Source organism: Budorcas taxicolor, chromosome 10 (genome assembly GCF_023091745.1).
Source record: "Budorcas taxicolor isolate Tak-1 chromosome 10, Takin1.1, whole genome shotgun sequence".
In the NCBI taxonomy this organism is placed as follows: Eukaryota; Metazoa; Chordata; class Mammalia; order Artiodactyla; family Bovidae; genus Budorcas; species Budorcas taxicolor.
This window is the reverse complement of record NC_068919.1, coordinates 47181854-48335286: the sequence shown is the minus strand read 5'-3', so window position 1 is coordinate 48335286 and position 1153433 is coordinate 47181854. Positions and strand designations below refer to the sequence as shown.

At 41.7% G+C, this 1153433-nt stretch overlaps 3 protein-coding genes across 4 annotated transcripts; all 3 read right to left on the bottom strand.

The window, feature by feature from the left end:
* Positions 1-133237: 133237 nt before the first annotated feature.
* ANXA2 (annexin A2) lies at positions 133238-177677 on the bottom strand. Its single transcript, XM_052646397.1, has 13 exons — positions 177594-177677; positions 166535-166593; positions 163230-163329; positions 147873-147967; positions 144561-144674; positions 141355-141445; positions 140364-140443; positions 138982-139041; positions 137211-137304; positions 136449-136544; positions 135943-136001; positions 134570-134692; positions 133238-133602 (listed from the first exon to the last, which is right to left on the bottom strand). Exons 2-13 carry the CDS (start codon positions 166580-166582, stop codon positions 133543-133545), a joined length of 1020 nt encoding a protein of 339 aa, XP_052502357.1. The 5' UTR covers positions 166583-166593; positions 177594-177677; the 3' UTR covers positions 133238-133542.
* A 32611-nt stretch (positions 177678-210288) lies between these two features.
* On the bottom strand, positions 210289-273619 carry ICE2 (interactor of little elongation complex ELL subunit 2). The gene is made up of 15 exons (XM_052647108.1): positions 273579-273619; positions 270572-270676; positions 264760-265021; positions 263738-263857; positions 251916-252053; positions 251190-251306; positions 250851-251010; positions 249721-249902; positions 239844-240843; positions 238963-239138; positions 233729-233858; positions 217014-217098; positions 215491-215541; positions 212141-212399; positions 210289-210411 (listed from the first exon to the last, which is right to left on the bottom strand). The coding sequence occupies exons 1-15, from the start codon at positions 273617-273619 to the stop codon at positions 210289-210291; spliced, it is 2949 nt and encodes a 982-aa protein (XP_052503068.1).
* Positions 273620-279454: 5835 nt separating this feature from the next.
* Positions 279455-1085997, bottom strand: RORA (RAR related orphan receptor A). 2 transcript variants are annotated; one of them, XM_052646480.1, is made up of 13 exons: positions 1085832-1085997; positions 919414-919467; positions 479212-479241; positions 327521-327606; positions 306021-306162; positions 302703-303098; positions 296130-296251; positions 294413-294545; positions 293450-293557; positions 291836-291946; positions 290783-290895; positions 288992-289152; positions 279455-279491 (listed from the first exon to the last, which is right to left on the bottom strand). In XM_052646480.1, exons 1-13 carry the CDS (start codon positions 1085995-1085997, stop codon positions 279455-279457), a joined length of 1659 nt encoding a protein of 552 aa, XP_052502440.1. The 2 variants fall into 2 exon arrangements, with proteins under 2 accessions (XP_052502440.1, XP_052502441.1); XM_052646481.1 differs by lacking the exons at positions 279455-279491; positions 479212-479241; positions 919414-919467; positions 1085832-1085997 and adding an exon at positions 389970-390056 and having other exon boundaries at positions 288800-289152.
* Between the last annotated feature and the right edge of the window lie 67436 nt (positions 1085998-1153433).

Genomic DNA, 1153433 nt, shown 5'->3' with positions numbered 1-1153433 from the left:
TCCCTATATCTCTCTATTATGTCTCATTTTGGGCCATGGTTCTTAAGTAAAACAGTGCCCATAACTTACCAGGAAGTCAGTCACAGGCTGGCTGACTTCTTACAACATCTGTGCAGATAAATGATACCATGCCTGGCTCAAACTAGATGTTCATAAGTTTTATTGAAAAGAAATGAAATCGATCCAATGAAAACCTATCATTGGACATAGGCATGAACAATTTTCATTTAATATTTCACAAACCTACACATTATCCCATAATGTCCTCACAAAAGTCTATGCCGTTTTACTTCTTTTCTTTGGAAAGGTCTCTTACCAGGATGCCTTACTACAGAGGCAGTGGTACAGTGATTCTGTAGAGGGTGATCCAACGACCAAGAGACTGACAATCACTGCTAAGGGACTTACAAGATTTAGAAGAATGATTCCTGATTATCCTCACAATCACAAGGAGCAGGACTGGGGGACACTTGAAACAGTAGATAACTCAAAAATATTCCATAGACCACTAGGATTTTAGAGCCAGAAGACACTGGCCCAGAAAGGTGAAGGGATTTACCTGAGGTCACACAGCCAATTAACAGCAGCCTGATTCTTAATTCCTAGATCTGTATTCTTTTCACTATCCCATGCTGCCTGCTCATTTTGTGTGAAAATATTAATAAAATATAACTAGAAACTTGATGGTCTATGAGTCAAAGATGTGTAAAAGATGGTAAACCAGCCTCAAAAATCCTAATGTTTAGTCCTATTTTGATGTTTGCTTGTTGGATGGCCACTTAATGTTTTTGAATTTCAACATTCCTGTTGGTCATAGCTGTAAACCCAGCAGCTCTATCCATGAGGCTGGATGCTTCCTCTTCCACAGCAGCTTCCCCTCTGCTCAGAAATCTGTGTCTCCAAGCCCTGTCTTCACCTCAACCTACAACCTCCTTTTCCTTCTTTCCTTTCATAAGCAAATAACCCAAAAGAATCTACACTCACAGCCCCTACATGCTCTGGGTCAAAGGTGGCCCCACCAGTTCTTAGCTGTGCAACTTGGGGCAAGTCACTTAACCTCTCCATGGCTTGGTTTCCTTCTGTGTAAAACAGAACTATTAATAGTTCCTACAACCAGGTTACTGCAATGTTTAAATGAGATAACTGAGACAAAGCATATAAGCATTCACTCAACAAATAGTTATCCATTGCCTGTTCCAGGAGGGATTCCCAGTAGAGGGGCTAGAGCACTGACCCAGAATAAATGAGTTCTCATCTCCGCAAGGCTTCAGAATTTCACTTTTGGGAGTTGTTCTGCACCTCCTCAACTCCTGTTTGGATGTTTACAATAAGGCCCGTTACTTTCTTTTTAAACATTCATTTAAAAATTATTGCAGCATCTTTGGCTGCATCAGGTCTTAAGATGCTGCATGTGGGATCTTCACTGTGGCACACGGTCTTAGTTGCTCCACAGCATGCGGGATCTTATTTTCCCAATCAGGGATCAAACCCTCATCCCCTGCATTGGAAGGGTGGGTTCTTAACTACTGGACCACCAGGGAAGCCCCAGGCCCTTTACTTTCAAGTAAATAGAGTGTGCCTCTTTGCTTTAGAATTTAATGAAACTACAGTGGATTCTTAAACAACATGAGTGTGAATTCTATGGGTCTACTTATATGTGGATGTTTTCCTAAAGTAAATATTACAGACTACACAATCTATGGTTGGTTGAATCCATGGATGCTGAACAGGCAGGTATGGAGGAACCTTATGTATGGAGAACCAGAGGGCTGGCTGTAAATTACACATGGATTTTTGACTACCCAGAGATTTAGTGCCCTTCACCCTGACCTTGTTCAAGGATCAACTGTACTGTAAAAACTGTTAAAAATTCAACACAAATATAGGCATTTTATTAGTACTCCTCAAGTTTAAGCACAGATCTGGCAACCCAATCCCAATATTGTCTTTCCTTCTTTGGGATGCTGGAATCTATAGTAAATTAGAATCTTCCCCAGGTATCTGAATAACAAACCAAGTAAAAATTATACTACTTTCTATTCGAGTCCCCAGGCCACAAATGTGCAAATCGGTTCGAACTGAAGTCTCCCTCAATGAGATTTTCTTAATGCTCTTTGGAATCTGTCTCCTCATGCTGACTTGGCCCCACTCTGTGCTATATTACCCTCGTGAGGCCAGAAGCTCCTGGAAGGCAAGGTGTGTATCTGGTTCACAGTCTCCCTCTCCCTGACACTCGCTCTGACGCAGAGCAGGCCTGTGCAACTAGGTCTTGGTGACCAGGCACTAGGAGCAGTGTAAGGCCTGAGCCCTCAGAGGGCAGTGTATGGTGATGGCCAGCTCTCTGCTACACTCACCACATTCTCCTTTTCGGCCCATCCGTGTGCCTTATAAGTAAATAGAAAATGCTAACCTTAGCATATTCAAAAGAACGTTTTAGCATGCAGCAATTAGGTTATCTCCCGGTTATTTATTTCTTCAGCTTGTTATTAGCTCTGCGCAGAATATTATTCTAATTATGTCAGCCCAATCAGCAGTATTGCATGTCCAGGCTCATTTCCATTAGTTTGAGCTTTGTCTTTCACACTGTGATACTAATTCAATGAGACATCAAACATTTAAATCGACCCGGGATGCCGAGGTCAGGCAGTTTTGCCCTTCCACTCTATTAGCACTCGGGTGTAATTGTGTTTGTCACTCCCCACATGACGGATAGCATCAGGGTGACCATCGGAGCACAAATGAGCAATGTGCTAATATATTATTTTGTTCTATAATACCAATATGTGTTTATTCAGTGCTGGTGCTGGCCAACTTGAAACGGTCACTTTAATACAGCCTCATCAAATGCTGCTATTCCCAGTGAAGTATTTGGAACATTTGCTAGATTTTCAATGGGACCAAAGTAAGGAAAATAAAAATGGTTGCCAGGAAAAGGAACCATGAAGGTCTCAAAAGCCTCTAACAGCACCAGTGAGGACTTGGAAATCATAAAAACTGAAGGTACAATGCAACTTTCTTTCTCCTCAAAGCGCTTTGCAAAAGTCTTCCATTCTGTGGTAAACAATTTAAAAATCAAGGTGCAGCCTATGGTATCTGAACAAACACAAACTAGTGGGCACTGTTGATTTTCATGACTCTGTTTTTGACAGTGAGGAAAATGGAGGAAATCAATAAGCCGTGAAAAGAAAAGTTTTGGGCAGTCTGTTAGTGTGCTTTTGTTTCCATGACAGGTAGATATCTGACAACAAACTCTGTCCCTGAGACCTCAATGAACCCCATCTGTGCTCTTGCCTGTTATTTACTCTCGTCATTAGGAGACTTAAATTTCAATATTAGTATAACATAGTGTCACCCAGAGAGATACAATTTTGATCCCTGGGTGGGGAAGATCCCCTGGAGAAGGAAATGGCAACCCACTCGAGAATTCTTGCCTGGGAAATCCCATGGACAGAGGAGCCTGGTGGGCTACAGTCCATGGGGTTGCAGAGAGTCAGACACAACTCAGCGACTAAAACAACAACTAACTGTTACCCATAGCCTTAGTTTATTATTCCACATTTTAACATCTCAAAAAGTAACTAGGGAAACTGGTTTGCCAAGAAAGCCAAGTCAATACAGCATACTGCCTGATCAGGAGGTACTGTGAATTCCAAGAGGAATTCTATTACTGGGTCTCAATGCCCTTTCACAATCACCATAGGGAAGACTTTGTCATTCTCACAGTGTAAATGAAGAACTTAAGGAACGTCCCAGGTGACCCACTGGTTAAGTCTTTGCCTTCCAATGCAGGGGGTGTGGGTTCAATCTCTAGTCAGGGAGCCAAGAACCCACACACCTTGTAGCCAAAAATCCAAACCATAAAACAGAAGCAATGTTGTAACAAATTCAATAAAGACTTTAAAATAGTCCACATCAAAAAAAAAAAAAAAAAAAAAATTTAACCCTGGAGAAGTTGGTGTCTAAGCTCAAGATCCCATAGCTTGTCAATGACAATGCCAGAGCCGGGTCTGGGTTTTTAGATCCCTGTATGGTAATAACCAGTTCTAAAACCCCCAGCTGTCTGCCCCCATCTCTCAACTGCAGGCCAGAAGTTCAGGTCAGCCCTGCTCTGGTGACATCCCTTATCCAGGCTCTGCTTCAATCTTGGCTCCACACACAGTCCATGTAGCCTGGGCTTGGCTCTTTGCCCAGGTGGACTTATCTATCTTCTCCAAATCATAAACTTCTTAAACTAATGCTTGCATGTGCAAAGATCTGCACTGAAAGAATGGAAGAGGATAAATCATCCCTAACCTCTACTGATAGGTTCAATGAATTACACCAATATATGTTAATTGAAAATTTGCTCTTTATAAATATAGATAAAGCTAAAAAAGATAGAATTAAGTACTTTTTTAAGGTGTTTTTTTTTTTTAACTCACCACTGCTTTAAGTGACCCTTCGATGTCTTTTTGTTCTATTGATTCTACCATTTTAAGTGTAGATGCATCTTTTAATTTACTCTAAGGAATTAGCTGATAATCACCCATTTTCTGTTTTGGTCTCAGTTTTGCATGGCAGAATTGCCTCTAAGGTAGATATCATCCAATTTTAAGATACAAAGTTTTAATAACTGGTCCCATATGAGGGAAAATGGAACTTTTAATTTTATTACTGAAATTCGATGAGGAAACTGAAAGCAAACTCACAAAAAAGAATTTGATGCTATTACTAGTCAACAGTTTGGATTCAAAAGAATGGGAGGAGCTTCATGTGGTTTAACAAATTTTCCCACAATAATTCTGCACGTTGATACCTGCATACTGAAAGGAGCACATTAAACTTTTGTTCTCAAAAGATGGAAGTTGAGCAGAAATGCAAGCAGAAATAAGAGACCAACTCCAAGGTGAAGGTCAGCTCCCTGAGATATGGACACAGAACCTTTGAGTTCACAGCACTTTGGAAAGGTGACAGGAGCAGTAAATAAACCATTGGATTAGATGAGAGGTCAGCAACCTTTTAAAAGGGGTGCGCTAAAGAGCTGACCCTTTCTTTCTGGCATGCTACTTCCTTATGGACCATGTATTCGGTCCATAAGGGAGTAGCCAATGACCAGCCAATGATCAGCTCTGCGGCTGACCCTCCAGGCTACTGGTGGTCTAGCCATCCATGTGCATGTCAGAGAGCTTGGTTTAACTGTCACCTCGGGCAGTGATCGGTCAGGCTCCCTTGTACCAACGTGGAGACGCGTGGTACAGAGGGGAAAATTCATCACACCAGCTTCCAACATACTTCTGATGACAAAGAAAGTACTAGAAGCATAAGATAGTAGATATGATAATAAAATAATTCATAAGATAGTTCTTTACCAAAAGAAAGTGGGGAAAGGCTAATAGACCAGAACATGAGAAAAATTAGTGATCATATCCTATGCTTTCTTCCCCTCCTATCAAAAAGAAATCAGACAAGGGAAATAATTGGACAAGTTTTCTCATGGGGGGAGGGTGGTACATGAAAATCATAGACTAGGAAATAAAGAAAAAAAGAAACCACAGTCAACATAAAATGCAAAAGTAGCCACTTATTTATGCACTCCTTCCATTTATAAAAGATATGTTTCAGCCTCTGGCTGCATGTACATAATAATTAGCGGTAATGAATATAAATGATACTCACAACTCAACCTGTTTACAGAGTCCCCACCCACACCCCTCTCCATATTATTCAGGGAAGAACTGGGTTTGGAAATGAGATATATGCTGTGTTTTGGAGCTTGACGATGACTCAGATGTTATCAAAACTGAGGACAAGGAAATCAACTAGCAATTAACATGGCATGAAAAAGCCAAATTCAAAGAATTTGGCACTTGGAGTCCTAGGCACTGTCACAAAGGAGGACTCTCTTTCTCTGCAGATATTTGTCCAGAGAATAACACAATTATTCCTGCATAGCCCAGCACCTGAGAGATGCTGAGGGCAGAAATTCAAGGAGCAACTGTAACAGCAGAAGAGGTCTGACAAAAAGAACACAGAACATTAAAACAAAAAAAAGAAGAAAAGAATGACACCTTCTTAGTTTACTGGGACACTGCCCTCTGAGAACAGAAATAAACTACAAAGCTGTTTGCATTTATATGTCAAACTGAAGAAACTTTCCTAAAGTTTGCTTTTTAGTCATTCTTGACTATCTGTAACATATTAAGAGATGAGAGTGTAAAACTAAGCTAAGAAGAACTGAAATGGATGTCCTTCCTTTAAAGTTCACTCTCAAAGCTCACTGTATTCCAATAACTACTGGACTTACATGCTACCCTTATTTATTCTTCCAAACAAGAAAGGACATCTGGTTTCCTAACTGAGAGGATATTTGAAGCCAGAAATTCATAGGTATAAGATGTTAATAGTAACAGCACAAAGACAAAGGCAAGAAGTAATATATAAAATGCTAGGGACCAAGTGTTAGTCATTCAGTCGTGTCTGGCTCTTTGCAACCCCATGGACTGTGGCCCTCTGGGCTCCTCTGTCCATGAAATTCTCCAGGCAAGAATACTTGTGTGAGTAGTCATTCCCTTCTCCAGGGGATCTTTCTGACCCAGGGATCGAACCCGGGTTTCCTGCACAGCAGGCATGTTCTTTACCATCTGAGCTACCAGGGAAGCTGGAGACTAAAAAATCCCAGAAAATCAGATATAAAATCTCTTGAAAATAATATCCAACGACTATTTAGTGTGAAGGAACACATCTTCATAAAACTCAATAAATATACCTGAGAATTTTACAGTACAAAAATGGGCTGGACTAGAAATGGAAAGATTACTGATGTTCGGTATGTTTTGTTTAGTAAGAAACAAAGAATGCCACACATTTTAGGAAAGGTTTGTATCCTCAGTTACATACACAAAACAAAGTTTGAGGGTTTAAAAAGGCCAGCCTTGGGTTTCCCTGGCAGTCCAGTAGTTAAGAATCTGCCTTGCAATGCAGGGGACACCAGTTCAATCCCTGGTCTGGGAAGGTCCCACATGCCACGGGAGAACTAAGCCTGTGTACCACAACTACTGAAGCCCTCGTGCCCTAGAGTCTGTGCTTGGCAACATGAGCAGAAATGGCAGCAAGGGGACTGGGCACCGCAACTAGAGAATAGCCTCTACTCGCTGCCACTACAGAAAGCCCACGTGCAGCAATGAAGACTCAGTGCAGCCACAGATAAATATTAAAAAATCAAATAAAAAGGCCAGCCTCAGGTATTTAGAAAATTCATTTACAGAACACCTCATTTTCCTGTGGGCCCAGGAACCAATGCTTAGTGCTCTGACACTCCTGACATAACTTTCCTCGCTGTTGGATGCACTTGCTCTGTCTGAGGATCTTACGGTCTAGGACATTTCACAAGTGGAAGGGCCCTGAGAGATCAGCAGTCTCAGCGACTGAGAAAACAAAACAGGGTAAGACGGGGACCTCCCAAAGTCATGCAACAACACAGGAGCAGAGGTGGAACCAAGGATCCAAGACTCCAGGGGTTTCTATGAAATAAAGTACAATGTACAAAGACAGCTACAAATTCGGGCACTTCAAGCTTACTGCCTTCCTAGCTTTACCTTCTGAAGGAGAGAGAGAAATCACAAGAATGGGCAAGAAGTACCTGGGGCATCCGGGCATGTCAATAACAAGAGGAAGCTGAGCTCACGTCACTTGTTAGATCCTAAAGCCCAAACCTTCTCACTTGCCCTTGCTCTTTTCTGTCTCTAAACCTGTGCTTCAAACTTGCCTCATCCAGGAGGCCCACCAGGCTAGTCTCTCCTATTCAAAACTCTTCCCAGCATCACAATCCTTCCACTGACCAGCCATGCGATAGCTGCCTGATGACCTAGGGCTCCATTTCTCCCTCTAAAAGATAGGATTGCTAAGATCTACTTCCTAGGGTGGTTGTGGGTTTCAGGGGAGATAATTTTTTAAAGGGCCCAGCACAACATCTGACAAATAATAACATGATAAGTAAGTGCTCAGTTAAAGAAAGATGTTAGTCCTTTATCTTGTCCATTATCACAAGAGAAAATAAATCTTCACAGCCAAGTTGTTGGGTGACTCCCTCTGGGAGACTTTAGCACATTCTATTTAGTTTTTTCCTTTTGTTTTTAATTTTTATTGCAGTATAGTTGCTTACTATGTGAACAGCCAACTCATTGGAAAAGACCTTGATGCTGGGAAAGATTGAAGGCAAAAGAAAAGGGCGGCAGTGGATGAGATGGTTGAACAGCAACACCAACACAATGGGCATGAATTCGGGCAAACTCTGGGAGCTAGTGAAGGACAGGGAAGCCTGGCATGCTGCAATAAATGGGGTTGCAAGAGTCGGACATGACTAAGCAACTGAACAACAAATAGTTGCTTACAATGTTGTGTTAGTTTCTACTGTTTCAGCAAAGCAAATCAGCTATATGAATACACATAGCTCCTCTTTTTTGGATTTCCTTCCCCTTTAGGTCACCACAGAGCACTAAGTAGAGTTCCCTGTGCTATACAGTAGGTTCTCATTAGCTACTGATTTTACACATGTTGTTATTCAGTATTTATACATGTTGTTCAGTATTTTGTACAGAGTAGTATATATGTCCAGAGAAGGCAATGGCACCCCACTCCAGTACTCTTGCCTGGAAAATCCCATGGACAGAGGAGCCTGTTAGGCTGCAGACCATGGGGTCACTAAGAGTCAGACATGACTGAGCGACTTCACTTTCACTTTTCACTTTCATGCGTTGGAAAAGGAAATGACAACCCACTCCAGTGTTCTTGCCTGGAGAATCCCAGGGACGGGGCAGCCCGGTAGGCTGCTGTCTATGGGGTCGCACAGAGTCGGACATGACTGAAGCAACATAGCATAGCAGTATATATGTCAATCCCAATCTCCCAATTCATCCCAGCCTCCTTCTCCCTTGATATCCATTCATTTGCTCTCTAGATCTGTCTCTGTTTCTGCTTTGTAAATAAGATAATCTATACCAATTTTTTCAGATTGTACATATATACATTAATAGGCAATATGTTTTCTCTAACTTACTTCACTCTATACGACAGTCTCTAGGTCCATCCACCATCTCTACAGATGACCCAATTACTTTCCTTTTTATGGCGGAGTAATATTTAGTTTTGTTATTCTGGTGTCTCTCTGATCTGACCCCCCCATGAGTTCCTGGAGACCAGAGGTCATCTATGCAGGTGTCTTTGCATGTGGGTTGAATTGAAGTCTTCTCTTCTCTTGCCTCTCTTCTCTCACTTGATTGCAATCATTTCCAGAACAGGGATTCTGTTATGTTGTTGTTGTTGTTGTTGTTGTTGTTGTTTTTTCCACGAATATGGTTAGCACAAGTTGGCTCCCTGGCACTGACTATGCCAAGCTGATAAATAGTAACTAAGTTTAAGGGTTGTTAGAATCGTTTACGAGGCAATTTCATATACAGAAATTCACTTAATCCTCACAATTACCTTAGAAGGCAAGCAGGACTTTTATAATCCCCATTTTAGATAAGAGAAGAAAACGGAGGTTCAGGTAGGTAAAGTGACCCGCCTCTCACCTTCAGTGGGGCTGACACACTTTTGGGATCAGGAGCAACCTTGCCTGGCTTGGCAGTTTTCAAAAAAAGGGTATTAACCCTTCCTCTAGATGAGCTTTAACACATATAACTGCTCCTGTGCAGTATCTATCCAACAAGGAGTCCCTAAACACACTTCCCTACAATTTCAGCATCTCCCCACAGCAACTCATTTTTACCTTATCAACCATCGATCGAAGAAAGGTTAGCAAACTACAACCAAATCTGACCTACAACTAGTTTTCAGATGGTCTACAAGTTAAGGATTTTAAAGGGTTATAAAAAAACTAAACAAAAACAAACAAGAAAATGCAACAGAGATGTATGAGGTCTACAAAGCCTGAAATATTTACTATCTAACTTGTTTAAAAAAAGGTTTGCTGGCCTCTGAATCAAACTGTGGTTCTCTTTGGCAGTCTGAACACTTAAGAGTTCGACCTATGGCCCTTCTCCAGCAATAGAATAGGACTTCATGCAATGTCTTTTGGGAACCTCACTCTGATTCCCATTTTGCTCTCAAAGGAAGTATCTGATGTGATTCTTTCAATGCTTAAAAAAAATTAAGACCACCACTGGTAATTCTAAAACACAAACCATTAAACTCATTGGTTCCTTTACCACCAAGTAATAACGTACAATAGACACCCCTGGTGTTGTCCCTGGTCACTTTACCTACCTGAGCATCCTTGGGCATTAATCACATCCCATGATTCATTCTTAAGGGAGCTTCAAAACGTCCTGCCTAATGTTACTGTTCACTATTTTTAAGACTTATTTTAGTCCTTTATCTTATACCATAATAATCACTTTGGAAAATGAGCAAATACTTTCAGGAACAAGGATTTAAGGACTACAGCTTGAATAACTTCCTTAGAATCTCACGGGTAGTTCAGAGCCTGTTTGACCCAGTTCACTTCATTTTACATTTGGGGTTTCTGTTGCTATCCCTAAAAATCAAGAAGGTTTTTAAATGGAAACAAGGACCAAACCCTGTTGGTTAGTGACCCTCCCCAGCTGCAGCCCACTCTTTAGGAGCAGCTATACTGAAACAGCCTCCCGGGCTTTCTCTTAGAGGGTCAGCCCTGGTAACTGCAGTTCCGCCTTCTCGGATTCAACCAACTGTGGACTGAATCCGCAGGTGCAGAACGTGGTTCCGGAGGTCCATTATATTCCATCATCTTCCACAGTGGACCTGAGATCCGCGGATTTTGTTATCCAGGGAGGGTTCCTGGAAGCAGTTCTCTGTGGATACTGAGGGATGACTGCTCACACTGAGGCACACACTCCAGCTTTCCCCTCCCTGTTGGGACTCCAGCTACTCACCCTTCCAAAGGAAGAAAAGTGGGACAAAAACCCATTCCCAGCTACATGGATGTGGGACCTGGTGGTTGGGTTTGGGTTCTCTCATCACTCACCAGCTATAAGACCTTGAATCAGTCACGTACCCTCTCTGACTCTGCATCCTTACCTAGAGGATTAGAGGGGTCACCCCTGACTTATCCTCCTAGTGCTGTCATGAACTGCATAGGTGAGACTGGATGACAAAGCGTTTAGTCCACTAACATTTCGAAAGCCTGTACAACCATAAGAGCCGGTTATCAGAGCAACAGCCATTCTGCAACCGGTCTAAGATGCTTGGAGCTGGAGTAATCAGTCTTCTCAGCACACTTGCCATCAGAATTTGGACATGTGGATTTTTCAGGGGAAAGAGATAAGAGTTTTGCTTTCTCCTTTACTTCATCTCTAAACCACATGGGTCTCCAAGGTCTCAAAGGCCTTTTTATTTAAGGAAAAGACAGAAGACAATGCACAAACCCCAAAGGCTACAAATGACCACCCACGCCTCCAAGCAGAATCTTTGATTTTAAAAAAAAATGACAGGAAGTCCTGCCAGCAGGGAAGTCCCTAATAGTCCAGGGGTTAAGAATCTACCTTCCAGTGCAGGGGATGTGAGTTTGATCCCTGGTCAGGGAACTAAGATCCCAACTAAACCTGTGTGCTGCCACTACTGAGCCCATGTGCTCTAGAGTCCACATGCCATAATGAAGACCTAGAACAGACAAAGTTTTTTAAAATTTAACTAAAACAAACTTTAAAAAAATATATGGCAAGAGTATCCTTGTCCATACTGTCAATTAGATGAGACAAAGTGATACCAACTCCATGCTGACTGAGTCCAGGGACCATCCAGAAGAAACTTACATATTATCAACTTCAAATTTCTGTGACTATGTCCTGCACATAGATACTCTCACATGAAATGAACATATTATTTGTGTGTTTTATACCTCTCTGCCCTCACCTCAGCAACTAAGCTCCTGTGTAGTGCATCTATTCACTTGAGAACATGTCTTTCATTTGACAGATCAAAAAATTAAGCATCTATTTTTCCTCCTATCTCAAACCAGCCATTGCCTCTATGGAGCATTGATGCCACTCCTTGAAAGTGCTGGTCCTTTTGAGTAGTTTTCACCTTGGGACTAAACATCTTTCACCTTCAGACTTGGTCATAATGTAGGCTGGTCCAGAAGAAATGGGTAAGGCCAAGGGGCCGCCATCATTTGCAAGCGGAGGAGGTTGTCTGGCATCATTTTAGCACTGCTGGAAAAGTTAAAAGGAAGTTGCTAGCTACCAACGAGGGTTGCTCTACGGGGCCCATGCACTCTTGCTTTTGTGCAAGCCCCACCTTTCTCATGGGGCTTCCCAGGTGGCTTGGTGGTAAAGAATCCACTTGCAGTGCAGATGAAGTTTCAGTCCCTGGGTTGGGAAGATATCATGGAAAAGGAAATGGCAACCTGCTCCAGTATTCTTGCCTGGGAAATCCCATGGACAGAAGAGCCTGAAGGGCTACAGTCTATGGGGTCATAAGAGTGGCACAGGACTTGGCAAATAAACAACAACCACCTCTCTCACATGATACCAAATACCCTGCCTTCCGTAATTTAAGGAAATGTGTGTAAAACTCTTTGCAATTAATGGGTAAACATGTTTCAGTTTGTAAAATCTTCAACATTAATTATTATAAATTTCATAGTTTCACATTTTTCATTCAATAATTCCTTTCCAGAATTCCAACATTTTATTAAGTTCTTGCAAATTTCAAAGCCCCCAGCTTTGTGTTTATGGATCCAATGGTTTAATGGTCCTGTTGTCAACTCTCACTGCTTAGGCTGTAAGAGAAGATTTTGAAAGAGGAGTCGGGGTAGGAAGGTATGAGGGAAGACCAGAGTTCCTGGAGCAGAAGGGCACAGGACCAAAACACTCAGATTTTTCACAGTGTATGCTGCTCCTTCCTATTCTCCCAGGACTAAATGTGCCACCAAACACTGGGGGAAAACTTGTGTTTAAAGTTGCTCCATTTCTCAGTACTGATCTAGAGTATCCCATAAATCTTCCCAAATTTGGCAACATGATGTACCAATACTGGAAAGAGAACTATGCTAAGAGCTATGGCTCCCGGCTAAGGATCCAGACCTAGATGCACCTCCTGGCTCCATGACCCCCAGCATTACAGACTTCCTGCACCTCACTCATCCATAAAGAGGGGTCAGTGCCATCAATCAGCCTTAGCACTGTTATAAGCATGAAATGTTATGAGTTAAATGAAAGTTCTTTGTAAACTGTAAAGTGCTATAAAATGCAAAAGAATATTGCTATTAAGTTCTCCTGGCTAGTCATGTGATAATTCACAGGACACACAGTTTGTAAGGAGATTATGTGTATACCCAGGGTTCCTCATGGTTCTTTGTGGAGATAATTTCCAACTTCTTGGTGAAACTAACAGGAATTCCCTGGAGGTCCAGTGGTTAGGATTCTGTGCTTTCATTGCCAAGAGCTCCAGTTTGATACCTCGTGAGGTAACTAAGATCATATAGGCCTCCTGGGGTAGCCAAAAAAAAAGTATGTGGGGTCGGGAGGGATGAAACTAGTGGCATAAGAAGTCTTCAAACATGAGATGTAGGAAACTGACCTAGACTAAAAGGTGGAAGTATCCTAACGTTCAATCAAGCACCTACATTCTGCATGCATAAACACATATTCTATTTCGTTTCTTTTGGTTTAAGGAACTCCGAGAATTTACTCATGCCTACCTCTGGAAAAGAAAGGTTAATGGTTGGAACTCTTGACTGTGAAACTGTCAGGAAGTCAACGACATGCATTTTATTTAGTCTGTATATAAAAACTTGTGCTATACTACAACTATGTTGCATAGCTCACTTCTGTTTATTCCCCAGGAGTTTTGTTTGTTGGGGGCGTTTCATTTTGTTTTGCCAAAGAGCTCCTGAAAAGTGACAGAACATTCTCACAGAAGGCTGAAAACTGGTACCAGTTTATCCGACCTGGGTGGGTTTTAAACTAAATTTAGGTAGGAAAAGGGAATAACAAAAAAATATCCAAAGAAAATCAACTTAAGGAGCTCCCAGTGGTTAAAGCTGAAACAATTTGGGCAACAAAGTAGGCAAATTAGTAGTGAATTATAACACCAGAGTATAAGATAAATATCCTTGAGTCCATACTGATATAAATAAATATCTGAATAAGTAAAAATATTTGGGAGAATAGACGAATCTACTGAGCAGAAGAATTTCAAGTAATTTATGTAGATAGGTGCCACAGCCTCAGGAGGTGGAGCCTAACTCTCCTCCCTTCCAGTGTGAGTCATGCACAGGGACTTCCTACCAGAGATGACAGTACGGAAAGGGGCAGAGGGTTGAGTGTCAACTTTGCAGTGGAAAAACCAGACAAACTACCTCGGCCAAGTGATCAAGGTGAACACCAGCAGTAGTAAGTCATGTTGCTTGTATGTAGCCTCCATTTACTATAATGAGAATGGGATCAAGTGCACTTGATCCCTGTGGTCTTCCTCCCAAAACCTACAACCCTAGTCCAGTAAGGACAAAGTATCAGACAAATCTCAATAGAGAGACATTTTATAAAATTCCTGACCAGTACTCTTCAAAACTGTCAAACAGAAAAACAGGGAGAGCCTAAAAACTGTCACAGTGAAAAGGAGATTAAGGAAGCATGACTACTAAATGTAGTATGATATTCTGGATGGGATCTGAACACAGAAAAATACATTAGGAAAGAACTGAGGAAACCTGAATAAAGTATGGGCATGCTTACCAAGGATTCCTATTGTTCAGCTAGACTATCAATAGTGGTTCATTAATTGGAACAAATGTGCTATCTTAAAGTAAGATGTTAATAACAGAGGAAACTAGATATAGATATACAGAAAGTTCCTATGCTAGCTCTTTAATTTTTTCATAAGTTTCAAAATGTTCTAAAAAAAAGTTAATCTTTCAAAAAGATAAAAAAACTATCCCTCCATTCAATCAGCAAATATTTAAATGCCTACAATATGCCAATAACTGTTAGACAGAGTTCTTACTCTGATGAAGTTTATGTTCTAGTAGGAGAAGGCATCACAAATAATAAAGTAAATTCATAATATCAAATCCAAAGATTAATTTTAAGCCATGGAACAAAATGAGAACATCTCAAAGACGCATGTGGTGCATTAGAACTTGCAAAATGCTTACAGATTTTTAAGGCTCTATTTGTCATTACACAGCAAAAGCTTCTGTTTTTGGCCTTATCTAGGTTATCAAACAGATGGCTTGTAAAATTTTATTTTAAAAATTTTGTGTTTATTAAGAATCAGCAAGTGGGGACTTCCCTGGTGGTCCAATGGTTAAGACTCTGCACTTCTAATGCAGGGATATGGGTTCAATTCCTGGTTGGGTAGCTAAGATTCTACATGCCTTGTGGCAAAAACAAACAAACAAACAAACATAAAACAAACAATATTTCAACAAATTTAATAGATTTCAAAACTGGCCCATATTAAAAAAAAAAGAATCAGCAAGTGTTCTCCGCAAAGAATGCAAAATCACACATTTCCTTCAATAATTTGGATGAACAGAAAGTAAGATTTTCATAATTTTATGTAATAAATGACAACACAAATCCAAAGGGATCTTGACAGGGTAAAACTATGTAGTAATACCAAGGGTAAAATTTAACAAATATTTGGTTGCAAAATTTGCACTCATGTCCAAACATTTCAATTGCACAAATAAAAGATCAAGGATCAAAGTGAGTGGCATTTTCCCAGAGCAAAGACTCAGAACTTTGGTTGACCATAGCCTTGATTGGGTTCAATGTGGTTAATACCACTTTAATCCAAACTGATAGGAATTAGTGTACAGGTCAAAGGAGCTAGTAACCCTACTTATCTCTGTTGTTGTCAGGCCACACCTGGAGGTTCTTCACCATTTGTAACCACCAAGTTCTTAAAGGAATATTGACAAATTGGTGTACACAGAGGAATATGAAAGAACAGTAAAGACTCTGGTAACAAGTAGCTTACATGAGTAAATAGTTCAAGAGTAAGAAATATTTACCATAAGAGGCTAAACAAAGATGTATTAGAAGGTGGATATTTTCTGGCTATAAAATAGTAAAAAAAAAAAAAAAAGTTTGTCGCACAGTCATGTCCAACTCTTTGGGACCCCATGGACTGCAGCCGTCCAGGCTCCTCTGTCTCTGGAATTCTCCAGGCAAGAATACTAGAGTGGGTTGCCATTTCCTTCTCCAGGGGATCTTCCTGACTCAGGGATCAAATCCAGTTCTCCAAAATAGTAAAGAAGTTGATAAAACCTCTCCCCAGAAAACAATGATAAAGCTGGACAAAATTGTCCAAAAAAAAAAAAAAAACAGCAACCATATCAGGACTCTAGAAATTGATCAAATCCAAACAACAAATTGGGAAGAGTTTCATCATGAAAAGGTGCTGAAACAATGGAAATGTGTGGTATTCTTACCTGGGGTGGTCCTTATCCCTTCCATCCCACAGCTCAGTCAGTATGTACTATAATTTTATCAGGACATAGCTACTCAAGAAAACCAGCAGATTACTGTTAGCAAGTGAGGTTCAAGTGGTGAGTGAATATGAGAGGGAAAATAGAAAACCCACTCAAAGAAAGGAACAGGGAATTTCAGTATCTCTTAGAGTCTGAGATTATGGTCCTAGGTAGGAAATGCAGCAACCACAAAAAGAACCAGAAATTTAGTGGGAAGATACTTGACTAGTTTCCCACAGAACCCTGACTGATTACCTGATTATCTTCATGCACAGGGAAGACAAAACAAGGCCTGAGAACAAGTAAAAACTGAGGTTAATCTGAAAACAACATGAACATTCCATGTGCTTTCCAATGGACACAGAGATCAACTGGCAAAGAGTGGAAGTCTTGTGTTTGTGCAAAGTTTCTGGCCAATTATTGATTAACTAATAACATACACAGGCCCCTAGGAAACCTCTAGGTGACCAGGTTGAAAAATAAAAACAACTGAAAAATCAGAGCACAGATATCAGTGGTAGCACATCACAGGGCACACAGATTCCACAGATTAAGCCCAAGAAAGTTACTTTAAAAAAAGAAAAGAATTTTTGGTTTCCACTGCTACATGTAGTAGAGAAGGAAATGGCACCCCACTCCAGTACTCTTGCCTGGAAAATCCAATGGATGGAGGAGCCTGGTAGGAACACAGAGTGGAACACAACTGAGCGACTGAACTGAACTGAACTGATACCAATGTGTCGTGCTCAACTTGCAACAAAAATGTACAAGTCATGTTAAGAGGCCAGGGAAAAAAATGGTCTGATGAGACAAAGCAAAATCACGACTATTCTAAGCTTTGACACTGACACTGGAAATAAGCTAAGGGATCAAACGAAAAAATGGACAACATGCAAGAGCAGATGAGTAATATAAGCAAAGAGGTGGTAATTCCAAGAAAAAATCAGGGACTTCTCTGGTGGTCCAGTGGATGATATGCCATACTTCCAATGTGGGGGAGGGGGGTGGGTTCAATCCCTGGTCAAGGAACTAAGATCAGACATCCAGTGTGGTGTGGATAAAAAATTAAAAAGAAAAAAGAATCAAAAGGAAGTGCTAGAGAGCAAAAACACTTTAAAAGACATTAAGAATGCTTTTGATAACCTCATCAATAGACTGAGTATGGTTTAGAAAAACAGTGATCTTGAAAATACATCCATAGGAATATCCCAAACTGAAAAGGAAAAATAAAATTTAAAATAAAAGGAATAGAATATCCAGTAACTGTGGGACAACTGCAAAAGGTGTAACATACATGTAATAAAAATGCAGAAGGAAAAGAAAGGACAGAAAAGATATCTGAAATAATAATGGCAGCGTAGTGTGTGTATACATGCTAAGTCACTTCAGTCATGTCTGACCCTGTGACCCCATGGACTGTAGCCTGCCAGGCTCCTCTGGGATTCTTCAGGCAAGAATACTGTAGCGGCTTGTCATGCCCTCCTTCAGGGGATCTTCCTGACTCAGGGATGGAACCCACATCTCCTGTGGCTCCTGCACTGCAGGCAGATTCTTTACTGCTGAGCCACCAGGAAAGCCCCAATAAAGGCAGAGAATATTCCAAAATTCATTACAGATACCAATCCACATACCCAGAAAGCTCAGAGAATACCAAGTATATTAAATACCAAAATCTATGCTGAGGACTATCACATTGAAATTGCAGAAAACCATAGTCAAACATGAAATCGTGAAAGCAGTAAAGAGAGAAATCACTTTAGAGGTGTACATATAGAGGAACAGGAATAAGAATTACACTGAACTTTTCTTTAGGAGCCACACAAGTGAGAAAAGATTAGAGTGAAATATATAAAGTGTTAAAGGAAAAATGCATCAATCTAGAGTTCTGTATCTTGTTAAATTATCCTTCATGGTAAAGCAGAAATAAAGGCTTTATCGAGGAAAAAAAAAGGTGGGGGTGGAATTTGTTGTCAGATCCATTATTTAATTGGAGACTTCACCTTGTCTCAATAATAGACAAGTGATCCTTCATGTAGAAAATAAGTAAGGATATTGCTGAACTGAACAGCACCATCAATATAAACTGACACTCATAGAATTCTTCACTCTAAAGCAGCAGAATATATATCCTTAATCTAACTTGGCATAACACCCCAAACAGATTCCATTTTGGTTAATATAATACAATGAATGGATTTAAAAGAATAGAAATCTTAAAATATGATCTTAGACCACAGAGTAAAGTGTGAAATGTCAGTCACTCAGTTCTGTCTGACTCTTTGCGACCCCATGGACTATAGCAGAACAGGCTTCTCTGTCTATGGAATTCTCCAAGCAAGAATACTGGAGTGGGTTGCAGTGCCCTTCTCCAAGGGATCTTCCCAACCCAGGGATCAACCCTGGGTCTCCCACGTTGCAGGCAGATTCTTTACCATCTGAGCCACCAGGGAAGCCCCTTAGACCTCGATGGAATTAAACTAAAAATCAGTAATAGAATATTACACAACCCACTTCTAAATAATACATGGGTCAAAGAATATATTTTTCAAAATTTTAAGAAAACTAAATGAAAAGGAAGATACAAGTTACTGAAATTTGTGAGATACAGAGAAAGCACAGTCTGGAGGGAAACTGATAGCATCAAATGCATATACTGGAAAAGAGGAAAAGCTCTATAATCAACAACCCACACTTCCATCTTAAGGGAAACAGAAAGAGAAAAGCACCATCAGCCTAAAGCAAGCCAAAGAAAAATACAGTTAAAACTAGAGTAAACACCAATGAAACTGAAAATATGAAATCAATACAGAAAATAAAACTAAGAGCAGTTTCTTTGAAGAGATCAACAAAATCAATAAACCCCTAGCAAGGCTAATCATGAAAAAAAGAGAAGAAAAAATTATACTTTATCAGAAATGAAAGATGGGCCATCTCTACTGATCCCACAGACATCAAAAACATAGTAAAGGTATATTATTAACAGTTCCATGATAAACTTGATAACCTAGACAAAATGAGTTCATTTCTTGAAAGACATAATCTGCCAAAACTTACATAAGAAGTAATAGATGGTTCTATTTCTAACTTTGAATAAATAATCAATAATCTTCTAAAGAGGAAGCATAAGGCCTAGGTAGGTTCACTCATGAATACTATCAAACATTTAAGGAAGAAATGACATCAATCCTCTGCAGTCTCTTTCAGAGGATAAAAGCAGAAATAATATTTCCTAACTCATTCTATGAGGCCAGTATTATCCTAATACCAAAACCAGACAAAGACATTTCAAGAAAACTAGTGACCAGTATCTCTAATGAACAGATGTAAAAATCCTCAACAAAATGTTAGGAAATGAAATCTAACAAATACATAAAAAGAATTGTACACCATGAGCAAGCTGGATTTAATCCCAGGTATGCAAGACTGGTTCAACATTCAAAAATAATTAATGTAATCCATCACATCAAGAGATTAAAAAAAAAATCACAGGATTATATCAACCCATGCAGAAAAAGCACTGATAAAATCTGATATCCATTCACAATAAAAACTCTCAATAAACTAGGAATAGATGATAACTTTCTCAATTTGATAAAGAATATCTATATCAACGACTTGATGGACATGAGTTTGAGCAAGCTCCGGGAGTTGGTGATGGATGGGGAAGCCTGATGTGCTGCAGTTTATGGGGTTGCAAAGAGTCAGACCCTACTGAGTGACTGAACTAAACTGATCTACAAAAAAAACTACAGCTAATATTATACTGTATAGTGAGGAAGTAAAAACTTTCCCACTAAAATCAGGTACAAAGCAAGAATGCGCCCTCTGAAATGAGAACCACCATAGGATTTAGCAATTCCACTTTTGGGTATTTATCCAAAGAAAATAAAAACATTAACATGAAAAGATATATGCACACCATGTTCATTATATCATTACTTACAATAGCCAAGAAATTTAAGTGTCCACAGATGTGATATATGTGATCGAATACTGACCAGACCAAAGTCACCGAATCTGTCTGACACTTTGTGACCCCATGGACTGCAGCCTGCCAGGCTCCTCTACCCATGAAATTCTCCAGGCAAAAATACTGAAGTATCTTTGATGAAGAAGTATTCCTTCTCTAGGAATATTATTCAGCCTTAGAAAATAAGAAAACTTTGTTGTTTGCAACAACATGAATGGACCGTGAGGGCATCTTGCTAAGTGAAATAAGTCAGACAGAAAGACAAACGCTGTATCATCTCACTTACATGCAGAAGCTAAACAACAAACAAATTCAAAATAAAAAAGCATGAATTAATGGAAACAGAGAACAAATTAGCAATTACCAGAGGTGGGGGTGAGGAGTGGGTGAAATGGAAGAAGGAGGTTAAAAAGTACAGACTCCCAGCTATAAAATAAGCAAGTTATAGGATGTAATGTATAGCATGGTGATTAGAGTTAAGAATATTGTGATGTATATTTGAAAGTTGCTAATAGAGTAAATCTTGAATATTTTCATCACAAGAAAAAAATTTTGTAAATCAGCAGGACAAATGAAAATTAGATTTATTGTGGTAAAATCTGGGGGTAGAATTTGAAATTAAAAACAATACCATTTACATTAGCATGTAAATAATTACTTATAAATCTAACAAAATATGTAGAAGATCTGAGGAAAATTATAAAATCTCTGATGAATGAAATCAAAGAACTAAACAGAAAGATATTTTATATTCATGGATAAGAAAATTCTATATTATCAATATGTCAGCTCTTCCAAAATTGTTTTATAGACAAGGCAAACCAAATTAAAATCCCAGAAAGTTATTTTATGGATCTCAACAAACTCATCCTAAAGTTTATATGGAGAGGCAAAAGATCCAAAACAGTCAACGCAATATTAAAGAAGAACAAAGCTGGAGGAGTGGCACAACAACTTCAGACTTACTATGAAGCCAAATGGCAATCCACTCCAGTGCTACTGCCTGGAAAATCCCATGGACAGAGGAGCCTGATAGGTTACAGTCCATGGGGTCGCAAAGAGTCGAACACGACTGAGCGACTTTACTTTCACAGTAGTCAAGACATTGTAGAACTGAAAAAGAATAAACAAACAGATCAATAGAACAAAAAGCCCAGAAATAAATCCCTATAATATAGTTAATTGATTTTTGACAAAGGAGCCAAAGCAAGACAAAGTTACAAAGATGGCCTCTTCAATAATGGTGTTAGAACAATTGAATATCCACACACACAAAAGTGAATAGATACAGGATATATATCCTCCACAAAAATGACTCAAAGTGGATCACAGACCTAAATGTAAAGTGCAAAATGATTAAGACTCCTAGAAGTTAACATGAGTTAGATGACCTTGGTATGGCAATGACTTTCAAGTTAGTATATCAAAAGCATCATCCAAGAAAGGAATAATTGATGAGCTGGACTTCATTTTAAAAACTTCAGCTCTATGAAAGACAATGTCATGAGAATTAGGAAACAAGCCTCACATGGGAAGAAATATTTCCCAAAGACATATCTGATAAAGAACTATTATTTAAAATATACAAAGAACTCTTAAAACTCACTCATAAGGAAACAAACAACCTAGTTTTTATTTTTTTATTTATTTTATTTATTTTTTTTAATTTTAAAATCTTTAATTCTTACATGTGTTCCCAAACATGAACCCCCCTCCCACCTCCCTCCCCATAACATCTCTGTGGGTCATCCCCATGTACCAGCCCCAAGCATGTTGTATCCTGCGTCAGACATAGACTGGCGATTCAATTCTTACATGATAGTATACATGATAGAATGCCATTCTCCCAAATCATCCCACCCTCTCCCTCTCCCTCTGAGTCCAAAAGTCCATTATACACAGCTGTGTCTTTTTTCCTGTCTTGCATACAGGGTCGTCATTGCCATCTTTCTAAATTCCATATATATGTGTTAGTATACTGTATTGGTGTTTTTCTTTCTGGCTTACTTCACTCTGTATAATCGGCTCCAGTTTCATCCATCTCATCAGAACTGAATCAAATGGATTCTTTTTAATGGCTGAGTAATACTCCATTGTGTATATGTACCACAGCTTTCTTATCCATTCATCTGCTGATGGACATCTAGGTTCAAACAACCTAGTTTTTAAAATGAGACCAAACTCTTCACATCTCACCAAAGAAGATACATAGGCAGCAAAAAAGCATACGAAAAGATAGTCCATAGCATATGTCATCAAGGAAATGCAGATTAAAACAATGGATACCACTACATACTTATTAGAATGACCAAAATCCAGAACACTAACAATATCAAATGTTGGTGAGGTTGTGGAACAAGAATTCTCTTTCATCACTGGTAGGAATACAAAATGGTGCAGCCACTTCAGAAGACAGCCTGGTGGTTTTGTTACAAAGTTATATACTCTTACCATATGATCCAGCATTTTCATTTTTTTGGTGTTTACACAAAGGATTTGAAAATTTTTATCCACTCAAGAAATCTACACACTGATGGTTATAGAAGCTTTATTCATAATTGCCAAACCGTAGAAGCAACTAATATACCTTTTAGAAAGTGAATGGATAAACTGTGCTATATTCATACAACAAATATTATTCAGAGATAAAAAAGAAATAAGTTATTAAGCCATGAAAAGACACAGGATCCTTAATTACAAATAACTAATTGAAAGAAGCCAATCTAAAACCGATGCTTTTGAAGTGTGGTGTTGGAGAAGACTCTTGAGAGACCCTTGGACTGCAAGCAGATCCAACCAGTCCATCCTAAAGGAGATCAGTGCTGAATATTCATTGGAAGGACTGATGCTGAAGCTGAAACTCCAATACTTTGGCCACCTGATATGAAGAACTGACTCAATGGAAAAGACCCTGATGCTGGGAAGGATTGCAGGCAGGAGGAGAAGGAGACGACAGAGGATGAGATAGTTGGATGGCATCACTGACTTGATGGACACGAGTTTGAGCAAGCTCCAGGAGTTGGTGATGGACAGGGAAGCCTGGTGTGCTGCAGTCCATGGGGCTGCAAAGAGTTGGACATGACTGAGCAACTGAACTGAACTGTATAATTTCAAGTATATGAGATTCTAGAATAGGCAAAACTACAGAGACAGTAAAAAGATCAGTTGTTGCCAGAGTCTGGAGAGAAGAACAGATGAATAGGTGGAACACAGTAAACTTTTAGGGCAGTGGAAATGCACTATATGATACTACAATGATGAATACATGTCAATATATATTTATCTAAACCTTTGGAATGTACAATACTAAGTTATTGTTTAGTTGCTAAGTTGTGTGAGACTCTTTTGTGACCCCATGGACTGTAGCCCACCAAGCTCCTCTGCCCATGGGATTTCCCAGCCAAGAATGCTGGAGGGGCGGGGGGGGGGGGGGGGGCTTTCCTTCTCCAGGGAACCTTGCCAACTTAGGAATTGAACCTGTGTCTCCTGCAATGCAGGTGGATTCTTTACCAGTGAACCACCAGGGAAGCCCCACCAAGAGTGACCCTTAATATAAACTGTGGGCTTACAGTGATGATGTGTCAATGTAGGTTGATCAACTGTAACAAATGTATCACTCTGGTAGGGGATGTTGATAATGTGGGAAGCTATACGTGTGAAGGGATAGTGAGTTTGTGAGAAATCTCTGTAACTTCCTCTTAGTTTTGCTGGGAACCTAAAGTGTTCTAAAAGAGTAAAGACCAAAATTATATTAAAAATGAGACGAGATAAGATCAAATAAAAATCAGTGGTTGTCAGGGGTTTGGCAGAAGGGGCGGGAGAATGAATAGGCAAAGCTTTGAGCACTTTTATGGTAGAGAAAATTCCATGTGAAACTAATGTGGATACATCTATATGTCAAAACTCACAGAACATACTACATAAAAACTGAAACTTGGGCTTCCCTGGTGGTCCAGTATCCTTGGTCCAGGAAGATCCCCCATGTCATGGGGCCAAGCCTGCACACCTAGAGCCCAGGCAACGAGAAGCCCATGTACACAACTAGAGAGGAGCTGTTGCCACAATTAAAGAAAAGCCTGCATGCAGCAATGAAGACACAGCACAGCTATAAATAAAAATAAAGTATTTTTTAAAAAAGGAATGAGCCTTTTGGTAAAGGATAGACAATAGTTAAGGCCTTACAAAGAGCTGTGAAAAGAAGAGAAGTGGAAAGCAAAGAAGAAAAGGAAAGATATACCCATTTGAACACAGAGTTCCAAAGAATAGCAAGGAGAGATAAGAAAGTCTTCCTCAGTGATCAATGCAAAGAAATAGAGGAAAACAACAGAATGGGAAAGACTAGAGATCTCTTCAAGAAAATTAGAGATACCAAGGGAACATTTCATGCAAAGATGGGCTCAATAAAGGGACAGAAATGGTATGGACCTAATAGAAGCAGAACAAATTAAGAAGAAGTGGCAAGAATACACAGAAGAACTGTACAAAACAGATCTTTATGACCCAGATAATCACGATGGTGTGATCACTCACATTCACCTAGAGCCAGACATCCTGGAATGTGAAGTCAAGTGGGCTTCAGGATGCATCACTATGAACAAAACTACTGGAGGTGATGGAATTCCAGTTAAGCTATTTCACATCCTGAAAGATGATGCTGTGAAAGTGCTGCATTCAATATGTCAGCAAATATGGAAAACTCAGCAGTGGCCACAGGACTGGAAAAGGTCAGTTTTCATTCCAATCCCAAAGAAAGGCAATGCCAAAGAATGCTCAAACTACTGCACAATTGTACTCATCTCACATGCTAGTAAAGTAATGCTCAAAATTCTCCAAGCCAGGCTTCACCAATACGCGAAGCGTGAACTTCCAGATGTTCAAGCTGGTTTTAGAAAAGGCAGAGGAACCAGAGATCAAATTGCCAACATCCACTGAATCACGGAAAAAGCAAGAGAGTTTCAGAAAAACATCTATTTCTGCTTTATTGACTATACCAAAGCCTTTGACTGTGTGGATCACAATAAACTGTGGAAAATTCTGAAAGAGATGGACATACCAGACCACCTGATCTGCCTCTTGGGAAAACTGTATGCAGGTCAGGAAGCAACAGTTAGAACTAGACATGGAACAACAGACTGGTTCCAAATAGGAAAAGGAGTACGTCAAGGCAGTATATTGTCACCCTGCTTATTTAACTTATATGCAGAGTACATCATGAGAAACACTGGGCTGGAGGAAGTACAAGCTGGAATCAAGATTGCCAGGAGAAATATCAATAGCCTCAGATATGCAGATGACCCCACCCTTATGGCAGAAAGTGAGGAAGAACTAAAGAGCCTCTTGATGAAAGTGAAAGAGGAGAGTGAAAAAGCTGGCTTAAAGCTCAACATTCAGAAAATGAAGATCATGGCCTCCGGTCACATCACACCATGGCAAATAGATGGGGAAACAGTGGAAACAGTGTCAGACTTTATCTTTTTGGGCTCCAAAATCACTGCAGATGGTGACTGAAGCCATGAAATTAAAAGACGTTTACTCCTTGGAAGAAAAGTTATGACCAACCTAGATAGCATATTCAAAAGCAGAGACATTACTTTGCCAACAAAGGTCCATCTAGTCAAGGATATGGTTTTTCCAGTGGTCATGTATGGATGTGAGAGTTGGACTGTGAAGAAGGCTGAGCGCCAAAGAATTGATGCTTTTGAAATGTGGTGTTGGAGAAGACTCTTGAGAGTCCCTTGGACTGCAAGGAGATCTAACCAGTCCATCCTGAAGGAGATCAGTCCTGAGTGTTCATTGGAAGGACTGATGTTGAAGCTGAAACTCCAATACTTTGGCCACCTGATGTGAAGAGCTGACTCATTGGAAAAGACCCTGATGCTGGGAAGGATTGAGGGCAGAAGGAGACAGGGAAGACAGAGGATGAGATGGCATCACTGAATCAATGGACATGGGTTTGGGTGAACTCCGGGAGTTGGTGATGGACAGGGAGGCCTGGCATGCTGTGGTTCATGGGGTCACAAAGAGTCGGACACGACTGAGCGACAACTGAATAATAATATATAAATATTGGTTCATAATTGTCACAAATATATCCCACTAAAGGCAAGATGTTGATAGAACAGAAAATTGGGTGGGTTGGAGGAGTATATAGAATGCTGTTTATTTATTATGTAAACCTAAAATTGTAAGTCAAAAGTATATTTTTAAAAAACATTGAAACATCCCTACACATACACACAGGAATGGCTGCGATCTGTCCCCTGCCCTCCCAAAAAACAGGCATTACCAGGTGTTGGTGAGGATGTATAGAAACTAAAATTTGAATACTACTGGAAACAGTAGTATTAATGGAATAGTCACTCTAGAAAACATTTTGGAAGTTTAAGGGTAAATCCAGATTTACCATACAACCCAACAATTCCACTCCTAGAAATCTACGCAAAAGAAATTAAAATGTAAGTCTACACAATGACTTATGCATGAATATTCATAGCAGCATTATTTATAACAGACCCAAACTGCAAAACTGCAAACGTCCTTCAAATGGCAAACTGGTAAACAAAATGTGGTATATCCATACAATGGAATGGACAAATGGAATCCATAAAACGGAATGAATCAGTGATTTGTGCTACAATATGCATAAACCTCAAAAACATTATCCTAAGTGGGATGTGTTAGACATGAAGAACTGTATAATATATGATTCCATTTATTTTTACATTTCAGGAAAAGAAATCATAGAGCAGGAAAGTAGATCCATGGTTGCCTGGGGCTGGAAGTGGCAGAGGTGGAAGTGGGGAGTGACAGCAAGGAAATTTATAGAGGTAAATGAAATACTCTAAACCGGAATTGTAGCTATGATCACACAACTTCTTTAATTCACCAGAGCCATTAAATTGTACACTTATAATAGGTGAGTCTTATGGATATAAATTATACCTCAAAAAAGCTATTAAAAAGTATTTATAGTTTTCTGGTGGAAAAGAAAATAAAATCATTCCATATTGTTCAAACAGTCAAAATGAAATTTCATAGAAAATAATTCTAGGGAGTTCAGTTCAGTTGCTCAGTCGTGTCTGACTCTTTGCGACCCCATGAATCGCAGCACACCAGGCCTCCCTGTCCATCACCATCTCCCAGAGTTCACTCCAATATGTAGAAGTACATACACTGGTAATCAGAGTTCCTCACCAGGAATAATTATGATTCTAAAGCAAGAGCATTAATACTGTTCATTGGCCAAACCAAGAGACCCCTTCTTTTATCAAAAGAACCTAAACTTTAACTAGCTGGATATTCTGTGATTTGTATCTGAATAAATTTTAATGGATAAACCTAATTTTCAGCAGAAGGAGTCTGAAAGAACTGAATAACTTTTTGCCAGGGAAGGCGTGAAATATTCTTACTAGAGTGAAGGGATGACAGTAACGGTTGGATTAAAAAACAATTTAAGCATCCATTTCGAAAACCACCTGCATATAGGTATTCTATAAAGGGAAAAAAGCAATTGTCATCTGCTGGGGTCCAGTCCCAGTGGATCCAGGGTAATTCGAAGCGGGGATGGAGTCAGCGTCCTAGGAATTAATTGCTTAATTAAAAATAGAGGGAGATTAGAAAGAAATAGTGTAATAGGAAAATTAGTGGAGAAAAAGAGGCTGAATAACTTGGTTTACATGGGATACCAATGAAGCTTCGAGACAAGAAGCTTGCACCACCTACATAGGCCACCGGCGCCCACTTGAATATCAGAGGGTACCCCACCCTGGGCTCCCTCTCGTGTGGAACTTAAAAGCCAGGGCAAAATTAGCAGGCTTGGCGAGCACCCATGCTCCAGATGGGAATTCAGCCAGAAAAACGGAGCACAAGAAAGAACGGCACGGGGGAATCAGTCTTTCCAGAAACTGATCCGATTTCTTTATTTTTAGGTTTGCTTATATACCTTTTGTTACACATAGAGACAAATGGAAATTTTAAAGTCACGCAGGGGTCAGCAGTCCTGACCTTTATCAAAATCAGGTGCTTCATATAAATGTATACAAAAAGGTCTTAGAGGTTTTACATCATCTTCTGACCATGAGGCCTGCTGACATTTTATGATCCTTTCTTTTCTGATAACGGTCAGTCAACCAAAAAACTTATTTTCCCGGGGTGATTTTTCTTAAACCAGGCACCACCCTCCGAAGGTACCAGATAAAGTTGCATTCCTATAGGGTGAGGGTGTAGTGGGTTACAACTAAGAAAGGAATTTACTTAGCCTAAGGTTAACATGATTAATCTAAAGGTTAATACTTATTTCTCCTATATGCTTGTTGTATATTCATTAACATGTATAAGGGCAGGGGATTTAGCAGCAAACATTGGCCCAATAAATGAAAAACCCTTCACCAATATAATTCCTAATCAACCCACTATACTAATAATTTCTAACTTCCTAAAAGAATCTGCCTTTAGTAAGTCTAAAACATCTCATGCCTCTCATGGTCGGGAGGCTGTAAACAACCACATGTGGCTGGATGAACCTGTACAGGCAGACTAGATAAACTTCAGAGGAGTTTGTAAGTTGAAACACTCTTGTCACACCCAGGAATTTTTATTAACTGGAGCTGTAGGTTAACTCCTTCTCCGAGAGAGGTAATGGGGGAGAGCCCCCCATAAAGTCAGAGGTGTAGGTGAGAGCATAAAACAGCAAAGTAGACAGACTCTGGTTTGGGGGGTAGATGCTCAGGAACAGGGGGTTTCCTGAGGCTGGACCCCGCCTTTGCGTATGCCGAAGCCTCCTTCCTCATGACCTTTGCCATGGGCAGAGTTCCTCATGCTGGCCCCCGGCAGTCATCATGAAAATATAGATATAGATCCATATAAATATAGATACAGAAAGATATATCTATTTATAGATATAGATAAAGAAAGATATAGATCGTTCCCTAGGAGAACTTGAAGAGCAAAATAGGAGACTACTTTTTTGTTTCGTTTTGTTTTTTTGTATTTTTTTATCTTTATTTTTTAACATCAAAAACATTTTCTATTGGGGTATAGCTGAGTAACAATGTTGTGATAGTCTCAGGTGAACAGTGAAGGGACTCAGCTATACATCTACGTGTATCCATTCTCCCTCAAACCCCTCTCCCATCAGGCTGGCACATAACATTGAGCAGAGTCCCATGTGCTATACAATAGGTTTTTATTGGTTATCCATTTTAAATATAGCAGTGTGTACATGACCTTTCCAAAGTTCATAACTATCCCTTCCCCCTGGCAACTCTGAGTTCCTTTTCTAAGGCTGTGAGTCTCTTTCTGTTTTGCAAGTAAGTTCATTTGTATCATTTCTTTTTAGATTCCACATACAAGGGATATCACATGATATTAGTAAGAGACTACTTTTACTAGGAGATGCAAGGCACACAAAAGTTTCAGATTTGTCCTCTGTCTTTAAAACGCTGGAAAGGCAATCTTTAGAGAAGCAGGTGAACACACCTGAAGCAATTAGCAGATACCAGACATTGTACAATGAAACTGTAGATTGTAGGGTATAAATATAATTAAATTCTGTAGAAGCCAAATCACAGGCAGCTTTAAGATCCACGAGGATTAAAATATGCTGGTGATACCATACAATTGACTTAACTGTCCATACTCAAAACAAGTTATTTTGAACCAGGTATTAAGTAGTCTTTTGCAGGCTTCTGACACCAACATGCTGTTAGATAATATTCATCAAGTGGTTTCACAGGAACAAGAGAAATTACTGCTTTCAAAAGAAGTCATTTAAAACAGGCTCCCCAAGAACATTTCTGGATGTGCAAATTCACATTGGATTATTTCTTGAATTTTCCTTATCTCTAAAATCTGCATATGAGATACAGCAGTGAAAGTTTTGATAGATCAGTGCAACTCAAGCACTGCTATCATGACAGTCATCACAATTGGATTTTTTTTCTTTATATTTTTTCCATCTTCAGTCTTGCCTTCTGTTACTCTGGGATTTTTCTGAATGGCATCAACACAAAGACCTGTGTTATTTCAACACTGTATGGAAAAGCCTCCAAGCAAAGGAATTTTTTGGTGCTTCAGACGGTAAAGAGGAGAACTGGGTTTGATCCCTGAGTCAGAAAGATCCCCTGGAGAAGGAAATGGCAACCCACTCCAGTATTCTTGCCTGGAAAATCCCATGGATGGAGGAGCCTGGCAGGCTGCAGTTCAGGGTGTTGCAAAGAGTCGGACACAACTGAGTGACTTCCCTGTTCCTTTTTTAGTAGAATTAAAGTCCTTTAACATATGCACTGGTCGGAGAAGGCAATGGCACCCCACTCCAGTACTATTGCCTGGAAAATCCCATGGGCGGAGGAACCTGGTGGGCTGCCATCTATGGGGTCACACAGAGTCGGACACGACTGAAGCAACAGCAGCAGCAGCAACGTATGCACTGGTAGGGTTAATGAATCATCTGCTTTAAATACATTCTCATTTGAAGCTGACTCTAGTAATCAGTTGTGTGAATTGTTTTTCCAAGAGTTGTCACCCACTCTCTCTTCCCCAACTTGTTCCATCTCTTCTCCTCCCTCTATCCATTAATGAACTTAATTTCAAGAGGTCTGAAGAGGCAATAGGTACATGGACTCCAGGAGATAACTGGTTCCCTGGCAAAGCTGACTAGCTCTTTTGGCACTGAACTCACAATCTTTGCTCCTTTAATATCACGACCACTCATTGAGAGCTGAGAGGACCCATCTTCCCAACAACTAATAGATGACCTGCTGAGAATTCACCTACCACAAACTCCATCAATGGCAGATCTGGTGTCTAAATTCGCAGACAACTTTTACCTGCTGATAGAGAGTTTTTGAAATGGGAGCCCCTCTAATAGAATAAAAACATCTCAAACACAACACTTCTCTTGACCCTGAGTAATTACATAACAGCTATTTGTTGTGAAAATTTACAAAAATTCATCTCCATTGCTTTGTTCATTCTACTTCTAAATAGTACACACTGACTTACCTCATTATTCCCCATACCCAAACCTCACTTTCTAGCAAACAAACCAGCTTTTGGTGCCCTGTGCAAAGGAATAATTCCCAAGTGCACTTAAAGAACTAAAACTAGTAACTGCCAATAAATATTTTTAATTTTTTTCCTCTAGAGCAAATATGCTATAGTATATTTTTAATCTGTTATTTTCTCTGATATCCTTCTGAAAGTTGCTCCATTTTAAAAATTTTCTCAGCTTAAATTTTCAACTAAATGGAATAAGTAACTGATAGAGTTCTGTTCTGCCTTCACTTTCTATGGTATTTCTTCCAAAGTTGTTTATTGCCATTCTGACTTCTAAACTGGTTTTATAATTATGCCACACATTCCTATCACAATGAACTTCCTTGCCTTTAAAATGTGTATATCAGAATTTAAACGCTGGTCACCACGACATTTGTGGATTTACTTGCCTCTACTAGTACTGGGTATCAGCTCATATAATACTTTCAATTTATTTCTCTTTCAGAGAAAAAGCCTAATAGAGTTAGTGAACAGCATTAATAGCCTAGGATCAAAATGACCCAAGAATGAAAGGAGTCTTTTTTTTTTGCTTTATGTTAAAATCACAAATTTAACGTAGGATGATTTGGAAGTGGAGGCAAATGTAACTTCTTTGTTTCATCTATATTTGATGTTTTCCTTCACAAGTTCTTATCCGCTGTTAAGTGAGAAAGAAAGAGCTAAATATTTGAATTTAAAGCTCGGTCTGATCTGATTATTTCTTCAGTCTTTTTAGAAAATGTTCTACCTGTCAGATAGCATTTCCCTCTTACTATTTCTCTCTTGTGAAATAATTGGTGCTTTTGAGATGTGGTGCTGGAGAAGACTCTCAAGAGCCCCTTGGACAGCAAGGACAGCAAACCTGTCAATCCTAAAGGAAATCAGTCCTGAACATTCACTGGAGGGACTGATGCTGAAGCTCCAATACTCTGGCCACCTGATGCAAACAGCCAACTCAGTGGAAAAGACCCTGATGCTGGGGAAAATTGAGGGCAGGAGGAGAAGGGGATAACAGAGGATGAGATGGTTGGATGGCATCACTGACTCAATGGACATGAGTTTGAGCAAACTCTGGGAGACGGTAAAGGACAGGGAAGCCTGCTGTGCTGCAGTCCATGGGGTCACAAGTTGGACACAACTTAGCGACTGAACAACAATTTCTTTCTCAAGAGAACATTCTGGGTTTCTGGGCAGGATGGTGTCTACATATGCTGGTGAATGAGAGACAAACGGACCCCTTGGGCATGTGCTGGCTGACACCTGAGGGTCTCCAGGACAATGTCCAGCTGGTGTGTGTCTAACCAGCCTCAAAGCTGGAATTGCCCATTCTCTTGGTTTGGCCAATACTTTCTGTCACGGCAAGACTGGCTATCTGCTCTGTAGCCCCAAAGACAAAGGCACGTTGCCCTTTCAGGGTAAGCATCTCAGGCAGGTCCCTAGCCACTTCTCCTTGTCATGCCATATGCCCAAATTTATTTCATGGGGCTGCACCCTAAGTTAATGAGGGAAAGTCTGGAAGATGATACCATCCCAGAGTCTTCAAGGGGAGTTAGATAGGACAGATGAAGTTGAAAGAATCCCTTAGGCTTCAATGTTATACTCACTCATATAACATATGTGCAAATGCTCTGGCTCTTGATATTCTGGACATATCAGCCCTCACTCCTCTGGCTTCATAATTTGACTACTGTTAGTTCCCTTTTGCATGTTCATGCTTGCTCTTACTTGGCCTCAGCACATACTCTAAAGTACAATTTCTAGTGCTTTTGCCCTTGAACCACTCTTTCCTCACCAAAAAATCTTAGGTATGAGGACTCAAAAATACACATAAGGATAGACTGACTAATACATAATAGAGTCTCATTCATTTGTGATGAGCTTCCCTAAGGAATATTTTAAAAGAAATTCCACTTTTATAATTTTCTCACAATATCCATAATAACTCACAGGAAGCTAATTATATCATTCAATAAGCTTTAGGGAACAATATAGGGAAAAGAAAATAATTATTTTTAAGTACTATATTATTCTTTTGTAAGTGAAAAGTTATTTAATGTGCTTGGGAATACTTAAAACTGTTTTAGTCACTCATATAGCATTCATAGAGCCTAACTTTCACTTGCAATCTTTATATTCATTATCATAGAAGTGAAGTTTGTTCTCTTCAAAGGAAACTACAGATAGGCCATAACATCTAGTTTTAATCACATTACAAATGACTAAAGGAAAATTATTGAAATCTTCACATTACAAATCGAATGCAAACTGATGTCAAAGTGGAAATGTACACACACATATTGTTTAATAAAGAATGCTGAAAAATAATGAAAGGAATGATTTTCTAAAATCATGTAATTTTCTTGAACTTGAGACAAAGCTCCTGACTCAGAATGCCTAGGCCAGCCTGGAAGTTCTTACCCTGCCAATATCCTGCCTAGCTTTCCAAAAGTGATGGCCTTATTATTCAACTAAAAAATAAAAGATCCATTGCCTAGAACACGACATCCACTTAAGTTCTGTTTTAATATGCTGCTATAATATCTTAAAACATCTTATTAACAGACTAACCTAAACAAGATCAACCAGCAAAACCATTGTTTTCAAAGTTTTGGGAAACACGGTCCATTCCAGATTACCAGTTTTATTCCTCCAATGGAAAATTAGGCAGGCACATTGAAGTCTGGCCTCTGGGACTACAAGACAAGACCAAGGATCACATCCTTCTCAGACAACCAGCGTAAAAATTTTACAAAGCACTTTTAAAATAAGCAGACTAAATTTATCATGAGAAAAATACAGGAAAACTTCAATTAAGCATGCAAAGTGAAAGTCGCTCAGTCGTGTCCAATTCTTTGCGACCCCATGGACTGCAGCTTGCCAGGTTCCTCTGTCCATGGGATTCTCCAGGCAAGAATACTGGAGTGGATTACCATGCCCTCCTCCAGTGGATCTTTCTGACTCAGGGATCAAACCTGCATCTCTTATGTTTCTCCTGGATTGGCAGGTGGGTTCTTTACCACTAGAGCCGCCTGGGAAGCTAGATAACTAAGTGCTTTGTAAATAAGTTGTCCTTAGACATCCAGGACTACAGGATCAATTAAATCAATTACAGTTCAGCCACACAATAAAATACACAGGAATAATTAAAAATCATGTTCCAGAATTTTAACTGACAATGGAAGTATTGTTATATAAAATCTTCACATATGAAAAGGTCATTAAAAAAAAAGCAGGATCAACTTCTTTGTGTGTGTTTTTAAAAACATATATAGAGACTAGAAAACCAGACTATATAGACATCAAAAGACTAGGAAAGTTTATTTTACATGATATGGTTTTTTTTTCTCCTTTTCATTTATCTCAGTTTTCTAAATATTATGCAATAAATGTTCATTATTTTAACGTTAGAAAACATAATGATAGGAAAGTAATTAAGCTACTTAATTATATTTCCTAGTTAACTGAAACGTAGGCAAAAGAACTTTGGAATGGTTCAAGAATTTTCATCCATATCCTGGTTACTGTCAACAAAACCCTATGATCTAAGGATATTCAGTGGGGCTTCCCTGATGGCTCAGTAATGAAGAATCTGCCTGCCAAAGCAGGAGACAGAGGTTCGATTCCTGATCCGGGAAGACCATGCACGCCTCATAGCAGCTAAGCTGGTGCACCACAACTTGCGAGCCTGTGTTCCAGAGCCCGGGAGCCTCAATTAGCTAGTGAAGCCTGCCCACCCTAAAGCCTGTGTTCCACAACAAGAGAAGCCACAACAACAAGCCCTCTCACTGCACCTAGAGAGTGGCCCCAGCTTGCTGCAACTGGAGAAAACCCACGTAGCAACAAAGACACAGGACAGCCAAAAATAAATAATTATATTCTATGAAATCAGTCAGCCAATCCTGATGTCTGTGATATCCAAAGGAGTTAAGTCTTAAGTTTTTACTTTCATTCAGTTATTACACCACTAAGCTGATAAAGAACTTGGTAGAAATTCAAAACAAGTGAACACAATTATACCTTACTTTCTTAATTAAGCATTTCATAGGAACTACAGCTTATGAAGATAAACATCACTCATCATATCCAGAGAAAGAGTTTAATATTCACCAGTTCAAGCATTATAGTTTAGAATGGTATTTAGCAACTAAATTCCTATTTCTTGTTTACATGGTATCTGTCTCAAAAGCTAAATGCAACACAAATTCCAAAGAGTTTAGTTCTTTGAGATTCTTGTTGCAATCCTGTTATAATTTAATGCCTTTTTTGTTTTTGGCCATTTCAAATGTGCAAGTTCTATTTAAGTTCTTATACCCCCTTCTAGATTTTTAAAAATGCATAGTCATTTACTTTTTTGAATAGGTTATAATATTCAGGTGGCTTGGAGAAGGCAACGGCACCCCACTCCAGTAACTCTTGCCTGGAGAATCCCACGGACAGAGGAGTCGCTGCAGTCAACGGGGTCGCTAAGAGTCGGACATGACTGAATGAGTTCACTTTCACTTTTCACTTTCATGCATTGGAGAAGGAAATGGCAACCCACTCCAGTTTTCTTGCCTGGAGAATCCCAGGGACGGTGGAGCCTGATGGGCTGCCATCTATGGGGTCGCACAGAGTCGGACACGACTGAAGCGACTTAGCAGCAGCAGCAGCAGCAGCAGCAGCAAACATCAAAAAGTAGAAGCTCCCCTCCCATCCACATACCTATCTACACAGTTCTCACCCTCCTTCGACAGTCCTCATTATTAGCTTCTGGTTTATCCTTCTAAAGATTTTTTTAAATGTATATTCAAGCATAGTATATGATTCTATGTATCTTATTTTCCCCAAAATATTATATTGCTATTCACCTTCTTTTTATTACTTAACAATGTACCTTTGAGATCTTTCCAAAATCAGCCTAGAAAGAACATCCACATTCTTTTCATAGTTGCACTGTTTTTTGTATGAATATGCCATAGGTTATTAAACAATCCCCAACTGATAGGCTGCTGGGTTGCTTCCAATTTTTTGATAATGCTGTGATAAACTATCTTGTGTCCATAAATCATTACATAAATGCTCAAGTATTACTGCAAAGTAAAATGTTGAATTGCCTGGCCAACATAATATGGTACCTAACTTCTAGCTTCTGCCAAACTGGTTAAAAATAATATCTCAGTATATTTTTGATAGACTTTTCTTATTATGTATAACATTGAGCATCTTTTCATGTATTTAGGGATTCTGTTTGCTTCCGTTTTAGGTCCACTCGTCAATAAATGTTTTCTTATTGAAATTGAAGGAACTCTATAAACATTAAGGAAGTTCAACGTCTGCAGCATGAGCTTAAAATCTTTTTCCCAATTTGCCATCTTTCTTTTGATTTTGCTTATCATGATTTTTGCCATGAATATGAACATACAGATATGAATATTAATACATACACACAAATGTGGTAATCTTTTCCTTTAAGGCTTCTAGATTTTGTTATAGTTTACAAAACCTTTCTTCCTTATTCTGAGATATAATTTTTTGTGCCTTCTTTAATTTAATGGGTTCATTTATTGATATCAAAATTTCTATGCATTTGGATTTTTCTTGGTTAACAGTGTGAAGTATGGATCCAGTTTTAATTCTTCCAGAGGCTACACTACTGTCTCATCAATAGTTTTTGAATAGGTTATTTCTTACTAATTTGCATTGCCACCTTTCACATATCAAAACTGTATATATTTTGAGATCTATTTCAGGATTTTCTAGTCTATCCCATTGTCCTGACTACACGTACTAATAACATTAATTTAAAACTAACTAAGAGTCTATAACACACATTGACATCTGGAATATCTAGTCTCACTAATTTTTGCTCTTTACAAAGGTTTTCTGGCTGTTTTTAGGGGAAAAAAATTACCTGATTCTGAAAAAAAATGAAAATCTCTTTTGATATTTTTGAGGCACCATGTTAAATTTATAAATTAACTGACATCTCTATAATGTTGAGTCTGTTTAGCCAAGAATAGGATATGCCTTTTCCCATTTTTTTCAATTACTTTAAGTCCTTCAGGAATGATTTAAAGTTTTTTTCATATAAGGCTTTATTGCTAGATTTATTCCTAAGTATGTTATCTTTGGGACTGGTAATTGCAGATGTGTGTTTTCCTTCCTTTTATGTACTGATTGTTCTTTGTATATATGAAAACTAGTCATTTCTGTTCATTTTATACCCTATTATCTTACTAAATTCTCTGCTTTCTTCTAGACTCTGTTTTTTCTTATAGGATTTTTAAGTATACAACAATGGCAGCTGCCAAGAGAAATAAGGTTTGCTCCTCTGTAATTTTATTTATTTGAAGATGTTGAAGAGTAGTATCTCCAGCCTCCAACACAATGTTAACTACACTACATCTTTCTCTTATTCCTAACAGTAATAAGTGAGGAAAAAGTCTACAGTCTCCCCATTAAAAATAATACTTGTTTCAAAGAAAAACATGATTCTGAATTAGGGGGTTTGGGGTTATCCTCCTTGGGAAGAGGGTGAGCCAATTCTCTATGTGTCAGGGAGAGTGACCAGATTATTTGATGAAAAGAAACTTCCATTTCATTCTGGCACATAGAAGGCTATGTTTCCTAGAGCCCTTGCTTTTAGAAAAGATATGTGGCTTCTTCTGACCAATTGTTATCACCTTTGAGCCAAAAAAACACAAGAGAATGTGTAAGATTTCTATGTGCTTATTATTTCCTTCGATGGCAATTGAAGAAAGCATGAGTTTCAGATGATGCACCCACACAAATGCCATGCCTCCGACACCCTCACCCCATGTGGCTTGTAAAGAAGAGGTTCCTTCTTACAAGCAACCAATGTTGCACATACACTTTCAAAAGAAATAAACCTTGTCTTGTTTTTTTAAAAAAATGTAACAATAATTCTTGTTATTTTATCTCAGCCCTCTCAGTTTGAGAGCTGAAACAAAAATATTTCTCTCAAAGAAATATATTATTTTACTGTGGATTTTCTATCAAGGATAAATGTTGAGTTTTTAAAAAGTTCCTTAGATTTACCAATATTATAAATTATGATCAGATTTTCTAATATTCAAATGTGTGTTTCTGAAATAAAACCCCACATGATTTGTACTTTTAATGTGTTTCTGGATTATGCTTGTGAACATTTTATTTAGAATTTTAAGGTCTATAATCATAAGTGAGATTGGCCTGTAATTTTCTTTTTTGTCTAATTCCTTTTGGGTTTTGGTATCAGTTTTTATACTTGCTTCCTACAGAGATGTTGGAGACTTTCTTCCTTGTTTGATGTGCTGGAACAACTGAATTATCTTTAAAGTGATCTGATCTTTAATGGCATCCTGGAATTTCTCTGTGAAACCATCAGGTCTTAGTATTTTGGGGACTGGTTCTTGGTCAATTTCCTCTGTTTGTACAATGGAGCTGTTTCGAGTGCCAATATCCTCTGGAGTCTAGTTGATAAACTATTAATTTGCAAAGTAAACTATTAAATTTAGAATTGTTTCTTATAATTATCCCAGTTTTTTTCTTTTCTATAAATTCCCCTATTGTTCCCTAGTTTTCATATTTGCACTCTCTCCCTTTTTTACTGAGTAAATCAGCAAATAGTTTATCTTGCCAAAGCTTTTGGATTTATTATTTCTACTACATTCATTATTTTCTGTTTGTATTCTTTCCTTTATTCTCTCAATGTATTTCTCTTTTTATAACTTTTAAATTGGATGCTTATATCATGATTTCTATTTTTTTAGTGTGTGTATACACGTACACATACAAACATATACACATATACATATATAAATTTTCCAAGGGTTACTTTAGTTACATCCCATAGTTTCTGATATGTAGTATTTATATGATCATTTTCTAGCATCCTGTCATTTGAGTTTATCCTTTTTATTTGACTCAGTTCTGGCTTATTAGAGAGTTTAATTACAAGAGGATACACAACAATTTTTTTCTGTTATTCTAATCCTCCACGTTAGTCTTCATTATACTGTTAAATATATTCAGTGCTTACCTCCAGTCCTTTCGCTGGTATTAACTTAGTCGTAGTTAGTTGAAATGTGTTTTCTAGCAATTTCCACAGGAAGGACTCCTGATACTGCTGCACCAAGTCATACTGGAGCCTGGGGCAAAAGAAAAATCAGTAGTAATGATCCTGTTTTCCTTTTAAAGTTCTGATACTTTATTTAACATAGTTTTTTTCTTTATTTAGTTTAACATTGCATCAAATATTATTGTTGATTATTGAACTTTCTGGTACTCTCTAATTCAGTGCCCAAAGCACTCAATATTCCTTGGGTTCTGTAGGTTCGTGTTTCTTACTTGAAGAATACTTTGACTGACTCACTCTCTCCTTGAGGAACTTCCAGGTTGCTAGTCATTTATAATTTTCTAAAAGATATTGTAGAGAGACTTCCCTGGTTTTCCAGGGGTTAAGACTTCATGCTGCCAGTGCAGGAGGGGGCATGGGTTCAATCCCTGGTCAGGGAACTAAGATCCCACATGCCATACGGCATGGCCAAAAGATTAAAAAGTAAATAATTTATTAAAAGTGTTTTAATTTAAAAAAAAAATGCTGTGGCAGCCAATTTTTTTTTTCATTTGTTTTTTAACTTTTTGTAACAATTCTTTATCTTCAAAATCTAACAACTTTTCCAGAATCTGTGTTGGTGTTGAACATTCTGGGTCACATTTCCTTGGCACACAGTATGACCATTAAATATGGAGATTTGAGTCTTTTTCTTTTTTGAACTGTATTTTAAAATATTGTTTTGTACCATTTTTGGTTTTCTTCTTTGGATATTCTACTTACGTGCTTATTGGATCTCCCTTGTATATCTTCTAATTTTTAAATTCTTTGATTTCTACTTTACTGTGTTCCCTTTTCTTATTTTTATCTTTTAAATCCCTAGCAATATTTTCCACATTGCTTGTTACTTCTTCCAGTTTTGTCTTTATTTCTGTGCTAGTTTATTTTTTCCTTCTACTTCTTTCCTGATTTCCACCAGTTTGTTTCTTTTTTTCCTCCTATCTTAAGACTTCTTTTTCAAATACAGTACTGCACTTCCACCTGGTGGGACTTGTTAGAAGAAGTGATTGCTTACCGAGTTTTTGTTGTTGTTTTGATTTCAAAATGTTTATCCATAATTCTTATCTGCTTCATGACAACATCTCTGGGGAGTAACGATCATCTGCTAATCCATTTTGCTGCACCTTTTCTTCCTTTTTCTTATAGTTTCTCTTTACAGACATTGTTATAGGTTCTTTTTTATTACTTATTATTGATAATAATAGAGGATTGAAAATTTTTTATCTGATGAGGTTAAAACAAAGGGAATTTGGACTTAAAACTACGAGGTACAATTTCTGGTGGATCTATAATTCACGAGATAGCAAGATCACATGGAACAGACATTCTTCCCAGCCTTACTCGGCTTAGCTTTGAGGACCCTGGCAGCCAGGCAGTCAGCCCCAGGCAGAGCCTGGACAGTTCTATACAGTCTTAACAGCCAGAAGCAGACTTACACATACTGACACCAGGGGTTCCTCACTAAAGGCTCAATCTAATCATTTCGAAACACAGTTGTGGTTATCAAGTCCACCCACAGGCTCCAACATTCCAAACCAATCTTTAGTGCCTATGTTAGTCTGCCCAGTATGTCATAACAAAATACCATACACTGAGCAGCTTAAACAACAGACTTTTTAAAGCCTATTTTCCCCACACTTCTGGAAGCTAAAACTCCCTAATCAAGGTGCAAGATAATTCAGTTTCTGGTGCAGGCTCTCTTCCTGGCTTTCAGACAGCTACCACCTTGCTCTGGGCTCACATGGCCTTTCCTCAGCACACATGCATGGAGACAGAAGGAAAGTGAGATATCTGGTATCACAATTTTAAGGACACTAAGCCTGCTGGGTCAGGGCTCCACCGTTATGGCCTCATTTAACCTTCATTACTTTTTCATAGGCCCCGATCTCCAAATACAGTGACTTGGAGAGTTAGGGCTTCAACCCATGAATGGGGGGAGGGGAGACACATAAACATTTAGTTCATAATAGTTCCCCAAACGTTGTCAAAAAAAATTTAACTCTATCTAAAAAGCCTCTTGATGAAAGTAAAAGTGCAGAGTGAAAAAGTTGGCTTAAAGCTCAACATTCAGAAAACGAAGATCATGGCATCCGGTCCCATCGCTTCATGGCAAATAGATGGGGAAACAGTAGACAGTGTCAGACTTTATTTTGGGGTGCTCCAAAATCACTGCAGATGGTGACTGCAGCCATGAAATTAAAAGATGCTTACTCCTTGGAAGAAAAGTTATGACCAACCTAGATAGCATATTCAAAAGCAGAGATATTACTTTGCCAACTAAGGTCCGTCTAGTCAAGGCTATGGTTTTTCCAGTGGTCATGTATGGATGTGAAAGTTGGACTATGAAGAAAGCTGAGCACCAAAGAATTGATGCTTTTGAACTGTGGTGTTGGAGAAGACTCCTGAGAGTCCCTTGGACTGCAAGGAGATCCAACCAGTCCATTCTGAAGGAGATCAGCCCTGGGATTTCTTTGGAAGGAATGACGCTAAAGCTGAAACTCCAGTACTCTGGCCACCTCATGAGAAGAGTTGACTCATTGGAAAAGACTCTGATGCTGGGAGGGATTGGGGGCAGGAGGAGAAGGGGACGACCGAGGATGAGATGGCTGGATGGCATCACCGACTGGATGGACGTGAGTCTGAGTGAACTCCGGGAGTTGGTGATGGACAGGGAGGCCTGGCGTGCTGCGATTCATGGGGTCGCAAAGAGTTGGACACGACTGAGCAACTGAACTGAACTGAACTGGACTAATGGAGTTTCATTATACAGATGGTGATTCCCAACCATCATCTCTTCCTTTCTTATTTGACTGTTTCACCTCTCAGTGTGCTTAGTGAGTCTCCAAACTGGAGGGTAACTAAGTGGGAAAAGACTTCCTGTTTCAAAAACAGTCTATTTAGTTCCATTGGGTCTAGAGTTAATGGACCTGATGTTGCCTTCATGGACAGTGCTATACCCTTTTTCAGAGGTTTAAGTCTGTTGAAGTCTTGTAAAACTGGTAGAGATGGAGAACTGAACACCACTGATTTAACTTTCTCTTTTCAGTGAATATAAAAGTGAGTGAAGTCGGTCAGTTGTGTCTGACCCTTTGCGACCCCGTGGACTGTAGCCTACCAGGCTCCTCTGTCCATGGGATTTTCCAGGCAAGAGTACTGGAGTGGGTTGCCATTTCCTTCTCCAGGGGATCTTCCCAACCCAGGGATCACACCCAGGTCTCCGGCATTGCATGCAGACGCTTTACTGTCTGAGCCACCAGAGAAGCCCTATAAATGTGCTCTATTATAATGCACTATTCTAAAATATCTATTAATTGGTATAAGAAATATGCATATATCTATATACCCTGTGTAAAAACTGTGTCTCCTCTGTTGAGGTACAAACTCATCACTCCCTAATAATTCTTCATCAACAGAGGCTGATGACAGCTTCATAATAGAACGGGTGAGCATTGCAAAAAAAAAAACCAGGGTGGGATATCTATATGCCTCTCCATCAGCAAAGTCACCCCTTCAAGGTACCCTCACCTCTACTTTTGTGGATTCTTTGACTCCCTCCCATCTGTCTGTAGGGCCCAGAAGGAAACTCTGATTCTTCAGCAAAACCAGCTCTTAGCAGTGGGTTTATGTGAGATATGTTGTCCCTTTGTTTGCTGCTGACAAGCGTAAAGAACCACTTTCACTGCTGATAATAATGGTTAATTTATCACATCCAGTGGAGGCTGACCTCTGGGTGTCCCAGCCCCTCCATCACCTTCACACCTGCTCAAGCTAATTGTTCGAGCCAAGTGTAAATGAAAATCAACTGGGCTAATAATGAATGGAGCCCATTACTCGCAACAGCACATTGCTTTACGAAGGTTTATCAAGAAACATTATAACCAGTCCCCTGGTCACAGTTCCCTGTTTCATAGATGAGAAAAAGCAAGCAAACAAGAAGGGACTTGCCCATGAAAACAAGCACAGTGACTGGAAACAACATCTGATTTTACCTCCCAGAGCTCTAGGATAGTCACCCCTGCATTTTACCAAAATTCACTCATATATAAACAGAAAAAGGATTAAGATATTTCTCGAAATGTTCTTGTCATCTGTTTGTATAAGCAAATGAGATCATTACCAGATATGAAGACTCTAATTAATATGCTAATCTCGTTCCTCCATCACAACCATTTTTAAGGCGGTTATCTCCATGGCTTCTCCAGTCACTACCACCTGCCCTAGAACTGCCTTGCCATTACCTTCTGAAAGCACAGACCCAGCTCCAAAATGTTAGAAATGAAAAAATGAGAACTCCCATTAAAGGGAACTGTGTCAAAAGAAACTCAGAGATCTTTACTTGACCTACTTCATTGAGCAAGAAACAGTTACTGAACTCCCAAACCAAAGGTAGTTAAGTTCTTAGCTCTCAGTAATATTCATAACAGCTCAGGTGATGAATAAGGACATTGTTTTCTCTTGTATCTTTCACCAGAAACTGTTTTTTTTTAAACTGCATAAGCTTACTTGCTTGTAGCTGCTTTAGCTAGGAAGCTGTAAGGTCCTGCTGACATGAGGACTACTTAACCTTTATTTGAGGCCAAAGTCAGCATTTCAGGGAAATCAGGGCATTTTACACTTTGGTTATGTGATTATGAATGTTTGGACTAGGGGTATATTCAAACTGTGGTTTCCATTTTAATTGCCTTTTGACAACTGAGTATCTTCAAGAGGCAGATATTACAGCACCAGGAATTGTCAACTGTATTTGAAGAAACAGCTTGATGGAGTGCAAGAAACAGCTTCCAGTCCCCAAGGTAAGGGGTTGATATATTTTGGGAATGTTTTAAAGTTTTTTCATCTTGTACTTTATCTGTTCATTTTTAATGCCACTTATAAGCAGTTGCATACTAGCAAAGTAATGCTGAAAATTCTCCAACCTAGGTTGCAACAATACATGAACTGAGAACTCCCAGATGTTCAAGCTGGATTTAGAAAAGGCAGAAGAACCAGATATCAAATTGTCAACATCCATTCAATCATAGAAAAATGAAGAGAATTCCAGAAAAACTCTACTTCTGCTTCACTGACTATACTAAAGCCTTTGATTGTGTGGATCACAAAAAACTGGAAAATTCTTCAAGAAATGGGAATACAGACCACATGACCTGCCTCCTGAGAAACCTGTATGCAGGTCAAGGACAAACAGTTAGAACTGGACGTGGAACAATGGACTGGTTCTAAATTAGGAAAGGAGTACGTCAAGGCTGTATACTGTCACTCTGCTTATTAGATTTATATGCAGAGTACAGCACGTGAAATGCCAGGCTGGATGAAGCACAAGCTGGAATCAAGACTGCTGGGAAAAGTATCAATAACCTCAGATACCCAGATGACACCACCCTTATGGCAAAAAGCGAAGATGAACTAAAGAATCTCTTGATGAAAGTCAAAGAGGAGAGTGAAAAAGCTGGCTAAAAACTCAACATTCAAAAACAAAGATCATGGCATGTGGTCCCATCACTTCATGGAAATAGATGGGGAAACAATGAAAACATTGAAAGATATTTTCTTGGACTCCAAATCACTGCAGATGGTGGCTGCAGCCATTAAATTAAAAGATGCTTGCTCCTTGGAAATAAAATGATGACGAACCTAGACAGCATACTAAAAAAGCAGAGACATTACTTTGCCAACAAAGGTCCATTTAGTCAAGGCTATGGTTTTTCCAGTGGCTATGGTTTTTCCAGTGTATGGATGTGAGAGTTGGACTATTAAGAAAGCTAAGTGCCAAAGAATTGATGCTTTTGAACTGCAGTGTTGGAGAAGACTCTTGAGAGTCCCTTGATCTCTTGGATCTCCCTACAAGGAGATCCAACCAGTCAATACTAAGGGAAATCAGTCCTAAATGTACACTGGAAGGCCTGATGCTGAAGCTGAAGCTCCAATACTTTGGCCAGCTGATGTGAAGAACTGACTCAACAGAAAAGACCCTAATGCTGGGCAAGATTGAAGGCAGGAGGAGAAGGGGATGACAGAGAATGAGATGGTTGGCTGGCATCACCAACTCAATGGACATGAGTTTGAACAAGCTCCGGGAGTTGGTAATGGATAGGGAAGCCTGGCATGCTGCAGTCCATGGGGTCGCAAAGAGTCAGACACTACTGAGTAACTGAACTGATAAGCAGTCGACTTCCCCCCTTCAAGCCATAAATCAGAAGGAATATGCATCCCACAGTAAATTCAGCCATAGACATAATACCTTTAATCCCACACGTCTGAGTAACATTTTTACGAACTTCTACCAAGTGATTCTCTGCACTTCCAAACATATCAGACCTCAAGATCAGCAGCTTGAGATCAATTGGGGCCAAATACCAAACCAATCTGTTTTAGATTTGAATCGATCATTCATAGGATGCAAATAACCCCCTTACAATTTGACCAAGTGGAATTGATTTCCCATAATCTTGATTCTTGTCCAACTTTCCAGAAGACTACTCTTAAACCTGGCTGAAGACCCAGGGCTTTGCACTTACAAGACCTATACTTGTCATCTGCTTAAATATGGGCACCTTCCTTCCAGGTTTTGTATCTCACGGACAGATATAAAAGAGAGATGTACTCATCAGGGGCTTCTGTGTTATCTGCTAAATAGCCTTCAGTTTGAGGGACACCATTCCAAATTTATACAGCACAGCTTCTGCCTGTAATGTGACAGGCCAGGGAGGTAAGCATACACTGCCCTCAATAGCAGTATCCAGAGATTCCAGAGGAACAAGGTATGAACTGTTGTTCAGGCTGGGGGAAGGAGGCGGGGAAGAGAGGGAAATTTCCATGGTCAAATGAGATGGGACAAGACTGGGTTTAAGGGACGGGGGAGCCTGGTGGGCTGCTGTCTATGGGGTCGCACAGAGTCAGACACGACTGAAGCAACTTAGAAGCAGCAGCAGCAGCAGGAGTCCTTTTATTAAGGCAGAATTTCTTAAGTCTAAAAAACATTATCAGCCTTTTAATTTCTATGAATACAGAATCCTTGCTTCAGAACACTAGTAAACATCATATATAACATTAGTATTCAACAGGACACCAGATGGAAACACTATTCTAAAAGGCCCTGCCCTATAAAAGATCCAATATACTACTCTACCAGGGAAGAACAATGAACAAATCTATCTATTCACACTAAAAGTGAGGGGTAGGGGCTTCCCTGGTGGCTCAGTGGCGAAGAATCTGCCTGCCAATGCAGGAGTTTGATCCCTAATCTGAGAAGATTCCACACGCCTTGGAGCAACGAAGCACATGCACCCCAACTACTGAGCCTGCAACCTAGAGCCCTCAAGCCCCAACGACCAGCTCGTGCACTGCAGCAACTGAAGCCTGCATGCCCTAGAGCCTGTGTTCTGCAACAAGAGAAGCCACCGCATGAGAGGTCTGAGCACCACAACTGGAGAGTATCCCCCACACATCACAACTAGAGAAAAGCCCACAGCAATGGGGACCCAGCACAGCCAAAACTAAATGAATAATACAAACAAACATACACAAACACTGAGGCGCAAAACCTGTACTACCTTCATTTACAAACTGATGTGAATGAGTTTTTCGATTTTGGATTGTTCAGGTACTGTTGCAATAAGGCTGCAGAGCAAACGATCTCCAAACCTCGCTCACATATAACAACCAACATTTACTTCTCGTTAATGCATCTCTGAATGGGGTAGAACCACTTGGCTTCAAGCAGTAGGTCAAACGCAGGTGTTTATCAGCCATTTCTCACTCAGGAATCCAGTCTAAAAAGCAGTAGCTACTGTGGGTGTGCTTTTCTTGTGGGATAAAAAATTGCTGTCAGACATCTGCCAAATGTCATAAGCCTCAGTTCAGAACTGGTACACTATCACTTTTACTGTGTTTCATCAGCCAAAGCAAGTCGAATGGCTAAGCTCAACATCAACAGGACAGGGAAATACTGTACCCACAGCAAAGCCACACCAAAACCAGGCAAAGCCAGGCAAGGGCTGGGAGGGAGGCACCATGGTGGGCCAACAATATCTACCACACTGACCATAAATTCAAATCCAAAGTGTAACCATGTGTGGGAACAACCATACTTCTATTTTCTTCAAACACAAATGACCCGTTTAGTAATAATCGAAATATACTAATGGTTAGACTTGGCCATAGGAATATAGACTCCATTTCTATTCTTCATTCTTCTTCCTGCCCTGTACAAGGTAGTATTTAGTGTTTCTAATCCAGGGGAGTTGCATGTTAGGGCATTTTCCAGTTGATTCCTCAGTATGTATTTTGAATACCAACACCACAATCAGCCTTTTATGTAAGAACAGTGACACATCTTGTACATAGCATAACAAATGACCACCAACTAATAGCTTAAGACACATGTTGGTTATGTCCATGCACAGCTTAGCAGGGCCTCTGCAAGGCTGTGATCCGGGCCTGGGTCCTCCTCTGCAAGCTTGGCTGGGAAAACATCCAGGGTCATTCAGGTTGTTGGCAGCACTCATGTGCTTGTAGTCATAGGACTCATGGCATCTAGCTTCTTCAAAGCTGGCAAAGAGGGCAAGACCTTAGAGCAATTTTGCTAGCAATTCTGCTAGCAAGACAGAGCTTTATGTAACGTAATATAATCCCAGGAGTGATAGCCCATTACCTTACCATACTCTATTGTTTATGCACAAAGGGTAGGGATTAATACTAAGGCGTAAACACTAGGATGTAGCACTTACGGGGACTACCTTCAAGTACATCCCTTGCAATAAGAAACCTAAAAAATATATTATTTGTGACTTACTCTAGCCCAGCTTTGCCCAGCTTTTCTCAGTGGAGAGTCCTTCTCCATCATGTTCTAGAATTGCATCTACTTAGATGAACCCACGTGCACTGGGCAGTTCTATTTCACTTTGTATTTTAAGATCTTTTCAGGGTAGGAAACTAGCCGATGCTATTCAATCACTGAGTGTAGTCAGTGTCATTAACACCTGAATGGCCAAGAAATCATTCCAGCCAGAAAAGACCCAAGTACCAACTATTAGACTGTCATGATTTATGTTTGTGCCTGATGTAACAGACATAAGTCAACTGCTTATACATGGAAACGTAGCCATTGCCTCATAAGAACTACTGAGTATGACTCATGCTGTGCCTACCCACAGCCAAAGCCGTCAGTCAATTCCAAAGGTATAAACGTCAATTAAATAAATGGTTTGGCAGCCTAAATATTTAATAACTGGATGATGACTGGAATTTTCACTTTTCATTCAGTCACACAGACGTGGTTTCGGTAAAAGAAATAACTGAAGTTTAGGGTAGTTTTCCTTTTCCTAAAAGTCATCCATCCCCAAACATATGCTGAATGCCTACCATGTTCTAGGTACTTTGCCTACTGTTGGGAATACAGAGATAGAAGACTAAAATTGTGTTTCGAAGGAAATCTATTCTTCACACCGTTTCTCGTTTAACTTCATGTTACCTACCCTGCAAATAAGCAATTTTCTCAGAAGCCATCAGTACCCAGGGGCCTTCCCCACTGCTCCTTTTCAAATATTTCTTATTGTTCAGAAAACCCTAATAATTAACCAAAAATCACTTTGCTGTGGCAAAACCTCAATACCTATACATCTCACTGGCTCTGAAGAGTAACTGGAATGAGATTACTCCCTCTGTTGACAGAAATTTTGTATTTATTAAAATTCTGAATGATGGAAAAATCCATATGATGAAAATTTATTACTATGATGCCCATTATAATACGCCAGGATAAGAATATTTTGCGTTCCTACCATATATAAAATAAACAACAAAGATTACTGTATAGCAGAGGATATTGTATTCAGTATCTTGTAATCATCTTTAATGGAAAAGAATCTGAAAAAACATATATGTAAAAATGAATCACTTTGCTATACACTGGAAACTAATACAAAACTGCAAATTAACTATACTTCAATAACAATAAAAAAGAAAGACTGCTTTGTTCTACAAACACTTGAGAGCTAAAGATCACTTGTAACAAACCAAGCAAATGCTTCAATGTGTGATAAACAGGAAATGCCACATGGAGAGGGACAATCTCAGACTACTTAGCCCCTTCTTTCCCTATACTTTTTCTGCAAGTAATTTTATATATTCCCATGGCTTTTATGTACTAAATCTTCAGAGGGAAAACAGATAACTTACTTTAATAATCATTTATCATAAGCGTGGGATGGGGGGGATGGTGAAACTCTTGACAAATACCAAGGACTCCTCTGTTCTTAAAGCCCCTTTATTCTCAAGGACTCCTTTATTCTAATGTAATAGCTCCTGAAAAACTTCCCTTTTCAAGGATACTTTTTTCAAATACAATCAATAATCTACAATCAACTTTGTGATCTCTTTGGAAACCAGGACCCTTTTGACTTTGGAGTTTTAAAGATAAAATGCATAGCTGGATTCCTACAGGCCAAATATTTAATTTTTTTAAATTTCTGGCTTATGAATCAGATTACTAATATGGTGGTGTTTGATAGGTAATAGAAAGTCAAAATATAGTTTTTCAAATTATTAGTTTTAGAATTCCAGAGACGAAATGCGTTTTAAAGCACATCTGGAAATGATACGCTGGAAATGAGCTTCAAGGCACATCCACCCAGAGCTTGGGTCTCTTAAGCAACATCTGTAACAAGTGGTTGTCAGCCCTTGTTCCAACAGCCCCAGCAATGGGGAGCTCTCTACCTTTGGACCAGAGATCATTCTGTCTTCCCAAACCACTTTAAAAATATTTTCCTTGTTCTGAGTCAGTTCTTCTATAGCTTTAATCCTTGATCTTAGTTATAGTCCTTTGAGTCTCATTGGACAAATATAATCCCTTCCTATAACAGTCCTCAAAATATGTGAAATCCCCTACCATATCCTCAACACTCCATTCTAAAGATGCTTTGCTCCTTGAATGATTCCTCATAGAACTTATTTTTGGTTCTGTCACTGTCCTGCTATCTAATCTTTGGGTCAGATGATTTTAACCAGGATTTTGTAAGAACCACAGCCATTCTTTTGATCAATAAGAAAAGAAAGGGTGAGCAGCTGTAGCAACTGCACCCAGAATTAAGGATAACACTTTATATATTATTCTGTGCCATGGACCAGGAAGAAACTAAAAATACCCAGGTGAGTATTTTGCTTCTGTGAATGTGATAAACCACATGATCCATAGTAGATTAAAGGTTGAGAACCATCATTTTAAATGCACCCCAGTTTATTTATTCTTTGAAAAGTGTAGCAGCTGAAATGTAATACAAAAACCCAGAAGTGGGTTAGCTAGGACAATGCAGACTGGTTCACTGAACAAAATATTGCTCCCCTTCCTACTCCTCCTTGTCTCTCAGGAGTCACCTGAAATCTTAACTCTTATGTGAAACATTAGTTCAGTTCAGTTCAGCCACTCAGTTGTATCTGACTCTTGGCAACCACCATGGACTGCAGCACGCCAGGCTTCCCTGTCCATCACCAACTCCCAGAGCTTGCTCAAACTCACGTCCATTGAGTCGGTGATGCCATCCAGCCACCTCATCCTCTGTCGTCCCCCTCTCCTCCTGCCTTTGATCTTTCCCAGCATCAGGGTCTTTTCCAAGGAGTCAGTTATTCGCATCAGGTGGCCAAAGTATTGGAGTTTCAGCTTCAGAATCAGTCCTTCCTATGAATATTCAGGACTGATTTCCTTTAGGAATGACTGGTTTGATCTCCTTGTAGTCTACGGGACTCTCAAGAGTTTTCTCCAACACGACAGTTCAAAAGCATCAATTCTTCAGAACTCAGCTTTTTTTATAGTCCAAATCTCACATCCATACATGACTACTGAAAAAAATAATAGCTTTGACTAGATGGACTTATGTTGGCAAAGTAGTGTCTATGCTTTTTAACATGCAGTCTAGATTGGTCATAGCTTTTCTTCCAAGGAGCAAGCATCTTTTAATTTTATGGCTGCAGTCACTATCTGTAGTGATTTTGGAGCCCCCCAAAGTAAAGTCTGTTACTATTTCCATTGTTTCCCTATCTATTTGCCATGAAGTGATGGGACAGGCTGCCATGATCTTCGTTTTTTGAATGTTGAGTTTTAAGCTAGCTCTTTCACGCTCCTCTTTCACTTTCATCAAGAGGCTCCTTAGTTCTTCTTCACTTTCTGCCATAAGGGTGGTGTCATCTGCATATCTGGGTTATTGATATTTCTCCCAACAATCTTGATTCCAACTTGTGCTTCATCCAGCATGGCATTTTGTATGATGTACTCTGCATAGAAGTTAATAACCAGGCTGACAATATACAGCCTCGACATACTTCTTTCTCAGTTTGGACCCAGTCTGTTGTTCCATGTCGAGTTTTAACTATTGCTTCTTGACCTGCATACAGATTTCTCAGGTGGCAGGTCAGGTGGTCTGGTATTCCCATCTCTTGAAGAATTTTCCACTGTTTATTGTGATCTACACAGTCAAAAGCTTTGGTATAATCAGTAAAGCAGAAGTAGGTGTTTTTCTAGTACTCTCTTGCTTTTTCAATGTTGGCAATTTGATCTCTGGTTCCTCTGCCTTTTCTAAATCCAGCTTGAACATGTGAAAGTTCATGGTTCACGTACTATTGAGCCTAGCTTGGAGAATTTTGAGCATTACTTCGCTAACATGTGAGATGAACACAGCTGTGCAGTAGTTTGAACATTTTTTGGCATTGCCCTTCTTTGGGATTGGAATGAAAACTGGCCTTTTCCAGTCCTGTGGTCATTGCTAAGTTTTCCAAATTTGCTGGCATACTGAGTACAGCACTTTAACAATATCATCTTTTAGGATTTGAAATAGCTCAGCTGGAATTCTATCACCTCCACTAGCTTTGTTGGTAGTGATGCTTCCTAAGGCCCACTTGACTTCACATTCCAGGATGTCTGGCTCTAGGTGAGTAATTACACCATCGTGATTATCTCGTTCATGAAAATCTTTTTTGCACAGTTCTTCTGTGTATTCTTGCCACCTCTTCTTAATATCTTCTGCTTCTGTTAGGGCCATACCATTTCTGTCCTTTATCGTGCCCATCTTTGCATGCAATGTTCCCTTGGTATCTCTAATTTTCTTGAAGAGATCTGTAGTCTTTCCCATTCTTTTGTTTGCTTCTATTTCTTTGCATTGCTCACTGAGGAAGGCTTTTTTTTTTTTATCTCTCCTTGCTATTCTTTGGAACTCTGCATTCAAATGGGTATATCTTCACTTTTCTCCTTTGCCTTTAGCTTCTCTTCTTTTTACAGCTATCTGTAAGGCCTCCTCAGACAGCCATTTTCCCTTTTTGCATTTCTTTTTCTTGGGGATGGTTTTGATCACTGTCTCCTGTACAATGTCATGAACCTCCATCCATTGTTCTTCAGGCACTCTGTCTATCAGATCTAATCCCTTGACTCTATTTGTCATTTCTGCTGTATAATTGTAAGGGATTTGATTTAGGTCATACCTGAATGGTCTAGTGGTTTTCCCTACTTTCTTCAATTTAAGTCTGAATTTGGCAATAAGGAGTTCATGATCTGAGCCACAGTCAGCTCCCAGTCTTGTTTTTGCTGATTGTACAGAGCTTCTCCATCTCTGGCTGCAAAGAAAATAATCAATCTGATTTCGGTGTTGACTATCTGGTGATGTCCATCTGCAGAGTCATCTCGTGTGTTGTTGGAAGAGGGTGTTTGCTATGACCAGTGCATTCTCTTGGCAAAACTCTGTTAAACTTTGCCCTGTACTCCAAGGTCAAATTTGCCAGTTACTCCAGGTATCTCTTGACTTCCTACTTTTGCATTCCAGTCCCTATAATGAAAAGAACATCTTTTTTTGGTGTTAGTTCTAGAAGGTCTTGTAGGTCTTCATAGAACCATTCAACTTCAGCTTCTTCAGCATTACTGGTTGGGGCATAGACTTGGATTGCTGTGGTACTGAATTACTTGCCTTGGAAATGAACAGAAACCATTCTGTCATTTTTGAGATTGCACCCAAGTACTGCATTTTGGACTCTTTTGTTGACTATGAGGGCTACTCCATTTCTTCTAAGGGATTCTTGCCCACAATAATAGATATAATGGTCATCTGAATTAAATTCACCCATTCCAGTCCATTTTAGTTCACTGATTCCTAAAATGTTGACGTTCACTCGTCAGCTCCTGTTTGACCACTTCTAATTTACCATGATTCATGGACATAACATTCCAGGTTCCTACACAATATTGTTCTTGATAGCATTGGACTTTACTTCCATCACCGGTCATATCCACAACTTGGTGTTGTTTTTGCTTTGGCTCTGTCTCTTCGTTCTTTCTGGAGCTATCTGTCCACTCTTCTCCAGTAGCCTATTGGGCACCTACCAATCTGGGGAGTTCATCTTTCAGTGTCATATCTTTTGGGCTTTTTATACTGTTCATGGGGCTCTCAAGGCAAGAATACTGAAGTGGTTTGCCATTCCCTTCTCCAGTGGACCTCATTTTGTCAGAACTCTCCACCATGACGGTGGCCCTACACAGCATGGCTCATAGTTTCACTGAGTTAGACAAGGCTGTGGTCCATGTGATCAGCTTGATTAGTTTTTCTGTGATTGTGGTATTCATTCTGTCTGCCCTCTGACACATAAGGATAAGAGGGTTATGGAAGCTTCCTGTTGGTAGAGACTGACTGTGGGGGAAAGTGGGTCTTGTTCTGATGGGTAGGGCCATGCTCAGTAAATCTTTAATCCAATTCCTCCCAACCTTTCCAGAGTTCGCCTTCCTAAGGACTAACATGGGTGTTCTTCTACTTCACCAGGCAGCTCTGAATTTTTTTTTTTTAATTTTTATTTTTACTTTATTTTACTTTACAATACTGTATTGGTTTTGCCGTACATTGACATGAATCCACCACGGGTGTACATGCGATCCCAAACATGAACCCCCGTCCCACCTCCCTCCCCACAACATCCCTCTGGGTCATCCCCGTGCACCAGCCCCAAGCATGCTGTATCCTGCATCGAACATAGACTGGTGATTCGATTCTTACATGATAGTATACATGTTTCAATGCCATTCTCCCAAATCATCCCACCCTCTCCCTCTCCCTCTGAGTCCAAAAGTCCGCTATACACATCTGTGTCTTTTTTGCTGTCTTGCATACAGGGTCATCATTGCCATCTTTCTAAATTCCACATATATGTGTTAGTATACTGTATTGGTGTTTTTCTTTCTGGCTTACTTCACTCTGTATGATCGGCTCCAGTTTCATCCATCTCAACAGAACTGATTCAAATGTATTCTTTTTAATGGCTGAGTAATACTCCATCGTGTATATGTACCACAGCTTTCTTATCCATTCATCTGCTGATGGACATCTAGGTTGTTATCCACACACATATGGACACCTTATCTTTGACAAAGGAGGCAAGAATATACAATGGAGTAAAGACAATCTCTTTAACAGGTGGTGCTGGGAAAACTGGTCAACCACTAGTAAAAGAATGAATTTCTTAACATAGTATTTGGCAATGTTAATTGATTGCCTTTCTTTTAGTCTGCTCTAAACTGTGCTCAAAACACTGAGGTGCTAAGCTCCAAATACAGGATATATCCAGAATTACGGGCCCAAGAGAGAAGATTTTACTGTAAGAAACTGAAATAAGAGTCAACATAATATTATTGCATTGGCCATCTGGGGAAATCATCCTAGGATGTTACCCACAGTTATGGATAACTTGTGATGTAAGACTTAAGGTGCCAACCCAAAATGTTCTCTGCAACGAATCAATCCAAATAATAGCTATCATCAGATGATCAACAAACTTGCTACATGCATTACCTTAAGAAATGTAATGACAAATGCTTCTAGTTTACAGTAAAATTGTCCACGAGATTGGAGCTCTAATTCTAGATAATGCCAACTTCTATGACAGACAAGTCCTTGGATGGGAGAAGGGCAATTCATCAAGTCATCACTCAAGGATCTTCAGTTCCTTGCCACAAACCTGGGACTCATGGAGCAACCTTATCACGTGCAGCACAATCTTCTGAGTACATAAACACAACGGAGAGTCTGCTAGCCACACTCTCCCACCGCAAATTAATACATCAACACTCCAGTTTGCACATCAGTCTCTTGGGGCCTTTGTACATATGAATTGATTCCTTAGCCTAATCCCCTCTGGGAAAACAAACTGAATTCTGTTCTTGAAAAGCTGAGCTATACAATCTATGCTATCCAGACTCCCACACTGGCAGTGACTCTAAATGCCCTGGAACCCCTAAAGATAATACCTATGTATTGGTGCCTCACCAACCATGTAGGAGGGGAGTAACTTTCAGCTCCTTTACACCCCACCAGACCCTCCTCTGCACTACTTACCAACTCTGCTCCCTCCAAGCAAGGAGGAGTTACTGCTCTGGTCAGATTTATTTTTTTTTTTTTTTCTGGTCAGATTTAGACATCTGACAGGCCACTGACAAGACAGGGTGGTCCTTAGCAGCCTGACTGACCTCTTTACCCCCTTCCCCTAGTCACCTGGCTCTCAGGTATGGCCTTCATCTCTCTATCTCCTTTGAGATAGGAGTACAACTGGGATGACAAACCTGATCACTTTCTACTCTGTGCCCACAGGCTCAACGGAATACCCAGTTTCAATGCTCAACTTAGTGATAAGATAGGTTTGAATGGAATAGGATATATCTTTTGACCTTAAGAACAAGTCACCTTTCTCTTTCTAACTTTTATCAGAGAACTCTAGCAAAACCCCATCCCTTTAAACCCTAAAAATTTGCCAACTGGTTTCATTTATGTTAGCCTAATTTTCCCAAAGAGAATATAATCTCCCTGAAAATGTGGCTGATTTCTGGGTTCTTCCTGTACTTTTTTTCCTTTCATCGTGCCCAGCACTAAATATTTGTTCACTGAGGCCATTTAACCTTCACTTGGTATAGATATATTTATTTTTATCTCAAGCCTCTGATCTTTTCTCACTAGCCCAAATCAGTCATCATAGTTGGGTTCTTGGTGCCAATGCAATTATAACACAAATTCAACTTGAACTGGAATTGTGGGACAGGACTAATTACAAGGTGATCCTTGAAGTGACTCAAAGTATAGTTATACTAAGAGGTCCTAACAAAAATTAACAAAAAATTTTAAATTCTTACAGAAAAGGCACAGCTCCCCTAAAATTCATTTGAACAGTCTAATTTGAAAAACATTGATGACTACACAGAGTACATCAGGGATGATGAATGCCAGTAATGGATAAAGAGGTATCAGATATCCACACCCTCAAAATACACACACTACTTGAACTTCAAGGACAAAAGTGAATTAACATTCATGAGGAAGAAAGAGACAGCCAGTTTAGAGAGAGAACTCTCTAGGGCAACAAAGGACACCCAGGGAGGAAGGGGCTGTGGAATGAGTTGCGACATAGGAATTGACATATATACACTATCGATACTATGCATAACACAGACAACCAATGAGAACCTACTGTATAGCTCAGGGAACACCACTCAGTGCTCTGTGGTGACCTGAACGGGAAGGAAATCCAAAAAAGGGAGGACATGTGCAAACGTATAGCTGATTCACTTTGCTGTACAGTAGAAACTAACACAACACTGTAAAGCAATTATACTCCAATCAAAATTAATAAAAACTAAAAAGAATATTGATAAACACAAAAAGCTATGACAAATCTAGACAGCGTATTGCAAAGTAGATACATTACTTTGCTGACAAAGGTCCATCTAGTCAAAGCGATGGATTTTCCAGTAGTCGTGTATAGATGTGAAAGTTGGACCATAAAGAAGACTGAGTGTCAAAGAATTGATGCTTTTGAACTGTGGTGCTGGAGAAGACTCTTGAGAGTCCCCTGGACTACAGGGAGATTAAACCAGTCATTCCTAAAGGAAATCAGTCCTGAATATTCATTGGAAGAACTGATGCTGAAGCTGAAGCACCAATACTTTGGCCACCTGATGCAAAGATCCGACTCATTAGAAATGACCCTGATGCTGGGAAAGATTAAAGGCAGGAGGAGAAGGGGACGACAGAAGGCAAGATGGTTGGATGGCATCACCGACTCAATGGACATGAGTTTGAGCAAGCTCTGGGAGACGGTGAAGGACAGGGAAGCCTGGTGTGCTGCAGTCCATGGGGTTGACAAGAGTCGGACACAACTCAGCAACAAACAACAAAATACAAAAACAAAACAAAACAAAGGAGACCCAAGTCAGACCTCCTGCCATGGTTTCCTAAAGCTTCCCAATTCTTGCCTGGGTCACGAGCCTGACACAGCTGGGTGTGTGGTCAGGGAGCAGGCTCTGCAGTGGCACTGCCCATATTCCAGTCCCAGCTCCACACCACCAGCTGTGGCTTGGGAAACTTGCTGGACTTCTTCAGCCTCCCTCTCCCCATCTGTAGTACTGGGATTACAATGGCTTACTTATGTACATGACACACAGCATGCAGCTAATCATCCTGGGGCCTTGACTCTTAATAACTTTCCAGAGCCGTTCTTCAGACCTCCCTATCTACAGAGAAGAGGATTCCTCCTCCGGCTTAGGCTAACCCTTTCATCTTTGCCTGGGACTCCACCATCCTTCCCCCACTTTGGAGAGGCACTCAGCTGGTTATCTCTTCCCTGTCTGCTACACACATCCACTTAGCATCCCAGTGCCCTCTTTCACCTTAAAATCTCCACCAACACAATATCCCTCTGCAAACACTTTCCTACATCTATCTTGTTCTTCAGAGAAACTAATAGAAAAAGTGATAGGGTAATTTTTTTCAAAGGCCAATTTATAACAGGGTTATAAACCCTATACCTATCCTCTGCTCATTTCTCCACTCTGGCAGCCTAGAGACTGACCCACACTCCACTGAAATTGCTCTCCACAGGCTGACAGTGCTTCCCAGACGCCAGATCCAATGGACATGTGTCACGGACAGTTATGTGCTGGATAGCAATATTAGACTATACTGAGCCCTCTCTCCTGATGTTTTGTTCCCTAGGGTTTCATGATACTACAGTCTCCTTATTTTCTTCCCACCTCCTTAATCACTTTTTCTCTACTTGTCCCCTAAACACTGATATTTTTCAGGGCTCAAAATTCGACTTTCTTCTCATCTGTCTGCTTGCATGCCGATTTCATTGCCTTCCTAGATGAGTTTATGATCCAGAATTTACAGCTCCAGCCCTGGTTTCTCTCCTATATTCCAGTTTGCCACTTCTCAGCCAAATGCCTGTGTATCTTCATTTGAATGTCCTACAAACATCTGAAATTCCACATACGTGAAACTAAACACCTACATTTCCTTCCGAAATCTGCTGCTACTCTTGTCTTCCCTACACCCATATCTGACAAATCAAAAATGCACTTCTGCATTTGGAAATGTGAGTTTTTTGAACCTTAAGCATACACATGTATATACACACATCAAAAATTTAGCACGATTACTCCAAAGTGTTTGAAGTGTTTTTAAAGGGCCTAGAAAAGGAAGGAATCCTATCCCCCTCTTCCTCTACCTGAAAGCAGACTCAGTTCCTTTTCAATGAGATTTACCTTTCTATCTTTAACACTCATCCCCAGATATCATCTCCTCCAAGAAGGCTTCCCTGAGCCCCTGAGAGCACCATACACAGCTCTCCTCCATGACCCCCTATTTCAACCATTGCACTGTTGAATATCTTAGTAACTTTCTATCATCACCACCAGTTAACAGAGCTTTCTCCCTCACCAGGATCTGAGCTATTGTTTTACTAATATGTATCTTTGTAATCCCAGTGCATGACATAAACAAGTGCTCAATGACTTTGGCAGAATGACTGCATGGCAAATACTAAAAAGCTGGATGAAGCAGGAGAGTCCACGATTGAAATTAGAGGCTGAGCATTTCACTTCAGATTCTGTGACTCACTGTGTGACCTTGGCAAGTCCTCTTATCTCTGAGCCTGGGTTTTTATGTCTTTTAAGGAAACTGGAACAACAACAGTATCACCTTCTTCCCAGGGTTACTGAGACAATTAAATGAGATGAAGTCCATAACATTTCTTAGCAGGTTCTGTAATATTTGGGGGAATCTATTGGGTCAGTGAATAGAAGGCAACAGAGCAGTGAGAAGACAGAGGAAATTTACAAAGTTCCACTCATGTGATATAAACTCCAGTTTCCTGTCTCCTCCATTTTGAAAAGGAAAACTGAGTCAGGATAACAAAGATAATCCAAAGGATCGTTGGCTAACAATGTGATCAGGTGGGAGGAGGCACTGAATAGATAGGAATGGAACACTGGTGCCTTGTGGTGCTTGAGCTTTCTCAGGAGGTGAGGAGAAGGGCCAAAGACCTAGAGCACTAGAATATGTTTTCTCCCCGAAAAAGATCACAGTGCTATACCTAACCCAAATGGAATTAAAATGGTTAAAGTCACAAAGCAGCTCAGCATTCATTAGGGATTCGGGCACAGGCGATGCTCAAGCACTAATATTAACTATGGTTCTTAGCCTTTGGAGTTGGCGAGATGAACCCAGCTTCCTGCAGACCAAACACTTATGCTAATTGAGGAGAAACTTTCTGAAAAAAAAAAAAAAGAAAAAAAGGCAGCCAAATCTAAGAGACCTGTCAACGCCAGGGTCATCAGTGAAGTGATAACCAGCAAAGAGCTGAAATCAAAGGCTGCATCTGCCTCCCTGTGCACATTCTGTTCAGTGGGAGCCCACGGTGGTCACAGCTCCTTTAACAATATTTATAATGAAGGAACGACGTCGGAGATGTCAACCTTGATTATTCATAAAGCGTCCTCCTGCTCAGATCCACCCCGGGGCTAACAGTAAAAGTACCTGATTCCCAATTCTCAAACACAAAAGCATACAGAGCTTGAAAGAGGAGCTGACTAATAAAGTTTGCATATCCCTAAGAAAAAGAGCATACAAGGAAGAAGAAAAGGAATGGCAAGATTAAACAAAAACAGTAAGCTTGGATGGGAAATGATAAAAATTTTAAAAGGCAAGAACTTAAATCTATTTTCCTCTTTTTTTCCTAACGTCCTTGTTCATTTACATTTCAGTATAAGCCAGTCGGAGGAAACAGCTGTTTCATCTCCCGACTAGAACGCTGAGGTGCTTTGAACACTTACTGTGGGAGCATAATGTTGCTAAACTCTATTCTGGAGAGGAGTCTAGTGGCTTTAAACTGTGAGGAGAGGCAGAGAGAGGCCTTCATCTCTGGTTCTATTAGACAAGGAGGCCTCAGAGCAGAGGCTTTGAGGACTTACTGAGGTGGTCTATGTAGGGTGAAGAGTCCCAGGCCAGCTCTGGAGTTTATACCCACCTTCTCCAGCCCCCTAGAGCTCTATGACCTAGTTACTTATTCTTTCTCAGTTTCCTCATTTGTAAGATGGGAAGAATAATACCACCTCCTCCTAGGGCTGCTGAGAATATTTAATAAATGAGGAAAAGAAAACCCAGAGCTGGGATGATGAAAAAGTTAAAGCGTTAGTCTCTCAATTGTGTCTGACTCTTTGCGACCCCATGGACTGTAGTCCCCCAGTCTCCTCTGTCCACAGAAGGCTCCAGGAAAGAATGCTGGAGTGGGTAGCCATTCCCTTTCTCCAGGGGATCCTCCCAAACCAGGGACTGAACCTGGGTCTCCTGCATTACAGATTCTTTACTGTCTGAGCCACCAGGGAAGCTGGGATGATAGTCAGCACTTAATACTACTTGGGCTTCCCTTGTAGCTTAGTCGGTAAAGAATCTGCCTGCAGTGCAGGAGACCCAGGTCCTATCCCTAGTTGGGAAGATTCCCTGGAGAAGGAAATGGCAACCCATTCCAGTATCCTTGCCTGGAAAATCTTATGGACAGAGGAGCCTGGTGGGCTGCAGTCCATGGGGTCACAAAGAGTTGGGCACAACTGAGCGACCAACACTTATTAATGCCACTTACTTGCTGTTATTATCAATCCCGAGAAGTCTGGTCAAGTAGAAATTGAATTGTTTGCTTTTGGAGTTGATTTTAATAGAACTAGGGTTTGAGCTTATGGAATAACATGTTGACTGTCAAATATCCTAACGCTTCTCTCCTGGGCACACTCTGGACCAGATTCCTGGTTCCCTATGGTTAGGACTTCCCTGGTGGCTCAGACGGTAAAGCGTCTTGCTTACAATGCGGGAGACCCAGGTTCGAGCCCTGGGTCGGGAAGATCCTCTGGAGAAGGAAATGGCACCCCACTCCAGTACTCTTGCCTGGAAAATCCCATGGACAGAGGAGCATGGTGGGCTACAGTCCGCGGGGTCACAAAGAGTCGGACATGACTGAGCAACTTCACTTTCACTTTCACTTATGGTTGGGTAGGGTCGTGTGACTAGTTCTGGCAAATAATGGTGAGAAGAAATACCATGTATCACTTTTAGGCCAGAGCTTTAATCGGCAGTGTAAAACCTGCCAGAACTCTCTTGCTGTAAATGGACCATTCCATCAACCTGTTCCAGGGTTTATAAATCTCTTGAATTTTAGCTGATTTAATATCTTTTCTCATTTTTGGAAACCCTTAGTCAGTAGCTATTCAAGTATTGGTTCTGCCTCTCTATCTCTATTGCATGTGACCACAAAAGACATGTACAGGGTGTTCTTGCAGCAAATGTTCACAATAGTTAAAAATGAGAAGCAACATCAAAATTCATCCATAAGGGGATCACTAAACTGAATTATATCCCTCCAGTGAAATATTACATAGTAGTTAAAATGTGAACCAACCATACAGAAATAAATATGTACAATTCACAAAAATCTCATAAGAATAAAGTATTTTTTAATATATAAAAATGCTACACGTATTTAGAGGCACATAAAAATGTAGTTAAAGGTATAAAAGTATGCATGCGTGTATGCTCAGTTGCTTCAGTTGTGTCCAACTCTGTGACCCTGTGGACTGTAGCCCTCTGGGCTCCACCATCCACGGGATTCTCCAAGCAAGAACACTGGAGTGGCTTGCCATGTCCTCCTCCGGGGGATTGTCCTGACCCAGGAATCGAATCCACACATCACCTGCATTGTAGGCAGATTCTTTACTGCTGAGCTACTGGGGAAGCCAATATAAAAGTAGACATGAGAATTATAAATAGAAAATCAGAATAGACGTGGCTTCTGAAGGAAGAAAAAGTCTTACAATCAGAGGTTATTAACTCTAAATATAACATCTTATTACCTAAAAAAAGAAAAATATGAAGCATATATCACAAAAGATTATTATAACTGTGTATGTTTGAAATTTTTCAAAATTTTTAAACAAACATGACCAAAGGAACATATAAAGATACATGCCAAGGCATGTTCTGCTAAATAACAGAGTCATTCCTGAACACATTTAAAAGGTACCTATTATTTCGGTCCAGTCTCTGCAGAGATCCAAAACTACAATAGGTTAGACAAGTCCTAAGTTTCTCTTCTGTGATCATAGTCTAGGAGTTGGTCATCCAGGACTGGCAGCACAGTTCTGCCATCTTCAACCCCATGTTTCCATAACAAGATAGACTGATGCTCCACCATCCCCATCACATCTACAGAAGAGCCAAGGGGAGAGCAAGAAAATGTCAAGGAGACTACACTTCATTCCTTTTAAGGTTATAACATGAAATTGCTGCACATAGTCCCTTCTCATATCATATTTGTGAGAACTTTACTGCATGGCCACATCTTGTAAGGGAACGTGACAAATGTGCTCTCTGGCTGGGAAACCACACAAGCAGCTAAACTTCGCGGTTCTATTGAAAAGCTCATTCCGATTCATCCATCACATCTTGTGGAAATACCCCAAAGAACTTTTTGGCCAACCCAATATTACCAAAGGAAGAATTAAAGAATGGATACAGCTGAACCACTAGCTACCTCTGCCATAGGATAGATTAGTTGGAACTATGACAGAGGTACAGCAGGAACATTTACAAAGGGGAAACTTGTCCTTCTGTCTTTATCTTGGGATCCAACCTCACAAATAGTCCCTGCTCATCTTTCATTTCCAGAGATGCCTAGCTCTAGTCTTACTCAGCTGTCCTGCATCCCATAAGCCCCTTCCAAGAGCAAGACACTCTATGAGGTGCTAGAAGTTCAAAGATGGAATGACATGGACCCTGCCTACACCATAGTCAGCAATAAAATGGTAGTATCGGTTTAATCTGAGCATTGGGGTGGATCTATGAGCCAGCCAAAAGAGCCTCTGAAGACTTCTCTGTAAAGTCTCTCCAGGCTTCACAGAGCATGTGGTCCCGGAATTGAGGCTTGCAGTTTGCGAAGGAAGCTCTCAGGGAGATAAGGTTCTGACCAGAGAGAATATATATGGAAAGAGAAGGGGAAGCATAACATGTACAAGAAAACAAAGATGTTCAGTGTGATGTAAATTAATAACACAGTGGGCCAAGAAGGAAGCTGGTAGCTTGCATGAGGTCAGATCATGGGCAGTCATTCACATGGAGGCATTCAGATTTTATCCTGCATATACAGAGGTAACCAGTAACAAATTGTGAACCAAGGAAGGGACAATGTCATAATAGGTGTGTTAGATCACTCTGAAAGTAACATGGAAGATGGATCAGGAGGGAAAGAGAACTATTAATAGGAAAAAAAGGCAGGGGTTGACAGTTTGGAGGATGGGGAAAGATGAGTTCAAATTGTACCTTGTTTGCTTTGAGGTCCCCAAAGGACAACCAGTTTGAGATGGCTGGTAAATATGGTGTTAGATACACGTGAAGCTCTGGAGAGTTCTGGTTTCCACAGTCTGTTACTCCTTGAGTTTGCGGTTTCTGGGACAGATAGGCTGCTTTTCAGCTTCAGCACTCATTTCTGCTTCTCATTTCACAGGCTGGTCTTCCATTCCATGGCAGTTGAAAACTCATGTTCCCCTACTCCCCAGTGAACTGGCCCCCATTAAACTGTACTGCTGGTGGCACAGGCTGGAAATTCAAATCTGGCTGAACATCTTACTAATGGAGTGATGTCAGCTTGAAGGGGCACCTCTGGGGTGAGCACCTGGCTTTGCATTTGGCCCTGTCGTGTTGAGCAGCTTTATCAGACAAGATGGAGGCAGACAAAGCATCATCAACCCATTTCCAATGACACCAAGACATTAGAGGCAAATTTGTGGATGTCAGGCGGACAGTTCAGGGAAAACTAAATATGCTAAAATCAACAAGATAAACTAGAATGGGGAAACATGGAAAGCTTGTCAAATTAATGAATTGCAAAAGTAAACTTGTGGGGAAATTCTGCTAAAGGTGTTTGCTACCCAGAATACTTAAGTCTTCTAAAGGATGCTGGAAAGTGTTATCCAGAGCATAGCAACCACCATTTCTCAGGGTCAATCAGCAAAACAAACCTGAATCTATTTTCCAGGGAGATGGCTTCCACTTTAAATAAATAGGTGAGCAGTGATCTCTGTTAATCACTGTTCTATTCTACAAGTATTCCCATTCACTCACTCTAGATTTTCTGGACACACAGCTCCATTTCTATAAATATCTTTCTAGAAATGCTATTTCATAATTACCTGTTCACCTATGTATTTTTATAAGTACTAAGCAAGACTTGAGGCAGCTTCCAGACTGTCATCTGACCAAGCTTATCTGTATTAAATAGGCCCTTGACTAATGTTCACAAGCCCACCGTACTTCTCTCTCAAACTTTCATCGCCATCGTAGTTCATTAAGTCAATAAGTTTCAATGTTGTAAGCTCCCTGACTGATTCATTAGTCTGTCTCCAGTGCCTCATGCAGAGCTGGCCCATAGTAGGCACAGAATAAATATGTATAGAAAGAGTGAATAAATAAAAGAAAAAGTAAATGACTGACACCCAACAGGATTCATAACCTGACCCTCCTATACTGTTGGTGGTAAAGTAAATTGGTACAGCTACTATGGAGAACAGTTTGGAGGTTCCTCAAGAATCTAAAACTTGAGTTGCCATATGATCCTGCAATTCCACTGTGGGGCATGTATCTGGAGAAAACTAATTTGAAAAGATATATGCACCCCAACATCCATAGCAACACTATTTACAATAGCCAAGACATGGAAGCAACCTAAACATCTATCCATAGAAGAATGGATAAGGAAGATATGGTAGGGATTTCCCTGGAGGTCCAGTGGTTAAGACTCTGTGGTTCCACTGCAGGGGGTGTGGGTTTGATCTCTGGTCAGGAAACTAAGATCCTGTAACGTGAGGTGCAGCCAAAAAATAAAATAAAATTTAAAAGATGCAGTAACTATATGCAATGAAATATTACTCAGCCATAAAAAAGAATGGAATAATGCCCTTTCCAGCAACATGGATGGACCTAGAGATCGTCATACAAGTGAAGTGAAGTCAGAAGAAAGTGAAGTCAGAGACAAATATCATATGATACCTCTTATATGCAGAATCTAAAAAAATATATACAAATGAACTTATTTATAAACAGAAATAGGGTCACAGATATAGAAAACATCTACAAAGATGAAAGGTAGGGAGGAGCGATAAATTGGGAGTTTGAAATTGACAGATATATATTAGTATATTTAAAATAACCAACAAGGACCTACTGTATAGCAGAGGTAACTCTATTCAATATTCTGTGAGAATATAAATGGGAAAAGAATTTGAAAAGGACAGATACATGTATGACAATCATTTTGCTGTACATCTGAAACTAACGCAACACTGTAAATCAACTGCAGTCCAATATAAAATAAAACTGCAAAGTTATCATTACCAAAGAGGGAAAGGGGGTGAGGAAAGATAAATCAGGAGTTTGGGATTAACACACACACACTACTAGATATAAAATACAGATTGCCAACAAGGACCTAGTATATAGCACAGGGGACTGTACTCGGTACCTTGTAGTTACCAATAGCGGAGATCGATCTGAGGGGCTTCTCTGGTGGTCCAGTGGCTAAGACTCTGCATTCCCAATGCAGGCGGCCTAGGTTTGATTCCCAGTCAGGGAACTAGAACCTGCATGCCTCAACTAGGACCCAATGCAGTCAATTAAATAAATATTTTTTAAAAAGAACCTGAAAAAGAATAAATATATACATACACCGATATATTCAATTTGTGGTATACCTGAAATGAATACAACACTGTAAAACAACTATACATCAATAAAAAAATTTTTAAAGATTCATAATCTATTTTAGTAACACAAGATAGTGTCAAAGCTCTATTTTGTGCAACTATTTCATGATGGGAGAATAAATTCTTTTAATCAATTTTTTTTAAACTAATTATTCGTCATTACTCATGTCCATATTGTCAGCTATTTCCACTTAAATAAACCATATACCTCTAGACACCAGCAACAGAGGACTTGTCTGAGAGAGAAAAGTAGCAAAGAATATATAATATTGTCACCTGCTCTCCTGCACTATAAATTCTGCTTGTATAAAGTAGATGCTCCAGAAGAGAAAGTCAGTCCCTCCTTTGCTCACATTCATGTTCATTTTTTAGCTAGAAAAAAATAATTGTTGAAATTCCAAGCAAAAGCCCTTATGCATAAGGCATGAATAAAAGACTATTTGCTATACAAGAGCTGATTTGGCTATGAACAGGAGAAAGGTAGAAAGAGAGAGAGAGTTCAGAGGTAATTCAAAGAATGCCGACAGAATGTAAGTGAAGCTAATCACGTCAATTCTCTTTGAATGGCTCCTGCCCTTTCTTATTACAGATTCCATGTGCAGCTGGTGACGTGGCTCTGCTCCACACTCAACTTATAGCCATCAAAAATTCTCTCTGCAGAACTTCCATGGAGGATTCCGTCTGGTGTAAGTGAGACACGTTTCATTTTTACCGTGGCCTAATTAAGGTGTTCCCGTCCACACTGGCTCCATAAACTGTACCATAAAAAGCTGCTATTTACAAATTTTGCAAGCAAGCAATGGATTCCACTACCTTACAAGGAGCAAAATGCCATTTAAAAAGTGTGTCATGGAAGAGCATCGAACAGGTTGTCAGCAAACCACTTTACCCATCGTTCGGTAAAGACCAACCCAGATTCCTGACTGCCTGGATGCTGGAACTTCTCCACCAGGTAGCTCAAATTGTTAATTTTAAAATGCCCAAATTTTAGCTATCCTCACCTCTATTCCAAAGACCCAAGAAGTAGTTTTAGAAGATGACCAGTTCCTCCCATACCAACAGACACAGGAAGTGAGGGAGCCATTTTTCACCCTCGAAAGGATTAGCTCATTAACTGAGGATCCAAAGCTCCAGGTAACATCCAACGTCAAGTGAGTAATCCCAGCTACTGCCACTCCTGGTGACATAAAGTGACATTTCACAAAAAGTGTTTTACTGCTTAATGTTATGCTCCTTTAAGCATCTGGAGGTTATGATCACCCTATAAAGTGAAAGTCAAGTCTCTCAGTCATGTCCAACTCTTTGCAACCCTATGGACTGTAGCCCGCCAAACTCCTCCGTCCATGGGATGACCACCTTATATCATAGTTTTATTTTAATTCATTTCACAGCTGGGTCATCCTCATTTTTAATATGTGGAAAAACAGACCCTTAAATATAGGTTTCATAAACAAACTTTTCATTCCAAAGACTCTCCCTTTTTTTTCTCTCAACTTCTTTGTACCAGGAAAGGTTGCTTGCTTGTTTTGTTTTTTAACCTGTGTTATCAAGTAGAAACAGTATTCCCAAGCAGACAGGCAGCAGGTAAAGTAGGCCAGTCTTCCTCCCCTTTTTATATGGCTCATGGGCTTATCAAGCAAGAATACTAGGGTGGTTTGCCATTCTCTCCTCCAGGGGACCACGTTTTGTCAGAACTCTGCACTGTGATCTGTCTCTCTTGGGTGGCCCTGCATGGCATGGCTCATAGCTTCAATGAGTTACGCAAGCCCCTTCACCATGACAAGGCAGTGATCCATGAAGGGGAAAGACTGAAGGCAAAGGAGGAGAGGGCAGCAGAGGATGAGATGATTGAACAGCATCACCAACTCAAGTAGACATGAGCCTGGGCAAACTCTGGGAAACAGTGAAGGACAGGGAGGCCTGCAGTCCACAGGTTGCGAAGAGCTGGACACAGCTTAATAACTGAGTAACAGCTTCTTCCCCTGTGTGAGTGCTATAGAGCAGAGGTATCTGCTTTACCAATAGGGCAGATTTGAATATCCATACCCACTCAGGACAGAAAAAGGATACAGGTCTCATTTTTCTGTAAGTACACGTCAGAAAGCAATCCAAAATTAGGCAACTGTGCAACCATTCTTGTGACCACTCAAAAATAAAGCACCATTCACAACCCAAATGGGAGACTTTTTCTTTCCTAAAGAAACACATGATGTGAACATTTTAAATACCCTAACAAACATTCAGGCAGGCTTGTAGAAACATTAGCCTACTCACTAAAACATTTGGGCTGTCATATATAAATTTCATGCCCCTTCTATGGAAATGACCATTCAGAAGGCCAAAAAAAAAAAAAAAAGCTGAGGGTTACATTGGCCAAATTCTTTGGTTGCCAGCTTTAAAGTTTTTCCTTCCTGTGAAAGGCATTCATACATTTAAAGGACTCTGTCCACTGTCCCCCACCTCTTGTATTTTGTCAACAGCAACAACCTAAGAAATGAAATGTATGGAGCCCCACACATTACCTCCTCCAAATTCATTGCTTCAACCATCTATCAATCATGCAGTGCTTCTCACTACTGAAGATTTCAAATACTTCTTAACTATGGCTTCCATTCCGTGCCTGCATGCTCAGTCTCTAAGTCGTGTCCAACTCTTTGCGACCCCGTGGACTCTAGCTCGCCAGACTCCTCTGTTCCTGAGTTTCCCAGGCAAGAATACCAGAGTGGGTTGCCATTCCCTTCTCCAGGGAATCTTTTTCCAACCCAGGCATTGAACCTCTGTCTCCTGTGTTGGCAGGCAGATTTTTTACCATTGAGCTACCTGGGAAGCCCTTCCAAACCACAACTGTACCTAAATCAAAGATAAGGCATATTGGAACTGAGAAGAAAGTAAGAAATTTAGATTCTTTTTTCCCTCTCCAATGGCCAGGACACTTGAAGGATGTCCTTTTACATTTTTAATCCCAGTTCTCTAGAAGCAAAATGTGTAAGTATTCATAGCATAAAACAAAGGGAATCAAAAGAATAATTTCATGCCACAACTGTTATTATGAGTGATAAAATGGCTAGTTAGAAGGCAATTCAGACTTTAACCACTTTTGAAAACAGATGGTTCTAAATGTGACTAATTTTCCTCAACATTTAACAGCAACATCAGAAATTAAACATGTTACAGAAAGCATTAAGGTTCGGTCCCACTCCTGTTTTTATCAGTGTTGTCTGATAGGGAAATCATGCCACATTAACGTATTTACATTAATTGAGGGAGGAAACTTGAAGAAAGACAAGAATTAGCTATTCACTGCATACTCCAAAGGGAAGGCTGGCTTCTTCTTTCCCATTTTAAACCAAACAATTGCTGGTTTCCCTTTTGGCCAAGAAAGTTGATGGATCCAGTTCAGGTTTTAAAAAAAAAATTCCCTTAGCTAGAATCCTGATGCATTCCCAGGAGCTATAGTATATTTCCGCCTCAGACAAATAAGAATATCCTATTTGTAAATGTCTTTGTCTATCAAATAGTAAGAGGGCTTGAAGCAGCAATCCCAACTCTAATCCTGGTTTTGTCTGAACCTACAGCAAACAGTCAAGGAAGAATGCAGATTTATTCACTCCTCCTGGTGGCTTCCCCGGGGGCTCAGATGGTAAAGAATCTGCCTGCAATGCAGGAGACACAGGTTTGATCCCTGGGTTGGGAAGATCCCCTGGCGAAGAGAATATTCTTGCCTGGAGAATTCATTCCATGGACAGAGGAGCCTGGTGGGCTACAGTCTATGGGGTTGCAAAGATTTGGACACAACTGAGTGACTAACACTTTCACTTTCACCTGGTGGTTTGCAAAGGCACGGTTCAAACTCCAAGCTTTGACATGCGTTGACTGTATTGACTTTCCTCAACTAGCCAACTTCAGTGAAAATTGTTTCCCCGAGCCCTCTGTGTTCATATATGACTTAGATGATATAAACATGTGAAGTGTTTGTAAAGGCTTCTTCTGAAATCCTGCACTCTAAAGATGTGATCATCATTAGTATCTCCTGTCCTTCCTTTTCAAGGATGCACTTAAAACAATTTATGAAGAAGTACAGATATGGATGTTATGTTTGAATCTCAAAAGATCAACCTCAAAATAAGCAGGGGGACAAAGTGTCACCTACCATTCCCAACAAAGGCAGAGGGACAGCAAAAGTCCTGAGACAGGACTTTTGAATGAGGGTGAGGAAGGGAACGGGGAGCCTGGTGAGCTCAAAGTCTTAGGGTCCTTTAGTCTGAGAAGGAGAATGAAAAGAGGGATGACCAAGGATGACCAAAGTCTTTAAAGTCATTAGGAAGAGAGAAAGCATCAATGAGAGCTTGTTCACACAGCTAGAATAGACTTGGGGGGACTTCCCTCGTGGTCCAGTGGTGAAGAATATGCCTTGCAAAGCAGGGAACACAGGTTTGATCCTTGGTTGGGGAACTAGGATCCTACATGCTGCAGAGCAATTAAGCCCAAGCATCATGACTACTGAGCCTGCACCCCACAACTCGAGAGTTTATGCACTGCAGCTAAAGATGATGTGCGGAAGATCCCACAGCTGCAACTAGACCCAACACAGCCAGATAAATAAGAACTAGGGAAAGGCTGGGTCCTGAAGAGAGGGGCAGTTTTGACATCGCAAACAGAAGCATTTAGGATAAAACAGTGCTTTCCACAGTAAATCGATGTAAACAAATAACTTCCTCCAGCCTCCTCCCTTTTTGCAATGATTAAATGAACTAGTATCTGTAAAGCTCTAGAAGAGTATACATGTTAAGTGACCATGACCACTTATTATCAACATCATCACCATCAATTCCTTCTACCAAATTACAAGATCCTTAGAGACTGGGTTGTATCATTCACATTTTAATTCCTGCACAGTGCCCTGCACACAGAACATGTGTCTGCTGGCCAACATTAAACAACCAGCTAGGGGGTAAACTGATGTGGAGTGATGACCAGTTTCATGGTATAATACCCCCATCAGGATAAAGTTCAAGCAACCAAGATGATGTCATTGAAAATGGTATTGGGAAGAGATGCACGTCATCCTTTCTTGGGGGCTATAAAAGCTGCTCCAGTCCATGACTGGATTCATTTAGTAAATAATCACAGAACTGAAAATGGGCCAAACCTTAAATGATTTTATACGATGGCCAGCAGAGAGCCAGGTACATGACTGTTAGGAGTAGAAGCATCCATTCACCGTCACCTGTACTCTTAGTAAAATAATCAGGTTTTTCTCCCAACCAAGAATTTGACCTCTTCATCACTCATTATGTCACTATGACCAAGGAATTCTACTTGTAACTTTAGCAGAAAACCTTGTCATAACAGGATATATGGGAGCTGTATGTGCCCATAAACAAAAACTATGTGCTACGGTATTTACTGTCACCAATAAAATGTATACTATGGGTTAATAAACCAGGAACAAATGAAATGAATATGAGTCACTCAAGAGAAAAAAACCACAAAGCATTAGAACAGTTAGTCAATTCTCAGTTAATACAATCTCTTCTTGTGAAGAAGCCTTCCTTCTACACAGACTCAAGGCCCTGTTGTCCTTGAATGGTCCACATCAACTCCCTCTTGATCTACTCATAGTCCAGTCCCACACTAGGTCCCTCCCAGGGCACGCTGCCTCAGCCACTTGGGCACGGGAGCAGGTCACCCTGGGGGTTTTGTCTCCCTGCCTTTCACTGAGCTCTCCCTAACCTTTTCTGAAGGTGCTCAGAAACAGAAATATACTTTGAACTGCTTTTCTGCTTAGCAAAATTAGTCTCTGAAATCTCTGCCTGAAATACGTTTTCTTTTCCCACTCTTTTAAAATGAGGCCCAGCTTAAAGATTCTGAACTTAGCAGGTAACTACATTGGATCTCCTGCTAAGTGAATTAATTGGTGGAGAGACTTCATTGATCACTGGTTGATCAATATGTCAGTCACAGAGCTGGTGATAAGATGAGGGTAGGATGCATGGGTATTAAGACAAATATAATATGTTTTCTGACTTTAACAAGCATGCCACCCAGTAGCAGAGCTAAACATATAAAACTCTAATATTTTATTTTAAGTAGATAATTTCAATATAATATGATACAACAGAGAAACACATGGGCAGTAGGTGCTGTAGGAACTAAAAGGAAGTCACTAAACCCAGTCTATGAGTTGGATGGAGTCACAGGAGGCTTCCTATATAGATGAGCCTGACCCTGAGTTTTTGCTTGTTTCTTTTTTAATGCAGGATTTATCAAGGTAGCATTTATACACAGTAAAAATTATATTTTTAGGTATACAATTTTATGAATTTTAACAAATGCACATGGGTACACAGCCATTAGAGCGATCAAGAGATAGAATATTTCCATCCCCTTAAAATGTTCCCTTAAACTCTGTTGTGGTCAAACTCTTTCCTCCATATTCAGCCACTGGCAATCCCTGATATGATTTCTATGCCTATAGTTCTGCCTTTTTCAGAATGTCCTCCAATAAAGGGAATCATAGAGTACGTAGCTCTTTGTGTCTAGCCTTTTTTATTCATCATAAATGCTTTTGAGATTTGTCCATGATGTTGTACACATCAGTAATTTGTTCCTTTCTATCACTGAGTAATATTCCATTGTATGCAAGTGTCCCAGTTTGTTTATCCGTACATCAGTTGAGGGACTTTTGGGCTGTTTTCATTTTGGGCAATTATAAATAATGCTGCTACAAACAAAAATAAGATGAAATGAGCCCGAGCTTTGGTTGCTTGCATCTGCGAGGAAGAACACTATTTTTGTTCTCATTTCTGTTTCAAACTGCTCAGTCTTTCTTGGTGTATCTCCATCAGTCTCCACTTGACTTCTCTCAGTCTCTGAGTGAGTGTGAATTTCTGCGTGTCTATTTAATCAGAGTGCTTCTTCGGCATGAGAGGTAACTTACAATGAAAAGCTGCTCTCAGTTAATGCCTCACTAACTGAACTCTTTCCTTTCTTTAAGAAAAAGTCTTCACACTTCAGGCAGAAATCGTCATACTCTGCCAGTACATCATGTATCTCTTACCTCCAGACATCTCTGTCTGAATGTTTTTCCCTCCCAGTCCCAGTTATAATGGTCCATACCTCTCTTCTCCTTAAAGAAGACACACAGCTTTTCCAGGTCCAATAAACAGATAACCAAGACTCAAAAAAAAAAAAAAAAAAAAAAATTCATCCACCTAACCAAGTACAATAAAATATAAAAGGGATTCGGATCACAGGCATCCATAAAGGACTATGTATTTGATTTCATTGAGTTTATTGTTCTAATACCAGGTGACATTCATCAGTGGATCAGTCTACAAATTATTAAATCTCATCAAAGAAGATTCCACACTCTTGCTTTCCTTGGCAGAAATAAATCCCTTGTTTAAAATATGTGTAGAGACAAATTAATTCTTTTCCCTCTACATAATTCCTGCCAAAGAGAGCTCTGTCAAAACATATACCATGCAGATGCTTAAAAAATAGTGTCTTATTTTTAATAGTCATTAAAAGCAGTTTTAAATTCATGAACTCTGGAGTCTGCACCCAAGTAGGAGGGATAATGGAACCAACTTATGAAGAGGGCTTGACAAAGGAGGCTCAAGGTTGACCAAAACATGTAATTTGGGAATCCCTGTTTAGGAAAACATAACAAGGGCTTCCCTGGTGGTCCAGTGGTTAAGAATCCACCTGGCAATGCAGGGGACATAGCTTCAGTTCCTAGTTGGGGAAGATCCCACATGCTGCAGGGCAACTAAGCCTGCGGGCTGCAACTACTGAGCCCATGTGGCTAGAGCCCATGATCTGCAACGAGAGAGGCCACCACAGTGAGAAGCCTGCACACTGCAACTGCAGTGTAGCCCCGGCTTGCTTCAGCTAGAGAAAGCCTGAGTGTAGCAATCACCGACTCGATGGACGTGAGCAAGCTCTGGGAGTTGGTGACAGACAGGGAAGCCTGGTGTGCTGCAGTCCATGGCCGACTGAACGACTGAACTGAACTGAGTGTAGCAATGAAGCCAAAAATAAAAAGAATAAACACATCTTTAAAAAACAACAATAATGGATATAAAATTAGGTATAAAAGAAAATCTTTACTTAACATGGGTATGTGCAAAGTGAGGAGTCCTGAAAATTAAATTTCATAAGCTTCATGGTAAACTACCTCCCATCTAGGTTTTCCTGAGTCCCTACCAGTACTTTCTACACGTTAAACCCATTACAGAGGGATGCCTACTTAATCATCACCCCAGCCTTCTGAGAAATGCACTATTTCTAGCTTTGCTGCAAACTGAAGAGACCAAGGTTTTAAAAGGTTCAGAAACTTGTCCAAGGTCACAGTGCCATAGAGGACAGAGTTAGCACCTAACTCCAGCACGCTATGGTTGGCCAGAACACAATGTGGCCTCCTAAGACCGAAAGATTATGCAGAAGTCTTCTACGTTTCTCAGCATGAGTTTATTTTCCTTCCATCCTAACTTTCCCAAGGAAAAAGAGGCACGAACATAAGAGTGTTTAAAGTGCACGTAAATCTGGACCTTGCAGTTGCACAGAAGCGACTCCATCATTAGGTCTTACATTTTCATCCCCAACTGCTCCAACTCAATCCTCCCGAACACAATGAGCCCCTTCATCAGTCATGGCCAAATGGGTTTCGAGTGGATGAAAGTTATCGCTGCTGGTTGTGGGGTTCTCCAAATCACTAAATTCAGATCATTTCGAATGTCAAACTGGCACTTAACAGGCAACAGCTGAGAATCTGACTTGATTTTATTTTCGAGTAAAATCCTTTCCGAGCTAAGGTATTATACGATAATTCCTCACATTACCTAGAAGTGTCATCAAATAGAAAATAAAGATATTCTTCACCTCCTTAAGTAATTCAGAAACATTGGAGATGATCCTTCTAATGCGTAAAGCTCAGGAATAAAGTTGCTCACTTTCAATGGGAGCATTAACTTCCTTAGGACCCAGAAGCTATCGGGTGCAGTGAAATAGGTAATTTAACAAATGGACCCTAAGAGGCAGAAAGAGCTAAGTATCTAATGTATCCACTACCAAATGTCATTTAAAACTGAAATTAAAGCCATAAAGACCTGTGTAAGCATGAATTAAGCTAATCAAGAGTGTTTACCAAACATACTGTACTTCACACACAATATACACATACACACAGAGCCTTGCTATAGCAACAGCACTGCTATGTTCCAACCAAAAAGAGAGAGCTTTACAGATCTGTCAATGCCATCCCTATTTTCAAAGCAATTTAAGAACAGTTTACTTGCTTAACAATTAAGAACCGTTTGCTGTCCGCATGCATGGGTGCTCAGCTGTGTTTGACTCTTTGGAACCTCATGGACTGTAACCCACCAGGCTCCTCTGTCTATGGGATTTTCCAGGCCAGAATACTGGAGTGGGTAGCCATTCCCTTCTCCAGGAGGTCTTCCCAACCCAGGGAATAAACTCGTGTCTCCTGTATCTACTGCATTAACAGGCAGATTCTTTACCACTGAACCACCTGGGAAGCCCTTTGCTATCAGTAATGGAGGGGAAAGAAAAGGGAGGAAAGCGCTGTGTTCCTAAATTCTGGCTGGCATACTAAGAAAAATTATCCAGATGAACTGAATGGCCTACTGTTTCTGCCATCTCTTTTCTGTAACACACTCTGGTCTAAAGATGTGCCCCCTATAACAGTGTGGGGCACCAAGGACAAGTCTGAAAGGACTAAATAAGCAGGAACCTAAAGTCAGGATCCTGTAAGCTTGTTTGAACTGAAGGGGCCCAAATGCAGCATAATCTCAGAGTCACATCACTCGCCACGGAGTTGAGTCTGGTATGGAGCGGAGCTATTTTGAGCCTCATACAAAGTTAAAGTTATTATTTTTTCAAGAATCCAAAAGATCTCCTTGGAGGTCACTTGAACGCTCTGAGCATCACTTTTTTCTTTTTTTCCTTCAAATATTTATTGAACATCATGTCCCAGGCACTGAGGTAGGGGCTCTATGTAGATAGTCATTCATCTATGATTATCTTGTTCATTCTTTTGACCCCAGGACAGAGCATGGTACCTGGCACATAGCAGGTGGCTCAAAAATAGCACCATCATCATTATCACTCTTGTGAACTGTGGAAGCATTCAAAGGTGATACAGAGGTCAACGTTTCTCAGAGGTGCACTCCTATCAGGCTCATGGAAGCCCTAAGTCCTGAGTGAGTGAATGAGTGAGTGAGTGAGTGAGTGTGTGTTTATTAGTCACTGAGTCATTTCCAACTCTGTAATCCCATGGACTGTAGCCTGCTAGGCTCCTCTGTCATGGGCTTATCCAGGTAAGAATACCGGAGTGGGTAGCCATTCCCTTCTCCAGGAGATCTAAGAAGTCCTGATTCTAACAGCTGTCAACTACTCAGGGGATGGCTTAGCAGGAGTAGGACACAATGAATGACCTCATCAGGGCACTCTTTGTCACAATTCTCCACACAAGTCACAGAAACGTTACTGTGAGGCTAAAGTGAGTTGTTACTGATTAGAAAAAAATGATTCTTGTGTTCGTCATCAGAAATCTACAGTATGACTTTTTAAGGAAGGCCTGTGTATTACACACTAATGGCTTCTAAGTCAAACTACAAAAGGAGATTTAATTAAAAATATGACAATTTTACCATGGCATCTCTGAGTGACCCTCTATGCCATGCTCTGCTTTAGACAATTTATATTCATCCACTCACTTAAATCTCATCACTTCCTCTTGTGGTGGTATTGGCTCTGTGCCCCACTTTATAGGTAGAGACGCTAAACAGACTACTAGGAAAATGAGCAGGGGGACCAGGCCATATGTTCAGGAAGAAGCCCTTATGCAAGTAAGGCAGAAATCTAGGCAAAATCCTGAGAGGGTCCCTGGGGTGAGGAGGTAGAGAATTTGGTGAGCTAAAAATCAGTGAGCTCTTTAGCTTGGAAAGAAAGAATGAAAGGGGAAATGATCAAAGGCTATAAAATCATGAAGAGTAAGGAGACCATACACATGGGTTTGTTCACAAAATGAAAGACTGGAGATGGAAAATATGAGAAGTGAAGACAGATAATGGATTGGATGTAATCACCTAAGAGAAAATCACTAAAGAGAAAAAGATGAAGGGCAAAGTCAAGATTGAGGGCGAGATTGGACGGCAAAGTCCGTCCAAAGGAAGACGAATGTCTGCTAGACTCACTTTTACTGCCTCTCTACTAGGCTTCTAGCTTCATGCTAAGCTCTTTCCTAATGAGTGCATTTGATCCTAATAACAACCCCTCCAGGGAGAATGTCAAGTTGTCTCGCAGCTGCTCAAATGCTTGGTCAATTAAATTCTGCGCTAGGGACTGCATTCCGCCAGAATAGCTAGGTTATTTTCAAGTTTTCATGACGTCTCTAAATCTGTTGCTCTTGGTCACTCATCTTTGTGTTTATCTATTTCTCTGTTCCCATTTCACTCTAATTGAATTTGGAGTAACTCTGCTATTTGAACAACTATGCTCTCACAAACTCCTTGTTCTCCTTCCTAACGAATGCCCCATCAGTCTCTTTATCTGTTATAGACTGAATGTATGACTCCTCCTCAAACTGCTAGGTTGTAACTCCTCCATCCTATGTGATAGTATTAGGAAGTGAGGCTTCTGGGAGGTAATTAGGATTAGAGGAGGTCAGGAGGGAGGGGCCCTCATGAATGGGATTAGTGCCCTTTTCAGAGTTAGGAGATAGGGGACATCCCTAGCAGTCCAGTGGTTAAGACTTCACCTTCCAGTAAAAGGGGTATGTGATTGAGAAGCTAAGATCCTATATGCCTCGTAGCCAAAAAACAAAAACATAAAACAGAAGCAATATTGTACTAAAACAAAAATCTCAAAAACAGAGAAAGCTTGCTTCCTTCTTGGCTCTCTACCATGTAAGGATTCAACAACAAATCATCAGCCTGCAACCTGGAAAAGGGCCTCACCAGAACCCAATCGTTCTGGTGTACTATGATCCTGGACTTACAACCTCCAAACTGTGAGGAATACATTTCTTTTGCATATAAGCCACTTCATCAATAGTATCTTTGTTACGGTAGCAACCCAAACTGACTAGGACATCGTTGTGCAGAAACCTAGGGTTTCTTGAAAAAAAAAGAAAAAAAAATCAAGCAAAGAAAGCTGTTTTTGTGGGTCCAATAGCAAAATGTAATGTAGACATAGCCAAAAGAAGTCTTTGAGAGCTAGAATAATAAAATGCAGGTTTTCAAAAAGATGGTATTCAGCTGTGATAAACATAACTGTTTTGACTTTAGTTGAAAGAAACGTAGATGTATATAGGTTTATCCTGTTAAAAAAGAAAAACAGAGATTTGGTTAACAATAAACCTAATATATGGGCTTCCCTGGTGGCTCAGTGGGTAAAGAATTCACTTGCAATGCAGGAGGCCCCGGTATATTCCCTGGGTTGGGAAGATCCCCTGAATAAGGAAATGGCAACCCACTCCAGTATTCTTGCCTGGAGAATCCCCACGGACGAAGGAGCCTGGCAGGCTACAGTCCATGGGGTCGCAAAGAGTTGGACGTGACTTGGCAACTAAACCACCACCATCACCACCACTCCCAGTTTGTATCACCAATTTAATGTAACTTCCACAGAAGATAACATGACTTGGGCCTCAGTGATAGCTGCTGTGCACAAATCAGAATATACAACACAGGGGCTTCCTTGGTCGCCCAGTGGTTAAGACTGTCCTTCCACAGCAGGGGGCTTGGGTTTGATCCCTGGTTGGGGAACTAAGAACCCGAACAGTATAAAACAAGAAAAGAATCCTCCCACTCCCACCCTCGACAAGAATACTGCTTTCGCTTCTAGAAGCTATGGCTAGAACAGCTATAATTTGTTCAAGGCAAGTGATCACGACAGTGAATTTCAAGCCCTGTCATATGAGGAATGACTCCAGTTAATGGGAATACTTAGCTGCAAATATTGAAAGGAAGACCAGGGATCAAGGAGAGAAAATAATTGTTTTCAATTATGCAAAGGGCTCCCATGTGGAGAATTGGTTTGTGTTGGTTCGTGTTATACAACTTCAAGAGGCAGAACAAGAACCAATAATAGCAATGATAAAAGCAGTTACCTTTTATTGGGTTCTTCCTCTGTGTCAGATACTACACTATATTATATATATAAGGACATTATATTCATTACCCTATTTAATTGTCACAACAATCTTGATGTTAATAAGTGGCAGTTACCAAGAAACAGATATAAAACCAACACAGAATAATATTCTAACAATTAGTCACCAGAGATGAAATAGGATATGTTGAAAGACACCAGTGTCTATCTTGTCACTGCCTATGACTGATTATGTGCTGGAAAACCCTAGGTGAGAGGATGCTGTCGAGAGAATTCGAGCAGCAGATGGGGAGCTGGGTGAGGTCCCACAAGTCCCTTCTAGTACTTGCTGGAATAAAAAAGATATAAACAAGGAAGGCCTAATAGAGGCTTCTGAATGGATGAAAACAGAGGAACATGAAACAGACTTGAAGGAAAAACTGAAACTTATTTCAAGGAAATTGAGAGGTCATTAATATAAATCAAGACATCTTCAGTAACAGAACAAAGTCTCCTCTCTACCGGGTGGTTTCTCTCTGGTCTCCTGCAGTGGCAAAGGCGATTGGGCCACGTGCACCCTTCCAATTTTGTGGAGAAAGTGCAGGTGACATGCTGGCTTCTCTGGATCCTTTTAGGATTTGATAGCTGCCAGATTCTAGAATCCAGCAGAAGTCTCCAAACTCCCATGGTTTCTAACCACCTCAGGATGCTATTCCCCTCATGGCTATGATAACTACAATTGTGTGCCTGCCAAAACAGCCTTGTGTACTCTGAAAGGCCTTGGACAATCCAAAAACCTGCCAGCAGCAAAGAAAACTATGGGGAAGCGAGTAAATTGAAATTCTTCAAAACAGTACTGGGAGTATTTCAGATATTTAGAACAAGATGTGTGATGGCATTCGATTTTAGAAACCATATCCAAAGCCCATCTTCACTTTTCTTCCTGCCTCTCGTGTGCTCTTTGCCTAAAGGAGCAGTTGGATCTTCTATCTAAGATGTGTTTCCTACAAGGATGGGAGAGAGAAGGGAATGAAGGGCACGTGAGAAAGCAGAGAGCAGCACGGAGGTGAAGGAGAAAGAGAAGAGGAATGAAAGGCACATTTGCAGGCCGATGCAAAGAGTGGGCTTGTGCCCCCTTAAAGATAGTAAGGGACTAACGGAATGATTATAGCTGAACTGTAAGAATGGGGGAGCCAAGTCTACACGAAGCAGCTCAAGATACAAACGGAAGACACAGATGTCAGCTGCCACCAAACACTGCTTCCTGGGACTTCTCTGGCAGTCCAGGGGTTAAAACTCTACTCTTTCCAAGCAGGGGGTGCACGTTCCACCCCTGGTCAGGGAACTAATCCCACATGCCGTGCAGCCTAAAAAATATTTAAACAAACCAAAAACCATTGCTTCCTGCCTTTTACCTCAGAAACAAGGAGGAGAGTCGATACCAAAAGTTAATATCAAGGACTTCCCTGGTGATCCAGAGGTTGAGAATCTGCCTGCCAATGCAGGGGACGCTGGTTCAATCCCTGGTGTGGGAAGATCCCACATGCCATGAGGCAACTCAGTCCATGTGCCCCAACTACTGAAGCCCATACACCCTAGAGCCCATGCTCCACAACAAGAGAGGCCAGCACAATGAGAAGTCCACATATCATGACTAGAAGGTAGCCCCTACTCACTACAACAAGGGAAAACCCGAGTGCAGCAACGAAGACCCAGTGCAGCCCCCAAAAAAAGTTAACATCAAAAAGCCTTTGAGACCCAATTTTTCACCAAATATTGAGCCAGTGTCCCAGTACATCAGCTACCATCTCTTCACTGGGAAATGCACTGTCCTGGCCTATAGTTTTGTCCCAGGAGGGCAGTATACCCATTTGCTAAATGATGTTTCTAGAAGAAACTCTTGCTCTTGAGTAGCAACAAGAGATTCACAGAAATTCAACTCCAGCAAGAACCCTCTCAAAGCCATTTTTCCTAGTTCCCCTGAACAAAGCAGGTTTTTCCCTCCACTTAAACAACAACAATTTATTTTACTTTGATAGGTCCTCCTAAATAATGGTTTCATCATTAAACATCTGGCTTCTTCCTAGCAGATTAGGCCTCCAATGAGGAAAGTGTGTTTATAATTTTAATTTGAAACACAGCATATTAATATGCTGATTCTCATAATGTTTGCCTTAACCTGTTTGGAGAAATTATGACTACAAATATCTTGTACACAACACCTCTAACTACCAGCTTGTATAAACAACATAAGAGCCGGAGCGCCTCATCCAGACGATTGGAACCACTTCAGAGGCGATCATGATTAGTGCTTTGGCTGGAAGCCACATTTTACACATAAACTCAGCATCTGTCTCTGAGATGCTGTCCTGGGCTGACAGACCCACCTCCACTGTTACTAATAAGCACATTCAAGAGAACCAGATGGTCTGACGGGAAGAATCTGCCTTTTCCTGAGCTAGGCACACTGGAGGGAGGGTGTCCAAGGGAGGCTCTGAGTCCTATTTCCTCAGGCTCCAGGTCCCTGAGATGCTGTGAGCAAACAGTCTCCACTAAAAAAGAATGTAAATGAGGGTGCTATTCATTATTTACGGCTGGCACCTTGCCATCCCCTCCTCCTCTGGGTGACGGCTGCCCGTAGGAACAGGGAAAGCATCTGATGAGAGCTGGGCAACCCTGGAGGCGTCGAGTCACTGCAAAGCAGTTTCTTTTCTTCTGCCGAGGATCCTGCAGGCTCAGCATTTCTGGCCCACAGAACAGCTGAGCTTTTCACTTCCTTCCTAACAAAGCACTGGAGTTCTCTGGCCTCCACGTTTGTTCCAAGGGTGTTTGTTTACAATCCAACCCAGAAAAGCAGCCTTGCTGCTCTATTCTCTTTCCAGAGCTAAGGTTCTTTCCCCTAAGCCTGGGTTCAAGGAAATAGAAAAACCATCGGTCTACACAGGAGAGGTACTCGCAAGCAAGTTCAAGACTCAACTGGCTAGAAGTTGCATCAAGAGAATGGCTCCTTCCTTTTGAGTGAGTGTCTACAGACCTTAAGCTATGATACTTATATATTTCACACATGTACATCATCTTTTGTGAATTGATTTCAAGCAACATGAGAGTATGGAACACGCTTTATACTTACTCTTAATTTCTCCAAAGTACCAACCAACCAGTGTCCAGAAGATCACTGTTAGACCCTTAAACATGGTTTTTAACTCTTCAGTGAATGTTGTGACTGAATACAAAATGTTTAACTTTATATTTTGAATTGAATCAAATTTATTTCCATATACATTTCAAAATCGAAAAGCTCTTGTTGCTGGGGTTGACACAGACCAGCTCTGTGTGTTGACTGCCAAACATCAGATTCTTTTCCATCCCATCTGACAGTTTTTTCCTTTCAAAGATATAACCCCAACTGTTCAGGAAAAAATTAAACAGAGAGTAATGGACATAACTGTATGCTTTCTTTTTGAACATGGAAAAATTTTCTTGCCTAAGGATATAAAAGATGCTGGCTGATAGTACTAGTCCAGATCCTTTGAGGCAAATGACAAAATCCCAACTCTATTCTTATCAAGGGGGTAGGGATGTGTTGGCTTCTGAATTCAAACTATAAAAAGGGCACGGATGGAGCTACACTCAGGGTTGGGTGGATACAAGGACACAGAGTTCTCCCCTCCCTCTCTTCCTCCTCCCCACCCCACATCTCTGTATGGGCCTGCATACTTGCTTCACTTTCTGTATACAACTGACCCCACACATTGGAGATATGGCCACAGGCAACCCAGGCTTATATCCCTCTAGCCACACAAACAAGACTGCAAAAAAAAAGGATTGTTTCTCTCCATCAGTCCAGTGAGAAGAGGGAAGGATCTGGTTGGCCTCAGGTGAATCAGGTTCCCATTCCTGGGCCAGTCACGTGGCTAGAGGAAGAATAAATGAGATCGGCTCTGACTCTGTCGTGTGTCCACCTCTTACCCAGGAGAGAGAACCAGCAAGCACCCACCAATGACCGGTGAGGAAATACATACACTTTTCAAAGATAAGGAGTGTTGCTGCAAGGAGAAGGCAGGAAAAGAGTCTGGACCAACTCAATGTTCTCTAGGTTACTTCGCTGTTGTTTAGTTCACTGAGTCATGCTCAACTCTTTTGCGACTCCATGGACTGACAAAATGTGGTCCGCTGGAGAAGGCAATGGCAAACCCCTTCATTATTCTTGCCTTGAGAACCCCATGAACAGGATGAAAAGGCAAAAAGATAAGGCACTGAAAGATGAACTCCCCAGGGTGGTAGGTGCCCAATAGGCCACTGGAGAAGAGTGGAGAAATAGCTCCAGAAAGAATGAAGAGACAGAGCCAAAGCAAAAACAACGCCAAGTTATGGATGTGACTGGTGATGGAAATAAGTCTGATGATGTAAAGAACAATACTGCATAGGAACCTGGAATGTTAGGTCCATGAATCAAGGTAAATTAGAAGTGGTCAAACAGGAGATGGCAAGAGTGAACATCAACATTTTAGGAATCAGTGAACTAAAATGGACTGGAATGGGCGAATTTAATTCAGATGACCATTATATCTACTACTGTGGGCTAAAATCCCTTAGAAGAAATGGAGTAGCCCTCATAGTCAACAAGAGAGTCTGAAATGCAGTATTTGGGTACAATCTCAAAAATGACAGAATGATCTCTGTTCATTTCCAAGGCAAACCATTCAACATCACAGTAATCCAAGTCTATGCCCCAATCACTAATGCCGAAGAAGCTGAAGTTGAATGGTTCTATGAAGACCTACAAGACATTCTAGAACACCAAAAAAAGATATCCTTTTTATCACAGAAGACTGGAATGCAAAGTAGGAAGTCAAGAGACACCTGGAGTAACAGGCAAATTTGGCCTTGGAATACAAAATGAAGCACAGCAAACAGAATGCACTGGTCATAGCAAACACCCTCTTCCAACAACGCAAGAGACAACTCTACACACGGACATCACCAGATGGTCAATACCGAAATCAGACTGATTATATTCTCTGCAGCCAAAGATGGAGAGGCTCTATACAGTCAGCAAAAACAAGACCGAGAGCTGACGGTGGCTGGACTCCTTATTGCCAAATTCAGACTTAAACTGAAGAAAGTAGGGGAAACCACTAGGCTATTCAGGAGTGACCTAAACCAAATCTCCTACAATTATACAATGGAAGTGACAAATAGATTCAAGGGATTAGATCTGATAGAGTGCCTGAAGAACTATGGACAAAGGTTCAAAACACTGTAAAGAGGCTGTGATCAAAACCATCCTCAAGAGAAAGAAATTCAAAAAGGCAAAATGGTTGTCTGAGGAGGCCTCACAAATAGCTGAGAAAAGAAGAGAAGTAAAAGGCAAAGGAGAAAAGGAAAAAATAAATCCATCTGAATGCAGAGTTCCAAAGAATTGCAAGGAGAGATAAGAAAGCCTTCTTCAGTGGCCAATGCAAAGAAATAGAGGAAAACAAAAGAATGGGAAAGACTAGAGATATCCTCAAGAAAATCAGAGATACCAAGGGAACATTTCATGCAAAGATGGGCACAATAAAGGATGGAAACAGTATGGACCTAACGGAAGCAGAAGATATTAAGAAGAGGTGGCATGGATACACAAAAGTACTACATTAAAAAGATATTCATGACCCAGATAACCACAATGGGGTTATCATCTAGAGCCTAGAGCCAGACACTCTGGAGTGCGGAGTCAAGTGAGCCTTAGGAAGCATACGCATTGTGATGAACAAAGTGGAAGTGACGGAATTCCAGCTGACCTATTTCAAATCCTAAAAGATGATGCTGGGAAAGTGCTGTACTCAGTATGCCAGCAAATTTGGAAAACTCAGCAGTGAGGACTGGAAAAGGTCAGTTTTCATTCCAATCCTAAAGAAAGGCAATGCCAAAGAATGTCCAAAGCACTGCACGATTGCACTCATCTCACACACTAGCAAAGCAATACTGAAAATTCTCCAAGCTAGGCTTCAAAATTCTTCAAGCTTGGTTCAACTATGTGAACTGAGAACTTTCAGATATTCAAGCTGGATTTAGAAAAGGCAAAGGAACCAGAGATCAAATTGCCAACATCTGTGGAATCATTAAAAAAGAAACAGAATTCCAGAAAAACATCTACTTCTACTTCATTGACTATGCTAAAGCCTTTGACTGTGTGGATCACAAGAAACTGTGGAACATTCTTAAAGAGTTTGGAATAACAGACCACCTTACCTGCCTCCTGCGAAACCTACATGCATGTCAAGAAGCAACAGTTAGAACCAGACATAGAATAAGAGACTGGTTTAAAACTGGGAAAGGAGTATGTCAAGGCTGTATATTGTCACCCTGCTTATTTAACTTATATGCAGAGTACATCATGCGAAATGCCAGGCTGGATGAAGCACAAGCTGGAATCAAGACTGCTGGGAGAAATATCAATAACCTCAGATATGCAGATACCACCACCCCTATGGCAGAAAGCAAAGAGTAACCAAAGAGCCTCTTGATGAAAGTGAAAGAAGAGAGTGAAAAAGCTGGCTTAAAACTCAACATTCAAAAAACGAAGATCATGGTATCTGTTCCCATCACTTCATGGAAATAGATGGGGAAATAATGGGAACCGTAACAGACTTTATTTTTTTGGGCTCCCAAATCCCTGCAGATGGTGACTGCCACCATGAAATTAAAAGATGCTTTCTCTTTGGAAGAAAAGCTATGACAAACCTAGACAGCATATTAAAAAGCAGAGACGTTACTTTGCCAACAAAGGTCCATCTAGTCAAAGCTACAGGACTTCGTTTTTCAGTAGTCATGTATGGATGTACCAGTTGGACCATAAAGAAAGCTGAGTGCCCAAGAATTGATGCTTTTGAACTGTGGTAATGGTGAGAGAAGACTCTTGTGAGTCCCTTGGACTGTAAGGAGATCAAACTTGTCAATCCTAAAGGAAATCAGTCCTGAATGTTCATTGGAAGGCCTGATGCTAAAGCTGAAGCTCCAATCCTTTGTCCACCTGATGCAAATAACTGACTCACTGGAAAAGACTCTGATGCTGGGCAAGAGGATGAGATTGTTGAATGGCATCACCAAGTCAAGAAACATGAGTTTGAGCTAGCTCTGGGAGTTGGTGATGGACAAGGAAGCCTGGTGTGTTGCAGTTCATGGGGTTGCAAAGAGTCAGACATGACTGAGTGAACTGATCTGAACTGGACTCCCATGGACCCACCAGGCTCTTCTGTCCATGGGGTTTCCCAGGCAAGAATACTGAAATGGGTTGCCATTTCCTTCCCCATGGGATCTTCCCGACCCAGGGATGGGACCTACATCTCCAGCCCTGGAAGGTAGATTCTTTACTGTTGAGCCAGCAGAGAAGCCCTGTCTCTCTTACAACATGGTGTTGGGGGGAGGGAATTATGCAACACATGTTTTTATTATTTTATGTCAGATGTTTTTGCTTCAAATAAGTTTACTTCTACAACTTTGGAGAGTGAAGACAAGGATTTGACTGTTGATAATATTTTTGATCTTTGCCCTAACAATTTTTGAGAAATTCAGAAATTCTGCCATCCCACACCTCATTTCTAATATCTGACAGCTGTTGTTTTTGTTTTAATTAAAATCCGATGTGGTAGGAGTTTTAGAAGGCACATAGTTCTACAAGGGGTGGTTATGGAAAATAATTGTTCTCCTATAACCTCCCCTCCATACCAGTAAAGCATCTTTACTAATTGAGTATTTACCTCCATAACTTTAATAGCAAGTATAAGCTTTTTCCTTTGGCAATTTTAGTTGTAAGTATTACTTATTGGGACTTCCCTGGGGTCCAGTGGTTAAGAATCTGCCTTGCAATGCAGGGGACTTGGATTCGATGCCTGGTCAGGAAACTAAGATCCCACATGCCGTGTGGCAACTAAGCTCATGTGCCACAAGTAGAGAGTCCTTATGGCTACAACAAACGATCCTGCATGCTGCAACTAAGATCCAACTCAAATAAGTATTTTTTTAAGTATTACCTATTGATTTTCCCTATTAAAAATAAATATTTCACTTTTTCTCTGCCCCAGCTCCTCAACACACACACACACACACAGAGGCATACTTCCAAATTCTCTGTGCCCAAACCTATTTTTATCATACTTTTGGTCTGCTCATTATCCATTTTTACATTATGATTATGTAAATGCTATTCTACTACTGAACCATGAAGTCTATTATAATTTTACTTCTTTCTTGTACAACTTTCTATTTTCTCTAGTTTTGCTTAGTTTGCTGGTTTGCTTAGCTTCTTAGGAATTCTCACTACTATTATCATCAGACTCTCCCCTGATGACCCAACTTTCCTTTCAGTTCAGTCAAACACTACCATTTTATTTTTGGAATTCTCTCTTCCTGGACCTTCTGATCAGCTTCAGTCTTCTGGTTGCTCTTTTGCTCTGTTACACAGATTCATCCAGGAGTCTCCTTCAAACATCATCCTAAAAATTTTCTTCACCTCTCACTTAGGTTGAATTATTTTTTTCCTCACTATCTGTATCTTCATCATCATTTGTTTATTTCTTTGTCTTGACAAATACTTCTTCCAGTTGCCTTATGAGAAAAATTTACAGGAGAGGCAAAATATTGTGGCCTCACATGTCTAAGAACCATGCATTTCTTTATTTAATTGGTACACTTCACTGACAGTTTAGCCGGGTATAGAGCCCTATGTTAGAGATGCGGACTTTAAAGCAGAGCACATACAGAGCCTAAAGTGACTGGGTTCCTGATTCTTTGACTATAGTCTTCCCCCTGTCCTTTGAAAGCTTTTAGGGCCATTATGACCCCAGTATTTAGAAATATTTTCAGGATGTGCCTTGGCAGGAATCTATTTTCATCTATTTGGCTAGATACTTGATGGATCTTTCCATGCTGAAAACTTTAGGTCTAAGTTCTTTTTATCCTGAAACCTCCAGCCCTTGAATTATTTATTGGATATCTTCCCTCATTTTCATTCACTCAGTTCTCAATTTCAGGAATCTCTATATTCAGATGTTCAAGCTCCTCATCTCATCTAGTGCTCTTATCCTCTTTTCTACTGTTTTATGCTTTCTCGTCCTCTTATTCTGGCTTCTACAAAATTTCCACAATCTTATTTTCCAAATCTTATATTAAGCTTAGGACTTGCATCATAATTTTTTCCAAGACCATTTTAGTTTCTATTCTTATGATTTTCCATTTATTACGACATTTATTCTTGCTTTGCGAACGTAAAATCATCTCTTAACTGATTCTTCCTGAAATCGCCTCAATTTTTTTTTTTTTTTTTTTTTTTTGCCTAAGAGTCTTTCATTTTAGGGAGAAGCAATTCTCAGATGCCTGGTTGATCCTTCACTGTCTGATCACATTTACGATTACATCACTAAAACACTTATGGAAGCTTTGAGTATGTAGGTTAGATTTTCAGCTCTGGCTTACTGTTTCCTTGGGAAGTCTCCAACATTAATATTTTTAGATCTTTTCTCATAGCCTAGTCAGACTGTTCAGATACTAAATTCCCAATCTCATTCATGAAGTAGAAACTGGCTGCTAGCTTAACAGGAATCAAACGGAAAAAAAAAAAAAACAAGTTCTCAAATTCAGGAAATTCTCCCTATTTCTATATGGTATCCCTACCCTCTTAAATACTTTATGTACCTTAGTTCAAAGAAAAAACTTTAAAACTTTCTGTTGTGTTGGGGGGGTGCAATATTTACCTGTTCTTGGTTGGGGAGGGAACAGATGATTTAACCTGCATTCCCAGGTGCTAGTGGTAAAGAACTTGCCTGCCAATGCAAGAGACATAAGAGACATGGGTTTGGTCCCTGGGTTGTGATGATCCCCTGGAGGAGGGCATGGCAATCCACTCCAGTATTCTTGCTTGGAGAAACCCATGGACAGAGGAGCCTGGTGCACTACTGTCCATAGGGTTGCAAGGAGTCGGACATGACTGAAGTGACTTGTAACATATATAGCACATGCATGTCCAATATAGGAGCTACTCGTTAGCGGCCAGACATCTTGGAATGTGAAGTCAAGTGGGCCTTAGAAAGCATCACTATGAACAAAGCTAGTGGAGGTGATGGAATTCCAATTGAGCTGTTTCAAATCCTGAAAGACGATGCTGTGGAAGTGCTGCACTCAGTATGCCAGCAAATTTGGAAAACTCAGCAGTGGTCACAGGACTGGAAAAGGTCAGTTTTCATTCCAATCCCAAGGAAAGGCAATGCCAAAGAATGTTTAAACTACTGCACAATTGCACTCATCTCACATGCTAGGAAAGTAATGCTCAAAATTCTCCAAGCCAGGCTTCAGCAATACGTGAACCGTGAATTCCCTGACGTTCAAGCTGGTTTTAGAAGAGGCAGAGGAACCAGAGATCAAATTGCCAACATCGGCTGGATCATGGAAAAAGCAAGAGAGTTCCAGAAAAACATCTATTTCTGCTTTATCGACTATGCCAAAGCCTTTGACTGTGTGGATCACAATAAACTGTGGAAAATTCTGAAAGAGATGGGCATACCAGACCACCTGACCTGCCTCTTGAGAAATCTGTATGCAGGTCAGGAAGCAACAGTTAGAACTGGACATGGAACAACAGACTGGTTCCAAATAGGAAAAGGAGTACGTCAAGGCTGTATATTGTCACCCTGCTTATTTAACTTCTATGCAGAGTACATCATGAGAAACGCTGGGCTGGAAGAAACACAAGCTGGAATCAAGATTGCTGGGAGAAATATCAATAACCTCAGATATGCAGATAACACCACCCTTATGGCAGAAAGTGAAGAGGAGCTAAAAAGCCTCTTGATGAAAGTGAAAGAGGAGAGTGAAAAAGTTGGCTTAAAGCTCAACATTCAGAAAACGAAGATCATGACATCTGGTCCCATCACTTCATGGGAAATAGATGGGGAAACAGTGGAAACAGTGTCAGACTTTATTTTTTGGGGCTCCAGAATCACTGCAGATGGTGACTGCAGCCATGAAATTAAAAGACGCTTACTTCTTGGAAGAAAAGTTATGACCAACCTAGATAGCATATTCAAAAGCAGAGACATTACTTTGCCGACTAAGGTCCGTCTAGTCAAGGCTATGGTTTTTCCTGTGGTCATGTATGGATGTGAGAGTTAGACTGTGAAGAAAGCTGAGTGCCGAAGAATTGATGCTTTTGAACTGTGGTGTTGGAGAAGACTCTTGAGAGTCCCTTGGACTGCAAGGAGATCCAACCAGTCCATTCTGAAGGAGATCAGCCCTCGGATTTCTTTGGAAGGAATGACGCTAAAGCTGAAACTCCAGTACTTTGGCCACCTCATGCGAAGAGTTGACTCATTGGAAAAAACTCTGATGCTGGGAGGGATTGGGGGCAGGAGGAGAAGGGGATGACCGAGGATGAGATGGCTGGATGGCATCACGGACTCGATGGACATGAGTCTGAGTGAACTCCGGGAGATGGTGATGAACAGGGAGGCCTAGCGTGCTGCGATTCATGGGGTCGCAAAGAATCGGACACGACTGAGCGACTGAACTGAACTGAGCCACTGAAGCTATGTAAGTTTAAAATAATTTAAATTAAGCAAAATGTAAAATTTGGTTCCTCAGTTGCACTAGTCACATTCCAAGCACTCATTAACCACATGTGACTAGTGGCTGTTCTATTGCATAGCACAGATAGAGAATACTGCAGAAAGTTCCCTGGGCCAGCACTGCTCTAATTGTTCTGAAATACACTTTTGGACCAATCCTCATGTTTCAGTCCTATATTCCAGAGATATCTGGTATCCCCAATTCCTGAGCCCACTGGAAGTTCTGAGGTACAAATCTGGTTGAGTTTTTGGCTTTTCCTATCAGATTGGTAACTCCATACAGACAGTGATCTTGGTTTTGTTCACTGATAAGTCAAAGGGCCATGAAGAGGGCCTAGCACAAAGTAGATACTCCATAATGCTTATGGAAGGCTGAGTAAATATTTTGCCTCACAGTAGACTTAGGCTTCAGAGTTCTCAGATCTGCTAAGTCAATTAACTGCTCATCCTCCCTGCTTTCTAGTTTCTAAAATGTCATTGTTAAGCTCTCCACTTCCACTCTGCTACTCTCTACGTCTCATTCCTGCTATGTTGGAGGAGTGTCAGGAGGGAACAGGGATACATGTTTATACTCAATCACCATTTTAAACCCCAAGTGCATTTCTAAATTAAAGGAAAGGAAAAATAAATTTAGGATACCAACTTTTTAAAGGAAAAGATGTAGTTTTTCCTAGGGGGAAAAAAAAAACTGAAACAAATACCAGAGAGGCCCACAAAGATGGGAATTATACTATACTCAAAAGAAGAAAAGACTGATAGTAGTCTTAAGAATAAAGTCAACCCATGGTGTAGAAAAGTTGTTTATGGTTTTCTTACATGATGATGATGTAATAATGCTTATTATAGAGTGTTCACAGGACAGCATACTTCACGAGTCAAAGCACACTCCACCACAGAAGGAGGCAGTCAGCTAAGCAGCTTCCAACACAGCTATGGTGCACAAACAGGTTGAGGTTTGCTAAGAGTCATGTAACCTAGACCAAGAATTGGAAACTAATGACCCAAAGAACCAGGGATGGCCTAGGATCCATATGGCTGGAGTGTCAGCAGCAGTGTACTTTCAAAGATCAGTCTGCAGCCTAACTAGAAGGACAGTGTCTGGCTGCATAGCTAGCCAAATCTATTCTCAGATCCTAAATCTTTTTTTAAAAATTGCAATAAAAAGTTTAATTTCAGATACTGAGTTCACCATTTATAAATACACTAAAACATAGTCAATGCTAATTCAGATTAATAATAGGTACAGTATTTTAACAAAACAACTTCTCTAAAAGGTCATAGGCAAACCAGTGACCTGTTTCACCCAGAATATTTAACTGATTTGAAATAAGAAAATGAACTCTTTTCTAGATTTTGAGGCAAAAACTCTGAAGACATACTATTGTTAAAACAAACAAACAAATGACTGATTCTCCATTTCGATGTCCTTAGGGTCCTGAAATACCCCCACTGACAACTGAACTTTTCCTATCATAGAAAAGAAAATCTCCCCTATTATTAAAAAAAAAAAATCTAAGCGCCTAATCCAATGTCCTTTAAATCGATGCTTTTGGTTTAAAAAGAGCAAGATGAGTTTCTGTAACTAGCAAGTAAGAACCCAGACTGCCAAGAATTCATATCCCCCATGTTAGGAACCTCTAGTTTAAACAGAGAATAGTGTATGAAGTAAATAACCCAACATTTTTTAAAAGAAGAGTAAGAGATTCCTGGGGTTCTGAATGTTCCATTTTCTACCCAATATAAAAAAACAATTTGGAAAAAAAAAGGGTACTTGCATAACTTCAAGATGTCTTCCAAAATATTTATTACTGTCTGGTTGTTATATAGCTCTACAAACTCTGATACACCTCATTCTTCTCCTTAGTGTGGGCCGGACTTGCTGACTACAGTCTAGGGTATAGAAAGGGCAAAAGCACCTCTGGAGTAGAGAAACCTGGTGGACGTGACCTGGCACAGAGATCAACGTTTACATGGCCGGCGATGGGCCCTGTGACAGCGCGGTGCACCCCCACGATGGCAGAGCACACTGCCACTTCTATGGCATTTCTCCCCAAAAGCCAGAACTCAGTCTCATGATGACAAAAATCACACAGACCCAAACTGAGGTAACTTCTACAAAATGCCTAAACAGAAAAACAGAAGGACTCAGAAACTGTCATATTGGAGAAGACACGACAACTAGATGCACGTGGTGTCCCGGATGGGATGCTGGCTAGAAAAAGAACACTGGTAGAAAAGTGGTGACATCAGAATAAAGTCTAATTTAGTCAATAGTACCATATCATACCAATGTTAATTTTTTAGTTTTGGTAAGCATATCACGGTTAAAAAAAAGACAATCAATTTTTAAATAAGGCTTGGATAAGAGAAAGGATCCCTAAAATATTGCTTTCCAGAGAGGTATTTATTTCAAGGAACACGATTAAACTCATGCTTTATCCAAATTTATGACCTGCCTTTGAACAGAGCTAAAGCAGTGCTTTGTTACACAGAAAGCCTCTCTGTCTCTCTCTGTGTAGCACTGGAAATTTGTGGTCTTTCACATCCATTCTAGAAGCATTAGTCTCTCCTCTGTCAAAGATCTTTATACTCTAAGTTGCAGAAGATGCACTGACGAAAATCTCACATTTTAAGTCAGGTTAGCTCCCAAGATCTAGCCCCACAGCAATATGGAATAAAATTATTTTAAAAGAGTAACTGAGACCAATTTTGTTCTGAAGGTTTCAAACAGGCCTTCTAAGAATCCTCTTTAAAGCTGTGTAAAGACATTATAATTATATTACTTCTATCTCTATTATTATTAAAATACACCATTCTATACCAAGCCAACAGGCCTACCCTGTAGGCTGAAGCTGGGCTGGAAAATGCGCTTGCTTTGACTTTATTTCCCAGAGCTATTAATAGACAAAGGGTGTGACCTACCTTACTGCTCTCCTTTCAATCAGTGGGTATAGTGAGCAACTCTACTTGGCCATTCACTGTCTTAGGTACTAGGGATACAAGATTAAAAAGACACAGTCCCTGGTACACTTATTTTGGCAAATGTTTGAAAAAACCTGGCAAAGGTTCAACTTCCTGAATATTCCATCCAGGTGTTCTGCTGCCAGCTACATCTACCCTGTTACCAAACCTGCTTGTTCACCAGACGATATGGGCAATTATGTTTCCAAGTTTTGAAATGATGAACGAGTCATCAACAATAGATTCAGTAAATAAAATATAAGGGCTCCTTGTTCAAAAATGAAGAAATTGAAGACAGCACACAGGGACAGAAAGATTATAGATCAGGAGTCAATGAGATTTCTCAGCTCACTACCAAAGTTTCAGAGCTCAAAAGTATCACCACCATTACGAAACACAGTTTTGGAAGTCCTAGCCATAATAATCAGAGGAGAAATAAAAGGAATCCAAATTGGAAAAGAAGAAGTAAAACTGTCACTGTTTGCAGATAAAACAGTACTATACATAGAAAATCCTAAAGATGTCACCAGGAAACTAATGGGGCTAATCAATGAATTTGTAAAGTTGTAGGATACAAAATAATACTGTCACTGAACTACACTGCTAAATCTGGTTAAAATAATATGTTTTATAGAATTGACTTGTACCACAATTGAAAAAAACACAAACATTTAAAAAGAAGTATCGGTTAATAGAAGGAACTTCCCCAAACTTGCTTTCTTCCATCATGAATAACAGGAAAGTCCATCTAGGATTTAGTAAATTAGGTTCAAATTCCCATTCAGCTCTCACTGGCTGTGTGTCTTCAAGCAAATAACTAAACCTCTGTGAGAGGCTAATGTGGTAATGGAAAAGTAAAATTTTTAAGAAGCACTAGGCTTCAGAAAACTGGTGGCCAAGTCAGAGCTGAGCCTTATGCAAATGAGTTTATAGCACATAGCTCATAGAATTGCTGGAGGGGGTGGGTAACAGGAGCAAAGGCTATGTCCCTACCTATCCCTCAAAACAGAGGGGGTCAAACCAGGAGGTCCGTCAATACCCCTTCTTGATCCATGTTTAGTCAATGATCCTTTGCAGAGAAAGAGCTAATACACCACCTACTCATGTTGAGTGTCTAGCAGGCGAAAGCACCCCAGCTTCAAGGGCAGTGGGGGGGCACCCCAACCAGCCACACAGTTTCCTCCACTTAGAGGAGCCCACACAGGGGTTAAGGTCCTGTGGCCACTGTCTTCCATTTCTTCATTTTTGAACAAGGATCCCTGCATTGTCATTTTGCACTGAGTCCTGCAAATCATGCCGCAGGCCTGATACCCAACACTGTGCTTGGTGTCCAGGACACAGAAATAAAACAGTCCAGTACTCTCAGGGAACACCAAGTAAGTATATTACCTGGGAAGCAAATTCTACATAACAAACAGGACATTCAAGGAAAGATATTAATGTGCCCTTTTATTCCCTAGCCTGATGATAGATAGAAAGCTCTGAAGATTAAAGTACTTACTTATCCTTAGGACAGCTTCTAGTTTGTTTGCTCATGAAACACACACAAGCACCCCTATAGACTCACCTAGCCACACCCTTGTGAGATGAGCTGTCTTCCTGGACACTTACAGCTCCCTGAGGAATGTCCATCTGGACACGCCAGGGACAGCTAAGTGCCTGAAGCTGTGGTTCTTAAAGTGTAATCCCCAGTCCAGGAGCTTCTTGGAGATGTTAATTCTCAAGTTCAGCCCCAGACCTACTGAAAAGCTCTGGGTGTAGGCCCAGAAATCTGGATTTTAACAATCCTGCAGGTGATACTGATGCAGAGGCTAGTTTCAGAACCTCTAGCCTAGATGACGGGCTTCCCAGGTGGCTCAGCGGTAAAGAGTCCACCTGCCATTGCAAGTAGACACGGGTTCAGTCCCTGGGTTGGGAAGATGCCCTGGAGAAGGAAATTGCAACCCACTTCAGTATTCTTGCCTGGGAAATCTCATGGACAAAGGAGCCTGGTGAGCTACAGTTCATGGGGTCACAAAAGAGTCGGCCATAGCTTGGCAACTAAAGAACAAAGCCTAGATGATCAAATTTAAACACTTAATCACTTTGAAGTATGTTTGTTATCATTCCTTTTTTTTTTTTCCCGCTGGGGAGGGTGTGTTGGGGGAATTGATGGAGGGTCAGGTTCTTCCCAACATCCCCCTTCTCACCCTGCAATACCACAATCACCAGCAATTCCCAAAGCTTCCGATCTCTTTGTGTGTTTCCCACAAAATTCAATTTAACTTGCACACTGTGTTTTTGCCTGTTCATTCAGGACACAATGCAGCCCCTGGTTCCTTGTGAACAAACATCCCACTAGAACATGTCAAGTACCTGATTCATTTAGACTTATCCCACTTGCTTAATGTGTGCAACAGAAGCCTCCGTGATATTCTTGATCTTAACAGCTGAGTTAATGCCCCGGGAACAAAGGGGCCTGGTGTTTGGGTGAGCTCCTATGGGACTGGCCGCCACAAAGAGAAGCTTGTTGAATGCACACACAAAAAAGAGAAGAGATAGGTGTCAGAGACTAGATCTTTATGACCCTCTGATTATGCTATCAGTTAAGTCATAAATCCATCCCCTGACTAACAAAATACTATTTTACTTCCTTTCACTCCATATTTTATCTTTTATAGCCAATAAAACATAAAAACCTTACAAAGGTTATGTTCTCATCAATTTTTGCACTAAATGACAATAAATTAAGTGGCAGTTATTGCAGTTGCAACACAGGCATCAGCCTGAAACTTTCTGGAAAGACAATCCTCCCTTCCCACTGGTGGAGTTCAGAGCTGCCAGTCAAAGACGCAGCCATTAAAATGAAATGTTAATGGCATTGCCATTCTATTTCTTTAAGTAATTAGATCATGCTGAGCCTTTACTCACGTTTCTTCAAAATCTGCTCTGGACACAGACTTAGAAAACAAACTGCAGGGGAAAGGACAGTTAGGGAATTTGGGATGGACATGTACACAAGGCTATATTCGAAATGGATAACCAACAAGCACCCATTATAGAGCTCATGGAACTCTACTCAATGCTCTGTATGCTATGTGCCAGCCTGGATGGGAGGGGGCTTTGGGGGTGAATGGATACATGTATGAGTATGGCTGAGTCCCTCTGCTGTTCACCTGAAACTACCAGAACATTGTTAATCAGCTATACTTCATTACAAAATAAAAAGTTTAAAGTTTAGGAGAAAAAAATCTGCTCTGGAGGCCAATAAATAAAAAAGAATATGAAAACACGAAACCTTAAATATTTGTCAGATATAAAAAATAGCTACAGAACTACTTTGAGTCCAATATCTTCCAGTTCTCACTGTAATACGGTGGCCCAAAGTGCCACAACACTGAATGGTTCCCAATGCATAAACTCTAAATACACGTTTCATTTATATAAAAATCACTTAACTAGCGTTTCTCCAAAGTTCCATGCCATGAGTCAGTACCAAGCACTTAGAATAAGCCCTGGTGCACAGCAAGGGCTCAACATTAGCTCCCACTCTTATTTGTTATTGTTGTTACTGTAGCTGTTACTGTGAGATTATGTGCTATTATAGATTACATGCTATTATGCGCTAAGAATATGAAGTGAAAAGCAAAACAGACGTGGCTCTCCTGTTCTCATGAAGCTCATGGGCTAGCAGCAGAGACAGATACCAAAAAATAATCTTCAATAAGTGTAAGTTAAAAACTGAACAATTAAAATGTAACCCATGGGGGATCCAAACTAAGAAAAGCCCAGAGTAGTTCTGTATCATTTTATGATTCTGAAACCTCTCGGATACTTACTTTCAACCAAATCATGACACCTCCCCAGATGTTTCCAAAGCCTTCCGTACTACTATGCAAATTTCAAATATAAAACAGCCCCCAAAATTGCAAACAAATATTCATATTTTATTACTGTACCATTCAACATCAGAAACACTGTACTAATTTTGTAGATAAGAACTGATTTTTTTAATACTGTTAACATTTCCAAATACAGGAACTGAGATATCCCAAGAAACAAGCCTGTGTTCAGATATATTAAGCGAATCGTCCATGAATTTTCTTAGAACTTTATCTGTTCAAATTAATTGGTTTAAGTATGCATACCACTTTCTTGAACATTATAACTATTTCTAAATAATATAAATTACTTGATTAAAAACTTTTGTATTCAACTTTTTAAAATTATAAAATGGGTTTTCCAGTGACTTCACTTAGAGCCAAGAGCAAGAAAAAGAAATTCTTGACCACAGAATGTGGAGGCCCATTCTTAAATAGAATCTGTTTCACAGGGAGAACTGCGGAAATTCAGGGAGGCCCACTGGGACTGTCACTCAGAAAAGTACTAGAGTTGGGGGGAATCCTGAGAGCATCCCCCAAAATTCTTTATAGCCCTGCAGGAGGGCCTGGGCTCTGGATCCAGACCCCCATGTGGATTCTGGCTCCACCTCTCCGTGTCGGAACTTAGGGCTAGTAGCTTAACCTTGCTCAGTCTCAGCCTCCTGCTCTGGAGAATGGGTACTCACTTCATAAGGAAGCAACTGGAATAGCTCGGGGAATGGATGCAAATGCTTCTTAGCATGATGCTGAAACACAGTGAGTGCTTCTCCACAACCATTCAAGCCTCTCCAAACTCTGTTTCCCAATGAGACAAGACCCAAAGTCACAATTACAATAAAACACAAACTGGGACCCTGAATGCACTTTCCACTTCCCATGTACTTGTTCTTGAATGTCATAGTCCCACCCTAGGATCCGCACAGGGCCCCCAGGGGAGCTACCACCCCATGGAGCAGATGGCAGGTAGGTGTCCTCTGAGCCAGTCTTTAGAGACCTCTACAGCCTGACCTCTGGGCTTCCCTGGCAGCACAGTGGTCAAGAATCCACCTGCCAATGCAAGAGACATGGGTTTGATCTCTGGGTCAGGAACATCCCCTAGAGCAGGACATGGCAATCCACTCCAGTATTCTTGCCTGGGAAATTCCATGGATAGAGGAAACTTGTGGGCTATAGTCCATGGGGTCACAAAGAGTCACACATGACTTAGCGACTAAATAGCCTGACCTCCTGATATGTTCAGCCCTGGCCCACATCTCATGGGGCAACTTATTACCAAAGTGGAGACTGCAGCTAAACCAGTAGGTCAAGCAAAACTCTCCCCTCCAGAGTTACTTCATCACACATATTACCTAGATACATAGCAATCAACTCCTGTGTGCTAAGAACATTAGTCCCATAACACACTCAGGAAAGGAGCCTCCCTGGTGGTCCAGGGGTTAAGAATCCACCTGTGAGTGCAGGGGACATGGGTTCAATCCCTGGTCCAGGTAGATTCTACATGCTGTGGGGCAACTAAGCCTGAACACCACAACTACTGATCCTGTGCTCTAGAGCCCTTGCTCCACAACAAGAAAAGTCACTGAAATAAGCCCGTGCATCACAACTAGAAAGTAGCCCCCGCTCACCACAACTACAGAAAGGCTGTGCACAGCAACGAAGACCCAGGGTAGTAATAAATAAATAAATAATTTTTTTAAAGACACCCAGGAAGGAAAAGTCTTTAGACTGTGGCCCTAAACCCTTTCCTCCATCCATTTAAAACACACTTACTACTGTATGCTTTGTGTCACACTTCATGCTAGACTCTAGATATAAGAATGCCAAAGATTCAGTCCTGTCATCAAGGCCTTCACAATCTTGGAGGAAGAAGATGCTTAACAGACAATTTTAATGTGATGTTGTCATTATAGTGGAAAAAGCTACACGCAAGATATCAAAATGTTTTTCTGTTTGGAATTTGGTCTGGGAAGTAAGGTATTTAAGACCTAAGTTTTTTAAAAAACTCTTTCAAAATGACTATAATACCAACGTTGGTTAACTGATTAATACACATCAATTGTAAAAGACCCATGCAATGAAGACAAGCAAAAAGGAAAACATAACTTATAATCTGACTGTCTGAAATAACTACTGTTAACATTTAGCTGCATGGCCTTCTAGGTTTTAAAATATTGATAGATATCGATTACTAAACAAGATATGAGATCATTTTATGCAGAGCATGGTAACCTGGGATTTTCACTTTTCCACAAACATATATAACATATTTCTGGGGCAGTGAATGCTCCCCTAGTTTATCATTTTAAGTGATTACACAGAATTCCACTATAAGTTTCATCATTTCTTTCACTGTCTTCTACTGTTTGATATTTAGACCACTTCCAGCTTTTTTTGGCTATAATAAACATTATGACGTTCTTGTTCACACATCCTTTCAAAGCCAGATTACTTCTCCAGAATAACCTCCTTGAGAGTTGAATTGGATCAAAGGGTAAGCATGGTTTTAAACTGACACAAATGAGCCTATCTATGAAGCAGAAACAAACTCACAGACAGAGCAACAGATTTGTGGTTGCTGAGAGGGAGGATGGATGGGGGAGGGATGGAGTGGGAGTTTGGGATCAGCAGGTGCAAACTATTACACATTGAATGGATGGACAAGATCCCACTGTATAGCACAGGGAACTATATTCAATATCATGATAACCCATAATAGAAATTATGAAAAAAATGTATACATATGTATCTCTGAGTCACTCCGCTGTATAGAAGAAATTCACACAACATTTTAAATCAACTATATTTCAATTAAAATTTTTTTTAATTAAAAGGGTTCAGCATATTTTTTAAGACATTGATACCTATCACCAAATTGCCCTACAGAAAAGCTGTACCATTAAATATCACCATTTCCCCATGTTCGATTTAGAGCGTCGTTCTTCATACTCTTTGCATTTCATAGTTTTATTTTTTTAAGATTATTTTATGTAGACCATTTTAAAAGTTTTAATTGAATTTGTTGTTAATACAACAGTGCATCCTTTTTAGGTTTTGTTTTTTGGCCCTGAGGCATGTGGGATCTTAGCTCCCAAACCAGGAATCGAACCGGCACTGGAAGGCAAAGTCTTAAACACTGGACTGCCAGGGAAGTCCCCATATTTTTAAATTTTAATGTACCCACCTTAGGTAAAAATGTTGCTTATAAGAGCATCTTTCTCAGAGGCAACTATGACATTTGTTCAAGTTAGGCAGCTGTGAGCTGCCCAATCATCCCAGTTTGAGTTTGGGGCCTCAGCACTTCTCAAACTTCACCATGCACAGAAGTCACCTGGGACCTTGTTGCAATGTGGGTTCTGAGTCAGTAGGTCTGGGGTGGAGACTGAGGTGCTGCCTGTCTAACAAGCGCCAGGTGATGCCAAGCTTCTGGTCCATGAGCTCTACTTCAAGGAGCAAGGAGCACAGTTCTCTTATCTCAAGGCCCCTCCCAGCCCCTAAAAGATGCCCTCAGCTCCCCAGCATCTTCCTTCTCAAAAGTGCCCAGCAGGCCTGAAATTCCTCTACCACTCACTCCTACTCCTCGTGCGGTCTTAAACAATTCACGGAAGGCTTCCCTGATGGCTCAGTGGCAAAGAATCTGCCTACCGGTGCAGAAGACATGGGTTCCATCCGTGGTCCGGGAAGCTCCCACATGCCTTGAAGCAACTAACCCATGTGCCACAATGACTGAGCCTGCGCTCTAGAGCCCACGGGCCACAACTCCTGAAGCCCGTGCACCCTAGAGACCGTGCTCCACAAGAGCAGCCGCTGCAGTGAGAAATCCGTGCACCGTAAGTAGAGAGTAGCCCCCATTCACCACAGCTACAGAAAAGGCAGCACAGCAGTGAAGTTCCAGCAAAGTCAAAAACATATTATAAAAAACAACACCAACAATTCACCGAGCATCAAAGGGCCTCAGTTTACCCATCCATGAAATGAAAAGCACGGAGTATCTGGTCATGAAGCTCCTTCTTACCTCCCTGCACAAAGGGAGGTCTCCCTGCACAAAGGGAGGTCTCCCTGCACAAAGAGAACGAGGTGTACCCTGGGACGGTCTGAGTATCTGCTTCCTGTCAGCTCACAGGCCGCACTCGGAAGGAGGCCAAGGGAGGGGATGACACTCCAGCAGCTGGCGACAGCCACAGCCCAAGGAGAAAGTACCCCTGAAAGGGGACAGTCTTCTCCAAATACCTCTCTCCTGGGGAGTCTCCAGACGTAATCACGTACACCTCTGTTCTCTTCCCAAAAAGAAGAGATTTAACAAGAACCTAAGGCTAATTTGCTCATTAAAGGGACAAAGAGGGGAAGGAGGGAGACTGTCAGAAATACTGCATCTGTAAATATCTCACCAAAGAGCCTCGGAAGGCAGCTCTGGGCAAAGGGAGTCCAGCATCCTCGAGGACTCTTCAGTCGTGGCTACTCCCCTTTTGTTCTGTTTTACCTCTAGCTTTTCTGCAGCAACACCTAAAGGTAGGCAGAAACAGAAAGAGACCCTCAGCACCCGTGCTGGTGGAAGTGGTTATTTAAACAGATGTTGGACCTACAGATATATTTTCTGCTTTGCCAATAGCATGAAAATGTGGCTGTTCTTAGTCTGTGGGAGGCTTCCCAGGCAGCTCAGAGATAAAGAATCTGCCTGCCAGCGAATGCAGGAGGTGCAGATTCGATCCCTGGGTCAGGAAGATCCCCGGGAGAAGGACATGACAACCACTCCAGTACTCTTGCCTAGAAAATTCCATGAGCGGAGAAGCCTGGCAGGTTATAGTCCATGGGAGTCATAAAAAGCCGGACATGACTGAAGTGACTTAGCACGCACATACACTTTTTCTGTGGGAACGTCAGACGTGTATTGTCCACCCTCAAAGAAGACACGGTCGCGTGCCCCAGTTCAATTAATTTATTGAATAAGACCATGAACAGGGCCCTAGTTCAATTTAGTTATCAAATAAGGCCGTGAAAGATTGTCTCCTTAAATTCTCTTGTCTTTGGAAAGACTGAACCAGGATGATTTCTTATTGGTAATAGAAATCTCTCTTCCTCAAAAGATACTTTCCCCACCTCTTTCTATTTACTGGCAGGAAGTTTAACAAGTTCATGAAATTTTTTTTCTCACATTCATTTCCTTTATCTTCCTTTGAACAACTCTTAAGTATTTGGTAAGTGATCTTTTTTAAAAAAGTACCCATGTCCTCTGCCATTCTCTTCTGGGGATGGCATCCCTTTCTTACCAGGGTCTCCCACAAAACTGGGAGGCTTTTGTGGCTTAAATTAGGCCTGAATTAGGTATGATGGTCAACTCTACCGAATATCAATAAACACAAATACATCAGCATCTTCCACTGTAAATGCTGGTGCTGCTGGCATAACTCACTTCCACTCTGCAAGCCCAGAGTCCTCCTCTGGAGCTGTTCACCATCCCCTGCTTGCCCATGTTGAGGTGGAGCCCTGGCCAGGATGCATTGCTCTGAAGACCAACAGCCTTAATTCCTCCCAATCATTCTGCAGCTTGTCAGCAGGACCCAAGCAATAAAAAGATCAATAAGAAAACAAATCCCCCCAATTAGGTCCTACTTGATCTTAAACCCACAGCATCCAAGATTTCAGCTACATAATGCGGACTCTGGACAAGGGCAACAGACTTTTCTTAAGAAGATAAATTAGACGAGCACACAGAAGAAAGAAAACATGCAACTAACTGCTAAAATATCTGAGAGCCTTCACCGTGGTTGGTGAGCTAAGCAAAGGGTGATGGTTTCCTTCCCCATTTCCTTCAGTTTTTTATTCTCTACTGTCCCTTCTCCCTCCAACAAATGTTTTGCTTTCAACAAATAAGAATCTGAAAAAGAATAAATATGATTATATGAATAACTGAGAAAGAATAGATATGTGTATATGAGTAACTGAATCACTTTTCTGTACACCTGAAATTAACACAACACTGTAAATCAAATGTACTCCGATTTAAAAAAAAAAAATCTCAGTAGAGTGCTTGGAATGAAGTAAATGCTCAAATATACTTTTTTTTTTCAGGTACTACTTGATCAGAGATGCCTTTCTTTCTCTTGTACACTGGTGTTTTGTTTTCCACACTGAAATAGGTACCCTAAAGACGGCAAATGCAAGTCCTAGGAGTCGCCTTGCTACACGCCATCAGCTGCGATCATATCAAGATGAATATATTGTCAGGAACCTGTAGGTAGCATTTCATTTACCCCACTCCCTCCCCTAAGACAGGCTCAGCCAGGGATTAGATTATTATGCAAGCTTTCTGGACCCACTCCAAATGTAGATTGCAACTACAATTTGAAGGGAAACTTATAAAAGGTGATAGGAAATAAACCTTCTACAGAACACTTTCTATAAAAAAAAAAATTAACCTTTTCAAAGTTTAATTCCATTCTATGTACCCATAAATAGACCAGCTTACAGGAACTAAAAGCTAATCCTATAGTAATAACACAAAGCTTGATATCTCATTCCACACGATCATTAATACTGCTTTAAACATCACAAGAAATCTCTTCGACTTCTTAAGCTTTGTAATTCATTTCTGTACACCAATTCAAGAAACCTCATTAGTTTAGGTGGCCTTTTTGTGGTACATCTGAGGCACGCAAATATTTGAGATTTTTACCTTAGGTCAGAGATTAAGAAAAAATTAACTTTTCATTTTCAGGAAGGATTTATAAAAGTGAAGAAAAAAACACTTTTGACAGTAATGTGTTTATGTCATCTAGTTCGAAAATAAAACAGGCTACACAGATCATCGGAAGTAAAAACTGAAAGGAAAAAAGGAGAAAGCTTTATATAAATGATAGAGGTATTTCTTAAGAAAGAAAAAAATCTGGTTACCTCTTCACCATTTTCTCCCATAACCCAGTTTCCATATTCCAAATGAGTGTAAGATGGGAGAGCTTTGATTTGGGAGAGGAAAAAAATCCTTTGAACACTGATTGACACGCGATTTTTGCAATTATTTTACCTAGATTTAACTCCCTCTTCTCAACTCTCTAATCATTTGATTGACTGAGATGCTGTGTCCATTGAGCCGGTTTACAATTATCCTTAAACCAGCGAAACTTCAAAGACTGTTCAATAGGTATTTTCCGTTCTTCATTAGAACTCGTAAATGTATAACCTGCACGTAAACAAGTCACTCTGCCTAATTAAATGGAATCTCTTCGTCTCTATTAAAAATTTAGAAGTGCTGCCTGAGTATAAACATGTCATCTGAGAAGGGGGCAGGGAGCACTCCTGTAACATCCGTGCATAACCAACTGAATCGCTTGTAAGCAAAGGCACGTTAATAATAGCAGAGATGCACATAAATTTTTCTAATTATTTTACTATCAAGAAAGATTGTTTTAAGGTAAAGGATATTCATTTTTGGGAGTTACCCCCTTAAATATTATCTAAATAATGATATTTCTAGGGAAATGTAGTCTGGGTGCTTTAAATTTAATTCAGAGATTATCACATAGCCTTTCCCCTACTTTCTTCTTCAAGCATCTGTGTCCTGGAAGAAATAATGGTGTTTTTCTCTAATATTTGTATTTAGCTTAGAGAATGAGTTGTTTGTTCTGTTTGTTTGTTGTTTTTTTTTAAACCATATATCTAGAGCTAGAATTCTTAGGAAGATAATCCCTAAAAGCTGTTTCAGAAATGCAAATGTTCCTCAAGTGTTTTGAGTTTGTATTGTTTGGCCTGTTGAAGAAAGCAACGGTTTTTAAACTCTGCCTTTTTTGGGAAAATTGATGTAGGAATTATAAAGCACCTCTAGCTAAACAAGCAGTTGAACTTGTGCTTCGAATTCATTTCCCAGGTTCCCAACATCCTTTTAAAAAAAAAATCTGTTCATAAAGTTTGAAACAATATTTGTGACATTGAGCTTTATGTCAGAAGACCAGGCAGAAATGGTAGCGTGTAAATGTTTGAGGAGGCAGATGTAGATTTCTGAGCTGTGAGGTGTTTTGTTAGCGCACCCTCTTGTGGTCAAATATTGGCAACACACTTTCTGTTCCACATTTTTTTAAAGAACAAGTTCAGCAATTCACATAGTATAATTCTGACAAAAAATAAGCTGTAAGTCAGAGTTGAACTTTCTAGTCTTTTATTCGGTTTTGGACCCTTTCCTGTTCTCCAAAAACAACTTATAATGCATTCACTCAAGAGAACAGGAAAACGTATGAGAGTTCCTAAATGTACGAGATCGCTTAACACATATGTGCACAAGTTACACATAGTATTCTTAGTGATCTGGGAAGAGAGAAATTCTTCTACATAAAATGACACCCATCCCAAAATGTCCTTCAGCTGGCCGTGGAAGGGATGGCTTCTTTCCCAGCATCCACATCCCTGGCAGATACCTATCTATAGCATGAGGTTGACATAACGGCTGTAGGCCAGGTGGATGATGTCACCCATCACTGCCTGAAATGTCTTAAAATGCTGTGATACAGACTGAACTCATCTGCAAGGAGAATATATATCCCCAGCGGACCAGGGGCCCAGCTGCCTCAGTCCTTTAGTAGATGTAAGTGTAGCTTTTTTGTTATATCTGCTCCAAAAGAGCTATAGGTATTCAAATGAATGAAAAAATAGTGAATGAAGTAATTATATTCAGGTAGTTCCATAATTTGTTAAATATGTAAACTATAAACCATTAAAAAAAACTAACATCATGGCACCTAGTCCCATCACTTCATAGCAAATAGAACAAGAAAAAGTAAAAACAGTGATAGATTTTATTTTCTTGGGCTCCAAAATCACTGTAGATGGTGACTGTAACCATGAAATTAAAAGACACTTGCTCCTTGGAAGGAAAGCTATGAAAAACTAGACAGCATATTAAAAAGCAGAGATACTACTTTTCCAACAAAGGTCCATATAGTCAAAGCTATGGTTTTTCCAGCAGTCATGTATGGATATGAGAGTTGGACCATAAAGAAGACTGAGTGCCAAAGAATTGATTCTTTCAAACTGTAGTGCTGGAGAAGACTCTTGAGAGCCCTTTGGACTGCAAGGAGATCAAACTAGTCAATCCTAAAGGGAATAACCCTGAATATTCATTGAAAGGACTGATGGTGAAGCTGAAGCTCCAATACTTTGGCCACTTGACGTGACAAGCAGACTCACTGGAAAAGACCCTGATGCTGGGAAAGATTTGAAGGCAAAAGGAGAAGGGGGTGGCAGAGGATGATATGGTTAGATAGCATTGACTAAATGGACATAAATTTGAGCAAACTCCCAGAGATAATGGATGACAGGGGAGCCTGGCATGCTGTAGTCCGTGGGCTCACAAAGAGTTGGACACGACTTAGCAACTGACCAACAACAAACCACTTCTATGGTTTCAGAATGTTCTACCTAGAAGCTTCACTGAAAATCAGGATCTTTATAATAAATCCTGCCTTTGACCAGAAAACCTGTGGTTAAGAAGCATTGAGAAATGAGACCTTCTCTTTCATACTATGGATTTTAGATCTGGAGGGGAGCCTGGAGATTATAAATTGCAAATTTGTCTTATCACAGGTTAAAAAATAAATAAATAAAAGCCCATTGAGGTATAGGGATATGTCCAAGGTCTCCTGGTAAAAAGCAGCAAGCCCAGGACTAGAAGGCCATCTCCCAGGTATATAACTAGCATGGCCCATTCTCCTTGCAAAGAGCATCCTGGCACCCAATTCCCTGTGGAGGCCTGGGGTCCACAATCTAGCTCAGTGGTCCCTGAACTGCTACTAAAACTACTTTTCTGCTAACGAGTGGTCATCTTTGTTCTCTCCTCACCTTAAGAAATAAATGATATTCTTCCTTTGTGTTTAGTCTTTGTTAGTTTGATTAGTATGTGTCTTGGCATGTTTCTCCTTGGGTTTATCCTATATGTGACTCTTTGTGTCTCTTGGACTTGATTGACTATTTCTACGTTGGAGAAATTTTCAACTATAATCTCTTCAAAAATTTTCTCATACCCTTTCTTTTTCTCTTTTTCTTCTGGGACCCCTATAATTCGAATGTTGGTATGTTTGATATTGTCCCAGAGGTCTCTGAGACTATCCTCAGTTCTTTCCATTCTTTTTACTTTATTCTGCTCTTCAAAAGTCTTTTTCACCATTTTATCTTCCAGCTCACTGATTCGTTCTTATACTTCGGATTCTCTGCTGTTGATTCCTTCTAGAGCATTTGTAATTTCAGTAATTGTGTTGTTTGTCTCTGTATGTTTATTCTTTAATTCTTCTAGGTCTTTGTTAATTGATTCTTGCATTTTCTCCATTTTGTTTTCAAGGTTTTTGATCATCTTTACTATCATTATTCTGAATTCTTTTTCAGGTAGTTTGCCTATTTCTTCATTTATTTGGACTTCTGTGTTTCTAGTTTGTTCCTTCATTTGTGTGGTATTTCTCTGACTTTTCATTATTCTCTTTTTTTAACTTATTGTGTTTGAGGTCTTCTTTTCCCAGGCTTCAAGGCTGAATTCTTTCTTGCTTTTGGTTTCTGCCCTCCTAAGGTTGGCCCAGTGGTGTGTTTAAGCTTCGTACAGGGTGAGATCTGTGCTGAGTTTTTGCTTGTTTGTCTGCCTTTCCTCTGGTGATAATCAGACAAGTAATCCTGTCTGCTGGTGATTGGGTTTATATTTTTGTTTTGTTTGTTGTTTAGATGAGGTGTCCTGCAGAGGGTGCTACTGGTGGTTGGGTGATGCTGGGTCTTGTGTTCAAGTGGTTTCCTTTGTGTAGTTGTCACTATTTGATACCCCCTAAGCTTAGTTATCTGGTAGTCTAGGGTTGTGGTACATATTCACAATGGAATATTACTCAGCCATAAAAAGGAACACATTTGAGTCAGTTCTGATGAGGTGGATGAACCTAGAACCTATTATACAGAGTGAAGTGAGTCAGAAAGAGAAAGATATATATTGTATTCTAATTCACATATACAGAATCTAGAAAAATGGTACTGAAGAATTTATTTACAGGGCAGCAATGGAGAAACAAACATAGAGAATAGACTTATGGACGTGGGGAGAAGGGGAGGAGAGGGTGAGATGTATGGAAAGAGTAACATGGAAACTTACATTACCATATGTAAAATAGATAGCCAATGGGAATTTGCTGTGTGGCTCAGGAAACTCAAACAGGGGCTCTGTGTCAACCTAGAGGGGTGGGATGGGGAGGGAGATTCAAAAGGAAGGGGATATATGTATGCCTATGGCTGATTCATATTGAGGTTTGACGGAAAACAAAATTCTGTAAAGCAATTATCCTTCAATAAAAAAAATTTAAAAAAAGAAACAAATGACAACCATATTCTTCAAAACAAGACTAGCTGCCATTGCAAACCACAGCCAAACTCAATACAACAGTGAATACAACATCCTCCCCAGAAATGTCCAGAATTCCCAGTCCATTTGGGGTCATGGACTGTGGGGGCTTCCCTCATAGCTCAGTTGGTATAGAATCTGCCTGTTGTGCAGGAGACCTGGGTTTGATCCTTGAGTTGGGAAGATGCCCTGGAGAAGGGAATGGCAACCCACCCCAGTACTCTTGCCTAGAGAATTCCATGGACAGAGAAGCCTGGCAGGCTACAGTCCATGGGGTCACAAAGAGTCATACTGTGGAGCTCATAAGCCAAACTTTTTATACAAAAATGGAATTAGAGTACATAAGTGAACCAGTAATGTGCCATTTTTATTATAAACGCCAGTGTTAATACTCCTCCATACTGACTTTATAGGATATTGGTCATTCGTGAAAATAAAAGCCCACAGGATGACTCACCATAAGTAAAAGAACTGAAGGGGGCATCATCAGTTGCCCCCAACTGATGACACATTACATGCAGATGTGTACACAGCAGAGAGGTTCTCTGAGGTTGACGGAAATCCACCAAGATCTGATGTGGCTGTGGTCATAACAGAGATGCCCACAAGATGGCACTCTTCTTTACCTTTAATTCATAAGCCAAAAAGAGGCATTTTTCCACAGTCTAACAATAAATGGGATATGTAGGTAACTCCATATAGTATCATGTTCAATGTTGTAACATGCATCACAGTTATGAAAATCTGCCCGTCACCTCATTGAGGTTGAGGTTTGTGTTAATGGAAGATGGAAAGGCCTGGAAAGATGGGTGTTGGTGCTCTGAGGAAATGGCAGGCCTTGGGGAAAGGGTGTGTGTGTGGCGGGGGTGCGTATGGCTGTGTGTGGGGGTGGGGGTGTGCGCCTGTGTCTGTGTGTGTTTCTCTGTGGGGGGGTGTGTACCACATGGTTCCATATTTTTCCTAAAAGGTGAGTTCTGTCTTCAGTTCAGTTCAGTTGCTCAGTCGTGTCTGACTCTTTGCGACCCCATGAATCACAGCACTCCAGGCCTCCCTGTCCATCACCATCTCCCGGAGTTTACTCAGACTCACGTCCATCGAGTCAGTGATGCCATCCAGCCATCTCATCCTCTGTCGTCCCCTTCTCCTCCTGCCCCCAATCCCTCCCGGCATCAGAGTCTTTTCCAATGAGTCAAGTCTTCTCATGAGGTGGCCAAAGTACTGGAGTTTCAGCTTCAGCATCATTCCCTCCAAAGAAATCCCAGGGTTGAACTCCTTCAGAATGGACTGGTTGGATCTCCTTGCAGTCTAAGGGACCCTCAAGAGTCTTCTCTAACACCACAGTTCAAAAGCATCAATTCTTTGGTGCTCAGCCTTCTTCACAGTCCAACTCTCACATCCATACATGACCACAGGAAAAACCATAGCCTTGACTAGACGGACCTTAGTCGGCAAAGTATACACTATCTAGGTTGGTCATAACTTTTCTTCCAAGGAGTAAGCGTCTTTTAATTTCATGGCTGCAATCACCATCTGCAGTGATTTTGGAGCCCAAAAAAATAAAGTCTGACACTGTTTCTACTGTTTCCCCATCTATTTCCCATGAAGTGATGGGACCAGATGCCATGATCTTCAAGTATGTTAATTAGATAGACTGCCTACTGTCTTAAGAGTTTTCTGTCTTCAAGGGCACAAGAGGCTCTCCAACTACTGCACCTTGCTCCACAAAGTCCCCTCTGAAGAAGCTCTTCCATCTTGGTCACATGCACACACAGAGCACTCCGTCTCCTGTGCTGGGAGTGCGGGACCTACCAAGTTCTCTTTAGTAGGTGGAAGATAACATCTGACTTGGCAGGAAGATGGACAAAGGAAAATAATAGACGGACATTATCAGAAGGCCTCAGTGACCAGGCCAGAGCTCTCAAAGCTCACTTTCACAGCACTCCAGTTCCACAAACTAGACAGAAATGTGTTGCAAAAAAAAAAAAAAAAAAAAGCTGGCTTTTAAACAAAAGGTCCTGGAACAACTGAATGTCCACACACAAGATGGACCCTAGGCACAGACCTGGCATGCTGCAGCCCACGGAGCTGCAGAATCGGACATGACTTAGTGACTGAACAACAAAGCATAGACCTTACTCTTTACACAAAAATTAACTCAGTAGATCGTAGGCCCCAAAATAAAATGGAAAAATACAAAATCTTCTTAAACATGGAAGAAAATCTACATGCCTGTGGATTTGGTGATGAGTTTTTAAATACCAATAGCACAGTCGATGAAAAGAAAAATTAATTGGACTTCATCAAACTTAAAATTTCTGCTCAATGAGACACACTGTTAAGAAAATGAAAAGCTAAGCCACAGACTAGAAGAAAATATTTGTAGAACACGTACCTGACAAAGGGCTAATATCCAAAATATGAAAGAACTCTTAAAAGTCAATGATTTAAAATAAAAAATTAAAAGGAGTAAAAAATCTGAGCAGACACCTCACCAAAGAAGATACAGATGGCAAACAAGCATATGAAAGGTGCTCAATCAGTTTGGATCAGTTCAGTTGCTCAGTAGTGTCCGACCCTTTGTGACACGAAGGACTGCAGCACACCAGGCTTCCCTGTCCATCACCAACTCCTAGAGTTTACTCAGACTCATCTCCATTGAGTCCATGATGCCATCCAACCATCTCATCCTCTGTTGTCCCCTTCTCCTCCCGCCTTCAATCTTTCCCAGCATCAGAGTCTTTTCCAATGAGTCAACTCTTCGCATGAGGTGGCCAAAGTATTGGAGTTTCAGCTTCAGCATCAGTCCTTCCAATGAACACCCAGGACTGACCTCCTTTAGAATGGACTGGTTGGATCTCCTTGCAGTCCAAGGGACTCTCCAGAGTTTTCTCCAACACCACAGTTCAAAAGCATCAATTCTTTGGCGCTCAATACTACTGGTCATTAGGGGTTTGCAAGTGAAAACTACAATGAGATACCATTACAAGACGATTAGAATGACGATATCAAAAAAAAAACAAACCGACAATACCAAATGCTGGCAAGAATGCAGGATGCGGGAATACTCTCTCAGTACTGATGGAAACACAAAACAGCACAGCCACTGTGAAAGACATTTTGCTAGTTCCTCACAAGACTAAACACAGTCTTACTACCTGACTCAGCAATTGTATTCCTAAGAATTGTGTTCCAAGATGGCATCATCGATTCGATGGCCACTGTCAAAAGCTGGAAGTAACCAACATGTCCCTTAATAGATGAAAGGATAAATAAACTGTTCTACCTCCAGACAATGAAGCATTCCTCATTTGATAAAAACAAACAAGCAATCAAGTCATTGAAAAATATGGATTTATCTTAAGTGCATATCACTAAATGAAAGAAGTCAGTTTGGGAGAGCTGCCTACTATATGGTACCACATATATAATGTTCAGGACAGGAAAAATGTAAACCTGGTAAACATCACTGGCTGCCAGGAGTTGAGGGGGAAGTGAGGTTGAGAAGGTGACGTGCAGGGGATTTGGGCGGCGGGGGGAGATAATTCCGTGTGATATTGTAAAGCAGATGCAAACTAGGGGAAAAATATTATTTAGAAGATTACAGAATGGAACAAAAAGTATGATAACCCAACTGTCAGGACCACAAATCAAGACAAATTGGAAGTGGCCAAACAGGAGATGGCAAGAGTGAACGTCAACATTTTAGGAATCAGCAAAATAAAATGGACCAGAATGGGTGAATTTAACTCAGATGACCATCATATCTACTACTGTGGGCAAGAATCCCTTTGAGGAAATGGAATAGCCATCATAGTCAACAAGAGAGTCCAAAATGCAATACTTGGATGCAGTCTCAAAAATGACAGAATGATCTCCGTTCGTTTCCAAGGCAAACCATTCAATATCACGGTAATCCAAGTCTATATCCTGACCAGTAACGCTGAAGAAGCTGAAGCTGAGTGGTTCTATGAAGACCTACAAGACCTTTTAGAACTAACACTCAAAAAAGATGTCCTTTTCATTATAGGGGACTGGAATGCAAAAGTAGCAAGTCGAGAAACACCTGGAGTAACAGGCAAATTTGGCCTTGGAATGCGGAATGAAGCAGGGCAAAGACTAATAGAGTTTTGCCAAGAGAAAGCACTGGTCAGAGCAAACACCCTCTTTCAACAACACAAGAGAAGACTCATGGACATCACCAGATGGTCAACACCAAAATCAGATTGATTATATTCTCTGCAGCCAGAGATGGAGAAGCTCTATACAGTCAACAAAAACAAGACCAGGAGCTGACTGTGGCTCCGATCATGAACTCCTTATTGCCAAATTCAGACTTAAATTGAAGAAAGTAGGGAAAACCACTAAACCATTCAGTTATGACCTAAATCAAATCTCTTACAATTATACAGTGGAAGTGAGAAACAGATTTAAGGGACTAGATTTGATAGATAGAGTGCATGATGAACTATGGACGGAGGTTCGTGACATTGTACAGGAGACAGGGATCAAGACCATCCCCAAGAAAAAGAAATGCAAAAAAGCAAAATGGCTGTCTGAGGAGGCCTTACAAATAGCTGTGAAAAGAAGTGAAGTGAAAAGCAAAGGACAAAAGGAAAGATATATTCATTTGAATGCAGAGTTCCAAAAGAATAGCAAGGAGAGATAAGAAAGCCTTCCTCAGTGATCAGTGCAAAGAAATAGAGGAAAACAACAGAATGGGAAAGACTAGAGATCTCTTCAAGAAAATTTGAGATACCAAGGGAACATTTCATGCAAAGATGGGCTCAATAAAGGACAGTAATGGTATGAATCTAACAGAAGCTGAAGATATTAAGAAGAGGTGGCATAAATACACAAAAGAACTATACAAAAAAGATCTTCATGACCCAGATAATCACGATGGTGTGATCACTCACCTAGACCCAGACATCCTGGAATGTGAAGTCAAATGGGCCTTAGGAAGCATCACTATGAACAAAGCTGGTGGAGGTGATGGAATTCCAGCTGAGCTATTTCAAATCCTAAAAGATGATGCTGTGAAAGTGCTGCACTCAATATGCCAGCAAATGTGGAAAACTCAGCAGTGGCCACAGGACTGGAAAAGGTCAGTTTTCATTCCAATCCCGAAGAAAGGCAATGCCAAAGAATGCTCAAAGTAAAGTCGCTCAGTCGTGTCCAACTTTGCAGCCCCATAGACTGTAGCCTACCAGGCTTCTCTGTCCATGGGATTTTCCGGGCAATAGTACTAGAGTGGATTGCCATTTCCTTCTCCAGGGCATCTTCCCAAACCAGGGCTTGAACCCAGGTCTCCTGCATTGTAGACAGACGCTTTACCATCTGAGCCACCAGGGAAGTCCTAAGAATGCTCAAACTACCACACAATTGCACTCATCTCACATGCTAGTAAAGTAATGCTCAAAATTTTCCAAGCCAGGCTTCAACAGTAAGTGAACTGTGAAATTCCAGATGTTTAAGCTGGTTTTAGAAAAGGCAGAGGAACCAGAGATGGAATTACCAATATTTGCTGGATCATCACAAAACAAGAGAGTTCCAGAAAAACATCTATTTCTGCTTTTTTGACTGTGTGGATCACCAGTGGAACTGTGGAAATTCTTAAAGAGATGGGAATATCAGACCATCTGACCAGCCTCTTGAGAAATCTGTATGCACATCAAGAAGCAGCAGTTAGAACTGGACATGGAACAACAGACTGGTTCCAAATAGAAAAAGGAGTAAGTCAAGGCTGTATATTGTCACCCTGCTTATTTAACTTCTATGCAGAGTACATCATGAGAAACGCTGGGCTGGAAGAAACACAAGCTGGAATCAAGATTGCTGGGAGAAATATCAATAACCTCAGATATGCAGATGACACCACCCTCATGGCAGAAAGTGAAGAACTAAAAGAGCCTCTTGATGAAAGTAAAAGAGGAGAGTGAAAAAGTTGGCTTAAAGCTCAACACTCAGAAAACTAAGATCATGGCATCTGGTCCCATCACTTCATGGGAAATAGATGGGCAAACAGTGGAAACAGTGGCTGACTTTATTTTGGGGGGCTCCAAGATCACTGCAGATGGTGACTACAGCCATGAAATTAAAAGACGCTTACTCCTTGGAAGAAAAGTTATGACCAATCTAGATGGCATATTCAAAAGCAGAGACATTACTTAGCCAACAAAGGTCCATCTAGTCAAGGCTATGTTTTTTCCAGTAGTCAGGTATGGATGTGAAAGTTGGACTATAAAGAAAGCTGAGCACCAAAGAATTGATGCTTTTGAACTGTGGTGGTAGAGAAGACTCTTGAGAGTCCCTTGGACTGCAAGGAGATCCAACCAGTCCATCCTAAAGGAGGTCAGTCCTGAATATTCATTGGAAGGACTGATGTTGAAGTTGAAACTCCAATACTTTGGCCACCTGATGCAAAGAGCTGACTCATTTGAAAAGACCCTGATGCTGGGAAAAATTGAAGGCGGGAGGAGAAGGGGATGACAGAGGATGAGATGGTTGGATGGCATCACCGCCTCAATAGAGAGGAGTTTGAGTAAACACTAGGAGTTGGTGATGGACAGGGCAGCCTGGAGTGCTGCAGTCCTTGAGGTCACAAAGAGTCAGACACGACTGAGTGACTGATCTGAACTGAACCCAACTGTATCACAAATGTATGAAACAACTTTATTAAACAGGCCAGTGGGGGCTGGGGGGGAATAATGCTAATCCTGGTAACTCTGAAAATGAGTAGAATCTGTAACAGCAAAGGAAACAGGAACTTCACAGAGCATTGTACTCTAGTCAATAAAGACTTTTCCTTGGGGATACGGGTTAATAATTCTGATATCTATACACATATACTGGAATTGAACAACTAAGTTAAAAGATGGCAGATGGCAGGAGCCAGATTTCTCATTGTTGGAGTGTGAATTTACAGATAAAGAAGGGGAGACGGCTAGAATGAGCCATGCAGTGGTGGACTGGAGCTGGTGATATTAGTATGCACTCATACTTAGCTTAATACACATGCAGATGGTTACAGACAGAAAATTATAGGCTTGTGTACATACAGAGATAGGGCTTCCCTCACAGCTCAGTTGGTAAAGAATGTGTCTGCAGTGCAGGAGACCCCAGTTTGATTCCTGGGTCAGGAAGATCCCCTGGAGAAGGGAAAGGGTACCCACTCCAGTATTCTTGGGCTTCCCTTGTGGCTCAGCTGGTAAAAGAATCCACCTGCAATGTGGGAGACCTGGGTTCCATCCCTGGGTTGGGAAGATCCCCTGGAGAAGGGAACGGCTACCCACTTCAGTATTCTGGCCTGGAGAATTCCATGGACTGTATAGTCCATGGGGTCACAAAGAGTCAGACATGACTGAGCCACTTTCACATATACACAGATTAGTACACACACATGTATTTCCTTGCTCTTTCAGCTGAGAGGACCTAGAAGCAATGCCATCCCCACAGCAGTGAGCATCCCTAATGCCCAGATCCTGGTTTCTAATACTATTCTCCATGAAAGGAACCAGGGCTGCTTGGAGAAGCAGTAGATTCAAGGACTGGAGCAGGAAATATACAAGATGAGTTTGGAACATATTGTAGCTGCAAGAAATAAAGAACTGCTCAAAAAATTGATGTGTCATAGGAACACAGTGTTATGGGAAACACTGACTGAGTCATCAGCATGAGTTATTTTATGACAGGAAGCTCTGGTAAGGAACACAGAATTAACAAGCCACCACCAACCAGAAGAATCCAGGTCAAAAGTCAAAAGGCACCTCCCAGAATCCTTCTTGCTGGCATCCACCTTCGCTGAGCAATGCATGCACCATGAGGAAGGACCCCGAGTCAGAGAGCCTGGCCAAACACAGCCCCCAAACCAACCCCATGACCATAAAACCCGACTGTGAGCCATGTGGCAGAGCAGTCCTCCTTGGTTCCCTTACTCTCTGTTCTCGGCCCAGGTGCCCCTCCCCAATAAAGCCTCTTGCTTTGTCAGCACATGTGCTGAATATGCTGAATTCTCCTTAGACAATTCACCTCTGAGTGTTAGAAAAGAGCCTCCTTTCAGGCCCCAGAAGGGGTCCCCTTTCCTGCAACAATAGGAGTCAACTGGAAGAGCTCCTAATGGCCAAAATGGGAACAATTAGAGCAAGAAAATTAAGTAGCGTTGGATTACAACCTAAAACATGAAATAAATATCCATGAGGCCATACTGATATAAACTACTGATTAAATAAATAAAAAGGGAAAGGAGACAAATCCACTCTGCAGAATTCCAAATAACTTATACAGATACTCCATCCTCAAGGAGATGGCACGTGAGCCCACGCTTCTTAAGTCACCTCCTTCCACAGAGGACAGCATGGAAACAAGAGGAAGGAGTAAGACAGACAGCCTAAGACAGGTGATCAACACTGACAGCTAAGTGATGTTACAGTGATGGGAGGACCTTTGGTGCAAGATGAGGAAGATGGCATCTTACCTCTGTAGCCTTCCTTCAAAAGTATACTAATCTAATCATGAGGAGAACATCGGACAAATTCCAACTGAGGAACATTCTACACAATATCTGACCAGCAATCCTCAAAGCTGCCAAAGTTACCCAAAGCAAGAAAAGTTTGAGTAACTACCATATAAAGGAGCCTGAGAAGACACTACTACATATCATATCATGGGTGGGATCAGGAAACAGGAAAAGGACATAAGGGAAGACTGAATAAATGATGGATTTAAATTACTAACAAAATATCAATGTTGGTTTATTCATTGTAACAAACAAATTACACTCTCCTGTTTTTAAAAAGGGAACACTGGATGTGGGAATACGGGTACTCTTTTACTATCTTCACAGTAATTTTGTAAATCTTAAACTATGCTAAGATTAAAAGCTTGCTATAAGAAGTGTTAACAGTCTTTTCCCATTTCACACACATGCACACACACAAAATTAATGAACAGATTTTTCTTCCATTTTTATTAAAATTCTGCTACAGAGGCAGTGGATGAGTTAATTACCAACTCGGTTGGAGTAAGAGAGTAAGAGATTGGGGTTCCACTTCCTACTGGCCGTAAGATTTTGGGAAAGTCTACCTTGCTGAGCCTCAGTTCTCTCATCAGTCAAATGGGCTCATGATACCTATTTCCAGGCATGCTGGAGGAATTAAACATCATAATCTATGTTAAACACATAACACAGCACTTGACAGAGAGTAAGCTCAAGAGATTGCTGCTGTTACAAGCTAGCCAGTGTGGACTGATTGATAAACGTCTTGGTAGTAACAGATTTCAACAGAAAAACTCAGAACGTATAAAATCTCTATACTGGGTTCCTTATTGTGAAGGAAGGAACGACAGTTTTTCTCTTAACCCATCAAGCATCAACATCAGTTCCCAAAAAATATTCAATAGGTGCTTCAGGTTTAAGCAATACAGTCTAATTCATAGGGAGCCAACCTCTATGGGAGAGATACGGGGTTTTTTTTTTTCCTCTAATCAGCTCAGTCTGTCTCCTGGGCTCAGCCCATACTAAACGGGTCTTTAGTCTCTGGCGCTGTGGGTGCAGCCTGAAAAAGGTGCTTCCTCACCATTCCCTGTGCCTTCTTTTTCCTGCCTCTCCTCTTGCTTCTTCACTCCCTCTTCTCCCCAAACCTCCCTCCCATGCCTATCTGCAGAGACCCATCTCTGCTTCACGGTCAAGTCCAGAGACTAAAACCCTACACCCAGGAGTGACTCACGCCCACTAGCAAGCCTCCTTATATGCTACGAAACTCAGCGGGGACATTTATAAACCTCTCATAACAATGTGGGGAAATGCTTATGTTTTATGTTCTCATATTTAGTGAAGGCAGGTCCCCAAACCTAATATACATTGTGTTCTCTAATATCTTTAAACATACATGGGGATTAAAGGGGAAAAAAAGCTCTACTAGACCTAAATGTTAACAATGGTTTTCACTGGATACCTGTTACTTTTACATGTTTTTCTTCATAATTTAAAAAATATTTTTCATGTTCTCTACATCATGTTACTATTATAGTCAGGAAAAAACCTTAAAGCTGTGGAGCCCACTGTAACAATTGCTTCTATTTGTCTAGAACAGAAAGGTTACTTTTTAGGTTATGCTGTATATGTGACAGTCAAGTTGATTTTATATGATAAAACTGTTTTAAAAAAAGAAAGAAAAAGAAGAAGCTCACAGGGGAGTTTCATTGTAAAAGACCTCCTTCTACTCCTTGGTCCTAGCATGGCAGGCTTCAGGACAGGAGGAGAGAACGGTTCAGGAAGAGCCACTTCCTGAACATATACACTTCATTTCCTAGAGATATTTTACACGCATATTTGTGAGGCATGGAAACTCTACATACATGATTATATAGTTCCCTGTCCATAAACCTACTTCTCATTTATATAACACATTCTGTGATGTCCCCAGAAGGGACTCCTAGGGGCTTGGCCCCAGGAACAAGAGTGAAGGCACTGCCTGGAGGTAAGACTCACCAGGCTGGTTTAACACATCCATCTGAAACAGACACCACACACTGCGGGCTTCTGGCCTTCTCCGTGTTTCCTGATCTTGTGGGACCAAAACGCCCCTGAATCTAGGCAGCCTGCTAGTCCCTACGGTTTTTACGATTATCTTTAACTTCAGCCATCTGACTTCAGCAGCAGACCTGGATCTAGACACGGGCTACCCACTGGGCACCCCCAAATCTGTATTCTTTGCTGGGGCGGTGGTAGAAAATGACTGATTGATTATTTAACTCACCTCTGAAAGGGAGCCCTCATAAACCTTTGATAACTAAGCCAAAGCTTCATCCTAAAATATAGCTGACCCTTGAGCAAGGCAGGTTCGAATGGCCGTTTGAACTGTGCTTACTGGTAGGTTTTTTCCAACATAAATAGTACCTGTGTTTTACTATATAGATGTTTAATTAAGTGTAGGAGAAAGTCTGCATTCAATTAGAGATCACACTATGCGGGATCCAAAGAACTAGGGCTTGAATATGGGAAAAAATGAAGGCAGGAGGAGAAGGGGACAGCATGAGATGGCTGGACAGCATCATCGACTCAATGGACATGAGTCTGAGCAAACTCCGAGAGACCGTGAAAGGGAAGCCTGGCGTTCAGCAGGCAGTCCACGGGGTCACAAAGAGTCGACTGAACAACAACGACGGTTTGAATTCTGATTCTATCTAAATTCTTTAAGCTTCCAGCTCTTAGGTGAATCGTGTACCAATTCCTTTGTTTTCAAGGCAGAGATAGAGCATGAGGGAGTTCCATTCCATGGGAGGTCAGCGCCCCTAACCCGCGCGTGGTTCAAGGGTCAAATGACCTATCTTACCTGGCTGTTACAGTTAAACGTCTTGAATTAAATTTCCAGTCAACGCTGCCTACTGAGTTATCCTCAGGCCCAGAGCAAAACTTCCCCGCCAGGCTGCTGGGATGGCGAGCAGCCCATAGGCCGCCGAGGGTGCAGGACTAAGAAGAGTTGTGATGAGTCTCACCTGCGAGAGGGCAGCCGTAGGCACTTGCACGTGGCGTGGGCGGAGCCACTCGCACCCTCACCCCCACCCGACTCCTTGGCAACCTGGGGCGTGCTCCGCTCGCTCCCCGCCCACCTCTCCGCTTCAGGCCCCGGCCCAGCGCTCTAGGCGAGGTTGCCTAGGGGACCGAGGGGCGCGTCCCGCCCACCTAGCTTCTCCTGCACCTGCCCACCCGCCAGCAAGTGTGGTTCGTCCAGGGGAAGATAGGATGCTTTCTGCTTGGAATATCTTAAGGGTTGCGTGGCTGTAAAACGCATTTCACCAGAGAAGACTGAAGCCAGAGCGCGCTCATCAGCCAGTGTGGGAAACCAGTGCTCAAGAGCAGCTATGGTGCTGATGTTGAGCTAAACATCAGCTAAGGACCACGGCAGCTCAGATACAGTCCTGTTCCTCCACCTCCTGTTCCTCCTACCAAGCCCTCCAGGGCCAGTTCCTCACCACCTGCGCCTGATCACGCCCTGCTGAGTGTCTGGTGTGGGCCTCTCAGGCCTGCATGGCCCACCTGCACTACAGATGGATTCCGGGTGGGACAGACCCATGTGGCTGATATTCGCTCCTGCTTCCAAGAAGCAACAGGCTTCATTGGGTCTGAGAAAAGGGAGGCAAGGGCCTGCCCCCGTCCATTGTAAGGCAGGGATCTGGCATTAGCCAGCCCTCTGCATTGCTCACTTCTTGGAGACCAGCAGTTCCACCTGAAGGAGGCCTTTGATCACAGTAACAGAGAAGAACTGCAGTCTCCCCCAAAGTTGGCTTCCTGGGCCAGCCCTGCAGTGTGAACCTGAGACCCTGCATCCCACGACCTTCTCCCGGCTCACTGCTGCCTGGAGGACACAGCCAGCTCTTCATGTAAAGCCCATGTGCAGACACTGAGCCCTGATGCATGGGGTTTCTACTGCACATTCCCTACCCCACCCAGTGGGCACCAGTGCCCGCCTCCTGGACAGTCCCAGAGCTCAGCAGGAGCCTCATGGCCACAGCCCCATCCCGCTAAAAATGGGATGGGGAACCAGCCCAGCCCCAAGAGTAGCTGTGGTTGATTTTTAAACTGATGGACATTTCATCCCTGTGCAGTACTGAACACCTCACTGTACAGGCTGCCCCAGTGGGAGACAGTGGCCACCAGGCTTGCAAACGTCAAACTGACTTAGAGATTAGGATCTCAGAGCGAAGAAAGATCAAGTCGTTTCAAGAGTACAGCCTGTGCTGACCGACCGCTGTTCTTCCAGAGCCCCTGCCCTTTCAGGATTGCCCATTCCTTGAAGCTCAAATTTTGCCTTTCCATTTCAAGTACAAGGCAATAAATACTTGTATTCACATGGGAGAGAGCAGTTGCTAGACCAGGAGAAAAGACAGTTACAAAGCCAACTGATTTTGCAGGAAGCATGATTTCCACCTTATTTTATTAACTTTGGTTGTCTCGATCTCTGTCGCTTCAGGGTGTAAGCTGATTACCATCTAGTCAGGAAAGCAACCTGCAGGGTTTGCAGGGACATGATCTACAATCTGATTGGAGCCCTGGGTTTGTAGGAACACGATATACAAGCTGATTGGAGTCCTTTAGGCCCAGGAGAGGCAGGTTCTCTTAAGGGGGAGGGCTCTGGGGTGAAAGGAGGAAGCAAATAGTGTCTTCCCGGAAGAGCTGGGCCATGTGAGACTGAGTGGGATAGTGCTAAGTGGAAGACAAAGCTGGTGAAATACTCCATGCTCAGGCCAGCAAAGGCCTGGATTTCTATGTGCAGATTTGGAGGTCTTGGCCAAGGGAATAAACAAAGGATAAAGAGACTAGGAATAAGGCTGATGTGCATTCTCTGCATCTGTTCATATTAGAAACGATGCAGAAAGCTCACATTAAAATAGAACTGGCAGTTATTTCACTGAAGAGCTGAGAAGTTTTGATTCCACCTCCTCCTCTGTCTCATCTATGCTCTGAAATAATTTTCTATGGTTTGTTTTCCCAGCAATTTGGAATACACTATCCAGAGAGCATCCATCATCTTCCTTTTCTTGCTTGAAGACTCTAAACGGAACCCCTAACTTATGCTCCTCAAAGCACAAAGTTAGATCTAAATCATGGAGCTCTGAAGTATCTGGAATACTTAGGATTTACACGGAACGAATATTGTAAATTATAAAATTTCAAAAGGGAAAGAAGCCAGGAAGTAAACATAAAAAGATTCCCTTCCAGCGATTCATCCTGGCATGTGGGCTGTCCTGGTGACTGAGGGAAGAAATGGTATAGAATCAGAGCAAGACTGGGAAATAGATTTTACCATTAGGCAGGGCCTCATTCCCCCATTCACTACACCAGCCACTAAGCTGTTCCCAGATAGAACCAGTACTATGGTGGGCAAGTTTTTAATTCCCTGCAAACATCCAGGCTCCCCCATCAGAGGTCAGGACACTCCAGGCGCTGTGTGGAGGCTGGTACTGTTCCTCATCTCTGAACCCAGCTGTCCCAGGGCCAGGCTACTTGCTAAAGGCTAGTTGCTTCTTCCTTTACTCCAGAACCCTTCCCTTGAAGACAATCCGGTATACATCTTCTTGAACGGGACTTTGGAAACTCAAAAGCTGCCTAACTCTTCCATGAAGCAAGAGGAGCCTGACTTTTACTGCCTGAACCTCGGTCCTCCCTTTTCAGGATGGGGAAGGAAACCTGCCTCTTGCTCTTTCCTGATGAACTTACTGCCAAGGAAACAAGAGCTCATTCTCAAAAGGTTGTCCTGCCAAACTGTTAACACTGTGATTAGTTCTAGTTGGAGTTCCAGTTGATTCAGATTTTCTCCTTTATACTTTTCTGTAGTTTTGAACTTCCTGTAGTGATTCTGTTGTCTTCTTCCTGTACGTCAGGAAAAAAGTACAAAAATAATAAAATTACTGTTTTAAGGATCGTTGTTGTTCATTTGCTAAGTTGTATCCAACTCTTTGTGACCCCATGGACTGCAGCACTCCAGACTCCCCTATCCTTCACTATCTTCTGGATTTTGCTCAAACTCATGTCCACTGAGTTGGTGATGCCATCCAACTATCTCATCCCCCACCTCCCTCTTCTCCTTTTGCCTTCATTCTTTCCCAGCATCAGGGCCTTTCCCACTGAGTTGGCTCTTTGCATCAGGTGGCTAGTGTATTGGAATTTCAGTTTCAGCATCAGTCCTTCCAGTGAATATTCAGGGTTGATTTGCTCTAAGATTGACTGGTTTGATCTCCTTGCAGTCCTAGGGACTCTCCAGAGTCTTTTCCAGCACCACAATTCAAAGGCTTTCAGGACTACCTCTTACAAAACCCTTCCAGATGTTTTATCCCAGGTGAGAATCAGCTACTGTGGACCACCAAGTATCTTACCTGCGGCTCCATCCTAGCCTTTATCGCTCTATATGGTCAGCACTGCCTTGTTCTTCCAATTCTCAGTGATTAGTTTAGTCACCAGCATATAGTAGGCTTTCTACTGAGTATGTTAATAAGTCAATAAATGAATAAGTGAATGACTGACAGATCCTGTATTACCTGCTCAACTCTGGAGTTTAAAATGTTTCCTAGTCATAGATGAGTTCATATCTATTAGTCATAGATGAGTTCACATCTATTAGTCATAGATGAGTTCACATCTATCTATTAGTTTATATTAGGACAAAGGTGATCCTTTAAGACCAAGATGGTTTTCCCACACTCAGGAATCCAAGAAATATGGCAGTCTTGCTGATATAGAAACCTAAAACTTGTTTGAAATATTTGTGTATTCCTGATCCAAACTCCTTGCTAATCCTGGTATTAATTAATCTTTCAAAATTATTAATTATCTTTAATAATTAATTAATCATACTTGGAAGTATGATAGCCTTGGGCTCTAATGGCTAGGAAAGTTCTCATTGTCCTTACCTACTACTTAAAAAGGACAGTCACCTCCACAGCCGGGTTCCATTGACATAACATCTTTTATGGTTTGTTTCTTATTAATAGAAAACTGATGGTTCTATTACCAAACAACAAGGGTTGCAGGGAAGGGCTAGTGACCATTCTAAATACTCAGCCCACTTCTCTATTGTGATTTCAGGGGTTTAAGAATGCTCTCTTGAACCCCAGCCATTCTCCATTTCTTCACTAACTCCTTGATACGGGAACAAAGCCTTCATTCCAAGATAAAGCCTACCCTATAAACTTACCTCCAAGAAAGAGACATGGCTAACAACGCTGTCAAGATTTCAGCAGCATCCCACAGACCCTGAAAGGAGAGAGAGGCCCTGCAGAGACCAAGCAGGGGAGTTTGGAAGACTTAAGTCTACCCTTAATCAGTCCCAGTTTTGCCCAGAGCTTACCTAGCTTTCAGACTAGACATAGGCTATCTAATGGTAGAATCCTTGGGTTGGGATTTCTCTAAAGCCTATATAACATGGCTTCTGGTTCGCTCTTCCTTTACCCTATACTGTGGAGAACAAGACTGAACAGGATGATTAGGGACGCAGAGCTGGTAACAGCACAAATGCAAAAGAGGACTTGCAAAGGGGGAAGTGTGTTTTTTTTCTGTTTTAAGAAACCTGCTGACATAGGGAATGCTCCCATTTTTCTGCAGAAATGCTGCCTTCAGTGGACAAAATTCAGCCACAATCAAGCTAATTGAATGCACAAATGTAATATTTTTCCTGGGCACCTCCAATTTAATGCTTGATGAAATCGTGTCTTTCGCATATATTTACAAAAGCTTTTCTTCATCCAGAAATGTCTGTTAAAATTGCTTATAGATGCTGAGATAGCAAATCACTCTTCTAATGTAATGAGATAAGTCATCTCTATAAACTTTGCTTGCTCAAATGTACTCGCATAAAAGAAATCAGGCTACAGGCTTTTTTCAATAAATAGAATGAACAACTGGAACTTGATGGCTATAGCATGTTCTGCCTCATTGCTAAGAGATGTTTAAAATTGCTCCCTCTCTCTCTCTTGAGCAGCGCAGTTTTCATTTTGGTAGTTGATGGAAAAAGGAGGTCAGATAAACTGATGTGGATAAGAAGCCAAAGCTGTTTGTCAAAATGTGGGGAGAGGCCTGGGATTGGAGTCATTTTAAAAACTAAAAATTGATTTAAAAGATTTCTGTCCTCAAATCATTTTTCTTGCTAAATGTAGCCATTTTGTAAGCCTGGTTTCCTCTGCTCCAGCTATCTTTACCAATAATTTATGCCAAGGGAATTTCACCTACTGGGAAGAATTGTATGTACAATCATTGGTGCATATCCCAGGAAGACAGGTCCGAAGATCAGAGTCCATGGTAAAGATGGGGCCTTGAGAGCTTTAGCCATCTGTTTCTCAAGATTTGTCCTCCTACTCTAATCTGGAAGCCAACAATGTGACACAAAGGTTTAGTAGGCCATCTCACACACCCCCAGGGTCACCATATAGGGCTGTTATGTACGGCTGCTCAGGCTATGCACTGTGTAACTCCGAGGGGACATACCATTCACATAGGCTGCAATGTGAAGGGTGTCATCTGGAGCTGTGCAATGTAACAGTCCTGTCCAGGGCCACCATGCAGGTCAGGAGAGAAAAAATATCATATCTTCTCAGTCATAGTTTAATTAGTTTAATAAGTTTTTAAATCATAGTTTAATAAGTTCCCATGGCTACACTGCATGAATTTATCTTTAACTTCTCTAAGAATACAATCAGAGTTCTTATTATCAGCTGCTAAAGTATGAAAGCCTGCCTGGTGCCCTCTTCCTTCTCTTTACAAAGTGAAATTGGGAGAAAAGTCAAATCCCCAGATGGTTCTTTACTTCAAGAAACGGTTTGGACAGTGGACTGTGGAGGACACTCTGAAATCCAGAATATGAGACTGAATTCCATGTGCCGTTTCTGTTGGTTTTGGAAAACACTAGGCAGCCACTGGTCCATTCGGGGAGCCAGCAGGCAGCGTCTGGAATGGTTCTCTGGGGGCCTTCCTTTTGCCAGTCTGTCTTTTGCATTTCTGTTCACACCTGCTGGGGGGTCTAGACCAGCCAGGCCAGGGGCCGGGAGCGCCTGCCCAGCCCTGCCTTCTCCCTCCACTTTTCTGTCTGCTGGTGAAACGCACTGTGTGATGGGAAGAAACAAAGCCTAAATACTGCTCAGCCCCCTCCCTTCTGAGGTCAACACCAGAATGTGGGGGAAGCAGAAAGTCTCCACTTCGTAGGCAGTTCTGTGAACTCTGCCCTCAAGCACATGAAAAAGTCTATTTTGGGATGAGAGGAATCAAATCTAATATGCATAGGAGGAGACATTTGAGAAAAACCCCTATTTTTAGCCGAATTTGCATTATTAATTTTTTTTTTAAATAGAAGGATAATTGCTTTACGGAAGAAGGCAATGGCACCCCACTCCAGTACTCTATGCCTGGAAAATCATATGGATGGAGGAACCTGATAGGCTGTAGTCCATGGGGTCGCTAAGAGTCGGATACGACTGATTGACTTCACTTTCACCTTTCACCTTCACTTTTCACTTTCATGCATTGGAGAAGGAAATGGCAACCCATCCCAGTGTTCTTGTCTGGAGAATCCCAGGGACGGGGGAGCCTGGTGGGCTGCCGTCTATGGGGTCACACAGAGTCGGACACGACTGAAGTGACTTAGCAGCAACTGCTTTACAGAATTTTGTTTTCTGTCAAACCTCAACATGAATCAGCCATAGGTATACATATATCCCCTCCCTTTTGAACCTCCTTTCCATCTCCCACCCCGTCCCACCCCTCTAGGTTGATACAGAGCCTGTTTGAGTTTCCTGAGCCATACAGCAAATTCCTGTTGGCTATCTATTTTATATATGGTAATGTAAGTTTCCATGTTACTCTTTCTATACATCTCACCCTCTCCTCCCCTCTCCCCATGTCCATAAGTCTATTTTCTATGTCTGTTTCTCCACGGTTGCCCTGTAAATAAATTCTTCAGTACCATCTTTCTAGATTCCGTATATATATGTTAGAATACGATATTTATCTTTCTCTTTCTGACTCACTTCACTGTAGAATAGGTTCTAGGTTCATCTACCTCATCAGAACTGACTCAAATGCATTCCTTCTTATGGCTGAATAAGAGTTGACTCATTGGAAAAGACTCTGATGCTGGGAGGGATTGGGGGCAGGAGGAGAAGGGGACGACAGAGGATGAGATGGCTGGATGGCATCACGGACTCGATGGACATGAGTTTGAGTGAACTCCAGGAGTTGGTGATGGACAGGGTGGCCTGGTTTGCTGCAATTCATGGGGTTGCAAAGAGTCAGACACGACTGAGTTACTGAACTGAATATTCCATTATGTATATGTACCACAACTTCTTTATCCATTTATCTGTTGATGGACATCTAGGTTGCTGCCATGTTCTAGCTATTGTAAACAGTGCTGCAATAAACATTGGGATACATGTGTCTTTTTCAGTTTTGGTTTCCTTAGGGTATATGCCTAGGAATTTGCATTTTCTCCATTTTGTTTTCAAAGTTTTTGATCATCTTTACTATCATTATTCTGAATTATTTTTCAGGTAGTTTGCCTATTTCCTCTTCATTTATTTGGAGTTCTGTGTTTCTAGTTTGTTCCTTCATTTGTGTAGTATTTCTCTGCCTTTTCATTATTCTGTTTTTAACTTATTGTATTTGAGGTCTCCTTTTCCCAGGCTTCAAGGTTGAATTCTTTCTTCCTTTTGGTTTCTGCCCTCCTAAGGTTGGTCCAGTGGTTTGTTTAAGCTTCGTATAGGGTGAGATTTGTGCTGAATTTGTGTTTGTTCATTTGTTTTTCCTCTGATGGGCAAGGCTGAGTGAGGTGGTAATCCTATCTGCTGATGATTGGGTTTGTATTTTTGTTTGTCTTGCACAGGGTGCTACTGGTGGTTGGGTGATGCTGGTTTTGTATTGAAGTGGTTTCCTTTGTGTGAGTTCTCACTATTTGATTCTCCCTAGGGTTAGTTCTCTGGTAATCTAGGGTCTTGGAGTCAGTGCTCCCACTCCAAAGGCTCAGGGGTTTATCTCTGGTTAGGAACGAAGATTTCACAAGTGGTTTGTTACGGAATTAAGTGAGATTAAAACAAATATCCAAAAACAAGAAACCAAAGATGAACCCCAGAATAATGGCAGTTCCAAAATCAGGCAAATAATAATTAAAATAATGGAATATACACATATACACCCATGCTGCTGCTGCTGCTAAGTCGCTTAAGTCGTGTCCGACTCTGTGCAACCCCATAGACGGCAGCCCACCAGACTCCCCCGTCCCTGGGATTCTCCAGGCAAGAACGCTGGAGTGGGTTGCCATTTCCTTCTCCAATGCATGAAAGTGAAAAGTGAGAGTGAAGTCGCTCAGTCGTGTCCGACTCTTGGCCACCCCATGGACTGCAGCCTACCAGGCTCCTCCGTCCATGGGATTTTCCAGGCAAGAGTACTGGAGTGGGGTGCTATCACCTTCTCCGATACACCCATGAGCAAAGTCAAAACAGTCCAACAAAAATAGAGTACAGTAGATTGACCTGGAAAACAAAGAAAATCAAAAATTATATTTACCAGTTAAGAATGAAACTAATTAAAGCACAAACTGGAAAACAAAACTAAAGCAAGGTGCCAAGTGGGGAATAAAGCAATGAAAGCAAAACTAACAAATATGTTGAGAAGAAAGAAAAGAAAGAAAGAATAGATAGATATGCAAAGTTAAATAGAGGTGGATGAAGATTTTCATACACGAAAGATTAACTGCAAGGGGAAAAGAACAGTAGGAAAGGCAAACAAAGAAATAAATGTAGAAAAAATATAATAGGTTTAAAAATTAAGAATTAAAATTATTAAAAAGAGAAAAGAAAAAAATGGAAGAAGAAAGAAAAAAAGGAAAAGGAAAACTCTACAGAACTGCCAAAACCCAATGTAGAGGCAGAGGTTTATAACAACAATAAAAAAATGTGACTGAGGGGAAAAACAAACTCAAAAGCTTAACTGGATTTCATACTGCCAATAAAATCAACAAGTACAACACAGGGGGGAAAAATCCGAAAGATTCTACAGAACAAGTCAAAAAATAATAAATAATAAATGTTTTTACCGAGTCACTGCTGTCAAGAGTCCTTTCCCACACCAGGAGTCACAGTCCACCTTTCCTCCCTAGGATGTCCTCCAACACTGCTGATCTCTGGACCCGCTGTGGGGGCAACTCTAATCTGGCCCTGTTCCTGTGTGTTCTTGCCTTCAATGTCCACAGTTATCAGCACTAGTGCATTTTCTTTTGTGGGAGCTTTCAATGGCTTTTTATATATTCCAAAGACACATAGGCTGTCTAGTTGACCGTGTGATTTTAATCAGCAGCTTGTACAGCTGGTGGGAAGGTTTTCAGTCTTCTTCCTTAGCCACACTGCCCCCGAGTTTCAACTGTGGTTTAATTTCCTCCACTGCATGTGGGTTGTCCACTGGGGTGTGCTTCTGCGGCTGCCCTGGAGGACTTGGGTTTGTCCCTGTGGGGGCCAGGTGTGGAGGTGGTGCAGCTGCTTGGGTCGCAGGGGATCTGGCAGCACCAGGTACTCCGGGGGGTTGGTGACTAGGGCAGCAGGAAATATATGCTCTCGAAGGGTATGGCAACCAGTATTGACCAATACGCTCCAGTATTCTTGCCTGGAGAACCCCTCTCCCTGACAGAGAAGCCTGGCAGGCCACAGTCTACAGTGTTGCAGAGTCGGCCACATTCAAAGCAACCCTGCGTGCATAGACGGAAGACTTTTTTTGCCTGTGGCAGCTGGGCCCCAGTAAGAGTTGAGCGTGAAAGCGGTGCAGCTGCTTGGTTTATGGGGACCCTGGGGGCGCCAACTGTGCAGGGACATGGACTGCCTTCGGCACAGGAGTTATGGGCCTATCAGAGTCTTTGTTCCAGCCTCTTATAGCTGGCAATCAGGCCTCTTTGGCCAGTCTTTCTCCGCAGCTCTGCCTGTTCAGGCACTTAAAGGGTTCCCTTGCCTGGGGTCCTTCTCTGTTGTTTGGTGCCTCAGGCACATAGAGGAGCCCCCTGGCTGGGATCCTACTGTGGATCAGAGCAGCAGGCACTTAAAGGGGCACCCTGGGTGGGGTCCTACTCTGTAGTTTAGTGCCTCAGGCACTTGCTGGGCCAGCCTCTCCATTGTTCAGCTGCCTACTTTGGCCTGTGTGTGGAGAGAGGCTATGGTGATGGCTCCACCCCCTATGCTGGACTCAGTGGTATCGCCTTGCTTCCATGGCTGCTGGGCTTTCCTCCACAGGCATCTCCCCCAACAATCTCTTCCCTCACATCCCCCCGATCTGTCTTTTCACAGTCAACAAGCAGCCCTCACCCTGGGATTGCTCCACAATCCCTCAACTCCAGCTCCTAGCCGCTGCACCTTCTAGGGGACCAGCGTTCCTGTCTGGGGTATACATGGCTGCGGCAAGGACTGTCTGACTCTCATTCCATTTAGGGTGGCACAGATCAGTTGTTTCACTCTCAGCCTTAAACGTTTTTCCTCTGCCTCTGACAATTGCCCTGATGTGGGGATCGGACCCCTGCTTCAGTTCCCCAACTCATCGAGAGCAGGTCCAGTCCCACTAACACTCCTGTTTTTCCCCCCTGGTTCCTTCATCCTACCAAGGGATGTGGTTCTATATATTCTTTTCCACTGGTCAGGTACTCCTGTTCACTCTCAAGTGGTGTTCTGCATGCATTTCAGTGTCTGAAGGTGTATCCCCGATGTATCCATGGAGAGATGCACTCCAGGTCCACCTACTCCTCTGCCATCTTGTTCTCCCCGCTAACTTGCATTTTAAAGAGTATCTCATTGGATTTACAGGCACTTCAAGGGCCACTTAGGGACTCAAAGAGTTATGTTCCATCTGAGTTTCTACCTAAAGTTTGCCAAAGGTCAAAATAGCAAATCAGTCAGCTCACAGATGTCGCATCATGTACTTAATATGGTGTTGTTTTCACCAGATCTGAAGGCTGAAAAGTGGGGCAGAGGTTCTCCAGATTCCCCTCTGTGTCCAACCAGCCCATTTCACACCTGCATTTCCATTACTGCCTAGACCCTGCAGGCCACCAAGTGCATTGGACATTAGCCAGAAGTCAAGAATTAGCAACTGCCAGAGCATCCTCTACAAACAGGAAATGTAAGAATTTAGGGATAGTTATCAACACTGCCCCAGCCCTACCCCCAGCTGAGGGGAGATACCTGTATGAGCAAGCTGTCTGCAAGGTCCTGGGCTAAGAAGCCTAAGAACAGCGTCTTCACCTGGCGAATGGAGACAGATACATCAATACACATACCTGTTTAGCTTGCAGCCTAGCCAATCCATGGAAGGAAGGACCAGAGACCACGTGACTCTAGGAAGGCACCTGGCTGGCTGGGAGGAGAGTAAGAGGGAGACGTAATTCTCACTGCACTGACCCTTTGTGCCTTTTGAAATGTGAACCAGGTGTAAGGATCAGCTCTCCTCCATGATCAAGACCATGTGAAGTGTGTGGAGAGCTTCCTGCCAGCTGTAACACTCTCCCTTAGATTTCAGGGTGAGGTTGAAATGTTTCTTTCTCTGGGTCATCCTTCTCAATCCTCCCAGGCAAAACCGCTTTCTTCTCGGTGCACCTGTCCACTTGTATTACACTTCCTGGACAAGAATGCTGTAGCCTGACTCACTGACATGTGAGCCCTCAAGGTTGGGACAGGATGGTGTTTATTCCTCTGACTCTTATGGGAATATATGCAGTATTTGCTGGACACACCATCCCACCCCTTTTCCCAGTTTGAGGCCCCTGCAGATGCTGGTTTTCACCTGTATAAAGATGAGCAGAGATGAAGGGGTCATTCTGGGATTTCCCCCAAAGAAACTTCTCTGTTTATCCCTTGGGTAAACAGAAATGCCTAATACAATCTTCTGTTTATAATGAAAGGTGCACCCAATCCACTTTTGATACGCCTCCTGTGCTGTTCCAATACACTAGGTGCTAACCACATATGGACACTGATTATTTGAAATGTCAATAGCATGACTGAGGAATTAACATTTTAAATTATTTCATTTAAATAAACATAAATGTAAACAGCCACATCTGGATAGTAGCTACCATATTGGACAGCTCCTTTCAAGAGCTTTCTTCCTCGAGGGGACAGCCTTACCAGCTGAACAAGACAACCCTGAAGCATGTCTTGATTTTGAAACAATTAATTGAGAGCAAGGTCCACAAGTACCTGTTCCTACAGTAAAAATTCAGTTTATTCATCTGTTTATGACACAGTACTCGAGAGGCAAAGTGTTTCACATCATAGATTTCACTTCCAAATCCTTGGAATGTTCATTTCTTTGGCTATAAAGAGGGACTAGCCAGGAACGCCAGGTAATGCATAGGAAACTAAACTAACAAAAGAGCGGGTGGGGTGGGCAGCGCTAATGTCATCCTCCCAGGGATGGGCACAGGGGGCTGTTAGCCGCAAGCTGACTGTGGAAAACTGTTAGCTGGAGCACGGAGCAGCTGTCCTGGATGCTTGGGCCCTCGCAGGGGTTCAGTCATCCCCACCACACAGGTACAGCAGCGCTTTCTGGTAGTCGCCCTTGGTGTCTTGCTACAAATGGCCGAGAAAAAAAGAAATTCTAGGTCAGGAGACAGATCCAAATTCTGCAGGAACAGAGAAGCAGGCCCACGGCACATGGAGGCCCTGTGGGACCTGCCCAGATGCCCCCACCCCATCAGAGGATCCTCAGAGAATGGTCCAGGGGGATTACTGCCACAAGCGTAGAAAACGGGGGGTTCTGGGGATTAACATGGTACGTGAGCTGAGGACAGAACCTGGTCTGCTCCTCTTGCACTGAGGTCCTGCAGATACCACCCTCTTTCTCCCCAGTCTGCACCCTTCCAGAGAAGACACATGAGGCCCCTTGTGGGCGTGGGAAGAAGCTGATAGATTAAGGAAATAATTACTTAGAGTCTAAATGCCCCAGAATTTTAAACATATGCCCTATGAAACCTAGTTGTAGTGAACTCAGCTCTGAATTCATCCCTGGTGACCACTGACATGCCTTTGACATTTTCAGGATCTTTCAGAAAAAGGGGTTTGCAACATACGTCTGAACTAAACACAGCAGGAGGGACCACAGTGACTGCAATCAGTGCTTATAAAAGCATGCTCCATTCCTCCAAAACAGGGACAGGCTAAACGTGGGGAAGAGACGGGGGTTCTGAGTGAGGAAATGTTGCCCAGGCTTATCACAGAGGAGTTTTAAGAAATGCAAATATAATAAAATGCAGTTTAAATTAACTGAAGTCTTTTCAGGATGTTAGCAAGTTTTATAGGATCACTGTCATAAACACCAACTATCACTGTAGAATAAGTGTGGGAAATATAAAATATTTGCCTGATTCTTTAACTTTTCAGGACATGTTGTAATAGCACTTTGAGAATAAACCCCTGATATTTGATGAGTAGCATCTCTTCCCTGGGGAGTTAGGAAACAGAAAACCACCATTTTGCCATTGTTCTGACAGACACCCGCCTGAGACCCCCAGCCTTCTGATGGCCAGGTGGGGCTTACCTGAATGTAGTAGTACAGGGACTTGCCGTACTTTTTCTTGAATTCAGATCTAATTTTCAACATGTCCACTTCACTGCGCGAGACCATGATTCTAATCAGGACCTTGTCGCGAGTGCCCTTGCCCTGAAAATCAAATTCACACTCTAAGATACAATTCACTGACAATGTTAATCATTAAAAAGGAGTCTAGCGGGGACTTGGTGATCCAGTGGGTAAGACGCCAAGTTCCTAACTCAGGGGGCAGGGGTTCAATCCCTGATTGGGGAACTAAGATCCTGCCTGCTGCACAGAAAAAAAAAAATATATATAGTAATAAAAAAGTCTAGTCGGTTCTCTTGCACATAGAACTGACCTAGGTTCTTGATGCTGCCCTAAGAGATTACAATGATAACAGTGAAACTGCTCCCTAAAGAACAATGAGCATCTCGGAATTCCAAACACACCGGTGGCACAGACCCCTCCACACCATGCATTTAACAAACGTGAACTGAGCACTAACTACTGCAAGGCTCAGAGTTAAAGCATGCGAGTTCACCCATGTAACACAAAGCTCCTGGCTCTTGGGGGCTCGGGGAGCACACGTAACCACGTTCACCACAGCTCTGTGCCATCATGAATGGTACAAACAATAAGGACCACTGAGATTACTTCCAGAACCTTACACCAGAGAACAGGTCAAATGTGACATGGAACCTAAGGGGAACGGGAAGAGAGGCCGTGTGGGTAAGAGGGTGGCCCAGGAAGAGGCGGCAAGGGCTCGGAAGCCGGGAAGCATGAGGCACACGTGACAAGTGGGAAAGGGGATGGGACTGTGGGAAGAGATGGCCACTGAAGGGAGAACTGCAGGGCTGGCTTTGGACTCATACAGACCCAAGTTCAAGTCCGGCTACGCCACCTCAAGCAAGCCGAAAGCTTCCAAGCTCCATTCTCCTCCTCTAGAAAGAAGATGGCCACACAAGCCCCATAGGTCTTTCAGTAATGATTTACGATGAGGTCAGCCACACAATGCCTACGGCACAGTGGTTGCTCAATAGCCTCTCCCTTCCTTGCCTATCCTCACTCTGGGGCACTAGCGGGGAAGCACTGAGAAAGCTGAGCAGGAATCTAATGTGATCACCATCTGGCATTTTCCGTCCCATGGCACTTTGTTTTCTGCCTGTCCACAAAAATGCACTGAAGTAGCTGGGAGAAGCCGAAGACTGAGAACCAACGGACTGCAGCTTCCCTCTGACAGGTGCAAGCACAGCTGACCAGTGTGGCCACCTAGACATGAGGTCTCTCCCGCCATCCGTTAGTTACGGAGACTTAGTTTGGGCCACAAAGAAAGGAAAGCCTAGTGTGGAAACATGGGCCTCTCGGTAGGCTGCTCTTACCTTCATGGAGTCATACAGTCTGTCAGCGAAATACAGGGGCTTGTTCTGAATGCACTGGACTGCGGGGAGGAGAAAAGGGTCAGCAAATGGGCTGCACAATGGGAAATGCTCAGGGAAAACAGGGGATGCTCCAAAGCCCCGAGTGCTTTCAAATCAGGGGAGTCTGACAGCCATAGAAACTGACGCATATATGTGTGTTGCCCCCAAGGACAGAGCCCTTTCCCTGGTTATCTTGTTCTGCCTGGGCAGCTCTCCATCCTACCAACATAACCCCGTCTTCAGTCCCACATCTTAAATTCATACGGTGAAGATTATGAAACTACCTACAACACGTAAAGAAGTCACACGTCCCAAAGCCACCTGAATTATCAGGGTGGTCATTTGTTACTTCTCTGCTTCAGCACAGTGGACTGAAAGCTGATGTCCACTAGGATGGGGCAGTGGTGGGGGCGGGGTGTGTGTGTGTGTGTGTGTGTGTGTGTGTGTGTGTGTGTGCACTTGCTTACCCAGATTCAGAAAGGCATTTTCCAGGTCTCCTTTGACCTCCTTCTTGATGCTCTCCAGCATGTCATAAGGGCTGTAGCTCTTGTACCTTTCAAATACTAAAGAAAAGCAACAAACAATTATTGTAACAGCCACTAAGAGAGCTGTCAATGGTCACCCACAGAGTTACACATCACACACACACGGATGATCACAGCATTCTGGGGGTTAGGGACTGCCTTGTGAACCAGGGCCAACACTGTACCAGTTGCCCTGGGGCAGCCCTCCCATGCATCTGTCCTGAATGGCACAGCCCAGGGCGTGTATTTTGACCATCTTCATCTCTATAGAGTGGAACCCATTTTATCTAAGCTACTAGAACCAGTATGTAGCACCCAGCCAAGTCCATTATTTCAAAAAATGTGGCAAGAGAAAATGACACCTATTTTATCTAAGCTACTAGAACCAGTATGTAGCACCCAGCCAAGTCCATTATTTCAAAAAATGTGGCAAGAGAAAATGACCTAGACAAGAAGAGGCAGCCCACCAAACAGGCACCAAACATGGAAAATATTTAGGGGAAAAAAAAAAGCATCCAAAATGGGAGAGAAGGTTGAATGGATTTGGCGAGGAAAAATGCGTGAGATCACAGGGTACAGAGTGGAGAATGAACTCTGTTCTGGCAGACCCGAGCCCCAACACAGACACCCGCTGGCAATGACCCGTCTGGGAGGGCCCTTCATTCGGGCCCCGGGACTCTAAGACCTCCCCAGAGCAGCACCCACCTTTCTGGAGGTGGCACACGCTCCGCTCGGTCATGATGCTGATCCACTTGGGAACATCAGTTCCTTTCCTCTTCACACCAGCATCATAGAGATCCTATGAGCACAACCAGCCAGGAAAGTTAACCCCACAATCCAGAGAGCAAGGTCATTAAAAACACATCACACACACACAAAAAAAGAAAAAATCTATGCTTTCAAAATGCCAAATGAGAGAGGATGGCACGGCAGGCACAGGAAAAATGTGCTATTTTCTTGATCAGTGTCAAAGTCTTGCTTAAGAGCAGTCTTCCTGAGGCACGGACACGCAGTATGAGACTAGGTTGTTTGTGAGGCGGATGCTGAACCAGTCTTCCCTGAACGCTGAGGGAAGAACCAAGAGCTTCTACTCATCTACAGAAGGATAAGCCAATGCTCACTAGTGCCTCCAGCTCGCCTCCATGTGGCCCTTCCATCTACTGAAGACAGCTGCAGGTCAGGTGCCCACCCTGGGCTTCTTAGAGACTGAGAAAATGATGTAGCTGGGAAAAAAAGCTGCTTCAACCACATTCTCAGTTTCTAGAAAATTTAGGGGCTACAAGTAATGCTAAGAATGTCAAGGAAGGCGGGAGAAAGGCTTACGCAGGAGCCAATACTCATTGAGTGACTGTCCACTATCTGGGCGCTGCAAAGCCTAACTTCCATTTCTTTATTAAAAAGCTTTTTCTACCTTCTGCTAAAAGTGCTGTGTGAAATATACTGAATTTTAAAACGAAAATGAATTAAAATTAACCTTGTTCTTCAGCTCCTCTGAAATACACTGAGACATCTGTCGACCCTCTGGGAAAGGCAGGCAGTTCACAGTGATCTGAATCAGCTTCCCAACTAGCTCTCAGTGATTATGGGACGAGAAGCAGCAGGAGTTCCATTTGGCCAGAAAGGAAGGAAGGACTTCTGCCTCCCTCGTCTTCTCCCCCACCACCCGGGGCAGTGGGCTTCCCCGTCCCTGGCCACGCCTCTACCACCTCCTTCCACTGCTGTGTGTTGTATACTGTATTAGGGTTCATTTGCAGCAACTGCACACCAGTGTGCACAGCTGTAGCACACCCTGCGGAAACTGGTTCCTCCATACAAGCAAAGCTTGAACGAGCAAATGTGAGTCAGCTGCTGATCCTGGAACTAACACCAGCATTAGAAGGTTGTAAAACTATGGCTCCCAGAAAGTGCAAATGAAGCCCACAGGTTCTTTGACGTTTCTCACTCCCAAACATGGAGCCCACCTCCTCTCCTGCTGTCTGGAGGCTGGACCTAGGGACTTGCCTCTGATGAACAGAGTGTGGCAGAAGTGACAGTGTGGGGCTCTTGAGGTCACATCCTAAATGGCACCTGGCTTCCTTCTGACGCTGTCTCTCTCAGATCACTCCCTCTGGGAGAGCCTGCTGTCACACTCTGGGAACACTCAGACAGCCCCTTAGCGAGGCCCACGTGGAAAGGCACTAAGCCTCCTGTCAACAGTCACGTGGGTGGGTCATCCGGGCAGCCTCCTGACACAGTCAGGCCCTCAGAGGATGCAGCCCTGGTCAACAATTTGTCTGCAACCTCATGAGAAGCCCTGAGCCAGAACCACCCAGCCAAGCCACTTCCCAGGGCCTGACCCACAGACACCGAGGGGTAATACACGCTTGTGGTTCTAAGCCACTGAGTTTCGACGTAATTTGTTACGCAGGACAGATGACTACAAAGACTATCCAGAGACTAGGAAACAAAACACCAAACCAAGAAGCTTGGCACTGACCCTGGCATCCTGGTCTATCAGTTCATAATCAATGACAGAGCCATCCTCTGCTCTCCGACCCTGAAAGAAAAAAAAGAGAGAAAGAACATCAAATGTATATCTTTGTACATTTTAAAACTGAAAATGTTGATTTCTCCCCAACTCATGTAAGCCACTATTTACTGAATAGACACCCTCTGAAAATTATTCTTCACTTAAAAGTCTAGGCAAGACCAAGGATTGCTACAATAATTGAGGCAGTGAAGTGGGGGGCTGTACCCTCTGTGGTACCCATTCTTGGGCTAAGCACCTTACAGAATCCACCCTCTGTCCACCCCCCGAAAAGGTAATGATATTTAAATTCCTTCCCTCAGAAAGCAGACAATCCAGAAGGAGAAATAAGGATGGGATAAATGGTAAAGCCAAGTATCTGTGGCTCTAAGCAGATGTGAAATGCAAAAGAAGAGAGAAATCCGTCAAGTAGTATCATCAGCAAAGTCTATGGACAACGCGGTACAGCTGAGGTAAACCCAAAGGATGTGTCAGATGAGGGTGGTACAAGGGAATGGGAGAAACCCCCTCCACGCAAGAGGAAAGTCTCAGAGGAGTGAGGTGAGCAGGGGGAAAGCCTGGGGAGGAAGACTAAGGGAGGGCCAGGGTTCAGAGGATGCCTGAGGCAGTTGAGGGTTTGTATGTGATACAGCAGAAATGAGTTTCGATCAGGGTATGAGTAAAACGGTACAAGTGGATTTCAAAATGATGGGTAGGTGACCAGACTCAGGGCAGGTGGTAGAGAAGGGAGCTGGGGAAGGCGGAATGGAGGTGTAGGTGGCCAGGACGGAGTGTGCCCACTTGTCTTCAGGGTTCCTGGATGAAATTCCTCTTCCCTTGCAGCGCTCAGAGTCATTAAAGTGCACATGGGTCAGAACTCAGACTTAGAAGGGAAGTGCCTTTCAGCTACATTAATGTGTTAACCTTGGCAAACAAGCAAAGACCTTCTCCCCAGGCAAACCACTACCTGGGCAAACCATCCCTTAAGAAATTATAACAGGTGAAAGAAACAAGAGGGTCACTTCCCACTGGGTCCTATGTGACAACATAGAGAGGCAAAATGACTTGCCCCAAGTCACAAGGCTGGAACAGAAATCCAGGCCAGGAGCCAAGAGCTGCCTCTTCCTCCTCTGGCCCCAAAGTCCACCTGACCATATGGTTTTGCAGGATAAGAAATCCTATTATACAAAAATGACAACTCTGCAGTTGACAGTGTAAACCCACTGTCAAAATACAGCTGGAATTTCTGATGCAGGCCCAGAGGACTGAGTTAATTCGCTCCCAAGTATAAAATGAGGTATGCAACTTGCTTTGGGAGGAAGCAAGGACAAAGAAACGAGCCGGAAACTAACCTTTGCGAGGGCGACCATCAGCTTGCGGAAGTCACCAGATGTGTCGGAAACAATGTCCTTCTCCAGATCGGTCTTGTACACTTGGAAAACAACACATCTGGTTTAACACCTCCTGCCTATGCAGCCAGCCACCCTACCCATCCTCTGCCCACTAAGCCTCTGAAAAGCAGAAATCTGTGGCAGCGTGGATGTACCCCTAAAAATGAGGGTGGATTCTCAAGAAGGAATTTTACCCTCATAAAATCAGAACTAGTATTATTATATTATTATCAGTGACAAGCAATACACAGAGAAGGATCAGACAGGGAATCCTCAAGCTCGCCTTTGATTAGGGACCTCCTGTCTAGCTCAAATACTATTTCCCAAACTTCTTCATTATACTTATTTAGAACATCAAAAAATTTGGAGGACTACACACACACACACACAATTGTGCTTTATATCCACTGATTGAGAAAATGCACAACGGCAAAAAACTATTAAGAATTAAAGGGTACTTTTGAATGAATTTGTATTTTCCTACTCAACACCTATGTTGAAATGAAGTACCGCACACCAGGCACGCTGCATCACTCACTCCACCTCTGGCCTCCTCTACTGCTTGGTACACATGGTTCTGCTGTCTCTTGAAACAATGACCCACAGTCAAGTCTGGTAATCGCCTCAGCAGACACTGGACAGCACTCAGTACATGAAATCCACGGGGGATACTTTCTACTTCTCCCCATCAGATCTCTTTTGTTTCATAGTCTCTGCTTTCCCTCCCGTATATCCTTCTGAACTAGTTCTAGGGGGATGCAGTCACAAAGCTCAGGCCATCAGGAGATGGAGGAGAGTGACCTGGTCACAGCAAACCCCTGGACAGTCCAGATGGCAGGTATTTCTACACATGGAATCCAGGGATCCTATCCTGAACACCAGACCAGGGGGCCAGGATAGTGGTCCCAGACACAAGGTGGAGTGGATGCACCATGGGCCTGGGGCTACTCACTTTCCTTGTAGACTCTGTTGATCTCCTGCAGCTCCTGGTTGGTCCTTGAGCAGATGATCTCAATGAGAGAGTCCTCATCAGTCCCCAGCCCCTGGGAACCGGGCAGCACAGACATTAGCAGGGAAACCCCTCCCGGCCACTAGCCCACTTCTCTGAACTCAATCAGGTAAACTGCACGCACGAGTTCAGTCTACAGTGCGCCCCTTTCTGCATTCCTCCTGAGGGATCTGTACTGAGTCCTTAGCACAAGGTAATGTTATATTCTATTCCTTTAAAAAAAAAAAGCTTTACTAGAATAAAGGACAGTTTAACTGGCATTTTTTTTAGCTCAACTATATATATATACACATACACACACACACACATATATATATTTCCCCACTATATATAAACATATAGTTAAATGGGAAGAGACAGTAATGGAATACACCAACATGTTAGAATACAGCCCTTTTTGACGATGGGTTTATAAAATGAATAACTTCATCTTCTCTTTGTTTCTTTATTTTTCAACTCCTCTAATAATCAGCCATTATTTTCATAGATAAGAAATCATTTACTTTATTACACAATTCTGCTCATTAATTTAAAATAAAGGAATATAGAGATTTTGAGCTGTTTGTTGGCAGCCAGCATTGTTAGATTGAAATAAGTCTTTTACGAGGGAAAGGTATAGATAAGATAAAATTTTTAGCTTTACCTCTTTGAAATGTAAAACTGGCTTAATGTTAAAAATTTCATTCTTGTACTTCCATTTTTGCTTGATTACTATGCACTCTTCAGGCATTTTAGAGAAGCAAAAGGAAATAATGAAGCGCCAAATAAACCTAGACACCAACACTTTATTAAGGAATGAGAATTTGATGGGTGATGTATTCAAGTTTAATATATACACTTTTGAGCTGGCGTGCCAGATAGCTTGAAAGGACTCAATGAAACATGTATTTCAAAGCTGGCTTCATGATCAAAGTCAAGATTTAATAATCAGGATTCTCTAATACTCATCTTTCCGAATATGGAAATATCACTTTGAACTAAGCAGAATTACCACTGTTTAAAATGTAAATCAATTATAAGGTGTTAATACAATAAGAAACTTACTTATCCACATGAGAAGTGTGTCAGCTATTAATTAAACTTATTAGAGTTTATGTGCCCCTGAAAAAGTAGTTTGTATAATATGAGCTAAGCCTCAGGTTAATAGTTAATTCTGAATTTTATTCCTCAATCTAATCTATGAGCCAAAGCCTCTTCTCCCAGAGTTTTTAATCATGATATGTAGAGGTGCTTGCAAAACCAAAATTCCTTCCCTTAGCAAAAGGTCTACACAACATTCTATATAAATATTATACAGAGACTACCAAGCATCTTCACATATTTTAAGGGGCAGTTTGTCAATCTCGAGGATGTAAACATAGTCTAAAAAATAACTCATGCATTGGAAGAAATGTTATTTCTTAACATTGTTGAAATGTAAAATAGCTACAGTAACATAGATTTGTTTTCTTGCATCACTGATATGCCCATTTTAACACAGGAAAATTCTGAGTGTTTTTTCTCTATATTTAAAAGTGACCTTGGCAATTTCAAACTTGGCCCAAGCTCTCCACAGACTGTCCACGGTTCCCATCACAAGGGCAATGTCTACTGTACCATATGGCAGATATTGCCAGTGGTATTGCCAGAAGTCAAAACAGATTTTTTTTTAAGCATTGTTCAGTTAATGTCACTCGGAGCTTTATGGATTTCAGAAGGGTACTCAGCTGTGATAGCTAATGGACGAGCTGGCCCAAGGTCAAAGATCCAGCAGTCAAAGCACGTTTCATTGGACCCAGTTACAGAGATTACAATGGTGATGGACAGCTCTCACAGGTCTGTTTCAGGTCACTAATACCTAATAACAGATACAAGTAAAATCGCACAAATCATAACTAAACGAATTCTTGAAGAAAATAAGGTAGATTGATCTGAAGTGATGATGGTGAGAAGAAACTCAGGAGAGGCTGGTTCATCCACGGCTCCAAAGGTCCCAAGACTGAGTGTTTTCAGTGTTCTTTTTATCACGCAGGATCTTTAAGTGTTGTTGACATCTTATCATTCTTAATTATACCTTCCCTCCAACATAGTCTACTTAGATAACTCAGAGCCAGTCTGCTCAAATAAACTGAGCACAGCTTAGGCTTAAGCTGGAAAACTGATTTCAGAGCAAATAGCAGCCCTGAGCTATCAACTTCTGGGCCCTGGAAATGCCTGGCTAGGAACCTGCCTCCCTTTCGAAGTGTTCTGTGGGAGAAGCGATGACAACTGAACTGTAACATCAGCTAGTGACAGGCTTACAGGTCTGTCTCTCCGTTAATTCAGAAATGGTGGCATCACAGAAAACACGCTCGGACTTAGAATGAAACATCAGAACTGCAGCTTCTGCCTCTATACTGAGGCTTTACCCAGCTTTACCAGCAGAGGGCAGTGACACATTATTCAAAGTGTCACAGGCACCTTAGGAACGGATTCTATGCTTTACTGTAACACGCGTTTATGTTTCTGTATCTATTACATTTATGTAACACTTGATGTTTTAGGTACACATAAAATACAGGGGCACTTGCAACCTGGAATTTTTACTATCTACTTTAATCTTAAAATCCATGTTCAAAATAACTGCAAAAATACAAACAACACTCAGTAATAATGTGCTTTGAAAACATAGGAACCATTCACTATCTGAAATCACACTTAATATCCACTGATATTCTGATTTTGCCCGAAATCTGAATCAAACAATGGGACCAGCAAGGAGAAGGTCAGAAGAAGAAACAACCAAAAGAGCATCAGCAGATTTCTGTTAAGCTTCACTTAACAAAAGCTATGAGTTTTACTTCTGCCTTAATGTCATAACAAATCTTTTTTAAGGAGGAAGTGTAATCAAGGAAGTAGTTTTTCCAAATGGTATTCCAATTGCCCAGGTGCCAAGCAGTAGCAGCTGGTAACTGACTTCTCTGCATCATGAAATTTCTTTACAGTCTTAAAAAAAGTAATTGAAATATTTTTGGTACAAATCCTGAGACTTAAAGCTTCAGTTCATTCCCCCAAAATGACTCCAAATGAGAATTCAACAAAACTGAAAATCACCTAATTATACTCAGAAAGCTGTAATTCACAAATATTAATGGCAGATTTGACAGAGATTGCATTTTACACATGTTTACCTTCATGGACGCTTTCAGCTCAGAAGCATCATACTGAGCAGGTGTTTTCAAAAGGCCCAAAATCACTGTCTCCAGGTGGCCAGACAAGGCTGACTTCAGTGCTGATGCAAGTTCCTTCAGAGAAACAGGCGAGAACATGGAAAAGTTGGTTAGTAACTGATAGTTCCTTTAAAACTAGTAAGACAAAAATAGAGGCCTGTGTTTGTAAAGCAGGTTGTGATTCTTTGACAACTCTGGGGTGTTGGGTCAAAGTATTCTTCAACTGTATTCCCTTTGGCCAGACCCAAAGGTCAGAAACTGGAAGATCAGACCTTGCTCTGATAAAATCCAAGCTGATTTTGCCTTCTCCCCCATAAATAAAATGAAACCAGAGCAGCCCACAAAGCCTCAAAAAGCTATGAGTGAATGCCTTTCACAACTTGCTTACACTCACCCGTGATTCAGTCTACAGAGGGCAGGGCCCTTTCCAGGGTCAAGGGCCTTGCTAAGAAGGAGGTGGTCAGAGTGGGGAGCTGCCAAGGGAAGCAGAGCCCTCAAGGCCTGTTGATAACTTCCTGTAAAAGACTTTGTGCAACTATGCCAGAGGTGGTTCCAGAAAGTCTCCAGTTGAAACCAGAGGCCACCACGTGGCTGGAAGTAGGTCATGAAGTTTTCCTATGCAAAACACTTCACCTATTGAGAGAAACTCTGTTTTCCATGCCAAGTTGGAACGGTGTTGACAGAGGTAGTGAGGATAAAGTCCCCCCATTCACTCCTTAACTTCCCCATTGTGTACTGTTTCTTGAAGGTTCCACTGTCACCATAAAAAATCCACTGACTGATTTCAAGTCAGAGGCCTGAGTCAGCAACACATATGCAGACATATCCCAATTCAATGTGGCTTTTACAGATGCTTCCTCAGGGATTATACTTCCTACAAACCATGAGCACTGAGTGATGGCTGAACTCTCTTGTTACAATAATTTTTCTTCTTTCTTTTCACTTTTTCCCTCTTCTTCTGTCCCTTTTTTCTTCCTCCCCTGCTCTCCAGCAGCACCCATGGCATCTGTGATGTTTAGCCTCTAGAGGTGTGTGCAGGCTTTAGGGGGTGATGTACAGCCTGCTTCAGAGAATCTTCTCAAATCATTCACAAACGTTGCGAACTGAGATGGGTCTTAGAGATAGTCTGGACCAACTCTTTCATCACCTACTTTCTCCGGCTTCCCCAAGTCCTAGTAACACCTAGCACTTAGGAGGGGACTTTCAAAGCTACTCCTTCCAATTATAGCACCAATTTTCCAACTTGGAACTTTGAGGTTAGGTAATTCCAAATTTAGTCTACCCTTGACACTTCCCTCCATCCATTCTCTGTTCAGATTTTAAATAGCATCTGGGCACCTACTGACTTCTTCCACATCTATAATAAACTTCTCATGGGGGGTCAACTTCCTGCTTCTCACACTGTTAAGCACAGGGCTTTGCACTCTGCAGAAACTCCAGATATGTTTGACAAATAAAATACGACCATTCCTTATACAGAGAAACCTGGCATCTGCTTGAACATGAAAGAAACATTAAAATCAATCCTCTGTCCCAGCACCTGTCTACTTGTACTAGCTGTGCCCATGCTTGCCTCTTACCCAGGCAGCCTTGGTCCCTATTGTTAAAGACTCTACAATACAAGGCTTTTCCCATTATTATGTAAACAATAAGGTTCTGCTTTGAGGATTTCCTTCAGAAAGTATCTCAAGGGACTTCCCTGATGGTCCAGTGGTTAAGACTCCATGCTCCCAATGCAGGGGGCACAGGTTCGGGGAACTAAGATCCCACATGCCGCACAGTGTGGGCAAAATAAAACAAAAATAAGTGTGCAGAAAGTTATCTTAAGTATTTTATGTATCTCACTTTAAAATATAACAACTTTCCTTAGTCTGACGGACATCAAGAATCAGTAGGACAGTGAGCTGACCCCAGCCCACAGCAAAGCCTGTGAGGTCACCAAATCCAGCATGATTCTGCAGTATCTTCCCTCCAGCAGGGTATGCAAGAGCTTGGTTCTCCATCTATCTCATCTGAAATTGAGATCCAGGCTTCTATGATTCAATGTACACTCGTGTGTCCACACCCAGCTATGTTCGAAGACCACGCCCTGTAAGTGACAGCTGAAGGAGCAACTGCAGGCATTTTGTCCAAAGAGGTAGGTCTTCAGCTCCAACAGAACTCAGTTCTACCAGCTCATAGATCCTTTTGGGAAAGTAGAGAATAAACACTCCCTTCCATGCCTCACTACAGTAGGTTAGTAAAAGTCTAGCTGGAAGAAGAGCTTTATTGCATATGAGAGGAAAGAAACCACATGCTTTCCTATTTATGTCCTTCCCAACTGTTTGAGAGGTTGGGCTTGGGCTTGACCTACAACTCCCTGGACCCTGGGGGTCATGCCACTCCAAGTGTAGAAACATCTTTTCTAGAATCCTTCCAGCTTACCTCCACTGTGCTTACTATCTTTTCTAGAACCGTTTCAGCTCACCTCCACTGTGACTATGAGTGAAAACTATAAAACGGAAGCTGCGGGAAGCCACGCTTACGGCACCATCCAAGAATAAATCAAACACCTTTAATAGCAATAAGTTAAAAATAAAGCAGCTTGTTCTTAAAAATAAAATTTCCTAACACTGTGAAAAAATAAAGGATGAACAAGTGCTGGGCTGATCCTTAACCACTAGTGGACAAGCAAGTGAAAAAAACCAGAGAAGACCCTTTCAGCAATGGCAGCATGGCATGTTGAAGATGGCCTGGAGACCAAATAAACTACACTAACTAAACCCTGGTGGTTCCAGAGGTCTTAAGAACGCAAGTGAATTTTTTTTTTTTTTTTTTTTACTTTAACGAGAAGTGCATGTCAGGATCAATACTCAACAGAGGTTAGTGTCCTAAGATTAAATTAAAAACGTTTTATCAAGAGCCAACAGAACTCATGAAGATGAAATGAGTGGTTACATTGAAATGAGAGAAGCACATGCCCAGCACAAAGTAAGCATTCAGTAAATGATACCTGGTGCTGTTGTTCCCCAGCCTTTCTATTTCTATTTCCAGAACTGCTGCCTCTACATGCTCTGGCTTAGAAGAGGTTGTGGTCTTTATGAATGACCTCCAAGCACCCCACGGGCCACACATGTGTGAGCTGTGACTCTTACAAGGATGGAAGGGGGAAACCTTGGATCCCCTAGGGTTCCAGAAGGCGCTTGCTGGTAAGAGAATTCATGAAACGAAAAACTAATGGCTGAGGACCTGAAATTCAACAAGCAGTGCCCTATAGTCCTGAGCCTGCTGTACCTTCTTGGTCCTTCTCTGGTAGGCAAAGGCAATATCCTGTCTCTGTTCATTGCTGCGGTTGGTCAGGATGTTGACGATGGTGACCTCATCCACACCTATGAAGATACAAGTTGTGAAGAGTTACTCAACCATATACTCTAGTCCTTTGGGTTTACAAAGAAAGGTTTAAGCATTTTTTTTTCAACCTGATAAACTGAAATACCAAGACATTAAGATTTGTTCTCTTTCTTTTTGTCAGCACCCTCAACCCAACATGTACATCCTTTTTTTTTTTTTCCTTACAGCCTGAAACCTCAAGGCCAATTGAACCTCCAAAATATCCATATTAAAAAAAAAACTATTTTATTCATAAATTGCTTTCTGGAACCAACAGTAGGAGGTGCATTTGTGAGCTTCGGCAGTCAAATGAACAACAAAGATTTAGAGGGATTTTAAATGAAGGTCCCGAATTGCCATTTAACTGGGGATTTAACAGACAGTAACTGTAACCTGAATTAATAGAGACAATTATTTATATTTATTGCAGGATTACAGCTATATAAGCAGCTAGGTATAATTTCTATAATTATAGAAACTGTCATGACAAATGAGTCAGATTTAATATGGCAGTTGTATTTTAATAGCATAATTGATTAATACAATCCTACTTACCGAAGACTAAATTGTTTTGTAAGCAAAATAAAAGTTCCACTGCTTTTAATCTTCAATAGGCAATTTTAATAATCAATTTTATAACTTTATTAAAAAGAGTAAGTGTTTTAATCTAAATTAAATCTAAATTGGGAGCTTTGAAGTGCCACGAAAATATTTTAGTACCTATTTTAATTGGAACATGTGTATTTACAAAGATAAGCAATGCCTTCTGGTATCTGAAAGTTTCCAATTTTACATCAGAAATACTCCTAACATGCCATTTAACTGAAGAAAGCACAATTTTAAAAATTCAGAAAGTGAAAGGTCTCTCTCCTGACTGATAATGAACTTTGTTTAATAAAAGGAAGAGCCTTTGCCATAATAGGATAGGTAATTTCTGAGTGCGAGAGAGCAGAGTGGTTAAGCCTACAGGGTCATATATGAATTGCAAAAAGCCTGGCCTAAAGGAAATCAAGAGTTGCCAAAGTCGTAACTGTCATGCTCTGAGGCAGAGGTCAAGAGCAGACTGACAGAGAAGATACTCTAAACTCTCAAGTGCGTTAGAAAGATGAAAAGCAGAAAGTTAGAATTTCTGGGTATAAAAATAAATAAGATTTATTTTTGTATTTATATACTCATTTCTAAGTGATTTTATACCAATGTTAGGGCTTCCCAGGTGGCTCAGCAATAAGAATCTGCCTGCCAATACAGGAGACATGGGTCCTATTCCCGTGTCAGGAAGATGCCCTGGAGAAGGAAATGGCAACCCACTCTGGTATTCCTGCCTGGGAAATCCCAAGGACAGAGGAGCCTGGGGGGCTATAGTCCATGGGGTGGCAAAAGTTGGGATGCAACTTAGCAACTAAACAGTATACCAATGTTAGTCAGTTACCTTAACTGCATTTATGCCTTTAGCCAGTGGCAATGTAGATACCCAACTGCTGAATATGACATTATTTCAAAGATGCTTATTTCAGCACTGCATATAATAAATAAACAGCGAAATATCTAATAACTGATTAAATAAATGTTTCTGTTCATATAGTGGGGTACTATATAGACATTTTAAATGATGGTATTAACTGACATGAAAAAATGTTCACAATATACTGTTAAGGAAAAAAAATGGGTTGCAAAACAGTATGCCCAATCTAACCTGATTGTTTTTAAAATGAATGCTCATATGTAAGAAAATACAAAAACCTCTTTATACCAAAAATAATTTTTTTTTAAATTTCTATTACAGTATAGCTGATTTACAGTGTTATATTAGTTTATACCAAAATTTTAATAGTGATCATCTGAGTGGTAGGATTATAGATAATTCCAAGTTTTCGTCCTTTCAATTATCTAGAGTTTCCAAATTCACCATGATGAGCATCAAAAGGGTATTTTGAAAAAATATATACACTGGGAATGGCATATAACCACTGATTTAGAGTCAACTAGTGATTTCATCTCAAGAGACTCCTAGTGTGGTTCTAAATACTTTGGTTAGAATAAAACATGATATGCATGATAGTCAGGAACTGTATCTGTATCATTCTCTTTGGTTTCTCAAACATCCTAATGCAAACCATCTTATGTAACCTTCACAACAACAATGTGGCAGGGTGGCTATTTCTCTTCCTAGTTTATAGGTGGGAAGCTGAAGCTGAAGCTGCTGTTACCCATGGAGACATCTGCCCTCCTGGGGTCCCAGTCTCTACACCAGCATGAAAAGGGATCTGAACCATGACCTCCAGATCTGCTTCCACAAAACACTAACACATAAAATTGAACTTGAACGTACATTTAGTCTCAATTAGGTCCAAGCCTAATAGATTTCTTCACAGACTCATTAACGCTTTGGGGACTACTTTAGGGTATGTCTGGGCACATGGGTAGGCATGGCTACCCACACAAGTGTGTTCACAGGTGCTCTCTCTCTCTCTCTCTCTCTCAATAGTCTATACCTCTAACTTTATATTAGAAAAAATGCTTGTTTATAAATGTCTTTTTATTTGACACTTAACTTTCTTACCCAAATCTGAAAATGCTGGGAAATAACAAAATACAATTATATCCTCTAACCTGTAATATTTTCTGAAACCAATTGGGGTTGCTGACCTAAATGTAGGCCAAGAATACTGACCCATAAAAAAGTATTCTTCCCTAGAAACAAATACACAGTTGTGTTTGTGTCAGAATAGGTCCTGAGCCCACCTGAATGACAGTCACGTGAAGCTCTTATTAAAAACACAGCACCCTGGGCCCCATCCTGAGATCTGATTAAAGACGCTTGGGGACATGGGACCTGGGAAGCACCATTTCAACCAGCTCCCTGGTATTCTTTTAGAATCACCACTAGAGGTGGAAAAGCACGGGTAGGGACTGGAAAGGCTGCTGGCAATGTGTCTGTGTATATTAAATTGCTTCTACAAACTGCTTCATACCATTTCTGTCCTTTATTGCCCATCTTTGCATGAGATATTCCCTTGGGATCTCTTAATTTTCTTGAAGAGATCTCTAATCTTTCCTGTTCTATTGTTTTCCTCTATTTCTTTGCATTGACCGATGAGGAAGGCTTTCTTATCTCTCCTTGCTGTTCTTTGGAACTCTGCATTCAAATGCGTATACCTATCCTTTTCTCCTTTGCTTTTCACTTCTCTTCTTTTCACAGCTATTTGTAAGGCTTCCTCAGATAGTCGTTTTGCTTTTTTGCATTTCTTTTTCTTGGTGATGGTCTCAATCCCTGTCTCTTGTACAATGTCACTAACCTCCATCCAGAGTTCATCAGGCACTCCGTCTTTCAAATCTAGTCCCTTAAATCTATTTCTCACTTCCACTGTATAATCATAAGGGATTTGATTTAGGTCATACCTGAATGGTCTAGTTGTTTTCCCTACTTTCTTCAATTTAAGTCTGAATTTGGCAATAAGGAGTTCATGATCTGAGCCACAGTCAGCTCTCGGTCTTGTTTTCTCTGACTGTATAAAGCTTCTCCATCTTTGGCTGCAAAGAATATAACCAATCTGATTTTGGTGTTGACCATCTGGTGATGTCCATGTGTAGAGTCTTCTCTTGTGTTGCTGGAAGAGGGTGTTTGCTATGACCAGTGCGTTCTCTTGGCAAAACTCTTATTAGTCTTTGCCCTGCTTCATTCTGTACTCCAAGGCCAAACTTGCCTATTACTCCAGGTGTTTCTTGACTTCCTACTTTTGCATTCCAGTCCCCTATAATGAAAAGGACATCTTTTGGGGGTATTAGTTCTAGAAGGTCTTGTTCAATTTCAGCTTCTTCAGCATTACTGGTTGGGGCATAGACTTGGATTACCGTGATATTGAATGGTTTGCCTTGGAGACGAACAGAGATCATTCTGTCACTTTTGAGATTGTATCCAAGTACTGCATTTTAGACTCTTTTGTTAACTATGAGGGCTATTCCACTTTTTCTAAGGGATTCTTGTCCACAGTAGTAGACATAATTAAATTTGAGTTAAATTTGCCCATTCTAGTCTATTTTGGTTCGCTGATTCCTAAAATGTCGATGTTCACTCTTGCCATCTACTGTTTGACCACTTCTAATTTGCCTTGAATTATGGACCTAACATTCCAGGTTCCTATGCAATATTGCTCTATACAGCATCAGACCTTGCTTCCATTACCAGTCACACCCACAAATGGGTGTTGTTTTTGCATATCAATAACCTCAGATATGCAGATGACACCACCCTTATGACAGAAAGTGAAGAGGAACTATAGAGCTTCTTGATGAAAGTGAAAGAGGAGAGTGAAAAAGTTGGCTTAAAGCTCAACACTCAGAAAACTAAGATCATGGCATCTGGTCCCATCACTTCATAGCAAATAGATGGGGAAACAGTGCAAACAGTGACAGACTTTAATTCTTTGGGCTCCAAACTCACTGCAGATGGTGACTGCAGCCATAAAATTAAAAGACACTTACTCCTTGGAAGAAAAGTTATGACCAACCTAGACAACATATTAGAAAGCAGAGACATTACTTTGCCAACAAAGGTCCATCTAGTCAAGGCTATGGTTTTTCCAGTACTCATGTATGGATGTGAGAGTTGGACTATAAAAAAAGCTGAGTGCCGAAGAATTGATGCTTTTGAACTGTGGTGTTGGAGAAGACTCTTGAGAGTCCCCTGGATTGCAAGGAGATCCAACTAGTCCATCCTAAAGGAAATCAGTCCTGAATATTAATTGGAAGGACTGATGTTGAAGCTGAAACTCCAATACTTTGGCCACCTGATGAGAAGAACTAACTCATTGGAAAAGACCCTGATACTGGGAAAGATTGAAGGCAGGAGGTGAAGGGGATGACAGAGGATGAGATGGTTGGATGGCATCACCAACTCAATGGACATGAGTTTGAGTAAACTCTGGGAGTTGGTGATGGACAGGGAGGCCTGGTGTGCTGCAGTCCATGGGGTCACAAAGAGTCTGACACGACTGAGCAACTGAACTGAACTGAACTGACTGAACTGACCAACTGCTTCTGTGAGGTGCAGGGTCAGCTACAATCTTAGGGAAAGAAATTCTTACCTTTGTTCAAAACCCAGGTAAGAAATAACACCTGAAGAAAGTTCACTCCACAAACTTCAGTGCAGTCCCATGCTCTTGAGCAATGAAACTTCTCTTAGCAATCAAACAATGAAACTTTCTGTTCACAGCAGCTTAGTGTTTAGCCAACAGTCAGAATCCAATCCAATTATTGGAACTCCCCATAAAGAGCCTGGGTGGTTAACCTGAATCTCATCTGGGAGGCAGCAACGGCTATAGTCTGAAGGCATCTCAGTGTATTTTACCTAAATTACTCATCACGCAACCAGCCTGCTGTGATGCAGTATCCAGCACGCTGGGACCCCTGACCAGTGAAGGATCTGATACATTACACAAATGCTAATACCAGCAACTACAGAGACAAGTAAAAACTGTCTACTAGTAGAAGCCCCTCCTCCTCCTGAGAGCTTCACCTACATCAGCTGTTTCTCCCCTACCTCTGTCTTCAAGTTTCAAATCGAACTAGAAAGAGGAAAAAAAAATCACTGGGCCTAGAATCAATGGTTGAGTCAAAGCCACTTAAGGCATATCCTATGTTGGAACAGCAGAATGCACACATCTGCCAGTGGGATTTAACCATCTTATCTTCAGAACACCGCTGCTTCCTCTCAACCTGCTATCATAATTGGTGAGACGGTAATTCCTGCGGAAAATGGTGCAGTCCAGGTTGAAGCTGCAAGGGTCATCCGGTGACTCATCACTTCTGCCCAGGATGCAGCTGAAGGATGATGGCCGAACACTCAGCTACCTATGTCAGCACAATCACCGTCAAAAAATACACAGCGAGTACCAGCACTCCAGGAAACCGCTACACTGAACAAAGTTAATCCCGGCGTGGGTGCCTCTGCCACTCTGGATCTGTACTCTCTGCTCTTTTGTGCCCGTGTGAAGGGAAGTGTTTGCCAAGAGAAGAAGCCCAGCTTGAAAATAAACTGTGTGAGTGAAGCAAAAGCATAAAGAAAACAACAAACTGGAATAATGCCTCCTTCCTCTTCCCATTCTTCCTGTGTTGGATATGGACAGTCACAAAGTAATGTGAGCAAAGCCTCACCCTGGGAAAAAGTGACACGGATGGGCGATCCCACAGAATGTGGGTGCAAACACAGTAAATTCTGGGATTCAGACAGATTTTTTTAAATGTTTTTTTCAATTTAGTTTTTATTTTATATTGGAATATAGGTGATTTACAATGTTGTGTTAGTTTCGGTGTATAGCAAAGTGATTCAGTTATACATGTACATCTATCTACTCTTTTTCAGATTCCTTCCCCATATAGATTACAGAACACTGAATTTGAGTTCCCTGTGCTATACAGTAGGCCCTTCTTGGTTATCTATTTTATGTATAGTAGTGTGCATATGTTCATCCTAGCCTCCTAATTTATCACTCCCTCCAACCTTTCTTCTTTGCTAACTATAAGTTTATTTTTGAAATCTGTTAAGTCTGTTTTGCAAATAAATTCATTTGTATCATACTTTTAGATTCCACATATAAGTGACATCATATGATATTTGTCCTTCTCTGACTTACTTTACTTGGTATGATAATCTCTAGGTCCATCAATGATGCCACAAACGGCATTATTTAATTCTTTATTATGGCTGAATAATATCTTATCATATATGTGTACCACATCTATTTCATCCAGTCCTCTGCCAATGGACATCAAATGTCTTTTCAGCACCAACAGAAGTTAAAATTTCCAAGACTGGTGAGGATCTAAGACACACATTTATTTGGCCCCTGAGAGAAAACAGCACAGAAGTTTTTAAGCATTTACTCCTTGAATGAAGATGGCTGGCCAATCTTCTCAGCTAACTATAAAAACAGTCCACTCTGAGCTAGGGCATCTGGAAAATCAGTCTCTGATCTAAGTGGCAGTCACCTGAAGCCACAGTTCTGACAAGTGATACTACAGGAAGGCACCGTTGACAGCAGGGTTCTCGTAGAAAACTCCGGGGTCGCGGGTCTCTTAAACCATCCATCATAGTTTTAAAACAAAGAACTCCTGCAGTCTAAAATAATGGCTGAATCCAAACCCACAAAATGGGCCTCCTGGAGTCTCCTCCTCTCTGTGGGTGGAAACCCCAGGCCTGCTCCACATGTGGCATTCCACGGAAAATGTGTATCCTTACTGACCATGGCAAGGAACCAAGAGGCCACTCTGAACAGGATGCTGACTCACATCTGGCAAGACACACTGGTTGCACAGAGAAAATAGATTTCATTCTGCTTGATAAAGGACTCAGGAGGCCCTCAGGGCAGGGCTGACTGGTTAGAAAATAAAGGAAAACTGCCCAGATCTGCTCCTTATCTAGATCAGAGGAAAAGCCAGGACTTGGCTTAGATTACTGGGCATATCAGTATCAAACCTCGGAAACCACCTTTGCAATAAGGTCACTGGGAGAGGAAGGCCATGGACCCATGGGTTTTATTAAAACAGTATCAACTATTCACTGAATACCCACAATGTGCCAGACATTTTACGAGGTACTTTGTACAAACAAGTCCCTATCACAATTGTCACCACGTCTGTGTGTGAGGGTTGTTATGGTCACCTCCACTGTACCTGGTGGGGAAACCAATGCTCACAAGGCAAGGGCTCACCCAAGGTCACACAAGTAAGTCACTTGCAGAGCTGGGATTCAAGTCAGGATTAAAGACCTGCACTGGGCTATTCTGCTTCCAGTTAGAGAAAACTAACCAAACTAAAACATGAGGCAAGAGGAAGGGAACATGTCCTCTGAGCGCGGCCAACTGCCCTCCAAGACTGTTTCTCCAGGGCTCGCTCTCACTCGACTGGCTACTCACCACTGATTATAGCACAGGCTCTATGGGTTAGGTATTCACTTGTAGATTTTGGTCCAGTAGAAAGGATAGTTTCGAAGATTATGGCTTCAGTGCTCTCAAATTCATGAATGGTCTCGTATCCAGCCCAGTAAACTTCTTCTAACATTCTTTTCTCGGTGCTTATAAACAACCAGCCTCTCAAATTTCCTTTGAACCAGCCCTATCTCAATGAATTAATGTTTGACATGTATTTATCCTATATCACAAGAGTATCCTGTATACTCTTATGAGTCATATTTGTACCTTTCTGAAATTATACTTTGGTGCTTTTTTACACGACACTCCTCCATCTTGTTCCTAAAAAGCATCTGAGACAGTAATGCGTCAATTTGTCTACAGAACTGGACTTACTATTCAGAACATACAAATGTACAACCATCAGATAATCTTTAGATAACATTTGCCACCCAGTAACAATGCACAGCCACTGATGAGATAACCCCACTGAGGTTTTTTTAAGAGAAAGAGCTAGAAGACCCTCTTCTGAAAATAGCCATTCATAACTCGGCAGGAACCTAAAGTGCCAACAAGAGTGATTTTAGGGACAGGGAAGCACGTGCATGTACACACACACATACACACGCACACCACTGCCCAAAGTATCCTTCCTACCATCTGACACGGTGCTACCTGGCCTGATTCAGAGAAAGCACAGTTTAGCTAACTACCTCTAAGAAGAAGGTTCGGCCGAGAAATTAAATTTCTTCTATTTCCATTCTGCTCTGGTCTCACCTCAGCTGAGTCCCTTAGAAAGGATTTAAGCGTCATCTCTTTGGTAATCCCACTGGATTCTTTACTAATCTAGAACCCTGTCGGCCTTCTGTGCATAATCACATTTCTGTGATACTACAGGACCAGCAGAAAAATACAAGGGCCACTGCTCAAGATCCAAATCAAATAAAACTGCAAATGAAGGATCGTGCATAAAATGCAGGCAGCAATTTGTGCCCTGTCGCTCTATCAGCCTCCTGAGTCACAAAGTAAAACATCTGAGCAGATGCAAGAGAAACTGCAACACTCACCCTGAACTCAGCTGACAGAGAAGTTACTATTTATTGCCCCAGCACTGCAGACACCAGATAGGAATGTGGTGACTTCCATGGTCCCTGGGTGTCACTGGTATTTGATTTCCTCAATGGACAAGAGGTAATGGTTTTTTACAAAAGAAAGAACTGAGGGGCAGGCAACAACAGCCAATGCCTACGGTGAGAAAGGCACGAGGGACTCCTTTACCCAGGTTTCACAGGCTCCTTAGCTTGAGTGTGCCATCTACGTACCTGAGTAGACAATGATCCTCTTGAAAATCAGAAAATCTGTGCCCGCAATAAAGGTGCCTATGACTCAGCACTGGTCACTCTGTTTCCAGCAGTGCTGTGAGATGAGAACTCAGTCTAGAGTAAACTTGAACACAAAGAGAAAGTCTTCAATGGGAAGGTTGTGTTCCCTTCTGTTCAACTTCCAGGATGGTGAGAAGGCCCTGGGCTACATGAGTCACAAAGGCCTTTCCCACAAGCGGGTTCGCACTCAAACTTGGGGGTTCTTGGTTTGGGCTCCCAACTCCAAAGCCCCTCCCAGAGGAGAGAAGCTACTTTTCCCAGCCAATCTGCCTCCCAGCATCTTCAAGAAAATACATTCCAAATTGCTGTCTCAACTGAATGAATATACCTACAGGTATGCAGGTGAAACGCAAAACACACATCCTGGCTTGCTTCCCACTGCCATGGGATGTTAGTCTTCTAGCCAAGCTTGAAAACTTAAGCAGTTCCATTTTAAAAGTATAAGAGAAAAAAAAGTGCAAAAACTTGCAGCATTTATGCTTCTATACTTGTGCTAATAAGAAGTGGGGGAAAAACACCCGCTATTGCAACCCTTCCGGAGAACACAAATACAGCTAAAATCAAAACTGGCAATAATAATAGGGCAACTCATTACCCTCCCCTTCCAGAGAAAGAGAGACCAAAGCTGTACCAATTTATTGGCACTTACTCTTAACTCTCGGGTTGTGCTGCTTCTAATTACAATCTATTTTATGGAGTCTAGATTCATCCTTTTCTAATTTAGCTGACTTTCCTTTCTAGTTATTTGGACCCATATGGTAAACCACTCACAGCTGTGTTGTACACTCCACAGTATATATTTAACCCAAGGCCAATCTAGACCAAGAGACTCCTACAGATTTAAGTCTCAGCAACCTCTTGTTAATTAAGCAATATTACTACTTTTGCATGGCTTTATTCAGCTTCTAACTAGACATTAATTGAGGTAAGTAATTGCAGAGTCTACCTCAAGCCAGAACATACACAAAACAATCATGCATTTGGTTGAGGTGAGATACACGGCATACTGAGACCCCTTAAAACCGGAAACAAAGCAGACTTCCAAGGCATGAGCTAAATTCACTTTGGAAAAAGGGATCAAGCCTCACGAGGGGACTGTTAATCCTTTGTGGATATGGTCCGGATTCCGGATCTGTCTTTTGCTGCCTTATCTTGCCAGCCACATGTCCACACTCACCTTTAAGCTCTCGTATCTGTGTACATTTTCACTACTATTCAGGTTAACTATGTACCTTCTCACACGATCCCAGTGGCCTGGGTGTTAGAAAAGGTTAATGAAATGAAGCCCTCACCCTCAATGAACTCACATTCTGGTAGGAGGAGACAAATCCGTAGATAAATAACTTTAACACAATGTGCCAAGAGCTATAAATGAGATGAAAAGTATTATGAGACACAGTCAAGGAATAATTGATTCTGCCTTCCTGCTAAGAGAAAGCTTAGAGAAGAGGCTGTGCATTGGCTCAAGTCAAGAGATGAGTGAGGGGACTTCACTGTTGGTCTAGTAGTTAAGACTCCACGCTTCAAATCAGGGGGTGGTGGCGAGGAAGGTTCAATTCCTTGTTGGGAAACTAAGATCCCACATGCCATGTGGCATGGCCAAAAAATGTTTGCCAAAAGAGAGAGAGAGGGATAAGTGGGAACTGCCCAGATGTTAGAAGTGGGATAACACTCCCACTAGAGGAGGGCTGCACACTCCTGAGAGATCAAAGGCTCTGTGAGGGGCATGAAATAGCCTGGAGATGAGGCTAAGCAGAGAATCTGTCACGGATGACGCAGGAGGCTCTTTAGAAATAAAGACAGATGCCCTCGCAGCCCAGATGAGAGATTTTAAGGGCAAAGGGGAAGGGAGGGATGAGAGCTACTTTGAGGCCTTCTGACCAGTCTATGCAGCACCAACCTACAGATCTCAGCCAGGTCTGCCCCTCCTCACCCTCCCCACTGCAGGCTTGCCCCAGGTCACAATTCTCGTGTTTAACAGAAGTGAGAAACCCTCAGCCACAGGTGACTTGCTCACAGCCCTTCTTCCTTAGAGCACTCAGAAGACAGCACAGTCAATGTACGTTAGGCAGCACAAGTAATGCCCAGCATGCTCTACATTCGGCACACGCACAAACACGTATGCACGCACACCTGGGCTACACCATCTGAGAGGGAGGCCACTGAGAGTCACCTTGTCCTGGTCCTTTGGCTTTTGTTTGTATCAGCATTTGAGGTTTACCCTTTGTTTCCTTTGATATCAAGGAAGCACCAATTAATTTGCATTGTGTTCTGGAAAAGGGTTTGAGGTGGAAGCTGGGTAAGGCGTGGCACAAGCTTCTTAATTACACTTAAAGTGAAAGGCACTCTAAAAGGGAAGGTAAGATCTTAATTAGCTCGTTTTTTAAAAAAGAAAGTAGTGTTAATATCTAAAAAGATCAGGAAGAAGGAGAAAAAAAACAAAAAGGGATGTGATTTTCTCAACTATAGCTGATCCTTGAACAACTCAGGGATTTAGGGTGCTGACCCTCCCCATAGTGGAAAATCCACATATAACTTATAGTCAACCCTCCACATAAGTGATTTCATACCCATGCATCTAACCAACCTCTGATTGTGTAGTACTTAATATTGAAAACTATCCATGTAAGTGTAGTTCAAACCCATGTTGTTCAGGAGTCAACTGTAATAACTTCATTTGTTTTTAATTTGGTTTATTGCTTCCCGTTACAAAGGTAATATATGTCATCATAGAGAATTTGGAAAATACAGAATATATTGAGTTATATATATACATATACACACACAGAGAATAATGCCTTATTTTTCCTTTCTGACATAAAAAATTGTTGTGGTGTGATCACACTGTATACACTATTCTGGGGAGAGAGAGCTTAACCATGAGTCTTGTGAGAGCTTAGTTCCCTGACCAGGGGTTGAACTCAAGCCCCTGAAGTGGAAGCATGGAATCCTAACCATTGGACCACCAGGGAATTCCCTGTATATACTATTTTATGTCCATTTTTTATGCAATTGACAAATCTAAGGTAAAATTTATGTCAAAGTGAGTGTTCCAAAATTGATTGCAAAGATGGTTGCACAAGTCTGTGAATATTCTAGTAAAAAAACAAACATTGAATTGTACATTTTCTATAGGTAAATTGTATGGGATGTGAATTTTATCTCAATAGCAATGTAAAACAACTGTTTATAAACTTTACTTTTCATATTGTGGTGACATTCAACAGATATTCTATGTAATATAAAGAGAGCTATCATAATTTACTAAGTCACTCTTCAGCTAGAAGAGAGGCCTGGGTTTTGTCACCATCATGACCAATACTGACAATAACAACTTTGCCAGAACACTGAGCTCTGTATGGGTATCACAGTCTATCCTCTCAAGAGTATCCTAGAAGAATTCAAAGTTCTAAATACACCAATAATCTAGAAACTATTTTAAAGGGTCAACAGATTTAAGAAAATTCAGTTACTCTTTAAAACCACTAGGCACCAAAAATAAGTAAATAAAAAGCAGTCCTAAGTGGGACTCACTGGGCGTTAAGTCTGGGAAAGAAGACGACAAGGGACGAAAAGCTGGACCTACAAATATGACATATATCTGATATCTCTAGAATCACAGACAGAAAATGTTCTCATGCCTGACCACAGCTTATGGCAAAGTAAGAAGTCTGGTCCTGCCAAGTGGGTGGCATAACATTAGGGTGCGTGAGAACACAGCCCTGGGGCTGGACTGAGTCACATTCAAATCCCAGTCTGAACCACAGTCAAGAGACCTGGAGCATGTTAGTCCTAAATTGTGTCCTCCATATATTGGGGATGATAGCACCTAGTATGAGAGGATTAATCTGAAGTTCACCTAGGAATAATGTTCCTGAAGTGCCTGGTGCCATGCCAGCTCATAATAAGCAGCACTCAATAAGGAGCTCCTGCAACCCTGATAATGGTGATGTCAGCTGCATTTGACCAAACCAGAATGTAGGAATCCAAATCTTAGCTCTCCAGACTTTTCTGCTTAGAAACTTGAGTATTTTTCTACTAACTCAGAAAGGGCCTGAAGGTATTTTTATTACCCTGGGAGTTTCAGCTGTTACCAGAGTTCACTTGCGCAATCTTTACATTCCAGTGCGCTAAAAGCTTTCTCATGCAGGGATAAAAGCAGCCTTTGTCTCAAGCTTGTAAAAGGCACCATCTTTGTCAAATGAGTGAGCTGTTAAACTTCCACTGTATCTCTACAATGGCTTGTTGGGAAACCCTAGGAATATAGGCACATCCAAATAGCGAGACGGGGTGAGTTTACAGGAGAGCGGACTGCGTATGTGTGTTAAGGTAACATACTCTGAGTTGTCTACATGGCAGGCACCACGCTACGTGCTTCATACTTCACAACAACCCCGTGAGGTGGAAACTTTTATTAGCTCCCCCTTTATAGTAAGGAAGTTCAGGCTTAGGAAGCTAAATGTTTTCCCAGAGTCTGCAGTTAGTAAATTAGTGGCAGAGCTAAGATTTGAAGCCACACACACACATGTTCTCATCCACCAGGTTCCAAGTAGAACTGACTGCAGGGAGATAAGACCTGCAGATTTTAGTTTCACTTCCTGATTAGTGACTTCCTGACTCCCCAGGCTGGCCTTTGACAAGTATGGTCATTTAAAAGCACCAAAAGAGATGGCTTTTTCAAGGTTAGTTAGTTGTCCAGGCCAGATGTGCCCATGGTGTCCTCATGGAAACTAAGGCTGCTTTGAGGCTGATGATGCAAGCCTATGTCGCATCAGAACCAGAGGACCTAAAGGATCTTTCTGTATTCCTTGTTATCCTTGGAAACACAGTATCCAGTTTCTCCAAGGGTTTTAGGAAAGATGACTATGCAATTTATCCTGCAAAATACGACAGTTCTGAGGGTGCAAGGGGGCACAATCAGTAAATATGCAGGCATAACGGGGATATACGGTCATCCCAGTTTTAGGCCCCCCAGGTTACCCTGACTGAGGTCCCCAGTCTGCAGTGACCTGTATGTGAACTGTTGGGGTGTGTCAACAAGCAAAAACACTCCATTATCCTAATGTCCTGTGGCTCATCAACAGGGGATGAACCAGCAGTCAGAATAACTGCTGGATCACATCTGTGTCTCACAAGCTTTGCATGTAAAGAAGTGCTTTGTCCAAAGGTGGGGAAGAGTGTGGTGAATCACAAGCATCACCACAATCATCACAGTGTTTCCAGAGATCCAGGGATGGAGCCACCCCAGAGGTACATGCTTCATCAACAGAAGCCTCAAAGTCTGGTCACAGGCTTTTGTAGACACAGAAAACAGCATGATGACCTGAACAGGTCCTTGCTCAACTCTACCTGCAAAATGCTTTATCTGCTTTATTTCAGAATGGAAGCTGTTATGCCTCCTGGTCCTCTCTTACTCATCCTGGAACTCTAGGAAATACAGTCATCCCGAAAGCTCTTTAAATCTGAGCTCCAGGCCCAAGGAGTGACATAACTTGTGGAGTTAAAAAAAAAAAAAACACCTGGATTTTTTGCTCATTAGATCAATCTAAGAGCAAAGCAGCAAAATGTACCCAGATATTTTCCAACAAAAGTGATGAAAGTCAAGGGGACTCAGGACCAAAAAGAGGCCCTTAGGGATCACCATGACCAATTTCTTCCTTACAGAAGGGGTATTGAGGCCTCTGAGCCCAAAGCACACACCCAGGGCATCAGGCCTCCTGGCCCTGAAATATAAGCTTATTTCCATGTCACTATGCCATTTGGTTAATTTCTCACGCTTTAAATCTTCTTCTCTCCAAGGGGAGGAGGGAGGGAGGAAGCTGGAAGGAAGAAGGGAAGGATGGGATGGGGTAGGTTTGGATCACTTCATTAAAGCTCGATGACAATTTCAAATGACCAGTGTATGAAGATGAAAGACAGAGACTAATAACATTTTGGTGAGAGTCTGACAAGAGGATAAACATATGGCTTACCTTTGGTCTTGATGGCTGTTTCAATGTTCAGAGCATCCCGCTCAGCATCAAAGTTAGTGTACGCTTTGACTGACCCGTATGCACTTGGAGGTGTGGAGTGCTGAGGTTAAAAGACAAACACACTGAAGTCATACACATTTAAAATCCTTTTTTTGAAATGTCAGTTACTAAAATTTTTTCTCCTATTGTTTTGTTTTTTAGCAATTTACATCATTCTTAGGCCACGGAACTTGTAAGTATTAACAGGCCATCACACATAAGATATAAAACTTCCTTGTTTCCAATGAGAATTCTTCAAAGGCTCGACTAAGAATTTGATATATCTATTTTTACTTTTCATCCTAATTTTTTTGCAAGCTCAAAGTGGACAACGCAAAACTTGAAACCACCTGCTTCTCTGGGGAAGGCTTTGAAGAGCACAAAACCGGGCTGGCAGCAATTTGAAACAAGCTGGAAATGTGGAAACGCCTGAATGACAAGTGTGTTTTGCCAAGTTTTTGCTACAGGCATATGAATTTCCACTGGGCCTGTATCAATGTTCCTTAAAAAGCAAACGCAGAGTGCCTGTCTGCTTGTCTCTATCAGATAAGGAGGCGTGCGGGAGGTGTCTTCCTCCTACCCCTACTTTGGCCACAGCCATGGCACCAAGGTGGTCAGGCCACATGGCCCACATCCCCTACATACTGGCCGACTTCCGCCTCTTTTCTCTCCTCTCTCTACCCTCCCTTCTGCTGTCTTTTTTTTTTTTTTTTAACTTTTTACTTTATATTGGGTGTATAGCCAAGTAACAATGTTATGATAGTTGCAGGTGCACAGCAAAGCGACTCAGCCATACATGACACGCATCCACTCTCCTCCAAATTCCCCTCCTATCCAGGCTCACTGAGTATAGACTCTATGCCACATAACATTGAGCAGAGCTCCCAATATATACATATTTCTCCAGACAAGATAATACAGATGGCCAAGAGGCACATGAAAAGATGTTCAACATTGCTAATTATTAGAGAAATACAAATCAAAACTCCAGTGAGATGTCACTTCACACCAGTCAGAATGGCCATCATCATAAAACCCCTCTGCTGTCTTTCACACAATCCCTTCCACCAACTACTCTTCCTAGAATTGTGTTTTTCCATCTTTTAAACCATGCACTCACTCTTGCTTTCCAGTGTTTTTCAAAGCCCTGGAAAACTGTTCTTGATCCTGTTCTTGATCTGAGGGACCCACTCTAGACTGAGGTAATAGCACAGTTTTACATCAGTTCTCCTTTCCAAAGTGTTAACTTTTCTCCTTTGAAATGCTCTTACAGCTTTATTCCCCCTTGCTATCCAGTCCGAAAGCAAAGGACAGGCTAAACAGCACTGACAATATCCACCACCTTCAGCATCAAGGCTCCCCCATCCTACCTCCCCCTAGAACATACTTCCCATCATACATGACTTTGTCATGGCTCGGCTTCTGGAAAGAGTAAGAGACTGAGTCCCCTGACTCACCTTTCCCCCACACATCATGTTACAAGGCGTCCCAGCACTTATTACTAATAGCAGTGAGGCTGCACAGGTAAGCAACTAAGATGCCATCCTTTCAAATGTCGCCCAAGACAAAACCACAAATCTAAGCTCCTGTGGACAGAATATTTCAAACTAACTTGTGATCATCTTAGCTAAACAGTAAATCCAGTTAATATATATAACTGAAACCCAGTGGATTATCAAGGTGTTTTTCATTATAATTTCACTAAACTTTCCAGTAATTAACTCAATGGAAATAGCACACACAATCAAGAAAAGGTAAGGACAGAGTATTATTCTGAAATACTGACTAGATATATTAGACTGGCTACAAAATAAGTAAAGAAATCTATGGGAACACATGTTCTTATTTATTAACAGTTCCAACCATTGTTTACAAAGGCAAGCAGTCTAGTCATTGAGCCATATGGCATGTGGCTTCATATAGCAGGTGCTATGTCATCTCATCTCAAAAACAACAGTGAGTAGGGAAAAGTTTTGCATACTTTGTATCTCTGGAAATAAAATTAAATGGGCAATTGAAGCAATCACCTGTAAAATTCATTTATTCGAAAATCAAATTAAGAAGGCAAAAGTAATGTTTCTCTTCCCTCAACGTACTGGAGAATACATGACATTTTCTGTTGCAGTTCCATCTCTGCACACCAAGAAACACATCATACCTGAGGAACTTCAAAGGCCACATGAAAAGCCCTCTTATGAAACCTGATACTAAAAACGAATTCATGATCTACTCCATTAAGAAAAAAATTATTTAGCTCTTAGACTTGTCTGGACCTCAATGTGCCACTTGTATGGTTGCCAGCAACAGTATGCACAAGGTCCAAGAGGAAAGAGGAAAACGAGGTAGGCTATATACGGCATACAATTTGTGCTTGCACCAGTGACATCATCAAAACATTTTATTGGTAAGCACCAGGGACGGAGGATTCTGTTCCTCATGACCCAGGCTGCTGTCGACCCACTTGAGTGCTCTGTATTTTAATTTCAGTGACAGCATATTTTGAAATATCTGTAACATATGTCTATAGACCAGTGTCACTGCTGAGTTTCTGTAAAAGCCAGTTCTGCCAAGATGACCTGGAAGATGTATGGTATTACTAGGTAATTTACACATTCACAACTTTATATTCTAATTTATTCTAAAAGTATTTGCAATGACTTATAATTCTGCATATAGCTTTCAAAATTTTTGACTGTAAAACAAACAAACAAAAACAAACAAATGCATCAGAATGTCTAGGTTCCTGTGAAAGACAAATACAATTCTGAGCTCCCTGGTAGCCAAAGCAAAAAAGGCATCATGATGAATTAGAATATAGAATACTTTCATTATTCAGTTTAAAAAAATTCTAGTGGTTTTCGAGAAGAGCTTTTCCAAAACATGCAAGATCATTTTCAACATGGCTGCAGTTTGATGCAGCCATTAATAAAAATCTGAGGGCGTGATGCTAAAAGTTCTGTGTCATCATAACAAGTATTATCATTGGCATGTTAAGTACATAGGAAGATAAAGTTCCAGGCACATCAATGTCACTAGTGTATGCCCAATTTTGATCTGACACCAAAACAGTTTCTGGAGCCATAATATTTCTTTCAAACTGAACTACCAGGAACAGCTAAAGTAATGGGGAAGACAGGAACCAAGAGGGGAACGAGTATCTTAATTCTGTCCTCATTTTTTTTAGATGGACAAGGAAAAGAAGGGGCATAGTTACCCAGAGATGCCCAACTCTCAAAAATTACACAAAATGAAAATGATATACTTACATCACCCTCCAAACTGAGCTTGCACAGAATTTCATGAACGGTAGACATTTTGAAAGAAGCTGGAAAAAAAGTACAACAAAAAGTCCTTATTACGAAGAGATTCCCTTCCCCTGAAGCACAGTAATTCATTATACTAATCTCTACTTCTTGGACCATTTCACCTGGTGATATTAGAGTAATATTTGCAAACAGATGCAATTCTCATCTTGTGACTCAGAAAGTTAAAGCTGAGAGATGGTTTGCATTGTTTGGGATGGACTACAGAACTAGCTAGTTTTGTTCCTGCTCTGCTCAAAGAGAACTTGAAATGACTGACTTGTAAATACAAATATCAAAATGCTTCCCAACAGCAGTGTAACTTGTCTAAACAGGATAAGACTGAATCTTTTGGTTCTCCTAAAAAACAGTAATCTTGTCAAACTAGCCATTACTTCAGTATTTTTCAGTAATATATTGAAAAGGGTCTGAAAACTATGGATGTGAACTGAAATCAACAGCATTTTCATGATGGCTCATTCCTAAATAGAGCCCTTTATTACTATCCCTAATTATTCTCTTAGCTCACCAATGATAAGAGGTATTAGAAGATATTGAACTGTTGATGAGAAAGACAATGGACATATCTTCTGATGTTAACTCATCCTATGAAAGAGTAATAATCCTTGTATTTAAGATTCAAAATGGCTGAAATGATGTCATCTTCCAGTTAATACACTTAACCGGGCAGTGATACCACAGCCTAATGAATTGGCTTTCCAGCTCTGCAATCACCGTTCTCGGAATTGATGCACCAACCCCTGCCAAAAAAAGTGCTCAACTGGCAGGAAATTTACCTCAGCTGAGACAAGACAGGTCATTCAGCAGCAGCCTCCCCAAAACAAAGAAAATAGAGCAGAGCTGTGTCCTCAAACAGTGGAAATGACCTCTGAATTACAGCAACTCCTGTTTTGCTCTTTTATTATGATGTTTTTATATATTTGCACCAGGTCCTAGTCATGGTGTGTGGGATCTCCGATCCTGAGGAATGCAGGATCTTCAGCTGCAGCATGTGAGATCTAGTTCACTGAACAGGGAGAGAACCTGGGCTCCCTGCATCGCCAGTACAGAGTCTTAGCCACTGGACCACCCAGGAAGTCCCTGCTCTTTGTGCTTAATGTTCTTTGATCAAGGAAATAGTGCCCATGCAATTCAGCTTTCTGTTTTCTTCCAACAGTTTGCTTAGTTTACATGTTTTCATACAACTGGCTTGGAGGGACTATTTTGACACAGACATTTTCTCACTTATTAGAAGGCTCTGGACTAGGCAGATTCCAGGCTCTGTGGGGAGTGAGCTATAAGAATGTAAGAGAAGAGGATTTGCCTTTATTTGTGGTTATGGAAATATTTCTGCAAGACTTTCACAATAAACTCTGTTCTACACCAACTCTTCTCTCTCGACTGATGCTTATAGAAACGTTTTAAGCATGGCAAAAAAGAAAGTCACAGCTATTCCAACCCCTCCATTCCCACAACTCTCAGACACCATCATACACACTCCCAATCCCTGCAATATACCCCACCACTGGGATATAATCCTAATTTGTAAAGTTGTCCTCCATAAATAAACTGTGGTACATCCAGATAATGTAATATTATTCAGCACTAAAAAGAAATGAGCTATCAAGTCGTGAACAGACACAGAGGTAACAAATGCATATTACTAAGTGAAAACATCAGTGTGAAAAGGCTACATATTGTATGATTCCAATTATATTACATTCATGAAAAGGCACAACCATGGAGACAGTAAGAGGCTCAGAGGTTGCCAGGGATTAGAGGGTAAGGAGGGAGGGAAGAACTGACGGAGCATAGAAGATTTTTAGTGCTGTGATACAGTGGATACATATTATTATACATCTGTGAAAACCCATAGAATTTATAACACCAAGAGTGAAGCCTAATACAAACTATGGGATTTGAGTGATAATGATGTGTCAATGTAGGTCCAGCAATTAAAACAAATGCACTGCTCTGGTGGGGGATCTTGAGAGTTAGGAGGCTGTGTGTGTAGAGGGGGTGCTGGAAATACATACAAACTCTGTACTTTGCACTCAATTTTTCTGTGAACCTATAACAGCCCTCAAAAGTCTACTTTCTTTAAGAGTAGCCAGACTGTCCAAGGGCTTCCCATGTAGCTCAGTTTGGTAAAGAATCTGCCTGCAATGCGGGAGACCTGAGTTCAATCCCTGGGTTGGGAAGACCCCCTGGAGTAGGAAAATGAATACCCACTCCAGTATTTTTGCCTGGAGAATCCCTATAAACAGAGGAGCCTGGTGTGCTGCAGTCCATGGGGTTGCAAAGAGTCGGACACGACAAGTGACTAAACACAGCACTCAGCACAGACTGTCCAATATACTAGCCACCAGCCACGTGGCGACCAGACAGCCACTGGCTATCAAACATTGAAAGGTCCTCAGTCCAAACTGAGATGTGCTTAAGTAAGTGTAACGTAGACACCAGATTTGGAAGACTTAGTGTGAGAAGGAGAATGTAAAATCTAATAATTCCCAACTTCACCCAGGGCCAAGAACATTTTATAGGGTCACCTCAGTATCCTGCTGAGATTCACCAAAGCGGAGGTAGACTCCCTAGGACATGGACCCCCTGGCCTTGACTCTCACTCATGGGGCTCAGTAAGAACTGGACTAGGTCTGCAGTGAGGGATAAACTGTTATCCTCTGCCTTGTGGAATTCTAGGCCTCATTGTAAGCAGCTAAGAAATAAAAATGCCAAAACAAAAAGACGACCAGTAAATCAGAACTGTTTCTGGATGGATTTATTAGACCAGGCACTTCACATCAGTTCTGATATTTAGGAATCCGCAGCCACAGAGGCAGGTGAGGTTCTGCCAGGTAGTTCTTTCCAGCTGCCTTTCCAGCTCTGAGCACCAGCCTGGGAGACAGGTCTCACCATGCCCTAGATGGATCCCTTGGTGCTGTACCACAGAACCTGTGATTCAATAATCCTTCTCACGCCCACAACACACTGACACAGAAAATCAGATTTTAAAAAGCCCACAGATTTCCCTTCCCAGTAACTATCCACAGTCGTACTGCTCTTTCAGCAACTCAGTGGCTCTTTCACGCCACTATCAACCACATTCCTCTATTTTATCTTGTCACAACAGTTCAATATCCACCCTTCTGTGATGTTCTCTTACTCCAGCTCCATCCAGCCCTCTATCTATTCCCTAGCAAAAGCGGACTTGAGGGAATTCCCTGGTGGTCCAATAGTTACTTAAGAACCCACCTTTCAATGCAGCAGTTGTGGGTTCAATCCCTGGTCAGGGAACTAAGATCCTGCACGTCAGGGGGCATCTAAGCACACACACCACAACTAGGGAAGTCCACATGCTGCGACTACTGAAGCCTGCACGCCACAGGGAAGAATGGGCACAGCCCCCTCCAAAAGAAGAAACAGCAAAGGGACTTGAGCCGAACTGCCCCTTGCTTCCCCTCAAACACACCGTAACTGCTTTAATCCACAGCATCTTGACTCGTGTCTCCCGTCCCACTGTCTTCCCTTTCTCTTCTCCTAGTTACAGACTCTGCCCGTTTCTCAGGTCACTAGCACTTTGGCATATGCTTCAACAGAGTGGCTGCGGCCTCCTCCCCGCAACACTGTCTCCCACCTTTTGGTATCAGGAACACTTTCTGATGCCACTCAACTTACTTGCTGTGAAACAGTATCCTGAGTTCCTGCCATGCGTCACATATTCAAATGGCAACTACATAGTACAATTCAACAAAACAGTCATCTGCTGGACAGAGTCCCAGTTCCCCAACAGATTTAAGAAGGCTCTTCACACTGTAGGTGCTAAAGAAACTTTCAGAAACAGTGAATTGATATTTTTGCATAATTAACATTGATATGTTACTATTTACAAGCATTCTGCAGAAAAAGAATATCACAATAACCAAAAAACAAGATCCATGAAGCTTGCCATTTCTCCATGCAACAGTCTTCTGCATCCATATAAATACTTCCTACTTCATGCAAGCTTAATGGCAAAGACATTTTCACCTTAGAAATAAACATGGTCCTAGTTCTTCACTATGGCCAATCCATTTATTTCTTCACCATATCCTGGTCTCCTCACTACATCCAAGATCCTGGCAATGCAAAGTCATTTTGCAGATGACTAATTAATCTCCAGAAGAAACAGTCGGCTTTGCCACTCATAATATTTGTTAAAACATTAGCGTAATATAGTGCATTTGATTAATGAAAAGATGTCAGGGTGCGGCTACCCTTGAAAGTGGAAAGAGAAAGTCTTGGCAGGGCTACTGTAGGTTACAAACACTGGTGACACCCAGGAAATCAATCAACAAGCCCCTACACACACACACACACACACACACACACACACACACACACACACACACACATACTCTCTCTCTCTCTCTCTCTCAGCCTGCCCCTCATTAAAAGCTGAGACACACACACACAAAACTATGTAACACCGACTCCACTTCTGCAGGACCTTCCCTCTCTCTTCCTTTCTCGGCCCAGGAAGACAAGACCAGGTCACCCAGCTAATGATGAAGGGAGGCAGGGGCCCAGGTCCAGGTCCTCAGACTCAAGGGCCCTTTCAACTTCACCACAGTGGATCTTCATTCCAAGAGGTTAAAAGAGAAGAGAAAGATAAAAGCATGCATGAGCTTGGCTAAATACCTGAGAGGTGACATACTGACTAGTTTGTGAAGGGCAGTCACTCACTCTGGAAGGCTCAAGCCAGAACAACAGGGGAAAGTCGGAGGAGATGAGACGCGAGTGAGTGTTCCGGGGGTGTGAAGATATAAGGCCAGGTTTAAAACCAGCCACGTCTAATGTGGTGGCATGTGGGGGCCTGAGAGGTAAGTTTCTTGATGGTGCATATTTAAGTGTGGCTGTGGAAAGGGATTTGACCCCAATACTCACAGTATCCATTCACAGTATTTGCTCTGGAGGCTGAATTTTCTTACTGAAACAATAGCTCTGCCTTGGTGTACCTACTGTTAGGACAGTAACTGTCCATACCATCGGGGACAATTCCACCCCTACTGACCACTCAGCACAATGAAAAATTCCTAAGCCCATTATAAGCAGAATCACCACTTCTTTTCTGGCAGATCTCTCTATGGAACATGAAAATGCCATCACTCATTCCAACACTGCAACCTCACCCAGATCTCCAACTGGTTTCAACTTGCAGGAAAGAAAAAAACAAAAATCAGCAAATTCAATCTGTTGATGAGTACCTCCACATAACAGAGAAGGGCTGGGTGACTAGACAAGACTGTTAAAATTACCTTTATCAGGTAAAGTTTTTTAAGAAAATAACCAGAGGGGTACAAGGAGACTGACTGAAAGAGCCACACCCATTTCAAACTGGCTTGAAATAACTCACCACTGGGGAGGGAACTCAGACACCCCACACTAATGAAGGGAACAGACAGTTTCCTCTGGCCTCAAAAATATTAATAAATGAGGCTGTTAATTGCCTGACTACCAAAGATTTTAGAGTGCAAAGCTAGACATTAAAGAAAGCTGTGCAGCTGCTGGAAAACAGGCACCTTACATCGAACATAAAGACTATCTTAAGGATAAATTAAGGGTTTATCTTAAAAAAAAAAGATTATACTGTACTTCAGTGCTTCACTTTCACAACATAGTTATAAGCCGTACAAGTAAAACAGCCTTAAACTCTCCCCTAACCCCCACCCAGTAAAAAGTAAAACAAAGCTTGCAAAAAAGGTGGAAAACAAACAATAAGTAAACCAGGAGTTAGTACTTCAAACAATAAAAACAAGTTCTACTGATATGAATTATGAAGAACCAGATCCAGAAAGCCCAAATAGCAATTTGTACAAACAAACAAAAACACACTGCAACAGGCTCATCTGCACAGCAGAACCTGAGTATAACCCAGCAGTTTCGTGGTCACACCCACTTTTAAAATGTGGAGTGTTGATGTGTTACCGCAAAACACATCCCTAGCAACCATGATGAATCAATCAGGAACTGGATGATACAAAGGATTTTTAAAACCAAAAAAAATGGGTGAGGGTGTGGGGGTGGAGGGCTGGGATTCCCCACCAGGCCCTTGTTTGCAGTCCTGTGTCTACAGGACCAGACTGAAATTTTAAATCAAAAGCAAGGAAAAAAAAAAAAAAAATGCATGAGTCAGGGGGAAGAGGTGGAGTTCCCACTGTACTCCACTCTCCAACCCTTCCCCAAACCATTTTTATTTAACAGAACCTTTCTGAAGGCACCCAGTTTTCCCCTTGGTTTTTATGGTCTTGATTAATGTCTGAGTCACAAGCGCAAGTCATTCCCGAGAAATCCTGGAATTCTGCCCAGTGGCCTTGCTCAAACAGAGCAGGATGGACACAGCAGAACTTGCTCTGGCCTGTCCCTTTTGCTGCCTGATCTGAATCAATATTTGTTTGCTAACTTCAGACACAATGTAGCCGCGAGCTCTCAGAGCCTCTCAGTCAATCTTCTGATGCAGGGTTAGAGTAGGTGGAAAGAGACACGCAGAATGATGTCACTTGGCTCCAAGCACTCTCAGGGTTGAGAAATCAAGGTCTTCACATCTACAACTCAATTTCAGTGTTTTATGGCCCACATATTACATTTCCAGTGGGGCCCTGCTGCTTACAGTAAAAAGTCTACACAGCATTCAAGATTTTCCACACTCTGGACTCCACATACTTTTCCTTAAATAGCACACACACACACTCACACACACACACACACACACTCAGCACCAAAGTCAGATTGGACTGGTAATTCTCCAAACACACTCAGTGCTATTCCGTGACCTCCATGTCTGGGTTTTTCAAGTCCCCGGTACTGGGAATGCTCAGTGTGGATCAGCTGACATCCTCATGCAACTTCAGGGTACAAAAACTACTGTTAACTTTCTCCTGCACCTCTCCCTGCTCCGGGTTCCTGTCTCTCTTGGCGTGTCTGTGAAGTATCAGAGCTGAGAGTATAAAGTCAGTCTTCCACTCTGTTCGCCCCCAGGGTTTCCATCTTACTCACTGCCATTTCCCTACAGGTCTGAGCATGAGTGCTCAGCACACTGGAGATAGTCACTGACATTTTGGTATGTTTTACACACACTGGCTCTTTCCACATTTTGTCCTTTTCTCCTTCTTTTCCAATACACTCTCCTTTCTCAATTTTCTTTCTCTTCCTCAGACTGAATATCTCATATGCAGTTCTAGTTCCACACACAAAGAGCTGGAGGCGTCAATTCCCAGCCTCTATTCACATCTTTGTAATGTCCAATAGATCCATTCAGGGGACAGACTCTTTCTCGTGATCTGCAGCTCTTCCCAACTCCCACAGCCCCTCATTTATACCTCATTTAGGCCCCCTGTGTCCTAGCTCTGTCCACAGGACAATGTGGAAAAGTAACCTCCATCTGCCATGGCAAGCAAAGTGGGAAAGGAGGCAGGAGGGAGTAAGGGTTTGCAAGTGGCCTTGGGACTGATTTCCTCCGAGCTGGGAGCTGGGTGTGGCAGGGAGACAAAGGGCAGGGCGTCCATGTGGCAGACACTCCCTTGACTCAGAACTTTCGCACCAAGCCTGGGAGGATAACTCAGACCACTTGTATGCTACTGACTTCTCTCTGACAAGACTGAACTAAGATGGTTTAAAAACCTTCAGGCTGTACCCTATGAGAGAGCTTTGGAGGTCATCTCAGTGGACCCACTGAGAAGGGCAAGCCTGGGCACCTCCTGACCCCTTCTGCTGACCTGCTCCCCAGCTAAGTAGATGGGGACCTCATCTGGCAACTGGAGGAGGAAAAAGAGACCTGACAGTGAATGAGCTGGGTAGGGGGGAATCTTTTATTTGGAGACTGCTGTCCTCTGATGTAGCCTACAATGAGAATAGGGTATGGCACCAAGGGAGAAAAAAAAAGGAGGTGGATTCCAGTACGCAAAAAAAAAAAAAAAAAGAGTATTCCATTTCTGTTCTTACAGTCAAATCCAGAAGGCAGGTTAAGTCATGATATCCTGCAACAACACTTTGCCTAGCAGGTTAAACATGAAGCTCAAGTCTGTGGAACAGCTGGATTAAAGGGGAAATGAGCCCCAATCAAGTTCGGAAGCTAATATTAATTTGGGAAAACGTAAAGTTCACAATCAATTACTGCCTATACAATTCACTCATTTTTGTTTTTCTCCTCACTAGATTTAAAACCTAAAGAGCAGAGTGGTGCTTTTTTTTCGGGGGTGGGGTGGGGTGTTCTGTTTTGTTCACTGCTATATCCCTAAGTGCTTATACTAGCAAGTAGAATATGAAGTGAAAATGAAGTGTTAGTTGCTCAGTCATGTCCTACTCTTTGCGACCCCATGTACTGTAGCCCACCAGGCTCCTCTGTCCATGGGATTCTTCAGGCAAGAATAGTGGAGTGGGTTGCCATTTCCTTCTCCAGGGGATCTTCCTGACCTAGGGATTGAACCCAGTTCTCCTGCATTGCAGGCAGAGTCTTTACCATCTGAGCCACCAGGGAACATAGTAGATGGAACATCTGAGTGGAACATAGTAGACGCTTAATAAATACTGTTGAATAAAGAGATGTTTAAGGCAGCCCAGGAGAGCCTGGGATGTTCATCTGGCACACCCACCCTCAGTTCATAAGAAATGCCTCAGCAGGCCCACAGCCCCACACAAAGGAAGGACAAAGGCCAGATTCTAGGCCCATCGGTGCAGGAAGAGCCTACAAACCCCAAAATCAATAACAATGTAGGAGGATATCTACCTTGCCAGGAAAAATACTTAAATTAGAAATCAGTCAGGAAACTAACGGCCACGACTGTAGACATATCAATTGATACAGTATTTTTAATAGCTCAAAGACAGAGGATGTTAAATATTGACACCCCAGTCCCAAACCAAGTTCATGATCAAAGCCAGTGAGTCAGCAGTATTTCCTGGGCGTTTACAACAGGCAAGCCATTTGGCACTACAGGAAATCACAAAATCCAGGCAGTCCTCCAATCATAAAACTCCAACTAAAAAAATTTAGTTTGATGGTCGCACCCTTCCATGGCAGATGCAATTTATTTCTGGGGAAAGCCTTGACTTAAGCTTTGAGATAACAGATGGAGTTAGAAGGGAGGAGAGTTCCACAGGCAGCAGTCTTAACACCCCAGACCAGTAAGGACACTGAACCTGGCCTCATGTGAGATCTTCCTTCACACTGCCTGGGTATTATGTGGTCCTCTGATTCCATGGCCTCAAATGTTATAAATTAAAATGCTTAGGTTCAAAAAGGTGCCTCGCTATTTTTGAAATAACACAACTCCCCTGAGTTGCTAAGGATTTTAGGACCACCAACCTTCCTAATACTGAATATTAACAAATACGGATTCAATCTGCTACTCTCCAGCTGGGTATAGTAAGTACAGTGAAGGAGGAGGAATGGGAGGAATGCATCAGAACTGGATAAGCATGGTCGGGCTTTTGCAATATGTCAGGGAGGAGGATCTCCAAGAAGGCAAGAGGAATACAGAGAAAAGTAGAGATAGTGATAAGGACATAATTACAATTACAATAATGTGATCAAGGCCAGCATTAAAACTAAGAAGACTTCCAGTAAAATATTTCAGTGATTTTTTTTTCTTACCTACACATCTTGCCTCCCACTTCCCACCACTCTGAACCCCCAAGCTGGGCCTGTACATCAGTACTTTCTATGGAAGTGCCTTTTACAACATTGCTTCAGTGCGACAGTGCCTTCTACATTCCAAATGACCAAGGTCCAGACAGGCACAATATGGTACATTTTGGATAGAACCTATCAAAAGTCAGTAGGAGCTCAAGGGTCCAGAACCCTGGACTCCATGACCTTATGGTTCTGGATAAAGACCCAGTAAGTCCCTATGAGGGTACTGCTCTTTTATACACAAATTGAGAATACCTTCCAATAGCTTTAAAATGGCAAACCTTAATACAAAAAGAATGATACTGCTTTGGTATGACACAATGCTTTCAGGGTGCTCTACAAATTTATTTTTGAATGAACAGGTTTTGGAACCTTTGATAATAACCCTCAGGGGCAATTCTTAAACCACTTTCATCCATAAGGAAACAGATGCCCACTTCCCACCGTCTTAACCGCGCCTTGATGGAAAACAGCCCTCCACGCCAGGCGCTAGGGCCGATCTCACAGAGCTACAGGGAGAGGCCTAGGGGGCCACGCCCTGTTCTGTACCCTCTGCCTTTGACTCATTGAAGCATCAGCGCCAGTCGGTCAGTGACAACTCTACCCACAGAACCACGGGGAACACTTCCTTCCTGAAGCAAAAGTGGTCAGGCAAATTGGAAACTCTTCAGATACACGGAAATCAGAAATGCTCTCCTACAGGATAATCTAGACAAAGGAGAAGGAGCTGAGGTTCTTCCGTTCTGTTCTGTTCTATAGGGGCAGGAGGTCGCTGCTAAAAACCCCTACCCCTTATCATCCGTCCGGTTGCTTCCCTCTTGCTGGTTGGCACAAGTTCCACAAATGCACATTTGTTTCAAGTCAAGTTAACTTGCAACAGTTGGGGATCCCTTTCTAGATGGCCGTAAGGCTCGTGTTCAATGTAGAGGGTGGCCGCACCCTCCGCTCTCCTCCCGACCCGGGGCTCCTAGGGTGGCCACACCCAGCCCCCCCCCCGCATCGCCTGGCGCGTCTGGAATGTGGGGCCTCCCTCTGGCCCCCTCCCCGGCGCCACCTCTTATGGCTTCCTACGTGCACTCGGGAGGGATGCCCAAACCCTCCTTCTGCCTTGCACCCCCCCATGCCGCAGCACACCCGGCGCCCCTCACTCCTGTCCAAAGCTCCTCGCCACTAGGCAACCTCCCCGCCGAGCCCCCAGTGCAGACGATCCCTCCGGCCATCTCCCGGGTCCCGTCGCCAGAGCTTCTCTTTGCAAGGCTGACTCCTCTGCCTCTCTGCACCGCGCCCCCACCCCCACCCCGCCCCCGCTAGCTCGGCGGCCTCGGGCTGCAGCGGATGGGCGGGCGTCCCGCTTACCTGGGCTGGGCGCAGTGCGCTTTGAGCGTCCCCAGAATCTGAACAGAGCCGGCTGGCCTGGGTGGGGCTTTTATAGTCACCACATCCTCGCGGTGCACTAGAGGCCCGCCCCGCCCCGCCTTCCCTTGCCCCTTCCCCTGCTAGCACCCGGACTTGGGGGTGACTCACCCTTCCCGCCCCGCGCGCCCGCCAGGGCCGCCTCGCCCTGGAACATTCCCTGGGCCGCGCCAGTGGGAGTGGCCCCGCGCCCACTGCCGTACCCTCCGGTAGAGCGCTGCTGAGACTTCCCCGAGGCCTATTAGCGGCCTCTTTTTCCTCCCTTTCTCTGCTTCTCCAGCGCCACGTCGAGTTCTCAGCCCTGCCTCAGGTTCATATCAGTACAGTTGCAAGACTTTAGTCGACTATGAGGTTGGTTAAGTCATTTTTTTTTAAGGCTTTCGATGCAATGGAAGGAAGAATAGTTCCAAGAAACATAAATCGTGATTCCCCTGAGCTGGGCCGTTGGCGTCCAGCCCCCGGTTACCGTCTGAAAAACATATTAGCTTAACCTCTGACCGGCCATTCCCGGGAGGAGCGCTGGGAGGGGGGTGTTCCGCAGTGTCCTGGCTGGCAAAGGATTCCTCCGCCTTGGGGCGCGTTGGTACACAGGAAGCCACTGTGGCTGTTGGTTAGGGGGTGGGAGGCCGAAGCCAGGAGCAAGATCCCACCCTCCAGCCCGGGGAGGCGCCCTTTTCCCAAACCTCCCGAGACGCCGGGCCTCCCGCGTGTCGGGCAGCTGTGCATGTCCTCCTGGCAGGCAGTCCCAGGCTGGGTGGGACCAGTGGCTTTGAACCTTGAGTTCCAACAAAGAAGTTCCTCCCTTCCTTCTTTCCTAACTGGCTTTTTTTTTTTCCCCCCCTCTCAACCTCAGCTCCCTGGCTTGGTTTTGCTATTTCTCGCTTTTTTTTTTTTTTTTTTCATTCTCTGCTTCTATGAACCACCGTGGCAATAAGCACGCAAATGTGATTGTGAAAATACTGTACTCACACCTCAAAGTAGCCGGAAAGTTTTGCTAAGAATCCCAAAAATCTCGCTCTGCACCTCTGAATTCTTTCCTTTCACACACGTCACGTAGCTCTTTCACCTGATGCTTCTATAGAGTTTTAATCTGTCTCGCTTAACGTCTGTTTTTACTTTCTAGTTGAGCGTCATTTCATTCCTGGGAATTAAGAAATGGCGAGGCCAAGAAATCATTGCCAAGCTCACAGTCAAGTCCAGACCACAAATGGGGTCTCTAAACACTCAGCCCAGAGCTCACTGTTACCCGTTTCTTCCACTCATAATGTAACATGATAGACACCGTCAGAAGGACAAATAGAAAATAAAGCAATTCTGTTGATACAATCTCTGATTTACATTTGTGTTCAGTTGCTAAGTCGTGTCTGCCTCTTTACCACCCCACCAACTGTAGTCCACCAGGCTCCTCTGTTAATGGGATTTTTAAGCAAGAATACTGGAGTGGGTTGCCATTTTCTTCTCCAGGGGTTCTTCCCCACCCAAAGATCAAACCTGCCTCTCCTTAATTGGCAGGCGGATTCTTTACCACTGAGCCATCAGGGAAGCCCATTTACCTTTCAGTTCAGCTCAGTTCAGTCCCTCAGTCGTATCCGACTCTTTGCTACCCCATGAATCACAGCATGCCAGGCCTCCCTGTCCATCACCAACTCCCGGAGTTTACCCAAACTCATGTCCATCGAGTCAGTGATGCTTTCCAGCCATCTCATCCTCTGTCGTCCCCTTCTCCTGCCCCCAATCTTTCCCAGCATCAGGGTCTTTTCAAATGGAGTCAACTCTTCGCATGAGGTGGCCAAAGTATTGGGAGTTTCAGCTTCAGCATCAGTCCTTCCAATCAACACCCAGGACTGGTCTGCTTTAGGATGGATTGGTTGGATCTCCTTGCAGTCCAAGGGACTCTCAAGAGTCTTCTCCAACACCACAGTTCAAAAGCATCAATTCTTCGGCACTCAGCCTTCTTCACAGTGCAACTCTCACATCCATACATGACCACTGGAAAAACCATAGCCTTGACTAGATGGACCTTTGTTGGCAAAGTAATGTCTCTGCTTTTAAATATGCTATCTAGGTTGGTAGTAACTTTCCCTCCAAGGAGTAAGTGTCTTTTAATATCATGGCTGCAATCACCATCTGCAGTGATTATGGAGCCCCCCAAAATAAAGTCTGACACTGTTTTCACTGTTTCTGCATCTATTTCCCATGAAGTGATGGGACCAGATTCCATGATCTTAGTTTTCTGAGTGTTGAGCTTTAAGCCAACTTTTTCACTCTCCTCTTATAGCTCCTCAATTCAGGCTGAAAGCTTTACAACCAGAAATTGTGTTTTTCTGCCTACTCCCTGAATATTTTGGAACAGAAGGAGAACATAGACTGACAATAATGGTGGGCTGGATCCTGTCTCCCTTCTGTTCTCCCGGCTGGTTGCACAGCCTCTGATTCCCAGTTGTGCTGTGATAGGCACTCTACAGAAGATAAGATTTAATTCAGATCATGTGGAATACCTAGGAGCCAAGTATCCACAAGAATGCTTTTGCTTATCTAGGGCATCTAGCAAATCCAAACATACAGATCTGTTAAATAGCCAGAGTCAGCTTCATACTACAGAACTTCACACTGGTGTTTTCATAAGAGGAAGCTGTTGCAGGTCATGGATTGCTCTTTCTGAGGAATGTGGGGCCAGTTCTGCCAGTTGAAATGAGTCTTTGAAACTCTGTGCAAAGATCCTTTTTTCTTTCTTTTCCCCCCATGGTTGGAAGAATGTTTACAACAACAAATCTCAGATTATGTCTCTGCTGCTGTGCATTCTGTTCTCCAAAGCCTTGACTTTATTTTGTTCACGCTTCATCTGCTGTACCTCAGCACTACTAATTGTGCCTAGCTAGCTCCAGTACTCTTGCCTGGAAAATCCCATGGACGGAGAAGCCTGGTAGGCTGCAGTCCATGGGGTCACTGAGTCGGACATGACTGAGTGACTTCACTTTCCCTTTTCACTTTCATGCATTGGAGAAGGAAATGGCAACCCACTCCAGTATTCTTGCCTGGAGAATCCCAGGGACGGGGGTGCCTGGTGGGCTGCCGTCTATGGGATCACACAGAGTTGAACACAAATGACGTGACTTAGCAGCAGCAGCAGCAGTGACAGGCCGGAGAAGGCAGTGGCACCCCACTCCAGTACTCTTGCCTGGAAAATTCCATAGGTGGAGGAGCCTGGTAGGCTTCAGTCCGTGGGGTCGCTAAGAGTCAGACACGACTAAGCGGCTTCACTTTCACTTTTCACTTTCCTGCATTGGAGAAAGAAATGGCAACCCACTCCAGTGTTCTTGCCTGGAGAATCCCAGGGACGGGGGTGCCTGGTGGGCTGCCGACTATGGGATCACACAGAGTTGAACACAAATGACGTGACTTAGCAGCAGCAGCAGCAGTGACAGGCCGGAGAAGGCAGTGGCACCCCACTCCAGTACTCTTGCCTGGAAAATTCCATAGGTGGAGGAGCCTGGTAGGCTTCAGTCCGTGGGGTCGCTAAGAGTCAGACACGACTAAGCGGCTTCACTTTCACTTTTCACTTTCCTGCATTGGAGAAAGAAATGGCAACCCACTCCAGTGTTCTTGCCTGGAGAATCCCAGGGACGGGGTAGCCTGGTGGGCTGCAGGCTATGGGGTCACACAGAGTCAGACACGACTGAAGCAACCTAGCAGCTGCAGCAGCAGCAGCAGCAGCAGTGGTAGGCACTCACTAAAACTTAGCAAACAATAGAATTATTCACCCAATAATAGAATGTTAGAGCAGAGAGGGGCCTTAACAGGCTACTTATCCAGTCCTTGATTTTTATAGATGTAGAAACTGGAGCCCAAATAAAGTCTCCTGCCCAGTCCAGAGATGGAAAAATGCACTCAAGTTACTTACTGCAGTTTAACAAATTACCACCAAAACTTAGTGGTTCAAACATAAATAAAACCATTTACTCATGATTTTGCAATGTGGACAGGACTCAGGGGACAGCTAGTCTCTTCTCAGTAATGTTGGGTGGGGCTGCTCAACTGGGGTTGCAGGATGGAAAGGCATTTCACTCATTTGTCTGGTGCCTCCACTGGGGTTGCTGGAATGCCTGGGAGCAGGCTGGATCTCTTTGTCCTTTGGACTGTCATCTGCCAGGTCCTCCTCTACACCAGGATAGTAAGGGCAGCCGGCTCTCAACAAGCAAAAGCTGGAGCTGCCAGGCCTCTTAGCTTGTGGGCTACCCTAAAACAGGCTGGATTGGTTTTGTGGGCTGTAGTTTGCAGAGCTTCACTTTAATCTGTCATCTGATCGGTCTTTGGCTTTGCCTTCTGGCCTCTTGATTCCATTCTCTGAGATGTCTTTCCTTTTCCTTAAGAATGGTCCATATTTGTTCCAGAGTAGTTCTCTCAATCTGCGTCATGTTAGTAGAGACTCGAATCCCCAGAAACTTCTTTTCCTTTTTGAACTGTTTCTGTGTCCAATCTGGCAGTCCTTTCATTAATATAATTATCTTTAAAATTCTGTGGGCTTTCTATACATCTTATTGAGGTTCCTTCCATGCTCCAAAATTTATATCCGATGGAATTTTTCTCAAAACTTTTGAGGAATTTCTGTAAATTTTAATGAGGCTTAATATCCAAATGTTCCAAAATTCACATTGATTATTCATATTGATTATCCTTTCTAAAAAAGATCGCTCTGAGTTTGTCAAGCTGGAACAATGCACTTAAGATTCTCAGAAGCCCTGAGATGGCCTTCAAAGTACCACATTAAATCTTTCTGGAATCTTAAAAATAAATAAAAGGGACTTTTCTGGTGGTGCAGTGGATGGGAATCTGCCTGCCAATGCAGGGAATCTGGGTTCCATCCCTGGTCTGGGAAGGTCCTTCATGCCTGGAGCAGCTAAGCCTGTGCACCATAACTCCTTAGCTTGCACTCTAGAGCCTCTGAGCCGCAACTACTGAGCCTGCAAACCACAAGTACTGAAGCCTGTGCTGTGCAACAGGAAAAGCCACTGCAAGGAAGCCCCCACTTGTCACAACTAGGGAAAGACTGTGCAAAGCAACAAAGATCCAGTGAAGTAAAAAATAAATAAAATTTTTTGAAAAAAAATTAAAAAAAAAAAAAAGATTTTGCAACCACACATGATTTGATCTTTATCCTGGGGCCATTTCTTATTTTCCAAATCTTTCTTCGGCTAGAATTCTGCTTCAGAACCAAACGTATGTTTACTTAGTACTTTTTTTTCTTTTTTACTTTATCATACACAGCTAAAAGAAGACCACTGGCATTTTCAGCATTCTGCCTGGAAATCTCCTTGGCTAGATTCATAAGTTCATTAGGCAGATTTTCTATCACTTGTGTTACCACAGGCAACAGTAACATTAAACATTCTGCCAACACATAACCTGGGCTGCCTTTTTTCCAATCTTCCATGGCAATTTCCTTACCACTTTTCCAAGCTCCAGTAACAGTCTTCTCTCTAGTTACTGTCTGGAAGTAAAGTCCATGTCACACATTTTAGGTTTTTCCTACAGCAACACTTCATGTCCACATTCTAATTTCTGTTTCAGTCTCCTGTTACTAGGAAATAAGCCCACTTCCAAATATCAGAAACTTAGAACAGCAACAAATGTATTTGTTCCAATTCTCTGAAGGGCAGAGTTCATGGAATCAGCTCATCTCTGGTCTATTTAGTGTTGTTTGCTGCTACTAAGTCACTTCAGTCCTGTCTGACTCTGTGCAACCCCACAGACGGCAGCCCACCAGGCCCCCCCGTCCCTGGGATTCTCCAGGCAAGAACACTGGAGTGGGTGGCCATTTCCTTCTCCAATGCATGAAAGTGAAAAGTGAAAGGGAAGTCGCTCAGTCGTGTCTGACCCTTAGCATGGACTGCAGCCTATCAGGCTCCTCCATCCATGGGATTTTCCAGGCAAGAATACTGGAGTTGTTTAGAGAGACTCAAATGAAGCTGGAAGATCCATAAGGGCCTCCCTCCAGCAGAGTAGTTATTGACCTTCAAAGGAGTGAAAGTGGAAGCTACCAGGCCCAGAAGTGAAACAGTGGCACTTTCCTGCACCCCATTGATCAAGGGAAGTGATATAACCCAGATTCAAGGTAAGGGGAAATAATTTCCACCTTTTCATAAAGGGAGTGATATATGTTTCAGTTGAGTTCAGTTCAGTCGCTCAGTCGTGTCCGACTCTTTGCGACCCCATGAATCACAGCACGCCAGGCCTCCCTGTCCATCACCAACTCCCGGAGTTCACTCAGACTCGTGTCCATCGAGTCCGTGATGTCATCCAGCCATCTCATCCTCGGTCGCCCTCTTCTCCTCCTGCCCCCAATCCCTCCCAGCATCAGAGTCTTTTCCAATGAGTCAACTCTTCACATGAGGTGGCCAAAGTACTGGAGCTTCAGCTTTAGCATCATTCCTTCCAAAGAAATCCCAGGGCTGATCTCCTTCAGAATGGACTGGTTGGATCTCCTTGCAGTCCAAAGGACTCTCAAGAGTCTTCTCCAACACCACAGTTCAAAAGCATAAATTCTTTGGCACTCAGCTTTCTTCACAGTCCAACTCTCACATCCATACATGACCACAGGACAAACCATAGCCTTGACTAGATGGACCTTAGTCGGCAAAGTATGCTATCTAGGTGGGTCATAACTTTTCTTCCAAGGAGTAAGCGTCTTTTAATTTCATGGCTGCAATCACCATCTGCAGTGATTTTGGAGCCCAAAAAAATAAAGTCTGACACTGTTTCCACTGTTTTTCCATCTATTTCACATGGAGTGATGGGACCAGATGCCATGATCTTCGTTTTCTGAATGTTGAGCTTTAAGCCAACTTTTTCACTCTCCTCTTTCACTTTCATCAAGAGGCCCTTTAGTTCCTCTTCACTTTCTGCCATAAGGGTGGTGTCATCTGCATATCTGAGGTGATTGATCTTTCTCCCAGCAATCTTGATTCCAGCTTGTGCTTCTTCCAGTCCAGCGTTTCTCATGATGTACTCTCCATATAAGTTAAATAAGCAGGGTGACAATATACAGTCTTGACGTACTCCTTTTCCTATTTGGAACCAGTCTGTTGTTCCATGTCCAGTTCTAACTGTTGCTTCCTGACCTGCATACAGATTTCTCAAGAGGCAGGTCAGGTGGTCTGGTATTCCCATCTCTTTCAGAATTTTCCACAGTTTATTGTGATCCACAGAGTCAAAGGCTTTGGCATAGTCAATAAAGCAGAAATAGATGTTTTTTTTGGAACTCTCTTGCTTTTTCCATGATCTAGCAGATGTTGGCAATTTGATCTCTGGTTCCTCTGCCTTTTCTAAAACCAGCATGAACATCAGGAAGTTCACGGTTCACGTATTGCTGAAGCCTGTCTTGGAGAATTTTGAGCATTACTTTACTAGTGTGTGAGATGAGTGCAATTGTGCGGTAGTTTGAGCATTCTTTGGCATTGCCTTTCTTTGGGATTGGAATGAAAACTGACCTTTTCCAGTCCTGTGGCCACTGCTGAGTTTTCCAAATTTGCTGGCATATTGAGTGCAGCACTTTCACAGCATCATCTTTCAGGATTTGAAATAGCTCCACTGGATGAGTGAAAGAAATTGTTGGCAACCACTTTTGCACACAATCCACCACAATCCTTAAACTAGTAAGTGGCAGAACTAAATCCACTGCTTTTTCCATCACACCGTCTCTCTCACACACCACCACTGCTTCAGTAAGAAGCAGGCTGTCTCTCAGTCCTGTACATCATATGGTTTAGAGTTTCACTAACCATAAAGCTGTTCTTACCTTGAAACTTGTTATACACAATCAGTATATAATAATGTATTATATTTGAAGACATGGCCAGAAGAGGAAAAAACACCTATTTGGAAAACCTGATATCCAGAATATCAGAATATTCAGATATCAGATATATCAGATATCAGAGTTCTAGAAAGAAAAATAGGGAAAATGAAGGGGAGAACATCACCAAAACATAACTGAGGACAATTTTCTAGAACTGAAGGCTATGAGGCTTTAGACTGGAAAAACCACAAGTAATGGAAAAACAAACCCAAGATACATTATCGTGAAATTTCAGAACACTGAGCGGGGCCAGGGGAAAGATCCTAAAAGATTTCAGAGAGATTTAAAAAACAACTCATTTATGAAGGGTAAGAAAGAAAACTGGCATGATACTCAAGACTCAGATCTTAGTTTCCAAATACTATTCCCAGTAAATAAACCAGTTCTTAAAGCAATGGCTGGATCCAGAGGTAGAACACAGAAAATCTGTGGTGAGCTTTGTGCTAAATGACACAAGAGACAATTTACAGGAGCTCTCACTGGTTAAAACTGAGGGTAATTTGAGGATCATATTGAATAGTGATAGGAACTGATGATACACATTGAATAATCTAGTAGTAAAATAGAAAATACAGGAGTGGACAGGAGAAGTTCTTAATTAGATAAGAATGCTAACTTATAAATGTATCAGGAAAGATAAATACAAAAAAAAATCATTATTATGCAACTAGAATTCCATACCCAGGCACACTATAAATCAAGAATGGACTTCCCTGCTGGCACAGTGGATAAGAATCCACCTGCCAATGTAGGCAACATAAGTTAGATCCCTGGTGTAGGAAGATTACAAATGTGATGGAACAACTAAGCCCATGTACCACAGCTACTGAAGCCCATGTGCCTGGAGTCCATGCTCACAACAAGAGAAGCTACTGCAATGAGAAGTCTGAGCACCGCAACAAAGAGTAGCTCCAGCTCACCACAACTAAGAAAGCGTGCACACAGCAACAAAGACCTAGCATAACCAAAAATACATAAATTAATTTTTAAAAGAATGTTTCATCATTAACACTTTTCAAAAATATTGTTTATGCCTCTGTGCCCTGTGTTAATTTCCTAAGACTGCCGTGAACAAACTGCAACAACCTGGTGGCTTAAAAGAACAGAAAAGTATTCTCTTACAGTTCTTGAAGCCAGAAGTATGAAACTGAGGTACCCGCAGGGCCACACTCCCTCCAGAGGCTCTAGAGCAGAACTCTTGTCTCTTGTGGCTCCAGTCATTCCATGTGGCTGCATACTCTAATCTCTTCCTCCAACTTCTCAAGGCCCTCTTCTCTGTTCCCGTGTCTTCTGCTCTTCTGTCTTTCAGAAGAACACTTCTCACTGGATTTAGGATCAATCTAGATTCAGTTCAGTTCAGTCGCTCAGTCATGTCCTACTCTTTGCCACCCTATGGACTGCAGCATGCCAGGCCTCCCCATCCATCACCAACTCCCAGAGTTTACTCAAACTCATGTCCATTGAGTTGGTGATGTCCTTCAACCACCTCATCCTCTGTCGTCCCCTTCTCTTTCTACCTTCAATCTTTCCCAGCATCAGGGTCTTTTCCAATGAGTCAGCTCTTTGCATCGGGTGACCGAAGTATTGGAGTTTCAGCTTCAACATCAGTCCTTCCAGTGAACATTCAGGACTGATTTCCTTCAGCATGGACTGGTTGGATCTCCTTGCAGTCCAAGGGACTCTCAAGAGTCTTCTCCAACACCACAGTTCAAAAGCATCAATTCTTCGGTACTCAGCTTTCTTTATAGTTCAACTCTCACATCCATGCATGACCCCTGGAAAAACCATAGCCTTGACTAGATGGACTGTTGTTGGCAAAGTAATGTCTCTGCTTTTTAATATGCTGTCTAGATAACTGAGGATAATCTTTCTTCACATCTGTAACTTATCTTCAGATCTGTAACTTAATTATATCTGCAAAGACTCTTTTTTCCCAACAAGGAAATATTCACAGATTCTAAGACTGAGGATGTAGACATAGCTTTAGGGCACCACCATTCATCCCACTATACACCCTAATCTCAGGAGACTTGCGAATGGTGTACTTCACCAAAACAAGAGAATAAAGCAAAATTACGAAGCAGTGGATTCAGAAAACAAGGGAGTCAATGCAAAAATAAGTGAGCAGAATTCCCAGAATGATGGGGAGGAGAGAACTTGGAATGAGAGCTGTGCAGCAGGCATTCAGGGCAACCAGTGTAGCTTGGAGAAGGGGACTAATGGCTCTAGCACACGTGCCTTGGAAACAGTAGGAGGAAGCAATTACCACAGGGGTTTTAAGTTACTGGGAAGAAATTAACAGCTCCATTGGACAGCTTTGGAATGACTTCGTGAGCATGATAAGGAAAACTATCAATGAAAAGCTCTGGGAAAACAAAAACTTGCTGCAGCATGCTATAAACTGAATGTTTATATCCCACCCATGATTCATATCTTGAAATCTAACCCTCTACATGAGGGTATTTAGAAATGGGGCTTTTGGAAAGTGAATAGGTCATGAAAGCAGAACACTCATATGAGATTAGTACTTTTATAAAAGAGCCCAGGGAATTCCCTGTTGGTCCAGTGGTTAGGACTCTGTGTTGTTACTGCTGAGGGCCTGGGTTCAAAATCCCAGCTCAGGAAACTAAAATCCCAAAAGCCACGTGGGTCCTCATCAGATCTTGATCTTGGACTTATCCATCTCCAGAGCTATGAGAAATTTGTGGCAGTTTGCTGTGATAGCCTACATGGACTAAGACACACATATTAGATTCTCCAAAGACGACCCATCCCAGATGCTCCTCCAGAATTCTACCACTTTTCCCTCAAGAGGAGGAGGATATGCCCAGTTCCCTTGAATCTCATGACCTGTTGTGAATTATCTGACCAACAGAACACAGCATAAGTCATGCTGTGTGCCTTCTGAGGCTAGATCATAATTGCATTTCTGCTTTGTTTACTTGGGACATTTGCCTTGGAATCCAGTCACCATTCTGTGAGGAAGCGCAAGCAGCCTATGGAGAGGTTCCAACGTCTACGGCTGACAGCCAGTACCAACCTGACATAAAGCCATCTTAAAAGTGGGCCATGCCAGAAGCAGGGCACTCAAAAGCTGGGGCTCCGGAACAACCCAGAGGGACGGGGTGGGGAGGGAAGGAGATGGGGGGACACATGTTCACCCATGGCTGATTCATGTCAATGTATGGCAAAAACCATCAATTATCCCCCAATTAAATTAATTTTTTTTTTTAAAGCGGACCATGCCAACTGAAGTTGAGTAGAGGTAAGCCTCTTCCACCAAGTTCTGTCCAAACTGCAAATGAGTAAGCAAAACAAATGACTGTTTTAAGAAACTAAATTTGGAGGTGGTTAGTTATTAATATACAGCCAAAAAGAGTTGCAGTGAGAAGATAATGAAAACATAACACATTATGTTATGCTCAGGTTATGTTTCTGTAATTGCAACTCTATAAACAACATTAGAGAAAAATAATGTAATCATTTGTGTGTATATCATAGGTAAGGATTAAAATATCTGTTTTCATTAAAACATAATAAATGCTACTTAAAACTGAAAAATTAAGAAACAGTGGAATGTTATTCAGAAATAAATTGGTGAAACTCCACAAGAAATAGCTGCAAGTGCTGAAAATATTTGGCTTCTTGGAGCAGAAATTTTGAGTACTGTGGATGAGGGTGAGTAATTGCTCTGTGTGTGTGTGTGTGTGTGTGTGTGTGTGTGTGTGCTGTCACAGAAGATCCAAATTCCTGACTTCATTCTGATTATTTTCTTTAGCAACCCTTTTCTTTAAAGTGGACAGCAATATACTCAGCTAAAAGATTGCAATTTTCAGCTTCAAGAAAATCTCCTTAAAAAGAAAACAGCAGTTGACATGGGGTTTTGGTTTGTTTGGTCTGGTTAGTAACTTTTACCCTGAAATCCCCTTTCTTCCCTACTTCCTTTGCCTAATACTTGCTGTGATGTCTGGAGCTCTTGCAGTTACTGTGGGCGCTGAGAAAAACTGGAAGATGAAAACTAGGCACAAAGGATGGAGAACAAAAAACTTGAGCATGAAAACGAAAGCATAGGGCAAAACATCAAGAGGAGACTGTTTTCCTGATGATTGTTAAGCCATGAGTTCAATCCTGGACTGCTTTCCTCCAGATTTCTTTTACATGAAAGAAAAAAATTAATTTGTACCTTAAAGTACTTACATTCAGTCTCTGTTACTAACATATAAGCTGAACACTAACTTATATAGAATTATATAGAATTCTTGTGTAAATATGTGCCTTGTGCAACTATTCTCTTGTATAACTTAGCTGAAGATAAAAATTAGAAGAGGAGGGAAGATGAAAGGAAGAGGGAGAGAGGGAAGGAAGGAAAAGGGAAGGAAAGAAAGAGGAGAATCAGAGCGAATGAGTCAGTGAACAAGAATGGGGCTTGGAGTGAACCCAGTCCTGGGGTCTTGTTCTGTCTGCTTCTTTGACAACCTCAGTTTTCTCACTTGTGATACTGCAAGACAAATGTAAAGATTAGACAAAGTACTAAAAAGTGCCTAATGTATTGTACTGTTGCAAAAAAAAAAAGGTGGGGGGGGAGGTGGTATTTCACTGGCTTTTTGAGTTCTTCCAGCATCTAGCCCTGTTGAATTCATGGTAAGTCTTCAAGAAACTCGTGTTGAATTAAGGTGCTTTCAGTGTGGACAAACCACAATTTGTTCTGAGATATTTTTCAGGGAAATGTATGCCTCTTTTTCCCAGTTGTAACATATACTTTTGGTCTCAGCTCATTCTATACAAGGCATCCAGAAAAGCTTTCTAAGAAATAGTTCTGATTACATGACCCCTCTCTGGAAATCCTTCTTGCTCCCCCACATCTTTCCCTTCACTCCCACTTTGCACCCCTGCCAATCACACTCATGCCTCCACAGGCCTTTCTTCAGACTGTTTCCCTGCCCTTTCCCACTCTCCTCGAGAGTGAGTTTCTTTTCCCTCAAGCCTCAGAGCAAGTATTTTCTCATGAAGGAAAACCTTTCCCAAGCCCTTCAGGTAGATCTGGCTGTAATCTGTTTCTCTTGATATTTTTGCGTCCCTCTCCTCTCTCAGTTATCACTTTGTATTGTTATTCTTTTATTTGTTGGTCTCTGCAACTAGCCGGGAGCTCCTTGAGGACAGGTTTTTGGTTGTGCTGACATTGTCTTTACCCAGTACCTGCTGTTATTGTATTTCTCTCCACAAACACATTACTTTGTCCTATTCAAACTTAAACATATCTGTTAAATATTAATGGGCTGTTAGTATCCAGAGAGGCTGGAAATGGCTGAAATAGGAATTCTTAAATGTTATCAGTGAGAAGGCAATTTAGGAGTATCTATCAATATTAAAATTGTTCACACTAGGGAATTCCCTTGTGGCCCAGGGGGCGCGGGTCTGATTCCTGGTCAGGGAATTAAGATCCAACATGTGCTGTGGCCAAAAATACATAAAATTTTTAAAATTAAAAAAAAAAAAAAGTCGTGGGGGCCCAGTGGTTAAGACTCTGCCTTGCAACGCAGGGGACACAGATTCATTCCCTGATCAGAAACTAAGATCCCACCTGCCACAGAGCCACTGAGCTCGCACACCACCACTTAAGAGTCTGCACGCAGCAACGAAAGATCCCGCAAGAAGCAATGAAGACCCCACATGCCACAACCAAGACCCGACGCAGCCAAATAAACAAATAAAATATTTTTTAAAATGTTCATACCCTTTGACTGAGTGATTTTGCTGCAAGAAAGCTATCCTGAAAAGGGTGTGTCATATATGATCACAACATGTGTGTGTAAGGATTTTTATTGTAGCGTTAAAAGACTGATACACCCTAAATGCTTATCAGTGAGGCTAAATTAAAATTATAAAATATCTGTATTATCAACTGAAGCTGGAACAGATCAATATGGACAGTTTTCAAAAATATAGAGTAGGGACTTCCCTGGTGGCCCTACTCTAGGCTAAAGCTAGCCTACTCGGTGGTTAAAGCTCCCTGCTCCCATTGCTGGGGGCCTGGGTTCAATCCCTAGTCAGGGAACTAGATCCTGCTTGCAGAAGCAAAGATCAAAGATCCTGCATGCCTCAACTAAGATACGGTGCAGCCAAATAAATAAAATTTTTTTTTAATTTAAAAAATATAGAGTAAAACAAGAGAAAGCAGAATGTCAGTGTAGCCTGTGTCTTGTTGGCATGCTAAGTTACAATACTAATATATAAAACATTATAAAAACAGATTTGGCTATAAACACCCACCCTATCGTGATGATTCTTACATTAAATTGCTGAGATATTGGGATGCTTCCTGAGCCATCATAGTAGCATCTTAGTTCTTACCTCAGCACATTTTGCTGCATGTTTATGGTTTGGCAAGTCAGAGGATAAATATTTCAAATTCTCCCAGCCTGTATCATTCCTTCAAGCAGTATTTTCCACAGAATGTTGCACAACATATATACAAGCATTTAGCTGCCAAGTGTCTGGAATGATCTTAATTCTATAATAAAAAAGGTATCTTTTAGTCATAAGAGTTTGCTCAAAATAGTATTCTTCATAAAATAAAATGTTTAGTGAGTATAAAAACACATAGAGATAGCTACACCTTGAACATTTTCATCTTTATTAAATATCTACTGGATACTTTTTTGAGTGTTTTGACTATTTTTAAACTTTAAAGACCTTATGATTTGTGAGTTAAAAAGTAAATTAGATTAATAATACTAATTTTGAGTATTTATATTAATAGTTATATATGTACATTTATATATTTACATATGTGTGTAAGTGTATATATATATTGGAAGGATATACACCAAGCTGATACTGGCTAGCTCTTGGGAAAGAAGAAAATTGGTGTATATGTGTAAAGGATAATGCTCACCTTTTATTTTATATACTTCTTTATATTACTTGATTTTTGTTAATAATGAATATATGTTACTTCTTTACATAGAAAAAAATAAATATAGCTAGTGAAAAGAGGGCTTCCTTCTTTAAAGGAAGATTAAGATTATGACACATTAAGATTATGATAGTCTGTGCCAGGCTTCGGGGAAAACTTCCATCTTCTTGATGGTATTTTTCAAATATATTCAAGAAAATACAATTAAAAAACAATAGAGTAAAAGTTATATCACAGCACCCTCTGTGAAAAACTCAATCTGTGAGAAAACCATCTAGTAAAATTTCATTTGATTTTGATTCTTCTGATCATAATTTATGATAATACAACCTATGCAGGGCCAATGCTTACATAGTTCATATACTATACAGAAATAAAAAGGTTTGCTAAACAAATTGATATAATAAATAAGATATATTGTGGCATAAGGTTTGTGGAAGGGTAGAGTAGACTTCTTTATTCAGATAACCTTTGTCTTACTTGTAGTACTTTATCTCAGGGCACCATGACTGCTTATGTATCAAGCTGTACCATCAGACTGGGAGCTCCCTATTCATCTTTGCACCTCCAGCACCTGATCCAGTGTGGGCACATGACAGGCTCGCCATCTTACAAGGTCTGACTTTGCCGGACTCTTCTCTATTGCTGAAAGTGAAAGTGAAGTCGCTCAGTTGTGTCTGACTCTTTGCGACCCCATGGACTGTAGTCTACCAGGCTCCTCTGTCCATGGGATTTTCCAGGCAATAGTACTGGAGTGGATTGCCATTTCCTTCTCCAGGGGATCCTCCCGACCCAGGGGTCGAACCCGGGTCTCCCACATTGTAGACAGACGCTTTACAGTCTGAGCCACCAGGGAAGTCTCTACTGCTGAGTCCTGTGCTAACCATCATCAACCTCAGGAGGAAGAGGTTCTGGTCCTAGTTCTGATCCTGAGTTTACTTGAACAAATCATCCAGTATCTATGATTCTGTTTCTTACCTGGAAAACAAAATGAGGCACTTTGACTAGAAAATCTTCAAATTCTCTTTTAACTCTAAAACTCAATCTTTAATACGCAAATGTAACTGATTTAGGCACATTAAAGTATATAAGCACATGGATGTTACTAAACAGAAATAGGTCTTATCTATTCATTAAAACAGACCCAATAGGATTTCTAAATGGAAATATTTTGAACAACAAAATTACATCTCTTTACAAAGAGATCAATAGCTCATTTTTTATCGAATACAATTGGCCACCTTCTTTCTCTGCATTTCATTTTTGTCCAAATTAGGAAAGTGTACCCCTTGTGCAACTGAATATATTCACATAAAGTTGTTTTAATTCAGATCTTTGAGTCATGGGACCCCAGCATGTTTTTCATCCCTAAGTTACTCAAATGTAAAGCTGTGACTGAGAAACATCAATTTAAAGTGAAATAAAGCTGTTGGGATATTATCAAAATAAAATGAACTAACAGGCCAACTGTTGAATCTCTCTCATGTTGCAAAGGACTTTAGATTTTTAATAACCTGAACCTGTGATAATATACTTAGGTAACTAAGTATGGGACATTACACTGGGCATATTCAGATGCTATCAGCACTGATAAGGTTCAGAGTCCTCCCCATTTTGTAAGGGGACACTGGCAAACAGCAAGCAGTAGGAAGCTGATTTTGCAACCCAAGAGGCCAAAGCTGGTGCAGGGATGCTATCGAAGGATGTTGGAAGCTAGGAGAGAACTAAGCAGGGTATCAAGGGAAGAGCTAAGGACATTATGATCTTCTAAAAATTTCAAAGGACAAAAAGCAAAGATGAAATCAAGGTTATGTAGCTGGAACAACACAGAAGCAAACAGAAGGAGAGAAGGAGCCTGGCAGACGAGCTCCAGGTGAGCTGAAGTGGCGTCTTGCCACACTTGCCTCTGTGGCCCACGGATGTGTGATACCTGGTGGTCAGGCTTGGTTGATGTGAAGAGCAGACATAGACGCTGAATCATCTCTCCCACTGCTTCAACCAACAATGCAAAAAAAGAAGACAAAAAGGAGAGGAGAGGAAGAAGATGACGGCAGAGAAGAGCACTGTGAGGGAGAATACTGTGACACAGGGGAAACGGCTGACAGTCGGCACTCCTGACCTTGGCACACCTGCCACCACTCACCAGCTCCACCTGAGTCTCTGCACCTGGGAACTAGGCATTTTAGCCCGGATCTTCAGTGAGGCTCTCACTAGCTCTTAAATTTGTAAGACCTAGTTAAAAATACTCCAGTACTCTGACCTGGAAAATCCCATGGACGCAGGGGCCTGGTGGGCTGCAGTCCATGGGGTCGCTAGGAGTCGGAGACGACTGAGCGACTTCACTTTCACTTTTCACTTTCATGCATTGCAGAAGGAAATGGCAACCCACTCCAGTGTTCTTGCCTGGAGAATCCCAGGGATGGGGGAGCCTGGTGGGCTGCTGTCTATGGGGTCGCACAGAGTCGGACATGACTGAAGCGACTTAGCAGCAGCAGCAGCAGTTAAAAACAGAGTTTAAAATTCTTTAAGACTCCATTAAAACAATCAGTGAAAGATTCATAATCTGACTTTATTACTCAAGCAGCAGGATTTTAGTTTGACTCCTTAACACTTTGGCAACTGGTTGTCCATGGGCCCTTGATAAGAATTCCTGATTGCTTTCTAACAGGGTGGATCTCAGGACTGTGTTAGAAGCAAAAGGCAAACAGATGGGTGGGCTGCTCTAAACAGCTCTAGTTGCACTTTTTTTCCTTTTCTTTTTTCAAATGAGAAGTTAGTCTTCCCCAAATCCCAATGCTCCACTCCCTAATTTGGAGATGAACCAGATGATTTCACTGGTCTTTCCCTTCTCTGGTTTCTGTGACTCATCAACTATAGCAACCAGGGTGGGGTTAAAATAAACAATGCTAATGCTCAGGTTATGCTGTAGCTCAAAAGGAAGGAATCTGAGAAAAACTGTTAGGATAGTCAAAGAATGAAAAAATATAGGACTCATAATACTCCTAACTCATTCATCTTTCCCAGGAGGTCATCCTATATCCAGTGCCCCTATTTTTCCTCTTTAATTAACAGCTACATGAATGTTTTGTTTATTGATGTGTATATTTTTCTATGAAAACTGGTAAAATGGTTAATGTAGTACAGAGAGAAGCCTACTTGATTTTGATCACACTCACATCCCCGAAAAAGCTCCAGAATCTATCTGACTATAGAAATCAAGGCAAATTCATTTCATTTAACCAACATGAAGTATCCACTATATGCCAGGTACTAACTAGGGCAAGATTGTATATAGCAGATGCATGACAGGAAAAAACACAATAACTCCAATTTCAAGATCTGGTGGAGGTAAACGAATAATTGTAATTTCACAAATGTATCAGAAATGAAATCAAAGTGCTAGGGAAGCCCAGGAGCAGTTAACCTTAGAGAAAGGAAGTGAGATAGTCCCTCTTGACCAATGCATTCAAGGTTACTCATAGCTATTAATATTTGAAGTCATTGTGAAATCATAAAAGAGGAAATGTAACATATACCAAAGTATTCCATATCCATGTGAAGGATCATAGTAGAGAGACATAGCTGTTAATTCTTAAAAAAATCATTCCATTACAAAAAAAGGTACAGAGGATTAGTCACTGGAGAAGGTGTGTCTACTTATTTAATGCCACTATTGTGAAAACTGTGGAAATATTTTTGAAAATTCTTCACTTAAGTATTTCCCTCAGAGCCCAAGGCAAATCCTGGTCACTTGAGAGAAGTTTTCAGGAACAGCTAAAGGTCACTTTGAGACAAGGCTCATGACTCAGAGAGTAAAGGAGAGCAGAAGATACTGCCAACAGGGATTAAAAATGCATGAAGGGGTGATCAGGTCCTTGTTTGATCACATTGTTCAATGGATGAGTAGTATCTTTGTTTTTTTTTCTAGTTTTAAGGAAATTGATTGTTCTGATATGAGGTCTGAAGTCAGCCCAATGAGGTTTTCAGAGTTTTTGAGATACTAAATATTCGCAGTTATGTAATGCTATTTAAAAGTGGTTTCTTTCTTTTTTTTGGTGAAAATGTCCAAAAATATAGTGGACTGAAATGGAATCTTCAATAATGACATAAATGAGGATTGAGGTATTTATATACCAACAAAAATTCTCAAAAACCCAATACTCCCACAGGCAAGGGAATGGTCAGGTTTGCTGCAGTTTCCAGTGAATGACATCAGCTTCCTGTAAGTCTCCATCAAAATGAACTCAGTTAATACTGTTAATTTCTTTTCCCTTCCAGAGCCTGTGGTATTCATGTGGGCATTCTGGAGAGCTGCAGCAAACTTAAGACGGAAATTCAGACAGCTGAAGAGGAAAAGGATAAGGCACAGAGTTAGTGGATAGAGATCAGCCCAGAGACCTCCACCAGTCAGTCCTTACAAAGGCTGACCACTCACCTGGAGCTGCAATTATTCATCCTTCATAAACAGAGATCATTTCTCAGAATTGTTAACATTGCTTCTGTTAGTCTTTAGACAAAGTGGTCTGTTTATAAGTCAGGAACATTTAAAAAAGTCATTCACCTTGTATTGTTAAAAAAAAACACGAAGTCTGCACACACTCGATACTAAACTGAAAAGGAATGGAGAGGAGATGGAGGCATAGCCTGAGACCCACATGGGTTTTTAACTGGCTAAGCTCAATTTTCTCTTTCAAGGCTGTAGTAGCCATTTAAAATATTTAAACATTAACACAAATATCACACAAACATTAAAACGTTCTGGGGAGGAGGTCATGCCATTACTCACCCAAATGCTCAAGTCTCTGAGGGAGGGCAACTTGGGTTTCAGCTTGGGCTCAGCTGCTGGGCTCACTTTTTCTTTTTTGCTTTTCTAGATGCCAGAGTCCAAGCACTAAAAGGTAAGGAGAGTCCAGCGAGATAAAAGTAACATTTAAAGAGTTAACCATTCTTTTTTAAGTGACCTTCTTGGGAGGATACCAACTCCCCCCGCCCCCCGCCCCGATTTAGAATCCACTTCCAAATGATACAACTGGAATTTAATTCCCCAAAGGACAACTTTTGCAAAGGAACCTTTATCCCATGTAGCAGAGCTTTGAGCTCTAGAGGAAGGAGAGCCATCTGACTTACCTTGCATGAGGATCTGTAGTACTGATTACCACCAGTTGTGATGTGTCCAACTCCAGTAGACTTCAGATCTGCATTGTCTATATCACTGGCTTGGCCACATCGTTACATATGTGGTGGCAGGCGTATTTGGTAGTGCAGAAACAAAGGTGAACAGACTGCCAGTAAGACTGATCACTATAGCCTCAAGTTTAGGCTGAAAAAACAGCCTTCCTTGATTTCTCTGCCCTCAGATTGCCCTACTTTCCATTCTGCCTCCCAATCTAGCTGACATGTTTCAGCCAGTTTTCCACTATAGAAGTTTAACCACGTGGCCCACCTCTACTGCCACCCTCATTCAAAAGCTTTTGATTATTCCCCATCTCAAGACAATGGCTTCTGTCTCTAAGAAGGCACGTGGGGCTTTTTATTGACAACTGCTCCCCAGCACACTTTCTTAGGTATATTTTGGTTCCTTCCCCATAAATACCCATGGCCAGGTCGTAGGCACCCTGGAAGGTCTGCCATTCCAACAAGTGGTGCATGTTTCTACCTCTGTAGCATGGATTTTACTGTCCCTCAGCTTGAAATTTCCCTTCCCATCTGACAAACTCCTTTCAAACTTCAGCTCAAATGATACCTCTCATTGATGTGATCTGACACTACTTCACGTTTATACAGTGACTTACAGTTTAAAAACAACTTTTATATACATATATATGTATTATTTATTGGAAGACCACTAGAGCCTGTAGAATATGATGGGAAGGCATAAAATTCTGGATTTCACAGATGAAAAGACACAGGCTCAAAAGGGGAGAGATACTGCCTTAGCAAACGGTACAGCTGAGACTCACTCAGTGCTCTCTGCTTCCCACTCATCGCTTGCTTCTTCCAACAAACTCTGGACTGGTTACTTCTAAGATGCAGCTTCTCAGACCTCTCCAGGTTACAGCTGACAATTCCCCAACTGCTGGATGTGAATTAACTTTAGCAGGGGCTCCTGAGAGGTGGAAGGCTTGGCTGACAGCAAACTCAGCACTCCCTGATATGTAAAATGACATTTTGGCCTTAGGCACTTAGCAAGTTACACAGTCCTTGCTCCTTAGGAGTAAAAGTTTTCAGGCACTAGAGTGTAGCATTAAAAAAAAGCCAAAATGAATTAGGAACTGACCTACTACTTTATTAGCTTCCCAACATGCAAACATACAGAGACATTCAAGCCTGATGCACTGTGATTTCAGTCTCCCTTATCCTCTTCCTGAACTCAAAATAACTCATTGTGCAATTCTATGGGGCTGCATGTTGGAACTGGACAGAGATTGCTTCCCGCTGCCCACTGTGGCACTTGGGAAACTATAATTTGCATCACTTTTGGTGGGGCAGAGAGCAGATATACTTGGGAAATGTATTCTATTATTCATTTTTCACATTAGTAAAACTGCTGTTTGCATGTTGTTGGAACCCAAGACTAGTTAAAAATAAAAAACAAAATCCATAAAATACATTCCGTTTCTTATTTGTATAGAAATTGTTTACTTTCTCATTCAATTAAACAAAGATTGTAATCACTTTATTTTGGATTCATTTCTCACTTTCAGTTGCAAACTTCAGGAGTAAATTTAAATATTGTCTCATGGAAGATTATGCAGCCAGTAAGACTGTTCCTGGACACAACATGCTATTTATTCAGAGTCTCATCTAACAGGTTAAAATAAAAAAAACCTTACAGTTTAGTGTCTGCAGTCTAAGTTCGGTAGAAGTTTGTTGAAAGGCCTGTTTGCAGAGTGGGGAGGAATTGAGTTTACTTGACGTTGGAGAACATCCCTGCAGCTGGAGTGGCTTCCAGAGTTGTGTGAAAGAGTAGGTTTCTTTTCAGCATGCCAGTGACTTGTACATGGGTGGACACGGGTATCTCTTTGATAAGCTTTTTTTTTCTGTCACAGAAAGAATCACAGGTTATATATTCATGGGCAAACAAGCTTTGGGTGCTAGAAATAAAGTTTTTAAGAGGTTTTAAATACTATATCTTCCAGCTATTAAATCTAACCTGAATTTGAACTTACCTTGTTGCTCTTGAATGAGATATAGTAACATTAAATGAGTTAGTATTATAAAACTGTATCCAAAACATGGAACTTCAGTCTTTTTTGAGACGTGATTGGTATCAGTTCACTTCACTCACTCAGTCGTGTCCGACTCTTTGCAACCCCATGAATTGCAGCACGCCAGGCCTCCCTGTCCATCACCAAATCCCGGAGTTCACTCAGAGTCACGTCCATCAAGTCAGTGATGCCATCCAGCCATCTCATCCTCGGTCGTCCCCTTCTCCTCCTGCCCCCAATCCCTCCCAGCATCAAAGTCTTCTCCAGTGAGTCAACTCTTTACATGAGGTGGCCAAAGTACTGGAGTTTCAGCTTTAGCATCATTCCTTCCAAAGAAATCCCAGGGTTGATCTCCTTCAGAATGGACTGGTTGGATCTCCTTGCAGTCCCAGGGACTCTCGAGAGTTTTCTCCAACACCACAGTTCAAAAGTATCAATTCTTCGGCACTCAGCCTTCTTCACAGTCCAACTCTCACATCCATACATGACTACTGGAAAAACCATAGCCTTGACTAGACGGACCTTAGTCGGCCAAGTAATGTCTCTGCTTTAGAATATGCTATCTAGGTTGGTCATAACTTTTCTTCCAAGGAGTAAGCGTCTTTTAATTTCATGGCTGCAATCACCATCTGCAGTGATTTTGGAGCCCAAAAAAATAAACTCTGACACTGTTTCCCCATCTATTTCCCATAGAGTGATGGGACTGGATGCCATGATCTTCGTTTTCTGAATGTTGAGCTTTAAGCCAACTTTTTCACTCTCCTCTTTCACTTTCATCAAGAGGCCCTTTAGTTCCTCTTCACTTTCTGCCATAAGGGTGGTGTCATCTGCTTATCTGAGGTGATTGGTATTTCTCCCAGCAATCTTGATTCCAGCTTGTGTTTCTTCCAGTCCAGTGTTTCTCCCAGTCCAGCGTTTCTCATGATGTACTCTGCATAGAAGTTAAATAAGCAGGGTGACAATATACAGCCTTGATGTACTCCTTTTCCTATTTGGAACCAGTCTGTTGTTCCATTTCCAGTTCTAACTGTTGCTTCATGGCCTGCATACAGATTTCTCAAGAGGCAGGTTAGGTGGTCTGGTATTCCCATCTTTTTCAGGATTTTCCACAGTTTATTGTGATCCACACAGTCAAAGGCTTTGGCATAGTCAATAAAGCAGAAATAGATGTTTTTTTGGAACTCTCTTGCTTTTTCCATGATCCAGTGGATGTAAGGCCTTTAATAAATATGAATTTTTATTTTTATTCAAAAAAATTTTTAAAAAATTGTTCTTTTGGGGGGGGGTTTGAGGGGGGGGGGGGGCTCATGGGATCTTAGTTTCACAACCAGAGATTGAACTCTGGCTCTCAGCAGTGAAAGTGTAGAGTTCTAACCTCTGGTCTGCCAGGGAATTCCCTAAATACAAGTTTTTAAACTTCTTTTCTTGCACAGGGTTCATAGCTGCCCATAGACTTGCCCTTGTGAGTAAAGGATCTAAGACTGAGTTACAGACAATTTAGCTGGTAGCTCACACGGTAAAGCGTCTGTCTGCAATGCAGGAGACCTGGGTTCAGTCCTTGGGTTGGGAAGATCCCCTGGAGAAGGAAATGGCAGCCCACTCCAGTAGTCTTGCCTGGAAAATCCCATGGACAGAGGAGCCTGGTAGGCTACTGTCCAAGGGGTCGCAAAGAGTCAGATACGACTGAGTGACTTCACTTTAGCTACATGCTGGAATATGGGGAGGCTCTTATCAGCACAACTTAGTAGGTGTCGATGGTACATCTGGAGGCTTGGCTAGTCCTGAGTTTGGTCTTAGGTTAGACATACATGTATACAAATGTAATTGTTGCCTCCAAGGAGCATCTGTTTAAGGACTTTTACAAAATACTTGAAAGAGAATAATGTAGGTAAACAGCTGAAATTCATAATCTGTGGTATTATAATAGGCAGAGTAGGAATTTAAAGCAGAAAAATTTTGTTTTTAGGGTGTTCAACTGTAAGGAATTTTCATGTCTGGGACTCTCAAAACATGAGCCCCTAATTCCTTTACCCCTGCCATTTCATTTAGGCACTTCTATTGCCTGATTGATTATTAAATCTAATTAGTCTTTTCCCCTCAGTCTTCATCCTTCTTGACCTTCCTATAATACCTGACACTGGAACAATACATTTTTCATAAACTTTCTCTAAATAATCCCAAATTTATAAAGAAGCTGTAGAAATAGTACATATAGCTCCTATACACCTTTCATCAAGACTTCCCTGTTAACCTTTCTCTGCTCAAGTCCCTCCAATTTGAGGCTAAGTTTGTAGACATGATGTCTCATTACCATATTATACTTCAGTGTCTATTTCCTAAGTACAGGTCATGCTCTGACATAACCACATCAAAGGAAATGAACAAAGATACAACAGTCCTCCAGTGTTCTCTTTCTTTCACGATCATGACATTTTTTAAGATTACTGACCAATTACTTTACAGACTATGCCTTTGGGTTTCCCTGGTATTTCCTTATAATTTATGTATATTTGGCAAGAACATACCACAAAAATGTGTTTTAGGTGCACACCTAGAAACACACATTGCTGATTTTTCTCATTACTGGTGATACCAACTTTAAGCACTTGGTTAAAAGTTTCTGCAAGGTTTAAGCATTAAGTAAACTAATAAGCATGTTATGCTTATTATTAGTATCTGGCAGTGAGATTCTTTATGATTACTCAAATATTCTCATCTGCTATCAAGTTTTCACCCATTGCATTTAGCACTTTGATGGTTTTTAGCTTATTATTGTAATGATTGCAAATTGGTGAGCTAATTCCATCATTCTCTCTAGTATATTGACATTCTACTACAGAATATTCCCTTTTGCCCCATCTTTAATTCATTCATATAAGTGTGAACTTGTGGACTACTATTTTACTCAAAGGATTTCAATGTTACTATCATTAATTCCTGCTCAAATGTCACCAGACCTGGGGACTCCTTTAAGCTAGCTCCTGTGTTCTCTTGACATGGAACCATCATTCTGTGAGCACATCCACATGCTGATGTTCCAGGTTCATCTTCTTTTAATAATTTTATTTATTTATTTTTGGCTGTGTTGTCTTCATTGCTGCATGGGGTTTCTCTAGTTGTGGCGAGCGGGAGCTACTCTCTAGTTGTAGTACACAGGCTTCTCTCATGGAACAGGGGCTCTAGGGTGTCTGGACTTCAGTAGTTGCAGCAAGTGGGCTCTGCAGTTGCAGTTCTTGGGCTTTAGAGTGCAGGCTCAACAGTGGTGGTGCAGTATGTAGAGTCTCCTGTATTGGTAGGCAGGCTCTTCAACTACTCAACCACCAGGGAAGCCCTCCAGGTTCATTTTATAGTTTCCCTTCCCCATTCTCAGAACTAGTAATTTCTCCAAGGAGCATTAGTTTCTTTTAGTGATGAATGGGACTTAGAAGGTCTGGATACTGGTGCTAGGTATGTTCATTACTACCAGAGTGCTATTGCTTCTAGACCCTATCAGCAGAATTAGGCAGTATGGATGCATACGTACACACATATCTATTTCACCATCTATTAAGTACCATGAATTCATTTCCAATTCCAAATCAATACCACAGGGTTTTTCCCATTATTCTCGGTGTATTTGCTTGCTCAATTAATTTGGTATATAACCAAACTCCCAGCCACTTGACCCAAAAAAAGGGGGAAGTGGAGGAAAGAAAAGAAAAAAGGCCACCTTGGTTCCAGACATGTCCCAGTTTCTTAGTGTATCAACCCAAAGGTGGGCCCCTAACTTTCCTGTTTCTCTCTCCTAAGTTGCAGACCCACATCTTCAGTCAATAGGTTCTGTAGGATACTGCCAACATTTGGTTGAAAACATAACTGGTTGTCTTTTCACCCCATCCATATTCTCCCTCTAATATTTTCATAATACAAAATATGGTATCTCCCAGTTTGCCCAAATTCATGTCCATTGAGTCAGTGAGGCTATCTCACCATCCTACTCTCCTTTCTGAATAAACCATTATATTTTAACTCTTACAAATGATATCATCTTGCTCAAGAAGCCTTCAATATCTCTTTACTTTATAAATTTATTATTATTTTGGCCATGCTGCATAGCTTGTGGGATCTTAGTACTGCCCCTAGCAGTGAAGGTGTAGAGTTCTAACCACTGGACTGGTAGGGAATTCCCTCTTCATTGCTTTTAGAATCAAATCAAACTATCTGGGAATAATCATCAATCCCTTCCACTACCATCTCATCCTCTGATGTCCTCTTGCTTTGCCTTCAATCTTTCCCAGCATCAGGGCCTTTTCCAATGAGTTGGCTCTATGTGAGGTGGCTAAAGTGTTGGAGCTTCAGCATCAGTTCTTCCAGTGAATATTATTTAGGGTTGATTTCCTTTAGGATTGACTGGTTTGATCTCTTTGCTGTCCAAGGGACCCTCAAGAATCTTCTCCAATATCACAATTTCAAGGCATCAATTCTTTGGCATTCAGCCTTTTTTATGGTCCAACTCTCACATCCATATATGACTACTGGAAAAACCATAGCTTTGACTATAGGGACTTTTATCATCCTTTACCCTCATGCTTATTAAATGAGCATATTAGCTACTTCCTAAAATCAGTTCATGAAAATTTCTCTCATGCTCTAATGCTTTGCTTCCTCTTTATCCACATTAGTATTTTACTTGTTTTTCAAACATAGCTTAAAGGTCATTCCTACCATGAGTTTGCCTTACTTCTAATTATCCCCTTGTCTTACTCCTGTCACTATTGTGCTACTTGAATATCCTTCTCTGTATTACAGCTAATTGTGTATACTTATCTCCCCAACTAGGTTAGGAAATTCCCTTAAGGCAGAAACCAGTATTATCATTAAATCTCAAGAGACTGGTATAATACAACCAAATGATGCTCAAATCTGGACTATCAATTAAAGAGGACAAAGTTTTGACAGGTGTTAATCAATGCAAGAAGATATAGCTTTACATGGTAAAAACATATAGGTAGGGACAAGAAAGGCTAATCTGTGTTGGTAAAGCTGGGATGGAGCAGATGTTGCCTTAATGCAGGGTTTGGGAGAGATCTGAGACCCATGGCAATGGTGTGTCACTGCCATACTGGAGTGTGCTTCTTAAAGTTAACATGCACACTCTCTCCTGTGTTGTATACTTTTGAGTAAGCACAACTTGGGATAGGGAATATGAAAAGATTAACTTTTCCCCTCTAAGAAATGCACATTTTTCAAGAAAGGGGAAAGAGTGATTCAACTCACTAATCACAGAGTCTTTCGGTGTCTTCACTGTCAAAACAGCAATTAAGTCACATTCATACTCCCTCTTCCCAGCCCCAATTCCTCAGAGGATTAACAAGGTTATACCATGCATGTACAACAATAAAAACCAACCCTTGGTAGGCCCTTGCTTGATCACTTCTAGCAGTAGCTCATATATAGAAAGCAAACATATATGCCAAGGTAACTGAATCTTCCTATTTGTTGAGATAACCTGGAGACCCATCCTAGAAATACATGTCTGGGCTTCGACACTTTGAGCAAGCTTTGCTCAGCAGATCACCCTCAATCTCTAGATAGATGCGTATGTGTCTATCCTTGTGTACTCTGATAAGTCTGGACACTAGCCAAGGGAACACGAGAGTGGAAGTGGAAAGATCAATGAAATGCATAGCCTTTATTTCTACATCTCAATGAGCAGCTCAATAAATCCTGACACAAAATATTCTAAGGCTTGATTAAAAAGTACCTGCATGTATCTATAAACATGAAAAACTGTCTTAACATCTCTACTTGCATGTACATCAAGAACTTCAACTTGGGAGCAAAATATTAAAAAGTGTTCTCTTTCTACCCTAAACATGTGCCTCCTTCTGATATCTTTAAAATGTGCATGGTATCTAAACAGAGAATCCAAAAGAAATGAAAAGAAATAGGTTAACTTCCTTTGTAGTTGCAAATGTTGATCCAAACAGAACTATTTCCAAGTTTTGCACTGAAGATTTTCATTGTTTCCACCTCAGTTTCTTATTCCTTAACAATTATAAATCTGACTTCCAAACTGGCCACTTTAATAAAATCCTAAAGTTCTATGGTTTTCCTGGGGCCCCATTCATGGCCCATTCTTCATTCATTCTTGCTATGCCTTTCTTTTCTGATTTCAATCACCACATATACACCAAATCTGTACTTGAGTTTAAAACTCAAATGATCAGCTATCTTTGACACTATCTATATCCCAGATTTAATATGTTGGTAATAAGACATTAAAAAAAAAAGTCCTTTCTTTTCTCTCCACCCTAAACCTAATCTTTCTATATGCCTAAGTGTTCAGTGGCATTGTCGAGGTTTAAAAATAGGTTCACTAAATCTTTCTATACTCCTCCCTGTGAATCCTCAGTGTGGACTTGGTGACTTATTTCTAACAGGGAAAATACGGCATAATTGACAGTACTTGACTTCTTGGCCTGAGTCATAAAATACACTGTAGCTTTCTTCTTGCTCTGTCTTGGACTGCTCACTCTGAGATAAGCCAGTTGCTACGTCATGAGGACACTCAAATAGACCTGTGGAGAGGTACATGTGGTGAGGATGAGTTACAGCTGACAACCAGTGAGAGACTGAGGAGGTCCACCATGACCACGGTGAGCTTTCTTGGAAGCAGATGTTCCAGCCCCATGCAAGCCTTCAGACAACTGCAGCCCCAGCCAACAGCTTGACTGCAACTTGATGAGACCCTGAGCCTGAGGCACCCAGGTAAGCTGCATCTGAACTCCTGACCCACAGAAAGTCTGAGATAATTATTTATGAACTTGCCTGGTGGTAGAGTGGATAGGAATCCACCTGTCAATGCAGGGGACACGGGCTCAATCCCTGGTCTGGGAAGATTCCACATGCCAAGGAGCAACTAAGCCTTTCCACCACAACTACTGAGCCCACATGCTGCAACTACTGAAGCCCATGAGCCTAGAGCCTGTGTTCCACAAGAGAAGCCACTGCAACGAGAAGCCCATGCACTGCCATAGAGCAGCCCTGGCTCTCTGCAACTAGAGAAAGCCTATGTGCAGCAATGAAGACCTAGCAGGGCCAAAAATAAACAAATTTTAAAAAAGAGTCTTAAAACATACCTACTCTTTAAAAAAATAATAACAATTCGTGATTTTAACTAGCTAAGTTTTGGGCTAATTTCTAAAAATTATTTTCAATTGGAAGATAATTGTTTCACAATATTGTGTTGGTTTCTGCCATACATCAACATGAATTAGCCGTAGGGATACATTATATGCTCTCCGTCTTAAAATTCCCTCCTACTTCCCACCCATCCCACCCCTCTAGGTGTCACAAAGGACTGGATTTGATCTCCCTGTGTCATATAGCAAATTCCCACTGGCTATCTATTTTACATATGGTAACATATGTTTCACGGTTACTCTCTCAATTCATCCCATCCTCTCCTCCCCCCACTGTGTCCATAACTCTGTTCTTTGAATCTGCATCTCCTTTGTTGCCCTGCAATTAGGTTTGTCAGTATCATCTTTCTAGATTCGGGTTAATATAAAGTATCTTTCTCTTTCTGACTTACTTTACTCTGTATAATAGGCTCTCGGTTCATCCACTTCATTAGAATTGACTCATATGTGTTCCTTCTTATAGCTGAGTAATATTCCATTGTGTATATGTACCACAGCTTGTCTGTTCATCTGTCAGTGGGCATCTGTTGCTTCTGCGTCCTAGCTAGTGTGGGATAGTAATAGTTCATTTATTATACAGTAATAATAGCACACCCAGCCCAGAATTCAAGGGATACAACTGGTGAAAGGAAATGAACGTGTTAAGCAAGCTCTCTTGCTCTAGTCACACTCCTCTTCATACTTCCTAAGTAGCGTATTTACAAAGTATCCCATGAGGAACCTGGAAGCCATATTCTACTCCCCCTACCAACTATATCACCAGGTTGTCAGTTTTTTTCTCTTATCACTTGAGCCTGATCCTATTTTTATTACTTTAATTCATTTTTCAATTATTATAACATAACTTTGCACTTTTCTACTTCCCTACAGTCTTTCCCAGCTCCATTCCATTCTCTACACTAATGCCAACAAGAACTTTTTCAAAATTATACCTGATCATGTTATTTATTTTTATTAAAAATCACTACTAGTTCCCACACTGCAGAGGACAAAATTCAAATGCCGTAGCACAGTGCGCCTGTTCCTGTCCTATGGCTTTTTCTCTCGTCTCCCACATTCACAGCCTACACTCTGGCTGGCTTTCACCTCTGCATACGCTGCTTTCTTCCTGTGTGGAAGACTTTTCCTTCTCTCCTTCTAACTCTTACTTATTTTCAGAGGCTCAGCTCAAGGTTTATCCAGAACTTCCTCCTTAATTATCAGGTCCTGGTTAGATGACATCCTTACTTTACTTTTTTGGGGTACTTACCACAAAGATCAGTATTGTGTCTTCCACTAGAAGGTTAGCTCATGGGAAGACCAAAATCTATCTTCGATACTGAGATATTCATCTATTCATATATTCAAGTTCTATCTGCTGAGCGACTATGTATTATGTATGTTATACACAAGTGAACAAAACAAATATGCCCCACCTTGGCATAGCTTGTAGTCTATTTAAGAAGAAAGATAGTAATAAGTAAAATAAACAAATATTCTGATATATGAGTAAGAGTTTTATGAGAGTAAACATGGGGACCAATTTTAGGTTGTATGGCACACAGGTACACTCAAACATTTACTGAATGAAATGTTTATACCTTCACCACAGAGATGTAAGTGGGCCAGGCTCACTATATCTTTGCCAACACTGACTGTTTTTGTTTTTTTAAAAACATCTTTGCTCATACTGTCAATGTCACTTTCTTGCTTATACATTCTCAGTACTAAAAATCAATAAAAAGAACACAAGACAAGTTCAAATATACATTAGAAAAAAAAAGCTTGATTCAGCACAAGTGGAAAACAAAAACTAGCTTTATATATATTATCAGAGTTACTCTATTAGATGGCTAAGATAATTTTAAAATAATCTCTTGTAAGACCACACATTTTATTAAGTAAAAACTAATACTAAAAAAATGAAAGCCATGTCTTTCTGGTATTCAGAAGTCTGAAGCAATCATTGCTTAGCTTTTCTAAAAGAGCAAATTACTAGGGAATCCCTGCCTTTCCCCTGGTTCACTGCCAAATGACTCAGAAGTGGAGTATTTCAGTAAATATGGGTATGTGACAAAAGTAAAAAAAAAAAATCATGACCACTTGAAACAAAGCTCAATATTTTAAAAAGGGAATGGCAGGATGAGGAAACTATATATTAAAATACATAAGTCAATTTCATTAATAACTAGTCATTAAAATATTATATAACCAACCAAAAAACTCAAAACAAAACTTGGTAGTAAAAAGAATATTTAAATGCTACTTACAACAGCTGAGAAGGTTGCTGGGGCTAATTTCTTATATTAATATAAAATGCATAAAAATTTCCAAAAACAAAATTTTCCCTTGGATTATAAAGCTTATATTTTATAAATGATACACATATTTAGTGCAGATTAAAGAATAGGAATACAAAAACTAAATGAGTTCATCCCTTCATAAGTACAAACAGTTGGCTATAATAACATTAAACGACTGGCCCTTTCCTAAATTCACCCTCATGGTCCTGAAAATTTTAAATCAATTAGTATAGATGAGGAAAAAGAGCTTCTGTTTTACCACACATTAGTCTTTCTAGCTGAAATATGAGATTTCTCTGGAAAATACACTCATCTGTTTGTTTTTAGTAGCGTATTTCAACACCTAGCCAGGATTTGTGCCAAGGGACAGAGGCAGTCACCGAACCTGTTACACCACAAGCTTTTTTTTTAAACAAACTGATGATTGCCCAACAAAAAACTGTTAACTTCCTTGTGAATTTTCATAGGCACAGAGCTTTTTATTGTTCTTTTTGGCTTCTGCAATGGAATTTCACCAGTTTTTAAAGGTATTAACTTCGTAATCTGCAACAATCATTTTAAATCAGTAGAGAAAAACTGTCAGATGGGTCAGAAATAGGGTTTACGTAAATTAAAATTCTCTCTGACAGTACCAAGATTTAGCCTTTTGAGCAAACCCCAATAGACCAGCATTACAACTGAAATGATTAACCTAATGTGCAGTTGTTAAGTCATGTCCGACTCTTTGCGACCCCATGGACTGTAGCCTGCCAGGTTCTCCTGTCCACAGGATTCTCCAGGCAAGAATACTGGAATGGGTTGCTATTTCCTCCTCCAGGATTAATCTAATACATTATGATAAATATTGCTCTTGAAAGAGCAGATTATTTTCCTACTTACAATTTTTTGCTAAAGGTCTAGTATAAAAATATTTTCTTCTCTCTATATTTCCCTGCCACGATAATGCTAAAACATATCTACAGTCTCCTCAAACCTCAGGTGTTAAGGGCATATTAGCCTGTTTGAGTTGGAACACTGCTTCACATAGTCAAAGTGTTTTTTTGTTTTTTTTAAGGCACTCTTAAGAACTCTCAAGGACAGTAAAACAAAAACATTCCTGTTGCCTACAGATCTTTCAGGTATATTTTCCCTCAAAATTTTCTAAACTAAATGTTGTGAAAACTGGTTTTTCTTTGTTTTCCATGGTACAGTCTTTAAGTTATTTTTCTTTTACTTGAAGCCACTCCTTCATTTTCAACTTGCTGAGCAGGCAGGCTTTTCGTTTCCATGGAAACTGAATTCCTGTGGCTTCGGGTAGGCATTCTTGTTCCACCAGTCTAGGAGAAGAAGCAAAGAACAGGACAGTTTAACATGTTTACAATACAGTCAACTCTATTGTTTATACATGGAATAATTACCCTGCAAATTGTCCTTTATATATTTTTAGCCTCTAGCCACTTAACTGCCTCTAAGCAAGCTTTAATCTGACAGTTTTAAAGTATGACATTTTCAAATAACAATCAGGAAAGCAGACAAATCAGCGTAAACCAAGAGAAGTGAAAAGGAAAATCACTCTTCTGTGTTAAATCTGGAAAAGTTTGAAATGTTAAATGAGGAAATGAAGGAATGACAGACCTTTAGAACAATGTGCTTACAATAACGAAACTGAAGGACAGTAGAAAAGAAGAAATGAAAACTAAGAAGGGAGGGAAAGGAACTATAAGAAGGTCAGCGATGGTAAAGACGGAGAAGAAATTATGAACTAGAGAAACAGACGAGTAAGAAAAACACAAGAGTCCAAAGGAGAAGAAAGATAAAAAGAATAAATGTGAAAGGAAGAGAAAATAAGACTCCAGTTTGAAATGAAAACTGAAAAATACCCAACAAAAACTGTAGCTAAAATGGCTTAAAATACTGATAACTCATTCTTTCACTTGTCTATTCTTTCACTTGTCTATTTTCACAAGTCTATTCTTTCACTTGTTCCAACTAATTAACCACATTTATGTATTTTCTTGGCCAAAGTTAACAATGTACAAGAAGTTGTCATTTCTAAAAGGATTCTCTCAATAATAAGAATGGAGAATTGAAAAATATAAACAACTTTTGCAAACCATAAAACCACTGTAAATTACAAAATAATCCTCAATATCTGCATTCTAGCTATTTCTCCAAAGGAATTTTGGACATTTGCAGATTAATACAGAAAGAAAAAAAAAACCAGAAAACATCCACATGATATAAAAGCGATAGATGTTGTCGAGTGAAATATTGAGAAGAATAGAGGAATCAATAATTTTGACTCAAAGATTTTTGGCAGCAGGGAAGGAAAAGTCGGATTCACTCACAGAGAAGAAAAGTTTTCCTTCAACTAAACTCGAACTGGAACTTCTTACATGATATAAAGAATGGGCTACATGGTAAACAGTATCTCTAACTGTGGTTTTACAAAAGTTTCTGAGAAATATCATTCAACTGTTATTTCTAGGAAGGATGCTATAAAGAGTATAACATTAATTATAACTAAAATATTGAGTTATAAAAAATACTTAGCATTAAAACACAATTTACTTAACATTTTATTGTACTTTTAATAAGGCACTGCAGTCACTAATTACTAACACTTGCTTTTATATTCTTCCATATCCTACTTATCAATTTTTAATTGCATCACCATAATTTTATTCTATGTATTCTTCTGCAAATTGCCTCAAATATTTCATGAAATAAAAAGTACACATAAAAACTGCAAAAAAATTATAACTCTGCTTTTCATAGGAACATAGGGCTTTAACTATGTGGTTGCCTTGCTTATGCCCTCATTGGGCAGGCTAATAGAATTTTCTTTAGTTGACTATAAACCTTACAAAAAAAACAGAAAGTTCTGCTAAAATGACTGGGTTCACAAGAGCATACAACTTTACCTATCCTACCAATAAACATTGTTTTTAGAATGGTGTTGTGATTAACATGGCAAATATGGACATCAGGTTGAAATGCATAGTTAGTGAAGTAGATTAATAATAAACAACCGAGTGGAACATTTTATTTCAGAAAAGATCCTACCTTTTGTTGTGCTGTGGGACCCAGTGACTTCGGTGGAAAAGTACAAGGTATTCTTCCATGATGGATATGATATGGTAATAAGAGACTGGGATCTAAAGGGACCCAGGGAACTGAGAGGCTGGAAGGCACACCAGGAAGGCTGCAATGTGTTTTATGCAAATTGTATGCTGTCCTAGTAACTTTTCCATCAGAGGTTTTGTAGATCAAGAGCGAAGAATCTTCTGCGGCGTGAGACAACAAGTAGGAACCCTCCTGCAAACTAAATTCACAGTAAAACTCAACTGACTGATTCACTGTGTCAATTTCAACAGCACTTTCTTAATCATGATCTATTAACAAAATTAAAAAAAAAAACAATTAGGGGAATGGGACATCATCTCTAAAAACACTCTGATGATCAAATAAGATTTAAGAATCTTCTGATCTATTTTCATGGCTTTTCAGCAACTAGTTTTAGTTCTTATTCCAAGTTCAGGATATATAATTACTTTCTTTTCATTGTTATGTCAGTCAATTTGGAAGTTTTCAATAATTTAATGCGAAACAAATAGTCTCCCTAATTCTCTAATTCCTGGACAACACATAACGAAAAGCACACAGACATATGAGTATGTAAGAACATATACATACCATTTCTATACACAACATTTAATTAAACAAGCACTGTACCTACTTTCTGTCTACCAATAGGTGAACAGAGATCCTAGAAAGGTGAATGTGACATACTACACGGAAAAGTTTAAAATAAAGCAGCAGAAACAGTTAACAGAACAATCACAATATGAGAGGCCCTGACATTCAGAAAACGAAGATCATGGCATCTGGTCCCATCTCTTCATGGGAAATAGATGCGGCAACAGTGGAAACAGTGTCAGACTTTATTTTCTTGGGCTCCAAAATCACTGCAGATGGTGATTGCAGCCATGAAATTAAAAGACGCTTACTCCTTGGAAGAAAAGTTATGACCAACCCAGACAGCATATTGAAAAGCAGAGACATTACTTTGCCAACAAAGGTTCGTCTAGTCAAGGCTATGGTTTTTCCAGTGGTCATGTATGGATGTGAGAGTTGCACTGTGAGGAAAGCTGAGCGTTGAAGAATTGATGCTTTTGAACTGTGGTGTTGGAGAAGACTCTTGAGAGTCCCTTGGACTGCAAGGAGATCCAACCAGTCCATTCTGAAGGAGATCAGCCCTGGGATTTCTTTGGAAGGAATGATGCTGAAGCTGAAACTCCAGTACTTTGGCCACCTCATGCAAAGAGTTGACTCATTGGAAAAGACTTTGATGCTGGGAGGGATTGGGGGCAGGAGGAGAAGGGGACGACAGAGGAAGAGATGGCTGGATGGCATCACTGACTCGATGGACGTGAATCTGAGTGAATTCCAGGAGTTGGTGATGGACAGGGAGGCCTGGCGTGCTGTGATTCATGGGGTCACAAAGAGTCAGACACGACTAAGCGACTGAACTGAACTGAAGCAGTTAATAGGTACTGAATGTTTACCATGAACTAACTGTTGCACTGTTTATGTCCTTTTTGTCATTAAATCCTACACAACAAATCTTGAAGGGATAAAATTATTAACTTCATATTAGAGACAAAAAAAAATTAGAGATGTTAATTAATTTGCCCAAGTTCTGAGTGCAGGACCTGCATATAAACCCAGGCAATCAAACACCAAAAAAAAAACCATACCCTTAATTATAATCCTCTACTATCACAATAATAAGTTCTGTCAAATCTCCATTAAACCCTTTCTCTTTAGAAAGCTTTAAGGAATTCAGTGTACCAACATAAAGAGGTAAAAGGATATGATTGACATCCTGTGTGTTCCTTTTTTGTTGTTGTTTTTACACTCTTCTAGTGCAAAGGTACTATGGAGGATATAAGTTCTTCCTCACAATCTATCATTAAAAACGAGGATTAATCATACTTATAATTTGTGAACCTTACCCATCAATGGCTTGTAAATGTGATTAAGGACACAATGTAACAACAAAAGCAAAAATGTGAACGATGTTACTTTGGAGATGGAGTAAGGGACTACAATCTAAGAAATATAGGTATTTTTCCAAAGAAGGCATACAGATGGCCAATACCATTAATTATCAGGGAAATGCAAATCAAAACCACAATGGTATACCACCTCACTCCTGTCAGAATGGCTATCACCAATAAGACAATAAAATAAGTAAGTGTCAGCAAGGATGTGGAGAAAAAGGAATCCTTGTACACTCTGGTGGGATTATAAATTAGTGCAGCCACTATTGGAAATAGTAGGGAGGTACCTCAAAAAATTGAAAATTGAACTGTCATATGATCCAGCAATTCTACTCTTGGGTATTCATCATATATCAAAAAGATATATAAACACCAATGTTCACTGCAGTATTATTTATAAGAACCAAGATACAGAAGCAAGTGTATACTGATGAACAGATAAATAAGATGTGATATAAGTACAATGGAATACTACTCAGTCATAAAAAATGAAATATTGCATTTGCAGCAACATGGCTGTTATCTAGAAGGTATTGTGCCATGTGAAATAGGTCAGAAAAAGACAAATACCATATGATCTTATGTATATATGGAATCTGAAAAGCAAAAGAAATAAAATTAAGATAGACTTACAGATACATAAACAAAAGGGTGGTTGCTGACTGGGGGTAGTATATGTGTGGAGAAACAGGCACAGGGGGTTTAGGAGGTACAAACCTTCAATTATAAATAAGTCACAAGGATGTAACACACAGCATAAAGAATATAATAAATACTATTGTAACAACTTGTATGGAGATATATGGTTATTAGACTTATTACAATCACTTCATAATGTATGCAAATATCAAATCACTATCTAGTATACCTGAAACTAACATAATATTGTACACTAACTATATTTCAATTAAAAAAGAAAAGAAATACAAGCAGCCACTAGAAGCTGAAAATTAGGCAAGGAAACAATTGCCTCCTAAGAGCCTCCAGAAGGAGCCAGCCCTGATGACCCAAGTTTAGTCCAGTGAAGAGAATTTCAGATCTTTGAGCTCCAGGACTATAAGAGAATAAATTTGTGTTGTCTGAAGCCATTAAGTTTGTGATAATTTGTTACAGTGGCAATAGGAAGCCATTATATAGCTGTACAGAAAAAAATGTTTAACTGTAAGCCCAGTAAAGCCAGATGCTGTTATATTTCCTTCTTATTTATACTTTCACAATTCCACTTTGACACAACAGAATAAATTTTGTATTTCTAGGTTATTTTCTGTCTATTCCTAACAAGATGTATTCAAAGTTTTTCCACCCAAGAAAATTAGACATATCAATGACAAACGCCTCCAGAGTACTTACCTACTTAATTTTCTTAGAATGTGTTGGAGGATGTTAAATAAACTTGAAATCCTATTAAACAGAAGAAATCAAAATAAAATTAAGGAACAAAAACCTTAATCTTAAGAACTATAACTCCTCGGGAAGAGAAATGTCTCAATAACAAAAGAAAACAACAGATGAAATAATGTAAAACAAATATCAAAATGTATTTCTAACTTGACTGAATTTTAGTATTCACTTCATTTTTGCCATTTTCTGATCTCCCTTAAAAACCATAAAGTATTTTGGCTTGTGTCAGTCATAACACTGATCAGTAAAGAGATCACTATTTTATCTTCAAGCTATGATTTTTTTTAAAGAATGTATTTCCCTTTGTGTTTTTTTTAAAAAAATGTTTTTGTTTTGTTTTTATGGCTGTACCACGCAGCATATGGGATCCTAGTTCCCCCACCAGGGATCAAACCCCCCTGCACTGGTTCACGGAGTCTTAACCACTGGACTGACAGGAAAGTCTCTTAAACTATAAACGTTTTAATAAGTTTATAAGTTTAAAATTTTTGAAGTAAGTTTTAAAAGTTTAAAAAGTCTTTAGCAGAATTAATCTGCAGAAGAGTTTGCCTTTTAGAGATGGTGGTGGTGAATTTCAAAGAAATTGAGAGGTACTTTAAATGAATAAAAGGAAATGAAATATAAGATACTGACTTAAATATCTCTTCTAAACCTACATTCATTCTCTTGATTATTTATTTAAAAATGGTTTTCATTGGGAGAGGTAGAGCAGGCAGTGCATAAATGTATGCAAAAGCTTTTCTATTCACATATGTAAATAAAAAGTTACCCATCAAAAGAAGTAATACTTATAACAGATGTTTAAGTATAAGCAAAGAAGTCAAACTTGAATCTGCAGCCTTCAAAAACTATGACAAGCCCCAAAGCTGGAACTACAGAACTAATATAAGTCAGGGCAATTTCCCATCCTTTCAGATGAATCAAACATATTAACTATCAAAGCTGTCATCCTAGCTCAGCAGCGCGCTCTGGGGAAAGTCACTCCAAGTTCCAGTTTCCTCATGTATAAAATGGAGATTAAAGGTACCACCAGTTCTTTCTGGAAAGTTGTGAGATGCAAATTAAATTAATTTCAATCTGATATACAGTAATAGTTGGTAGAAGAACAAATTTTTAGAAGTTAGAATACCTGAATGAGTGTATATATCCTTGAGCTCAAAGTCTGACTGGCCTATTTTTTCCCACCTCTGGAAAGAAGTGAAATATGTATGCCCATAGTTCACTAAGATGGAAGACTCCTCTATTGTTTTAGCCTCCTTTGTCTTAAGTAGAAATACTGCTGCCACTAGAACATTTAATTTGGAGATGGAAATGATTAATGTGAAATGGATCACAAACTGCGTCAAGGAAAGCCCCAGTTTATAAAAGGATGAAAGTCTTGAAAATAAAAAATTTAAACCAATATTTAGTGATAAAGGATAGTTAATGATCATGTTAACAAGCTTTTAAATTCCAACCACAAAATTTCTTACTTGAGTGCTGAAAGTTTTTCTTTCAATTCTTCTGAGGTAATTTCTTCAAGCAGGAAAAGCTTTGATGTAAATGCATCAATATGTCCTAAAATAAAAGATCAAACTTAAAAAGAACAATTACTGTATTTAAAAATCAAAAAAGCTAAGCTATCCAATCTTTTTAAAGATGTTTTTACACAAATATCATAATTATAAAGGAACTTTATATTCTAAAAAGAGAAACAGACATTAAGTATATTAAGTAAAGCTGTATTTTAAAATAACACCAGAAGTCAGATTATAAAGGAATATATATTAATTCTAAAATATTTGCTGAACATAGAAAAGTTTATACATGTCCACATCAAAAAAATCATCTCTAACTCTACAATTTAAGAACAACAACTGTTGAAATAGTGGTTTCTAATTTCTAGTAAACTTGCATTTTTATGGAAATTAAATTTTTAGAGAGCTTCCCAGGTGGTGCTGGGCTTCCCAGTGGCTCAGCAGCAAGGAATCTGTGTGGAATGCAGGCACCATAGGACATGTGGGTTTGATCCCTGGATCAGGAAGATTCACTGGAGCAGGGCATGGCAACCCACTCCAGTATTCTTGCCTGGAGAATCCCATGGTGGCCTACAGTCCACAGGGTTGCAAAGAGCCATGACTGAAGTGACTTAGCATTCATGTATGCACATACCATAATATTATAAAAGCAAGCAGATAAAATAAAATTTATAGTTTGGGTATGATAAATACATTTCTCAGACCAACTTGGTTAAGGTAAAAACTTGGTTTAATTATTCACAATAGCCAAGATGGGCATAACCTGTGTCCACCAACAGATGAAAGGATAAAGGTGTGATACACACACAAATAATGGAATATTATTCATCCATGAGAAAAAAGGAAATACTGCTATTTGCAACAACATAAAGGACATTGAGGACACTATGCTAAGCGAAATAAGTCAGAAAGAGAAAGATAAATACTGCATGATAACTTATATGAGGAATCTGGGGGAATAAAAGTCAAACTCATAGAAAGAAGTAGAAAGGTGGTTCTCAGGGGTTGGGGGCTAAAAGGGTACAAACCTTCAGCTACAAGATGAATCGGTCTGAGGATCTAATGTATGACACAGTGACTCTAGCTGATAATAGTAGATAATATAACTGATATTTGGTAAGAGAGTAGAACTCAAATGTTCTCATCAAAAAAAAAAAAACAACAAACCTAGAGGTGATGGATTTGTTAATTCAACTAGATGAGAGGAATTCTTTTACAATGTATACATATATCAAATCATTATGATATATGATTTAAATATCTTAAAATGTTATTATACTTCAATAAACCTTAAAAAAAATCTAGCTTATTTTTTAATTAAAACACGATAGAGATTTCCTATGGTTAAAAAAAAAAAATCAAAATAGTCTGCTCCAAGTCTTACTTTCTTATAAACATGACCTAATTCTAGAATTCAAAGAAACAGCAAACTCTCATGATTACACTTGCACATGTTCTCCAACAAAACAGGTTGAGACACAACACTGAGGCCTTGGAATGTGCCAGGGAAGTGATACAAAAGATGGTGTTTAGTTAAATGTTATATAATCACATGAATACAAAACCCATGTTATTACACCAGTCAAAAACATCAATTGCTAAGAGTATAACACTCACTAATGCTGAAAATAGTATCACTTTAATTTTTTTAGCTTCCAAAATTTGGTTATCAAAACACGTGACCTGGATAGTTGACATCAATCATAATGCAAAATCCTGCAAATAATTTAGTATCTCATTTCTTATCTTGCCTCCTTTCATTTGCTTTGTGCTCATAAAAAAGAATTAGAAACATTTTTACCAGATACTTTTCTTCTAAGACAACAAATCTTTTCCCATGCCTACTTATTCTTTCCTGTGCCAAGTTTCGGTTTCACCTCTGCATTTCTAACACTCATTACACTGTGACGTTTCTAATAAAAAGGACACAGTTTCATGGTTTAAAGACTGTCAAAAGGCAATAAATATTAAGTACAATAAAAGAGTTTAGACATTTACTGAATGTGTCTTTGAGGAAACTCACAGTTCTTACCTTTTTAAAGCAATCTCAATGAAAAGTATGTATTATAGTATATGTCAAATACAGTTAGTCAGAAATATACAGAGAATACTGTACTAAGTTCTATGAGGGCTTCAATTCTCTCAACATTGGAACATTTTAACCAGTGGGCCTCAAATGAGTTCAGATGTTTATCTCCTAGTCTTTGGGGCAACTGCACAAGACTTGGGATGGCAACAGCTTCCTGGCCATTAACCCTCGTAGACTCTTTTGCATATCACAGTATGCTATCAAAATACTTTTTTAAGTGTGTCAAGGTTGGGAAGGTTAGTTAACACAAATCAAGGCTTTACATACATGCATGAATTCATACATACACACACACACACACACACACACACACACACACATATATATAGGCAGGCCCTACGCTACATGTAGTAGGGGATGATAAAAATAATCATGCATAAGCCAAAATTATGCAAGTGATTTTAATAATCAATGGAAAAAATTACAATTGTTCCATTACCTCTACGATTTTTTGGTCAAAACATTATAAATTCCACATCAGTTATAAATGCATGGAGAAATGAAGACAGTAAAAACTAATCTTAATTTAGTAGACTATAAATTGCAAACAATGAAATTTAAAGTATTATTTCATTATAAAACTCATTATTAAGAGCAGTCTGAATAGTGCTTGTCACCTTCTCCTGTTTCAACTTATTGTAACAACTCCCTATAAGAGTTAGGGAGCAAGCTCCTATAAGATAGGGAGCAAGCACCTTTTCTATGCTGTGGAGGAGGGTCACACTTGCTGATCATTGTTGGATCAGCTCCCAGCGTTATACCCTTTGCACTTTTAAGGTCATGAAATATCTCAAAGAGTTCCTTCAATGTAAAATACTGTGCCAGGGTCATTTCTTCATCCTTTATGCCACAAACACTTTCCTTATTTATGTGAGTCAGTTCACTTTCACTAAGTTCCTCTGGTGGCTTATCTTGTCTCTTGAACCTCAGCAGTGTCAACATTTCTACTGTCAGTTATTTCTTCTATAACTCCATTTATATTCAATTCAAATTCCATTTTCAGCAGTATGGTCTTTTGTTTCTTTGCTGTGCTTTAATCTTTGTTGGCCAATTCCCTCTTCTGATTATCCACTTTTACAAAACATCATGGAGTTTATCACTGTGAGACAAGGAGGGAACACAACTAGACATTTTGCTTTCTATGCATGATCTCAGTAACAGGTACACAACGACCAAAAACACTGACAGACTCTTAAAGGAGTGATATGATTGGTGACTGGTCATGATGCATGTCTGTTATTATGTAGTGATCTGTGGACTAAAGAGTCAGCAGTAAAGTTGGTAGTTTACACAATTACAGTTAGTATACCTTTGTAACTGACACTTGTGGATATCAGAATAGCACAAAGGAAGGACTGCTTGTATGTCCCCTATGCAGAATTGATATACATTAGATAACTGAAAAGTAGATACAGAAGTTGTGGTAAGATGACTTTGGGAATTTTCTTTAGAGAATACATATTAGTGTTTGGGGCAAGAGGGAAAAAAGAATACAGCAATCTAAAGGAAGAGAAGAACGTGTTCATAGCAAAGCAGGCAAACAAAAAACAAGTATTTTTATTCTACCTGAAAAGGAGACTAGGAGCTACAGGAAAGGTATTCAAGGTATGGTCCCTGGACTACCAGCATCAGCACCACCTGAGAACATGCTACAAACGCTAAAGTCTTAGGTTCCAATCCAGACCTACTGAATCAGATACTCCTAGGGTCAGGGCCGATAATCTTCAATCTAACAAGCTCTACAAACGACTGCGACACACAGTCAATTTAGATAATTGCTGAACTAGAGTCCTATAAATCAATATACTCTTCAGTTCAGTAAGTGACATTTTGTATCTCTTGTGTTTTGTATGATACGCTATATCTGAACCTCTCAATCACACATGTAAACTCTACTCTCACTTTTCTCTCCAAAAGATCTAATGCCAAAAATAAAAGAAAGAAAGCTCTAACGCACTGGTCCCCAGCTTTGATTTCTGAGAAGAAACTGTCTTAAATTTCTTTAAAATTTTGAGACCATAGAGCTGGGCAGGGAAAACTGACAGTGAAATGCCACAGTTAAATGGAGAAGCAGCTAGCAAAGGTTGAGTGAGGAAAACACAGGTCACAACTTATAAAGGACTACGGTGCATGATTGCATGGGAAAGAAATACGAGCACGTGGAAATCTTCTGGTTAAGATTTCATCCCAGTTTCTAAGACACAATGAATTATTTGTATTCAGGCACACTGATTAACATTGTTATACACACAGTGCTTCATTTTTGTTACCTCTGACCTCCCCCCAACCCCGTTTTTTCCCAGCCCTGTTTAAGGTTTACAGCAATGTTATAAACACTTAAAAATTGTGACTAGGACTTCCCTGGTGGCACAGTGAATGAGGATCTGCCTGCCAATACAGGGGACACAGGTTTGATCCCCGGTCAGGGAGGATTCAAAATACTGCAAAGTAGCTAAAGCCTGTGCACCACAACTATTGAACTGCATGCTGCAACTACTGAAGCCCATGTGCTTAGAGTCTGTGCTCCGCAACAAGAGACGCTACTTAGTGAGAAGCCCGTGCACTGCAACGGAGAGACGCCCCTGCTCACCGCAGCTAGAAAAGTCCATGTGCAGCAACAAAGACCCAGCAAAACCAAAAATAAATAAATAAATTGAAAAAAACTGACTAAATTCTGATCCTGCCACTGATGGACTCTGTGGCATATATGAGGGTTTCTTTTTGTTCTTGTTGTTGCTGTTTTAAATAAGCAGCATCTTTCATTTTCAGCAAAAAAGTCATCCTTAATAAACCCGAGGATGCTACACTGCACAACTCTGAGGATGACCATTCATATGGAATGGACTGGGCATGCTGTCTCTTGGACGGTGTACAATGTGGAGATAATAAAAAATATTTTCTATTTTATATGTAACAGAACTCTACAACAACATTCAAAGGAGAGGACCACCTGTCAGTCTACTTACTTAACATGAATAATGTTCAATTTTTAATTTCTTTAAAGAAAAAAATAAAAGCTATAATATTTTCTTCTTGTATTCCAATGGCTTGTCTTACCCACATCTAGGAAAAGTAAAATGAATAAAGTATATAAATTCTGTGGTTTGTTACCTACCATTTCCCTTCTCCTTGACTTTTTACTGTTCCTTCAACCAATTATCCAAGCCAACTTCACTCACTAAAAAATACTTATTGAGCACCTCTGTGTGTCAGATACTGTTCCAGGTGCTTATGATATATGAATAAACAAAACAGAGGCAGGCCATAAATACTACGAGTAATTAAATTACATAATTTGTTAGGGGTTGCCAGAAAAAGGGAATGGGACTATATTCAGAGCCAAAACCAGGAGAAGACAGACACCTGGAGATGTGAGTCTGGCACTGAGGGCTGCTTCTCTCTTAGGAGCACCTGTTAATCTGGAGAAAGCAACTGAGACCTAAGAGATGAACCAGAGTTTTCAATAGTCTCTCAGGATCAGAAGAACAAAAACTGGTCTATGAATTAGATAAACAAACATGCTGAGTTGGGACCCTGGCTCAGTGCTTCTCTACAAGGACTTATAGCTTCAACATACAGTGGCACACATGGATAAGATTTATTATAGCAAAAGGATACAAATAAAAGGAGAATCCAAAAAAGGAAAAGAAGTGTGGGATAAAGTTCAGAGAAAATGAAATGCAATCTTCAAAAGTCCTTTGTTGGCTTTCCATTTGGGATGATAAAAAAGCTCTGGAAATGGACAGTGATGATGGTCACATGGCACTAGGAATGTACTTAATCATAGGAAATCATACACTAAAAACTGCACACCAGGACTTCCCTAGCAATCCAGTGGTTAAGACACTGTGCTTCCAGTGCAGGGGGTAGGAGTGAGATCCCTGATCGGGGAACTAAGAGCCCACATTCCGTGGCCATAAAATAAACAGATAATTTTTTTTAATGTACAGTGAATTGTACCCTGGAATTGTTAAAATGGGAGATTTTATGTTACAAACATTTTTCTACAATTAAAAAAAAGGCCTTTCTCACTGGAGCCACACAAGATCCACTTAATTCCTCCAGCAACATAATCTTTTTGTACCAGATAAACTTAACGAAGACTCAGCACTCAATGCTTTTATTGGGCGATGCATCATGCAGGCAACCCTCCGCCTAACACATAACAAAATTCCAGACACTCAGAAAGCAGATGTTCAGAATAAGCCATATTATTTATACAAACAGTGTAGGTACAATGAGCCCTCCTTATCAGCTAATGGATGTCTGACATCAGTGTAGAAAACTGTTTACTAGCCAAGTTCCGAGATGCTAGCAGAGAACCAGCCTTGCAAGCAGGCTTTTCCTAAGACTGGCAATGTCAGACCATGAATGGCAACATCCCAGCAGTAAGTGGGAAACATACTGGCCTTTCTAGGGTGCAAAGCCAAGCTTCAAACCACGTAACTCCCCGTAATTGGATTACAGTGAATCCAGATTGCTAGTGTAGTCAAGAGTAATATAGGAAGACAACATTGTAGCTTTGACATCATGTCCAGAATTTTTTATATACAATGAAAACTGGCCCCTGATAAAGAATATTCTGACATACAATGAAGAGACATGGAATAAACAAGAAGAGAGAAAAACAACATGGCACGGAACGAAGTGTCCCTGTAAAAAGACATGTTGAAACCCTAAATTCCTACTCCCTCGAAAAGTGACTTTCCTTGGAAACAGAACTGTTGTAGATGTAATCAGCTATGATGGAAGTGAAGTTGCTCAGTTGTGTCTGAGTCTTTGAGACCTCATGGACTGTAGCCTACCAGGCTCATCTGTCCATGGGATTTTCCAGGCAATAGTACTGGAGTTGATTGCCATTTCCTTCTCCAGGGGATCTTCCCGACCCAGGATCGAACCCAGGTCTCCCACACTGTAGACAGACGCTTAACCGTCTGAGCCACCAGAGTGGACCTTTAATTCAATATGAATGGTATCTTTATAGGAAGAGGATAGAGACATACAGGAAAAAAGATCCTGCATGATGACAGAGGCAGAGATGAAAATGATATATCTACAAACCAGTAATGCCAAGGATTGCTGGCAAACACCAAAAGGAAAAAGGGGCAACAAAGGATTCTCTCTTATAGGTCTCAGAAGGAGCATGGCCTTTTAAAACCTTCATTTTAAACTTCCAGCCTTCAGAACTGTGAAACAAGTATCTATTGTGTTAAGCTATCCAGTTTGTGGTACTTTGTTATGGAAGCCTTATAAAATTAACACACACACAAATAATAGAAAAGACTTGCAAAGACTCTAGATAACAGAGGTATTAGATACAGACTTTAAAGCAATTTTGCCTAATATACCTAAGATGTATTCACTGTGCCTAAGACATAATTGAGACTTTTTATAGCAACTATACAAAAGAATTTCTACAGAAATGTATAAAAAGAACCAAATGAAAAATCTAGAACTAAAAAAAAACAGTAAATGAAATTAAGGAATCGGGTGATGGGTGAAATAGTGTATTAGGGATAGTTGAAGAGGAAATTAGTAAACTAGAAGAAAATACTGAGAATCATGCATGAAGAGTCAAAAGGAGGGTAAACAGAGAAGAGCATGTAAGGGATGTTCAGAACACAGTAAGATGTAACAAAATACAACCTAGATCCAGAGGAGAAAGCAAATGAGGAGGAAGTGATGTTTGGGGAGATAATGACTGAGAATTCTCCCAAACTGGTAAAGATCACCAAATCACATACCAAGGAGCAATATGTTATAAAATGGACAACATGTAAAACGGAATATTTACAACAACAAAAGACTAACACAGGTACAATGTAGGACAACTGTTGAAAGGGGAGAGATAAAGTTTAAAGTCTGACAAAGAAAAAGAGACATATTACTTGCAAAGCAGCATAAATGGATAAACAGCTGACTTTTCAACAGAAACAAAGCCAGGAAACATGGAGTGGGGTAAGGGTAGGTTGGGCGTCTGGGGTTAGCAGATGTAAATTACTATATACAGGATGGATAAACAACAAGGTCTTATTGTATAGCACAAGGAATTATATTCAATATCCCATGATTAAAATATAATGGAAAATAATATAAAAAGAACATATATATATATATATATACACACACACACACATATATATGTAGTATAACCGAATCATCTTGCTCTACAACAGATATTAACACAACACTGTAAATCAACTATACTTCAATTTAAAAACAGAGCAAACATTGAACTGATAATCAGAAACTCCTCAGAAAGAAAGCTCTAGGCCCGCAAGCTTCACACATCAATTGTACCAAACATTTAAGTAAGAAATAACACTGATTTTTACAGAAATTCTACCAGATAACAGAAAAAGAGGAAACAGATCCCAAATCATTTTAAGACATAAACTTAATACCAATACCTCATGAGGAAACTTACAGGTCAATCTCACTTATAAATACAAATGGCAAGATAAATATTAATAAACTGAATCTACAGATTTTTGGACAGAGGTACGGGGTCACAAAGAATTGGACATGACTGAGTGACTAACACTTTCACCAATATTTAAAGAGAGTAATATATCATGAGCAAGCTGCAATTATGGCAGGAACACAAGTTTGGATTAACATTTTAAAATTAATTAATATGATTCATCACATTAGTGGAATAAAAAAGTTATACCATCATATAATCTCAATAAATACAGAGAAAATATCTGAAAATTTCTTTTTTTACCCGCTCATCATTAAAATTCTGAACTAGGCATAGAAAGGAACTTCTTTCTACGAACAAAAGGAATACACAAACACTCATACAAAACACTACATAAAATGGTGAAATGTTGAAAATCTCCTCCTTTAAGATTAGACACAGACAAGGACGCCCATTATTTACCTTCTATTTGAATTCTAGGCAAAGGTAGCAAGGAATAAAAAGGTATAATGATTGTAAAGAAGAAGTAAGATGGTCATTATTTGCCGGGAACATAATTGTTTAACTTGAAAATATAAATTATTAGAATGAGCTTAGTCAAGTTACTAAGATACAAGATCAACATACAAAATTAATATGCAAAGAAATCCTGTATTATCAGTAACAGCCTATAAGAAAATAAAATTTCAGAAATATCATTCATAACATATCAGCCAACAACAAAAATATTTAACAAAAGATGTGTAAGAACCTTACAAAGAAAATCATAAAGCTATTAATAGAAATTAAAGATATAAATAGAAGAATATCTAACTATAGTTTACAGATTGAAGGATTTGTTATTATAAAGCTGTTAATCTGTTCCACATTGACTGAGTCAATGCACTTCCTAACAAAAAGCCCAATCTTCCTGTTGCTGTTGGCTGAAACTGACAAGCTGATCCCCAACTCTGTAAATGCAAACAGCCAAGAACAGCCAAGAAATTCTTGAAGAAAAACAAGTTGACACGGAACTACTCCATACTCTGTAATGACCTATATGGGAAAAGAATCTAAAAGAGAGTGGATATATGTGTCTGTGTAACCGATTCACTATGCCACACACCGGAAACTAACACAACACTGCAAATCAAATATACTCCAATAAAAGTTAATTAAAAAGTTGACAAGATTTGCTTCATCAAACAGTAAAAGATTTTATAAAGCTAATGTAATTAAGACAGTGCTAAGTGTATAGCTAGAGTAATTACTCTAACTAGAGTAATTAAAACAGAATAAAGAAATAGGGAGTCCAGCTTAGATTCATGTATATAACTCAAGTAAAATGGGACAGCAGAGAACAGATAGTCTTTTTCAAAAAATGGTGCTGAAAACTGGAAAAAAAAAACACTTAATATTTTATGCAAAAATAAATATCACATAAACTATGTATCTGGAAATTAAAAAATAATTTTAGAAAGGTTTCCAGAAGATATTATATTCATGATGCTGCTGTAAGGAACACTTGTTAAACCAGGCAAAAAAACAACACTAATCATAAAGAAAATGGCTAAATATTGGTATTTATGAAATCCAAAAGATACCATTAAGAGACTGAAAAGGCAAGAGCAGGAGAAAATTACTTGTAACATTTAAAACCAACAAAAAACTAACAAGCAAATAAACAAAAACTTGACCACAGTGAAAGAGGTCTGAATAGGCAATTCACAAAAGTGAATATCTAAATGATTATTAATCATATGAAAAAGTGTCCAACTTCATAAATAACCAAGGAAAAGCAAGTTAAAACAATAATGGGGGGAAGAGAGAGAAAAAACAATAATGAGATGTTAATAATACATACCCACCAGCGTGACTAAAATTAAACTGATAATGCCAAGTGTGGGCAAGGATGTGGAGAAGATATAACCCTCACATGCTGCTAATATAAGTGTATATTGGTATAATCATTTTGGAAAGCTTTCTGGAATTATCTAGCTGAAGTTAATGTAGCTTAAGCTATGAACCAGTAATTCCACTCTCAGGTATGTGCCCAATAGCAATACACACACATTGCTCTAATAGACACTTATGTTCATAGCTGCATTAACACAGACACAACCGAAAAAGGCTCCCAGAGTTAAATGCAGAAATAAATGGTGGTATATTCTTAAAAAGGAAAATGTCGAAAAGAAAAATATTGTTATATACAACATAAGCTTCAAAAACTATTAAGCAAAAGAAGGTATAAATGAAAGAACTTTATAATTCTATCCATACAGAGCTGGTGAAAACAAATGATTACGTTAGAAGGCAGGACACTGGTTACTAGTGGAGAAGAGGAAGAAGGCTATATAAGTAAGTGGCAAAAGATGGGTCTCTGGCATTTTTCAGCTTCTTGATCTGGGTGTGACTTATAGAGGTGCAGACTTTGTTATGTAATTCCTTGAGCTGTACATTTCTCACTTTTCTCTTGCATTGGCAGGTGTGTTCTTTACCACCTGGGAGGTCCTTTTCTTTTCACTTTTCTGAATGTATGTTATACTTTAAAAATAACATATACGAAAGAAAAATATTATCAAAGCAAAGGTATATGTTATAACCGACAATATTTTAGGACAGAAGTAATACTATGTAGATCTTTTTGAAAATTATGCATAGAGAAGTTCTCAGGTTTTTTTTTTGTTGTTTTAGCCTGCTTTTAATCTTTGGTTAAGAAATCCTTTTTTACTCTCATATTTTAATCTAAATTTTAGGTTAATAGCTATTTTTTTTCTCAGTACAAAAATATACAAAGTATAACTTCATTGTCTTGTGGCATTTATTTTCATTAAGGAGAAGTGTACTTTTAGGGCATTATATTACGTAATATAATATAGTGAAGGACAGGGAAGTTTGGCGTGCTGCAGTCCATGGGGTCGCAAACAGACATGACAGAGCAATTGAACAACAACAAAAATTACATAATCGTTGTAAGAAAAAGGATTTGTGTATAGAGTCCCTGAGGTAGATTCAACAAAAAATTATTATTATTACTATTTTGATTGCACCATGTGGCTTATGGTATCTTTTCCTCAGTCAGGGACTGGACACAGGGCCATGGCAGTGAAAGAACTGAGCTGTAACCACTGGACTGCCACAGAATTCCCTGAACAAAATGTTATTATGTCCATTACCTACAGATGAAAAAGCTGAGGACTCACAAGCTTAAATGATTTTACCCAAAGTACAAAGAAAACTGTAAAGTATGAAGTACTCATACACATATCTTCTGACTCACACATTCAGCATGATTTTTACACTCCATTATAATTGAAAAGCACAGGCTGTGGAATCAGAAAACACATGGATACAAATCCCGGATTTCCCACAAACTGTAACCTTGAGCAATAAACTCTATAAGCCTCAGTTTCCTCATCTGTGAAACAGACAACACTTATTTTACAGAATAGTGAGGATTAGTAACAATGGATATACAGTCCTTGACCTACATCACATGCTTCATTAATGACAGTTAGAAATACTGCTGTATTACTTTATATATAGAAAAAATACTCATATACGTGTATATATATACACACACATATACAGTTTCTAAGGAAAATTTTGGAGAATTTCAAGTGTATTATATTATAATTTGGTTTGAGAGTGGTAGATACATAAGGAAGCAAAAGGAGAGAACAAAACAAAATACACAGCAATATCCTAAGAGCTGTTATATTGGGAGCCTAAGAGGAGCAGATGCTAAAACCACAAGAATAGTACAGGGAGGAAGACCGACAGAATCAAAAAACAGAATACTTGAAAAGAAAGACATTACTAATTTCAAGTGTGTTGTTCAGTTGCAAAGAGTCCAACTCTTTGTGACCCCATGAACTGCAGCATGCCAGGCTTCCTTGTCCTTCACTATCTGCTAGAGTGTGCACAACTCATGTCCACTGAATCAGTGATGCCATCCAACCATAAATCATCCTCTGTCGCCCTCTTCTCTTGTCCTCAATCTTTCCCAGAGTCAGTCCTTCCAAGGAATATTCAGGGTTGATCTCCTTTAGGATTGACTGGTTTGATTTCCTTGCAGTCCAAGGGACTCTCAAGAGTCTTTCCTGACATCACAGTTCAAAGCATCAGTTCTTCAGCGCTCAGCCTTCTTTATGATTCAACTCTCACATTATGTACATGACTACTAGAAAAACTGTAGTTTTGACTATAAAGACCTTTGTTGACAAAGTGATGTCTCTGCTTTTTAATATGCTGTCTAGGTTTGTCATAGATTTTCTTCCAAGGAGCAAGAGTCTTTCAATTTTGTGGCTGCAGTCACCATCTGCAGTGATTTGGGAGCCCAAGAAAATGAAATCTGTCACTGCGTTTATTTTTCCCCCATCTATTTGCCATGAAGTGTATACTATAACTCATATCTAGCAAAGCATCATATAGGTAAAAACAATGTTCAATTAGCCTTTATTTAGATGTCAAAGGGAAATAATAAGCACTTTTGAAGAGAGATGTACCAAATAATATTTTGTATACATCTTTTACCTCTTGACCATCTGTAGATAGGCACTCTTCTTTAAAACCACTAAGTCTACACAATGTAAGGTAGAACTACAAAACAGAGAGACTAAGTAATGAGACACACATGCTACTTTAGAGTCATACCTGATATATAACTTATTTTAATTATATTGTCATTCCAGACACCACGAGGACAAACTGACTATTACTTTAAGTTTTTCTCTTATTTCCTGAAAGTAACTGTAGCAAAAATTTATTTAGGAGTCCATTCTCCTAAACTCCCTTCCTGTTGCAACATTTCTCTTAAATTAAAAGAGTAATAAAATAAAATTGTAAAAAACCTCAAAACTCAGATGTTTTTAAAATAGTACTTTGAAACATTCACCTCCACATTAAAAAAAAAACCCAAACAAAGCAAACACATCATATAAGAATACAGCATTAAGTTTCTCACCAAACAGTTGTCAAAGACACTAAATACACCACCTCATTACATCAAAATGAATGGCTTATCAGTAGATAGGATTCACTGATGATAAATAGCATGCAAGGGAATGATTACTTATGACTTTACAGAGTACAGTCGTCCCCCCTTATTCACAGGTAACACAATCTAAGAGCCCCCCAGTAGATGCCTGAAACTGACTGTACCAAACATTATATATACTGTTTTTTCCTACACATACATACCTATAATAAAGTTTAATGTATAAATTAGGCACAGTAAGAGTTTAACAACAATAACTAATTATAAGACCAATTTTAACAATATACTATAATAAAAGATTTCTGAATGTGGTGTGTTTCTCCCTCCCTCTCTCTCAAAATATCTTACAAATTGAATGCCTTTTCCATTTAAATTAATACTTATCTGCTCTGTGACAATAACCTTTGTGGTTTGAGGTTTGTTTTGCAGTTTGACAGCAAAACAAACATGCATTCTTTATCCTTCATAACTTCAAGATAGAAGATTCATTCTGACCATAGATCTTTGCCACACAGCATATAAATTTTCTTTCCTAATTAAGAAAAGAAAGCTGAAAACTTTCAACTTTTCACTTAAAGGAAGCAGTGTGCAGTTTCTCCTAAGCATATGTAAATTGCCAGCATCACATACTCTTGCACTTTGGGGCTGTTAAGTTAAAAAAGGGTTACTTGAAGATAAGCACTGATAACTGGGATACTACAAACTGACTACTGGGCTGGAGAGACTAGAAAAGGGGTGATTCACATCCCAGGCACTATACAAAATGGTGTGCTTTTTAAAACTTACAATTTGCTTATTTCTGGAATCTTTCATTTACTATTTCAGACCATGGTTGACTAGTTGAAGATAACTGAAACCACAGAGCAAAACTGCAATTAAGGGGTGACTATCGCTGGATCATCGAAAAAGCAAGAGAGTTCCAGAAAAACATCTATTTCTGCTTTATTGACTATGCCAAAGCCTTTGACTGTGTGGATCACAATAAACTGTGGAAAATTCTGAAAGAGATGGGAATACCAGACCACCTGACCTGCCTCTTGAGAAACCTATATGCAGATCAGGAAGCAACAGTTAGAACTGGACATGGAACAATAGACTGGTTCCAAATTGGAAAAGGAGTACATCAAGGCTGTATATTGTCACCCTGCTTATTTAACTTCTATGCAGAGTACATGATGAGAAATGCTGGGCTGGAAGAAGCACAAGCTGGAATCAAGATTGCCGAGAGAAATATCAATCACCTCAGATATGCAGATGACACCACCCTTATGGCAGAAAGTGAAGAGGAGCTAAAAAGCCTCTTGATGAAAGTGAAAGAGTAGAGTGAAAAAGTTGGCTTAAAGCTCAACATTCAGAAAATTAAGATCATGGCATCCGGTCCCATCACTTCATGGGAAATAGATGCGGAAACAGTGGAAACAGTGTCAGACTTTATTTTTGGGGGCTCCAAAATCACTGCAGATGGTGACTGCAGCCATGAAATTAAAAGACGCTTACTCCTTGGAAGAAAAGTTATGACCAACCTAGATAGCATATTCAAAAGCAGAGACATTACTTTGCCAACAAAGGTTCGTCTAGTCAAGGCTATGATTTTTTCGGTGGTCATGTATGGATGTGAGAGTTGGACTGTGAAGAAAGCTGAGCGTTGAAGAATTGATGCTTTTGAACTGTGGTGTTGGAGAAGACTCTTGAGAGTCCTTTGGACTGTAAGATCCAACCAGTCCATTCTGAAGGAGATCAGCCCTGGGATTTCTTTGGAAGGAATGATGCTAAAGCTGAAACTCCAGTACTTTGGCCACCTCATGTGAAGAGTTGACTCTTTGGAAAAGACTCTGATGCTGGGAGGGATTGGGGGCAGGAGGAGAAGGGGACGACCGAGGATGAGATGGCTGGATGGCATCACAGACTCGATGGACGTGAGTCTCAGTGAACTCCGGGAGTTGGTGATGGACAGGGAGGCCTGGCGTGCTGCGATTCATGGGGTTGCAAAGAGTCGGACACAACTGAGAGACTGAACGGAACTGAAGAGACAGTGAATCAATGATCTTATTAACACTCTCATAAAACATGAAGACAAAATATTGATTAACCAAAATATAGGAAAGGTTTTCAAGTGAGTGACCTATTTTTGGATCAACCAAGAAAAGCACACTTATAAACACTTATATACCAGAAATTATGCTAAGTAGTACAAGAATATAAAGTTTCATCAGACTCTGACTTTAAACTAGCTATTGTCTACTGGGAAGACAGTGAAGTGAAAGTCGCTCAATCGTGTCTGACTCTTTGTGACCCCGTGGACCATACAGTCAATGGAATTCTCCAGGCCAGAATACTGGAGTGGGTAGCCTTTCCCTTCTCCAGGGGATCTTCCCAACCTAGGGATCAAACCCAGGTCTCCTGGATTGCAGGTGGATTCTTTACCAGCTGAGCCACAAGAGAAGCCCAATGGGAAGATAGGACAGGCTTTTAAAAAACAACAATTAAGTAGAAAGCAACAAACCGTAAAAGTGGTTAAAAAAAAAAAAGGCAATGCATTGAGATATCAAAGGAAGGAAATCACATGAAGGAAGGGCAGCTTGAGATGACTCACATGCAGTGAAATATAAGGGATGAATTGAGAAGTATAAGAGTAAAGACTTCAATAGAATGGAACAATATCAATAATGATTATCAAGTAATCCTTTGCGTGAAGTATGTTAATTGTATATGAACCCAGCCAACACAAATTAAGATCCTGCCTAACTATTCCCCTAACAAAAAACAAAACAAAGTAAATAAACTATTTCATCGAGATAATATGTGAGATTTAAAAAATAATGTCAAAAATTTAAGAAAATTTCAAAAAATATATTTTAAAACCAATTATATAGCACTTTTAAAAGGAGCTTGTTAGAAAACACATCTATATTTTTTCATCATACTCCTAAATATCTTAAAAATAAAATGATTACATTAACATTCATATGCAACTAATAAGGGAATAAGAGAGAAATCAAAACATGATAATCACTACTCACACTCTGCTATTTAACTCTGCAGTAGAAATGTTTTAATAGAAAGAAATACTAATACAATCAGAAAACTGAAAATTAAAAGCATAGAATTTACAGATAAATTGAACTGTGTATATTTACAAAGGAATTAAAAAGGAGAACAAAGCCTCTTGTTTAACTTACCAACATAAAATGAGGAGTTGGAATGCAATAAACTTTCAGTCCATAAGCGACAGAGCTCACTTTCAGTCAGAGCTTCAACTCCATAACAAGCTTGATACTCCACTTTTGGTAATACATAAACTGGAAATTGCTGCAATTCAAGGTTATACTCTTATAAAGCTTTATTAATTTACTATTAACAGTAAATACATTTGCCTATATAACTTAGCCACTTTTCAAAATGTTTTCAGGTAATCTTATTTCATCCTTTCAAATACAGTTGGATGTAGGCAGAAATATGGGTAGAACCCTTAGTAGACATGGGCAGTGGTGGATAAAAAAGAGATCGTGAACCAAGAGCCTCCCCTACCCCCAACCAAAATCAACATACCTCTCCATACATAAACATATTTTATTTCTGTGACTGAACATGACTGACAGGATCCTTGGAATAAACCCTGGGTTACATAACTACCCAAAGGTTCAAAACTAGAAGGTGGGAAGCCATGACTGTAATACACACTAATAATTCTCAAGAGGGTTAAAAAAAAAAGTATGATTTTTTTTTTGCCTGTTTAAACCATTAGTCACATCATCTCAGGCTTAAATACTCTGAGCAGCTTGTTTTCATTCTACAAATGTATGAGCACTAGTACTTACATTAATACACATGGATGTTGCTCTCTTCATTAATACAAAAGACTTTATTCCAGACACTACGTACTTGACAAATTAGCCATTTAGTGTTTATTGGTCAGGACTGTACAGAATAAGCAAAATGACTATACCTACGATTAGTCCAAATGAGATGTAAGGAAATCCATGCCTGTAAAATAATGTAATGCTAGTCATGTTCACTATGCTCATATTAACTCATTTCTGTCAAAGAAAATTCTAATCTTAATAGCAGTCTCTTCATTTCTAGCTGGCAGAGGGAAAAACACGTGACTTAAGGAACTTAAAGTTACATAGCCAGTTAGTACTTGTCAGATTGGGCTTCCCTGGGGCTTCCCTGGTGGTTCAGTGGTAAGAATCCACCTGCCAACACAGGAGATGCAGATAATGCAGGTTTGATTCCTGAGTCAGGAAGATTCCCTGGAGGAGGAAACAGCAACCCACTCCAATATTCTTGCTTGGGAAATCCTATGGACAGAAGAACCTGGTGGGCTACAGTCCATGGGGTTGCAAAGAATCGGACACGACTTAGTGACTGACCAACTTCTGAAATTATACTAAGCTGTCTTTCACTTTTATACTTGAAACTACTTCATAAATGTTTCAGAATGACTGATTTTCATAAACTGGCGAATTTAGTGGGCCTAACATAATGGTGGTGTTAAGAATAATTCAAATCCAGTAAAATTTCTGTGAACAATAATTTTGGTTCATTATTACTTTTGAATATTGTAAAACTCAGCAGCAGTGCTTCTTAAACTTCAATGTGCATGTGAATAACTATTTTAAAATAAATGTGGAATCTGAGGTGAAAACCAAGCCTATACATGTTTAACAAGCTGTTGTTCCTGGGGCCAAAGGTTGAGTAGTAAGCTCCCTACAGCATCTCCTTAATTTAAAAAAAAAAATTATGATTAGGATAATATTGCTGTGTGATAAGTCGCTTCAGTTGTGACTTTTTGTGGCCCTATAGATTCTAGCCTGCCAGGCTCCTGTGTCCGTGGGATTCTCCAGGCAAGAATATTGGAGTGGGCTGCCTTGCTAAACTCACTTAATTGTATAATAATTCTTCAGCAATTGGTAATCTGCATTTATGGTTGCTTATAGTTGCAAATAAAACCCAGAGATAAAGAAATGAAGGCTCAAAGGGTTAAGATACGTGCTCAAGGACACACAACCAGTTCACAGCAGAGTTGGAAAACGAATAACTGAGAAAGAAGATCCTCTTTTGGATCATGAATAGGTAATAGAATTAATTCAAGATTTCTTTTCAAATTAAAAAACATTACTCTTTCTGAATAAAGTACTTTGGGGGATTTTCTTTGATAATACTGTCATGTCTATAAAAGTAAGTCTTGAATCTGGTATTAATTTATGTATTCTACTGCCATCTCCAGGAAGCCAAGGGAAGGAAAAGTCTGAATATTTTATCTCAGTACTCCAAAATTAAAGTGAAATTTTAAGTACAAAGTTTTCAAATTATATACATTAAACTTACTGTTTTCTTTATTCCTTAATTGTTCACTTCTAAGTAAAAGCTTCTCTTGGTTTTCTGTCTTCCAATTTATCACATAAACCTTCCAAACTTTTACATACATTCCAAAATATTTCATAGCTAGTATCCTGTCACTAGGATAGTGACATAACCTGTATCCCAATAGGTACATTTCTGTTGTTTCCTAAGATTCAAGCACCTTCAGGATGCTTTTCTCTGGACCGAGAATCCTGTCACTAGGATAGTGACATAACCTGTATCCCAATAGGTACATTTCTGTTGTTTCCTAAGATTCAAGCACCTTCAGGATGCTTTTCTCTGGACCGAGAATCCTGTCACTAGGATAGTGACATAACCTGTATCCCAATAGGTACATTTCTGTTGTTTCCTAAGATTCAAGCACCTTCAGGATGCTTTTCTCTGGACCGAGAATGCCAATGTAAACTTCAAGATAACTAGATCTAAGTTTTTAATCCCTTCAGAATATAACTCTTAGGAAATCTGGTTAACTGAGACAGACAATAATATAATATTAAATCATTCAGAGGTATTTTGTCTGGATTTCATAACTACATGTAGAACTCAGTAAATTCTAGCTTCATCTTGAGTTCCAAATTAGCCTCTTTTTCATCAGTTGAGAGTGGCTGCTGTTCTAGGTTCCCCTCTGTTGTACAAGATTAAGCAGAATCTTGATGAGAAAAAATAAATGACATTGGAAACTAAAATCTCAATTACAGTAACAGAGAATTGAAGAAACAAAGGGAAAACAAAAAGAAGAAATGAGGTTCTTGGATAGCAGAAGTTGAAGAGACTTCTGAGTGTTTTAAAACTTGATCTAAACCAGCTGGTTTTTAAGAAGGAAATGCTAATGAGGATGCATTCTTACCTAACTGGAGTTTAAACACTACCACTTCAAAATTTTAACTAGTGCCTCAATTTCCCTTCCCTAACACCCTCCTCTCTCCTCAAGCCTCAATTTTTTCTTACTTATTCAATATTTATTTATTGAGTTTCCATGGAACAAAACATTTGAGAAAAACAGATGACTAGGATATGATTCCGAAGGGAACATATTCTACTAAGGAATTTAAAATATGTGTACTAAACTATTACATATAATGATAGATAAAATAAGTATTTGCTGAAAAATTTAAAATTATACTCAGGGTTTGACATAATCAGAAACAGAAGGCTCCTATTTAGCTATTCTTTGGGGCTTGGTGGTTTTGATATATTTTGATGAAGAGTGAATACTCTTCTTTAAGGTTTTACAAACTTTACTTTAGTCAAGTGAATGACAATGTCCTTAACAGGTTATCTCACTGAACAATGAAATCAGGGTCCAAAATATTCCTAGGCTATCCTTACTTAAGAGATCCTGCCCATCAATAATTTCTAAGTGTAATAAGCTGGTAGATCAGTACAGAGTGGTATGGGCTCACAGAAATGATGTTAGTGTCCAAATAATCAGATAGCAGGTAAGAATGAATGAAATAAAATCTTGAAAATACAATCCAAAGCACTGATGCTATCTGTATTCAAGATGTGCATGCTATGGCTATTAACTTCATCACAGTTGAGTACAGATGAGACAAGAAAAAATTAGTAAATAAAATCTTTTAATACAGAGAATACTTGTATTTATCGAAAAGGAGACTAAAATCAGACCTATAGCATTTTGTCATTCCCTAATGTACTCGTTTTAAAAACTCTCTACCATTTGTTTAATTCAAAACCAGCTGGTTTCTAAAATTTCAAGTCTGAACCAGTGATGAATACCAATTATGAGAACTTTTCTTTTCTTCTTCTTCTTTTTTTAAATTCAGTTACACCTTAATATGATAAAAGTAGTAGTCAGGGACTTGATCCACAAGGGTCAATGCTGGAACATCACAGTTCCTTAGCCCCAAACACACTGACATTCTACAGTGATCACTCAGGATTCTTAACGGGTGGCAGGTTAAACAGCAAGAAACAGAGAACATCAAAAAAGGAAGGAACTAGGACTTCCAATGTAGGGGGTGTGGGTTCAATCCCTGGTTGGGAAACTAACATTCCACATGCCTCATAGGATGGCCAAAAACATTAAAAAAAAAACAAGAAATAAAAAAATAAAAAGAAAGGGAGGAAGGGAGGGAAAAAAAGAAGGAAGAAAGGAAAGCAGGAGGAGGAAAGGAGAGGGGAAGATAAGAAGGATGGTCGGAAGACGAAAGGAAAAGGAAGGAAGAAAAAGTGAACTATGATAAAATGGACACAACAGAAAAAATATTAAGAAAGGAGAGATTTCATTATTTCTCACATAATCATTTATACCATAAAAGCTCCTCTTTACCTAAATTCATTGGTTACACTCACAAAAATCGAACTAACCTGAAAGAGAACTTAAAATATCAAATATAACAAAACTGCCAAAAGAACCAATTACTTGAAGTGTAGCAAAAACTTTAACTAAGGAAAATATTTATACCAAATCCCCAAAGAAACAATAGGGGAAAAAGGAAAGAAGACATTTAGTCTTCTATCAAGCCTGGGAAGACATCCTCAAATGTTCATGAAAGCCCACCTTTCAAAATGCAAACTTCTAAAATAACTCAAAAAGATTCTCAAATAAAGAAAGAAAAGGGTGGGAGGTGGGAGGGGGGTTCAGGATTGGGAACTCATGTACACCCGAGGCTGATCCATGTCAATGTATGACAAAATCAATACAGTATTATAAAGCAAAATAAAGTAAAAATAAAAATTAAAAAAGAAAGAAAGAAAGAAAGGGGCCGATAAAGGAAAATTCAAATTCACACAGAAAGCTGGAACATATGTGCCAGTCTAGGTCAAGTCTATAATGGTGCCGTTTTTCACAAAGTTTATATATAGTCCACGCAAGAATGTTATCAGCACTCATGATTATTACATTCAACTAAACTTTATTAAAAGTGTTTTCAGTATTTTACTAAAAAAAAATCTCAACCTGAAAAAACTACTGTAAGAAAGATCAATAACTTAAAATCAAACTTCATCACAATGGCATGTTCAATATTTGCTGCCCACCTACTTATGCTACGATATCCTAACTCCCCAAGTAACAACTTACTCTTCTGATTTTCTTCCGTTTTTTAGAACGTGGTCTGGTCTCTATCCTCTGGACGCTGCATCGCACAAGTAACAACAGGTCTTGCAGGCTAAACAGCTTATAAACAAAATTTCCTTCCTGAGGAGCGACATATTCTGATGTATCTTCAACATAGTCCTGAAGTTCATACGGCAATCCTTTAAAAATAATTATATTCATCATTTTTATTTTAAACTACTTTATCCATCATAAAGTTTTATTTTAAACTACTTTATCCATCATAATCCAAGATAAAACAATTGAACTACCAGCTTTCTAGTTCCTGTGACCATTACACTATTAGCATTTCTGTTTACTATAACTGTAACTCCAGCAAGAGCTGAAATCAAAGCTTTAAGGTTCTCTTCCTTTTATCCTACTACCCTCACAAATATATCAGTGAGACAACGTACGAAGTAAAAAGAAGTTTTAAAAAGTAGTGTTATTCATAATAGAGACAGACCTGAGGTGCAGCCTTATATCTATTTTACAAAATGAAAAAGTACAAAACTGCAGTCTGACATCAAGAATAAGTAAATTTAGATTAATACATATTTATCATGATTTTTGACACACTTGTCTTTCATCATTTCGGCAAACCACATTATCTATAGCTTACTGGCCATTGTAAATGTTGAATAAACACAGGTTACAAAAATCAATACAATTGTGGGTGCGTTTTTGGAGTGAAGGTTTTTACACAGTCAATGATAGTTCATTTTCCAATCAAAATGAACCATCAGTGACTATGTAAAGATCATAAACGTTATTACAAAGAGAAAGGAGGGGAATGAGGGGGAAAAACCTAAGGACAAGGAACAGGCAAATAGTTAATATAAAATTCTCTGTAAATATTTACTTACGTCCTTTTGGTTTCTGAAAGGCAGAAGGCCAGATAGACTTTGGCCAGCTAGAGGCATCTGACGGAGCAGAGGGTTGCTCAGAAACAGGAGGCTGTTTAGAGTTTTCTGAATGCATTAAGGGCAATTCAGGCATTTTTCTGGAAATTGGTTTTAAGAGTTCATCCTGCATTTTTAAAATTTCTCCAACTGGATCAAATTTTTTATATACTCGTTTGATAGGTTTTTTTAAAACACATGACTCTTCAGGACTACAAGTACTATTGGTCTGGTTTCCTGTAGAAGTCTGTCCTGAGGAAGAATTTAGGCTAGCTGGTTTAGAACTTAAATTAGAACCCACTTCAGCTGTCTTTCCATTACTATTATTTTGACATTCCATATCAATGATTAAACAGTCTTCATCTGTATCACTACTGTCAAGAACTACATCTTCAGTGTTAGCTGCTTCTGATGTAACAGTCTTTTCCTTTGAATTACTGTCTGTGTTCTCTAGAACATTTACTCTTTCATCAACACTCTCCATTTCAGTGGCCATATCATTTTTATTAGAGGTTTCAATTTCCATAGAACTTTCTAATTGTAAGGGATCAGATGTTTTCAAGTCACTATCTTGCACCAAAGGCTTGTCAGAATTTGATATCTTTTCACCACATGGTATAAATCTCTGATCATCTTTACTTTTGGACTCTTCAGGGCCACTGTCTATGATACCAGTCACCAGCTGTTTCTCCTTCTGCAACTGTTCCATCAGAATCTGAGATAAACTTCTAGAATGAGCAGAAATGTCTGGTGAAGTTGGTGCCTCAGATGTGTCTGCTATGCTGGGGGCTGTGAGTGTATCTGTCATGGGGGCTACTGTGGAGGTACTTGCTGGACTTGGTGACTTTGATGGTTCGGTGGTGGTTGCTCCAAAAGTTTCAAGTTCTGTGACATCATCATCAAACTCCAGATCCAAATTTTCTCGGGTCTCAATTTTTCGGCACTGGTTAACTTCATAAGATATCTTGAGAAAATATATTGGCAAACTATTAGCAACAATTCTAGGCCACCCCTCACCTATCAGCGACCCATCACAAACATAGTTCATACTCTTTAAAAGGAGAAAGAAAAGTTGAATGGCTTTGAAAGGGTATTGCTTTGACAGAGTATTAGCAACTATTACCCTTATCTTCCCAATGAAACGTTGACGAAACACAGAAAAATTTTCCAAGTTGCTATATACCATAGGAAATGGGAAATACTTGTGAACTACTACATCTCAAGAGGTATTCCCACTAATCAAAAACAGGTAGGACCTCAAAGAAGAAATATGAGGCCAAACAGGAAGGCAGTGGATTTCCCTTCACACCCACTTTATATGCTCTTGCAGGGACTTAGGTGACCAGGAGGAAAGCCTCTTGCCACTCTAAGGAAACTGCAACTGTGGAACTGTGGAATGCAACTGTGGAAGAGTCACCAGCCTCTAACATCAATCAGTATCTTTCCTCACAAATCCACTCAGGGAAAACAACTCTCAGCAGTATGAGGAAAAATGGATAGGAAATGGTTTTACTCTATCTCGGGACATGAAGCCATTGAAGGTTATAGTTTTTATGTACTGTTTTAGTCATGGAAGAACTCCAGTTTTAATTTATTCAGGAATAAACTGTCTTGTCAAGTAGCAAAATCTCTCCTTAGTCTGGCAGAGTATTTTAGATAAACACCATGAAATTGTTTTACAGCTTAGGATTTGAGAGAAAAATATTCTGACAGCCTCAGGCAGTGAGTAAGAAAGATCCATCTGTGTAAATCACCTCTCTGAAACTCAATTTCCTCATCGGTAAAATAATGATAACAGGGTCATCATCTTAGGTTTGTTCTAAGCATTAAAAGTTCAATTATGTACAGAAAATTTCTTGGTATAGTCAATCACAGTAGTTTCTCACTAAACAATACCACATTTAGTAAAAGAAAAAATAAAGCTATACATTGTTTACGTGAGGCATTCTTACACAAAAAGGTTCAAGGAGAAACAATGGGACATGATATCAAGAAATAAAGAAAGTAGGACTAACAATATTAAGCGTTAGAGAAAAGTCAACGCAAAAAGCATTGGATAGAAAAAGGAATATTATGTGGAACAAAAGATGAAGTCCAGGAAACTCCTGGACAGTCCAGGGGTTAGGACTCTGTACTACCATTGCCAACGGCATGGGTTCAATCCCTGGTCAGGGAACTAACATTCCACAAGTCACATGGCTTGACTGAATTAAAAAAAAAAAAAATACCCTAAAAGAAAAAAGATGAAATCCATGATGAACAGATAATGATTTGTGACATGCCAAATAACATTAAAATTGTCAAAACTGAAAAATAAAAGAAAAATTTGAAAGAAACAACTGTACTTGGCCAATGATACACTGTTTCTAAGTAAGTAAAGAAAGGGATGAAGAAAGTATGAATATTTACTAACTGAAACAAAGATACATGAATGACTGAAAACATACACATAGACTACAAAGATATACCTTTTCCCGCCCAAGGATCGAAGGGGTATTTCCAAAGACGGACTACAAATTAATACACAAAGAAAATATCAATAAAGTACAAAGCAGAATCTACTAAGGTTGACTGTTTAGAAGGAAATAAAATCAGAAATCATTATGCAAAAAGTCAACGAACAATATGAATGCAAGCACCTGGAAATTTAAAACTGCCTAAACTGTTGGATAAAAGAAGAAATGAGAGTGATAATTACTGATTATTTAAAAAGCAACAAAAATGAGAAGAGTTATTAAAAATCAGAAGTATCATTCATAGCCTTTTCAAGAAATAGGTAAAGGATAATATATTCAAAATAATGAAATTTCATAAATATAAAACCAAAATTAATGAACTGAAAAATTATGCTCTCACCGCTGACAGAACAAATTTGGGTAAAATTAAAAATGGTATTTACCTGTAAATATGTGCTTATGAAAGGATTCTTCTGTTAAACATATTAATTATATCAATAAAATTAACACTTCCTTAATGTCATGAAATACCTAATCAGTGTTAAAATTTTCTAGTCTGATACATTTCTTTTTACAATTGTTTACTGGAATAAGGATCCCACCTAGATCCTGACTCTACATTTGGTTGATGTCTCTCAATTCTGTCAACAACCCCTCCCTTCAGTCCAGTTCAGTTGCTCAGTCGTACCCCTCCCTTACTCTCGGCCAGTTCCCATATCCACCAGACATTTGTAGAAGAAACTAGATCAGTTATCCTGTGGGATTTTCCACATTCTAGATTTTGCGTCCCCATGATATCATTGAACACATGCTTCCCCTACATTTCCTATTAAATGATCTAATAGCTTGATCAGATTCAGGCACATTAAAAAAAAAATCTTCATATGTTGTATGTGGTAATGTATACCTCCCACTTCAGTCAGGAGGCTAATGATGTTTGGTTATCTTTCTTCTTGTGATACTACAATTGTTCTGTTGCTTCATCAAGTGTCAACAACCTATTCTATCGAAATTCCTTACTGATCTTTTAATGATTTTAGCAGTCATTGATGATGATCACTGCCTAGATTTACTATTTCATTAAGAGTTGCAAGGTCTTTTCTGATGGCTCAGAAGGTAAAGAATATGCCTGCAATTCAGGAAACTGGGGTTCAATCCCTGGGTCAGGAAGATCCCCTGGAGAAGGGAATGACTACCCACTCCAGTATTCTTCCCTAGAGAATTCCACGGACAGAGGAATGCTGGTGGGCTACAGCCCATGGGATTGCAAAGAGTCGAACTCGACTGAGTGACTACTGTTATCACAATCACTTAGAAGCTGCAAAATGGTGACAGTAAAATTCTAGCATTACTGTGAAATACAGTTTGTACTGGAGAAGACACATATTTGAAATTTCAAAACTTTTCAGAATAATGACTTGATACACTAGCATCCTCTGAAGGTGACTAACACTCTTTCAAAAAGATATTACTTTAAATTCATGGATTTTAACATATTTCATATGTTTTATCTACTGCAGAGCTGTTTTTTGTGACAGTCAAGCAAACACATCTCGGGCCAACGGGAAAACCTTCAAGCATCTTTTTTACACGATTCCAGTTTTATTATAAGATTTTTGCTTCTTTGATTGGCCTTTGTACCTCCTATGCTACAATTCTTGGTATCTAATACAAACATAAGCACTTGTGTGTTTTATCATACTATCTAACATGTTCAAAATAAGAACAGCAATATCACTACTAACAATGCGATTATTAAATGAAATTTAAGATTTTTTGGCAATTCTTTCTGAACATGATATAAATTTTTGGTCACTAAATTATCTGAATGACCATTTTCACTTAATATGTATTGGATATCACATTATAGCTGCATACCTAGAGTTTTCTGATTCTTTTTATAGGCATACTTTGGAGACATTGTATATTTCAGTTCTAAACCACCCCAATAAAGCAAATATCACAAAAAAAGTGACTCACAATTTTTTTTGTTTCCCAGGGCATATAAAGATATATTTACATTATAGTCTATTAAGTGTGCAATGACATTATGTCTTTAAAAGTATATACATCTTAATCAAATACTTCACTGCTAAAAAGTGCTAACAATCATCTGAGCCTTCAGCAAGTTGTAACAGTCACATCAAAAATCACAGATCACCATAACAAATATAATTATTTTGAAATATTCGAGAATTACCAAAACGTGTCACAGTGACATGAAGTGAGAAAATGCTGTTGGAAAATGGCAATGAGTGACCTGCCTGATGCAGGGTTACCAGAAACCTTCCATTTGTAAAAACCCAAAACAGCATCTTTGAAACGCAGTAAAGCAATGTGTGCCTGTAACAGTTTCATAGTAGGCTAAGACTCTGATGCTGGGAGGGATTGGGGGCAGGAGGAGAAGGGGACGACCGAGGATGAGATGGCTGGATGGTATCACGGACTCGATGGACATGAGTCTGAGTGAACTCCGGGAGATGGTGATGGACAGGGAGGCCTGGTGTGCTGCGATTCTTGGGGTTGCAAAGAGTCGGACATGACTGAGAGACTGAACTGAACTGAAGATGTACAGCTTATTTAATAAATACCCTATTAAGGGACATGAGGACTGTTTCCAATAAATACCTTAGAGCTGCAATGAATATCCTGCACAAATATTTCATTCTTTTCCTAGTATAACTTTGGGCTACATTTCTAAAAGTGAGAATTCTAGGGTAAACGATGAACATATTAGCTTTCCTCTGTTCTGTTGGTACATCTTTCTTCTTACAATTTTTGACTGTAGAAATGTTACAGCAATCATTTTTTTTTCCTCTAATAACTTTGTAAGAACTTCCATTAACAATTCTCTTTTGCTTCTCATGTTTGAGATGGGTTTATCTGCTCAGACTGTTACCTGCAGGAGAACAATCCTGTGTGGGACTGTCCCAGGACAGCATTCATAGACTCACGGCTCTAAGCCCATGTTTCATTGTTCCCACTAGATATGTATGCATGCATGAAGGTTGGTTTGCATTCGTGTGTGCATATAAAATCTTTAGTACGTGAACTTCCTGATGTTCAAGCTGGTTTTAGAAAAGGCAGAGGAACCAGAGATCAAACTGCCAACATCCTCTGGATCATGGAAAAAGCAAGAGAGTTCCAGAAAAACATCTATTTCTGCTTTATTGACTATGCCAAAGCCTTTGACTTTATGGATCACAATAAACTGTGGAAAATTCTGAAAGAGATGGGAATACCAGACCACCTAACCTGCCTCTTGAGAAATCTGTATGAAGGTCAGGAAGCAACAGTTAGAACTGGACATGGAACAACAGACTGGTTCCAAACAGGAAAAGGAGTACGTCAAGGCTGTATATTGTCACCCTGCTTATTTAACTTCTGTGCAGAGTACATCATGAGAAATGCTGGGCTGGAAGAAACACAAGTTGGAATCAAGATTGTCGGGAGAAAGATCAATAACCTCAGATATGCAGATGACACAACCCTTATGGCAGAAAGTGAAGAGGAACTAAAAAGCCTCTTGATGAAAGTGAAAGAGGAGAGTGCAAAAGTTGGCTTAAAGCTCAATATTCAGAAAACGAAGATCATGGCATCCGGTCCCATCACTTCATGGGAAATAGATGGGGAAACAGCGGAAACAGTGTCAGACTTTATTTTTTGGGCTCTGAAATCACTGCAGATGGTGACTTCAGCCATGAAATTAAAAAGACGCTTACTCCTTGGAAGAAAAGTTATGACCAACCTAGATAGCATATTCAAAAACAGAGACATTACTTTGCCGACTAAGGTCTGTCTAGTCAAGGCTAGTCATGGTTTTTCCAGTAGTCATGTATGGATGTGAGAGTTGGACTGTGAAGAAGGCTGTGGGCCGAAGAATTGATGCTTTTGAACTGTGGTGTTGGAGAAGACTCTTGAGAGTCCCTTGGACTGTAAGGAAATCCAACCAGTCCATTCTGAAGATCAGCCCTCGGATTTCTTTGGAAGGACTGATGCTGAAGCTGAAACTCCAGTACTTTGGCCACCTCATGCAAAGAGCTGACGCATTGGAAAAGACTCTGATGCTGGGAGGGATTGGGGGCAGGAGGGGAAAGGGACGACCGAGGATGAGATGGCTGGATGGCATCACTGACTCGATGGACGTGAGTCTGAGTGAACTCCGGGAGTTGGTGATGGACAGGGAGGCCTGGTATGCTGCAATTCACGGGGTCGCAGAGTCGGACACGACTGAGCGACTAAACTGAACTGAACTGAATTCCCCTCTACCACAACTGTCTCAACACTTATTTTTCCTTTACCTTAATGTCTTGTTCTGCTCAATACAGACTTTACCACTAATGATTTTTCCTGAGTGAAGGCTTCTGTCTTGGAAGGAACTTTGGTTGGTTAGTTTCTCGAGTTCTTAGGGCCCCGGTCATCTCAAAACTATGTTGACGTCCTGAGTGTCCCTGCACTTACCTACAAATTAGAGTCCATCCACATTATCTTCACTTTTTTTATTCTCACATCTTTTACCGTCCTCTTTCCATCTGGGATTATTTTCCTTGTGCTTAAAGAATATCCAGGCTTCCCTGGTGGCTCAGTGGTAAAGAATCTGCCTGCCAATGTAGCAGACATGGGTTCGATGCCTGGGTTGGGAAGATCCCCCAGAGAAGGAAATGGCAACCCACTCTAGTATTCTTGCTTGGGAAATCACATGGACAGAGGAGCCTTGAGGGCTACAGTTCGGAGGGTTGCAAAGAGTTGAACATGACTTACCAACTAACCACTACAACAAAGAACATCCATTAGAGGGGGTTTGCGAGTAGAAAATGCAGTTTTTATTAATACCTTAAAATATCTTTACTAATTTTTTTTTATTATTTAAGGATATTTCACTGGCTATTTTCTCCCACCACAATATACTGTCCCAACAAGTCTCCTGGCTTCCATTGTCGTTGTTTAGAAGTTATTTGCCAGTCTAACTCTCAGTCCTTTACAGGCAATGTGCCTTTTGATTCTTGGGTGGCTTTTAAGAGTAGTTTTTGTCTCCAAGTATGGTTTTGTCCCATTATCTTTTATACCTTCCTTTTGGGTGAAAGTATACCAATGTTGGACATTCTCACTATATTATCTATACCTTGTACCCTACTCTCCATATTTTCTTTTCATTTTTTGTGTTTCATTACAAATAGTTATTTCAGACCCAACTTCAGTTTATTAATTCTTGTATCAGTTTTTTTCTAACGTGCTAATACCCATCTTTACAGAATTCTTAACTGTACTTGATATATTTTTCACTAATATTTTTTAAACTTAGTTCTTTTTCAAATCATTGTTTGTAATGGTTCTTACTCAAGAGTATCCAGTCTCCTTCAGTGTCTACTTATCTTCAAATGCTTTCCGGATGCTATATTTGAAATTTATTTGTAGAAATAATATGAAGCTCAAAATGTCATTCTGTTCCTCTAAGAATTATTTTCACTTGCTTTTGCTAGGTATCTGGAGATACCAGCAATCCAAAAGCATCTGAATCCAAGTTCAAGGCCTAGAAACCCTGGATACAATCTATGAGAAAGCTGATTTATTTCTGGTTCATCCTTATTCCTGGGGTTCAGTCCTGCAGGGTCCAAGCTCATGGTGGAAAAGTGACTGGTCCTGAGATGCTGCCAAAAAGCACATTTTCTGTTGCCTCTTCAGAAATGGCAAATATCATTAGGGCAAAATTACCCTACATGACAGGCTTACCAACCTGGATTCCAGTTTTCTTTACTATCTCAGTCCTAGATAAGTTCCCCTTATCTTGTTAGGTCTTTGATGATTCTAAGAAATAAATTTATATAATAAGTACAGTGTTTTTCAGTTGACATCAGTAATGGATGGTCCAAATTGTCTGGCCTGCCATTACTCAAAGAAGTTACTCTGTCATTTTTTATCCCTCTTAACCTACTTTATTTTTTTCATAGTACTTGTTACTGACATTCATCTCACATCAATGTGAGTTTTAGGTAGATTTTAAAATGTAAAACAAAACAGAAAACAACCTATAAAAACTTAAGAAAGGTTGGAAGTGCTTTATGACATACACATCATAAAAACATTGAAAGGCAAATAGTAAACCAAAAAATACATAGGCCAACATGAAAAACAAAAGGTCAATATTCTTAAAAAAGTATGAGTTCTTATGTGTAAATAAGAACAACATTTTCTTATTTTATTTTCTAATCTGGTTTGCTCTCTCATTTTATTCAAGTCCTTTTTCATATTCCTGTCCTTGAAAAGTGTTCCTGATCATGAATCCTATTCTCATCTCTTTTCCCTAACCTGCTCCATTTTTCTGCATAGCATTTATTAATATTTGTTTTTAATACTGTTTTAATTATGTGTCCTGACACTGATGTAAATTCTGAGAAAAAAGAGACTTTATTTTTAGTTACTGTTGTATCCTCAGTGCATGCAATAGTATCTGCTCAATAAATATTTGCGGGATAAATAAATAAAAGTTTTGTAAAATAGAATGTCTTACTCTAATAATCATGGGAAAACATTTACAATACACAAAATAATAAAGGTTTGTATTTATGAAATGCCAAGCATTGTTCTAAATGCTTTAGATGCATTAACTCATTTAATCTCAAATAATTCTATGAGTTAGGTTATCATTATGTGTGCCTACATGCTCAACTGTGTCTGATTCTGTGTGACACCATAGACTGTAGCCCAGGCTCCTCTGTTCATGGGATTATCCTGGGAAGAATATTGGAGTGGGATGCCATTTTCCTTCTCCAGAGGATCTTTCCTGCTCAGGGATCGAACCTGTGTCTCCTGCAGCGGCAGATAGATTCTTTACCACTGAGTCACCTGGGCAGCCCAGGTTATCATGATATCCATCTTAGAGGTGAGCAAACTAGACACAGATAGATTATATAGTTTGCCTAAGGTCACATAGATAATAAGTATGTACTAATAAGGATTAACAATTAGGGCTAAATACTTTCTGCATCAATCAAACTCATCTGATCCTTTTCATACCTAAAAACTATTGAATACTAATGAAACCAATTAAATAAAACCATTACCACACTGACCGCCATTACTGAGTTCTTAGTATATAAATTCTACTAAAGACTGTGCTCAACATTTTATGTATAAATATCAAATTTAATCCTGACAGTAATTTTATGAAGCAGGTATTATCATCCTTCTTCCATAATAGTAGAAAACTGAGGCTGAAGGTTAAATTAGCTATCTAAAGTCTAGATCCACCAGGGGTTCAACTTTAACTTTTAATCTAACATTTATATTTTTAACTACCAGATTTAGAGACTTGTAGTAAAACATTACACTTTAAAAGGATAAACAAGTACATTCTCTTAAGGAAAAAAAAATAAACTGTTACATACATCCATTTCAGATATATATTCTTCTGGTTTGTCCATAAATACTGCAGACACTGGAACAGATGTATTTTTGGACATCATAAATTTTAAGGGAACTTCATGGAAGATTTGATTTCTCTCTCTCACTGTCATTTTCTTTTGGGGAAGTGGTGAATTAATATAAATTACTTTAACTGGTTTTGAACCTCAAAACAGAAAAAGAATGGGAGTGATTAGTTTGTAGTAGTCATAAAAAATAAAACAATATAGGATGTACAACAGAAGAATTACTAAACAAAGAGACACAGGATAGGAAAGTGGAAGCACATGTCCCATACCTGTACCTTGAACATGAAGAAATTTAGAGATCAAAGGGCAAGAAATTCTTACTGGCAAAAAAATATGTTCTGTTTCTAACAAGTTTTTAGAGGACTTTCTGTTATTATTAATATTATGCTTTTACTGTCATTATTACTCAGTTACTCTTGAGTTATACTTTCAAAAAGTGATAAAATGGTTACCAGAGAATATATCATATTTAACCCTAATTTGTAGTTTTATTTTTAGACATTGTCCTTCATTTACTAGAATTGTGCTATTACATATAAGAATATTAATTTCAGAAGATACAAAAATCTATTAAATATGAACAAAAACAGATGGGAAAAAATATTTTATACAGAATTCATGTGTAAACACTAATTTTACTGTCAAGAGAGAGACTATCTTATGTTTATAAGTATAGACTTACTTTAAATCTGAATTCCAATAATAGGTAAGTAAACAAGCCCTGAAAACTAATCCATTTGAGGCTAATAAAATACTACATTCCTTTCATTTCAGTGAAAGACAGAAAAACCTTTCCCATTTCGTATGTTCTGGCCACCCTAAACTATAATTTTTTTCTCTACTTCTCACAAACCTAGCATGCATACAGGTCCTAGAGATCTAATAACTCACTTATGAGAGTCAATTCTAGAGCAGCACTATATAATAAAAAGTTCTCCTGAACATAATTGTCAAATTTACATCCTCCTTAAATCAAAATTTAAGCTTTTTGTATTTGACAAATGACCACCTGTATTTAGAGAGCTTAAAGAGAACTGTTTGAACTCCTCTTTTGAGAACATTACTTGACATGGCAAATCACATACCTGCAACAGGTATTACTTGAATACACACTGGAATTTCCCACTGTTCCTTGTAGCTTGGTCCATGATTATTTAATAAGGTAAATAATGATTGACTAGTTAAAGCTATCTGAGGGTGGTATCTTGCAACAAGCTTCTCTGCATTTGGGTCTTCACTAATGTCCTGAAAAACAACATAAAACTTGTTATTTGATTATACTTTTGGAAACTTTGACTAACTAATGAGAAGAAGGGAGAAATTAAGAAAGGATACTTTAGAACAATCAGTTTACATGCACTTTATGAGGTAAAGAAGATTACTTCATAAAGTTTTAAGGAATCCCAAACCATCTTACTACTTACATAATGCATAGCTGCAGCTATTTGTTCTGGTGTTTCAGTGGATGGTATGGTATCTTTCGACAGCTGCAACTTTGCAGGCATTGAGGGAAATACTGTTTTTACATATTTTACACTTCCCTAAGTAAGAAAAAAATGAATGTTTTATAGAAAAATCTTGATGTATTTTTTCCTGAAGTATCTTTTCATTAAACTTAAAATTCTTCATTCTACTAAATGCAAACTATCAAATTTAGAGCCTTCTTAAGACAAGACTTTCATGTTTTTTACTTGACAATCACCATATGTATGTTTTTAAAAAAGGATCCAAGATAAGGATACCATGGAATTTTCTCTGTCACTTTAAATTCTAACCTCTCATTTTATTCAGTACAAGTCATAACCAGGAGTAAAAGAAGGTATCTTCTCCACACACATACTTCCAATATGATTGTGAGTAAAATCCTTTAAAGGGGCTTTTTGCTTGTATTCAGTAACATTAAAAAAAAATAGAAACTAAGAAAATCAAGAAATAAAGCTAGTAGAAATAATTTTTAAAACATCAAATACTTGTAGCCATAAAATAAAAGGGGACACATATGTGTTGCATATTTTAAAAATTACATCTTGCTACTGCTCAAAATTTAAGCATAAATACTGAAATATATTTAAATTATGTTTCTATGTGAAATATAAATGATATTTCAGACAAAAATATGTTTATTTTTATTTTCATATGACAAAACTTACCAATGCAAGAAGAGTTTTTTCTAACTTGAATCCCATCTCTATTCTGAATGGGAAGAATCCCATTAAGCTGGTGACTTCATGGAGAGTATAGAATTCTGGATACTTTTTCACTTGTTCAATACAAGCTTTTAAAATTTGCTAAACATTAAAAATTAAGAGAATTCATTTTTACTGTACTTCTCTAACAATGCAACAAAGATAACTTAATTACATATGACTATATAATTATTTATTTCAAGTATGAGCCTCATTCATTAACTGAACTTCTAATAACTCAGCCATACTGTATATTCTTCATTTGATTCAAACTCTTATTTTTCATAACAATTCTTTTTAGCTTAATTTCTTTAAAAAATGATGTTTAATAATCCTAAAAGTAGCAACTGTATTAGAATTCTCCAGGCCAGAATACTGGAGTGGGTAGCTTCTCCCTTCTCCAGGGGATCTTCCCACCCCAGAGATCGAACCCACATCTCTTGCACTGCAGGCAGATTCTTTACCAGCTGAGCCACAAGGGAAGCCAAAGAATACTGGAGTGGGTAGCCTATCCCTTCTTCAGTGGATCTTCCCAACCCAGGAATTGAACTGGGGTCTCCTGCATTGTAGGTGTATTCTTTAACAACTGAGCTATCAAGGAAGCCCTAGAATTTAAAGTTAGAGAAGACATATTTTCTATGCTATTTAAGAAACTGTCAAAGAAATAGAGACATGTGAAAATTTTAACATACTTTGTGGCAATAAAATCAGCTACATGAATGATTAGAAATAAGTTTAATACCCTAAAAAGATTTCCAAGCACAATGAATTAATGAAGTAGTTATCTTACAGGTTATTCTAATCGTCTGAAAACTAAATGAGAAAGGTTATAACTAATTTTTATTTTCTTCTCTCCAAAATGTTCTCAAAATATTAATGACTTACAAGGAAATGTAATGAGGAAGGAAAAGTCACTGTTTCACCCAAACAGAATATATGCCACTTGTGATGACACGTAAATAACTCAAAGAAGCACAGCAATTTTGGAGGGGGTAGGGGAGTAAATAATGTAAAACCATACACACTACATTATCTTCTAAGATACAATTGTCTCTCGGTATCTCTGGAATCTCCCATGGACACCAAAATCTGAGGATGCTCAAATGGCTCACATAAAATGGTATATAGTACCATCAGCCATCCATATCGACTGACACAGAACTGGCAGATATGGAGGACCAAATGGATGTTTTTTCTTCATCTCTCAATAAACTTTAATCTGAACCTTTTAGAATATAGTTTATATCACAAAAGCTTTTAGCAATAAGTACACTTTTATATTTTATATCCCCTTTCCCTTCAGACATTTATAAAATGTGTCATTACAAATCAGTATCCTTACTCTAATACCTTTTCAAACATAGTTTCGTATATTCTCCTCTTCTTTAATCCTCTCTCCCTGCTATCTTTCACAATTTCCCCCTCAATTCTATGCTTTTTAATAATGACTCTGATATTTAATTCAGGATATTATTTGCAACTGGGCTTCACCAGTGGCTCAGATGGTAAAGAATATGCCTACAATGCAGGAGACCTGGGTTTGAGCCCTGGGTTGGGAAGATCTCCTGCAGAAGGGAATGGCTACCCACTCCAGTATTCCCACCTGGAGAATTCCAGGGACAGAGGAGCCGGACAGGCTCCAGTCCATGGGGTAGCAAGAGTTGGACGTGACTGAGCAATTAACACACACACACATTACTTGCAGTTAAGGCATATGTAGGATAACATGGAGAATCTGTTTATTTTTAATAACCCTAGTCAAGGGACTTTCCTGGTGGTCCAGTGGCTGAGAATATGTGCTCCCAAAGCAGGGGGTCTGCGTTTAATCTCTGGTCAGGGAACTAGATCCTACATGCCGCAACTAAGACAGGTGCAGCCAAATAAATATTAACAACAAAAACCTAGTTAACTGCAAACTCAGATCTGCATAATATCTTTGCTCCTCATTTATAATATTAGTCAACTTTCACCTCTAACATTCCTGTCCTATGGTAGTCATTACAAAAATTTGAACATGCAAAAGAAAGCAATATATAAGAACTATGTGACATACAGACTGTCCTGATTAGATATTTATCTGAACATCTTTCTTGGTAAAACTCTGTTGAGTGTCACAGTGCTCTTTAAGTAAGTTTACTCAGTAATCAGGGCAAGAGAAAAATTCAGTGTAAATCTATGACAGTTTTATACCTATTCTCAGGGGCTGGAATCAAGATTGCCGAGAGAAATATAAATAACCTCAGATATGCAGATGACACCATGATTATGGCAGAAAGTGAAGAAGAAGAACTAAAGAGCCTCTTGATGAAAGTGAAAGAGGAGACTGAAAAAGTTGGCTTAAAGCTCAACATTCAGAAAACGAAGATCATGGCATCCGGTCCCATCACTTCATGGGAAATAGATGGGGAAACAGTGGAAACAGTGGCTGACTTTATTTTTCTGGGCTCCAAAAATCACTGCAGATGGTGACTGCAGCCATGAAATTAAAAGGAAGGAAAGTTACCCTTTGGAAGGAAAGTTATGACCAACCTAGACAGCATATTAAAAAGCAAAGACATTACTTTCTCAACAAAGGTCCCTCTAGTCAAGTCTATGGTTTTCCAGTGGTCGTGTATGGATGTGAGAGTTGGACTATAAAGACAGCTGAGCACTGAAGAATTGATGCTTTTGAACTGTGGTGTTGGAGAAGACTCTTGAGAATCACTTCAACTACAAGGAGATCCAACCAGTCCATCCTGAAGGAGATCAGTCCTGGGTATTCATTGGAAGGACTGATGCTGAAGCTGAAACTCCAATACTTTGGCCACCTGATGTGAAGAGCTGACTCATTTGAAAAGACCCTGATGCTGGAAAAGATTGACAGCAGGAGGAGAAGGGGATGACAGAGGATGAGATGGTTGGATGGCATCACCAACTCAATGGACATGGGTTTGGGTGGACTCCAAGAGTTGGTGATGGACAGAGGGCCTGGTGTGATGAGGTCAATGGGGTCGCAAAGAGTCAGACAGGGCTGAGCGACTGAAGTGAACAGGTATATTATACAGTATTATCTATTTCTGCTTTATTAACTATGCCAAAGCCTTTGACTGTGTGGATCACAATAAACTGTGGAAAATTCTGAAAGAGATGGGAATACCAGACCACCTAACCTGCCTCTTGAGAAATCTGTATGCAGGTCAGGAAGCAACAGTTAGAACTGGACATGGAACAACAGACTGGTTCCAAATAGGAAAAGGAGTACATCAAGGCTGTATATTGTCACCCTGCTTATTTAACTTCTGTGCAGAGTACATCATGAGAAACGCTGGGCTGGAAGAAACACAAGTTGGAATCAAGACTGCCGGGAGAAATATCAATAACCTCAGATATGCAGATAACACCACCCTTACGACAGAAAGTGAAGAGGAGCTAAAAAGCCTCTTGATGAAAGTGAAAGAGGAGAGTGAAAAAGTTGGCTTAAAGCTCACCATTCAGAAAACGAAGATCATGGCATCTGGTCCCATCACTTCATGGGAAATAGATGGGGAAACAGTGGAAACAGTGTCAGACTTTATTTTTGGGGGCTCCGAAATGGCTGCAGATGGTGACTGCAGCCATGAAATTAAAGGACGCTTACTCCTTGGAAGAAAAGTTATGACCAACAGAGATAGTATATTCAAAAGCAGAGACATTACTTTGCCAACAAAGGTCCATCTAGTCAAGGATATGGTTTTTCCAGTGGTCATGTATGGATGTGAGAGTTGGACTGTGAAGAAGCCTGAGGGCCGAAGAACTGATGCTTTTGAACTGTGGTGTTGGAGAAGACTCTTGAGAGTCCCTTGGACTGCAAGGAGATCCAACCAGTCCATTCTGAAGGAGATCAACCCTGGGATTTCTTTGGAAGGAATGATGCTAAAGCTGAAGCTCCAGTACTTTGGCCACCTCATGTGAAGAGTTGACTCATTGGAAAAGACTATGATGCTGGGAGGGACTGGGGGCAAGAGGAGAAGGAGATGACAGAGGATGAGATGGCTGGATGGCATCACTGACTCGATGGACGCGAGTCTGAGTGAACTCCGGGAGATGGTGATGGACAGGAAGGCTTGGCGTGCTGCGATTCATGGCGTCGCAGAATCGGACACGACTGAGCAACTGAACTGAACTGAACTGAAAGGTATTTCACAGCTGGTAGGTATAAAGTAACTAAAAGATCTTATTTAAAATATTTAACATTTTTAATTAATATGGACGCGACTGAGCGACTTCACTTTCACGCACTGGAGAAAGAAATGGCAAGCCACTCCAGTGTTCTTGCCTGGAGAATCCCAGGGACGGGGGAGCCTCATGGGCTGCTGTCTATGGGGTTGCACAGGCAGACACAACTGAAGCGACTTAGCAGCAGCAGCAGCAGTTACTTACATTGGAAAAACAACTAAGAGTGAACAAATGAGGTTAAGAGATTCAGGCTGATCCCCATCACCCACCCACGAATATTATTTAACATTCATAGTATCTTGAAAATTAAAAACACCAAAAACACATACATGTACACATGATTATGAAGAAAGATGAAAATGACTATGCATTTTCATCACATGTATGAAATACATTTTCATACATGTTTCAAGCTTAACATTTAACAGACACTACTTCTGGCAATATACTAAAGTAGTATCTTGAACAGCACTCTTATCCAAATAACTCAGATAGGTTACCTAGCAATGTTATCCAAGTAACATTGCTAGGTTACAACTAGCTACTTTCATGCACTGCTGGGCTTGGTAAAAGTGAGAAGAATCTCCAAGAACCATAACTAAATAAACTCCAAATACCTAGAATGAGGAAAAACAGGAGCAGTAAGCAGTAAGAAACACATGAAGTGGCTTGAGAGCAAATGTCTCAACTAGTTCTAAGATTATGTTGGGAGCTGAACATCAGAGTGCTACATTTACTGCTTGAGAAGCAGAGATCTTAATAGATATTTGTATACCCACATTCACAGCAGCATTATTCAAAACAGAAGCAAATGAAGTGTCCATCAATGGGTGAACGGATAAACAAAATGTCCATATACATACAATGGAATATTCAGCCTTAGAAAGGAAGTTCTGCCACACACTACAGCTGGATGAATATTGAGGACATTATGGTAAGTAAAGTAAGTCAATCACAAAAAGACAAATACTATATGATTCCACTTATATGGGGGTATTTACAGCAGACAAATTTAGAGACAGAAAGTAAATGGTGTGTGATACAATAAGAACTAGTTTGCGTTTGTTCCTTATTCCTGACATAGATCTCCTAAAGCTCTTGGAATCTCCTAAGTGATAACAATGTCTTCTTTATGCTAATGAGATGACAAAAGGCCCATAGGCAGCTGGTCACAAGTAGCCAATGATATGATCAAGCATATCACTAAGTAATTTCCATAGAAGCCCCCTCAACAATCTCAAGAACGGAATCCAGAGATCTTCTGGGTTAAAGACATGGAGGTCTGGGAGGGTAGTGTGCTTGGAAAGGGCATGGAAGCTCCGTGCCTCTTCCCTCACAACTTGCGCTATGCACCTTTCTCTTTCATTTGGCTGTTCCTCAGTTGTATTCTTTATATTAAACTGGAAATAGCGGGTAAAATACTTTCCTGTGTTCTCTAAGCCATTCTACCCAATTATGGAACTCAAGGCAGGGGTGAGTCATGGAAACTCTGGGCTCAGTGTCTCAAGAGTTGGAAAATCGATTGGTATGAGGGAAAAATCCCACATAAATGGTTTCAAAAGTGTTGTGAATAGAAACAGTTCAGAGACAGGGATAGTCTCAGTTTTATAGGATGAAAAGAGTTCTGGAGATTGGCCATACAAAAATATGAATGTAGTTGATACTATAGAACTGCACATTTAAAAAATGATTAAGCCAGTAAATTTAATGTTATATGTATTTTACCATAATTAAAATGAATTTTTTGAAAAGTTAAGGAAATTCTGACACAAGCTACAACATGGCTGAATTCTGAAGACATTATGCTAAGTAAAATAAACCAATCACCAAAGGACAAACACTGTAACGACTCCACTTATATAAGGAATCTAGTGAAGTTAAAATCATAGAAATAAAAAGTAGAATGGTGGTTGTAAGGGACTGGGTGGAGGGCAAATGATGAGTTATTTAATGAATATAGTTTCAGTTTGAGAAGACGGAACAGTCTGGGAATGAATAATGAAAATCTATTCACAACAGTGCTCAAGTATTTAATGCTACTGAACGATCCTTAAAAATGCTTAAAATGGTAAATTTTGTTATATATTTTACCACACCAAAAAAAGAGAAATATAATACAGACTGAAACCTAGTAAGTTTGGGAATCCCAAAAAAAGACTTGAGAAAATGAAAAAGAAGCAATTAATTAAAAATGGCTGAGGGAGGTGGGAGGGGGGTTCAGGATGGGGAACACGTGTACACCCATGGTGGATTCATGTTGATGTATGGCAAAACCAATACAACACTGTAAGGTAAAAAAGACGAAAAGAAAATGGCTGAGAATTTTAAAGAATTGATTATGAATTTAAATATACAGATAAAGAGACACAATGAACCAAGTAGGATTTTCTTTTTATAAAGTACATTGTAATGACACTGTAATATATCAAAAATAAAGAGCAATCAGAAAGAAAAGACAGATTCCCTAAAAGAAACTGACAATTAAACATTTTTCAATAATACATGAGCCAGAAACAGGAGAATTATATCATCAAACACTGAGAAATAAAACAAACTGTCAGCTTAGAACCATGTATGGACTAAAGCTATCTTATTAAAATGAGAACAAAGTAAAAACATTTCCAGGTAAACAAAAAAGATCATTCACTACCAGGAGATTTTCACTAAAGCAACATCTAGAACATAAAGCATTTTAGGAATAATGAAGAGGATCTCAGAATGTATATTTGAAAAGCAAGAGATGGAAAGGCAAAAAAAGGTCCTAATTTGTAGCTAAATGAAGATAAATATTGCCCATATAAAATAATAACGCAGGTTGGTTTAAGAAAGAGACAGGATTATCATATGACCCTACAATCACATTCCTGGGCATATATCCAGAGAATACACTGTTTCAAAGGGATAGGGGACAGCTAGGTAGTTTGGTGTGGTCATGTACACACTGATATATTTAAAATGGATAACCAACAGAACATGCACATGGAACTCTGCTCAATGTTACATGGCAGCCTGGATGAGAGAGGAGTTTGGGGGAGAATGGATACATGTACATGTATGGCCAAGTCCCTTCGCTGTTCACCTGAGACTATCACAACATTGTTAATCGGCTATAAACCAATACAAAATAAAAAGCTTTAAAAACTTTTATTTATTTGGATGTGCTGGGTCTTAGTTGTGGCATGGGGGATATAGTTCCCTCATTAGGGATTGAACCCAGGCTCCCTGAATTGGGAGCATGGAGTCTTAGCCAGTGGACCACCAGGTAAGTCCATTTTTCTCTTTAAAATATACTTTTTCTAGCTCCATAAACTGAAATGTTCTCAGAAACACTGATCAACCTAGGTGCAGTGAGCATCCCCAGTGCCCAGACTGCAGTCTTGAAATACCACTAGAAACTAAGGCTCTAGGAGATTCTTGATTCCAGGGCTCAGTTAGGTATTGTACAGAACAAGCTTCAAAGACTACTAGAATGACTCGAAGCCAGTATGAAGAACCCATCACTGTTCAAAGCTGGTATTATCTGAATTTCAAAAAGGATAATTGTAGTGGACTAAAACCCATCAAATATACTTATCTTCATGATTCAATAATATTTAAAAAAAAAAACAGTGATCACCATTGTAAAGTAAGAAGGGGCCAATTATGTTTTTGAAAACTGATAAAGAATCTAGCATTTTTTCTGCTACATGAAAAGGGAAGCCAAACAGTAGATGAGGAAAAATATCTTTATAAAATTATTCCAACTAATGAATAAAAATAAATGATGCAAACAGAATCTTATAATTTTGCAGACCAAGTGAATCAATGAATCCAAGCATTAAACATCAATAGCTCCTAACATCTCAAAATCAGACATGTGTCACCTGATTAAAGAATACACCACCATCTATATGTTCAATCCCTTTGGCAAGACTATGATTCTGATCAAGTTTTGGATCCAGTTGACAATTTCTAAGAACTATAGAGCAAAGAGGAACATGTTGAGGATTATTATGAATATGTAATTATCAAAATCTAGACTGTAGGAGAGTCTATAGGTCAAATGATCCAGGTTCTTGATAAGATAGTTAAAGGGAAAAAAAAATATGGGGGGTAACTTGTAGATTAAAAGAAACTGTTTTATCAGGTAAAGGAAAAAATTTCCAATGTATACAGTAGTTTCCTTTATCCAGGGGGGATATACTCTAAGATCCTCAGTGGATGTCCGAAATCATGGGTAAAACCAAATATCATTTCCTGTCCATACATATCTATGATAAATTTAAAAATTAGGCACAGTAAGAGACTAAAAACAGTAAAAAGAATTATAGCGATATTGTAATAAGTTATGGGCATGTGGCCTCTGCCTTCAAAATATCTTACAAAATCAAGGTCTCGTCAGTCTTAACTGCAGCTGTAACTTTGGCAGTTTGAGGTGGGGCAACAAAACACAAATTTCTTTCTCCTTCGTTATAATTTCACGGATAGAAGATTCGTTTCTGATGTAAATTTTAGCACCTGCAGCATATGATTTTTGTTCTCTCCTTACTAAGTTCAGAACTTTCACCTTTTTACTTAAAGGAAATGCTCTATGGCTTCTTTATGACATACCCAAATTGCCAGCGTCACTACACTGGCACTACTGGGCTATTATCAAGCAAAGTAAGGGTGACTTGAACACAAGCATTGTGTTACCTCAACGGTCATCTGATAATCGAGGTGGTTACTAAGAGACTCATGGGTGGGAGATGCTAGACAAAAGGACGATTCGCATTCCAGGTGGGCTGAAGCAGGATGCTGAGAGTTCATCATGCTACTCAAAATGATATGTGATGAATTATTTCTGCAATTTTCCATTCATGGATAGCTGAAACTGAGGAAAGTGAAACTGCACTGAAGGAGGGACTACTATCAGTTCAGTTGCTCAGTCGTGTCCAACTCTTTGCAACTCCATGAATCGCAGCACGCCAGGCCTCCCTGTCCATCATCAACTCCCGGAGTTCACTCAGACTCATGTCCATCGAGTCAGTGATGCCATCCAGCCATCTCATCCTCGGTCATCCCCTTCTCCTCCTGCCCCCAATCCTTCCCAGCATCAGAGTCTTTTCCAAAGAGTCAACTCTTTGCATGAGGTGGCCAAAGTACTGGAGTTTCAGCTTTAGCATCATTCCTTCCAAAGAAATCCCGGGCTGATCTCCTTCAGAATGGACTGGGTGGATCTCCTTGCAGTCCAAGGGACTGTCAAGAGTCTTCTCCAACACCACAGTTCAAAAGCACCAATACTTCGGCGCTCAGCTTTCTTCACATACAAGCCATAAAACTTTTGTATTTAGAATATTCAAAAAACTCCCACAAATTAGTAACAAAAAGGGAAAATACTATAAAGGGAAAAACCTGAACAATCAATTCACAAGAAATGACCAAAAGACACATGAAAAGATATACAGTCTTTTGTACAGAGCACCCTATCCTCTAGCTTGATTAAAACTAACATGACTAAGTATCAATTTGTTGAAAATATGGAGTAAAAACTTCTCAAAATCTGATGGGTAGAATGTAAAGTGGCATAACCAGTTTGGAAAACAGTCTAACATTATCTACTGAAGTTGAAGATGTGCCTATTCTATACCCACAATTGCATTCCTAATCATATATCCAGTAGAAATGTGTGCACATGTGCACGAAGAGACATGTATGACAATTTTCACAGGGGCACTGCCTTGAATAGCTCAAATCTAGAAACAGTCCCAATTTTTAAAAATTTATTTATTTTTTAATTGAAGGATAATTGCTTTACAGAATTTTGCTGTTTTCTGGAAAACCTCAACATGAATCAGCCATAGGTATGCATATATCCCCTGCCTTTTGAGCCTCCCTCCTATCTCCCTCCCCATCCCTCTGATACAGAGCCCCTGTTTGAGTTTCCTGAGCCATACAGCAAATTCCTACTGGCTATCTATTTTATATATGGTAATGTAAGTTTCCATGTTACTTACTCTTCCCACACATCTCACCCTCTCCTCCCCTCTCCCCAAGTCTGTAACTCTATTCTCTGTACAAACAGCCCAAATTTTGATCAACAGAATAAACTATTTATGTGCATTCGTAAGTATACAGAAATGAAAATAAATGAAATACAACTACACACATACATATACATAAACTCACTAACATACTATTGAGTAAAGCAAGAATTCTGTTCATAGTACAAAAGAGGGGACTCTCCAGGTGGTCCACTGGTTAAGAAAACACCTTGCAATGCAGGGTCTGTGAGTTTGATCCCTAGTCAGAGAACTAAGATCCCACAGGCCATGGAGAAACCAAGCTTACACGCCACACTCTGGAGCCTATGTGCCACAACTAGAGAGTCTGTGCCCTGCCATGAAAGATCCCACATGACACAACAGAGATCCCATGTGCCACAACTAAGACTCAACGCAGCCAGATAAATAAATACATAAATATTTAAAAATAATAATAATTCACATAAAATTTAAAAACAGACAAAAGAAAGCCTGAACGACCAAAAAAATTTTTTTAAGGCGTGGAAATTATCACACCAGTCACTTGGCACAGTGATTATTTCTTCAACAAGGGAAAACATTATTTAGGAGGGATACACAGAGGGCTTCCAGGTTAATGGTAATATTTTATTTCTTGACTTGGAAGAGTCACAAAGGTGTTCAATATATAATTATTTGTTGGAAAGCTATATATATTTGTCCTAAACACTTTTCCATAGGTACATTTCATAGCATAAAATTAAAATTTGAAAACAATAAAAAATTAGTTAAATATCAGTGAGTCTTTGGGGTGAGATACAAAACGTAACAAGACAATGTGCTGCCAAGTCAATCTGGATAAAAAGACTTAAAGCTGATTGCTAGCTCTCAAATAATGTACTTTGTTAATAAACATGTTTATTTTATAAAAGTGGTAAAAAAAACCCTTAAAATCTACATCTTAACCATTTTTAAGTGTAGAGTTCAATACTATTAAGTGTATCAAATTGATTTGTACAGAGACTAGTTTTAAAGGCTTAAAAGTAACTCAGAATGGGGTTGATATTTCTAGATGGATACTACAACTCTAAATTTTTACTATGTCCACAAATGATGGGAGGTTGCAAGGCAGAGTGATTTACATGCTTTTTTTTTTTGCTAATATATCTGAATAATTTAAATATAATAATAAAATTATCTGATGAAATTTATCATCTGGTGGCTGTTTACCATGAGGATAGTGAACACAAATTTATGACTCAGTTCTAAAGGATCATTCAGATTTTTAAGGACTAAGATAACTCCTTAAACCCCATTCTCTCATAAGGCAAATCAGTTCATCACATCAAATCATCTATATGAGTAAAATACAACTCAAATACAGTAGCTAGATCATTAAAAGAAAATATATGAATATGCTGTAGTGTCTGATTTTGAGATGTTATTATTTCTAGTATTTCCATCACTTAAATACATGATGAATAAAAGACCTATATACAATTTGGTCTCTAATTTGACAACATTAATATATACTTTTGGAAAATCATCACACATTTTAAAATGCTGCTTGCCTATCACTTGGCAGCTTAAATAAATGTGATTTTTCTTTACCTCTGTGAAGAGATGAGCATTGTCAGAAAGCATATTATAATCCTGGGCACATTTCTTTGCAGAATTCTGCAAAAATTTTAGGAATTCTGTAACTTCTTCATTCACATGTTTTTTCATTTCCTGATTTTGAAAAAAAAAAAAATAGACACATCTTGGAATAAGACGCCTGGTTAAAAACAATCACTTCTCAATCACTGCATTAATAATTTGAACTTAAATTATCATATCCAGAGCAGAAATCACAAAACAGTTAACTGTGCAAAAAGAGAAAAGCTGATGACTAACACTACGACCAGAAATCAATATATTAATTTAATAAAACGTTCTGAATTAACATAAAAAGGAACAAACACTCAAATGATAAAATAAGCACATATATGAATAGGCAAGTTACAAAACAAGAATCAGAAATGGCTTATAAACACAAGCAAAGTGTTTATTTTCATTAGTAACCATTATGCTATAAAGCAAGAGATTGCTATTTTTCCCCCATATGTTCAGTATTAGTGAAGATATTCTGGAAAAACCTTTGTACAATAGTGGTACATACAAATTGGTTTAAAATTATTGCAGAACGATTTGCTCATGTATAACTGCAGCTCAAAGCCTTAAGAACATGTATAGTTTTTCATCTGGTAATTATATTTCTAAGAATTTATCTCAAGGAAATGATCACAGATATGAACAATGAGTTTGCAACAGTGATGTTCAACACAGCAACACATAACTGAGAATTCGGAAACTACTTAAGTAATAATTACACAAAAATTTTAAAGTGATTCAAGGTAAAGTTCTACTACTAGTACTTAACGTGAACTAGGGTGAAATATACTCGGAACTAGAACAAAATGCCTTAAATATAATAGAATAAAGAACAGAATTAAAGAATTAATATTCTGTCAATTAAATTCCTTTTTAAATTTTTATTAATAATATTTATTGTACCTAAAAAGAAAAGCAAATTTAAAATACTTCCTAGCTTTTAAATATTTTTTATGGAAGTTGAAGAACTGAATACATACCAAGTACTGCAAGTAGTCATTTTTATTTATTCCAACAGTTTTGGAATTTGCAGGGACTTTTGCATATTTAACCAATAAATCCACATAATTTCTCTGTTCTCTCTGTGAGAAACGAGAGAAACGAGGATAAGGAACTCTTGGTTTTGGAAGAAGAACCATTCCAACTGTGGTTTTAACTTTTTCCTTTGCTTGAGCTGCTGAATTAACTGTCGGCTCATTTTCTACAGAACCTGCTGAGGCATTCAAACTTTCTCCTATACGTCTGGAAAAAAAAAAATACAGATAACAAATATGTGCTTTTCACAAGAAGATTACTATCATGAAACTTCATGATTGTCAATCACCATGGAGAATATAGAGTGATTAACAGACTAAATTCTGAATTATTCTCTGCCACCTGCATTTTGATATTTAGTCATTTAGTATGAATTAAGTATTCTGTAGGATAGGATCATATCACAAGTCTACCTTCAATTATCTGATGGAGAAGAAGAGGCATATCCTTAAACAAGTTATTCAGTTTGGAAGTTTCTCCCCTTTATTGTAGAGGGGTTAATCACTCCTGCCAATTATATATGCAGGTATTTTGGATTTACATTTTATTACAATGTAAGTTGCTTTTTAGTACTTAAATTCTTCAATAAGATTTATCAGTTAACGTAGTGAACAAAAGCCACAAGGAACAGGGTAGGATGAGGCCACAATCTTGCAATTCACAAATTCATTGAGATTCTAAATTTTCTGGTTTCCTCTGCATTTATTATCTCAAGAATTAAAAAGAAAGTCTGAACACTGTGTGGATATATTCTATGGAAGCAATAGTTGTTTGAAAAAAGTTGTACAATCCTCTATCACTCATGCACATGGCTGAGTCGATTGAAATGTCTTGTATAAATACAGGAAATCTTGGCATATCTATAGTGAAATGCACTAAAGAAAAAATAGTGAGTAGCTAGAGAACCTGTTACCATATTTATTTCCAAAACGCTACCCCCAATTAAAAAAAAAAAAAATCACCTTATTAACCCAGTTCAGGTACATGAACACAAATTTCTTACCTGGTACATATTCTGTCTCTGTTACAGCTATTCAGTGTTATAATCTACATTTTTCATAGGAGTCTTAAATTACACACACAAAACTACATTTTCTTAGCCTCTGCAACTTTAATTTCCACCACAGTAATTGTACCCTATGATTTGGTTCCAAACTAAACAATAAGCAAAAGGAAGGGAAAGTAATGAAAGAATGAATGTCTGCTGATTCATTCTTCATTCCTCCATTCATTAGTATTTGAGTGACTACCACATGCCAGCCCTATGCTGGGTAGTAGACATACAACCAACACTAAGCACGATAAGTCTCTACTCTCTAGTATTTTATAATCAAGTGGATCAGGCAAACGAATGGGGAAGAAACAGAAGTAAATATGTATATCAATACAATGTGACTATGGAGACCTCGGGTTTCCAAACTGAACATATTGACTAGGTGACTGGGGAGAATCCTAAGGATATGGAAACCAGGGATTAAGAGGAAGAAAGGGGAGGGGAAAGAAATATCCAGAGCAATGATTCTCAATCTAACAGTATTAACCCTCAGAGCCTTCTGGAATCCTGTGCATATATATCTGGGTTGTCCCAAAATAGAAGAATAGAAGGCATTTAGAGGTCAGGAATACTAGATTTCTATGTGTGGTAGTGTCCTGCACAACATTCAGAGGTCATTTCAAACTTTCCCTTCTCATATACAAATAACTGTGGTCTGTTATTTTTACTGTATTATTATTTATCCAGCAATAAATTTTACTCTTTTATTTTTATGATTTTTTTGGATACAGTTTATCTTAAATCCAATTTTATTCACGTTAGCTGGTACATCTGACTGCATTAAATCTTCTAGTGCAGTAGCATCTACTATAGTACATGATAAAAATGATTTTCCTCTTATTTCACGTTTATATAAAGCATTAAAGTATTATGTCTGTGGCTACTAATATCTATGAATTCCAATTCATAGCAAAGAGGTGTCTTATTTCTTATTAACATTTGTCATGCAAAGTAGGAGAATTTCAGCCTCGTAAGTCTGAGAATTACCAATATCAGTGTCTGGATGAAGGGTGAGACAAACCCCATCTAAAACTACCACTCACGTGTTTTAGATCACCCTTAAAATACTAGAATAAATATGGTAAAAATTTCAAAATTCTTTAAAAAAAAAAAAAAAAGACTTAAGAGTCCCCTCAATAAGCAAAATATTCAAGACTACTCTTTTAGAACCAAACTCTGTATAGAAAACTAATCAAGAGAGCAGGTTAGTGACCAGAAAAAGAATATTGCAAATTAAAATAAGGATGCTTAGATTGACTCTGAAAATAATAGAGGTGAAGACATACTTAGCTACTAAAGTTTCTCCAATAACTGTATAAAAAATAAGCATATTTTAGGCTAACAAAATGAATATTAACTGCTGATCTTGGGAAAAATGTATTACAGCAAATTGATTTCTCACTAGAAAATGTCTTGAGAGCTATTCAAACCTAACAGTATTGTGTCCGCAACTCTTAACAATACTGCTTCACAGCTGTCTCTCTGAATATGAGAACATGTCTGTCCTTGTGGCACAAACTGGCAAATTTAATTAAGCTGCTGCAGCAACAAGATGCTGACTCAGATATGCCAGCGTAGGAATGTCAAGAAATTCTAGCAGTTTAAATTGGCTACATTCAGCAAAGAATGAAATGGCAGTGCATCAAGATCATTTCTGTGTGCAATGCTGTCAAAATCTTCATCAGGGTGCAAGCCAAAAGCATCCGACAGGATTTCTCTATCCACATTTACAGCATTATATTTAACTTAAGTTGATAGTTTGAAGTTTTCTTCCTTCATTTTGTCAACTACCCATTCTCCTTTTTTACCTTAAGTTTCTATGGAAAAAAGGCAGAATTCAAAACTTTTTGCTTCCCATGCTTTAAAGTCTCCTGGATTGGGTAGCTTCTTTAAGTAGCATTTGGAAATGGTACCTGTAGCTCCCATCTCAAGTCTACCTGTACCCACTGAATCTGATTTACTTAGGTACACTAAACATGTTAAAATTTTTTCTTTTTTTGTATTTGAAGCTACTTTCCCTTTTGCTGCCTTAAAACTCAGTTACAAATATCTATAACCAGAAACTAATTTTTTAAAAGGCAAATTTTTACCTTTTATTGGAGGGAGAAGGGTTGAATAAAAACCTCATGTTGTTGAAAGTAGCATAAACAGAGGTATCACTATTTTCCCAAGTATGTTATTTACAGAACATAAAAAATTGCAAAATTAGGGCTAATAAATTTACATTCTTTCTAGTTTTTTCCATCAAGAAAACTGGTAATTAAATATAGCCTGAAAATTCATTCTTACTATAAGAAAAAGATTTTAGGAGTTAAGTGTACTCAGCTTCCAGTAATATGTCCTCTCCTTTACATATTTCAGACTATAACCCACACTTGGGATATGCTAAATAGAACCAGATTGACAAAGAATCATAAAATATTTAAGAAGCAGCAGCAGAATGAATAAGACTAATACTGGAAATTTTTAGTCTGGAAAGATGAGCCTGAGATAAAAGTTAATAAAAGTGAGTTTTGGTTTTTTTTTAAGAGTAAAGATATATGTGCACTAAATCTCAGGACATGAGTATTGGTAGGCATTCTTTGATTCAAATAAACAAAGGCAGTTGTTTACCTGGTAATAAGTTTTAGAAGTTAGTTATCTCCAAGAAATGGTACAAGTTCGATAACAGAAATAGCTTCTGAAAAATATTCATAGGTGCACACGATAAGGAATTTACGGTCTTAACCTTTTGTAGTTGAGACTTGCAAAGACAATAATTATGAACTTTGGCAAGAAATGTTGCTCCTGAAACTGCCTCTTCATTTCTGAAAGTGTCTTATTAATACAATTTCTGCTTGCCTTTATTTGAACTTATCTATTTATCTGATGGAATAAAAAAAGGACTTGTTTAATGTTTTTAATGGCAATCTGGCAATATCTATAAAAATTAGAATCACACATGCATCTTCCTCTCATAGGAACTTATCCTTATATCAGCACGTATATAACAAGGATGCTCACTGTTTTGTGACAGTAAAGGAATGAAAACAGCCTAAATGAATATCAGTGGTAGCAATGAACTGATTCCACTAAGATATATCACAGTCACCAGAAAACTAGGAGGAAAATTGGAGAGTGAGATATCGCCATAGAAAATAGCTCATTATCTTTAGAGGAGTAGTTTTAACAATGAGGGTAGGAGACAGATCAATAGTGAGATGTTCAGTGAAGGTAAGTGCAATGGGATGTGCAGTTAAGGGAAGGTGTTTCCCCTGCCCCACCCCCCAATTCTGTTTCTCAAATAGATGCTCCAAATCTGTCTTTTGGCTGAAGCATTTAATCCATTTAAAGTAATTTTTGGTAATGCTATCTTGTTAACTGTTTTCTGTAGGTCTTATAGCTTTTTTGTCCCTCATGTCCTCCCAGCAAGCATATACAAGTACAAAGAAGTCTAAGTACAAATGAGAGAAGAGGTAACAAACTAACTAGGAGGGATTGTGAAATTTAGGGATTGAGACATGACAAACTTGAGCATGCTTAAATACTGATCAAGAGAGAACAAAGAGGGAAAAAAGACCTGATGGTCTAGTGGTTAGGACTGAGCTTCCACTGTAGGGGGCATTGGATTGATCCCTGGTTGAAGAACTAAGATCCTGCAAGTTTGCACCACTTAACCAAAGTGCCTCCCACCCAAAAACAAAAGAGAGAAGTGGGAGTAACAGACGATGCTAATTGACAGGATACTGAAAAAGTGGAAACGATGGGGTCCCATTCCATGCAGAGAGTGGAAATATGTTTCCTCCATTCCAAAAGGAGTGGAGAAAGATGAAAGTAAACGTTGAGCTCTCCTAGGGGAGCTCCAATTCTTCATCTGGCATATTATCATTTCTTTCTAGTAAACTTCATGACTCAGTTTTAAGATTCATCCACAATAGAGTAGAAGCAGCCAATCACAAAGGAAAGAAGAGCTGTTATAGGCAGGTAAGCAGTGAGAAGGGGAAATTATTATTGTCACAATACACATTTTCATACCAGAAATTTGGTGGTATGAAATCTATGGCAATTAGGTGGTATCTATTAAAATATAAAGTGTTTATAGTATCCACCCAAATAATTCAATTTCTATAAATTTATCTTATAGAAATAATTACAAGAAATTTATAAATGTTACTATTTAAAACTGCACAAACATTGTACAATGTAAAACTAACTAGAAGAATTAAAAGTATCTCTGTAAAGTAATATGCAGCCATAAGAAGACTGAAATAATGTAGGGGCACAAAATACCTAAAGTATTATGTTAAATGAAAAAACCAAATTGCAAAAGTTTTACAGTGTTTATAGTATTTATAGTGTGATTTCCACCCCCACCCGCCCCTCTTTTTTGGGCCACATACCGCATGGCTTGTTCCCTGACAAGGGATTGAACCCAGGCCCTCAGCAGTGAAAGCATGGAGTCCTAATCCCTGGATATCCAGGGAATGACCCCCATTTTAATATGCATCTGTTTAATATGCATGTGTAGAGAAAGGTCTTAAAAGATGTTACATATGTACACCAAAGAGTGGTCTTTTGAGGACACTAAGTTCTTCTATTTTCTAATTTTTACATTCCTATAATTCAAATGTTTCATAGTGGATATAGACAGGTAGATATACAACTTCAAGTATCAGAAAAATATCAAATATGGATATAAATAACCAAATAAATAAGTATATTACCTGCTAGATAAAATACATAGTTCTTTTAAACTTGGAGCCATGGACTGATCTTTATAATTTTCTCGAGAAAAAAACGTCTTAAGACCATTTTTTGGTGAAACATCCCTGAAAAACAAAGTAATTTACTTGGATTTGACAACTGAAATATCAGGCTAGATTCACGAGCAATTACAACTGCAATTTAAAACTACATGTCCCCAACCTCTCCTTTCCCAGAAAATCACCTCTTAATATTTTAACTTGATGCAGCCATGAAATTAACAGACGCTTACTCCTTGGAAGAAAAGTTATGACCAACCTAGATAGCATATTCTAAAGCAGAGACATTACTTGGCCGACTAAGGTCCATCTCGTCAAGGCTATGGTTTTTCCTGTGGCCATGTATAGATGTGAGAGTTGGACTGTAAAGAAAGCTAAGCGCCAAAGAATTGATGCTTTAGAACTGTGGTGTTGGAGAAGACTCTTGACAGTCCCTTGGACTGCAAGGAGATCCAACCAGTCCATTCTGAAGGAGATCAGCCCTGGGATTTCTTTGGAAGGAATGATGTTGAAGCTGAAACTCCAGTACTTTGGCTACCTCATGCAAAGAGTTGACTCACTGGAAAAGACTCTGATGCTGGGAGGGATTGGGGGCAGGAGGAGAAGGGGACGACAGAGGATGAGATAGCTGGAAGGCATCACTGACTTGATGGACGTCAGTCTGAGTGAACTCTGGGAGTTGATGATGGACAGGGAGGCCTGGCGTGCTGCGATTCATGGGGTTGCAAAGAGCTGGACATGACTGAGCAACTGAACTGAACCAGATGTGTGAGTTTAGATGTTTTATTTCTTGTATAGTTTTTAAGCTAGGCCCATTCTGAAATTCTCCAATTTCAATAATCAGCCTTGTTTTTTACTTTAGTACTCATCTTAGGCTCTGTGGCATAACACTAAGCTGTTTGATTGCACAAAGAAAATGTTTCTCAACTTATTTTTGCCTCATTCACTATTGTGCTTGGCCAAAGAACACTACAAAGACTGATTATCCAACTATATCTGTTTACTTGGCAAATGTGATCAATAGTGTGCCTCTACTAAAACCACCTGTAAGGTCATATATGATTTTCCATATTGTAATTAATTTACAGACTAACATACTGTTGTTAAGGCTTTCCATCTAGTAAGCATCAAATAAATGCTGGTTGAAGGAAACAATTTAAAAATTAAATACACTGAGACCCATTAATCTAGGGAGGCCAAAAATTAGTAGGATTCTATAGAAAAGGACAGTTCTAAGGTCTATAATGCAATGCAAAGGCAATGCAAAGGCCCTGAACCACATTTGGTTTCACAATGTCACAGTATAAAAGAGCATCTGTGTTGCATTTGAACATATTCTTTATAGCAAGAAACATAAACGAGCATATCTCTAGGAACTTACAACAGAAAAATCTGATCAAATAGCATCTGCAGCTGGCCATTCCTAAAATGGGAAATCTAGCATATTTGCACCATATTCATTTTTATTTCCAAAGGTGTTTATCTAAAAAACAATGATTAATGTACAAACAATAAAATTTTAAAATCTCATTTGCTATACACCAAGGTAGTTTCTTATTACTTGCTATGGTCCTGTATCTGTGACATCTCATTAAATTCTAAAATTTTTGCATAACATACAAAAACAAAGTCACAGGCCCCAGGGATTGTGAGCTCCTTGGAGGAAGGGAGCACTGTTTGCAATAAGCAAGTACTTATTAAGCACATATTGATTTTATTTGATAAATTTGAAGTTACATTTTGTAAATTGAAGGTATATAGCATGTTACTTAGATGACATTTCTATATTGTAATATGATTGCCAGTGAAGCAATATGAATTATATTACATTATTATACACAATATCATCATCTACATTATACCAGAATACATACTGATTGAATCTTTGAGTCAGGTGCTGTCTTAGCTATCTTTGTTGTCTCTTGTAACCTTTATATTCTCTGCTAGCAAACTCCTTCACTAGTATAGATGCTCAGTTAATGTGTGTTAAATTGACCTAAAGTAGCACATACATTAGATTTCTATTGCCAATATATTACTTAATAGAGTCTTTTATTTGGGATGGTCTCATACACTTCTAAAATAGTCTATGCATTTACATTATCACTTGATACAGTACTCTTGCCTGGAAAATCCCACAGACGGAGGAGCCTGGAAGGCTGCAGTCCATGGGGTCCCTGAGGGTTGGGCACGACTGAGCAACTTCACTTTCACTTTCCTGCATTGGAGAAGGAGATGGCAACCCACTCCACTGTTCTTGCCTGGAGAATTCTAGGGATGGGGGAGCCTGGTGGGCTGCCCTCTATGGGGTCGCACAGAGTCGGACACAACTAAAGTGACTTAGCAGCAGCAGCAGCAGCAGCATAGATTCCAATATTTTAAAAAAAGCTTATCAATTCTTAAAGAAGGTCTATTACTTGTACAGATATGGACTAGGTTCTTGAATACAAGAATATTCCAGTATCTCTCCTTCACTAAGACCAACAATAAATACACAATGGACTTATACATACAGACACAATCTAAATGCTGAATTGTCATCACTTTAAGAGAGGAAGTACAGTCAAAGATAACTCAAAACTGCTCAGTAGGTGTAGACGAGAATCATAAACTCTTAAGCCACTAAATTTGTCCTCTTGTTTCCTCCAGATCTCTTCAGGCCAGATACCCTCCTTTCCTAATCTAGTCACCAGACCCACTTCAATCTCGTTCCGTAGGTGCCTAGTCAGTCCCTCAGTTGTGTCTGACTCTTTAAGACCCCCATGGACTGCAGCCTGCCAATCTCCTCTGTCCCTGGAATTTTCCAGGTAAGAATACTGGAGCAAGTTGCTATTTCCTTCTCCAGGGAATCTTCCTGACCCAGGGACTGCACCTGTGTCTCCCGAATTGGTAGCTGAATTCTTTACAGCGGAGCCACCTGGAAAGCCCCTCAATCCACTTTAGGGGATTACAAACAGATGTAACTCACCAGTTCAACCTTGGTTCACCCATGGCCATCATGGAATTCATATTCCTAGATTTCTCCTTCACTCTAGTTCACAATTCTGCTGCCTGGCAGTGCAGGCTCTTAAAGGAAGAAGATTTCTCCAGAATTTGCACTCAACTGAGGAAAAACCAAAGATCAAGAACAAAATTAGGTGATTGGCGGGCCAGATACTGTTAACTCAGATGAGGCAAGAACCTGTTCCTAACACCTACTCTCATCCGACACAGACACTTAAAAAAAAGAAAAAGAGCAGACAGATGAATATTTCCAAGGTCTTTGAGGAAGAACCGCGAAGCTGACACAGGATCAGTCCTTCTCCATTTAACTTATTCCAGGAACTTCGCGAAAATAAAGACGGAAACAGATTGGCGTTTTCATTGCTCACAGACTAAATCCCATTCGGGCACGGGATGTATGTCTTGACTCAGCCCCCTGCCCCGACTCCCTTACTGCCAAAATAAATCATGCTTCCACCTTCCCAAAGATAATTATGGGGCAAATTCTGGCGAGCGACGAAGGGCAGACGCTCTGGATATCAAGAATCTTTCAAACAGAACCTCACTTTTGCGAAGACTGAGGTCTAGATAACTTAAGTGGCATTTAACGGGATCAAGAAGAGGAATCACTAGCACTACAAATCTGGTCTGAACGTCAACACTCCAAGTTCAGTGCATCTCCTGACACCCTGTGCGTACAGATACGAGTTTGTGAGCAACGCAGTCAAATGCTAGAGTCTCTCTCTCAGTAATGGACGGGCCTCACCTGTTCCTACTGAACCCACCTTCCACACTTTTGCCCGGAGAGGGGCTGGGGCGAGAGAGCCGAGGAAGACAGAAAGGCAGGCTGAGGGAAAGGGAACTAAAGGAGAAACAAGGTTCCAGGGAGGTAAGAAATCAGCCAGCAAAGCCGGAGAACAGGTCTGCGTTAGCATTAGCTGTGCAGGGTCCCGGACGGCCGATGGGCCGCCATGTTCCCGCCTCCCGACTCTCACGAGCGCGCCCTCCCCACCGCGTCTCCGTCACGAAGCTGCCTTGCCGCCCACCTCGTGGTCCGCGGCGGCTCTGGCCCAGACCGCGACCCCCACGAAACGAAAACACACTCCCCACCCGTCTCCTTTCTCTCTCGCTCGCGCACCCTAGGAAGGCCGTATTTAAAGGACGCGGCGGCGCCGCCTCGACCCTGCGTGATGGCGTCACCAGTGACGCAGTGGGCGGGGCCCTCTCCAGGTCCCCAGACTGCTGGTAGTCTGCCTTGGAAGCTGAGACAGGATTTGCTGGACCCTCGCTTAAGGGGCTGCTGCTACTAAGTCGTTTCAGTCGTGTCCGACTCTGTGCGACCCCATAGACGGCAGCCCACCAGGCTCCTCTGTCCCTGGGATTCTCCAGGCAAGAATACTGGAGTGGGTTGCCATTTCCTTCTCCGGGCTGCATATTGTCCCTAGAAAGTCCTCCACCTTGAGGGTATGGTAAATTGGAAGGAGGACAGGTGACAAGTACAGTACTGGGAATACCCAGACTTTATTGTGACTTTACTCAAGTGTCTTAACTGACTCACCAATAAAATAGAGCTATTGTGAGCACGTGTGTGTGAGCTTGGAGCGCCTATTTAGTAGTTTTTTGACAGGATTAAATGCATTTTCCTATACTTCGAAAAGCCCTAAAACCGTTAAGCTGTCTGCTTCTCTTGACTAGCAGCAACCTTTTACCAAGAAGGTTTGCTTGCTTACATCTCCCTTCCAGAATATCACATGTGTACTGACCTGTCCCCTTACCTCTTTGGTTCCTTGGAGCTAAGAGGCAGTCTCCTGGATTATATTCTTCAGTAAGTCCCTAAATAAAATTGAAGCTCACAGCTCTCATGTTGTGTTTATTTCAGTGGCGTGTGTGCACGTGCGTGCACACGCACACACACACACACACGCACATTATAGATACTAAGGGAACCCAATGAGGAGGGAACTCATTCTGACTGAGACAATTTATTTATTTATTTATTTATTTATTTTGACTGAGACAATTTAGAGACTACTTCAGAGAAGGTTCATTTAGCTGGGTCTTGAAGGACTACTAGGAGTTCACTGGATAAAGGGGCTGTGGTTTGGTGGGAAGAGCACAGAAGTATGAAACGGTGTTGCATGTTGTGAGGAGAACAGCTACTGGATCACTGTGTTGGGGAAGTGAAGGCAATTAGACCGGGAAAAGGGAGGGGCCTAAGAGGGTCTTTATGCCATGCTAAAGAATTTAGAATTTTGGACTTATTCCTTGAGTTATAGCGAAAAAACGGTGTGTGTGTGTGTGTGTGTGTGTGTGTGTGTGTGTGTGTGTGTGGGTGGGTGTGTGTTTGTGTAAAACAGTTTTTAACTGAGGTGTAATCCATGTTCCATAAAATTTACTTCAGTTATTCACTGATTTTTAGTTAAGTGCACAGCTATGCAACTATCAACACTACCAAGTTTTAGAACATCTCCATTGCCCTGAGAAATCTTATGTGCTCCTTTTCAGTTAATCTCCCTTCCCACCTTTATCTCTGGCCAAACACTAAGCAGCTTCATAATTCTACAGACTTGCCTTTTCTGGATGCTTCAGATAAACAGAATTATACAGCATATAGTCTTTTGCATCTGGATTCTTTTCTCCTAGTAGATCATCCATTTTTGAGGGTCATCTATGTTGTACCAAGTATTAGTAATTGTTTTGTTGCTAAATGGTAGCACATTTATATATATATACCCATTTTGTTTATCCTGTCGACATGATGAATGTTAGATGGTTCCCACTTACTGGCTATTATGAGTTATTTTGGTATGAACGATTGAATACAAGTATTTGTGTGAAATTTGTGTTTTCATTTCCCTTGGGCAGATACATAGAAATAGAATTGTTGGGTTGTATGGTAAATTTGTGTTTGACTTTTTAAAAACACTGCCAAATGTTTTTCAAAGTGATTATTCCATTTTATTCTGTGGATATTCAAGCAGAAGAAAGATTTTATTTCATTTTGCTAAACTGAGAAACTCGTTAAGTTGTACAAGAAGCTAATTTCATTTTGAAAGAATTTTCAAGAGTACTCATTTTGAGTTTATAAAATGATTCAGTGGAGCACAATTTCAAAAAGAACTTTAAAATGCAAGTACCTGGCTAAGTGAAGTTATCAGACTTGTTATGTGTATTTCTTCTTGTCAACCAAATCAAGATAGAGAAATGTGCAAGATCTTTTTTTTTCTTCAATCAGTACCACGTTATTTTCCTACCCCTCAGCTAACAAGCTTCCTTTGCTTTATCTGGGATGAACTTGGCCATGAAGTGAAGCTGGTAACTACTTCACTCAGGGAATTTCTTCTTGCATTTACAATCATCCATAAGGTATTTTCAAAGTGAGAATCCAGAAATAGTACTGTTGCAAACCCTTTTCAATCTAGTAATTGATTCAGAAACTAATGGGAGAAATACTGTTGCCAATAGTAGTTTGTTCTAATTAGGCTTTTCAGCAATAAATGATACTTCAAGTGAGGAGGAATTATCATCACTCCTGAAAAGCCAGAGAAATGCTAGCTATGCTGTCAGAACAGAATGACTAAAGTATTCAAATTTTTCTATTCAGAAGATAATAGTTTTGAAGTATATTTTATTGGATTCTATATGAGGTGGTCTCTGGGCTAAAATAAGACCCAGAATTAACTGTTCATTTGAATGCCAATCTTTTTTTTTTAATTTTTAAAATTTGAAGTATAGTTGATTTAAAATGCTGTTACTTTCTAGGTTATCACAGGATTTTGAATATAATTCTCTGTGCTATTCCATAGGACCCTGCTGTTTATTTATTGATACACATAATAGTTGCTAATCCTAAACTCCTAATTTATCCCTCCCTATCCCCTTTCCTTTTTGGTAACCATAAGTTCGTTCTCTATGACTGTGAGTCTGTTTGTATTTTGTAAATAAGTTCATTTGTATATTTTAGATTCCTCATTTAAGTGTTACATATGGTATCTGTTTTTCTCTTTCTGACTTATTTAATACCATAATCTCTAGGTTCATCCATGTTGCTCCAAATGGCATTCTTTCATTCTCTTTTTTTTAATGGCTGAGTCCACTGTATGTGTGTACCACATCATCTTTATCCATTCCTCTGTCAAAGGAGAGAGATTTAGGTTGCTTCCATGTCTTGGCTATTGTAAATAGTGCTGCTATCTTTCTGAATTAGAATTTCCTCTGGATATTTGCCCAGGAGTGAGATTGCTGAATCACATGGAAACTCTATTTTTAGTTTTTTGGTTTTTTTTTTTTCAACCTCCATACTGTTTTCCACAGTGGTTGCACCAATTTCTCAGCATTTTTTTTTTTTTCCCTCCACATTCACTCCATGAATGCTAGTTATTTATAGGTAGCTCTTAACTATCCCTTGGACTGCAAGGAGATACAACCAATCCATTCTAAAGGAGATCAGTCCTGGGGTTCTTTGGAAGGAATGATGCTAAAGCTGAAACTCCAGTACTTTGGCCACCTCATGTGAAGAGGTGACTCACTGGAAAAGACTCTGATGCTGGGAGGGATTGGGGGCAGGAGGAGAAGGGGACGACCGAGGATGAGATGGCTGGATGGCATCACGGACTCGATGGACGTGAGTCTGAGTGAACTCTGGGAGTTGGTGATGGACAGGGAGGCCTGGTGTGTTGTGATTTATGGGGTCACAAAGAGTCGGACAGGACTGAGTGACTGAACTGAACTGACTGAACTATCCCACAGAGAGAAAGTAAAGATAGCAGAAATAATTCCAAGTAGGATAACTAAATAAGTATTTGTCTTTAGAATACAATGTATATTTTATGGAAACAGTAAAGAAAGAATGGTAGGAGATAGATGTGAGACTTGTTAGGGGGATGAGACTTGTTATTGTAATTAACTGTGAGGGAGGCTAAAATTAATTTTTGTTCTGTAAGCAAAGAACAAGTCACAGTTGAAGCATCTTCTCCCCTACAAAGAAATCATTCTGGAATTAAAAATATTGTTTGAGAAATCTATCAGGCAGATAAATAACAAATGGATTACTGAGACATGACTATATCTTACTAGAGTCAGTATTTCCCCTCCAAAGGAGAAAAAAAATCCAGAATCATAGTAAACACACAAAGACTTTTCTTAGCTCCTTAATCATAGATAAATTACATTAGGAAAACAAGCTCACTGATGGTACAGGAAAAGGATTAAGTGGCTGTTAATCTAGCAAGAGGCTTCTGCCACTCTTGGATGTTTAGGTTTGCCTCCAGACAAACTGGGGATCCATCAGTGTCATTCATGATGTTTGTTATATTTTAATGACTTTGGAGATCATTTCAAATATTTATTTTACTAAGTGCAAGAGACGCTTAGGAATGTGGGTGGAGGAAAAGCCCAACTCAGTTTCCTTTAGTCTGACTTCAGTCTGACTTCCAAATATTTTATAATGTCAATGTCCTTGACATTACTTTGAAAGTAATTTGTGAGGAGGCTTTGCATCGTTAAAATTATGTGATATTTAGCTAAGTTAACTCTATTGGTTTACTCCTATCTGATCTACTCAAGAGAAGGGGCCAGGCTGGGATGATACAATGATAGCCCAGTAAAGTCAAATTTTTAAAAAGTCTTTGGCAACTTTAAAGCCTTTGGCATCATTTTGACATTCTCCTTTAATGATTTCTAAAGCAAAGATGACAAAAGTGTGGTGTGAGTTCAGGCTTTCTCCCCTCCTACATTCAGAGTAGATATCACCGATCAGTCATGGCACTCCTTTGAGAATCCTCATTTCTGCAATTCTGGCAGCTACTATCAATCAATAGATGTTTCCTCACAAGTTGAAATTTCCTTCTTTGCCTTTTCTGATCAAAGGGTAGCTCGATCCTTGTATATGTTTTGTTCCCTGCAAAATAGAGACAAATTATATTTTTTAAAGTACTGCCTTATAGACCAGTGCTTCTCAAACGTTAATATGCAAACCAATCACCTGGGGATTTTGTGAAAATGCACATCCTGTTTTAGTAGGTCTGGGATGGTGCCTAGGTTTTTGCATTTCTGACAATGTCAAGGTCATGAGTGATGCCAGTGCCACAGGTCTATGGACCCACTGAGTAGCAAGGTTGTCCTACTCCATTCTATGGAAACAAGCTAGAAAACTGTACATGCAACTCAAGAACCAAAGAAAAGAAAGAAAAATGAGGCAAGTGTTCCATTAGAAGCTGAAATTTTATTATAGGATAACCGTACATAAAGCACATCTAAAATTGATGTGTTCAATGCACTTTTAATAAAGGTAATGTAATATTAAAGGTACAGTTTCTAAGTACAATATAACAACATTCATATTAGAATGAAAATCGGAGTATTTAAAAGACAACATTAAATCTCTCTTTTTTACAGCTTGTATTTACAAAATGAATCAAAATATTTTTTTTTAATTGAGGACTCAATAAAATAACAAACGGCTGGAAATAAGCAGACTACTGTAAGAGTGAATTGAAAAGAAAACCCAATGTCAGTGAAAAGTTGGATGATCCTCTAATGAAGATCATTAGCAAAGTTTTAGTACAATACTATTTTTTAGGATTCCCATAAATGGCTTGCATTTTTAGTGTGGCAGAAAAGGAGTTTTTACATACTGTACACAAAATAGACAGCGCATATTTATAGGTACAGTATTACTGTTTCTGAACTTGCATGTATATTTACAGAAGGCTGAGTTTGTTACTCACAGAGTTTTGTGAAATTTGTGTGCTTAATCCTCAAGACCTACACACAATTAGAATCAGCATTTCATGTGGTCTTTGAAAATGTGGCTTTAAAACTTGGTTGTAGAAGAAAGTATTAACCATAAGGCTTGGCATACTTTATAAATTTACCAAAACAACTCAGGGAAAAAGTTGGACTTGGGGCATACCTGTTGTCATTGAACAATTATCAAATGCTGACATGTGCTGGCCACTGTGCAAACACAAAGAGATACTATCTCTATCCTTAGGAACCTTAGGATACGAAATGGGGCTAAAAAAAAAAAGTTTCAATCCCTTTCTATGCGAAGCAATAAGGAATGAAATGATCTGTATTCAAAGAGATTTCTCCCTAAACTGTAGCCAATTCACTTTAAAAGGTTAACTATTAGCATTAGCTCTCATTAACCACATGATTGCATTTATAATTAAGGTAACAGCAACTCTTCCATAAAAATGGAAAATGTCTAGAATTGTGGGTAAATATTCAGTGCATGGAAGCCAATAACCATGGCTTGAGAATTTATCACCTTCAATTACAAAAAGTGCAGTAAACAGAAACATTTGCTCTATATTTATAAATTGCTCAAAAATCTTTGCTAAAGATCTTACAAATTCAGTAATATTACAGAACAATTCTAATCAATATTTAATAAGGTTAACTACATCCTTAGTTAGATATTTGATATACGTGGATTTTTTTTTTTAAGAAAGCCAATAGGTCTTGGGAGAACAGGTGAAAGAATTAACTAAGCTCATTATTAAATGACTTTTAAATGAAGGTCCTTCACTCAGTTCATGGAACTGGTTGAGGTCAAGTTAACACAGAACATCCCTTGTCAAAGCTGCTTTATGGCCCATGTTCTGCCATGATAGCGGATGTCTCTATACTTCTCATGGCTCAGGTAGGAGGGGAAAGGTTTATTCTGCCATCAAGCCAACAAGGATATTTTATATAAATGTGTATTATCTATTATAGGAGCTAAGTACACAACTCTGTCAGGTGCCAATAATAAGGTGCCTTAGTAAGGAAAAAAATAATACTCCATTAAACTAGAGTGTTTCTTTAGGATCTTGAAGGCCTGGCAAATTATTTTTCAGCTTAGGAGATATGGTATAAAGCCAAGTAGCAAACATAAAGTAAATGCTAATACATTTTCATATATCCATATTTATAAACAAATTCACCCTATAGATGTCAAATATCCATACTAAGGAAGTAATTTTATCCTAATTAAATACACTCTAGAATAATTTATATCATGATATTATGTATTTAAAGAGAAAAGCATGTCCCAAATCCAGCACTCTGATACAGCTGCCAGTTGGGCACAGGTAGATATATATATATGTATATATATACAAATATATAGTTATACTCAGTGAAATTAACAAGACCCAAAGGTGGTATTGTCTAGGAATAAAAGGGTATTTTTTTGTTGTTCACAAAAGTAACTTATCTAGCACCACACATCAGAAAAACACAAAAATAGCACACTCTAGTTCTAAACAGCTATGTCTAAAATAGATTATATAGTAAAACCAGTATTATACAGCATATTGTGGATTTGATAAACAGATAAATATTTGCACTGAGTAGGCTGTTTATAATATAACATTTTCTTATCTATACAGAATGAAAGCCAAAAAGTTAACTGTATAGAGATGTGCAGAACAACATTAAATATTATGACTCAAAAGCAGGGACGAAGGTAATTTGAAAGAAGAGTAAGAGAGAAAATGTTTACAGGCCATTACAAGTTCTTAAGTTAATAGTAAATAAGGAATCAATTGCTCAAGTTGAAGAAAGCAGTAAACAAGAGATTGCATTTACATGCAGATGTCTAAAATTTGTATTTTTTTAAGTCTATGCACAAAAGTCATTTGTTTTATTGCTTGACATTCAGTTATGGCTAGATTATTTAACCTATTTTTTTTTTTGTACTTTGGAAACAAGAATATTGTTAAAGGTGCCATAAAAATACAACATTGAAAACGGTTTGCAAATAAACCACCTAACACTGCAGTTCTTTATACATATTAAAAGCCTTGTCTGGGGTTTGTCGTATGTTAAATATATTTAAACTGGGAAAATATGTTGTTGCTTGAAGCCTCCCATTGGCCCAAACATCCAATACAAAAACACATCTCCACAAAAGGAGCAGGCAGACAATACAGGTACATTTAAAGAAGCAGCCAGCTAATGTCCTAATGTTTAAAAATTTACCACTGTTTTATATGAGATTTCAAACCATTGTGGCTAAGAAGAGAGTTTTAGATTCAGGAAGATGTGTACAGTACATACAGATTTGTGTGTGTGTGAAATCATATTCACTATATTGCTCAAGAATTATCTGCATTTACATATGCAATCTGTTCAATGATAACCAAGTTCGTAGGAATACTATTCATCCATGTTAAAGTAATAATGAGGAGAAAGGAATCACACACGAACACTGCAAAGAACTTAATTGCTCTTGGAGAACAACATAATGGCACACACAGGATGTCAAAGCTAATAGGAAGCTATCTTTCATCAGTTCTTAGAAGGGAAAGAGAAAAAGAGGTGTGATGTTTGTTGTGGCAAACACTAAATGTCAACAGCAAATATGGATTTTCTAGGCATCTCCTTAAAATTCTCATATTCACCTTAACACAAGACTCCACGTTATGTTGCATTGCTGAGAAGACATTGTTTCTATTTGGACTGAATATAGGGATAGTATCATTCATTTATAAATAAATAAATGACTGAACGTATTTATTGCTCTAAGTTCTGAGGGTCTGGTTAAACATGGAGATCCCCTGCATTTACAATATCTCCTTAGTATGAACCCAGGCTTCTGGATTATTTTAAAAACTGTACTGAGAGCCTGACAAAAATGAGCTCACTTACACAAACAAGCAAGCAAGCAGACCCAGAAGTGAAACCAACTACTTTGTAAAGACAGTGCTTGCCAGCCTTATCTTAAGAATAAACAATAATAGGAAAGTCTCTTTCATCAAATCTGGTGGAACCTCTTTAATAATACTAGTGTTTTGGGAATACAATGAAGACGTGTATCACAGACTGTTAATAACAGATGATTTACTGTTGCAACTGCATTTATGGGCATATACCCTGATCTATATGATAAAGTTGTTTTTACGGGGTTCTGCTGTGTCATATCTTTAGGTAAGAACTGGGAACTAAATGGTATAATATGTATGTTAATAACTTCTGTGTGTACATGTATGTGTGTGTATAAACATATATATATATATATGTATATGGAGAGAGAGATTTATGCCAGTTTTCATAGTCTTTATCATCAAAACAAGGTGACGGTTTCTTTTTTTATCTAAACAACATGTAAAGTTATCCTAAATTTTGCTTTTCCATGGGGTAAGAAAATAGGTAATGCTTCTTCTGAAAATGTACTCTAGGTGTGGAAGAATCAAAGCGAACAATTACACTGAGGTTCACTGAGGTTATGGAAAGTAAGATATTCGAATAATTACTTTCAAAATGTTTCAAAAACATAAAATGTTACCCTAAAAACTGGCTCATGTTGCTGTTACATTGGTGGGTTTTGTTTCTCTTTATAGCCATTTGCTCTTATATTAACTCAACAGATTACAAATGTGGAAGTAAAAGACAGTTAAAATCCCCCCAAAAGGAATTTTCTGCTTGTTTGTTTCTAGAGTAGAACACAGTGAAAACAGGAGTTACTTGCTGGTATTTGAAAAAAAAAAAATTCATCTTTTACCTCTCTCACTGCACTGATAGGCAGGACTCTTATCTCACGACTGCTTCTAAAAATTTTTATACATACTATATAGAATTTGAAATACCTTTTAATATACAATGATATAAATAAAATATATCAAGAATATTTTAATTGTTAGAGAAACAGTGAGTGGAGTTTGTAGGACTGTACTTTGGATGATGCTCTCGGTTGATTATGACCTATTAGTTTATATTTTGAACATACTGGCATCACTTTATACTGCTCTGGAAGTTATTCAATGTTTTTAAGCACATAAGACGGAAGAATATATACATTTTGAACAAAACAAAATGAACAATAGTGAAGTTTACACACACGCAGTTCTACACAGTTCACTTGTGCCTTGGAGGGATAGTATTATCATAATTATTAACAATACAAAACACAATTTTGTCCCAGTAGTACTGGCCACCCTGTTTTAAGAGTTTTAGAAGATCCCTGAGCACATTGTTTGTTTCTTATAACCCGAACTCCAAAATGATAGGGCTTCTATTATTGATATCAAGATGGATTGTCATTCACAGTAAGTCAATCGTAAGGTGCTTATTTACCCCTTTTTTTCCACCAATCAGCACAAAGAACTGTCAGAAAATAATTTTTTATTATTATTATCTTCAAATAATAGCATTGGAAGGACAGATGATTTAAACAATCAATGTTTGAAACAGTGGCTTTAGGATTATTATCTGGCTGCCTCTCAACAATAACAAGTGATTCAATCGACATTCCTTAGCCAAAAACAAAAGGCAAAAAAAAAAAAAAAAGAAACAAAACCAAAAAAACTGTACAAATATGTAATTTTCCCTGAGGGATCAAAGTACACCTGGAAGTGCTCTATGTACATATTGCACTAGAGAGGAATGAAGAACATGTGCAAAAAAGCAACAATGAGAGAAGCTTACATCCTACTTAAACCTTTTCATTAAAGATTCTACTAGGTTGTTTTGCATTTTGGAATGTCGGAACACAAACAGCTATTCCTTAAGTCTAAAACTAAAAACACGTATTTCTACTATGGCACATTCAATGAAATAAAAAGTTCTCCAAAGACAGATAGACAAATTCCATCAAGAAAATAATACAAAGTTTGTTTGTTTGTATTTCTTTTTTTAGAAAATTACATTACTTTCTTTCTTTGTTTCACATTACAAAATCTTTTTTTTCTTTACACAAATCACATTTTATTGCAGGAATATTTCAAGTGCCATCAAATATTTATAGAAGGGTTAAAAAAATAGAAGTCTCTCTAAAGTGGTCCAGACAAGGCTTTGTATAGAATAAATCTTTTTTTTTTCCATCTTCTAGTTTTGATTTAAGTATTTTGAATACATTTTCTTTTCCATTGACACTTAGTAGCCTAGAAGCGGTCCGACACATACACATCATACATACAAAAACCACACACGCGCACACACACACACCCACCCACTCCCTCCTCACCTGACCCTCAGCCCATCCCCATACACTCACAGAGATCTGAATATCCACACTATAAAGAACAACCAAACTTAGAAGCAGTGTCTTAAGTAATGTTTTCTTTAAGTTAGAAAGGGTGAATTAGGATGCTGAAGACTTAAAAAAAATCCACACCTTTAAAGCAAATTAGGATGCTGAACACTTACAAAAAAAAATCCATAGCTTTAACCACAATTTGCACTTTTCATCTGCACTTTTGATTTCATTGTGACCAAGGCCAGTTTCTTCACAACACAATGCAACCATTTGGACACCACTGTAACCGAAGGTGTTCAGGCTTTGTGCAAAAGCCTTATTTACCATACGTTTAAAAATTGTATGAGGCATTATAGCAGTCAGGATAACAATGATGTGATTCCAATCTTTAAAAGACTATTGGACATTTAAGTTTAGGCAATTTTAATTACAAGAACGATTAAGAATAATTGTTCTATATCAGCAAGTATTTTGTGTCATCACACAGGTATTTCTATAATAAGGAAGAAAATAAAAATACAAAGTTTTTCACATCCTTCTCTGCACTTCATATTTTTTCAACAAAAATTGTTTAACTTCAGATCCCAACTTCGATCCGTATAATAGTTGTTCCCTCATTTCACCAAGCGCGCCTCTACTACTCTGTTCCTACACTGTCGATGTACTTTGTCTTAAAGTCCACACCCTGTTTTTCTTTCACAAAGACCTAGTAGCAGCATCATGTCAATGTATCTTGGTTTACTCCAAAAGCAATGTCACCATGGAGTGACTTACTGAGATTAGAGCATCTTTTTTTTTTTTTTTTTTTTTTTTTGCATTAGGTACATGCAAAATCCTTTCTGGGAAAAGAAATTTATGTTCAACATTGTATTCTCTCTCACCCTCAGAGAAGTCCAATTAGCTCTCATCATTTCACAAATGGACACTGGAATTAGGTTTAGTTGCTCTTTAATGCGCTAGCACCTGAGGCTGGTCATATTCAGAAAGCTTTGGTTAAAAAGAAGTTAATAGACTTTAATAAAATCATCCCCAAATTTAGTGAATCAAAATGACAAAAAAGCAAAAACAAACCCCAACCAAAATAAAACACACCATTTCTTCCCAAAAGGAGAAACAACAGGGGGGGAAAAAAAAAGGATAAATAAATAACTGAACTAAAGTTGGTACTCTATTCAGAGTATAAATACTATCGATTTTTCAAGGAACGTTTATTTAAATTAAAGATTTGATTTAACCCTTCTTGCCCAAATATAAATACTATATGCTGATAGTTACCTCTCTATATAAAGTCACATAAAGTTTTATATGCTTGTAAGAAATTTAAGTAAATACTATTCTCATCATCTACTTTTATGCTTAAACCCTTACTGTATTTTTGAAAAAAAAAAAAAAAACTTTTAAAAAAGATGTTATTTAGGCTTCATACACACTTCTGTGTGAATAGTTCCTTCCCCTTTTCCAGGTCCCTCAGGAAACAAGTCAGAAAGTCAGTGGAGTTAAGAACCGAGTGGAGGGCTCTAGGTGACCCAGCAGGAGTTGAATTCCTGCAGAAGATTGGAGGATGGGGGAAGAAACCCTGGTGGTAGAGGAGATCCTTTCTTCCCTGTAAAAGGGTGCTAGGAAATGCTCACCTTTACACTATGGGAAGATCTTCTCTCTTCTCTATAGACATGGTCTTTGATGTCAGGCCAGAGGTTTGAATCCCACTCCAAGTGTGACTAAAATAATCTAAACACCTATATTCCCAAAGGTCACTTATTTTAGAATATGCACACTTGTCTTATCAGACTGTTTCTTTCCCCTTCCCCCCTACTGGGAATTATGTAAAAAACAAAAGACACACACATACACAAAATTAAACAAAAACAACTCAATATTTCTCGCCTGAATACAAAAGCCAAACTGTCTTCTCAAGATTTAATAAAATAAATTACAGTCCACAGTTTTCTAGTGAAGATAAATACAGAAGAAAATGTTTGCAGCTTGCATCAACTTCACTTTAAAGACTTAACAATAGTTAACATTTAAATAAGAGAAACTGGTTCAACATCGTATGTTTCCTTTGCCCTCCTGTCCATTGACTGTGAAATATGAAGAGTGTTCTAGAATGATACCATGGAGAGGCAGTTAGTCTAGAAACCATTCACTCTGAAAGTCTCAGGGTTCTAGATGATACCAAGAACATAAACATTCACGAAGTAAATGCTTCATGTCTTCACACATGGGGAGTGTGCGTTTGCTCCAGACAAAAATCTTTGGGTCCTTCTTCTACTAAAAGCTAGATTCTGATAAATATTCTGGTTACTGATCTGTTCTTAAAGCCTAAGAATTCCAAGTTGAGACTGAGTCTACTCAACTGTGTGAAACGAGCATCCCCCCACTCCCCAATCTCCATGAGGTGGCATGCTCAAAAGCTTTGGAAAAATACTGTGCATGAGGGCGTAAATCCACCCCAATCAATCACTCAACTTTGTATGAAGCATAAACACATCTACCCTTAAACTTATTCAAAAAGCAAAGTACAATTTAGGGAGAGTTCTGTGTCTAATTCCAAATTCACACGTAAAAAAAAAAAAAATTTAATCCAACAGCATGATTTCTAGATATGACCAGCCAGTCTTTTAAAAATATTTGTGTAAACAGCAGCATAAATACCTCCCGACGTACCTTCCAAGCCTTCTCAGTTAAACCTGTGTTTCTGGTGCACATGCGACACGACAGTGAACACGCTAGCATTTAATTTAAAGAAAAAAGGTGCAAAATGAAAGTGCCTTATCAATTCAACAGGAAAAGCTACTCCAGTAACTACATTTTATATTAATTAAAACAATATATAAACAATATCTCTTTTTAGCTATATATAGTCTTCATGCCCATTTACCCTGTAATATATTATAATGCTATTGTTGCTAGTGCCATGGACCCTTTTCGTGCCGTCCTGCTGACTGGCAATAATCGGTGAAAAAAATAAAAACTTCCTTCATGAGACAAAGAGCAAGTTGTGCAAAGTAATGCTGCAACCTCCGCTATGCACACCAGTCACCGATTAGTGCTGGACCCTCTGTGGTTACCGACAGATGGGTGACTCTGTAGAAAGTCTGTGGGCAGTGAGCTACAAGAAAAGGACATCTTCCAACTTTAGTACCCGCCTTCTGCTGTAAACAGAGGTCAACGATCAAGAAGTCGAGACAGAAAAAGGGTCCATATCTGTAGGCATAATGGAAATCATATGCATGAGAAAAACAAGTTCAACTTTTATTTGTTTTCATTGTTTCCCCTCCTTTGCCTGACCCCGATCACCAAAGAATGTGCAGTGTGTTGGCGCTCCAGGTCTGTGCAGGGCCATATAAAGTGTCTCGGTTAATTGATTTGTTTGTTTGCTTTTCATTGTTTGGACTTCAGACATTCTAGAAGTGCTTAGGTGATACATTTACCCATCAATCTGCATGGCTGGCTCAAATTCTGAAGTGAACAACTCCTTGTATAATGGAGGAAAATGAAGTCGCACAATGTCTGGGTATATTGCTTTAAACGCCATTAGCTTTTCTGTATGCCGTCCACATAAGGCTCTTAATGTAGACACCTTGCATATTAACTGTAAGTGGAAGAAAGGACATCGGGTCAGGAGAGAAGAAATGCAAGAATCAAAAATCAGGGAATCTAGCCGAGCGTCACAACACCGTTTACAATGATGAAACACACTTGATACAGCTTAAACATCTAGTAATAGAGGGATGGTAAAAATAAATGATAGAGAATACCAGGTATATGTTAAATATGAATTTGAAGACAAATATTGTCTTCGATAATCTGTAATCCGGAAAGATGTTCATAAGCAAAAGAACTCAAGTCTCTTACTTCCTCCTCCTGTTCCAACATGCTTTCTGCTCTATCATCCTGAACCCTACCTTTTACCACTGGGGAAAAGGAAGAGATGTGGTGGCAGAGAACAGAGAAGTGGGCAAAGGGGCAGCCACGGGTAGATAAAGCCACTGCTACTACAGGCAAAGCCATCTGTTACATATTTTATGCAAAAGGAATACTAGCTAACTCCAACGACAACAAGTTTCTTCTCTAGAAAGAGCTCTGCTTAGAACAAAGCAATTCTGGGTCTGAGCAAAAGGCCCTCATTTGGGGGGCGAGAAAAAAAGTTAACATGACTGGTGGAGTCTCAGCATTGACTATTTACCTGCTGAGGACAGCAGCATGACTTGCACAAATGCTTTTTAAACTCTAAAGCTCTGTACTGCACAGAATATTCAACTCAGAACAATCCTAAGAAATGTTTCGCCAGAGCATCAGTCTTGACCATGTGTTATGTGTTAGGTGCTCTCTATAATCAAAGACCCTAATGGTATCCTGGCCTTGGGGCAAGAAGATGGAGAAGAGGTCTTCTTCCATTTCCCATTCCTGTCTCAGTGTCTCATTTAATAGATGCAAAATCAAAAACAAACTGCAATTAACCCCCAACTTCTTTCTGACCTTGCCTCGCTATCAGGAGAAAAGAATGAAAGTAAACAGGAAGAAAACCCCAAACCTTTCAAATCATCATCTGGAACAATAAAACAAATAAAATAATCCAAGAAAGAACAGGGCTGATTTTTCTAAGACTAAATACATACTACTAGCACTAGCACCGAAGGGTATTAGCCTATTTTAAATTGCCATCCTAATTATATCTTTACTGTGAAAGATAATAAGCACAAAAGAAATCTTATGTTTTGCATATAGGGTAGTAATGAGAAACTGATGAAGAAAATACAAAAGCCATTTATTGTTGATTATTAATGAATTTAATGGAAATAGAACTAAAATTAAAATAGACGGTTATTCTGGATGCTTTAGTCCTTCATCACTTCCTTCTGCTAAATTCCAAGATTTAAATTCTAAGTTCTCTAGTTTATATCAGTATGGGACATTAACTCTGCCTTCTGCCCATCTCTTATGGAATAGGGTAGGCGGGTGGTTTCAGAATGATTAATACTTTAAAAAAAATTCTATCATTGCTCCATTATTCCAGGACACTTTATAACCAATGATAATAGACAGACTTAACCTGAATTTTGGCACAAGAGAATTTTCTGAAATGGAGATACTTCTTTCTTTTCAGTAGCTTGTCACTTACTGAGAATTCTGGGGTCTGGTGGGATGACTTACAAACATGATTGGTGTGAACGTTGGCAAGGGATAAGTCAGCTGTGTCAGCTGGAAACCTTAGCTCTCACCTTTGTTAGTATTCCATCTTCTCGGTGATTCTTCTGTAGGACATGTTGAAGAGCTAGCTGAATTTTCTGTTGCAGCTTTTCAATTTTTACCTTTTCCTGCAGCCATGAGCGATCTAAATGTGAAAAACCAGACTCATTAGACTTCCAGCATGGTGTCAGAACACCCAATTCCTCCTGACTCAGACACAGATTATTACACCACAATGCAGAGTCAGGGACTCTTAGGCCACCTTCACCCCTCATTCAAAATTTGCTCCTAAAGAAGAAGAAAGCTAATCTATGACATAGAACAGAGTGCTAAGCCTTTCCATTTTTACTGACATCTGAAGGAAAGGAGGGTCCTCCTCTTCCAAAAAGATAGTCATTTAAATCTAAAACCATGCTAAAACAAGTGCAAATGAAACCACCACAGCCCTTCAACACTTTCTAAAAGTTACGTTTCTGAATGAAATACTCGTATCAATTCTCCTAGCCATTACAAAAAATATGAAAATTGTCTTATGAGTACAAGGGAACTAAAATTGTCAAGAGAATGCCAAATTAATTAAGGGTTGTTAGTTTAGGATAGAATCTTTATGACTAAGAATTCCAAAAGGAAGACAGCAAATTTTCAAAAGTGATTATCACCAAGAGGCAGTACTGGTTAAAAACAGAGATTAAATTCAGATAAACTTGTGGGCGACATCCAAATGGACTTTAAGAAAAAAGAGAGGGTTTTAAACACCCTGTTATCTTGGAGATTGGTGTTAAGGAGGGCAAGCCTATTCTACCACAGCATTTTTCTTGTTATCAGGAGGTTAATTGTAGACAGGGTTTTATTCAATTCTCATCTCTTAAGAGTTTATCAGAATAGCATGAGGTCTTCTTAAAATAGGACATGTATAAATGTGTGTAGCAGAGGGATTGTTACCTGAAAAACTGAAAATTAGATTTTAACGAGGATGGCAGTCTCTCTTGGTATCCCTCTGAATATTCTATAGCCATTCTAAGTTGTGTACGTGTAAAAATTCTTTACTTGGACAGTTTAAAAACCATTGTATTTGATTATCTTACCTGCTGACATCAGGACAAATGCAGAAAATAATGCAATTTCATCTTCAGTCAGGTGCATAGAACATAAACTCTTTCCAAATTCAAATACAAAGCTAATAAAGTCTTCACAACCTGCCAAAATTAAAGACAGGTTAGGATTTTAGGTATTATCCTAGAGAAAAAAAGATGGAAAAAAGTGAAGAGAGATCTACAAGTTGAAGATCAGAGAGAATACCAATAACATTTCTTGTAGTTTAATACTTTCAAACCTTAAAAGAAAAAATCAGTTTAGCCACCATCACCGTTACTACCAATATCATCATTCACAATGAGAGGGAGTTTTTAAAAATATTGTAATTTAAGATATATACATGTATTCTTTTATTGATCACACCACATGGCATGTGGGATCTCAGTTCCCTGACCACGGATTTAATCAGTATCCCCTGCAGAGGAAGCACAGAGCGTTAAGGACTGGATTGCCAGGGAAGTACCATTGACAGTGAACTGTTATTAGGTGATCACTATGTCAGGTGCTGCTCCGAGAGGACTCTCTGGGCATTCTATCGATACTACAACAGCCCTATGAAGAAAGTAGTATTGTTACTACCCCCACTGTAAAGGCGAGGAAACAAACTTGGGAAGAAAAGGAATGTACCCAAGATTCCACAGGGAGGAAGTAACAGCCTGAGAGTCAAAGCTAGATGCCTAACTTCAGAGCCCACACTCTTAACCAACAGAGTCTAACAGCTATAGTCTGAAATGCTAATTTCACTCATTTTTTGTTTTCCTTAAAACAAACAAGCATGTTAAAACAACACGCTTAAAAATGAAAACAAATGACACTTTATGGTAGTAAAACCATTATAATTATCATAGAACTGAAAACGTAGAATATGAAAGTCCCATAAAAAAATATCCACCCCCCAAAATTGGTTAAGTTTGGTGTCTGTTCTTTCAGATTTCCATATTATGTGCATATAGTTAAATGTCAAAGGGCTATTCTCAAGTATATATATATATATATATACCTCTCAAATATATATTCTCAAATATATATGCCATTTAATTGTTTTTGAAATCATTTAACAACATATCTTGGATACTATCCCAATCTTAATAACTTCATCTCACTTTATCTATAGACATCTAAAATAACTTTTTTCTAAGGTATATGCCATAGTTTCACTTAACTATACTTTCTTTCTTTGATATCTCATTAACATTGTTATTTGAGGGGTATGGAAGGGCAGACTTTCAGGTCTTTGCTTGATTTTATGTAGCAAATCATATCTTCCAGTTTACTGAATAAACATATCCCCTGCAAACCTGGTTCTTAAAATCTAGAAGGGAACTGAAGAATATATAACATAAATTACTTTGATGACCAAATAGATAAAATGAAACTCTAGACCTTTACATATCATATGGACACAAAGCATTTGAGCTGTGTAAATTTTCTATGGTAATTAATCAGAAAGTATTATTAACACAGGTATGCATTAGTGTATAACATCCTTTAACTCTTATATCCAAAAAACTCCACGATTTCCATTTTGTTCAAGAGCTATCACCCAACTCCCATCTTTTCCCCTAGCCCTGATTTGAAGACCAAGCACCCAGAGGTTTTCTTACCTAAGGATTTGAAGACATCGGGGCTAGCATATTTCCCATCGAAGTACACGGTATTGTTCTGAGAGTCAAAGGCACGGCACATTCTGATAAATACCACCTCTAGAGAACCTGAGCAAAGGCAGAAATGGAATGGGTTATTCTGTCTTGGTGAGTTGATTTTGACCTTAGAGACCCCCCTTCTGAGTGAACAGGGCTGGGCTTAGCCCATGGGCACTCAGTCATCTTCTCTCTTTATTTAGAAGGGCAGAGTTCACTAGGGTAATTAAAGACTTCTGCCTAAGCTAAGGCCTGTAGTACTTAAGAGAGATTGTGTCCTGCAAAAATACAGTCTTGGAGTTGCTAGAAACACATGTGTGCATGTGTGCTCAGTTGTATCTGACTCTTTGCAACCCCATGGACTGCAGCCCTCCAGGCTCCTCTGCCCATGGAATGTTTCAGGCAAGAATACTGGAACAGGTTGTCATTTTCATACTCCAGGGGATCTTCCTGATCCAGGAATGGAACCAGCAGTCGCTGGTTCTCCTATACTGACATGCAGATTCTTTATCATTGAGCCACCTGGGAAGCCCAGAAACACATAGAGTCTTGTTATTAAAACAAACAAGCAAAGAGCCAGGGATATCTCTCTGAATTCCATAAACAGCCATCTTCCTAACAAATTATCAAAACATCCTGAGGACCTGGGGCACAGGAACAAAACACAGGTGATGGTTAGGACTGGGGAATGCAGGTGTCTTTCAAATTAATCTTTTCACAGAGAGAAGAAGCAAAATGGAGAGAATGTTTCCTTCAAATAACTCAAACATTAAAAAAAAAAAATTCCTTAGTTTCTGCAAGTGAAACCTGAGCTATTATCATTTGGAGAAAAACTGTTCCCGACACCTTCCTTACCAAGCATTTCTTTAATAAGCTGGTGAAAGCAGGTTAGGAAGAAATCTCAAAATTCACTTGCAAAGCACATACCTGCTTTGAGAAGCACAATTTGATCGTTCTGACATAGTTCCATAAATCCATCAATGCGTTTGGCAAACTCCACCACGTACTGTATAGCTTCTGTAATTTTGATGGCACACAATTGCCACATCACCTCCCGCTGCTGTTGAAGAGGGAAATATATTAACATCCACGGTTACCCATATCTTTGACTCAGTTGTTTTAAGTTTTCCTATTGTGTACAATCTTTCTTTGGAAATAGATCCCCAAAAGCTAGAGAATTTAAGAATAAACAGTTGGCCAGTTACTTGGGTTACAATGATTGCTTCCAAGTTCTTTCTTGTCTCCTTCAATTCCTCTCTTGCCATTTTGTTAGCAAAGGGCAGGGGGGAGATGTTATGGGCATATATGCAGCAGAAGATGAAAACCCATATGAGGAAAGTCACGCATGCCGCTGCTTTAACCCTGGGCCCCAGAGAGCGGGAAAGTAGAATCTCTCCTTTCAAGCAATTACTTGGCCTCAGGGAATTTCATACCTCTTTACTTGAGGAAGGGAAGAAAGGGGAGTCAGTTACATTTCCTGTGCGCCTGCTATGAGCTGGGTGCTTTCTGACATCCTTGTCTCATTTCACTTCCACAAGAACGTTCTTTCATTTGCCATAAATGAACACAAACGCTCAAAGAGGTTTCACAGCCAGGAGGTACTGGAGCTGGGATTTAAACCCCAGCACTTCTGGCTCGGAACCCTATTTTGCACACCTTGTGGTTGTGTAATGCTTTCCTGCTTCCCACTGTAACTGTGGCTGCTCGTGTTACCTCAAAGGCAAACAAGGTGATGTGCTGCTATTTCCCAACCTGTCATGCTTAATGCCTTTTTATATAGCCACTCTCCAATTTAGTTACAGGCTAACCTGGGTCCGTCTTGCTGCTCACTTACTTTCCCAATCGTAGTTTAAGGCTGTTTCCACCAATATAAGAGGGTGGGAGAAATACTGAATTAGGAGCCAGGGCTCATGGTCTAGTCCTGATGTTTTCAATCTCCAGCCATATGCTAAGGGATGTTAGTTTCCTTGTACGTTAGATGAAGAGGAGGATTAACCTCAATAATCTCCACGGTACTTCCTAAGCCAGCATTTCCATGATTTGGAGGGGAAATCAAAGCATTTTGTTTTACTAAGGGCAGAATGGATAATTAAATGTGCCCCTTCTCCAGCCCTGCCCTCCCATTTAAGTAATCTGTTGAGCAGTGTGTCTTATAGTAATAGATGAGGAGCAGCCGCACTGCTTGTCAGTCTCACATTGCTAGATTCAGACTGGAGTTAAGATCACAGCTTCCGCATCTTTTTTTTTTTTTAACACATATTCTCTAAATTCCTTCTTTTTAACCTCTGAAACCATGAGGCTAAGATTATTTTACATCGACTTCCAGACCGTGAAATCTCCCATTGTGATACTGGGAAAAATCCCAACTCACTGAGGCTTCTGGAAGCAGCCCTGTAGATAAATGATGGGACAAACATGTACAGTTATCAGAACAACAGAATCTCTGTGCTATTTCTGAAATGTTGCACAGTGACATTTCAGTAAGGTGACAAAGCCCCAGGAACATAATCAGCTCTGGAAGAAAGATTATTAAATAGAAATCTGGTATCTGATGAAAGACATTCATTTTTTGGTCTGTTTGTATTCAAATCTTTTACATCTCCCAGCGTTGCCTCAATCTTAGGTAAAACTGTTCAGAGTTTACCTTGTTTTGATAATTCTCAATCTCCTCCTGCAGAAAAGTCTGCCACGTTATCTGCTGGAGCTCTTCTCTCAAGTATTGGCAAGTTTCCAGATGTGATTTAGATATATTCTGTGCAAGGTGTTCTAAGAAGAAAAACAGGAGATCACAACATGAAAAGCCATTCTTCTTTGGATAATCAGTGTTTTCCCTACTCAATTATTCAATTTAAAAGGTAACAAGTATAAAGCAACAGGCTGAACCAGGTTTAAGTAAGTAATTAAACCATATTTAAGTAAGTAATCTGGAACTATTCTGTGTTTTAGAGCAGGAAGAAGGACAGGCAAAGCCAACATTTAACAATAAGACTGCATGCCTTCAAAGACCCTACTAATCTTGACTTTCTGTGCCTTTACACTAGTGTCTGGGAGTAAGCAAATATCAACCTAGACAAGTTGTGAAAAATGACTGACACAATCTCTACTTCGCATTTTTATGAAGACACATCTGCCACATACATTTATGGGGAGGGACTACTCTGAAAAATTAGGAAATGGTATTTTGTATGACGACAATTATGTGTAGTATTTGCTTTTCCTGCAAAATTCAGAACAAGCATTGCTGAAAGCCTGCCCAGTCGTTATATATAGTGTGGTGGTTAAGAGCTGGACTTTGCAGCCAGATTGACTGGGTTGGAATCTCAGCTCTGCTATTTAGTAGTTCTGTGACCTTAGGTAAGTTACTTAACCTCTCTGTGCTTCAGTCTCCTGATCTGTAAAATGAGAAAAATAGTACCTATTTTATAGGGCTTCTGTGAGAATTAAATAAGTTGAGCACTCAGAACAGAGAGGATAACACAGCATCTGTTACATAAAACATTTGTTCTCATACTGAAGTGTAAGGATTTTGGAGATATTAAAGAAATAGAAGCCAAATAAGTTTCTCAAGGAACTTATAATCTGGTGAACATGTACAGACACGCGGAAAAGACAATTCAAGACATTAGACAGCATAACGTTGAATCATATCAGAAGAGAAAGAAAAACAAAGGTAATAGGTGCTATCAGGGAAGGGAGAGATGAGGAAAATTAGGCGATGCTTCTTGGCAGAAGAGGAACATTTGGACTGGATCTTGAAGAACGGGGAGGGTTTGGTAGGCAGAGGCCAGTGGTGTGAGGCAGTGGGCCTGTTCCCCATTCGAGGGATGGTATTTGAAAGAACAAATATGGCATTTGTAGGAGATAGGAAGATGTGATAAAGTGATGATTCAAAACAGGAGTATTGGTAGGTAAGAGTCCAAATCCTGAAGGATCTGAATGTGGAGACTGAGAGTATGGACTTGATTGACAAAATGAGTCAGTGGGATTCTCAAGGGGGAGCTGACATAATGAACATTGTATTTGGGGAAACAGAACATGTAGTTCTGCCATCGGTGGACTGAAGGGTGGAGAGGTTGGAGGACCAATGAGAAGGCTGCTGAAATCTCGATGTAAGGGACTAACAGCTTGAAATAAGTTCCTAATAATTGTTACAGAAGGGAAGGACAATTAAAGAAGTATTTTAAGGAAATTGTCTGGTGGCCCAGTGGTTGGGATTCCAGGCTTCCACTGCAGCAGGTGTGGATTCAATCCCCGGTTGGGGAACTAAGATCCTGCAAGCTGTGGATGTGGCTTAAAAAAGTATTCTAAAGAAAAATGGATAAGATTCCAAGAATACAAAATCATACCGCAAAGTGATCCCCTTCTTGCATCTTGAATATAGAAAAAGAAAGCTATTTAAAACAATGGTGTCAAGTGCAAACTTAGGAACACTAATAAGACTATTTATTTAGAAGTTTGTTACTGCTTTCTTCAAACAGAATCAAATTTGTTTGTGTGAAAACAGAGCCAGGATCACGTAAATGAAGCTTGAAACTAGAATCTCCTTAGGGAAACTGAAACACAATACACTCAATAGCCCTACTTGGCAACATACAGACGTGAAAACAACATAAGTAAACATCATAAACAATAAAACATAGATGAAAGGAAAAAATACAGGAAAGAAAGACAGAAACTGAGAGAGAGAAAGGGGGAGAAACCAGTAAATTATTTGTCTTAGAATCAGTGATGCTTGTGAACAGAAGTGGGGAGTAAAGACAAAAATAATGGGGAAGCATAAACAAGAAAATAAATGTGTAAACAGTAAACCGATTTTTATAAATATGGGGGGAAAATGATGTAGATGAAGGGTTCACAGGGAAGCTGGGAGAATCCTGGAAGGGGAAGAATGGGAAGAGGCTCTCGGTATTATCTTCCAGATCCTGTTTTTCTCTAGTTAACATCGTCAATCATCTTCTTGTTTCATTTCATCCTAATAATTGTCGCCCCTACCTGTTTGAGTCCAGCTTTTAGAAGAAATAACAAATGATGCAATGTTCCATGACCAGTAGAGGGCAGTGGCTGCATTCTCACCAGCTGCCTTTGATCAAAATTCATACTAGATTTGGCAAGGATAAGATTTTAGACACTTTCCTATTTTTAAGTCTCCATTTCAGCAGAGAAGAAAATGCTCAGATGGAGTAAAAGCTAAGGAGTTAGTGCAGTCTCTCAGACAAACAGTCTTTTTGGTATAGTGAAATACCTTGGAACTAAGAGTTAGGAGACCTGTTTTCTGGTCTGAGCTCAGTTGGGTAACTCATTTTGTGACAAGCAAATCAGCTCACCTCCTCAACCATGACTGCGCATCAGTAGAGCCAAGGTCTAGATTCTTCAGATAGAAATCCTGTCTTGTAAGTCACAGATTTTCATAGTGGGATGGAACTTTAGATATTATCTGGTCTAAATTCTCCTCACTTTGTAGGTAATAACATTAACAATGATGATAAATGTTGACACTGAGGTGGAGTTTACTATGTGCTATGCTCACAAATACATACACACATACATATACACATACACAGTCATACACACACACACACACACACACACACACACACACATATTTTGTCCTTAGTCTTTATGACAGTTCTAGGGGGAAAGATACTAATAACAATTGTACAAATTATCCCCATTTTACAGATGAAAAAACCAAGCCACGGTGAGGTTCAGTGACTTTTCAAGGTGTCATAGCTGGCAAGTGGACAGTGATTCAAACATATACAAAAGCTCCAGAATCTATGCTCTGAATCTTTATATTCCATGGGTGGGGAGATTGCAGCTTACAGAGGTAACGTGACTTATACTAGGTTGTACAACCTGCAGCAAAGCTAGAATCACCCATATAAGCTGACTTCTTGTCTCATGCTTTGCCCAACATTCAGTTGTCTCTCATAGAAGGCTTTAGTAATTATAGTAACAACTGCAATTAGCTGTTTTATTTCTCTTTTTTTTTTTTGCTTCACCACTTGGCTTGCTGGATCCTGGCTCCCTAGGCAGATTTGTTTGTGTGAAAACAGAGCCAGGATCACCTAAATGAAACTTGAAACTAGATCCCCTAACCAGGGATGGAACCAAGGACCCATGGCAGTGAAAGCACCACGTCCTGACCACTGGCACGCCAGCAAATTTCCGAGCCAACTTTCTAAGAAAATGAATGTAGATTGTTTATCTGGAGTATGTAACTCAGGTACTAAGTGTATCGGGTGGGCCAAAAAGTTTGTTTGGGCTTTTCCATAAGATGTTACAGAAAAACCCCAACAAACTTTTTGGCCCACCCAATACATAAAGGGCAAAATTTCGCAGCCAGAAAGTCAGATATATTTCACTAAAAGTAACGGAGTGTAGATACTATTACGGAAAGAGTTGATCTCAGGATATGTTAATTTATAATTTATTTTCCAATTGCACAAGTGGTTTTATTTGTTTCAAATCTAATGACAAAATTTAGCCTAAAATGAAGTTTTTAGGTAAAGAAAGAGCAGGGACTTAAACCCTAAAGGAAATGTCAGGGAATTTCGGAGAGTTTTACAGAAGCATTAGCGAAGTCTTTGACCACTTTTAAGCCACTCTTAACCCCTCAAACTATTTTACACACGTAAATGGGACAGAAAATCAGAGCCCCATTACATCCTTTTTCCAGATAGAGTTTTGGGTTTGCGGAAAATCCTGATGATGACTTAATTTTATTCATTGTGGAAAATGCTACAATACATGTGAACAATCCCTTGTTTAGGAGAAAGTGGAGAATGGATGAAAACACAGGGCTCCCAGGCTCCCTGGGAGGTGACAGCTGTGGCAGAGGAAAGAGCCTGGTCAGGAAAGAGGGGCTGGGGAAACTGAGTGCACTTTCAGCCCAAGTGCCATGTTCAGGGGCCACACACAGGCCAAGCTGTGTGGGTTACCTCCGGGCTGAACATCCGACAAGCAAACAGGGGAGAGTCACTCGTATTTATCACAAGGTGGAAGCACACCTAAAGTGAGTCAGGTCATCTTTCATGATATCAAGTCAGCTTTCAATCAAATCCTTATTCATTTCTGAAAATTTTACTTTCATTACAGCTCTGCTTAAGGTTCAGCCAACCAAGATCTCATGACAAAAACGGAAGGTTTTTGTTCTAGTTCAAGAAAAAAAAAAAAATCAAACCTACCTCTGCTCAGCTTGGCTTCTAGTTCAGAGGTTTCTCTGTTAATCAAAAGAGCTGTGCTACACCTTTAATGCTGTGCAGTGGTTAAAGACCAGGCTTAAAATGTCCCTGCCCTTGAGGATTTAAATTTAGACCCATAAAAAGGTGCTTGTGTAAAAACCGTAAAGAACATTCAATTTGTTATATTTGTAGAAAGATTTTACTGGAAATATAAATTTCACTTAAAAACTGTTTTGTGGGGTACAGAGGTAGAGGAAACCATCTAAAGAACACAACCGTTATTTCTGTGAACCAAGGACATCTGTGCTCAAGTCAGAACCTGCTGGTTCTTTTCCATGTGAAGTCTTCCTTCTCTCCTGGTCTTAACTTAGTCACCCCCACAGCAACTAATTGAAATATCCCAGAGGATTATAACCTTGTATGAGGAACCACGGGGTGAAACAGATCAAATTCACAAACAGCAAAGGCCCTTATCAAAGTTTCTCTAATAATAGTGCTGTACTTAAAAATCGATTAAATATAACAGAGGATGTTATAACATGACTCCCTTGAAATGAAAAGCTTTCCATTGTCTGTGCTAACATTTCTAGGTCACATCTCCCAAGAAGCACCAATGTCACAGGAATGAGGAAATGACAGGGGTTTTGTTTTTGTTTTTTTTTTTTGCATGGTGAGTCTTCTATGAAATACATCAGTTTTGTCATTAACATCCATTACCAAAATTTTGGAAAGTAAAGAAGCCAATTTCCCTTTTATGTTTATAAAGGTGAGATGCATACAGGGACTGGGAAGTGATATAAATGCCGAGTGGGATGGACCCATTGAAAGGTAGGAGGCCTTGACTAGTACCAGTTGGTTGTTGACATTTACAAATACTGATCCAGTGTAATTAGATCATCCCCCCCCCCCCACAAGAAACTGAAAATCTGAACTTTCAGATGGAACCCTCCAGGTTTAAATTTTTAGCAACTAATTCAAAAATTGTAAAGCTCTGCATTGGTTAAAAAACCATGTCTATGGGCCAGGTTAAGTTGGTGGGTTGCCATTTTTATAACTTTCAGTATAAATCAATACTTAGAATGTAATGAAAGCAAAGAAGTTGGCGGAGCCATTTCCTGAGCTTATAGTTTTCTATGGAATTTAAGACTGCTTTAAGTTCATGTTGTCTCAGCTCTAAAGCTGAGAGGTCAGTCAGTTTCTTGGATATGTGATGGGAGACAGTGGATAGTCAAAAGCAAGGGGAAAGATAGAATTATGAAGTGCTTCCAAGGGAGACTACCCTGCTGGCTCAGATGGTACAGAATCCTCCTGCAATGCAGAAGACCTGGGTTTGATCCCTGGGTTAGGAAGATCCCCTGGGGAAGGGAATGGCTACCCACTCCAGTATTCTTGCCTGGGGACTTCCACGGACAAAGGAGCCTGGAGGGCTACGGTCCAGGTGGTCACAAAGAGTTGGACATGACTGAGCAACTATCACTTTCACTCTCCCAGTGGTGAAGGTGAATTGCCCTGCTGCTGCTGTTGCTAAGTCGCTTCAGTTGTGTCCAACTCTGTGCGACCCCACAGACAGTAGCCCAGCAGGCTCCCTCGTCCCTGGGATTCTCCAGGCAAGAACACTGGAGTGGGTTGCCATTTCCTTCTCCAATGCAGGAAGGTGAAAAGTGAAAGTGAAGTCACTTAGTCGTGACCGACTCCTAGTGACCCCATGGACTGCAGCCCACCAGGCTCCCCCGTCCATGGGACTTTCTAGGCAAGAGTACTGGAGTGGAGTGCCATCTCCTTCTCCGGAATTGCCCTTCTAGATGCATCTTTTTTTTTTTTTGCTATGTGGCATGTGGGATCTTAGTTCCCTGACCAAGCAACAAACCTGTACCCCTTGCAATGGAAGCACAGAGTCTTAACCACTGGACAAGCAGGGAAGTCCCTAGATGCATCATTGTAATACCATAACTTATAAGAGGAAAGTCAGACATATCCCATTTCCTTCAAAAGGCATGAGTAGTACATCCCAATGGAAACACAGAAGCCATTACCTAGTTCTGCCATGGACACAGTTGGGGAAGTCTCTCCATTGGTGAAAGAGCAATAGGGGAAGAAGCCTGATGCTGGTGTGTAGTCACATATGGGTTCTGGTTTGATTCCATTGATATCGAGACCTGACTGGTCCGGGGAAGGCTGGATGTCCAGGTAGAAGCTGCTGACGGCAGAGTCTGCCTTGCTGCCCTCGGGGGTGTGCCCGTCGATGTAGTTGCTGAGGTCATCGTGAAGCTCTGTGAGCCCGTTGGCCGAGATGCTGTAGGTGGGAGTCAGCGGCTCGGCTTCTCCAGGCTGCTGTTGGTGGTCTCGCTGCTGCTGCTGCATTCGGTGCTTCTGTACTTCTGCGTACAAGCTGTCTCTCTGCTTTTTCGACATGCGGCCAAATTTTACAGCTGGAAGAAAAAAGCCGAGCCACACCATATACAATATGCTTTTCTCCATGATCCTCTCTGGTATCCTCTTTAGGACTTCCTTTGAAATTGCAGATAATTTTAATCAAAAACCACATAACCACCAAATAAGGACATGATCCAGAGGTGAAAACAGTCCTACCTCACATAGGCTTGCTCCACATCCCTGACAGCAAAGATATATCCTGGAGGAGCTAAGTTTCAGAAACAGACCCAGGGCTGGTAGAAGAGACCTGGAGCAATGATCAGCTTCGTTTTCATACTGTCACATAACCCTATGCTCAGTGGGAGCTACTGAACTGCGGTTTGATGGGCTTTTCCCTCTCGACCCAGGCAGTTGGTCTAGACACTTCTTTTCTTAGTGTTCAGACCGGAGCACAGGGATGCACAAAGTCACCGGTCTACATCAGGGCACAAGCAATCAAACCTCCACATGCATTCATTTCACTAATCCGTACACTTAGATGAGTTTCTTTCTGATCAAATCTGGGGCTTCCCGGAGCAAGCTCAACAGACTGCATGAAGCATTTGCAATTCCCTGGATTACATTTCTGAGCCTACCCCTCGCCTGCTCCTAGGTCATGTGGCCCCTTTGAAACCCTTAGACCCATCTTAACAGGATACGTTCTGCTATTCTCATTGAGCCTCAAGTGAAAAAGAATATTAGGATTTTGGAAATGGTAGGCTCTGGGGAAGATCCCTGCCAGGAGAATTTGTGTTTGCAGCCCTTCTCTGTGCCATGTGTCCCCACATTTAAAGTGGAACAGTGACTGGAGTAACTTTCCAGTTCATTTAGCATTTCAAATGATTTCTCTTGAAACATCCAGATAACTGAGAAAAAAAAAAAAATCCTGTGATTTCCTGGTCTGAACTCCTCCACTAACCCATTTATTTCTCAGCCTAAGTAGGTATAGATAAAGCCTCTGGTGGAGGGACTAAGGTCTCCTGATTATGGTTAAATTTACACCCGAATGGGTAGATGAATACACCCATTTGACCATCAACAAAATTCTGTGAGTCTTGGGGCAGGAGGCAGGGTAGATGGAAGTGAAGTTGGGAATCAGTGCCCAGCCCAATTTGTGGGATCCTTTTCCTGCCAAGGAGGATGTGGTTTCCTTTTGCATAGAGGAAACAAGTGAGCAGGATTCTGGGCAACTTCCAGTATCCATGGCTCAGGTCACAAATTGGGTGGGACTGGTTAGATAGCAGTCAGGCTGATGTGGGCTATGAATTTCAGGCCTCAAACTGTCCTCGTTTAGTCACTAAGTCATGTCCGATTCTTCTGCGACCCCATGGACTGTAGCCTGCCAGCCTCCTGTCCATGAGATTTCCCAGGCTAGAAACCTACTGGAGTGGGTTGCCATTTCCTCCTCCAGGGGATCTTCTGGAACCAGGGCAGGTGGATGCTTTGCTGCTAAGCCACCAGGGAGGCCCTGTCTAAAATTGTATAAGCCCCCAAATTCACTCCAAGCCCACAATAACATGAGCTGTCACTTATATACAAAATCTTCACGAGGCATACTGAAGGTACTTAATTCTTTTTGAAAAGAATAGTCTAGAACCCCCAAAGGGATTAATACCTTTAATTAATAGGGGGAAACTGGTTCTGCCATGACTCTGAATTGCGTTCTAACTCTTTTCTTAATGTTAAAAACAGCAATCATACTATCCCCTAAGTGAAATAAAGGAATCAGGGTTTTGTTTTTGTTTTTGGCCACAGCACACAGCTTGTGGGATCTGAGTTCCCTGACCAGGGATCAAACCCATGGCCCTTGCAGTGGAAGCAACGAGTCCTTACCACTGGACCACCAGGGAATTCCCTGGATTAGGTCTTAAGAAAATGCACACCCATCTGTGATTTTTAACTTACAGATTCATAAGAGATAAACCTAGTTGTGTGAGTTCAGGGCCACTGGAAGTTGAAATCTGTAGAGCTGCATATCACAGGAATTTCTGAGGATATGGTGTAAGTTTTATGACTTGCAGCTTCTGATCCGCAAAATTTCCCTTTGGTTCTACAAATTCTAAGAGGCAATCCTGTGTACAACTTGTGCCTGGGTAGGTCCACAGGCCCGAGAACTTCTGATTCTAGGGAAAGCAGACCGTCAGGACACCTGTCTAGTAGCCAGAAGTTATTTTTCCAGGGGCTGAAACTCCACTGGGCATGATGTTTCCTTCAGAGGGATCTCTCAAGGTAGCCAACCAGCCAGTCTATTCAGAAAAGTCCTTAGACTGTATCCATTGTACTATCAGCCCAATTTTCTTATATAATAGCCTTGAAATCTGGTGTTAATTATTCAGTGCACTGAAGACAGTTTTCCAGGAAGATCCTAAACTGTTTTGCAACTGTTAAAATAGCTTGTTTTAATGAAAAGAACATGTGTCATTGAGGCCTGCTTTGCACTATTTTCACACATACTGGATGTACAAATATTTGACTTTGGATCCAGTTAGCATAACAGCTAATGCATCCCAACTGCCAATAAGCTGACTAGTATAAAGCACATAACAATTAGCTCTGCCTTGTGTTTTCTATGAGAAAAAAAAAATGCTTCTAGAAGGTATCCTTTTTCAGACCCTCAGGTGACACCTTACCTCCCTCCCATCAATTCATCCACCTGCAATGACTTAAACATCAAAAATCTGAAGGTGTTCTGACCACATAGACATATCTTCTCCATGCCCCGCCCCCCCCCCATCCTGCCCTGCATCAGCCAGTGAGCTGACCTGGATGGTTTATGGATGAGGAAGTAACTGCTGTGATACCCACAGGGATACCAGAGGATGTCACTGGAGGGGGTGGTGAGGGACAGAGGGGACATATTCTGGCAGACTTGGGTCCAGGCTTCAGAAGGTACTTTCACAACCCTGTGCTATTATGCAACATAGGCTGCGAGAGCTCACCATCTCGAGACATCCCCACGGCAAGGCATTTCTGTAATCGACAGTGCTGGCAGCGGTTTCTACTGGTTCGATCAATCAAACAGTTCTTTTGACGAGGACAGGAGTAGGTGGCATTGCTTTGCTGACTTCTCCTGAAAAAGCCCTGTGATTCAGTTATGAAATAGAAAACAGGTTAGTGTCAGCTTGAGCTGAATGATACTAAAGGCAGGAAAGGAAGCATCCGTCGGCATGAATATTTAATGGAGAATTAAACTTGTAGCACAATCATCCTGGAAACCATTAATGAAATTAAAGTCACTTCTTTTTCCTTGAGTAAAATGGGTCCCCAGAGCCCAATCCTCTGTCCCTTACACATGCAAAACTTTCTTTAATTGCAACAAACATTTGCTTATGTAGAAGGAAGAGGACTAGGCCCTGTTCTTGGCTTCTGATGATTGAAAGCTATATGCTTAATAACAATGGTACAAAGGCACTCATCTTTAATCTTCATCTCCAAAACATTTTTAGTAGAATAAACACAGAATGCTTCTCTGTATGCCCAGAGACGAGAAAGTGCAGCCTCACCCTAACCTAAGTGGACACTGTGGCAGTCTCAACCAGACCAAATAAATTCACCACTCTTTAGGTATCTTTCATTCCCCAAGTTAGAATCTACTGCTCCAAGAAGTTAAATGACACTTGGGTGGATTATCTTGGCAGATCAATCAGACTAGGAATACTCTACCCTGGAGAGTTTGGAAAAACCATCTTTTCAGAATCATGGGCTTTCAGATTGAACAAATCTGAGCTGATGCTCATCAAGTCCCACGTATTTGTTAAGCACGGTTTTGTAAACGAGAAGGTGTAATAAGATGCATGAGGAGTACTGACCTCAAGGATTTCATTCATTTACTCGTTTATTCGTTGGCTCATTCACTTTTGCTAACTCCTTGAGCTAGATTCTTTCTAGCTCGTTAATGTTCATTGCTCAGTCTTTTCTTAAAGCGGTCAGTGTTCCTTTTAGTTACATTTTGGTAGCAACCCATGAGTTTTGGTATATAGTATTTTCATGATTATTCAATATGAAACACATTCTAGTTTTCAATAGATCTCTTTTTTTAATCCATATGTTATTTAGAAGCACATTTTTAAAAGCTAAAGTAAGGCTTATTTACAATGTTGCATTAGTTTCTGGTGTACAGCAAAGTAACTCAATTATATATACTCTTTTTCAGATTCTTTTCCATGAAGATAGTTTCCTGGGCTATATAATAGAAACTTGTTATTTATACAAGCACATTCCTTATTTTACAAATATATGTGGGGTTTGTTTCTGGTTATTGCTTGATAGTTGACTTATCTCTCATTGGTTTTGCAAACTAGCAATGTATTCTGGAAAAAAAGAAAAAAGAAGGCAACCAGAAACATTTCTATGAAGCAGAACTACGAAGGTTACAAATGTCTATTATCATCTTTAAATCTTTAATGGCAAAGACTGTTGACCGTGACCCAGGGGATACCAGTACCAAAGGGTAAGGTAAAATCCTGAAGAACGGATGGAGTGACAGAGCTGGGCAAACTGATAAGAGTACTCTCTCACAGGAGATTCTTCTGGAGGCCAACCTGGCAGTTATACTAAAATCCTTAAAAAAACATGCCAGAGAAACTAAAAAAAAAAAAAAAAAAAAAAAAGCCTATCCACTGAACTAGAAATTACTTTTTAAGGAATATATTTTAAAGGAATGATAAGAAAGGTACAAGGATTTACCTACGTGGGTGTTCATCACAGCACTATCTGTAAGGTAAGACAAATTTATAAACAAGCTAAATGTCCAACAGTAGTGAACTGGAAGAGTCATGTTGGATATCTGCATATTCATCAACCACTAAAAATGGTATTTCAGAAGTACAATTATTGACATAAGGTGGTGGTAGAAATGTACTACTTAAAAAAAAAAAACAGCTAAAGAACTAAACACAATATAATCCAATTTTGGAGGGAAAATCTACATATTTAACACAGAAGAAACCTTTGGAAAATTATGCCCTCAAATGAAAATAAATGCTGATCTTGTTTTTGTTGTTGTTTGTCCGTGCTTTTTGATTTTTCTATAATATGTGAGTGGAAAGGTATACGAGCTACTCAAGAAGAACTATTCACTACATCTGCTTTCTTCCCTGAAAGCTGGGGACTCTGTGGATTAAGTCATGGTTATGATGGATATATGGAGAGGGCAATGGCACCCCACTCCAGTACTCTTGCCTGGAAAATCCATGGACGGAGGAGCCTGGTAGGCTGCAGTCCATGGGGTCGCTAAGAGTTGGACAGGACTGAGCAACTTCACTTTCACTTTTCTCTTTCATGCATTGGAGAAGGAAATGGCAATCCATTCCAGTGTTCTTGCCTGGAGAATCCCAGGGACCGTGGAACCTGGTGGGCTGCCATCTGTGGGGTCGCACAGAGTTGGACACGACTGAAGTGACTTAGCAGTAGCATGATGGATATAACCTCAGTTCCCAGTTTTTCCCTTTTGGAGACCAACCTAGGATGGGAGGGGCAGGCACTGACCTCTTACCAACTCTCTGACGTCTACCAAGCTATTCACTAACCAATGTGGGCAAGGTTAGAGGCCCAGGATCTCAATCTGTCTCTCTGCTGCTGCCGCTGCTAAGTCGCTTCAGTAGTGTTCAACTCTGTGCGACCCCACAGACAGCAACCCACCAGCCTCTGCCATCCCTGGGATTCTCCAGGCAAGAATACTGGAGTGGATTGCCATTTCCTTCTCCAATGCATGGAAGTGAAAAGTGAAAATAAAAGTGAAGTCACTCAGTCGTGTCCGACTCTTAGCAACCTCATGGACTGCAGCCTACCAGGCTCCTCCGTCCATGGGATTTTCCAGGCAAGAGTTCTGGAGTGGGGTGCCACTGCCTTCTCCATCAGGCAATCTCTCTTTTGTCAAAATATCTAAAGCTGTTTTTCTTTTTTTTTTTCCTTAATGTGTTTCTTTTCTCTGTGACAAAGTGTGAAGTAAAACTTTCTTTGGCACTTAATAGACTTCAACAAAATATAAATGGTAATAGAGGCAGATGATCCTTAGAAAGAGATACCAAGAGGTCACCTGTCTATGTATTCGGTTGAGTCAGAGACATATAATCTCCGCCAAGGCTGAAAGGTATTTTGTTCTTTCTTGAGACTCTACCACTCTATGTTTGCTGTCACTGCAGGGGCTTGTTTGTTTGATCAGTTGCTCAGTCATGCCTGACCCTTTGTGACCCCACAAACTGCAGCCCACCAGGCTTCCCTGCCCTTCACCATCTCCCAGAGCTTGCTCAAACTCAGGTCGATTGAGTAGGTATTGCCATCTAACCATCTTGTCCTCTGTCGTCCCCTTCTCCTGCCTTCAATCCTTCTCAGCATTAGAGTCTTTGCAATGAGTTGGCTCTTCGCATCAGATGGCCAAAGTACGGGAGTTTCAGTTTCAGGATCAGTCCTTCCAATGAATATTCAGGATTGATTGGTTTGATCTCCTTGCAGTCCAGGGTACTCTCAAGAGTCTTCTCCAACACCACAGTTCGAAAGCATCAATTCTTCGGCGCTCAGCCTTCTTAATGGAAGTGGAAGTGACAAACAGATTCAAGGGATTAGATCTGATAGACAGAGTGCTTGAAGAACTATGGACAGAGGTTCATAACACTGTACAGGAGGCGGTGATCAAAACCACCCCCATGAAAAAGAAATGCAAAAAGGCAAAATGGTTGTCTGAGAAGGCCTTACAAATAGCTGAGAAAAGAAGTGAAAGGCAAAGGAGAAAAGGAAAGACATACCCATCTGAATGCAGAGTTCCAAAGAACAGCAAGGAGAGATAAGAAAGCCTTCCTAAATGTACAATGCAAAGATACAGAGGGAAACAATAGAATGGGAAAGGCTAGAGAGCTCTTCAAGAAAATGAGAGGTACCAAGGGAACATTTCATGCGAAGATGGGCACAATAAAGGACAGAAACGGTATGGACCTAACAGGAGCAGAAGATTTTAAGAAGAGGTGGCAAGAATACACAGAACATCTGTACAAAAAAGATATTAATGACCTGGATAACCACGATGGCATGATCACTCACCTAGAGACAGACATCTTGGAGTGCAAAGTCAAGTGGGTCTGAGGAAGCATCACTACAAACAAAGCTAGTGGAGGTGATGGAATTCCAGCTGAGCTATTTCAAATCCTAAAAGATGATGCTGTGAAAGTGCTGCACTCAATACGTCAGCAAATTTGGAAAACTCAGCAGTGGCCACAGGACTGGAAAACGTCAGTTTTCATTCCAATCCCAAAGAATGTTCAAACTACCATTTAACTGTACACATCTCCCATGCTGGCAAAGTAATGCTCAAAATACTTCAAGTTAGGCTTCAACAGTATGTGAACTGAGAACTTCCAGAAGTACAGAGGAACATTTACAAATGGTAGAAGAACCAGAGATCAAATTGCCAACATCTGCTGGGTCCAGAAAAATCAAGAGAATTCCAGAAAAACATCTACTTCTGCTTCATTGACTATGCTAAAGCCTTTCACTGTGTAGATCACAACAAACTATGGAAAATCCTTCAAGAGCTGGGAATATCAGACAACCTTACCTGCCTCCTACAAAACCTGTATCCTTGTCAAGAAGCAATAGTTAGAACTAGACATGGAACAACGTACTGGTTCCAAATTGGGAAAGGAGTACGTCAAGGCTGTATATCATCACCCTGCTTACTTAACTTATATGCAGAGTACATCATGTGAAATGCCAGGCTGGATAAAGAAAGCACAAGCTGGAATCAAGATTGCTGGGAGAAATATCAACAGCCTCAAATATGCAGATGATACCAGCCTAATGGCAAAAAGTGAAGAGGAACTAAAGAACCTCTTGATGAAGGTGAAAGAGGAGAGTGAAAAAGCTGGCTTAAAACTCAATATTCAAAAAACAAAGATCATGGCACCCAGTCTCATCACTCATGGCAAATAGATGGGGAAACAATGGAAACAGTGAGAAACTTTACTGTCTTGGGCTCCAAAATCACTGTGGATGGTTACTGTAGCCATGAAATGAAAAGACACTCCTTGAAAGGAAAGCTATGACAGACCCAGACAGCATATTAAAAAGCAGAGACATTACTTGCTGACAAAGGTCCACTAGTCAAAGCTATGGTTTTTTCGGTAGTCATATATAGATGTGAGAGTTGGACCTAAGCAGGGGTTTAGGATCACGAATTATTTGCGTTTCCTTTTGCTGATAAAAGGGGAAAAAAAGGGTCTGCGTCACAAAGAGTCTGCTCCATTTTGTTCCCTAATCAGTGAATATGAAGAATGTCTACACAATCTCTCTTTTTTTCTTTAAATGGAGCCAGTACATGCAGACTGCACCATTATCTCCCAGGACCTCATCTATAGACCAGATCACAGTGTCTGCCACCTTTCTTTCCAGGTTCATTTGTACCTTTAGTATTCTTAGGCTCCTTTACAATGTCTCCACTTTCTTAAAAACTAAGAAATCCACGTCTAGATGCCACTCTTGAATAAGGCTTCGGTCATTATCAAAGGGAAAAAAGGCTACTCTTTAGGTTTTACACATTAAAGTAAGTGAACATCAAACCACCACTAATCAAGTTCCAAAATGTTAGCACAGAAGCCATATACAACCACCAGTTTGCTCTGCTAAAAGGGAACCCTGAGAGGGAATAATGATAATGATACTGGTGAAGATATGATGATGATGGAAGGAGAGATCTTAATGAATGCATTATCTTAAATATATTTTTTTAATGTGGACCATTTTTAAAGTCTTTACTGCATTTGTTATAATACTGCTTCTGTTGTTTGTGTTCTGTTTTTTTTGGCCATGAGGCATGTGTGGTCTTAGCTCCCTGACCAGGGACTGAACTCACATTTCTTGCATTGGAAGGCAGAGTCTTAACCACTAGTCTGCCACGGAAGTCTTCTAATCATACTATTTATACTGTATTTTTAATGCTTTCACATCTTGAGGTCTTGCTAACTCAGAGATTACACTTCCCAGGGCTACCTGCTACCTAGCTTCTAGAAATAGCAAACAACTTGCCTGGGAGCATACTTTTCACATGCAAACCAACCAATCCAGAGACTAGACCAGTCACCCTCTCCCAGGTTTTCCTCACCCTCTCTCTGCCTCTGACTGACATGGCTTCCCACTGTGGTCCCCTGTGTGGCATGCTGTGCCTTCTATTTCTAGGGACCTATGTTATAACCAATTTCTTTCCCTTCATGGCGGTCATGTTTGTGTCTTAGGTGTCTTACCCTATCTGATTAAAACCAATCCCAGGTAGTATTAAAACGTGCTGATTATTTGCTTGTCACCCTGTGCTTTATATGGATTCCATCACTTAATTTTTTAAAATTATTGGAGGATAATTGCTTTATAACGTTGTGTTAGTTTCTGCCATACAACAAAACGAATCAGCCTATATCAGCCTATGGATCAGTATGCATGCATTCCCTCCCTCTGAAGCCTCCCTCGCCTTGCCATCCCACCCCTCTAGGTCATCACAGAGTGCCGGGCTGGGCTCCCCGTGTTCTGCAGCAGCTTCCCACCAGCTATCTATTTCACAGATGAGAGTGTGTACAAGTCAGAGCTGCTCTCTCAATCCGTGCCCCTACTCCTTCCCCCGCCGTGTCCAAGTCCATTCTCGACGACGTCTGGGTCTCCATTCCCGCCCTGCAAATAGGCTCATCAGTACCATTTTTTAGGTTCCAAATATATGATTAATATATTGATATTTGTTTTTCTCTTCCTGGCTTACTTCACTCTGTGTAAGAGGCTTTAATTTTGACAAGGGCAGCATGAGGCAGGCACTATCATTTTCCTGGTTTTTAGGTCAAAGAACCTGAGGCTTAGGGAGGCACTAGCTCAGAACCCAAACCCCTCCCCACTCTACCCTCTCCCCAGCGTGGGATAAAGTCAGGATCTGAATTCAGGTGGTTTAATTCCAGAACTCACACTTTTATCCCTTTTGTTGTTCTTCTGCTTCTTTTGTGTGTCAAAAAGGATTCCCACTTGGGGGTTCTTATAGAAGGTGACCATTAAAGAAAGCAGTGTCAAGACACAAGGCATGCATGATAAAGGAGCAAGACTGATCTGTTCTGAAATTAGTTTTCCTCCCGGTTAACCCCTTTAACTGGCCATGTTGTCACTGCCCAGGCATTTAATACATTCCTCTTCTATAGCCACCTCCTGATGTGGGTTATTCACACAAGAAAGTCAGTTTCACAATTTCATGATTTTTCCCTCATTTATCACCAGGAGGGCTATGTTCTCTTTAATTCACCCTACTTATTTCTAAATTACTTTGGCTCATTTAGAAAACAAAACAATAACAACAACAAACTGAATCCAAGGGCACAGTCACTATCTTTCAAGATATCTGAGAAATTATACCACCTATTTGCAAGACAAATCCACGAGGCTTTCCACATGCTCTTGGAGCAATGGTGCTGAGGCTGGAACCGATATGAGAAAAAGGACTCCACTTCTTTAGATGTCTCAGCTCCGAAGGGCTTGGGGAAAGCAAACGTGCAGATAGACAGACACACCTTACTCTTTACAACCCCATTTACTCCTCACTGAGTCATTTGAGCAAGTGCCTGTGGAAAGTTCGGGGAGTGGAAGCACTAAGAACCACAGAAAAAACCTTTCTTTTGGACTAAGTTGACAGCCCACAAGGCTAGCTATCAAATACCAAAGGGAGGGGTCAGGCAGGTTTATAAGGTGAGAGCCATGGAGGGAGGGAAAGGGTAAGCCTAGGTGAATCAGACACACCAAACTGTGCCTTTCAGATAGAACGGGAGCTTGGTGTTCCTTTCGTGCCCCTTGTCTCCCCTTAAAACAGCAACAACAACAGAAAAACACAACTCTACAGGGATTTCCCTGGTGGTACAGTGGTTAAGAATCTGAACTTTCAATGCAGGGCACATGGGTTCGATCCTTGATCGGGGAACACGAATGCCACATGTCACAAGGCATGGCCAATAAACAAACAAAAAAGCTCTTCATTTCAGTATATTCTTGGGGTTTCTCAGAGGATTTGGGCAGTTAAACTGATAAAGTATTTAAAGCAAATGAGCATATATGAGGAGAAGGATTAGAAGGGCAAGAAGGAAGAAAGGGAGAAAGTATGGTAGGTATTTTTCTTCATAAAGAGAGAAGCCTGCTCATAAATGTAGAAGCCAGATCTTGACTGACAGTGGGACCTGGAGAGGGTCCCACTGATGAATGAGTAAGCTGGGATCCCGGTTCTAGGGGTGGGGAAGCTGGAGGCCACGCAGAGAGCAGTAACACCGCAAGGAAGCGCTTGGAGTTTGGGGGAGGAACTGAAGAGGTTCGTGTAGAGAAGAAAGCGCAGAAGCTGTGAGTCAGCTGGGGACAGATGTTAAATACACAATGGTGGAGTTTCACTTCTAAAAGCTGAGCTAATGAATGACTTCTTTGGCTTTCTTAAAAGTTCACTTTTTATGGCTGTCAAGGTACATGGAGATGTGCCATTACAAACACGGTGGGCTTGAGCAGAGGGCCACCATGATGAAATTCAGGATACCAGTATATGGTGTGACCGTGGCACACTACCACCACCTAGTGGCAGCAAACTCACATGCAGTTATTGCAAACAGTAAATTAGAATATGCAAACAGCCTTTAGAGATGAAAGGAAGTTGACATTACTTGACTCAGTAGTTCTCCAACTGAATGTGTATCAGAATCACCGGTGGAACTTTTGAAAAATACACCTGAGATCTTCTGAACTAGAACATCTGAGTGTATAGCCGCTGACATACATGCTAGTTTGAACAATGTGAAAGTGCCATTTTTGTAGATCAAAAAAGAAGACATGTCATTCTGTATGGTAAACATTTTAACAAAGCTTCCTGAAGACTCTGCTGCTTTCCCTTTGTTAAGAATCAGAGATCTACTCTAGCTCTCTGATTTTGCAGATAACAAAAATGAAGCTGAGAAAGCTAAGTGACATGTCCAGACTGCCCCGTGGCTTCATGTCATTGCCGGGACTTGAACTCCAGCATCCTAATTTTAAGTGTAGTGCCTCCCACATAAGCATCTCTCCTGCAGTGTTGGGCTAACAAAACCCATGTTACTCAGTCTTGATTTCTTCACATTCATCAACCTTCCGCCTCCATTTCCACTGCCTCAAAGAGAATTTGCCAGTGTTTCCTGCCTTATTTCACCAAGCCTTTCAAAGTGCCTTCTGTTGAGTTTTATTTCTAACTTCTGCCTCTGTTCTTCGGAAAATTCTATTGCCTAGTTAAAAAAAAATTATTTGGCCATGCTAGATCTTAGTTGTTACATGCAAGATCTTCTATCTTCACCGTGGGATCTTTAGGGGTTTCATTGTCGGATATAGTTCCCTGACTAGGGATCGAACCTGGGTCCCCTGCATTGGGAGTGCAGAGTCTTAGCCAGGGAAGACCCTATTGCTATATAAAAAGAAATCTGGCTGTATATTCTGAAAATTTTCATTGATCCCATTAGGTTGGAGTTTCCCAGAATGGGGACAGAGGCCATGGGTATGGGAGAAGGCTGACACTGGGTTGCAAGAGCTGAATGTCAAACTTTCTGAAATTTTGTGAGCCAACTGTTAAACATAACCATTATTAAACATTAACTTATGACATATACATACTACTATATATAAAATAGGCTTCCCCGGTGGCTCAGTGATAAGAATCTATCTGCCAAGCAGGAGATATGGGTTCAATCCCTGGGTCGGAAGATCCCCTGAAGAGGGAAATGGCTACTCACTCCAGAATTTGTGCCTGGGAAATCCCATTGACAGAGGAGTCTGGTGGGCTGCAGTCCATGGGGTTGCAAAGAATCAGACACAACTTACTGACTAAACCACTACCACCATATATAAAATAGGTAGCCAACAAGGACCTACTGTACAGCACAGGAAACTATACTCAATATTCTGTAATAATCTATATAAGGTAAAGAATCTGAAAAAGAATGAATATGTGTATATGTATAACTTAATCACTTTGTTGTACATCTGAAACTAACACAACCTTGTAAATGAACTATATTTCAATAAATTTTTTTAAAAAGTGATGAAGAAAATGATAACAACGTAGGTTCAGTTTAAAAGTATGTCATGTCTATAGCCATCACATTGTGAAGAGCATAAAAAATGTGAAGACTGATCCTTCCAATTTTTAAAAACTATTATCTGTTTCAGAAAGTAGTTGCTCACATCATCACTGACGAATGAGAGAAGTTCCAAAACATGCTTTTCCTTGTTTCACTTTCCTCTTATTCATTATTGTAAATGAAAAATCACATTGACACTACAGTCTTTCATCAACCACAACCACAAGTGTGGATGTAAGAGTTCAGCAAAAATCAATGAGTGTATTCAGTGGGAATCATCTGTCTACACACATACTATGCATCACACATATAACATATAGTATATATTATATGGGTGGCTCAGATGGTAAAGAATCTGCCTATAATGTAGAGACCCGGGTTCGATCCCTGGGGTGGGAAGATCCCCTGGAGAAGGGAATGGCTACCCACTGCATTATTCTTGCCTGGGAAATCCCATGGAGGGAGGAGCTTGGCGGGCCACAGTCCAGGGGTTGCAAAGGGTCGGACACGACTGAGAGTCCAACACTTTCACTTTCATATATTATATACTCTGTTTATAATGATGTACTGTCAACTGCACTACTTGTAAATTGTTTGTAATTAGATCGGTGACATACATACTAAAGTTACGTACATATATATAGACACTGTTTGTTTTCCAGAGAGTTGATTGTTAAAAACTGACCAGCGGGTGACTGGACTGAGCCCAGTCCTTGCTGGATGCTCAGCTTTCCAACAGGCTGTCTAAGTGGCTCCTCCCTATTTTGGATAGGCACATACCCAAAGGGCACATACCCTTCTACAGCCCCATCATCCCCACCACCAACACACACATACACAGACGTTCTTCAGAAACTTTAGCTGAATGGCTTTATCTTTTTAAAAAATTAAACTATAGTTGATTTACAATATGCTAATTTCCTCTGTACCGCAAAGTGATTCAGTTATATGTGCCTTCTTTTTCATATTCTTTTCTATTATGTCTATCATAGGATATATTTTAAAATTTACTTATTTATTTATTTTTGCCTGTCTGGGTCTTCACTGCCGAGTGGGCTTTTCTCTAGTTGTGGCGAGCAGGGGTTACTCTCTAGTTGTGGCGTGGGGGCTTTTCACTGCAGGGGCTTCTCCTGTCGTGGAGCCCAGGCTCTAGGGTGTGCGGGCTTCAGTAGCTGTGGCTGCTGGGCTCCAGAGCACAGGCTCGAGAGTTGTGGCGCACAGGCTTAGTTGCTCTGTGGGATGTGGGATCTCCCTGGATCAGGGATCGAACCTATGTCCTGCGTTGGCAGATGGATTCTTTACCACTGAGACCCCAGGGAAGCCCCTATCATAGGATACTGAATATAGGTTTCCTTTGTGCTATACAGTAGGGCCTTATTGTTTACCCATTCAATACATACTGAATGGCTTGAACTTCATTCCGAATAGAACACTTCCTGACCCACTGATCATTTTCCCAGTCTCTTTTCCTCCAGTGTTTCCTTGCTCAAGCAAGGGTACCACCCTTAACCCAGATAGTCAAAGCACAAAGATGGGCTTCCCTGCTCCCTCCCCACCCACATGCATGCAGTCACTAAATTAGGCTGTTCCTGTCATCTTCATATTCCTCAAATCCATCTACTTTTCTCTGTCTTCTTCACTGCAATTTTCTCAGGTCCCCACACCTGCCATCTTCTGAATGGGTTATTACACAGCCTAGTACTTGGAGCAGTCAACAAACACTTGTGGAATGAAAGACTGGAGGAAAAATGATGCCGGTGATAAAACTGTGGTGACAACCACATGGTGAGCTCCTATTCTATACCAAGCACTGTGGAGGACACTTCACAAACGTGATTCACATGCAATTCCCAACTATACAAAGCAGGTGTTTTTATGTCTATTTACAAATAAGAGAATTCCAGTTCAGAGAGGTTAAGCCATCTTTTCAAAGTCACACAGCAGTCGAAGGAGAGGAGCCAAGATTTGAATTCTTGAACTCTGGGTACATCTTAACCCAAAGGCCAGAGACGTCTTAATATACTACCCAGAAGACAGGCATACAAAGATACGGGGCAGACCAAAAACAGATAAACAACAAACAGGTTAAAAAGCTTCACTTTTCAGTTGTACAAAGTTCCATATAATGGTTCAGACATGAGCTGCGGGAGATGGCATTTTATAGGGTATCAAATACTAGGTTTATACAAGTAGGAAAACAACTTTCCTTTGCTAGGTCTCCTTAATAAAAGACTTTGAAATAGATGTGACATTTCCTATTGGGGTTGTTAATATCTTTGCCCCCAAGCGGGCCTTAGCGACAGAGACCTGTAAGTGTGGCTGGGAAGGTGTTGGGGTGGGGTTCTGGCTCTTAGGGGCTCCCCTCCTGCTCGGGGCTCCTTCCCAGGGAGACACAGGCTGAAATGCTGATCTGATGTTTGGTCTTTTGACAATTTTCACTTAATGAATTGATTCCTACAGTTCATTAACATACCCACTTCCACTTCTGTATACACATATGTCTTAATTAGCTGCTCATTGGCTGTTTAATTACAAGAAAACAGCTGACAGCTGCCTTGCTGAATTCTAATGGCAGACGCGTTGGAACGGCTACACATTTGCTTTTGACAACCAAGATTTATTCATAACTCTATGATTTATTGTGAATGCTCATATGCCTGAGTGGATTATTGTATTTTCCAAGCCAACTGAAATGTTGGGATCTGGGAGACTATGGAGGTGGGAATCCCTCTCATTTCACTCCTGAGGCTGAGAAGAGCAGAGAATCCTAGCTGGAAAGGTATGAATTCAATTTCAGTTTTATTTCTTTGGGGAACTTCCGGTTGGAATGTTCAGAAGTATGGAGGAGAGCAAAAAGACATATCTTTGGATAAACGTGGGCTTGAAAGTTAAGGATTTAAAGTTAAGAAAGAATATAACTGGCAACTTAATTTTACTGAGGGGGAAAGAGAGGGCATGCATAGATTAAAATCAAAGAAAGGAAGAGGCAAAAGAAATGATAAAATTAAAGTGGGGGGAAGCAGGAATAACATTCCAAAAGGAAGCAAAAGAAAAGGGAAATTTGTTCTTTAGGAAAAAAAAACAGGAAACATCATTTGCCAAAGTGCGCTAGTATGGCCCCACACTCAGGCAGCTGGTAGCAATAAATCATGGCAAGATGGATCTTCTCAACTACTTTCCCGTTCAGTAGTGACTGAGCTCTCCGGAGAATTGTATGTGCAAATGCTCTCTGATTAAAGCTGACCTCATGTGTTGTATTTGGTAAGAGATGTCTGTTTTGCCATACATCTGGTCATCTGCCATGCTCAGATCCAATCCTGGTGACACATTCAGCAACAGTGATTCCCAAGCAGGCACGAGAGGCCCCACTCTGAGCCAGACACCATGGTACACGCTGTGCGGCACAAGCTCACAAGCCCGGCATTTTCTATGAGCAGAGGCATGATTAAGACCAAACCAAAGAAACCGAAAAAAAAACTAAAAACAAAAAAGCCCCTCAAATATCCAAATCATCTGGATGCAAATTGGGGTCTAACACATCCAACCACTTGCGCACGTATTTCATCACAGGCCTGGAATATTTTGCTAAATAAAAAATTTGTTCTTACCACCTGTCTATAACAGAAATGAAATTCTGATGTCACAGGATATAACAGCCAAATCTAATTTTCATTTTAAATGGCTAGCTCTAATACTGGGGCCAAGTGCTATAAAGTACTGAAGTAAAAATGTTGAGCATAAATGTACTAATGCTGTAAAGTGGACAAGACTGACCCAGGGTGAGTGAAATTTTACAACTGAAATGAAAATATTAGAACCCTTAAAAAAGAAAAACAATTTGGGCCTAAAAGGAACATTTGTGGATATTTGTTTTTAACCTAAAACATAAACAACTCCAGAAAATGCTTTAACTCTTTAACAGGAAAAAAAAAAAAAGTACTGATTTATATGTTCTGGGATATCTCTGAAAAGACTTGCTAATTTCAGACAGAATATTTGTTAATGCAAAAAAAAAAAAAATTCCAAGTTCTCCCTTTCCTGCGTGGAAGACAAAGTTTTCATAAGACATCATCTTAAATGTATTAATTGATGAATAAATATTTGACACATGCATGGACTCTATTCTTAGACTTATCACAGGTAAAGGGTCTTAAATGTAATCAGAAATCAATTTACTAACTTCAGTACTCAACTATACATTATTATTTAAGAAGTTAGGGACTTCCCTGGCAGTGCAGTGGTTAAGACTCCATGCCTCCACTGTAGGGACCATGGGTTTTAAACACTGGTTGGGGAACTAAGATTCTGCATGCTGCATGACATGGCCAAAAACGAAATAAAAATTAAAACTGGCGCCAAAAAAAAAAAAATCCATGATGGACAAAAGTGATCAAAATTTAAAAAAGAAGTCATAGTTGAATGATAATCATAGTTAACACTACCATATGATATGTAGGAAAGTTGATATGAGAATAAATCCTAAGAGTTTTCATCACAAGGAGAAAAAATTTTCCCTTTCTTCTTTTTTCTTTTTTTAAAAAATTGTATCTGCAGTTAACCTTTGAACAATGCAAGGGTTAGGGGTTGTAAACCCTCATTTAGTAAAAAATCCAAGTTTAACTTGACTCCCTGCAAACTGAACTACTAATAACAAATATTTAACAAAAATTTTGCATGTTGTATGAGCTATATAATGTATTCTTACAATAAAATAAGCCAGAGAAAAGAAAATGTTATTAAAAAATCACAGGGAGGAGAAAATATACTGACAGTCCTCTATTGTATTTATCAATACCATAAGTTTATGTCTTTTGTTTTCAAGATGAATTGTCTGTCAGTATCTACATCCATATTGTCATATACAGTATAGGAGATGTTATATGCATTAACAACAGTAGACATCAAATATGAAAAGATAACATTAAAAAGAAATTCATATTTATTTACAATTTCTCCTAAGTATTATTTATTGAAAAATATCTGTGTGAGTATAGGTCAGTGGACCCATGCAGTTCTAACTCAAGTTGTTCAAGCATCATATGTGTATGAGAAAATGAATGTTAGCTGAAATTATTTTGGTAACCATTTCACAAGATATGTAAATCATACTATCAAGGCTGAATGCCTTAAACTTACACAGTAACATATGCCAATTATTTCCCAACAAAACTGGGGGAAAAAGTTATGGTAGAGCCCCAAAGACTAAAAGAATATGAATGTGGAGATTCCTTAAAAAACTGGAAATAGAACTGCCTTATGACCCAGCAATCCCACTGCTGAGCATACACACCGAGGAAACCAGAATTGAAAGAGACACGTGTACCCCAATGTTCATCGCAGCACTGTTTATAATAGCCAGGACATGGAAGCAACCTAGATGTCCATCAGCAGATGAATGGATAAGAAAGCTGTGGTACATATACACAATGGAGTATTACTCTGCCACTAAAAAGGATACATTTGAATCAGTTCTAATGAGGTGGATAAAACTGGAGCCGATTATACTGAGTGAAATAAGCCAGAAAGAAAACACCAATACAGTATACTAACGCATATATATAGAATTTAGAAAGATGGTAACGATAACCCTGTATGCGAGATAGCAAAAGAGACACAGATGTATAGAACAGACTTTTGGGCTCTGTGGGAGAGGGAGAGGGTGGGATGATTTGGGAGAATGGCATTGAAACATGTATAATATCATGTAAGAAATGAATCGCCAGTCTGGGTTCAATGCAGGATACAGGATGCTTGCGGCTGGTGCACTGGGATGACCCAGAGAGATGGTATGGGAAGGGAGGTGGGAGGGGGGTTCAGGATTGGAAACTCATGTACACCCGTGGTGGATTCATGTTGATGTATGGCAAAACCAATACAGTATTGTAAAGTAAAATAAAGTAAAAAAAAAAAAAGAATATGGATGAAAAACTGTGTGTGTGTTTTTTAATCTTGAGATAAAGGTTTCATCATTATCCTCTAAGCAGCCACTGTATCTAATACTGAAGGTAGGAACTGAAGTCAGATGATAAACAGAACCATGTCTCAAAAGAAAAGTGAAAAAGAAAGTGAAAGTCACTCAGTCATGTCTGACTCTTTGCGACCACATGGACTGTATCCATGGACTTCTCCAGGCCAGAATACTGGAATGGGTAGCCTTTCCCTTCTCCAGGGTATCTTCCCAAACCAGGGATCGACCCCTGGTCTCCTCCATTGCGGGGGGAAATCTTTACCAGCTGAGCCACCAGGAAAGCCAAGAATATGGAGTGGGTAGCCTATCCCTTCTCCAGTGGATCTTCCCAACTCAGGAATTACACCAGGACCTTCTGCATTGCAGGCAGATTCTTTAAAAGCTGAGCTACCAGGGAAGCCATATCTCAAAAGAAAGCCTCAACCATAAACATGTTTGTATTCACTTTGAAGAGCCAAGTGAACCCTGAAAAGCAGCCTCTCATTTTATTTCTGGCCTTCTCCTCTGTCTCCATGCTCCACGGCCTGGCCTCTCCTCCCTGGCAAGCATGCCTAGCCTACATGACACCCCCTGCTAGTGCTCACTCAGGGCTGGGACCACTTTCTGTTCCAAAAGCTCAGAAACATCTTTTCTGACAGAGCTAAGCCCTTCTAGGCCTGGATTCAACAGTCTTCTGAAATGCAATATTCAAGGCTTGCCCAATGCTAATACACTGTTTCTTAATTATTTCCAAAGAACAAGGGCAATATTTTTATAATAAAAACCTTGGCATAACAGAGGTCTTAAAAATTTGGGATGGCATACTTGTCTAACCTTATCTTCCACTGTCTAGAGAAAGTAACCCGCTGCTGCTGCTGCTAAGTTGCTTCAGTCATGTCTGACTCTGTGCAACCCTAGAGACGGCAGCCCACCGGGCTCCCCCGTCCCTGGGATTCTCCAGGCAAGAACACTGGAGTGGGTGGGTTGCCATTTCCTTCTCCAATGCATGAAAGTGAAAAGTGAAAGTGAAGTTGCTCGGTTGCATCCGACTCCTAGCGACCCCATGGACTGCAGACCACCAGGCTCCTCTGTTTATGGCATTTTCCAGGCAAGAGTACTGGAGTGGGTTGCCATTGCCTTCTCTGAAGTAACCTGCTACTCTTGTCAAACGAGGCTACTACATCTTGTCCCTAGAATACAACCAAGGCTTGCCCATTTTTAGGCTCTGGATGCCTAGTGGATGTGTGCTTCGTGGGTCACATCTGACTGTGGCCTCACCCTAGTATTGCGTTCTTCATATGCTACAAATGTCTCATCTCCACAAGTAGACTGTGAGCTGCATGAAGGAAGGATTCGGTCATCTTTTTTTTGGTTTGTTTTTGGCTGTGCTGCATCTTTGCTGTGGCAGGTGGGATTTCTATAGTTTTGCCACTCAGGGGCTTTCCCAGTTGCAGAGCATGGCCTCTTGAGTGCAAAGCCTCAGTAGTTGGGCTTGTTTGCCGTGCAGCACATGGGACCTTAGTTCCCCAACCAGGGATCGAACCCAAGTCCTCTGCAATGGAAGCGTGGAATCTTAATCACTGAACTGCCATGTCTCTAGCCACACCACCCTGAAAGCACCCCATCTCGTCTTCTGTGTCTTTAGATTCCTTATAGCATTTATAAAGCACGCCAAGGGGGCACTCGTATTTTCGTTGTTTATATTGGCAGAGCTACATATCAAATTGTGAATGGTCACAAAATCAAGACTGGACTCACAGATGTCCTGGAAATAGTGTCTGACTATTCAGAGCACATTACTCAGGCTGGCCCAAGAATAACAAGCAGCACCAATACTCAGTGAGTGCTTCTTACACTAGCACTCTTGTGAGCGCTTGACCTAAACGTATGTAACAAGAGAGGCACAGAGAGGTTGGGTAGCTGCTCGAACTGGTAAATAGCAGAACTCTGACTTGAACCCAGGCAGTCTGGCTCAAGAATCAAAACATAAGTCTGACACTGTGCCATCTCTCTGCACACAGCCAAAGGGACGTAGAGAGAGTGAGCTGGGAATACTCAGGAACCAGAAAAAGAGCTAAAAAGACAGCTACTTGTGCTGTTCATGTGTAATGCTTACCTGAGCAAGCATGTGGTGAAGACAGAATCATTTCAGTGACTATATATAGGTCCTATGATTTCTTGTGGCTTCAGGTTGTTGTTTTTAAAATGCAATTCAAGATACATTCACAAAGTGACTTTTTTCAGACAAAGACTGAGTCACTTTTTTTTCTCTTATTAGATATCTATTTACATATCTAATCAGAAAAGTGAAAGTGAAGTTGTTCAGTCATGTCTGATTCTTTGTGACCCCATGGAATGTAGCCTACCATACTCCTCTGTCTATGGGATTTTCCAGGCAAGAGTATTGGAGTGGGTTGCCATTTCCTTCTCCAGAGGATCTTCCCGACTCAGGGATCGAACCCAGGTCTTCCGCATTGTGGACAGACGCTTTACCATCTGAGCCACCAGGGAAGTCTAATCAGAAATTTTCCTTAAATTTGATGATTCTATCACAGAGATAAATTATTGACAATCTGTCATGATACAACCATCTCCATCTGGTTAGAATATAATAAATCATTAACACCACTGGCAAAAGTAGAAATTTCTTGACTTCACTCCTACTAGAGATGAAAATGTTAGTTGTTATGTACATACCACCATATATAAAATAGATAACCAACAAAGACCTACTGTATAGACTAGAGGATTATACTCAGATGTTAAAGAATCTGCCTGCAATGCAGGGGATCCAGGTCAATCCCTGGGTTGGGCAGATCCCCTGGAGAAGGAAATGGCAACAAACTCCAGTATTACTGCCTGAAAATCCCATGGACAAAGGAGCTTGGTGGGCTACAGTCCATAGGGCTGCGAAGAGTTGGACACGACTGAGCAACTAACACACACATAAGGGAAAATAATGTGGAAAAGATTCTGAATAACTGTGCTGTACACCTGAAACTACCATGACATTGTAAAGCAACTATACTTCAATTAAAAAAATGTTAATTGAGGCAGAAACTATGGCACAGAACAAATACTACATTCATCAAATATAAACACATACCACTGTATAGATCCTAGACTGGGCATAGGCCCAATCTGTTAATAAAATTAAGTTTTAGTTGTTTTCGATATTTCCACTGTATAAAGTCAATAGTGATGAAAAACAGAACTGCAGATAACCAAAACCACTTTGGCACTGAGGCTGCACAAGACCTGGAAGGGAACCTAGGAAAATGGCAACAGGGAAATAATAGCTGCCCTTTGCTTTCCTGTCACTTTCATTTTGTCATAAATAAACAAAGAAAACACACAATGTTTCTGCCTCTGTAAACAGTGGTACTCAGGGAATCAATTCAAATCTTTTTGAATAGCATGTTGTTAATCTTCAGAACTGCTGGGGTGTTTCCTATGAAGTAGCCTGTGCCCTCTCCCTGGCCCTGCCCTGGATGCCATTCCTAGGTTCTGTATTCAATTGAATTTGCCACATTAAACTATGTGTGGCATTACTGAGAGACACAGACAGAGTGAGCAGCTTTGTCTGCTTGGGACCTGTCCACTTAAGAAAACACCTAGGTGATAGGCAATGCACAAAAATCAAGTCTGCTTGGAACTCCTGGTAGAGGACCACTGCTGGCTATATACCTTTCATCAAGAAGAGCCATGCTAAGCAATTATCCTTCAATTAAAAACAGGGGAAAAAAAAGAGAAAAAAAGAGGCTATGCCATCCCCTACAAGGGACAAGCAGGTCCGAACACAGAGTGGGTGAGGATGACATGTGACAACTGTCCAGTCACATCAGCCAAATTAACCTCAAAAATCAATGAAATGACAGCTGTCATAGACACATCCCTCTCTTCCTTACAGCTTGGGGTAACATAGGCCAAGCAGCTGATTTCATTTGTTTTAATTCAGTAATTAATTTGGAGGGAGGGCAAATTGAGGAAATAATTTATTTTCCTTGCTAATACAGAAACTTGAGGTCTTGAGGGTTACCAGAGAGATGAATAATTCAGTTTCCTTTGAGTAGAAAGTTCTCTATTTCTAAAGATGAGTGAATTAAAAAAAAAAAAAGTGCTTAGTCGGTGTGCGGAAATCTCAAGCGTCCCCCAGGTGAGATTGATAAGAAGCATTTGTACACTTACAAAGTGGTAAATGTTACAGTGAATGATTAGCAATAAAACAAAGGCATAAGGATGCTATGAGGGAAATTTCCTTTAAGTCTCTCGGTAGTTATTTGTGTGTGAAGGTGGTTTTGCATTTTATGACATTGTATTTTCTAATTTCACTAAAGGAAAGCTAACCAAATATGTGGATTTTATTTTTTTTGCTTCAGCCTCCAAATGCTTTAGGGCTAATCCAGGCCTGGTTCAGTAGCAAGCAACTGTCTTCAGTAGCTGCAACTGGCTCAGTAGCAGCAAGCAGTGGCCTCCTGCATGTCTAAATAGCTTCTCTCCTGTTTATTTTGCACTGTTTTATCCTGTAAGCAAGCTGTCTCAAGGCCCTTCCAAGATAAGCAGGAGGATTTAAATCTTAATACATTGAAATTTGAATAACAGAGGCAACCTAGGTGCAGGGGTCTTGAATGATCAGGAGAAACGTCTCTAGTTTCCATTCCCACATTATGCATGTGCTATACATGTTGCCCTGTGATCAGCATCGGTAATGATTAAAACAGTAACAACAGCAAGAAGACTATTAGATTTAAATAGCACTTTTCAGCTTATAAGGACTATTTATAGTTTTTATTTCTATTCTTGGAATAGTTCTAAAAGACAGGAAGAATGTCACTTTATGGATGAAGAAACAGAGTCACTAAAAGAGGAAGACATGCCTAAAACAATAAGAACAAGTGGCGGCCCTGGGACCAGAACTCAGTTCTTCCCAAAAATCTTGCCACAGTTTGACCAGATGTATCAACATCTGTGTGCCAACAATAAATCAGATTTTCAATCGCATTCCCATTAAACTTCTCGGAAACGCTTTCTTATAAAGCTTATAACAGGGACATTACGGAAGTCTTAGAGTCGTCTCTTTTTTGAAAGAAGATAACCAGAGAGATATCAAGGCTGGGACTGGAAGTGACAAATAAGCCACACACTGGCTTATCTCCAGCCTGTTATTTTGATGAGAGGCATTTTATATGTGTGTGTGTGCGTGTGTGTATACACACATGTATCTATACATGAAACTTCCTTCATTGTAATGTGTACCCAATGCTTATTTCGTCCTGTTGTTTCTCATCACTCAAAAGCCAAGGGGTTGAATTTTTAGGCATCGTAGAAGTAAAAAATAAAAGTCACAAAGATACCCCCACCCTGAACATTAATAGAAACAACAACAACAATTAAAAAGGCTTACCTTGCAGCCTTCACATGTAATGACACCGTAATGGATTCCTGATGATTTGTCTCCACAGATCTTGCATGGAATAATTTCAATTTGAGCTGCAACAGAAGCACACAACCAGTTAATTACATTTTCTTTTAAACACCTTATAAAAGCGTTCCCTGATCAGCATTTGTATCGTGAAAACTAATAACCTGCTAAACATTATACTGCATTAACTATTCATTGCTGAACTGTGAGGGTCCCCCTAGAGCCCTGGACTAAATTATGGCTGCTCGTTATATAATAGCTTTCAGGTTATTAAAATGGGTCATTTGAGAAGGTGTTTAAGAACCCACAAGAAAACTGGAATCAGCATTTCAAAGCCTTCAAGAACTGGAGAGTTCACAGTTTAGGCCTCAGAGCAAAGCAGATACTAAAATGTTTCCTCCGATCTCATTTTCCATCATTATTTTTAAAAGGTCATAAATCTGTGTTGGCTAGAGCATTGTAGCTTGGTAGGTGAAGAAAAACAGACTCCAAAAAGTTAAGACTACTTAGGAAAACGATTCAATTCAAGATATTAATAAGTTACATATGTTGGTAAGAATTCCTTACTCATCTTTTTTAAATTAATGGACTTGTCATGTGTTAAAAATTAGTCCATTTGTGTACGATCAAAACCTTTCAACCATAACGTTAATATCTTATCAGAATTTAATAGTGATGAATCTGGACAAACAGAATATGTCGCTTCTGAGTTGTTTACGCTGAAAATTGATTTTCTGGTACAGCGTGCATGTGTTTCTATCTAACTGATTACTTAAAGATGTCTCATACTGGAAGAATAACCAAATAATTAATATATATTACACCAAAGTTCCCAAGTATGATAAAGCACATTTCTAAGCAAACATATTTTATCTTGAGCAGAGTTGGAAAGAGCATAATTAAGGATTAAAAAATAACTTAAGGAATAGAATAATTAGGCAAAACAAAGTACTTGGACCACCTCTTACATATAATTTATGTGTGAAATAAAGAATTGACACTAGGCTAAATATACAGGATGGTAACATTCACCAGTTTACCTGAAACACGCCATTACACTAAATTTATTTCCATGGTTTTCACTACTGGATATTTAGATTATCTACTAAGTCACACACAGAAACACAAATTACAAGTGCCCAAGTATATTTCATTTTCATAAAGACCCTACCTAGTGCCATGCCTCACACAAAGCAATGACTGGTCTATGGAATGTATTGATATTGCATGATGTAACTAACACATGTACACAGAGTCCAATGTCATATTGAGCACAATTTCTTCCAATGTCATATCATATCATATCTAGGGATAATTTCCACAGCCACTTACTCTAGATCTGATGTAATGTTATATTCGATACTTTGAAAGAGCACACATTACTGGACTTAACCTCATTATACAGGATGTGTTCCCGTTAACTTCCTTTCAAGGGGACTACAAGTACCGCAGGGTCTTTTAGTGAGTCCTTTTCCTATCAATCACTTTTAGTGTTGACTTACTTAGTTTCATTGTCCAGAGTTAGACACTGTTCAAAATCTCACATCCAATAAATGTGCCATAAACCCAAAGCCTTCGAATACCCCAATAATGGTGTCTTTGTACACTAATACGTCTATTTGGAATTATGCAGCTCAATATGTTATAAGATCACACTCAAGAAGGAAATGGCAATCCACTCCAGTATCCTTGCCTGGAAAATCTCATGGACAGAGGAGCCTGGTGGGCTATGGGGTCGCAAAGAGTCGGGCACGAATGAGCGACTAACATGAACATGAACACAAAGTTGGCCTCCTCATCTTAGAGACTGGCTTGATTTCTTCAAGGAGAATTCTTTGTTAAATCTAAACTCTAGTAATGTTATACACTTTTGGTTCCTCCAATATTTTTAATATATGGTAGAGGCAAAGTTTTATGCCATAGATTGTTTGCAGCTCTAGAGAGAGATAATTTTGCCCAGTGTTTTTTTAGAGACAAAACCCAAGTGGTAGTAGAAAAAGCCTGAAAGGTGGTATCAACTGAAAGTTATTGCCTGGATTCTCCTATGTGAATGAACTAGTCTATAATGAGAACCAGCCTGCCCCATCCCAAACCCTTAGGAAGAGAATAAATAGACCACACAAAGTACTTGAAAGTGTTCATCATTCAGTCATGTTTGACTCTTTGCGACCCCATGGACTGTAGCCCACCAGGCTCCTCTGACAATGGCATTCTCCAGGCAAGAATAGTGGAGTGGGTTGCTATCTCCCCCTCCAGGGGATGGGACTGAACCTGGGTCTCCTGCATTGCAGGCAAATTGTTTACCATCTGAGCCATCAGGGAAGCCCCATCTACTAAATTCAACTGATGTAAGAAATAAGGAAGACAGACACTGAGCTGCTTCTGCTTATACCTCACCTCAAACTGTATTAAAAATTAGACAAATCTTGTTAGGCCCTTTATAGTTTAAGTCAGCATCAAAGTGAAAAGCAATACTAGCACTAAACTTGGGCCTTTCAAGAGTTATTTTCTTAAAAAAAAAAAAAAAGTTTATTTATCCATCTTTGCGGAGAAGGCGATGGCATCCCACTCCAGTACTCTTGCCTGGAAAATCCCATGGATGGAAAAGCCTGGTAGACTACAGTCCATGGGGTCACGAAGAGTCGGACACGACTGAGCGACCTCATTTTCACTTTTCATTTTCATGCATTGGAGAAGGAAATGGCAATCCACTCCAGTGTTCTTGCCTGGAGAATCCCAGGGACGGCGGAGCCTGATGGACTGCCGTCTATGGGGTCGCACAGAGTCGGACACGACTGAAGCGACTTAGCAGCGGCGGCATCTATCTTTGACTGCACTGGGTCTTCATGGCTTTGTGCTGGCTTTCTCTAGCAATGGGTCTTCACTGCTGTGAGCTGCATTGTGGTGAGAGGGGGCTGTTTTTCATTTTGGTGTGTGGGCTTTCCATTGTGATGGCTTCTTTTGTTGCAGAGCATGGGCTTTAGGAGTTGCAGCACGTGGGCTCAGTAGTTGTAGTGCATGGGCTTAGCTGCCTGGAGTCATGTGGGATCTTCGCGGGCCAGGGATTGAACCCATATTCCTTGCATTGGCAAGGGAATTCTTAACCATTGACCACCAAGGAAGCCTAAGGGTTATTTTCATTTCATCTTAGCAATGGGGAGATCAAGCATACCTATGTAGTCCTTGATAAGATAGGAAAAGCACTAGGCAGGCCTAATAGGGACCACTGAGTAGAACTGTGTATCTGGATCAAATGGAAAATGGTGTACAGTTGTTCAGTGCTTGGACTGCTAGTGAATGATCCAAGAGAAGTGCCATGATGATGTGTAAGGCAGTGACCAAAATGCCTACCAACGGCTCCTGGAATCTTGAAAGTGGTCTGGAAGCCTGGCAAGGAAGGGTTTGCTCATGATGGGGCTGCCCCTGGGATTGGCACCCCAACCCAGAACTTCTACCCTTGAGATGGCTCTCAACCAGGCCAGGAAGAGGTTGGGAGTGGGGGTGGGAAAGTCACTGTGGTTTAAATCCAGAGTTTGGAGTTACTACCACAAAGGACCATTGGCCTAAGCCAGGCTCCCAAACTCTTGCTCTTCAGTCTTGCTGTAGCTCTGGAGGGCACTCTAGCTGAGACATATTTTACAAGACTTTATGGAAGCCAAGATGCTTCCTATGAATGGACTCACTGTAGATTGCCCTGCACTGTCAAGTGAGGGGTGAACTGCCTAGACCTTTGGTCCCTGCACTGTCTTTGTGCTTGGCTCCAGTGGGCAGTGTTGGCCAAAGATTCCAGATTAGAACAAGCTTCCCTAGGAACCTTGTGGTGAGGTGATGGGAGGGTTCATCAAAGCCAGGTTCTGATATTTTAATTCATCGGGTTGAACTATTCTTCTAACCTACCTCTTTGGGTGGCTCTCCTAGCTCAGAAGAAAATTTCAAACGCAAGTGCTCTTTAGGAAATGACTAAAATCCACTTGCCCGCAAAAGCAAATTCTCTGAAAGTGATCTGATCACATGTGTTGATCTTTCCAGAAAGCAAACATTTGCAGATCAGAGCAGGGCACTTACTCAATCTTCCATTCAATCCAACAACGCACAAAAAAACACCTCCTCCTACCTTTTTTAGTCAAGGTACAGAATTCAGACGTATCAAAGAGGAAAAAAAAAAAATAGTCAATGCCTCACAAATTTTTCAAAAGGAAAGCAGTTCAGCTCCACAAATTGATATTTTCAGACCAATAAGAGGGAACAGGACAAAAATCTCCCTGCCCTTCGCTTTCCATCCCTCAGGCTTTTCCATTTTCTAACAGGCAGTGTTGTGTCTTTTCAAAATAATCTTCTTGTAACAAAAATTATGAGTCTTGGCCCATATATATACTGCACATATTAACTCAGCCAGTATTTCAAAGGATGAAATCTGTCCGACACCACTGCTGTCATGAGTATATTGATTAAATTAGTCTACATCCATATTCATTGCAGCAAAGAGAGTTTATTGTGTAGCACGGAATAGCTGAAGCAAGATGCGCACATATAATCATGAATTGGCTTAACAATGAACAATCTTGCTATGAAAAATTCTAATTTCCCCACATTTTCAGCTCTACTGCCTAAATAATTTGCTCTTTCATGCACCCTAAATAATTCAAGCAGCTCTCCACACCTGCACAGGCAAATTTCTGCAGTTTTCAAGGAGCTAACAACAAGTGGCAATGGGGCTTCAGGAAATTCTGGAATGCAGGTGTGCTAATTAGCCAAGTGGTCCTTAAGCTGGGCTGTCATTTAGCACTGCACCTCTGAAAAAAGTCTGCTTTCTACTTTTCGTCATAGAAGATAACAAGACATTGGTGTTCTCAACACCTGACTTGTTTCTCAGACTTACTTCTGGTGTTATCTTGGTCCAGAGAAAAATGCCCGTTCTCCCCAAGAATTAAAAAATACAAAAAAATGTTTAAAATGTAATTGCACAAGAGTTGTGTCCATCACTTCAATCTGTGGGTGAAGAGTGATCTCTCAACAATAATCTAAATGGATAGATAGTAATCAAAGGAAAGAAAAATAAAGTTGCTCAGTCGTGTCCGACTCTTCGTGACCCCATGGATTGTAGCCTACCAGGCTCTTCCATCCACTAGATTTTCCAGGCAAGAATACTGGAGTGGGTTGCCATTTCATTCTCCAGGGGATCTTCCCGACCCAGGGATTGAACCCAGGTCTCCTGCATTGTAGGCAGACGCTTTACCATCTGAGCCACCAGGAAGTCCAGATAGTAATCAATAATATCTACAAATATTCAGGCTTATAACATGTCAGGCATTATCTAATCTGCTGTTCTAACAACCCTACAATGTAGGTGGTATCATGTGATCATCATCTGTATTTTTTTAGATGACAAAACTGAAGCTCAGAGAGGCTAGATAACTTGCCCAATGTCAGAGAACTAGGAAGAGGTAAGGCTGGAAGGTGGACACATCTTGTCTTTTTCTCTAGTTCAAAGTCTTGCACTCCCCTGGTCCTGCCCCTTCCTCATACTGCACGGTCAAGCTGAATGTCTCCAATACCTTCAAACATCAGGACAAACTACTCCTGGTAAGAAATCATTAACCGAGGATCAAAAGATGTCCCATAGGTAATCTAGTTAAACTTAATACTACTGAGAACTGATGTCAAGATGTCTTTCTAGTTTATAACTGGAAATAATCATCAACCTTCTGAGACCATTCTTTTCAATTTTATAAAATACCAAGTAGAGTTTTGGGACCTTAGGGTGACCAGTACCAATGCTGAACACTTAAGACCAGGAAAGTTACTTCACCAACCTCTCAGTCTCCGTTTCCTATTGGAAGAGTCAGTGATTTAATGTCTACACGACATAGCACATACGACCATTTTATATATGTATTCTATATATATGCACACCACACAATTCTTAGAAAGAGCTGGCACTCAAAACACAGTTATTATTATTGTTATTGTTGATAAGAAATCCTGCCTTATAGCGAAATGAAATTCTTTTCTGCAGACTTTAAGCTCTTTCCAAAGTGAGGATAGAGAAAAGCAGCTTATCCTCCAAATAATATGACAGGCAGTTCATACCAGCTACCACAGCAATCCTTTAGAACGTTGGCACTTAACTGTTTGGTACAACACAGCAGCATGTTGCAATCAATGTGGGATGTGTCACAGGCATTCATTGCTAATAATAGCAAAAAAAAAAATTAGAGATTTTAATGGCTCATATAAAAAATAAACTAATACAGACCTAAGCTTATCCCGATAATATCTTTCACTCTAGCTCACTTGCATAACCATAAACTTTCTTGAATTGGTCTGAACAGGGTGGGATTATTGCTAGACTTGCTAGGAAATGGGCAAACCCTGGGTACATCCATGACAGTATGTCACATATATGAATGCTAAGCAATTGTGTGTGTTTTGCAAAAACTGTCAAGAACTGCTGCTTTAAAAAAAAAAAAAAAGTAGTTTTACACCAATCTGTTGGCAGTATTTTTCCTGGAAGGCTGAGACTATGGAGGACTTTTCACCTGCTATGTTACATATTCCTCTAAAGTTTGAATTTTTTTACTATCAACATGTATTACTTTTGTAAGCAGAAAAACCAATAAAGATTAAAAAGAAAAACCCTAAGGCATTTGATTTTATTTTCAGCAAAAAATGGCTTGAGTCCTTTATGGATTAGTCACTTTATTTTATCCCCTGTTTAAAACTGCTGGGGTATTAAAGGCTTCAGCAGCTGCCTGGATGGCAGTCTGGCTTGCGTGTCAAGGCCAGCTGTGGGGGGAATAGGGAGTCTTCACCTGGTTCCCTGGAGGGACTTTGGTGACTCCTGACTTCTATAGTTTTATAGCCCCTCTGGTCTGGCATCACTAGTTTCAGGGTCTCCAAGGACTCTGACGGTGCCCAGCTGAGGGGTCAGAAGTAGGGGCTGAAATTCACCTGCTTGTGAGCCCTGCTGCAGAGTGGCTGGAGTAGCCTGGAGTAAGGGAGCCTTTTCCTCTCTCCACTCTCTCATTGTTGTTGCCCAAGGCCCCAGGCTACCATCAGGGTTTGCAGAGAGCTCACAATGCAGCTTCATGGTGGGAGAGAACAGACTGTGGAATTCGAACAGTCTGGCATATTCTGTCACCCTGGACCTAAGGCTCGGAGTATAGAATGCATTTGTTTCCCAGGCCAGGCATGGTCAATAGTCCTCCTGGGTGAGGAGGGCCGAGTTCCAATTACATACTCTGCAAACTAATAATCAACTTGTTCTGCCATTTTGTCTACTAAGTATATACTAAATATAATACTGGTATGTGCCCCTGGTATAGCCTTTTCTTCCACTGACTTTTGGATTTTCTTTATTATAGTCCTTGATCCTAGTTGGACATCACCAAAGCAATGACTCCCCTAATAGAAAAGTCCTACCCCTTAGGTCAAGCTGTCTTGTGGTCATTTCTGGCAGCAACAGTAATATTTGATACTTGGCAGAGTTCTGTAACAGTTTTTAAAGTTTTTGTCCTCATTGGCTTCTTTTGGTTTTGGTGTTCACAACAACTCTGAAGTAGGCAGATGGGTCTTATTAAGCCCCATTCTGCACATGTGGAAAATGAACCTCAGGAGGGTTAAATGGCTTCTTCTCTCTGTCTTGATTTCTCAGGGTTTAATTGTAGAGGCAGCCACCAAAGGGGGGGGGGGGGACAATAAAGCTTGGTGTCTCTTTCTTCCTTAGAATTATTTGATGCCTTTAGGTTTATGTCATCGTCAGTCTGGGGCTCTCAAGGGGAAATGCCATGAGAGAGTAAGAGGTGGAGGCTGACCCAGCTAAGAAATGGAATTGGCAATCCTGCATTTCCCTGTGACCCTCAACTCCCTGGGTGGCCTCAAGCAAGTCGCTTACATCTCTACTTCCTCCATCTATAAAATGGGAATAACTCCCACCTCCCAGGCAGGTGGTGGTAAATGAATGCTCACAAAACTCTTTGAAGATGAAAAGACCTATATAAATGGGAAGCTTTAGGAAGCTTGGCATATCATCCTTGGCAAGGACCAGGACGCGGTTCCCTCACTACCCACAACAGGCTCTGCCACAAAGAGAGTAAAGAAAAACCCAAGGAACTGTAATTTTCATCTGCTAACTAGACTCCCTTAAAGTTTTTCTTTAATTGTTGGTTTCCAAAATGCCTTCCTGAGGGACTGTGTATGTGTGTGTAAGTTGCTTCAGTCGTGTCAGATTCTTTGTGACCCCATGGACTGCAGTCCACCAGGCTCCTCTGTCCATGGGGATTCTCCAGGCAAGAATACTGGAGTGGGCTGCCCTGCCCTCCTCCAGAATCTTCCCGACCCAGGGATCGAACCCAGGTCCCCTTAAGTCTCCTGCATTGGCAGGCAGGTTCTTTACCACTAGCGCCACCTGGGAAGCCCTGAGGTGACTAATGAATTCAAATGTCACTATCTTTGTCTCAGCTTGACAGACACATAGATGGAGAAGTCACTTCTAACAGTGTCACAAGCAAAGTCACTGAACTAAGCCTTTCACCAGGACTTGGGGTGTCTTGCAGAGGGAGGGATCATGGAAATGGCATGATTTCTACGTTTTATACACAATAAACACGTTACCCTCTGACATTCTAATCCTCGGTATTAAGTTTATGTCTGACTCAAGTGTTAGTCGCTCAGTCCTGTCCAACTCTTTGCAACCCTGTGGACTGTAGCCTGCCAGGCTCCTCTGTCTATGGAATTCTCCAGGCAAGAATACCGGAGTGGGTAGCCATCCCCTTCTCCAAGGGATCTTCCTAACCAAGGGATCGAACCCAGATGTCCTGCATTGCAGGCAGATTCTTTACTGTCTAAGCCACCAGGGAAGTCTGACTCAAAGGACCCTGTTAAACTACAGCCATGCAAAAAAAAAAAGTCCTGTACCTTACTTCGCCTTCCCCCACCCCACCGAAGTTCTATACCTTTTGTACTATTTAAAGCCACCTCTTAAAAGCTTTAACTTGATTGTGGTTTCTGCTGAAAATGTAACAGCTTTTTAAAAATCATTTTTAAAAATAAAAGTGTTACATATACTTGCCAAATACTTACACATAAACATACTTCAAACTCTCCAACAGATCAAGCATTTGCAAACAAAATCTAAAATAGGACAAAATCAGAGTTTTGAAACAGTAACTCTTTCCTTCAGTCTTTAGCAAGTAAAATTTAGGCACTTAAGAGTTAAAACTCTGGGCCAGAAGGCCCCATATGAATTCAGAGAAAGCTGAGCCGAGTATGCAGGAAATCTCTGCAGAATGAAGAAGATAGGCACATGCTGTCATGTGGCTTTCTGTGAATATGCAGGTAGTTCTGACAACGAGAACTGAGTATTAATCCTTTGTGATATGTTTCTATCTCTGCTGGATTAAGCTTTCCAGAGAAACTGACTCGCATTCCCTGATGCACATGTGTCTTTGCTAAAAGCCAAATCCAAACGGGTACTTTTATCCCTAGACAGGGAAATTATGTCAAATTGGAGAAGAAACAGATTTTTCATATAGAAGATCAGTGGATGGTTGTGATTTTTAGATCAAGTTCTCTTTCTTGAATTCTCCTACTACACAGCCGTGCACAGAAGACCTCAATTTAAGGCAGCATACTCTTTTATTTATTTTTTTTTTTTGTAATTATTGGTGACCAACTAAAACTTTGGACAAAATAATTGAACAGTAAGAGAAATTGCTTCCTAATTTTACTTATCCAGGAGGTCAAATGGTGAATAAATTCTCACCCAACAAAAGATGATGCTGTTAAAATCAGCAACACAAATACTTTTCTCTTTTTTGGGGTCTTTCCTAATGTAATCTCCATCACTTTTGTGAACAATGGAATGTACTTGTTTTTGAGGATTTGTGGGGTTATGTGAAATCAACAATGAAGACAAAGGTAACTGGCCATTCAGCTAATTATTCTCAGTTAGGATAAGACCCCTCAGTGTAAACAGTGTCAGACTTTATTTTGGGGGGCTCCAAAATCACTGCAGATGGTGACTGCAGCCATGAAATTAAAAGACGCTCACTCCTTGGAAGAAAAGTTATGACCAACCTAGCATATTCAAAAGCAGAGACATTACTTTGCCAACAAAGGTCTGTCTAGTCAAGGCTATGGTTTTTCCAGTAGTCATGTATGGATGTGAGAGTTGGACTGTGAAGAAAGCTGAGTGCCTAAGAATTGATGCTTTTGAACTGTGGTGTTGGAGAAGACTCTTGAGAGTCCCTTGGACTGCAAGTAGATCCAACCAGTCCACACTAAAGGAGATCAGTCCTGGGTGTTCTTTGGAAGCAATGATGCTAACACTGAAACTTCAGTACTTTGGCCACCTCATGCGAAGAGCTGGCTCATTGGAAAAGACTCTGATGCTGGGAGGGGTTGGGGGCAGGAGGAAAAGGGGATGACCGAGGATGAGATGGCTGGATGGCATCATGGACTCGATGGACATGAGTTTGAGTGAACTCCGGCAGTTGGTGATGGACAGGGAGGCCTGGTGTGCTGTGATTCATGGGGTCACAAAGAGTCGGACACGACTGAGTGACTGAACTGAACTGAAGATTCTAGAATTAACTACATTTTTTCAAAATAAAGTTCTTAGAGATTTTCTAGGACCTTGAGATCAGATATGTCTAATCAAAATCCTTCTCTTAAGTTTCTCAGTGTGGGTTAAGACATTTAATATCAGCAAGAAAAAGAATCCATCTTATCTTACTAACAGGTTAGACTATGATCAAGAGAATTTCTTAAAACCTTTTATTCTGACAATAGACATATGTCCTTTATATAATTCTGGATAATACTAGACCAAAAAAAAAAAATGTCATCTGACTCACAGAACTGCAGCTAATCTTTTCTAGCGATCAACCTCACTCTAGATACCAATTCCTTTTTTCCCCTTAACAAGAGCAATTGTGCCACATTTAGGTTACGTCTTCCTTTGCTCACAGTTGAGAGCAATGGGGTCAGCTCTTTGCTTTCATCATTCAAGGTCTGTTTTTGACAACAACAGAAAAGAACATCTTTAAAACCAAAGCAAATCTGTAGATCTTATCTAGTTTCTGCTTTACCAAAAACATCAAAATTACTCTAACTGCGTTTTATGAAATGACCTTACTTTACACCATTACCTCAAAATTCTCACACCTAAGCCCAAGAGATAAGCACTCTATTTTACAGCCCTCTTAACTTTGTACCTGCCTATCCACACCTCAAATTATAGTCATTCTATGATCTTGGTAATTCAATTTACAAGATTTTATTTTTCAATGGATACTTGAAATGCTACAAAAATGAGCAAACCTGGTGATTCAATTACCAGTCCAAAGACAGAAAAATCCATTGACACGGTATGTGTGTGCTAAGTCGCTTCAGTTGTGTCAGACTCTTTATGACTCTATGGACTGTAGCCCACCAAGCTCCTCTGTCCATGAGATTCTCCAGGCAAGAATACGAGAGTGGGTTGCCATTTTCTCCTCTAGGGAGAATCTTCCCGACCCAGGGATCGAACATGCGTCTCTTATGCCTCCTGCATTACAGGTAGATTCTTTACCACCAGACTAACCTGGGCAACCCCATAGAAATCTATTTGTTCTACATGATTTCTTATGAGTCTGGTCCATTGCATGCTTAGCACATAGCATCACAGTTCCCTGAATAAACCAATCAAAACATTCTGTTTGTCTCAGAATCCTCTTTAAAGGGCCAAAGTCTCCTGCCTAAAAAGACAGCAACTGAGTGCAAATTCCAAGTGCACAATTTCTCTGACTTCTTAACAGTGCTATAACCTGGTGAAGATGTGCAGAAGTAGGTCAAAATAACAAGAATCCAGGTTAAGCCATCATACCTCATCAGGCAAAGGAACCTATTGTTTCTTTCCATTAGCTTGGTTTTGGTGAAGATCAATTACTGTTCACTGGATATTAGATCATATTGTTTAAGAAATATTTCCTAACCAAATTGTTTGGATTCATGGCAAAAAAAAAAAAAAAAAAGGAAATAACTTGTAACTTTAAACCTCGAAAATACATTTGCTTTCCTCTATATTAAGCCATTGAAGGCTAAGATGCTAACACATGCATAGCCACAGAAACACAGACTGGTGACACCAAAAATGTTGTGCACTACAGATCGTTTCAGGGGTGACAATGGTTAAGATGACGGCCTCACTGCCCAGACCCCTACTCTACCTTCACACTGTATCCCACTTTGCAAAGTCACTGCAGAATTAACAGGGAGAATGGAGTTCTGGGCAAGAGATCAGGAAGGCTCTGGTTTTTATTAAAAATCACAAGCAAATTATTCAGACTTGCCAGAAGCAGAAGTGTAGATGTTGTTATACTAATCATCTTAAGACTTTAGGATCTTGAAGGATTAGTGACCAATTCCTAGAAGACAATTTCTACTAGGTTTCCACCTCTAATTTCCAGAACCTAGCCAGTAACATCTAAGCAACAGATACGGCAAGTTCTAAGCCTCTGAATACAACAGTGCTGTATTTCTGGAGTACAGGCCAACGGTAATTTTTCTTTAAAAAAATTCTCTTTTATAATGTTTCTCTAAGACAATCCACTCAGCCAGACACAGGAATGATCAGCAAAGATCCCAAGGAATTTTTTTCTATCTAAATGCATGTTCTTTAAACGTGCTTATTAAAGAAACATTTCCATTCTTAGTTATAATATATAACATCAATTAGACAATAGATAACAATATGCATTGATAGCTGAAGCACAGTTGTTTCTTATGTCTGTTCCCAAAGGGAGGAAGCAGGAGCAAGTAGCTCTTCCCTCATTGGAAAGGGAAATACAGAAAAAGGCAGCAGAGCCTTGAGGATATTAAGCGATCGTGAGACAGAAGGAGAATGGAGGTTCCAGACCAAGTTTAGAGATCATCAGATTTATTTTAAGAAGGTCTGACATCTAAGCATCAATTCCCAGACCATAACACCTAATAAATGTCACATTTCTCTTCAAGAAAAAAAAATGTATATCTTGGGGGTTTACCTTGAAACTATCTATTTTTATGTAAGTCATACACTAGGGGTGGGATAAGAATGCCACAGCCGTGAAAAGATAGCAAGATAAGATTCACAGCACTGTCCTTCCTATTCCATTTTCAGTTTCGGCTCCTCTAATCCAAGGAGCTTCTTTGCCTGCAGACAAACATTTCAGATGACATTTTATGACTGTCCTGTACAGACTCCTATCAGCTAGCCAGCACTTAGCAATGTGTGTCTCTGTCATTTAAGAGAGCCTGAGTGAGCATGACACTATCGTTGGCATATGTGAATCTTTCTAATTTGCAGTAAAAATGCACCATTCACACACTTTGGTACTTTGGTACGGCGAGGTTTTGAAATCTACTTCACAGGCAATGGCAGCACATTTCACATCAGATAGAAACACACTCTGATTGCTAACAGCTGCTACAGGCACATCTTACTGTCAGAGCCAGAGCTCAGAATAGCAGGTCCTTTTCAATGCCATTGGCTGCTACCATCTTAAATCATCATAACACACACACATGTTCCACACGCTCACACATGGGGGTCTCTCCAGCTATAAGTCTCACCATCACTAGCTGGGAACCTGCACCACCAGGCATGCCAAGAGGGTACATAGAAGCCACAAGTACACTTCATCTTGTTACATCAGCTTTCCTGTATGTGAATTAAGGATGACAGTGAAACTCACCCTCCCTTTTTTTTAAGGGAGAAGAAAGAAAAGTCCAACCTTGAAAGTGAAGTGGAGAGGGTCACTTTGCAAACTCTAGAGGATGGGATTGAATTCCTGCCCTGTTACTTACTAGCTCTGTAAACCTGGGTGGCTTTTAAAAATCTCTCTGTGCTTTATTTTCCTCACCTTTAAAATGATCCCTACCTCCTTACTGGGTTTCCCTGATGGCTCAGCAGTAAAGAATACGCGTGCAATGCAGGAGATACAGGTTCGATCCCCGGGTTGGGAAGATTCCCTGGAGAAAGAAATGGCAACCAGCTCCAGTATTCTTGCCTGGGAAATCCCATGCACAGAGGAGCTGGATGGGCTATAGTCCACGGGGTCGCAAAGAGTCAGACACAACTGAGCACAGCATACATACACACACATCCTTATTACAGGGTAACCAAGTGCTTGTAGAATAAGTGCACAGTACATGTGTGCTTAGTCACTCAGCCATGTCTGACTCTTTGTGACCCCATGGACTGTAGCCCACCAGGCTCCTCTGTCCCTGGGAATTCCCCAGGCAAGAATACTGGAGTGGGTTGCCATGCCCTCCTCCAGGGGATCTTTCCAACTCAGGGATCAAACCCAGGTCTCCTGTATTGAAGGTGGATTCTTTACCATCTGAGCCACCAGGGAAGCCCATGAATAATGGAGTGGGTAGCCTATCCGTTCTCCAGGGGATCTTTCTGACCTAGGAATTGAACCAGGTCTCCTGCCTTGCAGGCCGATTCTTTACCAGCTGAGCTACATAGTAAGTGCTTAGAAAATATTAGCTATCAACATAATCATCATCGCTTATCTTTCAAGGACAGTAGCATTTGGCAAGGGCTGCTACGGGAATTGCAGGAATGAGGAGAAGAGAGATAGGTCATTATCTTCCTTTTCAGATACAGTGAGTTCAGCAGCATTATTTCTACTGCAGAGGCCTCGTATGAGATGTAACACCAAGCAGGTACAAAATGTGATGGAAAGAAACCACTGGGGATCAAGCAGCTCCCCTACCTTCTAGGTAAAGCCCACAGCAAGGCTGGCATCACAAAGAGATGGTAAGCAGAGGAAGCGGGAGCAAGGCTTCTAAGCGCTGTGTAGTGAAGCAGGGAAAGAACACAGCTACTGGGTTAGGAGGCTGCGAAATTTACCAGATACGCGTGAAACTTCGTGAACTTCTTTCTCCAGGGCTCAGCTTCCCTTTTAGGGAACAGTGTAGATATTCCCTGCCCCAAGATGCAGTGTTGCACTGGATAATCTTCCAGATTCCGTCCTGCTATATTTTCATGGCAATATGATGATTTAGAGCGAGTTGAACCCTTGTTTCCCCAACAGTTTGGACATCTTAAATGGCAAAACCCGGTAGGTGTCATCTAAGGTGTCAGGAAAAGTAGATACAGAATGTGGAAGAGAACTCCACCCAGCAACCAGTTTGTCCATGTTAATGGCATTTGGTTCAGGAAAGGGAATGCACTGAAATGTTCTCACCAAGGTCCAGAGTAAAAGGTCTGGCAGAATACCCACTGGAGCTAGAAGACGCTGTTTCTATACACCTGCTCCCTTTTTTTAGGCCTTATTATTTATTTTTAATAAGGTTTATTACTATCAATCGAAGAGAATTCCTTTCAATAGCAAACCTGTCATACAGAAGAGACAGGACAACAAAATGAATACGATGTGGATGGAAACTATTTTTTCCCTTCAAGGTAAACAATTTCAATTGAATGTCCTAGGGCAGAAGTAGGATGCTTTAATTTTTCTCTCTCTTTCATTGTTAAAGAGTTGCTAAGTTAATATCCGACTCTTTGTGGCTCCATGGACTGTAGCACACCAGGCTTCCCTGTCCTTCGTTATCTCCTAGAGTTTGCTCAAACTGAAGTCCAATGAATTGGTGATGCCATCCAACCATCTCATCCTCTGTCATCCCCTTCTCCTGCCTTCAATCTTTTCCAGCATCAGGGTCTTTTTCAGTGAGTTGGCTCTGTATCAGGTGGCCAAAGTATTGGAGCTTCAGCTTCAGCATCAGTCCTAGGGAATATTTGGGGTTGATTTCCTTTAGGACTGACTAGTTTGATCTCCTTTTATGGAAGGCCACAGTAGGTGTGTTTTTGCTTTAAATCCTTAGAGGCAAAGACTATATCGCATCAGTAATGTGAATCTACTTCCCATTGTTAACTTATTTTTCAAAACAAAACTATCTCTATCAGTGAAGCATTTTAGGACCTCAAGCTACATAGTTCCCAGCAATAATTTTCTTCGTCAACGACTAAGTCCGAGGCCATGTCAGGGACCATCAGGACACAGAGAAGTAACTTTGGAAGCAAGGTCTGGCAGTAATATCAAAATGTACTCACCAGACAAGAAGAGACTTCTCTGTGAGATGATGCGGAAACCAATGCCCAGAGGGGTGACTGGAGTCAGTCTAGTGCTCCAGGAAAATCAACCTAACTACTTACCATTTCCTGCCCTGATCTTGCCTTTCCTGTTATTTAAAGGAACTGAAAGCAGTCATAGGCTTCCCTGGTGGCTCACTGGTACAGAATCTTGCCAGCACAGGAGACGCGGGTTCGATCCCTGGGTTGAGAAGATCCCCTGAAGAAGAAGATGGCAACCCCCTCAAGTAGTCTTGCCTGGGAAATTCCATGGACAGAGGAGCCTGGTGGGCTATAGTCTATGAGGCTGCAAAAGAGTCGGACATGACTTAGCAACTTAACAACAAAACAGTCACTGAAAGCAATTCCCAAAAATTAAAGCTCAAAAAAATTAAGGCTTAGAAAAAAAATCATTTGCATAAGTGTACAGATGTTCAAACTGAAACTCTGAATGGGATGGGATTTTTTCAGGTGCATATCCTTGATAACTTTGTTTAAAAAATCAGTCATACCTCAAACACAACCACCAATAATCAGAAAGATGGCTAGCACTTATGAGGAATTATTATTCGTTTAAAATATTTTGAAAATATGTCACAAGTATGAGCTTGACTAGGTCCTTACCCATCCCCACCCTCTAAAATAAACAAACGGCTTTTCTATTAAAGCCAATTTCCTGTTCTTGGAATAAGCTTTTTGAGTTGTCAGTTAGACAAGATGAACTGATAATTTACCAAAGCAGGTAATTCTACCAGAGAAATATCCAAATGTATCTTTAGAGTGAATTACTTCACCTATGAAAGAGCAATCCTTCCCCATTTTTGGTCTATTAAGCTCAATGGTGCTCAAGAGGGAACACTTCATTGTCCAATTAGACAGGACAGTTCATTTTAAATCAATTTATTATTTTCCTTTCTTTCCTCATTTCTTTCCTTCTTGACTTCTGTACATTACTAACTCATTTCAAATAATATTTTCTCAGGGCATAATTGTACAAATATTCTTTGAGAACCTATATCAAAAAGTTCAGGGCACTTTGCAAAAACATAATGCTATATATAAGGCAGGAAGTTCTCAGGCATAGTGAGTGAAAACAATGATTTTAAAAGGTGTGAGTGACTTTTATGTTGCATCATTCCAGGGGCTTTCCTTAAAGGGGCTTTCAGGAAGAGATTAAAATGGGGAAAATCAAACCCTGAAATCGGTCTTTCAAACTCTGAAAAGACCGAAGGCTGCCTTTGGTCTAACCTATGTCAAAGGGTTAGGGAACTCTCAGCCCCACCGAATACCACGTTTCTTCACTTGCCTCCTAACCTGATAAATAGCTATGTTGCTTCTCTAGCCCTACTAACTACCAGGCCCATGTTCTATTCAGCTAAAACTGAGAGATGGGGAGGTAAGAAAGGATGATATAGGAAAATGCTGAAAACCCTGAAGGTCAACTAATGAACTCCCTAAACTCATGATGTATTTTATTTTACCTCTTTTTTTTTTTTTTTTTTAACATTTTTCAGCAGAACGTTGTTTTTTTTTTTTTTTTTTTTAACTGTAACCAAAGGCTCTTTGGATATCTTGATATCAGTGATATTAATGAATTCAAAGAAACAAATTCTACCAGTTTTTTTCATGATTCAGATCATTAGTGCCTAATACGTTTAACACACCCAAGATCTGTACATTTCCAATGTGCTTTTTCTGACCCATTCCTATCTGCACTGTAGCTTGGTTCTCTGCCCTCTTAATCTATAGGCCCCCATTTCAACTGCCTTTAAAGGCACAAGTTAAAATAGGCAACATAATGATGTATTTTAACATTCTAGGGATTTAAATTTGTATTCATTGTTATTTGAATTAATGTTTAGCCAGTCTTTGGACAGAATAATTGCTAAATGGGGGTGGAGGTGGGGAGATGAGCCACAAAGACTTTAGCAATGGGCTTAGAGGGCCAAAGGGTCTGAGATCACAGGGTAGCTCTAAGAATGAACGCTTCGTCTAGGATTGCTGCTGCTATTTCATGCCCTTGTGGCTATTTTCCTCCATCTGCAACAAGTCAAAACAATCCCTGGGAGAAAGGCACAGGGACAAGAAAATTAGTAACAGTTCTACATATTATCCAGTAAGTAGCATTTGAGAAACTTTACAGAAAAGAAACTTTAAGAAAGTCCATTTTTATACTCTCAAACACACTTAATTGTGGAACAAGACAAAACATGGGTAGGACTTCTCATGGAGAAAACGTCAACGCCACACCTCACATTTTCCATCAACGTTTTTTAGGGTGCTCTCGTCTTGAACCCCGTGCTGAGTAAGGAGGTGAGGTTCGCCCAGCCCGCAACCAGGGAGCTCTGCACTGCCTAGCAGTAAAAGCACCAAGCGGCTCCACAGTGCTTTAGAACCTAACTCTGTCCTCTTAGTGATTTCTCAACTGGTGCTGCAGTCAGAATTCTTCTGTGATCACCGTCGGGTTACGACAGTGGAAATCGTCATTCTGCGGTCTTCCCAGGCAGGAGTTTCCCTTCTATTGTCCCTCTGTTTGGCTTCCCACCCTTGCTGCTTGCTGTACAGCTGCGTTAGTCAGTGGAATAGTAATTCTGACACAACTGAGAACGTGCGATCGAGGTGGTTGTCTGGACAATGGACACATACTGGACGTGTGGAGGTGCTCTCCTGCTGTGACAGAGGGTGGCTTTTGACCATCCTTCATTTCTGTTGTGACCATCATGCGTGCATGCTCAGTGGTGCCTGACTCTTGTGACCCCATGGACTATAGCACACAAAGCTCCCCTGTCCATGGGATTTTTCAGGCAAGAATACTGCAGTGGGTTGCCATTTCCTACTCCAGGGGATCTTCCTGACCCAGGGATTGAACCCCCATCTCCTGTGTCTCCTGCACTGGCAGGCAGATTCTTTACCATTGAACCACATGGGAAGCCCCTTTTGACCATTATCTACATATTAATTTTCTGGAAGAAGACAATTAGCCGCCAATATTTTCTTCCAGCAAAATCACTGGCACCAGCCTCTACCCTAGAATGAGGACTGATCTTCAAAGTATGATGCTATCATTACCACAGACCACTTTGAACTCCTTTGGCAACTGCTCTTAGTGCCAACGGGATGAGAAAGACAATTTGTCACTTAAGAGTCGCTTTTTTTTTTTTTAAGGTGCACAGCCTGGCTTGGTCTCTTTATTCATCCCAAGAATGACTGGCTGTTTTCAAATATAAAATGTGCTTTTTCAGAGGAACAATGGTCACTATGGAGAATATTCAAACTTTGTCAGAGGAATGGAAAGTGGTTCCAGAAAAGAAATCACATATTAGTTTTTGGCCGTGACAGTGTTTTTGGCACAGAGGTTTAGCCTCCCCGGTCGACTGCTTTGAAGGGGCAAAGTTCACGTGGAAGCATACCTTCTAGTACATTTGTTAAAATAAAATCAGCCTCATTACCTAATAATCTAAATGACTTTGGGAGGAACTTCTGAGTCGCCTATTTCCTCCTCCTTGTTACTGTTCAATTCGTGCGGACTTCGTGGAAATTCTGATTTCATGACCCATCACTGCTGCATTAAAATATGCTTTCTGATGTCATGTTCTGAAATAAACTAAGTTGTTTGCAACAACTACCTACACACAAATTAGAAAATTATATGACAAGGAGTTCAATACAGCCTGCAGCAGGGACCCAGGTTATTACTGGAAGTCGCCATCGGCATGGTTTCTGGTTTCACAGTAAAAGAAGACGACTTGAAAGTACTCAGTGGTTTTGATGCTCTTCTGAAATGAAAACATTCAGTGAGTGCATAGCACTGGGTTGTCATTAATGTCAGCCATGCGAAAACACTGTCTCCATGAACACAACAGTCACTCCCCATCCAGACCATGACTTTCCACTCTCTGGTATTTTGGACATTGTGCTGGTACTTTTCCAAAAGAGAATCTTTGGGCAATCCAGTCTAGGTACTCGAACAATATAACACTCTTCAGTGAACAGGTGGCCTGAATTTGCTGAAGTTACTCAACAATTTCCAAGAGAGAACATGTTCCTTTCTGAGAAATACTGCAAGTGAGTGATGAAATCCTCAAACTTTGAAAGGCAAGAAGTATAAATACTACATTTAAAGGTGCACAGGATGGGAATTCCTTGTCGGCCCAGTGGTTAGGACTCCATGCTTCCACTGTAAGGGGCACAGATTCGATCCCCAGTTGGGGAAATAAGATCCCACAAGCTGTGCAGTGCACCAAAAAAAAAAAAAAAAAAAAGAAGAAGAAGAAGGTATATAGGGTTGGTTCAAAATAATTTAGTGGATAAAAATCAGATTTTATCAAATACCAGGATATCAGAGTAGCTTTACATTGTTCCCATTGAGCTTCTTAGTAAATACGGTTGCACAGTCTTATTGATCATAGCAGAAAACTCTGGCATTCTTGATATCATTGATGATGTATAGTATCTTTTATGTACAGTGTCTGTTGCCTGACTATATTGAAAATAAGCTACAAAACATGATACTTCATCTCAAAGTTATGAGGAATGAGGAATTAAGCATGTTGTATGCTGCTGCTGCTGCTGCTGCTAAGTCACGTCAGTCGTGTCCAACTCTGTGCGAGCCCATAGATGGCAGCCCACCAGGCTCCGCTGTCCCTGGGATTCTCCAGGCAAGAACACTGGAGTGGGTTGCCATTAGTACATTAAAAAACAGTTGCCATCTTTTTTTTTTTTTTTTTTTTTTGCTCTATGCAATCAAGTTGGGCACAAGAGAGAAGAAAATAAACTTATTTTCTGAGATTTGAGAGTGTTAGGAAGTGGTATTTGCTATCATATCATCAGTGTATTTTGCTTTTGTTATTCCCACCCCTCCATGCATTGCCCATGAATTAATTTAAGAAACAAGGAAGGCATAATGGAACAGGCAAAACTTATATCTATGTATCAATAGTTTCTTCCTTTAGTGCTCACCAAAAAGATATAAAAAATTGTTTTGGGCTATAGAATCATATCTGGAAAATATCAATAGATGTGTTATCAGTTATCAAGCCTCTTCATCTAGACATTAAGGAGATAAAAGTTACTGTAGGCATATAATAAACTTTCACTGGAAAAGAATCTTTCTTGACATCATTTGTTTTCCTTAAGGATGGTCAGAAAAAAGATGTAAATGGAGGTATATATTGTCATGTAAATGGTGACTCTCAAAAGAGATGAAGGAATCTAAATAGCGCTGTCTTCATTTGGAAACAATAACAGTTCAATGGCTGAATTCACACCTTAATATTATACCAAACACAGGCTTATAAAAATAAGTTTTCAGTTGTGTGAAATCATTACCACACTTACAGAAAACAAGAGGAGCACTGTGCAGAACCACAATGGTTTTGCTGCTCTTTCTGCTAATTTAGTTTGTGCAAAAGATGTGCTGTGTGGACACTTATTCTGTATCACTCCAAACCAACACCTTCAGAAGCCGATAAGACAGCTATGAATCAAGTCGCATCTTTTCATCTTTCAGATTTCTACAAGATGTCTCAGGGTTCCATAGTGATATCGACTGAGTGACAACGATAGCTACACAAGGCATGTGCAAACATTAACACATCCATGCAGAATAGATCGGCGCACATTTATCTTCAGCCTTTGGACATTACTGCTAAGAATGATTCAGTGCCCTTGCCACTTGCCTTGATAATCTCATATCTTTTAAGCAAAAGGAAACAAATACTCATAAGAGCCTTACCACACTGACCTCAATGTGGAGTAAAATGGACAGATACCAAGGAAGTAGAAGCCAGGCATTTACACAAGTGATTCTGATGGTTTGGCTCCTTCTGGTCTCTGCTCAGTTCCTACATCTTGGTCAGCAGATGTGACAGACTTAATTAAAACCTGCTATTTCTAAGGTTTAAGACATTAAAGATGGTTTGGGTGTATGAAAAGTCATCTCTGTTCTCATTTCGTTAACAGTCTCCATAAGAGGCCATCATACTAACTGTTCCATTCTAACATTTCCTTCCTCTGGACGGAAAGTTAGAAAATCTTGAATAATTTCTCTTACTGCCCCTGTAATGACACCTCACCAGCAACCTTCCTTGTCTCAAACTCTTTCTCTGGGTTAGACAATAAAAGTATGATTCTCCTCTTGTGAATCGTAGTTTTTGTTTTGTTTAGTGTGCTCTAAGGAATTAAATTTAACCTTTCAGACAGAATTCCAGGCCTGTAAAGACCTCTGAGATCACCCAATCACACCCCTGACATTTTAGCCAAGACATCTTGGGCTCAGAGAGGTACAGTGACTGTCCCAGGACTCCCAAGTTGGTGGGAGACACAGGAGAGAGTTGCTGCCCACATCTTCCCGGTCTCCAGCCATCCTTCCCAGCAGGTTGACCCTTACCTCCTCATTACACAGATGAAAAAAACAGAAGCAGTATCAACAGAAATCACTCACTTGGGAGGAGTGAGCAGAGGTTAATTTATCAGAGTGGCTAGTGGAGGTCTTGGCAGCCACAGTGGGCCTGACCTTGATGATATGAAACACAGGACAGTTCATGGTTCACGGTGGTGGTGGAAGGGAGATACAGAGCGCTTTGGAATCACAGGCACAACAGCAGGCAGCTGGGGGTAGAGAGAGTTATCAAGGGGGAGAAGGTCCTGGCAGGTTGAAAAAAATTATAGTGTTACCAAAGAGGAAAATTACATGGAAAGAAAACTGTTCACCGGACATTTTCTCCCAGTCTCAGTCCTGGCCACCATGCACTGCAGATGTACCTCCTGATGCTGCTGCTAAGTTGCTTCAGTCGTGTCCAACTCTGTGCGGCCCCAGAGACGGCAGCCCACCAGGCTCCTCTGTCCCTGGGATTCTCCAGGCAAGAACACTGGAGTGGGTTGCCATTTCCTTCTCCAATGCATGAAAGTGAAAAGTGAAAGTGAAGCCGCTCAGTCGTGTCCAACTTTTAGCGACCCCATGGACCATAGCCCACCAAGCTCCTCCATCCATGGGATTTTCCAGGCAAGAGTACTGGAGTGGGATGCCATTGCCTTCTCTGGTAGACGTACCTAGAGATACAGAAACTTGACTCGCTTTACCACTCCCTGGAAGGCTAGGTAATTATTAGCTGTCTCCACTCTCCACACGTTGAGAATGAAAGGTATATAGAACAGGGACCAGTCTTTCCTCCTCATCCAGCATCCCCAGTGCCTAGGTTCATGCATGACACACACAGGAATGAACTGATTAGAGAATTTCATCGCCTGCTTCTAGAGGCGATGAAAGGGTTGTTAAAGCTACCCTAGACAGTTCTAGGCATTTCCTTCATGGAAACCACGAAGAGAACCAAAATCAATAAAAAAAATTCCTAATTTATCATGAAAACAAACATAAATCACTAGGGGAAAGCAAGTGATTCTTTTCTGAACTACATTTACTATATTTGCCACCCAAAGTTGTCAAAGGAATTTACAGGATTAAAAAAAAAAAAAAGGCCAGGGTTAGGGGTGGGGAGGCAAGGAGGACTCTAAGGATGAGATCTGAAGTAATATGCTTCTAACATCGTGGGCTGGTTCACAGGTGGTCAGCACACGGATGGCCTGTGTGGGCTGTCAGACAGCAATAAGTAGATTTAGAGATAGAAATCTGGACCCAAAAGCTGAGCAGGCTGCTTACTAACTCAGTGAGCACAGACAAGTTATTTACCCTTCCATCCTCCATTGTGTAATTTGTACCTCAGAGGTAGTAGTAATGACTTCACAAGGTTGTTAGAAGGCTCAATCTAAGAAGATATATAAATGACTGTCTCAATGCCTGGTACAAACTGGTAGCCCTATTACTATTATTACATGAGCTATTGGTCTTTTTATCTGATCTCAGATAATACTCAATAATCAAAGTCAATCTCCATCTGCTTTTCTGAATCAGGCGTTACTGCATTATCCTGAGATTACTATAAGGTTAAGGTGGCAAGTGGGTTTCAGCTCATTTTCCCAAGTCAGATGGATTTCTAGTGGATGCTTAGGATGTTGGTTGTGATGAACTGTGCTCTGGTTGATTGTGATGTCTGCCAAAGGTGTGGGGCCAGGCTCATTGGTGCTAATATTAGAAGTGGTAAATCTCTTCTAGTGTCACAGAGTAACAGCTACATTAATATTATATAACAAAGCATTAAGAAACAGAAAGAAGGGGTTAAGAGTCAGGTGGTCTGGGTTCTAATTTTAGCTCTGTAACTAACTAGGTAAAATGATTTTATTCCAGTCATTGCTTCTCCATGAAATCACTTTCTATTCAAATTCTGTGATTTACCAATCTTGATTTTTAAAATGCAGGCAAAAAAAATACATAAGGCAGGGAGGGCCTGGCCTCCAGGAAGTCCTTGATGGTTATCTGTTGAGATCATTTGAACAAAAAATAAAAGCCCAAGTTTGTCACGCAGAAGTGTAACAGTTAAGTATTTTCTGTCCTCATTCAAAAAGTCTGACTCTTCCTACCAATGAAGAATAAATTTGAAAGGAGAAAAAAATTACCATATTTTTGGCACTAAAAAAAAGAAAGATCAGCTGGTGTTTAGGGATGCTCTAAGAAAGACAAGGCTGTTGAGAATATGGCAGCTCTTTAATAACCAAGGCACCATTTAAAAATAGCTGAAATTAATTACCGAGCTAATGACCCATTGAAAGGCCGATTTAAATACCAAAGGCAGCACTGAACAATCATGGAAAATATGGTTTAAAAGGGTTTTAGAGAGCAGAAACCAGGAACGGCAATTGAAACAAAAACCACATTATCCAAGGACACTAGTTACTTTGGTGAGAAACATTCAGGATGTGAACATCTCAGGGGAGTTTCCAGACTGGGTAAGAGAAGCCATTGGGATCAAGAGAAAGACAAGCAGATGCCACAGTCACCTGGTTGGAAAAGAAAGGCCTCTATTGAGCATTCACCCTTAACAAACAGCTCCCTCCGTCACCCAGACTTTTCCCCATCCCCATCCCAGCCCAACCCCTACTTCCCTGATATCCCTACCCATCTTTACAGTGCAATAGGATAAAATGAAAATTTCCACAGAGAGGAAAACAGATATTTTAATAAGTCTCTGTGGCTATTTTAGAGCTGTATTATCTCCGTGAGTTTCCTGTGTCTCGGTCCTCTGTGCCTTGCATCCACACCACCATCAGCCAAAGAAGAGGTGATAATCTTCTTCGGTGTGCCCTACTTGCCAGGCAAAAGTGACACCACTGCACTTTTGTAGCTTCTCTCTGTACCAAAATGGCCTTTCTGCATGTCAGTACCCTGGGAGCACACGGGGTGGCCAGAGCTGGAAGAGTTTCATTGCTTCATTCATGCCCATTTATTAAGTACATTACTCCTACTCCTATTTACTGCAGCCCAGACGCGCCTTGCAGTTGCCTTGCTGAGTTAAAAGTGCAATGGAATCAAAAGGTTCCAAAGCCCTTGAGATCTCAAGGTGGCGAGGTGGGGGTAGTGGTGAGGCACTCTTGACGTATATTGGTTTCAAGGAGCAAATATAAATTTTAGTATAAATTGCTGCTCACAATAACGCTTTTAAACCCACAATTATTTATACTGTACTACTCAAGGAACCCTATAATTATTCTGAAAGCGCTTGCCAACGTCTGCCCTGTTTCATAATTGCCAGCACAGCCTTGTTGAAAAGAATGAGTGGCTATGTTTAAATTCTGTTTGGTATTAGGTTCTTGTTTGAAAGGAGAAATGATTGCACGATGGATGTTATGATCTTCAAGCAGAATGGGGCCAATAAAGGAAAAAAGAATTGTGTTCACAGGTGGTAAGAGAGGGAAGACCAGAGAACACGCATATCACTTGACATTTTCTTCTACTGCTTTTCTAAGAAAGACTGTCATCTGTTGAGCAAAATGACTCTGAAGAAACTTAAAACACAATGTTTCAAGCAGTAGTTACTTCAAAGAAAAATGATAAACCCTCTTTTCCATCTTCCCCTCTCCTACCTGTCCAGAGACCATCTTCCCACTTGCGGCCTTTACTTTCAGTGAATCTGGGTAGTGACTGTGGAACCACAGCTTACACATCTTGAAACACCCATCTGTAGGTCACCTGACTTTGTTGACCTATTTTCTGCTATTTCTTTCTGTTACACAAATCTCCCCCACTTGAAACAGGAGCTTGTCTACGTTCCCAAGAAGCACAGATGACAGGAGGGTTTCCCATTAACCGTAATGGATGCTTTTAGAGCATCTGGCATCTCAGATGAGTATTTAGGGGAAAAAAAATTGGATACCTCTTGGGTGCTTCTCATCTTTTTTTCATGCTCTCTCTCCTTCAGACCCATCCAATTGTTTGTGGGTGGCAGGGTGGGTGGGTGGTGCTCTGCATTCCGTGTGTGTGTTTGTGTGTGTGTGTGTGCACGCTAAGTCGATTTAGTTGTGCCCAACTCTTTGCAGCCCTATGGACTGTTGTCCACCAGGTTCCTTGGTCAATGGGATTCTCCAGGCAAGAATACTGTAGTGGGTTACCATGTCCTCCTCCAGGGGATCGTCCCAACCCAGGGGTTGAACCCACATCTCTTACATCTCCTTCACTGGCAGGCAGGTTCTTTACCACTAGTGCCACCTACATTCCCTGCTAAGTCACTTCAGTCGTGTCCGACTCTGTGCCACCCCATAGATGGCAGCCCACCAGGCTCTGTCGTCCCTGGGATTCTCCAGGTAAGAGTACTGGAGTGGGTTGCCATTGCCTTCTCAACTCCAGATGAAATCTATCCTGAAGGCTGAAGGTGCTCTCTGTCTGTTCCATCCTCAATGTGGTGCTATGTAATGACTAAAGGGGTGGGATGGGGGTGGGAGGGAGGCTCAAGAGAGAAGGGATTTCTGTATACATGTGACTGACCTACTTTGTTTCACAGCAGAAACTAACACAACATTGTACAGCAAGTATACTAAACAGACAAACAAAACTGGAGGTGCTGTGGATAGTTTTATAAATAGGAACAGGGAGAAAAAAATCTGGCCTAAGTGACAAGTTCTGATTTTAAACCAGTGATCCTTACCTTATCCCATGCCCCTTCTCTTTCACAAGCTCAGTATAGAAACATAGAGAACTAAGGTAGTTATCTGAAAACAAGGTTTGTAAAACTCACCTAAATATTTTAGGGAAATGTTTTCCTACTCTGAAGATCCAGGCTATCTCCCTAGTTCTGTTTATTCTGTCGGTGAAGAGAGTACCATTGACTACTCCACGCTCTGAGAAGGTAGGGCAAGTGAAAGTGCTGCAGGCCGGTCGAAGTCAGCAGCCACGAATCCACTGGCCACTACAGAGGTCCTCTACACCTGGGGCTTCATGCTTTCCCTTTGCTAGCCGTCATTCCAGGTTCTACTGGAGACTCCATGTTTGATCCAAACTGTACTTCCTCTAAAAAGCCTTCTAAAATGAAGAAACCTTGCACATGAAACAGATGTTTCCCTCCACCATTCATGGATCCAGTGTGAACTTCCTTATCTTCCTTTTATGAATATGTTACCTTCCCATCTTCCCTCCAGGAACATTTGTATGTCCACACTAATTCAAAGATAAATGACAAGGAACGGATTTATTGGAGCATGTATTTCCTTTCTTTTTTTTTTGTTTTAAAGTAAGTGGATTTATTTAGAGAGAATCACACCCCACAGACAGTGTGTGGGCCATCACAGAAGACAAGAGGCCCTGAAATATGGTGTGGTTAGCTTTTATGGGCTAGGTAATTTCACAGGCTAACAAATGGGAGGATTATTTCAACTATTTTGGAGAAGGAGTAGACATTTTCAGGAATTGGGCCACTGCCCACTTTTCCTTTTATGGTTGGCTTCAGAACTGTCATGGTGCTGGTGAGTGTGTCATTCAGCCTATGCTAAGGTATTACAATGAGTGTATAATGAAGCTCAAGGTCTACTGGAAATTGAATCTTCTGTCATCTTAGACCTAGTTGGTTCTAACCAGTTTTTGTCATGTTGAAACATACATTTCTGCAACATCTCCAAATGTCTGAACATCCCCAAATGCTTGAACAGCAATAAATACCCCACAGGACCCCTTTAAACAGTCAACTCCAACTTTTAGATTTTATTTTCTTGGGCTCCAAAATCACTGCAGATCGTGACTGCAGCCATAAATTAGAAGACGTTTGCTCCTTGGAAGAAAAGCCATGACAAACCTGGACAGCATATTAAAAAGCAGAGATATTAGTTTACCGACAAAGGTCCATATATATTTTCCAATAGTCATGTATGGATGTGAGAGTTGGACTATAAAGAAAGCTGAGTGCCAAAGAATGGATGCTTTTGAACTGTGGTATTGGAGAAGACTCTTGAGAATCCCTTGGACTGCAAGGAGATTCAACCAGTCTATCCTAAAGGAAATCAGTCCTGAATATTCATTGGAAGGACTGATGCTGAAGCTGAAACTCCAATACTTTGGCCACCTGATGTGAAGAACTGACTCATTTAAAAAGACCCTGATGCTGGGAAAGACTGAAGGTGGGAAGAGAAGGGGACAACAGAGGATGAGATGGTTGGATGGCATCATCAACTCGGTGGATACAAGTTTGAGTAAACTCCGGGAGTTGGTGATGGATAGGGAGGCCTGGCATGCTGCAGTCCATGGGATCACAGAGTCAGACACGACTGACCGACCGACTGAACTGAACTGAATTTTCTGATTTAATTCCACTGTCACAGGATGTCCTTTCTCCTTTTGTACTAATGAAATTCCTCCTCCTTCTTGCTGGCGGGAAATTTTTTCTGCTACTTGTATTCTTTCTGGCCAGTACTCTGATTCTGTGAAGGCTAAACTTCAAGCTGTTGTGGAAGAATCTGCCTTATTCCTCTACAGTCATACCTAAAATTAACCCACTTCCTTAAGTAAGATCTAAATTGCACACAACAGTTATGGTTACCTGGGAACTAGAGAGTGGGGCTTTTTGGCCCTAGAAAAGGATGTGTAAGATGTGGTTTGGCCTTCATTTGGAAGCAGCAAACATCACAGAGGTCGTGGTTACATGACAGGAAGGGCCAGGATGGTGAACACTGTTTTGGCTAAGTTACTTTGTACTATTATGTAATGAAGTACAAGCTCAGCCTTGCTTAAGTTTAAATAACCAGAATCAACTGTTACAAGCTCTGGGATGGGAGGATAAACACAGGAAATTCTGTCCTCCATCCTCCCATGTGTCAAGCCTACCATTCATCGGGAACATATTCCTTTGGGCTATGAGAGAAACATCTTACAAGTCGGAAACAAACAGAAGTCATTTTCCATATAGTTCTAAGAATGCAATGAAGCAAATTCTCCTAACTGCCGAAAACTCTGTGAACATTATGTATTTTAGAGCATCACCAGAGCAAACAGCAATGACTCTCAGCTGATTAGGACCTTACTGAGTAATTTGGGATAGTTAAATTTTCTAATAGTTGGAGTTTTATCCAAGCAAGCACATAAAAACAAAGGGGGCAGATATTCTAAGTCTTTGTTATGAAATATTTCTAAAATCATGATATATGTCTCTTCTTCTTAGAATATTTAGAATATAATTTGCTCTTTCCTGATGATGAAGTATCATTACAAAACTTATTTTCAAATTTATTAGAAACTTTTCAAAACAGTACAAAATTATATGCTGTAATATTAAGACCATTTATGTGACATTTTGCCCCAAAGCTAAATGCCTTAGTCTCTTGTCCCTTTTATAGTTTTTCCCTCTTTACCAGTTTTTTTCCTTCCATCCATAGACATATGCTACGTGTTATGAGGCCCTCCTTCTACTTATAATTAATATTTCCTCTTAGAATTAGCTATGTGCTTGGAACCCTACCAGATAATCAAACTTGTCAGAGGACTCATATAAAAATCAGTTATAAATAGGATGTATTGGGTCTACAGGGATTTCCTCTGAGTCAAGCTCATGAGCTGTCATGCTTGAACTTTGGGACTCTGTTTTGGCAACCAAAAGGCCTGTTTGCTTACTGCCTAAATCCTCAGATGGTTCCTGATAGATGAGGTTGCAAAAGGACAGATTTATCATAGGCGAAGTACTGCTATAGCAGGAAGGCAAACAAAGTTATTGTAAAACCATGTTCTACAAGCTACCCAGAGAAAGTGTGTGCAGAGAATATAACAATCACCTTCTGTTACTGGTATTAGGGCCTGATAATTATAGAAAGATCATTCAGTTTGTGAAAGTTTTTCAGACACTTCTCAATGCCTTCAAGTAGATATGTTTTAAGGAACAGCAAATTGATTTGATATTACCTTAGCAAGACGAATTTTATGCTCTCCCCAAATATTCCAAGCCAAATATATAGACTTTATAAATTCTGGCCACGGTCTTTTTTCCTTTGTTATAGATAGCATCACTGACTCAATGGACATGAATCTGAGCAAACTCCAGGAGATAATGAAGGACAGGGGAGCCTGGCATGTTGCTGTCCATGGGTGACAAAGACTCAGACACAACTTACTGACTGAACAATAACAACAACATAGTCAAAAGCTACTATTGTTGATATTTTTAAAGGGCTCACTTACATTATAACAAGAAGTCTATGAATGATTTGAATGTGTGGTTTGATTTCATTTTGAACCATGTCAACCAATCATCTGTCATTCATACACAGCAAAGCAAGAAGTTTATCAGAAGCAAGTCTTTATGTTTCCTATGAGACTATATTAAATTTAAATCTCTCTAGAGAATCTGACTCACTTCTGAAGGAGATTTAGGTTGAAAATGATTATGCTGTTCAGTTGCTCAGTCAAGTCCAACTCTTTGCGACCCCAAGAACTACAGCACGATAGGCTTTCCTGTCCTTCACTATCTCCTGGAGTCTGCTCAAAATCATCCATTGAGTTGATGATGCCATCCAACCATCTCATTCCCTGTCGCCCCCTTCTCCTCTGTTAAAATCTACATAACTTAAAAACACAGAGTAACAGGAGTACTTAAAAAACTTTTTCTTTTCTTTGGGTTTCTTTTTGTTTTCAAGAGTGCTTTCTGAAACAATCAAAAATCATGTGCTCTAACCAGGGTCAAGTTGCCCCAGTCACACCCTTAATATTTTATGAACACAGAAACTGAGCTGCCATTCCATTTTTTAAATGTTTATGCTTAATAACTGTATTCAAGTAGTTATCTTCCCTCTAATGTGGCTGCTTGGGCAATTTGTGGATTTGCCCTTAGCAGCAGCTGCTAATATTTAACTTTAATTTTAGACTAAATCTTTTTTCCTATTTAAAATTTACACGGGCTTACTGAACAGAATTTAGAAAATAAAGTATAAAAAACTGTTTTCACAGTCTTCCCTCCTAGAGATAATCAAGGTTTTAAACATGTGTGTGCTTTTATGCATATATCTTCACATATACATTGTGATGGTAATATTTTAACATATGAGTGCTCCCATACACACAATGTTAATTTGAACTTTTTGAATATTAGAAAACACAAATATTTATAAATAATTGACACAATTGCAATTGTGATAATAAGTGATAAAGAAAATTTTAAACTCTTTAACTTTAAAATGAATACAATAATTTCACAGTGTTGTCGAACCAGGAAAACTTAAGGAAGGTGCTTTAACCACAAGATGGTTCCTGAGGATTTGGACTTCCTTCCATAGATTCCAAAGTGTAAAATACCAAAGCATTTTTTTAAAAGGGTCAAGTAAAACAGAAGGAATGTAAATATAAATCCAAAACTATATCCATAGAAGTTGAAATTCTCCCAAAATGAACACAGAGCTAGTCTACCAAAGCAAATCCAAAATGAGGCGAGTATTCAAATACTCAGACAAAATTCCATTACTGAAAAAACCACAATACTTGCTAAACACCTACTATGTGCAAGATGCTCACTATGCAGATATCAGGTGTGCCAGACAATTTCCCAGCCCTTTTTGCTTCTCTGCCTAAATGGATACGCCCACCATTTTCCATGTGGGATTACACTCCCTGTATTTTGGCTTAACTGCACATTTATTCTAATGGACAGAAGACATTAAACAGGTTTTGATTTAGAAGGTATCTCATTTCACTTCAAAATAAAGTCTGCTTTCTGTGGTGACCTAAATGGGAAGAAAATCCAAAAAAGATGGGATATTGGAGAAGGCAATGGCACCCCACTCCAGTACTCTTGCCTGGAAAATCCCATGGATGGAGCAGCCTGGTAGGCTGCAGTCCATGGAGTCACTAGGAGTCAGACACGACTGAGCGACTTCACTTTCACTTTTCACTTTCATGCATTGGAGAAGGAAACGGCAACCCACTCCAGTGTTCTTGCCTGGAGAATCCCAGGGACGGGGGAGCCTGATGGGCTGCCATCTATGGGGTCGCACAGAGTTGGACACGACTGAAGTGCCTTAGCAGTAGCATAGCTGATTTACTTTGCTGTACAGCAGAAACTAACACAACACTGTAAAGCAACTATATTTCATTTTAAAAAAATGAAATCTACCTTATGAGTTTGATAGGAAAGTTTCATGAGATTTCATTTTAGCCCCTGTGTATATTTTCCATCTATGGTAGTGCTGAAGATCACAGGATTTCTGTTTTGCCACTTATATAAATAGATCTTAGGAAAATTTCCTTAAGCTTCGATTTATTCATGTGTAGCATGGGGATCTTTTTTCTTTTTTTTTTGACAACACCTTTAATTCATGCTTTTCAAAGAATGATGCAGATGAAAAGTATTACCAATATTCAAGGTTTTTCTTAAAAATTCTTTGTAAATACAAATAGCACATCATAAAGAGAGTTTCTTAACTGATATTTTCATACTTTTTTTTTCTCTTTACCATATCCCATAGCCTAGGGGAAAATGTAGAAAAAGTGGAAAAGTAAAAAAGAAAAACGAAGAAATCAAGAGGGATATAGCCTGCAGAGCTTTTTTTTTTAAAGTTTTAAAAATTTGACTTTTAGGGGTCTTACCACTCCCTTCATTTCATGGTGTTCTAAAAATAAAATGAGATAGTACAGTGCTTGTGAGACAAAGGACTCTGAGTAACTGTAGGAAACTGGCTTTCCAGAAGTTCAAATCATGGCTTTTCCTGTATAGCGACATCATAGACATTGCTTATCAGAGAATGTGGGTTTTAATTCACTGTGGTTCACTCTGAGTTGTCACTGGGAAATTGGTTCCAATATGGTGGATACACACATTGGTAAAGTGAAAGTGTTAGTTGCGCAGTTGTGTCCCACTCTTTGAGACCCCTGCCCCCCATGGACTGTAGCCCGCCAAGCTCCTCTGTCCATGGGATTTCGCAGGCAAGAATACTGGAATGGGCAGCCATTCTCTTCTCCAGGGGATCTTCCCAACCCAGGGATTGAACTCAGGTGTCCTGCATTGCAGGCAGATTCTTTACCATCTGAGCCACCAGAGAAGCCACATACACATTTATAACAGTGGCCTATATATTTATTCAACAGGGATCATGGCCCTCAGGATTGGGTGAAATGCTCTCATGGTATTTCATGGCCTTGGATCCAGCCTTCACTTGTCTTCTCATGTGCAACCCCCAACCAGCCTTCTAACATAAGCCTGCTTGTCACCACACACTTCATTCCTTTAGCCTGTGAATTATGTGTCCAGACAATGACTCTGACTGTTGAGAGATGTGTATGCTTACAATCAGTTCACAGCATGGCTATGGAGACATGGTTGAGGGGCTTATTAGGGGTCAGACACCCAAATGCAAATCCCAGTTCACAAATCTCTTGCACCATATGGCCTCATGCGAGTCACTCTGACCTCTCCAATCCTCAGCTCCCTTCATCTGTAAGAGGGAAGTAACCACAGTTCCTACGTAGGGAACTGTTAAAACTGGAATGTAACAGGCATGTGGACTACTAAGGCCAGGGCCTGGAAGAGAGAAAAGATGTAATAAATGACAGCTTGTGTTGTTAGTGCCGCTGACTTTATCCTAAGGTAGTATCACAGCTGGCCCTCCAACTAGGATCCTCTTCCGGAGCTGGTTTTTAACTTGCAGGGGTGATAACTTGCAGAGAAGCCTCCACACTCTCTTATCCAGTTTCTTTCACTTCCACTTAGAAGAGAGCCTGCTAGGGTTAGGAGTACAATGGAGGCCTGCAAACAAATTGCCTTCTTGTGTTTGAAGTCTCCTGGGCTGTCATAAATCTGATCTTTTGGTCTCATTAGGACAATCCTCTAACCATGAAAGATAGGGGCCCACGGGAGCAAGTTATCTTCCACTTGCTGAACTTTCAACAGATGTACTGTTCAAATATATGTGGGAGAATGGGAACCAGAGAGGATTCTAGATTAAATAGTTTTCTCAAAGTAAAATAATGACTACTCTCAGGAACTTATAGCAGAGCCTACAAATACTGATATTTAAATCACTCGATACGCAAATGACACCTGAGTTAAAACCCTACAACCAGGGCAATAATAGCATCATTATACATTTTTGTTTAAGTCTTTGGGGCTTTTAATTTCAGTGCCACAACCAATTGCTTACAGACTGCTATGGGCAAGCAGCGTCCTCACCGTGAGCTCAGTGAATATTATCTATTGTGTTCTACCAATATCTTAGCAAAGAGACCAAGTGTTCCCAGAAACCTTAGTCTCTGCATTCATCCACCAGAGCTCTGAAGAACAGTCTTCTTCCCATGTGGACTGATTTCAAGAGGTAATAGAGGTTGCACAGAGGACACTACAATCAAAGTTAGATAAAACTGGTGGATTCCCAAGAATTCTTCCATAAAGGTAAATTCCACAGAAAAGACACTGATCTTTTTTTTTTTTCTTTTTAAAGGAGCTGTTTCTTATAACCAGAAGCTCAAGAACTGTTGCTATTCAAACAGGATTGGTTTCAGACAGCAGTAGAAGTGGCAAAAATAATTTTCCAAATGTGACTCACAGTGTGCATGCTATATGCAAATCTATTTTTATGTATTCATTAGGCATTCAGAATACCTCACTGCTGAATAATGAAATATACTGCATTTGTCCAATATCTTCCCATTTGTACCATATTTATATTTAGCCTTGAGCCTGAGCCTATGTTATTCAACAAACAACTCTGTCTCCTTCATAATGGATTTTCTCCAAATGAATCTGTTTCATGTTAAAATGAATAATAAAGGTAGTTTTTTAAAGCGATAGGCAGCAGGTGACAGCTACTTCTGAAAGCACAATCAAATGGGGATGACTTAATTATTAGCTATATCATTTACACAGAACCAGGCTTGTAATGAAACTCAACTTGGCTCAATGCATATACCTATCATTGCTGTTTTTAATCAAAAATTTGCTAATTGTGATGTGACCTGAATTGACAAAGTCAACACATCCCTTTGAACAACCACTCAAACACTTAAAGAAAATAAATTGTCCTTGAATTCAGGCCAGGTATTTGATCTATTTATAAACACCACTTGCCTTCTGGCTTGAAAACAGAAGTTAAGACTGATATAAGTTTCTTGCCCACCTATCCCCTTGATGTTGGTAAACTGTTAAGTAAGCATTTGGGTAATATAATGCAAAGTTAATAACAGAGGTCTATAATTAACATATGCTCCTATACGCACTCTAAAAATAGGGTACCAAGGAAAGTCTTCTTATTAGGCAATATGATCAAGAATTAATTGGTTAATGTCTATATAGCCCAACTATATATAAATAAACTGTATGATTATTATAATTATGAAGAGTACAGTTCAAAATCCACTTCGAGTTCAAAGAAGAGTAATTTATATGTCTAAGTATAGACGCAAATACTTAACTATGTAAAAACACTATTTTAATGCTATTTCAAGTGTTTAATAAGTATTAGTCATCTCTGAAGTTTTATATTTTTTTCTCTTAATAAAAGGTCTTAGATGATGCAAAAATTTCACAGTTCCCTTATTGCCATTAATAACATTATCTGAATGTTATTTTAATTCAGGAGGAAAGCTGGTCATAGGAAGGGATGAGAGAAAGTTTGCCAGTTTGACAGAAACTGCTGTATTACTCACAATGCGTACTGGTGGATGGTTAAGGGGAAAGTGATTTAAATTTCCTGAAAGCTAAGTTTACATGCAGGAGAGAACAATAAGTAAAGTTGGGTTCCTAGTCTCCAAGTCTTATATATTTCTTGAAATGGAGAGATGACTAGATGAATACATGGTAAGTTGTAAAGATCATAACATAAAACACCAAACCAGATATTTTTTTGAGAGAATTCAGGAAGATTCTTTGTCACTTGATCTGGGCAATGAGTAATGAATATCACAGTTCAATAGACAACGAAAGTTGAGATGGGAGTGAGGGAAAATGCCAGGTTGAGGTCCCTACATATGCATGTGTGGTGTGTTCTAAGAAAGGGTGGAGAGAAGCTAATGTCTGGAAGTTAGGTAGCCAGGTTGGTGAGACCTAATCTTAAGGGGGCTTGAACACTTTGCAAAAGAATGTGAACTAATTTTCTAAGTCACTGAGAGTTTTCAAATGGAGCGAGTGGGCAGCCTCTTCAGATCCATGTATTAGAAGAGATTTTTGTCTCATCTGCTCTATGTTCAACGGCATAAAGTTGATGAGTTTTAAAATTTGTTTTTAAAAGTTAATAGCCAGGGAATTTCAACAAAAGCCCAGGTCTCCAGTGTTTCTTGAAAAAAGCAAAAGACCTGGTGATGGTGGACCAGTTATTCTAAACGGTGACAGGTGGTCAGAGCCAGGGGAGGTGGCTTTCTCCAGATGGCACATGTGCTGTCCAGTGGCCCAGGCTCCTCTTCTCTCTGCCACCCTCATATCACCTGCCCAGGGGCATTGAGCATTTGAGTCTGTGCCTTCCTTTTAAAGAGATGCCCTCTTTCAACAGTACATGTCTTTCTACCACTGCAAACAGCATGAATTAACTTTAATGAATTAATTTACATTGAGGATCTGAGTTCTTTGGGGCTCCTCCTGCCAGTGAGGTTTTCCATTTGTACCTTTATTTAAAAGGGAAGATAAATAAAATAAAATGTACTTGGGTTGAAAAGGCAGATGTCATGTGTGAGGGGCCCACAGTGAACACAGGGTAAAGGACATGCTCTGTGGCAGGATTTCTCAACCTCAGCACTATTGACATTTAGGGCTGGATAATTATTTATTTTGGGAAGCTGCCCTGGACACTGTGGAATGTTTAGCAGCATCCCTGGCCTCCACCCACTGGATGCTATTAGTACTCTCCAGTTGTGGCAATCAAATGAGTCTCCAGACATTGATAAATGTCCTCAAGGAGTTAGAATCACTCCCTGCTGAAAACTGTTGCTCTATAGGGAGAAGGGTTTCCAGGAAAATAGGCTCTGGATAGAGGAGTTGGGAAGATCTGGAGGAGGGTATGGCAACCCACTCCAGTATTCTTGCCTATAGAATCCCATGGACAGAGGAGCCTGGTGAGCTACAGTCCACAGGGTCACTCAGCATCTGACACGATTGAAGCAACTCAGAACACACGCACAGAGTAGTGCTCTGCTGGAAAAGGGATAGGATGATGCCCTGTACCTTCTGCTGCTGCTTCTGCCTCTGTGCACCCTTCCATTCTGCAGAGATAAAGCTTGCCCCAACCACTGGGAGGCAGAACAGCCAGGCAGCCTCAGCGAGTGATGCCAGAATTGGCCCCTAAAGCCCCTCCTACCTGTGAGAACCTTCAAACATCTCCAGGAGGTGGTGCGGCAGCGAGGGCTCCTCTTTCTATGCTCTTTGTTACTGGGATAGTTGAGGGAAAGAAGACAGGAACTCACATGATTTACTCTCAAGACCCAAACCTCTCCATTCACATACCCTGGCCAAGTGTTAGAAAGCCTCTGAGGACAGAGGACGCCTCTTCACCCCAACAGGGTAGTGGCAAGTCCACACTGGGTGTGACCAGGGAGGGCAGAGCTTGCTGCGTTAACTCCTGGGAAAGCCAGGTACAATCTTGGAACACATTTGACCACTTCCAGGGCCTCCGCGTCTTCCAAATCTAAGGCCTCCAACACAGAGCTCACTTATCTGAGAGCATCCTTCATTTTTCTGGGAATATAAGTTTATCTTGCATCTAAGCCTTATCCTCCTATCAGCAACCTGTCAGGGTGATTTTGCATGCTTCCCCAGTATACATAAAAAAGAAGAACTTCTTTTGCATGGTGAAGAGTGGGCAACTTTGAATGACAAAGCCAAGAAGTAGGAAAAGCTGATGGGAGAGTTTTTATATTTTTCACATGGATTTTCCAGGTGGTGCTACTGGCAGAGAACCTGTTTGCCAATGCAGGAGACATAAGGGATGAGGGTTCGATCCCTGGTTTGGAAAGAACCCTGGAGGAGGGCATGGCAACCCACTCCAGTATTCTTGCCTGGGAAATCCCATAGACAGAGGAACCTGGCAGGCTGCAGTCCATAGAGTCACAAAGAGTCAGACACGACTTAAGTGACTTAGCATGCATGCATGCGTGGATTTCAGGTTGGATTGGTTCTGAACTAAGAAAAAAAATACTAAGATTATGGCATTTCCTGGAGTATAAAATAGAGTGTAAAATAAGCTGATGATATGACTTACAAAATCAAATTTTTGTGGTTAGTGCTTTTCACACTTCCTTCTTTTGGCATATAGAATCTAATCTCTCTCTGGGGAGAGGTATTATACAGAGAAAATTGGTTGAATTAAATTAATCAATGAAAGTGGCTTGCTCATCGTGCCCTCCTTCTCAAAAGAAACCAAAGGCTTCATATTTTACATAATTCAAGTCTTCCCTTTAGCAAATAGGGAGTAGATACTCAATATGGTTTAACTCATGACAATAAGGATTCTGGTCCTCATGATAATTTGGGGAGGGGTGATGGGTAAAAGTAAAAACTGGACAACAGCAAAGAAAAATGACAATTGGCCTTCTCATTCAGTAAATAATAAGTAAATGAAATCTCAGGCACCTCCGCAAACAGATATCGTGTTGATAGTAACGACAGTCCAAAAGGACGAGCCAGCTTGAACAGGAGGAGGATGAACAATACAGGGGTAACAGAGGGACAAGGACAAGGAGGGTTTTGAGTAAGTTAAACCTGCTGGTGACAAAGAAGGGACAGAGAGCAGGGCTGGCCAGCTGAAGCATCCTTTTATGCACAAATCAATGGAAGCTATTCAATCCAATATGGTTTGATTTAGCAGATATTAATTGCAGCTAAAGTGATGCAAATACGTCAGCGAGTGGAGAGTAAGAGAAACAGGAGAAACCCACACTGGCTAGAAAGGAAGAGAACAGAGACTGACATTTAGAGACTAGATTAAAAGGATAGGAAAATGTAGAGGACAGTGAGACGATGTGAGCATGACATCCTTAGACAGAAGGGAGGTGAAGTGGACAGATCCAGTGATCCCCTTCCAAGAAGAGAGAGAAGGTAACTGAGCCGGGACCACAGGTCACACAAATACAGCACAGGCACTCAGTAGGTATTTGTTGCATAACTACACATGAAAAGTTCCTTCCTTTCTGAATCTGATGACAGCTTACGATTTTAAGCAATATCAAATTAACAAGTTGTTGCCCTTTGGAGATGATTTTAAAACATCTATCTATTTAGAGACATTTCTATGAGCCTCATCTTGTACCCCTGATGCCACTCCTGTCATAGATTCAATTAGGGGGTCATGCTACAGTCGCTGGAACACTGGACTGACAGGCAGGAGACCAGAGTTCCAAAATTGGCTTTGCTGTGAAGTGTATGAGGCTGGGCCAGCCACTTAACCTTTTCGAGTTTCTGTTTCCTCTGGAGTAACAGGAGCGGCCCAGATCAGATAACGCTCAGGACCCTCTTGTGATCCTGAGCATGCGATGATGTGCATTACCATGTTAATCACGTCTTTTGCTCTGTTTCGCTCCTGCCTCCGAAGCCCAGAGTTGAATGGCAGATAAAAGTCATCTTTTCCACTCTCCCCTCATTTTGCCTGCTCGTGGCTTGTCAACAGTATTTTATATAATCGATGCTGGAAATGTTTACCCATCTGTATTATCTGAGGGTTGTTATTTACTGTTCCTGCTATTATTTTTTTTCCCCCTTGGGGAGGAATTTCGATGTGCCCCTTGCCAGGAGACCACAGCAAACAATGAGGATAGATTTTCACAATACTCAGCAGGAAGGGACAGAGTTCTGCTGGCTTCTCTGACACAGTCTGAACTCATTGTGATGATGTATTTGAAGCGGTTTCCTGTGTTTTTCTGTGTTTTAAAAAAACTAAATGAAAGCCAAGGGCTTTTCTGTGATGCTGCTGTTAGCTGGAATTAATTTTTGTTCCTTTTCTATGAAAATACAAATAATGAAGCAAACGGGCGTTTTGATAAAAATGAGTGGCCTTCTTACTAAAGAGTTAAACAGACCCATCACATCACTCATACAGCCCTTTCTGATATAAGATTATTTCCAGTAAACTCTTTGCAGATCTCTTAATGAAACACAATCAGTGAAAACAATTCTAGAAGAGAAGTAAGGAGATGCTGAGTCTACTTAACCTGCCATTAGCTTATCCTGGGCAGGGCATTTCATCTCCCAAGGACTTGCTGTGTAAAGTAAAGATTGGACCAGATGATTTTTGAAGTTGCTATGTGTCAAATATCCTATAAAATGCCTGACTAGCCAAGGGACTGTTGTTTTTAGCTATGTCACTTTCCATGATCAGAATTCTGCTTCCATCTGGGGAGTTATCAAAACTCATCAGAACACTATGCCAACTCCTAAACTGACCTCACTGCTTTTCTCATTAAAATGTAATAATCCATGCAAAATGGCAGAGTGTGAGTTATATAAATAGAATAATGCCCTAACTTACATATACCAGAGCATGCTGCATGGGTCATAAATTCCAGCACTGAGATGGGGAGAAGGAGGCTTCAGCTCTAAGTTCCATGCATGAGATTCCATAGATTCTGCAGAAAAGATACTAAGTGTACTCCCCTCTGTTTCTCAGTACCTATAATCTGAATTTGGGGGTTTACTTAAAATGACATAACGAACTTGAGTAGCCTTAAATGTAGAAAGCAACTCAGTATAAAGTCGGTTTAAAGCGAATTCACTGGTTGGAGAAGATGCTGGCCTGCATTTCACGTGGCTCATACTGGGCAAGCGGGGAGAATGACTTTGAAATTTATATGGCGAGTGGAAGAACCCACGAGAAACCAATCACAAAATGGGCATGATACCTCACATTTGCAGATTCTACCAGGACTTTCTCAAACACTTGGATAATGTGAGCATATTATCTAACCACCAGAAATGCAGGAAGACTAACTCAAAGAATTTAATAAGCCCATGGCTATTACAGATAGCTGGACTATTCTGCCCTTATCAACGGTAGCCAGAAAAAAAAAAAGGGGTGGCATGTAAGTCATACTCCTGCCCGTTGTTTAAGAAAATCTATAAACAATAAAATTAAATTACATTAGGGATAAACAACAAGGTCCTATGGTATAGCACAGGGAACTGTATTGAACATCCTGAGATAAAACTGTTGCATCTGCATTCAGTTGTGTCCAACTCTTTATGACCCCCACGGACTGTAGCCCGCAAGGCTCCTCTGTCCATGGAATTTTTCAGGCAAGAATACTGGAGTGGGTTGCCATTTCCTACTCCAGGGGATCTTCATGAGCCAGGGATCAAACCCACATCCCTTGTGCCTCCTGCATCAGCAGGTGGATTCTTTCCCGCTGGCACCAGCTAAACAATAATGGATAAGAACAGTACTTTTAAAAAAGGATATACATATAAGTGAATCACTTTGCTATAGAGCAGACATCAACATAACACTGCAAATCAACTATATGTCAATAAATATATACACTGAGTCACCTTAAAGAGACACTATATTACGAAGCACTCAGTGATGGGCCAAGCACCAGAAAGGTATTATCTCATTTAGTCCTCAAAACAATCCACTGACGGGGAGGTTATTATTATCCCCGCTGGCAGATGAGAGCTGAGAGAGGTCAGTAACCCGTTTTCAGGTCAGGGAGTCAAATTCCTCTCTTCTGGATATGTCTGCCCAGTGCCAAATGTTGATCTTGAATCCATGAAGGAGAACCAACCTGAGAGGCAGCTGGCAATGGTATTTACTGCTTCACAGTTTGGGCCTAAGTCCTGACTAACACGGATCCGATTACCAAGTGTACCTTTAAATAAACGTGAGCGCCAGCCCCTTGAATTCCAGCAGCAGGCGTCCGTGTCATAATTACGCTGGCTGTGACACGAGCCTAGCTGAGAGTGGATTTTTATTTTAACGAGCTTGAGTAGGTGCACGCGTGTGGGCTGAGCTTTTGCTTGCTAGTCAATACTTGAAAGCGGGCTCCAACCTTTAATTTAAGCATTCGCTTGTAGCACCAACAGGGCTACAGGGTTTCCAGTATCAAAGACACGCTCCTCCATCCTTTCATGGCCCTGCTTCTGTAAGCAGCGTGATTGAACTGCGGCACCACAGAACCTTGTTTTCCCTCCTCCCGGCAGCGCAAACACTGCTGTCCCATTCATCTTGGCGACATCATAATGAAGTCCCCGAATCAATTTCTAACAAGCAAAGCTCAAAAATCCACCGAAGAAGTCTTTTGGCAGATGCCTTTCATATATCAACAGCTCACAAGAGGTGAAGTGCCTGCACAAAAACCCAAATTGTACCACAGAAGTGTCTTTTGCTACATCCGAAAAGTGTTTGTTTTTTTTTTTTCCTTCACTGAAATGATTAAGAGAAAGGAAGATACTGAGAACATCTGATTGTTCCTAGTGATTCCATGTGCCTTAAAAATGCTGGGTGACCTCCCTCCGTGGTTTACCATCACCTGTTTTAAGAGAACAACCCCCTCAGAGTGACAGCTGGGGCCTTTCATGGTCTGAACCCCACCACCTCCTCTAGCTGCTTCGTCTCCTGCAGTCCCTGCAGGCCACTCAAGTACCTGCTGCCCCCAAACTCACCTCTCTCGCTGTATTGCCTTTGAGAATTTTCACAAGCTCTACCCTTTGTTGGAAATACCTTCCTTAGCTTTACAGCTCAGCTAAGCCTTGGCCTCCTATAGAAAGCTGCTCCTGACTCAGTGTGATTCTGGTTGCTCCTGTGTGCTTCCAATAACCCGCTCCCGATTACTCCAATCTGGCAATTACACTGTATCACGATTTTACTTCCACCTTGGGTTCTCACTGGCTTGTGAGCTCCTTGAAGGCAGGGACTCCATCATCCCTTCTCTCTGCTTCTAGCGCTTTGTACTGCCACACAGTAGATGCTCAATGAATACCTGTGCAAATTTTGCCTACCTGCCACTCCACCAAAGTGCTCTGATGGAGCTCACAACCCAGTTTGCTAGCAACCCAAGTCCAGAGTCTGGAACCATGTATCTCTGTGAGACCCCCTTGGTGCTGTGCTTTTGGGTCAGAGTAGCAAGGAGGTTCAATGCATGGGCTCAGGAGTCAGATAGGCTTGACCTCCAAAGGCTGCTATGTGCTAGCTCTGTGGTTGTAGGTAGGCAGCCCTCCCTCCAAGGGGGCATGAAAGGATCACAGGGGCATGAAATGTGGGAATCCATTTCACACAGCTTGGCACTTTAAAAAACGACAGTCCGAGGACATGTATCACTGTTCACAGTGGCAGGGCTTGGTTGGTGTAGAATTAAAAACCTCTTAGGCTGTATGATGAGAAATACCATTGGAGTTTAACTTCCATCAGCCCCTATCTGATCAGCTCACATAACTCATGTCTTTGGGCATAAGCAAAGGCCCCTGTTAAAATGCCAGCGTGCGTCAGCTGAGATCAGATGGGATGAAGTCATTACCCTGACTTTAAATTTGTGCACACAGTGTGTCCCATTCCCCCATGTGATATGATGTGGGTGGCATTATTTTCCATAATGTTCGTTCACTGCCTACGATGGGCCAGGCACCTCTTATAGTGAAACATTGTAGAAAACACCTTGGATGTGTTACTTTCTACTTTCCAAAACACGTGAGGTTCATGTTATTGTTTTTTTAATTTTACAGTTGATATAATTGAGGCATATGTGTAAAATAGAGAGCTAATGGGAAGCTGCTATATAACGCAGTGAGCCCAGTCTGGAACTCTGTAATGATCTAGAGGAGTGGGGTTGGGAGGGAGGCTCAGGAGGGAGGGGGTATATACATATACTTATGCTGATTCATGCTGTTGTATGGCAGAAACCAACACAACATTGTAAAGCAATCATCTGCCAGCTTTAAAAAACAACAACAACTGAGGGTTAGAGATGTTATATGTTTGCCTAAGATCTGTCAGCTGGCATGGCATGCAGTATTACTGGGACTTAAACTTTCTACTTGGAAAAATTTCCAAACCCATCCATGCTCTTAAACTTATGCCGAATTTCTTACATTCCTTCTTTATTCGTTTCCCTCATATCACCTGGAAGACCTGGGAGAGAATGGGATACAAGATGGAAACACTGAGTTTAAGGAGAGGGAAGAGGAGGTTGTCTGGAAAGAGGCACCACTGGTCTTTTAGTGCTGGAGGGCAGGGGCAACTTTGCCCTTGGCCGCTGAGCTAGGTGACCACTGGGAGCACTGAGAAAATAGATGATACACTTCGAAAACACAGCCAGTGGGCTCAGCCCATCCTTACCTAAAACCAGACCCTTTAGTTAAGAGCTAACAATACTAACCGTCTCAACTGATTCACTTTCTCCTCCTATCTTCCTCCTGGACCATTCAAAAGCCAACATTAGAAAAAAAGAAAAGGAAAGAACAATGTAAAGGCAGCTACTGTGATACAGTTGTGACTCTGCACACACATTTGAAGTCTATAAATGCCATTAGTTCTCCTTGCATCAGGTCACAGATTGAGTCTTCTGTTTATGAAGTGGTGGTATGAAGGAATTGAGAATAAACAAAATGTGTGTTAAATGAGAATGAAAAATCCCAAAGCTTAGAGTCTCGAGAATATTTTCAGTACTGTGAGCGTTTTATTTACAAAAGGGTACTAGAGTGCCCCCACCTTTTAGTAAGCTTTTTATCGAAGTGCAACATACACAGAAATAGGCCCGACTCACAACTGTAAGCTTGATGAATTTTCACAGTAAACACTCTCAGATCAAGAAAAAAAAAATGCCTTTGGGGTTTTTAGTTTTCCTATGCCTGGGTCAAAACTACTGACTAAGGCAAAACTAAACATATAAAATTTATGATTTTAAGTTCAGTTAGCAGGAAAATGTTAGAAATTGAATAAAATACAATGTCTATGAAGGGCCATTTTACTTCAGAGAGAATTAATTATCTCAGAGATTTGGAGGCAATTTTGTTTTCTCTGTGACCACAAGTAGGCCTGCAGCTGAATCGCTAACCCTTCTGACAGAGCTGAGGACTTGGCCTTCCCCACAGCTTTTCTAAGGAAGACAGGACACTACCTTCGTTTCCTTCCTCTCCACTCCCATCCTTCCCTCACGTTATCACTGTGTGTTGTTCTGAAGCGAGATCATCTTACTCTCCTGCTCTTCTCAGCCCTCCTGATTTTGAGCAGATCCAAGAGGAGATGAGGTGATCTTTCTCCTGGCCAGGCAAACTCTGGACCATTGCAGAACCTCTATTTACACATGTTTCAGCTTAACTTTAATTGGTTAATAAAACCATGATGGGAGTGAGGGGTCCTGATAACTCTGACACTGAGCTGGCTCTGCTGCTGCTGCTACCGCTGCTGCGTCGCTTCAGTCGTGTCCGACTCTGTGTGACCCCATTGACGGCAGCCCACCAGCCTCCCCCGTCCCTGGGATTCTCCAGGCAAGAACACTGGAGTGGACTGCCATTTCCTTCTCCAATGCATGAAAGTGAAAAGTGAAAGGGAATTCGCTCAGTCGTGTCTGACTCTTCGTGACCCCATGGACTGCAGCCCACCAGGCTCCTCCATCCATGGGATTTTCCAGGCAAGAGTACTGGAGTGGGGCGCCATTGCCTTCTCCAGAGCTGGCTCTAGGGGCACCAATTCCTCTCTTAGCTGCAGGAATGAGAAGAAAGACCCTGGCAATACAGATCTGTCAAAATGCCTTTGCTCCCAGTCAACTGACCATCTGCTGAAAGGAAACCAAATGGAGCCAAGACCTATGTGCCCCTTATTTGATAACAACAAAGAGGCCAATGGCCCAGAAACAAAGGGCCATGATTATAAAATTAAGAACAAGCATTTGGGCATTGCTTTCTAATTATTTTTCACAAGAAGTTTCAGGGAAGGTCGGACTTTCCTATAGTTCATCAGTATAATGGAACTGATTCTGCCAAGTGCATCTGAAGTCAGTTGAAGGCTCAGCCTTCTTGGCACACTCTAGGTGCCAATGGCTATCTGGGCAGAACTCTTCTCTCTTGGAGGGGATCTATGGGACTGGTGAACCTCAAAGGAAGGTATACATCACTTGAGGGGTGGCAGAATCTTGTGAGTTTTCCACCTATATACACAGCAATAAAATTCTCCAAAGCACTCATATTAATGACAGACATCTCACATCTACCAGGACTTGAGATCCTTCTGAAGTTGTACTCATTGTACAAATTTTTTTTCGCATATTTTTTATTAAAACAAAAAAGAGAGAGAGAGAACAAAACGGCCACCACAAGCAATGGCTGTCCACAATCAATAAAGAGAAAAATATTATAAAGAAATGAGGATTAGAAAATTTGTTCTTGAATTTACATTTGAAAGTGCTTTGTTTGATATATAATCTGGGGTTTGTCTGCTAAATTCTGCCTAAATATAAAGTCCATCTCTATTGTTACTTTGTGCTTTGTCACAAAATCTTTCACGCCTCTTAAATTATAGAGAACAGTTTCAAACTCTGGCTGTTTGGGTCATTTCATGCTCTTATAACAGCTTTATATCAACACCATATAAGAAATTAAAACTGAAAACACTGAACAATATGTATCTATAATTAATTTGAAAATAACAGTAATAAACTCATTACATATTGACACAAAGTATTTTTATAAAAAATAGATATTTACCAAACAAAAGGTTAGTAAAAAATGTCATTATTTTTGCATCTTTAATTTCCGGCTTAAATAACTCAGGTATATTCTCATACCTGCTTCTGCATTGGATTTTGTTGTGTTCTTTTGGTTGAAGTAGATGAAGAAAATCTGCCCTCACACAGATATGAAGGTGGAAAAGGGAGGAGCATTTTAATAGTCTTTTCAGGTAACTCTGGATTTTCTGCTTGGATACTATACCAAAACTCAACAAGTGGCAGTTTCTTAAAGGTTAGTTGAAATATGAAACCTGAAACTATATCAATAATTTTCTATACCCTCTATTAAATTCAAATACATTGGTATATTTTGTACTTTGAATGAGCTATTATATCCATCCGTATTTTTATAATAGCATGCATTGGTCCTTTGGATTCTTTACCATCTTAGCTACCAGGGAAGCCTGTGAAAGTATCGGTATTAGATAAATGAGTTACATAGCTCTTTTAGATGCTGACATGTTGCATTACCTAATTTCATTACCAAATGGAATTATATTCAATAATCACATTTATTGATATCACCACCTACATTAACAGAAAACTCTACATATCGGGATACTGTCAAGTTCATGGTGTTGGGTAAAGGTGTTCCAAAATTTGAATATTTCCCTGAAAGTTTATATCTACTGGTAACAGATACTGTCAACTTTTTCTTGAGGGCTTCCCTGGTGGTTCAGTGGTAAAGAATCTGCCTGCCAATGTTAAGAGATGTGGGTTTGATCCCTGGGTCGGGAAGATCCCCTGGAAGAGGAACTGGCAACCCACTCCAGTATTCTTGCCTGGAAAATCCCATGGACACAGGAGCCAAGCGGGTTACAGGCCATGGAATCACAAGAGTCAGACATAACTTTAAGACTAAACAGTAAATATTTTTTTTGAAATGATGGGCTTACTTGATTAATTTTTGAGAAAATGTAGGATGTGTATGTAAGTCAGAGGACTGTAGTCAGTTGTTCTAATAAGAAAATTGCCTGGGGTCGCCTGCATTGCAGGTGGATTTTTTACCAACTGAGCTATCAGGGAAGCCCTTAAGAAAATGGCATTCCACCAAAAAAGCAGTGAGTTCAGCTTTTTTTTTAAAAAAAAACCTTTTGGCCATGTGGGATCCTAGTTCCTGGACCAGAGATTGAACCCAATCTCCTGGCATTGGCAAGGTGGAGTCTTAACCACTGGACCACCAGGGAAGTCTGAGCTCAGCTCTTAACTCAAATAGTGGCACAAGTACTTTTCCTTGGAGAACAACATCCTTCTTTGGTGAGGAGCAAAAGTGCTCTCTGTGCTTTCTGTGCACTTCCCATTTCGTCAAAAAGACTTGTACTCAAGGGTCAAAATTTAATAAACTTAATCATTTTTACTGCTTCATCAGGACAGCCTCAATGAACTTGGTAATGTTTTTTCACCAGAGAGTCCATAGTAATAGTGAAAATGACTACTTCCTTGATTCCTGCAAAGGCACCAAGAGTTTCACCTGCTTTGGCACTATCAATGCAAATGGCCAGGACAGTCAAAAGGGCAAATAATGTTTTAGTGTTATTATGCAAAGAGTTTTAATCTCTTGGAACCTCTGAAAAGACCTTGGGGACCCCCAGGAGTACCTGGAATACACCTGGAGGACCACTGCTGTAGAGGATAGCATTGGTATAAATCCACTCTCTAATCCGCTCAATGCTCATGTCCTTGTGGGGTTCACAGAAAGAAGATTTAAAAGGTTTATTTCTGTCTCCACATTCCTGTGCTCCCCGCTTAAAAAAAATTCCATTGTGGCAATCCAACATAAATTGTGTGTATAGAACAAAGAAACAGCAGTACTCTTGAGTTCATCAGCATTTTTCTCCCTGACAAAGAAAGCTACTCTAACAAGCTACTGGGAAAACTATGGTGAGTTATAGGAAATATGACATGCTCAGTCCCCCCTCTATCCCATCTAACTCCCAAACCACCCAAACCTTTCACTTCGGGGATATTTTGGATGAGCTCTTCATAGTGTCCTCAGAAATAATTGGGTGTCCTAATTCAGCCACATGCAAATTAATGCTCCCCTAAAGAGGCCTTATTATAATTTCCAACCCTTGATGTCTACATAATCCCCTATAGTTCTTTAACTTCTTGCTTTCTAACTTCTGTTTACCGATGCACTACTTTTGTCAGCTCGGTATAGCATCAATTAGTAACACAGTTGTGTTTATTAGGTCTCCCTAGAGCCTTGAGAAAGCTGCTTTGTATTTATTAATGATTACACAGAGCACTACTATTTTTCAATAGCATTTAGAAATGAGTAAATTACTGAAGATGAACGATAAAAGAACTCCAGATTTCAAAGGCAAGCAAAAAAAAAAAGCATATTATTTCAAAATACCCATAATGTTTGCATAATTTTATTTTCAATTTAATAACAAGGGGGGGAATCAAATCTAGACTCTTCTTCCTGTTCTACTTTTGGTATTCTGGAGGACACACCATTGGCTTTAGAGATTGAACTACAGATCTGGTGATTAATGAAGAGCCGGTTTAACAGGTCTAAATTTCATTATCATACCTGTTAGGTAACACGCACCTGATTCAGCAAAAATCCACCCACAAGGCAAATGTTGAAAAAATTTCAGAGAGAGAACTCCAGAAACTTAGGTCCAGCTTTTTGTCAAGCATAATTCAAAACAACCAACCTGAAATGTATCCAATTTGTACTCTCTTATCTTGTGAATAATTCCCCGGGCCCTATTAGGTGAAGTCAGAGCTGCCCATGTCGGTATGGAATTTGCTCTTTAAGGAAACCAGAGGGACCAATCTCTCCAGCGGTGAATTTCTCCTAACCAAACTTACGAGTGATGGGGAGCAATTACAATGCTCATTTGCCCTCCTTTCACATTCTTGGTCATTTATGAGATGAAAACTATGATCGGCCAAAAAAAAAAAATCACTTTACATTCAAGAGAGGAGCTCTGGGAGCTCCCCGTGAGCATCTGGCTACCAGGCAGAAACATACCTCCGTGCACTTCCTTTGTCTTGCACTCCCTCTTTGATGTGCAAGTCACTGGTGGAGTAAGCTGTGATCGCTTTGATGTTGAACTTCTAGACTTTATTGTTACTAGCATGCCTACAAGGAGAGCTGTCAGTCATGTCTTACATCTGAACAACCATGTTTCTTTACGGCACCTCTTTACAAGCATCAATCCTTAAGTACATGTTTTCCCATTTCTGCTGATTACCACACTATCTTTGCTGGGGGAGGGCTGTGCTCAAATATAACTACAGCACCCACATTTTCTGTAAACACCCTGAGGCGTCATCATATGGCTGGTACCCAACCTTCTTCAACAAGAGAAGCCTGAGTGCAAAATATATTTCTAGCAAATGAAAACATTCTGAAAACACTCAAGCCATCTTAACAGTCAAAATGAGGAGTTTAGCCAATATTTCCCCTAAGCAGCCATTGAAATCACATGGAAACTTCTAAAAGAGATTCTGAATGCAACAGCAGCAGGGGGCTTAGAAAGTCTGCCAAAACTTTGAGACATCTTAACTCATATTAAACGACTTTGTTTCTCTGCAGTGGTGGAAACAAAAACACTTCTGTTCTACATGATTATGCTTGTGATAGAAACATTGCTTTGAAATAGGTTTCTGCCAATTATTTTGTTAAATGGTATCATTTTTCAGAAGGTGCTTGCTATTATGGATACAACTTCAGTTACAGGAAGATGGTGTTCCATAATTTTCTGTTTTAGGAGAATAAATGGATGTATATCATGTGTGTCCAATTTCTGAAACACATACATGCAAAACAAGCAATGTGCTTATTCTAAAAAAAAAAAAAAACTCTGTTGAAAAAGACAGAGCTCTAATGTCATGTGCCAGCTCCTATGAGATTTACTTTCCAAACTCCTTTATCACTTGTGCAACTGCCTACTATTATCAAACTCCACTGGGAGATTCCACACAAAAAGGAGATAAAGTTAAGGTGCTTACATCATACCATGCTGGTTTATAATGAACTGCTATCCTTCTGAATAAATGTTTCAAGGAAACCCAAGTTCTTAGAGATAGAGAGTCACAGATGAGGAAGTACAATGATATTTTTCAATGACAAGATTTTAGTTCCATAGTTCTCTTTTATAAGCTGGCGACACAGGAGATACACTGTTTCTGCTTGTTTTTTTTTTTAAAAAAAGGAAATGCAAACAATATACGGAGAAGACTCAATGTCTTTGGATTTCTGGCCTGGAATATTTGGTAAGGAATAAAATTTCTGTGGTGTGCAATGGTTAAGACTATTCCAGGGTTTCCATTTTTAAGCAGTCTCTCTACCCCAACCTCCTTGGTTTTAACTCAACCATCAAAAATGGAAAAGGTTTTTGGCTAGAATTTGATAATATATGACTGTAATTTACCAGAACTAAATCTGAGCATTAATAATAATGAAAGTTTGTTCATTCTTAAACTTAGTTGAATAATCAGCAAGAAGTAATCACCTCTTTCTACCTTAAATTTTCACTCCCCAAAGGAACTGATCAGCTGATAGAGGCACCCCTAGCAATGAGGAGATAAGACAAGGAATAAGGAAACTAGAAGGGAATTGTTATGGACAATAACAGTGGCCCTTTTCTTATTTTAGGAAACATTTCCACAGAATGGGCGAGTTGGAAAAGCTGTTGATGGTATCAAGTTTCCCCAACTTTACAAAAGGGGGAAGTGATCAGTTGAGGTAGTCTGACAAGAACTGAGTAGCTGACTTGGGAAGAGAATCCATGTGTCCGCCCGAACCCTGTGGGGTGGGGTGGGGTGGGGTGGGGTGGGGTGGGGTGGGGGTGGGAGGGCTGGTTTCCACTAGCCAACGCTGCTGCCCTGCACTGGGACGGATGACTCACACGTTAAGTGAGGGTGTTGAACCTTGGAGGTTTTTCCACCACAATCATCTGGACAGTTTTTTCTTAACACATTATCAATACTTGAGACCCACCTCAGACCAATAAAATCAAGAGCTTCCAGGAGTGGAGCCTGGGCTCGTATTTTTCATAAAGCTCTCTAGCCAAGTCTAATGGGCAGACAAGGCTGAGCACTAAGAGAACAGATGACCTCTAAATTCTCTCCTGGGTTATGGCAGAACATTCACCACCTGTTAGAAAAAAAAAAACAAAAAAAAAATCTCGGATTTTGTTCCCTCCTGTTCATCCATGAGGCCATAAGCAAGTCCAAGCCATTCCACTTTCTGTGTTGGCCATGCAGTTGTCACTATCTGTATTTCTCTACTTCATTTATGTTTACTTAGGTATCATCTGGGCTTCCCTCATAGCTCAGTCGGTAAAGGATCTGCCTGCAACGCAGGGGACCAGGGTTGATTCCTGGGTCGAGAAGATCCCCTGGAGAAGAAAATGGCAACCCACTCCAGTATTCTTGCCTGGAGAATCCCATGGACAGAGGAGCCTGGCAGGCTACATACAGTCCATGGGGTCGCAAGAGTTGGACACGACTTAGCAACTAAAGAGAGGGAGAGAGGTATCATCTGCCTCTTTCCGTCAGAACATACACTCACAAGACCACAGATGAATGCTGCTGTGCTCGGCATCGCTCCCACAGCATCATGTCTGCAACACGATGGGCTACGGCGCCTATATTTTCCAAGGAAGGAGGGGGCTGGAGTCGGTGTGGAAGGGGGTTGGCACAGTTCCACTTGTATCTGTTTCACCAGACTAGAATCTAAGTTGCACGAAGGCGGGGTTGTGTCTGTGACATTCAGATTTTGCCATTTTAGAGCCTAGGCACTGGCGGATACAAGCAGGGTGCTCAGGGTTTCAGAAACACCATCTTGTAAATAGGAAACATTTGCAAGCTTTCAGGGCCCTAAAACTTGTACTTTGTTGCTGGAAAAAAAGCAACATAGAAAAAAGTCATCACTGTTTCCACTGGAGTCGGCCTTGACTTCTGCAGCACAATCCTCAGCCTGCCCCCAATGAGTGGTCACCATGCTGGTGGGGCCCAGCCCGGTGGCTCACTGAGAGCTAGAAAGCCAGAGAAACTGGTTTCATCTTTCTGATAGAAACCCTGAGCAAGATTTCTGCAGAAGAGGAATATGGTCCTTTCCCGTTTGGGCCATTTCAGGTAACAGACTGGGAGTCTGGCCACTTGTTCCTACCCACTAGTTGATAGAAAAGCCAGAAATAAACTATCTCAAATGTGTCAATAACATGCACACGATGGCAGAAATTACTCATAGTGGGCACCTCTTCCACTTTGAAAGGAGACTTCAGTGGCCTCAAAAAGAAAGTGTCTGCTTACCTTAATAACCCTGACCTTCTAAGTATCCTTACCTCACAAGGACGAGGAGAGGGTGAGACAAGAGCAGCAGTTTTCAAACATGTGAGCTCCTCAGTCCCCAAGGGGAGCTTTTACAAGTTCAAATTCCTTGGCCTCAGCCCAGACCATCAGAATCAGAACCAGGCAGGTAGTGATGGAGACTGGGCATTTATTTTTTAAATGTTTCTCAGCTAACTGTGAAGATTGATGATATTTGAGAACCACTGAAGGGCTGGAGGACTCCACTGCCCAACTGTGCTCTGATAGCAAGAGGGAAGTTTTGCAGAGAGCGCGAAAACCATCTGAATTGGCAACACCTGAGACACCTTTTAAATACTCACCTTCCCGGCTGAGACCAGGCTGACGGAATCAGGGTCTCCCCAGGAATTTACCTTTGTAACTCTCCGGGTTATGGGTTGCTCTCAAAAGTTTTGGAGCCACTGCTTAGGCAGGATTTTAGAGTTACTCTGTGGCTTATTTGGAAGGAAATCATGTTCATATGTAAACTGAAGGACTAACTTTATCCAATTACATTAACGCTTCATTGCATGTTGCAAAGTCTTTGTTGTAAATGGCGTAGAGCTCAGAAACTACAAACCTATAAGCTCGGTAGTCTTAGAGCAGCTTTCCCTGGTTAAGCACGGCTGCCAGTTTCTCAGTACATGTCTTTAAATGCTGATTCATGGCTTAAGATGGGGAAGGAGGTATCTTTGTTCTATTATGAAATCACACGGGTGGCACCTGAATAACGCAGCACACAGTAGGCACTTCATAAATATTTGTTGAGACAAATTCAGTTTGTTATTTATATCCAGAGTTCTACTGAAGATATGACATGAGATAAAGAAAAGATAAAAATAAAAAACCCAATGACTGAAAAATGAAAATAACATTCTGTGAAAAAGAGGATATTTCTCATGTGGTGAAAAAATCACACTTCTGGGTGGCGCAGTTTGAAAAACGGTCTGCTTTGAGACCGATCTGAGGCTTAACCACAAGTCTTCACTTCTGAACCATTACCTTATTTCTATGATGAAAAAGTTTAAACAGTATGTTTTCCTGGCTTTTTTTTTTTTTTTAATTCCCTTCCTTCTGTTTCATGTAAAGATGAAATTTCATCTTTCCGGCAGGAACAAGCCAGCACTGTCATCCTTTAAAATCCTGGTGATTATCCGTTATTGCGATCACTCTGGTTATCATGGCTCAGCTCAGAAACCTCGACTACTCGAGCAACGCAAAATTCACGTAAACTTGCATTCTCCCCTCTTCCCATAGCACCAGTGACAAATGATACTTAAGGAAATAGAAAAATCAATACTTATTTCTTTGATTCCGATACAGAAACCGGATTGTTTCATAACTGTTTCACACTCAGCAGACCACAGAAATCTAAGCACACATTTCATTTGTATTATTTATTTATCCTAAAAATGACACAAATGAATGCTTACCTCTACTTCGTGCAGTGTTTTAAAGCATATGTGATACAATGTTATATACACCTGTGTAATAAATTGCTCAATTTCTTTGGCAAATTGTGTATACTTAGGTGAGCAGGATGCTATAGCACTAAATCTTCAGAAACAAAACAGGTTAACAGATGTGCATCCACTGATAAACTGCTTTATTGCCAAAAAGAGCTACAGTAGTTTACTTCTAAGTGTCTCCCTTTTTTGAAAACAAACAAAAAACTCCCAAAGCTTTAGATTTAAAAAAGGAAAATGTTGGATTTCTCTGATCAAGATGACTGACAATCTCTATTTTAAAAAAATATTTAATGGTTGGGAAATAGAATTAAGGTTGAAATTCTTTTCTTTTTTTTTAAAAAAAGGATTACCACGAAAGTCATAATAATTGTTTACTCACAAACCAAATATCACTTAAATATTTACAGTTAATATGGAGCCAAATGAAATTTTATAAATCATCTTTAATCTAAAGTTGTTTAAAAATATACCCTTACTTTCTTCAAGAAAACTTTAAAAATTTATTATCTGTACTACAGATACATTTCTATTAACCATGCACAACGATAAATTACACTTTTGAATCTGATGTATAATGCCCCACAGCAATCGAGAAAATAACTTCAACCTTTGACCTTCTCCACTAGCCTGATGGGAAATTCATTGGCACCATTACCGCTTTCAGCGTTCCAAGGGAAAGTACCCACTAGAGGGCAGCCTTATCTCAGCTCTGACACTGGAGAAAAACACCTCAGAAATGCTCCAAATGTTCCTTTATTTTTTCAATATCCTTGATTTTCTTGGATATTTAATATCAACTTCAGTTAATGTAAAAGTATTTCTAAGTAGGTCAAAAGTCCACTTCCAAAAATTACAGTGGCATCACAAAGGCCATTCATGACATGGTCAAGAGATACAGCCTAGGTCATGTATCTCAAAGAAATTAAAACAAAATTTAAAATCTTTACTCTTTACTACCTAGTGGGTTAAGTGCTGAGTCAGTCGTATCACAACTAGGGTTAGGGTTGTGGTACAAAAACTTGGTATAAAAATGTTAAGAAATTCTAGACAAACTGAAATGTATTTGAGGAAGAAGCTAACCAAGGATGCTGGAAGGCTGACTGAATAGAATGGAGAGGGAAAGCAGACTGAGAATGTAGTGTGGGTGTGTTTCATACTCAGACTTCAAACAACTGATAATCTTTCTTTCATATGAAAGATGGATTAAATGTGTTGTGTATTACCCCCAAAGAAAGAATCAGCATAGAATCAAAGGATTAAAAGTACAAAAGCGGCAGCTACACTTGATATAAAAATAATTTTCATATTCAAGATGGAATAAGCTTCCTCTAATGATAGTGAGCTCCCCATCACAGGAGGTGTTCAAGCAAAACCAGACAATTATTGGCAGGAAGGCTGCAGAGAGGAACCGAATGCCGATAGGGTGTGTATCGAATGACATTTTAGGTTTCTGCTCTTCCTAGGACTCTATGAGATGATGCTTGTTTGCTTTCAGGCAGACAGCTCAATCCAGTTGCCAGAGAAATAAACCCCAATCAAGTGAGAAATGAGCTTTTGCAGATCTACCTACTCGGAAACTTTGACTCTGGTTTCCTAAAAGACAACAGATTTCTCAAGATTACATCCATGATCATGCCCCTTAACTGTCACGGAAACAACCAGGACAGCACTCACAAGCCCAAGGAATCAAGAGCTTTCTACTCCATAAAGGGATATTAAAGATGTATCTGTGAATGCTTCCTTTGCCTAAAGATATGTAGATGTATAGCTAAATCTCCAGCTTGATTCTACCATGATGGAGATAGGTTACACAGGTTAGCTGTGTATCATAGTATTTCATATTCTTTAGGAAAATAATGCTTGCATTTCACCCAGATCCTCTTACAACATGCAGACTTAATGAAAATCGTGGATGAAGAGAACTAATGGTAAGCAAATAAGAATAACCCCATTTGTACCAAATTGATTTTATTAAATAGTAATTTAAAGATATTAAGCTCAGCAAAGCATTACATAATTGAATCTTTTTCTTTATAAATGCCAGAGTTATAATTTCTACTAACTAGAGACAAAGTTATATCCAGGACATTTTCACAGCTTCCTCCAGGAGAAGCAGCATGAAGACAGCAGAAATTAGGGCTCTAGTCCTTGCTTCACCATGTACCAGCTGGAAGAGTTTGGCTATAACAAATAACCTTTGTTAGCCTCAGTTTCTTCAACTAAAAACCAGGACAGAGCCAATGACTTTTTAGGGAGGATTAAATGAGACAAGAATGTAAGTCATAAAGCAAAAAACAAATACAGCTTAACATCCTCCCTCTATTTATGAAATGTCTCATAAATTTCAGAGGCAATGAAATCAAAAGCAAAAAATCAAATTGCTGGCAAACCTAGGGAATAGGTTTGACATTACTTTTTAAAAAAAGTATCTATTTTTTAATTGAAGGATAATTTAATTGCTTTTCAGAATTTTGTTGTTTTCTATCAAACCTCAACATGAATCAGCCATAGGTATACATACATCCCTCCCTTTTGAACCTCCCTCCCATCTCCCTCCCCTCCCCACCTGACATTACTTCTTATACAAAGATTTTAAAGTTATTGGGTTACTTCCTTATAATATGATGAGGGCTAACAAATGTCACTTAAAAGAAGAAAATCTAGAAACAAAAGATTTCAACTGCTTTCTTGTATTGATATTTTGCCTGTTGGCTAATATACGCTATTGTCTGTCAGTTTAGACCTCTTATCTTTGGATACAGCGTTCTGACAATGAAAAAACATGTTCCATCATGTTACAGACGATACGACAGATACAGAATGCTCTGACTGCAAATCTCTAAGTCCATGCCTCAAAGGCTGGTGTGAAAGGGAGGTATCCTTAGTGGAAGAGCTAGAGAAGGGAGAAAGAATGAGTAAATCATTCATCAATGGGTCAATATGTGGTCTCTGATATAATATCAAATATGAATTCACACCTGTGTTGTCACTGGTGGACCTCTCCAAATTATTATTTTTAAAGCAGAGAAATATAAATACAGTGTAGCTGCTAACTCTGAGCATATAATTATGATTTATAAAATTAATAAATATAAAATATATAGGTTAAAGTAGGCTTGATTTCTTATTAATAAACACTGAAAATTTAGAATCCATGCAGAAAACATTTCTACAATGAAGTATTTATAGATTTGTTCCACTCATGTTTTTTGTTTTATAAATAATGTTACTTTTATTATTTTTTATTATTTTTTGAAATTGGAATACAGTTGTTTTACAAAGTTGTGGTCGTTTCTGCTGTACAGCAAAGGGAATCAGCTGTAGGTTTACATATATCCCCTCTTTTTTGGATTTCCTTCCCATTTAGGTCACGGCAGAGCATTAAGTAGAGTTCCCTGTGCTATACAGTAGGTTCTTGCTAGTTATCTATATTATACATAGTATCAATAGTATGCGTGTGTGTATATATATATATATATATATCTCAATCCTAATCTCCCAAATCATCCCACCTTCTTTTTCCCCAAGGGGTTTTATTGATCACTAAAATAACTTCAGAAAAATTTTAAGATAACTGAACTCTGCCTCTGCAGATCTATCTATCCATTCAGTAACTTTTTCTCCCATAAAAGGTCATTTGTAAATGTTATTTTTTTAGGTGCCCCAGAACAAATTACAAATAGTTGGGTGCTATTGCAGATGCTCTGCAATTATCTACTTGCTGATCTCACCCATTTTATTGTGATTCACTTGACTGGGAGGGAAAGGTGGGAGAAAGAGAAGTCTGGTAAGAACTATTCCTATATTTACCTATATATTTACTAGATAGTAAAAAACCCTAACATTTAAATTACATATATATTTAAATATATATGTACATAGGCATATTTAAAGGACTAAGTCTATTAAAGACTATCATTTTATAACCGGGCAGCATTAAATAAATTATACGGTACTCAATTCAAATCGAGGGCAAAGTGGTTTACTTGAGTATGATACTGCTTTGCATTTCAAGTGAAGTGACTGAAATACATAAAATCAAGAGACTGCTCATGCAAACAGTGCTTCTAAAATATTCTCAACTTCATAGATGGTCTGAACTCCCTCTATCACGCATGGGCAAATGAATTCAGAGATCCTCCTTGTCTATAAAAGAAGTGACCTCTCCTTGCCTGCTAAGCACTCTGCTCACTGGAATAACCATTTGGGTTCTCTCTTTCCAAGATCCAGCCATTACCCTCTCCCAATCCTACCCATCAGAGGTCATGAAAGTGGAACAAAAGTCCCAGCTGAGGGATACTACTGACACAGTGCTTAAAATAAGATGAGGGATAAATTCAAACTTCATTTGGGAAAGAGAAAGTCCACACTCTTCAAAACTATAAAATCACATTTATTAGAGTTGGAAATACCCCTAGTCACCTACATATACAGTATTTTCAAAGTAGTATCATGCCTTGTGTTTGCGCACGGATTGTGCACACAGAACAATCTATTATGGGACAGACATTCCCCTTAAGCCTCCCTTCACTCTCCTAACTCCATTTACATGAACACTGGCTGAGGGCTCCTAGGAAGCAAAGGGGGCATAATCTACTGAAACTGATGAGGCACTCGCATTTCCTTTCAGCACTGGCTGCCGCCTGACATTTGGCCAAAGCACTTTTGTGATGAGCAGAACAAGTGCTCCCCTGATTATAAATGTTATCGCTGGCTCTCTCCGTTTGCCCAAGAAGCGATCCAAATGGTATTGGAATTCTGTTGTTAATTAAACAAAAACAAAACTGAAAGATGAGACTAGAGTTGCTCCAATGAAGATTTATTACTTCTAAGCATGAATCCACTTTAAGCCTAAACTTATTTGACAACGAACGCAGAGGAAGGATTTTCTTCTTTCGTGAGTTCAAAAGGCCTGATTTAAACATCAGTAAATCAGCCAACAAAGCGAATGTTTCTCTTTTATGGTGGCTTGTTCTACCCTCCCCCTGCTACATGCATACATATAATGAAAAGCTATATTGTAAAGAGTGTTTCTGTTTCGTATGAAAAAAAAATCTAATTATACAAACTCCCTTCCATATGGAACCAATTTAACTATTAAAACTGAGAGGCAGCACGGAAGTATTCAATACGATTCTAGGCCAGTTTCCGCTGCCCTCTTCACCACCCCCCCCCCCTTAAATCTGATATGGAAATATTCACAGCATTCCTTATTTTCCCAGAAACTATTTCTCTTCAGTTTAAATATGCATCAGAGCAAGATAACCCTATTAAGACGCAGGATATTATGATACTTGGAATGAAATATTCTAATTGTCTAGATGCATCACCCCTTTTCTCCCCCAGCCTCCTCTCCTCCAGCTGAGCTTATAGAAAAACTGCATTGCCAGTGTATCTGAGCCACTTTTCCCAAAGCACAATGCTCTGAATCTATTATCTTCTGGCAGCCAGAGGTCACACCAAGACAAATGTGTGGGCTAGAGCTCTGGGGGGATACGGTGGTGGTGTGATTCCCGTGGTAATAATCACTAAGTGATAGTATGGACCTTCATTTTGTACTAGAACTACAAAAGCAAAAGCCTAAGTGCTTAGAAACATCAAAGTTAAGTTAAAATCTTAAAGCGCACTTTCCTTATTGTTTGGCGGTTACTGTTCATTAGGGGAAACAGTCTCTGCTTCTTACCCTTCCCCAATCGACACCAATTACATAAAATAAAATAGATAAGGACTAGGATTCACACCTCCCCAAATCTATTTCATGCCGTAAAGAAAAAGAAAAAAAAGGAAGAAAACGTCTTAACTACAAAGGCTGTCTGAACCGTTTCACAGGATTAATGAACCGCAGGAAATAGCATGAAAGTTTTCTGAGAGGGAGGGGAGGAGCATACACTTCTACAAAAAAAAAAAACGTCGGTAAGAAAATCTCAAAATCATTTTGGGAAGAAAAAAAAAAAAAACAACTTCAGGCTTAAGAACGTGGGTCACCGGAGGGTCTCCTCCCTTTTCCTTTATCCGTTGCAAACTCCAAAAATGATTAAATTCCATTTCCCTCAAACCACCGGGGAAAGGACAAAAATTTTACTCTGGGCACGTCGGATAAGCAGATTTCATCTCAAGCAGCTCATCTTAGCGTCCAGTACGTTTCGGCCTGTTAATAATTAATAAAAGAGATGCCACCCAATCTCTAGTGAAGAAAGGCAAAGCTCGGTGATCCGAAAGTAAACCTAGGCCAGATACCGAACCTGTTTCTTTCATCCAGGATTGCAACAAAACCTCCACCTTGGCAAACGTTTAACGAGCGCCCCGCGCCCGCTCTGATGGGCAGACCCCTTAGGACTGTCTAGGTCTGAGAAACTGCGGCGCGTAAAGGGAGCCCGGTCCGCGGGAAACAGATGGGGCTCTAAATCCCCGCTCCCAGCGGCCGGGTCTGCGAAGCCACTCGGGCAGATTAACCACCCCGAAGAACCTGCTGGCGCACAAGCGGGCGGCGGGGTGCGGGCTGAGTTTCTCTCGGGCTGTTGGCTTGTCTCGGCTTCTCCCGACCGCGCAGGCGACTTCCTGCACACCTCCAAACTTTGGCTTTCTCATTAGAAACTTCCCTGACTTGCCACGGTTTCTTTCCTCCTCACCTAGGGGGGCCTGAAGCCAGTCCTGTCTCCAGCCAGTGCCCCCTGCCATCTGGCCACCAGCCCGGCCAAGGACCTTCTGATCAGGGCCGGCGGCCGGGCGAGGAGGCTCGACGGAGTCTTGACCACGACTAATCTGCGCCCGCCGGCTCCTCGCCGCCGTCCAACCTCCACTACTGCCCGCGAATCCTGTGGGGGGGGTGAAGTTGCTTCCCCACATCCATTCACAACCCGAAAGTATCAAGTCGGGGTGCGCTGCGACTGCGGGCAGCCCCCGAGGCAGTCTTGGCACGTTCCAGAAGCCCGTCTCGCTAGGGCCTGGGCGCTTTCGGAAGTGGCCGGGGCGGGCACGCAGCGCAGACCGGCCGCGCGTCCCCCGCGGCGGCCGCCGGGCGCTCCGGGCTGCCGGGCCGCGGAGGAGGGGAGGGCCCAAGGCCCGGGGCGCTGACCAGTCCCCAGGGATGACACCGCCCCCGCGCGCACGCCCGGCCGGGCCTGGCCGCGGCGCTTTCCCTACGCAGGCCAGAGCCGTCCGGGGTGCGGGCCCTGGGGACCCGTCGCGGGCGCCCCCGGCTTCCTCCTAGCTCCTCAGACCCTCCCCTCCCTGCCAGAAACGCGGCGACTCCCAGCAAACTTTCTTCCGGGAGCCCCGCCGGGTGCCAGCAGGACCCGGGCGACTGACAGGAGCCAGAGGGCGCAGACGTTGGGGGCGGGGGGGCGTCCCGCCCCTGCGCCTTTGCCCCGACAGGAGGGAGGCAGGTCCCGCGACCCGGCTCAGGGGGCGCCGCTGCCGGGGCCCAGAAAACCCTGGCGGGGTTCCCGCGGCCAGCCCCGGGCAGTACGTGCGCTCGAGCAGGCGCGCCCACCCCTCCCCCTGCACGCCCGCCTCCCCGCCCCCCGGAGCAGACAGCCCACCCGGCCCCGGTGGGGCGCCCGGGCTCACCTTTCATCGCTGCGATCACAAAATACATCATTTAAGCCGCGGTGAGGAGAGCGCAGGGAGAGCGGATGGTCCGACCCCGGAGCCCCCTCTGCCGCCGCCGCGCCGCCGCCGCCCGAGCCACAGCAGCAGCTGCAGCAGCTGCCCGCCCGCCGAGAGCCATCCCGAGCCATAAGAGGCTCCATGTGACCGGCTGACATCACGGCCGCCGCTCTGTTTACACCGCGCCCCTCCGCTTCCTCCCGGGGCGGGAGGCGGGCGGCGGGAGGCGGCGCGCCCCAGCACCGCGCCCCGCCCCGCCCCCGCGGGCAGGTGAGCGGCCGCGGCTCCTGGGCGCACCCGGGCTGGCGTCGCCCTCCGGCACCCCCGGCCCGCATCCAGACCCCCAGCCGTCTGCCCGCTTCGCGGGGCACCTGTGGCCTCCCGGGCGCTCTCTGCGCCCAGCGCCCTTCGAATCGCGCATCTACTTTCTCCTTCGACCCCTTGGGCAAGAAGGGCGCAACCTGACGCTACTTTCCCGCTCCCTTCCCGGCCCTCCCAGGGGTGACAAAAGCGCCAACTCGTTGGCGGAAAAGCAGGGTTTGTTCGGTCTGGCGAGGGGCGAGGGGTGGGCTATAGTTTTTCTCACTTCCAACTTCCCACATCACCCCAGTTTTAGTTGGAAGGTAGAGCCCCCTCCGGGGCGGTGGAGAACGGAGTCACCCAGACTGTTCCAGGAGTACTAGTTTCCTCAGTCTTTCCTGGGAGACTCGGCCTGCGAAAAGGGAATTCCGCCCACCTAGACATTGATGTTTCTCATCCTACCAACATTTAAGGTCCTGGTTTACACCTCTCCCTTCCTGCAGGACCACTGATACCTGGAAGGAGAACAGACAACTGCGTGAATTACCTAGATGTACTCCAGTTGCCAGCCGATTTGAGCCACTAATTTCCCAGGCTCTTCCATAGCCACCATTCTCTCCAGAGAACCCATCTACAAGTGGAAAAGGTTCTAGTTTTCACACCCTAAAAGTGAGATGTTTCGGTACTTTAGACAGGAAAAAAACCACCACCACCACCACCACCACCAAATAACCAAGCAACCTCTAAAGGTCAACTTTGTGAATTCTGCAACTAAGGCTTAATTCCCTCCAAACTTTGAAGCTTAATCCTTTTAACTGGCCTTATGGAAACTTAAATCATGATATTATTATCAGATGAGTTTCTTTACTATGAACTTCAGATGCTACATACCCAGAGACCAAATTATTTAAAATTTCAGCAGGCTTGTCCACAGTATTGAGCATAGCAGAAAAAATTATCAAAAGTCAAGTTCGTTACCTACTACTGTTCCTTCACACAATTTCAGCTCTGCTTTCTTTTCTGATGGTCTTTGTTTCCATTTACAACTCAGATATTAGATGGTTATTAGTTGTTGCATTCACGGTAATTAAGCAAGAAGAGTCCTAACATTTTTTCTAGTATAACTGAGCTGTCCTTGCCGCTGAGTTGGGACATAATTTAAAACACATGCAGACAATCAGCACTGCAAAAACTAAGATTTACACTCTCCCATCCCCCCGAACCCCCTTCAAGGCAAAATTTACAGAGTGCTCTAATTTAGAAGGCTAAAAAAATTCATGGTACCTTAAATCAAGCTATACCTTTATAAAAGTTTGATCTCAGCTAAAGTTATCCTAACAATTTTTTTCCCCTAATAAAACTACAAAAATCAGAAGTCATAACAATGTGAAGCCAAGACCTACCCATGTTAACTCAGCTGTCCAGCCATAGCAAAGTGGACAAGAGTTTCAAATGAATCAACCATACCCTCTGTGATGTTTACAGTGATGAAATTAAATCACACCACATTCCCATGATGCAACTCCATCTCCCAGTGAGGCAACGCCCCTCAGTTACACGGACACTATCCTTCATGTGTGGTTCTTGATTTCCCTTGTCCTACCGACTTTAATAAGGACAGGTAACGCGGAGCTGTCCTATTGGTAGGTTCTGGGTACAGTTTTCTTTCCTTTGTATTGTTAAAGGATGGAAAAACATCAGAGACTGCATGCTCCTAGGGGTGTTTTTCCATACTCACTGCAAATGAATCCAGATAAACGACTCTGAAAATTCAGCATTGCTTTAAAACAGCATCCTGCTTTAGAAAATAATGCTTTGAAAATGACCAAATCCATTAGCTCCAGCCTGCCTGTCAGACATCTGACTCCAAGGTAAATAGTCTTACATTACTAGTAATCGGTATTTATTTCCAGACCATTTCAAATGAAATCAGTAATCGGGAATGACATGTAACATGACATATGCTCCTGCAATTACAAGGAGAAGAATCATTCATCCTATACATATGTCCCCAATAGAAATATAATCTCATAATACTTAAACTTGAAATGTTTATACCTTTATTCAACAAAGACATTTCCATGATAATGTAACACTGACCTTGCCCTTTAGAAATGTATTTCATTCTCACCATACAAACTAATGAGCAACAGAATTTCAGATATTAAGTCACAGTAACCTTCCTGTGTGGCTAGATGCTATTTGTAATACATGCCTCTATTAAATGCATTTTTTCATTTTCAACACAGCTTTTAACCCAGAGTATATTAGTGTTTATATTAACACAAAACTCTCATGAAACTTCAAAGGTAAATATGAGAGGTTTCTTTTTCTTTAAAAACCCTCTTGAAATACAACTTTTCCACAGAGTTATAAGTCCTCAACCAAGTAAATCAGTCAGGAATGAAAGGCTCTGTATTTCCCTTCAGTACTTCCACATTGAAGCCAAAAAGGAAGCACATTTCAGTGCAAACTTTTACCAGCTAAATATTAAAATACAGGAATAATTATTTGGTTTCCATAAAACACACTCCTGGAGTACCAACTATGGGGTTAAAACAGTGTTAAGTAGTTTACTCTTTCCATTTGAAAAATTTTTACCAAGTGTTCTGAAGGAAAAAAAAAAAAGCATAAAAAAATTGATTACGGGAAGGTAATTAAACAAGATGAGAACTCTTTACCATGAATGGGATTATATCATACATTAATTCTCAAGTCAAATATTTCTGTTGGCTAATCTCAGAAAAAGAAGGCATACTGCACACTTAAAAAAACATGGAATTCAACTCAGAATCCTCTACAGACAGTTCCATGTGGTGTCCCTATGTACAGGGTTTCACACTGGATCTGTCACTTAGCAAGGAAGTGGAAGGACATGACTGATGGCAAGTTATCCCAAAATGCCCATGAGGAAAGCTTGCTGGATTTCTGCAGGAATCTAGACTAGAGTATAATTAGTAAATTAGTGCCTATCTTCCCATTTTCAGAAGTTAAATAAGGAAATGATACTTGACTTTAGAAAAGTACATTTGACTTTCTGCCAAACAGAATCTGATCTCATGGTATACACCTCACTGATTCACACCTGGAGTGCTACTGGGGAGAATGGCAAAATGACGGGCTGACAAGCTTATCCAGAATCGTCAAGTGGCTCCCTGTGCAATGTTTTCAGAGTTGGCTGATGCACATGAGAGGGAAGCTACATTTTGACTCTGAGGTTCTGTCTCGCCCGGGTCCTGGTTCTCTCTCTCCAGTGTGTGGCAGCTTGCTAATTCAATTAACTTCTTTCTAGCTGAACAAGAAAGGGATCGCTGAAAGGTTAATATGGTCCTGGGCAGCTTGATTCAGCTGAATCCTTAGTCTCCATGGAACTGTGATCTGTAGGAGCTGAGCCGTTTGGGCCAACATAAAGCTAGGGGACCAGGTCTCCTACATACAAACAAGGTCTGAGTGTTAGTTTGAGACCCTGGTCTCTAGGTCTGAGACCTAGAGAGTTCTAAGTAAGATTACTTGGGAAGCTAAAGAGTAGACACAAACTTATCTACAATAGATTACAGCCTTGCTCAGTTTTGAGTCTGAAAGTGTCTCATAAAGAAACATTTATAAATGCAATAATGCTGATAAGACCTGGACACCAAGGTGGAAGAGGGGTCTCTTTCTTTATGTGTGTTAAGGAAGAGGGGTGATCAGATTAATATAACCTGTTTTATTCATGATTTTAAAGCAAATATAGATGCCAGATTTAAATGTACATGTATGTATGCACATACATAGTCCATGAAAATAGTGAAATTAATGGTTTTTTGATGGCAAGAGACATCTTCAATTTTATAAATACACTCACACATATCTATTTCTTATATTTCACATCATCAGGCACATTTACTGAATATTTACATGACTGGCCCTCTACTGGAGAATCAAACAAGAATCAAACAAGCTCTATTCTTGAGAAGCCTCCTAATCAGGTGGCCTTGGCTCTTGAAAACTCTATGCAGAAGTCAGTTCCCTGAGTTGGAACTTCCCTAAAGAAAGGCAGTGTCTGGCCATCTGCTGAAAAGATGTTTGCACAGTGTTTTACCTCTCACAGGTGATGAATGGCTGTAAGTCATTAGTGCAGAGGTTAGGGTAATAGGATGTTGGAAGTGAAGGATCTGGCTGAATTGAGACAACGGTGAAGGGATTCTGAGATTCTTGGAACCACGTGTCTCACATATCTATTAGGAAATTCAAGAACTGACAGATGTTTTGTAACCATCACAAGGAGGGAAAGGATAAAGTTCACAGGAATTCAGACCTAAGCAACCTCCACAGAGTAGGTAGGTGGCAGGTGCCTCACTACACACACACCTGCTAAGGGCAGCGAGGAAGATGACTCATATCACAAGCCAGAGGGACTGCCATTACTGTGTTCCCAAGGGATATCTCCCCCCTGCTCCTACAGCTGGCAGTGGAACAGGCATTCAGGAAATGACAAGACTGTTTAAAAAATTATTTTATTAAAGTATAGTTGATTTAAAGCATGTTAATTTCTCCTATACAGCAAAGTGACACAGTTATATATGTGTGTGTGTGTGTGTGTGTGTGTGTGTATTCTTTTTCATATTTTTTTCTATTTGGTTTATTATAGGATATTGAATATAGTTCCCTGTGCTATACAGTAGGGCCCTGTTGTTTATCTTCTATGTATAATAGTTTGTATCTGCTAATCCCAAACTCCCAATCCATCCCTCCACCCTCCCCGCCCCTTGGCAACCACACGTCTGTTCTCTACATCTGTGAGTCTTCCAGTTTCATAGATAAGCTCATCTGTCCCATATGTTAGATTCCACATATAAGTGCTATTGTATGGTATTTGTCTTTCTCTGTCTGATTTACTTCACCTAGTATGATGATCTCTAGGCCCATCCATGTTGCTGCAGATGGCATTATTTCATTCTTTTTTATGGCTGAGTAGTATTCCACTATATATATGTGCCATGCCATCTGTATCCATTCATCTGTCGATGGACAGTTAGGTTGTTTCCGTGTCTTAGCTATTGTAAGGAGTGCAGGAACTTAAGATTTTTCTTTTAGTTAAAGGAATATAGGTAGTAGAAGCGAACTCAGAACTTGGAGCCCTGGGTTCAAGTTTCACACTTGTCACTTAGTGTTCTATGTCACCCTGGGCAAGTCATCTCCCTTCTCAGGCTGTCAGGCCCCTGAATGGAGAATGAAGGAATAGGAAAGACTTCAAAGGGCTCCTGCAACTCAGATATCCCATGGCTACTTTCAGGACCGACACTAGCCCCTCCTCAGAAACACCTTCATCCCTTTCTCTCTACTGCGCCATGTACATGTTGACTTCTTTCTCCAAGGAGCATTCCTTGTTTCACTGAACTCCGGAGAATGATACCATGAGCTCTGGCATTAGATTAAACCGGGCTCCAAACCAACCTTTATCCTACTCACTAGCTGAGTGAGCTTGAGCAAACCTTTGTTTCCTCATATGTGAAATAGGAATAGTTGAGCCTTATAGGGATACTGGAAGGAGTAAATGAAACAATTTAAAGAAAGGACAAAGTGATTATCTTTTAGTAGGGTTAAAAGAGGAAATACTATCACCACCCCATATTGTTATACACACAGATCATGTGCTTGGTAAAAAATTATTGACCTTAATATGGATATGTTGAAATGATTATCAGCAAGCACTTTTGATAAGCTTAGAAATGTGTGTGTGTGTGAATGCACATGTGTGTAATAAGTATTTATTATGCACCTGCTAAGTATTGGGAATATAAAGATGAGTAAAAATTAAATTACCTCTTTGCATAAGGGACCTCTTTTATGCACTATTTTCTACAAGATGGCAAGCTTTTTTTATGTCTTGTTTCTTATAAGAATGAAAGTTCCCATCCAACGAACAATGATAAATATCTGTGCATTACATTGTGCTGGGACATGGAGAGGAAAGGAAAAAAGATTAAAATGTCAGACCTTCCCTCAAGGAACTTGCAATCTAGTAGGAAAATGAATGCAATGCTTATATTATAAGGCAGAATATGTGACACATACTCTAAGCCAGGTGCTATGTGGGCCAAGAGTAAAAGAGGTTACTTTGTGCAGGGTTAATCTTAAACTTTATGTGCAGAAGGACTTCATGGAGGAGGTACCACTTAAATGACTTAGAAGACTAATCAGATTTTAGTAGACAAAAAAAGGAATAAAGGCCATCTAAGAAGGAGAGCGGAACGCACCTAAGAGCACACAGAAGAACATAGAGACAGAAATCATGCATGTTTTACTTAAGAAAACATGATGGTTTAGAGTAACATGAAGTACATATAGATAAGGAGGGGAAGAAAGCTCACAAAGTAGGCTGTAGGTGTTCCTTTTGCTTTCCTTCAAAGTGCCTAGTACAGAGCTTTGCAAACTATACTGTATACATTCAGAGAACAAGTTCTGAAAAAAGAATTGAGGGCAGAAGACAGGACTCACCCTTTCAAAAATAAATCTCTTTACGGCTTGCCTATTTCATAGTCTTATTCTAAGGATTAATAGTTGGTTTGATAGTCATAAAGTTAAATTACACTTAATAAAACACATAGAGCAAAAGAGTTCCACATCACAGCACACCAGGGAAGAATAAAACTGGAAATGGGTGTTATTTCATCAGAGCGAAAAGCTAAGCAGAGCATTTTAAGAGGAACAAGATAAATTGAATGTTATTTGATTTCGTATCTCATCCATTTCAGTTCTGAAAATGATCTGAGACAGTTCTATTAATACAGATGCTTCATGGAGAGGCCATATTTTTAAAGAACTCTCTTAAATATAGATATATATATTTATCAAATAATGGAGAGAAGATAAGCAGTTACAGATGGTTTTCCCTATTTTTGTCATGCATGATCAAGGACCACGGTGTAACATGGGCTTCACTGGGAAATCTGAGTCTCGCAGCTAGGAATGTTCCAGGAGCAAAGGCTGGCATTATTTTGCTTTCACAGAGAAAATATGTTCCTGTTCAGTCAAGCAAAGTAATCAATTATTCTGCATTATGAAATACTCATTTTATAACTATTGACATTTCAGACAGTTGTGCCACATGTCAATAGTGCTTTGGAGGCTCACATTTGAGCTTCAGTTCATAGGACGGGATTTACTGGGCTGGCAATGTCGGGTCAGGAGTCTGTTCGCTGCCCTCAGAAGCACACTTATTATTTATCTCTAGTCCTGCCCTGTGGAAGTACGCTGTGAGGACTGAAACAAGAACAGACGTGAGGGTGTTTTTCTACTTTCACTAAAAAAAATTAACTCTTCTAAATATGTTAGACTCATATTAAAATTCTACACTTTTCTCTTGAATTAAAAAAAAAGATTCCTACATTTTGTAAGGTGGAGCTTGATTAAATTAGGTATTCCATTCAGAGGTTCCAAAATTCACATGAGATTTTGAGTATCCAGTTAAACCTTGTGCCCCTCAAAGATGATTTTCTGAAATCAAAATGGCTTTCCAATAATTATATCACACTGCAGCTCTTGCTTTTACCTCACTTGTTGGTTCACAATTCTTTGGAACTCATTCTTTAGCAGGCACTTTTTCACATTGAATTCACTCAAGGCCCTCTTTTGAGGAAACTGACAGACGGATAAATTAAGTAACTTGTCCAAGAACACAAGGAACAATAAAAAATGGAATCTGGGGTGTGTGCATTTAACCAATACGTTATGACTCTCAAACATTTTCTAAATTTTCCTTTAATTGTGCACTACTCAGTATTTTGAAAAAGACAAGCTGACTTCTTCAGAAATTAAAATTGACTAATAAAATGTAGGCATGTGTGCAAGAACTTTTTATCACTAGCTCCTGTAATCGAGCAGGGTTAGCATGTGCCATTATGAATTATTGCACAATTTAGTAAATTATTTAATTACTTACTAATGAAGAAACATACTGTACACGGTTACAATTATCCTGTTTGAAAACAATGTTGTCATTTGTCCATTTAAGAAACACTTGCTACATATTAAATTAACTCATGAGGGGAAATCTTCCTCTTTTGGAAAAATTAAACAACTCTAAATATTGGCAATGGAATGGGACATAGGAACAGAAGAAAACTAACAACTTAAAAAAGCCAAAGCTGGCATTTCCAAAAGACTTCAGACAAAATAACAAATCTGCTGAAAACACACACACAAAATAATAATTTTAGACTTCATGATCTTCTACAGGAAAAGCACAAGATAGAGATAGTTACTGATTTTACTTTTCCAAATTGTATCAAGGCTGCTCTTTTTATAAATAATTTTTGCAACATGTCATATAATACAGCATTTCCTGCACCTACTTTAATCACCGAACAAATGGTTTACGCAGCATAATAATCTTAAGCAGAGCTACTTAGTTTTCAATACACTTTGAATAAATCATTGTCTACATTTATTAAGTGACTACAGTCATGCATGGCCTCATTATCTGTATAAATACACAGCCTCAAGATGTTTTGGTAACACATCTCAAGTAATATAGAGTATTTTCTTTTTTACTTTACCGCATCTTTGATTCTTGAAATATAAGAGATCATGTGGCAGAGCCACTGTAAACAAGGAAAGATTTCAAAAAAGACACATCAGAATTGGGAGACACTCAAAGATGTCATGCGTGCTGCTTCCAAGACCGTAAGCTGCTAAACAGTTTCCATGTGTGACAGTTGCCTGTCGTTGCTGTTGCAGTTCGGTCGCTAAGTCATGACTGACTCTTTTGTGACCCCATGGACTGTCGCCCGCCACATTCCTCTGTCCATGGGATCTCCCAGGCAAAGAAACTGGAGTGGGTTGCCATTTCCTTCTCCAGCTGCCTATCATAAAAGAATCATATATAAGCAAGAACAATGATATTACATTTTTTTCTTTTGTCGTGTTTTCTTTCCTACCCCAGGGTCAATATGCCGTATCACTGGGTAATTTAAGTTTAACGAAAGTTTTGTTCTCCTATGAATAACACATATATTAGAGCTACAGTATTGTTGTTTAGTCGCTCAGTTGTATCGGACACTTTGCAACCCCATGGACTGTAGCCCACCAGGCTCCTCTGTCCATGGGATTCTCCAGGCAAGAATACTGGAGTGGGTTGCCATTTCCTTCTCTAGGGAGAGTTATACTATAGTTTACAGAATTCATCACTTGCCAAAATACAGTAAGGAACTATTTCCTATAAACCAGTAAGAACTTCATTAAATTTGAGCATTATGAAACAACAGAAAGGAAAACATATTTTATATGTTCACAGTATTCACTGCTCAATGTATAGTGTAACATAAATTTCTACATAGTATTTATTTTATACTCACGATGTTTTATCAACAAGAACACTAGTAAAACACATGCTTTAATAGTATTTTCTGGTGTTACCTTGGCAAACTAGAAGAACTATATTTTGATCAAAATTCATCCTTTAGATATGTTTTTATTTCATTTCTTATAAAAATATAACTATATACAGTAAAAGTCACTCTTCTTAGTGTATAGTTCTATGAATTTGACAAAGGGTTTTAATTTTGTAATGACCAACACATTCAAGATATGAAAGAATTCCATCTCCCTTAGCTCCCAAATTTTTTTGTGCCCTTCTGTAGCCAACTTATTCCCATTCTCCAAACCCTGGTAACCACAGATCTGTCTTCTGTCCCTATATTTTTGCCTTTAAAAGATATCATTTAAATGGAAAAATATGGTTTCTTTACTCAGCACAATACATTTCAGATACATTCCATCAACAAGTCAATAATTTGCTACTTTCTATAGTTGAGTGGTATTCCATTCTGCAGTTTATTCATTTCCTAACTGAAGAACATTTATATTGAGTCCATTTCTTAGCAATCACAAATAAAGCAGCTATGAACACTCATGTACAGGTTTTCGTGTGAAAGTGAGTTTTTATTTTACTTGGATAAATATCTAGTTATGGGACTTTTAGATTATATAGGCTGTAAAAGTTTAATTATAAGAAATGCCAGGGACTTCCCTGGTGATCAAGTGATTAAGAGTCCACCTTCCCAATGCAGGAAATGTGAGCTTGATCCCTGACTAGGGATCTAAGATCCCACTTGCCTCAGGGCAACTAGACCCACGCATCACTGCTGCTAAGCCCCAGTGCCAAACTAGAGAGAAGCCTGTGCTGCAACTAAGACCAGATGCAGCAAAAAAGAAATAAAAACCAAATAAATATTAACAAGCAATGTCAAATGGTTTTCCAGAGTGGCAGCACCATTTCTGCATTCCTTATTAGCAATATGAGAGTTCCAGTTGCTTCAGATCCTCATTAGCACTTGGTATTGGCAGATATTTATCTATCTTGTTATCTGAGGTAGTTATGTTATATAAAATTTCTGGGATCACTGAATTAGTGAATACTGAATAATTATTTTTAGGAGAAATATGAGTTTTCTAGGAGGTTCCTATGAGTCTGTGTTCATAACATTTTTGTCAGTTGATCAAGATACAACCTTATTTTATTTGTGCTTCTACTTAGAGACATCTTATTTGACATATTCTAAACCCATTCCAGTGTTCTTGCCTGGAGAATCTCAGGGACGGGGAGCCTGAGGGGCTGCTGTCTATGGGGTCGCACAGAGTCGGACACGACTGAAGCGACTTAGCAGCTGCAGCATTCATTCATTAACACTGAACCCACATGCAACAGCAATGGACAAAGCTTATCAAACGTGTATTTTCTCTGTAGGGCACATCACAGTGGGAACACTAGCCAGCACTTCAGCACTATGCTTGAGGTCCACTTTAAACAGCAGTATCACCAACAAAAGGCAGACAAATGAGAAAACTGTGGCACCGAGGCGACTGTGAAAACAGGACACTTGTTTACTGTGTGAGAGCTGAGACAAGAAGGCAGAATGTTGCCTCACCTGATTTCAGCTGGGAACATGTGTGTCAGGATGCTCTGTGCTTGCAAAAGTGTGAGAAAAGGCAGTATTTTTTTTAATAGCTAAAGTATAGTTGATTTACAATAGTGTGTTAGTTTCGGGTATTCAGCAAAGTAATTCAGTTATACATTATTTCAGATCATTTTTCCATGATAGGTTATTACAAGATATTGAATGCAGTTCCCTGTGCTATAGAGTAAATCCTTATTGCTTATCTATTTTATGTATAGTAGTGTGTATCTGTTAACTCCACACCTCTAATCACCCCTCCCTTTTTCCTTTGGGAGAGTTTGTTTTCTATGTGACTCTGTTTCTGTTTTGCATACAGTTTCATTTGTTTTATTTAGATTTCACATATAAGAGAAATCATTCAATATTAATTTTTCTCTGACTTACTTCACTAAGTATAATATTCTCTAGGTCCATTCATGTTGCTTCAAATGGCATTATTTCATTCTTTTTCATGGCTGAGTAATGTTAAGGGCAGCAAATATTGATTCTGGAGCTATAAATAAATTTTGGTGAGTAGGCAAATATGCAAATATAGAACCTGCCAATAATGTCAATTCACTCTATCTATCTATCTCTATCTAATCTAACCTGTCTTGTCATCCTATAGTCTCAGTTTAAATGTCACAAACTTTCAGGATATCTTGTCCAAACTGTTAGCCTCCATCAGATGAGCTCCAGGCTCCCACTGGCATCCTGTACTTTCCTTTCTAAAAACCTGATTCTTCACATTGTTTTGTGTTTTATAATCATTTGTTCTCCTTTCTGTCTTTTTCACTGGACTTTACACTCTAAGAGGCAAGGATTTACCTTTGTGTCTCCTGGAACATGAAGATTTAGCACAGTGCCTGGTTCCTTTTGGATAAATATTTGTTGAATAAATGAATGCTTCTTTCAAAGCAGCAAATATGGTAAAAAGAGAACTAGAATTAGAGTTGGAAAATCTGTCTTCCCATCCTATTTCTAATACCTCTTGGTTGTGTGACTGGTGACAAGTTACTTATACTCCTAGAGCCTTAGTTTTCTCACCTGTAAAACTGGAAAAAAAACAAGATCCATATAAATATATAAAAATATTAAAGCTTTAAAGTCAGACAATAAACATGAAAACATTACTATCTGGCACACTGTTGGTATCCAATAGTCCCTGGATTGGAGTGTTTTATGAACCACAACTAGACTTTTATAACTATATGAGCAAAATAAAATATACTGATGACTACCATGAACACTGAGTTTATTTAGCCATCCACATACTACCAACTCTTCATGTATTTAGTTTTATGAATTCAGAGGACTCCAACAGTGAAAATGATTTTTCACTTTAGAAGTAGAAGTTTTGGCACTTCAGCAAGCCACACTCTTCAGGATCAAAGGTTATATATACTATATACTATGAATATATCTTCATATGAACTGATGATATATCTGCTACGTTTCAAAAATATTTTCTGAATGTTTGAAAGTCACTCGTTCGTATTCTTTGCCAAGATTTTTTCCCTTTCAAACACTACTGAAAAAAACAAAGAATTAAATTTAAATGTAAGCATATAATGATTCTGCCTGAAATGTTTTTTTACAAAGATCTATTATGTCCCTTAAGATGTCAAGGCAATAAAAATCAATCATTTCTATAAAATTATCACAATCCTTTTTTTGTGTGTAACTAAGGGTAACAAAATAAACTAAATGCTCAAGTCCTATTAAAAAGAAGTTGCATAAACAATACGATGGTTACATCACTCAAAATTTATACAGAGGATTGCCTTACAAAATCATGATGATCAGATATGATTAAGTGACACTATTTAAGATTATTGGTCTTTAGTGGATACAAAGCATGATGACTCACTGGCAAAGCAAGCTAATGGTAGGGAGGGAGAGATGTAACTTTGTGTTTTGATTACAAAGCAGAACAGATAGTAAAGCCTCAGAATCAATAATCACCATTTTCTATGAAAGTTTCATTGTTTCCTAAATTAGATTCATAGTAATTTTCTTGGCGATGACATTTTTTTTCAACACATACATTCTTATAAGTAACCTAACCACAGGCCTAAATTAAACCTTGAGTTTAAAACATTATTTGCTGACAGGCATCCTCCAAGTGTTTTCCACAGAGAGACATCACTTCCAGTTGTTTCCAGGCTATTCTAAATGATCTTGGACAGGGCTACTGAGTGACTTGTCAGGGAACAGGAAAACATTATGACACTGCTTCTCCAGATTTCTTCCCAGAACATGAAATATTTGGGATCGCTCTAATGGAACCAAGGCTAGTTTCATGTTAAGCGTCAGTTTTAACTGGGGGGAATGCTTCTAACATATGGCCACTGGGCTCTGACTCACAGCAACCTTCAAATTCTGGCCAAAATGTCTGTTTCCTGAGATTGTGTCTGAGGGCCTGGGCATCCCTGGTGGGGCCCGGGAGGCTTCAATAAATGCTATTGTTGGAACAAATGAATGAATGAAAGAGTTCCTAATTAGGAGCTACAAATTCCTCCATCAACAAAATAATCCCATAGGAAAGTGGCAATGGATTTCAAATTCATATTTATGAAGAGTTCTATTTTCGGCCCCTTTACAATTTTTTTCTTCATTTCTGCTCAACCTGATCTTTGGTTTTTTTTTTTAATATGAAAACTAAGGTGTGAAAAGCACTGAACCATTTTCCAGAACATGAAAGACAAGTGCAGTTCTTGGAAAGTTTCATTTGTATGTAGCTTGTGCATGAAAATTATTTTTAAATCTCAGTTAATCACCAGATATTTTCTGAGAACAGACTGTGGGGGAGGCACCATGTGAGATATTTGAAAAATAAGGTTAAAAACATCCTATCCTTCCTTATACACCAAGAAGTGCTACTAAGACTAGTAGAAAGTGTGCACTTTCTGGAATATCCACAGGTGAGGCAAATGTTTATCTAAGTGTCACTAAACTAGAACTGCTATCAAAGTAGTATAAATAATTGTTATCACTCTTTTCATAATTAGTGAGGTCTCAGTTGAAAACCTTATGAAATCCAACACGGAAGGAAACAAAACAGAAAGATCCACAAAGATACTACTAAAATTCGAATAAGTAAAGCTTGTATTTGTGCTTTAAAAAATCCCTCACGCATTTGCTGAGAGACTATTTACTTTTATGTAAGACACAGTTCTGACAACCTTGATATCTGATTTTCTAAAATACAGAATATATTAAAAAAAAAAAAATCCCAGCAGAAAGGGGTAGAGAGTTCTGCTCATAGGAATAAGGAGAAATGATAAATACTAAAGGAAGAGATAAAAAATGATTAAAAGTTAGACCTAAGAACTCAAAAAATATAGTAGCATGGGACTACTTAGCATAGGGGCAAACAATGAACCACACCTGCAAAGTCTCCAAGGACATCCTGTATCACAGCATACTACACACACCATCATAATTAGTGTTTATAATGACTTTGAAACATTAAGAAGGGATTAACCCATGATCTCTAAGAAGCCAAGGACTTACATAATATATTTTGAAAGGCTTCTCCCACCACCGAACAGAGTGAAATCGTTTAGCCACTTAGATAGACTCCAGAAAATTAATTTACATGTAATATCTCATTTTCTAATAAGGCTGTGAATGTGGTATTGATATACATACTTCAAATAATAACTCTAATTACTTAAGACCTTACAATTAGGGTCTAGGTTATTTCGGTTTCAGTAAGCAATATTCTGAAGCCAGTAGGAAAAATAAAGGCCTTTCCATAGTAGGAATAACTGTTCTACACCAGCATTTCATTCAACTGTATCATAGCCAAATATCAACAAAATAAAAACCGTTTAAACTCTCCCTCTATTTTTAAAGCAACAATGTTTTTGTAAATGTTTACTTGAAGTATGAGTATTCAGGGCTGAGGTTTAAATATATATCATTATATTAAGATACTTGCTATTTATATCTTAGTAAAGGCTATTTATATAATAATGTTTAACCTGCCCTTATTCTGGAGAAGGAAAAGTTAGTCAAATAAGTTCAAGGAGGGGTAAAGAAAGGAAAGAAAAACACATCGGCCTAACTTGGCATTGCTTTCATTCAGGGCAGATGAAGTGATAGGCTTTGAAAAGGACACTTCTTACATGCACACACATGACACCAACACCTTTCTTCATGGCTGCGATAATTCTTTTTCAAAACTGCAAGCCTGTTTCCAGGGCAGCTGCAAAACATCCGTGAACACTCGTTAATTTATTGGAGTCATGGAAACTGCTGCCTCTACACCTGCCAGCTACATCCACATTGTGCAGACTCCATAATGCAGGAGCTGAAGGTGCCGAGATGAATTCTCTTCGCTCCAGGCTGGCTGGAGGAAAGGGGAGCCGCTGCTCAGGCCAGGACCGTACTTTTGGATTTCTGCTGCTTTCACTCCATCTATTGTCCAGGCTCCAGAATAATGCTTTCTCCATTAAAATCACCATGGCCACCTTTAAATTTCTGTTAAATGTATTATTACCTTTATCACTATTGTTGTTGTTAATGCGAATGCAGTTTAAAGGCTACCACTGGGCACTCACCAATGGCTGGGGAAAGACAGCAGGCAGGGTCAACATCCTCACTCACAGATGAGGTAGATGAAGCTTGGAGAGGTTTCCCAGCTTAGCCTGGGACACGGAGAAAGGGAGAACTGAGAATTCAGCCTGGGTTTCTGACTCTTGGTCCAGTGCTCAATGAATTTTGCTACAGGCTGGATATTGAGAACTGATTTCTTATTCTTTAGGAATTTATATCCTGAGAAACTCAGATTAGTAAGTGTAAGGAAAATTTCCCCTGTAGTATTTCTGAAAGTGAAACTTGAGGCTATCGTATTTTTTTCAGAAAACTTTGGTCACTAATTATATCTTCCTTTTGGTTCATACTTTTTTGTGTTATCTATTTATTCCTGCCACAGGGATAATTTACATGGCTCTTCAACAATATGCCACCAATAAATCACCAATCAAATGTTAATTATTGGACCTCATGATAATCCACAGAAAACTAGCTCATATGATGCAGATTATAAACCAAGCCTTATCATATGATTGTTGTTTCATAATTTCTAGCCTTTTCTAAGTGATAGAGATACACAGAGCACTTGCAAGGGGCCCCAATACCCATTACTACAATGGCCTCAGAAGTTAAGACTAGCATACTTTGAAGTTATATCTCAGTTTTTATGTATCTTTTTTTACATTAATCAATTTAAACTTTTCTGGTACTTTTTAATATTTTATCTATTCAAGTTGGGAAGGGGGTGGTCCAGACAGGCTGTATTACAAGTGCTTTCCAGTAGCATAAGGGAGTGATTCTTATGATTAATTCCAAAATTCCTTCCACACTGAAAGGGTGCTCATGTGACATCTCTGCTCTGGCCCATAATCTTGCTCTTATCAGCCTTTGCTTGGCGTAAAATACTGAATTAGATTATCAAAGAACCATAATAAGTTACCTTTAAAAGTTATATTATTTGATAGCAGGGCTTTTGAAATAAAATGTTAAAATTTTAATTGGGCAAAATAACAGGTGATATTTATTTATGGCAAGGATTATAGACAGAACAAAGGTGTGGCAGCTCTAGGGTAAAAGTCTCGGGTAGCGATACAGCCACACTCAGAAATAAAATCCTCAAGGTCTCATTCTTCTTCAATGTTTGGATCATTTGGCCACACTCTAGGAAGAGACAATAAATACACATCCATGGAAAGTCCAGAGATGGAAATGAGGTGGTCTGACTTTCATCATTTGCAATGATCAGAGCTGAAGCCATTTATAAAGATACCAGCCATAACAGAAACCTCTGCATGTCGACTAAAAATGGGAAGACAGAGAAGAGGTTGATAAAAACGAAATCATGATATACTCATCCTTATCCTATCACCAAAGTGGTTGCCCAAAGAGGGGTCTCCACAGTGGTGTGATGAAAGGCATAAATCATGGACCACCCACTGGGGCAGCCAGGCCAGAGAGGGGAGGAAATGGCCTTTCCCTCAGAGGGCTGAATGACCGGACTCGCTCGGATGAATAGATAACACCATCGCGGAACAGACAGCAGAGATGAAAGTGGAATCCAACGAAAACAGAAGAACGGAGGAAAACCATCAAAGGCGTGGAAAATAACAAAAGTTCAGGGACTGGGGGATCAGCACCCAAATGCTAAAACTGCAGCACGAGCGAGCTGTTTGAAGCTGCTAAAGGGACTGAATACAATCTGGAATGAACAGAATTTGCCATCAAACAGAACAGAAGGGCCACTGAGAGACCTCAAGGAAGGACAACCTAATGTAACATGAGCCCTGCTAAGCGCTCACACGGCAATGTCCTTTTGAACATCTCAATCATTCTAAAGTGGTGTTTAACACACACACACACACACACACACGCACACATGCACACATGGTCCAGAGTCTGTGGGGAATTTTGATGGGAGCTGCTCATCAAAACTCTTAAATAATGCAAGGCAATGGCAATCTATCCGATCTTCCACTCTGAGGACCCGGAGCAGAGAACAGACGCGGGTTTTATCAAAGCAGCCTCTAATCCTTCCAGCACATCCGCAATGTCCATCTCACCAGGGGCGACCTTCTGAGTGAACTTGGGGAGAGATATGCTCTTTGGTTTTGTCTGGGTTGCAGTTTAATTCAGCAGGAAGCAGGCCATGGCTGGGAACCACAGCACAAAGAAACCCACGGTAAGGAGGTGAAAAATGTAGGACTGATCGACCATAAGTGAGATGAAATAAGTGACTGGTAGTTTTTTATGAGACCAGCGGAATTAAAAAAAAAATACAATGGGTTATCACTTTTATGGCTCATTTCCCATTGCTGTTACTAAGTAGGCAATGACAGAAACAGCACAATTGAGCAATCACACACAGATCAGAAAGAGAGAGAGTAGAAGAGAAAATGAAAGAATCAGAGAGACTCTTGAAGACTGTGTCCTATCCAGGGCAATCATCCGAATAAAAAAGTGTCAATTTCACTCAAATATAGTGCATATAAATTGCACTGTGAAGATATATAGACTTAAAAATTATTCTGTTTTTATGCAGATAATTGTCTCTAACACCTCTGGATCGAAAGAGTTTTGGTTCATGTAAGGTACAAAATCTTCAGATGATCAAAAGGGATGTATGTATTTGTAATAAAGCTAAGAAATAATGTTACTTAAAGTTTATGAGCCAGCGGTTTTCCCTGTGCTAACCATTAACCTAATTTTGGACCAAAGGGAGGGAGGAGATATTCCTTAGAAGGGATAAGTCAAAGGAAATCTGCATACGAAGAGAAATAAACCAAGCCTTCCCACTTGATTATCTTCACTCTGTCGGGCTGGGTATCACTACATAGCAGTGGGGAACAGAGAATTCTTTACTCTTGAATGGGTTCAATCTTGCAAAAGATCTCCAAGCAAGTCTCTAGAACAGGAGTGGCTGGAGCCAGGTTCTGATTGCTTCCATTACTTTTGGCTGTTGATTCCATACCCCATCAGGCATCCAGCACTGAATCAGCATGAGAAAAGGGCACGGGGGGGAAGGGGGAATTCAGTTCAGCATATCTTTAACCCTCCTCAAAGATTCTGGTGTTTGTACACTACTGGATTCCTATCAATATGAAAACATGTTTCTTGTTATTATTCCATTCAACATTTTACTTTCTTTGTCCCAGTAGAAAATAAAATCACCACCTGTCTCCACCTCAAACAATCTTAAGCTCAGCAACAATAAAGAAGGATGGAGTCTTCTTTGCACGATGGGTTTAGAGTCGTCTGAGCACCTAGTAGGTGCTCAATAAATACTAGCCAATAGACAGGGCTCTTTTCCTCCAACAGCCTCCCAGAGACGCAAACTGCTTTGGGAAACCTGATGAAGAGGCCCGCCTTTCTGGCAGAGCCATCCTCACTCTTTCATCACTGTACTCAAAGATATTACTGATGTTGGTCCTCTGGTTTAGCTGCTTTTTTCCTCTGACTGGACTAACTGAGTCTACTCTGCTCACTAGCTGTCACTTCAGAATCCTGTCATGCAGCGGAAGGCCAAAGGACATTTTCCCCTAAGTCCTTTTAACTTCCTGGCATTCCGTTTTTCAACCCCACATTAAAGGTGCTGATGTTTCATCCTAGTCCTACCAGCCAATGGGTGGCCTCAAGTTAGACTAGTCAGGGCTTCTCTCCGCTCTTTCCCTGTTGGGCACAGGGAGAAGGAACCCAGAAAAATGTTTCCTCAAGCTCATTTTGTAATTTTCCCTTGGATGCTATCACTGAAGTTCTGAGATCATTCACTAAGAAACAGACACACTTGAAGCTAACGCACAACAGACGTCAACCTAGGGCCACTGTTGGCCAGCAAGACCTCTTTCTTGCAAGTTCTCAAAATAATTTTTTTTCCTTTTTCACTTTTTTTTCCCCCTTCTGCTCTCACCCAACGCTCAATCATCTTATAATCCATTAAAGCTGGTATAGCAATTCAGTTTCTTTTCTAAGACCTGCCAACTTGAAAAACAAAAATGAACCTCCCCTAATGTTGGCAAGTTTCTCCAAGTCTCAACTAACCCCGGGCAGAGATTGGTGGACGTGAGCCCAGTTGAAGCCTGAGGTGAGAGCCATCATTTTTTACCTGCTTTAGCGAACAATCTCCCTATATGTTCTTCAGTTCTCATCCTTGGTATATTCCAGGCCCAGGAATTAGCAAGACCAGAAGACTGGCATTCTTCGCAGTTTAGCGGAGCAAGCCATCTGTCCCTAGAAGCCAAGATCTGAGATGCCCCTGCTCCCATAAGAATCTCTCTGTGTTTCTCTGATTTACCCTGTTCCCTGTGGTAAAAAATTAGTTTATATTTTAAGGGCTTTGGAATGACTAATTTCGACTAAGTTAAACAGGGCAGAGTAGTGACTCCCGAGTGACTCGATCTGTGATTCTTAGGAAGAATTTAATGGACAGATTTTATTTTCGTTCAGGGTGACCTCACTGATCATTGTGCAAAATGCTGCTTCTTTATTTTTTTCCCCTTTAAAACAAAGTCATCACAATTTTCTAGGCATTTTGTAGTGAAGAAAACTCTAATTACATTTATGTTTAAGGCCACTGTTCAGAAATTATTTTTTTTTTTAAAGACCTCTATTTTAAAAAGAAAAGTGTAGGTGAAGGTGATTATATCTTTCCAAAGTCAGTAAAACAAATGTGTTGCATAAGATATTTCAATTCAATTAAGAGAAACAGGTCAGATGCTAAAATATTAGTAAAATCAATTATGAGTAATAGGTCTCCTGTTAACATGTATCACTACAGTTGCCTCCCTCGTAATGTTTGAGTACATTTACATTTGTTTCATATTTTCTGTGTGCCTGTAATATATGTATGTGCCACTGACTGTAAAACCTTGACCATTTCCTTTTCTTCCTTGCCTTTCCTCTCACATGACTTGGAAATGACACACGGACTAATACTTTTTTAGTGAAGATTCTTCTAAGAGGAAAGTCAGGTGGCAAGTTGAAAAGAGCTCTGAATCTTGTCCTGTCACCTGTCAGCAGGGCAGGGAGCACCATCCTTCTGAACCCCGGTTTCCTCATCTGTAAATGAGTAACAGTACCTTCCCCCCAGGGTTGCTGTGTGACTGAAACTCAGCTTACTACAATGTGCCCACCAGGGTGTCAGGGACATGGTGTTCAATGACTGTCTCTTTCTGATCGTTGAAAAGATCAGAGTCGTGAGTATGGAAGAGAGTATATTAATCATAACATTTCAAATATGAAATGGCAACCCACTCCTGTATTCTTGCCTGGAGTATCCCATGAACAGAGGAGCCTGGCAGGCTACAATCCATGCGGTCACAAAGAGTTGGACATGACTGAGTGGCTAACACTTTCACTTTCAGGGTCATTAAACACACCTGAAAAGAGGGTACCAAAGAGAAGGATATTTTCCCTTTATCTTTACTGTTTATTAAAGGAGCACCTTCAAATTCCCATGTTGATAACTTATGAAAAGGCAGCACTAGGGGGACAAAAAATTTGCCTTTGTGATTTCCATTAGCCTTTCCTTCAGACAAACAGGTGAAGCCTGATATGGAGAAATTATACAGGAAAAAAGTAATACCACTATGAATCTATATTATAATTACAAAAACATAAAAGTGACCTATATGCATATGATAAAACATGAAAGAGTGAAACTGGAAATATTTTTGGTAGATGAGTGAAAAAAATGGGTACATTTTTTCTCCTGTATGTTTTATCATCCATATAATGAAGCTAGATGTTTAGGTGGGAAATCAGGTATCTGTTTAGGTTGGTGGGCTATCTGGTCAAAAGCTAAGTATCTCAGAAATAGAACTGAAATCAAGTTTGGCTTCATGGAATGTTTTCCTCCCAAGACCACAGACTGAATGTGAGTGTTGATGGAGCTGAGGAAGAGGAAGGAAGGACAATTTTGGAGGATGGCCATCTGCTGAGGGGAGCAGACCTAGAGAAAATGGTCTATATTTAGAGGTCGAGTGGGTGGAAAATAGAAACGAAAAAGTCGTAGAGGGAAGGCAAGTAATACAGTGAGGAACATTAAAGCACTGATTATTTTGGGGGTGTGCATGTATACTTTTGAAGAAAAGAGGCATCCATAATGTGCATTCCCTGAAGAAGGGAATGGCAACCCACTCCACTATTCTTGCCTGGAGAATCCCATGTTCAGAAGAGCATGGCGGGCTACGGTCCATGGGGTCACAAAGAGTCGGACATGACTGAGTGACTAACACTTCCCAATTAAAGTGCATTGATGAGCTCAATACCTCTTGAGAAGGCCCCAAGTATTCAAGAGTTTAGAATACAGTTCACATTGGCACTTCCCAGGTAGTCCGCACTTCCAATAGGGGAGTGCAGGTGTAATTCCAGATCAGGAAACTAAGATCCCACATGCCACATGGCAGAGCCAAAAAAAAAAAAAAAAAAGAGTATAGCTCACTGACACCCTAGCTTACAAAGGCATTGTGTCTACCTTTGGTCCTACAAACTCTGGAGGTATGGGGCAGCCTGGCACAGCAGGAAGGACAAGGCTTCAGGGCTTGACAGAAGCAGCTTGGTTCAAGCCCACCTCTACCACTCACTAGCTATGTGGGTTGGGCAAGTTGCTTAACATGTGAAACTCAGCTTCCCCAATTAATATTCATAGTTATACTTAATAGTTACCATGAGCTTTAAATGTGATTACACATACAAACACACATACACACCCACATACATATAAAATGAGTGCAACATAGTAAATTACATACCTATTCTCGCTATATGGATGAGAAAAAAATAAGAACTCCCATCCTGAGATAATAAGGAAATTAGTAAGGTTACGGTTGTGTCTCCATCCAGGTTTCTATGCCCAAGGAGGGACCAGGACAATTTTCTCCAGAAACCATGCTTTAAGAGCTGCCACTGAAAAGAGGGAGCACCACCCCGCAGGCCCCGACTCTGCTTCCATGAACGTGGCGGTGGATTAGTTGCCATTATCCACAGTCGAAAGTCCTAATGCTCTTTCGTTCATCTTAGAGCTGGAGCACTTGGCAGAGCTGATCGCTCTGATTCCTGTATTTTGAATCCTGTAATACACCACGCTTGGGGTCAGGGGCTACAGATAAACAGGCACGGGGTGGCTGCTGTTCTCTAGCCCCAACACAGACTGCTTCAAAGTCCTGGAGGTCTACCTCCTTGGGGAGGCTGGTAAGAGGAAAGAATAACACCCCAGCCGGTATCTCTTGCCTGCACCTTGCAACATGTATAAAATGAGAAAGGAAGGGAAGGTGCTCCCCTAAGTCTTGTGAGATGAGGACAATGAGCTGGGAGCCGGCAGGTGACTATATCTGAGGCTCCATCAGCAGCCTGGGCACAGAAGGCTAGTGACGCCCTGTGAGTGTACCCAGTAAAACCCATGACAGGCAAGAGCCTGGTGGGCAGAGGAAGAACGTGACCGTACAAGAGCCAGGGTCTGCCAGGGGCGGCTGCTCCCTCCCAGTACAGCTCATACGGAAACTGTTTATGTTTTCTGTTTGCCAGAAAACCCTTTGTGGGTTGCTGAACCTGTTTGTCCTGAACTCCTAACAACAAACACATGGCAACCAGTTCTCCAGATGATAAGTCCTTTTGTTAATGAGCAGAGAAGGACTGACTGATGAGGCCCTGCCGCTGTGAAAACCCTTAGCTGCCTGGAGCCTGGTGGACCAAGGGTAACAGGGCTGCTTTGAAAGGGGGGTCTGTTTTCTCACTCTCCGTCTCACTCCTTCACATGTGGGCAACCCAGAAGCATAAGTGTAGGTAAAGTAAGTGTTAGTCACTCAGTTGTGTCCGACTCTGTGATGCTCTGGACTGTACCTCTGTCTACGGCATTCTCCAGGCAAGAATACTGGAATGGGTTGACATTCCCCACTTCAGAGGGTCTTTCCAACCCAGGAATTGAACTCAGGTCTCCTGTATCGCAGGCAAATTCTTTACTGTCTGAGCCACCAGGGAAGCCCTAACCCAGAAGCATGCCCATCTGGATATGTCTCATTCAGGTGAGCTGAATTTATTTTATCCCCAAAGTGCCACTGCTCCAGGGGAAGCCAATGCAACTCTGTTCAACTCATAAGATTCAGTAGGAACAGGATTAGAAAATACAGAAAGTTTTGCAAATATAGACACACTTATATACATAAAACACTTTCTGTTTTATGCATGGGTGCATATATACATTCATACATATATGTAGCTGTGGTTTGGGGAATCAACAAGAGTAAGGTCAGTTTGAGAACATGTGACTTGAGAGTGGTAATTAAATACAAGTGGTGATCAAACCCCATAAGGGTGTCCGTCTCTCCAGGGTGGTGTGGTGGTGTGTCTTCAGGGAGTATGAGACAGATGCTAGCGCATGCATCTCCTCTCCCCTTTCTGTCCCCTTCTTGTCTATTAAAATCTATCTCTCACACCTGCCAGGTACCCACCCCATTGTACCAGGGGTGTCGCTGGTTGGTGATGATTGAGAAATTTCGACTTCTGTTCATTGCTTTACCCATATCTGCTGTTAACCAAATACAGGAAAACATCCCATGTCATCCTCAGAAAGGTTCAGAGAGAAATCAAGAGTCTGGAAGAGCCCCAGAGGAGTGCTGAGGGGAGGTCTCGAGGAATTCCCATGGCCACAGGGTTTAAGAGATTCTGATCGTAGAACCAAAGCAGACCCTAAATATGTCAGAACGACATTCCAGGAAAAGAGCTTGGAAAAAGGAAGCCTGTCAGGTAAAAATAAACTTATTTTCCCTGAACAATTTTGTACTTTGTACAAGTAAAAATGACCACACCATTCTATGCCTGGTGCAGATCCAGGGCCAGTCTGGCTCACCCAAAGGTGTCCCGAGTCCACAGCAAGGCTGTTAGAAGCCCCTTGTTCTCAGCCCAGTGTCATCCACACACCTCTGAGCAATTCTCTGAGAGAATAACTTAAAGAAGATTTGATGGAAATGCTCTTTGTGAAAGATAAGCTTCATTTAAAAAGACAATGCATTTCATGAAAACTTCTGGAATACAGAAATGCTTTAAAACAACATCATCAAAAACCAGAAAACAAAAACCACCAACAGCCCCATGATCTTTTCTTTTTAATCTTACCATAATTTATCAAAGGCAGGGCTTATATGTAGTCTTTGCTGGTGAACCCATTAGAATGGGGACTGTCTCTGTCTGACTCGGGGTAAAGTCTCGGAGTCCACCATGCTGTACTAGGCACACAAGTCATGCCATTTTTGTTGCTCATATGGAAATGGCAACCCACTCCAGTGTTCTTGCCTAGAAAATCCTGTGGACAGAGGAGCCTGGTGGACTACAGTCCATGGGGTTGCAGAGAGTCAGACACGACTGAGCACAACTGTTGATCAATCACGCAGTGTGGGGGATCCAGTGGGTTCCCAGTAAGTGCTTGTTCACTAATCAAAGCAAAATTTACACCTGGCACCAGTGAAATGTGGGGCCTCTACTTTTACCTGAGAAATACAGAAGCAAAAGGTGAACTCTGTGCAGTCTTGAAGGGCAGCAAAGTCTGAGGTAGCCACTCAGCAAGAAGTAGAACAGTGACAGTGAGAAGCCCTCTCAGAGAATACCCCGTTCACAAGCTTCCTCAGAGGGACTCACAGCAGAGCTGTCATGCGCCAATTCTGATGCCTGTAACGGTTTCATAACACAGTGGGTGACAAGCCCTATTACTTAGGAAGAGAGAATAAAGCAAAAAAAAAAATAATATATACACTCACACAGAAAAACCTGTAACTGTGAGCTTCTCCACAGCCCAGTCTTCATTAAGTCTTCAAACCTGCCCCATGGAGGGCAGAAAGCCTGCCTTCCTCTGGTCCTTGACAACAGTTGCTAGGCTTAACTTGGGGCGGAGCTGTTTCAGAGGTAGGGTGCTACTGTATTAGAGATTGGGGTAACCTGTGTACGGCTGGGAATGAGAGATTCCAGGAAAGGGTGTTGTGCTCATAAGAGTGATGATGAAGTCAAACTCTGCTTCTCAAACCTATTAAGTCATGGAGAAGTGACTGGGGTTTGTATCTGAAGGCAATTTTTAATGATCCAATTGGGACAGGACAACTATAGATCACAGATAAGTTGTTAAATATCCTTCTAATTATTACCACATATGTTTTCTTTTCTTGACCATTTAGCTTGCCTGGATCTTCCCCCATGTTCCTGGAGGTGAGGCAGATGTAAACGGAGACTCCAAGAACGTGATGGCAACGCCATGCTCAGAAATAGTGATGGAGCAACGCCTGGGTATCAGGACTCCAGCCTCTCCCAACTTTGACCAAGGCCAAGAGAGCACCTCTGCTATGCTTCCTTCCTTTTCTGCCTTTCATCTACCTATAGAACCTCCCACAAACACTCAAGAGTACTTGCTGACACAGAGCACTTACACACATACATACACACTTTCTGAAGTGTTTCCTGTTGTGTACACTCCAGGCACCTGGCACACAGCATTGTCCAATAAATACACCCATCCCATAGCATCCATGGGGGATTGGTTCAAGGACTCCCACAGATACCAAAATCCAAGGATTCTCAAGTCCCTTACATAATATGGCATGGTATTTGCATATATTCTATGCATATCCTCCTGTATACTTTAAATCATCTCTAGCTTACTTATAATACCTAATACAATATAAATACCATGTAAATAGTTGCCGGGACCAAGGAAAATTAAAGTTTTCCTTTTTGGAACTTTCTGGAATTTGTTTTTTCAAGTAATTTCCATTGATGGTTACTTGAACCAGTGAAGGCAGAACTGCATGTCAAATGTTGAGTGATCGCATTAAAATATTAGGAGGCAGGGTTCCTACTCATGCTGTATTTGACCCTACCAAGCTTTGACTCATTATCAGATTATGTGGATACATACATTTCTCCATGTATTTATTGTCCATAAAAGAGCTTTATAAAAGGACACATAGATAATATGTTCTTCATACTGTGGTGACAAAAATAAAAATAATTTACTTTCCCATTTCAAAAGAAAAGTCATCTTTCTTGTGAATTTTATTTTTGAAACACAATCCCTTCCTCACCAGCGCCCCCCACCCCCTACCTAGAATAACCGTCCAAATATCAGTTCTCAAAGTTTACTTAAATGAGATGAGAAAGGACAATATCTTTGAAAAAAAATTTCTTTTTTCTGTCTTGCCCATTTCGCCAAATCTTGCTAATCTGCTGGGGTTGAAGCTGGTGTGTGTGTGTGTGTGTGTGTGTGTGTATATATATATTTATCTTTCCCAACACCTCCTGCTGATACACGCCCAAAGGTGCTCAGCTTAAGAAGGGAGTGGTCTTCGAAAACATAAACTAGGTGTTCCCTGTTCAAATGAAAACCTGACAGATATTCTCACAGGGAATACTGGAACCTTTCCCTCAACAGCTGTACAAAGGTTAAAACTTGTTCCTGGCAAAGGACTTCACACGGATGTATCCTACATGGATCGTCCCTTCTTGTGGTTCACTAAACTCTAATTGCAATTATGTCCAACATAAGTTGCTTACTGTAATGTTTCATAATGAAAAGCACACTCTCCAGAATTCAATACACAGTCATGGCTTCTTTGATTTAAAGCATGATTATGGTAATAAAACCATGACAAAAACTGACACATCTTCTTCAGTAGATTATCCTTCTTTGGAGACAAAGGCGAATTCTGATTACTCTGATGATAGAGGATTGAATTTAGAGTCTTGGACTTCAGCAGTCATTTCAGGTTTTTTTGGACCAATTTTGGTGTAAAATATCTTGGGGCTACCACTATGGCTATCCCATATTACAGATAATGTATCATGATGACTTATTTGGGGTGTATTTATAATTAGTGCATTTGAAAAATATTTTTTTTGCTTTAATTGCTAAAAAAATTAAATTCTACTGTGTAAGAATGCTGCTGCTGCTGCTAAGTCGCTTCAGTTGTGTCCGACTCTGTGCGACCCCATAGACGGCAGCCCTCCAGGTTCCCCGGTTCCTGGGATTCTCCAGGCAAGAACACTGGAGTGAGTTGCCATTTCCTTCTCCAGTGCATGAAAGTGAAAAGTGAAAGTGAAGTCGCTCAGTCGTGTCTTAGCGACCCCATGGACTGCAGCCTACCAGGCTCCTCCATCCATGGGATTTTCCAGGCAAGAGTACTGGAGTGCGGTGCCACTGCCTTCTCCAAAACCTACCCTAGTCCTGCTCAATAAAGGTCGAACTCAACCACGGTCTTTGTTTTCAGACATCTAAATCAGCATGGAGCAGCTGCCAGGGTTGGTGGGTGACAGTGCCTTCCAGAAAGAGCAGCTCCAGAGAACACATTAAGCTCCACGTTCCAGTTCAAGGGCTCTGGAAGTTCCCAGGTTCCGCCACAAACTCAGCTGGAGCGCTCCCTGGATAGGGACCTGTGGCTTTTCGGGTTAGCCCGAGGAAGAGCGGTCACGGAGCACCCTGGCGCCCGCCGGTGGTGGCTGCGCTGCGAGGGGACAGCTTGGAGCCCCGCCCCCGCCGCGCCGCCCGCCTGGAGCCGGCACGGAAAGTTACTGCGTGCTAACGTGGCAGGAAGCATGGAGCGCCCGGGGCTGCCAAGTGCTGAAATCCTGGGCTGTGTTTCTTATGCTCACAGGCAAGGCTCTTCTGAGAGTCTAGTCTATACACGTCTCCGGCACATAACTGTATTCTTTTAAGCAGTTACTGTATTTTGGAACAGAGGGAGGAGAAAAGAGTTTGAGGGAGTGGCCGGAAGACAGGAGCCAAGTTCCCATGTATGTTTTTTTTTTTTTTTCTGCCTGCCCTAAGATGTTCCTAAGATGGATGTATAATCTCACCTCTTGCATTGTGTACCGCTGAAATTTCAGCATATAGATTTAAAGAAACAATCTAACTCTTTATCAAGTTCAACTAACCTGTGTGATCATTCTTTTTTTTTTTTAATTGGGATATAGTTGCTTTACAATGTTGTGTTAGTTTCTGCTGTACAATGAAGGTGATCAGATATATGTATACATATATCCCCTCCCTTTTGGACCTCCTCCAACCTCTATCCCACTGGGCATACACCCTGAGAAAACCATAATTCAAAAAGACACAGGAACCCCCAATGTTCACTGCAGCTCTATTCACAACAGCCAGGACATAGAAGTTGCTCATACATTTTTTTTTTAACAAACATTTCCTAAGCACCGGTGATCTGTCAGTTACACAAGGGGCCCTGGGAACCCTGAGAAGCTCACAGTCCGGTGTGGACAGACAGTATAAACGGTAGCTGTGTGTTAGACGGGTTATCACCGTGGCTGCACAGAGAGCTGCCCGGCAGAGAAGTTTTTTTCTGCCAGATGGGAGAGAAGACACAAAGGCTTTCAGGGGAGCCTTGTTAGAGCTGGGGCTTTGAAGAATGACTCTGGCGAGAAGGTCACCAGGTGAACAAGTGGCCTAATTAGGCTGTGATATACATTTATCATCTTTGTCCCATACCTGCTTTTTCAAGGGAAGCTTTAAAAATACAAAAACTGGATTGGAGGTTGGAGGAAAGTCTTATATCAACATTATATTCTCTGATTATGATCATTGTACTGTGGTCACAGAAGAGAGAGACCATATTCCTAGGAAAACCACACTGAGAAAGAGTAAAGGGAAATGTCTTCTTCCTCCCCATCTCTCTCTCTCTCTCTCTCTCTCTATATATATATATATACACACACACACATATATATGCATAATATATATATATACACACACACATATCCACACATTTGTGTATGGTAGGGGGCAGAGAGAGAGACCGAGAATGAGACTGATAAAGCAAATAGGACAAAATATTAACAATTGATAAATCTGGATAAAGGGTACTTGTGCTATATTTGTAAATGGAAAATTACACCAACACAAAAAGCTAAAAAAAATTAAATAAAGTACAAAACATACTCAATTTTTTAAAAACTACCAGAATGATAATGTCTTTCATTACCATCATTCTGAAAGGCAGTAATCAGAACACCCAGGCCAGATGGACGCAGCAAGCCACCTAGGCCTTGGGAACTCTGAGGAGTGCAGCATCTTCTGTGGTTACCTCTTCACTCCCCCACCCTGTTCTTTTGTCAAATTGATGTATAGTTGATGCAAAATATTCCCACTCTATTCTTTTTTCTTAAAACCTTTGCAACTTGAAGGGTGAGAGGGTCAGGACAGCGATGAAGCCCATAGCAGGTGTGGTCTGCAGAGGGTCTTGAAGGAAAGGGTCTAAAAGATGCTGCCTGTTCCTCTGCAGTGGAATCCTCCCACCCCCAGGAACCTAGAGGAAGTAGTGCCACCAGGAGTGGGCAGTCAGACTAGTAAGGGTTTGTGATCTATCAAACAATTTTTTTTATACTTGCTTTCAATATATTTTAAAAAGCAGAAAGCAGAATTTTATAATAATATAAATAACAGCAGCATCAGCAACTAACTTATACCAGAAGCAGACTATATTCTAGGCACTTTGCTAACTACTTAATATGGATATTTCATTGGTTCTCCATAATAGCTCCATGAGGTGGGTACTGTTAATATTCCCATTTTACAGATGGGGAAACTAAGGCCCAGCTACTCAAACAGCAGAATTGGATATATATAAGCACAAGTGGCCAGGCTCCAGTGCCTGGGCTCTTGCCCACAATTTTATACTCTCAAGGTTCTAGTTATTAGTTTACGTGCATATAGACTCAGAATTTCAGAGGACATGGAGAGGGGGTGAAAGCAGTATGATTGGTGTGGGCAGTGAGACTGCAGTAATATTTCATTCCATTCTTCAGTGTTATTTGTGTATAATTTTTAAAAATGAACCCTATGAATGGATAATTCCTGATCTGGTAGATGTAGTTTGGGATATGTGTGTCTAACACTGAATCTCTGTCACTAAATAAATTACAGCTTCTCTGTGCCTTGGTTTCTGTATCTGAAATATGAGATGCTATTTGCTAACATTTTCCCACTAAGATACTTGCTCTGTGGTTGATATTCTGTGCGTAATGTGTGTAGAATATGGAGATGGTGGAGACTATGGGGTAGGGAAAAGGTAGGGAGGAGTAGGGTGGAGTGAGGCAAATATCTATGAAGATAGTTACTTATGGTGGGATCAGATATGCATGAGGCAGTACTGGGCTTTCTGACAGTCCAACATGGGATGAAAACATCAGATCCAAATTAGACCTCCGCCTCCGCTTGCGTGCCTCCCTTTTTTTCTGCCCCCTGCCCCGTCTCCCTTCTTCCTTTCTTTTCCTGGGCCAATGGAAGTTGTGTTCTGTTGTATTTACATTTTCTCAGATAGAAAAGATAAGCAGAGACTCAGACCTGAGAGAATGTGAGTGGCCTTCAGGCCGTGCAAGCACACATCTCTTTGCATCCAGGGACTCACTCCTGGATATCATTTAACTCCTTTACCATATGCATGGAAGAGACACTTTTCTATTTGCTGCTTATACACAGACAATTCACTGGAAAAGCATCTTAGAAAAGGTAAAAAAAAAAAAAAAGAAAGAAAAGAAAAATTAGAGCAACCAAAGTTATTTACTGCTATGGTAGAAACTATGCTGATCTGTTTGCAGTCTCTTTCAGGTCACTTTTCAGACAATCTGGCTAGAAAGCAGAATTTTCACTTCTCTGCATCATCCATCTAGGTTCAAAGATGCTTTTGAGAGAGCCAAGGGAATGATGATTTAATGTTGTCAAGTACTTTGAGATCTCAGACAAAGAAACTCTGTAAATACTGTGAATTACTGGGCATTACTGGCCCCAGTATCCATCCCCTCCGTATTATCAGGGCTTTGGAAAAATTAATGAAGAAATGGGTCCTGACATACTGGCAGCAGCAATCGCTTCTGCAAAGATTAGGAGACCCTCTGCATTGAGGACTGTGGGACTCAGTGAAAATACTCACCCAAGAATTACCTTTCTTTTTTTTTTTTTTCGCAAATGGAAACCACCAAAGATGAAAACCCACTGCAATATGAAAAAGAAAGAATTAAAGCTTTTAAACTCAAACTGTCGCAGGGAGAGGGCAAGGCTTTGTGTGCATGTACATATCTGTACAGGAGCAGAGAAGAGAGAGACATTCAGAGAGACAGACTGGGCTTCAGGGAAAAGAAGAGCTGGGCAAAGGACTTTTGCTCATATGTTTATATTTGCTACAAAACTAGATCCTTTTAAAAAACAAAAACAAAAAACTATATGCATTCTGGTTGGTGAGGGTGTAGGGCAACAGGCAGTCACATACATTCTGGGTGGGCATGTACATCTATTTGCATATATAAAAAATGGCATATTCTTGAAGCTATTTGCAGCAGTGCTGTTTGTATCGGTCAAGTTTGAAACAACTTTAAAGTTGATTAGTAAAGGATTATGTAACTTTTGGTATATCCATAAAATAGAGTATTACCCAGTCATTGAAAAGAATAATGCAGTTCTGTATGGACTCTATAGAATTAGCTCTAAAGATGTAGTGTTCATTGACCTGGTGATCCAGTGGTTAAGACTCTGTGCTCCCAATGCAGGGTGCACAGGTTTGATCTCTGGTCAGGGAACTAGATCCTGTGTGCTGAAAAGAAGAACTTGCATGCTTCAAGTAAAACCCAGTACAGACAATTAAAAATATACATAGTGTTAATTGAGAAAAACCAATATGTAGAACAGTGTATGTTTGTGTGTGTATAAATATATTTGAATACATATGTTTGGATTCATCATGCTCATATATTCATAGAATGGATTGTTTCTAATAGATTGCATAAGAAACTGATAGCTGGCCTACAGATAGGGCTTACCTCTGCTTGAAGGGCTTCCCAGGTGGCGCTAGTGGTAAAGAACCCACCTGCCAAAGCAAGAGATGTAAGAGACATGGGTTCAATCCCTGGGTCAGGAAGTTCCCCTAGAGTAAGAAATAGCAACCCACTCCCCTATTCTTGCTTAGGAAATCCCATGGACAGAGGAGCCTGGTGGGCTATGTTCCATAGGGTCGCAAAGATTCAGACACAACCGAAGTAACCAAGCGTGAACACACTTCTGCTTTACATGCTTTCAAATATTGATTGTATCATGTACCCTTTCAAAAAAATTAAAGAAACAGTGTTAATGTGTGTGAAACCACTGATTAAATGACAAAGTAAAAAGATGAACCTTTTACCATTTTCTGGGGGTGGGGCTGGGTAAGATATATTTTCAGAGCTCTCTCAACACCTAACTTCCTTGGTTGCCCACAGCTCAATTCAGGTGGGTCAGCCTTGGAACAAAGACACACTAGGCTAGGGGATGCTCATCTCAAGGCTGTAGGTGGAGTAATAAGATTTCTGTTCTCCTGAGAATCTAATAAGAACAATAAAATAATAATGATCTCAAAAATAAATATGGAACACTTAGGTGCCAAGCACTGTGCTAGGAGCTTTGTGGAGATAATGTTGCTTCAATCCCACCACAAACCATGATGCTGTCAGTGCAATTACCTCCATTTTACAGGTCACTGTAGAGGTCCTTGGTACCATGGAGCCATTGGCCCTCGGAAATGGAAAATCTGCTGCTCCCCAGTCTCACTGCCACGGGCAGCATAGCATCTCCCAGGGCCTTGGCTTCTCCCTGTATGTTTGCGTCTCGTCTCTGACACCAGTTGGTTTATTCGCTCTCTCCTGGGCTCACTCGCTGATGCTGCTTTCTCAAGTCCTTTGAGCATGGTCCTTCGACACCCTTCTCCACCCCCAGTTCTCCTCTGTGCTTCAGCTGCCTCCTAACTGCCTCCTCTTCGTGGACCACCTGTTCTAGTCTCATGAGAGATGACTTGAGAAGCCATCCGCACTGAAGGTCAGCCACTTCCAGACTCGAGGGTGGGCTGTCCCGGGTCAGGTTCCCATTCTGCTTCATTTCCCTGTGGCTTCCCTTTCGCTCATCAAATCTTTTTCTGAGACCTGACCTCAAACCAGGCCCAGGGACACTGGGGGTGCAGCACCAACAAAGCACCAAGCCCTTGCTCTCCTTGGACTCACCCTCCCTGGGCCTGCAGTCATGGGGGTGGCCTGGCCAATTAGGAGAGAACAGCCACGCCTCACCACTGAGCTCTTGTCTCCGTCCTTACGTTACAGCTCCTGTGCTTCTCTGCCCTCTTGTCTTTTCCTCATTTTCTATCCACCTCCCGAAACCTGGTCCAGTCAACTTCAAACTCCAAGATGACCAAGCAGACGGCCAGCACAGCCGGGTGGAGAGTAATGGGAGGGAATTCTGGTGGACAGTAATGCTCAAGCCTGAAGCCTCCAATAGTGAGGTTACCAACGGTCCTACCAAAACGGGTCAGCAGATGCCCAAGTGGCGTTCTTCTCTTTTCTTCATTATTTCTCTTCTGTCAATGCCAAACTGCTTGAAAGGATTCCATGCTGACTTTTTCAGGCTTGTCTTCTACATTCTTCAAACTCCAAAAAATCCTTCAAAACCCAGCTCCAGGCATTTTCCTCCTCTGTGAATCAGTCCTTTAATTCTTAGTGACAATCTTGGCTGCATTTGGGCTACTTCTGTATCTGGTACATAATTTTATTATTACTCTTATTGTGCTATATTGCAAGTGTTTATTTAAAAGTGTGTCAGAGGTTAAAGCATCTGCCTCCAATGTGGGAGACCCAGGTTCGATCCCTGGGCCGGGAAGATCCCCTGGAGAAGGAAATGGCAATCCACTCCAGTATTCTTGCCTGGAGAATCCTATGGACGGAGAAGCCTAGTAGGTTACAGGACATGACTGAGCGACTTCACCTTCAACTTCACCTTCTCTTGACTCTAGTGTAAACTCACAGAAGACAGGTTCCATGTCTTGATTATTTATTTTGAATTTAAATAAACTGTTTTAGAAGAATCTTAGATTTATAAAAAAGATACAAAGATAATACAGAGAGTTGTTCTATACCCCTTGCCTGATTTCCCCTATCGTTGACATCTGGCTTTATGACAGTATATTTATTATAACTATAAATATAACAGTATATTTACTATAACTAAAATGTTACTAATTTTTTTTAAATGTTTTTTACTTATTTATATTTATTTATTTGGCTGTGCTCTATACCCCTTGCCTGATTTCCCCTATCGTTGACATCTGGCTTTATGACAGTATATTTACTATAACTATAACAGTATATTTACTATAACTATAACTAAAATGTTACTAAATTTTTTTTAATGTTTTTTACTTATTTATATTTGTTTATTTGGCTGTGCTCAGTCTTAGTTGCAGCATGCAGGATCTTTGATCTTCACTGACGCATGCAGGATATTTAGTTGTAGCTTGCAAACTCTTAGTTGTAGCATGTGGGATCTAGTTTCCTGACCAGGGATGGAACCTGAGACCCCAGCTTTGGGAGCACAGAGTCTTAGCCACTGGAGCACCAGAGAAGTTCCTGGGTTGTTGCTATTAACTGATTTTCATAGTTGATTCAGATTTCACTAGTTTCTCCCCTAATGACCTTTCCTATTCCAGATGCCATCCAAGCACCACGTTACATTCAGTCGTCTCCTTAGCCTCTTCTGGTCTGTGACAGTTTCTTGAACTTTTCTTGTTTTTGATGACCTTGACAATTAAAAAAAATTATTTATTTGGTTGTGCTGGGTCTTCACTGCCTCGTGGCCTTTTTCCTAGTTGCGGTGAGCAGGAGCTAGTCTCTAGTGGAGGTACACGAGCCTCTCACTGTGGTTGCTTCTTTTCTCGCAGAGCACAGGCTCTAGAGCACTTGGGTTTCAGTACTCTTGCAGCACATCGGCTCTCTAGCTGTGGCTCCCCGGCTCTAGGGCGCACGCTCCGCACTTGTGGCACAAGGGCTTGGTTACCCCGAGGCTGTGGGATCTTCCTGGGCCAGGGACCAAACCTGTCTCCTGCATTGACAGGTGGACTCTTCACCACCGAGCCACCAGGGAAGCCCTGACTTTGACCATTTGGAGGCATATTGGTCATGTGTGTTATAGAATGCTGTTCAATTTGGGGTTCTCTAATGTTTTCCTCATGGTTAGACTGGGGTTTCTTTATTTCTAAGCAAAATATGTAGAATATATCACCGACCACAGATCAGGCTTTTGATTTAATGGTGAATGAACTGACTAGAATTCAGCTGTTTCTTTAGCACGGTGCATATAAATGGAATCCTGATGAATGCTCTTAGAGTGATGAAGTATGGAACCCAAGTCTTGTAAAGATCTACCACACAGTTCAGTTACAAAAGATAGCATGTATTAAATAAGGAGAGCCACAGAGAATTACCTGTGGCAGCTCAGAAGATGGACTAATTAGCCTGAGTGGGTGAAGCCAGCGACGTCTCTGAAAGAAGGGACTGGAAAAGCAGGGAGGATTTAGAGAGGCCCTTTTCAGTTCTCAAACACACCCTAGCTCCCTCCTGCCTTATGGTCTGCTTACCTGCTGGGCCCAAGATCTGGAAGACATTGCCAACCCCTCCCCTCTCATGGCTGGCTTCTCGCTGCAGACCACATTATCAAAGATACGCTCCAACTCTGTGTGCTGCAACTACGGAAGCCCGAGCGCCTAGAGCCCGTGGTCCTCAGCAAGAGAAGCCACCACAATGAAGAGTAGCCTCTGCTCACCGCAGCCAGAGAAAGCCTGCGCAAAGCAATACAGACCCCGCTGCTGCTGCTAAGTCGCTTCAGTCGTGTCCGACTCTGTGCGACCCGACAGACAGCAGCCCAACAGGCTCCGCCGTCCTTGGGATTCTCCAGGCAAGAACACTGGAGTGGGTTGCCATTTCCAGGGCAGCCAACAATAAATAAATAAGTAAAAATGTAAAAACAGGCTTCACCAATCTCTCTCAGCAATGCTTGTTTTCTTCACAGCTTTTGCCAACATGTATACTGATTATTTCTTTACTGTCTGTCTCTCTCACCGGAATCTAAGCTCCTTGAGGACAAGGACTGCATTTTTTAATTCTCTCTGGCAGAGCATATGACTCACAGAGAGAGGCACTCAAGTTATCTTGCTGAATCAAAAACAGGTTGATGTTGGATGAGTCAGTCAAGACATAAGACAGTGAGAAAATACATGAGCCCTGAGAGGCACTGGGATGGAGCAATGACCTGGGTAGGCAGTGGGATGCTGCCAGCTCATGAGACTGATCACAATGGTATCAGGTGACCCTGAAGGGGTGGCATAATTTGGGCAAATGCCAGCAGTGTAATAGGTGTGGGCTGCAAAGAGGCACAGGCCATCCAGTGATTTTCCATCTTGGGAAGGCCAATGAGAATTCACAGTAAAAAAATGGAGGGTCAGGAAAAAGTGGGGTCAAGGGAGGGCTGGGAGCTATATGAATGTTTGTCCAAGTTGAGAGTGCACCCCACCAATGAGAATAACACAGAAGCTCCTGGAAGGCAAACGGGGTGCCTGGTTTAACTGCTCTGGTGTTGGCATAAATCCAAGGAGCTCAAAGAGAAAAATAGGGGACTCACATCAATGCTCCCAGGTGAGAAATATAAAATGGAAGATGAAGACTTGTGAGTTTTGCTCTAGGATTTAGTATTAGTAAAGGACAGCCGTCTGTGGAAGCATGAGGAAATCGATGAGTGTCTGGACCCAGGAGGGAAAAGATTTCATTGAAATCTTGGATAATTTCCACCATGTTTTCTACATGGTTACAAAGGACAGAATTGGAGTATATGCTGATTACCTTGAAAAGTAGACACATTCCCATATGAGTTCAATTTTCAAATGCTGACCGAAGGGCAATGTTTCATAGATTCTGACTGGAACGAGCCCAGTGGGAAAGGGCCTAGAAAGCATATGGCAAAGAGACTCTGAGTCCAGAGTATGATTTAGAAACTAAAGCAGTATGTGTCATCTGTGTATAACTATATAAATAATACAATGGTTGAACTCTGCCTATTTCTCATCCAACCCAAGTAACAGCCCTGAAAAAGAAAGATAACGATGACCTGTGTGTTTGGAAGTCCAGAGGGACTGTTGGTGACAGAGCTCATGGCTTCCCTGGGAGGACCAAGAACACAACCAATCTTCCTCTGACAAGGTAGGAGTGGGCAGAGGAAGGCATGAAGAATGGCTGCATTTCTACATCTGAAGGTCAGAACACGAGATCAAGCAATGTGTCTTTGCCATTTTAAATCGGCAGACTTCGAACCCCCAGAAGGTAAGCAGGTGAGTCCTATTTCCTGACTTGTAATGTAGGAATTTCTCCTCTCCTCTGTACCACCTTAGAGCAGGGGTAGAAAGGAACGCAAGTATTAACTGCTGCAATCCCTTTGGAAAGAAAGTAATGTCCGGAGGACAACATGACCTGCCCAGACTCACCTGGTAGATGGCTTTGGGGCCAGGATGGGACCATCTAATTCACCTTTCCTATCCCAATCCTCAGCAATCCACCTGGAGACTGACTACAAAATTGCCTCTGATTCTACATTTTGGGTTTCACTCTCCATTCATTTGGATATATTCAAATATATCAAGCATTGTTCACTATATAGTTGTTTTTTTTTCCCCCCCATACGTTACTTCTACAACAGCCTTGAGGTGGCCAGCGGAAAAAAACAAAACAAAACAAAACAAAGCACTCTTAACATTCACATTCATTTACATGAAATGCACACCAAGTATCTGGCCTGGACTCTTGCTTTCCCCTCAGTCTCCAGCTTGTATCAGTTCATTTCCCTAACAGGAAATAGGCGTCGACTTTGCAGATGGAAAGTAAATTTCCCAGCAGATATCACCAGGCAGGTTACTAGCACTACTGGACAGTTTTATTTTTACTTTTGTTTCAAGGTAAGGTGGGGAACTCCACATTTGCCAGGTAGTCTGGTGAAAAAGGTAGAGTTTAATTCTTTTAATTTTATTTTTTAACTGAAGTATAGTTGATTTACACTGTTGTGTTAATTGCAGGCATACAGCACAGTAATACATATATATATGTGATTCAGATATATATATATATAAATATGTAAGTATATATATTTCTTTTTCAGATATATATATTTGTTTTTCAGATTCTTTTCCCTTACAGGTCGTTACAAAATACTGAGTATAATTCTGTATGCTATACAGTAGGTCCTTGTTGGTTATGTATTTTATATACTATAAGATGTATATGTTAACCCCAAATTCCTAACTTATCCCTCTCTCCCCTTTTCCCTTTGCTAATTATAAGGGTGTTTTCTATGTCTATGGGTCTATTTTTGTTTTGCATATTAGTTTACTGGTATCCTTTTTTTTTTAAGATTCCACATATAAGTGATATCTTACGTTATTTGTCTTTCTCTATCTTACTACACTTAGTATGATAATCTCTAGGTTATCCATGTTGATGCCAATGACATTATTTCCAAAAGCAGTGTTTCTAACTTTGTATTAGCTTTAACATCAGAGGGCAAAACAAGAAACAAAGAACAAGTATGTCGGCTGTGTGCTGAATAGAAGGGCACCTCGCAGGATCCTGGCTTTCTGCTCCTCTTCCCACATACAAACTTTCAAATCCTGAAACATTACGTGGGTTGAGGGGAATTGCTCTGCAGCACCTGAACTGTCAGCGTGGAAGTGGGTAGCTGAGGTGACTTGGCAGGACCTGCCTATAAACACCGGTTATCAGCTCATTCACAAGTTAAGCCAATCGGCGGCAAGTTAATGTGTTTTACTCTTCTCTGCATTAAATTGAAGGTTGTTGTGTTTTATAAAAAACCCTATCATCTAAATATTTCACATTTAGATGAGAAAACGAGACAACATAAAGACAACCATAAGATTATGTCATTAGTAGCCACTTACGTGTATTTCATTAATAGTCATTTACAGGTATGGGCTACTTAAAGTCAGATTTCACTTCCTATGTATTTTCTAAAGGGTCAGATAGTATTGGGTGTGAGGTTGCCAGACAAAATACAGAATGTTCAGTTAGACTTGAATCAAAATAAATTTGAATAAATTTTTAATGTAAGTATGTTCCAAACACTGCATAGGACAGACTTTTATTCATCAACACTGGGTCCATTACTCAGCCAGTTTATTGATTATTCAGATAATTTTTGCCTCTGCTTCCTCCTTTTTTGACCTTTCAGTGACTTAATTTTAGGAGCCCCATTAGAGGGTGGAGAGAAATACACAAATCAAGCATGCTGGGTGTCCTACTTACCATCAGCTGAGGCTCATGTTTTAGTAGGGGAGGAATTTGATACTTCGGATTGAAAATGGTGATTATCTGCATTCTCCCCATTACCATATAGACAGAATTAGCCACAGACTGATGTTTTCCAGAGTTTGGATTTTGCAGAGCAGTAAAATGTAAAAAGAAAAGGAAATTGTGAAACTGTGAGAAGATCAATATATGGTTGCCAAGTTTAACTTCGATCAAATAAGAATGTTAAAAATACCACAACTGCCATCTTCAATGATCATTAATTCATAAAAGAAAATAACATTTGAATATTTCCAAAGTAGGAAAGATGTACTCTTAGAAGAATAAAAGTTCTTAAATAACTTTGGCAGGCTTCCAATGAACCCATCCTTAGTTCTGGGGAAACTTTGTTGCAGTGTGGTAACCAGGTATGCCACAAGAGCATAAAACCTGCAGCAATATTGCACATCATACAGGTTTGTGCTAATGGGGGTGATCACAGAACAACTTTTAGTAAAGAAAGAGAAGGTGAACACAGTCAGTTTGGATTTGATGACCTTAAATTAATAGCTAATTTAAGATTTAATTTCTGAGGAGCATCTTATTTGTATGGGAGTCTGTTGTAATTTTTCTCAAACCAGGAAGCATTTTCTCAAAAGGTATAGAAAATCCTTTTCTAAATTTCCTTTGGAGCATAGGACACTGTATGTACACTTCCTCTCTCTTTCTCTCTAAAATGAATGCTTCAGGAAATGGATAATATGACATTGAACTTCAACAGCTTCCCTTCCTAAGAGAGTTCAGAGGTCTTCGAAACCACAGGTAATGAAGCCTCCTGGCTCCCGTGAGCTAGCAGAATGGTGACCCTGGCTGAGAAGAGTTGGCCCAAAGGCAGGTGTAGTTGGTAGCCATGCTGGGAGACCGAGTCCCCAAGTTCAGAGTTTCCATCACCCTTCCCATTTTTCACAAAGGAAAAGGATGGTATGAACATGGAGAATTGCCTGAAATTTCTGAGTAATTAATAGGAGCCACGATTAAAATAAATCGCCCAATCCAAGTCTTGTGGGTAATTATTTTTCTGTCCTTCTTCTGCCTGAGAAACACATACGAAGACTTCTTGCCACAGGAACTCTTCTTTAAATAGGACTGAAATTCAGTTCATAAGCCGCAGAGAGATTCAAAGTATTATTCACCAATGATCTCCAGATATTCTTTCCTTCTCCCCATGCTTGAAAGTTGGAAACTTTTTAGGGTCTCTCGGAGTCAAAGTAGTAGACACTGAACTCACAACACACACGCTGAAATATACATTAGCATATGTTTAAAAACATGAAGACTACCCCCAACTTTTAAAATATTTTGATACACTTTTATTTTTCTAGTTATAGGGTTATTTGGTGTCTTTTGATTCTACATATTCACTTGATAAAATTGATATTATCTTAAAAATATTTCTCACTTTATAACTATCCATAGCTTTATTTTAAAGCATATACTACAAATCACGTGAAAAATATTTTTACCCCTCGTTTTAACAAATGATAATCTCTGCTTTAGGGCAGTGGGATAGAGGGCCTTTTCTACATTATATTTTCCTGTGATGATGGTACTTTCATAAGTAAAATAATTGTTTATTACTTTCATATTAAGTAAAAACCAAAGATAAAAAACACATGCACTTCCATTGAAACTAACTTCAATCTAAATTTTAAGTATCACCTCATAATTGAAAGTAAAATTCGCTCAGTCGTGTCCAACTCTTTGCAACCCCATGGACTATACAGTCCACGGAATTCTCTAGGCCAGAATACTGGAGTGGATAGCTTACCCCTTCTCCAGGGGATCTTCCCGATCCAGGGATTGAACTGGGGTCTCCTGCATTGCAGGTGGATTCTTTATCAACTGAGCTATCAGGGAACCTCACATTTAATCTTACCCTGTTAACCACCGTCTTCTTCCCGACCTACCTGAGAAACTCAATACCCCTTCTATATTTGAGACATTTGTCTTTCTGAGAGAAATGCACCCAACTTTTTTTTTTTTTTTTTAGCCTCTCAATCTCAGCTCTTTTGTAATTACTCTAGCACAGGTATTTTCCTCCCAGCCCTTTTCCACATCAGCTTGTTTTCATTCCCCTCACTTTGTTATTTGCCTTACTAATTCTGACATGATGACTTCTTTCAGGCTCAGCCAAATAGAAGTGCAAGATTTTGGCTTGGATTCCACACTGATGTTTCACAGAAAGTCAGCTCTTGTTCCAGGTACTTGATAAACATCTAACTTCTTGCTGTTTCTAAGTGATGATCATTTTGGTTAGCAAGTACGCAGCCCTTCAGACACCGTTCCCTCCTACACAACATGTAAGCTAATGAACCCCATGGAGTGTGGCCGGCTCTCTACCTCTTTTGAATGTTTTCTGTCACCCGGGCCAAGCTGCTGCGGCCGGGACTCTGCACACGGGGGCTGCCTCAGGGCAGGTGGAGGGGTTCACATAACAGTGGCCCTTACGGTGCAATGTAAGGAGAGCTGTTAGCTTACACCCTTCCCATGTATTTCTCTTCCTAACCACCAAATGTGAGGAAAATGTGCTATTTTTATTTATTTTCAGGGAGTGAACATGAAATCTTAGGGTGATGGTGGCATATGGCTGAATTATGTTTTTTTTAAAATATCATATTTTTTTTAACAAATGAACTATATGTGTGTGTATTTTTTATTTTTTTTGGCTGTGTTGGGTCTTCACTGTATTGCTTCTCTAGTTGTGGCATGTGGGTTTAGTTGCCCTGCACCACATGGGATCTTAGCTCCCCGACCAGGGATTGAACCTGCATTCCCTACAATGGAAGGTGGTGAATCGTGTCTTTTAGTCCTGACTCAAATAAATTAGATGTTTTTGGTTGTTGTTGTTGGCAAGAGGGGAAAAAAGAGAGCTTTAAATCCAAAGAAAATTAGATGAAAAAGCTAGATTTTCCTAATTCCTGGGTTCTAGATATAAAGAAAACACAGCCACAATGAATAATATAATCAAACTGGAGGAAGTTGTAATCACTGACATTTTTTTCTGGCCAGACACCCCAAATCTGTGTACTTAGATTTTAATTACGTTTGCCCCTATCCATTTAAAATATGCTTTCTGCAATCAGAATACAACAACAAGATTTAAAGGGAAAAGAACCAGCTAAAAAGCTTTCCAAAAACATCTAAGGCTTCTTGGACAGTGATACTTTCATTCAGGGATGCTGTGTGGTCTCATAGAAATGAATCAGAGACTTGGCCCCCCATTTCCTCAGAAAGAAACATGCTTCAAATTGTTAGAGTAAATGAGATGGACAAAATACAAGCTGCATTTTGCTTTTAATTACAACTAAACAAACAAACAAACTCACTTTGGACTTATCTGGAGAAAAATACTGAGCCTGTTCATCTCCCTTCCTCTGCCCAAGTTAACTCTGGTATGACTGAGTGCATTTTCAGATCCGGCTCTCGCTGTGATTGTAATGCTGTTAATAGCGATAGTGATCACAGGGCTTATCACTTTAAGAGTCACCATTTTAAAACACCAAAATAAAAAATTTTAGGTTAACCGTTCCCTCTGCCTGTTTCGCAAATGAACTCCCCGATGAAGCATGTTTATGCATATTTAGAAATGGTCTACAAGGTGGGCAGAGAAGTTCACCCAGGTCCTTACAGAGTCCTTTCCACTGTAGGAAATCTGTGTTTTCATTCCTTTCAAGTCTCTCTTCTCAGACTGGAAAGAACAGATGGAAACAATCCCATCTTGCCTCTCTTGGAAAGGGGGTGGTGTCCTGCTCGTATTCCCTGGCTTTTATTTAGATCAAGTGTGGGTGAAAGAGAAGGGGAAACTAAACCTTGAGGAAGGAGAAGAGAAAGTAGCCACCTTACAGATCACCTAGCAATCTGCCCTTTGGAGTAAAGTGACTCACAATAGCTAGAGAACCTTTATGGATCTGAAGTATCCAGTGGTCTCTACTCTCAAGCAGAACACACTCTAAGATTGCTGAAGAAAGATGCCTACCATTGACTCTTTTTAAAATTATTATGATAATTTACATTGGAAGAAAATAATTATTTTTCCTCTACCCATTTTCATTCATGGCTGGGGTTCTGCAAATTAGAATGATAAAAGACAGTTGAATGAGAGAAAAACAAGTTTCTGAACTCTACACATAGGATACTCAGTGATGAGAAACTCAAAGAAATGGTTACAAGTTGAGCTTCTATGGCATCTTGTGTGTGTGTGCTCGGTTGCTTCAGCTGTGTACGACTCTGTGTGACCCCGTGGACTATAAACCCACCAGGCTCCTCTGTAGGTTCTCCAGGCAAGAATACTAGAGTAGGTTGCCATTTCCTAATCCAGGGGATTTTCCCAATCCAGGGATCAAACCCTCATCTCTTGCGTCTCCTGCATTGGCAGGCGGGTTCTTTACCATTATTGCCACCTGAGAAGCATTCTAAATATTCTATGGCATCTTAGGAAAGAACAATAAATTTATAGAGAAGTGACAATATAAAGGAGAAGGGTTTTAGATTTCCAAGGATGGTAAACAGTAGGAAGGTAAATACATGGGGGGAACCAATGGAAAATAAAGATTGTTTTAGCAAACTTTGTTATGTAGATTCCCCTGGTGCAGTTTCTGGGCTGGTTAAGAGTCTAGAGTTGTCTCTAGTGGTTAAGAATCAGCCTGTTCTTCTGGTAGTAATGGCAAGGTCATAGTGCTTGTCTTGTGTCTGCTTTTTCTCAGTTGTTTTCAGTTCAAAATAAGCCTTTTGCCACAGTGGCAAGTTTTGGGTGGCATACTCTGAACCCCATTCAGGTTCAATTTCTCCTTCCTAAAATTAAGACATATACACGGTAGAAAGTTTGGAGTGTATACAGAAGTTTCAAAAAGCATGCATAAACACGACTAAATCTTATTAGTCACATGCAGGCACATTTAGGAATGGTTCCAGTATTTTTTCCTATGCTCTTATTTTTCTTCACATAGCTGAGCATTCCTTACACAGAATTTCACATACCATGTTTTTGTTCAATCAATCAAAAATGTTTTTCTCATGCTATTATTCATTCTTTAAATATTATTCTAATGGTAATATGATTTTCTATCATATGAGTATATCATAATTTATTGATAATTTTCCTAATATTAGACATCTCTGGTATACTTAAATAAATATTTTGTGTGTATGCACAAATCTTACCACTTCAAATTACCTCTTTAGGACAGTCTACTAGGAGCAGCAATATGCGATCAAGAATATAATTTTTTTGGTCTCTAGTACATATTACCAGGAAGGTTATATCAATTTACATTAATACCGTACATTAATGTCTTCCTGAAGCTCTGACTGCATTGATTAATGTCATTTTAAAATCTTTGCTATTTTGTAATGTCCCTGTTACTTAACTTTGTATTCGCTGGTGAGGCTGAGAATTGTTTAGTATATAATTAGCTATTTGTATTTTCTCATCTGTGAATGATCAGTTCATGATCTTTGTCCATTTTCTCATTGATTTACTATAACACTTTAGAAACCACAGTTATCAGCTTTCTTTGTGTCTGAATTTTTGGAAAAAAAAAAAAAAAACATCTTCTTACCAGTTTGCTTTTGTCTTCTGATTTTGTTATGATTATTTTTGAGGTATAGAAATTTAATATTTCTTTATATTTCAATTTATTGGCCTTTTGCCCTGATATTTCTTCCATTGCTTTAATGTATATAAAAACTTTATCCATCTAGACTAGATAAATATGCAGAAATAACATTCTTCTAGTTATTGAATACATTTTTCAAAAATAGTATTTCTTAAATCTACCTAGAACTTAATTTGTTATATGGCATGAGGAAAAATTCCTTTTTTCCTAGTAAACTAACATCCTGACACCACTTACTGACTCTCTTTCCCACAGTTTTTATATGTATTCTCTATACACGCATTCAAGACTATTCGTAAAAATGCAAGATTACATTTCAGGGTTTCCTACTGATTTCTTTGCTTATTCTCTTACCAGTAGTTTCTCCACTCCAAATTTTTCTTTTCTGAGGTTCTTTTATCTTTTGCATTAGACTCTTTCCGCTTAAAAGGTGGCCAAGATGTGCACAAAGAAGACTGTTTCAAATTACTGGAGAAAGACAATCGCTGCCTTTATAGTTTTGGGTCTTAGGTGAAAAAGATACAGCTTTAGTTCCTGCTATGACACAGAATATCAGAAAGGACTTTCTTAGTTTCTTGACAGTCATAGTAGTAGTAATATGTAGAAGAAGAATTACGTATCTTTTTATTCATCTCAAGAGAAGAAAATTTCCACTGAGGAGATTAAGACGTTTAATGCTGAAAGATCATCTCTGCTTCTAAGGCGCCAGTAAAGATTTCAACCCATGTATCTGCAGAAAATTGCCAGAAACTGTCACAAAATGAAAAATGAGAGAAAGCCCGATGGTCCTGCTAGGTTTCTATAAGGTATGTGCCAAATAATTTTTTGTTTTTAAGGCTTAACAGTGAGTATCTTAGGATGACAGAGTTATAGTTGAATTTTTTCTTCTTTAATTTCATTATATTTTCATTTCCCCTCAAATTGCATATTTTTTTTCCCTTCATAATGGTCTGTTAATTAACTTTTGAAAATACAGTACTAGAAGCCTTAGTCCCAACAAGTGCAATAGTACCAAAAGTGTATTTTCTGTTTCTTCACCTCTGTTCTTAATAGACACAGCAACACTAAAACGCATCTCGTTAGAACAGATTTTGTGAAAATAAGAAAGGACGTTTCTAAACCAAGTGCTTTTCCTCTGAATGAGATTTAACCCAAAATGAGGTTTGGGACTGGAAGAAGGAATGAAAAACTACCTCTTAAAATTTCTATATCTAAAGCTAATAGGAATTCTTTTGCAGTAGCTTTTTTTTTTTTCTCTTGACAACCAAGGATTGATACATCTTGCATGTTAAAAAGTAGAAGACTATCAGTAAGCACTGACCGGCTACAATTTGTTTTCCTTGTAATTTCCCTTTTTGTGATGCAATTGGCGCTCGTAATTTCCCTTTTTGTGATGCAATTGGCGCTCTTTTACTGTCTTAAAATTTTCCATTTTCCTTTAATGGTTTCTACTTTCCTCTTTTCTTAGCTCTTAACTGTTCTGCCTTTTCATTAGTAGGTATTTCTCTCTGGTTGACCAACAGTGATGGGGGTCAGAGTCATGGACAATATATGATATCTGGTTTTGTCTCACTCGAGAAAACCTAAAACTGTGCTTCAGCCTAAAATTAGTCACTTCAAGCAAAAGTGCTAGTCAGCCTCTGTGGTGGCAATCATTTAGTTGTTGTAAGCACTTCAGAATACCTGGTATAAATTTTTCACACACCCGCCCCACCCACCCACCCAAAGCAAGTTTATCTTTGTTCTCAAACCATAAGCTGCATTTGGTATTTCTTTTCCATGCCACATTGAAAAGAAATAAAAATCAAGTGCCGTATATATCTCTTCAACACATAAACAATTAGGTAACAGTCCATTTCCCCCTTAAACATTTTATGCTTGTTTTCCTATCTTAGAATCACACTTAAAAGCCATCAAAGCACCCACAGAACCAGTAGCTCTTCATTTTGGGGGCCTGGGGAGTGTTGGGCATGTAAGGTGTTTGCTCTACCATAGATGTCCACGTAATTTCTTGGAACGAGGCTTCTGATGGATAACCCAGGGAGATGGAGGAAGCTTCTTTCAACTCAGATACTGTCAGGGCCAATGCGCCTTTCAGGACGCTGTCTGTGAGATTCTGAGCATCGAAAGTGTAAAAAAAATTGAGCTGGACAAATCCCTGTCACTACTTTTTCTGCTAAATATAGATGAGTTGTCATCGGGTTGCACAAGCAACTTCCAGCTACAGCTCCTCTGGAGGAGAAGCCGGCACGGGGCTTATGTCTCTAGTCGTTAAAATGCATAGAGAAGGTCTGACCCGACCTGGGTGTTGTGGGGAGAAAGGAATCTAGGTTTTGGTTAAATGTATAAGGACACACTGTGGGGGAGGATGTAAAGCGGACGATGGTATTGGCTTAAAACCTCATTAAACAGTGAAAACTTGGAGGAAAAGATGTACAGAAGGAGTGCTTCCCCTGGGGTCTGTGTTCAAGTTCCTTCTCTAGCACTGCTTTGGAAGCAATGTGGGAAAAGGGCATGAGGTTATGAAACATGGTGTCAGATGGTCCTGAGTTTAAATCTTGGCTTAATCTAAACTTCTGTTAGATTTGGAGTTACTTCACTTCTCTGAGCTTCAGAGTCCTAATACATAAAATATTAGGTAAAAGAATATCTCATGGCCTTACTAGGATTAACATTAGGGTTCAAGTACAAGGCATATGTAAAAGATGCCTAGCAGGAAGCTGCTGTATAGTACAGGGAGCTCAGCTCAGTGCTCTGTGATGACCTAGAGGGCTGCGATGCTGCGGGGAGAGTGGGAGAGATGCTTGAGAGGGAGCAGCTATATGTATAATACATAGCTGATTCACTTTGTTGTGCAGCAGAAACTAGCACAACATTGTAAAGCAATTATACACCAAAACCTTGTTTTAAAAAGTAGATGGTACTACTAATCACTTAACTTCCAGTGGTGCCTGTCTCCTTATCCCAATTGAGGCGAATAATTCAAGCTTCCCTGAAAAGAAAAAAAGCTTGTTTTTCTCTTATCAAATCCTATTGTTTCTACCTTCAAAGTATATCTAGAATTTGTCCCTTTTTTCCCAACCCCAGGGCTACCAAGCTAGTACAAGTCACGCTCTCACCAAGGCCATTGTCAACAGCTTTCTATCAACTTGCTCTCTATTTCTAAACCCTGTACAGTCCATCACTGCAGAACAGGCAGAGAGAACTTTCAAAAACCGCATGTTAAATCATGCTATTCTCCTACCTGAAGCCCTCCAATGGTTTCTTGCTGCTGCTGCTGCTAAGTCACTTCAGTCGTGTCCGACTCTGTGTGACCCCATAGATGGCAGCCCTCCAGGCTCCCCTGTCCCTGGGATTCTCCAGGCAAGAACACTGGAGTGGGTTGCCAATTCCTTCTCCAATGCATGAAACTGAAGAGTGAAAGTGAAGTTGCTCAGTCATGTCCGACTCTTAGCGACGACATCCAAACCTCATCACAGCCTTCCAGGCTCCATGATATCTGGCCCTTTCTACCTCTTTCCTCTTTGACTTCATCTGCCATCACTTTCTTCTTTTATTAATATTTTCCAGCTATATTGGCCTAATTTAACTCCCCAGAACACATCATGTTTATTTGTACCTCAGGCCCTTTGTACGTGCTGTTTCCATAGCTTGGAAGAAGTTCTTTCTGTATTCTGTTGTGGCTGAAACCTTCTCAACAGTTAGGTCACACATTCTCTTCTAAAATTTTTCGTCCCTGGTCAAGTTTCTATCACAGCCCTATTTCATTGTTCTTTTTCGTAACACTTATCACTAAATGAAATTATTTTAAATTTGGCTTCTCTGATTCCCCCACTAGGGATGGAAACTTCATGAAAGAAGAGGATTATACTTTTTACCTCTGAATAAGCCCAGAACACTCAGTCAGCATGTGGTGAATGAATTCTGAATAAATATGTAAAATGGGATAATAGTATCTTCCTAAAATTTGTGACTGGATTTGACAGTCTTTCTATGTCTTTCCATCTCTAAAGAGTCTACGTTTCCTCGAACAGCAAGACAGAATAACAGAACAATTTTACAGCAATGTAGTTAGGAAACTCAAATATCCAACATATAGTTATTCATATTAGGTTTACCCAGTTAAAGCGTTTTGTGTATGAGCTTTAAGGAAAAATTTGGAAGGACTTATAATTTGCATGTCAAGTATTTGTATATGAAGGGATCCTCTTAAACTACTGTTTAAAAGCTGTGTTTCTTTCAGCAGCATTAAGGTTTTCCCAACCATCCTACTTACAGCTGGCTTAGCATATCTGTAGGCCACAGATCTTGGAAAGGAATGTGATTCTACAGCATATCACATCTGCTAAAGGAAATGGCTCAGGGAAACACAGGCTGCATGCAGGGCATAGCTGTTCAGTTCAGGGAGTTATTCACTCCACTTCTGGGGCTGGGTTGTAAGGGGGACACTGTGTAAACTGGATCAGTCCTAGGGAAGGAACTGGAAACTGGCAGAGGAACAAAATAGGAAGGACTAATTGACATGAGGCCTAATTGAACTGAAGTCTGATAGTTGTCAAATATTTGAAGGTTTCTAATGAAAAGATGCTGTTGAACTGTGGTGTTAGAGAAGACTCTTGAGAGTCCCTTGGACTGCAAGGAGATCCAACCAGTCCATTCTAAAGGAGATCGGTCCTGGGTGTTCTTTGGAAGGACTGATGCTAAAGCTGAAACTCCAGTATTTTGGCCACCTCATGCAAAGAGTTGACTCATTGGAAAACACTCTGATGCTGGGAGGGATTGGGGGCAGGAGGAGAAGGGGACGACAGAGGATGAGATGGCTGGATGGCATCACTGACTCGATGGACGTGAGTCTGAGTGAACTCCGGGAGTTGGTGATGGACAGGGAGGCCTGGCGTGCTGCCATTCATGGGGTCGCAAAGAATCGGACATGACTGAGCAACTGAACTGAACTGAACTGAATGAAAAGATGTTATGCTGTACATGCCCTAGGACAAGTCTAGAACTGACTAGTAGAAGCTACTGGGAGGCAGACTTTGGTGCCATCAGTGGAGGATTGATGGTCTGCTGCTGCTAAGTCACTTCAGTTGTGTCTGACTCTGTGCGACCCCATAGACGGCAGTCCACCAGGCTCTGCCATCCCTGGGATTCTCCAAGCAAGAACACTGGAGTGGGCTGCCATTTCCTTCTCCAATGTACGAAAGTGAAAAGTGAAAGTGAAGTCGCTCAGCTGTGTCCGACTCTTGGTGACCCCATGGACTGCAGCCTACCAGGCTCCTCCGCCCATGGGATTTTCCAGGCAAGAGTACTGGAGTGGGGTGCCATTGCCTTCTCCAAGGACAAGTCTAGAACTGACTAGTAGAAGCTACTGGGAGGCAGACTGTGGTGCCATCAATGGATCAGTCAATCCTAAAGGAAATCAACCCTGGCTATGCATTGGGAGGACTGATGCTGAAGATCCAATACTTTGGCCACCTGATGTGGGACATCAGGAACAGGGAACAGGGAAAAGACCCTGTTCTGGGAAAGAGTGAGGGGAAGAGGAGAAGAGGGCGACAGAGGATGAGATGGTTGGATGGCATCACTGACTCAATGGATATAAGTTTGAGCAAACTCAAGGAGATAGAGGACAGGGAACCCTGGCATGCTGCAGTTCATGGGGTTGCAAAGAGTTGGACACTACTTAGCCACTGAACAACAATAACCACGGAAGGAATCTCTAACAGTCAGTCTGCCCAAGGGCCTGCTTAGAAATACAGTGAACAGGTGCCACCACTGGATGTTTAACTTTTAAACAGGCAGACCACTATCAGCAGGGCCCTACAAAAATTCTTCTAATTAGAGATGGGCAAGTTCTCCTGGAGCTCATTTCACAAATTCCTGGCTGGCTAGTTGGGCCTGATATAGTGTGATTTTCATCATATAGTGTTCTTTCTAGCATGTAATGTTGAGAATGTGATGAGTGTGTTATGGCTAATGATTTAGGCCCAGGAGATTTTGAATTTCAAAAGTAAAGCTATTATCTCGTGGACCCACGGTTTTACTTTTTGACCTGGAAGCAAAGTTACTGGCTACTTTTCCTACTCAAGAGATTTCTTATCTGGAAGGCTGAAGCAGTCGACTCCTCTTCTTGGTGAACAATAGCGTGTGTTCTAAAAATAACCCTGGGTTTAGGGATAGAAGATCAGGCCGAAGAGTTTAAGGGTTGAATTAGATCGCCTTTTAATTTGCAGTTTAAGACCTATCTGTTGGGCTTTTCCTCTCTTCTGGCATAGTTGGGGGTGGGGGTGAGGGGTGGGGAGGGGGGGAGATGGTAACTCTAGGCAGAAGCTGACCCTCTGCTCCCATCAGGGACATCCCCCTCTTTTCTCCTTTCTTTCCTTCCTTGCCTTTCATTAGCAAGCCCCAAGAGCCTTTGCACACTTAGCATGAAAATGAACCCATTGTATTTTTGGAACCCACAGAGGCAGCCCAGAGGGAAGTTGCTGTCTTGCTTTTAGCAGCTCAACAAAAAGGTGTGAAATCATTTGCTGACTCTTCTAGAATGGGAAAAAACAAACAAAACATTGAGAAGGAAGGTTCAGGACAGTGTGTGGCCGTGGACAGAATCTCGTGACACGGGCTTCTCTGAGACTTATTAGTAACCCAAGTGGCTGTGCGAATATCTGTATGTTTCTCTCACCTTCCTGGGAAGTTACTAGAATAACACGGGAAGCCATCAGGAATTTTTTTTTTTTTCTTAAATGATTCATTTTGAAAAACTAGTTTCACACTGCTTTGAAAATGACTTGGGGACAGGACTAGTTTGAGAAAATTCCTTAGAGCCCTTTGCAAGTTGCCCTGTAGATGGCGGATGAGGGAGGGAGAAGAGGATGATTTTAGCAAGAGTTTAAAAATATATATATTTATTTCAATTTTTGGCTGCACTGGCTCTTCAGTGCTGCATGGGCTTTCTCTAGCTGCAGTGAGCAGAGCCACTCTCTAGTTGTGGTGGGCAGTGGCTTCTCTTGTTGTGGAGTGTGGGCTGTAGGGCATGTGGGCTCAGTAATTGAAGAACATGGGTTCAGTTTCCCTGTGGCATGTGGGATTTTCCCGGAAAACGGATCGAACCGGTATCCCCTGCATTGAAAGACCCATTTCTAACCACAAGACCACCAGGGAAGCCCCTCATCAAGGATTTTTAAGAGCTGGGAACACCCAGTGGACAGGTACGGGAGTTTTTATCATGGGCCTGTAATGATTTAATCACATTACAGTGATAAGAGGCAAAGACTACCAGCAACAAAGATTCCTTGTGAAATGAGGTTTTTGCCTCTTGCTGATAAAATTCCCTGGGAGCAGTATCCTGTTCTGGGGGGCTACGGGCCTTCTCTTTTGGAAGAGCATCATATTTTGAAATGTCTCTTTGTTAGCAAAGGCAACTTCATTTTCAGTTGCCATCTTTTATATGGGATTTTTTTTTTCCTTTTACAGTGATGGACTAAAAAAAAAAAAAAAACTACAAAATATCTAAAACTTACAAAAATGCAGCAACTTGGTGAATGCATATCCTTACTCCCAAGATGTCACAGCTGCTAGTTGATCTCTTCTTTAAAGAAAAAAATGCCACTGCTCTGCTTTGCTATTCCCACGCTTCTTTCTTCCTCTTTCCTGCGACACAAATCCTGTGCTTCAACTGGTGTGTGTCCTTCCACCCTTGGCCCTTTTTGCAGGCCTTACCAAATAACCATTTCGTTTAACAAGCTTGGCCTTCGGGAAATTTAGGCAGCCAGGCTTCCATGATGGGTGGAAAATACCATGCGGTGGGCAGTCACTGGGCCTGTCTTACTGTAACAGCAAAGCTTCCTTGTATCCAGCATTCAGGGCAGAATGACAGTAGAGTCAAATACTAGGATAAGACAGACCTTTTCAAAGTACTATTTAATTGATTAATCAATTCATAGAACAAATGTATTGACTTATTGCCAGGGACCACGCTCTGTGTAGAGATATGGTGTCATAGACGGTGGAAATTATAAACACTATAATTCAAACTTTCTCTTAGGAAAGGGAATGTCTTTGTTTAGAAAAAATCCACCAAGAAGCCATGACCTTGACAAGGAGAGCAATAAAGAACCAATAGACAACTTCACTGAACTGAGCAGGACTGTGGAGTAAAGGAGGAGAGAGGAGAAGGAGGAAAGAAATAACGAGGGATCTTAGGGTAAGAGAGAGGCAGAGAAAGACAGAGATACAGAGTGGGAAAAAGGACAAAAGGGCGAGAGAAAAGGACACGTGACAAATGGCTAAAGTGGAAAAAAAAAAACACACTAGTGTTTCAGCTACTAGAAGGCTTCAATAACAAGGTCACTAAGGGTCAATTTGAAGTTACCTGTGTTTCTGTGAAAGAAATCTATTTCTTGGTAGTCAATATCTTCTCCATACCCCAGTAAAATAGATTTTTAATCAAGTAAGGGGTGGATTTTATATACATATTCACATACCAGTACATTTCAGTTCAGTCGCTCAGTCATGTCTGACTCTTTGCGACCCCATGGATTGCAGCACTCCAGGCCTCCCTGTCCTTCACCATCTCCTGGAGCTTGCTCAAACTCATGTTCACTGAGTCAGTGATGCCATCCAACCATCTAATCTTATGTCATCCCCTTCTCCTCCCGCCTTCAATCTTTCCCAGCATTAGGGTCTTTTCAGATGAGTCAGTTCTTCGCATCAAGTGGCCAAAGTATTGGAGTTTCAGCTTCAACATCAGTCCTTCCAATGAATATTCAGGACTGATTTCCCTTAGGATGGACTGGTTGGATCTCCTTGCAGTCCAAGGGACTCTCAAGAGTCTTCTCCAACACCACAGTTCAAAAGCATCAATTCTTCAGTGCTCAGCTTTCTTTATGGTCCAACTCTCACATCCATACATGACTCCTGGAAAAACCATAGCTTGACTAGATGGACCTTTGTTGGCAAAGTAATGTCTCTGCTTTTACTATGCTGTCTATGTATATATATGCGCATGTGATATACATGTGTGTATATATACATACACACATATGTCCACATATGTGTACCTAAATGACATTGTATAAACTGAAGTGCATCAGAGAAAAGCAGAAATTCAGCACCAGAGGTGCCCATGAAAACAGCCCTGGTGCCTCCCTCTTATGCTCTCAAACCTTAGAATTTTCAGAGATCCAACAAGGTCTTGGCTTTCCGTGTGGCCTAGGGAAAGTGAATCAAGAGACATCTCCAAGGGCAGAGAGAGCTTATTTGACATCACAGTTGGGAGCTGAGCTTACTATTTCAGTTTTAGACTGTAGGTAATAGGGAACATGATTTGAATCCGGGGGTGGATTCTGAAGTCATGATTTATCAAACCTTTATCATAGTTGCCCAAATGCTCTTTTCCCTTGTTTCTAACTAGCACACACCTACTCATCTTTTTAGATTCTATTTAAATATCACTTATCTGTGAAGCCTTCCCTGACGCCCAGGGAGGGACATTTTCTTCCTCTAAATTTCCATCTCTCTCCATACATTATCTTTCTCTAGTACACCGTATATGACATGATATCACATGTGATTGAACCTATATACAACCAAGTAGACCACATGGTACCACTTTTGAATCCCCACAGCTCAGCAAGACATATGGGTCATTTACAGAATAAAACCTGGTGATATACGTAAGAAAGGGAATCTTACAAGTGGACACACAACTTCAGAAAAAGCAGAACTCCAAGCCCCTAAAGAGAGTGGTGGTGGTACCACTCTCTTTTCCATCTCTTTGCTATTAGATGCCATTTGTCTTGCCCTTTGTTCCTATTTTGAATAAGGACCCATTGCTCCCAGAAGTAAAAGCAATGTAATAGTCACTTGTTTGTTTATTCCCTGAGCCAAGACCTACGGTGACGAGGCTGGATTGCACGTGGGGTGTGGGCATCAGAAACTGGGAAGTCTCACCCTGCCTGGCCTGTCTAGCTTGTATGCTTGGGCAAGTCACATAGCTCCTGCGGGACTCCCTCTCCTCACCCTGTGGTAATGACCGGCTTCACAAGGTGGCTACAAAGCTTAATTAAGGATTGAGAAGGAGGTAGAAAATACAAAGTACTTCATACATGCAAAGGATTTTTCTCCCCATATTTATTTTTGGCTTCAGTAGGCTGTGGTAGGAAATGTTGATGGCCTGGAAGAAGAGTCTAGCAAAAACTGTGCCTGCTATTCTCATCCTAAATGGTTCCCTTGGTACTGGTTGGGGCATGGACCTCACACTTATGTCTTCTATTCCAGTACACTCTGTGACCCTTACTGTTAACTTCATGTGGACAGTTTTCTACCTACTGGCCTCAGTCTTCCTGACTCCAAGGACTTTCTTTATGTTTCCTTTATGCTCAGATGTATGTTTGTTGTTTAGTTGCTAAGCCATGTCCTACTCTCTGTGAGCCCAAGGACTGTAGCCTGCCAGGCTCCTCTGTCCATGGGATTTCCCAGGCAAGAATACTGGAGTGGGTTGCCATTTCCTCCTCCAGCAAATCTTCTAGACCCAGGAATCGAACCTGCATCTCCTGCATCGGCAGGTGGGTTCTTCACCACTGAACCACTTGGGAAGCCCCTCAGATGTTTTATGATGTCTTAAACTTTAATCTCAATCCCCGTACTCTCAAACCACTATTAGAAACAAGGTTCAGCGACGGTACACCAGAGTTTGTGGATGAATCCATAGGGGCTGGTCCCTGAGCCAGAAGACACAGGGGCTTGTGAAGCCTTGCACAGGTGACCCCCAACTCTGCCTGGCTTCATAAATGCCCAGCTCTCTTCTGAGCACTTGGAGGCCTCAGTAGAGTCACAGTTTCCATCGCTGCCAGAGCTTGAAGCCTCATTGCCAGGTTTTTTTTTACTGAAGGATTGAGCAAAAGAACAACTGATCCCGAGGCAACAGTGAGAAGGCAGGAGAGACACAAAGACAAACCAAAACAATGGATTGAGTTACTGCCTTGAAAAACTTACTCCTGTTGTATTTTGTGTGTGTGTGTCTTAATCACAGAGGCCATTGCTGTACTAGGGATATTCAAAGACCAAAACTGTGGAGCAAGAAGAAAAGATTCCAAAGTTATATACCCCAAACAAACTTCGCATGTGGTGTTTGTTGTTGAGGAAAGAATCAGGCCAGAAGGATAGGCTGTGTGCTCTCTTGCGACCCCATGGACTGTAGCCCTCCAGACTCCTCAATCCATGGGATTTTCCCAGGCAAGAATACTGGAGTGGGGTGCCTTTCCTCCTCCAGGGGATCAGGCCAGAAGATGGCTATTAGGTACATAGCGTCTCCTCTGTACACTGGCTGTCTTCAGAATCCCTGGCCTCACTCCCTAGGAGGCAGTTGGGTCAGTCTTAGGGATCAGGTGAGGAGGTAGAAGAATGGGACAGCTATTGCAGGTGCCCGGCCAGGTGCGCTAGTGGCTGTGGTGCCACCAAGGCTTATACAAGGAGAAGGGAGAACATGGGCCAAAGGGGAAGAGGTAACGTTGACTTTGATCGGCTAACTTCACAGGAGGCCGACTGAGAGAGGACAGGGAGGATGGGAGAGAAGACTTCTGAAGGCATGACAGTGTCCCGTGTGTGTGCAAGTGACTAGGAAGGTGTCTTCCAAATACAGTCCGCAGGAAGGTCAGGATAAATAGGAAGTTAGATACACAGTAAACCATATGCTACTTTAAATATATACACACATATTATAGAAGGTTGCTGTTAGTAGAATATGATATATATCCTAACTACATCGATATTAGATTGTTAATACAATTTCTCAGATGTATTTAAGGATCAGTTGAAGAAAATGAAAAAAAAAAGAACAAAATAATGCCATTTGCAGCAACATGGATGGGCCTAGAGATTTTCATACTAAGTGAAGTAAGTCAGAGAGAGAAAGACCAATGTCATTTGTTATAATTTCTATGTGCAGTCTTAAAAAAATGATACAAATTAACTTATTCACAAAACAAACAGAGTCACAGACACAGAAACAAACTTATGGTCACCACGGAGGAGAAGAGGGGTAAACTCGGAGACTGGGATTGATATATACATTCTCAGTTGTGTCTGACTCTTTGCAACCCCATGGACTGTAGCCAGCCAGGCTCCTCCATCCATGGGATTTTCTAGGCAAGAATACTGGAGTGGGTTGCCATTTCCTTCTCCAATATACACTCTAGTATATATAAAACAAATAACTAATAAGAACCTACTGTATAGAATAGGGAACTCTACTCAATACTCTATTAACGGCCTATATGGGAAAATAATTTTAAAAAGAGTAGGGATATATATATATATATATATATGTATTCACTTTCAGAACATTGTAACTCAACTATACTTCAATAAAAATTCAAATAAAAAGAAATTGCAAAAATAATTTTTGGAATTTCAACCTTGGGTACCCATAGACCATCTTTTTAGGAAAAGGTGGCTATTGAAAATATTAAATTTTTTTCAAGCCAAAGCATTGTAACTGGTCTCCCATATGCCTAGGGTAAAAATTTCTGCTGAAGCACTATTATAGAAAAATACCACATGCTATAGATAAACTTAGAAACCAGCTAATCACGACACATGAGAAGAAATGTAGCATGTTCTGAAAATGGCAAATATGTTGAAACATGTCTGCCGCAAAATATGGTTTTAACAATCCTCTGAAAAAGGATTTTGCACGGGGCACTTATACTTCACGGAGGGTTCTCAGTTTCAAATAAGGTTTATTTTACATACTTGGATGATGGAAACAAAAGACACTCTGGAAACATACTTTTAGTTCTAAGAACCTCCTTTCTTTTTTTGGGAGGAGAGGAACTCTCAGTGATTCTACATATATATCTTACATTCAAGAAATGGAGGATGGAAAGCAGTGTCAGGCAATTCCAACACTTAAATGGCTACTTTAGCATCTAGCTATTAAAGGAGTTCAGATGAATTGTTAGTTATAAAACAGAGGTTTCTCAATCTACATCCCACTCCGAGGTCAACTCTCGTCACAGGTGCACTTGACTGTGAGGCAGTCGTAATCTCAGAAGTAGATACGGCTGCCGAGTTCAAGTTGCCATGACTCTGAACATAGTATAACATTCCGCTTCAAGCCAGAGACCATAACTCCTGCGGCTGTTCAGATGAGGGCCCCTCTTAGTGCCACTTTGGCTCACACCCACTGGCTGCAGTAATGCAGCAGGTGAAGGACTTAAGTGTCACTCAGTTGGTTTCCAGTTGCTTCCAGGAAAAAAAAAAAAGGCATATAAGATTCTTGCATCTGACACCTGGCGAATTTCCCCTGTGTTCAGGCAGGAGATCTGACCACTGCTGTCACGGCCTTAAGTGACACACTTTGAGGGGCCCTGTGATACCCAGAAACCTGGGGACACTAGCATTTTGAAGACAAGGTATGGAAGAAGACTCTACATGTATCCGAAAGCCCTGCCAAGCACCTTAGCCCTGACATGCCACTTACGAGCTCTTTCAGCTTCAGCACATTCTGCCTTAGGAGTTGTCAGCTTGACAACATATTTTGGTTTTTATGATGTTGATACACAGCTACTAGAAAGGAAGGCAAAAGGAAGGCAAAAAGAAGGGCTTGCCTCCATCGCTTTCTGCAAATGAGCCCCCTGCTTTGCCCCTGGGTGTTTTCTTGAGCTGTTTGTCTAATCTGGCCTGAGCATCCGTGGCCTTGAGGTTCCACAAATACTAAAATAATAAACAATAGTACTAATTACCAGTAGGTTCCTTAAAAAGCAAGAGAATCACAAACTCAACCTCAACCTGGCCTATGTTTCTCTGGCACATGAAAGGTCAGAATGCTATTTTGCCATTTTTGCATAGTCATTGATGTTGTTTTCCCCTTGTGGGATCCAATCTTCAGTGTGAAAATAAATCTAGACACTTTCTGTTCACACGCTTTTAGGTGTGTGCCCCGAATGACACACTCCAGGAGGTAAGCACGAGTCAGGCTAAACTGGCCACATCCTTTATCTGTTGGGACCTGAGAGTTAGCAGAACTTTATCTTTATGATGAAGTAGCCTTTAGAAGTGGGTATCGCCGAGTTCAGAACACAAGCATCATTACTGAGAAAAGGCACTTTCTCTTTAAACAGAGAAACCAACAGCCATGCACTACGAGGCATTAAAAAAAAAAAAAAAGCTGAGCTCTAAGCACACCACAAAACAAACAAATATTCAGCTCGGTTTCAGGAAGTTTAGAGAGGATCAAACAAGCCTTTCTCTACTGAAGTTGTTCAAGAACACTGGTGCTTACTTCAGTCTCAGTTCCTATTTATGCTGCTGGCTTTTATACACTGACCTCAGGAGGGCATTCCAACTTCAGGTTACTCACAACGTATCTTCAGAAAAGAAGGTCTGAGCATCCCAACCCCAGCGTGGGGAAGGGGAGGCATGAGGATTTGAATTTGTTTCCAAACCACCACTCTGTCCTTGAGGTGAAGATATCTCAAAAAGCAGAGAGAGAAATTATTACACACAGAGACACAGACACACACACACACACACACACACATACACACACACACACACTGAGAGCAGGAGTGAGAAGGCTTTCTCATGGTGTGAACATGCCTGTGAGGAGACTGTCTCTTTTTGTGGGATGAAACCAGGAGATGACAGAGGCTATTTGTGGAACCCTCGTGGAGGTTTCCGCTCAGAAAGAGCTCACAATTTTCTGCTGGTCCCTGGGGAGGCAGATTTCGTAGACAGTTGAATTTTCAAGCAAATATCTTCCAGAATAAAAGAGGAATGATGCCAACCCCTTGCAAACAATATTCTTGTTTTATAAACCTATTACCTTTTAGTTCTTAGCATCATTCATGCTTTGGATAGTGTTTTTAATCCCCATTTGATGGATTAGGAAATTGAGGCTTGGAGATTCCCAAAATCACACAATAAATACATGGAAAAGCTAAGATTCACACCTGGGTCTTTCTGCCTCTAATGCCTGAGGTCTTCCCAACATGCTACATCAGCTCCTAACTGCATCCTTCCTAACAAAGCATATTATCCTTGGGAAGAGAGAGAAACTTTTGGAGAAGAACTAGAAAAGAGTTTTGACTGGGGAGTAGGCAACTCACTTTATTGTTCTTGCCTGGAGAATCCCAGGGATGAGGAAGCCTGGTGGGCTGCCATCTATGGGTTGCACAGTCAGACACGACTGAAGCAACTTAGCAGCAGGAGCAGCAAGCACAAGACAGAGGGAAATGTTGAAATTTTGGTCATTGTTACTATGTCCCCACCTTTTCATGGAAATATACAGAGATTTCTTCTTAAAATCTGTATGTTGGAACTTGGTAAAATTTAAGTCCCATTCTCCAAATGGTGCAACTTCACATCAGAGATGCAAGAGACTAAAAAGCTGCTATCTTCAGAAGAGTCAAGTCTGAAGGGTGAGCAAACCTAAAATCACATAAACACCCATGTTGCTCTGGAGAAGGTCTCAGTAAGGTTTATCCACATGGCAGCAAGAATGAGTCTTTCACAGACATACAGATGGCCAACATACATATGAAAAGATGCTCATTGTCATTAATTATAAGAGAAATGCAAAACAAAACTACAATAAGTTTCCACCTCACACCAGTCAAGAATGTCCATCATTAAGAAAAAACAAAATCTACAAATAATAAATGCTGGAGAAGGTGTGAAGAAAAGGAAACCCTCCTACATTGTTGATAGGAATGTAAATTGGTGCAGCTACTATGGAGAACAGCATGGAGGGTCTTCAAAAAAACTAACAGCAGAGTTGCCATATGATCCAGCAATCCTATTCCTAAGCATATAACCAAACAAAACTACAATTTGAAAAGATCCATGCACCCCGATGTTCATAGCAGCACTATTCACAATAGCCTAGACATAGAAACAGCCCAAATATTCATCAGCAGATGAATGGATAAAGAAGATGTGGTACATATATACAATGGAATACTATTCAACCATAAAAAAGAACAAAGTAATGCCACTTGCAGCCACATGGATGGACCTAGAGATTATCATACTAAGTGAAGTAAATCAGACAGAGAAAGGACTAATACAAAGTGATATTACTTATATGTGGAATCTAAAACATGACACGGTTGAGCTTATTTACAAAACAGAAACAGAAACAGACATGGAGAAGAGACCGGTGGTTGCCAAGAGGGAGCTGGGGTGAGGGAGGGTTGTATTGGAAGTCTGGGACTAGCAGGTGCAAACTATTATATGAATGGATAAAGAAAAAGATCCTACTGTATAGCAGGGGGAACTATATTCAGTATCCTGTGATAAACCATAAGGGAAAAGATATGAAAAAAAAGGTATATATATACAAGTGAATCACTGTACTAACTATATAGCAGAAATTAACACACCATTGTAAATCATCCACACTTCAATAAATTAAAGTGGAAGAAAAAAAAAAGAATCTTCCACAAGCATAGGGTTTCTGTTTACGTATCTCTCACCCCATACATGCCTCATTATGTAATTAGCCACTTGGCTTACTCTGGAATTTAGAAAAAACTTCCTACCTGGGCTGAACAACTCCCCCCTTTCCATTATTGAAGAATATATTTTGGTAATACAACCTCTAAAACTCTTTTACAGTAGGACAGTGATGTGTACTCCTTACCTGCACTCCCTTCTCCTGTGATATCAATACCCTCAAGTACACGAGAAGGCTCCCACTCCAGGAGGCACCCTCCTTGCCCCCTAATCTTTTTTTAGGCTACAACATGTCCATGAAGTTGACTATCCCTTCCAGAATTTCCAATAGCCATTTTAGTCACCTAAATCCGAGAGAGAGACATTTACAATCCACTTTAGGTTTCTGTGGGGAACCATAAATATCAGGCTTGAGCCCTGAGGGCTAGAATTTCATGGGCCATTACGTGTGTCACCAGGTGGAGAGCTGTCAATAGCTGGATGTGAGCTGCGCAGAGATAACCACAGTTGACCAGGCTTAAGAAAGTGTAGCCCTGATCAGCGTTCCTGATCACTGTACCACTCACCGGTTCATCCCTCCCTCCTTGGAACTCAGGTCTCCTTCGGTCCTTAGGATTTGTCCTTTCTGTGAGACAGCAGGGTGCCTTTCTCTTACCTAGATTGAAAGGCTAGGTGACATATGGAAAAAAATAGGAGACTGGCAGTGAGACAGAGCTGGATTTAAATCCCTGTTCTGTCATTTGTAGCCAGGAAATAATGCACAGTTACTTAAGTCATCTTAGGCCCAGTTTGTCCAATCATAAAATTACTAAAGGCAATTGATGGTATAAGAAACGCATGCTGCGGCTGTTTAGTTGCTCGGTCATACCCTGCACTCTGCAGCCCCATGGGCTGTTGCCAGCCAGGCTCCTCTGCCCATGGGACTTCCCAGGCAAGACTAATGGGGTGGGTTGTCACTTTCTTCTATAGGAGATCTTCCTGACCCTGGGATCGAACCAGAATCTCCTGCATTGGAAAGTGGATTCTTTACGGCTGAGCCACCAGAGAAGCCAAGGAAGGTATAGTTAGGGCCAATAGGGAGAGGTGGTAGGGAGATAGATTACCTGGTTAGTAAACAAAAGAACCTGCTAAAAACCAGCTTGGCTCAAAAATAGAATGGGCTGCTGTGAAAAGAGATCAAGAAGTAAACATCATCACTTGCAGGCTTTGTGCTTAACCTGGATGCTGGGTGGAACATTCTAGGTAGACGTGGGAGCTGAGAGTGGCTACTGAGAATTTCCCTGCTAACCCTGAAATTCAACAGTTCTACAATTTGTATATGCATCTTTCCAGAAAAGCCAAGATAAATCCTCTCAAAATCCCCCGTGGAGAATCAAAGTAAAATGACATTTTTTTTTTCTGCCTTTCATTTTCCTTCTAGAAAACTAATCCCTCCCACATTTTTTCCCCTCCACTCAGTTGGTAGAGAAGCACATTTCCATCGAGTGCACAGAACATATTTAACCATTTTGAAACACTTAACATTTAACACAAACCACATGGCCATACATTTTAATTACTTCCCACTATACAAATAGTTCCATTTTTAGAAGAGTCAAAATTCTGCCCGCTGCCTCTTGCTCTCGTTCTCTCTACTGTGTTTCTGTCTTGGACTAGGCCAGCAGAGTTCTCCTATCCTGCTCTCGCACTGTCTGAGCCCATGGCACCTGCCAATAAAAGGATGACAGACTTGGACGCTCACACAGGTTTCCAACAACAGAGTTCATTCTGTAATCCCCAGGGTTCAGCCAGCAAGCCCGACCTGAGTGACACTGGATTTTTCACCTGAGATGTTACACTGTGGGCTTTCATTTCTACAGGTGATGAACCACTTTGAAAGTTAATTTTTTAGCTTGCTAGGAGAAATGACCTATGAGCCCACAGACAAATCCCACCAGATTGGGCAAAGACAAAACCCTTGTTTCAGTTCTTGAGTTTCCTTAGAAAACTGCCTGTCAGGTATAAGTCATAGAGACAGGGTCATCCTCTGGGAGAGTGTGGACCTGTGCTTGGGTGTGTGCATGAACATATCCAGGATAGGAAGTGAATCATAAGTGGATCTTACAAATGGTGGCTAAAGGGAATGTCAAGGGCAGCCTAAAACTGGAGGAGGGCCACAAAAAATAAAGGATACCATGCAACAGAGGAAGAGAGGAGGACTAAGCCAGCCTCCCTCTCATCACAAAATAATGGTTACACAATGATCACACATTGATCAGCCAGGCACTGAGAAAGCAGGTGCTTGTACCCACACGATGTTATTTATTTGACTAGGTGCTGTCATCCCCATTTGACAGATGAAGCTCAGAAAGGTTACACAGCCTACCCACAGCCATATTCCCCAAGGTGGTGGTAGAGGTGGAAGGTGACCCCACGACAATGCCTCTGAGGTTTCATGGCACTGTCCAGCTTTTCGGAGCAGAGTCTGACTACATCTGCCTCTTGGGCTCTGGCTGAGCACCTTGTTTTGTGTTTGCCGCTGATATGTTATTACTATTCCTTGCTATTTATGGCCAGATTCCTCCCCCTCCAAGTCAGTTCTCTTATTTCCTGATGTCATAATTCATGCTTCAGATGCCCAAGGATATACTTTTCCACATTCAAACTTTGAAAGCTACAAAGTACTTTACTTTAGGGACAATTAAAATCCCAACGGGAGCATTGATTCTGCCTGGAGACCTCTACCTGTGCAGCCAACGCTGAAGATGCAGGCGTAGCTTTTCTTCCTCTGCCATGGATGCTGCCTCTGTGGAGAGCTGGGGTTTAGAATGTCTATCATCTTAATCAAAGATGCCACAGAATAAAGACTCATTGACCAATGTTTCTCACTGGCTAAAGACAGAGCAATCTTCTTTCCTTCCTTTGCAAATCAAGAGTCCAATCTTATCATGTGGAAATATGGATAATGTGACAGTTAAGATTTATACTCTAAAATATTTGATGGTACCGTTAACATTTGGTCTTCAAGGCAGAGTTTTGTAAGAGGAAGATTTATTTTAAAATGACACAATTTGAATTTAACAGACATATTTTCTCTATATTTTATTTTCCAAATGTATTCCACTGAAACTATAGGACTGGAATAAAGCATCAAAACAAACAGGCAGACAAGTAAGCAAACAAATGAAAAATGTACTCCATTTCCCTTTGCTAGGCAACCAGAACCTAAGATCTCTGAGGTTAGAAATGCTGTGTACTTTGTTGCATAAGGCTGAAAAATGGCCCTCCCTCCCTGAGAGATGTCCACATCTTAATCCCCCAAACCTGTGACTGTGTTATTTTAGATGCAAATGGGACTTTGCACATGTGATTAAGTTAAGGATCTTGAGACAGGGCGATCATTCTGGATTACCTTTGTGGGCCCAGTGTAATCACAAGGTTCCTTCTAAGAGGCGGGTGAGAGGGTCAGAGATACAGAAGGCACAATGACCATGCAAGCAGAGCAACAGAGAGAAAGGCACTGGGGGATGCTCTTTTGCTGGTCTTGAAGACGGGTCACGTGGCCTGGAATATAGGTGCTCTAAAGCTGGAAGGGTCAGGAAGCAGACTTCCCCTGGAGCCTCAAGAAGGAGCTAACCCTGCCGACAGCCTGATTTTGACCACTGAAATTGATTTCAGACCTTTGAATTCCAGAACTTTAATGAGTGTGTGTTAAGTGCCATGCTTGCGGGTTGTGGTGATATGCTATAGAAGCAATAGGAAACTAATATACTTGGCTATCATTTATTGCATCTCATGTCTAGCATCAGTTCAGTTCAGTTGCTCAGTCATGTCAGACTCTTTGTGACCCCATGAATCGCAGCACGCCCGGCCTCCCTGTCCATCACCAACTCCCGGAGTTCACTCAGACCTACATCCATCGAGTCAGTGATGCCATCCAGCCATCTCATCCTCTGCCATCCCCTTCTCCTCCTGCCCCCAATCCCTCCCAGCATCAGAGTGTTTTCCAATGAGTCAACTCTTCGCATGAGGTGGACAAAGTACTGGAGTTTCAGCTTTAGCATCATTCCTTCCAAAGAAATCCCAGGGCTGATCTCCTTCATAGTGCTTGGCATATAATCTGGACTCATAAATGAATATTTACTGAATGAATTGAAAATATAAGTGAAGGAAGTCATGAGAATGGGATGCTCAGTTCATGGCAACATTTTTTTGGTTTAAAAATTTCCCTATTTCTGGAGAGGACATATGTATACCTATGGCTGCTGATTCACGTTGATATTTGGCTGAAAACAACAACATTCTGTCAAGTAATTATCCTTCAATTAAAAAATAATAAAAGAAAATAAACAAAAAGGGGACTTAAAAAATTCCCCTATTTCTAAAGACGAGAAGAACAGTTCTTTAAGCTCAGTTGGGTGGATAGTTACCCAGTTATCTACGACAAGAGATCAGAGTTTAGGCAGTTTTGCATGGCAACCCACTCCAGTACTCTTGCCTGAACAATCCCATGGACGGAGGAGCCTGGTAGGCTACAGTGCATGGGGTCACAACACGACTGAGCGACTTCACTTCACTTCAGGGTTAGCAAGCTCTTTCCTGGGAGCAGGTCCAGGAGGCCATGGAGCATAATAAGCAGCCTTTAAAGGTCAATTTTTAAGAAAACCTACTTAGGACTTCCCTGGCTGTCTAGTGGTTAAGAATCGAAGCTTCCAATGCCGGGCGTGCAGGCTCGATCCTTGGTCAGGGAACTAAGATTCCACATGTTGCGTAGCACGGCCCAAAGAAAGAGAGAAAGAAAACTTATTTAGTGCTTTGAAGGACTCAAAGCCCCAGGAAGACAGGGAGGAAGAAGAGGCAGTTTCTACACTGTATAATACAAATACCAGACCCTTGAAGAAAGTCTAGTACACAGTAGGCTCTCAGGAAGAAAACTATAGAATGAATGACATTTAGAGCCAGTGTATAAACGTGACCCTGAACCCCTGCCCAACCCCTTTCCCAAAGCCTTCTACAGCAGACATCAATTTCCCACCATCTCTGCATGCTGTACTTGTCTGCATGTCATTGCCACCAGATTTTACCCATATAAACTAAAGAAGAGCAAAGGAGGGCACCTTCTAACCTCAGACACACACACACAGAAACCCCAACATGCCATGTGTATGTTGGCCACAGGGGCTGCAGACCATATTAATATACCCCAGCTTTTCTGGGACCCTCTCACTCTTCAGTTTTTACAAGTCTTATAATCTAAAGACAAATGAATTAAACCATTCTAGCTGATTGTAGAATAGTTACTCTAAGGAATTTAATACTTAATGATCATATTAGTGATTTGCAGTAACTTCTCATTCAGGATACTTTTAGATTTATCATAGAGGTAAAATCAATACTTTCCACCAAACTGGAGAATTCAGATGATTCACTTTTGAAATATAGGGACAGAAAAATAATAAATGATAAAGACTAAAAATAACTCCAGTTCTTCCAGTTTAAGAGCTGGCTGACTCTGAAGATAATTTAGGAAGGGAGACAGTCCTGCTTCTTCACTTCACAGATGAGGAAAACTGAGGCCCTGGGGGGTATTTCTCAGATCACCCTGGCCATGGGCCCAGGCCTTTAGAGTCCTGGATCCAATATGCACATCTGTCTGCCTCACGTCATTCGATGATGGGACAATGGGTTTGAAGCACATAAAAATAAATAGAGAGCAATCTCGCTTTCAAGGTGTTTATAGTTTAGCATGGGAGGTAACACATCTATATCTAAAATTATGACAAAATAAACAGAGATAACCTCTATAAAAGTGGTATAGATTCAAAAGGACCCCTGAAAGTTTTTTCCCCCAGTTTCTTGTATAATAGTAATTAAACTTGTGAAATATTGAAATTCTTCCTTTACTCATGATTCCTTGAAATCAAGTCTGTGGACTATAACTTAGTTAAGGATTTCACAACAGACCGTACTCGGTTATCTGATTTGAAAACGCAAACAACTGAGCCAGACCACACAACACACATTGGATGAGGTCTTCTGGGCAGGTATCTCCCATCTACCCAGGAAAGCCAAACCAAAGAAGGCACTGGGTCAAAAAGGAAGGAAGGGTAAAGGATAAATCCACTGACCACCACCCAAGGAGGCCAAAACAGTCTCTCCTCCTGAGTAGTCATGGCTGGTTTCAAAATAAAAATAACACACTCAAGCTGTGACAGAGGAAAGCTCTTGGTTTGGAACCCAGCTACAAAGTATTAGCAAAGAGAGATTATTACCCACTAGAGACTCTCTTGTAGGTATAATTAGAAGGAAAAAAAAGGCTGCTGAACAGTGGGATTTATGAGACATATGGGTCACATGGTCACAGCACTAGTTGCTTGCAAAATTGGCTATGTGGGTTGGCACATGGTACCGTGAATATTAGAAACCACAAATCTCCAGAGTTTCCTGAACAAAGGAAAAGGCCTTGTCTACGGATTGCCAGCTTGGAGGTCAGCTCATGAAAAAAGCCCCTGGGTGAGCTCCAGCGCTACCTGTGCATTTTCTACTTTTCATTCTCTCCCCTCCCCCACTTCCTCCTCCTCATCTTCCCCTCCTTCTCCTCTCATTTTGGAAGTGGACATCTCAGTGGGTCCTACTGTAATTAATGATGCTTCTGCCAACCCCTCCAGAGGAAAGAGGCCCTCTCCATGACAACGACCAGTGAGGGATCCACAAGCAGCTCTGGATAATGGGACAGACCACATTTCCATGAGGAAAACAAAGGGAAGCTGATTTTTTTTTTTTTTTTTTTTTGCCCCTGAAAGACTAGAGGAGTTACTCCTCTATCAGATTATGTTGCATTCAAAGGCCTGAAAAAGGAACAAACCTTCCTCTATCTGCAAGCCAGTTCTTGAGACTCTGAGCTAGAGGACGGACCCTTTAGAAACTTCTTGGGAGCCTGTCATGGAAACCAAGCACTCCCATGTTTTCATTTGTCCAAAGACAGACTCTTCTACAGGATCGTTATCTTGAGTTCTAAAAAGTGAAGTAGATTCTTTTAGTGGGCATAATTTGAGGGGGGAAAAGGAAAAGTTGAAATGCATTTTTCAAATCCTCAGGATGAAGTATCCCAAGGACAAGACAAATAGCCATGTTTGTGCACTGAATGCTCATCCACCTCTGCCTGGATTGTTCTGCTTTCCCTTCACCTTCCTTCATGCTCTGAAATGTTACTTCGCTACATTTTCATCCCAAGTGATTTCCAGGAGGCCCCAGTTTTGAGGCGGGGGAGAATCCTATGTCATCTGTTTTCTTTGCAGCACTTGTCTCCAAAACACTTAGATTTGTGTACTTTTCTGTCTCCGCACCCTTGCCTCCTCCAAAAAAAAAAAAGGGAGTGGCGGTAGTAATAAAGATTCAGTGTTTTCTTTCTCTGTCTCCAGTACTTTCTACACATTAGGAGGTCAGTAACAGCAGGACAATTCTTGAATGAAAACACAAACCCTGTGGCTGGTCTCTCTATAGGCAATACTAACATCTATCTATATTTCTATTTTCCCATCTATTTATATAATTATGTTTTTAGGAATTAGAAGGTTGCTCTTTTTAAAACTCTTGAAAATATTGGGTAAACATTATTTTATACATGCCAGTCTGATCTTCTACTTTATCCCAACGAGCTGCACTTATATACAATGAAACAAGAGGAAATGTAGCAGGGAAGTTTGTGCTGAAAAGGATTTGGCCACAAATGCTAAACAGGATCCATTTTTCCAGTTAGAGAAAAACATCCCTATTTCAATTGTGATATTTGGAATTTCAGCTTAAATTACAAAAGGCCTTGAGAGAGGCCTTGTACCAGAGGCCGAGGATGCTGTGGAACCACTAGGCTAAGTGTATCTTCCTGGCAGCCTAGATTGTTGTTTGAGTATATTGACCTGTTCCTGACGGAAAGTCTATGAAAACCCAGAGGAGGAAGAACAGAATTAAACATTATCTCTTCTGGGACTTATCATACAACTTGAAAATGGTGTTCAATAAAAGAAAAGATAATTTGGGGCCACACTATGCAGAATGAACATCTGACACATAGTCACTGGTCTGGATTTAGAACACTGCTTTGATCCCCAGAGAACAGATTGTTAATGAGTATTTTTAAGGACAAGACTGAGGTAGCATGATAAGAGCTGAAAAGAGTACTGGTTTCCAAGGGTTCCGGTCTTGCTTCCACTTCTGTAAAAGCAACTGGAACTGACTTTGAACAAGACATTTTCTAACTCCCTGAGAAACTGTCCACACCTCAAACACAGGAGGGGAGATCAACAAATAAACACTCTGATCCATTCAATTCTCAAATCTGGGCCTTCATGATCATTGAAAAGGTTTATAAACAGAGCAACTAACACTCATATCTTTTTCTTTTTAAAACTGTTTGTTTTGGGGTATAGCTGATCGACAACGTTGTGATAGTCTCAGGTGCACAGCGCAGGGACTCAGCCACACATGTACGTGTGTCCATTCTCCCCCAACTCCCCTCCCATCTAGGCTGCCACATAACATTGAGCAGGGTTCCTTGTGCTATAAAACAGGACCTTGTTGGTTATCCATTTTAAATAGAGCAGTATAACACGTGTATCATTTCCCTACCTAAAGTGAAGGTGAGGGAGCCTTAAGACAAAAGGCCATTTTTCTTATAGGCATGATAACAATTTTTACAGCAATGCATAGATTTTTATCAACTTCCTGAATTTGACAAGCTCATCAGTATCACTTCTTTCTCCTTAATTTTCCAAGGTGATCAAATCTCCAATGTAAAAATCATCTTCTTATAAGTCCCAGACAAGAAGGTGAAAAAAAAAGTAATCTATTAAAACATTTCCAGTTTATTAAAAAATGGAATAGTATAATACATCTTCATGTACTCCTCCTCTCCTCCCTGGCAAACATTTGGTCACTCTGATTTCTTCTATCCCCAGTTTACTTTTTTTCTGGAGCAATTTAAAGTAAATCTTAGATATCTTCTCATTTTACCCATAAAATCTTTAGTATTCATCTCTGATAGAGATTAAAGAAAAACAAAACCAACCAAACAAAAAAACCCTGCCAGGCCATTATTTTACCTGACAATATTATTTAAAAAATCTTTTAACATCATCTAAACTACCAGTTCATATTCAAACTTCATCAACCATCTAAAAAAACTATTTTTCTGTTTTTGCTTGAATCAGCATGTAAACAAAGGCAGAAGTGAAACTGATTGTACCCAACTCACAATCCTTTGTCTTTCAACTATTTCTTTCAGGCGCTTACATGACTAAGGCACAGTGTATCTGGTCACAGATAACGTGAAGGCCGCTTTCATTGCTACTAAATATTTCATTATTTGAAATGCCCTGTTCTATGAATCAGATACAAATGTAGTTAAAGACTCACTACTGGAAAGATATCAAGTAATTCTCACAGCTTTCTCTAATGCATAAACAATTTGGGCAACTTTAACTGCATGCTTTAAAGATATTTTGTTAAATTTTATAATATTTGCAGGAGGAATCCGTTTGACAATCCCTGTTGCTGCTGCCGCTAAGTCGCCTCAGTCGTGTCCAATTCTGTGCGACCCCATAGATGGCAGCCCACCAGGCTCCGCCGTCCCTGGGATTCTCCAGGCAAGAACACTGGAGTGGGTTGCCATTTCCTTCTCCAGTGCATGAAAGTGAAAAGTGAAAGTGAAGTTGCTCAGTCGTGTCCGACTCTTCGCGACCCCATGGACTGCAGTCTACCAGGCTCCTCGGTCCATGGGATTTTCCAGGCAAGAGTACTGGAGTAGGGGGGCCATTGCCTTCTCTGAACCCTAGTGGGCCTTTATTTTACCCATATAAAAGCTGAATGCCCTTAACTGTACAGCGACCCAATGGCAAATGTAGTGTTTTCATTTGTAGCTTCATCTATACTTAAAAAAAGAGACATTTGAAGGAACATAGCCACAAAGAGGCCAGCTTTTAAATAGGTAGAAGAGCCCTAAACTGTCATGGACTCTGACTTTTCTGGTAACACACAGGCACTGCTGTGACACAGAACTAGAAATACTGGTTTATAACACAAGTCTGTGTTTTAGAACACGCACTGAAACAAACAAACAAACACGTCTGTTTAGAAACCCAAACCAAGCCCTGCTGCTGGGCATTGGAATCAAGGATGTCAGAGTGGCTGTTCAATTCAGGTGAAGTAGCAAATCTCTATCCCTTTTTTTGGCAAGAAACTAGAAGCTTCTTGCCTGATGCTGCACATGCCCACATGAGGAGCAACCAAGAATTTAATTTTCTTAAAACAGAAGCATTTTCAGACTTGTGTTTTCCTAGACAGCTGCCTGGTGGTTGTAATACATAATAAGGGCATGTAATTGACAGTAATGTGAATCACTCACAAATTCTGGCTATATATATATATATATATATGGAGCTACTTTTTTCCAGGAAAAAGTTAAGGAGCAGATTCATCCTGTCCATTGAAAATAGCAATTACTTTACATTTCAGCTCATTAGCTAATTTTATATATATATAAAAAATCACTGTGATTTGCACTATCAACTTATATTGCAAAGAAGTAGTGTAGGTACAAAGCTCATGCAATGGGATGATTTGGGTCAGACATAATCTGTGAAATGGCAAATTTAGATGGGTTACTTGATATAGCATATATGAGACTCTTCTCCCAAGAGTCAGTTACAAGAGACTGTCCTCCCAATGATTTTGCCACTTGAAAAGCTGCCATCTGTCAGGACTTTGTAATTATTATGGTAATACCCAGGGCAGACTGATCAGGCTGTCATTGACATTCATGGGCAGCTTCAGAATTCCTTTCACAAGATCTCAGACACAGGGATTTCCAACATAATGGCTGGGGATTTTCCCAGGTAGGACCTCTTGGAACCATGGAAGCTTTCAGACAAAGTAAAGGGTGGCTCCTATCTATTAATTCCTCTTTGGATAAGGGACAGAATAATCTGAATTAACTTCACTATTAACCTGAAAGGGGCCCTCTTTTCCAAGGCAGAGGCACAGAAACTGAACCGTGGAAAGTCATGAAGCTGAATGCCATTGAGATAAACCCTGACTCCATCTGAACTCGACAGGTTAGGGAATTTGTTGGTAGCTTCAGCATCTGTGAAACTGGAAAGCTCCTGTTCAGATCTGCAAGGTGTTTTGAGCTTCTGTGTTCTGGAGGCAACAGGGGTGTTGATTTGTGGAAACCTCAGAAAAACATAAAGACAAAGCTGGGGCTTTGGAATGCTGGGGTTTGTGTTGCAGCGGTGGGGGTGGGGTGGGGTGGTGTATCTTGAATCAAGATGAGAAGAGTGGAAACACTTACATTTTCCTTCCCATTTATAATACTCCATGAAGACAGTTTGGATTAATTTTTCTCAGATTGGGATCTCTCATTCTTAGGAGTAGAATTGAAGTCAAATTTTGCTACATCAGAGGTTATGTTGAGATTTTAAGGAATGAAACTAAAATTCATTCTGTACTTGACCACTGATCACTAGTGAGAAACTTTTCCCTCTACAACAGCAGTTGGGGCCTGGGATTATTGGCTCATCATGGTTCTCATCACTGACACCTACCACTAATCTCCAACCTAATTCTGGAGTTTATTTGGCAAGTAGTTGCTAAAAGGCAAAATGAGGGTGGAGTCCCATAAACTACAAAAAAAGAGAGACATGATGTACATAAAATGGCCCTGCAAAATATTTCAGATACTGCATCTCAAGTATAAAACAGTAGCAGACTGTCAAAATCTCAAAAGTAACATGTAACACGTGTTAAGTAGGCATCTTCTTGTTCATATGTGAATAAGTTTCACATGAGCCCAAAGAGTTGGAAATGTGTTATCTATTTCTTTTAATTGAGAAAAATGTGTTAACTCTCTGGAATGTCCATGTGTGGAAAAATAATGCATTATGTGGAATTGCACACACATGATTTATAATGCACATATCCAGGACCAGAAATTCTAATGAAGAACCTTATTCAACAGAAAAAAAATATTTTTTTTTCTTTGGCATTTGCAATTCTGGTATACCATAATGCTGAGGCCAAGCATATATTTTATTAGTTTAAATCCTAGCTAAGCAATAAAATGTATGTCATTTTAAATAAAGAAAACATGTTTTCACAAAATTTAATGTCCATTTTGGCTCCCCTGCAAATGCTATGGTGTGCCACCCAGATGCCTTCGTGTAGGATGGAGGCCCTTATTTCCCCTGGGCCCAGAGTGTTGACTGCCAGTGGCTCACAGCTGAGTTGTTTTCTGAGCCTTGTCTTTAGCTAAAGGGAGCTGCCTTGCCCAAGATGATGCTTTCCCCTGGGCGCGGCTGGTATCCAGTGGGTGGTTGATTTAGGGTAAAATATCCAGTCCCTTTGCCTCAGTCTAGGATATCTCTCAAAAACTGTATGCCTGCTTCTGATCTGTCTGTGGTGTCTGCTGAACTCCAGTTGCAGCTATACGACAGTTCAATTTCTCCTGCCCAATCCAGCTTCCTTCACTCCTTATAGCTGTTGTTCCTAAGAGTATTCCCCAATCAGCTTTCTGTATATAAATCTCAGTGTCTCTGAGTCTATTCTCTAGGGAACCCAATCTAAGATAGCTATTTCTTTAAGGATACCTCAGTGGAGTGACAAGTTGGGAACAGCGATGAATTTCAGATGAGAACAGGGTAGAACTTCACTTGATTCACTGTGAGGTCATCCCAGCCTCACCTTCATGCCGAGGGTTGTTCCAGAAGTTTCCTAAGTCTGGCATTAAGAGGTGAGCTAACTTAATGCTGATCATACAGGAAATTTCATCATGGGGTTTTACTCTTGTATGAATACAGGCAAATGATGGACAGTATGTAGACGCTTAGGCTATATGCAGAATGTTAGAAGCTGGCTCTTCTCTCTTGGGTTAGAAGTTAACCCAACTGTTCAGAATTCTTCCCTATAAGTGAGGCTCTGGAACAGATCGGCTACTAAAGAGGAGCTTAAGCACTAGGAGAATCCGTGAGAATGGGACCCATATTGGTCATTTTATTCATTAGAAATCTAACTTAAGAGAAGCACATCAATAGAATCTCAGGTAAAGCAATTTAGGGCAATAAAAACATAGTCTTTTAAGTGATACTGTCCCCCAGTGGCTCCCATAATGAAAATGAGAACATTTTCCCATCTCTCAAATCACCCCAGTTATACGCAGGATTAGGTAACTTCCACAAATCAGGCCATGGAAAGTTCTTTGATTTAGAGGTATCAGTCAGAACTTTTTTTTTTTGGCAGAGGGATGGTGGTGTGTATGCATGAAGGCATAACACCTTTTCCTTCTCCAGTCTGGAAAACCATGGGTTCAGTTGCCTTTTAGGACAGTTTCTACTTTGCAATTTGCTGTGTGAAATTGCAGCATGAAATGAAGATAGTCCCTCTTCCTGTGTTATTAAAAACCCCAGTCTACCAGTGCAAGTTCAATGCGTGAAGCAGGGTACACAAAGTCAGTGCTCTGGGACAACTCAGAAGGATAAGGGTGGGAAGGAAGGTGGGAGGGGGGTTCAGGATCGGGGGACACAGGTGTACCTGTGGCTGATTCATGTTGATGTATGACAACAATCATCACAATATTTTAAAGTAATTATCCTCCAATTAAAACAACAACAACAAACCCTCCCATCTGAGAAAGGAAAGGGATGAAAGAGGCTACCAGAGATGATGCTTCTATGAAAAAGAAACTTCAAGTCCCTAAAAATCTCCTACGTCCATCCTGTTGTCACTCAGCTTGTTAACAGATGCATAACAAAAGAAGAATTATTGTGAAGCTGAGAAAACTTGGATTTAGATTTCATATGAAGGGATGGACTTTACATTAGAGGCAAAGAACCTTCATTCTCTGAGTACAATCATCCCAAAGTGCTTTTTGACCTTGGAAGAAAGAAAAAAATCAGTGTTAAGGTGGAACTGGTTAGGTCATCGCCTAAGGAGGCATAAAAGGCCATCAGGAAATAAATTAAAATTAAAATAGATTCTTTTATTGGGTCACATCTCATCCTTTCATTTATAAGCAAGGTTTCCACTCAAGGAATTGATACTGCAGGGGATAATCTTGCTCCTGATGTTTTGTCTCAAGTTAAAGTTACAAACAAAACTGGGGAGGAAGCTGCACATAAGCCTTGAAAAACAGAGGGCTCCAAGGAATAGCAGACAGAAATCATGGTTGTGTGCAGCTACTTACAAAGTGGACAACAGTTTTGAAATCCATGGTCCCTGCTAAGTTAAGGAAACATACTTAAACATTCCAGACCAGACAGACATAGCAATGTCACATGTTCTGACCTTGAAAAATAAATGTCATTTCTTTCCAGAATTAACTTTATGATTCAGTAAGTAATCTAGGATTATCAGAACATTTACTTCCTAAATTGTTTAACAAATCAAGATAGCTTTTTCCTCTAGAGACCAGACAGATCCAGGATATTTCCCTTGATAGAACATACTCTCCATTCTTGGGAAGATCAGCCAATTCTCTTTTCTAGTAGGTAGTTTTCTCCTTCGCGTTTCAATAGATGCCAGTGGTAACTGAAAACATCTCTTTTCTTTTTACTCTATAGATTTGATGATCTGGTTTATAAAATCTTGTGTGGATAATGCAAACAGTGTTAAAACAGTCACTCCAAAAAATAACACAGTCTGCATCCTTATATACTATATGAATATTTTAAAATTTTCTGGATGAGATTCTGGCTTAAATCTTACAAATTCCTAATGGAAACCTCAAAGCAGGCAGTCATATAAATCAACTATACTTCAATTTAAAAAATTAAAAGAAAATAAAACAGAGCAATTTGATCAATTAAAAAAATAAAGCAAGCAGTCTTGAAACTGAGACTCAGAATACATCTAGTAAATTGTCAGACATTAAGCAGCCCTTTGAGTTCTAATATTGGTTTCCAAAATAATACAGTACAAATCTCACAGTATCATTTTAAATAATAAATATCCGTTCTCCCTTATAGCTGTTAACAAGGAAAAGATTATTTTTTCCTATAATGAAATGTGCAAGAAGAGTGGTCTAAAATTGTATGTACACACACACACACATTTGAAGTCTACAGAAAGGACTTTGCTTGCAGTCCAGTGGTTAAGACTTCACCTTCCAATGCAAGGAGTGTGGGTTCGATCCCTAGTTGGGGAGCTAAGATCCCACGTGCCTTGGCGTCAAAAAAATCCAAAACATAAAACAGAAACAATATTGTAACAAATTCAATAAAGACTCTAAAAATTGGTCCACACCAAAAAAGAAATCTTAAAAAAAAAAAAAAGTCTACAGAAATCAATGGAGCACATGGTAAATACCAATAACTCTACTAAGACCAAGATATACCAGGATAATTAAAGCATATCTAGTGAGAAAAAACTACAGAACTGCAACTAATCTACAATATATTTTCTATCCTGTCACCTTAACAATGTCCCCTGGGGGCAGAGGAGCTGTTAAATTAATTTAGCAAGGTGGGATCAGAGAAGGCTTTGCACAGATGTTGCTGTTTGCACTGGCCTTTGGTGGAGCAGTAAGACTTCCAAAGGCATACAATTCGGTGAAGGCCATTCCTGGATAAACAAGGTGCAACAGAAGCAAAGGCCCTGAGGTGTACCCATGCACAGAGTCATCTAGGAACTAGTCATGGATAGTGGCAGAAACTGCCAGCTCAGAAGCCAGGGAGAGAGCAGTGGAAAGATTAACACCAGACTGTGAAGGGCCTGGTTTCCCATACGAAGTATTGATAGTTTCGATTCCTCAGGCAACAGAGCACCCCAAAGGTTAAGGAGGTGGAATAAGATCCTGCTGACAGTGGAATCCCAAAGCGTATCTTTCTCTTTTCTTTTGATTTGGGAGAGGAGGCAGTACACACTGCTGAATGTAAAGGTTGTATTTTCTAATCTATCTGGTCTCAGAGAACAGAATTTGGCCAAGGCACGTTCTTTCTTCTTTTTTAAAAAAAATTTATTTATTCATTTATTTGGCTGCATGTGGTCTTCGTGGCAGCAAGCTGGATCTTTTGTTGTGGGGCAAGGACTCTAGTTGCGGGGCACAAGCTCTGTAGTCACGGCACGTGGGCTCAGTTACTCTGGGGGATGTGGGATCTCAGTTCCTTGACCAGGGATCAAACCCACCTCCCCTGCATCGCCAGGCAGCTTCTTAACTACTAGACCTCCAGGGAAGTCCCAGCCACGGCATGCTCTTAGCACATGATCCTAGCACCGCAAGACTGACATCTCCACTAAGAGAGTCGCAACAGTCCTTCTGATTATTGGCGCTCTACTCCATTCACATAGCAAAGCGAGAGGGGTGCCAAGCCGCATCTTGAGTACCCTGCTCTGCAGATTTACTGCCTGACAAGCCTTAAAGTTAGAAAAATATTTCAAGTGGAATCTGTCACTACCAGCTTTATACGGTCTGTTGTTTCCTGAGCACCTGGCCACTGGGAGACCAAGTGTGAGGAACACATTTCCTATGGTGAGCCTTCCTGACAACTGCGTTATCATTCTTCTCATGACATATACCAGTTCATCAAAGCTCTTTCAAGCCAGAAAGCCAAGCTGATGATGTGAACCACCAATAAGGGATTTTTCTCCTAATAGCCTACATTTACAAAAAGTCTTTGAATTTATACAGTACATGGGTAGCAAAGAAAGCAACACTAATTTTTTTATTTTGATTCTCCTTCACGACAGTCCCTTGTGGCAGGAAAGTGGTTAGTCTGCAGTTAGACACCTAGGACCAAAGAAATAAAATAATTAGACATCATGGTTTTGATGGCATTGGGGCAGAGTTAGCAGTCACATTCCTTCGCTGAGGTTTTCCAAGGGAAACCCGACAGCCTTGCTCCCACAGCAGACTTCAATATCCTCCATCCATGTTGATCAATTCAATGTCTGAGCCCGAATGACAAGCTCAACTGGTGATAATGCCTTGCACAGGATTTTAAGCGACATAATCAACTGGAGAGGGACTTGTGTCAGTTAGACTCTGTCTCCTTAAAAATCAAGAGTAACCGTGGTGAGAGAGAAGTTTTTAACAAGGAGGAAAACCCTAGACAGTTGTCTCTGAGATTCTTCACCACAGCTTCAAGGACAACCAGGAAAAGAGCTGCTATTTGAGGCAACTTCATTATAAAATCATTTTTAATAAGCAATCTTAACAAAGAGAGGGAATACTCTTGTGGAGAAGGCCTCCAGGGACCCAGAGGCTGCCCAGTTAAGTTATTAGGAAGTTTCACACAAGGGACCAAACAGCTATTTCATTGGCCTCGGGGGACAGAGTTTAGTTTTCACCTGTTCTCTAGAGGCACTGGTGTTATCCTGTCTACGAACAGCAGAGACTGGTAACAATCAATTATCTCGATGCCCCAACTTGGTGAGGGAAAGTGAATTTTCAGTTTTGTCGACGCAAAAAGACACGGTGAAGAGAGACAGATAAATTACCGTGAGATGGTTCATTACATACTGAAGACTTTTCTGAACGTGCAGCCAATAGAATGCTACATCTTAACCTCAGTGTTAAGTGTAACAATAGAAACTCATTCTTGTGAAATTAAGAAAGGATAACAAAGAGAAAAGGACATATCATTAGCTAGCTTTGAACTGTACTGTGCAGTCATGTGAGGGAAATAATTCTTTGTGCTTATGAAAAATAATAAGGCTATTTACTTTGTCTATGTAAGGAGTGAGCAAGATTGGGAATGTAGGGTTCAAATTTTTAGAAAGCTCTGTGTTGAAAAGGGTTGGAAAGATACAGGCTCTTGGTATATTACAGTTGCCTCAGCCAATTAGCAGCACGAATGAAAGAAAGCAAAAAGAAGCATTAGCCACATAATTCAAAGTGTATATGTATTTTTCAGGTTTCACTGTTTGCTTCATTCCTCTGATTTTAATGAAATGGCAAGCATTGGTCTTAAAATTAGACCTTCAAACTGGGAAGATGGAGAGAAAAAAAGAATGGAACACTTTTTCTTTAATAATTAGAACAGCCTTCTCTTTTTGGACTAAATCTTTCCTGCTCAAAAGCACTTTTTTTTACACAGGTGATCAGAGGAAAGACCAGAAAAGAACCTCCATCTGAGGCTAAGAATTTTGTTGGAGTTCAGAAAAGGGATTGAAGTATGGAATGTGTGATTCCTATGATGCTCACTAAATGACAGCAATAAAAACATTGTTTACAGGTCACTGTGCTTTTCACACCCATCTCGTGGGTTCCCACTGGTTATGAGATAAAGCCAAAATCTTATCTCTGTTCTTCACATCCTGTCTTTTTCTTGTTAATACTCTACTCTAGTCAGATAGGTTTATACAACCACCCACCCCAAGTCCTCCATCAATCTACCTTCCAGCTGATCTTCCCTACTCACTACTCTTCCAGCTGATCCAGTTCAGCTCCCCGCCTGGGCTGCCCACTCAGCCAGACAATCCGATTAAATCACAGCCCTGCATTCTTCTGCAACTTCTTCATTACTAAAAGTTCCTCAAGTGTCCTTTCTACTCAGATGCAGACTAAACTACTGGAGAGTGAGGATTAACAGGTAAACCTGTTTTATGCTGTGCCTAACACGCTGCCGCACACAGAGTAGGTGTTAGGAATATTAAGCTAAAAAAATCTGACTCCCGGCCACCTGCATTTGGTACAGGGATTGGCTGTGGTCTGCTTTCTAGCCCTCCCTCCTTAGATTCCAGTATCACAGGTATCTGGATCATCCACCATGGAGTCTCCTCCTCCTCTCCTCCAAAACGGGATGATTAAAGTAAAAGATGTATGGAGTAAGTCTCTCTGAATCCAAACCTGAATCTTGCACATTCTTGCCGTTTCTGCTCTTTTCTTCAATATGCCCTCTAATTTACCCACTCCGGTGTTCTTGCTTGGAGAATCCCAGGGACAGGGGGGCCTGGTAGGCTACCGTCTATGGGGTCGCACAGAGTCAGACACGACTGAAGTGACTTAGCAGCAGTAGCAGCCCTCTAATTTATGCTTGATGGTTAAGCATTTAAGACACGAGGGGCTAAAATCCATGCCTACAATTTCAACAAAGCAAAACAAGACAAACAGAGCTATTAATCCTACATAGGAATAATGTGTACCCAGAGGTGGAGGTGAAGTGGGTGGAGAACTCTGAGGAAGCTCGAGCAGTCACAGGAAAAAGGGTAATTGAATAGCGTGGAAATGAAAAACTTAGTCATCATTTGTGCAGTTATAGACATCAATTATAATCAAAAGGACCATGTGACTTTGAATTCACTAACTTCCTGCAAGTGTATTTGATAGACTTAGTGGGCAATTTTTTGTGTAATTCATAAAGTTCATGTAGACAGTAACTTTCTTCATATTTCAGACACTTTGATAATACCTCTGCTTCTTTTTAGTCGTTTGGGTGCAGATCTCAATAAAGAGAGAAGCTGGTATGACTGCAAACCCAATCCAAAATTCAGGTACTCTCAAGCATACTTGAAACCCAGATGTTTAATTCTCCTATGCATCCCTTTGATATACATTTCAGTTCTCTAAGGAACTTTTAGCTTTCATGGTTTTGTTTGTTTTTGGTTAGGTTTAGGGAAACCACAGTATCCTGAATTATTCTACCTCTTAGTGGCAATGATAGTTATATATGAATTATCAAGTTGATCTGACAAAAGAATGCTAACGTGCAAGTTTCTTACAAATGCCATAAATAACTGTTAAAGGTTTTGATGCAGTGGAAAACAGGTTCCTGCTGTCAGAAATACATATTACCACTCTTAGAAGCAAAAATAACCATTTTAAAACTATCATTTTATCGTGGAATCAGTTGAGGTGTATGAATAATGGTGTTAAATGGAGGTTTGTTCTTTGATGGGTGAGGTTAGGTTGTTAAAGAATAAGTAATAATGTATTTATATTATTAGTCATCGTACAGACTTGGTTCATAAACAGAATACCCAAACTTGTGCAATGATAATTAAACTCAGTTTTCTTTGAAAAAAAGATAAGTAATGTTCATTTTAGTTCAATTGGATTAAATTAACTTTTTCATATAGTGGGAATAACATATTGTTTTTTGTAATCAGTTGATTCACCAAGATTAGAAGTCTGTGTAGGTAAAACAGTTGTAAAGTAAAAGAAAATCTGAGTCAATTGTAGGAATGACTGTTACACTTGACTTTCTTCCTATATTTTTGAGTGGAACGATCACTCTAAGGAGTGAAGTTCTTTTCTTCATTCTGTGGTTCTGTGGGTTGGCTTAAACCACACACTAGCTGGTTGTAGAACCCTGGGCCTCAGTTTTCACCTGTAGAGGGGGGATAGTAGCGATACCTCCCTTACAAGATTATGGGAAAGATGGAATGAAACAACATATACAAAATGTTTAGAAAAGCATCTAACACTTAGCAAGTGCTCCCTGGTGACTACCCAGTGCCGATACTGGAGATAACAATGTGGCCCTCATGTGCGTGCACAGAGTCAATCTGCTCTGAGTCCCGGCTCTGCCCCTTTCCAGCTAGATGCATGAGTTTGCAAGCTGTCTCACTTCTCTAAGTGACTGATCTCTCAGACTAATTTCCTCGTCTCAACTTGGGGGTGCAAGTAGGACAAAGCTCATGGGACCAATGAGAAGATTAAATGAGAAAATTCATGTAAATCACCGAACATAATGCCTGGAATATCAGAACTGCTTAGTAAGTGATAGCTCCTGTCGCTACCATAGCACCTACTGGAACCTTCAACATTCCTATCACCACTGTTATTACGATTATTATTGAACTTGAAGTAACACAAAATCCTGAAAAGACATATAGCTCTTCTTTAACGATCAGCCCAATCATGTACAAGAGTTTCATTAAATATACAACAAATCCATCAAGTAGACACCAGTACTTGGTAGGCGAAGCATTTTTATTTTCTAGTACTGGTCATAATTTTTTTTTTTTTTTGGCCATGCCATGTGGCATGTGAAATCTTAGTTCTCCGACCAGGGATCAAACCCACATACCCCGCATTGGAAGCACAGAGTCTTAACCACTGGACCACCAGGGAAGTCTTGTAATCATGGACTTTAAAAGAGCTATTCCTCATCTCAGTTCACCCTTTTGAACCTATGTTCTGAAATGAGAACACAAATACTTTTTGTCCAAATTCAGTTCACAAATCTGAGGTCCATAAACAGCAAATATGAACCAGTTGGATGCTCTGATGGAAATACTTAGCTAAAGATTCAGATTTTTAATGGAATTCACAGATCCCCACCAGGAATGGTGGATTTTTAGACTATGTAATTCTCCTACCTTGGAAGAACTGACTGGCAGGGCCAAATGTGATCCATTTATATCTTAATATGATGAGACAGAGGAATCCTGTATAGTTCAAAGAGCTTGGCTCTAGACAGACAGGCTGAGTCTAAACAAGGCAAACGTCTCCAGACAGTTCGGGGGATTTTTACTTCCTCGGATTAACTGATCTTGAAGGAACAAAGTAGGTATTCCTCTGGGTGAGAACAGGGGGAGAGGAGGAGGAGCAAGGGTCGTTTTTAGCATCTGTGGTTAAACATTCACCGCTCCCTTCATTGCTACTGTATGCTTGGGTCACAGTGTCAGAATCCTGGAGGTCTCTCTAATGCTCTTCTCCTCTTTCACTTTCCTGGCTTAATCTGCTTTCCAGTTATGAGCTGAAACTTCTGGAAACTGTACACTTAGCCTTTGTATTTTCAGATTATTTCCTGTGATTATGTGTTCTCACTTTCCTGCAGTCCCAATCTTGAACTAAGTGGGTAAGCTCCTTGGGGTCAAAGAATCTGTCAGTACATAGTAAATCCTTAATAAACAATTGTCCATTGAGTAGCCCTCTAAAGAGGCCAGCGCTTGTATTTTGGTCATGCTCCATCGGTAGCAAACTTAGTGTCTAGGATGGCTAGTGGTCTCAGCAAGCTAAGAAATTAAACTTCTGGCAACTTTGTGAGCACTAGTTTGTGGCTGTTGGTCAATGGGTGGATGAGAGCTGGATGAAAGCCTACTGAAAGAACTTCAGTGTGGCTTCTTCTCAGGTCTGTCCCAATGAAACATCCAGCCAGCAATTGAAATTATAATTGCCGTGAGTCACACCATGACTCACGCTGGTTGTCACAGCAACCAATTAACTATACAACCAAAGCACCTTCCATTCACTTTGCCAAGAATGGTTCTTGAGTTTTCCTGGACTGTGAAAACACTGTGGGTGAGCCCCAAGTTTGGGGTTGCTAAGAGCCTACAACCAAAAGGAATGGCCTCAAGGAAAGGAAAAGAAAACAAGAAAATAAGGCGAGTCTAGTTCTCGGACCTCCTGAGTAAACAGCAACAACCATGACAAACTGTTGGGTTCACTTTGCGATATCAGCAAATATCCATGGAGAGAAGGTTGAGGCCTCAAAACTATTTTCTCTAAGTCATATTTAAAGCTAAGTCTCTAGGGGGTAAGAAGTGAATACATTAACCAAGTCTGCTTGGATAATGTAAATAGTTTTTTTCTTTAAAGATACAAAAGGGTTAGTTCTCAAAGAAATATTCTGATTTGTAGTAAAATATTTTTACTTCTAAGAACTAAAACCTATTTATAAATAACACAGTGCTGTAATTTTCTATCTTAGGTGTTAGCTGGATGCAACCAAACATTTGCAAATGTACTAAATTCACTTTTGATGGTTATTTGGGTTAAAATGCAAAGTTCCAGAAGGTTCAGAAGCATATTCTATTTTTATTTACTAGGGAAAACTGACACTCAGTGGGACTACACTGACAAATTTTCATGATTGCTTACTGAGTAACTTGTAATTTTTGAATGTCTGGAAGTCCCTGAGTGTGGAAGAAAGCAAGGAGAAGAGACTTAAACAAGAAATATAAGGGATATGATTTAGGAATATAAATTAGGGTGTTGGGGTTAATATATATACACTGCTGCTGCTGCTGCTGCTGCTGCTGCTAAGTCGCTTCAGTCGTGTCCGACTCTGTGTGACCCCATAGATGGCAGCCCACCAGGCTCCCCTGTCCCTGGGATTGTCCAGGCAAGAACACTGGAGTGGATTGCCATTGCCTTCTCCAACGCATGAAAGTGAAAAGCGAAAGGGAAGTCGCACAGTCGTGTTCGACTCTTCACGACCCCATGGACTGCAGCCTACCAGGCTCCTCCGTCCATGGGATTTGCCAGGCAAGAGTCCTGGAGTGGGGTGCCATTGCCTTTTCTGATATATACACTACTATATATAAAACAGATAACCAACAAGAACCTACTATATACCACAGAGTAGGGAACTGTACTCAATGTTTTCTAATAATGTATAAGGGATAAGAATCTGAAAAAGATCTATCTATCTACCTCCCTATCTATCTATCTGAATCACTCTGTGCTGTACACCTGAAATAACACATTATTGTGACTCAACTATACTTCAATAAACAAAAATCTCTAAGAAAAGAATAAAGAGTATAAACAAGGATGAGAACAGGAGGAAGTGATGATGGTCTACTGACACTCTGGAGGCAATCCAGGAGCCAACCAGGTATCTCTCTGTGGTGACTAGATGCTATATTCCCTAAGATGATGACAATGATGGTAAACTCCCTAGTAGCTGGAAATAGCTAAGATTATTATCTGTTGTATTTTTCACTTTTTCATCTCCATATATGTCATCTTCTAACATTTTAGTGAATGCATAACTACCCATGCAGAATTAGATTAAGAAGTCAGGAGCAAAAGAACAGTTGTCCTTGGCAAATAATAAAAACAAAGACAGCAGTGGATTCCAAGAAAAAACATATTTATCCACACAGTACTATTTTAGCAGGAAAGAGACCAGAACAAACTTGTGAATCACCAAAGCTAAAGCAATCTTGGAAGTGTCCAACCAAATACAGGTGCTATATAATCAACCACGAAAATTACATTCTACACCACGGTAAAATTTCTCGAGGACACCCCTGTCCCACAAATAAAAACTCCCTTTTATGTTCACACATCAAAACCCTTCAGGAACATTTCCTGTTGACAAGTGAAGAACATCGCAAGCATAAGAATTCCTTGATCTGTCATGCTGACTTCATAGCAGAAGCCCCCAAACTTGGCCTTTCCTCACCTGCCAAGTAAAGCTAATGACACTGACGGGGCTGTCCCAGGAACCGAGGAGAATCAGTGGTCTCCAAAGACCATGCTTATGGATTTCTGTGAGGCTAACAATCAGATCTCTTTTCCTGGGAATTTATGGCTTAACACACTCCAAACACTTGTTTTTTTAAAGAAGCAATACCTGTACTTTCCAGATAACAAGGTGGCCTAAAATGTGATCAAGTGTCACAACTAGTCAGGTTCATTTTGTAGTTCTTGCACCTCTGACTGGTGTACCTGTGAGCTGACACTCGGGTCCGATAATATATTCTGCAACTGTACATGTTAATTTGTAAGTGGAACAATCTCTCTCTGAGGGTAGTTAGGAAATTCAGGTTGAAACTGCTAATGGGAGGTGACTTCAGCTGTGGGTGATTATGTAGTCAAGCCTTGACTGAAGTTTGCCAAACCCTGGCTAAAAGTAGAAGTCTCGAGATAGTCCAAAAAATGAATTCACACATTTCCCTGAGAGTGAAACTTTTTGAAGAATAGATGTCAAGATGATTTAGGAGGAGCTGGAATTTAACATATTAAGAAAACTGATCAGCAAGTTGGGAAAGTTCAGTTTTCAAGAAAAATCAGACAGATGCTAAAGAAGTCATTTGGGTGATGGTTATTAGAGGAAGAACTGATTTGTTTTCCTCCTCCTCATGACTTGCAGGGCCTGTACAGAACTAAGATCAGAAATATGATGGCCTGTCTGCTAAGCTTAGTGACAAAAACAATCTCCATGTTTAAGTGTCATAGAAGACTTTCACTAACATGCAACTTGGACAGTTCAGTTTCTCCTTGGTATGTGCAAAGTTTTGTGTCAACTGTCTATTCAGATGCTATTCTTCCCAGCTTGTCATTGGGACATTTTATTCTGGGCCCTGTCTCCACATCATGAAAGTAAACATCAACCAAAAACACCAAGATGATTTCCAATCTAAATCGTTCTTATAAATGTAATATCGAAGCTACACAATAAAGGAAGTATTAAATCTTTCTACATTTACATTATGCTTAAGCCCTAAGAATTTTCCTGCTGATTTTCATAGTTAGAAAGGCACTCAAAATCTACCCACTCTGGCTATATCTTGATTTTGTTTTCAAGCAGGTATATCTGATAGAGTTCAGTAAGCCTCCAGTGAAAGACCAACCTGTTACACTGCCTGAAGTGCCACCTTTTCTCGCTAGCCACCACTCTCATGCTTTCACCCAAATCCTTCCATGCATTTCAATCCAACCACAGGTTATTATTTCTGCAACAGGCCAGTGAAATTATCCTTAGGGATGACAGTTCCTTGAAGGTCCTTATGGGTACATGGTCTGTATGTTAAGTAACATCTCTGGTCTCTGTCCTATTCATTGAATCCAATGGAGTTGAACTAGTGGTTTTGTTCACTTATCCAGGAGCCAAGTCATAATGCAAACAGTCAGCGGCTTTCTGTATATTGCCAGGTGGCCAGGAGTCCATACCCCAAACCGCCATCAATAGTAGGCACAATCATCCGCCCCTGTTCGGGAGAGGCCCAGGACTGAGCTAGCAGAAAGACTGAATTACTTACCACCTCTAGAGTGGGTCCCACCAGGCCAGGGACGAGCTCATGGGCAAGGCTGTGCAAGGAAGCTCTCTGTACCATGCCTGCCCTGCGGATATACAGAGGACTTCAGTCTCCTGCACTGTCAATCTCTCAGTCATCATGAGCTCAATTATGCACCGACAACAGCAAGAACAACAACGACGACGACGACAAAACAACCCCCAGAAAACTCAGGGCCACAGACTATCCTGGTGGAGGGACAGCCAGCTGGAACTGTGCATTGAGAGACGAGGTGCTGTCTTGAGCATGTGTCCATTACGGGCCTGAACTTCCCTCTATCCTCAAACTAGCATTCCACTGGAGCCCACGGGAGAGCCACGTGGAGAGACTGCAGGACTGGGACCTAAGAGTCAGGCAACCATCAAACTGGGTGGGGTTGTTGGCTTTTGTGTTTTTTTTTTTTTCTTTTTTGCTTTTTATGTTTGTTTTCTACAAATACAGATAGACAGACAGACAAATCCAAGAGCAGATTTTAAGAATCAACCGAGGCACAAGATAAACTACTTTGATGGTACACAGATTTTTTTCCCCCTCCAAATGGTTCACATAAAATCAAAACTTTTCAAAGCATACATAGGAAAAATTGGGGGACACGTCTCTGTCGGCCCTAAATTGTGCCATAAGTATCTCCACTGCTTGCCTTAGAAGGATGCCCAAACATATCTCATAGGTAGCACGTATCTGTGGTCTAAAATAGTTATCAAATTCTAATGACACTCTTAATTCAAAGTCTAAATAATATGCTGGTAGACTACAGCGAAAGTTGACTGCCTGCCATCAATGACATATTGATTTCATCCTGAGGTTCAAGGCACAGTCAAATTTGCTCAGAATGCAAATCACAACACTTTACATTGACGTGAGTTTGCAAACTTATGGTGGAGTTCGAATGAAGGCAATTGATGAAAGCAGTTGAACCTGAGAGGTGGGAATGAATACAGAGGATAAATTCAGCACACGTTTCCACATCAAACTACCCATGCGATTTACCAGGGCCCACAAAGGCCACACTCAGGGTCAACCGGCAGCACCCAGATTCCTGGTCAGTATCTCTGCTCCACAGACACAAGTACAAAACGACCTACATCGTGAATGGTGAGGAAAAGGAAACCCAAGTTTAAAAGAAATCAAGGTGATGTTTCCTGGAAACATACCAACTCCTCTAAGAAGGATCCAGAGTAAGGGTGACCAGTAAGTAATTAATTGATCCTCCTGGCTAGATTGTATGGTTTTCCTAAAGATGAATGCCTCGAATTGCTAGAATGTATCACACTATGCCTAGACCCTCTTTAACACACACTCAGTACAAACAGGTGGAGATGTACCACTTCCAACCACTACAGGCAGAGAAGTATGACCTGTACTGACCATGGATCACAGTTGAAACATTAGTTTATACTTGGAAGGGCCACAGCAGCCAGACATATGCGAATTCCAATTCTGCAGAAAACTTTGGACAAGAAAAAAAGATGCATTACTTACATGTATGGGTCTTCTTTGTTACTGAGATACCTAGAAGAGAAGAAACAAGGACAAAGGTGAGAAAGCAGCCTATGTGTATTTCTTAGAACATACATCATTCCCAGTGTACACTGAAATACATTTTGTTCAGATGGGGATGGAGAGGGAAGATGAGTTCTCATTTCACCTACAACATCATGGGATCTACCCCAGAGTAATGAAATCGTTCACCATGAGGCCAGCAAGCATTGCCTACTGGCTTAAGAGATTCTGTGGTTAAAAAAATAAATAAATAAATAAAATAAAAATAGAGGCATAGATAGTCATTAAACAGAGTGAGGGAAGACTCTTATTTTTTATTTTAAAAAGGGAAGATGATCACGTTTATAAGTAGAGTGGGAAAGATTTAAGATTTAAGGGAAAGATTTAAGAGAGTGAGGCCAACTTACTCAGACAAGAGTGAACCGAGCCACGGAGCAATTAATTTGCTCTGGCCATTGATTTCATGTTTACTTTTTAATGAAAATGACTTTTGCTGCTTACATGAAGCATTACACTTAATGGGGAGGGAAAATACATCCACAAAATGTGCCTCTCTGTCCGTACTCATTAAAGTCAGAAGGGGGATGAATGCTCCTTCTGCAAATGGCAGCACAATGCACACAGACCACGTGAAAACACGAGGGATTCATGAGTCAGCAGCCCTGAGGCTTCCAAGCTGCTCTACAGAGAGCAGGCGAGGAATGGAGCTGGGCAAGACTCAGCACATGAGGACCTCAGAAAGGTAATGTGAACGCATCCTTCAATGAAAACAGTGCTACTGCCATTTCAGAAGTGTTCCACTTATTAATTCTGTATGCTTCATTCTTCTTGGGGGATATTCTTAAAACGAAATAGGCTCAAAGTCATAAAACTCTTGAAAACATTTAGCCTGTGACTAAGAAATGCGGTAAACCTTAAATGTGTTTTTTCTTTCAAGTTATTAAGAGAACTATTTAAGCCTCCTTTAGAAAGGAACCTCATTGAAAAATTTGGCACCCACATCAGACCTATTACTTAGCTATGGGACGTATCATACAGGGAAGAAATCTGTTGTGAAAATCCATGGTAGACATAAAAAAAAAAAAAAGTGCCAAAGTTGTGCGCCAAGACCAAAATCACACACTTGTTCCCCCCACAACTTTCCAAAGGACTTATTTAGGGAAGCTGAAATTACATAGCCCAACTCAAATTCTTTTTTCCCTCCTTTTTATTGAGGAAAACGAAACTATTGTTTTTCATCGTGTTTGAGTTGGCTTTGCAGAGTGAAGTTAAAACCCTCTGCTAAGAGTCTTAAAGACTCTCTCACATGGGAACTAACCAAAGGGTTTTAGGAGTTTTTGAAATAAGCTTTTTCATGGGAAGGGACCTTCTCCCAACAGCAACAGGGAGTCAATTTGAAAATCTGAATACCATTTGCAACTCCAGCTCATGACACCAGCACCAATAAATTGATATATTAGTGCTCTTTCAGCATTATGAGAGCTATATGTGTACTTTCCTTAGGAAATAATGCTTTCTGTAAAAATCACTTTGAAGAGAAAGTGCTTATGCTGTCACTCCTGATTATTCAGAACCTTCACACAATTGGATTTAACACAGCCCCAAACGCACCTATCTATATTCGCTGAGTGTGGAACAATTTTTCCTGACATCCAAAGGCCTGATGAAAATACCACTGCTTTGACTTTTCTACTTAAATTTATTATACAGTGTGGTGCAGGGTTCTCATCAAATATTTTCATGACGATTATAATGATAATACATTTTGAAAATCTTTCCAGGAAAACTGCTTGGTCTTTGCGATCAGAATAGCATGGAGCTAAAACTTCTCATATCTGTCTCCAGAAGAAAGTATGACTTCTGCAACAGCACAAACTCAGCCTTTTTTTTTTTTTAACTGCCAATTAGTGATCAGTATAAATAACTGGGGGATATATCTATACAAGAGCTGCCAGATTTAGCAGAAACAATACAGGATTCCCAGTTACATTTGAATTTCAGATACTAATAATTTATCTGAAATTCAAATGTAACTGAGCATCCTGTATTTTATCTGGCAACCCTAACTTATACAAATAAAGTGTAAATTATATTCATTATAGCAAGGAAAAATATACCAATAAATTAGTAGATATACTTTTATGGAGAAAGGCTTAAAAAACAGATCCCTCTCACATTTAAAATATCTTTTAAAATGCATTACAGCTCCTAATTATAGAGACAGAACTGTGTATAACACTTAATTTTCTTTTCCTTTTTTTAACTTAAGAGCCATTATGAAGTCAAAATTCTGTTTTCATAGGAAAGGAAAATGAAATGAAACAATTTGAACACATAAAAGACAAATTTAAAGAAATAATCAGAAAATTTCATGGAATCCCTTACTTCTTATTTCCTTAAAAATAACTGTGATCACACTAATGTCTTATGGTAGTTGTTTCCTCTATAGAAGCTCCAGTACTTCAAAGTAACTGACTCCACAGAAGTGGGGAAAAAAGGAGAAAATGTCCTTCTCATTGCACAAATGAGTCAACTCTGGAAAGTTTAACGAAGACAATAAAAAGTTTTCTGGTGGGAAGTGAATCCATGGTATGTATTTAAAGCTCTCTAAGGAGGTAAAAGACTGGTACTTGAAAACTATAAGACATTGATGAAAGATATTGAAGATGACACAAAATGATGGAAAGATATATGATGTTCTTGGACTGGAAAAAATAATATTGTTAAAATGATCATACTACCCAAAGCAGTCTACAGATTTCAATGCAATCCCTATCAAAATACCAACGGCATTTTTCATAGAACTAGAACAAATAATTTCAGAGAAGGTAATGGCACCCCACTCCAGTACTCTTGCCTGGAAAAATCCCATGGATGGAGGAGCCTGGTAGGCTGCAGTCCATGGGGTCGCTAAGAGTCGGACACGACTGAGTGGCTTCCCTTTCAATTTTTGCTTTCATGCATTGGAGAAGGAAATGGCAACCCACTCCAGTGTTCTTGCCTGGAGAATCCTGGGGACAGGGGAGCCTTGTGGGCTGCTGTCTATGGGGTCACACAGAATCGGACACGACTGAAGCAACTTAGCAGCAGCAGCAGCAGCAGCAGAACAAATAATTTAAAAACTTATATGGAAACACAAAAGACTCTGAAATAGCCAAACCTTGAGAAAGAAAAATGGAATTGGAGAAATCATGTGCTGTGACTTCAGAAAATACTATAAAGCTACAGTAATCATAACAGTATGGTATAGGCACACACACAAAATATATATAGATCAATGGAATAGGATAAAAAACTCAGAAATAAACCCACACACTATGGTGAATGAAACTATGACAGAGAAGGCAATAATATACAATGGGGAAAAGATAGTCCCTTCCATAATCATTATTGGGAAAACTGGACAGCTACAGGTAAAAGAATGAAATCAGAACATTTAACACATATACTAAGATTCAAAATGGATTAAAGACCTAAATATAATACTGGAAACCATGAAACTTCTAGAGGAAAACATAGGCATAACACTCTTTTACATAAATTCTAGCCATATTCTTTTTGGCTCTGTCTCCTAAAGCAAAGGAAATAAAGCAAACTAAACAAATGGGACCTAACTGAACTTAAATGCTTTTGCACAGGAAAGGAAACCATCAACAAAATGAAAAGACAACCTACCTAATGGGAAAAAAAATTGCAAATGATATGACTGATAAGGGGTTAATATCTAACATATGTAAACAGCTCATACAAATCAACATCAAAAAGGCAAACAACTTGATTAAAAAATGGGCAGAAGCCCTGAATAGACATTTTTCTAAAGAGAAAAGGCAGATGGCCAGCAGGCATATGAAAAGATGCTCAAAACTGCTAATCATCAAGGAAATGCACATCAAAATCACAGTGAAATATAACTTCACACTGGTCAGAATGGCTATCATCAAAAACACATCACTCAGCAATCAGCTCTATAAATAATTTAAATGTACAGAGCCCTGTCCCCCAGCCTTAGCTAAGCCAGGAAGCCCCACCAGTGCTTGGGTCAAAGAAATACTTGAGAGGCCTGTGTACCCTGGCTTCTGACCAGCAGCCATTTCTTCATCCCCCTCTCCCTTAAATGGGTTGGCTAGTCTTCCATTTTGCTTTCTTGTCATTTCCCCAGAGGCTGCAAGATCCCTGTCTTTCTTGCTATAGAGCTTATCATCCCTGAGATCAAGGCTGTCTCGGTTGCCCATCTTTGTTCTCAAGTGGAAGGGGTAAGCCTTTTTCAAACCTAATGTTCCCAGCAGTGACTCAATCAAGAATTCCAGGATAGTTGGGTTTTCTAAAGATAAATAATGAGTGTTTAAGAGAAAAACAGCTCTAATTCAGCCCAGAAGTGAAAAAGAATAGACTTTTTAAAGGCAACTTAAAAAAAAATTATTTATTCATTTTGGCTGCATTGGGTCTTAGTTGTGGTTTGTGGGGCCTTTCACTATGGCATGTGAGCTTCTCTCTAGCTGGCCCACAGGTTTCAGAATGTAGGGGCTCTGTAGCTATTGTGTGTAGTCATCATTGCCCTGTGGCATGTGAGATATTAGTTCCTAGACCAGGGATCGAACCTAAGTCCCCTAGGCAGATTCTTAACCACTGGACCACCAGGAAGTCCCAAGGTAGCTCTTAAGATAACTGGATTTGGAGTCCAGCTGACCTGAACTTATGTTCTTAGTCCATCCACTTTTTTCCTCTTGGCAGAGACCCTGGGCAAGTTACTTCACTTCTCCGGTCTCTACACTTGCGTATAATCAGAATAATACTCAAAAGGCTGTTGTGAAAGTCAAAATAAAATAAAAATGTGTAAAGAGCTTTACAAAGTGGGAAGTGTGATATAAATGTTAATTATTAACTTTGATAAAGGATGGGCAACCCACACAGTCTTGCTTTAACAAAGATGAATTAGAATGTTCTACCAAAAGTTATGCTTTAGCTTCTTACGGTATCCTGGGTTTCATACTGGTTATCAGATCAAGGGCTCTGACTTCAAAGTTTGTATCTGATGAGCGTTAAGACAGATAACCAAGTTTCTAGAAGTAAGTGGACTCTTATTCTAGACCCCAAACTCCACTGGATTTTACTCTCTAAAATCAAGGGAAGATACTTGCACATGGGCAGTTGGCCTGCGTGGACAAAGGACTTGGATCAGTACCACCAAAGCATGTTAAACCAAGTCCAGATGTTGTGAAGGTTTTGATCCACTTCCCAATGTCTGGGAAGTGATGGCAAGATCCTTCCCCAGAGATCTGCAGAGGCATGCGCTCTACAGAGATTGGGACTTCACGGAGTTGTGGAAGAGTGATGGCTGGAACCTGGAACTAACTTTCTAAACACAGACCACTCATACACCCTGAGCCAAAAGTGACCTTGCTGGATGATTTGGGAAAGTCATTTAACTTCTCTGGGGCTTAGTTTTCTCATCTGTAGAATGAGTAGCTGAACTACCCGATTTCTTGATTTCCCTTCTAGTGTCTTGATCAGTGACTCCTTGCCCTGCTTTCAAGCTATCAAACCAAACTTCCTCTATGCAACAGGCTGTCAGGTCTATTTCTCACTGAGAAAAAAATCTAATGTAGCTCACAATCAAAGGCAACCCCCTGAAACTTTTCTTCTTTTTACCTTTAAAAACCAAAGAAGAAAGAAGGCAGTATCCACAAAAGGTTATATAAGGAAAAGATACACTTCTTTGGGGTGATATTTTAAAATTATCTGGGCTAGAGAAAAATGGTACCTTTTGATAAAATTGTGAGACTCCTTATAATCTTACCCTGCTCATTTTATATATGTATGTGTGTGTGTGTGTGTGTGTGAGAGAGAGAGAGAGAGAGGGAGAGAGAAAAACATCCCCAGGTAATGCTTTAGAGTAATTTCTAACTAAACAGTGTGATAACAATTTTAAACTGCCAATTAATACCCTTAAAACTAAGGGCAAAAAAAATCTCCACAACAACTCTCCCCAAACTAGAACTTCGAATACAGCAAGATTCCTTGACACTATTTAGCTAACCACACTTCAGAGTAATGAAAAGGAAATGTCATGACAATATCACGGATTCATCACTGTCATGATTATCAGTAGTTTCAGAGTTACAGTTATGATGGAGCAGCATGATATATCCCCTTGGTGCCAAGTCTTTGACCAATTAACTTCCTCAATGGACTTCTTATTGTCTCTTGGTTTCCAGGCAATGGTACCAAGTTTAACTTTTTTTTGGTAGAAAATGGCATCTTTCCTCCTCTCCAGACATGCCAATTACCATACTGGCATTTCCAGAGGCCCTGCATGATGGACGAATCCCTAGCTACAAAGAAGCCCCTTTGTCTCTTTGCTAATATTTAGCCCACAGACCTTCTCTTGCCTCCCTCATGATGAGATAATAATTGTTGAGATAGAGATATTTGCAACATGGATAAGGTCTGTGTTAGAATAAAGAACAAAAGGAAAAGCAAACACAACAAAAACTAGCTGAAATAACATATATGCTATCATATATAAAAGAGATAAACAACAAGGACCTACTGTTTAGCACAGGGAACTACATTCAATATCTTGAAATAATCTATAATAGAAAATAATTTGAAAAGAATATACATGGATATCTACATATATCTATACATATATGAATCACTTTGCTGTGTAACTGAAACTAACACAACACTGTAAATCAACTATTCAGTTCAGTTCAGTTCAGTCGCTCAGTCGTGTCCGACTCCTTGAGACCCCATGAATCACAGCATGCTAGGCCTTCCTGTCCATCACCAACTCCCAGAGTTCATTCAAATTCATGTCCATTGAGTCAGTGATGCCATCCAGCCATCTCATCCTCTGTCATCCCCTTCTCCTCCTGCCCTCAATCCCTCCCAGCATCAGGGTCTTTTCCAATGAGTCAACTCTTCGCATGAGGTGGCCAAAATATTGGAGTTTCAGCCTCAGCATCAGTCCTTCCAATGAACACCCAGGACTGATCTCCTTTAGGATGCACTGGTGGGATCTCCTTGCAGTCCAGGGGACTCTCAAGAGTCTTCTCCAACACCACAGTTCAAAAGCATCAATTCTTTGGCGCTCAGCTTTCTTCACAGTCCAACTCTCACATCCATACATGACCACTGGAAAAACCATAGCCTTGACTAGATGGACCTTTGTTGGCAAAGTAATATCTCTGCTTTTCCATATACTATCTAGGTATACTCCAATTAAAAAAAAAAACTTAAGATATTGTGGAATTTGTATTTTCTTCTTTTTATTTTTAAATATATCAATGTTTCCCTATTTCCAGTGGCTGTGTATGGTGGAGAGGAAAAGAGGTGCCAAAAGATAATTAACAAAATTTTTACTGGGCCAGCTTGTTTCATGTGTCTACAGCGATCCCAGCACACTGACTCTTGGTTTTATTTCTAGAAAGGGAGGGCTCCAAATACAAAGGCCTTTGCAATACTCATTCTCCCTTCTCATGAGATGCTTGAGTTAAATAAGATGCCTATTGTTCAAGCTGCGGTCTTGGGAAAATGGCTTAACCTCTCTTGAACCTCTGTTTTCTTATCCATAAAATGGGAATAAAATTCTCAGTGCTAGGTTTATAGTAAGACTTAAAAAATGTAATTGACACGGGACACACAGTGTAGTGCCTCTTTCCTACTAAAGATGTTTTTAATTGCAGATACTCTGCACTGGATAAACAGAGAACAATCCCTGGTTGGGGCGGGGGGAACTCAGGCAATGCCCATTAGAGCACTGCTGTTTAATGGGTGGATAATCTGGTAAATAAATATTTGAGAGCTCGGGCAGAACTTTCAAAATACAATCTGGAAAATTAGGGCTCCCTTCTGCCATATTATCAACAAGCATTGTGATAAGGTTGAGATCGTCTGGGTCCACCTGCTCCCTCCTGTACTTCTCTTTCACTTCCTCATCATAAGAAGCTGGTAGTTAAAAAAGTGATCTATACGTAGCATAAGAACACAAAATAAGAAACAAGGCCCAGATTGTAAGATTTTTGTTTTTTGAATGGCTAACAATTGTTTCATAAAGAAAACATATCACTTTGTGCTGGCATCTGGCCCCACTGTCACCCATTCTGACTTGTCCTGTGAGCTTGCTCCATTCCACACTGTGTAGGGCAGAATCAACATAGGATTCAGATCAGGAACACAGCCCGAGAAGGTCTTGGCCAAACAAAATGATATTACAAAACAACGTCCTTGCCTAGGACAAAAGAGCTATTAATGATAATCAGTACATATTACTGAAAGTGCTCCAAGTAATCTCTGGACTTTGTTTTAAAATTTCTTAATGGACACTAATGCTTAGGGTTCACTCAAAAGAGAAATAAATTATGCGCCAGGGTTGTGGGGACCAAGGACAACATGAGAAAGGCAACAAAGCATTAGCAATGCTACGACAATCAAACATTTTGTAATTGCATTAAAAAGCCTTTAAAATCATCAGAAATACTAATTATGATAATAAATAATACTTTAATGTGAAGTTTCTTTTCTGTTAGATTTGAGCCTAGGTTGAGTAATTTCGATAATAAAACTTCAGCTCTTTTACCAATCAAGGTACATTTTATAATACACACACACACACACACAAATTTATAGTTCAGTTTGAAAAACGATTATGGGAATGAATAAGATAATTTTTTTTCTGTTTTTTGAATTAAAAAAAAAATCTTATTATTGCCCTCCATCTCTAGGTCATATTTCCTGACATATGTGGCCAGAAATATCTTTTAATTTTGGGCAGGCAGGCCAGAGTTATACTTGCTTTCAAGTCCTGCCTTTATCTTTGATAAAACAGTTCCAAGGACAAAACCTTATTTCTGGTCCCCCAGCGAAAGTAACATAAAGAGACCATCGTCTATCCTAGACAGAAATTCTGAGACTAAACGTATTTGGGAAACATCCATCTTCTCTCTTTGAGATGATTATTCAGTGCATTATGAAAAGCCCATACCTAAGGAGGGTAATTTCTCCTCTGGCTTGCTGGTGCTGAATGTATGATTAGTACTAATGGACAGTAAGAATAATAAGAATCTTTATTCTTTCAAATTTATTTTCTTTTATCAAGTCTCTATCCTGAAAATGGAGCTACCCATTAGATATTACTTGGATGACTTAAATTTGATCTTGGAGCTCTAGGCAGAGATATGAATGGACAACTGTTAACACTTAACAGCTGAGCCTTCTGAAATTGAGTAGTTTTAGCTTATAAGTGAATGATCCAACGCAGGTAAAATTCAGCAACTTTTACCATGCGTTTCCAGCAAATGCTTCACTTATATGCCTCTGAAATCTGTTGAAATTGCTCATCTTTGCCACTAACAGGGCAGGTACTGACTTGTACGGCCTATAGGAGACTTGTCTGGATGCTGTCAAACTCATGGCTACAGCTTTAAAGCCCACAGTCGAAGCTACCAGAGCTAGTTGGTTGCTTCATCATCAAAGATGATGAAGTTGGGGCACCAAAGCAAGTCAGGCTTCTCATATATTATGCCCTTGTATATGGATACTTCTCATATATTATGTATGTCTTTGTATACTCAACATAATCATATTTCATGGACCATGTTTTGTGGTCAGCATATCAGGTCAAGGCAAGTAACGATGGAAGAAATCTCACCTGGTCTGCAGCCACCCCAAACAGCTTGCTACTAATGTAAGAAGTGTGGATAGAGCAAGGGTATATTGGTTATGTCAAATGAGGAAACAATTCCACATGTTCACTCATGTGGTGACTCACCTAGAAAGGAGAGGGAAGCTAATGAAGTGGAAACAAGGAGAATTTGGTTCTAAATCAGGAGGAAATGAGCTCCACTCTCAGAATTCAGTGAGGATATCAAATGAATATTCAGAAATGGAGAGATGGCTTCAGTTATTCCTGAATGTATAGGATACCAAGGGTCTGTAAAGGTTTCAAAAAATGTCAACATTATCATCATCTTGAATAAAGATGAAAAGTCCAGTGAAGTTAACTATATAGCCTTTCTCTTCTCCTCTGAGGACAACTTCTGGCAGTTTGTCTTGATTGACCACTGCTAGGTGACAATTCAAGAAGACAGTAGCCAGCAGGGCATATACTTTGCATTCACAGAACTGGTATGTGATCATTATTAGAGCAGATGCAGAAACTCTTTTCCCACATGAGATTTAGAGTTAAGAAAACTGGATCCCAGGTCAAGCTCTGTCACCTGCCAGCTGCGTGAGTTTGGCCAAAATACTTAATCTCTCTTGAGCCTCAGTTTCCTCATCTCTGAAACAAGGGAATTTTTTTTTTTTTTCCTTTTTCATCTGGCAATTCAACTACTGGAAATGTAGGCTTAGGAAGTAATTATGGATTTTCATCACAACATTGTTTCTATTAGTAAAACATGAGGGGGGAACCACTCAAATGTCAACAGTAGATGATGAGTTAAATTTTTAAAAATGTGTGTTTACATAATGGAATACCCTACCATCATTAAAATAATGAAAACTTAATCACATAGAAAGATGTCTTAAGAGAAAGACTAAAAAATATACACAAAATTAATGACACTGGTTATTTTTGAGTGGAGAAATAAAGAATGATTATTATTTAATCCTCACTGTTTATACTTTTCTAAAATATCTATAATAAACCTCACAAATAAAATTTTAATAATAAAGAAAAGTCAACATTAAAATGACACTATAAATGGAAACATGACAATACTGGTTTTTAGTACAACAAACATCACCTCTCTGAGACCAGTAGGAGACCAAGTTTCTTATGGCAACTACTAATTGTATTATACATTACAGGAAATTCTATCTGCAGACTTTAGTGTATGTGTGATGGCATAGCTGGCAACTATAGGAGGCCCCGTGGTGATGGGCAATCTCATAGTACAGTTGACCCTTGAACAACTCAGGGCTAAACCACATGTAACTTATAGTTGGCCCTGTTAGCCCTCCATATCTGTGCTGCCTCCACATCTGTGGTTTCACCCAGCGCTGGACTGCATAATACTGCAGTCTTTAGTACTGAAAAATATCCACCTGTAAGTGGACCTGCAGTTCAAACTCATGCTGTTCAAGGGTCAGTTGAGGGACTTCCCTGGTGGCCCAATGGTTAAGAATCCACCTTGCAATGCAGGGGAGGGTGGGTTGATGCTTGGTTGAGGAACTAAGATCCCACAGGACGAGGAGCAACTAACGCCCAACACAGCCAAATAAAGAAATAAATTTATTTTTAAAGGGTCATTTGGACTTTGTAAAGTAGTAATCAAATCACCAATCAATATGAAGATGGGGTTCTGAAAAATCACTTTTTAAGTTCAATGTATTTTACATAATATTCTAGAATGCAGTAAGAAACTTGGACTCTGATATTGAACAAATCTTGACTTCTGGGGAAACAAGGATCCTTTAGCTACTTAATAGAGATTTTGTTTATCCTGATGACCAAGGGTATCTGACTGTGCTATTAGCACATTCCAACACTCAGGCCCCCATAGGTTTGTGGAGATCTCTGCAGAGCAGGTGCGATCTCGGACACTGTTCACAGATTCAAGATAAGAGGTGGCCCTTTCGTCAGTATGCCCTGAGAGTCTCTGGGATTCAAACACTGTGTAATGTGATCGATCTTTGACAACAGAAGGACCCAGGCTGCAAGCCTGGCTTCACCATCATCAGTGAAGTCTTTTCACTTTAGGCAAGTTTCTTAGTCTCAGCTTCAGTTTCTGTAGGGTGAAGGTAAGAATATCTTCTCTGTGGGGCTTCTATGATCAACAAAGGTATACACACCACAAAGCTGAGAGCTGTTGATGGTTCCTGAATTCCATTACTTAAACTAGGTATCTTACACCAATGCATTGAAATGACCCCATAAAAGAGGAAAGGGAAAAGGGCCTATATGACCTTGGATTGAGGCATTAAGGTGGCACTGAGCTTCAGAATAAACTATGGGTTCTTTTTGAGACTGATATACTTTGTTATAATTTGTTTGGTCTCAGTTAACACAGCTCTTCTCTGCTAAATTTTTTACCCAGCCTTCCTCCCTCCATCCTTCCATCTTTCTTCCATCTTTTTTCCCCCCTAGTCTTAAGAAGGTTGTAATGACTTGAGCTATATCTCCCAAGAAGATATGGTCAAGTCCTAATACGTGAATGTGACCTTATTTGGAAATTGGGTCTTTACACAGATGTAACCAAGATGAGGTCATATTGGATTAAAGTGGGCCTGCAATCTAGTGACTGCTGTCTTTGTAAGAGAAAGGAGAGGACTTCCCTGGTGGTTCCATGGCTAAGACTCTACAGTCACAATGCATGGGGGCCTGGGTTATATCCCTGGTCAGGAAACTAGATCCCACACACTGCAAAGCAGATTGAAGATCCACAACTAAGACCCAGTGCAGCCAAATAAATAATAAAAAAAAAAAAAAAAAAAGAGAGAGAGAGAGAGAGAGAAAAGGGGATTTTGATCCAGTGACTCAGAAGACACACAGAGAAGGTCATGTTAAGATGGAGGCAGAGATGGGAGTGATGTAGCTACAAGGGAAAGCATGCTAAGGATTGCCAGTAACCACTAGAAGCTGGAACAGAAGCTTCCAGAAATTCTTCCCTAGAGCCTTCAGAGGGAGCATGACCCTGCTGATTTTGGACTTTCAGCAACCCTAACTGTGACAGAATACATTTCTGCTGTTTTAAGCCACCTAGTTTGTGGCAATTGGTTACAGCAGCTCCAGGAATTAATACAAAGGTCCACAAAATTTTAAGAGTTTAAGGAATCATGACAATACGCTGGATTTTTCTAAAACAAGATAGGGCAGTTTTCCTGCTACCCCTTCAAACCCATTCTGCTATCTTCCACCGCAGGTGCATTTCAGATGGGCAAACAGAGGGCCAGTTAGAGATTGCATTTCCCAGAGTCCCTTTGGGCTGGGCACGGCCACCATACTAGGTTCTCCCCAAGCACTGGGTGTGTAACTCGCATGTCACTTAAAAGGAAATGAAGGAAGCTGCTTGCCCAGATCACCTCTCTCTCTCTTCCCATGGACTGGAACCTGCATGAGACCATGACCCAACTCCAACCATGGGGGAAGGGCCATCTTTGGTGGCAGGACCCTGGAGCTCATGAGCTGGGCTTCCCTAGCAGCCTCCATTGGCTGACACTGCACAGATGAGAGAAGCAAATCTCTTCCTCACAGATGCCACTGTGTTCTTGTGTCTCTTTGCTACAGTAGTTTTTAGGCTTTATCCTAAAAAATATATCTGATTATGAAGTAACTCCTGTTTACAGTTTAGAACCACCAAATGTTAGATCCAGAACAGTTTCAAGAAACTGTATCTCTCCCTGGATAAGGACTCAGAAACTTTAGGGCCTGAGAGCTATTAGGTGATGGGTTCCAAGTCAACCGACCAATGAGAAGCAGAACAGAGAACAGTGCTCAGCTCTGTAGCCTCTGAGTCTGCCCACAGTCACACAAGACACCTCAGCAGTACCACCAGCATCGCTGAGAAGCGTCACTAAGGCCAGACTGAAAATTTCAGCTATGAATAAGAGCATGTCAGTCTCCTGCTCAAATGCCTTCCACGGCTCATAAGGTCTTCCAGGACCCAGCCCACCTGGTTCTCCACCTCACGTCCTCTGCCCTCTGCCTGGCCTAGGTCACTCCTCTACACTGGCCTTCTTGGGTTTTTTTCTAAAGCACTGAGTTTGCTCTGGTCTTACGTCCTTTATGCTTATGACTCCCCCTGCCGGGTTCCGTTTTCCTCCTGATCCCTCTATCACAATCACTCCTATCTCCGCTCACAGGCCACTTCCTCCCAGGATGTCCCCTGACCAGCTCATCCAGAATTGTGTTCCCTGCCCCATTCTTCACTTTGCTTTTACTTTTCTTTGCAGTATTTCTCTTCTCACAGTATACCAAATGATTGTCGGGTGCCTCTCCAACAACGTCAGCTCTTGCAGGCAGGAACTTCGTGTTCTTGATTTACCACTGCGCTTTTAAGTGCTTAAGAATGGTCCTTGGCACAAAGGAAGATCTTGAGAAAATTTGTTCAGTGAATGAAGATGGCTCCCAAAAGCCATGTGTCTAGTTTACTGATTGTGACCCCAAAGCTTAGTCCTCCAGGAATGTACAGAGGGCCCAAGGGGAATACAGATAGTGAGGCAAGTGCTAAATGAGATGGTTTAAAAGCACAGGAAAGGTTTTGCGCAGGTGAGGAGAAACCGGAAGGCTCCATACAAAGAGTGAGATGGGGACAGAACACATACCGAGCCCAGCACCCACAGCAGAGGTCAGGCAATCAATAGCAAAGCTAAAATGGCCCTTTTAAACACCTCTGATAAAATCAATTTGGTCATTACCAGAGCTGAACACGGGGCACGTCGGCCTCATCTGTTAGCAAGATCTTTATGATCTTGTTAACGGATCCTGACATAGAAGCTGTAAAGGTTATAACCCAACTTGTAAAGCTAATCTCACATTGGCTGTGGGATAATAAAGAACCTACAGAAAAATTCCCACTTAGCCATATGCTACAGCAAGAAGTAAGGGTTTGTGTGGCTAACAGTTTAACTCTCCCACTGCCGAGATGGAGGAAGCTATTGTGGAAGCAATGATTTCAGTACTCAGGGTCCTCAGATACAACAGCTTAGAGGCTGGGTTTAACAATCTCCCTTCTATTCAAAGTGACTTAAAAATAAAAGCCAGGACGCTACCACCACTGAATTATGCTGGGATCAAGAAGAAATAGCAACTTGGCAAAAGACTCTTTGCCCAACTTAGTTTTTTTTTTTTTTTTTTTTTTTTTCAGAGACAGTTTTGTTTTGGGAAGCAGCTATATAACACAGGGAGCCCAGCCTGGTGCTCTGTGATGACCTAGAGGGGTGGGATGGCGAGGAGTGGGAGGTGAGCTCAGGACGGAGGGGGTAAATGTGTGGTTATGGCTGATTCCCATTGTTGTGCAGCAGAAACCGATGCAACGTTGTGAAGTATTTACTGATAAAAAATTAAAAAAGGAAAGAAAAGAAAATCACACTATTTAACTGGTTAAAAAAAACATAATTCTGTTTTATATTTGTGTATCCCTAAGTTTAAATCCTTGTATTATTATTATTTTATATGTGAGCTTGGGGGCATTCTTCTTAAATAATGCAGCCTCATTTCTTGATTCATACCTTCCTGGACCATATGGTTCAGGGCATGTCTATGGGAGTAGTACAGAAAGGGAAAAACCAGTTTGCACTACACAGCAGGTCCAGAAAACGCAACAAAATATCACAAAACCTTTCTGAGTGGCCTTGAAAAGGAAACAAGGGGGAATGTGAGTGCACCAGGCATTTAGTTGCTACTGAACATGAAATATGTAGGGAAGATATGATACAATGTCTGAAATTTGATTTAAAATGCTTCAGCAAAGAAAAAAGGGCCAGATAAAGCAAGTGTTGCTGCTAAGTCACTTCAGTCGTATCTGATTCTCTGTGTGACCCCAGAGATGGCAGCCCACCAGGCTCCCCCATCTCTGGGATTCTCCAGGCAAGAACACTGAAGTGGGTTGCCATTTCCTTCTCCAACGCAGGAAAGTGAAAAGTGAAAGTGAAGTCGCTCAGTCGGGTCTGACTCTTAGAGACCCCATAGACTGCAGCCTACCAGGCTCCTCCATCCATGGGATTTTCCAGGCAAGAGTACTGGAGTGGGGTGCCATTGCCTTCTCCAAAAGCAAGTGTGGCAGACCTAAAGTGTTGAATCTGAGTGTTGGGTATACTAGAGCTCATTGCATTGTTGCCTCTTTTTATGCATGTTTGAAGTGTCCATGCCAAAGCCTTTGACTGTGTGGATCACAATAAACTGTGGAGAATTCTGAAAGAGATGGGAATACCAGACCACCTGACCTGCCTCCTGAGAAACCTGTATGCAGGTCAGGCAGCAACAGTTAGAACTGGACATGGAACAACAGACTGGTTCCAAATAGGAAAAGGAGTACGTCAAGGCTGTATATTGTCACCCTGCTTATTTAACTTATATGCATCATGAGAAACACTGGGCTAGAGGAAGCACAAGCTGGAATCAAGATTGCTGGGAGAAATATCAATAACCTCAGATATGCAGATGACACCACCCTTATGGCAGAAAGTGAAGAGGAACTAAAGAGCCTCTTGATAAAAGTGAAAGAGGAGAGTGAAAAAGTTGGCTTAAAGCTCAACATTCAGAAAACGAAGATCATGACATCCGGTCTCATCACTTCATGGGAAATAGATGGGGAAACAGTGGAAACAGTGTCGGACTTTATTTTTGGGGGCTCCAAAATCACTGCAGATGGTGACTGCAGCCATGAAATTAAAAGACACTTACTCCTTGGAAGGAAAGTTACGACTAACCTAGATAGCATATTCAAAAGCAGAGACATTACTTTGCCAACAAAGGTCCGTCTAGTCAAGGCTATGGTTTTTCCAGTGGTCCTGTATGGATGTGAGAGGTGGATTGTGAAGAAAGTTGAGCACCGAAGAACTGATGCGTCTGAACTGTGGTGTTGGAGAAGACTCTTGAGAGTCTCTTGGACTGCAAGGAGATCCAATCAGTCCATCCTAAAGGAGATCAGTCCTGAGTGTTCTTTGGAAGGACTGATGTTGAAGCTGAAACTCCAATATTTTGGCCACCTGATGAGAAGAACTGACTCATTTGAAAAGACCCTGATGCTGGGAGGGATTAGGGGCAGGAGGAGAAGGGGACGACAGAGGATGAGATGGCTGGATGGCATTACCGACTCGATGCACGTGAGTTTGGGTAAACTCCAGGAGTTGGTGATGGACAGGGAGGCCTGGTGTGCTGTGATTCATGGGGTCGCAAAGAGTCAGACGTGACTGAGCGACTGAACTGAACTGAACTGAACTGAAGTGTCCATAAGAAAATAGTCCTTATTGATGGAAAACTTTAAACAGTGGCTCTGTCTCCCTCACACAGAGTTTGTGAGTGACTGCCTGTGCAGGTGGATATGTAGCAGTCATATTTCCTCAACAGGTAAAGAAAGTGTTTCTAGAGCAGTTTTCACACTTTGGAGAGCAGATACCTGCAGAATATTTACTTATTTACTGAGTTATTCATTTACATTCTTATGAAAAGGAATATGTCATCACTTTTATTCCTCCTCTTTAATTCTCATTTACAATGAGGTCTTAGTTTTTCCAATCATGACATTCTCAACCATGATACATTGTAGGAACATACCCTCATTGGTTGATGAGGGAATATCAGAATGCATTAAGCCACATGAAGGAAGCACTCAGTAGAACATAAACCAGGAGAACTGACTTTGAACCCCACTATCCCTTTGGTCTCAGCAGGCCACATTTTGTTGGCTGGATAAGGAGTCCCATTGGTGGCATATGATAGCAGCCCACCCTTCAAAGCTGGCCAGCTAAACTACACACAGACCTAAATAGAATCAGAAGTCTGATGATCCCAAACAAAAAAACCTGAGAAATCCTGGCAACCCTGTTAAGTGGTTCTTTTCAGGTAAACGGCTGTCTCCAACTTGCAGTTCAGTCTCTCTGTAGGTAATTTCTTTTTCTTTTTCTTTATTTTTGTAATTGAAGGATAAATGCTTTACATAATTTTATTGTTTTCTGTTAAACCTGAACATGAATCAGCCATAGGTATACATATATCCCCTCCCTTTTGAACCTCCCTCCCATCTCCTGCCCCATCCCACTCCTCTAGGTTGATACAGAGACCCTGTCTGAGTCTCCTTAGCCGTACAGCAAATTTCTGTTGGCTATCTATTTTATCTGTGCTAATGTAAGTTTCCATGTTACTTTTTCCATACATCTCACCCTCTCCTCCCCTCTCCGCATGTCCATAAGCCTACTCTCTATGTCTGTTTCTCCACTGCTGCCCTGTATATAAGTTCTTCAGTACCATTCTTCTAGATTGTGTATATATGTGTTAGAATACAATATTTATCTTTCTCTTTCTGACTCACTTCACTCTGTATAATAGGTTCTAGGTTCACCCACCTCATCAGAACTGACTCAAACACATTCCTTTTTATGGCTGAGTAATATTCCATTGTGTATATGGGCTACAACTTCTTTATCCATTCATCTGTTGATGGACATCTAGGTTGCTTGCATGTTGTAGCTATTGTAAATAGTGCTGCAATGAACAACGGGATACATGTCTTTTTCAATTTTGGTTTCCTCAGGGTATATGCTTAGAAATGGGATTGCCAGGCCATATGGTGGTTTTATTCCTAGCTTTTTAAGGAATCTCCATACCGTCTGCCATAGTGGTTGTATCAATCTACATTCCCACCAATAGTGCAAGAGTGTTCCCTTTTCTCCACACCCTCTCCAGCATTGACTGTCTGTAGACTTTTTGATGACGGCCATTCTGACTGGTGTGAGGTGACATCTCATTGTGGTTTTGATTTGCATTTCTCTAATAATGAGCAATGTTGAGCATCTTTTCATATGCTTGTTAGCCATCCGTATGTCTTCTTTGGGGAAATGTCTGTTTAGGTCTTGTTCCCACCTTTTGATTGGGTTGTTTGCTTTTCTGGCATTGAGTTGTATGAGCTGCTTGTATATTTTGGAAATTAATCCTTTGTCAGTTGTTTCATTTGCTATTATTTTCTCTCATTCTGAGGGTTGTCTTTTCACCTTGCTTATAGTTTCCTTTGCTGTGCAAAAGCTTTTAAGTTTAATCAGGTGCCACTTGCTTACTTTTGTTTTTATTTCTGTTACTCTAGGAGGTGGGCCATAGAGGATCTTGCTTTGATTTATGTCATCGAGTGTTCTGCCTATGTTTTCCTCTAAGAGTTTTATATTTTAGGGTCTTACATTTAGGTCTTTAAGCCATTTTATCTTTGTGTATGGTGTTAGGAAGTGTTCTAATCTCATTGTTTTACATGTAGCTGTCCAGTTTTCCAAGCACCGTTTATTGAAAAGGCTGTTTTTGCCCATTGCATATTGTTGCCTTCTTTGTCAAAAACAAGGTACCCATAGGTGCATGGGTTTATTTCTGGGCTTTCTATCTTGTTCCATTGGTCTATATTTCTGTTTCTCTGCCAGTACCATAGTGTCTTGATGTCTGTGGCTTTGTAGTATAATCTGAAGTCAGGAAGGTTGATTCCTCCCACTCCATTCTTCTTTCTCAAGACTGCTTTGGCTATTCGGGGTCTTTTGTGTTCCAATATGAATAGTGAAATTTTTTGTTCTAGTTCTGTGAAAAATGCCATTTGATAGGGATCGCACTGAATCTGTAGACTGTGTTTGGTAGTATAGTCATTTTCACAGTATTGATTCTTCCTACCCAGGAACATGGGATATTTCTCCATCTGTTTATGTCATCTTTGATTTCTTTCATTAGTGTCTTATAATTTTCTGTGCACAGTTTTTTGGTCTCCTTGGGTAAGTTTATTCCTAGATAATTAATTATTTTTGTTGCAATGGTGAACGGGATTGATTCCTTAATTTCCCTTTCTGATTCTTCATTGTTAGTGTGTAGAAATGCAAGTGATTTCTGTGTATTGATTTTGTATCCTGCAACTTCGCTAAATTCACTGATTAGTTCTAGTAATTTTCTGATACTGTCTTTAGGGTCTTTTATGTACAGTATCATGTCATCTGCAAACAGTGAGAGCTTTTCTTCTTTTCCAATCTGGATTCATTTTATTTCTTTTTCTTCTCTGACTGCTGTAGCTAGGACTTCCAAAACCATGTTGAATAATAGTGGTGAAAGTGGACACACTTGTCTTATTCCTGATCTTAGGGGGAATGCTTTCAGTTTTTCACCATTGAGAATAATGTTTGCTCTAGGCTTATCATATATAGCCTTTACTATTTTGAGGTAGGTTCCTTCTATGCCCATTTTCTGAAGAGTTTTAATCATAAATGGGTGCGGAATTTTGTCAGAGGCTTTTTTCTGCATCTATTGAGATTATCATTTGATTTTTATCTTTCAATTTGTTAATATAGTATAACATACTGATTGATTTGCATATATTGAAGAATCCTTGCATTCCTGGAATAAACCCAACTTGATCATGGTGTGTGAGTTTTTTGATGTGCTGCTGAATTCTGTTTGCTAAAATTTTGTTGAGGACTTTTGCATCTATGTTCATCAGTGATGCTGGCCTGCAGTTTTCTTTTTTTGTGTGTGTTGTCTTTGTCTGGTTTGGGTATCAGGGTGACGGTGGCCTTGTAGAATGAGTTCAGAAATGTTTCTTCCTCTGCAATTTTTTGACAGAAGGATAGTCATGAGCTCTTCTCTAAATGTTTGATAAAATTCTCCTGTGAAGCCATCTGGTCCTGGGCTTTTGTGTTTTGGGAGATTTTTGATCACAGCTTCAGTTTCAGCGCTTGTAATGGGGTTGTTCATGATTTCTATTTCTTCTTGGTTCAGTCTTGGAAGATTGAATTTTTCTAAGAATCTGTCCATTTCTCCCAGGTTATCCATTTTATTGCCATACAGTTGTTCATAACAGTCTCTTAAAATCCTTTCTATTGCTGCATTGTCTGTTGTAACCTCTCCTTTTTTGTTTCTAATTTGGTTGATTTGATTCTTCTCTCTTTTTTCTTGATGAGTCTGGCTACAGGTTTGTCAGTTTTGTTTATCTTCTCAAAGAACCAGCTTTTAATTTTGTTAATCTTTACTCTTGTTTCTTTCGTTTTCATTTATTTCTGCTTGGATCTTTATGATTTCTTTCCTTCTGCTAATTTTGTTTTTTGTTTTGTTTTTGTTCTTTTTCCAGGTGTTTTAGGTGTACAGTTAGGTTGTCTATGTGATGTTTTTCTTGTTTCTTGAGGTAGGATTGTAATGCTATAAACATCCCTCTTAGAACTGCTTTTGCTGCATCCCATAGGTTTTGAGTTGTCTTGTTTTCATTGTCATTTGTTTCTAGAAATTTTTTTGACTTTCCCTTTTGATTTCTTCAGTAACCTGTTGGTTATTTAGAAATATTTTTAATCTCCATGTGTTTGTGTTCCTTACAGTTTTTTTTCTTGTAATTGATATCTAGTCTCATAGCATTGTGGTCAGAAAAGATGCTTGATATGATTTCAATTTTCTTAAATTTACTGAGGTTTGATTTGTGACCCAAGATGTGGTCTATTGTGGAAAATGTTCCATGTGCACTTGAGAAGAAGGTGTATCCTGCATTTGGATGGAATGTCCTGAATGCATCAATGAGATCCATCTCATCTGATGTATCATTTAAGACTTGTGTTTCCTTATTAATTTTCTGTTTTGGTGATCTGTCCATTGGTGTGAGTAGGGTGTTAAAGTCTCCTATTATTATTGTGTTACTGTCAATTTCTCCTTTTACTTCTGTTAGTGTTTGTCTTCTGTACTGAGGTGCTCCTATGTTGGGTGCATGAAAGTGAAGTCGGCCAGTTGTGCCCAACTCTTCGTGACCCCATGGACTGCAGCCTACCAGGCTCCTCCGTCCATGGGATTCTCCAGGCAAGAATACTGGAGTGGGTTGCCATTTCCTTCTCCAGGGGATCTTCCCGACCCAGGGATCGATCCCAGGTCTCCCACATTGCAGGCAGACGCTTTAACCTCTGCATCACCAGGGAAGCCCTAGATATTTATAATTGTTATGTCTTCCTCTTGGATTGATGCCTTGATCATTATGTACTGTCCTTCCTTATCTCTTGTAACCTTCTTTATTTTAAGGTCTATTTTGTCTGATATGAGGATTGCTACTTCAGCTTTCTTTTGTTTCTCATTTGCATGGACTATATTTTTCCATCCTCTCACTTTCAGTTTATATGTTTCTTTAGGTCTGAAGTGGGTTTCTTGTAGACAGAATATATATGGGTCTTGTTTTTGTATCCATTCAGCCAGTCTGTGTCTTTTGGTTGGAGCATTTAATCTATTTACATTTAAAGTGATTACTGATATGTACATTCCTATTGCCATTTTCTTAATTGTTTGGTGTTAATTTTGTAGATCTTTTTTCTTCTTTTCTATTTCTTGACTCTGTAAGTCCCTTTAATATTTGTTGTAAAGCTGGTTTGGTGGTACTGAATTCTCTTAACTTCTGCTTGTCTGAAAAGCTTTTTATTTCTCCATCAATTCTGAATGAAATCCTTTCCAGGTACAGTAATCTTGGTTGTAGATTTTTCTCTTTCAGTACTTTAAATATATCCTGCCATTCCCTTCTGGCCTGAAGTTTCTGCTGAAAGATCAGCTGTTAAGTGTATTGGGTTTCCCTTGTATGTTACTTGTTGCTTTTCCCTTGCTGCTTTTAATATTCTTTCTTTGTGTTTAGTCTTTGTTAGTTTGATTAGTATGTGTCTTGGCATGTTTCTCCTTGAGTTTATCCTATATGCGACTCTTTGTGCCTCTTAGACTTGATTGTCTATTTCCTTTTCCATGTTGGGGAAATTTTCAACTATAATCTCTTCAAAATTTTTCTCATATCCTTTCTTTTTCTCTTCTTCTTCTGGGACCCCTATAATCCAAATGTTGGTGCATTTGATATTGTCCCAGAGGTCTCTAAGACTATCCTCGGTTCTTTTCATTCTTTTTACTTTATTCTGCTCTTCAGAAGGTATTTCCTCCATTTTATCTTCCAGCTCACTGATTTGTTCTTCTGCTTCAGATAGTCTGCTATTGATTCTTTTTGGAATATTTTTAATTTCAGTAGTTTTGTTGTCTCTGTATGTTTATTCTTTAATTCTTCTAGGTCTTTGTTAATTGATTCTTGCATTGTCTCCATTTTGTTTTCAAGGTTTTTGATCATCTTTAGTGTCATTATTCTGAATTCTTTTTCAGGTAGTTTGCCTATTTCCTCTTCATCTATTTGGACTTCTGTGTTTCTAGTTTGTTCCTTCATTTGTGTAGTATTTCTCTGCCTTTTCATTATTTTTTTTAACTTACTGTATTTGAGGTCTCCTTTTCCCAAGCTTCAAGTTTGAATTCTTTCTTCCTTTTGGTTTCTGTCCTCATAAGGTTGGTCTAGCGGTTTGTGTAAGCTTTGTATAGGGTGAAATTTGTGCTGAGTTTTTGTTTGTTTGTTCGTTTTTCCTCTGATGGGTAAGGCTGAGTGAGGTGGTAATCCTGTCTGCTAATGATTTGGTTTGTATTTTTGTTTTCTTTGTTGTTTAGATTAGATGCAGAGTCCTGCACAGGGTGCAGGTGGTTGGGTGATGCTGGGTCTTGTATTGAAGTGTTTTTTTTGTGTGTGTGAATTCTCACTATTTGATACTCCCTAGGGTTAGTTCTCTGGTAGTCTAGAGTCTTAGAGTCAGTGCTCCCACTCCAAAGGTTCAGAGCTTGATCTCTACAGATGTCACTGAGTCCCTTTCACTTCCCTTCAGCATGATGACATCAAGTGGAAATGCATGCATTTGGGAAGCAAGAGGCTAACAAGCAGGAAGCACAACTGAGCCTGAGATTTGTTCAACCTTGATGGGGACCTCGATGTGGTCCCTTCCTCTGTGCGAGCAGGATATCTTTTTAAAAAATTTATTTTATTGAAGTATACTTGATTTACAATGTCACATTAATTTCTGCTATACAGCAAAGCAATTCATATATATGTGTGTGTGTTCTTTTTCATATTCTTTTCTGTTATGGTTTATTACAGGATATTGACTATAGTTCCCTGTGCTATTCAGTAGGATCTTGTTGTTTATCTACTCTATATGTAATAGTTTGTATCTGTTCAACCCCAAACTCCCACCCCATCCCTCCCTCACCTCCCCCTCCTCTTTTGGACCACAAGTCTGTTCTGTATGCCTCTCTGCAGGTAATTTCAGTTCATCATCTAGAATAGCAATCTGATCCTCATTTAACAAGATGGAGCAATCTCCATGAGGATTTTTTTCTCTTTTTTTTCTTTTCCGAGTCCTACATTAAAAAAAAAACTCATTTGAAGATTATTCAAGGGCAACTTGCAGTTTGCTATTGTAACAATGTATTCACTCTTGGACACTGGTCAGCAGATTTTCCACCCATCTTCTGATTCCCTCACCTCCCTCTGTGAAGTAAGTAGTGAGGATATTGTTAAACCATTTTTTCTGCAGGAAAACAGTGTCAGAAAAATGGAGGGGCATGTTCAAGGTCAACTGGTCTCTGTACGGTAGAGCTGGGGCCAGAGCTCAGCCATGTGATGTTTTCAGTGGTCCATGCAATTATTCCTTCGTCTGGTTGAATCCTTTAAGGGCTCCTCCCGTGCCCACATTAAAAGACAAAAAGCATCCAGCAAACGGCATCAGAGACACCTGAATCCTGGCTCCAGGAGCTCCCTGTGTTCTCTCATCATCCACACCAGTGCTAACTTTTTCACTACTAGGCTTTCTGGCTTTACAGTCTGACTGTCCCTTCTCATCCTGTGCAGTTAGGATTGGATTAACCAGAGTTTAGATGGCTTACTCCTGCACAAGTGGGTGCCCCTTGTTCTACTCCCTGTATCTGTGAACAAGACAGAGGAGTCTTGCCCAAGTCTCTAGGGCCCTTCTTGCTGTGAGGGGGAGAGATGGGACCCCTCGGATATTTTATTATCCAAATGCATGGGGATCCACTCTGCCATATATAGGCCTCTGCTCTACTCTCTGCCCTTCTAACCCACAATATTAAAACAACACTCTCAAGGCCTTTATGAGTTCAGAAATCAACCCATATCCAGTGACACAGCTTTAGTTATCTCTAATTTCAGAACTGTCACATATTTGGTCCCAGAACCAAATGAAAATGTGAAGCTATTTGAACATCTAATAAATAGACAACATATGGACAAACAGATCTTTCAGCTCAAAGTAAATTTGCTCAAGTATGAAGCTTCAGACTTGTCATCTACACACAACCTGGTTGACTGGATGATTGTTCTCTCCCAGACCGTGTTGTCAGGTACTAAGTTAGGTGATGGGGATCCAGCAAGACAGCAATGATCCCTGTACTCAGTGGTCCTTAGGAGGAGTATCAGCCCAAGCTGCAACCAGTGACCCAAATCCCATTCTGGTCATCCAGTTCACATCAGCCCCATTCATGCTCCTGGAGGTCATTTCTTTTCCCCAGGGAGGTCCAGTGACTGCTCTTCACATCCATGAACTTCAAGAACAGAAAGTGTTTGGGAGGAGGGCATGGAAAAATGCAGGTTATGTTAAATTAGCCCAGCCCTTAGTACATTCCTTTTACATTGTTGGTCACTTGAGGGCCTGTTGACTTTTTTTAGGGCCATCAGAGAATATACACAACAAGGACTTCTTCCTGCTTATATACTTTCCCTACAAACATCTTGGGTTTTATTTTGCATTTTAAAAGATTTTTATACATGATCTAAATATTCCAAATAATTCCTGCAATTGTTATATGATGAACATAACTGATCTTAGTGTTCTTTATTTATACCAACCAAGCCTGTGCCTCAATTTCCAAAGTTGCAGAACAAATGAAACAAGCCATTTTCCCCTGCTGCCACTGTGGGATGTCAATATGTCACGTGGCTTTAAACCTAGACATCAGGAAACTTTCAGTCAATTTAACATCTTCCTGACTGTTAATATTTTTTTCCCCACTAGTCATGTTTGGTATCACTTACTGAAGGGTGATTTCCATATGGCTACAAAAAACATACTAAAGAAGCAGGCAAACTTTCAGGATTTTAGTTTGAGCAAATGAAAGCAAAGTGGCTAATCAGAGTGAATGTGACTCAGTCAGGAACATCCACAGCAGAATGAATCAGCCTCAGACAGCGTCTGGCACAAAGTGCTACTTTGTCTACGACCACCATGTCTCAGATAAAGTACCAAGCTGCAGAGAAATCCGACAGCACTTCTAAGCTGACATGAGTCTTATTATTATTATATATTATGCTGAAAATCTGAGCCTTCCGGTAAGTCATCATTTTATATACTTGGAACAATGACAGTCAAATCCCGCCACAAGTGGCACTGTCAACTTTTCTGTGAGGACTACCTTCTCCTCACAGTGACATTCAAAGTACAGAGTCTCCTTCATCTAAAGGAACTGTCCTATCTGCTCGCTAATGGGAACAATTCATTTAACCTGCACTGGAAGTACAGCCAAGGAATGGCGTGATATGTACACGATCCAGGGGGAATTGGCCCTCCCAGCCGGCCCTGCCCACCATTTGATTCACTGATGAGAGTTCTACTTTCTTTCCACTTAGGCTGACTTACAAAAAAAAAAAAGGACATTCCAGAAAAATTCAGTTACCTATTAGCCAAATCCCCTCAAACAGCTGGCTTGGATTAAACATCAACTCCTAATTCCAGAAGCGGAGGAACCGGAGGCCCACATTTCTCTGATTTTGTATCATTTTAATGCCCCTTCCACTTTCCCCTCTCCCTGCCTCAGCCCACCGCAAGGCCACGTGTGTCTCTGACGGGCTGCAAAGCACGGATTCCTCATCTGGTTTTCCGATGGGGGATGCTTGTGCTTTCACTGCAGTGCATCCTGGCTTCCGAAAATCCTCACTTTTCAGGGCCCTCGCTCACTGCCACTGACCCTTTCACCAGGTTACATTTGCAGAGCCAAGATTCTAGAAACAGTGCCTACAATCATTAATGTATTAAACTGCTGTCCCAAAATGACTAAATGCATTATTTCTGCTGCAGGAGAAAATGCTGAGCGGAAGCAAGAGCAAAAGTAAAGCACCTGATTTTCCTAAACTGGAGATGGCCTCGGAGGCATTTATATTTTGAAGGACACGATAGCAATTCTTCTGATCATGTTTTTGGCAGTTTTTTTTTTAATAAATTTTTTTTGGGAGTATAGTTACTTTGGAATGTTGTGTTAGTTTCTGCTTTTCAGCAAGGTGAATCAGCTAAATGCATACATATATCCCCTCTCTTTTGTATTTCCTTCCCATTTAGGTCACCACAGAGCACTGAGTAGCATTCCCTGGGCTATACAGTAGGTTCTCATTAGTTATCTATTTTATACATAGTATCAATAGTGTATACATGTCAATCCCAATCTCCCAATTCATCTCCCCACCCCATCGCCTGCTTTCCTCTCTGGTGCCCATACATTTGTTCTCTATATTTGTCTCTCTTTCTGCTTTGCAAATAAGTTCATCTGTACCATTTCTCTACATTCCACACATATGCAACATTATACAATATTTGTTTTTTTCTATTTGACTTACTTCATTCTGTATGACAGTCTTCTAATCATTTTTAAATCAATGAGTGTGAGATAATCCAGTCCTTAAACTGATACAATAGAGAAACAATACCTGCATTTAGTCTGGGAAACATGGAAACTGTTTCCTGAGATTCTAAAAGGTTTTACAGGGGACCAAAACATTGGAAAAGACCCTGATGCTGGGAAGGATTGGGGGCAGGAGGAAAAGGGGACGACAGAGAATGAGATGGCTGGATGGCATCACTGACTCGATGGACATGAGTTTGAGTGAACTCTGGGAGATGGCGATGGACAGGGAGGACTGGCGTGCTGTGATTCATGGGATCACAAAAAGTCAGACACGACTGAGCGACTGAACTGAACCGACTGAACTGATGTCTAAAAGGAGGCTTATGCTCAATCCTCACTCTTGCCTGGCTGAGATGATAAACAGGGGGAGAGATTTCTGAGCTACAATGAATAAAACACAACTCCAGCTGGGATGGATTCCTTTTTGTAGGATTTTGAGCAATTTCTGTATCACGAATTTTACCTCTAGTTAGGACTTCCTTAAACGATAACTAAGTGCCATGCCAGTTGCAACAATAAATATCCACAGAGCTACATAAACCCCAACATACTGCTTTTCCAAAAACCACAAGCCTAGGGACTTCCCTGGTGGTACAGTGGATAAGAATCCACCTGCCAATGCACGGGACATGGGTTTGATACCTGGTCTGGAAAGATTCTACATGCCTCAGAGAAACTAAGCCCATGCACCACAACTACTGAGCCTGCATGCTTCTACCACTGAAGCCAGTGAGCCGAGGGCCTGTTCTTCACAGCAAGAGAAGCCAACACAAGGAAAGAAGTTTGCGTAGCACAATGAAGAGTAGCCCTAGCTCCCCACAACTCGAGAAGGCCCATCTTCAGCAACGAAGACCCAGCTCAACCAAAAAAAGAAAAAACACCAAAGAACTCCAAGTTAGATGCTCTGTGTCCTATATGGCTGCCCAAATGAGGCCTCCCCTCTCCCCAGTCTCCTAATCACAGCCAAAACCCCACATTGGACCTTTCTACGGATCTGTTACACAGTGGATATTGAAAGCAAACAAGGCATCATCTAACTAGCTGTACTCATGCCTCAACATGCAGAGTTGTCCCTCCTTCTAGAAAAACTGGTGGGCTCCTATTTAACTTTCTGCTCCCCAACACTAGAAAGTTCCGAGTCACTCACACACTGCAGTTTCCACCTGCCCTGAAACAAATAAGGCTTGGTCTGTGTTAATGCAACCAGACCTTCTGCTCAGTACAATCTGGGGTCTAGAGTGACCCTGAAGAGACATCAATTTCTCATTTTTACACTTTGTTCCAATTTCATTGTTATTTTTGTTATTGCAAAATCCAGTGCTTTATGATAAATTTATAGAGTGCCTAGGGGGATAGCCATTCATATTGTATAACATCTCATTCACGGTTCCTCCGGGATGGAAATGCGGAGTTGTACCTCTCAGTCAGCCAACAACTCTCCCCTGTGAAGTTCCTGTCTGACGGGACAAATGAAGCTCCTGTGGGATTCCGCACGCACACAGAACATGAAAGGCGACAACGCGAACGTGGAGCCACTCCGCTCCTGAAGTCGGATCACCCAGGCAAGCTGGAACAGGCTCCTGTGTTTGTACTCATGAAATGACTATGTATTTTATTGTAGAACTGGTAAAAGTACCGATCTCAAGTGATTTTTACACACTTGACATGCTGAAATTGATGTGTTGCCCTTCTTTCTTTCCAGAAGTGTCAGCAGCCACAGTCCTATACCAAGGAGGGGAGGATGCATAGGAGAAGCAGACCTGCACAGCGAGCCGGGGAGGATTTGAAAACAAAGAGCCCAGCTAGATGCTGGTTTGCTTCTGATTTTTACCTTGGGCTGACAATTCTAAACAATGTCAGTGATAAAATATTCCTTCCCCAGGGCCAGCCACTCCCATCACCTGCCCCTGTTTGATATGCCACTGGGAAAGCCTTCCAGTATTTTCTTGAGATCCATCATCATTTAAAAGCATAAAAGTAATGTACATTTACTGTAGAATTTTTAAAGATTTTTAAAAATTTAAGGAGAAAATTAAAATCCTATTAACTCTACCACTTATTAATAATCATAGTCTTTATGCCAATTCCTTTTTTTGTTTTAAAAATAATTCTACTCTAACTATCTTGTTACATGTATCTTTATTAATGTATGATCTTTTTTAAGAAGAACCTTCTTGAAAGCTTAACTTTTAAAAAGAAATGAATATATATCATTAAGATATCCAGTGGAAAAGTGTTCATCAATTTATAATTCCTATAGTACACAGAACATCATCATCAAAAAGAAATTGATACTCTGTTGGCTAAAAAGGTATCTCCTCTAACTTTACATCTTTGTTTACTTATGAGATTGCTTTGTCTAAGATTGTTGATTTTTATATTCCTCTTTGGCTAGTTACCTGTTCATAATTTCTGCTTATTTTTGTATTGTAGTATCATTAGTCTTTTACTTACCAATTTATAATAATTCTGCAAAGTTAATCATATATTGTTTATTTCTTTTTCTAAATTTTGTTTCAGCTCAGTCGCTCAGTTGTGTCTGACTTTTTGCGACCCCATGGACTGCAGCATGCCAGGCTTCCCGGTCCATCACCAACTCCCAGAGCTTGCTCAAAGTCATGTCCATTGAATTGGTGATGACATCCAGCCATCTCATCTTCTGTCATCCCCTTCTCCTCCTGCCTTCAATCTTTCCCAGCATCAGGGTCTTTTCAAATGACTCAGTTCTTCATATCAGGCAGCCAAAGTATTGGAGCTTCAGCTGCAGCATCATCCTTTCCAGTGAATATTCAGGACTGATTTCCTTTATGATTAACTGGCTTGATCTCCTTGCCATCCAAGAGACTCTCAAGTCTCTTTGTTTGAGTTGTTATTTTGTTTGGATTATTATTTTTACATGTGCAAGTTAAAATTTTTTATTTAAGGGGGTAGAATCAAATATAGTGGTCTTTTATTTATAGTTTTGCCTTTGTTTATATGCCCATAAAGACTTTGTCTATCCCCAAAATATATTTGCCTATATTTTATTTTTAAAATTTTATTTATTAAAAAAATGGTTTTAATTTATTTTGCACTGGGTCTTAGTTGTGGCACATGGATCTAGTTCCCTGACCAGGGATGAAACCCAGGCCCCCTGCTTTGAAAGCATACAATCTTAGCCACTGGACCACCAGGGAAGTCCTTATTTGCCTTCATTTTTAAAAAAAATTACTATTGTGATTGTATTCTTTATAGCTAATTTTAAAATTTAAATGGAATTTATCTATTTAATCTTATCTATAAGACACACTGTTTTTCTTTCTTTAGCTTAAGCTTGAGAGTCCCTTGGACTGCAAGGAGATCCAACCAGTCCATTCTGAAGGAGATCAGCCCTGGGTGTTCTTTGGAAGGAATGATGCTGAAGCTGAAACTTCAGTACTTTGGTCGCCTCATGAGAAGAGTTGACTCATTGGAAAAGATTCTGATGCTGGGAGGGATTGGGGGCAGGAGGAAAAGGGGATGACCGAGGATGAGATGGCTGGATGGCATCACCGACTTGATGGATGTGAGTTTGAGTGAACTCTGGGAGTTGGTGATGGACAGGGAGGCCTGGCGTGCTGCGATTCATGGGGTCACAAAGAGTCAGACACGACTGAGTGACTGAACTGAACTGAACTGTAGATAAATTATTCTACTCCACTTCCTGAGATTTGAGTCTAAACAATACACCAACTATATTATGTCTTTCTTTGTTCTCCTCCCAAGTGAGATATGTCACTGTGTCTGTCATGTCAGGAAAAAAGTCAGGAATATCAAAAGGCTTAGATCCAAATTCTAGATCAAAAGTTTTATGTATAGAATTTGAGTTAGTTCACTCCTTCCTTAGAAAATGAGGCTAACATTAAGATTTAAAGCATTCATTTCTTAAACTCATTTCCACCAAAAAAGCCTGGGCACATGATGTGTGCATAAAAAGGTGATCATAGGGAGAAGCAGAGAACTGTAGCACCAATGTCTAACACTTTCTATAGCAGTGTTAGAAACTTTCAAGTTTCCCTCTTATATGTAGAATGTTTTGTTTTTGCCCCCAGTGAAAATTACTGGTGACATTTTAATAGTTACCAGTAGTTTTCCAAATAGAGCCGATTCTATAAATTAGGCTCATATGCTCCTTACCCAAGTTTGTTTAGATCAGAATTATATTCCAGAAGCTAAGCGGGCTCCATTCACTGATTTCCCACAGTACACAGAACGTGCTGTGACACTCTCGATGTTGTTCCACTAGCTGATCTGCTTTTTGTCCAGGAGGAAAGCCAGGGAGGTCAGAGAGACAGGAAGGACCTTGCAGAGAGGGCTGTCCTGTCCAGATGTGGGAACTGTGCTCATTAGGAGACATGAGGGGGGTGGGTGGCTGGGGAAAGCACACATTTTATGAAAAAGAAAACAAAAAAAAACCTAGAACATGGTAAAAAGTAATGTGCACTCTGGGCACCAAATGGGATTTGAATAACAATTTCCCATTCTATTCAAAAGTATCTAAAATACAACAGCTCTTCTTTCTTGTTCCCTTTTGCAAGGACACCTGCCAGCAGAGAGGTAATAGAGAACATGATCTTCAGCAGCAGTGCTTTCCTTAAGGGGAAGTAAAGCCTACAGTCATGGGAGGGAAGCAGGCAGCCTGACCTTGATCCAGTCCCACCAAACCTGACATCTTCAGTGTTGCAGAAGCTGGAGGAAGCAGAGCCAACGTGATGATGCATAAGGGACAATTTTTACTCCGTTCACAGGGAATTGAAGTCCAAGGGATGTGGGAACTGAGTATAAACTTGTCATTCTCTACTTTGTGTATCAGTATGAAAGGACAGCCTAGTAGATAAAGCAAGGAAAATGTCAGGAATCTTCACTGATATATTTCACCAGCAATAAACATTTTCCTAAAAAAATGCATTATCCAAGGCATCAAGGAAGTTACTTCATGAAGAAAGGCACCTGGTTTCCCAGCCTTTACAGCTCCCCAAGTATTCCATGTTCTCAAAGACCTCTGAGCTTTCTGGTCTTCTGTTTTCTCTGCCAGGAATGCTATACCTTTTTTCTTTCCTGGGCTAATTCCCACAAAACCTCCAAAGACTCAGTGCAGACTCCGTTTACCAGCACACTCAGACTCTGCTGCTTGTCTCCTGCACCCAGCTCACCCTTCATTTGGCCTCGGTTTATTGTGCAGCTTCATCACAGCTCATAGGCACTGGTTAAAGGATGGGCGGGACATATTTCTGCCACAAGTCGATGAGCCCAGGTGTGGGTCTGCATCCACCTCTAGGAAGCGGTGATTTTTTTCCTTTTTTAATTATTTTTGGCTGCACTGGGTCTTAAAGCTGCATGTGGGCTTTCTCTAGTTTCAGCGAGTGGGGTCTACTCTCTAGTTGGTGTGTGGGCCTTTTATTATGGTGGCTTCTCTTGTAGAACACAGGCTCTAGGGCTCAGTAGTTGCGGCCCACAGGCTTAGTTGCCCTGCAGCACGTGGAATCTTCCCAGACCAGGGATCCAACCCATGTGCCCTGCATCGGCAGGTGGACGCTTAATCATTGGACAACCAGCAAAGTCCAGGGACGCTTTTTCTAAATTCCCCCAAAGTTGCCTCTCTTCTCCCTGCTTAGCATTTTCAGAGCCATCATGCCACATTATCTTTTATCTACTTAAATGTCTAAACACATCTCTTATGTACCTGCTATTACCCACCACACTCCCCCTCAAAGACAGAAAATACTACCCTTTCCCACTAAGTACAGAGACTTTCATTTCTGAATCTTCAGCTCCTGCCATTGCACCTGGCACTTGGTGACTCCTTAGAAAATATCTCTGGGATGTTTGCTGAATGAATCAAAGGTCATTCTGTCAACTACACCACAATTAAAGGAAAAACAGTGAATGCCTTCAAGAAATGCACAGTTCTATATGAGCACCATATCCTCCTATAAGCACCGCTGACACACAAGACAGTGCTTCATATGTTAAGTATCTGAAGAATGGCTTGGGCAAGAACCACCATGGATCAGACGGCTCTGAAGAAGTTAGAAGGATTTTCGCAGAGGAAGTGAGATGGTATGACTGAGAAACTTTTAATTGGAGATTTGATTTCTCTAAAGTTAGGGTAATGTGGGAAACGAATTCAAAACTCACCAGTGTACTGCCTCTCCTCTGTCCTTACAACTGTGAGCGCTCATTCAGTCACACACTCCATAACATTCATCTGTTATTTACTGTGTGTGAACCCCTAGTAGTGCCCAGACCCTGCTCCATAGCACATGGTACAGGAAGTGCCTGACCCTTTCTGCAGAGGCTCTGATTTTGCCTGGTCTTGTCTTATGTACCCATTTTTGTACAAGAGAAAGATGGTACCCTCCTCCACTGTGTCACTAGTGTGCTCATCACTGAACTCCAAGGTCTGGGAGGAAGACTGCTGAAGTAGTATTTGGAAAGGGCTGTGGGTACCACAGGGACTGATTCATCAGCCTCGGATCCTCACAGACCCCAGGATACATAAGACAGCAGCATCTTCTCCAAAGTACACACTTCTGCAATTTCCTCTGAGTCCCTCCCAAAGAAGACTTAATTTGACCCAACTGACCCACTGGATCCACTCCCTAAAAGACTGTCTTCCCAGGCTGGTGGAGGATAAGGACAAGGACTTTGGGAGGGAGGTAATTTAGGGTCATAGCTGAGAGTGCAGGCAGATATTAAGAGTTTAAGGCTGGGATCAGCACTTACCATCTGTGACATTAGACAAGTCATTTCTCAAAACCTCACTTGTCTCATCTGCAAAACTGGCATGGTGGTGTCCACAACCTATGTGTGCAAACTAATCAGTAACGACCATGTGAAATGAACCCCTTTAGGGGACAGCTGTATAATCTTAAGAAATTATTGTCATTTATAAGATAGTGTTGATAATACCTTGCTGGGGAGATTTTTAAAAGGATTAGCTAAGATAATTCATGTGCTAGGTTTTGCCACAAGGCAAGCCCTAGAAAAATGTGAGCTGTTACGATGACTGGACTGAGATCTTTCTATCAGACTAAGTTTAAAATTTTTAACTCAGTTTGGGAGGAAGCCTCACTTTCCATGGCAAACTCGTTTGGAATGGGCCTTTTCTCTCCTGCCATTTTCATTCAAAATATCTGTGGCAGAGCTGTGGAATATTCTGATACGTCCTCTTGACCTCTATCCATAAACAGCCTTTCTCACAATGAGATGTTCTGAGTTTAGGAGCCTTGCTATTTTCAACAAAGAATTAATTGCAAAGTAATTAAGTTTAGAGCAGGGGAATAGATGAACCCTGTCTATCACAAAGGAACAGTGTGGATGGTGATATAATGAAGCAAGGAGACGATGCTTTAGATTAACACACACACACACAATGTCTTTTTGAAAGCACACAAAGAAGCCTCCCATCACTTATATTGACAAGATAAATCTAAGCTGCTTAAAGAAGCACTTAATTTTGTTCTCATTAAGTCCCAGGGTTAAGGGCTTTACCCTCAATGTCCATGGAAGCAATGTTAGGTTTTCACCTTGGAAAGTTCTCTGAGGCCCTAAGTCCATTGACAAATATAGCACTAAGATGTGTTACAGAAACATGCATCGGAAAGCCAGCTGCATTGCTGGCCACATTCCCACTTGGCTCCACTTTCCTCAATGAACAGAGAACGTGCAGTGAACGCCAGAGGGGCACAAGTGTTTACCCCTCTGTCTTGAAGCACGGATATTTGCAATTAATCAACAGTGGATACTGAGCAGGGTAGATGAGGACAGTAACCGGCAGGTTTTACCACTAGAACTAGGAGACTTAATCTGCTTAAGGGCAATTAGGTTGCTGTCACTCTAACATTTTTTTCCCAGTTGCTTTAGGGACCAAGAAGATACCAGCTCACGTCACACACCTTTTCTAACTGATGTGAGTGGGCAAGGTGCTGGAGAGGTGGTGGAGGAGGGAGAAGTAGGGTGTACCCTTACTCATCCCTGAGTGTTGATTAAAGCAGTATATATCTAAATACCATATATTTGAGCCTGGAAACATTCTACCTGGGACTTAAGGAAAAAAAATGAGCACTCACAGGAAAGAAAAGGAGGATGATAGCCATTCTAACAGGTGTGAGGTGACCTCTCATTGTGGTTTTGATTTGCATTTTCCTAAACTTTGTGACGCTGACCATCTTTTCATAAGCCTGTGGCCATCTGTACATCTCTGGGAAAAATGAGTATTCATCTCCTCTGCTCGTTTTTTAAAGCGGGTTGTTGTTCTTTTTCTGTTGTCTAAGTTGTATGAGTTCTTTATATATTTTGGATATTAACCCCTTTATTGGGTATTTGATTTGCAAATATCTTCTCTCACTTGGTAAGTCATCTTTTCATTGTATTGATGGTTTCCTTTGCTGTGGAGAAAGAAAGAAAAAAGCAAAGAAGGAAGAAAATAAAGGAAGGAGGAATGTCTAGAAGGAAATACAAAAATTTTAACTGTGTGTCTAGTGCTTATCCTTCTTTCTGCTCTTATAGCTTTTCTGTTATTTAAATAATGAATGTTGTTTCACTTTTATAGTGGGGGCACTGGAATGAATTTGATTTTGATATTTTATTAAAATCTCTTAAAAAATTGATTCTAACAAAACGTGCTTTAAACCCCCTCAAGGAATTTTACCTCTACCTCCAGGCAATACAGTTGTGACAAAGATGGGTGGCTCCAAACTTGAATATGCAAAGCTTAAAGTCAAGGCTTTTTCCAAAGTGTCTATATTTTGGCTTTTTTTGGGTGCTTTCTCATGGTTTTGGGTTGGACAGGAGTGGTGGGAGGAGCTATATCAGGCTGTGGTTACGAAGAAAGAAGGATGTGGCCACACTCCTTTCATCACACCCATCCTAAGAGCAGACACAACCCACAAAGCCTGTTGTCTGACTGCCTGGGTGGCTCCCTGAAGATGCTGAAGGCACACTCCGAGAGGGTGCGGTTGAGGAGACTGAGGTGCAAAAATAAAAACAATCACCCGAGCTCTCTCAGGCAAAGGTTTCTGTGTCTCCTTTCTCCCTGCCTTTACTGTCCACAGAAGCTGACTGAGTTTTGCTTAAATCACTCAGAGAAGCATTAACTTTCTCAGAAAATAAAACAAATGGAAAAGATAGACTCCTGAAAAAGATGGCCATAAATGCACTGGAAAGGACGAGGAGCTAGAACTGAAGTTGTGAGTGTTTCAGATGCATAATCTAGGTCGGACAGGCGCCAGTTCACAGCATGCAGTGTTAGAGACACTTTACAGCAGGCCTTATTGGCTACTGATTGAGTTCATCCCACGGTTACCTTTCGGATTACAATATACTGGCTTCAGATCTTCCACACTGAACGCCCCTGACTCATATCATTCTGCAGGGTGAATGAGCTTGCACATGATGCCACATTGCTCTCCACACTGACCTACATTACATGTTCCTGTGAATGAGTTTAATGGATTAAGATCTGATCCGCATGAGCTTCTACCTGTGATGCTGGGGGCTGGATGCTCCCCATGGGCTCACAGAGGCACTACAGACACTGGTTGTGGGTTTTCTTCTCTAAAATTCACTCAAAAACTTACTTTAAGGTCTCTCTCTCTCTCTCTCTTTTTTTTTTTTTTTTTGGTCTTATTTCCCACTCTGTGCTTTGTTTTGCTTGCCTCCAGCAAGATTCTTATTCTCCCACCATGGAATTTTCTTGCCAGACAAAGGGAAGAAAGAGAAGAAAAAGACAAAAGTGAGCAGTTCCCTACATACATAATGAAGAAATCTACGCAGTTTGCACCTCACTGCAATAAGTTATCCAAAACACAGGGCACGTCAAACTGGTTTCACATGAAGGCTGGGCTTATACAAATGCCGAATAAGGCATTTTGACACGATCTGGAAAATGAGGTGAATAGAAAAATGGAGACTGATTTGAGTCTTTCGTGAAATTTCTGTGGACTGGAGTTTGGATTTAAAAAATTCTATTCCCAACTCACATTATTCATTTGTAAGATATCAATATAAGTATGCCTGCCATGATGACCCTACGACCTCTAAGCAGTTACTCAACTACAATGTGATTTAATCAAAGGATTCAACAGTTTTAAGGGTCAAAAGGCCTTAAAATGAATACACAGAGAAATGCAGAGCTATCTTTACCATATAATTGTTATGAATGAGACAAGGACATTTTATAAGATCAGAGGGAAGGTGATAGTTGTGTCTATTTTCTTTGGTAACTAAGTCCTTAAAACAAGCTTCCTGAGTTAATGGCTAGGAATCCACCCTTTTCCTTTCACCAACCAACTTGCTTTTTTTTTTTTTTTCTATGAGTATATATTCCATTCTGGAGACCATAAGAATTAGGAAAACTGGGAGATAATTCCTCTAAAGGGAAGCATAATCTATTTGCTTAATGATCCTACAAGGAGCTAATATGTATCATCCCTCTTAGAAATAATAATACTTTGCTTTTATGTAGAAGCTTACTCCAAGGAGCATATAATATGTTAGAGATACTATCTAATTAATCCTCTAGGGTCCCAGCTAGAAGGGAGGTGGCTAGTATAATGAAGGTTTATCAACATCATCAATGTGTCTCAGTTTAGGAAATGGAACTGGACCAAGAGTGGTAAAAAGAGCACATACCTAGTAACTTAGGCTAAGGGCTTCCCAGGTGGTGCAGCGGTAAAGAATCTGGCTGCCAATGCAGAGACGCAAGACATGCAGGTTTGATCTCTGGGGTGGGAAGATCCCCTGGGGTAGGAAATGACAAACCACTCCAGTATTCTTGCCTGGAAAATTTCGTGAACAGAGGAGCCTAGAGGGCTACAGTCCATGGGGCCTCAAGGAGTTGGACATGACTGAGCAATTAAGCACACACACGCTCTGCATGACCTCGAAACACCTCATCAACTCATTGAAAAAAAGAATCAAGTTTGATACTGTTGCTAAATGAACAACAGGACAAGACAGTTGGACCGGATGATTTGCCCTTCCCCACAGAGTGCTCATGTGGCCTGAGCTTTAATGGGGCTGCCAATGGAAATATCCACTTTTCCTGGCTTTTAACCTGGTGGTTTCTTCAGAAGGCAGACTTGGATCCCACTGATGGTGTGGATAGCTCAAGCTTTCTACGCACTGCTTGACACAGGACTCTCAAATAGTGCACTAGCTGTGTGCCTGTTTTTGCCTCCCATTGTCCTTTTAGGTGTGGTGGATCATGCTGGTGTCCATGGGCTTCTGTGGGTGTTTCTGTATGGTATTTTGGGGCACAGTGCCTTTGGGAAGAAGGGGTCAGTTCAGTTCAGTTCAGTTCACTCACTCAGTCATGTCCGACTCTTTGCGACCCCATGAATCGCAGCACGCCAGGCCTCCCTGTCCATCATCATCTCCTGGAGTTCACTCAGACTCACATCCATCAAGTCCATGATGCCACCCAGCCATCTCATCCTCTGTCGTCCCCTTCTCCTCCTGCCCCCAATCCCTCCCAGCATCAGAGTCTTTTCCAATGAGTCAAGTCTTCGCATGAGGTGGCCAAAGTACTGGAGCTTCAGCTTTAGCCTCATTCCTTCCAAGGAAATCCCAGGGTTGATCTCCTTCAGAATGGACTGGTTGGATCTCCTTGCAGTGCAAGGGACTCTCAGGAGTCTTCTCCAACACCACAGTTCAAAAGCATCGAGAAGGAGTCAGGGGGCTTGAATGATGGGTTTGGTGTTCTCTACCAAATCAACAGGAAGCGTGCCACAAGTCTGCATCTCTTGAATTGAGAGGGATCTGATCCTGGGAGTTCTGAGAGAGAATGTGTGGGCCCTGTTGCCTTAAGGACCATTTCATTTGTAAAAATTCTACTGGCAGAATCCATCTTCTCATCATTACACACCCTCCCTGGAGATAGAAGCCTATACCAGCGTGTTGATCAATAACTGATGCACTGAAGATGGTGCTTCAGCAAAGATGGAGCAAGCCTGAAAACAACAGCCTGAGTAGCACTTTCTCAGCTTCAAACTCTTCTAGGGCCAAGTTCTCTAGGGAGTTAGGCCTCAGCTAAAATCACTTTCAAAAAAGGAAAACCCCCCAAGAGAAAATTCCAATTAATAAACTACTTGCCTCTGATGTGAACTACATTTTTTGACACATTGCTATAATAAATAGTTTCTGATTCTTACCTAGCTCAGGAGATGTTGTTACTTTTTGTTGTTGTTGTTTTTTGTTTTGAGACACTAACAATGTCATTTGTTTGTCAAATAGAGACATAGGGTGTGTCTGAGGGAAGATACCAATTTGCTTAACTTTGGAACTTAACAGGGTGATTGACAGCCCTCAGTTTTTGTGGGCATCTGTGGGTCTTAGTTTGCTAGTGCTGGATTGGGTACCTGGTGAAGCAACTCAGAATGACAAACTAGTTTACAGCTGGCTACTACAAAGGGAAGACCTCTCCCCTAATCCCCGAATTAACTCACTGACTCTAGTCTGCCCCTCAAAAAGCAAGAATAATTCCCTTTAAGCATCCATGATCTTCTACTTCTTGAATTTACTCTTGTGGTTCCCTAGGACCACCTCCTTTTCTCCCACATCAATCCTCTTTTAAGATTCTCCTTGGCTACTTCTTCTCCAACAACTCTTTCTTCTTTCATTGAATTCCCACCTTGTGCCCAGTTCTTAGCTTATGCACTTGCCATTCTCCAGCCTAGACTATCATTCCATCCCTTTGAATTTATTCTATCTCCTCTTTGACACTGGGACCCCACTCTAATTGCTCCCAGATCTGCTCCTCATCTTGATTATCTCAGGAGCCCTGTAAGACTTACATGAAACTAACTGCATACATACTTGATACCGTGTTTATCACCAATTTGCACACGTGATTATGGATGTTGGCTCAATGTGCTCCTGGCAAAGAAACTTGGCTCCTTGCACTGAGGCTTCAAGTTTAGGCTCTGGTAGGAAAAGAGAGTATCTATTGAGTCCTCTGAACTTCCCCAGAGCACTTTGGCCACGGAGGGTCCTTCTGTTTTATCTGTGTCTACTGCCCAACTGGAACTTTCCTAGGCATCTATCTTCATTAAAAAAAAAAAGTGGGGGGATGGAGTATAATTGCTTTACAATGTTGTGTTAGTTTCTGCTGTACAATGAAGTGGATCAGCCATACGTATACATATATCCCCTTCCTCTTGAGCCTGTCCTACTCACCTCCATCCCACCCTTCTAGATCATCACAGAGCACTGAGATGAGCTCCCTGTGCCATACAGCAACTTCTTACTGTCTATTTTACACATAATAGTGTACATACTACCAATACATGACAGTATATATATATATATAAACTCCAATACTGTGGCCACCTGATGCGAAGAGCTGACTCATTTGAAAAGACCCTGATGTTGGGAAAGATTGAAGGTGGGAGAAGAAGGGGACGGCAGAGGATGAGATGGCTGGATGGCATCACCAACTCAATGGACATGAGTTTGAGTAAGCTCCGGGAGTTGGTGATGGACAGGGAGGCCTGGCGTGCTGTAGTCCATGGGGTCACAAAGAGTTGGACACGACTGAGTGACTGAACTGAACTGAGTGTATATGTGACAATGCTGCTCTTCCAGTTCATCCCACCCTCCCCTTCCCCACCCGTGTCCACATGTCTGTGGACACATTCTTTTAAATATCAAAATGTCACCAACTTCTCATTCAAGTATCATCCCACTGTGGCTCAGCATTAGGAGTTGAGCTTCTTTGTCATTTTATGCCTGTGTGTGTCCCAAGGTGGGTGGGAGGAACATTTAGAAATAGCTTCTATTATATAAAGGGCCAGGAAGGAATTTTCCATACTATTTGGATAAAAATACTTTCCCTCAGCTCCCCAGATGCTCCATAGAAATTCTGACACCTTCCCCTCCCTCCCAGGCCTTTTCCTCTCTCTACACTTTGGCCCTCCCTGTTCCCACCAGGGTACAGCAGCAGCACGGGGGCTAAGTCTGTTTGGTATTAGAGTTCGAATTATTTACATCTTACAGCTTAGGCTTGTTTATGCAGGAGAATTCTGAGAGGAAGTGAATCAGGAGATCTGTCCTCTAGCAGGGCATCCAGGGGTCAGGCTGAAAACAAGTACTGACGCTAAGGTAACACGCCATGCCGCACAGTCGGCTTCAGTGCAGACCTTGAGCAACACAGGCCATGCAGAGCAAGAGCCTTGATGCGGTGTCAGTGCAGCTAGCGAAGGGTGTGTGAGCAGTAGAGGCACACCAGCAACAGTTCCTGAAATCCACGAGGATGGGGAGAATCACAGAGGCGGCCAAAAAACCACTGAGCTGCCGTCCCTTGCTCCAGGCCATCCTACTTCCAAACTCACTGCAGAAAGCTCAGTGGTAGGGCTCTACAATAGAACGTACTCTAAACTTTCCTCCCTGTGTTTAACAAACTATACGTATACTCCTCTTTGAACTAACTATATTTAAGTTTCTTAAGCAGCAGTAATTAACAGCCACTTCTTTTACCTGGGTTTCTACTACGCAACAAGTATTTTACATCCGGATCTCATTTAATTTTACATCACCGAGAAATCATTATTACTACTCTCATTTTACAGATTTAGAAATCCAAAGAGGCAAGATAACTTCCTAAAATCTCCTAGCTATGAAGTAACAGACCAGGGCCTCAAACTCAGGCCTGTGGATTCCAAATTTCATCGCCTTTCTTTAGACCTTCCTCCTTTTGGCATGATGCAAATGAGGCCATGAGCATGGCTAGAGGGTGGGGCCTGAGGGTTTTGATGTGAAGGGAAGAAGTAATTAAATATCAAGTGTTGGGTTAACAGGAGTTTTTAACCTTGATTGTATGTCTCAGGCACACTTTGGGGTTGGAGACTAGGTAAGGTGGAGACTGGATTCTAAGCCAGGCTCTGCCACCTTGGACAGAGCCCCCATCTTGCCTTGCATTTGAACTTGGAGAGAAGGATTCCTCCTTACCCTAGGAATGATCTATATCAAACAACAGAACAGATAACATAGCACAGGGAATTATGCTCAATGTCATGTGGCAGTCTGGATGGGAGGGGAGTTTGGGGGAGAAAGGATACATGTATATGTATGGCTGAGTCCCTTTGCTGTCTACCTGAAACTATCACAACATTGTTGATTGGCTACACGATAATATAAAATAAAAAGTAAACAACAAAACAAAACGAAAAACAGAACGGATAACCTTCTACTGTAAATGCTCAAGCAGACTATAGTCAGATATCCAAATAGGATGTGGTATAGGAGACATTTAGGTCTCTACCAAAGCAAGAACTGTAAGATGAGGTGTTGGCTGTTAATGGCTGGGTAGCCTTCACTTGGCATATTTACTCATACTCTCATTGTCGTGGCCCAAGTTCCCCCTCAACAGTGGGATAGGCATGATGGCTCCATGGTGTACTGGTTCCAGGCCAGAGAAGAGGGAGGGCAGGCCCAGCATAAGGAACCCCAGCCAACCTTTGCCCTACAGGGCACAAATGCAGTCCAGACCGGAAGCCCATACAGCAGAAAGGGGCCTCAGTGATGGCTACTCCAGTTCTATTACTTAGAGGTGGGAAACCAAGGCCATGGGGAAGGAAGCTTCTTGTGTAATTGGTCCCACGGCTAGGGAGAGGTGCACTCAGTCTAGAAGCCCAGAGCTCCTGCTACCCCATGGTGCCAGGGCTTGCCCAGCCTCTCTTTTCCCCTGCAGTTCAGTTTAGGCAAACTGATCTCAGAATAGAGAGGCATTGCTTCTATAATGCCTCATAACAATGGGTTACTGCTGCCCTCTCTATGGTGCAGCTCCCAACACAGCCTCCATGCCCTCAAATTCCATGCATCTCTTCTCCCACCTGGAATTAGTCATGAATGTACATTTCTCACTCCTGTGTCTAAATGCATGCTTCTGCAGGGCTGGGACTATGTTTCTTTCTCTCCTCACTGCCAACTTCTTTTTGCTTAAACAACTGCCAGCATAGAGCAGGCAATCAATACATATTTATTAAATAAATGAATGTATAATGAATAAATGTCAAAAAGTTGCCGACAGTACTCAAGAAGATGGACAGCTTGAGGCAGTGGTTAGTTAGAAGCCAAGAGAAAGAAGGGGTAATATAAGGTGACTCTTCTTCCCCATTACTGTGCCCTGCCTTCCATAAACACACACACCATGAACCAGAGGTTTATTTTTAGGGATCTATTCTATGGTTGTAAAGGGAGCTAGATTGAGGACTGCCCATCTTGTGAGAGGCCTTCCCTAATTGCTCAGATGGTAAAGAATATGTCTGCAGTCTGGGAGACCTGGGTTTGATCCCTGGGTTGGGACGATCCCCCGGAGAAAGGAATGGCTACCCACTCCAGTGTTCTTGCCAGGAGAATCCCATGGACAGAGGAGCCTGGTGGGCTAGGATCCATGGAGTCGCAAAGAGTCAGACACAAGTAAGAGACTAACACTTCATCTTGTGACAAGCACGCCTAGCGGTGGGTTTGGTTTTGTTCCCATTCATTCCTTATTCCCTCTCACTGTTTCTGACCTTGCAGTCTCCCCTGGTCCTGAGACCCACTGATTTAAGGTCTATGGAGAGATGATACCTCCTCTAGGGCAGATGGCTTAATTTCAGATTGAAATGTCAGTTGTGTCTGACTGTTTGTAACCCTATGGACATGGGATTCTCCAGGCAGAAATACTGGAATGGGTTGCCATTTTCTTCTCCAATTTCATCCACATTTTCAAAAAGTGTCCAGCAACACACTTTTGCATTCAAGACCTACTAGAAAATCCCAAAGTTTAAAACACCTTTACTGAAACAAATTAGATAATAATGAAAGGCCAAATTCCTCAGCCTTCCCACACTTACTCTCAAGATGTTATAAATTATAGTAGCAGCAGTTTCAATTCTCTTTTTTTCCTGCAACAGTACAATAACACTATTTTATTATAGGTAATTAATAATACATGGATTTTTTTCTCTTTTAGACATGAAATCTGAAATGTCAACAACGGTATATTTTTCTTCCATGAATATTAGAAGTGATGTTTGTTATCTTAGAAAAAAACGGCTGATATTTTCAAACGGAACTCACACTCTAAATAGGCTATGTTGAAAACATCCTTGTGTTAGTTTAGGGAGGAAGATTTACTCTAGAGGTGACATACTAGTGGTTTCCTAGATGTCCTATTTGGATTAAAATGGCTGTTTAGCATGTTTAAAAAACTGAAGTATATCCAATATTTAATCATTCATATATTTCCTTTAAGAAAAATATATAGTGTATAATTCAGATCAACTATATAATGTAACTGTATGATAATGGAATATGGGCTTTCTGTTGCCATCTTGCTATATTCAAGAAAAGGTGGAATGTATATCTATCTATGTATTAAAATTTACATGTACCTGGAAATCCTGTCCCTCAGTCTAGGTAGTGCAAAATCTCTATGCTCCAGAATATTGGACCTCTAATTCAACAGTGAGGGGGGATACTTTGAACCTCAGTAAAGCGAAAACACACACACACACACAACAACAGTTAAGGTTACATTAATCAGCAAGGCAAACATTTTTTCATTTCTTTTATTTTTTTCAGACTGTGGCCAAGGTTTCACTGGCACTAAATTGTAATTGTAAATGATCACACTATATTGTTCTAAATTAGGTAGGAAGATTATAGTCATTAATACAGTCATCTTCCACAAGAAAATGAATGTGCTAAAGCCAACAATCCATGCCAGAGAAGCCCAGAATTCCACCTTTTATTAGGCTGCCTGGCCACCCGGAGACTCATTCCTCTGACCACAGCAAGGAGGCTCAAGAGGTTGTCTGGTTCAAGGAAATGGCTTCTCGCCTCCTCCTACCCCTCTTTACCCACTAAGAAAACCAATGGCGCCTTTTATCAGTTTGGCAAAAAGACAAAGGGAATGTTTAACTCTGTACTTAAGATTCCTGGTTCCTACTGTCAGCGTTCCCAGTTCTCAGAGAAGACTGAATGGGTATTTGAAGAGTTTTGTGAAACTGACATTGCACAGCGGCAATGAGGAGGGAAAGATCCAAACTTCAAAAAGGAAAAAAAAAACCTTAAAATATACTTCCCCATATATTCCACTCTCTTCAATTTTCTCTTTTCCCCAACCAAGTAGTAGATGCCCTTAGGAATAATACCATAAGTTCAGTTCAGTTCAGTTGCTCAGTCGTGTCCGACTCTTTGCAACCCCATGAACTGCAGCACGCCAGGCCTCCCTGTCCATCACCAACTCCCGGAGTTCACCCAAACCCATGTCCACCGAGTCGGTGATGCCATCCAACCGTCTCATCCTCTGTGGTCTCCTTCTCCTCCTGCCCCCAATCCCTCCCAGCATCAGGGTCTTTTCAAATGAGTCAGCTCTTTGCATCAGGTGGCCAAAATACTGGAGTTTCAGCTTCAACATCAGTCCTTCCAAAGAACACCCAGGACTGATTTCCTTTAGGATGGACTGGTTGGATTTCTTTGCAGTCCAAGGGACTCTCAAGAGTCTTCTCCAACACCACAGTTCAAAAGCATCAATTCTTTGGTGCTCAGCTTTCTTCACTGTCCAACTCTCATATCCATACATGACCACTGGAAAAACCATAGCCTTGACTAGACAGACCTTTGTTGACAAAGTAATAATGTCTCTGCTTTTTAATATGCTATCTAGGTTGGTCATAACTTTCCTTCCCAGGAGTAAGCATCTTTTAATATCATGGCTGCTATCACCATCTGCAGTGATTTTGGAGCCCAGAAAAATAAAGTCAGCCACCATTTCCACTGTTTCCCCATCTATTTGCCATGAAGTGATGGGACCAGATGCCATGATCTTAGTTTTCTGAATGGTGAGCTTTAAGCCAACATTTTCACTCTCCTCTTTCACTTTCATCATGAGGCTCTTTAGTTCCTCTTTACTTTCTGCCATAAGGGTGGTGTCATCTGCATATCTGAGATTATTGATATTTCTCCCAGCAATCTTGATTCCAGCTTGTGCTTCCTCCAGCTCAGTGTTTCTCATGATGTACTCTGCATATAAGTTAAATAAGCAGGGTGACAATATACAGCCTTGATGTACTCCTTTTCCTATTTGGAATCAGTCTGTTGTTCCATGTCCAGTTCTAACTGTTGCTTCCTGACCTGCATATAGGTTTCTCAAGAGGCAGGTCAGGTGGTCTGGTATTCCCATCTCTTTCAGAATTTTCCACAGTTGATTGTGATCCATACAGTCAAAGGCTTTGGCATAGTCAATAAAGCAGAAATAGATGTTTTTCTGGAATTCTCTTGCTTTTTCGATGATCCAGTGGATGTTGGCAATCTGGTCTCTGGTTCCTCTGCCTTTCTAAAACCAGACTGAACATCTGGAATTTCATGGTTCACGTACTGCTGAAGCCTGGCTTGGAGAATTTTAAGCATTACTTTACTAGTGTGTGAGATGAGTGCAATTGTGTGGTAGTTTGAGCATTCTTTGGCGTTGCCTTTTTTTGGAATTGGAATGAAAACTGACCTTTTCCAGTCCTGTGGCCACTGCTGAGTTTTTTATATTCTCATCCTGTCTGTATTCAAATCCTAGTCACCACACTCAGGTAAGGGTGGGCTTAGGTAAGTAAAATGTTTCCCTGGTGGCTCAGATGATAAAGAATCTGCCTGCAATGCGGGAGATCTGGGTCAGAAAGATCCCCTAGAGATCCCACCCCAGTATTCTTGCCTGGAAAATTCCACAGATAGAGGAGCCTGGCGGGCTATAGTCCATGGGGTTGCAAAGAGTCGGAAATGATCACTATAGGTAAGTAAGTGAACATCTCCATGCCTCAGTCTCTATGTCAGTAGAGTTAACATCAGTCCCTGATTCTGCCAGCTATTATATGGGAAGTGCTCAATAGGAGCTACTGCTATTATTTTAGTTTTCTAAAGAAAGCACCAGATTTCTCAGATGTACACCTTACAAGAGGACTTACAATATATGGGGAGAGCTGCCAGCTCGTAGACCACTGACCTGGAGCTTCTCAGGCTAGGATTTCATAGAATAATACAGTTCTGCAACCATCTCGAGTGACTGAGGTGCCCTTACTTCTCAAACTGGACCCTGCAGTACCCCAAGGGCAATTCTCTTTCTTGTTTAAAGGATTATTTTTCCTAGATGGAAAATTGTCAAAATGGACTTCTGCCTTCCCAGTTTGACAATATACCGATGGGAATTGTGACTGGATAGAAAAAGAGATCACCTGATGAGCCTACTGCTGCACTGAAAACAAGTCTCCTTATTTTGTAGACTGAATAATGGAATCCTGAAATTCCAAGGCCAGAAGGGGTTGTACCAGCTCTTTTTCTGTAGAAGTGCCAGAGCCAACCCTTGAGAGTTAAAGAAAGAGGACCCAAATCTCTTAACTGTTTAGAGGCATGGGTGGGGCTAGAATGCACATCATGTGACTTCCCATCAAATGAGTTTTTCACTTTACAGGCTACCTCTGGTAGTTGGCTTGATTGACTACGCTACTGGAAAATGTTAGCCTTGCAAGATTCTAATTCTAGCTCTTTTTTGCCAGACAGGATCAGCTTCCACAGCTATGTAACACATCCCAAATCTTCTCTAGTAGGTTCTGTGATGCAAAGCCTTGGCCATGCCTCCAGTGTACAATCATTTCTACAAGAAGACCTACCAGGAGCAGGAATCTGATATACAAGACACAGCTAGGAGGAAAGCAGCAAATATGACGCAAAAAGAATTTCACTTGTGATGGAAGTTTGCAAACACTGAATACTGAGAACAAACAACGTGACGCGGCACATTTAAAAAGATGCAGAACATCTTTTTCTTTTGCTAACTACCTTGAAAAGTTTCCTGGCCACAGGTGGATGGTAAACTCTTGTTTCGTTTTTCCAAAGATCTTAGCCTACTGAGGCAGGCTAACTTTGACCTTGTCTAAGGAGAATAGAAGCAACCTGGGCAAACCAAGCTATGAAAACCACAATTTTATTTATTGCTTAAGGCTTGCCTTCACACAAATTGTGCAAATTGGTCTCCATGCTGAAAAACAACAAAACCCAAATTATATTTTTAGAAAGGGAATATAATGAAAACACAATTGAGTTTTCATTAACCCTGCAAACAGTGCCCAACAGCAGTTTCTAACAAGTTCAAAGGCTAGCTTTTTCAAATTCCATGTGTGCAAGGGCACACGCATACTCCTGGTTTAGTAGTCCAAAAGAAACCTAAACGCTGGAGGAGAGACAGACTTGTTTCCTAGTTCAAGCCACCAATCTAGACATTCACAGTTGGAATAAATTCTGTTACGCTTTTTTTTTTTAATAAAATAATTATGATTCTCCCTCTCAGGCTAATGCAGGAGAATCGCCTTTACCCAGAAATGATCTCACGCTACACTAGAACTACTCAGTCAGCATCTTTAATTATCATTTCCCACAAGCCTCTAGGCTAGTGCTTCTCAAAGTTTAATGTGCATAGGAATTGCCTGGAGATCTTGTTAAAAATGCTGATTCTGATTCAGTAGGTCTGGAGCGGGCTCTGAGATTCCGTACTTCTTACAAGTTCCTAGGTGATGCCACAACTTCTAGTCCAAGGACTTAATTTTGGGAAACACAATTCTAGATGATGTCCACTTAACATTGTTCTCACCAGGGCCAGAAACAGGCCACACACAACTACAGAAAAGTAGGCTTCTATGAACTACTATGTTCCCTGCGAATCTTCCCTCCTGGACGGACCTCCACAGTACCACCTTCCTTCCCTCTCTTCTGAATGTACTTGCAGTTAGTAACCTAAAGGAGGCAGCCAGTCACACTGGCACAAGGAAAAGAGCATGCAAGACTTGGAATTGAAGTTTCAGCAACACCCTTTACTAGCCAGACCATTCTCACCTCTGAGCCACATCTGTAATATGAAGCTAAAGACACTCACCCATGCACTTGTTACTGTGAATAAATGAGGAAATGTACAACCTCCAGCACAGTGCCTTGCACAAATTAAGAGTTCAACAAGTATCAGGCCCCTATCCTCCTTCATTTAAAGTGTCATGGCCAGAATCAGTGCTTCATGCATGGGCTCGTCCGTGCAGACCTGAAGAGAAGATGGGGTCTGCATCACCTATAGCATGTTACTAACTTCTGCTCACGACACTGGAAGTTGGAGGACAAGGTGGGTGGAAATAAAGGTACAGTCTTCTTCTCCTAGTAGTAAGCATAAAACCTTCATCCTGCTTTAAATTCTGTCATTACTCCTAAATTGGCATCTTTGGATCTCACCAGTGATTTAATTAACACATTATTATTAAGCTCCTAGTCTGTGGTAGACACTGAATCAAATGTCCAGAGGAAGCTTCCGAATGCAGCCAACTTTCAGATTAGTTGTATTTCACATAGGAAAACTTTGGATAACTGATCAAAATGTTGCATCTGAATTCTAGTATTTAATGTTCTCTAGCTGGGACCTTCCTATCAGTGAGGGTAGGTCAGCATGGCAAAATCAGCATAATTAAAAACTAGTTTCACATACAGGAAGAAATAAACGGTGGTCTGAACATCACTAGGAAAATATGTTTATCTTGCTCATCCATCAGTCACCAATGGAAGAATCTTTCTAGAGGGCTCAAGTTTCTCACCTCATCCTTGATATGACATTCAGATACAGCCCCTCTGCCTGCCAATTTTCTAAATACTTTTCTCTTGCTCTGGAATTTAAGGTGAGCATGACAGTAGAGAAGTAAAGACATTCACCTAAAAATAGGGGATCCCCACTTATAAAAGGAGCCCGGTAAATGAAAAAAAAGTTGGGTTTACAAACTGAATAGGAAAAACCACTTTAGAAGAGGGTTTTCTGACTGGATGTGAATGAAAGTCTTGGGTTTAAGCACATTCACATGAATAGTGGTGGTTTTCTAAGTTTGACTTTCCTGTCAAAATTGTCACCATGTTGCAAACAGACTTTAAAAAGATAACTAGGGCCCCAGTGGAAGAGTGAGAACTTAATACACAAAGCTTGGGTTGCAGGAAATTCATCTAAACATCCCTGTCTTGACCTCCTTCTAACCCAAAGCACACAACCTGGCAGACAGCAAGTGGGGAAGTCATTAATATGTGGAAAAGGGGTCTCACCACAACCACGTGCCTGTCACTGATGAACATCCAAAGGAACTGTACAAATATTTATTGCAATAAAATAATAAGTCTGTCACAAAGCTGAGGAATTTCCACAATAGACACAGGGCACTAAGTCATCACCAAGGCAAAGTTTCTGTTTAGTGCAGGCTCTGGAACCCTTCTGAAAGCAAAGTGTGGAAGTCAGAGTTCAAGGACTGACTTTTGCTGAGCTTTGAAAAAATGATCAGCAGTGTGTGTACATGTCTATGTGTACATGTGCATATGTGTTTGTGTGTATCTGTGCATAGATGCATGTTTGTGTGCGTGTATGTGTACACATGTGTTTGTGTGTGTGTACATATATGTGTGTGTGGCACTTTTAGATGATGGTTAACAAGATTAAAGCTGCTAAACACATCATGCAGACCACTCAGTTATGATCCACTGCCTTTCCTCCTTGGCTGACTCTTTGTAAATTTGAAAATGGACTCAAAATTATACAGCATTAAGGAATTATTAATTTTCTTTTGTTTGATAATGGCTTTATGGGTATATGTATATGTATATAATTTAAAAGAAATGTCTACCTTGAACTATTTATTAGTGAAATGACCTGATGTTTTGGATTTTCATTAAAATATTCCAGCAAAATTAAAAAGAATATGTGTGTTTTTGTGGTGGGGGAGTTGATGAAACAACTCTGTTACCATGTTGATGGCTATTGAAATTGTACGATGGGTCCACCGAAGCGCTGATTGTCTTTCAGCTCTTGAGTATGTGGGGACATTTTTACAATATAAGTTTAAAAAAACCCACCCCCAAATACTAGAGTGGGTAGCCGTTCCCTTTTCCATGGGATCTTCCCAACCCATGGAATGAACCAGGTCTCCCTAATTGCAGGCAGATTCTTTACCGTCTGAGCCACCAGGGAAGCCCCCCCAAATAAAGAGGGTTTCTTTTAAAAGCGCTAAAAATAGTTTACACAATAATACCATCTTTTGTGGTGAAACACAGGGAGTAAGTGCAAAAACCCAAGAGCAATAATTAATGACCAATCCTACGTGCATCCCATTAAGCCCAAGCAGCTGTCACAAACACCTTAATTTAAAGAGTTGGGGTTTGGGGAATCGTGGCACTGCAAAGAGCTATGTCCTGCTGCTGCTCCACAGAACTGGTACATATCAGACCCTTAAATTTTTCAACACGGCTTTCACGTTTTCAAGAGCTGAAAAACCTTTGAAAAGTCAGCTTGTTAGGAAATTCACCTTGCAGACTCCTGCTTCAAGGGTTGGTTGGGTACTGGCAGCGTTGGTTTGGGGGTGGGGTGGATGTTCACAGGTCAGATAGCTGTGTCATATGGTGGGAAAGAGCAGAGAGATGGCTCTGAATGCATGGGGCATAGCTTTGTTACCTAATGCAGGACAGACCACCTTGTTGGAGTGCTGTTGGTCTACAAACCCTCCTTCCTTTATTTTTTCCTCTCCCAGTTTCTGTCCATAATATTGGATGGCGGCAGCATTTTTGAAGGGAGGTATATGGACTAACCAAGAAGCAGGAACCTAGAATTCATTCCCCTCTGAGTGCACTACTGTGAATCTTTCGGCAATGGCCTTGCTACCATGCCCTCTCTGGGACACGGGAAAAGCATCCCTCATCCATGTCCTTCCCACTATAATGGTGGCTAAACCCTGCTATCCCAGAGCTAGATGGTAAACAAGGGTCCTATCTGGATTGCTAAATTTAAAGTAAACAGAGAGATACAAAAGATAGTCAACTCGATCTAAGTCAGCAATCAAAAAATCCAGACTCCCCAGTTAAAAACATCTGAATGGGACCAATCACAGTTCTCAGCAGCAAATTTAACGATCCCCCTTAGCGCCTGCATTTTTTGCTTAAATAAGTAAGTACCTTGGGATTCTATGTATTGATGGTTCCCAGTGCAATAAAAAAACACCTGTGTGCTGGCTGAACTTGACAAGAAAGGAAGCTTTCTGCCAGCCCAGAGCAAGGTCTCCTATTAATTTCTTAAATCGATCCTGGCAATATTATTATCCGGCCTAGGGAAGAACAGCTCTTTACTCATAGCATCAGATTTGAATTTTTTTTTTTTTAAAACAACAGTCTCTATTGCCCGTAAGGATGACTAATAACTGTCGGCTGTAATTTCCCAGAGTTTGCGGGTATGACTTCTAACAGTGCTCCTTGCGTTTCAATTTGCCATAGTTCGTCTGGGGGACTCTAAGGCTTTCAAACACAATTTAACCAAAACCCCCAGCTGTCTCTCAGTTCAGCCGGGAGAACTTTGTGGTACTCTTGAACTCACTACCTCCGCCCCCACACCCGAGAGTCTCCCTGGACGCTGCTTTCCTTCCCTGCATCACACATCATCAATCAAACAACCAGAGAAACGCAGAAACCTCAGTTCTCAACTGCAATCAATACAACCACCTTTCCTGGGGTAGTGCTGTGTTCGTTTTGAAGGTCACAAAATGAGTCAGGGGCAGAAGAGAGAAAAAGAGGCCACGGGTTCTTTGACTCCGTGTCTCAGAGAGATCAGCTTGTACAGAAAAATAACCTCATTAAAATGGACTGATCGCCGGGGAGCGGACAGTCCCAGTGAACACAATTTTGCACTATCAAAATACTATTGTGTTATTTTACATCTGGTCTCAAGAGCTAGACAAATAAATTTGCCTGGTGTAAGTTCTGATTCACCAACAGATAAGAGGATAAGAGGAAACTGAAACCACAATAGCCAAGTACCTCTCGGAGGAGAGCAAGGGTCTGCTTCCATTACAATAACGCTCTTATTTACGCATTCTTATGTACATTATTTCAGTAAGTTATTTACTCATAGAAGCCAGATTTGTTGAGTACTACTGTATGTGAGCCATAGTAAAATGTGTCATGGGGAGCGCAGACGTGGGTATCTTCAAAGAACTTGGTAAATCGCTATTTCTTAAGTGCTCTTCCATTCAAAAAATAATTGCTGGAAATTTTATTTCTGCTATTTATATGAGGCTATTTAAAAGAAACCAGATATAGGAAACATTTAAAGTAAAAAAAACACTATAACAGCTGAAGCAGAATAGGCCTTCTTGATTAAAACAAAAAGACAAAATCCTTCGTAGTTCAAGCAAAGATGATATTACAAAGAGACATCTCTGTGAGAAGCACCTGACCCCTGACCCCAACAGAGCTTCATTCTTTAGGGGTCATTCCTTATATGCTGGTGATTCATTTTATGGAAGAAATCACTATAGAAGATATATAACCAGCTCTTTAGAAGCACATCAACTGTTTAAATAAGCTATACATCTATATTCGCTTGTTTAGTAAATCATTTTGTTATGGATTTAACCCAGAGTCCACATGATCACACTGGCTACATTATACAAATACCTTTCCTACTGAAAACCTATCAAGGAAATAACAATAGCTCATGATATCACTGTTTACTATTGACTCCATTCTCTTTTAGTTTGCCACATACCGTTTATTTTCTAAAGTCCTAAATTTCAAGAAAATTTCTCTGTTATCAACATAATGAAATCACCTGTCATTGAAGAACCAAGTTACTGCTGCAGTGAGCAAACCGAAGTGGAAAGGAAATCACAGAGACAGCCCAACAAGCCGAGGTGCAGCTGAAATGGTAGCTCTCTCCTGTCATCTGCTACTTTATTTCTTAGAACTTAATACAGACGTGTAAATAAATCGAGTGTTTCTGTCCTGCCTTATTCCTATAGAGGACTCACCTGCAGTTCTCCGAACTTCTGATTCTGATTAACCTTGAAGGGACCTGGACCCAGATGCAAGAGGCTGACGACACCAGAAGAAAGCTGCCTTCTGAAGAGTCAGTTTGTAGCTTACTTTTACTACTCTTGTCACTCTCTGACCTCCTGGACTCTGGGCCCTGCCCACCTAGGGTATCACCTCCATTTGCTCCTCTATGGTTCAGCTGACTTCCCTGGACTCATTTCCTTGTTGGCCTGAACTCTACACCCTGGATCCCTCCAGCAAGGCTGGACTCTCATCATTCCCTGGGTGGCCAGGTCCTGCAGTCATCCCAGAAGAATACGGGAAAGGAAGACCACACTTGGCAGATGCAGACCTTCTTGTTCTGCTTCAGTGATGCCCAACATCAGACCCCAGGGTCCTCCTTCCCATTTCTCACCCTTCTCTCTTCATGTTTCACAAACAGCGAGAACATTTCCCAGAGAGGTGATCGGGATACAGTGAGACCTGGAGGAATTCTGGGCAGGAATTCTGCCCAGGAACATGTTACCATGGACTACTGAGTTTGTCTCACCAGATCTTTGCAAAGATGGAGCAAGTCTAGTTGGAGAAAAACTCCGGATGATTGGATTCTCTGCCCTCAAGCTCCTGAGATCTTTAAGGGTGTGGAGATAATGGAACTTCACTTTTCCCATAATAAAACATAGAAGTTTTCTTAGGCTACAGATCTCCTTATCTAAGGAAGGAAGCCAAGTAAGAGAGGGCCAAGGCTAGATTTTATTAAAAATTTAACAGTTAAGCAGCTACATATGGCTTAATATGTGGGCTTTTATTTCAACAATAGCAGCTGCCCTTGGTTTTGATGAGTAAATAGGTCGAAGGATTGACTGAAAAGAGAAAAAATAAAGACCATTTGTAACTTAAAACTGGTAGAGATAGATAAATGTGAGCCTCCCAAACCATTTACATACACACACACAGCCATTTTCTTTGAAAAGTCAGGAGAAGGGAAAAGCAAAGCAAAAGAAGGTAGGTTGGACGAGTTGAGCACTTTCTCAATGACATAATTTGAAAGATGACTTGAAAAGATTTGAATCTCCCTAAACAAAACAGATGGCAGATTCTAAACAAATAATTCTTCCTGGAGATGTTCATACATCAAATAAATGTGGTATAGACTCCTGACAGGGTAATTCCCTAGTGTCCAGTGGGTAAAACTCCAGACTTCCACTGCAGAGGGCATGGGTTTGATCTCTGGTAGGGGAACTAAGATCCTACATGCCTTAAGGCATGGCTGATATTGTAAAATAAAATAATAAATGTATATATCTAGGAAAAAAAAAGCACTCCTGAGATGTTATCAGGCTCAAAGTGATGGCTCAAGGCAAGCCAGTCTTTAACACCATTCACGCATCTATAATTCAAAAAACAAATCAAGAAGTATTTAACGAGTGGTTACTATGCACAAGATCCTGTCCTTACACACAAGATCCTGAGTGAGGACTGGGGACTATAAGACGGAGCATGGCAAGGCCTCAGTCCTCAGGAGGGCGAGATGAAAGTGGCAGCTTGGAGAATGTGCAGATTGGCAGGGTTCTCCTCCACCGTCCCCGAGGCTAAGAGGTCTATCTGTGTAGCACAGCTAACTCTGGACCCCCTGACCTTGTCTTAGAGAGGCTATATGCTTAGGCAAAGGTGTTCATCCTCTCAAAGCTTAGCAAGATCTGACAGCATGCAATTTGTACACTTCACCTTCATTTTATTATTTTACCCATATTTTCTTGCTACCCTGATTTATTCACTGAATATTTATCTTGTGTACCGTCTGTACTATTATAAGCCATCTCAATGCCTCTAAGGAAATAAAGAGATTTAAATTCTTAAGAAAAAAATACAACTGCCCTACTCAATCACACAATATCAACAACGATGGTAATTTTTATTATTACGGGTAAGGTCTATGGAGTAGTCCAACATGCCAGGCATCATTCTAAGGACTTTATAAGCATTTTCTCCTTTTTCTTCACGATAATCACATGAGCCTGTCACGACTATTATTACTATTTCACAGATGAGGAAAATGAAGCACAAAGAATTGATGTAATGTGCTAGGAGGTGTGAAGCCAGGACTCACACCTGCACACTTTGCTTGTGGAAGGGCTCCTTATGGCTTACTCAGGTTCACGAGCTCTCCGGGTCTGCTGATAGAACACAAGCCCTGTGCTTCCTGTTCTGACTCACCCTAGATTTAACAGTAGGATTCCTAAATGGGCCCTAGCTAGCCTTGGGGCCTTCTGGAATACTGGCCTCATCCTCTCTGTGACCCTTCCCTGACCCTGTGGCTGGGTTAGCAGGAGGTTCCCACATCTGAGCACTTGTATCTCTGGAGGGTGAGCTCCTTAAGAGCAAGGGCTGTTTTGTCCTCACTTTCAAGGTGTCAGTGCCTGATAGCACATATGAGCCATAACAGCTGTTTAATTAAGGCTGGTGTGGGTTGATGAATGCATGAAGACTCCATCACTTTGCCACAACCACTGTACAGCTCTCCCAGAGAGAGGCATCCAGATCTTGGCCCCTACCCTCTCGCACTGGTCCATTTACGATGGCAACTGTTGGGAGCTTCACCTACTTTATTTGGATGGTTCTACCTCTCTAGGTGCTGCTTCTAAAATTAAACAACTATTAATCTGTGAGCTGTAAAGCTCACGCACCCAGGTTTTATCAAACACAGAGAAGCATATTTTGCAAGGAGAAAAGGTCTTCTTGATTAGTGATTATAAACTTGACTTGATTTCAATCTAACTTAGTATATTCAAAAGCACCATATTAAAAATTGGAATGGGCACTTTTAATTATCTTATGAGTTCAGGCATTTCAACATCTTCTCCTGCACTGCTCCCATCTCAATTCATTTTAAAGGAACGCCACCAGCACCAAAGACTTCCCTCTCCTGCGCTGACAGTCTTTCTTCTCTCTTATCTTCTATGCTCTTATTTCCTGGGCTACTTTACTTAACAATTAATCATGTTTTACTTAGAGATATAGACTATTGTGTTCAATTATTATTAAACTCTCATGTTGTCACGATCTCCGTGTTTCTGGTCTCCTGTGGAAACTTCTTGACAAGAGACCATTGTGACTTGTGCCTTGCTACATAGTTTAGTCACTCAAGTATTGATTTTATGGGGGTTTGGGAAAGCCCATGGAATGTCATAAAAGGTGACTTGTGCCTCAAATACTGGAGAAGGCAATGGCACCCCACTCCAGTACTCTTGCCTGGCAAATTCCATGGACGGAGGAGCCTGGTAGGCTGCAGCCCATGGGGTCGCGAAGAGTCGGACATGACTGAGCAACTTCACTTTCACTTTTCACTTTCATGCATTGGAGAAGGAAATGGCAACCCACTCCAGTGTTCTTGCCTGGAGAATCCCAGGGACGGGGGAGCCTGGTGGGCTGCCGTCTATGGGGCCACACAGAGTCAGACACGACTGAAGCGACTTAGCAGCAGCAGCAGCAGCAGCAGCAGCAGCAACAGCAGCAGCAGCAGCAGCAGCAGCAGCAGCAGCAGCAGCAGCAGCAGCAGCAACAGCAGCAGCAGCCTCAAATAAACTGAATAGAAATGTCCTCCACTCCTGGGTATTTGTAAGTGAAGTGGAAGAAGGTTCTATGGAGCAGATACCAGCAGAACTGCAGAAGTTCTGGTCGAATAAGAATGGCAAGAAAGGCAGAAGGTAAGAGTGGTGGTGGTAGTGGGTATTCAACGTTTATTGAATGGCCGCATAAGATTGGCACTGGGCTACATGTTTCTTATACTTGATTTCACTTTGATTTCTATTAATAATCCCAACAACTCCCAGATACTCACATAATGCCTCTTTCCTTCTACCTATGATTATAATGAGATTCAGAGAATTGAAGGAACTCAGCCGAGGTCACACAGTGGTGGGGCTGGTATATGATTCCAAGTTTATCTGACTCCACAATTATACTTTTTCCTTTATAAAGCTTTGCAGAGTCACCTCCATCTGAAATGCATGCACCAGCTAGACTCCTCCTTCAGCTGGCAGGGCCAATAAACGGATGAGTTCAGGACCAATGGGGAAGAGATGTGGAAAGGTCTAAGTCCCTAGTCACAATACAATTGTAAAAAACAAAGATGGCAAATGGTCCTCAACAGGTCTTCCATAGCCAGTTTTGAGCACTTACTGTAGGCAAGGCAATATGCCCCAGTGCAGCGTGGAACAGACTGGGGACAAAGTCCGATCACCCAGTTACAGACTTGCATCCAGGCCAGCCGACCCAGCAGGCCTCCCTTTGCCTTCCACTTCCACCCAAAAGTCAGCATCCAATCGGGTCTGGAAAAACCCAGGAAAATTGGTCCCCAGCCTCCTTGCCTCCCTCCTATGGGGCTGCAGACACGCCAGGTGTCTGGAGACAGTGGTGTGTGGCAGACGCAACCAGACTGCAGGCAAGCAGGGGGTTAATAGCTCATAAAATAAAACCCTCTAACACAAAAATGTTATTTTAATTGTATTACATTGAGGAGCCCTGAGGGTCGTGGGGTAGATAATCAAAAAGGACAAGGAGGAAATTAAAAAAGGGAAGAAGGCAATCAAAAAGGCCATTTAGGAGAGCCCCTTAATCCTCCATAGAAAGAACACTAATTATACTCCAGAATCTCCTTATAATTAACCCTGATATAAAGTGTTTTTTGAGCAGTAATAACTTTCACATTCACAACTGTTTGGATCGCAAACTCTTGTGAACGCCTCACAAACAGCAGCCCTCGCGGGTTGGCCACCTTTCCTCCCCTGCAAGCCTCACAATTACATGTCCACAACCAGAAGGAAATATTTCTGCCCTCAGCTAACTCCCCTGCTCAGTTGAACTCAGCCCATTGCTTTTTTGGCAGAAATAGCCCCAAGCGCAACTCTCCGTCCAGTCTCATCCTTGTAATTGCTTCCCTGTGTTCACTGAGCCTTTACTAGGGCTTGGAATCCTGATGGGTGCAAACCCACTGAATTCCCAGCATACCTTCCTGAGCTCACAGACCCCTGCTTGGATGCACCTCCACTCCTAGGCCACTGGGCACACATTGCTGTAATCGTTCTTAACATTTCCAGACAAAAGCAAGGATTCAGACAGACTCTGCCCAAATCCCATCCAAACTCAAGAGCCTCACATTCCTTGCCTTTGACAGCTGATCCCTTATGAACCAAAGCTCCAAGCTGTCAACTAGTTCAGGAGCAAAACAGAGCAGGGAAGGACTGCAGACAGATCTATGCTTCAGGTGTGCAGGGATCCTTGGGAAGAAAGATGCCAAGGAAAGACAGCTGAAACCAGTGCTGCAAAGGAAAAAGGCCTGGATAGGTTGTTTGGGCCTTTTTTTTTTTTTTTTTCTTAAGGCATGAAAAGGAAAAGAGTCTGTCCCTGTCCTCATATGAACTGGCCAGTGCTCTCATCCCACCCAGTAAGAGAAGGAGAAGGATCTCAGATCCCATGAGATCCCCAGGGAGTAGTTTCAATGGGGCACCTGGCTGCCAAGTGAAACCCTAGCAGAGGTTCACAGGGCTCCTGACATTCACTTCCCTGAGAAGGTATCCATCCCTTCTTTGAATGTGCTCTTGGACCAGCCTTCCCCTCCTCCCTCCAAACACAGTAAATGGGTTTGAAAGGTCTGCTTGCTCACAACAGGCTGCCTCCCCCTTTAACCAAAGATTAGGAAACCAAGGTCTGTGGAACACTGAGTCCAGTGTTTTTCCTCTTTATCAAGAGAATGCATGCCAAAGGAATTTTTCCATTTTTTTTCTTGCATGTTATGGGAACTAAAATCTTACTTCTACTTTCCATCTGGGTGATTATTCTTTATGTAGAATTTAACACGATAAGAAGATGCTTCTTTGTTTTTGTTTTTTAAACCCGAATCCATAACTGATAGACAAATGTTCTCTTACCATTCAATAGTACTGATTAATGATCTCTAATATGCCCAACTGCCCCAGGATCTAGGCAATATGAAATAGAGATTATATTGTCCCTGCTTGTGCAGGGACTATGCTGCTCCCATGTGATTATATATTTGGTTGAGCAGCAAGTTATAGTTTGTTAATACAAACATAGGATGTTGATTCATTTGCACTTTAAAATATCACTACTTAATAAATCATCTGTTTTGTCCAAAACACCTATAGAGACACACAATTCACTTACAAAGTTGAATAAGCAGATTAAAAATGAATAGATTATGGGTCTCCCACTTCTTAATATTTATAAGTACAATGCACATACAAATATAATACACTAAAGAGAGTTAAAAGATCTGTGTTGACACCTTTGCTGTGTTCATTAATTCAACAAGTCCATGCTGAGTACTAGTCATTTCTCAATACCTAAAGGTGAGGCAGGCATAGATCCTGCTCTCAGAAAGCTTAGAGTGTGACTTAGAGAGAACTGTTCACACTTACATATAATCAAATTGCAAATTCACACTTACATATAATTACAAGGGACGTGAAGATTAAAAAAAATAAATAAATAAATCTGAGGCTTTTGTTCTTGTCTAGTCTCTAAGTTGTATCTCTTTTGTGACCCCATAGACTGTAGCCCACCAGGTTCTTCTGTCCATGGGATTTCCCAGGCAAGAATACTGGAGTGAGTTGCCATTCCATTCTCCAGGGGATCTTCCTGATCCAGGGATCAAACCCGAGTCTCCTGCATCACAGGCAGATTATTTATCACTGAGCCACCTGGGAAGCCTCGGTGAAGTTGCTAGATAAACATAAAATATTATTTATCTCTTTTGGCAGAGGTCTCCTCTTAAAGTATCCCATCTGGATGGCAAGTGACACTATTGTCTCCACAGACGGGATATTTACAACTTTCTTTGGTGGAGTATTTATTCTATATTTAATTAAGATCAGCAATAGGAGCTGGAAGCCCATAGCAAGAGCTGAAGCTGGTGCTGATCTTTTCCTCTCGCTTTTCAGTGTCCCTCTCTTTAGGACGCAGTCTTCCCCTTTGGCATCCTTTCCAGGTCCCCCCACTCCACCCCATACTCTGGATGCCTGCACCACTGTTCTCTTTCATCGCAACTTCATCACTAAGGAGACTCATGAATGCCAGTCAAGAGGACAACACATGAACTAGGAAGGCTCAATCTCTCGGCCACTTTCCTTATTCCAGCCTCTAACAATGTATATTTTACAAGGTCTTCTGCAGATGGTTCCTAAACCAAAAGAAAACCCCATATGAGAAGAGTTGGAGAGAGTAGGGTCAGGAGTCTTGGGTTCAAATCTTACGTTAATTACTCACTATAGTGACCTGGACAAACCCTTTTACTTCTCTGAGCTTCCCTTTTGTTCATTGTTAAAACTAAACAGCAGCAGATTTCCTGTGTTATATGTATTACGTAATGCAAAGCTCTCATGAGTTATATAAACACATGCGAAGACAATCATAGGCGGGAGCTTTAGTCACGTGCAGGGAATCTTTTTGATAGGCGTCGTGTGTATAGTGCCTTGAGCAGGTTTGCCCTACTGTGCCAGCAAATGGCACTGAATCCATCCCATTGGTTTGCAATAATGTAAGATAGTCATTTGTTTACTTCTTCCTCTAACCATGCATTTAATTCAACCTACACTTTATACAGTCAGCGGTAGGGATAATAACATAATGTTTTCCACCGGATAATTCCCCTCTCTGCTTTAAAGCTAGTTGCTGACAAAAAGTTTAGTGTCAACATTAAGAAAATTCCATCTCTTGGGGTAGTAACACTAAAGCCCTAAATCAAAGTGGCCCTTGTCATGACCTGTTACTCCTTACATTTCTCTCTTGTTGTAGAAGGAAAAAAATAAGTAAAGCCACAAACAAGAGTAAATAGCTAGTGTGCGGGAATCAGTTTTTAAAAAGCAGACCTTGATATCATTTAAAAATAGTCAGCAGTTCCAAACGAGGCCCCCAGAATCTTATCTTCCTTCAGCTGACCACAGGAGAGGGCCTACAGCAGAAGATGCTAGAAAGCCTTCATCATGATAAAGGAAGATGGCTTTCCTTGCTCATTTCATGTGTGTGTACAGGACCCTGGGAGCTAGCAGCTGGAAAGTTTAGTGTTATCAGGGACAATAGGAAATGCCATTCTCCTCACTCAGAATAACTGCATTTGGTCCAATGACCTTAACATTTCATGGCCTGATTTCTTTTGCTGTTCTCTTCCAATTAATTTCAATCATTCTTTCCTTAAAATATAGAGGTAATATATGCTATCAGTAAAAGCTGAAAAATACAGTCAGATGTAGAAATAAAAAATCAAAAGACTCCATCCATTTCCTCACACATTCCCTAATACCTCTTTCTCTCTTCTAAGGTAAAAGTTTTGTTTTGTTTTATTTATTTCGTTGTGCCGTGTCTTAGTTGGGGCATGTGGAATATAGTTCCCCAACCAGGGATTGAATCCTGACCCCCTGCCTTGGGAGAGTGGAGTCTTAGCCACTGGACCACCAGGGAAGCCCCTAAGCTAAAAGCTTTTAATATAAAGTTTTCTAGGCTACTTTATAGGCTTTAAATATAGGCTTAAATATCCATATATATGTACACATATATGTCTGAGTGTTCACTTATACTTTTCTTTGCACGTTGTTTTGTAATTGTTTTACTTAATGATATATCACAGATTGGTTTCCAAGTTAATATATCTGTATTTGCATCACTCTTTCTAACTGCTGTATAGTATTACTTGGAATAAATTGAAAGGCATGTTAAAGTCTAAATTGTTATGTCTCAGCAGTCAGCTACTTTATGTAGGAAAGGAATACTTTTTCAACAGGAAAAGGCAGTATTTACTGTAAAGAACAGTATTTACATTGCTTCTTGACAATAATCTGTCACATATTAAGGTTAAGCAGTAGCAAGTAGTGAAGCAAATAGCAAATCAGTCCATCATTTTTACCTCCAGAGATCTGAGAACTCTGATGGGCCATTTAGGGTGAACAGCTATTAGCAATGGTGAATATGGTCATCTGAACATGTGTCAAGGAAAGGGCCGTGCCCCAAATCTCCAAATAATACACCTGAATTTCACCAACAGAAATTCATTCCTTTGGTCTAAACATGGCTAACTCTGAACATTCTCTTTAAACATGCATGTTTTCCGAATGAGAGACCACTTGGTTGGATGCTTTCCTCCCCAGGAAGCATGATTCAATCTGAAAATGCTGAGTGTTTGTGGTGGAAGAGAATTCTAAAACTGGGGAAGGGCAGATACAAGAGAAAGAGGATGTGAATAAAGAAAAAAACAAAAATAAAAACAGTAGCATTTCCAAATTAGCTGAAATGTCAGTCCCCTTCCTACAGATGGGTCCCAACTGCTTACAAGCAAAAGTTAATTTCACCAAGCAAATAAAAAGTCTCTTATGAAGGTGGTGACTTTCCTCTGTGGACTAGAACAGAAGAGAGATGGAGAAATACAGCGAGTATGCCGTCACTAATCTACTGCAGCATTCTTTTCCACTGAACCGGGACTTGGCCTCAGATTTCTTCTGGACTCAGTGCTCCAGGCAGCTACTACCCAGTGACTCTCGTTGGTGCCCCAAACGAAAGCTAGTTTGTCATACAGTCATGGGAGTCGTTGGCTCCATTAAGACCAACCAGGGGCTTGAATTTCACAAGTAGACAGTAACTGTGTGTGCGTGCCTGTGTGCTCAACCGTGTCTGACTCTTTATGGCCCCGTGGACTGCAGCCCATCAGTCTCCTTTGTCTATGGAGCAATGGCATAAGATTAAAGTTGCTGTTGGGATTCTTTATCAGCCAAGCATCTGCAGAGGACACATCCCAGGACAAACAGAGCTCTGAGCTAACAGGCTGGGATCCTTCCCCACCAGAATGGAAGCTGTGTGTGGGAAAAGACTGCGTCTCCCTAGAGCCCAAGAGAACATCCAATGTATATAGCAGGTACCGAGGTGAATGATCACCCAAATCAAGCATACAACAGAATAAAACACATCTCCAGCAGACACTTGGTCCAAGAGGTCTTGAGAATTAACAAAAAGTTTGCCTTAAAACATCATTTGGACAGTGCAGCCTCTACATATACACCCTGTCTCACCTCCCTGTGAATTAGATATTGTCAAAGGATCTCTTATCTAAAATGATACTGTGTAAAAAAATATATATAAAATATGGCAATCATCAAGGAAGGCAGAAATGGAATCTGACAGGAAGGGCATGTGAGTGTCCAGTTGTTGGGTAATGTAAGATGGACTGGGAGGTGAGAATAAGCCAGCACCTTCCAGATTGTGCAGAGGTGGTGAAGCTGGCTGCCTACTCAGTAGTCAGGCTGCAGCTTTCCTCCCTGTGCTGAAGCCTTAACAAGTAACTGACTTCCTGCACACTGAAGAACCTGCCATCACATTTAAGGAAGCCTTCTTGGAGGTTCAGGGCAGAAACTGTCCCAGTCAAAAAAAAAAAAAAATTCAGCAAATAAAAAGACTTCACCTGATTTGACCAGCTTTGTTCATCACAGCAGAGGGAGGTAAGGCAGGGCCAGGTAGCCTGTTTAGGATGGGATAAACAATCTCTTTGTCTCTCTCACACATACACACAGCTACCCACAAATACACCCACACACATACACATGAAAACACACACATGTACTCACATCCACATATGCTCACACACTCACATATCCACACACATACACATGCATTCACACAGACATCCACTCACATCTATTCACACACTGACACATACACACAGACACCCACATACACTCACACACACTTGTACACAAGAAAACACACACACATGCACAGCCACATTTACTCACACACCTGCTCACTCACACATCCACACACTGTCCTTGTACTATTGCCAGCTCACAGAGAAGCAGACTCAGATGTTGCCCCTCCCCATCATATTCTTTTCCTTCTCAACAAAAATGGCTCTCTTTTGATAGAAATCATCTTCTTCTAAAGGGACAGTGTCATCAACACCAAGCCCCAGTGACTGTGCTGAAAATAAGCACACACCTGCTGTGCCATCGGCCCCTTTATTGGCAAGATGGTATTAGCCTGTTCCTCTGGAGGAATTCTGGCTCAGAACTTTTATAAGTAGGAGACTCAATTATGCTTCTTAAGGGCTCCCTAAATTTGGAAATAGAGCTAAATAAGGAAATACATTAGTCAATGTCCTTTTCAACCTCCTCCCCTACTTGTTTCTCAATCATTTTTCTTTTTGCTTTCTTGGGGTGATTTAACTTAGGAAAACTGCGAACTGTAGCACCATAAACAGGGCACTGTATTGAGATGAGAAAGAGGAAAAAATAAATGCCAAACATAGGTCTTCTAAGTATGATCAGCATATGGCTAAGGCTTCACTAAACCAAGTCACATTAATGCTGAATCTACTCAAGGGTAATCAGAATCACAGTGAGTTTCCCAAGAAAGAAAACATTTCAATAGAGGAAATCTTTAAACTTGAACTAAAGTGCAAAGAGTAATGTTGCTAACACTTGGGGATTACAGAGGTATCTCCCAAGAGAGTCTAGGGAGGTAAAAAGAACATGGCCTGAAAGGTTAAACTTGGTGATCCCATGTAGTCATGGCAGAGATAAGCAGTTACCTTATACAGGTCTTTCTGGAAACAAAATTTGATATCTGCTTGAATTTAGAAATACATCAAAAGAAGGTACGACCATCAAGACTGGCCATGGAAGCAGTGAGAAAGGAGAGTTATGGAGACAAGCTTGGGCAACGCCCTTCTAGGGACTTTTCAGGCTGAAGACCACAATCAGTTGTTGCAAGTGGCAAGGAAATAAGTTTAGCTGCCTAATTTATGTGTATTCAAATACATGCACACATATGAGTATTGGAGTTAGGAGAGAGAGGGAGGGGTGGAGGGGTGGATGAACGAAGGGAGGGAGGGACGGACAGAAGGAAGAAGGGAAGAAGAGGAAGAGAGAGGGGAATTGAGAGGAGAAAGTAGAAGAGAAGAGAGGAAAGCAGAGGGGGAGGAGGAGAAAGGGAGAGTGAGGTGGATACAGGAGATGTGACTCTGTTGACTCTTCAACCAGCCCCTGTTTTTGAGCCTTATTAGCATCTCTCTGTGCTTCATGATTATCAGCGCTTAAATAAAGCTATTGTTCACTCAATATGACCCCTAACCAGTGTTTCCAAGTTTGATCCTTAGGCCAGAAGCATCAGCATCCCCTGGGAATTTGTTAGACATGAAAACTTGGGTCCCACCCAGCCCTACGAAATCAGAAAGTCTGTGGGTGCGGCCAGCAGTTTCTGTTTTAACAAGCTCTCTCAGTGATTCTGATGCATGATAAAGTCTGAGAAGAAGAAGAAGAAGTGAAGTCATTCAGTCGAGCCCGACTCTTTGCGACTCCATGGATAGTAGCCTGCACCAAGCTTCTCCGTCCATGGGATTTTCAAGGCAAGAGTACTGGAGTGGGTCGCCATTTCCTTCTCCAAAAGTTTGAGAACAACTGCCCAAAACACAAGTCAGCTACAGCATCTTTGGAGCTCCACTGAAGAAATAGCTGGAGGAATCTCTGATTTACATAAACACAGGAACATTCGGGTTTTATACATCAGTTTGAGAGCTTGAGGGGTTTGGATCTGTCTTTACATCTCTGAATATTGCAAAGACAAGTCTTTGAGCCTAGAGGGCTGAAAGGTGATCATGGCCAAGAGGAGAGAATCACTAAGGTAATGACCTATTGTTAATCTTCTGGACACCTGATCTCTCCATATGCTTGAGAGGAGGGAGGTTCTCCTCCATTTCTAGACACTTAGAGAAAAATAGGTTTCTGTGATTTAAGAGAGACCCACACATTAGTACCACACTTCAGAAAGGTCTGGCACACGCTCCCAAAAGCCCATTCAGCACTGTGTATAACATCATGGTGACCCTGCAGCCACTTTCAGGTGGGGCTACAAATTTCTGTGATGCTTTTAACAATGGCTACCTAAATTGTTTTCTTGCAATCCAATATATCACTCTGGTGTGTGTTTCTATACTACTTGTATTGTTTCATGTTCTTTGCTATGTGCACTCAGAGTTGACTTGTAGATAACTGTGGGCAGCACAGCTGGGTATAAAAGAGTTATTTAATGGTGTTATTTCAGGTGTGCACCTTAGCCATGCAGTTTACAAAAGCAAATCCCTGTGAGGTATAAAGCATCAGAGAGCAAAAAAAAAAAAAAAACAAAAACAAAAAAACAGTCACTGATATCTCTGTAGAAGACAGAAAGAAGCTGAGTCACTGAGCCTGCAATTCAAGAGAAGGCAAATATATCACAGAACAAAGACTGAACCTCCACCCTGGGTCACAGGACATCAGCTTCAGAAATGTTCACCAACACAGAAAGATTTGTTGCTTACGATAAAAGACATCTGTGAAATGTCTTTCACTGAACAAAGCATCATCTGACCCCTAACTAAACATAGCTTGCTTTATAAAAGGTTGTGTTTTTTTTTTTTTATATAATATTGCCAAACACTATTTCTGTAGCTCTTTGAAGAAGAGTTAGTGTTATTGAATCTGTGGCAGACATCATTCTAATCTGTGTCTGGGAAAGTATATCACTTAACACTTACCTGACTAATTTGTTGTTTAGAGATAGAGACTAATGCCATTTAGTCAAAAACAAAGCAAAACAGCTACACTGCTGAGTGCCTACCAACTGTAGCATAGTGCTAAGCACTCTTAGGAAAAATAGAAAAGCAGGTACCATTTTGGCTTCCAGAAGAGATAAGGTACTCAGAAGTTCAGTACTGAAACATTTGTGTTTGGAGAAGGTTCATGTGAACTGGAATGTGGCTGGAGAAAGTTCCATGGAAGAGATGAGCTTTGCTTAGTAAGTAAAATTTAACAAGGAGGTTTGGCAGGAAATAAAAGCAAAGGAGAATAGCCAAGACAAGAGTTGGCATTTTTAAAGATTAAAATTCAATTTCTCACTTCCATTTGGGATGAAAAAAAATGCAAGCAGCAAAATCACCAATAGGAAGGTTGATTATTCACCATCAGAGAAAGATGTACTGACTTGACTGTCCACACCCAACTGAATGTTCTATTTCGGATTGTAAACACAAAGTAGATGAAATGTATCCATGCCCTTCACACCAGGGCATCATCTATCACATTTCAGCTTTTAACTTCCTAATTATCTTGCTCCCTCATCACCTCTAAGAAGTCACCCAGGGATCAAACAGATGCTATCATTGAGGAATCAAACAGATGCTATCAGGTGCAAGGACTGAGTCTGGGGGAAGAGTTGTGCTGGTTGTGGGGGTTGGAGGGAATGAACAGGGATGTCAGTTCACTGCTGGCTAAGTATAGGGCCCAGATTCAATCTTCTGCCTTTCCCCCTGGTCCCAAAGTATACTGGAATAGTACTTCCTGGTTGTGCTAAGAGCTTTCATCTTTGCAATGTCAGCTGGTTATAGGGACCTAAGGCGGATGACAGGTGCCAGCAGCATGACAGGAGGTCAGATGTATCAAGGAAAAAAATCTCAAACACAACCCCTTCTGTCTCTCTCTCTCTGAAAGGCATTGAGAAGAGGGGCCCTTTGGCACTTAGTGATATTAGAAAAAAGGACTTCTCCTCCCAGAGGAAGACCTTTGCCTATGCCAGCATTCAGCTGAAGACTTTTGGCTTCCATTTCTCAGTCCATGATCTCTAATTTGATATTCTCTGATTTAGACACACTCTGATCTGATATTCTTTTTTTTTTCTCCTCCTGAAAGCTAATTACATTTGCGGTATGATGATTTCCGGAGCATCTTTGAGGAATTGTGAGTCTGCTTTTGTGGCACTGTCTATAGTGTATGATTTGTGGGCCTGACTCACTCTCCCCCACTAGAACATCAGCTCCCCTGGATTAATCACCTTGGCATTCTCCAGCTACCCAGTACAGAAATGTACCCAGCAAAAGTGCTCAGTGAATACACAGCAGGGAGACTTCAGGTTCTTTCCATTTCTGCACTGCAGAAGACAGAGTCTTGTTAAATCTTTATTAATTGATTCTTCCCACTTCCACCCTCTGTACCTTTTCTTAGACCTCCACCCCCACCACCATGCAGCTGTTCGTAAGTGTCTCAGCAACCAAGTATATTTTCACACCTGAACCCCTGCAATGCCTTGATCCTGGACAACCCTGTTATAATCATTTAACAGTTACATATCACTAGAGAGGATGCTAATGGGGTAATGAGGAAGGGAGCAGTTTGCTTAGACTGGGAGCAGGGTACCATCATGTTATTCACGTCTTGTAGCTAAACTACATGACATCCCTTTGGGGAAAGTGATGGTGTCCACTCCAGTTTCCAGGAAAGAAGATTCCATGACCTCAGGCAGCCCTTTTCTATGTTAAAAATGCATTCTGTTCCCTACGAACTGTGGGATGGTGTTCTCTTGCACCTATTAGCCACAAAGACCAAGTGAAGGCTGATGTCTAGACCAGGGCTTCTCAAAGTCTGGCCCCTATACCAGCAGCATCTGTATCACCTGGGAACTAGGGAGAAATGCAAATTCTCAGGCCCTCTCTCAGACCTACTGAATCAGAAACTCTGGGGGTGGGGCCCAGCCACTGGTGCTTTCAACATGCCCTCCAGGTGACTGTGATGCTCAGTACAGTTTGAGAATGACTGGTGTACAGACTGGGAGTAGGGAGGTTCAAGTGTACATATTGCTCATCAATGTAGAATTACCTTTTGTTTGAACCAAGTTTCCTCTGTTTACTGCTGCTTGTCAGGAAGAAATATTCACTTTAATTTCACAGTTTTGTGTGAACTGTCAGTTGGAGAGGATGGGATATATTTTCATAGGCCACTAGGCTTGTGGAAGCTCAGGCTATTTGACTCCCAAGAAGTCAAATATGTCATACCACAAACTAATTAATGAATTTGTCAAGAGCTGTTCCCCTTTGTGAGGATTTTAGCCAAGACTTCAGTGACAGCCCTCCACTTTTATGGATTTTAACTGAGTAATTAATAGGATAACAGTTACAAGTGCAAGTTAAGTGCATATTATTTCCACTGGATTGGGTCATAAATAAGTCATATAGCTTTAAAAGTGAATGAAAAGAGACGGTTGAAAAGAAGGACCTATTGGGAGCTGAAGGAGGGAGGCCAGACTTAATTTTCAGCTGTACCTTCTCATTTTCGTGAGGCAAGCCATCCATAGGGGACCAGCTGAGACCGTGGTGGATTCTGTTTCACTTTGTGCTTCAGCACGAAAGTATCGGCACGAAGACAGTCTACCAAATGGAGACATTTCAGAGCCTCTCTTTCCACAGAAATCAAAAGTGAAAACAGTTCAATACGCTGGAGGTAAGGGGGAGGGACAGGACAGCAAAGCATCGGGAATATTTTGCAACACAGTTACACAGGCTATTGGACGTTTGATCTTTTTTATTTTTCCCTCAGTACCTGGGCCAACTCCCTCCCCAGCCACAAATTCCAGGGCTTCTCTCTAGCAATGGAGAGACCTCTCAATTCGACTCCTTTTCCGAATCAATGCCAGGCCTCAGGGCTGCATCACATCGCTGGTGGGCCCTGAGTGCTTTTATTTTCACAAGCCCTTTCCTCAACAACAGCAAATTTATAATTATATTCGAGGACTCGATTGGTATAAAGACAAATATAACCCAGGCTGGGTTTCATTATTATATATTTATTATTACAGTCACTCAAAATTTAAACATTTTATTGGATCCTTAAAAGGACTGCATGCCTGTCAGTAGCTTCCTAGGGCTGCTGTAACAAAGTTCTGTAAACTAGGTGACTTAAGCATCAGAAATTTACTATCCTGATAGTACCGATGGTCCTACATGCAAGGCAGCAAAGGACACACAGATGAAAAGAACAGAATTTTGGACACAATAGGAGAAAGTGAGGGTGGGAGGATTTGAGAGAATAGCATTGACACATACACTACCAAATATAAAACAGAGAGCCAGTGGGAGTCTGAGGTATGACCACCTTGGGGAGGGGGGAGGGAGGAGGGAGGGGGGTTCAAGAGGGAGGGGACACATGTATACCTGTGGCCAATTCACACTGATGTATGGAAAAAACTATCACAATATTGTAAAGCAATAATCCTCCAATTAAAAAAAAATCAAAGGGAAAAAAGTCTACTGTCTTAGAGATCTGGAAGCTAGAAGTCCAAGCTCAAGTTGTCAGCAGGGCTGTGCTCCCTTTGGAGGCAGTAGGGAAGGAAGTGGTCCAGGCCTCTCTCCGAGGTTATCGTGTTGCCTAGGCTTGTGACAAGAGAATTTCAATCCTCAGTCTGTGTCCTCCCCATGTGCGTATCTGTTTTCAAACTCCCCCTTTTTATAAGGACACTAATTGTGTCAGGTTAAGGGACCGCCGTACTCCAATATGACCTCATCTTAACCAATCACTATGAAGGTGACCCTATTTTCAAATAAGGTCACATTCTCAGGCGCTAGAGATCAAGGATTCTGAGGGGACATAATTCAACCCATTGCAGGGTCTATGCCCTGTGTCTGCTGGAGAAATTGTCCATGCAAAGATTTCTCTGGGATGCTAAAGAGACGATGCAGTTCTGGGGTTTCCAAAGTATCAGAAATAAGAACCCAGAGGTGAAAGAGGGAGATGTTTTACATTTTGTTTTAACCTCTTTTATTAAAAAATAAGTAAATAGACAGGTTTTTTGTATAACTGACATACAACAAACTGCACAGATTTAAAGGGCTTTACACATATATATGTCAAAGCTGATCAAATAGTTTGGTTCTATTTTTAAAAGAAATACTTCAAGATTAAAAAACACTTCAGGAGGACTGTTCTGGTGGTCCAAGTGGTTAAGAATCTGCATGACAATGCAGGGGACACAGGTTTGATCCCTGGTCTGGGAGGATGCCCCTGTCACGAGGCAACTAAGCTGGTGTGCCACAACTACTGGGCGCTAGAGTCCAGGCTCCACAACAAGAGAAGCTGCTGCCATGAGAAGCCCACACACCACGACTAGAGAAAGCCCTCATGCCACAGTGAATAACCTGCACAGCCGAAACTAACTAAATAAAAATGTTTTCAAAAATAAAATTTTTAAAACAGAATACTTCAAGGGAGATTTTCTGTGGATCAGCTCAGTCTAGAGGGAAGTGAACTTCTCCCAAGGCCGCATCTCCAGTAAGTCCAGGTGAGCCCTAACCTGCCTCAGTTCCAGGTCAGGAGCCAACCTTCCTTCACTCTGAGGTTTCCATCCTGAACACTTGCTGCTTGCTTCTTGGAATTGTGCCCTCCAAAGAACTGAGAATCGACACAATTTCTTTCTTTCTTTTTTTAAAATCTGATCTTACAGAGGCAATGTACTTCTCATGCTTGTTTCCCCATGTTAACCCTTTTCTTTCTCCTGCAAAAAACCTTCAATTTGCCCCTGGGTCTTAATGGATGTTCCAGCTGAAGAGAGAGCTGTGTCTTTTGCCCCCAGACACTACCTCTTTTCCCCGCTCCTCTATTAAGAAAGAGAGAAAAAGGCTGAGGGAGACTGGGAAGGATACTCGAGATGATCACTCCCTTTGTTCCTTTCATTTTTAAAGTTACTATCAGCCCATGGCAGCAAAGGCCTCCAAATTCTTTCTCAGTCACTGGTTCAACCGTTTCATTCCCAAAGGATTCTAGAAACCCAAGCAAAGTGCTGGCTGTCCTTCTTGAACCATCCCCCTCCCAATCAAAAATCATCTCACACAAAAACAGCCAAATAAAGCAGCACAGCCTGTTGCCCACAAAGTGAGAACTGAACAGTCCATGGGTTTGGCCTGTCCCACTGAAGCTGCAAAAGCTCCAGCTCATTTGTAGACACACAATTGGGTCTGCCAGCACCATTCACAGACCTGGATGTGAACTGGAGCCTAAGCTGTGGTTAAAGGCACCCAGGACAATGCCAGTTGGGCTGTGTCAAAAACCAGGCTGTCCCTGAGAGAAGGGTCTCCTAGAGTAGTAAATAATAGTAACGGCTTTGAGGGCATGTGTGCCAAACATGAGCATTCCATGTTCCCATGGAGGAGCACTGGATACTACCTTAGGAAGGCTTTTTCTCTCTGCACAAATTATAGTAAAACAATGGCAACGGTGACTCTTGAGTCATAAATCTCTCAGGTCTCAGTTAATTAAAAAAAAAAGGGATATAGTTATATACATACACAAGACTCAATGACTTGTGAAAGAAGCTAGTTCTCCTTTCTCCTCAAAAGAGATCCTCAAGTTGGTTGACCTACCAGACTCAGCCCAGAGCTTGAGCAAAGAAGCTGTGGTCCCTTTTGAGGCTGTTCACGCAGATCATCTCTATTTCCTGAGTGGTGTTCAGTACCTATAAAATATAGGCTCCAAATGTCCTGCTTGGGCAGCAGAAATGGTGTGTTTTAGAAGGAATGCACAAGAGACTTCCCTGGGAGTTCAGTGGTGAAGACTATACTTCCAGTGCAGAGGGTAGAGGTTTGACCCCTGGTCGGTGAACTAAGGTCTAAGATCCTGCATGCCATGCAGTAGGCCAAAATTTTTAAAAAACAGATGAAATGGATGACCTCAGCTCTGGGTCAGTATAGGATGAACTGCTGGAAATGTCCCAAGGTCCTCTGCAAATGCTTCAGCTAACTAAACCCACACAACACTGACCATGAGCAAGTCATGTGCGACAAGAAGAGATGATAGTTCAGTGGACAAACAAACTCAAATTCCACTTCTAGCCAGAAACTTCACTCTACACAGGACAGACTTCCCAGGACAGTGTCCTCAGGAACAGTGGCTTCTGTGTCCTATGACCGTGAGCTGTCCTTTACCTTGGAGGAGCTGCCTGTGCATCTGTGTTTCTCCCTCCCAGAAAAGGAATAAGACAGTTTCCTCTGTCTCATAACAATGGCTTTCATGAGGCCACCAGCTTCAGGCTTTCCTTCTACAGGCTATAATAACCAGGATTAGGGCAAAGTGAAATGGGAAAATACCTCGTTGGAGTGAGAGTTTCCAAGGAATGGAATGAGGCAGAGGATAAGGTCAGACTGACGGAAAATTCTCTGCAGAGACCTTGGGGCCAAGCTTCACTGACTTAACCGGTTCCAAGGACTTGGTTGTGGGGCTCCAGCCCTCTCCCTCCATTCTCATCTTTATAGTCTCAGGGCCTGTCTTACCCTTCTCACCTCTTCTTTATTTATGTGGAAGGGCTTGGCAACCTTACTTTCTTTGTCTGCTTTTCCTGACTTCCTAAATGGCTATGGTTGACACTCTCCTCCCAACATGCCTCACGCTAACTGTGTAAATCTCCTTGGGAACCAACATGTCATCCCTTGCCAAGTTTCATCAGAATTTGACCTTTCCTCCCAACTGAACAAAAGTTTCTCTCACAACATTTATGTAACTCCTGCAATCTGACCTCCTCCAGGAAGCCACTCTAGATTGATTAGGGAGAAATGCAAGTGATTCCCATGGTCCCAACTGGGGAAAAAAAAAAATTATATGTATATATATATATATATTTCTCCAGCCACCACCAAGTTCCCAGATTATCCCTTCTCTGTCACAGCCAGTGAATGCTGTTATTCTTTTTAAAAAGTGAAAGTAAATTTAATGTTTTATCCATCATAAAAATGTCAGATGCTCACACTTAAACAGATACATAGATGCAGAAACTTGTCTGAAGAATGTAAAAAAAAAAAAAAAACCCACACAAACCCACTATACAGAAATAACTTTTTACACGATACATTTCTTTCCATAAATGCATTTACTCTTGATGGATATTGCCTCTAGGACATAGACAAAAATGAAGCTAATTAACATAGCAAAGGGTAAGTAGCTACTCATTAATTGGTCCTATTTACATGCCAACCATGAAAAGATCATTTTTATGCTTAAGCAGAAACTTCAAGCTTGACTAGGATTGTCATTAAGAAAACAGTGAGTGGAAATTTCCCCGGTGGTCCAGTGGCTAAGACTCTGCACTTTCAATGCAGGAGGTCTGGGTTCAATCCCTGGTCAGGGAACTAGATCCCACATGCACAACTATAGATTCCACGTACTGCAACTAGAAGGTCTTGCATCTTCCACAACTAAGACCTGGCACAGACAAATAAATAAATAAATGTAAAAAAAAAAAAAAGGAAACAGTGAATGGAAGTAAGATACCTACTGTGAACTGAAACAGGAATGAAGTTCAGTCCTGCTATTCCTTTGCTAGAGACACTGATGAGTCTATTAAGGGGGGGAAACACTGGTTTGAGTAAAGAGTGACTGAGGTTGACAGACGAAATGCAAACAGGCCTGGTGAGCAAATCTTTCAGTCTTTCTACCCAATATCAGAAAGCATGAGTCTAAGTTCAAATCTAGTGTGAGGATCTGCCAGGCACAACTGATGCATTGCCTTGACTATGTGAGGCCACCATCTCTATGTCATATGCATATGTGATCAGGATAATAAAAGAATCACAGGGTCTGTCTGTCTCCTGCCCTCTGGGCCTTGTTGTTCCAATCAGAGTAATTGATTGGGGATGAAGGAGCCTAAAAGGTGTTGAGACTAACTGGTCATGCTGGAGAAACCAGACTCATGGAATTGGAAACAGTAGACTTGGAAGAAAAGAGACAAGTGAGAGAAGGTTAAGAATCAGAAGACACTGGGCTTGAAAAAAAGCCTGAAGATCTTTTTCTCTTTTGAGGAGGGGAAGTGGCTAGGGCAGCTGTCATATTGTGATGGATAGTATTTTGGGAAGATAAAGAGATATTTCCAGCACTTTGGCCAGCTGATGCGAAGGACCAACTCATTGGAAAAGACCCTCATGCTGGGAAAGACTGAAGACAGAAGGAGAAGGGGGCGACAGAGGATGAGATTGTTGGATGGCATCACCGACTCAATGGACATGAGTTTGAGCAAGATCCAGGAGATAGTGAAGGACAGGGAAGCCTGGCATGCTGCAGTTCATGGGGTTGCATAGAGTTGGGCATGACTTAGGGACTGAACAACAAAAACAAAGAGCTACTTCAGAAAATCTGCTATAAACTATAGATGGAATCTTTCCCTTAAGATTTTCTGAAGAAATATAAAAAAGATACAAATTGCTTTAAAACTCCTTTTCGGAAGTCAATGCGTGCTTCTTTGGAAGTGATGCTATGCTGACACCAGGGACACTAGGCAGCTTAGTTTTATAAGGGTCACATATAAACACTTGTGTTGTTTGCTTTGAGCTCTCAGTTTGTAGTGGGCAGGGATCCATATCCGTGGAGCTGATCTGAGCTATACATCCCAGGAGGCATCTTGCCACCACTTGAAAAGCTGTGAAGGAGGAAGCTGAATTTGAGTCCTGGTCTACCTTCCTTCTAGCCATGTGGCTCAGGACACACCGCTCCCTGAGTTCAGTATCCTCGCAAGTACTCCATGGGCAATGATGGTGACGTCTGCCTGCACCATGGGCTTCTGTGAAGATCAAACGAGAAAAGTATATACAAGTGTGTTCTGTGGACTGTAAAGAGCTACCCAAATGATCATGTGGTATGGCCTCCTGGACAACCCAATATTCAGTCACTCACTCTAACTCACAAGAACAATGGTGGCTGGGTCCCTGGTGGTACAGTGGATAAGAATCCACCTGTCAATGCAGGGGACAAGGGTTTGATCCCTGGTCCAGGAAGATTCCACATGCTGTGGAGCAACTAAGTCCATCTGCCACAACTACTGAGCCTGCACCTAGAGCTTGTGCTCTGCAACAAGAGAAGCCACAGCCATGAGGAGCTGGTGCAGCGCAAAGAACAATAGCCCCTGCCTGCCACATCTAGAGAAAGCCCATGCACAGCAATGAGGACTCAGGGGACCCATAAATGAAAGAAATAGTAAACAAACAAACAAAATTATAGAAAAGAAAAACCATGGCAACTGGAGTGATTCCAGAACTGACTCTGCCCTTGGCTATTAGTGAGTGCTCTCTACCCCTTCCTGGTATCTCCTCTGACTTGGGAGCCAGGGAGGAATAAACTCAGTCCTAGGAAATCTACTGGGAACTTCACAACTTCCTTACCTCATCTCACCCAGGGCCTCCACCACTGATTAAATGGAAATGCTGGAGGGCGTCATGGGCCCAGGCCAGCATTCTGTTGAGTCCAGTCTATGCCTGGCCACCGCGCCCTGTGCTGATGGTGACTTCACCGGCTGGCTCCCATCTCAATGGACAGCTCTCTCTGAAAGGCCATTCTGTGACTTGTCCTGGGAGTACTTCATTCATGCTGGCTGAAGTTCTCCCCCTTTCTGCTCAAAGTTAACCCTACTCAGCACAAAGCAGCCACAAGCAATGAATGAGACAGCGATGAGGGAGGACCTTGCACAATCTAAGTATGTTTCCAGGGGGAGTTTTCTCTGCTTTCCAGGATTCCAAGAGAATGTCATCCAACCGCAGAGGCAAGGGCTTGGCGGGCGCTGAGGGCCCGCCCCCCGTGGAGGTCTCCATATGTTCCCATCCCTCCCAGGAGCTGCACCTCCCTATGGAAGAGGAGCCAGACACATGGTCTACCTGCCATCTCAGAATCTGATCCTGGCTTTTTGTTTTTAGTAGCTGAGACCAAAGACCTGGCCCATTCCCTCCTCGGTTTGAGGCAAGAGGCCTTGCAATGGATTTTCCTGAGAGGCAGCCCAGAGGCTGGTGCGACAAGGAGCTGGCCTGCTTTCCTTGGACTCAGCCCTGCCGGTTCTGCCCTCGCCCTGAGCCAGGCCAGCAGGAATCACGGCCCAGAGTGGCACCAAGACCTTGAATTAAGACACAGGCAACTCATTCCACTTTCCTGGCCGCCTCAACGCATCTGTCTTGTCGGCCTGCGTCTAAAACCCTTGAACGATTCCAGCTGCTGAGTCGGGCCTGTGGACACAGTGACATTTGGTTTCTGTTAGAACACAACAGATCAGTGTCTTCACCTGCTTCATTTTTTCCTTCCTGCACAAGGAGGGGGATGCAGGCAGCCAAAACCTGATGCTGCTGATCTGGAGATTTCCCATTTTGTTTCGGTGACTTCATGCCTTGGCCCAGCCTCTGCTGGATCTTCCAAAACCACTTGATTTCCTGTGTATTTCCAGCACTTGGCCAAAAAGAATGTACAGTATGAAAAAAATGTCTGTTGCCCTCAATTGCAGAGACCCTCTGGAAAAAAAAAAATATCTGGAGGGTTTTTAAATAAAAGAAAATAATTACAATCTGCTGAGTGCCTTACAGAATCTATGAAACTTGACCTTTTCCAAAATATCATAGTATTTCCTGTGGCTTCTGTAGGCTAAGCCTTCATGGATTTATAAGTATGTGTCCAACACAGTCTCTGGGCTCCATTTTTCGAAATTGAAAAGTCAGATGTGAAAAGCACAAACACATCCTTTTGGAGGACAACATCACCAAAGGTGTTAAGCTAAAACCCAGCTGGAAAAATAGAGGCTGCCAGCTCTCAGGGTGGTGGGCCTCATGCATTCATTTTATAATTTTTTTAATGAATGGAGGCTTGATTTTCCGGCTTGCCGCTCAGTTGTAACTTTACAGATGCTGAACATGGCAGGTATGTCTCACAGATGTGTATGTCACAGCTTACAACTATAAGGTGGGTTGAGAGTGGTTTATGAGCCTTGAGCTTCATAAATTCTAGTCTTTAGAACTCTCTGTATAAACATGGTGGAAAGTTGGAAAGGGAGTAAGAGAAAACATTCTGCCCTTAAACTACCTGTGATCAATGATCCAGACTCCTGCAAGTCTTTCCCAAGAGTAAACTGAAACCTTTTGAACGAGAAACTCAAGGAGACAGAAGCTTCCACTGACTTTCCGGAAGAGGTAAAGATTCCAGGCTTCGGTTCATTGTGTGTGACTATTGCCCACTAAGTTTACGTGTGGACAGACAAGATGAAACACATGCTGGTACAATTAATGGACACTTAAATCTGCACACACCATCTCAAATCCATAGTCATAAAAATCTCTCTCCCTTGGTGGTTCTGTGAAAATAATTCAGATTATTATTTTAACTTCACATTGTTGGCTGCCCACTTTAGTGAAACCTGTGGAATTAGGGTCTTTGTTTCCAGTGAGGAGGAGTTGAATTCCCTATCAAATGACTCTTAATAAACTAGTGAGCACAAATTCACTCATCAACTCTAGTTAGTGTCAGCCTCAGGCTGAACTGTGAACTGGTGACTATTTGTTTTCACAGCCCCCCGTCACCCCCTTGTGTTCCCCTTGTTTCCCTACTAGGGACCCTGTCTAAAAGCTTGGCAGCATCCCAGAGTGGGAGAAGGCCCTCGCTCAGCTTAAAACTTACTTAGGAGTTTTCTTCTCTAAGAAACCAACAAAGAAATTTCCATTGAGATGAGAACAGCTGAGTAGGGCCCACCTTCCAGAGGGCAACCATGTTTTAACCACCATGGGAGAGTCCAAAAACAGTCAGATTCCTGGGGACCAATGTAAGCTGTTGAGAGAGAGATTGTAAATTAGGAGATGGGAATGTTCAAAACTCCTCATCCACCAGCTTCAGGGAAGTGGTAGAACATTCTCAAGAGAAAGAAGTGTAAGGAGAAATCTGCTTTCCCTGTGGTATGGAGTTTGAATGAGGAAAGTGGAGGAAACTTAAAGGAACAGGCTGGAAATAACCCACACCTTTTTATTCAACCTTGGCCTGTTAAATAGAGAAACAGTAATACTAACAACTATTTTACAGAGAGAGAAAAAGGCTAACACACACCAATCACCCTCCAGAGACATTTTATAAATTTCCTACAGTTCAGGCTGCCTCTTTCGACTCAGGACTTCAGAGTAGATGAGACTTGTTACCATATGCCCCAGCAATCCCTCTCCTGGACATATATCTGAGAAAACTCTAATTTGAAGAGGTACATGCACCCTAATATTCATAGCATCCCTTTTCACAATAGCCAAGACATGGAAGCACCTAGATCTCCATCAACAGATGAATGGATAAAAAGATGTGCTATATATGCACAGTGGAATACTACTCAGTCATAAAAAAGAATGAAGTAATGCCATTTGCTGAAGAATTGATGCTTTTGAACTGTGGTGTTGGAGAAGACTCTTGAGAGTCCTTTGGACTGCAAGTAGATCCAACCAGTCCATCCAAAAGGAAATCAGTCCTGAATATTCATTGGAAGGACTGATGCTGAAGCTGAAACTGCAATACTTTGGCCACCTGATGTGAAGAACTGACTCATTTGAAAAGACCCTGATGCTGGGAAAGATTGAAGGTGGGAGGATGACAGAGGATGAGATGGTTGGATGGCATCACTTACTCAATGGACATGAATTTGAGTAAGCTCTGGGAGTTGGTGATGGACAGGGAGGCCTGACATGCTGCAGTCCATGGGGTTGCAAAGAGTCAGACATGACTGAGAGACTGAAATGAACTGAACTGAATGCCATTTGTAGCAACATGAATGTATCTGGAGATGATCATACTAAGTAAGGTAAGTCAGACAGAGAAAGAGAAATACCATATGATATCACATATGTGTGGAATCTAAAAATGCTACAAATGAACTTATTCACAAGACAGAAATAGACTCACAGACAAGAAAACAAATTTATGGTTATCAAAGGGGATAGAAGGGTGCAGGGGAGGTAAATTATGAGTTTGGGATTAACAAACTTCTGCTATAGTAATATTAACTACTATATATAAAATAGATAAACAACAAGGACCTACTGCATAGCACAGGGAACTATATTCAATATCTTGTAATAACCTATAATGGAAAAGAATCTGAAAAAAAATGTGTATAACTGAATCACTTTGCTATATACTTGAGACTAACACAACATCATAAATCAACTATATCTCAACTGAAAAATGGTTGATGAGGTATCACCTCACATGGGTCAGAATGGCCATCATCAAAAAATCTGCAGACGATAAATGCTGGAGAGGATGAGGAGAAAAGGGAACCCTCTTGCACAGTTGCTGGGAATGTACATTGATACAGCCACTATGGACAACAGTATGGAGATTCCTTGAAAAACTAGTAATAGAACTACCATATAACCCAACAATCCTATTACTGGGCATATACCCTGAGAAAACCATAACTGAAAGAGACACATGTATCTCCAAATGTTCATTACAGCACGTTACAGCACGATAGCTAGGACACGGAAGCAACCCATTAACAGATGAATGGATACAGAAACTGTGGTACATATATACAATGGAATATTACTCAGCTACAAAAAAGAATGCATTTGAGTCAGTCCTAATGAGGTGGGTGACCCTAGAGCCTATTATACAGAGTGAAGTAAGTCAGGAAGAGAAAGATACATACTGTATATTTACACATGCATATGGAATCGAGAGAGATGGTACTGATGAACCTATTTGCAGGGCAGCAATGGAGACAGAGACATAGAGAACAGACTTGTGGACACAGTGGGGGAAGGAGAGTGTGGAACAAACTGAGAGAATAGCATGGAAACATATCCACTACCATATGTAAAATGGGTGGGGATATACTGTGTGACACAGGGAGCTCAGCCCAGTGCTCTGTGACAACCTAGAGGGGCCGGATGGGGAGGGAGGTGGGAAGAGAGTTTGGGAGGGAGGGGACACAAATATACCTATGCCTGTTTCATGTTGATGTATGGCAGAAACATATGATATTGTAAAGTAATTATCCTCCAATACAACAAAATTAATGGTTAAAAAAAAATATGTGAGGCTTTACCATAGGGCCCATGAGAAGGAGTGCTGTGCACAGAGAAGCATTCTCAGATGCACAATGTGTGATGGCTGGAGGGCACAGGCAAGGCACAGAACAGACTATGTAAACAGACCACAGGAAGTTCTTGGATGAGTTGTCCTGGGTTCCCAGGTAAGACATAAATCAAGTATTTGTAAGTAGACAGAATCTTTCCTGTTTTTGTGCCTTTTCTTTAGGGGTCTAATTCTTAGTAAAGCAACTCAGGAAGAAAAAACTAATGCTTCTTTGTTTCTAGGACTTGGCCCTTTGTTTTATAATTAATATAGATTCCCACCCAATGCATAAATGTTTAAAGCATCATTTATATTGCATCACTCACTTGTTAAAGTTTAAAATGTTGCAAATAGCCAAGAGTCTGTGCTTCAGTTACAAGCAAGCTTGCTCGCCCCATGATCTTAATCGCAAACAAGGGACATAAAATTGACCACTAGGTGAATTTTGCATTTGCTGTACATTCTTCGCCATTATAAAAAAGATGATTCAGTTTTGAGTCAAAGCCTAGATTAAATTATTTTAAGTTATATACATATCTGGATTGAAATGTGTGTGTGATTGCACATGGACATGTTTACATGATACATTATATACAGAAATGGGTGAAAAAAATAGTCCCAATTCAAAATAGATCTAAGGAGATATAAACCAAGACCTTCAGACATTAGGGATTTTTTTTTTAAATTAAAATATAGTTCATTTATAATATTGTGCTGGTTTCAGGTATACAGCATAGTCATTTAATTATTTTTTCTGATAATATTTCATTATAGGTTTATATAAGATATTGGATATAAATACCTGTGATATACATTAAATCCTTGTTGCTTATCTATTTTATGTATAGCAGTTTGCATCTGTTAATCCCATACTCCTCTAATTTGTTCCTTACCCCTCCCTCTTACCTTTGGTAACCATAGATTTGCTTTTTATAGACATAGGGGTTATTCTATTAACAAAGGAATGGGGTCCAAATATTGAAAAAGCAATCTGCTTTCAAAAAGTCATATGCAAATAGAATAAGAATATCCCTCTTCTCATGTCATTCTTAGATATGCTAAGGTTTCACATCTTTTGGTTGGATGGATTGTGCAGTAGCTGAAATCAAGGCAGGCTCTTTGCCAATCTTCATTCCCATCACTGGGCTCCTGACCTGTCCCGTGTGACCAAGTATCTCCTGATTCAGTAATCAAGTCTTTGCCATATTCTATCAAGACCATCCTCATGGAAAAGAAATGCAAAAAAGCAAAATGGCTGTCTGGGAAGGCCTTACAAATAGTTGTGAAAAGAAGGGAAGCGAAAAGCAAAGGAGAAAAGGAAAGATATAAGCATCTGAATGCAGAGTTCCAAAGAATAGCAAGGAGAGATAAAGCCTTCCTCAGAGATCAATGCAAAGAAATAGAGGAAAATAACAGAATGGGAAACACTAGAGATCTCTTCAAGAAAATTAGAGATACCAAGGAAATATTTCATGCAAAGATGGGCTCGATAAAGGACAGAAATGGTATGGACCTAACAGAAGCAGAAGATATTAAGAAGAGGTGGCAAGAATACACAGAAGAATTGTACACGAAAGATCTTCATGACCCAGATAATGATGATTGTGTGATCACTCACCTAGAGCCAGACTTCCTGGAATGTGAAGTCAAGTGGGTCTTAGAAAGCAACACTACGAACAAAGCTAGTGGAGGTGTGGAATTCCAGTTGAGCTATTTCAAATGCTATAAAAGTGCTGCACTCAATATGCCAGCAAATTTGGAAAACTCAGCAGTGGCCACAGGACTGGAAAAGGTCAGTTTTCATTCCAATCTCAAAGAAAGGCAATGACAAAGAATGCTCAAACTACCGCACAATTGTACTCATCTCACATGCTCGTAAAATAATGCTCAAAATTCTCCAAGCCAGGCTTCAGCAGTACGTGAATCGTGAACTTCCAGATGTTCAAGCTGGTTTCAGAAAAGGCAGAGGAGCCAGATTTCAAATTGCCAACATCTTCTGGATCATGAAAAAAGCAAGAGAGTTCCAGAAAAACATCTATTTCTGCTTTATTGACTATGCCAAAGCCTTTGTGTGGATCACAATAAACTGCGGAAAATTCTGAAAGAGATGGGAATACCAGACCACCTGACCTGCCTCTTGAGAAACCTGTATGCAGGTCAGGAAGCAATAGTTAGGACTGGACATGGAACAACAGACTGGTTCCAAATAGGAAAAGGAGTATATCAAGGCTATATATTGTCACCTTGCTTATTTAACTTATATGCAGAGTACATCATGAGAAATGCTGGGTGAGAAGAAGCACAAGCTGGAATCAAGGTTGCCGGGAGAAATATCAATAACCTCAGATATGCAGATGACACCACCCTTATGGCAGAAAGTGAAGAGGAACTAAAAAGCCTCTTGATGAAAGTGAAAGTGGAGAGTGAAAAAGTTGGCTTAAAGCTCAGCATTCAGAAAACGAAGATCATGGCATCTGGTCCCATCACTTCATGGGAAATAGATGAGGAAACAGTGGAAACAGTGGCTGACTTTATCTTTTTGGGCTCCAAAATCACGGCAGATGGTGACTGCAGCCATGGAACTGAAAGATGCTTACTCCTTGGAAGGAAAGTTATGACCAACCTAGATGGCATATTCAAAAGCAGAGACACTACTTTGCCAACAAAGGTCTGTCTAGTCAAGGCTATGGTTTTTCCAGTGGTCCTGTATGGATGTGAGAGTTGGACTGTGAAGAAAGCTGAGCGCTAAAGAACTGATGCTTTTGAACTGTGGTGTTGGAGAAGATTCCTGAGAGTCCCTTGCACTGCAAGGAGATCCAACCAGTCCATTCTAAAGGAGATCAGTCCTGGGTGTTCATTGGAAAGACTGATGCTAAAGCTGAAACTCTAGTATTCGGTCACCTCATGAGAAGAGTTGACTCATTGGAAAAGACTCTGATGCTGGGAGGGATTGGGGGCAGGTGAGAAGGGGACGACAGAGGATGAGATGGCTGGATGGCATCATCGACTTGATGGATGTGAGTTTGAGTGAACTCGGAGTTGGTGATGGACAGGGAGGCCTGGCGTGCTGCAGTTCATGGGGTCGCAAAGAGTTGGACATGACTGAGCGACTGAACTGAACGGATCCTGATTTTCTTTCCAGGCCTCCCAGCATCACAGCCTAGTTCTTTTCCTTGCCTCATAATCTTCTTGAATCCCAATCTTACCATCAACTTTTTAGATTTTCTGACTGTCAGAGGGTTTTAACACAGGAAACCTGGCATTGATTGTGGGAAATTGGGTCTATTTTCATAACAATTCTTCATTATGGGGAAAGATAAGTCTGTACAAGAAAAGTGTGAATTCTGAAATCTTTTAAAGAGAAGTTCTGGTGTTTTCCAGCAAGAAAACAGAGGAGCTCTGTTCAACTGCTAAAAAGAATTTCCTGGGATACTTTAGTTAAGGTATAACTGATTTGTCAATATTCTAAATAACAGCTGATCTTATACTTCAGTAAATCTAGGAATCATCACTCAAGGAGTTTGTTAAAATGCACATTCCTAGATCTCCCGTCCCTTTCCCCCAGGATCCTTATTCAAAAGTTTTGAGTGTAATTCAGGACTTTTGGACTTTCCCTCGCCATGATTCTTTCTTGGATGGAATTTTGAGAAACATTGCTTTATGTGTTCAGTGAACAACATCTATGTATTAATCACAAGTTTTATTTTAGTACACACTATTATTGTTAGGAAAATATTTGCTGTCTTTAAAAAGTTTAGTGGGCTTCCCTGGTGGCTCAGTGGTAAAGAATTTGCCTGCCAATGCGGGAGATGCAGGTTCAGTTCCTGAGTCAGGAAGGTTCCCTGGAGGAGGAAACGGCAACCCACTCCAGTATTCTTGCCTTGGGAAATCCCATGGACAGAGAAGCCTGGTGGGATCACAAGAATTGGACACAACTTAGAGACTACAACAATAACAACGAAAAGTTTAGTATGTTCCTCATGATTTCATTTGCACCATTATTTTTTTGAGTAAATTATTTCTATAAAACATAGACATAAAAATTAATGTAGCTTGATCCAGACTGAATACTGCAAATTGTTCTAAGAATGGATGAAATGGAAATTAATAAGATTTCTGTAAATGACTGTTATTTTGCTAATATTCTAAGGTGGTGAGTTTTATATATATATCATATATTCAAACAGTGAATATATATTCAAATATTTGAATATATATATGTATTCAAATTCTGAACTGTTGGAGATTAATTTCAAGACTATTTTTATGCTATCTAAGAGAGGGAAAATACAGTTTATGGTCACCTAATTAATAACCCTTTTGGGCCAAATGGGTATGAACTAGACCTGTCCAGGTAAATGTTTCAGGGTATTTGTTAGAAAATTTACACAGTGTCTCCTTTACCAGGAGTATGACAGAGCGAAAACCTGCCCCACAATTTCAGGCATGTAAGGATGGAAATCTAAATAACACCAATAACAATAATAGCTAATATTAATCAAACCCTTTCTGTGTGTTGAATGCTTTGCATTCATTGGTTCACACAGTCTTCACAGCTACCCTACTTGAGCATCCCATTTCCCAGGTTGGCATCTTTCTATTATACTAGGATAAAGGAATGACTCTATTCTGATGTGAGGGCTTTGTGGGCTGAGGGCATCTCAAAGCACTAGTGATCCAAGCAGAGAAGAAAGTCAGTGGGAGAACTGAACATGGAACAAGGCAGAGGAATGCAGAGACCAGGAGGGCCGGGAGCCGTGCCGGCAGAGGCTCCGAGGGGAACGTCTTCTAAGCTCTTCCGGCTGGGTGTGCTTTTCCTCCCCATGGCGGGCATCCCTCTCCACACCCTGTCCATGTGCTCAACTGTTCACCCCCTTCAGCCTGGCTGTCCTGTCTTCATGACCTATGGCAAATAACATCAGGAGCAATTTGCAGTTGCGTGAAGATAAATGGTGGGAATAAGAAGTGGGGAGAGCAGGAAATGGATCATCATTATGATTATTATTTTTATTTAATTAGGTTTTGCTATTCTAACAATAAATAACAATAATGAGAATGATAATAATGCTGATAAACCAACACTTAGGAAGCCAGGCACTCTGCCAAGCATTTAAAATATGCAATCTTATTTAACCCTCTGCTATTCTGTTCAGTGTTATCAGTAATCTGCTTCCCAGATGGGGACACTGGGGCATGAAGAAGTCAGTACCTTGGCCGCAATCACTGGCTGGGAGAGGGTTTTGTTGGGACTCAACTCTCAAAGTCTGACTGTGGATTCTGACTGCAGAGCTGGCATCCATGATCACTAGGTGCTGAGTTTTCATAGATGTCACCTCCTTGCATCCTCACAGTGACAGGCAGAGCTGGGTGTTGCTATCCCCTGTTACAGATGAGGAAACTGAGGCTCAGAAGCAATAATCTACCCCAGGAGAAGGGCAGAGCTGAAGTTCAAAATAGGACCCCAAGCCACTCATCTGGTGTCACCTAGACCATCCTGAGAAACACATTCTGAAATAAGAATGGGACTCTCTCTCCTGAGTCTAGGACTCTATGTCCAGGTAGGAGATGGTGAGAGTCTAGGAAGAAGAAAGGATGGGCAGAGAGTGTTAAAAGATAGGCAAGCTGAAATATGCAGTACATCCCCTGTGGCTTCTCAGCAGAGTGGGTAGGTACCACCAAGGAGTTGGAGAAGGGTCACTGGAATTAAGTGAAGGTTCTCTGACTTGCTAAAAAAAAAAACTGGGGAGACAGGCAATGGCTCAGGTTGGGAGAAAATAAGAGAGTGAGGTAGACATAAAGGAAGAACCTCAGGCGAAGAGAGAAACCTCTTAGAACAGCATAAACATAACCCAAATTTCAGGCATCAACAAAAACCCACTGACGGTCAGGGACCTCCATTCCTCTGCCTCTCCGTTCCCCACGGCACAGCTGGAAGCTCTGATTTCATATCTCCTTTTACTTCTGGAAGATGCACATTGACAAATACAGTATGTAAAATGCAAGGACATGTGAAAAGAAAGTGTGGCAAGGGTTGTTTTCCATCTCCCAATAATAACGTTTCAATTTGGTACCTAAATAAACAATCTATTTTAGTGGCTCCCCTTTGATACCTCGAATGTTCCCTTCTGTTATTTCTGGCAGTTCCCAATCCTGTGATGTGATTAGAGAGGATGATTACACTTACATAACAGCATCAAATTAATTTGCCGCGGAGAACAACAGGGGCAGGAAATCATTGGAGTTCTCAAATCGCTCTCCCCACCCCCACCCGCCTCCAGTTTATTTAAGTGACATCAAGGGATTAGAGCGAAGTCGGTCAGTAGAGCACTGTTGGGAAAACAACCAAAACATCGACGCTGACCTTGTAAACGAAAGAGGAACAGAGCAAATAATGAAAAGTGCTGGTCCCAGGCCTGGCACCAGGGCCATCGGATGAATCAGCCTTCCAAACACACATTTCCGTCTGCGGGTGAAAGAAACAAACTGTACCTTTCGGTGAAGATCATTTTCTCGGGCTAAGTCCTGCCAACCAAGGACTGTCAAAACCGAAGATATTTGATACTGTGTTTATATTTTTTTCTTTTCTTTTGGCCCCTTTTCAAGAAAAAAAAATGAGGATGACTTGAATTTTTTACCCCGTGAGCTCTGATCGAAACAAAACACAACAAAAAGAGAGGGGGGAGGGGGAAGCAGAGGCAAACAGTATTGTCTCTGCTTTTCTAAAAGAGAGGCAGTAACAGCTCAGAGCACTGTAGTCCACGATCGCCAACAGGGCCAGAGGTTTACAGCAGAGGGTAAACAGATGCCCGGCTTGTAGATTTCAGTTTTCACACTAACCCTTTGGCAGTCATTTAAAGTCCCTGAGCCTCATCTTGTCTTACCTAGGAAAGCATCTCTATTACAGAGTTGGTGTTCACCCATCCGTTCATGCCGCTCCTCCGTCCATTCAACAAATACTGATTGAACACCAATTTCGACTCAAGAACTGTACTGACCAGTGGGAATACCATGTGACATTTTCTCAGCCCTAGGAGCTCATGTACTGACAAAGTGCGGCAATAAAGAGTTGCTGTGCACTGTGTGGGCAGCCCCCCACCTTATTACTCTTCACCCACGATTGTTTTTAGATCTCATGACCACCCTACCAGGGGAGGGGTCACCATCCTTATTTAATGAAGGAGGAAAGGGAGCCTGGATACTTTAAGTAATCCTACGCCAAGTCATACTGGCAAGTGACTAGATTGGAATTCAAACCTGGATTTTCTGGATTTAAAGCTCCTCTAGGTCCCTTTATACTCTTTTGGAATCTGATAAACTCTAAAGCATCTGCACATACAAAGAATTATTTTAACTGTGTTTAGGCAAGATGTTCATGTCCTAGGCAGACACCACAAATGTAAAAATTTTGGTTGCTTTATTCCAGCAAATCTACCTCTTCTTTGTTTTAAGGCAAATCATTTCTATGGTCTCATTTAATCCGTGTCACAGTGTTATTATTCCCATTACATGGATGAGGAGACCAAGGTTACACAATCTGCCAAAATTGGACCTAAAGCTGTCCTAGAACAGGAACACTGGTCAAGGGCTACTCCCTTGCCATCCCCTACCTATACCATCACCAACCTCCTTTCATTGAGAATGTACAGGTGGAGGTTGACGTTTCCAGTTTGGGCTTCAGTAGATTTCTCGATGCTGTCTGTGTCAGTCTTTTGGGTTTCCATGGCATCCCTGTTTAGGTAGAAATCCACATATGAACTACAACATGGTGTATTTTTATACTTGTCCACTTTGAATATCATTTGCTGCTTTTTCCACCTTGTAAAAATTTGCAGCATTTCCTTCATCCATTGTTAACATCATCACCATTCATTAACATGGAGATTTCATTATGCGTTCTTTCACTTAGCTCTTTTGTAAGACTACTCTTAACATCAGTATACGGGAGTTTGAAAGTTGGTGCTATTCCAATTAGATCATTCTAACCTTGTGGTTCCTGTATATAAGCAATCATATACTACCAACAAAGAGACTTGTGCTAATTTCAACTTTAGCACAGAATCCATTGTATAACTTGATCCTCCTTGTTCATACCTCTCTTCTAACGAATTCATAATATGGTTGTCGGAAAGATTTTTGTACCATTTTACCCTCTGTGGCTGAGTTCATTGCTAGTCCTTTTGCCGAAATGCTTGCCACTGCATTTCTACAACCCTTCCCCATTCTCCAAGATCAGTTCACTCCCATGTCCTTGAAGACACACTTCTACAATTACCCTGCCAGCACCAGCATCCCCCTACTCTGATTGTCAGTTTACAGGGCAGGTTCCTTAGTGGAGACCGAGTCCGAATCTCTTCTTATATAGATGAGGAGACTGGAGTCAGAGACATCAAATGATTTTCTGCTTGGCTTGTGGCAGGTGGGATCTTCTAGTTGCGGTAGGCGAACTCTTAGTTGTAGCATGTGGGATCCAGTTCCCTGATCAGGGATTAAACCCAGGCCCCTTGCATTGAGAATGCGGAGTCTCAGCCACTGGACCAGCAGGGAAGTCCACCAACTTCCTGATTCTTCAGGAATCAGTTTCACTGTTTTCATCAGAACCCTCTGCTTCACCCCTGATGTTTGTGGAACTGTATGGTGTGTCCACAGTCTAGAATGGAGATCTGTCTCGTTACCCCCATAAACCCAATGAGCTTCTGGAAGGCAAAGGCTGAGTATTTCTTATCACCGAATTCTACAGCATCTTTCATAAGTCCAAATACACAGCAGTCATACAAGACGTAGTCTGGGATAAATTACTATCTATGGATGGTGCATTTGTTATGGAAACTGTCTGCTACCCCATCCCCTGCTGGTTCTCTCTCTTGTTTCTCCCTGTTTCTCAAGCTCCCTCACCGATAGCATTCCCCACCTCCTCAACCACACATTCATTCATCTGCCCATTCACTTTGTAGGGAATCTTTGTTAAGTGCCTATTCTGTGCCAGGCACCATCCCAGGTTGGACATGCAGCAGCAAACAAAGCAAATTCTCCACCCTCTCGGAGCTCATCAGCCCTCCATGTCCCCACCTTCTCCTCCTATGTGATGGTCTCCAATGCGAGGGAACCCAGAGCTGAAGAGTTGCTCCAGAAGTGTTCATGTCATTATAGGTAATGATGGCAGGTATTGCAATTTTTATTTAAATATCTGAAACAATGCTCAAACGTGTCTGACTCTTTGTGACCCCATGGACTGTAACCCACCAGGCTCCTCTGTCCATGTAATTTCTCTGGCAAGAATACTGGAGTGGGCTGCCATTTCCTTCTCCAGGATCTTCCTGACCCAGGGATCAAACCCATGTCTCCTGCATTGCAGGTGGATTCTTTACCTATGAGCCACCAGGGAAGGCCCCCATCCCAAGTCCCCACTACAGAGTGCTAAGCTGAAAACTACTAGCCACTGTGGCAATTTTAAATTGTATTTCTTAAAATTTTTTTGTTGTTGTTGTTGTTAGTTATTTACTTGATTCACTTGTCTAACTTTTACCCACAACTGCTTAGGTAAAGGTAAATAGAAGAATTCTGAAGCAAAAATTTGAAAAGCTAAAAAGAGCATACATAGGGTAGAAATTCTGTAAATATACTTTAGGCTGTTCTTCACCAGATTTCAGAATTACATTTGATTGATCTCTCATATAACCCATTGAAATCTATCATTTTTAAAACATATTTTAATAAAAGAAAATTTGGTATTGTATCCAGTTCAGTTTCAATTATCTATATATGAGGGCTTATCAGTAGTGACCAAAAATCTTTATTTCACTATTTGGAAATAAGAGAGACAAAGAATAAAAACAAGCCAGATTTTCTTTTACCCAAAATGCAAAGTTTCCAAACAGTGCTTAGAAAAGTAGATCTATTTTTGTCAATATTTGATGTGATGATTCACACTTAAGTTTCAAGCCACAATTTAAGGTTCATTTGGTTTTCCAAGTAAGCATACTATTAGATGTCATTTTAATGTATGTTTTATAACTTGTCATTTCTTACATAATTAAAGTAAATTAAACCATGTGCATCACTCGTTAGATGGAATTCATTCAGAGTTTATTTTTATAACCATGAATATTAGCAAATATTGTGTTCAATTAATTTTGTAATAAAATCTTTAATACATACAGATCTAAAGTGACACATATATTTTAAAGCATTATTTAATTTTGCATTGCATGTGAAATGATCAGATGATTAAAATTTTCTAAACTAATATATATTCTTAATGAATTCACAAGTTTAAAAGTGGTTAGAGAATGCTGTTCTAAGCTTTTTTATACCCATTTCTGCTTTTATCATCCATGCTCCTTCTCAAGAGAATGTCCTCCCCAGCACCATCTATCATCCTTTCTCTGTCCTGTACAGTCAACTTTTCCCTTTGTACTTTCTTCTTTTCCTCAATCTACAGACATTATCAAGTTTCCCTGTTCTAAACAGCCAGCCAACCAACTGTAAGCAACATCAGGAAATCTCCTCCTTAGTCCTGTCTTCCCCTTGAGTTGCTAACTTATAAGACACACTTCAGGGAAGAATACTTTTCTGCTCTCCCCTCTGCCCCAGGGCCTTTGCACTAGCTGTTTCCATCACTTGGAATGCTCTTCACCTAGTCTTTCCTGTAGCTGTGTGAGTCCTGTAGTTCAGCTCTCAGCTCTTCCACAAGCTGACCAACCTAGATAAAGTGCCCATTTAATCCCTCTCCACCACATCACCCTCTTCTGATTCTCAGTATTTACACTGTCTGATGTCTATTTGTTTGGAACAAAGCATTGCCTGCTCCTGGATGTGACTCCAGGACGAAAATGGTGTTTGGTACATAGAAAGTTCAGTAGCTATTTGTTGAATAAAGGAACAGATGAGCAAATAAAGATCGGTTTCAGTCTCCTTTGCTTGCTTCTTCCTTCACTCACCCCTTTCCATCCTCTTCTCATTTTTCACACTTCCCTTGGGTTACCACAGCCACCTTCACAATTTCAACACCTGTCTATATGGAGATGGAAAATACAGAGCACAGTATCTGCCCAGGGCAGACATTACCGGTGGATTTCAGTTCACTTTTTAAAACATGTCTAGTCCTAGGGTGCACGGTCCTCCAGGGAGGCTCTGCTAACTGATAGGAGTTGTTCTCCAGATGAAAACTACTTCTCTGATCTATATGCCAATGACTTCCCATGTCTATGTCTGCAGCACTGGAGTTTTCCAATCCCCTTTCACACTGCCTCCTAGACACCTTCGTTTGTTCACCTCCATCGTCTAGCACTGTGCCTGGGGAGAGGTAACCACTCAATAAATGCTTTGTGTCATGATAAGCATGTATTCAGTGACACTGTCCACTCAGACAGTCCCTACGAGCTTGCCAGGTATGAAAGTGAGACTCACCTATTTGTCCTTCTCTGCTTTCAGACTTTCAGTGGCAATTTGCCAGGTCTGGAGCACAGTACCCGTTTGTAACAAGCTACACATTTTGGCCAACAGTTCCACAATTTCACCCTTGAGTTCCTTCAAAACTCTTGGGCGGATGCCATCCGTTCCAGTGATTTATTCACACCTAGAGTGTCATTCCAGGACATCCTGTCCACTTACCACGGCTTGTTCGAACTAGACTTTTCTGTTTGCAAACACAATTAGGGAGTGGGAATTCTCCTTTTCATTTCTTTTAGTAACAGCTAATGCAAGGAATTTACCATGACTCTCTCAGCTATTTTTTTGCTTATCTTTAGAGTGGTGGTGATCAAGTGGGTCCAAGTGATCTAATTGACTCTCATTTCCTTACTGCCACTGGTACATATTAAGAGAATGCTTTCTGATTGGCACAGAAGTTCTCTGCAAAACCATCCTCAAATTCTCTTCAATAGCACTATATATACCAATTAACTCTATGAAATTCAGGCTGATCACTCAAATGGCTTAAAGAGCTTTCACATCTACCAACTCATTTATCTTCATAAAAACCCTGAAAGATTGATAAGATAGGCTAGATTATCATTTTATGGATCAAAAAAATATCCCAAAATAAAAACAAGATTCAGAGAGGTCAAGAGCTTTGAGTCAGTAACTGAGCTGAGCTTGGAAAAATTCTCCAGTTTTACAATGCAGTGCTTTGTGTTTGTTTGCTTGGTTTTTGTTTGTTTGTTTTCTTCCTACACCTTGATTAAGTTGAACTATATCAACCTATTCTAATCCAATCTAATGCTCAATGAAATGTCATTAGGACAACTGGAAAGAACTAACTGACGTAAAATGGTTGATTCAGTGGCCACATGTAGCTATGGCCTCATGTAACAAAAATGTGCTCTGCTAAGAAATATTCCCCAAGGAGAGCCCGAGGGAACAGGCTGAGAGCCCTGACCCACAGAGGCCAATCCAGACTGTGTTTGAGGGTGAACATCACATCACACATAAATATATACACAGCACTGTGCGCTTCCAGGTTTAAACATGCATTCTACTAGGTTTCATCTTGAGACTAATTGAATTCTCATGATAAGACTCTCCACTGGAGTCCAGGCTGAGGTGAACCTCAGGGCCACCTCTAGCAATTAATGCATCACCAAGCAGAGGGGCGGGGGGACAGCTTTAAGTCAGTAGCAACCACAATTCCCACAAGGGGATAATGAGGAAGCTGAGTAGCTGGAAGGATTAAACACTGGCATTTCATTTTGAGGATCACATTCTGCGTGCAACCGCAGCTGCAGACCTGAAAGACTGGCCGTCTCAGATTTGCCCATGAACAGAGAGAAATCTGCCTCTAATGTAATCTGACATCGTCCCTGCTCTCTGATTAACCACTTCTGGGGAGGCCCCGAAGAAGTGCATGCCAAATGCTGCCCTGTGGATCCCAGGGGCTGCTAGCTTCGTTCTTCCTTCTCCCTAGAATTTCCCCAAATATTATCCTGCCAGCTAAGCCTATCTGGCTGAAAGTAAGATATGGACTACTGTCTCTGATACAATGATAAGCGAAAAATATTACCATTATTTTCCTCCCATCAAGGAACTACCAAATAATTTGTCATTTTTGTTTTCATTTCTTTGGTACAAAGATCAGTCTGAGAGTATTTGAGACTTACTAGTCAATTACTCAATAGTTGCTCAGTATTTAAAAAATTTTAATGAATGAATTTGGACTATTTTTTTCATAGTTTTAAATTTGTAACACCCAAAATAATGTTTTGTTTTGTTTTGAAGTTTCAGTTTGCTTCATTATGAGTTCTGAGTTTTCTTAAATTTTTTTTTTGTATGTTCCAAACTGCCCTTTGGAAGAATGTTTTTCTAACTAATGTCAATTGATGACTGATGTTAAAATAAAATTCAGACTTTGTTGGGATACGGGGGTGGTGGAGGAGGTGAATGTGGGCTAAACATTCTCTGGACCCCTCGCTGACTTGGCTCTTACACTCAGAGTATTTGCTAATGAAGGAGCTAGGGTATGGGACTGAAAAAGGATTCCCTAGGTCTGTTAATTTATTGGCATAATTCATTAGCTGACACTTTCAGCTGTGAATTTAGCTGGTAACTCCCATGTCACCCCAACATTATGTGTAAAAAGGGTAGTGATGTTTTTGTGCAAGGACTTGTACAAGGATGGAATAAAGCCCTCTCTGCCATAGTTACCCTGACTTGAGGGAGATTGTTAATAAAGAGCTCTTCAGAGCCTTTCTTTTGTACAGCCACTATATGAATATTTATAAAGTATTCCATTGGTAAACAGCATTAAAATATAAACAGAGCATACCAACAAATAGGAAGGCCATTTTCACCTAATACACAGCAGTGCTGTGACACGCTGGGGTTCTATTCCTGGAATGGCTACAGAACAGCACAGAAGGAACAACCGTTTGCTTAACAAACCAGGGGGCAGCAAACGGTATGGTTTGGTGGAACTTTAGTGCTCCTGTTAACTGCGTCTTCTGAGTAATTGAATGATATATGCATATCTACACACACAGACATGACTACAAATAGGCACCTGATATTCATAATCACCGAAACCGGCCATTTGAAACCACTCCTTTTGTAGACAGAAAGTAGTCAAACATCAGCGCTTTCATATGGTTAACTTAATTCACACTGCCCCAAGTTTCTGGCCCTTTTCCTTTTGGGCACAGGCAGAGGCGGGAATATGGAATCCCGCTTACATGTGGGCTCCAGCTTGTAAGCTGTGCAGAGGAAAAGGAGTCGGGGGTGGAGAGGGGGGGAGTTGAATGGAAACCTTCACAGAGACCAATTTCAGCAGATTTCCTGGACAGCATCACCTCCTCTGAAGGAGTGGGATGGAGGATGTGAGGGTGGCCCTCAGCCTGCACACCAAAGAAGCGTCCCAGCTTGCCAGCTGTGGCTGCTTGCTCTTCACTGCACACCCCTGGTACCTGTCATAGGTGTGTTAGCAATTTTCAAAGGGATTAATATATAATAAAATACGCTCAACAAGAAAACCACCCAGAACGCAATGAATCATTCTTTAATGATTCAAAAGGCACTTTGGGATCCTGTAGTGCCTGAGGGTCAGCATTACAAACATCAATTATTTTCTGGTGAATGTGTGGAAGAGCCAGTTCACTAGGAGTACTAGTTAAGAAAGTGCTGGGCGATATTCTCTTACAATATTAAAAAAAAAAATTCTATCCTAGGCCTTTTCTACTTTAAAGCTTTTGCCAAGACTATAATGCTTCTATTCTCCACAAAACTGGTTCATTTAACAGCTTGGAGAAATACCCATTCTACAGAATGTCTGAGAAGGTCAAACTGAAATCCCCCCATTTTTTCCTAGGAACCACTTTTTGGATAGACTTCCACTCTACTCCCATAACCATCTATATAGGCCTCTAATTACAATTCAAATCACTATATAAGAAATTTGGTTTGACAAAGCTGACAAAATTATTTTTTAAATAAACAGAGTCAGGTTAATACACTGGTGTTTTGCTTAGTTTCAGATGTTCCTAAAATCCAGGAAAACGTGATTCTATCATACTCAAATCAATCACAAGTTGAGTTTCTCCCTTCTTGAAAACCACAGTAGCTGGTAATGAAGAAGAAAAAAAAAATCTAGTCCTTGGAAATCAAGTTCATGGGCACTTTTGAAAACACATTAATTCAAAACATCTGCGAGGATTTTAACTTTAAAAAACCCAGGTGTCTAAAACTTAAGAAGACAAAAATACATACATAAGATTTTAGGAAGCAAGTTTCTGAAAACAGGCTTCTAGCAGAAACAAGCTTTCACAAATAAAACGTAGTTGGCGTTATGCATCTTTTTTTCCATGGATTCCTCCTGTTGGCCTTCAACAAAGAAGGATGGAGTTTTTAGGTGAGTCTCATCAGATTTTCCAAAAGGCTAATAAATGAAATGAGGGGATTCCAGGCAAAATAAAGTCTCTAGGAGGCTTTCTGACATGGATCTATTGAAAAATTCCAGTTTTTCTTAATTTAAAATTTAATGGCAGTAGACCCAAAGCAGTCAGACCTTGAGGTGATGGTATCATAACCTCGTGGTATCATACCAGGCTTGAATAACTCAAGACATAGGTGGTTGGGTTTCTGTGAAACGACAAGCTCAGGTTTTACCTAATTTGGAAAAGACTCTGATGTTGGAAGGGATTGGGGGCAGGAGGAGAAGGGGATGACAGAGGATGAGATGGCTGTATGGCATCACCAACTTGATGGATGTGAGTTTGAGTAAACTCCAAGAGTTGGTGATGGACAGGGAGGCCTGGCGTGCTGTGATTCATGGGGTCGCAAAGAGTCGGACATGACTGAGCAACTGAACTGAACTGAACTGAGAATGATTACCAAGAATTTAGCCAAAGGAGTACACATTACTGCGTCTAAATATATTTAAAGATCGTGTAAAATGTGTGAGCGTGCACACACAAGCAGAATGAATAAGTGTCTCCAGCTGCTGCTAAGTCGCTTTAGTTGTGTCCAACTCTGTGTGACCCCATAGATGGCAGCCCACCAGGCTCCTCTGTCCCTGGGATTCTCCAGGCTAGCAAATTGGAGTGGGTTGCATTTCCTTCTCCAATGCATGCATGCATGCTAAGTTGTTTCAGTCGTGTCTGACTCTGAGACCCTATGGACAGCAGCCCACCAGGCCCCTCTGTCCACGGGATTCTCTAGGCAAGAATACTGGAGCGGGTCTCTAGCTTGCTAGATATGTATTTACTCCTATTACTATGACTAGGTCAGCCTGCACATAATCTAAAAAAAGTCCTTTTTCTTAAAGTGATTGTGGCTTTGTAGCTATGTTTTTTGCAACATCTACAAATTCAGTACCAGCTAACTGCTACACTAAAATTGTGTCTCCAAAAGAGACACTATTGGTGTTTTGTAAAGCACTGCTGCTTCCCCCCTCTCTCTGTTAGACATGGTCTAATGGGTTTAGAAAATGACATTCAAGATGCTGCTTTGCCAATTAGAACTTCCGCTACCTGATTCTTGAAGGACATAAGCATGCCTAATTGTGTGCTCAGCCATTTTATTAAGTTGTTTTGAGTGCTGAAAGTCTCTTAACCTTCAGAGAGACCCATATTCATAAAAAATAAATGTTTTGAGGAAAAAAAACAACTGGAGAAAAAAAAAAAGACATTTAATTCCAAATTGAAGTTCTATTCATTTCTGAAACACACAGAATTTTACTAATCTACCAAAGCACAGTAGCCTACAGACTTGCACAGATATTTTCTGCAACCTGTCTTGACAATGTGGTAAGTGCTGTTCTGGGTAGCTAAGGGGGAAAGAGAGTATTGTCTTGCCAGGGGCAGGACTTACTCCCAAACCATTTTTTGATAGTGAGAGATGAACAAATAGGACTTAGATGCATCCTGTCCCCTGGATTAACCGGTCTGCTGCTGCTGCTGCTGCTAAGTCGCTTCAGTTGCGTCCAACTCTGTGTGACCCCATAGACTGCAGCCCACCAGGCTCCCCCATCCCTGGGATTCTCAAGGCAAGAACACTGGAGTGGGTTGCCTGGCAAATTTAAATCTGGGGTCTTGGACTTTTCTGATGGTGATGCAGTGGTTAGGAATCTGTCTGCCAATGCAGGGGACACAGGTTCGATCCCTGGTCCGGGAAGATTCCACGTGCCACGGAGCAATTAACCTCATGTGCCTCAACTACTGAGCCTGTACTCTAGAGCCTGTACTCTGAAGCCCACACACCCTAGAGCCCATGTTCCACAAGAGAAGCCGCTGCAATGAGAATCCTGCGTACTGCAATGAAGAGCAGCTCCCACTCACCACAATTAGAGAAAGCCTGGGAACAGCAATGAAGACCCAGTACAACAACAACAAAACTAGGGTTCGCTACCAGGGAAATTATTTCATGCAAGGAAGAGAATTCCTCAGTATCAAACGCCTTCTCTTTAGCTTTATTTTTTTTTAATTTTAAAGTATTTTTAAAGTTTTTATTGAATTTGTTACAATATTGCTTCTGTTCTATGTTTTGGCTTTTGGGCCTGGAGGCAGGTGGGACTGTAGCCCCCTGTCCAGGGACTGAACCTGCACTCCCTGCATTGGAAGGTGAAGTTTTATTCAGTGGACCACCAGGGAAGAGCCATCCTTAGCTTTCTTTTAGAAAGTTTCTTTCTCAAAGTTTAGGAGGTTACAGAGTATATTAAAGTCTTGAAAAGTCCTGAGGCAGAGGAGGGACAAGATATGCTGCTGCCAACCTTCCAAGGCAGCCCATTATTAACCAACCCCAACTGGCACCAATACTATGGGTCCTCATGTGGGACACACTTAGTGTGATCACAACATTGCTTCGGGAAGCCCGTGTGAGGACACAGGTCAGATGGTAGCTCCCTGGTTCTCCCTCTCCATTTCAGAGATGTTTCCTATAAACTTCACTGATGGGCCCATTCGGAACACTGCCAGCTCCCTCCGGACCTGCCCCTCCAATTCTAGACCACCCATGTGTGTTTCTCGCTTTGGGAGGCTTTTCTGTTCTGCTCTCTACATTCTGGTTCTAGTGCCAATCACCACTCTCCCCCAGCCACCCCCTCCCCAAAGGCTCTCCGAGGCTGCTCCCTTTGTGATTGGCATCTCATTAATGAAGAAGGGCTGGTGTCTCTCTCATTACAGTTACAGTGAGTGAGAGGACCTCAGAACTAATTTACTTGCTCTCACTAGGGAAGACACTTCCTTCCATCAAGAAGTTCACTTTCCTGCTGCCTGTGGCAATAAAAGAACCCGTTTTGTTTTAACATTAATAAGGTGAGAGAATAGAGAATTTCCAAAAGAAATTAGAAAGGCAAGAGGGTAGGTGTCGGCCCGTGTAAGTTTCCCAAAAGCAGGCCTGATGCTGGAGTTCTGAGAGGGAGCTTTGATTCGCAACAATAAAGATGACTCTAGAAAGGCTGGCAGGCAGATGAGAAACTAGCCCCTCAGGGAGTTTGGGGTGCAGAGCAGGGGATGTAGGTTCTAGTCCTGGGTCCTACGTCCCTGAGTGACCTTCGCTCAGTCTTTGACTTTCTCCAGTTCTCTGTTTTATTTTCAGTAAAACACAGGGAATGAATAAACAGATCTCTTAGGGTTCTCCCAACTCTGAGATTTTAATATTTTATAAATGAGCCTCTGGACTATTTAAAACTTTTTTCCTGTTTGGAGTGAGTCTTTATCTCTGGCAACAAATTAGAAATTCCTCCAGAATTAAAGAGCATGGAATGGAAATCATTTGACTTCTCCAGCTGAAAAGGTCAACTAGATTCAGAAATGTACTCCAAGCCTGCACCGTCTACGTGGAAATATAATTAGAGATCATACTCCATTGGCTGAAAGGGATCAAACTTATCCAAGCTTTCGTCTAGATATGTATTTTTTTTAATTACTCTGAGTTACTAATTCATTTATCTTTTGACTTACAGGAAATCCCACTCATTGATAAAGCTCTGCTTTGACACTCCTGCTCACATAATATACCTTCTTTCCTAAAAACATTACTTTATGATCGTGCCCCTTTATCATGTTGTGTTTAAAATGCCTTGTCATTTAAGAAAGCATAAAAGGGACATCTTAAAAAAATGTGTTCATCATGTAGCTGAGATGACTTCTGTGCCTAGAACCAGAAGTGTGCCCTCTTGATGTCTTGCCTCAGTGAATGGAGGGCAGCCTAGAGATCATTACTGCCAAAGACAGCATCCCGTGTAGCTTTGATTCTATCTGAATGGGCATGTGGATGTTACATTTCAATATGGTTGGCAAAGCAGTGGAAATCAAATGCTTACATTAGGCAAAGAATGGGAAGACCCTCCAATCTATAGCATATTTCTAATTCCATTCTCTCTCTCTTGCTGAAATAGGCTTTTGGAAAATAGGAAAATCAAGTTTACAATTTGGTTTTGTACCTTTGATATCTATGGGTCTCTGCTCCCAAGATTCCCCACTGAACCCAGTGAAAATTAATTCCATGGGTACCCACTGATTTTGGCCTGGGACAACTTGAGATCACCTGAGAATCACGGTCTTCCTGTCATTCTCCAAACTCATACCTACTTGTACCAGTTCCTAAGTATTGCCCTAGGGTACTGACAACCTTTCCTCCTACTTACAGTTTTTGAATGAAATGAAAACTAATCCTCTCTGGCTTGGCTGGGTCTTGTGCAAGATTCCCACACCCCACATTCAAGGCCTTACGATGCGGTGGCAGGAGATAGAGCCAAGCCACCACACCTCCATCACGATGTGGGCAAGGATCTTTTTTTTTTTTTTTTGGTCTCCTGTGTAGCAGCGTGAAAACCTGAGTCACAGAACCTCGCTTATGCAAATCATCAGGTTCTTCTCAGCCAGGACATCAGCCCCTCCATTTCAAGGGGATGAACAAGACATGAGTGCACCTGAGAATAAAGATTAAAATCTTCAGCTTTCCCCCCAGAATCTCACTAGGTTAGTGTGTCCCAGCTTCACTTTCCCCTATACCATGGGGCTGTAAATCTTCGAATGCTGGTATTTTACTCTGCTAGTAAGAAGAATAAGAAGAAAAAAAAAAAAGAATCAAAGGCAAGAAGGCAAGAGACAGGGGACCAATTTTCAGGTCATCCTTTCCTTCTTAAAAGAAGGGATTTGCCTGCAGTGTCTGTAATTTAGAAGGTTTTAATGAGTGGCTTCTAAATTATTTATTACTCATCGAAAGTCATAAACATCCCTGCCTAAACCATTATGAAATTATCTGGGCAGGAGTCAAATGGTTCAAACATTTGGCACTTTTTTAACTGGACTGTTGTTGAAAACAGCTCTGATCTGTGAATAAAACTTCTTTTCCTTCCTCGTTACCCAGGATTGTGTGTGAGCATGGGAGTCTGTATTTGATTACCGACATGACATAAGGCATCTTAGCTTTGTAATTTGTTCTTTTGCAGACTTCCGACTTCATAAGCAAGTCCAAAATTAGTATAAAAAAAAAGATAAAAAAATTTAAAAAGCCATCAGCAGAATATACAAACTGGATATTCAAGCAGAAGTGTTTGAAATGCCTGAGCCTCCTTTCAAAGAGCTTCCCGCTGTCAAGCCCAAACACCCAGACAGGTAGACTGCTGTGAAATATGTAGGCGATGCCTGCTGCCTGATTTTCAGATGGCGAGCAGGCATTTGAAAGCATCAAAGTTCCCTGTATAGATGTGTGTACATTAATCCCGGCTCCTTTGATCTCCACACTCGCCTATTGTAACTTGCTGTTTAATAGATGGTCAAACTTTGCCCTTCATAGACTGCATTTTTTTTTTTTTTTCCCAAGGACCTGCTTCTCTCCCAGGAGCTTCTTGCTGGGGCCGAGTTTTAAAAGTTTTTCATTCCCGGGCTTGTGCTATGGCACTGGGTCACCCTTTGAATTCTGCACTTTTGAACACCTCACTTGTTGGCTGGCTTTTCCTCACCCTGGTGCCGGTGTCTGTATGTGGCTCTGCTCAGAGCTCTCCAGCCATGGAGCATCCGCCATGAGCCAGCCCTGATACAAATCATTAACAGCCACAGCCCTCGCCCTGTAGGAGCCTGTAATGTGATGGGAGAGAGGAGACGGACATCAAAGGCCATAAACTGGCAGCCCACAGGTCATGGATGGCCCACAGAGCTGTTTTGCCTGCACTGTGTTTTAAATTTGGATTAGTAGCCAATATATATAAGAAAGTTGGGAAATTTTAGTTAGATGTCTGTACTTCCAGCTTCTCCTGGAAAATTGGAAGATGTGATTGCATGGGGCTTTCTACCTGCATGTGGCCTGTTTTAGATGTTCTTTCTCAACTCAGGTGAGCGACAGATGACATTAAGCACCTTAGACATGGCTGCCTTGTTATCTTTATGTTACCCGCTGGGCCACTGGCCTTTTGAGTTGGTGACCCGTGGTAAGGACACACACAAAGGCAGATAATGATAACTGGCGTACTTGGGAAACACCAGCAGATGCTAAAGAGATGTCAACTCATTTAATTGTCCCAACACATCGACAAGGCTAGGATTCTAATAATGGCTTCCCTGGTGGGTCAGTGGCAAAGAATCTGCCCGCAATGCAGGGACCCGGGCTCAGCCCCTGGGTTGGGAAGAGCCTCTGGAGAAGGAAATGGCAACCTACTCCAGTATTCTTGCCTGGAGAATTCCATGGACAGAGGAGCCTGGCAGGCCTCAGTCCATGGGGTCACAAAGAGGCGGACACGACTAAGTGACTAAAACACACAACACACAGGATTCTAATACTCATTTCGCACAAAGGAAAATTGAGGCTCCCTGCTCTTAAGTAACATGCAGTATTTCACACAGCTGATGAGTACAGAGAACCAGAGCTATTAGCTTTGAAGCACCTTTCCAATTAGCAATGCACACTTCCTGGGAAGGGTGTACCAAGGGCTCTTGGACCCACCCTCTCTTCTCTCATTCTCACTCAGTGATGCTAGGCCTCAGCCACACTGAACTTCTCACTGTATCCCAGCTAGTCCATATCATTGTACCTCTTCTTGCCTTTGCATAGCCTTTTCCCTCTGCCTTGAATGCTCTCTTCTTACCTTTCCTTCTGGACTTGGAAATGCCTCCCCACCTTGCAAAACCCAGTTTAACTGTCAGCTCCTCTGTGAAGGTTTTCATGAAACCCTGAGCCTGTCATTCTGACCTTGGAGCTCTTACAGCCTCCATTCTTATTTTTTCAGTGTCCTATGGTAGAAAGTCAAAGTCTCCTCTTGGGTGACCTCCAGGTCCTTAAAAGCAGGATCGTATCACATTCATCCTTGCACCCCACATGCGTAGCACAGGTGCTTGATATGCAGTAGGTATTCAACTCAGGGTGGTCTATGGAATGGAGTGAGCTGAACCATACACCTGTCCAAGTCTCCCTGGGGAGTGAAATTAACTTGGAAGGGTCAACAGTACATTTCATGTATGCTTTAGTTTATGCTCTCCTGCCCCATCACCGAATGCTGACTTATCCTCCACACTCAACACTTAACAAGACTGTCACTCGCTCTCCCAGTGTCAGATAGCTGTATACAAGCACTACTTTCAATACCCAGATAAGTTTATCAAGTGGCTTCAGAATGAAAACACATTAGAAACTTGCTGGGTATCACGTGGATAATGAGAAACTGGCATATGTGCACAGCAGGAGCATGACGCAGCTGTAAACTCAGTCAGGAAATGACCGATGCTACCAAGAGCCTGTGAAGATACGCGAAAGGATGGCAGGTGTGACCAGGGGTGAGCTGAGGGCTGGCCAAACATCTCTTTCCCATACCCACTCTGAATAGAGAGATTTCCCTCCAAATCATTGGCTTCAACTGACCTTCCCAATTTTGCTCTCTGCTCCCATACTACCTCTGAACATGTAAAATAATTGTCTTGACAGCAAACCACTAAAGGCCTCATTAAATAACTTATGGAATAGCATAAGCATGGAATAAACCAAACCAGAGCCCAAAGCTTAAACTCCATCTCGGGCCCGACTTGTAAGTAAGTGGTAAATTCAAGAGCAGGCACACAGACAAAGCAGGAAGGCTGACCTTATAAAATGGATTTGCATTCTCTCTAATGAACTCATCCCATGTAGGCAATGAGAAACAAATGACCAGGCAAGAGGGAAGAGTTGACTTTGGCATTGAATTATTAAAGGTGAGAAATATGTCTTCTCATAGAAGGATTATTTCGAGAGAGGATACAGAGGAGAGGCAGTAATGCATTGAAGGGAGTTGTAATCAGCATATTTTTGCTCCTCAACCTGAGCAAAGCTTCATTGAATGTGCACTGCAGGTGTGGTCATTCCTAAAATGTGAACAGAGCCTGAGGAATTAGACCAACATCATCACCAGGCCACTGATGCCCTCAGTATCATGGGATGTATGGTGGATTGGTGTATGGCACAGATCACATTTTTTAAAAATTATTTTTCCTAGTGTTAAGGGAGGGCAAAGAAAGTCCATTCTTTTCCCTTAGAAACAGATTCTTAACTGTTAGTGCTGGAAGTAAAAGTACAAAGGGAAATTAGCTTCCATGATCAATATTTGTTAGGCAAAATACTCTTTAATTGATTTAGAATGAAAGTAAATGTGCAAACTGCTATTTAAGATAACTGTCTCGATAAGTTCTCTGCAAGTACAGTATGAAGCAGAAAACCTGTTAACTATTTTGTTTCTTCTTTATTACCAAGATCAGGTGCTCTTAAGGGATGGAAGTCTGGGAGAGAGGAATCTGGCCCAGTGATATCTTGAGAAGTTTGTAAAAAGAAACAAATAATCTACTCTGTTGAAATGGTGAGCTGACATCTGAATATGTAGACCAATATTTGGTTAGGATTTAGGGGATGATCTTCAGTCAGTTCAGTTCAGTTCAGTCGCTCAGTTGTGTCTGACTCTTTGCAACCCCATGAGTCGCAGCACGCCAGGCCTCCCTGTCCATCACCAACTCCTGGATACAAGTTCACGGTTCATGTGTTGCTGAAGCCTGGCTTGGAGAATTTTGAGCATTACTTTACTAGCGTGTGCTGCTGCTGCTAAGTTGCTTCAGTTGTGTCTGACTCTGTGTGACCCCAGAGACGGCAGCCCACGAGGCTCCCCCGTCCCTGGGATTCTCCAGGCAAGAACACTGGAGTGGGTTGCCATTTCTTTCTCCAATGCATGAAAGTGAAATGTGAAAGTGAAGTCACTGAGTCATGTCCGACTCTTAGCGACCCCATGGACTGCGACCCACCAGGCTCCTCAGTCCATGGGATTTTCCAGGCAAGAGTGCTGGAGTGGGGTGCCATTACCGTCTCTGTACTAGTGTGTGAGATGAGTCCAATTGTGCAGTAGTTTGAGGATTCTTTGGCATTGCCTTTCTTTGGGATTGGAATGAAACTGACCTTTTCCAGTCCTGTGGCCACTGCTGAGTTTTCCCAATTTGCTGGCATATTGAGTGCAGCACTTTCACAGCATCATCTTTCAGGATTTGAAACAGCTCCACTGGAATTCCATCACCTCCACTAGCTTTGTTCATAGTGGTGCTTTCTAAGGCCCACTTGACTTCACATTCCAGGATGTCTGGCTCTAGGTGAGTGATCACACCATCGTGATTAATGGGCTGTGAAGATCTTTTTTGTGCAGTTCTTCTGTGTATCTTGCCACCTCTTCTTAACATCTTCTGCTTCTGTCAGGGGATGATCTCAGACCAGCAGAATTAACATCCCTTGAATGTACCAGTCACCAGGTAAGAGAAGTAAATTCTTTCTTCCTGGTCTTTCCAGGAGTCAGATATTGATGGTCCAAACCCAAACATAACTGGCTTGATTCTCTGAAATCTGACGTCCATTGAGAACCATCTTCAAAACTTACTATGAGCAGTTTATATAGAACTCAACCCTCGGGCTTCCCTGGTGGCTCAGTGATAAAGAATTCACCTGCCGATGCAGGATACACAGGCTTGATCCCTGGTCTGGGAAGATGCCACATGCTGCGGAGCAACTCAGCCCATGCAGCATTATGACCGAAGCCTGTGCCCTGACATCTGTGCTCTGCAACAACAGAAGTCTGAGAAGCCCGCACACTACAACTCAAGATCAGCAACTAGAGAAAAAAGCCTGCACGCAGCAACGAAGACCCAGAATAGCCAAAAATAAATAAGTAAATAAATAAAATTATTAAAAACAAAAACCTCAAACAGTCCAGCCTCTATCCTCTGGGCCTTCTCTGAAGAGGCTAGTAGGTCTTTCTCCTTCTTCTCCTCTAATAATAAACCACCCAGTGTCCCCCTCAAATCTCTCCCTACTGTTTCCTAGCCCCTGCATTTTTCAAGCTTCTTTCATTTTTCCTGTGTGTGCTGACTCCCTAGTTCCCCTCTACTAAATTATGCGCTATTATTTCCACAGCCTGAAGAACTCACAGCTGAAGCATTATTTCTAACCTTATTTTGTATTCCTAGCATGTGCTATAACCTGTTTTGAGTTTTATTTGCAGCCAAGATGCTGACACAGCTCCAATTTTGTTTTCCTACTTTGATTGGGTAGGAGTGTTCATTACTCTGGTACCAGGGTACAGAAGAAAAGTCATTTTAAAAGGCACTGTTTATACCTCTGTTAAGGGACATTTTGTTTCTGAATGCTGCCCATTAATATTCTTAAAACTACAAATGTTCAAGAAATAGATGACGTGTTCTTGGAGAAAAAAAAAGATTTTAATGAAAACTGAAAATTGTAGTGGTCCGATATTAATTTCCTATCATGCCTTTTTATGTCAAGCTTAAACAATTTGTCTGCAATGCAGGAGACCTGGGTTCGATTCCTGGTTGGGAAGATACCCTGGAGAAGGGAATGGCAACCCACTCCAGTATCCTTGCCTGGAGAATTCCATGGACAGAGGAGCCTAGCAGGTTATAGTCCATGGGGTCGCAAAGAGTCAGACACAACTGAGCGACTTTCACTTTCACTATTACATCAGATCTCCTTTTTACTTAACTTTCCAGCACAAACAGGCGGGTGGAGAAAGCCTAGAAGTTGGGGGTTTGTCAGAAATGATGTTTTCAAAGCCCAGTCCCAACTTGACATTAATCAGCCTTCCTAGGGTCAAATTCTTCATTTGTGATACTGTTGAATTTGTGGTAAACGTTAAGGCACATCTTATAACCAGGTAATTATCTTATAACCAGTTAATTCATGCATTTCACCTATAGGGAATACTTTAGATGGGGCATGATATTTCCATTGAGCTTTCCCATAAAGAAACATATATGATGAGTAAGGTTTCATAATACCTCAGGTCTTTATATTTGCTTTTTAGACTTCATTTTGGAAGAGATTTATACTCATGAGCTTCTTCTATTTCAAAACTGGGTGACCTGGTAAGATACAGGATACCATTTATCCCTGAATTTTAGATACATAATGAAGAATTTCTCTATAAGTATGTCCCATGCAATATTTGAGATGTAACAATTATTCTCTGTTCACCTAAAATCGAAATCTAACTAGATGCTCTGTTTTGCTTTGTGTGTTTTTCTAAATCTGACACCCCTATCTGCAGTGTGTAAGAAGAGACAGGCCTCATCTCTTAAACAAGGACTTCTAAGCCTTTCCTTCCTACGCTGACTCTGACTCTTTTCTCTCTGTCTTCTTTTCTTCTATATCCGAGCTCTCCTCCCTCCTCCTGTGCTCCATTTACCAGCCTCTGAGTTTGGGTTATTTTTCTACCTGGAAAGCCTCCTTTCCTTCTCTCTCCCTGGATTATTCAAAGGTACCTCTTCTGAGAAGCCTTCCCGGAACACCCAGCCAAAAGTAATCTCTGGCTGCATTTAGATTCAACTTTCTCTCTGGACCATACACTGGTACCTCTTACACATGAGGAGCCTGAGTAATCATTTCCCCTGTATGTTGCACTCTTTCTACGAAGGCACAAGCTCCTGGGTGAAAGCAGTCTTACCCTACACCTTTTTGTATACTTTATAGGGTCTAGCCCTAGGCTTTGTGGTCAGTGATCCCCAGATACCTAGTGGTTTCAAAAGTGACTGTTGATTGTCACAGAGCCCATCCCTTCTGCAGCTTCCAGTTTGCTTGGTTTCTCGTATGGAGGGAAGGCATGGCACCTTCTCCACAGTATGAGCCACTGGCCACAGTGGAAGCCTTCACACATGCATTCAGCTACAGGCATGATGAAGAGTTTCACAGCCAGATCCATTTCACGGGTCTCCTCATGGACACACAAGTAAGGAATGCAAAACTCCGTCTTCCAACGTCAGATGCCTCATCTGGGAGAAGGTGTTGGTACCCACCTGCCTCCCAGGTCCTAAGGATACATGTGATCTTGGAAAAAGACAGGTAACCTGATGTCTGGAGTGCATTTAGTGATGAGGATAAGAACAGAAGATAAACTTCTCTAAAGTATATACTGTTTAACCTGGATGTTTAGGTTTCTCAAGAGGATTTCCAACTTAATGCCAGCATTATATCTTCACATCATGACTGACAAGATGTGTCCTAAGTGACATAAGTGGAGAGAAAACCAGCTAGGCAGCATGTGCCAGGCTAAGCTGGGGTCCTACGTGACAGTCCCTGGGAATTTACACTCACAAACTATATCGCAAAATGGTCTGGATTTAGAAATACTCAGAGAGGGAAATTCTAGGAAGAACACAACAATAATTCAGGCTTTAACTTTCTTGGAAAGCTACTTTGTTTTCATTTTTCGATTCTGCTTTTCTTTGTATGCCTATTGGTCACCACACCTCGTGGGAGCCATTAATTGTCTCAAGAACCAGGGCTCTTGGAACAGGGTGGCCAGGCAACAGGTGATCCACACATCTTGTTAGGAACTTGCTTTCCCTTTTTGCTCTGGTTTCCTTGCTGCAAAGACAGAGGGGCTTTCATTTACCTGGGAGCCATACAGTAGGGTGAACGACCCATGGGGTAGCTAAGCCAAGAGAGCCCAGTGCTCTCACAAAACCTCCTGTAGCCACTGGATGGGCAGGCTGTCTGTCCGCTGTGTACCCGCTCCTCATGCCCACATTCCAGGCTCAGTGAGTGGAAATCTAGTCTCACATCCACACCACAGCAGCACATTAAAATGTCCTCAATTAAGCCCTGGATTAGCATGTGCCCCGACTTTATCTTAATTGCCGATTAAGATTAATCCCTCTAGAGAGTTTTCCAAGGCTGCTCTATTACCATGGGGTGAATCACTGACTATTTGGGGTTGTGAGTGCCATTTAGTTTCCTTGGACCAAAATAGGAGATCCAGACTCCCCCAGCCTCAGAGGAAGGGGCCCTTCATTGTTCTCTGAAAACCACCCTGACAGCTCATTTGCACCTAAAGTGTCAGGGGGATGAAGAAGCCTTGATCCATCATGACAGGTCTATGTGAGCTGCAGCACAGAAAGCCACAGGCTTTCCAGTGGTCTCTTGGCTCTAAATGTCTATGGTGAATTTTGGCCTGAAGAATGATATTCTGATCCACACAGTTTTGACTTTATTATTCACAGTGACTTGCTTAAACATTTTTTTTCCCCTCTTTTTCTAAACGGATACACATACTTTATCCTATGAACTGTCTGAGGATAATGTGTAGACAGCATGGTTCTTGAGCCTAAATACTTCAGTGTCTTTCTTAGGAATAGAAATGTTCTCTTACATAACCACAGGTGTCAACTTCATAAATTACATTACTACAATGAACTGTATCTACTCTATCAACTCACTTTGAGATCTGCTTCACTAAATAATAACAAGGTATCTGTTAAGATCTGGTTACAAAAGAGAGGTGGAAATCAAGAGAAAGAAATAATATTTTCAAGGAAGAGTAAGAAAACTCTTTACCTTGAAGAAAGAGAAATGAGAAACAATCTGCAGTTTACACAGCAGCAGCAGAGTCAAGACAAGCTCGGGAACTCAGGCAGTCAGCTTTTCCGTCCTGCTAGAGTCTCTCAGACTGTGTTCTGCAGGGCCCCAGGGTCACGGGCGCCCCTCAGGGGTGGGCGGTGGAGGGCAGGGGCGGGCGGAGTGGCTGGAGTTCTCTCCCACCCATTGCCTCTGTCTTTTGAGGGAAAAAAAAAAATGCCATTGCTAACAAGCATTTCAAGACTGGTCATGAAGGAGCACACGTAGTTAAATAAAAGGCCAACAAGGCCAACCTCTGGCCATTGAATTGATAACAGCTTAAGGAGTCCAGGAAGAACAGGTCAGTCTCAACTCTGCGAACATTAAGAGACATCCGCCCCACCGGACTTGACACAGCCCTGTCTAGATATGGAGACTTCCCCAGTGCAGCAGCCAAGAAATCTTTATTTTTCTTTCTTTCCTTTTTATTGGTGTGCTCAGGCATTTGCGTGGTGTGTAATAAAAACTTGATGATAGGGACTTTTCTGGTGGTCCAGTGGTTAACAATCTGCCTTCCAATGCAGGAGGCACAGGTTCAATTCCTGGTCAGGGAACTAAGATCCCACATGCCATGGGGCAACGAAGTCCACTTACTGCAACCACTGAGCCCACAATTAGAAGCCCGCATCATGATGAAGGTTCAGGGCACCGCAACTAAGACTCAGCACAGCCAAAAACAATAAATAAATTAATTTTTAAAAGGTGATAGCTGCACCTATTTCACATCCTTTCTCTTAGGTTTAAGATGGTAATTGTTTATGAAATGTTGTGTGGCTATCTGGGGAGGCATATATCAGGCACATTCAGCAGCCATGGGAAGGCCACTAAGGTGGGGCACGTACCTCTGGCCTGACTCCAATCTGAGAAGCTGGCTGATACCTGTGGCCATGGCTTTTGAGATTCCTAACAGGGCAATCCCCTGCTTTCTACACCAGGGAACCTAATCCTGTTACTGCTCGGATGAATCAGCTTTTTCTCAGAGTACATGGGTCAGATGAGTCTGTGTAGTGCTTATCAATGTCAAGGTCAGCCTTATTTTTCTTGCTCAGATGCACTGCCCCCTTTCATGATGTCTTCATCTGAGAATGTCTTCATTCAGGAGCCATTACTGAAAACTGCTTAATTCTGAAAAGCTAACATCAGAGATCTCAGGAGGATCCTAGGAGGCCAACTTCCTTCTCGGATCCTCCACCAAACACACCTTTCTAAAGACTCCTCCTCACACGGTTGTTGGCATTCCTGCTGCTTCTTAGGAGAGTCTATTCCTGGAAAAGAGAAAGTCACTCCTTCATTTCCTTCTTTCACTTACTGACCTGAGGAGTCACTAGCCTTAGCAGCACTTGTAAGTTCCAATGGATGTACCCCTGTGAACGTCACTCAAATATCTCACAGCTTTCATCTTTCTTTACACTGAAGTCTTGAGAAAGGCCACAACTGTCAATAGTATTTCTGAATGGACAGAAGTCACTTATGGTCTCTAAGTGTTCCAGTCTGCCCCCTCCCACAGTAATCCTGTTTTCATCCTGAAGCAGAGCATAAAAATTGAGGACGAAGCGCTCTCTCTCTTAAACCCACATGATAGCCATGTTCCTTAGATTCTGTTACAAAACAACTATTGGCTTTAACTGGAAACTTGAAAATTTAGGGTAATTGTAGTATCAATTCATGATTACTCAACGCATTTCCTCAACTTTCTTTATGACTGATATTTGAGTCTATTACTGTAACCTTCTCTGAATAAAGTGTGTTGTCCTGAAACAGTGGGGTCTGAGACACCCCACACCTCTAAGGTTTCTCATCTATGAATCACATGGTTGCCAAAATATCTTTCCCCTCTTCTTTCAATCCTTCTCTCTTAAACTCCCTGCACTTCTACTTCCTGGATCTGCCTTCGGCATCTGCAGTAACATGACTAAACGAATGGGATTTCCACGTTATTCTGGTCTGAGCTGCAAATGATTAGATTCCCTACTGAGCCCTGATGGCAGTATTACTAGGCTTTAACTTGATGAGACTGACTTCGTTAATAGAATTCTCTCTTCTGCTGTTTGACTATGTTAATGTTGCTAAAAGAAGAAGAAGAAAAAAACACAAAAAAACCTGATTTTCCTATATGTAAGCTATTTTCAAATTTACATGAGGGGTTCTCCTAACAGATCTGCAATCTTTCTTCCTATGGAGACACTAAAATTACGTGTTTGTTTTTCTCCCTATCTAAAAACCAATATCTTGTGAGGCACTCCACGAAGAGTACTTAGATTTAGTTCTGATTAAAAATTCCTCTTAGATATTTCTGTCCTAAGCTCGAAGACCTCTTTTCCTACTTTCCCTTTCTGCTCTTCATCCTTCCCTTATTACCCTTACTCAAGGCATTTGTGTACACAAGTACACACGTGTGCGTGCATGTGCACACACACACCCACACACACTCACACTTCATTTGTGCCTACCTTGGAACAGATCTGAGCCAACATATTCCCTGGGGGTCCAGTGGTCTCTTTTCCTATTAATGAACAGTATGTTGTTGCAGATTTATGGAGGGCTTAATTGAATAAACACAGAAAGATGAATATGCTCATGGGATATCAAACCTCCTTAGGTTTAAAGTTACTGACATAGAAGAATGATCTTGTGCAGCATCCGTGTCCTTTCACGGTTGGGACATTATGGAATACAATGTCACAGGGAAGATGTTGCCTGCACTGAGCTTCAACTCTGACTCCATCTTCTCCATCCCCAAGTGCTGCGGGGAGGCGTCAGATTTGCAGATGTCAGCAATGCCGGTGTGTGAACTAGTTCAACCTCAAATTCTGTGGCTTAGTCCTTATCGGTGATTCGACGGGAACCTGAAACTTTGTTGAAGGGGAAGGCATTTTGCTAGCTCAGTGAGAAGTTAGTTCAAACGGCACCCAGGATATTGTGATCATCAACAAGCTTGAGGTGGAGGGACTCAAAACCAGCTTGCAGGAGTGAGCATCTCCCCAGCCCCCAAGCTCACACTTTCCCGGTCACTGTTCTGCTCTCCTTCCCTTGACACTTTCCATAGATGCTCTTCATACTGTGTCCTCTGCATTTCCAACCCCACACTCATCGGCAAAAAAAAAAAAAAAGTCCACAATAAGAGAACAGAATCAAATTCAGCTGATAAATCAGACAGTTGACTTTGTGATATGATTTAACAGGGACTGGCCCTTAAGCACCTCCCTCACCGGCCATGCCCTGGGCCTGACTCCAGTACTCCTCTGAGTTAAGGAATTAACACCATGAATTCCACCATCCTGAACCCATGGGAGGCATTGCTAATGAATCACAGTCCTCATACTTCAAGCAGTCACCACCAATCCACTGGAGTTGACATGGCATCTGAATTCTATTTACCTTCCTAGATTAAGGCAGTGAGAAAGCCTGGACTTCAGGGGCTTACATTTCAGCTCCACTACTTAAAAGCAATGTGATTTTGGCCAAGTTATTCTGTACCTCAGTTTCATTAAGGGCAAAATGAGGACAATTATAGTCTCTTTCTCATATGTTTTGAGTATTAAAGGAATTAGTATTCTAAAATGCTGAGAATGCTACCTGGCCTACCTCAAAAGGGATGTATGTGTTTGCCAGTGTCATTATTGTTCAAATGCAAATACCACTCAGGAGGGAAGTGTTACAGTGTATTATTGCATCCCCTTCGTATTAAATGGGTCTGTCAGACGGCTGGCTAGGTACTCTCCTAATAAGGTCTTTAGGAGGAAGAAAATAGAGTAGAGCAACTCTGTCCTGGCCTTTGGAGATGCCAGTGGATGCCAGGTGGACAGTGAAGGGCTGAGGAGCTAGGAACACAAGCTGAGAGTGGAGTGAGTGCTGGGTAGAAAAAAAGGAGGGAGTATTACATAATTTACAACCCAGCTTTCTTGAAACACATGTGTTTTCCCTGGTCCTTTTAAATTAAGCAAACCAAACCGGGACAGTAGAGCTTAGATCCCCAGCCTAAAGGTTTGCAATCAAGCCATGGATGCAAAAGGTCTGGGTTCTCAGAGTTTGGGGTCCAGATCTAGTTGGGAGAGTAGAGGAATTGTAAATCCTCTGATCATTATCTGCACCAACCACTGTCCAAAAGCTACATCAAGAGCAGTGAAATCACTGTCTCTGGATTGATGGTCTATTCTCAGCACCATACTTAAACCAGCAATTTGCCTCTGCTTTATCTGTTCTTTTTCCTCCTTCCCTTAGCTCTTAACATTTTCTAACACAACTGTATCATTTACTTATTTCTCATAGATTTTGCTAATTGTCTTCTCTCTGTAGGAATAGAAGCAACTCAAAGGCATGGATATTTGTCTGTGTTGTTGATATATTCCTAGTACCTAGAATTGTGCCTGGTTGATAGTATGTCAATATCAACTACATCAGTGAATGAATGAATGTTGTTAGTTCTTAAACACAGTTCTCCATGCTAAAACATTGGAGCCCATTTAAGACGGTAGCAAAAACAAGACCACTCAAAACAAAAACAAAGTATAAGCATTGGCATAGTTTCAGTTCAGTTCAGTCGCTCAGTCATTTCCAACTCTTTGTGACCCCATGAATCGCAGCACGCCAGGCCTCCCTGTCCATCACCAACTCCCGGAGTTCACTCAGACTCACGTCCATCGAGTCAGTGATACTATCCAGCGATCTCATCCTCGGTCGTCCCCTTCTCCTCCTGCCCCCAATCCCTCCCAGCATCAGAGTCTTTTCCAATGAGTCAACTCTTCGCATCAGGTGGCCAAAGTACTGGAGTTTCAGCTTTAGCATCATTCCTTCCAAAGAAATCCCAGTTTAGTCCTCTCTAAAAAAGTATGCTGCTGCTAAGTTGCTTCAGTCGTGTCAGACTCTGTGCAACCCCATAGACGGCAGCCCACCAGGCTCCCCCATCCCTGGGATTCTCCAGGCAGGAACACTGGAGTGGGTTGTCATTTCCTTCTCCAATGCATGAAAGTGAAAAGTGAAAGTGAAGTCGCTCAGTCATGCCTGACTCTTAGCAACCCCACGGAGTGCAGCCTACCAGGCTCCTCCGTCCATGGGATTTTCCAGGCAAGAGTACTGGAGTGGGGTGCCATTGCCTTCTCCACTAGAAAAGTATACTATACTCCAATTACTTAAGTGAAAAGCTGAAAAAGCAAACAAATAAACAAACCCAGAACATTAACTCAGGAGGTAACACATATGCCTGAGCTAAACACAGAAAAATCTCCTTCATTAGGAGAAGCCTCATGATATCATAGAAAATTCACTAGCCTAGATATAGGGAGACCCTCGTTGAAGACCCAGCTTGGCACAAACCAGCTGTGACCACAGACAAGTCACTCTTCCTCTCTGGGCCTCAGTTTCTCCATCCACATTTAGCTTGATTCAATGCAAGTATTTAATGAGTGCCCACTTAATCACCTCTAGTCCTAAAATGACATGACCCTACCCAGTCCCACTGGATACTAAGATGCTAAAATAGCCTACTATCTAAATGTGATCAGTCATGGGTGAGAAATTAAAGCTACATCCCCTCCCTTCATCACAGTGGATGAGGGGACTTCACTTTCACATAGACCTCCTTACTCAGCAGAGCACACATTTACTGAGAGAGCCCAGGTGCTGAGAGCCCTTGGTGCAGCTGAGTCCAGCGTTCACCTCTCAATCGGCACTCTGAGAGCCGAGAATCCAACAGCAATCTCATGAGCACAGAGGACAAGTCCAGTGGCCATAGTCAAGGTGCCTACAGAACTGCTGAGCCAGGGGTGTGGCCGTGCTCTTTCAAACAGCTTACAAAGCATCACAACAATGTGAGTGGGTTTACCACTGTCTTACAAAAGCACATCTGGAGGATCTCCGTGTTCGCCTCCACCCATGAATATTGAGCCCAGAAAACTAAATCGATTTGCTGTTTAATCCAACAGTCAATACGAGCTGCTGTATAGACTCGATTGGCTTAAAACTCAAGCCAGAGCCTTCGGCAAGGAAAGTCGAATGCAACCGTGCAGCCTGGTATTGATACACACCACAGGTAGTTGTAAGAAACAAATATCCCAAACTGTATTTGGTGGGAATGGTCAGTGCTCAGTGATCGATATGGCTAATACTTTTTGATCTTGCTTACTGAAGAGCCGAGCATGGGCTTGTGAACTTCACAGTTTAGGAAAATTCTCTAATGGAATATGGTTAAGATTTTGTTCCCAGGCATAAGGATTCCTCTTTCTGCCCCTATTCTGAGAGAAGGGTTAAACGTCCCCAGCTCCTAAGAGCCACTGCCCATGAATGTGCTCTCTGTCATGTGTTACTTTGGCATCAAATCTGGCCCCACAGCACAGCCCAATTACCTGGTTGTAGACCCGTGTCTATATTCCACTGTTTGGCTGCTGAGTGACAACAAGGTAAATTAGAAGAGCTAGAAATTAAATTATACTGAGTGTGCTTAAATGCCTTATGTGTAAAGTCTCTGCCTGGCAGACTACCTGGTTTCCTCAGGGACACAGTAACGGCAGAGGGGCGGAGAACAAAATTTTCTGAGAACCAACTCCCTTTACCAAAGAATAAAATCCTCCCCCTGATTTCCCATTCCTCAGTTCTAAGAACCGCTGCCTGCTTCTTTGCTTGGAAGGTGGCTATTCTCCTTTTACTTCAGGATTCCTAACTTAGAGCCTTATAAAAAACACAGTGTCTAGTGGTCAAAGGGTAGCCATTTTCAGGGAATCTGTCTTAATCTCATTACACTCTGCCTCCCCTTTGGGGGCTCAGCGGATTGTGAACTGTGCTTTGAGTTTCAGTTTGGACACACCCCAGAACTCAAAGTAAAAATGATATAGGCTTAATAACAACGTCGAGGGAATCCTTTTCAAGTTCAAAGTAGAGGGTAAACATTAATTAATCGGTTCCCCTGCCAACACCGTGTGAGGTATAAACTACTAGCCCCATTTTATAGATGAGAACGTTTAGAGTGGAGGCTATGAATGACCTGCTCCAAGTCAAGGTAGACTCCCGTCAGTGAAGGCATGAGCAGCTTGGATCCTTGTGCACAGTAAGGGCACGCACGACTTTTCTTATTCACAGAAATTGATGAAAACCCCATCCCAGGCTCAGGCATCTGAGTCTAGCTCAACCGATCCATCTCCTGCCTTGGTCAGAATAGCAACTCTCAGCTCAGCATGGCTACTACCGATTTCTGCCCTAGTTTTCTGGCCAGAAGGGACTGCTTTCCTCCAGCACAACTCAAAGAAACTCAGATCAAAGTCTCACCAATGGGTCATTTAAATGACAAAGCTTGTCCAACACCTCCCTTTAATAAGACTCCCTGAGTTTTATTAGCCTAGCTCTACGATGGAAGTCATGTTCAATCCAGGCTGCTCACTGTACCTTGGACCTGCGGCCCAGGGAGGTGTAAGCCAGTGGCTGGATTATAAAGGGAAATGCCATTTGGCACAAGCAGATAGGTGGGTCCGTATGTGCTCAGTTGCTTCAGTCGTGTCCAACTCTGCAAATCTATGGACTGCAGCCCACCAGTCTCCTCTATCCATGGGATTCTCCAGGCAAGAATACTGGAGTGGGTAGCCAGTCCCGTCTCTGGGGTATCTTCTCAATCCAGAGATTGAACTTGTGTCTCTCATGTCTCCTGCATTGGAAGGCAGGCTCTTTACCACTAACGCCACCTGGGAAGCCCAGATAGGTAGGTAGGTAGGTAGATACATAGTTGGGAAGAATACAGAGAAACAGGTCAATACATTTTATAACCTTTCACTATATGAATCTTTTGGCTAATCTTGGTCATCTACATCTGCTTCACAAAGACCAAGCTGGTGGTCACTTTGTGGGAAGCCATATAAGGTTTTCCACAAGACAGTCCCAACTGTCAGAGCTTTTGATGACGCCGACATGGTTCCACATCTCCCCCATGCCTTGCCTTACACTAATGCGCACTGATAGTATTTCTGTTGACAAAACGTTGTGAAATAGTTAACTGAGTCCTGGGAAGAATTATCTCTCTAGTTCATAAGCACCAAGGGGTTTTGCCTCACAGAGGGTGGTGACACTAAGATTTCAGCATTCCCTCATCAAAAACATGTGGATACATATTTTCCAAAGCACTTGGACGTTTCCGGCAAATCTTTATACATCTCACAAAAGTACCTTCAGAAGCAACAACAGTCGTCCTTCACAGAACACACGTGAAACATGTCTGTTCCATAGGGGGATAGTAGGAAAAAGAGCTTTAGATGAGCCATAATGAATATAGAAATTTAAGGGAAAACAGAGGGAAAGAAATTTCTTTACTACCATGCTGGGAGTGGAAAACTTTAGCCTAGTGGATCTCAACCCTGGCTGCTTATCAAAACCATCTGGAGGACTTTTGTAAACTCTCATGTCTATTTCAGTCCTACTGAATAAGCTTCTCCAGGAGTAAGACTAGACAGAGGGATTTTTTTAAATTTTTTTAAGCTGTCTTTGTAATTCTGCTGTGCAGACAAGTTCGGGAACCACTGTTCTGGTCTAGGGAGTACAGTGTAGACTATGAACACCTACATGTGAGTTACATCATCTGTCAGGGAACACACAAGAGAGATATTCCTTTAAAAAGAATTGGGCAGCCACTTCCATGTGGAATCTAAAAAATAATACAAATGAATGCATACACAAACCAGAAGTGGACTCACTGACATAGGAAATGAGCTTACTGTAACCAGAGGAGAAAGAGGAGAGGGAGGGACAAATTAGGAGCTTTGGATTAACAAACAACTACACATAAAGTAGATAAGTAAAAAAGATTTACTGTTTAGCACAGGGAATTACACTCAGTATTCTATAGTAACTTATAATGAATATAATCAGGAAAAAAATAACTGAATCACTATGCTGTACACCTGAAACTAATACAACATTGTAAATCAACTATACTTCGATAAAAAATAACACAGTAGCAATAACAAAAATAATTGTTTTGGGGGGGGCTCCTTGGGTAATTGCCTCTAAATTGCATCATTGTTCCATTAGTAATTTAGTTTTATTTGACGCTTCATGTGAGAAACCATTTTAAAATAAGAAATCCTTCATGCTTATTTTCATTTAAATGGACTCAAAAGAAACTATTTGCTTGATAGATGAGCAGAATTAGGGCTTATATGACTGACTCCAAAATAATTTAAGATGAGAAGTTATTTAAAAAAACAAAATGAAATGAAACCTGCATGGCTGCATCTGTGTGTGCCCCGTGGGGCTTGGTTTCCTCCGGTAGCTTGCATCCACACAGCTATGTAAGCATCACGCTTATGGAGGGTCCACCGTGTGCTTGGAAATGTGCTTGATCCTAGCAGTACTGGGATGGAAAAATACAGTCTCCACATGATAGGTCACCCAGTCCAGTGAGGGAGTGGGTAAAATGCGTGCTGGGCTTCCCTGGTGGCTCAGTGGTACGTAATCCCCCTGCCAGTGCAGGAGATGTGGGTTTGATCCCTGGGTTGGGAAGATCCCCTGGAGAAAAAAATGGCAACCCAATCCAGTATTCTTGCCTGCGAAATCCCATGGACAGAGGAGCCTGGCGGGCTAGTCCATGGGGTCACAAGAGAGTCGGACACGACTTAGCGACTAAACAACAAAGGAAGTGCTGTGATAAAAACTGGCTTTTATTTGTCTCCTCTCATGGGTCACGTAATCTTTCAAGTTCCATACCTCATTTCATCCTCTCAACAATCTCATTAAGCAGGTTCTATTATTGTACCCATTTTACAGATGAGGAGCCTGAGACTTAGAGGGCTTAAGTAACTTCTTCAAGGTCATAAAACCTGTAAGAGTCTTTCTGATGCAGCAGGCCAAATTAATTTATATCTCCATCTTATTCTGCTTCAAAAGTACACAGAAGGTATGGGGGGCTCTGGGACGGACATGGGGTGCTCATTTGGGCTGGCTGTTTTGGAGTTGGGTGCGGAAATTTGAGCACATCCTTTTCTCTTGTTACATCAGCACTGCTCCACATCAGAGCCAAGTCAGCATCTTGGGTGCCTGCAGCTTTCAAGATTGGTGTTAAGGAATCTCCTTCCCCTTGAACTTGCCCATCCAAACAGACCCAGCAGTATGATGGTCAGCAATGCCTTTGTACTACTCTCTCGGTGGAGAAAATACACAACCAGCGCTGAGTTCTCAGGCTGGGCTAAGCATAGTACCTGAGAGTCATTTACTTCAGTTCCCCAGGGTGGGACTCTGTCTGGCTTGCTTACCCACATTTCAGCAGCTCAGAGTGCCGGCCTGGCCACAACGTTAGGTGCAACTGATCTGTAACTCGAAGTCATCTATTTGTCCTCTAACTGCACTGCTCGCTGGCAAGTGCAGGGGAGACCAATGCACGCCTTTGCTATGGTTCAGTGAGCCGAGCTCCTGGGCTCCTGTACCTTGGCTGTGGTGTCAAGTCAGTTATATAACCACTGGGCTGAGTGCCTCCCTGGAGAGGGAGATGGGGCGGGTGAGCAGGAAAGACATTATTAGCGTAATGTTAAGAAAACAGACTGTGAAAGCTTCCCGAGACTTCAGCGTTTGGAACCGCAGGGTCCCCTCCAGTTTGTTTCCCATTTAATTCTGTCATCTTTGAATCTTGCCCATTTGAGCCTGAATGGCTGTGGGTGGAGAGACTGGCACAGTGAAGGGGCTCAGGCTCTCTCAAGTAGTGAGCTTATTTAGCCTTAAAATATGCCCTGTTGGACATATGGACACAGGCTGGGGGGAGTGGAAAGGAGAGGGTGAGACGAATGGAGAGAGTAGCATGGAAGCATAGACACTACCATATGTAAAACAGATAGCCAGCGGAAATTTGCTGCATGACTAGGGAACTCAAACCAGGGCTCTGTAACATTCTAGCAGGGTGGGATGGGGTAGGAGGTGGGAGGGAGGTTCAAGACGGAGGGGACGTATAATACACCTATGGCTGATTCATGTTGATGTATGGCAGAAACGAAATCACTGTTATAAAACAATTATCTTTCAATTAGAAATGAATAAAATTTTAAAAATGCCCTGTTGTATGACTGTTATTTGGTAGACCGAATCCAAAGCTGAAGAACGTGTGAAAACTAATGCCCAGTTATAGCTAAGGGAAGTGTGTTTTGTCATAAGTTTTGCATTTATTCTTTTGCTTCTAAAGTCTTAATGTGGACAAACTGGAAAGACTGAAAGACTGGAGCATGAAAGGCCCTCCAGAAGTGCCCTGAAACTTTTCAATAAGGACAACAGAAGAAACAAACAAGTACCCACTTTGTACACACAAAAGTTAAAACCATTGATTTTTTTTTAAATTGGCAAAGTGGTCATATGCTATGTAGTCACTCCATATCATAGAAATCAATGCAAGTTTTATTCATCCATAGCTGTCATCTGCTCTCCAGCTCTGAGAAGTGGTTTCCCATTCATAGCCCCCACACCCACATGTGGCCCTAAAACATTTTTAATGAATGGCATTTGATAAGTGAGCATTTAGGAAAATGTTCATCCCTGCCAGTAATAAAAAATGCAAATTAAAGCAACTTTGAAAAGGTAGCATTTTAGTCTTACTAAATAATGCCCTAACACTGGTTAGGCTGCAGTGGAACTGATAGACTCAAATGCTATAGGCACTGAGTTAAATCAGCATAATTCTTCTTGAAAGAACTAAGGCAATGTGTAATAGGAATCATAGAGACACGCTTCCTCTGACCCAGTAATCCTTCTCCTGGGAGTGTATACGAAAGAAATAATCTGAAAGAAGCAGAAAGCTATACAAACTGTAGCGCTGTCTCTAATGATCAAATCTAATCACACACATACGCACAAAATTCTGGCAGGAGCCTGATGTTGGGTAATTGGGGATGGCTTAACAAATTATGGGGTACTGATGATGGAATATTATGCAACTATTAAACTCCAAAAGGCACAAAGGAAAAATTTAAGATTTAATATCATGAGGATGATAGGATTTACTTGAATGTTTTTCTTTATCAGTTTTTAATATATAAAATAAATGAAGAGAATTATAGAAAATGCAGTGGGAGGCCTCTCGGACAATTATTTTCTGGTACGAATGGGCTTTTATAATACTAAGGATCTCCCAAATGAAAATACTGAAATATAAACGGTCACCTCTATGGTGGGGGAAGGCTTAACATATTGTATCTTTTACTCTCTAGTCTAAGTCTGGTATTTGGCCTTGGAGTCTCTTCTTTGTACAGGACCTCTTCCATTTATTTCAAATAGGATGACTTAGAGAGGTGCTGAAATGGAGCCCCCTCTCCCTGTACCAGTCATATTAGTTTGCCTCCATTCAGGTCCTAGAAGCACCCTTGGAGGGAGCCTAAGAAAACTCAATGCCAGGGTTTCAGAACCTCTGGATGGACAAACCTGTCTCTTATCTATCCTGAAATAAAGGGAACTCAGGTCTACATGACTGCTCCTGACAGGCAAAGAAATAAATCTCTATCCATGATAATAAACCAGTCCCACAATTGGTTTAACACAACGATTTGCAGTCAAAGCAAGTGCAGCCATGCCTTTACTATGGATCAGTAGCTTCCTGTGACTGCCAGGAAACAGTGTAGGCAGGTCTATGCTTTAGTTTCATTGGTCTGTGTCCAATTGAGGAAAATGAGTTTTCACGATGCTAAATACAGTCAAAGTAAAAAAAAAAAAATTCTTACTCTAAGATAATGCCCTTTCCAGTTTTTTTGGTGTTAAAACTCCATCCTTTTGAGAAAAGACAGTGACTATAGATGGGTAAATTTTTTTTTTTTCCGTTGTTTGTCCTCCTTTGTGGTAGAATACGTGTGTGTGTTTGTGTGTGTGTGTGTGTGTGTGTGTGTGCGTGCTAAGTTGCCTCAGTCTGACTTTCTGCAACCCTATGGACCATAGCCCACCAGGCTCCTCTGTTCATGAGATTTCCCAGGCAAGAATACTGGAGTGGGTTGCTATGCCCTCCTGCAGGGGATCCTCCTGACTCAGAGACCAAACCCACGTCTCTTGTGTCTCCTGCAATGGCAGGCAGGTTCTTTACCACTAGTGTCACCTGGGAAACCTCCTTGGCCCTCAAAACATAAGTGAAATCAAACTACTTCATCCCATACACTGACCTTGCATTCCCATTCAATAAGGAAATGGAGATTCTGGACATTGGTATTAGGCCACACCAAACAGGTTAGTGAGAAGTTCTGGGCCTGTGTTGACTCTTCAGTGTGCTGTACGACTCATAAGCTTTGCTTTCATCAAGCTTGTGTTTGTCCTTCTGGGTTGTAAGCGTCTTTGCTGAGGAACCACTGCACTGTGTTGTTGGTAACTAACACAGCATCAAGTATACCACTGTTAAATGTAGTCTGTAGCTCGACAGACAAAGTGGGTGAAATCTGAAGACCAGCTGTGGAACTGAGAAGAAAGCTTCTGGTGTGGGTTCAGCAGACCCGATCTGAACCCTGTTCTGCCACTTAACGGCTGTGGGATTAAGCAGCTAATGACCCTCTCCAGCTCCAGCTCTCACTATCTTATACCTGGATCGGATGCTTTTCACATTCATTCCCATGTCATCCCAAGCTCAGCGCTGGCCAGAGGGGACCCCAAAGCAATGGGCAGATCCCCTCACCTACCAGGTGAGGTAGAGGGTCAGAGGCAGTTGTCAGTGAGCTCCGGTAAAAGACAAAATCAAATAGAAGCAGCATCCGCTCACATTGACTCATGATTATTGTGTTTGACAAGATAACCTGCACCCACTTGTACATTCATTACAAAGCTTCTGAAATGATTGTCCTTTGTCTGCTTGAACATTGGAATTTTGAATGAACAGTTTCCATGTCTGGTTTCACGCACTTGAGACTTAAACACTAGTGAGCATCTTTCTAACAGGTCTGGTCCTCACCTTCAAACGAGTCTATTGGAGACTCCAGCCGGGGGACTTGTGTGGGCTTGAAACTTGTGTGCTTTCTTCCTGAAGTCACTGATGCAAACAAAGAACCTTAAGCCTCCCCTTTCCAGTGATAAATGTTTTAAATGAACAGAAGAAGGATTTGAATTTTAATGGCTGATAAGTGAGGCTGGGAAAGATTGAAGGCAAGAGGAAAAGGGGACAACAGAGGACAAGATGGTTGGATGGCATCACTGACTCAATGGACATGAGTTTGGGCAAACTCTGGGAGATGGTGGAGGATAGGGAGGTCTGGTGTGCTGCAGTCCATGGAGTCCCAAAGAGTCAGATACAACTGAGTGACTGAACAAGTGAGGCATGAAGGGGCAAAGAGAGTGTTGTAACTGCCATGTGTTATTTTAAAAAAAATCATTGGAAGATTATATCACATGTAGCACAGAGAAACATTAGGCCCATTGTAGCATCGGAAGCTTCAGTAAGACCCTTCACCCATCTCTTCAGCTGCATCTCATGCTGCTCTTTCTTGCATTCCTGGGCTCCAGCCTCAGCAATCTTCAACCTGTTCCTCAAACACATGTTTTTTACCCTGCCACAGGGCCTTTGCACAGGACACGTCCTTTGCCTGGTTCAGCCCTATTCGTGTTTCCCATCATGCTCTTCTCACGGAAGCATTCCCCCCTCTCATGCTGGGACAAATCTCCTGTTATATATTCTCCCATGATGTATCCTTTATAGTACTTGTTGCTGTTGTTATTTTACAATTATTTGGTTTCAATCTAATGAATTCCACTTCCCCCACAAGACTGTAAGCTCGGCAGAACAGAGACTGCCTGTCTGCTCCCCATCTTATCCACATGGCGGGTGCCAGTGACTATGTAAGTGCTGATGAATGGAATAAACGCCTCCCTGACAACCTCACCAAAATCCCTTTTTAATGACCTGTCTTTGCAAGGCACCCTGTGGAACAACTTGAAAGTCCTGGTTCCAGGCCTATGGCTGTTTTGGTAGCTGGAGAGAAGCTCTTCAAACGTAAGCAGCATCCCTGCAGTGGCATCAGTGAACTCAGGTGTGTTCCAGATGGTGCCTACTGCTTGGACAAACCCTAATACCTTTTTCTTCCTCCGTTCCCTATGTGTCAAAAGGTAACTAGATCAGTGTGCCCTTTGCTGAATGGCCAGAGGATAAGAACAGATAAGAGATATGAAAATGCCTTGCAAATGGAAATGTTGATTTAGAGGTTGAAACCTCTATAGTTTTGGACCTTCCTAGAGAAAGATGATGGAAGTGATCCTCTTAGGTGAGATATGGCTTGTGTAGCAGGAGGGGGATTGAGCCAAGTTGAGGGCACAGTTCAGTGACAGACAGAGAGAGGGGGATACAGCAGAGGGAGACCACCCTCCTGCCACCAGGGCTTCCCAAGGAGGATGGTGGTTGGATGTCAGCAGCAATACTGAGGGACTTCGTGATGGCAGAGGATCAGAGGGCATGAATGAGGGGGCAGGTTCTTCTCAAAAGCAAACCACCCATCTGCCCTGAGCTCCTTTGTTTCTCTAATGGTTCTTGGACCCAGTTTCAACTGCGTTGGGCAAACAAGCAGGAAGCCTCCTCTCTACCTGAGTCTCACCAGACCAGATCCAGCCCTCACTTGGGGGCAGTGCCCTCTTGGTGCCTCAAGTGTGATAACCATTTAGCAACCTTAGGGGCAGCAGGGTGGAGAGTCCTGTGTGACCACAGAGCAAGAACCATGGCCTTGCTCAGAGGAAAATGACTCGAGAACCACGGGGTGGGGTGTGAGTGGAACTGAATCAGTGGTTTCTGAAGACAGTCAAGATTTCCAGTCCAAAGCTCACCAAAGGCAATGTCATCCCGTGGTGGCTCAGACGGTAAAGAATCTGCCTGCAATGCCAGAGACCCAGGTTCAATCCCTGGTCAGGAAGATCCTCCGGAGAGGGAATGGCTACCACTCCAGTGTTCTTGCCTGGAGAATTCCACAGACAGAGGAGCCTGATGGGCTACAGTCCATGGGGTCACAAAGAATCGGACATGACTAAGTGACAAAGAAGGAGCAGAGAGGTAAATCAGCAAGCCTACTGCTAGTCACTGAATGCTGGGAAGGTAGGTGTAGGCTCATCCCATGAGACCTAGTGGGACAAGCGGGAGAAGTGTTGGGTCACCACATGGGAGTATCAGAATGGAAGGTCCTGTTATGCATCATCTGGGAGCTCAGGGACCCTGACCCAGCCAAGAGACTGATGTGGCTGTCACAGGATTAAACACTGCTCAAGTCTCTTTCTTATTTGGAAAGACTGCCTCTTCGCACGAAAATGTGGAATCAAGAAGAATTCTCTAAATGTGGCATTTCTGCACAACACTGCACCCCAACTACAGCCAACACTGAGAAGGGATGGCCACAGCCAGTCATCCTTTCTGGATGTCCCTTTGCAAGGGGTGGAGTAGGGAGAGCTCCAATAGTGGTTAAGAATCTGTTCATCTTATTGACTGGTTAGATAAGATACTGCCTATAGGACTTCCCTGGGGGCTCGTGGTTAAGAATTCACCTGCCAATTCAAGGGACACGGGTCCAATCACTGGTCTGGGAAGATCCCACATGCCTTGAGGCAACTAAGCCCATGTGCCACAACTACTCAGCCTGTGCTCTAGAGCCGAAGAGCTGTGCTCTGAGATGAGAGAAGCCATCACAACGAGAATCCCACGCGCTGCAACTAGAGAAAGCCCACTCAGCATCAGTACCCAACACCGCCCAAAAAATCAATCAATAAATTAATAAAAAAGATGCTGCCTATCTAACCAAGTGGTATGTGCAGTTGTTTTCACTAATTCTGCTGTCCTGGATGGAGCACTGAAAAAGCACTGTGCAAAGCACTCAGAATGCAAAGCTGAATAGAACGCCACAACTGCTCTCAAGGAGCTATATCCTAACTGGTTAGAAGGGCACAGAAGCCGCATTTTACAGCTGCCGCTTGGCACGCCTTTTGCTGTTATATGCAAGGTACTGTGGGGACTCAGAGAAAGAAGTAACTCTGCCAAGAGAACCTGGGAAACTTTCCTGAAACAAGGTGTTGATGAAAGATTAGAAATTTACCAGGCATCAGAAAGACCATTGCTGAGTAATGCAATGAATGCATCTGTTGACTTTCAACCTTTCTGGGATACAGTGGTGACGAAACAGCCCTGTCCCTACCCTCGTTGAGCTCATGGTCCAGTGGGGGTGGGAAAGCACACGAAGAGTTAAACACACATTTGAAGTCCTATGAAGGGAAAATAGTCTTCCCTGGTGGCTCAGTGGTAAAGCATCCACCTACCAATGTAGGAGATACAGGAGACATGGGGCTGATCCCTGGGTTGGGAAGATTGCCTTGAGAAGGAAATGGCAACCCACTGCAGTATTCTTGCCTGGGAAATTCCAAGGACAGAGGAGCCTGGCAGGCTAGAGTCCATGCGGTCAAGACTTGGGCACAACTGAGCATACAAGCGCATATGAAGGGAAAGTACAAAGTGTCTCAGCAGAGTCTACCCGGGGAGCTGGTCTCATCCGGGAGGTGGGAGAAGTTCTGCCAAGGATGTGGCATGCAGCCGAGATGGGATGGCTGCTCAAGAGTGTACGAGGCCGAGGGGCTGGAAGCGCAGGCAGAGAGACAGAGCAGAGGGAACCTCATGTGCATTCCTTTATTCCCTGAACGTTCATGAAATAACTGTGTGGGTCGGTACAGTGCTCAGTACTGTGGTCACCATGACGAGCAAGAAACCTCAGCGAGTGTGCAGTGTAGTGGGGGAGGCAGATCATCATAACAGGATGTGCTACACACATAGTTGGGGAGGGGGAAACACTTCCCCACCAGAGGGCATCACATGTGCAAAGGCCAGGAGAGCAGAGCTCAAGACATGGGAGACAGAGGTTGGGGGTTCCTCACTCTCCTGGTCGATGGCTGCACAGGGCGCTGCCTGGCCCTTCAACATGCTCTTCCTTGCTTAAGAACGAAACTCCTTTCTCCACCAATGGCAGCGATGTTGCACGGAGAAGATGCCACCTCAGCAGATGCTGATGCACGCATTCTGCAGTGAGCTGGAAGCAGCTGGCCTGGCTTGGCCTGTGCCGCCCTCCCCTCCTCCCCAGGCAGGATCCACACTGTCATCAGCACCGTGGGGCTGATTGCTCAAAGAGGGCAGTCTTCCTGCCTCGCCACGCCGAGCCTGCCTCAGCCCAGGCAGCCTGGCCACACCCGAGGCCCATCCAGACCTGCTGTTTGAGGGTCGAGGCCCCCTTCGAGGAGAAAGGCCCCCAACTCACTTAATAACATTTTCCCTCTGCCTGTCTAATTAACTCCGTCACTGTATCTGCAGTCAGATAAAATGCTCATTTCACACCACATTAATTTTTATCAGCTGAACATTAAGCAACACAAAGCTATCTATGCTTGGTTTAATTTACATACTGACAGACCTACAAAGCGTTACCCACAGTGGCTGCGAAGCAAATAAGCAGAACTGGCATCAAACAAGGCTCTTCAAAATGAAATATTGATTTGCAAGGCTGACAGTCGAGAAGTGTTGGAGGGAAGAGGGCAAGAAAGTAAGGGGTACAAGGGCTCTTTTTCTTTGAACAATTACTGATTGGGTCAACCAGGAGGTCTCCTAAAGGTCAAGTAGAGGGGTCAGTTGAGCTCCAGGATCTGGAGGATCAGCTGTGCTTTGGGGACACAGCCCCACAGGGTCCATACAGCTCCCTGGAAATGGGGATCTTTGTACCACTCTATTATCAGAGCACCCCCTCCCCCCCCCACACACACTATGATATATCTTACTTCTATAACTGTGCTCAAGCTATTTCTCTAAAAGTATATTCCTTCCCCAACTTCATAGTCAAGCTCAGGCATCACCTCCTCCAGGAAGTCTTCTGTGATCATCCTTCCTCAAAAGAATACCTAGAAGAGGGTCCACATTGCATTTATCACAATGAACTTTAATAATCCATTTCTTATATCTATTTTCCCACTGGTTGCATTTATGTAATTTTTTTTTATAACTGAAGTTGGGCCTGAGAACCTGCATTTCAAATGTGTATGCCTAACCATGATTTTTCTCCATCCATCCCCTGCCTTAATTGGGATATAACTGACACATAACATTTGTGGAAATTTAAGGTATACAACATAATTTGATACACGTACCTATTGTTACATTTTTACTAAAGTAAAGTTAATTAATTCATCTTTACCTCACATAATTCCATTTTGTTGTTGTTGTCATGGTGAGAACATTAAAACTCGACTCTCATAACAACTTTTATGTATATAACACACTACAGCGACCTACAGTTACATGGTGTACCAAGATCCACAGACCCACCATCGTATTGTGGATTTTCTAAGAGCACACTTTGAGAACCTTGGTGATGTTAGAAGGGAGTGGATTGGGGTAACAGGGTGGGAGCTGGTTGGTAGGATGAGCAGAGAACTCTACTCTCCCAAGGAAGCTGGAATTAGACTTGGACATGATGTGGCATCACAGCTTGAAAAAGATTCAGGACTGACAGAGGGTGTGGAAAACATGCATTTAAAACCTGGAGAGCAGAGGAGACTAGATTCACTCTGAAATATCTATGTAAACCCCAGATTCAGACCAACTCTTGTCTTTCTGTGAGTTTCGGCCTGCAGATATCTGCTTTGCATCAAGCTGCCACGAGGGAGAAGAGCAGAATACCTTCCCAACCAAACAGGCCAATGTAGGTTGAGTTTTCAGCTTTGCAACACTAAGAATTTTCAAAGATAGCATGCATATGCAACACAACATCCGTGCTATGGTTGTACATGGCTCCCCCTAAAGAAACTTCTGGGCTGGCTTCAGTTTCACAATCATGCATGCCAGGGCTTGTAGATATCAGTTGGTTCCAGAATTACACAGGTTTTTCTTTTTTTTGCTTTCAACACCAACACAGCACAATGTTTCAGAGAAGTCTAACTCATAGAAGGCCTAGATCCTTCCTTTGGACCAAAAAGCTTCAAAATGATGGACTAGAATTTGTTTATTCAGTGGTGTTTAGTAGGATAGGAGCTTTTTAAGAAAAGTCTGCCTCATTTAGACTCAAATGTGCAAAAGACTGGCTGTGGACCAAGCTCAGGCCAAGGTCATGGGTTCTGGGTGCCAGGCTTGGTTCAGGCATAATCAGCTGTATGAACTTGGACAAGTCACTTAAACTCCCTTAATCTGTTTCCTCATCTCTAGTATGGACTTAATAATATGACTTTTACATCACAGAACTGTGATACTGAGTCAATGTGCTTTGAAAAATCTAAATCTAAATATAAAGAATACTTGCTTTGGGTAATTATCTACTAACCTTCCCACAGATAACAACAAAACTATCTGTACAAAATAACTTTTAAAAATTATTTGAAGACAATGGAGTACAACCAAAAGCAAACAGAAACTGGAAAAGAGCCTTTACCCAGAAAGACAGGGCCTCCACTTGGTAAAATTTATGAATTTGTAGATTTTTGCCTAAAAACACACCCTAGTTAGTTTTTGACTCTGCAGAGCTCAAGCTGTTAGAGATAAGATCAGGGTTTGGAGAGGAACTGAAAGTTAGGGGACCAGTTCTGGAAGGGTGGGAACTGCAGAAGAACAAGTCACAACACCTGTGTATAAAATCTGCCCAAATTCTTGGCTGACTGCTACACTTTGCAGGCATGGGGAAGATCGCAAGGGATTCGGTACAAAAGCAGCAGCTGAAGGATTAAAGAAAAGAAAAGGGTTAGCTGTTGCTGACCACAGGGAAGACAAAGCTGGAGTTGGCCAACCTAACTGGCTGCTTTAAAAACAGACACTCTTCAGAGGAACATAACAGAATATAGAGTCTCTGTAACATGTGTGTTATAAATTATCTAATCCAAGTCACTGGACATGCAAAGAAAGAGTAAATTTTAACCCATACTCAAGAAAACATAAGAAAAGGAGTCAATAGAAATCAACCCCAAGAATATTCAGATAGTGCATTCAATAGGTGAGAAACTTAAAGTATATTCAAAGAATTGAAAAAATATATATGTATATATACACATAATGTGTGAGCAGATGTGTAACCTTAGTGACAAACAGAAACTGTGACAGCAAACCAGATGGAAATCCTAGAATTAAAAAGAAAAATGACTACAATGAAAAAAAATTACGTATGAGCTTAACAGGAGATTGAAGATGGCAGGAGAGTCAGTGTACTTGAATACAGATCAATAGGAAGTATACATTCGTTAAGAACAGAGAGGGAAAAATTGGAGAAAAGTGAGTAAAGTCTCAGAGACAACATACACGAAATTGAAGCCCTGGAAGGATAGGAGAAAGAAAATGGGTAGAAAATATATTGGAAAGAATGACTGAAAACTTCCTAAATGTGGTGAAAGATATCAACTTATAGCTTCAAAAAGCTCAACACATCCCAAGCAGGATAAACTCAAAGAACCCCATACCTTGTCAATTTTATGTCAAACATAGTCAATTTTTTTTTGAAATCCAAAGATAAAGAGAGAATTTTGAAAGCAACCAGAGAAAAACAGACATTATATTCAAAAGAAACAACTATATGAATAATAGCCAACTTCTCTCAAAAAACAACAAAGTCCAAATGATGATGGAATCACCTCACTAAAATAAAGAAAAGTTCAGAACTCTATATTCAGGAGTAAAGGCAAAATAAAGTCATTTTAAGATAAGCTAAAACTCAGAGATTCATTGTCAGGAAACCAGCACTAAATGGAATGTTAAAGAAGCTCCTTAGTTCAAAGGGAAATGCCCCGTAATGGTAAACAGATCTACAAGAAAGAATGAGGATCACTGAAGAAAGAAATTTTCATGTACCTAGTTATTCATGTTTTCAGTGTTAAGCAAATGTATCCCATATAATCATATTTTACTGTATGATAAATGGCATGTAACCTTTAAACAGAATGTATAAATCTTATAAATTCTTTTTCCTGCCCCTAAAGAACCCCTTTCCTTTCAAAAAAAGTAAAGAAAACTTGGTTTTATTACCTAGCTCTGTGATCTTAGGCAAAAAGTGAACTTATCTGTGCATTTGTTTCTCCATTTATAAAACAAAAAAGATGGACTAAATCTCAAGTGTTTTTCAGCTTGTACAAACAGTGATTCTATAGTAAACTGGAACAGTATATTAATAATATTCTCTATTACATTTTTACTAGTTATTATTTATATTTTCATTATTATAAGGTAACTTTTCTTAATGATAAGATGAAGTCATAAAATCTACCCAAGGTGGTATGAACCTCAGAAGCTTCTTAGATACACCAAACCCTTCTATGCCTCACAGTTCAAAAATAACCCCAAAGGTACTCCTATTGCTCAAGTAATCAAATGAGGTTAAGTCCACAGCACATATGTGCTGCACACGGTACAGCCTTAAACAGATAAAGGTAAGGTGGTTTGATGATCCCAGTCGTCAGATCCTTTCACATTTGCAACATAGCGACACTGGAAGCCTGTTTCTAAGTCATCTTCAAACACTGGAGGAACTACATTAAACCACATCAGCATGTGCTTAGCCGAGCGCAAAAGTTCACCGCACAAGTTCAGTCTGAGTGCGAAGCAGCAAGTAGTAAGGCCCCAAGGACTAGGAACAGTTAATTAAACCTTCAGTGTGTCCATGCGTCACTGGGGGGTGAACCTGTGGACATTCAAAGAGCTTCCTGGTGATTTGCCATAGAGATGGACTGAAGCCAGGCTAGACTCCAAGGCTTACTGGCCACCACGTTCTGGCAGGTTGCCTCTGGGGTGACCTTCCACAGTTACGATGCTCTGTGACATTTAAGCAAGGGGAGCATCCCCTCCCGCCTCAGTGCCTCTGACACTCTGCCAGAGTAAGCCAGCCTTGGAAGGTTCTCGATTGAGTGTACTCTAAGATGGCTCCTTTGAGGACCTGGGTCCAGGCTGGCCCTCTGAGTTGGGAGAAGAAAGTTAGAATAATTCCATCCCTTCATCGGCAGCAGCCATGAAAGTCTGCTGAGCACGGTGTGTTCAGTTGTCTCTTTTCTCCCCCAGAAAACAGTCACTGTGAATAACCCGCTGTTTGGCAACAGCTCTACTTAAAATGTCATGTTAATATAATTATTTACAAATACTGGTATAAATGAAATAAAGGCCTGACTGAAACAGAAAATTTCGAAGCCTAACACCATGGCTTTAATGAACAGAGCAGAGAAATGCTGAATAATTTTCTGCTTATTTTGCAGCGTTCTTGATAAGCCCTTTCTCCCTCCTCTGCATACATCCCAGGTTAAATTTTTCTTTTTTAATTTGTTCCAACTTCCCAACCCATGGCCTATCGTGTGGTAAACATATCATCTGTGTTTTGAAGGGCTTGTAGACATATTTGAAAGTTGCCGCTTCAGGACCATTACACCTACTTTTATGCTGCCCTTTGGGGAAAGACAACAGGAAAGCCTTAGGGGAAAAAAATTGGGTATATAACCAGTGAGCTAAAGTCTGCTTTCCCATATCCAAATCTCCATTGATGTCAAAGGCAACTGAGTCACAGTAGTTGCTGTAAACTGCCTGTGGGTTTCTGACAGTAAAATCCAATATATTTTCAAAACAAAAACTAGAATCTTCTAAGCCATGAGCCACTGTTTCATTTTTGACAATGCAGAGCCACCAATGAGTTAGAATTTGAGCAGAAAACAACTGGCTTTCTTTCCTGTTTTCTGTTTAGATGAGTGCTTTGATCCATCTGCCCATATCCTTGAATTCACTGATCAAAGCAGGTTAGGCCTGGAGTTTTGTCTTTCAGCTTCCAGATCTTCACCCAAGCACATGTAGGAAACATGAGGTGGTGAGGCTGATCTCAGTCAGATATGTTTGTCTGAAACCAAATTCTGGACCTCAGTTTCTAAAATGCAACACCACCTCCCACCATTTGCCAACCACATAAAAGCCACAAGAAAACACTGCTAGAGCATCATAATTTATTTATCTGGCACCATTTTAGGCTTTCTAGGTGGCACAGTGGTGAAGAATCCACTTGCCAACACAGGAGACTCAAGAGACCCAGGGTTTGATCTCTGGGTTAGGAAGATCCCTTGGAGGAGGGCGTGGCAACTCACTCCAATATTCTTGAGTGGAGAATCCCAGGGACAGAGGAGCCTGGAGGTCCATGAGGTCACACTACTGAAGCCACTTAGGACACAGCATGGCACCATTTTGGCATGGATATTTTTGGGTGATAGCAGCTATTCACAGTCACCACCCACTTGGTGTGTTCTGGCTCAGGAATGAAGACAAAGAATCTTTACATCTACAGAACTAACCTAGGTGAAGAGGCTGCGAGTGAGGACCGGAATAGAGAATTCAACACGGAGCCTCCTAGACAATGGTGCTCAGCGTGGGGTATTCACCATGCGCAGGCTGGCAGCAATGATCACTTGACTGCTGTACTCACCACGAAACAACGGTAGTGGCAGTGGTGAAACCTCAGCTCCTAGACGAGTAGTTTGTGATACATAAATTGCTTCCACACTCTTCTTATGAACTGTCTCAGAAAAAGCGGCCAAGCCTCAGGAGAGTATTTTGGAGGAGACTCAAAGCTTGACAGTGGTTTAGACTAGAAGCTCCTAGAGGGAAGCAGGCTCAGTTCTTACCCTCATTTCTGCTGGGCACAGCATGGCACCGTGGTGGTGTATGGGCATCTAAAGGTACAATCATGAGGGAAGGATGTGGAGCAGCCACTAAACTCTTAAGTTTACAACTTTAAACAGTTTCTTCCCTTCCCTCACTCCACAATGAGCCAGCCAGAAACAACAGGCTTACTTGCCAGCCTCACAAGTCAGAGGAGACTTTCTTTATGATACTCCCTAAGTACGCCAATTCCTCTCATCTACACCCTCATCCTTCCTTTTCCTCCAGTCCCACTCAAGGCAAAGGTACCTCATAGGCTAGATCACCATGGGACATTATTTACAGCAGCTTATTACAGTGGAGATAGCTCTGGACAATTACCAAAATGGCCCGGTGCCTTAGTTTCTTCAGCTTTAAAATGGGACCAGTATACCAGACGTCTGGCCTATATCCCAGGATTACTGTATCAGAATGTTTAAAGCTTATGTAAATATTATCAGCATCACTGCAATATTTTTCTAACCTCTGCATCCTCCAAACAGGAAGTGTGAAATGAATCTGTGGTTCATGACAGAGTGGAAAGAGGCCTGCATGAAGAGTGAGCCAGGGTCTGGCTGTGATTCTGTCTCCATCTCATTCTGTGTGCTAGAACAAGGCTGCCTGGCTCTCTGGATTGTGGAAAGGGTGACAGGCTAGCTCTGGTGGGACACACAGACTATTTCCGCTTGAAGGGACTCCTAAGATGGCAGGAGGATGCAAAACTAGGCAGCTCTTGGCAGTTCTGGTGCAGGCTGCAGTCTTAGAGGTGACTCCCTGCTGCTGCTGCTGCTAAGTCACTTCAGTTGTGTCCAACTCTGTGTGACCGCATAGACGGCAGCCCACCAGGCTCCCCCACCCCTGGGATTCTCCAGGCAAGAACACTGGAGTGGGTTGCCATTTCCTTCTCCAATGCATGAAAGTGAAAAGTGAAAGTGAAGTCGCTCAGTCGTGTCCGGCTCTAGCGACCCCACAGACTGCAGCCTATCAGGCTCCTCTGTCCATGGGATTTTCCAGGCAAAAGTACTGGAATGGGGTGCCATTGCCTTCTCCAATGTGACTCCCTAGATTCCCCTAAACACAAAAGCTGGATTCTAAACTTAGAGACATGATGGGGACTCAGCGGGAAAGGCTGGGCTGGGCGATGGCAGTGATTTGGCCTTTAGAAGCCTTTTAGTACTGAAAAAAAAACTTTTTTGAGAAATAAATCCCTTCCAGAGAACCCAAATACCATTTTACACCCACTAGGATGGCAATTAAATAGAAAAAGAAAAAAGAACATAAAGAGTGTTGGCAAAATGGAGGATAATTGGAGCCCTCACACATTGCTGGTGAGGACGTAAAATGGTACAGCCATTTTGGAAAACAGTTTGGCAGTTCCTCAAAAGGTTAAACATAGTATTATCATATAACCCAGCAACCCTAGGTTCAATCCCAAATGTATACCGGGAAGAACTGAAAAGCAGGTGTCAAACAAAAACTTGTATATAAATCTTCATGGCACCCCAACTTGCACTTGGCAAAAGGTGGAAACAACTTTAACCCTCTACCAATGAATGAATGAGTAAACAAAATGTGGTATATCCATACAATAGAATATTATTGAGCCACAAAAAAGGAATAAAAGACAGATACAACTTGCAAGATGGATGGACCTTAAAAACATGATGCTAAGTGAAAGAGGCCAGAGGCGTAGAAGGCCACACAACAGATGATTCCATTTACGTGACGACCTCTAGTAGGTAAATATATAGATAGAAAAAGCAGATTGGTAGCTGCCAAGGGCTGGGAACTGGGAATGACTGCTTAGTTCGGGAAGGCGGCTCCTTCTGGGGTGGTGAAAACATGAACCAGATAGTGGTGATGGCTGCACAATCTGTGAACATGCTAAAGGCCTCTGAGCTGTGCAGTTTAAAATGGCTAATGTGGTCGATTTTGTATGTCATGCGCCGCAATAAATTAAGAAGAAAGAAAGAAAACCAAAGATGGTGATGAGCTGGGTGGAAGGGGAGGTTCTAGAGCTCCAATCACAGGAGAACCTTCAAACACCATCTCTGCCACACCATGAGTGCTCTTCCAAGGGCCCGTGTTGTTGGTTTAATTGAGAAATTATTCCTAATAAGTCCCAAGGAGATACAGGTCTTTTCCTTACAAACAGGAAACGATCATATCTCCTGGCAGCTCATTACACATTCTTTTGGTACCATGAGTTGTTTTAAAACCGTGAAATTAGTTCTGGCAGAGTTTACAGAAAAACACCCATGAGATGAGACTGAATGGGTTATGTAAGACTCCTTGTACTCTGCGTATGAGATATTAACTCTGTACTGGCAGAGCCAAGGACATAGATGTCCCTTATAAAGCAGCAGCACGCTTTGGCCTCTGCCAAGACTAGCACGAGGTTGAGGGGGAGAATCAGTCATCTGGACATGGATCTGGATGTGCCCATCAAACCATCTCCTGTGTCTAGCCATATCGTCCTTCTCCACTTGAGGCTGTGGAGGCACCCAGACAGGTGAAGGGAAGAAGGGACTCGCCCACAGAAATCGGTTCTACTAAAGTTCCAGACTTTTTCCAGGGGGTCAGTTGACACTTGGGTGTGGATACTGAAGCCTTGAAAATCAACCAGGTATGAAAAACATTAATACAATCATCACTGTTGGAGAGCTGTGTCATAGACAAGCCCCAGTTCAACTAGGAGGGTGACTACTTTGATCAATGGAGCTTGAATTCTGGCATGAAGGAGACATATTACAAAAGTTTTACCTGGCAACAGTCACTAAACCAATGAGCGCTGAACAAGCTGCTAGGTTCATGAGCTCTGTTTCTTTCTTCTCTTCTTCCTATAGACATACACACACATTTAACCTAGAGTGTACCTCCAAAAGATACATCCAGATATATATGGAATATTCTACCAATAAGATGTAATACTTCATAATTTCATTTATTTAGAAAATAGCAAGGAAACAGAAAACAAGTTAGGAAAAAAAAAAAAAAGCCTGCTCAAGGTATGTCTCAAAGATCAAATACTTAAATCTGGAGAAGCCCTTAGGATGCTATTCAGAAGTCATGGACTCTTATTTCATAGAGAAATCACAAACTTGGTTATCTGGTTCTTAAAACCAAACACTGGCTTCTGAGAAGGGTGAGAGGAAGCCCCACAGGCCAGACACCCTGACTGCAGCAGTATGTGACTTCTGACCACTGAAGGAGGAAGATCCAGAAGGGCTTGGAGCAAGCAGAAGTAATCAGAAATTGAATAGCCTGGAGCTAACAAACCTGACCCACCCGAACAGGCAGCTGGACAGAGTACAAACTTAGGAGTCATGTAGACCCAAGTCTGAAGGCCAGACTTTGCAACTTATTTGCTGTGCAGTCTTGGGTAAGTTACTCCCCCTCTCTGACTGCTAGTTTCCTTCTCTTAATGAATAAGACAGCCCCATTTTAGAGTGGGGATAGGTATATTGAAATACCAGGGTTATTGTGAAAGTGAGATGGTTTATGTAACAAGATAACAAAGGCACCTAGTAAGTTCTCAAAAAAAAAAAAAAAAGGATGTTTTATTTTAAAGACCTGAGGACATCAGGGTACCACAGTGTGCTGTGATTATTCATGTTTGAAGTGAGAATCCTGAGTTATCAGAGAGCAGGCTAACATGTCCTCTGCTGGTTCTCAGTGAGAGGGCAAAGCCTTTCCCTCCAACAAGGCTCTTCATCCCCTTCCTCCCTCCCCCAGGACCCTGGTACCTCAAGCATTCACTCCTCCATACCCTTCCCTGGAGCCCTGCTTTGACTTATTCCTTCTCTTTTCAAAGTTTATTTTCAGCTAATTATGCTTCTGTATATTATCTGAGTAAACTAGTTTATCCTAAGGTGTCAATATTTTATCCTAGCAAAGTTCTCGTGGGTATTGGTTAACTAGGGGCACTGCCATCAGTCAAAGGAATCCATCCTCAGTGGTGACATTTCAGCAACGGTGCATCTTCTCAATCACACCTGTAAGAAGTTTCTTCTGTTTGGCTAAAATATTACCATAAGGAGTCTGGGGCACTGATAAGGTTCAAGACCTGGATCCTGAAGGTACGTGTGTTCCTTATCAGAGTGAGAGTGAAATGGGTATCCTTCCAAAACAATCCTTCCTTCAGAAGCTCTCCTTCTGATTGTTTCACAGTGACTTTATTTCTGATTTACCTTGGTCCAAAAACATTGTGGAGAGGAGTTCTGAATCTCTAAAGGAAACAAGGTCTTATGCTAAGAAGATCCCCCCCCCCCCCAAAATAAGAAGTTTATTGTGACGCTTTCATGCTAAAATGCACCAAGAAGTAGAACCATTTTCTTTGTTCTTTCTTCACTTTCCTCTGGCATCTGATGTTCTTTTAAATACCCATGTGCTGGGACTGCCATTGCAGAGAGGCAAATAAGGATGGAGGGACACAGGAATAGACAGATGGCCGAAGGATTTTGGAATCTATCAAGATGTGTATAAGGAATATCTCAGTCTTTTTATCTCTGTCTTTCAGTACCTCTGACTCTGGCTTTCCCTTTAAAATGATCGCTAGGATCAAGTAGAAAATATTGTCCATATCTCATCTTCCCAATGATAGAGGTTCTGATTTCTTATGGGGATAGGAATCATGTCTACCTCTAGTACCTGGACTGGGGTCTGCACCAATTCTGCCTAATTCCTCTCAACGTTGCATGCGAGAATATTTATACTAGTTGCCTGAAACTGATTACAATGGAAGTGTTTACACCACAGAAAGTGGCAGGCACTGAAAATCAGGACTTCCCTGCCCCCACCCACCTGGAGAGCCAATTATTAAACATTTATCAGCAAACTGCTGATAACAGGTCTTCCATAAATATTTGCTAAATAAACACAGGAAGAATGACAAGCTGTCCCACTTAATGCAGTCATTTCCAGCACCTCTCAGCCCCTTCCCACAGCATACCCTCTGATAAGTTCTCAACAACAGGATGACAAACCTTAGGATTTGGTTATGAAGCAGAGAAAGAAATGCCAGGAAGACTAAGTTAAAACAACATTTCTCTTTGGTGATAGTGTCTCTGACTCAGCTCTGGCGGAAAGTAACAACCTTATAAACCCACAAGGAAGTGGAGAAGATTTCACATCATTTCTCGTTTCTTTTGATGCTAAAAAGAGAATCATTTTAAGTGTAGGGACAGGGCTGTGAGAGGAAGGATGCCTGGCTCAGAGAGAGCAATCACACACAGCAGCCTTCTCTCTGTGACCTCAGGGAGCAAGTGACTTTCTCTGAGTGTAGGTTTCCTTGCTATTAACTAATAAACAATACTTCCTCTGCCTAACTTAGAGGGTAATCCTCTGTTGAACTCCTATTCATCCTCCAGAACCCAGTTCTAATGCCTCTGCTCCTTCTGCAGCTTCAGAAGAAGAGGGCTTTGCCCTTTGGGGTCCTTCACATCACTGCTGTCTTGATTCCAGCATTAACTATGCTGGGCTGCATAGGGTTGCTTATAGATCTGGTCCCTGCAACTTCTGTCATTCTGTGACCTCCTCAAGGGCAGGGGGCCACTTTGAGGCTGTACTGCCAGAACCTTTCACAGTGCCTAGCACACAGTAATTGATCATTTCATGTTTACTGAAGTCAACCACTGAAAAAACTTGAAGTGAGAGGACTTTAAAATGGCCCATGTTATGCATGGGGTTGGCCAAAAAGTTTGTTTGGGTTTTTCTGTTACATCTTATGAAAAAATACAAATGAACTTTTGCAACCAAAGCAATATAAAAAATATAAAGCATTATTATCAAGGACAGCCAGCACAGAAGTGTGGCACTTTCCTGCCAATCCTTAGGGATGGCCCTTGCCTGCACAGACCCTAAGAAAGCGTTTAATCCCATAGCTGCCAGATAAAACTCGTGAACACCTGGAGGACTTGGGTGGAAAGGATCAATGAGGAACTACAGAAGCATTCTTCTCAATAGTGGCCTCCTCCTCCTTCTCCCAATGTGTTCCAACAGCTTTATTCCATGTTCCAAACCCTCCCTGCCCATAGGGCTCAGAGGTAAGAATATTATATAAGGAATAAATTCTGCCTTCATTTGTTTTAATAAAAGAAACAGCCCATTTAAAGTAACACAGACATTAGTGGCTCAGATATTTCAGAATGTGAATACAACCCAGAGGCTCAGGAATACAGAATGGCTGTCCTGAGAATGACCATTTTTTCCTACTTAAAACATTCTGGAAAATTGCTCTGTGTCCCCATGCCAAAACGAAAAAATGAAAAACATAAGGGCTATTTGGAATGTCTCTTTATTTTACAGATGACTTTAATGCATAATGTTATAAAGACATGGAGCTCTCTGGCCTCAAATGCCCTGATGTGGCTGCCCAAAGCCCAGAGAAGCAGTTCGCCACCATGTGGAGTCTGTGAGCAGACCCTTGCAAAGTACACTCACCATCTCAGATGAGTTGCATCATCGTTCATGGGCTTTTCAGGCGTTTCCTCCTAAAATATAAGCCTGCTAGTGTGGGATAATTCCTTAACTGTTTCACAGAGGAAAATGATGATGGTGGTGGTGTATTGCCATGTAAAAAGCTGTTTTCATGCATATCTGTCCCCTTTTATTAGACATAACAACCATGTTCACTAGGTAGGGAATGAATTACTGATGTCACAGATGTAGAAAGGAAGGCTGAGAGAGGTGCCTTGGCTGGCTCCGGGGGTAATTGCTGGGCAATGGACCCAAAGCCCTTTTATGATGGCTGGTAGGAGTGGTGTGGGGCTGGGGAAGTAGAAGCATTTCTGTAAGTAGAGAGAATTTGAAAGAACACAAGGGCTGGAATCAGGCCGACCTGAATCTGCGCCCAGGCCCTCCCAAGGACAGGTCTCCTGGTCACCAGCCACCTCTCACTCCTCTGTCCACAGTTTCCCTACCTGAAAATATGATCAAGAGTTCCCAACTCAAAGGCTGTTGTGAGGACCGTTTGGGGGTGGGTAAGAGGTAGAAGAAAAAGTAGATGGTAGGGATTAAAAAAATATTATCATTACTTCTAGCTTGACCGAGGGCTCTTGGCCCTGTAAAGGGGTTAATTTCATTCATCCTCTGAGATTCTGCCTGGTGGAAATTCTAAATGTTTCATGAGGCCCATCTCTCTTTTACCCCTTTAGGGGCTAAGCAAAAGACAAGTTGTTCAAGTGTCTGGCTTGCATTTTCAGAAGGAAAAACCATGCCTGTCCAAGATACTGTGTGTGTGTGTGCGTGTGCGTGTGCGTGTGCATGTGTGTGTGCGTGTGCGTGTGCGTGTGTGTGTGTTGGGGTGGAATAAGCCTGGCGGCCTATCCCTTCCACTCTTCTCAAATTTTGAAACAATATTCACTTGTTGACAAACGATTTTTGTCTTTTTCAGATATTTCTGTGTCTACAGAAATGAAATTCTTTGCCCAGATTCAATAAGGCAGGAAATCAATTAAGGTTTTCATTTTCTGCTCAGCCTCAAAAGCAAGACAATGAGAGAAGGCCTAAGTAAAGAAAATGTGTACAGATTCCTGGAGGTTTCATTCTGGGTTCTGGGTTCTGGAAAAAATAAAACAAGAACAAAGAGGCTTCTATGTTCTATTTAAAACATAAATGCTTTTTTTTCTGTTTAAAAAAACGTACAACGTCACTCCACTTGATTTTGATTAATACGGACAAATCTGACAGAGGAAAGACACCTCAATTTTTAAGAGACAGCCCTCCACCTAAGCTTGGTTTTTAAATGGCTACATTTAAATATTTCTTTCTCTGTTCATTTCCAAACCTGGGCCATAAATCACCCTTATGAACACAATGGTCTGTGCTATAGCAATTTATCATTTGGATAATGTCACCTGTTCAGGTGTGCATTAATTTATGCCTCAAATTAGCACTCGGGTTGGCTGAAATCTTTCCCCCTCATCTGTATATCTTGAGCAACAGCCCCTGGGGACCCACTGTGCACAGCCCAGGGCAGGGAGGAACATCGGGACCTCTTTACTCTCAGCTGAAGAGGAAGAAGTCAGCGGAAAAAAACTCGGGGCCCAAGGGTCCTGTCTAGTTGACTTGTGCAGTCTCCTGACGTTCTTCATCCAGGGAAGGTCTCATCTACGATGAGACGGTCAAAATTCCACCCCAAAGAGCAGACACATGTGTCTGCTTTTAAATTTTTGCTCTAAGGAAAGACAGGGAACTGGAAAGGAGTGAGATGGAGGGATGTGGACCCCTTAAGGCAGCGTCACAGACTGGAAAGGACACTAGGGTAGATGTCGGGAGGTGTGGGTCCTAGCGTTCTTGCTATTGCGGGTCCTGTTGCTCAGCTCAATATCATCTTTCTGAGCCTCAGGGTCTCTAGTCATAAAATAAAAGGTCTCCAAGCCCTTCACTGACACTCCATGGCTCTAATTCAAGAGAAAGCAGTTGTTTATTACTACAGCCAATTATTTATTCCTACCTGCAACCCCTACAATGTAACTATTTTCTCCAGCTACCCCCAAAATAGATGAGGTGGAGGTGACTATAAGTTTCTGAGCCATAATCTGAAGAATTGGTTTTTACACATCTGGGTTGGGAAGCCTTTATTTGGTTTTCTCCTTTTCTAACTCCACTTTACTGTTTGTTTTTCTTGCTCCCCTCCCCTCTGCCCTGCCTCATGTTTCACTATCTCTTTTCTCCACATATCTTAGAACAGACAAAACACTAGCAGGAGCTGGTGTTAATACGAGCAAGCATTCAAGATGGGTTTGCTCTGTGTTAGGGAAGGAGATCAGTCCTGGGTGTCCTTTGGAAGGAATGATGCTAAAGCTGAAACTCCAGTACTTTGGCCACCTCATGCGAAGAGCTGACTCATTGGAAAAGACTCTGATGCTGGGAGGGATTGAGGGCAGGAGGGGAAGAGGGTGACCGAGGATGAGATGGCTGGATGGAATCACTGACTCGATGGACGTGAGTCTGAGTGAGCTCCGGGAGCTGGTGATGGACAGGGAGGCCTGGCGTGCTGCGATTCATGGGGTCGCAAAGAGTCGGACACGACTGAGCGACTGAACTGAACTGAGGGATCACCTCTTCATTTTTGAATACAACTATCTCTTTTAATGCTCCAAATAGCCTAAGGAGGCCTGCATAAATCCTTCCCATTTGACAGGTGAGGAAACTGAGACACTGAGAGGTAACTTGCCCAAGATCTCACAAGGAGTAGCAGAATGTGAATCTGATCCCAGGGCCATCTGACTTCCAAATGAGTGCTATTTCCATAAGTGTTGAAGGGAGCAAGTTCAAGTACCAGGGTCCTTTAAAATGTGGTTTAGTAAGTTTGATTGCTTAAGCTCCCCTGGTGATTATGATCACCTATAGTCAAGTGGGATTACAAATGTTTTAGAATTTCCACAAATGAGAGAGGTGTGACTATAAAATTACATATGCATGAGATTAAACGACTGATTGCAGGAGCCACACACAAAAACTAGTCTCCTCTCATTCTGGCCAAGGTTTATGCATTTGAATTGTAAATTTGGAGATCCTGGCTCAGTTTACTCCTCTTAATAAGCCTGTGATCACAGCTTTTACATTAAAATCATCTCTTCAACAGAAGAAACCTAAAATCCAAATTTATTCATTGTTCTTTTTAAATGGCCTCTATAAACGCATAGTTTAAAAAATGATTTCCTTGTGGCCCAAGTAAACCCATGGGGGAAACGACTTTCCAGCCACAGTTTTTAAAGGCACCAGTTTTGTAGAGGGCGTGCAAACTATGAGAATCCCATGGACCCAGTCCTGAGCACATCCCGGGCGATGAATCAGTGCTTCTGCCAGCCACTTCCCCAGTATGCAGCCTGAGTCCTCCCAGGCTCCTCTCTGCTCTCCCCTCCCCCTCACGTGGCCAGTCCCCTCTGACCATGACGCCACTCTCCACTGACAGGCAAGGGAGCACCTGCCAGAGGGTGACTTCACCACACCAATCACTCTGACAACAGCCCAAATAAAACCGTGTCATTGAAACCACAAACAACAATGCAACAGGGCTGTGGAACTCAGAATCACAGAAGAGGGAAGAGAGAGAGCGCCTTACTGCCACGGACAGAACACAGTCCCCCGCGCTGCTGCTTGGAGACACACTCAGACAGGCACCCGGGGGGACAGTGAGGAGGCAGAAAGCTCTGGCTTTGAGCCCAGTATGACTCCTTACTAGGGATGCAACCTTGGGAAACACTGACCCTCTGTCTGCCTGTTTTCCTATCTGTAGCTTGGAATAACAATAGGACCCAACTCAGGGGGCTGTTCTAAGATACTGCGCACTTAAATAGAAAATGAAGTGCTTGCCATTTGATTTGAGTTCATTGACTTTCATTGTATTATTAAATTGAGATTTCATGGCAGGTCTGTCTCCCCTGTATATTACTAAACATTCTGGAGCCCAGAGTGCCCCTCTTTGGCAAACTGCTGGCTGCACCATTAAGGAGGATGGGGAAGAAGCCGGCATTTCAGTCCTGGTTTTGCCTCTGACCAGAGGAAGGACTTGAGACAGTCACTTAACTCGGTGTCAGTTTCCATTTCTGCCAGATAAACGTGAGATTGTCTAACACAGCATCGTTTCCTCTCCTTATTGTTCAGTACCAGATTGTCAACACGAATAGCAAAGGTACACATTCTAGGTGTCCAGGATCTGTCTCCTTTGGAACCTGGAGTTCTCTTCCTCCACGCCTGCTCCGCCCCCAGGAATGTCAGGGCGGGCTGGGCAGGGCTCTGTGCCTGGGAACTGTTTGCAAGGCCTGCCTCCCCCTGCAGTTCTCTAGCCAAGGCCAGTATCTCTAATAAGCATTTTAGGCAGTGATGTGCCACTTAGAAATTTTTCCTTTCAGTAGGAACAGTCAGAGGAGTTTAACTCTTCTGAATCTGACTTCTCGGTAGTAACTCAAGAGGGGAAAAAAACCACAAGGGGTTTTAAAAAAACAAAAACAAAACTATCAGGGCAAGAGGAAAGTCCATATTCTAGTGGCTGGCTGGATCAAAAATCGTCCAGTGCACGCACGCTCTGACGGCAAGCTTATTTGGGCACAGAAGCACCACCAGACTCATTCTGAGCCAGAGAGGAAGGGAACATTTCAAACTTCTCTTGCCATGCCTTTTGGAATGCCATCCTTTCAGGTCAACAGGAGTTGCTCATCAGTACTACTAATGGGAACTTTTAGATCACCTTCATAGTCACCTCCCCCAGGGAGATGCAGTGGTCAAGAGCATAACAGCATCTCCCAGTATCTGAAAAGTCTTTACAGTTTCATGAAGTGCTTTTATCGCTATGCTCTCCTTTGATCCCTATAACAATGCTGCCAAATGGCCAACACAGGTATTATTATCCCCATTTCAGAGATGAAAACATATTGAGTGAAGTTAAAGATGAGCAGGTCAGGAGCAGAGCTGGGACAGGAGTCAGGGCTGACTTCCTCCACTATCATCACGGGTCCCTGCCACCAAGTGAGCACCCTCTCACGCACAAAAAGGAGAAAAGTGGTCTTGAGGGTGTTGAGGAAAGACTATTGGGCCAAGTGTGAGGGGCTTGGTTTCAGTTTCGATTCTCCTCTGAGCTGGGGGCCCTAGGACAATTTAGTTGCCTTCTTTGGAGAAAGGTTCCTGTCTAGAAAACAATGTTTTTCAGCTCTAAATTTCGAAACTCATTCCATGCCTCCTTGGAATGACCAAGCTGACATTATGTTTGGGTTGGTAAACTGTATGGTAATAGCAGTCTAAACGACAACCATCAGTGGAAACATGCATGGGGAATTTTAATTCGGTTTGAAAAAAATTCATGGTGGAAAGTTATATCTGCATATTATTGAAAACGATAATTCTAGAAAACCCAATGGTCTTCTTCCTCCATTTCTCCATGCCCCAAGAGCAACCGCTTTCAACTCCTTTAGCTGCTCTTTAGATATTTCCCTCCATATCTCTAAATAACATGTTTACGTAACTTCTTCTCAACTTTTCAGTTTTCGGCTTTATCTATCGACCTTCCACTATGGAAGATGAGGTTTGTGCTTTCTTTCAACAACTCCCACCCCTACCACACACACGCACACTTCCTGTCCCCCATGCTACCGATGGAGTTCTATCAGTTTGAATGGATCAGTATTCTGTGCTTCCGGTATAATGACAGTGAAAACGTTACACACTGCTAGGTTCTATTGCACCCAATGAGTCATCTTCCTTTTCTGTATAATATTATGTTTCTCTGGAGTTAATCATGAACAGGCTTGCTTAATTTTCTATCTACTGATTACTTATTCAACCCCTAGCTCTCTTCTAGTTGTGCAAGTCTCAGTACATTCACACACATCAGGAATTCTGCCGACTTCACCTGCTTGAAATGACTTCTCCAGGAGCCTCTGGGCAGCTCTAACCTGGACTAGTGCAGCTCTGGGCTGTTGCACAGATACTGTCCTGTGATTTCTCTTCCCCTGATCCTGGAACTCTTCATTCTCTATTTTGCTGGCTTCCTTGTTTCTTAGAGTCTGTGGCTCTCTTAGCTGATGTTCTCATTTTGATAGCGCTTCTTTTAATAGTCTCCTGAGAGGGGGTGTGTGAGAGGTAAAATTCTGGAGATCTCATATGTCTGACAATGTTTTCATCTAACCTCACATGTAATTGATAGTTTGGTGAGATACGGAATTCTACATGGGAAATCATTTCCCCTTAGAATTTTAAAAACTTCTCTCCATCATCTTTTAGTTTCCAAAACTGCTGTTCAGAAGACTAATATGAGTCTAATTCTAGCTCCTTTATAGGAAACCTGTTGTTTTTCTTTGGGAACCAAGGGTCTACTCCTTGTCTTTGGTGTTCTGAAATTTTATCATAATCTTTCCTAAGTATGGATTTAATTTCATCCATTATAATAGGAATTCAAAAAACTTGACAGAAAACTTGTGTCCTTCACTTGAAAATTTCCTGAATCATCTCTTGAATTATTTTACCCTTTCCATCCCCCTATTCCCCTTCTATGTATTATTTTTCATTTCTACTCTTAGATTCTTAATTTGTTAATAGTTTCCTTTTATTTCTGAGCTTTCCTTCTTCTTAAAGAACATTCTATTCTTCTTTCATGGATGTCGTTTCTCCATTTATTTCTCTGTGTTTGTTAAAAACAGGACTATTTTCCTTTTGGTTCCCCCCCACCCCGCCTCTTCATGTTTGTTTCCTCGAATTTGTTACTTTAAAAACAAACAAACAAACCCTCCTCTGTCTTTCATATCAGATGCTTTCCTCAAATGCTTGGTAATTTTTGGTTATCTGCTTATATTAAAGACTAGGGTATTAAGAAACTAAGTATGATTTGCACGAGAGAGGTTTATTCATTGCTATAATAAACGATTGGCTCATTTCCTTGGGGGAACTTCAGTGTGTTCAGTGTTTCAATGAAGTTTCCAGCTCCTACTAGGAGGTATACATCTGGCTGCCCCTGTTTGGAACCAACTTAGGGGAGGAAAGCACGAGTCTCCAATTAAATAGATAGATGTACCCTGAACTCCACTGCTTGTGCATGGTGACATCCAAAGAATGATTTAGCTCAGAGGAGTGGGGCAGTTTCTCAGAGGGAATTTAGGATCTAATTGCTACTTAAACAGATTTTTAAACAATATTCAATTGTTAATCCATGTTCTACATCACTTTCAGACATAACTGATGCCATCAGTTACTGGACCAGTTTAGTGATATTCCAGATTTTCCCCATTACTGGATTGGAATTCAGCTTTCTTATCTGGTAAGTCAGTGACCTGTATTCCATTGGCTTTCCAGCCTCCAAAATAGTTGCTGATATATTCTCAAATGTGGTCTTGTGGGTTATCCTTTAAAAAGGCTCTTTACAAATCATCCTAGTGGATTTTGAGGATAGAATAGAATTAAATATGTGTGTTTAACCTGTTATCTCTAACCTTTTTGCTTAAGCTCCTTTATTCTGTCTTTGACATAGTAAAATAGTCAAATATACTTTGAACCAACAATATAATAACGTTATTTGTAAAGGAATATTAATCCACTGGAAAACTTACAGTTCCTTTGCGTCATTTATCATTGTCCATATTTCAGCTCTCATTTCTGCCTAGTACCTATCTGTAGGCCTGGTCCTGCCCAGTGGATTTGTAATTGGAGCCTTTCAAATATCTACTTGACCATTAATCCATGGTGAGCAATGTGCAAAGCTAGCCAAGACCAAACAATATCAATTTTATTTACTGTCTCTTGGGCAATGGACAATTTTCTTTCTCAGGTTATTTATGAAAGCTGAATCATTTGCATGTCTATTATTTTAGTTCTGGAATGGCTATTTCCTACCTGTTTAAAAATCCCAAGCCCCGAAATTTAATCAAGTCACAGAATTCCTTAATTTGAAGAACTGTACAAATTGTGGAAAAGTGTGCTGAGGAACATGACCCCTGGCATCACAATGCCTACAATTGAATTTTTGCTTTCCTCTATATATTGTCCAAGCCAGGCTTCAGCAATACGTGAACCGTGAACTCCCTGATGTTCAAGCTGCTTTTAGAAAAGGCAGAGGAACCAGAGATCAAATTGCCAACATCGGCTGGATCATGGAAAAAGCAAGACAGTTCCAGAAAAACATCTATTTCTGCTTTATTGACTATGCCAAAGCCTTTGACTGTGTGCATCACAATAAACTGTGGAAAATTCTGAAAGAGATGGGAATACCAGACCACCTGACCTGCCTCTTGAGAAACCTATATGCAGGTCAGGAAGCAACAGTTAGAACGGGACATGGACCAACTGACTGGATCCAAATGGGAAAAGGAGTACGTCAAGGCTATATATTATCACCCCGCTTATTTAACTTCTATGCAGAAACGCTGGGCTGGAAGAAACACAAGCTGGAATCAAGATTGCCAGGAGAAATATCAATAACCTCAGATATGCAGATGACACCACCCTTATGGCAGAAAGTGAAGAGGAACTAAAAAGCCTCTTGATGAAATTGAAAAAGGAGAGTGAAAAAGTTGGCTTAAAGCTCAACATTCAGAAAAATAGGATCATGGCATCTGGTTTCATCACTTCATGGGAAATAGATCGGGAAACAGGGGAAACAGTGTCAGACTTTATGTTGGGGGGCTCCAAAATCACTGCAGATGGTGACTGCAGCCATGAAATTAAAAGATGCTTATTCCTTGGAAGGAAAGTTATGACCAACCTAGATAGCATATTCAAAAGCAGAGATATTACTTTGCCAACAATCTGTTTAGTCAAGGCTATGGTTTTTCCAGTAGTCATGTATGGATGTGAGAGTTGGACTGTGAAGAAAGCTGAGTGCTGAAGAATTGATGCTTTTGAACTGTGGTGCTGGAGAAGACTCTTGAGAGTCCCTTGGACTGCAAGGAGGTCCAACCAGTCCATCCTAAAAGAGATCAGTTCTGGGTGTTCGTTGGAAGGACTGATGCTGAAGCTGAAACTCCAATACTTTGGCCACCTCATGCGAAGAGTTGACTCATTGGAAAAGACTCTGATGCTGGGAGGGATTGGGGGCAGGAGGAGAAGGGGACGACAGAAGATGAGATGGCTGGATGGCATTACTGACTCGATGGACATGAGTTTGAGTGAACTCTGGGAGTTGGTGATGGACAGGGAGGCCTGGCATGCTGTGATTCATGGGGTCACAAAGAGTCGGACACGACGGAGCCACTGAACTGAACTGAACTGGAAATATAGATAAAGTCACTTTTCCTAGTGACTGACACATAGGAAAAAACTCAATAGATGTTAGCTAATTCTAATCATTATTATACAATATTTTTAAGGACTTTGGAATAAAATTAATAGATATGCATTATGTGTAACTATGACTTGACAATGAGACACTCTTTCACCCCTCAGTGATAGAAGAGAAATCATAGTTATTTACGAGTAAATTATAAATTTAGCACCTGTTAAGTTCAAGAAGAAATACAGTCAGGTAAAACAAGGTCTCAGATCAGAACCCTAGTGGGATATGACTGATGGAATGTGCACATCGGATGGATGAACAGCATCCAGAGGTATGTCCTGCTATTATATTTAAAAAGGATACTGCCAGAGTCTGAACTATGGTGACAATAACCAAGGCATTTCTGCAGTACTGACCGAGAAAGTTGGGCTCTGGGGTAACAAAGAAATCCTTACATCTCAGTAGCTTAACAGGGTTAGGGTTTCCAAGTCTGACGTATCAGCAGTCCTTCCCTATCTTGCTTCTCTACCATCTGGAGCACGTGGTCTCCTAGGTCCCCACAGCAGAGTAGAGAGAGCGAAAAGGCACATCAATTCTGCAGTGCCTTGCTTGAGAGCTTGCACTGCATCCACTAATGTTCCGTTTGCCAGAACTCAGTCTTTTGGCCACAACCTAACTTGGGGAGACTTGGAAAAACGATAGCCTGTGTACCCAGAATGAGAGACAGGGTGGTGAGCAGAGAGCTTCACACAAGCCACTCCCTTTTCGGAGATCTCTCGGGACAGCCAGCTGCTTTCTCCAGGGAACCCTTTTCTGTCTCTTCACTGAGTACCTGAGGTTGTACACTGTGGACTGCCAATCTCTTTGCTCAAGTCCCATGGAACCCCATAGGGGCCAAAGCCCGAAACCTTTGTGATCAGTACTCAAGATGATGAGAACCTAGGCAGACGATATAGTTGGAGCTCCACCTCTAGAGGTGAGCGGGTCCGGACTTTGCTGACTAAAATCTGGTCTTCAGAATGAGCCCCGCACCACTATATCCCTCGCCCTTCATCCCACCAGTTCTGCCTTATGGCTGAACTTAAAGATTCCAGTGGATGACAGTTGAGGGACTAGGAAGAAAAGAAATTAGAAAATTATATCTTTATGACAATTATTAGGTCAGACCTAAAGAAAACAATATTTTGTATAACGTATCATAGTTTACACAAAGTAGTTTTATCTCTGATGCCTTATTTTATCATCAAAATCATCTGCGAACTAAGTAGCAGAAAGATCATAATTTTACATATCAGAAAGTGAAAAAGAATGGAAGCACCACATCCAAGGTCACTCAGTAGTTGCTGCTGGAAGTGACCTGGGAGCCTGGGTCTTCTCACTCATGTCTAACTTTGACTCTTCCTTTCTGTGTCTTGGGCTTCCCTTGTGGCTCAGACAGTAAAGCGTCTGCCTGCAATGCAGGAGACCCAGGTTCAATCCCTGGGTCAGGAAGATCCCCTGGAGAAGGAAATGGCAATCCACTCCAGCACTCTTGCCTGGAAAATCCCACAGACAGAGGAGCCTGATAGGCTACAGTCCATGGGGTCACAAAGAGTCGGACAACCTGAGCGACTTCACTTTCTTTCTTTCACTTTCTGTGTCTTAGTTGCTGGACAAACCTTATTCTGTGCTACAGACGTAAATAAGGTCTTTGAACTTCAGTAATTCAGAATTCATCTGGATAAAGAGGCCTATTGCATTTCATAAAACAACCTATAAAAAATTAGGAAAGACTATATAATTAGGGATTAATTGAGTTCTTCCGGTCCAAAGGGATAATTTTGCACAACAAAGACTGAAGTATTTAAATGGTTCCCAAACCCCACACAGTCTCACGTCTTCGCATCCTTGTCCAGTCTGCTCCTTCCATACTGAGGACCTTCTCTTAGGTCTTAGCCCAATACTGTCATCTGGCTACTGCTGGCTCACATGCTCCTCCCTTCTCCCCAAATCTTCCCCAAGGTCCCCAGGCAGAGTCAGTCAGTCTGCCTTCTTCAAGGCACCTTGCACATGCCTCTTCTGTCCTGAGCACAAACCACATATGTATTCATATTGTTGGATGGAGGTGGGCAGGACAGAGAGGGTGTATGGCATCTTTTTCTCCTTTAGTTAAGTCTTTGATTTTCTGAAGGTAGGAATCAAGCCTTTTCCTGCTTTGCATCTCTAGGGTCCAGCGTATTTGCTGACATGAATGAAAGATTCATGAAATGAAAAAATAAACAATCTGGAAGAGAGGACGGAGCTTCCTAAGGTGCCCAGTATAGTCCCATTAGGTGTCTTTCCTAAGCTTGAATTCTAGAATTTTGGAGGCAGGGGACCAGAGCTGAAGAAAATGGGTGGAAGAGTAGAAAGAAGCTGCATCAGTAGATGCTTACAAATTTCCGGAGTTTGTGACTGCAGCCATGAAATTAAAAGATGCTTGCTCCTTGAAAGGAAAGTTATGACAACCCTAGACAGTGTATTAAAAGCAGAGACGTTAATTTGCCAACAAAGTTGAGTATAATCAAAGCTATGGTTTTTCCAGTAGTCACGACAGATGTGAGAGTTGGACCATAAAGAAGGCTGAATGCTAAAGAACTGATGCTTTTGAGTGCTGGAGAAGACTCCTGAGAGTCCCCTCGACAGCAAGGAGATCAAATCAGTCAATCCTAAAGAAAATCAACCCTGTATATTTATTGGAAGGACTGATGCTGAAGCTCCAATACTTTGGCCATCTGAAGTGAAGAGCCAGTTCACTAAAAAAGACCCTGATGCCGGGAAAGATTGAGGGCAGGAGGAGAAGGAGGCAATAGAGGATGAGATGGTTAGATGACATCACCAACTCAATGGACATGAGTTTGAGCAAACTCTGGGAGATAGTGAAGGACAGGGAAGCCTGGCATGCTGCCGTCCATGGGGTCATAAAGAGTCAGACACAATTGAGGGACTGAACAACAAATACTCCTGTCACCAGAACACAAAGCCCCCCACGCATGACCTTTCTGTTCTCCCACCCCGTCTCTATGCTATCGGACTTTGTACACCATTTCTTTTTAATTAATTGATCTGGCTGCAATGGGTCTTAGTTTTAGCTCGAGGGCTCAGCAGCTGAGTTTGACATGGGTTTGACTGCCCCTCTGCACGTGGGGTCTTAGTTCCCTGAAGAGGGACTGAATCTGCATTCCCTGCATTGCCAGGCAGATTCTTAACCACTGGACCACCAGGGAAGTCCTTTGTTCGCCAGTGCTGACCTGACCCATGCCGTGAGTCTCTTGCGAAGTGCTGCCTTTGGCATGGCAATGAATCTGCTTCTCTGTATGCAGAGAGCCCATGAACGTGGAGAAGCAGGGGGCAGAGTTAGCAGCATGGTTTCTGAGTGCTTCCCCCCAAAGGTCTCTCCCAACCCTTAAGGGGTGTTCTTTGCTTAGGCACTGGGAAGATCTGACTCTGTGTGCAGAAGTGGGTCATGTAGAGTGAAAGGGGTTGCTAAAATGTAAAATTCCCCAAATTCTCTTCCCATAGTTTGACTTCAAGGAAGTCAACTAAGCCAACAGCATTTCAGTTGACTCCTCTATAAAGAATCTAATGATACTTTGCCCAACTCATGAAGGAGTGGCGAGGCTTAATTAACCAATGCTCATTTCTTTCAGCACTTTGGATGCCCTCCATGGGTACAAAATTATGTTATGACTTGGAATAATAATAATAGTTCCCCCTAATAATTCTGTGTTATTATTACATTTAAGGAACTGTATTAGAGGCCTTCTGGATCTAGTTTAATACCTATAAATGTCTCTCCCTGGCAAAACAAGGGAGTATTGCCCGGTGATTATGGTTTGTCTCACATTTCAAAACTAGACAGTTCAAACCCTCAGAAGAGTCCTTAAAAGAGCCTGGCCAAGGGGGACCTTTTTTGATTTCAATTCTTTGGACCACTGAAAGCACTTAACTTTCACAAGGCAGCCGGCTTTCAAAGTGAGGGCTTGGCAACTCTGAGGGCCCAACCCAGCACTGAAAAGATAGGCACAGAGCCCAGATCAGCAGGCCTAGCCTTCCCCTGCAGCCAGAGTGAGGTTGCCGTATCACAAATCCAATTATTGCTACCCCCCAATTTATTTCCATTATGTCCCCCTGCTCTCAGAGTCCAAGCTAAACACCTCCCCGAGGCATGCACTCCTTTCAAGTGGTAGGTACCCTGACTGCACCCCGACTTCATCTCTAGACACCATCCCTTGCGTGCTCCATGCCTCCATCCTGATGTTTTCTTTCCCCAAACACAGCAGGATCTCCCTCCCTCCCTCCCTCCCCCCCCACCGCCTCTCTCTCTCTCTCTCTCTCTCTCTCTCTCTCTCTCTCTCTCTCTCTCTCTCTCTCTCTCTCGGGTCCTTTAATAAGGTATTCTGCAGCCTCTGCCAGCTCCTTCTTCCCTGTCCCCAGTGTCCCACCACAGCCTTTGTTTCCTGGGTCAAAGAGCTTGGCAGTGAGGATCGCACTTTCCTGTTGAATTCCAGGTTTGCCCATGAAACTGAGTGGGAGCACAAAGCATGCCAATCTTGTGCTCTGCATCTGTGCACAGTAGGTGCTTCATCAGTATTTGTTGAATGTGTGAAAGAATAGAGTTTCACTCTCTTTTCTCTTCTGTTCACTATATCTGATGCTCTCTCACCCTTCTCCTTTCCTACTCTTCCCCAATCACGGGTAAGGAAAATGGGTAAAAAGGGGAGAAAAGGAAAGAAGGAGTAAATTCCTTAAAGGAGACACATATTGCAAGTGGGAAGGATGAGGAACAAGGCAAAGTGAGAAAGGAAGAGGAATATCTGGGAGGGGAAGATCTGACATGAAAGTAGGGGATCAGCACATGGATTCTAATCTGCTAAGATTAGATGATAACCATCCTTAAATTTTCTTTTTCAGGAATAACTCTCCATACAAGAGAACGGGAGGGAAGGGGGAACCTGCTAGCCTACTTAATGTACATTCTCTCCTTGATTATTTCACTCATGCTATGAGACAGCAATGATTGCCAAAGGTAACGGAAGAAGGCAGAAAAGTTCAGAGAGGTAGAGTGCCCTGCTCAAGGTCACACAGCTCAACAAGCGGCAAAGCCCAGCATGAAACCCAAACGTGGGTGAATCCCATCCACTTAAAAGAACAACATGCCCACTCCACTGACAGAGCATTTTTCCTCTGGGACCTTCAAGTGTCCCTTCTCTTTGAGATGTAAAAGAGAAAGGGGTAACATAACCGAAAAGGAAAAAAAAAAACACCACCAAAACTTAGCATCCAGTTACATGTTAAAAGCTACACTTTGAAGAGTGATTTCTTATGTTAGCATGAAAACAAAACAGAATGAAAGATTTCTATTTTGTTTCATCAGAAGGAAAATGAGTTGAACTGATTTTCCTTGGCTCTTGGTTTGTGTCTCCTTTCATTAGGTACAAGTCTCTGAGTCCCTTTGCATAAGTAGGCCCAATAAGCACGTTGTTAATTCCTCATCACAGCAATATTTTCTGCCACGGTTTGGGCCTGGCAGACACAACCACGCTTATGCACTTCTGCAAAGCTAGCACAAGGAAGCCCAACAGAATATACCCTTCACCACTGTTTGCCCTTTGAAAGGCTCTGTGACACCAATTAAGAGATGCTGGAAGTCCATTTGCTTACCGACATCTAAATAACTTGGTTGCAGTCTCTGGTTTTCGAGGTCTAAATTCCCCCTCCCTTTAGGGAACAAGATTAAAAACAAAAGTCCTGCATAGGACGAGCAACTCTCTTGTCTTTGATTTATGCTATTACAGGAACTGTGGTCCTTGAAAGGAACTCCATCACTACCATCTTGAGGACGGAGATGCAGTTAACTAATAAATCCTTCAAGAGATTGCTCTGACGCTGTTGAACTTTTCATGAAACAATAAGGCAAAAGAAAGATTATTTTAAATAACACGATACAGATATATATCCGCTATGAAGTGAGTTGAGGCTTAGAAATACCTTGTGTAAGAAAACCAAGTTGATCATCAATAATAACACATTTCTCCTGAAAATACTACGTAACTTTGCCTTTCTTCATTCCTGGGCCTGTCTTTGTAAAGGGAAGAACGAGAACCAAAACCTATCTGTGATTCAATCAGAAAATGCAAATGAGGTCAAGTTTCTTACAGGCTTGTGAGATTTCCCTAGAGAAATTTCCACAGCGTCTGGGCGGCTGCCGGTGCCCTTAGGAGGCTGGGGCTTGTCTGTGGAGTGAAAGGCAGGCAGTGCAAGCCGCCTCTGTCTTCCCTGGGACTGCGGGCCAGCTGGACATTGAATTCCAGTAAAGGACTTCTGAGAGCTTTGGGAACACTATCATGCAGGGACTGGGGTCATGCAAGATGCACCCAGGAAACGGTCATCTTTTTGCAGGTTCAGCTCACATCGTGCCTCTCTATCCTGCCTCAGAGTGAGGACCCTGCACTGCGAATGAGGCAGGGGGGAGGTTCCCTGTGAAGAAGACGTGCTAGAAGCGTCCTGCCTGCCTCTGGGATGGTGATTCCACTCCTGTGAACACTCCAGGGAAACCTGGAAGGAAAACTTTACACAAGCCCTCCACTTTCTGACAACTTAAAAAGTGTGTGTGTGTGTGTGTGTGTGTGTGTGTGTGCGCACGCACACACACACACCATTTCACACAGCTCTGTCCTCCCCTGGGCCACAGAAGTCTGAAGCTATCCGGCTATCTTGCAGTTGGGAAACTCGTCGTTTGGGACAAGCTGACAAGTGATGCTACAAGTCAGGACGCTGCCCTCTGCCTTCCAGGGACTTGAGGGTGGCTCAGGGAGTTTATGGGCTTTCTCTTTGCTCACACAGGTTTCAGCATGTGTCCTTTCAGTGGCCTTTTTTTTTTTTTTTTTTCCCAGAGATAGGTAAACATTGCACATCAAAACCACATGCTAGTTCCCTTGTTATAAAAGACCAGACAGTATTTGGAGCTGGCCTTCCAGGGGCTGAGAAAAGCTGAGGAAAGACAGAATCCGCCCCCACCCCCAAACCGCCCCAGCTCTGAGCGAGCCGGAGGTCTCACAGAAAGCAAACCCTTGATTAAATGCTTCATACTCAGGAAAAGAGCTGGTGAGAATGAGGCCTAAGTTGCTTGAAGGGAGTTTAAGATTTGAGGTCAAAAAGTGCACTCTCTTTCCTGTTAAATTTTTTTTTAATGATTTTTGAGCTAAATGTGATTCTTCTGGCCTGGAGCTTTCACACTGAGAATGAGCATGGGGGTGGAGGGACAGAGAGGGAGGGGGCAGGTGTACAGGTCTTACAGGAAACGCAGAGGAAAACAACACAGGTTTCCCCTAAGCTGTGAAAACGGCACATTTGGAGGTCCTAACTCCACTACCAGCCGGCCTTGTCTCAGTTTTTCCTTTCTGAGCTTCCCTCCACCATGTGTGTCTCAAAGCAAAGACGCAGTTTACAGACATGAGAGTGATGGTGAGGGAAGCTTGTGAAAAGGCACATTCCCAGGCCTTGCTCTCAAGGATGCTGGATGTGGTTCAGAGATCTGGAAAGGAGACAGCTGATTTCCAGTCTCCACCCCCCATTCCAGCCCACCCCAGCTCTGCTGCCTGAAGAGTTTAGACTTTCTGGACATGAGCATGACCAGATCAGCAGCTACCCCATTATCAGGGTACATCTCACTTCAGCCAGGTGTCCCAGTTACATAGTCCTCTCTGCAGGGCCTCCAGCCTTGGCCAAGATTGGCTCCTCCCACCAGCCCCAAAGAAGACTCCAAAAGCTGGCCGGTTGGCTATACAAGGGATCTACCCTCCACTGAAGACTCTCGCAATGCCTCCAAGCTTTCCAATTACTGGAGGTGGTGTGTGCTCCACTTCTAGGCAACTCCCTGCCTTGCTGCAACTTCCTTCTGTCTCCCTGCTCCTAGCAGCCTGCCCATCACCTTCAGGCTGACTCCTAACTTGCTCCTCTGATCAGCATGGTCTGAATCTCCTTGGATCAGGAACTCCTAGACACTGTGCTTCATTTCTTGAGCTACCCAGATCCTAGTGCCAGGGGTTCCCCAAACCTTTGCCCCACCCCCAGAAAAGTGGGGCTCACTAGTCTTTCTCCCATCAACAAAGTGTCCTGAATAGGTCCATGTGACTGGCAACTCACCACATTTACCCTAGAAATAATAGCTCCCTCTACTGCACTCCCCAAAGGCTTGGGACAAACTTCTATCATTTCATATCATGCTTCAATTATCTGTATCTATCTCTACATAGGCTGTGAGCTCTCTGATGCCCAGGACTATAGCTTACTCATCGTTGCATGAGTACGGGGCCTCTTGATATGAGAGAAACAGTTACTGAGCGCTTACTACCAGGCAGGCCCTGTGCTAGGTGCTTTCAGGCGATATGCCACCTTATCCTCACAACAACTCTCCAAGAGCAGCACTTTCATGAATTCCACATGAACAAATGAGCCAGCGAGGCCAAAAAATTTAGGTAACTTGACCCAAGTAACACAGCAAGTACGTGGTCAGGTTAGGATCGGAATCCCAACAGTCTGACTCCTGAGTTCCATAGTAAGAGTTCATTCAAAGTCTGCGGAGTAAATTTAAAAAAAAAGTGAGCAAGAGGAAGCAGGCGCAGAAGCACTGTATTTGGAGCTAAAAGGAACTTTGAGGCCAGTTAGTGCAAAATCTGATTTTATGCTGGAAAAACTGAGGGTCAGAGCAGTGTGGTGATGAGGGTCCCCCAGCTGTGGATGAGACGGCTGGGGGCAGAGTACGACTCCATCGCCTCTTCTCTGTGTGAGCCTGGGCAAGTTACCTAGCTTTCCTATTCCTCAGTTTCTTCATCTATGAAGTGGGGATGGTAACACCAGAATTTATCTCATTCTTTGGTTGTAAGGATTAAATGAGATAATGCAAATTTCTTACAACTGGTATAAAGACAAGCTCTTTCTGATAAACACAGGAAAAATGCTCAACATCACTCATTAGTAGAGAGATGCAAATCAAAACTACAATGAGATCACCTCATACTAGTCAGAATGGCTATTATCAAAAAGTCTACAAACAATAAATGCTGGAGAGAGTGTGGAGAAAATTGAACCCTTTTGCACTGCTGGTGGGAATGTAAATTGATACAACCACTATGGAGAATAGTGTGGAGATTCCTTAAAAAACTAGGAATAAAGCTACCACATGATCCAATAATCCCACTACTACCCTGAGGAAACCATGACTGAAAAAAACACATGCACCTCAGTGTACACTGCAGTACTATTTACAATAACCAAGACGTGGAAGCAATCTCGATGTCCATCGATAGATGAATTGATAAAGAAGCTGTGGTACATATACACAATGGAATATTATTTAGCCAAAAAAGGGAACACATATGAGCCAGTTTAATGCAGTGATGAACCTAGAGCCTATTTTACAGAGCAAAGTAAGTCAGAAAGAGAAAAACAAATAGTGTATATTAAAGCATATATATGGAATCTAGAAAGATGGTACTGATGAACATATTTGCAGGGCAGCAATGGCGATGCAGACACAGACGTGGACACGGGGGTGGTGGAGAGGGTGAGACGAATGGAGAGAGTAGCATGAAGATATATACACTACTATATGAAGGACAGGGAAGCCCGGAGTGCTGCAGTCCATGGGGGTGCAGAGTCGGGCACGGCTGAGCAACTGAACAACGTCAACAACTGTATGTAAAACAGATAGCCAGTGGGAATTAGCTGTATGACTCAGGGAGCTCAAACTGGTACTCTGTTACAACCCAGAGGGGTGGGATGGGGTGGGAGGTGGGAGGGAAGATCAAGAGGGAGGGGACATATGTATACCTATGTCTGATTCATGTTGATGTATGGAAGAAACCAACACAATATTGTAAAGCAATTACCCTTCAATTAAAAATAAATAAAAAATAAATTCATAGAAAAAAAAGAAGCTCTCTTTCAATGTCAGCTATTGTCATTATTAGCAGAATTGCCACACTCAAACTGACAATAATCTTTGAAGTCACAAGTCCAACTCTGATTTTATCGAAGAGGAAATGATGCTTCAGTTTCATGTTTCTTTGCACAACTAGCACTGCTAGAATTTGATCATTAAAAAACAAAAGCCCAGGGACCTCCTAGTTTAATGCCCTCATTTTGCCAAGAAGCTGTATCCCAAGGAGTCAGATGACTCGCCAAAGTCTCCACCTCATCAAGGCACAGCTGGAAGGGGACTTGGGTCTCCTGACTCTTGCTGCAGAACCGTCGGTGAGTCAGCCCATTCCCCACCTCCCGCTTGCCCTGGGCCTCTCAGTGCAGGGACAGTGAGTCCGACCGTCCATGACTCAAGTTCATTAGAAACACTGCATGCCGGAGCTCAAATTCACGGCAAGCAAGCCCATCAAGCTCCAGTTCTTTCATATGACAGATGGGTAGGATTACCGAATCACATTGCAACTGGGGATTTGTGAGAGCTGCACTGGAAGGCGGCGGAACTCCCTACCAGTAGACTGACCCGTGAGTGAGTCAGCTTTTGTGCTGCAAGTACCTAAGCCTGTGTACTCTAGTCAGCACTCAGCAAGCAACACTCACTCTCCCTGGGGCCATCTAGCATCAGTGGTTCTTTATTCTCATGTGCATTAGGTGCTTTGGAAAATGCAGATACCCAGATCAATGATAACAAAATCTCTTGGGACGGGGCCAGTCATCATTATTTTTTTCCCCCATTGGTTATTTCTTTTACACATGGTGGTATATATGCTTCATATTACTCTCTCTATCCGTTCCAACCTCTCCCTCCTCATCACCCCCAACCCATGTCTGTAAGTTTGTTCTCTATGTCTGTGTCTCCATTGTTGTGAACCTAGAGCTGATTATAAGAGGGAAGTAAGTCAGAAAGAGAAAAACAAATGTTGTATATTAATGCATATACACGGAAACTAGAAAGATGGTACTACTGAACCTGGTTTTCAGGGCAATAATGGAAATGTAGACAGAGATCAGGCATCATTATTTTTTAAAGGCTTCTAGGTGATTCTAATACATTCTGAGCTAATCCATAAGGTAATCCACCCGTAATATATAATACTAGGGTAGTGACTCTTAGAGGGTAGGCCCCAAACCAGCAGCATCACTTGGCGACTTGTTAAAAATCCAGATTCTACCTTAGGTCCCTTCCGTCATTTTCTCTCATCATACTCTACTGTTAGCTTTCATGCCATTCAGCATGATGTGAAATCATGCCTTCATTCATTTCATGTCTTTGCCTACCCTCCTCTACTCCAGACAGTAGCCTCGATCAATGGAGATTCTAACCATGCCTGTTGCATTACTCAGAGTGCCTGACACACAGCAGGAGAACTCAACAAACACAGATTCAGTGAGTGAATGAATGTTGAGTATGTATAGGTAAGACAGAGGTACTACTGAAGTTTTTCATTATTTCAGATTTAATTGCTATAGCCTTATTGGGTAGAACAAAAGCATATATAACATGGTTATCTCTTTCCAGAAATAAGCAAGTGAATTCAACTCAAGGAGCAGGCAACTAGAATTTTTAAACATCTACCATGAAAAGGAAAAGACAAAAAAAAGCAAAAAACTGATGTTGATAAGAAAAAAAAAAAAAAAGGAACTGATGTAAAACCTTTGGCCAAAAGACACTATCTTGGCAAAAGTGTCTTGGCCAAAAGACACTGGCTTTGCCTTAATCACTACTGCTGCTTCAGGTCAGGTGCCTGGCTATTTATTAACTCTAGCTTTGGGGCATCCAGCATATTAATAAGCCCTTTGTGAAAAAATTACATTTAAGACATGGTTCAAGGCCTTTAAACTGTTATGAAAGCAGAGTTTATTGATGTGGAATTATAAAGAGGATAAAATAAGTTAGTAAGTAGTGAAGTGTGATTTCCAATATTCAGACCTGTCGAATGCTGATAAATATGAGTACTGGTCTGATCAGCTGTCCCAGTTCATGTTCAGGGAAGATCCAAGAAAAGAGATACACAGAGAGAGGACACACGACCTACTGGCATAATCAGGGGGCCTTTGTGGAGGAGGAAGAGGTCTGGGACGTGGAAATATTCTTGACTCCACCAGGCTTTTGGAAGTTAACCTAGTCAGCATTTCTCCCTAGCAGTGCATGGAGAACAGGCTTAATCTATGAGGTCAAGATAAACTTTGCTCTTAGATGGGGTTTAGGGGTTCAAGTGAGGAGAAACAATTGTTGCTATAAGCATTAAATACCATTTTGCTGACAGAGGCTGACTGGCTCTTTTCAGACACATCATCCTTTGTAAAAGGGATCCTAAAGTTCCGGTAACTGGGGTATTACTTTTAATAATAAAATCAGTGTTTCAAATCTCAGTGAACTAGTAGTGATTGAAGCAGACTGGCTGGATTCAAATCTCAGCTCTGCCACTTAATAGCAGTATGCTGCTGCTGCTGCTGCGGCTGCTAAGTCGCTTGTGTCCGACTCTGCGTGACCCCATAGACGGCGGCCCGCCAGGCTCCCCCGTCCCTGGGATTCTCCAGGCAAGAACACTGGAGTGGGTAACAGCAGTATGACCTTGGAAAAATCACATAACCTCCCATTGACTCAGTTTCCCCATCTGTAAAAATGGAGATAAAAATAGCACCTTGCTTGTACTGTGATAATAATAATAGTACCTTACTTGTTACTGTGAAGATGAACTGAGGTAATTTATATAAAATTTCAGACTGTGCCTGACATATAAGAATTGCTATTCAATCTCAAACCCAAGTAATCTGTTGTTTAGATCTATATGCTTAACCAAAAGACTATTCAAAATGAACTCTAACTCAGCTAAGGGACACGAGAGCAGCTGATTAAGGATAAAATAACCTGATACTTATAGAAAAGGTCACAGAGGTGTCTTCAGTGATGGAATATAAAATACCACCATACTGAAGCCCGCTTGCCCTATAGCCTATGCTCTGCAAGAAAGAAACTACCACAATGAGAAGCTTGTGCCCTGCAACTAGAGAGCAGCTCCCGCTCACTGCAACTAGGGGAAGTCTGTACAGCAATGAAGACCCAGCACAGCTGAAAATAAATAGATAAATATCATTTTAAGACAGTACCAATAAAGAAGGTCTGAATAGACTAGGGTAGGACAGGATAGCCCAGAACTTCTAGAACTGTCTTTGCTGATGCTTGGGGATGAATTCAGGGGCCTAGGGCATCATTGTAAGGAACAAAACGTTACAGCCGCTGCTGCTGCTAAGTCGCTTCAGTCACGTCCGTCTCTGAGTGACCCCATAGACTGCAGCCCACCAGGCTCCTCCATCCCTGGGATTCCCCAGACAAGAATACTGGAGGGGCTTGCCATTTCCTTCTCCAAGGTTACAGGGTTAATCTTAATTGGAGTCAGCTGACTTCCTCCCTCCCTCCCTCTCCTTGTCCCCCACTGCTGCCCCGCCCCAGCAGGTGCCATGGTAATAGGGATAGCTGGGTAGCTTTCTAAATTTCTGTGCCATGTTACCAAGTAGAACTGGAAGAAAGCATAGCAGGGATGGCTCACCACAACTCATCACCGCTTTTAGCATGTGCATAGGTACTTCTAAATCTGCACCCTCCACATACACGGAAGGCGTTAATGCAATGACTGCATAGGAAAGTTGGCTTGGATAAGAGTAGTAAAATGAAGCTTTTCTATGGAAGTCACTGTGGCACTAACAACTATGTTCATTATTCATTAGATACCAGAATTTGAACTATGACAAACTATCTCAGAGCCTCATTCAGGAGGTGTGTTCAAATCACTGGAACTCCATAAGGGGTCTGATTCAAGGTGGCCTCGTTTATAAGTCCCAAGGCTGGCGAACTCCTAGCACAATCCAGTCATCTCTGAATAGGCCTTCTTTCTCGCCCTATAGCTCCAGTCACCCCCTCCTGCCCCAAAATGTGAATTTAAAATGATCTTTGATACGCATAATTTAGATCTAATTCATTATTTTAAGATTTTTTTAAAAATGTGGACCAGTTTTAGTCTTTATTGAATTTGTTACCATACTGCTTCTGTTTTATGGTTTGTTTTTTTGGCTGTGATGTGGGACCTTAGATCCCCAACCAGCTCTCTAACCTGCACCACTTGCATTAGAAGGTGAATTTTTAAAAATATAAATTTATTTATCTTAATTGGAGGTTAATTACTTTACAATATTGTATTGGTTTTGCCATACATCAACATGAATCCGCCACAGGCATACACGTGTTCCCCATCCTGAACCCCCCTCCCCGTGCCATCCCTCTGGGTCGTCCCAGAGCACCAGCCCCAAGCACCCTGTATCATGCATCAAACCTGGACTGGTGACTCATTTCATATATGATATTATACATGTTTCAATGCCATTCCCCCAAATCATCCCACCCTCTCCCTCTCCCACAGAGTCCAAAAGACTGTTCTATACATCTGTGTCTCTTTTGCTGTCTCGCATACAGGGTTATCGTTACCATCTTTCTAAATTCCATATATATGTGTTAGTATACTGTATGGGTGTTTTTCTTTCTGGCTTACTTCACTCTATATAATAGGCTCCAGTTTCATCCACCTCATTAGAACTGATTCAAATTCTTTTTAATGGCTGAGTAATACTCCCATTGTGTATATGTACCACAGCTTTCTTATCCATTCATCTGCTGATGGACATCTAGGTTGCTTCCATGTCCTGGCTATTATAAACAGTGCTGCGATGAACATTGGGGTACATGTGTCTCTTTCAATTCTGGTTTCCTTGGTGTGTATGCCCAGTAGTGGAATTGCTGGGTCATAAGGCAGTTCTATTTCCAGTTTTTTAAGGAATCTCCACACTGTTCTCCAGAGTGGCTGTACTAGTTTGCATTCCTACCAACAGTGTAAGAGGGTTCCCTTTTCTCCACACCCTCTCCAGCATTTATTGTTTGTAGACTTTTGGATTGTAGCCATTCTGACTGGAGTGAAATGGTATCTCATTGTGGTTTTGATTTGCATTTCTCTGATAATGAGTGATGTTGAGCATCTTTTCATGTGTTTGTTAGCCATCTGTATGTCTTCTTTGGAGAAATGTCTATTTAGGTGAATTCTTAACCACTGGACCACTGGGGAAGTTCTCCGGATCTAATTTATATGATTCTTGGGCACAACAGCTGCCACAAAAGATAACATGAAGAGTCTCCCCACTGAAAACACACCCCTCCTCCCTAATGTAATTCCTGATGTTTTACCACGATAAATATATTACTTTGGTCTTCAAAGGCTTTGTACATTGTTAAGAGTCTTTTCTTAAAGGCAAGTAATGCTGAAAGCAATTTAAGCCTTTACTAGTTCTCACCTTATAGGCAGGGCCAGTTGGTTAGATGCCTTCCCAAACATGACTAAGAGAAAAGCTATATGGGAACAGAACACTGCTTGGGGATGTGGTATGTTCCATTCTCCCTGAGAGTGGGGACTCAGTCTCATTCATTCATTCAAAGTCCTATCCAATCTCTATACAACTATTTGCACATGCTTGATATTTGTAAATGTTCTTGTATTTTTAGAAGGAAGAAGCTAAGGAAGAATGGAAGGAAGGAAAGAAGAAAGGGAAGGAAGGGAGAGAGAAAGAAAGGGAGAGAAGGAGGGGGGGGGGGGGGGGAAGGAGGGAGAGAGGGAGAGCAGATTGGAGGAAGGCCTTAGGAACGTCCAAACAACAAAGTAGTCTTGAGACTACCCCCTGTACATACCCTTGTCAGTATGTATCCAAAGGCACCTTTCCAACTTGGGTCCCATGTGCTCAAGGACAGCCCCTACATCGAGGGCCAATGTTCAGCCTGGCTACTGCCTCCCCTGAGCTCTGAGAGGGTGCTGGCTGTCACTGAGGACTGTTCAGGGACTCTGGCAGATCAGCTGCTGCTATGCTGAGCCCTGCACCAGTTCTAGGTGCTACACTTTTTTTAAGCACTTGATTTAAATGAAGAAAGAAATTGGCTTATATTTTTAGCAGCTCCTGCTACTAAAACTCATTTGACAAAAGTGCCAAAGGGACAGTTAAGTCTGAGTATGATTTTTTTTTTTTTCCCATGGAGGAGGAGGAGGGTATAATTTATCTGAAAATGACTGGTACTTTCCTGGCCTGGGGACATTATTTTACCTGCTCTCTCTTTTTTAAAGACATACTTTCTTTTTTTTCTTCCTATCAAATTTCAAACTGAAGATTATTTATTGTGTTAAGCTTCAGTCCCCAAGCCCTGACCAACCACAGAAAGGAAAAGGTGTGTAACCTCAGTTCAGAATCTTCACAACTTCCAATTATATTTTGGAATTAGATGGATTTTATTGGGTAAATCAATGCCCTCCCCTTCCCCTACCTGGGGTATGGATATAAAGTCAAGGATCCTATAAAGCATAACAGTAAACCTAAATGGAAAACAGTAGTAATGCTGTGCTTACATATACTGGGCACCAGACTCAAAATATATGATTTCAGAGCACCTTAAATGTTTCTATCACCAACTGGCTTTACTGTCTGTCTGAGCTCCCCTTCATTACAGAGAGAATTACTAGAGTGAAGAAATCTTTTCTAGAGTTAAGGCATTAGTCCACCAGAAGTCTCTGCTAAAAAGTTTATTACTTAAGAAAGGAACATTTTAACCCAATAACACCTTGACATAAATGACTTTGAAAGATGAGTTAGGTTACAGAAATGGAGCCTTGAGAGACTGAGAGCTTTGAAGGATCTAGGGCTGGTAAGAAAATGTCTGGTGTACAAAATCCCAAATGAACTCATTTGTTCATTTATTATTTGGAAGCTTTTCCCCAGAAATGCAAAATAGTGAAGGGTGTTTATGTTCCCCAAGGGCGGTCTAAAAAAGTATGTTTCAACCATAAGGCACTTTGAGTGCAATCCTGAAGTTCTCCCCAAACCACCCTTCCTGGCGAGGCTTCCACAGCGAAGTGCGTTCAGGGACCAGTTTGGGGGCCAAGACTCCATCTTCCCACTAAATGATGTGGGAGATACCAAGCTGCATTCTGGGAGACAGGGATCTTGAAGGAATCCAGGTGGAGGAAGGAAATACCTGTGTGGGTCCCTGAGAATAGGTCAGTTTCATCCGTGATTGTCTGCTCCCCAGGACCCCAGGGGTTATGGACTGTTTCTTATGACTGCTGTTTCTGGTCAGGATTCTTAAAGCCTTCTTTATAGCAGTTGGTAGTATTATAGCAGTCAGAAAACTACATAGTAGCCGACGTGTTATAAGCAGCCAGACACACACAGCCTCTCCTTCAGGTTTGGAGCCCCTGGTACACTGGATTCCAGGTGTTAGGTGCTCAGGGAGAACTGGATGAAGTAAGAAGGAAGTGTGTACATTTCAGAGACAAGCTACTACCAACTATGTGGGCATTTCCTTGTAGGGCATCATGAAGGTGAAGCACAGGGGACATCAAGAGCGGTGGGGAAAGGAACAGATCACAGAGGCTTCCTAAAGAAGGAAAAGGAGGAGATGGAGAGGGAGCTGAGAACAGAGCAGACAGTCAGAGAGGAGCAGTGCCCAGTGTGAGGAGCAGGAAGCACAGATGGGCAGAGATTCACATCCCTGCCCTCTAAGCCTTGACTCGAGACCTCAGCCTGGAGACAGCAGAGGAAAAGGCAGGTAGGATAGGAAGTTGGTCAAGGATGTGGTGGTCAGTTCCAGGAAGGGAAAGCTTGGGTTGGGGTCCCAGAAGGAAACAGAGTCTAAGAGGTCGACAGTGGAAGGGGAGGTGGAGACACTCTCTAGTGACTGTCAAATCTGGAATCAATCATAGCAGGCGGGAGGTTAGGGGTGTCTATTCTGGTACCTACACCCTCCTGCACAGCAAATGGATCCACTCCCTACCCTGGTCCAGAACCACAGGAGACACGGGACCCTTAAAGAGAAAGCTCTTGGGAGGCACTTGGCAGAAATCACCCAGGATATATATTTTTTATAACCTTAGGAATAAAGTAATAAAAGTCAAGTCTTGGTTAATAGCTTCTCCAAGGACTACGACTTAACACTCTCTTTTCCTCTCTTCTTCCTGATTCCCATTGATTTTGATTCTCTCTCATCTTCAGACAACGTCTTGCCACCGGAAGCTCCTCTCCTCTCTCTCAAAGGTACAGAATTCATCTGCATTCATTATGGTCCCTGGGCAACTCATTTACTTTCATCTTGTGATATCCAAAGAGTTACTCATTTACTTAGATCATTTAAGGATTTTCCAGGAGTCAGTATTAGGAATCCCCTCCCCCTAAGACTTTCTGTAGAATTGAAAGCCCTGAGGTGGGGGTGGTGAAGAGGGAGGGATGGTGGTGGTGTCTCCCTGGGGTGCCAGGGGTGGGGGTGGGGGTGTCCCAGTGAACAAGAGAGCCAGTCAGGCAGAGCATTTAGTGAGAATGGAGCAGGGAGGGGATGTCTTTCTTCTGGCCCAGCCTGGTTCAGGCCTCACCTTTGCTTACTTGGATTATTGCCAGGCTGGAGACAGGATATGCCCCAGGGAGTTTCACAGCAGGAAGTGTTAGTCTCCCTTGGCATTTCTTTAAACCTTAGGGCTGATGGAATTCAGTGGGTCGCTGCTCCCTGGGGCACTGACCTGTTAAACTCTATCCCTCACTGGAGTGAAAGATGCTGTCCTTGGTTGTTGCATCAGTGATCAGGAGACAGTGGGGTAACAGAAGGGCATTTTCAAGAGCTTCCGCCATCACATCGGAAGGATACTAACTTCTATCTCCTGCTGGGCCCAATTTTGCCAAAAAATCATGGTCCACTCCTGTCTCTGGCTTGAGTTCTCACCCGAGAGGAACCGTGCCTCTGGAGGCCTCCAGCTCTGACTGCTTCCAGAGTCATCCATTCTTTAATCAGTACAAGCTCGCCAGGACAGCACATGGAAAGAACTGGTCAGTTCTTCCATGAGTCTTTGTCATTTTATGAAGCAATTAACAGAAAGGGTAGGGCCAGACAGTTGAGATTCCTACAAGGAGATGGGAGAAAGTTCACAAAGGTTCAGAAAATTCCTGAAGGAAAGGTCAGTGCCGGAGACAAACTCTTGCTCTGTTTATTAATTGAACCATCAATTAATTTCCAATTGGCTTCCCAATTAATTCATTCAGCAAACTCATACCTTATTCACAACACTGTAAGACAAGGAACATGCTATCTCTGTATTAATAGTAGTTAACATGTCTTGACCATATGGTTACTTCTCAAGGGTGGGACCAAGACCTGACTAGCACTTGCCTGGCATATAGTGGGAGCATAATAAACAGTTTACAAACAGATGAATGAATAAGAGAATGAATGAAAAAATTTAAAGTGTTCCACTGAGCACATGAATTTTGTGTTAGAACTCATTCAAAGGCAGAGTCAAATTTTTGCAGGATTTTTGCAGAAAGTTATCTACTTTCACTAATCTCTTCACATATTTATTCAATGGCACTTTTGCCTTTATTCTTTAAAAAAATAAATAGCTTTTTATAGTTTCAAATGTGGTATGTATTACGCTAAAACAAAGAATAGCTGCTTACTTAGACAACGTGGAAAAGATCGATCGTTTCAAGGACAAAATCAGTTGTTCATAATCTCACCAATATGGTAACACTGTGAAGAATTTCCTTCTAGTCTTTTTTTCTATATGTACAAATCAATGAAATTGGGATCATGCTGCAGATGCAGTTTTAGATCTTGATTTTTCCACTGAATGTTCTATCATGAGCATTTTACCACACCATTAAATATTCTTTGAAAATGTTACACTTAATGGCTACATAATATTACATTACAGCTCTTCAATTCTTAACTAATGCAGATTTATTGTCCTTAATAACTCCCTGAATCACTGCACAATCAAAATTGTTCCCAAGCTTCTGTAACCATTTTAGTGGCTCATGTGGACTGAAAATCTTTACAAAATGACAAATACTTCCAGGCAAGTAAAGCTGTTGCAAGTATGGCTGGATCTCATCTTCAGCTTTTCCCCTCCTCAAAGTTACTAATTCATACCAGCACGCTAATGCCTTTGGAATGTTTATTCTCTTCAAGTTGGAGGCTCCAGGGTACACAAGAAAATAGGCATAGAGCATGATGAGAAACACATGGCAATAGTCTAGTTGGTTCACAAAACACTTAAGCACTCAAGATTTACTTGGGCAGGAGGGACCACACCTCATTTTAGGAACAGAAATATTTTTGTTGAACACCACAAAGAGATTTTGCTTTAAAAAGTTATCTTAAGGTATCAAGAAGAGAAAAACATAATTTTAAGTTGACACACAATCCATCATAGGCTTGTATCATCAGTGTGAGACTAGGAGTACAGCCTTGACCAGACTTGGTCAAGGGCCTTGACTTCCCTTATTTAGGGAAGTCCTGAGTAAGTTCTGCCCTGGGTTCTCTTTCATTGAAAGACTGGCTTCCTAATGTGGCCACTGGTGTTTTCACTCCTTAGGTCCCATCCCACCCCAATCCAATCTTCTTTGGCGTGTAGTTTGACAGTTTTTGTAAAGCAAATTTGAAATTCTGATTAGGAGGGTTTTGCATGAAAAACCAACCCCAATATAGCCAGGACAAAGCTAGATGACATGTCTGGCAGGGTGGAAGTGAATGATCTCCCCATTGGTCACATCTGTGTACCATGGTCCCCACCCTATCCCCGACACATCAGCTTTAGGACTGATATCCATCTCCAAATAGTGCTGGGCACACAGCAGACCGTTTTCTGAAAGCTATGCTAGGGTGCTAACTAGCTAGTTAAAGGGATAGTCCTCTCCAGAGGGCAGGGTTGAGGCAAGTCCTCAATTTTCTACCAAGGAGTCTTCTAGAAACATGCAGTTACATATCTCTGATAACTTTTAAATACAAAACTCTAGATCCATGTGCTTGTCCTCACCTCATTTAGTTATTTAGGGATTAAGGAAAGAGACACACCACCCCTTGAGATGAATCCTTCTCCAGGACTTTCTCATCACATCATTTCATGACTCCTGAACTCAAAACCATCCTGAGGACATGCCAGAGTGCATCTGAATTTCCATGTCCGGCCACATTTGTGTGTTGCAATCAATGTGAGGGTATTACAAGAAACATTTGTGGCCTATTTATACTTTAAAAAAAAAATAAACGAATAGAGTCCAAAGTTATCCCTATAAAACATCACTCACAGCTATGCTTCCTGGATTAGGAAAAGAAAAAAAGTTCCAGCTAATATGGCAGGATGTACATAAAGCTCACAGCCTGACTCCTAGGACAGTATTTGCCAAACTACCATTATGGATACAGCACCAGAAGTCACACAAATGATTGTTGATCTTTATTAACACTATTCTCTTCTGCCAATAAAATTTTTTCTGTGTTAACGGCACACATAGCTAGTTATGGCTCAAATATCAACTATCCCCTTCCTTTGTAGGTATGAAGACTTTAGCTGGGCACAAGGTCACCCAAAATAAAGATTTCTATTTTTCCAGACTCACTTGCAGCTAGGTGTGACTATGTGACTAAGTTCTAGCCAATGGTATGTAACCAAGGATGAAGCTTGTGACTTTCAGGTATGGCCCTCAAACTAGCAGGACAACTCCTCTCATCTTCCATGGACTTCCTGGTTTTAGCACTGAAAATCCTGAAAAATCTAGTTCCTGGAAAAAGTGGAATATCTGACCATTATCTCCCCACGACCACTTCTTTCAGCCTATTTCCTGGAGCATGGACCAGGTGGTGAGCCATCTTGGACATGGAGAAGAAGGGAAACCCTTGGAATGCCAGAAGGAGCTGGATCTGTGCCAATTTCATGGAGCACAACTGCCATACCAGCTCAGATTTTTATGTGAAAGACAATCTGCTTCTATCTTGTTAAAGGTCTCTACTACTTTCTCTCCAGCTCATCTAACCCACCAAGTCCCATCCATCTCTTCTACCATTTTGGGCTACCATGATGATTTTGTCCTTTTTCTGGATTTTAGCAACAACTGTCATTACCACACCTTTGATAATTAACCACAGGCTTCTTTGAATAGTCATTTATCTTACTTACAGGCTTAGGTTCTATCTCTTGGGAAGATTCTAATACCCCGAGAGGCAATATGGTTGAGAACATGGCTTAGGGTTTGGAAGATCTAGGTTCAAATTTGAGTTCCAGCACTGCTACGTGGGAGATCTTGAGCGACAGTTTCCTCATTTGTGAGGTGACAGCAGTTATAATACTTTCTCTTCCTATTTTACTATGTTGTTTTGAGATTAAATACTGTGAGAATCGTTCACCGACCACCAGGCACCATAACCATGGTAACTGTTCTTGAGAACTGATCTTCTCTCTAATATTCACCAGATATCCCTAACACACTTCTCATAGTGCCAGGGGCAGAGTAAATGACAACTCCATGAATCTGCACGAAATCAACAAAGGAGGGGAAAAAACGTAAATGTAACAGTTCATTAAATATTACAAAATCAGGCTTTTCCTGGTCATCTACTCCTTTAAATGCAAAGAAGTCATGAAATATTGGGCATATATCAAACTGAGACCTCAGACCAAGTCTGCCATTGTGAGAGGTTTTAAAAAGTCACATTACTAATTAGTTTATGACAATACAGTCAAAGCACACAATCTAGTGTAGTTTCTATGAACAATGACACCTCCCTCCTCAGCCTCAATTCTGTGTGTCCCTCACCTCAACATGACATGAGGAAAAACCAAATGGGGCCCAGACACATTTTATGTCAGGAAAGAAATGACCTCTACTCAGCAAGCTGCAAAAAAGAGCTGCTATTTTCAGGTGCTGTATAGCTTTGCAGATTACCAAGGTGATGACATTAAGTTTAAGACTACCTATTAATGGAAAGATAAATGTGAGTAATTCAGGGAGGCCTCTTCAGCAAACAGCAACTGAAGGATAAAAATCACCACAAAGCCTGAGGCAGAAGAAGAGAGATGCTGCTTCTTCCAACAGTTCAGAAGATGGACCTGACCCCATCACAGACATGTAAAGAGCTTCAGCTCATCTGTTGATAGAAAGCCATCTGTTGGCCCCAAAGATGGACAAGTACATCCTAGACATAACTGTCTCTCAATGAGGCTATGAGCTGATCCAATGGTAAAAGTTCTTCTTGATCCCCTTTTCCTCTTGTACTTTGTCAAGGCATATTTTCCCTGGGGACCCTTATTTTTGCATGATTCCCCCCTCCACAGAGCCCTCTTGGCATTCAAAATAGAAGCCAACAAACTCAGCATCACTATGCTACAAATGACTGATAGTTCTTTTTCCTAGAAATATTTAGAATTTCAGAGAGATAGGAGGTCTTAAACTCAGGGGGTAGACTTGTAACCATGGAGCTCAAGTATGTCTCTATGGGTAGGGTGGGAGTAGCCTGTAAGGGAAGGTGGTTTTGGATGGAGAGAAGACTCCAGTATCTTCAGAATAACATCACACAACTCCTGTCTGCACTATCTTTCCACAAAGTGGGACCAAAACACTGCACACAAATTGCTCTGATCAAATCAAGGGGCCCTAAAGGGGATCAGGCTTGGCTTAAAAGCTCTTGGGCTATGAGTTAATAAGAATTTTAATAAAAATAGAAAGTATAGCCCTGGGCTGTAGTGCAATATCTCTAAGGGTTGCTGGTGTTCTATCAGTCAATCATATAATGTTTCTGATGTTTGTAAAGTGGAGAGGGTAAGCAACAACCTTGTGGACCAAATAAGGTTTAAAAAACATAACCTGCAGGAAGATCATCAGCTCTCTGATTGGTCCTCCAGGGGCCTGAAACATACCTGAATGCGAAGTCTTCCCCGAAAGATAAGTTACCCATAAAAGAAATCTGTGTCCAACACACTTCACACAGCAAAACATTTTCACACACATTTAATTATGAAAACCTGTGATTTTAATTGGTTATCATCCCTATTTTACAGATGAGGAGTCTGAGGGTCAGACAGGTGGTGGTGAAGGGGTGGAACCTGATCCCAGGTCTTCTGACTCTTACCTTCTTTCACTAATTCCTCACTGGTGTATTTGCATTTTAAACTTGGACTGTCTGTTTAATTACTACAATGCTCTGTTTCAGTTATGTCCATCAATGGGTATATTTCTTTTCTTCTTTCTTTTGTACTTTCTTTTTTAACCGTTTTTTAAATTGAAATATATAGTTAATTTACAATGTTGTGTTAGTTTCAGGTATACACCAAAGTGATTCAGGTATACACCAAAGTGATTCATGTATACACCAAAGTGATTCAGGTATACACCAAAGTGTTCTTGTTCAGTCGTGTACAACCCCATGAACTGCAGCACTCAGGCTTCCTTGTCCTTCACTCTTTCCCGGAGCTTGCCCAAACTCATGCCCTTTGAGTCGGTGATGCCATCCAACCATCTCATCCTCTGTCATCCCCTTCTCCTCCTGCCTTCAATCTTTCCCATCCTCAGGGTCTTTTCTAATGAATCGGCTCTTTGCATCAGGTGGCCAAAGTACTGGAGTTTCAGCTTCAGCATCAGTCCTTCCAATGAATACTCAAGGTTGATTTCCTTTAGGATGGACTGGTTTGATTTCCTTGCTGTCCAAGGGACTCTCAAGAGTCTTCTCCAAAACCACAGCTTAAAACCATCAATTCTTCAAGGCTCAGCCTTCTTTATGGTCCAACTTTCACATCCATACCTGACTATTGGAAAAACCATAGCTTTGACAAGACGGACCTTTGTTGGTAAAGTAATGTCTCTGCTTTTTAATATACTGTGTAGGTTGGTCATAGGTTTTCTTCCAAGGAGCAAGTGTCTTTTAATTTCTTGGCTGCAGTCACCATCTGCAGTGATTTTGGAGCCAAAGAAAATAAAGTCTCTCACTGTTCAATTATTTCCTTATTTATTTGCCACAGACTGATAGGACTGGATGCCATGATCTTAATTTCTTGAATGCTGAGTTTTAAACCAGCTTTTTCACTCTTCTCTTTCACCTTCATCAAGCGGCTCTTTAGTTCCTCTTTGCTTTTGCCATAGGTGTGGTGTCATCTGCATATCTGAAGTTATTGATATTGCTCCCAGCAGTCATGATTCCAGCTTGTGCTTCATCCAGCCCATTATTTTGTATGATGTACTCTGCATAGAAGTTAAATAAGTAGAGTGGCAGTATGCAGCCTTGATGTACTCATTTCCTAATTTGGAATCAGTCCATTGTTCCATGTCCAGTTCTAACTGTTGCTTCTTGACCTGCATACAGGTTTCTCAGGAGGCAGGTGAGATGGTCTGGAATTCCCATCTCTTTAAGAATTTTCTAGTTTGCTGTGATCCACATAGTCAAAGGTTTTAGCATAGTCAATGAAGCACATGTTTTCCTGAAATTCTCTTGCTTTTTCTGTGATCCAGTGGATGTTGGTAATTTGATCTCTGGTTCCTCTGCCTTTTCTAAATGCAACTTGAACATCTGGAAGTTCTCGGTTTGTGTACTGTTGAAGCCTAGCTTGGAGAATTTTAAGCATTACCTTGTTAGCATGTGAAATACATGCAATTGTAGTTTGAATATTCTTTGACATTGACTTTCTTTGTGATTGGAATGAAAATTGACCTTTTCCAGTCCTGTGGCCACTGCTGAGTGTTCCAAATTTGCTGGCATACTGAGTGCAGCACTTTAACAGCATCATCCTTTAGGTTTGTAAACAGCTCAGCTGGAACTCCATCACCTCCACTAGTTTTGTTCTGTTCATAGTGATGCTTCCTAAGGCTGTCTTATCTTCGTACTCCAGGATGTCTGGCTCCAGGTGAGTGATCACACCATCATGTTATCTGAGTCAGATCATTGTCTGAGTCATTAAGATCTTTTTGTGTAGTTATTCTGTGTATTCTTGCCATCTCTTCTAAATATCTTCTGCTTATGTTAGGTCCATACTGTTTTGCTCCTTTATTGTACCCATCCTTCCATGAAATATATTCTTTTTTTCAGGTTATTTTCCATTATAGGGCCTTATTGTTTATATATTCTATATATGGTAGTTCAGTTCAGTTCAGTCACTCAGTCGTGTCCGACTCTTTGCGACCCCATGAATCACAGCACACCAGGCCTCCATGTCCATCACCAACTCCCAGAGTCCACCCAAACCCATGTCCATTGGGTCGGTGATGCCATCCAACTATCTCATCCTCTGTCATCCCCTTCTCCTCCTGCCCTCAATCTTTACCAGCATCAGGGTCTTTTCCAATGAGTCAGCTCTTCGCATCAGGTGGCCAAAGTATTGGAGTTTCAGCTTCAACATCAGTCCGTCCAGTGAACACCCAGGACTGATCTCCTTTAGGATGGACTGGTTGGATTTCCTTGCAGTCCAAGGGACTCTCAAGAGTCTTCTCCAACACCACAGTTCAAAAGCATCTTTGGAGCTCAGCTTTCTTTATAGTCCAACTCTCACATCCATACATGACCACTGGAAAAACCATAGCCTTGACTAGACAGACCTTTGCTGACAAAGTAATGGCTCTGCTGTTTAATATGCAATCTAGGTTGGTCATAACTTTCCTTCCAAGGAGTAAGCATCTTTTAATTTCATGGCTGCAATCAACCATCTCCAGTGATTTTGGAGCCCAGAAAAATAAAGTCAGCCACTGTTTCCACTGTTTCCTCATTTATTTGCCATGAAGTGATGGGACCAGATGCCATGATCTTAGTTTTCTGAATGTTGAGCTTTAAGGCAACTTTTTCACTCTCCTCTTTCACTTTCATCAAGAGGCTCTTTAGTTCTTCACTTTCTGCCATAAGGGTGGTGTCATCTGCATATCTGAGGTTATTGATATTTCTCCCGGAAATCTTGGTTCCAGCTTGTTTTTCCTCCAGCTCAGCGGTTCTCATTATGTAAGTTAAATAAGCAGGGTGACAATATACGGCCTAGATGTACTCCTTTTCCTATTTGGAACCAGTCTGTTGTTCCATGTCCAGTTCTAACTACTGCTTCCTGACCTGCATACAGGTTTCTCAAGAGGTAGGTCAGGTGGTCTGGTATTCCCATCTCTTTCAGAATTTTCCACAGTTTATTGTGCTCCACACAGTCAAAGGCTTTGGCATAGTCAATAAAGCAGAAATAGATGTTTTTCTGGAACTCTCTTGCTTTTTCAATGATCCAGCTCATCTTTGTCTTTTCCCCTCTCCCCAGCCTCCCTGAATGGGGACCAGGACAGTGAAAGGACGGGTCAGTTAGAGGTAGATCCTGGGCTAGAGCCCAGAAATCTTATCTTCCCATATTCCATGTCACAAAACCCATTTCTTTCTTGTTCATTTTCTATTCTATATTTTCTATAGTTGATCATTGCATTATAATAGGAAAATAAAGTGATTAGAAGGGAAAAAAGTAAAGGCTATTTGATTGAGGAAATTTTAGATACAGGATGGAGCTTGGCTAATGCAAGTTCATCCAAAGGTGGGGCTCTGATAATTATGCAGTGAGGAGGATGCACGTATATCAATCAATGGGCACTACACACAGGCAACCCCACCCCTCCCTGTTCACGTCAATACAGGCTTCATAGCAGGTACTACAAGTTCAACGTGTAAAAAACAGAAAGCAATGAGCCTCCTACAAGTTCAACGTGTGAAGAACAGAAAGCAATGAGCCTCCTCCTTCCTTGGGAAGCAGTCGAGTGCAGAGATGCATCTGCTCCAAGTCAAGCCTCATGTCAGTCTGGAGCTTTGCCTTTGGTTTCCATCTAAACCACAAAGTTCGAGACAGCGCACCATCTATTCCTCTAAAGAGTTAAGTGGGGGCAAAGTCTTCATTATCTCCATTTTCTTTGAAACTGCAAAGGTCCCCACCTGTCAGGTTAGCACCTGATTGTTTCTTCTCATTGTGCCCAGAGCCTGGATATCTGGAAGCCTCTGGAGGCAACTACCTGTTCACTTTGCATGCGGGCACTTGGTATTGTGAAGGTGTATCTTGAAGGATGGGCTGTCTCCCTCATGGAGGGGCTATCTTCCTCATCTTTGCATCCCTGTTCCCTGGCATGCAGGTTGGCAGAGGAAGTGCCCAACGAATGCTTTGGAAGGGACCTTATAAACAAAGAAGCTCAGCCATATGTTGTGGGGTGGAGCACGGCTGGTTCTCCAGAATTTTCAAGGTTTGGTGCCCCAGCTCTTCTTTGAGTAGAGATTCCATTCTTGCCTATATTGATCTTTGAGGTCCTCTTGAGCCTTCACAGGCTGTGGATAACCTGGGCCCTCTACCTCCCTGACTACCCTGATGCCACCCTTTTCCTTGGCATGCAGCTACTCTGAAACTACACTCATAGTAAGTTTCATCTACCAACAGCCCTAGAGAACAGGTGCATTGTCCACCCCACAAGCTTAGGCCTGATGCCTGCCTGCTGATTTGAGCCTGGCCTGGCCAGTAAGCAGCCTAGATTCTCATCCTGATTTTACTCCTGAACACAGATTGACCAAGGCAGTCCCTGGGTGTGGGATTTTTACCTTGGCTGTGTCTGCAGCACACCAAATATCGGCAACAAAATGGAAAACAGCTAACCAGCTGTTCCTAAACATGCTGATGTCTGGCACAGGGACGAGGCATATTCTGGCATCTACCCCACTAATCATGGCATGCTCTCCAAGCAGGAGGGCTGACAGGTGCCCCATGTTGACTGTGGAGTCAGACTCCTGTGGTCCAGGGCTGCTGCCCTGTCTCTAAGCAGGGCGAAATCCAGCCTAAATACCACAGACCGAAAGCCTTTCCTTCTGGAAGATTGCTTTAGTGAAGAAGCATGCCGGCAGTCAAAACCAACCCACCCAACCAGATACAACTGTCTCATATTTGTAGGTGCCCTAAGTATGACCAGGTCAAGATTTCTCTTTCAGATTTCAGTTCCCAGGGAGCACAGTTTAACCAAAACCACATTAAAAAGCTTAGTGTCTTCTGTTTCTGATTCAGTTCCCCTGAGTAATTTTCTTTTTCACGCAAGAGAGCATTTGGATTTCCACCTGACCATCCTTGAAAAACATCCATTCAACACCTATTTATTAAGTGCTTATGTATTGGGCACTGTCAGCATAGTATTGCCTACCTTTAATGAACATAATGACAGTAAGATCAAGCAGTAATTACATTAATGATTAATGACAGTAATAATTGCTATTAGGCATTGACCCTTTATGTGTGTGCATACATGCTCAGTTGCTAAGTCGTATTCGACTCTTTGTGACCCCATGAACTGTAGCCCACCAGGCTCCTCTGTCCATGGGATTTTCCAGTCAAGAATTCTGGAGTGGGTTGCCATTTTCTTCTCCAAGGGAGCTTCCTGACCCAGGGATTGAACTTGCATCTCCTGCATTGGCGGGCAGATTCTTTACCACTGAGCCACCAGGGAAACTCTACCCTTTATGTGTCTCACTAAATAATAATCTCTTTATTTATATTTTTCATTGAATTTATCAGATCACACTAAAATATACAATTATATCTTCTTGACACTCAGATTAAGTAACTGGATTCAAAGCCACACAGTTTATAGAGGGTAGAAAGTCTAGATCAGCTTGCCTCTGGGGACCACACCCTCAATCACTGCACCATCATCACACATCCGCACAACACATGCGGCATAGAAGACCCCGAATCAGTACAATGATTTCATAACTCTGGGAAGCACCATGCATGGTATTCCATGAGACTGCCACCTACAAGAGTTGAGTGCTCTACAGCATACAAGAAAAATGACCCGTGCCTCCCGCCACCTTGCTGCAAGCTGTGAGACAAAGCAGGTCCATCCTGGCTCACACAGAGGCTTTGGAAGTGCTGGAGAAAAAAATACTATACGGGGGTGGCTATGTAAGTCTCTGTATCACCAATTATCTCTAACATGGAGGCTGGCAACTAAGAGGCGCTGTCACATTTTTGCTGTGTGCCGAATTCAATGAATACATTTGAAAAAGTAGATGGAGGAGGAGGATGCCTAGACTGGAAGGAGAACTGAGAGTCACATTCTACTGTGCTTAGTATGCAGGAGCAGGGTCAGGCCAGAGTCCTCCTCACAGGAGGATCACCCAAGAGATGGGAGCTCTGATGATGGGCAGGGGGCTCAGCCTGTGGAGCTGCCCTGAGACAGCTCCCAGTGGGCGGAGGAAGGCCTGGGTCTGCAGCAGCAATGAGAACTGCTTGCAGGTTGAGTCCTACTTTGCTGAGCATTCATGATGCCAACTGCTACCTTAACCTGGGGTCCACCTTGGTTTCTTTAGGCCTCCCCATTCTGGGTGGTCCATTCGAGCCTCAGAGGGTTTATTCATGGGGGGAGAGGGAAGAGGGAGTCCTCTTTCCTGTGACTCACTGGCTCCAGGTGTCTTGTCCTGTCCTCGGCATCTCGTGGTCTCTTGTTTCGGGGGAGGGGTGCAGAGGGCTCAGTATGGTGCTGGGAAAAGGCAAAATCTCCCAGGTTCTGAGGCTGGATTGGGTCCAGATGCAGCTGACTGCAAAGCCTGGCTCTCTGCACTTAACCGAGAAGTCTCTGAACACTGGATTTGGAGCCACGGTGCCTTATATCCTACTCCAGCTCTAGGTGGCCATGGTTTGACCTTGGCAAATCTAGTTCCCTACTCTGATCCTCAGAGCTCCCACTAGGAAGAGGATCATGAGAGCTCGATGTTTGCTAAGCTCTTTTCTCTCCAGAAAGGGACCCTGCACAAGTCCAGCCATGGTGAGACTGACAGAGCAGACTCAAGGAAGGAGGTCTGTGTTACCCAGCACATCTCCTCTCCCAGCCCTTCTCTCCACATCCCAGGAATCGGTGGGTCTGGACTCTGGTCTGTAATGGGAGAGGATGCATTCACCATCTCCCAAAGCCTGCATCGGTGGCCCGCATCCTGCCTGACAAAGCCACCTGCCTTTTCACACTGTGGTAACTGCTCTCGAAGCCTGGCCGGCTGGAGCCCAGTGGATGGTTTTTCGAAAGCTGTTACCCCCAAAAAAGCAACACCAATTTGGGTGCGTAGATAACCATCTCTACACTGTCACACCACACGGGGAGGGAGGGGATGATCTTACCACCTCCTTCCTCGACAACAAAAGCTCCCGGAAGCCAGAGAAATTTGGGCACTGAAAGTAAAAACATTCATGGCACTTACCAAGTGTCGAGTGACTCTCTGTTAGCAACTGCAGCAGAGAACTGCAGGAAACACTTGTTTTTGTCTTTTCCCCTGGCCTCCCAGAGGCGGATCCCATCCACAGAAAGGCCGCTTGTCTAGAGACTCCATACATTTTATGTCCGCTCTGAACACTCGTGGAGACTTAGGCACTGCAAGGTGCCCTCCCAGACCTCTTAGGTTGTGAAACCCCGAGGAATCGAGGGCTGAGTGATTCTGTGCTACTAGAGAGAGAGAGAAAGAGGAAGCGAGGTCACAAGCTGGATGGCTCTGTGGCAGTCACCGCCATCCAACCAGCGGGTCAGCTGGCAGTGCCTACTGGTGATGGGTCATGATCTCTCCCTTTTTTCCTTTTTAAGGCTCTTTCTCGTCTCTTCCTTCCCTCCCTCCCTCTCATCCGTTCCTGGGAGCTGTACTGGTGCTGGAGAAGAAGCACCTGCTGTTGCTTCCTCCCTTGCAAAGAAAAGGAAGATTTAAAATGTGGTTGAGAGATATCCCACTGTTATTCTGGAAGTTAGAAAAGAGGTCAAAGGACCTGGTTTTTCTGTCCCTTTTGGGAGGGATTCTTCCCTCAGAAAGGGGATGAGAAATGGTGAAATCTTAATTCTAAGGCCAAAGAGTCGACATTTTGGGACTCAACACCACCCCTCACTTGTCAGTCATTTCTATCTCATTCTCCATGCCTCATCACTTCCCTCTATTTCCTATGTCCTTTTTTCCCCGGTGATTCAGTTCCTTTTTACTCATGAGGCTAGTGTAAACCACCTACTCCCTCAGGGTATAAAACCATCTCAACCTCTTTCTGGATAAGCAGGACACAAATGCACAAGCCAGTCAAGGTGCCAAAGATGCCCTTGGGGTTTCTAGACCAGGGTTGCCTTCCCCCTGCCCCCATAGCAGCCCTACTCCAGGACAGCAACATGTCATTCTTCCTCCCTTCACACCTCGGTTTGGGTGGATGTAACAAGGCTACATCCTTAAAACAAGCTTGGATCCCTCCTTTATCCTGCCCCACTGTCTGAAGGCTGAATTCCCATCCCTCACTTCTGAGCCAACTTCCTTGGTTTTTTAAGTTTTAATTGGAGGATAACTGAACATACAATGGACTGGTTCAAAATTAGGGAAAGAGGACGTCAAGGCTGTATACTGTCACCCTGCTTATTTAACTTATATGCAGAGTACATCATGGGCAATGCCGGGCTGGATGAATCACAAGCTGGAATCAAGATTGCCAGAAGAAATATCAACAACTTCAGGTATGCAGATGATACCACTTTAATGGTAGAAAGTGAAGAGGAACTAAAGAGCCTCTTGTTGAAGGTGAAAGAGGAGAATGAAAAAGCCGGCTTAAAACTCAACTTTCAGAAACTAAGATCACGGCTTCCAGTCCTATTACTTCTTGGCAAATAAATGGGGAAAATGTGAAAACAGTGTCAGATTTCATTTTCTTGGGCTCCAAAATCAATGCAGACAGTGACTGCAGCCATGAAATAAAAAGATGCTTACTCCTTGGAAGAATAGCTATGACACACCCAGACAGTATATTAAAAAACAGAGATATCACTTTGCCAACAAAGGTCTGTATAGTCAAAGCTATGTTTTTCCAGAAGTTGTGTATAGATGTGAGAGTTGGACCATAAAGAAGGCTGAGCACTGAAGAATTGATTCTTTAGAACTGTAGTGCTGGAAAAGACTCTTGAGAGTCCCTTGGACAGCAAGGACATCAAACCAGTCAATCTTAAAGGAAATTAATCCTGAATATTCACTGATGCTGAAGCTGAAGCTCCAATACTTTGGCCACAAACAGCAACTCATTGGAAAACACCCTGATGCTGGGAAAGATTGAGGACAAGAGGAGAAGGGGGTGACAGAGGATGAGATGGTTGGATGGCATCACTGACTCAATAGACATGAGTTTGAGCAAACTCTAGGAGAGAGTGAAGGACAAGGAAGGCTCAGTGCTGCAGTTCATTGGGGTAGGAAAGAGTTGGACACGACTTAGTGACTGAAAAACAACAAGATTGTTTTACAACGTTGTGTTGGTTTCTGCCTTACAACAGCATGAATCAGCCACAGTTACACATATGTCTTCTCCTTCTTGAACCTCCTTCCCACATTTCACCTTCCTTTTTAAAGTGCTTGTTTCTGCTTTTTCCATTCCATTCCCCCTACCACCTCCCTGGGCCCTCATCCATGGTGCTTGGACACTGGCAGAGCCTCCTCACCAACATTCCTTCCTTCTTCCAATCCACCCCACACTGACGACAAGTGGAGAGCTCCCCCAGCACCAGCTTCTTTTAATGCTGTTCCCTGCTGGAGGACCTTCACTAGCTAACCACGGGCTGCAGGACAGTGTTCAAATTCCTTCTCTTGGCAGATAGGAGCCTCTACATTCTGGCCTCAACTTAGTTTTCTAGGCACTAAAAATAAGAGGTTTTGTTGTTGTTGTTTTTCAACCTTTCCATTTATGGGACACTTCTATACTCCTGAAACAGCATTAAGCACTTCATCTGAGTTAGTTCTCAGGAGAGTCCTATGAAGCCCTCTTATGTTCACTTCACAGATGAGAGAATGAGGCCGGCAGAGAAGAAGGAACTAGAGAAGGCTGTACGTTTAGTCAGTGGCGGCTTCAGTATTTCAACCCAGGTCTTATGATACTAAAGCGGCTTCCCAGGTGGTGCTAACGGTAAAGAACTTGCCTGCCAGTGCAGGAGACATAAGAGATGCAGGTTCAATTCCTGGGTTGGGAAGATCCCTTGGATGAGGGTATGGCAACCCTCTCCAGGATTCCTGCCTGGAGAATCCCATGGACAGAGGAGCCTTAGGGTCTACAGTTCCTGGGGTTTCAAAGAGTTGGACACGACTGAAGCAACTTAGCACACACTTAATGATATTAAAGCTCACGCTCATAACCACCTCTCACCATGGCCCTTCTGCTAGGTTCAGCCTCTTCTGTACGCTGTCCTCCACACGGTCCTGGGGCTGCCACCTCCTTTTCACTCCGCCCTCTTTGTTCATTTCCTGCTTCTTTTAGGAAAACCCATTCCTAGGGTGTGCTCCCCAAATTTTCAAACCCAAGGATCACTCAGGCAGGAGATGGGGTTCTGACTCCCACCACCTGCTGTTCAGCCCCAGGGAGATGGAGGGAGGGGCATCCTCACAGGGCCACTGGGTGAATCCCCCCACTCCTTCTCATAGAGACCCCTGGTCCTTTTCCCCTAGCTCCCCTCAATTGTCTTCCCTCACGATGCCATTCTTGACACCTCCCTGGCCTCTGCTGGGTCGAGTTCTAGCTGTTTGATAATGCATTCTCTTTCCGTAGTTACATAGATGATCTTGCAAGGACAGTCATATGTATTTTTGTACCTTAAGTAGCCAGTTCAGTTCCTAGCACATAGAAGGAACAGCAGAATCACCAATTTAAATTAAATAGAAATGTGTCTGCCTAAGCAAAATTTTGCTTCAAATTCCTAAGTGGAAAAGCCAATAAAGGTTTCTTCCCCCCCCCGCCCAGCCCACCCCCTCCACTACAAGTCTAGTAAAAGCCTTATTATAAAGGAATGGTGAAGTATCATTTTACAAGTTGCTGCCATGAGCATATATACATGCACGCATGAATGCACATGTGCGTACAAACACACACATACACACACACAGAAGCTGAGAGAAGCTGGTGCTTGGTGGCAAAGTGCAGAAAAGAAGATAAGATCACCATGCTGCAGAAGAAGGTGAGTCACATGATGATGTGGGTAACCCCAAGCACACACGATATCCTCGGCAAGGCCTAGCTCAAATCTAACCACATCATCTTTTCATGAAGCAGATATGAAAAAAATACGACTAAAACAATTACACAAAAGGTGGTTTAATACTTCTTGCCTCGATGGTATCAAAGCTACTGACTCTGGGGCTACACTTGGGGAAACAACTCTCTGAGATAAGGAGATGAACTATCTGTTCAAGAGAAGGCACAGGAAGCCGAGAGGACCAGGCAACACATAATGAAACAGCTTGTGGCCAACACGCCATCTAAACCCAAGTGTCCTCAGGCGGCATGAATTGTGTAAGCAGAGGAAGCCAAACCCACCCTTGTCTCAAAGTGAAGACTTTGTGGGTGACGATCTCTGTGCGTGTGTGTGTCCTCACCACACATGATGGCTGAAGTGAAATTCACAGCTCCCCCACCTGTGGCTGAGATGGATGTAAAAGGAAAAGGTTGCAAAGGTGAGACTGTTGTCATGCAGCAGCCTCGAAGTCCCTTTCTGGTGTGTGACTCGCTTGCTGAATGGCTAGTGACCCATGAATGCAAACTGAGATATCAGCATGGACAGATCAGGATGCTGATATCCTGGTATCCTGACGTGGTTAAGTCTGAATTCTCCGAGGGACAGATGACGATGGTCTTTCTCCTCTTTGAAGCTTGACTAATACCTGGCCAGTGTTTTATGGCAACATGGTTTCCTTTATCAGACTTTACTCTTCTCCATTTCCCCAAGTAATCTTTGAATGATTGGGAAGTCTCCCACAACTAAAGAATGTGCCAGCTGTGATGGGCTGCAGGGCATTTAGACCCCAAGCTTTACAGGCTAAAAGAGTAGCTACTGAATCCCAGCTCTGCATCAGTCCTTTGGGGCAAGTTACTTAGCCTACGTCTCAGCTTTCTCATATATAAAACGGGAATAACAGAAACTTTCTCCCAGTTCAGTCTCCTTTAGGAAATATGAGTTAATTCCTGAAAAGTACATAGCACTTTAACTTTTCTTTTTTTCAAGAGCACAAAGTTAGACCTTACTAAATGGAGCTATAAATATTACCACCATCATTATAAACCATTCAAACTCTTCTGATGTCGAGAAGAGGATCTGTAGGTCCAGAGCTGGTGATTTATTCCCAGGCAATTACTCTTGAGTGATCCAGTCGTTATTGCCCCTGTTAGATAATGACCAGACTGAAGGTAGTAGCACTTGTAAGTGGCTGAGTCAGGGGCAGAACTCGGATCTACTGATTCACAGGCCAGAGCCTGAACCTATGTACCACGCTGGTACCACGTACTGTTGAATTTCTCATTGAGTGGTCACTTTTTTCCAACCAGGCCTCAAGCCTGTTCCTTAAGTAGGGACCTTCTACTTCTGAAGTTTCTCCAGAGTGCACACATCATATGTGCTGGATAAATGCTTGTTAGCCAGCTGATTGTTTGCAAAGATCACAACTGATTTTCAAGGCAACACGTTTCTCCCCTACAGCACTATGTCCTCATCATTTTGGAAAACTCATCCAAGGAGGAGTTGTGTTAATGTGCATCAGAGGGAAACATTCCACCCTGTTTTGGAAGACAGCTATAGCTTGGTCCAGATTGCAGGCACAATAATTAGAGACACTTGTAATTTGACTGATGCTCTAAAGCCCCAAAGCACTTACTGAAGCCACCTTTGTCCTTGCACATTAGGGTTTTTGTCACTCCATGTCAAAATGGCCAAGCTGCTTTCTGATGGGTCTGCCTTCTCATAGACCAGATGTGAGGGTCCAGATGCTAGTCTGCCAAATCTATCATCAGAAGGGAACTCAGCACCAGCCCTTCTGAAAGCCCAGCGTGTTATATAGATAGCTGGCTCTACATAGGATATTCTAATAAACGCTGCTGTTATTTTTATTGTCTTGTACCATACTAAATGTTTCTTATAAGTTGGCCTTTACATAAACCACCATGACCTACATGTTTAATTCAGATCTTTATTTTCTGTTTCACAAACCTGTTTAATTTAACATCACTGCAAAAATCTTAAATGAATGTACATGATGTTCTGTTGGTACTAAACGTTTCAGGCTAGACTTTTATAGTTAGCATTGAGGGGGGGAGGTGGTCACCAGAGGAGCACAAAAGAGCATGGGTCATAGCTTGGAAGTGCCTTAGAGAGTTCTTGCCCTCACAGCTGACATCCTCTCATTGCTCCACTGATTTTTCTCCTGTTCTTGACCTCTGCCCTGTTCCCAGTAATACTGGTATAGTAAGATGAATAAGTGGCTTTGTCTATAATGAAATGGGAGAGGTCTGACTTTCACTAAAACTCTTCAAGGTATTAAACCTATGAGGGGTGGATAGCAAGGTGAACCTTAACACCGATCATATGGATACAGACAGGTGTTCCTTGGAGGCTCCAAGAGGCAGGAGTTCACTTCAGTTCTGGGACTGAGCCCTGCCAGCCCCACCAAGAGACATACTCCTTTCCAGAACCTGCAAATCCATCCTCTGCTTCCCAAGGTCTACTCAGAGCCTCTGAAGTTGGGGATGGTTAAGAGGCATGACACAGGCCCCATAAATCCTGTGACACTTCACTGCCCACCACCTTTCTAACAGCGCTGGAGTAGACTTTGCACAGGACCCTGAAGACCCTGTCTGGATGTACACTGCCCAAAATGGTCAGACAGATGGCTACCGAGCAGTTACAATGTGGCTAGTCCAATCTGAGCAGTGTTATAAACATAAAACACACACTGGGATGTTGATGACATAGTACTTACAAAAAAAAGCAATGTAAAATATGTCAGTATTTTTTTTTATATTGCTTACATGTGGGGATGATAATATTTTGGGTGTACTGGGTTAAATGTTTTATTAAGATTAATAAGATTAATTTCCTCTGTTTCTTTTCACTTTTTAAAATGGCTATGAGAATATTCAAAATTACAAATGTGGCTTGCGTGATATTTCTACTGGACAGCACCACTCTAGACAATTACCAGAAAACTTGTTTCCATTCAAGTACATATTCACCCAGTGAAAAACACAGCTCTCAGCTCCTCGTCACACTGAGCAGGCAGACCACGCTCCTACCTGTGAGGTAGGTGATGCCAAGCTACATGGGCTCTGCCTGCCTCTCCAGCTTCCCTCTGGGGGCTCCCTTCAGTCATGCAGCCATTCTTCTCAACACTCTCCAGGCTTGCATCAGGCTCAAGGGCTTTGCAGGCTGTTCTCTCTCTCTGAGATCCTTTCCATCATCTGTGTTTCTCGTCTGGGCCTCATCTCACATGTCACCTCCTCAAAGAGGCCTTCCCTTCCTTCCTGTGGTAGGCAGGATAATGGCTCCCCAAAGAGGTCCATGTCCTACTGCCTGGAACCTGTTGTTATGCTATCTTACAAGGCAAAAGAGAATTTCCAGATACAATTAAGTTAGTCAGATATCCCAGATTATCTGAGCAGACCCAAAATCATCACAGGGGTCCTTACAAGGAAAAGAAGAAGGTAAAAGAGAGAGTCAAAGAAAGCAATGTGATGACACAAAAGAGGTCAGAGACTTGCAGGTCTGGAGCCAAGAAATGCAGGCAGCCTTCAGAAGATGGAAAAAGCCAGAAAAGGATTCCTCCCTAGAGTCGCCAGAAGGAACCACAGACCTGCCAACCCATTTTAGACCTCTGACCTCCAGAATAATAAGACAATGAATTTCCGCTGTTTGAAGCCAAAATAATTATGGTAATTGGTTACAGTAGCAATAGGAAACTAATATGCATCCTCATCTGAGACTATGCACTACCCAGCCCCCAGTTCCTCCATTCCATTCTTCTAGGTTTTTCTTTCCATACCATTTCAGTTCAGTTCAGCCACTCAGCCATATGCAACATTTGTGACCCTATGGACTGTAGCACGCCAGGCTTCCCTGTCCATCACCAACTCCTGGAGCTTGCTCACACTCATGTCCATAGAGTTGGTGATGCCATCCAACCATCTCATCCTCTGTCGTCCCCTTCTCCTCCTGCCTTCAATCTTTCCCAGCATCAGGGTTTTTCCAATGTGTCAGTTCTTCACATCAGGTGGCCAAAGTATTGGCACTTCAGCTTCAGCATCAGTCCTTCCAATGAGTATTCGGGACTTATTTCCTTCAGGATTAACTGGTTTGATCTCCTTGCTGTCCAAGAGACTCTCAAGAGTCTTCTCCAACACCACAGTTCAAAAGCATCAATTCTTCGATGCTCAGCTTTCTTTACGGTCCAACTCTCATATCCATACACAACTACTGGAAAAACCATAGCTTTGACTATACAGACCTTTGTTGGTAAATTAATGTTTCTGCTTTTTAATATGCTGTCTAGGTTTGTCATAGGTTTTCTTCCAAGGAGCAAGTGTCTTTTAATTTCATGGTTGCAGTTACCACCTGTAGCGATTTGTAGTAGCCCAAGAAAATATAGTCTCTCACTATTTCCATTGTTTCCTCATCTATTTGCCATGAATTGTTGGGACCAGATGTCATTATCTTAGTTTTCTGAATATTGAACTTTAAGCCAAGCTTTTCACTCTCCTCTTTTACTTTCATCAAGAGGCTCTTTAGTTCCTCTTCGCTTTCTACCATAAGGGTGGTGTCATCTGCATATCTGAGGTTATTGATATTTCTCCCTGCAATCTTGATTCCAGCTTGTGCTTCATCCAGCCCAGCATTAGCATGATGTATTCTGCATATTGAGTTAAATAAGCAGGGTGACAATACACAGCCTTGATGTCCTTACTCCTTTCCCAATTTGGAACCAGTCTGTTGTGCCATGTCCAGTTCTAACTGTTGCTTCTTGACCTGCATACAAATTTTCCAGGAGGCAGATAATGTGGTCTGATATTACCATTTCTTTAAGAATTTTCTACAGTTTGTTGTGATCCACACAGTCAAAGGCTTTAGCGTAGTCAATGAAACAGAAGTACATGTTCTGGAATTCTCTTGCTTTTTCTATGATTCTGCCTTGTGAACTAGTGCCTGGTACACAGTCTCTGCTCCTTGGTGTGAATAAATAGTTGGTGGATGAATCAGTCAATAAATGACAGACACTGGCTACAGGGAAGATTTTCTTTTTCAACCAAATAGATAACATCTGAAAATTTTTAGAGAAAAATTACACCCAAGCAGGTGAAATAAAGACTACCAATAGACACTGAAGAGTGCTTACTATTCACATGGTATCATGATGGTACTGCAGAGACACAAAGAACCTAATGATCCTGTCTCTCCTACAGTCTCTGTAAGAGACACACACACGGGCACATGAAAAAGTTATGACCAGCAGGGGGATGAAGAACTGTCAGGGTAAAATGACTGGTGAGGCATTAGGCATGTACAGTGGTGTACTGGCAAACCAGCTATCAAAACAATAATCATGATGACAACAAAATCCTGATCTGCAGTGCGTGCCAATTTCTGTGGTGTAAAGACTCTTACTATGACTGATTTCAAGCCACAACTGTAATGTCCTCTGTTACCCGCTTCTCCTCCTGCCGTCAATCTTTTTCCAGCATCAGGGTAATTTCCACTGAAAGGAAAGGGGGTGAGAGAGGATGAGATGGTTGGATGTCATCATCGATTCAATGGACTCGAGCTTGAGCAAACTGAGAGATAGTGAAGGACAGGGAAGCCTGGCGTGCTACCGTGCATGGGGTTATAAAGAGTCCGACACGGCTTAGCAACTGAACAACATAGCAATGTCCCTGAACATGGCTATATACAAGCAGGGTCTTGTTGAGGAGGTGGGATTCCAACTGGATATGAAAATATTTGTAGACTGATGATGTTCTCAGGAGGGGGCATGAGGCCTGATGCACACAAATGCAAGAATCTCTCCAGGGCTGCAAAGTGGGGTCTCAGTAGTCCCTGTGGCTCCAGTGGGTTTCCTGTCCTTGAGACAAACAGAAAAAAGCTTCTACCCTCACACAGAAGAGGGCTTCCTGGAGACATGCAGCAGCAGAGAATCTTACTGCCAGGAGGACTGGGATGATATTTCAGGCCAGCACTAATTTAATGAGAATGAGCATGGGGGAGAGCTAAGATCTCAGAACACCGATGCTGAGGGATGAACAGTGAAAGAAGTCTGTGTTCAGTGGTCTGAATATAGAATACCCAGATCTGAACTAGGCGGACGTCCTCACTCATTCTGCCTCTCGTACTCTTGATGGATTGATGCCACTCTATGCAGTTCCCCACATTCCTAGCCTAAAGATGAGCTGCCAAGTGAATTTGGCACATTCCACTCAAGGTTCTCAAAGTGACCCTTTCTAAAATCTCCATTGTTATCCAGGCCTCATCCTCCGTAATTTGTAAGGCTGGGAGAGATGGTTCTGAGAATCCTAGCGTGGTGTTTAAGAGGCTAGTGTATAGGGCCAGATGGTATGTCTGTGTGCTAAGTTGCTTCAGTCGTGTCCAATTCTTTGTGACCCCATGGACTGTAGCCCACCAGGCTCCTCTGTTCATGGAATTCTCCAGGCAAGAATATTGGAGTGGGTTGCTTTTCCAGGGGATCTTCCCGACCCAGGGATTGAACCCATGTCTACTGCAACGGCAAGCAGATTCTTCACCACTGGGAGCATCTGGGAAACACAGGGTCACATGAGACCCAGATTCAAATGCTGATTCTGCCACTTACCAGAGAAGTGGAACTAGGACTATAGGCTCCTCATATGGAAAATGCTAGTAATAATATCTTTCTCATACTGTTTTGTGAGGATTATAAGATGCATAAAATACATGCAGCACCATGGATGAGGCATAGTAAGGGCCGGGCCAATATGCACAAAGATGTAAAAGTCATGCATTTCTCTTTCTCTAGGTCCTTCCAGATAGAAGCTAGTTTCCAAATAAGCTTTTCAGGCCATCCAGAGCCACCTGTCCACTGCCTTCACCCTGAGAAGGAAGGCCGTCTTCACACCCCTCTGGACACCCAGTCTGACACTCTCCCAGACCCATGCCTTCCTTGTTGATCACTTTAAGAGCACACATTTGTTGTGTGCAGGGGAAATGTTTTCCTGGCTTTGGGTGTGTTTCAATGAAGGACAAGGATGAGGCCATTATGTGAACACAGGGGCAACAATGAAAACAAGACTGCTTTCTGAAAAGCACTGAAAAGCTTTCTTTTGCCTGAATGGCCATTATTTTCATTCTTTCTCCCCCACACAAAGCACCAGGGCCCACTTCATTCAGGCTGTTGCCCAGGGAGTGGGTGTGAAGATGTGGTACACACAAAAGAAGTAACGTATTTCTGTTGTCAGGTCTCTTGTTCAGTGCTCTGCGAGGTGGACCAAGCCTCGCTGCCAGCCCCACTGCTTGAATCATCAGGAAAAACAGTGCACACACATATATAAATATAAAAACCCTACCTAATCCTTGACACGGTTACATGACGATTTACAAGCAGGAGCTGGATTTCAAAAGTCGGCAGAATATAAAAGCGCAGTGTTCTCTCAAGATGTTGGCAACTTGTCATTCCCTTTGACAATTTGAAGCGTCAATCCAGCCACTTGGGAAATGCTGTTCCTCTTGCCCCCAAGAAACGGGGGAGGAGTGCTTGATTCAGGGGGTTCTCTGGGCATGAGGGCGAGCAGGTGGGAGGGTTAGCAGCCCTGTCCTTGGAGACGAGGGCAGGTCGGGGGGCATGTTTAAGGTACCTGAGTACTAGGGAATTTTGGTCCCAGTGTCCAATCACAACTCAAAGTAAGAGAGAACCACTGTTTCCTACTCAGAGTTTTCTGAAAATAAAAAGCAACATCCAATAGTGGGAGGAAGGAAATTTTGGCATTCTGCAAGTTTTCCTTTCCGTGTTGTTGTTGTTCAGTTGCTAGGTCGTGTCCAACTCTTTACGGCTCCATGAACCACAGCACGCCAAACTTCCCTGTCCTTCACCACCTCCCGGAGTTGGCATTCTGCAAGCTTTCCTTTATTAAAGACAATTCAGTGGCTTTGGCTCATAGCTCTGTGTGTGTGTGTCTGTGTGTGTGTGTGTGTGTCTGTGTGTGTGTCTGTGTGTGAGAGAGATTTTTCTTCCCCACAACAGTTTTCCTCTCTCCTTCGAACTTTTGTCAAAACAGTCACTGTGCCAACCAGATAGAAAGTTCTGAGAACCTCTCTTCTGGATCACTGGACAGTTCTGAAGAAAGGGAAGTGGTTCTTGATAATGTCTCAGCTCCCTGAGGGCCAGGCTCTGCCACATTTCCCATTAGGTCTCGCCAGAGCCCAGACTGTGCCAACACTGTGTTTGCTGAGTGAACTGCTGAAAGATCAACATCATGGCATTGTGGTGGCATTTTTCTGATTTCAGTCTCTGTGAGGCCCTGTCAGAGGAACCCCTGGCCCAGCTACTTGAACCTCAGTGGGCAGCCTGTCCCTATGTCATTCAGCCATAAAATCACATTTAAGAACCTATTCCCAGGGCAGGAAAAGAGATGGAGTTGTAGAGAATGGACTTGGCACAGTAGGGGAAGGAGAAGGTGGGACAAATCGGAAGAGCAGTATTGGCGTATATACACTGCCACGTGTCAGACATATTATTAGCGGGGCCTGCTGATGGCACAGGGCGCTCAGCCCAGTGCTCTGTGATGACCTAGAGGGGTGGGATGAGGGGGCGATGGGAGACTCAAGAGGCAGGGAAGATGTGCTTACAGCTGGCTCACTTTGTTGTACAGCAGAAACCAGTGCAGCATTGTAAGGCAATTACCCTCCAATTAAAAAGAACAGCAACAACAATAATAAAAGAATACCATCCTTACAGAACACCCACCACGTGCCTGGCACTGTGGAGTCCATGAGACAAGGGTAAGGTAACTCATATTTGGGATCCTCCAGGAGCCAACTGTTGTAAGCTTTGAGCTTCTCCCACCCATCCCTATGCAGGCTCTGGTGTTTGGTACATAGAGCAGTCGGCAGCCTGGCTTCCCTGCTGACAAGCAGTGTGTGACCCCTGACAAGTTTATAACATGCATACTGTGTATAACTTCCAGTCTCTCATTTATAAACTACTCACCATTCAACTCCCAGGAGTGCTAAGAGGATTCAATGAAACCATTATAAAGTACCAAACATGGGATCAGCCCACAGTAGTTGCTTAGGAAATTCTGGTTGCCAGCTTCTCTTTGATAAGTAGTAAAGAAAAAAAAAAATCAGGAAACAAGATGAACATGCAGAAAGTCATTTGGGAACATGATAGAGTCAGAAAGTCATAAAGAACGAAATGGAAGAGATGACAGGATGTTTGGTGTGGACTGAGCCGTCTGGAGCCCCAAAGGGGAATGATGGTGCTGGATGAGCAGCCAGCTTTATGGAGGACACAAAACTGGGATGGGACTTGAAAAAGAGGCTTAAGTAACCATGGGTCCCCTTGAATAATAAGAGTCTGGGGCAAAAATATGTGCCGATTGAAAAAAATATCCGAGACTTCCTTGGTGATCCAGGGGCTAAGCTGCCACATTCCCAATGCAGGGGGCCTGGGTTTGATCCCTGGTCAGGGAACTAGATCCTGTATGCTGCAACTAAGAGTTCCCATGTGATGCAACTAAAAAATCCCATGTGCTGCAACGAAGATCAATGATCCCACATGCACAACTAAGACACAGTGCAGCCTAGTTAATTAATAATAAGATAAAAAAACAAATCCCAGTGTCAGATTCATCTCCTGGGACCATAAGGGTAAAAAGAATATGAGAAAGAAGTGTGGGCTGGGTCACGTGGTACAAAGGTCCTGTTTCCCCCTGAAAGGTCGTCCATATTATCTTCTGTGTCTCTAATGGTGGCAATCAGTAATGTCCCCAACTTAGCACTGAGAGCACTCCTTTATGACAAGAGCCAGCCACACACAGTCTCTCAGCACTCAGGGTGTGTGCGTGGATGGAACCAGGCAGATTCACACTGTACATGCTTCCAATTAAAACCAACACGAAGAGGAAAAAGCAACACGAATGTCACAGAAAAGAAAGTGCTGCCACCCACTCGTGGCCTAAAGGTCACTGTGCCTCCGCCTTGGCCATCATCTCCAGCCACAAAGGTCAGGGGGGCTGTCTGCATTGCTGGGGAGTGTGTCGGCTTTCAGAAGCCCTCAAAATGACTACAGCTCTGACACCAAAATTAGTGATAAACTCTGAGGAGAAGACGATAATAGAGAAATGGAGTGACTGTAACCTTTTCCACCATCCCTCTAGTCAGTTCCATGAAGCAGAGTCACAAGGCATAAAACGAGAAGTTTCCACATTCTACAAAAGACTACAAGACTGCCGACTTAATTGGGTAGTGTAGCAAATCGCTAAACGATTGCCAACAAGAAGATGTCAAAAAAGGAGGCTGAAGTGATGATTAAAACATCTCCTGATAGCACCTTGGTGTGGCAACAAGCTCACAATGTATCTGGATAGGTTTTGATACAATAGTGCAGGGCATTTGCCATGAGCTTCCAACCAGAGTCCAATCACTGTCGCCCAGAACAGGCAATGATACCCCTTTCTCATTGGAAAAATTCCAGGAATTTAAATGCAGAAATGAACTGGAGGGACACTGGACTTGGAGTCATACAGATCAGCATTCAAACCTCAATTACTGCCCACATTTGATAGGCAATTTATATAATCTTTTATCATTCCTGTGAATCCCGTTTTTGCATCTGGAAAGTTGGAATAATCTGAATATCTACAGCTTAAGGCCCTAGTGGATTCAATGATGGAAATGTCCTTTATCAGGTACAATAATATCAGGAAATGTACATTATCAGGTACAATACAAATATAAATAATAGTTGTCATTATTATTAGCTAGCAATAATGTCCATGCTGAGGTAATTGATATATACTCTGAGGTAAGGTTGCTTTTCTATATTAGATACAAATTAGGAGAGAGGAATTTTCTGTTGTTGATGGTTAAATGGAATCTAGGAAATGCTATGCACACAACTATTTAGGTGGAATGATATATAAAACACAAGAAGAAATATAAATCAAGGCACATACCAGGTATATGAGATATGACTTAATGTGGCCTTTGATGGATGGGTATCAGAAACAAAATTAGCAACCTGTAGCCCTTCAGCTAAGCTTCTTAGCAACAGAAACATACAGACAACAAACACTGATGCTCATCCATAAAAACACAGTAACATTAGGATGCGATACTGGTCCCTCCAAGTATGCTCTAGCTAAAAATGTTTGGCATTTTTCAACTCATCCTGTAGTGAAGAATCTGATGTTCAAAGCTGCGAGGTATACAGAATAAAGCAAGAACAAGAGTTTGGTCATTTAAAATATCTTTCCCAATTCTTCCCAGAAGGAAATCAATTGTAGTATCAAAGATACTTGCAAACATAGAGAATTACCCAACACAACAACCAGGATTTTCTTTCTAAAGTTCTGAACATGACGCTGGTAAATATTTCTGAAAAAGTTGCTTGTAGAAGTTTTGAGCCTAGCATAGTAATCCCAAAGTAGCTGACTCAGGCTCGAGATCTGGGGCAGAGCTTCAGAGCACGTTCATCTGTGTGGCTGACCACACGGACAATGCTGCTTTATTGGCCTGCATATAACTCACTGGTAGACACAAGCTATTTGGTAAGATGTGGGAGAAATTTATTCTTTCAAGCTCCCTGAAGCACTGGCTATCAAAGGAATGAGATGTCTACTAGCCTTTCATGTTGCCAACTAGAGACAGAGAGAGAGAGACAGTCTAACCAGGGTGTGAAAATTTAGGATCAGCTTTATGGTAATATGGAAACCACATGACAGATTGTCTAGGCGCCTCCATACTTCTGATTCATTCCTTGGTGCTTCTTCTGTCTATGGCTACAGGAAGCCACATGGAGGAGAAAAACAGTGCTCATCATGGGCAAGACTCTTCACTCGACATGTATGGATCCCTTATCTTTCTCATTGCCCCAAAAGTTAAGAATCAGTGCAGTAGAATTCTACTTGGTGGAAGTGGTCAGACTTAGTGATATAACCATGAAGTGGAGGGCACCAGCAGAAATTGATGCTCAGTTATGTTTGAGTTGATGTTGCCATGGTTCTCTCATCATGCAGGTAGAATATAACTCTAGTTTTGGAGGACAAACGTGCTGTCTTACATTTTATTGCTCATTCTTCTGAAATCCTGGCTTATTAAAAAACTGGTTCCTAACCCAATCAAAAAGTGGGAAAAATACCTAAACAGACATTTCTCCAAAGAAGACATACAGACGGCTAACAAGCACATGAAAAGATGCTCAATATTGCTCATTATTAGAGAAATGCATATCAAAACGACAGTGAGATATCATCTCACACTGGTCAGAGTGGCCATCATCAAAAAGTCAACAAACAGCAAATTCTGGAGAGGGTGTGGAGAAAAGGGAACCCTCTTGTACTGTTGGTGGGACTGTAAATTGATACAGCCACTATGGAAGATTCCTTATGGAGATGCCTTAAAAAACTAGGAATATAACCACCATATGACCCAGCAATCCCACTCCTAGGCATATACTCTCAGGAAATAATTGAAAAGACACACGTACCTCAATGTTCACTGCTGCACTACTTACAATAGCTAGGACATGGAAGCAACCTAGATGTCAATAGACAGATGAATGGATAAAGAAGTTGTGGTACATATACACAATGGAATATTCAGTTCAGTTCAGTTCAGTTGCTCAGTCATGTCTGACTCTTTGCCACCCCATGAATCACAGCACGCCAGGCCTCCCTGTCCATCACCAACTCCCGGAGTTCACTCAGATTCGCGTCCATCAAGTCAGTGATGCCATCCAGCCATCTCATCCTTTGTTGTCCCCTTCTCCTCCTACCCCCAGTCCCTCCCAGCATCAGAGTCTTTTCCAATGAGTCAACTCTTCGCATGAGGTGGCCAAAGTACTGGAGTTTCAGCTTTAGCATCATTCCTTCCAAAGAAATCCCAGGGCTGATCTCCTTCAGAATGGACTGGTTGGATCTCCTTGCAGTCCAAGGGACTCTCAAGAGTCTTTTCCAACACCACAGTTCAAAAGCATCAATTCTTCGGCACTCAACTTTCTTTATAGTCCAACTCTCACATCCATACATGACCACTGGAAAAACCATAGCCTTGACTAGACGGACCTTTGTTGCCAAAGTAATGTCTCTGCTTTTGAATATGCTATGTAGGTTGGTCATAAATTTTCTTCCAAGGAGTAAGTGTCTTTTAATTTCATGGCTGCAATCACCATCTCCTGTGATTTTGGAGCCCCCCAAAATAAAGCCTGACACTGTTTCCACTGTTTCCCCATCTATTTCCCATGAAGTGATGGGACTAGATGCCATGATCTTCATTTTCTGAATGTTGAGCTTTAAGCCAACTTTTTCACTCTCCATTTTCACTTTCATCAAAAGGCTTATTAGTTCCTCTTCACTTTCTGCCATAAGGGTGGTGTCATCTGCATATCTGAGGTTATTGGAGAAATATCATATACTAACACATATATAGGGAATCTAGGAGGATAATACCAAAGAACTGATTTGCAGGGAAGCAATGGAGAAACATATATAGAGAACAGACTTACGGACACTGGGAGAGGGGAAGAGAGGTGAGATGCATGGTGAGAGTAACATGGAAACTTAATTACCATATGTAAAATAAACAGCCAATAGGAATTTGCAGTATGTCTCAGGGAACTCAACAGGGGCTCTGTATCAACCTAGAGGGGTGGGGTGGGGAAGAAGATGGGACGGAGGTTCAAGAGGGAGGGGACATATGCATAACTATGGCTGATTCATGTTAAGGTTTGACAGAAAACAACAAAATTCAGTAAAGCAATTATCCTTCAATTAAAAAATAAATAAGTTAAAAAAGGTTCCTATATTAAATTTGAAGTGCAAATAACTAAACTGCATATTTCTGGCCTTATTCCAAGTATACTGAATCAGGAATCCTGATGAAGGGCCTGGGAATCTAAATTTTTTAGCAATATCAAGAGATCCTTAAACCCACTGAAGGTAAATATGGCTATTTGATCCCTCCTTGTCAACCACAGCCCTTAACAGGTCTGAAGATCATCACCACCAATCCAAGAAGCCCATCAAGTTGAGGAGGAAATTAGGGGAGATAATGAGAAAAACTCGGTATGATTCTCCTCCTGGCACACTTGAGGCCACAATGAAGTGGCCTGATAGGTTTTTGTATCTTAAGGAGGAAGAACTCCAGGTGCCTCTCACTGCTCAGTATTTTATTTCTCTTTCAACTCTCTCTCTCCAGCAACAACACCCTATGTATTCACACTGACCAGGTCTCCCTTTGACCAACAAGTCACCTGTTAAGATAGAAGCTCTGGTAGCAGATCCCCTGAATGGAGAGCCACCCCTGATTTGCAGAGCTACTGACTTTAAAATTTGTGTTCCAGAACTGGAAAGGTCCCTGTTGCTGCTGCTGCTGCTAAGTCGCTTCAGTTGTGTCTGACTCTGTGCGACCCCATAGACGGCCTCCTACCAGGCTCCTCCGTCCCTGGGATTCTCCAGGCAAGAACACTGGGGTGGGTTGCCATTTCCTTCTCCAATGCATGAAAGTGAAAAGTGAAAGTGAAGTCGCTCAGTCGTGTCTGACTCTTAGCGACCTAATGGACTGCAGCCTACCAGGCTCCTCCGCCCATGAGATTTTCCAGGCAAGAGTACTGGAGTGGGGTGCCATTGCCTTCTCCAATGGAAAGGTCCCTAGACCAAATTAATACCAAAATATTAATTGAAAAAAGCCAGATTTGAGAAAAGCCACTGATGCAAATAAATTGGTAATTTTAACAGCTTGAAATATATACATGTATAGAATTGTACGTTGTAGATGGATCAGTGGGAAAGAACAGAGTATTCTGTAGTGTGTGAAGACAGACTAGTCCTGGAAATTGTATGTTTTACTTCAAACAGGGTAACAGAGAAAGCACTGTTTCTTTTTTGGCCAATCAGAGAACATGCAGTGAAATGACAGAGACTGAGGTATCATTTCAGAGGTGGAGGACAGAGAGCCTGGCCCATCAGAGGAGTGTACGGGGTATGAAAACAGAGGAAAAAGGGATGCTGTTCTGGCCATAGAGAAGCTTGGGAGAAAGCTCAGAGCAGAGATCGAGTGACTGGATAAACATTTTGCAAATCTGCCAGAAGAGAAAGGAGGAGGAATAATGGAAGGGCATCAGAAAGACAAAGAAAAATCATATTCCTCACCTGAACACTGGAGGGGTGAACACTGAGAATGTGATGATTTCATCCACTCATTCACTCTTCACTCAATAAACATTTTGTGGGAAAACACCCAGGGGTAAATGACATATGGCTGGTGCTCTCAGTCAGAAAAATAATGAAATACATTTTCATTACAGTGGGGAAGGGCTCTGGCAAATGGAAATTCAAGGACATATAGAGGAAGTGTGACTGCAGACAGAACATGTTGGGCAAAGCTTTCTAGATAAGGTGGTACCCATGAGGCTTGAAGGGAAAGAATGAGCAGAGATTTCAACCATAGGGGGAGAGGTGATCATGGAGAAATCGAAGACTGAAATTCTCTTTGCTCATGCCCCCATCATGGAAGTAATGTGTCATATATGTCTTTGCTCTCTTCACCTTGAGTATCCCATCGACACAACCTGCCAGGCTTTGGAATAAAACCAGCAGTTTACATTCAGCCAAAGGTTACCCACAATGTTTTCTGGGAATTTGTAGCTGAAGGTATGCCTGTTGCTTTCCAGTGTAAACAGAGAAACTAAGCTGGCATCAGAACAGAACATGGTAGCATGTAGCCAAGGAGAACGCCTGCCTGGCTGCTGAATATGCTCTGCAAAATGGCACACAGGTGCTATCATGCAGCTATAGACTTCATCAGTGCGACAAACTGAAGTGTGTTGACAGCTGCAGTAAAACACACTTGAAGTTAAACATAATTAAGCAAAATGATTAGCACTAAATGGAAGCTGGCAGTGAAGAACTCTGGTTTCTGAAACGCAGTGGCATGATCACAGCCTGTTACAGCTGGGAAGGGGTCTCACAGATCACACACATTGTATCTATTTCACAGGAGAGAAAATAAGGCCTAGGGAAATGAAGTGAAGGCAGGATGGACTGCAGAATGATCGAAGAAGCTCACCTTAGCCTCTTGGGAATCACCACTTAGGAACTGTGGCTTCCTGGGCCTCAGTTTTTTCATCTGTTAAATGGGGATGAAAATGCTAGTTCCTTCACTAATTACTTGCCAGTGCAAGGCTTGAAAATGAGACCTGTGTATATTTCTAAGCAAACTGTTGCTGTTACTTGTATGGCAAGGTATGTTCTGGGCCAGTCTGCTGGTTAGTGGACAGGAACACCAGACATATGCCTTGAAAGAGAAAGATCAGGTGAAATTTTTTTCTGAGCAAAAAATTGTTGGATTGCAATGCTTGGTCTCTCCCCATCAGATCAGAGAGTTTGATAGGAGTTCATGTATGAAAAGAGACCTGCAAATACGTGCAATGCAAACAGTTCTCATTTCTGGGAGGAATTCCAGAGTAGGACTGGAGTGAAGCAGAGATGGGCAGCAGAAAGGAGAGGGAAAATCCTGGGGGAAATGGTATACTCTGCCTGAGTTTCCCTCTGAATTTTCAGATGAGGATGGAAGGGAGGCAGGCAAGAGGTTAAGAAGGAAGGAAGGAATAAAATACACCCACCCCTCCAAAAAAAAGCAAAACCTTAGTTCGGTCAATACACAAGAAATAACAGCAAGGTTGTAAACAGTGCTGAGAATGGGAGTGCAGGACTTTTTCAAGGCTTTGGCTGGCTCACAGTCCCCTCAGCGTGGTGCTTCTCCGGGTTCCACATCTCAAATGCTCTAATTATACTGTGCAGCAAAAAGAAGGCCTGGTGCTCCTAGATGTGAGTGATTGCTTACTTGCCACAGGAATGTTCTATGCTTTCATAGGCTGCATTCCCTGGCCCCCTGCCTCCCCTTCCCCCACACCGGGCCTGGGAATGAACTGGGCACTATTTTAGATGTCTTCTTTGCAGGAAGATGACAAGCTTGTACTAGGTCTCGCCTCTTACCCAGGCTCTTATTTCTGCCTGAGATACTCTTCTGGCTTCCCTACCTGTTCGTCTTCTGTTCCCCTCCAAGGCCAAGTTTAGAGCCTAGCTGGACTCCATTCAACTCAGCTTCTGCCCTGAGTCCCTGCGGAATGAATACTGTTCACCCGCCAGTCTCCTGGCCGCCATGTGGTTGCCTAAAGTTAATAACTTTGTCTTCCTCTTTTATTCACATCTGTATTCTCTACAAGTGGCATAGTGCTTCACAGGTGGGGCTTTGCTTCTCAAAATGTTTATGGTCCAGCAGAATCAGCATTACCTGGAGCTTGTGAGAAGAGTCTCAGGCTCCACCCAGACCTGCTAAATCAGAATCTTCCATTGAACAAGATACCTGGGTAATACTAACACATGGCCATGTTCAAGTTTAAGACGCTGGATAGAATTGGGGTGGGGAACACTTAATCGGTGATCCTGGAATTTACTTGAGGCAATCAATTATTCCTGATGAAGTTCTCTCTCTTCCAAGAGGACACAACCAACAGTTAAGGGAGTGCAAACGCTCCAGCCCTTTCTCCTAGCCCTGCCGTGGCTCCCTGCCGTGAACTCTGCAGAACCTGGTGGCCAGTTTCCACGTACCTACCACCTACACCTTCTACTTTCAAAGAAACCACAACCTGGACCTGGAACAGAACTGGATGTGCCAAAAGGCCTGAGGACATTTCGTTGAACTGTGGCTGGCCTGATGGGAAGCTGGCATGACCAGAAATGTTAAGAGTCTTTGCTCTTGGGGTTTCGAGCTTTGAGTTGCAAATTCAATGGTCCGGATTGAGATCAGATGAGTCAGAGAACCATCCAAACCTTTAGCTGGGGACTGAAACCGAATCTGTGTTCTCAAACCATTCTAAATGTGTTCATCACCAGTTAGAGTCTGCTGTACAATCCAATCCAAAAGAGTATAGTTATTACTCTAACAGTGGATGCATTATTTGCTCATCAATGGAAAGTCTAATTGTAGCATCAAAGGTCAAAAGTTGCAAGAGAAACTTGACACCTTTGAGACTATGCCAAACCTCAAGCTTTCAATAATAATGTGCTTTCAAGTCAAACTATCTGAGGGAAATAGAGTCTATTTGACCCAAAATCCAGCATAAATACGCATGAATTATACTGCCCTTCAAAAATAGTAGAACTGTTCGACAGACTGTTAACAGCCTAAGCAGTTGGCCTTCTGCTCCAGGAGATGATAGCCCACCTATGGTTCAAGACATGGCAACCCCTAGTTATGGCTCCATGAAATATGGAGATATTGATGAAATCCGAAAAGCAAAGCCAAGGTCTTTAGCTTTATCTCTTAAATTCCCCTACTGTGACATGCTACTAAGGACTGTTGTTGTTTAGTCGTTAAGTTGTGTCTGACTCTTGTGACCCCCATGGACTGTATCCTGCCGAGCTCCTCTAGCCATGGGGTTTCCCAGGCAAGAATACTGGAGTGGGTTGCCATTTCCTTCTCCAGGGGAGCTTCCCTCTCCCAGGGATTGAACCTGCTTGGCATGTAGATTCTTTACCAATGGAACCACCAGGGAAGCCCTTACTAAGGATTATTTAACTACAGAATTCTAAAATATCTGCTACATTTATCAAAGCTATTAATTCAATGTACATTTTTGGGGCACTCCCTGTATTCAAGGGGAAGTTTTGGGAATTTAGGATTCAGTCCAGGACTCCCCGCCCTTTTTTATCCATCACTGCCTTTCTCTTTTCAAACATCCAGTGACCAGGTATCAAAAATTGTGCTAGGTTTGGGGCAGGAAATCCTCCTTGAGCCCCTCATGTCCCACTTGGGAGTGAACAGATTCATCAGCCAATAATGTAGAGGGAAAAATCCTTTAAGAATGATGAGCGCAGTCCTTAGGGATATCCTTAACAATCATGCTCCAGCTTTGAGTCCCTGAAAAAAGACTTTCAGTTGTAACTGAGAATGCCAACAATAAATCTAGATCCCAAAGACACCATCCCACAATGCTCCATCCTTACTGGACTTGAAAATTTGCGAGGAAATCACATGCACATCAGAGCTGATAAAGAGGCCAACTATTCATAACAAAGGTAGCTTAATGCCAATCACACAGCTCAGAAATATGTGGTGATGGTGATTTAGTCACTAAGTCATGTCTGACTCTTGCGACCCCATGGACTGTAGCCCGCGAGGTTCCTCTGTCCATGGTCTTTCCCAGGCAAGAATACCAAAGTGGGTTGCCATGCCCTCCTCCAGGGGATCTTCCTGACCCATGGAAAGAATGTATGCCTCCTGCATTGCAGACAGGCAGATTCTTTACCGACGAGCAACCAACGAAGCCCCAATTTCCCTCTTAATTTTTGTAAATCAACTCCCAGTAGAGGAGCTGGGTATGTTTGTAGACTCAGTCACCTACATTGGTAAGCCACCTTTCTAGTGAAGAGCACTTTCATAAGTGTTTATTCATCTGGCTCTCAGAGTCACCCTGAGTAGCTGATGCCTTGCTATAATGTGACCTGGCTAGTATGTGCAGGGTTGAGATGAGAACTCTCTTGTACCACGCTCACAGGCAACAAAAGGCAGCTATTCCTCACTTAAAAAGTGTTAGAAATCTTTTTTCTTTAATTCCTAGGAATGGATCATTTCTCTAAACTGCCTTCTGTTTTATATAATTTGACAGCATGCATCATGGTGTTTTAGACTCTCCACTGTCTAGTAGCCCTGCAGAAAGAAATGGCACTCAGATTTAAGAGGACAGAAGGATCTAGAGGAATTCTAGGTCTCTGAGCTCTCCTGAACAGGTACCCTACGCTGCCCTAAAAACTGTTCCATAGTTTTAGGATGGGAAAGATAATAATTCATGGAGATGGTTAATTTTAAATTATTTTCACTCTAGATTTTATCTTGGTTCCAGTTGGTGACTATCCCAGCTGCCATTAATATGGAAAGTGACCAGCCCAGAGAGACAGGAACTGAGCATTTTATGAATATCTTTTGTGTACAAATAGTTAACCTCTTTGGGAATTTTCTAAGCCTGTGGACTCTCCATTATTCAGAGGCAGCATTTGATTTTTACTCTCCCTGAGGTTCCCCGCTATGGGTCCTGGCATTCCTCTTCCTTGTAAAGGTCAGGATAAGAGGGAAGAGGGAAAAGTAGAGAGACATTCAAAACTGTTTATCTGGGACTTCACTGGCAGTTCAGTGGTCAGGACTTCTCACTTCCACTGCAGGGAGCATGGGTTAAATTCCTAGTCACAGAATTAAGATCCCACATGCCGCACAGCACAGCCAAAACAGAACAAACAGAAAAGCCTCCAAGCTATTTATCTGTTAACATTAACAATGGGATGTATACATTGGCAAAGAAAAGTGGGCAAGAGAAAGCAAAACTAATAACAGACAAGAAAGCCAATTTTCCAATAGGGAGTGAGATTTCCTTCAGAGGACAAGGATCTCTCAGACTCACAGTCTTAAGGACCAACACACTGTGGGAGGAGGGCACTGTAGAAAAATGTTGAAAGCGATATGGCAGGCACCACTGGAGTTGAAGCTGCATCCTCTCCCACCAAAGAAACACAAGCCACTGACAGGAACCAAGTGGGGAGTGACAGGCATGTTTTGCAGTAGCAGAAGAAACAAGAAGAGGCACTTGTATGAGTTTGCATGTTATTTTAGTGAAGTCACAACAGGACAGCTTCTCTTCTGCAAGCTTGCCCAGAACAGCTTTTTAAAGGGGGGTGCATGAACTGTATGAGTTTGCTACTAGATTCTGAGGTCAAAACCTTAATTAGAGTCACGACTATATTATACATCTGTTTGTGTAACTGTTCAATTAGGAGTGTAATAGCTGGGACAGAGATCTTAATGAGCTTCTAGTGTTGTGATGCCTCAAGACTGCTTTTTTTTTTTTTTTGGTTATTGTTATTATTAAGCATTCATACAGGCTTTTTCCACTCTGCAGTCCAATTCTTCTGCTTCTCCCTTCAGACAGCTTTTAGTGCAAGGCTAAGATTTTGTAGGTTGATGACTGTGCATTAATGACAGCTTTCCCCTCATTGTCTTCAAGGTGAGTTTGTCAACAGCTCCTTGGATCTACCCTTTGGAAACCTCTTGGAACGTTGGGTTATAGGGTGAATTTTTTTTGAGAAAACTGGTTCAGAAAGACCAAGTGACTCCCTGATGTGGTATAGACAGTGACAGAACCAGGGCTGAGATCTGACTTGCCATGAGCAAAACAATCAAAACACAGGTACACATCCCAGTGAGGTCATCTTACGGCTGCAATATGGGCAAGTAACCCAAAGGGATAATTCATCAAAAAAAAAAAAAAGAGCAGCAGCATTCCCTTCCAAAGATGTTGTTTTGTTGGTCTTAACTCAATAGGTGTCAAGACTGAATTTTTCTCTCCTCTTCACTACTTAGACTTGAGAACAGTTAAAGAGGATAGTTACATTTTGCGTTAAACAAAAGAAGCAGCACTCAAACATATGCTGATTTAAGCAAATACGGTCTATGAAATCTGTACTCATTAAACTTCACAGATGGGGATGAGGTTGTTTTTGTTTGTTTTAGGAAATGGTTCTCTGCCTCAGTTTCCTTATATGTAAAACTGGCATAATAAGGGCAACTTCATTCCTGGATTACTGGGAAGATTAAATAAAATAATATAGTTAAACTGTTTAAGATACTACCTGGCACTCAGTCGCAATCAATGTGAGTCCCTTTTGTTTTCTTCTTTTCATTATCACAAAAGGATAGCCAGAAGATTCTGCATGCCAACCAATCAGAATCAGTTTTGTATTTGTAGGAGGAGGTAGAGAGAAATGGGTGGCAAGCTAGGGGTGGTGCATGTGCTACGATTTTTAGATGATTTAAAAGAAAAAAAAAATTTATACCAGAGTTTGTGAAGATGACTGTTGAGAAAAAAACAATGATCCTATTATAAGTTAATAAAGCAATTCATTTATGATGGGTTATTCAGTGCTTGAAGAATGAATTTCTCTCAAATATTCTCTTCAAAATCCATTTATTGCCCAAGATAAATTGAAGGATAGTGTCACATTTTGAAAAATGTTATTTTATTGGCCATAATTTTTCATGGTTCCAATGGGGACCTGGTGACAGCCCAACACAGCAAGTGTCCTTCATGTTGCCAACCTTTCTTTTTCTATAAAGCTGAATTGTCCTGGGACCACTCAAAATGTGATTTATTTGTCCCTGGGCCAGTAGAAGGTTCCATGTAGGTGAAAATGGATGTTTGGATAGTCGGAGAGAAATGGAATTGAGACCCGCAGGTTGATTTACTCAGTGGAAAGAGGTAAGTAACTTAGGAACATCAGACCACTCCACATTCTGACTACCTGGAGTTCTGAATGATCCATGTGCCTTAGAGATACACATGGACTTATATGTGATCTATCAGGAAGGAAGGAAGCAGGGGCACAATAAGAGCATCCTGGTGCTAGGCCTTGTACTTGTATTTGGTATACATTTACTCACTCAGTAATTGCAATAGTCTAGTGAAGCCGAGGGTTACTGAGGCTAGAACATGTGTTCAAAGTCACAGACCATCAAGTACCGCCAGCACAGGGTTTGTCCCAAATTTGGGCTCATTCAAAACGATCATTATACTAAGTGAAGATAGAAAAAGAACAACAAATATCATATGATATCTCTTAAAGGTAGAATCTAAAATAGGACACAAATGAACTTATCTAGGATACAGAAGCAGACTCACAGACATAGAGAACAGATCTGTGGTTGCCAAAGAGGGTAGGCATAGTGGAGGGATGGATTAGGAGTTTGGAATTAGCAGTGCAAACCACTGTATATAGAATGGATAAACAACAAGGGCCTGCTGTATAGGACAAGGAATTGTATTCATTATTCTGTGATAAGAACCTCCTCGGTGGCTCAGTGGTAAAGAATCCAGCTGCCAAAGTAGGAGGGATGGGTTTGATCCCCGATCCTGGACGATCCCACATGCTGCAGAGCACCTGAGCCGGTTCACCACATTTATTCAGCCTGTGCTCTAGAGCCCAGGATCAGCAACTACGGAGCCCACATGCCCTAGAGCCTGCGCTTTGCAACAAAAGAAGCCACTGCAACGAGAAGCCCGCATACCCTAACTAGAGAGTAGCCCCTACTCGCCACAGCTAGAGGAAAGCGCCCACAGCAATGAAGACCCAGCACAGCCAAACATAGATAAATAAACGAAGTATTTTTTAAAAATCCTATGATAAACTACCATGGAAAAGAATATGAAAAATAGAGTATATATGTATAACTGAGTCGCTCTGCTGTACATCCAAAATTAACACATCATAAATCAACTATACTTCAATAAAATGAATTATTTTAAAAAAGGACCACGATGCTACCATTACTGTGGACACTTTGCCTTATCTCATCCCTTCCTTTGGGAACTATATGAGGCATCCACTTTCACAATGAATTTGCTGTTGTGGGGAGAAAACAAGAGGCTAGAGAAACTCAGGATAAAATGAATGGAGGTATGTTTCAATCTTAGTTTTGCCACTGCCTGGTCCAGTGCTTTTTCTGCCACACTTCGGTCTCAGAGATGAGGAAGGAAGATGTCAGACAGACCTAATGAACCCTGCACAGGGCTAGTTGTCAGAGAAACTGGGTTCCAGCCAGTCTGTAAAGGTGCAACCTGGCCCTCCACTTCCTCACACCTCTGTTTCCTCACCTGTCAAGTGAGGAGGTTGAATGAGATGATTTCCAAGGTCTCTTTCAGCTGGAATATCCCATTATTCTATTATCTTTGTGCTCTGATAAATAGAAGCTGGTAGCCCTGGGCTTATGAATATTAACTGGGGCAAACAAGTGAAATTACTTTATGAAAACAGAGCTGTGATTGCTGCTTGGAGTCAAATTCGCCTTAGGAGACTCACTCTAAGCATTGGTAATGGGATTTCTGATGGCTCCTTGGCCACAGCCTACAAATGCCCTGCAGTTTCACTTCCCAGTTGGTGCCAAGGGTGAGTATCCTCCATGGACACATGAAAGTGAAGCACAACACAGTTTAAGTAAAGAAATAAATCAGCCACGTTCAGCCTGACTCATCTTGCATCCATCTTCTTCCCAATACTTGTTTAGTCCAGCTCAGTGCAAAGGCCAATCCACCGCATCCCTTTAAGACTCAGTCCTCAGTGATAAGTTGTCTTTCTGAACCTTAAGAGATTCCGGCTCTCTACACTCTAAACATTTATAGTCTAGGACTCAGACATCTCTATATGTTTGAAAATCTGAGATTTATAATGAAGATCCTTCTTGACATAGATAATATTTCATGTTTTTGGACGGGGTCAGAGGGAGGGGTGAGATGAAATGGACTGAAGGCCACAGGCTACACACATGACCTTTACTGCCCTGTTTGCCACGTTTATTTTAATTGTTATTCTACTCTTGGGTTTTAACAAAGGATGCTGCAAAAATGACCACATGAAGTATATTAATGCATATCTTATAGAAATTCTGCTGAGAAGTTAAGTCAGTTCTCTCAGTGCTTCCTAGGTGAAATCCTAGGAGCTAGATTTCTTTCACTATTTAATTTCAGGAATACAATTGGGATACAATACTATCTCAATTCAATGATTATTTTGTTAATAAACTGGGATACAATTGGGATACAATACTATCCCAATTCAATGATTATTTTGTTAATAAAAGTCGTGAATTGACAAGAGTGTCTTTCCTTTTGTTTTGGTTGCCAAGAAGTCCAGGTCAAACAGGAAATGAACTGGAATCATCTTTTTTGTTCCATGTGATCCGTATGGTATATTCTTAACTTGGTCATGATAGCTTTCAGTTTTATTTGTACTAGCTCTGATTTCTTTTATGTTTTGCCACAGCTGTGTATCAGGAGTTTCCTTTTCCTAAGTTTTCAATATTCCCTAAAATGAAGTAAAATATAAATAAATAGATAAATAAAACCCACTGCTTCTTTGAGTCTGAAATGCGAGCATCATGCCTGAAATTCAGCAAATACTCAGTAAATACATACTGCTTGATTTATGGGGAGACACAGCTCATAAAAAGTACTTTCTGAGAGACAGAGCTGCTTAGAGAAGAGATGCATGGTTCCTGTCACTGAAAGTGTCTGTGAAAAAACTGGGTAAGTGCTTCAGCCAGCTTACTGAGCTCCAGTATCTATCTATAAGGTGGGAATAATAGTATCTCCCTTTGAGGTTGTTGTGAACAGCATATGAGTTAGTGCATGTCAAGCACTCTAGTTCGTAGCACAGTGTCTGACACATACAGCGAGCCCTTGAAAAGAGCAGCAGTTATTATTAAAGAGGACTCATGCACCGAAAGCCGTTTTATTAGCCTACGTTCACTTCCAAACCCAACCATTCTGTTGGGTTAGCAAGCTTGCAGTCATCAGAAGAAGCTTAGACATGGAGTCATGGACCAACCCTGCCAGTGTGAGTACTGTGAGGATTTCCACAGCAGATGAGGGGCTGGAGGAGGGGCTGGACGAAGTACTTCTAGGCTTCTTTCCAATCCAAAGTTCATGATACTCAGATTTCAAATCTGTTCATTCAGAGGCAGTGTAAGGGTGTTGGGAAAAGAAAAAAAAAGGATTCTGGGGTCATTTTATAAGGCATTCTTTCTTCTTTCATGTGTAAATTTCATTTGGGACCTTATCAATTGGACATGAAAGCATTTTCCAGGGAAAAATACCCAGGAAGGAAAGAGTGGAGGAAACGTCGGACAGTGCTTCATGCCTTGCTGTCTAACTGTAAGGGAAGAGCTGTTTTCTCCGTGGCCTGCCACACACAGGCTGGCAACCTGATTATTTCTGGGAAGGCACAGACCCCACGCTTCAACCTATGAAGCCGTCTGGATGCATGCCAAGCATGATGGACGTTCCAATTTCATTACTGCCAACCTCACACTGCATCGCCCCATTATGCAACCCCATTATTGTACAGTCAAAGTTTCCCCCACTATGTAAAAGTAGTGTTCCTATGAAACCTTTAGAAAACTGAAATGATGTAAAGCGAAGAAGCAATCGCCTTAGGACGCATCTTGCTAACGGGTAGGGAAAATAAATCAAGGGAAAGCACAGATGCTCACAGCTAGAGGCTATGGTAGTCTGGTGCTAAGATGCTGAGCATGCATGTGTGCATACTCAGTTATGTCCTATGGACTGTGTAGCCCATCAGGCTCTCCTGTCCATGTAGTTTTCTAGGCAAGAATACTGGAGCAGGTTGCCATTTCCTTCTCTAGGGGATCTTCCCAACCCTGGGATCGAACCCACATCTCTTGTGTCTCCTGCATTGGCAGGTGGGTTCTTTACCAGCTGAGCCACCAGAGGAAGCCCAAGATGCTGAGTATAGTTCCTGGGGAAGGAGCTTAGTGGGGCCACCCTTGGTGCTCAGGGGTACACACTACCTCTGTAAGATCCACTGCAAAACCAACACGGAACATACTTTTTCACTTTTCACCCTTTTCTCTAATAGTGAAAATCCTCTTTGGATTTTTTTCTGCTGAATTTTTGAAAAGCAGGGGATACCTGATTTTGATGGTGGTGTCCTTCAGAAAATGTACCACATCTAAGAAAAATAACTCGAATGCTCAGTTCCCAGCATTTTGGCTGAAATGACCATGAAATGGCAGGGTCCCAATACAACCATGGTAACCATTTCCCACTGACCTTTGTCTAAGAAGTTGTCAGGTAGCTGAATGGGGGAGAATGAATTGATGGGGAATTCTCCGGAGATGCAAAAGCCAGGCACTGATTTCATGATTTTAAAGATAGAGTTTTCTTTTCCGTGAAAAGCCCAGAAGGAGTGTCTGTTTTAGAGGCTGGAACTATAGGGGTCATCCCAGTAGCGCACAACGTAGATGGCCCAAGTGTACCTGCATCTAAATGGGCAAGAAATGGCAATCCCAGGCATGAAGGATGGCTTTGAATTTCACACTCCTTGCTCAGTCAGTCCTTTGGTTGGAAACAGGACTGGCAATTTCTTGTTGGTAGAGCTTCTTGAAATATGAATGGGCAGATCTGATGGCAAACCTTGTCCAACCACATGCTAGGTGCTATAAATATTTGTTAAAAGTCTCAAACTACTTCACCTGATCCAGGTTAGGGCTCTCCAAAAGCTCTTATAAAGCAGATTCTCCCGTCTTCAGATAGAGGTAAGAGAGGCTGGGAATAAATCTCAAAGGATAAGCACGAAACTCTTAGTTACCCCTCTCTTTGAAAACCCACAAAATGGATAAGAAATTGCATAGGTGACCCTGACCCATGGAGAGCGCTGGTCTTGACAGCATATCATCCTTCCCTGGGCCCCTCTGGCTTTTGAGTGTGTTGTCTTTCCACCCCCTCCTTCCGTGCTCCCCTCCCCACAACCTGGAGAGTGGAGACAACTCAGCTAGGCCACAGTGTTGGACTCAGAGCTCTGAGTCATGGCAAGACAAAATGACTTTAGGACACTCTATCATTCTTCCTCGGCCTATTTATTTTTTCTTACCTGCTGCTGAACACTCATCATGGTTGATTAGGCCAAAGAAAAGATCTCTCAGAAGTGATTTTTGCAACTATGGCATTAGAATTCAATCAGACCTCTGGCCAGGATTTCTTATTATTCATGATTTCACTCATAAGGTGATGAGTAAGGCTAGGGTTATTCTGTTATCAGCAGAACTGGCTATAGAAACCAGGTGCTATTTAGTGAGATATTTATTGAATGGCTGTTATGTGCCAAGCAGTATGCGAAGCACTGTGGGGATATACAAAGGTGAGTTAAACATAAATCCTGTGCGCAAATTAATTGTACTAAATGAGGAGGAATTAGCTGCCTACTTATATAACTGGAGAGGGAAGTGCATCTAAGATCCACAGGCAGAGACCTGGGGGATGTTAGAGGAGGCAATGATGAGTGTTTTCTTTACAGGGATCCCCAGCTTGCATAAAAGAGGGAGCTCAGATGCTGGTCCTTGATGAATCAAAAGAACCTGGACATGGGACGTGGGAAGGTCGTGGTGTTGGTGCGGTGGCAGCAATCATGGGAGCAGAGGGATCTTCTGCCAGGAAATGTCAGTGTCCCGAAGGCGAAAAATATTCTTTCCTGCTGCATGAGGCAGGCAGTTGATGACTGTGTGTGTGGTAATGCTCGAACACTTTTGCTTAGAGACCTGCCAGTTGTCACAAAAGCATAAGACCGGGCAATGACCTGAGTTTGCTCCTCCTCACTGAGTGTTCCGGTTCTCAGCGGTCAGCTGCATACCGTGCTCGCTCAGTCCTCATCCTCACTAGTCAAAGACGCATCATCGATACAGCAAATTATCTGTTCCTGGGACGGTAGAACATGCCTGACTCTGACCCTCGTGGGAGACACAGCCTCATGTCACTCTTTTCTAAGACAATCAATGTGCTCTTCTGCCAAGAAGTATTTTTTGAACAACTTCCTAACTCTTTCAGTTACTCCATCAGTCCTGTCGTAAGACACACCTGACTTGTTTGTCAGAAAATTTGAGACGCAGAGACTCTACTAGCCTGTGGAAATACAGCCAGCCCCTTTCTACTCCAAAGTGAGAACTTTTGGAAGTGGCACATCAGAAGAAGCCTGGGAAGTGGTAATTAGAAGGGGCTCCAGCGCACAACAGGTCTAGGGAAGAAGACGGTTGGAGAGATTCAGGCAACAGACATTGGGCATATTTTCCCAAATTACATTCCTGCTGCAGATCAAAGATTTTTTTTTATCAACCACACCAAAGCATACGTTTGGAGGCCAAACTCTTCAAGGCACTTAAGAAGTATTTGGTAAGTTTCCTGTTAAATTTGGAGTTCAGCTTACCAGCCCAAGTTGTACTACGTGACCTAGCAAACAAAGCATTGCTTATGGGACTAGAAGCCTGCATCTACATAAGGTTTGAAGTATTTTATGAGCACCACCTGTTTCAAGAGGTCATGGCTAGCCAAACCTATAATACCTGCCATATCACCATGTCAGATTTTGACTCATGCAATTTTTGTCTGCCTTGCTGAAACCATTCTGCCTAGGAAAGTTCACGAAGGGAATGTAGCACCTACATCACAAAGGTATTACTACATAAAAAGGATAACCTCGTCCTTCTATAGAAGTCTCTCTTCAGTTTCACCAGGTTTAAAGCCTCTTATGCAGAATAGTCAGTTTCCATAAACCACAATCACATATAATTAAAAATATTAAGGATGCAATGAAGTAAATAAATGTAGAAGTGCAATGAGATACCCTATATTGGATCCTGGAATAGAAAAAGGACATTAAAAACCAAAGAAATTCAAATCAAGTCTGGACTTCGGTTAAATAGTAATATGCCAGCGTTAATTTCTGAATTTTAACAAGTGAATCATTATTATGACGTTAACAATAGAGGAAACTGGGTGAAGGGATACAGGAACTCTCTGCAGCTCTGTGTAAATCTAAAATTATTCTAAAATGAACAGTTTATTACAAAACTTGAAGGATGAACTTATACCTTGGAGAATAAGTCAGTGGCTCTAAAGGAATCTCTCAAGCAAGTGTGTGTGAGAGAGCAGAGAGAACCCCAGCTTGGGAGATAGGGACTGTGTGTCAAAGGCTCAGGAATACCTATAATTAGTGAGGACCCTGGATCAGCCATGTAATCTCCTGTAGCAGTCACCTCTGAGAGGTTCTGCATCTGCCACAGGAGCACTATGAGGACCAAATGCAATGATGCTTCAGAGAATTCACTGAAAACCTAAAACCACAACAGACTGGAAAGGTAGTCTGAACAAGCCACTGTGCAACATTCAGAGACACGATGGGAAAACGTATAGAGAGGAAATTGTTTGATCTCAACTCTGGAAGCTGTACAAGAGCAAGTTTTCAAATGGTCCCCAAGAGAAGACACCAGAGCGGCTTCAAGGCGCACAGAGGGGATTCAGCGGCCAAGGGCAAAGCAGGGCAGCAACAGCAGCAAAGGTTTTCTTTACCAGCTCCTAGAAGCTCTGAGAATCCAGAGTGAAATCACCCCACTATCTAGTGATGAAAGAGGTGGTTCCTTCACAGGCAGAGGGACTCCTGCTGCCCCAAACTCTAGCAGCACTGCTTGCTGAATTGTCATTCCAACAAGTCAGTTCATTCCCTCTGGCAGGACATCCAGTCATTCTTTCAGGGTGCCCCCCACCTAGACTGTCAAGTGCAACTGCTTAGCAAGACCCGAAGGTCCTTCTCCCCTGCTCATCTCCTGTTCTCTCCTCACACCCAGCCATTATCTCCCATTTGCTGTTTCCCAAGGGTTCAATGCTATATGCCCTTCACCTGCTATCCTTTTCCCTGGAGTGCCCTTCTCCACTTTCTCATAAGAATACCCTTCATCTTTTCTTTCTTTTCCATCTTTCATAATCCTTTATTTGTGGTCTCCTAGGCTTTTCCATTTTCCTATTTCAGGTTTCACATCAAGTGTCAAGTCCTAAAAGTTTCTTCTCTGATTTTCCCCCTCCTCCAATGTCTGCTGGTGCCTCCTAATCTTTGATTAAACTATTCATCCAATTTTCTCACTGTCTTCCAACCATCTTTCACACCATTGTGCAATCTTCTAAGGGTAAAGGATCTGTGTGTTTCTAGTGTCCTAATCATTTAGCCACATATTCAGCACAAACTAGGTTAGAGGGATAAATACATCAGTGAATAAACTGGTCAAGTCACTTAGATCTATTCTCTAGAATAATTGCACACATTTTTAAGGCCAGGAGAACTTGGTATTGAATGTTACATGTTATTTCTACTGGAATAATTTCCAAATATGTTCATGCGACCAGCAATGAGCTGATACAGTTCAGATATACTAACACTGTGTTCAGAGCATTTCGCTGAATGACATGAGAATGACAACATTTTATGACTAAGTACCAGATAATAAAAGGAAATTAATTAATTCACTGCAAAGATAAATGACTGTAAGGACTGGGCGGGGGGGTGGGGAAGAAAGCCACCGTAGCTATTATGTTTCTAAGTTTGCTCTGGAATGTAAAGTACCTTCCACCGAACAACTCCCACCTCCAATTAGCTGTATTAGCTCTATTAAACCTACGACTAGAGATACCAACTGCTGTTCGAAACACCCCTAAACAATACATTCTGGAGCAAAACAAACAAACAAACAAACACATTTTGCAGGTAATTGACAAGTGTAAAAAACCAGGGAATTTATCTTTTGCAGAGTAATTCACAAAAGAAGGGGTAAATATAAAATGCAAAGAAGTCTATCTATTCTAGACATATTACTCACCAATTAGCCTTACAGGGATTCAAAACAAACTAGTTTTCAATGTCAGTGGTAAGCAATGCTAATTTTAGCAAGCCAAAGGATCAGGTCCTGAAGTGGAGGTGGTAGAAAAACCTAAACCAACTGCTTATTTTACATCTAGAGTTTCCCAGCCTTCAGTAAATACTCAGCAAAATTGAGAAAAAAACTCATCTTATGAGTTCACTACTCATAAAATTCAAATATTTGAATATTAAATTTTATAGGTTTTAGTCTTTAGGGGATAGCTCATATGAAAATTCTTCTTGCAGACTGAAGCTGTGTAGGGCAAAGTAGAAGTTACAAACAAAAGATTTTACCTTATTTTTTTTCAAAACTATTTATCAAGCACCTACTATGTATCAAGCATTGTTCTAGCTGCTGGGAATACAGCAGTAAACATAATAAAGTCCCCAGCTTTATAGACTTCCATTCCAGTATAAGGTTCAGCCAAATTCTCTGTAAAGGGTCAGAAGAGTAAATATTTTGAATTTGTACCCAGACTCTCTTTTGCAATACTCAAATACATGCCATTGTAGTACCCAAGCGGCCATAGACAATATGTAAATGAGTGAATGTGGATGTGCTCCAATAAAATTTTATTAATACAGACAGGCAGGGGGCCTGATTTGGCCTGTGGGCTGTAGTTTACAACTTTTGTTCCAGTTTGTGAAATTGCTTATAAATCACTGAAACTAAACAGCATTATAGACTCCATGGAATGATTTATAGAATTATAGAAATTTAGACTTCAAAAAGGATGTTCACTTATCCTGAGCTTCCTTTCCTCTCATGTGGTAGCATCATGGCTAAGGGTGGGGTCTTTGGGGTCAGCCTGCCAGTGTTCAAATCCTGTCTTTTCCATTTACCAGAGGTGATTTAACTCCTCTGGGCCTCATTTTTTTCTCACTGGTAAAAGGAAAAAGAGAATAACACCTACATCTCAGGAGGCTCTTGAGAAGATCCAGGGAAACATTTATATGAGCACATGACTCACAAGAAACTAACAACAAAGTCTAGTTATTCAACAGAACAACAATGGCAATTATGGTAACAACAAAAACACTGAGTTCAGGCTGGTGACTGAGCGACTTCACTTTCACTTTCAGGCTGGTGACATGACTTGCAAAACATCCCATAGTGAGTATCACAGTCCCAGTGGAAATCCAGGCACTATTTCTCCAAAGTTAAGACCCTACCTAAAACCACACTATCCGTGAGTAATGAAAACTGGAAATGCTACAGATGGTAGCAGAACTCACTCAGGTCAATTTCCATTTAATTTTAAGGCTTCCCTCTGATATATAGAGAAGGATTTGGGGGAAATAGGCCCAACCCAAACCTTTGTGTTAGAAAATCAGTACTGCCATCAATACATCCAATGGTGACACTACCAGTGGAAATTACCCACGGCCATTCAGAGGATGAACTCTGCAGTAGAGGCCTAAGGTGGGCAAGAGAACCCAATTCCTCGAATTGCATGAATGAAGCCAGGCCTTCAGCAGATTTACTGTGGACCAGAATGCCAGATGAGGTTGAATGTTTTGGCTTCTTCCACCTGGTGGCATGCTTCAGGAGACCATCCAAGGAGCCCTTCAAAATATTACTTTTCATGATAATTATTTTCAACCTTTTGCTTGTTTCATTTAAGGATCAGATTCTCCAAAAGCTCCTTTGAACACCACAGCTGTTCAGTGCATTTAATGTAAGCTATCCTCAGGGAAAGAAAAAAACCTAGAGCTCTGAGAGCCAATGTTTTTGTACCACTATACCCTTCTGAAGGCCCACGTATTTCTACTATTTCAAATAAATCAGCCACAACAGCATAAATATTCTCTCAAGGAACTTTAATTAATTGTGAATGTGACAGTTAGGGTACAGAAAATTAACTTCCTGAGGTTGGTGCACAAAAAAAAAAAGAGTGTTTTTTTCTGAGGTTGCTGCTTTCTGGGATCTATCATTTGTGGGTTCTGACAGGAAGTAGAAGGGCTAGAAGACCACCGCACTTTTAGAGTTGGTAGCATGATCCTTTTGACAAATGATTTTGCTGACTTGAGACATCTGGGCCATATTGGGTTTTATTAGATTTTAAAGTCTTTCTTCCCAGGCCAAAGACAATGTTCTCTTTGGAAGTCCTCCACATCACTGCCCGGGTGCCCCTACATACCATCCTCTCATCTATTTGTAAAACATTTGTTATCAGATCGAGGCAATGTGAGAGAGTCACATGATTTCAGTCCACTTGTGACACAATATCTTGTACTTGTTGAGATTTTTGTTACTTCCTTTTCTGAGATCACTTGGAAGATCCATAAATTACTATTTCTAGGAAGTTTTTAAAGAGGAACTCCATCTAGCATTTGGGATTCAAATATTCATTTGTTTAGTATATACATATGAGACATCTTCTTGAGAATTATCAGGTCAATGATGTTGTAAAAACATGTTTCTTTCCTCAAGGATGAGTGAGATTGATAGATGCCTTGGTACAATTTTACTTGCTAAGTGCTATTAAAGAGGTATTTATAACTCTTGGGATATTGACGAAAACCTTTTAGAAGAAATGGCATCTGAATCAGGGTGAGAAGTAGTTCACTAGGGCAAGAAAACAGGCAAGCACCTGCCAGGCTAAGCATGCATAAACACCAATACAGACTCTAGAACCTCTTGGAACCTAAGGTGGTCCTATGGTGGCTCAGAGGTTAAAGCATCTGCCTCCAATGCGGGAGACCCGGGTTCGATCCCTGGGTCAGAAAGATCCCCTGGAGAAGGAAATGGCAACCCACTCCAGTATTCTTGCCTGGAGAATCCCATGGACGGAGAAGCCTAGTAGGTTACAGTCCACGGGGTCACAGAGTCGGACATGACTGAGCGACTTCACCTCACCTCACCTCATGAACTTAAAACTTGTGTTTTTATTCACCTGCTTCATTGTGGTACACTTATCCATCTTATATATCCAAGTCTCCCCAGGGTCCAGCATAGGGCGGCTATTTTGTAAGAATACAACTATGATGCAGAATGAATGAGTGTTACGACTTTTTTGCAGGCCTTCTCCCCTGGAGATAACAAGTTCTCCAAAGACAGGGAATGGGATTCTTTTGATGTGATCTAAGATACCTAGTTGATGAGTAAAAAACAATCAAGGTTTAGACAAGGATTCTAAGCCAATTCAACAAAGAACTGTCTTGTCAACAACAATTCTAAAACAACTGGGTATCTACATATAAAAGAATTAAGCTAGACCTCTACCTCACGCTGTGTATAAAAATTAACTCAAAATGAGTCATAGAACTAACTATAAAAGCTAAAATTATAAAAATCTTAGAAGAAAATATGGGAGAAAATCTTTATGATTTTGTATTAAGAAATGGTCCCTTAAATTTGATACAAAAAGCCCAAATGACAAGTGGAAAAAAAAAAAAAAAACAGACAAAATGGGACTCCTTCCAAACTGAAAGTATATGTGCTTCAAAGGACACTGTCAAGAAAGTGAAAGGACAACTCACTGAATGGGAGAAAATTTTGGAAAGGCATATATCAGAAAGGGATTTGTATCCACAATATATAAAGAACTCTGACAACTCTACAATGAAAAAGCAAACAACTCAACTTAAAAATGGGCAAAAGGGCTTCCCATTTTGGCTCCGTGGTAAAGAATCTGCCTGCCAATGCAGGAGACATGGGTTTGATCCCTGGTCTGGGAAGATCCCATGTGCCATGGGGCAACTAAGCCTGTGCGCCACAACTAAGCTTGTACACCACAACTACTGAGCCTGTTCTCTGGAGCCCAGGAGCCGCAACTACTGAGCCCACATGCTGCAACTATCGAAGCCCGCATGTCGTAGAGCCTGTGCTTTGCAACAAGAGAAGTCACCGCAGTGAGACGCTCGCTCACTGCAACTAGAGAAAGCCTACTCGCAGCAATGAAGACCTAGCACAGTCAATAAATTTAGAAAATTTGAAAAATGTATAAAAAGATAAAAATGGGCAAAGGATTTAAACATACATTTCTCCAAAGGAGATGCACTGAAGGCCAGTAAGCACATAAAAAGACACTCAGCTTCATTAATGATTATGTAAATTAGAACCAAAATGAGATATATCTTTTGCATTTACGAAGAGAGACTAAAATCAAAATGACAGATAGTAATAACTGTTGGAGGGGATATGGAGAAACCGAAACTCTCAAACATTTCTGGCAAGATTATAAAACAGTGCATCTACTTTGGAAAACAGTGTGGTGTTTCTCAAAATGTTAGTTACTGTGTGATCCAGCATTTCCACTCCTAGGTGTCAAACCAAGAGAACTGAAAACACATGTCCGTACAAAAAGCTTTACATCCATATTTATAGCAATTTTATTCATAATAGTAAAAAAAAAGGAAATAAAACCCAAATGCTCATTAACTGATGAATGGATAAACAAAATGTGGCATATCCATCCAATGGAATATTATTAGGCAATAAAAAGAATGCACATATCACAGATAAAACTTATCAACAGGCTACTGAGAGAAGAGAGTCAAGGTTCCCCCTTGAGCCTCTCCTGCTCCCATTCGCATCCCTCTAGGGTGGAATGTCCTATCAATTCACTCATATGAAACGTTTAGAATAGGTAAATCCATTCAGGCAGAAAGCAGATGAGAGCGGCTGCTAGGAGCTAGAGAGAGAGAGACCATGGGGAGTGACTGCTCGTGGATACTGGGCTTCTTTTGGGGGTGATGTAAGCATTTTGAACTCATTTGATAGGATAATTGCAGTCTGACTATACCACTGAATTGCAGAATTTGTTAGGGCAAACATTTATGATATGTGATTTATATCTCAATAAAGCTGTTAGTTTTAAAAAATCATGGTAGATGTTATCCTTCATCATTACCATCACTGTTACCATTACTGTATCAAATGTCACTGCACAGTGACTTCCTGCTAGCAGATGACTTCACAAAATAACTACTGATTAGATTTCTCTTTTGAAACTTGAGCCCACGGGAACTTTGTTTTAGAGCAGCCCATATGTTCTATCTCTTTGGTATCTTTCCACAGTGCCTTGCCCAGGACTGGGCCCAGAGTAGGATTCAGTAAATATTTTCTGACAATATATTATCAAAAAGCCAGTGTCTCTTCTGAATCCAAGAAATAACCAAGAATTTTTAAAATAAAAATACCAAAGTTCACTTTTAAAATCATTTATTCATTCCAAGGTATAATAATTCATTAACAATTTGGGGTCCTACTGCCTGGTTCTGGATGCTTACTATTTCAGAAGTGCAAGTAAGATAAATAAAATCTAGCAGTCAAACTGCTAAAAGAGAGATTCCACATTTATGCTACAGAATTATGCCTGAGTGTACCCACAATTTCTTCTCTTTGTGGATAATGGTAAACTGCCTAAATCATACACTAGTCATGCTCTAATGAGACCTGATTTAGATTCATTTCTAGTCAATACAAACTAAATGTCTAAAATGCTAGAAATATCTAACAGCTCACCACAGTACACAAACTTTCAAAACAGAATCCACTGAAGTAAGTTTGGGCTGGTGAAGAATCTAGTGTGGAGCATAAATTAAGCTAAGAAAAATTTCCCATTTTAAGGAGGACAAAGTGACTTTCTAGCACTCACCCTCTCGGGACATGGCTAGAGATACACATTCAGCATGTCCGTGCTGGTGGCTGGTGTGACTCAGAAGGGAGGAAATTCAGAGCCTGGAAACTTGAGATGTGTTAAAACTGCCTTGCTCCTTCATGGGTCTGCCTGCTTGGCCTCCGGCGTCAGTCCTGGCCACTCACTGAGGCCAGTCCTGATTCCTGAAAGCCCTGGCTTTGGTAGGCAGCTGTGTTCTTAGTTTCCTGTGTATTCTGTTCATTTAGCTTTGTGACTAAACCCAGAGTTTCTCTGCCTGAAATCCTGGCCCCAAGGAAGCATCAGCTATTACAGGCAGCATCACTATAGTGACTTAAGTTACTGCAGTGGGTTGGTTAAAGGAAAATTTCCACTCTACAGTCCTCCCTCTAGGTATCCAGAACTGGGGCCTTGTCCTACCATTATTAGTCTTCCTTTCCTTCATTTGAGCTCCTGGGATTCCAGACTCCCCAGACCTCCACCATGGACCTACTTGCTCTTCAAGCCCCAACTCACCACCCATTAGCTGGAGTTGGTTTCAGAACAGGGCCCAAACACCTCCGATGATCCTTCTGGCATTTGGAGTCATGCTCTGGGGGATCCTTCAGTCCCTCTACTGCTCAAGGTTATGTGTGACAAGGTTAAGCTATTCCCACGTGTTAGAAATGCATGCTTAACCTCCAGTGGTGGTGGTGGTTCAGTCGCTAAGTCGTGTCCGACTCTTTTGCAATCCCATGGACTGTAACCCACCAGGCTCCTCTGTCCATGGGATTTTCTGGGCAAGAATACTGGAGTCAGTAGCCACTCCCTTCTCCAAGGGATCTTCCTGATCCAGGGGTCGAACCCAGTTTCTTGCATTGTAGGTGGATTCTTTACCAACTGAGCCAACAAGCAGCAGCAAAGGACATCCTTCTACGTCTTGGAGTATATGATGAAGAGCAAGAGTTGTGTTGACCACAGTGCTGAGTATGCATTCTGCCTTCGCTAGTTGCTAGGTAGCCTTGGGAAGATCTTTGCCTGTTTTTTTTTTTTTTTTTTTTTTTTTTTAAGGCTTCCTGAACTTTAGTTTGTTTATCAGTAGCATAGGAACAACTTTAGTACCTTCTACTTGGGAATGTCAGGTAGAGTTCATGAGATGATGTATGTAAAACCCTTACAACAGAGCCTATCACACAGTGAATGCTCAGAAATATTAGCCATTAGTGTTGAGAAGAAAAAGCAAACAATTATCCAAAGTCAATAGATGACACACCAAGCATCTACTTAGTTACAACCTGATCATCATATAAATACATTATTTATATAACTTGAAGCATTTTCCTACAAAATAGCATTTAGTTTCCACAATCAATTATTTGGAATATAGAAACAAATTGTAAGGACTTGCTTTAAGACAACATGAAGTGTCATCAGTGATTGGTTACCAGACGTAAGGGGACATCAAAAAATGTTTCTCTAACAGACTGATACAAGTGGGACTTGGGGTCAGGGTTATTGAAATCCCTCATACACCAAGAGGAAATGCTCTGAAATGTTGTTTAACAGAAGCCAAAAAATTTTCCTTTTTCACCACTTGCTAAAAAAGACACAAAAATAAACCTTCCACCTCTATGTGCCATTCTAAAATCCTATTTCCTTTAAAAACAAATATGAAGCTAGCATCATGAATGTGGTGTCATCTGAGTCATTAGAAGAACGAGATTTATGAAAAGTGCGTTTGTATTTCCTGTTAGTATGCTTTGAAGAAATAATCTACTCCATTAAGTCATGGGTCCCCCAAGAGGGCCTGTACATAAAATTTCTTTCACATGAAAGTATAAGGAGCAGGTCTGCCACCCTCCGGGACTGAAATACTTTCACCTAACCAACTGCATCTCGTTTTACTCCTTGGTTTCCAGGAACATTTAAGGCTCAGTGACTAGCAAGCTTGCAGGTCTGTCTCCCTCTCCCTCCTCTCCTGGGCATAGGTCTGGTATCCTTCTCTTCACATTTCCTTGACCCTCATCTCTCAACAATTACTTCTATTAGGTTAAAGCTACCATCACTTTTGTAGGTCAAGAGTCAATGAATTTAGCAATTTCATTTGATTCAACCCACTTTTACCATTTTTCGTTTATAGATATGTGGTAGACTAGCTCAAAGCCTCTGTAAAAGGGGATAAGGTATAAACGAACGGTTTGGTTTTTAAAGACATTAAAATTCTGGAATAAAATGATTAACTTCATATGTGTCTACTTTGAGAAAACCAGCAATATCAAAATCTGCCAATGGGTTTAACTTTTTAACCTTAATTATGGGATTTCTTTCTTTAAATGAAAATTGAGGCAAAGTATTAATACACAAAACATACTGCCATTCCCCTGACCATTCAATGCTTCAGCCACCATCTTCCAATCCTGTTTTAACCTTGAGGTTTGTTCTGTGAACCCCCTAAAGTTTTTTCAGAGCACAGTCTGAATAGTGATCTAAACAAATAATCACAACAGATAACATTAATTATGAGACCGAGTCGTGAACCTTGTCCTCCCTGTATCCTGCTTTTCTCACAATGAGTCTTACAGACTCTTTGTCATGACCTTCAGACTCCTGGCGCAACTTGATCACTGTCAGCCTGGCCTCCGCCTTTTTGGCTGCACCTGCCTCTCGCCCACCTGAGATCCTGAACTTCTGGGGTCTCCTACACCGTGCTCCTCCTGGGCATGCCAACTGGGGCTATCTCTGCTGGAGAGAGGTCCCTCACCCGACCAGAGGGTCCAGACAGACACAGGCTGATCAGTCCCGGCAGGACCCACAGCTGCCCCATCATTGCTCTGGAAGGCTGTTCTCAACACATTGCACTCTCCTCAAGCTCCACTCACTGGATGAAACACTACTCTAACATTCAGTAAAGCTCAATGCCATTACTTCGAAAAGCAGGATGCTATTTCCACTACTAGGTTGGCCATTACAGCTGAGGCTCAAAGCACATTTCAAAGCCACTGCGCTCCCACCTTTTAATAAACCCCTGGGCTTCCTTTTACCATCAAAATAAAAAAGACAGCTAGTGAAAGAGAAAATGTTAGAAAACAGGGTGACTCTTCTTTTGAACAATAGCGGCATTAAAAGTCGTCCTTGAGGCAGAGAGACCACTGGGGAAGGAAATAACACCTCAAACCAGGGAGCCGTTCACAAAGGGAGGGAACATTCGAAGCTCTTTGCAAAATGCTTCCCCATTTCTGCCTCCCCTTGTTCACCACAGGATGGATGAAAAAGAAAGATGATAAATATGTTTATAGAAAAAGGACCCATTCAATAATTCATCACCTTGTTGGTGTATAAGGACTCTAAAAGAAATTTGTTTTCCTACCTGCTGACCATGAATGGGCACCTGAGACTTTAAATGTGGCTCAGAGCATTGTCCTCATGTGTACGTGTTCTGGAACTGTCCCCAGCACGCTGCCAGGGCCAGCACCCAGTAATGCTTCCTCCTCCATCAGCCCTGCTGTTCCCATATCTACCATCTTTTCTGTCTCCCACTACAAAGCAGGCTGGCTCCCACTCAAACTTTTGTTTCGTAGTAGCCATTAAAATGCAGTAGTTATGGAGTCACAGTATTTTTTTAGCTCCTCCACTGGGAGCAGTTTTGTCCCCCAGGGTACACTTGGCATTGTCTGGAGACATTTGATACGGCTGGGGGTAGTAGTGGCCTCTGGTGTCTAGTGAGGAGAGGCAGAATGGTGCTTAACATCCCAAAAGGCACAGGGCGGCCCCTACAACAAAGGATTATCCTGCCTAAAATGTTGACATCACTGAAGTTGAGAATCCCTGGCCTAAAAGAAATATAGCAATACAAATCTGTGAGGCCAATCTCTCATTTCACAGATGAAGATGCTGAAGCTCAAGGAAGGAGAGGTGTGTTAAGATCTTCCCAGAACTCAGCCAGCTAAGAATCACAGCTGAGTGTGGTACCCAGGTCAGGGATTCTCTGTTTTCCCTAGAGTACGTTTATTCTAAAAGGACTTACTCGTAAAACAGCCGGTAACCTCAGGAAAATACCAAAAGAAAATCTGGAAGGATGCATACCAAAATACAATCTAGGATTACCTCTGATTAGGACTGTACTGATTTTTCTCCCTTGTTCTGATATATCCAGCTTGGATTTATTTTATTTTTTTTCCATTTTGTTATTTTTGCTTTTACAACAAATATTGACTGCTTTTATAAGTCAAGAGAATGAGAAACTGTTTTCATTCTGAAAAAACTATATGAAATGCAGATTTCACTCCACTGCTTAATGTTTATTGCTGGCAAGGATATGGCAAGACCAACATTACAAGGTGGTAGGGTGGGGATTGTTAAGTGGTGACTCTTCTGGAAGACACACTGATAACATGTGTTCAGAGTCTTTTAAAATGTCTGTCTTTCACCTAGTAATCATCTCTTAAGAAATGTATGCCAAGGAAAGAGTTTCAAATATTTTATGTACAAGAATGTGAAATGAAGTTTTATTTATAATATTAATAACAAAACACTGGTGATAATCCAAATATCTAACACGATTAATAATTTCTACTTGGGCTTAACAAAATATATAAATCACTAAGAAGCTGTTAATCTGACCCCAAAGATACGAGTAAACTCTAGGGGTTGGTGTTGGACAGGGAGACCTGGCATGCTGCAGTCCACGGGGGTCACAGAATCGGACACGACTGAGTGACTGAACTAAAGATGTGAAAATTATGAAATGTCACACAGTTGCTAAAAATCATGTTATTACTTCAGTGTTCATATTTCCGTTAAAGTCTGGGGGCTTCCCTGATAGTAAAGTGGTAAATAATCTGCCTAACAATGCCGGAGACACAGGTTTGATTCCTGGTCCGAGACCCACATGCTGTAGAGCAACCAAGCCCATGCGTCACAACCACTGAGCCTGTGCTCTAGAGCCTGGAAACTGAAGCTACTGAAGCCTGCACATCCTAGAGAAGCCACCACGACGAGAAGCTTGTGCAATGCAACTGCAGGAGCCCCCGCTCACCGCACCTGGAGAAAAGTCCGTCCAGCAACGAAGATCCAGCACAGCCAAAAATAAACAAACTTAAAAAAACTAAAGTCTGTGAGGCCAGGGATCCTGCCCTTTTGATTCCTTCTGCATTCTTGGTATCCAAAGCAATTCACACAGTAGGTAAGTAATCATTACTGTGAAATGATTGCAATGCATCAATGAATATGATTACCAGTCAGTGAGAGTATTAAAGATAATCAGCATCTTTTCACTTTTTTCTATTTTTCAAAGATTCTCCAATGAGCCTGTGTTACTTTTACAAACAGAAAAAAAAATATATATATATATGCTGTTTTGTAAAATACAAAAATACTTATTTTACTTTTTCTCTTTTCCCCTCAGTTTCATTGGGATATGATTGAATATAGTACTGTACAAGTTAAAGGTGTACAGCATAATGATTTGACTTGTATACATCATGAAGTGATTACCACAATAGGTTTAGTGACTATCTATCATCTCATTATAGATACATTAAAGAAATAGAAATATTTATTTCATTGTGATGAGAACTCTGAGCATTTACTCTCTTAACAACTTTCACATATAATGTACAGAAGTCTTAATTATCTTTATCGCATTGGATAGTACATCCCTATAGTATTTAGATTGTTTTGTTTATGCACAAAGTAAAAGAATGTAGTAAAACTTAAGGACAAAAGGGGGAAAAAAGAAGGCAGTAGAAAAGGTCATTGGAAAGACCATTCGGCACTTGGGAAGCCGATTCCATGATGCACCTGTGGACATCATGATACAGCTGCCATGGATTCAAAATATGGGGATTGTGTGTCCCCGACTAGATGGGTCGCACCCCTTGGTCAGCGCTGGCTACTCTTCCGGCATCCCTCCTTCATTTGAGCTTTTCTCCCACTGGTAACACCAAGAACTAAAACAACAGAGAAGCCACAAGTCAACAGACTCGTGTGGTCAGAGGCTCCAGTGGCCACAAGATCAGAGGCATTGTGGCGGTGGAGGCTGGGAACGCTTTTCAACTGGATGTGCGTCTGTGGCTGACAAATGGAATAAAAGAGCTGTGCTGTGGGGCTCAAAATAGAACAGAAAAAAGTATCCCAAAGAGAGAGAGAGAAGAAGAAGAAAATGACACAGACATGAGAGGCTAGCTTCTGGGACAACCTAAAAAGACCAACATTAACCCAGACCCATGAATATAATTCTCACATCTTTTGTAGAACTTCTTTTTTTTTTTTTTTCTTTTCACAAATGCCTCATTGGGACTGCAACCCTGAAAAATGTCATCTGCCCCTTTATTGGAATGGCTAGATCCTTATGTCACCTAGATAGAAAAAATAATGGTGATGTTATGTATTTGACTACTTGTGATTCTCCTGGTGGGGTGACTGAAGAAAATAAACAAATCTAAATATATAAACCCATATGTGTGTATGGTGATGGTGTAAAAGAGTAAGAGTGAAGAAAGAGGGATACAGAGATAGAGATAGAGAGACAAGGAGAATGTGCAAAGCTTATCAAACTGAACGGACACAGCCACCACTGTCTTAGGGTAGAATCAGCAAATATTGGAGTGGTCTGCAGGTTACTGGCTCTGTCAAAGGCCCTCTGCCCAAACCTGTTCTCTCCTGTCTTCTTTTTTCCCCCCAAACTTTGAGAAGCAATACATTTCTTTAACAAGAGAAAAATCCTTTCATTCTCCTATTAGAGATACAGCTTAGGATGAAAATGGACCCCAAAAGGGCATGTGGGTCATGGGTGTCTCATCTTTCTTAAGTGCGCATTTTAGGGACATGGGGGAAGGGTGAGAGAAACCATGGAGTCATAGAAAGGATAATAGGCTACAAAAATGAGTGTTATTTCCTTTATAGTTTGATCCATAGCAAGCTTTGTTTTAAGAAGGCGGCTTTTCACCTGACTCTATGGAAAGGGGCATGTTTGACTACTCCCTAGATTAAAGATGGCAGTATATTCTTTGGCATTTTCTCCAACAACAAGTGGGCTCAATTTCCTCTCTCCTTGAATCTGGGCTGGCAGGTGATGGTCTTATTGATAGATTACAGCAGAAGTGATGCTACTGATGCCTGCTTGGGGCTCAGCCTATAAGAGGATGGTAGTTTTCACCATGCTGTCTCAGATCCCTGAACTGCCATGTAAGAAGCCCCTGGTACTCTGTGGTAGGACCATGTGGAGATGACTTAAAAACACATGAAAAGGGTTGAGGGGTGTCAGCTAAGCCCATGGCTTCCAGCTGTCCCTTCCAAGTTACTGGACACACAAGTAAATCCACTTTGGACTCTTCGGACAAGCCTGGCTTCAGGTGAAAACCAACCAATGGTTCCAACAGATGTCATGTGGAACAGAAGAGTAACAGCCGAGTCTTGCCTGAATTCCTAACCCCCCAAAAATTGCGAGGTGGGATAAAATGGTTGTGATTTTTTTTAAAGAATTTTTGAAACACAGTTGATTTACAATGTTGTTTTAATTTCTGCTGCACAGCAAAGTGACTCTTTTTCATATTCTTTTCCATTATGGTTTACACAGGATATTGAATATAGTTCTCTATGCTATATGATAGGACCTTGTTGATTATCCATTCTCTACATAACAGTTTGCCTCTGCTAATCCCAAGCTCCCAATCTACCCTCTCCCGCCACCAGCCCCCTTGGCAACCACAAGTCTGTTCTCTACGTCTCTTAGTCTGTTTCTGTTTTGTAGATAAGTTCATTTGTATCATATTTTAGATTCCACATATAAGCAATATTACATGGTATTTGTCTTTCTCTTTCTGACTTATTTTGCTTAGTATGATAATTTCTAGGTTGATCCACTTGCTGCAAGTGGCATTATTTCATTTTTTAAATGACCGAGTAATATTCCATATGATATATATATCTTATTTATAAAATGGTTATGTTTATAAGCCCAAAGTTTTGAGGTAGCATGTATACAGTGAGAGATAGTCTGGTCCAGGCAAAAGGGTGGTCCTGTTTATCCAATTTCAGTGCTAGCTTTGTTTCAAAAAGAAATCACTGTATGTATTTATCTATCTACCTACCTATCTGAAATAAAAGATAAAACATCTGTGCTCTTTACTGAATGTGACGCAGTGCAAATAGTGTCTGCCTTGGCTTAAGTTTTAGCATTCTTACTTGCCTGGTAGTATGACTCAGGCAAATCATTTACCACTTTAATCTTCAACTTCCTCATCTGTAAAACAGCAGTGACAGCACCTACTTGTCATTATGCTGTTATATAAGAAAGCAACTATAACACAGAAAGCATAGCAGCTTGCTCATGGCAGAAGCTTCCAGAGGCTGAGACCTCTGCACCATCTTGCCTACCCTTGCTTCTATTCTCCAAATCTCAGCTAGGTTTTCTGCCACCTCATTTCCTGGACATTCTGATTTTTCCTGATGAACGACTGCCTGATTTTTGTCTTGTTTATATCTCAGCCTGATTCACTGTTAGAATATTAGCAAATCTAGGGGATCTTTCAAAGAACCCCATCTGGTACATAGAAGATCCTTAAAGTGAAAGAGACAAGACCTGATTATATAGGCATTTCCCCAACAATCAGACAATATAATTTTCTAATAGAAGGCAGAGCATCTAAAAACCAAATCAGATGCAGAGACAGCAGAAAACCAAAAAATAAAAATAAAAAATGCAGAAGAGCCCTGAGAATTGAGATGTTAAGAAAAAGAACTAGAAGGTCCTAATAGGGGATTTTAGTTAAGAGATTAGACAAAAATGAGCAATTCAGCACCTCTCTGTATGTATTATTTCATTTCATTCCACAGCACACGAGGGTTAAGGTAAAACTAGGTCTCAAAGGCAATGTGGAATGTCTTTTGACAATGACCAAGTGTAGAAATACCCCACATGAAAGGCCCCAACGCCATGCCTGGGTGGTTCCTGCGGTACTTTCCTTACACTTGCTTATGTTAAACTCATTATAGAGTCTGCTTGCCAAGGGCCACCCAGTTACAACCATGGATTTTTATTTCTCCTACAGAAATGTCAACCCATTGGCTTAATCAATCTACACAGCTTTGATCTCCATCTGAGGTGGGTCAACGGTAATGAAAAAAGCAACCCTTTCTGCATAAACAATTATAAGTATGATGAAAAGATGAAAAACCTTAAAAGAGAACTTAAGATGTTACTGAAATGACTGTGTCTTTATCTGGGTTGAGCAACGAATGCATTTTATAGCTACGACTTCTTCCTAGACAACCAGGTCTATTTCTGAAATGGTTTGGCACACTTGCTAAGCATTTGTGGCACAGACTTGGTGACAAATAAAAACATTAAAATGCTTGCAATTGTAAAGACAAGATTCACAGTCACCATATTTAAACCTAACTGCCCATTAAAATAGCATCATCTGTGACTCTCTTTTTCTCCTGGACCACAAGATTGCCTTCCTTGATAGTTTTTTTTAATTGCTTCTGGAAGTGATTTGCTCTTCATCAGGCTATCACAAATGAAAACCAAGACAGGTCAGAAGAGAGCTGGCTTCTGTGTTAGCAAGACACTTTCTTTTGCTGGAGCTGAGAGAGAGAGAGAGAGACTGATTGCTGGAATTAGAAAAAAAAAAAAAAAGGTTTCAAGTACCTCTCTGAGGTCTGTGATCTTTTAAGAGAGATGTAAAGTATGTCAGATTTGCAACCCTTCCTGGCCTGAAGGGATCTAGTTATTTGGTCAGTTGTGAAGACATTCTCTTGTTCCTACTCTGACTGTCATGCTGTCACTAGGGTGCATGGCTGGTTCATGATAAAAGGAAACCAAACTGGGTCTTTACAGGGATTTCAGAAGTCTCAGTATTAGTGGAGACCCGTACCAGGATGAAACCTGAGTCCAGTAAACCAAAGTGTTCTACATAGTAGAGACAAGAGGAGAGGAGCAGGAAGAAAGAGAATGAAAAGGCCAAGAAGCAGGAGTACAAAATGGGTAGGAAAAAAAGTATCTTTTTATTCACAGTTGATGTAACTCTGGGGACATCTATTTTTTTTTTTTTTTCATGTTATACATTTGTGGTTATTTGGCATTTGGGTAGCATATTTGGTTTTGAAAAATAGCCCACTCTCTCTGACATAAGACAGAACACTAGCATGAAACATTGGCTGTTCCAAACTACTAGTATGGGCTGTCTTCAAACAGGTACCACACCATGACCTGGGTCTGTCTGTAGTGATGAGTAAGAGCTGACACCAAGGTTCCGGTGATGATGTTTCGTTTCACCCAAGAACAACCAGATTCCTCACCTCTCCCTTCACGTGTGCACGTGCTTAGTCGCTCAGTCGCGTCTGACTCTTTGCGACCTCATGGACTGTAGTCTGCCAGGTTCCTCCATCCATAGGATTCACCAGGAAAGAATGTTGGAGTGGGTTGCCATTTCCTTCTTCAGGGGATCTTCCAGACCCAGGGACTGAACCCAGGTCTCCTGCATTGCTGGCAGATTCTTTACCATCTGAGCCACCAGTGAAGCCCTTCACATAGTATTTCGTATAGTCTAATCATGGGGATCTAAAAAGAAGGCTCAGTTCAGTTCAGTTCAGTCACTTAGTCGTGTCTGACTCTCTGCGACCCCATGAATCGCAGCACGCCAGGCCTCCCTGTCCATCACCAACTCCTGGCGTTCACTCAGACTCACGTCCATCGAGTCTGTGATGCCATCCAGCCATCTCATCCTCTGTCGTCCCCTTCTCCTCCTGCCCTCAATCCCCCCCAGCATCAGAGTCTTTTCCAGTGAGTCAACTCTTCTCATGAGGTGGCCAAAGTACTGGAGTTTCAGCTTTAGCATCATTCCTTCCAAAGAAATCCCAGGGCTGATCTCCTTCAGAATGGACTGGTTGGATCTCCTTGCAGTCCAAGGGACTCTCAAGAGTCTTCTCCAACACCACAGTTCAAAAGTATCAATTCTTGGCGCTCAGCTTTCTTCACAGTCCAACTCTCACATCCATACACGACCACTGGAAAAACCACAGCCTTGACTAGACGGACCTTTGTTGGCAAAGTGATGTCTCTGCTTTTGAATATGCTATCTAGGTTGGTCATAACTTTTCTTCCAAGGAGTAAGTGTCTTTTAATTTCATGGCTGCAATCACCAGTGAGAACCAAAACAAAGATAAACTGAAAACTGGCCATACTCAGCCAACAAAAGGTATCCTGAAATAACCCAGCCTGCGGATGGGAAGGAACCCGGGATCACTTCTCTCTAGCCCTGCTGTTCCTCTCCCCACCTCACGCACATCCCTCCCCATGGCTGCTTCACTGCCTGGATTTACAGTCCTTCATCTGAGCATGCGGGTCTGGTTTTGCTGTTGCTGTTTCGTGTGACCCCTGTTCCATTCACTCGAGGTGGGCATTTCAGCTCCAGGGATGCCCCCCAGGGGCACTGGACTGAGCTGACACAAGGCCAGCAGGACAGTGGATCTGGTCCTGGAGGGCACTGACCTCTGGAATAGGTTTACTAGCAAGTTCTTTCAGTGTTGAGGAGAGAACATCATGTAAGTTACATGGGGTGGGAGCCAGGGCGGGCAGGCAGAGGAAGGCATGTGGCCAGGTGTGCATGTGTGTACATGGGCGCACACAAACACGATAATCTTCTTGGAGTCAGCAGCTCATGGTCAGTTTTCCTCTACTGAAGAAAATCAGACCAGCCCCCCAGGTAACAGAAGCTGCCAGCCCCACCTACACATGGCATTTCTAGGCACAGGGTGGCCGGCGGCATCCTTTGCCTGCAGCTCCGTCCAGCACTGCCGTTTCTGGCTCCCCGCAGACTCTCTTCCCCTTTAAGATTCCAGGCGGGTGCCTGTCAGTTCCAGGAGCAGAGAGACAAAAGCTGTCCCAGCTCTCTGTGATATGAGTATGCCACTTCGCAAGTCCTTCCTGACTTGGCAGCAGGCTTCCTGCCCTGAGGGGACGGGAAGAGAGACCGGATTGGACCATCACATGCCTTCTGCTCCAAGAGGCAGGGAGGTGGGAGCAGAGAATGGGCCTTCACTACAGGAAGAAAGTGTGTCTGCAATGTACTGAGAATCCTTGGAGCCTAGAAGATGCTGACACCATGAGGGATGTCTAAGATGAAGGAGGCCACCTTTGAGGCACCTTTCTTACTCTTCATTGCCATGCGCCCAGCACCTGGCTTGGAGTTAGGTCTGCTCCCACAGCCCCACAAGCATCCTGTGTTTCCCCGGCTATCAACCTGGCCCTATTTCCCACCAGACTAGCAACTCCTGATGGTAGGACTAGGTCCTCCAGGGCTGTGTTGCCAGCATTCTGCATGGTTCCAACAGAGAAAGATGCTCCCTAAATGTTTGTTGAAAGGCTTACTGTTAGAAAAAGAAAGAAAGATAGTTTTCTAGAGCATCCTTTTGCTGAGAAGGAAGCTGGTGCTTAGAGAGAGAGAAAAGGAAGGGAGGAGGAAGGGAAAGAAGCCAACCTTTCTGAAAAACCCACAGGACAGACAGCATCTTAGGCATCTGACATTCCTTGATTCAGTTTCTCCCAGAATCCCAGTGAACTAGGTCTCCTTGCTCTGCAGACTTGCTTATGGGCGCTGGGACACACATTTACTTGGGAGCGAACAATATGCAAGGTTGCATAAAGGGAAAGGCTGAACAGTTGGCGACAGTGACCACAGGAGAGACCTGAGTCACAAGCCTCACGGTGAGCTGGAATGAGAGCAGGGCTATACAGGGGAGGAGGTTTGAGAGATACTAAGCCCTCCCTGGAATTTACATTTGGCCTGCCTTGCAGGCAAAGATGCAGAATCCTTGGATTTAAAATGTTAAAGGGCAACAGACCCAAACTGGGGAACGCCCAGCTTCTACCTTGCCCCCCTTCACCTTTGCCCGTCGGCAGTTAAATTTATACCAGGTGGAACTCATATGTCGAAACTGAAATGCTTTACTGCTGGAAATGGGAAACTTGACAACCCTGTGCATGGCAACAGATGTAAGAATGCCTTTAAAATGTCAGATTACTTCTGAAAACTGGGGGCAAGTTACAGAGAGATTCTAAAAGAGCATTAAGTATTTCCCAATTTTGAAAAGAGAGGGAAGAGTATTGTACATATGTGCATATGCTCCAGAAGGCTCACTGCTCACAGCAGCCTCTATTATAATTCTCAGGTTCCATATTTCTATAATAAGAAACTCAGAGGTCATTGTCTTATTTTCCAGTTGTCTGTGCCATACGTGTTAAGTGTCAATACTCGTTTCTTTTGAAGTATGTATTTATTTATTTGGCTGTGTCGGGTCTTAGTCGTGGCACACAAGGTCTTTGTTGTGTCGTATGGGATCTTTGATTAAGGTGCACAAATTCTAGTTGCACCGCACAGGCTCAATAGTTGCAGCGCATGGGCTTGGCTGCTCCATGGCACGTGGGATCGTAGTTCCCTGACCAGGGAAGGAACCTGCATTCCCTGCAATGCAAGGTGGATTTTTAACCACTGGACCACCAGGGAAGCCCCTCAGCACCTGTTTTAAGTCATCTGATGCTAGAGTGAAGGCCCTTTTGTGAAGATTTATCTTAACCCCCTTAGTTTATATTTGGTAAAATTGGGAGCTCAAGGAGTTTTCTCCAAGTTTTAGTAGAGGTCGGCCTAGAACACAGCATGTTTCTAAAATATGTCTAATCTAATGTCACTCCTTAACTGCCGGCCATCCTAACTCTTCTCAGAAGGACACAGGGTACAGATCTTAAACAAGGAAGAAATTATGCTTGGAATATTGCTTGTCCACACCATTTCAGCTTTTTCTTTGCCCCAGAGGCCTCAGCTGCCGAATCCTGAGCGTGAGAGCCATGGAAGGTAACGTTCAAACAACATGTGTTTCCAAGGCCACCCTCGCATGGTCTGGGCCCCCTTCATGGGGACTGCAGAGAGCAGCTGTCATAAGGTGGGGCCAAGGGTTGTTCTGCTTGTGCCAGTTTAGTGGAGCTGTGATGTTATGCACAGAAATCTTGGCTATTGCAATAATCCTGGATTATAAATAATTTAGCATATTTCTTTGTAAACTGCAGTCCAGAATCCTTGCAAATAAGAAAAGGATTAACTTTTTTAGAAGGACTTGCTCTTGAGACTTTAAGTTCAAGGCAGAACAATGCTTGCCGTGGTAATTCCATCTATTTTAAGATCACAAAACCATACCAAGTTGAAACCAGAGCAGAAGATATTAATGCAGTGCTCTCTCTGAAGTGCCCAATAGTGGGACGAGAAAGCTTTCAAAGGGAATTAAGTAGACAGAGAAAGCTCCCTGTTCATGTCCAAATCATAAGGAGCCAGCTGAATAGGATTCACAGTTCTCCGTGGGAAGAACCCACACCACCGCTAATGTTCAAAACAGGGGGGCGATGTCTTGGGAAGATCAAGGACCCAGAATTCTGCTGTCAGAATCAGCCGCCTGCCCATTAGAGCCTCAAAAGACCCTTTTCCATGGGTGAGCTGATACGATCCTGCAAATGAGCCCATTTTTCCTTTTCTAACCAGCCCAAACTCTATCTGAAGGAAGCGGTCATTATGTAATACTTCCCAAGCACCCTTGATGTAAGCTTCAGATCTGGGGTCTGTGTGTGTGTGTGTGCGCACGTGCATGTGTGCACACAGCGGGAGAGTGTGAGGGGGCAGCAGAAAATAAGACGTACATACAAAGCAGAGAAACTGGACCGGGAGCTACCCAGAGTGTGGAAGAACAAACAAGTGTCCGGAGCACGCCTCGGGTCAAGAGGTCAGCACCTGGTTGGGACACATGGGTGGAGGTCATAAGAGGAACAAAGTTAGCCACAGAGAGTCATAGTCGGGGATAAACGAAGGGCAACAAGAGACAGATGCCGACAGATACAGGCTCAGAAACTAGCAGCTGCCAAGTGGGGGGCAAGGCAGGAAGGTGAAGGACTAGAGGAACAGGTCAGTGAAAGCACACCACCAAAGCCTGGCCTCCAAGAGTGCCCATGAACCACTATCTGCCTGTGTTTCCAGCCTCATCTCTTGCTGTCCCCTGTGTGACATCTTATACGCCACCACATTAAAAGTGCAGCAGTCTCTGTGCTCATCTCCATTCTTGCCTGTGTTCCTTCCGTACTCTGCACCTAGGCCGCTCTTGCTCCCTTCTCCTAATAATATCTCTCATTCTTGAAGATTTAGCTGTAGAGTTACCTCCTCCCGGAAACCTTCCTTGGTCCCCCAAATTTTAGGCTGGGTTAAGTACCACACCCTCATGCTCTGATGACATCATGCCAATTTCCTAGCTTCTGCCTAAGGAAGACGGCAAAGAGTTTTCATGTGAAAATTGTGAATTCTGAAAGGGTCATGGCTGACTGGAGCACTGTGTTCAGAAGGACTGTGCGGCTTCATCTGAACTCCTTTGGAAAGAATACTGCCCTTCCTTAAGGATACCTTCCACTTAGGAGCATGGGCCACAGTTTGTCATTCGTGATCTACAGCAGTATCTCATTTGCCAGATGAAGGCTCCTGAGTCTGAAAGACGTGAAATATCTGCTTAGTTAACACAAAGTCTTGTGACTCCTTACTAAGTGCTTCTCTTAAGTGATAAGACTCCCCCAAATTCTAAAGCTGGGATATTGCAACTCTTAACAGATCCTTAGCTATTCCCAGAGGATGAGGGTTACATAGTGATGGAACCATGAGGCAAAGCTTAGAGGTTTGGCAGGTTTGCTTGGACACCCCTCACCTCTGTGTCTTACGATGTTTTTCTCCTGCCTAATCCTCCACAAGTCCCTGTCTTCATGCTCTTCTCTAAGCAGTGCTGTTGGCACTGCCAGTGCCTGTTACCCAAGTTAAAATGAAGACTTCTGAGCTGACTCTCCTGATAACACAAATATGCCATCAAAATGGTTCAGTCCCCGGTGTCAGGCAAGAAAGTGGAGAAAGCTGAAGTCACCTTTTCAGCTTCATCTTTCATTCCTCACTCTGGAACCTGAAACTTTCCTGAGAAAGAAATATACTTGGAACAGTTTCTTTTGATAAACTCCTTCCCTGTCTTACCATGGAAGGAATTTTCCAGCGGGTTCCAGTTTCAGGAGGTTACAAGGCACAAGGGAAGGAAAGCTGGAACAGACTCAGTCTGACCAGGGGTTTCTACGTTACCACTGTACTTAAGTTTAACTGGACCATCTTATGATTCAATAGTTCACTTTCCTGAGATGTTAAATGGTGAGAAATGCTAGTCGTTCACCTGCCCATCCGCTCTCCCACCGCCCCTGCTTCCATGAGGGTCTGTGATTAGAGATGAACTCTCCCAGCATGACTCAACTTGGCAAAAGATCATCTAACCTTTCAACTTCATTTTGACAAACTAGGCTAGAGAGAAATCACCAGGATGTCCTCCTGCGACACGCTTTAACATCAACGACCTGCTTCACCAGGTTACCTGAGGACATGGCTCTGAGCAAAGATGGGTGAATTCCCAGCAGTGAAAGCAAGTGAGAGATGATGGCAAGTGAGAAATGATGGCAGGACATCCTCCTTGACCCCCTATCCTGGGATGCTCACCAGCAATCAGCTACTATGTCCTCTGTCTCACTCTGCTGTGTTTTTAGCAGCTCAGTTTCCTCAGAGGACAGGGAAAGAGGGAATGGGATTAAGCTGGGAGCCCTGATTTTTCAGAGGGAAGAGGGTATTACACATTCTCATTTCAAGGTTCTCTGAAGGGTTTCTGGACAACCAATCCCCTACCCTGATCCAGGCGCTATTATCTCTGGGTGCCCACCTTACTTCTGCACAAGAAATCAAAGCAGCCAGTTTGCAGTTAAATTTCCAAGTGGCTGAAAAGAGAAGATGCTGTTGAATCTGTCTCTTTTTTTCCAAGTCCTGTAAGAAAGAGGGTCAGAAGGGAAGGGGGGCTTGGAGGAAGGAGAAGAGAGCAAGAGAACTTCTGAATGATCAATACATTCAACTATAATTGTGCCTCAGCGGAAGGATGGCGCAAGGAGGCAGCTGGGAGATGAGATCCCCAGATCACAAATATTAAGGATGAAAGGACCTCAGAGGTCACCTGCTATCAGTTCAGTTCAGTTCAGTTGCTCAGTCATGTCCAACTCTTTGCGACCCCATGGATCGCAGCATGCCAGGCCTCCCTGTCCATCACCAACTCCTGGAGTTCACTCAGACTCATGTCCATTGAGTCAGTGATGCCATCCAGCCATCTCATCCTTGGTCATCCCCTTCTCCTCTTGCCCCCAATCCCTCCCAGCATCAGAGTCTTTTCCAATGAGTCAACTCTTCGCACGAGGTGGCCAAAGTACTGGAGTTTCAGCTTTAGCATCATTCCTTCCAAAGAAATCCCAGGGCTGATATCCTTCAGAATGGACTGGTTGGATCTCCTTGCAGTCCAAGGGACTCTCAAGAATCTTCTCCAACACCACAGTTCAAAAGTATCAATTCTTCGGCGCTCAGCCTTCTTCACAGTCCAACTCTCACATCCATACATGACCACTGGAAACAAATGGGGCTTCCCAGGTGGTGCTAGTGGTAAAGAACATACCTGCCAATGCAGGAGACATAAAAGACATGGATTTGACCCCTGAGGGGCGAAGATCCCCTGGAGGAGGGCACGGTAACTCCAGTATTTTTGCCTAGAGAAGCCCATGGACAGAGGAACCTGCTGGGCTACAGTTTATAGGGTCACAAAGAGTTGGACATGGCTAAAGTGACTTAGCACACAAGCATTTTACAAAAGAGAAAACTAAAAGTCAGACATGCCAAGGGATTTGCCCAAGGTTACACAACTTGTGAAGAGAGAAGCAGAATCCAGATCTAGCTCGCCCAGGTCCCCCATCCAGGGCCTTCCCCATAATCCACCCAAATGGCCATGGGGACACCTGGGTCCTATAGGAGGACTCTACGTCCAACTCCAAGAGGTGGCCCACCATGCTCTTCTCCTCAAAACACAATGTCATGGCTGCCCACTTTCTGTAAAAACTCTCTCTCTGTCTGTCGACCACGCGGACATAGAGACAGCTCTCCCTATAAAGAGCTCTCACGGCTTTTACTGTAAAGCTGGCAAAGCCATTTTGGCGATCATTTTTTCTAGCACAGAAGCTTCTTGACAAGAGGATTAAAGCAGGCAGCTTTCCAAAAAGTCTCAAGAGTAATTTAAACTCTGTATGTTAATCCTTGTCTGGAGTTTTGTACACTTGTGTGAAAACATAAATCTCGCCTGCCACACCCACTCAGCAAACCCATCACTGGTGTGGTTTACAGAAATTAAGAAAAAAAAAAATTAGAATGAACCCAGTCATAAATTTAGACCAGGAACCTAACTGTGCAAAAGGAAGTTTTGGAAGTTATAAGCCAAAATGGAGTGTGTGGTCATACATCTGGGGATTTCTCAGGCAGAAGGTGGTAGTTCTTTCGGATCATGGTTCCTTAGTGCATGTGGCCCCAACCTCCAGTATCTACTATCTGATGAGCTGAGGTAGAGCTGATATAATAATAATACAAATAAAATGAAAGTGAAAGTTGCTCAGTCATGTCCAACTCTTTGTGACCCCATGGACTACAGTCCATGGAATTCTCTAGGCCAGAATACTGGAGTGGGTAGCCTTTCCCTTCTCCAGGAGATCTTCCCAGCCCAGGGATCAAACCCAGGTCTCCTGCATTGCAGGCAGATTCTTTACCAGCTGAGCCACAGGGAAGCCCAGTGCACAATAAATGTGCTATACCCGAATCATCCCAAAGCCATCCCTTCTCCTCAGTCCATGGAAAACCCGTCTACTACAAAGTGGTCCCTGGTGCCTAAAACGTTTGGGACCTTTGCCTTAGTAGTTTTTTTCCCGAAAAATAAGATGGGAATGGGGCTGGAAAATATTGCCTCTCAACGTCAGTCTACATCAGAATCACCAAGGGAGTGTGTTAAAAGTCAGATTGCCAGGCCCTTCACCCCTTGACTTTCTGATTCAGGTCTAGGGTGGTGCCTGAGAATCTGCATTGCTAACAGGTTCCTAGGATACCCTGCTGCTGCTGCTGCTCTGAGACCACACTCTGAGAACCTCTGGGCTGGAAAGAGCCCCTCAGGCCTCCATTGGGGTGGGACTTCATTACAAAGTGGAAGACAGGATTTGAGGTGGAATTTAAAAATCCACTCACAGGTGCAGCAGGCAGGTGAGAAACTCCAGCACATGGGTGCGAGGGTCCCACTGTCATAGCATCGGCATCCGCCAGTCCCTTTTACAGGAGGTGAGCACTCCAGCTTTTTGAGTAACCTCTAAAAAGATAATGCCCCTCTGAGCAAAAGCAAACACCAGGAGGCTTAAAAACCTGAGGTCCCTGTGCCCGCTCCTCAAGCCAGCAGAAAATACATTTATGTCAAGAAAGTGCAGTGTAAACAGAAAGTAGGACTTGATTTCCACCAGCCCGAGTCAAGGAATCTGCTGAGGAGGCCACATGACACTCGAAATGAAACCCAGGTCCTTGATACCCAGAGGCCAGAAAGGGAATGGAAGATCCAAGAAAATCCAAACATTCCTGAATCTCTACAGTAAACACCTCTGATCGGATCCTCTTGCTATTTTGGAACATACATGAAGTTCATTAACTGGCACGCATTAAACAGGAAAAGGTAGAGAAAAAAAAAAAGATGGTGCTGGAGGACAAATCAGTAATTGCTCCTTCAGAGCAAACCAAAGTTACTGAGAAAATCTCCTATAAAGGCTCTGTCAAAACAAGTCACTGAAGGATTAGTGAGAGCTAAATCCTCTGTCAGAGAGATTTTTCTCAACAGTCGTAAATGGGTTTTAGTATCGGAAAATCTTAGAAAATATACTTCCCCTGCCCCTACCCTCCTCTCAGAACAGCTCTTTCAATAGTTTGGTATCTTCTGGAAGCACAGTGTTTCCTTAGGCTGAGACTTCTTTAAAAAATAAAATAAAATAAACTCTGTCATTTGCAGCAGAGTCAGTGGCTGGAAATAAATTGTTACAGACACTGTATTTCAGAGGCTTGCCCATACAACACACATGTTCAAGTATAGTCCTTTCTTTTCTTGGCAATTTCCCTGAGAAAAATTAATATAGGGCTGTTAGAAGCTAATACTCCTACTTTAACTTTTTTATCTTTTTTTTTTTTTCATTTTGGACTTCTTCCTTAAGGTTTAACTGTTCAATTTGTTTGTTTGGTAACAGCAAGAGCTGAAATTTAAATTTCATTTTTGAACATGGGTAGCTGATTACTTATTTTTTTAATTAGAAAAAGGCAAACCCTGGTAACACTATACGTTTTCCAATGGTAGCCTATGAAGAGCACACATTTTAATTCTATCAGTAAAGGGTCATCTTATTTACTCTCTCTAAACTATCACCAGGACTTGTGTTTTATTTCTGAACAGTCTGCTCTGGAACTCCTATTGCTGGATTATGGAGGTCTGTCTCTTTCATTAAGCTAGTGTGTAGAAAAGACCTACTTACACCATAAGCTGTTAGAAACACTGGCATTTATCCCCACAAGAGGGGGACCAGGCAAAGCCATTTTCCTATCTGCCTCTTAGATGGTTACACTCCATTTTTTTCTGACCAAATCTTTGTTCTCATATCAGCTCTCAGAGCTAATGCATCTAGATGTCACTGGTGCCAATCAATGGAAAGCTAACACACTTGCAAAATGCTCCCCGTGTGAGTCAGGACTGATTTCACCTCTCTGGATACAGACTATGTTTCAAATTTCTCATTTCTACCATTAGATCCCTTACAAACATCTGTCTCCATGCAAAAATATTTTTCCTGACATCCAAATGGCAAATCTTAGTTACAAACCTGTTTTGAGGCATTAATATACTCAGCCATCCCTCAGCATAGTGTATGTGAGGAGGTGACCAAAAAGAGTCCCCAAATTGTTCCCGTCCCAACACACCTTAGGCCTAAAATTTTGCCACTGAAATCCTTTATGATTTTTAATGTCTGGGACTATCTTTTTCATATTAAATTATTCCAAGAGAACCTATTTAATCTATTGAATCAGTAAGACTATAGAGAATTTAGCAAGTCTTTTATTTTGGTGGTAAAGCCAAGAGAATTTAGGCTTGGGATTATACAGACCTGAGTGGGCATCCAGGAACCATGGTTTTCTAGCTCTGGGAACTTGGGCAAGTCACTTCGTCTCTAAGAGGCTCAGTTTTATCATTTATAAAAGGGGAATAATAATACCTACCACCAGGAATAAAGAAACAGGAAGAGCACTCTGCATGGGGTCTGCCCCCTAGACAGTGCTCACTAATGTGAATTCCAGGGGCCAGTTGGGTGGGGAGAGTGAGGTCAGGGTAGATTATCCTCCTAAGGTTGACCAGAGGTAATAGAAACAGGGTATATTCTGGAAAGGGAGCTCCAGGAGGGGGCCACTCCAGTGTGTGTGTGTGTGTTGTTTAACTAACCAACAGCAGTGGACACAAGTCCAGTTGAGAGAGCAGACTGCAGAGCTGAGGACACAGCCACAGAGAAGAGAGAACAGCGTTCTGCCTATCCCATTCTCAGCTGATTGCCAGCACTACCTACAGTTTTACAAGTTTCACTCCAGTTCTGCCCTAACTTGATTACACACAAGAGTTTTGCATACATTATCTCAAAAATGACATCGAGCGATCTTTGCCTTTGGGATTAATGAGTAATCAGGATGTACACATCCATCTCCACTTCACTAATGATCAAGGTAAGGAGCTGCCGCAGACCTTTCTCTTGTGTGGAGGGGGCATGACTGTTAGCTGGATATGTACAAAGCCTGACCCAGTAATCTTGGTCACATGTCCAGAGACCAGGAATGCCTGTTTTGGCCGGGGTGGGTGGGGGTGGATGGGAGGATGAGGGTGAGTTTCCAATAGCCTGAGATACCATTCTTCAGGGAAGAATCTGTTTTTGTGCTCCTTACCCAGTGGGTAGATCTGCTGTAGTTAAATACATATTTCTGAGCCCTGAATTGAAGCACTTGTTTTCCAAATCACTTAAGAATTTTATTTACATGGTTGTTTTCATTATGTTGCTATGAAATTGCACATTTATTGAAAACACAAAGCTTAAATGATAGAGATGAAGCTGGAAATATCACCATGCCCATCTACAGATAATGTGTACGCACATAGACAATGCATGTTCAGTCACTCAGTCATGTCGACTCTCTGCAATCCTATGGACTGTAGCCCACCAGGCTCCTCTGTCCGTGGAATTCTCCAGGCAAGAAGGCTGGAGTGGATTGCCATTTCCTCTTCCAGGGGATCTCCCCAACCCAGCGGTCGAACCTACATGTCCTGAGGCTCCTGCATTGGCAGGAGGATTCTTTACGACCGAACCACCTCCACCCCATAAGACCTGACAATTGTTAGTCTCACATCTTCATTCATTCACCTCCATATTCTTGAGTCTCATCTTAACCACAAAGTCATGCAACTGGGAAAGCAAAACCGCCCATAAGAGAGAGATGAAGACCTCTCTGTGAAAAGAACAGACAAGGCCCATACTAAGTTCAGTTCAGTCGCTCAGTCGTGTCTGACTCTTTGTGACCCCATGGACTGCAGCATGCCAGGCTTCCCTGCCCATCACCAACTCCCAGAGTTTACTCAAACTCATGTCCTTTGTGTCGGTGATGCCATCCAACCATCTCATCCTCTGTCGTCCCCTTCTCCTCCCACCTTCAAACTTTCCCAGCATCAGGGTCTTTTCAAATGAGTCAGTTCTTCGCATCAGGTGGCTAAAGTATCTCTACTAAGTTAGGGAAACGATTTGATGTTTCCCCTCCACCCCTATATCCTTCTTATCCTGGATGAACAATGTTGAAGATGGATCTTAAGTAGGAGTCAAGAAACTATAAGATTAGAAAAGGAAGCTCTATTTCTTGTTCATATTAGTAAGTGACAGAACACATTCAAATTGAGTTCCAGTGACTCCAAAACATATGTGGGAGAGGGCCAGGATGGTCTTTAGGCTTTGGAGGAGTTCTGTTTCTTGGAAACATGGGCTTAAGGAATAGGAGTAGACAGAACTGGTGAATCTCTGTGTGGCTCAGGTCCTCTGTGGTTAAAATGGAAGCAGTCAGGGCAGAATTTTTCAGAAAATAAGGCAATACATTTTGAGAAATATCACATGGGGTTGGATGGGGAAGGGCTACTAAAACAACCATTCAAAATTAATGTGAAGAAGTTTTACACAGCATATATTTTTCAGGGATCTGATAGGAGGGCACAGGGGATTGGGAGGGGAGGACAAGCCAGGATCATAGGCTTCCTGATGGACGAGACTATGGTAGAAATGCCCTAGAAACATTTAGTAAAAAGTCCCCGTGGGCAGTGACTTACCCTCACACCATTGTTAACAAATACAAGGTCAGGGGTGATCCACATCCTACTTAGGAGAACAATAAGCAGCATTTCACCTCCTGGCTATCATGGGTTGTCCACAGTACAACAGAAACCCTGCCTGAACTTGAGAGGTCAGCCAAAGGCAAACATGTCTCACGAGCACTATTTTCCTAGCTCATCTTCATCTATCCAGCTTTAGGATCTCACAGACAAGATCTCGGAGACATGAATATGAACACATCATACTCAGAAGTCCTCAACACAGAAAATAGAGAACTCTGCATTCAGCCACCTGGGCTGAACTCAAAGCATATGTCCCAATATGGACATGGTACCTTCACAGCTCTTATCTGATTGCAGTGCACAAATGTGGATTAGAAATGACATGATCACTAACTTTCTGAGGGGGAAAAAGGGGAAATCCAGTAGAGTAACTGGGTAAAAAGTTAGTAATGAAAGGTAAGTGACCCAGACAGGGAGTTTCCTGAGCAAGCATACCCTGGCAGTTTTAGCCATGCTCCTCTGACGGCGCCCTTTTCTACTTCAGTTGATAGATATCTGACTCAGTGCTTGACCATCTATTCAGACCACCTCTTGCCATTTCACCAGGTAGGGACGTCAGCAAAAAGTCATTTCAGTGTAAGTAGCAACCCACTTTCCAAAACAACCCTCCACACTTCAAACTAAACAAACGACTAAGTAAACCCAGATTACATACAGCTTTATCAGAAAGAGTTTGTGTAATCTCTGAATCAACAAAGTCTGGGAAATGTGTGTACAGAATATCCATTATACAAATGTCAGGCCACAAAGTCAAATTCTTTTTTTGCTATGCTATTAAGGGCTCCCGAATCCAGCCAAGATGGAGAAGGGAATGGTAACCCACTCCAGTTTTCTTGCCTGGAGAATCTCATGGATAGAGGAGCCTAGTGGGCTACAGTCCATGGGGTCACAAAGAGTCAGACACCACTGAGTGACTAACACAATAATCCACCCAATAGAGGATAGCAGGGGAGGCCCAGGGTCTGCTAGCCTCTACCCTCTAGCCTGACTCTCTTTATGTAAAGAGCAGGAAAGCAAATTTTCCACAGAGTTATTCTCACTGTTTCCTGGAAAGAGCAAGATGCCCCTTCTCATCAGCCTGAATGGAAATCTTCTCTGAGCTGGTTTAGTTGATGTGGGTTAAGCCTGAACATCACACAACTTCACAACCACAATACAACTGGGATCATTTGGTGCTTTTTAACTTTGTTGGGTATAACTTACAAAGTCCAAGATTAAAAGGGTCATTTATGGTCTGCCAAATAGAAAGTTTCAAAGTGAAATGGTTAAGTCACATCATTAGGGGAAGAAGAAAGAATTAAAATGTATACTCACATACAGAATTAAGTATGCTCATAAAATGATCAACACAGGAAAATCTAGACAACAGCAGTTCAAAAGTACAGAGTCAGTTGGATTGTCATGGAAGTCTTAAAAACGGACACGTACATGTATAACTGAATCACGCTGTACACCAGAAACATACCACTGTTAATCAACCAAGCTGCAATATAAAATCAAAATTATTAAAAATGTCATGTTTTTGATCTATGTGGAAACACATGGACTATTTCATTATTGCCATCATATAGTCCAGAACACTTGTACAACAGGCTGGATACTCTTCAAAATCAAATAGAGTGAAGTCAGATACTAGCCGACACATTCACTACCAACATTTGATTTGGGAAAAGAATTTTATTCTTGAAAGTATCTCACAAGCCATAAAATGCAGACCATATGGCCTTCCTCATAGGTTTTTATACAAATACGATAGGATTACATGTATAATACCTGGCCGTGGCACACGCTACAACTATAATATTATCCCTGTCCCCCCAAATCCTTGGAGCAGAGAGATCTCGTGTGTGTGTGTATACATTTAGCTTTGAAGTCATCCAGTTAGCTTTGAGGTCACATAATGGACACATATTAAATACTTATCATTTATTTAGTAACAAATATTGATTATTTACCTTTTGTACTGCCTGACCCAGAAGTCCCCCAAAACATTCTTGTTCATGATTAATGGATCAGAAGTTTTTATAACATCCCAACTTAAAAAGAAATGCCCAACAGTTGAGTTTATTAACTAATTAGGTCCAAATAAGTTCATTACGTTCTAACAATTTAGTAGTTTTTCAGAAAAATAATAAATCCAATAAATGTAAAGAAAATAATATTTCATTTCATTGTGAAATAATCACAAATATTTATTAATACTAAGGAGACACATGTGCCTGGTGGGCACTTCACAAATTCTCAAACCTGGGCACTAGCCTGGAAACCCCCACCCTCATTTCCTGCTCCACAATGTACCATGTGGTGCTGCTTTACATGACAGCAACTGCCCAAACCCTAGCTTTGCAAAGGTATGACATCACTGAGAAGAATGTCATGCATTCCAATAGTGAAACTATGAGCTACCTTGAGCTAGTAGTTCACACGCTGTCTGACAGATGTCAGGAATTGATATATTTTCTTCAACTATTTAAAGTATTTCCCAGCACTCTTTCAAGTTTGCTGCAATGCCTGGGGTGCCTTGGCTCATTGTCTGGGAACCAAAAAAGTAATCAATTACATCAAATCAGATTCTTCTCGTCTGCTGTTGTACCATAAGAAACACAAATTAGACAACATTATAAATAAACTTAAACAGTAACAAGACTTGTAACAATGGAGTTCTGTATTTCTATTGCACATTTTAGCCTCTAATATCTCACCTATTCAAAGATATTTGACTTGTGTCATATGGTCACCAGATTGGCTGTGCAGTGAAGGTTCTGGGCATTGGAACAGGAAAAACATCTACTTATCTTGGGGCTTCCCCGGTGGCTCAGTGGTAAAGAATCCACCTGCCAATACAAGAGATGTCAGTTTGATCCCTGGGTCAGGAGGATTCCCTGGAGAAGGAATGGCAACCTACTCCAGTATCCTTGGCTGGAAAATCCCATGGACAGAGGAGCCTGGCAGGCTGCAGTCCATGGGGTCACAAAGAATTGGACATGACTTAATGACTAAACGACAACAGCAAAATCTTGATCTCAAATGTTGACTTACTTTAAAAAACATAGAGCCATGCAATGTTTACCAGATATCCTCCTCACTAGTGGGAATGTGTGAGCTCTGTGGATCAGCTTCCTGTAAGGTCATTCGAGGTGAAGGAAGGGAATCTCCTTTCACACGTGAAAATAGCTCAGTACCCAAGAACTCTGCTGGCATCCACATTCTTCAGCATCTAGAATCCAGGCCTCAGGAAGCAACAGGGCTAGGCCTGCTCCCATTTAGACTCTACCCAATGTTATGTTGTAGGCATGTCTACAGAGCTGAATGATGGCTTAAAAACCTGTTCAGGGAGACAGTGGTAAGGAGAGGTGCAGTGGGGCAGAATGTATGTGCTGCACGTGCTTAGTGAAGGCTAAGAGGAAAAACCCTGCTTCATAATGCTGGCTGATGTCCCTGTTACCGAGACCCCCACAGGGGAGGAATGAGGTCCCTGAGTTCAGGGCGGGGAGAATTATCAGCCCACTCCCAGGCAGAGGGGTTTCCTTCCCTGCTATACCTGCCTGCAGAAAGCTCTGAACGGAGGGACGTGCTCTTTGCTGAAAGGGAGAGATGCAAATGTCCAAATTTATTAGCTGCTAGCAGAGGATTTCTCTTAAACACATTAAATAAAATCGAAAACAAAACAAAACAAAACAAAAAACCCTCACAAAAAAAACAAAAAGAGCTCTGTGGAGAGGAAGTAGGCTAATCCAAAGCATTTCACAGAGGGGATGAGTCCTGGTCTTCCTATGGTGTGTACAGGGAACCATCCTGACCTTGATGGCTGAACTCTGCAGCCCAGGGGAAAGTCAAGGGGACCATTGTTCATGAGGCACCAAGCAGAGGCCCAGTAGGTCTATTTGTTGTTCTGGAGGGCCCCAGGAGAAGACAGCATAGACTCTTTCCTGAGGAGTGGACCAGGTCACTGGAAGCGGACGCTTATTACACAAGAAGCAAGAAAAATCCACCTCCAGACTCTCCTCCTGCAACTTTAAAGTAAATTAAATAACACTGTCTTCCTGGGGGTATCCTTGGCAGAGACGAGCAGGACCCACTGCTCCTAGTGATGAACACATGGGCCCTATTGGCCTATTTTCCCATAAGATATATATATATATATATATATATATATATATATATATATATATATATATATATAAATGCCTTCTGAAATCATCCTGCCCAGTGAGCATCAGGGGCCTCAGAGTCCTAGTTCTGTCCACTAGAGCTAGGACCAAGGCCTCCTCAGGTGCCTGAGGCCTAAGGCATAGGACCTGGTACCCACTGTCAAAGCTCTGTTTCATTTTGAAATTCAACTGGCAAAAACTATTCTATTCCACCAACTCCTTCTCCAATCACTGTGCAGCTCAAGGTGGAAAATTCAGAGACTCGCCGTTCAGAATGCACCATGTTATCCCAATATGAGTTCATAGACGAGGACACACAGAAAGAAAGAAACAGAAATGCAACTGTTATTACAGGGGTAATGATCTTCCCAGTGACCTTGAATTTGGAAGTAGGAAAAATAGAAGAGGACCAGCCTCCAAGTTCATATAGGGTGATTTATATGAGGCAGAAACGAGTACACTACCTTGTAACACGTTAGCATTTCCAGGGCAAACTCCTGCTATAAAATGCTTTCCTGGTCTGTTGATTCAATAAGCCTGCAGAGGTGCATTTGGCATTCACATATAGTGTTAATCAAGTATCTTGTTTGTTTTGAAAAATAAGAGGCCAATAATGACAACCCTTGGGTTGCCATGATGTTCCTGGCATTCTCAGATCATGTGCCAAGTCTGGACTCGGGGCCTAGTGTCAGGAACAGCATTTGTTTGGCTCTTGAGGAATTTTCAGACCAGTTACTTGGTGTCCATGTCCTTGTTCCCTACATAACTTGTAGTAATATATTGGAAATGAGTCAATCATCATGCCATCTGCACATTTATCTGTCCCAAGATTCACTCTGGATTTTCCCAACAGCTTCCTCTCTTACTAGGTTTACCTTTATGATCTGGAGGTCCTCGCTGGGATAGGATGGAGCTGCAGATACGTGGTATGTGGTGTCAGACAAGTCTTTCCTGTAAGTATTAATTTGCAGGAGGGTTAAGGAGCTTCCTCAAAAAGGGAGGTGTACTTGATCTTTAGGAACACTGGAGATTCAGATGTGTACTTACAAATATGATGGCTTGAAGAAGAGAGCAGGGAAGAAGGTCAGGAGATGGGGATGAAAAACAAGGGTCATCGTGGGAAAACCTGAGAGGGCCAATTAGACTCAGCCACAGTTCTGAGAGTCAGATGGGATGTCCAACTCTTTGTGATAGCCTTTCCCTTCTCCAGGGGATCTTCCTAAACCAGGGATCAAACCCAGGTCTCCCTCATTGCTGGGGGATTCTTTACTAGCACTAGGCTTCCCCACAAGGGAAGCCTAAGAATACTGGAATGGGTAGCCTATTCCTTTTCCAGCAGATCTTCCTGATCCAAGAATCGAATTGGGGTCTCCTGCATCACAGGCAGATTCTTTATCAACTGAGCTATCAGGGAAGCCCTCCACGATGGGGGCTGGTGTTTAAACCCACCCAGACCTACTTCCCAGGAGCTGTAGATACTTTGAAGAGAAAAGGGCTATGTGTACAAACTGAAAGAATTCTCTTATCAATTTCCAGAACACTCCGGGCTCAAACTACTTTACTATGGTGATGTGCTCCTATGAACCCAGAGACAGAAATATTCCTCACTTCAACACAGACTGCTATTCACTTGTCACGGTAATGAAAGATCCGAACCGGTTGGTAGCCTGAGCCAGCAGTTAATCATGAGAAGAAACAGAAGCACATAAGTAACACTCAAGAAAAATAAGAGTGGTGTGGTTTGGGGTGGGCCAAGTCCATGGTGATGACACTAGTGGAAGGTGGAATAGCAAGCAATCTGGTCATGGAAGCCTAGGCTAATTCCTCAACAAACAGAAAACACCTCTTTGGGAACTCAAAGAAATGCTGAGGTTGGGATGAGTTTTGTAAGGGACTGTATTACCTGTGCTAACAGGTGAGGGCTTGAGGCTCTGATCTTGATGTTAATAAGATTCATTCACACCCCAGGGCTGGAAAGGCTTGGAAACACTGTAGTTACATAAGTTTACATCAGCCCCTCCTCTTTTTTTAACTGACACAAAATCTTAGCCCTGTTATCATCTTTGATCTTGGACTTCCCTGAGCCACAGTGCAACAAGATCTTTTCTGAAAGGCGGGGAGAAAAGTAAATTCACAGGTTTCTTTCAGAGTGGCCTGAGATTCCCTAATTTGCATTGCTCTGTGAGTGCAAAGCATGATGATAAAAAATGTAATTCTTCACGCACGTCAAAGACAGCTCATTAGATCAACTCCTCCCCCCCCACCGTATATATGTGTGTGTGTGTGTGTGTGTGTGTGTGTGTGTGTGTGTGTGTGTTTTAAAAACAGGAACCACTGTGCTTTCTTTCAAGTGACAAGAGTTGTGACAGCTGCTCTAGAAGGTGTTCAATGGTTAATTAAGACACCGGTGTCATCGCTGAGCTCTTTTGTATTTCGTAGAAAGCAACTGCTAAACAGATGAAAGTAGGTCTGAGGCAAGGGGTAGCATAACTATTATTTCAATTAATAAATAGCTCTAAAAGTGAAGGAAGTGATAAAGGCCTCCAGAGCGTCTGTATCTGCCCCGGTTCTGTCAGGAAAATTAAACAGAGTGCTCGTGATTGTCATTGCTTCTGTTTAAGAGATCCAAGCGAGTGGGTCACCTGCGCTGAGCCGGTTAGCCTGCTGGTTCCTGGGGCACCCCCTAGTGACACATTGTATACCCTGGCGCGTCCACTGCTACAGAAAGGAGCTGGGCCAAATCACCTCTCCTTCTTCCACCTACATCCTCTCCTCTCTTCTCCCCCTCCCACTGCCTTCCACCAAAAGAAGCCCTAAAACGTATTTTCAGACAAATATCAGGAAAGCATTTATAAATATTTCAGAGGCGTTTCATAAATAAATAAGCAAATCTACAAAAAGACTTCCCTCTTTTAATGAGATCTTGGCTGTGGTATATGCCTTTTATTTGTGCATCATTAACACCAGTTGGGGAAATTTTTATACTGGACTCTTTTGGAGTTGGGGGAGGGCTCATAATATATGAAAAAGCCTGTGAATGCAAGTCTGAAATGTGTAGCTTCGTCCCTGACAGATTAGGCAGCTCTGGCATGAGGGAATAGCTTTTACTCTTTTAAAAGTAAATACTAATCAATAGCAACTGTGCCGACAAAAACCTTCTGGCCGCCTAATTGCACCACAGCTACTCATAGACCCCAACAGAATTTTCCCTTGGATGTAACAAAATTAACTACCACGGGCTGAGCTAGTGAGTTATCACCAGCTCGCTATTCAAATGTAATTAACACAACCCCCCGACTGCCACATGTACCATTAAAGTACCATTTGTACCTGTAATTTCCAAACAGGGTCTGAAGGTCATGCCCACATCAATCTTTTCAACATACTCATCTGCACAGGAAATCAAACTGGCAGGGAGGTGGTCCCGACCATTATAGGAAACCTCTTCCTCTCGGAAATCTTGTTTGTAGTTTCTCTTCTGCAGCTTAATGCCCTCTGTGGTCTCTTTGGCCATGTCAGAAATAACCAGACTGTGTCAGAGGCAAACAAGTGGTTTAAGCTGTCTTAGCTTTGGGCTGATCTAGCTGCTCGATATGCAGAAATCTTACTTGACAGGAGCTTGGGATGGATGCTATGGTCACTATTATTAGTTAATAATAATAATATTTTTACCACTTATTAGGGTTTTTTAAGGACTTCTACCTACATCTTCTGAATGTATTATTATTACTGGTGATTATAATAAGAACAGTGGCCATTTATTGAGCACGGGCTAAAAGCTTTACATATGTATTTTATCATTTAATTCTCACAACAACTTTATGAATTAGGAATTATTATCCCTATTTTAAAATCAAGGAAGTTGAGGCTCAGAGAGCATGACCCCAAATGCTCCAAGCATCTGGAATAATGAAGTGCCAGAATTTGAACTCAGGTTTCTGACTCTAAAGGTCCTTCTTTAACCACTGTGGAAGGGACTGATGATCATCACCGTCACCAGCAACATCAGCATTTTATACACATGGTAAACGAAGCATAGAGAGGTAAAGCAATTGACTCAGGGATACTCAGCATGTAGGAGTTTCAAAGGAGAGGGAAGAACCAGTCATGGGGGTTAGTGGAATCTCTGACTCTCTAACGCACAGCACAGCAGCCTTTCTGTCTTCAAACCAGTGAAGGTGTTGCCAGAGTTCCTTCAGGTCTTTGCTCAAAAACCATCAACTCTTCTCCTACCCCTACCTTTAGCAGGAATGTCCTTGCTCAAAACCTGCCACCTCACTCAACTTCAAGTAAGTTAATATCAGTCTTCAAGTTAAAGGGTCCAGAGAGAATATATGAAGCTATAAACAACAACAAAAGCCTACATAGAACCAGCTGGGACCGAGATGGCAAGGAACTTCCACAAACCCTGTCTCATTATATGTTGATTTGAGTATATTAGCATATTAAATATGACACACCTACCAGTGGCCATGATAAGACATTAAGGACCAAAGAAGGATTGAAAGAGGGTAGCACTCCACCCCCTCAGAAAAAGTCCTGCCCCTTCCCGGTAGACTAAGGCAGACACCTCCCCATCCTTGGCCTCACTCCTCTTCCTCTGTCTTTACTCTTTAAAATTAAACTCCTCTTGCTGGATGAGTGAGGAGTTGATCTGTGAACTTATTTCAGCTTCTCACTTCTTTGGCCACCAAAAAAAGCTTGTGCTAGGTCAATATCAGCTTTGGTTTCATTATTTCCTACTCCAACCCTAACAGAAAAGGAACCTTCCCACCCCAAGGCAGAGAGCCTTGTTGAGCTAGGGCCTCAACAGGATCCATATGACTTATTACTCAATTCAGTAATAGAAGAGTCCAGAAGCATAGCCTATTAACCTATGCAGGACATCTGTACAAGACTTTCAGCCAGAGGTCCTCTCTCTGGGCTCAGGGACTTCAACTACATAATATGCACAGTCATACAGTCATGTCTGACGCTTTGCAACCCCATGAACTACAGCCTGCCAAGCTCCTCTGTCCATGGGGTTGCCATTTTCTTCCCCAGGGGATCTTCCCGACCCAGGAACCCAACCTTCCTCTCTTGCATTGGCAGGCAGATTCTTTACCACTGAGCCACTTGGGAAGAATTAGATAAATGCTCTCTTGGTCCCTTCCAGATCTATCATTTTAGGCTATTGGTGAATTCCTTGAGCTAGGAGAGGCCATACACAGAAATCTAATAGCATTATTTTCTCAAAACTTGCCCTGTACTCTCCCTGTAAGAACCCAGATAACCATGTGGTCACAAAACCATTGCTTTCTAACAGGAAGCATGTTGAGCTGAGGATGCACATTGTTAGGTAACTTTGAGAAATAATCAGCCACTCTAGGAGCCAACAGGGAGAGAGAGTATAGGCTGCTCTCCCTCTAGTTCCCATATGTAAATGGGCAAAGCCGCCCAGTTCGTGAACAGGTCTTCGCAAAGCCACTGAGGTCTGCAACTACGACTGGAAGTCTTGTAATTTTTCAGCTGCAGACTCTATTGTCAGAATCCTGTTCCCGGAAGCACAACATGTATTGAGGGTCCTGCTACGATAGCGGTTTCTTGACTTCTATTTAGAAATGCCTGGTGCTGGCCTCTAAGCCTGGAGTCTGCCTGATGGCTCAGCACTCCTCGTTTCCACCCAGAAGCACATAGGCCACATGCTCATGTGGTTTCTTTCTGGCCCAAAGCTCTCCCTGTTCCATCTCAGTGAAGCCCCTGCATCAGAGACACCATCAGCCCAGCTCTGAGGGCACACTCATGCCACAGTCAACTGTGTTGTTTGTGTGTCCGGCGTAGAGGGGACTTTGGTGTCCAGAGATCCTTGGCATCAATTTATCTCCATTTAAATATGCTTTCCCTTGATTCAGAATGAAATGCGAGAAGCAAAAATACTCATCAAAATGGAATGCAAATATCCAAGGCTCCTTTTTCTCAGAAATGCCCTATTTTCCCCCCTCCATGGTACTAATGTTTTAGAAATAGAAGGCACCTCTAGAGAGACAGGATAATACCAAATTTTTAAATCTGTAGAAAATGAGTACAGGGGTAGGCGGCACTATTAGTGCTACTAAAAATAAGCCTGGGGAAGCGACAATAAATGGGAAAACCAGAAGTCATTCCTTTTTTAAACTGCATTGAAAACTCTGTATATTCAGAAGCCATTTTCTCCAGAGATTCCAACAATAATACTTTGGATTAAACATTCATTTCCAGAGTGGTCTCTCTCCCATTCTATCCCCCTCTTGACCCTCCCCTCATCACTGCCCCAGCAACGCAGACTGATTATCAGGCTTATTACCCACACAAGACCGCACGGTTCTGCCAAACGCCACAGTACTGGGGCCATTATGCTGCGCTTGGTGTTGGAGACAAGCATTATTTTCCTTTATGTTTTACAGAGAGTTCTAAGGTTGCTGTACACAAACAACCCAGTGCAGGGGAGAAAGGATGTCCCCCTTGGACTGGATGTCCTTTCCAGTCTGTTCTGCCCATGGTGGATGAGGTGTCTGACATCCTGACCTCCGGGAGGGATGGGGGAGGGGTCTACTCACACCACTGTTCTCAGGGCAGGTCGAAACATGTCCCGAGAAGTCATGCCAGCCATCGACAGTTCTACTGGGCTGGAAAACTGACTGGAAATATCATCACTGCAAGGACACTGGTTCCCAATATTCCACCTGCTCTGTCTGTTCCAGACACCATACCGGATGCATCTGCTAGCCTCCGCTGTGGATTCTCAGCTGAGCTGTACTCAGGCATCTGGGCATTTCTGGGATTTGAAGAATTAAAAAAAAATACCAGAAAGAGAAGAAGAGTCTCTCACCAAGCACTAAGTCTCAGGTGTCAATGCACTGGAGACCAGCTCCTTCGTACCTACAGTGGGCTAGTAGACAAGGTCCACATGAGCAGTAATCCCAGGGCCAAAATTTATTCCTGCTTTTCCATCTTCTCGAAAACTTTATTACAATATTGAATCCTCTCACACATAAATAAATGGAAGTACTCTTAGAAAATCTATAGAAAATAGAGTCAAGGATATTTATCAAGGGGCATGTATAAAGCAACTGGTCCGCTTCGTACATTTCATAGAGGTAGAAATTGAGGAACAGAACTTGAAGGTTCTGAATTCAGCATGTGTTGAAGCTGGGACAGTGCTCTGGCCAGGGCTCCGGCTCCTAACTCAGAGTTCTTACCACCATCCCGGGCCCTGGGCAGGGTTTCTAGTTTCATTCATGGAACTTCAGGAAAGAAAACAGCCTCAGGTCTGACAGGAGTGAAAGGCCAAGGTTTAGAATACCTCCCTCTTTCGTAAGGCGAACTGGAACATATCACTATTTTCCTTTCTTTGTTTCAGTCCGGGCATTTCTGCCTCTTAAAAGCAGCTAACCCTTCACCATGGAGGTGATGCAAAAATCTACCAATAAAGTAAGCCTGAAAGCCCTTTGCTTCCCACAGAAAAATCTATATGTGCCCTTCAGCCTTATAATTGAGTTGCAAAGGGGAAAATAAAATTGTTTCCTAGCTGTGTGGAGCCATTCCACCCAACATGCCAATAAAAAGCAACTGATGTTTTTGTCCATGGGATGTCCAGGTTCAAAGTTAGATCTATGAAGCTAAACAAGGGCTAGGTTATTACCAACAAACGATTACACTCCGGGTTGTATTGAACAGAGCGCTATTTCAACTCTTGAGACTAATTGGAAGGGTTCTGAAATGTCAGTGTTGACGTCCCCCGTCTAGATTTCCTGAATCACAGTGGAAACTAACCCTGAATCTTAAAAATGTTGCCATCCAGAAAGGCTCATGTTTCTAGCAAGAGACGTGAATATTAATCCTGGGTAGACAAATCACTTAGCTATGAATGTCCTGCTTTGCCATCAGATAGATAGGTAATAACCATCTACATTATCTTTTTCTGAAATTGATCGGGAAGATTGAGTAAACAATAATATTCTCTACTTGTAGAGTGTTTTAACTTGTAGAAATGCTTTTATTTGACTTCAATTACTCCTCGTAATATCTGTAAACAGGTGAATACCACCTGCCTCAAAACAGCCCTGTGTATTTGGGGGTACAGCCACATTTTGACTCTGTGCAACCCTATAGACGGCAGCCCACCAGGCTCTCCCGTCCCTGGGATTCTCCAGGCAAGAATACTAGAGTGGGTTGCCATTTCCTTCTCCAATGCATGAAAGTGAAATGTCAAAGTGAGGCCGCTCAGTCATGTCTGACTCTTAGTGACCCCATGGACTGCAGCCTACCAGGCTCCTCCATCCATGGGATTTTCCAGGCAAGAGTACTGGAGTGGGGTGCCATTGCCTTCTGCGAGTCACACAGCTAGAGAACAACAAAGGCGGGACAAACCTAGATTGGCTAGTGCCACAACCAATTTTCTCTGCAAGGAGTCACAACACTTTTATCTTGGTACACAGGTGATGCTTTTAAAGGTTTAAAAGTGTGACACCATAATAACTAATTAAAGGCATCCCCATCCTGTTAGTCATGTCACTATTTAGCAGTCCAAGCCCCTCTCCATCAACATAAATCACCCTTGTATGACTACAGCTAGCTCTGGCAGCACCTGGCTGTTTCTGCTTCACTGATGGATGGATGAAATGGCTGGACCAGTCCTGCAGCATACCCTTTGCTCCCAAGGCCACTTACATGGCCAAGTCCAAGAACATTGGACCAACCCAATCTTTCATCACACTTGGTTTGTTGATTTTATTTGTAGACAAAACACAAGGCTGCCTTCCTGGTGTAATTTCCAGGTTCTTATGAGAAACAACCTCTTCTTCAACTCTCTTCTAGCCCTTCCCCTAAGGCTTTAAATCCCTCAAATGGGGACTAAAAATAATCATTCTACAATGAGAGACAGGCATAAAGTACAAATATATTAAAGAATCAATTCAGGGCAATGGACTCATTCACTAATGAATAAGTAAAATACTTAGCAATTTGGCAGGGGCAGGAGAGGGGGCGTGGAAACAAGAGGGGTGGAGACCCAAGAAGAGGGTCTCAGTCAACTGATGTGGGGAGAGGTCACAGGGGTGGGAATGGGACAGAACGAGTGTTCTAGGAACACTGAAGACAGTCCACTGACTGCATTGTTTTGCTTAAGGCAATGCCTATTGTATGTTCTAGGCAGTAGAGAACTGGTTGGAGGATCTATTAACAGGTTGGATTTATTAAGATTTGTTAGATTAAAAAAAAATTAAGCAGCTTTACTGAGATAAAACTACGTATCATAAATTCCACATACTGAGAGTGTCCAATTCAATGATTTTTAGTAAATTTATCCAGTAGTATAACCATCACCAGAATCTAGTTTTAGAAACAAGTTTGAAGAAATCGTGCTTGGAGAATGTCTACTTCTTCCCCATAACAAAGAGTATTTCCCTTTGTCCTGTGAACTCAAGGATTTATTCTTACGAACAACTGCTTCAGTTAGGTTTCACTGGAGCACTGCATCAAGGCTTTAAAAAATCTGCCCTCTTTTTGTGGTTTCTGTGTATTGGGATTTGAGGTGAGCTCAGAGCCCAGCCACTCAGTACTCAGACTCAAGGAGGTATCCCTGGCCCACCACCACTTCCACAGCCTCCAGACCCACTCCTTGGAGAGTTACAGGGAGCTCTTGGTCACATCTCCGGTTCACAGAAGCAGGAGAACAAGCACGTGACCAGCCCCTCCACCCCAGCTTCCTACACCCAGCCCTCCTGGGAAGGCATGGGGGAAACTGGGTGCCATCATGGCATTCCCTCCTGGTTGCCAGGTCCTCTTGTTGTTTCTACACTTCTTAGAGACTGTCAGCCCAACTACACACCACCCCCTCCTGCCCACCACATGACAGGTCACACTGTCCTTTTTCTCAGGAGACCGAATCAATGAGCGACCTCATTCCAGGTCTTTCTGTTTCACTGTGAGTCAGGTGCAAGACAGAAAGGCAGCCCTGATTGAAGGCAAATGCTAGAAGGAAGACACTGCTCTGTTTTGCTGCCATTGGTTAGCAGCAGACATGGGTAAAGAATGAGTGTGAGTACATGTTCGGTTAAGTATAGAACCTACTTAAACCCTTTAGATTGACTGTTTAGGTTCAAAGTTACAGTTGTGGAGTGGGAGTCTATTTAAGAGAGTCTGAACAAAAGGTATATACACCCTTTATACATGCTATTCTCTCTTTAGAGAGTCTTCTTTCTTCCTCTTGCCTGTCCTTCCATCTCACTGTTCTGCAAGCCCTAACAACTGACCATCCTTTCCCCAGTGTCACCCCTTCCTGTGGAACTTAGGCTGATGGATCAAGTGTTTCTGTTTGGTGTCTGTCATCCGTCCACATGGTGAATCTTCCAGAAAGAGGACCATGTCCTTTTCAACCCTGAAGTCTAATACTATATCTGGTACATAAAAGACACTCCAAAGATGCTCGGCACTCAACTGATGAGGAAAGGATCATGAAAACGAACAGGGGCTCACGTGCCAAGTAATTATTTCCTTCTTCAGGCAGCTGTGCTAATCTGCCAGACTTTACTTGACCAGGGAACATTGTGTGATAATTTTGTGAATTAAGAAATTGTTTTGGACTCAAGTAGCATCAAACATAAAGGGCAGTGTTAGATTCCAAGAAAAAGGGCTGCAGGCTCTGGGAAGGGAGCTTTCCAGAAGTACTTGTCCATTGGGAAAGTCATGGTGTGCAGCCTCCTAGTGAAAGAGAAGACATTTACAGTCTTCCCAGATTTGGAAGAATAAGGCAGACACTCCTCCTTACAAATATCTACAGTCAGAGTTATATCCACAACAAACAATATAAAGGTATGCTTTCCATCTGTGTCTTATGAAATTGCCTTCACGACTTTAATTTTGTCTCTCATGTCCAGTTATTGCATGCCCCATGCTTAGCACAGTATCCAGAACACAGAAAGCACTTAGTAGATACTGGAGGTATGAATGAATATTTTATAGTCTGGCTGGCCTCTTTCCCTACAAAATGTGTATATTTTGCTCCTCTGTGCTCTAAAAACGTAAGAGTGATGAAATGAATTTTCCATTGACCATCTCACTTGTCTAGGAAGCAATCCACAAACATGTTAACAAATAAGAAATTAGAAAATCCATGCAAACCAAGGCCTGGGAGTACCACCATTTAGAAAAATAATGCAGTAAAGACTCAAAATCTCAGACATTCTTAAGTGAGGATCCACCTTTTGAATGGAGAAATGTCAGAGGATTCTGGGGGCTAGTGGGATAGCCAGAAAGCAGCAGGAATGAAGGGAGGGAAGGGAACTAAGGCTTCTTTGGCACCTACTTTGAGACAGGTATCTGGCCACAGACCCCATTTCTCATGTCAGTTCTAATAATAGAAACTACCACCTCGTTAGGGCCATTGTGACTATATGCTTGAGGAGGGAAAGATCAAAGAGACTGTGTATCCTACCCAAGGTCATCCTCTAGAAAGTGGCCAGGTTAGAATTTGCACACAGATTTGTTAACTCTAAAGCTGAGGCTCTCTCCAGTTCACCATGTATCCAGGCCCTAAAGTTCCTCTAAATCTGGAATCCCACAGGACAGGGACATGTCCTACTCGTAACTGGAGACTGTCCTGCTCAGTTCGGACCATGAGAAGCACTACCACATGTTTCCTGAGCTGCGTCGCAGATCACAAGCATTAATACTCTTTTCTTTTTAGATTCTTATTCATTTTTTAAAAAATATGAGTGACCTCTTATTTATTTTTTGCCATGCAGCATATAGGATCTTAGTTTCCCATGCAGGGATTGAACCTGTGTCCCTGGCATTGGAAGTTTGGAGTCTTAACCACTGTATCTCCAGGGAAGTCCCAGCATTGACACTTGACAGAGACGTTGTCTGACTATAGCCCAGACATCCGAGGGAAGACACACACCTACCCAGCACTGGCCCTGGAGGAAGTGCTTAGGCAGCACTGGTTTCACTGACAGATCACGGAGTGCAGAGATGTTTCCTGGCTATTATACACACCCTTGTGATTCAACGTTAGCAGCAATAACACTGGGGGCTTCAGGAGCTCCTTCTCCACTTTCAAAAAGCAGCGTGCACGATCTCCTCCCTATGGTTACTCTGGCCACCCAGCATAGCCAATTCACAGCCTCCCAGGTTGTGCTGACTTCCTCTATTCAACGTTCAAGACCGGTTTTGAGTAGCATGTTTAGTCTAGTGTGGAAACTGCGAGGGGTGAGCATCAGGCAGCTAGGTTCTAGCCCCTGCTTGATCACTGGTAGGAGCAGGGGTGAGGCAAGGGAGGGCTGAGGCAAGTCACTTCTACTCCCTGGCCCTTAGTTCCTCATCTGTCAATTGAAAAGACTTGACAGGTAATTACTAAGCATTGTAGAGTTTTCTATGATGACACAAATACTCTGCTTTCCGCACTGCTCAATGTAGTAGTCACTGGTTCTCTATATCTATCTATCTATCTATCTGTACATACATATTAAGTACTTGAAGTATAGTTAGTGTGATTCAGGAACTGACATTTTATTTTATTTATTTTTAATTGGAGGATAATTGCTTTACAGTAGTGTGTTGGTTTCTTCCACACATCAACATGAATCAGCCACAGATATACATATGTCTCCTCGCTCTTGAACCTCCTTCCCATCTCACACCCCAACCCACTCCTCTAGGTTATCACAGAGTCCCTGGTTTGAGCTTCCTGTGTTACACAGCAAATCCCCACTGGCTATCTGTTTTACAAAAGTTAAAGTATATGTTTCAATGGTACTGTCTTAATTTGCCACACCTTCTCCTTTCCCAACTGTGTCCACAAGTCTGGGAGCTGACATTTTAATTTTATTTAATTTATATAACTTTAACTAATATACAATTTATATAATCTTAACTAATTTAGATTTACATTTAAATAGCCACACATAGCTAGTGGCTCCCTATTGGACAGTGAAGCAAGAAGAAACCTCCAGCTCTGAGAAGCAGAGAAGGAAGCAGCTTAAGGCAGGATTAAAAGTTCCAGCTCACACAGATGTGGATTCAAGTCCCATTCTAACACTTGCTAGCTATGGGACCAAGTCCAAGGTATTTAACCTCTTTAAGCCTTGGTTTCTTCTTTTATAAAATGGAGCTAATACTGGCTTCTATACACCTGTGTAAAAACTGAATGAGATAGAGCTCTAAGTGTGCCGTCTATCAAACAACCAGGGCTCTACACGTGAAGGGGTGGGGGAGTTTCTTTCTCTGATTAATCCATTATTTCATTCACCAGAAGGTCACATTGAAAATTGAGTGAAAAGAGAGAAGGTTCAAAATCCCCTGGGTGGGGTCTTAGGGGAGGGGAAGCAATAGGGGAGGGAGGAGCCAGAGAAGAAAAGGCAGTTTTGCCTATTTCACATTTTTTCGCAGGGCTGGCCTGTATGTGTTGTGTGACGTACTGGGTCCAGTTACACAAGATCTAGCTAGATATTTAGATTCCCTGAGATGCACCTGTGTTGTGTAATCTTCCCACTCCTGTAAAGGAATAGCTTTGACTGGCCAGGGTTTTACAGGAGGCATCTTCGCTGAGATTTGTGGCAAACAAGGGAAGGGTCCTTGACAGTCTACAATAAACGTGCAAACAATCTGATACATCAGGATGACACTTTCTGTGCTCTTTAACTGGTGTTTTCTAGCAAGAATAATTAAACAGAGGCCGAAAGAAAGTTATGACCAACTTAGCATATTCAAAAGCAGAGACATTACTTTGCCAACAAAGGTCCATCTAGTCAAGGCTATGGTTTTTCCTGTGGTCATGTATGGATGTGAGAGTTGGACTATAAAGAAAGCTGAGCGCTGAAGAATTGATGCTTTTGAACTGTGGTGTTGGACAAGACTCTTGAGGGTCCCTTGGACTGCAAGGAGGTCCCTTGGACTTCAAGGAGATCCCTTTGGACTGATCCTAAAGGAGATCAGTCCTGGGTGTTCATTGGAAGGACTGATGCTAAAGCTGAAACTCCAATACTTTGGCCACCTGATGTGAAGAGCTGACTCATTGGAAAAGACCCTGATGCTGGGAAAGATTGAGGGCAGGAGGAGAAGGGGACGACAGAGGATGAGATAGCTGGATGGCATCACCGACTTGATGGACATGGGTTTGGGTGAACTCTGAGAGCTGGTGATGGACAGGGAGGCCTGGCGTGCTGTGGTTCATGGGGTTGCAAACAGTCTGACATGACTGAGCGACTGAACTGAACTGAACTACTCACTTGGCTAAAGTGAAAGCAGTTCATGAGAAAGTTTCTGACTTCTTTTGCTCCCAAAGTTGCCAACTGTGACTAGTTAGCATCACCTCCATCTTAATAAACAGCTTCCCATCCATGTGACTCTTACAAACCTCATTTAAATCAGTTGGAGGATTTTAAAAAATCCCAATGCCCAGGATATACCACAAGCAATGAAATCGGAAAGGGTGAAGGTGGGACCCAGGTACTAGTCCTTTTTAAAGTGTCCTGAATGATTCTAATATACAGCTTCGTTTGAGCACCAGGCATTTAGAGGGAGTGATCTGGGTAGAAACTCAGGAGTTAAGTCCATGGGGAGCCCTGATCTATATCACAGACTCTAGGCCTCATCAGATCACGCTGATATTCTATTTAGCTCACATTGCTTACTGCAACTAGCATATTTCTCAACCAACATGCTCTTTAATAAAGTCTAATTTGGGCCATTTCCACATTGTTAGCGTTGACAGGGAAATTCCCCACGGAATTGGTGATGGGAGGGGTTAGTGCTTTAAAATCAAGCCTTGCAGAAGTATTAAGCTGGCTTCCGGAGCCCACAAACCATCAACAGAAGAGTTGCTTCAACAACTTCTGCATGCTGCCACCTGGTGGGGCCTGCTCCCAACTTGATCATGGCTCCTCATTTTTGGGCTCCTGCCCCCTCCCCCAAAGAGATGTAATTTAGGAAAATGTCATGCATTTTCAATCCAATTTACTGGTGCCTTCCACATTGATCAGACTTCCTTCTCCTTTTTCCTCCCATCTGGTTAATATAATTATTGCTTTCACATGGTGAAGCCATTTTATGTAATAGCTTTGTTTGTTACTATGGTTACAAGTTAGGCAGTACTTTGGAATATAAATCCATCATCTCCCAAAAGCAGCTTTCTATTTGTCAAGGTGCAGCCCTCACATGCATCAAAGAGCAAGCCAAGCAGTGGCATTCATTTTCTGTCTTAAGGAAAAGTGGCCTTTCTTGGCCAAAGTGTATTTGAAAGTCCTCTGAGTCTAGTGTGGACACTCTTTGGAAATTGCTGGGTGCCGTCCCCCTTTCTCCCCCAGGGGATTTTCCTGCCTGAGTGAGGCACCCGTGAGAAGAATGAGCTGAGAGAGATTCAGAAAAGTTGGTAACAGGGCAGCTCCGGCTGCTAGGCAGGAGCCCTTCTATTGCACAGCCAGCCAGAGTTGTTATTAGACTGTTCACTCTTGGCTGGTTTCTCAGCTAAAGGCAAGGCTGAGAACGTAATCTCGCCAGAGGTAAATTTCTTTAGGTGTAATCTGTTCCTCTCACGCATCTCAAGCCACGCCCCTTATTTCCTGATGGGGATGGAGTTATAATCTCCCTTCGGAAAATGGCAAAAGTTCAGAGCTGGGTTCAATCTGCCACCCTCAAGTGACGAAGTGTGACCAAGTCTCTGCTGTGACAGCGCTTCACACCCAGCTGAATCAGACTCGGCCCTAGGAGGACAGAATACACATGGCCTGTGAAGCGGGGCTCTCCTCCTCCCCTTGGCCAGGGGCAGCAGCTAACCCTGGAGAGGTGTGTGGGCTTATAGTGCCCTCTGTATGTGTAACCATCTAATCCTCATGACAACCGCACGAGGTCCCCATCATCTGGCCTCCCTCTCATTTTATAGAGGAGGAAATGGAGGCTCAGAGGGATTAAGCACTGTCCCCAGACCACAAAGGCCATGACAAAGCCTGGCCTCATCACCTTTAGGGTCAGAGTTCTGCTTTAGAAAAGTCTAAGGAATCCTTGCTGCCAACTCAGCAGAGGTTCACTTTCCCAATTCAAAGAGCAGGGACCAGGAGAAAAGAAAGAGCAGGGACTATCCATGCCTGCATGAAGGCCTTCATTAAACCAAATGGAACAAACTCCAAGTATCTTCTTCTCCGCCTTGAGGAGAAATTTATTGTTTTGGTAGGCCATCAGTGAATTTCCAATGGCTATTAATTAACTAGCCATGTCATTCAAATTTATTATTGCAGAGCAGGAACATACTTATTTACACCACTCACACAGCAGGATAATTGGCAGTTATATAATTTCAATGTAATTATGATCGGAATTGCCAGGTAGAAACTAGGCACTTTGGAGGTGTGTGTTTATCAACAACTCACTACCTTGGAATTACCCACTCATGACATGAGTAGTTGAGGCCTCATAAGAAAGGTTGTTAATTGGGGACTTTATGTTTGCATTCCCAAATGACAGAAAAAGCAGGAGCCTCAGAGCTACCAGAACTATTTTCTTCTTCTTCTTCTGGTAGACTTCTGTAGTTCTGCAGGTTCATCCTGTTTGTGGGCATGTCTGGGGTGCTCTGGTGACAGGGAGGGAGCAGAAAGAGATGTGTGAGCTTTAGTGAAGGGTGCAAGTGCTGAACTGTACCAGGTTCGTCTCTGCATCTATTGAACCTGGGCATGGGAAGGAAATACCAATTTGTGACTTGTGAAGGAGTGAGTGAGGAAAGTCAGAGAACCTACGCATGGGCTAAGGGGTACAGAAGTCCTGGTCATCTACTCCATGAGCAGAATGAAAGCTAGAGAAAGGAGGCCAGACGGAGAGGAGATGGTGAATTCCATATATACGAGATGTTACGAGAAAGCGTGCAGCTTACATAACCTCTACTGGGCACGCATCACCCCTCTCCTCTCCCACAGAAAACAAGAATGATCCCAGGGCTGGCTTTCTTGACCAGTGTCCCCCTTTCTCTCCCTCTATATTTCCTGGTAGCTCTGAGGCTGTGCTTGTTGTTTGTAAGATGGGGGCAAGGGGAGGAGAAACCCACCCAATATGATGATTCTCAGCTCTTCAGATGGTTCTTGGCTCAGCATGTGTAGAATAAGAAAAACACTGGCTTTTAGAACTGCAAGGGGAGTTCGTTGAACAGGAGAGAAACCTAGGCCCCCGAAGGGGTGAACTAATGGGCCCAACTCACGCAGCAGATGAATGGAAGAGCCAGGCTTGGAATGCGCACGTGTCACCAGCGAAGTGATCTTCCGTAATGCAACTCTGTTGTGAGGGAGGAGCTGTGGATGCTCTCGAATATTATTAGACTAATATAAATAATGGCCGGATGGGGTGTGTCTCTGTAGCCATCCCAAAAGCTGCTCTGGGATCTTTTTTTTTTTTTCCCTTGCCTTTTAAAATAACCTTACATAAAGACTCCTGTATCAAATCCTTCCAGGGGCCAAGAGTGGAGACGTTTGTTCTTCCTGATGTGAAATGCCTCCCACCCAGAGATAACCAAGGTAACAGAACTCCACAGTCCACAGCAATGCCCCCTTTTCTCTCGGCTGCTAGAAGGCTGAAGGCTACACTTCCTTTTCTTTCCTTCTCTTTCACTTGATGCCTGCTTTTACATCAGGCAAATTGTTTTGATCTTTCTGTACCTGTGTTTTCATTATAAAATTTCCAGATGGAGGTGCAGCTATTAAACAGTCATAAATATAAATAAACAAGTAATAATCTTAAACCTTGGAGTTCAATGCTTAAAGAACTAAATTTTACAGAATTCACAGCCATGTTGCGAAGGATCGCACCCACTCTAGTGCCACAGATATACAACATGCAAGAGGAGGAAAGCTCAGTTATCATGAAAAGGAACATTAGGCAGAAGAGGCTGGTTCGCTTTCTCAGCCAGAAGCACCATCTTGCCCCACTAACCATTATACTGAGAACCTTGGAGTTGTGCAGTTTCGAGAGAGACCTATAACAACCTGAAACATACTTTACTAACAGCAAAGAAAAGCAGCTGACGTTTCCTGGATGGCTGCAGCATGCCTGATGCTATATGTGGGACCTAGCTATCCAGCTATCAATACGTATCCTTTTATCATCCCCCTCTGTCATCTTTCTAGTTCATTGTTGTTGTTCGGTTGCTAAGTTGTGTTCAACTCTTTGTGACCCCGTGTATGGCAGCACACGCTAGGCTTCGCTGTCCTTTACTATGTCCCAGAGTTTGCTCAAACTCATGTCCATTGAGTTGGTGATACCATTCAACCATCTCATCCTCGGTTGCCCCCTTCTCCTCCTGCCCTCAACCCTTCCCATCAGGGTTTTTCTAGTGAGTTGACTCTTCATATCAGGTGGCCATAGTATTGGAGCTTCATTTTCCTCTAAAATTGACATCATCATCCATACTTTGACAGATAAGGAAGCAGAGATTCAGAACCAATATTTTCAAGGTCAAAGAATAAATAGACATAGGGTCTGAAACCCATCCTCATGTGTATATAACATTCACAATTTCTACCGTATCACTCATCCTCAGACAATCACTGTCACCTAGAATTGTCAATAGTAGGCACCCATTTTAGATCTCTCTCAGGCCTAAGGTCACCAAGCTTTCCCAGTACCCAAACTGGACTCCCAGGAAGAACAGTTTGGGAGCTACAGATGTGAAGGATAAGGATGACCCAGCAAATCAAGGGGGAAAGCCTGTTTCTGGGGGTCATAGTTAACCACGGGCTATTATTAATACAATAGCTATTTTTCATCCTTCCAAATGAAATAGAATATTATTGCTAAAATAATATTCTAACCATTCTAACCATTGTTAGAATATTGGCAAATCTTGTATGCACAATGTCAAGATGAATTTTATTAAACTTTTTATCTTATGAAAAATTTGTTTCTTTTGTTGATGATTTAGACAGGAGTATCTGTACTTCTGTTATATGATTTTTGGTATCCTATTATAGAATGAGAGGAATTATGTTAAATCACAGATGCAGGACACTTTAGAGCAGTGCTTCTTTTGCATTAAACTTATTTCAAGAAGATTCATGAAGCCCTGAAGGCCTGAATTGGGACTTGGGATTCAGTGATGCTGGACCAGAATATTTCAGGCTCAAATCTCAATCCTGGTTCTCCTTCAGAGCCTTTCAGGACCTTATGTTAATTTCCAGTGATATGGAATTAATTTTATATATATATAAAATAGCTAATTTCTTTGTCTATTTATACAGAAATGGGTGCTAGAAAAAACTGGAGCCCCTGGTTCACATGTGTGCTCCTGTGCCCCTGTCATTCCCCTCTAAGGAAAAAACCAACACAAATCCATCCTTGTGTCCACCCAGGGACATGCATCACAATGTTCATAAATCCACTACTCATGATAACTCCAAAGTGGAAATACTCCCAATTCCATCAATAATGAACAGATGAATTCTGAACATATTTCTACCATGAAATACATAGCAATGAAAGGGAAAGACCCATTTGAGGCATCACCATGGATAAATTTAACCCACATACTGTTAGGAAAAAGGAGTCACACATAAAAGAGCATGATTCCACTCACATCAAGCTCACAATGCATGCAAAACTCATCGAGGGTGCTAGAAGTCAAGAAGTGGTGACCTCTGAGGAGGGATTGTGATGGGCAAGGTCACCAGGTGGCTTTGGGGATGCTGCTGCTATTTCACTTTTTCATGTTGGTCTAGGTTATTTGATGTGATCACATTAAAAAGTCATTGCGATGTGCAAATACGATTTGTGCACATTTCTCTCTGTGTGTTATACTTCAAATAAAAGTTAAAGGAAAAGATCAGGGTTCAATTCCCAGCTCTGCCACGTGCTGTGTGACTTGTGGAATTCACTTTTCCTTTATGCTACAGCTTTTTCATCTGAGAAATCAGCGTAATACAACCCACTTACAGAGATGTAAGAATATAATAAGAGGCTGCATATGAAACAACCAGCCCTGAACTTGACAAATGGTAGCTGCTCAATTACATTCACTATTTAAATGCTTTTTAATAGAAAATTATTGAATACACAGAAATCTAAAGAGAATAATATAACAACCCCCCTGTGGACTCGTCATCCAACCTTAATACTTATCAACTTATGGCCAATCTTGTTTTACTTAAATGTGTCTCCTCAACCATTAAATACTCAAAGTATATTTTAAATAAATATACTCCAACAGCAATGGAATTCCTGCAGAGCTATTTAAAATTCTAAAGATGATGTTGTCAAAGTGCTGCACTCAATATGCCAGCAAATTTGGAAAACCGAGCTGTGGCCACAGGACTGGAAAAGGCCAATTCTCTTCCCACTTCCCAAGAAGAGCAGTACTAAAGAATGTTCAAACCACTGGACAATTGCAGTCATCTCCCATGCTAGTAAGGTTATGCTCAAAATCCTGCCTGTTAGGCTTTACCATTACGTGAACCAAAAACTTAACAGATGTCCAAGCTGAGGTTAGAAAAGGCAGAAAAAACAGAGATCAAATTGCCAACATTTGCTAGATCTAGAAAAAACAAGGGAATTCTAGAAAAACATCTCCTGTTAAATTGACTATGATAAGAAAGCCTTCCTCAGTGATCAGTGCAAAGAAATACAGGAAAACAATAGAATGGGAAAGACTAGAGATCTCTTCAAGAAAATTACAGATGCTAAGGGAACATTTCATGAAAAGATGGGCTAGATAAAGGATAGAAATTGTAGGGACCTAACAGAAGCAGAAGATATTAAGAAGAGGTGGCAAGAATACACAGAAGAACTATACAATAAAGATCTTCACGACCCAGATAATCATGATGGTGCGATCACTCACCTAGAGCCAGGCATCCTGAAATGTGAAGTCAAGTGGGCCTTAGGAAGCATCACTAAGAACAAAGCTAGTGGAGGTGATGGAATTGCAGTTGAGCTATTTCAAATCCTGAAAGATGATGCTGTGAAAGTGCTGCATTCAATATGTCAGCAAGTTTGGAAATATCAACAGTGGCCACGGGACTGGAAAAGGTCAGTTTTCATTCCAATCCCAAAGAAAGGCAATGCCAAAGAATGCTCAAACTACAACACAATTGTACTCATCTCACACACTAGTAAAGTAATGCTCAAAATTCTCCAAGCCAGGCTTCAACAATACGTGAACCGTGAACTTCCAGATGTTCAAGCTGGTTTTAGAAAAGGCAGAGGAACCAGAGATCATGTTGCCAACATCTGCTGGATCATCAAAAAAGCAAGAGAGTTCCAGAAATCATCTATTTCTGCTTTATTGACTATGCCAAAGCTTTTGAGTGTGTGGATCACAATAAACTGTGGAAAATTCTGAAAGAGATTGGAATACCAGACCACCTGACCTGCCTCTTGAGAAACCTGTATGCAGGTCAAGAAGAAACAGTTAGAACTGGACATGGAACAACAGACTGGTTCCAAATCAGAAAAGGAACACGCCAAGGCTGTATATTGTCACCCTGCTTATTTAACTTATATGCAGAGTACATCATGAGAAATGCTGGACTGGAAGAAACACAAGCTGGAATCAAGATTGCCGAGAAAAATATCAATAACCTTAGATATGCAGATGACACCACCATTATGGCATAAAGTGAAGAAGAACTCAAGAGCCTCTTGATGAAAGTGAAAGTGGAGAGTGAAAAAGTTGGCTTAAAGCTCAACATTCAGAAAACTAAGATCATGGCATCCAGTCCCATCACTTCATGGGAAATAGATGGGGAAACAGCAGAAACAGTGTCAGACTTTATTTTTCTGGGCTCCAAAATCACTGCAGATGGTGATTGCAGCCATGAAATTAAAAGACGCTTGCTCCTTGGAAGGAAAGTTATGACCAACCTAGACAACTTATTAAAAAGCAGAGACATTCCTTTTTCAACAAAGGTCCATCTAGACTAGGCTATGGTTTTTCCAGTGCTCATGTATGGATGTGAGAGTTGGACTATAAAGAAAGCTGAGCACTGAAGTATTGGTGCTTTTGAACTGTGGTGTTGGAGAAGACTCTTGAGAGTCCCTTGGACTGCAAGGAGATCCAACCAGTCCAACCTAAAGGAGATCAGTCCTGGGTGTTCATTGGAAGGACTGATGCTAAAGCTGAAACTCCAATACTTTGGCCACCTGATGTGAAGAGCTGACTCATTGGAAAAGACCCTGATGCTGGGAAAGATTGAGGGCAGGAGGAGAAGGGGACGACAAAGGATAAGATGGTTGGATGGCATCACCGACTCGATGGACATGGGTTTGGGTGGACTCCGGGAGTTGGTGATAGACAGGGAGGTCTGGCGTGCTGCGATTCATGGGGTTGCAAAGAGTCGGGTATGACTGAGTGACTGAACTGAACTGAACTGAACTGAAAGCCTTTGACTGCGTGGATCATAATGAACTGTGGAAAACTCTTAAAAGAGATGGGAATACCATACCATCTTACCTGTCTCCTGAGAAATCTGTAAGCTGGTCAAGAAGCAACAGTTAGAACCTTGCAAGAAACAACTGACTTGTTCAGGATTGAGAAAGTAGTACAACAAGGCTGTTTACTGTCACCTTGTTTATTTAACTTATATGCAGAGAATATCATGAGAAGCGCTGGGCTGGATGAGTTACAAGGTGGAATTAAGATTGCCAGGAGAAATACCAACAATCTCAGATATGTGGATGACACCACTCTAATGGCAGAAAGTAAAGAGGAATTAAAGAACTTCTTGATAAGGGTGAAGGAGGAGAGTGAAAAAGCCAGCTTAAAACTAAATATTAAAAAAGACTAAGGTGGCATCTGGACCCATCACTTCATGACAGATAGAAGGTGAAAAGGAGGAAGCAGTGACAGATTTCCTCTTCTTGGGCTCTTAAAATCACTGCAGAAGGTAACTGCAGCCATGAAATCAGAAGATAACTGCTTCTTGGTAGGAAAACTATGAGAAACCTAGACAGTGTGTTGAAAAGCAAAGGCATCACTTTGCTGACAAATTCCGCATGGTCAAGACTATAGTCTTTCCAGTAGTCACATATGGTTCTGAGAACTGGACCATAAAAAAGGCAGAGTGCCGAAAAATTGCTGCTTTCCAACTGTGGTATTGGAGAAGACTCTTGAGAGTCCCTTGGACAGCAAGGAGATCAAACCAGTTGATCTTAAAGGAAATCAACCCTGGATACTCATTGGAAGGACTGATGCTGAAGCTCCAATACTGTGGCCACCTGATGCCAAAGCTAACTCATTGGAAAATACCCTGATGCTGGAGATGATTGAAGGTAGAAGGAGAAAAGGGCGTCAGGGGATGAGATGGCTGGATGATATCACCAAAGCATTGGACTTGAACCTGGGCAAACTTCAGGAGATGGTGGGGGACTGGGAAGCCTGGTGTGCTGCAGTCCATGGGGTCGCAAAGAATTGGAAATGACTTGGCAACTGAACAACATGTATACATCACTTTGCACCTCTAAAAATAACTCTTTTTAAAAACTTCACCATGATATTATTAACATTAGGTACTGCTACTACCACTGCACCTAACCAGTAGTCTGGTTTATAACTGATTCAGTCAGCTCAACCCAAATGAGATATAGTGAGGTGTAATTTTTTTCATTGTTTCATTCAATCTCTTAACAAATCACAAAGGCAATGTCTCTGATATGTACCCACCAATCACAGAAGTCTTTTGGGGGGTGGGTGGGGGGTGCGGAAAATAGGATGAAAGCTCCTAAAAACAGCCCTAGTTTCTGTCGATAGCTCTCTTCTGGATTTTTTAGAACCACGAATGGCTGCTGTCACTGTCAGAACTAGATCTGACACTGAGGCAAAGGAAAGACCCTCTAGCACAAGACTGTGACAACAGATGGGAGAGCAGCTCTTACTATCACATAATGCACAGAGAAATCCTGCATAGGACATTCCCTGGAAGACAGGCAGGTGTGGCATCTGGTCTCAACTAAACATTCCTTGACTATTTTTTTTTTTTAATGTAGACCATTTTTAAAGTCTTTATTAAACTTGTTACAATATTGCTTCTGCTTAATTAATTAATTTATTTGGCCATGAGGCATGTGGAATCTTAGCTCCCCAACCAGGGATCGAACCTGCACCTCCTGCATTGGAAGGTAAAGTCTCAGGTTGATTCCTAAAAAAAAAAATAAACGATTGTCCCCTGAACTGCATTCATCTGAAGGTCCTTCCTTTCAAGGAGGCATTGTACTGCATTTTATGAAATCACCAGCTCATGTTAATGTCTCCTCCCACTAAATCATGAGTGCCCTGTGGAAAAGACCCTCATTTCATCCATCTGTGGATTCCCTACCCCAGTACAGTGTCCAGCACAACAGAGGCCCCCAAACAAATGTGTGTGAGATAAATGAGTGAACGGGAATGAGCAGAGCCCATGGGACAGGCTCTGCACTGGGAGCTGGAGGCCTGCAGTCTAGCCTTATCTCTGCCTCTGACCCTTTCGGTGATCCAAAGCAAGCTACTAACTTTCATGGGCTTCCAGTAATTCCTAGGATCTCTTCCAACTCTAAAAGAGTCTCCAGTTCTAGAATGTACTTATTTAACTTACTATTGTGCTGTGTTGACCTATTTATTAATTTATATCTGAGGCCTAATTGCTGGGCAAAACTCTGATGCTTTTCAGATACCCCCATAGCAACCCAACTCTGTTTGCTGGTTGCCCCAGAGCTTCTTCACTGGTTGTGTTTCCAGCACAGATGATATGCTAACAAGCCCATCCAGGATGGCCAGGAGGAACCATCCCACCTAACTTGCTCATGGCATGCTGTGTACTCATCGGGCTTCAACTAAGCTGGTCTAGAGGCCAAGCTGAGCAGGGACTAAAAAGGCTTCTTTTCCCCGCTTAGTCCATGTCTGACTCTGTTGTCCACAGAGCTGTGAGGCCTAGCCATCTGTAGATGCAGGCACAGGCCACTCAGTTTCAGGAGGTGAGCACAGGTGGAAGTGAGCACAGGAAGGGTCAGCCCACTGAAATCTTACCAAGTGAAGAAACCCACTTAGGTACAAATTTCCTCTCCTGCCATCCATCTCAGACCCTCTATCCCATTCCACAAGATAACTCTGGCTCTTAGCTGGCCAACTAGTCATCTCCTGAAAGTGTTAGCTGATAACTTCTCTGAGGCTTAGGGTGTTACCAATGTGGGACCTGGGAGAATGAAAGGGAGGGATTCAGTTATCTTTATTCCAGTCTTTTCTACTTGTTGAAAATTAAACATACAACTGTAAGGAATAATCTCCTAATTTTTAAGAACTATTATGACACTACTATTAATATAGGCTCATGCTATAAAAATATAAAAAGGCAGATTAGACTAAAGAAGAACACTAACGCTGCCACGCATATGTGCCTCTGTCCACATACAGAGGCCTTTGAAATTAGAGCCTCTATTTTTTATACATTTTTAAGTGTGTATATTTCTTACATGCCCATAATCATAGTTTACCTACTGTGTTTTACTGAATTCTATTTTATTTCTAATGGAATATAAATTCTATTCTATTCTGTTTCATTCTAATTCCAATAGAATAGAAGGCATGCAGTTCTATTATATGGTTGCATTTTTAATTTGCTGAAGTGGAGCGTTACATTTTGAAAAGGAATTCTTATTAACAGAAAGCATCTAAGATACAAAGGATTGACTGTTTCATGGTAAGGACGAATTTTGAAGGCAAAAGGTCTTTCCTAGTCCACCTTCAGATCTCCAGGCAGAGAGGCCTCTTTCCCTGCTGACCCTCTCAACTAACTATTCACCTAACTGGTCCATTCACCTAACTGGTCTGTGTAACAACCCAGGAAACACCAAGGGCGGGTCTGGAAAAAGAAAAGAACTGGAAAAAAGAAAACCTAGTCTCCAATCCAACTCTGTCTCTCATTAGCTCTTGGACAAGTCACTCACTGATTCATTCAGAGTCCTAAAAGCACAAATACACAATGAAATAAATTAGTGAATCACTAATACACACGGCGGTGTAAAGAAGCAACCAGCTAATGTGGGGAAAATACTTTGTAAACTAAAGATCACAGGGATATGAGGAGTGATTCTTGGAAAGATGGGTTACTGTTTTCAAGGATTCAAAGGTAATCTAAGCAGTTAGATTAGATCCAACCAGTCCATTCTAAAGGAAATCAGTCCTGAATATTAATTGGAAGGACTGACACTGAAGCTGAAACTACAATACTTCGGCCACCTGATATGAAGAACTGACTCATTTGAAAAGACCCTGATACTGGGAAAGATTGAAGATGGGAGGAGAAGGAGATGACAGAGGATGAGATAGTTGGATGGCATCACCAACTCTATGGACATGAGTTTGAGTAAGCTCCAGGAGTTGGTGATGGACAGGAAAGCCTGGTGTGCTGCAGTCCATGGGATCACAAAGAGTCGGACACAACTGAGTGACTAAACTGAACTGAAAGGTAATCTAACCATTGAGAAAGCCCCTCTGTATTGCATCTTGGCAGGCTGATCCTAGCTGCAGCCATAATTGTAGAGTGCTCCCTCAGTAGCATTCTTTTGAGAGCTGTCATTTGCTCAGTGATGGAGCATCTCCCAGCGCAAATTGAGTCACCTTCAGGCTATCTAGCCTCTCTAAATAGGATCAGCTTCCAAAGGAGTGTTTTAAATGCTCCCACACTCAAGCTTACAGTAGATGGCTGGTCCAGCAAGGCCAGTGGAGAGAGGTCAAGTTACACACATTGTTAGGAGCCACAAAGCACTGCTCTGCTGCCCCTGTACCTCCCAGATCCCACAGAACACCACCACCGTGTCTGTAGGGCTTAGTCATAAAGACTCTGGCCCTGTAGGACTGGTTACCTCACAGGGGAGTTAGGCCATCCCTGCGCCAGAGGGGCACACGTGGAATTTTGGCCCAGCCCCTCCACACTTTAGGAGCAGCCCTTCACGCCAACTGGGGCAGTAACTAGCAGATAGGCCACGGGTAGTGGAGCACTTCATTTTTCTGGGCCTCAGTTTCCTCAGGAGGAATATGAGGTGGGGGTGGGCCTGATAAGCGTAACTCAAAACACCACGGACCTGTAAGTTCTTGTTTGCTTTTGTGTTCTGCTCAGTGCCTGTAATAACCCGAGTTCTTAGTGATATTTGTTGGATGAACAAGCCATGAATAAACAGATAGAAACACCGTGCTTGTCACAAATGGCAACAGTGTTTGGGGAATTCTGCTATAGCTCATCACATGGTGTCAAGGGATGACCAGACATGCTGAAGCCATATCTGGCCTGCATCCTGTGCCACACATGGGGGCACCCCAAAGGCAGCAAGATGGAATGTATTTAACCAGGACTGCTTTGAGCACCCAGGACAGAAGGCTGTCCAATCAGCGACCAATAAACACTGCACGGGGGCCCAGAAGAGGGAGTATTTCAGACAGGTACACATTTTGCTGTTGGAGGCCTCTCTACATATGCATCCTTTACAGCTTCTGTGTGTAGTGACACATGGCTATTCAAAGTCCAAATATCCCAAGATCCAGGGTTAGCTACCTTGGAGAATAATCTAGAAAGCACCCTGCCTGGCCTGGTATCAGTTGTTACCCTGACTATCTAGAACCTTCCATGAGCCCTTGGCAAATCTCAGACTCCCATCAGGCATATGGATTTGGCAGTGCTCAGAAAACAGTCACTGGGCAAACCACATACTTTTCCCTGACTCCATCCTGCCCCAACCCAACCCTTGGCACCCTGGTTTGCCAGTGACACGAAACACTAAATTACATTTAAAGTGCATTGATAAATCTTTGCAGAGGGAGTGTTTGGCAATACATAGCAAAACTATGTAAAAACTTCAAAATGTGCATACACTTTGCTTTGTGGCTTCATTTGTAGAAGAAATTTTTACAAGTGCACAAAAGTACATGTACATGGCTGCCCCTTAGCCTTATTTAAAAAAGAAAAATTGAAAGCAACCTAAGTGTCCATTAATCCTGATGTGTCAGTTGAACACATTATGATTTACTGATGAAATACTATGCATCCTAGAAGGATGATGCAAAAATACATCATAAAAGAAGCATACAAGATATAATGACTGACTAAAAGAGTTTATGTGATAGAGCTCATACATGTAAAGATATCTAGATTATTACACATGGCGAGATAACTAAAAAGATTCTCTCAGAAATGTTAACTAATCACCTAGATCTTGAGATTTGGGCTAAAGTTTACTCTGTGGGACTTCCCTAGCAGTCTAGTGGTTAAGAAGCCATGCTCCCACTGCAGGGGGCATAGGTTAGATTCCTGGTTGGGGAATTAAGATCCCACATGCCCTGTGGCACTGCCAAAAAATAAATAAAAATTGAAGCAAGCATCTTCAAAAAAATCTTACTTCTTTTTCCTTTTCTCCTCCCTTCTTTCCTTCCAATTGCTTGAACTCTTAACTATGAGCATGCTCTTTCTTAACACTAGAAAAATAATTATTTTCATTTTGGAATAAGAAAGAATTTCACTGACAACCTTGGAAAGGAAAAAGAAAGAGTGGAGATCGATCTCTGACATGAATTTCTAAAGCTGTAGGCACTAGTCACACTCATCTTTCTCACTTAACTAAAGTACTGGGCAGGCATGTACCAGTTCTTCCAAGGCCTTTCCCCTCCAGCTGCCCGCTTAACAATTCCTGAAGCCGAATGAGGGTTTTACAAACCCTTATTTTTGTACAAGTCCTAAGGAAGCCTTCTGTGTGAATTGTGGAATGGAGGCGAAGAACCTACTCTCCTATCCACTGCAGTGTGCATTTATCATGGTCCGTCTACATTCTCAGCAGGATGCAGCTGATTCAACCATTATTATTAAAAGCACTTCTATCAATTGTTAATATGACGCTGCACCTTCTAACATACAGAAAACCCAGTCCTTACTGAATGTCAGAGTCCATTAGAGACCATCCAGTCCAATGTCCTCATTTTACAGAGCAATACACACATTTTGGAGAAACGAACTCAAGGTGGACGTTGACAGAGACTGAATTAGAACTCAGGTCTGCTAGCTCGCACTCCTATCTATGCTCTCTCACCTCCCTCACAGTCAGGCCTTTGTTTCAAGCCCATATTTCCTCTTGCTTGCAGTATTGCAATAGTCATCTGGCAGGTTTTTCCTTGCCCAGACTCCTGCGTCCTGGCACCAGAGGATCTCCATAAAATACTGATCTGATCATCTCTCTCCTCTGAATAAATCTCTACAAATGTTCCTCCTGTCCTTCAGGACAAAGTGCAGGCTCCTCAGCATTTCACAGGAGCCTCTTCAAGATTTGGCCCTGTATCAACTTCCCTGTTAACACACCTATGTTCCAATTTATATAGAATCATTTATAATTTCTCAAACAGCTAAGGTGCCTATTTACACTTTTACGGACACCCTTTGCTCAATCTAAAACAGTCTTCTACAATTTGTTTTTCCAGTACATGTATGGATGTGAAAGCTGGACCATAAAGAAGGCTGAGTGTCAAAGAACTGATGCTTTTGGATTGTGGTGCTGGAAAAGACTCGTGAGAGTCCTTTGGACAGCAAGGAGATCCAACCAGTCAATCCCAAAGGAAAGCAACCCTGAATATTCATTGGAAGGACTGATGCTGAAGCTGAAGCTCCAATACTTCGGCCACCTGATACAAAGAGCTGACTCACTGGAAAAGACCCAGATGCTGGGCAAGACTGATGGCAGGAGCAAAAGGGGATGGCCGAGGATGAGCTGACTGGATAGCATGACTGAGCCAATGGATATGAGTTTGAACAAACTCCCGGAGATAGTGAAGGACAGGGAAGCCTGGCATGTTGCAGTCCATGGGGTTGCAAAGAGTTGGATACGACTTAGTAACTGAACAGCAACAATTTGTTTGCCCAAAGAACGCCTTGCCTTCCCTTAAAACCCAACTGAAATATACTGGAAGCCTTCCCAAAGCTCCGGGACACAGTCAGACTCCCTCCCTCACGGTCCTGCGGATTCCTGGGGCCGACTCTCCGACAGCATTCAATGAGTGTGGTGTGCATTTACCTACCCAATGGAGTGTAGTTTCCTTGAATTCTTGAGTTTTAGCTCAGTCATTCATCTTATGAACACAAAGAGGAGAATACCTATTCAGTAAGATTTTGTGGAATAAAGGCATGACTCAGTGGATGAATGGATAGAGAAATGAATGAAACAATGCTATCATTCCTTTCATTGACAAGTACTTTCCACAGGATGGAACCTTCTAGAAAACAACAGGGAATACACCCGGCACTTTAAAAGAGAGGCTTTTACAGCTTACTCATGGACCACAGTGGCCCCCTGGAGAAACAGCTGGAGACTCTGCAGGCTCCCAATTGTCACGTAGAGGAGGGTTTATGACAAGGGACTGTCCAGTAAGGACTTCAGTGTAGTAGTGTAGTGTAGTGAAGTCACTCAGTCGTGTCCGACTCTTTTCGACCCCATAGACTATGCAGTCCGTGGAATTCTCCAGCCAGAATACTGGAGTGGGTAGCCTTTCCCTTCTCCGGGGGATCTTCCCAACCCAGGGATTGAACCCAGATCTCTGCATTGCAGGCAGATTCTTTACCAGCTGAGCGACAAGGGAAGCCCAGTAAGTACTTTACTTAGGGATTAAATAAGTGTTTATGGACTAACCAGTTATTGAAAACACAAACAAAATTCTAGACTGAAAACCCATGGAGGCCGGGTTAGGGTTAGCAAGACCATACACACCCAGTGTGCCCACATCCAAACACATGGCAGGAACCCAGTAAAAATGATTTGCCAAATGAATAAACTAATTAATAACCAGACGTGGAGGGGTTAAACCAATACCAAAGGAAGTGAAGGGTGAAATGTTCTTTGTTTTCTTAAAACTGAAGAGAAAAACTCTGAGGTCACGCCATCTGACACCCTCACTTCACAAGGGACCAATCTGAAGCCCAGAGAAACTGCGTGACCTTCCCAAGGTAGCACAGCAAGGTCATGAATGAGCGAGACCAGCGTCCAAATCCTCCAAGGGCCTCCACTGTACAGTCTTCCCAGACGAGCAAGGCGGGCCACTGCGCACAGAGCTGTCAGCACAGACCTCTTCTCTAGAAGTTGCCAGACAACAGCACAGCCTGAGCATGAGGTACCCAGCTAACTATCCCCAGAGAGGTTCACCTGAGCTCCCCCAAACAAATCTGGAATTCTTTGGTGGAGCATCTCCAGCCAAGGAGCAGAAACAGTACAGCCCTCCCCTCTTTTCTCCTTTGTTCTCCGCTTTGAGCTGGGTCCACTGGAGGAGTATTGTAAGGTGCCCCTGCTGGGTCTACAAGGCCCCTTTTCAGTTCAATTAATGAGCCATAAATAACCCAATGAAGGTGTCAACAAAGAGGGTAATTTATCATACCTTGTCAGGAGGGCGAGCCTCGCTTGCAAACGCTCATTCACCCGTCTGGTGCAACATGTTAAGATTTATTCCTGGCCAGGTCCCTCGTCCTCCAGCCCTCCACCTCCCCCCAACCAAAATTTATCTTCCACAGGAATCCTCACAGGTGTGCTGCTTTGACAAATAAGCTATGAAGTCTGGTATTCATCACGGGCTGGTCTTTGTTGGGATGAAGGCAGTAGGAAATAAATTTATTTGAGAGAGAAGGTAACACTTGTGATTCAAACATGCTCAAGGGGAACACCGAGGTTATTTCCATCGTCCTGGTTTTGCAAGAGGAGCGAAGAAGATAATTCTTGGACAGCCTCTTTCTTCATTATTTACTGTTTTGAGGAAGCAGAGCCAGGACTTTTCTGAGAGGGCACCCTTCGCTGCCAGCCTGGAAGCTCTGGTCACAAACGCTGGGAAGTCTTGGGCAAGGAAATCTGACAAGGGAGTGCAAAGCACTGTGAGACATCTCAGATGCTCAGAATAGCAGCACCAGGAAGCTTCCCACCTTTGCTAGTCAACTTCTGTCTTCCCTCAGAGCACAGAAATGTGAGTTTGGAGAACAGCCTTCTGGGAGTGCTTGTTAAAATACAGGCTTCCAATCTCCCCATCTTCTAGAGATCCTGATTCAGGAAGTCTAGGGAGGAACCCAGGAATTTATATTTTGACAAACTCTCCTCTCCTTTTGCCTTCACATAACTCAGATGCATATGTTTGGTGTACATGTTGGATCAAGAAGTGTGGCTCAGCATCTCCAAGGCCATCCATTTGAAAGTTCTGCAGTGGCAGGAGTATTCATTGTCTGTGCTAATACTGTAGCCAAGAGTCACCTTGTGGCTACCAAGCACCTGATACACAGCGAGTGTGAGAGGAGAATTGCTTCATTTGGTTTAATTTTAATTATTTGACATTTAAGAGGCCACATGTGGCCAGTGGCCCCGATATTGGACAGAACAGCTCCAGTTCATCACTCTGCATATTTGAATTCTGAAGAGCAGGTACAAACTGAAAAATTCATTCATACAAGACCTACTATACCAGTTTCCTCCCACTCCCCCTGATTTTCCAGCGAATAAAATACTGCAAACTCCTGGGGGGTGCCCCATGTAGTCACTTAAGCTCCTCCATCCTCTACTCCCGAGGTCTACACGCATGGAGGGTCAGAGCAATCCAATCCCTTAGGTACTTGCTATGTGGGGGTGAGGGGGAAGCCTTTTAGATGAGACATAGTCTTGGTCCCTAAGCACCAGGTCCTTCCCTTCCCAATACAGGAGAAGATAAATACACAAGTGACCCAACACCAGATGGCACAGTGATCAACGCTCTGAACAAGCCCTGGGGTTGTAACAGAAAACACTGACAGAAGCATGGGGCCAGGAGTCTAGCTCCCCGCTGGTTCATGTTGTAAGCACTTGGACAGGAGCCCTGCCTTCTCCACGATGGGACGAACCGGACACCTATCAGGCAATGGTGCCCAATTCGTGGAGAGAACTCAAACTAAATTCCCTCCTTGAAGTGTCCAAGGCAGACTGCTCACTGTCTCTGCCATGTTGAGATGGGTCCCACCTATACAGTCACACCAGCCTAAGTGACTGTCCTCACCTGTTCCCCACAAGCCTGTCAAAACTGGGTGACCTATGGAGAAAGAGGGTCCTCTCGACATCCCAGGGCCTCACCCAGCAGCTGATGCTGGTGGTGACACAACCAGGATGGACTAAAATGAAAGAGCCGCATACTGACTGAAGTGAGGTTCCCTGCGTTTTCCATAAGGCTGCCCATCAGATGGACAAATGGTCCCGGAAAAGCAGAAACTGGTCTGATTCCTGATGGTGAGAGAACACAGACATTCTCCCTTTATAGGGATGTGAGAGGGACACACACATACATGTAAATAAAGGAGAGGGGTATAAAAGCCATATAGGCTTCCCTGGTGGCTCAGACAGTAAAGAATCTGCCTGCTAATGCAGGAGACCGGGGTTCGATCCCTCGGTCCGGAAGACTCCTCGAAGAAAGAAACGGCAACCCGCTCCAGTATTCTTGCCTGAAGATTTCCATGGACAGAGGAGCCCGGTGGGCTACAGTCTATGGGGTCATAAAGAGTTGGACGCAACTGAGTGCCTAACACTTTAACGTTCAGTAAAAGCTATATGGAGGGGAAAGAGGTCAAGGCTGTGAGGAGGAACTGTGAACCCATGGGAGAGTGAAGGGTGGCTGCTGCTGCAGAAATGATTCAGGCCTTACAGTAAGTGGGGCCAGCCAGGTCCCATCAGGGAGGAGGCCTCCAGAGGTGGACTGCCCGCTGGCCAGAGGCACAGGGCTCCCTTTCCACAAGGGGAGGAAAGGGTAACCCATAGACCATGACTAGACATCCCCTCCTGCTCAAGCGCTTTTCCTAACTCACACCTGTCTCCCTGGGAAGGCAGCACCCAGGCTCATAACTGTGGGGCAAGAGCCGGGGAGAGGAGACACCTGGCTCCAGCTGGCTAAGGTCTCGCTCTGCCAAGCTCCCAGGCCCCTGGAGTCTTTCAAGTCTCTGGCCTTCAATTCTCCTTTCTTTTTATCAAGTGGCTTCACTTTGCCTCCAGAAAACAGGCACAGGTAGCAAGAGTTGTGTGCCTGATGCCAAGACTTTGGGCTCCCGAGTAGCTTGTACTGGGTCAAAACTGCCTTTCCCTGCAGGGGAAAGAGAGGGCTTCCTATAGGAGAGCTCCCTAGAAGCCCTAGGCCACTGAATGAAATGGCAGGAAAAGAAAGGGAAACTCTCAGCCTTCTCTCTTGTGAGAGCCCTGCTGCCTTGTAAGAGTAACAGATTAGAGCCCAAACATCTGGCTGAGATCTCCAGCTAAATACTCACTTGATCAACATCAGCTCAGTGTTAAGCCACTATATTGGCTTGGCACCCCAGCTTAATATCTGCTGGCAACTAGGATCAAGAATTAACCCCTGGGACCTGTTCTCATCCTGAATTCTAAAAGCAATCTGTAGAACAATACAGAATCAAGAGATATTTTCCAAAAAAACAAAGATCCAACTGCAGAGGGGTGTCTCGTCTTTGGAATAAGACAGTAGTACCAATGTCTTTGAAGTCACCCTGAAAAACAAATCATGGTGGCCCTCTGAATGGCAAGGTTTCACAGTACTGGGTTGGCCAAAATGTTTGTTTGGATTTTTCATAAATTCTGACGGAAAAACCTGAATGAACTTTTTGGTCAACCCAGTCTTTGAAACTTTAAGGTTATAACTAAAGGGAAACCGGAAAAGGCAGAGTCACTCGAGAGGCAGTAAATACAGATGTAAGAAACAGAGGGGCCATGAGCAGACTTGGGCCCAATTCTATCCCTACCAGGAGCCTCAGGCATGCGGCATGCAGAGGAAGGCAGATCTTTGTAAAACGCAGAGCATTCCAGATCTCCCTAAAGAGAAACCATTAGGAACCATCAGTTCTTTCTGCAGTCACACCTGCTCATTGGGAATTGTTTAGTCATGGGTGGGGAAACTGAGACCACCTTAAGAACAAACACCCAACAGGTGAATAAGTATGTAAAGAAGTTCCATCTGTTTATCTGTCACTGCCAAGTTTCTCTATGAAGAGCAAGGAACAATTTCCATGCAACAGCTCAAGAGATGCAACGTGTGTTTGCCCAAAGCCATGGCACAGCGACATGCGGCTCCTTTCTGATCTCGTAGGCTACCAGCCATTTGGCGGGGTGCATACCTGGCTGGGAAGCCTCCCAGGAAACCACAGCTCCTGCAAATGACTCAATAGGTGGTTCGACTCCTCTGAGTCAGGACCAAGCCCATGGTCTCTGTGCCAAGGCTCCCTGTCATGGTTGAGATGCTCTGGGCTTGGCTGACATGAAATACTGAGGACCTCTGGTGTTCACCTACAGAAGGAGGGACTCTCTTTCTGACAAGTGACCAGGATGGCAGCTGACATCATTCAGTGGCCCTTCTCTTGGAGAGTTGGGCTTTCTATATCAAGCCCAACTTGAGTTTTGATGGCTTTCTACATCAGGTGACCTTTTAATTTAAGAGTTCACTCTTGGGACTCCCCTGAGAGTCCAGTGGTTAAGACTCTGCGCTTCAAATGCAGGTTGAGGGTTTGATCCTTAGTCTGGGAACTAAGATCCCACATGTCGAGTGGTGCAGCCTAAATAAGTAAATACACAGATAGATAAAAGTTTAATTTTCCTTCTAACCAAGGGCTTCCAGGTTGCCTCCTAAAGTCATGAACTGGTGGACATAAAATACCTAGTTCTAAGTTCCTAGGGTGAGGACCCTGAGCAAGACACTCTTGGAGGCCTCAAGTTCTCCCCATCTGAATTTAATCATCAGTTCAATTGTTCTCCAGCACCATGATAATCACACCAATATCCAACTTAAACTTTCCAAAGGCTCTCCCGCCAATGGAATCATGTCCCAACTTCCTGGCTTGGTATTCAAATTCCCATCTATCCTTCACATCTCCTCTTTCTCTATGAGTCTACCTGTAACTTGTTTTGGGAAAACTGGAACACTCACCCTTCTCTCAAGCAACTGCCCTTCCCATCCGTCATGCTGTGCAGGTCCCTTAACTTGAACTGTCTTCTCTCTGCCTCTTGAAATTCTGCCCACCCTTCAAGGCTGAGTTCAAATGCCACTTCCTCCCCCACACAGCTTTCCCCGTCATTTTTTGTGCCGCCCCTTTGATCTCACACCATACCGTGTTGGTACTTTCCTATCCACCCATAGCACCTAGTCCTGAACTGCCAGCCTTTGTATGAATGACTTGCATCTCCTCCTGGATGGCATATGATCCTTAGGAAATGATGGTCGTGAGGAGGGAGGATATTATTGCTGTTGTTGAGTTGCTCAGTCGTGTCCAACTCATTGTGACCCCATAGACTGTAGCCCACCAGGCTCCTGAGTCCATGGGATTTCCCAGGCAAGAATACTGGCATGGGTTGCTATTTCCTTCTCCAGGGGATATCTTCCCAACTGTATTTCTTATGTCTCCTGCCTGGCAGGTGGATTCTTTACCACTCAGCCACCTGGAAAGCCCAGGAGAGAGGATACCCTATTCCTATTTCCCATTATGCCCACGTTTAATTAGCAAATGAATGAATTTAGAAGATGCAGATGAGGGTTCTAAAATTATCTACAATGTGGGACTTTGTTCCATAGGTAGCCATACCCCCTTAAAAGAAGGCATACCCAGCCACGTGCTTTTCATATGGAAAAAGCAGAAGCCTTAGTGCGATCCATTCTGTTGGCTTTGCAATGCCTTTGGGTGTGTGCACACAGACTCCCGGGAGCCAGAAGCCGCATCTGCTCTGAAATGGCCCAGAGCACCTGGACTCCCTCGTTTCTCAATATGATGAGAAGTACACTGGAGTCTTGGAGCTGACAGTCTTCCTGGTAAAGACATACCTACTTCGCAGAGCCCCACTCCACCTACACACCACATGGATCAATAAGGGTCACAGTGCCCTCCGGGCAGTGAGCCAGCTGGCGATCGGAGGCTTGGTTTTGCTGTGTTCCTGGGTGGCCTTGAACTGCGTTAACAAGGCTCCTGCTTCTGTGTGACCAGTTAACAAGGAGACTGGCCTGCCTAGTGCATGGAGACCCTCTCCAAAGCTTGTACACTTGGTCCAGGGGCATCCAAATTTGTGTGTGTGGTGGAGGCAGGTGAGGGAAAGAAGAGTTTCTAAAGCTCTTCTTTCCACTTGCCCTCAAAACACCAATGTTCCCAAACTTGAGCAAGAGTCAGAGTCACTGGGTGGGTGTTGCTAAAAATAGGCTGCTGGACCAAAACTCGAGAACCTCTGATTCAGTAGCTGTGGACTGGTGCCTGGGACTCTGCATTTCTAACCAGTTCCTAGGTGATGCTGACATTCAAGGTGCAGGAACCACGCTTTGAGAACCATTCCTCTAGGCCCAGAAAGGCAAGTGACAGCTATCAGAGGTTGGGCTAGAGTTATATGACAGTCTGTCTGCCAATGAGGGAGATGTGGGTTTGATCCCTGGGTTGGGAAGATTCCCCTGGAGAAGGAAATGGCAACCCACTCCAGTACTTTTGCCTGGGAAATTCCACGGACAGAGGAGCCTGGTGGACTACAGACTGGGGTCGCAAAAGAGTTGGACACAAGTTAGTGACTAAACAACTCTGCTTCCAGGTTCTGGCCCATGAAGATGGGCCCCCTCCTCTGCCACAGAAACCACCTTTTGGAAGCCCACACCTGCTGAGACCATTGGCTTCACTGCCTCTTCCTTATAAATAAAACTCCAACTTCCCAGCCAAGCTTCTACTGACAAAGCTCTAACTGTGTGCCAGGCACTGTTCTATACCCTTTGCCCATATTAACTCATTTAATCCACATAATTCTATGCAGTAGGTACTGTTATTATTCCCATTTTAGAAATAATGAATCCCACAGTGAGCCCTCAGGAAATATTTTCTGAATGAATGGATAAAGGGACACGCATAAGCATTGACACCATGTACTACAGGAGGCTGTTTCCATGCCAAGGGAAGCCAGCAGAAAGTGAAGAACTGGCTTGCCAACCAGTTATTTGTTCCTGCACTCCACCAAATAACCCGTTTGCCTGCCATTGGCTGGATATTCTGGCTTTGTGTAGACATCTCCTGGCTGGGAGGAAAGCCAGAGTTAATCCCTCACAAAGCGTTGTTTAATAATAACCAGAAACTGGAGAAGAGCAGAAAGGAACACAATGATCCCACACAATCTGAGGAAAATGGACTGTTCAGGCCCCCAGTGCCCACCCTGTCAGCAAAGGCCCCTGGTGGGTCCTGAGGTTTCTTAATTTTTATTACAAAAATAGAACATGAATATGTCTCTCCTGATTATCACCACCAAGTGCACCAGCAAAAACATCCACAGATGCATATTACTCTAATGCAGCACTAATGTCTGCATCGGAACAGAAAACCAGGTCATCTTTGAAAGTCTATAAATGGACAGCCTTCTCTGTCTATTACTTATTTATGTTTCCCGCCTTTTGCTTAACCAGCCTTCAGGCCCAAACAGAGAAAAAACACCATACATAAAGCTACCAGCATAGATAAATAAAACATCAGACTCACACTGGTAGCTTCAGCCCTCACTGCCTTGGAGGGGGTGGCCTTCAGCAGCTAAATATTATACAAATGACCAGCAAAATGCAATCCTATGAGAGGAGGCAGGTCATTCCTAAGGTATGTCTTCTTCCCCAAAGATATTCAGCTTTGACTTTCTGGACAACATTCTTGTTGGCTGTGGATGGAAGACAATGATTGCAAAGTGAGTCTGAATCCAAATCTCCTTGAGTTGAATGAACTGAGCTTGATGTTGAATTCATTACCAGCTGAAGTTTCTGGATCCCCTCCAAAGCTTGCCCCACTGGCCTTCCCTGCAGTCACCCAACCCAGCCTCAGAGTTCACCAGGGTTAACACAGCCATGAGGAAGTCCATACATGAGAGAAGTCATCAGAGTCTCCATGTGAAGTTCCAGCAGAAAGACACCTATGCATGTTTCAAGCCTAATGGATGTCCCTGTGGGATCTATGGCGCTGGAGGAAGACCTTCTGGGGAAAGGGAAAATGCATCTCTGGGAGCAACATCACTTGCCTTGCCTCTGGCTTCTCCCAACAGCCCTCCCTGAGCTGGAACAAACTAGGTTTTACTCTCACCCCATTCTCAGGGTAGCCTGGTGTGATGAGCAGCACAGAGGTACATTTCCAGAGACATCCTGGGTGAAGAAGCAGGGGGCATCCTCATATAGGCATTGAGCCTCCACCACTTCAGAAGTGAGAACGTTTCCCTCAGCATCCTCCAGGTCACCCTCGCTACCATCAGGCATCTCAAATACAGGTCACAGTTGCTTTATCCAGCCCCAAGAGCAACTGTGTGGAGGAACCGATACAGACTGCTTTGCCCTCGACCAAGTGGTGGTAGCAGTCAAGAAACAAGCCCTTGTCTTCATTATGTCCTCTTTTTCTAGTGCAGAGAATTAACCACCTCTTAGCTAGGTAGAAAAACTGGGCTGGTGAAATGTATGAGACAGCCATTTTGATGGGGCAGGAGAAGATGGGCGGAATTTCCAGATGCCAAGGACTCTATTTCTGAAACCACTCAAGTGACATCACTTTAACAAAAAGAAAGCACTGGGTGGAGCTGAGGCATGATTATCAGATAAAAGGAGTGTTAGACCTTACATTCAGTGATGGGAGGGGTATATATCTTTTATTTTTCTGATTGTAATTGTAAGCATTTACCTACTACTGTGTTCCAGGCAGTGTATGGAGTGTTTTTTGTTGAATTATGGATATGGAAACTGAGGCACACCCATGGCAAGTGGCCAAGCTGGGATGAAAACCCAAGATCTGACACCAAAACTGACTGCTCCCTTCTGCTACAAAGCCTTTGGCTGAGCTCAGCAGCTCACCAGGCCCAGTGTAGGCATTCTCTGATGGTCAGCACAGAGCTTGAACATGGGAGATGCTCACGAGTACTTTCTCTCCAGGTGATTCTCACTGTTCATTTCATAAAGCTTTTATCTTGGGGAGAATGGACTCACCCTCATCCAGTTGGAGAGCCAAGTTCTTCCAAGCTAGAGGAAATCCTCCCTCATTAAAGCCATGTGTTACCAGGCAGTACAGGAAAAGCTTATCATAGATTTCCTGAAACTGGGTGTGACCAGTTGGTTCAAAGCCTTAATAATAGTTTTCTACACTTAAAAATGTATGACTGGTCCTTAGAGTCTGTTCTTAAGGGTGATTCCTTCAATTACCTGAACTTCAGCCTGGGTCTTCATAACACAGTTGAGTCTGGTAGCACCACAGACGGCAAGGAGCAGCAAAGAGATTCCTGAACCAGAGAAGTGTGAACTAGGACAGCCGGGCTCAAGTCTCAGCCTCCCCCACCACTCCCAACCAGTATCACTATCTTCATGACCTGGAGCTAGTCAGGAAACCACTCTGACCATCCATCTGTGCTATTTATTATCAGCAAAGTAGAGATGATAGCCATAATTGATATGAATCCACAAATCTCAAGAAATTTACAATCAGAATCAATGAAGATACTATATGTGAAAACATAAGAGCAAAAATAATAATAGCAGTGATGATAACTAACATTTCCTGATCTCCTCTTATGTGCCCAAAACTCCAGTTAAGTAGACACTGATATCTCCATTGCTGGTGAGGAAGAAGGTGAGGCTTAGAGGAAAAGAACTGGCAGAAGTGAAATAAGAACCCAGGTTTTTCTAACCCATGCATTTTCAGCAGGGTTGAAAAATTGGTTCTTAAGGGCAAAAAAATCTTATTTTTCAATGTATTCAGCACAGATATACATACAACACGTAAAGAAAAATACTGCGTATCTGTAGTACTAACATTCCATGGGGAAGGCAATTAGGAAAAACAGTCTCTAAAGAGGCTCCTTGGGAGGCAATAATGAAGAAAAATTTGAGAAATACTTGTCTAATTTAACTACATCATGCCATCTCCCATAACTAATAAAGATTATTATTACTATGCTATTAGGCTCCTACAATGGAAGCTCAGATGCTAGGTTCAAACATGGTCCTAGAGAAGGCGGTGGCCATTGTGGATTGTCCAGCTTAGAGGTCGCGTGCAAAGAATTAAAAAACCTTCATATTTAAATTCCAAAGGGTAAATCTTCTGCCATTCAAGAGAAAGTTAATGTATGCCTTCTTTCCTCATCAATGGTACCTATTTAGATCAATTTACACAGACCCAAAGAGGGAATAATTCACGGTAACACTAAATATTTGGATTGGCCAAAAACTTCCTTTGGTTTTTAAGTAAAAAAAAAAATTGTTTTCATTTTTACCAAGAACTTTATTGAACAACATATTCACCATTTTGTTCCACAACCTTCTGTCATTTTTGAAGCAATTTCATAAATCCACCTTCCCAAATCTTTTTATCTTTCTGAGTAAAGAATTGTTTCAGGTGCCTTTTACAGATTTCCAGGAAACTGAAGTATTTTTGCCATTAAGAGAATTTTATAAAGACTGAAATAAATGGAAATCCGAAGGGGCAGTGTCTGGTGAATATGGCGGAGGAATCAGAACTTCCCAGCCAAGCTGTAATAGTTTTTGCCTGGGCATCAGAGAAACATGCAGTCTTATGTTACCCTGATGGAAGATAATGCGTGGTCTGTTGATTAATTTCAGACACTTTTTGTCAAGTGCTGCCTTCAGTTGGTCTAATTGGGAGCAGTACTTGCTGGAATTAATCATTTGGTTTTCTGGAAGGAGCTCATAATAAAGAACTACTTTCCAATGCCACCATATATACATCATCTTCTTTGGATGAAGACTGGCTTTGGTGTGGTTGGTGGTGGCTCATTTCACTTAACCCACAGTCTCTTCTGTTTCACATTATTGTACAATATCCACTTTTCATTACCTGCCTGATTAATTTTAAAATGGGAACTTTTCCTTATGTTTAGCTTAACTTATGTGGAACCCAAACATCAAAGCGATTAACATAGCCAGGCTGGTGCAAATGATTCTCAGTGCTTGTTCAGGATATTTTGAGTATGTCAGCTACCTCCTGCATGGTATAACGTTGACTGATTTCAATTAATGTCTAAACTTAATCAGTATCAACTCCAACTGGTCTACTTGACCATGTAACATCATCCAGCAAGAAATTTCCAGCATGAAACTCTGCAAACCACTTTTGTCACATTCAGTCAGTCACAGCACCTTCTCCATACACCACACACATTTTGTTTTTTTTTCCATTCAGTTGCATTTTTACCTTTCTGGCAATAATAAAGTATAGTATGCCCAAAAGGTTGCTTTTATCTTCCACCTTCAATATTTAAATGGCTACACAAAAATTTACCAATTTTGATGTTTCCTTTAAAATGCATGCTGATATGACAACTATCAGAATACAACTTAACAAAATTGTTTTGAATGACAATAAAGATTTAAATTGAAGAAAGTAGGGAAAACCACTAGACCATTCAGGTATGACCTAAATCAAATCCCTTATGATTATACAGTGGAAGTGAGAAATAGATTTAAGGGACTAGATCTGCTACATAGAGTGCCTGATGAACTATGGAATAAGGTTCGTGACACTGTACAGGAGACAGGGATCAAAACCATCCCCATGGAAAAGAAATGCAAAAAAGCAAAATGGCTGTCTGGGGTGGCCTTACAAATAGCTGTGAAAAGAAGAGAAGCCAAAAGCAAAGGAGAAAAGGAAAGATATAACCATCTGAATGCAGAGTTCCAGAGAATAGCAAGGAGAGATAAGAAAGCCTTCCTCAGAGATCAATGCAAAGAAATAGAGGAAAAGAACAGAATGGGAAAGACTAGAGATCTCTCCAAGAAAACTAGAGATACCAAGGGAACATTTCATGCAAAGATGGGCTCGATAAAGGACAGAAAGGGTATGGACCTAGCAGAAGCAGAAGATATTAAGAAGAGGTGGCAAGAACACAGAAGAACTGTACAAAAAAGATCTTCATGACCCAGATAATTACGATGGTGTGATCACTCATCTAGACCCAGACATCCTGGAATGTGAAGTCAAGTGGGCCTTAGGAAGCATCACTATGAACAAAGCTAGTGGAGGTGACAGAATTCCAGTTGAGCTATTTCAAATCCTGAAAGATGATGCTGTGAAAGTGCTGTACTCAATATGCCAGCAAATTTGGAAAACTCAGCAGTAGCCACAGGACTGGAAAAGGTCAGTTTTTATTCCAATTCCAAAGAAAGGCAATGCCAAAGAATGCTCAAACTACCACACAATTGCACTCGTCTCACATGCTAGTAAAGTAATGCTCAAAATTCTCCAAGCTAGGCTTCAGCGATACGTGAACCGTGAACTTCCAGATGTTCAAGCTGGTTTTAGAAAAGGCAGAGGAACCAGAGATCAAACTGCCAACATCCGCTGGATCATGGAAAAAGCAAGAGAGTTCCAGAAAAACATCTATTTCTGCTTTATTGACTATGCCAAAGCCTTTGACTGTGTGGATCACAAAAAACTGTGGAAAATTCTCAAAGAGATGGGAATACCAGACCACCTGACCTGCCTCTTGAGAAACCTATATGCAGGTCAGGAAGCAACAGTTAGAACTGGACATGGAACAAGAGACTGGTTCCAAATAGGAAAAGGAGTACATCAAGGCTGTATATTGTCACCCTGCTTATTTAACTTATATGCAGATTACATCATGAGAAATGCTGGACTGGAAGAAGCACAAGCTGGAATCAAGGTTGCCAGGAGAAATATCAATAACCTCAGATATGCAGATGACACCACCCTTATGGCAGACAGTGAAGAGGAACTAAAAAGCCTCTTGATGAAAGTGAAAGTGGAGAGTGGAAAAGTTGGCTTAAAGCTCAACATTCAGAAAACGAAGATCATGGCATCCAGTCCCGTCACCTCATGGGAAATAGATGGGGAAACAATGGAAACAGTGTCAAACTTTATTTTTGGGGGCTCCAAAGTCACTGCAGATGGTGACTGCAGCCATGAAATTAAAAGACACTTACTCCTTGGAAAAGAAGTTATGACCAACCTAGATAACACATTCAAAAGCAGAGACATTACATTGCCGACTAAGGTCCGTCTAGTCAAGGCTATGGTTTTTCCTGTGGTCATGTATGGATGTGAGAGTTGGACTGTGAAGAAAGCTGAGCGCCAAAGAATTGATGCTTTTGAACTGTGGTGTTGCAGAAGACTCTTGAGAGTCCCTTCCAGTCCATTCTGAAGGAGATTAGCCCTGGGATTTCTTTGGAAGGAATGATGCTAAAGCTGAAACTCCAGTACTTTGGCCACCTCATGTGAAGAGTTGACTCATTGGAAAAGACTCTGATGCTGGGAGGGATTGGGGGCAGGAGGAGAAGGGGACAACAGAGGATGAGATGGCTGGATGGCATCACTGACTCGATGGACGTGAGTCTGAGTGAACTCCGGGAGATGGTGATGGACAGGGAGGCCTGGCGTGCTGTGATTCATGGGGTCGCAAAGAGACGGACATGACTGAGTGACTGAACTGAACTCAACGGAAGAGCTACCTAAGCCATCAGATGCTAAAAAAGAACAAAAGAACTTATTGGCCAACCAAATTTCTCCCCAGTGAAACACTGGGAAAAAATAATTTAGAACGTCCTTACAGTTCTGACTAGATCTGCCAGTGGGGCCATGGATTTCTCCCTTCCCTTTGCTATTGGAAAAATTGGAGATTTAGCCATGAATTTAAAAGATGCTTACTCCTTGGAAGGAAAGTTATGACCAGCCTAGACAGCATATTAAAAAGCAGAGACATTACTTTGCCAACAAAGGTCCATCGAGTCAAGGCTATGGTTTTTCCAGTGGTCATGTATGGATGTGTGAATTGAACTATAAAGAAAGGTGAGTGCCAAAGAATTGATGCTTTTGAACTGTGATGTTGGAGAAGACTCTTGAGAGACCCTTGGACTGCAAGGAGATCCAACCAGTCCATCCTAAAGGAGATCAGTCCTGGGTGTTCATTGGAAGGACTGATGTTGAAGCTGAAACTCCAATATTTTGGCCACCTGATGCAAAGAGCTGACTCATTGGAAAAGACCCTGATGCTGGGAAAGATTGAGGGCAGGAGGAGAAGGGGACGACAGAGGATGAGATGGTTGGATGGCACCACCGACTCGATGGACATGGTTTGGGTAGACTCTGAGAGTTGGGAATGGACAGGGAGGCCTGGCGTGCTGTGGTTCATGGGGTCGCACAGTGTCGGACACGACTGAGCGACTGAACTGAACTGAGTGAATGAACTGAACTGATGTATAAAAATTCCTACCAGTATTTGTAGATTAAGAGAAAATGAACTGGTCCATCCCCTGATCATTAAACACACCAAGCTTACTCATGCAACATGCTCTCAGCAACATGTAAAATCCAGTCACTGTCAATGGCGAATCAAGTGTCTCTGAGTTAACCTACTATATTCCGCTCTCCTCCTTTCCTTCTTTCCGATGTCCTGCCTAGGCATCCCAGCTGCCGATGATACCCATCACTGGTCTCCCCATACTCACTTCCCACCTTTCCCCTGACCTGGTATTCCACTCACAGATTCACTGATTTCATTCATTTGATTGTATCCAACAAACAGTGACCCTGAAACATGCACAATGAAACATGCACTCTCTGGACAAGGCAGTCCTGCTTCTCTCTAGTCTAAGGGGCCCAACCATCTGGGCCAGCATGACCCCAATTCCCCACTGGACAGGGGTGCAAGAACGAAGGGATCTGCAACAATCAGAGACTTCAGTTTGTACAAACTGCCTGTGAGGTGCTCTTCTGACTGCAGCCTGGCAGGAGTGCACGTGCTCACTTGTAACGCCGGGCCAGGCTGGTCCTGGGGTAGCTGTGATAATCAATCCAGTTGCCACAGCGGCTGTAAGTGTTCATTTACCACTCTGCGACCTGGAGCAATAATATATTATGCTTTTCACCAGCGGGAGCCGTGCCAGCTGCAGCACGGGGCGGCCGTGTCGGCCATCAGTCACCTCTCTCCTTCACAACCTTTTGTTCCCTGCTCATTACTGTGAATTATAACAGGGGGACAGCACATTTTTCAGAAGAGTCTCTTCTGTTAGGTCTAAGCACTAACTCATCCCGGGTTGTTCCAAGTCGGCTACACCAGCCTGGGACAGTATCGCCCACTGGTCTTCCCACTTCCCCCTCCCTGAACACTTAGAATGGGTGGAAAACAAAATGTGTGCATTTTTCTACAAGGCAAGATAAAAACCCACTCAACTCTATCTACTATAAATATTGAATACCACATTTTGTTGCACTCTGTCATGTCCCCAAAGGCCTGTCACGACGGTAAATTGCTTTATAGATCACTAAATAGGCCATCGTGGCAATGTTGGGCCTTAGCACTGGTGCTTTGAGATGAGTAGAAGATCGCTTCCCAAGTGGCAAACTGGAGCATCAGAGGCAACACCTCCACCCCATCAGCATTTTTTGAAAATCTTTGACTATGATAGTAAAAGCAATCAATCTAAGATCATAAAAATTAGAAACTGGGTCAAGTATTAACTGACTAGGAGAAGTCAAGAATAAAACTTGAAAAAGATTTTTCTGCCTAGCACCCAACTGGAAGCAACCTAAATGGCCATCAACTGGTGAAGAAAAGAACCAATTGTATACTTTATATCCTGTATGAGATGGAATACCATTCTAGCAATCAAAAGAAATGAAATATAAATGCACATAATGACATGGATGAGTCTCAGAAACATGATTCTAAGAGAAAGAAATTGAATACAAAAGACTATATTCTATAGGACTTCATTTCTAAGAAATTCTAGAAAAAAAAAAGAAAAAAAACAGCATAGTGAGAGAAAGCAGATCTGTGGTTGCCAGCGGCCAGGGGTAGGGAGAGGGATTTAAGAGAAGGTGGGCCCAAGGTAGCTTTTTTAGGATAAGAAACCTGTTCTCTATATTGACTCTGGTAGAAGTTACACGATTATACACAATTATAGAAACTCATCAAACTGAACACTTCAAATTGGTGAATTATATTGTATATAAATAGGACCTTAATAAATGGAAATATGGCAAAACAAAACCCACCAGCAAACACTGCTGAATAAGAGAAAAGGCACTGACTTTTCTTCCTATGTGACAGAAGCCCAACAAGAGAGAAGTGAGATTTGATGAGGGATTAATACCCAAAATAAACAGCTCATTCAACTCAAAATAAAAAAAAAAGAAATCCAATCAAGAAATGGGCAGAAGACCTAAACAGACATTTTTTTTTTCCCAAAGAAGACATACAGATGGCCAATAGGTACATGAAAAAGTTTTCAACATCACTAAATCATCAGAGAAATGCAAATCAAAACCACAGTGAGATATCACCTCACACCGATCAGAATGTCCATCACTGAAAAGACCACAAATAACAAATGGCAAAAGGGTGTTTAAAAAAGGGAATCCTAGTACACCGTTGGTGAAAATGTAAATTGGTGCAGCCGCTGGAGAAAATATTGTAGAGGTTCCTCAAAAAAACTAAAAATAGAACTACCATATGATCCAAGAATTTCACCCTTGGCTATGTATCTGGAGAAAACAAAATCACTAATTCAAAAAATGCACCCCAATGTTCACAGCAGCATTATTTACAATGGCCAAGACACAGATACAACGAAGTGTCCATTAGCAGAATAACGGATAGAAAGATGTGGTATATATACATGATGGAATATTAGTCAGCCATAAAAAAGTCTGAAAGTTTTCAGTTTGCAAAAATATGAATAGACCTAGAGTATTATGCTAAGTGAAATGTCAGACAAATGAAGACAGACACTGTATGTTATCACTTACATATGGAATCTAAAAAATAAAATGAATGAATTTAATAGAGACTCACAGAGATAGAAACCAAACCAATGGTTACTAGTGGGGAGAAGGAAGCAGGGAGAGACAAGGTAGGAAAAGGCATTAAGAAGTACTGATAAGTATGTATAAAATAAATATGTAACAAGGACAGCAAGGGGATATAGCTAATATTTTATAATACCTTTAAAAGGAGTATGAGAGTGAAAGTGAAAGTCACTCAGTCATGTCCGACTTTTTGCAACCTCATGGACCATACAGTCCATGGGATTCTCCAGGCCAGAATACTGGAGTGGGTAGCCTTTCTCTTCTCCAGGGGGTCTTCCCAACCCGGAGATCAAATCCACGTTTCCCACATTGCAGGCGGATTTCTTACCAGCTGAACCACAAGGGAAGCTGTAAAAGGAGTATAATCTATAAAAATATTAAATCATTACATGTACATCTGAAACTAATATAACATTGTAAATCAACTATACTTCAAAAAAAAGCAAGAAGCAAATATTGGTATTGTATAGGAAAGTGAGTTATACTTATTAGGCAGAAATGAATAAGCCAAACATGTGGGCCTGAACACTGTAAAGAACAACCACTTCATAATCTCTATTGTATGATGAAAAACTACATAGACCACCACTGTGACAGCAAAGTTTGGTAAGTTTCAGCTCAGCTTCTGGTTAATTCAAGCTGGGTCTGAAAGACACTAAACAGAAACAGATTCACAGACTTAGAGAACAAACTTATGATTGCCAGCGGGGAAGGATGGGGGGAAGGGATAGTTAGGGAGTTTGGGATGGACATATACACACTGCCATATTTTAAATGGAGAACCAACAAGGAATGGGTGAATTTAACTCGGATGACAATTATACCTACTACTGTGGGCAAGAATCCCTTAGAAGAAATGGAGTAGCCATTATGGTCAACAAAAGAGTCTGAAATGCAGTACTTGGATGCAGTCTCAAAAATGAGAGAATGATCTCTGTTCATTTCCAAGGCAAACCATTCAATATCACAGGAATCCAAGTCTATGCCCCAACCAGTAATGCTGAAGAAGCTGACGTTGAAGAGTTCTATGAAGACCTACAAGACCTTCTAGAACTAACACCCCCAAAAGATGCTCCTTTTATTATAGGGGACAGGAATGCAAAAGTAGGAAGTCAAGAAATACCTGGAGTAGCAGGAAAATTTGGCCTGGACTACAGAATGAAGCAGGGCAAAGACTAACAGAGTATTGCTAAAAGAACACACTGGTCATAGCAAACACCCTCTTCCAACAACACAAGACTCTACACATGGACATCACCAGATGGTCAATACCAAAATCTGATTGATTATATTCTTTGCAGCCAGAGATGGAGTTTTATACAGTCAGCAAAAATAAGACTGGGAGCTGACTGTGGCACAGACCATGAACTCCTTATTGCCAAATTCAGACTTAAATTGAAGAAAGTAAGGAAAACCACTAGATCATTCAGGTATGACCCAAATCAAATCCCTTATGATTATACAGTGGAATTGACAAATAGATTCAAGGGATTCAATCTGATAGCGTACCCAAAGAACTAAGGACAGAGGTTCATGACACTGTATAGGAAGCAGAGATCAAGACCATCCCCAAGGAAAAGAAGTGCAAAAAGGCAAAATGATTGTCTGAGGAGGCCTTACAAATAGCTGTGACTAGAAGAAAAGCAAAAGGCAAAGGAGAAAAGGAAAGATATAACCATTTGAATGCAGAGTTCCAAAGAATAGCAAGGAGAGATAAGAAAACTGCCTTCAGTGATCAATGCAAAGAAATACAGAAAAGAACAGAATGGGGAAGACTAGAGATCTCTTCAAGAAAATTAGAGATACCAAGGGAACATTTCATGCAAAGATGGGCTCGATAAAGGACAGAAAGGGTATGGACCTAACAGAAGCAGAAGATATTAAGAAGAGGTGGAAAGAACACAGAAGAACTATTAAAAAGTTCTTCATGAACCAGATAATCATGATGGTGTGATCACCAACCCAGAGCCAGACATCCTGGAATGTGAAATCAAGTGGGCCTTAGGAAACATCACTACGAACAAAGCTAGTGGAGGTGATGAAATTCCAGTTGAGCTATTTCAAATCCCGAAAGATGATGCTGTGAAAGTGCTACACTCAATATGCCAGCAAATTTGAAAAGTCAGCAGTAGCCACAGGACTGGAAAAGGTCAGTTTTTATTCCAATCCCAAAGAAAAGCAATGCCAAAGAATGCTCAAACTACTGCACAGTTGCACTCATCTCACACACTAGTAAAGTAACGCTCAATATTCTCCAAGACAGGATTCAACAGTATGTGAACTGTGAACTTCCAGATGTTCAAGCTGGATTTAGAAAAGGCAGAGGAACCAGAGACCAAATTGTCTACATATGTTGGGTCATCAAAAAAGCAAGAGAGTTCCAGAAAAAAACATCTACTTCTGCTGTATTGACTATGCCAAAGTCTTTGACTGTGTGGACCACAACAAACTCTGGAAAATTCTTAAAGAGATGGGAATACCAGAGGACCTGACTTGCCTCTTGAGAAATCTGTATGCAGGTCAGGGAGCAACAGTTAGAACTGGATTTGGAACAACAGACTGTTCCAAGTAGGAAAGGAGTATGTCAAGGCTGTATATTGGCACCCTGCTTATTTAACTTCTATGCAGAGTACATCAGAGAAACCCTGGGCTGGATGAAGCACAAGCTGGAACCAAGATTGCCAGGAGAAATATCAATGTAGATGACACCACCCTTATGGCAGAAATCAAAGAAGAACTAAAGAGCCTCTTGATGAAAGTGAAAGAGGAGAGTAAAAAAGTTGGCTTAAAACTCAACATTCAGAAAACTAAGATCATGGCATCTGGTCCCATTACTTCATGGCAAATAGATGGGGAAACAGTGGAAACAGTGTCAGACTTTAATTTGGGGGGCTCCAAAGTCACTGCAGATGGTGACTGCAGCCATGAAATTAAAAGACATTTGCTCCTTGGAAGAAAAGTTATGACCAACCTAGATAGCATATTAAACAGCAGATACTTTATTTTGCCAAGAAAGGTCCATCTAGTCAAGGCTATGGTTTTTCCAGTAGTCATGTATGGATGTGAGAGTTGGAATATAAAGAAAGCTGAGCACTGAGGAATTGATGCTTTTGAACTGTGGTGTTGGAGAAGACTCTTGAGAGTGGATCAAGGAGATCCAACTAGTCCATTCTAAAGGAAATCAGTTCTGAATATTCATTGGAAAGACTGATGCTGAAGCTGAAACTCCAATACTTTGGCCACCTAACAGGAAGAACTGACTCATTGGAAAAAACCCTGATGCTGGAAAAGATTGAAGGCAGGAGGAGAGGGGGACGACAGAGGATGAGATGGTTGGATGGCATCACCAAGTCAAATGGGCTTGAGTTTGAGTAAACTCTGGGAGTTGGTGATGGACAGGGAGGTCTGGCGTGTTGCAATTCATGGGGTCACCAAGAGTTGGACACAACTGAGCGACTGAACTGAACTAACAAGGACCTACTACTGTACAGCACAGGGAACTCTGTTCAATGTTATTTGGCAGCCTGGATAGAATGGGAATTTGGTGGAGAATGGATACATGTATATGCATGGCTGTGTCCCTTTGATATCCACCTGAAAATATCACAACGTTGTTAATCAGCTATAATTCAATATAAAATAAAAAGTTAAAAAACAATAAACGGCACTAAAATGATGGAGTGATTAATAATCAGTGGCTGTGGTTTAATCTTCCTGGACCTCAGGTTCCTTGTCTTCAAAAATAATGATTTGGATATAAAGGCGTTAAAACTTAAAAATGGTAGAGTCGTGTCATCTAGCTCTTGGAAACCGCCCCTCCTTGCCCCTCAACTAAATCTGGCTGGTTTAAATGTGGGCATTTTGTAGAATAGAGTAGAGAGCCTACAGGACTTGAAAGGATGATTCCCAGTGCCTCAGTCCATAGTGGGCCCTAAAAATGAGGCACTCCCAGTCTCCCTTCCCTCTTGTGGCAGATTCTATTATGTTCTCACTAAGAGGGTTTCGTGGAAGATCTCCAGTGACTTATCTCCCTTATTTTTAGTTCCTGGGTGAGTGCTTACTTTGCAGTCTTCTAGGTCTCAAGACAAGGAATTTTTTTTAAATCCCACTTTTTATGCAATTATGAGTCATTAAGCACATTAGCATCAGAAACCCAAGCTCCCCCTCTTATCACTTTTTCATGTCTTCAAAGATTCTGCAGGTAAGGAAGGGCTTTAAATATTTGCCCTTGAAGGGAAAAGATGAGAATCTGATTGCAGTTATTTGTAGAAAATGGTTTTCAAAAGCAGAGCTTTTACAAAGTTCATTCCTGATCTTCATCCACCAGTTCAGGGAGCAGCAAATCTCCCTTGCCGTAAAACTTGCCAAGTTTTCAAGCAAGCCCTCCTTTCTATAGAGTTGACTGAAACTTAATCCATAGTATCTTAAGAACTTTATTCTTAATTTTCTGAAAATGTTGTTCCCCTCCCCGTAATAGATCTGGCCACAAACTAACATATTAGCAAAAGCCATAGATAACTGTAAAAGTAATCTGTTCCTATTGTTTTAGTTGCTAAGTTGAGTCCGTCTCTTTTGCAAACCTTTGGACTGTGACCCACCAGGCTCCTCTGCCCATGGGATTTGTCAGGCAAGAATGCTGGAGAGGGTTGCCATACCTCTTGCCTTCAGGGGCATTATGTCATTTAATCTTTACAACAAACCTACAAAGCAGTTATTACTCTCCACATTTTCTTCTCCGGGGTATCGTTCCCGACTCAGGGATCAAACCTGCGTCTCCTGCATTCAAGTGGATTCTTCATCATCTGAGCCACCTGATATTTCAAACCATACAACAAATGTAGACACTGAGTCCTACTGAGTTCATGTCGCAAGTCAAAAGCAACTCAGTTTGTAAGCAGCAAAGTTTACGCAGATGTCAGACCAAATCCCAATTCGATGCTCTTGTCTCTGCTTATTTTCAAAACTGAGAACCAAGATTCTGTTTACATGTCTATTCACAAGTCTCATTGTGTGTATTAAGCAAGATCTTCTCCAATTATCTGTCCATGGATACAAAGGTGTGTGTTTAGGTTTCTCCCGTCTTGCACTTTACTTCCCATTAACCATGTAGCCTCAGGCATGCGTTCCTATGAGCATCCATTCATGAGTGACCTGTAATCAGTTCATAAGATGATCGCTTAAAAGAAATTTCCTGTTATCAATGATGCTTGAAGCCCAGCTACTGTGTGACTCTTATGTGCATATATCTACCGACATTCTGTTTTCTCTTTAACCTGGATCTCCGTATCATCCCTTGAAACATTATCTTTCACCTTTAGGTTTATGTGCAAAAATGCGGAGACAGACAGACTCTAGGATGGGGATGGGGATGGGGAGGACATAGGCAGCTGAGCATCACAAGAGAGAGAAAGAGGCAAAAATCTCATCACTTCAAGCCTGGCCCTTGCTGCTCTTCCCCATTATGGAACAAACAAGGCTAGTGATATCATGGAGCCCACAAAGCTCTCTTGGAGTTGAAACAGCAGCTCACTGAAGGTCAAATTTATTAGATCCTCCTTTTTAACCTTGCAGGATGGTTGAAGAACAACTTCCTATTTTTACCATGCACTCTCTTCTGCAATTCCTTCACCTACACCAAGAAACCTGAGACAGGGTACTGTATCCATCTTTGCTGGCGTCAAGTTCAAGTCTATGTCCAAGTTGCTATGCATCTTCTTAGTTTGAGACTGGTTAGTAGTTCAGAGAGGCGATTTTGCAATGATGTTGTAGGGAAACCCAGGCAGCCAAGTTCTGCAGGATACTTTAAACGTGGACTGCCAGGCTTAGAGTTTCATTTTTCACTTTTTTTTTTTCTATTTTTCACCCATTAAATTAACATCAGAACTTCCTTTGTGAGTCTATTCTATCTTATTCTGGCTCTCGCAGTCACTCTTCCGAGATGCTCATGCTCTTCGCTGTAATCAAGGTCACACTTAAAAGAGGATTTTATTCGATTGGAGTTCTGGGATAGTAATGTTTTCAGTGTAAAGGTTCAGCTACTGTTTTAGAGGACTGGACTTATATGAGGGCAAGACTGAGGGTCTCGATTTAGAGAACGAACCTATGATTGTCAGGGGGAAGGGATAGCTAGGGAGTTTGGGATGGACATATACACACTGCTATATTCAAGATGGATAACCAATAAGGTCCTACTGCATAGCACATAGAACTTTGCTCAATGCTGTGTGGTAGCCTGGATGGGAAGGGAGCTTGGGGGAGAGGGGATACATGTACATGTATGGCTAAGCCCCTTTGCTGTTCACCTGAAACTATCACAACATTGTTAATCAGCTATACCCCAATACAAAATAAAAAAGACTGAGAGTCTCAGGCCAGGGAGGACCTGCATAAGTCCTCTTCTCCAAGTGGGATATCTTTTGACCGCAGCTGGCCATTTAGGGGGCCAGGCAGGAGGGTCTATAACATAAGGATAAATATAACACCCCTGTTAGCTAAACAAACCATAAACAGTGGCCTTTGCCACGTTCTGTCAGCTGACCATCACTGTGAAGGCAAAACCACACCAACTCACACAAGGTCATCCAACCATGAGAGAAATCCTATAAAATGAAGACCTGCAACATGGGCTGAACATGAGAAGCACCTGGGGAGCTTTAAAAACTCCTGAAGCCCAGCCTCTCCCACTCCTGGACCCTGGGAGTCTGACTTAACTGGGCCAAAATGGTGCTTAGGGCTCAGTATTATGTCAAGTCCCTGGGTGATTCTCATGTGCATCTAGGTCTAGGGTGCCTGCTCAAAACCTAGCCAGTTTGAGTGAACCTGGCACTAGGGACATGGCACAAACTCCTTAATGGACATGGTTGCATGAAGAAAAATCCCCAGTGTGTGAGTGGTAAGCAGCATCATCCCAGATTCCTCAGTGCTTCTTCCTGTAGTCCCAGAGGGCAGGAAACCCTTTCCAGTGATTGCTTCTGAAGGAGCCTTGATACACGTCAGCAACAAGAGTGACAGTTAAAACTGAATACCAGGCTTGTGGCCCAGGATGCCACAGGACCGGCAGAGTCTAAATCCCCACCAACAGTGACCTGAGTTCAGCAGCAGGCAGAGGATACAGTCCTATCAGAGTGCCTACAGGATCCAAAGCGAGAAGATGTAATAGGTGCTAGAGATGAGCAAAACCAAGAGGGCTCCGCAACAACAAAAGCCAACAGCTCACTTTGTTTTTAAAACGGAACAAGCCAGGAGCTGCTTGCCGTAAGAGCAGAGGGTCGGGGGAGGGGGACTATGCCTGAATATTCCCAGCAAATTCCGAAATCTGGGGTTGGAATAGACAGACAGTCTAAAAAAGATCACTTCCCTTCCCATTCTCTCTGAAGATCCAAACTCATGATCTTATCAACCGCTGATGTCACGGTGGGTGGGGGCGGTGGGCAGGAGCTCTCATGCCTCTTTTGTAAGGGAAATATCTGGATTCCAAGGTTCCTGCTGAAAGGAGCTAGGTGCTGCCAGGCTGACATGGGGACAGAGCAGAACGCAGGCTTCTTGCAAGCAGGTGGGCGGTACTAACTGGCCAGCCTAGGCACCTGGCTCACATCCAGAAGGCAGAGCTTGCTTGAGGTCTTGCGGGGGAAACACTACTGTTACACTGTGGCTGCTACGGACAAGACAGTGAGGGGAAGGAGGACGCTCTCCAGGCTACAACTCGACATCTGCCAAAAACAGAGCTTGTTAGCAGGGATAAGGCTTCTCGATGACAGCGGAGAGAAAGGATCCTTTCTCCAAACTCCTTTCCATTCACCAACGTCCCAACATGCAAAAAAGACAGTCCATGAAGAAGTGGTATTAGAAATACAGGAATAGAGTCACAACTATGTTTCGGAGAAGGGAAAATAATTGGTTCAGGCAAGGGGCACCACCTTGGCAAAACCAAGACAGCTCACATCAGGGTATACACTTGTCTATTATAGAACAAACGGTAATATCTGAAATAATGAGATCACCCACACTTTTGGGAAAGCCAAGGACCATCTAAAGTCACCCAACAGTCCTGAAAAGCCAGAAGCAAACCAGGCTCTCAACTCAACTCTCAACCCATGAGACGAAGCGGGTCTGCTCCCTGCACTTTCCCCAGGTAATGTTGGGAATGAGTTCTCCGGGAAGCTGGGCACTCTGAAGGTCAGGGATGTGGCAGGGCTCTCACCTCCAGCCCCTAGGTTTACCCTAAGCTTCAGGTAAGTCTGGACTCCCCCACACTATGACATTTAGTGTGAGGTCTGCCCAAGTGGGACCAAGGAGCCTCCAGGAAGAAGATGCCTTCTAAGGAGAGAGTGAATCAAAGTGCATCTATCTGAGTAGAACGGGCCAGGGTCTGAGGGAGGGGTGACTCTGAGTGGACCGCAGCATCTCTGGCTCCAACTCTCCTGTGCTTCAGGAGAGAATGGCCACAATTGCATGAGTGAGGAAAAACAAAATGAAACAAAAATGAGCAAAGGCCACGCACAGGCAGGGCCTCTCGGGACAAGGGCATCCTGGCTGCTCTGCTGCATTCACCTCAGCAGAGGAAGCTGGTACCTAAGTGAGGGTATTGGGCGAGCTGTGGCGCTGATGGCACCTTGAACAGACAGGACACAGGGTCTCGGGGACTCTGGGGCAGCTTTCTGTGGGCACTGGAAGTGTCATCAATGCGCTCAACAGGGAGCAGCTGCCCATCCCCTGGCCACTCATGGGCATCTCTGGCAGTAGATGATGCTTTCCTTGGACATCAACTAATCTGCTGTTTTTACCATCAGTAGATTCAGAAGGTGTCACCACTGAAAGACCACGAGGAACACGAAGGCAGCCAAGATGACTAGGTCACCTGAGATATATCCTGAGACTCCCAAATTACTTAAAAGATCATTTAGGAAGGGGAGGGATTAAAGTTCTTTCCAGAATGGGTGGGAACACAGTGATGGGAACACAATGATTTGGTGACCCTATTTTTTATTTCTAGGCAAACACGACCCAAGAAATACAAGATACAGGAGTTAAAGAAGAAAAGAAAACTGAATGGAAAGTTTTCTCTTTTTCTGGTGATGCAAATGCAAGGCATCATCTATCACATAAGAGACATGAATCTGATCCCTGAGAATCTCCAGGGAAGATTCCCTGGAGGAGGACATGGCAACCCACTCCAGCATTCTTTTCTGCAGAATCCCATAGACAGAGGGGCCTGGCGGGCTATAGTCCATAGGATTGCAAAGAGTCAGACACAGCTGAAGCAACCTAGCATGCATCTATGCCAAAGAAACAAAATCTTTTTTTTCCCTCTGTCTCCCTCTCCAAGATGCCAACATTTATAAATGAGTTATAGGGCTTACTTCTGGAAGGAAAAACGTTCTCCATGGTTCATTTCCTCAGTCACTCAACAAAGAGTAAGTAAAAAGAGATGAAGCTCCCAGCTAGTGCCAGCCTCTGACAGAGATAAGTAAGAACAACAATAACACAACACTTAATTCATGCCAGACATTTCCACACATGCAACTGCATTTTTTCCTTATGACCCCACTGTGACAAGCATTGTTTATTCCTATTTTAAAGCTGGGAAAACTGAGGAATAGAGAAGTTAAGTGGCTTCACCAAGATCATACAAACATCAAGGGGCCAGAACCAGGTCACATACTTGGATTGTCCAATTCTAGCTCCAGATTTTTGCCATCCCCCACCCCCGAAGTAACCCGCATGTGGAGTACAAAAATATGGCCCTACTCCAAGCTTTTGGTGAGACATGAGACAAAGCAGAAATAGCGGCAGAGGTAGAGATCAAACATATGGATACCAGGAGGGAAAACGGAGCATAGGATGAACTGGAGGTTGAGACTGACATACATACAATACTGATACTATGTATAAAATAGATAACTAATGAGAATTTACTGTTTAGCACAGGGAACCTACCCAGTCAGTACTACCGATTCAGGGCTTCCCTGGTAGCTCAGTGGTAATGAATACGCCCGCCAATGCAGGAGGTGTGGGTTCGATTTCTGGGTCAAGAAAATCCCCTGAAGGAGGAAAACAGCAATCCACTCCAGTATTCTTGCCTGGAGAATCCCATGAACAGAAAATCCCCTGAAGGAGGAAAACAGCAATCCACTCCAGTATTCTTGCCTGGAGAATCCCATGAACAGAGTAGCCTGGTGGGCTACAGTCCACGGGGTCGCAAAGAATTGGACATGACTGAGTGAGCACAAGCAGTGAATGAGGAGAAGAAATAGGAATATTCTTTCTAAGATGAGCCGGCGTGATGGCATACAGCATGACGGTGGTGGCCAGCCACTCATCCTCTCCTTCACAGACAGCTCCAAAGCAACTAGCATGCGCCAGGCCCTCTGCCTTGTCCAGGAGCACACATCCACCTAAGCCATGGTTTCTCCCTCCAAAAAGCTTGCAGCCTGAACCCCATGTGATTCCCAGGCCAGCCAGATTGTCTCTCCTATCCACAATGAAAATGTTGTCAGTTCCCAGTCCAAATCTTGCTTGGCTTCTCAAGTCAGGCTGCTTATCAGCACTGCCTCACAGAGATAAAACCTCTCAGCATAGAGCTCACGGGGAAAAACTCAACCTGCAAAAATAAACTGCCCAAACAGCGTTTCCTCACAGCGTCACTTCAGCACCTGGTATCACTACACTATAGGGCTTCCTAGGTGGCTCAGTGGTAAAGAATCTGCCTGCCAATGCAGGACACACAGGTTCAGTCCCTGTGTTGGGAAGATCCTCTGGAGGAGGAAATGGCAATCCACTCCAGTATTCTTGTCTGGAGGATTCCATGGACAGAGGAGCCTGGCAGGCTACAGTCCATGGGGTCACAAAGAGTTGGACAAGAATTAGCAGCTAAACAACAACAATCATCCCACTCAGGAGGATGCCACAGCTCGCAACCTGATCACTAGAGCAGCTGTTCTGAATGAGAACATGGGACATCAATGCAGAGATGGCTCCCCTTCTGTTCTCATTGCTGAGACCTCGTCTGAACCCCGGAGTTGGAGTCTCCCTGCGGGACACTGGGGACAGGTGAAGGGGATGCTTTGTAATTCTCTCCTCGGTACCTGGAATCTGGCTGCAGACCCCACGTTGGGGTGTTAGAAAAGGCATTGACACACTTCTACAAATCACCAGCATTACATTTTCCACTCTGCAGCCTCCTTACATCTTTATCTGCACTTGGTTTCTAAGTGAAGTCAACTGATAAAGCTTCAATTTCATACCATCTGTTATGTGTCACAAACACTGGTTTTGCAAAAGGGATGAAAAAAATCTTTTAAGGCTACGGAAACTTTCTGAACAGTTTCAAGCTCTGCAGGCTACAGGTTAAATCTTAGAGGGTCTCTGGATATACTCAAAGGGAAACTTTCCATAAATGTGAGGGCAGGACTCCCATCCTCCTTAGATGTGGATGGTGAAGGCTTTTGTTCAGTTGAAGTATGTTTTGGGAGGAAGGTTTTGATTTGATCCCCAGTGGATCTGGTATCTATCACCTATGGGCTTATATGGGGTTTCTGCTGGATTTAACAACAGTGAAAAGAGCCTGCAGCCAAAAACTTCAAGGGGAAATCCTATTCAACCCCCACGTGGCAGGAGAAACATCACTTTTTCTTGAGCACATTCTATGAGCCCAGGCAGAACTAATTATTTCTCTGCAGTCCCTCAAACACTGTGCGGGTGTTAACCAGCTCTCATCACACTCTGAGCTGAACAGTGAGCTCCTTGAGGACAGGGCCACCCTTTTTCTCACCACCCATCCAGGAACTGGCAGAATTTAATTCAAGGTAGTTATTAAAGAAAACTGGGTATTTTTCTCTAGTTATTTCTTGTGTTGACATTTATGTGGGTTTTCTGTTTCTCTAAAGATGATTTCATTTACATGTATTATTTCAGATTACTGAAATTTCAGATGAAGAACTATGAACATTATATTATTTTACATGTAAAACCTTCAGCATACGATGGCTACAAAGTAGGTGCTTAATACATATTAACTGTTAGTTGTACTGTTACCATATATAACGTATATTGTTGTTGTTGTTCAGCCACTAAGTCATGTCCAACTCTTTGCAACCCCATGGACTGGAGAATGCCATGCTTCCCTGTCCTTCACCATCTTCCGGGATTTGCTCAGACTCATGTCCATGAGATGCCATCCAACCATCTCATCCGCTGTCGTCTCCTTCTCCTCCTGCCTTCAATCTTTCCCAGCATCAGCATCTGTTCCAATGAGTCAGCTCTTCGCATCAGGTGGCCAAAATATTGGAGTTTTGATATATAGAACATATATATCGTGCAAATATTTTCAAAAAGATGCTAAATATTTTCAGGAATTCAACAGTAAACACAAATTCAGATGTGTACAGTATAAAGAAATCAATGAACTGTTTTTTATAAAGTTTCAACTGCTGTGTTTTGCTGGTGAAGAAATGGAGGCTCAGCTAGTGTTAAGTTTGTCGGAACCAAAGGAAGAATGAGAGGCAGCGAAGCAGTCTGACTTCCAATCCTGACGTCCCAAAGCCCCTTTGGTTCTTCTCTGCAGCATTCTAATATGTTTTTAGTTATCCGTTTTTGTTTATTCCACTGAGTAAAGGACAGTTTACATATGTACGCTCTCTGGAGGGGCCAGATGATGTCTGAAATTGCAATAATGGTAGGCAAGCTTTTAAGCGGGATGGTGTATTATTGAAAACAGAAAATCATAAACAACGTTGTAATCGCTGGCACAATTTTAAACAAGATTGCTTTACCTAGTTTTGTTTTCTTTCCTGTTAGATAATTTCACCAGCAGGTTTGTAACAAAAAGAAGCAGAGAAAGTAGTGTCTCTCCCTAGAAATTTAATAGCATTATGCACAGGGATGAATAGAAGTATTTCTCTCATTTTGATCATGCCTTGCCCACAGTATGAACTCGATAAATGCTTATTCAATCGAATTACTATTACAATAGCTTGTTGCTTTTTTCCACTGGGCAATAATAACTTTCATTTGTATGATGCTTTCCCGCTTACAAAGCATATTTTTCATGTATTACCATGTTATTCTCACAGCAATTCCAAAAGGTAGATATTAATTTCTTCCTTTTACAAATCAAGAAGGTAAGTTAGATCATTTGTTCAAGGTCATAACTGTTCATAAGGTGTTGATTTGTTAGGACACAATGACGATTTAGGGGAAAAAGGGTCGCTAAGAGTCGGACATGGCTGAGCGACTTCACTTTCATGCATTGGAGAAAGAAATGGCAGCCCCACTCCAGTACTCTTGCCTGGAGAATCCCAGGGATGGGGGAGCCTGGTTGGCTTCCTTCTATGGGATCGCACAGAGTTGGACATGAAGTGACTTAGCAGCAGCAGCAGCAGCAGGGGAAACAGTATGGCAAAGTGATTAAGACTTTGGGCTTTGGGGGCTTTCCTGGTGCCTCAAGTGGTAAAGAATCCACCTGCCAATGCCAGGGGCACGGGTTCAATCCCTGGTCCGGGATGATGCCACATGCCGTGGAACAGGTAAGCCTATGCACCACAACCACTGAACCTGCACTCTAGAGCCTAGGAACCACAACTGCTGAAGCCCGTACACCCAAGAGCCTGTGCTCTGCAGCAAGAGAAGCCACAGCAACGAGAAGCCCCTGCCCTGAAACTAGGGAGCAGTCCTAGCTCACTCCAACCACAGGAAAGCGAGGAAGACTGGAGTAGTCCCAGCTCGCTCCAACTACAGGAAAGCAAAGAAGACTGGAGCAGTCCCAGCTCGCTCCAACTAGCCTACTTTCAAAGACACGTGTTCAATATCATCACATCTAGTCTGCTACAAATAGTAGAGGAGGTTGTGAGTTAGGGGGCTTCCCAGGTGGTACGAGTGATAAAGAACTCGTTTGCCAGTGCAGGAGATGAAAAGGATATGGGTTCAATCCCTGGGTTGGGAAGATCCCCTGGAGGAGGGCATGGCAACCTGCTCCTGTATTCTTATCTGGAGAATCCCATGGACAGAGCGGCCTGGTGGGCTACAGTCCATTGGAGCGCACGCACACACACATACACACACACTGTGGGTTAAGGGTGGAGTCTATGGCTCAAGCCTCTGAAGGCCTGGGTGTGAGTCCTGGTTCTGCCCTCTATCATTGACAAGATATGAGAAGCTCTCTCATCTTTGGCCTGGCCTTTTGCTATGAAACGGGACAGTAACCCTAGTCCTATCACAATCATAGTGTTGCTATATGAAGTCAAGTGACATTTGAAGGGAACGTACTACACAGTCTATTAGGTGTGATGCAAATACATTCATTCATTCATTCACAGCTTGTGGCAGCACGTCTGCTGAGTGCCAAGCTCCGTGCTGAACACTGGTGATCTAAAAACCCTAAGGGTGCAGAGGAGACAGACATGCAAAATGACAAAGATTTACTCTAGGATATGAATTCAAGTAAGGTATTATTACAATGTACCGATGGCTGAAGTAGACACCCTGGGGACTCCAAGATCACTTTAAAAATGTGAAGGCAGCCTCCAATCTTGTTGGAGAGGAAAGATGAACATTCTCATAACACCCTCACCTCGGAACTTTGCAAAGAAAGGCGGGTGAAGACACCACAGTGCCTGTTACCTTTATTCCAGGAAGAGGGAAGAAGCTCTCGGAGGCAGAGGGCCTCTGTACCTAGAGTCTCATCAGCTCTATAACACCACGGGATTCCTCGGCTCTTTCTCCTATCAGTGCAGTGATGTCCCAGGGTTTGTCGTAGTTCAAGTAGACACTTACAGAAGACCTTCTATGTGCTAGCCTTTGCGTCTGCTAAATAGAGATGGAAAAGACAATTTGCTCAGACCCCAAGGGGACTGCAGTTCAGTGGGGCAGGCACACTCAGATATTAATTATTCTAGAATAAGGTACTCATGGATGACATACAGGTAAGCAAAGAACTCAGTGTTAAAATGGTGAAAAGGCCCCTTGGCCCAAACGGAGGAGAGAAAACTTCCTGGAGGAGGTGACATCTTAGTTTGAAAAGTTAGGTAGATGGAAAGAAAATGATGAGGGGGGCACTGGTAGGACAGAAAAAGGAAGCATGCAAACAAAAGGTAAAAACTATTCTGCAAAAGAAAACCACTTAGCCCAGTGAACTGCTGCGTTTTTTCTCTCAAATATAAATACTTGGTCTCAAAATATAATCACATTATGTCACCTACTTTTCATGGTTTGTCTTATAAGGAGCTTTGTAAACATAACTAATAGTCAAAATTACCTGTGAGGTATGTTTGATATCAGAATCGTCTTCTTTTATTTTCCTGAACCAGAAGGGAAGAATTAGTGATCCACTTTGATTCAATGTCTCCTTTGAAAACATTCATCTGCTTCATTTCTCCAATTGCATAAATAAATTATTCAGAAACCTGACTATGGGAGCATACAAATCTAAAATCTGAGCTAGAATATTGGTGGTCAAAGGTTCCTCTCTCATTATAGAAGATGTTTGATATAAATATTAATTTTCTGAAAGTGGTGATGGCAGAGATTTCACACAAAGAATGTTTATACTGGATTAAACATTAGACTCAAATTACCTGAGCCTTCACATGTATGGAGAATCAAATTCCATTTCATTCTGATAAGAAGTGGCCCTGGAGAGTCATTCTGGATTTAGCAGGCTAATGTGGTCCATGGCCTCTTTACCAAAATATACGACTGTCGAAAATATTACTGTGGCCTAATTGCCTTGGCAAGAGGTGGGGAAAGAAGGAAGTGGGATTTTATAATAACCTACATGATATAAATTTTGCCCCAATATACAACTATTTATTAATTGCCTAGTATATGCTTAGCATGACACAGATGCTCATTCAATGACACCTTAGAGTACTTACTCTTCCGAAACCCACCCCATCCCCCCCCAGAGAAAACTGAACCACAGAGGAATAAACATCTTATTCAAGGTCACATAACTAGGATTTTGTAATGGTTGTTGTGAGAGTAAATGAGATAAAACATATGTTAAATGCTTAGTATGGTGATGGATAACTAAGCAATAATGTTGGCCACTGTCATCATTAAGAAAATCTAACTTAGCTTATGTCCACAAATATGTATCCCTTGGAAAATGTACCATGTGGGAATAAGCTTCCTGATTGTTGGTCAGGGTATGACACAATGCTTGACGTCTGTTCGACAGGTTTACATAGCAACTTGGCTCAGGCACACTCTTGAGGGGTTGGCAAGACCCAAGACAGGGAACGACTCTAATGTTCTGGGTCATGTGGGCTAGATTCTCTCTCAACAAAACAAATGATCACAAGTCTTCAGACACTGCCAAAGTCTGCATATTGGCACATTTACTAGACCTGTACCTGCTAATAGATCCCATGGACACGTTCCAAAGCTAATTATGTGCCATATTTGGGAAACTTCAAACACCAGGATTACTAGCCTGCATAGTACAGCCATTCCTATTGGGCACTTTTGTGCAGAAGGAATAGTAATTCAGTGTTCCTTCTCATTCCCTTTATGTCTGTTGGACAGAGGACTCTATTAGCTATTCTGTGACTGTCTCTCTGTGACACACAGAGTGACAAACAGAAATAGAAAAAACCCAAAGGGGTCAAAGAAAATATTTTTAAAAAACATTGTTTCCCTGAAACATTCAGACAATGGCAGTTAAAGTAGGTGGCTTAGGCTGCCTAATTTGAATTTTGGAACTGTGAAGGAGAGGCTTAGGAGATCTGGGCTTGAGTCTTACTCTGAGCAAAAACTTGATAGTGACTTTGCTTCCATTTCTTCATCTGTCAACAAAAAGTATTCAACAAAATCAGTGTCCCAAAGTGCCATAGGACACAAATGCTGGGAGACATTTCTGGGAGACGTGACAAAAGGGTTTCTTTACCAAAACACACACACACACACACCACCACAACAACAACACCCCATAAACAGGGCTAATATTTACGGCCCTTTCTACGAGTATCACAATGCTAAGGCCAGTACCAGCGTCCAGTCGCTTCAGTCGCTTCTGACTCTTGGTGACCTCATGGATTGTAGCCTGCCAGTCTCCTCCGTTCTTGAGATTCTCCAGGCAAGAATACTGGAGTGGGTTGCCATGCCCTCCTCCAGGGGATCTTCCCAACCCAGGGATAGAACCCAGGTCTCCTATGTCTCCTGCACTGGCAGGTGGGTTCTTTACCATTAGGGCAACCTGGGAAGCCCATCACAATGCTAATGGTAGTTTATTGAAGATTCTGAAATTCCAGATGACCTGTTATTGTTCTTCAAGTCACCATGTCCAAATTTAGTGGACTGTGATACGTGACACCTTTAAACATCTCGGGAAACTGGTAGCACACATTTTTAGAAAAATTGGATTAAATGCTCCTGGAGGTTCCCTGTAACACTGGATCGATCCTGTGATCTTCGAGAGAAGGTTTCATTTTTGCCATGGAGGTTTATGGTAGAGACACATGATCTGTGAACATCTCTCTCAGTTCCTCTCCCATCCTGCACCTAAGACCCCAGCACTGCCCATGGCTCGGATTGGAAATGGGAGTCAGGGAGCTCGGCACAGGAGAAAAAGTACAATGCCTCTATACTCTCCAGCAGCCAACAGGGGCTGTAAAATTGTCCTCTGAAGTCCCCAAACTACATGGAAGCAGGACTTTCTCTGGAATGAGGAAAACATTTCCTGAAACTAAGACTTGAGGTTTTAGATACTTCTTCCCAGCTGATGGATCCACCTGGTTTTATATCCCCTGCTCACTGTACAGAGACTAGTTTTGGGACCCTCTCCCACTCCAAGATGATGATTCCATAGAGATGAGTAGATAGACTTTATCATAATGTCATCAGCTTATTAATAAACATGTTACTCTTCTAAAATTCCCATGGCCAAGGGAGACTCTGGAAGTAAAAAGGCTTTTCATTTTCATTCTCCCTGTCCTCCTGACGCCGGCCTCAGTGCTGGGTGACTCTTGCTGGAAGCAGGGGCTAGAGATTATGCAGCACTTAAAGTATGTGCTGATTTAAGTCACACATTTAAGCACCCGATTAGAAATAAAGCACCATTCCGAAAATGGTCTGGTTGAAGGTTTGAGCCACTGGGACGTCTGACTAGAGGCCTGTCCAGGGGATCTAATGATGAGGGCAGAGACTGGAGATTGAAATGGCCAGGGAAGATAGACTGCTGACACACTAGCTTCCCCTTAAAATCCATTTCCACCCTGCCACAGCCTGGCATGCACACACATGCACACACCCAGCATTTAACCACTTTCTCCTTTCCTATTGCACAAAGCGCTCACTCCTCTGGGTGGCTCTGACGGGCCCCCAAAGGCTGGCTTCACTTGACTCCTTCTGCTTGAAATGCACTACCCCCCTTCTCCACAGTTCTGCTCTTTGCTCTCAAACAAGCTTTATCTCACCATCATTATCACCGCAGTTAAGCTCCGTGCTTTCCAGGTATTAATTCAGGCAATCCTCAAAGGCATCCTTTGAGACAGATAATATTGGGTTGGCCAAAAAGTTTGATTGAGTCTCTCCACAATATCTTCTGTGAAAATCCCAACGAACTTTTTGGCCAACCCAATATTATTATCATTTTTTACAGTTGGGGAAACTGAGGGATGAAGAGAGCAAGTAACTTGCCTGAGGTCACACAGTTAGGCAGATGTGTAGCTGGAACTGAAGACCAAGCCATCTCTCTCCAGTCATCACTCTTACGTATCAGTTTATGGAGACTATGCCTATCTTGTCATTTTCTCCAAATCTGACCAATCCTTTAAAATCAAGCACAGATCCCACCTCCTTCATGAAGCACCCTCTCAGAGTTCAGTCTGTCTTCCTCCGATTTGCTACACTCTCACTCACCATCTCTAACTCCTGCTGTTGTCATGCTGAGCTGTGGGTGTGAATGGCTCCTGATCTGACTGTGAGCCTCCTGAAGTCAGGAATCAGGCAAAGTATTCGGTCTACTTCTGCTACAAAGAAAAGCCCTGTACAGAATGCAGTGCAGGGTATATCACGCTCTAAAAGAAACCTGTTCACAGGGGAGTTCTGGGATGGCCTTTTTGAGGCACTATACAACCACACTCCATCTCCCCATTCCTGCAACATAGACATACCAGGTCCTGTGAGCCAACACCCACAAGCAAAGAAATAGAAGCTAACAAGCAGAAAATGTTTATCACTCAACGATATACATGACGGACACTTCAAAGTCAAGAGCCAATCCTCTAAAGCAAACACTTTTGTGTCACCATGAAGCATCTGAGCTGCTACTTTAGATTTGGCCTAGGATATGAATGGGCAGGAGCCTATTCCCTTTCTGAGACGCCTCTGGCTCTGAATGGTCCAAAGGCAAGGAGAAGGCAAGAGGGGGAAGAAGCCATTATGGTTTTAATGGTTTAATCCTCAGATATATGTTGTCAGCCTGGCCTACCTCCAGGAGCACTGAGAACCGCCAGCTCAAGCCAACACAAGCTCCAGCTAAGTTGACAGGCAGGGTAACAAGACACAGATTGTATAACCTAACGAAAGCGCAAAGCCCTCAGCAGGGTTTTGCTCCCTGGGGTCCCAGCCTGAAAGCAGTAAGTGATACAGGCACCACGTGGACCAGCTTAGACACACAAACATGGAAGGTCTGCACATAAGGATGGGGAAAGGTGCTGGAGCTAGAATTTTGTTTGGCACAGAGGACAGGCACAGATGTGTGGATTCTTTTGGGACGTGGAAAGTGGCCCCAGTCAGGACCTGGTGCAGCTTTTTCTTTGATTGCGGCTGGGGCTGTGAAACAGGAGGGTATGAGTGGCTTGCTTTGAATTCTGAGAGCCTTTGCTTTTCTGGAAGTTTTTCAGTTGGGCTTTTCTTCTTTAATGCCTTCAATTATCACAGTTCAAATGATTATATTCCCAGCACCTCCACCCAATAGCCACAAAAGTTTGGCATTTCCTGTACCTGCATAAAGAATCGCTTGGCAGTAGCCTGGCTTTTCAGCTCCCCCCCTTTTTTTTCCATCTGATGTAGGCTTTAATTTATTTCCCCCACCCCCTCTCTCTAACTGCTAGAGAAACAAGAGATTACTGCAGATGGATGGAAATATTTTTTCCGCTTCAGCATTTGCTGTCAGAACCAAGTACTGGGAAGGTTCTCAGATGGTGTCTCCGGCAGCATGGAAATTCCCAAACCCATCTTAAATTATAATCACCTGGTCTCCAAAGAAACAGATCAAAGAAGGCGGCCTATTTTGAAAGCAGTCCCTTGACAGGGCCCTTGATTTTTTTTTTTTTTTTTAATTTGTTTTTGGCTGTGCTAGGTCTTCATGGCTTTTTCTACTTGCAGTGAGTGGGGGGTACTCTCTGGTGGTGCAAGGGCTTCTAGAGCATGGGCTCTAGGGCACACAAGCCCAGTAGCTGCAGCGCACGCACAGGCTTAGCTGCTCCTGGACATGTGGGATCTTCCTGGAGCAGGGATCGAACCTGTGTCCCCTGCATTGGCAGGTGGACTCTTAACCACTGGACCACCAGGGAAATCCAGCCCTTGGAGTTCTCTTTGAGGCTCTCCCACTATTGGACTTTATCTTAGCCATTTGTGAGTGGTCCTCAACACACTAGTACCATTTCTTGTACATCATGGAATGAACACTCAGCAGCCTTAACATGTCCAACTGTCCAAACAGGGCTGTTGCTGTTCACTGATATTCATAGCTACTAGGAAGCCTGTACTCTAACACTTATTAGAAGGGTGACCTATTAGAAGGGTCTCTGTCTGGAGGTGCTTGCAGTCAAATAGAGAAAATATAAAACTTGCTCAGAAGAACTGGAAGCAAGAGATAAAGGCCAAATAAGTGGTAGAAAGTAACTGTGAATTCAGAAGAAATGAAATAGTTAGAGAAGATGAGGAAGATGGTATGGAGGTAATGCCATCTGTGGTCATGAAAAAGAGATAGGGTTTTGAAAGCTAGGGAGACAGTATTCTTGGTATGAATAAATGCATCTAACAGCTGCCATACGTTCCACCACCACAACACCTAGAAATAGCCATTGTACTATATGCCATATACTCAGATGCCATACATATACCATCTCATTTCACTTCCAAATTTGTAAGGTGGATGTTACTATCTCTATTTGAACTTGGAAGAAATGGAAGCTTTCAGAAGGTAATAGAAGAGCCAATAAAAGTGATCAGCTCTGATTCTAAAGCCTGTGCTCTTTGTGCCCTAATGCACAGCAGTTAGAAGGTCTACTCTGCTTGTCTGACATGGGGCACGAGAGCTTCAGAGTGGAGGTGAGGGCCGAGGGGTAGGAGGCACTGTTCATTCTGCAAGAGTAGCAGTGATAAGGGCAGTGGGAGCAAATGGCTGAAAGGGGCCAAGTTAGGGGACTTCCCCTGTGGTCTAGTGGTTAAGACTCCATGTTTCCAATGGTCAGGGAACTAAGACTCCATATGCTGCAGGGCACAGCCAAAAATACAATAATTAAAAAAGAAAGACCAAGTTGGGAGGGAAACTCAAGAAGTTTCCATCAATTTCCCGTAGATGTAAAGTTATTAATTGTTTCTGGCTGGTGGTGGACAGGAAACTGGCTTCCTCTGCTTTTCAGCCCCTTGGCCTCCTGGCGGTGGTCAACCAGTGAAGAAGAGATTCCATTTACTTGTAAGCTTCCCCTCCCATCCCTCTTCTCCCTGCTCAGCTCACTGTGCTCTTGGTGCTTCCCTCAGCTTCATCCAAAACCCCTTCTGAGCATCTTAATGAAAGAGTTCTTCTGAACACTACAGAACTCAGCAGGAATGGCCCAGTTAGCTCTGCCAGTACATTCTGGGAGGTTCTGATGGGCGGGTGTGGACCTCAATCCTGGTTACCACTAAGAAGCTCAGACACATATGTGTCTCAGCTGCTAGGGGATGGGGATCCTTTCCCAACCCTGCTGCTAGGATATTCAAGGGGAGGTTCATCAGCGGGTGGTTTAAAATCAAAGATTTATATCAGAAACTTCCCTGCTGGTCCAGTGGTTAAGCCTCCATGCTCCCAATGCAGGAGGCATGGATTCAATCCCTGATCAAGGAACTAAGATGACTCATGCCACTTGGCATGGCCTATATATATATACATATATATATATATGTATATGTGTGTGTGTGTGTGTGTGTGTATATATATATATATATGTATATATATATAAAATTATTCCTCACTCCTGACTTGAGGGAATGGAAAGACAAGAAAAGCAAAGTGAATTTAGCACCTCTTATTTGTTGGCAACATTATACCCTCATATTTTCACACATAGAAACTTCTTAGAGCCCCATGGGGTGGGAATGATCCCATTTAATAGACTGGGAAACGCTACCCATAAAATCCTAGTAACGAGTCCTGGTTACAAAGCTTGTAAATGGTACCTCTAGTTTCAGATAGAAGTTTATCAGGTTCCCAGCTGACATGGCCTTCCTACACTGCTCAAGCCCTTCTCGAGCTCATAGGGATTGTTTTAGGCAACTGTGGCATTAATGCGTCCTCCTGGGCAAGAAGAGGTACAGCCTCTAGCTGAGGAAGACTGGCCTGCTTTCTTCTGGGAGCAGGGATCCCAGCTTGAGTCCCACTGGCACTGATCCCAGGACGCAGGTTTAGCAGCTGGAAGGGAGGGTGGGGGCCTGTGTGTGCAAAAGGCCCTGGGAGTTTCCTGAGGGAACGAGCTTTGACAGCCACAGTGCTAAGGGCCAGGGCCAGGGCCCGAGGGGAAAGACATCATTCAGAGCTTTCATCTAGCTCCATTCCCTGTGGCCTCAAATGTGAGCCCTCAGTCCTGAAACTAGAATAAAAGAGCTAAGAAAAACTGCTGGGGCCTGAAGAGTGAAAGGAAGGCAGGGGTGCCTTTTGGCAAACAGGGTCAGTGCAGCCAGCAGGAGTTGGAGGGTGGGGTCCCGCTGGCACAGAATGAAATGGCCTGAGTAGTCTGCTGGGCCAGGTTCTGAGTGAACCAGGAGAAACGAGGGGGGACACTGGTCTCTGTCTCCACACACTGCAGCCCTAGAGGCAAAAGGTAGCGAAGGTGCTGTTGTGGGTGAACAGGAAAATGGCAGCCTGGGAGGACCAGCTTTGGAAACACACCCGAGTCACCTCTGGGTGAAGCACTTACAAGAGGGTGGGGGAGCAGGGCAAGGTCTTGTTGGAGACTCTTTGGAACCATAAGTTATGCAGATTTAAACCACGCTAATTATGCTGCAAGCGTGTTCTTCAGACCAAAGAGAGAAAGCTTCTCTTCCTCCTTCTCTTCTTGTAGCAAACATTTGAGCACCAGCTAGGAACTGGGCATAGACCAGACTCTAGAGATACTGAAAGAGCTAAGGGAGGGTCCCCGTAAGGGAGTGTTTGCCATCTGGGGGGACTCAGTGAAGTAATTAGCAAATGTAACACAGGAGGGCAAGTGGTGATGGGATGGTCATGTTGGCATCCACCGCTCTTAGAACAGAACAACTCCTAGCACCTTTGCATGGGACTTCCTGGCAACCAGTGGGAGGGCGGTTCAAGACACGAAGGAAGATGAGCTATGTTATTATTCAGTGAGAGACAATGGACTTCTCAGCTAGTGCTAAAGGTAATCAGAACCTTTCACATGGGTGCCTGAAAGACCTCCATGAAGTCAGCTTTCCAGGCCAGCAGGACGGACACAGGGACCTCTCGTAACTGCACCGATTTCTGTGTCCTTTGAGCATCAGCGCAGTACCATGCCCATCACAAGTATTTGCAGCGTTTGACTTCCCATCTTTGGGCATATGCTCCACCCTTCCTTCCCAGGTTTAATTTTCAACACCCTGTCATACAGCATCCCAATGATAGAAAAAAGAATGGCAGCATACCGCCCTCTTCTCAGTTGTACTGTTTCTCTCACCACCGAGTATGTGTCTTGATGTTGTCCTGAGTGGTCGGGCACAAATCCAAATGCAGAATCAGCAATGGTCTCTGCCCACTGGGCTTAAACTCTTAAGTCTGAGCATTAAGGAAACATCTAAGTGCGTAATCACAAGAGACAAAGCCAGTCTTATCCGGCAAGAACTGAACGTGTCTGAATGAAAGAAGGAGCGAGCCTAACACGAAGCCATTTCCCTTTGTTGTAAAACAAGACAATTCAATAAACATGACATCAGGGGAAGGCGCCCTCTGGAGAAGGCAGAAGCCTCTTTCACGTTGATGATGTTATCAGGATGCAGCGAGAGTTGCATCTTGATTTCTCCTTTTTTTCTGTTTGCAAGAGCTTTCTATTTTTTTTCAAGAACTGATTTCTCTTTATATCCCCCTGAAACATTATCCTCACTTCTTACTAAAAACCTTATTTGTTACCACTTGAGCAGGCTGGTCCATTCCCTGTCCACATTTTAGCAGTTAATATATTTGTACTAGTTTGTTAGAGCTGCTGTAACAAAGTACTGCAGATTGGGCAGTTTGAACAATAAATATTTACTATCTGGAGGCTAGAAGAACTATCTGCTATCAAGGTGTTGGCAGCATTGGTTCTGCCTGAGAGCTGTGAAGCATGGAACTGTTCCAGGCCTCTCTCCTTGGCCTGCAGATGGCCTTCTTCTCTGTTTCCACACTGTCTTCCTGCTGTGTTATCCATGTCCACCTTTCTTCTTATAAGGATACCCGTCATGCTGGATGAGAGCCCATTCTAATCATCTCTTTTTAACTTCAGTACTTCTTTAAAGACCCTGTCTCCAAGTAATATCTCATTCTGAAAAACTGGGGATCATTTCAACATATGGATTTTTTGGGGTGGGGAGGTAACACAATTTGACCCATAACAATCTTCTGTAGAGATGGCTTTCTGATGGGTTTCTGGAAGACAGTATTTAGTTCCTCAGTTAGTTTGCAAATTCTACCAACATCATTTATTTCCACTTTCACAAAACTTAACAGTGAGTTAACAAAAATTGTAAGCTCCAGGAAAACCACAATTTGAAAAGATACATGCCCCCCAGTGTTCAATGCAGCACTGTTTACAACAGCTTAGACAAGGAAGCAACCTAAATGTCCATCAGCAGATGAATGGATGAAGAAGATGTACATATATACAATGGACTATTACTCAGCCATACAAAGAATGAAATGATGGCTTTTGCATCAGCATGGAAGGACCTAGAGATTATCACACTAAGTGAGGTCAGAGAAAGACAAATATCATATGATATCACTTACCAGTGGAGTCTAAAAAATTACACAAATGAACTTATTTACAAGACAGAAACAGACTCACAGACAAAGAAAACAAATATGGTTACTAAAGGGAAAAGGTGGGAGGGAAGAGATAAACTGGGAGTCTGGGGTTAACATACACACACAACTATATATAAAATAGATGATCAACAGGGACCTACTGTATAGCACAGGAAACTCTACTCAGTGCTCTGTAATACCCTATATGGTAAAAGAATCGGGAAAAAAACAGATGTATGTATATGTATAACTGAATTGGGACTTCCCTGGTGGCGCAGTGGTAAAGAATTCACCTGCAATGCAGGGGATGTAGGTTCGATTCCTGGGTTGGGAAGATCCCCTGCAGAAGGAAATGGTTACCCACACCAGCATTCTTGCTGGGAAATCCCATAGACAGAAGAGACTGGCATGCTATAATCCATGGGGTAGCAAAATAGTTGGATACAACTTAGCAACTAAACAACATACCTGAATCACTTGGCTATACACCTGAAAGACAACACTATAAAATCAACTATACTCCAATACAAAATAAAAATTAAACAAAAAATTTGTAAGTTTCATGAGAGAAGAGACTGTGCCTATCTCATTAACCACTATTTACCCCTAGAACAGTATCTGCCACACAATAGGAATGTATTAAATACGAGACAAATGAATAAAAGGACCAGAAAGTTCCACACGGGGAATTACATTCCTCTTACCTCCCTGAGACTCATCTTGCCTTTACGAAACAACTTCAATGTTGGTTTTCGGTATAAGAGGAAATACTTTGGTATGGTTGTTAAGCCTGAAAACTTGGAAATATGTTGCCTCAGCAATGGAAGTAAACACATGCTAGCACTCCATCAGGCAGGCAAAAATACGCTTTGAGTGTGAGTGAATAACATTCTGATTATATAGTTCACCAAGGAAGTCAGCTCAGTTTAGCACCAATTTTCACTGCATCAAGGTCAAACTGGGCACTTAGAACTAAGGTCTGTCCTCTCAGCCACCATGATGTTCTTCAGGCCCATATATCCCAGGTCATATCTTCAGAATATTCCACTCGCTCTTCTGCCATCTCAGCAGAATTATCCTGGAAATACTTTAAAGCAATGGATTACACAAAATGACCTCCCATGAGTCCAATTTTGGCCACCTACAAATGCAGATGGATCCCAATCCGTAGCAGGAATTCAAGTGAAGAATCAGCCCCATCATTACTTAAGGTCCTTGCTACGTGGGTATATTTTGAGTAGATTTTTCAAAATAACATATAATTAGTGATATAAATATGCATATGTTTTATGCATGGACAGATGTAGCTATATTTATATGCATGTATTTGTAAATACAGGTTTTAATGTATCATGTGTTCATTGCAGCTTCTACTTCATTACCCCCATTCCAAAATTTCGCATCAGGAGAGCCAAGGGAATTGGGAATCAGCATTCACAAGATGTGAAACCACCAAATGGAGCTAGAAGAGGCAGCGGCAGTTACAGCAAAGAAGGACCCGAGTCCCTGGTTATGTCGATCACTGTGACGTGCTCCCAGCTCCATCCATGTGATGGATGGGTCTGTAATTTGTTGTTGCTGTTATTCTGGCACACCTTTGCAGAAACAAACTCGTTCACGGTTCCCCTGCTGAAAGCTCAACCATCCGAGTGCCACAGGAAACAGACTTTGGCATTTTAGCTGCTCACAGACTGGGTCATCCATAAAAGTTTAATTTTCTAAAAATATTCAGTAAGGTGCTTTTCCTGAATGAGATGGTTTCTGGCTCATGAACATATTTATTCGAGTAAATAGGAGGAAGATCGGTAAGTCAGGAATCTAATCAGCTATCATGCAGTCCATCTGGTTTAATTAGCGAGTCCGGCAGCTCACAGGCACCTTTTTAGTAAAAGCCTTCATTACCAGCTCCCTTAAAGGCAGAGGTGCTTCTGAATGTGGTTTCAAATGCTTGCCTTGTTCCCTGCCTCCATAAAGCCCCTTATCAAATTCCCATCACTGAACAACTTGAGACACATCACAGCATGCTTCTAAAGGGCATGCCAATGGAAGTAAATGTGGCCTACGGGAACCCCATGAACCATCACGGCTGGTCCCTCTGTTTATTTGATCAGCATCAATTAACTAAGCATGCATTGGACCCTACTCTATGCCAGGGACTGTGTGAATGAGGCTTGGACCAGCTCTGGTGGGGGTGACAAGTGTGTCAACAGATGATTTCTAATTGCACACTAGAATAGTGAGGTAGCCCCAGGCATGGGACCTGATAAAGGTCTGACCTCACTCCGGACAGATAACTGGCAGCAAGTATGCACAGGAGAGTGAGGAAGATTCCTAACCAACAGTTCTTAAACTTCACCATGAACCAAATCCACTTGGAGAGCTTGTTCAGGTATAGATTGCTGGGCCCTACCCTTGGGTTTTGAATTTAGGAGGTCTGGAGTGGGGCCAAAGAGTCTGTGTTTCTAACAAGCTTCCCACCGACTCTAATTCTGTCAGTTCAGGAACTGTACTTTGGGAAAGGCCAGCAGTTCTCAGCCTGGGTTCACAGTGGAACCACCAGGAATTTCAACAACTACTGAACGCTTGGGTCTCCTCCCTAGAGAGTGTCCTAATCGGTTTGGTATCCAAATTGGACATCAGGGATTTTGAGCATTTGTATTTTAAGAATTTCAAACTTACAGGAAAGTTACAATTACGGTACAAATAGCCTTTTTTTAACTGAACAATTTGGAAAGAATTATTGATTTGGTGTCCCATCTTCCCTTCTTTAGAGTGTGTATTTTCTTCCAAACAAGAACACTCTCCTACATACTTACAAATCAATATTCAAAAAAAAAAAAAAAAAACCACATGGATATATTATGATCATTCAAGTTTTGCCAAATGTTCGAAATAAATGTTTTAATATTTATTTCTTTGGCTGCCCCAGGGCCTGAGTGGCAGCATGAGGGATCCTTTGTTGCAGGGTTCGTACTATGTAGTTGTGGCTTCCAGGCTCGCTAGTTGTGGCATCCCAGCTCCAGATCAGGAATTGAACCAGTGTTCCCTGCACTGCAAGGGGAATTCTTAACCCCTGGAACATCAGGAAAGTTTCCCACCCCCCAAATTTTTAATTGCAAAAGAATCTAGTTCAGATTACACGTTGCCTTTAGTTGTCATGTTTCTATTTAGTTGCCTTTATTCTGCCAAAGGTTCCCAGTCTTTCCTGAACATTCATACCTTTGACACTTTTAAAGATGACAAGCCAGTTATTTTGTAGAAATATCACTTAGTTTTGGTTTGTCTGATGTTTTCTCATGATAGGACCCAGGTTATACACCTTTGACAGGGCAATCACAGTCGTGTGTGTGGCTTCTTATTGTAACCTACAAGGCAGTACCTGCTTTCTCTTTGCCCCAATATTGATAATGTTCACTTTCGTCTCTTACTTAAGGGGGTGACTACTAGGCTTCTCCTCTGTAAATTTACTCATTTTCCTTTTGTAATTCATCAGTCCTTTGTAGGGAGGTGCTTTGAAATTATGCAAATATTCTATTTATCATTAAACTTTTAATTTACTCATTAAGGTAATTTACCTCAGCATGAACTCATGGTTTCTTATTTTGTTCAGTAGGTTATACTGTTCCTATCATTATTTGTTTGAGGCCAGTGGGAACCTTTTAATCTGGCTCTGATTCCTGGTTTTGCTAAATCTTGCCAGTCAGTTCTAACGTGCAGCCAAGGTTGAGAACTACTTCTGTAGATAGAGCAAAGTTTCATATTCAGAGGACTGAAGACAATGAGCACAGCTTCAGGGAACTGCAAGGTTTCAGCATGACTGGTGGGCAGGATGGAGATGAGGGTGGAGTGGCAAGAGATTTAGGGTTCATTTGGGCCCAGACTATCCCATCATCATCCTTTCCAACTGTGAGATCCTAGGACTTTGCTGTCTGTCTAGTGGTTAAGACTCTGTGCTTCCAATGCAGGTTCGGTCCTTGGTTGAGGAACTAGGATCCTGCACACTGTGCAGCATGGCCAAAATAAATAAGTAAAATAGATAGAAGTCTTATTAAAACAACAATTAAAAAATCCAACGATGTCCTATCCCTCTGTGTACATGAGGCTGTAAGCCCATACATCATGGAATTGCTGTCTTGCGGCTAAGAGCACAGACTTTAGGCAAAGGGGTTTGAGTTCCTGCTCTGACACTTCTTAATGATGCAACCTTGAGCTTGTTACTTACTATGGATTGAATGGTCCCCACACTGACACCAAATGCTTATGTTGAAGCCTTCACCTGCAGGGTAGTTGTATTTAGACAGGGCGCCTCCAAGGAAGTAAAGTTAAATGCAGTCCCAGGGGTGGGACCCTGCCCCTAAGAGACAGTATCCTTACAGGAAGAGATACCAGACCTTGCTATCTCCTACCTGCCCACTCCCAACCACGCTCCTGCACAAAAAGAAGGCCATGTGAGCATTCAGCAAGATGACTGCAAGCTGTGAGCCACAGAAGCCTCAGAATGAAATCTACCCTGATGGCACCTTGATCTTGGATGCTAAGCCTCCCGAAATGCGAGAAATAAATTCCTGTTAAGTCATCCATTCTATGGTGTTTTGTTTTGGTAGCCCCAGCACACTTATCTGATCTAAGTCTGTTTCCCACCTTAAAAAAAAAAAAACCTAATGATCCTACCTCCTGGAGGTCTGATGAGGTTTAAATAAGCAGAAAACATCAAGTACTTAGCACAGTACTGCCTTTGAGTTATTTCTATTCCTGACTCATCCTCAGCCACACCTGGCAAATTCCCACTCCCCTGCCTTTGTTTACAATCAGGTCAGCCCCACAAACACTGTCTGAGCAGGCCCCTACTATGCACCAGCACTGTACTAGGCCCGCGACACAGAATACAACAAAGCACTGCCTCAGGTCCAAATCCAAGAGTGAAAGCCTGCCCACAGCTGCCCTAGGTCAGGAGTTGTTTCAAATTCCATCTATAGTAAAGGGTCTGATTCACTATGGTTTGAAACCTGTCTCAAGGCTTTGGCCTAATGAGAAAGAGAGTAAATCATATGATAAGACAATCTTCCATACACTCCCTGGATTTTCTTATACTCATTTGTTTACAAAGTCCTCCCCCAGCTTACTAGTAACTAGTTCAAGGCCTGCAAACTAATAGACGTCTTTTTTTTTTTTCCTTGCCTGTTAAAGAGAATTTTATTCCCCCCACGTGTTGGTCTGAGATACAAGAAAATGACACTGTAAAGTGAAAGCAACTTTAAACCAACTATCAAAAGTAGAAACGCCTTGCTGTGCTCCGCTGACATTCAGACGGGAGGGCAGAAAAATTCCTGAGCCGCAAGCAAACATGGCTTACAGCAAGTGACTCATGTTAGAAAAACCATGGCTATAACTTTATACCTCCTCTGGGGGTATAAACAAAGAAGTAACTTTCAATTTTTTTTTTTAGTTGAACTAAGTTAAGAGGAAGGAGTCAAAATAAAGTTTGATGAGATAAAACTCTTTAGAGTGCAAAATTTTGCCCGAAGTTCATATTTAAGCATTAAAAGGAAGTAATGCATTAGACTTTCTAGCTTTGGCTCAGGTTATTTTCACGCAAGGCTGCTCTTCCGATCTCTAATACTCCATGTGTATCTCTCTTACCATTGATTCCCGATTTCCTCCAGGATTGAAAGACTTTTGAGTATAAACCCTATTTAGTTCTGTCCTTACAAAAGGGATCCCTGTTGGTGCCCCCTGGGGCCCAGCATAAAGCAGGTCTGTGCTTCCCCCTCCCAACTTTGTGAGCCCCTAACTTCAGTGGGAGGCTGGACACATTGCCAGGGGCAGCGGACATCCACCATTCAGCCTGGGGTTGGGACATACTGGGCGTTCCGTTTTCTGCTGGAAATCCCCACTCTCTATGCTTTTCTCAGTATCTTTGTGATTCTTTTCCCTGTTCGTTGCAATTCTTCAATTTTCTCTCCTCTTTTATCATTCTTGACCTCAGAACTAGCTTCTCTATTTATAGCCAGCAAGCTCCCTCTTCTTCCTTCTTTAAAGCATTTCTGCAAACCTCTGAAACTTCTTCCACAAATATGAACAGTGGATTAAAGAACCCGAAGAGTCTTTCACCAAGGAGTCACATTCTCCTTTCTTGCAGCCTTAGGTAAGAATTTTCAGGAGAGACCTGTATGTTATTTCAGTTCATAGACAGGACTTGCTGACATTGGGCCAGCAAGGAGGCTTGGAGCTCTTGGCATTGCCTCTCCCACCACTGGGCAGCCTGTGCCAGGGCAGTGGTTTACAAACTGGGTTCTCTGGAACCTGAAGCCTCCTTGATGGTACCCTCTAGGCCAAGAATGAGAAGTAGAAGGGTAGGAGAGAAGAGTGGATGGGAATCATGCCACCTATTCATGCTTCAAACACAGATGCTCTGCTTTTATCTGCCTCAAAAATTAGTTTGTTTTCTTTTTTTAAAGATTCCATTGGAAATAAAAATAGTTTCGCTGCTAAAATATTTTGCAAGCCACTGGAAGAGTGGGAAAGCATACAGCCAGATAGGTAGGTTGAATGGTGGTACATATTTCCTTTAAAAGTAGATGGAATTTGCCTGTTGGAAATAGCCAAAGATCACTTGGAGTCAAAACTGGTGAAAAGATATGTGAGCACAAAGAATAAAAAAGCAGATTGTGGCCATGATATGAAAATACTGTACATGTGGGCAGTGCATGAAGTATCCCTCTAGTAGAAAGAATCCTAACCAAGCATGTGTGACACTGTCGGAACAGGTATGTAAACTGACCCAATAAGGTATGGTGTTGTTTAGAATGGATTCACTTATATAAATTTTCCTATTGTCCATGAGTATGGCTGTGTGTGTGTATATTTAGTCTCACTACTTTAAAATCACAGTTCAGGATTTCTCTAGACAGTCTTTGGGGAAAGAAGGCCAGAGTGTTTAGTCTGGGTTCAAATGCTGCTCCGAAAGTTATGAGTTGTATGACTCCAGAAAAATCATTTAACCTCTCTCAACCCAGTTTCCTCATCTGTAAAGCAAAAATAGTATCACTTAATTTACGAGGGTTTTTTGTGGAGCTGTAAATGTGGTAAAACACTTTAATGCCTCAGCAGCCTAGGGCCAGGCACAAGGTAAGTTCTCTTCATATTTGTTGTTCTTGCCATTATTGTTATTATGATCATGATCATTATCCTCTGACCTGAGGATTCTCTACCATATCTAACCAGCTTTCTCAAGAATCCTCATCTTTCTTTAGATAATAGATGAGGCCCTGTTTTCATAGATTAAAAAGAATTAAAAATGGAGGCGGCTTTGCTAAAATCATCACATGACTCATAGGAAATCTGGGATTAGAACTCAAAAGTAGAGGCAGTTTGAGCAGCTGGGCAAGGGGAGGACATAAATTAAAGCCCTACCCACCTCGTCTCAGTGGGTGGAGATGTGAAAGAGCCATCAGGAAGGTTCTGGAAAGGAATGTGGAAGATGACAAAACATGAGAGAATTCTAGAATCACAGGTTTACTGAATGTCAAAGGGAGATCTGTGAGAGTCCTCCCTCCAGTCCATACAATAGTATGGCCCAGAGAGGTTACGGTACTTGCCTAAGGTGACACAGCTCACTGGTAGAAGAGCAGGATAAAAGCTGCTGCCTCCAGTTTCAGGGGCCACTGACTTTTCCCGGCCACCTGCCCAGTTTTACTCAGAGTGGTGTCTCTGTGAACTGCTACTGTCTATAAGGGACGAGCAGCAGAGGGTGGGCAGCCTTAGCCTGCTGCTCTGAAAATGGTCTGATTTTTCAAGTGTGCAACCTCAAAGCACAGCCTGCAGTTCTTCTGTCTCACCTTCTACTAAAAAATGTTCACTCTGAAACTTGTAACAGCAGTGACCTCTGACAGATGGGCACATCCCAGCTGTTAACATTCTTCTGCTTACAACAGAAGTTGCCCTTAAGACCCTTGTAGCCAGGCCTGGAGAGGGGGTGACCCTGTCAGGGCCAGGCCTCAGGAAGAAGAGAGAGCAAAGTCACCTTGGCTCTGAGGGACTGGGAACCACTGGTCACTCAGTCCAGTTTCTTGCCTCCTCTCCATCCTGTACCTGTGCCTTGCAGATATGAGATGCTGCCTCTGGCCAATCCAGAGAGAGACCCTTTTGTGTGGAATCGATCTCAGCAATCAGCAACAGGAGCCGTTGTTCAGGGGATTTGCTCCACCCATCCCTACCTGCAGGACCCTGCATTTCACACTTCTTTTCATTGATTTCCTTTACCTAACAGGCTGCTCCTTGAGTCACAGAACTAAGTGACCCAGATGAAGATCCCTTTGGAGAAAGAGTGTGGACAGCCTGGGAGAATGATGCCCATAGCCTGATCCCCCATGGAAAGAGCATCAGGTCCCCATGACTCACTTTGGAAACCTCTAATGAGCTTGGGTTTCATATCCTTTCAGGCTATTAGGGAACTATGGTGGGAAGTGTGCCAATAGGATCCATACCTGAAAACCCCAGAGCAGCTTTCTCACGAGCTCCCCTTTGCCAGCTCATGTGGATCAACCTGCTTCACCTTTCGAGTTCCTTGTCTATAAACTAAGGAAAATGTCTGCCTTATCCATCTCTCACCACCCCCTCCCCATTTTTAGGTTGCACTGGGTTTTTGTTGTGGCGCATGGGATCTTAGTCCCTTGACCAGGGACTGAACCTGTGTCTCCTGGATTCTTAACCACTGGACCACCAGACAAGTCTCAAACCTCTCCTCTTTACACAGCCACCAGGAGACTGGGGACAGAAGGCTATGTCCTACTAAGGGAAGTGTTACTGCCCCCCTGGGGAGCAGGGAAGTTATTCACTCTGTGCTTTACCTTTGTGGTTTCTGAGTTATCAAGACCCTTGAGAGTCAAAATATGTGAGAAACACAGCCTATGAAAGACCTCATTTGGAGAAGGAAATGGCAACCCATTCCAGTATTCTTGCCTACAGAAGCCTGTGGACAGAGGAGCCTGGTGGGCTGCTGTCCATAGGGTCGCACAGAGTCAGACACAACTGAAGCAACTTAGCATGCATGCATGCAAAGACCTCATTTACTCCACACGCACTGAGCCTGGTCTCTGTCCCAGGTTCTGTGCAAGGACACAAGTGGGAAGAAATCACAAACCAGGCCTCCAAGGATCCTTGGATTAACAGCAGCATTATGTGACTTAAATGGAATGTCTCATCATCTGGACAACCTCTCCTCTTAGACCAGGGCTGAGGGGACCAAGGCACCAGAAACATTTTACTGGAGGAAGGGAATCTCAAAGGTAATTTGAGATTTGCCAGGATTCAGCCTGTGGATAAGGGGAGGCGGCTCCCCTCGGCATTAGCAAGAGGACAGGAAAGGCTGACCTGTCTGGGCCAGGCGCAGGTGGTGGTGCGAGGTTGGGCTGAATGGGTATTGGGCCTGCAGACAGCCCTGAATCCGCCTGTGGGGTAGAGTGTGGGGAGAGGGAAACCAGCGGGATTTCAACAAGGGGAGTGTCACTCTGTGGGGAGAGGGGAGGGAGGAAGGGGACAGGGCAGGGTGAGTACATACTGCCTGCAGGTGCCCCTTGGAAGCTGCTACCCTGATCTGGGCAAGGAGCAATGAGGCCTTGACAGTGCAACCCATCACGGCACAGAGTAGCGAAGACAGGAGGACATTAAGTCAGGTCAGGAAAGAGGAAATGAGCAAACCAGTGGATTCCTGTTCCTACATCACCTGGCCTGTCAAGTCTCTTCCCAGGCTAAGTTTTGCCATGGTCACAGCATCTTCCTGGGCTTGTCAATAACCTTTTTTATATATATATATATAGTTTGTTTATTTATTTAGCTGTACCAGATCTTAGCTGTGGCATGTGGGATCTAGTTCCCTGACCAGGGATCAAACTTGGGTCCCCTGCATTGGGAACATAGAGTTTTAGCCACCGGACTACCAGGAAGTCCCTTTCAATAAATTCTTACAGAACTTCCCAAAGGAACCCATTTCCAGTTTGCCATACTCAAATGACAACTAAGAAAAGCTGGTCCCACAACTCACTATGAAAACCACTGAAACAAACATGTGAGACCACATTCTGGATATGAGGAGTATATGGAACATGGGTCACCGGTGATGAAACATCTCTGCAGCCAGGCTAAGCTGGTTTCTGGGGCAAACTTACTCTCATCTAGGAAGCAGGGAGGAGAATGCCTATGTCTAAAAACTCAGAGGATTAAAAAAGGGAATGGTTGTAAGTAACAAAGACAGTGCCAGGCAGGGTGCCAAATATGTGGCCTCCAACATAGTTCCCTGATGGTTACATGGCTGGCATGTGTCCCCTATTAATTCCCAGTTTCTGCCACCACTGATAAACACACACACAAACTTATTTCACCTTCTACTTTGTCAACAGTTGGGGCCTACAGTCTGAGAGGTTTTCTGGGGTGGGGTCTTTTCAGAAGCCTTTGACTCCCACAATACCTGCCTGCCCCTTCTCCACCCCTGAGCAGGGGTTAGCTGGGGTGATGGGATCAGTTGGAAGGATTCATGTAATCCCTTCCTTCTTTAAGGTACCTTCTGATCACTGAGCAATTAATCCACCACCCAGCCCAGGGAGGCCAGAGCGGATTGCCATTCCACTAATGAGGTTGCTGAGCTGTGGCTCTAATCTGGGATGGGCCAGGTGGGAGCTTGGCGGTGGCGTGGAGGGGGAAGGTGGGGGATGGGCAGGGAGATTAGCATCCTCAGCTACCTGACTCCCAGGACAGCAAAATCCCCTTAAGGACTCAGTGCCTTGGACCCTCTGGATCGTCACCCAACACTTCTGCAAATTCTTCTTTTAAGAATCCAACTCTCCACCCTAGTAAAATGGAAGCTGAAACGATAGAGATCAATTCCTACTCCAATAGGAGGGCTATCAAACGGAAGAACCTTGAGCATTTCTGAGCCTTAGTTTCCTCATTTATAAAAGGAGGGAGTCAGATGAAATCATCCCAGAGTCTCCAGACAAATGCAGATCAGCATCGAGTTAAATGAAGACAGATTTTTCACACCCAACCATCCTGCTTGTGTCCGAGCAGCCCAGGTCCACATCTACAGGCACAGTTCAAATTTGCCAATTTGATCTGCCCACATGGATGCGTCGCACAGCTGATGATGGAGAGAGAAACGTTAGCCAAGCAGCCCAGGCGAAGGCCAAAGACCTATTTAGATGCAGAACAGGAAAAGAGGTGAGACTCTCCACAGGCACACTGCAGCCCTTAGAAGACCCCCACTCTTCCCGGCATCCATGACATCCTGGCCCCAGTAAGGGGGGATTACAAGGGGCTCCACGGAAGCCAGTAATTCTTGCTGCTGGGGAGAGGAAGCCACACAGGTCAGCACCACCACCTGTTGCAGAAGCAGCAACAGCAGCACAGTTATTACCTTGGAAGCAATCTTCCCTTCCACTCCAAGTATTTTTTGAGTATCCAGCCTATGTCTGGAAGTAAATGTCACCTCTGCTTAGAAGGCCATGTATCCAGCTTGCTCAGGACAGTGTGGTCTATGCCTGTTCTACAAACATCCCTTATGGACAATAACTAGGGTGATTACAGGCTCCACTGAGTTGTTTTCAAAGTTTGTTAGAGGAAAGGAAAAGAGGGTATAGAACCATTGATGATTAAACTCGAAGACTATTTTCCAAAATCAGAAAGACTGCAAGTTTTTGCCCATAGACGTTATATATTTAGTCCAAGGAATAGATGGGGAAGGGATATTAAATACAATTTAGTATTATAACGTTATAAGGAAGAATGGTATTCCATAGCATTTTCTAAAAACAAATGTCAGTTGCCAGCATAACAAAGCACCCTGTATTTAACAGTATTAAAACCAAATGTTTACTCATATTCATTTAAAATATTTTCCAATGAAAAGAAAGGTTTTCCTGTTTTTTAATGAGAAAGTCTAGCTTTAAACAATTGAACATCTGGAGTATAATACTAAAAATAGAGGTTAAAAACATTTCTAAACAGATTTTTATTTTAAAAAGAACAACTAATGATAATAATAGCAATTCATTGATATTACTGATAGTATTACTAATTATTTTAATTATTTTTAAGAATTTGAGTTATCACCATCCTCATTTGTATAATTACTACTAACAATTATGTACTCACAAGTCTTACTGGAGAAATATATACTGTGTAAGCTTTGTCCACAAGGTAATTTACACAATGGAGAATGTAACACATGCAAAAATAATAAGATATTGCATGTAATAACCAGTGCTACTCATACAAAGTATAGCTCATGGTTCAGAGCGGATCTATAAGCTTGTTGCTACCAGTTCGAGACGAGATAAATATAGAACTTGGGAGAATTGTTTAGAAACTTACAACATTTTGAGAATGTGATAGATCCCTTCAAAAATGAAAAGTGTTGATTAAGGAATTTGGTATTAATAAATCTGGTTTTTATATTTTGCATGTCTTTTTATTTCATTTTTCTGGCAATTCATTTTTATAGTGTAATTTTTTGAGTCATAAATGCAGGAGATAACTTTAATAAGGGCCCAAAATATAAACCAAAATTTTGTTAGGTAAAATTCCTATGTCTAGACTTACTCCTAGACAGAGACGGTTGAGCTCAAAGAGTCCGAGAAGGATTTTAAAACCTCAGACACAAGAGGTTGTCACTGGGGAGAAAACTGAGGCCAAATTGTACATGAGTGTATAAAGCCACATTTATAAATAGTTCAGGGCCCAACAGAAGTGTTTGAGGTAGCAATTGGGGAGTTAAAAAAAAAAAAAAAAGTAATGCTCTGCAATAAATTAGAGGAAGGGAGAAACAAATCCTTCACTATAGAAAGCTTAAGAAATACTAATTTAGACAATCTATATTACTTGGTTTGGGTGACCTCTGCTATATAGTACATAACACTGTATAGCAAATATATATTGCAAATGTACTGTACAGTACATAGTATACGTAAATAGTACACTGGAATAACAGAGTGGAGGAATTCTGTTCGTGCTGGAGGAACAGAGTGATCACTGTGGACTATAGTGGTTTGAGCAGGATTTATGGAGCAAGCAGGACTTTAAATTGTAACAAATAGGTGAAGAATAGGAGAAAATCCCAGGATTGAGTTGCCTAAAATTGGGAAATAAAAGGCCTATAAATTCTAAGGTTTTGCATCTCTCTTTTCTTACTATAGGCACCCCTTTCCATTATGATGACTAAGATCAGGAAGTGGATTAGAATCTTTTCATTTCCTCCTTGGCTTTGAAGTTCCTTAAAGAAGGGATTTAGAATATAAATAGTATGCTGGGTAGAATCTTTGAGTGAAGGAGAAAACATAAATTAAATGTCTTCTCATTTTCAAAATTAAATAGAAGAGCTTGCTCCTGCCTAAAAGAAAGAAAAACTAAATTAAAATGTTTGGCACTGAAAGTTATCAGAATATTTGATCAAATTAAGAAAAACTAAACCCATCTTAAACTTCAGTACCTTTATTTTCAAAAGTCATACTTCTATTTGAAAACGTATAAAGACAGTGTTTGGGCTCATGTATGAAAAATTAATCTTGTGCTAAAAGCTAGACAAGGGGCTCAGCCTGATATGTTTTCTTAAATCAAGGAGTTATTCAAAATCAAGAATTTACATAAAACTAAATTAAAACCTCTATAGCACATGAAGCCTATGGGAACAGGACTGTACCATGGCTAAGCCAAATCAAGTCATTTAAACTTAGAGATGAAGAGTTGCAGTCCATGAGAAGCTAAGACTTCCTGGGGGGTCCAGTGTGAAACGGATGTAGGCAGGACTGGGACACAGGACCCTGGATTGGGACTTAAGGCCCTGAGATCACCAAATTTCTAACCCGTGACACTTCCTTGTGTAGGCTTCTCTCACTAAAATTAGACATTGCAAATCATCTGTTTTCAGCTACTTGCCTTTTCACATTCCTGAACAATTTAAGGTCTTCTCATCAACTAGTCAGGGCTGATGACAAGAAGCTGGCAATTGTCAATGGATAATGGAACTTCAGACCTGGGATCACCAGGTGGCAATATAAGGCTCTTAGTGGGAGGGTGAAGTCTTCTGTTCAGGTTCACTTTGCCCAGCAATACGTAAACCTTGAGCCTTCAAAAGGCTCTGAAAGTGCTTAGATCATAAAGTCCATCATACCTTGTGATTATTATTGATGTATATTTGTCTCTAAACAAAGGACAGCTTTTTCCAAGCTATTGGCACAAGGGTCTGGTTAAGGTATAAGCCCACACCAATTTCCCTTTTTTCCCTGAAATATTGGCTCTGTCTCCATTTAGGGGACATAGAGAAGTACCTAAAGTCGTTGGGATTTTCATTTAGCACAATCCTCAGATTGGGGATTGAAGCACTTCGGATCAAGTTACTTCTGATGTTTAGAAAGGTCAAATGTTTCCTTAGCAGAAGTTAAACAAGGCTCTTTATGTAAAGACTATAATCACATGAAACGGATGGGATGATGCTGGCAACATGCTGTAGTCAGCTGGGGAAATTGGTGCTCAGAACACATTATAAGACTGAAGACTTGAGGTTGCAAGGCCTCATTCTTTCCTCCCACTCCACATGGATTTTATCTTTACTGTTGAATGATGTCATTCTCCTCTCCAGGCCTTTATCCTGGCTGTTCCTCCTTGCCTGAGGATGATCTTTCCCATCATTGTTACCCAAGATATACTCGCAATCTATACAAGTGTGTTCATTCTTCCAGGTTCAACTCAAGCTCCACCTCTTCTACAAAGGTTTCTTTATAAAACACTACTGGGTGGTAAGAAAACCATGTGCTTTGAGGTTGGCCAGGTCAGAAGTGGGCAAATTACTTAATCTGAGTGATAGACTCATAACTATAAAATTCTGGATCATTGTGAGGTGCAAGGATTTGAGGTACAAAATATGGTGTGTATTATAACTTCTTATTCCAGCCATCTATTTGGCTGATGGTCTTTTCTCATGACTATCCAAACACAATAATCAGAGCCACATCCTTCACACTTATACAATGGTGCAATAGTTAAGCAGTTTTGGCCTTAGCTCCCTAAGAATCCTTGAGGGCCATGAGCATCAAAGCAGAGAGTCCGTTATGCTGAGTATCCACTTAACGGGATGCTTGCTTTTGATAGGTACCGAGCTGTTTTCACCTTGCTTACTTAACTCATATATAGAATACATCATGTGAAATGCTGGACTGGATGAAGCACAAGCTGGAATCAAGATTTCTGGGAGAAATATCGATAACCTCAGATATGCAGATGACACCACCCTTATGGCAGAAAGCGAAGAAGAACTAAACAGCCTCTTGATGAAAGTGAAAGAGGAAAGTGAAAAAGTTGGCTTTAAACTCAACATTCAGAAAACCAAGATCATGGCATCCAATCCCATCATTTCATGGCAAATAGATGGGGAAAAAAAGGAAACAGTGAGAGACTTTATTTTGGGGGGCTCCAAAATCACTGCAGATGGTGACTGCAGCCATGAAATTAAAAGATGCTTGCTCCTTGGAAGAAAAGCTATGACCATTCTAGACAGCATATTAAAAAACAGAGACATTACTTTGGCAACAAGGTCCATCTAGTCAAAGCTATGGTTTTTCCAGTAGTCATGTATGGATGTGAGAGTTGGACTATAAAGAAAGCTGAGCGCTGAAGAATTGATGCTTTTGAACTGTGGTGTTGGAGAAGACTCTTGAGAGACCCTTGGACTGCAAGGAGATCCAACCAGTCCATCCTAAAGGAAATCAGTCCTGAATATTCATTGGAAGGACTGATGCTGAAGCTCCAATACTTTAGCTACCTGATGAGAAGAACTGACTCATTGGAAAAGACCTGATGCTGGGAAAGACTGAAGGCAGGAGGAGAAGGGCACAACAGAGGATGAGATGGTTGGATGACATCACCAACTCAATGGACATGAGTTTGAGCAATCTCTGGGAGTTGGTGATGGACAGGGAAGCCTGGAGTGCTGCAGTCCATGGGGTTTCAAAGAGTCAGACATGACTGAGTAACTGAACTGAACTGAACTGGACTGCTTTCATTTAATTCTCCAAATAGTCCTGAAGAGAAGAGATTTTTACCCCTTGTTTACAGATAAGGAAACTGAGGCCCAGAGTCACTGATTACCTCTTGGAGGTCATGCAACTAGTAGTGAGCCTCTCTGGCCTTGAGCTCAAGTCCTCTTTAATCACAGCAGGTGTTTTCCATACAGTAGATGCTCAAGTATGAATTCTGAATGACTGATTAGCTGGACTGCATTCATTCCCCTAGCCCAGTTACATTCTTCTCCTCATGGCGTCTTTACTTGCTGTCCTCCTTGTTGTTGAGAAGTGCATACCCACTCCAGCTATATTTTCACTCCTTCCACTGCATGGAACATCAGCATAATGCTATACAATGCTAAAGACTCAGGCAGTTAGCAAACCACACTTCATGAGGCAACTAACTGAGAAGAGCAAGATCAAGGCTGCAGGCAGAACCCCTAAGCAGGTCTGGTGGAGTCAAAACAGTGCTTAGGAGAGAGCAGATACTGATGGCAAATGATAGATCACCTATTTCTAAAATCAGACTGAAATATTAATTTCCCTTGGGGTGGAAAAATCAGGAGCGAATATACCTGCCATCAGTCACAGCATGTTAATAGCAGGGGAGTTACATTTGATGCTTCTGGAAACAGACCCATAACCTCCTGGGTCAAAAGGCAATTACCTTCGTTCGGCTCAGGAAATGCCTATTTTTCGATAAGTAAGTGTACTGTTTGGGGATTTTTGTTGTTCTGTTGTTCTGCCTCTGTTGGAAAGAATATATAAAAGTCATAGCCAAAGGCAGAACACTTGCCTCGCTGACAAACAGCCTATCGACCGTGGCAAATCCTGTTGCTAAACTATTAGAACTATGACTCTGCTCCTTTGGCAAATGCCTGCCTGAGATGAAGTGTTCAACACTGCAGTTGTCTGCATCCTTCCCCATCTCTCTACGGGGTGGTGCTTAAAGGCCACCTGAAACACTCTAGACAAGGAGCACAATGTGTTTAAATAGACACAACATGGTAAAGGGCTGGCCTCTACTGACCTACTCCAGGCGCACAGACCGGGATTCACACCCCTCCCTCATCATTTCTACTCTCTCTCTGCTGAAAATACTATCATCTCACCCTTCTTTTCCACCAAAGAATGAATCATCACCCAGAAAGAGTGAGGGATGGACAAAAATAAAGGCAGAATAAAGAACAGGGTATGTTTTGAGTGCTTATGTACACATGTCACCCTACTTAAATTCTAATAACCTTCAGAGTGAGAGGTATGCTTATGGTGTTATTTTTAGAGGTGCAATCCACACAGCATACAATTAAGCACTTTACAGTGTATAATTCAGTGGCATTTAGTCTACTCACAATGTTGGGCAACCATCCCTCTCTCTAGTTTTAAAATATTTTCATCACTCCTGAAAAATACCCCAAGCATCTTAGGCAATCATTGCCACTCTTCTTTCTCCTCATCACTAATCTGCTGTCTATTTTTATGGACTGGTCTATCCTGGAAATTTATAAGAAACAAACCATTTCATTTGTGAACTTATGGGTATGGCTTCTTTCTTTGGTGGAGTGTTTGAGGTTAATTCAAGTTGCAGCATGTAATTCATTCTTTTATGCTGCATAATTTTCCACTGTGTATGTATTTATATGTGTGTGTGTGTGTATAAAACATGTGTGTGTGTGTGTACATGTATATTATCGGGAGCTTCTCAGGTGGCACAGTGGTAAAGAATCCAGCTGCCAATGCAAGAGCCGAGGGGGTGTGGGTTCGATCCCTGGGTCAGGAAGATCCTCTGGAGGAGGAAACGGCAACCCACTCCAGTATTCTTGCCTGAAAAATTCCACAGACAGAGGATCCCACTGGGCTACAGTCTATGAGGTCGCAAAGGGTCAGACACGACTGAGCGAATGAGCATATGTTATGTCATATTAATTATATTTATACATATTAAGTTACACATTTGTTATCCATTTATCAGATGATAGGTTGACATCTAGACTGTTTCAACTTTTTGACTACTATAAATGATGCTGCCGTAAACATCCACATATGATACTGCAGGAGGACATGTGCTTTTGTTTATCTTGAGTGTGGATCTAGGAGTAGAACTGCTGCTGAAGCCACTATAAGATGGGGAGACTGAGTCTGAGAGAGAAGAGGTACTCTGCCCGAGGGTACCCTACCTCGTTCAACTTGTTATTGGTGAAACCAGGACCGGGACCCAGGTCTAACTGGTTGTCAGCTCTATAGTCCATCCACTAAAGCTAGGGTTTTTTGGGCTAAAAATTTACTGGAGTTATTTTGTAGACTATGACTAACTTTTAACCTCAACTCAAAACACCCTAAGGTCATATGATAAATAACACTAATTTGAACTCATGGAACTAGTAGTTTCATTCAGTTCCTGCTGAAGATCTGAGCTTTTTGTTTCCTAGGCAAATCAATAGCAACATACTTTATCTTATTAGATCGAATATAACTTTTATTTTAAAAAGCTACCATTATACCCTAATGTAGCCTTTGTGTACTCAGAGGCCTTAATGAGATAATAAATAAAATCTTAATTTGACAATTAATAGTATTAAAAGTATTAGGATAGTTTGGAATTAGAAAGTCTTGCATGTGATTTTTATTTTTATTAGCCATTGTTTTATGGTATAATTACACTTGTCTCACCTTATGACTGGGCAGTAACTTAGTCATTGAGAGGTAGAAACTGAGTAAATTTTCTACTCTGGTGCTGTTTGCAGTAAACTGAGGAAAGAATAAAAAACAAAATACAATGTAGAGTTGTATATAGTGTCAAGAAATAGAGTAACTCCTTCAGAGCCTGTTACTCCTGGATAAGAAAAGGCTGATCAAACAGTAAACGCATTTATCCTGACCATTTATGGAAAAACTTGTCATAGATTTTGGGTTCTCTGAATGAAGCAACAAACAGTTTAAAATATGTCTAATAATAACTGTTGTTTAGTCACTAAATCATGTCTGACTCTTTCGCAACCCCATGAACTGTAGCCTGTCAGACTCCTCTGTCCATGAGATTTCCCAGGCAAGAATACTGAAGAATAATGAAGTTGCCATTTCCTTCTCCAGGGGATCTTCCCAACCTAGGGATTGAAACCGGGTCTCCTGCACTGCAGGTGAATTCTTTACCCCTGAGTCACCAGGGAAGCTATGTGCAATATACCCATGTATGCAATTACAAGGGTATATCCTGCGACGTGTGAACATACAGCACCTGCACGTGAACACCCACCAAGAGCACAAGCAAGTCTCCTAGGCTTCCCGCAAAGCAAAACCTTCTAACTTGGACCATTATTTTAACAGGCATCAACACTTGAGACTACCAAGCACTAGATGTTGTACAGGAGTTAAAGTAAATGGAATCTCAAAATACAACACAGGCAGAAATCAATTATAAACCTTAGATCTACTTAGCTAAAGTGAGGTTATCTAGGAGACGGTGAAGGACAGGGAAGCCAGGCATGCTGAAGTCCATAGGGTCACAAAAAGTCAGACAGGACCGAGCAATTGAACAACAACAAAAAAGGGAGTCCATTTCAGTTCAGTCGCTCAGTCCTGTCTGACTCTTCGCGGCTCCATGGACTGCAGCACGCTAGGCCTCCCTGTCCGTCACCAACTCCCGGAGTTCATTCAAACTCAAGTCCACTGAGTCGGTGATGCCATCCAACCATCTCATCCTCTGTTGTGCCCTTCTCCTCCTGCCTTCAGTCTTTCCCAGCATCAGGGTCTTTTCCAATGAATCAGTTCTTCTCATCAGGTGGCCAAAATATTGGAGTTTCAGCTTCAGCATCAGTCCTTCTAATGAATATTCAGGACTGATTTCCTTTAGGATGGACTGGTTGGATCTCCTTGCAGTCCAAGGGTCTCTCAAGAGTCTTCTCCAACACCACAGTTCAAAAGCATCAATTCTTCAGCGCTCAGCTTTCTTTATAGTCCAACTCTCACATCCATACACGACTACTGGAAAAACCATAGCTTTGACTAGATGGACCTTGTTGCCAAAGTAATGTCTCTTTTTTAATATGCTGTCTAGAATGGTCATAGCTTTTCTTCCAAGGAGCAAGCATCTTTTAATTTCATGGCTGCAGTCACCATCTGCAGTGATTTTGGAGCCCCCCAAAATAAAGTCTCTCACTGTTTCCTTTTTTTCCCCATCTATTTGCCATGAAATGATGGGATTGGATGCCATGATCTTAGTTTTCTGAATGTTGAGCTTTAAGCCAACTTTTTCACTTTCCTCTTTCACTTTCATCAAGAGGCTCTTTAGTTCTTCTTCACTTTCTGCCATAAGGGTGGTGTCATCTGCATATCTGAGGTTATAGTTATTTCTCCCAGCAATCGTGATTCCAGCTTGTGCTTCATCCAGCCCGGGGTTTCTCATGATGTACTCTGCATATAAGTTAAATAAGCATGGTGACAATACACAGCCTTGACGTACACCTTTCCCAATTTGGAACCAATCTGTTATTCCATGTCCAGTTCTGTGTCTTCAAATCCTATGTCATCCTTATCTATATATTAACTAAAACAACAAATGACTGTTTCTTTCAGATTAGGAAGAACAAATTTTATTCACTTTCATTTTTTTAGTAACTATTGGATGCTTACTGCAAAAATAAAACATTTAAAAACAAATGTAGACCCTGTTGAGAAGACATCAATAATACCTAGGAGAAAATAAATAACCATCTCATTCTTATTCCTAGAAGCAAGTGGGAAGAGAGGGAACTTCCTGTATCAAGTTGACTCCTAGACAGACAAAAACCAAAGAGCAAAATATAACAACATTAAAGCAAGTAGGACTATTTGTTGAATGAATGAATGAATGAACGAAGGAAAGAAACACTAGAGACAGAACCAATAAGTAGGTAGAACTTATTTGGAAACTAGAGACTGGGTGAGGGGAGTCTCAATGTGGGTCGTCAGGGAAGTGATGGGTGTGGATTAGTGATGATAACAGAGGACATTTCAGGTCATTTTAGTCATGCAAAGATTAAACTGACAGGCAATATACACTAAAAAAATTCTAACAGTTTTAAGAATTTTGTGTGCAATAATATTAAACCTAAGAGTTTTTCCTAATAAAAATGACTCAAAAGATGAAAAAAAGATTAGAAGTATTAATAGTACTGTTTTAAAAATAGAAGTCCCAGTGTTATTTAAAATGATAAAAAGGTAGAAACAAACAAGAACTGAAATACATTACTAATAAATATTAAACATTTAATATCAGTAAATTATTGATAAATTGTCTAACATTATAAAATTAGAGAATTATGATAAGTGAATAAATGAAATTAAGTCCTTGGAGAGGCAGATGTGAATCAGTGTTAAGCTAAAAAGGTCATATACCAATCTGCTACTGCTGCTGCTAAGTCACTTCAGTCGTGTCCGACTCTGTGCGACTCCATAGACCCCATTCTAGGCAAGAGTCCCAGGGACAGGGGAGCCTGGTGGGCTGCCGTCTATGCTTCTAATATTTTACTAAGAAGCACAAGAGTTTCAAACAGGGAAGAAAAATGGATTCCTGCTAGAGGAAATGGCACTGAGAAAGCCCATGCGTTTGGAATGATGGTGAAGAGAGTTTGAAAATGAGACTTGTCTTGGGACAGCATTCTAATCAATGGCAAGACTTAGGCCATACTCATTTCTGCTTAAGAACTGAGCTAGGGATGAAGTTAACCTAAACTACCACAGAGATGCTAACTGCAGTCCTTAGGCCTTTTGTTGTGGGCAGGGCTATGAGCATCTCAGCTTCTAGGAAGAAGATACCACAGTCCTTGTGGCTTGGGGACTTACCATTTCATGTACCTCCTCATGCAAGGAAATACAGGAACTGCTCAGCAGAGAGGTAGGGGTGGATGAGGTGGAGAATAAACTAAATTCACAGACTGATTTCAAATGCCTGCAAGCAGAGGCACTACCACCAGAAGGTTTTTATTTGAAACCACTAATTCCAGAACAAACTGGTTAAGAATTTGCAAGATGGTGCTGACCTCTTGCAAGATTTCTCTTTAGCTGAAAAATTTACTGTCTCATCCCCAAGCTCAGGGGCTTACACAGACCAAACTTCGCAGATATAATTCTAAACTGGGGAAATAAACAGAATTTTCCAAAACAATCAAGATACCCAAGTAGCCATCCTTTTGCAATATCCTCTTATAAAATCACCCCCACTGTCCCTTTCCTCCTGCCCAACAATCCATCTGTTGCTCAGGGTGAATAAACCATAAGAGTAGATATGGATTCCCATGAATGTCCAGGAAAAAACACATTAGACATTCATGGAAAAGACTACATTTGCTCTGGCAGATTTAAAACCACGCTAACATTTTTGGCCCCAAGGGTACTGGATGAGCCACGTCCCATGTGTTAGTAGTTCATCTAAATGTTCCCACATAGTTCAGCATTTAAGTAAAATATTTGTTTCCATAAGAAAAATAAGAAGGGAAGGTGGTATTCACATGGCTGTTTAATGTATACCCAATCCAATTAAAAAACACACACACAAAAAACTTTCAGTTTGAAATAATTTTAGATCTACAGAAGAATTGCAAAAATAGCTTAATTGTCTCTTGGCATCCATAGAGGATTCATTGTAGAAGGCCCTATGGATACGAAACTCCCCAGACCCTCAAGTCCTTTAAATAAAATGGAATAGCACAGGCGGCCATCTATATCCATAGGTTCCACATCCACAGATTCAGACTTGAGTCTATGGAGGTGGAAGCCTTGGATAAGGAGGACCCACTGTACAGAGAAATTCCATAAACCCTTCACCCAGCTCACCCTAGTGTTAACCTCAGGTATAACCATACTACGTTTCTCAAAATTAAGAAATCAATATTAGTATATTACTATTAGCTAAGCTTCAGACTTCATTCACATTTTGCTAGTTTTTCCATTAACGTCTTTTTTTTTCTTTCCAGAATCCCACATTGAATTTAGTCATCCATGCCTTTTTTTCTTTTTTTTTCCTCAATCATTGACAGTCGCTCAATTGTTGTTTTTCATGACTTTGATACTTTTGATGAGTCTCTCAATTTGGGTGTGTCTGATGTTTTCTAATGATTAAATTGAGGTTATAAAGCTTGAAGAAAAACAGCTCAAGGGGCTAAGTGCCTTTCTAATCATGACTTATCAGGGAACACATAATATTAACATGATTTACCAGTGGTAAAGCTAACCTTGGTCACTTGTTTGAGATGGGGTCTGTCAAATTTCTACACAACCTAACTTTACGTTCAGATAGAGTTGTCAGATTTAGCAAATAAAAACACAGGACATCAAATGGGACATATGTATACTAAAAATTTCAGAGAAGGCAATGGCACCCCACTCCAGTACTCTTGCCTGGAAAATCCTACGGATGTAGAGCCTGGTGGGCTGCAGTCCATGGGGTCGCTAAGAGTCAGACACGACTGAGCGACTTCACTTTCACTTTTCACTTTCATGCATTGGAGAAGGAAATGGCAACCCACTCCAGTGTTCTTGCCTGGAGAATCCCAGGGACGGGGGAGCCTGGTGGGCTGCTGTCTATGGGGTCACACAGAGTCGGACAAGACTGAAGAAACTTAGCATACTAAAAATTTATTTATTTTTAGTTCAAATTTAACTGGGCATCTTAGATTTTATCTGGCATCCCCACATTTAGAAATAAATTCCCAATAAAAATCATAAACATTTACTAAGCCCCTCACCTTACCATAGAACTCTCCTTACCCTACTTTCTAGACATCCCTTGCCCCAAAGACGGCAGTATAGGTAAGAATTCAATTGAATTCTTAAACCAGTAACCCTCAAAATCTAATATCCACCAGACTCCCTTAGCAGGTTGGGTCCTATCACCAGAGTTTCTGATTTAGGGGGTCTGGCAGGAAGCTCTAGAATTTGCATTTCTAACAAGTTCCAAGAGATGCTGACCATCCAGGGATCATAGTTTGAGAAGCACTGACACTGGCATGGAGGGGAATCTAGGTACCTGCATTTCCTTCATTTTCCAGAGGATTAAAGATCTCCATAACCTGTGCATTAAAAGTCTGCCACTACAACTCACATAGGGTGGGTCCTAACTGACACAACACACTTTCAACTTATAAATAACTCATATAAAAGAATAGGAACAGGAACTTCCCTGGTGGTCTGGTGCTTAAGACTCTGTGCTCCCGGCGCAGGGGGCCTGGGTTTGATCCCTGGGTGGGGAACTAAGATGTTGCGTGTTGTAATAGCACAGCATGAATTTAAAAATTTTTTTAGAAAACATACTTAAAAACAAATTAAAAATTTAAGTTCTATTTTTTTTTCAAGAATAGGAACAAAGATAGTTAGAAATCCTTTGTCCTCCAGTTAGAGAGTAGGATTCAGTCTAGATCTTGTTGGGGAACTATAGTGGGATGACTCCTCTCTCCTGCAGCCTCTATTGTTGAGAAGGTTCAAGTTAATTCCCATGAGCACCTACCCATCTGTTGTCAAACTTCATCTCACAATGAGAGCCCATGGCACCATGGAACTTGTCAGAGAACCACCACCACAGGTTGTGGAGATGCAGGTAAACAATTTCTGTTTAGAAATCAGAATGCCCTGTTTCACAGAAAGAAATACTAGAGATGGTAAGCAAGTCAAAAATCAGTCTGGACTATAAGAAAGTTTACTTTGGGCTGGTTTGGGTACTTATCTGATACTTAAAATACTGTTTCACTGTGCTTATAGAAGGCTCTCTTGGACTCAAAACCTCCAAGTGCTTCAGCAGAAAACAAGTGGTCCATAGACTGAAGGTATCTCACCCACCAACACCCTCTTCATTCAGTTCAGTTCAGTTCAGTCGCTCAGTCATGTCTGACTCTTTGTGACCCCATGAATCGCAGCACGCCAGGCCTCCCTGTTCATCACCATCTCCTGGAGTTCACTCAGACTCACGCCCATCGAGTCAGTGATGCCATCCAGCCATCTCATCCTCTGTCGTCCCCTTCTCCTCCTGCCTCCAATCCCTCCCAGCATCAGAGTCTTTTCCAATGAGTCAACTCTTCTCATGAGGTGGCCAAAGTACTGGAGCTTCAGCTTTAGCATCATTCCTTCGAAAGAAATCCCAGGATTGATCTCCTTCAGAATGGACTGGTTGGATCTCCTTGCAGTCCAAGGGACTCTCAAGAGTCTTCTCCAACACCACAGTTCAAACGCATCAATTCTTCAGTGCTCAGCCTTCTTCACAGTCCAACTCTCACATCCATACATGACCACTGGAAAAACCATAGCCTTGACTAGACGGACCTTAGTCGGCAAAGTAATGTCTCTGCTTTTGAATATATTATCTGGGTTGGTCATAACTTTTCTTCCAAGGAGTAAGCGTCTTTTAATTTCATGGCTGCAGTCACCATCTGCAGTGATTTTGGTGCCCCGAAAAATAAAGTCTGACACTGTTTCTACTGTTTTCCCATCTATTGCCCATGAAGAGATGGGACCAGATGCCATGATCTTTGTTTTCTGAGTGTTGAGCTTTAAGCCAACTTTTTCACTCTCCTCTTTCACTTTCATCAAGAGGCTTTTTAGCTCCACTTCACTTTCTGCCATAAGGGTGGTGTCATCTGCATATCTGAGGTTATTGATATTGATATTTCAAATGGAGTAGCCATCATGGTCAACAAAAAACCCTCTTCATTAGTCACCAGAATATTCTGAAATGGAAGGAATGGGCACACTCTTCTACATAACTTACCTGTCTTTGGCACTGGATATCTAACAATGTAGATAGAAGTTGGTTACCTACGGTTTCTCATTGCTAAGCTCAGCTGTTACCTGAATAAGTAGTAAGTGGTAAGTTTTCTAACTTGAGAAAGCACACTGCAGGTCTTTGAAAAATAGCTCATTTGTGCATTCTTCTAGCATCCCACCAGGCACACCATACACAGAATCTCATTAATCTTCACCAAATTATTGTGAGGAAGGTATTAATGATACCCTTTTAAAGACTGGCTAAGTAACTTACAAAGCAAGTTACAAACCTGGGATCTTGCTTGAATGTTTTAGACATGCCTTTACAATCAATACCCCATTTAATTTTCAATCAGCCCAATCCAAGCTTGTCCAAGAGACATAACTTCATTCTCTTAAGCCATCAAGTAGAGTACTTGGTATTCTTTAACTACACATCTATAAACAATTCTACTAGAAGGCTGGTTATAAAGACAACTTGGAGCGGGTGGATCTCTGTTCACCACACCCCCCTCCCTTCATCCAAAAAAAAAAAAATCCACTTTTTTTTATAATGTTCCACTAGACATTCAATTTTCAAAGGAAAATGAAATACAATCCATACCCCAAACCTCTAAAATCCATAAAAGGGGAAACAAAACCTTAGTTTAATCTTTCACTGGATTTAAGCCCACCAAATGCTATTTGCTAACACTTTGGGTTAATGAGGAAATCAATCTGAGGATAAACAAAAATCCAATATCATGATCAAGCTTTTCATTTATAAAAGCCACCTTTAAGAAACAGTGATCACCAAGTGTGGTTGTCAAAGGCTGTTTGGCATTTGCTTGCTTTTGAGCCACAAATTTCAAAACGAAGGGAACAGAATGGAACATCACCAATCCTGAAGCAAAAAGACTAAAACCCCCATAATTTCTTCTTTATATTCTGAAGACTTCAGTGAATGTGAGATTTCCAGGCTTTTACACACTCAGTTCAGTTCAGTTGCTCAGTCATGTCTAATTCTTTGCGACCCCATGAATCGCAGCACACCAGGCCTCCCTGTCCATCACCAACTCCCGGAGATCACTCAAACTCATGTCCATCAAGTCAGTGATGCCATCCAGCTATCTCATCCTCTGCTGTCCCCTTCTCCTCCTGCCCCCAATCCCTCCCAGCATCAGAGCCTTTTCCAATGAGTCAACTCTTCACATGAGGTGGCCAAAGTACTGGAGTTTCAGCTTCAGCATCAGTTTTTCCAATGAACACCCAGGACTGATCTCCTTTAGAATGGACTGGTTGGATCTCCTTGCAGTCCAAGGGACTCTCAAGAGTCTTCTCCAACACCACAGTTCAAAAGCATTAATTCTTTGGCACTCAGCTTTCTTCACAGTCCAACTCTCAAATCCATACATGACCACTGGAAAAACCATAGCCTTGACTAGACAGACCTTTGTTGGCAAAGGAATGTCTCTGCTTTTGAATACGCTATCTAGGTTGGTCATAACTTTTCTTCCAAGGAGTAAGCGTCATTTAATTTCATGGCTGCAATCACCATCTGCAGTGATTTTGGAGCCCAAGAAAATAAAGTCTGACACTGTTTCCCCATCTATTTCCCATAAAGTGATAGGACCAGATGCCACGATCTTCGTTTTCTGAGTGTTGAGCTTTAAGCCAACTTTTTCACTCTCCTCTTTCCCTTTCAAGAGGCTTTTTAGTTCCTCTTCACTTTCTACCATAAGGGTGGGGTCATCTGCATATCTGAGGTTATTGATATTTCTCCCGGCAATCTTGATTCCAGCTTGTGCTTCTTCCAGCCCAGCGTTTCTCATGATGTACTCTGCATAGAAGTTAAATAAACAGGGTGACAATATACAGCCTTGATGTACTCCTTTTCCTATTTGGAACCAGTCTCTTGTTCCATGTCCAGTTCTAACTGTTGCTTCCTGACCCGCATACAGGTTTCTCAAGAGGCAGGTCAGGTGGTCTGGTATTCCCATCTCTTTCAGAATTTTCCAGTTTATTGTGATCCACACAGTCAAAGGCTTTGGCATAGTCAATAAAGCAGAAGTAGATGTTTTTCTGGAACTCTCTTCCTTTTTCCAGTAGATGTTGGCAGTTTGATCTCTGGTTCCTCTGCCTTTTCTAAAACCAGCTTGAACATCTGGAAGTTCACAGTTCACGTATTGCTGAAGCCTAGCTTGGAGAATTTTGAGCATTACTTTACTAGTGTGTGAGATGAGTGCAATTGTGTGGTAGTTTGAGCATTCTTTGCATGACCCCTCAAATGTGGTAGCTATTATTACATATACTCTGGTACTAATTTCCCCTAAAAGGACTTAATGGAATGCAACCAAGCATTGGTGTAAATAATCAGATCTACATCCCTCTTTAATCAAAGTGTGTCCCTTCTCCTCCAACCATCACTGCATGAGCCACAGGACAATGGGGTCTAGCTGTGTTCACCTTGTCCTCCATCACTGGTTTTCTCTACCTCTTTGGGGTTTAGTCCTTTCTATCTGGGTTGGGAAGATCCCCTGGAGGAGGGCAATTGCAACCCACTCCTGTATTCTTGCCTAGAGAATCCTATGGACGGAGGAGCCTGGCAGGCTACAGTCCATAGGGTCGCACAGAGTCAGACACACCCGCCCGCGTCTTTTCAGGAGTATTTGACAACAAGAAATCCCATCCTCCTTCCCAGAAAGCTGTATGATTTAAACCCAGGATTGATGAAATAGAGAAACTGCGATCCAAAAATGAATAGGCCCAAGAATAGGGGCTGGGATGCGGGGTGAGCTCTGCAGGTGAGGTGGTGACGGGAATGAAGACATCTCAACACACGTCTTACTTTGGGTCCTTCCATGCTCTTGTCTATTGTAACCACAGGCCTGAATGAACTCACAGGCCTCCTGGAGGAAGCCAACTTTATCACCCTTTTGAAGACCCTTCGTTTTAACAAGTGTGGTTATTCCACTGGGGCATTGGGGTGTCAAGGGCCAGAAGCTTTAAAAAGGAAAGAAAGAGAAGGAAATCAGGAAGTGGTGTAACAAAGGCCTAATTATAAGGGAGGAGTATCTCTCTACAGACAGGTCACTGGACGGATGCCAAGGGCTCTTGCCACATAAAGAGAAAGATTGTTATAAAAAGATTTTTAAAAAAAGAAGAAGAAGAAGAAAGAGGCATGGCAGTAGAGACTGTGAGGGGGTGGGGCAGAGAATAGGGAAATGAATAAGAATAATGACTTAAAAGCTTTTTTTTTCCCCCTGGTTCTCTGCTTCCTTTCTGCAGATGCTCAGCTGAGCCAGTGCAGCTGGCTCCCTGACAAATGTGGAAAAATCAGCCAATCTGAGCTGGTTCTTAGCCATCCAGGCAGAGGCTCAGATACATGAGGGGCTGTCTCAGGTGTGGCAGGCCTTCTGGAGACACTACTGGGAGATTCTTGGCCAGAGTGTGTCCTCCCAGACTCCAGGAACTCAGCAGAACCCCGTTCCACCTCGGGATTCCAGGTTCTGACCAAGGTGACATTGAGGGGAGGGCTCCTCCTCTGTTTGTTACCCCGCCCCTCCTAACATCCTCCCCTAACTGACAAGCTCTCATTTCAACCTGCTGGGGTTTCTTCCAGCTCATTCAGTGAAAAGCCTACAACACCAGGACCCTCGTCTCAAGGCATCCTAGCGCACATCTGGTGACACAACTCAAGGCCTCCAGAAAAATGCCTGATGCTCCTCTGTCCGTGCGATCCTCCAGGCAAGAGTACTGGAGCAGGTACTATTCCAGTCTCCAGGGGACCTTCCCCACCGAGAGATCGACCCCAGGTCTCCTGAACTGCAGGCGGATTCTTTACTCTCTGAGCCACCAAGGAAGCCCCTATTCCTTTTCAGATCACCACGTCAAACTGCAGTCTGTGGACAACCAGGCAGAATACCCTGGGGTTTCCCTGCAGGATAGTGAAGGCCGCTCTGGGAATGGTCACTGAGACCAAAGAGTGTGCCACACACATTTATGTACACATTATGTCCCCACGCAGAATATGAACAAGGTAATACATCTGATCGTTCAGCTCAAGAAAAGCAATTAATACGTTGAATCAAGTTCAAGACGAAAAGAGTATTACTGTAAGGAGCAGTCCAAGTTCCTTATTAAGCTGTCCACTTTTCCTGTGATTCTTGTTCATGGACTATTTGATAATTAAATTAGAAAAGGTCAAAAATTAGGAACTAGGATACTAACAGAAGTGCTCACGTAAGTTTCTAGAGGGATGGAAATGTTCTAGATCTTATTTTGAGTGGTGGTTACATGAGCGTAAATAACTGTCAAAATTCACTGAACTGAGTAATTAAGATCTGTGCATTTTGTTTTAATTATACCCACATAAAAATTTAAAACGTAAGGGCTCATGTTCCAGTTCTGTGTCTCTAGCTATACCAGCCTGCTGAAGCAGCCACCACTGCACAAAAAGGCACAAGTGAAACATACACTGTGTCACTTCATCAGTTATCCTTTACATAATGGAGTACTGCCAAAAGAAATGAAAGTAATTCCTATACGACCCTTAAACACTTGTTAGGAGCTTGTAATAATCCAGAGTAGCTCCGAAAGATTTATTTTTGGAGGGAGGAATGATTATGTTGCATGCTACATATGAACTGACTAGTTACTGCCATTCTTATCACGTGAAAGTGAAGGTTGACTTGGTTGGTCTCAAAAGCCTTGATGTGGGGAACACTGGCTAGTAGTGTGGAGGACAGAAAAACAAGATGTGTCTGTGTGAACTATTATTGATTTTTAGATGAAATGAGAACACTTGTTTAATCCAGTAAGAGAATAAAAAAATTTAAGAGGTGAAGAAGTACATTACTATATATAAAATAGATAGCTAATGGGAGGTTGCCCTATAGACTAGGGAGCTCAGCCTGGGGCTCTATGACAACCTAGAGGGGTGGGATGGGGTGGGAGGTGGGAGGAAGGTTCAAGAGGGAGGGGGCATGTGTATACCTATAGCTAATTCATGTTGATGTATGGAAGAAACCAACACATCATTGTAGAGCAATTATCCTCCAATTAAAAATAAACTTTTTAAAAAAGAGGTGAAAAGGCACTGTGTTATATGGTCTGATTTCCTCATTAATGAACACAGAAATTGAGGCCCAGAGAAGGAAAGCAATTTTCCCAAGAACACATCGTCATTTTCTGCCAAACACAGATCTTCTGACTCTCAAGTCTGTTTCTCTGTCCAGTTTTTCATTATTCCTGTTTTAAATGCTGTCCTCTAACAACATTTTAAAGCAAGTACGATATTTATATCAACTCTCCAAAATATAATATTTGTACTAATATTTTAAAACATCTTCAGAAAAATATTTTTCCCCTGAGAGAGGTTGTTTCTCAATTAAACTATGTTCTTAAAATTAAGAGAGTCTAGTGTTATACTCAACTAGTCACATTTATCTTCTTAGAAAGCATCCATGTGTATCTTCTCTATAATAGTTAGAGCTTTTGAAAACTCTAGTTCATGTTTGCTGATATCCCATCCCTAGAACAAAGATTCTCAAAAGCAATTTTATTACCGTAAACTGACATTTTTCTCCTGTTTGGAGCCCAGTGTTATCCTTTAACTTTACTTCACTGATTGCCAAGTCATTCTTTTCTCTGTAGCTCTAAGAAATGCCCATGATAAGGTAAAAGAATCATATTCTCATGGAAACCAATTCTTATGTTTAATATGAAAAAACATACTCTTGCTCATGTCTTCAAGATAATGTTCCTAAAGAGAGTGAGTCACAATGAACAGATGCCGATAAGATGGTCACAATGAAGATGGGTAACTTCCTACCCATACACAAAAGTGAACCCACAGTAGAGACAGTACTTGTGCTTAAAAGCCTCTTGATGAAGGTGAAAGAGGAGAGTGAAAAGGTTGGCTTAAAGCTCAACATTCAGAAAACGAAGATCATGGCATCTAGTCCCATCACTTCATGGGAAATAGGTGGGGAAACAGTGGAAACAGTGTCAGACTTTATTTTGGGGGGCTCCAAAATCACTGCAGATGGTGACTGCAGCCATGAAATTAAAAGACGCTTACTCCTTGGAAAAGAAGTTATGACCAACCGAGATAATATATTCAAAAGCAGAGACATTACTTTGCCAACTAAGGTCCGTCTAGTCAAGGCTATGGTTTTTCCTGTGGTCATGTATGGATGTGAGAGTTGGACTGTGAAGAAGGCTGAGAGCCGAAGAATTGATGCTTTTGAACTGTGGTGTTGGAGAAGACTCTTGAGGGTCCCTTGGACTGCAAGGAGATCCAACCAGTCCATTCTGAAGGAGAACAACCCTGGGATTTCTTTGGAAGGAATGATGCTAAAGCTGAAGCTCCAGTACTTTGGCCACCTCATGTGAAGAGTTGACTCATTGGAAAAGACTTTGCTGCTGGGAAGGATTGGGGGCAGGAGGAGAAGGGGACGACAGAGGATGAGATGGCTGGATGGCATCACTGACTTGATGGATGTGAGTCTGAGTGAACTCCGGGAGATGGTGATGAACAGGGAGGCCTGGCGTGCTGCGATTCTTGGGGTTGCAAAGAGTCGGACGTGACTGAGCGACTGAACTGAACTGAACTGAACTGAGAATCCAATGTCCAACTATCCTGGATAATACTGTAGTGACAGCACCCCAGAGCAAAAAGGGAGCTGAGTAATCTAAAGGTGCAGTGGATTCTGAGCAGCTTCTTTTTTTTCTAGCAGAATTTCTTTCGAAATTAAATCTTACTTGGACATCTGACGTAGAAAACAAATTTGAGTAATAGCTGTTTGTGGGGTAGTTACAAATCCTCACTGTTGGATGGAAAGATTCATCTTCCTGTCGCTGGGACCTTAAAACACTGCTGTGGGAAGTTTCCTGGGGTTCTTCTAAAAGTAATGGGGGGCTTCAACTGCTAAGGTCCTTCCCACCACTGGCAACCCAGACTCTTAGAGGATTCCTTCCACAATACAGAGCTGAAATCTTTCTCCTGGTAGCTCTTAATTCATGGATATTAGTTTACCTTTGAGGTCAAATTTTTTGAATCCCCATTTCACAGGGGGAAATCTTCACATATTCAAAAGGAGCAGGTGTGTTGTATCTTAGACATGCTCTTCCTAATACAGCACACACCTGTGTACACACCTGTCCTCACACAAGGTGTTTATGCTCAAACCACCTCGCTCCCCACCTCTCCCTGGCCCCAGCCCTACAGTGGCTTCATGTATTTGTGTAGGCTGGGGGCTCAGCTTCAAAAAGAGCCATGGAGCCTTTGACTGGGGATGTGACAAGAGGAGGAGGAAGGGATTTTGCTGCTGTATTCTTGTTTTTTTTCTGCTAGCGTCAAAGTGGAGTCCACCCTTTCTCAACAGAGGACCATGAAAACCAGCTTGTGGCCATTTAGAATTACATCAGACTCTGGGGACAAATTCTAAACAGACTTAATATGTTAAAAGAAAATGAAAACAGCTGAACTGCAAGCAAAAAAAAAAAAAAAAATCTGCTCCTCCTCAAAGGCATCGTAACAGTGAGAACTACTTTGAGGCCACAAGGAAGACTTGCTGTTCAGTAACGTTCAGTGTTTAGAGCAGAGCAACAGCTGGAAAGGCAAACTTTTTTAGCATGAATGTTTCACAGTTCGAATCACTTAACAGATGTAAAATTATAGGATATACTTAGCATTGAGGGTTTTTTTTATTATTAGCTAAAGAAGATCTTTTTGGAAAATACATTTGATGTTTAATCCTTCTTGATGATGATGGCAAGAATTTTTTTTAATGTTCATTACACTAAATAAAAATGTTCATTATACTAAATCATACTTTAATCAGTTTTACAAGTGTTTTATACAGGTTTACTCAAGAGTAACATTTTAAGGCAATAAATACACAAATTTTAAGGTTGAGAAGAGACTATCCTACTGACCAGACAACTAGTAAAAGATGAGAGGGAGCAAGGCTAGAAATGCCATCAGATGCAAAGTAAATATTCAATGACAATCACACTGGTGAGAGAAGTCTGAAGACAAGAGATGTCCAGGATCAGAGGCTTAAAGGAGAACACTCAGATCAGGGGGAGGTGATGGCTGGCCACTGCCCTCTATGGAGTGTGACTGAGCAGGACCCTGTGATGCCTTCCCAAACAGGCCCCCACACCCATGTTCTCTGCTTGACTTTTGTCTATACAAACACTCTAGTCAGAGAATAGATTTAACTCAGAGAAGCGAGAAACTGCAGAAAGGAAAACAGTCAAGCAAGACAAAATAATAATACTTTGGCCATTAAACAAAGTCAAGAACATTTAGTTTTTCCTCAAGGAGTATAGATAATATTTTGAGCCAAGTCCTTTGAACTGTTTTGCAGAGACAAACTCCCACCAGGTTGAAGAAGTTAACTGTTTGCTGCCCACAAGCACATAGACCTCAGACCCGTTGGAACCAGAAGGTTGTTAAGGCTGACTTACGATTACCTCACCACCAACCAATCAGAAGAATGTCCACAAGTTGATCACACCCTGCTCCTTGAATACTGTAAGACTCTTTACTACACCCTCCAGGTGGGACATGGAGTTTTGAGGGCATTACCCTGCTGCTGCCCTTTTTGCCTGGCAAAGCAACAGAGCTATTTTTTTCTACTTCACCTAAAACTCTGTCTCTGCATTTCTGTTCAGCACTGGTGTAGAGGCTGAATTTTGGGAAGAGGAGGGGCAGAGGGAGAAGAGGGGGTATACTGAAAGGCAGGGCTGGATGGCTAACTAGATGGAAAACATCCAGTGAGAACAGATCAGTGGAATTAGGGTGGTTTTCAGGAGAAAAGAATGGAGAGAGTAGCGTGGAAACATACACTTTACTATATGTAAAACAGCCAGTGGGAATTTGCTATATGACTCGGGGAGCTGAAACCGGAGCTCTGTGACAGTGTAGAGAAGTGGGATGGTATGGGAAGGGGTGGGAGGGAGGTTCAAGAAGAAGGGGACATATGTATACTTATGGCTGATTAATGCTGATGTATGGCAGAAACTAGCACATTATTCTAAAGCAATTATCCTTCAATTAAAAATAATTTTTTAAAAAACAGGCTACTTGACTATCAACATTTACATGACTGATTTTTCAAGAGACTTTTGGAAGATTAAGCGAAATCAAGAGAAATTTAGATGGGCATTTGGGGAGGAAAGCCAGCCAACAGGAAAGTGGTGAGTCATGGAATTAGGAGGTCTGGCTGGCCCCACTGGTCACAAAAAAGTGAGGACACTGCAGATAAACATCTTGTTCTCTACACGCCTCAGTTTCCTTATCTGTAAGGCATGAAGCTTGCAGCAAATGGTTTATAAGATCCCTACCAGTTTAAGAGAATATTTTATTTATTTAACTTGTAATCAGTTCAGTTCAGTTACTCAGTCGTAACTGAGTAACTTCTCCTCCACCTTCAATCTTTCCCAGCAGCAGGGTCTTTTCCAAGGAGTCGGTTCTTCACATCAGGTGGCCAAAGTATTGGAGTTTAGGCTTCAACATCAGTCCTTCCAATGAATATTCAGGACTGATTTCCTTTAGGATGGACAGGTTGGATCTCCTTGAAGTCCAAGGGACTCTCAAGAGTCTTCTCCAACACCACAGTTCAAAAGCATCAATTCTTCAGTGCTCAGCTTTCTTTATAGTCCAACTCTCACATCCATACATGACTACTGGAAAAACCATAGCTCTGACTAGACGGACCTTTGTTGGTAAAGTAATGTCGCTGCTTTATAATATGCTGTCTAGGCTGGTCATAACTTTTCTTCCAAAGAGCATCTTTTAATTTCATGGCTGCAGTGATTTTGGAGCAAAATAAATTCTCTCACTGTTTCTGCATCTATTTGCCATGAAGTGATGGGACCAGATGCCATGATCTTTGTTTTCTAAATGTTGAGTTTTAAGCCAAATTTTTCACTCTCCTCTTTCACTTTCATCAAGAGGCTCTTTAGTTCTTCTTTACTTTCTGTCATAAGGGTGATGTCATCTACATATCTGAGGTTATCGATATTTCTTCCGGCAATCTTGATTCCAGCTTGTGCTTCATCTGCCCGGCATTTTGCATGTTATAGCCTGCATATAAGTTAAATAAGCAGAGTGACAATATACAGCCTTGACATACTCCTTTCCCAATTTGGAACCAGTCTGTTGTTCCAAATCCAGTTCTAACTGTTGCTTCTTGACCTGCATACAGATTTCTCAGGAGGCATGTCTGGTGGTCTGGTATTCCCATCTCTTTAAGACTGTTCCACAGTTTGTTGTGATCCACACAGTCAAAGGCTTTGGCATAGTCAATAAAGCAGAATTAGATATTTTTCTGGAACTCTCCTGCTTTTTTGATGATCCAGCGGATGTTGGCAATTTGATCTCTGGTTCCTCTGCCTTTTCTAAATCCAGCTTGAACATCTAGAAGTTCATGGTTCATGTACTGTTGAAGCCTGGCTTGGAGAATTTTGAGCATTACTTTGCTAGAGTGTGAGATGAGTGCAATTGTGTGGTAGTTTGAACATTCTTTGGCATTGCCTTTCTTTGGGACTGGAATGAAAACTGACCTTTTCCAGTCCTGTGGCCACTGCTGAGTTTTCCAGATTTGTTGGTATATTGAGTGCAGCACTTTCACAGCATCATCTTTCAGGATTTGAAATAACTCAACTGCAATTCCATCACCTCCACTAGCTTTGTTCATAGTGATGCTTCCTAAGGCCCATTTGACTTCCCATTCCATGATATCTGGAGTGATCACACCATTGTGTTTATCAGGGTCATGAAGATCTTTTTTGTACAGTTCTTCTGTGTATTCTTTCCACCCCTTAATATCTTCTGCTTCTGTTAGGTCCATACCATTTCTGTCCTTTATTGTGCTCATCTTTGCATGAAATGTTCCCTTGGTATCTCTAATTTTCTTGAGATCTCTAGTGATTCCCATTTTATTGTTTTCCTCTATTTCTTTGCATTGATCACTGCAATAACTTGCAATAGTTATTTTAAAAAATGGTTTCCTACAGTTTTGAGGGTTAATTGGTATAACAGCATATATATTCACAGTGTACAATTTGATCATTATTTTTAAGAAAATTTAAGTGTAATTGCAATGTTGTGTTAGTTTCAAGCATACAGGTGATTCAATTATCCATATATATTCTTTTTCAGGTTCAGATTCAAGAGAATTGTTTAATTAAAAATAACCTGAAAATGAAAATAAAAAAACCTTGTCTGAAATAAGAAGGTTAATAAAGACTATCAAGTAAGTTGCTGACGACTCTTCATTTTGAATTTCCTTACTAAGTAACAGGTGTCTGAGCCAATAGTTTCTTGAGTATCCTCCCATCATTCTGGTTCTAGGCTGCCTTTTCACTGCCCACCCATCACTGCATCAGTCATTGCTGTGATTCAGATGATACTTTCTAATCCATGATCTGTTTGAGGAAATGATGCTTTTGAAAAATGAATTACAAATCCTTGTGGGAAAAGAATAGTGTGCAATAGAAAAGTCATTAATAACTCAACTTGGAGCTCAACTTCCCGTTTGGGAACAGCAACCAGTTAATAATATGATTGCTGGCTGAATAAGGATTGGTCTTCAAGAGGCAAGAGAAAGGGGGGTTTCTGTTTCTCTTTCTCCAAGAAAAAGCATTTGGAGCTGAAATTTTAGAACCCAAAGAATGACACTAGAATGTATCAGTTGTTGCCCCGGGCCAGTTTGCTTGGAATGGATTTAATCTTATGGTACCATGGGAAGATGTGCATTTATTATCTCCACATCCTAAGTGAGGGATCTAAACTTCAGAGGTCAAGAAGTCTGTTCTAGGTCACATAAACAGACTGAGAAGTCACCCTCTCCTTAAGTATCTACCAAGTCCTTACTGTGTTCTAGACATTGGGTACAGTGGGTGGTGCCACCATGGCCTGTACCTGATAAGAGTTTTCATTCTACTAGGGGAGGGGGGAGGAGTGAGCAGCTGTGAACACACTAGCTAACCATAAAGATATATTCTGTAGCATAAGATATGACATAAATAAGCCCAGGGAATATGACCGAGTGTGACTGAGGGGCTACTTCTACATAGTAAAGGGAAAAACAGCTCTTTGAAGAGGTGGCATCTAATCAAGAACAGAATGACAAGAAGGACCAACCATGAACAGCTCTGGGCAAGAGTCAGATCAAATGAACAAGAGAAAAGGGCATGGGTTATGTGATGGAGACAGCAACATCAAACAGAAGGTAGCCAGAAGAGGCAGTCAATGGGCAGGAGAGGCAGCTGGGAAGATGGCTGCTGATTAAGAAGGTCCTCTCTCTACTGGGCTGCTGAGGTGGGTCATCTGGTTCACCCTTGTTTTTTAATAGAAGCAAGGGAGGGACACAGAAGCCATGTCCAAATTACAGGGGCACCTGCACCTATGAAGGAGGAGTTTGTTGTGGGAAGGCTGGGTACCACATTTTAGCATCCTGAAAGCTTAAAGCCACATTCTGCTTCATGTGCCAACTTTATCTCTCAGCTTTCATCTCCCAGGGAAAGGTGCATCAGTGTGTTGGAGTTGCAGCCTCTGATCCTATAAACCATCCCTAAGTAGCAAGGTAGGAAGGAAAAACATCCCACTGCGATCTCAGCTGTATTTCTTCCACATGGCAAGTTTCATTTTGTTTAATTTAACAATAAACTCATTATATTAACTCAATTCAATAGAAGCAGCAGGGGGATTTCTCCTAATTTAATCTTGGGCTTTGAGGAGCCTTGCTCGGTGCTAAAACAATGCCATGCAGAGAGATTAAAGGACTTGTATCAAGTTGAAAAAATACCTTAGAGTTTCTGAGCACAGCCCACCTGTAATTTAGGAACTAGTCAGCCCACTTCTTACTTTATCCAAAGCATCATCTAGTCAGAAAGCTAATCTCTGCAAGCAAATCATTCTCATGAACAATGTCACTGTAGGGTTTAAACTCTGAGAAGAGATCCTTTCATCCTTGGAGCTGATGCTCCAATTTGAAAAGTTGTTATTGGATGCACCCAGCCAGGGAATATAAATATCTTGTGCTTACCAATGTCACAAAATGGGTTTTCTGTAAGTTGCTTAAAAATACAAGGACGTAACTATCTAACATCTATCATTGCATGTCCATTGTGAAAAGCTATATAGTAGGCAGCCTTTAAAAAAAGGTTGTTTCTGATGATTAACCATTATAAGAAAGAATATCTAGCCTTAAAATAAAATCTTAAGGGATAGAAAAGACTATATAATCTGCTGATACTGTGATTTGAAATCTGGAGATTCCATATTCACACACACATACACAATGGCTAGAGACCAGACAATAGTTTCTGTCCCCAGATGGCAAGGAGAATTAACAAACTCATTAATTAGGATCCCGTTGGCCCTGGTATTGAATATATATGAAGGCAGGCCCACTTGAGGGTTCCATCTGAGAGATGCAACTTTTGAAATTCAAAGACAAACTAGATTTATCTTTGGTGCCTTCATATGCTAAGCGTGGTCCTACTGACCATGTGGGCTGGTGTGTATCTACGAGGCCCATGATTATTCATGGAATCAGGCAAGTTTTAAAGTTTATTTCATGTCCTTTCAATTACAAAGTGCAAAACAAGGTCACCATAGGAGGTGGAGGAGAAAAGAGCCAGCTCTGAGGAAGACTTTATCCTTACCCCAGATTGCTTTTAGAAGAAGAAAGATATGGCTGAAATGTGAGAAAAGGTATGGATAATAGTTTCAGTTCACTTCAGCAGTGGCTAACAAGGTCCAGCCTCTGTCCCTGCTACCAACAGAGGAGTTGGTAGGAGAAAGGCCCAGGCCTTGCTCTGGCTGAGGTTTCTCTGTCTTCCCATCTCTCTGTCTCCGGCTCTCTCTCATACAGACTCAGGCTGAAAGTCTCTCAACCTCTCAAAAGATGAGACGTCTTTTCTTGAGGTCAAAAATAAAAGTTTTTGAGGGGAGGGGGGAAAGAAACCAATATCCCAACATGGAGGAGCTGAAGCAAGAGAGAATTCTTTCACAGGTTTCAGCTCCCAGAGTGAAGGGAGCTCAGAGGAGATGAGGTTTCAACTCTGCAAAGCAAGAAAAACCCTTCTCACCCTGTCAATTTGCAAACAAAAAGATCTTTCTTTGGAGGTTTAGGAAATTTTTTTTCTATTATTTAAATTCCTTGTTATGTGTTTGCTTTCTTTACTGACAGCACTTCTTTTCATGGGAAAGTGTAATTTGCTGGAAAGAAAGGCAGAGAAAGGGAAAGGGGGAGGGGGGGCAGGCAGGGTGGGAAGAGAGAGAGGCAAAGACAGAGACTAATACCAGAATTCAAACAACACAGTAAGAGGGCACGTCCTATTAAAGGATTCTTTATGCTTAAAATGGAGTCTATTCTTCCTATCTAAAAATAAGCCTGTGACCTTTTGCATTCTCCAGACCATATGTATTTTTGCAACATCCAGAGTCCCAAGGCACACCAGGCAGTGTGAGAGCAGAGGGCTGTCTGGTCCAGGTCCCCGGAGCTAAGAAGTACACCTGTCAGAGAAGCAGCAGCCAGAATCAAGAGAAAGAATCCACAGAGACCTGGGGGTGGGGTGTGGGGGGCGGGCACTCTGAACCCAACTTTCTCTGACAGTTATTGATTAAACCTCTTATGCATACACACCAGCTCCAGGAAAGCTGAACTTTAATTTTATGCCTCCTACAGAAAAGAGATGATACAAACTTGGGAGGAAATAACAGTAAGCATCATAAGAACAAACATCTGCATGCATTCTCAGTGTCAGATTTGTTTTTTAAGTCCAAAGAAATAAAAAAGAATGTCAAGCCTCACTTATAATCAAAGATATGCCAAATAAAATATGTTACACTTTTTAAAACTTATCCAATTAGCAAAGACGAATAAGAAATATAATACCAATGTTGGTGAGAGTTTATATAAACAGACACTCTCATGTCTATTTAGAGTGGGAATATAAATTAGTGGAATTATCTGAAGTTAAATTAGGCAACATGTTGGAAATGCCTTAAATGTGTGGATTTCAGTGTAGCAATCACACTTTTAGCAGGTAATTGCATCAGTCATATTCAGTAAGTTGTTTATCCCAGCATTGTTTAGAATAGAAAATGGTTGGAAACAATCCAAGACACCAACAGCTGATAACCAGTTAAGTCAATTATGTTATATGTGTACAATGGACATGATTAAGAGTCATACTTAGAGCAATAAGAACAAATGAAATGAAAAAACTGTTCAGGAAATGTTGCTAACCAAAGTGGAAAAAGTCTAAAAGAAAACTATCTACCTACCTATCTATCTATGCACCCATCCTAGCAACCATCCTGCTTACTGTGTGCTAAGCATTTAGCTAAGAACAGCTGCATTACCTCCTGTGACACGTCCAACAATCCCATGAAGTATGTACGTACTATTATCTCCTTTTCATAGATAAAGAAACTGATAAACAGGAAAGGGAAGCTTAAACTCAAGTTGGGGCTGGTCTCAACCACACAAGCATACTCTCTGCCGTGACAACGACCATGTGTAAGTTTAGGAACACGTGTCCTTCCTTGGGAATACATCCACTCTAAACTATCCACAGTCATCTCTGAGAGGTAGGCTTCCAGATGATTTTTGATTACTGCTTTGTGAGAAACCCAAGTAAGATGGTAGATGTTGCAAGAGGGCATCAGAGGGCAGACACACTGAAACCATACTCGCAGAAAACTAGTCAATCTAATCACACTAGGACCACAGCCTTGTCTTACTCAATGAAACTAAGCCATGCCTGCGGGGCAACCCAAGACGGGCGGGTCATGGTGGAGAGGTCTGACAGAATGTGGTCCACTGGAGAAGGGAATGGCAAACCACTTCGGTATTTTTGCCTTGAGAACCCCATGATCAGTATGAAAAGGCAAAATGAAAGGAACTGAAAGAGGAACTCCCCAGGTCAGTAGGTGCCCAATATGCTACTGGAGATCAGTGGAGAAATAACTCCAGAAAGAATGAAGGGATGGAGCCAAAGCAAAAACAATACCCAGCTGTGGAAGAGTTGACTCATTGGAAAAGACTCTGATGCTGGGAGGGATTGGGGGCAGGAGGAAAAGGGGACGACAGAGGATGAGATGGCTGGATGGTGTCACTGACTCGATGGACGTGAGTCTGAGTGAACTCCAGGAGTTGGTGATGGACAGGGAGGCCTGGCATGCTGCGATTCATGGGGTCGCAAACAGTCAGACATGACTGAGCGACTGAACTGAACTGAACTTGTGCTTTTCTGCGGTTTTCATGATTTCTGCAATGAGCATGTATTTCTTTCTCAACTAGGAAAAAAATGAAATGAGCTCTCCTTCTGAGATGATATTCTGACTATAATTGTCTCACTCCTTGAGACTCAGGAAGACTCAAGAAGAGCCAGGAAATAGCAAACAGACTCTTTCCCAGATAGACTCTGGAGCCAGGCAGCCACTTACTGACCATGTGCTCTGGGCAAGGTCACTTAGCCCTCTAATGTAAAGTAAGAAATAAATGTGTTCAGGCATCCCACATAATATCGGTTCAATAAACACTATTTCCCCTTTCTCTAGCCTGACTGCAACATACCAATTCTAGAAGTGGTATTCTCCAAGCTATGCCTAAAACAGTTGTCATCATCTTAGGGAAGACCACTGACTCAAAATCAAAGGGAAATATACCCTTCCTGAAAAATACCTGATTATCAATGTCTGTTAGATTCAACTGACCTATCTTTCTCCTCCAAAATTCCAGCCTTCTGTGAATTATAGTCCTTGGTGTTTTAAAGGTTATTTCTTTCTGTTTTACAGTGGTCTTCAAACTAGGAAATGTATACAAAAGAACTGTTACAAATATCCTTCCAGGAAGAATGTGGACACACGGGTTTAAGAGAATTAACTTCCAGAATCTTTATTTCTCTAAGATTCCTTCCTCAATTTGTCTGAGCTCACCTGTGTTGAGTTCATTCCAGCAGACTAACCAGACCCCTTACTTCTACTTTGCGGCACTGTCCTTCACCTCCTTCTACTTTGCGGCAGAAAGACATCACTCTCATCCATCGCAAATCTACTGTGCCACTCTGCCTGGAGCCATGAACAGCACTGGAGGGCCCTGGAAAGGACCAACTTGATACATGGGTTAAAAGTAAGCCTCCTATCATCAAGATGACTAATAAAACCAAGGTGGGTAGGGCTCTGGGTTTTTGTAAAGAAGTAGACAGCCCATGGCACCCCACTCCAGTACTCTTGCCTGGAAAATCCCATGGACGGAGGAGCCTGGTAGGCTGCAGTTCATGGGGTCACTAATAGTCGAATATGACTGAGTGACTTCACTTAAACTTTTCACTTTCATGCATTGGAGAAGGAAATGGCAACCCACTCCAGTGTTCTTGCCTGGAGAATCCCAGGGACAGGGGAGCCTGATGGGCTGCTATCTATGGGGTCGCTGAGAGTCGGACACGACTGAAGCGACTTAGCGGCAGCAGCAGACAGCCCACTGGGCTTCCCTGATAGCTCAGTCGGTAAAGAATCCGCCTACAAATCAGGAGACCCCAGTTCCATTCCTGGGTTGGGAAGTTCCCCTGGAGAAAGGATAGGTTACCCACTCCAATATTCTTGGGCTTCCCTGTTGGCTCAGACAGTAAAGAATCTGCCTGTAATGCAGGAGACTGGGGTCCAATCCCTGGGTTGGGAAGATTCCCTGGAGGAGGGCATGGCAACCCAATCCAGTATTCTGGCCTGGAGAATCCCCATGGACAGAAGAGCCTGGCAGGCTACTTACTCTCCATGGGGTCGCAGAGAGTCAGACACAACGAACGACTAGCGCAGCACAGCGCAGACAGCCCATTAGAGCCTAGGAGGTGAGGACTACCGACGGCTGTGATCTTCTCAGAGCCAGGCCACAGGCTCAGGGTTCCCCGGCTCCACTCCTCAACCTCAGTGTCTCTCACATCTCTCTCTCTCCTTCTCTGACAGATATTTATTGAATAATTATTCCCTCAAAAAAATAAGAATAAGGACCTACTTTATAGTACAGGGAACTCTATTCAATACTCCGCAATGACTTTTATGGGGAAAGAATCTAAAAAAAAGTGTGTGTGTGTTATATGTATACACATATATATACATATAACTGAGTCACTTTGCCATAGCACAGAGAGGGACACACATTGTAAGTCAACTATACTCCAATAAAAAATATTTAAAAAAAAGAAAAACCCTATCCTCACAGAGCTACATTTTAGTCAAATTCCCAGTTGAAATCTGAGTTCAGAAGAGGTGTGGTTATCACAGAGATGCCTATTAATATATCGAGAAACATGTTCATTGAAAAATGAAGTCAGATTTTTTCTGACACAAAATAAATCTGACTTGGCTGGCTGATTAAATAATGAGGACAGATAATTAGGGTATATTATCTATGCATTGAATGAGTAAATCTGCAGATCCAAGGTTTGATGAATATGTATTTATAGAATGTGATAAAAAGCATTTTTTACCATAATTATATAAAAATATTGTTTGTCAGGCCAAGGTTTATTGAAATTAGCAACATTTTAAAATTACCAACAGTTTCAAAGTAGATCAAGTTAAGCAGCATATTACTAAGTGAAACAGTAATTAAAGAATATAATTTTTAGTCATTTAATGTCACAGTAACACCATTCTAATAACATTTTGGGGTATACACTGAGAAAGTTTAATGTTTAACAAATGCTTTTTGAAGCCAGGTGCCCACTAATTCTTTGTTTTTTACAAAAAATCAAACAAGACCTAACCAACTGAGAGATGACTAAATATCACTGCTGGGGATGGTTTGTTTTCGGTTTGGTTTGGGCTAATTTAAGAGTTAAAGATAGAAATGATATTGGTCTCACAGAACTCCATCTGTGCCATCACATAATATGTAGACAATGTTTCTCACAACTTACATCACAAAAACCAAAACTAGGAATAGAACTGATGTTGAACCTTTTAAGCAATAAATAATATTCATCCATCTGAGCTACCAAGGAAGCCCAATATTCATCCACAGGATAAACTAATTGGAAGCAAAGCCTCATCCATCTCATTAAGAGAGACATTTTCAATAAATTTTTACTCTGTGTATTTAATAATTATCAAAATATTGAATACACTTATGTTGTTTTCATCAACTTGGCACTAAATGTCATTGCAATAATCAGTCTGGAATACCTTTAATTACTTAGAGCTTTTGATCACAGAACTTCTAAATTTAAATTTATTTTTACACATGCTTATTGCAGAGGATTATGACAGCCTTATCAATAAAAGACTTTTAAGCATAAAAATATATAACAGGATAAAATATCACAGGGGAAATATAATAGAAATACAAGTTTTAAAAAAGACGTGAAATTTTGGCCTGTTAAAGACTAGCTTATTTGCATATTTAAAAAAATGAATGATGGTGAATATTCCCTGTAAACATTATTTAGATTTCACTGAATGACTTTCATAGATGATCACACCACCTCACTGAAAAAAAAGTCAATATTTATAATTATATCCTTTTCAGCTATTTAAATCTAAGATAAAGAAATGTTAATGGTAAATTTCAGATCAGTTCAGTTCAGTCACTCAGTCGTGTCCGACTCTTTGTGACCCCATAGACTGCAGCACGCCAGGCTTCCCTGTCTATCACCAACTCCCAGAGCTTACTCAAACTCATGTCCATCAAGTCAGTGATTTCATCCAACCATCTCATCCTCTGTCATCCCCTTCTCCTCCTGCCCCCAATCCCTCCCAGCATCAGAGTCTTTTCCAATGAGTCAACTCTTCGCATGAGGTGGCCAAAGTACTGGAGTTTCAGCTTTAGCATCATTCCTTCCAAAGAAATCCCAGGGCTGATCTCCTTCAGAATGGACTGGTTGGATCTCCTTGCAGTCCAAGGGACTCTCAAGAGTCTTCTCCAACACCACAGTTCAAAAGCATCAATTCTTCAGTGCTCAGCTTTCTTTATAGTCCAACTCTCACATCCATACATGACTACCGGAAAAACCATAGCCTTGACTAGATGGACCTTTGTTGGTAAAGTAATGTCTCTGCTTTTTAATATGCTGTCTAGGTTGGTCATAGCTTTTCTTCCAAGGAGCAAACGTCTTTTAATTCCATGGCTGCAGTTACCATCTGCAGGGCTTTTTGAAGCCCCCCAAAATAAAGTCTGTCCCTGTTTCCCCATCTATTTGCCATGAAGTGATGGGACCTGATGCCAGACATTTTCTGAATGTTGAGTTTTAAGCCAACTTTTTCACTCCTCTCTTTCACTTTCATCAAGAGGCTCTTTCGTTCTTCTTCACTTTATGCCATAAGGATGGTCTTTTCTATATCTGAGGTTATTTATATTTCTCCTGCAAGCTTGATTCCAGCTTGTGCTTCATCCAGTCCAGCATTTCACATGTTGTATTATGCATATAAGTTAAATAAGCAGGGTGACAATATACAGCCTTGACGTACTCCTTTCCCAATTTGGAACCAGTCTGTTGTTCCAAGTCCAGTTCTAACTGTTGCTTCTTGACCTGCATACAGATTTCTCAGGAGACAGGTCAGGTGGTCTGGTATTCCATCTCTTTAAGACTGTTCCACAGTTTGTTGTGATCCACACAGTCAAAGGCTTTGGCATAGTCAATAAAGCAGAAATAGATGTTTTTCTGGAACTCTCTTGCTTTTTCGATGGTCCAGTGGATGTTGGCAATATGATCTCTGGTTCCTCTGCCTTTTCTAAATCCATCTTGAACATCTGGAAGTTCACAGTTCATGTACTGTTGAAGCCTGGCTTGGAATTTTGAGCATTACTTTGTTAGCGTGTGAGATGAGTGCAATTGTACAGTAGTCTGAGCATTCTTTGGCATTGCTTTTCTTTGGGATTGGAATGAAAACTGACCTTTTCCAGTCCTGTGGCTGCTGCTGAGTTTTCCAAATTTGCTGGCATATCGAGTGCAGCACTTTCACAGCATCATCTTCTAGGATTTGAAATAGCTCAACTGGAATTCCATCACCTCCACTAGCTTTGTTCATAGTGATGTGCTTCCTAAGGCCCACTTGACTTCACATTCCAGCATGTTTGGCTCTAGGTGAGTGATCACACCATTGTGTTTATCAGAGTCATGAAGATCTTTTTTGTATTGTTCTTCTGTGTATTCTTGCCACCTCTTCTTAATATCTTCTGCTTCTGTTAGGTCCATACCATTTCTGTCCTTTATTGTGCCCATATTTGCATGAAATGTTCGCTTGGTATCTCTAATTTTCTTGAAGCCATCTCTAGTCTTTCCCATTCTATCATTTTCCTCTATTTCTTTGCATTGATCACTGAGGAAGGCTTTCTTATCTCTCTTTGCTGTTCTCTGGAACTCTGCATTCAAATCAGTATATCTTTCTTTTTCTCCTTTGCCTTTAGCTTCTCTTCTTTTCTCAGCTATTTGTAAGTTTCAAAACTCTTTATTAGGGGGTAAATGACTGAAAAAGAAGTGAAATTCAATCTACTTCATTTTATGGCTACCCTTTTTCCTCTATGAGACCCAAGAGAATGACATTCATTTTATTGGGTTTTAGGGGCCAAAAAAAACATTCGATTTAGTCCTCTCAAGAGATCTGGCCTTACCCCCTCTGCTGCCACAGGCCAGATCTTGATTGGCTCGCCCATGAAGCAGGTGTTTAGAGTACATAAACAAGCATGGGGCAGCTCCGAGGCCAAGGGTGACATCTAATACTGGGCAGCTGCCTGATGGTGGAATAAATCTGATTCATAGAATGAAAGTTTCCCACCTGTGACTTAAAGTAATAGTCAAGTAATTAGTATTTATCATTTTGGGGAATGGAAAAAATCCTATGGAAAAAATCAGCATGCAGATAGAATTTTCTTTTCTTCATATGCTTTATCCTTGACTTTGTTAGGCAAAAATTCCACAAAAGCATACTACGTTATTTAGGGAGTTGCATGCATGCACCTACCCTCAAGAAGACGTGGAGATAAACGACATAGAACATTTAGCAGGATGCACACATGGCCTTTCCTACTCTCTGCCCACTCTGACTAGGGGAAACTTCTGCAACAGGGAATTCCTCACTCAACACAATTAAATAGACGGGGGTGTGAGAGAGTCAGGTCCTATTTCTCTCCATCTTAGCCTCTCGGAGTCTTGGTTTTCCTATCTTTAAATTGGAGTTCAAAAGGACACCTGTCTACTGCTGTGCATAACTGCTCTGAATGGCAAATGAGAGTACAATCCAAAAGAATAGCATACACCATGACTGATTCATCACTTTGAGTCTTAAATGCTTTTCTATGCCAACAGTTTTGGAAGAACAACCTTAACTCAGTATTCTCCATTCTCTTCTCTGTCCTGCTATCACCTCATTCTCTATAAAGCAGTCCATCAGGATGGAAGGATGGATACAGAGAGGTGCTGCTGATGTCATAAGCAGAGACCAAAAATTTACTATAGGGAAAAATCAGACCACAATGAAAGGCTAAAGCCTGAAGCCCTCATTTCACTACAATGAAAGACACAGCCACAACATGAGCACAGTCCTCTTCTTAAACAGGCATGGTTTGTGTAAATGGATACATCGTGATAAAAGACATTCTACCTTGATTCATCCTTATGACACGGAAAAGAAAACCTGGCAAATGAATTTTCACTTTTCAGGTCAAGACTAAACACTGATTTCAAGTCAGATGGATTGTCTTAATAAAACTGTTAACAACGATGAGAAACAGAAACATCTGATTTCAATCCTACCAATCTTCAACTGCAATCCAGGAGCCAAGATCACTTAACACTTTCTTTACTTGATTTCTATACATAATGCCAAAGCTCTCTCTTGAGGTAAACACTGCAAGTCCTGACATTATTAACTCAGACAATTGGCACATAAAGGTATCCTAATCCGTTAATTTGGTATTTGACATTCAAAGTTTTGGACATGGACTTCAACACTGACAGTCTAGTATTTATTAGTAGGAAATAAAGACAAAAACGTAACTGAAGATCTGGCCACAGCTTGAAAAAAATCAGGGTTTAAACTTCTCTGAACATGAAAATGAAAAACACAACTAATAAACAGTTGTGTCGCCTTTTAGTCTTTGCCCCCAACTGAACTGCTTCATTTTTAACATATGTTTAACTGCTATTTTTTATTAAACTCATATTTAGCCAGAGAGGAACAAGCTTACCACATATGCTTTGGGTTATATACTAACTATTCCGTGTCAGATGGTGAGTTAAAATGAAAAGACACTGGGAGAGAAGAATTAAATTTATATCTAGCTTATGAAAATCCCTAGCTTTGGGGAGAAAAAGCCTATGGTTGAAAGAATTTCGGATCACTTCTATAGAGAATTTTTTAAGGCACACCACAGCCTGTAAGCATCAATGTGGGAGACCTGGGTTCAGCCCCTCGGTCGGAAAGATCTCCTGGAGAAGGAAGTGGCAACCCACTCCAGTATTCTTGCCTGGAGAATCCCATGGACAGAGAAGCCTGGCAGGCTACAGTCCATGGGGTCACAAAGAGTCAGACACGACTGAGCGAATCTAATCCTATCATGGAGGGGTTCTGTTCTGAGTACAGTCATCTTGAGCCCCATTGAAAAGGTTCTTCAAGCACTGAAATTGTCCCCTAAGTGTCCATCTATAAGCTGTTTCAAACTCTAGACCATATTCCTGGCTGGTAAGGTCCTGGTGAAAACTAGTGACCTGGTAATACTAGGACCCAGTTGCACATGGCTGCTGTGTAACGCATAGCAAACAAAAAGAACGATCCATGACTTTTCACAGCTGGGAAATTAGGACTGCTGACTGGGAGCAATGAAATGAATTGACTCCTTGAGATGTTTACATTATGAGCTGGTTCTTTAGTTCTGATTTGCTATTATTTCAAGACTCTGACTTAGATTTCATTCATCTTCTTGATTAAGCCAAGCACCTCTACCCCATCATGTCACTTCAACACTCTAAGGCTTGTATGATGATTCCCATGTGAAGGAAAAGGAGTCTGATGAAGGTCAAGAGACAAGTCAAAGGTCATGCAGACAAGGAAGGGGCAGATCTGGGAATCGGAAACAGACCTTCTGATGTCCAAATATGGCATTCTTCCTCTTGCCTCATTCCACTGCATACACACCTAGCTTCTTAGCCTTTCTTTTCTCTCTCCATTTCCTATTTCCTTCCTTGTCTTCTCACCATTCAGAGCTTTATCTCTTCCTTTATTAGCATCTATTATCTCATTATTCAATCTGTTTCTCTCACTTTGTACAGGTCTTAAAGTTCCAGGATCCTAAGAGAAGGATGGAAATTTGAAAAGAAATTCTAATAATAATGACATTCCAAAACTAAGGATGTCAAGACTAAGAAAATAAGAAGACATTTTGCATTTGTTGTTTATTTTTAAATGTATAAATCTTTTCTATGTTGTGTGCTAGACGAGTGGTGTCAAATAGAGACTCCAACTGAAGTGACATTCCCTTCTATTTTCTCAAGGGAGATATTGGGAAAATACTCTTACTGAAAGTGTATTGGTGAAAGCTTTCCCATACACACCCCCCAAAAAGGTTTTAAAGAAGTATTAGCAACCTGACACGTATAAAGTAGATTGAATTACTCCAGCCAGTGCTGGGTACCTTGCATTTACCCAGGTCACTTGAGCTATTCTGATTTATGAGGGTTTAACCCTGAGCAGGGGAGGTTTAACCAAGCCTGCTGCAAGTGCCCACTTAAGGATTCTTTCAGCAAACAAGAGGAAACATTCTTAAGCTAGAGTTCATGACTTGCCAGGAATGATGCATTAACTCCCAGAGAATGTGCCCTCCATTTTCTCCACAGTTTACCTCAATTTATATCTCTATCAAAGCTACAGAAAGGCTGAAAGATGACCTCATCCAGCCAACTGCATGGAAAGAACAGTTAGGCAGTCCAAGCTTCTCAGTGGTATAAAGCCACTGATTCCCCACTAGGTTATTATAGAAAACTTGGCTGTAATGTGATACCTCCACCATACTTATTGTGAGCTCTGGGCCTCAGCTTCCCTACCTCTAAAATGGACATAAGATAGTATCTATGTCACAGAATGGTTTGGAGAATTAAATGAATTCATCCAAGCACAGCCCTAAGAACATGCACTGGAAGATGGCATTAAGTATCCCATGCTTTAGCAGATATTAATGCCTTCTCCATTCATTCCTACAGGATACCCACATTGGTATAAGCATTTCTCTTTTTTAAAAAATTATTTATTTCTTTGGGTATTTATTTATTTAATTAGGTCTAGTTGTGCCATGCAGGATCTTCATTGAGTCATGTGGATCTTTTATTACAACACACAGACTCTCTTTAGTTATGGAGCTGGGGCTCAGTAGTTGCGGGGCACTTGCTTAGTAGCTCAGCAGCATGTGGGACCTCAGCTCCCTAACCAGGGCTCAAATCCATGTCCCCTGCATTGCAAGGCAGATTCTTAACCCCAGAACCATCAGGGAAGTTCCAGGATAAGAATTTCTGTTGACAATCTTCCTCCCCACCCTGAATCCCAGTACTAAAATACCAACTTGTCCTGCTGCCTTTTTCTCTCTCAATCCTCCCCTTAACTAGCTAAGATTCAGTGCCAACATGATAACCAGACAAAGGAATTTGTAAGCCACCTAATGCATTTTCTCTCACAGATACAGGAATGCTATAATTCAAATGAAATTTACATGTCTCAGGAAGATCCTTAAGGAAATACTTTAGTGGAAATTTCAGGTAAAGCCAGAAAATGTGTTTTGACGAGATACTGCTTCTCAAGAACTCAGCAAAAACTCTTTCACTATACCAGGTAGTCACCTAACATCCTGATGCTGCTGCTGCTGCTGCTAAGTAGCTTCAGTCGTGTCCGACTCTGTGCAACTCCAGAGATGGCAGCCGACCAGGCTCCCCCATCGCTGGGATTCTCCAAGCAAGAACACTGGAGTGGATTGCCATTTCCTTCTCCAATGCATGAAAGTAAAAAGTGAAAGTGAAGTCGCTCAGTCATGTCTAGCTCCTAGCGACCAGCCTACCAGGCTCCTCTGTCCATAGGATTTGCCAGGCAAGAGTACTGGAGTGGGTTGCCATTGCCCTCTCCGAACATCCTGATGAGTTGACTCCAAATGTTAATCGCCATCATAAGCAAACAGTATCTCAGGATGACAAACCTCTCTGAAATCTTGCTGGGGTCACGTCTTCAGTTTAGAGCATGGGGTACCAAACTATGAGCCAAGGAAACAAAATTCTCTTTCCAGGGCCATTGTTTACTCACTGAATTGTGTTAGACAAGCCATTTGCAGGCCTCAATGTCCTCATTTGTATCATGGGAACAATAATACATCCCCGTGATACAGGGAACTATATAGCCTGAGAGCCAAATCTGCTCCGCCACCTCTTTTTATAAATAAAGTTTTATTGGCTCACAGTCATGACCATTTGTTTAGGAACTGCCTATGGCTACTTCCCTGGGCTATTACAGCAGAGGTGACAAGCTGTGACAGAGATCACACGGTCTGCAAAGCCAAACATATTTAACCATCTGACCTTTTTTACAGAAAAAGTGTGCCGACTCTTGCTCTGGAAGACTGCTGTGAGAAACCAATAAAATGACTGCTCTGGAAGTGCTTTGTAAACTGTGATATTTATGTAAAATGTAAATCTTTATTACTGCCTTTTCAGTGTTTATAGGCAATTACTGTGCCACTCATCCCGTGGCTGCATTCTTCCAAGCTAAGCAGTCCCAACCACCTCCAGTCTTTTCCTATTAGGTCAAGTTTAAATTTCTTTCACTGCCTTTGTTCCTGGGTGGGGTATTTTTGGATTTGCTCCAGTTTCCCCTGCTCATTTTTCTTATAAATTTTAATTAATGTATAGTATACTGGAAAGGTTATTATCTGGTTCTCAAGTGAAATTCAAGTTAATACAGCCAAGAACTGGGTTGGCTTTTTAAATAACAGCTCTGTAATGAAGCGCTCTTGGTCAAGTAGAAAGAGCACAGTTCAAAACCAGTTAAGTCATTCACAAACGGTGAACACTTCAGCAAATGATTTAACCTCTCTCAACCTTAGCTTCCACAGCTAGAAAATGAGAGAAGAAAATTATATGGGGCTTGGAGACTTATTGTAGAGATAGTGTATTTGTAAATAAAACTGACTTATGAAGAATGCCTGGCACATAGTAGGTTCCAGGACAAGACTATGAACATCTTCGACACATCCCTGACCTCTCTGCAACAGCAGCACTCACACAATTTTAAATTTGTGAGTCCATTTATTGGACATAAGAATCCTGCCTTACATTTGTTCCTATTGAACTTCAACTTGCTTTTGATTTATTGAGGTCACTCTGACTTCTCTTTCTGTCTTCTGAGGAGTTAGAATGTATGCCTTGGAATTTGTGTTCTGTGAACCTTATTTCCAAAGGATGAAAGAACAAGAGAAAACACAGGTTAACTAGGGTTATAAAGCTAGCTGTCTAAGGCAAAAGTTAAGTGCAGATTTGGTACAATTATTCAAAACCCAATATGACAAAACAGTTTGGCTGTAACTATCAGAGCCTTAAGAAATAAAATATGTTTTCCTCTCAATTTTTCACTTCACACTGCTAACACAGACCAGACCAAAGGGGCAGAAGGACATGTGGGTGGCCAAAATAGCAGTAGGATTGGGGGGAGAAATGAATGGGAAACATGTGACTTTTCTCTCCAGAAAGCTCCCACCAGTTTTTAAATGCTGCGGCCTTTCTAAGGTTTGTTTTGGGATTGTTTTAATCTGAGACATTTTATCTACTAAAACCTTAATTTTTCTGCTCCATTTTCTGCATTTTCCTCCAGCATCTTTGATTCCTAGCATTTACAACCAGCACCAGATCTCTCCCATTAGCCTGGAGCTTGTTAAACTACCGCAAAATAAGATATAAGCACCTCATTAATTACCATCATCAAGAGAATTAGTGAGCCTATCGATAAATATCAAAGTTGCAAATTCTATCTCTAAAGAATGTACTTGCCATGCCCAGGTACTGGATGCCTCACCGCCTGAGACAGATCTCAATCACAGAAGACAAGGAAAGCCCTGGCAGCAGATTCTATTTTAATCCGAGGATTTGAGGAGGGGGACTTGCCTGCCAACTGAGGATTAGTTGTGGTGTTTCTTTTTTCTTTCCCTCTCAGAGTTTTGCGACTTTGAAAACCAGCTAAAAATGCCTATGAAAATGCCTAAATCAGCATTGTGGGAATCATTTTAAAGGTGTTGACAAAGCCACTCCTATAAAGTGATATTAATGCAAAAAATTTTAAGAAATATTAATTTTGTTGAAATGCACAGAAAAATGTTTGGAAGGAAGTCTTTTTGCTCAAGTGCAACTTCTAATTTTCTAATAACAACAATAATGATTATGCTGGTTAACACTGATTGAATAGTTATTAAGTACAAGGCACATGTGTGAGAACTTCACCTGCTCATCTGTCGCCCCCACAGCTCCAAGAGGCCCGTTCTATCATTATTCACATTTTACTCATCAGAAAACTGAAGCTTAAAGAGGTTGACAGACTTGCTGCAGATCACAAACAGCAGTTTTTTTAAATCAGCCACAAACATGGGAAGATACTATCCAATTCTGAGAATATGTTCCAAATGACACAAAATAATTATACACTTGTAACAGAGCCATTAGAAGAGGAAATGGCAACCCACTCTAGTATTCTTGCCTAGGAAATCCCACGGACAGAGGATCTTGGTGGACTACAGTCCATGGGGTCACAGAGTCGGACCCGTATGAACAACTGTACAATAGCAACAGAGTCATTGCAGTCTTAGGCTGCATTATTTGAATTAAAGGGCCCAGGACAAAGGAGGCGATGTTCTGCCTAACTCCTAAGACCTCAGCATCCATCTGGGTATCTGTGTTCAGGAGTGTGAACACAGTTATTAAATGCATGGGATATGGATAAACTATGGGCAGAGGGGGTGAGATAATGAGACTTGAGTCACGACACCTGAGAAATGACTGCAGGAACTAGCAGTGAGTCGCTTGGACAAAGAACAGGACTGGGCTTAGCGAGAGATCACAGACAAGGTAGTAAGTAAGAGCACTGGCCTGGTTTTAAGTCTCATCTCTCTCTCTCATTACCAGCATAATGTGAAGTACATTATTTAAGCTCTCTAGGTCTCAGCGTTCTCATCTCTTAAGATGACACTACCATGGCACTTTAACTCAGAGGGTTCTGGAGAAAATCAGATGTGATATTGTGTTGACCAACAGTTCATTTGGATATTTCTATAACAACTTTATGAAAGTGTAAAGGGTTAGTCGCTCAGTCATGTCTGACTCTTTGCGACCCCCTGGACTATAGCTAGCCAGACTTCTCTGTCCATGGAATTCTCCAGGCAAGAATACTAGAGTGGCTTGCTATTCCCTTCTCCAGGGAATCTTCCCCACCCAGGGATCAAACCCAGGTCTCCCTCATTGCAGGCAGATTCTTTACCATCTGAACCACCAAGAAGGCACTATGTTATGGAAAAACCCAAACGAACTTTTTGGCCAACCCAATAATATAAGAAATATATACACAATCTCCAAAATCACTGCAGGAAACTGGGTTCCCAGGGTGAATAGGTGACATGTCAACAAAGGCTTCCATGGTCCCAAAGATTTGGGAAATATCAACTTAAGGAATATTCAGCAAGATTTTTACTCTAGTCATTGTGGCTCTCCAAGAAGTGGTAAAAGCAGGTAACAATTCTCAGACATGTTTGGCTAGAACCATTTTTTAAGAACCTTCCCTGGAAAATGTGTGTTCTGCAGGGCAAGCTCTGGGTCCCCTCTCCACAGAAGAGCCTACACATCAGAAGCTATGCACATCATCATTTGATGTTGATAAACCACACTCCAGAAAGTGTGCCCAGAGGCGTTGGGACCTATAAGAGGGAAAGAAGGGCTCAGTATGACATATTTGGGAGGTGCACCACTGGGCTGGTTGAAACATAGGAAATGTGCCTGGTACCCCAGGACATAAGTCAAGAAGCAGCTCATTCTGAAGAGACTGGCAGAGCAGTCCCCTGGTAAAAGATATTTTTTTAAAGTAAAATGGCCCAGATAAACCTGAGATTCATTAAGTGAGGCCTGAAAATAAGGTTGCCCCATATAGACTCCTCCAAACATATATGAATGAAAAAAGAAATGAATGAACATTTTTATTTCAAGGTTATCCCCTCTCTTTTAAAGCATATAAAAAAATCATGCCATTATTATTACCATTCATAAAATTATATATAGCAACAAAAAGAGTAATAGTGGAGCTTTCTTTTCCTATTTGAGTAGATCACATACATTGGATCCTTTTGATTCCCATGTCCTTATTTGCTGGCTTAACCTCAAGGGCTCTGTTGGAATGTGTTACACACAAACAAGTTCCAAATAAGAGAGATGTGACAGAATCCAGGACAGGCTTTGGGTAGACATGGATTTTCACATGCTTATTTTCACATGCTTATTCAAAATATTTGCTGTCAACGGTACTTGGTTAAAGTGATTGTTACATACAGCATGGCTAACTTTTTAATGTAAATGAAATGCAAATATATGCAATGTTATCTTTAATGCAGATGTAGCAGAAAGTATTAAGATATGCTGAGAGCCTAATTAGGTCCTACATCAAAAACTATATATAAACTTGACTCCAATGTCTCAAGAACACAAATTGAATCTAGAAATCCCAGTTTGCAAGATGTACATATATATTTTAAACCACAATTCTCTTTCTTCTCCTTTTTCTAAGACTGAGCATGTAAAAGGATGATCTTGGACAGACATTTCAGCTTGGGAGAGGGGGTGTGGAGTGGGTGGGAAAGGAATGACTTTCTAGCAAAAACCAGGAAGCAGAAAATCAATAGCAACACCCTCCCCCCCAAAAAGCAAAACAAAGCTGTCTGTGCTTTCCGTCTTCGTATTAAAAATGATGACTTGCCAGAAAAGCATATTTTTGCATTTATTTCCATTTCTAACCTTCCTAGAGACAAACACGTGTGCATTCCTTCCTAATTGCTGGTACAGTAAAACCTTATGAATTCCAGCTCTGCTTATTCTCTGTCTTCCGCAATTCGGATTGGGGTGGGGCAGGAGCTGACCTTTTACCTATGGGGTAAGCGGGTTGGTAAAAAAAATAAACATTGTACTGAAGCGCACATATTCCATTCTGGAGGGAATAAGCCTTTCTCCAGCCTCTACAAAAGGAAAAGTGGTTAAACTATTCAACTTCCTTTTCTATTCATTACAATGGGTCCCTCCCCCTAAAACTCTCCTCTATAATACTTTGTGAACCCCTTATAATTCTCAGTGCATAGTAGGAAAGTGATAAGATTGAACTTGTTTATATTTGTCTCTAAATCCAAGCTGCTCGCAAACTCAGAGGGGTCCCATCTTCTGATTCCTCAGCTCTGTCAAGTGGGGTTACACTCACAGCTTCCTGGGGCCTCTGATGCATTCTGACTGCAACTTGTTCTATGTATTCTGATGGCTCAGGGGCCACATAGCATCTGAGAGCTTAGTCTCTCTTTTAAGGGACTTTTCTCTTCCCACTGACTTCCAGGATTGCTTTAGGAATTGAAAGAGGGGAAAAGAGATGCTACAAGAGTTTGAAAACGAATTGAAAGTACCTCATAAATGTAATATGTCACAGGGCTCCAAACTGTGAACGGACTTATGTGTAGTGAAGAAAACATATACCATATATTATTTGCATACACGTATATGTATTTTCATCCATGAGTATTTATTGATTCCCACGCATGTATATACTAAGCTCTATCACGCCTAGGTGTGTGTACAGGTACACATGTATATGCATATACATGCCCATGAGCAAATACAGATGCCTAGGTAAATATACTAACCTTACAGATGTTTATAAGACATATGAATATATATGCATGTGACGCACTAACGCAGATCTACTCACACACTTACTGCTCACTGGTACATATATGTGCCTGTATGTGCCAATTCACACATCACATGTGCATGTGTCTGAGCTGATTAACCTGTGCCCTTGGCATCAGAGGGACCTGAAATGGCTCAGGACTGAATCCAGACCTCTGTGCCCAGACTGAAGGGCTTAAAGCAAGCAGAGCTTATCCTGCTCTATTCCCCTCTGAGTTTTCTTCCATCTTATCTAATACACCCTCTGAAAGGAAAGATCTTTTTTAGTTCTGCTAAGATCCCCAAATGCTCTTAACATCTCCAAAGCTCTCTAATACAAAAGGACCCAGTTGCTGCGAGGCACAAGAATTGCACTGGCTTCATAGCTCCACGGAACATGCCCAGCGGAATACATTACACACCGCTCGCTCCAGCACGGCTCTTCTGAAATTGATATTGCCGGCATCACTCGCCCCAAATTTCTAACATTGTCATGATAACCCCATTTGTTCTCAGGCTGTGCTTCTCACATTTTAAAGGAACAGAAACTTCCCCATGTCTGTCCTTCATCATGCCCTTTCTTTAAAGAGGAAAAACATCTTCCCCTGGGTTCCTCCTCCATTTGGTGGACTAATTCCCGGTTGCTTTGTCACTCAGTTATCAAGTAAGTAGTAAACATTACTGTCCTAACAATCTGCGAGATTTTAAGAGAAAAGATTAGAGACTAGTGGAAGATTCAGTCTTTGGCTGAATGGTTTGGTTCAAATGACAACCGCTATGGATGCTCAGAAGACACAGAGGCCGTTCTGGAATGAGCCATGGGGAGGAGCGGAAAACTGAGTGATCCCGGTGTCCCACCCCTCCCCCATGAAGCAAGATGCATTCATGCTCTTCACTTTGATGATGAGCTACCTTCTTCAGGAGGTTCCCAAAGGCGTCCTCTCCGGCAGCTTGTCAATCACCTTGTGCCTTCAGCCCCTCCTCCCACTTCCATAGCACAGCACCCTCCAGGGTCCTCTCTCACTTCTCAAACATCTTCTGATTCCTGCTTGGTTCCAAGTACACACCCGTGGCCAACTTCCTGACCTGTGACCTCTCCTCCTTCCCCTACATCCTACACCATCTCTCTGATGGCTTTAACCATCAAGTTGCTGCTGCTGCTGCTAAGTCGCTTCAGTCGTGTCTGACTCTGTGCGACCCCATAGACAGCAGCCCACCAGGCTCCCCCATCCCTGGGATTCTCCAGGCAAGAACACTGGAGTGGGTTGCCACTTAGAGGAATGGCTAAATTCTCTCAGGAGTTCCCTATGCACGTTTCCAGGCATCAGCTGATCACCACCACAGAATGTCCTTCTGTGCAGAGTCTGTGAAATCAGCTCTGAATGTTGCCTCTTCCTTCCAGATCCCTTCGGGGCTACCACTCCCTGAGATGTGTGAGTGCGAAATGCCTCACAAAGCCTTTATGGTTTTCTACTCTTTCGGTTCCCGCATTAGGTCAGCTTGCAAGTATCACCTCCGTGGATCTCCTCTCATGTGTCACTTACAATCCATCCTCTCTCCCACCATTCACATTCAGACCTTCCCACCTGAGGCCACGATGAAAGAGCCCTCTGACTCAGAAGTGAGCCCCATACCAGTGGGTAGCGCACAAGCCCTGGACAAAGATGAACCAGGACCCTCATTCCGAGTTGCTGCCTCTTCATGATCCGGCTTCGGATACTGTCTCCATGCCATTCAGTCTCTATTCTTCCATCTCTAAAACAGGAACCAGGTGCTTTTCTTTTGACTTACAGAAAATAATGATGTCTGCCTGCTGTACCACCACCAAGGTCTCCCTCCTCCAAGTAAGGTGTTTCCCAAACCTTCACCCTTAGAGATTCTGATTCACAATGTCAACAAAATTGCCCTCAATTTGCATTTTAAAAAGTTTCTCAGGGCATCTTGGTGCACAATTTGATTTTGGAGGCTCTGTTCTAATCCATCATAGACCATGGAGTCAGAATTACCTTCCTAAAGCATAACTCAAGTCACATTATTCTCAAGCTAAAGAAACCTTCAAGTGCTCTGTAATTTTCTGAGGACATTTTTGTACCTCTCCCCATCTTCTCTACCTACCCAGTGGTAACTGATTCTTGTTACAAATTAGGTTTTTTCTTGGTCACTATCCATCATGATGAACTTAGTTGTAAGTATAAAAATCCAATTGACAGTGACCTAAACAAATTAGCATTTATTTTTGTTTTTCACTTGATGAAGTCTTGATGCAGAAAGCTTTATACTTTGTCAGAGGTTCCACAATGTTAGGGCTCCAGGCCATAGACAGTAATTCCCTTGGTCTTTCTCTCACGGAGAAGAAATGACAGCTGCAGCTTCAAGCATCAAGTCCACACTCATGGTCCAAAGCAGGAAAGATGTGCACAGGCAAACTCCTCAAGGGTCCCCTCTCTTCCCTCACTGGCCATAACTGAGCCACACAGTTACAAAAGAGGCTGCGAGGGTGAATTCTACTGCGAATTCGATAGCAGGGGGCTGGAAAGGGAGAAGGAGCTTTCTGAATGGCTTTGAGCAGCCAATCAGTAGAGTTCCCTAAATGCACTCTAGATGTCACTGCCTAACTCAAAAAATCTTCCTTCCTGAATCTGCCTACTTAAACAGTTACAGTGAATATTTAGTAAGCCCTGGCTCTAGTAAGAATATTTAGTAAGCTAGGCTTTAACCCTGGTTCAAATGCTTCATAGTATTAGCTATAAGTTTGCTCAGTCACCATAAGATAAAAGTATCATTACACCCATCTCACAGGTGAGGATACTGAGGCAGAGAGGTATTTAAAGCAGGCAGGCTGACTCCAGATTCCACACTCCTGGCTGCCCTGCAAGGATACAGCTTAAGGACAACCTTCTCCATCAAGAGTATCTTGCAAGCAGTCCTCCTCACTAGCTACACATTTTGCCTCCTTCAGCTCTCAAAGGTACTTCTAGCGGCTGAGGCAATGATGTCGTTCAAAGCAGGGCATGCGTGAAAGCGAAAGGAAGCACAAGGAACAATGACACCAGGAAGTCATGCTGTTCTTGGCAAACCAGGGTATGCGAACATCTCCCCCCGCCCCGGGGTTTTAACCTCCAGAAGGGTGCCTGTGGACATACTACCTGATATCTTACGTGTGCAGTGAGGTCTGTGGGCAGGGACTAGATGTGCATGGTGTGTGCATCCCCCCCGGTAGGCTTTGCATGATGTTCTGCTCAGAGAAAGTGCTCTTGGTTCATCAGCCATGTGCTGATCTGAGGGAACCTTGGAATGCTGGCAGGATTTGCTTATGCAAAGGGTGGCAGCTAAGAGGAGTGGGCGAGATATAGGCTCTATAGTCAGATTGCCTGTATTCAAATACCATGTTGACCACCTGTGGGATCTAAGACTTGGAATAACTTACTACACTGGTTTGTTGCCTCAATGTCCCTTTCTATAAAATCATGACAACATGAAGACACTTATCCTACAGGGTGTTGGCAACCACTGCATGAACTAATGCACATAAAATGCCTGATGCAGATATACTAAAAAATTTGGCAACCGTTAATTAACATACACATTAATTAATCTGTATGAACAAATGTATTTCAGTAGAAATGTGAGTGGCAAGTGTGTCACATGCTAAGATACTGTAACAAGATAAATTAAGATTGGCTCTGTGGCCACTGGGCTTGAGCTGAAGGGCAATACTATTTCCCCAATGCTTTGATGAGCTCAAGTTTCAGAGGACCATCTTTGTTTTCATGCCAGTATCGTCAATGGTACTCACACAGACACATTGTGCTGATATCTGCTGTAGCCTCAGTAAGACGTAAAACACACAATGCACTTAGAGAATTCCATTTCACAAGGCCTTAAAAGTGAACTGAACAAAAGCCACATTTAAATTGATGTCCAGCACTAAGAATTGGTGAAAAGTGAAAGTAGTGTTAGTTGCTCAGTTGTGTCCAACTCTTTGCGACCCCATGGACTGTAGCCTGCCAGGCTCCTCTGTCCATGGAATTCTCCAGGCAAGAATACTGGAGTGGGTTGCCATTCCCTTCTGCAGGGGATCTTCCCAATCCAGGGATTGAACCCGGGTTTCCTGTATCACAGGAAGATTCTTTACAACTGAGCCACTGGGGAAGTATTATTATTATTATTTTGGTTGCACTGAGTGGCATGTGGGACCTTAGTTCCCTGATTAGGGATTGAACCCATGCCCCCTACATTGGAAGTGTGGAGTCTTAACCACTAGACTGCCAGGGAAGTTTCAAGACTGTACACAGGGTGAGAGCGCTCGCCACACTTATCTTCATCAGTAGGTAACTCCCAGGCGCTGGAGAAGAAAATGAAGAAAATGAAAGTAGCCAATGTGAATACACTGATGTGTACAATCATGGCACTCTCCTACCCACGTTCAGTTCAAGGCCCAGTTACACTGCACTGGGGGCCCATTAAACTGGTCTCTAACGAGTTTATGGGGAAAAAAGGTAGAGGCACGAGAAGGAAAATTGTGTGCGTGCCTGGCACTGTACGAAGTTCACAACATACTCCTGATTTTTTAATACACACAACCCCTAGAGAGGAAGGCATTAAGCCCACGTGTTGGGATCCCAGTTGAGGACACCAGCCTAGCAGAGGCACAGGCAAAATTTGGGGGGAAATAACCTCATATTCTGAAAAAAATCACTCGAGTGGCAATCATCTTGGGCAAAAGCAGAAATATGCTTCATTTCCTGATGGATTCTGGTTGAACTTTTTGGTTTTGCTTTTTCACATTCCATGTTTTTGCATTATAGCACCTTTCTGATGTTTAAGATCTCCAAAGTCTTGGTCCAGGCCCAGATCACCCATCTCATAATTCCAGCAGCCAGGACTCAGACCCAGGTTTCTGGGATGCTAAAGCCCCATCGTGTACATGATGACGAGCCCATGCTGGACTGTGGTTACTCTGGAATGTCCTAATCACTTCCTCAGCATAGCAGCACACAGAAGCACAAGACCTGGTTTCTCCTCAGACTTCTCATAAGACTCATCTCTGTCCATATGTCAGACAGGGTGTCACTGAGCCCTGTGGAAACGTGTCGCCTGAGAGACCTTTCAGCTCCCAGAGAGCCACTCATTCTCTTGAAGGGCAGCCAGGCCAGATCCCCAGGTTGCACAGTTCTATGATAACACGATGCAGGCTCATCATCTCTGAGGTGGTGGGGCAAGCCCTGCTCATTTCTGAGAGCGACAGCCCTTGAGTCTTAGCATTCTTCACAACTTCTAGAGAGGAAAATGTGGTTCACATCATCTCTGTCAGTAAAGCATATAACGGAGACCACAGGCCAGCCCAGAGCTATGGAGCAGAAGACACACATTTATGAGAAGTCCCTGGGCTGAACGTTTTAAACTCAAAAGAGCCCCGGAGAACGGTTCTGAGTTTAAAAGCAGAGAAATCTGGTCCAGCGTAAATGAAGCTTATTAAGATAAAGAATTAGTGCAGAAAAATTGAATGAATAGATGAAGAAGAAAGTTTGAGGGAAACAAACTCTCCCTACTACCTTCTACCAAAGGAGCGTGGGCAGCACGGGAGGGGGATCGCCTTTTACCAGGCGAGCGGCAGCAACACTGGATGGGGTTGTCTTTGTGCACACAATTCACCATGCCCACGTTCTTTCAGGCCCCACAGTAATGCTCCTTGCCGTGTATTTGAATTAACCAGACCCAGAGGATAAAACTTTCAAATTAAACACATTCCTAAAGGATTTCAGGCTCATTGTGTATGCACCAAGGAAACATAACATCCTAAAAATAATACATACACAGAGAGAAGCACATTTTCCACGAACATTAAAGTGGAATATGAATTATGACCCAGCTCATGGGAATAGACATCTGATTACATGCAAAATGTAGCTTTTGTAAATAACATCAGTCTTTGTGAGCTACCACAATTATTATCAACCATTTAATTTTACTCCCTAGCAACTCATCCGTCATTGTTCAAAGTGTCCACTTTTGTTTTTTTCCCGTCTGATTCATGAGGCTCCAAATTTTATAAAGTTCACCATGAAAGCTGTGTCATTTACCAACCCAGCAGCGAAGGAGTTCATGAGATTACGAGATTCACTAAAGCATATGCTGCATTGTGTATCTGCTATTTCGGGACGTATTCTGCTGGCGAATTGCTAGAAGCAGCACAATTACAACAGTAGCCATTCTGTTAGATTTTTATATAAAGGAACTGTGAAAATGTGTTTACGCTTTGGGTATTTGGGTATTTAAGAGCAAACTGACTCCCCAAAAAATAGAGTATACTTCATCTCCCTGTTTCTCTCGCCCTCAATATTTGACACTATTCCATGAATTACCATCCATGAAGCCAGTTGGTTTATGTCATATTTAATATGCTTGCCTTATGAAGAGTGAAATAAGTCATGAAATAAGTCAGTTGCCAGCATCGCAAATTCTATTTCACAACAAAGTAGTGAGAAATGTCTATCAATAGAATTAAACATTTCTAGCTGGCCTCCAAATTTGTCCTTAGTCTATTTCTGTTTTCAACTCTTAAAAACCAGACACAGAAAGTACCTATGGCTGATGACCTTGTGTTCCTATAGGAATTGCTAGGGGGTACATCTGAGCAATGCTGTCCTATACACCCAATAAAGACTTGACCTCACAAAACATGTTGCACTTCCTCTCCCTTGAAATTACATTGAAGTAAGTGGTGAGGATTTTTCACTGGCTTCCAGAGGCCTTTGAGTTTTAACTCCATCAGAAGTAAGTTTAGAAAGCCTTCTGGCCTACAAAGTGTTAGTTGCTCAGTTGAGTCCAACTCTTTGTGACCACAAGGATGGTAGCCACCCAGGATCCTCTGTCCATGGGATTCTCCAGGCAAGAATACTGGAGTGGCTTGCCATTCCCTTTCTCTAGGGAATTTTCCTGACCCAGGAATCGAACCCAGGTCTCCTGCATTGTAGGCAGACTCTTTACTGTCTAAGCCACCAGGGAACAAAAAACTGTTGTCAAATATCCCGATGCAGCTTCAATAGCATTTGTCATAGTAAGTGAGCTATATTTGGTTAAACTATAAATGCCTTTGTGTGTGTGTGTGTGTATCCTTTGTTGGATATGAGTCCAGTGTGGGCAAAGCACCATTACTACCACACACACTTCTGTGCTCAGATAGCATTAATTGAATTGATAATCAGGGTGAAATGAATGAGAAGAAATATTTAAGATGAGAATGCAAGTTTCTAATAAACATATTAACTGTTCAGCAGATAATTTCTTTCCTGTCTTGGCATGAAAAAGTATTAACTGGAAGGCCTGGGAAAATCTTATGCTAAAGGAATTCATTTGCATGTAAATGTAGAAGTAGCAAAAGAAATAAGAAGTGACTTTTTTTTTTTTATAACCTTCAATTTTATTTTTTTTGTATAATTTTATTTTTTTTTAAATTTTAAAATCTTTAATTCTTACATGTGTTCCCAAACATGAACACCCCTCCCACCTCCCTCCCCATAACATCTCTGTGGGTCATCCCCATGCACCAGCCCCAAGCATGCTGTATCCTGCGTCAGACATAGACTGGCGATTCAATTCTTACATGATTTTTTTTTCTTCTTTTTCTTTTTAAGCACCTACTTTGTGTCAGGCATTGGCTTGGAGTTTTGTTTGTTTTGTTTCAGTTCAGATCAGTTCAGTCGCTCAGTCGTGTCCGACTCTTTGAGACCCCATGAATCACAGCACGCCAGGCCTCCATGTCCATCACCATCTCCCGGAGTTCACTCAGACTCACGTCCATCAAGTCTGTGATGCCATCCAGCCATCTCATCCTCTGTCCCCCTTCTCCTCCTGCCCCCAATCCCTCCCAGCATCAGAGTCTTTTCCAATGAGTCAACTCTTTGCATGAGGTGACCAAAGTACTGGAGCTTCAGCTTTAGCATCATTCCTTCCAAAGAAATCCCAGGGCAGATCTCCTTCAGAGTGGACTGGTTGGATCTCCTTGCAGTCCAAGGGACTCTCAAGAGTCTTCTCCAACACCACAGTTCAAACGCATCAATTCTTTGGCGCTCAGCTTTCTTCACAGTCCAACTCTCACATCCATACATGACCACTGGAAAAACCATAGCCTTGACTAGACGGACCTTAGTCAGCAAAGTAATGTCTCTGCTTTTGAATATGCTATCTATGTTGGTCATAACTTTTCTTCCAAGGAGTAAGCATCTTTTAATTTCATGGCTGCAGTCACCATCTGCAGTGATTTTGGAGCCCCCAAAAATAAAGTCTGACACTGTTTCCACTGTTTCCCCATCTATTTCCCATGAAGTGATGGGACCAGATGCCATGATCTTCGTTTTCTGAATGTTGAGTTTTAAGCCAACTTTTTCACTCTCCTCTTTCACTTTCATCAAGAGGCTTTTTAGCTCCTCTTCACTTTCTGCCATAAGGGTGGTGTCATCTGCATATCTGAGGTGATTGATATTTCTCCCAGAAATCTTGATTCCAGCTTGTGTTTCTTCCAGTCCAGCGTTTCTCATGATGTACTCTGCATGTAAGTTAAATAGGCAGGGTGACAATATACAGCCTTGACATACTCCTTTTCCTATTTGGAACCAGTCTGTTGTTCCATGTCCAGTTCTAACTGTTGCTTCCTGACCTGCATACAGATTTCTCAAGAGGCAGGTCAGGGGGTCTGGTATTCCCATCTCTTTCAGAATTTTCCACAGCTTATTGTGATCCACATAGTCAAAGGCTTTGGCATAGTCAATAAAGCAGAAATAGATGTTTTCTGGAACTCTCTTGCTTTTTCCATGATCCAGCAGATGTTGGCAATTTGATCTCTGGTTCCTCTGCCTTTTCTGAAACCAGCTTGAACATCAGGGAGTTCACGGTTCACGTATTGCTGAAGTCTGGCTTGGAGAATTTTGAGCATTACTTTACTAGCATGTGAGATGAGTGCAATTGTGTGGTAGTTTGAGCATTCTTTGGCATTGCCTTTCTTTGGAATTGGAATGAAAACTGACCTTTTCCAGTCCTGTGGCCACTGCTGAGTTTCCCAAACTTGTTTTGTTTAATCCCTAAGTATCCTATCACACGGAGAAGGCAATGGCACCCCACTCCAGTACTCTTGCCTGGAAAACCCTATGGCCAGAGGAGCCTGGTGGGCTGCAGTCCATGGGGTCGCTGAGGGTCGGACACGACTGAGCAACTTCACTTTCACTTTTCACTTTCATGCATTGGAGAAGGAAATGGCAACCCACTCCAGTGTTCTTGCCTGGAGAATCCCGGGGATGGGGGAGCCTGGTGGGCTGCCGTCTATGGGGTCGCACAGAATCGGACGTGACTGAAGCGACTTAGCAGCAGTAGCAGCAGCATCCTATCGCAATTGATAATAATTATTCTCACTTTTAAAATTAGGAAACTGAGGTTCAGGAAAGCAAATATCATGTTCAACTAAAAAAGGGTAGCAGTGGAAGTTAAATCCAGATCCATGTAACTCCAGAATGCAAGCTATTTCCTCCAGTCTGTTACAACAAAGGTTTTAAAATTCAGTATAATCCTTAATGGGACTTACCTGGTAACTCAGACAGCAAAGAATTTGCCTGTAATGCAGGAGACCCAGGTTTGATCCCTGGGACTGGAAGATCCGATGGAGAAGGAAATGGCAACCCACTCCATTATTCTTGCCCAGAGAATCCCATGGACAGAAGAACCTAGTGGACCTCAGATGGCATCGGATCACAAAGAGTCAAACACAACTGAGCGACTAACACATAATCCTTAATAATTTTCAATATTCAACTTTAATTCTCTACTTGAAAAGCTGTAGTTAAAAGGAGACTCCAGATCTGCCAAAATGAATAGGCAGTGTCTAAACTTGTGTAAGTTTACATGAGATTTGATATCAGAAGAACTGTAGGATAAAGCCCAAGTTATTTTTTCTCTCAAAGCCTCAGTTTACTCATCTGTAAAATGGTTAACTGTAGTGCCTGTCTCACAAGGTAGTTGAGACAATGAAATTAACATTCACACCTGAAGGTCACAGCACAGCACCTAACCCAGTAATTCAGGAAGCAGTTTGGGAAAGGAGGTAGCTACTGTCATTCCAGCAAAATGTCATTCAAGCAAAACGTGGACCATAAACTATTTCCCACACTCTAGTGACAAAGAGGACACTCACTAAAAAAAAAAAAATCCCACAGACAACTGACAGAAGCCTGCCCCAGTAATAATTTCTTTTCTCTTCCCATCTGCTAGTTACCTAGGCCACTCCAGCTCTCTGAGTGCCTAGCAATGCATTAACTTCTGCACGCTTCTCTGCTTCTGCCTGTCATGGTTACTTCCATATTTTTGCAACTTAATTCAAATAAATACATACAATAAATGCTGAATTCTATTAAGAAATACAATTGAGTAAAGGCCTGCTGGAGGCAAGAAGAAGAACAGAATGGTTTATGGCGGCCCCTTCTCATCTAAAGCACAATAGAGGCCATGCCAGGGAAATTCAAACAAATGGCTCAAATATCTCCACTGCCGGATGCAATCTTGTTTCAATGAGCAGAATTAGGATTTATTCATTGAACAAGTATCTAATGAGATCCTACTGTGTGCACAGCCCTGTGTTAGCGGTTGGGAAACCTTGGTGAGCCTGAACAGATATGATCCCTAGCTCCTCTAGTTGAGAGTGAAAAGATCAGCATCCCATTAGGCCAAGAAGTGTGCAAACAAATGTAAAGCTGGAGCTATGAGAGACACCAGCAAGAAGAGAGAAACAGTGCAGTGAAATCCAGTCCAGCATGATCAGACTGCTTCCACAGATCAGGGAAATTCTCTGAAAAAGGGATGTTCAATTCAAGATTTGAGGAATGGCCCCAGTGTCCATCAATTGATGTATAAAACATGTCAAACTCTTTGCGATCCCATGGACTGTAGGCAGCCAGGCTCCTCTGTCCATAGGATTTTTCAGGCAAGAATACTGGAGTGGGTTGCTATTTTCTTCTCCAGGGGATCTTCCTGACCCATGGAGCGAACCCAAGTTCCCTGAATTGACGGGTGGATTCTTTAACGCTGAGCCCCCAGAAAAGCACCACATAACCACCTAGTAGAATATTATTCAACTGTATGAAGGAATAAAGAAGTGCTTCATACTACAACATGGATGAACCTTATACTAAGTCAAAGAGGCCAGTCATAAAACATAATGTGCTGTAGAATTCCACTTAATTCAAATGTCCAGAATGGAACAGCTAAAGTGACAAAAAACAGATCAGTGGGCAGAGTAAAGAGTAGGTGTGAGTGGGTATGAAGGAAGGGTACTTACTAACAGGTGTAAGATTTATTTCGGAGAGTGATGAAAATATTCTGAAATTAGATAGTGGTGATGGTTTCAGAACTCTGCTGCTGCTGCTGCTGCTGCTAAGTCTCATCACTCGTGTCCGACTCTGTGTGACGCCATGGACTGTAGCCTACCAGGCTCCTCCGTCCATGGGATTCTCCAGGCAAGAGTACTGGAGTGGGCTGCCATTGCCTTCTCCTGCAGAACTCTGAGAATATACTAAAAAAACACCGAATTTTACACTTAAAGTGCGTGAGTTGTATAGCATGTGAGTTTTATCTCAATAAAGCTATTTTAAAATATTGGAAGGCTGAGATGATAAGTGGGGAAGCAAAGGGGCTGCATTTGGTGGAAGCATGGAAAGCATGGTCAGAAAAACAGGAAGAAGGCCAGTGTGGCCAGAGCAGAGAGGGTCAGACATGACCCGTCCACACGGGATCCATCAGCCAAGTTCATCTTAGTCTGTCCTAAGCACACTGGGATGCCATTAGAACATTTTAAACAGGGCAAGGGGTATGACACAATCAAATTCACATTCTTAAAAGATCACTCGAGCTAAAATAAGGAGAATACACTGCAGGGGGCCAGAGAGAAGTAAGTATGATACATACACACAGAAGAGTTAAGAGGCTGTTAAGCGTCCATGGCAAGTGAAGGGGGTACAGAAGGACGCAATGAACGGCTTAGCAAGATGTTTAAGATAGTCAATCAAAAGAACAAGGTGGTAGATTGGTATTTAGTAACCAAGAGAAGAAACTCGGGAGAGAGTGGTTCTAAGATTCCACAACTTGCTGGAGAATGTTAAGCTTGAGATGTGAATTTGTCAGCAACATAAGAGAGGGATAAGTAGAACAATGCATATGTATGAACATGGCTTAGGGAAAAGATAAGAAGGCCTGGAACTAAGCTTTGAGGAATTTCAACACTTAATAGGCTGATACTTCCCACATAACTGGAATCTAATTGTAAGACAAACCCAACATAAGTGTCATTCTACGAACTAGTGAATTAGTGAAGTGAAAGTCGCTTAGTTCAGTTCAGTTGCTCAGACCAGTTCAGTTCAGTCACGTCTGACTCTTTGTGACCCCATGGACTGCAGCACACCAGGCTTCCACTTCATCACCAACTCCTGGAGCTTACTCCAACTCATGTCCGTTGAGTCAGCTGAGTCCATTCAACCATCTCATCCTCTGTCATCCCCTTCTCCTCCCGCCTTCAATCTTTCCCAGCATCAGGGTCTTTTCCAGTGAGTTAGTTCTTCGTATCAGGTGGCCAAAGTATTGGAGTTTCAGCTTTAGCATCACTTCTTCCAATGAATATTCAGGACTGATTTCCTTTAGGATGGACTGGTTGGATCTCCTTGCAGTCCAAGGGTCTCTCAAGAGTCTTCTCCAACACCACAGTTCAAAAGCATCAATTCTTCGGCACTCAGCTTTCTTTATAGTCCAACTCTCACATCCATACATGACTACTGGAAAAACCATAGCTTTGACTAGACAGACCTTAGTTGGCAATGTCTCTGCTTTTTAATATGCTGTCTAGCTTGGTCATAACTTTTCTTCCAAAGAGCAAGTATTGTGGCTTCAGTCACCATCTGCAGTGATTTTGGAGTCCAAAAAAATAGTCTGTCACTGTTTCCCCATCTATTTCCCATGAAGTGATGGGACCAGATGCCATGATCTTCGTTTTCTGAATGTTGAGTTTTAAGCGAACTTTTTCACTCTCCTCTTTCACTTTCATCAAGAGGCTCTTTAGTTGTTCTTTGCTTTCTGCCATGAGGGTGGTATCATCTGCTTATTTGAGGTTATTGATATTTCTCCCAGAAATCTTGATTCCAGCTTGTGCTTCATCCAGTCCAGCATTTCTCATGATATATTCTGCCTGTAAGTTAAATAAGCAGGGTTACAATATACAGCCTTGATGTACTCCTTTCCCAATTTGGAACCAGTCTGTTGTTCCAAGTCCAGTTCTAACTGTTGCTTCTTGACCTGCATACAGATTTCTCAAGAGGCAGGTCAGGTGGTCTGGTATTCCCATCTCTTTAAGACTGTTCCACAGTTTGTTGTGACTCACACAGTCAAAGGCTTTGGCATAGTCAGTAAAGCAGAAGTAGATGTTTTTCTAGGACTCCTGCTTTTTTGATGATCCAATGGATGCTGGCAATTTGATCTCTGGTTCCTCTGCCTTTTCTAAATCCAGCTTGAACATCTACAAGTTCATGGTTCACATACTGTTGAAGGCTGGCTTTGAGAATTTTGAGCATTACTTTGCTAGCATGTGAGATGAGTGCCATTGTGCGGTAGTTTGAGCATTCTGTGGCATTGCCTTTCTTTGGGACTGGAATGAAAACTGACCTTTTCCAGTCCTGTGGCCACTGCTGAGTTTTCCACATTTGCTGGCATATTGAGTGCAGCACTTTCACAGCATCATCTTTTAGGATTTGAAATAGCTCAACTGGAATTCCATCACCTCCTCTAGCTTTGTTCGTAGTGATGTTTCCTAAGACCCACTTGACTTCACATTCCAGGATGTCTGGTTCTAGGTGAGTGATCACACCACCGTGGTTATCTGGGTCATGAAGATCTTTTTTTTAAATCTTTTTTGTAAAGTCGTTCAGTTGTGTCCAATCCTTTGCAGTCCATGGAATTCTCCAGGCCAGAATATTGGAGTGAGTAGCCTTTCCCTTCTCCAGGGGATCTTCCCAATCCAGGGATTGAACCCAGGTCTCCTGCATTGCAAGCAGATTCTTTACCAACTGAGCTACCAGGGAAGCCCCAACCAACCTATAATCTCCAACTGCATTAAGGTCATGAAAGTCAAGAAAGATTGAGAAACTGTTCCACATGAAAGGAAACCAGAGACATGTAACAACTAAATGTAATAAATGATTCAGTAGTAGAAACTTTTGCTCTAGAGAGACAATTTATTATACTATTTATATTTTATTTATATACACATACATATGTACATATATTGAAAGGATTGGGATAACTGGTGAAACTTAATGGGGTTGATGGACTTGAAGATTATAATGTATCAGTGCTAATTTCCTGGTTTTGATGGTTATTATCGTAGATATGCAGTCCCTTGTATTACAGGGATTATATATACTAAAGTATTTCAGGGTAGTAGGGCAAGAGGTTGGAAAGTTCTCAAATGATTCAAAGGAAAATTAAGTTCTTTGTACCAGTCTTGCTACTTTCTTGTATGTCAGTGGGCACATGCATTTGAGACAAGATTACAGAAGAGAAAGGACATCAGTGGTGTATGGATCCTGAGAAGGAAGTTTGAGAAGACTTGGTAAGCAGGAGAATGAGATTGCTAGGCAGGTTTGGGGCTCATTATCCAAATGGTGATTATGGACAAAGCAACATAGCTTTGAACCACATTCAAGGACTCTGAAAATAAACCATTTAAAACTGCTTGCTTAAGCTAATGGTCCCCAACCTTTTCGGCACCAGGGACCCGTTTCATGGAAGACAATTTTTCCATGATCAAGAGCAGTGGGTTGTGGTGGGGTGTTGGGGGGAGAGGTTTCGGGATGATTCAAGCATATTACATTTATTGTGCACTTTATTTCTATTATTATTACATCAGCTCCACCTCAGATCATCAGGCATTAGATCCCAGAGTTTGGGGATCCCTGCCTTAAGTGATATGTATATACAACTTAGCAAACACATTTATTTCTAACAACAAACTATATTTTAAGCTATCTTTTCTTCAGTTTTAAGGGAAACTCAAACTAACAATTGTAAAAGATGTTAGGAAAGCTAGTTTAAAACTCACAAAGCAGTAAAATTCAATGAGAGTATATACATATGTATGTATTCATGTATACACACATGTATTTCATTTTAACAAATTATTCCACAGGTTGTGTAAAACATTATCCAAACACTTACTTCAAAACGCAAACTGTTTGATTTAGTAACTGTTCAATAAGTAGTTTCTAAACCAAACCAGGTCTATTTACCAATTATTAATCTCTTCACAGTTTTGGGGCAATGGGAAAGAATGGGCCAGAGAAACAGTTGCATAAAAACATGAAATCCCGTTGTTTAGCCAGCAGAAACTATGATATAAATAAATTTTCTCTAAATTCAAATCCATTGAAATGAGATGGTTACAAAGTGTAACTTATATTCTTCCTTCTCCAGATCTCACTGTCCTTCGGGTACAGTATAACTTTACTTTGACACATCTTCACCTACAATCTATAGTGTTTGCAAAACGATGCATCCCATTAGTTTATTTCAGTTATTTCCTTTCTGGTCTACACAATGGACATACTCTTTTTGTTTTAGCTTCGATGCATTTTTTGAACTAATACTTGACTTGGAGTTAGCAACCCCCTGAGCTACTATCAAGACTGGGAATATAATGTAGTTGTATGTTTTAAATTTCCATATAGGAGGCTGTTAAAGATCTTAACAAATCAGAGGTGAAGGACAGAATTAGAACTGGATCTACTGAATTTTAGGTGTGTACATGATGTACTATGAAATTGAAAAAATAAAAAATATGTGTAGTATGCTTTTATTTCCATATTAAAAAACTCCCAGAGATACCCCCATAAGTTATATCCCTGCATATATCCATGTATGTCAGCAAGGAGAAAAAGGTTTAGACAACAGTCTCCTATTACCGTTTCATCATGATCCAGGGTGGAACCACAGAAATGGTTATAGAACCTTCTTAAGTAAAATATTACATACAGATGTTTCTGTATAACAGATAAAGATGTTCACAATTTTGTTCTCAATATTAGTGCCCTCCCTTCTGAAGAGTTCAAGGATATTTGTCCCTCCCACTCATCCTGCCAAGAACAGTCATTTTATCATCAATTATCAGAAAAGGTTTGCCTTTGAAACAGTGTCTTTTTGTGTTACGAGAGAAGTACACCATGAAAGGGATTACATTTTACGTAAGTGATGTACGTCAAATTCAGCATGTGCTCTGCCCACGAAGAACACTTCAGTAAATTGACTGGTCTGCAAAATTACATGCAGGGCCCTTGAAGCTAGTGGAATTACAAAGAGAAGCTTTCCAAGTGGCTCACATCACATTTACCCAATTGCGGTCACCACTTTTATGGATCATGAAAGAAGCTATAAAGTGTAGCCCCAATGTCATCTGAAGAAAAGAGTTTTGATCAGAATGATAAAGACCCTCATCTCCCTCTCCCAGCAAATGAAAGAGAATCCTGCAAATCAAGTCTCTCTGGCCCAGAGGAGGAGTCTGTGGAAGATTTTGCTAACTTGCAACCTTTAGAGAACACAAAAAATAAAAAGTTGGTTTCCAAGTAAACCCCAAGCCCCTAAAAAGTAAAAACCCAGAATTTCATCTATATTTGGTAAACAAGAGTAGACCAAAGCATGCCTGTCCCAACTTTTCAGATGACGACCACAAGGAGTTTAATCACAAAGTAATACACTCAGGCTGGACCAAGTATACATGTTTAAGACATTTTACATTCACAGTTTGAAACCATTCTGAAAAAATGAAGAGAGATAGGAGTTCAACACTTAGTTTTATAACGTAGTCCAGATATCTACAGATTCCTGCCCTAGCTTCAGCAAGAAGTACCTTTATACAGATCATAAACTAGAGAACCTAGTTTTCACTCATGGACTATAGAGCCATACAAGGAATCTTCCTGCACAGGGTCACAGTGGCAGCTTAGGACAGTAACTCAATATGGGACCATTTATTATGTCCACACAAACACTTCATAGTTATACAATATAGTGCAATGATAGCTATCATTTATTGACTGCCTCCTATGTGTCAGACACTAGGCCAGGTGCTTTATACACTTTGTAGTATTTGCTCCTCAAACAACTCTGCAAGGTAGGCACTATCTTTCCTGTTTTATAGAGTTGGAAACAGATTCAGATCTGCGATTCGCTTCAAGTCACCCAGCTGTTCAAACAGAGGACTCTTCAATTTTCCAAGTCTGCACTCTCTTGGCTCCACCCCAAGGACTCTGTGTGTGTTTATCACTGAGCTGGGAATAGGTTTAGGCTCTAGGCTAGGGGTAAAAGACAAGGCACCCAGAGTCTCTGATACAGCAGGAGTAGCCTCAGGAAAATGAGAGAGAGGAGTGCTGCACTTTCCTGTAATTCTCACATTCCTTCTGTTCTGAGATTGTTTGAAGGTGAAGGTGAATTCGCTCAGTCGCGTCCGACTCTTTGCGACCCCGTGGACTGTAGCCTACCAGGCTTCTCCGTCCATGGGATTCTCCAGGCATGAATGCTGGAGTGGGTTACCATTTCCTTCTCCAGGGGATCTTCACGACCCAGGGATTGAACCCGGGTCTACCGCATTGGAGGCAGACGCTTTAACCTCTGAGCCACCAGATTGTTTGGTGAGAAGTAATTCTTCCCAACATGATCCTTCTAGTTAATTAAGACCTAGCTCATTCCTAATCAGAACATAAGCCCAATAAGAGAGGATTCTCATACAAGTAGAACTCTAGAGTCCCAAATGGATAGCTTTATGTTCCAACAAAAACAAATTATGCTACCAGTTGGACCCTCCAAATCTACAAGACCTCCTGCCATATACTTTTCTCCAACTCCATTGTCAGCCAAGGGAGAAGCAGGGGTTGATTCTTCCATTATCTCCAAACTGACCTAAGAAGTAGCTCCGTCTAAACAAGACACTCAACGTTCCAGAGTCTGTGAATTTAACACCAGGTATCATTTCAATGTGCTCACCATCAATCCATAGAGCTAATAAGCATGTGAGCATGACGCAAGTCCAAACTGAGATGTGCTCCAAGTGTGAAGTACACAATGGACTTCAAAGACTAAGTATGAAAAAAAAAAAAGTAAAATATATTGTTAAAACATATTATCAAAATTAATTTCCTCTGCTTCTTTTTGCTTTCTTAAAATATGACTACTAGAAAGTTAAATTATCTATGCCACTTGTATAATAATTCTGTCGGACAGTGTTGGTCGAGAATGAAGGCTGGCCGCTGCTCTTTAAAGACTGCTACAGTTCTGAAACACGGACAAGTCCTTCTTGTTTTGTTTAGTCTTAAAAGGAAGAAATGCAACTATATTAAATCTTGGGTGGACTGCAACTTGGGGGGAAAATACATAAAGTAGGTGAATTTGTAAGGAGTCAAAGAAGGGGAAAGAGAAAAGGGAGAAGAAATTGTTTTCTTTGAAAAACATGATTGGTGATCTGTTGGTTGGTATCAAGTGATTTTCAGAAGAATATCAACATCCAGTCGGAATTAAGTTTCTTCCTAATTCCCAAGGTTGAGTCAAGCACAGTATATACAGAGGCTATTCCTGCACCTTTGCTGAAAGCCACTGCCTTTCCAATTGTTTAGCTGATCACTTTTGAATGATAATTATAGCTCATTGTTGTTCCCTCTTAAAAAGCATTGACATCCATCCAAAAAATTACAGCTTACAGTTCAGGGAATATTTATGTGATATTTATAGCCTGTGAAGAAAACCCTGGGGAACTGCCAGTAGGGAGGATTATTTATCAATTTCTCATTCTTTAAGTTTGAGTCTTCTTGAGATTCATATCCAAAGGATATTTTGTAATCCTATGGAACACTAACGTGTGAATATAATTTGGCATATGGGTCAAGTTCAAAGAAAATTTCATTTTCTTTGAAAAATGGTGCAAACTAGTACAGCCACTATGGAGAACAGTGTGGAGATTCCTTAAAAAACTGGAAATAGAACTGCCTTATGACCCAGCAATCCCACTGCTGGGCATACACACCAAGAAAACCAGAATTGAAAGAGACATGTGTACCCCAATGTTCATCGCAGCACTGTTTATAATAGCCAGGACATGGAAGCAACCTAGATGTCCATCAGCAGATGAATGGATAAGAAAGCTGTGGTACATATACACAATGGAGAATTGCTCAGCCATTAGAAAGAATACATTTGAATCAGTTCTAATGAGGTGGATGAAACTGGAGCCTATTATACAGAGTGAAGTAAGCCAGAAAGAAAAACACCAAATACAGTATACTAACGCATATATATGGGATTTAGAAAGACGGTAATGATAACCCTGTATGCAAGACAGCAAAAGAGACACAGATGTATAGAACGGTCGTTTGAACTCTGTGGGAGAGGGAGTGGGAGAGGGTGGGATGATTTGGGAGAATGGCATTGAAACATGTATAATATCACATATGAAACGAATCGCCAGTCTGGGTTCGATGCAGGATACTGGATGCTTGGGGCTGGTCCACTGGGATGACCCAGAGGGACGGTAAGGGGAGAGAGGAGCGAGGGGGGTTCAGGATGGGGAACATGTGTATACCTGTGGCAGATTCATGCTGATGTATGGCAAAACCAATACAATATTGTAAAGTAATTAACCTTCAATTAAAATAAATAAATTTATATTTAAAAAAAAATAGAAAAATGGTGGTGATAGTGGTGGGGAAACCTAGCTGATCCCACCTAAAACACAGCAGACCCAATAAAACACACTCAAGGAAGTAGTGTTATATATTTGAAGAATTTTCTTAAGTTAGCCAAGAAAAATAAAGTAAAATCAAGGAGGGAAAGCTGGAGTTTCAATTTCTGGAGACTACTTCCTGGTGATATGAAAACAAAAGTTAAATTCAGAGAGATTCAACTCTGAAGTTAGTATCGCATGAAAAACAATCGAAAATATTTAACTATGTGCATATGTTTGTACACAAACAGAAATAGATATAAACAGACCTTAATTAGCGTTGTAGACTTTAATTATCTTTGTACAGTAATTGGGAATGGTTTTGTTCTGATTTATTCCATAACGCTTACTGTGTTCTGTTAACAACTCTTTTTTTTCCCCTTACAGCCCATAATAGAAGGCTTTTACTGTGCACTTTATTGCATCTGCTTTTCATTTAATGACCATTGTTCTGGTCTGTCAGAGCAAGCAGCTACACAACTTCCCAAATCTGCAAGATTAAGCAAATATTTTGACAATGCGTAGACTTTTTTCTCTCCTTTTTTTTTTTAAACTGAATAAAATTAAAAAGAATTTTTTACTTCCCCACACAATGGTAGGCGAGTTCTTAAGCCAAAGAGTACAAAGAATCAAGTGGCAGTTAAATGTGCTTCATGTGGCAAAATACATTAAGTCATTTTCTGACTGTTTCACTTAAGAGTCCTAAGGACCCGGCCTAAACCACACAGCTGAAGTCTCCAGAAGCCTCCCTGGACAACGAGGAGGTCGCTGGACCCCTGTGGCCAACCACCTGGAGGCTTTGCAACTATGACTAGCTTCTGGAACAAAACAGAGGTCTCCTGGTCACCTTGAAAGGCCACGGAAGGTAAGCCTTATGACAGCTGTCCGAATCTCTAGAAGACATCATTAAAAAATAGTTTAGGTAACATACAGAATTCCAATACCGATTACATCAAGATAGGATTATGGCTCTACCCACAGAAGGTGGCTACACATACAAGAACAGAAGCATTTCTAAGAGACCGGGGAAACAAAGTTGGGGAAGGAGATGGGAAAATCCATTAACCTATAAGCATTCATTTGTCTTATAAATATTCCAAGAGTAGAAGGCAGAAAATACCTCCAGCCTGCAAAAAATAAAAAAAAGTAAATGCTACTAAGTATGTGAGGTAATGGATGTCAACTAAACCTACTGTGGTGATCATTCAGCAATATATTTGTGTTCAGTCACTGAGTCATGTCCAACTCTTTGCACCCATGGACTATAGCCCTCCAGGCTCCTCTGCCCATAGCATTTCCCAGGCAAGAATACTGGAATCGGTTGCCATTTCCTTCAGCAATATATATATATATTATATCTATATATCTCAAATCATTACGTTGTATACCTTAAACTTATACAGTGTTGTATGTCACTTATACCTCAATAAAACAGGGGCATGGGAGAAAGGAATAAACAAGAGGTAATGGCAGCCTTGGCATGTGGTGACAGCAGTGCCCGTTCCTGGAGTGAGGGACAGGGTAAAGAATAGAAGGACTTAAAAGAAACAGTCTTTGCCCTTCAGAGTGGTTTATGAAACCAGGCACAGAAAGGTAACTAGCAACAGAAAACAAGCACTGAATTAATCCCAGAGATATAAGCCTCTTAAAACTTTCACGTGGGGAATTTCTCCTTGGATGCAGCACCTGGCAGGGAGAATTCTTGCTAAGAGGGCAAAACTCTGCTAGAAAGATAGGAAAGATGGCTGGACATGGATGAGACATAGAAGAGCATCAGCAAAAGTAAAGCAAAGATCAAGAGCCCTCTAGAGGAGGCAGAGCTTTGTCTTGCTGCTACAGGATGTGACATACTGCCATTGGTTTGCATTTCCTGCTGCTGCTGCTAAGTCGCTCAGTCGTGTCCGGCTCTGTGCGACCTCATATATGGCAGCCCACCAGGCTCCTCTGTCCCTGGGATTCTCCAGGTGAGAACACTGGAGTGGGTTTCCATTTCCTTCTCCATTTGCATTTACTACAGTGAGGGAAAGAGTACTTACTAAGCTGGATGTGTACTTCAGGAATATCTAGGGGAAGGCCATCAAGTTCAAGGGTAAGCCATGGGCATGTTGCCTAAGGGTTCTTGTGGAATGTGCCCCTCGATACTCCCTGCAGTGCTAACACCATTGGCTGAGCCCTTAACTAGGACAAGTCTTTAACTAGTCCTTAACTAGTCAAGTCTTAACTAGGACATAACTTTTAATGAATGCCTTGAATGAGTTCTCAGACTGTTCCATTAAACACTCATTTTATCAGAAAAGTCTGGTAATTCTCTTTAAAATTGTTTTCATGTTATCACTGATGGTTATTTCTAGAGTTAAGCAGTACAAAGAAACAAAAATCCCTAGAGTCTTGTCTTTCACTTCCAAGTCTCAAGGAGTGTATCTACCTTAGAGCAGAGATTATAAAGTTGTGGTATTGAAATCTCTTGTCCTTCCTCCTCTCAAAACAAGAACACAAACTAGTATCAAAACTCCTGAAGCTCAGAACAGAATAAAACATCTTAGAGCAGATTCACTGGCCTTAGTCAAAAGAGTGTGAGTCAGCAGATCTGGAGTTATCTGTATTTTTAACAAACATGGGAGGTGATTTTGACTTTGGTAGGAATGGCACCCCACTCCAGTACTTTTGCCTAGAGGGTCCCATGGACGGAGGAGCCTGGAAGGCTGCAGTCCATGGTGTCGCTAAGAGTCTGACACGACTGAGTGACTTCACTTTCAATTTTCACTTTCATGCATTGGAGAAGGAAACGGCAACCCACTCCAGTATTCTTGCCTGGAGAATCCCAGGGACAGGGGAGCCTGGTGGGCTGCCATCTATGGGGTCGCACAGAGTTGGACACGACTGAAACGACTTAGCAGCAGCAGGATTACTCTATGTGATTCTGCATATTTTGATGCAGGTGGTTGAGTAACTAAATGCTGAAACTCTTTTACCAAGACACAACATCATAAATTTCAAGAGCAGGGTTTGGAGCCAGACCCTAGGCTTTACCACTTCCAGGCTCTGTAAGCTTAGAAAAATTACTTAATCATTCTGTGTTTTAGTTCTTTTCTCTTCAAAATGGGACAATGATCGCTGTGAGAAAGAAATGGAAAAGATTTCAAGGACTAAGCGTAACACCAGGTATAAGGTAATGTTCCAATACCTTAGTTGCTCTTAATAGTGGATTCCTCCAAAGGTGCATTCAACTAATGAGCCAAATGTGGGGGGAGAGGGTAAGTCGAAGCAGAGTCCAGTAGAAACAAAAAACAAATGTGGCTAAGCATAAAATTTGATCCTTATTAGGTATCCTCCCATTATCATCTCAGTATGGTCAGTGCTGTTCTACAAGCTGTAGTAAATCATTAAATTATTCATGGGAACTTTCCTTGTGGTCCATTGGTTAAGAACCTGCCTTCGCATGCAGGGGACACAGCTTCTAGCCCTAGTTGTGGAATAGATCCCATATGCCTCAAGGCAATGAAGTCTGCAGGCCCCACCTACAGAGACTGCATTCTGGAGGCTATGTGCCACAACTAGATAGAAGCCTGCACACTGCAACTAAGACCTAACACAGACCAAAAAAAAAAAAATCTACTCATGTATATGGAAAGCTTTAGATAGAACATGAACCTCTTATAACACAAGATTTCCTAGCAACACTCTCTGGCACAGACACAGCTACGAGACAGGAAACAAAGTCACCGAACCACCAGGCACAGGTTCCACCACCTCACTGTATTGGAATCCTGTTAAACACTGGTCTCAAAAGAGATGAACTTGCAATGCAAACCCAGTTCATTCAGTTCAGCTAGCATTTATTGAGCCCCTGTGATGTATCAGGAACTCCACGAGATGCTGAGGATGATATAAAGAGAAAAAAGAAAATGAACCTGTCCTCAAGGAAGTCATAATCTAGAGTGTGAGGGAATGTAGTCGTAAGGTCCAAGATGAACACTGTAACACAAGGTGGAGGAATGCCACGTGAGCAGAGAGGAAGCAGTAATTAACTCTGATGGGGGCAGTTAGGAAAGGCTTTCCTTAAGAGCAGACGGAGCACGCCATTCTAAGAGATCAATAAGGCAAGTCTGTGAAACAGTTTAATGACTTTTTCATTCACAGAAACAACCCAGGAAAAGCCTGAGGGACCAGTCCTGTCTCTGTAGTCACAAGAGTGTGATTTGATTAAATGTTTGTTGTTACTACATCACATTTTTAAAAATGAATATGAACATTTGTCTACTATTCTGCAAAGAGAAAAAAAATCCTGTAATTCTTTTTCAAAAGCAAATCCTCTAATAACAATTCAAGAGCAGTGAATTAGTGAAGGTATCACCTACTAGTTGGCCAAAGCATAACCCTGAACAAAGCCCGCATTTTATGTAGCAATAAAACCTGAGGGGTTTTTTTCCCCCTTATAGATGGCTGCTTCTTTCTACCTGACTACAATCACTAATAATTTCTTCAGACCAGCATAGGAAACAGGTATTGATCACAATAAGCCACCACATCCACAAACAACTGCTAAGGCAGGTTATGGTCTCCATGGAAACCCTCCAATAGAACCAATCTGAATTCAATTTCAGAAGTAATGAGAGCAGATAATTTTACACTCGATCAATCACTGTCAGCCGCCGTTATCAGCCAATCAGTCACCATGTCAGTCAGTCACACTTTGGGCAAACTTCTTCTGCGGCGTGGTCAGACGAGAATGTTTTGACATCCAGGAGCAACACAATCAAATTGGCTTGTCTTCCCTGGCAGGGAGCCAAAGACACAGCGCTGCATTGTGTTTGCAAAGGCAATAAACAGATAGGGCAGCCAAAACGTGGAAGCTTCTAGGCAGCAGTTGCAGTAATGGTTACAATACTTCAGACAGAAAAGTACTTTAGCCCCAAAGGTCATAGAGTTTAATCCTCTCATTTAAACCTGAAAAAAACAGAGGATCAGAGAGGTTATAATATTTGCCCCAAGCCACACAGCTAATTGGTGGAAAACCCAAGAGAGAAAACATGCGCTTTCTCCCAGCCCAATGCTCTTTCAGGATGTCAGGCTGCTGTTATTAAATGCCTTCTTTTTTTGTAAGGCAAGTGGGATATTTGAAGGTGAGGTTCCAGCTCTAAATAGAGTGCCCAGAGTCTGCAGGAGACTCACAGATACTTGTGGGGCTTGTGTTTTAGAATCACCTCAAGCCTCTCTGTTTGGGGTTAGTTAGTCCTTGACCAAAGGCAACTTTCAGTTTCTAAGTGGGGAAGAAAAGACGTTGAAATACTACAGGGCTACCAAGTCATTGTTACAAAAATTACATGTTGATGAATTTCAGGCAGGTCTATCATGAACACATGGGTTGCATTTCCTTAAAAATGCTAGGTTAAATTTGAGGGGGCAATCTGCTTCTGGCAAATATATTTGGGCTCTTGTCAACCTCAAACATTAGCAAAGTTATCTTGGACTTCTCAAAAACCTACAAAGCATTTGGTTCAGCGATTCTTTGTAAATATAGATTTCATCGTGAAAATCTCACATATTCCAAGATTCCTCTGTATTTTCTCAAAGAGATGCTTTATCAGTTTTCTTTTTTTCTTTGCTACTGTATTATTGCTGTGCCCCTTCCTCAGGGAGACAATTTTCTGAGGTTCAGGCTTACATTCTTCCTTGGTAAAATGGATTAACTTAATGGTTCTCAAGCTTCAATATGCATGGGAATCCACCAAAGTTGTTAAAACTGAAGATTCCCGGACCCTTCCTCTAGAAATCCTCATTTAGTTGGAGGGGGAGGGGGCTGGGCCCAGGAACCACCTTTTCATCAAGGGGCCAGGCAATACTGATGAACTTCCTCTTTAACCATCCTGGAAAATGTCAGTAACTAATGATATCTGGCAGCAGATTTGGGTGATTATTTTGATGATGACTTTTCATGCACATTTCTCCCCAGACATTTTCAACTTCATCACTGTATCTCTTGTATCAGAAGAACACAATTTTAATGGCCTCTGATCACAAGCTTTTATAATCTATAACCATTTTCTATCTGTTGTAAGTAGGCATTATCTTGGGCTTCCCTGGTGGCTCATATGATGAAGAATCTGTCTGCAATGCAGGAGATGTGGATACAATTCCTGGATTGGGAAGAGCCCCTGGAGGAGGAAATGGCAACCAACTCCGGTATTCTTGCTGGGAAAATCCCACGGACAGAGCAGCCTGGCAGGCTATTGCCTGGGTGTCACAAAGAGTCTCACATGACTGTGACTGAGCACACACACAAGCATTCTCTTTAACAGGTAGATGGTATACAAGGCACTAATTCATCCCATCAAAATCTGTCTAAGTCAAATGAGGTGGAAACGCAACACAGATTTGGGCTCAGGCTAGATATGAGACCATTAATTAGAACAAGAGTCATCTGGCAACTTTAACATGAGATGGCTGTTGCATTTCTCTAGTTTGTTTGCCTGATCTGGTCTCAAAATTCCTGCTTTATCTTCTTGCAAAACTGATATAAGGTTTTTGTTTATTTCTAGATCAGTAATACTGATTCCTTCCCTGAATTTCCTTCTCAGTTCAGTCTTTGTCTTTTACTTGTGTGTTTCAAGGCATTTCATGTTTCAGGAATGTGTGCCAATGACAAGTATGTTGTGTGTATACTAGGTAGATGGTACACTCTGTGAGGACAGACACAGCTTTTTTTCACAATTGCACCCTCTGAACATGGCAGACTGCCTGGCACAGAGTAAACACTAAGTAAATCTTTGTTGAATAAATCAAACGAAAGATGATTGGATGATATGCAGTAAGTAAAAACTCACTTGTTTGGATATTGAGTGAATAAAGCTAGTTTTAAAAATCAAGTTTATCATATTAATCAATGACTACTCATTTTCTCAAAGGTTGCTCTTACTGATGAAACTCTTAGTTAGGTGCTGTTTATCCCACAGAAACCAAAAGGAAATGCAATATTTTAAACATGCCCTCCTTTGTAATGCAAGCTATCATATAGATTTTTTCTTTGCAGTCTTGAGCATGTTTCATTTCTGTTGTGACTTAACTGTGTTTGAGTGTCTCCTGTGGAGGTACGGGTCAGCACTGGACTGCTGCAGGGGCAGGGGCTCTGGGTGCAGAAGACCAAGTCCTCTTGGAGGAGGTCACCATTAACACCACCACAGAGCTGCCAGAACTTACACAAGACTGGGAAACAGACTCTTGGAGGGCACGAAGAAAACCTTATGTGCACCAGGATTCAGAAGAGAGGAGCAGTGACCCCACAAGAGACTGACCCAGACTTGCCCGTGAGTGTCCAGGAGTCTCCGGCAGACATGCGGGTGGGTGGTGGCCTGCTGCAGGTTGGGGGCACTGAGTGTAGCAGTGCCTGCATGGTACCTTTTGAAGGAGGTCACCATTATCTTCATTACCTCCACCATTTTTGGCCTCAGGTCAAATAACAGGGAGAGAACACAGCCCCGCCCATCTACAGAAAATTGGATTAAAGACTTACTGAGCATGGCCCTGCCCATCAGAACAAGACCCAGTTTCCCCCTCAGTCAGTCTCTCCCATCAGAAAGCTTCCATAAGCCTCATATCCTTCTCCATCAGAAGGCAGACAGAATGGAAACCACAATCACAGAAAACTAACCAATCTGATCTCATGGACCACAGCCTTGGCTAATGCAATGAAACTATGAGCCATGCCCTGTAGGGCCACCCAAGACAGGTCATGGTGGAGAGTCCTGACAAAACTTGGTCCACTAGAGAAGGGAATGGTAACCACTTCAGTATTCTTGCCTTGAGAATCCCATGAACAATGTGAAGAGGCAAAAAGATAGGACACTGAAAAGATGAACTCCCCAGGTCGGTAGGTGCCCAATATGCTACTGGAGATCAGTGGAGAAATAACTCCAGAGAGAATGAAGAGAGAGAGCCAAAGCAAAAACAACATCCAGCTGTGGATGTAACCAGTGAAGGAAGTAAATTCTGATGATGTAAAGAGCAATATTGCATAGAACCTGGAATTTTAGGTCCATGAATCAAGGCAAATTGGAAGTGGTCAAACAGGAGATGGCAAGAGTGAATATCAACCTTTTAGGAAACAGCGGACTGGAATGGATGAATTAAACTCAGAAGACCATTATATCTACTACTGTGGGCAAGAATCCCTTCGAAGAAATGGAGTAGCCATCATAGTCAAAAAGAGAGTCCAAAATGCAGAGCTTGGATCCAATCTCAGAAACAACAGAATGATCTTTGTTTGTTTCCAAGGCAAACTATTCAACATCACAATAATCCAAGTCTATGCCCCAACCAGTAATGCTGAAGAAGCTGAAGTTGAATGGTTCTATGAAGACCTATAAGACCTTCTAGCTAATATCAAAAAAAGATGTCCTTTTCATTATAGGGACTGGAATGCAAGGAACTCAAGAAATACATGGAGTAACAGGCAAATTTGGCCTTGGAGTCCAGAATGAAGCACGGCAAAGGCTAATAGAGTTTTGCCAAGAGAATGCACTGATCATAGCAAACACCCTCTTCCAACAACACAAGAGAAGACTCTACACATGGACATCACCAGATGGTCAACACTGAAATCAGATTGATTATATTCTTTGCAGTCAAACATGGAGAAGCTTGAGACAGTCAGCAAAAACAAGACTGGGAGCTGAGGGTGGCTCAGATCATGAACTCCTTATTGCCAAATTCAGACTTAAATTGAAGAAAGTAGGGAAAACCACTAGACCATTCAGGTATGACCTAAATCAAATCCCTTATGATTATACAGTGGAAGTGAGAAATAGATTCAAGGGATAAGATCTGATAGAGTGCTTGAAGAACTAAGATGGAGGTTCCATGACATTGACATTGGACGGGAGGCAGTGATCAAGATTATCCCTAAGAAAAAGAAACGGCAAAAGGCAAAATGGTTGTCTGAAGAGGCCTTACAAATAGCTGTGAAAAAAAGAGAAGTGAAAGGCAAAGGAGAAAAGGAAAGATATAGCCATTTGAATGCAGAGTTTCAAAGAATAGCAAGGAGAGATAAGCCTTTCTCAGTGATCAATGCAAAGAAATAGAGGAAAACAACAGAATGGGAAAGAACAGAGATCTCTTCAAGAAAATTAGAGATACCAAGGAAACATTTCATGCAAATATGGGTACAATAAATGACTGAAAGGGTATGAACATAACAGAAGCAGAAGATATTAAGAAGAAGGGGCAGAATACACAGAAGAACTGTACAAAAAAGAGCTTCATGACCCAGATAACCACAATGGTGTGATCACTCACCTAGAGCCAGACATCCTGGAATGCAAAGTCAAGTGGGCCTTAGGAAGCATCACTACAAACAAAGCTAGTGGAGGTGATGGAATTCCAATTGAGCTATTTCAAATCCTGAAAGATGATGCTGTGAAAGTGCTGCACTCAATAGGCCAGCAAATTTGGAAAACTCAGCAGTGGCCACAGGACTGGAAAAGGTCAGTTTTCATTCCAATCCCGAAGAAAGGCAATGCCAAAGAATGTTCAAACTACCAAAGAATGTTCAAACTGCCGCACAATTGCACTCATCTCATATGTTAGTAAAGTAATGCTCAAAATTCTCCAAGCCAGGTTTCAACAGTATGTGAACCATGAACTTCCAGATGTTCAAGCTGGTTTTAGAAAAGGCAGAGGAACCAGAGATCAAATTGCCAGAGATCAAACTGGATCATCGAAAAAGCAAGAGAGTTCCAGAAAAACATCTACTTTTGCTTTATTGACTACTCCAAAACCTTTGTGTGGATCACAACAAACTCTGGAAAAGTCTTAAAGAGATGGGAACACCAGACCACCTTGCCTGCCTCCTGAGAAATCAGGTCAAGAAGCAACAGTTAGAACTGGACATGGAACAACAGACTGTTACAAATAGGAAAAGGAGTACGCCAAGGCTGTATATTCTCACCCTGCTTATTTAACTTATATGCGGAGTACATCATGAGAAATGCTGGGCTGGATGAAGCACACGCTGGAATCAAGATTGCTGGGAGAAATATCAATAACCTCAGATATGCAGATAACACCACCCTTGTGGCAGAAAGAGAAGAACTAAAGAGCCTCTTGATGAAAGTGAAAGAGGAGAGTGAAAAAGTTGGCTTAAAACTCAACATTCAAAGAACTAAAATCATGGCATCTGGTCCCATCACTTCATGGCAAATAGATGGGGAAACAATGGAAACAGTGACAGACTTTATTTTCTTGGGTTCCAAAATCACTGCAGATGGTGATTGCAGCCAGGAAATTAAAAGGTGCCTGCTCCTTGGAAGAAAAGTTATGACCAACCTAGATAGCATATTGAAAAGCAGAGACATTACTTTGCCAACAAATATCTATCTAGTCAAAGCTATGGTCTTTCCAGTAGTCATTAATGGATGTGATAGTTGGACTATAAAGAAACCTGAGTGCTGAAGAATGGATGCTTTTGAATTGTAGTGTTGGAGAAGACTCTTGAGAGTCACTTGGACTGCAAGGAGATCTGACCAGTCCATCCTAAAGGAAATCAGTCCTGAATATTCATTGTAAGGACTGATGATGTAGCTGAAACTCCAATACTTCAGCCACCTGATGGGAAGAACTGACTCACTGGAAAAGACCCTGATGCTGGGAAAGATTGAAGGCGAGAGGAAAAGGGAATGACAGGATGAGGATGAGATGGCTGAATGGCATCGCCAACTCAATGGACTTGAGTTTGAGCAAGCTCCTGGAGTTGGTGATGGACGGGAAAACCTGGTGTTCTGTAGTCCATGGAGTCGCAGAGAGGCAGACACGATTGAGTGATTGAACTGAACTGACTGAAATAGAAACATTATTGGAAGCTGAAATTACTTGTAGATACTGGAGGACTAAAGGGCAATTAGGAAGGGGGATGGAAAGATGAAAACAAACAAAAACAAAACCTTTACAACGTCATTTAACTTCCCTGGTGGCTCATATGGTAAAGAATCTGCCTGCAATGCAGGAGAACCCAGGTTCGATCCTTGGGTGGGGAAGATTCCCTGGAGAAGGGAATGGCAACCCACTCCAGTATTCTTGCCTAGAGAACTCCGTGGACAGAGAAACCTGGGGGGCTACAGTCCAGGAGGTCACAAAGAGTTGGACATGACTAAACAATTAATGCTTTCAGGGTATTTAGCATTTGGTGATCTAAAAAGCCTGTAAAAATTCAGGTCACTTTCAAAACTCTTTACTACCTCCATTGCAATCACTCCCAGGCTTATGCTCTCTCTACGTCATTCAGACGACAGAGACAACCCTTGGGAAATTTACTTATGGGCTTCACAGCCTGACTGAAAACAACTTTAAATTTTGCAAGAAACAAGCAAACTAGAGGAGAGATGCGCTCCATGAGCTATCAGAGATTCTTCTCATCCCATTGGTTGAGACATCATTGACAACTGGGTACCACATTAAACTCTTCACACACCTGATCCCAATGGATGCTCACTGTGTTTCCAAGAGGCAGAAATCAGTAAGCTCACTTTACAGGGAACCATGGTTCAGAGCGCTCCACCCCAATGGCCAAGCTGCTGAACACTAAAGCTGAGACTAAAATAATAGCAAATATTTACTAAGGGCTTGGTTAACATTAGTCATTGTTGCATGTGCATTAATTATTAACTCCTCTGATGCTCATTTCAACCGTATAAGGTAGGTATCTCGATATCCTTTTTACGGGTCAGAGAATAAACACAGAGAGATTAAGTAACTTGCCCAAGTAGTCACAGCTGGTAAGTGGCAGAGCTGGGATTGGAACCCAGATGGTCAGGTTTGGACCATGTGTCTTAACTACCAGACCCCATCACTCTCTATAATAGGGTCTAGGTTGGCTTTTCCCAAAGGCCAGATTTTTCCAGGATACTACGTTAATTTATATTACTGGAGAAAACAAACAAACAAAAGACATACCTTAACCAGAGCCCTATTAAGACTCCACCAATATTATAAATCATGTGTTCTTTATCATACACAGAGACATGCTATGTGCTTGTAATTAAAGGAACCATATAATTCATTGTCCAATCCAAGACTCATCTGAGAGTGAAAGGGCATGCTATTAATAATTATCCAAGGACTACAGTTGTAACCTGGCACCATCCCAGGTGCACAAGGTGTGTGTTTACCCAAGTAATGAATATGTGTCCACACATGCGATGTGATATAGTCAATTTCAGACCTTCTGATAAGCTTAGCTGGATGACAGCTGTGAAATCAAATGCCTTCTGACACTGCAGGCCCACCCATTCTCTCACTCCAAGAGCTGCTAGCCCTTGCTTTACCTAATGCGTTTCTTTTAACTTGTTTGCTCACAAAAGGCTGTGCGTAATTGGTCAGCCACGAGAGATTAATTTGTACTTAGCTGGCTGAGCAGATGCCGTGATAACTCAATAGCGGATGGTGCCGGCGCACGGACCTGAGGCTGCTCTTAAGAAGCCTTCCCACCAGCTCTTCACCCTTCACACCGTCCCTCTCAAGCCTGCCTCTGTGGAAGTTATCAGCCAAGCCCTTTACTACCTCGTTTTTGCCTGCCTGAATGAATTCTGATGTGTAGTTTTCAATATTCTCGTGGGCCAATTTAAAAATGAAAACACCAGCGACGACACCCAGATTCTCCCTTTCTAAAACAATGCAAGACAGCAAAAGAGACACAGACGTAAAGAACAGACTTTGGGACTCTGTGGGAGAGGCAGAGGGTGGGATGATTTAGGAGAATGGCATTGAAACATGTATACTATCATGTAAGAAACGAATCACTAGTCTAGGTTCAATACAGGATACAGGATGCTTGGGACTGGCGCACTGGGATGACCCAGAGAGATGATATGAGGAAGGTGGTGGGAGGGAGGTTCAGGGTTGGGAACTCATGTACACCTGTGGTGGATTCATGTCAATGTATGGCAAAACCAATATAGTATTGTAAAGTAAAAAATAAAATTAAAAAAAATAAAAATAAAACAATGCAAGAAAGAACCAAGCAAATGGTGTGCATAACGAGCAGGAAAACATAGAACTAAGCAAGAGCAACGTTACATAGACCTTTCTTCTCTTTCATGCTATTTACAACTATAATCAAGGTATTGGAGAAGGAAATGGCAACCCACTAGGGTATTCTTGCCTAGAGAATCCCATGGACAGAGGAGCTGGCGGCTTACAGTCCATAGGGTCACAAAGAGTCGGACACAACTGAAGTGACTTAACACATGTAATCAAGGTATACACTTACCTGTCATGAACTTTGTAAAAATGAGAGAAGGTTAAAAAGTTACATAAATCAAAAAGTGCTATATAAGCACTAATTGCTATCATTGCACCAGCCCTGAAACCTGATTTCAGAATTTATTTTAATCCAATAGAGGCATTTAAAGTCAAGCACCAGGCACAGGGCCTGAGAAAACTCGACCTAACCATGGAAATGCATCATCTTCTAGGTTCATGCCTGTAACACAGGTGTCTCCCAGAGCAGCCATACTGGCCACATCCCAGGGCATTGTCACCAAGGATAAAGTCCCTTCAAAACACTACAGAAGCAGAGCACTGGGGATGGGGAATAGAGAAGAGAGCAGGTGAGCAAGGTAAAGATTCTGTTTAAACGTCCTCCAACCTGGTCCTTTTGCTCTGACTGGCGGAACCAGGAGGTGCAGTGGGGACTCATGAGCACCGTGCTTTGTGCTCTCATCTCACGTTTTCACCACGCTGGCCAGGATGTCAAGACAGCCTACAGTGGTGCACAAGGTAGAATTTGGTACCCAGAGTAAAGCTGTGTTCAAAAAATTGGACAGCAGGGACTTTCCTGGTGGTCCAGTGGTTAAGAATCTGTCTTGCAACGCAGGGAACACAGGTTCAATCCCTAGTCAGGGAACTAAGACTTCACATGGCAGGGAGCAACTAAGCCCTCAAGCCGCAACTACTGAGCCTATTTATCACAACTAGAGAGTCCACACACCGCAGCGAAAGTTCCTGTCCAATGCAACGAAGATCCCATGTGCTGCAACTAAGACCCAACATACCCAAATAAATAAAATAAAAAAATAAGAATTTAAAAAACTGGACATCAGACACAAACCTGGACAGAGTCAGGATGCGGCCCCAGCTTCTCCTGTCCCCTTAACTCAGCAGCAGTTTGAGGAGGGTCCATTTCAATGGAGCAGGATGGGCTTACCACGTAAGAGGGAAGGAAACCCCATCCACCCACAAACAGTGAGCATTCTCTGATAGGAGGACAACTGGGATTTCTATTTCACTTATTCACATGGGATGGGAAATGAGCTGGTCTGATTCGTATCACTGAGGCTGCTCCTCACGAAAGGAGATCACATAGGCCTGGAACCGGAGTTCTGGCCCAGTGGTGGCACCATCTGCCTTTCTCAGAGTCACTGTGCTGTGCTCCCCAGTGATGAGGGCAGTGCCTGGACCTGCCCTGGGTCACACAAGAGCCAAATGCTGCGCGTGAACTCGAGTACTTGGAATGTGGCTACTCCCACCTGAAATGTGCTCAAGATGTGCAAAACCCACACCTGCTTCTGAAGACTTCATGTGTGTCTCTCAACAACATCTATGTTGATTACTTGCTGAAATGACAGTATTTTGAACACACTGGGTTAAGCAACACAGTTCTTCAAAATCCATTTCACCTTTTCTTTTCTTAACATGCCCATGAAAACATTTAAAGTTGCCTATGTGGCTAATCAGGCCTCTCTGGGGTCTTAGCAGTAAAGAATTTACTTGCAAGGTAGGACATGAGTTTGATCCCCGAGTCAGGAAGATCCCCTAGAAAAGGGAATGGCAACCCCCTCCAGTATTCTTGCCTGGGAAATCCCATGGACACAGGAGCCTGGCAGGCTACCGTTCACAGGGTGAAAAGAGTTGGACACAACTTAGCTACTAAACAACAACATGTGGCTAATATTTGTAGCTCAGGCTATGTTTCCTATGAAAAGCACTGGTCTAGACCCTTATCAGCTGTGATGTGCTCCATGGGACAGCAACACCATCATCAACTGGGAGCTTGTTAGAAACAAAGAATCTTCAGTCCCACCTCTTGACCTACCGTCTTTTCATACTGTCCATGGGGTTCTCCAGGCAGAGAAAGCCTGAAGTGGTTTGCCATCCCCTTCTCCAGTGGACCATGTTTTGTCAGAACTCTCCACCATGACCCATCCATCTTGACTGGCCCTACACAGCATGGCTCATGAGTTAGACAAGGCTGTGATCCATGTGATGACAGAGGACTAGATGGTTGGATGGCATCACCAACTCAATGGACATGAGTTTGAACAAGCTCTGGGTGAAAGACAGGGAAGCCTGGTGTGCTGCAGTCCATAGGGTCGCAAAGAGTCAGACACGATTGAGCAACAGAACAACAACTGACCTACTGAATCAGAATCTGCATTTTAACAAGATTCTCCAGGTAATTTACATGAACTTCAGAGTTTGAGAAGCAGTGCCCTAGGGCCTAGAACATTGCTTGGAACTCAGCAGGCACTTGAGAAATATGTTACACGAGGAAATGAGCTATCTCTAGGAAGCAGCTGCACAGAGAACACTTGGGGGAGAAGGGAAGGTGCTCTCCTGGCTTTCTCTTTAGCTCATTAAGATTGATACCCTTGTCAGATTAATCACCTTTCTTTTTAGCAGGCGCATAGTATCAAGTCTTGAGAAAAACTGTGGTCTTTACATTCCTAGGTCCTAGGAGCTGGTCAGAAATTCAGGATCCTGGATCTCTCACCAAACTCTATGGTTTGGCATCAAGACTGTAAATAGACCTCCTAGGTAAATGGTAATCACAGTACTGAGAAGCTAAGGGCCAGCTCTCAATAACTTCACAGAAGCAAGAAAGCAGAGATCAGAAGAGGAGGACTTAGAGGAACCAAACTGTGCAGGTTGCTTCTCCGGGCCTCTCAAGGTACCCAGAGCATCCAAGGGGAAGCACAGAGGAGAGGCCTTAGACAGGGGAGATGGAGCAGTGTAAGAGGACAGGGCAAGGAAGGCCCCACGGCACAGGGCACACGACCGTGTTTGGCCAAGCAGAGAACTGACAAAGGATTGCTCTGCATCCCAACTCTGCACTTCATTCCTTTTCTAGACCTAAAATCCTCGACACAACTGGAATGTCTGATCATGTTAGCTATAAAAACATACACTCGTAAAGCTGATTTTTCTAAATCAGAAGCAAATGCTCAGGGAAAGGGACGTCATGGCCTGCGGAGAACAAAGTCACAACTATTGTCTCTGCCTCCTGGCATTCACTCCCAGACATCCGCAACTCCCCACCCAGCCACCCTCAGGCCAGAAAAACAGAGGTCTGGGGCAGGTGGTGGGTAGACAGGAAAAATAGCAGAGGCTAAGAAATTGGGGAACAAGGCAAAAGATGAAGAAAAAGAGACCTTGAGAGAGAAAAAAAAAATGAGGTCCTGAAAATGCCATCAGAAGCTGCAAATAGATGGTGGGGAGAGACAGAGAAAATGGAGGTAGGGCAATATAAAGCAGTGTCTTTAAAAAAAAAAAAATCTCCCTGTTAGTGAGCAAGAGGAGGAAGAGCAGTCCATGTGTGGCCAGAGGGCACACGAATAGGGCTGGCACACCTACAGTCTCACCTTTCCTCCCCCCCTTTCCTGTAAAGCGTCATCTGCTCTTTCTTAGCTCTGACAATTGTCCCAGGGGATGGGCTCCCCAGGACAAGTGGTGGGTTACAGTCTGTACATTTCTATCAGAGATAAGCCTCGTGTGAGGGGGAAGGTGGACTGGGGCACACAGAACGTACATCATAGCCAACTTGCGGGCCACCACACTAGGGCAGCTTGGAGTTCAGCCTGCCAGAGCCAGAGAAAGCCAGAGAGATGCTGACAAGGTGTTCATGGTGAATGGAAGGTGTTCCCCACCTCTCAACACCAAGCAGCAGGGCTCCTTTGCCAGTTGTGTTTCACGTTTCAATATCTTTTTAAGAAAACCAACCAATCCCACTTGGCCTGGGTGCAGCACTACGCACCAGGCTCCAGTACTGGCACTGGAGAAAAGGAGCCAGAACTGCTCCTAGCAAGGACTCCAACAGGGTCTGTAAACTCTGAGCAGGGAAGGAAGGAACGGCCTCATCAGTGTGAACACTTCTGGGTTCCTCTGACTTCAAGGCTGCTCTGATGAAAAACAAAGACCCTCTGGGCCATTCAGAGCCAGCTTCTCACCAGACAGCACATCTTATCAAGGTGGAGTCGGTATTTTCAAGCTCAAGGACCTCTCTTCTTTGAGAGCATCTTTTACTTCAAATGGTATCTGGGTCTCATGAGAGTGCTAGGGCAGTCAGATGGGCTCAGTTTAGGTGACTCACTCCAGCATTTTTGCCTGGAAAATTCCATGGACAGAGGAGCCTGGTGGGCTACAGTCCATGGGATTGCAAAGGAAGGACATGACTGAGCAGATATACATATACACCCCACCCCAGAATGCCACCGTCTCCAAAGGGCAACTGGAACTTCTCTGTGGAGTGTTCCTCACTGTGTCCTTGAGAAATAAATCAGAATGAGGGTCTTCAAATTGGTCAAGGAAAAATCCAGTGAAAAATTCACAAGCATCACTCTCCTTTCCACTGCATTGCTCCTTGCCAATGACAGTGTTATATTTTTCCTTTTTTGTATGTCTGATAGTACACAAAATATCCCACTCCATTGTTGTCCCATAACTGTTCATATTCTGAATAGACTTGGAAAGAAAAGTTAAGTTGACCACAACTTTTTGCTGTGGTTTCCCCAACTCTAAAAAGAGAACAGAGTCATTAATTCGGCATTTCTTGCAGACCCATTTGCCAGGATGGACCATCTTAACCAAAACGCTTATTCTCATGGTAACAAAATGAGGGACTTCAAAATTCTCCAAGCAGTAGAAGTGATGCGTGTGTTTATGTAATCAGAGATTTAGACATGGCTTTGGAAATGAGCACTGGCCTAAAGGGGGATACCAGCATCCATATAGACTGTGTGATCCATGTGTTCAAAATGGAGCTGAGCTTCACCTGACATACTGCATTTTAAATCAGCATCCTTCATGAAGTCTTCCTTGTGAACTGTATTAAAAAATAAATAGCACCAAGAGCACTTTAAAGTCGGATTATGATGGTATCATTGGTTAAATGAAATGCAGGTCTGTTCAGCTTGTCCTCATCCATAATACTGTGAGAACTTGCTCCAAAGTCACCCAGTTCCATTGATCTGAGTGTACATGTTCCCCTAGCAAATGAGAGCTGAAGACTTAATCCTGGTTTCCTCCTTCCCATCAGCCAGGCCTCCAGGGAGGTCACTGGCTCAGCCAGACCTGGGAACAGAGGAAGGCAGAGACCTCTTCTGACACAGGGTCTCCGCCTTCTGTGAAGGGTCACACGGAGAGGAGGATGAGATCCCTTTCTTTGGGGGAGCTGCTCCCCTCTTGCCCACACCCCAGACCTCGTAGTGGCCTTTGCCCCCAAAGCACAGTGAGCATCAGGGCTGAGCAGCCTGCCTGTTTCTGGTTATTCTCCTCAACAGAGACAATCTGCTGGCATGCACAGTTTTAGAAATTTCATCAGCTCAGGACACAAGGAGATTTTGACGTCAATTTCAGCAAAACCCATACAGTCCCCTCAAACAATTCTCATCTGTGTAGGAGGCCTAACGGAGGTTTTAAATAGTGGCTGGTGGTGACAGTGGGTTTTGGCCTTACTATTTACAGTTTCTTCTACTTAAGACTCAGAGCACACACCGTATCCTGAAGCTTAATGGGAGACAAGACCCACTTCTGGCCGCAGGTGCAGCCAAGGGTCATCTGCTGCAAAACACAGAATCACCTTTGAACCCCTTTCTTCATATCAACTTCCCCTTCTGGTCTCCATTATGCTTCTGTATGGTGGATCAATCTCCATTTACAAATCCTTACTTGGAAAAAAGAGGCCCATGGCGGCAGCCACTCCGAGGTGGCCCCTTGCATACTCCTTTGGGTCTGAAACACCACATCCTAATATCACATCTGCTGAAGTTGACTGGGCCTGAAACACTGGCAATGCGGTGTTTTTGAGACTGTGGAGAGTTCTCTTGCCATAGTTCTCTTGTTGTCTTCAAAAGCAATTACATGTTTCAGATGATGAAGAGCACTGTCATGGAAAGCTGGCATAGCAGCCAAGGAGACAGATGTATCAAACCACACAGCTTCTAAGAACTCCCACTTAATGCTGGAGCTCAACACAGGGAGTGCACAGCCATATCCCTACTCCAGCTTCCTCCCATTCGGATTTGGTGCAGCTGGCCCATCCTGGATGAGACGCTAACTTCTTTTGGTGGACAAATACAGAATTGTAGAAATCAGTCATCATACAGGTCCATGGCCTCCAATGAAAGCAACACTTCTGTAAAGGCAAATACTCTACCAATAAAAGACACAGTGGGTTTGACTGTAGTGAGTCAACACCAAGAAATCCAGCATTTCCAACTGGTCAGCAGGACATACTGGTTGGTAAGAGGTTAATTAAGTGACATCCTATGAAAGAGGCATTCTGTGCTCACAGAAGAAGGAAAGCTGAAGGTTAACAAGGTGAATAGTGTTTAACTGCAGGACTTCTCAGAGCTCTTAACATGATACTAGGTGTTGTGAAGTTTGAGAGACTCGAATCAGTGTATATATATGTATATACTGTGTGTATGTAGCTTAATACTACTAATATGTATTATTTTTCCCCCAAACCTTCCTAATGCCTTCAAAGTTGATCACATGGCACCATCACTTTCTACCACCCTAAATACCTCAGTCCTCCCTTCTTTCTTTTATCCTTTAATACCCAACTCAGAGGCAGTCCATTTGCATTAACTGCTTAGTAACCTTCCTACCACCTGAGGCGCCATGGTGTCTGCCTCGTGGTTGTTCAGAGCAGAGTGTCAGAGCCTTAAGCCCATGAAATGCTGCAGCAAGTCTGTGAGCAAGGTGTGCTGCGACAACTTGCCACCTCAGGGAAGCGCTGAGGTTAATACCTGTATGGAGGAGCCACTCTAACAGAGTGGTCGCTTGTCACACATTCCTGATTTGATCCTTGTTCATCACTTCCTAGGTATACGCTTTGTTTTCATAAGCTAGTTAACCTGAAACCTTGTTTCCTCAATGATAACCTGGGATCACTATACCACTGTGATAAATATTAAAGGAAATTCAAACAATGTCAAAGAGTTGGGAGAGTTCCTGGCATATAGCAAGTGCTTGATGAAAAGTAGGTTTTATTGTTATCACAGGCTAACGTGTTACAGCTCAAACCAAACTCCAACCTTTTGGCTTAAATTCCGTGATCATTTCCCTGATTCACCCGCCTGCATTCTCTCCACGATGCCAGGTTGCCTCCTCGTCCTGTTGAGAACACCCACTGGCACCCACTGGTCTGTGCCTTGGGCTCTTTCTCACATAAACGCCCTCCAACCTGGTGTGTGAGTCCCTTAAAGACACAGACCATATACCATGGCCCAGTGTCTTCCCATGTTATTGTCAAAATGCTTTCATTGTCAACAAGGAGGTTATCTCCGACGGTTATTAAACAAATTTTACTAGCCACGGGAAGTGTCTCAACGTTGACTTGAGGAATTTGTTAGAAATATTGATCCTAGGAATGAAGTGGGTTTCCCAAACTGTTACCTAGAGGGCAGGAGTTAGCTATGCTTTCAGTCAAGGACCAGAGAGAAAATACTTTAGGCTTTATGAATCATGCGTTCCTGTGTCAGTGCTCAGCTCTGCTGTTCTGCCAAAGTAGCCACTGACAATGAACAAAACGAGGCTGGCTCTGTTGCAGGACAACTTAACAGGCAGTGGCCAGGTTTGCCCCATGGGTGGTGGTGGTTTTCTGACCCCAACTATAAGGATGGTAAAAAGTGTGGTCTAGGGAAATGGGTTAGTGGTCAAATCAAATGCTGTACACCGATTTGAGTCTTTTAATGTCATAATGCTCATTACCATACATAAACACACCTGCATGCACACATGTGAAATGAAAGTGTTAGTCGCTCAGTTGTGTCCGACTCTTTGCAACCCCATGGACTGTAGCCCACCAGGCTCCTCTGTCCATGGGATTTCCCAGGCAAGAATACTGGAGTGGGTTGCCATTCCTTCTCCAGGGGATCTTCCCAACTCTGGGATTGAACCCGGGTCTCTTGCACTGCAGACGGACGCTTTACCATCTGAGTCACCAGGGAAGCCCACATGTGTATACGTATGCATGTATATATGGAGTTTTTTCTAAAATCTCCCTGATCACTTCAAAGAGGAGGATATATGTATGAATGTATACATATTGTATGTGTGGGGGTCAGGTATGAGCTGGTAAGGATGAAGCAGAGACATAGTCTTATGGGGCATATTGATCATGAACTTGAAAGCCTGAGCTCTCGCAGCAACTTTGTTTCAGCAGCAGCCTGAGCAGGATGAATGGTGGTGTGCAGAGGTTTACACTTAGGATTCCTAAACCATAGCTTCTCTTTGACTTGGAGTCAATCCAGTGATCCACTGCTAATGGAATCTTCTGCTTGACCTGAATGAATTGTATTGATGCCTCTGGATAGGTATCCTATCAGGTATAGCATCAAAGCATCCCACCGCAGTTACAAGCTAGGCTCCACGAGAATAATACACCAGGGCAGCTATGCCACCTAGTGATGCTTGCATGTACTGTTCTTATCCCGAAGAGAGCTGGAAAGGCTTCTGGGAGGGCTGGCATTTGCTATTTCTGGCCAACACTTCCACATGCAAAGGAGTCCGAAACCTCATCCTGACTTTGAAACATTCCTTGTGGCTGCATTAGCCATTCCCCGCAAAGCTCAGAGGATATGACTGACTTCTTGCTAACATGGAGCAGCCCAGTTTTGCAGCACAAATTACCAAGGAATTTACAGCGCACACACACACACTCCCATCCTGCCCTTCAACAGAGAAGGAAGAGACATCTTCTCCTGAATATGAATTTGGCTGCAATACCCTGTTTTCCTGATTGTACAGCCTCAGAGTCTTCTGTATACAGCATTTGCTTTCTAAACTACACAAAAATGCTATCGTCTATGCTAATACAGTCAGAAAGAGAAAAGACACAGGATCGGTGGTGAGGATTTGTCCACCGTTCCAGACTGGCAAGCATCAGAGGTCCTGGCTATTAGTTCCATGTGGATGTAGCTTACACAAGCAGAGAAGTATCAGTGTTTTCATAAAATGAGACCACTCCTCCACCGAACCTAGTGGCAGAGGGGAAGATCTTTTGAGCCTCACGAAGGTTTAGGAGAAACTCTGGCCAAATCATACTTTCTCTCTCCCTTTCATTTCAGATTCTGGGTAAGAAGTCTACCACACAGCTAGAATTCTCAAAATCTGGATGGCCAAGCTTCATGCATGTTTTTCATCCTGCAAAATACAGTGAACCGCAGCAGTAGCACTAACACAGCTTTCAAATAGTGGTTCTAGTATCATACGATGCTGAGATAATAAGCTATGACTGTGTGTTTTCCATCAGGAAGGAAAACATCAGTCCAGGAGAGAAATGGAGGATGAATGACATTTATCAGATTGCAGTTCCTAAAAACAGATTTGCTTCACTAGATCAAAGACAGCCCATTTCTACACATCATCATCAATTCTGTGGGAACCATCCCAGACACTCTAAGTGTGTGTCTAAGCATGTGTTTTGAGACAAAAGTAGCTGATTCTCCTGATTGTTTCTACTCTGGGACATTCTTGATGGTCTCTGTACAGTTCATCAACACAAAAGCACAAAAGATGCCCATCCAGCTCAACAGGGAAGAGAGATGAAAGCTCCAGGCAGCGTGCCTTGTGTGCTTGGTCATGCTGTGCCCGGCACGAAAATGTCCAGTTTATCCCACTTATCCAGTTGTGAACCTGGTACAGGATTCCAGAAGGGACGTCTTTTTGTCTAATTCTCCTTCTTAAGTGTCTTTTGGGGAATAAATGGTAGCATGGCATAAATAAAGCATCCTAAAGAAAAATAAATCTCATATTCATGCTCACTCATTTCCTTTATATGATCAAAGGTTTAACCAGGTCTATCGCTCCCACTTTTGTCCTTGGAATCATCATACCTGTGTGGTCAGGAAGAGACATACAATTGGAACTACTCAATCACTTGGTCCCAGATCACTTGGTTTTCATCCAAAGCCAATAATCTCAAATCCTCATATTTTAAAATGCTCATCGAAGTGGACCGTTACTCTCTGCATACAGCTGTCAGCTGTGAAAACATTCTTTTTTGGACACAAAAATCTGGCTTTTGCCCCCTTTCCCCCCAAGACTCGACGGTGGCCTACCGACTCACGCTGACAAAAAGGACACAGATTCCCTGTGCACAGGTGACCCCTCTGCTTCAGAGAAAGCTCAGGGGGAGGTGTCATTGCTGGGGACACAGCTTCATGACAGCCACCACGCAGACTCTGAGCAGTTACACACGGACCGACCCATGGACGCTGTCCTGGATCTCCCATCATAGCTGGCTCTGAAGTTTGTGTCTGGGGAAGAGCCCCTTCAACAAAGCTGGATGTACCACCTTTGAGAATGGCTCTCGGAAACAAAATTCTTGCTTCTCCCTTTTGGAAGGGCTATGGGGAGACAACACAGCTGATGGTTATTTTTGTAGCCAGAAAACAAGTAGAATAAGACTCAGGCATGTGTTCAGACAAATGTGCTCCTTCAAGGCACTCCTCAATCTGCACGACAGTGGAGCATGCTTAAATCCCATTTGCGCCCTCAACGCTCCCAAAGCATAATATACCTATTGCATCCGTGGGGAAGATTTCTTTCTTCAAAAAATTTCAAAACTTATAGAAAAGGGAGAGTAGGGAACAGCCTACTTGAGTTGTTCTGTTTCCTGCAAAATTATTTCTTTAAAAGGAATCCTTTCAAAGTAAAATAGACTACATGACATTTTTATCCCAAAGCTGCTGGGTGGTAGGTGTGACTTGGAAATCTGCAGTTTGTTGCAAGCAAACCCACTTGGGTTGAGCATGAAGGCAAAAAAAGCAAAAGGGATGGTGATGAACAAATGGCAAGGTTTAGGATGGACTTAGCATCTTCATACTTAACTGTTGCTTTTACATGTATATCGTTTCCCCTGAAGACAAGAAGTCATGTATTATTATCAGGTGAGGAATAGAAAGAGTAATGCAGGAAGCAAAAAATAACTACCACTATGTTGTCTCCTTGTGTGTGCACACACGTGTGGTCAGTTGTGCACGACTCTAGTGACCCCATGGACTGCAGCCTACTAGGCTCCTCTGTCCATGGGATTTTCCAAACAAGAATACTGGAGTGGGCTGTCTCTTGGAGTCCCTGGAAACAACTGAAAAGAACTTCTGCTTTCCAAACAACTATCCTCCTTAGACGCAGAAGAGTCTACCTTCACCACCTGGCACAGCCATATTCTAGTTCTGAAATGCCTCAAACGATATCTAGCATCTCCTCACAGAGACGGAAACGAAGGGTAATGTGAACAAGGCTAGGGGCCCAGGATCACGATGAGAAGCCCCAGACCTTGTCTTTCTCATCCCACCAAGACTTAAGAAACAGCTGCCCTGGGACTCCCCTGGAGGTCCAGTGGTAAGGACTTTGCCTTCCAATGCAGAGGGTATGGGTTCCATACTCCGGAAGCTAAGACCCCACGTGATTCATGGCCCCCAAACTGAAACGAAACAAAAGCAACGCTGTAACAAGTTCAATCAAGTCTTGAAAACAAAGGAACAAACAGCTGCCCTTCTGAATTAGGCTCCCATCAATACTCAGTGTTCCAATAAAGTCCCTCCACTGAGTGCTTATATATTTATCAGTAATTATTTTAAATACTCTATTTTTGAGAAACTTGAAGCACAAGTATGGGAAAATGATACCATCAAACAACGCACTGTTTACGAAAAAGGCCAAAGTCTCTGGGCTGTACTGTTAAAGTAATGACTGACTCTCCCATGAACTTTCTTCCATATAAGTTGTGGTCCTTAGCACAGGGAACTATATAGTCCATATCTTGTAATAACCTAAAATGGAAAAAAGTCTGAAAAATAATACATAATTTTTTTCAGATTCTTATATATAACTGAAAAACTTTGCTGTATATGTGAAGCACTGTAAATCAACTATGGGCATTGTGCTAAGTTACTTCAGTGTGTCCAGCTCTTTCAGAAACCAACTATACTTCAATTTTGAAAAAACAAACACACACAAAGACACAGTCTTCATGGCCTTGCACTTTGTCTGAGTTCACTCAGTTATCTATTCCACCCTGATCATCCTAAGCTTTCTCTGCTTCTCCCCAGTTCTCTTTTTAAAAAATCAGAAGTCAAAAAAGAGTCGATAAATTTATACAGATAAATTTATACTGATTCTTTTTGCTGTATAGCAGAAACTAATACAACGTTGTAAAAGCAACTGTAATCCAATAAAAAGTAATTAAAAACAAAGCAAAAAAAAATTAAAGATTGGAAATCTGAATTTACCCTTTCTGTAGTAAAGTTTCATATGCTGGGTTTTAATATGTTTTCTGGGTTCGTTTTCATTCAGATTTTCCTTCATCATTCCTCAGAGCAGTTCCTGAAGCAAGCATGTCTTCCCTGAGTGACCAGGGCCACTATGAGGATTAATATTTATTTTGCAGCTTCTGTTTATAGAGCACCTAACGCTATTCAGCAGAAAATCACTTCATTTCCCGAAGAACATATTTTTGCCTACTGACTCCCCTACCTTGTCCCTGGCAATATGTGCAGGTGTTTCAGCTTCTTAAGGTGTTTTCAGATTTTCAGGTCATCTGCTAGGCCATTATTAGGTCCACCATAAAAAATAAATTCAGAAAGAAAAAGGCTGCTTCACAGATTCTAGCTGGTGTTTAAAAGCAAAATTTAAACAAAGTACACAGGCAGAAAAGTTTGATCATCCTGAAATATTACCGCCCATCAAAATGTCCCCTCCTGTATTTTTAGAACCATGTCTATGACAGTGGAGAATAGCGCTGCTAATGTCTATAGGCAACAAACAGCATCATTTGGGTTTGGGAAATGTTTTTTAGAAAAAGTGGCTTTAAATAATTGACATCAGAGCATTCTTCCTCCCTTCTGTATCTAGTAAAGTAAATACCTCTTGACAGGAAGCATTCCTTTATGGAAGCCCTAACTCCAAACTTCAAGTTCAAGGTAACTGCACTATTATTAAAAAGTGTACTTCAAATACAATGTCTCAGAAAATCATACTGTTTATAACAACAAATATTCAACTAATGTTACCAACTTAATTGCATTAAAAGATTCATGTACTACTACTATCTCTGGGGAAAAAAGTAAAGGAAAAGAAAAATACTAAGAAGGAAAACAGAAAAATAAAAGAACTAATCAAGAAAATGGAGGCCAGTTTTGGACAGTAAACTACTAACTTGCTGGCTCCTACATTAGGTAGTTTTATATGAGTTTTCTGATTTAGCCTAAATCCTATAGTAGGTATCAACCACCTTGTATCAGATGAAGAAAACAAGGTTCAGAGAGACTAAGTGTCTTGCCCAAGGGCAAAAGCTCTCACATAGAAAAGCCGGAACTTCTGTCTGGGTCTCTCTGAATCCCATGTTCCTTTCGTCATTCACAATGACTCTCAAACTGAAGACAAGAAGGGGAGAAATTAAAGCCTGATCCATCCAAGACAACAAAATCTAGGATTACTCAGAGACATTGAATTAACCATATTTTGAGTAAATATGTGTTTTCCAGCCATTGGATCAACTATGATGTGATTCAAACTGGCTTTTCTGAAAGCCAAAGATACCAGATGGACCGTCTTTCAATCTGGTGTTTTTGTCATTTAAACACAGGCCTAGAAATCAAAACAAATAGAAACATAAAAATCTTTTTTTAAAAAATATGGGCAATCTGTACCCCAGAGTAAAGACAAAGAACGACAAATAGTTACCAAAACCAGTCCTATAAGAGATTAGGCCTAAATCTATGATGAACCTAGACAGTGTATTAAAAAGCAGAGACATCACTTTCCAACAAAGGTCTGTCTAGTCAAGCTATGGTTTTTCCGGTAGTCATTAACGGATGTGAGAGTTGGACCATAAAGAAGGCGGGATACTGAAGAACTGATGCTTTTGAATTGTGGTGCTGAGGAGGCTTTTGAGAGTCCCTTGGACAGCAAGGTGATCAAACCAGTCAATCCAAAAGGAAATCAATCCTGAATACTCATTGAAAGGACTGATGCTGAAGCTCCAATATTTTGGCCACCTGATGCAAAGAGCTGACTCATTGGAAAAGACCCTGAAGCTGGGAAAGATTAAGGGCAGGAGGAGAAGGGGGCGACAGAGGATGAGATGGTCAGATGACATCACCGCTTCAATGGACATGAGTTTGAACAAACTCCAGGAGATAGTGAAGGACTGGGAAGACCAGCGTGCTGCAGTCCATGGGGCTGCAAAGACTTGGATGGGACTTAGTGACTGAACAACAACAGCCGTGAAGAAAGGCAGTCACCCCTCCAGTTTCCTCCTGCAGGAGAGTCATCAATCACTACTTCTGCTGTGTGGAGATAAAGGTCCCCTGACGTGGGCATCCAGAGGGCTTCTGACAGCACTTGGCCTGCTCCACCTTTCCATCTGCCTTCCCTCGTGCCCCCTGACTTTTCCAGGTATGTCACGGAAAAGCAACAATGCCTTTAATAATCTATATTTGACAAGACTGGAAATTAACCTTTTAGTGAATCTTTCACATTGAATGGGAAACAACAGGAGCAGTGGTGCTGTGACATTTTTGGTAGGTGAGCACATCAAAGGCGCCTGCCTCCAACCATCTCCCTGAACACCCAAGGGTATCTCCGGCTGCCAGGTCTCCTTAGTCTCGACAGGCGCGAAGCAGAGAGGAAGGGAGCCTAAGTGAGTTCGCCGGATCCTTCACACAAAAGGAAGGTATTTCAACCCACTTCTACTTCAATCTTATGCACTTCATTATGCCTGGCTTTTTAACATTTAGGTAAAAAAGGGAAAGACAGGATGAAAGACAAAGCACATTATTTCTGACTGCCAAGCTCCCAAATACAGAAATACATGGACACGTGACTTCAAACCCTTACACACTCCACCTTAATCTTTCTGCTGGCAGTTTTCAGAATGATCATGTTTAGTATTTTCTGTTGGGAAGGCAAGTGCCTTCAGCATTTCTTCAGATGTCAAGAAGCATTTTAAAACTGAAAGCACATGAAATCTGGAGTCAGCTCATAACACTGTCATATAATAATGAAGGAACAAATAATTATGCTCATCTCTAAGATGCCTATGTTCTTGCATCCCCATAGCTAGTGTCTAAGGGCCACAGTGAGTCACACATGCATAGAAACCTCCAGTTTCTCTCCCCTGTCACTTTCCTTAATTCCAGAAACACAGGAGAAGAAACCACACAGAAGACATTGATCTTTGTACAAAGTCACCTTCAGGATCCATCACTGACAGAGCAGTCATTAGGCTAATAATAGACATTTGGGACTCTACCGTTCTGAAAATCTCTCTCTTCATTCATGGATCAAACCAAAACACTAGTTAAAATAGACCACCATGGATGGGGAAATTTGAAGCATGCTTGATTAGTTCTGAACAAAGTTTAAGGAGAGATGCAGTCACAGATTTAGGTACTAAGGGTTTCATGGGCACTTCTTACATGAGTGTGGATTGCTCCTGACTGGATAGTGGGTTTTCTGTTTTTCAGTTCTGCCCCCTTATGGCTAGAGCAGTCAGGGAGGCCTCACGGAGGAGAACTGTGACTGGACCATGGCTGGGGTGGGGGGTGGGTAAGCTGTGGGAGGGCGGGGAGTGGGGGCGTGGATCTGGCACCCTGGTAGGAAACGGCAAGAACAGAGGAGGAGAGGACAAGATATGAGGAAGGAGAAAGCATTGCCTGGAGGGTCCGTTTTTAGAAGGGGAGATGAAGGTCAGACAGGCACGGTGCGGCCAGACAGGAGGTTGGGCTATGGTTCAGAGTTCATCCCCAAAGCCACAGGGAGCTTCCAGGGCTTCTCTGCGCCTCTTAGCTGTTTGCTGAATGGCTAAATGTGCAGGAGACGAAAGTTCAGGAGGAAGGACATGTCTGAAGGCGCATTACTCTTGCTGCCAGGTCTGGGATGGATGTGAAGGGAGTTGGTCCATGGGCAGAAAACAAGGAACATGATGTAGGTAAGTGGGAGAAAGGCCCTGTTTCAGGCAGTGGCAGAAGAGAGCCAGGTGGGTGATTTTAGGGAAGTCGGGAAGGTTGCAGACGAATAGAATATCAAAGGGTGAGACTGGGAAGAGAGGACAAACTTGTGGATAACGGGGTGATTATGCTGAGGAGACCAGAAGAATAATGACAGCATTGAAACACAGAGTTCACGGTCACTGGGCCCTGACTTCCAGGGTCTATCACTTTGTATTTTAACCAGATAAAATACCTTGCATCATCATTAGTCAGTGTTGTCCATTAGACGATAGTCTAGACAAGGACAAAGCCTGCATCTTACTTGCCTTCATCTGTTCCAAGTTTTGGAAGCACAACATCTGACACAAAAGAGTACAGGTGTTCAAAAAATACTAGCAAGTACAGGAGACTCTGGAGAATGATGAAGCTGTCAAAAATCAGGTGAGTTTGTAATGACAAAGCATGTCCATAGTCATGACTAACGGTGACACTGGGGATACAGACGCTGTCTCTGACTTCTTTCATAACTATGGGCCTTCTCCTGACTAGGAATATCCCGTTACTCCTGCATCTTCCTTCCTAATGTCTGTCAGGGGCATCCTTTGCTTTCTAAGGTGCAGATGAATGCTCTATCAGGACACACTCCTCGCCTGGAGGAACATAGAGGAGTTAAAAAAGCCAGGAACTGAACCTCAAGGGTGCCTCCATCTTGGTAGCAGGAAGGGAAAGATTATCTAGTTGTTCTAAGGAAGTCAGAACAACCAAGATTCATGCCTATGGAAGGAAACACTTAAAATGCAGGCCACCCGAACCACCGGACCTCAGAAGATGTTCACTGCATACCTCAGAGTGATGCTTACTCAGCTATAAATTCTATTTCTCGCGCTTTGAACGACAGTTCGCTTTCTGATTCCCTGCCTACCAAAGAGTTATTCTTTTTTTTAAATTTATTTATTTTTGGCTGCGGTGGGTCTTCATTGCTGTGCAGGCTTTTCTCTAGTTGCAGCAGGCAGGGGGCTATTTTCTGGTCGTGTGTGGGCTTCTCATTGTGGTGGCTTCTCCTGCTGCAGAGCGCAGGCTTGAGGGCAGCGTGTGGGCTCAGTACTTGTGGCTCCCGGGCTCTAGAGCACAGGCCCAGTAGTTGTGGTTCACAGGCTTACTTTTTCCTCAGCGTGTGGAATCTTCCCAGATCAGAAATTGAACCTGTGACTCCTGCATTGGCAGGCGGATTCTTTACCACTGAGCTACCACAGAAACCCACCAAAGAGTTATTCAAATGTGCCTGTTTACTACAAGCCCATTGTACGAGCGATTGCATGTTTGTGTCTGGAAGAACGGAAGTTTGCAGTTACCTTCCTTACTCCATTCAATATCTACTTTGAGATATGTCATTCTGATTTCTATCAACAGAAACCTTTCCTTCATAGGAAAATCAGAGCTCAGGATTTCCTGCTACCTATGGCATATAATAAAAGATTCTTCATCGCAGTTTTCTTTACCTGTCCCCTAATAGGGCTTACCTTGTGGCTCAGCTGATAAAGAATCCGCCTGCAATGCAGGAGACCTGGGTTCGATCCCTGAGTTGGGAAGATCCCCTAGAGAAGGGAAAGGCTACCCACTCCAGTAATCTGGCCTGGAGAATTCCATGGACTGTATAGTCCACAGGGTCGCAAACAGTCAGACACGACTGAGCGATCTTAACTTAATAGGGAGGGATCAGTTGAAAAGCTGAGCCAAGGACAGATGGTATCAAAGAGAAAACTTAAAGTAGACACAAAGCTCTCATTTGAGCAGCCAATAACTCTAATCAAGAGAAGGGGATTTGGTTACATTCAATAAACCAGTCCATAAAATATAAAAGATGGATCAAAACCCTTCTGCATTTGAAAAAAAAACAATGCCCTTCTGATAAGTGCCACCCAATGATTAGTTCCATGGAGGCAGGAGGAGGCAGATGTCTGTATTACTATCCGATTAATCCGAATCACGTATTGCAGAGTATAACTCCAGAGAGGTACCCTATTACATTTGTTGAGTGAAGAGACTGTAAACTAATTCCTTGCAGGGAGAGGCAGATTTCACCTTTCCCAGGCTCTCCCCCCACCACAGCTGGCATCATGCTGTGTCAAGTGAGCACGTGATAATCATGTTCGCTGGTCCTCTGGCATCCAGACCCCTGTCTCACTGTTCTCCTGGCCCACTTCCCCTCCCCACGGTGCTCTGTCTACGTCAATGCACTGTAGGAGCCCCTTCTCCCTGGCCCAGCCCCAAGTGGTTGCCATGACAACCCACCCTAACAGCAGGCACTTGACAGGGGCCTTCCCCTACGCCTCAGGACAGGAGGCAGTGTGGAGACCCTGAGACCCACAGCAGGGGAGGAAATGAGGAAATCACATCCCCAGTTGCCATCACCTCCCTTGGTCACAGACTGCTCAGCTGCTCAGGGAAAGCGGGGCCTCTGTCTCTGGAGTTTCCACCTTTCCATCCCAACAGCCTGTGGGAGAAACAGGATGTATCAGTGGTCATATCACCTAACTCTTTTTATTAAAACAAGCAAATGGCTAAAAATCCAGCATCCTAGATAATTTAAATATCCAGCCTGAATCTAAAGGCAGGTATCCCCAAAGTCTTTATGTGGAAAGAGGTGCTATTTTCCGGCCCCAACCAGAATTTGGCATTGAAGGACAAGGCAAGAAGTGAAGTCAAGGTGCAGGTATACGTGTATCTCTCGCGTGTGAGGACAGGCAGCATGGTTGATGTTGTTGGGTGTGGGTGGCACATGGTACACAGCCTTCTTGTCTCATTCTTCACTCTAAGGTGTCATTCTCTGACTAAGGTTCCTTCCTATGCATAAGCCCTTTATGATTTATTCATCACACTTATATTGAAAATAATTCAAATTTACATAGCCTTTCTCTAAATTTCAAGAGTTTAAAGGAAATTTAAGCTACTGCTTTAGCTGCTGGGCAGAAGGGGACTGCAAAGAGTTAGGCATTATGCATCAGTGCATCAGCACCTTGCATACAGTAGGTACTCAATAAATGGTGGCGGTGGTGGTTTAGTGGCTAAGTCGTGTCCGACTCTTGTGACTCCATGGACTGGAGTCCACCAGGCTCCTCTGTCCATGGGATTATCCAGGCAAGAATACTGGAGTGAGTTGCCATTTCCTTCTCCAGGGGATCTTCCCGACCCAGGAGTCAAACCCAGGTCTTCTGCACTACAGGCAGATTCTTTAACAACTGAGCTATAAAGGAAGCCCAACACTAAATAAATAAATGTTAATGAGTTAAATAGAAATACTAGAAGTGAAGCCAGCACCCTGCACCAAGGGCACTGTCCTCCTTTTACTAGGTCTTAGTTCCTAAATCCTGACATGGCACCAGGGTAATGCCACAGCAACAGCAGGGACAAAGTCACTTGCCCGCACAACACTGCTGCTGTTGTGTTTGGCCAAACCTTGGGCCATGCTTCCCACTTCTTGTGTCTTTCTCAGTCCTCTCCTCAAGATCCAGTTCTACTTCCCTAAGGCCTCCTGTTCTTAGGGACTTCCCGCTTCTCGACAGCACTGCACAGTTGATTCACGTCATGTGGAACTTACAAATCAGAATAAGCACCCCTTTTACTTTCTGAGAAAAGGTGTGAGGTTTGGGTGATAAAGCCTCAGGAGAGCCATGCAGTGGCTTCCAGCCAGTCATGCTGATGATCCCCATCTCTATAACCCAACCAAGTGGCCCAGATACCAATGAGAGAAAGAAAAGTCATTACTTCTGCTCCCTTGGCTGGAAAGGGGCATTTCTCTGGACTGGTGTTCCCCTGGAGAGGCCTCTGGGAGTCCTGAAAATCAGGTCTGCTTAAGAATATGAACCACTCTAAACCAGCATTCTGCAGAAGCTTACCAAGGTCAGCAGAGAGCAGTGGGGAGGGGCTGTGCTGGCCGGGATGGAGGCAGGGAAGAGGTCTCAGAGGAGGAGACCTGGAGCAGAGTGTTGAAAAAAGGAGGAGTAAACTCAGTGGAGAAGATCCAGGAGGGCACTTCGGGCAGAGGGAACGGCCTGGATAAAGGCTCTGCGTGTTTGTGACCACTGCTTCTTCAATGAGCAGCCTTCAGGCACTTGCAGGCAGTAGGTGCATTTCACATGTGTGTTTGTGCATGTGGTGTCCCCATGGCATTGCTACCTGGAGTGATGACAGTGGCATCCCCTTTCATCCCCCTCATACGTAGGGCAGGGATAGGAGTTCTGTGTCTACAGGGAATAGTCTCCATCCTTGAGGGTGAGTGTTTCTACACTTACTACCAAGGTCCGAGGACATGCTCCCTTCAAAAAGCCTGTGATAAAGTAAAACAAGGCATGCCACTTCAAGTGAGCTCTCCTTCCATACTGGACTCTTCTAATTTATCACAATTATCTGAAAGCAACAGAATTTACAAAGCTTGGGTAAATTCTGAGACAAAGGTCCACAAACAGACCGTAATGGGAAAAGGTCAGGAGTGGGCACTCAGATCAGACACGTTCACTGGTGTGCTTGCTGACCGGCGGGACACATCTGTGAGCACCCGGGTGGCCACGCAAAGCCCACCAATCAGGACACGCTATTCAGTGGCACTGCCGACAACAAAGCTCCCCTTAGAGACTGACGAGTGTCGTATCCAAGGTCTTCATGTGCGGAGCTGCTACTGTCCCTAAATAGAAATTCAAGCTCCACAGAAAAAGAGATTCCCTTCATCATGGGTTGTCTTATTTCACCAAAACGAAGCTTGTTAAGAAAGATGGGCATGGAAGGAGGCAGGGAGAAGACAGCCACAGCCCCATGAGACAACACTGGAGTATTTACACTCTATCAGTGCAACCTGATAATGCAAAAGTTGTGCCATTCAGAACCTGGTGTAAATGTTGAGCACACTTTCTATTGTATTATCTAAATGTAAAGAGTAATTCAGATAATGTTCCCTGGCCTTGTATTTGTACCAAAGAGAATTTTTGTACATCAACACAGTCAACTAATAGTTTGGTAAAATAAAATAATAACCTGGAATCAGATTGGCCTGATTGAAATCTTTGAAATATTTACTAGTTGTATGTCCTTGGAAAATCTTCAATATTTCAAAAGCCTTATTTTTAAAATGGGGATCTTCACCCTCATAGGCCTGCTGAGAGGCTGAGGTGGTTAATGCATATCAAGTATTTAATGCACTGTCTGGCACATGGCATGTGCTCAATAAATATTAACTATTATGAGTACAAAAGAGTAGGAACATTAAATGATGCCTTTTCAACTTAAGAATCTTAAGTGATTGCAAACTGAGTTTCCTATGCGAACAGTAAAAAATAAGCCAGTATTGCTTCTTCGGTTGCTCAGTGGTAAAGAATACACCTGCCAATTCAGGAGGCGTAGGTTTGATCCCTGGTCTGTGAAGAGCCCCTGGAGAAGGAAATGGCAACCCACTGCAGTATTCTTGCCTGGGGAATCCCATGGACAGAGGAGCCTGGTGGGCCACAGTCCATGGGATGGCAAAAGAGTCAGACATAATTTAGTGCCTGAACAACAACAAAACAACAACGAAATTGCAAAATAAAGTAAGAACATGTTGGCCTAGATGTTAAACTATGGAAAACACTGGGAAACTCAACTTCTAGTCCTGGTCCTGAACTGCCTTTCGGTATTGGGCCTTCCACTAGCTTCAGAATAAGCTTTGGTAGAGTTATTACTGGATAATGTCTCAAACCCCTTCCAGACATAACATCCTGGAGTCAACCTTCAGGGCAGCTGTGATGGCAAAGGTCAACTCAGCACATTTCATAAACCATAATTAGAGGACAGTGTGATGGGGCCTATCAGCTGTGTTATGTAATTAGCCCTCTGCCTCAAGGGAGGGAGTGCCTGTGTACAATTATGCAATCACATTCCGAAAGGAAAGGCACTAAGGCACATCAAATCACAAAGAAAAACAACTCTCATTCCTTGGAGCCACAGTTTCCACCTAGGAATGCTGTCCAGGTAATTTGAGTCTGCACCTTCTTAGCACCAAATATTTGAACAGCTCTTTATTTTTGTAATACCTGGCAATACAAAGGGCACATTTACATGGCCCGTTCTTATTGGCTTTATATTAAACTGGGGAGCTATATCCCATTATACCTGTGCTGTAACCTGGCACTTCCCGCTTAGCCTAAAATCCTAGCGCAAACTTTATGGTTTTTAAACTTTGGAGTGTGTAAGATTCACCTAGGGAGCTTGTTAAAAATGCAGACCCTCTCCCTCCTACTGATTCTGCAGTTCTACTGTGGAGTCCAGTGATGTGCCGTTTTCACAGCCTCCCCAGATTCTTGACATCAGTGATGCCTTCTGTGAAAAGCACTCTAAGACTCATTTTCAGTAGCTTTGGGGAGACCATGTGGGTGGCTGAGCAACCATCACCACCAAAACTGAGACTTCTGCACTTCACCTCACCGTCAGGTAGAAAGAAAAACTAAAACGCCATCTGTCCATCCCCTTTCCTGGCAGAGAAGTGGAACTGTAGAAAAGATTTAAAACAACTTGGGAGCAGTGCCTGAACCTCTTTATCATTTTCAAAACCTTCATCTCACCCATTCTCAATTTCTTAGATGAAGGGTATCAGATACATCCGTTTGCTCTTGCAGTATATCTAAAATTCCTTAGCTCCTTTATCCCTTCCCAAACCTTCCTTGGCTTCGTTAGGTTGTTCTTAAGGTATATTGGTCCAGCTGCAGATCACAGTATAAATGGCCGGAGACATGCTTTTGATTTGGATTCCAACACCCTCCACAATTACACCCAGCCTGCCTTTTGGACCATAACCACAATTTGGTCAGTCTTCGGAGAACTGTCCGCAGTAACATGTAAACCCATTTACTGGGTTATCACCTATAATTCTGGCTGCTCACCTCCAAGTGCAGTTTGAGTTAGCTTTTCCATGTGCTTTGGTTATACAGATGCTCTTTTGCTTCTTTTCTGCACACGTGGCTCATGTCAGATCAGTATTTCACTATTACATCCAGAAGTTTCACTACACACAAGCTCACATAAAAGTGAACAAATGGACCAGCATCTAGAGGCCTGTACTGTTTATAATCTTCATTCAAAGAAATGACATTGTCTATCTACCCATTGTTTCCTGTCTCTGAGATAATCTCCACCCTTGAGACTGTTTCCTCTGATACCATGTTCATTAATAATTGTAGGAGGAGGACATATCTGGAAAAATGTGCTATGTCAATTGCATTTATTCACCAAATTCTCATGACAATTGCTCAATTGTTCCAGGTTCTTTGACAACTTAGCCTTGACTCCGACAAGTATGTCATTGTGCTGTGCATTTAAATCTGCAAGCAAGGCAGAGTAAGTGCTGCCCATTGTGCTGTAAGCCTGAGTCATTCATTCAGTCAATACAGACCTTTCTGGGAAAAATGAGATTACCTCACCCACATCAAGAGTCTTAGCTTTTGGGAATGACCACACTCAAGCATGTACCTATCTGTGCAGTCCTATTCCTCAGTTTAGCTCACGTAGCCCAGGATTTACAGCCCATCACCCTACAAAGCAACAAAATTATATTGGGCACCCGAACAGTTAAAGCCTTTCCCCTACTGAGTAAGATGCAGAAACAAGTACTCTTGAAAAAACAAAGAGAAATTAGTCTGATAATGAAAAACCACTGAAAGCAATTTACAAACCATTTCCCCTGACAGTATATAAACTGTTAATATAATGTACATAATTCAGGATCGGTCCTTTTTGGATTCCTCCCTTCTAATCATGCATCTTTCTAGCAGCAATACTGACACTTGAATCTCTTCTCATAGTTTCAGAAGGATACACGGTAGCAAACATAACTATACATTGAATGAAACTAACGGTTTGTATTGTTTATTCAATGGAAATGTCTCTTGTAATTAAAAATAAAGGTTGATCAAGCAACTGTGAAACCAAATATTCACAGAATCCAAGCACTTGTGCAAAGCCTAAATTTGTGCTCTGCACCTTTAAATAAACAAACTAGGGGATCACCACAAATAAAAGGGAACTTGAACGGTGAAACTATTATTTCCTTAAAAAACTATGCAAGCCAAGAAAGAAGTTTTGCAAAATAAAATTGGTGGCGGCTATAATAAAGGGGGAGCCCTGATATCCCAAAGAACAGAAAAGCAAAAAGAAATTTCAGAAAGGATAACAAATTAGTTTAGCAAAGTCACAATGAGAGAGGGCAGAGGATGCAGCGTCCAAGAAAAGAGGAAGGGGCGAGTGGAAACAGCTGGAATTGTTCAGCTGTGTCAACATTCGGCTGTTTCACAGATTGACTAGCAAAGTGTCATCTGAAACCAATTACATTCCCAAAACCCCACGGACCCAGTTCATAACATTGATTAATCCACATTGTGAAAAAATCCCCAAGCAAGACTAGAACAGCTGTCAGCCCTTGGAGCTCAAAACACACACACACAGACACACACAGACACACACAGACACACACAGACACACAAAACAGCAATTGCTTAAGAAAAAGAAAGGAAGAAAAAGCTCCTCTTGAAATTTTAGGGGTTTTTCAGAAGGTATGCCTACTGAAATAGAAAATAGATTTAAAACTGCTTCTACCAGTGCCTGTTTGAGAACAAACGACTATAATTAGAAAAGCAGGGGTTACATTAAAATAAACCGAAAGTCCATTCCCAAAATCAGAATGAGCTGCCTCCAAGTCTAGAATACCTTGTGTCTTTTTGCTCCTTTTTGGGTATAACAGTACACATTTCATTTTTCTTAAGTGCTTTTCTTCCTTCTCATTATTTTAAATGCATTGCTCCCATCAAAATATCTATTTAACATATTTTCTAATCAAGACATTTTCAATACTTTTGTCACATTTCACAAAGGGAGAAGTAAACACAAAGTCCTTGATTTGCAAACACACAACTTGTTCTTGAGTCAAATATACAAACGGCCACCACACCCCTGCCGTGCCTCCTCTCCTTGTATGGGAGCCTGTTAAGGTTTTCATGAAGCTTTGTTTGGCCTTGCCTCTGGAGCTAACATGGTTAGATATCCAGCCACCAGGCACACACCTGAACACTACATAAATGGTTATGAAAGGCCTTAAGAAGTTTCCAATTTTGTACTTGGTCTGCAGTCTCCGCAGTGATACCAGAGAAGCTGTAAAAGTCTGACAGCCTTTGGATGGATTTTTTTTCCCCACAGAAATAAAATATAGGCTTACTCACTTGTTCACTCATTCAGCAAACATTTGTTGAATGTTTACTCTATACCCAATACTGGGTTTCAGCATTTGTGTTTTATATATGTGCAAAAGCACTGAAAGGTTTAGTGACCTGCCTAGGGCCACAGAGAGAGATTGTGCTCCAGTCTGGACCCAAACCCAAGACCACCTGATATCTAACTCGGTTCTCTTTCTAAAAAACCATGTTACTACATTATGTTTAACACAGATTTTCATAAGCTAGCTAGGGAGCCCCAAAAGCAAGTAAAATATAGTTCCTACAGGGGAATGCATTCCAAGTTACAAAAAATGGTAGAAATAGGACTTTAAGAACATAAGCAGTTCATATATTCAGATTACACTCTAAGTTTGCTCTTTTCCTTTCTAAGTATCCCATTAGTAATCTAATGGTCTCCTCTGTTGAAACGCCACTCTGTAAATTTTATGAAACTGAAGTATGCCTTTGATACATGGATCCTTTTGCTTGTGTTTCATAGACTAATCTCTATTACTAGAATTAACTGTTTCTCTGTAACTCAGACCTTTCAGAGAAATACAAACCTTCATTGCATTGGTATATCCTTGGATTTAAAAAACAAAGGAAAGCAAACAAACCACAATTTACTGTGTCAGGCAAAGGAACCTCGGCTTATTCTTTGAATTTCAGAACTGGAAGGCCAACATTAACAACAGCAACTTATTTCAGATATAAAGAAGTCATGTTACTAAATACTGTTCTCCAAACCATAACATTCTCCGAGCTTTGCAGTAGGTAACACCTACACTGAGTTTTATAGGATTTAAGCAAGTCCAAACTCAAAGTAACTGGGGTGGAGGCAGGACAAAAACAGAGCAATAAGAAAGTCTCTAGACAGGCTCTCCAATTCTTTCCACTATTTTTTTTCACTCTAGAGGATATTTATAATTATTGTTTTTTAAATGCTCATGATGTCATAGATAACGAACACCAACTGCTCCCCACAGAACTCTTACTACAGTACATGTTTATAAGAGCAAATTACTGTTTATACACAGATAGGATTATAAATGAGGGGAAGAACATTACAAATTACATGTTATTGAAAAAAAGCCAGAACATTTCCATTTCTTGCTTTTCATGAAAAAACATCATTACCTGGATCATGCCGCCTTCTCTGAGTTCCCTCACTGGACACTGGCATGGATAACCCTACAAGATTAGAGTAGTAAGTTTATGTTTTTATGATATGATTTTAGAACACAGGGTAATACCCACAGTGATAGGAGCAAAATCACTCACATTTCCATATTTCAAACTACTCTACGAATCATTAGAGTACAAAGATTTTAACTTTAAGTGCTGGATGAAGAGATCATCCGTCCCAAGAACTACATACGTCTGCTGCTGCTGCTGCTGCTGCTGCTGCTGTTGCTAAGTCGCTTCAGTCGTGTCCGACTCTGTGCGACCCCATAGACGGCAGCTCATCAGGCTCCCCCGTCCCTGGGATTCTCCAGGGAAGAACACTGCAGTGGGTTGCCATTTCCTTCTCGTCTAGGACCTTCAAATAAATCGTCCTAAAAGGCTGATCATTTAACATTTAGAACTGAATCTTAAAAGAACCTGAATGAAGTTTTGTACAAAATGGGGTCTTTTCTCTGCACATTTGGATTAATAAAAAGTAAGTGATATTGTTTTTACTTTCTTATCAATACTATCTACTTTATAAAGTGTGCTCTGCTCCTGGAAATAGTATTTTTGTGAACTAACATAGGGTCAAGTTATAGATCTACCTCAGGCTACCATATGACCTTAAAGAAGACTGAAAGATCACAGAAGCAGCATCTTTCTTTTTGGTTCTAATACTATTTTGAAATGAGTTAATACACATAAAGTCCTCAAAACAGGGTATGGACCATAGTAAAAGTCTTGGAATAATGTCACATGTTCAGTGTTTCCATTCCATTGGAGTTCCAGGAATCCACGTCTGGGCAGGCCCAAAGTGGTTCTGCAGCAAATGAATGGAAGACTTTTTTAAAGGTATGGCTTCCAATCCACTTCTCTCCACCATCGAAGGCATCTTTTCCTAACTCACTGCAGAAAAGGAGTTGAAACTGAGCAGGCAGTTCACCTGTGCTCTGAACTACAACTGGCAGAGACCTGGAAATGCTTTGCTTCTATGCTCTACTCTGAACAGCTTTCTGAGATTCATATGCTAAAAGACCCTTGTTTGATTGTGAAGCAAGGGTGAGGCAGTATGCAGGTGCACCATTTATCACAACAAGCTTCCTTACTGCTTCTGTTATTTAAAACCAAGACACTCACTGACCCCGTAGGACTATGAACAGCTCACACCTCAGACACCTAGACGATCTCAGGGTTGGAATGGGTATTAAATGTTGTCTAGGCCCACCACCCTGCAGCACTGTTGGGCACAGCTCAGTGCTTCAGATTTCTCAAATGGCATGAACTGCCTACCAACGGCACCACTGTTTATGTTGCAGGGCTATTAACTTCCCTTAACCCAAGAGAGTTTCAAGGATACTGGGCCTAGGGGATAAAGGGAAATAGACGTGTGGAGAGCCCCAAGAAAAGCTCTCATCTCTATTTGTCAGGTATCCAACTTAAAGCAAATATTAAGGGACTTGGAGAAGGGAATGGCAACCCACTGAAGCATTATTGCCTGGAGAAGTCCATGGATAGAAGAGCCTGGTGGGCTACAGTCCATGGGGTCACAAAGAGTCAGACACGACTGGGTGACTTCACACCAGACCTGGTGGTCCAGTGGCTAAGACTCTGCATTCCCTTTGTTTGCTATTATCATGGGAAGCAAAGCAAGCTCCACCAGGACCTCCACAGTCATGCCAACACACTTTGATCTAAAAGCCATTCGTAAAAAGAGTAATGTAATTTGAAAATATACATTGAGCACCTACTCTTTCCAGACTCTGCCCTGAAGTAGTCAAAGGTCCACTGAATGATACAGACATGGAAATAGACATGAGATATAGGCAATTATTCTGTTACTCCAGAAAGAAACCACTGCTTCTAAACTAAAGGCAGCACATTTACAAATGGGTCCAAAGGAATTCTTGACCTGGAATTGATTCTGATATTGAAATATCTTTAAAGAAACAGATCGTGTCTACCAGTTGCTTACAATTTATCAAAATCACCTTTCCACCAAAATCACCTTCCCATTTTTGAGTAAAAATTCTCATTATCTACTGGACTATTTCAGATAAATGTCATGAAGGTGGTAGAGTCCTTCCCAGTGTTGAAGACCCTTCTCCTTTGCTTCAGGTGAGGTAGAGGCTATGGTTCCCAAGCTGTGAGACTGCAACTAACTCACAAGAAAGCCATGGGATATTTTAAAAAGTCAAGGGTAGCACAGTCTCTGTCAGTAGCAGACACTGCTACTAGTAATTCGAAACTATTAATATATGGAACTATTGCTATTCCTCTTGGTCTAGGGAGTGAAAAAATTCCTGAGAAACAAAGATACCATGAGCTGAGAATGTTTGAGAACCTTAGGAATTGGGCAGCGGGTCGGGTGTGGGGGGTGGTGGTTCTCTTCATCATACCTCAATAACCTCAGATGGCAGGCTTAAGAGTGTCTCCACTCTTCAAAGTCACCTTGAAGGGAGGTTCTAAGAGAGATTTAATAGATTATCACTGTGTAACATGTCACTTCTGATTTACTAAAAAGAGATGGTGCTGTGGAATCATAGTTAGAGGGTGTCTTAAGATGTTCTTCAAACATGTATGCGCCTGGCATGTAATATATACACATATACATATATATACACACACACATACATATATATAAACACACACGTTCTTTTCCATTAAAAACCCTTCCATCAGAGAGTTTGGGTCTTTTGAGCATGAGCTGCCCATTCTCCTTGCTTGGTGCCCTGTAATAAATAGTATATTCTCCTTCACCACAACACGGCAACAGTAGCTTGGTTTTGCTGCATGTTGGAGAAGCAGATTCAAATTTGGTTCTGTAATGGGGGCATGCCCAATGTGATGGGTGAGAGCCTGGCTGTCACTGGACATGATCACAATGGCAAAATTGTTGTCCTCTCACACAGCCTCCTAGGCTCACCTCTCTTTTTTACTGGCATCTATGGATAAGACATTACTTTGCCAACAAAGGTCCGTCTAGTCAAGGCTATGGTTTTTCCAGTGGTCATGTATGGATGTGAGAGTTGGACTGTGAAGAAAGCTGAGCACCGAAGAATTGATGCTTTTGAACTGTGGTGTTGGAGATGACATCTGAGAGTCCCTTGGACTGCAAGGACATCCAACCAATCCATTCTAAAGGAGATCAGCCCTGGGTGTTCTTTGGAAGGAATGATGCTAAAGCTGAAACTCCAGTACTTTGGCCACCTCATATGAAGAGTTGACTCATTGGAAAAGACTCTGATGCTGGGAGGGATTGGGGGCAGGAGGAAAAGGGGACGACCGAGGATGAGATGGCTGGATGGCATCACTGACTCGATGGATGTGAGTTTGAGTGAACTCCGGGAGTTGGTGATGGACAGGGAGGCCTGGCATGCTGTGATTCATGGGGTCGCAAAGAGTCGGACACGACTGAGCAACTGAATTGAACTGAACTGATGGAGAAGACTCAACTCAGGTTCCTGCCTTTATCTGGTCTTTACACCCTGACATTGGTCACAGGTTTGGGGTTTCAGCTGCTCATGCCTGGGCTGGATGGGTAAGTATTGGGATGGGGAGTCTGACCACAAAATGGAGATGGGAGGACTCACTTAGATTAACATGATTCAGCCTTGTCTTTATCACCCCTTACCAGAAAAGCCCTACAGTGTGTGTATGTGTATATGTAAATATATCTGTATAATAAACTAACAAAGTGCTCTGTCCCCACTGAGCTCTGATTTTTGCTGGTAGGGCACCTTCATCTTGGAGTCTATTTGAGTGAAGTGAGTGAGTTTGGGCAAAATCCCATCTTGACCTGTCTCTCAATTGAGCAGAACGTCCTATGAAACAGATAGGGCAGATATAATTAGCTCTGGCTTTGAGATGAGCAAACTCAGGTCCACTTGAATTTAGTGAGGTTAATGGATTTTCCCAGAGTCCCCAAGCTCCCAGTGCAGGGCAGTTCCTTGACCCAAGTCTTTCACGTCTAAACCTCCCTCTCTCTTCACGTCACTGCTGCCTTGGTTTTGAACAAGAAATCAGTGCCCTTCTCTACCTCAACATGCATACCCAGTGGAGAAGCAAGAAGACATTCCCTTCAAGGCAAGAAACATCCAGTTTCACCCATATGGTTCTGTGGAACTATATTGGGCTTCCAGGCAGCCCTAACACATCCAAAGGCAGAAGTCATCATGTTGACACCCTGGAAGGCTATGTCCTCGTCTCTAGGAAGCTCAGTCCTCACCCTTCTAGTCTTGCTGGTATTCCAAGTCTCCTTTCCACAGAAGAAAGTCTGCAGAGGCATTTAAGAGCCAGGAGTGTGTAGACCTGTGCTTCTCATACATGAGCAGGCATCAGAATTACAGGAAAGCTTGTTAGTGTACAGGTTGCTGGGCCCAAGCCCCAGAGTTTCCCAGGGTAGGGTGGAAGAATGTGCATCTAACCTGTTCCCAAGTGATGCAGAGGCTGTTGGTCGAAGGACCACTCTGAGAACCACTGATATGTAGTGAGTTGTCTCTCCCAAGGGCCTGGGTTATTGGTCCACACACACCAAATGCTTCTTGAGACACGTCCAGGAGGGCATTCACTGATCATCTTAACAAAATCATTTAAGTGGCTTCTCTCCTCAGCTTTGTTTTAGACCCAGTGCAATAGAAGTTAGATAAAAGTCTCTGCCTTTAGAAACATAGAAGCTAGACATGGACAAGATTCATGTGGACAGGCCTAGAAAGATAATATTATCATATTCTGATTATGATAACTCTCCCAGAATAAAACAAAAGGCTTACAGTGGCGACCGAAAATTTCCTTGGGGGGTCTCCAAAGACTGTGCTTCCCAATTTTCAGTGATACCATCACGATTCCGAGGATCATTAAGCAGCTGTTACAGCTGTATTTAATCACAATCCTACCGTCATATTGAGTGGCTCTGACCTACTGACTTGCGAGTCCTTGGCCTCCATGGAGTCGCTCTGACAGGCAGAAGTGGCTGCAGAAGGCAGTGATAGAAATGGGTTTAAATGCTGAGACTCATGGCATCAGAGATCTGTGAACTGTTGAGCTACACAGAGGAAATCATCAGAATAATGATCATTTTTTTCTACCCCCTCCCTTGCTTGTTCAAAGAAAAGAGCCCTTAATTGCTTCTTGAACTACACACAAGTGGGCCATTGACTGTGACTGTAATTCAGCCGAGAGGCAAGGAAAAATCTAAAACGGATTTTGTTGAGGCGATGTCTTAAACACAGAAAATGCTGCAGAGAGCTTGCCACGCACAGGACACTGCTAGGTAGAATTGAGAACAGCTTGGTATATATATGGTCAGCAGTCAAAGCCATCTTTCATTGTAGATGATACCAGAGTGGTCAAGGGAGATGTATTTTTTTAAGTGGAGAGGGGGTGAGAGAGAGAAAGAGAGGGGAAAAAATGGAATAGAAGTCATATTAGAAGGATATTCCATTACAGATGACCTAGCAAATTCAGATTCCTAAAGATGACACTGTTTAAGGAAATTGAATTCTGAATTCAGTTGTTTACTATTTACCTATCTCTCTACACCCACATCCCGGGTATATATGACATCTGAAGGAGTCTGAATCATTTCCTTCCTTCTGGAATGCATCAACCTACAAAGGGTTATGGACTTAGGCAGCGACTCTCTGCCCATACTGTCCAGTTTGCCAGCCATTCCACTCAGGGTCATGGCAACAGGGACTAAGAAGGGGGCGCCAGCAACTGAGAAACCTACTGCCAACTACATGCCTACACGCTTATCTAGGAAGAAAGTGGACCTTCCAAGGAAATCTCCTTTTCCAAACTTTTCTGTGCCGTTAGGCCCCTTAATAAAAAGTAATGCCTAATACTTCTCTGAAGTCTCTCATTCCACTCCATCCAGAGATCTCTTTTTTTCCATAAAGGCCTTTTGCACGCCCTGCTGGGTAGCTCCTCCATTCCTCTACCCTTCCATGGAAACCAGCCCACTCACGGCACCTACATCCCCTGCACTGGGGGAGGTTAGAGGGAGGGCCTCCACTTCTGCTCTGCACAGAGTAGCTAGGTCACATCCTCATAACACTCAAGTACAACCCTGTTTGCAAATAAGCCTCAGTGGCGAGAGCAAACGAGTGATACTGACTTCCTAGTAAAGCAACCCCTGGATAATCAGAAGCGTAGGTGATAAAAATTAGCATTGACTACTTACTATGCATGGAGTCCATATTAAGGGCTTTAAACACTTTCTCTCAATCAGTCCCAACAATAACTCTCCAACCATGATCCCCATTTTAAAGAGAAGAAAATTGATACACAGAGAGAGTAAATAAGTTACAGAAGTCATAGTGATAGCTGTAAGCTCGTGATGTGAATCCACATCTCTGAGTCCAAGCTTTTATAATCTATTCATTATCACAAATGGGGTACATGCTGCACTGGGGCAATCTGACAATCTGGAGGGTATGTGTTCTCACCTATCTCATAGAGTCAAACACTTACATATCTACTACATGTTGGGCAAAGAACTTGATGCCCTTGACATATTATTTGTACACTTCACAATTCTAAAAGGTGAGCTGTTTTATCCACCTTTATCAAACAAGAAAACGCTGAGTCCACGTGACAATAACTCACCTAAGTTTCTCTGGTGGTAGGGCCAGGATATGAAATTTAAAATCCCATGTGCTTTATTAACTCATGGCATATGTATTACCATCATCCTCCTGGCTAGTACAAAAAAAAAAAAAAAATGCTAACTCTAATCCAGGACTATTTTAAGACAATAACCTTGAAGGATCTTCTGAATTCTACACATCAAAAATGATGCCACCAGTTCATTTAGATGGTGTCTTCAAATTTTCATATGAAAGGTACTCACCTTTTAAAAAAGCAATAAAATGGAAATTTATTAATAGATCAATTAAAGAGACGTAAGTCACTTATTTCATTACCAGATCTCAGATGTAGTTCTACATTGTTCATCTAGTTTGTCTAACTTTTTTCCTGACATAAGCCTGACTTTAATCCCCTGGTGGCAGGATACACTCTCCTCCTCTCAAGCAATTATAATGCCACTTGCATAACTAAGTAGCGTACAAAGATTTCAAGGGTCTCTTAACAGTGGCTAAATTTCTCATACAGTCACTCGTTCATCTACTACTGAGTCATGTACCCAGTTTCAGAAGAGCCACGTAAAAAAGGCCCAAGTATAAATATCATTGTTGAATTCCTTCCAAATTCATACAAGAAGGACAGAAAAGGGGGTAAGAGAGAGTAGCCCCTCAGTTAGCAAGCACTGATTGAGAAGGTATAATGTGCCTGCTCCATCCTAGGCATGGGAGGGCTACCTGAAGAATCACCCTGCCTGCCTCGGAGCTGGAGTGGGGAGATGCTCAGACAACACAATGTGGGTTATTGGGTTTCATGGGCTTCCCTCTTTCTGGCTGGGGCACTTCTGGATGGAGGTGCTAAAGAGCTCATGTTCTGAGTTAGACTTGGTCTAAAACCTGGCTCTGGTGCTTTCTTTCCTGTGCATCTGTGAGCAAGTTGCTTAACTCTTGCAGACTCTGTGTCCATATTTGTAAATGGAGATGACAGTACTTATACCAGGGCAGGAAGGAGGAAGCCAGTCTTGTAGAAATGGGTCAGCACATGACCAGCACATGGCCAGGACTATTAAAGTTAAGGGCAGCACTAAGTTGGCAAGAAGGGAGCTGGCTGGTCCTGTCCCATTGCAGGTAGCTCAGGAAGCCACTTAGTTCCTGAAAGCTTCCCTCTCTTACTTCTCCAGGGTTTGGAACTCTTTGGCTTGGTTTCAACTCCCACTTCCTTATCCCTGAACCTCATGCAAACTTCACTTGGTTAACCTGTATTTATCTTTCAGCCCAACCTGAACCTCCCTTTGCATTTCTCACTGAAACTCCCACTCCATCACAAGAGGCATGAGTCATCCCTGATGCTCTCCAAGCACCTAAGCTTACCCGTAACTCAGCAGCTGTCACTGAGTCCCTGTGTGCATGCCTACATCCCCTACCAGAGTGTATGAAACTGGAAGGCAGGGACTCTCTCCCAGCTCCTCGCTTGATAATGGACAGTAGCAGGTGCTCGGGAACCATTTGTTTAGAAGACGCATGAATGAACGCAAATAGATACCGTGTCTAAACCTGCACAAATCTGCCCGTAATAAAAAGCACATGGCTCAAGTGCGGCATCGAATTCTGCTGTCCTGTCTCGCACCTGGTGTCATTACATCTCTGGATAAGTAGAGACACTTATGGTGTCACTCTGAGGCCTTTCTAATACGACATCAGCTGCTTTTCCTGCACATGGTGGGCAGAGTTATGAGGTTTGGCCAGCTTTCTCTTAGTCAGTTCACCATTGGTCAACAGAGGTGTTCATGTAGATGCAGTTAAGATGTTTATGCCAACGTCGGGCACAAATAAATGTGGAAAGAATTCAGGTCAGTCCAACCATTAGTAACAGTATCTTCTTGCTCTCCTGGGAGCTGTTTCAGATTTCGGCTGCATCCCTACCCCTACATAGAGAGACTGGGAGAGGACTGCAGCTTCTAGAATTACAACCATTTTGTCAACTTGTCATTTGCCTCACTGTCTGGCCGGTGCCTCTCCCTCTGGGTCCAGAGACATTTTGCACAGGAAGAAAGCAATAAAGTGAACACAGGGCCGATGAATTCTCCAATCTTCAAAGTACCTTGTTCTGTCCCACAGAACATACATATTTCTGGCAAGCACCATGGAGAGCCGCACATTTGTTACCTCCTGCTCTGCTGGGAATCAAAGCATTTACCCCCCATGAGATGTTTTTTAAAGGCCCAAGGGCACTGGGCCATCTTATCCCTACTCCCTTGGTGAGCTTCCCTGACTACATGAAAATACCTGAAAAGGCTAACTTTGTCTGTTCCATATTGCCTTAAAAATAAGAATACTCTTAACCTTTAGGGATTTATATTTGGAAAAAGGAAATGAACTAGATACAGCTTATTAAAAAAAAAAAAAGGCAGGAAGGTGAGTCATTTTTCAAATTATTTACAAATTTGGGATGAAAAAATACATATATATTTGCAGCTATTGAATATGATGAACTGATTTGTTTCATCATTTCTCAGTGTACCATACCTTTGTTGGTTATATTTTACTTTCCAAAGAAAACTGACTGGGGCCCATAGCAGGTGCTGAAAACCGATTTGATTAACAGAGTAGCCGGAATTTATAATCCATAATTAGTTAGAATTAGCCTGGGGAATAATAACTAAAATTCTAGAGAATTGAGAGCCAGAAGATCCATATTTAGACTTCAGCTTTACCACCTACTAATCATTCCTGAAACATGGGCATAACAAACAGTCCCTTCACAGAGCTCTGTGATAATCAGACGTAACAGGGTTTTGTAAAGCGCTGTTTGTCTCAGTAGTAATGGAGATGTTTCCAGTTCCTCATCATGACTGAAGGGCAAATGTCAATGGGGTTGCTCTTTCAGAGAAAGTTACAGTAAGGTATTTTTTAACATGTTAAATCGTATTTATAAATAAATCTCCATCAATGGTTTCTTTAGGTTTCTTTTGGCTAGGACATTCTAGAATCCTAAGGGAAATGATACAACACAAATCATTGACTTGGTTGGTTTAATACTGGCTCAAAGAGTTAGAAAGTATTATCATCAGAAGAAGTTCAGAAAACAACTAATTCTAATCCAACCTCTTCATTTGACCATTATGGAAAGGGAGGTGAAGGGGAGGCTGAATAAATTCCCCGAGATGACACAAACAATCATGGAGCCAGGTTTAGATGGGAGGGCTCCTGACTCCCGCAGCGGGCCCCATAGTCAGTGCTCCATGCTAAACAAAACCTTCCTTTTCAGCTTTTCACACGAAGCCACGAAAGCAGCCCTCTCAAAAACGTGTGGAATCGCTGTGAAAGCCGAGTCTGAAGGTTGCAGATGGTACCCAAGGGCTCACTGTGGGATCCTTTCTCTGTATGTCCACAACGAGCAGACAGGACTCACACCCCTTCCCTGAGGCCTGACCTGGCTTCTCTCCCCATCCCCTCCATATCTCAATGGGTCAAATCAGCTTCAGCCACAGTGACCATGTTATCAAAATCCCAGGCAGAGTACTATTCCATTGTATATATGTAGCACATCTTTTCCCGTTCACCTGTAGATGGACATCTAGGTGGCTTTCATAAAAAATGAACTTGTGTCAGTTCTAGTGAGCTGTATGAACCTAGAGCCTGTTATACAGAGTGAAGTCAGTCAAAGAAAAACAAATGTTGTATATTAGTGCATATATATGGAATCTAGAAAAATGGTATTGATGAACCTATTTTCTGGGAAGGAATGGAGACACAGATGCAGAGATGGGCTTGTGAACACAGCAAGGGGAGAAGAGAGTGGGACAAATGGAGAAAGTAGCATCGACATATACACACTATCGTGTGTAAAACAGACAGCTGCTGACAAGTTGGTATATAACACAGAGAGTCCAGCTAGGCGCTCTGTCATGACCTAGAGGGGTGGAGTGGGGGAGGGAAGGGAGGCTCAAAAGGGAGGGGCTACATGTACAATTATGGCTGATTTGCCTTGTACAGCAGAAACCAACACAACATGGTAAAGAATTTTCCTCCAATTAGAAAATAAATAAAAAATAAATCCCAGGCAGAATCCAAAGTGAGAGATCCAGATTATGAAATGTCTAGTTCCAGAAGGTACCAGATAAAAGAGGAGCTCTGTTCCTCATCTTCACTTGGGCCTGAAGCTGTTCCCCAAAACACAGCTGTGCACACTCACAGACATTCTGGAATGGGGTAGTTCATTTCTTAGCCTCTCTAAGTCTGAGGCTGGAAATCTCCCTGTGTTCAAAAACCCCATGCATTTCACAAAATCCTCTGGTGCAGGAAAAGCCCGATTTGAACAGACCCAAATAACCCCCAAATACGCTGTGGATGGCACATCTGTTGCAGTGTTTGTTCATCTGGAAAAGGAATCTGTAGCACTCGAATGCTGAAGGGGAAATCGGGAGAAAAAAGGAAAGACACCTTGGCCAAGTCCCCCCACCCTCACCAAGCATATTCTCCCTTATGGAGATTGCTCTCTCCCAGGAAATAAAATGCATCAGCCTCAACAAATAGGACACAGAGAAGACGGAGGACACAGACCTCTAGATCAAATCCAAAAGCTGAATAATAAAGAACACAAAACTAAAGGATAATTCAGGAGTCATTTCTGTTTGGCTCAGAGTGATATTAACAGCACAAGCCTCCCAAGTCACCCCTGTACAGAAAGCCCCTTCCTGGTTTTACCAGTGTTCAAGGCCAGGAACTCAGCTGATGGAAGTGGGCAAGAGGCTTTCCACCATGGAGATGATTCCCTGTGGCCACCTAAAATGAGGGGCACCCAAGGGTTCAGGGAGCTCTCGCACCCAGATGGGGCCCAAGAGGGACTGTCTAGGCCACTTCTCCACTCGAATTTTCTGCTAAGACTCTCAGTAAAGGCAAACAAATAATTTCCTTCCTCTAGTTTAGAATGCTGTAGTCTATTTAGCTCTTTTCAGGTTCATTGGGAAAGCACAAGATTCTTTTAGACTTCATTAACCATGCTTGCAAGAAGCCCATCAGGGTGGTTTCACCCAATGTGGCAAGACAAGGCCTTCTAGGTACCAACTGTACAGACCCAAAGTCAAAACGTGAGCAAAAAATCACAAAGCCTCTGAGAAAAGCACCGCACAGACTTGCTGAGGTCCCTTCTTCAAGGGCAAGGGTCATCACAGGAAAGGATAATGTGTTTGACCTTTCTTAAAGAGGTCTGGATATTGGGAAACATCCCACACTTTTCTCTGGGACTTGCTGTATCTTTTTAGAAGTGTGTGTGTGTGTGTGTGTGTGTGTGTGAGAGAGAGAGAGAGAGAGAGAGAGATTTTCTAAATTTTAAGTAGTCTCTTGCCAGTTTGAGTTCTCTTGGCAGAACCTTCAAGTGTTCTCAGTAACAGATGCCTGGAGGAGAAGGAAGCTAGGAGTTCTGCAACAGAGCAATGCACCGAGTTGGGGAAGCAGCTGCTCCGCTCTAGTCACTGTGTATACAACTTCACCCAAAGTGTTTAGGAAACAGATCATTCGGGAGCCTCTACCACCTATTCAAAATTCAGGCCCTTTTAGTTCCACTCATTTTTTTCCCTCTATGCTGTTTGTTTTCTGCCATGAGTTTTAGCAATCTGTTTACGTTGTGTGTGTGTGTGCGTGTGTGTGTGTGTGCATGTGTGCCTGTGTGTGTTTCTCTCTCCAGCCTGGCTGAATTATCCCCAAGTGACTCTTAATCCTCAACAGTAATTCCCAGTGATTGCACTGACATGATGGTAACGGGAGAGCCCAGGCTCCTCCCGCCCCACCTCACTCCCTCCTCCCTTGTTGCTAAGCTCAGCGAGGATGTTCCAGGGAGCTGTTTATTTACAAGATGAAGTTTGAGAGCAGGGCCACCAGGCTTTTAAGTGGACTGAGGCTGCCCAGGGTAGGAGGAGAGCTAGAGCTTACAGTCACGAATCCTCCCATTTCTTCCTGCCTCCAGCACCCCTCCACCATGGCATAAACGTTGGTCCTATATCATCACTCTTTTTAAGGCCCTTGGTCTCCTCATAGTTCACCTAGACTGGCACTGTTACTGAACAGAGTGCTGGACTAGAAACCAGATCACCAGATCCCCATGCCCAGCTAGCTGGTTTATGGTGGCACCTTTCCTGCCCTCGGTTTCCATAAACATAAGAATGGACTAGATGGGACCTCCTTGGCGGCCCAGTGGTTAAGACTCAATGCTTCCACTTCAGGGGGCACAGATTCAATTTCTGACCAGGGAACTAAGATCCTGCATGCCAGGTGGCATGGTTAAAAAGAAAAAAGAAAAAAAAAAAAAAAGACTAGACAGAGCTGATTGGTGAATCAAGTACTTCTCAAACTTGACCATGCCAAATAATCAGCTGGAGGCCTTATTTAAGACAGATTCCCTGGCCAACATGTAAAGGTTCTAAGTTAGTAGTTTGGCCATAGGGCCTGAGATTTTGCATTTCTAACATGCTTTCTAGTGATACTGATATAGAAGGTCTGAGGACCACACTTTGGGAATCACCGGCCCAAGCTATCTTCCAAATGTTCTACTGGTCTGTTATCACATGCACTGGCACGTGAAAAGTCAGAATACTTGATCCCGTGATGAAAGTCACAGGCCTCTTCCACATTTAGCGTTTTTCTCTTAGTCCCAACTTTTGATCACTTATTTGCAAAGATAAATAGCAAAGATATGGATGAGGAGTGCCACTGGCTTAGCGTTTAGCTGGCAGCAGCTCCTACACCTGGGAGGGCAACTTGAAAACCATGTGAAATTACAAGATGGAAACAAAATAGCAAAGGAGGCGGCATAAGAATACATTACAGAGGCTCCACTTGCCAAGTTGTTATCCTGGGTCATGTTTTTTGCCAGCTGCCTAAGTCACCTGGAAGGGTACAATGCAAATGCAGTGGTCTCACTCACTGGAGACACATAAAAAATAACTCTAAAGCAATATAAAAAGTAGGATTACAAGGTACACTCTCAGATATTTACCTTGCTCTTAGCTCTAGAATCCGTTTCATACGGTGAGACCAGAAACGTTTCTGCCATACAGCAACCTAACCATCACCCGTGAGGTCTCTGTAACATCCTGCTAGAGCATGCCTATTTTTACAGTTATGTAGCCTGGTGTGAAATGGAGAAAGCGCTGCACAGAGATGCTGGGGTTAAGTCTAAGAGGAATTCTGATTCTAAGCTCCTGCATTCAGACGCCTGAACATTTCTGCTCATCTGAAACTCTACTTATTCAAATACAAGAGCTCATGCTAAGACAAAACTTTAAAAGAGAACTTCAAGAAAAGAACTCGGGGTAATACCACCAGATCAGTGTTTGTCCTCTCCTCTCTTCAATTTTTCGCTGTAGTGAGCAGCTCTTATGAGGAATGCATCCTGTGTAACTGATGAACTAAAATCAAATAAATCTTAAGAATCATGGGGGGAAAAAAAAAAAAAAACCAGGGCACTAGGATCCAGAATAAAATTTTGATTTACCTTTTAACACTGTAACTTGATTCGGCCACTTTAGAAATTGCCAAGTAGAATGGGAGTCAGGAAAGAGGTCCATTCCCAAAAGGTCTGAAAAGGTTTCCACAATTACCCAAAAGCGTTTTGAAAAATCTGTATTTGTTTGAATCAGGGGTTAGCTATAGCCTGCTGCTGACTTTTGTAAATCAAGTTCTATTGGAACACAAATTCTCTTATTTACAGATTGTCTACTGTCAGTCTACAAGGGCACACTTGAGAGAGCATAGAGAACAGAAGAGCCTAAAATATTAACTATTTAGCCCTTTACAGAAAAAATTCTGCCAACTCCAAATAATAGAAAAAAATGATAATAATGACAGCAATTTATACTCCAACTATCTTATAAATTAATTACAAACCTGTTCAATCAAAAAACTATCAGCCATTATTAGAGTCTACAGCCTCTTCCTGACTCCCAGTAGTGTCTTCAAATGTAAAGTAACCATGCTTTGAAATTCACTCAGCTGTTGAACAAACTTTTGAAAGCCTAAATCAATCTAAGGACTGAAAATTTATTCTTATGCCAGATCCACCAAAAAATAAAGCACAGCCACACTCAACACGAATTTCTTCATGTGATTCGAGTCATATAAAAACAACATACGAGAAGGAAGGCAAATTGGGTTTTTAAAGCCATAAGTCTGCACTTGGCAGATAAAATGCCATCTCAGATAATCACATTTGATTGTCACTAATGTTAATATATGTCGATAAGAGTCGAGCGCCGCACACCAGAGGTTAGGTTTACTGCTCACATGCAGATGTTTGCTATACTGAATCTCTGCCATAACCCTGTGGGAATGGCATTTTTTATGTGTTCTGCAGTGAATTTATGGCCAGGGAGCCATAAACGTTATAGTTCTTCAAACGTCTTGCTTGTGGAGATTGTCACAGTGATTGAAAAGGAGAAAGACACAGATGTCTTGTGTTAGTGGGCCATTTCCAGACCCACTCAAGGAGGCAGCCTATGTCAGCTCCGCAAGCTCAGGCCATCTGAATTATCAATGCCACACAGGTTTGCAATCTCCCATTATCAACTTGCTTCAGTTCAGATCTGCAGTGAGTTAGCAAGGCCCGTATGTGCCAGGTTCTGGCCTAGGCCCTGAGACAAAGTTCTTGACCTCAAGGCGCTCACATGCTAGGTATAGGCAATATACACAACATGGTATGGGAAGTGCTGTAACCACCAGAGAGCGAGGCAGAGTGTCATGGGGGCTCTGCATGGACAAGAGCAGGGGCCGAGACAAGAGCTGCGCAACACTGCTCACAGGAGATCATGTCTGTGCCAAGACTTGAGAGATCAGCTTCAGGAGCATAAACAAAGAAAGCTCTGTGTGTGTGCGTGCATGTGCAAGTGTTACTCATGAAAGAAAAGGCAGGAACAAAGCCACAGGTGCAAGAACCATGCTGATGTGCTCCAGAGTGTCCACGGAGTTCAGCACTGGTGTAGCATGAAGTGGCAGGGGTTTGGGGGGAAAACAGTTGTGTCATGTGGGGAAAATATGGCCTTGGGAGTGAAAGAGATCTTAGTTCAAGCTCTAGTTTTATCACTCACTAACAGTGTGACCTTGAGTAACTTCTAGAATGTCCATAACCTTCAAAGTCTGGTAACATCTACCTCTGAGGGTTGGTATAAGGGTCAAGGGAGGTGATGGGTGGGTCGTGAGAGCAAAATGGGCTAGTAAACTGGGAAAAGGACAACACAGCTACCAGGGAGGACATACACTCACTCTGTAAAGCAAGAAAGAAGTTTTTATTTTTATTTTTATTTTTTTTTAAGAATTCCATCCATAGCTTCTGCCATCAACAGTGAATAATGACAGAAGGAGTCATTTAAGAAAGAAAACCCAAAGGCATGGCAACATTGCTTGCCTCTCCTATTTTCCTGTGTCATTGTCAGGCAGGTGAAAGAAAGGCCGTCAGGGAGACGATGAATCACGAACACAAGGGGCACCTTTAAAATGGCAGCCCCTTAGGGGGACCTCCCCAGTGCCTAACCCAACACAAGCTCCACGTGCACCCACTGTGTGCCCAGTACTCGTCCCTGCACAAACACCGATGGGGTGTGAAAGAAACCTCCCCTCAACGTAACATAAAGCCCACTTCTGACTCGCCAGGAACTATATGACAGATGCGGAGGTTCTTTCAAGCAAATGAATCAGCACCTCAAGCATTTAAAAAAAAAAAAGGCTGGGGGAGTTAATTTAGAACTTTCTGTTAAGATGAGCTTTGCCAGTTTCTCTTAGGGAGAATAAAAAGCCCCTAATGATGATGAGTAAATGCCTGTGCTCCGGGGAAACATTAAAGATGAGCGGCTACTCTTCACCAAGGCCTTCCTTAATTCTGTGTGAGAGGGAAGTCTGCAGAAGAATACAGCCCTTGCTAACTTGGGAAATCATCCTGTCTCCTGCAGCTATGGCTTTGTTCATGCTCTTTCTTGCATGAACAACACGCACGCACGCACACATACACACACACATGGAGAAAAGGGGATGAATCATCATGTCTGCAGGGTTGAGACCTCTATCTTTTATAAACATCATGCACGATGGAAGGGATGTCTAAATACGCAGACCATTCTTGGGGACGCCTTCTAAGCAGTCTCCAGGCAGATGCTCGTGGAGCCCAGGAAGAAAGCCGTGGCAGAGACGCAAATGGAGAAGATCCCCCTGATCAAGAAATTATCCTTCATAGGTTTAGAGTGACTCTCCTTTTTTTTTTTTTTTAAGGAAGGAAGGCCCATCCAACTGCAGTAAAAACCATCACTGCAGACACTGGGTCCCTAGAATCAGGATTGATTTGCGGGGTTTCTCTGAAGCCCGCCAGCAATAGCAAGCAGCAAGTTCCTAGTGTGCCACTGGGGGAGCCACACCTCGTCACTCTGGTGGTAAACACAGCTTCCCAAAGATGAATGCTTAAAAAAAAAAAAATCCCCAATTATCATGCCTATGACCATTCTGAGGGCAGATCGAAATAAACAAATGAACCATGCAAAGGCCACCTCTAATTAGACTGCCCAGAGGCTAGAATTCACACTAGCCCTGGTCCCTCCTTCCCAGTTCAGGGCATCAGATAGGGCAAGTCCAGGGTCTTCTCCCAAAAGACTTACTTTTCTCTCAAGAGAAATTTCCCCATTCTTGACTTTCAATAGGTAAGAAAAGGATGAAGTTTTGCCCTAGAATGGGGTGAAGTGGGGAGAGCTTCAGACCTGAGCCTGGATTCTGGGGACTAACTATTTCACCAGGATACTGCTGAGTGAATTACCTTCAGGACCTTTGTTATTTTTTATTCCGTTCAACTGTTTGGACCAAGAGATGATCCTAAAACTCCCTGCCAGCTCTAAGTTTGTTCCATGATACTAAGTGAAAGTAACGCAAATCAAGTTGACTCTTGGTGGATATGAATGAGTCAGTTGCTAACTTAAAGGTGGAACAAGTGGGAAACAAAACCAAACCAAACAGGCCTTGACTGGGGATCCTTGAAAATCTTGCCATATAGTGACTTGGGTGAAAGACTGGAAGTTGCTGAAGTGTACTCACTGCTTCCTCTCAGAAAGTGTGACCATTATCAGTCATTTAGTCATTTACAGAAGCAAGCTATCCAGCAAGTCAGCCAAAACTTAGGTCATTGTGGTGGTGGCAGTGGGGGGAAGGTGGGCAGAACAGATCTTAACTCTGTAGCCCAGGAAGATGACAGTAGCCACAAGCCCAAGTATGTGTATATCACAAGGACTGCGGTACGCTACACCAGATGGAACAGGAGACAGGCTACTGAATTAACCTGAATTCTCAACCTCTCAGTGTGAAGCAGGCATCAGTGGCCTCCAACTGGCTGTTATCTGCCTCTATAGGTAACATGCCTCTGTGTGACACCTTCTGTCACTCCCAAAGTGACCCCCAAAACTCACTGCCTCAACACGCACCGGCATTTGTGAGTTTCAGAACAGCCAAAAACAGCATCTGAAAGCCTTCCAACATAGCTCTGTCCCTCCTCGTACCTAAAATGAGCCACTGTTCCATTTCCACAGGCTTTTCTTCAGCAGATTGACAAGGTAACATCTGCTTCAGAAACAGATGTTTATGCCAGAATTCTCTTCTGCTCATTAATGCTTTTCCGGTTAACATCTAACTATCTCACTCATTAGTTCTTAATAATACTTTTTGTATCCAAGCCATGCCAAATACGCACTCTTTAGAGTTCTGTATTATTGTTGCTTCTGTTGCTGTTGAATTACGCTGCTGAATAAAGGGAAAGTAAAAATAAGCCCCTCTAAGAAGGCTGCTGTGTGTCAGAGCTCTATCTTTGTGAACTGAACAAGCTGAAATCAATTAAAAGTGTGTGTTTAGAGAATGCATCTCAGCTGTCTAATTGCACCACCTCTGCTTTAGGGCCAAAGTTTGACTTCCTGCCAAATTGCCATCAAAATGGGCGTCCGTCAGCGCTGCTACGACTGCCACTTGCCTGGGTGTGATTCAAGAGCTTGTTTAATGAAGGAAGCCCAGGCTGCTCTGCGGCTTGGTGCACAGGCTCCTACTTCCCAGAGGCAGGCCTCAGCGATGGTGCCCAGACAAAGGACACCACAGAGCCCTCTGGGATGGGAGTTCTGGGATTGAGTTATCGGTCCCACCCAGCCCCCATGGTCTGACAGGCCTAACAGATTAACTCTAGGGAGCATTCACATGATGGTCTCTACTGACCCACATGCAACTTCACATAAAGAGAACTGCTTCAAGGAAAGCAGAGTCAACACACCTTTGCTGAGTGCCTAGCTAGGTACTGTTGATCCATCCATTATTAAAACCACAGCACTGTTTCTATGGTTCCATACCCAACAGAAGCAAAGGGAAAACGAAAGGTTCAGTTTTTCACTATTTGTAATACAAGGGCGCAGGTTAAAATTATATTTGAAACACTTTTTAGAAACACTTTTAAATACTTCCTGGTGATCCCAAGGATGGGCTTTTATGTTTCAAGAAGGCAACACCATAGTCAAACAACCAAACAAACCAAGAGAGAAATAAGGCTACTGTTGGTCTGTAAGATAAGGCAAAATCCAATCCTCCAGGGAACCTGTGCCAACACAATGTATTGTTTGGGGTTAGGAGAAAGAATGTTTAATAAATCATCAACTATTGTTTCCATGGTTACAGCACATGTAGAGTCACCTATATTGTTTAGCTTGGTGTGATCAGTTCTATAGGGAAGAAATGATGAAGGGTCTTGGTAATAAGCAAATATGGAACTCAGTTTACTTAAAGGCTGGCATACTATTCAAAAAATCTGAAATAAAATAGAAATTTAAGTCTAATCAAACAAATTATCAGTCTCCAGACTTCTTGGTAGCCAATGTCTTTTTATTCCAATGAACTTGACTGCAGCTCCATAACATGCTCTGTTCTTTTTATAGCATGCTCTTTCCTTTTCACTGAAGTGGCTGCTTTTCAGCAAAATTACTTGGCAAATATTGCTTTATCAAGTATAAATCAGATATGCTACTCTGGAATCTAAACCCACAAAGGATATGCCCCCAGAACACTACATAATAATGAAAACTAGAAATACCGCATCATTGCTGCCAAAAGAAATGGAAAAATATGAATGAGAATGATCCCTGGGTGTGTCTTCTACGAGATTCCACTTAAATAACATTCTCCACTTGTTTAAATCTCTACAACCTGATGGGCTTACACAGTGCAAAACAAAAATCACATTTTAGGAGGAAATTAAAATGTTCTGAACTGCTCTGGGTGGTGCTGGCATTGTGTAAGGAATGGTGAGTACTAACCACAGTCAGAATCTCTCTCCCTCCAGTTGGCAGATACCATCTGAGGTTTCAAAGCAATGTGCGAAGGGAGTTCAAACTAGAGACTCAGGGGCTTCTCCCCAGCTCCTCTCTCCAGATACATTCCAGAGGGAGCCAGGCAATTGTGTAGGGCAATGAACATGTAGGTGCAGACCTATGCCTTCTAACCCCCAGTCCTCTTGCCCTTTAAAGCACTCCCCACCTGCAGACCCAGTGTCCCGCTGCCATCTTTACTCATTGTGAACAGTGCTGCCACGGTCTGCTGGACTTCTTTTCTGAAGCCGTACTACTTTCATCTTCTTGGACTCTCTGGTCAGACCGATGGCTCACAGCTCTCTGCTGTGACTGAGGCTACAATATTTTCTCAATTATCCCACAAAGAGGTAAGTGAACAACAACAACAAAAAGACAATATTGTTCCATCTCTAGTAGTTTTCTAAATCTGAACTAGAAAGAAAAACTTCCTTTCCTATGACTGGACTGGCTTTTGTTGTTGTTGTTTATAATTTTAGCAATTTATTTGTTTATGGCTGTGCTGGGCCTCTGCGGCTGCCTACGGGCTCTCTCTAGTTGCAGCAAGCGGTGGCTACTCTCCAGTTGCAGCGTGCAATTTCTCACTGCAGCAGCTTCTCTTGTTGTGAAGCAAGGGTTCCAGGGCACGGGCTTTGGCAGTTGCAGCACATGGGCTCCATAGTTACGGCTCATGGGCTTAGTTGCTCCTCGGCCTTGGGATCTTCTTGGACAAGGGATTAAACCAGTGTCCTCTGCATTACAAGGCCAACTCTCAACCACTGGACCACCAGGGAAGCCCTACTGGGTTCCTTTTAATTTGAATACATTAAGTGCTATTAGAGACCATCCTGGACTCAGTTTCCCCAAGACACAGAGCAAGGTCTAGCACTAGGTCATCAGGTATGGGTCTATCAAGGGCATGAGACAAGCAAATGATGTGAGGCCAAAGGCATACAGCAGGTTATCTGGGCATTATCCCCTAAGCCTGGAGATGTGGCCAAGCAACACAGTTCTATCTCCACCACCAATGGCAGAGCTGTCGGTTCACAGGCAGCTGAGAATGGCCCACCCACGATACATTTCTTGGTAGAGTGGTGACTGCAGGTAGGGCAAGAATGATCATCTGGACATGCAGGGTTGTAGCTCTTCTTGATGAAAGCAGATTTTGCATCAGTCCCAGAGCGGGGGGTGGGGGTGGGGTGGGGGGGGGGGGTGGCTGTCGCAAAGCTGTCCTCATCATGACTGACAACTTGACAGCCATCTCCAAAGCTAACAAACTGAGAGGGGGAAGAAGGTACAAGGCATGACTGCTCTCTTGCTCCACGACGTCTCTAAGTAGCCTGCATGCTGTCAATAATCACTCACCATTAACAGAGGTCTAGTGCTCCATGAAACAGGGTTTGAGGAGGGTAAGAGCTGAATGAAAGTAAAACAATGTCCATCACACTCACAGACCAGAAGAAAACAGAGATGACTTTGAGGGGGGTGGTGGGTAAACTACAGACTTACCTGTTTCCATTGCCGAGGCCCATGAGGCCCATGATGGCCTGAGATCGTCACCAAAGCCCCAGTTGTAGTACTTGAGCCCAGGAGAGACCCTAACACTGATGAACTTGGCAGGTTCAAGGTGCAATACTCATTGGAAAGACCCAGCCTTTTCTCCTAAGGACAGAGGATAAAGAGGCTTTCATTTCTCTAAGAAGGGGTGACTCTTCCTTTAGGTGAGTAAGCCAAAATGCTGAGATTTCTGTATCTTCCAAGGAAACCTCCAAGTACTGCGAACTCTTGCCCCTAGAAACAAACCTATAAATTTAGGTGGCAGAGATTCACCTTCAAGTCACAGGAAGATCTAGACCATCAAATTGAGCTTAGAGTGGTATTTTAATCTCACACTCTATGTAATCAAGCGACTACAAGGTATAAGCAGAATCCATGTAACGTCCACTCCCTTGTCTGGTCTATTTGAATAGATAACAGTACAGAGCCCAGGCTTTTCTAGGCCTCATCCCTAGGTGATGACCCTCTGGCTAGATGGCAAACCAAGGAAGGCAGCTCACGTTCTCAGAAAGGGAGTTCCTCAGTGACGGCCTCAGCTCTCTCCAACAAGCTGTGATAAGACCAACAAATGCACCAAGCACATCTTATTTGTGGCAACCCACTCCAGTGTTCTTGCCTGGAGAATCCCAGGGACAGGGGAGCCTGGTGGGCTGCCGTCTATGGGGTCGCACAGAGTTGGACACAACTGAAGCAACTTAGCAGCATTAGGAATGCAATGATGCATCAGACAAGTGACCAGCCCTCTGGGTGCTTATGTTTTAGTAGGGAATAGAGAACAGTCACACAAATAACTTGTAAACATAGAGAAAGATGCATGTCATAAAGGGGAGGTATACGTTATTTTCAGTTTAGATAGGAAAGATCAGGAAGAAATGGGAAATATTTTTTGAACAACCAGTAGGTGTCCAGTTGGACCAGATGCTGGGGATACAGTGACACATATAAGTCACCTGCTGCACTTTGAGGGGTGTAATACATCCAATAGACAACTATCTACAATAGCTATGACGTACAAGACTGAGAATAGACATATGTGCAAAGTGCGTCAGGAATGAGAAAGAGGAGCTCTTTTGCAGACGTGAAGAAATGAATTCACTAGAGATGCTATCTGAGCTGGTTAACGAAAAGGTAAGCCCACATTTCATCAAGCAGAAAAGAGATGAGAATTCCAGGGAGTAGGCACTACATCTCCATGAGGGCTTTTTTTTTTTTTTTTCCCCATCCCTACCACTCCTGATTTTTGAGGGTCTAGCAGTGCCTGAAACATCATGGATGTTCAATCAAGGTTACTGAATGAGTCAGAGAATTCAGAACACAGATGGACAGAATACCCTTTGGGGGCAAAACTGTAGTCAGGGGAGTCACTGGGAAGATTCTTGTTTTTGAAAAATGCTTCCAGCAGTCTAGAGCGTGGGAGTGAGCTGGCTCCATTAGCAAGAAACTAGAAGGTTCGGGTAGCAGAATGCTATACATGGTCTGAAGGGCTGGGAAGACCGGGATGTGCAGAGATGATCATAGAAGGCAGTTTCCAGAAATTTTTCAGATACTAAATACAGGGATTTATTACCCAAAAGATACTATTCAGAGAATTTGTCTCTCTCTTTTTTTAAAGGCATTACCTTTTAAAAGACTTATTTTCTGGAAATAAAGAACTTTTCATAACACATACTAATGATTTTAAAATAAGCTATATACAAAACCAAAAGACTGTGATACAACTAAACAAGGTCAGTGGCTACCCATCTGAGGAATCCTGGCAACTTTGTAAATATCAACTCAGTCTGGGGGCTGGGCCCTGGTGACAAATGCATTTTCCAATTTCATGGAGAATGAGATAAGACAGCGCCAAGGTTGTGCAAGGATACAAAATCGCAGAGTACATAAACTGGAGGTTTTAAACACTATTTTTTAAAGCAGCAGAACCCTTACCTTAAAATCATAGGCCATAACCAGCAGGCAAATCAGATATGCAACAAGAATGTTTGTTTGAGATGGCAGAGTAGGGGCTAGGGGACCCCAGGGGCATCATTTTTTGTCCCCTCTCAGCCCTGGAGGCAGCCCACAGAGACCCTGAATGAACCCACCCTGGAGTCCCCCTGGGACACCAAGTACTCTCCTCAATTCAGGAAGACTTCCCAACTGGCCCAGCTTCCACACCAGAGACCCAGGTCCTCAGAATGACAAGATGTACTCCAAAGCCATCTGGATCGGACTTCCGGCTGCTTCTTGTATAATCACCAGTAGGTCTGGAAATATGAATCATGGACAACAAAGGAAAACTCCCCAAATCTGCCCACACGTGGGAGAAGTGAGAGTAGCACCAGGTGGGCTCCTCTTGATGAGTCCTGGAGCTGGGGTTCTGCAGAGGAGATCCTGAGAGCCCTGGGGCAGGACCTTGCCCAGGCACTCACACACATGGGGGAAGGCTGCAGCTGAGCCAGAGCCCAGGGCCCCAGGACTTCTACAGGATTCTGAGGCATAGTGGCTGTGTCTGCCAAGGTCCCTTATGGAGCTGCTGCTTTCAAGAGAAAAACTGAAACTGGACATATCCTGTATCTAGCACTCTGGTATATGCACGCAATGCAATGCATTGTGGGTGAATCCAAGGACATTTGGACCTTTAGCAGAGACTGACAAGCTCATTTAGTAGCATCCATTCACAGTCCACCAGAAAATGCTGAATCTCACTTATAGACATGGTGAAATTCAGGCAAAGACAGCCAAACAGCGCTGAAAGCTATTTTGGGTGTGCATATTTTAACACCATAAATCTTTATTTTTCTTAATAAAAGAAAAATTATCTGTTACAGCAGAGAAGGACCTACGAGAGAGGTTATAATCCCCATTTCAGAGATGGAGAAACTGACAAGGGCAGGCTTCCAGACAGGGAACGAATGCCGAAACTTCCTCATGCACAGCAGCCGTGGAGTGCACACAAAGGGCTTCCACAGTCAGCAAAATGCAGCCTCTGGGTGCCTAGGGAAGGCAGTTTGGAGTCATTAAAAATCAGTCCTGTCGCATCCCAAAAGGACATCTGGATAAACATGCACTGGGGAGACATGACTAGCGGGCTTACCTGAGGAATTTAATCCAAGGGTGCTTTAAATTCACAGTACTTCTGCCCTGGTCTGCGCTTTCCCTACTGATAGAGTGGCAATTCTCGAAGCACTTCACAGGAGAATTTACCTTTCATGTCTTTCTCACAAACCCTTTCCAGGAAATAAAAATTGAGGCCACTAATTGTATATAAACCATCCCATCTAAACAGTCTTTCCCCATTCTTGCTGATTTTCTTTTCCTGATCCCTTTTTAAATGGATTTCACACTCTAAAGGTTGCAGGCTGACATCCTCAGGGACCAGTCTTATCCATTTATGTGTAGGATCCAGAGAAGATGTTTGCCCTCTCTGCACACAGACTCTAAGCAGATGGAGCGAAAGGAGGGAGTGGGAGATAGGAAGAGAGACAACAAGGTTACCAGAATCCAGGGCTGTCCTACTGAAAAACAGTGCCCAAGGTAACAGCAAGTCTACTCCTGAACTGGCCTATTAGCAAGGCTTCTTTGAAATAGCGGGGAACTATTTTCTAAAAGGGATCTTCCTTGGGATCTCAGTGGGAAAGAATCTGCCTGCCAAGCAGGAGACACGGGTTCGATTCCTGGATGGGGAATACTCCCCTCGAGAAGGAAATGGTGACCCACTCCAGTATTCTTGCCTGGGAAATCCCATGGACAGAAGAGCCTGGTGGGCTCCCATCTATGGGGTCGCAAAGATCCAGACACGACTTAGCGGCTGAGCATACTTTCTAAAACATACGGATTTGAATATGCAGCAACGTCTTTCATACTTGCATTGAATACAGTAGAATGAGAAAGAAGCTCAAAAGAACTCCAAACTATTTCTGATTCAGAGATTTCCTCCAAACCCCTTAACGCAAGCATATTTGCTCTGCAATTTGGTCTCGGGTCATCTCTTCAGCCCCCACGTTCTCCTCTTCCCCATCCCCTCATGATTCCCCCCAAAATCCTACAACCCAACTGCACCACTGTTTTATCCTTTGTCCTAAAATGTCCTTCTCCAGACCTCCACCTCCCTCACCTGATTTAAAAGCCCAGCCCTTTCTTGGCCAAGCCTTTCCTGAAACCCACTAGCAGGTCCGAGTGTTCTCCATACAGGGAACCGCACACCTCACAAGTCCCTCTAGTCTCCGCTCCCATTCACCATGTACAATTACTTGCGGAGAGTCAGCTCTCCCCACCAGGTGATGAGTTTCTTGACAGCACAGTCAATGTCTAATTTATCTTTGTGTGGTCTGGAAAACTCTTGAAGCAAAGTGCCAGAGTCAATGTCTAATTTATCTTTGTGTGGTCTGGAAAACTCTTGAAGCAAAGTGCCAGACACACAGCAGGTAGTCGGAAAATGTATGCTGAAAAAAAAATGGAGACTGTACTCCTAGCTTGACTCAGCAAAACAGGCCATTTGAGTGACACAGTCGGATGTGTGAAGAGTTCATTGCAATAGCAAGAAATTGGCAACCATCTCAACAGCCCTCAATAGGATGAAGTGTAAACAATCTGCCCACATTAGGGAAGACTCTGGAATCACTGATAAGTCTATTGATAGAGGCAGGTCTATGTTACTGACACGGACAAAGGAAACGGAATAGCGTGTGGAAAATAATGGAAAAATAAATAAGGAAGTCTTAGCTATAATTATCCTGGAATAACAAATGATGCTGCGGATTTGAGAGGTTAATTCTAATTTTTCCATCCTATGCATTTTCTTAAAAGTTTGAAATTTTGCAAGTATGTAATATGCTTAGAACTTAGTAAATGGATATTTTTTAATTTTTGAAAAATTTTAAAAAGGATTTCAAAATTTCTATTAAGTTGAATTTTTTAAAAATGAAGTACAGTTGATTTACAATGTTGTATTCAAAGTGGTTCAGTTATACATCTACATCCAGTTTTCCATCATGGTTCACTCCAGGATACTGGATATAGGTTCCTGTCCTATAGAGTAAGACCTTTTTATTTTACTCATTCTATAAGTGGAATTTAATAGAGGTGTCCAGGTTAACAATCCTCACCATTAAATCCATCTAGTAGATGAAACACTCTGTAACGGACCCAACAAGTTCCTTAAAGTATGAAGACAAAATAGTGGAACCATGCTGTGAGGGCTCAGGACATTTTCCACCATGTTTTAGATCAGCTTCTCTCTGGCACAAACAATGCTTTGGAAAACTAGCCCCTGCTGGCCTGATATGCAGACTTATTTCAATTCAATAGATATCTACTGGGCACTTCTCATGAAGAAGGCACACATGCACGGCAATTGATGCAAGAGAAAAAGTGAATGACACAGAGTCTAGCATCTCCAGGCTCCTCCTCTCCCAGGGGAGACCAACACCAGGCCTTTCAAACAAAGCAGAACAGGAGAAGCACCATGCCAAGGAACAAGCAAATGGGAGGGAGAATAGTTTTAACAGGATGACTGGAAGATCTTGGGAAAGAAAAGGATGGAAACAGGGTCCAGAAAGTTTAGACTGACCAGCCAGAGACAGGGGAGAATTAGAGAGGTGTCTGCCTTGTCCCGTTATCTAGCTGTCCTGGCACTATGGACTTCTGGCCAGTCCATTTGCGATATTTAGAAAATCCCAACTTTCAAGGACTCTCTGCATGCAAAGTCAATGGAAGACTCACACATACATATATGCATTTAAAGCTCTATCTGGGCTATAAATCACTTCACCTGCCATAAACCACAAGGCATTATACCAAGTATTAAGTCTGGCACACTATTGCCTTCCATTCCCAGGGTACTGATGTAGCTCTCGAATACAGGGTCATCTCAGTGTGTACAAAATGCCTTGGCAATTTAATTCTTACTTCACAGTTTAGAAAACTGATACCCAAGGCAAACAATCTCCTGAGCAGCCAGGAACTAAGCTTCAAAGTCCTGTGCCTGGTTTAAACCTCTTTGCTTATACTAAACCCTAGCTGATACGTTGGTCTTGGAAGAGAATTACTCCTCCAATGCTTAACAACCCACCTGCCAATGAGGGAGATGTCAGAGATGTGGGTTTGACCCCTGGGTCAGGAAGAGCCCCTGGAGAAGGGCATGGCAAGCCACTCCAGTATCCTTGCCTGGAGAATTCCATGGGCAGAGGAGCCTGGGGGGCTACAGCCCATTGGTTCACAAAGAGTCAGACATGACCAAAGTGACTTAGCACACATGTGCGTAACACCAAACCATGAGGGCTTCAAAGTCTCTGATTATCTAGAAAGACCATCAGTGAAAGGTATCAACAAGGGGATGCAGTGAAGACTGGAGGAAAACCTCCCTCCTTGTACAGTCAGGAAAGAACCAAGCAAGTGTTAAACAATTACTCCTCATTCGTGTTGCTTTAAAGCAAACATAAGTGCTCTTGATTACTGTTATTGGAATGTCTAAACTTTTTAAAATAATAAGTACCACTTAGGAGCAATTGTTATTTCAACTGTGAATTAAGATCGCAAGTCTTTTGTTTAAAATACAACCATGGGTTCTACCAAACCCTTCCAAAGGTGCACGGCTGTGATTTGTTTGCAGGCTATGTATGCTTCAGTGAAATTTTTCATTTCAAATTAGGTTGGTTTATGGCAGAAAGGGCTAAATGAAAAGTCATCATCAGACAGATCAAGAAATGGGGCCATTCTTTACCTAGAAGGAGCAATTAGCTGAAACATCTGGGAAATTTTATCTTTCATATACTGTCAAAGGTATGAAAGAATCATTCTAAAAACCTCAAGAACACACCTAAACACTGTGTACCCCAGTGATCATTCCTATCTGCCTATTTATTCAAATTGAAGTAGGAGTTGCAGATTTTCCTTGAATGAGATACCATACCTTCCAATATGGAATTCTACAATGTGCTTCTGGTTCTCAAACTCCCAGCATGGGCAGGTTTGGGCAGATTCATTTTGCATCCATCTATTTAAATGGCAACCCACTCCAGTAGTCTTGCCTGGAGAATCTCATGGAAGGAGGAGCCTGGTAGGCTACAGTCCATGGGGTTGCAAAGAGTCAGACACGACTGAGCGACTTCACACCATTTATATATAGGCTCCCCTGCTGGCTCAATGGTAAAGAATCCTCCTGCCCATGCAGGAGAAATGGGTTCAACCTCTGGGTCAGACAGATCCCCTGGAGAAGGAAGTGGCAACTCACTCCAGTACTGTTGCCTGGAAAATTCCATGGAGCCTGGAGGGCTACAGCCCATGGGATCACAAAAGAGTTGGACACAACTTAGTGACTAAACAACAGTAATCTATATATAGATATACAGGAAAAGTGCCTTGTTCTTGGCTTGTTCATACCACTCATTAATTGTCTGTAGAATGAACAAATTTAATAGGTAACAACTGCTTACATTTATCTATATGGAAGCACCAGCAGGGACACAACCTGCTATGGCGAATTCATTCGATTATCTCCAAAAATACAGTCTATTTTGTCCTCCACTGGATCCCCCACAAGAGAGAGAACAGCTTCCTTGAAACATTACCTCCCTTGTTTAATTTTCTCGATAAATTAGGGAAGATCCAAGGAGAATGAGAGATGTAGGCTCATATTTCACGGGCAGTCTTAATAGTTATCAGACACGAGGTTGTTGTTAATCAGACATATGTTGATTGCTATTTATTAAAATGTTACTTATGACTTCCAAAGTAAAACATACATATATCCCCTATCAAAAGAAAAAAAAATCTCAAAAACTATTTTCATCAAGTTTGTGTACCCTGTTCAGATCTATTTTTATTTCCAGCAAGTTGAATTCATTCCATTTTTAGTGGCAACTCCTTTAGGAAACACTCAAAACCTGCGTTTTGAGAAATGAAGTTAATGGGCCAGAACTGGTTTATCATGAAATACTCATCAAGTCAGGAAATAAAGTTCAAAGCCTTCTGCCCTTAGGTGAAGGGAACCGTTTGCAGGACAATCTCAGAGTAACTATCTAAAGGTCATTTTCCAGAGTTAGTAAAGAGAGCTCTAGTAGTGATGGACTTGGATTCCGTACTATTATTTCCTGTCATACATAATTTATGAAGGAGAGAACACATTTAATATACTCAATAAAGTGGTCAATCACCCTAAATTACAAACATAATTCAAAAGAGCTGGTGCATACGTGTGTGTATATATATATATATATATATATATATGGCTAAGTCCCTTCATTGTCCACCTGAAACTCTCACAATATTATTAATCGACTATATCCCAATACAAAAAGTTAAAAAAAGTTTTAAAAGAGCCAGAAGTCAGCCCTTTCCTCTGTTTGCCACATCCAGTTATGAGAGGTCAGTTTTTAAATGTCTCCCAACTGGAAAGAACATTTTTGAAAAGCTGGCAGAACTGGGGGGCGGGGTTCCACGCGCAAGCAGCAGGATGGCTTGCCCTTGCTCCACGGCAGGGCTCCCAGGGCCCGGAGAGCAGGCATTCGTTTGGAATGAGGGTCTCCGCTTCCCCAGAAGGTGAAGGGTGATGGCACACTCCTGCACTTCCAGACTCTCATTCTCAATGTTACTTATCAGCCACCACATTATCTGTCACCAACACGTGCCCTCATGTTACAATTAACTAGATCACAGCTTATCTTACGCTCCTTACAGTTTAGGTTAATGTCTGTCTGATGAGATTTGGGAATGGTTAATCACTTGCCTGGTACATGGATTCTTAGCAGCTTTAATTTAAGAAAAATATACTTACTACTTTACCTGGAAGTCTGGCACAGGAGACCACTCTCAGCCCATCTTGTCTGTTACTCTACTGAAACAGTTCTCCTACTGTGTGGAATATTAGCTTATTATAAGATAGCTGCTTCCACCCAAATCCTCTTGAAAAAGCAGGCAGGCCTTATTCTTGCTTGCACACACTCACCACTCATTAAATATTTGCAGAATGAACAAATTTAAAAGGTAAGAACTGTTTAAAATTATCTACATGGAATTACCAACAGGAACAGATCAACCCACTACAGTATATCCATTCAATCCTTCATTCTTTGATGTCATCAATACTGAAAGTGCCCTGGAAACACTAAGATGAATTAAACAGATATGGCCCCTGCTCTTAGGATGTCGACAGTTAATGGAGAAGAAAGACACTGAACAATCATACAAATGATAGTCCAACTGCAAACTCTGACAAAGGATATGAAGGAAAAAGCAGGGGTATGTAGCTGCTGCTGCCGCTGCCGCTGCTGCCGCTGTTATATCGCTTCTGTCGTGTCCGACTCTGTGCGACCCCATAGACAGAAGCCCACCAGGCTCCACTGTCCCTGGGATTCTCCAGGCAAGAACACTGGAGTGGGTTGCCATTTCCTTCTCCAATGCATGAAAGTGAAAAGTGAAAGGGAAGTCACTCAGTTGTGTCCAACTCTTAGCGACCCCATGGACTGCAGCCTACCAGGCTCCTCCATCCATGGGATTTTCCAGGCAAGAGTGCTGGAGTGGGGTTGCCATTGCCTTCTACGGTGGTATGTAGAGGTAGTAAGAAACCTTGAGACACTGAAGAAAAGACTATTTATTCAGAGATTGGAAGAAAGAGCAGGAATTCAGCAGGGGGAGAAAAAAATGGAGAGAGGATAAGAAAAAAGTTTTCTAGGCATTGGCAACAACATGTCCAAAGGGCCTGAGGTGGAAAAAGCTTGACACATTCAACAAACTGATAAGGATGACTATAATTTAGCAGTAGGACAGTGAAGCAGGAATGACTGTGGAAATCTAGTCTTTCCTCCTTTGACCCAAGTAAATAACCTTCCTTCCTTTAAAACTGGGCTTCCCTGGTGGCTCAGATGGTAAAGAATCTGCCTGCCATGCGGGAGACTTGGGTTTGATCGCTGGGTCGGGAAGATCCCCTGGGGAAAGAAATGGCTACCTACTCCAGTATTCTTGCCTGGAGAATATCATGGACAGAGGAGCCTGGTGGGCTACAGTCTATGGGGTCACAAAGAGTTGGACATGACTGAGTGACTAACACAAGGTTCCTTTAAAATTATAAAACAAAATCTATGCAAGGCTTCTGTAAACCTGTCGAAGGGTTTCTAATTTTGTCCTCAGGTTAGAGAAAGTCTTCCAAACAGAAGAGGGACAGAACCAGACCTGCATTTCAGAAACAACATTCTCCCTTCTCTGCCTTGGTAGAGGGAAAGGCGGGGAGTAAGAGCAAAAGTGGGAGTTCACCCAGGGGGCCCTGGGAGCCAGTGGGGACCAGGCCTGAACCAGAGTAGGGAGGGGGGTGTGGGTTTGGTGTGAATGTCGGAAGAAGTAACTTCCAAGGTCCTGGAGGATGGATTCGATGCAGAGATGAAGTAGACAGTGTGTGTCTGTGGGTTTATTCATTCTCAAAGCTACCTTAGACCACCAGGGGCAATGGCAGTAGGCCCAACTCCCAAACCACCCTCCAAGCACACACCTGGGATGGGAGGTTTGTTGGAATGCATGGTAACAAGCCCGAGGTCTGGATCCTAGTTCTGCACAAGCAGTACGTACATTTCTCCCAGCCCTCGTCACAAGTTCGCATACCTTGGTCCAGGTCCTGGCTGCCCTAAAGGAAGTAGCTGGGCTCATCCTTGTCAACAGTGGTCTTGGGGTTTCCATGTAAGGAGCCCCTTCCTCAGCTCTACCAACTTCACATGTTCAGGGCTGCCGATGACTGACTACACAAAGTCACAGGGACAGTGAAACCTAATCTCTCCTCTTCCTGGAGTGCCTGTAAACATCCTTCCTTTAAAATAACAAAATAAAAGCCCTGCTTCCCACTGTGAGTTCTGGCCTTGGCTGCCCCCACGGTCAGGACTACAGCTGAGGACCTCTGGCCTCCCAAGCTTTTAGCGGTTGCTCTTTATTCCCTCTGCTCCATTCCCCTGACATCCAAAGCTCTTCTTAAAACATCCTTTGATATCCAGTTTCCCTTTCATACGGCCCCTACTGTCAAAAGCACGGTTTTGTTTTCTCGCTGGAGGACTGATCCAAATTTTTCTGCTGCGCACCCACCACTTCCTAGCTGTGCTCTTCCATCCCCACGCCAGACTGGTCGTCCTCACAAGCCCCCAGCCTGCTCTTCTCCAGTGACACCTCCTACTCTGAAAGATGCCCCCCACTTTTCCTTCTGTTAATATCAAACAGTCCTTTACCTTTTCCCTTGCTTGACTACTCTTTCCTCTGTGACAGTATTTTTTTTTTTTTTTTTACAAAACCAGATTCCTTCCAATAGAGAACTGGGTGCTTTCCTAAAGGGACCACCAGATAAAAGCCCTAGAAAGAGACAAACCACATTCCAATTCCTCTATCCCAGAATCAGCTTGATCTCTGACTTATGTCTCTTCACTATGAATGTTCAGTTGGGTTAAAGCTTGACAAAAATTATGGCGTGTCTACTGTGTATTTAGCATAGGGTATCAATGATATTTCTATTCAAACACCCTCACATCTTTCTCACTTCTTAGTCCCTGCACTAATTTTAGGTGGATAACTGCAGACAGGGTGCTCCAGAGTGGGAGGATAAGGAGGAGCAAACAGCTGGCTAAACACAGGAAGGCAGAATGGGCCACGAGTTTCAGTCCCCAAGGGGGCGGGGTCGTGTCATCGGGTGGGGAGGACTAGCGATGAGCATGGGGGAAGGGACGGGGGATCCAGAGTCCTGATTGCATGGGTTATCAGCTGCCGGATAATTGAGAGTTAACTGGATGAGAACTTGAAGCGGGGGAGCTTTTTGCCCACTCTAACCCCCACCCTAGTACACTGAGGGCTGAGAGTAATGACTTCTCTTCACGTGATGTCAACCAGGGGTTGAGGGCTTTCTCCAAGCCCTCGCAGGGTGGGTGGGACACTCAGAAGCAGAGTCCTCCCTCATATCCAGCTGACTTTGCAACACAATGGCAAGACACCAGAAGCACAAAAAGGTCCACTAAGGCACTAACCCATACCTTCCGTGGTGTCCAGCTCTGTCTCCTCCAGGGAGCCTCTGTGGGCCACTGCAGGAGAGCTCTCAGACCCGAAGGCAGTGGGTGCAGAGAGCTCAGGGATCCATTCTAATTCCCATGGCGCTTACACTTTCCTGGCAACTCACCCCCAGAACAGATCCCAAACACTGGCCAGCAGAGAACTGGATGAAGGCAACACCAAGATCATTTGCATGCTGGGGACAGGCCATACCCCATCCCATCCATTTACACAGGCAGAATGTGCCCGGGGACTTGGACCTAAAAAGCCCTCTGCAATCACCGCAAGTTTTACAGAATGAAAGGGGAACAATAACCAACTAAACGAATCCAGAGGGAATAAAAGAGGATTTCTTCCCCTCCCATGTTGTTCACACTATGCCAATTACAAAATAATTCACCAGCTTATTTAATTTCCTTAAAACTCCGAACACCCTGAGTTCATAAAAGTGAATTCTGTGCAGGAAGGAAGATGTATCTCATATGAACAAGGCTGCATTTGGGAAGGTGGGAAAAGCCACACCTGTTCTTATCCTCCCCTCCCCCTTTCTCCCCACTCACCTGTCACCTTTCTGTGCTTCTCCATTGCAAAACCGGCATTCCTCTCACGGTTGGCTATGCACAAAATATCCTTCTGTTCTCCTAGTCACATCAAAGCACCTTCACGCTATGCAGACAGGTCATCGAGGGAATGCAGAAAATTAACAAACCCACCTAGGTTATTTCTATTAAAATTAGCCCCTCAGCCTGTAGGCTCTGTCAGTTTCCATAGAACACAAACTCTGACAAGTCTGTTGAAAACTCTTAACCTTTCCAGGTTGTGTCAACAGCTTGCAAACACAACAGGAGGATGGCACCTCCGCATTCAGTCTTCTCTTTTGAAACAGAGGAAGTATCAGGGTCCACTCACTAGCAGATTTCACCTTTATCTTCATCCTCCATCTCCTTGCTCATCACCCACTGCCACCTACGGGGCATACAACCACCTAACTGGATAAAGACTGATGCCTTACAATTGTCTGTAAGGTCCTCACAGAGGTCTTATTCATCTCTCCCTCCATATCTTATTGCACTCTCCTTTTTACCATACTCAGCCCCACAGGAGGTTGCTTCCTTACTTCTTCAAATAGGTCAACTTCCATCTGTCCCAGGGCCTTTGCACAGACCAGCCCTTGCATGGGGCCCTCTTCTCACTTACTTAACCCTTTCTCATCCCTCTGGTTATCAACTCAAAAGTCACTTCCTCAGACCAGGGGACGACTCACATTTACCCTGTCATAGGTTTTATATATTTACTTTAAGGTGTTTTCCATAGCTGGTAACTATACATGGCATTTATAAGATTATTTAAATAAAACTCTATCTTCCCTACCAGAGTATAAATTTCATGAGAGCAGGAACAAAGTTACAATTTGCTCTAACACAGAACTTGACATATAGTATGTGCTCAGTAAGTATTTAATTATTTTATCATGTTATTCTTACAGTTAAAAATTTTCCAGTAGCTCCCATGACATTTCACAAAGTCTGGAGAAATCCCACCAAATCATAGGAATTCAAGGGGATTTTTTATCAATCACTTGAATATCCTTCTCCTGCCAAGGTCATTGTACCTCATCTGAATTGATCTCTTTCTCCCCCTCTGCCTGTTCAAAACTAATCAATCCATAAAAATGTAATTACATAGGAGGCAGTTAACCCAGCGGGAAGAGCATCACCCTGGATTAGAGTCCTAGGTTGAAATCAGCCTTCACTACCTTTTGAGCGACCATGGACCTGGCACTTCCATGCCCTGAACTTCTCTCTTATAAAATCGAAAATGTCATACTAACATACCACTGTCAGAGATAAATGACATTTTTTCAAGCATTCAACACAGTTCCAGGCACATAGTAGATACTATATAACTATCAGCCCCCTTATACAATGTGAAAAAAATGCCTTCATTTTTCAGGTTAGACTATCATAAACCAGAGTCCATATGCCAAAAAGTTGACATACTGTAGAAGCAACGCAAGTCAAGTTCACACACAAAACTCATTGCCAGGAAAATCAAGAGTTATCGTCACTAGCTGGCATGGAGACCCTCATCACAGGTATACGGGCTCATTTCCACTGAGGTCATACGGAGCCTAGAGGTAGGTGTGCTGTCTGTGGTAGCAAAGCAATTCATGTTACAAAGATTTCTTTCCCAAAGTGCCCAATAAAATCCTAGTTTTTATCTAGGCTCAGCAAGGAAATCAAACCAGTCAATCCTAAAGGAAATCGACCCTGGATAGTCACTGGAAGCACTAATGCCGAAGCTGAAGCTCCAATACTTTGGCCACCTGATATAAAGAACTGAGTCACTGGAAAAGATCCTGATGCTGGGAAAGATTGAGGGCAGGAGGAGAAGGGAGCAACAGAGGATGAGATGGTTGGATGGCATCACCGACTCAATGGACATGAGTTTGAGCAAGCTTCAGGAGATGGTGGAGGACAGAGCAGCCTGGAGTGCCACAGTCCATGGGGTTGCAAAGAGTCGGACCCAACTTAGCTACTGACCCACAAGACTTCCTACGAGCAACTAAAAGCAGAAAGACAGGATAAGGATGGAAAACAACTTTTATAGAAAAGCAGCTATGTGCTAGGTACTTCCTCAGACTCACTGAAGTCTTAATAATCCCAGAAGAAGGTACTGAGTCTTCCCAGAAGACTTGTCTCCTCCTACACACATCTGAGCATGGTCACTGACCAGCCAGCATTTGTCTGCCTTGGCCCTAGCTACATTTATTTCTAAAGTGGGCGTGTATTTCCCTGTTTCCAAAATCTCTAAAGTAATTACTTGCTGTATCCAATGGGCTGGAATCACCTCTGCTCTGCTTGTTCCTAATACACCCATCAACCAAATCTAAACACACAGGAGACCAGTGATAGAGCATGAGCTATTTTTGCATGACTGCGTATTTGAACAAATTCACAAAGGCCTCCAAGTGCCAGTAAGACCATAAGAATACAGAGGTTTAAAAATGATAAGTGGCAGTTTTACCAATTTGTACAGAACTACAGTATTTTTTTAAGGAAGTCCACTATTCTCCATCTCCCCAAAAGTTCTTTGTTCTTTTGCTCTAACAAAATAAATTATTCCTCACCTTGGGCAAGTTGGTAGGAACGTGAGAAAATTATATTAAATCAGACATCCTTGAGATCAAAATAGATTGGAACAGGGGTTCTCTTTGTTTAAAATAGTTCTTCAAAGAGAAAGCAAAAAAGCTTAAGGGAAGAAAAAAGTTGTCAAACACCCTCCAGCAGTTTGGAAGTACCTAAGATCTAGGAACTATTGATATGTTAATTAAATTTACTTTTATCTAGGATAGGTGTTTGCTGGTCATGGTCCCATTACCCTGTGGCACTTTCTGGCCTCTTGAATAAAATTTCATTTCTTGAAAGTCATTAGAAAATGCTTCCTTACTCTATTTCAGAGTGGCTTCCTCTCCCTTAATATACTTCAGTGAGACCTCATTCGGCTAGGATGTTAACATTATAAAGTTCATCACTCAAGTTCAGGGAGAACCTGCAACCCCATTAAGTTCCTCCACCATAGGCCTTCTGCCCAGATAAGGAACCAATCATCTCAGGTAAGAAGAAAGTCAGGCTTTTTCACCATTGAGTGATTAACAGTTGTGTTGACTAGCTGCCAGAGTGGGCCCTATCTAGAACTGTAAATATCTAGAGAAGGAAAATCCTTTTCAGCAATAACCCACTTCAGTAATCTATTTCAATCTATTGCAAAGCCTTCACTGCTTAAAATTCTTCCTCATAACCAACATAAATCCCCTGGGACAGTTTAACTCTGATTCTATTGCAAGAAAGATGCCCTTTCCGGGTTCTTGAAACATCTTCCTTGTACTAGTCTTGGTCTCAAACCAATCAGGAAAGAAGGTCAGGCAGAGTACAAAACTGAGACCATCAAGAGCTGAATGAATCCAAACCTAAAAGTATCCAAGGAGTATCCTGTGGATTTGAAGTCAGTTGATGTTACTTGATCATAAGCTCACATTTTCTTTTCCCTTAAAAAGCTAATGGAATCCATGATGCCATCACTATCAGAGTTTTTACTTTCTTCTGGAATAGGGGTTGTTAAAATATGAACTGTGGGCTGAATGCCCGCTTTTATAAATCAAGTTTTCTTGGGACACAGCTGTGCTCATTTGTTCAAGTATTATCTATGACTGCTTTCTTGCTACAGTGAAGGACAGAATTGTAACAAAGACCCCACTGCCCACAGATCCCCAAATGTTCACTATCTGGCTATTTATAGAAAAAGTGTGCAGTCCTTTGTTATCATCAAAACGCACAGTTTCAAAATACTAGTCTAAGACCCAAAGAGAACCCTTTGGCTATCTTAAAAACCAAGGCCAACTACTGCATGTTGAATGCAACAGTGATAATGATGAAGACCAGGAAAAGAACCAACATCATCACCTTGTCATATGATCCAATTTACCATCAGCATCTACAAACCCAGTTTTGCCCCTTTCATTTGACTGTATCTTATCAAAAAATTGGGAATGTACCACTACTGCCTGTAAAAAGCACTGAAGAGCAGCACCATAATAACAGAAATAGATAACCAATCAGAGGCACCACACACATGATACATTATCAGGTGATCAGGATATAAGCTCCACAAGGGCAGGTTTGCTGGCTCCATTCACTGTAGACTTCTCAGTACTTTAGAACAGTGAGCAGCACATTGTAGTTATCCAACGAATGTGTGTATGCTCAGTCGCTCAGTCGTGTCTGACTCTTTGTAACCCCACGGACTATATATAGCCTGATAGGCTCCTCTGTCCATGGAATTTCCCAGACAAGGATACTGGAGCAGGTTGCCATTTCCTACTCCAGGGATCTTACTGATCCAGAGATCAAACCTGCATCTCTTCCGACTCCTGCAATGTCAGGCAGATTCTTTGCCACTGAGCCACCTGGGAAGCCTGGTATCCAACGAATGCTTGAGGAATAAGTGAGAGTTCTCACAAAAATGCCTCAGAGCTCATTCTGGCATTAGGCAAAGTGACCAAGCAGAGATGTGAAACCCCATGGTTTCAATCTCTCAATAGCTCACTGCCTGTGCCGATATGTGGTTCAATCGGCAAGCCCTCTTCCAGCCCATCTTGTTTTCAATTAAATAAAGACCCCTCGGTAATGGGATAACTAAATCTAACCTGATTAAATGGTAAGCATTTATTGGGGGTTGATTCACTTAGTACTGCATTAGAAACTACAAACCTAAAAAGAAACATGAGATGTTTTTTGCCTACAGCACACGCAGAACAGTAAAGTTATTAGAAACCTGAACTCTGGAAAAAAACAAACTGCCCAACCTTCCCATCCTGGCTCCATCATTCATTTGTTATGGGACTTTGGGCACATTATCCAACTGCCCAAACCTCTGTTTCTCCATCTATAAATGGGAACAATTATCATATCTAACCAAGGGTTGTTGCACAGTTACAGTGCAACATTTATATACTAATATTAATTATATAATTATATATTATATATAACATATTAATTATATTAATACTAAGTGCAATACACTTATATTAATGAGTGGCTTACTATACTTTTTATAGAATTACTTCCTTTTATTCTTCTATTGTCTCCTGGGCTTACTATATTTCTTTGATATTTATTTTCTATGGGAAAATAAGAAACCTGCAACTGAGGCAATTAGTGAGCAATAATTTATCATTCCTAATTTTGAAATTCCATGTGTGGGTAGGGTTTATAGTTCGAGAACAGAATCTTTTCTAAGTCCTGGAATGCTCTTCCTCTAATACATCCCTTGGTTAATTTCCACCCATTGTTTAAGTCTGACGTTCAATGTCATTTCTCTGGAGCAAACTTCCCTGACCAATCCATCCTCCAACTGGACCAGTGTCCACCATATGGTACCCTCTTTGCACCCTGCACCTCCTTTCTGTAGAGACACCACTGCTGAAAATACTTGTGCAACAGACTGTTAACGGTATGTATGAAGCTATTGGTTTCTGTGTGTCACGTCTTCACACACAGGAAACCTCCATAAACGTTAGTGGATTGAATGACTGTGTAGTATGGAACCCGAACGAAGCAGAAAGCATCGTGGGCTTGAAGAGTTTGTGGGGAGGTGAAACTCGGGGTAGTTAAGAGAGTAAAATGAAGAAATGAAGAAAGCTGACTGGTTTGCAGGTCTTAAGGTTTTCTTTTCTTTTCTTTTTTTTTTTTAAGGTAAGAAACAACAGCAGTATGTAATTTCTTGAGAAGAATGTATACAAGCTCATCCTCAATCTCAGATGTTCCTTTAGGTAGTTAATGGAAGAGACTGAGCTGGGTCTCTTCTTTTGAGACAGAAGTGAGATTTTCAGAGAACATCCATGCCAGCTGGTGCACAGGTTCCTTTGCACATCTCTGAAAATTATCAGAGTGCATTCCTCAAGGAGGGAGAAAACCTCGGGAGGGAGATTTTTCCATTCAACATTGACTTGATCATCGAAGGCAATACTATAAAACAAAGTAATTTTTACTCTGTTAATTCAATATGGTTCTTGAGTTGTGACTATTCATGTGAAGTCTGTTACATATATTAAATATATATACACACAGAGAGACATATACACACATATATATATATACACATATATATAATCTCTTCCTTCTGTTCTCTAACTAGCACTCATTAAAAACTGTGAAATTCTGTCACTAAAGCACAAGGTAAGTGTTCTACTAAGATTCTCATCTATGCCTTGCTTCTCAGGATATTATCAAGTATGTCCATATTCTAGGGAAAGTACAAACCTTATCTCCATTTAGCTATCAGAGATGGAAGATTTTAAAAACTAAGCAAAAAGAATGAGTCTTAATATGCAGTGCAAATGAGTGAATTTTATAAAAGGCAAAGATAAAAAAAATTATAATCCCTTTGGTATGCCATTAAGCAAATTCTTCCTGAGGATTATGAGTTTTAAAAATGCTCTGAACAATCCATTCATTCATTCAACTAATATATGTTGTGCATTCATTTATTCGTTCATTCAACCAATTTACCAAGCACCCTTTATGGATAGCTACTGCTGGGTGTGGGAGGTTGGGGTCACTGGATTCAATGTGTAGCTGAGGAACGAGCGCCAGTAGAGACAGAGATGACGTCATCCTTCACTTTTCAGAGCACTTGTGTACCAGGAACCACACAGGTCCTCAACCTGGGCATTACCAGTCTGGAGCAGGAAAAGTACAAAAACTTGAGAGTAAGCCTTTATAACCTTTCACATAGATCTGACAGTGTAATTTTACCTCTGGTAACTCTAATAATTAACGGGGGCTTGTGTTTTTTTAATTGTCTTTGTTTTTAATTTTATCCTATTAAAGTTAGCAATCCACTATAGGCTGAGGGCAAAGAGAGACCAAGAACCCTGCCTGAGGGAAGGAAAACTGGCATAGAACCCAGGAGAAAGAGACAACAGGACAGAGAGTGAGCAAGAAAGGGAGCACACATTTAGCTGGAACTAGGAAGCAATGAGCAGTCCTTAAAGTCTTCCTGGAGGTAGTGGCATTTGAGGAAAGTCTGACAGAACAGGGGCAAACCTGGGAGAAAAGACCTTTTGAGGCAAAGTGAAAGATTGAGGTTCAGAAGTACAGGGTTTTTATAGGGTACAGCAAGTATCGAAGCCTCTGTAAAGCAAAGAGGAGAATAATAGCTATAATCATGGCAAATATGTATAGAACATGTACTGTGACATGGGCTCTGTGTTGGGAATATGGTGGGAGTTATCTTCTTTGTTCCTTCCAATAACCCCCAGGGACACTGACTTGGGAAAATGGTTCTCAGATAGGTGGAGGGGACAAGGGTGTACCCTGGGCAGGCAGGAGACAGATGCCACTCAGGGACGGGTGGGCCCCAAGTCTGTGCCTCCCACTGTATGAGGGTGGGGCCTCACTGGGACTGAGTCGGGTTAGTCAATAATCTCTTCAGATGAAGGACAGAAAGTTATCCTGGGGGTTCTTTTGAAAGGGTAAGGTGAGCCCAAGAATGAATGAACAGATGAGCGACAAACACGGGTTTCTCCAGGTCTAGGAAGATTCCCCGGAGAAGGCAATGGCACCCCACTCCAGCACTCTTGCCTGGAAAATCCCATGGACAAAGGAGCCTGGAAGGCTGCAGTCCATGGGGTCGCTAAGAGTCAGACACGACTGAGCGACTTCACGTTCACTTTTCACTTTCATGCACTGGAGAAGGAAATGGCAACCCTCTCCAGTGTTCTTGCCTGTTGAATCCCAGGGACGGGGGAGCCTGGTGGGCTGCCGTCCATGGGGTCGCACAGAGTCGGACATGACTGAGCGACTTAGCAGCAGCAGCAGCAGCAGCAGCAGCAGCAGGAAGATTCCCGCTGCAGTCTACCTCTTCTTAGTGACCTGCTGAAACGTCCAGTGAGCTGGCTGCATCTGGCTCCTGCTCGAGTAGCCATCTCATGCTGGTGAGATGTTGTGCCAACAACTATTTAAACATAGATATTCATCTAATCTTAAAATATACATACTCCGCTATCTACCAGTTGGGTTTCCCTGGTGGCACAGTGGTCAAGAATCTGCCTGCCAATGCAGGAGACCTGAGTTCAAACCCTGGGTCAGAAGATCCCCTGGAGAAGGAAATGGCAACCCACTCCAATATTCTTGCCTGGGAAATCCCATGGATAGAGGAGCCTGGAGGGCTACAGTCCATGGGGTCACAAAGAGTCGGACACAACTTAGCAATTGAACAAAAACAGCAGCCTACCAGTTAGTACAGAAATGCTGCACTTGCTTTTATTTAAGTGATATGATGTGTATAGATGATTTGATCTTAAGCCTGATGGTGTCCTGAGAGGCAAGGAGAGATCCCGGCACAGCAGATAGGGACCAGGAGATGGAGGGAGGCCCTGATTTCTGGATTCAGGATGTGGACTTGGAGCCTGAAGATAGGAAGGAGTTGATGCAGAGCATAAAAATCCTATGGGTAGCTCTTTGCCTCCACAAAGAACACTCTTTGGCACAACAGAACAATACTGTGAAAATGACCAAGCTACTCATGTGGCCCTAGGTCACAGACCTCTTGGGGAGAAAAGCTGGGCTGAAACAACACAGTCAGCTCTTCCTAAAGTAGGTTCCTATGATGCCCAGACATTCCCAAGTCTGCACTTTGCAGACAGCATTAAAATGTCTAGCTAGGGAATTCTTGAGTCTGCTTTAAAATTTTATATATATTAAAATACTAAACATAATATTTAAAATTAAAATTTATAATATCAAAATATGCACACATATATATATTCATATATATACACATATATACACCCCCACCTTTTCTTGAGACCCTGCACATAAGAAGGTCTCGTCCACTTACCAATTTGGGAGACACTTCAGCAACTTTTAAGATGTCAAGCACCGTAAAATCAAAGTCCCTGTTATTGTGGTAAACTGGCCTTCACTGCCAAAGCAAAACTAGAGACAGAGTTAACCGTTGTAGCCACGAATAGCTGTTCCTGAACAGCCAAGAATCATGATTTTCAATGTTTTTCCATCCAAAAGAGGGGAACATTACTCACCAGGGCCTGAAACCGTTTCCTGCCCCATGAACCTAAATTCCTACGCCAGCAAGACGGTCTCCACAGAAGCCCTTAAAACAGAAATGTCACTCCACAGAGTTCTCGTTGTGGCCAACACAGCTCTAGGTTTAAACTTGACTGCAGAGACTGAAAATCTGTCTCGCCGCAGAAGCAAGGAGAGACCTTTATTTTTTGAAACGCCTGGAGACTGATGTCATTGTTCTGCCTCTCCAATGTCACCACTTCCCCAAACCCAAGTGAACTCTGGAGAACGTGACAAAGACCTGAGATTTCAGTTTTATCCCATGGCTGGCATGTATTTCCAAATTCATTTAGTGCTCAGGTAAGTCTCAGCTTTAAAAAAACATGGTGAGGATAAAGACTGGATAGTTGACTCCACTGGCGTCTGTGTCATAGGAGGGGGACAGGACTATTACTATGATTTTCAGCAGAAAAATGCACTGCTGTTAGGCAGGGTTCTCCAATTTCTTTGTTACAGCCATATTTACTATAGCGGTTGTTGCCATGATTAAAAAAAAAAAGAATGCCATTAACATATACCTCTAACACTTGAAAGAACTTACTGGTGATTCTTCCAGGAAAAATTCTATAGAATGCTATACCTAAAAAAGGGTTGAATAGGTGCTGGTCCATGACCCACCCCTCCCCCACTCCCCAGAAGGAAGCTGGTTATATAAATAGATGAATTTTCTGTGAGGACAACTATCCCTACACCTTGCTCTAGTTACAGCAATTAGCCTAAGTAGGCTTTGTTGTTACTTCGTCGCTAAGTCATGTCCAACTCTTTTGCGACCCCATGCACCATACTGCTAGACTCCTCTGTCCATGGGCTTGTCCAGGCGAGAACACTGGAGTGGGTTGCCATTTCCTCCTCCAAGGAATCTTCCTGACCCAGGGACTGAACCTGTGTTTCCTGCATTGGCAGGCTGATTCTTTATCACTGAGCCACTGGAGAAGCCCTCTTAGCAGGTTCACCCCTTCTGATTTACAGTCCTGGCCAATGTATGTCCACCTTGACATGGCCACAGACAACCCCCCAGGGTCTCTGGACATTGGCTTTTTTCCCAAAGGGTGTGAGGACTCCTTCATGACATCAAAATAAGATGTTAACTTCCAAATCATTAAAGTTATTATTTTAGCCCAGTAATTGAGAATGCTCATAAATTATTTAGCCATGCTTCAAATATTTATAAATCGCAAGGCCGTCTACATTTATTTCCCAAAGAAGACTATAGAAGATGTGTGTGCAGTGAGTGGGGAGGTGCTGTTCGGTGGTGGGAGGTATCCAGATTCCCACATCCCTGGTGAAGACTCTGAGGTCCATGGGAACCCAGCACCCACAGGTTTGGCATCTCGGGTTTGGCTGCATGAAGACACTGCTCCCTTTCATATCTCCAGAGTGCAGGAAGGAGCTGGCTTTCAGGTCTTTTAATTTTGCCCCTTTAACTGGGATGTGCTCCACTATGAAGGCTTTGTAACGGACAGTCCAACGAAATGCAAATATGAGCCACATTCAAGGGCACCATTTAAAATGAAAACCCACACAAGATCTCTCGGCAAACCACTGGCTTTAAAGGGAGCCTGGCTGACTTGAAAGACAGGACACTTGATCCTGGATGCACTGCGCCACCCGGCTTCCTGCCACGGCTCTGCTGGTTCTGACCATGGAATTTCCAAAACAGACACCCTCCAACAAAGCCAAGAGCACATTTTTGTGGCTATGGAGTGAAGTGAGGTTTCTCTTTATTAGAGAGAGATGGCATTGCTACATGCATGGACTAGTTTTCCCTCAGAGGGTACTAATCTCAGCAAGCGAGCCTCTCAAGAGAAGGGCAACAGGAAGAGAAATACCACATGATTCAGGCGCCACATGGTTTGGGAGGCAAGCGGGCTCCCAAGAACCCTGGGAAGAAAGAAGCAATTTCAGCACCACAACTTTTCTGAAGCCCAAAGGAACATGGACTCCAGAACTGAACGATGCAGTGATTATTCCACAAGGACCACCCACAAACCAAAAAGACATGAAGTTATCAATGAGGGGGCTTCCTTGATGGGGGAATCATGAGCTCACTTCTGTGATGGCAGAGAAGAAAGCTACTTGGGGAGGGTGAAGACGAGTGAGCCATGTGTAGGTAAACTGGTTCAGTGGCTCAGTGTAAAATACACACCTACCACTAGTGAGATGCCTCTGTAGGCAACCCACTGCTGGTCCTGCAACACGGTCTCGAAAACACTGTCTTGATGGAGAATGAACCATTTTAGCAGTAATGGGCCAGATAAATTGGATAGGCAAGACGACTAGGGGAAGTCTGTAGTCATCACTCAAGTGTGACATAAGATGGCTTTGAAATGAAGATGGTGGATACAGAAATGTGAATTAATCTGGAACCCCAGAGAGATGCCTTCCCCCTCCAAGCAAGATATCAGACTTACTGCCCAACTGTGGGTCTGACTGTAGCATTTTAGGCGTAGACACTACAGGAGAGGGGTTGGCCATATGCACCACTGGCCTAAAGAAAAGAAAATTCTAGGATAACCACAGAATAAAAGGATCCCCATTTGTCTCTTCTCTTGAAACCCTCCCAGCACCATCCCTGAACACCCCATTCTTAGATACCCCACGCCAAGCGGGTGATCACCGTTCCTTTGAGGTGAACTGATAACGATGATGCAGGAAAACAGAGAAGTCGCCCAGCTGATGACAAGCATCACTGCAGTATGACCTTTCCAGCTGGAGGGAAGTGAAGCTCAAACAAAGCATGCAGTCTACGAAGGAGGCCATGAAGGCCCGTGAGGACACAGTTTCCCTGGGGAACTGAGAACTGGGCTCTGTGGCGCTGGGTGAGGCCCGTTTTGGCCTCTGCCACTGTCACACCGGATAAAGCTGAAAGAATGATTTTTCTGAGCCTCGAGATTCTGTATTTGTAAACAGAAGAGATATAACTAAATGGCTCCTAGGTCCCTGTGAGCACTAAATTCTCGTGTGATCAGTGCTTCTGAAATTGGGCTGTGTCCAGGTGGGGAAGTTCATTTACCCCCTATCTGGCTTACGCTCACAAAAGGGAGTGATTTCTTCCCTCTGAGGCTCTCATCTTGCCCATTATTCAGAGTGAGCTGCCTCCTGGAGTGCTGTCAAAATACATCAGCTTCAAAGACAAACACACACCTTTCAATCCAAGGCCAAGATAGTTTACTGTATAATTTATGATAATGTTAAGTCTGCTTCTCATAAATGTTAATGGTTCCACTTTTTCCCTTCATAGATGGGTAATTCTTAGAAAAGCAGCTGGATGCTAAAAGTTACTTTTTTTTTTTTAAACAACAAAACTGCCTCAGCCAACAAATCGGATTAAAACAAAATCAAACCCCACTAGGTTGCAGGCACAAAGACTCTGTTAATGGCAGTAAGTCAATCCAAAATAAAACCATTCAAAGTTCTGTTCTTCTGCGCATCTACCATGATTTTGTTAAGTTCATAGTCACAAAGCTTTGTCCATGTTAGTGTGTAAATACTAACAGAGAAAGAGTTCATTATCTTACTCCACGTTTTCTGTTCCTATCAGTTGCTGAATTTGTTGTACATTAGTCTAACATGTCTAATACATCTGAGTGCCACCAGAGTAAATTCTTTCCTGCTAAAAACATTTTGCCATCCAGTCTTCAGCCTTTTCTCATTTATAGAATTAGCAAACTTTAATTTGAAGTAGAAATGCCATCCCTTCATCGTTTATACCCTATAGAATTGCTTTGACTGTTAAGTGTGTTTGAGGAAGGTTCTCTCAGACATTAGGAAGATGGATTTTGAAATCACTTGAATCTTTCAAACTCATTTTCTGACAAAAGAGTCAATTTCAGTTTAGCTAGTGAAGGTGAGGCTTTTGAAATTCCAAATTTTGAACCATCAAAATAAGACTGTAGGTCTTCTACATTACTGAGTCTACAAAATACAATAATAAACAAATTATAACCAAAAAAAAGTTTTCAAAATTCCGCACTAAAACACCCACAAAATCATATGAAAGAAATAAGTTAAATGTCTTCAAATTGCTTGGTCTCAGGATACCAAGGTTCTAATTTCTCTTCCACTTGACAACTCTGTAACATTATTTACTCATTCTTTCATTATTTCATTCAACTAAGACACACTAAATTTGACAGCAAGACCCTGCTCTGGACATTGGTTATAAAGAGATGACAGAAGATAGTCTCTGCTTTCAAAGAGCCCACAGTCTGGGGTGGAAAGAGACATACAAACAGATAATGCTACAGTGTGGTGGGTATGTTGATCAAGACCTGCAGAGAGTATAAGGAAGAAAAGCACGTGGTGATGAGGGCAGAATGTCAGGGTTGCAGGGTGTTTTAAAGAAGGGGATGCCTCCATGGAGCCTTAAGATCTGCCCTGTCTTGGCTTCCCAGGCCAGTTGTGAGGCTCCTGTAAGATAAAGCCTGGGAAAGGGCCTTGTGAACTGAAGCACAAAAGAGCGGGACTGGGATTATTTTCCATGGTGAGAAATAGCAAGCAGCCGCATAATGAGTGAGTTCTTTGGCATCTCTGGCTGTTAAGGAAAACATCCAAACATGATTTGCAAGAGGGTTTCTAAAAATCCAGTTTCAGCTGATTTTCTCAATTTTACCTGTATTTAGAGAGGACTTAAAATGAAAGGACTATACATCTCCATTTCACAGACGAAGACATTTCGGCAAAGAGCCCCAAGAACTGGGGAAGACTACAGAGGAAAAAAGGTCCAAGAGCCACTCAGGCGCAGGGGGTGGTGATGGTGGGCGATGCTATTTTCCTTAAATCATATTCTTTTTTTAGAAGATTTTTTTTTTAATGTAGACCAGACCATTTTTAAAGTCTTAATTAAATTTGATACAATATTGCCTCTGTTTTACCTTTCTGTTTTTTGGCCCTTTCTGTTTTTTCCACACATGTGGAATCTTAGCTACCCAACCTTGGTTCAAACACACACTCCCTGCATTAGAAGGCAAAGCCTTAACCACTTCACCATCAGGGAAGTCCCTTAAATAACATATTCTTCTCAAAGATGACACTCCTGCCAAAAATGGGAAGAGTGATTTTCTTTTTTCTTTTGGTTCATAAAAACACATCAGAAAGTAAACAAAATCCACATTATAAACATCCCAAATACCTGTGAAACACTTTTCTCCACCTCTTTCCAAGGCAGACAGAACACAACAGGTGTTAAGACTCAGTTCATCGTCCACTTGAGATGAAGGTGGCCCTGACAAGCTTGTCATAAGCGTCCCTGATATGGATTTGAAATTCAAGAGGAAATAAAATGAAGGAAAGAAGGAATCTGGGAGGGCTGGGATTCGTGGAAGACACTGTAAAGACAAGATATCCACAGGAACTGGGGAGATTCAGTGAACACAGAAGGAAGGGCAGCCGCTGGGCAGAATGAACCAAGCACAGGGAGCAGCAATGGCCTTGCCCAGAGACACAACAGCTCCCAGAGAGGTCATCAGGAGTCGCCCGTGACCAGGGCTTGCCCCATTGCTGCTTCCACAAAGAATCAGACTGAACTGCCCCTGCTCCCTGAACCCCCTCCATCACAGCTAATTCTCCTGTTGAGAAGTGAATGGCCAGCATGATGAGAGAGTACCAGAGTTGACACATGTATTCCACCCATGCTCTGTTGTGCTTGCCCTGGGGCGATGAAGAGCCAGAGCAATCCAATCTTTGTGCTAAAGAAGCTCCTAGCTCCCAGCGCCACCCACACGCTCTGTAGCACACAGTGCTGGGGGCAACAAAGGAGGAGGGTGTGGTTGCTGGGGGCACTCAGACAGGGAAGAATAAGAGCTTTGTGAAACAGATGATGAGAGGAAAGAGCCTGGGCCCAGGGGTGTGAAAACACACAGGGCATTTTGAGGAGGGAGGAAAAGCTAGTGTCAGATCCAGTGTGGGTGGCCATCTGCTTGGGCTGTGGTTCTCAGCCCTGACTGCCCATTAGACTTAACAGGAGAAAAAAAATGCAGATGTCAAATGTCCAATGTGGTGTTATGGGTGGTAGCACACGGCTGTGTTCCTATGTAAAAATTCAAACCATACCCTAAAGATTTGTATACTATACTGTCTTAAATCACACCTCCCTAAACAATTAAAATCCCCAGGTCCCATTTCAGACCAATGAAGTCACAGTGGAATATGCAAAAGCAGGACTGAAGATCCTTGTCCTGGGGGAGAATTTTTTTTCTTTTTTTTTTAAGTCCCCTCATTTTAAGGTCACAAATCTTTTTTAACAGGAATTAAAAAGTTATATTCCACTATCTGCTAGGGAGAAATTAACAAAAATAAAATGTATTGAGGGTCCTTTCAGTGATCTTTTTTAAACAAGCAGTAGCTTCAATCCTTTCACACTACCTTGTAAAATAAATAGGTTGAGTCCCTTTTTACAGATGAGGAAACTGAGGCTCAGAGAAGTTATTCTCTTGTCAAAGGGCACACAGCCATTAAGAAGCAGAACCGGGTGCTCTGTGTGGTGCAGGGATGAGTAATTTTTCTGAAGGATCCATGCATCTTTTCTGAAGGGAATTTAGTAAATACCATCAAATGACAGGGAGCCCACCACCTTCTCTGACTTAAGCTCTAAAAACTTCTTAAAACAGGAGCTTTTTGCTGCTTATAGGAATTATTTCTGCAAACCAGTAAATCTGAAGTCAGCAATGCTTAAATTGCTCCTTGAAGCCCGTAGCCACTTGCATGCCTCTTTGTCTTTGGTCGGGGGGGTGGGGGTGGTCTCATCTCTGCAATTCATTTCAGCTTCAGTCTATACCAGAATCTCCAATCTGTCATGGCAAGAGCAAGAAGAAATACCCTCCTAACAAGACTCTGGGCAACACTAGGGCTGCCTGCAATCTAGACTTTCAAAGAGTCATATTCTGCAAGAGCAGCTAACGAAGCTCACAGGAACAGGAAAAACTGCACAAAAGCAGAAAATGACAATTTAGAACATACACCCATGGAGTGATGGCATTAAGGAAATCCTCAAAGCCCCTAGCAATGTAGCTGCCAAAAGAAAAGAAAAAAAAAAGACTTCTTATACACACACACACACAAAGGCCCAAATTATAATACGGATCCATATACATACCACAGGTTATGAACATCACTGCAGCATTTAAAGTGATAACAGTGTAATATTAAATCCTGGACAATATAAGACAGGTTGCTTAAGCATAAAGGCTCACAGAGTCTGGAAACACCAGGGAAATAAGAAGCACATGCAAGAGAAAGAACATTCACTTGTTATTTCTGGATCACTTTTCCTGGTGCTTGTAGGAGAGTAAACAGTGTTTCCAGATGACATCTCAGTAGTTCCCTGCATTCACACAACTTCCTTCTTTCCCAAGCCCAGCTCTGCTTTTCGAGCCGAAATGTTCTGGCTGCCTTCATTCCATCTTATTACTTCACTTCCCATTCTATTTCTACAGTTTCGCAATGGATAGCAGACAGTGAGGAGGGGCATCAAGAACTAAGATGCACTTGAAAAAGGACACGTGTGGAAACCTATACACCCACCATCTCCGTAGAATCCAGACATAAGGACTATATAGGGAAAGTTAGAACATACTGAAAAGCGTCCATTCCAAACTCCTGACTTTAAAACTGAGGAAACCAGGCTCAGGGCAGTGGGATGAGTTGCCTGAGATTACAAAACTGGCTTCCCGGCCAGAACTGGATCTAATCAAGTCATAATTTGCACGTTCTATGTGGTTCTATCCTTCCCAGATATCTTACAAATAATGTACTGAGGGTATCCCTCACACAGACAGTGTGACTTTTTTTTCTGAGCTAGTCAGGGGTGGATCTTAAAGTCAGGTGTCTGAAATCCTCCTCTGGTATCCAGAAAAGGACTTATGTTAGGTGTGTGGCTGGTAGGCAGACGTCCTACCTGCACCAGGCTTCATTAGTCCGATTCATCCCAGTGGAACTAAGGCATCCCTCTCTGTCCACATCTCGACTAAGAGAGACCACATTACTGTGTAAAGTATATTCAGGTTGCTTAAGGCACATGCTGTACTGAGAAAACTGAGACAAAAAGCTAAGGGTGTTTGGGCAGAGGCAAGAAGCTGTATTACAAAGGTACATCACTTTCATATTCATTTGCACATTTTTCCTCATAAGAAAATTAGGCTTTAATGTAACCTCAATTTCAACCTTGTTGCTTTATTGCCTAAAGCCCATTAGAGAGCTATTTCCCAGGGCCAGGAACTTAGACTGAAGGTCAGGAGGCTGGAGTTTTAATCGACTCATGATGAAACTTCTTTCCCGGGGCTCCACTCCACTGTCTGGCTCTGCTTTACTATGGGGGGAGGCAGGGTGCATCCTATATAGGTGTGGGAATTTTTCTTAATACACCAAAGGCTCAGTTAACTGCCTGTGTGGGTGTGTGCATGCATGCACTGGGCAGTGGGGACAGAGCTTCTACTGACTCACTGACAAGTATACGTCAAAACAGAACAGCTAAAGCACCACCCTAAAGAGTGGAGGCAGGCGCCACCTTATCTGTGTCTTCTTCCTCCTCTCCCTTCTCCTGAGGTAGTGTCTAGACACCAGTGTGTCTAATCCACTTTAGGATGCAGGTGAAGAGCCACTGAAGAGATTCCTATGGCTCAAAACAGCGGATTCCCATTCTGCCCCCCAAATTCCTCAGACAAATAAAACTATCTACACATTAGGAATGTTCTTGTCCCCTGGCTCTTAAAAACTTAGATCGGTATGGAAAAGACCTAGGTGGTCTTTAAAAATTGCTGATCCTTCAGCTCCCCTAGTCCCTCCTGATTGGTCAGGGGTGCAGCATAAAGCAATGGGATTTTTTAACCACTCCTTCCCCTCTTCCCAGGGTAACTGTAATAAGCAGGCAAGTTTGAGGAGCACTACTCTGGCCTAGAGGCTTCCCAGGTGGCGCTAGTGGTAAAGAACCCACCTGCCAATGCAGGAGACCTAAGAGACGCTGGTTCGATCCCTGGGTCGGGAAGATCCTCTGGAGAAGAGAATGGCAACCCACTCCAGTATTCTTGACTAGAGAATTCCATGGATAGAGGAGCCTGGCAGGCTGCAGTCCATGGGGTTGCACAGAGTCAGAAATAACTGAAGCGACTTAGCATGCACCCATGCTCTGGCCTAGGTGAGACTTCGAAGCATGCCTCTGACATCAAATGTTCCCTAACCCCTGCCCACCTCTACCCAGAGAGAGGGAAAGCTGTCTACACCCTCCATGCTCAGGCCAACCTTTCCAGCCACTTGCCATCTCCAGGTAGGATGCTGGGGAGAAGACAGGGACAATTTACTGACTGCTTCTGAGTCCTTTAAGTTTCCTTTTCTACTAAATAAAATGCTTATCAGGCCTCTACTTCCTTAAGTACACGTGAACAGCCCTTGGCAGCCCATGCAAGGTTCCTTACCCCTCAGCAGCCAGGACCACGTGGGCTCTGCTGATTCCCTTCAAAGCACATTTCCCTCCCTGCTCCCCAGGGCCAGGCTCCCACCTCTTGGCCAATTATGCAGCCTGGCAACCCCCACCATTAAGGTATCAGCTCCTTTTCCTTAAAGCCATTCCCTTATCAGGGCTCAGAGATAATGCCAACACTAGGAAAATACTATTTTTATATTCCAGTGGGTACAGCTTATAATAATTCATGCTGGTAGGTTTTGTTTCCCATATATGTGGATCCTGACTGCAGTCTACCTCCAGGCAGGAACAAAATGCATGCACGTTGGAGGCAGTGGGGGAGGCTCTTGCCTGCCTCAAATGCCGATTCAGCACTCTCTCTGCCGCCTGAAGAGTGAAGGGTGGAGGGGCTGCACACGTCCAGCTTTTCATAAAGCAACTCAGCAAGACTAACAGCAAAAGGCTTTCTAGCCAGAGAATCACAAAAGGAAAAAGTCCAGGAGTTCCCGACACAGGTCACTATAAGTGACCTATTCTCTGTATTTATTCAACCAGTTTTTGACTTTCTTTAAAAAAAAAAAAAAAAAAAATCAGCATCACTCTTCCCTAATTATTTTTCAAATCTGGCCTAGAAGTAATAAAAAACTCAATCATAACCCAAGTGCTGCAGCGAATGAGCCTCAGAACTCTGAAAAACAAGGTATGCCTCCCTAGGCCTCAGTTTCCCCATCTGATAAGGAGATCACACTTCACTAGGTGACTGCTAATCTTCCACCCTGACCTCACAGGACTCTGAGACTGTAATCCCTCTCTATTCCATTATCATCTTTACATCTTCTTTCCAGCATCGAATCTACAGCAGGAGCTGACACTGTTATCTTTCCTTGTACAGTCCACCCCAGTCCACCTCTAAAAGGGTGTGTTTGGGTTGGCAGCGGAGTTGTGTGCGTGCTCAGTCGCTCAATGGGGTCCGACTCTGCAACTCCGTGGACTACAGCTCACCAGGCTCCTCTGTCTATGGGATTTCCCAGGCAAGAAACTGGAGTGAGTTGCCATTTCCTCCTCCAGAGGGTGGAGGAGAATCAAAATAACTTAAAATTTTTAAAAGTCTTTATCAACTCTTCCTATTATTATAGCATGGTGGTATGAAAATTAATTGGCTATAAAATATAAAACTTCTTTTTCTCCACTAATGTCATATTTTACATTTATTAACATTAGTATTCTTATCAAAAGCCAATTATTACATAGTTGCAAAAAGCCCATCTTTTGAGAGTAAAAAGGATGAGGAAATGCCAGAAAGTTATTAAATACTCTATATGTATATATAAAGTGATGGAGTTTTGTAATATTCTTGGTATTACAGGTAGATAGAGAGGTATTGTCAAATTACAAAATTCAAGACTGCTGATATTTTCTGCAGAGCAGTTTAGGTTATAAGATATGTACATTCCACTATTCTGAATGGTGTTCAAACAAGTGGGCATAGTCTATTAGTTTTGTTAGAATTCATGCTTATTTCAATTATATATCAAACAATTCTATTTATTAGATTACAATGGATATGTTGTTATTTGATCCCAAGTATTCCCTTTCATAAAAATTAGATTAGAATAACATAGTTTTATTATACTAGTTCAAATTATTCCATGAGCAGTTTAATTGACAATGCTTCTGACTCCTTTAGCAAATACTGCTAAATTTTTGCTTCTTTTTTTGTTCTTCCCCATTTCTCCTCCTAGCTGAATCACAACTACTAACAAAGATGAACCTAAAATTTCTGTTTTCCATCAAGCTCTGCTATCAAATGCTTTTGATTTGAATAAAATCAGTGTCATTAGCACATTTAAAAAATTCAATTAGCTAAAAGGTAGTGAAAAACTGTCACATTTACTGTGAGCAATATTGTAAAAGCCACAGAACTGTAGCACAGAAATCAAAAACGCAAAATTTTTTGGTTGAGAAGCCATACTGTAATACTAGTTGACACCAGTATTAATGTCATTTTTCGAGGTCTCATATTACATTAAATTATAGCTCTGCAGCTGTGAAATGAGTGCTGGGAAGATTTCTGGTCACTTTTCTCTAGAAACTCCCTCTTCAGAAGCTATGAGGAATTAATCTTCATTGTCATTTACCACACCTCCAGTCAACAGTCAGACCTTGATCTTCCCTATCTTTGAATCAACAAAGGCCCTCTTTTTTTCTTTTTTTTTTTAAGTAATTACTATATGGGGACAGTGAAGAATGCTTAAATGGGAAAATTACCATTGTCCAGTGCGCTTCATGACTTACTTCATTTAATAATCATACCTGCCCTCCCCCACACGCAGACATGTATACACACCTAATAAAAAACTACTTATCTTCATTTTACAGGTTAAAAAAAAGAAAACTGGAATTTTAAGAAGCTAAGTACTGAGTCCAGGGACTCAAGACTGGGAAGAAGCAGAATCACTGTTGGAACTCGGCAGACCATGATGGAGCCCATGCTCTCTTCACCAGGCTGTAGGGCTGGAAAGTGAATGGTTAGTCACTCAGTCATGTCCGATTCTTCACGAACCCCACGGACTATAGCCCACCAGGCTCCTGTGTCCAGGGAATTCTCCAGGCAAGAACACTGGAGCAGGTTGCCATTCCCTTCTCCAGGGGATCTTCCTGACCCAGGGATCAAACCCAGGTCTCCTGCACTGGAGGCAGATTCTTTACTGTCTGAGCCACCAGGGAAGCCCTATACGGCTGGGGTGAACCACAAAACAAGATAAAACACCCAACAGTAAAGTGACTTAGGTTGTTAAGTCAATAAACTAAGGCAAACAACACAGCATGCATTTGATTCTCCCAGTATATGTTTGGTGGAGAACAAACTGCCCTGGGAGAGGTATTGCATAATTTCATTTGGAGGATCATCCTTCTGCAGCAGCAAATAGAAACACACACACTAAAATCAGATTGCAATTAAAATCCAATTATATTATATTACAATATTAGACACCTACCCAGGAAAGATTCAGCAGGGACCTTCTCTGGAAGGCAGTGTGTCACAGTCTTCACACTGCTTCCAAGAGTGCTTCTGACTCTGCCCTCTGACCCTGAAAGCATGTGGTAAACAATGCCTGGCAGCCTTTCTCCAATAGCAAAAGGACTTGGTTTATTTCTCATGACAGAGCAACTTTAATAACACCATTACTAATTTACTTCAGAGGATGACATAGGAATATTAAGTATTCCTCATGTATATTATTAAACAAATTAAACACAGCATTTCAACTGGTGGGAATCAAGAGATGGAGTTTGTGTGCAGTCAGGAAAATCAGGGTCACAAGAAAATGTCCCCTGTGTGACTTCACATCCTCTATGCCCTTTGTTTCAACAACTTGTCATTTCACTAAGTTAAAATGTTCAGCAAATACTTATCCCAAGAAATAGTCATTTCTCCACCACCCAAGATTTTCTCTCATCACATGATTTACAAACCCAATTAATGGCAATAACAAATATGCAGTCTATCTGAAGATGTAAGAATTTCCTTCTGGTGACCTTCTAGAAGATATGCATTGCTGGCATTTAGGCTGATTTTCTTTAATTTGACAGAACATTACAACTACAGAACTCAGGCTTCCAGTATTTTTCAACAGTTGTCTTCAAGTTCGTTTGTCATCCTTAACATGGGCCATCCAGAAAATCACCCAGCAAAACTCCATTCAGCCGTCCGGCTCTCTAGTGAGGACAGAACACTAGCGCTGGCTCTCGATATTTTTAATTTATGAAAATGTCTAAAGGCCAGAAGTTGAACCCCCACAGTTCCTTTTTAAGTGGTCTGGCATAGACTCTAGGTCTACACGATATGCACCTTCTTACAGCTACAGGACAGGTGCTAATTAATCTACCTAATTATGTAGTCAGTGGAAGAGGCTTACCCATAGGATTCTAAATCAGATGAAAAAAAAAGAAAAAAGGAAGGGGAAAGGGAGGGAAAATGCTTTTGGTTTCATACTGAAACAATTTCAGGAGTCAGCTTCCTTGTCATTTCTACTTTAGTTGGATTGATTCTTTATCTCTCCTATATTGTGATTGATGTGTGGCTTTTTTTCTCTTCCAGGTGTACACCTAAAAAGCACGAACGAAAAAAAAAAATGGTAAACTGACCTGGGGATGACTGGTTAGTGTTTATTTTTATCCAAATAAAGAAAAAAATCCAAACAGCACACAAACTCCAGATCAATTCAATGAAACATGCTAGACCCCAAATGGTGCTGTTATTCCAACAGGCTTCTGTTTGTAGTTAACCACTCACAGGGCTCATCACTAGAATTCCCTGGGTACCCATACAAATGAATTTAATTACAGATATCACGAGCACGAGCCTCTGAGGCTGTGGATTACATTAGGTAACTCAGGGATGCTGGGAGAGAGAAAACCTGGGATGTGCAATGAATTCTGTCGCAAATACTCCCTTGGTCTTTCCAGCTTTACGGAAGGGCCGAGGTGTTGTTTCTGTGGTTCTCAACTGCCAGGAACACATATGAATGCTATGGTAACTGTCTGAAAAGGGGAGAGGAGAATGCTTTTTGAATTTCCTCCAGGGGAATAAAAGCAGATCACAAGGGATATATTCTCTCAGGGCACAAGCTAACATTGGCAAAGCATCCCGAGAGAAAGAACGTCAAATGATAAGTGAAGTCCAAGGGCATGAGCAGACTGTGGCCGGGAAAAGAGACTCACCCATTCAGTCCTACACCCTAACTTCCATGCCACCCGCAAAGAAACACAGGCCATCACAGGCATGTGTCGATGTCCCATTCCCTTCTTTGAATGCCCCCCAATCCTTTGGACAATAACAATTTAGTGTGCTGAATTAAAATAGCTGAAAATATTTTATTTAAAATAATTTAAGAATTCACATGTCTCGTTAACACTAAATGACTTTCCAGCTGGGCAGAAAATCAAAATCTGCATTTGGCAGTTTTACAAGTCATTATGGAAATATGTCTACTCTTTATCTGATCTCCTATTTCTAGATATGGTCTAGATATGGTCTCCCAGATATTTTTCTCTTCTGTGGATTACTGCAAGTATCTGAAGAGGCTTAAAAAAATCAAGCACCATGTGTGATCTGAGGGCAAATTAAGAAAAAAGTAAACTACCTGGCAATTTAAGATAACATGTTTTTAAGAAAATAATGACAAGTGAAAGAAGCCAGACACAAAAGGCCACTTATTATATAATTCCATTTATATGAAATGTTCAGAATAAGCAAACACACAGAGGAAGATTAGTGGTTGCCAGGGGCTCGAGGGAGGGAATTCTGGGAGTGTTGGGAGTGACCGCTAAGGGGACAGGGTTTCCATTCGGGTGTGTGCAAAGGTTCTGGAACTAGAGTGGTGATGTTTGCACAACACCGTGAATGTACCTAATGCCACTGAACTGCAAATTTTTTAGCAGCTAAAATGATCAGTTTTACGTGTATCTATTTTATCACAACTAAAATGTGACAAGGTTTTTTTTTTTTCATTTCTTTTCTAATCGGAGCATAATTGTTTTACAGTGTTGTGTTAGTTTCTGCTGTACAATGATGTGAATCAGCTATGCATGTGTGCGAGGTCGCTTCAGTCGTATCCGACTCTTCGTGACCCCATGGACTGTAGTCTGTCAGGCTCCTTGGTCCATGGAATTCTCCAGGCAAGAATACTGGAGTGGGTGGCCATTTCCTCCTCCAGGAGATCTTCCTGACCCAGGAACTGAACCTGGGTCTCCTGAATTGGAGACAGATTCTTTACCAACTGAGCTACAGGAAATCCCTTTATACATGGTAGTGTATATAGTTGGGGGCTCCCTGGTGTATACATAGTCAATAGTGTGTATAACATATATAGTCAATGCTGCTGTCTCAATAGTGTTTATAGGGTATATAGTCAATGCTACCTTCTCAATTCTCTCCTCCCTTTACTTCCCTCCATGTAGGGAAAAAGAATCATGACAGTTTTAAATGGTAAAGTGCAAAGTTTGGGTTAAAATGAATGGCAGATGGATCAAAGGATCAAAAACTCTGGGTACTTGATTACCCCACCAGGGCTTCCTGAAGGATTAGAGAAAGAAATGCCTCCATCTACCTTCTTTCCTAATTCAACCTTCTTATCCTATCTGTCTGAAGCTCAGAAATTCAAGACAGAGAAGACAGTAAAGACAAAAGACCACCATCTCTCCCTCCCTTCTTTGTTGAAAAGTCCTCAGAGTCCAGCTAAGCAGGTAACCAAACCACAGCCAGCTAACAAAGTTTCAGATGTTTTCAATTTCTTAAGATTGTTTGCAAACAACAGGAAGTTGAAGATGACTCCTCATCAATTCCAAAATGCTCTGACAGTTACAACCTGATCATGTCTCCCTTATCAAGAAGGAAGGAGAAAACCAGGAAGGAAGGAAAGGAAGCAGAAAGACGATGAAGAGTAGGAGAGATGACAGTATCTGTAGAAAAGTTCTCTTGAACCCCGAGTGCCTAATTACTGTTTTTCTATTGGTCTGAAGAAGAGGCATAATCATCTTAGTTACAATAATGCTGGCATGATATTTTACAGTGTCTTCATCCATACGATAGCAGCAAGTCAGACATGTCTGGGAAGTGATGCTGCTGCTGCTGCTAAGTCACTTCAGTCGTGTCCGACTCTGTGTGACCCCATAGACAGCAGCCCACCAGGCTCCCCCGTCCCTGGGATTCTCCAGGCAAGACCACCAGAGTGGGTTGCCATTTCCTTCTCCAATGCATGAAAGTGAAAAGTGAAAGTGAAGTCACTCAGTCATGTCCGACTCTTGGCGATATACACATAAATATCTGGTCATTGGGAATGGTAATTTTCTCTACACGATCTCCGAAGAGGCTGGAAGAGGCTTCGAAATCCTCTACAATCCCCTCATCTTACAGATGGGAAAAGAGGTCCAAGGAGATCAAAGAAGGTACCTGAAGACCTACCAGGACAATGTTGTATGATGGCCTTTGAAGATTGAGACTATGAAAATCAAAGAATAAAGTGAAAGCTTTGTCATTAGCAGTGTGAGATGTCTTGGCAGTAGGGTGGTGGTTAAATGCAGAATTTAGAATTAACAGACAGGTTCAAACGGTGTATTTTGCCACTTAATAGCTAAAAGTACTCTGAGTAAATAATTTTATCTCTTTCAGTCTGATTTCCTCATCTATAAAGTAGATTTTAATTTATTTTTAATGTTACCAATAGGATTAAGTGAGGAAAATGCAGATCAAGGGTTAGCATAGGACTTGGAACATACATCTTCAATACATTAGTTGTTAGTGACGTGGCAACTGTTGAAATCCACTGTGCAGTGGCTTTTCCCTATCTATTTCTTGCAACCTTATGTATCGTTCAACATATTCATGATAAAGTATTAGGAAATGAATTGAAAGAAACAAACAAAAAAAAGTAAGTGAGGGCTTTAAGAAGCAATAAAGAACAGGCTGACATCCGTAGTTCTGGTATTAATAAGACCCAGCTCATCAATAGTGAAACCCAGGTCTCTGTCTCCAGTATAAAAGATTTCCCAATACTCCACGCATATAAATAATTTTAGCTCATATACGTATTTCCCAGGATGCACCCACTACCTAAACCCTCTACAGCATTCAGTGACACACAACAGAAATCATCTCAGAGCTACCTCACCAGTGTGTTTTAGGGGAAGAATTAGCACGCTCTGCTTGAGTGGCAAGGTCAGACCACTTTTAGCATTAGGTGTGAACATGACTGTCTCAAACATTCCCACTTTGCTTTACCTTGGGCCTATTTCAATAACTTTCCAGTGGACCACATCCTGTTCATGTCTCAGCAAAATGTTTCCGCTATTTGTGTATTTATCTGTTAATGCAGTTGTCTTTGAAGTTCTTGATCCACATGTGGGAGAAGTCAATCTAGACTCTTTGTCAAGGAAACTTCTGGCAGATTGAAGCAGCACTAGCAGGGGCAGTGACTCCAGCTTCTCTGGAGGGAATACAGCTGCAGTCTCTTCAGAAGCCAGTTTAGTGTTGGGTGCCATGGGGGTGGCTTTGATCATTCATTGGAAAATCCAGAAACCAGGGTCAAATTACTAATGCTACAAAAATAATAGCATTAATAGCCAATGTTGCTATACTATTTACTATCTGTTAGATGGTGTCCAAAGACTTTTGATATATTAATACGTTAAATACACAATGAAAGTCAACATTTGAAAATCCAAGTCCCGCTTTTATACAGTGTACAAACCAACAGCCTGAGCAGAAGTTCCAGTGCTCACAGCGGAGTCAGAGGGAAGGAGCCTCGGATTATTGAGCGAAAGCAGACCTGACTCCTGATTCCTGCCACCGAACGGTTCTAAGTGTCATTCCTGTCTGGTAAAATGTCATTATTGGCAAAAGGAAACGTTTTCATTTGGAAAAACGGCACTGAACTGGAACTGGGGGGTGGGTGCTGAGATCCTGATTACTAGAGGGTCTGGAACATATAGGCAGCGTTTATGTCCCTCTGGGCATTCCCCATCGCCTCTCTCTCTCCCCTTCCTGCCCTCCCTCTTTTTACAAAAGAGAAATCAGATTTGCATTCAAGCCTTTAAAAAAGAAGTACTTTGCTCACTAATCTGTCTATTCTCTGTATAAAATGGAAGTAGAAATTCAGTGAAATGCATAATTCAGAGTGGTTTACAGAAACCATGCCATTCCAGAAAAATAAATTCATCTTAATTTCCCCGAAGTATAACCACAATTAAATCCTAGCATACATACATGTCAACAAGAAAACTATTAATTTTTTTATATTTTAATGGATGTTTGAATGATCAATAAACCATGACCTCCATCATGGCAAAACAAAAACGATTCAGCAAAGCGTCTCCTATGTTAGACTTGTTACTGCTGTTTAAAAAATAGTCTCCCATAGTAAAGTATAATCATCTTTGTTTCTGTTTTATAGGCATCAAACATTCCAGTTCAGACTTTTCCTTCTTCTTAATATTATCTTTAGTAATCTCATGGTACTGCAATAAGTAATGTTGAAAGACGAATGATAAAAAGTAAGTTTCAATGTGCTATAGTTACAATTCTTTGAAAATGAAGTGTAATACTTAAGGACTTGTTCTTTAGTGATTACAAACATAAAAAGAATTTCCTCTGGCTTTTGGATACATTCGCCTGTAACAGTACTGCTGTCAGAAATGCAAACAACTGAAAGAGCAAACATCGACTTTACCGACTGTTCCATAAATAAAGTCAAATTGCACTGCTGGCGGGGGAAACACAGTCCATACGTTTGGTGCCATCATTTGCCGGGTGTACAGTTATATGACTGACCTGTATAAATGCGTGCTGTTTTCACTGGTGACACTTTTATAAATATCAAGAACTTGCTGAATAAATCCTGCTATATATCTCTTGGATCAAAATGGAACACTCCACTGTTGTGAAATCTGGCAGTTAATAAATATAGCCTACTTTTCATTAGATTTTTTTCTAACTATGGGAACACAATAGTTTGATAGTAACTAAGCATGCTTCAAAAGACAAACTCGTCAAAACTGAAAATATTAGGAAATGTATAAAAGAAATAGTTTTGTTTCCTACCCCCAAACACACATTTTCTTTTTTTGAAGTACTTTCCAAATTATTAGTATGTATGCAAAATACTGTCATTCAAATAATATATCAGGTTCTGCACAGTAACTGCTAATGCCCTCTGGGAATATAAAGAGAAAGCAATTTTGAACACCTTCCTGAACCTTTTTACTATGGGATAGCAACACAAATTGGCACTGCCTAACTCTCACTTCAGTAATAATTATAGTAACAGTAGAATGAGTTAAAATTACCCTATCAGTAGGTTTACATAACGATCTTACTGTGAAAACAAAACTAAAACAAAAATGGTCCAAAGCAAGAAGAATATGGACAAGCATATGTAACGAGCAAGAAACCCAGGAAGTGGCCACCGACTGATGGGAGAGGAAGTTCAGCAGGCACTGTGATGTCATGCAAGCCAGGAAAAGGGCGGAGTCAGAAGGCAGAGTGGCCAGAGGAGCCTAGACAGACCCAAGGTCCATTGGCTCCCAGGGAGGGACTCTCAGACAATGACTAAGCTATGCTCACATTTATGGATACAGCTATGGACTACAGCTTTGGCCACATTTATGGACTACAGCTATGGACTACAGCTATGACCACATTTATGGACTACAGCTACGGCCACATTTATGGACTACAGCTACAGCCACATTTATGGACTACATATATGGTCACAGAGAAGGAAAACCTACCTTCTCTGCTCTCCTGCAACTTGAAATCCATCAGCCATTTATTGAAATGGACTGGTTTTCTACAGCATCCTACTTATGGTTCCTTGCAAGTTCCAAGAATCTGGGAACACTTGCCTTCATGCCACAAACCCTTGGCCCTACCTTTTCTAACACCTAACCTTCTTTCTACTCTATCACTAGGTTCAGTGAAAATGATTCTAAGGGCAGCACAATACACTGAAATTTTCCCCAAGGAAGGCAAATTCTTGTGAACATCTTACCAAAACCCAGCTGAAAGAGGAAGCCCAGTTTGTTTGTCGAAAGCACTGGCTGGTTTCTTTTATGATATGCCTGACTCCTTGCAGGCTCAGGCAGGGAGATCATGGATTTCTGGAATCACAGTCGACTAAGTGAGCAGCCCAGAGATTTTTTTCTTCAGCATTTGAACTCTCAGTTCACACCCACATTTAGCACCCTCATTTAGACATTTACGGCTCATTGAAACTTTACTTCCCTCCCTTGGAAATCTTCAAGTCTGAGAACAGGCTTGGCCATTGACGGTTAACAGTGCTAATATAAAAGTTTCTTAGGCTGGCCTAAAAAAGACTTCTCCCATCTAAGAACAGCTAGTCTAGGGTTAGCACAGAGTACAGGCCCTGCAGCTACCAACAGTGCTTGAAAACCAGGTCCCTGGTAACACTGCACCCTGGTTCTTCATTGATGAGGCTAGAGGACAGAAACAGGCCCTTGTCAGCTTTGTACAGCAGCATCAAAAGAACACACATAAGTCACTTAGGAGAGTACCAGGAACAGAGCAGGCACTAAGTAATTATTAGCCTTTATAATTAACCCATAAGGAATTGAGCAAGAATTCCTGTTCTCAGTCCCCTGAGTAGGAAAAATACACAAGTATGCAATGATTCAAGTTTGATTTCTAAAAAAAGGTAAATGTGCATCTCATTTTTAGATAACCAAATATACAATTTTCAAACCTCATTCAGACCTGTTCCGGTTGTTCTTGCCCAAGAAAGATAACATAACTATGTGGCTGACAGGTGTGATCATACTGGTCTGTTTCCATCTATGTTTTGATGATCCTTCGGAGAAGGCAATGGCAACCCATTAGAGTACTCTTGCCTGGAAAATCCCATGGACGGAGGAGCCTGGTAGGCTGCAGTCCATGGGGTAGCTAAGAGTCAGAAACAACTGAGCGACTTCACTTTCACTTTTCACTTTCATGCACTGGAGAAGGAAATGGCAACCCACTCCAGTGTTCTTGCCTGGAGAACCCCAGGGATGGCGGAGCCTGGTGTTAGTTAGTTCAGTCGCTCAATTGTGTCCGACTCTTTCGAACCCCTAAATCATAGCACGCCAGGCCTCCATGTCCATCACTAACTCCCAGAGTTCACTCAAACTCATGTCCATCAAGTCGGTGATGCCATCCAGCCATCTCGTCCCCCATTGTCCCCTTCTTCTTCTGCCCCCAATCCCTCCCAGCATCAGGTCTTTTTCCAATGAGTCAACTCTTCACATGAGGTGGCCAAACTACTGGAGTTTCAGCTTCAGCATCACTCCTTCCAATGAACACCCACAACTGATCTCCTTGCAGTCCAGGGGACTCTCAAGAGTCTTCTCCAACACCACAGTTCAAAAGCATCAATTCTTCGGCACTCAGCCTTCATCACAGTCCAATTCTCACATCCATACACAACCACTGGAAAAACATAGCCTTGACTAGACGGACCTTAGTCGGCAAAGTAATATCTCTGCTTTTGAATACGCTATCTAGGTTGCACATAACTCCTTCCAAGGAGTAAGCGTCTTTTAATTTCATGGCTGCAATCACCATCTGCAGTGGTTTTGGAACCCAAATATAAAGTCTGACACTGTTTCCCCATCTATTTCCCATGAAGTGATGGGACCAGATGCCATGAACTTAGTTTTCTGAATGTTTAGCTTTTTTAAAATAAATGTATTTATTTTAATTGGAGGTTAATTACTTTACATTATTGTATTGGTTTTAGCCAAAGCAATCTTGAGAAAGAAGAATGGAACTGGAGGAATGAATGTTTAGCTTTAAGCCAACTTTTTCACTCTCCTCTTTCACTTTCATCAAGAGGCTTTTTAGCTCCTCTTCACTTTCTGCCATAAGGGTGGTGTCATCTGCATATCTGAGGTTATTGATATTTCTCCCGGCAATCTTGATTCCAGCTTGTGCTTCTTCCAGCCCAGCATTTCTCATGATGTACTCTGCATAGAAGTTAAATAAGCAGGGTGACAATATACAGCCTTGACATACTCCTTTTCCTATTTGGAACCAGTCTGTTGTTCCCTGTTCAGTTCTAACTGTTGCTTCCTGACCTGCATATAGGTTTCTCAAGAGGTAGGTCAGGTGGTCTGGTATTCCCATCTCTTTCAGAATTTTCCACAGTTGATTGTGATCCACACAGTCAAAGGCTTTGGCATAATCAATAAAGCAGAAATAGATGTTTTTCTGGAACTCTCTTGCTTTTTACCATGATCCAGCAGATGATGGCAATTTGATCTCTGGTTCCTCTGCCTTTTCTAAAACTAACTTGAACATCTGGAAGTTCATGGTTCACGAACTGCTGAAGCCTGGCTTGGAGAATTTTTAGCATTATTTACTAGCATGTGAGATGAGTGCAATTGTGTGGTAGTTTGAGCATTCTTTGGCATTGCCTTTGGGACTGGAATGAAAACTGATATTTTCCAGTCCTGTGGCCACTGCTGAGTTTTCCAAATTTGCTGGCATATTGAGTGCAGCACTTTCACAGCATCATCTTCTAGGATCTGAAATAGCTCAACTGGAATTCCATCACCTCCACTAGCTTTGTTCATAGTGATGCTTTCTAAGGCCCCCTTGACTTCACATTCCAGGATGTCTGGCTCTAGGTGAGTGATCACACCATCATGATTATCTGGGTTGTGAAGCTCTTTTTTGTGCAGTTCTTCTGTGTATTCTTGCCACCTCTTCTTAATATCTTCTGCTTCTGTTAGGTCCAGATCATTTCTGTCCTTTATCGAGCCCATCTTTGCATGAAATGTTCCCTTGGTATCTCTAATTTTCTTGAGGAGATCTCTAGTCTTTCCCAATCTGTTGTTTTCCTTTATTTCTTTGAATTGATTGCTGAGGAAGGCTTTCTTATCTCTCCTTGCTATTCTTTGGAACTCTGCATTCAGATGGTTCTATCTTTCCTTTTCTCCTTTGCTTTTTGCCTCTCTTCTTTTCACGGCTATTTGCAAGGCCTCCCCAGACAGCCATTTTGCTTTTTTGCATTTCTTTTCCATGGGGATGGTCTTGATCCCTGTCTCCTGTACAATGTCACGAACCTCCATCCATAGTTCATCAGGCACTCTGTCTATCAGATCTAGTCCCTTAAATCTATTTCTCATTTCCACTGTATAATCATAAGGGATTTGATTTTAGGTCATACGTGAATGGTCTAGTGGTGTTCCCTACTTTCTTCAATTTGAGTCTGAATTTGGCAGCAAGGAGTTCACGATCTGAGCGACAGTCAGCTCCCGCTCTTGTTTTTGCTGACTGTATAGAGCTTCTCCATCTTTGGCTGCAAAGAATATAATCAGTCTGATTTTGATGTTGACCATCTGGTGATGTCCATGTGTAGAGTCTTCTCTTGTGTTGTTGGAAGAGGGTGTTTGCTATGACCAGTGCATTCTCTTGGCAAAACTCTATTAGCCTTTGCCCTGCTTCATTCCGTATTCCAAGGCCAAATTTGCCTGTTACTCCAGGTGTTTCTTGACTTCCTACATTTGCATTCCAGTCCCCTATAATGAAAAGGACATCGTTTTTGGGTGTTAGTTCTAAAAGGTCTTGTAGGTCTTCATAGAACCGTTCAACTTCAGCTTCTTCAGCATTACTGGTTGGGGCCTAGACTTGGATTACCATGATATTGAATGGTTTGCCTTGGAAACGAACAGAGATCATTCTTTCATTTTTGAGACTGCATCCAAGTACTGCATTTTGAACCTCTTGTTGACCATAGTGGCTACTCCATTTCTTCTAAGAGATTCTTGCCAACAGTAGTAGATATAATAGTCATCTGAGTTAAATTCACCCATTCCAGTCCATTCTAGTTCGCTGATTCCTAGAATGTCAACATTCACTCTTGCCATCTCCTGTTTGACCACTTCCAAATTGCCTTGATTCATGGACCTGACATTCCTGGTTCCTATGCAATATTGCTCTTTACAGCATTGGACCTTGCTTCTATCACCAGTCACAGCCACAACTGGGTGTTGCTTTTGCTTTGGCTCCATCCATTCATTCTTTCTGGAGTTATTTCTCCACTGATCTCCAGTAGCATATTGCCCGGGAGTTTCCCTTTCAGTATCCTACCATTTTGCCTTTTCATACTGTTCATGGGGTTCTCAAGGCAAGAATACTGAACTGGTTTGCCATTCCCTTCTCCTTTGGGCCACATTCTGTCAGACCTCTCCACCATGACCCTCCTGTCTTGGGTGGCCCCACATGGCATGGCTTAGTTTCATTGAGTTAGACAAGGCTGTGGTCCGTGTGATCAAATTGACTAGTTTTCTGTGATTATGGTGCTCCCGTCTATGGGGTCACACAGAGTTGGGCACGACTAAGTGACTTAGCAGCAGCAGCAGGAGAGCGGGCAATTTCCTTCATCAATAACACTTCGACAGCTCCCATCCTTCACTGATTATCACCTCCAGAAACATGGCCCCTTCCAACATCCCACGTCCTGAGAGATTAAGAGAATTTACCATATAAGGTTATTTTTTCCTAAAGTGATAGAGTTGAAAATTTAAACAATTATTTGGTCTATTAGGAAAAGCACATAAGAATTCTTCTTTTGACCTTAACTACCTGTCTAATCAAGGGGAAAATGTTTTTATTCTTCAGTATCTAGATAATCATTCCATTTTTTCCTTGGTTTTTGAAAGTGTGTATGAAAGTCAACAATCCTGGTTAATAATTGTTATTTTTGTTGGTAAGCCATAACAATATTGTTATTGTCAGTCACTAAGTCGTGTCCAACTCTTTGTGACCCTATGAATTGCAGCATGCCAGGCTCCCCTGTCCTTCCCAATTTCCCAGAGTTTGCTCAAACTCATGACCATTGAGTCAGTGATGCTATCTAATCATCTCATCCTCTGCCAGTCCCTGCTCCTCCTGTGCTCAATCTTTCCCAACATCACAGTCAATAATTAGCTTCCTACTGAAGATGGGGACACTTTTAGGAACAGAAATAAAGTCAAAGGATATCAGAGCTGGGACTCAGACCAGATATTATAAATAAATGAGAAGATAGGTGATTTACGTTAATTCCCAAACAGAGGTAAAATGCATCTATTTATGAAACCAGTTTAAAGTTTTTTTGTTCAAACTCAAATCAGTTCAGTTCAGTCACTCAGTCGTGTGCAACTGTTTTCTATCCCAAGCACTGAAGCATTCCAGGCTACCCTGTCCACCAGCAATTTCCAAAGGTTGCTTAAACTCATGTTCATCGAGTCAGTGATGCCATCGAACCTTCTCACTCTGTTGTCCCTTTCTCCTCCTACCTTCAATCTTTCTCAGCATCAGGGTCTTTTCAAATGAGTCAGTTCTTTGCATCAGGTAGCCAAAGTACTGAAGCTTCAGCTTCAGCATCAGTCCTTCCAATGAATATTCAGGACTGATTTCCTTTAGGATGGACTGGTTGGATCTCCTTGCAGTCCAAGGGACTCTTAAGAGTCTTCTCCAACACCACTGTTCAAAAGCATCAGTTCTTTAGTGCTCAGCTTTCTTTATGGTCCAGTTCTCACTTCTATACATGACTACTGGCAAAACCATAGCTTTGACTATACAGACCTTTGTTGGCAAAGTAGTGCCTCTGCTTTTTAATATGCTGTCTAGATTGGTCATAGCTTTTCTTCTAAGGAGCAAGCCTCTTTACCCAGGGGTTTAAAAAATAATTTAAAAAATTAGTATCTTCCTTCCTTTTTAATTGGGAATGAACTCGGTCAGGGGCACCATGATTTTAATAGTTCAGTCAGAATCTGATACAGACTTTCAATGCTTAAGCAGTAGAAGAACTCACTTTAGCTGTACATTTCTTGAGGGTAGGACCATTCTTGAAGATCAAGAATCCTTATAAACCACAAAAAGTAGGCTTCCTTCCCTTTTTTTCTAACAGTAACCAGTTCTTGTTCTTCTTTATATTGTTTTGTTTCTAGCATGTGTACTAGTCAAATGCTTGCTTTAACAAAAGTTTTGTGTTGTTATCTGTTTATATCATAACTTTGGAGGAATAATATGATACATTCCACTTACAGCAAGTGCAGACACAACCTACCAATAAAGCATTATTTTTTCCCCAAAGTGTGAGAATAATATCTAAGTGTGAGAGCTTTTCTCACACTTTGATGCTATTCTCACATTTGTAACATCAGACTTTTATTTCTACATTTCAAAAAGTCAAATAAAACTTACCACCAAATACTAAAACCATGTAGCTACAAAATACCAACACATCCTTACGGACAAGTACTTTACGCAGCCCCAGGTAAGTGTAAAGCAGGACTATTAGAACCATAGGTGGTGAACTCAGAGACACCTGAAAGTGACCACTAGATAATCTAAGGGACACCAAGCAGAAACATTACTTTGCCAACAAAGGTCCATCTAGTCAAGGCTATGGTTTTTCCAATGGTCATGTATGGGTGTCAGAGTTGGACTATAAGAAAGCTGAGCACTGAAGAATTGATGCTATTGAACTGTGGTGTTGGAGAAGACTCTTGAGAGTCCCTTGGACTGCAAGGAGATCCAACCAGTCCATCCTGAAGGAGATCAGTCCTGAGTGTTCATTGGAAGGACTGATGTTGAAGCTGAAACGCCAATACTTTGGCCACCTGATACAAAGAGCTGACTCATTTGAAAAGATCCTGATGCTGGGAAAGATTGAGGGCAGGAGGAGAAGGGGACAACAGAGGATGAGATGGTTGGATGGCATCACCAACGCAATGGACATGGGTTTGAGTGGACTCTGGGAGTTGGTAATGGACAGGGAGGCCCGGCGTGCTGCAGTTCATGGGGTCGCAAAGAGTCGGACACGACTGAGTGACTGAACTGAACTGAAAACAGTTCAGAGACACCAGTACTGATCAGCCAGCATGAGACTGGCATTAAGTATGATGGTCACAACAACAATGGCTATTATAACACAAAGCCCCTGTGAAGCACTTGAAACTTCATTCACAGTGCTTTCATGCACTGGATATTATCTCTTCCCCAAGTTTATGCTCTTAAAATCAGGTTCATAACTGTCATATTTACTTTAGCCAAAGACAAGATGGCCACACATTCACATATAGATATTTCTTGGGATCTGCCATGTAGGCATCCACCCATGCCAAGCAGGCATGGTCTAACAGCCAATGAGCAGAGCCCAAAGCTAGTGAAAAGGAGGAGCATGTATCTCTTCAGACCGAGATAAACATAGTCCATATTTCTCAGTATAAATGAAAAATAAGATTTTAACAAAACCTGTTGCTGTTTAGTCGCTAAGTTGTGTCTAACTCTTTCGTGACCCCTTTCATGGACTGTAGCTTGCCAGGTTCCTCTGTCCATAGGATTTCCAGTCAAGAACACTTGAGTGGGTAGCTGTTTCCTTCTCCAGGGAATCTTCCTGACCCAGGAATCAAACTTGTGTCTTCTGCATTGGCAGGCAGATTCTTTACCACTGACCTAACAGGGAAGCCCTGAACAAAACCTAGATTTACACTAAAACTGTCATCTGAATTCTACCAACTTGCTCAGTTGTATTTCTCTGCAGGTTCTTGATCACTCATTTGGTCCACAGCATGTACAATGCAGAAGCAATAGTAGCTGCTGGGCTAACATTCACAGGTGTTCTCTCTCAATGAAGGAAAGAGGCCCAAATCTGGACAATGAGGCCCAACTGCCTTTTGTGTTTGTGAATAGCAACTGTCTTAAAGGAACACGCTTTAAGATCTTTCCTACAAAATTCATATCTCTCACACACACTTGTTCTCATTTATTAAATATCTCCTTTCTTGGGCTTGCCTGGTAGCTCAGATAGTAAAGAATCTGCCTGCAAAGCAGGAGCCCCGGGCTCAATCTGGGCCTGATCCCCTGGGAAAGATCCCCTGGAGAAGGAAATGGCAACCCACTCCCGTATCCTTGCTTGGAGAATCCCATAGACAGAGGAGTCTTAACATGCTATGGTTCATAGCACAGAGTCAGACACATATGCCTATACCCTGGCTGAGCTCATACTTGAAAGGCATCAGACTGCAGTGCTGAACCACCCTGCTCTTGTCAGTACACTAGGCCTTCTAAATGCAGACATTCTCCAGCACCACAAAGCACACCTCCTCTCCATGCTCAGAACAGAGCTCAAATATATTTACCATTTTTTAAATTTAAAATGTGTCTGAAATGAATGCCACTCTTGCTGAACAATCAATTTGCATTAAGTTAAATTAACACAATAATAGACAGCTATAAAATTACACTTTTCATGCACTGAATTTAATGATGAAATAATAGGTAGTAACAGGTTACAATTCTGACATAAATATCACACAATGAGTAAATCCACTCAACAGTAATGAATAACTTTCAATATCCCATTTCCTGGGAAACAATATTGAAAGAGCAACAAATAAATTGCAAAGTTATTGTCCATTAGGACAACATAATTTTCTTCTGGAAAGAGAACTACAATGGGCTGTTAACCTGAGCATATGGTTATAATGGAGTTTTCGGGGCTTGGTTTATATTGGATAATTTAATACAGCATCATCTCTATTTTGACATGTTGTTGCAGTATCATTCATCTTTATGGTTAAAAAATGATAACTTGCATGCTTGGATTAGGACAAGAACGAAGGTGATAATTACTGGCAATCCAAGAAAGTGAGAAACCTATGTATTTGGTGCTTAAGGTTCATTTGGGTTTTTTAATTAAACATGATTTATTTTTACTTTTTTTTTTTCCTAATGATCTATGTGCATGAGACATTTTTTCAAAAGTACTTAAAAAAAAAAATGACACGTAGAAGTGGGATGAAGCTAGATGGTTTTGTGTAAGCTGAATGATGTCTGAATAAAAATATTCAGAGTAAGCAGACTTTCCACAGTATGAAAACTTACTGCTTTGGGTTGGCTGTCACTACTTCCCTGGGGCAAAGAAGACCACTCTGAAAATGTTCAAATTTCAATGGCTGCCTGTTTTAAGCACAGATCTTTGGAAATCTTTTGCGAAATGTGTGAGCTTTTATATTGCAAGGAATCCAAGTCCCTTCATGCCTTAAAATCAAACTACTACACCAGCAAAACACTTGTGAACCACACATAGAAAAGCTCCCACAAGATGTGGGGAAGGTCTTACTCTGCACAGTCTAGACTATTGTGTGGAACGCTTGTGTGCCCTGGATATTAAGATGTACTATGAGTGAAAAAACATGCTGAGGAGGCAAAAAAAAAAAAGTTCTGCAAATACTGGACTCCACAAATTTTACAAATTGTTTCTTTTAACTGCAAACATGTCAGGCTTTAAGATGGTAATGTGCAATGAGAAGCAACCAGGGGAGATAAGGCAGGTAGTGTTTCCCCAAACTAAACTCAACTCGGATATATTATCCACGGCATAATACTAATGCTCTCACGGATTACCAGTGTTCCATGGAACGCAGTTAGGGTAACACTTGTTTAACCTAATAGAGGAGAAGAACTGGTCAATTTGCCTGGAGGGAAAAAAAAAGACCAAGTCTTCTTTACTTCCTTACAAAATAAAAACACAAACACACCAACAAATAAAGGAACACAAAGTATTCCTATTCAAGGAATCAGACTGGGGAAAAAGGAAGAAGAAGATTTTAACATTTCAACTTATAAATAAATTAATGGAAAGATTTTTGGTTTGCAGGTAAGAAAAAGTCATCAAGGCAACCAAGGCAGGGACCACCTGAGTCAGCAGCCCAGTGGTAGCCCTGTAGCTTTAAGGGAATATAGTCTCACCCAGGGAAGCAGATTCCCTTGAAAAAACCTAGGAGTTTGATTCTGCAGGATCTTCAGGTAAACCCCTGGCTCACTTTTCTCTTGATGAAATCCAGCTGTTCTGCCATAGTGGCTGGTACCAGGGATGGGTGACACAGGGGGTGCCTAAGACCTGAGGGGAGAAAACAACCTAAAAAAAATCACAAGGAAAACAATGCTCCCCAAAAGCTCCCCCCCCCCCCAACAAATTCTAGCTTTTTTCCAGGTTCTCTTTAAAAATACTATTTTCAAAAAACTGGACTAAAAGGCATTGTTACCTGAATGGAAGTTCCTCTCATCCCAGGCAAGTTCTGCTCTATGCTGGAGGACACCATTTGGCACCTCCCAAGACTTCATTTGCACATTCTCAGTTGTTCTGCTATAAATGTAACCGCCAGTACGCATATACATTCACAGTACACTGAATGTACAATGCTGAACTTATTTTTTGAGAGAAAATTGCTCCTCTACGTGTCAATTGTCTCATTTTACCAGAATCTGCTCACTTTCAAAAATGCAAAGACAGAGTAAGAAAACTTGGTTCTGAGTTCACTTGCCTCATGTTTAGGCAGAAGGTCTAGCATAGACCCTAAAATTTTCAGCATTACCATGATTCCTTCAAGGCCTCTGTGTTCTGGGTGCTTTTCAACTAAGCTACGAATTATGCTGCCTGGTAGGGGCACTTAACAGACCAGCTCGAACAGATGTGCCTCACTGACAGTCTCTGTCCAAATCCTACTCATGGTGAAGATTCAGTTTAAATGTCATCTTCAACAAACGTTCTACGATGTTCCCACCTGGATGTGAGCTCTCCCTCAGTCATTAATGTTGCTCTGCCAGAACTCTCGGACAATGCCTTCAGAGTATTGGTTTTTAATTTTTTTTTAATTGAAATTGAGTTGATTTACCATGTTGTGTTAGTTTCTGTTGTTCAGGAAGGTAATTCAGTTCATACACATATATGCACATATACATTTCTTTTCTTGATTCTTTTCCATTTGGTTATTGAGTAGCATTCCCTGTGCTATACCATAGGGCCTTATTGGTTATCTATTTTATACACAGTAATATATATTTTTTAATTTAAACTCCTAATTTATCATTCCCTATCCCTTTCTCCTTTGATAGCCATAAATTTGTTTTCTATGTCTATGAGTCTATTTCTGTTTTGTAAATAAATTCATTCATATCCTTTTTTTTTTTTTAGATTTCATATATAAAGAGTATCATATGATACTTGTCTTTCTGTCTGACTTCAGTTTAGTTCAGTTCAGTTGCTCAGTCGTGTCTGATTCTTTGCGACCCCATGAATCGTAGTACACCAGGCCTCCCTGTCCATCACCAACTCCCAGAGTCTACTCAAACTCATGTCCATCGAGTCAGTGATGCCATCCAGCCATCTCAACCTCTGTCATCCCCTTCTCCTCCTGCCTCTAATCCCTCCCAGCATCAGGATCTTTTCCAATGAGTCAACTCTTCACATGAAGTGGCCAAAGTATTGGAGTTACATAGTGGTAATTAAACAAGAAGGCCTTCAGACTGAAGTGGCTCTAATTCCCTGAGAGCCTACATAAGCAAATCAAACCTGAGCCTGTAAATGTCTCAAAGTTACAAAATCAAAATGCTAAGGCTGACCAATTACAAACAACCAACTAGGCTTGAGGCTCTAACCAGTCATGTGACTCAAGCCTTTTTTGGCTTCTGTACTTCTCATACCCCTGGGTCCTGCAGGTAGGCCTTCCTTCTAACCACTTCTGGTTTGGCACTACCAATTTCGAATCTATTTTTCAATCAAATCAATCAACTCAAATTTAATAAATTTAATCAAATCAACTTGAATTTAATAGGCCTCAGTTTACCTTTTAATAGAAAGCAATAGAACCAGGGAACCTAAGTTGCAGCGGTAGATGGAAAGATGTTCAAACCGTGGGGGAAGGGGTGGAGCTGGCCAGATAGAGAACCCTGAAACCTTTATTTAAAAAAAAAATAGCCAATGTGGGGCCAGGGGTAGGAGGCCCAGGAAATTCAGAGCAGAGGCACAGGGGTTCACCTCAGGGGCATTTCCACAGGGGTCAGGGTTTTAACAGATTCTCTGGGGGAAGAGAGAAAAGGAAGAAGAAGAAACTACTGTACAAAAAAAACCCTACTATATATTCATATTTGGAGAATATTTTTAGTCTTGTGTTTTTGACGTGTGAGCTGCCAGCACAAAATACACCAAACACCTTCCTAACTCCCTCAAACTAAATAAATAAATGAAGAGAGAGGCTGCTGAAAACCTTGACAAGCAGCTCGTCAAGAAAAGCTGTTTTTCACACAAGAAACCTCCTTTCAGAACCCTAAATCCTAAACTCTCATTCTATTTGCAGTACCCTTATCTGTTAGTATCAGAATGGAAAAGTGTAAATTGGACCCTAAAAAAAAAAAAAAAATCCTCTTCATTTTTAAAGCCAAAAACTGATCAAGGAGTTCTGTCCACATCTCAAAAGGCTGTATTCACATTTCAGATATATGGATAGAGATGTATAATTTAGAAAGGAGTACTTATTGATTTCTGGTGTTGAAGCCACATGCACAGATTTGTCTATGTATTATGTCCTTCAATTTATAAGTAAATTTTTATGATCAGTTAAATTTGGAATTAATGTAGAATTTGGAATGAATTTTTCAGAACTACGTGTGACTGGAACAGGTTTAAACCAATACACATGTCATGAAGCAATCTTCTGCCCTGTTATAAAGTCTAATGTAATTTCTCACAATTAGCAAAGAGCAAAAGAAAAATCTGAAAAACCAGCAAAATGATCTAGTTTAATTCCACTGTCTGGCATGAGAAAGAGAGGAAATATAACACTAGAAAAAAAGTGCCATTCTTTTAAAAATTTTAATTTTAGAAATCTATTGGAGGAGAGCAAAGATTGCTGAGGCTGAATCAGATGGTACCATGACTTGACTTTCTAAGTATAAGATTGACCCTATCCCTGTTGTCAGTCAGATGTTAGGAACATGGTCCCATCAGACATACAAAAAGACCCAGCAAGCCCCTCTGGTAGGCCACTGCCTGCTCTTTGGGTTTAAATGTTATCAGATCACCCTGTCAAATACAAACGGGTCATGTTTGGCAGACACAGAACCAAACCATGACCAATTTGCACTTGAGTTTGGATTAGCCTAATAGTTCCTTAGTAAGGAGCTGTCACACAAAGGGCACATTTTCGTGGGAAGGAGAAACAACATCTGGCATCTGGCTGGTAAGTACTGCCACGTGGGTCCTGGGCTACATGGGGAAGGGGCAGGAGGCTCGGGTACGGGGAGGGTCTGTCAAGTAGGATGCACAAAGGCACTCTGACACCGTTTACCTTTCTCACATTTTCCTACAGGGTAACTATGTGAATAAAGAGTTATGGTTTCAGACTGCACACAACACAGACCAATTTACAAAGGCCTTTTTTGAGTGTTGTTACCCTAAATATCTCCAAGATTTTTCAGTGGGTTTCCAGAGTGTTCTGGCTGATTTCCACAGCTCCCCATCTTCTCATAGAACTCACACACACACTTCTCATCTCCTCTGGCATCTCTTGCTAACTGAGGGACATATCTGTTAGCCTTCCATCTTGCTTCTTCAGCTTGAATAGGACGGGTCTTCTTGAAAATTATTAACTATAACTCATCAAATACTCTCCTCCCAAAACATATTTAGGGATGCACTAAAAAAGACACTAACAATGAGCTGTTTCCTGCTGATTCAAATTAAAATACTCAAATATACATTCAAGAAAGAAAACTCTCATCTTTTCAAAACACTGATTTCAAACCTGACAAATACTCCAAAAATGAAAATTCAGATCTAACTTATAAATAATTATGTAAAAATATTAACTCAAATATTAGCAAACAGAATCCACAAGCACAATGAAAGAATAACATACCATGACCTAAGAGGACTAAGTATAAGGATACCAAGCTCTTTCAAGAACAGGAAAACTACTTTGATAATTCATAGTATTTAATTCAAGAAGTTAAGGGAGAAAAACCATATAATCATCTCCTCAGATGCTGAAAAAGCATCTGAAAGACTCATAGTCACCAATGTGTTAACAGACTAGGAATCTATAAATACTTTATAATTTTTTTTAAACTGAAGTATAGTTGATTCATAATGTTGTATTAGTTTTAGGTGTATAATAAAGTGACTTAGTTATGTGTATTTCATATATTTATTCTTTTTCAGATTCTCTTCCATTATAGATTACAAGATATTGAATATACTTCTCTATACAATAGGTCCTGTGCTATTCAGTTGGTCTTGTTGTTTATTTCATATATAGTAGTGTGTATCTATTCATCCCAAACTCCTAATTTATCCCTTGCTCCCCTATAAACACTTCTTAATATGAAAGAAAGATATTTTCAAAGCCAGAACAAAGCTTAACAGTGACACAAACAGCATTCTCACTGAGACAAGAAGCACCACTATCAATACTCCATATTAATAATTTTATACTTCCCAATTAGCACCAGCCAGTGCAATTAGGAGAAAGTCATTGTTATGAACAGAATGTTTGTGCCACTATCTGAAATCATGTAAAGCCCTAAGCCCCTAGGTGTGGCTTTAGTTGAAATAAAATGAGGTCCTATTGGTGGAGCTCTCATGCAATTAGATTAGTCCTTAGACAAAGAGATATTCAGGAGCTCTGCTTTTCCTCTTCGCTCATTCTCACCTTGGATTTGCTAGCTCCAACTATAGAGAAATATAAATTTGTCTTCTAAGCACCTTTGTCGTCTACAGTACTTTGTATGGCAGTCCAAGCAGAGTAACACAGTCACGAACACTTAACGTTGAAAAGCTAGAGGCAAAAATATTATTTTTTGCAGATGATACATTTACAAATGTCTAGAAAATCAACCAAAAATGAATAAAACCATTGAAAGACAATTAAGCTAGATGATTATTAAATTAGATAACAAGTAACAGCTTTTCTTATAAAAACAGAAGTCAATTAAATGTAAAGAAAGATAGTATGTACAAGAGAACACAGAATTTCAAGAAATTTCAAAGTGTGCAGAATTCCTAAGGAAAGATGTAAGATGACAAATAAACAAACTATTCACAAATGTAAAACTCACTGTAAAGATGTTATTTCCTCCTAAGTTACTTTATAAATTTAAAGCAATCCCAGTAAATATGCCAGTAAGATTATTTTTGAAATTTGGCAAGTAAATACTAAAATGCACATAAAAAACTCACCTGTAAGAACTGTCATGAAATATATGGTTATTAACCTCACTGGATATTAAAACATACTATGAAGCTAAGGTAATTAAAACAGTTTGTTAGTAGAAAATAAAATCAGAAAAATGGGATAAGAATAGTTCAGAACAGACAATACATATAGAATTATATAATAAAGTTGGCATTGAAGATGTGGGAGAATGATGGATTACCCAATAAATATCCTGGGTACAAGCAGCCAGTTCTTAGGGGGAAAAACTTTGCTGGTTCCATTCTCATGTCTTACATCAAAATAAATCCCAGATGGCTCAAAAATGTAAATGTAAAAAATAAAGTTGTTAGAACAAAAAAAGAACATTAAAAAAATATTTTTAGCCTAAGAAGGCCTTCCTAGGCAAGGGACAAAAAAACAAATGCCATAAATTTAAAAATAAAGGGAAAGAAAATTGATAAATTTGCATCAGCATCTGAAATGTTCAAAAAGCAAAGAGCAGCCACAAGAAACAAAAAAGCAAATGACGAAGCAAAAATACTTGTAACTCTTAAGTGAGACAAATGTCTCAGTTCTCCTAAATAGAATATCTTCAAATCTTTTAGAAAAGGACCAAGATCATGGAATAAAGTTAGTATTGTATTGCATTTTGGGCTCTCTAGGAAGCAGACAGAGATGGAGAATAGGGTGCAGGAGGCTCACTGGAAAGTGTTCTGACAATCAACACGCATTGGGGAAAGGCAGGAACCACAACCACGCAAAAGAAGTTGGGCAGTGATGAAATCCCAACAAGACCTCCACTAGTTCCACGCACAGCTCAGGGGCTGGGAATACCAAACTGGCAGCAGAGGACACAGGCCTCTCCAGTCTTATTGATTAAGAGCTGAATATGGATATTCCAGGGCAGGGGGGAGAGACCTCTGGCTTAGGGGGATCTTGTCAGCTGACGCAGTTCCCCAAAAGCAAAGGACATGGCTAATAAACATACTAGAAGATACTCAACTTCATTCACAACTAAGAAAAGGTTAAAATTAGTACCATTTTTCCTATCAGAGAGGCAAAGAGTAGATGGCAGCCGATGCAGAGTGGTCAGTATTGATACTTACAACGCTGGTGAGGGGAACGGAAACCCCAAGACCTCTTCTGCAAAGATGGGCACAGAAAGGAGAGAAATGGTATGGACCTAAGAGAAGCAAAGATATTAAGAAGAGGTGGAAAGAATACACAGAAGAACTACACAAAAATGACCTTTATGACCCAGATAACCACGATGGTGTGATCACTCACCTGAAGCCAGACATCCTGGAATGTGAAATCAAGTGGGCCTTAGGAAGCATCACTACGAACAAAGCTAGTGGAGGTGATGGAATTGAAGCTGAACTATTTCAAATCCTTAAAGATGATGCTGTGAAAGTGCTACATTCAATATGCCAGCAAATTTGGAAAACTCAGCAGTGGCCACAGGACTGGAAAAGGTCAGTTTTCATTCCAATCCCAAAGAAAGGCAATGCCAAACAATGCTCAAACTACTGCACAATTGTACTCATCTCATGTGCTAACAAAGCAATGCTCAAAATTCTCCAAGCCAGGCTTCAACAGTGCGTGAACTGTGAAATCCCAGAGGTTCAAGCTGGATTTAGAAAAGGCAAAGGAATCAGAGATCAAATTGCCAATCATCAAAAAAGCAAAAGAATTCCAGAAAAACATCTACTTCTGCTTTATTGACTATGCCAAAGCCTTTGACTGTGTGGATCACAATAAACTGTGGAAAATTCTGAAAGAGATGGGAATATCAGACCACCTAACATGCCTCCTGAGAAATCTGTATGCAGGTCAGGAAGCAACAGTTAGAGCTGGACATGGAACAACAGACTGGTTCCAAATTGGGAAAGGAGTACATTGAGGCTGTATATTGTCACCTGGCTTATTTAACTTCTATGTAGAGTGCATCATGAGAAACGCTGGGCTGAAGAAGCACAAGCTGGAATCAAGATTGCCAGGTGAAATATCAATAACCTCAGATATGCAGATGGCAACACCCTTATGGCAGAAAGTGAAGAAGAAATAAAGAGCCTCTTGATAAAAGAGGAGAGTGAAAAAGTTGGCTTAAAACTCAACATTCAAAGAACTAAAATCATGGCATCTGGTCCCATCACTTCATGGCAAATAGATGGGGAAACAATGGAAACAGTGACAGACTTTATTTTCTTGGGCTCCAAAATCACTGAAGATGGTGACTGCAGCCATGAAATTAAAAGATGCTTGCTCCTTAGAAGAAAAGCTATGGCCAACCTAGATAGCATATTCAAAAGCAGAGGTACTACTTTGCCAACAAAAGTCCGTCTAGGCAAAGTTATGGTTTTTCCAGTAGTCATGTATGGATGTGAGCATTGGACCATAAAGAAAGCTGAGCACCGAAGAATTGATGTTTTTGAGCTGTGGTGTTGGAGAAGATTCTTGAGAGTTCCTTGGACAGCAATGATATCAAACCAGTCAATCCTCAAGGAAATCAGTCCTGAATATTCATTGGACAGACTGGTGCTGAAGGTGAAACTAAAATACTTTGGCCACCTGATGCAAAGAACTGACCCACTGGAAAAGATCCTGATGCTGGGAAAGACTGAAGGTGGGAGAAGAAGGGGACGACAGAGGATGTGATGGTTGGATGGCATCACTGACCCAATGGACATGAGTTTGAGCAAGCTCCGGGAGTTGGTGACGGACAGAGAAACCTGGCATGTGACAGTCCATGGGGTCGTTAAGAGTCAGACACGACTGAGCAACTGAACTGAGCTGACTGAAGACTTCTGTGGAGGAAAATCTGGCCTAACTTGCTAAATTAAAAATGTACACATCCTTTGCCCCAGCATCTCCACTTCTAGCAACTGCTCTTACCAACTGATTCATACGTATACACCAAATATGAACAAAGCCTATTAACCCTAGTTACTTCTGGGGATTCAATCCAGAAATAAAAGGAGAGGAGATGTGTTTCATTGTACACCTTTTGATACTATGCTGATTTTTTTCCCCTGTATATGTATTACTTTTAAAGTAATGATCTAAAAGAAAATCTGAACATGAAACTTAAATATCTATCTAAAGGGATATTGCTGCTGCTGCTGCTAAGTTGCTTCAGTTGTGTCTGACTCTGTGCGACCCCATAGATGGCAGCCCACCAGGCTCCCCCATCCCTGGGATTTTCCAGGCAAGAACACTGCAGTGGGTTGCCATTTCCTTCTCCAGTACATGAAAGTGAACAGTGAAAGTGAAGTCGCTCAGTCATGTCTGACTCTTAGCGACCTCACGGACTGCAGCCTACCAGGCTCCTCCGTCCATGGGATTTTCCAGGCAAGAGTACTGGAGTGGGGTGCCATTGTCTTCTCTGAAGAAACTACACTACCTGAACGCAAATCCTGATGGTTTATAACACTTTCAGAAAGCATACTTGAGCTACTGAAATATTATGCACTAATTATGCTAATAGGGACTCTAATCTACATTCTAATTTAATTCTTACAACACTATGAGTTACGTCTCATCATGCCCACGTTACTGATACGCAGAGCACAAAAAGATGAATTGACTCAAAATGGCCAGGTCCAGTTGACATCTAGCTATTCACATCTAGCTCTTTCCACAACATCCTTCTATCTCCCACAGTATTTTTCTTTTGCCTCTTAAAATATTCTGGAAGCAATCACTGGTATCCTAAGTGGTTGGTATGATTTTAAGTGGCATGCTTTTCATCTTGAACAAAACTGAGAAACAGTAATAGGTAAGTATCTCTTTCTAGCTGAAGAAGCTAAAATTTCACATCCTAGAATGTAAGTCTTCATCCTCCTACCGTTTCCTTTGAGTACACTTTCATCTGCTCCTAAACCTCTCCCTAAAAGAGAATTCACAGTAGGTGGATCTCTGCCCATCTTCCTGTCCGGACTGCCATTAGATGAAGGGTTAGAGGAAGTATGTTCTGCCAAGAGAAAGGGCAGGAGTCCAACACCATTGTTTTCCTGTTAGTCACTAAACTCAAGGTTGAACAAGGGAAACCCATGTATGTTTGGGTGAACTATTTCAATCTGAGGAGAGACGGGAGATGAACCAAATTCTGAGACAAAACAAGAAGGGCACAAAATGAAGGATGTCATTCTTACATGTCAAGATCATTGAATGAGTTTGGGGATGGTGGGTACACTGAGTTCCTGAATGCTGGAAGCAACTGCTTCCCAAATGAAAATAGCCAATGCTACCGAAAATTAGACTTGAACCAATAACACATCCTTTTAAGATTCTAATCATAAGCAATCAGAGTGAATAATGGGTTGGTTTCAATGTATATATTGAGGATTTTGAACCTACATAGTGTCGTTTTCCAGAGGAGGAATACTATCGCTTCTGCTGCAGTGACACTTTTTTATCATTTCGCCCAGACCCTTCAATAGAAATTGCTGTTTCTCACTGCCGACCATCTGTTGTCATTGACACGAAGGATCTACATAAATCCCTACTAGTTTCTGTACCTCAGAAATGCCCCCTCCCAAAGAAAAACGTAAATTAATTGCTGCTGCTTTCAGGGTGGGGGAGGGGGTGGATTTAAACACTCCCGCTCTTCCCAATACATGTACACGTACAGCCAGCAACTTTCAGCTATAATTTAGAAAATGGATGCAGTTCAGCAACAGTTAAAGACTGATTCCTTATGCTTTTTGTGCATTTACATAATTGATTCGCTAGATAATGCACTCTGCTTCCTTATTTAATAAACATGTTAATGATTTCAGACAATTACTCAAAACTGCCTACAAGTGTCTGCCTAAGAAAAGCAACAAAAAATAATTAAAATGAAAATACACACCAAAAGGAACATCCTTCATCTCACATTACACAAGATATTAAGTCAATATGTCACCCTGTCACCAGTCACTTGCTACCTGCTGTTATACATTTATTCAAATTCTAATGTATTAGCTGAAGCTGATACATTGGTTAGACACCCAAGCGGGCAGACACACAGAGCAAGAGAATAAACCTGGTGCTTTATCAGGGTAGAGGCAGTAAAAAAGCAGCCGAGTAGGGGGAGACAATAAAACACAGGCCAGAAACAGAAGGCTGAAACAGACGTTTTCACAAGAAAGCTCTCTCCAGGCTATTCGTGGTAGGGGGCAGTCACGGGGGAACGAAATGGATTCCATTTCCTCTGCCACCCCTGAGTGCTTGGAGAGCAGTGAGCAGGCCAAGCATCAAAAGAGGTCCAATTTTGGCAGATGCCTCATGCATTCTGGCCCTTTTCAGGCTGTCATATTTCATTTCCCAGAACTTTCACGTGAGTCACCCACAAAGCCATGGCCTGAGCCGCAGACACTTTCACCATCCAAGGGGACTGTGAGGATGCCGCTGGCGGGGAGGCAGAGAAGTACTGAAGGAACCTGCTGGCTGGGCAGCCATGATATGGCCTTCTCTGGGGCTTGGCCGGTCCACTTCGGCTTGGCTCCTCCAGCTCCTGACGGAAGCCAAGTCCTCAGGGCACAGCAAGTCCCAGCTGCCCTCCCCAGCCCTTGGTGAAGTAAAAGGAAGGTCACCTAACGGGTACAACAGGACACTGAAGAAGGAGTCTGGGCATTTCCACCTCTTGCTAGACGCTGGCTGATTTTGGTTCAGGAAGTCCTGACTCCAGCCCTCCCAGACGACAGAAGACTTGGAGACCAAAGACAAAAAGATGAAACTGAAAAGAAACATGGGCCTTCCATCAGTAACTCAATCTGCTACAAAGGAGGGTAAGAAGAGTACACAGGTATGTTCTCCTAACCAGGTGACACTGCCTTCGGGTTTCAAAGTCCAGGCAACCTGAGTGAAGGCACACTGATCTCATGTCAAAAACAGGCGCCATCAGGCAGTGGGCAAGGATGTGTGTGTGTGGTGTGTGTGCGTGTGCGTGTATGTGTGTGTCCCCGATTTCCAGAGTTTTGACCTCCCTGCTTCATTGTATCAGCTCAAGCTGCTTAAAGCCTGGATATCATATGGAGGAAATGGTGAGAAATAGAACAGAAGCAGGAACAGGAACAGCTCATTCAGAAACACCTCAAGAAATATGCACTATTTGGAAGGTTGTAGAGAGCCACAAGGGGATTTTTATTTTTATTTTTTAAAATTTGTTTTCTTCCAGAGCATTTTAAACCAAGAGAGACAGGGTCTCTGATTTGTTTCCTGGAGCCATCACTGTGGCAATAAGGTGACAAGTGATGTGAAGGGGATACAGAGATCAGCGAGGAGGCTGTCATAGCAATCCAGGGAGAAGGGGACTAAAGATGCGGACCAAGGGTACAGCTGTCGGGGACAGGTGGGCAGCAGTGCAGGCTTAAAGAGGCAGCATCACATTTCTGAATATCAGGCCAGGATAGGGAGGTAGAAGGTGATGCTAGTCTCTCAGGGATAAAGGTAAACAGAAGGAGGAAGAGGAGGGGAATGGCAAGCACTGCTTTGCGCATGTTCGCTTATTGATGCCTAAGGTACACCCAATTGAAGGTTTCAGAGGCCAACACTGGACTTCTGGCCTGCAGTTTCATTTCCCCAGATATTAAAAACAGTCCACTAGACTACAAAGGCATGGAAAGGGTGACCTGATCACGGTCACTGCATCACCTTGCTCACTATCAAAAAGCTCCCCTTCGTCTCCAGAAACAGAACCTAAGCATAAAATACAATTGATCTACTGCTCCGAAGTATAATTAAAAGAGCGAACTAATTCAAACCACCCCTCCCACCCCCAGAAAGAAAGGAGAACAACAAAAGAAGAGTGGGAGGAACTGCCTAATAATGTTTATAGCATTCTTGCAATTTCATGGCCAATTCATTCAGGTCAAAAAGTAGAGCAGTTAACACCCTAATCAAACGTTCCATATTATTACACAAGGTCCTTGTAAGCCTCCTCAGTAGTTATGTACTTTAAAGTTACATACTCATAATGAAATCATGAAGTCTGACTAGTCCAAGAGGAAAGGAGAACTGGGTAATCTTCTGCATGCATCAAAAATCTACCCACATGATCCCTTTTGAAAGCTGATTAAACAAAGGAAGCTCACAATCCCTGCGTACAATGCACTCGATCTAGATGCACCCATTTCAGACCCCTTCCCTTGTGCCTGTCAGATGGGATTCCCTTGCCAGCACTGTTGCAGCTTCCAATCAGGCAACTTGCTCTGTTCATCTTGATGATACTTCTGACAAATGGACAGAAGCTACATTTGGGGATTCCAAATGCTAAAGTTTACAGAAGCTAATGTAACTCAGGTGTTAAGGACTTCATCTAGTTGGGTGACTGTGTGCTATCACTCACAGCAATGATAACCCCTTCAGCAGCTTCATGAGAAACTCAACCATTCCCAGCCTATGGTGACTGCGCATGTTATTCAAGACCTGTGGGGCTGTAAGGTAGAGTGTCGACTGGACAGTCTTCTTCCACATCTCTCTGTGCGCAGCTTGCCCATCCATGGTCCCTCTTGTCCCTCTTTATCTACAGAGCGACTTTATCTTTGGTTTGAAAGCCGGGTGCCCCAAAGGCTTCCTTCTTTCCTACAGAGAGCTCACAGAGACAAGTGTCTCATCGAAAAAATCCCACCAACAATGACTAAAAGTTATTCAAGCTGCTAAAAAGATACCCTTCTCTCTAAATTATTTCCTTCTTTAAATTTTTTTATTTTTCATTTCCTCCCAGAGAGGGTTTGAAGCAGCGTAGAACAAAGGGAAGATATGCCATAAAGAAAATCAGTTCCCCCCAAGGAAGAAGTCAACATACTGTTCTTAAAATGATCAGTAACTGTTGAGATTCAACACAAACATTAGCCAGGGGCTTCCAAGGAGCCACAACAAAAGGGAAACAACTGTTAGTGAAAAGTTGCCTATTTCTTAGTATCAGAAACGATCAAACATACTAATACCCCAGAGGAAAGAGCTTCAGGGCAGCTTTCAAAGCATCAACTTGGGAAGGCTGAGTCATTGGCTAAGAACTCCCATTTCTTCTCTATAATATTCATGTGACTTTCTCTATTTTATACCCTCTTGATTTTCTTAATTATTTGAGTTAAGAACAGATACTGGACCAGAAGTCAAGAGTTCCTTGTGTGATGCCTAGATCTGCCACAACTAGCCAGGGAGCCTTAGGTAAACAGCCTCACCTTTGCAGGAAACCAAGAGACAAGAAGTAAGATAATCCTTCTAATGCCAATATTACATGGCTGTTAAGATGACCATCACAGGTTTTGAAGAGTTTTGAAGCATCACACATGGTAAAACTTTTTGTGTGAAGAAACAGGACTAAACCTTCCTTCTAAATTAACTCTAAAGTTTACATTTTTGGAGAGATCATTTGGCAGTCTACAATTTATATAGCAGTAAGTCACACCTGATGGTGGGCATTCTACCATATTTCTTAGAAGTAAAAGAAATGATGCTTTTGAACTGTGGTGTTGGAGAAGACTCTTGAGAGTCCCTTGGACTGCAAGGAGATCCAACCAGTCCTTTCTGAAGGAGATCAGCCCTGGGATTTCTTTGGAAGGAATGATGCCAACGCTGAAACTCCAGTACTTTGGCCACCTCATGCAAAGAGTTGACTCATTGGAAAAGACTCTGATACTGGGAGGGATTGGGGGCAGGAGGAGAAGGGGACGATAGAGGATGAGATGGCTGGATGGCATCACTGACTCGATGGACCTGAGTCTGAGTGAACTCTGGGAGTTGGTGATGGACAGGGAGGCCTGGAGTGCTGCAATTCATGGGGTCGCAATGAGTCGGACATGACTGAGTGACTGAACTGAACTGAAGAGAAATACACTATTAGAAAATCACTTATGAAGTATTTACCAGTCTCATGATTGATCCTACTTGGGCTTTTAAAGCTTATCTGTATCAACTGCCCATCTTCTAAATGGGATGTACAATTTAAAATAATTCTTTTGGAGAGTGGAAGAAGATGGCAGAAGAGTAAGATGGGGAGATTGCCTGCCTCCCCACAAATACATCAAACACTCATCAAAATATGGAACAACTCCTACAAAGAAACTTCTAAATGATAGCAGAAGACCCCAGGCTTCCAAAAAGAAATCAAGCCTATACTGTAAAGCAATTATCCTTCAATTAAAAATAAATAAATTTTTAAAATTAAAAAAATAATCCTTTTGGAGCTACTTGCACAGAGATGAACATACACAGAGAGCATGTACATAAAAACAGATCATCTCAAATTTGGTCCATATTTAATGACCTTCTTCAGCCCTCCCCACGTTAACATTATTATGTATAACAACCTTTATTTAAACCTACAGTCAAAAGAAAACAGCCCTAATGAAACACACTTTCAAATTAGAGTTAAAATCTGTCTCCTAGACCAAAATATACAAAAGGTTCTTGCTTATATTTTTAAACTTCATGTGACTTATTTAAAGATTCAAGGTTTTCACTGAAATGACGCAGAGATGACTAAACTTTCATTTAGGGTAAACAGTAACTCAGGAAGAATTTTACTGATGCATTTGGATTAGTTTCAATACTCTTCAGCAAAACACATGGAAACAGGATTGGCCAGGGCAAACTACACTTTCTTTTGTTCTATTTAAGGCCAATGGTCTGAAGAAAAAAAAATGTGCTTGTTAAAAAAAAAAAAAAAAAAAAACTGTCGTTTTTTCTACTTTTAAGTAGGAATTTGTAATCATTACATTGCTTCAGGTACCCTTTGGTGGTTTTCATTTCAATTAAACTAAACAACTATACTTATCTGCAGAGGTTTTTAGTTCTTGGAAGGCAATGACAACCTTAAGGAGACACAACATAGAGGCATTAGAACTTGACAGATTACGTGACCCAGGATGATAACTTATTTGCACACGTGCTGTAACTTCCCACCCACTGTCCACAGCAGACATCACCAGCCAATCATGGACAGCACTCATTTACTCCACACCCAAATGTGGACTCAGATTTCTTTTCAACCCAGCACTGTAGGCAGTTAATTGACAACACATGAGGTGAAACTTTCAGCATTCTGTGATGTCGACAAGAAAACACCAGACTCCAAGTTGGTTAAGATGCAGAGTGGTTAAGCCTGAGTCAGGACGACACTCTGAACTCTACACTCCTGATTCGGTGCTTTTTCACTAGACACCAAAGACCGTGTTGTAGACCCAGTAAGTCATCGTCAAATGGGATAAATGAACATATAAACATTTCCCTTGTGTTCATTAATGCCTCTTGCTTTCTTTGGGGAAGACTGATATGGAACAGTGCTCCTAATCATTATCAAGTCATAATATTTGTGTACCAAAAGAAGCTTAGTAGGTAAATGAAAAGTAGCAAACCACTCCTGGATTAAAACATACAGAGCATCCCATTACTACACATCTCATGACTGTCAATCCAAGTACACCACCAGTTAAATCCCACAGGATAAGTACTGCGTGTGTGTGTATGTGTGTTAAGTTGCTTCATTCATGTCTGACTCTTCGCAACCCTATGGACTGTAGCCAGCCAGGCTCCTCCTCTGTCCATGGGATTCTCCAAGGCAAGAATAATGGAGTAGGTGGCCATGCCCTCCTCCAGGGGATCTTCCCTACCCAGGGATCAAATCTGCATCTCCTGGATTGCCGGTGGATTCTTTACTGCTGAGCCATTAGGAAAGCCCCAAGTATTGCACACCTGTTCTGATTTTGCCACTAGAGATCTGTGACACCTTGAATTGAATATTCCCTTTCCTAGGCAAAATCGTTTTCATTTTTAAATGGAACGTTTTAAAGATCTGACATCTAACACCCTTTTCGATGATGAAATAAACATTTCCTTTAAATACAACACCTATTTATTCATAGCTTAGTGTAAGCAGAGTGCTATGATCAGTGCAAGGAAAAAAATCAACCAACAAAACAGGATACTGCCCTCCAATGTGTATGTCTGCTATTAGCAGACGGTTGGGCTTCCCTGGTGGCTCAGACAATAAAGAATCTGTCTGTGATGTAGGAGACCTGGGTTTCATCCCTGGATGGGGAAGTTTTTCTGGAGAAGGAAACAGCAACCCACTCCAGTATTCTTGCCTGGAGAATCCCATGGCCAGAGGAACCTGGCAGTCTACAGTCCAGGGGTTGCAAAGAGTCGGACACGAATGAGCAACTAACACTTTCACTTGTCTTGCAACTTGCCATATTCATGTTGTAAAGAAGGCCCAGTTTGCTTTAGAGGTGGTGAAAATAGCTGTTCATCTTTCTCCATCAAGCTGTCAGCCATAGTAGCTTGGGGAAAATCCTAGTGTTATTTCAAACACTTTCTGCAACTCAGTAGCTTCTCTCCTCTATACCTAAACTAAACACAACTGCACATACTTGCTGTCCCCTCCCTCAAATGCCCCAGTAGGAAATGAAACCAGGAAAGGCTGTGGTACAGAAGTCAGTGTTATAAACACATTTTAAGTTAACCTTTAGGGGAGCCTGGGATTGACAGGTACACACTGCTATATTTAAAACAGATAATCAACAAAGACCTACGAGTAGCACAGAGAACTCTGCTCAATACTCTGCAATAACCTAAATGGAAAAGAATTTGAAAAAGGATACATGTATATGTATAACTGAATCACTTTGCTGCACACCTGAAACTAATACAACATTGTTAATCAACTATACTTCAATATAAAGTTTTTAAAAACATCTTTTAAATGGGCATTTTTCTAAAGTCTGTGACCCTAACTCCCCTTCCCTCAAAGATTCCCCAGTTCCTACCACGGAGAAACAGATAAGCTCCTGCCCAACTATGAATGACAAGAAGCTACCAGAAGCAAGTGGCAGTCCTTGAGAAAGATGACAAAGATGTGAACCCACTGTGAAAAAAAGAATCACTATAGGTCTAACATAGTTTCTTCTAAATCGATCATGCTTTTGAACAGAAATCTACTATCTATTCAGTTAAAATTTTGAAAAAAAAATTCCATTGTGTTTCATTCATTCAATAAATACATATTCAAATCTACTATGTGCTAACTAATATTGGAGAAGCTGGGCCATTCAGCAGTGAACAAACCAGACAGACTTCGCTGCTCTTACAGAGTTTACATTTATATAAAAGATAAACCAGGAGAGCAGTTCCTGTGTCTATCCATCTGTCCTCCTGCACACTCATAGGTATTTCTTAGGGAACTACATGCCTTTCTAGGTTAAGCTAGAAGAAAAAGATTCTAACATTCAAGCACTAACAAATGAACAATCAATTCAGAACAATCAACTACAGGATAATGGGCGACGGTCAGGAGAGGTAACAGGGCTTCCCAAGTGGCTCAGTGGTAAAGAATCTGCCTACCAATGCAGGAGACGTGGGTTCAATCCCTGGGTCAGAAAGATCCCCTGGAAAAGAAAACGGTTACCCACTCCAGTATTCTTGCCCAGGAAATCCTATGAGAGAGGAGCCTGGTGGGCTACCGTCCATGGGGTTTCAAAAGAATTGGACGTGACTTAAGCCAGTAAACAACAAGGCGGGTATGGACAAAGCACTTGAGAGAGAGGAGTCGTCAATGTTCTTGACAGTTTAGGGGAAGACAAACCACAGCTGGACTGGCCTTCCGAGGAGAAACAGAAGCAAACCAAGTCAACTATGGGAGGAAAGGCTTCCTAACAGAGTTCCATCAGAAAGATCATCATGAGCGGGCAGAGAAGGCTGGAAGATCCACAAGAAGTCCTGCAGCCTGAAGAAGGCATGTCAGGTGGGAAAGGATTCTAAAAGGGCAAGCTGGAGCCCCAAGGGGCTGGGTCTCAACACCAAATCCAGGAGTTTGTCCTTGAACCAGGGTAAATCACATGATAAACCCATTTCTGGTTAATATCCTGTTCCAATAAGCTTACCCTGTATACTCCTGAAGTGGGTTGGGATGGTTCGTCTCTCGAGATTTTGATCCTTCTCCAACCTCTAGACAAATGAGGGAAATTCTGCTGATTCTTACCAGGAAAGGACATGTGGGTGTGACCAGCCCAGGCTGGACGGGGCCCAACACACCCAGAGAGATGGTATTTTCTTCCTTTCAACTATTTCATCCAGCGAGCAGCTGCTAACCCACTAGTTGTGCCAAAGAGACTCCATGGGTCTGATGGCTAATGGGCTTTATTACCTTGTTGAGTACCTCAAACGCCAGTTACGAATTACAGGGCATAGATGTGAATATTTGGCTATATAATTTTTGTTAATTGATTTGCATGAGGGGATTTGGGCATGACATGCTCTAAATTTTCTTCTGGCTCTAAAACTCCATGACTCTTCTCTATGGCTATATGCATCGGTAATGACCTTGTGCATTCTGGATCATGAGTTTCATGCATGGGCTCCCTCTTCAATTGCTCAGAACCCTTCGGAGCAGTGTTATGCAAGGACACACAATGACATGGAGGCCCAGGCTGGAGAGCCATTCTCAGCCATTATACTCAGGGCATCTTCCTGACCCAGGGATGGAATCCGAGTCTCTTGTGTCTCCTGCATTGGCAGGCAGATTCTTTACTACTGTGTCGCCTGGTAATTGCTTCCCCTGGAGGAAGAAATGGTAACCCACTCCAGTATTATTGCCTGAAAAATTCCATGGACAGAGGAGCCTGGCAGACTATTGTCCATGGGGTCGCAAAGAGTTGGACATGACTGAGTACGCATTCATGTGTACCTAGGGCCACACAGGAAGGATCCACAGATAAACTGACTTGATGTTTACACCAAACTTCCTTGAGGCCATCTGCCAGGTACCAATATATCACTAAAATAATATATACCAGGCAGGCTGCTCTGACTCTCAGGCCCATAAGCTTTTAACGCCCTGGTTTTCAAAGAGAAAAATACCATTACTAGGAAACCAAGCTACAGTGCTCCATTACCAACCAAACTGCTGGGGAAGAGGTCAGTGGAAAATCTCTGGAATGGAAAGAAATATTTCTCAGTGACTCTAGATGGCCTGTCATTCCGGATGTGTCATCCACTATTTGTAGCTAAGAACAGGACACCTTCTCAAGTTCTCATTCAATCAAGGTTTCCTACAAAAAATGAAGGGACTAAAGGCTATACCTTAATAAAGGTCCTCTTGCAGCCCTATATTCTGATATGGATTCTCAAATGAGAAAGAATACAGTGATGTGGGAGCTAAAATTCCCACTTTATCTATGTCTCCACGTGGGTGTGTCTCCTGCAGGGAAATGTCATTGGTTACATCATCCATTATGTCTGCCATGTATTCCAGCAGGAGATACACACTGGTCCAACAGTGAAGAGTGAACTGAGAGACATGAAGAATGATGGTTCTGCTTCCTCCGTTATGGAGGGGATGTCAACTGGGGCAAGGTCTTGGGGCTAATCAATGATACAGACATTATCATGTTCCTGGTTCACAATATTGGAACCAACACTTCTTTAGGCATGTAAACTGTAAACACAGCCAAATTCAATTTAAGGCACCAAAAGTGCTTCCATTCTAATAAAAGAAAGAAGGGAGAAAAGTTAAAGAGCAAAGCTAGAACAGTTGCTTGGTTTTTCCTCTTTAAATGGATTCTGGCTGTTTGGAGAGTTACAACCTCAGGCTCTTGGGCAATAGACATCATTCAAATGGGAAAGATAAAGCAAAATACACTTGTGTGTGATGCTTGACAAACACCGTAGTCAGCTGTGACAGACTACAGGGAAAAAAAATTCATTGTTTCCTCCAATAACATTAACTGTCCAACCACAGCAGAAACTTGACAAAGGCTGATGATACGTCTAGATACAGCAAATGTGGTCAATCACTTGGCGCAGTTCCAGGGATTCTGACACCTCAAAAGAGTGACTTTCTCCTCCTCACACTCAAGGTAAAGGGTGACCCTAGCATTTTCAAGGCAGGAATGGGCCAAGTGTGTCTTCCAGGCTTTCTTTTCTGGAAAATGGGATCAATTAGAGAGAGACAGATGCCACTGATGCCTCGGAATCCAATAGGCAGGGTGTTAATCCGGCTGCAACCATTTACCCGCCACATAACTTTTCTGGAAGAAATTCCCTAAAACTTCTGCAGACGAAAAATCTCATGAGCTGCTCAAAGTCAAGGGCTGTTCCTACTCTTTATTGGGTGACAAGCCAGTTGCCTGTCACTTTTTTTTTTAAGAGTATAAAGCAAAGCAAAGAGGATTTAAAAAAGAAAGAGGGGGGTAGTCACAACAGAGGTATTAACAAATTTAAATAGCTGTTTTTGTTACCATGTTTAGGATAATTCTAGAGTTTTTTGTTGTTGCTATTTTGTAATTTTTGCAAAGGGTCCAATATTATGTAGAAGAGAAGTCTGCCAGAGACAGTAGGTTCCTTGAGTTGTTTCTTATAAGCAAAAGGAAGAAACAAAGGGAAGTCTCCCTTCTCCCCTCAGAGGCCTGAACCCCCTACAGCACATGAGTCATAAATTAGCTCATGGAAGAGGCTGCTCCATGGAGTCTTGTCTATTATGTTCCCCATAGACGGGGAGAGATGGCGCCAAAGAACAGGCCAGCAGGAATCTGTGGGAGTGAAAAGCAAACAGGAAGCCTGAGATCTTAGGAGGTACAGGCAGTTTGGGAAGGAGGAAAATTTTGGGAACGATGGCATTCTATGCACCATCCTCTAGGTTAGGGCCATGAAATACAGCCAAGGCTTAGAATTATAGAGGCCCTTGGAGCTGGAGACTCCTCCAGACCCCTCCACTTTACAGATTATGAGAAAGCTGAGTGGAGAGAGCTTAATAAGCTTGTTCTAGATCACCACGTCTATGACTGAGTAGTCACCCCTAACAAGGTTTTGCTTTCGAAAATGATCTTCCAGAATGTAAACCACGACCTGCACAGATTTGGTTCAAAACCCTCTATCTTCTGGAATGAATGGGAAGAAGGGTGTTCTTATTGAAGAACCCGGGGACTGTCAGAGCCCCAAGTCCCTTCTCAATCACCCCAGCAACAGTACGATTAACACATTTTCAAAGCAATGCTTAACTCAATCATTGCTGTACAGTAGAAATGAACACAACATTATAATATGGTAAATCAACTATATGTCAATAAGATCAATTAATAAAATTTTCAAGGCAGAATATAATTGATTCTTTTCCCACCTTCAGGAAACCCACCCCCTCTCCCCCCCCCCCCCAAAAAAAAAACCCCACACACAAAAACCCCATGTTGGTACATGGAGTAAATCTTAAAACACAAGACTTATGTTAGCTCCTGGCACATGGAAGGTACTCAGTATGTTTATGGGATTAACAAATGACCAAACCCAAGTACTTTGGCCAAATGGGAACAGATGATATCACTGGAAACATTCGGTCTTACCACCTCTTGGGGGAGAAAATAGCTCTTTAGTCTGATATAAGCAATGCCATGAATGCAAAAAGAGACTTCAAACAAGAGACACGTCATTCTGGTCATAGTAACCAACACTGTCTGATACTGGAGAGCTCAGTTAGCTCCTGGTATTTCATCTATCAAGGAAAAAGCACACCTTTTAATCTAAGAGTTATTGAGTAGAGCAAATAAAATAGTGAATATGAAACCAAAGTGTAAAGTTAAATACTGGGCAGAATCAAGTATTTGCGCTATACAAATACCATATATTTGGTTCTCAGAGCACCTTGCAGGCAGCTTGATTATAACACTTATCCAATTGTTCTCAAATAGCCAAGATTTAAGAGACACACCCACCCTCAGGAGCCAGGCACTATGAAAAGTAACTGGCATACACAGCTGAAATATAATCCTTGTGATTCATCTTACATAGATCTGTCCCACTAGTCTTTATAGTGACTAGCTCGAGACTAGTGACTGCCACAAAGTAGGCTATCACTATAGGACTACTGAATAAATGGATGGGTAAATGTACGCATGCAAGGATGAATGGATAAAAATGAAAGCAGCACCAGCTAACCAGCACATGCTGCAGACCCATGTCAGTAAAATCCCATAATCCACTGAGTTGCAGAGAGCCACAACATCAGGCCTCAGAGGTATGTGTATGTTCCTTGGTTGAAGCCAAATCCCAACCTCTGGAGAGCATGAGAGCCACTGACTATCCATGAGAGAATGTGCCAAGGCCCAACTCCAGCTGCAAGCGGATGCGTACAAGAACTTCCCCAATTCCCTTTCAAGAGAGGGTGCAGGACCACAATCCCCAACAGAGTGCTGATCACATGGCAGACTAGGAGGCCAAGCCCTCCTCCAGAGGGGGGATGAGCAATTCTATCTTGACAGACGTGATCTCCAGAGTGCCGGCAGTGACAGTGCAGAGTTTTCCGCTCCTCCAGACAGCAGGGGAATATGTGCTCATCTGAAGTGGCTTAAAGGAAAGTCTGACAGTCTCCTCCCTGGCGGGGTCATCTCTCCTGGAAATCAGCCAGGATGTTTTTCTAAGTCCTGCATTCTCAACTATGGAGAATCGGAGGGGGATGGGCAAGCTGGAGCATTCATTGGATATTAACCTTCCATTTCCCCTCCAGGGTAGATGATATTGCTCACAGGCACATTATTTTAACCTACTCTATGTCTACATAGGTAGGAGGCTCATTACTTTCTGGGCAGCAATCTTTGCCTTTTTTGAATCAACATTCTTTGGGCCCTTGCTATGTATTAATACCAACCACCTTTCTGCTGCTGCTGCTGCTGCTGCTGCTAAGTCACTTCAGTCGTGTCCCACTCTGTGTGATCCCATAGATGGCAGCCCACCAGGCTCCCCCATCCCTGGGATTCCCCAGGCAAGAACACTGGAGTGGGTGGCAATTTCCTTGTCTTATGCATGAAAGTGAAAAGTGAAAGGGAAATCGCTCAGTCATGTCTGACTCCTAGCGACCCCATGGACTGCAGCCTACCAGGCTCCTCCGTTCACAGGATTTTCCAGGCAAGAGTACTGGAGTGGGGTGCCATCGCCTTCTCCGAACCACCTTTCTAGTGCTTTGCAAATATTACTGATTCACTTCTCAACTAATCCTTTGAGGTTGGTGCCATTATTCCCCTTCCCCCCACTACCCAGTTTACAGATGTAGTAACTGAGGCTCCAAGAAGCTAAGAAACAGCTCACCATCTGGGTAGTTGCAAGAACTGTCATGTCAGGTAAAACAATATTTGATAAAAGACTTGAGAATAAAAGAGCTCCATTCCTTTTTAGGAGTGAGTCATTCTGAAGCAAAAAGTCTCTTGTATTTAAAGGATGGGACCAGTGATGGAGCAGTGAGGACCACAAGGAAAAAGTACACCGTTAATATTGCACTCACATTTTTATTAGCACCTGTAGCCAAGGACAGAGGCTACAAAGGGAAGCACATGACCCAAATGCCATAGGCTTTTCCCTTGGATTCAGCCTCAGTCATCTGAGGACTAGACTTCAGTAAACAGAGTAACTCACATATAAATATACAGACAGGATATATATATAAATCGATATAAATAAAGCAGGGCCTCTGAGTCAATACATTAACAACAGCCTCCTATCCTTTGTTAATTAGAAAATAACCAGCTCTGGCAAATTCCCCTACATGAAATGCAAGGGGGTAACTCATCCCATATTAAGAGTTTCAGTTACCAGTCTTTTTGAAGGAAAAGTCCCAGCCTTTGAGACCCTTCTCATAAAGAAATGGGTTTGCCTTTCCTATGTATCCATCTACTCTGGCAAACCGTGATTAAAACATTAAGCCATCATCTAACCTAGACAACAAAATTTAATCCTGAAAATCTACTCCCCATTTTTTTCTTACCATGTTATCACCTACAGCTCTCTCTTTCTTCCATCAGAAGTCCTTGTCAAAAACTGATGGTTTTTGCATACTAATTTCACCACAAATACCTGATCTGAATTCTAAGTAATTAGCAAATCGGGTAACCTGAGAGATGCTGATCTTTTTTTGTAACCACAAAAAAAGCTTTTCACTGAGGATATTTTAGTTAAAGAACATTTCCAATCAGGAAACCTCACACTGTATTTCAAAATACCCCTCAGTGTTGCATTCATATATTGCGGCAACATACTGACTGAGGGTAATAATGTACCTTCACATCAATCACACTGCATTTTGAATGGACAGTGGCAACAACGTATTATGTATATTTCACTAGTTTGGGCAGTTGTTCACAAAGAATACTAGCTATCACCAAATTCATTTTTTGAGGTTCAGTTCTCTACTGTAAATGAAAAACATTTGTGCATTCAAGCGGGAATACTTGTTTACTGAGATTTTCATTTGTGAGGCTCTGGGGACACGTATACCCCGACAACAACAAACACCATTTCTATCCAATTCTGAAAAATCAAACCAGGATGTAGCAGACCCTGAGAAAATGATTCATTCCCTTCTCTGCGATCGCCGGCGAGGTGACCTCAGTTTCCTTGTCTGTAAAGTGGGAACACTAGTATGTACATACCTCAAAAGCTGTTGTGATGGATTTTTTAAATGGGAGAGTTTTATACAAACTTAAAGCAACACACCACATAAGCTTTCATGGTACTGACAGGGAACACGAAGACAAGAATTGACAAGACCAAGTTAAAACAAACAAAAAACAGCAAAGCTGCATAAACCTGCCTCTAATTCTCGAGACTAGTAAAAGCTGCTCCCTGTTTACAGCTATTAGCTTGCTAGGTCTTTAGCCTAAGGTAACATATGTAAAGTAACTGAGGTGAGAAAGATGCTTTTTTTTTTCATAATTTACAAGTTCATGTTATGTTAAAATTTATTTTCACAGCACTGTTGTTTTAATGTTGAAACATTTCACACTATGGCGTCTTACTATTGAACTTTAATACTCTGTAAATAAGTTTATTCTTATTAGTACTTTCAATAAAGGTTAAAAAAAAAAAAATCCCTCGTAAAACCGCATTCTACAAATGGTAAGAAGAGAGACAGTGGTGAGGAGGCAGTCAGGCTCCAGGCCTGGTCCTGAGGTGCTCTTCAGTACCTGCTTGATGAATAAATAGGGGAGGAAGTACACTGCAGAGGTGATAAGAAACAGTGGCAAGAGAAGCATTTCAGATCTGCATGCTACTTTAGAGCCATCATGATTGATCATAGCCAAGACAGACAAATCTCTGAGTGGGAACTCTTAGGGGGTTAGGAAGACAACTGTCTTCATAAGTGAAGTTGTAAAAGTCACAAATACAGAGTTAGTACAAAGAGAAAATTTTTTCACTGAGTCCCAACCAATAATCTGTTCAATGAAGGGAGTTTCCATTAGAAATCTGGGGAAGATGTTCCAGGGGATGTACAACTCTAGCATGCCCACTTTGAACTGTGGGAGCACAGATCTGCTTCAAGCCAAGTTCGCTTGAAAAGCCAATCATATCCTTGTCCAACACCAGGGCAGGAATTCTGCTACTTTGAGGAGAGGCCAGGGCACAAGTGTGGAGGGGTGGCAGGGAGTGGGACATTTGACTCAGAAGCCAGGTCTGCCATACTAGGAAAAGCTGGGTTACTCCGATTGAAGCTAAAGGAGGGGAGATGCAGGAACCTGAGCATCTACTTGGATCCCATGTGAAACCCACCCTCCCAGGTCCGAGTGGGTCTCAGGAGCCAAGAATCCTCAAGAGCAGGGGTTGTCTTTCTGAGTTTCTCCAACAAATTTGCAGTGATGTGGGGCCCCAAAGCAGGTAGCAATTACCTCAAGCCAGGCTTTCACAATGATACATTTTAGGATAATTTGGCATTTTGTTTTTTAAAAGGGGGTTTTGGTTTGTTTTCTGGGGCAGGGGCAGTTTGGTCATGCTGCCTGGCATGTGGAATCTTAAGTTCCCAAACTAGGGATCAAACCCACATCCCCTGCCCTGGAAGCACAGAGTCTTAACCACTGGACTGCCAAGGATGTCCCGAGAATTTGTTATTTGGGATTTGATAGACCTAGGTTCAAACGCTGGTTTTGCCATTTTCCAGCTGGATAAACCTGGGCCAGTGCAAAACCTTTCTGAGCTCAGTTTTGTCTCCTTTGAAGTAAGGTACCGTTTATCTCACTGGCTGTGGCAACGTTCTGAGACGACGTATGCGCCTCTGCCTAGTCTGTGCTCCATTGATGCCATTTTTCATTCCTTCCCATCTTTCCTTCATGTTTTATTGTTTTGACTCTTATTGTGTTTAGTCACACATAAGGTCAAAAATAGAATCTTGAAAAGAAGTTCTTATGAATTCCTTGAATTTTTAAACATCTTAGATTGTGGCTAGAATAGAAAATTTTAAGATGTTAATTACCTGCAATTTCTTCTCACAATCAACATGAACTTGAATCTATTATTCTGAAGACCCGTTGGTCTTCCTACCTACAGAGGCCACTTTAGAACAAAAACCTCGCCTGGTCTAAATTAAAAAGTTGTTTTGATACATTGTGGGAACAGTTAATGAATTATGAAACTATTACAGATGATATAAGCAGCCACTGAAAATTATGGTTTTGAACTACTTTTAATCATATGGGAAATGGATAAGCTCTAATATTTAACATAAAAGTTTGAACATAGATACAAAATAGAAATTTATACATATACTAATATGTCATTTCTAGGATATTTTATTGCTTTCTATTGTAAAACATGGAAATATTTTGCCTATAATAAGAAATTAAGAATGGTTTTCAAAATATTCTATAGTGTAATAATGAGTTTCTATAACTATAATGAACTTGTTCTGAAATGGACATGTATTTTTCCCCTGTCATATGTGCACATGCCGATATTCTATGGTGTAACAACGAGTTCTATAGCTGGAATGAACTTGCTGTGAAAGGGACATGTACTTTTCCCCATGTCAGCGTGCCCCGGGTCATCAGAAGACCCAGAGAAAGATGCGTTCAGTGACCACCTTGTGGACTCTCTGGTTCTAGGTCACATTACAATGGTGATAATTTCTAACAGCCAACTTTGGTGTTTATACCAAATGAAGTGAGAAAAATGGTAACGCCAAAAAAAAAAGAAACACATTCACCTGTATTTTTATAGAAACCAGTCTTGACACCACCTGGGTGTCAGGCTACACCCAGAAGAGCAGTTACAGATGCAGGAGCGTTCATGACGGAGATCCTTCCGGCAGCGGCATTTCTGCTGCTCAAGTCATAAGGGCACTTCCACACCAGGCTCACAAGCAAGGGTCTTGGTAAGGGACTCCACCAAATCTGAGCAATGTAAGGGCAAGGCGAGAGCAATCCAGGGTTCTTTTAGCCCTGACATTTCAAATTAACTTTCTATAAATTTTTAGAGTTCAAGGGCTGGCTCATCAAGACCAACAGCCTCATCTTAGAGTTGCTGCTGCTAAGTCACCTCAGTTGTGTCCGACTCTGTGCGACCCCATAGACAGCAGCCCACCAGGCTCCCCCGTCCCTGGGATTCTCCAATTTCCTTCTCCAATGCATGAAAGTGAAAAGTGAAAGGGAAGTCGCTCAGTCGTGTCCGACTCCTAGTGACCCCATGGACTGCAGCCTACCAGGCTCCTCTGTCCATGAGATTTTCCAGGCAAGAGCTAAAGAAGCCAAAGTCCAAGATGAAGGTCAAGTGTTTTATCCATAATCTCAGTCAGTCACAAACTGAGACCACTAACAAGGTCTCCAGACGCACAATCCAGTGCTCCTTCAGCTGCATACAAGCTACTTTGTGGCCAGTTTCTAGCTACTCAATCCTAATTAAACTTCTTCAATATAAAACTAGACAAAAGCCCATGATCACTGAGGAATCTGGCAGAATGTAGAACTGTCTTATGCTCCATTTAATAGGGTTGGAACAGGTCTTCTAATCTGTGTCTCACACTCACTGCGCGCAGCAGAGCAGCTCACAAGGTGCTGAGACCTGATGTAGCCCAGGTAAGTCAACGCATCAATGAATCAATGTCAATGGCTGCAGGTAGCCAAAGAGTCACATCCAATATAGTTACACATGACGTGACGACTTCTTTCTATCTATTCCCGGGGAGTTGGGGGGTGGGGGGCGGGGGTGCGGGGGGGGGGGGGGCAGGGTTACCAAATTCTGCTTCCTCTTCTGCAGGTATCTGGATCTCCATTTATTCGTGTGTCTTTACACATGACAACTTCTTTCTATCTATTCCCGGGGAGTGGGGGGCGGGGGTGCGGGGGGGGGGGGGGAGGGGGGATGGGAGGGGGCGGGGTTACCAAATTCTGCTTCCTCTTCTGCAGGTATCTGCATCTCCATTTATTTGTGTGTCTATGCTTGTACACATCAGTTGTTTCAGTATCAGTTTACCAAAGCACAGAAGGTTACATGGGAATTAAGCAGGCAAGGGTCCTAGGTCCTAGAGGAGAAACCAAGAGCATTCGTGTTCCACTTCACACCAAATTAAGTCAGATCTACTACAATCTTTTCAAGGGCAAGTCATCATTCCAAAAATCATCAAGGCCTCAGGGCAGAGCATGTAGAAGGTTCTAGAAACTGACAATTAGACAAGGCAAGAAAGCACCAGCAATTAACACTCAGACATGAGCCTAACCTTCAAAGTAACAACAATTTGTGCTCAATACTTCCTCCCAGAGCAGCGGGGATGTGGAGGGAAGAGAGAAAATTGAGTCCAGATGTGTGGAGATGTTGGTCCACGCTGAGCTAAATAATCAATGGTAGCTGGTTAGGGAGGAGAGAAATTAGAGCTGCAGGTTTGCTCTGGAGCAAAGATGACTTAAACAGAATTCTTGCAGGAAATCTGGTGTCACCTTCTCATCTCGAACCAATGCATAGCCTGCCGACCATCATACCCAACATCCTTCAGAGAGCATTTCATAGGCAAAGGATTGCCCTAAGCTCTTTACGTATTGTTCCCTTACAAAAAGAGGCTGTTATCTCCCTTATTCACATGGAGAAGCTAAGGCTTGGCTGAAATCACGTGACTTGCCCAAGGTAACAAAGACTAATTTGATCTAAATTAGTCAATTACTGAGGCCGGGCTCAATAAACTTCTGGATAATTTAATCACGTGTCTGCCCAAAATAAACAAGGAAAAACCCCGACAAGCTTTCACAATTGAAGACTTCATCTCTTACTGCAGTGTGTCTATCCTTGGAACAGCCAATGTTTAGCTAGGTGGTTCAGTGACTTCTCAGATCAAAAACATGTGAGGAGTCCATTCTTAACTAATGTATTCATGTGTGCTTTTTTTTCTAACTTTGAGGAAAAGGTTTCATCAGCACTTTTAAAGGTGTTTCCCGTATTTGTCGTCTTTTGGCAGTCTTCAAACCCCAAAATTGCTAGGCTACTAATTTTCCTGTGTGGTAAAGCTGCTCTCTTTCAGACTAATTAGGGAGAAGCGGGGGAGAGAGGACCATTAGAATAAAAGGAAAAATGTTTGCTTTTTCCTGAACAATTAGGTATCATTCTTTTTTATCAAGAACAACAACAGAAGCCTAGATAACACAGCCTTGCTTTGAAAGCTCCTGCTTTAATGAAAAGGCAAGAAGGATTTGTAATGACGACATTACTTGGCTCTCTCTCAAATACCTACAAGCCCCTTGCTCCTGTGAACTTGCGCTGGACAGCTCTCTCCTCCTAAGCAGAGCTGGAACCACTTTTGCTCCACCTCTGACACAGCAATCCCAAATTCTGAATCCATCAGGCCTAAATGAACACTTATTCCTCTGCCCCAGATCTGCAGATTCTAAAGAAGGTCCCCATTTTAAGAGCTCAAAAGGTCTGAAAGCTGCACATTTTGATTTTTGAATTATTAAAAGAGAGAAAAATTAGACTGTTGCAAATAACAGGAGCGCTCCCCAAAGAAGTCCTGCTCAATTCAAAATGCCCATGTGTACTAATGAATACAGTGCTGTTTTAAAACAGAGAATCTTTCCCAAGCCAGACTAGGTGTCCTGCCCCCAGTCACCCTGCACCCGATACTACCTACCCCACTCCCGAAGCTCCTACTTTGAGGTAGGCCTCCTGTTTCTCTTCCCAGGCTCTACTCTCAAACCCCAAAGCATCAACTGCTGTCATTGTGAACACAGCATTTGTGTCTTGTAGGAAGAACGCAGTTTCATTCTTTTCACCTTCCTGCTGCTCCAACCTGGAGAGGAGCATCCCCAGGTTAACATCACCCCAAGGACCCAGTGACAGAAATCAGCTTTTCACCAACTTTAGAAAAAGACCATCAACTGAAAAACTGATCGTACACGCAACTCCAGCCTTCATCCTTCGGAGTTATTTCTTGCTGGAATGACAGCCCCACCTTCAACTGTTCTAAAGTAGCTACATCTACCCAGGTCCACTCTTTATTCCCAAAGCATTTGTGGCATTTTATAGCTGTTCCACCTCTTCAGAGTCTAGTCTTTTATCTATTTCTTACGATCCAAGGTCTTTATCCCAGACCAAGGCCAATGCTGATATTTTCAGACTCCTTTTGCCAAAGAATCTTTACCCCAAAGAAATCCCATTCCAAACTCCAGTATGTCAGACAGACCAAAGGCAGGCTGCCTGGTTAGAGCTAAGCAAGGGCTGGGGCCCTACCAACCTTTTTAAAGAGCAGTTTCCTTTAAGAAGTTACTGAGGAAGCTGATGAAGAGAGACAAGGTGGATACTGACAGTATTCAGGACCTGATAAACTGGCCAGTTTCTACTAGAACACACATGACCAGGCACTGGTAGACAAGAGGTGAAATAAGACAACCTGGAATGCCAGAATAATATTCCCCTGTCCACCTTCTGAATCTGACTAGAGAAAAGGGCTGGGGCCAGAGGCAGAAATAAGAACTGACACAGATTGGGAGCAGGAGCAGCAAAAAGGAAGAGGAATGGGGAGGGAATCAGAGGTAAACTTTACACAGCATTTAGACTTTTCAAAGAAACTGCACATCCCTGATAACTATTATATCACCTTATAAGAGTTGTTTGACTGAACTTCACAGCACCACTATATGAGATTTAACAAAAAAGAGAGAGATGGATTAAAAAACCTAGTTCTACAGCTAAGGAACACGTGGCCTTAAGTCATCTTGCCTGGTTACAGAGCTAATTAGGGGTGGAACCAGAGCTAGCACCCAGACTTCAGGACTCTGCAAAGCACTCATCCCAACACAGAGGGCTCCACGGAAAGCAGACAGATTCTTGATGCATTTATCCACAGCTACTCTGCCGACTAAAAGCTAACACAGTTGTCTTTTTTTTAAGACTTTTTCCTTACTACATCTTCTTGGTCATATGTATTCCTCCCCAGCCACCTTCCCTAACATCCTTACTGAAACAACAACTATCTGAGCTGAGCTATGCTCACTCCTTCAGCTCATCCCTCCTTAGAGAATGAAAAAGTCCTCGTTGCCAGAAGATGTCTCACACTGGTTATACTGATTAAAAAAAAAAAATCACTACATTGGCTACATCTCCAGCTCTTCTGTTCAAAATCCAGTCCTTGTTGCAATGACATCTAATCAGGCAATGGAATCAGCTGAAATGAGGGCTTCCGTAAAAATCACTGCTCATTTGGGACTCAGCAGTTAAGTCTCTTAAATGTCAACCTGGTAGGAATTAAAGTTTTTTATTCTTCATAACAAGTCTCAAAACTATCAAGTGCTCTCAACTTCCAGCCGAACCCAGATACTCGTATATTCCAGAGGATATAAATGTTCTTTATCTGCTGGGTTTGAACAACTTTGAATTACTCTAAGAAGCAGTGTCCACATCATTAAAGATACCCTGGTTAAGACTAAAATATTCCATGCCTTATACATATATTTATAAACCTTTGGAATTCTTTGGAGATACAGGTACCTCGACTAGGATCTTTGGCTTTTGATGCAGTTTTTCTACAATTGAGACCACTAGCCCTACAATTTGGCTGTGCAACCACTAGGTGGTGATGGTGTGCCACAACCCAGAGTGAGCAGTGCTGGGATCAGGGGACTCTCCCCAGGTTTCCTCTACCAAAAAAGCAACCTGCAAAACAAAGTCCCCACTGAATTCCTTGCCGCAGTTTAACTGTAACTTTCAGCAAAGCATTTCAAATCTTAACCTGGCACTCAAGGCCCTCCAAGGTGGCACTAATTCCATAATCCATACTCAACCCCAGTATTGTTCTACACATACATATTACATATTATTACAGCCGCATGTGATTCCTTGTTTCCTGCACATTCACACAGACACAAAAATACTCCTAATATGTCCTGCTTCTAGACATTTGCTCTTGCTCTTCTGATATGCTTGGAAATTCCCCAAAGGCCACCCCCTTTCAGGCACCTCTAAAATACTTGGAAATCTTTGCTCAGACCAGATTCTTTCAACTGAAGCTCAGAGCTGTTAGTATTTATCAATACATTAAATGTTTCCCATAGACAATTTGTAAAATATAGACTCAGCAAGAATTTTAACAAATCACCCCTCAGCTTCAACACTCTGAGGTATCCACTTGACGACATTAAGGTGTGTTATATATTCATTCTCGATCTTTTTAGGATAACTGTGTGTTAATAAGAGCTGGATCACATAACCTGCTTTATCCACTTAGCTGTATCTCTTGAACGGCTTTCCACGTCATTAAATAACTCATGAGGCATTTTATGATTCCCCCCAGGAGTCAATGCAGTGTGGTGGAAAATATATTGGGCTCAAAACCAAAACCAAGTTTCACTCCTGGTTCTGGCATGGACTCGCTGGGATTGGGCAAATGAATGAACCTCTGTGAGCCTCAGTGTAACACCCACCTACCTCAGCCTCTCTGACTGCCTAAACGAGAGAATTTATGTGATGATATCTATGATGGAACCTGCCTCAGAGCTAGCCTCTGTAACTAGCCATTTCTCTCCTGTCCACCTCAGTCACTGGTTTCTTTCTCCTCCTGAGCCCCATTCTTCTCTGTGCCTCCCTACGGCTCTATTCTGCTGGTTCTTCCCTGAGGGAAAGGTGTGAAAATGCTGCATTCTTCCTCGCAGGGCCTAAGCAGGCCCTTAAAGAAGGAGCTGGCCTGCCTCCAAGAACTAGGTCCTGCAGCTGTCAGCACAGCGCTGGCCCACCAGTGTTCACGGCTTTCTACCTTAACCACTGCCATTCTGGCCTTTTCCCTCCAGCATCCTGTTCACAACTTCAAACATAGTCTGGGCTTCCTTCAGCCTCTTGCTTGCCTCCGATATTAAGAACATTATGTGTGGCAGGGGCCGCCACAGTGTTGTGAAGTGACTGTCCTCCAATTAAAATAAATAAATTGAAATATATCTATTAGAAAAAGAATTCAGTCTGGAGCTTGGGTCTTGGGGGTCCTGACGATGCCTCTCTTCTTGGCATCCTCCCCCAGAGGACCCTCCAACCAGAGCTGCTCTCCTGCTTGGCAGTTTTGCTGCCTCTTCTCCAGGCTCCTGAGTCTTTGATCCCAGAGGATAAACTTACTAAGTGAGAGGACAGCGTCTTCCCTCCGCCCCTCCTCCATCTGGGAGATGAACAACACGCTGCAGCTGTGAACTATACCGCAGAGGTTTGCTCCAGTCTCACAAGGCTTTCTTCACTTCAGTGTTTCTTAAATGTTATATTCCCCTGCCCCCATTTTCATGAAAAAGCACTTTGAGGGGGCTCTTTTTCTGAATCATCTGAGAGATCTGCACTGGATGCTAAAGCCCCTTCCTGTTTTCCTCTCAACACCACCGCCAGAAACTGCCTTCCTTTAAAACCACCTTAGAAAAGAGAGATGGCTCACATTCACGGTACAACATACTTGGGAAGAAAAATTCCTCTCATTTCACCCCAGCGTTGAGTCTGCTGTGGACCTTCCTGCCGACTCTACTAAGCAAGTGAATAGAAAAGAGGGCCCAGAAGGCAGTCAGACTGTACCAGAGGCCCCCGGCTGCAGACGCAGTATGTATCATGAGGGCTGATTTCGGCGTGATTCCCCAGCGTACCACTTCCCTGGCTGAGTGACCCAGGGAGAGCTGCTTTGTCTGTCTGGTCCCCAGTCTCCTCATCTGTCAAATGCACACAGTAGTGAGACTTCCTACATTATTATTTCCTACATTATTTTTCGTATGGCTGCTGGAACAAACGACCACAAACTTAGTGGCTTAAATAACATAATAAACGCATCACTTACAGTTCTGGAGCTCAGAAGTCCTCAAAGCAAGGCGTTGACAGGTTGTGTTCCTTCTGGAAGCACTGGGGACAGTTCATTTTCTTCCCTTTTCCAGCTTCTAAGAGGCCACCTGCAGTGTGTGCTTCACGGCCGCTCCTGCCATCTTCAAAGCCAACAGTGCAGCATCTTCAAATTTTTGCCTCCCTCCCTCTTATGTGTTTGGGCATGCTCTGTCTCCTCACCCCTCCCCTCTAACTCCAACATCAGTCTCCTTCTCTGGCTCTGACCTCTTGCCTCCTTCTTACAAGATTCATGTGACTACGCTGGGCCCACCCATATCATCCAGGAGAATTCCCCCCTTCAAGGTCCTTAACTTACTACAGCTGTGAAGTAATGTCCTCACGTGTTCGAGGGATTGGGAGGTAAACATTGGCAGGGGGTCACTGTTGTGCCTCCCACCCTTCTCTATGTAAGAGAAGGGTGTTATGAAAATGTAAGAAGAGAATACGCGTCTAGTCCCCCGCACACTGCCAGGCTCCCCGAAAGGCTTCCCACGATGTCAGCCACAGTTATCGCTATAAAGCAACAGCAGCTTCGACAGGAGTAAGGGAAACACTTGTTCACGCTTACACAGGTAAACTGGAACCATGTGGTCAAATTTTAATGCAAGCCACAGGAAGTACCACTGGGGCCCCAGAGACCTCCCTTCGGTTTCACATGCTCATCATTCATTTTTGGAAAAAAAAAAAAAAAAAGTTTACTAGGCACCCACTAGATATCACTATGTTTCACTCCTTGTAGTAGACCTAAGCTGCAGAGTTTGCTTAGGTTATTCAGCTGGTGACTGGCAAGGAGAGGCTTTGAACCCCTTTTGGTCCAACTCAAGAGCCTGTCCTTTTCGCAGACACCAGGGCCTGGTAACTCACTGGCTCACAGGTACTCTGGTCATCAGGAGGCTGCAAGGCCGACCCAGCCGGCAACCAGCACACTCTTTCAGGGCAGAGAGCAGGTCTGTGGTTCTCTCGTGTCCTCTTGGTCCTCCACCCAGTGCTGAGCACACGGGGATGTGGGCTGTGGCGCCTTGGTTATTTTTTGAGGTGCAGGTGGTGCTGATGAGATGGACAATCGCCTCTTTACCAGGAGCAGGCATCAGAATCACCTGGAGAGGCTGAGAAGCCAGACTGTAGGCCCCACCCCCCAGACTTCGATAGGTCTGAATTTGCATTTCAAATAAACATTCAGGTGCTGCTGCTGCTGCTGCTGGTCCAGGCTGACACTTTGAGAAACACAGTTCTGGATGGTATGGAGGTAAATTTAGGAGAGGAGAACAGATGGCTCAGGTCTGTGGGATCCAGGCTCCCTGGCCCCCACTCACTCTTCCCACTTTTTTATTTTCACAGACCTGCTAGGGCCACCTGACTAAGACATCCAGCAGAGGGGATGGGACCTGCAGCACATTGCTCACTCCATCGGCAGCCTCCCCACCCCCACTTCTCCAGGTGGCCCTGATTGGAAGCCTTAGGTTTGTATCATCTTCAGAAGAGAGGCCTGGGCAGGTCCTCACAGTCTCTGCAGCTCAGCCAAACAATGAAACCTAAGATACCAAGGATCAGCTTTGAGAATTGAGGCAGCAGGGGAGTGGGAAGATACCCTTAAAAGGGCAAAAGTTCTTGTGGTCACAGATCCTCAACACCTTATCCACAGCTCAAAGTCATGAGTTTGCCCGCATTCAAAGAATTTGGGAGCCAAGTTCTCCAGTGTGCTCCCTGGGGTTGTTTTTCTTTTAATTTATTTTTAATTGGAGGATGATGACTTTACAATATTGTGTTGGTTTCTGCCATATATCAACATGAATCAGCCATGGGTATACATATGTCCCTCCTTCTTGAACCTCCTCCCCACTCCCACCCCATCCCAGCCCTCTAGTTTATTTTTCTTATTAATTTCCATTGCAGTATAGTTGCGTTATAACACTGTGTTAATTTCTGCTGTACAGCAAAGTGAATCAGCTATATGAATACATCTGTCCCCTCTTTTTAGGATTTCTTTTTCATTCTTATTAGTTATATATTTTATACATAGTATCAATGGTGTATATGTGTCAGTTCCAATCTCCAATCTATCCTCCTCCCCCCACAAACATTCTCTATGTCTGTGTCTCTATTTCTGCTTTGCAAGTACATGGTGGTATTTAGATATGACCCTCCAGGCTGAAGGTCATGCACATCAGCCTATTTTGGAATAGCTGTTGATGAAGATTTTTTTATGCTTTGCTCGGGGGACCAGTTGCAAGGAGGAGCTTTTTATGAGAACAATACATATCACAGACATCTGAATATATTTCCATGAGAAAATAAGGATGAAGGAAACGAAAAGATGGTGTCGTTTTCTTACATGGCAGATGAATATTTAACATGCTAGCATTTATCTTTAAGGGGAAAAAAAAAGACCCTTTGCAATTTGACATGCTTCCTACAACAGCAATCCATACACAAAACACCAAACAGTACAGCCACCCATATAAATACCATGTTTTTCATTATTGCCTTATTACAGTGGCATAAAGACCAGCTGCTACATGAAATATCATGAAAACATAAATTACTGGTTATAAATAGCATATTTAAAGCATGAGGCCATCCAGAATGGGCTGGTTTAACATAGGCTGCCGAGAACGAGTCCAAGGAATTGATAAGACAGGCAGGGGAAGTCAGGCAGGGTCTGCACATGGCAGGAGATCAGCCAACAGAAGCTGCAAGAGGGGCTCTTGAAACAGACTTGGAGGAGGGTACAGTGGAGCTCTCAGGAGCCCAGAGGAACAAGTCCACTTTCTGTTGACCCTTGCCACCCCAAGAGGGACCAATTCGCAGACTGCTTATCACCACTATTTTTAACTTCCTGGCAGGCTAACCCCGTGCAATGGGAAAATCGCCCAAAATAAATACACACTCTCCCTTGATTCTTCTCCTGGCGAGTAATTTTCTATTATTTTCCGTTAGAACCATTTCCAGGATAAATCATGCTCCAGTGCGAGCCTGAGTGTGAGAGTCCTCTAAGGAGCCTCCATCCTAAACCGGGAGCTCAAAAAACCTACATCTTTGCTCTCCGCTCTAGAGGCTGTGTCGAAACAAGCCCTTTGAGAAGCTTTCCAGGCTTTTCACCTTCCAGGTTCCTTTGTTATTTTTATTTCCCTTGAGTTTTGCTACTAGACAAATTATGGATCATCATATATAATTATCTTTCCATGAGACAGATTAATATGAATAACAGTTTTTGAGCTTAGAAAAGAGAAAAAATTTTAAAAAATTCTTTATGTCAGGCCCTGCACATGCATTCTCTCACGGAATCCTCTCCATGACTCTCTGAGCTGGGCACTACTGTTTTTCCCTTTTTACATGCGGGGAATAAAGTCACATCAAAGTAATTTGCTTCAGATCGTGCAGCTGGAAGGCGGTGGAACATGTCTGAAACTCAGCTCTGTCTCCGAACTCCACAAGCTGCCACACCATGTTAAGACAGTTCCAAAGTTAACACAGACCAAAGTAAGGGCTACATAAACTAGTTGCAAACTTAGGAAGGATAAATGCAGAATTTGATTTAGATTGTTTGAAACGTCTAACACAGTTTGAAGATCCCGTGAAGTCTTTGTGGACCCCTATCCCTCCCAGACCTCCCATGAGGAATCCCTAACCTGGAAACATTCACATATCATTTGCCATGTGCGTCTTCTATGTCTGCACAACTAGTTAAAAATACTGCCCGCTTCCCTGGGATCTAAGACGAATCAAGTCCAAACTCTGAATGACCTTCAAGGCTCTTCTTAACCTGGCTCTCGCTATCTCTTCAAATCCATCTTCTACAACCGTGTTATGCAGAGTCCGGTACAAGAAGTGAGAGGAGTGAGAATGTGAACCAGAACCAGGAGATCTTTACAGGCAGGTAAGGTTGGGCAGCATCTTGACCATGACTCCACACAGACATGGTAACTCTCATCTTCCAGGGCAGCTCACCATGTATTAATAAAAGGTACACTGCCTACTCTCTCAGCTTTGTTCTTTGCTCTGGACCATTCCCCAGCCTGTCCCACCCTTTCTTCTTAGGCCCAGTTCCCAAGCCTCCTCTGGGAACCTTGCCTGCTGTCTCCTATTAGAAGCTGTCAGGTCCCATCTGCCCCCACAGCACCCTGCTCACATTCTGCCTTCTGTTGTGGAGAGCTGCCCCCCAGTCTGACCCAGTGGACAGTAAGCTCTTTAAGCACAGAGCTGTTTCTCACTAACCTTCTTTGCTGCCCCCTGCTCTCAGCACAGGCAGCAGCCAAAGAAGGTTCTTAATAAAGATTAGCAGGTCTGATTTGTCACCAGAGACCAGGAGTAGTTACTATACTAGGAACAGGAGGAAGGAGGAAAGAGAAGGGAGAGGGGTTCACATAGGAATTAAACAAAGAGAAAAAAATGATGGTTCATTTTTTCCTTTAAGAATGTGAGCCAGGATTAATAATGTACAAATGGTTCTCAGGAACTAGTATTTCACTGTGATCAAAACTTCCTGTAATAAACTCTGACATAAAGTTTTAATGTTTGCATTTGTCATCATTATCAACCACTTCATTCACACCCAAAATAGAGCAAACGTCTCCTGAGCCCAGTTGCACCTTCCCAGACCCCAGGAAGCCTCAGACATCCAACTCCACATTTTCACTTGGCATCTGTCCCCTAGGGGACCAGAATTTACTGATTTCTAGCTAACATTTATTGAGCACCTACTGTGTTCCAGGAACCAAAGCCTCTATTTATATGCATAATATCTAATCCTCATCAGAGCCCTCTGAGATATAGTGATCACCATTTTCTAGATAAGAAATCAGAATTCAGGAGGTTAAATAACTTGCCCACAGCTGCATAATTGACAATGCTGCAGGTTGAGCTCAAATATGCCTTACTGCAAAGCCCATGTTCTTAGCTATTCTACTAACTTTTAAATAAAAACAGCCTTATGATTTTTCAGAGTATTAAGTTGTGACATCAAAATACTAGTGGAAGAAAAGGCTCTGGATCTAGGCTAGAAAACACTCTTTCAAAGGACACAGCTTCCTCATGGGAACTCACCAGCCAGGGGCACAGGACTCTTCAGGCAAAGGTTTGAGTCTGCTCAGGCACACTTCTAACTAAAGATGCGTCAAGAGCCGTGTCTTCAGTGCTGAGAACCCTGGATTCAAGGGGACCTGGAACCTTGTCAGCACTGAGTCTCACAAGGTTTCACATAATGGAAGGGTCAGGGAGATTCTAGACATCCCTAGTCTCACCTTCTCATTTTGTAGATGGGGAAACTGAGGTCCATGGAAGTTAGGCATTTGCGCAGGTCATAGAGCTAACAAGGGGGCTTCCCTAGTGGCTCAGATGGTAAGGAGTCCAGCTGCAATGCAGGAGGCCCAGGTTTGATCCCTGGGTTGGGACAATCCCCCAGAAGTAGAAATGGCAACCCACTCCAGTCTTCTTGCTTGGAGAATCCCATGGACTGAGGAGTGTGGCGGACTACAGTCTATAGGGTCATGAAGAGTCAGGCATGACTGAGCAACTGAGCACAAGCACATGTGTTGACCATATTCCCAGGTCAACAAGATTTAGTTCCTCCTTCTTCAGTGACGCACATCACTCCACTGCGAGGAGGGGGCACAGTGCATTCAGACAGCCTGTTACTGGTGGACAGTCCGATCATGGGGTGTGCCTTCTGCAAGCCACCTCACTGCCACTGAAGTAATGAACCCTGCCAGTATGGGGTCAGGGATAATTCGAAATCATTTAGTTTCACATGGATCAAAATGAAAACCTGGTCTAAATGGAGTCTAATGACTACATCACCCTGAACTCACCTGATCTCATTTAGTTTTCAGAGAGGTTCCATTTCCTGGCACATCTGATGGCTAGCAGTGTCAGTAAAGCAGTCTATGAAAATAAAATATTTTTACTGATGTTTATAAGTCTACTTACTGAATGGCATGAAATTGGATGAACTGATATTTCTGCATCTGTAAAATCGGAAAAAGATAGTACTTACCCTACAGAAGCTATGCATTTCAAAATCAAATGAGATAATACATATGAAGTGCCCAACATGATGCCTGGCACACAATAAGCACTTAACAAAAATAGTTAACATGGGACTTCTGGCAGCCCAGTGGTTAAGATTCCTTGGGCCATGGGTTCAATTCCTGGTCAGAAAACTAAGATCCCACATGCTGCATGGTGTGGCCAAAAAAAAAAAAAAAAAAAAGGTTACACTATTATGGTTGCTATTGAACTTCTGGTGGACATTCACATATGATCAAAGAGGGACACAAGTTATGATATGAATGTTTTTGCTTTCTTTGTCTTGACCTCTTTGTTACACATGTTTGTGAAAGACCTTTTCCCATAGATGTGAGAAAGAGGATGGTGAACAAGAAAGGACCAGGGTGAGTTGGCCTCAGATGAATGCTGGTGGTTGAAGGTTAAGACACTAAAGAGATTTAATCCCCACACAGCCATTCAGTGTGTATAACAGGCCTGCAGTGAAATGACAGAAGGAGTTTTCACGTTTGAGTCTAGTACACTTCTGCACCCATGAATAATGCTACCTGTAGCAGAATGGAAGAGGAATTGCTGCCCTGGGTTAAGGTTAGAGCATCTGGGTGAGCACAAAGAGGCCTTCGTGGAAAATGTAATTAGGAAAGCAGGTAAGTGGGGACTTGTGTCTCCAGAAATCTGTTTTTAAAATACTAATAGCCTTGGGTTTTTCACCCTAGAGAACATTTTACATCTTTGAATATGTTTGCAATTTGTGTGATCTGCACACTCCAGATTTTGTTTTGCAAGGGGAACTTTTAAATCACTGCATTATTACTACAAATAATTAAACCAAAGACTAATTTGTGGTTGCACACATGTTCACAACCATGTGAAAAATACTGCTGTCAGCACCAGGGCCCAATTTCCATCACATCACTGTTTACAATTTAAGGGGCCTCTGAATGTTGCAAATCTGAGGAGAAAAGAATAAAGAAATTTTTTAAAAGCAGAAAGTAGGAAGAAAGAAGAATGTGAAAAAAAAAAAAAAAAGAGGAAGGAAAGAGCAAGAGAGAGAGAAAAAAAATTTCCTTCCATTTCTTTATTCTCAAGAAAAACTGCCAAGAGCTCCACTGGAAAGTGTGTTAGAATATTCTGATTCTCTGTTAATGGTATTTTTAAAAGAGAGAGAGAGCAATGGACCTAATGTGTGTTTTTCAAAATCCTTTGATTCTAAATCCATTCAACTATAAATCTGGGTTCTTACTTCAAAAGCTAGATACATCCTGACTTTCCTAAAGTGACGCAAAATATTCAATCCTAGGCCAAGAAAAATCCCAAACCAACCAACAGAAGTCAAGGAAAATTGAATACAGAAGCTTTTAACTTGAATTATTCAGGTCCAAGGAAATTAAGTCTTTCATCTTTTCTCTCTAGTTAACTTTGAAAACATTTTAAATACTCTGCCCTAAATATTTCAGAATATAATCCAAAAGTGATCAAATTCCATTATACGAGTTGAACAGTACAGATAAATAGATCAATTTTTATCTGGAATATTCATACCCATTTCTTCCACAAGTGTTGAAAAATACTGATAGTACTGTGTCTATTCAAATGCTTTTAGAGTACATTGGAAAGCTTTTTGATATTTTGATTAATTTAACTCTAAACCATCCATCTAAAATAAACCATCACTCCAAAATACTTCTAAAGATAAAAGATACTCTCTAGGAAGAAACTACAAATTATGAAACCCCTTTTACCAATAAACATACCACCACCAGACAGGGAAAAAAAATGATTTATGAATTAGTTCAAATGGAAAACAACCCCACATATAACTAACAAACAGAAAACTGCCAAGAGACATCGGATAAGCAGAAACATCACACAAATGGCACTGTCCTTGGGTAGCTAACTGCCTAGAATATATGCAACTTTTGAAACAGCTTTTGATGGGATGAAACATTTTCATATACCTGGCACATTATTTAATGTTTCTCCATGACTATCCCTCATTCATGTACTTTGGCATGAAGAAAACATAAATACAGGAGGTCTCTTCTTATGTGGACTTAAACCCAGAGAAAGTCTTGTGAATCATCCGTGGACTTCTCTTTTGGAGTACAGGGTAGATGGGAGATCACTAGTCTGTAGTTAGCTTCCTCTCATTCTTTTCAAACACCTCCAGTGTTTCAGCATCTCCCCTCTAGGGAGAATAAGGGCATCATTTAGCAAAGCAGTTCCCACAGGTGTGGTCCTTGGATCCCTGTAGGTCCCCAAGACTCTTTCAAGGAAACCTATGAGGTCAAAACTATTTTTATCATAATACTTGTCACCAGAAGTAGAGTTTTCCACAGGCTACATGATGTGTATGGCCACAGGCTGAATGCAGAAGCAGAGCTGACAATCCAGCTGTCTTCTATTAAGCCAGACTTAAAAGAGATTATTTACAAAAACACACAAGAACGCCATTCTTCTGTTTTTGTTTTGGAAAACAGTTATTCTCTATTATAATGTTTTTTATGGTAGGATGCAATGGGTTTTTTTTTTAAATAAATATTCTGTTAAAATTTTCTCCATTTTCAGTTCTAATATGGCAAATATCAAGCAGTATTTACATAAACAAAAGTTCTTGAAGGTCCTCGATAATTTTTAAGAGTGTAAAGGGATTCTGAAACCAACAAGTTTGACAGTGATTCAGTAGCACAATTCTTGACTTATAGTAAATGCTCAATACACAAATGTGTGGCAAATTTACTCATTAGAGGGCACTGAATATTTTTCAATGTGCAAGAGACTCCAGAGTTCAGAATAAGAATATGGCCAGTAAAGACCCTGGGATGACCATGTTCAGGCCTCTGCACCTGCTCACAACATGATTGTTTTTTTTTTAAGATGCTAAGAACACAGAAGTGTACAGCCAAAACAAAGACAGAATAGAGAGTCCCTTGGACTGCAAGGAGATCCAACCAGTCCATTCTGAAGGAGATCAATCCTGGGATTTCTTTGGAAGGAATGATGCTAAAGCTGAAGCTCCAGTACTTTGGCCACCTCATACGAAGAGCTGACTCATTGGAAAAGACTCTGACGCTGGGAGGGATTGGGGGCAGGAGGAGAAGGGGATGACAGAGGATGAGATGGCTGGATGGCATCACTGACTCGATGGACGTGAGTCTGAGTGAACTCCAGGAGTTGGTGATGGACAGGGAGGCCTGGCGTGCTGCGATTCATGGGGTCGCAAAGAGTCAGACACAACTGAGTGACTGAACTGAACTGAAGTGATGGCTCAAAGACAGGTAAAGGCAAACAAAGGAAAGGAGGGCAGGTATTGGTGGGGATGGGTTCTGATAATCAGTGGATTTCCTTTATCTATCCTATCACCACCTATTCTTCATTTCAGGGAAAAAAATATCATCTATTAATTCAGAGACAATGTCTTTCCAAAGGGGTTTATGGAGACTTCATACACACACTAATTAAACTACATAACACCCTGAATGGTTCAAGTCCTAAGATCCCACAAGGTCACAGGGTCATCTGTGTGGACCAATTAGTTAACTTCTTTGGGTTCCATAGTGTTCATGTGCCTCTCCCAATTTTTATTCCTGGAAATTTCTTAATCTTGCAAAATCCACTTCGGACAATACCTCCTCCAAAAGTTTTCCTTGCCTTCTTTCCCAGAACAAATTAAAAATTCCTTCCTCTGCCTAACCTCTGTACCTTGTATATATGTCTGTGGCAGCATGGAGCACATATTATTGAAATTCCTCATTTTCACTGGCTCCTTAGCTCATGCACTGTCGACCAGTACTTATTGGTGCCAAAACATTGTAGACACTTTAAAAACCCACACAAACCCTAGTCACCTTACAGATTCATAAGACAACTACCAGAATTAAGTACAAGGCAAAAGAATAATAAGGAAGTTATTACTCGAAATTCTACTTGTTTCTAGCCAACTAGAAATCCAGCATGGGTGTCTTAGTGATGGTGACTTAGTCTTGCCATGTTTGAGAATGAAGAGGAGCCCACTGAAAGAAAGCCATCTCCTAAAAATGTGTTTCCTGGAAGAAAGCATAACTTTTCATCCCTTCTGAAAGGAGACAAATTGCAAATGACAAAGGCAAGTATTGCAAAAGATAAATCAAACCAAGGTAAAAACTCACAAGGCAAAAAGATGTGCTAAAGTGACTAACAGTCAATTAACAGGAAAGGACTGGAGAAGGGGAGAAATCTAACTATTTGAATGTTTATATGACATCAAAGAAGGCTGGAAAGTCATGCTCTAAAATCAACCAGACTTCATCACCACCTTTTAAGTGACATACTCATCAGCAAAAAACACAAGAACACACATTTTCATTAGTACAGCAAAGAAAGAATTTGTATGCCTATGGTTAGCACTGGCAAAGAAATGGGTAAAGTAGGTTGTTTCCATGTTTACCTTTAAGAATGTGGCCATATGGTAAGAATTAAGATGCTGCCCAGAATCTAATAAGGAAGAGATGTCTTCATGCCTCCAAAAGGTGAGGGCAAAACCAGTAGCACTCAAGTGGAAACTTGAGATTGGGTAACTAATGGCCACCTAATCTTATGAAAAGCTACAGAGAGAAAAGGTCTTGAAACACAAAGAGCCTGTTCATCCTCATAACCACCCTTATATAATTGTATATGTATCCTTGTGCTGGACTTTGAAATAAGCACTTTCCCATTCATCAGTCTGATTTCAAACCACCCTTATTGGATATCTCAATTATCTGTGACTCCAAGGTTAACTAACAATTGGACCCTCCCCATATCCGTTTTCTTTATTCCTCATTAGAGTTAAGAGTTTTAGCCCAGGGGAACTCTCACTATGGAACCCCAGAGTGCTAGAGCAGAAAGTCATCACAGAACGTGACTAATCTAACCCATCCACTTTGGGGAAACTGAGGCCCAGAGAACCCTTACCCTGGGATCACACAGCTAAGGACTGTCAGAAATAGGGCCTCAACACAGCCCTTCCTGCAACACAGTACTATTTCATCATACCAAAGCAAAGAAGTATAGATGCTCATTTGGAAATGTATGTTTGGACAAATCGCTAGCCCCAAGCACCATTTCCTCCCTACATAAATAAAAGCAATGCTTTCCACCTGCCACCACTACCCTGGGAACATCCATAGCATGTGTGTTTATTCCCTCGAGCTGACTGCAGGATGATGGAAGACAGACCATGACTGCGAAGCAGCAGAACTGATCCTACAAGGAGGCAGCAAGAGGGAGGCCGAGCCAAGGCTGAAAGAGCTGCCACACGTCTGGATGTTTAGAAAGACGGGCTGTTTGTCTAGCCCCAAAGTGTCTCCCCGAAGTGTCCACTGTTCAACGGGGAAAAGAGTGACTTTACAGTGGAGAATACGATAGACCTCATCTTCTCTAAAGGACAAAGATCTACATTCCCTGAAATGGAGCAAAGTGGTATCCTGTTCCCGTGATGTGTCAGGAAGGGCACTGCCCCACTGTAGGCTTCCCCAGAGCCCTAGTCTCCACTTAGCCATGAGGAAACATCAGATCACCCAACCTGGGGTTCGTCATCCTAGAAAGTACCTGACTAGTGCTCTTCATGAGGGTCAACATTATGAAAAACAAGGAAAAACCAAGGAACTGTCCTTGCTGGAGGAGACTAAGGAGACAAGACAATAAAATGCAATGTGGGATCCTGGATTAGATTTTGGAACTGAAAAAGGACTGGTGGAAAGCCGGGTGAAATCTAAATAAAGGCTGTCGTTTAGATGGTGGCATCGTGCCAATGCTCATTTCTGAGTTTTGGTAACTGTAGCATGGGGATGCTGTGGAGGTTGCTAACTTTGGTTGAGGAGCGGGCAGGAGCTCTTTGTACTATCTTTGTAACAGTTCTGCAAATCTAACATTATTTCAAATATTAAAAGTTAAAGAAAAAAAATGTGGCTCATGGCTGGGTGGGAGACATAGCTGATGACTTTCCGGTCCCTCCTCTTAACCGCTTCGTAAAATCAATCACTCTTCCCTCTCTGTTTGGAAAGAACGTGGCACAAGTTTTTCCTTCTCCTTTATTCTGGGTTATTTGTATATCTTCAAAAAATGATGATGTTTTAAGAGCAGAGAGAATCTTTATCACTGCTAAGAGCATTCCCATGTCCTGTGTTTTTCACAAAGTAAATGCTCAGGAAGTCAGCTAGAGGAATGAATGAGTGAATGCACCTGCTTCCCCTGGATGAGATGAGACACACATTCTGCTCCATTTTATGATTGTGCCTAGTCTTCCCCATCCCATGAGTTAAAATGCACAAGCTGCATTTAAAACCACACTTCTTGCTTCACAGCATCTAATACAGCACACTGCCCTCACCCACTAAATGTTTAAAAAGCAAACGCTATTCAAAATCCCCTTTGCTCTTTGACAAGACTGCCTTTCACCTCCTTCTCAGTTTGGAAACGTGTTGAGTCATCCTCCCAAACTTTGTGCCTTGCATCACCGTCTCCAGTAAGCCTCCTCTGGCCACCCCTCAGCCCCTTCCTCCTCAGAATTAATCACTTTCACCTCTGTGGCACTTATGTACCTGGTACATAATTTTGTTTTAGTACTCATAACAATCTGTTAATTACCTATTTACAGATCCATCTCCCCAACCATAACAGGAGCTTCTTGAGAGCAGTCACTTGGCTTTATTTCTTGTGTACCCTCAACTCTGGGGACCATACTTGGTATGTAGTCAGTGATACAATAAATGCGTGCTGAATCAAAGAGTGACTGCTATTCCCGTTTCCTGACTCTTGCCCAGGAATTTACTGCAATGGCAGACACACAGGCCATGCAGGCATTACCCAGAACAAGGGGACGAGGGCTGCAAAGACATTCCAAGGGTCTTTTTCATGACTGCAGCAAGCTGGCAGGTTGGAGGCATCAGCATGGGTGTGAGACATGAACGATGATCTGCTGACTCTGATCTGGCTGAGCCTCTACAGCCAGCTCACTGATACTTAGCCTCCAGACCTGTTGATCCAATCTTTTCTTATTGCCCCGTGAGTCTTCATGCTCAGTAAGAGGGATAGGAAATGGATTTGGGCAACCAGACCCGAAGGGTGTCCATTGATGCCAGGGTCACCATAGTATAAAGAAAAAGTATATAAATCTGCCCAGAATTTCCTCATCAATAACTTCATCTCAGCCAATCCAGTATACAGAGTGAATGGGCTTCCTCTGTTTGTCGCCTCACTCGTGCCTTCTGAAGGCTCCTAGATTTAGGCCAGCTGCTCGGCCATCTCACTGGTCCCCTAAGCTAGAAATCTTCCGTTCTTCACTGTGTCTCTCTCCCTTGACCCCCACCACCAAGTGAAACCCTCACCTTATTGATCAGACACTGCAATTACCTAAACAAACACACCCCTCCATCCTGGGACAGGGCTCAAATCCTGGCCTTTGTTATCTCCTGCTCAGCCTGGGACAGGGGCCTCACTGGTTTCCCTACAGACCACTCAATGTGAGACTGAGGCACAGCAAAAATCTCAGCTCCTCCCCCAGCTCTGGTGGCCCCACCAGAGGATGGTCTGCGCTTGCCTCCTCCCTCTGGTATCTTACATTACAAGCTCCTTGAAAGGCTCAGACTGAGACCCGCTCTGCTACCACTCGCCTTTCCTGGGATGTCCCACTCTTTTTCTCTCAGCGATAAGCTCCTAAACACCTTGCACGGCCCAGCTCGAAAGTGCCTGGTTAACCTTCAGCCTGGAGAAAACACAAACACAGGGAATCACTCAGGACTCCACATTAAAGCTCTGTCTGTGGCTGGCCCCCACCACACGGTGAAGAACGCACATCTATGAAGTGTCTCCAGGGCACAATTTTTCTGTTTCATGTAATTGCTTAGCTCCTGTCACTGAAGTTTTCACATGCATATGTGTTGTGTCTCTGACTAGATGGTAATCTCCTCCCTCCCTCATATCTCCCAGCACAGCGCTCTGCCTACCTGGGTCATTTAAAAAGATGTGCTGGGGTGGAAAATGACCGAAAAACCATCTTGTACCAGCAGATGAAAGCATCCGGGATTATACCTGTGGTCCTCAGCTCCTGTGTGAATCAGAAACAGCCAGGAAGCTTGTTAAAAATGGAAGTGCTTTTGCAAGGCCTCTGCAGATTTGGACTCAGAGGATTAGGGAGGGTTCTAGAAATCAGTATTTTCCACAAGGTCCTCCACGCCTGTGAGTTAACTGTGAAAGTAAAAGTGAAAGTCGTTCAGTTGTGTCTGACTCTCTGTGACCCCAGGGACTATACAGTCCATGGAATTCTCCAGGCCAGAATACTGGAGTGGGTAGCCTTTCCTTTCTCCAGGGGATCAAACCCAAGTCTCCCGCATTGCAGGCGGATTCTTTACCAGCTGAGCCACAAGGGAAGCCCGAGTAAACGGTGCTGCTCCCCAAACATAAGATCTACCCCCTCCTTCACCCATCAGGTTTGAGGAGCTTGAGTCACCTGCTTGCCCTTCAAGCTTCCTCCCTCTGGGGTGAGTGGTCAGAGGTGATGTCAGAAGGAGTCACTAAAGAAAAGTCCAGGCCCCTCCGTGTCAGCTTCCCTCAGGAACTGGCTCCTCACCTCAGAAGCAGCAGCTGAGAGAGGTGATCGTATCTAGAGAGCACACAGGCTACTTCTATGCTCTCTCCAAAATGCCAGTGAGTTTGAAAGGCACTTTGTCCAATTAGAAGTGTGGAGAAATATTCATCCTGTCCATGACAGAGATGAAGTGCTTCTTTCAAAAGCAGCGGTGGCAGCCTGCCAGGTTTAAGAAGTCCAACTATTCCACACCGAGCCAGCAGTTATTAATTAGTTTTATTAGTGGCAGGTCTTTAATGCAAAATGACAGAGGGAGAGCGCGAAGATCCCCGTCGCTACTAAAATACAAATTGTCCGGATTTAGGTTGTGTTGTTCCCCAACATGTACAGGCGGCCAGCCAGGCCCAAGTGGGGAACAGAGGACGCAGCCAAATGCCTTTCTGCAGAGTTCCGGACTATTAATGGCGTGACAAAGAGGCTCGGGTTCTTACCTCAGGTAGCTCTCTAGGGGAAAATCCACCAATTTCAACAATCGAGGAGGAAGAGGGAGAGAGGATGGGGGCATCTGAGGGGAACCCCAGGAGCATGAGGAGGGGCTGTGGTGGGGGCAAGACGGGGGCAGGCCTGCGTCATCCACTCTGCTCAATGTGCCCCTGCGAGAAATGAGCGTTTCCAGAGAGCCGAGTGGGGCTACTTTGTGGAGAATTAGGCTTATGCTGTCAACCTGCTTTTTATGACCATTAATCACATTTGTATTTATAAGCACTAAGACAGGATAATCAAATCTCATGCTTCAAAGCATATGTTTATCACCGCAGGCATAAAAAGGAAGGAGAAAAAGTTTACAAGCCTGCACTGTTGGCAAGAGCTGCTGTTTATCTGGTCGCTTCCCCAGAAGCCCCCTGGGGGGCTCTGGAGAACATTCTGTGAGGGAGAAGGCAGAACTGCCCAGTGTCTCACTCTGTCAGTGTTTCTGCTTTGCTCTGCGCTGGTCTGAAGGCAGGAATTTAAAGACAGTCCCCAAACAGCCTCTCCCAGAGATGCTCACCTAATACAGCCCGGAGCTGTTGGCCTCAGGCCTTCCGGACCTTTCTCCTTTGCCTCATGAAGGGGTTCCTCACAGACTCTGGGCAGTGCATTCTCCCCCATGCCTTTTCTTTAAGCATCCTACACATTTCCAGCGGTCCCCCAGTTGCCCTGTAACCCAACCCTAAGCTCCCTATGCTTCGAAGAGGCTTCCCATACCACCCTCCTCTGTACCCTTCCTCTAGACCAGGCCAGAGATGGCAGAACTTTTTCTGTCAAGTGCCAGACAATAAATATTTTAGTGTTGTTGCTGTTTCTAATTTAGCAAAGGTTTAGTTTTTTAATTTTATTGGAATGTAGTTGACTTACAATGTTGTGTTAGTTTCAGGTGTACAGCAAAGTGATTCAGTTATACATCTATCCATTCTTTTTCAGATTCTTTTCCTATCTAGGTTAGTACAGAATACTGAGTAGAGTCCTCTGTGTTATACAGTAGATCCTTGTTGACTACCTATTTTATATACAGTAGTGCTGCTGCTGCTGCTAAGTCGCTTCAGTCGTGTCCAGCTCTGTGCGACCCCATAGACGGCAGCCCACCAGGCTCCCCCGTCCCTGGGATTCTCCAGGCAAGAACACTGCAGTGGGTTGCCATTTCCTTCTCCAGTGCACGAAAGTGAAAAGTGAAAGTGAAGTCGCTCAGTCGTGTCTGACTCTTCGCGACCCCATGGACTCCAGCCTACCAGGCTCCTCCACGCATGGGATTTTCCAGGCAAGAGTACTGGAATTGGGTGCCATCGCCTTCTCCGATATAGAATAGTATGTGTATGTTAATCCCAAGATCCTAATTTATCCCTCCACTCACCCCAATATTTCAGTCTTTGCAGGCCCTGGAGTGTCTGTGGCAACTATTCAACTCTGCCCTGGTAGCTTATGTAGACAATATATAAATAAATGGGCATGGCTGTGTGCCAATAAAACGTTATTCCTTACAGGGCAGAGGGTGGGCTGGGTATGACCTGTGGGTTGCAGTTAACTGGCTCTTCCTCTAGAACAGCAGGGCCTGATCCAGGAACCCAGGTTCTAATGAGTTCTACAAAACTGGATGGAATATTCTCAAAATGCTGATAGAAAAGTTGCATTTGCATTGGCCATAATAGCTCAGATTCACCCAGATCTCCTGCCTGGAACCATATCAACTACTTAGTTTGCTAATATATGCCTCCCATTGTCTGATTAACAAATATTGGGAAGTGATCATTAAATGCAGCTAGGTAATCAAAATCTTTCAAAGCACAGGGTCCATGATGGGAAGAGAAGAAATAGTAAAAGTGGTCCTACTGCTTATATGTAAACAGGGCATATCAGCACATGCTTCTCTAGAAGATTCCCTCGAGCAGATCAAAACAGTTTTAATGAAGGAGGACATCGTCTCCTAACATATAAGTAACACAGGTCAGTATGAAAACACCTTATCATCATTATCAATATTAAGAAGAAAAATCTAGAGGACTTACTGAGAAAGGAAATATTTTACAAGCCTTTTCAGAACCAAAGGCACTACCAACCCAGGCACAGATTTTCTAGAACTGAATAGAAAATGAAAAAAATAGACAGCTCTGGGGAAAGAAAACAAGTAAGGAGACCCTGCTTCTCTTGGTGACTTACTGAGTGATAACTGAAGATGAAAAACATATCTTCTTCCTCTTTGACTCTTCATTGTTAACACAGTACTTAAATGTTTCTTTTTTAAATTTATTTTTAATTGGAGGTTAATTGATTTACCATGTTGTATTGGTTTCTGCCATACTCAAATGTTTCTTGAATGAATCAATTTTTACATCCATGCTTGATGTTATAAAAGATTCAAAAGTGAATGTGAGATGAACTTTGTCTTCCCAGGGTTAATGGTCTAATAAGAGAGAATTTAAAAGGATGTGGACATGAATAATACACAGCATCTATATGTAGGTGCTGTGTTTGCAGGTTCTCACTCAGCATCTTTGGGTCCTGTCTTAGAAAGGATATACTCTAGCCTTCTTATCTAGCTTCCCAGCTCCTAGTAGATCCATAGTATACGATTCAAAGGATAGTAGAAGAATGAGCCATATGAGGCTAGCACAATGTCTAGGTCCCACCAAGATAAACAGATACAGCCTAAAAGGGGCTGCAAATGCTAAATATAGATCTATTATCTGTAATTATTCCAGCATTGTTTGCAATGAAAGGAAAAAAGAGGAAAAAAAAAGCACTGCAAACAATATACATATTCATCAACAGGGATGAATAAATTAACATGTCTCTACACTACGGGAAATTTTGCAATTCTTAATAAAAAGAATAAATTAGATTTATACATGTTGTCTTGCAGGCCATGATACATTTTGAAGTTTATCTGCTCCTCACTCCAAAAGCCTGTTGAAGCACATTCTCATGTATATAAATAAAATTTTTTCTCCATCAATTAGTACTTTGGCTAAGGAAAAAAATCAGTGTGTCATGCTTTAAGAACATTAGTGTGCTCAGACCTAAGCTGAGGAAACACACACAAAAAAGCTGTAACTCCTCCCCTTGCAAAGGGTGGCCACTAACAAAAAGAACTTCACTAGGTTTTCTAAAATGGAGCATTTCCCAGGGCACATGGAAAGCACAATGTCTCGTGAAAACTAAATATATTAAACTTTACAGAGATTTTCTGCATGAGGTAAAGCTCACCTTTAAATATCAGAAGATGCTTTTGCTAAAAAAAATAAAACCATGAAAGATAGGTTACATAAAAAATTCAAGGAAGAACCTATATATGACCCAATGGTATATTAAAGAATGCCTGGATACATGTGTGTGTATGTATGCATAATTTCATATACCTTTTACATAAAGCACAAATGCTTTCATATTATATATAAGAATACTATTTTCCTATTGACTTTCTTTAGAAAAACGAACACTCAATTGATCTTCAGTAGCTCATAACAGTGTAATTTTTAGAGTTCCTGGCCTTTCAGCTGAGAAATTAATGGCCTATAAACAAAGACTAAATGCGTCAGAGATATTTTGTATATTTGGGTTTTCACTGGGGAAGCAGTGTTGTGTAGTGGAAGGAACATAATCTTAAGAGTCGAAGAGACCTTTGTTGAAATGCTGGCCCCACTGCTGTGGCTTTGGGCAAAGCCTGAACCTCTGTTTCCTCATCTAAAAATAGAAACAGAAGCCCGTCCCTCGCACAATCAACTTGCAGCATGGAAACACTACATACGAAGCCTCTAGTACCACTCCTGGCCTAGAGCGCACACTCCTTAATTGTTACCTACATGACTGTTTCACAAATTCGTGATATCATCATCAGAAAGAAAAAAAGAGAGATCCACTTTGATCGAGGGCACACCTAGCAGGTGAGAGTGAAAAGTGAAATGGGAAGTTGACACCACCACCCAGCCTCTTTCAGGCTCACACTGATGTGTACCAGGACACTAAAAGGCTGGCTACTGGATTTCTCAGGCTGTGTCCAAACCACTTCAGTCAAAACCAGGGCTGTGCAGACGAACACACTGTCGAGCTTTAAAATATTCCTCTTCCCTTTCTACCCTCCCTTCCAGTGGAATGGCGAGAGTAACTGCTGATCTAGACTCTCTCTCTAGACAATAAACACAATAAAGTGACACTCAGGCAGCCATGACTCAAGCACCAACCCAAGGACACACCCTCGCAACCTGGATACAGCTCTGCCCATCAGGGCAGCTTCAGCAAGACCCATGCTGCCAATGGGCTCGTCCAGGAAGTCTGCTTCCTCGTGTTCGGTTGGGCTGGCTTCTGTTCCGAAAACCTGGTGGTGACAGGAATATTTAAAAATCAGGTCTGCAAAGTGCTATCAGGTCTGAATGCCAACGACTACTGCCATTCAAGCTTCACTTCTCATAGAAGCGTCTGCCCGGAATGAAGATCACAACTGCAGGCCAGGCTCAATTTCAGCCTTGCTTAATGGCGCATAAGGTACTGAGGTGATGGTCGAGGGAGATGCGCAGCTTTTAGGGGGTAGCTCTCCAGAGAGCAAATTGTGCCGACAGAGGTCAGATCAGCTTGGGTCGTCCTTAACCAACACATGGCTATTTAAGTGAGTGCTAACCTGTGGTTTCAGCCATTGTGATTTATTGAGAAGGGTAGTGTCAATAATGCAGAGGACCTGACCACTGGCCCTTAATTCCTCTCATTCAGACAGGCTGCTCTTCATCATAAAATAGTCATCCTGTAAATTAATGTGTTTTATTTCAAAAGTGACATGTTGTACTGGCTTGTGCTTCCGGGCAAATTGCTTTGGATTGCCGGTTTCCCAGCCAGGCTACAAGGGTTCCAGCCCACTTGACCCCCTGGTCCAAGAGAAAATCTAAATGGGAGGCAAAGGATGACAGATCTAATATCCCTACCTGGGGCCCCCAGGCACTCCATGCATCTGCAAAGGCAGACCTGCTACAAAATAGAGGGAGCTGTGCTCAGTAACTGGGCCTCATCTGCAGCTCAGTGCTGAGCCTGGTCTTATCTACCTGGAAGCATGCCAGCAAGGTGCCTACAGGACCCAAGGTGGCTCTTAACTTCGCTGAGACCCAAAGTCAGTTGGGCAGTGAGTTAGTCTGTGGCTTTCCTGGTGGCTCACATGGTAAAGAATCTGCCTGCAATGCAGGAGACTCAGGTTCCATCACTGGGGAAGATCCCCTGGAGAAGGGAATGTCTACCCACTCCAGTATTCTTGCCTGAAGAATTCCATGAACAGAGGCAACTGCGGGGCTACAGTCCGAGTAGCAACGAATACTTTTCCCTGCTTAGCACTCAACAGTGAGTAAGGGAATGACTGGCACATGTGGCTTCCAGTTCATATTCAACCCCTGCCGCCGTGTCCCTCACCCATAGTATGTGATTGAGTTGGTGAGCAGAGCACCACCCAGCTCCAAGTCTCTGGCTCTCAGAGAGCTCTAACAAGCCCCTTAAAATCTCAGAATATATATTTTCTCATCTGTAGAAGAGAGCTGACACCTGCTTCCCAGGGCTGCTGTGAGGTCCAACAGACAAGGTATCTACGGCAGCGACTGGCCAATACAGAAGCACCTGCAAATATGGTGGAGAGGTCTGACAGAATGTGGTCCACTGGAGAAGGGAATGGCAAACCACTTCAGTATTCTTGCCTTGAGAACCCCATGAACAGTATGAAAAGGCAAAATGATAGGATAATGAAAGGGGAACTCCCCAGGTCGGTAGGTGCCCAACATGCTACTGGAGATCAGTGGGGAAATACCTCCAGAAAGAATGAAGGGATGGAGCCAAAGCAAAAACAATATCCAGTTGCTGATGTGACTGGTGATAGAAGCAAGGTCTGATGCTGTAAAGAGCAACATAGCATAGGAACCTGGAATGTTAGGTCCATGAATCAAGGCAAATTGGAAGTGGTCAAACAGGAGATGGCAAGAGTGAACATCAACATTCTAGGAATCAGCGAACTAAAATGGACTGGAATGGGTGAATTTAACTCAGATGACCATTATATCTACTACTGCGGGCAGGAATCCCTCAGAAGAAATAGAGTAGCCATCATGGTCAACAAAAGAGTCAGAAATGCAGTACCTGGATGCAGTCTCAAAAATGACAGAATGATCTCTGTTCGTTTCCAAGGCAAACCATTCAATATCACCATAATCCAAGCCTATGCCCCAACCAGTAATGCTGAAGAAGCTGAAGTTGAACGGTTCTATGAAGACCTACAAGACTTTTTAGAACTAACACCCCAAAAAGATGTCCTTTTCATTATAGGGGACTGGAATGCAAATGTAGGAAGTCAAGAAACACCTGGAGTAACAGGCAAATTTGGCCTTGGAATGCGGAATGAAGCAGGGCAAAGGCTAATAGAGTTTTGCCAAGAGAATGCACTGGTCATAGTAAACACCCTCTTCCAACAACACAAGAGAAGACTCAACACATGGACGCCACCAGAAGGTCAAATTGACTGATTCTATTCTTTGCAGCCAAAGATGGAGAAGCTCTATACAGTCAGCAAAAACAAGACCAGGAGCTGACTGTGGCTCAGATCAGGAACTCCTTGCTGCCAAATTCAGACTTAAATTGAAGAAAGTAGGGAAAACCACTAGACCATTCAGGTATGACCTAAGTTAAATCCCTTATGATTATACAGTGGAAGTGAGAAATAGACTTAAGGGACTAGATCTGATAGACAGAGTGCCTGATGAACTATGGACAGAAGTTCGTGACACTGTACAGGAGATAGGGATGAAGACCATCCCCATGCAAAAAATGCAAAAAAGCAAAATGGCTGTCTGAGGAGGCCATACAAATAGCTGTGAAAAGAAGAGAAGCGAAAAGCAAAGGAGAAAAGGAAAGATATAAGCATCTGAATGCAGAGTTCCAAAAAATAGCAAGAAGAGATAAGAGAGTCTTCCTCAGCAATCAATGCAAAAAAATAGAGGAAAACAATAGAATGGGAAAGACTAGAGATCTCTTCAAGAAAATTATAGATACCAAGGGAACATTTCATGCAAAGATGGGCTTGATAAAGGACAGAAATGGTATGGACCTAAAAGAAGCAGAAGATATTAAGAAGAGGTGGCAAGAATACACAGAAGAACTGTACAAAATAGATCTTCACGACCAAGATAATCACAATGGTGTGATCACTCACCTAGAGCCAGACATCCTGGAATGTGAAGTCAAGTGAGTCCTAGAAAGCATCACTACGAACAAAGCTAGTGAACCATAAATTTCCAGATGTTCAGGCTGGTTTTAGAAAAGGCAGAGGAACCAGAGATCAAATTGCCAACATCCGCTGGATCATGGAAAAAGCAAGGGAGTTCCAGAAAAACATCTATTTCTGCTTTATTGACTATGCCAAAGCCTTTGACCATGTGGATTACAATTAACTGTGGAAAATTCTGAAAGAGATGGGAATACCAGACCACCTGACCTGCCTCTTGAAAAACCTATATGCAGATCAGGAAGCAACAGTTAGAACTGGACATGGAACAACAGACTGGTTCCAAATAGGAAAAGGAGTATGTCAAGGCTGTATATTGTCACCCTGCTTATTTAACTTATATGCAGAGTGCATCATGAGAAACACTGGACTGGAAGAAGCACAAGCTAGAATCAAGATTTCCAGGAGAAATATCAATAACCTCAGATATGCAGAGGACACCACCCTTATGGCAGAAAGCGAAGAGGAACTAAAAAGCCTCTTGATGAAAGTGAAAGAGGAGAGTGAAAAAGTTGGCTTAAAGCTCAACATTCAGAAAACAAAGATCATGGCATCTGGTCCCATCACTTCATGGGAAATAGATGGGGAAATAGTGGAAACACTGTCAGACTTTATTTTTGGCGGCTCCAAAATCACTGCAGATGGTGACTGCAGCCATGAAACTAAAAGACACTCCTTTGGAAGGAAAGTTATGACTAACCTAGACAGCATATTCAAAAGCAGAGATATTACTTTGCCAACAAAGGTCCATCTAGTCAAGGCTATGGTTTTTCCAGTGGTCATATATGGATGTGAGAGTTGGACTGTGAAGAAAGCTGAGCACCGAAGAATTGATGCTTTTGAACTGTGGTGTTGGAGAAGACTCTTGAGAGTTCCTTGGACTGCAAGGAGATCCAACCAATCCGTTCTAAAACAGATCAGTGCTGGGTGTTCTTTGGAAGGAATGATGTTAAAGCTGAAACTCCAGTACTTTGGCCACCTCATGTGAAGAGTTGACTCACTGGAAAAGTATCTGATGCTGGCAGGGATTGGCGGCAGGAGGAGAAGGGGACAACAGAGGATGAGATGGCTGGATGGCATCACCGACTCGATGGACTTGAGTTTGAGTGAACTCCAGGAGTTGGTGATGGTCATGGAGGCCTGGCGTGCTGCAATTCATGGGGTTGCAAAGAGTCAGACACAACTGAGCGACTGAACTGAACTCAACTAATTACGATTACAACTCCTTAGTGTTGAAACTTTCAGCAACTCTCTATCACCAAGAGAATTAACAAAAACCCCAGCTGTCAAGACCCGCCACAGCAGATTCCCTCTCCCTCGTTATATCTCCCTCCTTCTCAGGATGAATCAAGTATTCCAAACGTAAGTCTTTTGATTAATCTTAAAACACATGATGCCAATTCCCACCCCTTTTATTTTTGTTCGTATTATCCTGAAATAGACCTGTCTTCTTCCCAGCTCAGCCTATCCAAATTCTATCCTTTCATCACACAACAATATATTTGTAGAATCTACTGTGTGCTCACAAGGCGAGACACAGGACTCAGGATGGCTGCTGAATGTCATACAGCCCCCATTAGAGGCTGTTAAGGGTGCAGGTTGGAGGTCACATGACCCAGCCTAAGCCAATGAGCATGGTTTTAAGGATTTCACTAAGTCCCAGGGGAGACGAAGTTGTGCTTTTCTCCTTGGATCTCCTGCTGGAGAGGAAATGCCTGAGAACAGAGAAAGGCCAACTCAGAAACTCTTTGGCTGTCCTGATCTTCCCTTTAAACTTTCTAGTTACATGAGCCCATTAATTTCCTTTTTTGGCTAGCCTGAGTTTGTTTTTTCTCGTTTGAACTCAGAAGAATTGTGATCAAATACCAATATGAACAGTAGCTCCATTTGAATGTGAAAAACATTTTTTTAACTGCTTTGCATGTATATCTTTTAATTTGCCACTTTTACAGTCGTACATCTGCTAAGAACCAGAGAGGCTTGATAATTTTCTCAAGGTTGCACAGTAGTGCCAGTGTCAAAGGCCAAGACTCCCAGCTTAATGCTCCATTACCACCATCAGTTATTGGAGCCACTGACCGAAGTGGATGGCTTTGAGGCATAGGAAGGGTTGCCTGTCTTCTAATGCCCTGTTTTCAAGAACTGCCTTAGTTGAAAGGGGCCTCATAGCAATTCTCCACAGCCCCGAGGAGTGCACTGTTACAAAGCTCACCTCCCGCTGCCCTTCACTCACCCTGGCAGCCAGGCCAGACTCATAATGAATGGCCAGTGAGAAGTACACTGAAGTCCAACATGAATCAATGAGAGCACTAATGAAATTGCTTCAAGTTCTAGAGCAGAAGGTAAGTTGAATACAGTTCAGAGATGTACAACCCTGTGCCCTTCCAAGTTCCCAGAGAAGAAAGGAAAATACACATGGGTAGGGGGTGGGGAGAACAGGTGCAAAGCAACACATACTTCTTACAATGACTTTAAACGTGTAATAGTCTCTCAGACCGTATTGTTGGAGAAAGCAACAAAAGTGATTTTATAGATAACGGAAACTCAGTCTAGTTTTTCACCATTAGTATTTTTGGATGAAACGCTGGACATTTCAGTGTGCTATTAAAAGAGCTTCCTGAATATTATTTTATCATGACTTCAGGTTTAGAGGTTATTAGGAAGTAGAGAGTATCTGTTAAAAGGCATAGGTAAAGCAACACTGCCTAGGTTTGCATCCTGGTTATACAATTTTCCAACTGTTGTGACCTTGGGCAAGTTAATTAACCTCTCTAAGCTCCATTCTCCACATCTGTAACATAAGGATAATAACAGGACCATTCTCATTTAAGTGTCAAGAGAATTAAATAAGTAAAATGCTTAGCCCTGTGCCAGTCAAAAAAAAATTAGCCTTTTTTTGTCATTATAACTAATATAATTGTATAATTGTTAATGTTGTTATTTTATGTCATCAAGTATTATTTTTTTGGTAAAACAGTGATTTCGTTAGGATCTCCAGTGGCATATAGGTGGGTTTATGCCATCCCTAGATGATCCCCAGGCTGCTTTATAAATTTTTTCTCTGCTTTCTATAGTTCTTTCGACTCTACACGTTTTCAGACTGAGCCATCACTGTAGTCAGCCTGGACATTATTTACATTCTGCTTCTGATTCACAATATAGCCAAGCTTGTGAAAATTAGGTGTGAAACAAGACTCCATCATTAGGCTTTGCAGTAACTTTCTCGGCCACTAGAGGTCTCCCTGCTATTTAGAGGCTCACTGCCCTGTTGGGCTTCCCAGAAGTGTGCTGGTGTCTCCTGACTTTCATGTTTAAACAGACCAAACCACATTAGATAGTGCAGTGATTTCCTTAACTTGGTATTCAGAGCTCTGAGCAGTGGGATTCAGATCTATATTTCTAATCTCCTAGTCCACTGCTTACCATATTCAAATCATCAGCCCCAAACAAAGCATATTCTACTGTTGCCCATATCAGCCTTGGGCCTCTTCATCTTTGCGCATTTACACACACTCTGCCCCCACTGATAGTCAAATGACACCCATCACACCCACACCCACACCCACACCCACACCCACACATTCTCCAGTGGTCTTTCCATCTACCCAAATTTTTTTCATCCTTCAAAGACTCATCAAGGTACACCTGCACTTCAACTTACTAGTGATCTAGCCCCTCCTTTGAACTCAGTGAACTTCAGGTCTATATCAATCCTTAGCCAATGAGTCCTGAACTATTTGTGACAGGTTTCAAACAATTACTTGGTACCTTGATTTAAATCAGTACACATTCATGCTTTGCCTCTCCAATGAGACTGTAATTTCCTAAGGCCCCAGAGGTATTTTATATTCTGTATGAGTGTCCAAGGAGAAGGCAATGGCACCCCACTCCAGCACTCTTTCCTGGAAAATCCCATGGACGGAGGAGCCTGGTGCTCTGCAGTCCATGGGGTCGTGAAGAGTTGGACATGACTGAGTGACTTCACTTTCACTTTTCACTTTCATGCATTGGAAAAGGAAGAGGCAACCCGCTCCAGTGTTCTTGCCTGGAGAATCCCAGGGACGGGGGAGCCTGGTGGGCTGCCGTCTATGGGGTCGCACAGAGTCGGACATGAGTGAAGCGACTTAGCAGCAGCAGTAGCAGCAGCATGAGTGTCCAAGAGCAATTAAAAGAAAGTCTGACCATTTAGTGAGCATCTCATATGCACCGAGCACATTGCTGGCCATTTTATAATCTTGATCACAATGCCTGTGCTGTGCTGTGCTTAGTCGCTCAGTTGTGTCCAACTCTTTGGGACCCCATGGCCTAGCCTGCCAGGCTCCTCTGTCCATGAAATTCTTCAGGCAAGAGTACTGGAGTGTTGCCATGCCCTCCTCCAGGGGATCTTCCCGACCCAGAGATCAAACCTAGGTCGCCTGCATTGCAGGCAGATTCTTTACTGTCTGAGCCACCAGGGAAGCCCAAGAATACTGAAATGAGCAGCCCATCCCTTCTCCTGGGGATCTTCCTGACCCAGGAATTGAACTGGGGTCTCCTGCATTGCAGGTGGATTCTATACCAGCTGAGCCACCAGGGAAGCCCAATCAGCATGCCTATCAGATGGATATTTCTATTGCCTTTGTAGAAATTGAGCCTTAAGGACATGAAATTATTTGTTCAAGACCACGCTGTAGGTAAGCCAAAAGCCAGAATTCAAAGGTAAATCTGACCCCCAAAAGTCATGTATTTTTGCCCCATTAAATCACATCTATTTAGCGTCACAAGCAGTACTTCCTCAATGAATATTTAGGGCTTGCTTGAATAGTTAAGGAGCAGCTTGTGCTGAATATCTAGCAAGATCAGACTATCAACCAAGCAGTAACATGTGTCACCAGTCCTCAGTACCCCTGAGTCTCTGTGTGACAACTCAAGCAGCCCAGCAGTCTCAATGAGCCAAGGCTGCTTAAAGATGGAAAAGCCTCCTTCTCTGGCTGGAGCGGCCCCGAAGACCCTATGGCTGGTCCACCAGCCCACTCCAGGTTGCAAGGGCTCTAATGATCTCACATGAAAGCTGGGGAGGTGAGAGCCACAGAGAAGTGACACAAGAGCACACGAGGCGATGATCAAAGAGTACACAGAGCCTCACACGCACATTTTCCCTGCAAGGAGCTTTACAATTCCAGCAGCACTCTGGTTCGGTTAGCCATAATATTATGAAAGATGCTGCAAACAACTGGATCTCATTTCAAACAGCATAAATTAACAAACTGCACATGTGCACACAGCATCTGCTAACCTAATAATTAAGATATTACAAAAAGTCACCTAATGGCACCCAAGTCAGCATAATGGGATAATTGTTACAGTGCTTAAAAAAATTTAAAGACATATAAGCCGGTCACCCATGGAGCACACCAAACGGGAGGTTGCTTTTTCATGGTCTCTTTGAGCGCCGTGTTTGGATTAGCACAATGTGAAAGGCAGCAACTGCTGTTATGTAACTAAACCCTGCATATACAGTTGTCAGTCTGGGTAAATTTAACTCTGCAGGTTTAAGGCAGAGCTGGCTTGCCAGAGCAGAACTTAGGAAACAACAAAAATTTAAAGCCACACTGCCCTGTGGGCCACAGACGGCTGATTAGAGAGCGGTGGAGAAGGCCACCCTGGCCAGCCTGTGCCATGCCAGGGTGCTAGCTCCCTGTAATAGCTGCTTGGAAAGCAATGAGGGCTGACAAGAGCATCGTTGTTCAATTAGCAAGCTGTCTGCATTTTCTCTCCCCCTACATGGCAATAAAGGCACTTAGGGGGCCTGATGTAGTTCAGAAGGAAAGACACTGAAACCTAGCATCAGGGGGAGGCTTTAATAAGAGGTTGCTTTGCAGCAAAAACAAAGTGGATCCCATCCCCAGGCAAGAGTTCCACATGGCCATGGCATGGCCCAGGTTGAAGAAGGTGGCACTATGGCCTGGGTTCTAGGCCTGGCCCTGCGAGGCCGGCCATGGGGCTCAGGAGCTGGGCCATCTCCCTGAACCGCATGTTTGTCAAATGCAAAATAAGAACGAGGGTTAACTCTCCAGGAGGCCCTTCCAAATCTATCATTTCCCCCTCTGGTTATATCGGCAGATCTTTATTCATTACAGACAAGGAATAACTCTGCAGGGAACCTCTCATTCTAAACTGGGCTGTGTCAGGTGAGGCCAAGAGAAGGACATTCACTGGGAACTGTCAAGATGTCAAAAAAGATAAATCCACTGGACCATGCTGGCAATCCTCTTCACTCCCCAGCAGAACTCATTATGAAGTGGGTTTGCCCTGGACCCCATCCAAAGAGCCTTGGTGAACTCCATCTAGACAAAGAGGTGCCCACTGATAAGAAGTTCTCCCCCTGCACAGCTCAAAACCTGATGCTGAGGGCTATGGCCAGGAAAGACCCCATGGCCACAAGACACCCCCAGGGAGTTCAAGGGAGGCTGGAGAACTGTGTCAGTTTATTTACTGATTGTTTCACGTGGTGTGAGGGGCATATTTTACAAGGGCAGAGTAGACTGGAAGAGATGCCGAAAAAAACTCACAACATGGAGATTTTCTACTCATGGAGATTTTCTACTCTGTTTTGTAAATTCAACAGGGCCAGGGCAAGCAAGAGACTCACCTCAGGCACAAAATTTAAAGGGGGCCAAAAAATTTAGTGATCAAGATAAATAGTATTTTAATATAATACTTTAAAATTTAATGTCATGAAAAAAAATCATGATAAGCAACATATCAGAATCTTAAATAAAGAGACAAGCAGTCCGGGAATAAGTGCACAGCCAGAGTCTTCTAAAAGCGTTTAAGTCTAGTTTGCGTGAAATAAACCATCATAACATCTTCCCATTCCATTTTAAATTTAGATCTAAGAAAATAAATAACTGGGCAAATGACCACTAACGAATGATCCACGTTCCCACCCCTGTCCCATGCACATCTGCACTGGCTACACATTCTGATCGTGGATATTCCGGAATGAGTATGATTCTGCAGAATCATGCTAGTGGGAGATGCCAGTGAAGGGGATCTGGCTTCTATTGCTAAGACTGGACCGTGCAAAAACCCTCAAAGATGACTCCCAGGAAAGTTTGTGTCCTGGAAGGAAATAGTCTCAAAAAAAAGGTATATTCTAAAATGACAACTCTTTAAAATAATTACTATTTAAGCATTGATAAAGCTTTAGCCTGCATTATATCTTCCTCTAAAAGGAAAAGATGACTCTCTCTGCAGCTGTATATTTTACTTCGCTGGAAGCATAATTCTGAGGATGCCACTCCTTACTCAAGAAACTTCCATGGCTCCCAAGTGCCTACAGACTTAAATACAAACCCCAGAGCCCAAAGTAATCAGAAGTCTTACTCTCCACACAAATTCCTATGATTCAGCTTTATTCTTTTTTCCTCTACCCACATTCCAGCAGGCCTGTCTTTTTCCCTACTCTGTTTTTCCAGCCCTCCTGCCTCTGGCATGCCCCCTAGAATCAGAAAAACCCTTCTTTCATCAGCCTGGTCATCTCTCCTTCTCCAAATCTTACTCATTCTTCCCATCGCAATTCTACAACTGCCTTCTCCATGAAGCCATAGAGCTCTGCTGGGTGCAAAACTACAGGATGAATTAACTTTAGTAAGAAAGAGCTGCAAGTAGCTTTTGCATTTCAGTTTAACCACAAATTAACCAAGGTACTTAATTAACCCCAAATGCCCCACTATCAAAGCATACTGATTCTTCCTTCTTTGCCCTCAGGAGCAACACCATGGAAGGGGAGAAAAGAAAAAAAATAAAGCTCCTTTTCCTCATTGATTCCTCCTAGAACAAAGGAAGTATTCAATCAATGAAAAAACAAACACATCCAACTTCTAGGAAAGATGAAATATGGAAAAAAAGATCTGTCCAGTAGTTCCAGATACAGATACAACAGGAATATTCTCTGGGGATGCTGAAGCACACACACACACACACACACACACACACACACACACACACACACACACACACACACAGAAACACATACCACTCTTGGCCCGCAGGGGGGGAAAGAAAAATTCCATTTTGCGTTCTCAAGCTCAACCGAAGCCCTCGGCTCTCCCAGGCCTGCACCGCCTGTCCTGGGTGATTTTGCTTCTGCAGCTAAGGGCCTGGTGCTCAAAGCCTGATTTTCCCTGAGCAGAGCAATTCCAAACCATCTTAGTCACACAGATAGAAGGTGAAAGTATATTCCAACCAAACTACTGGACTGAGGTTGGGTTTATCAAACCAATTACGCCAAGATGTTATGGGAAGTGGGGGGGAATGTAATCACATATGACAGGGATGATCAAAACTGCTTACACAGTAAATCAGGAAACTGATAACAGGCTGACAACGGCATCTACCTGACTGAGGAATTTCAGGCTCAGATTCCCCAGGCTTGTAAAACAGAAATAACAACACAGAACAAGCTGTGCAGCACTGCCGGGCACCTGGGCACCTCTAGGGCGAGGCTGGGAGGTAAGGAAGTACCTGGTGCTGCCAGTGGGAATAGGCAAAGGAGCCCTTCTGAAAGGCCCACCTCCCAGACCGTGGTTTGCAGGAAGCAATCTCTCACTGCACTACTCGAAAACATCTTAATGGGTCCTGACCTTGGACACCACAGAAATACAGCACTGAGTCCGGGGACTCTATGGGGAGCCGGAAAGAGACAGACAGAAGGCAAAGTTATCCACTGCGGTTGAAGACTGGCGACTGCTGAGCGCCACCCGGCAGGAGGCAGGGAGAAGAGTCACTAAGCAAGGTTTCCCACCTAAGCTGACTTACTGAGGAACGGCCTAGAAAGCTATGTAGGCCTTCTCAATGGATGGAAGCGTCCTACACACTGAGAAGGTCTCTGTCCTTTGGGGACCCCACCTCTCAGGTGTCCAGAGAGCCACCCAGGGTAGGCAGGCTGTGGAGAGTGGGGTCACTGTGCATCCCAAATAGTAATAAATTAACTTTGGGGAACACAGAGTCACTGCAGGATCTGCGGGGCCCAGAGCAAAAGCCAACTGCAGGAGATACCTACTGAATCACTGACAGGACACCAAAATAGAGGCCCTAAATAAAGAAGCTGACCTGAAAAGGAAATAAATACCTGCATTTTAAAGGAGGGGGGTCGGACTCTGTGCATCACTCAGCTTTGTTTTCCATTCACAGTGTGGTGTCTTGAAATACCCTAACAAGTTTGGCTGACTCAGGGCACCAGCTTAAACTTTACCAAGGCCTTCGACAGTCGTGATTTGCATCAAGTTCAATGCTGTCCTTTTGGCAGTTGTTGCACTTAATTGAGTGAAAAAAGCTGTCAGTCTAAAGCCCCAATCCCAAGGTAAATTCACTCTGAACTAACCATCTGCCAGGGCTTCTCCCAGGGTAGTCAACACTTATCATCCAGAGGACTAGATTCACTTCCTCATAATTAGATCATTCCTGAATTAAATTGACGGTCCCAGGGAAAAAAAAAAAAAACAATGCAAAGTGTGTTTTGAGACCAGAAAGGAGAAACTGGCTGGTTTTAACAAATGCAAGAAGCTACATATTTTTTCACAGCGATAGAGTGGCACAATAAACAATTTTTCTAAATAAGGCTTCATAACAATTATTATCTTCCATGCCACCCTTGTCATTTACATTCAGGTTTTTGTTTTGGAAGCTGAGGCATTTTCTTGCAAGCACCAAGAGCAAACTCAAAGGATGGGTAGCTATTGTCTTCAGACCCAGGTGCCCAAGCAAGGTCAGACCAGGTTGACCAATCTTATTAAATGTTGTGAATGTCAAAGTCTCAGTGAATTTGTTGGCACATCCACGAACCTGCTACTTCTCCAAAATAAAGGGAAAAAATTATCGACTTTTTTTTTTTTTAATATATACCCCACAGTAGCCACAGTGGCTGGAAAAGCTCAGGGAAAGAGGCAGATAAAATAACTCACTAAGTGATAAATCTGGAACCAGGCCCCCAAAATAATGCAATCATGCTGCAAGCCAAAAAGAAAAAAGGAGGTAAAGAGACGAATCGAGCGGGTAGGATTCTGAAGGTTTCTCTGTAAACATGATTTCATTCTCTGCCAGTAATTGGGTGATTTGCCTCTAGTCAGATTCAGTCCTCTGGGTACTTCACTGCACAAGGTTTTTCAAACCTTGCATATTAACTCAAAATTTTCCAGGAAATATTTCTTAATTAAAGAAAGTATTTAGTAATTCTTTTGTTCTTCAGAAGTTTGCACAGCACTTGGTTATCCTTACATCTTTGATGAGACAGAGAGAGAAATTCGTGAACCGCTGTCTCACAAGGGCTTCTCCAGCCACGGAACAGGAAAGATTAATGTAACTCAAAATAGAATGAGACCAACTCATTTTTGCCTGAATATCCAGATTAGACATTTTAGGGCCCACTTTTGTAGAGAAGTGATATGAGAGGGAAGACAAAGGAAGAAGGACAGAAGCAGAGAAAGGACCACTAGGTCCTCATAACATCACAGACTAAAGAGAACCTGAGAGATTACCATACATAATATTTCTACTACTTGCCTTATTTTAATAGCCACCTGAAGCATTTGATGAACACACAGGGTTTTTAGATCCTCCTCCTAAAGATTTAGATTCAGGAGGTCTGGGCTAGGTCTCAATAATCTCTTGTTTGGCAAGTTTGCCAGAGATTAAAACTTCGAGTAAGACACAGAGGCCAGACACAAAGCAAAAAAGTTAGAGCCAGAAAAGCAAGGGCATCATGGTCCAGTGATCCTGGGTTGTGGGGGGACACATGCTCTGTACACACACCCTGGGGAAGGCGCAGAGAGGCCGGGCTCCTAACACCCTCACAGGGACAGGAGATGTCACCCTGTGTCCATAGAGAACAAAAGCTAGAGCTGAGATCTCTACCAAAACAGAGATCCACAAAAAGCTTCCCACTCACGAAATAAGCACTGTAAGAACTCTACCCCTGACACAGGGAAGTGAAAAAGAAACTTGCCACCTACTGAGAATTCCAGGTGGGTAACAAAAAAAAAAGTCTGCTACAAGAAGCTGTAAATCTTACGCCAATGCAATATGCAGATGTATCCAGGTTCGGAATTTATACTACTCTTGTGCTGTTAAGAGCACTTCTATAGCTCCATATATTCAGGACTCACTGATCAAAAATTCTGATTGAAGATGAATTTGCAATCAACAAGCACATAAGGAAAAAAATCTATTATCCATAAGACACAAATTTAAAAAATTAGCACCATATGAACTTAATAGAATGTTATAGCAGGTTCCGTAAAATAAGTAACTCTGAATTTACTAGAGGTTAAAAAAAATAAGAAAGAGGATAAATAATGAAGCAACAGGCCATTATGGCAAAAAATAGACAAATTTTAAAAACATTTCCACAAGGGACAGATATTAGTCATTTAAAATTAAAAACTCAAAGACTGTGAGACAAAAAGATGTGTTTGGTATGTCTGGTATGTTTCCATTCATATGAAACTCAGTACAAGCAAAACTGATCTATGATGATGGAAGTTGAAAGAACACTGAGCCTTGGGAGAATATTGCCTGAGAAGCTGTTTAAGGGAGCAGACAATGCCCTCTATCCTGACCTGGATGATGGTTACAGAAGAATATTCACAGGTAATACCATAATTACTTCCTTGCATGGCTATTAAACAACCACATTCAATGGGCAGTTTAGACACAAACTGAGCATAGAAGATTAGTGAACTCAAAGAAAAAAAAAAAAAAACAAGGAGACAGTCCAGAACGTTGAACAGAGAGAAACAGAGATAAAAGACGAGAGAGACAAGAAACAGAAGATAAAATGAGATCTCACATACATCTGAAATGAGTTTCAGAAAGAGAGGAAAGAGACAAAGTCTGAGAATTTTCCTGAAGGGAAGGAAAGAATTATCAGAATGAATAAGCACACCAAATCCTGAGCAGAATGAATTCATGGATCCATGCCTGAACATGTCACAAAAAAGGGTCTCTATAATTACTTATTGAATGAATGAATGAGTGGACAAATCAATAGAGTGGCCAGAATACAGGTATAAGGGAAAGAAGGCGGAGGCGAGGAAACACTGCATGTTTGAGCCCTCAGGTCAGTACGGCTAGAGAACAGAGTATGGAGGTGAGTGTGGGGAGAATGGGATAATGGGGAGACAGGGGCAAGATGAGCTCGAAAGCTAGACAGGAACCCTTTCAGGATATGTAAAGGGTTTGGATTTTATGTTAAGAGCAATAGGAATTCAAGGAAAGGTTTTAAGCAAGGGAGTGGTATATTAGACTTGGATTTGCAAAAATCACTCAAGTCCTAGTGGCAATGTCAGGGAAGTTAGCACTGTTTTATAAGGAGAAAGAATATTTCCTCACCAGCAATATGAGGAACAGCTTTCAGATTTCCACCCAAAAGAGCTTGAGAGAGAAGAAGAGAGGGAAGGAGAGAAAGGGAAGAAGGAAGGCAGGGGAGAGGGGCAGTGAGGTGGAGCAGGAAGAGAAGGAAGGAGAGACCCAAAGACTGCACGTGAACAGGTCTAAGAAATAAACATAAAATCCTGGCTATCCACATCCTGCAGTGGGTGTGTTTTCCAATCAGCCCTGAGACTTATGGCAGAGATAAAATAGGAAAAGAATATGTCCCCAGCTCCAGCTGAACATTCTGTTCAGGCTTTTCAATCTAAAAACTTCAATGCGCCGGTCGGCACCGTTGCTGTTCTCGTGTTGTTTGCCCTGCACTGGGCCAAACCCTGCCCCAAAATACCAACGTGTCACCTGTGAGCCCAGGCAAGTCTTGCTAACTTTATGAAGTCTGGGTTTTCCCCCTTGTTGCAAAAGCAGTGAACCAGGGAAGGGTCGATGGTAATAATTATGAGTTTTCCTTGTACGAACAGCTTCCATAATAAGGGCGGCAAGCCCACAAGAGCCTGGCTGAATAAAACCATGCCCAGCCAATGCCAAGTTCAGCAGCTTCTCTGCTGGCAGCTCCTGTTGGGACTGCAAAGCGTTGAAGGAGCAAGGGAGATTCTGAGGATGTGTTCACGGTCCCTGGCACGTGGTACACTCAGCATCTTTAATATTCACAGCTCACGGCACATGTGGCTGCCAAGCCACAGTCAGGTTGCTAGCAACAATCCGTTAAAGTTACTTGTCAGAATCGCAAGCAGGAATTCCTCCATCAAGATCGGGGCTTCATTTCATCCAGTCAGCCGGAAGTCAGCCAGGACAGTGAGGAAGAGTTAAATTGCGAAGAGTTCTCTGGGAGGACCACCTTAGGCCTGGGAAGGGCAACAGGATACTAAAGAATGAAAGGAAAACCTGCAACCACAAGGATGAAGAAGCTGTCACAGGAACAAACGGCCAGAGGGCAAGAGAGAGTAAAGAGCCATTTCTGGGGGCAGCTGTGATCAGCTGACTTGGCTGAACACTGCACACCTCCAAGGAGCTCTGCCTGCCCAGACTGCAACCTCCTGCTTTTGCAGATGGAGAGGAACATAAACAGAGATGGAGAGGGCCCCAGGGTCCCAGGGTTGCTGTCTAGACACACTTATCACAGTCAGGGGAAAAGGAGGCAGGCTGTGGTAGGCAGAGTCCACATTCTGGGCTCTGACTAAGCCACTGGCAGAGGCCTCAGTCTTCTCATCTGCAAGATGGGGGATCATAATACTTTTCTCCGAGGAAGTCAGAGAGAAGTTTAAGGGCTGAGTTCAATATACCCAGGGCCTGCTCATCCTCAGGAAAGTCTGGAAGCACCCAGCCCTGGGGAGGCTTCTCTGCCCACACAGCTACCACAGCACAAGGGAGGTTCTAAGGTCTACTAAAGAATGTCCTGGTTTATCTTTCTCAGCACCAACCTACCATATCAATTCAACCAAAGCTAAGCTTCCCAGGACCCAAGAGGCAGGGTGTGATGCTCTAAACATACTTCCACCACTGGGAATAGTAAACAGTCTAACATCTAAATTCCAAAAGATATTACTGATACTGTTTATAATTAGCATGCTAAATAAAACAGAATCAGGCTGCTGGCTTTCAGAGGCTGAGCAGTATTATGCAGTTGGAAGAATATATGTGTGTGTGAATCTATGTGTGTGTATATATACACGTATGTATATATATACACACACATGCACATGTGTGCACACAAATGCACACATACTACTCATGGGTCCAGCTTCTGAAATTTAGACTAGAGTATGGCTACAAAACACACTGACCCCATGGAAGTGAGAAGGGCAAAGGGAGGGCAAAGGGCAAAGCTTTCCCCTTCATCCTCCATGACACACTGGCCAAAGATGGATTCCATAAAACTGAATGGACCTGGGAACAGCTAAAGATGGAAATATAGATTAACCACTTTTCAAGAACTAAACTCCAAACTGGAGAATCATTTAAGAAGCAGTCAGAATACTAAGTTGCTTACCCTTCATTAGCTGCTGCTGCTGCTGCTGCTAAGTCGCTTCAGTCGTGTCCAACTCTGTGCGACCCCATAGATGGCAGCCCACCAGGCTCTGCTGCCCCTGGGATTCTCCAGGCAAGAACACTGCAGTGGGTTGCCATTTCCTTCTCCAATGCATGAAAGTGAAACGTGAAAGTGAAGTCGCTCAGTCATGTCCGACTCTTCACAACCCCATGGACAGCAGCCCACCAGGCTCCTCCGTCCATTGGATTTTCCAGGCAAGAGTACTGGAGTACTTCTTTCATTAGCTTCTCCCTTCATTAGCTGCTGCTGCTGCTGCTGCTAAGTCACATCAGTCGTGTCCGACTCTGTGCGACCCCATAGACGGCAGCCCACCGGGCTCTCTCATCCCTGGGATTCTCCAGGCAAGAATACTGGAGTGGGTTGCCAGAGGTTACCAAACGGCCTACACATCCCATCTTCACTCACAACACAAAAAGAACACCAAATATCAAAATCTCTAGAGCTGTCTAGCCTATGGTGTTTTTCTCTAGAAATTAAGAGCCTGAATACTGAACTCAAGCATCTTCTCGTTCTATCTACCTTTCCTTTGCAATTATATTTAGTTGTCTTTGTGATTCATAGCTAAAGAATAAAGCATGAATTTCTCTGCAAGTATTTCCCTCTCTGAATTTGTTGCTCATAATAATTCTGATGATTTTCAGAGAAAAATGTTGAAAGTGACATAGCGGCCAGTGTTCTTATCTCTTGTTTCCAAGTATTTCATCACCCTGCATGTAAAACAACAAGCAAACTGCCATTGGGAAAGCTTTTGAGTCAAGTTCCCTAATGGGACACTGTACATTTATATTAGTTGTATACCACAAAGAAGGGTCGAGTGCTTTCCATTTATTGATAGTTACTATGTGGTTGTTTAATCACAATGGACCCAGCAGAATCAGTCCACTGACTTGGAAGATTTTAAGGGTTTTAAAACACAAAATTCTGGCCTCTTCCACTAAAAAAGACATGAGATACAGAATTAGAATTTTGCTAAGAGAGATCTGTTAGTTCCCCATACAGAGCAGGCTACAGCGAGAATGCACAGTGAGAATATGTGTTCCACAGGACAAAAACGGAAGAAAAAGTAAACTGCCAACTGATGAACGGATAGACAAAATGTGGTATATCCATACAATGAAATAGGGTTCAGCAGTAAAAAGGACCCAGATACCAACATCTCCTACAACACAGATGAACTCCAAAACCATGATCCTAAGTAAAGTAAGTCAGACACAGAAGACCACACAGTATATGATTGCATTTAGATAAACATCCAGAAAAAACAAACTCTAGAAACAGAAAGTAGGTAAATGACTCAGCCCGGGCCATAGGAGGGGGTAGTAACAACACATGGGCATGAGGGATGTTTTAGGGGTGACAGAAGTGTTCCACAACTGAATTGTGAAGGTGGTTATACAACTGTGTAAATGTACTAAGAATCATTCAACTGTACCCTTAAGAAGGATAAATTTTATGATATGTAGATTAGGCTTCAACATTTTTTAAAAGAGAGGAGAAAGGAGGGAAAATATATTTGTTGTTGGATTTCTTTAAAACGTGGGTCTGGTCACAAGGTCATACTGTAGAATGTCAGAGCTGGCAGGAACACGTAGTTTGGTGCCTTCCTGAGACACACTCAGAGCTCACCTGAAGAAGGCGGGGGTGGGGCTCTGGGGAGGGTGAGAAGTAGCGGTGGTGGCGAAGACCAGTTGTTCAAAGCCATTCACATAATTAATTACCAGTGAAGCTAGAATGAGAAGCCAGGCCTCTTGATGACGGGTCTAGTACACTGTTCCTGACTTATCTTCGTTATTTTGCTTCATGCAAACTCCCAATGCATTAACCATACAGGTAACCAGTCAGACAGATGTGCTTTGAGTCAAAGGTCAACATTTTGGGAAATGTCGGGAATATTGGACAACCTATGAATTAGTTATCCTCTGCTTGCTTCAGTGCTTGCATATTTCATTTTCTCGTCTTCTCAATATTTGTTTGTATGTGAAACCTATGCCTGTGTATGACCTTCAGATGGAAGATTCTTTCCTAACCCGAAAGAGTCACAGATGTGTGTTTTAGAAGCTGAATCCACTCTAAAGTTCTCACTGCTTCCGTACCACTAACAGCAAACATCCTAATTCGGACCTAGCCACAGGGACTTGTCTTTCTAATAGAAATGTAAAATAGATCTTTATTTGCCACAAAATTAAAATGTGATCCAATTATGCAGAATAGGAAGGGACTTGTTGTTGAATTACATTAAAAAAAAATCATCCACACTAATTTAAAACAATGATGCCACAGCCTTAATTACCTTGGGCTTTACTACTGCAGCTTTCAAACAGTACAGGAATAGGGTGAGACACAGTCCATGATAAAACATACAGAGAAAAATAGGGTTCTGCTTAAACAAACAAATGAGCAAGTTGACTTTTAAACAACGTTTGGAGACAAATTGACCACCCTGGAAATTATTAGAAAGCTTTAAGTGTCAACCAATATTACAGACTATAGGTGTGTGCCCCCTTCCCCCAAATTCATGTGTTGAAGTCATAACCGCTGCCCCCCGTGATGATGTTAGGAGTGAGATCTCTGGGAGGTAATCAGGTTTAGATGAGGTTATGCAGGTGGCATCCTCAATGGGATTAGCACCCTTATAAGAAGAGGAAGAGACACCAGAACTTTCTCTCTCCATCATGTGAGGATACTGTAAAAAGATGCCCCTCTATAATCTAGGAAGAGGGCCCTCATTAAGAACCAACTCTGCCAGCACCTGGGTCTGAACTTCCTAGCCCAAGAACCACGAGAAAATCAACATGGTTTAAGCCACCCAGTCTATGGTATTTTGTCACTGTAGCCTGGGCTAAGACAACCAAATACTTCCTTTACAGTTTGCAGACCTCTGTACAATTCACTACAGGGATCAAGGTGAAGTGATTATACAACACCCCTTTCTCAGGAACTCGATCAGAGGTTAGTTATCCATGTGCATTAAAGTACGTGAGAAAATATTTAGCCTTCCTAAATTTGCATTTTGCAAGGGGCTATTCTTGCAGTGACTTACTTATACATTTATAGCCTATCTCCCAATGCTTTCGCCTTGGCATAAAGTAAAAATTAAAATAGAACTGCATATTTAGCTCAACTTCCCTGTCACAGAACCAGTCCTTAACTTTCTAAAATGTATGACTTTAGCCTTAAAACAATGCCCATCTCCAAACTACTTCACTTTTCAGTTGACTATATTCACCGGGGCCAGCTGGATGGATGTGCCCAGGATGCTGGGGGTTCCCCCGAGAGGTAGGTATCTCCTCTGAAAATACAGGTGAAAATATGCAGTTAATGAAGAGGGACAGAACTGTGCTGACCAGTATGAGTGCAAGCTCAGAATTTAAATATACCAATGACCTCAGGCTCAAGAAGGCTCCAAATTGGCCCAAGGGAATCAAACTTGTCTAGCCAGTCTTTGTCTAACAAAGCCCCAAAGTCTTCCCCTATTCCACCTGACTGACCCAGGCGATACCTAAAGTAGAAAGAAAAATTCCAAAACTGAAGGCAGTACTTGTACAAGGAGGTCTGTGAGCCCTAAAGCAGAGAATCTTTGGGGAAGGAACAATATTCTCTAATTACAGAGCCTAATCCCATCCCTGTTACAACAGAAGCAAATAAAATAACCTCAAACCACACAATCTCTAAACTGTCAAATCCTATATACGTCCTAATTTTCTCAGGTGACACAGTTTACCTAATTTGTGAAAGAAAAAGACAGAACTGGGGACAATAGAAATATGTAAGGTGGGCTAAAGTTACGGATATCTTGTTCTTTGAGAAAAAAATAAAAGTAAATGGAATATAAAAGTAAATGGAATAAAATGAACTCACTGAAATCTTGCGTAATAAAGAGGAAAGATTACACCACTCTAAGACAACTAGGTTTATGGTCATAAAGATCTCCTCTGAGCCATTTCTTCTCAGGATGCTTATAGAGCCTCAACTGTTTACAAGCTGACATTGGACCTTTTCAGCAACCTTTTTGGCACCAGGGACAGTTTTTGTAGAAGACAGTTCTTCTAAGGACCAGGGTGGGGTGGGGGTTGGGGGTGTGTGGTTTGGGGATGATTCAAGCACATTACATTTACTGTGCACTTTATTTCTATTACTATTACATCAGCTCCATCTCAGATCATCAGGCATTAGATCCCAGAGGTTGGGGTCCCCTGCTTTAAAACATAATCCAACCTTATGCTTCTTCTGCTGCTGCTGCTAAGTCACTTCAGTCGTGTCTGACGCTGTGTGATCCTATAGATGGCAGCCCACCAGGCTCCTCTGTCCCTGGGATTCTCCAGGCAAGAACACTGGAGTGGGTTGCCATTTCCTTCTCCAATGCATGAAAGTGAAACGTGAAAGGGAAGTCGCTCAGTCGTGTCCGACTCTTCACGACCCCATGGACTGCAGCCCACCAGGCTCCTCCGTCAATGGGATGCTTCTTCAGCAGGAGCCATAACTCTCTTCCTGCATCTCTGCACAGAAAGGCCATGACCCTCAGCTTTCCCTGGCTCTTGGGATGGTGGCCAAGTGAAAAGTCAAGCTGGAGAACTCCCCAAGGTGGGTCTCAGGTAACCGGCTGGTTAGATTTTATCTTGCGTGGGTGAGCTTAGCCTCACTAAGCCAAGGAGGCACTTGGCTTGGGCTGAGAATGATTTCTGTTTAGGTTTCTCCAGGCCTTGATTCTAAACAGCCGGAAGAAAGGCTCCGCTGTCTCGAAGGGCACCTTTCAAGAGAAACCAAAATAGGACGCTCGCTGAACAAAAGGGGACTGTTTGGCCACCAACGTGCTGAACGGGGTCTGCCCGTAGAACTGGAAGGGCTTTCTTGCAAAGTTAAAAAGACTGAGAAGAAAACAGCAGCAAGAAAAGATTCATCCAAGAAATCACCCACTGCAAACTTTCCTTCCCCCACAGAAGTGCCAACGGATAAAATTTAAACTTCTTTGAAGAAAAGTCCAGCCAGAGCTCAGCTTTCAGGTCTTAGAAGACACCACCGTCCCAAGGCCTCCCCAATGTCAGATCAAACACACACAAAACAGTTCCTGATACGGGCTTGGTTTCCCCCTTACCATACAAAACTGGCTTTCGTGTTAATCTACTTACTGCACGGTGGGGAAAGGACTCTAATTTCACAGCTCGGAGATAACACAAATAATTCATATGACATATTAGCAGAGTATCTGTGGGGAAAGTGTTTAGTTAGAGCTCATTGAAAACAATAGGAGCTCGGCCACCACGTCAGAAGGTGAAGAAGAGAGGGCCCTTCCAAAAGGCTAAGCCCCCTCCTGTTGCACTCCTTGTTGTTCCAAGTCAACAGGTCTCCCTAATTACACAACACTTATTTATTCTTTAGTCCGTCCATGGTCTGGGACATTATCAACTTCTTTCCAGGGCCTTCAGATGCTACTGAATACATGAAAGGCCCCTGCAAACTAAGTGCCACCAGTGTGCAGACCAGCAATTCCACTAGAATCATCAACATTGTCACCACCTCCTTACCAACAAACTACTTGTGTTGTGGATTTCTCTGTCTCTTAATGGTAAACTTAAAAATAAAAAATCTTCCCTTGTTTCCCATGGCTAGACCCATCCTTTGAAGATCTCATGCTTTTTCTCAAGACCTTCTTTCAAGTTTTTCTCCCATGAAGTCTTTCTCCCAGGGCAGTGTGGAGGCCTCTTCACAGCGATTATTCATTCTATTTCTCCCAACCTTGAGGTTCTGCCAAGCGTGAGGCAGATTCCCTTTAGAAACAGGATAAATCAATCCTGGGCTGTGCAGAAAGTTTTTTAAAGGTGGGGGTAAAGGGCAACAACTCTACAATCATCAGTGAGACATGTTGGGAAGGAGACCACCACCCAAGCAGATAAAACTCAAATGCAATCCGGAGCATCAATATGCGTTAAAACCTTACTATGAATTAAAGACATTCTTGGTTTGGGATGTGTGTGTGTGTGTGTTTGTGTGTGTGTACGTGCATGCCTTGTATAGGATTTCTGAGTCTAAAGCCAGTTTTTTATGATACTTGTCTCTGTCACTGCACCAGTTGCTCCTCTTTACTTTCTCAGCCATACCCACCTGAACCTGAACCTGAGGCTTATTTTCTCAGTACTGCATTTCAAAATCCAGCAACAAATCCTGATGTAAAAATCTCACCTTCAAAAATGCTGCTTCGTAACATCTCCACCCCAGCTATCCCTCTGGTTAAATGACTGTTTGTTTGTTTAATTCCACAGCTGACATGCTGTCTCATACTCCCTGCCAGACCCACATTTCCAGCTGCCCAGAAGACACATCCCCGGCACCTCCAACTCAGCCCATCCAAAGTGGAACCCCTGTCGTCAAGCCATCCCAGCCAATAATCACACCCAACTCTGGGGCTGACCCACTGCTGTCATTACTTCTATCACGCACCTCCAATTTCACCTCTGAGCCTACGTCCGAGCCCCGTTCCAGCCCCAGCCTGCAGTCTGTCTCTCCAGAATCACCACGGAGATTGCCTAACTTGGCTCCTCCTCACCATCAATCCTCCACCACAACTTCAGCATACTCAGGTTGAAGTACTGTGTGTGTGTGTGTGTGTGTGTGTGTGCGCGTGTGTGCACACACGCGCAGTCTCTCAGTCATGTCCAACCCTTTGTGACCCCATGGACTGTGGCCCACCAGGCTCTGTCCATGGGATTTTCCAGGCAAGAATACTTGAGTGGGTAGACATTCCCTTCTCCTGGGGATCTTCTTGATCCAGGGATCGAATCTGAGTCTCCTGCATTGGCAGGCGGATTCTTTACAGAATGAGCCACCAGGGAAGCCCTTAACTACTCTATCAAAGAGCAACGAGGTATTTTTCACTTGCTCAAAATTTTGCCCTAGAAGAAGGTCCAAAAAGCTTAGCTGGGTCCCTGCCTTCTTTCTCCATCTTCATCTCCTGGTCCTTACTTCGGCAAGGCTCAACTGCACTCATCGACCTAAATGTCCCATGAACCTGCACTTCATGAAACCTGGCCCCAAATGCCTGCTCACTTTTTGCCCTCTAGGCAAATCACTTGCCATTTTTCAAAAAATTAGGCAGATGAACCCACTCAGTGAGCTTTCCCTGATTCCTTTTCAAGTCTTTTTGCCCTCTTATGTGCATTATATATATTTTAATATTATAGCATTCTCTGTATTTTTTTGAAATTACTAGTTAATGTGTCTTTCTTGCTCATCAATTCCTTTCGTTCAACTCTGTACCTACACTGACCAAGAGGGCATCTGGCACATAGTAAGTGCTCAATTAATACCTGATGCATCAATGAAAGAAGGCGATTTATTGCATCACCTTTAAACATCTGAAGCTTTCTAAGAATATCAGGTTTTCTTGTCTCATCCCAGTTTTGCCTTGGCTGGCTCATTTTTCACATATTGATTCTAAACTGTACCGTCACTAGCATCCTGAAGGCATTCATTGAATGCCCAAATAGGAGACAGAGATGTACAGAAGACTCAAGACAGTCTACAACACTGCCCTCCAGGAACTGAGACCAATGAGAAGATAAACTGACCTGACGCAGCACAATGTGACTTCAGTAAAGACTGTAACTAATTAACGCTAAAACCAGAGTGCGTTTGCTACTGAGAAATAGTAACGGACAAGACCAATTAATACCAACATGTTGTCAAACACCATGGTAATTTTCATTGTAATATTTTATTGGGAACAATATGATACCGATCTTTTTTTTTTTACCAAAGTCTGCAATAAACTTTCTTTACTATTTTCTTAATCCGGATGCCAGCCATGGATGCTGTGTACTTTCTCCTCAAATGCTCATGGAGTTTAAAAATCAACAAGGTTGATCTGAAATATAGAAAATGCTCAGTTGTTTATGAAAAAAATTTGCTTTCGATATTTTGATCGTCAGAGTAAGCGTTATATAATGAAAGGTAAATATATCTAAAACTATATAAAATCTCAGATTCTCTGGTGGCTCAGACAGTAAAGAGTCTGCCTGCAAATGCAGGAGACCTGGGTTCAGTCCCTGAGTCAGGTAGATTCTCTTGAGAAGGGAATGGCTACCCACTCCAGTATTCTTGCCTGGAGAATTCCATGGACAGAGGAGCCTGGTGGGCTACAGTCCATGGGGTCGCAGAGTTGGACACAGCTGAAGCAACTGAGCACACACATAAAATCTCGACTCTTTGGATGAGGGGTTTCTGGGGTTTCAGATCACCAGGTTGGGGTGCTGATTGACAATGCTGCCAACGCACAACAATGGAGTGAGGGCAGGTGAGAAACGCAGAGCTCCATCAAAATCCCTTCCAGGTGGCCTCTGCACGAAAACCTGGAGAGGAGACCATGGAGTCAGAAACCGAGTCTGGAGATGAACCAAGTACGTCTTCAGGACCTCCCTGGACACGGTTGAAAATCCATGCTCATTTACTGGCAGACTTCCCCAGTGATGCCAATCCTCCTGCAGGTTCAGGGCTAACATCCCTGGAACCAAAGTGAAGAGTAATTCACCCTGGGACTTTTAAATTCACATGCCCCACTGGGAGCAGCCATGTCTAAGGCTGCCTTCACAGATCCCATTTCTGCTCAAGGGTTCGCTTATGACTTAAGGCATAAAAATATGTCTTTATCTTTCTGCTGTGGCAGAAGCTGTTTGGCCAATGTTCTTTCTTGGGAGATGAATGACAGAATAAAATGACCGCAGTTCTTGGGTCCTTAACGCTTTTTCCCCAACCTGAGACATGTCCATTAATAGAGGCTCTCAGACATGATAATAAGGGTGAAAAGGCTGAAACGAATACACGAAGCCTTGTTTTCAAACACTATCCTTGATACTATAATTGACTTGGTCAGCCATAACTGATACCTGTCCCCAGGCAAGCAACCAAGTTGTTAAAAAGGCAACACAAGCAAGCACATTAATGCTAATCATGCATTTTCTTTTTGATCTGCCTGACTGGTATAATATGTATATGCCTGTGTGTGTATGTGTGTATGAAAATATGTGTATATTTGAAGATATAAAAATTTACTTTTTCACTGAACAACAGTTTATTTTCATTCCCTGACTGTTCAGTATTATAGGACTGGGGCTTCTCTGCTAGCGTCTGCTTCTTAAAGACCAGCTACTCTAAGTCTGTATGCGTGTGTATCACCCCACCATCACAATACAGATTAGACAAAATAGACGCTTAATGGTGTAATTCACTTTACAATGGCACTATTATTACAGCATTACTCTATTTTCATTACTACTGCATATTAGAATCAGCTTCCAACATGTTTGAGTGAAGAAATAAAACAATCTAATCACAGTGCCAATTAATTCTGTAAAAGTCATGTAGTATTATCAAAATGAAAACATTTTCACAGCATCCCAGGAAGACAGGATTCCATGCCTGACTCACTTCCTCTAGCTTCCTACGCTTCTATCCCACCATACTTTGACCTAGCCTAGTCCAATTACAAGCCAAAAATCGATCAAAGACCCGTAGCAAGCTTAACTGATTCTCTAAGAAAGGATATTATAATCCATCAGCACACCCTCATCTTGTGCTAACATTATTTTCCCAGATTTACCCAACATCATTGTAGTACCAATAACTACTCTTTCTCACGCTGCTCTCTCATCAGCTCAAATACTGTAACAGCAGAGTGATTTCAAGCAGGTTGTGAGTCTCAGAGAGTATTGCTTGCAAAGTGCATGTAAATTATTAGATTACATTACAAGTGAAAGACTCAGCAGTGGGTCACCATAGTGGAGCATTAATGTAGAGCAAGTTGAATGGAACCCTTGCAGACAGGCCTCTCCTATGTGATTTTTTGGCAGGGAGGAGAAAGTGACTACGGGGGAAGGGAGGGCAGGCAAGGATGGGGTGCTGAGAAATGAGACGCGAGAGAACACCAAGCACAGTGGGGTGGAGGGTGCAGTCTCGATGGCTGGAGGGGGCAGCCAGCAGTACTACAGGAATAGGGAGGACAAAGGGGAGAGGAGCAGGCAGAAGTGGGACTCTCCTCTTGTTCAGCTGCAGTCAGTTCAGTCGCTCAGTTGTGTCCGACCCTTTGTGACCCCAAGAATCGCAGCACGCCAGGCCTCCCTGTCCATCACCAACTCCCGGAGTTCACTCAGACTCGCGTTCATCGAGTCAGTGATGCATGGCGTATAACCTCTGGGAAACCCAACAAGTGGCTGATGGGCTTGAACTTAAGTGCTTCGTCTGAACTTGGCAGGATCTAGCCTATGGCAGCTGAACTGAGGGACTGGCACAGGATCCAGTCCAGGAGAGAGAACTGGTAGTTAAATGAAAGGCCCTTGATGTCCTGGGATTCATTAATTTCACAGAGCAAACAATCAGAAACAGGAAGCAAAAGGGGCTGCAGACCTGAGGAGGAGATGGGGAGAGGTAGCCGGAGGGGCCCTGCTTCTGGATGTGCTCCACCACCACCAGAGTGACACTGGATGTGTGCCAGGCATCCTCACACGTGGGCTTCACAGGCACCTTGGGAAGCCGGCATCGTTAACATCCCGTTTTCAGGTGACATAAGGAAAAGACTGAGTGGTGAAGGAACTTACCAAAGGTCACACAGTTAGCACACCTGGGCCCCACTCCCAGCAGGACTGTAACAACCACGTAAGCTGTTCATCATGGTCTGAGTTGCTCAAGACTGGAGCAGGCCTGGGCCTGCCACAAGAGAGGGCGGGATTGGTGGATCCAAGAGAAACAGAAGTGGGACAAACTAGGGTGGCTGGGTCCAAACCCAAGACCCAGTTGGAGGTAAGAGCAAGTAGAAGCTGTGATTATAGAGCTGGGAAGTGCAGACCTGAATCTTCTGAGATGACAAACAGCTTTCCAGGGCAACGTGTGAAACAATTGGCACTATTAATGAGCACCTACTTTTTGCAAGGTGTTGAGCATGTGTGAAAGAATACACCATGGAGCTCATCTTCTTGGGAGGACCTGACTCTTGCCCAGGAAATACTACTAGAAAACAATGTAAAGAAACCTGGCAAAGGAAGAGGTGACATGTTGATCGAATGAGCAAAGTCATCTATGTGTCTGAACACTGTAAAAGAGAACTACAAGAGGGAGAGGGTGAATCTTATCAGGAGCTAGAATGACTGTAGGATTTCAGGAAGCAAGGAGATTGGACCAAAAGTGGGAACTCAGAAGTGGGAAGAAGAGGAAGAGGAGGAGGAGGGCCTATACTAGTGAAAAAAGAAAGTGAAAGTGTCAGTTCCTCAGTTGTGTCTGACTCTTTGCAACCCCATGGATTGTAGCCCACTGGGCTCCTCTGTCCATGAGATTCTCCAGGCAAGAAAACTGGAATGGGTTGCCATTCCCTTCTCCAGGGGATCTTCCCAACCCAGGGATCGAACCTGGCTCTCCTGCAATGCTGGCAGATTCTTTAGCCCCAGCCCATACTATGAATGCTAAGTCGCCTCAGTCGTGTCCGACTGTGTGCGACCCCATAGACGGCAGCCCACCAGGCTCCCCCGTCCCTGGGATCCTCCAGGCAAGAACACTGGAGTGGGTTGCCATTTCCTTCTCCAATGCATGAAAGTGAAAAGTGAAAGGGAAGTCACTCAGTCGTGTCTGTCTCTTAGCGACCCCATGGATGGCAACCTACCAGGCTCCTCAGTCCATGGGATTTTCCAGGCAAGAGTACTGGAGTGGGGTGCCATACTAGGAATAGAGAGAGGTAAAAGAGGTTGAGGTCAAGACAGCTGTGGAAGAGAAACCTTACGAGTCTTTGGTCAAAGGCGATCCAGACAAAGGGCTACACCAAGATGTCACCAGGAGAACTTCAGATCAAGCAAGGCAGGGATTCTGACTTCCCTTTATTGTTTTTTCCCCAGAGCTTACTTAGAACAGTGCCTGGCACAGAGAAGGTGCTCAGTAAAGTTTTGTTGATTGAAAGAATACCACCCTTGTGCCTGTACACAGTGATGACAAACTGCAAGCAAAGGGATTCCCAGAATCTACATGCTGAACCAGACTAGACAGATGCGTGTCTAAATGAAAGAGGATGTTAATGAGCATGTTCTAAAAGGGCATAAAGATCCTGAATGATTAAAAATAACAAGTATTTACCTTATTTACCCTCCCTCAATTCTTCCTTGAAATTATAATAAAGTAACACTTGGAGTCCCACATCAGTGACTGTGGAAAACCTCCCTCCCTCCCTCCGTCCCTCCCTCCTTCCTGCCCACAGTCAGGCCATGGCCTGCTTCAGCCTCATGCCAAGGATATGGGTTTTCAACTTCACGAAGCCACCCATATAGGCTGTGAAACCAATCTGGCGGCTCAGGACTTGTATTTTGTCTTTAAATAATAGAGGAAAAATAACAGAACATTGCAGGTAATGGATAATTCATATGAAAAGTTTATTGATGTGTGTGATATATCTGTGTAATGGCTTTCAATATATTGTGTTTTTCTCATAATAAACACATGAAAGACACTGCACTAAAGGGACAAGAAATTCCAATATGAGGACACTTGTTTTCATATCCAAGCTGAATGACCTTTGTTTTCCTGGCTAAATACAACCATCAAAGGTGCTGCTCTTTGGGCCAAAAAACTTGCTTCATCTTGAAACATCATGAAATTCTCTGCAACATACTAAGTTCAGAATCAGTTCCCTCAAAGTAGCATCAGTTTCAGAACACACAATCTTTTTGAAAAAAAAATTAGATTTATTTTTTTCCAGTTACAAAAATAATACACACATTAATGCAAGAAACTCGGAAAATAGAAAAGGGCACAGAGAAAGATGAGCTCATAGATAACCCCACTCTCCAGAGATGACCACTTTATCATTCCATCATTTAGGTACATTTGGGCCCATGCTAACATACACACACACACACACACACACACACACACGTTTTTATAAAAATGATCTCATTCCATGCACACTACTATGAAAGCTGTGATTTTTCACTAAGTATAAGATCTCAAGCATCTTCCACTACAATGTGAGTTTTACTGACTACATAGTATTCCATTTGCAGACTTGCTCAGGAGCATCCCCATAAAAGGCCCAGACAAACCCTCTGCCTTGAGGAAAGATGACAGCTGCTGAGAAATGCCCTCCCCCACTGCACAGCTAGGGCTGGCTGCCTCCTCCAGCTCCAGAGAGCTTAAAAGCTCCAAGAACAGAATGCCCCACTCTATGTCCCTTATTTTACTTTCTATTAAATCAGAGAAGGACACGCAGACACAATTTTCACTATGCCCCCAAATGGCTTTACTGGAAGAGCCACAAGCTCACTAGCTAATTTTTAAAGAATAATAAAAATGCCCGATGGGATTTGAAAATAATAATACTGAGAATGTTCTGCTATTGATGCACAGCCAAGACAAAGTGTGCTGACTTTCAAACTTATCTCCACCTAAGGCTTGGTTAACGCATATCTATTATAATAGCCTCAGAGGGGGGCATCTCCTGGTGGAAAGGAACTTGCTGGAACTTCTGAGCATCTTGACACAGCATACAAGTGGAAGGAACATTGTTAGGGAGGAAGAAGATCTGCGTTCTAGTCATAGCCTTGTTACCTACCAGGAATGGGGCCTCAGGCATATTCTGATCTCTGTGAAAGCCAGTTTAAATGGGGAGAGAGGGTAGATGAGACGGTTCATAAGACCCCTGGTGCCTCTAACAGGTTTTAGTCTAATAAAACATAACCAATGGCAGTCTCGTGAGTGAGCCCTACATATATAGGAACATGCACCCTCACGCTCAAGATTAGAAATCAAGCTTTAGAATTTTCTAGAGTCTTCTCAGGGGAACCCCATTTGTTCTACTGATTCTCCTGGGGGTCTTGAGAAAGTTTAGCAGCTCACCAATCTTGAGGCACTTTCTGTAGAAACGTGCTTATCCAAAGTGGGTCATGAGTGCCAGAAACGGTAAAATACAATTCCGGCAATTTCACCCTTGTCAGCATCAGTCAACCAATATGATCACTGAAAGAAGCATCGTCTTTGATGATCAAAGTATTTCATTTGCCTTGCTTTCCCCCTGCTTCATTACCTGCACAATTGAGAGTTATGGGCAGTTCACCCTTCCCGGTGCCCTGTCCTTTCAGACGTATTATCCTCGTCATGCCCATGTTCCTGGGAGTACATACTGTATCGTCACTGTGGCCTTCTTACCATCATCCACTGGCTTTATGATTGTAAAGCGAAAATGAAAAGCAATGCAGTTTATTGAAAAGTTTTTAAACTTGTGAAATATACCCTTGTTTCTTCTCTGATTTGACTCTCAGAAATCCATTAACTTTTAAGCAGTCACTCCTCCCCATGATTGGCATCGATCATTAAGGGATGATACAGGTCTCTTTGCTCCTGGAAGGGCGGCATCCCATCAGAGCATCTCTTCTCCGTCTCTGTCCATTTCTTCAGGTTTCTTTAAAACTAATTAGAAGAGTCAATAAACACGCCCGCCGATTCCCTTAACACACTCGAAGCACATCGGCCTGCCCTTCAGACCTGTTCTTGTTCTGTTGCTCCAAGTATTCCCTTACCTGCCTTTGTCAATTGGCATTCTCGACAAGTTCGTCATAACTTCTCAAAGTGTCAACTTTTCCTCTGTTCATCGTCCTTGTTAAAGATAATTTAAAATTAGAAAGGCACGTTCCCAGCCATTACAGAGTCAATGCTAATTTCATTCTCTTTTGCACGTAAGTCTCCTTCCCTCTAGAGATTCCCTTCCTTGGTTTGCAGCCCCCACTCCCCAGCCCCCAAAAGGCAGCATCCTTAATCTCTGTACGCACGACCCCCTTCCCCTGTTTCACCACTCTTATCTTCCCTCCTCCCAAATACTTCACCCAGTGAAACACACTTTAGCATGTGGTTCTCCTTCCTTCACTCCACTTCTGAGAGAAATGCCTGTGTCTGGAGATTGTAAAGTCACCTTCAGGAAAGAGGCATACAGTCGGCTGTCAATTAATCAGGATAAGACAGAAAAAATTACAATGTGTGCAGTTCTGCTTCTCAGTACATGCAGGTATGCTTTGGGGATCAAGAGGATTTCTCGTGCACAACCTAAAATTTGCAGCAATACCTTTTTGTTGGGCTATGACGAATTCTCTACCTAGCAGCAATTCTCTACCTAGTCGTTAACAGTCTGGATTATTTAAAACAGTGATTACCATACTTTATTATAAATTCAAGTGTTGGTCCCTCCTGTTTCTCCCCCATTCTGTTTCACCTCTATTCTTTGCAACCTGCCTGTTTCTCCTCAGTAGCACTCTTCGCTTATAAGTCAAATGACTCTATATGTATTAATTTTTAGTCCCACATCGAGTTTGACATATAGATTTTAAGCCAGTTTATTCTCCCCCATTAGGCACAGAACCAAACATCACCATTCTTGTCACGTACACAAGTCCATCAAGTTTCAGAGTGTCATTTATACACTCTTTTATTGCTTCTTACTTCTTTCACACACGCCTACCACTTACGTACAGCAACTTCACAACATTCATATTTCATAAACTTCATCAGTATTCAGCCAAATCCTCCCCCGAAGTAAGCTAGGTATTTTTAACAGTGCACTCCCTCTTTCACAGGCGTGAGAATCCTGCACTGGGTGGTACCCTTCCTGGTGCCCAGGAAGAACCTCATCTATCATGGTCTGTTCACGGATGCAGGCACTTCCTAACTGTTTTCAAAAACTTCACGATCATTGATGATCAAAACTCCAATGCCCAATCACGCTGTTAGAGATGACTGGAGGCTGGCGATTATAAATCCTCTACACCTTGATTATTCCTCTGAGCTCCAGGGAAAGCAGCATGGGTGTAGCTACTACCTGGGAGGGCCTGGAGGTCTCTAGCACTTCTCAGACTGTGTGAAACCTGTCCTCTCCATTGTTGTGGGCCCTACAGACAGTGCCTCGGAGGCCGCATTCTGTGGACAAGACAATCACCAGGAGACTGCAGGGCCACACCACTGCCAATGCGCCATAGCATATAATGTGAAGAGACAGTTTGTAATAATGATGTGTCAGTGGAGGCCATAAACGTATGTTAGGAAAAAAATATGTTCTTCCACCAACACAGGGGAATTGCTGCCTATAATTCCTTTTAACATTAGCACACACGTAAGAGCCAGACCTGGAACAGAGCCTGCCTAACCCACGGGCTATGGTACATTTATACTTCATTATGCCTCACTCCACTTTTCTAACCGTTTCTTGAGACAATCTCCTTGATGTTTTTACTCCAAAAGCAAAGTAATAACAACAACAAGGCTGTCACAAAAGAACACCAAGACTCCCAAGCTGAATTTTCAACAGTAGGATATCAAAGATATCACAAGATCACTACAGACAACCACTAAGTCAGGTGGGAGGGCCCTGAGAAAGTCAGCTCTTGATGATGCGGTACCACATTGGTCCAGCGAACAAAGGCCTAAGCTTGGATAGAGAGCTTCCTCTGGGGAAATCTATATGCTCTTTATTGACATTCTTGAAAGTCTTCCTTCTAACTCTAGAACTTCCTAACTTTCAGGGCTGATGAAACCCTTTCAACACATATAAGAAAGAAGCAAAATTAGTTGATATTTCTATGTACACGGGAAAACTGCATAATGTTATGGTAATACAGCATATAACTTATTTGTAAATACAATAGCTTTGCTAAATTTTTGAGAATGACTTAACAGTTGCTAGAGAAAGAATTAGCATCTAGATTTGGATTGAAATTTTAAAGTAAAAACCTCAACTAACCAGAATCAACTAACTGACATGAATTTCTATTCTGCCACTTGCAACTCAGAGAACAAGGGAGGCAAATAACAAAACAGACAGATATTGAGGATTTAACAAAAAAGAAAAAAAAAAAAAAAAAAACCAATTTCCAAGCTAGGATCAGGACAGATTTAGCCCAATTTCTAACACTGTCTTCATTTACAGTTCTATAATGTACAATCAGAACTCATCCTCAGAACAGTGACCCTGCGGTACCCTAAGGATCCCCAAATCTCTAAGAAAGATTCAGTTACATCCCCAGTGTTCTTCCCAGGGCAGGAAAGGGGACCAACACACTTTCAAACACATTTGATAAGGAAAAGACAAAAAATGTTTCTGCTCACTGTGCCAGAAAAACAAATTCATCAGTGATGCCTTGGTACTCTTATAGAAAAATCATGGTTTATTGTATCTTAATCAATGCTTGAACACTCATTATCTGGAGAGTTCTGGGCAAGCATTAATTCACAAGGATTCAATTGTATTTTTCTTAACATACAGCTTAATAAGATGGGTGAACATTTTAACAGCTCATTTCAAACCAACACTTGCCCTTCTGAATGAGATACCAAGGGAAAAATAAAACAAATCCTCATTTAAAAAAACATTTTATATTTTAAATGATGGAAGGGAGAACATCTTGGGGAGACAGAAGCAGAGAGGAGGTTGTTCTTAAATTCTCAGCAAGGAAGACAGTCTTCATTTTCAGAAAGGTACTGCACATTCTAGGTTGGTGTTCTCCCTGGCACCTGAAGGCCTTTCAAAGCAGACTCTTCTTGCTCTACAGGAACCTACCTCTAATCTGGGATGAATGGGTCAGGGGTCCCCTCCAGGAGGAAGGATGCTGTCTACCTCAGAGTCTCTGCACACTGGCTTGTACAAGACAAAGAGGATACGACATTTGAGAACAGTGACATTTTCTATAAAAAATTTTGCACGTGGGGCCATCACATTACAACTCTCTCCCCAGATACCTGAACTGTAGTTAAGTATTTTGCTTCCACAGACATAAATACATAGATGAGCTTACAAGGAGACTGGAAAAATGGTGGGGGTTGGGGAGAGCACCTTCAGAAAAAGTGGTACGTGCTATAATGGACCACACTCCATCAACAGGGTGCTAAGCAACACCCAACTTAGTCAGTCCTTCCGACATCACACCACAACTTCCTCAAGGTAAGAATGGGAGAATCAGGAGAAAACTGTGCATCTTAACTCAGAAATGACAAAGAGTACGGCTCAGGGAGAAGAACACCTGGGTCTGCCTGATTCACAGTCCAAAGGCTAGCTCTGGACAGGAGTCAGTTTGCTTTCAAAAATGATTCAGCTGTCATCAAAGACCTTCAGAATATCTGCATCTGGAGGCACTATATATTCCAATTAACATTGCCGTACCTCCCTACATCCCTCTTAGGAGTCTGGTGTAGAAACAGCAGTATGCACTGTACCCCCCAGCTCTACCGACTTGAGAACACAAGCTTAATGTCTCTTGGTGAGGGGGGTCCGTCCCTGCAGCCTCCATAATTCAGTTTCAGAAACAGAGATGTTTTCTAAAGCCAAGGGCTCCTCCTAACACCAGAAGATTTTGGAAAATTCCAGCAGGTGACTAACATTAAAAAAAAAAAATGTCTGTTGTAAATGTTTTTAGCCACTCAGGATTTGACTTCTGGATTAATAATTCAATTCTTTTTAAGAAAGAAAGGGGAAGCAACAGAAAAGGTTTTCATAATCATCCTCAAATGCATTTTCTAAAATTATTCTATTACATTTTTAAAGGGTATAATTATAAATGTTTTTATGAGCAATTTACTGGAAAATGAAAGTCCCTTAGTTTAAAAAATAATTATTCCATCCCCCTGGCACAGAATTTTATCCCAGCCAGTAGCTCTTTCAAACTACAGGGCATCATTTGTTCACTGGGGAGAGCCAGGTCCACGTAAGAAAAGCTCATCTGAGAATCAATCTCTAGAAAACGCTCGAAATTGCCAGGCAAGAGCACCAACCAGAAAGTGAATCAGCCAAGACTGAAGTGGTGAATTGTGGAGAAGTACTTAGAGAGGCAAAGATTCCTGTGGGTCTAGAAGTCCTCAGGGCTACAACTAAACTTGTTAACTGATTTTAAGTCAATCTAAGCTCAGCTTCCAGGGGGTTCGATCTCAACCCAACTGAGCTTTTCAGTGTTAATCCCATCTTCTGGCTTCGATTTTTCCCTTAGGTCCGCCGGCCCTATCAAGCATCCACTTGCAGCGCCGGTGTTCCAGGCCAACGGTGTGGCACACAGCCCCCTGAGGATAACTTTCGGGAGGTAGAATGTGTAAACTTCTGGCATGCATATACTAACGAGATTCTGGAAGAGGCTTTTTAACAACAGTTATGTCACAATGCTCAGGGCTCCCTGAAGTCCCTGAAAGCCTTGTTAAATTAAAGAGTTGCTGTGGCTCTTCCGCCTCATTCTTACTTCCCATGTTGTCTTCTGCCTTTCTTCCCTTTCATTGGGCTGAAAAGATGGGGCTGAACAACAGCCATCATTAAAAACACCCAGAAAACAGAACAGTTCTGCTGAAAACGCTAACATACCCTGCCCCGCTGTAAAAAGAAAGGGAGGCCGTCTTTCAGATTATAAAGTCACATATTTGATTTTGGAAGTGCAGGCACTAACAGTGCATGGTCCATTCACCCGTGGATTCCCAGGAGTTTGGAATCCAGCAATAGCTTCAAGTCTACCTAGGTAATGTCTCATGAGGTCACCTCAATGTCATGAGAATCCTGACCACAGTCTCTGCAGACTGCAAACACTGGCTGCCTGGAAGCTAACCCCGCTACCTCCCAGGAAAGCATCCCCCAGATCAGAAAGCGGCTCTCTTCACCCAAGGCCAAGGACTCCACTCAACCCTCCTTGAGGCTGAAAATGCTGATTTTAAGGTGATGGTGTTTGCTTTTCCTTTTGCGTTGTGTGCATGTATGCTTTAAGTATTAAAAAGGCGTAATCACCTAGTGTGTAGGTTAATTTCTTTCCGATATTGTAATTTATGCAACATTAATACTGGATGCCAGCTCCAATTTTCTTGCTGCTTACACTCTGGGAGCCGACTTGCATATTCTGCCAATTCCATTACATCATCTGAAAACCCAAACATTTCCCATTTCCAAATCACTCTCATCTACTGAGCATACTTACACATTCCCTCTTCTTCTTCCTAGCTCACATGCACAAAGATTGGTATCCCCAAGTAGCAGACGGTACATCTGAGGTTAAAGTCTGCAAATGCACATAATTTCTGGAAGCTATTACTACTGCTGTGTTAGCTAAAGGATGCCTCCATCTCTGACCTTCCTTTTCCATTCAGACTGTTATATAACCAAGTGCCTGCGTGCAGGATGTGAGTTGAGTGTTTGGGCCTTACCTCCTCTCCCTCCCCCCATTAACTCTCCGGAGGGATGGACAAGAGGTGGGTTCAAAGAAGAGGGAGTGGGGGGTGGCCCACTAGGGGGCAAGGGGATGTGGGTCAGCAGGTCAGTTGCACAAGATGCATCCTATCTGCACTCTGTCCCTCTTCCCTTGTTGCTGAGCCTCCGGGGCTGGTGGTACCAAGAAAGCCCCATCGGTTATATAATTTGCAAGAACAGCAAGTTACGGATTTGCTAGTCGGTTCTGCAGCCTGCCACCCTGATCTCTTGCAATAACACCTTCTGGCAAGAATGACACCTGAAGATGCTAATAACACACGGGAGGGGGATGGCTAAGACAGAGGGGGTGGCAGCACAAACCAGAAATTAGTGCGGCTTCCTACATACTATGTCCCCCTCTTCCAAAAAAAAAAAAAAAAGCTTCAGAAACACATGAAGGGGATTTTCTCCAGTGTTTCTGATTAACCCTGTTACATAACCCGCTCGCATTCCAAATCCACCGTCTCAGGTCTAAATATACTCTTTGCAGCCAAAAGCTCTCTACACACAAACTCACCCAGCTAGCGGCAGGTCCAGGCCCCCGGCCCCATCCCCCTTCCTGTACTCCCGACCCTCGCTGCCCCCTCCCTCTCCCTTAAACCGCGATTTGATGTGCTCGCTCTTCCGAAATCGCCTTTAATTAAATGTTTTTCGCATGTGTCTTCCTGATGGCTTTTACTGTACTCGAATTCCGTGAATGGGAAAGCGCCTGGACAGGGGGTGTGGCTAAGGTGGGGCGGGGGGGGGGGGGGGGGAATACTGTAAAACAGCCAGCACATGATCAGCCATATTCCTACCTCCAACTCTAACATTGAGAGGAAAGGAGGGGCTCTGGGGCCCCCACTTGCCTCTTCCAGCTCTCCCTATCTCTGCCTGAAGCTGAGTGACAAGAGGAGGGGGCCCGCTGGGCCAGTGCCCAAGCCGGAGCTGGAGATCTCTGTCCCCCAGCCCTGGGCGGCTCGCGCGAGCTGGCTTCCTCCAGAGTGACAGGCGTGATTTATACATTATTTACAACAGTAATTAAAGCCATAGCTTCCTCCTGTTCTTTATAAACTCTGGGCGTTTTCAAATAACCCCCCACCTCAAGAAAAAACCCACATCAGGTTCCCATACCTTTAAGAAAGAGGAAAGAGGGTGAGCTTTTCCCAACACTCCACTTTAATTAGAAAAAAAGCAAGGAGGGGTCATGGAGCCGCCACCCCCCCCCCCAAACAGACACACGCACACAGATCCTACAAATGAAGTGTGTAAAAAATTGCCCCCCCGGGGGGGGCGGGCATCGATCGCACTATCCAACAAGCATTCAACTCGCACTGACCATTCCCCGGTTCTTGCAGAAACGCTTGGTGAGGGAAGGATTTCCCAGGGCTGAAATAAGTTTGGGTGCCTTGCGATCTTTCTTTTTCTGCTTGTTTGCTTTTGCAGACGCTCACTCCGAATGCGCGTGGAGCGCCCCACAGGACCGCCGCCGCCGCCCCGGGCGCGCTGACGCGCACACGCCCCCCGCCAGCCTGGGCGCCGGGCTGCGAACCCCGGGTCTGCAAACTTGCGCACCTCCCCTCGCGGCGCCCGCCAGACAACTTGGCGAGCACCTCACGCGCCCGCACCCCGCTCCCCCCAGCCCTATCTCCAAATCCCAAATCCACGGCTGTGCTCCAGGAAAGGTACCCACGTCGCTCCCCCGCCCCAAGTCCAGAAGCGCTCCCTTCCTACCCCGGGAGGCGGGGGGGCTGCCCTGATCTCTCACTTCTAACGCCCCTTTCACCTCTGCGGGGGGCCGAAAGCCCACCACGTCCCAGGCTTCCCGGGCCGAAACTGTCAAGAGGAGAAAAGGTAAAAGGGGAGGAGGATGGCCATCAAAAGGATTTTTTCCCCGGTCTTAAAAGGACACTGCCGCTTTAAAAGTTTCTTTCCCGGGCCCCCACTCTCCGGTCCTCCGTATTTTGGGGGAGAGTATTTAATTTGAGCAACGCGGCTTTCTTCCTCTCTTTGCAGAAAAAAATCAAAGCCGGGGGGTGAGCCCGCCGGCTGTCAACCCTCCTGCCGCCTCCCCCGCCCCCCTCTCCTCCCGCAACCCGAGAACGGGCTGCAAAAGTTTGCAACATTTCTGGGGGGCGGAGGGGGGAGGGGAAGGGGGTGCTCCGAGCTCCGGACGCCGCGGCCAGCTAGCGCGCGGCCCCCGACCCCGCGCCCCGGGCGCCCGCTCCCGGCCGCCCCCCGCTCCGCGCCGGGGCTCCCGCCGCCCCCTCCTCAGCCCCTCTCACAGCCTCCTACCTCTGCTGGTGCTGGAATAGCTCTGTCTGCGCACCGGGGCGGGCGGCTCGCTCTTGCGGGCGCATTCCTGGTTCAGCGGGGTCTCCCTGGAGCCGGCGGCCGCGTCCGAGCCGCTGCTGCCCGGCTCGCTGGCGGCGGGGTCGGGGGCTGCCGGAGCTGACTCCATGTTTTTTCCCAATGTAGAGATCGCTGGAGATGGCGAGCTCCGAGACTCCCTCTATCTTCTGTTTTCAGAGCAACTCTATGGTACCAAAAAAAAAAAAAAAAAAGGGAGAAGGAGACCGGGGAGAGCAAAAGGGAGAGAGCAGGCGGCGGCGGGCGGGCGAGCGAGAGCGCAAGGGAGCGCGCGGAGTGTGTCTGGGTGGACGTGAGTGTGCGCCCGAGAGGGGATGGGAGGCGGGTCTGGCCACAGGCAGCGCTAGCGAGAGCTTCTCCAGCCGGCCCCCACACCCACATTCCCCACCCTCCAGACCCCAGACCGAGAGCCGCGGACTGGCTGCCAATTTTGGGAGGTGGGGAAAAGAGTGGAGGAGGAAGGGAGAGCCTCCCGTGCCCCAATCCTCCCCTTTCCTCGGCCCAGGGGCAGCAATTAAGATTCGTGAGATTGATTCTGTACCTACTTCTGGGACTCTCTCGGGAGCAGAACTCGTCCCCATCAGCAGCCAGCCTGGGAAGAGACAAATCCGGTTATCCACGTGGGGGACTCGCAGGTAGCTCCCCGCCAGCCCAGCCCAGGACTGAGGAGATACTGAAAAGGAATTCGACCTGCGCTGGGGGAACTGAGGGTGTGGCACTTTTTACTTTGGGATGGGACGTCCAGTGGGTTTCCCGTATCGCTTTGATGTAACTGTGTGAGTTTAGAATTGCCACGAAGAGCCAATTTCTGATATGGTTGGAAGAGGTCGCTTTCAGCTCCTTAGCTGTTTTCTCCGAGAAGGGTCCAGAAACCACTTGGCAGGGCAATTTCTACTGGAGAAAACTTTGGCCTGTTTGGTAGATGACTATCTAAGCTGGATGAAATATGCCACACTGCATCTAGTTCATTCGTAGCTGCTAATTGTCAATTCCCATGGTACTACTGCTATTAAATGTACGGTCTCATCCATGAAATATATACTAGAGAGGCGTTAATAACATCTGGATGATAAAATTCAGATAATTAACAGCTTTTAATAAGTCGCATCATTGTAGGCATCATTCTTGCACACCCAGCTTTCACTGAAACTCCCCAGCACATAGTAGGTGCTGAATGAAACCCAAGGGTGGCAAAGAACTGCAGCAGTGTTACTTTGATCCCAAGCTCCAGTATGAAGGAACAGTACAAATTGGATGAGTGGAAAATATTCAGGTGGTAGTAGCTTGATTTTCTTGTCTCAATACTCAATCCACCATTTCCTATTGCCTGTGGAGACAATGATGAAATCAGTACATTTTTAACACATACCCCCACCTTTCTTTCAGAAGATTTACAAATTTTGACAACAAAAAATATTGTTAAATACCAGAAGGTGACATAAATATGTGTATTTAGGGGGTGGGGTGGGGAGGGCATCGAGGAACATTTTGCTTTTTGCTAACTTTCTGGTTTGGAAGAAAAGACTTTTCAAAGATAAAAGGAAAAAAAACCTAGTTAGATAATAGCCTAAGAGGAACCGCCATATGCCCAACTTCACACATGGTTTGTGTTACCGTTACTGATCTTGGTCTGATTTCAGATACACAATGCTATTTGCCATGGTCTGTGTGTTAATCAGCAAAACCTGTGGTCCACTCTCCGGAGTGATGTAACTGAAATGTGAACAGTTTTGATACCTTAATCCAGTCTCTGCAAGGAACCCTGGCTTTTGGCTGTCTGTTGGCGCCTACAAACAATGCCATGATTGTCTCCTCCCTGCCCCTCAAATCAGATTTGTGGGTTTCCCCATACATCAAAGCACAGATTTCCAGAGCAGTGTTCACACCTTTTATAACAGGTTAGTGTTAGCCTGTTAATAAAGTTCTTGATGCACTTGACCTAGCTTGTCACATTTGACTTTTCTAAGTAAATATATCAAAGTGCATAGCTTAATGAACAGGTTCCTCTGGGACAGTAAGTATGTTAAAACACATCCATGGCCCATATTTATTTTCAAATATTTGGGAGAAAAAAAAAACTTTACCTATTAAATTTCACCAGTGATTCTATTTGGGATGCAAGCAGCTTAAAAAATATCTATGGCTCATTTTAGCTACCAGTAGTAGCTTATTAACATTTTGGGGGAAATCTATTCCCTTGGGCCTTTAATTGGTTCCTTTGCTATTCTCCTTTGAGTAAACTCGTATTTGTCTACCCAGGAAAAACTGTCCTGAATATGGCCCTAGTGACCTTAGTTAAAGATAGAGTCCATATTCCCCTCAGCGGCAAATTGCAGCTCCCAAAAGCCGGTTCTCCTGCTTTCCTAAAACAATTACTGCTTCTGCAATTTAAAACAATTGGGAACACAAGTGCTTTCCTCAAGGGAAAAATAAAAGTGAGTTAGATACATTACTTGACTGTCAATCATTATTACTAAAGTGTAAATTACTTGGATTGGAGAAGCAGTGATTAGGATTATATTTCTTTCCTTCCCTCATGTCCCTTCCCTGATTACTAATTAAGGCTTTACAATTTTCCAAATATTTAGAAAGATGGCAGCTTCCCTTAGACTCTGTTCATTGAGAAAGGGCAGTACTGTTTGCTTAAAAATGGTTATTTTACTTTGCACTACTGAGTTGAGACAATGGCTTAGAAAAACCTATGCTTTGTAGAAGAGAAAAGCCTAAAAACCATTCTTTGCAGACTCCTCTTGCCCTCACCAAACTCACCAGAACTCCCCTACCTCCTTTTTCATCACAGGCTCCCCCCACCATGATGACTCTATGTTTTTCTTATTCCAAGGTCATTACGGGGAACCTGGAGAGTTGGCTGTGACTCCCCTCTCTCACTTCTGCCCTTCACTTTCCACAGCCTAGCAGACTTGCCAGGTGCTTTCAATTCTAACTCTGTGATATCTGCCCTTCCTATCTTTGGCTACCATATCACTCCAGTTCCAGACATTATCGCTCGCCTAAACCATAACCTTCCAAATAACTGGCCTTCGTTCTTTTAACTATTCTAATCCATCCCAGAAAACATTGCCAAGTTCATTATCCTGAACTACAGCTCTCATTTCCCACCATGTCACTCCCCTGCTTACAAGACTTTAATGGCTCCCTATTGCCGATCCAATTAACCACTAACTAATCAACAAGGTATTCAAGGCTCTACCTCACTTATCCCTGCACCAGGGATGGCAAATTGATCTCATCTCATGAGGCACTCCTGAGGTCAGTTGAAAAGGTGTGGGCTGTGATTGATGAATGCTGTCTCACTTGGGTGGAGGACTGGGAGCAGGATACTGGTGCCAGGAGTCTGCCAAACTGCCTGGCATCCTTACATACTTCCTGCAATCCACGTGCAATTCTCAGACCAGGCCATGCACCACTTCCCTCTCCTCCTACTTGTGGTGCAGGATAAACGCAGAGGCGTTTGCTTCTGCCTCTTCCCTCGTGGCTCAGTGGTAAAGAAACTGCCTGCCAATGCCGGAGACACAGGTTCAATCCCTTGGTCTGGAAGATCCCTTGGAAGAGGGAATGGCAACCCACTCCAGTATTCTTGCCTGGAAAATTCCATGGAGAGAGGAACCTGGTGGGTCACAAAGAGTCAGGCATGACTTAGAGACTAAACAACAGCAATAAAACAACTTCTCCTGAAATGTCCTTTCTGCCTTCTCTGTTAACTGAATCCCTACATTTCTTTAAAGGTCTGTTCTACTGGGTTAGCCAAAATGTCCATTCCAGAGTGGATTGCCATGCCTTTGTCCATGAGGGGACTCTCCTATACAACGTTTATTTATTCTAAACTATATATTTGAACTGTCTTAGTATTCTGCACTCCTCTTAAGGCACCTGGCTCACCTGGTGCTGTGGTTGGCTGAACATCTGCCTTACCCTCCATTCCTAGAAAACAGAGGTTTACCCTTGCACACAGTAGGCACACATTAGACTTAGTGGATTTGAGAAATGGTCTTAATCATAAGGTAGCATGTCCACACAGTGATTCCATTACGCAACATGAACGAAAACCTGAGTGTTTCAACTTTCAATCACTTGAAATAAGCCTTTCTTTCTTGGGTAAAAGATTAGTTGACATGTATGGGCTGTTAAAATTTATATATGCAAAAAAGTTGTTGACAGTTATTTGCGTTTCTTAGAAAGAGAAGGAAAATTATGGAAATATAAAGAATTTCCTTGGGCAAGGGGAGCTTTCTACAATATGCCTAAGAACAAAGAAGACAGAAAATTAAAATCAAGTGCCCAGGCAACAAGTTTCCTTTCTTTCAACAAAGTATCAAGAAACTGAAGCTGGACATGATGCTCAAAATAGAAGAAAGTCAAAAGAAAATGTAGCAGCTCTTGGGCATGGGAGGGGCTCCCTCATTCTGCTGCAAGGTTTATAGGTTAATAGTCAGAGCCACCCCAACTAGAAAAGTCCAGATTAAGAAGACTCCTTTGTTCAACCTTTTTTTTTTTTTTTTTGTACAGTTCTTCTGTGTATTCTTGCCACCTCTTCTTAATACCTTCTGCTTCTGTTAGGTCCATACCATTTCTGTCCTTTATCAAGCCCATCTTTGCATGAAATGTTCCCTTGGTATCTCTAATTTTCTTGAACAGATCTCTAGTCTTTCCCATTCTGTTGTTTTCCTCTATTTCTTTGCATTGATTGCTGAGGAAGGCTTTCTTATCTCTTCTTGCTATTCTCTGGAACTCTGCATTCAGCTGCTTATATCTTTCCTTTTCTCCTTTGCTTTTCGCTTCTCTTCTTTTCACAGCTATTTGTAAGGCCGCCCCAGACAGCCATTTTGCTTTTTTGCATTTCTTTTCCATGGGGATGGTCTTGATCCCTGTCTCCTGTACAATGTCACAAACCTCCATCCATAGTTCATCAGGCGCTCTATCAATCAGATCTAGTCCCTTAAATCTATTTCTCACTTCCACTGTATAATCATAAGGGATTAGATTTAGGTCATACCTATATGGATGTGAGAGTTGGACTGTGAAGAAAGCTGAGCGCTGAAGAGTTGATGGTTTTGAACTGTGGTGTTGGAGAAGACTCCTGAGAGTACCTTGGACTGCAAGGAGATCCAACCAGTCCATTCTAAAGGAGATCAGTCCTGGGTGTTCTTTGGAAGGACTGATGCTAAAGCTGAAACTCCAATACTTTGGCCACCTCATGCGAAGAGTTGACTCATTGGAAAAGGCTGTGATGCTGGGAGGGATTGGGAGCAGGAGGAGAAGGGGACAACAGAGGATGAGATGGCTGGATGGTATCACCTACTTGATGGACTTGAGTTTGAGTGAACTCCAGGAGTTGGTGATGGACAGGGAGGCCTGGTGTGCTGCAATTCATGGGGTCGCGAAGAGTTGGACATGACTGAGTGACTGAACTGAACTGAACTGATACCTGAATGGTCTAGTGGTTTTCCCTACTTTCTTCAAGTCTGAATTTGGCAATAAGGAGTTCATGATCTGAGTCACAGTCAGTTCCCAGTCTTGTTTTTGCTGACTGTATAGAGCTTCTCCATCTCTGGCTGCAAAGAATGTAATAAGTCTGATTTCGGTGTTGACCATCTGGTGATGTCCATGTGTAGAGTCTTCTCTTGTGTTGTTGGAATAAGATAATCATGATGGTGTGATCACTCACCTAGAGCCAGACATCCTGGAATGTGAAGTCAAGTGGGCCTTAGAAAGCATCACTACAAACAAAGCTAGTGGAGGTGATGAAATTCCAGTTGAGCTATTTCAAATCCTGAAAGATGATGCTGTCAAAGTGCTACATTCAACATGCCCACAAATTTGGAAAACTAAACAGTGGCCACAGGACTGGAAAAGGTCAGTTTTCATTCCAATCCCAAAGAAAGGCAATGCCAAAGAATGCTCAAACTACTGCACAGTTGCACTCATCTCACATGCTAGTAAAGTAATGCTCAAAATTCTCCAAGCCGGGCTTCAGCAATATGTGAACCGTGAACTTTCAGACGTTCAAGCTGGTTTTAGAAAAGGCAGAGGAACCAGAGATCAAATTGCCAACATCTACTGGATTATCAAAAAAGCAAGAGAGTTCCAGAAAAATATCTATTTCTGCTTTCTTGACTATGCCAAAGCCTTTGACTGTGTGGATCACAATCAACTGTGGAAAATTCTGAGAGAGATGGGAATACCAGACCACCTGACCTGCCTCTTGAGAAACCTATATGCAGGTCAGGAAGCCACAGTTAGAACTGGACATGGAACAACAGACTGGTTCCAAATAGGAAAAGGAGTATGTCAAGGCTGTATATTGTCACCCTGCTTATTTAACTTATATGCAGAATACATCATGAGAAATGCTGGGCTAGAAGAAGCACAAGCTGGAATCAAGATTGTTGGGAGAAATATCAATAACCTCAGATATGCAGATGACACCACCCTTATGGCAGAAAGTGAAGAGGAACTAAAAAGCCTCTTGATGAAAGTGAAAGAGGAGAGTGAAAAAGTTGGCTTAAAGCTCAACATTCAGAAAACGAAGATCATGGCATTTGGTCTCATCACTTCATGGGAGATAGATGGGGAAACAGTGGAAACAGTGTCAGACTTTATTTTTCTGGGCTCCAAAATCACTGCAGATGGTGACTGCAGCCATGAAATTAAAAGACGCTTACTCCTTGGAAGGAATGTTATGACCAACCTAGATAGCATATTAAAAAGCAGAGACATTACTTTGCCAACTAAGGTCCATCTAGTCAAGGCTATGGTTTTTCCTGTGGTCATGTATGGATGTGAGAGTTGGACTGTGAAGAAGGCTGAATGCCAAAGAATTGATGCTTTTGAACTGTGGTGTTGGAGAAAACTCTTGAGAGTCCCTTGGACTGCAAGGAGATCCAAACAATCCATTCTAAAGCAGATCAGTCCTGGGTATTTTTTGAAGGAATGATGCTAAGGCTGAAACTTCAGTACTTTGGCCACCTCATGCAAAGAGTTGACTCATCGGAAAAGACTCTGATGCTGAGAGGGATTGGCGGCAGGAGGAGAAGGGGATGACAGAGGATGAGATGGCTGGATGGCATCACTGACTCGATGGACGTGAGTTTGAGTCAACTCTGGGTGTTGGTGATGGACAGGGAGGCCTGGCGTGCTGCAGTTCATGGGGTTGCAAAGAGTCACACACGACTGAGCGACTGAACTGAACTGAACTTTGTTCAACCTGGAGAAAAGTGAAAATGAAGTTGTGTCTGACTCTTTGCCAACCCCATGGACTGCAGCCTACAAGGCTCCTCCCTCCATGGGATTCTCCAGGTAGAGTACTGGAGTGGGTTGCCATTTCCTTCTCCAGCGGATCTTCCCAAACCAGGAATCGAACCCGGGTCAGGGATCGAACTTGGGTCAGAGATCGAACCTGGGTCTCCCAAATTCCAGGCAGACAATTTAACCTCTGAGCCACCAGGGAAGCCCTGGAGATTTACATTGTTCCAACCTGGAGAAGGAACAATGTAAATCTCAAGTCCCCATAGAGGGGAAGGGAAGAGCCAGTCTTGCCAGATGCTTGCAAGTATAAAGGAAGATGAAGGCCTGCAATACCCACTCTGGATAATCCTCTCCACCTCTCTTCCTGTTTTGTACAAGAGGAAACCAAAATGCAGGGAAGTGACTTGCTCAAGACCACCCAGTTAATCCATCCTGCCATGGATGTGGAATCCTCTGATTACCTGAGCTCAAGACCCAACTCTGCCACGTACCAGCACTGTGGGCAAGGATGTCACTCACCATTTTTATGATTTTATTTCCTCAGGTATAGATGAGAGTTATTAGGAGGGTTAGATAAGACAATCCTTCTAAATCCTTCAAAAATGCTTGCCACTCAAAATGTTGCTATCATTCTTGTTAGTGTTAGTCACTCAGTCGTGTCCAACTCTTTGTGACCCCATGGACTGTAGCTCACCAGGCTCCTCTGTCCATGGAATTCTCCAGGCAAGCATACTGGAGTAGGTAGCCATTCCCCCTTACCCAGGGGATCTTCCCGACCCAGGGATCGTACCCAGGTCTACTACATCACAAGCAGAGCACCATCTGAGCCACCAGAGAAGCCCTAATTACACATCTTTAATAAAATAATTATATAAAACTTCACTATCCAGTGCAGTAACCACTGGCTGCATGTGGGTACTGAGAACTTGAAATGCAGCTAATTCAAATTGTAATATATGATAAATGTTACAAATCCACATTAGATTTTGAAGACAGTACAAACATTCAAAAAAACTAAGATCATGGGATCTGGTCCCATCACTTCATGGCAAATAAATGGGGAAACAATGGAAATAGCGACAGACTATTTTCTGTCCAAAAATAGGGCTCCAAAATCACTGCAGATGGTGACTGCCGCCATGAAATTAAAAGACGCTTGCTCTTTGGAAGAAAAGCTATGACCAACCTAGACAGGATATTAAAAACCAGAGACATTACTTTGCCAACAAAGGTTCATCTAGTCAAAACTACGGTTTTTCCAGTAGTCGTGTATGGATGTGAGAGTTGGGCCATAAAGAAAGCTGAGTGCCAAAGAATTGATGCTTTAGAACTGTGGTGTTGGAGAAGACTCTTGAGTGTCCCTTGGGCTGCAAGGAGATCAAACTGGTCAGTCCTAAAAGAAATCAGTCCTGAATATTCACTGGAAGGACTGATGTCGAAGCTGAAGCTCCAATACTTTGGCCACCTGATGCCAAGAGCTAACTCTTTGGAAAAGACCCTGATGCTCAAAATACTGAAGGCAGGAGGAGAAGGGGATGACAGAGGATGAGCTGGTTGGATGGCATCACTGACTCAATAGACATGAATTTGAGCAAGCTCCAGGAGTTGGTGACGGACAGGGAAGCCTGGCATGCTTCAGTCCATGAGGTCGCAAAGAGTTGGACAGGACTGGGTGACTGAACTGAATACAAAAAATGTTATGTCTCATTAATAATTCTATATTGATTGCATGTTGAAATGGCAATAGTTTGGATATACTGGGTTAAATAAAATATATTATTTAAATAATTTCACCTATTTTAACTTTTTAAAATCTGGCTACTAAAAACATAAAATTACTATGTGGCTCACATTATATATCTACTGGGCAGGGGCGGTATGGAATATATTAACATATGGTACATAGTAGGCATTCTAATGATTTAACTAGACTAACTGCTAGGTTTCATCTGAGGGCATCACTGGGTCAAGAGTTGGCATCCGTCTTGTTATTTTACACAATGTCAGTTGTGCTCCTGCTTTTCACAGGGCATTAAGCAGAGTGCTAAGCAAAACAGAAGCAAAACTAGTGTGTTTTACAGGGAAAGTAAGATATGTTCACCAAAACTAACTGGCATTCTATGAGAAGGCTCTAGCTGCCCTGGAGACCACCGCAAAGAGAGCTAATAATCTCCCTCAGGGAATGAAACAGTAAGGGCTCTGCCCTGAGCAGCTAATGTTCCCTTTGTTCGCTTCTGAACCTGAGGCTGTGGACTTTGATAAGAAAAAAAGGTACTTGAGCACATGCAATTGCCAGGGAACCTAAGAACAGGTGTCCTGCAGTCTCGTGTTTCCAACCTGAAACACCTAAGCTTCCCCTGGGTGGGGTAAGGTGAGGTGATGATTGGGTCAGTGTTTGACAAAGAACCGCCATGAGCCCACTGGTTCTGAGCTCACTACCCTCCATGACTTGCTTTGGGAAACACAAGGAGAAAGAAGCCTAGATTGCAAGCTCCATGAAGGCAGGCATTGTGTCTCACTTGTTCCCCAGTGCCTTCTCGGTGCTGAGCTCTGTGTCTAGCACGTTGGTAATTGCAGTATTTGTTGACTGAGTGGGTGGATGAGGTTTGGTTTTGTTTTTGTTTTTTATATATAAAGAAGCTGTGAATATATCAACAAATATAGGAGTACAATTTATTGAATACCTATTTAATATTAGATTCTAAATACCCTTTCATGTTTCACATATACTTTATGGATTAGGCTCCTCTCCTTTGCCATGAAGCAATTTATTTAACTTCTCTAAAGATCCATTTTTCTTTCTATAAAATGAATTTAATCACCTTTTTTTTTTTTTTTTTTTTTTGACCATTTAGAGCAGAGTTGGTGAGGGTCACATAAAATAGATGAAAGTGACTTGGGAATTCTTAGTGGAGTCCCTCCAATAGAACTGTATTTGTGTTACCCAATATGATTGGCAGTAGCCACATGTGGCTACTGAGCACTTGAGACATGGCTAATGTGAACTAATTTTTTTTTTCCTTTTAAATAGATAATTTTTTTTCAGAGAAGTTTTAGGATCAGCAAAATTAAGCAAGAAGTGCAGAGATTTTCCATATACTTCCTGTTCCGGCACACTCACTGCCTCTCCCACAATAACATCCCCCGCCACAGTGATACATTTGTTATAATCAATGAACTTTTATATTGACAAATTATTATCACCCAGAGGCCTCACTTGACATTGGTGTTGTACACTCTATGGGTTTTGACAAATGTATAATGATATGTATCCACCATTATAGTATCATACAGAGTAATTTCATTGCTCTAAAAATCCTGTGCTCCACCTATTATTTATCCTTCTCTTCTCCCAACCTCTAGCAGCTACTGATCTTTTTATTGTCTCCATAGTTTCGCCTTTTCCAAAATGTCACACAGTATGTAGCCTTTTCAGATGGGCTTCTTTCACTTGGTAATATGCATTTAAGTTTCTTCCATGTGATTTCATGGCTTAACAGCTGATTTCTTTTTAGCACCGGATAGCATTCCATGTCTGGTTATACCACGGGCTTCCCTCATAGCTCAGTTGGTAAAGAATCTGCCTGCAATGCAGGAGACCCCAGTTCGATTGCTAGGTTGGGAAGATCCCCTGGAGGGGGAAAGGCTACCCACGCCAGTATGCTGGCCTGGAAGGTTCCATGGACTATATAGTCCTTGGGGTCGCAAAGAGTGGGACACGACTGAGCGACTGTCACTTTCATTTATCCATTCACCAACTGAAGGACATTTTAGTTGCTTGGAAGTCACGGTAATTATGAATAAAGCTGCTTTAAACATCCCCATGCACATTTTTGCTTGGACTTGAGTTTTCAGTTCCTTTGTGTAAATACCAAGGGGCCCAATTGCTGGGCCATATGGTAAGAGTGGGACTTCCCGGGTGGCTCAGAGGTACAGAATTAACCTGCCATGCAGAAGATATGGGAGACTCCGTGGGTACGGAAGTGCAATCCCTGGGTAAGGAAGATTCCCTGGAGGAGGGCATGGCAGCCCACTCCAGTATTCTTGCCTGGAGAATCCCATGGACAGAGGAGCCTGGCGGGCTACAGTCCACAGGGCTGCTTAGAGTTGGACACGCCTGAAGCAACCGAGTATGCATGCATGGTATGAGTATGTTGGATTTTGTAAGAATTTACCAGAGTGTCTCCCAAGGTGTGACGCCATCTTACATTCCCACCAGCAATGAATTGGAGTTCTTGTTTCTCTATACCCTCGCCAGTATTTGGTATTCTGGAGTTTGACCATTCTAAGAGGCTTGTAGTGGTATCTTGTTTTCCTTTGTGTGTCCCTAATGACATATGATGTAGAGCATCTTTTCATATGCTTATCTGCCATCTGTATACTTTCTTTAATGAGGTGTCAGTTCAGATCTTTTGCCCATTTTTAAGTGGGCTGCTTGTTTTCTTGCTGTTGATTTTTAAGTTATTTGTATATTTTAGATACTATTCTTATCCGATATGTCTTTTAGAAATACTGTATTTTCTCCCAGTCTATGGCTAGTTTTCTCATTCTCTTGACACATCTTTCAATATTAATTTTAATGAAGCTCAGTTTATCAATTCTTCCTTTCACAGATCATACTTAGGATGTTTTATCTAAAAAATTATCACTGTGTCCAAGGTCATCTAGCTTTTTTCCTTTGTTACGGTCTAAGAATTTTACAGTTTTGTGTGATGCATTTAGGAATATGATGCATTTTGAGTTAATATTTATGAAAGGTTGTAAGGTTGTGTCTAGGTTCTATTTTTGCATGTCAATGTCCAAATGTTCAAGCACCATTTATTAAAAAGACTCTGTTTTCTCTAGTGTATTGTCTTTCAATTCAGTTCAGTTCAGTCGCTCAGTCGTGTCCGACTCTTTGCGACCCCATGAATCGCAGCACGCCAGGCCTCCCTGTCCATCACCATCTCCCGGAGTCACTCAGACTCATGTCCATCGAGTCAGGGATGCCATCCAACCATCTCATCCTCTGTCGTCCCCTTCTCCTCCTGCCCCCACTCCCTCCCAGCATCAGAATCTTTTCTAATGAGTCAACTGTTTGCATGAGATGGCCAAAGTACTGGAGTTTCAGCTTCAGCATCATTCCTTCCAAAGAAATCCCGGGGCTGATCTCCTTCAGAATGGACTGGTTGGATCTCCTTGCAGTTGCTGGTCTTCTCCAATACCACAGTTCAAAAGCATCAATTCTTCGGCACTCAGCCTTCTTCACAGTCCAACTCTCACATCCATACATGATTTACTCCTCTTTTAAAAAGCAGTTGACTTAATTTATGTGGGTCTATTTCTGGGCTCTCTGTTATGTTCCATTGGTCTGTTCATTCTTTCACCAGTACCACACTGTCTTGATTACTGTAGCTTGGAAGTAGATTTTTAAATTTTATTTTATGCCAATTAAATTGAAATAGCCATATGTAGCTAGTGGTCATTGTAGTGGATGGTGCAGGCCTTTCATTTCAAGTTTTAATCTTTTGAACTGCTGAGCCACCTTCACATGGATAGCCACTAATAGGTTTTAGGTTCCATAAATATTTAATTTACACCCACTGCAGAAAGATGCTGTAAGGGATTCCAAGATGAATCAGGTAGATTTTATATCCTCTATGAGAAGCCAAGACAAGTCAGTCAGCACCTGAATTCCAAGCTATGTAGCATAAAACGCCATGGGACAGGTTCAGATCAAGTGCTAGGATTTTAAAGAAAGAGACAATGTCTCCTGTTGGAGAAATCGAGGGATGCTTCTTTGAAAAAGGAGCTGTCCATGAGTTATTTTCCTTGGAGTCAGGACTAAAAATACTCATTTAGGAAGTGGTTGTGGGAATAGATGAACTTTTTGCAAGGAGAATTGAAACTGCTCACTACATTTTTGTTCTCCAGGTGGACCTACTCAATGTTATATACAGGTATTTTTCCATTGAGGAACTATGTAAGAATCTTTTTCTGTACAAAGCAATGTCCCAAACAGAATATATCTCTAACATGTATACTTTGCATTCCAGTCAGTGGTTCTCAAAGGGTGGTTCCCAGGCCAGCAGCATCAGCATCACCTGGAAATTTGTTAGAGGTAGAAATTTTCTAAACTCAAAAGCTTTTGAATTGCAAAGGAAACCCACAGAATGGGAGAAAACATTTGCAAATAATGTGACTGACAAAGAATTAATCTCCAAAATATATAAACAAAGACCACCTAACTGGTAAATGCACGTGCATAAATAACTATGAATTCTAAAGGAGGGCTCTTCTTGTGAGAGAATACATCCATGCCTCTGTGGGCTTAACTTGGCCTATGTCTCCAACACAACCACAGAACCCCCTACCCGCTCCCCATAGGGAATCTTACCATAACTAAATCTATACCAGGCTCATTATTTTGGTCATAGTTATACAGAGAGGGTTTTTTCCCCCATTTTTCAAAAATTGGATAGAGCTTAAATTTTAAAATTAAAAAGAAAAAGTAGGGGAAACCCTGTTAAACTAGCCTGGGGCACTGATGATTCAGAATGCCAGTTCTGCCCTGGTAAAGATAGATGTTTAGATGGAGAGCCTGTGTGAAACTAAGTAAGAAATCAGCAGGAAATATTTTCTGCTTAACAGATCAGAAGGGTGACAAACAGTAGCACTGTTCCAAAAAGCTGCATCATAGTAGATATTATGGGTCAAACGTTCCTTTAAAAATAGTTCTAAGTTGATCCTCTCTTTCATTTCATAAGAAATGTAATTGCCCCCCAAATTTAGTTAGCCATCTCACTAAATAATTTTTTTTCAATTTTACATGTATCTGTTACTTCACAACAATGCTGGATAACAAAGCACCCCGCAACTTAGTGGCTTACAGACACAAATATTTCTTCCTCCTTCTTATGTCTGCAGGCATGTTGGGCTCAGCTGGGCTGGGCCACCAGAGGTGGCTGACTGGGTTTAGGTCTGTTCTACACATCTCTCATTGATCTTGGGACAATGGTTGACTGAGATCTGCTCTGTTCAAAGGCAAGTGCACAGGTCTAACATGCATGTATCACACGGGCTAACAGCCCATTGGCTAAAACAAGTCATATGACCAAATCCAAAGTCAAGGGGTGAGGAAGTACCCTCGGCTCACCAAGAGGCAAGGGCAAGGATCTGAAGTGTATACCACTAGGAGACTGAACAACTGGGGCCAACAATTCAATCATCAGAGATGGCTTATCTGAAGACCAGAAGTTCTCAAGCTTGGCGGGACAATGTAATGTGTCCTGGGAGCTTTAAAACCTGGGAGTTTTAAAAATTACTTCTGCCTGGGTCCCATCCTCAGAAATTCTGATTTAATAGGATTGGGGTGCAGCTCAGGCTGGGAGTGGTAAAAGCTCCCCAGGTGACTCTAAAGAACAGCCCACTCTGCTCAGCCAAGTCTGAGAACACTGGTGTTAAACCAAATGCTATCAACAAAACAAATGAAAAAATTTTGACCACTGTTTTGGAGAGGTCACTTTCCTATTCATTTTGGGGACTCCCTGTCTTTTAAGACCGTTTACAGTTAAAGCACATTATTGTATCAGATGCAATTTCTGTTCCCTCCAGTGAGCAGCCTCAGGTCAAATTCATAAAAAGGTACCATAGAGATTTTCTTAGCATTGAATTCTAATGAATTGCTGGTGAGTCTGTTTGTTACTTAGCTATCATTAAAGTGAAAACACTGATGTGGGTGCTAGCTGTTAAATGTCTGTATTTCTGGAGAAGTTGTGTACAGGTGTATAGAATCCTGCTCTTACTAGGAGGTAGGATGTACAGTCTAGATAACACACACATTTTGCTTTTCATGTGTGTGTGTGTGTGTGTGTGTGTTAGTCGCTCAGTTGTGTCTGACTCTTTGCGACCCCATCGACTATAGCCCACCAGGCTCCTCTGTCCATGGAATTCTCCAGGCAAGAATACTGGAGTGGGTTGCCATTCTCTTCTTTAGCGGATCTTGCAGACCCAGGGACTGAACCTGCATCTCCTGCAGTGCAGGCAGGTTCTTTACCATCTGAGCCACGAGGGAAGCCCACTTTTCATATATGTTCGTATTTTCAGGACGTATGTACATTGAGAGTTTTAACTTTTCTTTCTTTCTTCCTCTCGTCCTTCCTCCCTACCTCCCTCACCCGCTCGTCTCTGTCTTTGTTCTTCTTTCTTCTCCTGCCTTCTGGCTTTCAAAGTTCCATAAATGCATGCAAGTTATAAAGGACCCCATAACTGATCTTATACAGATCTGTTCTAAGGGAGTTGTTTTCTGCCATATATTTTGGAAAGAGGATACCTGGGGCTAATTAAAACAGCAGGTTTACTCTTCTATACACTATGCTTTTCCCCAGCAGAGCTTTAGCCACTTAAGGCTCTCGGTGTATATTTACTCTTAAAGCACTCGTGTCATTCATTTCATCACTAATTTTATTGCACAGTTTTCACTTTGGGGTCTTTCTAAACCTCTTTATGACACTCTGAAAATAAAAATATGGCAATGTACTCCCTTTCCTGAATTTTTTTTCCTTTACTGTGTGTAAGAAAGCTAATATTTTAAGGACCAACCTGAGTTTTAGAAAACTCTTCATATCTTTCAGAGATCATCTAGAAATAGTGATCAAGCAAAGCACCCTGCCATAATTTCTCAATATGTTGTCTGGCTCATAGATGGGCTCATTTGTTGGAAAAAGAAGATAAATCATCGGTTTGCATATTATTTTCCCCCGCAATTGAATGCTGGCTGTCAAGATACTTGAGATTTTGAATAACCAATCAAATTATTAATTTTTGGATGAAATTCTATAATGCTGTGGCTAATTGTGGATGCCTGTGCAGACTTGGGGAGTGGGGAGTGCTGTGTAAAACTCTAAAAATGTCAGTGTCAAGGAAGAAAAAAAAGATACATCCGCCCTGGAGATGAGTCACTGGAAACATATTGGATACATTTATCAGAGTAGGAAGCACTATAGAGTCAATAACATTTCAATCTGACACTTACTTCACATCCAAAAGTTAGATCCACAAATATTTTCTTCCCAGGGATATGTTGTCATAATAAAGAAAATAAAGCCTTTGGTCTACCAGCTGTTACCTTTTGCACTTATTCCGTGAGGCTAATGACCCAAAAGTACACATCGTCATGCACAAACCATTCCGTAACTGCAGGAGGATGAAGGTAGGAGTCGTCAAACGGCTGCCAAAAGGCTATGTGGCTTTGGAGACGTTGCTCAACATCTCTGGGTTTCGGTTTTCTCATGGGATGAACTAGATGATATCCAAGAGCCCTCTGCAATTTCATTTAATTGCTTAAAGAATTCTTGGCACTACAAAAGACACAGTGTTTGAGGGAGCTCTGTTACAAGAGATAGAAACAAGCAGATGTTCAATATGGACGATGTTACTGGTGGAATGTTCTGGTGCTAAGGAAGTTCATCAAATGGAGCAAGAAGAACAGGAAGAGTTCTTAATTGTCAGCAAGAAAACTAGAGGTCAGTGTGGACTTGGCCAAAGTCACTCACAGAGTTGGTGGTCAAATGCAAGAAGGACCCAGGACTTCTATCTCCCCATTGAGCACCCCTTCCCTTTGCCCCAGGCTGCCTCATGGGCCCACATTCAACAAACCAGACTTTACTAGCTGACAAATCCTCATTTGGCTGACAGGTCACTTGAGAACACCATGGGTTTCACTGTGAGCAAGAAGGATCTTTGAGGGCAGGCAGAGCCTTTAAGATGGGTCACAATGTGATCCCAATGAGTGTGGCCCCAAATGGGGTCAATATTTTACATTCATTATCAGCCAGACCTTAACCATAGGATTCTATAAGGTCAGCAAACGGCCTCGGCTCTAACCAAACGATCACGCTGGATTTGAGTTAATCTGAACGTGGCCCATTTGCGCAAATAGAGCCACTCTTCAATCTCAGGGGTGTCCCAGAGAAGATACAGTTGCAACTTGGAATCCTTACCTGCATGCTTACTAGGCTGTGGCTTCAGGGAAAAGTTAACATGTTTTGAACCATACAAGGAGTATCACTTATGTTATCACAGTGCCAACAGCTGGGTGATAGAATCCCTGTTTTCCAGAGAAATTTAGCCCAGATTCTTAGAGGGGTTGACCAGAAGCTCCATAGTTAACATTCAGCAAGCACAGACTCTCAGTCTGCTGCTGCTGCTAAGTCACTTCAGTCGTGTCCAACTCTGTGCGACCCCATAGACGGCAGCCCACCAGGCTCCCCCGTCCCTGGGTCTAGGTCTGTTTAATTGCAATGCCCATGTTCTTTACATGATATTTTCTTTCTAATGCAAACAGTAATAAAATGAAAAATAAAAACAAACCTTAAATATTGAGCTAGGGAAAATGAAGAAGAAAAGGGGGAAGATGGGTGGATTCATGGAAATAAACAAGAACTTAAAAATCTGGGTCCAGATTCCAGTCTTTCTTCTTGATCATCCCATCCACCTCATCAGCACATATTGGATATTATTATACAACTAAGAGCTACTGAACACTAAGCCTTCAAGTTCTTCAAACAGATTTGCTGTACTTTATACAGATTTCTCAGATAATGATGCAATGAATAGCTACTGCTATCATTCCCTGTAACCCTTGAGGAAACTGAAGCACAGAGAGAAGATAAGTAACATGATCAAGATCATACAACTCATGGGTGGCAGAGCTGATGTGTGACAACCCTGACCACCTTTCCAACTTTAGATGACAGCAGACTTCCCTTCACTGCCCACTAGCATGGTTCAGACTTCCTGGACACATCGCTTGAGGGGAAGGGGAAGGAGGAGGTGTGGAGGAGGGAGAGGTAGGGAGCAGATGAGGGGGTGGTGGTACCTCCCTCCCTACAATTCCCAACATCCCACTACTTCCTCCTCTGGTCCTTCATGTTGTGTTCCACTTCAAAACCTGGAAAACACACTCGAAATATCTTAAGAATAAAAATGTATCATAATACAAGAGGTCCTATGATAGGACGGTCCTGGGGTTGGCTAACTCCACCCTCAGTGATATCAACAAGGGCTTTTCCATCTCCTTACTCTGTGTTTCCTGAATGTCAACTTGAGCCTCATGCAACCTACCTCTTGACGACAATATGACTACTCCAGGTATCATGTCCAGTCGGGAGAAGAGATTCATCTTGTCCGCTGATTTTTGTTGTTGTTGTTTGTTTGTTTAAAGAGAGAACCCCCAGAAACTTCTGAATAGATTTTCGCTCATGACTATTGGCTAGACTGAGTCACAAGCCCACTCCTAAACCAACCCCTGAAAAAGGGAATGGGAGTACCAGAGTTGGCTAAGGCTAACTGAGATTCATTCTAAATTGTTGGAAGGTCACGACTCCTGAGGGAGGGATACTCAAGCGCAAATGCTTAGTGAGCCAGCTATTTCTGCCGTAGAACCTTCCACTCATCAATTGGAAATGGGGGAAATGACCATTGCTCCTTTGCAGGACTGTTACAAACTGATTTTGAGGGATAAATAACATCTTTTGTCACAGGATTAAAGAGCTTTCTTTCTTTTCTCCATTGTCTTATTTGTAATCAAATCATTGAAGTAGCACCACTCTCCTCCAAGAGGAAGGAAAAGCCCTGGACACAAGTAACATGTAACAACATTTTCTATAGTTTAAGTACTCTGGAGATATAAGATATTCATATTCCTCTGATATAAAGCAGAGACCCTCACACTGAGTGAGGGTCAGAGTCCCCTGAAGGGCTTGTTAAAACAGAATGCTGGGCTCTAGAGTTTCTGATTCAGTAAGTCTGGGTGGGGGTCGGAGAATTCATCCGTCTAACAAGTTCCCAGCTGATGCTGCTGATGCAGGTCCCAGACCACACTTCAAGAAGCACAGCTCTAGACTGCGAGTGTCTTGAGTGTAAGAACCAGGTTCTTATTATATTTATATCCCTAGTACTTCAGTGCCTGGCACATACAGTTGCTGTTTAATCATTCAGTCATATCCAACTCTCGGCAACCCCATGGATTGTAGACTGCCAGGCTCCTCTGTCCATGGGATTTCCCAGCAAGAATACTGGAGTGAGTTTCCATTTCCTTCTCCAGCGCATCTTCTTGACTCAGGGATTGAACCCATGTTTCCTGCATTGGCAGGCAGATTCTTTACCACTGAGCCACCAGGGGAGCCTGGCACATACTGGTAATAACTGGTAAGATGGTAAGTAAGAAGAATTAATATTTATTCTGTGCTCAACACTATTAAACCTTTTTCATACATTTGTTCATTTAATCCTTACTGTCATGCCATGAAGGTGGCAATTTTATTACCCCTATTTTACAGATGGGTAAAGTTCCCTGATAGCTCAGTTGGTAAAGAATCCACCTGCAATGCAGGAGACCCCGGATTCCTGGCTCAGGAAGATCTGCTGGAGAAAGGCCAGGCTACCCACTCCAGTATTCTTGGACCTCCCTTGTGACTCAGCTGCTAAAGAATCTGCCTGCAATGCAGGAGACCTGGGTTTGATCCTTGGATTGGGAAGATCCCCTGGAGAAGGGAAAGGCTACCCACTCTGGTATTGTGGCTTGGAGAATTCCATGGGCTGTATAGTCCTTGGGGTCGCAGAGAGTTGGACACAACTGAGCAACTTTCACTTCAAAGTGAGGCATAGTGGCAGGAGGCTAATACGTAGTAGAGCCAAGATTTAAACCCAGATCCATCACAATCAAGAAACTGTGCAATTAACTAAGACTTTATACTAAATATAATAAGTAGTGGGTAATTGTTGAATGAATGAATAATTGAATTTCGTATCCTCAAAGAAGGAAAAGTAACAGAGTTATATGTTGATGGGCGCTGGAGAGAAGGCAGGACAAAAGCATCAACATCTCTCTGGGACCATGGTCCAGGAAAAACCCTTGATATCTGGGGTCCTGGGCAGCAAAGCAGGCCCCTCAGGGAGAGATGATCCCCAGGGAGGTGTCTCTAACCAGCGCATACTCAGCTGAGTTCCCTCCTTCACTCATTCACCTTGGCTTATTTCCCACTGACATAGCAGCCCAGCATGAAAGTGTGATGTAAACAGAAGAGCAACCAGGGGGCTTTGCTCTTCTCATTTTCCACCCTAGGCTGTCCATGCATTTCAGGCAGAATTCTGAGAGAGCATCCCTGGATGTGAAGGAAGCCCTGTTACAGATGTGCTCTCACTCCTCAAGTCACCAGGGTACCATCTGGTAAATTGCTGCTGCAAAGCACTGAATGGTACCCTAGTGGCCTCACAGACTGATTGTATCCCTAAAAGTGTTTAATTTATCTCTGGGGGGAATTTACACCCTGGGAAAAATCTGGTTAAATGTATAAATGAATCTTCTAACCAGCCAAGATTGAAGATATGAAATCATAAAGCCAGAAGGCTCTCCTCAAGGGCAGCAGCTTCTCCCCACCCTCCCAGCACACCCTCACCACCCAGTCTCAGGCAATGGTGCTATGTTTGTTGATTTCAAAAGAGCACAAGGAAGGAGGTTCCAGAAGATTATTCCACCCATTGACCTTCAGAATATTTCTGCTTCTCTAACTTGGACCCTATCAGATTGTGCTCATTTCAACCTTCTCTGCCTCCAGTGTGATGAGAACAGATGATTGGCATACTCTTTGAATCAGAACTTTCGGCAGCTTTATGACTGTCATTAAACTTCCTGTAGGTCTAAAGTTTTGGGGTTAGGCCTCAACTTAATGACTCTTTTTAATTCCTCAATGTAAGATAAAAATGCCAAGAGCCACTTACAGGAGACTTTCAAGAGTGTCTCCATCAGGATAGACTGTTATACAGTGAATGCAATCAACTGTCCAGTCTTAACAGCTTATAATAACCAAGAACTGTGTCTTGCTTATCCTAATGTTCATTGTCTATCAGAGGTGGGAAGCTACCCCTCATAATACCATTTCAAATACTGCTGGTCACTGGACCAGTGAGAAATCAGGTCAGGGCCCTTCAAACTTTCACCTGAAGTAACACTTGGCACTCCATCTATACTACGTGGGCATGTCACATGTGCTTGCCTTCCTCAGGGGTCAATGAAGGGAGAGCCTGACACATTTTCAGAAGGAAGCACTGGAAATATTTGGTAAACCAGCTAATGATGGCCAGACCATAGAGGGCAATCCTGTGCGAGAGCTTCCTTGAAAGATATTTTTGGTCATATATCTAGGAGTGCCTGGAGAAGGGTTCAGCCAAGCTGTGAGTATGCATATGCTATAGGAAGATGAATCTCTAGGTCTCTCTCTTTTATGGTATGTGCACTTTTGGGGGAACTATGTCTATTCCCATAAATTAATTCCTACCTCCTACAACAGCAACCCAGTCAAGGGCCAGCAGAGAGGGAGGGAGATTTAAATCAGGTGAGCCCATGCTTGTTCTGTGTCCTCCCGTGCTACCTGCTGAGAGCACAGAGTGAATACAAACTGTCTCTGGTCTTAAGGAATGTACAGTTGTGAGGGACATCTGAATAAATAAATTCACTGTAGTACATTACACCATGATGCACAGGCTCCAGAATCAGAAAGACCTGGATTTGCACCCTTAGTTCTGTTTATTCAAGTTTCCTCTTCGGAAATTGTCCACAGTGCTGCAATGAACATTGGGGTACACGTGTCTCTTTCAATTCTGGTTTCCTCGACGTGTATGCCCAGCACCAGTGTTCATTGCAGCACTGTTTATAATAGCCAGGACATGGAAGCAACCTAGATGTCCATCAGCAGATGAATGGATAAGAAAGCTGTGGTATATACACAATGGAGTATTACTCAGCCACTAAAAAGGATACATTTGAATCAGTTATAATAAGGTGGATGAAACTGGAGCCTATTATACAGAGTGAAGTAAGCCAGAAAGAAAAACACCAATACAGTATACTAATGCATATATATGGAATTTAGAAAGATGGTAACGATAACCCTTTATGCGAGACAGCAAAAGAGACACAGATGTATAGAACAGTCTTTTGGACTGTGTGGGAGAGGGAGAGGGTGGTATGGTTTGGGAGAATGGCATTGAAACATGTATAATATCATATATGAAACGAATCACCAGTCCAGGTTCGATGCGTGATACTGGATGCTTGGGACTGGTGCACTGGGACGACCCAGAGGGATGATACGGGGAGGGAGGAGGGAGGGGGGTTTAGGATGGGGAACACGTGTATACCTGTGGCGGATCCATGTTGATGTATGGCAAAACCAATACAATATTGTAAAGTAATTAACCTCCAATTAAATTAAATTAAATTAATTTATATTAAAAAAATATAAAAAATGCCCTTATGCCATAAAAAAAAAGAAATTGTCCACAGACATAGTAACCTCCCTGAGAAGGCTTGTGAGAACTAAAGTAGGTAATTCATGTAAACATTTATGACACACAGTAAATGCAGTGTTTAAAATAAGCATTTTATTTGAATAAAGATGCTGATAGTTGCAGGAGCACAGAGAGCCTCCGTGCTAGCATTAGGGATCATGTTCCCTGGTGGCTCAGATAGTAAAGAATTTGCCTACAATATAGGAGATATGAGTTCAGTCACTGGGTTGGGAAGATCCCCTGGAGAGGCGATGGCAACCCACTCCAATATTCTTGCCTAGGGAATCCCACGGACAGAGGAGCCTGGTGGGCTACAGTCCATGGGGTTGCAAAGAGTTACACATGACTGAGCAATTAACACTTCCCCTTTCACTTTTTTTCTGAGAAAGCAGCACCTGTGCTGTGTGTTGAAAGGTGAATAGGAGTTTGTTAAGAAAAGAAGGAAGGTAAAGACCTTCTTAACAGTAAAGGCAACATAACCATGGTCTGGGACCAACATCAGAACCTGGGCAAACTGTCTCCAAACCCTAACTTTGCCACTTGTTAGCTGTGTGGCATTGGGTAAATAACTTCAGCTCCCTAAGCCCCGCTTTCCTGACATCTTCCTTGCTGAATTATTGTAGGAGGCATATGTGGGTGCTTGATAAACTGGAGATGGAATAAAGGAAGGAGTGAGTACATGCGAGAATGGAGGTGTGAGATGCCAGTACGTTTGTCTACCCTCCATTTTTACGGATGCCTCACATCTACAACAGAAAGCTGGAGGTGCCCACTCTCATTATTCCATGAACAGCAGGTAAAAGAAAAAAAGCAGTTTCACCGCCTGAGGTGGAGGACAAGGGCAAGAATAGAGCTGTGTGTTTGTTTGAGTACTAAGTGGTAGGCTCCTTGGTAGCAAAAGAAGGTAATTGACTTACAGTTCTCACTAAACTTAAGAGGCTTTAGTTTGTGCCAGATGAAAATTAAATAATTAGCAAAGAATGTTCACTTCCAACATTCTCGGCCAACTGCCTATTTCTCCATAAAGATGGGCCCCCAGGGAATGGAGAAGGATGTAACTGCAATTAAATAGGTGCATAAACCTAGCAAAGAGCTGTCACCACACTGCCAGAGCTTGGCTGGGCTCTATTCTAGATAACTCACCATCCCCCATTTATAGTATGAGCCAAGGGAAAAATGTATCAAAATGGTGGCAAGCACTCCCAGATTCACCCATTCTTAGAAAATAAAAGTCAAACAAAAGAGGGCCTTCTAAAGAGCTGCCAATGAAAGATGCTTATTGCACAAAACATGGCTGGGAGGATATAATATTTTCTTTAAAGTCTCAAAGTCACTTGCCCAAATGTGAAAGATATGAAATGTATGTATGTCAACCTCCTGAAATTAGCAGATTCGCTATTATCTTGCCCATAGATGGACATATATGCCACCTACAAACATTTATTGACTGTTTACTATGTTTACCAGCTCCAGTGTCAAGTCCTGTGAATAAAACATAAGCTCTCTTCTATGTTTCTATATCATTTAGGATTAAGTTCGGCTATATATAAAAGAAATCTAATCCAGAACAATGATGTTTTACTCTAGTTAGAAGTTAATTCTGTTTCTTGGAGAGAAGGAGCAGACAGTCCAGGACTAAAATGCCAGCTCAACAAATTCAGGGACTCAAGCTAATTTTGTCTGATTGCTCTGGACTCTTTAACATGATGCCACAGAGTTCAACATTGCTGCTTTAGCTCCTGCCATCATGTCCACATCCTAGCCAGCAATAAAGAAGTAGAGGGAAGACAGGTCGTGCTTTCTACCTTTAAAGATATTTCAGAAAAACCAGATAGTTCCCAGCTTCCAGGAAGTTCATAATTAAATAGTCTTTATTCTGATTGGTCATGTACTCAGCTAAGAATTGGGAGTTCTGCTACTAAGGAGGAAGGCAAGAACTGATTTTGAGGGATAAATAACATCTTTTGTCACAGGATGAAAGAGCTTTCTTTCTTTCCTCCATTGTCTTATTTGTAATCAAATCATTGAAGTAGCACCACTCTCCTCTAAGAGGAAGGAAAAGCCCTGGGCACAAGTGTGTTACAGAAAAAAATATGTCTTGATTTTTTCCTATCTTTTAGATTACTAACAGCTGAAAGTCTTGTATGAAAACCCAAACAGGAAAATATAAAAATATCAGAGAACTTTTAAGGATGTCCCTCCGGGAGATAACAGTTTAAGTTCTTGAGGAAAAATGAACTTTGATGCTTACCTCATGCTATACATATAAAAAGGAATTTCATAAAGATTAAAAATTCAAATATGAAAAATAGAAGTATTCTATGATTACACTTAGGATGTTACATACTTAATCTAGAAGTGGAAAGGGTCATGAACAGAACACACATACACACACATACATGTGTGTAACACACATGCCACACCATACATAGAGATGGCATATTAGGAAACATATCCAAACTGCAGACATAATGCAAAGGTAATCACATCCTTAATATTAGGAAAATGTGACAGTTTCAAATTAAAACATGACAATGGGCAATGCACAAAACAATAATAATATAGTCAAAAACAAATAGATATAAAGAGAGGAAAAAATCACAATGAAAACTATTTTATTTTAACCCATATTCTAGTCAATAAGCCTGAGCTCTCTATTGCACTGGAGACAGGAGATATGGCCCTATCTCTCCATATTTTGTGAACAATGTAAAAGGTCTTCAAGAGTCATTTGGGCTGCATCTGATTTTTTGTGTTAAGTGCTATCTTTAGAATATAAGCATCATATGAAATACAACATATCTTTACCCAGAGTTGGTGAAAAGTTGGGGAGACAGACTCTCTTCACACATATCTGGTATGAAATATAAGTTTATAGAAGCTTTCTGGACAGGAGTTTAGCCATGCATGAAGTTCAGCAGCCTGGGAGGTATTTAAGAACTATAGCTTGTTCAACAAGCAAGGGGACAGATTGTTAGGAAAGTTGGGTAACAAATCAGTAAAGCACTTAAAAAAGATAGGCTTGTGAGTTCACCACATTTAAACACTTTGATTGTGTGTCCCAGTAGAGAAGTCAGCCTATAAACCAGTATTCTTAGTCTTGGACATCTTGGGTCTCTGGTAATCTGTCAAATGTTCTCCAGATCTTTTGCAGTTTCAGAGGAAAAGGTTTTAAAAATTCTGTTTATATACATTTGAAATATGAGCTTAATTATGATTTTCTAGAAATTGAGTTATAATCTGAATCACTATATTCTCAAATGTTGGTTATGTACTAATAGAATTATATTATTCTATTGTAGCTAATTTCAGGTAACTGGTACAGGTGTGTGTGTGTGTGTGTGTGTGTGTGTGTGTGTGTGCATGCGCATCTGTGTGCTCAGTGGTGTCCAACTCTGCAACCCCATGAACTGAAGCCTTCCAGGCTCCTCTGTCTGTAGGATTTCCCAGGCAAGAATACTGGAGTGAGTTGCCATTTCTTCTTCCAGGGGATCTTCTCTACCCACAGTTACTACTGGCTAAAACATTTTTGTGTCTCTTATATGTTATCATATCTGTTTATGAAATATGAATTTATTATTGTTAGTCTATCATTATATTTCCAGTAAATTAAAATTATCACTAATTCAGACATCACTGACTGAAGCACATGAGTGGTGACAAAACAAAAAACAGAATTCAAAACAATGTCTAAAACATGAATAGTGAACAGTCCCAGTGCAGACACTGTGAGTCTGTGTTAAATACACAAAAAATTTTAGTCTCATATAGCTAAAAGTGTGATGATTTTTCACATACATTCATAAAAGGAAAAAGATAATAGAGAGAAGTGTGATGAATCTGAAAATTAGATTTTATTGACCCAGCCAGCCGTTTACTCTCAATTCTGAATCTCTCGTCTGATGTGAAATTTTCAAATAGTGATAGAAAATACATTAAAAAATCTCTAAACATACTGACTTCTCTAGTAAACACATTTAGATTTTCCATAACATACACCAAATAATGTTTTCCAGCACAAAATAGATGTTTGTTGTTGCTAAAGGCAAAGAAGAAGCCAAAACTACAGAAGTGTCCTTCAAAGTCACATTCTTTACAGCATAACAGGAAGCAAGTGTCACTCCTGAAAAGCTTATAAAGCGATCCCCAATATAACAAATATTATACTTAGAACAAGCTATTGGAAAAATCCCTTTATCAAGGGATAAAGATGGACATGGCAAGACGACAGTGGCATACGATGTAAAAGAAAACTATTTTCTCACATAGCAAAGGCTCACAATTGGGAGAGAAACAGCCATCTATAGTGTACAAATCAGGTCCTGACATATTACGACATAAACTTCTGTTTGTGAATCACTAACAAATTCACATACAAGAGTTTAGGTAATAGCATTTTCTGAACTAAGATAAAACTGGAAAAGGTACATTGTAATAAATATTGATGGAACCCCAGGCATGTACTCAAAAAAGAAATTGTGCTACCTTGGAATTCCCTGGTGGGCCAGTGATGTGAGCCCACCTACCAGTGTAGGGACACAGATTTGATCCCTGGTCCAGGAAGAACTTATATGTGAGGGATAACTAAGCCCTCCCGCCACAACTACTGACCCCGCATGCTCTAGAGCCCATAAGTCACAACTACTGAAGCCCCCGTGCCTACAGCCCATGCTCCGTAACAAGCGAAGCCACCACAATGAGAAGCCTGAACACCATAACTAGAAAGTAATCTCTGTTCTTGCCTAGAGAAAGCCTGCATGCAGCAATGGAGACCCAGCACAGCCAAAATAAATAAATAAATAAATTGTAATAAATGAATAAAAATTTTAAAGAGAAAACGTACTACCACAGACACTCAAAGGTTTTTATCTGAACACCAATCCACAGACTGATTATTCAAAAAAGGCAGTTGGGAGTGAATGATGTTCCTTTTGATCTTGATATTGAAGGAACTATTAATTTCTGTGAATATAAACAAATCAGAGCCACGAAAGCACATTTTTTTTTCAGTTTGCTATGCTAAGAAATGGACAGCAGGTACAAGAATGTTCTCTTGCGCTGATGCATGCTTGCTGTGAAATGGAAAGGCATGCACCTAGGTTACTAAAAGCAAGGGTTACATAAACGATCCAACGTCATCTTGAAAAAGAAGAATAACTTACTCTAACTTCAAAGGTTACAATAAAGCTACAATAATCAAGATGAGGTAGTGTTGGTATAAGAAACAAACAGATCAATGGAACAGACTAGAAAGCCCAGAAATAGACCCACACTTACGTCTTCAACTGATTTTCTTTTTTTTCAAAACCTTTTTTTTGTGTATCAAGACAAAATTCATGACATATAATTTTATTGGAAGGACTGATGCTGAAGCTGAAGCTCCAATACTTTGGCCACCTGATGGGAAGAACGACTCATTGGAAGAGACCCTGATGCTGGGAAAGATTGAAGGCAGGAGAAGGGGATGACAAATAATGGTTGGATGGCAGCACTGACTCCATGGACATAAGTTTGAGGAAGCTCCGGGAGTTGGTGATGGACAGGGAACCCTGGTGTGCTGTAGTCCATGGGGTCACAAAGAGTCAGTCGGACATGACTGAGCGACTGAACTGAACTGAAAATTCATGACATATAATTTCTTATTTTAAAATATATAATTTTAAATTGTGTGGGTTTTTAAGGTATCTTTGCAACACTGGGCAATTATCAAAAATACCTAATTGCAGAACATTTTCAGTCTTCCAAAACAAACCTGTGCTTGTTAGCACTCACTGCTGGTCTCCATCTCCCTTATCCCCTGGGAATCACTAATCTAGTTTCTGTCTCTATGGAGTGGCCGATTCTGCATATTTCATATAAATGTAATCATATGAAATGTGGACTTTAGTGACCTGGCTTCTCTTAGTGTAATATCTTCCAGGTTCATCCATGTGGTAGAATATATTAGTAGTTTATTCCTTTCTTTATGGCTAATAATATTCCACTGTACATCTATACCACACTTCATTAATCCTTTCATCCAGTGATGGACATTTGGTTTTTTCCTATTTTTTGTCCATTATGAATAATGGTGCTATAAACATTTACTGTTATATGAACATATATTTTCAATCTCTTGCATTATAGCTAAAGAGAAGAATTCTTGCATCATATGGAAGCTCACTTTCTGAGAAACTACCAAATTGTTTTCCATTTGGAAATGGCTATACCATTTTGAGAAATCTATATGCAAGTCAGGAAGCAACAGTTAGAACTGGACATGGAACAACAGACTGGTTCCAAATAGGAAAAGGAGTATGTCAAGGCTGTATATTGTCACCCTACTTATTTAACTTATATGCAGGGTACATCATGAGAAACACTGGACTGGAAGAAGCACAAGCTGGAATCAAGATTGCCGGGAGAAATATCATTAACCTCAGATATGCAGATGACACCACCCTTATGGCGGAAAGTGAAGAGGAACTAAAAAGCCTCTTGATGAAAGTGAAAGAGGAGAGTGAAAAAGTTGGCTTTAAAGCTCAATATTCAGAAAACGCAGATCATGGCATCCAGTCCCATCACTTCATGGGAAATAGATGGGCAAACAGTGGAAACAGTGTCAGACTTTATTTTTCTGGGCTCCAAAATCACTGCAGATGGTGACTGCAGCCATGAAATTAAAAGACGCTTACTCCTTGGAAGAAAAGTTATGAGCAACCTAGATAGTATATTCAAAAGCAGAGGCATTACTTTGCCAACTAAGGTCCATCTAGTTAAGGCTATGGTTTTACCAGTGGTCATGTATGGATGTGAGAATTGGACTGTGAAGAAGGCTGAGCACCGAAGAACTGGTGCTTTTGAACTGTGGTGTTGGAGAAGACTCTTGAGAGTCCCTTGGACTGCAAGGAGATCCAACCAGTCTATTCTGAAGGAGATCAACCCTGGGATTTCTTTGGACAGAATGATGCTAAAGCTGAAACTCCAGTACTTTGGCCACCTCATGCGAAGAGTTGACTCATTGGAAAAGACTCTGATGCTGGGAGGGATTGGGGGCAGGAGGAGAAGGGGACGACCGAGGATGAGATGGCTGGATGGCATCACTGACTCGATGAGTCTGAGTGAACTCCAGGAGTTGGTGATGGACAGGGAGGCCTGGCGTGCTGTGATTCATAGGGTCGCAGAGTCGGACACGACTGAGCGACTGAACTGAACTGAACTGAACTGAACTGATACCATTTTATATTTTCAGCAACAGTGTATGCAAGTTCTAGTTTCAACAAATTCTTGCTGTTACTTATTTTTCCATTAAAAAATTACTATGATGACAGCCATTCTAGTGGACATGAAACGGTATCTCATTATAGCTTTGCTATGCATTTCCATAACAGCCAATGATGTTGAGAATATTTTCACGTGCCTATTGTCCATTTGTATACCTCCTCTGAAGAAATGTCTATTCAAATTCTTTGAGCAATTTTTAACTAGTTTGTTTAGCAACTTTTTGTTGCTAAGTTTTAAGAGTTCTTTTTATACTCTGGATATTAGATTGACCCTTAACACACATGATTTGCAAGTATTTTCTCCTGTTCTATGGGTTGTCTTTTATTTTCTTGATAGTGACCTTTGATGCACAAAGTTTTAAATTTTGATGAAGTCCAACTTACTCATTTGTATTTTGATTGTTTGTGCTGTTAGTATCCCACTTAAGAAATCATTGCCTAATTTAACACTATGAAGAATCACATCCATGTTTTCTTTTGAAAGTTTTGTAGTTTTAGTTTTTTATTCAATATTTTGAGATAATTTTTTATATGGTGTGAGATTGGGCTCAAAATTCATCCTTTGTGTGTGGATATTCAGTTGTCTGAACACTGTTCAAAAGACTATTTTTTCTTCCACTGTAAGATTTTGGCACTGTCAAAAATAAACTGGCCATTGATGTCTGGGTTTATTTTTAGACTCTTCTATTTCATTGGTATATAAATCTATCCTTCTGCCAATAGTACACTGTCTTTATTAATACTGTGTCTTTATAATAAATTTTGAAATCAGGGAGTGTGAACCCTTCCATGAGTCTACTAATCTTTTTCAAGACAATTTTGGCTACTTGGGGTTCCTTATGCTGCTGCTGCTGCTGCTAAGTCTCTTCAGTCGTGTTCAACTCTGTGAGACCCCGTAGACGGCAGCCCACTAGGCTCCTCTGTCCCTGGGATTCTCCAGGCAAGAACACTGGAGTGGGTTGCCATTTCCTTCTCCAATGCATGAAAGTGAAAAGTGAAAGTGAAGTTGCTCAGTCGTGCCCGACCCTTAGCGATCCAATGGACTGCAGCCTACCAGGCTCCTCTGTCAATCAGATTTTCCAGGCAAGAATACTGGAGTGGGTTGCTATTGCCTTCTCTGGGGGTTCCTTATATTTCCATATAAATTTTAAAACTGGCCTGTCCATTTATGCAAAAAATGCAGTTGGAATTTTGAAAGGGAATGTACTGAATTTGAGGAATATTTCCACCTTAACAATCTTATACCTTCCAATTCATGAACATAGGATATTATCTCATTTATTTAATTCTTCTATAACTTCTTTCAGCAATATTTTATAGTCTCCACTGTAAAGGTTAACCTTATACCTAAGAAGGTTATTCTTTCTGATAGCATTATAAATTGAATTGTTTCTTTGATTTCATTTTTTAATGGTTTACTGCTAATATACAGAAATACAACTGATTTTCTACATGGATCTTGTGTCTTGCAACTTTGCTTAAGTTATTTATTAGTGTTAACACATTTTTCCCCTAGATTTCTTGTAATTTTCTAAATATAAGACTATGCCATCTGCAAACAGGGATTGTTTTTACTTCTTCCTTTCCAGTAGGTATGTCTTTTATATATTTTTATTGCCTAATTTCCTTGGCTAGAACTTCAGTACAATTTTGAATAGAAGTGTTAAGAGCTGACTTTTTTTATTTTACTTGTTTATAGTATTAGAAGGAATTCTTGAAGTCTTTCATTATTAAATATGATGTTAGCTGTGGGTGATGATCACTTTTTTTTCTTTAATTTCTGTTTTAAAATTTGTTTCTTTTCAATTGAAGGATAATTGCTTTACAATATTGTGTTGGTTTCTACCAATATGATACATATTGTATTGATTCACTTTTGTATGTTGAACCAGTCTTGATTTCCTGAAATAAATCTCACATGGTCATGGTGTAGCTCCTTTTAACATGCCGCTGAATTCAGTTTGCTAGTATTTTGTGGGAATTTTTCCATCTATATTCACAAGGGATAATGGCCTTTAGTTTTCTTTTTCTTTGTTGTGTTTGTCTGCCTTTGGTACTAGGACAGCACTGGCCTCAAAATATAAGTTAGGATATATTCTCTTCTGTTTGTTTAGAAAAGTTTGGTGAGGATTGCTGCTAGTTCTTTCTTGAAGGTTTGGTTGAATTTACCAGTGACATCACCTGGTCATAGCTTTGTTGGAGATTTTTTTTTTTTTTTTACTATGTCAATCCTTTTACTTGCTATTGGTCTATTCAGGTTTTCTATTTCTGTTTGAGTAAGTCTGGGCAGCTTATATATTCCAAGAAATTTGTCCATTTTATTTATCTACTTTATTAGCATATTAATTTACTGACATAATAATTTTCTGATTCCTTTTATTTCTGTAAATCAGTAGTAAGAGCCCCTCTTTCATTTCTGATTTTAGTTATTTGTTTCTTGTTTAGCCTGTATAAAGGTTTGCCAATTTTGTTGATTTTTTCAAAGAATCAACTTTTGGCTTTACTGATTTCCTGAATAGTTTTTCTATTTTCTATAGTGTTTACCCCCACTCTAATCTCTATTATTTCATTTCTTCTTTTTTTTTTTTTGCTTTGAATTTCACTTGCTCTTCTTTTTCTAGTTTGTTAAAGTGGAAAGCCAGAAATGTCAAAAAGTCGGAAAAGTCAGAAATGAGATTACTCTTAATGTATGCATTCATAGCTATAAATTTCTGACTGAGCACTGATTTCACTGTATCTCATAAGTTTTAGAATGCTATGTTTCTGTTTTGATTTATCTCAAATATTTTCTAATTTTTCTTGCAATTTCTTCTCCCTAACCCATTGATTATTCAGAACTCTTGTTTAATTTCCACAGATTTCTGAAAACTCCAAACTCCATCTTAAATTGATTTATAATATCATTCCATTGTGGTTTGAGGATAAAGCTTTACATGATTTCAACATTTTAAAATTTATTGAAATTAGTTTTGTGGCCTAGCATATGGTCTACTCTGGAAAGTGTTCCTTGTGCACTGGAGAAAGATGCTCATTTTGCTGTTGTTGGGTAGAGTGTTCTATAGAGGCTCAACTGATTCCTTCACAAAATGAAAAGGCAATCCAGTAGAGAAAGCAAAGTATTTTCAATACACGGTGAAGGAAAAACTGGACGTTCATTCAGAAAAAAGTGAATCTCTACTCTTCCCTTAAAAAGTACATTAAAATTAATTCAAGATAATAAGTTTAATGTAAAAGTTTAGAACTTACAACAGAAAACAGAAAACAATATTTTTTGGTGATTTTGGAGGTAAGCAAAATTTTCTTAGGTCACAGAACATAGTAACTATAAAATCAAAGAAAAAGATGTATTAGATATGATTGCAATAAAAAACTTTTGTTTCATCAGTAGACACAATTAAGAAAATGAACAGGACATAGAATAGGATAAAACATTCACAGAAATATGTGTCCAACAGAAAACTGGTATTGGGATACATAAAGAACTTCTATAAACCAATAATAAAGAAACAAATTCACCCAATATGAGTAAAATATTTGAACAAATATTCTACATAAGATGAGACACAAATGGCTATGAGCACATGGGAATGTAATAACATCATCCAGAAAATACAAGCTAAAACCATAATCAGATACTACCACTACATGCTGGCTAACATGGCAAAACTAAAAAGATGGACGCCGCAAAATGTTAGCAAGCTTTTGAAGCAACAGAGACTCTCACATGGTGTCAGTGGCCTATAAAAAGTGCTTCAATCATTTTGAGAAAATAGTCTGGTACTTTCTTATCAAAATAAATATACACTGACCTAATATTCCAGAAATTCTACTCCTAGGTATTTACCTAAGAAAAATTAAGACATATATCTACAAGAAGATTGATACAAGAATGTTCATAGGAGCTTTAGTCATAAGATCGCCTAACTAGAAATGGCTCAGATGTTCATTAACAAGAAAATGGTTAAATAAACCATGGTATATTCATACAATACAACAGAGCACAGCAATATAAAATAATAGACTACTGATGTACCCAGTGGCTTGGATGAATCTTTAAAAGATTATACCGAGTGGAAAAATTCTTAGGAAAAAACAGTTCATAATGCATACTTTATTTTTCACTTATGTGAAGCTCTAAAACTGGCAAAATTAATCTGTAGTGAAAAAAATCAGAACGTAACAGTCTCTGAATGAAAGAGGTAGAAATTGTCTGTCTGGGAAGAGGCATGAAGAATATCCAGGAGTGAATGTACTTTTCTACATATCAATAGAGATTTGGATAGCATAGGTGCTTAGATTTGTCAAAACTCATAAAACAGTATACTAAAGATTTGTATATTCATTATATATAATAAAACTTCTTTTTACAAGGAACTATACAAAAATTTGAACTCCATTTAATAACATGCTGCTGCAATTTACTTTGAAATGTATCAAAAATGAGTTGAATTAAGGAATGGATAGAAGTGTGAATAGAGAGAGACATACATAATAAAGCAAATAAGGTAAAATGTTAACTGTAGAATCTGGGTAACATATGAGTTCTCATAGTACAATTGTTTCAACTTTTCTCTATGTTTGAAAAATTTTCATAAAAACATATTAAATGTATCTAAGAAAAGTAAATAAAATAACGGTTCTCATAGTTTTCATAAAGACCATTTTTATGAATTTATGTTTTTAATCATATGGTGATTCTTAGCAATAATTTAAGCCTTTTGAATAAGGTAAACCTATTATTTCAGGTTTTAAAAAAATGCTTTTTCATATCAAGGATAAAAGTTAGGATGTCTTACAAAGAACAGAACGTGGTGCAAATAACATTACCACCAAGAATCTGACATTTCCCATCACTTGGTTTTCTACACTCATCAAAGAATGTGAACCATAAGGATATGCAGACATTCTTTCCAAAATCAAATGCAATGAGAGCAAAATTGGGAATCCATTTGCTGCCATCTCTCAAGTTGAAATATTCAACCTTCTGGCTTTTGAATGTGATATGCTCATTGATTTAGCATCTGACTGAATGATGAAAGTAGTCTTCAGTGGGAAATCTCTTCATAATTTCTATGTCCATATTCAATCCAGAACCATTTGTCAGAGCCACCAAAAACCTGCTGCCATTCCTGACAACCTGCGACTGTAAATTTGGATTTTCTAATATAGTGAATAGAAAAAGCAAAAAGAGAAATTGACTGGATACAGAACATGGCCCATGGCTCAAGTTATCTGTCAAGATATTAATACATTCTTAGACCAGGTTCTCTAGAAAGCAGAGCCTAAGGCAAAAAGATAATCTGTTCACACTTCACTGGGAAATATAATGCCAGGGAATTTAGAGTGAGGGGAAAAGGGAATTAAGGGAACGGGAGAGAGCAGATACAAGGGAGTGCATTACTGGAGTGGCTAAATTCTATAACACAACTCAGTTTTTCATTCTTAGGGAAGTATCTCAGGTGTTCAGCAAGGCCATATGAAACATGCATGTTTCAGAACAACCCCGGGTAGGGGAGGTAAAGGGGGATGGAAGTGGGAGAAGCATTGACAGATTTATCTACTGGTTCCCCTTTGCCTTTCTTCTTCCAGTCTTTGAGGTCCACGTAAAAAGTGGCAACTCTCCTTTGGCCAAAGCCTCCACGGGCCACCTCCAACCGGTACACAGGTGTGGAGTCCTCTCATCCATTGACAGCATACACAGGGGCTCTCTAACTATGCACTTGGTGTCAGCAGCTAGGCTTTATAATCTTGGGGATGGAGTAAACTGTGGCTAGAGCAATTCTGGCCAGGAGGTAAGGCAAGTAGCCACTTTAAGTGGGAATGGGTAGATCTGGGGAAGTTCATAGTGGGCTTGGTACAGAGAAGCTGGTGATAGACTGCAATCAATATACTCCTGACATACAAGAAAGAAAGTGAAGTCACTCAGTCGTGTCCGACTTTGCAACCTCATGGACTGTAGCTAACCAGGCTCCTCCGTCCATGGGATTCACCAGGTAAGAGTACTGGAGTGGGTTGCCATTTCCTTCTCCAGGGGGTCTTCTGGACCCAGGAATAGAACACAGGTCACCGACATTGCAGGCAGAGGCTTTAACCTCTGAGCCACCAGGACAGACCCCTGACATACAGGGGACTGACATAAAAATACCATTAATGCTTTAGTTTGAAAATGTCAACATTTTATTATAAAATCTATGATGAATCTTTTGAAAATTAACCTAAAGTTAGTTGTCTCTATGGAGATGTAAAGACTAGGCTTTACATATATTTAAAGAATAGCCTTTAAGTGATACTTGGTGGCCAAATATTGGAGAAATTCAGTTATATACTGAAGTCTTTCATGTTCAGTATGGAAAAATTCATGTCATTTAGTTCACTGTATTGTGAATATCACAAGGTATTTTTTGATTACTTAGTAATGTGTACTTTATAACTGTTTCAAGAGGAACAAAACCAATAACAGTGACCAAAATAACAAAATAAAGCATGTAAACTTATAGTAATAGAAATACTCCATAACAGAAAACTTGTTCATTAGTTTCATTCACATTTTTATTTTTTTTTTCCTGTGTACAATTCAATGTTTTTTTCTCTGATAATTGAAATCTTTGTTTAATTCTGTAAATTTTGAGCTAATATCTCTTCAACGCTACCTTTCTCCAGTTCTGTCCTTTGTTTCTTGAACTTATATATATTACGATTTCTTATTCTATTACCTATAATTCCTAAGTTCTCTCTCAAATTTTTTTATTTTCTTTATCTCTACATTCTGCAATCTGGATAAATTCTTCAGTATTATCTTTTCAATCATCAAATCTATTTTCAGCTCTGTTGGTCAAAAGATGTTTCTTCTAAGTCTTATGAGTTCTTCCTATCCATGGCTATATTTTTCAACTCTAGGATTTTTGTTTGGTTGTTTTGTTTTCTATGACTTCTTTACTGTATGTATGATTGTCATCGATTCATTAATATCTTCACAGATCTCAAACATAAACATTTTGAAATTACTTTCCGAATCCTTTTTTATATCCATTTTCTCAAAGTCAAATTATTTTGGTTGATGAGGTATCTTTCACAACTCAAATTCCCACATTAACTCTGACATTTTTGCATGCAAGTTCATTTGTGTGAAAGTTTCATTATGCTTTTCTCTCTGATTTCAGTCTTATCCATTGGGTGGGGTTTTTTTTTTTTTTTTTTTTTTTTCCAGTTGCCTTCATAGTGGCCCTCAATGTACAGTCCCTCATTCAGAAATAGGTTTCATATTTGGAACCCCTAAATTCTTGTCCCATGGAACTAGATCTTTAATTACACAGTCATTCAGCAGACCCAGGTAAGAGTATAAACATTTTCAACTTCAGTTCACTAGGAGAGCTCTACCCTAGAACCTTTCTCACAAAGTGACTCTAAATATGATCTGTAACCATGAATAGCTGTGTTTGATTCCTTTCTCCTGGAATGAACTCTGACTGCCTTTTTTCTGCTTCTATTCAGGAAGCAGAATAGAAGATCAAGGTTTTAGATGCCATTTGCCTTTGGGTATTTCTGATCTACATAAATGTTTGCCTACTTTTTTCAGTGATAGGTCTTTTAAAATCATTTCAATGGAAATATATTATTAGGGATGGTTACACATTTCTAGTATGAATGCATAAGTATGTATAGAGTTCTGTGATCACACAACTCAATGTATTGAGTGAAGTTCAAAACTGTGACATAAAATGGCAACATGTTAGATTATTAGAAATGTGATTTAAGTATTAAATCTTTTAAAGATGCAATACTTTCAAATGTGAAATGAACACTTAGGATCAAAATCAAAGGAAGTAATTAGGCATGTGCAAAAATTTTGCCCTTTATGATATTCATCAAAGCAATATTTACAAACAAACAAAAGAAAACATAAATGATCAACAATAGAAAACTGTAGGAATGATGCATGCACATGAGGAATTTTCATACAGTTATTAAAACAGATTACAAACAACTCATTTAGTAGGATCCCATGTATACACCTGTATATCTGCTGAAAGGGAATACAGCAAAACATTGAGAGTACTAACCACAAAAGTGTGAAAATATGAGTCATTTAATTTTTCTTTCCTTTTTAACTTGTCTCTGTGTTATTTTCATTAATTAACTCTAAACTTTCTCAAGTTGGACACTTTGTTATCTGACTTTATTTTCTTATCTGTAAAATAGCAACAGGCTCAGTCACTCAGTTGTGTCTCACTCTTCAGAACCCTATGCTCTGTAGCCCGTCAGGGTCTTCTATCTATGGGATTTCCCAGGCAAGAATATTGGAATGGATCACCATTTCCCAGGGATTAAACCCATGTTTTCCATTTCTCCTGTATTGCAGGCAGATTCTTTATCAGTGAGCCACTGAGGAACCTGTTAAATAGTAAAAAAAAAAAAAAAAAAAAAAAAAACCACACTAAATCCTTCATAACATTATTTGAGGATTAAGTAAGATAATTGACACCCGTCATGTCTGCATTTCTTTTGTATCTTGGAAAAGTGACTCTTATTTACAGTTCTATTTTCTTATGTATAAAACAGGAATAATTATACTATACTAAAAATCATAGGATTGTCAAAAGGATGGAATTCTGTGATTAGCACAGTAACATGGTAGACAATATTGCTGCTGTTGTTTTTGCTATTGCTTTTAGCTGCTTCAGCGCCTTCCCCTTGAGAGCCTTAGTGGTCCTAACTCTCCTGTTCTCAGGGATATCTTTGAGAGTTGAAATGTTCATTGATAATAATAATTGAGTATCCCTCTTTTCCTGGTAATAAATTTATAACAGGAATACTTACTATCATTAATATAAAAATTAATAAAAATCAATCATTAATGTCATTAATTCTTAGTGAAGGAGGAGAGAAAATTGCAGCCTATGAGCCTTGGGGCATCCCCATCACATTGTTTGCCCTTTCAGGGCTGAGGAAGGGCAGAAATGCCTGGGATAACATCTGGAGATTTTATGACTTGTATGAATGTATTCAAGTACTGAAAGCTGACAAGTCTTACAAGGCTAGTAAATTAGAAATAATAATGAATTATAACTGAATAACAAAAGAAAACAATAACTCTGCTATATAATACCTTACTATATTTTGAAACAATTTATGTTCAATCATGCCAGGAGCTTTTGTATAAAGGAAAACAGTGTTTGACTAGTAGGTGTTTCCTATACTCGGGAGTGAATATTTAAACAATTTCCATGGTGTAACTATGAACTCCTCGGGAGATGTGAAATTGTATCTTACCAGGCTTCTTTGTTGGATTAATAAAAACTAAAAAGATATACTTTCAAAAGTGTGAAATAAAGACTAGGGTGTGACATTCAGGTTTGCAGAACAATGGTAATCATCTGATTATAAATCTTCTTTTCCTCCTTTTCCCCAAAACATAAAATCAACAAAGAGAACAAATAAAACTACCCAAAAAGAAAACACACCTTCTGCATTGCTAGGAGAAAGAAAACTCTACGGCCTGCAAATTAACTATGAGTAGGAAAATAATGTTCAAGAGATCTTGCTGTCCACCCACTGCTAAAGCCTGTGCATGCAAATAGTGGATGAGGAAAGGCTTAAAAGATTCAGTGATAAAAAAGCAGATAAGAGTGGACGACTCAGAGGAAGCTCTGACAAAATCACCTACAAGAAAGAATGTACAGGACTTCCCTGGTGGTCCAGTAAAAAAGAATCCTCCTGCCAGTGCAGGGGACACAGGTTTGATCCCTGGTCCAGGAAGATTTCACATGCCATGGAGCGACTAAGCTGGTGCACCACAACTTATGAAGACTCCTCACTCTGGGGCCCATGATCCACAGCTCCTGAGCCTGCGTGCTGCAACTACAGAAGCCTGTGTGCCTAGAACCTGTGTTCTGCAAAAGAGAAGCCACTGCAATGAGAAGCTCCTGCACTGAAATGAAGAGTAAGTCCCACTCACCACAACAAGAGAAAGCGTGCTTGCAGCAGCAAAGACCCAGCACAACCAAAAATAAATAATAAACAAAAATTTTTAAAAAGTAGAAAAAGAAATAAAAACATATTTTAAAAAAGGAAAGCATAGCAATAAATGCCAACATATGAACATAGATAAGGACCTGGTCATTCAAAGCTTAGGCTGTGAAGAAGGGGCTTAAGAGTGTTATAGAATCAGAAGTGTCAGCCTTGGCGAAATAGTGCTTATGGAGGGGGAGTAGGTAAACATAGAGAAGGTGTTATCCCTTAGTGATGATACAGTGATGAAAAAAGAAGGAAATACAAGAAATATTAAGGATTCTTAAGAAATGAAAGGGAACCTAAATGTGAACTTCTCTGTCCACCAAAATCATAATTGAAAAAACCTTCCCAAAGAAGACAAAGCTGATAGAGAAATCTGTTCTCTAACTAGAAAATCTATCCATGAAATAAATAGGGCTGGTAAAACAAAACAAAACAAAACAAAACATATTCTGTCTATACAAAGTTACTACAAAAAGTCGAAGAATGTGAATAATATTCTGCTGCTGCTGAAAAATCCCCCCTTCACCAGTGAAACATATATCTGAAAAAAACTTTAACACAGCATTCTAAGTAGAATTAAATACCCTCAATCAAGATTAGGGGTGGGGGGAAACCTTGAATCAAAACTACAAAAGCTAAGAACACAAATGGACAGAAAAAGGAAATATTAAACATCAATTCATGGGAAATAGATGGGCAAACAGTGGAAACAGTGTCAGACTTTATTTTTCTGGGCTCCAAAATCACTGCAGATGGTGACTGCAGCCATGAAATTAAAAGACGCTTACTCCTTGGAAGAAAAGTTATGACCAACCTAGACAGCATATTCAAAAGCAGAGACATTACTTTGCCAACTAAGGTCCGTCTAGTCAAGGCCATGGTTTTTCCTGTGGTCATGGATGGATGTGAGAGTTGGACTGTGAAGAAGGCTGAGCGCCGAAGAATTGATGCTTTTGAACTGTGGTGTTAGAGAAGACTCTTGAAAGTCCGTTGGACTGCAAGGAGATCCAACCAGTCCATTCTGAAGGAGATCAGCCCTGGGATTTCTTTGGAAGGAATGATGCTAAAGCTGAAACTCCAGTACTTTGGCCACTTCATGCGAAGAGCTGACTCATTGGAAAAGACTCTGATGCTGGGAGGGATTGAGGGCAGGAGAAGAAGGGGAGGACCGAGGATGAAATGGCTGGATGGCATCACTGACTCGATGGACGTGAATCTGAGTGAACTCCGGGAGCTGGTGATGGACAGGGAGGCTTGGCGTGCTGCGATTCATGGGGTCGCAAAGAGTCGGACACGACTGAGCAACTGAACTGAACTGAACTGAACTGAATGGAACTCAGGAATGAAAAAGAAGAAAAAGACAAAATAATATCAAAATATAAATGTAATTTAAGAGTACTAAGGTAGACAGGCAAACAACCAAGGGAATGAAAGCAAGGTTAAGTAAGAAGTAAAACAGGTTAGAGAGAAACTGGTTGGAATGGAAGTCAGGCAAAGGAGATTCGCTATAAATACAATTGTGGTCTGAAGAAGAAACCTGAAACAATAGATCAGGTGTAATATTTAATACTAAAATCTAAAAAAATAGCATTTCTAAAAAAAAAGCGAATACTCATACATCTCAATACTGAATTACCAATGAGACTGACTATGAGGTATTGCTTTCAGACACTGCTGGAAGCTTTATATGATACACAGCATATTCATCACAGGATTTTTCTAAAGTCTGAATGATGATGAACTCCAAAACATAATTTCCCCAAGGGCTCTCCATAATGGATTATAGAATGCTTCTTCTACTGCCATCATTACTACAAGTTTTGCTAAGAAGTCCCCCAAATAAAACCAGTCAGAGAAAGGGAGGATAATGTATTGCCAATATTTTTTTTAATAGTGAAGAATTGAAAACAACTAAAACTTGCAGTAGAAAAACAATTACATAAAATACGGTCTACTAAATTGATAAAATTTCTGTAGTTATTTATGATGATTCTGTAACAATAAAGGAAAAATACTTATACTACAATGTTAAGCAGAAAAGAAATAGGATATAAAATTCTAAACAAGTCAGAATTTAAAATATACTACTCTTCTTGGTAGTGCAAATGTCCCCTTAAATGGATTAAGAACAAAAGAATAAAAACAAGTGACTTGGGGAACTAGTAAGATTTTAGGTAATTATTTTCCTAATTTAAACAAGAAAATCTGCATGCTATTAAACTATTTAGGAAGTATCCAGGATGACATTGAATTTAAGGTTGCCTGGAAATCAAGATGGACAGGTCATGGTGGAGAGTTTTGACAAAATGTGGTCCATGGGAGAATGGAATGGCAAACCACTTCAGTATTCTTGCCTTGAGAACCTCATGAACAGTATGAAAATGCAAAAAGATAGGACACTGAAACATGAACTCCCCAGGTCAGTAGGTGCCCAATATGCTACTGGAGATCAGTGGAGAAATAACTCCAGAAAGAATGAAGAGATGGAGCCAAAGCAAACACAACACCCAGTTGTGGATGTGACTGGTGATGGAAGTAAAGTCCAATGCTGTCAAGAGCAATATTGAATAGGAACCAGGAATCTCAGGTCCATGAATCAAGGCAAATTGGAAGTGGTCAAACAGGAGATGGCAAGAGTGAACATCGACATTCTAGGAATCAGCGAACTAAAATGGACTGAAATGGGTGAATTTAACTCAGATGACCATTATATCTATTACTGTGGGCAGGAATCCCTTAGAAGAAATGGAGGAGCCATTATAGTCAACAAAAGAGTCTGAAATGCAGTACTTTGATGCAATCTCAAAAAAGACAGAATGATCTCTGTTCATCTCCAAGGCAAACCATTCAATATCATGGTAATCCAAGTCTATGCCCCGACTAGTAATGCTGAAGAAGCTGAAGTTGAATGGTTCTATGAAGACCTACAAGACCATTTGGAACTAACACCCCAAAAAGATGTCCTTTTCATTATAGGGGACTGGAATGCAAATGTAGGAAGTCAAGAAACACCTGGAGTAACAGGCAAATTTGGCCTTGGAGTATGGAATGAAGCAGGGCAAAGGCTAACAGAGTTCTGCCAAGAGAACGCACTGGTCATAGCAAACACCCTCTTCCAACAACACAAGAGACGACTCTACGCATGGACATCACCAGAGGGTCAACACCGAAATCAGATTGATTATATTCTTTGCAGCCAAAGATGGAGAAGCTCTATTCAGTCAACAAAAACAAGAGTGTGAGCTGATTGTGGCTCAGATCATGAACTCCTTATTGTCAAATTCAGACTTAAATTGAAGAAAGTAGGGAAAACCACTGGACCATTCAGGTATGACCTAAATCAAATCCCTTTCGCTTATACAGTGGAAGTGAGAAATAGATTTATGGGATTAGATCTGATAGAGTGTCTGATGAACTAGGGACTGAAGTTCGTGACATTGTACAGGAGACAGGGATCAAGACCATCCCCAAGAAAAAGAAATGAAAAAAAAGCAAAATGGCTGTCTGAGGAGGCCTAACAAATAGCTGTGAAAAGAAGAGAAGCCAAAAGCAAAGGAGAAAAGAAAAGACATATCAATTTGAATGCAGAGTTCCAAAGAATAGCAAGGAGAGAGAGAAAGCCTTTCTCAGTGATCATTGCAAAGAAACAGAGGGAAACAATAGAAAGGTAAAGACTAGAGATCTCTTCAAGAAAATTTGAGAAACCAAGGGAACATTTCATGCAAAGATGGGCTTAATAAAGGACAGAAATGGTATGGCCCTAATACAGAAGCAGAAGATATTAAGAAGAGGTGACAAGAATACACAGAAGAACTGTACAAAAAAGATCTTCATGACCCAGATAATCACAATGGTATGAGAACTCACCTAGAGCCAGATATCCTGAAATGTGAAGTCAAGTGGGCCTTAGGAAGCATCACTACGAACAAACCTAGTGGAGGTGATGGAATTCCAGTTGAGCTATTTCAAATCCTGCAAGATGATGCTGTGAAAGTGCTACATTCAATATGCCAGCAAATTTGGAAAACTCAGCAGTGGCCACAGGACTGGAAAAGGTCTGTTTTCATTTTAATCCCTAAGAAAGGCAGTGCCAAAAAATGCTCAAACTACCACACAATCGCACTCTTCTCACACACTAGTAAAGTAATGGTCAAAATTTTCCAAGCCAGGCTTCAACAATACATGGACCGTGAACTTCCAGATGTTCAAGCTGGTTTTAGAAAAGGCAGAGGAACCAGAGATCAAATTGCCAACATCCTCTGGATCATGGAAAAAGCAAGAGAGTTCCAGAAAAACATCTATTTCTGCCTTATTGACTATGCCAAAGCCTTTGACTGTGTGGATCACAATCAACTGTGGAAAATTCTGAAAGAGATGGGAATACCAGACCACCTGACCTGCCTCTTGAGAAACCTGTATGCAGGTCAGGAAGCAACAGTTAGAACTGGACATGGAACAACAGACTGGTTCCAAACAGGAAAAGGAGTACGTCAAGGCTGTATATTGTCACCCTGCTCTTTTAACTTATATGCAGAGTGCATCATGAGAAACTTGGACTGAATGAAGCACAATCTGGAATCAAGATTTTTGGAGAAATATCAATAACCTCAGATATGCAGATGACACCACCCTTATGGCAGAATGTGAAGAAGAACTAAAGAGCCTCTTGATGAAAGTGAAAGAGCAGAGTGAAAAATTTGGCTTAAAGCTCTACATTCAGAAAACTAAGATCATAGCATCTGGTCCCTCATTTCATAGCAAATAGATGGGGAAACAGTAGAAACAGTGTCAGACTTTATTTTGGGGGGCTCCAAAATCACTGCAGATGGTGACTGCAGCCATGAAATTAAAAGATGATTTCTCCTTGGAAGAAAACCTATGACCAACCTAGATAGCAGATTATAAAGCAGAGACTTTACTTTGCCAACAAAGGTCTGTCCAATCAAAGCTATGGTTTTTCCAGCAGTCATTATTGGACTATAAAGAAAGCTGAATACTGAAGAATTGATGCTTTTGAACTGTGGTGTTGGAGAGGATTCTTGAGAGTCCTTTGGACTACAAGGAGATTAAGTGAGTCAATCCTCAAGGAAATCAGTCCTGAATATTCATTAAAAGGAGTGATGCTGAAGCTGAAACTCTAATACTTTGGCTCCCTGATGCGAAGAACTGAGTCATTGGAAAAGACCCTGATGCTGAGAAAGACTGAAGGCCGGAGGAGAAGGGGATGACAGAGGATGAGGTGGTTGGATGGCATCACCGACTCAATGGACATGAGTTTGAGCAAGCTCCGGGTGTCGGTGATGGACAGGGAGGCCTGGTGTGCTGGGTCGCAAAGAGTCAGAGACAACTGAGTCACTGAGCTGAACTGAACTCCTTGAAATGTTTGGTAGGATTTACCTGTGAAGCTGTCTGAGCCTGTGTTTTTGCTTTGGGGAAGGTTTCTGTTTTTCATTACTGATTCTATTTCATTACTAGTAATTGGTCTGTACATATTTTTTATTTCTTCCTCATTTAGTCTTTGGAGATTGTATATTCTAGAAATTTGCTCATTTCTTCTATGTTGTCTATTTTATTAATATAGTTGTTTATAGTAAAATCTTATGATTTTTGTATTTCTTTGGTGTCAACTGTAACTTCTTTTCATTTATGATTTTATTGATTTGGGCCATCTCTATCTTTTTTTTGATGAGTCTGGCTAAAGGTTTATCAATTTTGGTTATCTTTTCAAAGAAACAGCTCTTGGTTTCATGGATCTTTTCCATGATTTTATTAAATTATATTGTTTAGATTAAATTTTAAAAGTTTTTGCACAGCAAAGGTAACCATCAGCAAAATGGAAAGACAGCATGCTAAATGAGAGAAAATATTTGCACATGATTTGACCACAGAATATATAAATAGCTCATACAACTTAGTATCACAAAAACAAACAACCTGATTATAAAATGAGCAGACAGCCTGAATGGACATTTTCCCAAAGAAGACATACAGATGGCCAACAGGCATAATAAAAACATGCTCAATACTGCTAATCATGAGAGAAACGCAAGTCAAAACCAATGAGAAATCACCTTACACCTATCAGAATGGCTATCGTGAAAAAGACCACAAATAAACAGTGTGGAGGTTCCTCAAAAAATAAGAAAGAACTACCACATGATCTAGCAATTCCACTCTTGCATATATATCCAAAGAAAATGAAATCATTAATTAAAAAGAACAGGCATCCCAAAGGTTATAGTAGCACTATTTACAATGGCCAATATATGAAAATGACTGTGTCCATCGACAGGTAAATGGATAAAGATGATACAGTGTATAAATATATATACAGTGAAATACTATTCGTTAAAAAGAATAAAATTATGCCATTTGCAACAACATGGATGGACTGGGAGGGTATTATTCTTAGTGAAATAAGTCAGGCAGAGAAAGACAAATACTGTGTGTTATCATTTATATGTAGAAATGATATAAATTCAGCAAAGTAGTGGATATAATAAAACAGAAACAGACACACACACACAGAGAACAAGCTAGTGGTTTTCAGTGGGGAGAGGACGAGGGAAGGGCAATATAAGTTCCTACACCTGAAATTAATAGAATATTGTTAATTAATTATTCTTCAAGTTTTAAAAAAGATTAGAAAGGTCAAGTATATGTAGAAATCATAAAAGAAGCAATTATTCCGTCAAAGTCTCTTGGTCTTCCTGGTTAGTCTAACACTTGTACCATCACACATGTGGACTCACATAATCACTGTGGTCACCATGCTTCAGGAATAGGCCTGTCCCTAACATTTGCTGGGTCTGAGGCATGAATGTAAGTGGAGGCCCACATATAACATGTCCAAATATTTAAAGGCATCAGATGTCTAATGAACACTTAATCAATTATGTTTTGACAAATAATGACAGAACTGAAAAATATGTGAAAATTTATGGGTTTTGTCTGACTAAAAATGAGAAAGTTATTGAAGATAATTTAATAATTGCCTATGCCTGAGTGGTCTTTTTGGAGAAGGCAATGGCACCCCATTCCAATACTCTTGCCTGGAAAATCCCATGGATGGAGGAGCCTGGTAGGCTGCAGTCCATGGGGTCGCACAGAGTCGGACACGACTAAGCGACTTCACTTTCACTGTTCACTTTCATGCACTGGAGAAGGAAATGGCAACCCACTCCAGTGTTCTTGCCTGGAGAATCCCAGGGATGGGGGAGCCTGGTGGGCTGCCATCTATGGGGTCGCACAGAGTCAGACACGACTGAAGCGACTTAGTAGTAGCAGCAGCAGAGTGGTCTTTTGATGGGTTTTCAGTGCTTAGAAGATTAATAAGATACCAACACACACATTTAATAAATTAGGTATCAATTCCATATAATTTATTTTTCTGGTCTTTATACACAAAATCATTTAGTTATGATATGTTATCATCAAGATTTTGATTGAAATGGTGTGCTATGTCAGTCATGATCTAGAGGATTACAAAGATAAAATAAAATTACATTTGATCATACAAAATGCAATCGATGTAAAAAATGACATCCCAACAACTCCTTCACTGCAGTGGACCTCTGAGTGACAATGCCTATGGACTGTGGACATCACAACATATAGGCTGGATATTGTACTACTGCCTTTCTGTCCAGGCTGTCTGAGGCCCTCCAGAGAGACTGGTAATGTGGGCCAGGGACTTCCTTACTGAGTTTACATCAGCTGTCTTTGAAGTGTTTCTCACCAGCCCAAGAAAAGCAGGAAATCAGTTTAGCAGAGGGAAATAAGCAGATGGACAGAGTCATTTATTTTGAGGGGAACTCTGTGCTGTTTGAATTAAAGTAATGAGCACTTTATGAAGCAGTGAAGCTGTTTTTACATTTCATTCGAGTAATTCAAGATGTAAACAGAGCCCCATGGCAGATGAGCAGTTCCAAACTTCTTCAGCTTTTGAATATTCTAATAAAGGACTGGAGAAGGGAATATCCTCCCTCTTACAGAAGCCATAATAATAATAATATTAACAGTAATGATGATGATGCTGTCAACAATAGCGTCTTCTTATTGAGCATTATGGGGCTTCCCAGGTGGTGCTAGTGGTAAAGAACCTGCCTGCCAACGCAAGAGACATAAGAGACACAGGTTCAGTCCCCGGGTTGGGAAGATCCCCTGGAGTAGAAAATGGCAACCCACTCCTGTATTCTTGCCTGGAGAGTCCCATGGACAGAGGAGGCTGGTGGGCTGCAGTCCATAGGGTCACAAAGAGTAGGACATGCCTGAAGCGACTTAGCATGCACACACACATTGAGCATTATGACATACAGGTCCCATGTAAGACACTTCTGTACACATGATCTTTAATCTGCCTCATACCTCTGCAAGTTCCTACTTACAGATGACAAAACTGAGTCCCAGAAATTGAGAAATTTGTTATGGTGTCAGAGCAGGTAAGTGCTGGCCCTGGGATCTGAACCCACTTCTCTGTGATTCTGAAAGTCTCACTCTTTCTGCTGTCATAGACCGAGGAGGTTCTGCTGCCTCCCATCCTCCCGTACAGCATGTTTGCTTTGCTTTTGCTTGAACGTAACTGCTTTGTTGCTGATGCTCTGCAGCTAAACTAACAAGCAAGGCAATAGCCTGTATTCTGGCTCGGGTTCCAATAGCTCCTAGTTTAGGATATTCAGTGACTTACCTAATGTTTCCAGGCTTCACTTTCCCATGTTTTAAAGGAGCTAATGTTATCCTTCCTTCCCACCTACTGTAGTGAATGAAAAGGCATTCTTGGGTTTTTTTTTTGTACACTCATTGCTAGGTCAAAAGTATAATCATGTGACAAGTTATTCACATGGTACTAATTATAGCACAGCATAGTATAGAATAGATGAGTATATTATGTATTAAATACTAGTGTAGTATAGCGCAGAACAGACGAGAATAGTACATATTAAATGCTAGTTTATTATAGTACAGAATAGACGAGTATAGTATGTATTAAGTACTAGTATAGTACAGTATGGAACAGATGAGTATAATACATATAAAATACTAATATAGTACAGTATAAAGAATGACGATACTAGTACAGTACAGTATAAAGAATGGACAAGTATACTACATATTAAATACTAGCAGAGTGAAGTACAGAACAGGCGAGTATAGTATGTATTAAATATTAACATAGTACAGTATAAAGAACAGCAAGGTACCTTCTGTGCAGTGCTCTCTGCTTGCTGACATTACATTGTGGGGGAGTACATTATCTTAAAATGTACATTTTAAAAGCAGAGAACACATTCATATATCACATAACAATAATTTGCATTCACTAAGTTCTACAAGAATTTATTTATTGGGTACAAACTGGGGATAAATAAATAAGAATTTATTTATTTATTATATGCATCAGACTCTATAGTAAGAACAGGGTCAGAAGGTGAGAAGAGGAGAGACATGAAAAAGTCGTATTCTCCAAAACCAGTTCTTAAGATCTCCTGGCCTTTGGTACCTATGTCCTCAGGCTGCTATCTCAACATCTTGGGTGATAGCTATTGCTCCTGCTGCACAGGCCTGGAAGTTCAACCTTCAGAACCCCAGGTGGTTCTGGGAAGCAAACTGAGTATACTGCATTGTGGTGTGACTCCATGAAGTTTGGGATGCTGACTGTCTTATTCAACTCTGTATCCTTGGTACGAAGCATTACTATGTGGGGCAAAACAGGTGCTCAATATATGTTTGCTAATGAATATTTAATAATACAGTGCTCTGCATTCACCAAAACAGGTTAAAAATGCATTTAGAGACATAAGGAGAAATTTGCTATTAATTGAAAAATGATTAAGTAGTAAGTATGATACTATCTTGGGCTTCCTTGGTGGCTCAGTAGTAAAGAATCTGCTTGCCAATGCAGGAGACGTGGGTTGGATCCCTGGGTTAGGAAGATACCCTGGAGAAGGAAAATGGCAACCCACTCTAGTATTCTTGCCTGGGAAATCCCATGGACAGAGAAGCCTGGCAGGCTACAGTCCATGGAGTTGCAAAGAGTTGGACATGATTTAGTGACAAAACAACATCAATAACATATTCTATCTTCCTTTTGCAAGAGAAATATATTTAAGTACAGAGAAGCACATATACATACACACATCCTAGAAGAATACCTAGACAAAATATTGGCAGTGTTTATATCTGGGCAATGTGACTTTTAGATGTCCTTAAGTTTGATTTCATTATCTTTATCTTCTTAATTGATAATAACCATTGTTGTTTAGTTGCTAAGTTGTGTTCGACTCTTTGAGACCCCATTGACTGTAGCCTGCCAGGCACCTCTGTCCATGGGATTTCCCAGGCAAGAATATTGGAGTGGGTTGCCATTTCCCTCTCCAGGGGATCTTCCCGACTCAGGGATCCAACCCACATCTCCTGCATTGGCAGGCAGATTCTTTACCACCGAGCCAACCATGCATGTCTTCTAATATATAAGTGTTTATGCTGCTAGAAGGCATTTCCCTTATCAGCCATACATTTCAACAGCCCCACATGCCTGGAAATAGGGGCATCTACATCTTTCTAGACTGGAGAAGCACTGTTGCTGGTATCATGGAAACTTGATATTAAGGGGAAAGAGGGAGCCTCTGTTCAGTAATGAGCAAACAGTATTCAAGCTGTGAGTTTACCAGTTGAATTTTCATATCTGTATGAAAGTGAGTGCTGGGTGTTCATAGTTTTAGGTTCTTGGTCAGGGCAGTTTTGAGACTCAGATTAGCTTGGCACTTCAATTACCACTGAGTTCATGAGAGAGGGCTTCCCTGGTGGCTTGGTCAGTAAAAAATCCAACTGCAGTGAGGGAGACTCAGGTGAAGACGATCCTGATAAGCCAGGTGGCAGACTGGTGGAGCACTGGCGCAGATTAGATTGAAGGTTAACTGGGTATGTGGCCTTGAGTATATGCCTTGTGTATCCCCGAGACTATTTCTTCACTGGAAAAATAAGGAGACTGAAGCACAGGATCACTAAATTTTTCCTTGGAATAATAAATGTTGTGGGATTCTCTTTCCACAGTGATATCCCCTTGGGGTTTGACCTCTTAAGAAAGGCCGAATTGAGTGGTTTTGAAGACCTCTGACAGTTCTCGTCTGTGATCTGAGGGGCACTCCTGCCCTGGGGACAAGGGATCCTGTACTTCCACCCTGAGCTCAGCCAGAGATCCAGAGTTTTCACAGAAACATTCCTGAAATGAAAGTATGTTCAGCGTATATTGTTATGAGGGGAAAAAATACAAAGTGAATTTTTAGCAGAGATTCACTTTGGGAGGTCAGGTGATGGAGATACCCAGAGCAAGAGGATGTTGAAGGTTGACTTCCTGGGATTGGAAGACCTCTGTTCTGTAGGTATGCATGGTCTGCTTAGGTAGACCTCAGGGACGATGGGGTGAATGGATATCCTGCAACTTTCCAGAGGCCTTTTTGTGAGTACTATATATGTATAAAGCACTTCAGTCAGGTCAGTTCAGTCACTCAGTCATGTCCAACTCTTTGAGACCCCATGAACTGCAGCACCCCAGGTTTCCCCGTCCATTACCAACTCCTGGAGCTTGCTCAAACTCATGTCCCTCGAGCATAGGGGCTGATAAGCATAGAGGACTACAGTAGCTATGGCTACTGTAACGTGTCAATGTGATCCACAGCTTTCATTCTTTGCCTCTTGCTGCGCTGACCATTCCACTCCTGCCTCCTGGGCTGCTGCTCTGACTTTAAACCTCCCCCTATCACTTTCCTATACCTGACACCTTCCTTCTTTGTATGCAAAGATAGCATGACCTAGGGAGGCCAGTGGGATCCACATGGTTAACCCAGGGCAGAAAGTATACAGTGTCAATATTTAGAGTGGCACTATTTGACCGACGGTGGTTTTTCCCTCCGCAGAGTAATTACTCTGTGTTTGGACTCTCAGTTTTCATAAAAGAAACTTGGCTTGCTAGTGATTACATATACCAAATGAACCTAAGCTTGAGTAAATGTTGAATAATGAATTAAAATGAAATTGCTGCTTGTGACGGGCCTTCCATGACTTTGTGTGGTTTTGGAGGCAATCATGCTTATGTCAGCCTCCTTGAACATCAGAGATGTCACATGCAACAACCTGGTCAGTGCTCCATTTGGCTGAAAGATGGGGAAAGTTCTAGAGATAAGCAGAGGCTCTTTCTTTATTCCCCTGATTGCAAATATAAGCTGTCTAAATCTTCATACTTAGGTGCCAGAAACTCTCATAGGACAGGGTCTTCAGAGTTGCTCTCAGACCTATGACTCACAGCTGCTGAATGTTGACATCACAGATTGGAAAGGGTTACACATCCCAGGACACACTTGAGGGTATTTAATGTTTAGCTTTCAAACATGCAAATAGAATGGAACTGGTAAAAGCCACTTTATCCAAAACCCCTCAAAAGTATTTAAAGTCCCCGTGTCCTTAAATTTGATTTAACTCTATAAGATCTGGACAATCTCGCCTACAGATCACTAAAGAGTCAAAAAATAGGGGTCACATAATATCATCTGGAGTAAACGTGAGTTTAGTCCTCGGGCAAGTAAGGAGGGAGATAGAGATAATGAACACAGGATCCTCTGGGAGAGATGCTGAGGGGTGAGGTGGGGACAGCTTATCCTGGGGGTGGTAGAGTATACACCTAGCTTAGTTGGAATTAAGAGAGAGCTTGGTACTGATCTGTAGACAGACAATCCATGATTGGGTTAATCAAAAGATATGTGCTTTTTTTTAAACAAAGATCTTTGCTGAAAGGAGGATTATTGTGTTTTTCTTAGACCCCAGCCCTGTCTCTGAACCCAAATTTCAGGACCTTCCAATCTCTGCTCAAAGTCATTTTCTGCCATCACCCAAGGGAGCTGAGTTGGTAAATGAGTTCTTTTAACTCATTTCAATTTGGAAAGTATTTCTTGTGCATCTTTCGAGCTACTAGTAACTGGGGAGACACAGGTGAAGATGCTGTCCTTATACTCAAGGAGCTCACAGGGAGACAGATGCCCAGCAAACAATGAGCTCCTCTTGTGGGCTAAATGAAAAATCAGAGGAATGTCCCCAAGTTAGCATGTTGCAGTGGACAAAAGACTGTACCTGCTCTGGGATGTCTGTTTAAAACTCTGAGGAGCAGCAATGTAATTGCAGGCGCTGGTAGTAGGTGGGAGCAGTAGGAGGTAGGTAGGGTTGCCAGATTTAGCAAATAAAAATAAAGAACACCAAGGTATATTTGAATTTCAAATAAACAACAAATACGTTTTTAGCATAAGTATGTCCCATGCAATATACTAAATTTGGGGGGTTATTTATCTGAAATTCAAATTTAACTGAGAACCTTGGATTTTAGCTGGCAACCCTAACGGCACAGGACTTGTCTTGAACCTTTGATTGCTTAGCATTTCATCAAAGACTGAGACAATGTCAAGGTAGAAAGTCTTCCTCAAGGGAAGTCTCGTCCAAGGGCAGGGTTTTGAAGACTGAAAATTAGTACCTAGGTCTTAGTTATTTAAAGTGTGGTCTATATACCAGCAACAAAACATTACTTGGAAACTGTTGGAAATGCCAAATCCCAGGCATAACTCCAGATCTTGGGAATCAGAATCTGCATTTTAACTAGATTCCTGGCGACACATTAACATCTGAGAATCTCTGGTCTAGGCAAGAAGGAGTAGAAGGTAAGAAAGTATGTAAAACAAAAATAAATGGCATGAACAATTGCACAGACACCTAAAATAGCATGGTGGTTTCTGCATGGAAAATCAGTCATTTGTTTGATCCCCTACACACAGCCCTAAGGCTATCTATCTATCTGGCTGTGATGGATATTAGGTATATACTTGGAGTCTTTGTTGCATCATGCAGGATCTTTCACTACAGCTTGTAGGCTCTGGAGTGCAGGGGCTCAGTAGTCATGGCACCCAGGCTTAGTTGTTCAATGGCATGTGGGCTCCTAGTCCCCTGACCAGGGATTGAACCCGAATTCCTCTGCACTGGAAGGCAGATTCTTAACCACTGGATCACCAGAGAAGTCCTAGCCTTAATGCCATTTTGCATTTTATTTTTTGCAGAGATATTTTTCTTCCCCTCTCCATTATAGGAAGCATGAGAGCCCATATAGTTCTTAGCAGGTGATGAATAATGAAAAATTTATGGACATAAAACTTCATTACAACATTAAAATTAGCTAAATTATTTTCACTCATGTTCAAAAAGTACATGAAAAGTTAGCATGTAGTGTGCACTGTGTTGTAGCCTCTGCAGAGTGAATAATTTTACCGCCTATTAGGTGGTGTTTCTACATTTTACAAATGAGGAAGCTAAGATCTTAAGATGTTGAGTACTTATAAGTTTCAAAGGCAAGCTTTTAACCCAGGAACATCTGATCCCGCCAAACTATGCTTTTTGCCCATCGCTTTCAGATAATTGTAAACAAGATGAATTAAAAAAAAATTTTTTTTTAATGGAAAATTAAGGTTAAACACATTCAGCTTTAGATATTCAGATATATCAGGAGGCAGGTTTTTCTGGTTTGGGTTTGGTATTTGGGAAGAGGGCAGCATTAACTTGTTCATTGCAACTATACATCCTTGTGTGTATGTATATTGATGGCCACATTACTAGCTTAACATTTTCCCTTCTGTTCATTTATCTTAATTTCACTCTTCCTTCAAGGCTCTCCTAAGACCCTTCCTCCCTCAAAAGGCCTTCCTCCACAATCGGAGTTCACAGGGAGCCCTAGCTCCAGCCCCTCCTCCCAGTTCTTTGTTCTTAATCGATTATGTCTGTGGATCTTAACTTTGCCCTCAGCAGTGGAATCTTTTTAAAAAATACAATAAATATTATGCACAAGCCCTTTGTGAAAAAAGAAGTGGAGTTCTGAAATATCCTAGACCCTCTATACTCAGCTCCCCCCTTATCTCCCAGAGAATCCCTGGGACACAGGGGGAACATACTTTTGAAGGAAATGGATCTGTGTTACTTGCAATGTCTCCATTTGTTTTCCTTCCCACAACTGTCTACCTTCCTAAGTAAATAAAAGTCCCTTGAAGATGGAGGATACTGATTATTATGGGTACCACCTAACTCATATCCCAAAATGCAGCTCATGTCTTCCTGGGCAAAAGAGAGTAGACTATCTGAAGTCCAATCATGATAAACCTAAATTATGATCATTTTATGCTTTTGTGTATCCTCCCATAATTCATGGTATAGTTTCTTCCAAGTAAAATACGTTTAATCAATTCCATACATGCTGATTAATTGACTGCTATATGGAGTTACATGGATCATTTTAATCTTGTTGGCTGAAATATATTTATTTAAATTGTACAAATAGACTGTGCTCTTTATAATAGCATGTTGTCAGTGAAAAATGTTTTTTAAAACTTCGAAATAGTAGGAATAAGAGCAACCTACATGCAGACAGCAAAATAGCTGCTGTCCAATTTATAGGCTGTGGTGCTTCTGTAAAAATAAATATGTAGCTAGACATAGTGAATTACACACATCTAAGTTCTGAGAGGGCCTTTTCATCTGAATACACTCCTTGCTTAAGGACTTAAGTTTCTTCTGATACCTTAATGATAAGTAATTAAATCCAATAAGATAGGTAATCATTGTAATGAAAACATTGCCGAAAATTCTGATGGACACGTGAATTGGCATCTTAGTTTTAAATGGAAGGCTCTGTCACAAGGAAAATTGTAGCTTCTCCAAAGTTAGGTGGGACAACTAGAATGCTCATGCAGCCATTTGTCTATTTATTTATTCACCAAACATTTATTGATCAACTTATGAATGCCAGGCACCTTGCTAAACACAGGTGGTTATGCTGTAACATAATACATGTATTCCTAAAAACCCCTCATATTCTGTTAAAAAAAAATAACAGAACTTGGAGGTAAAATAAAGTAGAACAGACCATTTGAGACCTAGGTAATTTGGGGACTTTCCTGGTGGTCCAGTGGTTAAGAATCTGCTTGCCAGTACAGGGGACACAGATTTGATCCCTGCTTCAGGAAGATCCCACATGTCACAGGGCAACTAATTTTGGGGGCAACTATGCCCGAGTGCCGCAACTAGTGAAGCCCACATGCCCTAGACCCATGTCCACAGCAAGAGATGCCACTGCAGTGAGAAGGCCGCGCATTGCAGCTAGAGGATTGCCTCACTCACTACAGCTGGAGAAAGCCCGCAGGCAGCAATGAGGACCCAGTGCAGCCAAAGATGAACAAACAAATACACAACCTAGGCAGTTTTTGGAACCAGAGCATTAAGAAACACAAGTAACAATAAATAAAGGTGTTCTCAAAAATACAGCATAGTTAAAAAGACATGCTAGATTTCTAAAAAACTAGGATAAACGCTTATTAAATAAGTAGTTTTCAAAAGGTGGTGTTATTAATACTTGGTAGAAGTGCATGCGAGGTGTAAGGGAGGTGGGGCTGCTCAGTTATGGAGGTAGGGCCAAGGCGATGGAGGATCATGCTATAGATACTCTCAATACAGTATGAAGATGGAGCCAAGAGGAAGAGTGAGGTGGGGTAGCTTAGCTTTGCCGCAAACAGACCTCGAGATGAGGATGTGTATGCGGGAGTTTACTGAGAGGTGACCTCAGGAAGCACACCACGGGAGGAGAGCAGTGAAACAGGGAAGGGAGCAAAGTCACTTCCCTTTATTAAGTGGCCTCACTGAGGAGCCACTACAGCGGGTACCTGTGACTCAACCCCAAGTGAGACCCTGGTGGGTGGCAGATCACTCCTTGGGCACTAATTCCTTGGCACTTCTTGCCGAATACTCAAGCCATGTACTACGTTTCAGAGGGCAGAGAATACCCTCAGTGAGGGAGAGTCAGACCGTGACTGACTGGTCCTGAAATCTTTTGCAAGCGACCCTAGTAGAAGTATGTAGGCTGGAAGGATCCTGGCAGGAAACCTACAGGGCCTCTGAGGGGACAAATGGGGATTACCACCCTGAGGTGAACTGGCTTCGGGTTCAGCACGGTGTTCTTTCGTGGCTTGCTAGAGTCACTGCTTCAGTCTGCACTGTTGCTGTTTGGTGGAACAAGACTAAAGAGTTAGACGAATTGCCTACAAACCAGTGAGACTTCCGCATGACACAGACACCATAACTGTATGAGCTCATGTGCATCACAGAGACCGTGTGCTAAGAAAGAACAGATGGTACTGGATTACTGCCTTTGAGTAAAATTCTGAACAGTCCCTGATGGCAAGAGACTTCCAGTCTAGTGAGAGAGACAGGAGTTCACAGCTCAGTGAGGTGCGTACTGTGGCAGAAGATGTTTCAAAATGTGAGGCATCTCCCGAGGGAGTCCCCCATCCACTCCCAGGGGACCAAGGAAGAGACAGTTCAGTTCAGTCCTGATGGATAACCAACAGGGAGATGGGAAGGACAGAGGAAGAGAAGCTTAGGTGAATTCAAGAGTGAGGAGTCAGGGTGAACTTCCAATGTCTGTTGGGAAGCCTTGCCTCCCACTTCCATGAAGGTCACTAGAGACGCCTGGATGTCAGAGTTCAGCTTAAGTAAATGGGAAACACTGGACTCAAGAAATTGAGATCCTCAGAGAAAAATGTTAAGCCTTAAGGTCAGTGCTCAGACCTATCCCTGCATCACACAGAACCTGCCTGGCTGCCTGGTGTTGGATAAATAATAAATACCAGTCCCTTCTGTCCCTGGGATCAGTGTCCTGCCTTGACCTTGCTTATCAGATCAGGTAAGAAAGCGAGGTACTCCTTACCACATGTGGTCATTACATTTCCCATGGCATTTTTGCAAGAGGCCGGGCTGCTCCCCTGGCTGCTGTCCAGGTAGGTAATTATCTTGCCTCCTGTTCTAACTCCCTGGTGGTTTCAGTTGTAGGAGAGAGCCTCCTTCACTCCCACGTGATTGGCTGCCGGTGCTGAAAGGTTTCATTCTGGAAATCTGTTACCTTCTGCCCCGGAGCTCGGCTGGCATTCAGGGGTGGGAGAGGGTGTTTGAGGACAACTTGGCCAGGTCTATACTTACTAAGAGAAGTAGAGAATTGAGACTGATTTCCTGGTAAAATGAGCCCTAAATGTAATTTTTTTCTTTTTTTTTACCGTATGACTTCATTGTTTAAAAATATGAAAAACTGGATTGTGCTTGGAAAAGAACAAGTTCCCCATTCAAAACTACTGACATAAAACCTGTATTCTTTAACCTCACCACATGAGCATGCTATTTTGGCAAACTGGCCAATAATTATGGTGGTCAATTCCTTTGAATGTGACACACCTGAGGAATGGGCATTTGAGTAGAGATGTCCTGGAAAATCTGTTTATCAGCTTACCTTTCTCTTTCTCCCTCTCTCTCTCATTATCTTTCTTTATCTATCATCTACCTGTATTTATTTTTCTTCTGTCCTTTCTTTCTTGCTTTCTATCCATCCATCATCTGCCATCTGCCATCATTGCACACATAGCCTTTTATCTCCTTCTATATAGATCCTTCATAGATACCCATCAACCCACAGTTGATGGTGTTCGCAGTAGTTCAGTCAACAAACAGTTTCTGAGTACTCACAGTTGCACGGCCATATGACTCCAGAGATATGAAGAACTGTAATGATAATACCTTCCCCTCTGCCCTCTGTATACTTCCAAGCAATACAATATAATAAGACCAGCTCCAAAAAACATTATTCCTGAGTTTAAATTCTGGCACCATTACCTCTGAGACTCTGAATAAGTCACACAATCTTTCCAATCCATAATTTCTTCACCACTAAATGAGGGATAATAATATTAGGACCTAGTTTACAGGGCAATAACAGATTAAAATGAGATACTGAAATTAAAATGCTCAGCATTGCATTTGGTACATAACAGGGCTCAATAAATGTTTGTAATCATTACTATAATAAAACCCACTAGGCATATTGGGACGATCCCCTGGAGGAGGGCATGGCAACCCACTTCAGTATTCTTGTCTGGAGAATCCCACGGAAGAGGTGACTGGCAGGCTACAGTCTCTGGGGTTGCACAGAGTTGGACACAACTGAATGGACTTAGCATGCACACATGCACATATATACAAAAGCAAGACTGAATTGCCTGGTCCTGCCCTTTTGTCTTCGCCCAGCAGCTCTGAGATGAACTGATGCTCTGCAGCCACGAGATGCTGGTTAAGAACATTGGCTTTGTGGTCAGATGAACCTGAATCCCAGGTTGGAATCTCAGCTTTGTTACATATTAGCTCAATGACCCTGGATATGTTAAATAACCTCTCTGAGCCCTGGTTTCCTCATGGTAAAACAGGATAGTTATAGGATAAAATTCAGGAACTATTTATAGTCACAATTCATAGGTTCTATACCTACCACATGAAAACAAAAAAAAGTGAATGTGTTAAGTCACTCAGTCATGTCTGACTCTTTGCGACCCCATGGACTATAATCTACCAGACTCCTCTGCCCATGGAATTCTCCAGACAAGAATATTGGAATGGGTGGCCATTCCCTTCTCCCGGGGTTCTTCCTGACCCAGGGATTGAATCCAGGTCTCTTGCATTCCAGGCAGATTTTTTATTGTCTGAATCACCAAGTATACCTACCAGATATAGAGCATCAAATAAATGGTAGTCCTTAGTATCAGAGATAAGCAATAGAGAAAATTTGATAATTTGACCATAGGAGTCAAAATGCAGCTGCTTTTATTATCTTTATCAACCAACAAATAGTCTACTATTGGATATTTGCCTGAAGCTCAGTTGAAAGAATACTGTCCCTGGAGGTCTCATGAAGGGTGGCCCTCCCTCCACATCTGGAAACCAAGCTGGATCATCTTATAGAAACAGGTTCCTACTGACTGTAACTTTCACGTTATGCTACTCACTTACATTGGGGAACAAGGCAGCTATCATTTGCATGAAACTCACAATTGAGTTTAAGCAAGAACATGGAAATCAAGGTCACTCTTTCAAACAGTATTCCTATTTGATGACTCACAGGAGGAAAATCCCTTATGTTTCAGTTCTTTGAAAAGTTGGAAATTTTTGCATTACCTTTAGTGACTTCATTGAAATGTAGAGTATGCCTAACTGATATTAACCTTGACTTTCTTACTAGAGTCTCTGTTTTCTCTGTATCTTGTTTTTCCCTTCAGTTTATTATGTTTTTGCGTTACACATATGCAAGCTGTCGCAAATGCTTTGCAGAACAAGGTGGAGAATAAATAAATAACAAAATGAAATATTCTTGCAATGCGAACATTATGTTCTGCAGTGTTTGGATTATTGTCCAAATGGAGTCGACCCGTGACCATAAAGAACCCTAAATTTGCAATGCTTCTTCTCTGTACTGTAGGCTTTTACCAGAGCATTCTGACTTAAAGAATCTTCCATTTAGTTCAGTTCAGTTCAGTTGCTCAGTCGTGTCCGACTCTTTGGGACCCCATGAACCGCAGCATGCCAGGCCTCCCTGTCCATCACCAACTCCCAGAGTCCACCCAAACCCATGTCCATTGAGTCGGTGATGCTATCCAGCTATCTCATCCTCTGTCGTCCCTTTCTCCTCCTGCCCTCAATCTTTCCCAGTATCAGGGTCTTTTCAAATGAGTCAGCTCTTTGCATCAGGTGGCCAAGGTATTGGAGTTTCAGCTTTAACATCAGTCCTTCCAATGAACACCCAGGACTGATCTCCTTTAGGATGGACTGACTGTATCTCCTTGCAGTCCAAGAGACTCTCAAGAGTATTTTCCAACACCTCATTACCTAAAGACAGTTACTTAACTAAGACTCAGGTTCTTAAAATTATAAAATACAAACAGCTGTGTAAATCTAATGATGATAATAAATGTTACTAACTTCTGAACACCCATGACACGTCAGACACTTGGCAGAAAACTTCACGAATGTCCTATAGTTAAATATTTTTTAGACATATTTGATCTCATAATAACTTTATGATACAGTCACTGACCCAATTTACACATGAGGACACTGACATGCAAAGAAATTATCTGCCCATGAGGACACAGCTAAGTGACAGATTATTAGTTGAACCCAGAAGAATTCATACTATGGCACTCAGAACCACATTCATATTGTTGTTGCTGATTTGGTTTCAGCAATATGACATTTTCTGTTATAATTAATTCAGCAAAAAGACATACATGCTGTGAACCTGATTTTGGTTATGCAGTTCTGCTTTACTTATAATTTATTTATATAATATAAAATTAGAAAGGACTTGTACCTCATTTTATGGTTGTATATTTTACATATTATCATAAAACTGACTTAACAGTAAGGATATGAAAGACTTTTTTTTCCCCACTGGAAGGGTTGATGTATTTTTTGGGTTGGGGATATATTGATTCCCAATATGGAAGTTTTTTCAATCTTGTATCTGTTTTACCTTAAATTTCTAAGATTTAAAAATCAGCGAGAGGAAAAAGAGAACCCGCTGAGATGAGCAAGAAAGGTGAGATTCGGATTAGCTTTCAAAGAGATGTAGAAGGCAAATGTGAGTGACAGCTGACAGTATACCATCACCATCCTGCAGGTGACTCTAGATTGACTTGGCTCACCTGGAGTAGCTAAAGGATGTCTTTCATCCCACACTGTTCCAGGTGGGAGTAGATACGGGAGAGAGAAACCAGAATCAGAGCCAAGCCAGAGCAACACAGTGGACAGCTCTGAATGCAGAGTTTAGACTTTAAGCAGTGGGGAGGCATTGCTTATCACTGAGTAGGAGACTGGTATGAAATAGATGGTATTTTAATACCAAGTCAAAGCATGACTAGAAGAAGGGAGAACTTGCTGGACTGAAAAGAGTATTGGCTGCGTTTACCAGGATGGAGATTAAACAGGGGGAGTTAAGGATGGAGGTGAGTAGCCCTCCTTCACTCCCCAGGTGATGAGGATTCTGACATTTCCATCTAGAAGTAACTTATCGGCACTGGTAAAAACAGATGAATTATGGCCAGAGCCTCAGCTTCCCTGACGGTTCCCCACATTTTGGTCAGACCCATAAATATAATGGAGAGATTGTAAGATTGCCCCCTTGGCCTACAATATCCCACTGGGACCAAAAACCACATTGAGATTCCACAAGTATGCTTCTAACAATGCTGGGCAGCGGCTCGTTCAGAAAGACTCTGCCCAGGGTAGCTGCTGCAATCAACTTTTTCACTTTGGGTTTCTGTCATAAAGAGCTTGTCTGAAGGTCTCATGCAGAGAATTCAATTTATATCATCTAAATAGGTGAAATGTAAAGAGTGCCTCACTGACTCCTGGAGTTGGTAGCAGTCATCATGTTTACCTTTCCTTTTTTTCTGGTTTCTGGGGGCAAATGAACTAAAATTCATATGTTACAATTAAAAACCATTAACAGCAAACACCAGAAAGAACAAGCAATTAGTTAATGTATTATTTAAGGCCTTATTACACTATCAAGGACAATCATTCATTCTGAGAAGGATTTTTTTTAATCCATTATTAAAAGCTTAAGTGTCTACCAATAACTGAAAATATGTTTGGATTTGCCTGAATTCTACTCTCGGGAGCAATACCCTGACAATATATCCTGACCTAATACCTCAAATGTATTAACTTTCAAACACAATTAAAAAACTAATCTATAAATTTCACTCTGGATTCTTTGCTGTATATGGATCCATCCATAATTTCTAAGGATCTGTTCTTTTCAGGGCATAATACTTGAAGCTGAAGTATGAAGTTGAAATGGGCTTATTAACCATCAGGAATCTCAACTCTTCTCCTCTGTGGTATATAATTAGAATTGATAATGGCAAAAATAGTAGTAATTACCTGTTGATAGGTATTTCTAAAAACATTTAAGAATTTTTACTTATGTAATCAGTCTTTTAATCTTCCATTTAATATTTGATGAAATTCTTGAAATAGGATGTTTCCTTGAAAACACATTCTTTTCAAACATCTCTAGATTTTCTGTGAAAACTGACCAAGAATACTATCTAACAAAGCAAGGACATAAAGCAAGCCCCAATAAATACCAAAGAAATGATACCAGAGATCACAGTTCTGAGCAAAGTGCAAATAACCTGGAAATCAATAAGAAAAAGAAAAATAAACAATCCCGAATATTTGGAAAACTAAAACTCTACTTCTAAAGAATTCATAGCTCAAAGAATAAGTCATAGTGGTTAATTAAACACATTTAGACCCAAATACTAATGGAGTGATACACACACACACACACACACACACACACACACACATATATACACAAACTTGTGGGGGGTAGCGACAATGGTATATATATGAGAACATCACACCTCAAATTCTCCTATTAGAAAAAAGTAAACAACAACAACAAAAACTGAAAACCAATGAGCTAAGCTCTTACTGAAAAAATTAGAAAATAGAGTGAAATAAAATTTTGTATAAAGTGACTACTATTTGTGTCTATGATGGAAAAATTGTACAATACTAACTCTACTATCAATAATAACTATTCAAGAATAATTATACTGGTAAAAACTAAAAACAACTATCTGAATTCATCAGAGATCAGCCCAGATAGACACGATGAAAGAGTCCAAGATCTTAAAGAGAAGATAAGCTCACTGAGGGCATAATCACATTATCCTCCATTTGTTTCCCTAAGGGAATTTGCTGATTTGTGGAACAAGGAAGAGAAGTAAAAGGAAGCAGTATAAGATTTGTGATGGTTTCACTGAGCTGGACAGTTTAGATGACCTAAGTGGCCAGGACTTAAGAAGTCCAGATCTCAAAGTGGGAACCACACAGAAGTGAGGTTAAAATTCTACTGGTACTTTTATTTAGGGTTGTTTTCAACTCCTAAGTCATATGTGCTTTGGGCAAGGTACCAAGGATCCAAGGAGAGAGCAGCAGCTTCTGTGAGACCAAAGAACTTGAGTCGAGGCTTTGTTAGGAAACAAATGGTTGGAGCTATGACTTACAGAAGTGGAGAAGTCCTGGTTAACACGCCTGACTTTCCACTGAGACACCTGAAGGGTATGTTCTAGGAGTCAGAGCTGGGCCCTATGTGCAAAAGCAAATTGAAAACAGAGACACTTCTCTCCAATAAAGCCTGAAGCCCAGCCTTGATTCATTAAAGGGATCTGCCTGTACTCTGTCCACTTGCCAGAAAAAAAATTAAATCCTCTATATAGAAAGAGAACACAGTCCAGAGTCTCTACATTTTTGTTGTTATAGACAATGTCCAACATTCAATAAAAATTATCACAGGAGTCTAGAAAGAGGGTCAAATGACCAAAAACAAAGTCAAAAATATAACAGTAGAAATTGCCCTGCAAGTGACCACACTATGATTATATGTGTGGGGTTGCAGAGTCAGACGTGACTGACGACTTTCTCCAGGGGATCTTTCCAACCCAGGGATCGAACCCAGGTCTCCCACATTGCAGGCTGGATTCTTTACCAACTGAGCCACAAGGGCAGCACAAGAATACTGGAGTGGGTAGCCTATCCCTTCTCCAGGGGATCTTCCAGACCCAGGAACTGAACTGGGGTCTCATGCATTGCAGGCAGATTCTTTACCAACTGAACTATCAGGCAAGCCCCGAATGGGGTTTACTCTATCAAAATAGCAAATATTTTTATAAGGCTATAATAAATAAAATGGTGTAGAATTGCCACAGAGAAGACAGATACACCAATAGAAGAGAATAAAAGGCAAGAAGCAGACCTGTATATGAAGCAAATTTGATCTATGGTAGAAGTAGAACTGGACAGTGGTTAGAAAAAATGGAAATTTAATTGAAGTTACTGGCACAATTACTTATTTATATGCACAAATGAAATTGAGTCTTATCTAACATCATACTTGAAATAAACTCCAGGTGGGTTTAAATGCTGAATTTCATAGCAAAACTTTAAAACTAAACAAAAAGTAGGAAAATATTTTATGATTCAAGTGTGGAAAGATTTTTAATTAGGCAAAATAAGTACAACTATATTAAACTGGGCACTAGGGGTGAAGGTGGAGAAGGCAATGGCACCTGACTCCAGTACTCTTGCCTGGAAAATCCCATGGGTGGAGGAGCCTGGTAGGCTGCAGTCCATGGGGTTGCTAAGAGTTGGACGTGACTGAGTGACTTCACTTTCAGTTTTCACTTTCATGCACTGGAGAAGGGAATGGCAACCCACTCCAGTGTTCTTGCCTGGAGAATCCCAGGGCCAGAGGAGCCTGGTGGTCTACCATCTATGGGGTCGCACAGACTTGGACACGGCTGAAGAGACTTAGCAGCAGCAGCAGGGGTGAAGGACCTGCCCACCAACAATGGAGATTTAAGAGACACGGGTTTGATCCCTGGGTTGGGAAGACAAGGTCTTCTGGAGTAGGTAATGGCAACCCACTCCTGTATTCTTGCCTGGAAAATTCCATGGACAGAGGAGCCTGGTGGGTTACAATCCATGGAGTTGCAAAGAGTTGAATGTGACTTAACACACACAACATACATGTTTAATCAATAGATTGAGAGCTCTGACTATATTAAAATGAAAACGTCTGTGAATTTTGATTTAAAATTTAAAAAGTGAAAGATAAGTGAGACTGGGAGGAGACATTTCCAGTGTATGCCACTGGAAATCTGCATCCTGCTAATTTGAAAGCATCCCAAATCTAGAAGAAAAAGAATTTGAAAGAACCGGAATAAGAGGGAGAAACTAAATGGCGAATGTACAAGTGTGAAAAGATGGGCTCTCTTACTGGGGACTAAAGAAATAAAACACAAGTTAAAATTACCAGGGGATATGATTTTAAACACACAAGAGTAGGAAATAGTAATATACTGATAATTCTAGGAATTGGTAAAGATGAAGAACCAGGTGAAATGACATTTATAAGTGTAGGAGGGTAAATTATGTGTAACTTCAGGGAGCAGTTTGACAAAATCTCTTAAGTGGACCACACAGATTCTCTACTATCCAGCAATTCCTTTCCTGAGGATGTTCTCTGGAAAAATTCTTGCATATGTGTACAAGATGGTTGTCATAGGAAAGTTGATAGCAGCATTATTGGTAACTGCAAAATATAGGAAAACCTAAATATGCAAGTAGAATGAATTTAATTAAATAATAGTATACCCATGCCATGGAATATAAGACTGAACTGAATATGAATAAACTAGAGGTGGGCTGCCATCTCTGGGGTTGCATAGAGTCAGACATGACTGAAGCGACTTAGCAGCAGCAGAGATTTATTTATCATTAAAACAATGAGACAAACATTTTAATTGAAGGTAAAAGTAGCAAAAGGATACTGTGTGATACTATTTTATAAAGTTAAAAATATGTAAATCAACCCTATATATTATTTGGAGGAATATATAGTAAAGTAAGGGACTGACAATCACCAAGTTCAGTACAGTGTTTATTCCTGGAGGTAGGCAGGGAGAGGAAATTGCCACTGAAAGAAGAAACATGGAGGCCTCAAAAGTGTTTGTAATATTTTATTTCTTAAGCTGAATGAAGGCTATATAGCTACCAATTATAGTATTCTTTATAACTTTTTGTATGCCTGGAAATATTTTACTATAAAACAATTTTTAAGTGTTCCAGACTTGATAAATCAGGAAGGTATCATTAAAGGCAAATGCTTAAGTGCTGGATGAGATCACTTTGACAATCCAGGGCACTACTGAGAAGCTAGTGTGGGAAACAACTATTGAAAAGAAGCTAACCGTAAAAAGATATGAAGCACATCAGGAAACCCTCTCTCATAAGAGACAGGCAACAGACACAGTAAATGAGAGAATTTTCAGTTGAGATACTAAAGAAAACAGAGCGGTTTCCAAAGAACTTCAAAATAATTAAGTTAAAAAATGATCAAAGAGATAGATGAGCCAGCTGAACTCATGTTAGAAGAAGACATGAAAACAGGATAAATAGAGTTGAAAATAAGCATACATTCTAGAGATAAAAAACTGCCATCATAGATGTAAAATCCAATAGAACATGTCAGAGTAGACCAAAGCAAAAATTAGAAAGTTGGAAGATGAATTTAAGAATGTGACTTGGAGACCTCAAAAGATGTATTATTAAAAAAAAAAAAGGCAATGAGAGATTTGAAGAATAGAATAAGAAACTCTAATATGGGCTGCTAGCGGTAAAAAACCTACCTGCCAATGCAGCAGACGTAAGAGACGTGGGTTTGATCCCTGGAGGAGGGCATGCAATCCACCCCTATAGTCTTTCCTGGGGGATACTATGGACGGAGGAGTCTGGTGGGCTACAGTTCCTAGGATCGCAAAGAGTCAGACATAACTGAAGCAACTTAGCATAGCACACACAGCAGCACGCATTATGTGTCTAAGAGACCCAGGTGGGGGGAAAAGGAAAGGGGGAAATGCAAATATGCTCGTGGAGAATTTTTTAGTGAGACATGAGTTTTCAGATTGAAAAATCACACACAAAATTCCAAATGGAAGAAAACTGGGGCGGGGGGCGTGGGGCAGGAAAAAGGGAGGTAGAGACAGACTGCAGTGCATCAGATATAAAGAAAATGAATTTAGAAACCACCAGAGGAGATAAGGCGGTAATCTATTAGGAAAACCAATCAAACTGACATTGGACTTCTCATCAGCCAGAAAGCAACCTGGAAAAAAAAAGAAAATGCCTC

Coding starts and splice junctions, on each gene's coding strand:
- ANXA2 (XM_052646397.1), bottom strand. CDS start 166,582: ATGTCTACCGTTCATGAAATTCTGTGCAAGCTCAGTTTGGAGGGTGAT. Junction 147,968..163,229: donor AACAGCCATCAAGACCAAAG/GTAAGCCATATG, acceptor GTATCTTCATAG/GTGTGGATGAGGTCACCATC. Junction 144,675..147,872: donor ACCAGAGAAGGACCAAGAAG/GTACAGCAGGCT, acceptor GTTTCTCTGAAG/GAACTTGCATCAGCACTGAA.
- ICE2 (XM_052647108.1), bottom strand. CDS start 273,619: ATGAATTCCATGATGGCCATGGGTGAACCAAGGTTGAACTG. Junction 270,677..273,578: donor GGTGAACCAAGGTTGAACTG/GTGAGTTACATC, acceptor TTTGTTTTTCAG/GGATGTTTCACCAAAAAATG. Junction 210,412..212,140: donor GTCCCACAGCACAACAAAAG/GTAGGATCTTTT, acceptor TTCTTCTCCTAG/ACTGGTGGAACAAGAATGCC.
- RORA (XM_052646480.1), bottom strand. CDS start 1,085,997: ATGGAGTCAGCTCCGGCAGCCCCCGACCCCGCCGCCAGCGAGCCGGGC. Junction 296,252..302,702: donor TGTGTCCATGGCAGAACTAG/GTAATGGCTTCT, acceptor TTTTCTTCTTAG/AACACCTTGCACAGAATATA. Junction 290,896..291,835: donor ATTTGTCCTGATGTCAGCAG/GTAAGATAATCA, acceptor TTTCACATTTAG/ATCGCTCATGGCTGCAGGAA.